This window comes from Ambystoma mexicanum, chromosome 14 (genome assembly GCF_040938575.1).
Source record: "Ambystoma mexicanum isolate Mex_15411 chromosome 14, UKY_AmexF1_1, whole genome shotgun sequence".
Taxonomy (NCBI): domain Eukaryota; kingdom Metazoa; phylum Chordata; class Amphibia; order Caudata; family Ambystomatidae; genus Ambystoma; species Ambystoma mexicanum.
In genome coordinates this window covers 432260532-433413964 of record NC_090940.1, presented here as the reverse complement: position 1 = coordinate 433413964, position 1153433 = coordinate 432260532, and the positions used below count along the sequence as shown (strand labels likewise).

The window sequence follows — 1153433 nt, the reverse complement described above, 5'->3', positions numbered from 1 at the left end:
CCTAGGTATAATACCTAAACAAGCTTCTTTTATTTCCTCATCCATTGCAGTTGCTGAGTGAGTTATGGCTGCTATCGTTTATCTCACTGTGTGCTCTTTGGCATATTTATCTGCTAATGCATTGCCAGTGCTATGAATGTGCCCCCCTTTTTTTATTGTAAAACTTCAGTTTAATACAGAAAAAGAATTAAACTTTTGTTACAAACTTTCTTCCATTGAAGCCGGATCTCATAAAAGCAACAGATCAAGAGAAAAATAATAGAATGAGAAGGAAAAAAAGTTACTTCGACTCAACGATATCACTCAGGCCGTATGACCATGTTAAGTTGTTTTCCCCAGATCTAAATGATTTTCAGTTTGGTCATTTGCACAGGATCATGTCCATATAATCAACTACTGCACAGGACAGTTTTATGTTGTTGCCTGAGATTGCATGCAACCACCATGCCTTCATTAGTGGGAGCAAGTGTATGAGCGCGATAGAAATAAAATATCAATATCAATATCAAGTCTTCCGAGAGTACGCTGGTTTCTAGTTCCTTTGCAGGCGATTAGTAGATGTTTCAGAGATTCTATTGCAGACCTGCAGAAGCGACATTGATTGTCTTTCACATCTTTGTCTCATTTTAGCCACAACATTTCTTTAGTTTTTAAGGCATTCAATCTGAGTCTTAAAGGAACAGTGCGCTCAAAAATATTATTGTACCGAGGGTTCGAGCATATGTTTTTAAGTATACATTGATCGATCGCACAAACATTTCCAATGCACCTTACTGTAGTTGTCCTCTTTTGTACACATGCAAAATCAGGCAGCAGGGCGTGGCCATCTTGTGATAATCTGATCAGTTGCAGCATCACCCAAGGTGGACTGCCCTGGCAGCACTAAATCATATCGCCAGCCCCTCAGGCTGAGGTCACTAGACGCGTACCACCCATTTCACAACACCAATGCACGTCTCGTGTCAACGTTTTCTGCACTTCAGTTAATGACGTGTCTCCATGAAAATGGCAGGACGCCTCTTTCCTCAATAAGTATAAACAGCCCGCTTCTCATCTGACAACATCATATTTTCACTTCAATCGTTTCACTGTCTTTTTTTGAGTATTCTGTGCCTTGTTTCTGTGCTCTGGTCAGCTACCTTTGTTGCCTGTAGCCCGTGCAAACAGATACCAGTACCATTACTATCCATTTTTTTGGCACATAATAATGATAATAATAATTATAACAATAATAATAATAATAATAATGGCAACAATACAGCCCTACCAGTACGAGCTGGAATATTCCGAGGAGGAATTACTCAAAAGAGAAAGATGCGCAAATGATGGGTCTTCGAATGACAGTTGGGAGAAGGATTCTTCAACAGATCAAGAGCCTGAGCCTAGTTGCATGGACGGCGTTTCCACCTGGTGTACCTGCAATCGGTGCGCGCTAATGCCAAACGAGGAGGAGAACTGCTGCTGCCGAGAAAACTCTGGACGCTTGGCCTACATATCGGAAGGTGAGACACGGCCGCAATGCGTTACCGAGCTGCCAGACTTCAGGGCAGCCTGCCTCAAACGGACTGTGTTGAGGATTATGATGGTGCTTATGCAGGAACTTCGAGCAACAGTTTGCCCTCACAATCCAAGTAACGAGTAAGTGTACTCTTTTGATGCTCGATAGTACATTCAAGGGACACGTAACATGTTATGATTTTCGTCACATCAATGAATTGTTTATGACAGTTATCCTATAATAAAGCCAGCTGCGCTACACTGGTTTTGCTTCAGTGACCAAAACATAGCTTGCATAGAAGAAATGCATGGTATAATTCCGTCTTTCTCACGCTTTTATGCAAAGTAATTTTTGAACATTGTTGACTTTATTTTTTTACAGAATTTCCAACAATGCCTGCATGTACGGTTTTCGGTTGCCCTTCTAAGATCCATAAGAAATCTAAAGGCACTGCAATGCATGTATTCCCAAGGAATATAGATCGAATAAGAGAATGGGTCAGATATTGCGGATTTGCGCCGGACACGAGGGGTGATCGATACCGCCTCTGCAGACTGCACTTTGCCACGAATATGTACGACCAATCCAAGTACACAAAGAAGAATCGACTCAGAACGACTCGTACATTGGTCCCAAATGAAATTCTGACTCTATTCATGCACAGGCCGCCTCTTGTGAGTCACGGTTCCGGGTTTAGTTGTAGCCCTTGGGGTAGTGAAATGCTAACTAAATGGACGGATAGGTGTTTTAGGTGTAAATGTCCCTTAAAATACTTATTCACAAGATTGTATTGCTTTATAACTAAACCCCATTTTGCTAAACATCTGTCCTTGGTTTTAGGAGCATCATAGAAAACATTTTATGGGCACAGATAACTATGCTATAGTGCATTTTGAAATAAGCATAATCTTTTCGTAATCTGTCTCTTTACATGCCAATTTTTAAGATTAGCATTTCTAAATCAAATTAAATTTTCCCTTTACAACTCCATGACTATGCACTGACTATGAAGGAGCAAGATTCTGCATCCATGTCTTGCCTGGAGTCAACAACAAATTCAAGCGCGTATCAGGTAGTCTTATTTAGCTATTCAGTTCTGGAAATGTTTTATGCATGTAATTTGAGATAATATGATCATATTTACATATTGTGTCATTCGTTTACACAATATTTAATTCATGGTTTTTTATTGATATGTACCATTGTCTGCGTCACATTGTGTGTGTTCAATTTCAATATTTTCATCCATACTAAAACAAGTATTGTGTTACAGGGAGATGCTGTAGCTTTGACTACAATTACATCATCCCTCATAGTTGATCCAGAGCCAGAGGTATGCGTACGGACAGTTCCCTCAAATGAAAGAAAGTAGGTCCTAGATCTGATATTATTAGAAAGTGACATTATTACAAACTAGCAGTTTTTGCAAATTGCTTGAGTGCAACATTTGAATCAGTGTGTTTCACACAGTCATCTTTGATCGAGTAAACTAGCCATCGATCAGGTCAAATTCGAAATGTATTTTTTGACTAAATGATGTACACGGTGTACGAGTGTATCTGTGTGAGCCAGGTGTGCGATGGAATAATTAGATTTCTAATATGAATTACATATTTTTAATGGATACTCATTTCTAGGGATTTATAATAGATTGGGATATAGAAGAGGAAGCACGTTGATCCGAGTCAGTGGACCAGCTTGCTGGTGCTGTCGTTACAGTAAAGAAGAAGGTTTCACAGAAGAACAAGAAAAATAAGGTAATTTGCAAACAATTTCATTTTTAAACAGTGTTTTGTGCTGATGCCTTCATAACATGCTTTATTTTAAATGAAAATTGTCCAATACTGTATGTTGGATTTACATTGAACATCTTTTTCCAACCTGTCTTCTAGTTGCCCGATGGTGTATGAACCATGCAGACACAGACAGCTACAGAAATCAGCAATGCTGCTTGCCAAACTGATTTCACCATGGAGCAACTATTATTTGAGGCGCAGCGTGTTCAAATCAATAAGCAGACTCGAGATGCTTTTGCCCAATGGCCAGAAAATGAATTTAATGTGACCGGCGAATCCAGAAAAGTGTTGTTGGACCATTGCTACAATGCGACTGCTCCACCAGATGAAGATGAAACTTAATGTAATGAAGATGCTTTTGAATTAGTTGCAGAACACTTGACACAATCGACACCCGCCAAAAAAAGGCCACCCAAAAACCAATCGACATTGATGTTTTCTCCGATTCATGTTCAAGTAACAGACATTGAAATGACAGAGACTGAAGCATCAATACAACTGACCGAGGAACTAGACCAAGATCTCGACTACAGTATGTCCAGTTTGGCTGATATGTCAACCACAGTTCAGTCAGAAACAACATTAAAACAGGATGATAGTCTAATAAAGGAGCCCACATACATTGTATTTGACAGCTGCTTGATGGAGATTATAATGATGCTGAAATGTGTGCATTCAGTGAGAGGGGGGAAGTATGTGGGAAGCCATTGGTGAATGTGACTTGTGTGTCACAAGGCAGTAACCTCAAAATATATGCCACCTGTGAAATGCTCCATGAAAAATGTTCGTGGTCCGCTCCACTAATGCTGGGGAAACTGCGAGCTGGGAATCTACTGTGTGCAGCTGCTTTACTTTTCAGTGGGTCTAGTTTCAGTAAGTTGTCCAGTTTCTGTGAATTTGTGGGACTCCATTTCATTGCTAATACGCAGTACTATACATTTTAACATCAATATCTATTCCCTGCCATTAGTGAAGCTTGGAAAATTGAACACATGTCTATTCGAAGTACATTTTACCAAAAACGGTTCAGGTTAGGTGGCGGTGGACAGTGTGACAGCCCCGGATTTTCAGCAAAGTACTGCAAACCACTTTCATGCCATGGAAAGTAAAATAATTGTGAGTTTGGTGGTCATGCAGGTGTCCGAATGTAAATTCTCAGTGGCCATGGAGAAACTTGGTTTTATAAAATCACTGGACGATCTCCAATCGAGGGGAATGCAAATCGACCTCATAGCCATGGACAGACACGTTTCAAAAGCCAAGACAATGCAAGAGCAGTTCCCAAATATTCTCCATCAATTTGATGTACACGTTGCCAAATCCATCAAGAAAAAGAATTCAGCTGCAGGGGAAAAAAAAGGTTCTGAAAATATTTTACAGTGGTCCCGGTCTTTCAGCAACCATCTTTTGTGGAGCTCCAAAACTTGTGATGGGTCTGTGGAAATTCTACTAGAAAAATGGCGGTCACTGATGCACCACTGTTCAAACGTTCACTCTTGGACAGAAAACCAACATTTCCACCAATGTGCACATGGCCCTTTGTCGCCAGAGCAGGAACGGAAGAAGTGGTTGATTCCATCTTCACCTCCACACAAATCCCTTGACAAGATTGTTTTTGATAAAATTCTATCAAGAGATCTGAAGGGATCACAGAATTCTGTCACAGGGGAGATTTGGAGGTGTTCCACAATATGTTCCTAAAGTACAGGCCAAAGACGGTATGAAATATAGGACATTACTAGCGGTATTAGCGCATAACGAGAATGTAGGCCGTGAACAATCAAGGACTGCGGGAAACTTTGGGATGCTACACTACGCAATGGCTTATTTACGAAAAGAAGCAAAAAATGGGGGGTCAAGCCAGTATATGAGGAAATGGAATTCGATTTTGTGAAAGATCTTATAATGACTGTCTTGGAGGTACATACTCATGAAATCGCGCGCAATTTTGTTCCGAGTACACATACATTGCAACAAAACATTGCAAACGTGCCCTGTCCACCTAAATCAGAGCTTGTGAAACAGTTCACATCCTGGTTTAAATGATTACCATCTCTTTTTTTGATCAACAATGTTTTTATGAAGTGTCCTAATAAAGCATCCAATTTGTCTTTTGAAATCCATCCTCTTTGTCAATTTTTTTTCAACAAGTTCCATTTTTACGAATGCCATACAATGCAACTCTGTGCTTTCACACTTCCCAGTTTCGTCGACCTGCTGTGGGACATTCACTGATCAAAGTAGGTTCTTGGTGAGAAATAGCTGCACTCTGACCAATATATTCATGGGGGCATGTGTTGGGGGTCGTTGCTAATGTTAGAAGGAGTGGGTCGGTTGAGCCCCCCGCACCCATACATTATACGCAAAAGTGACACCCTGCTCTTGCACTCGTGTGGTGTGCATCCTTTGCCCTTCTGCTGCCATGGGGAAGAAGGCCCTGACATAAGCACAGGTGGGGGCTATTGCTAGACACACTTGGACTCCATTTGCTATACCCTCGACTACAACTTTGGACTAGGCCGCATTGTGTCATTGCAAAGTTTCCCCTGCCCCTCAGCAGGGCAAAGAACAGTGTTCACTGACAGCCCCCACATGTTTCCTCCTGTACCTATGCCTCACAAGTCCCTTTCTCATGAATGCGCTGAGACAAGATGTGGCAAATTAAGAATGTATCTTCATTCTGAGAGAAGGCTTTGATTTTTTGCTTGAGCGCTCAGCAAGCCCATGCATCACACACAGTATACGGTTCAATTGTTTTTCGACCTTGAGAGAAAGGCATGATCCCCAAAGGAATGAATTAAGGGAGGGGTGTAATAACGTCAAATATGATAAGGTTCACCATTCCAAAACTGGACAAAGGATCATGCAATTTAATTTTATGAAATGGCGTTGATCTGAACGGTGCCTCTGCGTTACGCTAAGAGAATGGAAATGCCTGTAATGTAAGTTTTATTTTCGATCATTTACATAGTTCAACGACTCAATTTATCATTAGCCCATCGTTATTGCTAGGTTACATTGTACTGGGTTGTTCTTTGTGGCATATTGCAATGACACGCAAGTACAACCTGAGTGTGTCGTGCCTTGAAACACTTGTGTATAGGCGCGTTACAAATGCCATATCATATCATATCATATCATATCATGTACTTGTCTTTGTTCCCGGGCACATGGGCAGTCCAGCATCGAGATGCATGTAGACCACCACTCGGTTCCCCCAGGTTCAACGCTAATATTTAATTAAAATGCTGTCTATGTGTTATTTGAATTGTAGCGTCAGCTTCCGCATTCCCATTTCGAGCTGAACATACTCCATAGCACTAACCTCTGAATATAATTGTGGACTAGTTTTCACGTGGTTTTCACTGTGTTGCCATTGTTTCACGTCTGTGTTCATGATTAGTTTTAACGCAGGGCAGAGTTAATCGGTAAAATGATACATTTGAATAAAGATCGGCTATTGAGACACATTTCTGTTATGTTTTCCAAACAGCTACATCGTGCCTTTCTGCGATTGTCATTGATCCCAGATCCCAACAGACGGTTTTTCAACCACCAGCTGCAGATACTTTTGAGTGACCCTTTTCTGGGATGATCAACACAGGCCCATATGCCCTTACACGGTACCAGCAATAAGGAGCAACCTGACATCGTTTACGGTGGACTAGCACCAAGCTGATGCCCAAGCCTTGCGATTCAAGGTGCGTCTGATGCGCTTCTTATATCTACCCAAAAGGAACACTGCGTGACTCACGACAAACATTTGTGGACCGAGAAAAAAACAAGAAAAAAGAAAGAAATTACCCATTTCATTGAATATGGCAATCGCTGGATGTTGTCGGAGCGTTGATTGTTAAATAAAAGTACTTTCAAAATTGTACTGTTTTGCTATTTCCTTTTAAAGTATAGTTTAGTATTCTGAATTGTGACGCGCTGTGTTGTGGGTTGATGTGTGTTGATTTCGGGGTTCTACGTCACGTCACGTAGGTGATGACTGGGCGCATTTGGCTACGCTGCTCAGTATTGTCATGGAGATCGGTGGGGAATATCTCTAGGTTTGGTGATGTCAGCCTCGGGGGCGGGGGATATGATTTAGTGCTGCCAGGGCAGTCTACCTTGGGCAATGCAGCAACTGATCAGATTATCACAAGATGGCCGCGGCCTGCTGCCTGATTTCTCATGTTTACAAAAGTGGTAGACTACGGTAAGGTGCATTGGAAATGTTTGTGCGATCGATCAACGTATACTTAAAAACACATGCCCGAATCCTCGGTACAATAATATTTTTGAGCGCACTATTCCTTTAAGAATTGTTCACGATGGTGTTGTGATGGACAATGTTGCAGATATCTAGGTGGCACATTTAACTTGTTTCCACCTGGTCCTAAGGACAGCGCTGAATGGAGTTTTGCTCGTTTTTCTAAATTTATTATCCAGCACCAGGTTTCAAATTTCTTTTTTGCAATTTGTGGGCATTTTAGCAGTTCAGATTTCTTTATGTCTGTGGCTGACAAAATTTCATCCAACCGGGATGTCCAAGATTTCAAGAGTCCGGTCTGCGCACCTTCATTTCCAGTTGTAAATATCTGATATGCTGGAATTGGTGGACTCAAGTGCATTGTTCGCATTGTGGCCAGTGATTTCCACATTACTCTGGTATACAGGGAATTAAAGGACAGTTCATATCTTATTGCTGTCATTGAATGTACCCTTTAGTATGTGCTCCTGTGCGCATCAACCATAGCAAGGGGTAAGTCTGTTTGTCTGTTTAAGGTCCAAAACTTTTTTCCAGAGTTGCCTGGAAGCAATAGTTTTATGCCTAATGTCTCTAAAGCCATTTTGAATCCACCAATGCAAATCAGTGTTATAGGCCCTGACAATGTATTGTGAATCTGAGACTACTAGTAGGGGCTTCCCTGAGACTGCTTGGCGTAATGCAAGAAGCAATCCAGGCAGTCGAACAGTCTGGGCAGCCATGTCTCCCAGATGCTTTGTTGCAATATCAGTATGTATAAATACTTCTTCATGTGTAAAATGTCCTACCAATGCTTCACATGCAGCAGCATATTTGGAAAGGGTTCCAACAGCTGGTATGGTAGAGCCATCACAGTAAATTATTTGGAAAAAATCAAACAATGGCATGCCAGGCAGTGAGGTGCCTGGCTCTGTATCTATTGTCCAAGTCAATACACTAATTCTTTGCAATTCTGCTTTATAATTATACTTTACATCTGGAGCATGTTGAGATGCTGACCATTGAACCTATCTAGTATGTAATCAATGCCTTTGCATTGGGAACGCTATGCAAGCAGCAATCTATGCAATTGGTTTAGTCTCCCCTAGATTACAAACTGTGCATGTGAAAGCATCATCTCCCACCAACAGGTTTATTTCTAAGTCTTTTTCTGTATTTCTGTCTTGCAAAGGACCAGTTACAGTCATTAATGAGTACACATGGTGCAGATTTTCAGTGTGCTCTGGCAACCAATGAGCTGCTTTGAAATTTGGATTTATCAAAGCACATAATGGTTTCACAAGCTCAGCAAAATTAGACAATATGCTCACAAGTCTCTGCCCTCGCCTGTAAGAGTGAACCCTGAGAAGGTAACCTCACGATGAGCTATTCTTGTGAGTGACTCACTGAGTGCGTGGACTCTGCATCATGTAAAACACATAGGGCTGCAGTATGTTTTTTTCTCAACTTTCACATCCTTCCCCTAAATTTTAGAACATTCTGGCGTCTTTGCCTGTGAGGAATGAGATTAACTCTCATCAGTGCCATACTTTTGTGGACTTTTCATTTGTCTTCTGTCTCTGAAATCATAGTCAGGTTGTCTAAACTGGGACTGCCCCCTAGGTTCACCCCAAGATCGTCTACCCCTGTGAGTGCCTTGCCACTATGGGGCATCCCTTTCTCCTGTAGTTTTCTCATTCTTTGGTTCATGCTCTGGGCATATGTCTTCCTCTATTGGTGAAAGTGTTCTACCACCCTTTTTACTTCGAAACAATACCCTTCTGTTTGAGGGTTTCCCTTCCTGGTGTGTCTCCTTGTCTGGCTTGCTATCCTTGTTAGCCTTCTTCTGTGTCTCTGCAGGTCTCCTGCCTAGGTAATCTCTGCCTAGTGATTCATAAGTGGATGCCACTATGTCCCCCCCATATTGCTCCCTTTTTTCTTGCTCATTTAACTGGGACAATGTTCTATGAGCTTTTAATCTTGCAGGCTCTCCTTTCAATAAGGGTGGAATTGTGCTCTCAACCATTTGATAATTATTGGATGCTATGGACAAGCCTAAATTCATGGCGGCAGCAGCGCCCTGTGTTCCCATAATGTCTGCCAATATTGATGCTAAAGATGTGATAGACGGATGTGCCTATCAGCTGTAAATAGAGCCAGCTATAAATTGAGATCCAGCTGTCACAGCTATCTAAAGGCAGTGTGCATCCAGAGGGAAGGAATATGGCTAGTGCCCTATGCCTATGCTGTGGTGTAACTTGGGGATATGCGGTGTGCAGCTGTCCTAGCTTTTCTGAATACCATTGGGTATGTCCTCATTTCAGCAAGGGCATGACCTTAATATAATTCTCAACGTCTGTAGCGGCACCCCTGTGTCTATCTGTCCTTGTGACTGCTGGGCAAGCCCTATGCCATGCTGCGCAGCATATTGCAATGCAAGGTTACGCACAGTGTCAAAATGTGTAGCCAGTAGCTGATAGTCGGTTTGTAAAAAGATTCCTCTGCGGTTTGGAAGAAACTGGGCTAAACATTCCACTGACAGGTTGGGTGTGGTTAACGGTCCACGTCTAGCATTTGTTTGTGGATAAACTATATTACCTCCAAACCAGTTCACATGATTTGTATGCGTTAAAGCCAATTCAGGAAACTGGTATGAGCGATATTGGATGGTGTTTAAGTCTCTCCTTATCAGGAGAGTTTCATACATGTTATTTACCTTGTTGGCTGGGATTTTCAAGTAAGTGAAGAGCAATTCAGCGGCAGCCCTCACAGTTGCCCGATCGCCACTGTAAAGTTTATATGAACTCCCCGACAGTGAGATGCCCGAAGGCTCTCAAACACCGCCGTCCTACAATGGATGGGAATATTGATTTCCTGATGGGCCATCTTCTGTACCCACCTAACTTCTTTTGATGAAAAATCTTTTTAGAAAAAATATTTTTTCCCAGTCCGTTTATCGTGACTGGGGCATGAGGTTATCTTACTATTAGCAATGCTACGGTCATCTCTAAGATGTCCCATATGTGCAGGGTGCTACTTGACTTGATTGGCTAAGGGTTAGGCGTGACCATGCGCCTCTTATCTCAACCTCGTTTGAGGCTGTGATTATAGACCCTTGATCATAAGTCATTCATGTCGAAGTTCACCATAGGCTGTGTCTCAGCGCTAAAAGACAGGCCTGCCTAGGCCTATGTGCTTATCAATATGATTAAACATATACAGCCAGGAATTCTAAAGTTCTTGGACTCCAAGAGATACCACTCTGACGCATTACTCTGAATTATACACTTGACACAGGAGTTATGTTAATGCTTTGAATATGACCCCCTATATTCTGAGGGCTCTTATTCTCATTAAACAAGCTAAAGCAAAAGCAGATATAACATAACATCACACCTATGAACAAGAATGCCATGTGGGCAAAGAGCATGTTTGAATAGATAAACAATAGAACAATTGGTGGTTTTAGTTTAACAGCAAGTGTAACCTTTATGTCTCATTAAGCTATGCTACACTATCCTACACATGCAGCAAGCCTCCCCCCGTCACTCACATTTAGAGCAGAGTGCGCTTCAAATGAAACAGCGCCTTCTTGGGTTGCCGAGATCTGCTTAGCTGGGCCTGGCTGTCTCCTTCCTATCTGCTGCTGCTCTGGACTCCTCTGCTTTGCATTCCTCCCCAGCCCCGAAGGCCTCAATGCCCTGGCAAGTCTGCTGATGTTCCCCTTTTCCCTTTTTTCTTAGGTTTTATATGTATGAAGGAACATGGTTTCGCTGCCTGTGTGCATTCGTCATATCCGCTATCTGGAACAGTAAAGCCTAGGGCTGAGTTTGTCACTGTGTTCGCTGAATTAGGTCTCCTATGTAAAACTACATTAAGTGGGTTTTCACACCACTCAGTGAATGCCTTTACTGAACTTTATGGCATTAGTGGAGCTCTGAATCATATATCTGTTGTGAAGAGACATCTCTCTCACTTGTTACTTAGTACTTTGTATGGCATTCCATGGGCCTTAACTGGGTGCATGTCAGCGATGTGTCTGTTCGCAAATCCCTATCAGATATAACACTTCCTCTTGGAAAGTCCACCATCTGCTTCACAGATAACACCAAATGGTGTGAAGTCAATGCTCACAACCTACTGGTGTACAGTTAAAGCAGGCAGCTATCTGTCGTTTTTCGTTTGCTCATCTGCAAGAACAGGAAAGCACCACTTCTTGGACCTCAGTGAGCCCAATAAATGTTTCAGCTATCAATGGCTGCAGGCTGCATGAGATATGAAAAAGCTGTCCATTACATTTTTTACTGCTTCACTGGCTACAGGCAGCATGAGATATGAAAAGATGTCTTAAATTAGGCTTGTTTTCAGGTCTGCCTTACCCACGTTTTGAGCACGGGACTAGGCACGACTCCTAAGTGTAGCACACTCTCAAGCTTTCCCAGCATGAGACTACGGTTCCGTTCTCAGGTATCAGGATCTACGGTGGTTAAGTCTCTTTTCTACAAAATGTCTCTTGCCTCCGAGGTTCTGATGGGTTGAAAATAATATTTTTAAAAATTCCTTTCTGTATGTATGGTGGGTGATGGATTTTCACCCCTGGCTCCCCCTCTTCCGGGCTCAGAGCCATCTCAAATAACAGCCTCCCCTTTCAGGATCATAACGGCTTTTATTTACAAGATTTCATCTATTTCCTTACTTTGGTTGATGTTTTTCACTTCTGTGTCCCCCTCTTCCGAGCTCAGACTCCTCTCGAATGTCAGCCTCCATCTGTTGGGTTCACTATGGCTTTTATTCACAAGATTTCACCTGCCTTATGCACGATTCGTTGGGTGATGGCTTTTCACCCTTGGATCCCTTCTTCCAGGCTCAGACGCTTCTCGAAGGTCATTCAAAAGATTTGGCCTGTGGTAATCACAAGTCATTGGGTAATGGCTTTTCCCGCTTGGATCTCCCTTTTCCGGGCTAAAACCCTTCTCGAATGTTAGCCTCCCTCCTTCGGATTCACTATGGCCTTTACTCTCGAATAGCAGCCTCCCTCTGTTGTGTTCACTACGGCTTTTATTCATAAGTCTTAATGTCTTTTTAAACAATCCAGTGTGGACATCCCTCCGTCGAGTTCACTCTTGGCAAACACACAGTTCCTTCTCCTTTCTCACTATGCAGGATTAGTCTCCCTTTGCTTTCCAATTACATGCTGGTCAAAGACATTCGACTTTACGGGGGGTTTGCTAGACCCTTGTATGACCACTTTGATCTTTTCCTTGCAGCTCGCATAGGGCCCTCTGGTATAAGTGGTTTCAACAATAGGGTCACCTAGAGTCTATCGAGTGAGCACCCACGTGGTGCTGGACCCCATTGCAGCTGGTTTTCCCCTTTTTTGCCATTTACAACTTTCGCTGAAAAGGTGTTCTAAGAAAGGGTATACTGCGTCTCACCCATCTGTGTCCCACCTTCACTCCCCGAGTACCTCTCATGCAGGCGATCCTCGTGCACTGGTCCACCCCCAGGTACTAGATCCAATAGCAATGGCTGTGTCCTGACCACCTGGATGGCAGATCCCCAGGGACTAGTAAGTGAGACATCTTCAGGTTTCTCACACCAGCCGCATTAGGGTTTGCTGATACATAGAAGATGAATCCACTTTTCGAACAAGCCTGCAAGAACATAGAGTGTCATACTCTAAAGATCCAACACTTTATCAACAGGAAGGGGCACCGGTACCAAGTGGATGTAAATCCTAAGGGAGAAGGTGCGAACTATTACCAACTTTTTGAAACAAAGAAATTCATGAAGATGGTACGGGAACTGGCCCATTCCACCGTAACAGCTGCACATCTGAACTTTGAGAAGACCCAAAGAACCCTCCTCAGCTGTCAAACAGTTGTGTGTAACCTGCCCGATTTGCCTGTCGACGTCTCCAGGTGATATACTCTGAGCGAGTCTGCATCCACTGCCCATCACAGAATTCCATGTCTTCAGGTTCGGCATGGATATTGTGTCAATCTTTAATTTTTACAATCTGGAAACAAATACATATTTGTGATACTGGACTATGCTATCAGATATCTGGAGGCCTTTCCCTTGGAAAGCAACACGAGTAAGGCCATTTGCAAGGTGCTCATACCCTTTGTTAACACAATGACCTTCCCTGTGGATGGTCTGACTGACCAGGGGAGTAGTTTCATGTCACAGCTGACAGGAGACATGAAAGACCATATGAACATCAAGATCCTCAGGACCTCAGTCCATTTTCCATCAGTGCCTGGTAAAACATTTTAATCAGATTTTGAAAGGCATTCTCTGAAGGATGGTGCCCGAATATGTAAGAAATTGAAACAACTTAATACGTTGAGCCCTGTTTGTTATAAGGAAAACACCTCAGTCTTCAACATGCTTCTCTCTATTTGAACTAGTTTACAGACAGATCCCCTCGGTGTGCAGGAGGAGTGCAAGGGACCAGGGACTGACCACAGATGAGGACAGAACATGAGAGAATATATTTGAAAGGTGAGGAGTATGGTCAATGCCCATCTTCAAGGCTTCCTGGCAAAGTAATGGTCCTACTCCCCATAATGCAGAACAAACTACTGGCCAAATGGCATGGGCCGTACATAGTCACTAAGGTTGTATCTCGCCTCACCTGCAAAGTACAGAAAGCTGATAGGTAGTAGCCATCACAGCTTTATCATGTGAATAAGCTAAAGGCATAGAGAGAGAGAGCAGTAATCCACAACTCCTAGTTCTCTATGCCAACTATACCGGGAGACTCCTCTACCAATCCAAGTTCATTGGGTTACCGTCCCACAGGGCCTACTCACCTCTAGTTAACAAGAATTATCAGGAATACTACAGGGATACCTGGATGTATTCTATACAAAGCTAGGAAGAATAATGGGTATGGTACACAAAATGAAAATACCCCCAAGGGAAGTCATTAGACAGAACCCTTATTGGCTACCACAGGTCAGAAGTAGATTGTAAGGGAAGAATTGAAGAGAATGTTGGAAATGTTGCTGGAAAAGAGTAATCCTACAATCCCCTAGTGGGTGGTTCTCCACGTTCATAATGTTCCATAAACCGGATAACACATCGAGGTTCTATATTTTCTTTCGGCATCCCAACGAGAAATTGAGGTTCGATGCCTACACAATGCCCAGAATCAACGAGTTATAAGAAGCCCTTGAAAGGGTGAAATTCATTTCAAGGTTGTAACTAATTAAGGGGTTGTGGCAGGTGACCCTAAATGAAGAAGCCAAGACTTAGGACAGCCTTCTCCACTCCAGAAGGCCTTTTCCACTTCACGGTGCTACCGTTTGGCCTACATGGGCACGTGCTACCTTTCAGAGGTAAATGGACCGAGTTTTGTCCCCCTGTTGGGATTTTGCCAGAGCTCATCTCCATGAGATTGTCATGCACAATACTATCTAAGAACACCACTTGGGGCACTTGACAGCAGTGTGTGAACAGCTGTGGAAGGCCTACCTTACGGGCAATCTGCCCAAAAGTAATCTGGCACAACGACCAGTCAAGTACCCTGGTTTCCAGGTAGGGAATGGGAAGCTTTGCCCCAACAGGTTAGGGTAGAAGCAGTTCTGAAGGTTCCAAGACCATTAACAAAGAAGGATGTCCAAGTATTTCTAGGACACATTGCATACTTCTGGAGGTTTCTCACCAACTTTTAGGAAAGGGCCACTCCCCTAACTGACAAACTAACCAAGGGCCAGCCCAACCTCATCCAGCCGTACTAGGGAGCCCAAGAGGCCTTTGAAAGTCTACAGAATGCTCTCTGCGAGAGCTCAGTGTTGGTCATGCCAGACTTCACCAATCAATGTATACTCCAAACAGACACCTCCTCCATGGGTCCTGTATTATCACAAATACAGGGGTAAGAAGAAAGGACTAAGATGTTCATCAGCCGGAAACTCTTTCCAAGGAAAAACAATGAACCTGAGGTAGAAGTGGAGTGCATGGCATTAAAATGGGTAGTTCATAGTCTTAGATACTACCAAAATGTATGCCAGTTTAAATTCATCACAGGCCATACTCCCGTGGTGTGGATGGCCAGGAATAAGGACACCAGTGTCTGTACTCTGAGATTGTTTCTAGCCCTACAGCTCTAAGCCTTCCAAGTCGAACAAGGGCAGGATCCAAACCAACATCGATTTTATGTCCCGGTATCCACACGGAGGTAGCGGTTTTGGGGACGAGGGAACTTAAAAGAAAAGGTGAAGGTGTGTGGCAAGGTCAATGGGCTGCCGTTGATAAATATAGGCTAACAGCGAAAAACCGTTGTAATTACAGAACACTAACACACTCAACAACAACAAACCATTCTGTGTGTCAAATAAAATATTGAATGCTTGACTTTTTATAGCAATTTCTTTAAACTTTTTTTTCATAAATTCATGTAAATGTTATCAAACTAAATTACATATATATCATTTTCAATTTTTCATGCATACATAAACGATTACAATAAACATAATCTGAATAATTAAATCATATTGACATTTTCAATTCCCTATAACAACAATCAAATGTTTAAAACAATATTTCCAGAATGGTGACACTTCTGTACAGCCTTATGGATTGTAACTAGTGTTCCCAAAGTGTTTTGGATTTAGCATCCTTCTTCTGGGGGCAATCCTTAGAGATTTTCTAAAAATTCAAATTAATACCTATCCTTAACTCACACTTAGTCAAAAGAGGAGAGAATTCTATGTAATTTAAATAAAATTATACCTACCTACTAATCTTAATGTGTCACTCTTAGAAAATATTTCAGATACTTAGTTCAAAATTCAAATGCCAAAAATGTCTGCCACTCACCACTGCCTGACACTGATATGAAACTCACTGATTTGCTCAGTGTAATCTTCATAAAAATGTCTTCACAAGATTTGCACAATCTACAATAAACATAATATATGCTCTTAGTCATATATATTTATCATATCCCACGTGGGAAAAAACTACCCAGTTCTCTCAGGACTGTTCTGTTCTTTACAAACCATGAAATTATGTCAGAAACATAAGTGCAGGCCTGCCATCTTGAAATGGCCCATCATGTTCTTAGAGATATGAGAATAGTGTGTAAAAGTCTAAATGAAGGATGTAAGTAATTTGTTTTCATATCCAAGTTGCCCCAACTTGTAACATCAATCTACAAATCCAGATCAATCTATAGATCCAGTCATTAAATGTATTCATATTGATTTATCTTCTGCAGTATTCTAGTACAATCAAGCAACGTTCTGCCATCTTGAAATGGTCCACTGCATTTTTAGTTAGAGATATTTAAATATTATTTAATGTTCTATATGAAAAATGAAGTCATTTTTATTATTCTTAAGTGAATTGGTTTACATAAACCTTATGCTATATAACACTCGTAAAAAATCAATAGATCATGCTATCTACAATATAAACATAAATAAGGGTAAAAGAAATAGAAAAAGGTTCAGTCGGGCAATGTGCCACCATTTTGAAATGGCATATTTTAGTTAGAGATCTACAAATAGTACTTAATGTTCTATATGAAAGCTATAGCCAATTAATTTCCACATCCAAATTGTTGCACCTGGAGACTATGAAAACGGTTGTGGTGCGTGGTATAAATCTACATAACAAATAAAATCATGAAAGTGATCTACCTAGATTTATCTTCTGCAAAATCTTACTATCATCAGAAATGGTCTTTAGTCATCAATCGCATCTATCACTGGACAAAACAAATACTGCATTTAACATTATTCTCCACATTCAAACTCATAAAAAACAGGATGAATCAAAATCATAATTCATTCCTCTCGCCATTAATGAATCTAATCTTTTAATTCCAAATACTTATTTTCTTGCCAGAAGTAAATTAATATCACCTTCCCTCATTGTGATGGGAGCTTTCTCTAGAATTTTAATTCTCATCTGTGAAATGTCATGGTAATTATCTATGAAATGTGGAGGACGTTTTAACTGGGGCGATAACTTGTTCGAAGGAATGTTCCACCCTCCCCAAATCAGATGCTCACAATTTTTATTTATGGGAGAATGTTCTTATTATGAACCTGGGACCTACAATTTAACAATATTGATTCCCTACAGCCTACCTCTCCTTTCAGGACAAGCAACACACAGGGTTGCCCAGAAGGTCTATTTGTTGATAAAATATAAGTGAATCAATTTAAATATGAAAAGATTATACATTTATGAAATTCCAATGTCAATGGTGACTCCCATGAAGAATGAACAATACACCAGTCAATTCAATTTTCAATGCTCCATTGACAGGAATAGAGACTTTTGTAATACATTTGATTTACCCAAATTGTTTAAGCGCACAGGATAAAGTTGTCATTTTATAGAACACAAAATTAAATCAAAACATTCCTGCCTATATAGGCCTCTCTACTTCTTTGGAATTAAAAATAAAACACCTCACCTCTACCCAATAGACATGTGAGCATCTCAAACAGATGTCCATAACCTTTATTTAAAATACAGGCTACATAACATTCCTGTATGTAAATTGCTTGCAAAGAGGAACATGTATGTTTAATGAGCATGTTTGCTAGATTCCCATCCGTTGTGTTTCTATTTCATTAATGTGTAGAAGTGTGCATTTGTCATTTTTAATTGACAACCTAAAGGTGGGAAGAAGGGTAACAATTAATAACCCTTTCCCCTTATTCTTGAGGTGTTCGGTGCTAGTAACAGAACTCTGCTTGGTGATGAACCAGGGAATGACTTCAATTACATTATCCTTGTAGGCATGTTTAAAGTGAAATAGCATTGAGCTTCTACCCTGCACCTGGCCCTTGCACAGAGAAGGAGTCGGGGATCTGCCAATAGACATATTTTGGGTCTATTCTATCAAATCTAAGGTTTCCAGAAGCACTTCCACCTCTGAAATAATTACTAATTTCCCAGCATGTGCATTCAAATTATATACCCCCCTTAGTACCTACATGAATAAAAAGGTGAATAATTTAATCTATCACCCCTTTTATGGTGTATTTCCCTTCTATTATATATCCCCTTGGCTTTACACTTACATCAAAGTTTCTTTTGACTGTGTTGCAGAGAGGTGGACACGTCAGTCAGCAAGCTGGGGTTCCCTCCACAGCCTGGTTTCCCATTTTCTGTATTGGGCCTGCTGCCTTTTCCACTGAAGAAGGCCTGTGATTTTAACTACTTGTAGACTTCTCTTGCAGTGCACTGCTAATAATCCAAAATGGGTCCAAAGGAAAGCAATCTATTCCATTCTCCTTTCTCTTCTTCTGTCAGACACTCCATCCCAGTCAGTGAGTGAACAAGTGAGTCTCACAGAATCAGTGGGTTTGGACCTTTATAGATTACAGGCCACTCCCTTTTGAGGTGTGTATCATTTCTCTAATCTAATTGGTCAGTGTATGCAATTGGCCAATGTTCCAAAAGTGATATCATACTAAACAATCCCCTTTGTACTCATTGTGTATATTAATGAAAAGGGTGGTCTAATGGGAGTGACTTCTAAACCCAGTTTCCCTCTCATCTGATATGTCATCTTGGAGATTTCTACATGAAACAATAATAATTTACAGAAACATGTTGCTCACATGTAATAATGTTACTAATCAGTTCGTAAGATTGCTCTCACTCTGGTGAATCCAATCATGCAATTTTCATCTTGACATGAGATGTAATGTCTGTGTTACAGATTTTTACATTTTACACAATGATACTTTAGCATACATTTGTTTGCATCTCAGATAGAAAAATACTTTATTTCTCTTCTCACTATTTACAAAACAAATAAATTACAATACAAAATCCATTATTCAAATATACAATAAAGCTTTTTATTAAGTCTTTTTTTACATAAATTCATGTAAATGTTATAAAACTAAATTACATATATATAAATTTCAATTTTTCATGCATACATAAACTATTAAAATAAACATAATCTGAATAATTAAATCATATTGACATTTTCAATTCCCTATAACAACAATCAAATGTTTAAAACAATATTTCCAGAATGGTGACACTTCTGTACAGCCTTATGGATTGTAACTAGTGTTAGAGACTTAATAAAAGGAAGACAAATATGGACTTAAAATGTTCTTGCCATGCGCTTAAGAGGCAACAATATACTTGCATAAATCATTAACAAAGCGAGCATCAACACAAGACAGGACAACATTCAAAGCATCAGAGACGAGCCTAATATTGTTGGCAATAAAATGTCTTCTCAGCTGCCGATGTCTCAAATAAAATAAAAAAATCACAGATAAATGAAAAGTTAGTTAAATACTCTACAGCCCCACTATCAATGGTACAGAACTTGGTATTGAACTGCCACAACATCCCGGCCCTTGATGGTAAAACATTCAGTCACACCATAGCCATGCTGTGTCTCTGCACTGGGGAATGGATAAAATTCACAGAGAACTTCTCGTGGTAGGTGCGATGTGCCACCATTAGGTGTCCCAGTGAACGTAAGTTTTTCATACTGTTTAAAGCAAGATCAAAATCTTTTCTTCTTGCTTTCATGTCAACTGTTGTTTAGACATCAAGCCCGCCCTCACTTCGTCAAAATCAAATCCCCAATTTGTGCACAATATGCAACTTTTCTTATACCAGGCCTATGTGGCATAGGTCTCGGCTTTTGTTAACTCTTCCATCACATTCATGATGTTAGAGTTCATCACATGACACAAGTGTAGTTTGTGAAAATACTTGAGGAACCTGTGTTCTGCACAAACACCAATATTTAAAACCCCCGCCTTCCAAAGCCAGAAGATGCCCTGGGCTGCTAGAAATCAAACTGAGAAACTTTCTCAGATAAATATGCGAAACGCGATCCAAGGCAGTACAACTCGCACTTCCCCAGATTTCGCTGCCATGCAAGATGGAAGAATATACCTTTGCTTCCAGAACCTGAATGCATTTATTGAAACGGAAGCTGCCATATTTTTGATAAAAAATATTTAGACTGCTCAGGCTAGTCTGTAAGCAATTTTCTAATAACGCTACTTGAGCAGACCACAGGCAATTACTCGACACCCAAATAGAAATATAATTCCACCACGTTTAGATTCACATTGGGCCTCATTACACGGTAGGCGGTAGCCATGGCGCTATTAGTGCCATGGCTACCCCCTAGCGCGGTCGGAGTCCGGGCTCCCGGAATAGGGACTTACCGGTCTATTCCGACCTTTGCGGGACCGGTAAATCCCCATTCCGGGAACCATTCCTCATTCCCATTTGAGCCCCCATAGGGCTCAATGGGAATGGGGAAGGAGCTAATAACGGTACCGTAATTTGCGGTACCGTTATTAGCTCTGAGATCCCTCAGCGGGAACCGTCCATAACGCCTGGGCAGACCACACATTAAGGACGGGACCCGCTGAGGGACCTCGTAGTAGGGCGGTAGGGGATTACCGGCACCGGTGCCCTTACCAGTGCTGGTAATCCCCTACCGCCTACCATGTAATGAGGCCCATTGTCTATACTTACTTTTATTAGTGCCGAAAACCACTATCTTGACTTTCTCCAAATTCAATTTTAAGCCATTTGCTTTGAAATACCCAGATGCATAGTTCAAGCTGTTGGCAAGTCCCTTGGGCGTCAAATCCGATAGGATGGTGTTGTCTGCATGTAAATGAGTAGGGTAAATGATGCCATTCAGGTACAGAGGAATTATACCTGACTGAAGTGCGCCAGACATGAAGTCTAATAGAAAGATGATTAACAAGAGCAGAGCCAGTGGACAGCCCTGGCACACGCCTTTATTAGTTGGAAACTCAGTAGTGGGCCTGGTTCTAGAGTGGCCACTAACAGAGGCCCTAGTGTTAGAGTATAGGCAAACAACCAGTTGAAGAAGGGGTATTGGGACGCCCATTCTCATAATAACAAGCTCGCCACCACGGAAACTAGGAAATGTGAATCAGTAGTGTGTGCCTTTTCTGTTATAAAATATCCACATGTGCCTGGCAATAAGACTAGTCCCGCTATGGTCCGGCCATATATGTTCCTACTGGGCTTTTCCAGTTTGAACCTATTGATGACATAGCTCTTGCTAGGACTCTGAACCAGCTTAAATCAGCGTTTCCCCTAGATCCAGTTCCTCTTCACATCCTTCAGACTCTCCCTGCAAAGGCTATCTCTGTGTTAAAAGTGGCTCTTCAACACCCGTTCTCCTGAGGGGTGATCCCCACCTCTTTGAAGCATGCGCTGGTTACTTCTCTTCTAAAAAAAGCCTCATATTGATTCCACTGTAGTGGACAACTACCGGCCTATATCTTTATTGCTGGTACCGATAAAGCTTATGGAGGTTGTGATCACCCCGCTTTTATCTAATTTACTAGAAACTAATAACTGTTTGCACCCCTATCAATCAGGTTTAGGCCTTTGATGCACACAGAGTCTGTCATGATGTCACTTCTAACTCTGCTTCAGGACTGTGGAGTGTTGATTCTACTTGACCTCTCTGCAGCATTTGATACAGTGGCAATCAGTTCAAGTCTCTTATATTTCAAAACCAGTTCCATGTCAAGTTTATAATCCTTCAGGCTCCTCAATAGTTCATACAGATTGCTCTTTCTCATTCACTGCAGCAATCTTTTTCCAAAGTGTCAAAAAGGCTTAGAGGTTCCTCTCCTCAAGGATTCAATATCTATAATTAGTTCAAGTCTCTTGGTTTTCAAAACAGTTCCAATTCAACTTTGTACTTCTCTTGGTTTTTCTAATTATGGTTTACTCGGTCTAGGCGTTGTTGTTGGACCACATGGTCCAACCTTCACAGATCATGCAACCGATAACCCTTCAGTCTAGGCGCAGTTGTCGGACCACACGGTCCACCCATCACATGTCGTGCAACCAATAGCTTTTGGCACTCTGTTATTCTTCTGTGGCCTTTGGGTTTTATTGCCAACAGAGGTATCTCTTCTCTATACCTCTGTCTGGGGTTTACACACCCTTCTGATTCTCCTTGGCAGTCTATTGGCTTTGGCACAGAGTGTTTTCCATACTGCAATCTTTGTGTTTCTTACTAACACAGGCTTCCTCTCTCTGCACCTGTGTCATGGGTGTCCATTCACTTCAGACTCTCTTTGCCAGCCTCCATGGTGCTCACTCCTTACACCACCTTTCGCAATATTCATAAATGCTCATCACTTGCTTTTCACTTTTTTCCATAAACCTTCATCACTTGCTTTTAAATGTTCATTACTTATTTTTCACATTTGGTTTCACTTCATTCGTAAACTCATCAGAACTTTCCATTAATTCGGTATTCAAAAATACTTGCTTCACATTCAAGTTCATTTAACTATTATTCGGAGCTTGCTCAATATCAAAAACCCCTCCCTTTGGATCCAACATCAATTGTTCCACGTTTCAGTTCATTCAGCATTTCCCTATGCCCAATTGCAGACCCAGCACAGTCCCGGTATGAGTCTTCCCTTTATTTCACTCAACGGTACTCGGCTGCTCCTCCGGGCGTCCTCTCTTTCTTCCAGTGTTCTTAGGCTCTGCATCAACTTGTCGGGAGCCTGGCGAGCAATGCTCGCCTTCTTCGAACCTCGCTGCATGTTGCTGGTAGCGCCGCTCTTCACTCGCGTACGCTACCAGTGGCCTACAGTACTAGTGAGTCTTCCATGCCCCACAGCTCCAGCTGTGGGCACAAAGCAAAGGAGACGGTAGCGGTCTCGACCCTCTCACGGCTCACTCGGAACCCGGCATCACAGTCTTTCCTTTGCAGCAGCTGGCGTCCTGTCCTCAATGCAGGACCCTCCTCTGTAGCTCCCTACTGGGCAGGTTGCTTTCTCACTCAGGCCAACTTCCCTGCCCTCATCCAGGCCGGTTTCTCCTTCATCATCTCAACTGACTGTCCCACCTTTTAAGCACCTGTGACCTGTTAACTGGTTGCAGGTGCAAGTCCTTGGTGTCAATTGCCTGACCACAATTACTTCTATTTTCTGGACATGCCTGACCCTCGCAATAGTCTTCAAGTCTCTTCCTCGTCTCACTACCATTGAGGTGTAAATGAGTGTTAGTGTGCACAACTCCTAGTCGCCTCTTCCTCGTCCCAGTAATAGAGTGGTGTAACTGAGTGAATGTATGCACCACTCCTGATTGTTTCTTCCCTACTTTGGCCTGATAGTTCTCTGAAATAATACTAGGGTGTGCATATGTGTTTACCCTCCCTGAATAAGAAAATACCTACTATTTAATCTCTTCCAAATCACAGTAAACTGATGAAATTCCCTAGGGTCACCAGGAAAGGAAGATAAGGAGAAAGGATGACAATAGCCTACAAAGTCTGATGGGACTGAAAGTTCATCATGAAAAGGGAATGGGGATTCCATATCTCACCCAAGGACGTCCTCTCCCCAAATCTCCTCCACCCAGGTGATCCTCCTTCACCTGGGTGAATATCCACCCCCAGGGTCGGGATCCAAAGGCAATGGCCTTTCCCAGGCCACCTGAGCAGAGGATGTTGGGGAAAGGAAAGTGAGGACTCCCTCAGGTTACTCACAGGCCCCAGATGGCAACTAGCATCTGGAGCTCCCAGTTTTGGCCAGATTCTCTTGGCCCATGCCCGACACCCAACACATCTGCGAAAATGCTTATGGGTGAGGCTTCTCCCCACCGGTTCTCACAAAGAGCAGATTGCAGCAGGTTGAAATACTGGTTTTGGGAAACTTAAATTACCCAGAAAGATCCTCCCACTTCTTCCGGCCGACTGCCGGATTAAGGTAGTCACCTCAGCGATCATTGCACTACTGTAATGGGGTGTACTCGGTGCTACCGACACATCTGATGCAGCGGCTGCAAGTACTTCAAAATTCAGCGGCTAGGCTAGCCTTGAGTGCTCCCAGATTGAGTCCTTCTGCTGGTCTGCTGCAACAACTCCAGTGACTGCCAGTGAAGGTCTGAGTTCAGTTTAAAACTTTGTGTGTTACACATCAGGCTCTTCACTACACAGGCACAATTTATTTGAAAAATAAATTGGAGTGTTACCACCCTGTTAGATGTCTTCGTTCGTCCTCACTTGCACTTGTAAAAGTGCTGCAGTATCAGCAAGCCCGATTGGGGGGGAACTCCTTTTCGGTTCTGGTGTACACCCTGTGGAATGGGCTCCCTCTAACTCTTTGGGACATTGAGTATCTACCATTTTGCAAGGCATATGCAAACAATTTGTTTTACCAATAATTTTTTCTCTCCATAATATGCGTCATCACTCCTCCAACCCCTGATTGTCTGCCTTCTGCTCAGCAGCTAGACGCCCTCAGGCTTTGGTTTGCACTTTATAAGTCCTGTTACAATACATTTGCCTAATTTTTATAGTTAAACAAATCTCAACAAATATTGTTTTACAACCAGCCCAGAGCTTTTCACCCTGAACAATTACAAAAAAAACTTCATACGACCTACTGATCAAGTTATTTACACAACTGTGATTCCATATGTAATTTTCAAAAGGCAGTTGGTGTTATATTCTATTGGTTCCTTTGAAGCTGAGAGCTGGTCATCTATGACTGCTCAGAAGGCTGGTTGTCATGGCGCACACAGAGCCTTTTATGTATAAGGCATGCGTCTTTCTCTGCAAGGCCTGTCTCTGAGAACAAAAGCAAAATATTTGGTCCTTTTGAGTCTGGCAGTGTCATAGGATGTTATAGCCAGCTTCATAGCCTGTTTCTGTTGGAGCAGGTCAGAAAAATGGCACTTTGCATTCCAAGCCTAGGCTGGTTTCATTCACAAATGCAGCCTTTAAAAATCCTTTTATTGATTCCAGAATGGCCACCGGGATGCGAACAACGTGAGGAGAGAGCTCCCACCGGGTGCCGCCAAATAATTAAAGAGATTAAGCTAAATAGCCCCCTTGGGTGGTGAATGTACATCAGGAAGACTAGGTGACGGGATTGGCACCTACATAGCCATGGGGAACCTCACATGGTCCGGCCTCGGAGCACTGACGCAGTGGAATGGGACCCTGCGCACCTACAGAGATTGAGCGACCGAGCACCATCAACGGTGTAGCTGACAGGAGCAGAGAGGGCAGTTTTCCCCCCTGCACCTCACTTCTGGTCCCGAGGGAGGGGGGAGAAACACTGGTATTGCGCTGTGGCCCTCAGATTGGTCGTCCCACTCCGCACCCCGGACGTCACAGGGCCATGACCGGGATCATTTAGCTTCCTGCAGCAGAGACGCAATGGTCTGGGGGCGGCGTGGCAACAGAAGAAGTGCATTCGGAGAGATGTGGCTGGGTGCCGTTTACATCATCAGAGAACGGAACCGCCGCCGTGAACCATACATCAGGGTGTTGATGTAGAGAGGTGCCAGAGGCAGGCGCACGGGGCATAAGAGCTCCTGGTAGTTTAATAGCACACCTACGAGGGTAAACCCAGACACCTCGGACTGAAGGGTCTGATAACCCCAGACACCCCGGAAAGCGGAGGTGTGGGGAGAAGATAACAGGAGAGATGTGTTAGTGGTTTGTGCCCCCTCTGCCTGCCATATAGAGGAAATACTGCAAGGAACCAGCTACATGACCGAGAGTGAGCATCTACTAGTCACCTAACGCCCAGGGCCTGACGAAAGAGGAGCAAGTGGGGTAGTGTGGTACCCAATGTCACCATCCAAAGCAGAGACAGTGCGAGGACCCTGGCTGGGGTGACATTCGTGGGCCTCGACTGTGAGAAGCGGGGGACGGCCCATGACCTAAGAGTGCCCAAAAGCTTTATGCAGTACTAGGCAGTGGAACTGGGCGTAGCTTCAAAGACCATTGCGCAGAAGGAAAGGATTAAGCACCCCCTATCTACTACATACAGATGTTGAGGCACAAATCCAGAAAACCTAAAGAAGGGGTTCCAACTCCAAAACCAGCAAAGAAACAGCAAGAAGGTGTGCTGCAGAAGCTGTGGCATAAGGAAGGGGAGACAGGGCCAGGACAGGAGCAGACCCCCAGGCGCAACAAAAGGATGGGCCACGCCGCTCCCGATGGTGGGTCAGGCAGTAACTAAAGAACTGTTCCAACAATGCTTCAAGGAATTTGGCAATAAACTCACTGAGACTTTGCAGACACAACTGATGCAGACACAACTGAGCCTAATTAGAACATAGCTGGCCCAGTCTTTGCGAGAGGTGAGGGGGGATATTACGGAACTAGGGGAACGAACTGATGCAGCTGAAAACGCTAGCCAGGAACTGGCAGAAGATACACGCAATATAGACATTCGAGTGGAACAACTTGATAGGGTTGCACAGAACCTGGAGATCCAAAATGAAGATCTTGAAAATCGCTCAAGGCGAGTTAACATTAGGGTAAAAAGGCTACTGGAAGCAGTGGAGGACAGAGAATTGCGTGACACGATGCAACATGTCCTTGCTGACTTGCTGCAACTGGAGCCAGATGGGGAGGTTCCTCTAGATAGGGTCCAGCGCGTGGGTCCCAAAAGTCAGGAACCATGCGCCAGGCCAAGAGATGTTGTGGTGGCTTTCAATGATACAGACAGAAAGAGAAAATCCTGTTTGCATCCAGAAAGTCAAAACCCATCAAAGCCAACAGCACAGAAATGCAGCTCTACCAAGACCTGGCGCAATCCACCCTTATGAAGCGGAGACAGATGGGGCTGGTCGTTAAAGCACTAACCGGGGCGCAAGTAAAATACAGATGGATGTTTCCATTTGGACTACTGTTCTCCAGGGAGGGTCGTCAACACTGCATTAGTACATGCGAGGAGGGACTTCGGATCATCAATTTAGAGGACGACAGGGATGCGCATCAAGAGCAGAGACCACAATGAGAGACAGTCAAAAAGAAGACTTGGGAATGGAGGAAAATTCCAGACTCAATACACAAGAAAAGGGCCCTGAGAGGCCCAGACAAAACTGAGATGGGGACTCCCGTCTGTTGGGACCACTAGGCTTGTTCTGGTACGGGCCTCAAGCAGAGGGAGAAGGTGATTAGGGATAACTTGGTTGGCCCTTGGAATCTGGGGAAGGTATGGGCCGTAGCGGACCCGCACTGTTTATCTCCGGGTGGCAAGCAAGACTCAGCTCCCATGGGTGGTCGCATGAGTGCGGGGGCGGGAGGGCCGAGTCTGAGCAGAGAATCTGGGGGAGGGTGAAGGGGGGGGTGGAGGGTGTTGGAGGTAGAGGTTGGATACAGGAAGGGAAGGGACAGCAGCAATCATGGGAAGTGATACGCCAAAGTGGTCATGGAGATAAACACAGGTTCCAACATCTGACAATGAATATAAGGGGTTCAAATTCTCCGGTTAAAAGACACAAGGTGGATGACTTCTTGGGACGGGGGAAACCGGCCATGGTGACCTTCCAAGAGACTCATATACAAAAGGCAGATAGACGCAAATTAAGAATTAGGTGGTATCCCCATATCTTACAAGCCAATGCCCATGGAAAGACGGGAGGGGTCCTTATAGCCCTGAGGGAATTAGCAGGACTACAAATAGGTTTGCCAGAGGTGGATAGAGAAGGCAGATATGTTTTTGTCCATATCCAGCGGGGAGGAGCGCGCTACACTTTAGCCACATTGCATGAGCCTAACACGGGGCAGGATGGATTCATGCGGGCAGCTCTGGCAAGGTTACAAAACTTTGCGGTGGGCCCTATAATAGTAACAGGGGATTTCAACATTGCATGGGACCCGCAATCAGATAGAAGAGTTAAAATAGGGGCCAGGGGGTTTACGTTTTATTCGCACGTCCGTAGATTCTTTTCAAGGATCGATTATACTTGGGTGTCCAGCACGATTTATTTTAAACTTTGTTTATTGGCATTTTCAAGTTACATTTTATTCATTATAATGACTTCCAGCAATGAAGAAAATTATGTAAACAGGTCTCTGCTATTTCCCGCAGTCAATACAACAAGCCAATATAACTAAATAACAAAACAACAAACAAACATACCATACAGGTAGGACTCTTTGCTTTGCAGGGTTTGCAGGGTTGGCATAGTCCGTTTGTGCAGGGGCTGTAATAAAATTAGCAGTACTGGCTTATGAAAGGCTTATTGCCCAGCAAAGAGCCACTGGGCCATGGATTCATGCCCATTTTGTTATTTATAGAACCTTACTATTTACATTTCTGCAAGTATAATCTGGCAAAGGCAGCAAGTCCTGGGTGCCAGGTAAGTGATCCATTACATCACTGTGCATGCTTGTAGCAAATTATAGGACCTACGCAACAGTTAGTACAAACCACAGACGACATTTGGTATAGAGTCAGGTTCAAGTCTGGCCAGGTGTGGCGTGATCCACAGGTAGAAAGACCTTATCGAGGTTCAGAGGACAGGCAAATTGCAGGTGGGGCTTCCTGACAAGGTGTACTTGGGACAATAATCTTGCTATTTCGTTGTATGTCATATCGACCTTGTTGCTTCATGGTGGTTTGTCGTCTGTGGGTGCCCAGCACGATATTGGGGCAAGTTCAGGGAATGAAGCTGGCACCTATAAATATTTCAGATCATGGCTCTCTAACGATACGTATACAACAAGAGAAGGGCGGATCTGGGCTATGGCGTTGGAAATTCCCAGCTCAACTCCTCAAAGACCCAGTGATTCAGGACAAAATATAGGATGCCTTTAAGGCGCTATGAGAGGGGAGTTTATAGTAAGGAAAGCTCCACGGGAAAAGCAACTAGCGTCATTTCAAGGTGAGTTAGAAACACAATTGAAGGGGGTGATGACTCAAATGGAGACTAACAAGGGGACGGCCATCGCGAGGGAATATAGATATATCAAGGGACAACTAGATCTGCTGCGTGCTGAAAACTCGCTACTATATATCAGGCAGAGGTACTATATAAAGGCTAATAAAGCTGACCGTATGCCTGTGTGGCAAGAAAGAAAGAAAGAAAGAAAGAAAGAAAGAAAGAAAGAAAGAAAGAAAGAAAGAAAGAAAGAAAGAAAGAAAGAAAGAAAGAAAGAAAGAAAGAAAGAGAGATCCTCCAGATACAAACAAGACTGGGCACCGTTAGCTCCTCCTCCTCGGATATAGTGCAGACTTTCACAAATTTGTATTCTGCACTATACTCCATGGTCTCCCCCAGCGAAGAATCCCAGGAGGCCTATCTTAAGCTCTGCCAGCTTGCCACAAATAATCACGGGGAAAGGGAAAGATTGGAAGGGAAAATTACCCCCGAAGAAGTGCGATCGGCTATTCAGTCTCTGCCAATGAACAAAGCTCTGGGCCTGGATGGTTACTCAGAGACGTTCTATAAAACATTCAGAGATACACTGACCCTGGTGTTGGCCTCACTTTTTAACTCCCTTGAAGCCACAGGACGCATTACCCAGACCATGGAGGAAGCAAAAGTAGTGATATTCCCCAAACCCAATAAAGATAGAACGCTATGTGGGTCGTATCGGCCCATCGCCCTTATTAACCTAGTCGCAAAAATATTTACAAAGATATTAGCGACAAGACTAGAAAAGTTAATTCCGAAATTAGTCTAATCCGACCAATCATGTTTTGTCCAGGGGCGGCAGACAGTTGACAACACAAGACGGGTATGGCACTTAATAGAAAAGTTGGACAAAACGGGGACCCTGGCGGCGGTGCTGGGCCTCAATGAAAAAGCTTTTGATAGGGTGGAGTGGTTCTTTTTATTCCACACTATGGAGGACATGTGGTTTGGGCCGAGATTTTTAAAACTGGTAAAAGCTATCATTTGCCTGTGCTACATCTGGCCATTAATGTCCACATTTCTCAGGGCATTGAGGTTCCACGTGGCACCAAGCAGGGATGCCCATTGTCCCAGGTACTATTCGCAATACACTTGGAGCCGCTAGTAGCTTGGATCCATGCCAATAGGGATATTAGCGGCATCTCGTTCGGTGGAGAGGTGCATAAAGTGGTGGCTTTCGCCGATGACATGCTCCTCACAATAACCGACCCAAATAGATCACGGCTGGCGTTAACCTCAGCACTCAGGGAATTCGGCTTGGTAGCAGGCTTGAAAATCAACACCAATAAAACTGAAATTATTTATCCAACCGGGGGGTCTGCCCTAATGGCAGGGACATTGGATACAGGTCCATACACAAGGGCAGACGAAGGCCTCAGATATCTAGGCGTGCGAATAACAAACTCCTTGGAGACCATGTATCAGGCTAATTACCCTCTGCTTCTAGAAGTGATAAAACAGTGGCTGGAAGAATGTGGACCCCTTTCCATATCATGGACAGACAAAATAAATGTTGTCAAAATGATGGTACTCCCAAAGGTGTTGAATTATTTTCAAGCGCTGCCGTTGATGGTCCCTCAGAAATTCTTTAAGGCTCTTCATAAAATTGTGGGGTCCTTTATTTGGAACAGTAAGAGACCATGGGTGGCTTGGAAAACATTAACAGCACCTGTCCGCAAGGAAGGAATGGGGGTCTGTAACTTTAAAATGTACTATCAGGTGGCACATGTGGGGTGCTACGGGAGTGGTTCTGGGGGAATCAAGATAAGGTTTGGCGGCGAATGGACAGGAGAGTTGTGGGGAGGCCCCTCGAAAGAGTTCTGTGGTGCCCGAAGGCTGATAGACCACCCACCATGTATAGTAGCAAAATTACGGCCCTGGTAGGCGATGTATGGGACGGGTTGGCGCCGCAGGCGGGCATTTAGTCATTCTCATCCTCGTTCGCGCCCCTGTTTTACAATCCTCAATTAGGCCGAGGGTAGAACGTGGAGCGTTTAAATGCTGGGAAATGTCAGGCTGTCAGAAGATGGGAGATATGGTAGAGGGCCAACAGATTAGGACGTTCCAACAATGTAAACAACTCTTTGACCTGAGGGAGGAGGAAAAGCTCAGGTATACACAGCTATCGGCTCCAGGGAACAAAAATTTAGCGAGTAAGGAATTTACTCCCTTTGAAAAATACTTGATTACCAACTCAGGAAAACGCCATATGGTGTGGTTACATGAAACAGTGGGAGAACTCTCTGGGCAACCCGATGTTGGTGGAACAATGGCACGTGGTATGGCAGAGCATCCCAAAGCTCAGGAGGGCACTCCAGATCCGGGAGATGTATAGGTTTTATCCCAAAGTTTCCTGGGAATGTTGGCAGAGATGTGGGGAGGATGGGAGTTGGTGACACATATGATGGGCCTGCCCAGTCCTTCGGCCCTTCCGGGTCAGTATAAACGCAGCAATTAAGTCCATCTTTGGTCCCCGAATTCATAGAGACTACAGAGAGTCAACGCTGGGACTAGGGGATGTGCTGGAAACTTTACTAACGAAGGCCCAAAAAAAAGCAAATATGATGGTCAGTGTAGCAGCCTTGTCGCTGGTGGCCCAAAAATATTGAGATTCCCTCTGAGCATGAGTGGTTTTCTAAGTTTGGTACTTTGTCTCACTGAAATGGGTGACATATACGCTAAAGGGTGCAAGTTTGCAGTTTGCAGTGGATTGCGACTTGGTATTCTGCAAAGACTACCGAGTGAACTTGTGTCCGCAGAGAATCTGAGTATTCGATATATTATAGAGAATGACAAGGTGTAGTACTTGCAAAGTGTACTATATAGATAATTGAGGGCTGCTGTGGGGAGGGTGGGGGTAGGGTTAAGTTGGGGGGGGAGTTTGCTCTTGTGCCGTCTTTGTATTGTGGCAAAATTCAATAAAACCTACATTAAAAAAAAATCCTTTTATTCCCCACACTTCCCCAATGTTATTTAACACTTATTAAATATAAATGTCTATTCTTCTGCTGCTGCCAAAAAAGGTTCTCTAGCAAGGACCATTGAGAAACTTGATACATACATGCTAACAGCAGGTGCTGAAAGCACACAGCGAACGCCAGGAAACCTGCAGGCTCCTCTGACATAATGACAGAAGTAAAATCAGCATAAAGGAATTTGTTCAGGACAATAAATTACTACAGATAACACAAGAATGTATTAGCATCTGTATGTAAATAAGAAATCCCTGAAAAAGCTGGTACCTATTCACAGAATGTATGTCACAGGTACAGCGAAACACGTGTATTTCATTTATAATTTTGGTACTGTATATCTGTAAATTTCAAGCTTTATTATGTTAGTATTCTTACGTTCAGCACACCAGATCTCTAATTCATAATCAGCCCGTCTAGTTTCTTTCTTTCTTACAGCAGAATAACTAATGTCATTCCCCAGTGTTCTCAAAGAGAACAAACTATTTCTCTGTGTTACGAAAAATGTAATGCTTTTCAAAATCTTAGTTTCTGTAACAATTTCTTACAAAATTACATGTATACAATTTTCAATGCGTACTTAATCACAATAATGACACTGTGAATCAATTATTCATATTGAATCTTGCAATTCCCAATAAAAACAAGTAAATATTTAAAACAATCTTTACAGAATGGTGATTATTCTGCTCAGCCTTTTGGATTGTAACTTGTGATCCTAATGTGTTTCGTATTTACTTTCCTTCTTCCGGGGGATAATCCTTAGAGCTTTCCTATAAAATAATATGAATATTATGAGTACTGTCCATCGTACTGTTCTTTTCAAACCGCCCTCATCTAGATTGTGGTGTTACAAGTTGGAGTAACTTTAATGTGAAAACGAATTGCTTACATCCTCCATTTTGAGGATTAGGTGTTATTTTAATATGTTTCACTAAGAACGTGGATAATTTCAGGATTGCGAGTCAGATGGAACTAAGATTAAGGTTTCTGCCATCATTTCCGGCTATTGTACCGGTTTGTGGTATTATGAAATGCTATTTAAACATAAAGGAGGTACAATTTTTTTTTTTCATGGCTCTTAAAGAACAATGGGGAGTGGACGTTGTATGGAGCCATTCCTTGAAGAGGAGGGTCTTAAGCTATTTCCTGAACAGCAGAAGCAAGGAGGCGAGACCGATATTAATGAGGACTAGGTTCCAGAGCCCTGGGTCGTAGACAGAGAAGGACTGTCTTCCGTTGTTTTCTTTCCTGCACTGGCAGAGTTCAGGTCTGCACATGTCCTTACTTCTGGTGGACCTCCGGAGAGGAGTTTCCAAGTGAGGTAGCTTGGGGACTTTAGGGAGACAGCCTTGTAGAGTCAGAGCAGTTTGATGAGGGCCGGGGTAATGTGGTCGAATTTGCAGAGTCCTTTTATGAGTCATGCTGCAGCATGCAGGACAAATCTCTGTGGAGCCCGGGTTGTCGCTGGAACGCCTTCCAAAAGGGCATTGCCAGCATCCAGGTGGGAGGGGACCATGGCTTAGACAGCAGATCTGAAGTTGTTTTCTGGAATAAAGGGCTTGATTTTTTGAAGGAGAGAACGTTGCTACCAAGACGTGTGTGTCCTCCTTGCTATGGGGAGAGGTGTCTGTCGATGTCTAACCCAAGGGACTTAGCGCAGTTTTCGAGCTGGGGTGTGAAGCCCTCGAGGTGCATAATAGAGAACCAGGTCTGTATGTCAAAATGTCCGGTGTTGGTCAGCAGTAGGAATTCAGTCTTGTGGGTGGGGAGGGGGGGGGTTGAGCTTCAGGTAAGCACTGGGCATCCACGACTGGATCAATGAAAGGCAGGCCTTGAGCCTGTGGATGTCTTCGACTGAGAATATCTTGAGGTAGAGCTGCGTGGAGCGAGGAGTTTTCCAGCGGTTCCATGTAAAGATTGAAGATCAATGGGGAGAGATCATTGCAGGACACCACATGAGATGGGTCAAGAAAGGATGGTCCGCAAAACTTGCTATGGTGGAAGGACTTGTAATTTTGGTGTGTGACAGAAACTGTAACATGCTATAGTGCCACGAGGATGGGACACAAGGAGTCTACTACAGAAATATAGAGGCATGGCACGCCGTCCGCCAGGCAGTGTTCTGCCCTTCTGATGAAATGCTTCCGTAATTGCATACACCATCACGTTAAAATGTACAAGAGATGTACAGTAACAAACGGCCAGAGATGCCCTCATAGAGCATTCTGAGCACAAGTGTGAGAAGAGTACCCACAGTTTCAGGTTTGATCCCCTCATTACCACTTGTACATAAGAGAATTATGTCTATGTATTTGATTGTCTGCCATTGCATCATACTGCCGTGAAGATGTTGCCCGACTGTTATTGTTGGTTATTCTGGAATTGGTGAAATTATATGTTCCTGGATATATGTTACATGATAATATATATATCAATAAACAGATTTGAAGAAAAAAAATCAGATGGATCGAGTTGGTGATCTGGAGGAATCCATTTGTGCAAATGGGTGGTGATTAGCTGGGTACAATTTAAACCAGCTGAGGGCCATCTTGCTGACCGCCATGAGGTGATGTAGATTGTCATGAGTGTCTGACAGTCTACTGTGTTAAATGCTGCTGAGAGTACAAGGAGATCCAGGAGGGAAGGATGGCCATCATCAAGGATTTTAAGGGCATTGTTGTCCACCTTGATAGGAGCCTTTTCTGTGCTGCATTTGGGTCTGAAGCCAGATTGGTAGAAATGAAGGAGGTTGTTAGCTTCAATGTGTTGGAGGAGTTGCGTGGCTACTGCTATCTGAATGATTTTACCTAGGAAGAGAAGGTGGATGATGGGGCCGTAGTTGTTGAGGTCTTCAGTGTTGGTTTCTTGAGAAGTGGGAGGATGTGTCTGGTTTTAACGGTCGAGGGGAAAGTGCTTTGAGTTAGGGAGCTGTTGATGATTGTCAGGTCAAGAAGAAGTGCTTCAGCCAGAAGTGTCTTCAAGTGCTACAGTGGCAGTGAGACCCTCCATAGTGAGTGTCTTGAAAGTTGACCAGGCAGTGGTGGTTTTAAGAGATGGGATGTCTAGTGTGCTGTCAGTTGTAGATCTATGTTTTGGCGGGTCATGCTGATCTTATTGAAGAGTTGATGGCGGTGCATTTCTTGATGAAGTGTGGTACGGGTGAATTCGGCTTAGGGTTGATGCAGTGCATGATGGCTTTGAAAAGAGCTCTGCTTTCATTGTTGGCCTTGGATATTGTGTTTTGGTAGTATTTGGTCTTGACAGTAGTGATCGGTAGTCTCCGTGAGGCACAGAATTCCTTGAGCCAAGGTGAGGTCAGATGCGCTGCACGATTTTTGCCAAGTCTTCTCTTCTTTTTTGATGGTTCGTTTTTTGAAGTTTAGTTCTTGAGTGTACCAGGATGCTGAAGATTTAGGCTTGAGAGTGCATCGCTTCACTCGGGCATGGCAGTTGATATTGGTTGTGATGGTGGTGTGGAGTTCTTGGAGCAGCGAGTCGCAGTCCTAGTTCGTCAGAGGTAAATCAGCCCAAATAGATAGATAAATCTAGATAGATCCCTGTAATTATTTAATTTGTAAAAAAAAACATCATGGATGTGTAAATAAATTGTCCACCAAAGAGCATGGCAATTTTGTTAATCTACTTTTGGAAAAGGGGGCCGTCAAAGAGTCTGTGATTACATTATACATTATTATTGAAAAAATTTCCTCTCAGCCCCACTATCCTCAACAAATTAAAATCCCATAGCAGGATTACCATGGTCTTCAAAGGTTCTGGAAAAGGTAGTTAAGTCTCAATTAAAGTAGCTTTGCTGAGAGACATGCAATCTTTGACCGCTTCAAATCAGTTTTTTTTTACCTATGCATATAACTAATTCTGCCTTGGCAGAGGTTTGATAATATCTTAATGAACGTCCACAAGTGATGTCTTTCTTTGTCGATAATGTTTGAAATCAGCAGTTGATAATGTGCACCTTAAATCTCGTACCCCACCTGAGACCCACTATACGCATAGCAAGGCAGGCCCTTAAATGATTAGAAGTATTTTTGGAAGAACATAGTCCAGATAAACTGGGACCTTTTCTATCTGGCCATATTGGTATTGACAGTTGAGTCCCCCAGAACTCACTTATTTTGCCACTGGAGCCTAACTTTTAGCTTCAACCCTGTTTTATTTGCTTCTGTGATAGGAGCCCTGACTAAGCCCATGCTGGGCTAAACAAATGGACTGAAGGCAGGTGTATCAGCCTATCACATTCAACAATTGCAGAGTCAGGATGCGGGTGTTCAACTTATTTTGGGTTGACAAAGCGAGGGCCTGAAGCTGAGTGTTACTTTGGCTCCCGGTTCAGATCCTTTGCTACAAACCAACTACATCTAGTTATTCCTAAGTCTAGAAAAAACTGTGATGATCGAAGTTCTTAAGTTCTTCCGCTTAAGATTTGTAGGATAGACCACCTCATTTATTTTAGTACATTCCAAAAGACCCAATTGTTTTGTTGAACCATCCTCTCCTTATTATGTTTTCCTGGTTTTAACAGTTGCTCTGTCTAGATATAGTTCAGTTGCCTAGTTGTATGATAACACATTTAATTATTTCTAATTTGCCCTATAATACCTCTGTTTCAAATAGATGCAGCTATATTGCTGACTTAAAAGAAATAAGCATATTATAGATGCAGAAATAAAAGTAACAATTGTTTTGGAAGCACTAAGAAACGACCGTTGTCCACAGTTTTCAAAAGGCAAAAAGGTACACACTGATTAACACAGATTTACAACTTTTTGAGTTAATTGGTAAAGCACCACCAAAGTTCCCAAAACATAAACACTGAAAACTGGATACCCAATAAATATATGTTCCCATTAACCTGGAAGCTGATGAAACTTTCTAGTGGGCACGTGGGGTGCCCCAATATTGGTTTTACTGGGGTAATAGGCTGTATAATGAACTCACTACAACCATTTCTGGAGAATTCAATTGGAGAAAACACACACATGCTATTAAAAAGCTTTTCTTTAAAACAATGTTTAAATCATACCAAGTTGGAGTACAGTTATTGGGCCAATGTGCTTAGGTAAGGCCCTTCAGTCACAGCTCTTTACTTAAAAATCCTCTGTGCCTTTCCCCCGTAGTTCCGTCTATTTTCCTTTACATCAGCAATGCTACTGCCTCGCTGTAATGCCCCAAACCTCGTTTACACACCCACGGATAACTTTTAGCAGTTATGTTGCTTGTTTATATCTCTCTTCCACTGCCTTAGGCTGTTAAAATAACGTTTACTGAACAGAAGAGGGAAGGAGAAGGACACGAAAGTGAAAGGGGGACCATGGCAAAGGAAAGGAAGGGAGTGTGAAGACGAAAACACCATCTTATGCAAAATCAGTTGCTTCCATAGCTTTTATGTCGGTTTACATCTGTCTGTATTTTCTATAGGGCTAAGTGGGGAGTTGTTATTTGGGGTGGTGGCATCCTCGCCACATCTTGTAAGTAGCCCCAGTCATTTTCAATGTGGACTCCGTCTTATACTTGCAAAGTGAATGACATAGGGAACAATAATTAAGTGCTGTTTAACATAAGAATGTTTTTTTTAAAATAACACCACGCCTGAGATGAGAGACAACTCACCAGGACTACCGGGCACGTGGAGGGATGTATTGGTGGTCTTCCTGAGCAGTACCACATAATGCCAATGTGCCACTCCATTCCCTGAAACACTGCAGTAATATTCTGAAAGGCATGCAGCCACCTACCCAAGGTCTGCCCTGGCAACAAGTCACTATAGGCTTACCCAGTAAAGCCACCAGCCATGCTCTTCCAGGAATGAGGCCCATACCATCGACTGACCCCCTCAACCCCCCCACCCTCCAGGAAGGAATCATCCTTTGGCATGCCCATTCCTTGCCTGCAACTTGTTTTGATCACCTTTTCATGTTGCATGTGTTACAGAGGCAAGTGGGAGATACAAACGACTGGATGGCCAAGAAATGTATTTTATCTTTTACTGGAAAACAACAGAGCAATCAAGCCATACCTTCTCAGTCAAATTAAAAAGAAAAACAGCAAACCCCATATGTTTGGTTAGGTCAAGCACCCGTCATAATTCAAACCAGGCTATTCCTTCAACCTCTTGTCCAGGTGGTCCATGCTTATGGCCATCCCCATGCAAATGCCTCTTCTCCTCCTTCCACTTTGTCTTGCAACCCCCCTCCTTTCCAAGTGTTGCCACCTCTTGCAACTTCTCTGAGGCATTTCCTACTACCACCTCCTTCGGTCCTTTCCCTTCCCCTCCTGATGCCACCTCCTCCAACAACTTCTCACTGTCACCTCATCCAACAACTTCTCACCACCACTTCCTCCAGTTCTCTCCCTTCTCCTCCAGACTAGATGTCCCCCCTCCACCAACTTCTCACCACCATCACCTCCTACTGCCAACTCCTCCAACGCACCTGGCTTCTTCTCCTCCTTCCACCGATTACAAGCTCCTCTCCTCTGTAATCCTCGGACCACTATTGATACTCCTCTCATCGCTAACCACAGTTTCCTCCAACAACCCTCGCCACCAATCTGGCCAATTACTGAGCATTTTCACCTGCAGACCTAGAGAGGGTTGAGACTAGTGAGTGCTCAGGTTACTTCCCTCCTTGCCATCAATAATGAGGCTTAGGGGATTGGCCCGAAGTTATGTGTGCCAGTGGTCATTTTGCATTTTCTCAATATACATCTTCCTCCGATTAACACCTCCATCCTCCACTGGCTCAGGCAGGCACCCATCCATCAAGGCCACTCTTCCACCTGTAAGCAGTGCCAGGCAGGGGACTTCAACACACATGCTACACTTCCAAAACATAAAGCATTAACAATTGTTTAATCAGATCATTTTTGGAGACTATTGAAAACCCACTTTAGAGTAAGGGCAGACCAGGTCAGAAGAGAAAGGCACTTTTTAAGTTTTTAAATTGCACTTAGTTCTTATTGTGGTAACTAGTTTATGCACTCCCAGTATTGCCACATAAGTGTAAGGAGGCACTGAGGGATATGGTGATTTAAATCACACAACCTTGGTTGTGCCGGGTGCAGGGATTGCAACACAGGTTCCCGATTCAAATTCTATATCTCTTCTTACAAGAGTTGGATACCAAAATAAATGTCCAAAACAAGTAAACGCAATACCACCTGTGGCAGGTCAGAAGAAGGATAGAGGCGGGTTTCTTCCATTTCTGGACTTTAATCTCTCTCTTTAATAAGAGGGAAATGTGTGGATATTTGTGTGTCTCTGTTCGAAATGTTCAGCATACTTCCCAACATCTTACAAACATGAAATTTGGCATGTGGGTAGGTTCCATGGAGTAGACAATGTAAACACTATAAAATCTACATTTTTTCGAATTTGTTTTTTAAGCGATTTTTTAAACATGTCAGCAATGCTTGGATATGTGTTCAAACAAGCTTTATTCAGCATTATTAACCATAAAAGTAATAGCGCAGTTAGAACAAATAATTAAAACTGATTAAAAATTCATATACAGCACTCAAGACATAACATATTATTGCACTTAAAAGACCATTCAGGGTTGTAATTATTTAGAGGAGGGTTAATTCCTGGTTACTTATATAGTGTCAATTCTGCAGCACCGATTTCGCTCTTCTTAGCCATGCTCTGTGTACAAATTTTGCAGTAAAATAGATAGCATTCATATCAGTAGTTCTTTTACAAAATAATATGCTTGGATATGTGTGTGTGTGTGTGTGTGTATGTCTGTTCGAAATGTTCACCATACTTCCAAATGCTACAAACTTTGACACATGGGTAGGTTCCATGGTGTAGGCAATGTAAAAAGTATAACATCTACATTGTTCAATTTTTTTTTAAGCGTTTTATTTTTTATTGCTTGGATATGTCTGTGTGTCTTTTCGAAATGTTCAGCATACTTCCCAACATTCTACAAACCTGAAACGGCCTCTTGACTCTCGACTTCTCGCTCTAGTTCTCCGCATCCGCTCTGTGTCGGGAAAAGGTCTGTGATCTCAGCGTCATTCTCAGACTGAACAGTCCACTGACTCTCGATCATGGCATCCCTTACGACTCGGTAGGCGGTCTAAGGTTTCCTTCCCTCAGCTTGTCTGCCTTCACACTTTCCTCATGTTGTCTTCAATCGACAGCTTGTTTCCTTGTTTGCAAGCTGCGTGGCCCAGCCTGGTTGAGACTTCCACACATAGCTGATTCAAATATCCGAGGCTTCCTCCACTTAGAGGATTTTTGCTCCTCCTTTCATAACACTTAGCTGGGCCTTCACCAAAGTGGGTAAGCCAGGATTGTATCAATTAGTGAGGAAAACTGCACAGCGCACACTCAAAGTTACACTGTAATGTAATGTAGAATGGTCTTATATTGCACTCTTCTGCCAATAATGTTGGCCTCGCTGCACATAGTTCTGTAAGTAGGAAGGGCAGGGTGTGTTAGTCGGATAGCAGGAAAGCAAATGCAGAAACCTTTGGTGTTGATGGGTGTAGGTTAAAAGTACTTGCTACCTGTGTGTAGATATGAAAACGTTGTTTGTGATTCCTACAGACTGGGCAGGAGCTATGTTATAGGTTCTTATTCCACACACTGTTGCCACCTGCGTGGTCTCTTGGCACTCTGCTGGATCTGTAAAGCAAGGAGGTAGGCGGGTAAGTTAGTAGGATTGACCGGGGCAAAAAGAGCTGTGATGTACTGTTGGCAGCTTCAGTTCAGTGACACCGTTCTCTGAGTGTACGTGTGTTTTTCGGTTGGTAGCTGCCATGTGTTGTTGGGCGAGGCTATGTGTGGTTTTTTTTCGTTGTTTGTTGTGCTGTACAGGTAGCATTATATTTAGTTCAGAGTTTGAGAAGGTGTATGAAGAAGGGTGAGTTTTTAGTATGCTTAGTTAGTGGCAATAACTTTCCTACTCCTAACTTTCCTACTGCCGCTGTTCTGAATAACTGTGGCCCATATCCCTTCCCTTGTCGTACATTCTGGTGTGTGCAGCAATTACCACCTCCATCGGTTCCTCCACGGGTGATGTGCTCCCTGTGCCCTGCAGTTCGTACTTAGGGGATATGGCTAAAACAGATGGAAGATTTGGCTCGCTGACACAAATGGGCTAAATGCAAGGATTGGCTCACTAACACAGATGGGCTAAATTAAGATATGGCTCACTAATACAAATGGGCTGAGTGCAGGATATTGCTCCCTAATTCAAATGGGCTGAATGCGAGATATTGCTCACTAATACAGATGGGTTGACTACAAGATATGGCTAACTAACACAGATGGGCTAAATATGAGCTATTGCTCACTGACACAGATGGGCTAAATGCAAGATGTGGCCCCCTAATACAAATAGGTTAAATCTGAGATAGTGCTCACAAACACAGATGGGCTAAATGCAAAATTCGGCTCACTAGCACAGATGGGTTGACTACAAGATATGGCTGACTAATAAAAAATGGGCTAAATGTGAGCTATGGTAGACTGACAGAAATTATCTATTTGTTCTAGTAGGTAATAAGAGTGGTGGGGCTTTACTGGAGTACAGTAATGGCTGAACTCCCCGCTCCCGGGCCACACTTACCTTATCAGTCGCTGCTGGTTGACTGTGACAGGCTTCAGAGGCAAACACGGACTAGAACTGCTTCTTCCAGGGCTGCCTTCTGCTTTGGGGCCCTTAGCTGAGGGCTGCCCTGGGAGACTGACCTAAGAAGGCACCAAAGCCCAATCACAGAGCGGTATGCAGGGAGGGTGTGCTGCAGGGACCAGGAAGCAGGTGGGAGGGGGGTGGGAATCGGGATTCCAGGTGCAGGACGTGCTCACAGTTAAAGCAGAGGCAACATTAAGAAAAGTCAAGGCAATGGGGCACACAGGCAATGCTGTTAAACTCACTAACCAGCCACGCTGTTAACTGGTGTTCAGCAAAGTGCACTGCATGGTAGACCCTCGCAGGTGCAAGACTTAACAGCATGAATCCTCTGGGGGACCATCAATGCCCAACTCTAAAGCTTTGAAATATTACTACATTCATTAATCAAAAAGAAATTATCATCAAATATTCATGTCAACAATCTAAAATTGATATTAACGCAAATGCAATACATTTCATGTATAGGTAGATTCCAGTTGAAATACCATTCCATCATAGCATTCTAACTACTATTTAAAGCAACTTGATGAATCATCAATTCATTCAACAAATTCCTCATACAAAAGACATAAGTATTTCCATTTTAGCTGGACATGTTTCAGTCAATCAAATCTTCTTCAAAAGCATTTGAGGCTAATGAGTAATGATAATATGTAATTGAGTACAATAAAAAATTCACAAAGCTGATAGGCTTGAGATACCTTTTAAACATAATCATCCACAATGATACAATTCTCACAATGTGTCCTCCCTGAGAGAGAAGACAAGGCAAATTATCATATTGTGAAGTCCATATTCACGTCAAGAAAAAAACACATATTCTTCCAAATTCATTAGATAACAAATAGACATCATTACCATAGTAAAGCTCTCCACCACAGGTCTTGCAAGAAATTCAAGGACCTACATATAACAAACATTGGCATAGCCAATAGATTTGGGGTTTACTGCTGGTCTTTGCATTTATAAGCACCAGGGTGCAAGGAGGAGAGTGCAAAGTTTCCAAGGAGGATGCAATAAAGGGCAGTGTGTGCAGGAGAATGAGATGGAAGAAGAATGGAGCAAAGATTGAGAGGGTGCCATGAATGATGAGCAACGGGAAATATGAGTGAGGAAGGTTGACAGTGAGAGGGTAATAAATAAAGTGAGTATGAGAAAGTAAGGATGAGAGGGTGTAGAGAGAGGGGTGGGTGGGTTGTAGAGAGAGGTGATCACATATGTAAGGTGCTGCGATAACCATGTCTGGTTATCTCAGTCCTTCATTCTACCAGGGTCGATAAACTGGTTACCATGAGCGGGTAATGATTGTGACAATTATTTCAGTGCGTAGGAGCTGGAGTAATCCTGCATGAAGTGCTATATAGATCAAATTATTATTATGATTATCTTTTTGTTGTAAACCTTTATCCTGCGTGAGCCATCAGGTACAAAATACAAACATCAAAATATACACATAACAACAAGAAGTAAAAAGATAAAATGCTTAAAACTCAGTGATCCAAACATTCTCCCTATGGTCAATCTAAAATATTTAGATCTGGGTCAATGATTGCAATGCAAAATAAAGTAAAGTGCATGTTTTACAGAGCAAGTCGGGATTCAGCACATCTCAATCAACAATTTTCTCCTCTTATACCATGCCCGACGAATGTATATTGAGACAAAAATACTATATTGAGGGTTTCTGTCGATTTGCAAAGTTGCATAGCTTCCCTGGTTGTTGAGATTCTGAGCAATTTGAACAGTGGTTTAAGATATTTCCTGCTACGATCTCCAAGTCTCTTCTCTCACATATAAGCAAGAAATGGATCAGGCATCTTTTGCTTTGCGTCTTGTCCCAGGTAGCAGTGAGGGACCTCAACAGCAGTGTGCCCAATGTGAAGGCATCTGAAAGCAGACACAGACAACTGACTGAAGTTTGGGCTACAAACTTTTATTCAAATCAAAGGAGGGTTTGGGAAAAGGCCTAACTTGCCCTATGCTAAGGTGGGATTTCCCTACCTAACTGAATCAAATTATACTCTGTGTCAGGAAGTCCAAAGTAAATGTCTGTCTGCATCCAACACCTATACTTGCCCTCACATCTACTTGTACATAATGTGTAGGGATGTCGGAGTCAAAATGAAAAGTGTTCAAATAAAAGTTCAGACATTTTTCCAGCTCTTGGTTGTAAAGGGGTTCTCCCTTCCCCAGGATTCAGGATATTTCACTTTACTAAAAAGAGGGATTCCCTTCCCCAAGCTGTCAAGTTTCTCAATGTTCAAAACCAAAACAATTTGTTGGGATACTTCCCAGCTTTTCAGGCTTTGATGCGTTCTACCAATTTCACCAATATCACAAAGTTCAGTTCCTTAAGTTGAAAAATACACAGGTTTTCCTTGAGGTTCAATCACAAACTTATTGAGGAGTTACATGGCTTTTCCCTTAGATGGGTGTGCTCAATCTAGGCGCAGTTGTTGGACTACACGGTCCACCCATTACAGGTCACGCAACCGACACACCTTACTGCTTCTTCACAGTTACACTGCCACTGTTTTAGCTTCACAGTGGTATTGGACTTAGCCTTTTGCAGCTTTCTCAATACTTGTTTTGCCACCATTCACTTGTTAGATTATCAAATCTTCTCAAAGCTTTTGCCACTACTTATTCTTCCTGATTACACAGTTCCTCTTATTCTTATGGCACTTGCCAATTGCTTGCTCTCTTCAGTTTTAATAGTTCACTGATCCTCTTTATCAGGGAACTTCACCGACTGCTTTCAATCCAATTGGTATTCATTCACACTAGCTTTTCTTTCGGTATTCAAAAATAGTTTTAATTTCACTCCAATCAGTCATAGTGTATAATGCAACTTCAAATTCCCAGTTTACTCTCCTGCTGGGAATTTGCACCCTGTTCACAATTTCAAAGTTCATGGTTTCTCTGGCCCTTCCTAGGCCTTATCAGCTTCATTTAATTTCAGTTTGGTATTCACAAAATCCTTTCATTTGTTTTGTTCAGCCTTCCTGTTATCAACCATCTGTAATTTAATTTGGACTGGCATTCCAATTGCATACCCGGTCCCTCACTCACTCGCAAGCGATCCGCCCTGTATAAACCATGCAGTTTGCACCACAAAGTCCCAGAGTCATTCAGGCTGCTTCACTCACTGGGTACGCTGTCTCCGGGTGCTGTTTTCCATGTCGGCAGGCTCTCTGTGGCTGTCGCTGCTCCCGGCTCTGCGCGCCTCTCTTCCAGGGTCTCTTCCTGACTCCATGAGGTATGATATGATATTTTTAACGCGCCTATACACAAGTGTTTCAAGGCACGACGATGCAAGGGAGGGGGAACAGAGGGAAGACAGAGACAACGATCTTACTAGGCCAGGTGACATTGAGATCACGCAAGTGCAGGGGACGGGGAGAAGTGCGGGGGGGAAAGGGGCAGTGCATGGAATAACAGTAAAATAAATAAGACAATAAATAAAAAGGTGCGGCCAGCTGGTGGCAAGTGCATGGGTAAGTGCAGACATCAGGTGTCAAGTACTGTTAGGGGGCTGTAGGGATACAGAAACAGCCCCCGAGTGCAAGGGTTGCCAGGGGGGCAGTACAGGTGTGCAACTGGCAGGGAGGGGCCTGGGTCGAGAACAGAGGGTAGCCAGGTAACCAGTGCGGTTTCAGTTTCAGCCAGGAGATCAGCAGGGGAGAGAAGGAGAGAAAGCAGAAGCAAAGAGGAAGGTCTTGAGGTGCTTCCGGAATCAGAGATGGTTCTCCTCAAGTTTTAGAGAGACAGGGAGGCTGTTCCAGAGGGAGGCCCCAGCAGAAGAAAGAGATCCAACACCAACACACTGCTTGGAGTAGCAACTGACACTGAGGGAGTTGGAAGTGGAAGAGCTCGAGAAGGAAGATATTTAGGAAGAGAGAGTTGAAGGTATTGAGGCCCCAGGCCCCAGAAGGCCTTGTGGACAATGCAGAGGGTTTTGAACTTAATCCTTGTCACCACTGGGAGCCAGTGCAGAGATTTCAATCCTGGAGAGATAAGATCCCTGGACTTGAGGCCAAGGACAGGTCTCACAGTCCTGTTTTGGATGAGTTGCAGAAGGCGGACAGTAGAGGCAGGCAGATTTAGAAAGAGGCTGTTGCAGTAGTCTAGCCTAGAGAGAACCAGAGCTCTGGAGACCGTGAGCTTCTGGGGGAAGAAGAGGAAAGGAAGAATACCTTGGAGGAGGTGCAGCTGGTAGTGTGGCTTCTTAGAGACGTCAGAGATGTGAGGAGAGGAGGAGAGAGGGAAGTCCAAGATGACCCAGAGGTTTTTAGCCTCACAAGTGGGAGCAGGGAGAGGACCAAGAGATACTGGACAGCGAGTGACAAGAAAGGAGGGTGCTGGTGTGCCGATGAGGAAAATCTTGGTCTTACTGGCATTAAGGCAGAGATCATTGGCTGCACACCACTCCTGGATAACAGACAGGCAGTCAGAGATGAGAGAAGGAGAGGAGGTGGCGGAAGGGAGCCTGAAAATGAGTTGTGTCATCCGCATAGCAATGAAAGTTGGGGCAGAGAGCTGCAATGCGGTGGGCAAGGTGTGCCAGGTATTAGTTGAAAAGCCAAGGAGAGAGGTTAGACCCCTGGAGAACACCACAGGTAGAGATAGAGGAGAGGAAGGACCCAAGTTGGACCTGGGAGGGTCGATCGGAGAGGAAAGAAGTCAGCCAAGCCAGGGCCTGATCGGTGATACCCAGGTTATCATCGATATGGTTGAGCAGGATGGCATGGCTGACTGTGTCAAAGGCAGAAGAGAAATCAAGTAAGATGAGGACCCAGGGGGTGTTGGAATCAAGGTTGAAGAGCAGGTCTTCACGGATGTTCAGGAGAGCAGTTTTGTTACGCTCACCTGGTCTCTGCGGGGACATTCGGGCACGGTTGCAGCCCTCCGTGGAAGTGAATTCCCCTTGTCAGGCTTCTTCCCCTGCTCGTGTGCTGTGGACTGCGCTGGTTGTTGACACTGCTCCTGTTGATTGATGATGGCGAGCTCTCTGTCCTGCTTCTCACTGCAGGGGCACTTTTGATGGACCGAGTTCCTTCACTGGCCCATGTGCGTGGCAGCCCAGACCGGCTGTGGCTGAACCATTCCTGAAGGTGTGTTATGGCTTTTAAAATATTGTAATGTTGATTCTTGATTATTGTCTGTATCCTTTTAATGATGTCTTTCCTCTGCTTTCTCCCAATAGATGATATGTGGCCCAGCGGTAGTTGCGGTGCAATGAGCGAGGTCAAATGGGAAGAGAATGGAGTCCACGATGCTCCGACAGCAGGTGAATGTTGGTTTAAGGTAAAGCGTGAGGATTTGTCTAAGCGCGACCCTAAACGTAATGTCTTAGCAAATTCTAACCTTGTCTTTATCTTTTTCTCTTGCAGGCACCGTCTGTCACAACGTCGGGCTGGAGCTGCTTTCTGGAGTTCTGGAGATGGAAGATAAATGCCAGAGTCCACGATGATGTGTGCCGAAGGAAGCAGATTCCTAGGTAAGTGCTGCGGCTGGTAGCTGAAATAAGGTAAGATGTGCTCTGGCGGGTAGCTGAAAACAGGTAAAATGCGCTCAGGCTAGTAGCTGGAAACAGGTAAGGTGCACTCAGGCCGGTATCTGGAAACAGGTAAGGTGCGCTTAGGCGGCGGTGAGCGTTACACTGCAATAGCAGAATAATGCGAAGCGCGTGCATGAGGGCTGAGCAGGTTTATATAGCCTAGCTCTGGCAAAGCCCATTAGTCTTGACTCATCCGCCCCACCCTGCCACTCCTAAAGGACGCTTACACGTGCAATCTGACTCGCTCGACCGAACGCACGTGGGGGCCCGTGCAGGGGAAACAAAGTACTTTCACCAAATAAACATGTGCTAGTGCACATTTATTTACTGAGTCCAGCTGGGCCCTCCATGTTGCATTGTCCCCAAGGGACAATTAAAGGTTGTGTTACCCCTTGCTCTTGTGCCCTGATGGTGCAGGGTCTGGGGCTCCAGGCCCATGGCCATGACAGCACTCCCCTCAAGGCTCCTCTCACGGGTGTTCTTTCTGCTGGTCCTGGCTTGGTGGGTGTCATGATGCCTACCCCCGGAGCACCAGGCCAGGCCCAGCACCCCCGGGAGCAGGCATCACACCCCCGGGTAAAAGCACAGCAGCCCTTTATAGGGGCTCTTTGGACTCTGTCCTGGCGCCGTTGGCGCCAGGCTCATGTTGGACATCAGTCCTGGCGCCATAGGCGCCAGGCTCATAAGGGGAAGTGTTTGGTGCACTTACCTGAAGCAGACCATGCTGCACACTCACCTGATGCAGACCATGCTGCATGAAGAACCAAGCCAAATGAGGCTTAGGTGGGACTATTTTTCTGAAGGAACTATTTTGTTACTTGGGTGGGGCTGTGGAAGAATACTCACCTGGAACTTCTTCCAAAGCTATTTAAGCCACGCCCGGACAGCCACACGTGCTTCGCGTTGTTCTGCATCCCAGCAGCTGAACGCTCACCGTGTCTGCTCCTGCACCTGGACTCCAGCCACGCCCGCCTCGAACCTGGAACACCTGTAAGGGAATAAGAGAAGAGAAAGGTGAAAACCAAGAACTTATTCAACCTTCTTACCTGCATCCGGAATCTTCACGCCAGCATTCCTGAAGGAAGACTTCCATTTTAAAAGCTCAGCGTTGCTCGCTGCAGCGCCGCGCTTCACTCACCTGTTCCCGAGACGCCGCCCGGCTCCATCGCGGCTCTCAGCACCGGTCGCCACATCTCTGCACCTAGGGGAGAGAAGAAGAGACAAAAGGTGAGCAAGGGAACACAAGAGGAAAGCCGAATTTTCAGCCATATTACTTACCGGCTTTTCTTGGTGAACCATTCCACATCTCGGGTCGGCGCCGCATCTTTGGCAGGTACCGCACCCCGGCCCCTATGGGGAAAGGACATTTTCAGCCATATTACTTCCTGGCTTTTCTTGGTGAACCATTCCACATCTCGGGTCGGCACCGCATCTTTGGCAGGTACCGCACCCCGGCCCCTATGGGGAAAGGACAAAAGACATTACTGGGGAATTATAAAGACATTTAGAGGGGTCGCCCTCATCACTAACTCACCTGATTTTACCACCGGCAATTTAACCCCTCAACGCACGCCTTTGTTCTGCACCTGAAATAAAGGACAGCAAGACAACATAAAAGGAGGCTCACACTTGAACTTTTGCATCTTCATACTTACGGCGTATCGCTCAGAAAAGTCAAGTGGATGTGCCAGCGCCATTCTGAAAACCAGTGAAGTAACTGGACGAACGCACACCCCTGCACCAGAAGCAGGATGGAGAGTTCATCCTTCCAAACCATAAGGTGAGCTTAAACCGGGGGTTTTAGAGGAATCAGAGAAGAACGAAGGGGGGAGCAAGCACACTATTCGGCAGACAGTTAATCCCCTTTCTCATCTGCAGAAGGATAATCCTAAGGGCCCGACAAGCAAGATTTGGGGGTCCTGTTCAATCGGTGGTCCGAATTCTGCGCATCACGCTTGAAGAGGCCACAGCAACCCAGATAAGACCAGCGCCTCCGTGGGAGCCAGGTGAGCGTTACAGTGGGATTGTTGCGATGGAATTGTCTGATCAGTCTTGGGGCGTGGACAAATTCACTGGGTTCCCATGTCCGGTCTTGAGGTCCATAACCCTTCCAGTCAATAAGGTAGTACAATTTAGATCGCACAATTTTGGAATCCAGAATAGTTTTGACCTTGTATGCCAGTTCTCCTTCTATGATGTCGGGCTCTGGTGGTGCTTCAATTCGAGTACCTGGTTTCATTGGTTTCAGTAGTGAAACATGGAATACTGGATGGATTTGCATATTAGATGGTAATTCCAATTTCATGGTAGCTGGGTTTATCATGGCATTGATGGAATAGGGCCCCAGGTACCTATGACGGAAGGCTTGTGGTCCTTTCAAGGGAATGTTTTTGGATGCCAACCAAACCTTGTCTCCGACTTGATAATGTGGGGCCTCCCTTCAGTGTCGGTCTGCAAACCTTTTCTGTTTTTCTTTAGCTCTGGTCAGATGTTCAGCTGCTTCTTTAAGAATCCGAGTGATGGTCTTATGCAAGGTTGTTACTGCTGGCATTTCCAATTCGTCAAGGGAATCAAAGGTGGACGTTCGAGGATGACGTCCATGCACCGTGTAGAATGGGGTCTGTCCGGTGCTAGTGTGGATGGAATTGTTGTAGGCAAATTCGTTCAACCAAAGTATGTCTTTTCAGTATTCCTCAGTTTGTTGCAATATACACCTTAGATATTGCTCCAGGGTCTGGTTGGTGCATTCGGTTTGGCCATCGGTTTGAGGATGGTGACTAGTGGATAACCGGAGATCTATTTTGGCTATTTTGCAGCACCTCCTCCAGAGTGCTGAGACGAACTGAGTTCCAAAATCTGATATTAGTACTGATGGGAATCTGTGTAATTTGACAATCTGTTCCAAAAACAAGGTGGTGAGGACGGAAGCAGTGGGGAGTCCTTTTAATGGGATAAAATGGGCCATTTTGGAGAACAAATCTACAATAACTAAGATGGTGTTATATCCATTGCAGGGAGGAAGATCTGTGATAAAGTCCATTGACAACGTATGCCACGGTGCTGGTGGTACCGTCAATGGGTGCAGTAACCCATCTGGATTCAGCTTCTGAGATTTGTGTTGTGCGCAGACACCACACGTTGCAATAAATTGGGCAATGTCTTTTCTCCAAGTTGGCCACCGCCTTTTTGAATTTTAGCCTCAGTTTTGCCAATCCCCGGATGTCCTTCCACTAGTGAATCGTGATAGTTAGCTATTATTTGGTCTTGTAGCTTCTTGTCCTGAATGTACAACCTCCCTTGAATATACGGCAAGCCATTTTCAATGGTGTATTGGTCCCCTCTGGATAGCCACTCCTGTCGTGTTGCTTGGTTCATCTGAGATCGGAGATCGGTTTTCAAGTCATCCAAGCAGGTGGTTGCAGCGATTTTGTTCTGGATTAGTTCTCCAGGAATGATGGCCACAGGCTCAGACATGGTAAAAGCTTCTTGGTCCTCACTCAAGCGTGACATAGCGTCTGCTTTCCCATTGCGTACTCCGGGTCTATAGGTGATGATAAAATCATATTCCGCATAGAAGAGAGCCCAACGAAGTTGACGAGGACTGGGCCTTGGCGGTCTTCAAGTATTGCAGATTGTGGTGATCCGTGATGACATTGACTGTATGTCTCGCTCCCAGAAGATAGTGTCTCCATATTTTGAAGGCTCCCTTAATCGCTAGTAGTTATTTGTCCGTGTGCATATTTCAACTCCGGTGCAGAAAACATACGGGACCAGAACGCTATGTGATGTAATTGTCCAGTGTCGGGTTCTCTTTGTGATAATACCGCCCCCATGGCTACATTGGAGGCATCTGTCTCGACCACGTATGGCAGATCTGGTCGAGGGTGTCGGGGAACTGGTGCTGTGGTGAAAGCAATGTTTCAGCTCCTGGAAGGCTTTATCTGCTTCTGGAGACCAAAGGAATTTCTTATTTTTTCTCAGAAGGGAGGTAATTGGATGAACTATCTGCGAAAACCCAGGAATAAACCGACAATAAAAGTTGGCAATTCCAAGCACACTTTGTACTCCTTTTGTGGATGTCGGCGATGGCCATTGAAGGATAGCATCCACCTTGCGTGTGTCCATGTGTACGCCTCGTGGTGTGAGCATAAAATGAAGAATTCAACTTCTGTTACGTGGAAGAAACACTTTTCTGACTTGGCAAACAGCCAATGCTGTCTAAGTTTTTCCAATACTGCTCTTGCATGGCCGACGTGGTCCTCCTTGGAAGCAGAATAAATGAGAATGTCATCTATGTAGACAAGTGCTCAAACGTCCAATAATTCTCAAAGCACATAGTTCATAAATAATTGGAACGCCGCCGGGGCCTTATATAACCCAAAAGGCATAACCTGCTATTCGAAAAGACCATACTTGGTACGGAATGCCATCTTCCACTCATCCCCTTGTTTAACTCTTACAAGGTGATATGCTCCTTGTAGGTCCAGTTTTGTGTAAATGTGGGCATTCTTTACCTGATCCAGAAGCTCCAGAATAAGTGGCAGTGGTTATATGTTTTTTTACCGTGTTTTGGTTAAGCACTCTATAGTCAATACAAGTTCTTAAATCACCCTATTTTTTTGGTACGAAAAAGAGTCCCAAGGAGGCAGGGGACTTAGACGAGCGGATAAAACCGTTAGCTAGATACTGATCCTGGTAAGTTTTTTAGATGCTGATTTTCTTGCTCAGTTAGGGTGTAAATTCAACTGCAGCGAATTTGGGCTCCGGCCACCAGATCAATTTGGCAATCGTAAAGCCTGTGTGGAGGCAGAGTGTTCGCTTGGTCCTTCTGAAAAACATCCTGGTAATCCAGATATTCAGGTGGTAAGGAACCAGTGAGTCCCAGAATAGTTTTATGCCTTGGGGTTCAGGTTGTTCACATCTTTGTTGTAGCAAGCGTTAGCACACTCTTGAGGAAAGGTCAGAACTCGTTTACTCCAGTCGATCCTAGGGTTGTGGGTTTCCAGCCAAGGCATTCCTAATATCATCTGGAACTGAGGAGCACCAATGATATCGAAGGAGGTGTATTCTTGATGACCATCCTGGCACATAAGCATGACCTTTTCGGTATGCTGCATCACTGGGCCAGTTGATAACTGAGAACCATCCACTGCTATGACGTTTTCTGATTTCAGCTTCTGTTGGAGAGGAAGGCCCATTCGTGCAGCCAGATCTTGATCAATGTAATTTCCCACAGCTCTGCTATCAATATATGTCTCCAAAGCATGTATCTTTGATGGTTGCTTGTGGTTGACCAAAAGTACAGAGATGACTACATTCTGAGGTCTGTATGGATTCCTTCTTTTCGCTCGACAAGTGGACCTCTATGCTTGTCGGGCATTGGAGTTTCCCGAATCTTGTTCCTTTTCCTCGTCACCATTGTCCGTTGCTCTGACTAATTTCCTGGGTGGTTACACCGGGCATTCTCGGAGGCAATGTCCTGCTCTCCTGCAGTAGAAGCAGAGCTGCTGTTGCCTCCTTTTCTCCCTTTTAGCCTTGGTGATAGGACTTTGTAATACACTGATCTGCATTGGTTCAGTTTGTTCGTGGGTTTTGGTTTGATTGTCCCGGGGTCGCATATAGACCGACCTCCCTTCAGCTCTTGTGCGATCCATTTTTCGATTCTGCAATCTGTGATCGAGCTGCACAGTCAAGTTGATGTATTCCGCACATGACTCGGGGGGATTGACCACTTGGGCTAGAACATCCTTAAGTTCCCCACGTAACCCTTGATAAAAGAGCGTAGTCCTTTTTTCTTCTGGCCAGTTTGTCTGTGCTACAAGACGATTGAAAGTGGCGATGTAGGTCAATAGGTCTTGGTTTCCCTGTCTGAGTGACAGTAATTCATTGTCCAAACCTTGTCCTTGAGTATGCCTTGTGAACAATTTCTCCATTTCCCGCAGAAATTCCCCATGGTCTCGAAGTAGCGGATCATCCTGGTTTACTAATTGTATCGACCAGTCCGCTGCGCTACCTCCTAAATATGAGAGTACAAATGCGACTCTGGCTTGATCATTAGGAAAAGCCCCAGGCCGGCACAAAAAACGGAGATGACATTGGTTCATGAATATAGCGTACTTGTTATGGTCGCCAGTAAAGCGTTTGTGCGGGGCCAGTGGCACTGCACCTGGGAGAACCACTTGAACTGGTGATGATGGCTGCAGGTTGGGAGGATGGGCAAGTCCTGGTAGTAGGACCTGAACCACGTGGGACTGAAGCATTTGTCTTGCCAAGTCGTCAGTTTGTTCCCGAGTTACAACAAAATCCCTCCTTAAAGCATTGATTTCCTGTCTGGAGGCATGGACTTCAGCCCGTAATTCCCCCAGTAGTTGGGCCAACTGGTCTGTTTCGGAGGTTTCTATAATGCCCAGGCAGAGATTCGTAGAGGCTTTGCGTTCTGTTACGCTCACCTGGTCTCTGCGGGGACGTTGGGGCACGGTTGCAGCCCTGCCTGGAAGTGAATTCCCCTTGTCAGGATTCTCCCCCTGCTCGTGTGCTGTGGACTGAGCTGGTTGTTGACACTGCTCCTGTTGATGGATGATGGCGAGCTCTCCGTCCTGCTTCTCACTTCAGGGGCAATTTTGATGGACCGAGTTCCTTCACTGGCCCATGTGCGTTGCAGTGCAGACCGGCTGTGGCTGAACCTCTCCTGAAGGTAAGTGTTTTATGGATTTTAAAATATTGTAATGTTGATTCTTGATTATTGTCCATATCCTTTTAAAGATGTCTTTCCTCTGCTTTCTCCCAATAGATGATATGCGGCCCAGCTGTAACTGCGGTGCATGAAGCAAGTCCAAATGGGAAGAGAATGGAGTCCACAATGCTCCGACAGCAGGTGAGTGTTGGTTTAAGGTTAAGTGCGAGGATTTGTCTAAGCGCGACCTTAAACATAATGTCTTAGCGAATTCTAACCTTGTTTCATCTTTTTCTCTTGCAGGCACCGTCTGTCACGACGTCGGGCTGGAGCGCAACTTTCCGGAGGTCTGGAGATGGAAGATGAATGCCAAGAGTCCACGATGATGCGTGCCGAAGGAAGCAGATTCCTGGGTAAGTGCTGCAGCTGGTAGCTGGAAACAAGGTAAGATGCGCTCTGGTGGGTAGCTGAAAACAGGTAAGATGTGCTCAGGCTGGTAGCTGGAAACAGGTAAGGTGCTAGTGCACATTTATTTATGAGCCTGGCGTCAAAGGCGCCAGGACTGAGTCCAGCTGGGCCCTCCATGTTGCATTGTCCCCAAGGGACAATTAAAGGTTGTGTTACCCTTTGCTCTCGTGCCCTGATGGTGCAGGGTCTGGGGTTCCGGGCCCATGGCCATGACAAGTTTCCAAGCTTCTGGCAGCTCTGAAACCAGACTGATGGTCATTGAGACAGCCAACAGATTCAGTGTGAAGATTAAGCTGGGAGATGGCCACCTTTTCCAGGAATTTGCCCAGGAAAGGAGTGATGGAGATTGGGCGATAATTAGCCGGACAGGAAGGGTCGGCTGAGGGTTTCTTAAGGAGAGGGTGCACAAGGGAGTACTTCAGGGGGGAACGGAAGACTCCAGTGGCGAAGGAGTGCTTGCAGAAGTCAGCCAGAGCAGGAGCCAAGGTGTCAATGTGGTCCTTGATGGTTTTGGAGGAACAGGGGTGAACCTGTTTTGACGAGACTTTCATAGATCAGACTTGTCTAGAAACTTTATCTGCTGAGAACAGGGGAAAGGCAGAGAAGGAGGGACGAGAGGTGGCCAAAGAAGGGCCAGAGGAAGAGCAGGGAGTAGAGAGAGAGAGAAAGAGAAAGAGAAAGAGAAAGAGAGAGAAAGAGAAAGAGAAAGAGAAAGAGAAAGAGAAAGAGAAAGAGAAAGAGAAAGAGAAAGAGAAAGAGAAAGAGAAAGAGAAAGAGAGAGAGAGAGAGAGAGAGAGAGAGAGAGAGAGAGAGAGAGAGAGAGAGAGGACAGGATGTCCTGAGTTTTTTTTTAGATTGTTTTTGCCTCAAGCTGTGCCCCAGTTTGTACAACAAGGTTTTTTTTTTGTACCACTTACTTGTCACATTTGTTGCAGTAGAGGTAGCACTCTACTAATTGGGGCCACCTAGAAAGCACATTTAACAAAAACAGGAATTTATTATACGTTTACAACTAATGATTCAACATTGAGTGCGCCTCTACACACTCTGTAGCCATTTCAATTCTAACCCGGGCCACACCTACCTTACTTAGTCGCTGCTGGTTGACGGCTGGCCATAGGCTTCCCCTTCTGATACCTGCAGACACAATATGGAGCCACCTCTGTAGGAGCCACCCTTTGCCTAGGGGCCATTAGCTGCAGGGGCTGCACTGGGGGGTCCATTAAGTGGAGCGACCAGGCCAATAGGGGCAGGTGGGCGGGCTAGGAGGAGGGAGGGGAAGGGAGACCAAGAGGAGGAGGGTCAGGGAAAGAGAGGGTGGATGCCGGGGCTGAGGGGGCACTAGAACTTTAACAAATATGGGCAATCAAGACCCTAGATGGTCAGGAGAAGTGCAGCACTCACCTGGGGGACCAGAGTGAAATGCTGTGCTCATGCAGGTGCTGGCGAGCTGGGCCAGGCACAGTTGGAAACACTGGCCAATAGGGAGAAAAGGGTGGGCTGGGACACAGAAGGAGGGAGACAAAGCGGATGAGGGTTGGGGAGAGAGGGTGGAGGCCAGAGGCTGTTAGAACTTTAACAAATATGGGCAATCAAGACCCTAGAGGGTCAGGGACAGCACAGAACTCACCTGGAGACCAGGGTGAAATGCCATGCTTGTGAAGGTGCCGGCTAGCTGGGCCAGGCACAGTTGGAAACACTGACCAATAGGGGGAGGAGGGCAGGCTGGGAGGCAGGAGGGGAAGGGAGACAAAGCGGAAGAGGGTCGGGGAAAGATAGGATGGATGCTGGGGACAGGGGGCCACTCGAACTTTAACAAATATGGGCAATCAAGAACCCAGAAGATCAGGAACAGGGCAGCACTCACCTGGAGGCCCTGCCACCAGCGACCTTCCAAATGCTCCCCCCACAATACGCTTGTGATGCAACGACTCTGCAGCACACTGGCGCTTCGGGCACGCGTCTCCCTGTCTTCACCTCCGGCTTCTCCTGTAAGCGTTCCACAGGCAATCTCACTAGTGTACGGAACTCATGGTAAAACAGAGACAAATGATCACAGTTCAAGGGTGTTTATTGAACAATGAATGCTGTAAGCAGGTTCGAAAAACGCTAATCTAAACCTAAATCCAAGATGGGATATGTCAAATAAAAGGGGCTATACTAAGAAGCCTATTGCCAAACCTTACAACTAATACAAAAAGGAATGTGGGATAGTTCTCGAGAATAGAAAGAAGTGTTCTCAAATAATACATCAGGTAGCCTGGGTCTCCCTTCCCCATGTTTTGAGCACGGGGTAAGGTGGGATCGTGGAGCACAGCACACTCTCGAGCTTTCCCAGCACGAGATGACAGTTCAGTTTTCAGCTATTAGGGCCGCCGATGGCCAAATCTCATTTCACTTGAAAGTCTCTTGCCTTCGAGGACCTGATGTCTTCAAAATAATAAAACAATTCAACAAATGAAAGTTTGTTTCTTGGTTTCACTCAGGGTGAGGATTCTCCACCCTTGGGTCCCCGTCTTCCGGGCGCTGACCCTTCTCAAATCTTAGCGTCCCTTGGTCGGGTTCACTATGGCTTTTCCTGCTTCACAAATCTTAATGTCTTTTTAAACAGTTCCAGCGGACGTCCCTCGGCCGTGTTCACTCTTGTCAACACAATGTTTCTTAGAACTTTAGAGTTTACCCCTCTTGGGATTCCCTTCCTTTGTTTCCTCTCACTGCAGGATTCACTTCCCTTTCTTTCCCTCAGTTTGTAGATCAGTCTTTCGATTTTTAGCCTCACAAGTGGGAGCAGGGAGAGGACCAAGAGATACCGGACAGCGAGTGACAAGAAAGGAGGGTGCTGGTGTGCCGATGAGGAAAATCTTGGTCTTACTGGCATTAAGGCAGAGATCATTGGCTGCACACCACTCCTGGATAACAGACAGGCAGTCAGAGATGAGAGAAGGAGAGGAGGTGGCGGAAGGGAGCCTGAAAATGAGTTGTGTCATCCGCATAGCAATGAAAGTTGGGGCAGAGAGCTGCAATGCGGTGGGCAAGGTGTGCCAGGTATTAGTTGAAAAGCCAAGGAGAGAGGTTAGACCCCTGGAGAACACCACAGGTAGAGATAGAGGAGAGGAAGGACCCAAGTTGGACCTGGGAGGGTCGATCGGAGAGGAAAGAAGTCAGCCAAGCCAGGGCCTGATCGGTGATACCCAGGTTATCATCGATATGGTTGAGCAGGATGGCATGGCTGACTGTGTCAAAGGCAGAAGAGAAATCAAGTAAGATGAGGACCCAGGGGGTGTTGGAATCAAGGTTGAAGAGCAGGTCTTCACGGATGTTCAGGAGAGCAGTTTTGTTACGCTCACCTGGTCTCTGCGGGGACATTCGGGCACGGTTGCAGCCCTCCGTGGAAGTGAATTCCCCTTGTCAGGCTTCTTCCCCTGCTCGTGTGCTGTGGACTGCGCTGGTTGTTGACACTGCTCCTGTTGATTGATGATGGCGAACTCTCTGTCCTGCTTCTCACTGCAGGGGCACTTTTGATGGACCGAGTTCCTTCACTGGCCCATGTGCGTGGCAGCCCAGACCGGCTGTGGCTGAACCATTCCTGAAGGTGTGTTATGGCTTTTAAAATATTGTAATGTTGATTCTTGATTATTGTCTGTATCCTTTTAATGATGTCTTTCCTCTGCTTTCTCCCAATAGATGATATGCGGCCCAGCGGTAGTTGCGGTGCAATGAGCGAGGTCAAATGGGAAGAGAATGGAGTCCACGATGCTCCGACAGCAGGTGAATGTTGGTTTAAGGTAAAGCGTGAGGATTTGTCTAAGCGCGACCCTAAACGTAATGTCTTAGCAAATTCTAACCTTGTCTTTATCTTTTTCTCTTGCAGGCACCGTCTGTCACAACGTCGGGCTGGAGCTGCTTTCTGGAGTTCTGGAGATGGAAGATAAATGCCAGAGTCCACGATGATGTGTGCCGAAGGATGCAGATTCCTAGGTAAGTGCTGCGGCTGGTAGCTGAAATAAGGTAAGATGTGCTCTGGCGGGTAGCTGAAAACAGGTAAAATGCGCTCAGGCTGGTAGCTGGAAACAGGTAAGGTGCACTCAGGCCGGTATCTGGAAACAGGTAAGGTGCGCTTAGGCGGCGGTGAGCGTTACACTGCAATAGCAGAATAATGCGAAGCGCGTGCATGAGGGCTGAGCAGGTTTATATAGCCTAGCTCTGGCAAAGCCCATTAGTCTTGACTCATCCGCCCCACCCTGCCACTCCTAAAGGACGCTTACACGTGCAATCTGACTCGCTCGACCGAACGCACGTGGGGGCCCGTGCAGGGGAAACAAAGTACTTTCACCAAATAAACATGTGCTAGTGCACATTTATTTACTGAGTCCAGCTGGGCCCTCCATGTTGCATTGTCCCCAAGGGACAATTAAAGGTTGTGTTACCCCTTGCTCTTGTGCCCTGATGGTGCAGGGTCTGGGGCTCCAGGCCCATGGCCATGACAGCACTCCCCTCAAGGCTCCTCTCACGGGTGTTCTTTCTGCTGGTCCTGGCTTGGTGGGTGTCATGATGCCTACCCCCGGAGCACCAGGCCAGGCCCAGCACCCCCGGGAGCAGGCATCACACCCCCGGGTAAAAGCACAGCAGCCCTTTATAGGGGCTCTTTGGACTCTGTCCTGGCGCCGTTGGCGCCAGGCTCATGTTGGACATCAGTCCTGGCGCCATAGGCGCCAGGCTCATAAGGGGAAGTGTTTGGTGCACTTACCTGAAGCAGACCATGCTGCACACTCACCTGATGCAGACCATGCTGCATGAAGAACCAAGCCAAATGAGGCTTAGGTGGGACTATTTTTCTGAAGGAACTATTTTGTTACTTGGGTGGGGCTGTGGAAGAATACTCACCTGGAACTTCTTCCAAAGCTATTTAAGCCACGCCCGGACAGCCACACGTGCTTCGCGTTGTTCTGCATCCCAGCAGCTGAACGCTCACCGTGTCTGCTCCTGCACCTGGACTCCAGCCACGCCCGCCTCGAACCTGGAACACCTGTAAGGGAATAAGAGAAGAGAAAGGTGAAAACCAAGAACTTATTCAACCTTCTTACCTGCATCCGGAATCTTCACGCCAGCATTCCTGAAGGAAGACTTCCATTTTAAAAGCTCAGCGTTGCTCGCTGCAGCGCCGCGCTTCACTCACCTGTTCCCGAGACGCCGCCCGGCTCCATCGCGGCTCTCAGCACCGGTCGCCACATCTCTGCACCTAGGGGAGAGAAGAAGAGACAAAAGGTGAGCAAGGGAACACAAGAGGAAAGCCGAATTTTCAGCCATATTACTTACCGGCTTTTCTTGGTGAACCATTCCACATCTCGGGTCGGCGCCGCATCTTTGGCAGGTACCGCACCCCGGCCCCTATGGGGAAAGGACATTTTCAGCCATATTACTTCCTGGCTTTTCTTGGTGAACCATTCCACATCTCGGGTCGGCACCGCATCTTTGGCAGGTACCGCACCCCGGCCCCTATGGGGAAAGGACAAAAGACATTACTGGGGAATTATAAAGACATTTAGAGGGGTCGCCCTCATCACTAACTCACCTGATTTTACCACCGGCAATTTAACCCCTCAACGCACGCCTTTGTTCTGCACCTGAAATAAAGGACAGAAAAGACAACATAAAAGGAGGCTCACACTTGAACTTTTGCATCTTCATACTTACGGCGTATCGCTCAGAAAAGTCAAGTGGATGTGCCAGCGCCATTCTGAAAACCAGTGAAGTAACTGGACGAACGCACACCCCTGCACCAGAAGCAGGATGGAGAGTTCATCCTTCCAAACCATAAGGTGAGCTTAAACCGGGGGTTTTAGAGGAATCAGAGAAGAACGAAGGGGGGAGCAAGCACACTATTCGGCAGACAGTTAATCCCCTTTCTCATCTGCAGAAGGATAATCCTAAGGGCCCGACAAGCAAGATTTGGGGGTCCTGTTCAATCGGTGGTCCGAATTCTGCGCATCACGCTTGAAGAGGCCACAGCAACCCAGATAAGACCAGCGCCTCCGTGGGAGCCAGGTGAGCGTTACAGTGGGATTGTTGCGATGGAATTGTCTGATCAGTCTTGGGGCGTGGACAAATTCACTGGGTTCCCATGTCCGGTCTTGAGGTCCATAACCCTTCCAGTCAATAAGGTAGTACAATTTAGATCGCACAATTTTGGAATCCAGAATAGTTTTGACCTTGTATGCCAGTTCTCCTTCTATGATGTCGGGCTCTGGTGGTGCTTCAATTCGAGTACCTGGTTTCATTGGTTTCAGTAGTGAAACATGGAATACTGGATGGATTTGCATATTAGATGGTAATTCCAATTTCATGGTAGCTGGGTTTATCATGGCATTGATGGAATAGGGCCCCAGGTACCTATGACGGAAGGCTTGTGGTCCTTTCAAGGGAATGTTTTTGGATGCCAACCAAACCTTGTCTCCGACTTGATAATGTGGGGCCTCCCTTCAGTGTCGGTCTGCAAACCTTTTCTGTTTTTCTTTAGCTCTGGTCAGATGTTCAGCTGCTTCTTTAAGAATCCGAGTGATGGTCTTATGCAAGGTTGTTACTGCTGGCATTTCCAATTCGTCAAGGGAATCAAAGGTGGACGTTCGAGGATGACGTCCATGCACCGTGTAGAATGGGGTCTGTCCGGTGCTAGTGTGGATGGAATTGTTGTAGGCAAATTCGTTCAACCAAAGTATGTCTTTTCAGTATTCCTCAGTTTGTTGCAATATACACCTTAGATATTGCTCCAGGGTCTGGTTGGTGCATTCGGTTTGGCCATCGGTTTGAGGATGGTGACTAGTGGATAACCGGAGATCTATTTTGGCTATTTTGCAGCACCTCCTCCAGAGTGCTGAGACGAACTGAGTTCCAAAATCTGATATTAGTACTGATGGGAATCTGTGTAATTTGACAATCTGTTCCAAAAACAAGGTGGTGAGGACGGAAGCAGTGGGGAGTCCTTTTAATGGGATAAAATGGGCCATTTTGGAGAACAAATCTACAATAACTAAGATGGTGTTATATCCATTGCAGGGAGGAAGATCTGTGATAAAGTCCATTGACAACGTATGCCACGGTGCTGGTGGTACCGTCAATGGGTGCAGTAACCCATCTGGATTCAGCTTCTGAGATTTGTGTTGTGCGCAGACACCACACGTTGCAATAAATTGGGCAATGTCTTTTCTCCAAGTTGGCCACCGCCTTTTTGAATTTTAGCCTCAGTTTTGCCAATCCCCGGATGTCCTTCCACTAGTGAATCGTGATAGTTAGCTATTATTTGGTCTTGTAGCTTCTTGTCCTGAATGTACAACCTCCCTTGAATATACGGCAAGCCATTTTCAATGGTGTATTGGTCCCCTCTGGATAGCCACTCCTGTCGTGTTGCTTGGTTCATCTGAGATCGGAGATCGGTTTTCAAGTCATCCAAGCAGGTGGTTGCAGCGATTTTGTTCTGGATTAGTTCTCCAGGAATGATGGCCACAGGCTCAGACATGGTAAAAGCTTCTTGGTCCTCACTCAAGCGTGACATAGCGTCTGCTTTCCCATTGCGTACTCCGGGTCTATAGGTGATGATAAAATCATATTCCGCATAGAAGAGAGCCCAACGAAGTTGACGAGGACTGGGCCTTGGCGGTCTTCAAGTATTGCAGATTGTGGTGATCCGTGATGACATTGACTGTATGTCTCGCTCCCAGAAGATAGTGTCTCCATATTTTGAAGGCTCCCTTAATCGCTAGTAGTTATTTGTCCGTGTGCATATTTCAACTCCGGTGCAGAAAACATACGGGACCAGAACGCTATGTGATGTAATTGTCCAGTGTCGGGTTCTCTTTGTGATAATACCGCCCCCATGGCTACATTGGAGGCATCTGTCTCGACCACGTATGGCAGATCTGGTCGAGGGTGTCGGGGAACTGGTGCTGTGGTGAAAGCAATGTTTCAGCTCCTGGAAGGCTTTATCTGCTTCTGGAGACCAAAGGAATTTCTTATTTTTTCTCAGAAGGGAGGTAATTGGATGACCTATCTGCGAAAACCCAGGAATAAACCGACAATAAAAGTTGGCAATTCCAAGCACACTTTGTACTCCTTTTGTGGATGTCGGCGATGGCCATTGAAGGATAGCATCCACCTTGCGTGTGTCCATGTGTACGCCTCGTGGTGTGAGCATAAAATGAAGAATTCAACTTCTGTTACGTGGAAGAAACACTTTTCTGACTTGGCAAACAGCCAATGCTGTCTAAGTTTTTCCAATACTGCTCTTGCATGGCCGACGTGGTCCTCCTTGGAAGCAGAATAAATGAGAATGTCATCTATGTAGACAAGTGCTCAAACGTCCAATAATTCTCAAAGCACATAGTCCATAAATAATTGGAACGCCGCCGGGGCCTTATATAACCCAAAAGGCATAACCTGCTATTCGAAAAGACCATACTTGGTACGGAATGCCATCTTCCACTCATCCCCTTGTTTAACTCTTACAAGGTGATATGCTCCTTGTAGGTCCAGTTTTGTGTAAATGTGGGCATTCTTTACCTGATCCAGAAGCTCCAGAATAAGTGGCAGTGGTTATATGTTTTTTTACCGTGTTTTGGTTAAGCACTCTATAGTCAATACAAGTTCTTAAATCACCCTCTTTTTTTGGTACGAAAAAGAGTCCCAAGGAGGCAGGGGACTTAGACGAGCGGATAAAACCGTTAGCTAGATACTGATCCTGGTAAGTTTTTTAGATGCTGATTTTCTTGCTCAGTTAGGGTGTAAATTCAACTGCAGCGAATTTGGGCTCCGGCCACCAGATCAATTTGGCAATCGTAAAGCCTGTGTGGAGGCAGAGTGTTCGCTTGGTCCTTCTGAAAAACATCCTGGTAATCCAGATATTCAGGTGGTAAGGAACCAGTGAGTCCCAGAATAGTTTTATGCCTTGGGGTTCAGGTTGTTCACATCTTTGTTGTAGCAAGCGTTAGCACACTCTTGAGGAAAGGTCAGAACTCGTTTACTCCAGTCGATCCTAGGGTTGTGGGTTTCCAGCCAAGGCATTCCTAATATCATCTGGAACTGAGGAGCACCAATGATATCGAAGGAGGTGTATTCTTGATGACCATCCTGGCACATAAGCATGACCTTTTCGGTATGCTGCATCACTGGGCCAGTTGATAACTGAGAACCATCCACTGCTATGACGTTTTCTGATTTCAGCTTCTGTTGGAGAGGAAGGCCCATTCGTGCAGCCAGATCTTGATCAATGTAATTTCCCACAGCTCTGCTATCAATATATGTCTCCAAAGCATGTATCTTTGATGGTTGCTTGTGGTTGACCAAAAGTACAGAGATGACTACATTCTGAGGTCTGTATGGATTCCTTCTTTTCGCTCGACAAGTGGACCTCTATGCTTGTCGGGCATTGGAGTTTCCCGAATCTTGTTCCTTTTCCTCGTCACCATTGTCCGTTGCTCTGACTAATTTCCTGGGTGGTTACACCGGGCATTCTCGGAGGCAATGTCCTGCTCTCCTGCAGTAGAAGCAGAGCTGCTGTTGCCTCCTTTTCTCCCTTTTAGCCTTGGTGATAGGACTTTGTAATACACTGATCTGCATTGGTTCAGTTTGTTCGTGGGTTTTGGTTTGATTGTCCCGGGGTCGCATATAGACCGACCTCCCTTCAGCTCTTGTGCGATCCATTTTTCGATTCTGCAATCTGTGATCGAGCTGCACAGTCAAGTTGATGTATTCCGCACATGACTCGGGGGGATTGACCACTTGGGCTAGAACATCCTTAAGTTCCCCACGTAACCCTTGATAAAAGAGCGTAGTCCTTTTTTCTTCTGGCCAGTTTGTCTGTGCTACAAGACGATTGAAAGTGGCGATGTAGGTCAATAGGTCTTGGTTTCCCTGTCTGAGTGACAGTAATTCATTGTCCAAACCTTGTCCTTGAGTATGCCTTGTGAACAATTTCTCCATTTCCCGCAGAAATTCCCCATGGTCTCGAAGTAGCGGATCATCCTGGTTTACTAATTGTATCGACCAGTCCGCTGCGCTACCTCCTAAATATGAGAGTACAAATGCGACTCTGGCTTGATCATTAGGAAAAGCCCCAGGCCGGCACAAAAAACGGAGATGACATTGGTTCATGAATATAGCGTACTTGTTATGGTCGCCAGTAAAGCGTTTGTGCGGGGCCAGTGGCACTGCACCTGGGAGAACCACTTGAACTGGTGATGATGGCTGCAGGTTGGGAGGATGGGCAAGTCCTGGTAGTAGGACCTGAACCACGTGGGACTGAAGCATTTGTCTTGCCAAGTCGTCAGTTTGTTCCCGAGTTACAATAAAATCCCTCCTTAAAGCATTGATTTCCTGTCTGGAGGCATGGACTTCAGCCCGTAATTCCCCCAGTAGTTGGGCCAACTGGTCTGTTTCCGAGGTTTCTATAATGCCCAGGCAGAGATTCGTAGAGGCTTTGCGTTCTGTTACGCTCACCTGGTCTCTGCGGGGACGTTGGGGCACGGTTGCAGCCCTGCCTGGAAGTGAATTCCCCTTGTCAGGATTCTCCCCCTGCTCGTGTGCTGTGGACTGAGCTGGTTGTTGACACTGCTCCTGTTGATGGATGATGGCGAGCTCTCCGTCCTGCTTCTCACTTCAGGGGCAATTTTGATGGACCGAGTTCCTTCACTGGCCCATGTGCGTTGCAGTGCAGACCGGCTGTGGCTGAACCTCTCCTGAAGGTAAGTGTTTTATGGATTTTAAAATATTGTAATGTTGATTCTTGATTATTGTCCATATCCTTTTAAAGATGTCTTTCCTCTGCTTTCTCCCAATAGATGATATGCGGCCCAGCTGTAACTGCGGTGCATGAAGCAAGTCCAAATGGGAAGAGAATGGAGTCCACAATGCTCCGACAGCAGGTGAGTGTTGGTTTAAGGTTAAGTGCGAGGATTTGTCTAAGCGCGACCTTAAACATAATGTCTTAGCGAATTCTAACCTTGCTTCATCTTTTTCTCTTGCAGGCACCGTCTGTCACGACGTCGGGCTGGAGCGCAACTTTCCGGAGGTCTGGAGATGGAAGATGAATGCCAAGAGTCCACGATGATGCGTGCCGAAGGAAGCAGATTCCTGGGTAAGTGCTGCAGCTGGTAGCTGGAAACAAGGTAAGATGCGCTCTGGTGGGTAGCTGAAAACAGGTAAGATGTGCTCAGGCTGGTAGCTGGAAACAGGTAAGGTGCTGGTGCACATTTATTTATGAGCCTGGCGTCAAAGGCGCCAGGACTGAGTCCAGCTGGGCCCTCCATGTTGCATTGTCCCCAAGGGACAATTAAAGGTTGTGTTACCCTTTGCTCTCGTGCCCTGATGGTGCAGGGTCTGGGGTTCCGGGCCCATGGCCATGACAAGTTTCCAAGCTTCTGGCAGCTCTGAAACCAGACTGATGGTCATTGAGACAGCCAACAGATTCAGTGTGAAGATTAAGCTGGGAGATGGCCACCTTTTCCAGGAATTTGCCCAGGAAAGGAGTGATGGAGATTGGGCGATAATTAGCCGGACAGGAAGGGTCGGCTGAGGGTTTCTTAAGGAGAGGGTGCACAAGGGAGTACTTCAGGGGGGAACGGAAGACTCCAGTGGCGAAGGAGTGCTTGCAGAAGTCAGCCAGAGCAGGAGCCAAGGTGTCAATGTGGTCCTTGATGGTTTTGGAGGAACAGGGGTGAACCTGTTTTGACGAGACTTTCATAGATCAGACTTGTCTAGAAACTTTATCTGCTGAGAACAGGGGAAAGGCAGAGAAGGAGGGACGAGAGGTGGCCAAAGAAGGGCCAGAGGAAGAGCAGGGAGTAGAGAGAGAGAGAAAGAGAAAGAGAAAGAGAAAGAGAAAGAGAAAGAGAAAGAGAAAGAGAAAGAGAAAGAGAAAGAGAGAGAGAGAGAGAGAGAGAGAGAGAGAGAGAGAGAGAGAGAGAGAGAGAGAGAGAGAGAGAGAGAGAGAGAGGACAGGATGTCCTGAGTTTTTTTTTAGATTGTTTTTGCCTCAAGCTGTGCCCCAGTTTGTACAACAAGGTTTTTTTTTTGTACCACTTACTTGTCACATTTGTTGCAGTAGAGGTAGCACTCTACTAATTGGGGGCACCTAGAAAGCACATTTAACAAAAACAGGAATTTATTATACGTTTACAACTAATGATTCAACATTGAGTGCGCCTCTACACACTCTGTAGCCATTTCAATTCTAACCCGGGCCACACCTACCTTACTTAGTCGCTGCTGGTTGACGGCTGGCCATAGGCTTCCCCTTCTGATACCTGCAGACACAATATGGAGCCACCTCTGTAGGAGCCACCCTTTGCCTAGGGGCCATTAGCTGCAGGGGCTGCACTGGGGGGTCCATTAAGTGGAGCGACCAGGCCAATAGGGGCAGGTGGGCCGGCTAGGAGGAGGGAGGGGAAGGGAGACCAAGAGGAGGAGGGTCAGGGAAAGAGAGGGTGGATGCCGGGGCTGAGGGGGCACTAGAACTTTAACAAATATGGGCAATCAAGACCCTAGATGGTCAGGAGAAGTGCAGCACTCACCTGGGGGACCAGAGTGAAATGCTGTGCTCATGCAGGTGCTGGCGAGCTGGGCCAGGCACAGTTGGAAACACTGGCCAATAGGGAGAAAAGGGTGGGCTGGGACACAGAAGGAGGGAGACAAAGCGGATGAGGGTTGGGGAGAGAGGGTGGAGGCCAGAGGCTGTTAGAACTTTAACAAATATGGGCAATCAAGACCCTAGAGGGTCAGGGACAGCACAGAACTCACCTGGAGACCAGGGTGAAATGCCATGCTTGTGAAGGTGCCGGCTAGCTGGGCCAGGCACAGTTGGAAACACTGACCAATAGGGGGAGGAGGGCAGGCTGGGAGGCAGGAGGGGAAGGGAGACAAAGCGGAAGAGGGTCGGGGAAAGATAGGATGGATGCTGGGGACAGGGGGCCACTCGAACTTTAACAAATATGGGCAATCAAGAACCCAGAAGATCAGGAACAGGGCAGCACTCACCTGGAGGCCCTGCCACCAGCGACCTTCCAAATGCTCCCCCCACAATACGCTTGTGATGCAACGACTCTGCAGCACACTGGCGCTTCGGGCACGCGTCTCCCTGTCTTCACCTCCGGCTTCTCCTGTAAGCGTTCCACAGGCAATCTCACTAGTGTACGGAACTCATGGTAAAACAGAGACAAATGATCACAGTTCAAGGGTGTTTATTGAACAATGAATGCTGTAAGCAGGTTCGAAAAACGCTAATCTAAACCTAAATCCAAGATGGGATATGTCAAATAAAAGGGGCTATACTAAGAAGCCTATTGCCAAACCTTACAACTAATACAAAAAGGAATGTGGGATAGTTCTCGAGAATAGAAAGAAGTGTTCTCAAATAATACATCAGGTAGCCTGGGTCTCCCTTTCCCATGTTTTGAGCACGGGGTAAGGTGGGATCGTGGAGCACAGCACACTCTCGAGCTTTCCCAGCACGAGATGACAGTTCAGTTTTCAGCTATTAGGGCCGCCGATGGCCAAATCTCATTTCACTTGAAAGTCTCTTGCCTTCAAGGACCTGATGTCTTCAAAATAATAAAACAATTCAACAAATGAAAGTTTGTTTCTTGGTTTCACTCAGGGTGAGGATTCTCCACCCTTGGGTCCCCGTCTTCCGGGCGCTGACCCTTCTCAAATCTTAGCGTCCCTTGGTCGGGTTCACTATGGCTTTTCCTGCTTCACAAATCTTAATGTCTTTTTAAACAGTTCCAGCGGACGTCCCTCGGCCGTGTTCACTCTTGTCAACACAATGTTTCTTAGAACTTTAGAGTTTACCCCTCTTGGGATTCCCTTCCTTTGTTTCCTCTCACTGCAGGATTCACTTCCCTTTCTTTCCCTCAGTTTGTAGATCAGTCTTTCGATTGTACAGGAATTTTGCTTGACCCTCAGTATGACCACTTTGACCTATTTTAGTGTCTCTCCTACGGCCTTCGGGTATCTGTAGTTTCGCTCAGATGGGGATCAACCAGAGTTTTTGGAGTTAACGCCCATGTGGTGCCCGTTTCCCTCTGCAGCTGGTCTCCCCTTTAACACTTTTTACAGTTCTTTCACAGTTCAATTAACTTGGTTCAAATTTGCCACTTTGCGATTCTCACTCAACACAGCCCGGTTCTTATTGTTTCCCCTTTGACTCAACGGCTGTGATGAACCGCTTGGCTTTTCTTCATCTCTAGAGTCAAGGCAGGTACCACGGTCGCGGGAGCTTCCCTTGCTCCTGCTTATCAGCGTAGGCTTGCCCTGTGTACCGTTGACATCTGCTGCAAGACACTTGTGCTATTATTCGTGGTTTTAGGCTTTCTTCCTCAAATGTTCTGTGGGTCTGGGACGAAAAGGACAAGGTCACTTCTCTCCTCCCCACCCTCTCGATTCCTACTGCCTTTCTCCTTATCTTGAACTGCCGCGCCTGATTAGCCGTCTCATTGTGCCGTCTGCCATGCTCGTACTGTGCTCTCAGGCTCCACCTTTTATCCCTGTTGGAAAGGAAAAGGGCCATCAGGTGTGTGTGATTCTGATTAATTGCCTGACCCTTGTATCGGGACATGTCAGGTAAACGGCTCTGGTGTTAGTCTGTTGCCCTTTGTGTTGTACAGAAGTGTTTCTGTTGGAAAAGGGGAAGGGGGGTGTCAGTGAAGATTTTGAGTGTCCTACGTGAGAGGATGGGGAAAAGGTTTCAACGGAAGGGGATACTGTGTCTCACCCGTTGATGTTCCACTCCCTGAGGAGCCCCCCATCCAGGTGATCCTCCCTCACTGGACCACCCCCAGGAACTGGATCCAATAGCAATGGCTGTGTCCTGAGCCCCTGGATCACAGATTCCTGGGGACTAGCTAGAGAGAAGCCTTCAGGTTTCTCACACTAGCCTCACCTGAGTGGGCCATTTATACCACCCTCCAGGCCCCAGGTGCAGGCAGTGTTATTTTACTGCATAACAGTCTGGAAACTCAACATCCCTCTTCCTCGTCCCAGTACCAGCGTGGTGTTTGTGTATGTCTGAGTTAATAAAGGAAGGATGAATGACTCTGGGTTGATTCTTCCGCGTCTCAGTACCGGACTGGTATGTTTTGGGAGAGTGTTTTCTGGGATAATACGGAAGAGATTGGTAATACTCTATAAAAGCTTGGGGACATTTGACTCCAAACAAAAGGGAAAGGGGAATACCATGTCTCACCCATGGTTGCCTCATCCCCACTCCCAAGATCCTCACTCGTATATCCACCCCCATGGTCAGGATCTGAAAGTGACTGCATTTCCCTGGCCACCTGGGAGGAGGATATATTTGGGGGTAAGAAGTTATTCCTCACTCACACTTTCAAAACCTAATGGATAATGCACAAGCATAAGAAGGTGCTATCACGTCGAGGCAGTCCTCGTACCCCCACATTGATTTACAGCTTAAATATTCAGGCCCACTTGCCAATGCTAAGCCTGCTACACTAGTTCTTTTTCTCCTATACCTTAGGTAGGCAGTCTTGACAATTAGTTTAGCATCTGAGGGGAGCAATGATGGATTATCCCAGTAGGCACTCAATCCTAGTGCAATGAGCCTTTTCTTTATGTGCAACAGCCATGGAATTGAGAGCCCCCCCCCTTAAGGACATCACATGATAATGTGTGCCCCAGTGTTTGGCCAGGCTGCGGCTAACCCCACACCCTTAGCCAGTAAAATATTGGCCTAATTCCTGCCTCTTCACCAATGAGACCCATATCACCATCCACCTGACCTACTGCACTAGAAGTGCTTGGGGCAGCAGTAGGGCACCCTTGACCGTTGCCACCATGAGTTCCTTACACACCTCACTGGAGCAAACCCTGTGACGTAGAAGGTCACCAGATTGCTCATACTGGAGAGCAGCAGAGAGACGAGAGAGTGAAAGGGGGAGAAGGAAGGATGAGGGAGAAAGAATGATACACTAAGGGTTACGGGAGCCCAAAAAAACGTAATATTGTAATCAGCCAAACGGCTCAGAAAATACAGAGAACCAAGAGAGGCACATGTAAAGAGGGGTCATCAATACCCCTGGGAGATAAGTGAGACAAATTGGGCCTAGAAACCCAAGAGAGGCAGAGGGGCACAGTAAGACGAAGAACAAAATACAATGCGAACACAGAGAAATGCAAGACGTGAATCTAGTGGGGAGAAACCCACCCAAGTGGTGGAGAGGGATTAAAGAGGTATCCCTCCACCTACAACAACTTGCACATTTCATCTTTTCAGGAACTTGAGGCTTTATTTTATAAACTTGAGAGACTTTTGGAACTTTGATAAGATTAACAAGAACTGTTAAAACCAGGGAACATTGGTTTCTACGGACAAACATTGGATCCGAAACCAGGAGGCATCCCTGGAAACACTAAGGGATCGGGGTGAACAACTCTTAAAGCAGGACACTCTGCCTAGTTTTTCTTTTATGTTTTTTCTAAGTAATAGGGCCAGTTTAGAGGATAGATTTGGAGAGAGGAACATTTTTGTTATTTTGACTATTGACAAGCAACTTAGTATAGTTTGTAAGGAAGGGAACTACCCTTTTAGCAATAGGGATAGAAAGGTGTTTTCTTTTACGTTAAATAAAACTGTCTGATAACATGTCCTCTGGTTCGACTCCATCCACTGGCTTGCCACATATGGTGTCAGTACTGGGATTGGTACCACCCGATACAAGGATGGCGCCCACATTAGTTCGACACTTTCATTCCAATGGTAAAATACCTAGTTTGGCTACCCCACAATCTATGGGGTTTTACTTGTTCAGCATTAATGCGGTACACATACCCTCTAAAGAAAGAAGACTAATAACCACTGGCGTATTTCCCCTCCCAAAGAAACATAAATTAATCTGGCCACCAAGTCCAGGCTTGCATGGTGACATTCCCTGGATGTAGTAGCGAGGGTGGTGGACCCGGACTATGGAGGGGAGGTCAAGGTTATCCTGCAGATCCATGGAGCTGACCCCTCTGAGGTCAAAGTTGGAGGTGCAGTGGCACATGGCATTTTACAACAAGCCTTAACTCCTGTTCCCCAATAATAGGGAATTGCACTCAAAGGAAAGTGTGAATTTCTTTGCTCTCAAATAGAATTTTTTGGATGCATCTTTAAGAGCTCCAGCCTATCTGTCAACCAAAGAAACGTTGATAACCACAATGTCACTCCACCCTTATGTCCATCGACGTCAGGAGTTTCCTCTGCATCAACAATGATTGTGGTTTCATTCAAGACCTTGAAACCCATAAACACTAAGAAATCTCACTGCTAAAGACATTGTGTAGGAAATGGTCTGACAAAGAACAGTCTGAGTTCAACTGAAGTGGTCATGGATGCCAGCCCATTGGGCTTGTGCACAATATTTATCAAGGATAAACGAAAAAGGTGACCACCTCCCATAGCTTTCACAACCAGGGCATTAACTCCAATGGAGCGGGGATAGTCATAAATTGTACATGAAGCCCTAGCTGTTGTCTGAGGCTGCAAACATTTCTACTTATAGTTACATGGACACCTGGTTGTGACTGTTACCAGCCACAAGACCCTGCTGTCATTAATGAGTGGGACTGCACCGCATCCTTGTGCAAGAATCGAAAGTTGGTTAATAGAACTCCAGGAGTGTAACATGTCAATGGTGTTCAAAGCCGGTCAGTGCTTCTCAGGAGTTAAGGAGTGTGGGAGACATGGTAAGAACACATACAATTGTGCACCAGAGAATTCCTTCCCAAGGCAAAGTAGGGCATTGCAGAGTTCACACTCACTGACAGATACCGATGAGAAACGCTAAAATGCTTCAAATTAGGAAGACAGGAGACTTCCTGTGAGGAGTCACAAAGTACACTGAAGATGCACATGAAGTCATGTACAGTATATGGAGAGAGCCTTCAGCACTATCAGCAATATGTGATGGCATCATTCTACATGGGCCTTTGTCTGCAATTCCCTCATCGCTTGTAAATACAGCGATCAAGTCAGGCCATTTTAGTCACCAGGGTGCTGTGAAAAGAAGTTTCGATTGAGGGTAAAAGTATGGTTTCTGGGAATTAAACAGAGTATAGACAAAACAATAATAGCCTGTGTGTTGTGCTCAGCGTCAGCAGTGAAAAACAGGCAGCAGCCCAGAGCATCACCGCGCAAGAGTACTGCCCCATGGCAAAAAACATGCTTGGATTTGAGCACCATGACTGGTCATATTTTCCTGGGTTTCATAGATGACTACTCCTGGTTACCCCAAGGTGGAATTTCTACTCTGGTGGGATGGAATGAGGAGTCTGGCGAAACTGAGGCATAGTAATTGCTAGAAACTTTTATATACCAAAACACCTATCTATCCCTGTTAGATAGTTGTCACTTCAGATACCTTTTATTGTGACCGTTATTGTGACCGTATAAACTTAATTGCATTTTTGGCACCAGCTATATTTTGTATCAAATTTTATTGAAATGACACTGCTTCATATTTTCCATTATGAAAATAATCTTTTTCTTTATGTTCTCTCTCTCTTTTTTTTCTCTTAACACGTGTTTCACCATGTGTTGTACATGGATCTGCAGGAGAGTATCTGAAAACAAATCATATTACATATGAAACAGTTCAATCATACTCTCATTTAGATTACTGAGCATTTTTTTATTAATTGAAACATGACTTACCCTTTCCTTTATTATTTTCTATGCTTTATTTCTTATCCAGTTGTGTTTCCTTTGCGGTTAATTTCTGTCCAATATCTTTAGGGAGATGTATTTGCAGACTTTCCTGAAATAGGTAATTGAATTTCTGTCCAAGATCTTTAGGGAGATGTATTTGCAGACTTTCCTGAAATAGGTAATTGATTTAATTACCTAACTTTTAATTTTCTAACTCCTTATTCTATTTTCAGGGTATTAGCTAGTGAGTAACAGCAGGATATTGGAGAGATGCTAAACTGATGGTTCTTATGTGATTTAGTTTGGTGGAATATCTAGCTTAAACCTCCTTTGGTTTATATTGACAATATGTGAAATACAATGATTATTAATGATTTTTGCTCTAAAGAAATTATAGTTTTTAAAGTACATTTTTTTCAAAAGAATGTATTTGCCAAAAGAAAGGGGAAAAGAAACAGAAAAAATGAAAACCTAAAAGCTTTCTTATCTTTTTACTGAGGGATGCGCTGGTCTCCTAAATCACCGTTCCGCGAACTGAGGAGAACAGAAAAATTGTGGTATTTATGCTGTAAGCGCGATGACATCATCACTTTAATGTACGCAATGACATCATAACATCTAAACGGATCGCAGCCATTTTGTTGATATTATGGAGCTGCGTTGTCCTTCCTTATGGTCTATACGCCTGATAACGTCATGACATTATGATGCATCACAGCCATTTTGTTGATAATATGTAGCCGTGGATGCATGCTTATTTTATTCTTCTTTATGGACCCACAGGATGATCTTACTTTTTACATTGCGATACTCATTTTCCTCCAATGCGTGTATTTAATTTATTTGTGATACTCATGTGTGAAATGCATCTTTTCTATAATATTACTTCTATTCGTTGCCTTTATCTCATTCATTTGCAAAATAGCAGACTGGGTAAAGTTTGCTCTAAAATCAATTGCTAACATTCAATGTATCTAAACACTAGTGATAAATGTCTAATCAATTGAAATTATGATTGTTAGACCTTTCTTATCCTCCCTTTCTGTATGATAGCAGACTGGGAAAGATGAAATACTTGCAAAAGAGAATATACTTTGATACCCATCCATGTTTTAAAGTATTCACAATCATAACCAATAGAACATTTCACTGTCCGGGTTGAGACCTGCATTGCACGTAACCATAAGGCAGATCCATTGGGCTTCTCGTTTTCTCAGGAGTGCTTCTCTGTCCCTCCTCCTCTCAATGGTGCCAGAACTTTTTCTAATCCAAAGAACTTAATATTTTCTATGTCTTTCTCTTGATGTTTTTCCCAGAAATGTTTGGCCATAGGATATCTTGCACATCTGTTTCTAATTGCCCTGAGGTGTTCTAATAATCCTATTTTCAAAACTCTTCGTATGTAGCATTCATTGCACACACATCTGATGCAATACACTACGTACGTATTTGCTATTGCAGTTTATAAATTGTCATATTTTCTTGGTGTTGCCATTGGGTAGCTTAAAGTCTTTCTTTCCATTTTCTATTTTAGGACAGATTTTGCAGTTGCCACATCTGTAAACTCCTATTGGTTCCTGTAGATTAAGTAGGCTGCATACATCTTTGGATTTTTCAGGTTTCAGAAAGCTTGGACTAATTTCTTCCGATAATCAGTGTTCACGACAAAGGCACTTTACTATAGCCTTATAAACCGAGCAAGGGGTAATTATCGCAGGGTAAGAACCCATCCACTAGTTATGGCCAGAGGCGAAGCAGAGGGCAATACGTTGCAAAAGGGACATTATCCCGAACTATAAGCTACATTGACCCCTCTCGAGGTCTACATGGCTATTAACACATAATGGTTATAGCAACACATGTTTATGTTGTGAAGTAAGTTTAATAGTAACTAAACAGCAAACTGTTACTAAATTAAATTAGGTTTTATTTTGTAATATTTAAATAACAGCTGTCTAAGTTGAGTGTTTTAATTTCAAACTTGGTTGAAGTGGAACAGGTTTAACATGAACATTCATTAGCATTGGCAAAACGGGGAACCCCGCAGTGCGAGGGTTCCTCCACCACCCCATGTCCTAGTGGGAGCACCCTTACACTTAAAAAATAAATCACTGTGTGCTTGTGTTTAATGCTGGGCTGAGAAGCTTATTTGGAGGTTTGGGAGGGTGTTGTGAGGGAGAGAGGAAACGTGGCGGTGGGGGGCATATGTATGGCATACATTTCTTAATGTAATCTTACTCCTGATGGTTGTATCTGCTTAGATTCACATGCTTTGCATAGGCCAACATCTAGTTGTAGGCACGGAGTATTGCACATATTGTTTCTGAAGTTCGAAAAAGGACATCGACTGGTCACGTTTGTAATATTATCCCTAGTGTGACATCTACTATACCCATGATACCTCACGCGTCGCAGTGCCTCAGATTATTTGTTTCTGACTAGATGGAGTACAAAGTGTATGCGTGTAAGTTGTGATAGGGTGTGAACCTTCAACTCCAAGAGGGAAGGAAGGGCGGGCACATGTGAATCTAAAAAGATACAAGCATCAGAAATTCGATTACGGTAAGTAATGTACGCCTTCTGAGGCTTGTGGATCTGCTTAGCATCACATGCTTTGCAAAGATTAACGAGCAGTACTTGGAGAAGGGGGTGGGTTATTTGAAGGTACAGCTGCAAAAAGATATCACCTTTAGAATGTCTATCTAAACAGTAATGTTGTGTGGAGGTATGAACGGAACTCTAAGTGGCAGCTTTGCAAATGGTGTGTAGTGGCATATTTGCTATGAAAGCTAGTGTTGCCCTGTGCCCAGAGTGGAGTGTGCTCTGGACTTGAATGGTAACGTTCTCTTGGCAAGAGAATAGCAAAGTTGGATGCACCTGACAATCCATTCTGAAATAGCCGATTTAGAAATAGGATCACCTGCTCTCCCAGAAGCCACAGATACAAAAATAATTGTGTTTTTCTGATCGTTTTTGTCTTTTGTAGGTAATACATGACAGCCCTTTTGACATCTAGAGTATGTAGGGTTTTTCTGCTACATTCTTGGGGTCTTGGAAGAAAGCAGAAAGTTCTATGGACTAATTTACTTGGAACTTTGAGATGCTTTTACGAAGAACGAGGATGTGTGCGTTGCACGACCATGTCTTTGTGAATAATGACAAAAGGATCTTGCACTGTAAGTGCTTGTAGTTCACTAACTCTTCTTATAAATGTGATGGCAACAAGGAAAGCAGTTTTAAGTGAGATGTTTAATCAAGGCTGGCTTTGTGCATTGGCTCAAAGGGGCTTCCATGAGCCTTGTAAGTACATATTAAAGTTGGATTAGAAACAGGAGGGTATACTTTTTAACACCCTCCACGAAAGCCTTAACCACAGGCACCTTCCATCAGATGTGGTGTAGACTGAGGAGAGAGCAGCTAGGTGTATTCAGAATGAATTGAAGACTAAGCCGGAGTTAAAAAGATATAGTAGATAGTGTACTATATGTGAAGGTGAACAGTCAATTGGACTGATTGTACTTGCACCATAGCACAAACATTTCCATTTGTTGAAATAACGTCTTGTATTTGGCTTACGTGCTTCCTTTAGTATGCCGGTGTAGCTTGTGGACTATTCCGTAGAGAAGAGGTGTTTGGGTGTTGGGGGTGGGGTATACACACATTTCGCTGACCAGTTTATTACCACAACGTTCCCCTTGGATTTTGTCTAGGGAAACCTGGATGCATTGTCTTAGCATGGTGCATACTTGTGGGTAGCAAAGTGGTCTATGTCTAGGAACCCCCAGTTTGTGAAGACGTGGAGCACATCTGCATTTAATTGCCATTCGTGTTCTGAAGGCAGTACTGCACTTCCGCTTAGTACTTCTGCCAGAGAATTGTGTTCCCCTGGAACATGCTGTGCAAGAAGGAATATGTTGTTTTTTTGCGCCCACAGCCAAATGTTCTGGGCTAGTCTGGACAGCCCCAGAGAGTGTGTCCCTCCATTTGTTTATGTAGAACATGCATGTAGTGCTGCCGGTCAGAACGAGGACTGACTTTTGTACTGGCTGTAGTTTGAAAGCTTGAAGACTGCTAGCAGTTCTAGATGTTATGCTTTTTGGTTAGCTTGTGGCCACACCCTGGTCGAGTGTGATGGTGAAAATGAACTCTATATTCTGTTAAGGATGCGTCTGTAGTGAGAGTGGCTGTCTCAAAAGGTTTGCCTTTAAAAGGTTTTCGTTGGACCGCCACTGTAGTGATAGAACCAGAGGCTGTGAACCCCCCACTAGATCGTCCCACAGACTTCTTGCTTGCGACCATGGCTTAGTCTGCCATTCTTGCATAGGACACATGCGCAACCATGCGCGTGGCACCAGGTAAATACAGGCTCATGGCCTTTCACACAGTTACCTGACGACCGACTATGTATTGAGTGATCTGAAATAGCATGTCTTGTACCCTTTCGATGGAGGGTAAGACTATGTCATCTTGTGTTCAAATTAGTGCCTCTAGAAATTGTTTTACTTGACTGGGCACTAGACTTGACATTTTCTCGTTGATGGAGAAACCTAATTGAAACAGTAGGTTGTTTGTTGAAGATTTTGTTGACACAAATGAGATGTCTCGCCTGTTATTAGCCAATTGGCTAGGTAAGTGTTATGCTCACCTGGTATCCAAGGGGCGCCACACGATACTGGATGGAGGTCTAAGCACTATCCCAGACCCCTCTCTGCTTGGTTATGCGCCAGACATTGGGTAGCCCCTATAACAGGAGAATGGATGGTTAAGATACTGGTTCTGTGATGGGCGGACTCCCACCTCCCTCTGGTCCAAATCCCCTCCCTTGGGATTATTGCTCAACTTGGGTTTTTGTGCGTTGAACTCTCCGTCCTGTGTCTCTGTGCAGGGGCGTGGGTTGGTGCGGGCGTTCTGTGGACCTAGTTGCTTCACTGGTCCGTGTGCCCTTATGTTGGGTCCAGACCGGCTGTGACTCCGACTCTGCTTGCTGTCCTCCAGGTGAGTTATAATGTCTTTATTCTGTCTCTTTCTTTCCCTCCATTTTCTCTGTCTTCTCAGCGTCTTGCTCCACTACGCTGTTCCCTAACAATGTCTCTTTTTGTTTTCACAGGGATGGTTGCGATCTCGGAGTTGCTGCACCGATGGCGAAGACCGCAGTGAGTTATTGATGAGCAGAGCGCTGCGCTGTTTATTATTGTTAATTGCTAACCTGTGTTGTCTTCCCTACTTTGTACAGGTTGCGGTGATGTTCCAGAGTGATGAGCGATCGAAGCGCTGCTTGACCAGGTACGTGCTTTGTTAATGCTGACCTTGTTCCTTCTCCCTTGCAGGTTGCGGTGAAACCCAGAGATGGGCGAGGTAAGAGAAGTGCACTGTGCTGCCAGGACTCGCTGCTTGCCCAGGTAAGAATTGTTATTAATGCTGTCCTTGTTTCTTTAACTTTGCAGGTTGCGGCGAACTCCGGAGATGGGCAAGGTAAGTGAAGCGCAGGATGGATTCAAGACCGGTTACTTCACAGGTAAGTGTTCTTTCTCGCTAATGCTGTTCTTGTTCTTCCAGGTTATAAATGGAATCCAGATCTAGGGGCTTCAGGATCGGGCTGCCGGAGAAACAGATGAGCAGGAGCTTGACACGGTGAGCGTTACGCTGCAGGAGTGCAGAATAACGCGAAGCGTGTTCGGCTGTTTGGGTGTGGTTTAAATAGCCCAGGTAAAGTAGTTCCAGGCCAAGTAGTCCAAAACACTAGACCACATGGCTTGGTTCTAAAGAACTGAGCTGTGTAATAGGCCTCCATGTTGGATTAAGGTCCAAAACTGGTATTGCTTTAGCGCCAGGACTAACTCCATGTATGTTTCTGATGGAGTTTTAAGGCCCTTGGGGCCAGTGTGAAGGACTTTAGCCCCACTGCTGCCAGTGGGCTGTTATACCGGAGGGGGTCAGGGGCATGGATCGTGACAGCAAGGACACACTGGAATGGACTGCCTCTGTAGGTGTGCAGCCACCACGGCAAGGACTTTTGTAAACACTTGAGGTGCTGAGGATATCCTGAATGGTAGCACTTTGAACTGTATTTGTAAACATTGCAATTGGTTATTTATAACATACTTAATACCAAGAGGTTTCCAAGCGCAGACCCGTGGATCAAACCTGTGTTCCTCCGAGTCGTCTTGCTTCCAAGGCAAGCGCGTTGCCCCGAAGCTATCCTCCCAAGATTGCTGGTAGCGTTTGTTTCCCACTTTGAATCTTGAGCATTTGCTGTGCACTAGCAACATTGAAGTATGAAAGAATGCACCTTTCATGTCCAATGTTGCCATGTAATTCCTGTTTTAGCACAGGAAATACCTCCTGCGGCGTAATCATTCTGAATTTTTGTGACTTGACATAGGTGTTTGCAGGGCACAGGTCTAAGACTGGATGCATTGTTAGAGCTTTCTTTGGAACAAGGAAGTGCACTAAATACCTTGACTTTGTTCCAGAGGTGGTACCATCTCTTTCGCTCCCTTTTGCAGTAATTCTAAAATTAGAATTAAATGATGTTCTGACTACATTCTTCTTGTTCGAGGAGGATGGTGGCGAGGTGTTTAAAGAAATTCAATTGAATAACCTTTTGCCACGGTTGTGAGCAGCCACTGATTTGATGTTATCCTCTCCCAGGTGTGGGTGAACGATATGTGACCCTCTACTGGGGAAGCATGGGAGGGAGGGCGTGAACTGGAACGTCATATTTTGGCGGGGGCAACTGAGCCTCTCAGCTGCAACTCTGCCTCACCCTTTGCCTTTTTGGTTTGACTGATGTGTGCCCTCTGGGATTGTACTAGGAAGAGGCAGAAGCTTCGAATACAGACTGATTGGATCTCGTAAAACCTTGGCTCTGAAATGTGCACGTAGTGTTAAAGGTGCCAAGATGTATAAAGGGCGTATTTGAAATCTGTCCTGATGTTTTTAATGTATCATGATCCTTCTTCGTAGTTTCCATAGATCGTCAAATGCCTTCCCAAAGAAGACTGAATCTTCAATAGACATATTGATTAAAGTTGCCTATGTTTTTAGTTTAAATCCTGAATTCAAGAGCCACAAATGGCATTAAAGCAGGGTACCTTCAGCAATGACTCTCCCAGAAGTGTCTGCTGAGTCTAAAATAGTGTTTAAGATGTTTGGCCCACCTGTTTTCCCTGTGTGGAGATCTTTAAAAAGGAGCGACTTCACAGGTTCGGGCACAGAATCGAGATGCTTTAGTATCTTGTTCCACTGCGCTGTTATAGCTGGCAAGCAGAGTGATATTGTTTCCAATGTGTTATATATGCGCCAGAGGTTGTTATTCTTTTCCCTAAGGTAAACCATCTCTTGTATTCCTTATTGGCAGGTGCTTCCGCACTAGAGGGTGGAACACCAGCCCTTTTTCTAGTGGTGGTGACCACCAGTGAATAGGGTTTAGCATGTCCTCTAATATAAAGAGGGTCAGATGGAGAGGATTTAAAAATCTTTTTCACTATGGGGTTAACTGCCTGAGTAAATGAAGGTGTTGTAGGTGATGGGGCAATTCTCTTTTGTTATTGACTGTAAAAGTGAAATGGCCTGGCTGATGGCATTTCTTTCATTTAAAATCCTCCACAATATCAGTGTTTTGTCCACTGTTTCTTCTGTCTGAATATTCAAATGATTGGCAGCCCTTTTTAACAAATCATTGTTTAACAATTGGTCATCAATGGGGAAGATGTGACCACTCTCAGGGGAAACAACATCTAAAGTGTCAATAATGGTAACAACTGGATCATCTTGACCAAATTCATCAGGGTCATTGTTTGGATCATCCTGGTCGACATACCATACATACTGATCTGCCGTCTCATCCCCTTGGAAAGAGTCACGAGAGATGTCTAGGACAGTATGTGTGGGTGATGTTTGGCATCTTGGTGATTTTGCTAAGGGTTGGCCACTTTCCAAGGGTTGCCCCATTTCTAAATCTAACGTCTTTTGCCTAATTGGGTATTTGTGCATGAAGTCTACAAAAGAGGAGACGTCCATAGTGTCTTCAAAACATTCTTTTGATCATGATCCTGTTCTGAGGTTTCGAGTAGAGGGAACACAATAGCCTCGTGGTCTTCTCTAAGCCTCTTTTTCTGGAGACTGTGATTAAGGGGCGTGAGCCTTTGAATATTGTGGCACTTTCTCTGGGTCAGTAGGCGTGTGAGAAATGTGTGTATGGGCTTATGGTGCTTAATGAGTTCTATGTTTTTCGATGTGTGTTTTGGTATCTGTGACACACCTATCAAGGGACTTTTACGCAAGCTTAAAGAAGCCTGTTTTTCTTTCTTGCCTTGCGCTAAATGCGGTTGTGGAAGCGCAGCAGGCTTTTTGGGCGTATGGTCAGTAGGCCATGAGGGGCCTTACGCTGGCGTGCGGCATTCTTTTGATAAATCTGTCAAAGTGCGGCTCAGGGTTGTGTGCTGCTTATGTGTTTGTGCATCTCTGTCGCCAAGAGTCTCCCCCATAGCAGCACGCTGTAACTGCCTATCAGGGCTGGGGACTGACTTGCAGGAGCCAAAAGGCTTGAAACATCTTCGGCTTCTGAAACGGAGCCATCGCTGACTTGGCCTTCCGTGTCCGACTCAAAGGTGATGGTAGGGGTTTCTGGTTCGGCCATCATCAGATGGGCCGCCCACCTTTTTGTGCGTCATTCTTTTAGGGATTTGAACCTAAATAACTTGCAAGACAGACAACGCTCCTCTGGGTGGTCTCAGGGAAGGCAGTGGTTACACACTCCCTGGATATTTTCTGTTCCAGCTTGGACAGAATTTAAAGGGAGTTCTCTCCATGGTGAATGACAATTATAAAGGCAGCTAGACAAATGCAGTAGATGTAGGTAGTGGAGGTATACATTCTCTGATACGGTAACATACTCAGTCCCCCACTCTCCCTACTGCTAGGCTGAAGCCTGGTGTAAGCCAAAGCCTGGTGTAAGGCGAAGCCTGTCACCGGATCAGAGCCGGTTAGATTCAGCAGTTGTAAGTTGATCTGTCTTCAAGTTGATCATCAAGATGTGTGTCCAACGGTGGCCGCTGAAAGAAGTTAAATATAAGTTAATAACTCTGAAAAAGTAGCTTTGCTACAGACTCCACGTAACATGTCTGACCACGATGGCAGAAAGAAATAATCTGAGGGACCTCAACACCTGAGGGATCATGGGTGCAGTAGATATCACACTAGGGATAATATTACAAACACACCCAGTTGACATCTCTTTCAAAATTCGAAAACAATGTGTGCAATACTCCACACTTACCACTAGATGTTGACTATGCAAAGCATGTCCTTCTAAGCAGATCCACAAGCCTCCGAAATCATGTTATGTTTGATGTATGGGTGGCTGGTGTGCATCTGTGAGAGTGTACATGGGTGCACGTGTAAATGAGCGAGTGAATGGTGTGTGTGTGTTTAATTCTGGGTTGAGAAGCTGATTTTGGTGTTTGGGGGAACAGGTTGGGAGGGAAAGGGGACTTGTGGGGGGCCACAGGGGTGCACTAAAATGTCATTTTAATGGGCATCCATGATAAAGCAGGAATGATATGTGTTTTTAGTGGCTAGACTGGCGTTTTGATGCAGCCAATCTAGTAATTTCTTACTGTTCTGTTAAAGGATATTTATAGCGCACACCATCACCACTGTAGTGGTCCCCTGGTGAATCTGAAAAGGAAAGAGGGTGGGATGGGTTAGTATGGTTGAGCTTGAAAAAGAGCAAGAGAGCTGTGATGTGCTGTTGGCAGCCTCAGTTCGGTTAACACTGTTTGTTGAGGTTAGGTGTGCTTTCCGGTTGGTAGTCATGTATTGTTGTGCGAGGCTGTGTGCGCTATGTTTTGTTGTTGCGATGTAGTAAAGTGCTTGCGGTTTGTAGTGCTTTGGAGGTGTGGTTGTGTAGAGTGTGGGAGGTGTATGCAGAGGGGTGATATTGTTTAGTGTGGTGGGTTAGTGGCATGACTATTTTGAAGCGACGCGTGCTAATCTCCGCAATCCTGTCTCGATGTGGCGCAATGCTAATCTTTACAACTCTATCTAGATTTGATGCAAGCTGACATTCACAATTCTGTCTAAATGTGACATGAGCTAATATTTACAATTGTTTCTGGATGTGACGCAATGCTAGTCTTCACAATTCTGTCTAGATGTGACAATGCCAATTTTCACAATTTTGTTTAGATGTGACGGAATGCTAGTCTTCGGAATTCTGTTTTGATGTGACTCAAGCTAGTATTGCAATTCTTTCTAGATGTGACAGAGGCTACTCTTCACAATTCTGTCTGGGTATGTCGCAGGCTAGTATTACGGTTTTGTCTAGATATGACGAATTGCTAATCTTCACAATTCTGTCTAGATGTGGTGCAAGCTAACATTCACAATTCTGTCTAGATGTGACACAAGCTGGCATTCTCAGTTCTGTCTAGATATGACACAAGCTAGTATTACCATTCTCTCCAGATATGCAAGCTAATCTTCATAATGGGGTCGAGATATGACACAAGCTAATTACAGTTCTGTCTAGATATGACATAATGCTGATCTTCACAATTCTGTGACACTTGCTCATATATGTAACTTTGTCTGAACTAGCTAGCACAGGGTCTACCTAGTTGTGAGATATGGCTCACTAATAGTTATCTTGATGAGAGATCTGGCACAATTAGTCTATCCGGCACAATCAGGCTAAATGCGAAATGCTCCTATCTGGCGCACAATTAGGCTATTTGGCGCAATCAGGTTGTCTGGTACAATCAGGCTAAATGTTATGTTATGGATATTTATACCGCGCACTGTGGCATGACATTTTTAATGGCAAAGCTAACGGGAGTATGTCCTTACGTGGGTGTACTGCCATATATTGGCATAGCCGGCCTGGACATGTTTTCTTATAGTATCATTACTGGCATTATGAACAAAGCAAACATGAGTAGGTTTTTAAATGGGAATTCTGGCATATATAGGTGCATCAAACATATACATGCATGGCTACAGCCAGTGTGTAAGTGTTGTTCTACTGGTACATATTGTGGTGAATTGCATCTAGTGGATTATAGTTACCCTACAAAACCAATTGCAAAATGTCTGGCTTTTGTACCCGTTATTTTCACAGAAAGTGGGATGTCTAATGCACCACTTTAACCCATTATGTTATGTTTATAGCTCAAAGAGCTTTATCATAAAATCCATAAAATGACAAATTTCAAACATATTAGATTCACATAGACAAGTAAAAGTAATAAATACAATGATCAGATCAGAAGTACATAGCGAAAACCACCATGACAATACATTCTTTCCGTCTCGTCATATTACATGATTTCATAATTTCATCTGGGTCTTCAAGTATGGATTCCAAACTAAATCAACTGCCCACTTTATCACATTTTTGGCAAAGATGGAGTCAATTATGCAGTCAGATAGTTTGTGCAAAATACAATTAAACAAACAACAAAAGCCGGTTATGCAATCAAAGCCGTATTCTCCACTTTACCCAGCCTTAGGATGGCCTTCCAGAAGTTAAACAGAGCTATGTGCACGGTGTTATGCCCAGAATTCAAACAGTAATGCCAGAAAGGATCAATCTTAATATTATTACAGTCAGCCACAAAAGGACTCAGCAACTTTATATAAGGGTCCATGCTCCCTGCATTCGGTCAGGACGTGCTGTGCGGTCTCCAATTTTCCTAGAACTCCACATGATCGGCAGATTCTCTTTTCTTTCGGCATATCCCGCTCTGGGCCAATGACAGTAAGCAATGGCAGTCTGCCAATTCGCAACAGGAAAACAAACCTGCGCAACTCAGAAGATGGTGATATTTTAATGTAGCCTTGGGCAGACATAAAACTATGAACCAATGAGTTGATAACGGGACAGTAGCTGCTTAGCACAGTTAGATGAGTAATTAGCAAACCAGTCCCATTGTCCTAACTTAACACTATATTTCTTAATCAATACATGCAAATTATCCTCCCAACACGGGCTCCACCCCATATTATCAAAGCTTACAAGGCTCAGAGATACCATAGAATCAGAAGTTTTACCAGGAATTAATTTTCCCAGTAAGCAGAGGAATGGGCAGATAGGCGACTTAGGAGCTTTTAGAAGTAGTACATTTCTTCTTTTCAGTGCATTGAAGCCAAAGACATAAGGCCCAGCCGTACCCCAGGGCCCACTCCAATCATTTTCCTCCAAATTCTGTCCTCTAAAACATTAAGCCAGGAAAAGTCCTTCATACTGATAGTATCCATACCGTATAATACTGCTGTACAAAAACATTCTTTATACAGCGAGAGTATCCCATGAAAGCTAAATCCCTATACTGCCTTCACACATCTATATTTCATGCTCAGCTTAGTCATTGCCTTCCTTTTCCTGGCCTTCACTAATTCGACATAGTCTGTCTTGGTAGTGAATTCAACATCCAAGTATTTAAAACTACAGTTTTGCTCTAAAATGTTCCCATCAATAACCAGGGTAGGGGCCGTAGCGCGGTCATGGGAGAAATACATGACATTGGTTTTCTCATAGTTCAATATTAGGCCATGTTCATTAGAAAAGCTTAGTAGTGCTTTCACAGATCTTTTAAGTCCAGCAAAGGTATGGTCAAACAAGATCAAATCATCAGCATCTGATGGACAACGGACCTTGCATCCGAATATCCTTGGCGGACAGTTCTGCACCTTCCCAACTACACACTGCAATTCAGCTATATATATATTGAACAGTAGGGGGGCCAGTGAGCACCCATGTTACACCAAGATTTGTATTAATTGGTGCCATTACCATACCCCTACTATCCAGCCTCACCTGTACCAAAGTATTCTCATGCAGGCCCATAGTTGCCAACAATAGATCATGCAGGCAGCCCAGTCAATTCATTTTACCCAATAACTTGCTCCTCTTTACTGTATCGAAGGCTGCCCGAAAGTCTATCATGGCAACATATAGTCCAGGTTGCCCCTAAATTTTGGCCCTTCTGGTAAGATAGTCAAACAGCCACAGGACGTTCCTGAGCCTGCTCTGAAACCCATTTGGAAGTTGCTCAATAGACCTACAGACTCCACCCAATTAGTTAATTTGTCAAGTATTAAGAAAGCAAAGATTTTCCAGGTGGATTCCAACATTGTATATAGGAACAAGTATCGAACAACGCCAAGACTCGGGAATCAAACCCACCTCAGATACCCTCCTAAATATAAGATATACAAGGTCTCCCCAGTATTCTTTTTTATTATTACGTTGGGAATCGTTGGGGCAGGGGGCCTTTTAATGCAGAGATTTTTAGCATGATCTCAACATGCGTGAAGTTCAAACAGAACTTATCCCCAGGCCAGAGTGGGTTTCTCATAGGAGAGATGGTCGTAAAAAGCCTCACACACATATCTGATCCACTCCATCAATAGGACAGATCTCAAGATGTAGTAGTTTGTGAAATGAAGGAACTCAACAGTTTCCACAAGTTTCGTGAATCCTTTGTCTTAGCTACACTTACCAGGTATTGCCAATGGTGAGTTCTACCAGAAAAGACCCATTTCTGCACCCACCCGTTGCTCACTATTCTTAGAGATGCACAGCTCCACCATACTGAGGAGGTTCAACCAGACCGAAACACATGTCTGGGGATGCTGTTGGTACTCTTGTTCAGGGGAGAATTGCTTAGCATTTTGGTGCTGGACTGCCCTAGTGCAGGACAAAGACTGATATGTTTTAGATATTTCTCCTCTGTGAAAGATAGTGAGCTAAAGACTCTGGGTAACTCTCTCGTAACCAGGACTAATGTTCGGCAGAGGGACTTCCAGGACCCCCCCTAAATTTTCTAAATATATTTTAAGGTGGCATTTCATGTTAAAGTGGTGTTAAAGACAAAGTCAACATGAGTGCTCTTACATGTTGGGTAGTGGCATACATGCAGCCAAGAGAGAAATGGTCACTTACTGTAGTATTGCACGTTTTACTGCTATGAAGGGCAAAGTCAACACGAGTACTCTTACATGGTGATGCGGGGTCTGAGCAAGCATTTCTGCAGCAGCATGACATTTTCTTCTTGTGGCAGCAGGAGAGTTTTACTGGTGTTAAGGGCAAAGCCAACAAGAGAATCTTCGTACAGGGGGATACCGGCATATGCTGTCGGAGCCAGGATGAACATGCTTTCTTATGGTATCATTACTGTGCATACACACACTCGTCACACACAGAGTTGGCTGGTACATTTGGGTGTCAGAAGCCAGACGCATTTCCCTTGTTTCTATGCTAAGTGAAAGATTTAAAGGGGCAGTTCAAAATGTTATTGTTTTAAAAGGTTTGTCCATAATGAAAAATATATATAAAAAATATTTGTACAAAAAGCTCCTATGTAAAGTTTTGGGAAAATCAGCCTCAAAGTTTGCACTAGGCGGCGCATCCATTTGTACATTTAAGCAGCCTTCTGCACTAATCAAGCAAAAGCCCCCTACTGGGAGCTTTTTTCTTATTGCTGCCGGAGAGCAGAGCATGTCTTTTTTAAGGTCACACCCGTTCTGCACATAAAACGTAAACAAAAGTACTGGCATTTATAAATGCTCCAATGCCCGGCGGCGTCTCCATAATTGCTGGTATAGTTTCCGGGTAAGGCTGGCAAACTTAAAACAAAAGTCACAGCAATTATGAAGACTCCGTCAGGGCGGCAGAGTTTTCTTAATTGTTGTGACTTAAAAGTTTCTGGGGAAGGCCCGGGAAACATAAAACTAAATTCACAGCCATTATGAAGACGCTGCCGCCCGCCGGCAGAATATTTATAATTGCCGGTACTTTTGTTTTAAGTTTCCGGGGAAACCATAGAAACTTAAAACAAGTGTCGCAGGACTCTGCTGCGCTCCTCAATCCTATATTAATGAACTCTGAGAACCCGAGTTTTCATGGGAATGCAACCTGCTAATTAGCGATTAAGGTAATACAGGCTCTGCAGGAGTACAACCTGTGTTTAAGAGTTACATTTGTGCACGAAGGCCCAGGGAGACATACGTAGTGTTGCCACAGCAATTATGAAGACTCTGCTGCCCAGTCGGCAGAATACTTATAATTGCTGGTACTTTGTTTTAAGTGTCCAAGGAAGCCGGAGAAACTTAAAAGAAAAAGTTGCAGCAATTATGGAAGACTCTGTTGCACACAGCAATCCTATATTAATGAACGCAGAGAACCAGTGTTCCCATGCAAATGCAACCTCCTAATTAGACATTCAGGTAATTAAGGCTCTGCAGGAGTACAACCTGCGTTGAAGAGTTAGTGTGTGCACTAAGACCCTGGGAGACATACATAGTAGTTTAGAAACATCCTTTGAAATGTTAAGTTTCGGAAGGGTCATACACCCTAATGGCCAACAGTATACGCGGAAGTGGACACCTTGTGTTTGCCGGTTGAAGAAAGCGGGATATGTTGAGGTTTGAAGGAGGGAATCAGCTTCAGCAGGGGTGGCCGTTGGTTGTATGAATGGTACATCTTGTGATGTGCACAGGAACCAATGGAAGAACAAAACAAAACTTAAAAAATTAAACTTACCTTGCTATCCAGGAAGCTGATTATATGACTCCACCATCATTCTTCCACCTGAATCCAGGTACTTCGCCAGTCACATGGTACCAGTGGATCATCACATTCGAGAACTACACTGAAGCCCTAGGAGGAAGTGAATTTCGTGAGCAGATATAGAAGGCCCTATTCTACAACGTTTTGGAAACGGAAGACCATGTACTCCGTCTTGACTGCTGTGGTGAAGAATTCAGAAACCTTTGCCATTGATAAGGTCTTCTAAGAAGCCTGCACCCAGACGGAAAGAAGGTTGGACAAGAAAGTCAATATTGTACCTGGAAAGCAGAATTTCTACAACATGCTGCAATCCACGCACAAATATACACAAGACCTTGTTAGGGGACTACAAATTGCATGTCTTTTTTTTTTTTTTTTTTTTTTTTTTTTTAGGTGTCATTTGAAACGCACTGAGACTGCACATCTTTGGAGGTGCCATTTGTTGAGACCCAGACCCTGAATTTTTTTCTGAGGCTCCTGTGTGGAGGTCCCCACACTGCAGTTCTTACGCGAGAGCTGGGTTTGGTGTGGACATGTCCCTCTCCAGCCATGCAAAACGTTCCGAGTTTCCCCACGAAATAGTTCTGACCCTGTTGGGGATTTTCTCTAGGCAAAAGTAGAGGTCCCCGTCCCTATGAACAACACCTGAGGGTCTTGTGTTGAGATTTGGGTGTCAGTTTACACACAGGATCAGGTGATTATCATTGTTCTTTTATAGTTATTGTTCTTTTATAACATGCTTAATACCGGAGACTAGTTTCAAAGCGCTAGCCCAGGATCCAAACCTGTGTTGCTATACGTGGTCTTGCTTCCAAGACAGTTACTGGATATGCTCCAAATGGTGACAGAAGCCTTTTCACTATGCTCCCTTCAATACAGATCAGTGTCCCATCTGCTGCTGACAGACCCCCATTATTTTGCTTTCCTGAACAGTCCTTCCAGTGCCGGCCCTCTGGAACTCTACCCTGCTCCAGATTCTGCATGACCCCACCATCCTCCAATTTCTGCCATTCCGCCAAATTACTGTGCTACTGTCCAAAAGCGGCATGCTCCACGTGGATTTCCGCACACTGAAAAAGGCCCTGCTGCTTTTGAGCAAGGTTCGCGCTATAAACGATCAAATAAAATAGAGTCCTTGTTTTCTAAGTTGTAGCAGCTATTCGGTTTAATTCTGTTCCATTTGCTATTAGTGCTTTGGGAACCCATCCCGTCTTTTGTAAGCAACTTTAAACATTTGTTTGCAGACATGCATTTAATTTGCGGTCATGTTTAGGGACCTTTCCAAATCATTTGCGTTTGGTCACAGTGCCAAGAGACTATGTGTAGTGTTAATTGCATTTTCCAAAATCATAATCTTATCCAACACTCAACGACCACAAGCATGTTCTCCCTAGCACTGCTGCTTGGTGGTTTCTTAGGAACCAGAATACCGGACGATGGGGATAGAAAGCAAAACAGATATTTGGAGAAGGAATCAGCGGAGTGAGACGTCCAGCCAAGCTTGTCTTGGGACACGTATACAACCCTTTGTTAAATTGGTTTGGGGCTAAGTGGGTTCCCTGGTATGCAAGGAGACGTGAGGACAAAATGGAGAAAGAAAGCCACCTATATAATACAGGCAGTAGTTTGGTTTTGTATCAGGGGTTTGGCTAATGCATGGAATCCTTTGTTAAATTAACGTGAATGGGTTTGCTGGTATGTAAGGGGACCCAAGGCCAAATGGAGGAAATAAAGCCAATTGTAGCATAGGCAAAGGAAGGATTAACATGCGCCATGTGCGTACCAGAGTTTGCTTTTCATTTATGGGTTGGGCTAGTGTACCGAGTGTCATAACTAGAGAAAATGTAGTGCCTTCACCTGAAGAGATAGTAAGAAGTGTACTCCCAGATTTCCACGCTGGAATGGAACAAACCCAATCCAAATGTACACAGTAAATAGCTACACATGGCAGTCAATGCATGGTCAATAAAAACCTTCAAAAAGTAATTTAAAACCGTGTTCTTAGATAACCTTCAATTATAGAACTACTTACCAACTCTAGGGTGTTGAATGTAATCACTCCTGTAATATTCAAATCAGAATAAATATGCGATAAATACCAGAATATGATACCGTTTACACCTATAAATAAAGCAGTCCATACCCACTTTGCATGTAAATCCCCAAAAGTGTGCGGGTGTAAAACAGTGCAAAAACGTACATTATTCAAAACGTTGATGCAATTGAGAGGATCTTATCATTCACAAATTCACAATTGACCATTTCCTTGCTTTATTCAGTACCTGGACCTTAGAGTTATTTCACAGTTCTCCGGATTTACAGCCCAATAAAAGAAGTTCCTGCTCAATTCTACTTTCAACCCGAACACTGGCTCTGAACTTAAAAACAGTGTTCGTGGATCCTAAATACACTCTGACCCTAAATGTTTAGGAAACAAAAGGTTGGCAGCAGAATATGAACAAAAACAAGTTAATCCCAGGGAACTCCAAAAAGGAAAAATAAGCAAGCTTATGTGTCCAACCAACTTCAGGCGGTGGCAACTGGGACAACTTCCTGTCTTTTTCTTCTTTTGTAGTTTGATGCTGACTGTAGCTGAAGCCGGAGGGCTGGGGCAGCTATCCAGCAATAGACCTTCTTCCTCCTTTGTGCAGCTGGCACTCCTCGCTTGCAGAGGCGAGCAGGCTGGGGTTGCAACTTTCCCTTGGTCCAGGGACTGCTATGTTGAGGCACATCTGTATAGCTTCTCTGATGGGGTGCAGGAGACCCCTCAGTTACTTGCCAAGGCCAGAAGGCTTGGGGCCACTTTTCTTCCTCTATGCTTGCCTTAAGGGCAGCAAGTAGTCCTCTATGCTTGCCTTAAGGGCAGCAAGTAGTGATGGCCTCACCTTTGTTTATCGGTTTCTTTCCCCAAAGCAATGTCAAGATTTTATTGGGGCTCTTTCAGAATCGAATTGGGAGGGGTCCTGCTATCAGTTGGGAATGCCATGCAGGCTAGGTCCATTTATTTTTAATAGCCTAGGGCACAACTCAAGATATTAGAAGTAAAGCAAAACAGGGTTGTTCCGTTTACCTCTATGCTCAGCCACAGCAGGAGAGGCAGCAAGGGTCCTGGTGGGCTTCTTTGGCCCATCTTATAACCGTTGAATGCCAGCTTTAGGGCTGGGGTTTGCTGTGGGCCAGAGGTTTGTTGACTCTTGTATGGGACATGCAGGCTATCGGGCGTGCAACATTATTTCTCTGGGTCCTACCTTGGAGAGGGAATCACACATGTGTTGATACCGCTATTTTTCCAACAGCGCTAGTCACAGTACTGATGGGGCCGGCTGAGGCTGCGCGGCCATTCTCTCACTTGGTTTTCATCTGTTCAGGCGCGGTTATCCGCTCTGTCCACACCACCAACACACAAACATGATCAGAGCAGTGATGATTGGACAGCGCCAACATATCAAACACCGGCATACCAACGATTGTGTCAGCACGCTCTTCAGGGTTGTTCCCGCCAAATGTGGATTACGAAAGACATTTTTGCACACGAATACACAAGAAAAAAGTGGAAACACTGGACAACTTTATAATGAGACTTCGCAACCGAATCAAACACTGACTTCCACAGATACTCAAATTAATAGGCGGAGATCTTAGGTGATGATAGGGCGTGAATCACCCGTTTTTGAAGCAGTTGCTTGTGAAATATCGATCTTTAGGTGAGATATTAGTGATGGCTCGCACAAAACCTGCTATGGACCAACAAATGGAAAACATGAAGTGAAATTGCAGCCCCAGCCAAAAGAACAGGAGAATGTCAACAAACTGACGCCAGCACACAGGGACATCACCAGATGAACCTATCAGATCCGTTTTAAATGTGGATATGAGTATTCCCATGAAGGAAACTACCCAGCGATGAGTCAGATGTGTGCTGCCTGTGCGGGAGAAACCCATTTTCGAGCAGTATGCAAGAACGCACCCAGGGCAGCCCATCTGAATACTTCTCCGCGGGCAGTGTAATGCTGGTAATGCATTGGAGGGACAGGGCCTCCCTCTCCTTGCCCTGTAGTCCTTTTTCATGTGTGTTCTGTATTGTTTTCTGCCCAGCAGTCCATGTGGGACTCCTGGCAGTGCAGCTCTTCCTATTTTAGGTTTGGTGTACCGGCCCATGGGATACCCTTATGGAACCCATGGGTGGGGGTGCAACCCTGTGCCCCTAGTGTATGTTTTTGGGCACCTGTGTGTGGCCCACAGAGCAGGGTATGGGCTGGTGGCAGCTCCATGCTGAATTGGACAGGTGCTCTGAGTATCCTCCATTTTGGGATACCCAGGCCCTGCCATTGGAATCAGTTGATTCCTGATAAGAAACAAGATGGCCCCTGTGGCCTCTTGCTTTCTATTGGCTGTTACCTTGTTTTCCCAAAGTCCTGGGAAGCCCCGACTCTGTCCCTTCCCCCTGACTGGCTGTTGGGTGGACGTTCCATATATGGTGTTGTGAATTCCAAGCCAGACTGGCTGGAGCCTTCCCAGTGACTGGATATTGTGGGTACACCCTGTGGTTGGGACCTGGGTGAAAGGAGTGTGTGACCAATATGCACTTCTTGTTGTGGATGTCTGGTTTCTGGTGTTTGACACAATGACTGAGACAGCCCGGCCCGAAACTGGTATGAACGCAGTGTGCAGTGTTGAATGGCCCACATTCCTTGTTGTGAGTGTCTGAGAGGGAGGAGAATGGCCTGAATGCACTGTATGCCTGATTGGCTGGCTGACTGCTGAATGCCCTTCTGAGTGATTGGTTGCCCGAGTGTGACCCAGCAGAATGAATGGGAGATCAACTAGTATATCTGGGGGCCTCTCACTGCTAGAAATCGTTCAGAAGCTGAAGTTGAAACGGACGCTTAATCTCGCAGCCGAGTCTGGAGAAGAAAGTTGACTGCTGTCTCCCTTCGCCGAAAGCCGTTGAGACTGATCCAAGGGAGGACCTGGTCAGACGCCCTCTTCCCGTGCTCCGAGGGACCATTGAGTACCGCTAACCTTCGCCAAAGCTCCCTGGAAAACAGACCCTAGAAAGGCTGCCGACCAGAGACTGGGACCGCCAAGGAGAACGAAAAACAGCACTGGACATTCCGTCCACCGTCATCGACCAGGGTCCGCAGGTTCGCATAACCACTGGAGGCCCGTCGAAGCCGTGTTGCCCAGAAGAGGGGACCACTTGACGCCATGCTATCGATGACCGGAGCCGCACGCTTCTTTGCCTAAGACTTTGGATTCACGGTCACGCTCGTCCGCACCGCCGCCACCTTATCCCGCCGGAGAAGGCCAGGCCGTCGATGCGCCGAGGAGCATCCGCCAGTGTGTTTCCCACCACCTAGAGACCGTAGAGACGCCGGACGACTCAACGCCCTTGCTCTGCCACAGTTCTTCACCAGCTCTTTGCAGTTCTGAACTATCGACATCGAGGTGCCCTGCACGCCTCATCCTTGCAGGACGTCTCCGACTCATCATCGACAAGCACCATCAGGATTGAAGCTGCTGCCTCAACGCCGCCGAACTTCCATCGAGGATTCTCGACGCCGAGTTGATCTTCTTCGAGGCCCATCGACGATCCGTGACTCCTGCTTTAAAGGGAGTCACTCAAGCAGAATCCCTCGACGCCCCTCGAGGAACTCTGCTAATGCAGGTACTTTGGGTTGGTAGAAACCTTATAGAAGGGAATAAGACTTATAGAACAATATATGGACTGAGCTTGTGATATATCTTTACTTTACAGGTTGCCCAGGTGGGGGGCTCTCCACACAGAACGGTGTCTAGTTGGTAGGGGCTAGTATTCTGCCAATTGTTCTAACCAACTGCTTTCCTCCTATGTCTATTGTTGGTTACCTTTATTAAATTGATTTGTGTGACATTTAACCAGAGTACAGTTGATGCACTTTAATGGAATCTAATAATAATTGTGGTACCACTTAGAACTGTATATATTTGCCATTGTAGATTAACTGAGCACAAGTTGAGTTATTGTGATTGTGTACATTATATAATTAAGTTCAAGGTAAAGACTGTGTTTTAACTAATACAGTGATTGGACATTCCTTTGGGGTGCTTGGGGACTACACTGTACTTAAGAACCAGCCTGCATCACCTCCTGAGAAGCTAGGCCTCGATTGCTCGACTACGTTACCAATAATAGAGAATCTTGGCTGGGGTCCTCTGTGCCTCTCCTCTACCATAGAGAGCAGAAGTACAGACCCCCTCCAGTCTTTACAGGGAGGACGGCTCTCTACATGACAGAGAAGCAGCAGAAGCGGGGAACAAAAGAAATACAGATATTCAAGGGGAGATGGCAAGTAGATATCAACCTAGGAGAGAATATAATTCACTGGAGAGACGGGAACTCCGACGTCAGCAGAAATGTTCGATACATGGAAGCAAGATCGCAGTCCGTGTGCGCGAATCAACTTCTTCAAATGATGATCAAAGAAAAAAGGGATATGTGTGGGCACTGGGAAATGAATGCCACCACAAAAGAAAACAGCCCCACACTGTTGATGCAAGTAAATAACACACCAACAAAATTCCTTACATACACTGGAGCGAAATTGAAAGTGCAACAATCTACCGCAACCACTGAAGTTGAAACCATTAACCGTAGACATATCCATACAGCTCATACGTCCCGCTACCTTGCAGAGATATGTTTTCGGCAGTATGCACCTACAAATCCCACTCAGCCCAGATACAACTACATGTACTAAAGACAGAAACTGAAAGCAAATGCATCCCGAGTTTTAAAATGGCAGTGTACATATGCACATATTATACCATCTTATGGCACATAAATACATGGTGCAAGACAGAAACGTGGAGAAACCTTTTCCAGCACTATTCAAGGGGCTGGGTAAGCTGCAAAACTGTAAAGGGTAGCTACATATTGATCAATCTGTCAGATTGGTGGCCCGACACAATCGGGGCACACCGATTAACATTCAAAAGCAGGCAGAGGAGGAAATTAGAAAATGTTTACACCAAAATGTCATTGATCCAACAACGGGCCTACCCCACGGGTACCCCCATAGTACCAGTCCCAAAGAAGGCAGCAGACGGGTCCATACAACTGTGTGGACATGAGAAGACCAAAAAAGCAATACAGAGAGAGAGAGCGGCATCAAGCACTCAGAATCACAGACAGGATTCATTTACTAAGCAGGGCTAATGTATTCTCCAAACTAGACATTAACAAAGGTTATCACCAGCTCGAACTGGCCCCCGAATCCTGCCACATAACCACATTCATGACACATATGGGGCTATAAGGATACAAGCGTCTGAGTTTTGGAGCATCAGCTGCGGCAGAAATATTCCAAGAAGAGATCCACAAGGTGATCAAGCATGTGCCAAATTGCTTACATTATAGTGAGGACATCTTGGTCTTGAAGAACATGATTTAATTTTTAAATGTTTTTATTGGCATTTAATTAAATACAGTTATGCATTACAGTGTATCACATTCCGTTCAGATCATGTAAGTCTATCTCCCACAGTTTTTTTGCGCTGTGCTCTTGGGGTTGGGTGCGTCTATGAGCAAACTATACAGTCTGGTCACCACCCGTCGCTGAGGTTGTACATCAGCATGAGAATTGGTTCCGCATACGGCTCCTCCGGCCAGCCCACCCAGCTATCCTTGGCCACCCTTCGAACCCGTTGGTACCAGAGGAACTGCCCGCCCGGGACCCCTTCCCGTTCCTGTATTGAAGTAAACTCCCTGAAGGCCCCCTCATCATACATGTCCCCGCATGTGTATATCCCATTCTCCTCCCATCTTCTTAGCACCGCCATGTCTGTGCTGTCTTGGCATGTGTCTGCCGCTATTGGTACTTCTGGGGAGTATGGGTGTGCGAGTTTTAATAGAGCTTGTATCCTCCTCCAAGTTTTCCTTCTGAGTGTTACCACCATTGGAGTGTGATCTGCCTCCCCGAGTGTTACCCAAAGTATTTCTTTCAGCTTGGTGGGTGCCACCAGATGATGTAGCAAGCCAGTTTCTGAGGTGGACTCGCCCGCCAGCCATTTAACCATGTGGCGGATTTGGGCTGCTAGATACTACTTTTCCAAATTTGGCAGTTTCACGCCCCCTTGGTCGTATGGTAAGTATAATGTTGTTAGTGAGAGTCTGTGGCGAACGGCACCCCATAGAAACTCCCAAATCAGTTTTTCCAATACTCGAAAAAAGGAGGCTTTGATGTAGTAGTGCACATTGTTAAAGAAATATAAAAATCTCGGTAGGATGATCATCTTAGTGATGGCCACCCTGCCTAGTAGAGAAAGTGGTAACTTGGACCAAAACTTCATGGAATTCTTCATGCCATGCACCACTCTAGCCGTGTTATGTTGATCTATTTGTTCTCAAGTATTTTTTTATGTTGACCCCTATATTTTTAAACAAGACCGTTTCCCAGCTGAGTCCAACCGCTGGTAGTGTGAAGGGGGTCCCTCCCCTTTCGTCTGGCTATTGGAAAAATGCAGGATTTAGATCTGCTGAAGCGGATTCCGGACACCTTGTTTGTTTGTTTATTTATTTATTTCTAATGCGCACCAGACCCGAGGGTAACAGGGCGCAGCAGTAGAGAGATGCACAGCTTACAAGGTTACACATAGATCATGGTATTACAATCAAGACAAAATATACACTATAATTACAGGTATGAATACAAAGTGAAGTATAGACTGGTGTACATATTATGCACAATTCAGGTCCAAGAAAACAGTATATTTACAAGGAAAGCTAGGGCAATATAAATGGAAGTAGAACAAACTAGTGGTCAGTGGAGTTGAGCAGGTTGATATCGTTTTTTCTAAGGTGTAAGTATGGTTGGTATACTCTGACCTCGTTTGGCAGGGAATTCCAGAGTTTAGCAGCCTTCACAGGGAAGCTATTACTGCCAATTTTGGTGAGTATAAATCTCGGCACCACGAGGCAATTGGCATTGCCAGCTCTTGCCGGCCTTGGCGTAGTTGTCCAGTATGTCTAGGGTAACTGGGACTTTTAGGTGTGGGTCCCTCACATATAATAGCACATTGTCCGCATAGAGTGACAGTAGATGCCCCACTCCCCCAACCCAGATACCAGCATCTAGATGCTGTTTACTGAGGTATATCGCTATTGGCTCAAGGCCCAGGGCGTACAGCATTGGGGACAGCAGGCAGCCCTGTCTGGTCCCCCTCTTTATATCCCAGATTGCCGACACCAACCTCCCGGTTTTTACCCTGGCCTTGGGGTTAGTGTATAGGATCCGGACCCATCGGAGGAAGACCTCCCCAAATCCAAACGCCCTCAGTGCCGCTAGCAGCCACTCCCAATAGATTGAGTCAAACGCTTTAAAAGCATCTAGGGAGAGTATAGCGTATTCCTATTTGGGATCCCACAGTCTGCGCCAGAAAATGTTGCAGTCTGTGCAGATTTAACACAGCACTATGCCCAGATATGAAACCTGTCTGATCGCTGTGTATTAGGCCCTCTATTATTCTATTCAGGTGTTTAGCAAGTATCGTGGTAAGGATTTTGATGTCGTAGTTTAACATCGCCAATGGGCGATAGGAGTCGCAGTCTTCCGTTGGTTTCCCAGGCTTGGGTATTGGGACAATGAAGGTTTCTCTCATGGACCCCAGCAGTTTGCACATTGGTGAATGCTTCTCGGTAGACCTTGAGTAATACCGGTTTCATACGTTTTGTAGAACTCCGGGGGAGTCCATCGCTACAAGGTGTTTTACTAGAGGCGAGGGACCTTATTGCCTCGGCAATGTCTTACCCTGTTATTTCCGCATCTAGGGCCTCTTGGTGTGGCACCTCTATTTTGGGGAGGCCTATTTCCTCCAGTGTGTCCAGAATGTTTGACTGCGCCACTTGATGGTCGTGGCTATATAGGCGGCAGTATAAGTCCCGGAATGTGTTGTTTATTTCTTGTGTGTTTTGTGTATTGTGCCTGTTTCGTCTTTAATTTCCGTGACCTGATGATGTGGGTGTTCCCTTCTGCATAACCATGATAGCAGTCTGCTTGGTCCATCTCCCTCAGCGCGTGATTTGGCAGTTTTTACTGTGTAATCGAATCTGCCCCATGCCTCCTGACAATTTCCTCGCAGCAGTGGTAGTTCTCCCTCCTCCTCCTGTGTCCCCTGTGGATTCGCTTCCTTATGCTTTATCTCCTCCATTTTTTCCAGTTCTGCCCTTAATGTTTTCCTTATGCCTCCCGCTCCCGTGATGGCCTCCCCCCTCACCACTACCTTCATTGCTTCCCAGACTGTGCCCCATCGTTCAAAGCTGCCCACATTCACCTCTATGTACTCCTCCAGTTTGTCCCGTAGCCCTTCTGCAAATCATTTCTGGTTGCTAACGATTTAGATCTGTCCAGCTCCCAGTCCCTGACACAGTTAAAATTGCCCCCACAGATACAGAAACTGTCTTGGTGGTGAGCTAATTTGGCCCCCAGTGTGTCCAGGTGCTTTGGGAGTCCATAATTGGGGAAGTTTATTATGCAGACTTTTGCCTGCTCAATCCAACCCCTCACCACCAGGTATCCCTCCGGGTCTGCCTCCCAGCTCAGTACTTTGAATGGGGCCGTTGGGCTTATCCAAATGAGCACCCCCCCCCCGGGCATACTTGGAGTAGGGAGCTTCATAGCACTGCCCGTCCCAGTGGTCTCTCACCACCCCCATGGTTTGCTGCGTCAGGTGCATCTCCTGGAGCAGCGCGATGAAAACCCTTTTTCTGTTGAGGAAGGACTTCGCTCTATTCCTGCGCATGTAAGTGCCCCAGGCTCCAGACGTTCCATGTTAGAATTTTAATTTTGTTGGCCATTCCAGTGTGCATGTCCCCACATCCGGACTTCAGGGTCCTCTAGACACTGACCCTTTCCCAGCAGTCTTACTAGCCCACTGCTCCAGATAGCCCTCCCCTTCCAGTAACATTCTTCAACACACCCGCACTTCATGTTGCATACCTTATATTGTGTAGGAATCACACTGTTTACGAATCCAAAACAAACCGGAACCAAACAAACTTTTAACCAAACCAGAATTAGGTAACTGCGCTCAGCAGCCACCTTCCCTCCGTGGCGCTCGAGCGTCCCTCCAGGGTCAAGGCAGGCAGGCTGTGATGCATCAGCAACTGGCCGACACCGGACAATTCGTAGGGTGTGTTGATTCACCGTGTTGGAGGCACTCGCCTCGTTCCTGCGATATAACAAACTGTAGCTCTCTTAGTTCTTTACTCGCTCCCGTGGAGACCTTCGTAACTGTGTTCTGCCGCACCCTACCTTTCATCTATTAGGACCGCTGCTCTTCATGTGACCGCCTCCTCCATCGTCCAAGTTGTTGTGCTCCAACCACATGTTGGCCGCAGCCGGCATTTCTAGAAAAACAGCACGCCCTTTATAGAGGACCTTGAGCCGAGACGGGTACATCAGCATGTACTTGAGATTCAGTTTCCTGAGTTTCAGCTTAACCGGTACGAAAGAGTTCCAGGCCCTCTGCACCGCTTGGGTGTAATCCGGGTATAAAGCTATGCTGGCATTATCCCGGCAGATCACACACCTTCTCTGGAAAGTTTCAGGATCGTTTCTCGGTCACCAAAGTTCAGTATTTTTGCTATCATGGGGCGAGGTGCGAGCCCCGAGGCAGCGTTTTTTGGAAGGACCCATGGGCCCTTTCAACTGTGAACCTCTGTGACAGAGCTCCAACTCTGATTTCCTGCAGTATCATGTTCTCGACAAAGTCTGTTGGATTGGACCCTTCCATCCCCTCTGGGACTCCCAGGACGCGTATGTTGTTGCACCGGGTGCGTCCTTCCGCATCCTCTGCTCGAGCTTCCAGCATCGTGGTGTTCTTTTCTAGCTCCGTAAGCCGGCTCCCCAGGTCACCAGTGGTTTCTGCCGTCTCCTTTAGGGCTGTTTCGGCCGTTGTGACTCTCTGTGAGGTTTCTCATTCCTTGTCTCATCAATTGGACATCCGATTTGACCTCCACGATCTTTGTATCTATGAAAGTTTGTAGGGCTGCAATTGCTTCGAGCACCTGGTTCTCCTTGGTAGCAGTGTCCACTTCAGGCTGCGCGGCCCGTATGTCTGGGCCGGTTTGTGGTTGCCCCTTCTGTCTGGCAGCGTTGAAGGAGTCCATGATTGTTGGGTCCTTCTTGTGTTTTGTGGAGGGCATGTCCTCGGCAGTGGTTGGTCGTGCGAGGAGTGTCGACTTTTCCTTTCAGGTGTGCACTTGCTGCTTGTGCGCTATCGTATTGCCCATGAGTGGGGTCCCCGGATTAGTTCCGTCAGGCTACTTTCCTTGTTGCAATTGGTGTCCTGAGTCTTACGTTTCTTCAAGCCGCACGCGGCCGGTGAGGGTGTGGCAATATTGTATGGTGCCCGGTGTTGTATTGGTGGCCCCCCCAGCCCCGGGTTCAGGTTCCGCTGCGTTCTCGGCTGTGCAGCAAGCCGAGTCCCTTAGTTTTGACCAGTGTAGCGTTCTGGGTCTGCCCAGCGTTGTTTGTGCATTGTTGTCACCCCCTCGTGGAGCACCCCCAGGTCAGCCCCGCCGTGTGCCTCTCAGGATCACAGTTCTTGCACCTGGCTGTTTCCTTGTGCCAGGCGTGGCCGGAGGTGTTTTGGCGCTGTTGTGTGGTGACCTAGCACCTCGTTAGTGGTGACCTGGCTCCGGGTCGGAGTTGTGGTGTGCTCTCCAGAGCGCAGCGGTCTGTATGCCTAGTTTCGGGCGGTGTAACGGATTCGAAGTGCTCCGCGCTGTCTGTGCACCGCCGTCCATTTAGCCAGACACCACACCTCGTTGTAGTGTGCACTTCTCCAGTTTGTGGTTCCCTCGGCCTTCCGCGGCCTGTGGGAGTTTTTGCGTTGTGGCCTATTGCCCCAGAGTTTTAACGTTGCTGCCCCCGGCCAGGCTTGAGGTGTGTTCCCCTCTGCCCCATCCAGTGTCATGCTCCCGGTCAGCCCAGCTCTTCTCCAATGTATGCAGGACCCTGGGGGTGGTGACCCAGTCCTGGGTTGCTTACTGTTGTGCGCTTCTACCCGCGCTGGGTCCTAGTCCTGGGCCTCCTTCTATGGTCTGCAAGGGGCCGTGGCAGGGTGATAATGTCCTGGTTTTCGCAGTCCAAGCCCTTGCACCCAGGCTAGCCCGCTATGGATTCGCTAGAGTGGTCTCCCTGCATCCAGCATGTCCCAGCGTACCTTACTGCTGCCCAAGCGGTCCTCGCAGTGCTTCTTATCACTTTCCGGGTGCCAGGGGTGCTCGTGCTCCTTCAGCCTACACCAGCCGGTCCTCAGCCAGGGCGAGACTCTCCCTGTTCCCCTGCTGCCGGTGGGGTTGCGTTGATGTGCCCTCTCGATTGTGGGCACGTCCTGATGTCAGCCCAGGCCGTCTGGTGCTTCTTGCAATCCGCTTTCTCGTGTGGGTCAGTGGCGGCCCAGTGCGTGTTCTCGGGCAGTTTCAGTGCTGCCCTTGCTCCATCGCCTGGTGTTCTGGGCCCGCTTGCAGTCCCGCACTAGTGGGAGTGGGGGGGGGGGGTTCGAGCAGCCTCCTCACGTTCTCCCCAGGCACCGTCTTGGTGTGTCGGGGAATGCAACGCCGGCTTGCGTTGTCTGTTTTCGTGTGCCTCGGCTGCTCCTCCCCCTCACTGCCGGGCCAGAGTTGGGCCAGCCATCTTGGTTCCCGGGGGGTCCCTGCTTTGCTGTCATTTTTCTCCCTGTCCGCTTTCTGTTTATTTATCCGTGTGGCACGGGGGTTGGGGAATCACTTGTTGTGTCCGCTGGTGCGAGTAAATTCGTGCAGATTAGCCTTTTTATAGGTCAGTGCAGGATCTTTTCAGGATCTAGGCAGGAGCCGCGAGTAAACGCGACCTCACGGCATGAGCATAGGCCACACCCCTCAATGGAAGAACATGATGCCACAGTCCATTGTGTTTTTCAGCCCTGAAGGCAGCTAGAGTAACACTCAACAGAGACAAATGTGAGTTTGTTGGTCACATATTCTCAGAACAAAGAATGAGACCAGACTCGACAAAGTGGCAACGTTAAATACAACTCCGAAACCAGAAAACATTTCAGATCTAAGGACATTTCTGTGACTGGCAATCTATTGCTCTTCATACGTGAAAGACTATGCCACAGTGAGTGTCCCAATACGAGAACTCTCCAAGAACAAATAGGAGTTCTGGTTGGCGTCACACTGTCAAGCAGCATTCGTAGAGATTCAACTAAACATCACGTTGGCAGAGGATTTGGCATACTTCAACCCCAGTAGGGAAACACAGACAGTGGACGCCAGCCCAGTGGGACTCAAAGCCACCCTGATCCAACATGACTCGAAGACACTGCACACCCGATTTGTTGTAGCTATGCCACCAGGGGCCTGTGTGTCACGAAACAAACAGTCCCAGGCAGAAAAGGAGAGCATGGCGGTGGTATGGGCCCACAAACATTTCCACGTCTTCCTCTACAGAATGGCGTTCACCATTGCCACAGACCATAAAGCGTTCACCATATATAGCAATCCAAAAGCCAGAATGCTGCCAAGGACCGCAAGATGGGGGTTTGCATCTACAAGTTCACAATTCAACACCGGCTAGGTAAGGAGGAGAATCCAGAGGATTACTTATTCTGCCACCCCACAGGATCAGAGAGGGTAGAACACTTGGTGGCAGATAGCTGCACAAATGATGTCATTCATCAGATGAAACCCTTCCCCATCAGCTGGGCCACCCTGCCAAAGGACTCTGAACAAGATCCAGCTTTAACCGTTATTGCCAGATGCATAGCCAGAGGGAAGATGAGACACACGGAGGAAATGGCAAGACAGGGCTGTACAGGAGAATGTGAACAGCAACACTAGTTCAAGATGATTTAACTGTCACCAAGGATCACATCATCATGAAGGGCTGTAAAATTGTACTAACCATGTCACTGTCAGCGGTCATTAATATAGCCTATGAGGTTCGAGGTGTGGTCTCAACCAAAAGACTGCTGAGACAGTCAATATGGTTCCCAAAGCTAGACACCAGAGTAGAGCAGACATTAAGGAAGTGTGCTTCATGTTGTGTGCTAGTCCTACTACCCCATCCCACCACAAGGGGTACGGGAAGAGGTGGCAATTGAGTTTTTCAGACCCGCAAGTGGTGGGACCTGCATCCTGCTGGTGACAGATGAACATTCAAGATTCCCACAAATACAGATAGTGTCACCCACCACAGCCATGTGCATTATTCCCATTCTGGACGGAATACTTAAGGCATATGGTGTCCAAAAGGTCATGAAGTCAGATAATGGTCCACCATTCACAAGTCAGGATTTTGACCATTTCTGTCCGCATATGGATTTCCAACATAGGAAGGTCACGCCACTATGGCCACAGGGCGATGACATCGTCGAGCGATTCATGGCAAAAAATAAAGAGGGCATTGCAGTTTACATATGTCACCCACAGACCGTTTGAGCAAGTACTGTACCAGCTGTTCCGGGATTGGAGTGTTGCTTATATCGATGGTGTGCTCATTTCTCTGTTCCGCGTACTCCTATATCTGCATATATTTTGCTACACTCCTGCAGTGATCGGCTACTGTTACAACAGAGAAATAAGCACACCTTTGATATAAGCAATCTTCAAATTCGAACGCTTCACAAGGGAAACAAAGAATTATTTTGGCAATTCAGGATGTGTTGGAGACAACAGGGACTTTTACTCACTGTTAATAATATAAAGACTGCATTGGTCGAAACACGTGTCGGCTCAGACTTGTCACAATGTTCAGAACATACTTGTAAAGATGACTGGACATAACCAACATGAGCACTGGGAATATTAGGCAAACCAGGGTACATGCACATATTTGAAGCAACCAATTCTTAGCATCAGTATGGTTTTCGGTGACTTGGGGCATAGTCACATCGGTTGCCTTCCACGCAGCACACCTGGAATAACTGTTTGCCAGGTGTCAATACAGGAAAACAGCCATTGCCAGCGCAGCACTATACATTTTCATATGCCCACCCACTCTGCGGAGCTGTTTGAAGTTCCTGTTAGTCATTGAAGAGGGGAGAGGAGGAGTGGGGGGTGAGGGATCAAGATGTTGCACTGACCAATGGAGTAACAGAGGGAGAGGGGACACTAGAGAGGTCAGAGGAGAGTGAATTAGAAAGACAGTCAAGAGAGTTCCCACCAGTGGGCAAGCTAGTCTTGGAGGGAGTAGAAAGGGTGGTCAGGTAGTGGGAGTGAAGCTCAAGGCAGTTGGCTTCAGAGGGTTTGGGAAGGTTAAAGTCCCCCAACAGGACAATGGGAGTGTCGGTAAGAAGAGACTGAAGGAGAAGGTTCAGATCAAGGAAGGAGTTGGAAGGGCCAGGGGGGTGATAGAGTCAGAGCAGGGACAGGAGTAGGAAGGGTGGGGGGCAGGGGTGCGGCAGTTGAATAGTAGCATTTTCAAAAGAGGAAGAGTATGTCAGATGGAGTAAAGCGGCAGTGGTCAGGGCCTTATTGATTAGGAACTCCACATGACCACCTTCCCAACAGGTCGGGAGAGTGGGAGATGGTAGCAGGGTCAGTGCAGAGATACAAGGTTGCCAATAAACTACCAGCAAACTAATTTTACCGTTTCCTCCACCCAATATCCCAGTGATACTGGGATATTACGGGCAGAGGCGGAACATAGGACTCCATGGGAATGGAAACATTGAACCACCGGCACCGTTGTTTCAGTGATTAATCTACTGGTAGGGGCTTGAACTACTGGTAGGTCAGGCCTGCCGGATGTTCACAGACCCCATTGGCAGGCTCAGAGTGAGCCGCCCTTGAAAAGGTTTGTTACTGGCACCTTCATTCCAGACCGGCTCAATCATAATGAAGACCAAGGTGTATTAAGAAGAAACAGACAAGTGAAGACAATGAAGTGCTCAGCTCAAGAGAGGGTGGGTGGGTGAGCGGAAAGATGAGGGGTAATTGGTTGACTGCATAGAAGCAGGTTAAGTTCAGAGTTGGGCTATAACGGGGCCATATGTAGCCAAAAGATAGTTAACAGACCCCAAAAAAGGAATGGCCCTGTAAATCTCCACGCAGTGAATGGATAGTCAATGGGTGGAAGGATCCTTATGCGTGGAGGAAATTCAGGTAAAAGTGTGCTCGGCAAAGCATTGGCTCGAGCAAGGGTTCTGGCCCCATGCCCTTTCCAGCCCCGTCAGTAGCTGGCAATGCGGGATACGGCTTCAACATCAGCTGTTGTCAGCACAGTGGACGACCCTTACAGTCGGGTAAGGAACCCTTGTTTCACTGTCAGGTGGAATACTCCACTAACACTTCTTTGTAGAGCTGGTGTAGCAAGCAGGGTCATCATGTATACTTTAAGGAGTAACCATTCATATGCAGGGGTGGTAATTCACCCTGCGGAATCTGTGCCTACTTAGGAGGAGACTGTCGAGTGTACGGTTGGGGTGATCTCATCTCTTTAACTATGTCGGAACATGGAAGGGACTTTCTCCTTCTACTATGGATGATGTGGCAGAACCAGCTTCAACTGGAGTGGCTCAACAACATGGGAATATTGATGCATCATCCTTGGAAACAGCCACTATGAATATTTTCTCAGCCCCTACTAATGTTCTACTTCAATAGGACACTGTTGCCCATCACATGCTTGGCGATTCAGTGGTATTGGAGGAGTCGTTCCTCAGAATGTGCCAAGCATACATTGATTCACAGGGCTCGCGATTAAATATTGAGAGGGTTAACAGTAAATAAGTATATCACGATACAAATCAAATAAATAAAACTCCAAGACAACTGTTGGTAACTAGGGGATACCAGGCCGATATGGATGAGAGGAGTAATTTACAAAATCCTACAGTTGATACAATGGGGCCCACATCCATTTCGGCTCTTCATCTGGTCTGACAGTCCCTAGTGTGATTGTATAACATACAAGAAATTACTCAAGACAATGTTAAACAACTCATACTAATGTCTAACAAACTTGACCAGGCGTTAGGTACTGTAAATGAGTGAATATGAATACCTTAGGAGGGGCCAGGTCCATAATTTGGATGTTCCGCTACCCAGAAATCAAGAAATGGTAGGCTCACTTATGACCCCGTTCTTACAGCAACTTCCAAGGTGAAAAGAAAACCAACTGTGATAGTTCCCCAAGTGGAGGAGGGTTTTTGCTCTATGGGCAGGCTGAGCAAGTGCTTCCCCAGACTTGTTTTCATCAGTAGAGTCTATACTAGAGGTGGAAATACAGCTTGCTCTTTAAGTCGAGGAAAACACATTGGTGCCTCAAACAGATGGTCCTAATGTGGCAAGAAATCATCAGAGATAGAGCCCTCGCCAAAATTCAAAGGAAGAAATCAAAGAACTTGCCAGAGTACCCAGTAGGTAGAAATGATAGATCTAAATGAGGACAATAGTGGAGGAGGGATGGTGAGAGTGGAGGACAACGGAAAAGAACCAGACAGAAAATGGAATCCTCGAGATAACTGATGACACAGCAGACCACGAGGAGGGGGACTCCTAATATGGCTTTAATGAGGAGGAAGAACAAAATCAAAGAAGACAAAACAGAAAAAACCCAGTAAATGAGTCTATGGGAACATTTGTTTTTTGCCATGCATAAAAACTGACATACGGTCTTATAGGTCATCAGAAGAAATGGACCATTTGAATTTGGTGGATGCAACCGGGTGGTATGTCCTGACTTTATTTTAGGTTGGGTCGAATCAATCCAACCAAGTATGCCCCAGATGAATGCTCAGAGGCAAAGTTCAGCCCTGGAGGAACAAGATCAGGGCAATGAGCCAAGAGAAATTAGCACTAGTAAACCTGCAATTACTGACGACAGTCATCAAAGCAAGTCCAGCTCATCTATTGAGAGGAAAGCTTTAAGTCTCCAAGCTGTAATGAGAGGATTATTGGTTTTGAAAATAATAAGATAATTGAATGAGAAGGTTCTTTTAAAAATCGCTCAGTATTACTGCAGATTTTCACATCAATCCCGCTGTTAAGATGGATAGAGTCAAGCAACATTGACTGGGTTGATATTGTTTAGTCAGTCATTTTTATTCAAATATTGTGGCCAAATTGGTTTGACATCATCAGGATGATTTGAGATCTATGGGCCTGGATGTTCCGTTTTTCAAAATCCTCAGGCAAGCAACAGTTTTTGGAAGAGTCATGGAATCTGCCGCATCACATTTTAGCAAATTCATCCAAGCATGTCAAATCACCCAGAACATCTGAAAAACTGTAAGATTGGTCATGGTTGATGAAAGCGATGATGAAAAACTGGGCCTTTTGTCTTCATGAATTGTGTTTCCTTTTGTGGAATTGCCATGGGTTCTCGAATATCTTCAATCTAATAGTGGTTTTGAGATCAAAGCAGATATTATTTGTTTCTGGAGACCATGTTAATTGACCCATTCGAATGGGAGGGTTTTAAATACATTTTATACTGTAACATTAAGCTAAACTCCCATCATTTGTCTCCTGTGCTGGCGTTGGGGATAACTATGAAGCATGGGAATGATTGGATGGAATTGCTGATTGTGAGGGTTTACTTTAATCCCTTGAAGACAGATATCACTTTTCAGAAACATATTGCAGAGGTTATGGAGTCATGGTTGTGTGAAGGACACCAGACCAATATCTTAATCATGGGCAATTTTAATAGCAGAAGTGCTCATTTTGTAACGCATGACAAAGGGTGACCGATTACATTGGAAACAAGAATAGATCCTCTGTCAACAAAGCTTTATTATGGAATCCATTTATGGAATCCTGGGGTTTTTTCTTGTTGGTTCTCTCTTTTCATTTTCAGTCCAAGAAAGTGACTTCTTGGCAAAGAGTTGGCTTCTCAGCATGGATTGGCCATGTATTTGTGTCCAGTACTCTGCCATTTAATTGCTCAAATTACAATCTAACCTTTATGGAGTTCAGTGATCATGCAGCCCTGGATTGTCTATACCGGGGATAGATAGGCTGGCAGATTCAAGATCCATTATTAGCCTTTGTGTCTCCTAATTTGAGGGAGACACAGGTAAAGTGGAATCCTAGGGTGATCAATCAGTTAACAGGATTATTAAATCCATGCTGAAAGAAAACATGCATTTTCAGGGATCTTTTGGGTTCTGGGTATTTAGATATGGTAAATCAGTCCCCAGGTACTATTGTGAGAAGGTAAAATAAATGTACACGCTCGTCCTAGACATGCTTACAACCTTTAAATAGTAAGAGCTAAAAGAGAGACAAGATCCCAGGTTAGACATCACTGGCGTAGGTGCACGAGAGGTCGTCTGAAGATTATTGGAAGAAAATACAATTACAATCTTACAAAAACAAGTGCTTAAAAGCAGAATTAGAACACCCTAGTGGTGTTTTCAGTAAAGTGATTGGTCAATCTGCAGGCTATACGAACTGGTATAGCCTGCAGATGGATTACAGGCCGCAATTTTAATTGTAGGTGCCGACTCGTGGCCTTGGCGCTGCTGCAGCTGCCACCCATTGAAGGCTGTGAAGTGGCTGCGTTGGTGTTGGTGTAATTCCAGAACAGAAAGCGTTAACATACTGTTCCGTATTAACTAAACTAACAAGTGCCAAGTAGCCCCGCCCACACATGTAAACCAGGAGGAAATGCTTTCCGTTAGCAAGGAAAGCGTTTCAAGTACTTTCAAATAGCCGAGAAGAGCTTCATTTTTTTGTAAATAGAACGTGCCCTCTATCATTTTTCACCGCAATAAAGTCACATGGAACCTTGCCCTCGCCTTCTCACGTTGTTTGGTGCACCATTGTATGGGAAGGCTAATGGAAAACAAGGGCATAAAAATGTAAGTTGATAGCACGCTAAGTTAATGTGTGTGCAAAGGCACCTTGCAAATGTTTTGCTACTCTATTTAAATGTGCAAGGATTGGAAGCTTATTTTTCTGTAGTGTAAAAAAAAAAAAAAGAGGCAATTACCTTACTTATAACACTGGCCAGGCATACCCACACCCATTTCTCTTTAATGGCATACTCCTCCCACCCAATCACCTTCCACCACCCTATTAAAAAAATCAATGTGACTGCAACATTTATGTGTCGTTTGGCAATTTTTTACACTTCAACTAAACACATATCATTTTTTTCTACTTTAGTTAAAAATCGAGTGCGTTATAGACCTGCAGAGAGGGCTGTACCGGGCGTTATAGTACCTTATCTCGGTCTCCAGGGCCCATAACGGCTCTCGCTGCAGGTCTATAAAGCTATAATATTCCAGTCAGATAGTCAAAAAATGCTGGATATTTTGGGATCCAATAATTCACATAATTTCTGTGGCCTCAGATAGTAGTATTCTGACACTTAAGCTGCCGTTGTCCAAAAACCAAGAGTATATCTCGGGGATATGGTTTGGTATTAATTGGTAGGACTTATTTCCCCCGCCCATCCCCCAATATACAAAAGGTTATTCCAAGTTGGAATCCTTCTAGGGCTGCCAGGCCAGACAAAATGACCTTGGCCACATTAAAGGCTAATCCTGATTTTTTTGTCATAGGTTTGCAAAAGTTGTTTAATATACTCTACCCTCATCTTGGAAGGAAGTCTACATAACACCAATCTACAAAAAAGGGGACCGCTAGGATCTGAAAAAGATCGCCCTATAGCAATACAGGCGGCTCCTAGCAAAGTCTCTGCTGCAAGCTTGTTGGAAGAACAGAATAAATGGGTCTGTAATTGAAGAATATTATCTCAGCACCAGGAGGGTTTTCGTCAGGGACGTGGAACCACCTTACATGGGATGCTGCTATCCCATTTGATTGCTCAAACGAAACACCCTGGTTTTCTTTTGACATTTATAGCAAGTATCGACCTGTCCAAAGAGTGGATCGGGAGAAACTGTGGCATGAAATGCAGTCTAGAACATGCCAGAGGATCGGATAAACCAGCTCATACCTTTGTATTCACAGACCATTATCAGAGTGCACCTGTCCTCGGAGGGGCATGTTACAGGACTAATTAAAACATTAATGGGAGTTAGACAGGGTTGTTTACTAGCCCCTCTCCCATCTACTTATTTGATATTGAACAGCTGTGAAACAAGCCAGAGTATTTGCAGTTAAATGGGGACACATGAAACTAAATTGGTTGGCATACGCTGATGACAGCCTCTTGTTTGATCCTACACCGGGTGACTTACAAAAGAAATTGGTTTTATTTTTTGATTATGCAGAAAGGAATAATCATTTGTTGAAAGGCTCTAAAACCAATGTCATATTTAATAACAAGAGGGTCTCAAGGTTCTAGCAATGGAAAGTTGGAGACAGTTCAATCTTTAAGTATTTGGGTTTTCATATGTACTGTAACCAAATTATACTGCCGGAAAAGCTTTGATTAGAAACAAGGCTAATGCCATGATTTTTCATATGAAGAGGATTTATAAAACACTGTAAATTCTCAATCATCCCTTTGAGGAAATGCTATTGTATGAAAATTGTACCCACGTTGACGTTTGGCCTAGAGATGTATATGTACAAAACTGGATGTCTGCTTAAACTCCATGTAGGGAATAATATGGGAGCAGGTTTTGGGGCTCCCTTTTGGAGTCCCAAATGATATTATCCGAGGTGAACTCGACCCAACATCGCTAGAGGAATTGTTCCATGGAACAAGTGAAACTTTTTGCAAAAATCTTGGAAGGGGTATCTTGGTCTTTCTTTTATGATATTAGGAATAATCAAATGTTGTGTTAGAATATTCCATCTTTGTCTAGTTTCACCGATTCAATGAGGACATTTTTAGTTTCCATTGGCTCAGATGAAAATGAAATAACACTTCCAAATAAAGTAAAGGGAAAACTGTGACAATGGACTGGTGGAGAAGTGGATGCGCTCCAAATTGTATCTGCATTATGCAGAATATGTGAAATTCTTCACGAAAAGTCTTTAAGTATCTAATCAGGTTTCCATGTTATCAGAAGAGATAACAGTTACCTGACATTTAGTTTAATCCCCTCCCCTACATTAGAAATCTTTGGTGCAAAACTGAGTACTTTGAGAGAAACCAGGGTGTGTCGAGGATGTAATCAGGGTTCAAAAGTTGAATCGCTTAAACATCTATTGTCCTACTTTTAATATTATGCAATATCGGCTTTTTAAGGATGTTGTGCACAAGAATTATGAAATGGGTGATGAAAGTTCATGGCACAGACTGCATAAGGGTAATAGTATTTCATTGATTTTAAAATAATGCAGACTTTTAAAAGAGATTTGCACAGGTTTAATTAAATGTTCTGTAGAGTGAGGTTTGAACATTAAATGGTCAAATTGTATATAAACCATTGTACAATAAAATGGAATTGGCTGATTAATTGGTTACTGTATTTTTCTCACACTGGACACTAATGAATACATTTAAAAAATAAAACAAAAAGAATTCCAAAGTTTGAGAGGAAGCAGAAGGAAGATACTCTGGTGCCTTTTCCGATGGAAGGTCACTGGATCAAAGCATTCTCAATGGGTTGTCGTTTGTGGATTCAGAGTCATTTCAGTGCAACATGCCATCAACTATGCATAGCATTTTGAAGCAAATCTTAGTTTCATTGGGTGCAAGTGGAAAGGGTAGGGATTTTGTGCATCTGGATTTTCAGATGCAGTATGGCTGTTGTGTTTTGAACCCTGTGTGGTCTGCTCGGTAGGTAATCAAGGAAACCTCGGCTGGACTGTTGGTGCAGTCTAACCTTGAGCGTATGAGTGTGATCACCACACTGCGTATGTATGTGAAGGTAAGGTATGGTATGATGCATCCGATAGTTGATTTGAAAGAAGCTTACAATGGCTTTAAAGCTTCGATTGCAGTCCGCTGCTTATTTCTTTAGGTAGAAACTGTAGCAGTGGTCCCTGTTTATATCACATGCCAAGGTAATAAAGGGATAGCAGGGTAGCTGGCCTCAAGGAAGGCCCCAAGAAGTGACTGCCTTATTTTGGCATTTTAAAAACTATTCTAGGACATAAAAGTTCCAAAATTGACAGTGTTTTCGGTGGATATAGGGCTAAAGTTTTTTTTTTTTTTTTTTTTTTTTAAAGGGTTTCACTGACACTTGAAAGCCACGATATTCTGCGATTCCTATGAATGGCACAATCCCACTAATTGCTGTTAAATATTTATGCTTTGCTGTTAAATATTTATGCAAATATTCTAGTCACAAAGTTGGAAAATATTTTACAGAAGGAAAAGGTTTGATAGAGGCAGACGGGGAGCATATAATATCCATAAGACCCTGGGCCTCCGGTAACAACAGTGCTGGTAAGCCTACCGGCACTGTTGATACCGGACCGGCAAACTCCGAGTTCTACAGGCGGGTGCCGCCCCACTCGCCAGGCCAGATCTGGCAGGCGGGGTGGCTGCCGGCTGCAGACTTTGACGGAAGCACCGGTACAGTTGCACACAGTGCTGGTGCTTCTGTCCTCCCCATTCCCAGTGAGTCCTAGGAGACTCAAATGGGAATGGGGATTTACGAATGCCGCCGCCTGACTTACTGGACCGGTGGGGCTGTAATGCCGTGGTTATTTCAGCAAGTCAGGAAATCATCACAAGTCCGGCAGCAGCCTGCCGGTTTTACCAGCACGGCTACCGCCAGACTCGTAATGAGGCCCAATGAATCCGATCCACTATGCACAAAGCGTGACCTGACCAGGTATTATTCCTAGATGCTGAAAAAGTGTATGACCAAGTCAGCTCTGACTGCTGGGTAAGATCTGACTGAATATAAAGTTGATCATGGATAAACTCTTGGGCCACAACACCAAATGTGATAGTAAGTAGGTGAGATTTGAGCCTTTCTGTTGGGAGAGGTACCTGATAATGTTGCCAACTGTTCCCATTACTTTTTACCAAGGTGGTTTTCACTGTCATGGGCTTATGGAAACGGGTTGTGAACTCTGTTTGGAAATGATGTGATGGTGCCATGAGGCAACCAGGTCATCATTGATACAAAAGTGTTTAGGCTACATACAGGGCAAGGCTAAGTTAGGCAGCGGACAATAGGGTGTTCTTGATTAGAGGAGGGTAAGCTCTAGGACTAGTTGGGTATCCACAAAAGTTCCATATTTACTTATAGCTCAGACAAGTGCACTACCGACCAACCCAGAGCGATTATACCAAGCAGAGGATAAGGAAGCCCTGCAGCAGACATTAAGGTGTTTCCTGGTAGACGTGATATTCCAGGCTGTCTGGGCTCTGTGAGCCCAGGAGGCACTGCCATACTGGTGTCTTCAGAGATGTCCACCGTCATTCTAAGTGCCCATTACAAGCATAGGGAACGCAGTAAGATGCCAGATCTGGGACAGGACATAGTAGCAGTTAAGTGGCTAAATATGTTATTGTAAAATGAGGAAAATGTTTCCTTCTATTTTGTCTGTGGTCATACTCAGTACCCTTTCATTTGTTAGCTTTTAAAAAGTGTTTGATGCAGTACAAGTTGATATGCCTCAGGTTTGGAGAATGTACCCAATGGTGTAAAGAGGCCATGTGTAGAGATATGTACAATGTGCCTACATAATTACCACAACTATCACTATATGATATTTAACAAAACATTATCGAAAGGCCGCAGCACAAGACTGTCACTTGCCACAAATAGACTATCAATATTACATGGCATGCATGGTTACACAAGTATAGTTGTGTCTGGGGCGCAGCAGCAGGTATTTTATTCAAATCTGGTCCCTGAAGTAGCAGCCCAGCAAGACTAGCTTGAATGGCTGGCGTAGAGGGTAGGCACCACCATGCCGTTTACTACAGTGTCAAGCTGCTCCTTTCATGGAATTTCATTTTAAACTCATTTTGCCAAATGCTGCCATTACAAAGGATTTTGCGCAACACCCGAGGGCCCTGCCTCAAAAATGAACCTCCCTGGGCCTACAACTGCAAGGACTCTGCCTCCTTACAGCCATGAGGCAATCTTTAGCACGGTCATGGGCTCCTAGAGAGTCATGCAACATGCTGTTTTACCTTGTTATCGGGTCTCCCCATGGCAAACAGACCACGCATCTGCAGCAAAGAAGACCTCCCAGTTTGGGCCACCTGGGGGTGGATGTTTGTGTAGGGGTGGGCGATTAGGGTTAACATTCAATAACACTGCAATCTCGAGTTTTCTGTCTGGAGCCTTGCTAGGCAACGATCTCTGCCACAGTTCCTTACAAGTCTGTCTGACCAAAGAAGAATTATTATTAGGCATGAAAGAAACAGTCCTGGTTACCTCGCAGTTCTACTTTTTGAGAAACCTTGTATAAATTATTTGCAGTGTTTTACAGTGATATTTTTATTGTAGTGTAGATACAGTCCCATGGTGGTCAGCGACACATGTTTCGACCTCGAGGGGTCTTTATCAAGGTAAGAAAGAACTGAGTTGTAGGATGGGGGAATAATTTCCCTGGTTGAGCACCTCAAGTCTGCAATTTTCAGAATGTTTCCCGGTTGTAGGTCGAGGGATCTCTCGAAGCAAATCTCAAGCATGGGAACTAATGTATACAAGGTTTCTCAAAAAGTAGAACTGCAAGGTAACCAGTGCTGATTCTCTCAACTTTTCCAGGGGTGTGGGTTCACCCCTACCTACCTGTGACCTTGCACATTATAATCAGGACTACAAAACCACCAAACAGAACTTAGCACAGGAGAGGTCCAAAACTAGAACCAGACTTCTCTTAATTATTAGGCATGTCAAATATATGCCAGCATTACAGTTTTAAAAATAAAAAAAAAACGAACATGTTCAATGTTGATTTTGCCCCAATATGGCAGTATTGCCACTGTTAATAGAAATGTTCATGCAGACTGTGCCAAATATATAACATAATCATGCTGCTTTGGCTAACGCCAACGGCTTTTCCCTGGGCAAGATCACATGGGTGGAGAGGGAAATGGTGAGTTTGCCAGAAGGTTCCTTTCCACCCTCCAACGCAGACGCACACAAAAAAAAGAAAGTATACAAATAAATATGCTGTTTTTTCTTGCAGCAGCTTAACTCTCACGGTCTCTCAGCTCTCTTGGACAGTGGCTCAGTCTCTGGCATTTGCACAGCAACGTTCAGGTTGGTAGAACACCACCAGCCTTTGTATTTACAAAGAATCCATATAGTTTTAGATTCTTTGTACATGTTAAGAATCTGTACTGATGCATTAAGGAACTAATGAAAGACATTCTCAATAATACAAAATCAGCAAACGTTTTGAGGTAACCAGAGGCTGCAGAAAATGGCACAGGGCTTTACGCAAACACAATGGGTGTGCCACTAATGGATTCAACTCTTCAATGAAATTGAATGGCAGAGTTCATTTTGCAGATTTAACTCAATCCTACCTCACTATCAGTGGACGGACAAAAAGAATATTGAATTTACGTCAGTCATTGCTGGGACAGATTGTGGAATCATATGCAGGGGTTGAAATAAAGATTTGTGGCTCAAGAGCTAAAAATAACTCCTGGGTATCAGCATCGCCCAGTAAGTAGGAGTAACTTTGGGGAACTAGGTGCTCGTAAATTGCGAGCTGAAAATCTAGCCTCCACATGTGGTCAAGTATAAACGCATGCCCATTATAGTTAAAGGGGGAGTTCACTTAAAAATGTCATTCTTTTAAAAGCTGGGTCATAGAAAATACTTATACAAAAAAATCCTATGTAAAATTCGGCAAACGAGCTTCCAATTCAGCACTAGGAGGCATCCATTTTGGGAAATTAACGAGCCTCATGTGCTTATGTGAACTCTGCACACGTGGCAATAATCAAGCAAAAGCCCCCTACTGGGAGCTTTTGCTTATTGCTGCCAGAGAGCAGAGAATGCTGGCAGGCTACAGTTATTAAGTTAAGTTATTTGGTTTGCTAATATCAGCACATTCACCTTTAAGATTTTGGTCACTGTTGGTCATCTAGTAGCGTAGGGGTGAGTTGGCGGTTCAGCCTCTACTCGTTCCTTTACTCCTGCTGAGCAGTAGTCATTGCATCACATTAAAGATGAAGCAGATGTAGTAATAAGACTAAGCTCCCTACCTAAATTAATTCATTCAGAGGACTGACAGCAAATGACCAAGTAAAAAGAACAAGTATTGGCAAAGCCAACAGTTTTGGCTTTCAAGTTTGTGACTGAAAACCAATTCAAATTGTATCTACAAACAAAGGCTAACAAACACTGCATCTGGTCTTCATAATGCCATTTTAGTACCATTGCCAGGATCTTTGATTTGTTCATGGGTGCTTGATGCTGCTCAAAGTTCCCAACACACATTAAGGCAACAACTGTGCAAAGGACAGCCGCCCCCCCCAACCTGAGTTTCCATTCTCTGGTGAACAGAGGGGACAGAAAAGGGCACGCGCACCTTCCTGGCTACACTGTACCCCACTGAGCCTAAGGCCCCCTTCTGAGAAAAGAAAATGCACAAATTAGGATTTACAGTCAACAGAAAAAATACATCTGTTGACTGCAATGAACAAAAAACGTTTCACTATGTCTGCCTAAAGTAATAGTGTGCAAATACTAATTTAGTGACCACTCGCCCCCAATGTTCTTCATTTACCTCTACCTGGATGTGCAGGGCTTTAAGCTGCCCAACCTCTCCAGCTGGTAAAACTTCCTCCTCACAAATAGGATCCCTCTGCCCACAGGATTCAACTGAGGTTTTCCACATCCACAACATAACGATCAACTGCTTTGCTGTCGGTGCCTCAAAGGTGTCGCCTTAGAGAATATAGATCAGCATATTAATATGTTGATCTCTGTGGCACCAGGTACAGGTATGCCCATCACCACAGTCCATCCATTCCTCCACACCAACTCAGAATCACATTACAATGTGCAGATAGAAGCATGGAAATCTTACCATTTCACAAAGGGGACCAGAGAAAAATGTGATTTTGAGCTGGTGTGGAGAAACGAATGGACTGTGGTGATGGGCATAACTCTACATGGTGCCACAGAGATCAACATGTTAATATGCTGTACCAAGTTGCTGCATTTACTGAGATATATATATATACATATGCATACACACACAAAACACGTGCAATACCAAACGTTGAACATTTTATTTTACTTTCTAAGAAATTATCTTCCTGTCAATAAAACAAAGGTATACGGGAGTAAAATGCTCCCACATCAAAACCTTATCTGGAGGCATGGGCTTAATGATTCTCATAATGGTTGGAATGAAAGGAAGTAAAAAAAATAATGCATTAGCCAAGAAAATAACAGGTATTAGTTACATACGGTTAAGAGTAGTGAGGCCAAATGGCAAACCAATGTCCTAATAATGACTAGACAAAGATCAGAACTGGAAGTTCCCCGGCACCCCACTCACCCCACGTTGGTGGGGTGAAACCTGGTACATTTTACTAAGATGGCACGATATTGGCACCTATTCAATATGGCTTCTAAAAATAGGAAGCTCTAGCCAGCAAGGACACCCCACCTTCAATACAAACCCAAAAGGTGCGTCTGGGAGCAGACTTCGTTTAAAGCAGACAGGGACTTCAAAAGGTGTAGAATCCATCAATGACCTCAGAAACAAGTAACACACACACACACACACACACACACACACGTTGTGCAGGTTGCCGCTCGGACACCCGGATGATAGTGCGAGTCTGATCAGCTTGTTATTGTTAGCTTGTGTTGTAATGCGTAGATTCTTCTTTTGGTTTAAGTCTGAACTATAAAACATGTTTTTTTAAAAAAAGTTGTAAATAAGGCTAAATGATTTTATTCTGTGCTTCACCCATCGAAGTATTTTTTTACATTACAGTTATTATAACACAAGCCTTGGCGCCAAAAGACATGGACACATTTCCTCACCCAGCAGCATAAGTATCTGGAATTCTTGCACTCCCCCCATCAGAAAGCAATCTATACGCCGATAGAAAAAAAACTCCCTTTCAACAGGTCTCCAAATACAGATCGAAATCCACTGTGCAAGCCTTATTTGAAGAAGTAAGACCATACCCGACTACGATAACAGTCACAGCAAAAAACCTATAAGAGACACGCGTGTACGGTATTGGTGACATGGCAACATTTTTACAAGTTGTCAGTCCACCTGAATGAAGTTGAATAAGAAAAAAAACAAAAAAAAAAAAACACTTGTCCTAGTAATTTCTTCAGTTCTGAACGCATACATTGTTCCAGTACCTATAGGTATAAACATAACGATGGCCACCCTCCACCACCTCCAGTCGATTCCATAGTTTCAACACACACCCACCATATCCAAATGTCAGTTTGTTCTATAAAGAATGCTTCTACCCCCCCCCCCCCTCACCAATGGGCAAGCTATTTCTTGTATCTAGGATTCTAAGGAAAACCCACCAAGGATCCACAATCCTGGGGAGAGGAGACCAAAGTAAGCTATCCCCCCTACCCTCCCTCAATCACATGACCTCATGACTTCACTAGAGCAACCTGGTACCTTTTACTATGTGCTCATATGGGAACTCTGGACCTCGCATCACCCTAAAAGAATGCTTAGTTTTCTCCAACATTGTGTGTCCTTGTGCTTGCAAACGACAAGGCAAGTGGCCGAAGTGTCAAACTCCAGAGTTATCACAATGATCATGTAGTACAAAAATACTTTCTGAAGCCCGGACAGACTTCTGACCCACCCTAAACTCAGGACAAACTGCACTAACCTCCATGCCTCAAAGCACGGGCTTGGCCTGGACCCAAACACTTCCTTCTTCTGCTACGATACGTTACCATGTAGTGATTCATCATATGGGCGAGTATCCACACATTCGTATGCTGCATTAAAAATAATAGAACATATTTATTCTTCTGCTAATTCCAGACAAAATTAGGTTCTGTTCTTGTTTTTCGGAAATGCACATAAACTCAAACTCACTGAGCACCTGGAAACAGGTGCAGAGTGTCTCCTCTGGCCTGCTGGAGAATAAACCAGAAAAAAAAATCCTTCCCTCTCACCCTCAGGGGTGTGCGGTTTGTCGGAAGGGAAAAAAAAAAAAAAAAAAAAAAAAAACACACAACAGGCAATTGAAAAAGTTAACAAACAGTTTTCAATGGCAGGACCAATCTCCCACTATACATTGTTGTGCCGATTGTGGTGTTCAGTTCTTTAGCACCTTCCAGCACAGCCTCTCATGCATCCACAAGTGTCATGCCATCATGCAATGCCCGTTTCCACATGTAGTAGGTGGAACGTGCTGTGAATGGGAAAAGTGTGCGGAACTCCTTATAGGATGGGAAGTTCTTGGAGGCAAAGCGCTGCTGCAGAAAAAGCTTTGCCTGCACTTTGAACTGAGAGGTAGCAATAACATCCATAACAAAGACACGGGCCTCATCCGGTTCGTGCATAGGCAACGAGTAACTAGAGATGGTGTCACTGACTGGGCTGAGAGTCCTCTTCTCCACGTGGCTTCCATCTACAATCAGTGGAGAAACATCTTTGAACCTGTGCTCGTCCTCTTCCTTTTTGGACATTAGGTCACTCGGCAGCAGCTGTAACTCGGGGATCCTCGACCCCAGTAGTTCCCGCCTTCTCTTGGTAGCAGTCTTCCAAAACCAGAAGGGTGTGCAGGAAATGACTGGGTATCGGATACGGAATTTACAGTAGGGTAAGCGCCACTTTCGTACAAGCCTCTTAGCCGCTCGACGTAGCAGCCTTCCATGAAGGCGGAGGGAAGACTTGAGGGGCAGAAGGGCAGCTAAACTTCTCATACGTTTCCTGCTCTCTAGAATATTGCTTCCCTCCAGGTTTCCATTTGTGGTGTTCTGGTATAGTCGGAGCTTAGAGGGAGACTCCTTGCAGAGGGGCCGAGATTCTGGGGACAAGTCTGGGCTGCTTTTCATGGCTTTCCGCCTCCAGTTGTAGTAGGTTGACCGGGAGATACCAGGAAACCTATGCCTGAAGTTGCGGTAGGGGACAAGCGTGTTCATGGCGATGCATTTCTCCAAGTATGTCTTGGCATCTAGCATGAACACACCAGCCTGGTCATGAGCTGCCAGTGAGCCGCTGTCCTGATGGCCCTCACCTGATGTCCTATTCCTGCCCTCTTTTGCAGAAGTCACCTGCGACAGGACAGTCCCGTTGGTATCAAGGGACATAGGGTTGAAGTGGCTCTGCAGCATTTCGTGCTTCCAAGCATAGTAGGTTGAGCGGGAAATCTCTGGGAAGAGCTGTCGGAATCGCTGCAGTGGAACCACGTCACCATCTTGGAAGCAGCACTGTAGGAAGTGCTTTGCCTCGTATCTTCCTGCTGCTCTTTTGCGGTGCTCTCGGGTCTGACGCTTCCAGCGGTAAAATGTACTTTTTGTGATACTGTACTTCTCTCGTAGGTTTGAGTAGGTAAGCAGCGGGTCACTATTTAAGAGCTCCAAGGTTTTTGCTGGTTCAACTGGCACCTCCAGCAGGGGGCTCATTGGCTCCAACTCCTCCAACCCCACCACTGGCACAAAACTCTGAGGTCTGAAAGCCATGTTCGTGAGACGCTGCCCAGACCACATGATGTGGAGGGTGTTGGGCTTCCACTGGCAGCTGCGTGGACGAATGAGACGGTTGAAATATGGCCTGATTTTGAGGTTGCTCATGGGGTAGATGGAGTAAATGTTACACTGCAAGACAGAAGCCAGGGCATACACATGCCACATGTTGGCAAAGGTTCCAGGAAAACAAGTGGCCTTGATGTCAGCATCAAATATCGCCTCTAGGATTGTGAAAGGCAAGTTCATCATGTCGGGCGACTCCTCAGTGCAAAGCGAAAAGCGGGACGCTTGTAGCATCACCTTGGAGTCAATCATACCATTGATGTAGTACTGCTTGTGTAGCAGCATTTCCACAACAGTCCGCACCTGCAGCTCTAGGCACATGGTTGGGTTCCCCCACAGCAGCATGCTTGCTGCCTCAAACAAGTGGTTCCCCCCACCATGGCAGGTCAGGGGCAGCATGTTTCTGGGTGCATCATTTGGATACAGACTCTTCGCTTTAATGTCCACCTCCATCTCGCCATCAAAGTGTCGGGTGCAAGTACTCGGCAGGGTGAAGGATGACAGTGTCCTTACAGCCTCAAAGGCGGCACAGGTGAGTTCCTCCAAGCCAAAGCTTTCTGTGGCATCCTGCAACTCCTGCAGCACAGACTGCACCAGCTGTCGTCTCTGGACCATCCTGGAACACAAAGAAGAAGCAACATGAATATTCTACATTTCTACGGGTGGGGTAAAGTGAGCGGATGTGTAGAGGCCAGGTGATTAGATAGTGGTCTCGGAGAGTCCCAGATGGAACTGTTAAGGTGATGGATACAGTCAGTCAAATCTAACTGAGTTTGGGTGATGAGGGGTAGCAGAGTATAGTTACATAGAAAGGTTTAGGGGAGAGTCAGGTGCTACATTTGAGGAGTTGGGAGGGATGTATATAGGGGCAGATACTTCTATAATGGCATATAAGGTTGTGATGGAAAGGGGTGGATGGCAACAATGTTATCCCCTTCAGGGCTAGGTGGGACAGAAAGGTAGGTTACAGCGAGGCACATTCTGCTAGGAGACTGGTGTACATTGCCAGAATAAAGGATGAGTAAAGTATGTAGAACTGCTGGTCCCTAGGTTATCCCGTCCTAATGCCACCTCTGTAGGTGGCCACCATCTCAGTGGGAACTTTCTCCATGTTGTCCCTCTGCTCTACAGTTACAGAAACAGACCAGTCAGGAGGGTTAGGGCACCTTTCATACCAGGCCAATTTGTGGCCTTTGTTTATGCACCTGCGTGCCGATTTTTCCACATTTCTGGTTATTGTATTCATGTACTGTATTTTATGGTGATGCTTTTTGGAAGGAGGGCAGTCCTGACCAAGCAACTGCTGCAGCCCCTCATATCACAATGATGCCGCTGTTTAGCATATATACAAACTGACAATTCGAAGGACAGGAAAACCACAGAGGGGCACTCTGCCCTGCCCCCCTATTCCCCTGATGCAGACACCTTTATGGGATAAGCGGGAACTAAGATGCACGATAACCGTAAAAACCCCTGTTGTAATGGCCAATTAGGCTTCTGACTCCAACCCACTTGGAAGACTGACCGAAAAAAAAAAGTCAGAAGAGCGGTTGAAGGAATTCTGCGGAGTTCAATTGAGGCCTAAGGCCTGGAGGGAGAAAGATCGAACCCAGAGTGAGGAGAGGACATGATAGTGACCCCAGAGTTGGGTGAAGACCGAGAAGTGACAAAGCAGGGAGAGAGAAAGACTGATCCCGGAGTGGAGAGAGCATCGAGAAGTCCCAAGGTGTGGAGGAGATAGAAGGAATCCGGCCCTGGAGCAGGGTAAGAATAGGGAATGCCCAGAGTGGAAGGGGTGGGGGGGGGGGGGAGACAGAAACAAGCCTCAGAGCGAGGAAAGAAACAAGAAAAACCAGAGTGGGTAATGAGAAAGAAGAGACCAGAGTAGGGAGGAAGGGACTGAGGAAGCAAGAAAGATGATAGACTCTCGCCCTGATGGGAAAAAAGAGCCTAAGAAACGTACAATTTAGAAAGGAAGAGAAAGGAGTAGGTGGAGCCTGGGACAGCCTTTCACCAATACCCGAACTGGGACTGTGTGCACAGGCATATTCATTCATTTTGTAGTTTGTTATAGCGCCTTCCACCACAATTATGGTTGCAGCATGCTTTTGGTTGAACGCCCTTGGGGGGACCAGAGTCCAAAATGGGAGATGCCATTATGCTATTATGCGTGTGTGCATTTCAGCCATTAAAGTTATTTGAGGGTGGCAAAGACCATGGTAGTCACCTATGTCTAAATGGAGTGCATGGGCGCAGCAGAGGTATACTATGGAATAAAGGGAGGGGGGGGGTGAGGGCTGTGTTGAGCGAGAGTTATATTCGTTAAAAGTAGTTTTATGGCATAGGTGATGGGCAATAGTGTTTGTGTTATATACGGGTGTGTAGAGTGAGACCATGGATTCTGCTATGTTGAGAAGGTGCGGTGTGCGAGAGAAGAAATGTTTTTTAATAGTGTTATGGTTTAATAAACCTTTTTACACAACATAAAAGATATACAAATGAGCAAAAATGTTAATACAAATATTTCATATCAATATCAACAAAATATATTTAGTATATACATAAAATCATTGCATATCAATTGCTTACAAAGATTATTCACAAACAAATATCATTTAATTCAAGTTATTCAAACCTTCCATTATTCTCAACCACAGTATAGAAGACTCCAATTCTGATCACTTGTATAATTTTCAATATTGTATCTCAAATTAAGATAACTGTTGCGGGGTGAAACGAACTGATACTCGGGAGTTTAGGAGAGTTGCAATGTTTTCTGATCAACGGAGGCCACGTTAACCACACCAAAAACACTTAACTACAACCAAACCAAAGAGAATGGAGCCAAACATAACCAGGCAGGACCCAACACATATCACAGGCCTCACATCACACACAATAACCAAGTCAGTAGTGTCTGTTATACTGAAAGCTCTCGGTGGTGTGGGGGGGTGAATCAGGATCAAGTTCTTTCAAAACCATGTGCTCTCATGGTCCTAAAGGGTAGAACCACAACATCTGGAATATCCTCAAGTCTCCCTCCAATGAGCAGATGCCTCCTGACGCCGAACAGCATGCAGGGCACAGAACGAAATGCTTGCAACAGTACCTTTTCCTTTGATGACTTGGAGCGCACACTGTCTTCACCACTGACTGTGCCCACCTCCTGAACTCCATACTTGATAAGGCCATGGGCTGTAAGGTGGCCCCTCTGGTGCCTGAACCTCTAACTACTTAATCTCTCCCAGGCTGTATCTGTGCCAATGACCAGGTGGTGGTGTTCCAATGCCCAAAAATAATTTCAAGGTGGCCCCACTGGGAAATGCTGCTACAACAGCTGCTACCAGATGTTAACTCCAGTTGCCAGAAACTGCAAGGTGGCCCTGCTGGAAAATCTGCTCCAGTGGCCAAAATCTGTAAGGTGGCCCTGCTGTGAACCAGTGACCAATTATTCACGGTGGCCCCGCTAGGAACTGCTACAAATCTTTGTAACACCTTTGCCAGTGGCCAAATACTTGGCCCCACTGATGCTCACTATTTCAGTGGCAAAGATGCTTAAAGTGGCCCGCTGGGAAATGCTGCGCCAGTGGACAAATAAATGTAAGGCGGCCCCACTGGGATGTGCTGCTTCAGTGGCCAGAGACTGTAAAATGGCCCCACTGGTACTTCAACTGCTACTAGTTAACTCCCGCCCCAGCTGCCTTCATCCTGCCATGCAACTGCTGTTGGGCTATGGGACAGGGGTCAGCTCGGTAATCGCCCAAAATGTTGCCCTCACAATTACGATGGCCGAAAAAAAAAATGTCTGTCCCCCCTTACACCACATATATATGAGGTGGGTATGATAGAATATTAATATGGGGGAGTGAGGGGGGTCTCCACATATATATGTGGTGTAAAAGGTGTATTAACATTTTTCTTAAAGTCTGCATTTTCGTTCAGCTCACCTTTGGTGACAGGGGGGTGGTGGATGCCCCCTGCCCTGGACTCACCGCTTTTCTTCCTTCAGGCAATGCTCACTCTGGACAGATACAGGTTCCTGGCCCTTCCCACAAGCCAGCTCGTCACCAGTGTTTCGGGGTAAAATGAAGGTCTGATACTCAGGTAAGGGAAGTGTAAGTTCCAGTGACAAAGTATATACATCAGGCAAGTCCAGGGTAAGTAAGTAGGAAGGTACACAGGAGACATCCAACAGCCTCCTCTCTCACAGGATGCTTCACTCCAACTGACCTCCATGGAGCCTACAGTGACACTCACACCACAACATTCCATAGGCATAGCATATTCCATCGGGCATTCTCTCAGGCAAGCATTCATGCAGGACCCAAAGCAAGGAACACAAGACACAACAATAAGCTTTTTTTGGATTGCACCCATTTTTATAAGTGCACGCAAACCCGGAGGAATCTCAGCGATGGAGTTAGTTGGACAACAACAATGTCTATTTGCTGGGTTCCATCTATGTACATGGAGCTGTGGTGAGTTTTACACGCGATCCAAGTGCTCAATGCATGCATAATACACTACCTTTAGAGAAGTTTAGAGAGAGATTACCATCCCTCGATCCTTCATGTGTGAAAACAAGGACCCCATGGGGGGACTGCAGGATGAAACATGTGTACGAGAGACGCGTAGTGGGCGAAGAGCCAGGTTTTGAGGGCTTTTCTGAAGGCCAGGTGATGCTCTAGGAGGCGGAGCAAGAGGGGGAGGGAATTCCAGTGTGTGGGCGCGAGGACAGAAGCAGGCACCTCCTGATCCGGAGAATTTGAAAGGAGGGACTACCACATGTGCGGAGCCTGATCTATCTATTGGGGTGGTAGCGAACGAGCTTGTGTTGGGGGAATTCTGGCTCTTTCTTGTGGATTGTGCAGTGGGTAAAGCACATGGCGTTGAAAGAGGCAGTCAGCTGATGAGAAGCCAGTAGAGTGTCTGCAGAACGGGGGGAGAGGTTATCTGGGAAGAGTGCAAGAAGGAGCCTTGCTGCAGAGTTTTGGATCTGTTGGAGCTTTCTCGGTTGTATGTAGGCGTGCCTAGGTAGAAGCAGTTAAGTGTAGGCTAGCCGTGAGAGGATGTTGGCCATGGTTTCGAAACTCTATGGGGGTAGAAGGGATGTTAATGTAAGAATATCTGTACAGCGCACTACCACCACCAGAGTGGTCCCCTGGTGGCTCTGAAACAGGAAGGGGGTGAGTTAGTGGGAGTAAGAAGGAAAAGGGCAAGAGCAGTGATGTGCTGTTGGTAGCCTCAGTTAACACTGTTCGCTGGGCTTGGGGTGTTTTCTGGTCGGTAGACATTGTGTGCTGTTGTGCAAGTCTATGTGAGGTTTGTTTTGTTGTTGCGGTGTGGTGAAGTTTTGTGTGATTTGTTGTGGTTGTGTCTGGTTAGAGTTTGAGAGGTGTAGATGTAGGGATAGGGGTGAAATTGTTAGTGGATCGATTATTGGCATCGCTGTCTGTAAGCAATGTGCTCAATTTCAAAGTTTTTCTAGGTGTGGCACGCAAACATCACTGCATGTCAATCTAACTCCGGCACCAGCCGGTAATTCACTATCCCTTCCCTAAAATGACGCTCCCCGTTATTCACAACTGTGCCCAAATTCAGCCCTTGCCCACCATTGGAACCTGTCTGTGTGGCTAGCTGGTGCTTGCAATTCCATCCCATTGTGGCCTCTGTCACATTCCGGACGTTGCTCAAACGCTACTCTGTCCAGATGTGGCAATGGTCGGCCTTCAGAATCCTACCCAGTTGCTCACGTAGGCTATTGCTTACAACCCTGTCATCTAAGTGAGGTATATACACCAACATTCGCAGCTACATTTAGGCGCGGCACCTGCCATCAGTCACAACTCTGTACGGGCTCTGCGCATGCTAACGGAAAGTTCCACTTGATGATGCAGAGGGGGAAGGTGCACAATCTGGAGACTGCAATGATGTGACAGGAGAGGGTCAGGTCTGAACTAAAAGCGCATTCTAGGCCTTTGACTGAGGGGTATGCAGTGCTCGCTGGTCCTAATGAATGCGGCCAGGGATAGGTTGGGGAAGGAGAGCTGTTTTGCCACAGACTAGAATTTCATTTTGTATGAGGTCGAGGAGCAGGACATTATTCATCATCCAGAGGACAATGTCCGAGAGGCAGGATGCAATGTTTGCGAGGAGGGGGAATTGGGAATCATCTGGGTGGTGTCAGCATAGTCGTACCAGGTGAGATTGTCAGAACGGATGAGCTTGCGGAGATGCGAAAGGTAGGAGGTTGAAGAGGAGGGGAGAGAGGAGGCTCCCCTGTGGGACTCGGCTGGGGTCAGACAAGAAAGGACAGAGAGAGACGATTTGGGAGCAGTCGGTCGGAAAGGACCGAGGAGATCCATCTGAGTGCAGAGTCCCTTATGCCTAGGCCAAGGAGTCTGTTCATGAGGATGGAGTGCTGTTGAAGGCTGTGGAGAGGTCGAGGAGTATGAAAGCAGACCAGCCCTCAGACTCTGCTGTTTTTTTCAGGTCGTCCCAGGGAGGATTCAGTTCCATGGAGGGGTCTGAAGCCAGACTGGGCAGGGTCAAGAAGGCTGTGGGCCTCTGAAGACGAGTATATGCCGTGCAATCTACTAAGTTGGTTATGAAGTGGTTGTTGGAGATGGGGTGGTGATTCGAGGAGAGATGGGGACCAAGAGAGGGCTTTTTAAAGGGTGCTTTGATGTGGGAGGTTTTGCATTCAGGGGATATTGATATTTTATTTGTAATGCGCTCGTACACAAGTGTTTCAGAGCGTGACGAGGCAAGGGATGGGAACAAGGGAGAAACAAAACAACGATCTGACTGTCATCGTGCAAGTGAATGGGAGAGAGGGAAAGCACAAGCGAGTAGGGGAGAGATGAAAAGTGATGAGCAAACAAAACATGAATAAATAACAAAAAGCAACAGTGTTCATGCAGGCGACAAGTGCTACGAACAAGGCAACCAACAGGGTGTGTCTGAATAAGTGCAGAAAAGGAAAAAGGGGCCAGGGGATGGACTACTGTAGGGTTACAGATACAGACCCCAGTGCAAGGGATCGCCCAGAGGCAGTGCAGGTCGGTAGAAGGGTGAGCGGGTACCTGGGCCTAAAAGGCAGAGGGAGACCAGGTGCACGATGCCACAAACAAAACAGGTCAACAGGGGAGAGAAGGCAAAGAGCAAGGTCTTGAGGTGCTTCCAGAACCAGAGATGGTTCTCCTCAAGTTTCAGAGTGGCATGGAGGTTGTTCGAGAGAGAGCCCCCAGCCGACGGCAGATATCTACTCCCAGCTTGTTTCTTAGAAAAATTACTGACCCTGAGGGAGTTAGCAGTAGAGGAGTGAAGGGCTCGAGCAGGAAGGTATTTACGGAGGGACAGCTGAAAGTATTTTGGACCCAGGCCCCAGAAAGCCTTGTGGACAACACAAAGGGTCTTGAATGTAATCCTTGCAGCAACTGGGAGCCAGTGAAGAGATTTCAGGGCTAGAAAGATACGATCCCAGGGCTTGAGCCCAACGACAAGTCTTGCAGTCCTGTTCTGGATAAGTTGAAAAGGGCAGATTAGAAGCAGGTAGATTTTGAAAGGCTGCTGCAATAGTCCAACCTTGAGAGAACCAGGGCTTGGGAGACAGTGAGCTTCTGGGGAAGGAGCGGAAAGGCAGCATACCTCTGAGGAGGTGCAGTAGGAAGTTTGACTTGAGACATCAGAGATGTGGGCAAAGAAGGAAAGCGTGGAGTAAAAGAGTACCCCAAGGTTCTTGGCCTCGCAGGTGGGGGTAGGAGAAGGGCCAAAGCAGGCCTGCAAGAGAGTGACAGGGAAGGAGGGTTAAGGTGTGCCGATGAGGAGGATCTCTGTTTTTGCTGGCATTCAGGCAGATATCGTTGGCGGCACGCCAATCCTGAATGGCAGATAGGCAGTGATGAGAGAAGGAAGAGGTGGGTGAGTAAAGCCTAAAAATGAGTTACCATAGCACTGGAAATTTGAGCAGAAAATGGCAAGGCGGTGGGCAAGAGTTGCCATGTATTGATTTAAGAGCCATGGTGAGAGGTTGGACCCCTGGGGAACACCACCGGTAGAGAGGGAGATAGAGGAAAGGAAGGACCCAAGTTGGAGGGTTGATCAGAGGGGAAAGAGGTCAGCCAGGTCAGAGCCTTATCAGCGATGCCCAGGTTGTCACAGAGACGGTTGAGCAAGATGGTATGGTTGAGCACATCAAAGGCAGAAGAGAGATTGAGTAGGATGAGGACAGAGGGAATGTTAGAGTCAAGGTTGGAGAGAAAATCTTAACGGATGTTCAGGAGAACAGTGTCCGTGCTTCTGGCAGCTCTAAAGCCTGACTGATGGTCGTGGAGACAGCCAACGGAATCAAGAGTGGAGGTTAAGCTGAGAGATGGCCAGCTTTTCAAGGAGTTTGCCCAGAAAAGGAGTAATGGAAATTGGGCGATAGTTGGGCTAGAAGGCTGTGGGTTTCTTGAGAAGAGGATGCACAAGAGTGCTTCAGAGGGGAGGGCTCCCGAGGCAAAGGAGAGGTTGCAGAAATTGGCCAGGGCAGGAGCGAGGGTGCCAATGTGGTCCTTTATGGTTTTAGAAGAACAGGGATGAAACTGTTTTGACGAGACTTTCGTAGATCGGACTTGTCTAGCGACCTCGTCGGGGGAAGAAAAGAGGAAAGGAGGAGAAAGAGGATGGGGTGGCTGAAGGAGGGTCTGAGTTCACAGAAGGAGAGAGGAGAAGAGGGGGAGGAGAGGGTTGACAGGATGTCCTGTTTTTTTTTTTAATGAAGTGAGAGGCAAGGGCCGTGCAAAGGGCCTGGGAGGCGACAGGAAGGGAAGAGACTGCAGCAGGATTGGCCAGCTTTTTGCAGATTTTAAAGAGTTCAGCCGAGGTGATATATGCCAAAATGACAAGGGCTTGGATGTGGGCTCTCTTCCTGGTGTCGACAGAGTCAGTATTGCCTTTAGAGCAGGAGACAGGCCAGTTTGTCGGTGGATGAACAAGAAGCCCTCCATTTCCCCCCAGCCGCCCTACACGTAAAAGTGTAGCTAGGTCAGAGTCATACCAAGAATTGCACTTAGCTTTGGGCTTCAAACGGATCCTCATGACAGGGGCAAGAGCATCAAGAGTATAGGAAATAGAAGAGTAGAGTATAGACAGGGCTGTGTCGGGATGCGAGTCAGCCAGGGCTGTGTCGGGATGCGAGTCAGCCAGAGATGGAGGGGGGGGGGGGGGGGGTGGCGGCTAAAGCCTCCAACGACACACGCTTCATGGGCCGGATGTCCGAGAAGGTAGGTGGCAGTGTTGGGGTAGACTTGGCTTGGGGGCAGAGGGGGAGAGATGAGAGGAGGGAGTGATCGCTTCAGGAGAGAGGAGTGGTCAGAGGGATGGAGAGGGGGAGATCAAGACATCAAGTGTGTGCCCTGCAGAGCGAGTCAGCCAGAGGGGAGGATAGAGAGGGAGTCACACGGGTCACGGAAGAGTACAGAGGAGGTACAAGGTGTGTCAAGATGGATATTGAGGTCACCAAGAAGGAGTTGAGTGGTTGAGGGCAGGAGGGCGGATGAGAGGTCCGCCCACTCAGAGAGAAAAGAGGTGATTTGACCAGGTGGCCGGTAGATAGTAGCCACGGTAAGAATAGCTAAGAGAGCCTGCAGGCAAGGCATTTAAAAGAGGAGTATGTCTGCATGGGGATGATAGAGGCAGGAATCCACCCAGGAAAGATCAGGGCTACACCTCCCCCCGCCGCCGGAGCGGGTGGAGAGAGGATTTTGTAGCCATCAGGGAGGAGAGTGTCAAAGCTTGTGACAGAGCTGGCCGTGAACCATATCTTGGTTAGGCAGAGGACATCAAGGTCAAGTTCTTCCAGGAAACGGCAGATGTCAGAGGAGTGTTTGACAACGGAGCAAGAGTTTGTAGATGAAGAAGGTTGCCAGCCTTAAAGACCTTCCAGGGAGGGGTACGCCCTGTGGAGGTGAAGGAGCCCGAGGTGAGACAGAGGAGGAGGGAAGAGGGCAAGACAGCCAAGGGGGGAGAGGAGGGGACAGCAGGAGATGAAAGGAAATTGATGAGGCGAGGGAAACGCCTGTCAAAGAGGAGATGGGATGGTGGGAAGATACCTGCTGTTAGAGAGTGGTTGATTATAAATCTGGCGTGGGTGCCAGCACAGGTGGAGGAGAGGATGGTTTTGAGGAGGGCCAGGGCCTTCCGGGGAACCTGAGGGGCAACTATTGGGGAGAAGCATTGAGACCTCACGGTGAGAGATTACAGAGGAGCTAAAGAGTGTCAGAGTTAGGGGCAGCGGAAGGGGGGCTGTCAGAACAGGGGCAGACAGGTTTAGTAGTTTGGCATGGATGGCGAGGTTCCTTTCAATGGCTTTGTTGAAGTAATGGTTGTAAAGGGTGTTGCACAGTGCGGGGTAGACGATGGGCAGAGAAAAGCAGATGGGGGGGGTGAACTCTATCTTAGGGAGTTCTCTGCATGGGTTGGTTGCATTGGCGATGTGGTGGGTGTAGAAGGCATGTTTGGCTTTCCCAATTTCGAATCTGTAGGCCCTTGTCTGTCAGGAGTGGCTTTGTTTTTGGGCGAAAGGGTAAGTCGACCAGTGTCGTTCCCAGCAATGGTTGATGGTTTTGAGGAATTTGAGTTGAGGGTTGAACCACCTGGGCAAAGGACCTGTGCGGTGGGCCAGGAGTTAAGGGGGACCAAGCTTCCGAGAGCCATTTGCCAAAAAGGCCTGTGGAGGGGCTTCCTCCCTAGAAGGGGAAGATTGGGAAGGGAGGTGGGTAGGGCAGATGAGAGATCATGGCAGATGGTTACCTTATTCCAAGGTGGGATCCTCGGTGCGGTGGCAGGAGGCGGGCGAAGGCAAGGGCTGAGAAGAGGAAGGCAGACCTATCAGTCCAGATGAGGGGGAGGGAGCAAATCTGGTTGGCCAAGCTGAACACTACACCCAAGGTGTGACCTGCAATGTGAGTGGTGCCAGATATCAGCCACAAGGGGTTTGACTTCTACCCCAGCTCACTCCATGGAAGAAAAGACACTGCCAAGCATGTGTTGCAACTGCTGGAATCCCTAACGTTGAGACCCTTAGCCAACGGTTGCCTGGACCGAGGGCTGCCCTGGGAGGTTGTCCTAAATGGGTCTGCGGGGCAAATCAGGGGAGATGGGGCAGGCGAATAGTCCGGAATCAGAAGGCTAACGTCAGGGGAAGTGGCATAGAAATCACACAAATTAAATTTAAAATAAAAAAAATAAATAGATCATGGCCAAGGAGGGGCGGGGCAACAGCAAAGGGCACACACTCACCTCGAATCGACCAAAACCAAATGACAAGTGAAAGGGGTGGAGGTCAAAAGCAACCAGCCATCCTTTTCACTAGAGAGTTCCCTAAAACAGATCTAGGTTGGTTTTGCATTGTCCTTTTTAGAAATAGGGAAAGGAACTAGGTCAGAATAATATTTCCAGACAGAGGTCTAGGCCAGGGAAAGCTGAAGATGGAAGGGAGAGCAGGTGAGGGAATTGACCGGTGAGGTAATTGACCAGGTAGAGGAAGGTAACCATGGTAGTATGCGGTTAACTGGAATTACATCCATTCCCAGCCTGTATTAAGAGTGGTCATCATGGAGCACAGTTTCATAAGTGCCCAACAAATGGGATTGCAACCTTACATTTAAATCAGTGGTATTTATAAAAAATAAAAATATAGAGTGTACACGCCCCCCCCCTCCACAAGTAAAAATAATTTCCAGGTCTCCCAACATCTTATATTTTCTGCAGTCACAATAATCGCATTTAAAGAGGCTTGCTCCCCTTTTTTTGCCCGCCTCCACCCCCCAGGAGGGCCAGCCCCACAGTTTTAAGACAAATTGAATAAATACAGTCTCATGGCTCAACTTGCTGCCCCAAAGGTGGGGTTGGAGAGCAGCAATCTACGTAGTGTCAAAGTTCTGCTAGAGCAGTTCTTGCCCTCGCTATCGATTGGGCCTGTGCAGTCTCACACCCATTAACCTTTGTGTGAAGGGCTTCAAACTGCTTGGCCATTCCCTTTGGGCAAGAGCAGGAATGAGTAAAGCAGACACTACTGCGCGCTTGTGGATGCATGGTTACAGAGCTGCAAAAGCTACTGTGCGCAATGTGAACTGTCAGCTTTGTATAATGTATCTGTTAAGAGCAAAGGTTTAAAAGGTAGTGCCCCCGAGGGACACTAGGAGTTGGCGCAACCAGCATTCAGCCGCTCAGAAAGCATTGACAGAAACAGGAAGGCTTCCAATACACAGCCATGGAACCACTGAACGGGCCTGTACTGAAGAGAAGTCCACCTGGACCTAGAGAACTGCTTCTAACACAGCCATGGAGCCACTGAAAGGGCCTGTACTGAAGAGAAGTCCATCTGGACCTAGAGTACTGCTTCTAACACAGCCATGGAGCCACTGAATGGGTCTGTACTGAAGAGAAGACCCCCTGGACCTAGAGTACTGTTCAGTTGCATGGCTCACTGCAGGCACAGCTCAATTGGCACAGGATGAAGACTGTATCCAGCGAAAGCTGCAGACCTACGAGAAGGACTCATGAATCCTTGTGCTATTTTGGGGGTTCTCTGTAGGTGTAGCACAGTTCTTTAAGGAGAGCTGCAACCACAGGCTTCACGCCATTTTGCTTGCTGGTGACGTTGGCCCACAGGAATTCGACAGCAAGGCTTCATGGAAGCAGGGGATCATTCTCTGGACGATCCAGGGGAAGGGAATCGCCAATGATGGATTCACTAGAGGACCAAGAGATACTGATACAAACCTCAGGTCCCCGTCACAACTGTTCTTAAAGAGCATAGGGACAAGCAGAGCGTCCCCTTCTGTGCTTCAAAGCTAGTCCCTAGGCTTGACAAAGCATGGGTGCAGTTTCAAGGAGTCAATTCAGTTAGATTGTGGTGGACACTGGGAGAACGGCATAGTCACGTTTGCAGGCATCTTCCTGGGCAAACTCCGGGCTAATTAGGGTTTGAATCCCAGACACCACACACATGCATTGGGACCAGCAAAGAAGGGGAACCACCGGCACTAGCATGCTAGGATTGCCAGTTGTCCTAAGGCTGACCGTCAGGTGCAGAATGTGTGAATTCTGTTTGTGGAGGCTAGTGTGGGAATCCTGGATGGAAGGACCTTGGCCTGGGCTGCTGGCGGGGGCCTGCCAGGACAGCTTCACTGCACTCAGAGGTCCAAACAATATTCTGGAGGCAGGAGTATTCACATACTACAACAGAAGCAGTACAGGCGGCATAAACATCTCCAGTCACTTAGATTGGCGGCCTGGTCCCTCAGGAGACCTATAGGGTCCTGGTCAACTACCTAATTGCTACCAGCTTCTGCCCCCCCCCTTGCACCAGCCTGTCGGTGGTTGTCACAGGCCTGAACTTACCGGTTGGGTGGTGGACCTCCCCTGTGCTTGGGACGTCTCCGCCCGTGCACTTATCTGTTGCCCCTGCAACAGGCACTACCCCCACCCCTGGGACCCTCCAGCACTTAACCCCTACTCCCACCCCTTTCTGTACACTTGCACATTCCGAATGTCACAAGGCCTAGGAGGACGGCTATATGTTTTATGATTTATTCATTGGTTTCAATGTCTATCTCGTTCCCTCGGTCCCTTCTTTTTGCCTTGTGGCGCTTTTAAACACCATCTTGTTGTATTGAGCAATATAAAATGACCAAATAAATAAACAAGGTAACACCCCAGTACTGTTACTTTCCATTTTATTTTCATGTGTTGCGATTTTCTGGAGAAAAACAGGCAGTTATTTTGTTTATCAAGAGGCGTATGTACCACCTGCTAATAGCATGGTGTGGGAATGATGGCTATGATGGGCCACTGGCTGACAATATCTGACCTGGGAGGGTTAGCTGTGTGGGGTGCTAACCTAGAAGTGAGGTCACCCCCTTTCTAATTCACCCCACTCATCCAGCCCACCACTTGCACTCCCCTACCCACCACCAAGCTGACAGTGGCAAGATGCAACATGGGGCCCTCTGGGCCAAGGCAATATAAAGGATGTGCACAGCGGGTGCACTAGACATGTCCAAACCAGTTTGCTCAACTCCTTCCCCGCTGGGCACACGCCTGTGCTGCTCTGGACAGCAAACATGCAAGTACAGGGGAGAAATTAAGATCCAATGACTAGAGCTAAAACTAGCACCTGGGTATCGGGCATCACCTGGTAAGCAGGCGCTACCCTTATGTCAACTATACAGTTGCTCTCAAATCTAACTTTTATGTGGGCGAATAACCAAACACCTACACGCATTGTGTACCTCCACATATGCCACCTCTTCCTAGATGTGCTCCAGTACATTGGTTTTGGCAGACGCATGAACTGCAGTGATGACACTTTAGAATAACCACAGACCAGTTTTCCTAACGCTTAGATCACAGGGTTGTCCAACATGTGGCCCGAGAGCCGCAATGCGGCCCCTCAGCCCATTTTATGTGGCCCTCGAAGCCCAAGAGTACAGACAAAGCATTAGGGTTACTTTTGTAAATTTTGTATTTATTTTATACGCAGCAAGCGTTGTGGCTGCAAGGTAGGAATTGTAGTCCACACACATTACGATTCCGTTGGCTGAGAAACAGCCCGTGGAAATACTGTTACCATGTAAGGCATGTTGTAGCAGTGGGAATAAATAAAATAAATACTGCCTTGCATGGTAACAGTATTTCCATTGACTGTTTCTGAGCCAATGAAAATAATAATCACAATGTGTGCGCGTGGAGTGATGGGCACACAGCGCCACCTTCACACATCTGTGTTGCCGAGCCCAGGGCAGAGCCTGCGTGAGCCAGCAGCCCAGCCCAGCCGGGCCCAGGTTCACAGTGCTACGTGTGGTTCACACCGAGTCCTAGTTCTCCTTGCCTCCAGCAGTCGGAAGTACTGCCTGCCATATTTTCCGAACGTATGTTTGTGGCATGCAGTGCTTTTGAGCCTCCGAGATACTGCTGGCCATATACACCCTGGCCATATACACCAAAACACAAGTATCTGACCAGTAGTATCTCGGAGGTTCAAAAGCAGCGTGGGCTGTCTTAATGTTTGAACATTCCGCATCACTTTTTGAAAAAAACCTCCCCCTTGGGTGCTGTTCAAATTGGGTCACAAAAGGAATGAATTCCCACATGATTTTACCGCATGTGGGAATTAATTCCTTGCCAATATGGCTAGGCAACACAATCACACCATCCACACCCAGAAAAGCAGCACAGCGGGTAAAATGCCTGGGGCTCTATCCAGTTTTTGTTTTTGCAACTGCCAAGTGCTAACCTGGACGAGGCACAACAGCCCTTGGGAGGTGTCCGTGCCCCTGTCGGAGGAAGGCCAGCTGCAGGAGTGAATTTTCAGAGCACATAACACCGAAGCCCACCAGATCCAATGCATTGTGGGCTTTACCGCCATGATGTCAATTCCCTCCCCGGTTCCTACAACATGGCCCTCAGCTCAGCTGGAGTGATCCGAGTAGCGGCGCACCGGCCACCCCTGGGAGAGTAGGGCACCCAGCCATGTCTAGTTCTTCATACTTTAAATTTGTGCTCACATTGCGTTTCTTCAATTAGGTTCACCTTTGGGTGATCGCCTTTCCCCATTTCATCTGTTGAATTGGAGTATGCGTCTTTCATTAGCACAGAAGTAATGAATGTGTATTGCAGATTCAAGCTGCCATATGTATTAGGCAAACTGCACAGGCAGCATCAATCATTAACACAGAAGTAATGAATGTGTATTACAGAGATAAGATGGCATATGTATTGTGCAAAATGCACAGGCAGCATCAATTATTAAGACAGAAGTCAGGAATGTGTATTACAGAGATAAGCCGCCATATGTATTGGGCACACTGCACATGCTTAGGCAACATCAATCATGCTTTGTAAAGGACAATGTTGGCCTAAATTGGGAACAGCCAAGATAAACATGTTGCTACAGAGGCATAGTTTGGGCACAACCAGCATGACAATGTGTTACATCAGTGACAGTGCTGTTTTACACTGTGGACACATAGGTAATTAAAATGTGTTGTAAAATGTTCTTGGCTGCTGTTGGGGACATGGAATGTTCATGTTCCCCTTTAGAACTGATTATAAACGTATGGCTTTTTGGTCATTTTTTCTGCTGTAAAATGCACCATTTCAACCCCATAGTTGAAAAAAATTCTTGAAGGGGGATTCCCCCGAAACCCTCCCTAGATCCTTATAGCTCCCTCGTACGCTTGGTCGCAACCACTATTTCAGGAAAATATTAACACATACACACTGAAAGAAATCACAAGCAACTGACCTCGGATCAGGGGCGTTGCTAGGGGGGGGCTAAGGGGGCTATAGCCCCTGATCATTTGGTTGTAGCCCCGGATAGAATCCCAGGAGCTACAGCCAAAAGACTAGCTAGCCCCCAGTCCCAACAGTTCCAACATCAGCTTAGCCCCGGGTCTTTGCCAGACCTAGCAACTCCCCTGCCTCGGATCATTTGATGGAGGGTCTCCCTTAGATACTCACTGCCCCTGACACCAAAAGCTATCGTTGGGACTGCATGGCACATCACTGCCTGTGATGCTATTGTGTCAAAGGTCACACAATATTGCTTTTTAATTTACTGATTTGGGTGAGGTTGTTGAGTTTTGCCTCGCCGGCCCACTGGGTGACAAAAAGTTACTGCTTTGGCCCCACATTCAAAAAGGTTGGACAAGCCTGGCTTAGATGGTTTGGGACCTCACTGTACACAAGGTCTCTCCTGCCTCACACACTTTGCACAGCAACTCTGCCATTAGAATGCAGCTATCCCCCACGATAGAATTCAGTCCATATGTACACATCTCAATCGACTAACTTCTCCCACCCACATGCCTGCTCAACATGGGTGACTAGCAGGGTCCTGGTCACCCCCACCTACCTTCGTAGTGGCTACATTCTAAAACTCTCCTGGACTTCCGTCCCCCAAAAGTGTTAAACATGCAGCTGGTTGAGACCATACCAATTGTGAAAGGCGCTATATAAATGCCAACCACATTGCATTATAGCAAAACTAAAAAATTGCCGAGCCTCGTGGTGGAGAGCTACGGTGAAAGCGTTGGTCTCGCGCTGCCCCAGTCTGTCCTGGGCGTCCATGCAGTAAGTTTACATCCATAATGTCTATGGTTAGAATATACGTCACTGTACTCAACTTGCTTGAAATGTGCGCTTGTGGGGACCCTACACATACTGAAGAGAGGGTCATGGGATTTCTTCTAAACCACACAGCTATCCCCAAGAAGAGCTCTGCCCAACTGCTTACAGGAAGATAGACCCAGAGCTCAGGCATCGCCTCCACGAATTTACTACAAACCATGCTATGCGCTGTTCACATACACACACGCAGGTTAATGCTCTTAAACGCCCATGACATCTGCAGGCGGCCCCGCACACCTCAAAGGGGTCGCCGGGGTCTGGGTGGCGTTTTAACTACTGCTGAAAATTAACTTTACTACGTCATTTCTTAACCAAGAGCAGTGGGCCTAATGCTGCGCGTGAATACATCCAGAAACACAAACAGCAATTGCATTTTGAAAAATCCAATTCAGTAATTTCTTTTACCTGCCAACGCCCCCCAACCCTCCGCGAGGGAAGGGGTTGAATAAAGGTCTGTTTTAGATCAGCAGATTATCATGTGCAAAAATTGGCTGCTCTCCATGGAATATTAGTAATTGCCCGTGTCCATTCGGTGTGGCCTCACAGTGGAAATAAAGGCCCAGTTCTCAGCCCATTCAACTCTCCCCATTTCCTGCTTCCAGGCAACTCCAGGGGGGCCTCTTCTCAATCCCCGGGTCTCTGATCCCGAGTACCGTAAAGACGGTAAAAGGAGCTCGGTTCCTGTGTACTAAAAAGATGGAGGTGGCCGCCAGTGTGAGACTCACCTTCCCCGCGGTTCCCCGGCTTCCTGCGGCATGTCCGGGCCTCCCTGGGTGCGCGTATCTGGGTCGTTCTCTGGGGCCACTTTACCACCTAACTCGGAATGCCGCCGCGCCGCGTTTCATTGGCTCCAGGCTCTGAGTTACTACGCGCTGTTCATCCCGTGCTGCTTATCCCCGCCCTGTTCCAGATCCGAAGCGAGACTGATTCCAGTCCCAGATCTGGAGCAGGCCCAGCCAAGTGCAAATCTGGAGAGAACTGGATTGGGTGGGCGGGCTGTTCTGGGGGGGTTGCCCCAGGAAGTTGTGCCTCCGGGTGCCCTTGTCGGAGAGATGAAAGGGGGCAGCTCAGAGGGTCACTTCCAAAGCTAAAGTGATTAGAGGGATTGTGTGAAGAAACGCAGCTGCAGGGGGCATGGGAGGAGTGCTGCCCTGGACTATGTGAAGTAACTCGCCCCCTCCCCCTACTCACTCCGGTTCACACCCAGGACTCACTACTGGAGGGAGGAGTACGCATTCCGTGGAATGTACAGCACAAAGGGTGCAGGCCAAGAACACAGTATACCACAAAAATTCTAATGTGACTCGGCTCCCTCCGGGCAGGGGTCTGGTACTCCGACATGGGAACCGTATGGCGTACGCTTAGGTGCACCGATGGCGTGTACGCCACTCACGTTCAGGGCTTCCCCAACCTCAGGCAGACTACAACATGTAATGGGAGGGTTACTGAACTGGTAAGGGGCAGGCCAGTCTTCTAGGGAACCATAAATGTGCATCGAGCTGGCCGCCTATACAGGGATCTTAACACTGTCTAAAACTTAAAGCAGCAACTGGGCCTGAGATGAGCAACACCTGCTGTAAGGGACGGTACACAAGCTGCGACCTCTGATTTACAGAGAGCCCTGCTGCAAGGCACCATCTACAAACTGCATGATTGCAAACTCGGATGCCTACTCGAAAGTGCGTCATCGGCTTCAATGGAGCCATCTACCTCATTCGCGTGGGCACTACCCCAAACGGGTGTCCAGGGCCGCCCATATGCAAAGTACGCTCGTTGGTGCCCTCTGCCCTATATTCACTTCATTTGGGCACTTGTGGTAATCTCCCCGTGGTATAGACTGCCTCACAGCATGGAGAACCCAAACTTTGAAAGATGAGCTGCACGGGGGGAGGGGTTTGCTGAGAGTGTTGCTTTGTTGGCAAACAATACAAACCTTTAAGTTTATTCTTAACTGAGACGCTGGGCCTGGAGCAGCAGGAGACGGAGCTGAAAGTGAGGAGCGCTGCAAGCCTGCTTCCTCGGAGCGGGATCGCCCCACAATCCGATGCCATTGTGGCGAGTATGGTGGCTGGGAAACGCCTGCTGGGCGCACGTGCAGAGATGGTCCCCGGCAGAAACGGAAACCTACACATTAGAGCACGAAAACAAGCACAAATCTTGTAACCCAATTGCCTGTTCCCAAACGGCTTTAATATTGCAATATGTCACAGGCTAATGCCACAGGTTTGATCTGTTAAAGACACGGAGGCTACTATTATGCATCAACTTCTTTATCTATTCGTCCAGCAGTAAAGAAAAAATGCACTTTAAAGATAACATTAAAAGTTTCATAAGGAACGTGTAACAGAGCTCATAATGTGCAGGGCCATGACCCCCAGAGTGACCAATCCCATCAGGCCCCCAGCACATTTCCTTGCCATGAGTCCTTCTTCCTCTTCTTTAGCGCTTGGAGCAACTTTACCACAGCACATTTGAACTGAGCCCAAATCAGTATTTAGCATGAAGAATATCCCCTGAAACACTTTCCATTCCGTTGGTCATTAGAATCTGATCGAAGATAGAAACAACAAGGTGGGTGGGAGGCACAAATAGATTTAGAGTGCATATTACTTATAGCAATGAAGATTCCCCCTGCTAATAGCGCAGGGAGTCTTGATTCTATGACAATACAGGAGGCTCATTGTAGAGATATCGCGAGACCTTGCCCTAGGCGCAAACGCCGCTTCCCGCGCGGAGAATCCTGGAGCAAGGACACGGAGCAGCATCAGCTCCTGCCTGCTCTTCCACAGGACTGGCCAGCTGGCCTTTTTAAGCAACAGGAGACTTTTATTCACGGCACCTGAGTTAAGGGCATGTTGCCCTTTTGGCATTACCTCAGTTAAGTTGCAGTTCGTAAGTTGCAGTTTGTAACAAATAAATCAACGCTTTCCCAAGCCTCTGAGTCTCCTGAGCATCATTCCAGTGATTATACTACATAATTGACGACGAGGATCACCACCGGATCAGCGCGGTGCCATGCAAGGTGCAACACCACCACCACCTTTCCTCCAGACTCCAGGTAGGCCAGCCATTCCATAGCCACAATGGCAACCTTTATTCACGACGTATGTGGAGGCCTTGGGTGATGCAGGCTACTCGGCGACGAGACGCAGGGCGGTGCTATTAAATGCCCTGGGCGTCGAGGGACAGAGGGTGTTCGAGAGTCTCACCCCGGAGCCGGTAGCAGGTGACAATGACGACATATTTAAGGAAGCTGTGAGAAGAATTGTCAAGCGGTTCGCCAGTAAGGAGAATATAGTCCTACACAGGATAAGATTTTACAGCTGCAAACAAGAGGCGTCAGAACCAGTAGACGACTACGTGACCAAGCTGCGTGAGTTGACAGCGCTATGCAACTTCGGAAACGACGCTGAAAGTTTGATTTGCAACATGCTGGTGGTTCATACCAACAGCAAAAAGGTGCAAGATAAGTTCATACTAGAGAAAGAACTGCAACTAGAGAAAGCGGTTGAAATAGTGAGAGCACTGGCGGAGATAGCAGACAAGAGGAAAGAATAAGCAAGCGGACACAGCCAAGCCGAAGTACAAGCAGTCCCCTTCCGCCCAAAGAAAGAGAGGCCGGTCCCCGAAAAGAACCGTTGAAATGCCACAGGTGCACCAGCACGAAACACTTAGCGTATGACAAAGACTGCCCAGCAACGGACAAGGAATGCTCGGTGTGCAAGAAGATAGGACATTTCTCCATAGTGTGCCGATGGTGCAACAAAAAAAATCACCAGTGTCAATGCCGAACACAATACAGAAAGAGATTCGTCCTCGGATGAAGAAGGGAGACCTACCGTCATAATGATGAACAGCACGCGAGCCAGAAGAGAGAAGCCTCACTGTGCCATCAAAATCAATGGATTGGAAACAGGAGTCATGGCTGACTCCGGCTCTGACCTAACCATAATACCGCTGCGCACGTACAAAGAGATGATGGGCACAGAGACAGTCCAAGTGCTCAGCACACGGCACAGGCCCACAGTGTTCGGTGGTGCGTCAGTAGACCTGCTTGGCTACATCAGAGGCAAAGTAGAGTTCAAAGGGAGCGAGACCACCACCAAAGTCTACTTCAGCCAAGAAGGCCCGGCACTGCTAGGTTGGGATGACCAAGCAAAACTGAAAATCAAGCTGGACCCCAGCACAGAGGATCAAGTACTGTGGTTCAGTTACAGAAGACCGCTGGTAGCAAAGGAAGATTACCCAAAGCTATTTTCGGAAGAGCCGGGACACATCAGCAGATGACCACAAGCAAGACACCTGCAGCGAGAGAGACGACCGGCCGAAAAGGGAACACAGAAGACCGGTGAGATACAATGACTATGTTTTGCAATAACTTGTGTTGCATTATCAGAGGGAGGTGTGTAGAGATATCGTGAGACCTCCCGGTCTCTTACTCTGAAACCACAGCAGCAAAGAAAAAACTTTTACAAACAAAAAAGTTGTAAAAACAGGAGTAGATAGAGTTCAATGTCAATGTAAGGGGGGCTCCCCAATTAATCATGGAGAACAGGTCATGCCGTGCAGGAGACCAGTGAGCAGGGACCCTTCCTTATATAAGTCCAATATTCTAAACCCAACTCCTCTTTCTTTGCTGCTGACACCATAGCTAAGTCACTCCTTTTAGTTGTTTCTTGCATGTTAGTCAGTAGTAGGTCTTAATAGTACATTAAGGCCTTAAAGTGTATAAATATAAATGTAAATATATATATTAGGGTACCTTTATTATATAAGGGAAATGTTACTGCTTTGATAACATTGTATCTGGTAGGCCGTGTGCGGCATTTGCTTTTATTAGTGTGTTGTTTGTTGCTAGAATGTTAGCGCTCGCGCTTGTAAACCTCTTTTTATTAAGCCTGTTATAAGTAACTGTTCATTTCATTAGAAATTATTTAAACCCGTCGTGCGCCGGTCTAACGGAAGCTTCTGCTTCAGACCTGGCATGAGCGTGCCTCTCTGTTTAAAGCATTCCTTTGGCTGACTCACAGGGTGTATTTCGTTCAGTGTGGACAAGGTTTGCCCTGTCATAACGCAGTAATTGGCGTTCTCAGGTTTCATTATGGAAGTGCCCACTGGGCGTCGTGGACAAGGTGTTTCCACAGGTTGTGTGTGACCCAGGCACTTGACCCGCTCGGGATGGCCCCTATGGAGCATGTGATGGCACAGGGAGTCCAATAGCGCAATGATTAAAGCATGGGCCTTATATCAGCAAGGTGCTGAGTTCAAGCCACATACGAAACACACAACACTGCATGAAGGTGCGGTGGCAGAGGGTACAAAATGTCAATGTTGTACATACGTTTTTGGCGCTCACTAACAGTGATTTACAGCGTACCAGTACAGGTTCAATTACATCAGAGTTGTGAGGCTGCATGAGCTCCGGATGACTTCTCATGTAACTAACAGCATTCTGTTTAAAGCTTAGCTTGTACATTGATCACTTCATTCTCTGCAATTCTTAGCACAAATTATTGGCAGCTTGTTTTCAAATTTCATAACATTTGCTTATTAGAATAGCTCGGAAAAGTTTTTAAATAAACATGGTAAAAATGGACATGAGTCCAGGAGAGCGTTAGTTCAAATCTCTACAATGTTTCCCCTAACACACTGGAGTGCCCTACCTCCCACAATTCGAGGTGAGGCCTCCCTCATCGCTTTCCGTAAAGCAATGAAAACCATCCTATTCTCATAAGGTCCCTCGTAACAGCTTGAATTCTAAACATATGACCCACTGCATAAGTTGTAATACAAATTGCATAAGTTTGTAATGATGGAACTATTTCTGTATTGATTTATAAGGTGCCAACGACTGCTACCATGCCTGTACCTCTGTAACTAAGCTCTTACAAGTAACAGCGCCTCAATGCCCCCGGGCTGCTTGCGCGCTGTACAAATTTAAATAAATACAAAAATATGGTTCTTTTCAGTGACTGTGGTATTTATGTATACTTGTGTTGAAATGTAGCAAAAGCTTCTGCTTCAGTCCAGAAGCAGGATAGCTCAATGATAGAGCTGTATTTTCTCCATGCAGGGGAAACTGGGTTTGTTTCCCGCCTGGTGCAGTACATATTTATTTATTTTTAAAATTTATATTTTTAATTTGTTATTTAAATAATTATATTTTACAATATATATTTTGCCGACATGCCCGCTCAAGAGCCTGAGGCGCTGCCACTCTGCAGCTTTGTTAAGCGCTGCATATGGCATAGGTGATTGCCTTCACTGTGGTGTGCCATAACCTGCTCGGTTTCAGGTTCTGCCTGAGTTCCAATGTGAGGTTACCCCCTCGTGTACTGCTAGTTACCACACCCTGCTAGGGTGAGCAGTTTGAGGTGCACTTGCTCAGTGTATTCCTCCCTTAAAGTTGGCAGCTTTGTTTAGGTGCTGCATATGGCAGATGTCTTTATCTTCCTTGTAAGTGTGCCATCACCTGCTCGGTGACAGGCTCTGCCTGTGTTCTAGTGAGGTGGCCCCTCGTGTACTGCTGGTTGCCACGCCCTGGTAGGGTGAGCAGTTTCAGATACACTTGCTCAAGTGTATTCCTCGCTTAAAGTAGGTAACTTTGTTTGTGTGCTGCATATGGCATTGGTGATTACCTTCACTGTTTGTATGCCATAACCTGCTTGGTGGCAGGCTTTGCCTGTGTTTTTCTGCGAGGTCAACCCCTCGTGTACTGCTGGTTCCACACCCTTCTAGGGTGAGCAGTGGAGGTGCACTTGCTCGGTGTACTCTTTTGCTAAACATTATATTTAAGCGGTGCCTGGAACATATTTACGTTTTCAGGATTGTCAGTAGCCCGGATAGCTCAGTAAGCATCAGCTTCTATAAGGGGCTGGGGTTCGGACCCCTGTGGGGGCCTAACCCCACTTCCTTGGGCATTTTATATTATTATTTTACTTATTTATTAATTAAGTACTTTAAAGAAAAGAGTGTGGGGAGGTGGTTGTAAACAGACCCATGTGGGGGGTTGTACCTTCCTCTCTAGACATCACTGAGGTGTTAACCTTCGTCTTTTAGTTAAATTTGTCACCCTTTACATTAGTTAGTTTCTGGACAACTCAGTCCGTTTCCTTAGGCATTTCTTTCCCCAATAACAATTGCTCCACTCAGTACCCGAGTTGATTAAGTTGCAGAATTTTCTCTCGACTTGAGGAAGAGGAAAAAATGACACTTTATGTCCCTATTGAAGGCTGCAGAGCTTGATTCTCTCTTTGGAGGGTAGCGTGTTGCCCTTACTATTTGTTTCATTACGACATTCATTATACAATTTGGACTATTGATGGGGACAAGGTCAACTCGAGGGTAACTGTTCAGTTTTGTTGCAAGGCAGGTTGAGCAACCATGTTCTGATTTGGATGGAGTGTTTGGAAACACTTGCTGGTATCGCAGGGACGGGTTACCAAATAATAACTTTCTGGCGCCCGCCCTATGGTTTTTCCTCCCAAGGATTGGCCTGTTTTCTGCTAATCGTCTAGCGGTGTGTTACAATTTCTCCTCTGCTCGAGGAGTACAAGCAGGGTTCGATACACTCAAGAGAGTTGTTTAGTTTTTTTCATTATATATTTTCCTACAGTGCAGCAAATAGAGTGCTGGCTGTCAAGTCTAATTTTGGAAGGGTCTAAATCAGTCTTTCAGCCTGATGAGATCGATAAGTGAATACCTCACACCACACACTGTGGGTAGTAATGATGAGCAACACTCTTATACCTGAGGGTTCGTAGCACTATATAAGTGCTATTCTGATTTGGGCAGTGTGCTTAATTTTTTCCTTCCCCTGATCCTCAGAGAGGCCAGTCAGCCTTACATGCACACGGAGGCTCAGGCCTCAGTGTTTGAAGGGACAGTGGTCCCAGTTTTCTTTCACAACCTTTCATTTACGGGGCACGATAATTATCCAAAAGTACTTTTCCCCCTCATTCCCCTTCCCGCCACCCCGGAGGGGGGATTGCATCATAATGTTACACCTCTTGGAGTAACACCGGAGGGTTTCCGTTTTTCCTTTAACAGGAGTTCTGGCCCTTGACCAGTGCAAAGCTCGCACTGGGCATTTCCCTCCCGTCAGGTTTACTTTCCTTTGCACCAATTTCCTGGTATTTCACTAAGTTAAGCGGAGCCCCCTTCCACAGTCATGGGGGTTGGCTAAAGTGCAAGAGTGTATTTATTTTAAGGGTGCAAAGCGGGGCTTTAGTGTGGTCCTCAGGATAGCCTTCTTTGGGATGCAAGGTTTTCCTTAGATAAGTGGGGGAGGTTTTATTTCCTCCTTTGGGAAGGCACAATATCCCTTGGTGGGATAGAGGGGTCTGGGAGGGCTACTCATCTTCCATCCAGGTTATTACGGCCCTCTATAACAGGGCGTTCCAACGTCTCTACATTAATCATCTCAGAAGGTGTCTGTCAGTGCGATTACCAGAGGGCTGGGATATATTTAGTTAATGACTTGGTTCTCCTAGTCACCTGCATGGCAGGTAGACCTTTTGGGTTTTCACAGGAGATTGTTTTGCAATGAGGTGCCAGCACTGCATGCTGGGGGCTTCAAGGTCCTTCAGATTGGCTAAGATAGAAGTTAGTACTCTTCTGGTGAGAAAATTCATTTTAACTGTTTAGTGATCAGATCTTTGCAGTTTAGAGTCTTTACTAAGACTATGGAATTTAGTGGTCCTCCTTCGGTTAGTTTATGATCCTCTAGGGGATTCATCAACCATGGAAGAGGGAACAAGGTCCAAGCACCTGGCACATCTACAAGGGGGTTCAGATATCACTATAATGGTAGCGATTGGATGTAAGATATGTTTTTTCTCCTTGCCAAGTTCGGTCTCTTAAGGGTCAGGTGTTAAGACGGATTTCTGAACTCTGTCCTGGCAGCGCAGAAGTTCAGAAGGCCAACCTAATTACTTGGAACAGGGTAACCTCTGGACAAGCCAGACCAATCAGGGTATCGATCGCGGCGGTCAAGACTAGGTCTCAAGAGGGGTGAGGTTGACTGAAAGCCCGCAATGAGCACACAAAGCAAGGACACTTACAAACTACTCCAAACAGGTGTTATATTAAAAATATATACACATTTATTCAAAGGCCTTTGCAACAATGACCGTAGCGAGAAATCACAATAAAACTCTAGTAAACCAACACATACCAAACCAATACAATATATACAGATACAAACGAGTCTAAAGCGTTAGATGCATGAAATGTGTAGTCCACCTAGAAGGGGAGGAAACCAGGCAGAGCGAAATAATGATTAGACCCAGTCCGCCTTCAGAGGCACCTAACAAAAAGGAAGTCCAAGCCCTACGAAGAGTGGAGCCTTGTGCTCAAAAGTACCTGCACACGCTGGTGCCAACGGGCAAAAAGGGGAGTCTCTTCGAGGGAATCAGGCAGTTCAGTTTGGTGCACAAATGAAGAAGAACAGAGTTCAGCGACTCAAGCGCAGCCTCCACTGTGGGCAGAAGCAGAGCGCGAGTACGGAAAGGCGTGCTGTTTTGACACAGCGGGGAAAAGCTATGGGCTCCTGCAGGAGGGCGACCAGTTCCTAGCTATGCTACTCACCGGTCCCTGATGCAAGCAGACCCAGGCTTCTCCGCGTCAGTTTCAGTGCTGGCAGGTTCAGGAGAACAGGGGACGTCTCGTCGTCGTGTAGATTCCGCAGCAGCAGAGTTGAGTTAAAGATGTCCCAAACGAAGTGAACCCGCACAGTTTGTTACCACAGCAGGGCAACGGAGCGGCCGTGTGTATCTCAGCCTAATGTACACTACTCACTTCAGACCTGGGAACGCCAAGTGTACGAATCGTGTGAGAGTGACAAGGACTAGTAATACAACACAACCTGGCGGCGGTTACAGAGCAAGACTCCTGGGTGGGCTGGTCAGTCTGCTGGATGGCCCAGAGACACTTCCGAAGGCTTACGTGCAGGAGATGGTGAAGATGCCGAGAATAGCTGTCCCCGCTATTCCAAGGGTCGAAGTACCAGTACAGGCCTTCTGGTTCGATCAGAGGTAGAAAGGGTTTCACAAAGCGACAGCAGTGCAGAGGAGCAGTCCTTCAGCGGGTCACCAGCGATTCCTCGGTTCAGCCTCGTGGTTGCAGGATGCTTGGCTCCTGTATTCCTTTGTTTGTGAGAACTCAGGAGATCGACATGGTAGTGGCGTTTCCAGCCCCCTCTTATCCACGGTTCCCTTCGTGCCAAAACAGAGGGGACCCAATGGGAGATCCGCTCATCAACACTCACACCATACGTGGACCTATCACGGACCACGGTGGTCCCAGGGATTCACACCACCCTAGACTCTCTGGCACCCAGGATGTGTATTGGGACCAGGCATCCCAGCCCACATCCTGGAGGCACACACAAGGCCTGTAGAAGCCTGCGAAAGCATCTGTGTTTCGCGGGAAAGTACATGCCCAAATAAGGAAGGCCCCTGGTCGGCTCGACTGGGGAAGGTGAAGGGAGCAAGACGGTCAGCGGACAGGACAAAGGAGCCTCATGGTCTGGCCATTTTGGGAGCCAGGCCACCATTTTGGGCTAAGCGCGAGAAACGCGCTTAAAACACCAAAAGGAGCTCAAAACACAAGAAACGATCGCTGCCACCATTCCCGTCCGTGATTCACTTGCACCGATCAGTTACAATCCAAAAAGAGTATCTGGGGCCTGTAGAAGGCTAGAGACCCAAGAGAGCAGTAACTTAGCTTACAGTGCCCTCTTGTGTCATGTTGCACGAAAGCCGCAACATGATAAAGAAACTACGTAAAACAGCGTTTCCCGGTACTGACTGTCTTAAGGGCATGTCAGTTTCCCCGTAAGAATGGAGCGAAAGCCCAGAGGAGTGCGGCAGAAGGCTGCACTTCTCTGGCAAAGTCTAGATCATGGTGAAAACAATAGCAAAAAGTTTAGGGGTTGCCACATGGAAGGAAAATTACCCACAATTAGGAAATCTTTCCTAACATCAGGTTTTTGTAAATATCTTCCTTTTGTCATGGTAGCAGAGTCCTTCTTCAAGAGCTCAGGAGGTCTGAGGGTCTCTGTCTTGGCGGTTTGGCAGGTTTAACTTTTCAGGTGGGCCCTCTCTTCCATTCTGCCTCTGCCTCCAGAGGACATACCTTTCTTAGTATACACATATGTCTGGGGACAATTGTGTGTTAAGTCTATTGCTTTTCAGCTCCGCCCAGGATAGGTGGTCCTATTACAGGTTAATAAAATGACCTTTTACTCCCATTTTACCTTTTATGAAGATTTGTCTTTCCCACTTGGTTCCCCAGTGTAGTTATGTGACATGTCCTGTTTCTAATACGATATCTTCCTTTAACGCATGAGATGGAACCTACAAAGCCTTCACCCCCTAAGGGGTATTTTTCTTTATCTCCAGGAGAGCTAAGTGTTTATCTTCTTTTGTTTACTATCTAGGTTCCCAAAGATGATATGAATTTAAGTGTTGTATATGTTTGATTGGACAACAGAGGAGTTTATTACTCCTAGGGTTTTTTTCCCTAACCTATTAGTATAGGAAAACTTAGTTCAGTGCCCCCCCCCCTCTTAACCAGTTGGTTTTGGTGGCCTGTAAGGAACGCTGGAATTGACACGTCTTCCAGTTGTTTTTCTTGCAGTGGATTTGGCTATGCCTTATAAGACAGTTATTCGGGCAGTCTAGCCTTGGGCAATACTCTTGCGTTCAGCTGATTGATCAAATGAAAACATTTAAAACATTTTCTTCTCCTATTATTTTTATTATATTGTCACTATTGTATTGATCATGTTGTACTAATGGGATGCAAGGGCTTCAAACTTGCATAATATGAGCCTCCTGTCTTGTCATAGAATGGCTAATACCCCACACTAGCGTGGAAAGGGGGTTTAGATTCTATTAAAGACAAGGAGGCGAGTATTATCCCACCCACCCGCCGTTGATATGATATGATATGGCAATTATGGCACGCATATACACAGGTGTTTCAAGAGAGAACATTCTTTGGTCTGTTGTTCTTCCCATCCACCCACCCTTCTTGCTTGTTGTTCTTACAGCTACGAGTTGAGGTTCTGATCAGGAATGTGGCTCACAGTTACAAGATGTGGAGTGCATGATGCGAGAGCTTCGCTGAATTTGTCTTCATCGTTTATCATCTGATCTGTGCAGTGGACGTCTGGTTCAAGACAGCTACAGAAAGAGGATTTGGGTTTAGAGTAATGGACTTATATAAGGAAGAGTCCCTGCTCATTGGTCTCCTGCAGGGCATGACCTTTCCTCCATGATGGATTGGAGAGCCCCCCTTACATTGACATTGAACTCTACTTAGTTCTTTTTTTTACAACTTTTTTGTTTGTAAAAGATTTTTCTTTGCTGCTGTGGTTTCAGAGTAAAGATTGTAATGCATAATACTCGCCTCCTTGTCTTTAATAGAATCCAAACCCCCTTCTCACAAAAGTGTGGGGATTAGCCATTCTATTAAAGACAAGGAGGCGAGCATTATGCTTCGTCTTCACATTTATTCCTGTCTCCATCAGTTTCAACAAAACCAAAACGTTATAACTTAAAACAAAAATGTTTTAAATTTTATTTTTTTACATTTCTTTAAAAAACTACATTTCCCTTAGGTCCAGTCTTTCTGTAGTCCATCATGCCCTGCGCATGTGATCATAGTCCTTCCTGTTCCTCTCATCGCCCTCTTTAATGCTTTTAACTGCATTCCAACATGTAACCAAAAATTCTGAACTCTTCCAAATATGGAGCCTCCTCTCTCATCTGCACTGTTCTGCCTGGTCTCCGTATATGCTTGACGGGCTTCGACGCTCAATCAGCCTGTGCTCTCGCTAGCCTGACTCAGTTGTTCTGGTCATCACCTACCGAAAACATAAAGAGCAAGAGAAAATCCATCATAAACTCAATCATAGACATTGTTATTAACTCTCCCGTGCATCTAGGACGGGAAAGTAATGCTCACCTCCTTGTCTTTAATAGAATCAAGACTACCCATGCTATTAGCACGGGTAATCTTCATTGTATGTCAAGACCAAATGCGAGCATTATGCTTGTTCAAAACTTGTCATTACGGTGTGGCCACCAGGGGGGCGCACGGATGCTCACCTCTTTCCAGTGAGCTCTGTGCCTCAGGTCCCTTAATGCGGTAAAAGCCCCCACCACTTGACCCCTCCGTAGGCTGAAAACCATACTAAACAAGTTTGGAAGTGACCCTCCCCCCAGTAGGAAGAAATCCAGAAGAAAATTGGCACCTAATTCGCTGAGAAAAATGATATTCCCCACTGCGCCTGCAGCCACGACACGCGAGCCCCACCCCCCTTCCAGACTCGGCGACATCAGCCCTTACAGTGGAGCGCAGTGCCCTGAAAACTCACTGCGGGCGCCCACGGCATGGCAAGCGTAACGGGACGAAATTGAGGGGCCCCATCCGACACCGCCGGCTCCAGTGAAGGTGAGGCAGTCTGCAACGCGGGCGAGTACACGGCGGGGATCCGCCCGCAGCGGACCTCGGCACAGTGCGCCGCCCCCGCCCTTCGTACCGCGCCTTGACCAACGCACCTGGCGCCGGTGCTCCGCAGTGGGCCTACTGAAAGGAAGAAGCGGAGTCCCCACTAGACCCCCAGGGAGGATTAAAGTGCATGAGACACAGCTCGCGCCCAACAAATAAAAACTGCCTGCATGTTGACATAGAGACAAAGTATATTTCCTCCAAGCCAGATCAGGAGGCAGCACACACCAATGGCCCCTCAGGACCCCATAGCCCAGTGGAATATCCAGCAGCCAAGAGGGCTACACCCAGCAGTGGGCCCAGGGGAGAGCAGACCAGGGAGGAAACCCAGCTCCACCAAATCGCTGCACTATACAGTGAGACCACCATACCCCAGTGCTCCGGAACGGGCAACCACCACCCACACTCCCCTTAGGGAACTGGGCACGGCTCCCCCACTAATATAAGCACAGTACCAAAGGGGGGGGTGCAATGGCCGGATAGTGTGCCGGAAATAGAGTAACAACACTGCAAACCCATGGAGAAGGGCAGCAACACCTTAGGTTTGAACCAACAAATGCAAACCCTCACTTTTTTAAAGCACATGCGGGTCAGCGATAACTGAGATTACACCTGTGGTTCACTGACCCAGTCCACGCGGTAGTGCAAAACAAGCAAGTGGAAGCAACATAGAACCCAAAAGCATCCAGCCACCAGGCATCAAACAGAAAGTGGGAAATCCATTGCCTAATTCACTGCAGCACCAACCACCAGGCGTCTGGAAGATACACATCAGATATTCCAGAGACTCAATAAAGGCTGTATGTAGGGACTATTGGGAACAGAAGCTACCCCCACCCAACCACTTGGATAACCGATTCTCCCTCCCAGTATCACGTGAACCCTCCCAGGCAACTCCAAAAGGAAGTGTTGGAGTCATATTAACGCACAACAGACATTGGCCTTTTTTGCTTACGCCCCGACACCCCACGGCACCCCTGAATCCACCTTTGCAACCACGATGCCCATGAATGTGGAAACTGCAGCCACAAAGAGCGACATTGCCGCCCTACTGAGCGAAATAAAGACCATGGGGGCCAACACAGGTGGCAAAATCGAAAAGTTAACGCAACGCTTGGACAATATTGAAGACAGATTAGAAGGAGTGGAGAATGACCAGTCCTCGATAGACACTCTGGAAACACAGCTGGAACACCAAATATCCGACCTGGAGCAGAGGGAAGAAGAATTCATGCTCAAAATGGATGATCTTGAAAACCACGAAAGGCAGAACAAACTACGTATTTTTGGAATTCCGGAGCAGGACGTGGAGACGGAAGGGGACCTTAAGGAAACGCTCCACAACATCATTAAATTTACTAGTTGCCGATGACGCCATTGAGGAACCCAGAACCGAGCGCATTCACAGAGCTGGGGGCCCCCCTGGAGGCCCGAGGTCGGTCCTCGCCCGGTTTCACAGTTACCAGGACAAATCCAGGGTGCTGGAAAAGGCAAGGAGTGCAGGCACAATTACTCTTGGAAGAGCACAAATAACGATTTACCAGGATCTTTCCTCCCTGACACTAGCCCTCAGGAGAATGTGTGGACCCCTCACAAAATGATTATAGGAACGTGACACTTGTTACAGATAGGGATACCCCTTCTCCCTCTCCTTTAATCATGGAGGCACAAAGGTTACACTGAGAAACGAGAAGGAGATCAAAGCATGCATATCTGAGCTTGTTGACCCGAATGGACCAAAAAATGATCGAGCAGATCCGCCAAAGGAGAATCGAGAATGGCGTATACAGGGCCAAGCCGGAGATGGGTCAAAGGATCGATAAAATATCGCAGGGGCAATACCTCCCCAGAAGGGGGCAACTAGACTGCAGGAGCCTTGCTGGATATTAAAGAAACACGTTGCAACGTCACAAAGTTCAATCAACGGCCTGTAGATTAACAATGATCTGATGGCGAAACCGGCACAGAGAGACAGCATGGGAAAGGACTGAGACAATATCTAAGGTCAGGTAAATCTGAACAAATGCAACGCACTAGATCTAGATTGGCTATATGAACACCAAAGGCTCACGGATCTACATGGCGATCCACGACTTTCACTGAGATGCGTAGCTAGAACGGGGGGAGCAAGTGGGGGTTTAATGTTATTACGGTGTTAATTTTGCATGGGACCATGAGGTAACGGTTCCTGCTGGTGGTTCGCAGTTGGGTAAGTGCTTTAAACTGGACTCGACCGGACGCCGACAAATGAGGGAGGGAGGTGGAGGGAGGGAGAAATGTGCACAGGGCAAGGCTGGGAATAATACCAAGACAAAACTTACTATGATTAAAGATGGGGGTAATGTATTGAAATGTACTGAAGAGCTAGCGTACAGGCTACAGCGATTTAAAATTTTGTATACTTTGATGTTGCATAAGCATGATCTTCGCTGAGTCAGGCAAATGGGACCTCCTGAGGGTGGGGACACTGAATGTGAAAGGCCTCAACTCTCCAACTCTCCACTTGTACAGATGGAATTTCGTAGAGCTAAAATCGATGTCCTCCTCTTACAGGAGACCAAATACATGAAGGGAGACGAGAGACCAGTCCTGGGGGAACGCTCTGGCATGGAATTCTGGGGCTCCGGGCTACTGCGTAAGGGGGGAGTGGGAATCCTCATTAAGGAAGGCATAGACTTCCAAGCTACCAAAACTTGGTCTGATTCAGAGGGTCGGGCTCTGCTAGTAGCTGGAACCATTGGGGGTGTTAAGGTTACAATAGCCACGATCTACTCTCCTAATGCAGGCCAGGTTAGATTCATCTCCAAAACCATCCCTAAAATAATGCTCGAAGCCACAGGGCATGTTATCCTGGGCGGGGATTCCAACCTATGGGCAGATTACGACCTAGATCGAAAACCTGGCAAACCACCCCTTGATGACATGATAGAAGCGAACGTAATGAACTCGCAAAGATGATGCAATTATATGAGATTGATGATATATGGAGGATGATGCATCCAGATGTAAGAGGCTACACCTTCCACTCAGACCCACACAACATCTTCGCCCGAATTGATTATATTTACTTTTCACATGAACTATATTACGTCATGACACATACACAGATCTCCCCAATCACATGGTCGGATCATGACATGGTCATAGCTGATACACAATGGGCACACCTACCAGTCAGAGGAGGAAAATGGAGATGCCCTCTGGAAGGATTCAGTCTTTAAGACTGAAATGGAAACAGAGATCACTGAATATTTTAAAACCAATAACACTGCTTAGGTCACTAAACAGGGGGTATGGGAAGCAGCCAAAGCTACCTGGAGAGGAGTCCTCATACGGGAAGGGGCCCAAAAGAAAAGAGAGAGATCTTTGATCAAAATAGACTTAGAGGGGAAATAACCCGCCTAGACTCTGAAGCCAGGGGGGTAACACAATAGACCCTGACAAGATTTGGGAAGCGAAAAAGAAAAGAGAGGAACTCCGACTACTGGAACACGACCAGATAGTGCGCAAGCTGCACCTCCTAAAACAAAAATTTTATGAAAAAGGGGATAAAGCCGATGCATTGTTGGCCGCTAGACTCAGGGCACAACGCAGGGAGACAGAGATATCCGACGTAAGGCCAGACCAGATAACAAGCAAACCCACCATCCCTGAAGCTTTCACTGATTTTTATGAAACGCTATACACCCCAGAGGCAGACCCAGACCCGAGCACGATAGAGAATTATCTAGCAAATATCAATATCCCCAAGGTCGAAGACACTGAGTCGCGAAATTTAGAATCTCCCATAACAGAGGAAGAAATACAGGATGCAATTAAAAAGGCTGACATTAGGTAAATCCCCAGGAGAAGACGTATACACAGCCGGCTTCTATAAAACCTTTGCTACTCACCTCACACCATTGCTGGTCGAGCTATTCAATTAGATCCTTGAATCAGGAAAGGCCCCAGACTCTTTTGTCAGAGCGCTCATAACAGTAATTCCCAAAGAAAGCCGAGACCCCAAGCTATGTGGGTCGTACCGCCCTATATATCTACTCAATGTGAATGCGAAACGCTATACAAGGGAACTAGCTTCCAGACTGGAGACACTTATTCCCCGCCTCATCCACTCTGATCAGGTAGGATTCATAATAGGGAGACAGGGAGAAGACACTATGCACAAAACCCTCCACCTGATTTCAGCCTCCCAAGACATGGATAATGAACCAACTCTGCTTTCTATAGACGCGGAAAAGGTCTTCGACAGAGTCGAATGGGACTTCTTAGCAGCTGTTTTGTGCACAGTCGGGATAGGCCCAAAATTTAGAAGAGGGATTCAAGCGGTTTACACAGCACCCAAGGCCTCTGTATTTGTAAACAGGGAATATTCAAGATGGTTTGAGCTAAAACGAGGCACCAGACAAGGATGCCCTCTTTCAGCCATCCTCTTCGCTCTCTCATTGGAATCATTAGCCCAGAAAATGAGAGAGGACATCCAGGTAGAGGGAATGCAAATGGGACAGACGGAGTACAAAGTGGCACTATATGCCGACGATATGCTCCTTCATGTGACAAACCCGAATTCGTCCATCCCCAGAGCATTGACCCTCCTAGAAGAATATCGCCACATGTCAGGGTTCAAGGTCAATGGGCCTCATTACACGTTGTCCGGTAAGGGAATACCGGTACCGCCAAAGAATTACTGGTACCGGTAATTTCCCAAGCCAATCACGACCCTGACCCACCGCTATTAGCGGACCCGGTAAGTACGGTGCCACTAATAGCAAGGGCGTGGGCGCGCGACCCCCATACCGGAAATAGCGCCATGGCGCTAATATCACACCATCACAAGCCATGCAGACAGGGCATTAGCGGCATGGAAAAGACCCCAAAACCCCTTACCGGCATGGCACAAATAACAGCATCTAAAAGCACCCGTTAAGAGACCTGAGCAGTGTTCCCATTTGACACTGATGGACACAATCAGCACACCACACCCCTTCCCACACCCCTTCCCACACCAAGATGGTCCCAATACCACCATCATTACATGGGCTTCAGTACATGATTGCAGTGCAGCACCAATAACAGGCCGCACCAGAGGTGACCCGTAACAGGTACCCATTCCTCACACCATACAGGCGATGCCAGCTATCCACTGAAGAGGTGGCTCCTAGCCCCTGTACGGAACCCACAGAACCAGCAGGAAGAGGACTACAATATTGCACATACCCGTACCCGCGTCGTGATAGAGCCGTCATTCGGCCTTCCAATGACTGGGTGAGGCTCTCCTGTACGGCCGTGACAAAGTGGCAAAGACAACCATGGCATGTGTAGAGCATCACAAAATGTGCATCTGATGGAATGTGCCTATGCCACTTGACATTGACATGCAACCACCAGATGGGGATGATGTGGATGGGGCTGAGTATGGGTGAAATGCTCCGACAGGACATGCAAGAGGCGATGTCAAGGAGGCACACGATGTGCGTCAGCATCTGAATCAGGAATTTCATCAGGTACAAAGGTGAAATTACATGGATGGAGATGGGTATTGTTGCCCTGGTGCATGTTTTGAGGCCCACAAAGGACCCTGTCCACAATAAATGACACATACACAATGATGGAGACAACGCCTGGTTTTCAACTTCAGAACAGTGTATTGTGAACATAATGTGATAAAAATGTGCATGACCCCAACTTTGCAAACACCCCTTCCCCCCTCCCCTCACAACACCCCCAAATACACCCTCTCCCCCCTCCCCCACAACACCCCCAAAACACCCTCTCCCCCCTCAACACCCCCATGTGAGCCTTATAGTGTCTACGTGTCCTGCTCCACATGTGCCACCTACTCCTTGCTGGACCTAAGCCACAGGGCCTCCTCCACCATTGGGTGGTTGTGACGTGGGGCGCCTCAGGTTGCGCAGAGAGCGGCGCAGGGGGCTTGTCTGCTGGGAACCCGAGGAGGAGGAGGTGCCCGGTTGATCCCATGTTGGGGGTTGGTATTGCTGCTCTATGATGTCCCCAATACGGTTAATGGCCTGGCGGAGTTGGCCCATTTCCTGGCAGATCCTGTTAGTGCAGGCCTCAATGGCCTCCCTTGTTTGGCCTGCATATTTTCTGAGGTCATCCCTCAGACGGCCTGTCTCGGCCACATGCTGGGCGACCAGCGCAGTAATGTCTGCCTGCCTCCGGCTGATGTTTGCAAGGTCAGGTTGGGTGGTATGTGATCTTGGGCTGGCTGCTGCGTCCTGGTCCGTGCCTCCGGTGTCAGGTGAGGACACCTGAGAGCTCCATGCCCTTCAACGGTGTGGGTGTCATGTGCTCCATGGCTACCTGATCTGGACGTTGCCCTTGGACTTTCCGCAATGGAATGTGTCGGGCTGGGGGAATGGCTTTGTTCTAGAATGTCAATTGTGTCTTCCTCGTCAGCGAGCAGTGCGGTGGCTGCTGCCTCACCAGTTGAACTGGTGGCAGCGGAGTGCGTGCCCTCCGTGCGCATTTCACCTATGATGGGGCACACTGGCGTGGGTTCAGCAATAACAGCAGCTGTGCCCTCAGGCTGTGTGGAACTGGTGCTCCTGCTGCCTTTGGGCCTCTGCTGATGGACACTCCTCGCAGTTACCCTAGAGGTGGTGGCGGTGTCACCTTTCTCATTCATCCTGGCCTTTTTGGCTGCTGGGGGGGTACGTGTTGCAGTGCATGTGCCTTCAGTGTCTGTCGGTGATCATGTAGAGGACAAAAATAGGGTGTATCAACGTTAATGGTTCTAGGTGCCTTATGCAGAATGTTCACTTCATGCTGCTCTATGCATTGGGGCCTCTTTATCATTGATTCTAGTAATGGGGATGTCGGGTTGGTCATGCATGGATGGGTCTCTGTTGCACGTGCATATGGTGATGCATGCATGTATGTGTGTGACTGGATCAGTGGCCTGGTCATGGACACATATTTGGTGGACCCCTCACCCTTCACTGTGCATTGTTTGATGTATACACTCACCTCCATCGTATGAAATGGCCACACCATGCTCCATATCTCCGACTCCCTCTATGGATTCGACTCCAATTGTGGAGGCACATGTCTCCTCCCACTCCTTCAGCTTCAAAGGGGAATCTGCGCCACCTCCTGTGGCCATTGCCAGGTTACGGTTGGCCATTAGTATGTTCCGCACATGGACCCGGAGGTCGTCCCACCTCTTGCGGCAGTCCTTGATACTGCGGGTGGTAGTGCCCACCGCACTGACTTTGCGGGCAACTTCGGCCCAGATGGCCTTTTTCTTATTGATGGCATCCCGCCGCATATCATTGGCAAAAACAACTTCAGCATTAGCTGAAAGTGTCCCGGTCAACATGATCAGCTCCTCATTTGAGAATTTTTCTTTCCGCTGACGATCTGAAGATTTTATTAGCGCCTTGGGCATGTTCGGGCTTTCCTGGATGATTTCTTGTTGGAGTTCTCCTGAAAGAGGTCCTGGATGCAGAGGATGGCAATGGATTGTGTTTTTAAAGATGGCCACCGTGCTCTTTCCCGTTCCTGTGCGATGACGCTATTTCCGGTTCTGCTTTTTTACGGTGACCGCATATGGCGGTGACCGCTAATAGCTGGGACGGCTATTTGCATGTAGCATGGGGGTGGAGGTGATATCAGCACTTTGGTCGAAGCCGGTAAGGGGCATTTTGGGGACTTTTACGGCATGGCGGCACAGACTTTTACGGCATGGCGTTATGCTCGTGTCCGCGAACTCGTAATGGGACGCTATCAGCGGCCTCTTGCGAGGGCGGTCACGCTAATAGCGCCATGCCGTAAAATTCCGATTTTTACCGGACAACGTGTAATGAGGCCCAATGAAGCTAAGTCGATTCTTTTCCCCCTACGGGGGTCCACAGAAACAAATAATGATAGATACTCCTCATTGGGCCTCATGATTGAACATAATAACCTGAAATATCTAGGAATACAGCTCATGAACAAACTAGAAGACCTGTACAAAGCCAACTTCCTGACTCTCCTTCGAAATTTCCACGCTGACCTCGCTCGGTGGGACAAATTGACCATGTCCTGGCTAGGACGCCTCAATGCGGTAAAAATGACCTGTCTCCCACAGTTCGTGTACCCCTTTCCGAATGCTCCCCATCAAGATGCCCAAACACTTCTTCTTTGAAGTTAAAAAAGCAATCTTGAGGTTTTTAGGGCAAGGGAAGAAAGCTAAAATAGCCTACAATACTCTTACACTACCCAAAGAAAAGGGAGGGATGGGTCTCCCTGACATCTGAAAATATTACAAAGCGACACAACTAAGAGTACTCATCCTCCACCTCCGCAATCAAAAAGAACCCCAATGGAAAGCCATGGATAACTATTACCTATCCCCAGCTACTGTCTTTGAATGGCTGTGAGCACCAAGGAGAAGAGTACTCAGGAGGTCAAAAGTACACCTGATACTAGAGACCATATGGGAAATATGGAAGGCAGGCACGGAGATGTAGAACATTACCACATGGCCCTCACCATTGAGCCACTTGTGGTCCCCAGGCATAAACAATCACATCCCCAATCTGGAAAGATTCCAATCATGGTACGAGTGTAACGCTCACCTGGCTCCCACAGAGGCGCGGGCGTGGCTGGGACTGCTATGACCTCCTCTGCAGAGATGCGTAAGACCCGGAAGATGGACTGGACTGGATTCCCCAACCTGGCTTTTCTGGCTCGGAGGAATATCCCACTGTGTGTGAAAAGGAAGGGTTAATAGTCTGCGGGTGATGTTCCGACCTCCCACTTCCCTTCTCTCCCTCCGTGAAACCCTTTTGGGATTCCCTGCGAAGACTCACCTTAGGGACCAAAATGACAAGCTCTCTATCCTGCTTCTGATGCAGGGGCGAGTTGTGATTCCAGTTACTTCACTGGATTGATGAGTTTAAACTAGTTTGTCCATTCCCGTCGTACCGCAAATGTTTATGGCAAGTTTGGGTTTATATTCACTCATCTGTTCTTTTCTTTCGCAGGTGCTGGAGAAGATTCCGGGTTGCAGGCGATTTGGATGAAGCCAAATTCTGGTAAGAATTCCGATGAGAGATTCCTTTGCAGTTTTAAGTATCTCCTTTAATGTCCAATGTCTTTGTGCTGTGTCTCTCTTGCAAATGGGTAAGTCTTGAGTGAGCGTATTGCTAATGTTCTCACATGCTCTCACTAATACAATGTCTGTTTCTTTTCCCCTTAGGGGCCGGGGTGCTGAGATGCCGAAGGTATGGCACAAACCCGAAGGCGGAGAGGGAATTGAACCACAGGTAAGTTCTACTTAGATTCGTGTTTCCCTTCTCACCTCTCTTTCTCCTTCCTTCCAATAGGTGCTGGATGGCGGTGGAAGCTCCGGATGGACGTTGCAGGACTCGAAAACGCCATGTGCAGGTGAGTGAAATGCAGCGTGCTGCGCGCGATGCGCGTTTAAAATGTTTGCCTTCTTTGCAGGATCGTCGACGTGCAGAATCCGGAGTGCAGATGTATCAGGTAAGGTTCTTGTTTTCACCTGTTCTCTTCCCTTTTCTTCTTTAGGTGTTTCCAGGATGCTGGCAGGCGTGATGGAGGACCAAGGCAGGAGCAGGCATGGTGAGCGTCCAGCTGCTAAGTGCAGAACAACGCGAAGCGTGGTCTGCTGCTTGGGTGTGGCTTAAATAGCCTTTCAAGTAGTTCCAGGTATGTATTCTTCCCCCAGAAATATGTATTCCTCCACCGGTCTCACCCTAGAGATCAAGTAGTCCCTAGAAAAATAGTTCCTTCCAGTCTTGGAAGTTGCAGCATGGTCTGCACAGGTAAGTTTACACCAAGCACTACGCCCAACCTACTTCTGTATGAGCCTGGCGCGATGGTGCCAGGACTGATGTCCCCTATGAGCCTAACGCCAACGGCGCCAGGACTGAGTCCAAAGGGCCCCCATCTGGGGCTGCTGGGACTTCCCTGGAATGCATGGTGTCTGTCTCTGAGGGTGCCGGGCCTGGTTTGGCTCCTTGGAGGCAGGCATCATGACAGTACCTCCCCCCAAGGCCCCTCCCAAGGGTGTCCAACCTGGAGGCCTCGGTTTATTTGGGAACTTCCGGTGAAAATTCCGTATTAGTCGAGGTGCATGTACATTCTCACTTGGTTCCCAAGATCTTTCCTGAGGTCCATATCCTTTCCAATCAATCAGATAAAATAGTTTTGACTTGGACATCTTAGAATCCAATATGTCCTTAACATCAAATTCCAATTCCCCATCTATTGGAATTGGTTCTGGTGGTTTGCATAACCTGGTTCCGGGTGGTACTGGTTTCAACAGTGATATGTGAAAAACGGGATGGATTTGCATATTAGGTGGCAGATCGAGTTTGAAGGCTACCGGGTTAATGATAGCTTTGATTGGATAAGGCCCTATATATCTTGGGTTAAAAGTTTGTGGACCTTTAAGCGGTAAATGTCTAGTTGCAAGCCACACTTGGTCTCCTACTTTGTAAGGAGGTACTTTACTTCGATGTAAATCAGCATTTTCCTTGTACCTTTCTTTGGCTTGTTGTAAATGAGTCTTTGCTTCCTTGAAGGCTTTGGTTATTGTGGCATGTAAATGATCCACGGCGGGCATTTCAAGGCTTTGAGGGGATTCAAGGTCCGAAGTCCTGGGATGATGGCCGAATAGGGTATAGAAAGGAGTCTGACCCGTTCCAGAATGCACAGAATTGTTGTACGCGTACTCGGCAATCCATAGAATGTCCTTCCAATTACCCTCAGATTGAGGTAACATACACCGCAGATACTGTTCCAGGGTCTGGTTTGTTCTTTCGGTTTGACCATCGGTTTGAGGATGGTGGCTGGTGGATAATCGCACATCAACTTGGGCCATTTGGCAACACCTTTTCCAGAAATGAGAAATACATTGACTTCCCCGATCAGAAACCAATATGGATGGGAAGCCATGTAAACGAAAAACATTTTCAAGAAATTCCTTTGCTAAGGTGGGGGCTGAAGGCAACCCCTTCAATGGGATAAAATGAGCCATCTTGGAGAAGAGGTCTACAATCACCAGGATAGTATTATACCCATGACTAGGAGGCAGGTCAGTTATAAAGACCATCGATAAGGTGTGCCACGGTGCCGGGGGGATGTCCAGGGGCCGTAAAGGACCGGCTGGTTTTTGCTTCTGACTTTTATTTTGGGCGCACACTCCGCAGGCCATCACAAAGGATTTAATATCCTTTCGCCAGGATGGCCACCAGAAATGCCGTTTGATCTTTTCCTCTGTTTTAGCGATGCCCGGGTGTCCTTCCATTAGTGTATCATGATAATGTGCTATAACGAGTTCTTGCAATTCCTTGTGAGGCAGAAATAACTGCCCTGGGAAATAGGGTAAATCATTATTAATGGAATAGTTTGAGCCTTTCTGGCTCCATTCTTGTAAAGCTGTAGCGTCGAAAAGCAATTTAACTCTACCTTGAACATCCTCAATAGTTTGAGAAGAGATTACACCCAAAATCCTCTGTTTGGGAATAATCGGAACTGGCTCTAGACTTGAGGCAATGTCTCCCATTCCAATTCGGGATAGAGCGTCTGCCTTGCCATTCTTGCAACCCGGGCGATATGTGATTATAAAGTCAAATTCTGCAAAGAACAGAGCCCAACGGAGTTGACGAGAAGATTGAGCTTTGGCCGTTTTCAAGTATTGCAAGTTCCTGTGATCTGTAATCACTGTAACGGTGTGTCTTGCGCCGAGCAGGTAGTGACGCCAAGCTTTGAAAGCTGACTTAATAGCCAACAGTTCCTTCTCTGTGATTCCGTAGTTCACTTCAGGAGCCGAGAATTTCCTGGACCAAAAGGCTACGGGATGTAGTTGATTTGAAACTGGATCCCTTTGCGAAAGGACAGCCCCCATGGCTAAACTAGAAGCGTCGGTTTCCACAACGTAAGGGAGGTCCGGACGAGGATGTTTTAACACAGGTGCGGAGGTGAATTTGGTTTTTAGTTCCTGAAGGGCTTGTTCTGCCTCCTTAGACCACTCGAAGCGTCTGTTTTTTCATAGGAGCGCCGTGATGGGTTGAACCACTCGAGAAAATTCTGGGATAAACCTTCTGTAAAAATTGGCAAAACCTAGCATACTTTGAACTCCTTTCACAGAACTAGGAGACGGCCATTTGAGGATCGCATCCACTTTCAGTGAGTCCATTCGGACTCCTTTAGGTGTTAGGACGAATCCGAGAAACTCAACTTCCGTAACATGAAAAAGGCATTTTTCAAGTTTTGCAAACAGTTTGTGCTGGCGCAGTTTCTCCAAGACAGTTCTAACATGTTTTCGGTGATCGGATTCCGAGGAGGAGTACACCAGGATGTCGTCAATATATACAATGACACAAACATCGATGAGTTCTCGAAAAACGTCATTCATAAAATATTGAAAGGCAGCAGGTGCGTTGCACAACCCGAAAGGCATTACCTGGTACTCAAAAGTCCATATTTGGTGCGGAAGGCAGTTTTCCATTCGTCGCCTTCTCTGACGCGCACCAGGTGGTAAGCTCCCCTTAAATCTAACTTAGTATAGATACAAGCATCTTTTACCTGGTCAAGGAGCTCAGGGATCAAAGGCAGAGGATAACGATTCTTGACCGTTATCTGATTTAAGGCGCGCTAGTCAATGCAAGTTCTAAGGTCGCCTTCTTTTTTCGGTACAAAGAATAGAGCTGAGGAAGCAGGTGACTTTGACGGGCGAATAAAACCATTGGCAAGGTACTGATCCAAATACTGTCGCAAATGAAGGTTCTCCGGTTTAGTAAGGGCATAGATTCTACTACAAGGTGGTTGAGCATTGGGTACCAGGTCGATCTGACAATCATATGGCCGGTGAGGAGGTAAGGTGTTGGCCTGTTCCTTTTGGAAGACGTCTTGAAAGTCTTGATACTCAAAAGGTAATGGTACTGTTGTGGAGGTTACTGAGGCTAGACCCATCTGTGGATTTCCTGGATAACACTTTTGTGCACAATCAGGGAAGGTTATGCTCTTTGCTCGCCAGTCAATTCGAGGATTATGTGTTTCTAACCAAGGGATCCCTAAGAAATTGTGGAGCCTTGATTACGTCAAACACTATGGTTTCCCGATGGCCATCTTGGCCAACCAATGTCATTTCCGTGGTAGAGTGTGTTACCGGCCCGGAGGCAATTTCGGTTCCATCAACCGTGGTAATGACATCCTTGGTGGTTTTTGGACGGAGAGGGAGACCAATCGTGGAAGCCAATTCAAGGTCAACATAATTTCCAATAGCCCCACTGTCGAGGTAGGCTTTTATTCCGTGCAACCGTTGAGTCTGTTTTGGATCTATGAGGACCATAGGCATGATGAAATGCGAGGTCAAAGAGTTTGTCTTCACGCTCGGCAAGCGGACCTCTATGCTTGTCGGGCTTGGTCGTTTCCCGAATCAGGTTCTGGAAGATTACTGTCTGTGGCTCCAACCACCTTCTTAGGTGGTTTTACCGGGCAATCCCGCAGGAAATGTCCAGAAGCTCCACAGTAAAGATATAATTGTTTTTGTCTTCTTTCTCGTTCTTTCTGAGTTAGTGGTCCTTTAACTCCCCCAATTTGCATTGGCTCTGAAGCGTTGGTACCCTTGGGGCTTGTGTGGGTTTTGATCAGAACTCGGGTTTCAAATCTGGACCGATCCGCTTTTCTATTCTGGAGTCTATGATCAAGTTGGACCACTAAGTCAATGTATTCTGCGCAGAGTTTGTAACAGACATTGTAACTTCAGAAGGGATGCCGAAATAGACTGCATTCCCGTGACACCTGGCCAGTCCCCTGAAACAAGACAACCCCAATGGGTTAAGGAATACAGAATCTACTTTCTGTTTAGTACAAAGACAAAAGCTTGATAAGGCCTTACCATACAACTTCCTATCCCAGGATGACAGGAAAGATCCAAGAGTTCCAAAATGTCCAAGAGTCCAGAAAGCACAACAGAATCCCAAAGGCAAAACCTAACCCAACGGCACGCGGACGCATCAAAGGTAGTACACTGTGGCAGTCTCTAGTCTGTGTACTTAGTTCAGTGTAAGTATAAATCACACGTGATAAAGCGTAGGCAATCCAAACAATGCGGGTCGAAATCCACAATAGCGTGTTCAAAGCAAAATCGGCAGGCAAGACAGTCCAGGAGCGTTCCGTAGTCAATATGAGGAGCGGGCAGCAGGATACAGACACGTAGGCAGAAACAGTTCCAGTAACGTTCCAGGGTCGATTCACGATGCGGGCAGATACAACAATGCAGACAGGAGCAGAAGCAATCCAATAGCGGTCTGTAGTCGAGGCACCAAGGAGTCGAAGGGAAGGAAGGTAGGTAAGGGAGGAGTGGATACAAAAGGGAATATGAGGAATCAGGATACAAGGGCAAGAACTCAGATTCAGATTCAAAAACGCCACCAAAGCAATTTCAGAAGCGCCGGTGAGCGGGTTCGAGCTGTATTTGAATAGAGGTCACCTGACCACATTACGCGTCAATGCGACGCCGGAAGCAGGACAAGGAAGAGCGTACAGGACGCCAGCGTTGTCATACCAACTTCCAGGCACCTCGCTGTACGTATCTTAAAGGGCTATGCGCCTTTTGCTTCCTACATACTGATAGTCCAAACATGACAGTATCCTCCCTCAAAGAAGCCCTCACCTTCCGAGAGGACTAAAAACGTGCCAAGAGAGCCGGGGCATGAATATTCCCTATGGGTTCCCAAGTACGATCCTCGGGACCATAGCCCTTCCAATCAACCAGGTAGAGTCTCCTGCCAATGCAAAATTTAGTATCCAAAATCGCTGCCACCTCATATTCCTCAGACCCATGAACCTTCATAGGACGTGGACGAGGAGGAAGACGAGTCGAGGGATGGCAGGGTTTGACCAGTGAGACATGAAAAACAGGGTGCACCTTCATATTGGCTGGAAGACGCAACCGGATGACAGCTGGATTAATGACCGTCAATACCTCATACGGACCCACAAAATGTGGAAGCAAAGCTTTACGACCTGACAGGCGTAAGTTACGTGTAGAGAGCCAAACTTACATGCCCGTAGTGTAAACAGGGACTGGTTTACGATGAGCATCAGCATAGGGTTTGGTTCGTTCTTGTGCCTCCAACAAGTGTTTAGTCACCTTGTTGTGTACCATCGAGAGATTCCTGACACAAGCAAGAGCAGCGGGGTTATGCAGCGGTAACTCAGGCGTGTGAGGCAGGGAATGTGGATGCCGTCCATAGAGAGCATAGAAAGGAGACAACTGGGCGGAGGAATGGCACGAGTTGTTGTAGGCAAACTCGGCCAACGGTAAGACCGAAACCCAAGTGTCTTGGTGGAGGAAGGTAAGGCAATGTAAGTACTGTTCCATGGTGGCATTTAACTGCTCGGTCTTCCCGTCAGTTTGAGGGTGGTAGGCACTAGAATACCTTCCATCGACACCCAGTGCTGTGGTCAATGCCTTCCAAAAACGTGAAGTGAACTGGGGCCCACGATCTGTGAACACAGTTGATGGGAGACCAAACATTCTAAACACGTTCTTCAAAAGCAGATCCGCCAATACAGGAGCGGTGGGGATACCCCGGCATGGTATAAACAGTGCTACCTTGGTAAAATAGTCAATAACCACCCATATAGTATCAAATCCATCCACCAGTGGTAACTCTACAACAAAATCCATGGAGATCATTTTCCAAGGGTGGTCCGGTATAGGCATGGGTAGTAATAGTCCTACCGGTTTACCCTCGGGATGTTTACACTGAGCACAAACCACACAGGAGGCCAGATAGCTCCTAAAATCTTTGATCATGGAACGCCACCAACACCACCTTCTCAACAGATCTAGAGTCTTTTGTATACCCGGATGAGCTGCCAATGAGGAGTCATGGCACCATTGCATTGCCTGTAACCTAGTAGAAGCATTGGGCAAGTAGATCTTCCCCTGTTTATAGGGGAGTGCATGTATGACCTCCAATTGTTGTTCTGCAATAACTGAGGGAGCCTTTTTTACCCACTCCTGAAGTACGGACTTCAGTGAAGGTCGCAATGTACAACCACAGACAACCTGATTGGGAGCAAAAGAGGCCCTTTATAGTTGGTATTATCAGGAACACCATGAATGCGGGATAGGGGAATCAGCTTTTGAGTTCAGTGACCCAGGACGCTAAGTGATTGTAAAATTAAACATCGAAAAGAACTCATGCCACCTAGCATGACGTGCCTTAGTGCACTTTACTGACTGAATGGCAAGTAAGTTCCTGTGATCGGTGAACACCTGGACAGGTTCTGAGGTACCCAGCAAATGATGTCTCCATACAAGGAAGGCATCTCTGACAGCCAGAAGTTCCTTCTCAGTAATGGTATAGTTTCTCTCATACGAGGTGTGTTTCCTAGAGTGGTAAGCAACAGGATGTATTCCCATGGCATCCGGGCATCGTTGTAACAGGATCGCCCCTAATGCGACCTCGGAGGCATCGACCTTTATGATAAACGGCCAAGTAGGATCCGGGTGCTGAAGTACTGGTGCCATAGTAAAGGTAGATTTCAATTCCTCGAAAGCTCGTTGAGCCTCGTTATTCCATCGGAACACCCTCTTGGAGCTGGTCAAGGTCGTAAGAGGACATACAATGGTAGAGAAACCCTGAATGAAACGTTGATAGAAATTGGCGAAGCCAAGAAAAGATTGCAACGCCTTCAGAGAACTAGGACATGGCCAATCCAATATAGTAGCAACCTTGGATCGACTCATTTGTACTCCCTTGCTCGTGATGTTATAACCAAGGAACTCCACCTCACTTACACGAAAGGTACATTTTTCCAGTTTCGCATACAAATGGTTTTCCCTTAAGCGCTGCAGCACACTCATTACCTGGGTAACATGAGTTTCGTATGAAGCACAACAGAATCCCAAAGGCAAAACCTACCCCAACGGCACGCGGACGCATCAAAGGTAGAACACTGTCGCAGTCTCTAGTACGTGTACTTAGTTCAATGTAAGTATAAATCACACGTAATAAAGCGTAGGCAATCCAAACAACCCGGGTCGAAATCCACAATAGCGTGTTCAAAGCAAATTTGGCAGGCAAGACAGTCCAGGAGCGTTCCGTAGTCAATATAAGGATATAGTGCTTCAATATCTCGTCCTCTTTTGGTGTTAATGAATAAATGCGACCAGAAGGTATCTCTCAAAGTCTGTAGGAACCTCCCCCTGTGTCTCCTCACCTGAAGTTTCTGGGGTGTGTGCCTTGGTGGGTTCTCTTTCTCTTCTCTTTCCCTTCTTGCGAAGCTTAGGATCCTCTCCTGTCTTCTCTACTTTCTTTCCCTTCTTTCGTTCGTAGAAAAAGGGACGCTCTCCACCTGAGGCCACCTTGACTGCAATATAAAACCGTCAGGCGGACCCAAGGGAGCTCGCCCCAAGTCCAGGCAAAAAGCCTATGGAGGCACAAAAAATCCTGAAGAGTCTTATGCGGGATCAGTAGGCAGATGTTATTGCTTGTTTCCAAAGTAAAGGACAGACTCCTTGACTGGACTTCTGATGCCGTTGGATTCACCAGAGTAGCACTATCCCCTTTTGATGGTATATGGTGGAAGGAAGACCGCAGGTCCAGGGCCGTGGAGGAAATCAGCAGGCAGAAGCACAATCCGGCAGTAAAAGGAAATAGAAAACTTCAACACAAAAAGAGGATGGGAAGGGAGGAGAGGCCAAGAGTAAGAAAAAGGAGGAACCCGGAACAAAACGAGGAAAGTACAATCAAGAGGGAAAGCAGGTAAGTAAAGCAGGAATGGATGAAAATAGAAAAGGGCTAGGGAGGAATTAAGTAGGTAAGGTCCTATTAGTGAAGAAGGAAGAGCCAGCAAGCAACACAGGGCAGAGGCCGACAACGGCGGGTAAAGGACTGGTGAAGGAGAGGTACACGCAAACGCGCGGAAATCCAAGCGTCAGCAGAAGGCAGACTGAGAGAAAAGGGAAACAAGGACTAAAGCAGATCAGGAGGGCTAAAGGCAGGAACTCTGGCAGGGAAGTAAACGGGCACAACAACGCTCAAGACCGTCCGACGCAAGCAGACAATAGGAGTCGGAAAGGGGGCATGGCTGCTCTATATGCCGAAGCCTTGGGAAAAGCTAGAGCGTTGCTACTGATCCCGCTGCGGCTCAGTGGAGCCGCCATCTGTGCCATAGATCGAACCGTGACAGTATCCTGGCTCCTGGTACCAGTTCGCTGGGGCAATCATAAGGTCTATGTGGTGGGAGCACCTCTGCCCCGCCGGCATCAGAAACATCCTGGTATTCCTTGTATTCAATAGGAAGGGACGTGTTGAGAACCATTCCGATGGTAGAAGCAGTATCAGCTAGAGCATGGCTTGGACTCTTTCCTTCTAGGCCAACTGTCAAACAGTTGGTTTCACAGTAATCAGAAAAGAAATTCACGTCTCCAGAATGCCAATCCACCACAGGATTGTGTAGTTTCAACAACGGCGGGTCCATACGTACCTGAAAAGATGCAAGGTCGGAATCGCCATGCTGCAGGAAACTCACTTAAATCCCAAGAAACTGGAAGCCCTGGCAAAAACTTGGCGGGGTACCCTAGTAGGTTCGACTTACTCCTCCTACGCCAGGGGGGGTCCTGATTTGGATTGCCCCTACTGTTCCTTTTAAACTCACTAGCACTAAAACAGACTACGAGGGTAGGATGGTGGAGGTGTGCGGCTCCATAGAGGGCAAAGAGGTATGCTCGGTCAGTACGTATGCACCCAACCATGACGCGACTGCCTTCTTCCATTCCCTTCATGCGCGACTCGGCCCGTATGTGGAGTGGACAGAATTATGATAAGGGGGGGGTGACCACAACTGTACCCTTGATCCTCTACTTGACAGATCCGATAACAAACACGATCAACCCTCCCGTCCAGCTAAAATACTTTCAAACTAATCCAACAGTTGCAACTCAGTGGCCTATGGAGGGTCCAGCACCCTGAGCAACGTGAGTACTCCTTCTACTCCCCACCCCACGCTGTACACACCAGGCTGGACTACATCTTTCTCAGCCTAACGCAACAGTCCATATTTGTTGATGCGCGCTACCTGCCTAGGGTGCTGTCGGATCACTCTCCCCTTCTGGTAACCTGGGAGGTTTTCCCGCCCACACCCCGCATACCCACATGGAGGCTGAGGGCTGAGGCCCTACTTGACTCTGCATTCAAGGAACGCATAAAAGATAGCACTGAGGAATATTGGCAAAATAATCTGCATAGAGTTAGACACTTGAGCACAACTTGGGAAACATATAAGGTGGTCATGAGGGGCGAGATGATTGCAGCAGTTGGGGGAGCTCAGAGATCTATTACATCCTCGCTTGAGCGCGCAGAAAGGGACCTAAGTATGCTCGAAGGTAGGGCTGACCCATCCCCTGACCACTTACAAAAAATGGCTCTGTTGATCCATCAAGACCAAACGTGATACGTCCCGGGGCACTCCATCACCAAGAACCTGCGCAGGCTGCATCATGTCATCTATAGCACTGAGGGAAGGCCGCAGAAACTTGCAGTGGCATCACTTGATGTCACCAAAGCTTTTGATTCTGTGAGGTGGGACTGGCTGTATGCCACCATGGCCAAAATGGGGATAGGCCCTGTATTCCTAAAATGGACCCGGCTGGTTTACGCCAGCCCCACTGCGAGGGTACGCACCAACAAAACCTATTCCGCTAAGTGGTCCTTACACAGAGGCACCCGCCAGGGGTGCCCTCTGTCCCCCATGTCATACATCCTTGCCGCTGAACCAGTGGCGACCTACCTGAGACATTAATATGGGGAGGGTGGCATCAAGATAGACGGGGTGACCCACCTCCTCTCTATGTACGCTGACGACACCCTATTGTACCTACGGGACCCTGAGCACCTCCATCCCTACATCTTAGAAACCCTGGACTGCTTCCACAAGCTCACCGGAATCCAGATCAATAGGAGAAAATCTTGCCTTTATCCCCTCACAGCACTCTACACCGATGAATACAGGTCCCTCCCCACTCTAGATCTCGAATGGCAGGCTACTTCTTTCAAATACTTGGGGATAACTATACACCGCAACCCAGCCACAGAACACATCTTTAATACTGTAAGGGCCAAACACTCTCTCACGATATCCATGGAGTTCTGGGGCCGGCTTCCGCTTTCGATGGCCGGGAGGGCTGGTCTCCTTAAAATTGGGGACTTAAGATCCCCAACTTTGAGCTGTACTTCCTCGCCAGCCAGCTGAGACATGTCACGCAATGGATGGCTGATGAAAGCACGACAGACACTCGCCTCCTTCAGACACTCCACCGGTTGTTACTCAGAGACATACTGTGGGCTGGAGAGGGTGCTACAAGTCACTGCCCTTACCTCGCCAAGCTCGGGATTCGGCTTTGGAAAAAGGCCTGCAAACTGGTCGGGTCGGACGACCCGTTCTCCCCACAGATCCCTATCGCTGCACTCATGGTTAATCACTCTTGGGGGCATGTTGAAACACGTACACTATGGGAGGCCCTCGGGGTGGCCACGCTGGGGGACTTGATTCAAGAACAGGAAATACTAACCTTTTCGGAACTCTGTGAGACCACGGGCCTCCCGGCAGGACAGTTCCTGTTGCACAGGCCTTGTGCAGGAGATGGCCGGTCGCTGCTGACTTGACTGAGGAGAACAAATGCATCGAAATGATACTGAACTCCGCTGAGGGGGTCCACAAAACCTCACAAATCTATGAAGCCCTGTTGTGGGGTACGACCAGGGGAGACCTCAAATGTAGAAGTAGGTGGGAAACTGAACTGGGCCTTGTTTTCGAAGACAAAGCTTGGGGTGACATAACCCACTATCACAAGAAGGTTTCCAGGAACGCCCGCTTACAGCTCATTCAACTGTATATCACCAATAGAGCGTACCTCACGCCGGAAGCCATATCAAGATTCACGGGTGCTGGAACCCAATCATGCCCCAAATGCAGTGAATCAGAGCAGGAATGACCCACATGTTCTGGGGCTGCCCATTAATCAGGGAGTTCTGGTCACAAGTGAAGGACAGAGTGGCTGGCGCAGACATCGTAGTTGAGGTGGACGAACCTACGGCCTGCATCCTTGGCAGATTTAGGCAAAACAGGAAGAACAAACTCCTATCCAAGCTTACTGACCTTATATACATTACAGCCAAAAGACGTATTGCCATGGGGTGGAAAAGCCCCAGAGGTCCACATATGCCCCTATGGTGGGGAGACCTCACGATGTGGATCATAGCTGAAACCGCGGCATGGGAAACGGCTAGACTGGATTCCAGCGAGGAACTAACCGCTGGGTGGCCCTGAAGGTGCCCTTGCTCCACCCTGTGGTGGATGATACGGAGCGGAGTGGAGAGAGTTGCCCGGATACGGGCACGGACTAGAGAGGAGCAGTGAACTAACCGTGGTCTTGGGTTGTGTTCTTGATATGCGTTACCAATCGCCAATGATGTTTTTTTTGTACTCCTTGTTTATTTCTTGTTATGAAACCAATAAAAATATTTTTTTTAAAAAAGGATTGTGTAGTTTCAACCAGGGCAGCCCAAGAATGATATAATTTCAGTGTGACCATAGTCAGTCATCAGGATGAGATCAACTGTGCGTTCGGTGACAAGACCTGAGACAAGAGATGACCCATCAACTGTGTTCACGGCTTCAGGACATGATTTGGGGACAGTAGTTAACCCCAACTGTCGGGCATAGGCAGCGTCCACGTAATTCCCCGTGGCCCCTGAATCCAAGACAACCTGTACCTCCTGTTTCTCCATGTCTGCTGAGGTAAGAACAACAGGGAGACAGTAAGGACCACAGACCTTAGGATCCAACAAGCAACGACCCAGTGACGGGATCCCTTCATTCACTGGGTTTTGGCATTTCCCTGCTTCTTAGATGGTTTCTTGGGGCAAGTCTGTAACAGATGGTCTGATGCCCCACAGTAGAAACATAAGCCATTCTTTTTCTAGTGTTCCCTTGTTTTCGCCGACAAAGAGCCCCTGACTGCTCCAATCTACATGGGTTCAGGGCCTCCAGAGGCAGTTCCCGGAGAGGATTGGGCCACTGGGGGAACCGTTCTTTTTTCCCCTTTTCTTTCTGCCTGCCTGGAGTCGATCTGGAGGATCAGATCAAGAAGTTCAGGGAAAGTTGTCGGTATAACGGGTACAGTGGCCAGTGTGTCCTTTAATGGATCAGATAATCCTTTGTAGAACAAGGAGGCTTTTTTCTCCTCTGGCCAGCCGTCTCTGCCACTAGTTGATTAAACTTAGCCAAATAACCTAAGAGAGGCATGTTCCCCTGTTGAAGCACCAGTAACTCTAAGTCGGTAATTTGCGTGGCATAATGGGTGTCAAATACACCACTCATAGCCTCTATAAGAGCATCGCAATCATAAAGCAGATGGCTTCCTCCCTCCAACAAGGGATTTTCCCAAGCAACGGCCGTTCCCCCTAAATGGGACAAAAGGAAGGCTGCCTTAGTAGTGGCGTCTGAAAATAAGGAAGGCTGACACAGAAAATGTATTCTGCATTGATTCAAGAATGTCCTGAAGGACTTGGGGACTCCATTAAACCTTTCTGGTGGAGCCAAGGGAAACTGGGTGGTCATATAGATAGGTCCAGCGTCCTGTCGTGGGGGAGCTAACCCAGACCCAAAGGCAACGACCTGAGGGGAGGCCTCTGCACCACGGGGTTGTAAACCAGCCTGCAACTCATCAATACGTTGTTGTGTAGCCAAATGAGCAACAGTCATATGGTTACGCAACGCGGCCCCTAATTGTAGTATGTTGGCCAACGTTTCATTAGCATCCATTTTAAAGGCTTCTGAATATGTCAGAATTCCTTCCCCACGTAGTGTAGTAGTAGAGTTCTTCTCGCTAATGTATCAGTCTGGTGAATTAAGAAAAACGACCAGATCAATCAATTAGCAGAAAGATAGGATGCTGTACGAGGTACAGGCGTCGAAGAGGAGGTTCAAGTATCGTAAATCAGGACACAGGATTGGCACGTGCTGATTCTGCAGACTGCAAAGGAAGTGAGTTATAAATAAAAGGCTTTCCACAGCAGTACTGAATACAATGGTTGCCACAGTGGTGCGGGGTAAGGATGAGCCCCAATAACCACTAACCTGATATTACAGACATTGTAACTTCAGAAGGGATACCGAAATAGACTGCATTCCTGTGACACCCGGCCAGTCCCCTGAAACAAGACAACCCGAATGGGTTAAGGAATACAGAATCTACTTTCTGTTTAGTACAAAGAACAAAAGCTTGATAAGGGCTTAGCATACAACTTCCTATCCCAGGATGACAGGAAAGATCCAAGAGTTCCAAAATGTCCAAGAGTCCAGAAAGCACAACAGAATCCCAAAGGCAAAACCTATCCCGATGGCACGCGGACGCCTCAAAGGTAGTACACTGTGGCAGTCTCAAGTCCGTTTACTTAGTTCAGTGTAAATATAAATCGCACGTGATAAAGCGTAGGCAATCCAAACAATCCGGGTCGAAATCCACAATAGCGTGTTCAAAGCAAAATCCGCAGGCAAGACAATCCAGGAGTGTTCTGTAGTCAATACGAGGAGCGGGCAGCAGGATACAGACGCGTAGGCAGAAACAGTTCCAGTAACGTTCCAGGGTCGATTCACGATGCGGGCAGATACAACAATGCAGACAGGAGCAGAAGCAATCCAATGGCGGTCCGTAGTCGAGGCACCAAGGAGTCGAAGGGAAGGAAGTTAGGTAAGGGAGGAGTGGATACAAAAGGGAATATGAGGAATCAGGATACAAGGGCAAGAACCAAGATTCAGATTCAAAAATGCCACCGAAGCAATTTCAGAAGCACCGGTGAGCGTGTTCGAGCTGTATTTGAATAGAGGTCACCTGACCACGTTACTCGCCAACGCGACGCCGGAAGCAGGACAAGGAAGAGCATACAGGACGCCCGCATTGCCATGCCAACTTCCAGGCACCTGGCTGTACGTATCTGAAAGGGCTATGCGCCTTTTGCTTCCTACGTGCTGATAGTCCAAACATGACAGAGAGTAGGACAGCTCCTGAAAAATGGTTCCTATATCACGCTCCCGGATCTAGAGGAGGCCTTGGGAATAGGGGGACTGTCCACATTCCACTTCCTGCAGATCAAGGGTACTCTGATGAGAACCGAGTGGAAAGACAAACTGAGATGGGAACTCACCCCCTTTGAAATTCTATTGAACTCCAGGACAGAAATGAAGGGACTAATATCGGCCCTGTACAAAACACTGATAGAGGCCGGAAAGGGAACCATAGAATCTGTTAGAGCGAAATGGGAAAGAGATATAGGAGAAGACATTGATCCTGAAATGTGCGGGAAGATGTGCCAGGCAGCTCCCAGAACTTCCCTCTCATGTCAATATAAACTACACGCCATTAAATTATTACATCAGTGGCAATACGACCCTCACAGGCTCTCCAAAATGTATCAATCATCTAGCCCATTATGTTGGAGGGAATGTGGAAGTGTAGCAGGTTACTGGCACATGTGGTGGGGTTGCCCTTGAATCAAAGTATACTGGGATGAGGTGCTGGGGTGGATTAGGCATCTGGATGGGGTCCAGAGAGCAGCAGAACCCCTTCTCATCTTTTTCGGTTTTGAAAAAATTGAAGGCGAGTGGAGGAGGGTCAAAGGCCTGGTAACACATCTTTTACTAGCTGCACGGGCCCTAGTAGCCACAAAGTGGAAATCTCCTGCAATCCCGACTGAGAAAGAGTGGGTCAATGTAGCATCCAATATATGCATCATGGAAAAGATAACATCTTCCTTCCAGTGTGATATCCTGTGGATGGAGTTTCTCAAATAATACATGCCATGTCTGACACGGTAATCGGGAATGATGTGTCCGAGGATTGTGTCGGTCAACGACCAAATGAGCAGACCACATGGTGGCCTGACACTAATAGATAAGCGATCCTACCCAAGATGAAGACATGGAAGGAGATGTCCCCCTTCAAAGAGGTCCCCAAAGATATAAAACTCAGAACGCAATCAAACAAACATTATACAATGCAACCCTCACGAGAAGTAAAACCAGCCTTGGGGGGAGAAGGGAGGGAAAACGGGAGGGGGGTGAGGGAGTTTGAAATGTACATAGTCACCGCTAACGTATAGAGACCGAGACTCGAAAGCACAAGTGGTACATGTTGAAAATTGATTCCTAAGTAAAACTTTCTTGACAATGTTCTGCGAACAAAAGATTATTTTTCTCACCTTGTTGTACAATGCATTTGTGACTTTCTTGTATTAAAATCCAATAAAAACAAATTAAAAAAAACTTGTCATTACTGTCGCTGCTACTGATTGCAGAGGCCTGAAATAGAATGTTCTAAACGTAGTATCGCTGGCCCAGTCAGACACTTGCAGAATATCTTGCATCTTCGCGCCTTGAATTAGCGCCTTTGAAGCCATTGCAACCCTCACGGAATACGCTCCAAACCTAGACATGTTTACCCCTGCCAATTGCATCACCTTGTGCACCCATTTCGCTATAGTGGCTGTTGCAACTGCTTTGTGTGGCTTCCTGCGCTCTATAAGCAATTGTGTTGTCCTCTTTGGTCTCATCTCTGCTGTCCTATACTCGTATTCCCTTATGCAGGCTGCTACGCACCACTTGGGGTGATCGTGCAGGTAACGGTAAACTATTGACGTGGAACCGGTCTTTGTTCTCCTGACCAGCGTGAAGGTAACTCCTTCTGGACCATATGCCTTTCTGTTCACGTCCAGCGCTCTGACGTCTGCTACTCTCCTACAGGAGACTAGGCATAAAAGCATTGCTAGTTTCCCTGACAGTTTCAACGATAGGTATGTGTTTATCCTGGTTCTGGTGGTCTCCTAAATCGTACTCCACTAAGGAGTCTAAAGACTGCTACCTTCTCTCCTACGGGCTTGCCCTTGACGGAAAGATGTTGTGTTGATATGGCAGACCTGTACACTCCTATCGTCCTGTACGCCTTCCCGCCTTGCACCAGCTCTACCAGGACATTCAAGATTTCCACTAAAGGGGCCAAAACGGGATGAAGATTTCTTGTGCTGAAATGCCCAGGAGGTCCTAGGGTCTCCTGCTATCATGTACGCCATCAGCGGGAGAGTCTCTCTCACTCTCAGAGGATATGACCCAGCTGGGTCCGTGAGTAGGTTGTCTCCTGAAGGAAGTACTCTTTGCTAATCGGTCACCAGTTACATCATCGTCAGGAACCATACTTGTGACTTCCATATTGGAGCCACTACTATCATCTTCGCTTCCTCTCTGCAGACTTTCTCTAGCATTCTGTTTGTCATTATGAATGATGGGAAAGCATAGTGCGTGGCTCCCCTCCAGTCTTGAAGGAAAGCGTCTACTCCCGCCACTGTCGGATATAGCCTCCAGCTGAAATACCTGCTCTTCTGAGCGTTCAACCTGGACACAAGTAGGTCCGTGTGGACTGGTCCCCATAAATTCTCTATCTGTTGGAAAATACTCTTGTCCAGCATCCAGTCACTGGAGTCTGACAAGTGTCTGGAGTTCCAGTCCCTTACTACATACATTGAGCGAGCCCAGAAGATATTCTGCTACAAATGAAGTCCCTGATTCGAGGCAGAAGTGCCAAAATCATTGGCTAGCTCCACCAGCAATCTGGATTTTGTGCCTCCTAAGTGATTGATGTATCTGACCGCTGATATATTGTCCATCTTCAGCAGATTGCACGAGTTCACTTTGCCCTTTGTGAAGGCTTTGATTGCGAATGACCCTGCTAGCAGCTCCAGACTGTTTATGTGCATCTTGATCTCTTCTGCGCTCCATTTCTCCTGTTTCTAGTTCCCCGCAGCAGGCTCCCCAGCCTGCTCTGCTGGTGTCTGACTCTATCACCAGATCGGATCGGTCTCCGAATATGCCCTTGCCGTTCCAGGCGTCCATATTCTGTAGCCACCATTCCAGTTATGTCCTGGACTCTACATCGAGGGGTACTGTTTGGTGGTACTTTAGCCCCTGCTGTAGGTGCTTTATTGCCCGATAATGTAGGAGCCCTGGAAATATTGCTTGAATGGATACTGCTAGTAGACCCACTGCTCTCGCTATAGTCCTCAGAGACACTACGCTCTTTTCTAGGCAGCTTCATATCTCTCTTTTTATATCTCTTACTTTCCTAGCCTGTAGTTCTAAGGTAGCTGCCTTGGTGTCTATGATGAACCTGAGGAAGTCTATTCTCCTCGTCGCAATCACATCTGACTTCTGTCGATTCACTAGGAAGCCTAGTGATGCCAAAAGCTCCTTCACCCAGCTTGTCTGATACTGGAGCATCTCTCTGCTGGTCGCCAGCAGCAGGATATCGTCCAGGTAGATAATCATCCTGATCCCTTTTTCTCTGATCGCTGCCGCCACCAGCTTCATGAGCTTCGTGAAGGCCCATGGCGCTGAGGCTAGCCCAAACTGCAATGTTGTGAATTGCCAAAATCATCCGCCCTAGTCGAATGCTAGGAAGGGTCAGTGTATCTCCTCCTGCACTGGTATCGTGAGGTAAGCGTCCTTTAGGTTGATCCTTGGGAGCCAGTTGCCCTGTCTGAGGATATCCCTGAGCTGGTGAATCCCTTCCATCTTGAAATGGTGGTACGTCACCCAGCTGTTCAGCTCTTTTAAGTTTATTACGGGTCTTACTTTGTCTTTCCTGTGCACCAGGAACATGTTGCTTATGAATCTTGGGTGTGTGCTGCAAGGCTCTATATCCCTCTTCTGCGCTAAACTTTGCAGATTTGTATGTAAAGTCTCTTTCTCTACCTGCGCCGTGTGCATTGCTCGGGGGGTTGGGTCTGCGTGGGTACCTGTATAAATTCTAGTTGCAACCTTTTGACTGTCTGCAAAACCCAGGCGTCGCTGGAAAGTGCACGCCAATTCTCAGAGAAACGTTGTGTTCTCCCCACAACTGGCGGGTACGGGGTATGTCTCACCTGTGGGGAAGCTTTGTCCTCTTGCCTGGCCTCTTCCTCGTCTTCCTCTCGGGAAACACCCACTCGCTGGGAAGAAAGCATCTTGTTGCGTATTGTGCCAATAGTGGGCCCTGTTATTTTGAGGCCAATCTTATAGCCTCAATACCGACTGGTCCCGGAGAAAACTCTGCCCGGGAATATCTTCTTTATAGATGCTTGCACCTTCTCCAGGGATGTGTAGGTGCCTACAAATCTCCCCATTTCCTGCCCGAACATTTCCCCAAATAGGAGACCTTGTGCTGCTTCTCCCGCCTCGTTGGAGGCTAGGTCTCCTAACTTGGGATCGATCTTTAGGAGGAGACCTCTCCTGCGCTCCGAGGATATGGTGCAGTTTGCATTGCCTAAGAGGCAAACGGCTCTTTGTGCCCAGTTAGCCAGTATGTCTGGGTCCACTTCTTCCCCGGTATCCCATGACCGCTCCACCAGGTCTTTAATCTTGGCCAGGGGCCCTGCGATGACGAGGACCTTCTCCTGGCAGCTTTTCCAAGACCTGTCTATCCCTTTCCTGGGGTATCTGGAGATCTTTGATATGAATGCCAGCATTTTCAGGTCGAGTTCTGGCGCTTCCGCCACTTTCCCCGGCAGCTCTGAATTCGGACATTCTCCCCGCATGTACTGCCTCGCTTCTCTCTCGGGCGCTTTGCGCAGCCTCTGAGTCATATACTTCGTGACTCGTGGTGAGGGCAGCCAGACTGACGATTTAGGGTTTCTGATCTTTTCTGGCTCAAACATGTCTGCCATCTCATTGTCGTCCTCTATGTTATTAAGTTTCCTTAGCCTTTTCCTCAGAGGAGGTTGTGGCTCGTCCTCCTTGGCTCTATCGTCCTCTTCCTGCGACGATCGTGGGGTCTCTGTGGGCTCTTCCTCCGGGTCCTGTCCCTCATTTCCCATATTTTCCTCCCCTGAGTAGTGGGTCGTGAGGCTCGGCACTTCCGACTTGCACATAAAAGCGTCCCTTAGTTTCATAAATGCGTCGGTAGCCTCTGGGGCCTCATCATCTGCCCCGTCTGGTTGACCCGGGGGTCAGAAGAGGTCTTTCTCTTCCGGGTCTTGTTACACCCCTGAGGGCCTCTGGCATGGCCCTTGTGGATGTGCTTTCCTTATTGTTGGTGCCTTTGTTCATCTGGCTTAAGAATGTTTAAATGGTCGCCAACCAGTCTCTCTTGCAGGCATCTCAACCCCTGTGCCACTGTTTCTACCAGACCAGTGAGTTTCCCAGCATGTCTCTAAAGCTATAGGCCAGGTCTTCAGCCTGCTCCTCCTCACTCCATTCAGATTCTGCCATTGTATTGTGCTGAAACTGTGCCTTGTGTACCTGATTCAGGTTTTGTGGCATGTCCACTCACTCACTGTGTCTTATAGCGTGGCTGCACCAGTTTTGTCCTGCTGAGCAGGCTTCAGAACATGGTCTTTGAGCTTTGTGGCCTGCAGCTCCTGTCCTGCTGCCAATCAAGGGAGCGGTCTGCCCGCTGGTTTATAATGGGTCTGAAAAGCTCTTGCTTGCTATGCAACCTCTCCCTGCCTCAGGAGAGGTAAACTGGGCGCTCCGTTGTGAGCGGATTCACACTCCCACTATGCTAACATTTAAAGCATGTACTGTTCGTGCTTGCCGTACAACACTTTGTTCTGATTCTCAGGAGGACGCACTTCCCTGCTAAGAGTAGGGGCTGTTACTCCTCGGCTCGCGCTGTTAATGTGCGTCGACCGAATCGGGAGGCGTGGTCCTTTGGAGTTCGGCAGATCCCCAGGCATGCCATGAGTGCGGCACGGGGCCGCCGACTCTGTATTACTGGTGTGTGTACAAAACTACCCTTCTACGAAATCAATATACAATATTAATTTGCACTAGTGGGTAATGCGCGCGCTTCATCGCTTGACAATAGCTTCACGGGCTCTATGCCAAGTAAAATACAATCAATAAGTACTGCGCTATGCAGCTACATAAACAGTTGGCTTATCTGCTTGTAGAGCAGGAAAGAAGAGGGAGATGAGAGGAACAGGAAGGACTATGATCATGTGCGCAGGGCATGATGGACTACGGAAAGACTGGACCTATCGCAGTCTGTTGAAACAGGCAAAATGGTCTGGCAGTGGTCAGGTGCAGCAATATGGAACGTGGTTCGAAGAGGAGTCTGTGTAGCAGGCAATGGGTTGGCATCAACTGGGGCGTTGTACAGATGAGGGCTAAAGCAAAAGGCAGTCTGGAGGCCAAACAAGGGTCATAAGCATAAGTAACATAGGACGTATGCAGCAACTTCATTCAGAAGCGCCGTCCCTTGGCAAGGGGTGTGCTTTATGTCAGTTTATTCACGTGACTTGGATACAGCACGTCTCTTGGTGTGCATCACATGATGGCGTAACCAAGCTCGCTTCCCTAGTTTCCAATGCAACGAATAGCGAGCGAGGTACGTAACCTTCAGAGACCGCGGGGGGGCGACGGAAACAATTGTGTAAGAATGCCTTTTGCTTCACATAACGTTTCTCTACGAGTTTCAATGTACTTGTAGGGATTGAACGCTGTGTCAGCGCAGGTGATTTAGCCATACATGGATGCTGTGTTCTAACATACAGACAGTAATGATAAACCCTTTTCAGGCCTGGAAAACCCCTATTCTGCTATCATTTAAACAAGAATGATAAACCGTTGTGGTCTATAAGACACAAGAAAATGAACCCTAATGTTTTTAGGAGAAATAATGTCAACCCAGCTTATTGACGCAAGATGTGCCATAAATATTTGAAGGAATACCACTACAGCTATAACATACTAAACCGTCTTGGTGTAATACTGGACAAATATTACAGTGCACTTTAATTTGATGTTATCCGTGTACACAGGGTTATCTTTAGAGAATGACAGTCAGTGGAATTAGCAACCCCTTCTTCATGAGGGAAGGATCTATCCTATGATAAAATAAGAGCTATATTCAAGTATGAGACCATCTCATAACAGGAATGGTGTGTAATCTCCTGTGTTTGCAAGCTTGCAGGGATCCTAGAGAAACGATTCCTGGGAAAATGAAACTATCGTCCCTGAAATTCTAAGGGTGTTCATATTATAAAAGGAATGAGAGTGTGATTCCCAAAGGAAACCCTTTATTTATTTATTTGTATATGGTTTGTATAAACCTTCACAAAAGTAGAATCACAAGATATAAACACAGTATACAACATAAAAAGCTTTTTAAAATCAAAAACATTTCATTATCATCACAATTCATCTAAAATCGTATATGCAGATAACTAAGATTTTAAAATCTCGTACTAAACATTTCATGCCAAAAAGCAAAAGTTCTTTAAAAAGGCAATAATTCTTATTTTCAAGCCCGTGGAGCTGTTGTGTCGTATCCTAAACCACAAAGTTTCCGTATTAACAGAGTGTAGATGTACAATAAATTGCTCGAAGTATAAAATACGTTCTTTCAATAAAGCTGGGCAAAGCAAGATAAGGTGGTTTCTTCCACCCTTTCTTCCTTGCAAAACCTACAACAGCCCCAAGCATCTTTTAGCATATTCCATCTTTTAAAGACATGATTTGTTTTAAGGATGTTGAAGCGGAATCTCATAAAAGAGTTTCTAAATTTTCGTGAAGGGTATTTTTCCAAGTAGAATTCCAACAGAGGTTTAAATTTCCAGCACGAGTAGGCTTGACTCACAGTTTTGGATTGTGCAACTGCATTAAGAGTTTGTTGCCAGTCATTACATTTCAATATGTGTTTCACTTTTAAAGGATTGGTTGATAACATCTCTGGCGGAATGCCAGCTTTCCCCAAAATCCCATCAATGTACACTTTCAGTTTCATACAAAAATCATAAGATGGGTCTTTCCCAGCTATTGTGTATAATGATTTAGAATCATTGACCAGACATTTTCTCCACAACAACATTTTTTTCCAGATAATAATAGATCTCAACGATTGTAGACCAAATTCATATCTGATTACTTCTATCGGTGTATTCTTCGGAATGAAATATAAGACACCTTTCCATATTAGACTTTCCAGTTTTTTCATAAAACCAATATTGTCAAGCTCATAAAATTCCAAGCCGTATACCAATTTAGGGATACATGACATTGTGTAAAATTGTTTCAACGGAATCGCGCTAAATCTACCAAGTTTGCTGTCGATTTTGCACATCCATAACATGTCAACTTTAACCCCTAGCTGTCTTTTCATAATCGCAACAGAACCATTACCTGAAAAATGGTATCCTAAATATTTAAAAGTTTCTTGGCAGGTAATTCTTTTCCCTTGACAAACCCAAGTTAGCCGAGATTGATTTCTCATGGTCTTCCCTAAACGTATTATAGTGGTTTTGTCTGGGTTGATTTTTAAATGTATGCTAGATATAAAAACTACAAAAGCATTTATTATTCTCTGCAGCCCCACCTTAGTGCAGTCTAAAAGTAAAATGTCGTCAGCGTATGCTAGCCATTCTATTGGAATTCCCCCCAATTTCGGTGCGACCAAACCTTTACCAAACTTATATGGAGTAGGGATCTCGATCCCCTCCTCCGAACCACAGAAGCCAAATAGATTGACCCCTCCTACCGTGGTTGGCACGGGCGCCTGAACGTATATCACAGGGAGCCACGTGGCAGCCAATGGGGGGAAGATGGAGTTAGGGAAAGGGGATGGAGTCACAAAGGAAAGGAGGGGAACATAACAAACCAATACATACAACAGCAAATCCTCCTGTACCTGAAACCGTAATTCTAAATCACCTAGCCTAATCTCTTATTCCTGAAGTAAACATGCTACATTATAACCATGGTGGCTTTACAAGTCTTCCTAGAACACAGACCTTGAACATAACATGGTTTAGACACAAATGGCACAAACGTGGCCCATTGGGCACAATGAACCACAAACAGAGTCTTGGGACCAAACATAACACATAACAGGCCCTTGTGATAAGTGGACTCCAAAGACTTATTCCAATTACATACACATTAGGATAATCTGCCCAATGGGCACTGTTTTATCAGTCCTGAGTTCTTATAACATGTTTCCTCTCACATGGCGTGTATCAAGTGGGACGTGTATCCTAGAGCGTGTTACCTCACACACTCACTGCATATTGGATAATAAATCACTACATGAACATCAACATATTATAACCCCAGTATGTGAGCACCGAGGTCCAAAAACACTTAACTGATGGCCCGGATGCCTCACGAGGACATCCGGACCCTGAAGAGCGATGCCCAACACCGGGTAGTAAGAACAGCTTCACCGCCGCAGCACGCGACAGACTTTCTGGTGTTCTTCAGCGTTACCGTCGAGGCCCGGGGAGAAGGGAAGCTCAATAAGTCCTTCGGCGTCGGATATGCTCCCACATGCCTGCTCCTACACTGCTGCCGCCTATGCTGATAATCAGTAATTACCTGCACCGAGGCACGGGCGGCGGCGGGTTTTAACAGTTGCTGCTAATGAGCAGCTGGTGCCGCGCGCGATAGAGGAGAACTACACTCTTCCTAAAGCCTAATGGGAAATGTAGTTTATCTCCTCCTGCCAAGCACCAAGCGCCGTCCTCGGCCTTTCCACAGATTCCTGACAGTACCTCCTCTCTCAAGGCCTCTCCCAAGTTTTGTTGTCTTTGCCTGCTGCAAATGAAACTGTCGAACCAATCTAGGTGCATGCACCACACTGGCCGGTTCCCATGAACAATCCTCAGGTCCATATCCTACCCACTGTATGAGATACCATAACTGCTTCTGTCTCCATCTTGAGTCCAGTATCTTCTTGACTTCATATTCTGTCTGCCCATCCTTAATAATTGCTGGTGGTCTCTGTACTCGTGTTCCCGGAGCTGCGGGTTTAAGCAGAGACACATGGAACACTGGATGTATCTTTAACATGTGAGGCAACTTTAGTTTACATGCCACTGTAGAAATACATTTCACAATTTCGTAGGGGCCAATAAACCTGGGGGCAAATTTCCGGGGTCCCTTTAAAGGCAGATTGTGTGTCGAAAGCCATACCTTATCCCCCACTTCATACTGAGGAGCCTCCCGCCTTTTTCTGTCGGCATATTTCTTATACTGTTTCTTAGCCTGATCTAAATTGGCTCGTGCTTTCTGTCTGAGTTGTAATAGTAACTCTTTTCTATCCTGAAGCATAGGGATATTCTCCATGTCAGGTAGATGTTCTGGTAACATATTCTGTGTCTGACCATACAAACATACATTTGGAGACATTCCCAACGAGGCATGTTCAGTGTTATTATAAGTGAACTCAGCCAACCATAAAGATTGTACCCACGATTCACGACCATCACTTAAATAACATCGTAAATATTGTTCAAGCGTCTGATTGACTCTCTCAGTTTGTCCGTCTGTCTGTGGGTGATAACTGGTGGACAAAGCACACTCCATGCCTAACATTTTACAAAAAGCACGCCAAAATTTGGAAGTAAATTGTGGACCTCTATCAGATACAATACTTTGAGGCAGACCATGTAATCTGACCACATGTTGTAAAAACAATTTTGCCAATCTGCCTGCTCCAGGAATACCTTTACAAGGTACGAAATGGGCTTGTTTAGAGAGATAATCCACCACCACCCAGATTGTGTCATACTGATTATCCGGAGGCAAATCAGTGATGAAATCCATGGATATATGTGTCCAAACCTTCTCCGGAGTGGGTAGCGGCTGAAGTAACCCTGATTTCTTTTGGTGATCTGACTTACTGCGTACACAGGTTTCGCATCCTTGAATATATTTAATAGAATCTTGTCTTAACTCTGGCCACCAGAAATATTTCTCCAGCAACCCTTGTGTCTTTTTGCTTCCTGAATGTCCTGCTAAAGGTGAATTATGACACCAATGCATCGCCTTCCTTTGTAAAGCGAGCGTCGGTAAAAACAATTTCCCTGCATAATATGGAAGTCCTTTGTGGAATTTTTCCGCGGGATTCTCTCCCCATTTCAATTTGACCTTTCCTTTCATTTCCTGTTTAACCTGTCTTAGTAACTGAGTCATTATTTCTCCTACTACCTTTTCCGCAGGAATGATAGTTTTAACTTCGGTTATCATGCTTTCCATATGTTGCTGCCGAGATAGAGCGTCAGCTTTTCCATTTTTTCTTCCTGGTCTAAACGTGACTACAAAATTGAACTCATTAAAGTACTGTGACCATCTTAACTGCCTTGGACTTAATGTATGCGCTGTCTTGAAATATTGCAAGTTCTTATGATCAGTGACCACTGTAACCTGATATTTGGCCCCCAGCAAATAATGTCGCCACTCCAAAAAAGCTGCTCTAATTGCCAATAACTCTTTATCGGTGATTGAATAATTTTGTTCATAGCTAGTGAGCTTGCGAGAGTAGAAAGCTACAGGATGCCATACTCCTTCTTCGTCCTTTTGAGACAATATAGCTCCCACAGCCACATTGGAAGCATCCGTTTCTACTTGGAAAGGTTTTTCCGGATTAGGGTGTCTCAATACCGGAGCTGATGTAAATGCTTTCTTTAACTCTTGAAAAGCTACTTCTGCCTCATAATTCCAATCAAATGTAGTGGCCTTCCTTAATAATTTGGTAATAGGTGTAACGATTTGTGAAAAGTTTGAAATAAAGCGCCTATAAAAATTTGCAAAACCCAAAAAGGATTGGATATCTTTGATGCATTGAGGCGCTGGCCATTCCGTAACTGCTTGTACTTTCCTTTTGTCCATCACAATACCAGAGGGAGTCAAAATAAAACCAAGGAATTCCACTTGAGTGGTATGAAAAGCACATTTTTCCAGTTTTACATACAACTGATGTTCTTGTAATCTTTTTAACACTGCTCTTACATGATCTCGATGCTGCTCTTCCGAAGATGAATAAATCAAAATGTCATCAATATAAACTATAACAAACTGATCTAGAAACTCACTCAACACTTCCTGCATAAAGTATTGAAATGCTGCAGGAGCATTACATAAACCAAAAGGCATCACAAGGTATTCAAACAAACCAAACTTAGTCCTGAAAGCTGTCTTCCACTCATCCCCTGCTTTCACACGGATCAAATGGTAAGCCCCTCTTAAATCCAATTTGGTGTAAACCACTGCTGTCTTTACTTGATCTAATAACACTGAAATCAAAGGAAAGGGGTACCTATTTTTCACTGTCACCTTATTCAATGCTCTATAGTCAATGCATGTCCTAAGTGTTCCTTCTTTCTTTGGAACAAAAAATAAGGGTGACGACACCGGTGAGGTGGAATGTCTAATAAATCCCTTATTTAACATGTCATCCAGATAGTCACGTAAATGCTGGTTTTCTTTTTCAGTCAACGCATAGATTCTACTGCAAGGTAACTTAGCCCCTGGTTCCAAATCAATTACACAATCATAAGATCTATGGGGTGGTAACTTGTCTGCTCCCCCTTTGTCGAATACCTTAGCTAAATCTTGGTACTGATTTGGGATACTCACAGCCATTGCTCCCACCCTCTGTGGTTCTGCCACTTGATCTGCTAAATACAATGCGGGTCTCACCTCTTCCTCAAGGTGACTCTCGCATTCCACTCCTGCAAAAACCACCTCCCGCTTAATCCAATCAATACTGGGATTGTGCTTAAGCAACCATGGCATGCCCAAAATGAGCCCAAATTGAGGTGCCGCAATTAAATCAGACAATTTCCTCTGTATGTCCCGACTCACACCTCATTATAAGTGGCTCAGTTTGTTGACAAATGGGTCCTGACACCAGTGGTGAACCATCCACTGATTGTACTCCCTCAACCTGAGATTTTTCCTTCAATGGTAAACCCAATCTTTTCGCCAAACCAATGTCGATAAAATTACCAGTGGCGCCTGAATCCACCATTGCAGACACTAGCTGCTTAGTACAGGCAAACAGTAAAGTCACCAGTATGTACAAATGTGAATTTCTTTTCCCTGTCGTATTTGCACTCCAATTGGGGAACCTAGTTGTGTCTGGGCCTGTCGCCTGAGTTCCCCCTAAGGCCGGCTCAATCCTTTTCCCGACTCAACCTTGTTTCTATCCACCCCTGCTCCTTTCTTGGGAGTATTCGGGCAAGTTCTAATAAAATGTCCTGATTGTCCACAATAGAGGCACAAATTATTAGCCCTTCGTTGCTCCTTCTCAGCAACAGACAAAGGCCCCCTTATTCCACCAATTTGCATGGGTTCTCCTTCTGTATTCCTGTTTCCCTTCCCCCGATCCAATCTAGCAAAAGGCAACACTTCTGGTCTCTTCTTCTCACCCCTGCGCTCTCCAATACGATGATCCAATCTTAGAGCTAAATCAATCATGGCGGTACATGTCATGGGCTGGGGTTCTACTTGAGCGATAGCATCCTTCAATTCCTCTTTGAGCCCTTGATAAAACAACACAGTCTGTTTCTTTTCAGGCCAATCTGTCTCAATAACCAACCTGTTAAATTGTGTAACATACGAAACCAAGTCGCGGGTTCCTTGTCTTAAAGCTAACAATTCTTTGTCTTGAGCCAAAGAAACCTCCCGGCGGTCAAATAACCTTCCAAATTCCCCTAGAAACCCATCCCAATCATATAATAAAGGATCATCCTTTTGCACCAAAGGCATTGCCCATGCTGCCGCATCTCCCGTTAAATAGGAAATAACAAATGCCGTTCTAGCTTGTACTGTCTCAAACGCCTTAGGTTTACACAAAAAATGAAGTCGGCACTGCGTTAAAAAGGTCATATATTTCTTAGGGTCTCCTGTGAATCTTTCAGGTGTGGCTAAGGGCACACTACTAGAGGGCTGCACAATCACAGTAGACGTGGCTCTACCAGTTTGCCCTCCAGTAGAGGTTCCAGCCCCATCAAGCGGGGTACCTTGTGCGACCAAACCCTGTACCTGAGCTTTCAATATACTCGAATCCTGTCTAGTCTGTACCAATTCTACTTGTATGTCCTGTAGTGCCTTGAGCACATCCGCTAAAGAGGGAGGGTTCGTATCCATTTGGCCTGGGTGGTTCAATTACCCCGAAATCGGGGGCAGGTAATTCTGTCAAACTTATATGGAGTAGGGATCTCGATCCCCTCCTCCGAACCACAGAAGCCAAATAGATTGACCCCTCCCACCGTGGTTGGCACGGGCGCCTGAACGTATATCACAGGGAGCCACGTGGCAGCCAATGGGGGGAAGATGGAGTTAGGGAAAGGGGATGGAGTCACAAAGGAAAGGAGGGGAACATAACAAACCAATACATACAACAGCAAATCCTCCTGTACCTGAAACCGTAATTCTAAATCACCTAGCCTAATCTCTTATTCCTGAAGTAAACATGCTACATTATAACCATGGTGGCTTTACAAGTCTTCCTAGAACACAGACCTTGAACATAACATGGTTTATACACAAATGGCACAAACATGGCCCATTGGGCACAATGAACCACAAACAGAGTCTTGGGACCAAACATAACACATAACAGGCCCTTGTGATAAGTGGACTCCAAAGACTTATTCCAATTACATACACATTAGGATAATCTGCCCAATGGGCACTGTTTTATCAGTCCTGAGTTCTTATAACATGTTTCCTCTCACATGGCGTGTATCAAGTGGGACGTGTATCCTAGAGCGTGTTACCTCACACACTCACTGCATATTGGATAATAAATCACTACATGAACATCAACATATTATAACCCCAGTATGTGAGCACCGAGGTCCAAAAACACTTAACTGATGGCCCGGATGCCTCACGAGGACATCCGGACCCTGAAGAGCGATGCCCAACACCGGGTAGTAAGAACAGCTTCACCGCCGCAGCACGCGACAGACTTTCTGGTGTTCTTCAGCGTTACCGTCGAGGCCCGGGGAGAAGGGAAGCTCAATAAGTCCTTCGGCGTCGGATATGCTCCCACATGCCTGCTCCTACACTGCTGCCGCCTATGCTGATAATCAGTAATTACCTGCACCGAGGCACGGGCGGCGGCGGGTTTTAACAGTGCTGCTAATGAGCAGCTGGTGCCACGCGCGATAGAGGAGAACTACACTCTTCCTAAAGCCTAATGGGAAATGTAGTTTATCTCCTCCTGCCAAGCACCAAGCGCCGTCCTCGGCCTTTCCACAGATTCCTGACACCTTTCATCTCCTTGCCCGCATTACAAACATACAAATTAAATAAAGTAGCAGCTAACTTGCATCCTTGTCTCAGACCATTTGGAACTAACTGTTCCGATGTAAGTCGTCCTTCAGAATGAAGTCTGATTTTGATTTTAGTATTAGAATATAAATCGATAATCATTTCAAGAAGATGGCTAGGGATCGATAAGTCTTTTAGAATTCCCCATAAAGTGTGACGATTGACCAGGTCAAAGGCTTTGGAAAGGTCCATCGCTGCCACAAAAATTGCAGAACCTTGTTTCAGGAGGACCTTAGATTTCAAGCTTTTCAGAACAAGACCTCTGCAATCAGTGCCCAACCTTTTCTTAAATCCGATTTGTTTAAGATCGAGGGCCTCACAACTACAGATCCAGTTGTCCAGTTCTTTAAGAATAATAGACGTGAACATGTTATAATCAGGGTCAGATATCACAATAGGTCTGTAGCTTTCTGCTGCAAACCTAGGGCCTTTTTTGTATATCGGAATCACGATGGCTAACCTCCACGAATCTGGTATCAATTTGTTCACAAGTATGTCAGCAAACAGAATGTGTAAAATATTTCCCCACAGAATAGCATCAGTTTTCAGGATTAAGTTTGATAAGTTGCTAGGACCTGGAGCTGCAGACTTTTTAGATTTCACAATCAAACTGGATATATTGCTAGGGTAGATATCCAAGTCCCAGTTACATTTTTGGAAGAGTTTCTTATACACTTCATTAAGAGTTTCATATTTTTGCATATCGTTCCCTTTCAAAGGTTTTCCAGAACAGGGTACTTCATATAATTCAGTAAAGTGTTGTTTCCACATATTCTCACTGATTTGAGTAAGTAGAATCTCTTTTTGCTTAACCAGGGTATCGTTTAATATCAACCAAAAGTTAGAGATGTCTTTGCCCTTAATCGCAGCGAGTATTTTCTCACCATCAGCTTGATCTCTAGCCATTTTTGAGAGATTAACCAATTTTTATATGTTTGTTTTAAGCCTTTTATCTTTTTTTTCCTTTCTGAAAGCGCATCTGTGCCATTTTTTAGCTTACGGATTTCTTGTCTTAGCTCTTTTTTCTTAAGTAAAGTCAGGTTATCGAAGACATGAATGTGGGGTTTATTCTTAACCTTTGTTACCTTATTTTGACCTACATTCCGTGTAATCACATTTATGTAATTATTAAAGCCGGCGGCCGACAGATTTTTAGCGTTCTCCTCAGCAGATAATCTCCTCAGCAGATAAGCTGCCCAAGTCTTTATGTAACACAGATGTACTTTTTTTGTATTAGAATATGACCAGCGTATACGAGTACCAGTAATATTAGAAAGTATCTCTTCATCGTAACTTGCATAACACTCTATGCTTTCAGTATGTCGAATATTTATCGACAGCAAGTTATGATCGCTTGTAGGCATTTTCAGCACAACTAATTTGCGACATGTGTTGTTCCAAACCATTTGTCACAAACATATAATCTAATATCGAGCCATGACCTCTAGCATTCCATGTATGGTTAACGTTGGGTATTTTAATCAGCCCCATAATCTCCATAAAATTCATCCATATCGCCCCTCTCAAACTGCTGTTACCCGTAATTGGTCTGAGTTTGTTATCAGTAGTATCTATGTCACGTAACAACACATCAATCTCAGAGCTGTTAAGATTACAATCAGCATTTAGGTCACCAGCTATTAACACAATATTATTTGACATTGTTTCGCCCCATGCGTCAAGTTTGGTTGCTACCTTTTTTAATTCTTTTCGCAATTGCAGTTCTGTGTGTTTAAGGGGGTTCCAATATACATTAATAATACATACGTTGACTCGGTGTCTCCTAATTTGATGTTGCAAGTTACTGACAAGAAAAATTCCAGCTCTACCCAAACATCTATATTTACTGCATCATTCGTGAACTTGCAAGCAGTAAACAAGCCACCCATCGGTCTCCCTTTTTCACCTTTAATGGCAGGTATTTGCCAAGTATCATAGTTCTCCCAAGTCAGTTGCGATGTAGACCATGTTCCTTGAATCAGAACCAAATCAAATTTGAACAAACAGTCTGTAACATCTGTACTATTCAGCAAGTGAGAGTGACCCCTAGAATTCCAAGATCCTATTGAAGCTTTACCCAGATCGCTAAAGTGGTTTAACCCACGTCTTCAAAGAAGCAATCGCGTCTTTTAGTGCTAAGGTCAAGCCTCTCAAGTCTTGCTTGTCCGTACCTAACTGCACCGTTTCACCCACGTTGGTTATACCAGATTTAAGATTCCGTTCCCCCCCAGAGTTAGAATGTGTGAAGCTTTGTTTTGAATCAGTGCTAGTGTATTGGTAGATGTCAAATCCTTTGCATTGTAAAGCTTTGGCTTCTTTTATCAACAGCGTTCTAACCAACGCAGAAGGAATTACCAAGCGAACATAGTTGATTCTTCTTTTATGAATAAAATCTACCAAAACAATATCTACAGAAGATATCGGCTCAAGCGCAGGGATGGTCGCCAATAAAGACATAATATAAGGACATTTCAAACGTTATTTGTCTACCCTCTGTAAATAAAGTGGTTAGTATCAAACTCGGCAGGTCACCCATAGCAGGTTTCTTCTACTCTAGTAAGTCATTTTCACTCTCAATATTATCATAATATTATAGAGTGCACTTCTCTTCCAAAAAAGGTTTTGTTTGATCGTGTGTCATCATTTTTCTTTGTTTTTCCTTATTATTAGTTTGTTCCTCTAGGATTTTTCTTACTATATTAGCAATGTCATTTTCACTGGATATAATTTCAGAATCTAAACCGTCATCATCTTTACTGTTGTCACCTTCAGTTACATTGGGGGACTTGAGGGTACCCAGACCAGGGTTACTTACAATGCCTTCAAGTCGTAGACTAGAAGATTCGATGTCTTGGGTTTGTTTGTCACTAGTTCCGTGGTTTATACAATTGGTGTGGCTACCAAGCTGATTAGGCCGTAGGGGAGCAGCTGCCTTCAATACTGCTGATTTAATCATAGGGCTAGGATTCAAATGGGAGAGCTGTTTGATATTACTAGCCTCAAAATGTCTCATTGCGCCTACTGTTTCACTCATCAAGTCAACATCAACCCTGCCTGTGGAGTTCTTGGCTTTAGTCATCTCTACTGGAATCATGGAGTTAGCTTTAAAGATTTCAAAAATCTCGGTCATACCAGATTTTAGTGATGTCAGCTGTGATGCAATGTCTAGGGAAACAACTTTCTTTTTCATGGAATCAGAAATAGAGTTTTCAGCCTCATGATAACCTTCTTGTAACTGTTGCTCAATGAGCCCAATATCATTGGATGTCACGCTGTCACCGTGTATTACCTCAGCAGTATCTATGTGTTTCATCGAGTCAGGACCAGTCAGCCGTTGTCGTTCATCTTCAATCATATTTCTGAAGTTAACATCTCTTAAGTATTTTTGCGAGCTCTTGGATACATTTTTTCTTTGTTTTTTATTTTGAAGCTGTGTTTGCATTTTTTTTTCTTTTTTAGATTGCATTTGGTTCGCTTCATGTCTAAATTTGTCAATACCAGGTGGAGAGCAATATTCAATAATCACAACTGGAATCTTATTCACAGCCGATTTAATTTTGTTAGCATTTGTTTGCTTCTGTGAATCCTCAATCACAATTGCTTCTAAAATTGGTGTCTTTACAGAAATCACAGATGTGTCGCCAGACTCTTTGTGAATTGGTGATTTAGAAGTCAAATTAGCAGACATCTCATTAAGCTTGACAGGCACCTGTTGGACGGATGTATTAATTTGTAGTAATAAGTCTGTTTGCCTTCTTAATTCGCTAAAAATTAAGCAGTTAAAAATCCCCATCAATGTACAGATATCTGTATTATCTGACTTGTCGGGTAACAGTTCATTATTGAGGTCTATGCTACCTATGTCAGGTGAGTCAGATATGGTATTGGGTTGGAAGACGTCCATATCAGCAGTTCTAAACACACTAGGTGTGTCATCAAACAGCTGCTGGACCGTCACAGTATCCCCTTGGGTGTTCGCCATTTCATTCCATATGGTTTTCAAAGCCTCTTTTTGTGGCAGATCAATCACATCTTCGGCAAACAGGGATTGTGAGCTGCCATTAAGTTGCGACCCTACATTACCAGTGTCCTCATTTGTTTTCAGGATATTGGAGCAGCTTATCGCGCATGCTAGTAGTTCCTCCTCTTCGTCAACCAATTGGGGAGGAAGAGGAAGAGCAGCGGCCCGCGCCAGACTAGCTCTGCGTGTAGAAACTGCAGCAAAAAAGTCTGCTCGCGGGTCTTTCATTATGTATGGGAGCTTGGTTTTCTTACCCTTCATTATCTCGCCTTCAGCGCCAACCGTCTTTTAAACGGGTCGGCAAACCGCAGACTTTCAATCAGGAGTATCCAGGAATTAACACTTCTGAAGTATTAAACAAAAGCCACGCTCTATGTTTATGTATCCTCTTTCAATCAGCGGACATGCTACTGCGAATTGTGAGCAGTGAACAGTCAACAGTCCTTTGATGTGCTTCGAGGTGCGCGCGCAGGTGCGCTGCACCTTGGGTAGATATCGTGTGTGGGCGGTGTTGGGAGGGGGTGTGTCATGCGGCAGCAGACCAATGAAAGTCTCCCTAGGAGAGCAAAAGGAAAGCTTTTTTAGTGGCGTACATTTAACTTAGTTACAGTATCAAGTAGAAGCCTGTAACCAGGCAGTCCATTAACATTGCCAGCAAATCACCTCCAAGCAGCTTCCAGGCAACTTCCGTGTTACACGGAAAGACGTCCTCCTTTAGGAGCGATCGTCTAACAGCAGCGAGGTCGGGTACAGGAAAAGAACGGCGCTGCAGAGTTCCGACATTCGCCCCTGTCAACAGTCCTTTGATGTGCTTCGAGGTGCGTGCGCAGGTGCACTGCACCTTGGGTAGATATCGTGTGTGGGCGGTGTTGGGAGGGGGTGTGTCATGCGGCAGCAGACCAATGAAAGTCTCCCTCCAAGCAGCTTCCAGGCAACTTCCGTGTTACAGGGAAAGACGTCCTCCTTTAGCAGCGAGGTCGGGTACAGGAAAAGAACGGCGCTGCAGAGTTCCGACATTTGCCCCAGTCAACAGTCCTTTGATGTGCTTCGAGGTGCGCGGAAAGGAAACCCTTAAGGGCATATATGTTAATAGGATATTATGAGCTATTACCTTGTCAACCTTAAAAGTTCATGGGAACCTAGAGGGACAAAATACCCTACCTTTGACTGAACATAGTTATGCAGAGCTAATGTTGCAAAATGAACTACAATGGTGATCCTTCACCTTAGTAGGATGAAAAACTGAAACCAAAAACTATAATTTCCCAGAAACAAAGCATAATGTCAGGAAGGACATTACATACACCTGATTATAAACAATTCTTACCTTGTTCCTCCTCAAAATAAAGGAGAATCCTCTCTTGAACTCTGGATGGGTGTCCCCAGGTACCCCAGCATATGATTTTGTGAGGATGAGTCAAATCTTTCATTGGATCCAACCTTGAATCTTTCTCCATTGACATTGTCTGAGACCTTGTGAATAGTCTTACAACGAGGTGTCAATACTAATTTCCTTTTAAAAACTCCCATCCACAACAACATACTTTCCAAAATTGCCATGAGGCATGTAGGAAGCCTTACACTAATGGCAAATGAATGATACATGTTGGATGGAAGCACTGTATCCCTGATGGTACGAGCACTGCAGCCTTAACAGATACTACAAAACCGAATGGTAATGTACCCCTAGGTGTGAAAATGGTCAAGAAATAGGACCAGATCATTCCTAAATTAATGGCATAAGGAAATTAAATGCCTGGAACAAGAGACACTATGAACACCCAACATATGAGATAAGTTTAATACTTAAGCTGTGATCATAAAAAGGGAAATTACACGTGATCTACGTCACTTGATGGTTTCACTCTACCATTGTTCCACCCCCCAGCAACCGCACTTGAGTGGAAAAACAGGTTACCACACACCCTGGAGAGAGGTAGGGATAATACTTGCCTCTGTGTCTTTAATAGAATCTAAACCCCCACTCCCAATAGTGAGGGGGATTAGCCATTCTATGGCAAGACCAGAGGCTTCCTATTATGTTGAAAGCCACATTGTAGTGTTGTGTACCCTTGTTGGTGTGAACTGGGGATTACCCCCAAGGAACATGACTACAAGCCATGTGCTACAATATCATATCCAATTCCTTAATACGTCCCTCACACCATTGCACCCACTTGCTCACATGAGTCTAGATATTTGGGGAGGAAAAGGACATACAGCTAGAATTGTAAACAATAACATAAAACAATCACAGGGCTCATACTAAAGTATTAAAAGGGGGAGAGAAATTAACTAGGCCTCCTTTGCATAGCAACCCCCACCTACCCTAAGAGGGGAAACCAAGCGATGGGAGACTTATTAAACAATAGCGCCCTTGCTGTGAAAACCCCCCAACTTTATACAGTCATTGACAGTGTAAAGCAGAGCACTTCCCACCTGTGTCATGGCCACTTGCCCAGGATCACAGGAGTTGCGCCATCAGGTTGTGGGAGCAAGGGGTAGCATGGTTCACGCACATCCCTTTCGGACGTTTACACACAGGGGGCCCGGTTGGACTCAGTCCTGGCGCCTTTGGCGTCAGGCTCATAGAGAAACATAAGCAAGACTCTTTATTATGGGCAGGGGTGCTTTTCAGGAACTTTCCACGTGTGTGCAGTCAGTCCGGGTGTGGCAAGCAGAACAGAACTAGTGGGCGTGGCCTTAAGAGCTCAGCTATAAAAGCCAACCCAACCCCAAGGTGCACGCTTCGCGTTAATCTGCATTCACATGTAGCGTAACGCTCACCTCCGCCTGGGATAAAGCCGCACTTGCCTTTGATAATCCAGTCTCCTGCCCATACGCTTCCCTCCTGGAGTCAGCATTCACCTGCATTCTTCACCGCTGAGCCTGGTATCCATTCTTCATCCTCTGGGACGCAGGACTTCTGCTCTGGGTACTGCAGCATGACATCTTCATCCTCCGGCACGCAGGACTTCAGCTTTGGACACTGCAGCACGCCATCTTCTTCATCCACAAAGGCGGACCCTGTAAAAGGACAAAAGGCAAGGTTCGACATTACAAACTTTCAGTTTGAGGTTGTGCTTGCAAAATTCTTCGCACTTATCCTTAAAAGCTCACTTACCTGCTGCCAGACCTCCGCGGGATCCTCCACTCCTCATCTGGAGCCACCTCATGCTCTGTAGCTCCACCGGGTCGCAATCACACCTATTTGGGAGAAAGATAGACATTATTACAGAGCTGACAAAAGGCTGTGAGAAAGACAATACAAATACTTCAAGATAAAGAGAAAACTGAAAGACACTTACCAGAAAGGCGTGGAATAGTCGCACCTGGAGTCGACACCACGTATGAAGGACCAGTGAAGGAACTCGGTCCTCATTCTAAAAGCTCCCCTGCCAGAAGTAGCAGGACGGAGAGCTCACCATTAATAATCTACAGGTGAGCCTTAATGGGTCGATGCATGCTCACGGAAACCACACTATGGAAAGAAGGGTTTGAGACGGAATTCACTCATAGGCTAGCAAACGTACGTCCTCTCATATCTATGCAGGAGCAGTGTTCCAATTCCTTGCAGCAGCCCACAGCCTATTTGCAGTGGGAGAAAGCAGACAGGGGGGTTCTACTTCCTGGGAGGGCTACAACCATGCCCCAACGTCCCCGCAGAGACCAGGTAAGCGTAACAGAACGCGAAGCCCCTATGAATCTCTGCCTGGGTGTTATGGATAACTCAGAGACTGACCAATTGGCCCAACGTTTTGGTGAATTACGGGCTGAAGCTCATGCTTCTAGGCTGGAAACCACTGCCTTAAGAATGGACCTTATTGTGAAGCGAGAGCGTACTGATGGTTTGGAAAGACATTTACTCCAGGCACAAGCTGGCCAGGTCCCATTGCAAGGGCATAATCTCACACTGCATCCGTCACCACCAGTTCAGGTGGTTCTTCCAGGAGAAGTTCCTCTGGCCCCGCCCGAACGTTTCACAGCCGACCCTAACAAGGACGCCATATTTATGAATCAATGACGCTTACATTTTTTGTGGAGACATGGGGATTTTCCCAACGACCAAGCCAGAGTGGCGTTCATACTGTCGTATTTGGGAGGCAGTCCAGCGACCTGGTCAATACCTTTGATAAATCAAGATGATCCTTTTCTTCGGGAACTTGGGGGTTTTCAGCATGAAATGGAGAAATTGTTTGCACGACACACTCAAGGACAGGCCCTGGACAACGAATTACTGTCACTCAGACAGGGAAATCAGGATTTGCTAACCTACATCACAGCCTTCAATCGTCTTATAGCTCAAACAAATTGGCCAGAAGGAAAAAGGACTACGCTCTTTTACCGTGGATTGCGTGAAGAACTCAAGGACGTTTTTAGCTCAAGTGGTAAATCCCTCAGAGGGCTGTGCGGAAAAATGGATTGAACAAGGGCTGAAGGGCTACCGGTCTATGTGCGACCTCGTGATAATCAACCCAAGTCACACGAACAGACCGAACCCATGCAAATTGGGGGACTATGGAGTCCACTCACCAAGGTAGAACGAGAAAAAAGGAGACAACAACAACTCTGCTTGTACTGTGGAAAAGCAGGTCACCTTGTTCGAGAATGCCCGGTGAAGCCACCCAGGAAAATAGTCGGGGCAACAGACAAAGGTGAAGAAGGAGAACAAGACTCGGAAAACTCCAACGCCCGGCAAGCGTAGGGGTCCACTTGTCGAGCGGTAAAAAGGAATCTGTACAGACCTCACATCTAGTCATCCCGGTGCTCTTGGTAGAGCACAAACAACCGTCAAAAATACATGCTTTGGAAGCATACATTGACAGCGGAGCTCTGGGAAACTACATTGACCAGGATTTGGCTATACGAATAGGCCTTGCTCTCCGACAAAAGCAGAAATCGGAAAATGTCACAGCGGTAGATGGATCTCAACTTTCATCCGGCCCAGTAACACATTATACTGAAAAAGTCAAGCTGTTGTGTCAGGATGGCCACCAAGAGGACCTTACCTTAGATCACATTGGTGCTCCTCAGTTCTAGATGATATTAGGAATGCCTTGGTTGGAGACCCGCGGCTCTAAGATTGACCTGCGAAAAAACGAGTTCTGACCTTTCCCCAAGACTGTTTTGACACCTGTTACACTCAAAGGCCCACCAACCCGAAGACTAAGAAAGGAATTGTACTGGGTGTCACTGGCTGTTTGCCAATCGAATGCCTAGATTACCAGGATGTCTTTCAAAAGGAACAAGCAAACGTCCTTCCTCCGCACAGGTCTTACGACTGCCAAATTGATCTCATACCCAGAGCCCAGATACCCTGCAGTCGGATTTATTCTCTAACTGAGCAGGAAATCCAACACCTAAAATCTTACCTAGACCAGTAGCTAGCCAATGGCTTGATCAGTCCATCTAAATCCCCTGCCTCCTTGGCGCTCTTTTTCATGCCTAAAAAGGAGGGCGACTTAAGAACTTGCATTGATTATAGAGCACTAAACCATATCACAGTGAAGAATAGATACCTGTTACCACTTATCCCAGAACTCTTGGATCAGGTCAAAAACGCTCAGATTTACACCAAACTGGACCTTCGAGGAGCCTACCACCTTGTAATGGTCAAAGAAGGAGACGAGTGGAAGATGGCATTCCGTACTAAATATGGCCTCTATGAAAACCAGGTGATGCCTTTTTGGCTATGTAATGTCCCAGTTTTTTTTTAGCACCGTGCTCCGTGAATTACTGGATGTTTGCGCACTTGTCTATATTGATGACATTCTCATTTATTACTTCCAAAGAAGAGCATATTGGTCATGTCCGGGCAGTTCTAGAAAGGCTTCAACAACATCGACTGTTTGCCAAGTTGGAGAAGTGTTTTTTCCATGTAACTGTCATGAAGCAACCATGGTGGTTGTGGCATTGTTGGAGATTGGGTTGTAAAACTTGCAGTAATCGCAAAAGACTTTCATCTACAACCATTCCTAACGTAAGCCAGAGATGTGGTCTAGTACTCAACCAAGATGGACGCCGATGCATTACAGCGTGGCTATAACTACACCCTGTGTCATCAGATCTGTGCGTTGTATCTGTCTTCCTTGGTACCCGCTGCTGCACTCTTCGCAGTTACACTCCCGTTGTAATTGCTCTTGGAAATACTTTCCTACCGTTGTTCTCGGGATTGTTCTTTGCTTCTTTGATCTCTATTCTACTTCTGACTATTGATTTCCTCCAAGGCCTTTCCTCGGCTGGTACCTCCCTTCTACAGGTACGTCTTGTCTGTTTTCATCGGCTATGCCGCTTACCTTGTTTTCTCCTTTTCTCGCCACCGGACGCATCTTGCTTCTAGACCGTACTGTCTTCATCTTTTCTGTGCTTCTGCATGAGCTGAAGCCGTTCTGGCATTCTCGCTGTTAACTTCCTTTCTGTACCTTGTCTACTATTTCCTTACCTGCTATTGGAGACTATTTTCCCTTTTATTGGAGTTCCATTCATCTTCCTCAACTCCCATATCGGAACAAAGCTCTGTCTACGGCAGTCACAGACTTCCTTACTGGGGCAGCATTCCATCTCAGCTTTGCACATCAGCCTCACAGATGATTGTACTACCTCAAGATCAGCGCACTTCAGGCCGGCTCCCTTGGGTCCCCTTTGGTCAGGAATCTACATCCTGCCAAGGTGGCCTCCGGTGGAGCCCGTCCTTACCTACACGAAAATAAGGTTAAAAACAAGAAGGAAAGGACAGACAGGAAGAACCGGAGAAGAGAAACATCTGAGACCCTGACCAACTCTTCGGAGGATAGAGGTGAGGAGCGGTCACCGGAGGGAACCCCTGATTCAGCCAGGGCTGACAGTAACAGAGGTCTAATTGCTTGGCTTTATTCTCACACCACGAGGCGTTAGCATGGATACACGCAAAGTGGTATGCTTCAATGGCCCTCACTGACGTCTACAAAAGGAGTTCAAACTGTGCTCGGATTCGCCAACTTCTATCGTCGGTTCATACCCAGTTTCTCTCAGATCATCCATCCTATTAATCCTATTACCTCTCTGCTGCGAAAAAACAAACAATTCTGCTGGTTCCCAGAGTTTGATGAAGCCTTTCAGACACTAAAACGAGCGTTTACCACAGCACCAGTTCTACGACACCCACAACCAGACTTACCATATATTGTTGAAACTGATGCCTCCAACATAGCAATGGGGGCTGTTTTATCACAACGGAACCCTGAAACCGGACAGTTACACCCTGTGGCATTCTGGTCCTGTAAGTTTTCTGCTCCCGAATTGAACTATGCAATCACTGACAAAGAATTGCTAGCAATCAAGGCAGCGTTTAAAACATGGAGACATTATCGTCTCAGGGCCAGACATACAGTCACTGTCATCACGGATCACCACAACCTACAATACTTAAAGTCTGCTAAGGCCCAATCTTTGCGCCAACTTCTTTGGGCCCTCTTCTTTGCGGAATACAACTTTATCATTACCTATAGGAGTTCATAACGGGAAAGCAGACGCCTTCTCCCGCATGAGCGAGGAAAAGGAAGCTTTCACTACACCGGACCCTGTGGCTATCATTCCCGAAGAGCAGATCCAAAATATGATTGTCACGGCTATCTGTCTGGACGAATCACATTCCGACTTGTGATGCCAGATGAGTCAATCTGCTCAACAGGAATGGCTTCAAAAAGGAGACCGATACACCATTAAAGACAATCTACCCTACTACCAAGGGTGACTGTACATTCCGGATAAGAAATTGCAAAACCAAATCATCGCCAACTATCATGATTCCTTGGTAGAAGGACATCCCGGAATAGCAAAAACTCAGGCTAAAGTAAAGAAACACTGTTGGTGGCCCACTTGGAGAAAGGACATTACCCACTTCATTGCGACCTGTGGTGTCTGCGCTTAACACAAATCCGATGATACTGCCAGTGCCTTGGCACAGTCTGTCCATGGATTTTAGTACAGATCTCCCTTCTTGCAACGGTTACAGCACCATCTTGGTTATTGTGGATTTGTTCTCCGAAATGGGCCACTTCATTCCTTTGAAAGGACTCACCACCGCTTCTGCTCTCGCGACAGTGTTTTTGGAACAGATTGTGCGACTGCATGGGTTCCCATCAGTATTAATATCGGATCGTGGAACTCAATTCGTTTCAGCATTCTGGAGAAGGTGTTGTAAAATTGCCAAAATTGCATTTCGGCTGTCCACAAGTGATCACTCTCAAACCGATGGCTAGACCGAACCAACCAACCAAAACCTAGAGCAGTATTTAAGATGCATGTTACAACAATCCAAAGACTCCTGGAAAGACATCCTTTGGTTGGCAGAGCACGCATATAACAATTCCATTCACACCAGTACAGGGCAAAGTCCGTTTTATACTGTGTACAGACGGCATCCATGAACATCTGTTTTCGATCCACTCGACACATTAGAAATGCCAGTAATAGCAAACCTGCACAAAACCATCACCCAGGTGTGGCTTTCCATCTTGAGCTGCACGTGCAACTTTCCATCTATAAGCTGCATGTGCAACTTCAAGCAGTGGCAGGGTGTGGCAAGCAGAACAGAACTAGTGGGTGTGGCCTTAAGAGCTCAGCTATAAAAGCCAACCCAACCCCAAGGCGCACGCTTTGCGTTAATCTGCATTTGCATGCAGCGTAACGCTCACCGCCGCCTGGGATAAAGCAGCACTTACCTTTAGAAATCCAATCTCCTGCCCATACGCTTACCTCCTGGAGTCAGCATTCACCTGCACTGTTAACCTCTGAGTCTGGCTTCCATTCTTCCCTCCTCCGGAATGCAGGACTTCAGCTCTGGGCACCGCAGCACGACATCTTCATCCTCTGACACGCAGGACTTCAGCTCTGGACACCGCAGCAAGACATATTCTTCATCCTCTGGCAAGCAGGACTTCAGCTCTGGGCACCGTGGCAAGACAACTTCTTCACCCACGAAGGCGGACCCTGTAAAAGGACAAAAGGCAAGTTTAGACATTACAAACTTTCAGATTGAGGTCGCGCTTGCAAAATTCTTCATGCTTATCCTTAAAAGCTCCGTTACCTGCTGCCGGACCACCACGGGATCCTCCGCTCCTCATCTGGAGCCACCTCGTGCTCTGTAGCTCAGCTGGGCCGCAATCACATCTATTTGGGAAAAAGATAGACATTATTACAGAGCTGACAACAGGCTGTGAGAAAGACATACAAATGCTTCAAGATAAAGAGAAAACTGAAAGACACTTACCAGAAAGGCGTGGAATAGCCGCAGCTGGACTGGACACCACGTATGAAGGACCAGTGAAGGAACTCGGTCCTCACTCTAAAAGCGCCTCTGCCAGAAGTAGCAGGACGGAAATCTCACCATTAATAATCTACAGGTGAGCCTTAATGGGTCGATGCATGCTCAAGGAAACCACGCTATGGGAAGAAGGGTTTGAGAGGGAATTCACTCACAAGCCAGCAAACATACGTCCTCTCATATCTACGCAGGAGCAGTGTTTCAATTCATCGCAGCTGCCCACAGCCTATTTTCAGCGGGAGAAAGCAGACAGGTTGGTTCTACTTCCTGGGAGGGCTGCAACCGTGCCCCAAGGGCCATCCAGAGACCAGGCGAGGAGAATAAACATAGAAAGAATACTGTTACAATGTTGTTCTAACCAAATCACAGTGACCTCAACCTGGCAAGACTAATGGGAAAATCTCCCCCCACATTATATGTAAGGGAAACCTGTAGGCACCTGGATGGTAGGGGCAAAAAAGAATATTAATGGATTATTGCATAAGTAGGTCTGCGACCAGGGGCATGGCTTGGCGGCCATGCAGTGAAGCAGCAGCACCTCAGAGCTCCTGATAGATCCTACGAACAAATCCGTCAAACTGGTCCGATTTGTTCAGAAAATTCCAGGAAAGGTGTCTGATAGTGGCAGGGACATCTTAGCAAAGGAGAAACCACACAGCAGCCCGAAACAGAGCCACGCAGGGGGCGAACCAAGATGGCGGATGGGAGCCTGCAGGCTCAGTGAGAAGGTGAAGAGAGGCAAGCACACACGCAGGCGACCATGAGAAGCAGCGGAGCAGTCATGTGAATGAGGGTGAGCCCCACGAGAGAGTGCCACGGCTGCAATGCGAAGTAAGGGACAACATCAGAGGGTGCTGGCACTACAGGAAGGCGGAACATCGCTGTGCAATAAGGTGGAGCAGACCGCTCCATAGAAGACCACAAGAAGCCAGGAAAACAGTTGAGCCCTGGGAAGAGCGTGAAAAGCCACAGAACGGGCTAAAAGGAGGGGGAGACGGCATTTGAGCCACCGAGCAGCAGCCCCCCTCACTGCCTAATCCTCACTACACCATGCAGAGAGACCAGCACGCAAACACGCGCACAGGCGCTGGGCACCATCATAAGGAACCCGTTTGGGGAACCCAGCGACACTCCCCCCACGCAGCAGAACCAGAGGCGGCGTAAGCGGCCTGCCTTATCCCCGGGACAGGCCTCTAATGTGGGACGCCATTGCTTATTAGAATAAGTGCGACAAAGCGACACAGCACAAGGCAGAGGGAAGCAGCCAGCACATGGCACCTAAGAAAAGTCGAAGTGGAGAGAGATAGACTGACCTCCTCCATTCAACCCCCACCGGGGGCACGAAAACTGGAAAACACGGTGGGAATATCTGGGAGGGAATCCCCTCTACACAGCCAATGCTCTGCCCTAGTAACAACAGAGGAAGGCACAAACCGCTCCAAACAAAGTCTCTGCCGCGCCCTAGGAAAGGGGTGGTTGAGGCCCACGCATTGAGGGAGGCAAGAACAGCATAAGAAACCGCACAGACAAGAAGAAGGAGACACATGAAGGAGGAAGCAGAGAGGTACAGTGCTCACAGCCCCTCCCCAAACAAAAAGGGAAAAGGAAGACAGCGAGAGACCGGAGCCTAGCACACAGAGACTTGACCAAGCTGGTGGGGCAGGTGAAGAAGGCCTAAGCTTGTGATACACAGAATCAGGCAGTGAAGTCTTCTAAACAAGGCAAGAGGAGCACAGAAGGCCCCAAAAGTGGCACAACACCCTGCTGCACCCAAGGAACCGGAATCAAACTATGCAAATTTGCCCTGCCAAGGTGGGACAGCAACAAACAGTGCAACACAACAACTGAGAGACCAGAGATATGCCGGACAAACAACATGGGAGCAAGGGCAAGCAGACTAGCATGGAATCCTACGCCTGCAAAAACGACACTAGTCCGCACACCTCTGCAAATGCCAACACGAGCATAGCAGGATCGGAGCAACATGCAGGGCGCCAAGAAGACGGGCCCATCCTCGAGGCAATAGCAGCACTGAAGACATCCTCGAACATAAACTAGATGCAGTAATTGTGGATGTGGGCCTGCTGAGACAAGACATTGGGGCCCTGGCAGATCGAGTGAGCACAGCAGAGCAGCAAGTGCAGAATAACACCAATAGCATCACAAGCGCCCACTCCCAAATCACAGACATACTCAGAGGAATACAAACCCTGGAGCACAGGGTCAAGGATGCAGAAGGGAGGACTCAACGAAACAGCATACGTATTGTCAGTCTGCCAGAGGGAGAAGAGGGCAAGGACCCTAAAGATTACGTAGAAAACCTACTGCTGCAAGATGTGGGAGCGGAGATATTATAGCAGGGCTTCTCAGTAGAAAGAGCCCACAGAGCCCTGACCAAAAAACCCCCTCCCGGAGCCCCGCCGAGACCCATGGTAGCCAAAATCATTACTTTCAAGGACCGAGAGAAGATACTAACATTTTTGAGGGAAGGAGGCGCAATCACCAGAAACTCCTCCAAGATGGCAATCTACCCAGACTACACTGAACTTGTGCAAAAGCAAAGAGCACGATTTGGACCAACAAAATAGCGCCTCAGTAAAGCAAACCTGCGCTATATGCTGCTATGTCCTGCCAAACTAAAAGTGCTACAAAACGTCAGATCCCATTTTTTTGAAACCACTGAAGAAGCCTACGTGAGGATGGACCAGCAAGGCATACCCCAACTGAATGCCAGAAATGCACACAACAATGGAAACGCACCTACGTAATGCACCGGTGGATGTGCCTGGAGGGTCCTGGAGGAACATAGATGGACACCAAATATGTAATTTAAGACCAGATGGATTATGCAGCGGGAGCCAGAGGAAGAGCAACCCCACGGCTGCTCCGATGGTCGCCACGACAAAAGACCCCACGGAATGTCAAAAGTTTACAATGCCAGTTCAAAGGCATCACGCTGCAGCGAGCCAGCCTCAGGCAAATGGGACTTTGCAAGGAATTCAGCGGAGCCTGAGCAAGGGGAGGGTGGCTGGGCGTTTGTTAAAAGTTAAAATTTCTTGGTTGAAAGATAAAACAAGAGCAGGAGAACACACCAGACTTAAAGAACAACATGAAGGTGCACAAGACAAAAGGACAAATGCACACGGGAGAGGAGAGCTATATCGGAAAATTGAGGGGCATAAAGATCGAATACAAAATGGAAGCAAGAACAGAAGCATAGGACACAAAGACAAAAAACTAAATGGAAACAGCCAGAAGCACGAACAGGAAGAACAAACGGGGCCCATGGGAAGAGACAGGCCGCATCAGGGGCTGCCACAATGAGCCCTGAAGAGTTAGGTATAGCCTCATGGAATGTACGAGGACTGAATAATTACGTCAAGAGACTATGAGTGTATGCTTGGCTAAACAGATCGAAAGTGAAAGTGGCACTGCTTTAAGAAACCCACCTGACGAGGGAAAAACAGTCCAAGATAACAAGAAAGTGGGGGGGGAAGTATATGGATCAACCTATTTTAACTATGCCAAAGGAGTGCTAACGTGGCTAGCCTTCAATGCCCCTTTCCAGCTCATAACAATGGAACAAGACCATGAGGGCAGGCTGGTCATAGTGCATGGACTGTTAGAAAATACAGAAGTGTTCTTGGTGCACACATACGCCCGAACCATGACTCAACAGGGTTTTTCAATACGCGTGCACCCCGACTAGCTCTATATAGGGAAGCGGCATACATCTGGGGAGGGGATTTCAACTGCACACTCAATCCGATGCTAGATAGGTCAGATAACAAATATAAGAAGCCAGCATCACCGGCAAAAGCCCTGCAGACACTCTTAACCTGACTGAGACTAGAGGACATCTGGAGGAAAATGCATAATGAAACCTGAGGGTAGACCCACTACAGCCCCCCACATGGGACACACACACGTATAGATGACATCTTTACTGCTATTGAAACCCTGGGGGAATTTACGGACATAGGCTTTAAAGCTAGAACCCTCTCGGATCATGCCCCATTATTGGCGACATGGAGGTACACAAACATGAGGGCCCCTACACCACCGTGGCGACTAACGGCGCAAGCGTTACTTTATAGTGAATTCCACAAACACATGCAGGAAACAATAGAGGACTACTTCCACCACAACACAGGCAGTGTAGACAAGTCTCGGACCCTATGGGACGCCTTTAAGGTAGTAGTCAGAGGAGCGGCAATAGGAAAGACCGGGGAACTCAAGAAAAGCATCCTAAGGGAGCTTTCAGATGTAGAAAGGGACATAGAGGAGACAGAGAAGCAGGCAGGTTTAACCGGGGAGGAACCGGCAGAATTAATATTGTTAAGATTACAGTGCAATACCATCTGAGAGAAGCTGGGAAAACTAGACCACGGGAAATATGTACAAAAATTACACACTGAGGGGGATAAGCCAGGCAGACTCCTTGCCTGGCTGACTAAGCAGGAAGTACAAAGATACCTGATAAACGCAATTAAGAACGAGACCGGGAAAGTGGTGAGATCCCAAAAGGGCATTCAGCAGGTATTCTCGCACTTCTACGAAAACCTGTCCTCCGAGAACCAAGAGGCTGACACCTGGGAAATATGGGAAGCCCTGACCCAGATAGAACTACCAAAATTAACAGAGGAATAGGTAGAGATACTGGAAGCCCCGCTCACAGTAAAAGAACTTGGAACCGTAATTGATAACCTCCCAACAGCCAAATTAACCGGTGCCTGACGGACTGCCCGGGGAGTTCTACAAGAAATACAAGCAGACGATAGCACCTAAACTGCTAGAAGTCTATGAAGAAGGGCACACACAGGGCCAGTTACCAGATAGTATGACAGAGTCATTGATAATACCCATCCTGAAACCAGCGAAATCACCCCTAGACTGTCGATCATACAGACCACTCTCCATGATCAACTAGGACTGCATGATCCTGACGGTGACCCTAGCTAACAGGATTAAATAGGTTATACACACCTTGGTGCATTCTGACCAGAAGGGATATGTCACAGGATGAAACACCAAACACCACGTGGAACTTGCGAAGGCTGCATCATGTTATAGACCAGACCAACCACAGACAGGTAGAGGGTGCAGTGGCTTCCCTGGATGCGGTCAAAGCCTTCGAATCAGTGAATTGGGATTGGCTTCTGCGTGCATTTGAGCACTTTGGGATGGGGGAGGGCTTCCTGAAATGGATCAGTTTGATATGTATGGACCCCAGGGCGAGGGTCAAGAAAGGCAGACACATCTCAGCGGCATGGAGAATACACAGAGGCACGAAACAGGGCTGCCCGTTGTCACCAATGCTCTACATACTAGCCCTGGAACCGTTAGCAGTCTTCCTCAGGGGGGAGTATGGCGGGGCGAGAATAAGAATAGACAATACCATCTATCTAGTCTCGCTATACGCTGACAACATGCTCCTGTACATCAATAACCCACAAGACAATCTACCACACCAGTTAGATGTAGTAGCAGCATTCCCTAGGTTGTTAGGCATATCCATCAACAAAGGAAAATCCTCCTTGTACCCCCTAGCAGTACTTAGATGGATCGACATAGACCACTTGCCCGTCTTTGGTCTGAAATGGGCGCCAACCACCTTCCGCTACCTAGGAATAGATATACATCAAAACCCAGCAGAATCACACAAAGGTAATACGCAAGCAGCACTTGAGAACATTACAAAGGCCATAACATTCTGGAAGACGCTGCTACTGGGGATAGTAGGAAGGGCAGCCCTGCTGAAAATGATAGTACTCCCCCGCCTCTTGTACTACTTTACAAATATACCCTACAATATATCAGGAAAAATTTCAGGCAATTGAACACAATGGTCCTGTGGGGAGTTTGGGGGGGGCAGAAACCGATTGGCACTAAGCATATTGCAAAAAGACTATGAGTCAGCAGCTCCAGTTTGTGGCACACTGGCTTGGAGATGAGACCTCCGTAGGCACCCTGCTACTGCAGCCAGCACTACAGCTCTGCTATCTGAGAGAGATTATATGGATGAAAAAGCCCCTGAGCCAAACACTCCCCTCCCTTGCCACACTGGACCTGACCCTATGGAGGAAAGCATGGAAAATCCAGGGAAACCCAGACCCCTGCTCTGTGCAGGTCCCATTAGCTGGACTGGTGAACACCCGACCATATGCCCTTATGGTGTACCGAAGATGTTGGGAAGCCAAGGGAATTGACAAGTCGAAGTCTTATGGAAAGAGGGGCGATGGGTGGAGTTTCAGACCCTAATGGAAGAATACAACATACATAAAGGTCAACTCTTGCTACACAACAGCATAGTAAAGGAAATAGAAAAGAGGTGGCCAGATCTATCCGAGGGAACCGGAATAGGAGAGACACTAGATGCATGGTATGTCGTGGCTGAGGGAGGACACACGGTGTCCAGAATGTATGAACTGCTTCTGAGGAACCACAATGCCAAAGAATTGCCGGCATGCAGAGATGGGAAGTGGAACTCCAAAAAACATTCTCAGATGAAGAATGGGCAAGGGCCTTAATGTACATAAAGAGGGTCTCCAGAAACGCGAGATTCCGACAAACACAAGTTTATGTCACGCAGGGGGCCTACCTTACCTCGAGCAGAATATCCAGAATGGGATACAAAGCAACATAGACCTGCCCCAGATGCGCAGCAGGAGACGCAGACATGCTGCATATGTTTTGGGCCTGCCCAGTAATAGCGGAATTCTGAGAGCACATCAAAATAAAGGCAGCAGAAGGTGGAATCCAAATGCAGGAATGGTGACCAGAATACTACTTGCTGGGACTATTCCCAAGATGTGGCAGGCCAAGAGCACATCTGGCCAAAATGAAGGACGTGATGAGTATTTTGACGAAACGCCGAATAGAGATAGCATGGAAATCCAACACTGGCCTGACAGTCGAGGCATGGTGGGCAGAATTGAAGGTCGCTGGCTGATTCAACGGTATGGACCATGGCATTGCAAAGAGGGGCACGTGAAAGCAACAACAATACACTAGCATGGAGCTCAATGGTACAAGAACTGTTTGCACCTACTGCCAGAAACAACTCAGAGCTCCAGTGAATAAGAGAATGCAAGCATGATGTCAGAACGTGCCCTGCCCTTCCCCAGCTCCTCACCTGATCCTTCTGGTTCACTGTCCTTGGAAGAGGATGATGACTTCTTCTTGGATCTTGGAGCCTCTCTTGATGGTTTCTCTTTTGATCTCCTATCGTGCAAATAGGGTCTGGCTCCCTCGGAAACCACCTTGACAGGGATTGGGACCTGTCTTTGGGGGAGACAAACCCCAACGTTCAGGGAAAAAGCCGGATGGCGCCAAAAAACCCTGATGTAGTGTCCTTCTCTGGTCAGGTCAGACTTGCCAAGGGGATGCACACAACTGGCAGAAGAAGTTCCGATGGGAATTATAGGCCAGAGGCCTGACAGGCCAAGTTTCGAAACCCAGCCAAAGGCAGGAGAAGGAGCGGAATCGAAACTCAGCAAAGAGCGACTCATGCTTAGGAAATTGAGGTCAACCAGAGAAGGGGAGGAGAGCATCAGTTCACAAGACTCCAACTACAGAGCATACCAGCCCGTCCGTGAAGGTCAAGATAAGAGAGGCCCATGCAGGTGGCTAGGCTGACATAGAATTAAATGCACAAAAGGCTAGAAACTGAAGCAGATTCCCAGTAAACCAACACGTGACCAGCCAGACGCGAAGCGGTACCACCGCCTGATGTCATCCAGAACCCGAGGATGCCATAACTTTTCCTGATAAGAGCTACAGTTCCGAGGCCATACCCAGCCAACTAATTGACACATAGCCCTAAAACACTGATTGATGGAAAGGAGGAAGGGTGAATCTTGGGGCACTAGGCACCTGGGTGTCTATTCTGCATGCTGCTAATTAAAGTGGAGATTTATGTTTAGGGTGTAACTTACCCAATCACAATGGACCATGTAATCTAGGGTCCTGTAGACACTGTAACCAATGAGACTTCGTACTTGTAGTGACGTCAATCACGTGTGATGTAGAGGGATGGGCGTAGACGCCCACCCGATAAGAGTTATCTAATCCACATGCTTTATTTCTATATACAGATATAGCACCTATACTTAAGTTACCTTTCCTAACCAATTATATTGCATGATGATTTTTTATAGCAATTAGACATCAGTGATGACGATATCTGCCTATATGAATTGCTGTTCTACCAAAGTTCGGGGAAGTCGGAGCGAGACCGATGATCGCATTACAGCTGATTCCCATTTGTTTCCCTGTTTGATGTATGTATCATTAAACGGACTTCCCTTTGCCAAACTACTGAGTCCTCGTTATTGAGTCGTGTCGGAGTAAATGAATCCTACACCCCCTGTCCTCACATGGTGCAGCTATCCTGTCTTACAAGTTCTAGAGGGTGAGTGTGGACCTATGGGCCCGTCAGTGATTTCCTCCCCTCTTGGACACTTGGTAGCGTGAGGATGCTCACGGCCATCGATTATGGATTATCGATTGATATAGTGTAAGACACCCTTAGACCGAAGGCGCAAAGTGCCTCTGGGCCTTCGGTAAGATCACAAGTCCTTTTGCCATTCCGGCTGAGTAGACTGAGAAGCTTCCCGTGGACAATGATAGAGTAAAACATTTAAAAAAATCTGCAGTGGGTCTGAAGGAACCCGCCTTTCTAAGCATAACCCTTCTCATTCCCACGGGCAGCAGATCGGACGAAAACCTTAAAAGCAGGAAGAGGAAGGGGCTGTGATCCGAAAGTTCCAGAGAGGAAACGATGCGATCGGTGAGTAAAGCAATAAAACTCGTTACTTTGGCAAATGTCGTGTAGGCATTAGAGCCAATAAGGGAAAGGTAACGGAGGGTGGTGGAGAAACAATAAAATAGTTAGAAGTAGAGAAGACTGTATATATATATATAGAGGGTAATGACTCGAGCATAAGAAATAAAAACGTAAGGAATATCAGGGGGGCACCTGAAGTAAAAACGTAAGGAATACCGGAGGGGCACCCGAGAAGAATAAAATGTAAGGAATACCACGGGGGCACCTGAGCAAAAACATAAAGCTTTGCCTTGTTCCTGCGCTTTAAAGAGTGGTCAGAAGGAACGTGAACCCAGAGCCCACAGGGGGGGGACATTTAGGCTACGATAATGTTTAAAGATATATTTAAGGGGGTTCATTCAAATCCCATGGTGGGGTAGTGATTAGAAGGCTGGTATATGTATAACCTGCTGGCGTCCGTCTAGTCTGTCTAGTCTGTCGTATATGTCCTGTGTATGTCAAATGTGAAATTACTGTACTGTTGCAATATATTTTGCTTTACGTGATTTCGTAATTAAGAGGTAATCGCCTTTGAATTGATGAGTTTTGAGTTAATTGTTGATACAAAATTTGGTGGGAAAAGGTTGGATTGGAGCTTGCGTATGTGTTGCTCGCTGATACTAGTGGAAAGCGTAAAGAACTGTGTGAATATTGTTGGTGACAGAAATTAAGAATGGAGGAAGTTACTCCACTTGCGCATTTATGTAAGCAGCTGCCCAAGCATGCAGTAAAATTGAAAAAATACAGCCAGGAGTGGGTTAAGGGTACCGCCAATAAGATGTTTATACCTTAGCCCAAGAACGGGTCACTGTCTAAGGCCGTTTTACAGCACATGACAACATTTCTACATGCCACATATACTGGCAAGAAGCTTGAGAAACACCTTGCTGTTCTTGAACTTTGGAAAATGTTCGAGCAAGCGAAGGAAGAAGAACCACCCGCAGACTGGATATTAAATGTATTTACGGAGGGGGGTGAGACGCCTACAGCGCCACCAGCCCCGCCGGAACCAGTCATTGAGGGAAACAAGTCAGATGGCCTTTACCCGTTGATAGAGCTCAAAGCAGCCACAGGGTATAGCAACCCCGCATATGAGTCACCTACATGCAGTAGTGACGAGACGAGAGAGAAGGAACAGGAAATTGATTTGGCCTCCACAGTCCCGAGGGACAAGGAGAGGCGCGGTGATGGAAGAAAGGATCAGGCACAGACTAGTGCACCTTTCGATAGAGAGAGAGAGAGGGAAAAAAGCGGAAAGGAAGTGATGAGTTAGCATTCGCTAAAGACGAATGGATGAAAGGACAGATATTATTGAAATTATATGGAAAAGGAAGTGATGACGTAAGACCGAGTGAACGGTCTGATGAGATGCAAAGAAAGGAAAAGGAGAAACAACAGGACATGAGAGACGAGAGGGTAAGAAAGAAGGATAGGTTGAGGCGAGAACAACTATATTGCGAAGAGCAGGGAATACCGCTCAGTCGCACACAATACGCTGCCTATGAAAAGTACAGGCAGAACATGTTAAAGTTGGAGGAAGAAAGGAGAGTGCACGAAAAGAAAGTGAAGAAGCGAGAAGATGAGGAGATTAGAAGGGCAAAGGAACGTAGAAACGAACGAATGAGAGAAGTAGATATGGCTAGAGAAGAAGCAAAGAAGTGAAAAGAATTAAATGAGGAAGCAGAACGCAACCGTAGACAGAGGGCACGAGATCTTAAGTATTTGGAGCGGGAAGTCATTAAACCCAATCCTGTTGTGGACTGGGAAGACATAGAGGAGTTCTTTCCTGCAAATGACTCAGTACCAGGTATGAGTGGGACAAATATTGACAATGACTTCAACACCAGAAGCATCGGGGAAACGATTGATAAAATATATGATGAGATGGGGATGGCACTAATTTCCCAAGGGGGAAGGGAGGATGAGTGATAAGAGAGCGCTCAGCTATATGACACCGAGGATGTCACCCGAAGCAGCAGGAGCAGGGGACTGTCCCTAGATAGGCTAGAAATTGGGCAGAACGTAGATGATGCAAGAAGTTGTATAAACTGGGAGTATTCAGAGTCTGACTCCGGTGGAGAAACAGAGGAAGTGGCACATGACGAAGGGAGACGGTGAGAAAAACGGCTCCCAAGGGACCGAGAGGTACGATGGTCAGATGCTAGTGGGTCGACAAGTAGGACGCCGAAGTCCGCTGGACAGTCCAGCCGACATAAAGAAGCACCTCGCGGTCAGAGGGGGACGTCAGCACCTGCCTATGCGGACAGGTTGAGGGCATTGCCAGGTAGACAGCAAGGCATGGACGCCACCCCGGCGAAAGACCGGAGAGGTACGGGGCACTGCTAGAAAAGGGGGGAGCAAGACCACAATATATCCCATGGCCGAATATGGAGCGAGAAAACCTAAAAAATAAGCTTCCAATGCTGACATCGGGAACTGGGAAGTGGATACACGAGTTAGAGAAAATGACGGGGGGTGTCACCCTAGCCATAGGGGACATTAAGGGGCTCCTAATTGCTATACTTGGTGAAAGAGCAGACGACGTGTGGAAAAGGGCGGGATACCCTAGAGTAACCATAACTGACACCTCCCATGACGGAGCGCCATTCAGTAACTGTAGAGCAGCAGTGTGGAAAGCGCTGCGGACGCTATATCCAGACAAGTCTGATATGGGAGCTATAATGACTCGAAAAATGAAAGAGTCAGAGGATCCGTTGATTTATATCCAGAATTTTCAAGACTCATGGCTGCTCGAAATGCATGAATCTTGAACGAAATCCATCCCTGTGTTCTACCATATAGTGTGCCAAGGGTTACCAGAACCGGTGCAAAAACAGCTCAAGAAATTGGTAGGAATAGAAGCTAAACCATGGGCCGAAATCCAGTTGACAATTGCACATTACTGTAGATTGTTGCAAGAAAAGAATCAAAAGAAGGAGGCAACGCATAAGGGAGAGGAGGCAAAGGTGGTGCAAAGGAAGCTCTCTAAGTATGCTCTCGAGGGAGCCATGCTCACCAGCCCAGCCGAGCTAAGTTCACAAAATGTGACTAACTCATCACAGAATAATTAGGGTAACACAGGAATTTACCCAAGAGGAAGGGGGTTTGGAGGAAGAGGATGGCAGAGTAATCAGGCAGGGTTGCGAAATAACCAAGGAGGGTTTCAGAATGTTCAAGGTGGTGTCCAGAACGCACAGATGGGCAGTCCAGCTACATTAAATGGACAAATGGACCAACCACCTCCAGTTTGTTGGCTGTCTGTGTGGAGTGACAGGACATGTGGCGCGCCTGTGCAGAAGCCAAAGCATATGGCAAAACAGCCAAGGGATGGGGGCTGGCATGGTGAATCAACCTGCTATCCCGCAACAGGGCAATGCACAAAATGATACCATGCAGCAGCAGGCGGCAGGCTTGCAGCAAGGTGCACAGCAAGTAATTCAACCACCGAACATGGGGAATTTGCCACAGGGACAACCCTAGCAGGCACCGCCGCAAATGGCTCAGGGCACTAATTCCGGTGGGGGAATTAACCCTGGAAATGGGGGAAACCCACAAGTGCACAGTGGACCGAACCTATATATAAAATAGGACAGCTCACGGGAGAATCTGATGTGTTCTATCCTATCAGAGACACCAGACCCTAGCAGGGAACCTAGGGTAAATGTCAGCATAGGGGGGAAAGAATATTCCTTAGTTGACACGGGTGCAACGTGCTCGCTCGTGCATACGAGAAGGCAAGTTCTCCTTGTCCGGCGAGGCTATAGACACCCAGAGTTTTACTGGAGCTCATAGTAGAGTTCCTTTTACTGATGCACTCCCAGTCTCTGTACGAGAGCGCAAAATGAATGTACCTCTATTATATTCACGTCAGTCCCCAGTAAATATCATGGGTCAGGACTTGATGACAAAGTTGAATATGACATCTCGTTTACTGAGGATGGTATAGTGTGCTCCACCCCAGGAATGCATTATTCAAACGTGTGCAAAATGATCAGAGCATACTCTGGGCGTGCAGCCATGAGAGCTATACCACTGGAGCCAGAGGTTTTCGCATATGGCGTGCGAGTGCTTATAGCGCGATTGCCAGGCCTCGCAGACAAAACTATGAGAACCCTTGATGAGTTTCTATTCAGACCAAGAATACCCATGTACGAAGAGGAGGGACAAGTATTTCCCTTAACGATACAATCTGCCGCAGTATGAGGAAAAGTGGTATTGGTTGAAGGATATGACGATGAAGGCAGACAATGGGGTGCGATTATTGCCATTGAAGAAGGGTATCGAGTGACTGACGTCACCGATGACGATCTGTTCGAAGAACACCCTGACTTAGAAGAGACAAGAGTGGAAGTGAGTCTCATATTCTGGGTCAAAATGATCAGAAGGGAGGTACCACAGAGAATGATGTTGGCACTAATACGTCCAGAATACTTTGATAATGACATGGCCCAAGTACCTGCCATAGTATGGACTACAGGGCTCTATGATGTAGGTCTCCTGAAAGGGCCGGGTGCAGTGAAAATCAAATTAAAACCAGGTGCAATTTTACCACGAACACATCAATATCCTATGTCTAGATAGCAGATGAAGGAATCGCGAAGACAATCTCTGCCATGATGGAGCAGGGCATCCTAGTGACGTCAGAATCACCTTGCAACACAGTGATTTACCCTGTCAAAAAGACAAAGGGAGGGTCTTGGCGTTTAATCCAAGATTTACGAGCATTAAACAATATTGTTGAAGCCGAGTTCCCTCAAGTCCCGAACCCCTCCACAATTCTGTGCAACATACCCACCGAGGCAAAATATTTCACGGTGATCGAGTTCAAAAATGCGTTCTTCTCAATCCCGTTGCACCGTGTCTCACAAGTCTTGACATCATTTACTTTCAGACAAATGCGCCTGAAAAGTATGAGGTTGCCACAGGGGTATTGTGAGTCCCTGTCCATTTTCAATAGAGTCCTGCAAATGGACATAAGCAATATTGCGGTGGACAGTGTTGTTTTGCAATATGTAGATGACATCCTGATCCACAGCACCACTGAAGAGCAATGCAGGCGCGATTCTGTCCAACTATTGACTATACTGGCCGAGAAGGGATACAAGGTTGACAAGGAAAAGTTGCAGTACTGCCAACAGGAGGTGTTGTACATAGGGCAACTGATCTCACATGAGGGAAAGAAGGTAACCCCAGAAAGGGCTGAAGCCATCATGAACACGGCCAAGCCGCGCACGATAAAACAAATGCAAAGCTTCTTAGGCCTGTGCAATTATATCCGAGCATGGGTCTTTGACTACAGCTCGTATACCAAGCCCTTTCTACAGGTCCTTAAAAAGGCCCAGCCAACAAGAGAAGAAATTGAATGGAATGAAGCAATGGAGAAGGGATTTACAGAACTCAAGGGGGCAATTTGTAAGGCCCCAGTTCTCGGGAGTCCTAATTATGTAGAGGAATTCTATCTGTTCTCTCGTACTGATGGTCATTTTATGACAGCAGTGCTCGCACAACGAGCCTTGCTGGGGTACAAGCCCCTAGCATATTACAGCGATAATCTGGACCCGGTAATGAAGGGCCACTTCCCATGCGAACAAAATCTAGCTGCTGCCGCATTCGCCATCGAGAAGGCGTCATCCATTGTGATGGGGTGCTCCATGACATTGGGCCTCATTACACGTTAGGCGGTAAGGGTTTACCGGTACCGGTAAACCCTTACCGCCTTACTACGAGTTCCCTTTGCGGGACCCGACCTTAACGGCTGGTTTTACCAGCCGTTAAAGTAGGGTGCCGCAAAGGGACCTCAGTGCTAATTACGGTACCGCAATTTGCGGTACCGTAATTAGCTCCTTCCCCATTCCCATTATGCCCTATGGGGGCAAAAATGGGAATGGGGAAGTGCCTTGGTGAATGGGGAATTACTGCCCCGCTCACCTTGGAGTAGGGTGGTAATTCTGCCATCCACCACGGCGGACACAGTAAAATACCGGCGGCAACCATGGCGCTAATAGCGCCATGGTTACCGCCTACCGTGTAATGAGGCCCATTGTATGTTGAGCACTCACTATTCGCCATACTAGAGAAGCCAAAGGGCACATTGACGTCACAGAGAGCATCCGCCTATGAGGTGATTATCTCCAACCCATCGATCAAAATAGTGCGATGTAAAACTGTGAACCCTGCTACGTTCATAGCTGAGACAGTCACTGAGGGAGAACCTGTGCCCGACTGTGCGAACTATGAGGAATTCTATGATGAGATCCCCAGGGTAAAGGAAAATGCCCTGGCAAGTGGAGAGATCGTCTTTATTGACGGGTCTTCGAGAATTGACCAAGAAGACGGACAGAGGTATACAGGCGTGGCCGTGTTAAAACACATAGCGAATGGAGAGTTTCAAGTACTCGTTAGTGCACGAATTGTCATGAACCTTCGAACTCGCCCCTTCTGGGCTTCCTGGTCCCTGTCACGTCGGACCTTACACTCCATAATACTACCAACATGGCGGCAAGCTCAGCACGCTGCTCGCCAGTCTTCACGTTCTATGCAGCGTTCTCTATGAAGAAGCCACACCCCCGCGGCCCTGCGTGTCTCAACGCTGCTACTAGCTGTGATCGGACGTGTGTTCCGAACTTTGTCTAGTGCTACTTGCTATCCCCTGGCCCCTGTATTCCCTTCTTTCGACTTCTTCCCTCTTTTCTACTTCCCGGAATCTCTGTGCCGCTTCCGCGCACCCCCAACACCTTCTTGAATACTCCTGGAGTTTCCCGTGATCCTGGACATCGAAGCTGAATGTAATCTGGAAGCCGAGGACGGCCGAGCGGGCTTATTTAAGTCCCGAACCATACGAAAGAAGACTCCACCAAAGGAGGACATCAGGCAACATAGACAGGTGAGAAGAGGGGAAACCTGTGACACGAATACCATCTCACTATTCAGCACAAGCTGCAGAACTATTGGCATTGAGACTCGCCATTGAGAATCATGCAGACCAGGAAGTAACGGTGTACAGTGACTCTGCCTATGTGACGTCTACAGTTCACGCAGGACTAGCGCGCTGGAAAAGGAGGGGCTACCTCAGAGCAGACGGCACGCCAGTGCAACACGCAGCCTTATTGGACAGGCTGATAAAAGCACTACAGCTCCCAGTGGGCATAGCGGTCGTGAAATGCACCGCTCATACCAAGGGGACAGATTTTGTGTCACGTGGAAACCATGAAGCGGACACGGAAGCCAAACGCATGGCATCCAAGAATGAAACAATCATGGACGTGGAGGTGGCACATACCCAAGAAAGAATGATGGTAGCACGAGCCACTCCAGAGTCCTATAGCAATATGGGGCAGACACAGCTAATGGAGCTCCAAGGGGAGGCACCTCAGGAGGAGAAGAATTTGTGGAAGCGTCGAGGGTGTTCTTTAAACCCCTCTGACGGACTGTGGAGGCAAGACAGCACTGGTAAACCAAATTCGAGGCAACCACTGGGACCTCACCTACTTTAGACATGCATAAATAAATGTGATTTATCAGAACTACTAGCATAACCCTTTTCCTTAGTCTAGCACAGGAAATGTACTGAGGACCCAGAGACTTCCCACGTCACTCACGCGAAGGGGGACATTGGAGAGACACTCGTCCCTCTGATGGTAACGAACTCTCGAAATACGAGACCAGAACAAAAGAAGAAATAAATAACTGACTATGAACAAATTCGAAATGGGGGCCCAGAACAGTAACTTGGTTTTACCCACAACAGAAAGGCGTCCCCGCTTTCCTGGGAGAAAATGCTGCCAGATGTCTTACAAATCTATCATGTGTATATGTTTGGTGATGATTATTGTCTTTCTGTCTTTAACAATCAGAACTGCTTTCTTTATTGGTGCACGAAGTGTCCCACTATCAGCACGCCCACAGGATAATGAACGTCAGAATCCCACAAAAGCACCCAGACCCTATATAGTGATTCCAGTTCCGAGAAAAGCTAATGATGAAGCAAATGATTTTAAATTGAATGTAATTAGCAGTGATATGTATACACTTGAGGTAACGAATGGAGAGAAAAGCTGGAGACAGGGGCAGCACGGAATGAATGAAAACATTGCACTGTCCACTGCACGCACCCACACACAGGATGCACACAGACACGGGCAAGTGTCAATGGCTGCAAGGCCTCCAACGGAGGCAGCAGAGAAGGAGAGACTGCCTGTCGAACATTCAATTCCAGAGAATAGTGGAGATAACCAAGACAAGCCAAGTGAATTGCCAAAGAAGGAGGGAATAGCAAAATCCCTCGAAAGAACAGAAGTTGCCACGAAAGAACTCACAGAGAAGACACACATGCTAATAGAGTATTTGTTCCCCATTATAGTCCAAGCAAAGAATCTACACGAGGAGCTGAAAAACAGAACTATAGAAACTATAACTGCAAGCACACTTGCTCCAACGCAAGGAACAAGCCGCAGGCCTACAACACAGGTTGGTGAACCAATGGTGGTTACGGGAAGTTTATGGCAGACTGCAAAAGGGAAGGACAGGAAGCACAAATCCTCCCCCTACCACAGCGATGCAGTCAAGGCAGCCTGCACCATCGAAATACCCGAAGTGGAAAAGCTGCACAGATGCATTCAGAGACGTAGTCATAGCAAACTACAGAAGAACGCTGAGAATCAAGGGAAGCCCTCATGAAGATAACAGTGAACTTAATGACTACCTGGACAGCACAGCCCATCTCGCAAACAACATATGGTACCAGCACATGAAAGAAGTAGGGAGAAGGCAGTCGAAAGGCGAATGCTTCATCTGTGCTCTACTACAATACAGCATGGGAAAATCCAAGATCTTCGTGGCTGTAGAAATTGATGTCTCTACAGCACACTGTATGTCACACGTAGCAATGTGTAACACCAGAGGACAATTTATGGGAAGAGGCACCTCGTTGATATGGGCCAACAGATGAAGATGGCTACGTCCAGGACTTAAAACAAGAAACCGAGCGCACACCAGAAATCATGTGATCAGGTACGAGAACCCTGGCGTCAAAGGATCAGGGATAAGATGGGAAGTTAACCGGAGACTGAACGTTCGAGGGAAGACTGCAGAAGAGGCTCAAATCTGGAAGAACAGAGGCCAAGTGCAGATCTGCGGGTCCGTGGTCTCCGCAGACGGATGGGAAGGCAGAGTAGTAATCTGCCGAGCATGGATGGTCCTCGGAACCTGCAAGGAAGCAATAGAGAATTCACAGAAGTTATGCAAACCTCTGTGGCCAAAGCTAGTAAAGTTACTAACATGGGTCGAAGATAGAGGGGGACCTCTGCAGATAGTGCTACTAGAGAGCCCGAAACTATGCTTCAGAAACAATGGCACAAGGAAGGTGGGAGAGAATCAAAACTGCGGACGAATCTTTGAAGCTCCGGGAATGACCCAAGGAACCGCAGTTATTATGGACCATTACTGGGCGTGTGGATCCAAGGCATACATAAGGCTGCTGAAAAACTGGGGAGGCATATGCACACTAGTGAACGTCCACGTTCCCGCACTAGTGATCCCTAAGAATGACCTAAAGTTGGACAGTTTCCAGAAAGCAGATGCTCATCTAAGAAGAAGAAGATTTGTGGAACTGGTATCCAGGATGAAGAGGGAAAATTACTTTTCTCCCAAATCAGAAGAAGCATTCCATGCAATCCCGTACGAACATAGGCTGTTCAGCCTCACCTCAACAGTATTCACAACACTACTCCTGCACCACATCCAAGTTGGAGTGAATGCTAAATGGTTGCAGATAACCAGATAGGATTTATTGCAGACCATCAATACCAATATAAGGGGATTCAACACGGTCAAAGAAGAGTTGAGAGCAATCAGACTGATGACACTCCAAAACAGATATGTGCTTGACATGATCACTGCAATGGATGGAGGTGTTTGTGCAAAAATCGGAGAATCATGTTGCACATTTGTACCATCACACAAGGAAGAAAACTGAACCTTAACAAAGGCCATAAACCTGTTGAGAATTCTAAAAAACCAGATGACCGATGAAACGGATGAGGAGGACGATGACAGCTGATTTGGGAACCTATTCTCATGGGTCCCACAATGGATGGCTGATATATTCAAGTTCCTGGGAGCCCTACTAGCCATGGTAGTGCTAGGATTCTGCGTTATCAAGATAATCATCACACAATGCCAGAAAACTGCAAAGAAAGCCATTGGGATGAAAATTATGGTTGATGTCGAGCCAGGCTGGAAGCCAAGAGACCTGATAGATGAAGAAATCATGGACTTTGTGAAGGCCAGCGAATTTGCACCAGACGGAACGAAGTTCACATATCCTAAAAAGCAAAGAAGGTATGAAGGAAAGTGGATTTACTGCAGTCCAAACGTACAGTGCCAGCTTATGACCTGGAAAAAAGATGAACATGTCAAAACAGCAGGAAGTTTGAAAGGCGTGATAAAAATATGGACTCCAAAGACGCACATGTTAACGCCTTCATGTACCAATACTGAAGATGATGAACAAAACACTGAAGAATCAAAAGAAATAGAGGAGAAGAACGAAGCAGAAGTGGTCGATGAACCGACCAGAGGGGGGAGTGTAAAGGAGGTTCCAGACATGACATGCACCCCTGCCCCCCATTTCGAGCTACCAGGAAGGAACTTGCCAAGGCACGTGACGTATGAAGAGAAAATGAACCTACAAAGAGCTGCACTGGGACTCTGCCCAGTATACATCAGAAGATCCATACCGGTTGGAGCACCCATAACCAGACAACCCTGGGCAGCACGGTACGCTATCAGACAGCCATACCTGCCTCTGCTACGAAATGAGGAGTACCTATACAAGGTCCACGAAGAGACCCCAAAAGCCTTAATGGAAGGCCAGTGGAAATGACACAAGGGCCTGAACAGATCCGTGAATGAACAAACGCAGCTATCGAAGATAACACACCAGTGCGAGTAACTACGAAATTGAATGGAATAGGCACAGAGAGGAGACAATGTTACAACGCGAGGAAACAGTGTTACGAGACCAGATGGAAGCAACCGTCCTGTTAAACGTGTGTAAATAGGCTTTAATCGCAAGATGCTAAGAAATTGATACTGCTTGCAATGCTCAGTAGAAGATAGAGCGGCAAGCGCCAATTATATATCTACCTCAATAAGGCACATTATACAAGTACGACTCCATTTTGTAAAAGCAGAAAGGTACCCAGGCGGACAGAGGCCTGACAGGCCAAGTTTCGAAACCCAGCCAAAGGCCGGAGAAGGAGCGGAATCGAAACTCAGCAAAGAGCGACTCATGCTTAGGAAATCGAGGTCAACCAGAGAAGGGGAGGAGAGCATGAGCTCACAAGACTCCAACTACAGAGCATACCAGCCCGTCCGTGAAGGTCAAGATAAGAGAGGCCCTTGCAGGTGGCTAGGCTGACACAGAATTAAATGCACAAAAGGCTAGAAACTGAAGCAGATTCACGGTGAACCAACACGTGACCAGCCAGGCACGAAGAGGTACCACTGCCTGATGTCATCCAGAACCCGAGGATCCCATAACGTTTCCTGATAAGAGGCTACAGTTCCGAGGCCATACCCAGCCAACTAATTGACACATAGCCCTAAAACACTGATTGATGGAAAGGAGGAAGGGTGAATCTTGGGGCACTAGGCACCTGGGTGTCTATTCTGCATGCTGCTAATTAAAGTGGAGATTTATGTTCAGGGGTGTAACTTACCCAATCACAATGGACCATGTAATCTAGGGTCCTATAGACGCTGTAACCAATGAGACTTCCTACTTGTATTGACATCAATCACGTGTGATGTAGAGGGATGGGCGTAGATGCCCTCCCAATAAGAGTTATCCAATCCACATGCTTTATTTCTATATACAGATATAGCACCTATACTTAAGTTACCTTTCCTAACCAATTATATTGCATGATGATTTTTTATAGAAATTAGACATCAGTGATGACGATATCTGCCTATAAGAATTGCTGTTCTACCAAAGTTCGGGAAGTCGGAGCGAGACCGGTGATCGCACTACAGCTGATTCCCATTTGTTTCCTGTTTGATGTATGTATCATTAAACAGACTTCCCTTTGCCAAACTACTGAGTCCTCGTTATTGAGTCGTGTCGGAGTACGTGAATCTTGCACCCCCTGTCCTCACATGGTGCAGCTATCTTGTCTTACACGTTCTAGAGGGTGAGTGCTGACCTATGGGCACATCAGTGATTTCCTGCCCGCTTGGACAAGAGTGAATTCAAGGAAAAGGTCTGGTAACTGGCAAGAAGCAATGAAACGCTGCAACTGGGATACAGAAGGGTTTGGACTCACAGAAAGAAGGAGAGAAGGTTAGGAGCACCGAGGACGGGAAAGCAGACAAAGCACAGAAGGGTAAGAAAGTAATAAAGAAAGTGCCCACTTAGCAGATATAGATTGATCCCACGAAAGAAACCAGGACGGAGCACGGAGGACCGTAGGAGGAGGCGTATCCGAATAGAGCGGAACCGAAAGCTAGAATGGCAGAGACGCCTACAGGGTAAGCAAAGAGAGGAGAAAGTAGCGAGTAGGTGCCGAAAGGGAAAGGAAACAAAAAAGCTTCAAGTGGAAAGCCCGGCTAAAGAGCCGGTCGAGATGGATAGAGAGAGAAATAGCAAAACTCTCTAGAAAGGCAATGGAGGTGTTATGGGTCGTCGTTCACCCCCCTCTGTGCGCAAAACCCAGCCACCTGCACCTCTAGCACTTCGACTTCCTAGTGCAACTACCAGAATGAAGGGGAGATTTGTGGCACTCCCCAAAAGAATTCGGCATTATGCTGCCCCATTTCGTGCACGATGGCAGCTGCCGTGGAAGTTAGCGAATCGAAAACTACATTCCCCAGCAAACCTGGCTCCGTACGGTAGTTTGCCGGTAGAGCCTCGCATTGGCTTGCCCCGCCTCTCTCACTGATGTAGTCCATGGAGACAGCCAGGGCGCCGCTTCTGTTTACAGCTACTCCCGGCATTTAGAAGCTCCATCTTCAATTGCTAAAAACCTCCTTGTTCTTACGGATTCGACTCGGACTGTTTACTGGACCCTCTATTTTGGAATACCCTTATTGAACTGCCTTCCCGTGTACCGAACCTGTTTTTGCTTCACGGACCCCGCTAGAAAAAGTTTGTCTTTGTTATTGTCCGCTAGTGTACCAGACCTTGCCTGCCTTCGACTTCCTATCTCAGGAATAGCCATCCCGACTGGTTGTTCTGCATCGCGCCAAACCTTACCTGCCTTCCACTTACCTTCCCTGGAACTACCATCCCGACTGGTTGCTGTCATCATCCTTCGTTCATCGGTGGTAAGACTTTTTGCTTCACAAACGGAACATTTGGAAAGCACCTGGCTAATCCGTGCACTTAAGGACGCTCTGCAGCTGTGCACCATCCCGAATCCAGTGCGACTCTCGTGCCGCCCGGGTATTAGCATCCTACTACTAACATTTCCTTTTTCTTATTTTATCCCTGTCGTTGTGTTCTAAGCTACTCAAATCCTCCATTCATTCTCCACTGGTAAGATCTTGTCCACCTCTTGAATTGTGTCATAGTTTAAGCCAGTTAGATACTAAGTCTTGTTATATTCCTAGGTGATTCCCGAATTGTGCTGCTCTTCTATCCTACGGGGGGAAAAAGCCCAGGTATTCCATCAGTTAGTAAGGCTTACAGGGGACAACTGTTACCTTCGTGTTACTCACTTGTTATTCTTCCTTTACAGCCTGGTTCGTGGCGGTGCGCTTTCTCCCCGCCCTTCTGGGTGATCAGTCCCCTTGTCTGGTTAAATACAGCAAGTGGTCATATCATTTTGAAGGTCTTATTCCCTCACAGAGAGGAGGCTTGGGTAGAGGCCCTACCCAAAGCTCTTCAAGCAACTTCCTGGGTTTTGGATACTCCCCGGTTCCACGCACTCATCTCACCGGTGAGTAACAAAAACAGAAGCCATGGATGAAGCTGATCCTTTGGCTGCTTTGTTTCGTTTGGTGTCTGAGTTACGATCTGACATGACATTAGCTCATGACGCCATGCATCAAAGGATCGACAGTTTACGGAGTATTCAAAACCCCCCGACATGGCGGGTGCGGCCGCTTCAGGTTCCGCTCTACCTTCAGCTTCCGCCTCTGGGTTCTCTGCGACCCCGGTTTTGATGGCCACTCAATTCCCGTTGGCCCCTCCGGAACGCTTTACGGGAGATCCAAAACAATATCGGACCTTCATGAATCAATGCAAATTGCATTTTTTGTGTCGGCCCACCGCCTTTCCAAACTCCACCACCAAGGCAGCCTTTATTCTTTCCCATCTCGGGGGTACAGCGGCTGCGTGGGCCAACCCTTTACTTGAGTCCAACAGCTACGTCCTCTATGACTGTGACGAACTTATATTGGCCATGAATAAGGTTTTTGATAACTGTTACAAATCTCAAGCATCGGACCTGGAGTTGTTGAGTCTACGACAAGGCTCTTCTTCTCTTTTTTCTTATCTCACCAGATTCAGTCAGCTAGCTGCTGAGACAGACTGGCCTGAAGAGAAGAAATCAGCCGTATTCTACCAGGGGTTGTCCGAAGAATTAAAAGACATCCTAGCCACAGTACCGGTCGTTCCGACCTCCTTCGGTGAATTATTAGATTTGGTGTTGCAAATAGATGCCCGAAGGTCTGAAAGAAGAGGAGAACGTAAAACATCAATCCTTACCCCCGTTCCAGCAGATGTAGTTACTCCTCCTCTTTCGATTCCAGAACCCATGCAGATAGGGGCGGTGAGGGGTCCTTTGACTCAGGCCCAACGTGAATATCGACGTTCACATAATTTGTGCATGTATTGTGGTTCTTCAGAACATCAGTTGAAAGACTGTCCCGAAAGACCGGTCAAAAAGGCGGGAAACGCCAAATCCCGGCGATAGATAGAGTCCCTACGCCGGGAGTGTCTTCATTGGACTCACATGGTTTTTTGTCTGCTCCTGTCAGTCTTCCTGTGTTATTTACCACGGCCGAAGACGCTACGTTCCCCTCCGTGGCTATTATAGACTCCGGAGCTATGGGGAACTATATGGACTTTGACTACGCTGCAAAAAACAAAGTGCCCATTCTACCAAAGGCTCAACCCGAGAGGGTCCATACTGTGGACGGTACAACTTTGGTATCCGGTTTGGTTACACAGAACACTTCCCTTGTCAGCATGAAGACCGAAGACGGACATGTGGAATCGCTTTCATTCAATCTAATCAAAGCTCCTCAATACCAGGTCATATTGGGTATTCCATGGTTGCAACACCACAACCCTGCTATTGATTGGGTAAAGAAAAGTGTTCGATTCCCTTCTTTGGAGTGTAATGAAAACTGCTTTCAGGATACGTATGTATGCCCGGAGTCTTCCTGTCAAGCTCTGGTGGCTTCCTTGTCTGTCATAGGTGCCATCGTTCGTGACGCTAGTAAGGACATCCCTTCTGAATACGAATCCTTTCGGGATGTGTTCGATCAGGGCAGATCGATTACCGCCTCATAGGACCTATGATTGTCCAATAGACCTGTTACCTGGGGCCAAGATACCAGCCGGAAGAGTCTATTCCCTTACCTTACCAGAAGACAAGGTTCTGAAAGAATACATAGATAAAGCCTTGGCCACGGGCTTTATTAGGCCTTCCAAATCCCCAGCGGCATCTCCATTATTCTTTGTCCCTAAGAAGGAGGGGGACCTGCGCCCTTGTATAGATTACAGGGCATTGAATAATGTTACGGTAAAAAATCAGTACCCTCTCCCGCTGATATCAGTGCTTCTAGATCAACTTGGTTCGTCAGTGATGTTTACTAAACTTGACCTCAGGGGGGCCTATAATCTCGTTCGGATTAGAGCAGGGGACGAGTGGAAGACTGCCTTTAAGACACGGTATGGCTTATTCGAATACTTAGTGATGCCGTTTGGACTTTGTAATGCCCCGGCCACCTTCCAGGCCTTCATGAATGACATCTTCCATGACTATCTGGATCAATTTGTCGTAGTTTATCTAGATGATATCCTTATCTACTCATCCTCTATGAAAGATCACTGCGTACATGTGCGTCTTGTGTTACAGAGGTTGAGGGAGAACCACCTGTACGTCAAGGCAGAGAAGTGTGTGTTTAATTCCGCCGAGGTGGAATTTCTTGGTTATGACTTGACCAGTCGTGGCATTCGTATGAGTCACTCTAAGGTTAAAGCGATTCTGGAATGGCCCGTTCCTGCCTCAGTTAAAGCACTGCAGTCCTTCTTGGGGTTCTCCAATTTTTATCGACGTTTCATCCATTGATTCTCGTCGATCTCTTCTCCTTTAACAGCACTGACCAGCTCCAAGAAACCATATGCATGGAATCCGGAGGCACAGCGGGCCTTTGAAATCCTGAAGACCGCCTTTTTGACAGCACCGGTCTTGCAACACCCGGACCCTCTCCTTCCCTTCCTAGTGGAGGCAGACGCCTCCGGTTCAGCTGTTGGGGCAGTACTGTCACAAGAATGTCCCGATTCAGGAGAAATCCATCCAGTGGCATATTTTTCCAGGAAATTGACCCCTTATGAACGCAATTATCCTATCACAGAACGTGAGTTATTAGCCATCAGAGATGCCTTTGCGGAATGGCGCCATCATCTGTTGGGGGCCCGTCATCAGGTTACCGTTTATTCGGATCATCGTAGCCTCCTTGCCTTCAAATCTATGAAGTGCCTTACGGCCCGACAAGCTCGTTGGCATCTATTCTTTTCCCAGTTTAACTTTGTCATCACATATAGACCGGCTCACCTCAATGCCTGTGCTGACGCTCTTTCAAGGTTATCCCACGGTTCCTGTGTTTCTAAGGCTGATCGTCCCCTGCTGTTACCTGAAAGGGTGGTTTGTGCCTGCACTCCTCAGCCTTCGCTCTGTGCCCTTATATCATCTTGGGTGACCTCAAATGATGAGGAATGTGAATCTTTGAATCTCGACATCGTACAAGGCTTGCCTTATATTCAGGGTCGTCTCTTTATATCTCCTGGAGAAGCACGTCTTCGAGCTTTAGCCTGGTCACACGATTCCTTGATGGCGGCCCATCCGGGGCAGCAAAAGACGTTGGAGGCGCTGCGACGTTGGGCTTGGTGGCCGTCGATGTCCCGGGATGTCATCGATTACGTGGCCTCTTGCTCAGTGTGTGCTCAATGCAAGGTCTCAAGATCCAAGTCTGTGAGCCTTTTGCGACCCCTTCCGGTGCCACATAAACCATGGTATATGGTTTCCATGGATTTCATCGTGGATCTGCCTCCTCTAAGCGGTTATGATACCGTCTGGGTTGTCATCGACTACTTCTCCAAGATGGCTCTGTTTGTTCCCTGCTCGGGGTTACCTTCGGCCCCCGTCCTGGCTTCTTTGTTTCTCAAACATGTCTTTCGTTTCTTTGGACTTCCCTCTATCATAGTATCGGACCGTGGCCCTCAGTTTACTTCTCGCTTTTGGAGGGCTTTAACTTCTTCATTGCACATCGACGATCGTTTCAGCTCTGCATACCATCCGCAAACCGATGGACAGACTGAGAGGGCTAACGCCACTTTGGAACAGTTCCTCCGATGCCTGTGTCTCCAATTTCAGTCTACCTGGTTAGAGACGCTCGCCCCTGCCGAATTTGCCTACAATAATTCGGTACACTGTGCCTCGGGTGTATCACCGTTTTTTGCCTTGTATGGATTCCATCCACGTTCTTTGCCCTTGGATCCGGCACTCCCCATTGACAACCCGGCCGCTCAGGCTTGTGTAAGAGAATTGGACTCAGTCCGTGAGGGTGTTCGATCCCATCTTCTTCTTGCACAGGAGAGAGCGAAAAGATACGCTGACCGGCATAGGACTGCAGCTCCTGAATACAAAGTGGGCATGAAAGTTTGGCTGTCTACGCGTAATCTTCGTATTCCTGGCAAACGTATGCTGCTCCCGAAGTTTGTGGGTCCTTTTCCCATTACGGAGGTTTTGAATCCTGTGGCGATGCGTCTTTCTTTGCCAACTTCATGGAAACTGCATCCTGTTTTCCACGTCAGTCTCCTCAAGCCTTGCCTTCCTTCCACGCGCCTACCTACGCGACCTTGCGCTATTCGCGTGGATGGCGAAGATGAATATGAGGTTGCTGATTTATTGGACTTCCAGCTCCGCAGGGGTCGTCCCTTTTATCTGGTCGATTGGAAAGGGTATGGTCCTGAGGATAGGTCTTGGGAACCCTTGTGTAACATCCACTCACCTGTACTCCTGCGGCGTTTCCATGCCCGCAAGGGGTTGCCGCCGTCTTTGGGGGCGGATGCTGTTATGGGTCGTCGTTCACCCCCCTCTGTGCGCAAAACCCAGCCACCTGCACCTCTAGCACTTCGACTTCCTAGTGCAACTACCAGAATGAAGGGGAGATTTGTGGCACTCCCCAAAAGAATTCAGCATTATGCTGCCCCATTTCGTGCACGATGGCAGCTGCCGTGGAAGTTAGCGAATCGAAAACTACATTCCCCAGCAAACCTGGCTCCGTACGGTAGTTTGCCGGTAGAGCCTCGCATTGGCTTGCCCCGCCTCTCTCACTGATGTAGTCCATGGAGACAGCCAGGGCGCCGCTTCTGTTTACAGCTACTCCCGGCATTTAGAAGCTCCATCTTCAATTGCTAAAAACCTCCTTGTTCTTACGGATTCGACTCGGACTGTTTACTGGACCCTCTATTTTGGAATACCCTTATTGAACTGCCTTCCCGTGTACCGAACCGGTTTTTGCTTCACGGACCCCGCTAGAAAATGTTTGGCTTTGTTATTGTCCGCTAGTGTACCAGACCTTGCCTGCCTTCGACTTCCTATCTCAGGAATAGCCATCCCGACTGGTTGTTCTGCATCGCGCCAAACCTTACCTGCCTTCCACTTACCTTCCCTGGAACTACCATCCCGACTGGTTGCTGTCATCATCCTTCGTTCATCGGTGGTAAGACTTTTTGCTTCACAAACGGAACATTTGGAAAGCACCTGGCTAATCCGTGCACTTAAGGACGCTCTGCAGCTGTGCACCATCCCGAATCCAGTGCGACTCTCGTGCCGCCCGGGTATTAGCATCCTACTACTAACATTTCCTTTTTCTTATTTTATCCCTGTCGTTGTGTTCTAAGCTACTCAAATCCTCCATTCATTCTCCACTGGTAAGATCTTGTCCACCTCTTGAATTGTGTCATAGTTTAAGCCAGTTAGATACTAAGTCTTGTTATATTCCTAGGTGATTCCCGAATTGTGCTGCTCTTCTATCCTACGGGGGGAAAAAGCCCAGGTATTCCATCAGTTAGTAAGGCTTACAGGGGACAACTGTTACCTTCGTGTTACTCACTTGTTATTCTTCCTTTACAGCCTGGTTCGTGGCGGTGCGCTTTCTCCCCGCCCTTCTGGGTGATCAGTCCCCTTGTCTGGTTAAATACAGCAAGTGGTCATATCATTTTGAAGGTCTTATTCCCTCACAGAGAGGAGGCTTGGGTAGAGGCCCTACCCAAAGCTCTTCAAGCAACTTCCTGGGTTTTGGATACTCCCCGGTTCCACGCACTCATCTCACCGGTGAGTAACAGGAGGGCTGCTAAGCGAGGGTAGCTGCGGAGCGCTGAGTTTCAAGGAACAGATACAACGCACTGAGCGGTGGGCGGGGCTTGGTAATATACACACGGCGGCCATGATAGGTGAGGACTAGACCGCCTCACTGGAACTCTAAACGGCATTATGTTTCCAGTAATGCCAGAGTTTCCATGGTCGAATCCTGACAGTATATCCCCTTCCCCTCCGGAACCCCCCCGGTTTTCCAGGGTGTGTCAAATGAAAGCGTCTCAACAACTTAGGAGCGTGAATGTGGTGTCTGGGTTCCCATGTTCTTTCTTCCGCTGAATATCCTTTCCAGTGGACCAAGTACTGGACTCTGCCTCTACGATAACGAGAATCCACCAAATACTCGACCTCATACTCCTGTGGCTCCTGTCTACAGGGAGCCTTCACCCTCTGAGTACTCCGTTGATATGGATCCTTCTTACATTCCTTGAGCAAAGAGGTATGAAACACCGGGTGCACCCGTTGACTATTGGGTAAACGTAGTCTAAAGGCTACTGGGTTAACTCGAGCTATGATGGGGAAAGGACCCAAATATCGGGGGGCAAGCTTGCCAGCATGAACCCATCGAGGTAGGAATTTTGTGGATAGCCAGACTAATTACCCTGGGTACCATTCAGGATTGGCTAGCCTACTCCGATCTGCCCACCTCTTGTGGGTCTGTTGCCTGTTCTCTAATGCGCTTTTTGCCATGTTGTGGACCTCTTTGAGTTCAGTCAGCATGTTATCAATGGCAGGAGTTCTGCTGGATTGTACCCCAGTCCATGGTATTTGTTGAGGATGGTACCCATAGGTGCAATAGAATGGACTCATTTGGATGGAAGTGTGATGTGAATTGTTATATGAGAATTCAGCTTGAGAGAGGAAAGAAGCCCACCTTTCCTGTTTGTTGCTGCAAAAGCATCTCAGATATTGTTCGAGACTAGCGTTGAGTCTTTCTGTTTGTCCGTTACTTTGAGGATGGTAACCAGAAGAAAGAGCTCTGTGAATACCCAGTTGTTGACATAATGTGGCCCAAAACTTTGAAGTGAATTGAGTACCTCTGTCGGAGACTATCGTTCGAGGTAGACCATGGAGACGTACCACATCTCAGAGAAAAATGGACACAGTTTCAGGAGCCGAAGGTAGTTGGGATAAAGCAGAAAAATGCGCCATCTTGTTGTAGGAGTCTACTGTGACCATGATGGCCGTCATATTCCCAGAGCTGGGCAGGTCTACAATAAATTCCATGGATATGTGCTCCCATGGGCGACTGGGTAACTGAGGTTGTTGAAGCATTCTGAGGGGTTTGCCTGTTCTGTATTTGTTTGCGGCACAAACTGGGCATGAAGACACATATCTGTCGACATCCTTGCGTAAATCGGGCCACCAGAAGCGACAACTGATCAGATCATAGGTCTTCTTGATACCTGGGTGTCCGGAGAGGGGAGAATCATGACACCATGAAAGGACCTGTTCCTGCAGTTTCTCAGAATGAAGATACAGATCTGTATCATGATAGTAGAGATCGTCGCAACCTTGGGTTACTGTAACTGGGAAGCTGGGTTGTTGCGCATATAATGTTATGAGCTCTTGAAGAAAAGGTGACACATTTGCCATCACCTTTAATTCTGGAAACAAGACGTCGTGGCCTTGGTAAAAACCTGTCTCATCTCCTTGACTGCGAGAGAGGGCATCAGCCATCTTATTTTCCGATCCAGGTATGTATGTTATTTGAAAATCAAATTGGGAGAAAAAATAAGCCCATCTGGCATGTCGGGCATTAGAGCATTCCATTTGTTGTAACACCCGTAGATTTCGGTGATCAGTTTGAATAAGGAAACTGTGTGCTCCCCCCTGAAGATGATGTCACCATTCCTGACAGGCAAGCTTAATGGCTATGAGTTCTCTTTCCAGAAGAGAGTAGTTACGTTCACTCCTTGTCAGTGTCTTACAATAATATGTGACAGGGTTGGTTAGTCCATCATCTGCTTCTTGTAATAGAACTGTGCCAACAGCTCCTCCAGAAGCGTCTGTCTCAACTATGAATGGTTTATCTTGATTAGGTTGCACCAGTATTGGTGCAGAAGTAAACAACTTCTTGAGATGAGAGACTGCTTCTCTTTGTTCTTGGCCAAATTGGAACCCTACCCCTTTCTTGAGTAACCCTGTAATGGGCAGCATTAGACTTGAAAAGTTGGGGATGAATTGACAATATAAATTGGCCAAACCCAGAAACCTTTGCATGTCCTTGACACACCTTGGTTCCTTCCATTCCAGTATAGCTTTAATCTTACTGGGGTCCATCTCTATACCATTCTTTGAGAGAATAAATCCTAAATATGAGACAGAAAAGACCTCAAACTGGCATTTCTATGGCTTCACTAGGAGTTGGTTGGTCTGTAGACGGTGTAGAACCTTCTTGACCTGAGAGCGATGATCCCGGAGTTCTCGAGAAAATATCAGAATATTGGCTAAGTAGACGACTACTGAAATAAGCAACATATCTGAGAATACCTTGTCAATGAATCTTTGAAAAATGGCTGGGGCGTTTACTAGACCAAACGGCATCACCTTGTATTCGTATAACCCAAACGGGGTTCGAAATGCGGTCTTCCATTCATCCCCGTTTCTTATTCTCAGGAGATGGTATGCTCCTCTGAGGTCCAGTTTGGTGAAATACATTGCCCCTTTAACAGTCTCCAAAATGTCTCTTATCAGTGGCATGGGGTAACGGTCTCGGGTGGTGATCTGATTGAGTCCTCTGTAATCTATACAGGTGTGCAATTCTGATGAATCCTTCTTAGGGATGAAAAACAATGAAGCCACACTGGAAGAATTTGATTCTTGGATGAGTCCATTTTGTAGATTAGCATCTAAATAGTTTCTTAGAGCCTGTCTCTCAGAAAGCGATAATGGGTACATTCTTCCAAAAGGGACAACAGACCCTGGCAGTAGTTCGATGGCACAGTCTTCTGTTCTGTGTGGAGGTAAAAGTCTGGGTATGGTGTCCTTAAATACTTCCGCATATTCCTGGTATTGAAGAGGTATGGCGGATATTATCCTGGGGTTGGAAGGTCTGCTCTCAACAATCTCCTCCTTGCTCTGAGGAGTGGTCATGCAATGAGCCTTACAAAAGGAGGAGTCAAAACTTACTCGGTTTGAGGCCCAATCTATGTGGGGGTTATCCTTCCTCAACCAGGGTATTCCGATCACCAGAGGAAAATGTGCTGCTCGGTATAAATCAAATACCATCAGTTCTTGGTGTTCGCTTAATGCCATCCGTAAAGGCATGGACTCCATACTTATGGGTCTAGAGGATAATGGTGTACCATCAACTCCTTCAACTGGTATCGGCCTTTCCTTATGTTGTACAGGCACTCGATTCTCTCTGGCCCAATTGACATCCATGAAGTTGCCTGCCGCTCCACAGTCTAACATGGCCAATACCTCCATTGGTTTAGGACCTGTAGTCCACAGTTTGACATGAAATACCATCAAACTGTTACCCTCCTTTACTTCGATGGGTCTTGTGAGATAGCAAGGATGGTAGGCTGTTCCCCGACACCTACCTTGTATAGGACCGGGGGCTGTAGTTTTCCTTCCGTCGTGGAGGTACCTCTGGACAATTCCTGAGCAGGTGTTTGGAGGAGCCACAATACATACAGAGACCTGAGTCTCTACGCTTCTTTCGTTCGGCAGGTGTTAAGGGTCCACGGGTGGCTCCTATCTGCATAGGTTCCTCCGTAGTTGGAGTTTCTCTGGATGGTGGAGGAGCAGGGTTAGGAGATGAAGAGAAAAGTCGAGGTCTTCATCTTTCCTGGCGGCGTTAAGATAGTCGGAATTCGATCTGTAATGAGAGTGTCATAAGATCTTGAAAGGTGGGAGGTTGTGCTACTCGGGCAATTCATCTTTTATATCCTTGTGGAGCCCTCTTCGAAAAATGGTCTGCTTAGCTGAATCCGGCCAATCCGCCTTAGCGACCAATCTCAGAAAGCGGAAGATGTATGTTTGCACGTCTGAGGTTCCTTGTTTGACATCAAGAATCGCCTCCAACGACGAGTACAGGACTTCTGGACGGTCGAATCTCCCCTTGAACTGTTCCACAAATCTGTCAATCATTCAGAGTTCGATCATTATTGGAGACTAGAGGGGTAGCCCAAACTAGGGCATTTCCTGTTAAGTTTGCAATAACAAATCCCACTTTGGATCTGGCCGTCTGATAGGCATGGGGTCTAAAGGTGAAATGCACCTAGCAGGCATCCAAAAAATCCTTAAGACCTCCTGGATAGCCGTCGTATTTACCAAATGACAATGGCATGGGTAGTAAGTCACCCTGATCATCTCTGTGTAGCACTACCTGTTGACGAAGTGCAGCGTTTTCAGTCTTGAGAGATTGCACCTCTATTGTGAGGCCTTGCAGGGCAGTTACTAGCTCTTGGTATTGTTCTAGGGAAGCCATCTGTTTGGGTTGGTGTTGTATTCTGTCAGAACGTGCCCTGCCCTTCCCCTGCTCCTCACCTGATCCTTCTGGTTCACTGTCCTTAGAAGAGGATGATGACTTCTTCTTGGATCTTGGAGCCTCTCTTGATGGTTTCTCTTTTGATCTCCTATCGTGCAAATAGGGTCTGACTCCCTCGGAGGCCACCTTGACAAGGATTGGGACCTGTCTTTGGGGGACTCCGAGGAGCCAAACCCCAACGTTCAGGGAAAAAGCCAGATGGCACCAAAAAACCCTGATGCAGTGTCCTTCTGTGGTCAGGTCAGACTTGCCAAGGGGATGCACACAACTGGCGGAAGAAGTTCCGATGAGAATTATATTCCGGGTCTTGAATTGGACAAGAAGAATTACTCCGGGATGCTGGTCTTGAAGATGAAGCAGGAGCTGAGGAGTACGGCTGCAGAGTGATTTCAAGGAATAGGTCTGGTAACTGGCAAGAAGCAACGAAACGCTGCAGCTGGGATACAGAAGGGTTTGGACTCACAGAAAGAAGGAGAGAAGGTTAGGAACACCGAGAATGGGAAAGCAGAGAAAGCACAGAAGGGTAAGAAAGTAATAAAGAAAGTGCCCACTTACCAGATATAGATTGATCCCACGAAAGAAACCAGGACGGAGCACGGAGGACAGTAGGAGGAGGCGTTTCCGAATAGAGTGGAACCAAAAGCTAGAATGGAGGAGACGCCAACAGGGTAAGCAAAGAGAGGAGAAAGTAGCGAGCAGGCGCCGAAAGGGAAAGGAAAAAAAAAGCTTCAAGTGGAAAGCCAGGCTAAAGAGCCGGTCGAGACAGATAGAGAGAGAAATAGCAAAACTCAGAGGTCGAAGTGGGCAGGAGCGGTCGGGAGTGGTGCTCCCATGCTTTTTATTTTTAAGGTTCACTGTTCCAATATTTTTATTTTAAAAATAAACCGTTCTGGAATGGTTTCGTTTTAAAATAAAAGTGTAGGAAGAAGTTGAAGCTTGACCTTCAGTGCACTGCACTGCACATTCCCATAAATAGTAGGTGTGTGCCTTTAGGGGGTTTGGATTGTGTGTGGGAGGGGGCACAGGGATGGGGTTTGTGGGTAGCGGGGCAGACCAGCAGAGAACATAGCTCCACTAATTCTTTTCGTACACTTCGACCACTGGTAAAACTCTCTAGAAAGGCAATGGAGGGCTGCTAAGGAACAGATACAACGCACCGGGTGGTGGGCGGGGCTTGGTAATATACACTAATATACACACGGCGGCCATGATAGGTGAGGACTAGACTGCCTCACCGGAACTCTAAACGGCATTACGTTTCCAGTAATGCCAGAGTTTCCATGGTCGAATCCTGACACATGACTACAGGAGAAAGATGAGCGCCTTACTAAGCTATGTGCTGGCAAGGAAGAAACTGACAAACTAGAACTCAGAAACCCCCCTAGGAGGAGATACCTGGATATTCATAAGGGACAAACAGATCCGAGAACAGAAGAATAGGAACGTGCACCAAGACAATGAAGCTGCAGAACACTCCTGACATGGTGTGCAGTATTGAATGTTAAGGTATATGTTGTTTGTTGACAAGAGAAAATGGGCAAAAAAGGCCAAAAGATCCCAGCGCTTGCGTCGTAATTCTAAGAAGGCTGTGCGGCTGCGGTCAATTGTTGGTGTGTGAGTGCCTTGCCCAGCACCCACAGTGTAAGCAAATTAGTACAAGTGTAACAATCGAACTGCGCCACACACAATCTTTGCCAAAAGTACAGGTGTACAGTTATTTAATCCATGCCATGAACAGCCTGACACGTTTTTCGAGCGTAGCTCTTCCTCCCTTCCTCCTTCCTCCTTTATGAAAGTTCATAAAACCAACCATTATATAGTTGTACATGATAATTTTGCAAAACCATTCAAAATGCATGGGCCAGATATTGGTGGGCAACAGGTTGTCAGCATAGTGTATGATCAGCAAATACACAATTATCAAACATCAGAGATCAACATTCATAATACACATTTGAATGAATAAATATGCATTTAGCAAAGAATATTCATTTAACATACAAAAGAGAAACAATACGCAATATTCACATTACCCAATCAGGGATGGCATCAAGGTAGTCCAAAACAAAGAAAGAGAGAAAAATAGAACAAAACCTGCTGGAAGCACCACAGCAGTTTTTAAATATTTCCCACAGGAGTTCTGCAACAGTTTTTAAAAGTATCCTGAACCATACAGGATATCTGCTGCCAAGACAAAGTGAACTCATGTAATAGAGCAGCATAACCATTGCAAAACCTAAAGGCTTCGTTCATGCAACATGATCAATACGCTTATGTTAAAATATCATGAAAGTGCACCCTCTAGACCAATCAGCTGCCATTAAAATGTGTTCCAGATTTCCCCAAGGAAAGCAGCTTTAGAAACCATTGCACCCCTCACTGAATGTGATCCGAAAGAGGAAATGTCAATACCTGCTCTGCTTCCTTCATGACCCACCTAACCACCTGTCTAAAGTGGCCAGGGACACAGGCTTATGTGGTTTTCTGTAAGAAATGAGCAGCTGAGAGGTACCTGGGGCTCGTAGCCCCTTCGTCTTTCATTCAAACATTTTAAGCATTGCACCATGCACAGTTTGTGATCTTCGGGAAAAGCTGGATGTGAAATGGAAGAAATCACGCACTTCGTTCTCCTAGAGACAAAGAAGGACACCCCTTGAGGGGAAAATATTGTATTATCAACAACCCTGATATCTGAAACTCTTTTGATGGAAATGACACACAATAGCATGGCTAATTTGGAGAAAAGTTGCTGAAAAGATAACTCAACCTTATGAGGCCAAGAATGAAACAAATCCAATACCATATTGACATCCCATAAGATGGAATACCTAGCCTTAGATGGGACTTTAATGCAAATAGATTTAAGAGCCTTGTACACCAGGAAATCTTCCAAGCCATAAGGGAGAGATGCCCCTGAAGGACCAGCTCTAAGAGGGCTGGAAACCGCACCTCAGATGGACAAAAGGGAGTCACTATTACCATTGTTGCAGCTTGCCTGCTCACTTGTACCAGGACACTTGATATCATGGCGAACGAAGGGAAGGCATAGGATAGGGGAACCGATCAATTTTGGAGAAAAACGTTGGTTTCTAATGCATTGGGATCGGGTCTCCAACTGTAAAAGCGGGACACCTGACAGTTGAGTCTCAAGGCAAAGAGGTCTACCTGAATCGGTCCCCAGAGAGAGAGGATCTTGCTGAATAAAGCTTTGTCCAACATCCAGTCACTCCTCCCTGAAGATGTCTAGAATTCCAGTCCGCTACTGCATTGCTGGATCTTGGAAGATATTCTGCCTTCAATAAAATGTTCCTGTCCAGGCAAAAATACCATAACTCCCTCGCTAGATCCGCCAGGGATTTGGAGTGGGATCCTCCTAAATGGTTTATGTAATGAACTGCGGATACATTGTCCATCGGAAGAAGGACACAACTATTTCCCTGATCTTTGAGGAGGCTCTTAATTCCAAAGGAGCTTGTTAGCAGCTCCAGACAGTTTATATGTAGAAATGTTTCCTGATCTGACCACTTTCCTCCAGTGGCGGGCCTATCCAGGCCCCATAACCTGCCCTGCAGGCAGCGGACTCAAGCACGACATCCAGAGATGGCCCAGAAATCACCCTGCCAATCCAGGCGGCCATGTGATTGAGCCACCAGAGGAGTCCTAACTTGGCCTCGAGAGATAATAGCACCACCTGTGAGTAAGATAAAACTTTGCGCAGATGTTTGCCTTTGAGGCAGTGCAAGGCCCTGTAATGTAGGGTTGCTGGAAAGATGGCTTGAATGGAGGCCGATAGCATCCCCACTACCCTGGCTAGCTGTCTGAGAGAGACCCCGCCCTTCCTATGGAGGAGGCAAATCTCCTTTCAAATTTTGGAGACCGTGCTGTCTGGAAGCAGAAGGATGCACTGCTTGGAATCTATATTGAAGCCCAGAAACTAGATACATTCCGTAGGATGGAAAATTGACTTTTTCACATTTATGACAAAGCGTAACGCTTGCAAAAGAGAGACTGTCAAATTCAGATGAGTCTGAAGAATTAGACAACTCTGCGCCAGCAGGACCATGTTGTCCAGATAAATGATTATTCGTATCCCCTTTGACCTGAGATGAGCCATCCCCGGCTTCATTAGCTTGGTGAAGCACCACAAGGCTCATGAGAGGCCAAATGGGAGAGAGGCAAACTGCTAAGTGCGACTCCCCCATTGGAACTGGAGAAACTCCTGGTTAATGGGACAGACTGGGACTACCAAGTATGCATCTTTGAGGTCTATTTTTACCATCCAATCTGCAGGGAGAAGTGTGTCCCTGAGTATATGAATGCCCTCCATTTCGAAATGCTGAAACAAATTAGTTGAGGGCTAGTAGATTTATGACTGGATGAAACCCTCACCTGTGTTTTGGTACTAGTAAAATTGTGCTTATGAACTGAACATCCCTGAAGGTGGCTGGGACCACTTCACCTTTGAAAACAAGATCCTCGACCTCTGCATCCACCAACCTTTGTTTGGCCTTGACGAACACGAGGGGAAGAGGGGACGTCAGTTGGCAGGGAGGGGAATAACATTCTATTTGAAAACCTTGCACAGTTTGCAACCCCGTAGGATCTGGAGTGAGTTCCTCCCATTGAGGAAGAAACCTTGCCAACCTGCCCCCCAAACCTTGGCGGGAAGAAACATATAAAATATGTGGCATTACCTGGAGCTGTCCTTGCTCTACCAGCACTACTGCTGGCATGTCCTCTCCATTGGAACCCGGTTTAGGGGTAGAAAGCAGCTCGGGCTCCTCGAGCAGAGGAGGAATGGTGTGCACCTCTGGATGCATATTGCCTCGGACGGGTAGAGCCCTCGGGGAAGCAGCCAGAGGAGCAGGCTCTACCTAGTCCAGCCATGTCAAAAACCTTAGGGGCGAAAACGTTCCTAATGTTATCTTGAGCCTTATCCAAGGCTGTGAAAGTGTACACATAAGCAGACAGGTCCTTGATAAACCTTTCCCCGAACAGGTTGCCTTGGGCTTTCGGGCCTGCGTCCTCTTCTGCTATGTTAGCTAACTTTGAATCAATGTGCATAAGAGAGACTTGCACCTTTATCTAGAAATTGAGACGTTGGTATTGCAGAGAAGGCAGACCCCTCTGCACCCAGCCCCGAAGGGCTTGAACATCGACAGGTGAATTAGACAGCGCAGCCTCCTCTGCTAATTCAAAAATCTGTGTTAAGCGGCCCAAAATATCCAATAGCTTCTTTTGCCAACTATGTAAGGCTTTGTCAACCCCCTTCTTGAGGTCTTTTCCTATCTGTGATAGGAAAGACACCATAGGCTGGTCAATATCAAGAGTAAGGGCAAACCTGTCAAGGATAACTGGCCTAGGACATTCAGACCAGAGTTTGTTCCTATCCTCTTTGGGTAAGGGTCTTCTAACCCAATGATGCAAAGAGTTAGGGACCGCATTAGATGGGTGTCACTCCGCGGACCTGTTGTTGAAAATCTCTCTGAGCGTGCGCGACTGCTGCCGGGGTGAACAAATTAAAGCAGCGGTCGCCTACGCACCACTATAAAGTGGCAGAATTGAGGGATAAACACAGTGCCTGAGGCAGCCGCTGACATATGCTTTCTCCAGAAAGCACCCCGGAAACTTAGTATCAAGATAGAAAGAAAGTTAGCTAACAATGCTATAGACACCAACTAGCAACAAAGTACATAACTGTAAGGGAATGACTTAGCTTGTGGCATCAGCAGCAAAGAAAGTGGATGTGTTGTCAGAGAAAAGGACTTATATGGGGGAAGGTATGTGCCTATTGTTTGTTAGCATGGCATGACCTGTCCTTCATCTTAGTTTGGGATTCTTCTCTTCAGTATGATTGGAATACTGTTTTCAGTTTTAAGTTAAAGAAACTTATTTTGTGTCAACGTTTTTCTTTGCTGCTGTGGTGTCAGTTAGTAAATATTGTTATACATAATATGAAACCTCCTGTCTTGACATAGAATGAAGTTACCACATAGTACCTTTGGTTGTGTTTCCAAGCATGCAAAGTACGTTTGCAAAGCCAATAAGGGCATTTTCGATTGTGGCACTTATTTTCCTTTCAGGATAGGCAACCAAAGCAAAAAACACATATTCTATTTAATATTAGTGTACAGGCCTGTGTACAAGGGCCAAAGTGCAGGTTTTTATTGACACATTAGTGCACTATATATCCTAAGCCAACGGCTCCCTCTAGCGGTAACAACAGTCAAAGCTATGCAAATTGGCATTGTCTCTATATTTCCTAAGGCACCAGCTCTGTCTAGCAGTGACAACAGGCAAAGCTACAGCACTGGACAAACATACAGGGACAAACATATATCTGGCCTTTTATTATATTGTTAGATAAGACATTTCTTTAAGGTATTAGATGTTGTCAAGTTACTTTACGTTACATTACTTTTTACAGCTCCATATTCCCCATTCAGAATGGAAATATACACTTAATAGAATACAGGGTAATGCAAGCCTAATAATTCACATCTTAGTTCTTGGACACACAACCTGGAGCTTTTAATTATTTTTTATAACAATTTTAGGGGATAAAGTACCTCCTACTGTATGTACATTATAAGGATGTTGCAAGTCACTGAGAAGTTTCATGACTAAACAGAGGAACAGAGCTCCTTTATAATGTCACAGAAATCTGAGATTACGGACATTAGGGGGTATGTTATTGATTCTAATACAAGGGCCTCCATTGTAATCCCATTTATTTATTTATTGGACATTTGTATGGCGTCTATACACAGGTACTTCCAGGCACCACAAGACAAGATGGGGGAGCTGGGCCCATGGGAAATCATAAGAATACAACAAAGAAACGGTTATATTGTCCTTGTAACAATCCTACTGTGCAAGTGCATGACAATGTGATAAGTGCAAGGGGGTCAGAGGTAGAGGGAGAAGTGCAAAGTGGCTTACCCACACAGGTGGGGACGGGCAAGTGCCAGAGGAAAGGGGGGGAGGAGTGCAGTGGACAGGGAGGACTTAATTGGGATAGTCTGGGAAAGGGAGCCCAGGGCAAGTGCTGGCAAAAGATGCTGGGAGGGACTGGTGGGGCAGGGGTGGTCTGGTCCCTGTATGACTGTGAAGGGACCAGGCCCCAGTCGCAGCGGCAGGTGGAGAGTTTAGCAAGGGAGGCATAGAGGGAAGGAAGAGGAGAAAAGGAAGGTCTTCAGAAGTTTTCAGAACTTAAGAAGATCCTACTCAAGTCTGAGGGGAGGAGAGAGGCTGTTCCAGAGGGAGGCGCCAGCTGAGGAAAGGGATCTGCCTCCCACTCTCTGCTTGGAGAAACATTTGACCTGCAGAGAGTTGGAGCCAAAAGACCAAAGGATTCTGGCTGTGAGGTATTTCGGGAGAGAGAGCTGGATGTAGAGAGGTCCCAGCACCCAGACAGCCTTGTGGATGATGCAAAGGGTTTTGAATTTGATCCCTGCAGTCACTGGGAGCCAGTGGAGAGATGTTAGGGCTGGAGAGATGCGGTCTCTGGGCTTGAGGCCAAGGATAAGTCTTGCACTCCTATCCTGGATGGAATAATGCTAACATTTTGACCCTATATCTACAACCACCATGTTGCTGCACCCTTAGGCACGCACAAAATACTGACTCCCATATCTGAGCCCAAGCAGAGCAGGGGTCACCCCTGCTCCTCTTGAGCACAGTAACAGAGTTGGAGGTTGTGGGGGTGTCCCCTGCCTACCTTAATGGTAAGCAGGGGATAAGAAGTTGAAAAAAAGTACCCTGCGGCGTCGGTATCGCCCTACAGGAACTGTTGCTGCAGGGTTGGAAGAGAGATAGAGGCACATTTCACTGTGTGCTGTCGATTAGGTACGTTTATGGGGGGGATGCAGGTATGGGGATGCAGGGCACAATGATCTATGTGATCACTGAGCTGCACCATAATAGGAGTTGGCAATTGAAAAGTCGACATTATGGGCGGCGTAGATCACATAGATTCTTCTGGATTTATTGGAGTGGGCGAAGGGAGGAAAGATGAAGGTTGAGGAAGAGGATAGAGAGAGCCAGGACTCTGGAGACATTGATCTTCTGGGGGAAGGTGATGGAAGGTAGAATTCCCCTGAGAAGATGGAGCTGAACATTTTAATTCTTTGCAAGATCCGTAATGTGAGGAGATAGAGGAGTCAAAGATGATCTCAAGGTTTTTTGCCTCACAAGTGGGTGAGGGGAGGGACCCCAAGGAGTCTGGCCAGAGAGTGAGGGGGATACTAGGAGCCCCAATAAGAATGATCAACTTCTTGCTGGCATTGAGGCAGAGATCATTTGCAGAGCACCATGCCTAAATAGCATTCAGGTATAAGGGGGGAAGAGAAGGAGGGGGAGGTAGGAGAAGGCAGCTGGAAAGAGAGCTGTGTGTTGTATGTGTAACACTGGTAATGAGGGGAGTAGGTGGAGATCAGGTGGGCCAGAGGGTTTAGGTCGATTTGACTGAAAAAATGTGACCTTTCCTATTTAACTGAATTTGCTTTGTTTGTTTGTTTTTTCAAAAATGCAGGGGGATACCCCACACACACCCACTTCCCCCCACCTTAACCTATTATTCCCTTACCTCACCCCACATATATATTTTATTTAAATTGGCCGAAATTCCCCCAAAAAACGACCAAAAACATTTGGTCAAATTGAAAAGGTGAATTTGTTTTGTGATCAAGTATGCTAACACCGGGCCAGAGGGGCCAGGTAGATGTTGAAGAGCCATGGCGATAGGATAGATCCCCGAGGGACGCCACAGGTAGAGAGTGAAGTGGAGGAGAGAAAAGGACCCATGTGAACTTGGGAGGGTCTGTTAGAGAGGTATTCTAGTTGCTGATAGATATAATCAATGTAGAATCTATTTGGATTAAACAAAAGTAATGTGCAGCTTCTAATGCATTGCAGAAAAATATGTTAAGCAGTTTAATGAACATACATCTAAAAACATTTCCGTTTTGGCTTTAAAACTAGCAAGCACATGCATATTCTTGCTCTCATGTTGACCTCCAGCAGTGCATAAAATAAACAAACTACAATGAACAGTTCCTTATCAGTTAATAGCTGTAATGTGTCACAGAAAGCGATTTTTAGAAGAAAAGTGCAAATCTTGTCATAGCTTTAATTAACAATGAAGTGGCAGCTGGAAACCTGCTCTCTACTGGCTTAAGCAGTGCGCATTGTGATGTTATATCTGAATTAATTACAGAGCATTCATGATGTCATTTTATTATTGCAGGTCATTAATGATGTTTCAACTAGGCTGTAATAAGACAATTATTGACATACTTTTATATTGGTATTATAGTTTACCATGTATATACATAATTACAAGCTGCAGGTCGTGTGTCTAAGACTTGTAATTATGAGCAATCTAAAGAATATATTAAATTCCCAAAGGGGGCGGGGAGCGTTTTCGTGCATGCATGTCAAACAGATATGAACATGAATTAATGTAAAAATAGGGCAATGGGCTGTTTTGTTTCAGTAGTTAACTGATTGTGCTGTGTGGGGATGTTAGTTGCAAAAGCCCCCACAAGTGATTATCACCCAAACAGTAATGCTAATTTGGAGGACTTTCTGCCATTAACAATTGACGAAGAGCTGCTCTTCCAAATGCACAGCAGAGTTATGGCATTTGTATGGGCTTACTGATAGATTTTGGTGAGTGGTGTTTTGATACTGTATCCTAACAGTCATTCTGGAGGTGAATGGGGGCTGAAAGGACCCTAGAAGAGCAAACCCCTGGGAAGTCCCACTGGGCGTAGATGCCTTTTGCTGGCCCACTTTTTCGAATAATTATTTCTGCAGTGAAAAGTAGTCCGCATCAACCCCAAAATTGTCAACCCATACACAATTGTTTTTCCCACACAACAGCATCTCTAGTTGCCCAACTGAGAGGGAAATAGCCCACTCACTACTGGTTCTCACACAAGCAATCATTTCCAATTTCAGTTCTCTTTATGTATTATACTATAAAAGATACTAAGCATTTTAAATACCCTCCTTCTATGATTGCTTCTATCTAGGCAACACAGTTTACTTCAATGATAACAATGCCACTTTTCGGCCAGCGTATGCATTTATTGATATATAACAATTTCAAACTCTTCAAAACATTTGTTTTTCTCCAATATCAAGACAAGTATGGTGTCAGAGTGTTACACCTCGCCCTCAGCCGCACCACGTTCCCCGGATTCTGCCTCCTTGCCCCCGTGTACGCAAGGACAATTGGGGAGTTCCGGGTAACGCTAGAATAAGGGACAGGAATGTGATCGCCCTTCATAAAGGGTTACGGCACCGGCATGCGCCCTTCTTATCGCGCTGGCAGCTGCCGTGGAAAATTGCTACACGAACTACATTATCCAGAAAACCTGTTAAGGGTTGTAGTTCCCGGCGTTGAGACGGGAGCCTCGTTCTCAAACGGTACGCCTCTTTTGTTGTTACTTATTCCACAGCGGCATACAGAACGCTGCTTCTGTTTAAAGTTACAACAGGCATACTTTCCGAAGTGCTCTCTCTGTATCTTGAATTTTGAAGTCCTTGTTTCCCGTGTACCGACCCTGCCTGCACACGGACTCCTTCTTCTTAATCCTCAATTGATTTGTTTTCTGACCGCCCGTGTACCAGACCCCTTGCCTGCTTCCTGAACTCTTGGATACTGATTCTGCTGTGTTTCTTGACCGCCCGTGTACCAGACCGCTTGCCTGCTTCCTGAACTCTTGGATACTGATTCTGCTGTGTTTCTTGTCCGCCCGTGTACCAGAACCCTTGCCTGCTTCCTGGACTCTTGGATAGTGATTAGTCTGGTAAGAACGACTTTATAATTGGATTCCCTCTTTCATCAGACTGTCATCATCTGTGGATTTTGGCTTCATTCCTAAAGTGTATTTTTTGAACGCTTTGCTGTGGTGCACCATCCCGAAACCAGTGCGACCCTCGTTCTGCTCGGGGATAGCTGCCTTACTAACCTTCCCTTTTTTTTATTTTATACTTTCGTTGTTACCCAGGACTCTTTACACCAATCCTATTTCCATCAGTGGTAAAGTATAGTTTTCTTGGTTTTCAATACTGGAGAGTTACACCTTTAGCTATATACTAAAGCCTCTTTGCTTTATAGGTTGCTCCGGTTCTTTTGGCTTAAGGGGAGTTAAACCAGGTACTTCCGAAGGGGGATAGTCTTGGGAAAACCAGATTCGGTATTGACAGATTGTTTAACTTGTTATCCTTTCCTTTACAGCCTGGGTTCGAGGCGGTGTGTTCTCCCCGCCCTTTTGATCGATCGGTCCTCTTGTCTGTACAGTTCAGCAGGTGGTCATATCGGTTTAAAGAGTTCATTCCCTCACAGAGAGGAGGCTTGGGTGGAGGCTCCAAACCTTGCTCCTTCAAGCAACTCCCCAGCAATAGAGATCCGGCCTGTTTACGTACTCTCCATTCCGGTGAGTAACACAGAGAAAAATTACTTGAACAAATAGCATGTATAAATATATATTTATTCCACTTGGTTCCCCTACATGTGTGTGGGGTTGTGAATGTATTCGCTATCTGTACGTCTTTTAAATGTAGACACTGGCTTGCATGTGACTCCTACAGGTTTGGAGTTGGAAAATAATGCTCTCAGGGATTTTGCAATCTGCTCTGATCACACATGTGTATAGTCTTCTCTGAATCTTTGCGTGCAGCTTTCAATGAACATGTGTGAACGACTTTCAATAAATATGTTTGCGCTCATTTTCATCTATGTATCCGTGAACTTTTCAATCTACCTGTGTTTTTGGGCTAGAGATGTAATATTCTCCAATAGCAGATAACACATTAAAACACAATTTATTTATTTATTTATTTATTTATTTATAGGAGGATATTCCTATATGTAATATGTTGGGATATCCTCAGAGTTCTGTTCTTTTGATTTCTTGTTTACTTTGATTGAGGGATTCTGCCATAATGATGAGTGTTGGGGGTTGGTCTGCGCCCCCTCGCGATGACCGTGAGCCCCCACCTCCCCTTACAGACTCAGGCATCAGACGTCTGTCAGGTTCAGGCTCCCTGGTCGCACTGTTGGGCCGTGCACGCCCCCTTTATTTACAGTGCACGCGGCGGAGTGCAACGTCACTCTGCCGTGTGCCACAGCACAGCCCTTAAAGGGGCAGCACCACACTTCTCCTTTTTCATGAGGACAACAAATTCACTTTATTAACGTCACACAGCAAACCAACATATTAACCAATATAATCATAACACATCACACAACGGTACCCTTTTAATTACAGCCACCCTGGGTCCCCATCTGATTACCACGCCCCGCAGGGCCGTTCAGGATACCTGTTCTAACATGTAGTCACTGAGGCGAACAGGTTTCTCTCGCCCTGTCCTCAGGGGGTACCTCCTGCTCGCCTCCGGCATTGGAGATCCATCAGCATTTGTCCCCTCAGCTGGCGATGGAGGGAAGGGTCGAGCAAACTCGTCCTCGTCGGGTACCTCCACATTGTCCTGGTCCTGGGGTATATCAGTTCTCGTGTCCCCCAGTCTCTTGAAAAAGCTCATATTCCTTGTGACCGATGATCTGCCATCAGAGGCGGCCACCATCGAGTCTTTTACTGCCACAACGTCCAATGGCTCTGGCTCATAGGGCAGGGACAACTTCCCATGGGGGTGCCTGTTTTGGATTAGCACCTCATTCCCGGGCACCAGGTGTTGGGGCCAGAGTCCTCTCCTCAGGTTCTCCTGCTCAGTCCTCAGCCAGTGATCTCGCTCCACTTGCTGGTCATCAATGACTCCTGGTTCCTTCCCCCGGACCTCTTGCAGCAGCTCCCTTGGGCACCGCTTGAACAGCGCTTCCGCCGGGGCCACTCCCGTGGATGTGTGTGGAGTGGACCGGTAGACCCGCAGAAATTGGTAGAGTGCTCTTCTCAGGCATCGGCCTTGCCCTTGTGCTATTCGGAATGTTTTGTTCAGAGCCCACATCAGTCTTTCCGCCTCCCAATTAGCTCTTGGCCAGAGTGGTGTGATCTTCCAGTGTTGAACCCCATAACTGTCCATCAGCTCTGCGAACCGCTCACCTTGGAATGGCCCCCCTATCTGAGCACAGGGTGTTGGGGAATCCGTGAGACGTGAAGACCTTCTCCAGGGCCACCACCACGTGCTCAAATGCCACAGACTCAATGAATACAACTTTCGGATACCGGGAGTATTCATCTATCACCACCAGGAAGTGTGTACCCTTCATGGTGGAACCAAAGTCAGCATGTACCACCTCTCACGGGCACGTGCCTTTTGGCATCACCTCGATGATGGGCTTTCGTTGTGCGGGGGAAGCTGCCTGGCACCAAACACACGCGCCACATGCTCATCCACCCGCCGCTCCAGTTCGGGGAACCACACCTTGAGGCGTAGTCGGGCCTTGGTTTTAGCGGCCCCTTGATGTCCCTGATGGGCCAGATTTATGACTTCCTGGATCCTGGCCTGAGGGACCACAATCCGGTCACCCCTCAGCATAAGACCGGTGGCAGAGAAAGATAGTTCTTCCCGCACCTTCCACAGCTGTTCCAGCACACCTTTTGCCTCCTGCGTGCGCCCCGCCAAGGATTCAAGCACACTCTTCCACGACCCCTGTTGCATGGCAGTCTTTAGGATGCAAAAGCACTCATCTTGAGCAGACGCTGCCTCCAGGTCCTCTAGTGGTAAGGTGTTCGAGGTTGCTGCCTCCACCGCCATCTGCACATGGACGTCCGCTTCTTCAGCACAGGCTTCCATTGCGCCTCCACTACCACTTCCTGGATGGCCGGACAGGTAATCGGCCGCATTATTGGAACCGGGTCTGTAAACCAGCGAGACCCCGTACTCAAGCATGGCGAGCATCCATCTTTCAATTCTCGCCGGTAGTTTCGAGGACGACCCCGCCAGGATCGGGAGCAGAGGCTTATGGTCTGTCACAACAGTCACGGGTCTGCCCAGCACATACAACCGGAAATGCCTGCACCCCCACAGAACAGCAAGGGCCTCCCGCTTGATTTGGGAGTTGCGCTGCTCGGTCTCCGATAACTCCTTGCTAGCATACGCCACTGGGCGGATGCTGTCAGCCGGGCCGATCTGCATCAACACGGCCCCCAGGCCGAACGGGGTGGCATCCACGATTATCTCCGACTGGAGGGCGGGGTCAAAGAAGGCCATTGTGTCCTCCGTCGTGAGGGCACCTTTAATGTCTTCAAACGCTGCCTGCTGAAGCGAACCCCACTGCCACGCCGTCTCATTCTTGGTGAGGGCCATCAGGGGCTATGACCTGGAGGCCAAGTTCTTAATGAAGCGGCCGCAGTAGGTCACCATCCCTAAGAAGCTCCTCACCTCAGACACGTTCTCTGGAGGGTCGGCGTCTTTAATGTCCTTGACTTTCCTGGTATCCGGGGACACCACCTTCTTTGAACATGAACCCAAATGGTTGGCCTCAGAAATTCGCATTTCTCCCGATGGAGGGTCAGGCCCAGTGACTGCATGCAGCTGCTCAAAAGTCTTGGCCAGCTTGAGTAGATGGTCTACCTCCGTTTATGCAAATACGAGGATATCATCGCTGATATTCAACACGCCATCAAGATCTGCCAAGGCGCCTCTGATCATGTTTTGGAATACCTCGGCCGCTGACGACACCCCAAAACTGAGTCTTTTGTACCTGTACAGGCCTCTGTGGGTCGTGAACGTTTTTATATATCGCGACTCCGGGTTTAACACTGTCATGATGCCTACCCCCAGGCATCCGGACCAAGCCCATCAGCCCCGGGAGCAAGCATCTAGACATTTAGTAAAACCTCAGCAGCCCCGGCTATGGGCTATCTGGGTTCAGTCGTGGTGCCTTAGGTGCCAGGCTCATTGTAGGAATCAGTCCTGGTGCCTAAGGCGCCAGGCTCATAGTCATTACTTACCTCAGGCAGACCATGCTGCAAATGACTCCAATCCAACATGAAGCCTGAAAGGGAATATTTTTATACAGGGACTATTTTTTACTCGGGTGTGGTTCTAGGGACTTCTTACCTGGGACTACTTTTGAGGCTATTTACACCACACCCGACCAGCAACACACGATACGCGTTATTCTGCATCCAGCAGCGCAACACTCACCGTGCCTGCAGCCTTCATCCAGTCTTCTGCCACACCCGCCTCGAATCCGGAGCTCCTAAAACAAAGAGGAAAGAAAGGGACAAGGTTAGAAAACGATCTTATTTCAATTCCACACCTGATTCTGGATCCATCTTGTCTCCGAACCTGTAAAGAACATCATTTCTGCACGCGCCGCACCTCCAGCTGCAGCGCCGCGCCATACTCACCAGTCTTCACAGCATCCTCTGGGTCGGCGCTGCCTCCATCATTTCTTCGCCGAACTTCGGCACCTAGGAGACAAAAGAAAACCACAAGGTGAGCCGAGGAAATCAACAAATATAATTTTACCACCATAGACTTACCTGATTTACCACCGGAGGCATCCTTTTGTGACTCCATATTTTCACGTGCCGCATCTGTAAAGAGAGACAAAACAACACGTTTTCCTCATGCAACATTTACCGGACAGCGCCGGGTAATACAGACTCTTACCTGAGTGCCACCAGCTGCCACAAGAGCATCTTTTCATGAGCCAGCTGCAAGACAAGAAAGGAAGGGGGGAACAAGAGTGAACATCGGACATATTGAACTCTATGAACTTAATACTTACTGGTCCTCACCAGGAACCTCAGAGTCAATATTCTCCGGAACTCTCCAGAGCCTTCAAACCAGTGAAATAACTGGAATCGATGCGCCCCTGCAAATCCACGCAGGATGGAGAGCTCATCTTTCAAGAATATAAGATGAGATTGCTGTGAGGGCATTTCGGAGGTGATTAGTTGGGGAGGACTGTGGGGGTGCCATCACTTGAATCCACAAGTGGCTAAATCCATCTCTCCACTTGCAGGAGAATATTTCTACGGGTTGAGCAGACAAGATTAGGAGGGCAGATCCAGTCAGTCATCGCTGCACTACGCATCACGTGGGTGGAGACCGCAGCTGTCCGGGTCCGACCGATGCCCCTGTGGGAACCAGGTGAGCGTAACAGAACGCAAAGCCTATCTACAAATCCCCACCCGGGCGTTATGGAAACCTCAGAAACCGACCAACTAGCCCTATTGTTAGGGGAACTCAGGGCAGAAGTGCACTCTGCGCGCCAAGAGACTAATGCCCTCAGGAGAGAACTGATTGTGTCAAAGGAGCGCACTGATGATCTTGCTAGACAATTACTGCAAAACCAAGCTGGGCAAACACCATTACCTTGACTCGGGGGGAATCCAACTCCTGTTTCATCGAGCAATCCTGTGCAAGTGGTTCTACCAGTTAGCATTCCTTTAGCTCCACCCGAACGTTTTGCTGGGGACCCAAAAAAGTTCGACGTGTTTATGAACCAATGCCGCTTGCACTTTTTATGCAGACCTGGAGCTTTTCCGAACGACCAAACCAAAGTAGCCTTTGTACTATCATATCTTAGTGGCAGCGCAGCGGATTGGTCAATTCCATTAGTTAACCAGGATGACCCTCTTCTTCGGGATTTTCAAGGTTTTCAATTGAGCATGGAAAGACTATTTGCCAGACATTCACAGGGACAGGCCCTGGATAACTAACTTTTATCATTACTACAAGGTAACCAGGATCTACTAACCTATATCGCCACTTTCAATAGGTTAGTGGTGGAAACCGGATGGCCAGAGGTAAAACGAATTACATTATTTTATCGTGGACTTCGGGGTGAACTCAAAGACGTTTTGGCCCAAGTTGTGAACCCACCTCGGGATTGTGCAGAATATATAGACTTAGTGGTCCAGTTAGACCACCGACTTCAGAATAGAAAGGCTGATCGAGCTAAGTTCGAGAATCGGGTATTGGTTAAACCCAATGTTACCCTCAAAGGAACAGATGTATCAGAACCGATGCAGATCGGGGGGGTCAAGGGACCCTTAACTCACAAGGAAAGAGAAAGAAGATGGATGATGCAATTGTGTCTGTACTGTGGGGCCTCAGGACATTTTCTATGGGATTGCCCTATAAAAACATCTCAAAAAGTAGTCGGAGTTGCTGATAAAAATCAAACATAGCCTGATTCGGGAAACGACCACGCCCGATAAGCGTAGAGGTCCGCTTGCCGAGCTTGAAGAAGAATACTCAGACCTCACACTTCATCATACCAATGGTCCTTATAGATCCAAGGCAGCCATCACGTATGCACGCAGTGAGGGCATACATTGATAGCGGGGTCATAGGAAACTATGTGGACCACGAGTTGGCTTCTAGGATGAATCTATCTCTCTGCAAAAAGACCACTTTGGATGTCATCACCACAGTTGATGGAACTGAAATTGCCTCTGGGCCTGTAACTCATTCCACCGCAGAGATGACACTATTGGGTCAGGATGGGCATCGAGAGACTATTGTGTTTGATTTAATCAAAGCCCCGCAGTTCCAAATAATAATGGGGATACCTTGGTTGGAAACACATAATCCTTGTATTGATTGGCGAGAGAATAGAATAACCTTCCCGGATCGTGCACATACTTGTTACCCAAAAAAAACCTTGAACCAAGGCCTGGCCACAGTCGCTACTCCAGTCGTGCAGTTAGCTCAGGAATATCAAGAATTCCAGGATGTTTTCCAAAAGGAACAGGCAAACACCCTACCACCTCACAGATCATACGATTGTCAATCGATCTCATACCCGGTGCACAACCTCCATGTAGTAGGATCTACGCCCTTACGGAACCCGAAAACCTTCACCTATGACAATACTTGGACCAATACCTTGCTAATGGCTTCATTCGTCCATCCAAGTCCCCAGCATCTTTAGCTTTGTTCTTCGTGCCTAAAAAGGAAGGTGACCTCAGAACGTGCCTAGACTACCGCGCATTAAATCAGATCACGGTTAAGAACCGATACCCATTGCCTCTGATCCCCGAATTACCAGACCAAGTAAAGGACGCTTGCCTCTACACTAAATTAGATCTCCGAGGGGCATATCATCTGGTACGTGTAAAGAAAGGCGACGAATGGAAGACTGCTTTTCGCACTAAGTACGGGTTATTCGAATACCAGGTGATGCCCTTCGGGTTGTGCAATGCACCAGCAGCCTTCCAGTATTTTATGAACGATGTCCTTCGTGAACTCATTGACGTCTGTGTTGTTGTATACATAGACAATATTCTAGTGTACTCCTCTTCAGAATCAGACCATGTGAAGCACGTTCGTGCAGTCCTTGAGAAACTACGCCAGCCCAAGTTATGTGCAAAATTGGAAAAATGCGTTTTTCATGCTATGGAAGTTGAATTCCTTGGATTTATCCTGACTCCAAAAGTCCGAATGGACTCTTGAAAGGTGGACGCAATACTCAAGTGGCCATCACCCAGTTCAGTTAAAGGGGTACAAAGCATGCTCGGATTTGCTAATTTCTACCGCAGATTCATTCCGGATTTCTCACATGTTGTACACCCTATCACAGCACTTTTGCGAAAAAACAAAAGCTTCTTGTGGACCGAAGAAGCTGAAAAGGCCTTCCAAGAGCTGAAAGCGAAATTCACGTCTGCACCTGTCTTAAAGCATTCACGCCCTGAACTTCCATACATAGTTGAAACTGATGCATCCAGTTTAGCCATGGGAGCTGTCCTGTCCCAGAAGGATCCTGAAACCGGTCAACTTCACCCAGTAGCATTTTGGTCCAGAAAGTTCTCGGCACCCGAGTTAAACTATGCGGATACCGATAAAGAATTATTAGCCATCAAATCCGCCTTCAAGGCTTGGCGGCATTATCTTCTCGGTGCCAGGCATACCATTACGGTAATCACCGATCACCGGAACTTGCAGTATTTAAAAACAGCCAAGGTCCAATCGTCGCGTCAACTTCGATGGGCATTGTTCTTTGCCGAGTTCGATTTCGGGATCACTTATCGACCAGGTTGTAAAAATGGCAAGGCAGATGCCTTATCCCGAATAGGGATGGGAGAAGCATATGCAAACCCGGAACCGGTGCCTATAATTTCAGAACAAAGAATTCTTGACATAACCACTCTACAGACACTAGAGGATATTCAAGTAAAGATCCAACAACTCTTCGCTCCAACAGCCCTGCAGGACTGGGTGAAGAAAGGCCCGGACTACTCAGTCATCAATGACCTACCTTATTATCAAGGGCGGCTATTTCTACCACACAAGGAACTACAAGAACTAGTCATCTCCAATTATCATGACACCCTGATGGAAGGACACCCAGGTATCGCAAAAACTGAAGCTAAAATTAAGAGACAATTCTGGTGGCCCACCTGGCGAAAAGACGTAAAGTCATTTGTAATGTCTTGTGGCATTTGCACCCAAAACAAAAGTCAGAAGAAAAAAACAGCTGGCCTCTTACAACCTTTGGATATTCCACCTACACCATGGCACACCTTATCGTTAAACTTTATTACAGATCTACCTCCATGTAATGGATTTAACACCATTCTAGTTATTGGGGATCTTTTTTCCAAGATGGCCCACTTTATTCCTCTAAAGGGATTACCTTCTGCTTCAATTCTGGCCAAGGAGTTCCTCGAAAACATTGTTTGAATACACGGATTTCCTTCCGTATTGGTCTCTGACCGAGGTAGTCAATTCATTTCACATTTTTGGAAGAAATGTTGTCAACTGGCGCAAATCGATGTGAGGTTATCAACCAGTCACCATCCCCAGACCGATGGTCAGACGGAGGGGACCAACCAGACCCTTGAACAGTACCTAAGTTGCATGCTACACCAGACCGAAAGTAATTGGAAAGATATTTTATGGATTTCCGAGTATGCATACAATAACTCTGTACCTTCAGGAACCGGACAAAGCCCTTTTATACCATATATGGACATCACCCTCGAACCTCAGAACTAGATTCGCCTCAGCATTTAGAAATGCCTGCAGTTAGTCATTTGCATTCTACTATTACACAAGCCTTTAAAGAGGCAACAGAACATTTGAAACAAGCAAAAGAGAAATATAAGAAAAATGCTGATCAACATAGAAGTGAAACTCCACAATACCAGATTGGGGATCAAGTTTGGCTGGCTACAAAACACATACCTCTGAAGGGAACTCAGACTTTTAACCCTAGATATTTGGGACCTTACACTATTAAGGCCATTATCAACCCGGTAGCCGTCAAATTGGAATTACCCTCTAATATGCGCATTCATCCCGTCTTTCATGTTTCACTTTTAAAACCAGTTCAACCAGGAACAAGATTAACCAAACCACCCGACCCCATCTTGATAGATGGAGAACCTGAATTTGAGGTAAAAAATATCCTGGACTCCAAGATGGTTAAATCAAAACGTTTTTATTTAATCGATTGGAAGGGCTACAGACCACAAGAAAGGTCATGGGAACCTAGTGACCACGTCCATGTACCTCGGTTGGTGAAAAGATTCCATCAGAACTTCCCAGACAAACCAGGGCCCAGGGGAAGAACAACTTTAGGAGGGGCCTTGGGGGGGAGTGCTGTCATGATGCCTACCCCCAGACATCCGGACCAAGCCTATCAACCCCGGGAGCAGGCATCTAGACATTTAGTAAAACCTCAGCAGCCCCGGCTAGGGGCTATCTGGGTTCAGTCCTGGCGCCTTAGGTGCCAGGCTCATAGTAGGAATCAGTCCTGGCGCCTGAGGTGCCAGGCTCATAGTCATTACTTACCTCAGGCAGACCATGCTGCAAATGACTCCAATCCAACATGAAGCCTGAAAGGGACTATTTTTCTACAGGGACTATTTTTTACTCGGGTGTGGTTCTAGGGACTTCTTACCTGGGACTACTTTTGAGGCTATTTAAACCACGCCCGACCAGCAACACACACTTCGCGTTATTCTGCATCCAGCAGCGTAACACTCACCGTGCCTGCAGCCTGCATCCAGTCTTCTGCCACGCCCGCCTCGAATCCGGAGCTCCTAAAACAAAGAGGAAAGAAAGGGACAAGGTTAGAAAACGAACTTATTTCTATTCCACACCTGATTCTAGATCCATCTTGTCTCCGGACCTGTAAAGAACATAATTTCTGCACGTGCCGCACCTCCAGCTGCAGCGCCGCGCCATACTCACCAGTCTTCACAGCATCCTTCGGGTCGGCACTGCCTCCATCATTTCTTCGCCGAACTTCGGCACCTAGGAGACAAAAGAAAACCACAAGGTGAGCCGAGGAAACCAACAAATATAATTCTTACCACCATAGACCTACCTGATTTACCACAAGAGGCATCCTTTTGTGACTCTCCATATTTTCACGTGCCGCATCTGTAAAGAGAGACAAAACAACACGTTTTCCTCGTGCAACATTTACCGGACAGCGCCGGGTAATACAGACTCTTCCTTGAGCGCCACCAGCTGCCACAAGAGCATCTTTTCACGAGCCAGCTGCAAGACAAGAAAGGAAGGGGGGAACAAGAGTGAACATCGGACATATTGAACTCTATGAACTTAATACTTACTGGTCATCACCAGGAACCTCAGAGTCAATACTCTCCGGAACTCTCCCGAGCCTTCAAACCAGTGAAGTGACTGGAATCGACGCGCCCCTGCAAATCCACGCAGGATGGAGAGCTCATCTTTCAAGAATATAAGGTGAGATTGCTCTGAGGGCATTTCGGAGGTGATTAGTTGGGGAGGACTGTGGAGGTGCCATCACTTGAATCCACAAGTGGCTAAATCCATCTCTCCTCTTGCAGGAGAATATTTCTACCGGTTAAGCAGACAAGATTAGGAGGGCGATCCAGTCAGTCATCGCTGCACTACGCATCACGTGGGTGGAGACCGCAGCTGTCCGGGTCCGACCGATGCCCCTGTGGGAGCCAGGTGAGCATAACACACACGACTTGGTGGTATCAGGCCCTGAGATCGAGCTTTGAGAAAAATCGAGCCCCCTGCAGCTCGGTGATAATGTCATTGATGGTCAGTGTCGCTCCCTCCGTATTGCCTTGTTGGGGAGCATCATGTCGATGCAGATTCTCGCTGAGTTGGGTTGTTTGGGTTTTCTTGCAACCACGATAGGGGACACCCATGGTGTGGGGCCTTCTACCTTTTCGATGATATCCAGGTTGACTAAATTGTCCAATTCCTTGTCCCCTAGGTCTCTAAGGTAGAAGGGCACTCTGCAGTGTTTCAGAGCGATGGGCTGCACTGACTAATCGATGTGTAACCTCACCGGATCACCAGCTATCGGTCCAATCCGCTGGAATAAGCAAGAGTATTTGTCAAGCAAGTCATGAATGTCCTCCAGGTACACAGAGTAAGCGAACCTTACGATGCCCAGGGCCTCCGCCGCTGCACTGCTCAGCAAAGTGTTGGTGCTGACCAGTGTCACATAGAACCGTGCTGTTATTCTTGAACCAGCATGCTCCACCTTGGCCACAAACGCCCCATCCAGGGGAATCGGTTGGGACCCTCTGAATGTAAATATGTGAGCTCTGGTGGTAACCATCTTTGGTGGGCTGCCCATGCCATCATAATGTCCTCAGGCCATCATGTTGACAGACGCACCCGTATCCACCAACACAGGGATGGGAGATTTATTCACTGCAACAATGCATCGTGGTTGTCGCCTACTTCTCAACCTGAGAGACTCCACACTCGACACGAAGATGTTCTCCTCCTCTTCTTCCTCTTCCTCGTCCAGCTGTGCACCTTCCTCCCCCTTGTCGACCTGTGCAACATTGGGCGGGTGGAACTGCTGAAGGAAACCCGATCGCACCGGGCCCCTGGGCACCATCATTGGCAGAGATGCTTTGCATACCCGTGCGTAGTGGTCAGCGAGGCGGCACCGCCCACAAGTTTTACCTACTGCTGGACACTCTTCAGGGTGGGGCAAGTTGTAGCCACACTTGTGACATGCCTCTCCAGCCCTACTGCCCCTCTCGCGGAAGTTGCCGCTGGGTCTCCTGGCACCTCTGCTGCCACGCCCCACTGCACATACCTCCTCCGCCTTCACTGGATGTGTGTTCGCATCCATCCTGGATGCACGTGCCTCTGAGAGCTCCTGGCAGCGAGCCGGGGTGGTCCCAGGTTCCCTCAGCACCTGTCTTTGCAGCTTCCCAGATGAGCACACCTGAATCAGCAGGGTCCTGATCATGTAATCGGGGTCACCCCACGCACACACGCCAGCGACAGGCGCCTGAGACGACCGTAAAATGTGTCCAGCGTCTCATCCTCCTTCTGACGAGCAGGCAGCTTCACAAAGCGTTCATAGTCTGCGTTGGATAGGGGAATAAAGTGATCGCGGAGAGCTGTCTTGGCGGCCCCATAGGAGGCGTCAGAAGGCTGGAGGGATTCAAATATTTCTTGCACAGCAGGCCCCGCAGCATATAGCAGTGTCGCCAACTTACTGTCCTCGTTGGTCTCCATAGTTGCCCTGAAATACATGTCGAGACAGTCAACCCACCGCTTCCACATGGGCCTGAGACTGGACTGAGGGCCCGAGACATCAAATTCAGGGATTGGCTGGAGCGCCGCTGGGGCCCGCATTTGTGCCATGGCTTGAGGCGCAGGCTGAACACCTGGTTGAGCCACAGGTGGAGGCTGACCTTGGGGTAGTTGCTGGTCCACTGGTTGTCCACCGCCTTGATCACCAGGTGCACTCATGGGTCAAGCGCACAAGCACCCCAGCTAGAAGGAGCAGGGGCCACAACTCACCCTGCCAGAATAGACCCTCCAAGCCACAAAGTACACCAGTCCAGGATTCTGACCTGAGCTCAACAGCTTGTCATGGTGGCCGGATTCCCAGCTGCATGCATGCACAGATGGGCCAAAGTCCAGCAGGGTTGTTTTCCTTCATTAGTGCCGCAAAAGCCAGCACAGGCGGGCATCCATTTCACAAAATGGATCGCCCATGTGCTTGCTTTTTCAATTTTTGAGCTTGAATTGCTCTAAATTTTACATAAGGAATTCGAAAAAAAAAATGCCAATAGTTTTTTTTTTATATTGCCTATCTATTTTTGAAACAAATTTTTTTGGCCGAACCATTCCTTTAACTGCTAATCGGTTTTTAGCAATACCCTACTCTGGGATGTTGGTTTTATTGCAAGTGGGAGTAACAGGTAGGATTTCCGTTTTTAGCTTCACGTTTTTATCCAAACACCTCCCGAGTAGTTATTAAGCTGGAGCATCATTTTCCTGATGGCTACAGTTGGGCAAGAAAATAAAAAGTATGATGTCATCAGCATAGACTGCCAATTTAATTTCTGCTTCCCTCATTTGATACCTTTGATGTTTTTATGACTTCTAAATAATTGTAATAGAGAGTATGAAGCTAGACTAAACAAAACTGGTGACAACGGACTCCCATGACGTGAGCTTCAAGGGGGGTGATAATAAACAATATGTAAAAAAAGAAGGCTTTAGGTGAACAATGCAGCAGTTTGAGCATGTTGATAAAGGTGTCACTGAAGCAGTGTCACACCAACGCAGCAAAGAAATATGTCCATTTGAGGTGTTTGAATGCCTTTTTGGTGTCAAGAGTCATTGCCATCAGTTTATCAAGGGAATAACTAGCTATCTCAAAAATGTAGGAGAGGTGTTTGGTGTTTGCTGAACCCATGCCAAGGTTGGTCCAGTTCCAGGAAGTCCTGAATTACATTTTCTATTCTAGAGGCAAGGATTTTTGCATAGATTTTGTATTTCGGATGACTCAAATTGATAAGTCTGTTATTTCGGTAAGTTTGGTCTTTATCATTTTTGGGTATGACAATGATTTTGGCCTCACTGAGTGATCCGGAAAGATAGTTTGTTGGAGAGAAAGTGTAATAGAATTCTAAGAGCCTAGGGGAGATGAAGTGTTTAAATAAATTTGTTTGGGAAATGTCAGGGTCAGGTGATTTCCCTTTCTTTAACGTATTAATAGCCTGATCGATCTCCAGAATACTGATTGGTGAATCCATTTGTTCTAAAACACACTCATTGTAATTAGATCTCGGTATTAGTGCCGCCCTGTGGTGGCGGCACTAGTCGTTCCGCGGTTGGACTACTGCAATTCTCTATATCTATCACAGCTGACCGGCCTTACACAACGGCTTCAGCGCATGCAGAACCTGGCGGCCAGGCTAGCCACCGGCTTTCCCTATGGTGCTCACATTTCGCCAGTGCTTCAACGACTTCACTGGCTTTTGGTGGCCCAGCGTGTCCATTTCAAGTCGCTGTGTATTGTTCACCGGGCGATCCACGGCCAAGGAGCAGAGTTTTTGCAGTCCACATTTTTTCAATATATTCCGGAATGTGACTTATGCTCCTCCACCTTTAATCTACTTATGGTTCCTCTATTTAACCGCGAAAGGATCGGTGGCAGGGCCTTTTCAATTGCAGCTGCCAAACTCTGGAACAGCCTTCCAGTGCTACTCAGAGGCACCTCCAACCCTCTTAAATTTAGGAAAGCTCTTAAAACCACCTTATTTTAACTCCTCTTTTCCATTGGTCTTTCTTTTTAGCAGGCAGCTCCCCTCTCTAGCGCCATGATGCCCTTGGGCGACCTTGTGCTCTATACGTTTAAGTAACATGACATAACATAACATTAAGTTTATGCAAGGCACACGACCAAGGGCAGGGACAGCACACCTGCCCATCCTGGAGCTCTGCAGGTTGAGGGCTGTAAACCCCACCGGGGAGCCCCGGGAATGCTACAGGGAAGGGGATGCCTGACTCATGTGTGAGGCAGGCGGACAAGGGCTGGGGCAGCACTCTGTCTGTCCTGGAGCTCTTGTCGGGGAGCAATAGAGCGTTTTCCCCCTGTTAAGTGCAGAGTCCTTGCAGGGGTGCCCTGTGGGCACCGCTGGGCAGGGGACCGGTCGACCCTGGGCAGGGGAACGGTCGACTAATGAGAGAGGCAGACGCCCAAGGGTGTGGCAGCACCCTGACTATCCTGGTGCGCTGGCCGGGGCACAATAGATATTTTCTGTCCAGGGGCACCTTGGGTCCGCCGCTGGGCAGAGAAATGGGCGACCCACGTGGAAGGAAGCTGCCCACAGGTAGGGCAGCATCCCCGGCCATATTGGTGCTCTGGCTGGGGCGCAATAGAGCTTTTTCCTCCAGTGAGTTACAGGGACCACACTGGGGTGCCCTGGAACGCTGTTACCCAGGGGAAGCGTTGCCCCACGAGGGAGGCAGGTGCCCAAGGGCTGGGGCAGTACCCCCTGCCATCCTGGAGCTCTGTCTAGTGTGCGTTAGAGCTTTTCCTTCCAGCGGGGGGGGGGGGCGGTCAACCCACCTGCAAGGGAGGGATCCCCAGCAGGGGGCCCGGGCTCCTGGTGCTCTGGCCAGGCACAATAGAGCTTTTCCCTCCAGGTATGGAAGGGGACCCCACTAGGGCGCACCATGACTACCGCTGGGCATGGGGACGGTCCACCTAGGTGGGAGGCAGGTGTCCATGGCGGGCGTCAGCTGTCCTGGGGCTCTGGCCGGTGCGCGTTAGAGCTTTTCTATCCAAGGCAAGACAGGGACCACGCTGCAGTGCACAGGGGCCTTCTCTGGGCAGGGGACAGCCGACCCACAGGCGAGACAGGGGATGTGCCAGGGAGCCCTGGGACCACTGCTAAGCATGGGGATGCCCGACCCACATTGGAGGCAGGCACCCAAGGACAGGGGCAGCACACCTTGCTGACCTGCAGTTCTGGCTGGTGCACGTTAGAGCTTTTCTCTCCAGGAAGGGACAGGGACCCTGCAGGGTGCATGGGGACCTCCACTGGGCAGGAGAATGGTTGACCCACATGGGAGGCAGACGCCCAAGGAGCTCTGGCCAGTGCGTGTTAGAGCTTTTCCCTCATCTTCCCTCCAGGGAGGGACTGGGACTCTACTGGTGCACCCCGGGAACACTGCTGGGCAGGGGGGGTGAGGTCGACCCACCTGGGAGGCAGACACTTAAGGGCGGGGGCTACCATCCTGGTGCTCTGGCCTGTGTGCGATAGAGCTTTTCCCTGCAGGTAGGTACGGGGACTCCACCAGGGCGCACGCGGACTGCCAATGGGCAGTGGGATGACCGACAAAGGTGGCAGCCAGGTGCCCTAGGCCATTGGCTTTAATCCCGGCCATCCTGGACCTCTGGTTGGTGCATGTTATTGCTTTTCCCTCCAGAGAGGGACAAAGACACTGCTGCAGTGCACAGCGCCTTCGCTACGCAGGGTGCGGCTGACCACATGCGAGGCAGGCACCCAAGGTGCGGGGCAGCACCCCCGGCAGTCCTGGAGCTCTGGCACAATAGAGATTTTCTGTCCAGGGGAAGACTGGGATCCCGCCAGGGCACCCCGGGACCTCCATGGGCAGGTGGATGATCGACCCACATGGGATGTGGGTGCTCAAGGAAGGGGGAAGCACCACCGGGCCAATCTGAAGCTCAGGTCCGGGCACAATATAGTTTCTCTGTCTGGGGAGGCCTGGGGATGCCAACGGGGCACCCAGGACTGCTGCTGGACAGGGCAACACCCAACCAATATGGGAGGCAGGCGCCCATGGGCTGGGCACCACCCCTGGTTGTCCTGGAGCTCTGGCCAGTGTGCATTAGAGCTTTTCCCTCCAGGGAGGGACAGGGACCCTGTCAGACTGCCCCAGGAACTCCCTGCGACTGCCGCTGGGCAGGAGGATGGTCGATCCACGTGGGAGGCAGGTGCCCAAGGATGGGAGAAGCCCTATCTGACCTGGAGCTCTGGACGGTGTGCGTTAGAGCTTTTCCCTCCTTTTCTCACCCGGGAGAGACAGGGACCCCGCCTGGGACCGCCACTGGGTAGGAGGGCGGCCGACCCTCATGAGAGGCAGGCGCCCAAGGGCAAGGGCAGCATCCCCCACCATTCTGGAGCTCTGGCTGGTGAGTGATGGAGATTTTCCCTCGGGTGGATTGGGGACCCCACTAGAGCACCCTTGGACCGCCGCTGGGCAGGGGAGGGGTCGATCCACCTGGGAGGCATACACCCAAGGGTAGGGACAGCACCACCAGCTGTCCTGGAGCTCTGACCAGGGTGCGATAGAGCTTTTCTGTCATGGGCAAGATGGGAGCTGTGCTGGGCTGCTCTGGGCTGCTCTGGGCTGGGTGATGGTCGACCCACATAGGATGCAGGTGCCCAAGGGAGAGAGGAGCACCCCTGGGCTATCCTGAGGCTTTGATCCAGGTGCGAAAGAGCTTCTGCCTCTGGGAGGGCTGGGGACCACACTGGGGCATCCAGGGGCCATTGTTGGGCAAGGTTACGCCCGACCAACATGGGAGACAGGCGTCCAAGGGTGGGATCAGCAGCTGTCCATCCTGGAGCTCTGGCCGGGGAGCGATAGAGATGTTCTTTTGGTAGGGATGGGGACTTCGCTGGGGCATCCCAGGACCGCTGCTGTTCAGGGGGACAGTCGACCCATGTGGGAGACAGGGTCCGAAGGGCAGGGACAGCACCCCTGGCCGTCCTGTAGCTCTGGCTGGGACGTGATAGAGCTTTTCCTTCCAGGGAGGAATGGGGACGGCCAATCCATGTGGGAGAAAGGTGCGCAAGGCGGTGGCAGTCCTTGAGCTCTGGCTGGAGCGTGATAGAGCTTTTCCCTCCAGGGAGGGTCAGGGACCCAACTGGGCACGAGAGCCTCTGCTGGGCACCACCAGGGCACAGCAGCACAGTCCCTGCACAGGGAGACTGTCGATCCACAATGGAGTCAGCCGGCCAAGGTCAGGGGCAGCACTCGCGGCCGCCCTGGAGGTCTGACCGGTGCGTGTTAGAGCTTTTCCCTTCAGGAAGGGACAGGGACCCACTGGGGCGTGCATGGACCTCAGCTGGAGAGGGGGGGCTGCTGACCCACATGCTAGGTGGGTACCCAAGGGCGGGGACAGCACCCTGGCCATCCTAGAGCTGTGGCCGAGGCACAGTAGAGGTTCTCCCACCAGGCAGGGCCCCCCGCCAGGGCACAGAGGGACAGCCGCTGCATTAGGAGGTTCGTGCCCAAGGGCCAGCCGTCTGGGTTTCCATATGATATATTATTTGTATTGCGCTCGTACACAAGTGTTTCAGAGCACGACCAGGCAAGGGAGGGAAACGGGGGAGAACACAAAAATGACCTTACTGGGCCCAGTGACATTGAGAACGCGCAAGTGCATGGGAAAGGGAACGGGGAAAAGTGCATGGAAGGGGGAGAGTAGAAAGTGCAAAGCAGGGGAGAACAGATAAATGATAATACATAGAAATAAATAGATAATGGAGGCAAGTTACAAGTGCTGTGTTTACGGCAGCAGAGCTGGATAAGTCTGATAAGTGAAGAAAAAAGAAAATGGTGGGGTGGGGGACTGTATGAGTACAGATACAGTCCCCAAGTGCAAGGGGTGGCCAGGAGGCAGTGCAGGTAGGTGGCAAGGTGCACAGTGCCAAGAGAGAGCAGATCAGCAAGGGAGAGGGGGATCAAAGACAGAAGCAAAGAGGAAGGTCTTGAGGTGCTTCCGGAACTGGAAATGGTTCTCCTCAAGTTTTAAAGCGGCAGGGAGGCGGTTCCAGAGGGAGGCCCCAGCCGAAGACAAAGATCTACCCCAGCCCGTTTCTTTGAAAATTGACTGAACCTGAGGGAGTTAGAGGTAGAGGAGCAAAGAGCTTGAGAGAGGAGATATTTGCCGAGGGATAGCTGAAGGTATTGTGGACCCAGGACCCAGAAAGCCTTGTGGACAATGCAGAGGGTTTTGAATTTAATCCTTGCATCCACTGGGAACCAATGGAGAGATTTCAGAGCTGGAGAGATATGATCCCAGGGCTTGAGGCCTAGGACAAGTCTAGCAGTCCTGTTCTGGATTAGTTGCAAAGGGCGGAGAGTAGAGGCAGGTAGATTAAGAAAGAGGCTGTTACAATAGTCCAACCTAGAGAGAACCAGATCTTGGGAGACAGTGAGCTTCTGAGGGAAGGAGAGGAAAGGCAGAGTACCTCTGAGGAGGTGCTGTAGGAAGTTTGACTTTTTAGAGACCTCAGAGATGTGGGCGGAGAAGGAAAGTGTGGAGTCAAAGATGACCCCGAGGTTCTTAGCCTTGCAGGTGGAGGTAGGAGGAGGTACAAGAGAGGCCGGCAAGAGAGTGAGGGGAAAGGATGGCGAGGGTGTGCCAATGAGGACGTCAGTCTTGCTGACATTCAGACAAAGATCATTGGCGGCACACCAATCTTGAATGGCAGTTAGGCAATCAGAGATGAGAGAGGGAGAGGAAGTGGCTGAGGGAAGCCTGAAAATGAGTCCGCGTAGCACTGGAAATTTGATCAGAAAATGGCAATGCAGTGGGCGAGAGTTGCCAAGTATTGGTTGAAAAGCCAGGGCGAGAGGTTAGACTCATGTGGGACACCACAGGTAGAGGGGAAGATAGATGATAGGAAGCTCCCCAGTTGGACCTGGGATGCTCAATCAGAGAGGAAAGATGTCAGCCAGGCCAGAGCCTGATCAGTGATACCCAGGTTATCACGGAGACGGTTGAGCAGGATGGTATGGTTGACTGTGTCGAAGGCAGAAAAGAGATCGAGTAGGATGAAGACAGAGGGAATGTTAGCATCTAGATTGGAGAGCAGATCTTCGCGGATGTTCAGGAGAGCAGTTTCCGTGCTTCTGGCCGTTCTGAAGCCAGACTGGTGGTCATGGAGACAGCCAACTGAACCAGAATGAAGGTTAAGCTGAGAGATGGCCAGCTTTTCCAGGAGTTTGCCCAGAAAGGGAGTAATGGAGATTGGGCGATAGTTTGCCGGACAGGAAATGTCAGCTGTGGGTTTCTTAAGAAGAGGTTGCACAAGGGAGTGCTTCAGAGGAGAGGGGAAGGATCCTGAGGCAAAGGAATGGTTGCAAACATTGGCAAGAGGCGGAGCGAGGGTGACAATGTGGTCCTTGATGGTTTTAGAGGAACAGGGATGAACCTGTTTTGACAAGACTTTCATAGATCGGACTTGTCCAGCAACCTCATCAGGGGAGAAAAGAGGAAAGGAAGAGAAGGAGGGTGGGGGTGTGGTTAAAGGGGGGTCAGCAAGCATAGACTGAGAAGGAATAGGAGGGGGAAGGGAGGAGAGGGTGGACAGGATGTCCTTGGTTTTTGAGTGGGAGGCAAGGGAATTGCAGAGGACTTGGGAGGCAAGAGGAAGGGAAGAGACCGCAGCTGGGTTGGCAAGCTCCTTGCAGATTTTAAAGAGTTCGGCCGAGTTGTTAGGTGCCGCAGAGATACAGGCTTGAATGTGGACTCTCTTCTTGGTGCAGACAGGAGTCAGTATTGCCTTTGGAGCATGTGACAGGCCAGTTTGTCAGAGGATCTTCCACTATCTCTGCTTGTTTTTTACTTGGTCAGTATTGTGTGAGCTTTACAAATTGTCTACTCCCACAGCACAACCTGTGTAGTACCAAGCTGGCTCAGTACATGGTGGTGGGTGGAAAACTAGGATTGTGACCAGGAAGATCAGGACCTAAGTTAATGAAGATTACTGCCAATTAAAATGGAAAAAGTGCTTTGACTAAACAGCAGTAGAGTGAAAACAGCTTGAGAGATTTGTACCAAATAATAAACAACTTGTGCACAAATGGTTGCAGATATTTCATTTGCTGGTTTGGGGTGAATTGTTCTAGTAGTATTTAAAATATTTGTAGGATGGAGTGTCCCCTGCTCCCAAAACACCTTTATATATCTACTGTGGTGCTTTGTAGTAGAGAGGCTTTTCAGAAATGAAAACCTGCCATTTTGTTTGCTTTGATGCAAGAGATTCCTTTGGGGATATCAAGGGAGGCCGAAAATTAAAAGTGCTCAAAATGTTATTTGTAGGAGTAAAAGGAATGGAATCACATCGGGATAGAAGCGGGGAGAGGGAAAGAGGACAGCATGTGAAGTGAGGGAGTTGAGGGTGGGCTGTGGAGCAATGTATGGGTAGAATATCCTGGGGGGATCTCACGAGAGTACCGCAACAGCATTACAAGATGGACTCTGGAAACGAAATTGGGTCACACTAACCGAAGAGTGATAGGGGATAATGGGAGAGGGCCAGGGCGGAAAAAGGCAATTAAGGGAGTGGTGAGACCATGAAAAGAGGAGGTGGGCACATGGTGAGTGCCTGTGAGGATGGGTACGTTTTTAATTTTCCAGTGTTTTTTTCTGTTATCGTGGGAATCAGCACACCTCTATGCTACCACAGGAAAAGGAAATGGAGAAGAAAATATTTTAAACCTGCAGAGATCACATGTACTCGGCAGGGGGCAATGGGTCTTTGGGAAAAAATGTTGTATCATGTACAGTGGACATGGCCATGGAAAATGGAACATTGAGCCCAACAGCTATATTTTAACATTTGTGGCAACATGGATAGTGGGCATGGCTGAAGGCCTCTACAAGTAGACCTTGAAGACTCCGGCTAAGGACCGCCATGTCTTTATACAAAAATGTTGGGGAAAATGGACAGTGGCCTCGGCTGAAGGCCATGGCTAGTGGGCAACTGGAAATGGCAGAAGGGCTGTGGACCCTGAGGTCGCTATTGGGTTATAGGCCTCGGCCAGGAGGAATTCCCCCTTTAAATATTATTGATGTAACATGTAACATGAAATATTCCAGACTGTTGAGATCTGAGGACTTTAATGATATGATGAGCAGCGTGATGCTCGTATATAGGTCTTTCTCCTGTTCCTTTGCAGCTAAGGTGGCATAGTTTGGATCTTGGATATGTTGGGCTTGGTTGTTTAACTCCTAATTGTGTAATTTTTAATAGTTCTTTTGCTAAAAGTTAAAGTGATTGTCTTTTTTTTGATTTGATATTTGATATTTAAATATATTATTAATTGCTATGCTATGTTATGTTATTTGATTTTAGTACTATTTTTATATTTTATGTATAATTTTTATGACATGTGTAAAGTTTATTTAACTAAACTGTATCACATTAAATAAAATAATAAAGTGTCCATGGTTAAGATGGTCATCAGTTCCAACACACATTGAATTTTAAGGGTTTTGTTGCGATAATTCAGCTTGCCTTATCTGTCCCAAAGATTTTTCAAGGAATTTCATATATAACATTTTTTGGAGTCACCAGAGGTCCCAGAGATGAGGTAAGCTCCTGCGTTGATCCCTGTCAGTGAGGCTGATAAAAGGGTTGGTGCCTCCCCCCGGAGCCCTTGAAGAGCGAATTCGACCCACCCCCACACACTGCAGCGGAACCCCTGGGTATCCCCCAGGAGAAAAAACAGAGGCTGGATCCCGCGGGGTGACAGAGTACTGCTGTGTCAAGGGAGAGGCGGAGCGCTGGGCAAACAATCGCAGGACTGCAATCCTGCATAACACCGGAGCTGGCCCGGAGAAGTGCAATGCAGCAGTCAATACGGGAGGCTGCAAGGATAGAGGCAGGGCCCCCAGGCAAGGGGTAAACCCTGTTCCGTTAGATTCCCTGCGATGGAGCACCCCGGGAGGGGCGAACGAAGCGGAAGCTGCCCGGTGTAGGAAACCCCCCCGTGCTCCAGAAGGAGCTTGGCTCGCACGCCCAACGGAGATCCAGCGGAAGGGAGCGCAACCGAACGAAGGAGCCCGCAATTACCCCTCTGGTCTGCCCCGCCATCGAAGCTGGAAAGAAGGGGTGAGTGCCCAGCTTGAGCTCGCATAAGGCGCCATGAACACTTGGAGCGCCCCAGGGCTCAAGGGGTTAGGGAGACATCCCTGTGACCTGACTCACTAGCAGGAGACAAGGAGGCAGAGCAACAGCAGGCAAGGCACCAGGAGTAGGGCACACAGACCCAGGTGCAGAGGCCCCTGTTGGGGAAGGAGCTCCTCCCCTACCCTGGGACACTGTCTGCAAGCACTACGCAGTACACCAGGCCTCATCACTCCTCACTAGTCTGGGAGAGTACGACCAAAACCCAGGAGCACCCCCCCCCCTTGGGCACAGGGGACAGGGAGTGGTGGCAAGGGCCACACAAGCCTACGCACTTGTGGTAGGTGGTGACTTTTCACTGGAATAAACTGCCCTCCACTGCTGACTCATCTGGAGCCGTCATCTGTTGGTGATCCATACAATCAGGCTGTATACCTGGGTGCCCAGTGTCATCAAGGCATGAGGTGGTCTGCCCACCACACACCTACCCCCGCCTGTTGAACAGTCCTGAAGAATACCCTCTAGGGGAAGCAAGGGACGCCAGCACGCCATGTGACTGGTATTCCATTCGTGCCGTGGTAGGGTCCCCCAGCAGCACTGACCCATGAGTCGGTCAGATTCTCTTCAGCAATTTCGCCGTAACCAGCCGTAAGCAGACCCTACCCGTGTCACAAGCAACTATGCCCACCACATCAATGGCAGACGCGGACGAGGCGCAATCAGTGAGCAAGTACATGTCTGCCCTGTTGGATGAAATCAGAGGCTTCAGGGTGGACATCGGGAAGAGGCTTGATGGCCTGGACAAAAAAGTAGACAGTATGGATGAACGCATCCAGGGCCTGGGGGCCAACCAAACATCTGTTGACCTCCTGGTGACCCAATTCAATATGAGATTTTCGGAGCTGGAAAGGCGGGAAGAAAAGTGCACCCTCATGATGGATGACTTGGAAAATTGAGATCGACGCAATAACCTGAGGTTCCTGGGCTTCCCGGAACGAGACGGCGAGACCCAGGCAGACATCTTGAGAGCCATCAACGCAGTGGTCAGTAAGCTCTTCGACGAAGGTAACACCAGCGAACCAACGATCGATAGAGCTCATAGAGCGGGAGCAAGCTCCAGAGGGCCGAGATCAGTGCTGGCAAGGTTTCATTACTTTGTTGAAAAGACAAAGATCCTGGAGCTAGCGAGAAAGAGGGACCCGATAGATGGTTATTTGAGCGCCTCCCCACTCTATCAGGATCTCTCAGATTTTACCTTGACCAGGAGAAGGCTGTGTAGCCCCCTACCAAAGTGGCTTCAATTGAAAGGGGACAGCTACAGGTGGGGCGTCCCTTTCTCGCTCACCTTCGAATGTGAGGGATACAAAGATTCCCTAGTTACGGAAGATGACATCCGCCGTGTGACACCTAGGAGAATCCACTCTAAGTTCTGGCGACCTAGAAAATCGAGGGAGGGAGTTGACGGAATCCCATAAGGTGAGCGGTTTTGTTGAGAGGCGCCGCGTCGGCGGCAACAGAAAGTTTAGAACATGGACCCCGACATCCCCAACGTTTCTCAACGGATAAGACCGTCCCCCACGGAATACATAGACTTCCAGTACACTGCAAGCCCTCCTGGTCCTGAGAAGACATCTGTTTTGGGTCGGAGCCGGGAGGGGGGTCGAAGACCGCATTGTGACCCATCGGAACATTGGACCATGGCCCGGTTTGGATCTATGGGTTGTCAGATGATAGAGCAGATGCCCTGGCGATGATGCTCTGGTCTCGGGAGCTGATTCGTACACTGGAAGAGGTGACATTTTGCTGCACGGGGCATTTGTACGAGTTGATATTTAGCTTGGTTGGTTATATAGGGGAGGGCCCAGAGGAGGTACTTGATTTCAGGGCAAGCCTGGTGGGGGTAGGGACTGCTGGCCTGGCCCAGTGGCAATTCCTTCGTCGCAGGTAATCCAAACGCTCGGGAGGGGGGATGGGGATGTGGTTTTTTTTTATCACCTATATTGTTGCTCATTCTTGACAAGCTACCAGGCTCTATTCTGGCCCACAGGGGGACGGGCATGGGTTCAAAGAGTTTGAGCGTCCTGAACCCTAGGGGAGGCGAACACACTGCATTTAAGATAGAGACGTCCATTAGACCGATGCACCTCCCCAATGAATGACACAAAACACGCACTGGCACTGGGCTTGCTAAACGTACAGGGTTTGAAGTCCCCCCACAAACGATCCCTAGTGGTGAGGGAGTTCAATCACCTAAAGTTGCACTTTATGTTTCTCCAGGAGACCCATTGGGTGAGGGGAAGGGAGCCACCCCTAAGAGCCTGATCAATACAAGAGGGCTTTCCACGCTTCAGGCCCATCCAAAAGAAAAGGGTGTTGTCCTTGTGGTGTCCAGTAGGGCACACTTTAAACAGAAAGCGCTGCACAAGGATTCAGAGGACAATGACTTGATGGTCAAGGGGAAGATTAGGGGTGCCATGGTTACAGTGAACTCCATTTACTGCCCAAACAAGGCCCAGGACCAGTATTGGGAAGGGGTTAGATCTAAAATAATGTCCTTTGCCGGGGCGGGGGGGGGGGGCCTGATTGTGGGAGGAGACTCCAATATGGTCTTGCAGCCCGAGAAGGACAGAAAGTGCGAGGGTCCCTATTCACACACTCTGGTCCAGCGACGGTTAGCCGCCCACTTTCGGAAAGTTAACAATTAACTGTGACTCTCGGACATGCATGTGATGGAGCAGGGTCGCAAACCCTTATTCACGTACTTTTCCAAGGTGCATGCTACGTTCTCAAGAATCAATTATATCTTGGTTGACTCCTCATCGTGGGAGCGAGTAGCCAAGTTCACGTGGAGACTATCCCATGGTCGGACCACGACCTAGTGAGGGTCCTAATAGGTGCCCCCACAAAACCCCAAGACAAAACAAGGTGGTCATGCAATGACCTGCTTCTGCAAGATAAAGTGCTATCCCAGACAACCCTTGCCACAATAAAAGAATACTTTGAAGTCAATGACAATGGGGAAGTTGGTCTAGCAGGGGTCTGGGAGGCATTTAAGGCCACGATGAGGGGGATTTTAATTGGGATGGGTGCGAGGCAAAAGAGGGAGAGGGAGAAAAAGAAGCTTCTCAGAGAGAAAATTGACGCCATCCCGCCAGGGGGAAAATTCCCAAATGTTCCTGTGGAGGTGGGCGGAACTTCAACAACATAAAGACAAACTGAAGGCACTCCTTGCCAGTCAAACGGAATGGAAACTGCCTTCTTGAAACAGAAATATATGGAAAAGGTAGAAAAGGCTGATAAGATTCTGGCATGAAGGTTGAGGGAGCTTAGGAACAGCCGTAGAGTAGATGCTCTGTGTCCCACCGACGGCCCAAGACTTCTTGAGGATTCTCAGATAGCAGAGGAATTCCATCAGTTCTATGACATACTTTACACATCAGAATATAACAGAGATGGTTCTGACTCTTGACCATTTCCTCGATTCTCTCCCAATCCCACCCCTCCCACGGTAAGATCCGACCCAATGGAAGAGCCCACCACTCCCCAGGAAATAATTGATACCATAAGCGGAAAGAAAGGGGGCACCACTTCCGGGGACAATGGTTTTACGGTAGGCTTTTATAAGGTATTCCACTCCACCCTCGCACCTTTCATGGTCAAAGTCTTTATTAACGCCCTGGAAACGGGCGCCATTCCCCAGTCAATGCTAGCGGCACTGATCGTAGTCATACCTAAAGAAGGGAAAGACCCTGCACAGTACTAATCTTACAGGACCATCTCCCTCCTGAACACCTACGTGAACATTCTGGCAATGCTCCTAGCCAATAGATTGGCCCAAAATCTGCCTTTGTTGGTGTACAAGGACCAGGTGGGGGTTTATCCCCGGCAGACAGTGATCGGACAATATAAGGAAGACCATAGATTTTTTCCATGAGGCATCACTTAGAGGACCAGGGGCTCACCTCGTATCCATAGACTCAGAAAAGGCATTTGAACGGGTCGAGTGGCTCTATATGAGCAAAGTCTTGCAGAGAATGGGACTGGGAGAAAAACTTTGAGGATGGATCGCAACCCTTTATAACGGCCCAACGGAAATAGTGGTGGTCAATGTCACCGTCTCCCCTTTAGTTCACTAGAAGAGCCAGGCAGGGTTGTGCCATCTCCCTCCTGCTGTATACCCTGGCTATGGAGCCCCTGGCTATCACCATTAGACTGGACCAGGGGATTACAGGATCCAATTTGGGGAGCAAGACTTTAATTTATCATTGTTTGCTGACGATACTCTCTGCTACATGACGAACCTGCTGGAATCTCTCCCCTGCCTCCAAGCCCAGATACAAACCTTTGGCAGATTTTCGGGCCTGAAACTAAATCTCTCCAAGTCAAGTGCAATGCCCATGGGAGGAGATGGCCGGGACTCTGAGGGTAGGAAAATTATTAGTGGAATGAGAGTCGAAGGTAAGTCCACCCCGTACCTGGGTGTTGAGCTCCCTAGGGACCTGGACAACTAGTTTGCCCTCACTACACCCCCATTCTGGAAAATATTAAGGCAGACCTCCAACGCTGGCACCCGCTTACCCTATCCTGGTTCGGCCGAATGGTATCAATAAAAATGAACATTCTCCCCCATCTCTTGTATCTTTTCTCGGCACTCCCCATTCACCTTCCAGACTCCTTCTTTGCAACGCTCCAGGGCATGGTCCAACAGTTTATCTGGAAAGGGAAAAAGTCGAGAGTTAAATATGCAACTCTGACCATCCCTAGGGACTTTGGGGGACTTGGTCTTCCAGACTTTAAATAATATTATAAAGCAGCACAGCTACGGGTGATGATGGAGCACTTGAGCGATGACATGGGCACCTATTGGACATACATAGAGGACACCCTCACTCACCCCACTCACCCCAAGAAAGTGGCAGACCTCCTGTGGTCCCTCCTCAAGGAAATCCCCCTCCATATTAGATCCCACCCTACACTGGCGGTCCTTTGGGAATTATGGAGACGTAACAAGGCCAATACACTCCTCTCAAGCTGGCCTTCTCACCCTGAACTTGCTGTGCGGCGCTCCCCTCGATCTAGCTAAGAAAGGGCTACAGAACACACAGCAATGGTCAGACATGGGGCTTGAGAGAGCTGCACACCTGTTCACAGATAAAATCTTCATTGGTTACGATACCTTAGCTGAGGTTATGGGTTCTAAGTGATTTTACTGAACCCAAAGGTTCGACTTCCCAAAAGTTCAATTTTTTTTAAAAACAAATATATATGTGGGGGGAGACCTCAACAGCCCCCCTACCTTACCCCTATACATTTTTTATATACTTTACCCTCCCACATATATATATGTGGGAAATTGGGGGTCGAACTTTTGGGAGTCGAACTTTTGGGGTTAGGTAAAATTGTACTATACCGAGGCCATGGGTCCGACCCTGCTGTCGGTCTTTGAAAAGCTGCGCGTCAAGGGCATTTTGACGGAACCCAAGTGGCCCAAGGAGCTCTCCCACCCACTGACCCCCTGTGAGAAGATTGTGGTGGAATCCCCCACAAGGAAGGGAGCACTCTCCAGAAGTTAGAGTCTTGGTCACGGCAGACCTTGAGGGGAGACAGAATTTCAAACATGTTTGGGTGGAAAATGTAGGTGCAAAGATAGAAGAGGAAATCTGGGGTATGGTCTGTAAATTGATGCTGGCTGGATCACTTTACACGGCAGCTATGGAAGAGAATTTTAAAATCCTACATGCCTGGCACCTGCCCCCGGCTAGACTATCTAAAATGTTTTTTTGGGGCAGTCTCTCCGCTATGCCCTAGGGAATGTGGCCAACAGGGAACATGGTACCATATGTGGTGGGAGTGCCCGTCCATTCAAATCTACTGGGTTGAACTGCTGAACTGGATTAAGGACATGGTCGGTATCGCCCTGCAATTGCACCCTATTGAACTCTTGCTTGGCGTTCCGTCCCTTGGATCCGAAACAAATCTGTGACTTTCCCTAAGTTGATGCTCCTCCCCAGGCGTGAAGGGTTTGAGGGGGTCTGATGTAATGTGTTAACCACCTACATAGAACCCACCTTGCCAGTTATCTCTTGAAAGCTGGGTTTTAATCCCACCTATGTGTTTGTCCCCACCGGATGGTCATACTTGGTAGCTATAGTGCGGGGGAAGAGTTGGGGAGGTGGTGGGGGTAAAATTGTTGGTGACATTGGTTGTGTTTAATTGAGGTGTAAAGTATTATTTAATGACAAAATGCTCAATAAAAGTTAAAGTGAAAAAAATAAAATATATCTATATATGATGCATACGCAATAACAACAAAGATTATTGACAGAAAAGAATACGAACCAAGTACAAACTATATGCTAACCATATGCACAGCAATCAAGCCAAACGTACGCACAGGAGCCAGAAACACACCCAACACACACAGCATATGCACTCACCCCTACTGAATACACATTTCAACATACACTCAAGCAAGGACATACATAATTCCAGTAACAATATGCAGACAACTTTATCATGACCATACAACATACACGCTCACTCACCCCCACAGCGTATGCACACCCCCCTACTGCGTACACATTCCAGAATATACTCAAGTAAGGAAATACATAATTCAGGCAGTCATAACCACACTTAACATTTGCACACACACATTCCAACATACACTCAAGCAAGGAAAGACATAATTCATGCAGACATACACTCATCCCACTACGTACACATAGACAGATACACTCAAACAAGGAAATGTATAATTCATGTAGCCAGAACAACACACACACAGAATATGCACACATCTCCACTACGTACACATTTTGACATACAGTCAAGCAAGGAAATACAAGCATGCATTCGCACCCACTGCTGCACTCACGTACACATTCCACATACACTCACAACGACTCCATACAAATTCCATCATAGACTTAAGCGAGGAAATGCATAATTCAAGCAGCCAGAGCAACACACAGTACAAACACAACATACGCACATACTCTCACTGAATGCACCTTCCAATATACAACTCAAGCAAGGAAATACAAGCATTCACTCCCACTGTGTACACATTCCAACATACACTCACCCCCACTGCGTATACCTTCCAACATACACTTAAGAAATGAAATCCATAATTCAAGCAGCCAGAACCACACACAACATACGCAGACACTGCTACTGCGTTCATATTCCAACATACACTCAAGCACGAAAATACATAATTCAAGCAGCCAGAACCACACACAACACAACCACACCATCACACCATACACACCTCCACCCTCACTTCATAAACATTCCAACATGCCCTCAAGCAAGGAAATACATATTTCAAGCACACACTCCACCAAAGGTACATATGCACTTACCCCCACTGTGTACTACGATGAATCCTGTAGAGTCATCACCAAACCACAGCCTAAAGTCTCCTCCCATGTGGCCAGAGAAAGGCAGCGGCTACCTGAGCCTAACCCTGGGGCTGGTATCAGAGGGAATGATCACATGGCAGGAGACGGCTGTTCATGGGAAGTGGTGACTCCACTAAGAGAGTTGCAGTATTCATCCTCTGACGATGAGAAGGAAATAATTCCCAGATATTTAATGACATACTATCAATGCTCGAAACCTTCTAACATCAAGGTTCCCGAGACCTGATATAAAGAACCAGTTAAACAGAGTCAAGTTGGTACCATAGAGGCCTAGGAATTCAAGAGAAAACCATTTGAATTTTGTGATTCTATCCTAAAAAGAACCTCTCCCTCTAATGTGAAATCGCTGTCTCTTTATCCCAAACTCCCTTTCTCTGGTACCTCTCGGTCTATAGAACAATCTAATGTAATTTAAAATAAACGCGAACAACTTAATATCACTCATTCTCTTAAGTACTCCAATTCCCAGAATTCCAAATGTACTGGGATGAAGAAGAGGAACTGACGCCATAGGGTGTCAGAATTGTGAGTCTCCAAAGGTGCGGTCTAGTCATTGCCAATTGGAGCACCTGAGCAGGATATTTGAAGCCCAGGATAAAAGCAAGCTCGGGAAGTCGTGTTGTGATGAAGTTGAAGCAGAGGGAGAAGCTGTTCGGTTATGTGCAGGAGGCGTAGCAGAGGAAGCTCAAGCCATCCACAGTGCAGGTGCAGCCCAGGAGAGAAACTCGCCAGCAGAAGTCACCCCAGAGGGTGAAAATCCAAAGAACTGCAGAGTATGCGCAGCGGAAGACGGCATACTAAAGAGAAGGTCCCACTTTTAGAAGGGAGTCCACAATACCCTCACAGTTGTGGGAAGTATTCTTTGGAGACCAATGTAGTCCATAAACTGCTGAAAACCCACCTCTTCACCCAGGGAGTTTGCAACTAACTCTCTCCCTTCACATAGCCAAAACTAGGAAGATTACCAGGCAATCACCTAGAAGGCTAACAAGATATGTAATTAAGGTATGATAACTATATTAACTGTAACTTGCTACCACTGTGCTGGACTGCATATGACTGTAACTATGTTCAAGACTTTTGAAATGTAACCAATCTCTTAAGTTAAAAATGCCTAGATGCCTCTGGGCTAGGTGTGCTATATAAACGACAAAATAAAAAAAATAAAAACTAGTCAGCCCAAGGGTGAAGTGGATTGTAGCACTTGTGTTACAATTAAGAGCAATTTGGGGATGTATTTATGGGATGAGGAGGACATCCTCTGGGCAATAGGCAGAGCAAAGGGTTCAACAGCGCCGGGCCAGATTGAATTCCCCTGGTGATATGCAGAAGTGACCCACAGATTTTCCTTGGGCCACTCAATGTGCTATTTAATAAAGTGTACACCACACTCAGGACTCCACTGACGTGGAGGGAATCAACCATCATCCCAATTTACAAACAAGGCAGCAGTGAGAACCCAAACAACTACAGGCCTATTGCCCTGTTAGACACATCGAGTAAACTCTTTGCGTCGTTGCTCCTCAGGGATCTTAACAAACAGATTTCGTCTTTAAATCTAATTTCTCACATCCAGGTGGGGTTTCGAAAGGGGCTGGGGACATCTTTAAATGCCACCACTATGGCCCATGTTCTAGCGGCAGTAAAGAGAGGTGTTGTGGGGACAACATATATGGCCTCAATTGACATGTCAAATGCCTTTGATACTCTGAGCAGGAACAAGTTATGGAACAAACTTTGGGCCAGTAAAATTCCCTTGAAGACTATACAGCTTTTGACACTCGTCCATGATGATACCTCTTTCAGAGTGAGGGTGAGCAGGCATGCACCTTAGTGGGTTTAAGGCAGGGCTGTGTCCTGGCCCCGACCCTGTTTAACCTTTACATCTCAGATTTTGAGAGTTTGTGGAAGTCAGGGGTTACGAACCCAGTTAAAAAGGCTTGCATTTGTGGACGATCTGATTTTATTTGATTAAGCCCCCATAGGGCTACACAGGAAGCTTAACCTCTTTTTTCAATATGCACTGGATAATAACTTAAAGGTGAATGGGCAGAAGTCAAAGGTCATACTTTTTACTACCAAAAAGCACCCTAAAACATTCAACTGGAAGGTTGGCACTCAACCATTGGAAAGAGTCCAATTGATTAGGTATCTGTGGTATAACCTGACAAATCCATGCTCAAGAGTTATATGGAAACTTGCCCTACAAGGAAAATGTAATGCAATGCTTATCAAAATAAAAAGAATATACGCTCAACTGTGCAGATACTCCCTTTTGCCTTTATTAAAGTTCTATCCGCTTAAAGTGGAACCCCTAATTCTATACAGTCTTGACATTACTCTTGTTGACTTAGGCCTCTATTTGAACTCTTTGCAGGGCTTGTTATGGGAGAAAACCTTATGTTTAGCAAATTCAATTCCAAATGCCTTATCAGGCATGAGTTCAAGTTGTCTCACTGGCAAGGAGGGCTTTATGGAGTAAGTTGTCAGAGTTTGCAAAATTGTTATCGCCACTTTCAAACTTGCTCTACCAAGCCCTTGGGTAGAACTCAACACTCGCCTATGCAGGTACCATACATGACTGTAGACAAAGTATGTGCCACAGTCTTTAGATGTTTAGGTCCTTGAGTGAAGAACTTGCTATTACACCCTGTGTTGTAAAAAATAAACTGTTTCTCTTAGAATGGGCGGAAACAATTGATTTTCTGCCCAAATACTCACTGTATAGAGAGTATGCCAACTTTGCCAGGAAGAAAGCAGCTATAACGAAATATGTGGTTCTTTTTCCTTGTGAAAAAGTGTGTATCGAATACCTATGGTTTCTATTAAACCAGCTTCCAACATTAGAACTAACAAGTACATGGGACAAGGGATCTCAAGATCCATATTGTAGGTTTTGCACAGAGACTGATGTTAAAGACACATTGAAACATCTACTCTTACATTGCACTGATTTCAGGGATTCAAGACTAAAGTTTATGGGCTCAGAAGTGTTGTCTGAAACATTCCTGGTAAGGTTGATGTGGGGAAATGCATTTAATTTTACCATGTAAATCTCAGGAAATTGAGTCAGTGAATTGTAATGAAAACAACTATTTGGAAATAAAACGGTTTTTAAAGTTGTTTTTAAGAAATTGCTATGAACTAGAACAAATATTGTGAAAGGTTTAGATATTTGTTTATAGACTAAAACGCAAAAATGTTTTTAAAAATGAAGCCCAGCTGCAAGGAAGACATGTTACCGAAGTAACGTGAAGCAGACTGGGGAAGCCGCAGAAGATCAATGGAGCTTCTATTGCTCCCAGAGACCTCTGCACCACTTACCTGGGGTTCGCAAAGGTGGGAGAATGGACAAAGGGACATCCAAAGCACCGCTGCGAGACCTGACAACTGACAGGAACCGCCACAAAGAACCGGTTAGTGTTCAGAGAATGAGTACTGGCACCGGGGCGCTCCGTGAAAGGAAGTTGTTTTTGAATACCGAACGCTTAATGAATCCAAGTGGAACATATTTAATGAATATCAATTAATGAAAACAAACGAAGATAAGTGGCAAAGAAGAAAGTCTTTGGGCAAAACCCCAGAGAGCAAAAGTTGGAACCAGTTTTGCCTACAGCCAAAAGACTGTTGTAAAACCGCGTGCAAACACCAAGAAGGGAAAGATGGGAACCATGTAGTAATCTGGCTTACAGAGCAGTTGTTTGTGTGTGATGTCATGAGCTGTGGAAGTTTGGTGTTGGAGTGTTCTACTGGGTGACAGTTAGTGAGAAAGCAAGCTGGAGTTGTGCGCTGTCCTTTGCGCAGATGGGCCCGGGACTACGGCCGGTCTGAGCGCTGTTGATGCCTGCAGTGTGCGCCTCTCTGGCACCGGTCCGGAGTCTTCGCGGCTCGATTGTGCCCTGTTGTTGAAAAAAAAATAAAAGGGGTCGGTGCGCGGCGGCAGCGTATAGTAATTGAGGCAGACGGTGCTGATGCCGCCGGAGATGCAGCTGATGTCCAGCGTGAGGTGCGGACCGCACTACATGGGCGCTGTCAGCGGAGTTACGCTTGGTCATTCTGACCTGAGCAAGGAGGTGCCACGCAGGATGTTTGGCTCCTCAGAGTTGGTTCTTCTTCCTTTTGCGATGGTGCGGAGTGGTGCCAGTGTACTTGAGACAGCGCCGCGGGTCCCTAGGAGCAGTTCCTGTGATGTTGCCGGACTAGTTTCCCTTTGCCCACTGGTCACGTCACGGCAGAGTGAGGCATTCCCAGTGGGTCACGAGACAGCAATAATTTCCTGTGTTTGTTAGCCTCGTTCTCAGCGGTTCGGAAGATTCTTACAGGGGGAGTATTGTCGGAGTATAGACTGGCTGTCATTAGGTGACTGTCGTGATCGCTAGCCAGTGAAGCCATCTGAGGGCAATTACCTGCAGTGTTGCAGACCGGACTATGCACAGGAGTCTCGAATTGATCCGGTCCCAAGTTTGTCAGGTGATTGGTGGCCGTTGATGTGTCTACGGGGTTTTCCACGCTGGTACTGCAATACGAGGATGTAAACAAGAACGCTTGGCTGTGTTTTCAAGCATTGACACAAACGAGGAGTCTTTCAAGAAATGTCAGCGTGGTCATCAACCCGGTTTGGGGACATTTTACCAGGTTAGGTCTTGGGCCGTATGCGTGGGTATGAGAGGGTATATGTTGTGGCCCATGTTAGAGGGATAGGTACTTGGGTCCCCGGGAGCTGTGTTAGAGGTATGTTTTAAAGGCCGTTGTCTTGTACCTGTGAGTTGTTTGTTGTGGATTTCCGTGGAGCTAGTGCCCTTTCTCAGATATGTGAATGTAGGGTTTCCACCCCTCTTCTTTGGTGTGGGGAGGGAGGGTTTCGGGAAGGTGTCCAGCAATGGGAGCCTAGTGTTCAACACTGCACCTGTTCATGGCGTGTGCCTACCGTGGACTTTGTTATGGGACATATGTTCTTGCAGCTTGGAGTGTTTATTTTATGCAATATGCAATTCCAGATCAACCAGTGCTTGAACTTTTTCCAATGCTCTCGTGTCATTTTGATTCATATGCACCTACATTGTTTTTCCATGCACTGTGTAACATAATGAATATCATTGCTTTGCATGCTTGTTGTTGTGCATGGCTGAGGGTACATTAGTGGTGCACATGTGGGTCGCGTAGTGCATGTGTGGGGTGCGTGTTATTGCTCCTTGGAGGTTCTTAGTGCCTGGTTATGCTCCAGGGTAGGTCGCTATTTTCTGCCTGTGAGGGAGCATGTTGCAATAGTTTGGGAGTGTGAGGTAGATGTTGTTCTTCCATGGTGCCCGGTTTTGATACTGGGGTAGGTCGCTATGGTGTGTGTGCAGAGTGCTAGGTGTGCCTGTTCTCACTCTGTCTTCTGTTTGTAGTGCCTGTTCTAGTGCCAGGGTAGGACATTGTGTTTAGTGGTGTATTTCAGGAAAATGTTTATCTGTGGTTTCATAGTGCCTTGTTTGATCCCAGGGTAGGTCGATATGGTGTTTTTGGTCCCAGTTGTGCATTATCCCTGGGTGCGTGGTTGGAGTTGATCTAGTAGTTATGGTGTGGTGTTATGGTCATTAGTGCCTGATGTCTAATCAGGGTAGGTCACTATTGGCATTGGTCTTGTGGTCATTAGTGCCTGATGTGTTATCAGGGTAGGTCACTATTGGCGTGTGTGTTGTGGTCATTAGTGCCTGATGCCTATCAGGGTAGGTCACTTTTGGCGTGGGTGTTGTTCTCAGGGCAGTTGTTTTGCTGCAGTGGGTTTCATAGCGTTTGTTTTAACTTCAGTCTGGTTGCTATGCCTGAGTTGTGTTGAATTCTCATGTTGTCCATAGTGCTTGATCTAAGGGCTGGGGTAGGTCACTATGGGTTGGGGTTTTTAACTTTGCCAGTTTACCTCCCGATTCCGAGTTTGGTAAATCAGGTTGTCTTACTGGTTGTTTAGAAATGGTGTAATGTCAGAAAGAGGAAAGGGCCAACAGCAGTGCGGTAGTGGAGCAGTATTGTGGATGCGGTTCTTATTTTTACTGCCGTCAGGGTTGTGCTGCGTGGGTCCCTCGGTTGCTGTTGGGCATTTGTTGTTGCTCCCTTAGGGGGCGGTTGGTTTGTGCTCAGAGGGGCAGCTCTGATACTCTGGGGTGGCAGACCGGAGTGCAAGGTGTTAAGTGCGTAGGAGGGTAAGTTTGTTAGGTAGTTGTGTTAGTGTTATCTAACAATAGTGTGGCTGGGGTGGCAGCCCTAGGTCCTGAGGGGCAGCTCAGGACAGGAGTAAGTGCTCTGTTTATTGTTTTTAGTCCTCGAGGTGTGAACCAAAGGATTTGGTTAGTTGTGTTGTGGAGTTTGTGTGCCGTTGGCAATTTCTACCTGGTCCGGTTTGGCCTGAGAATGGTTTCCTTTTGTGTGGTTCCCATTAATTGCAGTTGCCATTGGTTCTGGGCATAGGCGGCCGCTGTGTGCGGAATTTCTGGTACATGTTGCTGTGTTTGGATGTTTAGGGTTGCATGCTGGTCACGTTACCTTAGTCATTCTTTTGTGTTTCCCTAGGGAGGGAGAGGTGCAGTAATCTAACTTACAGAGCAGCTGTGTGTGTGTGATGTCATGAGCTGTGGAAGGTTGGTGTTGGAGTGTTCTACTGGGTGACAGTTAGTGAGAGAGCAAGCTGTGAGCTGAGAAGATGGGTGTGCGGGTGAGCCCGGTGTTTCCCTTGTGTCATCTGTGTCCCCTACCATCCCCGTGTCTTGTTGATGGAGTACAGGACAAGGACAATAAAGACCCTAAGAACTTACCTTGAGTACCGGAGGTCTTCGTTACTACAAACCAGTATTTCCTACAAGACAACCCCAGGGAAACTTTCATATCCAGCATTGCCAACAGCAAGCGGTTATGAGAGACTTGTAATAATACAACCAACGCATAAGTTCCCTTGTAACGGATAGTTCTGCAAAAGCATTTATCTCACAGTGCCATCAGTCAAGAAAGTGTGAAACCACATCAAAAGACTGATGTGGAGAATACTGGAACCAAACCTACAAGTTGGAAGTTAGTGGTAGGAATTTTCTTCTTGGCAGGCGACAAGCTAGGAAAGGGCTTATAGTAGTTAGTCCTGGCAGGCATGTGGACAAGGAAAGAAGTTGATGATTTATTAACCTTGTGGCAGAAATAGTTAGAGACAGGACCTATGTTGAATGCAATAGTAGTTAGTCCTGGCAGGCGAGAGGATCAGGAAAGAAGATGGTAATTTGGAAAGAAAGAATTGTGGATGAAACCATTGTTGAATGAAAATAACTTATGTGCTTTATTCAATGTTGACAAATTATAGCATCAATGAAACAAGTTGTTATGTTCTATCCTGACAAAAGACTGTTATTTTCAAGAAGAAGTATTGAGAAAGAATAACGTGTTATTTTGACAAGAAGAGGTTTTATATGAGAATAGGAAAATTGCATTTAGGATTTGAACTTGTATGTTGGAAGAAAGTCAAGCATCCTTAAAAAGGCATATTGTGGAAGACATTGGACCTCATCATGAGACTGGCGGTATCTGTGCCGGTAAAACTGGCACGGCTACCGCAGTATAATTTCTTTTCTCGCGCCCGCGAATGGGCAATTACTGGGTCATTACGGCCCTGCCGGATCCGGTAATTGCCCATTCGCGGGCGTAGGAATGATATAATGATATACTCCCCAATCCCATTTGAGCCCCATAGGACTCAATGGGAATGGGGAGATCGGATGCACCGTGACCATTCAGAATGGTGCCGGTGCATCCGACTTGCTCTGCTCGTGGGTGCTGGTATGCCCGCCAGGTCAGACCTCGTGGGCGAGTAGACACCCGCGAGCAGAACCCGTAGTTTTCCGGTCCGGTAACAACAGTACTGGCAAGCTTACCGGTACCGTTGTTACTGGACCGGCAAGCTTATAATGAGGCCCATTGTGTTGTTTAAACTATCAGCCAGTTGTGCTAAAGAGGACATTGGTTATTTCTTCAAGGAAGACTCTGTGGTTGGAATGGACTTTTCTATTTCCTTGAACAGAACTTTGTTGGAACAGAATCATAATTTGAGTATTCCTGAATTGATCCAGAGGAAGGGAATACAACCCTGGTCACAAGGAGTGCTGCCAAGATATATTTAAGTTTGAATTTATTCTTGAATCAAAAGTCAGCCATATTTAACTTGTATGATTTGATTGTATGTATTAGTGTGAGGGCCAGAATGAATTTGGACCCTAGGTCGGCTTTGTTTAGTTTTAGTTTGCTAGGCAGGGACAACTATGTTAGGTTAGGGAAAGTTAGGCTTTTATCAGAACTCTTTTTACTTTGAATAAATGGCAAACTTTGAGAAAACTCTACCTTTATGTCCATCTCGCATTTCTAACCCCTCACATATGGTATCCTGAATGGGATGCGATTTAGTTGATAGAAACTAAGAACCTAAAATTCCCCTCATGAAACTTGTCAGTCTACTTTCAGTGGGAGAAGAAATTACTCTTGAAGTTAATCCACATGATACTATTTTGAAAATCAAACAAAGAATTGTGACCAAATCTGTGTTTCTCTTACACCAGCAAAACCATTTTTCCACCAAAAAGGATTGTCTGATTTAAAAAGAGTAACAGATTATAAATTAAAACAACATAGTAAAGTAACGTTAATCTTAAAAACTGAAACAGACTCAAACTTCTCCCTTTCTAGCATAAACCCAGGCCCAAGAAAATGTCTGAAGTCCTTCCAAAACTGTTAGCATCACCTGAACCAATAGAGGTAGATTCAACCCCTGAATCAGAGAGTGAAGAAGGAGGTTATCCAGAAATGAACCAAATGACAGCTCTGGAAAATCGTTTTACACAGTTGACTACCCATCAAATCAGAGCAGAAAAAAGATTTCAGAAAGGGTTGAATTAAATTGCTACCGCGTCACAAATACCTATAATCCTGCTAGGGATGTTACAGCCATTTAAAGAAGGGGAAGACTTAGGAATTTTTGTTCTCAACTTGGAATGTTTTGCTCACCATTTACAGTGTGGAGGCTGATGAATCCTATTGAGTCCTCACAAAAACCTTACCTAATGTCTCCTCCCAGGTGGCCAGGGAAAGGCAGATGCTTCCTGATCCTGGCGGTGGTGTTAGCCGAGAGAATCACCTGGGAGGAGAAAAACCCCAGGCGAACAGGAGGACTTTGTGGGGTGAGATGCAGTATTTGTCTTCCTCAAGGAAGGGAACATACTTGATGCCAGAATATGTAATGGGTTGCTGCAAGAGAGAGCTTTTATTTTTCTCAAACTGATTGCCAGAATGGGGGTGAAGACAATTATAAACTATCATGTATTACAAGTGAGAAAAGCCCTTTAAAAGTTTCTGACATTAATATAAATAAAAGCTTCTATGGGTCCCAGAGAAATAAGGAAGAGAAGTCTTTAAGTGTTATCAATTTCATCGTTGAGAAATCCCATTCTTCTATACAAATCCAAATGCTTCATGGAATCCTTATGGTACTCCTTCTGGGATTGTGTATAAGGAGAGTAATGAATTTGGTGACGATACATTCATGGGAAAAGCTGAATTTGATGTTATGGACTTCAAGTCCCATAATTCCCAAAATACCGGGACGAAGAAGAGGACTGTAGAGGCACAAGACTGCAAGTTGCAGTCCATTAGGAATAATGACCCACACCTGAGGGAGACTGGTAGGTATAAAAAGCCCCTTCAGGTGCAGGCCATAGACAAGAAGGTGATGCACAGCAGTATTAGAGGGTGGGGAGTTTTCCTACCTCCAAGTGGCAGCATAAGCAGAACTATAAGGTGAATGCTGGCCCGAGTGGATCTCCTATGCTCGAGTTTTCAGCTGCATAGCTTGCGCAGTGGAAAGCGTACCATTTCACAGTTTTCCCCCTCTGTCAACCAAGCACCGGGGGCAGACGAGCTCCGGATCGCTGTGGGAGCCAGGAGAGCTCTGACGTTGGCAGATGTGGGCCACGAGAAGTGGTTGCCGGGCCATGCAGGGAAACCAAAGTAGAAGACCTGGAGACAGCGAGGCGAAGGGACTGTCACACTGTCTCCCTTCTGGCACTTGTGAAGGGAACGAGCCACCATTAACGTTCCGGCATGCTTTCCAGGAACGTCATGCCCACACTAGTCTTTTTCCATCATTGCCGCCACCTGTTTGAATAATATCACTGTCAGCATGCTGTGGTGATGCACTGCAACCCGTATACTTTTCTTGTCCAGTGTAAGACGCTTAGTTCGTGCTTTCTGTCTCTATCTCTTGCGGAGTGCTCTTTCTTTCTCGCTCTGTCCTTCCAAGGTTTTGCCTCCACCTTACCTCCATGTGCTACTCCAGTCTGCCGGCGAGTTCTTGGACCCCTTTTTTCCTTATCTGCTGTTTCCGCTTTCTGCCTCCCCTGCCATGGCATTGGGCGGTCTCTCTGCTCTCACCCTGCTTTCTGAGTTGGTTAACCTGTTCTTCACTAAGAAAGACCTTGGATATTTTGTGCCTTGTGGCTTTTTCCCCTGACTGGGTGTCCTGGGGAGTGAGTCCCTTGCCAAGGCTGTTAGCAGTCAGGCATAGTGCCTACTTCTCGTGGCAGGCCATGGCCCTCATTACGACCCTGGCGGAAATCAACTGACATGACCGCCATAGCGTAAATAGCGTTTCCGCCACTGCACGATGGAGGAAAGTGCGGCTAATTCTGACCCATCGGGCACGAGCATTACGCCATGGCGGAAGTGCAAAGTCTGCGATGGCGGAAATGACCCCAAAACGCCCCTTACCGCCGTCGTACGTCGCCCTAGGTGCAATTCCGCCACCCATTTTAGCGGTCACCGTAATGAGCGGTCAGCGCAAAATACGGTCACCGTAAATATACGGAAACGGAAGTAAAAACATGGGGCCAGAACGGGAAACAGCACGCCGTACACCTATAAAATCAGAATCCCAACACAACCATTAAAAATCCGACCCTGAGACACATCCCAACCCGGTAGCCACCCCAGTTAAAAAAATAAATATGGGAAAAGTTGCTAAAAAAGCGTGCGACCGCAAGCGGCAGGTCCACTTCTCCCACGAGGAACTCACCGTGCTCACAGAGACCCTCCAGGAGAACGCTGCCGTCGTCTTCTCGACGCAAATGACCAGGACGGCACTTGCGAACAAGAAGACCATATGGGCGCTGTTGGCACAGCGGGTAAGTGCGGTGGGGACCACACCCCGCAACCCACAGCAATGCAGAAAGCGATGGGACGACCTACGGATACGCGTCCGGAGCATACTCTCTGCCAACCGGAACATTGCCACAGCTACCGGGGGAGGATCGGAATCACCCATCAAGTTGACCCCCTGGGAAGAAATCTGTGCCTCCACCATTGGAATGGAGAGCATAGAGGGAGTCAGAGGGATGGAGAAAGGAGTGCAGACATCAGAAGAATCAGGTAGGTGGCCCAAATGAAACTATGCCAAATCCACAATTACCAACCATGTGAAGTACCATGTGTCCCCATAGTGCACTAGAAACACGTGTCCAGGAGAACGACCACATACATTGCCATGACAGCGCCCCTTAAAAGTCAGATTAAATAAATAAATATTTAAAAATCCAAAAAACACACTCTACATGTGCAGCATGCACACCCTAACTGCAGACTGCAAAATAACTGCATCCCCAATGCACACAAAAATGACACCACCTCCAAGGCCCTGACCCAAATCACCCCCAGGTACCACCCCAATGCATGTGATACAATTGCCATTACAATTACCACAGACCCATGAATAACGCTCGCCCTCCTTTACTCCACCACAGGGTCCGATTCCAACGACGAGCTTCAGGACACCCCTACCAGCACACCTGCAAAGAGGGCCAAGACCAACGGCCAAAGACCCTCCACCTCAGCTGCACGGATCAAGACACGGCAGCAGCACAAATCGAGTGGCAGCACACTGGAGGGGACATCAACAGGCACCCCAGTAGCCAGCATGTCCACAACAGCAGCACCACAGGTCCCCCCAATGGATGCCACAGAAGGCACTGCTTCTGGTGGCAGCAGCACCACAGGTGACACTGCATACATGCCAGCATGCTCCGACACAGAAAACGGTGCTGCCGAAGTAGGACACATCCATGACCTGTCTCAATTCCCCTGTTTGTATCATCCCGTACACCATGAGGAAACCACGCAGGGGCACCCACAAGACGACGACTGGCCAACCCCCACAAGGCCTGTTGCAAGGCAACATGAGGCGTCCAGCCCCTCTGTGACACCACCGCAAATGGGCATGGCCCAGCAGAGGCAACAGTCCCTCGAGCAGATGATAGTGCAACAGCAGCAAATGGCCACGCTCCTCAAGGAGCATGCTGATGAATGTGGGGGTTCTAAGGCAGCCATTGAAACATCTACTGAGACACTTAGGGCAGAAATGGAGCGTAGTACAGAGACACTAAGGGCACAAATGGAGAGAAGTACCGAGAGCCTGAGGGGGGAACTGCATGCGACGTCCAAAGACGTATGTGGTGAACTTGCCGCTGTGCGCCGTGTGCTCACTGAGCTCTCACAAACCCTTAGGGACATGCATGGACGTGAGCAGGCAGAGACATCATCCGTTGCAAGTTCCGTCCAGGGCAGCCCCCAACGTAGATCTGGGAGGAACCGGCGCTCCACAGGCAGGGGTGCCCCTGATACCCGGAGAGGGGGCTTGCAATAGCGTCTGCCCACTGACAATGAGCGTCATTGGACACTGGTGTTGGGGGGGGTAGGAGGGTGGAGGGGGTGTGTTGTGCTTCTTTGGGTGGCGGTTCGATTGGTTGTGTAATGTCATTTCACATCTGCAATACAATTCTTCATATTCATCCAATGAGATGTGTGGACATTGATCTCTGTGTACGAGGCCTATCTTGGCGTACAGTCCACATTGTGCATGTTCCAGACACACACAGTGCCACGAGTCCCGTGTCCATGTAACAGCCACCAGGCGTGAGTGCTAGAAGCATGCATCTATGAGATTCTGATGTAATTCACGGGCCTCCTGTGCCTCGCGGACCCCTTGAGGTGCTGCCACATCCCCACCCTCATCATGACCATCTTCAGGTGCTAGCAGTTCTGCGTCGGGGGGCATGGCCACATTACTACGTACGCACATGTTGTGTAGCATGACACATGCCATGACCATCTTTGCCACCTTCTCATGGCGGTACAGGAGTGCCCCGCCAGACCTGCTGAGGCAGCGGAAACGACCCTTCAGTAGGCCGAATGCCTGTTCTATGACCACACGGGTACGTGAGTGGGCATGGTTGTAGTCCTCCTCATGCTGGTCCTGTGGGTTCCGGATTGGTGTAAGGAGCCATCTCTTCAGTGGATACCCGCAATCACCTGTATGTGGACAAGAAAGGATGTTTGTGGAATGTCATTGCTACGTACGCACCCCCCCCCCTTCCTGCCAGGTCATTCACGCATCACCTACCCCACATACTCATGCATTAAATGAGACTCACCGAGTAGCCAGGATCGGCGCCCTGCGTGTCGCTCCATGTAGCGTGGTATTCTAGAGTTCCGCAAGACCATAGAATCATGTGTTGATCCTGGAAATCGGGCAGAACAATGTGTAAAGATCCTGTTGGAGTCACACACCATTTGTACATTGATAGAATGATATTGTTTCCGGTTGCGGTACTGGGCCTCCATGGCATGTGGGACAACCAATTCCACATGGGTGCAGTCGATGGCACCAATGCAACCCGGTATGCCGCCAAGTGCATGGAATCCCACTTTTGTGTTTGTAAGCTCCTGCTCCGAGCGTGGTAAAGTGATGTAGTCGTCTGAGTGCTTCAGGAGGGCATCAAGCACTTGGAATAGTGTCCGTGAGAATAGTGGCTGTGAAATGCCATGCAACTGTCCGACTGTGTGCTGGTAGGTGCCTGTGGCCAGGAAGTGGAGTACAGACACCACCTTCAGTAGGGGTGGGATGGCGGTTGGGCTATCTATCATGCTGACAAGGTCAGCGTGTGTCATGTCGACAATGGCGGTTATGGTGTCCCGGTCCAAACGGTAGAGGGTGTGGATCTGCTCAGCTGTGAGGTTGTACGGATTAGCTCTGAGGCGTGGGATTGGGGGCTGCCTGCGTGGTGGTAGTGGCTGTGCTGGTGGGGCTTGCTGGCCATGCCTTGCCCTCCTCCTCCTCCTCCTCCTGCGTCTCCTCTGTGCGGCCGGTTGTTGTAGTAGTTGGCGTTCGTCTTCTTCTTGAAGTTGGAGTACTTGCAGTGCAATCAGGTCCCCCAGGCCCAACATCGCTAGTCCTGCCGGTAGCATTCTGGAGTGGGTGTGGTTGTGGGAGGGGTTTGGATATGCAATTTATGTGTTTTCAGGCTGTATAGCCTTCACCTGTGGTGATTCATTCCACCTGTGTCAGCTGCAATGCCTTTCGTGCGAGCACGTCCCGCACACGACGCTGCAATTCGACGCATGGCATCTTGCATTTGCATTCATGTTCTTAATCCCGAAGGCTGTGGAATATTGGTTTATATGTTAATTCTGCTATGGTCCCATTGTTGCACATACGATATTTGCATTCGCGAGCAGACTTGTGAAGGGTCAGTGGAATGTAGTGCTCGATCAACGGTGGACCCTCATGCAGCACTGTACCGACGTTCACCGACGGCGGGGAGTCCCATCAGTGATTGAGGCCAGTTACCATTTTCACACACAGCCGCACTGCATAGATGTATTTGTGAATACAAGCGTTCACAGATGCCTTTTCAACGTGATGTTGCAAATTAGGAATTCGAAGGACAGCGCTTTCGGTTTTCAACTAGCGGCGTGGAGACGCCCACAGGTCTGACTGGAAATGTAACGTTCTATTGTTGAATGTCCTTGGGACAGGGCCCATGACGGCAATGCAATGATTGATGTGATTTGAATGGGATGCGCTATAGCGTAGTGGACGATAAGGCAGGACGTTCCCAAATACATGTGACTTCACTACACAAGGAATCCGGGCAGGAGCACAGTGGATTTTGAAGGCTGCATTACGCACAGACTCAATGGAAATGTCGAATGTTATGTGAGTGAATATTCAGGCGTCTTCATTACGGGATGAGGGAATGATGAATGGATGCATGGAAAGATGATTTAATTGGGAGTCTGCCATGTACATGGCTATTTGGAATCTATCCCCTTCCCCTGCGCTATGTGATGCAAGGCTGCCATAGTGGGACCATCGTCTGTCTGCCCTTGTTGAACCCTCCCTGTCTCGACGCACCTTCAATCACTTGTGTCTATGCACGTTGATGATCCCATCTGATGGATCCTGTTCTGACAGGCGCATGCACACAGACACTCGTTTGAAATAGTGTATTCACCTCGATTTGTGTCGTAATGATTCGCAAGTGATTTTTGGGTGCAATTGATCCTTATGAGTGGGCTAGCATGCATATGGTTGTAGGTTTGGTGTGTTGAATGAAGTGAGTAATACATATGAAGTTCGGATGCCCATACTATCTTTTTTTTCATTTGGGTGACAGGTATCTCCTCCCCTTCTGTCGCTGCCATCTGTACGCCACTCCTGCAGATGGCTTCTACAGTCGACACCTGCAGCTTCGAGTTAATCAGTGGAGCACCATTACGATCTTATGGGACGATCGCCAATGGCCCACATGCCCTTACGCAGTACTAGTGGCTAGGTGCAGCATACCTAGCTTCCAGCTGGACTAGTGCCTACTTCATGGGACGGGCCTGCGGTCCTAGGCGCTTCCATGTTGCCTTTTTGGACGTGGATGTAGCCCCTGTGTGCCATGAAGGTACAGGGCGTCACACATGGGGAAGCTGGTCATTTATTGCGGATGCAGCCCACAGTAATGCTGATCATTTGTGAGTTTATGCTCAAATGGCTGTATGGGCTTGGTGATTTTGATGTGCATTAAATTTATATTCAGATATTAACCGTGTAGCGTTATTCTTTGCTAGTAATGTGGCATATTCCGATTTGTGGCGCGATGTATTGTGAGGTGTTCTGCATTGGGTTCCGGCTTCTGGGTACAGTTGTGTGGTACGTGCTTATGCTGATGGTTGGTTTGACTACTGGCATGTGTACAGGGCTGGTGCAGTCTCCCTCAGGTTACTGCTTTGACTGTTGGTTTACACTGGTGGCAAGCGATGGGGGACTGTTGTTGTTTTGTGTCATGGAATTTTCAGTTCATTTTGGTGTACTTGCACCTTCAGATGCCTGTGCTGCATCAGTACGGCAATGGTGTGTTGCCAATTGTGGATGGCCACTCACAGGGCACTTGGGGCCCCTGCATGCATTTGTTTGTTGGCATGCATGGGTGACTTGTACATTTCACTTGTTGCATGGTGTGACTGCATTGCGCCTACGAGGAGTTGTGCAATGTGGCCAGGGAGTGGAGTACAGGCACTCAGTAGGGCCATTACGGTTGGTTCGCGATGCCGTAGTTCTCGCCATGGCGGAATGGTACTTTCCGCCATGCTTGATGGCGTTAGGTGAATGTCCGCTGGGGTCAGCATTCGCGTTCCGTTGCACCATGGCGGATATTGCGGTTTTGCACGGCGCGCGTGCGCGTACTTGGTGCAGTTAGCGTTCACTACGGTGTCGCTAATCGCATCGTACTTTACGGTGACGGGTCATGATCGCAATGGGCGGTATTCGATGGCGGTATTACATTTCCGCCATCGTTTTTCGGATTCCGCAAGGGTCGTAATGAGGGCCCATATCTTTACCAACAAAGAAAGACCTCTAAGAAGAAAAAGAAGGGCAATGCAAAGACCCCTATGGAACAATCTCCCTATACATCGGCTGAAGGCTCAGGTGAGGACCAGGAGGGGGTCACTGACATTTTGTAATGCCCAGAAACAATGGCAACTGCTGAACAAGTACAGGTACTTCTGGCTGCAGTGCAAGGACTAACTCTCGAGGTACAGAGTCTGAAGACTAAGAATACTGTACTGCAACAATTAGTGACCACAAGAAAGCATCACCCAACAGACCTTATTACTATGGGTCTGGCTTCAAGTTTTATGGTTCACCCAAAAGACTCAAAGAATTCGTAGATGCATGTGTAGTGCACTTTACGTTTCGCACTGGAAATTAAGCGTCCAACTGCTCCAGGGTTGGATTTATGATCTCTAACATGGTCGGTAATGCCCTTGCTTGGGCCACTCCGTTGGTTACGTCTGCCAACCCAGTGTTACAGGACTATGGGGCCTTTCTAGCCTCACTAAGAAGTATGTTTGAAAGTCCTGAAGTGGTGTTTTCCACTTGCGAATCTCGAGCCTCGAACCTTGTTCCAGCGCACTGCTTCAGAAGCCGGATGGCCGGAGGAGGCTCAATATACCATATTTAGGTGCGGCTTGAATGAGGAGATCAAAGACAAACTAGCTCACACCAATCACCCTGATACCTTGGCAGCAATGATATCCCTCGCTCTTCAAATAGAATATCGTTTGCCTAAGGGAGGTCTGAAAGAAGAAGGAATAGGGGACTCCAGTTTACTCCCCCAGGAGCTTCACTTCCTACTTCTGCCTCACCTGATTCATCGAGAGAAGAACCCATGCAAGTAGGTCCTACTAGAGGGCCTCTTTCTCCTACTGAAAGGAGGAGGAGAATGGAGAAGGGATTGTGGATGTACTGTGGATCCAGAAGCCATCTAGTCTGCAACTCCCCAGAGGTACCACCACAAGGTTTGGGAAATTACAGACCCCGGTCCTAGGGGGGACTACATACCAGGGTCAGGATGCCAGTCCCTCAACTACAATTACAGCCTATACCACCCAAGCCGACACCAGACTTTGGTAGTAAGCATTCAGATTACCATCAATCAAATGGTCGTTGACACCATGGCCCTCTTTGACAGCGGCACAGCAGGCAATTTTGTTGATACCTTGGGGGCAAAGAAAGAAAGGATTCCACTACAGGAAAGAAGGGAAAACCAAACTGTGGAAGGAGTCGATGGTACACTCCTATGTTTAGGTGCTATCACACATACTAGGGATCTTTTGTAAACAGCAAAATTCAACCACCATGAATCCTTGCGTTTTGATGTCATCCGTGCTTCTCACTTTGCGGTGATCTTGGGAATACCTTGGTTGAGAGAACATAATCCCAGTATCAACTGAACCAAGAACATCCTATTGTTTGAGTCAGACTACTGCTCTAACCGATGCCTGGAGTAGGTCCTGGTGGAAAATACTGATTTGGCTAGACCTGCTCAACCCCCCTCTATCATCAGAATGAATTGTATTCCCCAGGACATCTGTGAATATTCTGACGTCTTCCAGGATAAAATTACAAAAGAACTCCCCCGACATCGCCCGGAAGATTGTTCTATAGACCTGGTTCCAGAGGCACTGGTACTTTTTGGCCGTATGCACTCTTTGTCTCTAACTGAAAAGATGGCTCTCCGGGAGTACCTAGAATCTAATTTGCAAAACGGCCCTATTGGACCCTCACACTCGCCAGCAGAAGCATCTCTGTTCTTCATACCAAAGAAGGACACCCATGAACTAAGACCTTGTATAGACTATCGGGGTCTCAACAAGGTTACTATGAGGGATAGATATCCGATGCCCTTAATAAAAGACATACTGGAAGCCATGCAAGGATCCGAAATTTTCGCCAGACTGGATTTACGAGGGGCTTGCCATCTTTTGCACATTAAGTCTGGAGACGAATGGAAGACAGCATTACGGATGCCTTTTGGGCATTTTGAGTACCAGGTAATGCCATTTGGACTGGTAAATGCCCCATCCATTTTTCAATGTTTCATGGACAGACTATTCTCGGGCATGCTGTTTCCCTTCGTGATTGTCTACCTTGATGACATTCTGGTCTTCTCTGCCTCTCGTCAGCAACATCATAATCAGCTATGTGAGGTCTTACACAGGCTACATAATCACCATCTCTTGGTTAAACCAGATAAATGTTTGGGGTAATGTTCGTACCCTATTTGGGTTTCATACTTACCAATCAAGGCATCGAAATGGACCAAAGGAAGGTGTCAGCTATTCTTAAGTGGCCAACTCCTACTTCGTGAAAGAGTTACAGTGATTTCTTGGTCTTTCAAATTTCGATCGCAAGTTTCTTCAACGATTTTTTGAGCTGGTGATCCCCATCACAGCTCTCCTTAAGAAGAATATACATTTCCCAGTGGAGTTCATCTATGGAAGCGGCCTTTCAACATCCCAAGACGTTGCTCTGTACTGTGCCTATTTTGCTATAAGCCAACAAGAACCTGCCCTTCATTATTGAAGCTGATGCCTAGGATGGGGCAGTGGGTCCCGTGCTCAAACAAAAGGTGGAAGGACAAGCACACCCCATAGCCTACTTATCTAAAACCCTGTCTCCCAGTAAGTGTTATTCCTCAGTGATCGGGAGAGAGCTATTGGCTATCAAACTAGCATGCAAAGAATGGCGACATCTGCTGCAAGGTGCTAGAAATCCGTTTGAAGCCCGGACGGACTATCGGAACCTCAGGATCCTCCAACAGATGGAATGTGTCAAATTGGTTTCTCCATAACCTACATTTCTGGTACCCAAAACAGCATTGCAGATGCCTTATCTCGCTACCAGGAAGTAGATACTACTCTTCCTAGTCCTATGGAATCCATGTTTCACTGGAACAGATCTGTTTTGCGTGGTTTCTTCTTATTTTCAAGAAGTCAAGGAGGCCAGTGTTCGCATGCCTCTCAATCAGTACAGTAATTGGATGCAACCCTTCGAAAGGAATGAAGAAATGTTGTTTCACCGAGGTCGTCTAGTGGTTCCGGAAACATCTCTTCACAGACAAGTCCTAACTTGGTGTCACGAAAATAAGTCGGCTGGTCAAAAAGGGTTCACAGCTACTCTGGATTTCGTACAACGGCACTTTTGGTGGCCTAATGTGCAAGGAGATGTGAAGGCCTTTATCAATTCTGTTCCATGTGTACACAAAGCAAATACAGCACAAGAAGACCCATTGGTTATTTGGAACAAGCACGAGTACCTTCTCGACCTTGGAGTAATCTGTCTACTGATTTTGTGGTGGATCTGCCTCCTTCGCAAGGGTGTACCGTCATTATGGTCACCATAGATTCCTTTACTAAGTTGGCCCATTGTGTGCCCCTACCTGGTATACCAACCACAGCTGACATGGCCAGAGTGTTTCTTCAAGACATATTTAGACTACACGGACTACCCGAACACATCATTTCGGATTGAGGCTTGCAGTATACTTCAGCAATCTGGGGTAATCTATGTAAACTCTTGGGTATAAAGAGGGCCCTATCCTCAGGTTACCACCCTCAAACTAACAGTCAAACCGAGAGACTGAATACCACCATGAAGCAGTACCTCTGTTGTTTCACCAATGCTCAGCAGAATGACTGGGTAGATCTTCTGCCTACAGCTGAGTTCTCTTTTAATAACACAGTTCATTCTTCCACCAAGTTGAGCCCCTTTTATTGTACTTATTGTTTTCATCCTTGCTCCTTGCCCATCAGTGTCTATCCTTCCACAAAAATACCTTTGGTGGGTTTTATGTTATCTAGCATCACCAACGCACACAAGTTAGCCGAGCAAGGACTAGAAGACAGCAAGGGGAGGAACAAACTATAGGCACACAAGTATCGAAGCAGAACTCCAAGATCGGAGGTTGGTTCCAATGTTTGGCTGTCCACAAGGTACTTACTGAGATGGGTTCACCTCTCGGAGCTATCTCCATGATACATTGGCCCTTACAAGATCAAGCCCAAGATAAATCTGGTGGCATTGTGGCTAAAATTACCCAGGCCCTTGAACAGATTACATGCTATGTTTCATGCCTCTCTTCTACGTTCTTGGGTTCCAGATCCCAACTCCAGACAGAAGAAGAGATTTGGTACCAACAGTGCACCAGACACTAATGAATACAAAGCTTCCCACACCTGCAATTCTCGCTATCACAAAGGATCCCTTCAATGCTTGGTGAGTTGGAAGGGGTACCCCAGCCTGAGAACTCCTGGGAGCCCAGATCTTAAATCAAAGCACCCCAACTCGTCCTGCAATTCCACCTTCTACATCCAGGAAAGCCTGGCACCTCCAGGTATAGAAGGGAGCTTATTGTCATGGCGTCTCTCTTCTTGTGGAGGAAGGGAACGAGCCGCTAGTAATGCTCCGTCACGCTTTCCACGAACGTCATGCTCACTCTAGTCTTTTTCCATCATGGGTGCCTGTTTGAATAATATCACTGTCAGTATGATGTGGCGGTGCGTTTCAACTCATATACTTTTTTTATCCAGGTTAAGATGCTTAGTTCATGCTCTCTGTCCCTGTAACAGAGCTCTCTTTCTTCCTCGCTCTGTCCTTCCAGGGTTTTGCCTCCACCTTACCTCTGTGTGCTGCTGCAGTCTGCCGGGAAGAGATCTTGGACCCATTTTTCCTGCTTTTCTGTTTCTGCTTTCTGAAACAGAATCCTTATCAGCAGTTGGTTAATGCTAAAGGGTAATACAAGAGTGGCAAGAAGGCTGCCATTCTGAAAGAAGAGACTCAGAGGGAGTGGAGCATAATTTGAAGCGAGTGCAGCAACCACCCAGGTGTAACAAACAGCATCAGTGTGGTTCTTGTTTCACCTGCCAAAGGGGAAAACTAAGAGTGGCAAGAAAGCTGCCCTTCTGAAGGAAGAGATTCAAAGGGAGCAGAGCATAACTTGCAGAGAATGTGACAACCACCAATGTGGAACAAACAGTGTGGTTCTTGTTTCCCTTGAAGAGTTTCTTATATTTGATGTTGTAGAGCAAAATACATGGTTAACCTGTTTGAGTTTAACCTTTACCACAAAAGTACTTGCAAGTAGTATTGTGGCCTGGCAGAGGAGTACACCAGGTCAGAGAATGGTGTAGCATTTTGATCTGTTCTGATAGGAGAGTACACCAGAACATAGAGCTTTGTTCTAGTAGGCCTGGCAGGGTAGTGGACCAGGCGGAATCCATTGAAGTACTGTGGTGTGGTTAAACATCCGGAAGAAGAATTTGAAGAACCACTAAAGAGTTTGCATCGATTAATACAGAATCATCATGACAAATTAATATTATTGGAGCAAGTGTTGTATGGACTGCTGCAGAAGTATTAAATATAGTCAAACAAGTGGTTTTGTGAACTGGTGAAAAACTATACTGACAAAGACCTTTCTGTTGAAACAGAGAAGTGAAGAAACATTCTTTGCTGATGAAAAGAGGCTGTTTCAAGATCTTTGTTACAAGTCAAAAGAGGAAACCTTGTTGAATTGTTGGTTGAATACAAATTGGAACTTTGTGTTATCAAGTTGAATCAAAGAGAACTGAAGTGGAACTTTGTTTTGCGATACAGGGGTTCCTTAATCTTTTGGAACTGTTGATACAATCCTGCTTGAATCTGGGGAAGGGGAATTCACCCAGATTAGCAGGAGAAACAGTACTTATGTTGTGAATTTAACTGGTGTATTTTTTTCTGTTGAACTGCCATATATTACCTTATTAAGTTGGTGTACGTTTAAGTGTGAGGGACTGAAACCTTTTGATAGAGTGTTTCCTTTAGTTTATTTTAAGCAGGGAAATCCTTGTCTGGACAGGGATAGTGAGGTGCTTATCGAAACATTGGAGTTAATAAAATGGCATTGGGTTGAAAAACCTTCACAAAGTTTTCAGCCTCACTTTTCTGACTCCTCACATACGGTGTCAAATGGGATTGGAGTGATTTGATACAAACTGGGGATCCAATATTCTGATCAAACAGATATTGAGTCAGAAGAAGATTGGTATGGTCATATGCCCCCTCTTCTTAGATCATGTACCTCCCCTCTTATCCCTATTGATAGTACCTCCATCTTCGGTGAGGAAATGAAGCCTGATCTACTTTCCAATCAGAGGTACTGGGAGGGTAAGGGAAAACCCTAATAATCGGTGGCCACTACAGATGTATTTGGGACTACATTTCTTTAGGCACTCTGGAAAGGCTATTGCGCCAGTAAGAAAAGCAGTGGAGGGGAACATGTACCATCTGTTCTTTCCCCGGAACTATATTATTCACGGAAAAGATAAACCTTTGGTTTCCTTGCTACTAGAAGTAGATTTCCTGTATACATATCTGCTTACATTATGCCTGACCAGAGACCCAGATCTAAAGAGTATCCTTTAATTTAATTTCTAGTGGTAAAGAACTGAAAGTCATGATCCTAAATCTGCCAACGAATCCCTATTAAAGTTATGGTGGAGATAAAGTAGGAAGGCTAACATATGATATTGTTTGGGAATCTTGGAACCAGGAGAAAGTCAAAAGCCTAATTGCTCAACATGAGTCCTGTCAAGTCTAATAAGGAGGTAGGGTTTCAACCCCCTCTCCCGAACCACAGAAGCCGAATAGATCGACCCTCCCACCGTGGTTGGCACGGGCCTCTGAATGGAAATACACAGATAACCACATGGCAGCCAATGGGGCGAAGACGGAGTTAGGGAAAGGGGGTGAAATGACAAAGGAAAGGTAGGGAACAGACAACATGCATTTGCAATACTTAATCCTGAACCAAAAATATATCCTAGTACTTTCTGCTTGATACTACCTGTCTTACAAGCCTCCTAAGCGCTTAGGGTTCTTAATTACCCTAACCATGACCATACTTATGACCGTGTAGTGTAACATGTAGCTAACACATAACGGACAAGAGCGATATGAACTACATGGCACATACAAGGGGAACTCCCTTACATGAAGTCAACATACACATGGCCCCAAGAGCTGACATTGAACATGAGCAAACAGAAGCAGTAACATAACCCAAGTTTTCCTTTCAGAATCGGAATGAACAGTTTTGCCCTTTATCTCTCAGGAGAAATGTCCCTGCGGTAAGTATTGCCTCATACTTTTCCTGGAGATAATGTTACATACAGCCCGTGGGCTTGCCAAACTTAATTGAGTCTTTTAACGTATCAAGTAAACATAATTCTTGCCAATATAAACAAACACGTATCAGGATACTTATCTCCGAGTGCGGGTGATTCATAAGTACACCCGGACGATCTGATATGATGCCTGAAAACGCTGCAGCCCCGTGGAGCAGCTGCCGCGTATAGAAGCGAAGGCAGCGGTCTGAGAGGGAGGAATTGTTCACCGCTGCGGCCCGGGAGATATGGGGAGAGCTGCGCGAATGCTCGCATTGCATCCCAAGTTAACCAGCAAGGTTAACCATGCTCGGGCCGGACGCTCTCCTTTACTGCCGAAAACCTTCGTCCGCCTTCATGGACATAAATCACTCGCTCTTCCTCCTGCGTTCCTCCCACACGCCGTCGTGGCCGCCCGTGCTGCACAACATTAATTATCAGCACCTGTGCAAGGGCGGTTAATGGCTAAATACACCAGTAATGAACTCCAACTGTCTCTTAGGGCGAATCCGGGACTACATTGCACCTCTAAGCATGCTGGGAATCGTAGTTTTTTCCCTATTTCCTACAATATTGTCATCTAGGCTTGCCCCAGTCCCTATTCCTGACAAGTCCAGAAAATGTCCTCCTGTTTGTGAAATTAAAGAAACTAACTGTAGGTTGGTTAAGAAGGAGGAAGAAGAAAGAGAAAACAAGTTTTGAAAAGGGTCCACCAGAATCCATGGAACATTCTTGTCCTACCTTGGAGCCTCTACTTAAAGAACAATCAGATGATTCATGGAACTCAGAGGCTAACACTGGTCTTAAACCAAACCTTGGCACTAAAGTGTCGTGTTATATTAAAAACAATGGTAGCAAATATTCTTTATCATTTAATTAAAACAAAAATCCACCTACTGATTATTATAAAGTTTTATGCCCAGGTTTAAATACATCTTAAACATGTGTACTAGAGACTTCCAATAACAATCTGTTATATTTTAGAGATCCAGAATTTTCTGAGAATAATGTTCAACATGAATTGAGTTGTTTGAGATGTGGGATATTTGAACATCCTGTGTATTGATGAGTTTCACAACTTCCATATATCTTGAGGGACGAGTGGGAAGAGGAGAGACATGAATTTTCTGAAGAAAGTATATCCACATATTCTCCCAAAACCAGATCTGAAAGAAAACCTGATATAATGTTTTGTACTGGAGAAAGGAATAGTTATCGTGTCCTGGTCGTACTGCAAGGAGAAACAATCTGGGCCCAGTTACACACAGGGAGCAGGGGTTCAACAGTCCAAATTGGCGTTCTTTCATTAAATTGGGAACACATAGGTCAAAAGAATAAAGGTTGTGTTCACGGACAAGCAGAGGGACATCCAGTGACTAAGCTTGACATTACCATTCTTGGAAAAACTATATCAGTTTTGGTGGCAGTAATACCTAATCTCCCTACACCTATGATCTAGGGTAGTGAGGTACCCCATTTTGATGAATGGGTTTTTCAAGTATCACAGATAAAATTGAAATCTATTAAATCTGCTGTTTATCAAATAGCAAACATCTTCTTTGTATTCCCCTAAAAACTCATGGGTTCATGGCGAAACATTTTCAGAAGATCCAATCTGCAACTGGAAAACAGGTGAACCTGCTAAAAATGCTTGTGAGGCTGATGTCTTAGAAGGGGGAAAATAACCTGGACTGGGAGGTCAGGATTTTAGGGGAAGGGTATGTGATGAATCCTACGGAGTCCTCACAAAAACACTACCTAAAGTCTCCTTTCTTGTGGCCAAGGAAACGCAGACACTTCCTGATCCTGATCCATGTGACAGTGTTCGCCGGGAGAATCACCTCGGTGGAGAAGAGCCCTAGGGGAACAGAAAGACTTATTGGGATGAGATGCAGTATTTGTCTTCCTCAAGGAAGGGAATATCCTTGATGTCAGAATATGAAATGGCTTGCTGACAGAGAGAGCTTTTATTTTCTCAAACTGATTGTCAGAATGGGGTGAAGACAATGGCCCTCATTATGAGCTTGCCGGTCCGGATACAACGGTACTGGTAAGCTTGCCGGTACCATTGTATCCGGACTGGCAAACTCTGAGTTGTGCTCGTGGGTGCCTTTCATTCCACCAGGTCTTACCTGGCGGAATGAAAGGCACCCGCGAGCACAGCATGTTGGATGCACAGGCACCGTTATAAACGGTGCCTGTGCATCTGGCTTCCCCATTCCCATTTGAATCCTGTTATTACCTTTCATGTATTAGAAGTAAGAAAAGCCCTTAAAAATTTCTGACAGTAATAGAAATGAATGCGTAGTCCCAGAGAAATAAGGAAGAGGAGTCTTTAAGTCTTACCAATTTAATCCTTGAGAAACCCCATTATTTTATCAAATCAAATGCTTCATGAAATCCTTATGGTACGCCTTTGTGTATAAGGAGAGTAATTAATTTGGTGATGATAAATTCTTTGGAAAAATCTTATTTGATGTTGTGGACTTCAAGTCCTATAATTTCCCAAATACTGGGATGAAGAAGAGTGCTGCAGAGAGTGACAGGCATGGTATCAAGAGAGACACAGGGCCTCATCACGACTTGGGCGGTATCTGGGTGGTCATACTGCCAGTATACCGCCCAACGCTAATAGCGCTACTGCAACCATCTGTACGGCGCAATTTGCGCTGTGTCACGAGTTGCGGGGGGCAGTAAAACCTCATTCCCCATATTACCGCTGTTGGTAACTCCACCGGCAGTAATAGCGCTGAAAACTGCCTGAAAATGCTCATTTTCCTCCAACTCGTGATTTGGCCTGCCCTTAAATGCAGCAGTAATACCATTACACTGCATTTAAGGGCTCAGGCCAAACTTGTGATGAGGCCCACAGACTCAAAAGCTAATTTTTCAAAACCTTTATTTCTTAAAGTTCCTGTGTTGGTGTAATGCCTAACTGGCCCTAACACTAAAGGGATCATTCCCTTAACTGATGTTTCTAAGGGCCATGGAAGTCTAGAAGTCCAAAATAAAAGTCTGTCTATGTCTAAACCTATGCTTGCCCCCACTCTTTGACAAAAATGTGTTAGGAAGTCTTTCAAAAGTGAAAGGTGGTGGTTCAACAAAAATAGGAAACCAGAATTGGATTCAGGTGGTCTTCTCACCAGAGATAGGTAGGAGAGCTTCAAAAGGAAAGGAGGAGTTCAATCAAAAAGGACTGTTCATAGGACCTTCTTCATAGTCCAAACAATGTCAATGGGCCTCATTACACGTTAGGCGGTAAGGGTTTACCAGTACCGGTAAACCCTTACCGCCTTACTACGAGTTCCCCTTGCAGGACCCGACCTTAACGGCTGGTTTTACCAGCCGTTAAAGTAGGGTGCTGCAAAGGGACCTTGGTGCTAATTACGGTACCGCAAATTGCGGTACCGTAATTAGCGCCTTCCCCATTCCCATTGAGCCCTATGGGGGCAAAAATGGGAATGGGGAAGTGCCTTGGTGAATGGGGAATTACTGCCCCCGCTCACCTTGGAGTAGGGCGGTAATCCCGCCATCCACCAAGGCGGACACGGTAAAATACCGGCGGCAACATGGCGCTAATAGCGCCATGGTTACCGCCTACCGTGTAATGAGGTCTAATGTCTTTAATGCCTCTGGGTTTCCTTCCCTAAGCTTCAGTTCCTTCAGTAACACAAAATAGTCAAGATTCCACTTTGGTAGGCCTCTCAGTGTACCCTTACCCAAGATTAGGCCCCTTTTCAGTTCAATCACAAGTACACTTCTTGGGCCTCTCAGAGCTCCCTTCCCCAAGCTCAGGCCTATTTCAAATTCAAACACAAATACACTTCTTGGGCCTCTTAGGGTCGCCTTCCCCAAGCCTAGTGCCCTCTTGAGCTTAAAAAGAAAACATGAGTTCAGTTTGTCAGGATGTACTTTGTTTTTCATACACAGTTCTCTCAAAGGGTTAGAATCAGAGACTTTCGAAAACGCCAGGTTATTTTCTCCTCCTAAGCGCAACCATTCTGAGCCTTAACCCCTGTTTTGCTCTCTTTTTCCTCAGTGCTCAGATATATATATATATATTTTTCTTCTGAGTTTCCCCAATGCTGTTTGGAACACAAGAACTCACTTACTCTCTCAATTAGATTATAAAACTGGCGCTTATCTGGGCGTGTATTAACTCAAATAAATGTTACAGAATAAAAATACAGAATAAAAAGAAAGGATTACATCAACGCTAGCCTTGGTTTGGACCACTTCATCCTGTGCCAGAACTTCACTGGACGGCACCCCAGGTTGGCAAAGAGAAACTCGCCACGGGAACAGACTGGAGAAAATACGTCTACCTTCTCTCAATCCAGCAGAAGCAAAAGTGACTCATTTTTTTACCAGCCCTGTCTGATATCTTCCACACTAATAATATACACAATTCCAACTCAGTACTTTTCCAGAGAGGCCTGGCTTCCAAACTGCCAATACAATTCTACACATACCCGGCCGGTGTACGTTGTGAAATTCCACTGACTTGTAAACACCCTCTGTTCCGCATGGGAGCCGAAAGGACTTGCTCTCCGCTCCTTGCTGAGTAACTCAAAACAATCCTTGACCAAGGTGACAAAAACAAAACATTTCTCCAGTGTTTCAGAAAATGCACATGCTGTTCAAACATGAACTTTCACTGGGGCTTGGAATCAAATGTTCGCTTGTGCACCCAAAATGCATTTCAATAGACTCCATCTTTGAGTCAAAGATATTACATTTTTTTAATGCATTACATTCCCTCTCTTTTATTTTCCTGCTCTTGACTTTTTCCTTCAGGGTCTTTCTACACCCTTTCTTGTTCCACAGTGTTTTCTTGACTTTCCTTCTTGTGCCCACTGGCACCTTTCTTTCCTTCGTCTGTACACTTGAAATCTCCTCTTCGTGCCCACTGGTACCTTTCTTTCCTTCTGTTGCACACTTGCGCTTTCTTTACCTCTTCATGCCCACTGGCATCTTCTGTTAGTGATCACTGTACTCACCACAACCAGAGCCAAACGATGGTGCAGTGGGTATCGTGGTGAAGTATAACTTGAACCAGTCTTGGTTCAAGTCTCCTAACTGAGGGTCATCTTCCCAGTGATACACCCCTCTATTTGTTGTAAAACCACAGAAAGAGAGGAGTAAATCAGTTGAAAGAGCGGAAGGAACAAGAAAAACACCAGAGGTTTGCCAGGCTGCAAAAGAAAGGAGAAGGTTTTAGGAGCGAACAATTAAAACCAACAATAAATGGAAGGCTTGGCTGTACTACTAACCTTGTCAGTGAATGTTCACTGGATGGGATATTTCTCTTGTTGCTGTATTTGAGTTCCAAGTCTGATACTAACCCTATGGAAGACAAGGTCAAGGACTAAGTCAATCTACTGTACAAGATGGAAGAATCTAGAATTTTTAATGCAGTACAGGGTCTTACCTGATGTAGTAGAGGGTAGCACTTCAAGAAGTAGTGAGGGATAATATCCAGGTTCCCTGTTGGGCTGTGAATCCAATGGTATTTTTTCAGGAGGTAGTGAAAGCGAAAGGAAGGGAAGGTTAGTAAGGAGCTAGAACCCGGGCAGTACGAGGGATGCACTAGAAATGGGATGGTGCACAAGGAATTAACTGCAGAGTGTCTATAGTTATAGTTCTGTGCATGTGAGAGCAGGTTCCAAGCAAAAGGGATAGATGTGTTGGGGCAGGATGGGGAAAGAAAACGGGAGCCTGTGGACACAAGTTATTTTCAGCCAGACAAAACAAACACATAGAACTAAGGCAGTCCATGAAACAGGCAGGTTTGTTACCACGTGGTCAGAAAGCAGAGTGTTTCCAAAATACTAAGGCAGTCCGTGGAACAGAAGGTTAGGTTTGTCGCCGTGCGGTCAGTAGCAAAACAGAATAAGCAGTACACAAGCACGAAGGTCAGGATCCTGACGTTACTCTAGGCAGAAAAAGCAAAATCACTAACTTCAATCAGAAGCGTTCTGCCTACTGAATGAAAGTGCTTTATGGAAATGATTCGGGCGAATCTTACGTTGCGGAGCGATGCAGGGGGTCACATGGCCATTGTAAACCGCAAACCGCGCAGAGCTGGAACACAGCGTGGAAGAGCGGCATAAACGTACTCCACGAGTGGCTAATCGCCATGTCAACCTCGAACACTGAAGGAGCAGGGAGGCCCAGAGCTGGGAAAAATGAAGCGTATGTTTTTTTTTGCTGGAAGGAGGGTGGGACAAGAATATCGTCATGAGGAGGTGAACCATGACACCTTCCTTCTGGCTTTACCATGCATCCTTGCACTTTCTCGACCTTTCCATGCCCACTAGCAACTTTTCCACTCTGCAGGGTTGCTCTCACCCTTCTCTCTCTTTTCGGGTCGCTCGCAACCTCTTTAATATAGTCCTTTTCCTTCATGTTCCTTGCACGCTCTGCTTTCCAACTTTCTCTCACTTTCTCTCAATCTCCTTACTCTTGTCTTAATCTGCTTTCTTTACTAGTTTCCTTTTCTTCCCTCTATTACGCTCTGTGCTGCTTCATGCATTTTCCTCTGCCCGTTCTGCTTCAGCCAGTCACATGCTCCCAAGTTTCTCTCTTCACGAGACTCACCCAGGCATCAGCGCAGTGACAAGCGGTCCCTCCTGGTTCTGCGTGCATGAGGTCAGGGTCTCACCAGCACAGATCCGAAGGTAATGAAGTACAGCAGGAGCAGCCACAACCTAAGTACCTCTCTCTCAGTCCACCTTAATAGCAAGGTAGAAGGATGTAAGGGTGTCTTAAATATTTGATACACCCTAGATTATATATGAGAGACCTGCCACATCATTACACATAGTTAAATCAAAGATTTATTAGGAAAACAATTTTATAAAAGCAAAGATATTGGTCCTGTGTGCTTTCCACAAGGCACAATGTACACCAAAATCAATAAAGTAAAGAACAAGAAAAGAATGAAAGAAATACACTTTCACAAAAGCCAACAAAATCAGTGACTGTGGTTAGTATGTGACATACATTGGTTCATAACTGGTATTCATTGTTTTTTCAATCTAAAGTTTCATAAGGGGAGGGTACAAGGAACATTATTAATAGTCCATATTCAGAGTTACACAAGATTTTTGTGTTTTAAGGATGTCTACATATGTTTAGGCTAAGATATTGCATAGACACCATCCCTGGTGTCTTGTTCTTCCAAATTCAGCCCTTTTCAGGACAATGGATTTCTTTTTAAAGTGATCTGATGTTCACTCAATCCCCAATTGTACAGGTTTTTCAAAAAGCTGTGAAATAGAAGACAAAGTGCAAAAGTGTGTATTACTAAAATGTTTGAAAACATGGTGGCATGTCTCATATATTACAAGATTTTCATCCCGTTTGTGCATCCCATCAACCTTGTCGGTATCTAGTGGTTGGACTGGAAGCTTATTTTGCGTAAGATGGAGAACTTCCTTCTTATGTGGTTTTTGCCTTCCACTTCAGTTGGATTGGACTATATTATATAAAAAACGGGCACATAATCACAACTGATGACTTCAACCCATCTTTACATAGGTTCGCCTTCAAGAGACAGAGAAACTTCAAAGATACGTTAGTCCACACATATCCAAAAGAAATACACATCAGAGACCCACAAAGAACATTATGGGAGCTACCACCAGTAACAGGGCACTTCAAGTGTGGCAAATGCTCTCTGTGCTCACTCACGAAGAACTTGAAACCCATAAATCTGAAGGCAGGAACTGGCAGTTAAAAACATTCACCAACTGCTCTTCACAATGGGTCATATATGCTATAGAGTGCCCCTGCCACCTGTTGTACGTGGGAAAAACAAATGGGAAAATCAAACACAAAATTGGCGAACATAGGTCGAGTATCAGAAATTCAATTCCAAATAAACCATGTGTGGCACACTACGCCCGCCTAAAACAAAAACCCAACGAAATCTTCTGGTTCATCATTCAGACAGTGCACATCCCCAAAAGAGGCGGCGACAGGGACCTGGCACTGCGTAAATGTGAGCAAAAATGGATTTACGATTTGGACACTGTAAAAAATGGCCTAAATACGGCAGTTGAATGTGGAATCTTTTTCTAAATTAATTACCATCAACTCTTAAAAACTTGTTGCAAGGATAATCATTTGGCCTCCATAAGAACAAACATCAAAGCTATTGGTCGCGCATCTGTAAAGCATGACTAATATTGCCAAATTAAAATGAACTACTGTACCCAGAATGCATCACTTTCAATGAGAATCAAATCATTATGTGTATCCATATATATTGTACCATCAGACAGGTACACACAATACTTATTCCCCCTTTTTATTTATGAGGGGACAACATCAAATCCACAAAGTGCGGGAGTTCCGCTAAATAAACAAAAATAACCCGAGAAATACGTGACACAGGTTAAGAATACGATTCAATCCACCCAAGATGGCGGATGAAACAATAAGACCAAAGAAAGAGTAACGCTGTTCAGTCTTTTTTTAGACGCCGGATACCAAAGCCTATTGCCAATTCCTATCACTTTCGCAAAAAGAAGAAACAGGAAGCGAGAGGACCACGACACGCGAGTTACACCGCGACAGGAAGCAGAAAGTTAGTAACACGAGGACGCCGTGGACTGCAAGACTGCTTGCGAAATCGAGAGGACAACAACACGCGAGCGATACGGTAGAAGAAAGCGAACATGAGGACGCCGTGCAATGTACATCTGTTTGAAGAAAAAAAAACGACGCAGAGTGGCCGTTAAATCAAACGCATGATAAGGCACATACTTCGTTTTAAAATACAACAACGCCATAACAGAACACATTTCTACTTATGTCTCTCTCTGGGCAGCCATAACAAAGAAATCCATGGGATCCCAATACAAGCATAAGGCATCTTATTCTCAAGATAATCCGAGACACAGCTCAAAAAGATCCTGAATGACTCAGGTCAGTGTATAAAAATAATAAATGCTGACACTGAAAAAACCAAATACGAATAGATAAGTGACATTTAAACCCGTATGTTTTTTTCCAGATAACATCTTCCGCCAAAAGGAAACATACGATAAAGTATTAAGAAGGGGCCCAAGGGGAAAAAAAATAAGGGGAAACCATGGATGGTGTTGGAGGGAGTGCCCCCCCCCCACTAGACAACCAGGGAATTGTTTTTTATGGAAAGGGGGTGTCCCTTCCCCCCCACAATGGACTGGGGGTCATGTTATGCAGCCCTCCCTGGGGGCAGTTATCTGCTCCTAGGAAGGGGCATCTGGCCCCAGGGAGGGCTGCATGAGATGCCCCCCTCTTATCCACCTGCGGGGGGTTGGGATGCCCCCCTTGCATTTGGTGTGGGGGGGAGAGGGCCACCCCCTTTACATTAAAACATTCCTTGGAGATGCAGGTTGCCCCTCAGACCCCTAAAGTGTAGTGTACCATTTTCAATGTTTTTCTTTGTTTACCAAACTTCCCTTGGTGCAGATGGGCAGATTGGTGTGCCAATCTGCCCCCAGGGTGCCCAAACCTTACTGCCCCACCCACTGGGGGGCCTGTGCCACATTTGTTGGTGGCCCTCTCCCCCAGCCCCAAATGGAGGGGGGTGTACCTCACGCAGCCGTTCGTAGGAGGCCCAGGGAGGCCTGCATGAGGTGCCCCCCCACCCATTTGGGGTGAGGGGGAAGAGGGCCACCACAAAAGCCATAACAAAGAAATCCATGGGATCCCAATGCAAGCATAAGGCATTTTATTCTCAAGATAATCCAAGACACAGCGCGAAAAGATCCTGAATGACTCAGGTCAGTGTATAGAAATAATAAATGCTGACACTGAAAAAAAACAAATACGAATAGATGTGACATTTAAACCCGTATGGTTTTTTCCAGATAACATCTTCCGCCAAAAGGAAACATACGATAAAGTATTAAGAAGGGGCCCAAGGGGAAAAAAAATAAGGGAAAACCATGGATGGTGTTGGAGGGAGTGCCCCCCTCCACCCCCACTAGACAACCAGGGAATTGTTTTTATGGAAAGGGGGTGTCTCTTCCCCCCCACTATGGACTGGGGGTCATGTTATGCAGCCCTCCCTGGGGGCAGTTATCTGCTCCTAGGAAGGGGCATCTGACCCCAGGGAGGGCTGCATGAGATGCCCCCCTCTTATCTACCCGCAGGGGGGGTTGCGATGCCCCCCTTGCATTTGGTGTGGGGGGGAGAGGGCCACCCCCTTTACATTAGAACATTCCCTGGAGATGCAGGGTGCCCCTCAGCCCCCCTAAAGTGTAGTGAACAATTTTCAATTTTTTTCTTTGTTTACCAAACTTCCCTTGGTGCAGATGGGCAAATTGGTGTGCCAATCTGTCCCCAGGGTGCCCAAACCTTACTGCCCCACCCACTGGGGGGCCTGTGCCACATTTTCTGGTGGCCCTCTCCCCCCGCCCCAAATGGAGGGGGGTGTACCTCACGCAGCCGTTCGTAGGAGGCCCAGGGAGGCCTGCATGAGGTGCCCCCCCACCCATTTGGGGTGAGTGGGGAGAGGGCCACCACAAAATGTCAGACAGGCCCCCCAATGGGTGGGACAGTAGGTTTAGGGCACCCTGGGGGCAGAATGGCACACTATTGTGCCGATCTGCACTAAGTGGAGTTGGGTAAACAAAGCAAAAAAGTGAAAATGGTAGACAGCATTTTACGGGGGCTGTGGGGCACCCCAAAGCACCGAGGAACTTTGTGATGGAAAGGAGTGGTAGCCCTCTGCTCCCCCACCCAAAAAGGAGTGGGGGCCATGTCGTGCAGCCCTCCCTGGGGGCAGTTATCTGCTCGTAGGAAGGGACACCTGACCCCAGGGAGGAGTGCATGACAGGCCTCCCCCCTTATCTGGCCCCGGTATCGCTACATGAAATGGCCTGCCCCTCCATTTGGGAGGGGGTGGAGAGGTGCGCCCCCCTTCACATTACAAAATTCCCTGGCGGTTTAGGGTGCCCCTCAGCCCCCACTAAAGTGCAGCCTGCCATTTTCAATTTTTTTCTCTGTTTACCAAACTTGCCTTGGCGCAGATGGGCACATTGGTGTGCCAAACTGGCCCTATGGTCCCCAAACCTTACTGCCCCACCCACAGGGGGGCCTGTCCCACATTTTATGGTGGCCCTCTCCTCTCCCCAAATGGAGGGGGGGTGTACCTCACGCAGCCGTTTGTAGAAGGCCCATGGAGGCCTGCATGTGGTGCCCGTACTACCCATTTGGGGTGAGGGGGGGAGGGCCACCACAAAATGTCGGACAGGTCCCCCAATGGGTAGGGCAGTAGGTTTTGGGCACCCTGGGGGCAGAATGGCACACTATTGTGCCTATCTTCGCCAAGGGGAGTTGAGTAAACAAAGGAAAAAAGTGAAAAAGGTAGACAGCATTTTAGGGGGGCTGTGGGGCACCCCAAACTGACAGGGAATTTTCTAATGGGAAGGGGTGGTGGCACCCTGCCCCCCCACCCACAATGGAGTATGGGCCATGTCATGCAGCCCTCCCTGGGGGCAGATATCGGCTCCTAGGAGGGGACATCTCACCCCAGGGAGGAGTGCATGATAGCCCCCCCTTATCTGCCCCTAGGGAGGGCTACATGAGATGCGCTGCCCCTCCATTTGGGGGGGTGGAGAGGTGTGCCCCCTTCACATTACAAAATTCCCCGGCGGTTTAGGGTGCCCCTCAGCCCCCGCCTAAAGTGCAGCCTGCCATTTTCAATTTTTTTCTTTGTTTACAAAACTTGCCTTTGCGCAGATGGGCACATTAGTGTGCCAATCTGCCCCCAGGGTGCTCAAACCTTACTGCCCCACCGACTGGGGGGCCTGTCCCACATTTTCTGGTGGCCCTCTCCCCCCACCCCAAATGGAGGGGGTTGTACCCCACACAGCCGTTAGTAGGAGGCCCAGGGAGGCCTGCATGAGGTGCCCCCCCACCCATTTGGGGTGAAGGGGAGTGGGCCACCACAAAATGTCAGACAGGCCCCCCAATGGGTGGGGCAGTAGGTTTTGGGCACCCTGTGGGCAGAATGGCACACTATTGTGTCCATCTGCGCCAAGGGGAGTTGGGTAAACAAAGGAAAAAAGTGAAAATGGTAGACAGCATTTCAGGGGGGGCTGTGGTGCACCCCAAACCAACAGGGAATTTTCAAATGGGAAGGTGTGGTGGTGCCCTCCCCCCGACCCACAATGGAGAGGAGGCCTTGTCATGCAGCCCTCCCTGGGGGCAGATATATGCTCCTAGGAAGGGACACCTGACCCCAGGGAGAAGTGCATTACAGCCCCCCCTTATCTGCTCCCAGGGAGGGCTACATGAGATGCGCCGGCCCTCCATTTGGGTGGAGTGGAGAGGTGCACCCTCCTTTACATTACAAAATTCTCCAGCGGTTTAGGGTGTCCCCCAACCCCACCTAAAGTGCAGCCTACCATTTTCAATGTTTGTCTTTGTTTAACAAACCTCCCTTGGGGCAGATGGGCACATTAGTGCGCCAATCTGCCCGCAGGGTGTCCAAACCCTATTGCTCCATCCATTGGGGGGCCTGTATGAAGTTTTGGGGTGGGCCTCTCCCCCACCCCAAATGGAGTTGGGCGGCATCTCATGCATCCCTCCCTGGTGGCAGATTTCTGCCTCTAGGAAGGGGCAAATGTGTTTTCAGTTGGGGGGGGGGGGGTAAAGGTTCTGTAGACCACCAGGGATGGCTTGCAAGAGGGGCCGTGATTGGAAAGTATTAGTGCAGATTTGTTTTTGCTGGGGTGACCGTAGGTAACAAATGTTTTTTGTTTCGTTTACAGCTTTTTTCTACACGAGCAGATGCGACTTTATGTGAGTAATGTTTTTTTATTATTCTATGGTTAGGGCCCACTGTCATTGGGATGGGCGAGACTGGGGACTGGGGCTGGATTGTTGGTGTTGTGAGTGGGAATGGGCCGTGTGGGCAGATATTTTGGTGGGCTGGGACACAATTGCAGGGGCAGGCCACAAATTGCCTCCCATGCCAGCAGAACATTGATGTTTCCCTGGGAGCGGATGTCTCCCATGTAGGTTGTCCATCTGCAAGCCCAGGCTGCACCTCTCGCTGTGCTACGTTACAGATGTCACCTCCAGGGAGGAATGGGGATCCTGCCGGGACTCCCTGGAGCTACCGCTGTGCTTAGGGGACAGTACACCCACATGGTACATGGATGTCTAAGGCCGGGGAAATCACCTCCAACCGTCCTGGAGTTGCTGCTGGGCTGCATTACAACTTTTCCCTTCAGGGAGGTATTGGCACACTGCTGGGACACCCTGGTGGGGAGAAGCTGTAATGCAGGCCAGCCAGAGCTCCAGCAAAGTCGGCCGTAATGTCCCTGGCCTTGGGCACTCTTCTCCCAGGTGGGTATTTGGCGGGGCTTGTGGGTAATACATTCTGGGGAGATTTGCGCAAGTTTGACATCTTTGGATTCCCACGGGTGTCTTCTTTTCAGAAATGCGTGGGGTTCCCTGTTTTCCTTGGTGGCTTGGACACCATAGGCCCATATCTGTATGGTGTGCGCTTCAGAAAAAATCCTGAAATTCAGCTGTCGGAAAAGACTTTGGGTTAGCCGTGTATTTGGCTTTCCCCTTTGCGCCCAGGTAGGTGCATCCACACATGTGAGGTACTGTTTTCATAGGAACACATGTGGGGACACGGGAAGGTAGGCCATGTGTTGTTGGCGGCGTGTTTCGGTGGGTGAGCCGAGTAAAATGTGCGGAAATTGGGGTTTTTTCTCCACATTTCGGACTTTTCCAGGGTGTCTGAGTAATAAGTTCTGGGCCGATTTGCGCAAGTCAGACCTCTGTGGATACCCACGGGTGTCCTCTTTTCAGAAATGCATGGACTTCCCTGTTTTCCTTGGTGGCTTGGACACCCTAGGCCACATATCTGTATGGTGTACGCTTCTAAAAAAATCCTGAAATTCAGCTATTGGAAAAGACTTGGGTTTAGCCGCATTTTCGGCTTTCCCTTTGGCGCCCAGGTAGGTGCACCCACACATGTGAGGTACCGTTTTCGTCGGGACACCTGTGGGAACGCGGGAAGGTAGGCCATGTGTTGTTGGCGGCGTGTTTCGGTGGGTGAGCCGAGTGAAATATGCGGAAATGGGGTTTTCTTTTGCCACATTTTAGACTTTGCCGGGGTTTCTGGGTAATACATTCTGGGACGATTTGCTTAAGTCAGACCTCTGCGGATTCCCACGGGTGTCCTCTTTTTGGAAATGCATGGGGTTCCCTGTTTTACTTGGTGGCTTGGACACCCTATGCCCATATCTGTATGGTGTGCGCTTCTGAAAAAATCCTGAAATTCAGCTGTTGGAAAAGACTTGGGGTTAGCTGCCTTTTCGGCTTTCCCCTTGGCGCCCAGGTAGGTGCACCCACACATGTGAGGTACCATTTTCATTGGGACACCTGTGGGAAGGTATGACATTTGTTGTGCTTACATAGTTTTTATAACGTTTCGACCCATTTGCTGGTGCCCTTTGTCACACAACCCTTTAATTTCCCAAATGTGCCCTACATTTAGTCGCTGCTTTAGGCACCATACACTTTTGTAACCTGCACAAGTCACCTACCCTCGAAAAGGTTTGCCTGTGCACTTTCAAAAAAATGTATGCTTGCCGTTCCTCACCACATTGGTTTTCCTGATTTACACATGCTAAGTACGTCTGTTCAGGCCGTAAGCATAAAACTCCTGTGTACCATGGCTCAGTTTTTGGCTTGTGGTATTGCTTGTTTTGTGAAACACTACAAAAAATGTGTGATTTCCTAACTGCAAGAGTCGGGGCAATGTAGCAGAGCACTGTTTTTCTCAAAATTCATAGAAGCCATTGCCCTACCAAGCCAACCATGTCCACCACATGCCTTTTTTCAGTAATTTTCCAGCTTTTTCCCCAAACTATGGCATTTTCCCCTACCTAGTTGTTGCCTGACCTGCGCAAATCACCCCTTCCTAAACTTGGAATTTTGTCTACTTTCCGGAAATGTATGCCTTTCTGTCCTTCAATTCGGCTTTCCTACCCTTTTCTTCCATTCCGTCCACGCATGTCCAATGGGCAAAAATGGCCAAAATCGCCTACCTCTAACAAAACGGTAGTTTCCACTCGATCTGTTCTTGAAAGCCAGGAAATTGGGGAGTTCAGCACAGCAAACCATTTGTTCCTATCTCTTACAAGGAAAAAATCACAGGCTTCTTTGTACATCATTGTACTGGCATTTTTTGAAAAAACCCAAAACGTTCCCGCTTTTTGGTTATTTTCTCTCATCCCCCTACAGCAGCCTAGGATTCCTGGGTTGTGTTACGACCGCCTACATGTGGGAAAAAAAGGGGCCAAATTTGGCCAAGATATCTCATGTAACAGAAAAGTTACATGGTATTGAATGGCGACATACCGAAATCACCAAAAAAGGCCTTGGCACTGGGGGGAAAACCCATAGCACTTAAAGGATTAAGACAAGGTAGCAATACTTTGAGATGGATGGAGATGCAGAATATACTCAAACATCAATAAACAGACTGACTCAGGAAGTTGACAAAGTACATCTGTTTTAATTTAAATTATCTAAAACGTGAAGTTACAACGAACATCTGCTCGATGTTCTCTCTCAACGCATTTCATAAAAAATACAACATTTATAGTAAAAACTTGTCATCATTGACGTCAATCTACGTGGCAAACTACAAAACCTACTTGGGAAATTGATTGGCTGAACGGGAACATCTAGGTATACGTTCCATTACTTGTTAGGAAGGTGATTGGGTCTCTAACATCAAGTGGGGCAACTAAGCCCTCCTCTAGTGCAAGTCACAACAAACGTCATCAAATACACGATTGGGTACACAAACTATAGGGCTCTCTATTATGTGTCCCTCTACAATTGGTTGCCACCCTTGCACCCCCCTGTACTATTCCACACATGCTAGCAGCACCCAGGCTAGCATCCAGGTGCTAGTGGGCTGGTCATAACCATAGCTTCCCACCTCATTAGCCTGTCATCTACCATCACTCTTGCAGTCTACCAGTCAATTAGCCCTTTCATCCCTTTGATCATTGGCCTTGGAACTGTTCTCTGTGCCTGAGAATAAAACGGAGTAGAGGAATACTCTGTCTCTTGATTTCGATACAGCTTAACTCAGTATCTATTTTCATCCATCCACGTGACTAGAGACCATGTTTCAGAGCTTTTCGGTATTTCAAATACTATTAAATGATGAAACTCTGATGTGTTCAATGTTCTTGCTCCTCACCTCAAACAGGAGTTTGTTCTTTTCACATGTTTTGTAGCTATTGAATGAACATCCAAGCTCACGGTGGCCTTGACTTCGTGCTACTGGACCAGCCAAGCTCTTCTTGAATCTACCTCCAGTATTAAGTCATTTTCCAACTGCGCCACTCTGAAAAAGCCTGTCTATTTACCAGGGCCAAACTATGCTAAAGTGCTTTGTGGACCATCCATAGTCTATTCATTCTCACGCATATACGTTGGTGCATTGCCGCAATCTATTCACTATGTAGCCAGCCTTTAAGTGTACTTTGTCTACTTGCGTTACTGCGTCTGTACAATTGTAAAATTACTTGGCGTTTCCTTCATCGTTTCTGTAGCATGAGCATCTTCATCTCGAGCCCGAAATGTTGCTCATCTTAAAGGGATGGTCTAGTAAAAATTTTTATTTAAAAAATAGATAGGCCACATAAAAAAAAATATACTTGCATCCTCCGTTTTAAAACTTCCTATGTAAAATTTTGAGCTATTCAAGCTCAAAATTCGAAAAAGCAAGCACAGGGGTGCCGCCATTTTGTGAAATGGAGGCCCTCCTGTGCTGGCTTTTGCTTTTGCGGCACTAATGAAGGAAAAGCCAGCCAGCTGTAGTAAACAAAGTCTACCGCTGGGTGGCTTTCCCTTCATTAGTGCCGGGACTCGGAGGACGCGAACCGGAGACCAGAGCAGGAAAGCTGCAGCTGAATCTCGGTAAGTGCTATTTTTTTTACAAAAAATAAGCACTAGCTGCGTTTTTTTTTCTAAGTTTTCCGGGCTGGAGGAGCCCGGAAAACGTAGAAATAAAACCGCAGCTTTAAAAACGTTGTATTTATGTTTGCGGTTGTGTTGGAAAACGCTGCGGTTTTTCGTTCCAAGTTTCTCAGGCTCCTCCGAGAAACTTGGAAAGAAAAACCGCAGCGTTTTCCAACACAACCGCGTGTGTTTCTGCCTGCTGTGGCTATCACCAGGGGAGCACCGGAGACCCAAAGTGAAAGCCACAGCAGGCAGAAACACACGCGGTTATGTTTACATGCCGCGTAGTGTTTCTACCTGCAGCTGATTTCCCATTTGGGGCTCTCGAGCGCCCCGTGGGGAGCCCGAGAGCCCCAAATGGGAAATGCTAAATGCTGCGTTGTCTGCCTAAATCTGCTTTCCCATTTGGGGCTCTCGGGCTCCCCTTGGGGAGCCCGAGAGCCCCAAATGGTAAAGCAGATTCCGGCAGACACAACGCGGTTGTTTTCCGCAATGCCGCGTTGTGTCTGCCTACACACGCCCCACGGGGAGCCCGAGAGCCCCAAATGGAAAAGCAGATTCCGGCAGACACAACGCGGTTGTTTTCCGCAATGCCGCGTTGTGTCTGCCTACACACGCCCCACGGGGAGCCCGAGAGCCCCAAATGGAAAAGCAGATTCAGGCAGACACAACGCGGTTGTGTTGGAAAACGCTGCAGTTTTAAAACCGCAGCGTTTTCCAACACAATAACGTTGTATTTATGTTTGCGGTCGCTTCAAAAGCGACCGCAAACATAAATACAATGTTTTTAAAGCTGCGGTTTTATTTCTAAGTTTTCCGGGCTCCTCCAGCCCGGAAAACTTAGAAAAAAAAACGCAGCTAGTGCTTATTTTTTGTAAAAAAAATAAATAGCACTTACCGAGATTCACCTGCAGCTTTCCTGCTCTGGTCTCCGGTCCGCATCCTCCGAGTCCCGGCACTAATGAAGGGAAAGCCACCCAGCGGTAGACTTTGTTTACTACAGCTGGCTGGCTTTTCCTTCATTAGTGCCGCAAAAGCATAAGCCAGCACAGGAGGGCCTCCATTTCACAAAATGGCGGCGCCCCTGTGCTTGCTTTTTCGAATTTTGAGCTTGAATAGCTCAAAATTTTACATAGGAAGTTTTAAAACGGAGGATGCTAGTATTTTTTTTTTATGTGGCCTATCTATTTTTTAAATAAACATTTTTACTAGACCATCCCTTTAAACACCTCCTCCTTATATCTTCATAGAATGCTTACATTCTTCAGCCTCTTGTCTCTTCTCTGGATACCTCAGCTCTGCTTCGCATGACATCATCAATCTTCTCTTTTGCTCACTTTTCACACTTCTTCTGGGATTTCATTGAAATGGTCATCATATTGTCGGGAGTGCATATATGGCTTTCTCAATGGGTATCTTACTTCCAGGATTCTTTTCGGTATAGGTACTCTCACTGGTACTGCATGTGTCTAACACACTGGCTCCCAACATATAGGCATCACGGGGGCATAGTTTGAGTGGGGATACTTGGCTCCACCTCTACACCTGCAAGATGCTTCCCTCTGGCTCTCTGGAGACATGGCTCCCTAGCCATGCTGCAGCCCCTCAGAAACACGGGCCAGCATCTCGGCATGCCGTTTTTTTTCTGAGCCATCGATCCTGCAACTCTCTGCTCCATGGCTTCTATGTTCCAAACAAGGTCCCCAGCTCACTCATTCAGCTGTGCAGAACCACACCTTTTATATTTGGAAAAGCAGTCAAGTGGAGTCAGGTATGTGTGACAATTAGGTAATGCCTGACTCTATCAATGGGACAACTTAAGTTCTTCTATGGCCGATTTCCTTACATTCCCCATGTTAGTCCTATGGGAAATCATCACTACTCCCGGTTGGCTCTTCCTCGTCCAGTATTTGTTGGAAATGGGGAGGAGGAGATGGTATGGGTTTGAAAATAGATGTTGTGCAAGTACTCCTCTGAGCTACTTTTTCACTTACAATCTTTTATGAAGGGTAACCGGTCTGCACTGGTCCAGATGGTGACCCTAACCCAATATCACTACAAAAGCATCCATAAACATACGTGCTGGACCAATCGCGCAATGCCCAAATATCATTGCTTACAATTTACACAATTTTTCAAACAAAATCTAACACCATCTAGGTATGGAATATATCTTTCGCTGGTTTAGCCGCAAACACATGTTTCGCCCTCCTCAATGAAATATAGTGTAAACCATAAGCAATGGTATTTGGGTATTGCACAACTGGTCCAGCACATATGTTTATGAGTTTGGAAATACCCCATAAAAGGTGAGAGAATGGATTTTGAGTTGGAATGGGAAAGGGGGGATACCATGTCTCACCCTTGGATGGTCTCCTGCCAATTCCCTGTAACCCTCCACTCAGGTGATCCTCCCTCGCTTGGTCACCCCCAGGGTCAGGATCCAAAAGCGATGGGCCTTCCCTGGCCACCTGACTAGATGACCCCAGGGGAGTAGGTGGAGGGTATACCGTCATTTCATCGACGGGCTTTTCATCGCAGGGTTTTTTGCCGCGATTTGTTTTTCAAAAAAAAAACATCGATTTTTTTTTGGGGTTCAAAATTAAATAAATTTTGTGTGTGTCTAGGGGAATATTAAAATAATTAAACGGATGGGGAGTTTGGGGGGTAAAAAAAAATCTGCAGCAAAAAACCCTGCGATGAAAAGTCTGGCGATGAAATCACATAGAACCGGTGGGAGAACACTGTCAGGTTTCTTACAAGAGGCACAAGACTGCAAGTTGCAGTCAATTAGGAATAATAACCCACACCTGAGGGGGACTAGGAGGCATGAAAAGCCCCCTCAGGCACAGGCCATAGAGGAGAATGTGGCAGGGGGGGTCCCACCTCCAAGTGGCAGTAGAAGCAGAACCCGTCTGTGAGCCGAGACGCAGGGACCATGGAGACGTGCAAAGTGAATGCTGGTCCTAAGAGGGTCTCCTATGCTTGAGTTTTCAGCTGCAAAGGTTGAGCAGCGGAAAGCACACCATTTCTCTGTTTTTCCCACTGTCAACCTAGCACTGGGGGCAAGCGAGCTCCAGATTGCTGTGGGAGCCAGGAGAGCTCTAACATTGGCAGATGGGGGCTGCGGGAAGCCACAAGGAAGCGGTTGCCGGGCCATGCAGGGAAACCGAAGCAGAAGACCCAGAGGCAGCGAGGCGAACAGACGTGCATTCAGGACCGGGTGAGTTCACTGTTACATTGTGACCCCGGAGCACTCCATAATCTCCTGCTGGCCAAGTCCCGGAATCTGAACTTTAGCATTGTGAACTGTCACAAAGTAACGGTAAAGAGAAGGAAACCTTTGAATACCGAACTAATGTGAAGGAGATTAATTTGTCTGTTATGAACGAAGTAGATTTAAAGAGGTGGCAGAATAAGAACTTGATCATCATACCAGAGGAGTGTGATTATGTCATTGTGGGGCATAATAAGAGCCAGCAACCAAAAAGGGCAATATTCATAGAAGAGGAGACACACTATCATTGCCAAAGCCAAAAGAGAAATATACCCAAGCAATTAAGAAATAACCTGAATTGCCCAAGCCAAAAGAAGGCAGTTGGGAATCTCAGTGTTGTTAAGAATTATTACTCATATGGAAAAGAGGTTGTAAAAGAAAATGGCTTAAACCCACATTGCCAAAACCAAAGAAGTGTCAAAGTGAAACAGAATCCTTATCAGCAGTTGGATAATGCTAAAGGGGAAAACAAGAGTGGCGAGAAGGCTGCCCTTCTGAAGGAAGAGACTCATAAGGAGTGGAGCATAACTTGCAGAGAGTGTGGCAGCCACCCAGGTGTAACAAACAGCATCAGTGTGGTTCTTGGTTCCCTCGAAGAGTTTCTTATATTTGATGTTGTAGAGCAAAAGACATTGCTAACCTGTTTGAGCTTAACCTTTATTACAAAATTACTTAGAAGTAGTAGTTTATTCTGGCAGGGTAGTACACCAGGCCAGAGAACGTTGCCGTATTTTGATCTGTTCTGGCAGGAGAGTACACCAGAGCAGAGAGCTTTGTTCTAGTAGGCCTGGCAGGTGAGTGGATCAGGTGGAGGCCATTGAAGTACTGTGATGTGGTTAAAAATCCCAAAGAAGAAGTTGAAGAACCACTAAAGTGTTTTTGTGGATTAATACAAAATCATCCTGACAACTTAATATTATTGAAGCAAGTGTGGTATAAACTGCTGCAGAAGTATTTAATCCAGCAGTACCACCTGGCTTTTCATAGGTCTGTGGATGCACATGCTTTAGTCTTGTGTATGTTTTATTGTGTAACATCTTCCTATTTTTGACAAATCGCAAAATTGGAAATCTCTGGAAATCGCCTGTACTGATAACACAGGGCCATACCCCGTTCCACCCCTCTACAGGGCGAATGGGTTGGGTTGGTCAAATTTCACTATCACCAGTACATCCCAAACAGGTATGCCGACTTTGTGTCCTAACTTTCATGTTTTGGAAAAGTCACAAAATCGGCCATCTCCAGAAATCGCATATACTGATAGCACAGGGCCAGACCCCTACCTGTGCAGGGCAAATGGGTGGGGTTGGTCAGATATCACCATCGCCAGTACAACCCAAACTGGTATTTATTTATTTATTGGTAATTTATAAGGCACTTGTACATCAATAAATTGTGTTTCAAAGCTCCCAAAAGGCAAGGGAGGGAACAAAGGATGCAGCAAGACAATGAAATGTGTTAACAGTGGTGAGTAAAATACAAATACAGAAGCAGTCTATAAGGAAGGCATGGTATCAAACAGTAAGGCAGGCACAAGTGATCACAGTTCGAGGGCGGTTATTGAACTTTGATTGGGTTTGAAAAATGCCCATCTAATCCTAAATCTAAAGATGGGAGCAAGCTACGGCCAACAAATAATAATAATGCAGTCCTAGTCGAGTCTGTCAAAATAAAAGGGCAAATACTAATACACTCTGCCAATCCTTACTTCTAAATACAAATAGTGTGGGAAACATTGTTATACAAAAGAAAAGTGTTCAAGAAATATGTCAGGATATCTGAGCCATTGGCTCCTCTTCCCCGCGTTTTCAGCACGGGACAAGGCGGCACACACAAGCTTAGCACACTCTCTGGCTTCTCTAGCACGGGGATCCAGTTCAGAACCTCAGCATCAGCGCCTTCTTTGCCAAAGTCTCATATTTCAGAGGGCCTGATGCGACAAACAAACATTAAAGTGTCTTTCTTCTTAGGATTTCACATGTACGCAATTTCTCAGGTGATTCACTACTCACCTCAGGCCCCTCTCCACCGGGCTCAGACCCACTTTGACACAATGTTCTTACGATTTTCACGTATACAATTTCTCAGGTGGTTCACTGCTCACCCTGGGTCTCCCTCCCCCCCTGGGCTCAGACCCACTTTAACACAAAACCTTCAATCAGTCTCCCTCCGCTGGGCTCAGACCAATGTATCTACTTTAACATAAACTTTCTTTAGTGAATAAACATCAAAGACTTCCGACTGTGCGCAGGATTTTGCATGACCCCTTGTAGGACCACTTTGATTCACAATTCTTTACAACTCTTTAACTTTCACTTCTGCCACTTCTCAGCTGGATACCTTACAGAGACCTTCAATTGAGCACACATGTGGTGCCGGACCACTCTGTGAAAGGTATCGTATCTTGGTTTCAAAGTTTAATCACTCATCAGCAGTTCAACTTTACTTGTGTCTTTTATCACACACGTTTTAGCAATGTTAATTTCAGCGTTCGCCATACAATGTTGCTGCTTGCAACCTTGGCTTCCACACAGACCAGTCTTGTATCGGTCTCCCCAACTCAACGGCTGTGTTGATTTCGCTGACACTGCTTTGTTCTTGGAGCCAAGGTCAGCACCACGGCGGCTGCTTCTCCCCACCTTGATTATTGACATGGGAGGGCCCTAGGTACCTCCGACACACAATGCAGGATTCCTCAGCCTGGTCTCACGCCTTCTATTCTTGAGGTTTCTGGAAAGTAACGGTTCCTTGTCGAAAAGCTCAAGGGAACTTCCCTTCTTGTGATCCCCTTATGTTTTGCTGTCTTTCCTCTCTCATCCAGCTGCTGTCTCGAAACTGCTGTTTCCTCTCGTGTGCTTTGCCTCGTTCAGAGTGCGCTCCCGCCTTTTATCCATGTGGGGAAGCTAGCTCAGCGGGTTGAGCGCTCGCTGCTGCAATCTGAGCGTGATCTGCAGGTCGTAGGTTCGAATCCCGGCATGCCCAACTCAGCCTTTCATCCTTCCAAGGTCAATAAAAGAGTACCAACTTCGGTTGGGTGATATTTTATGTAAATGTCATGATGCCTGCTCTCGGGGAGCCGGTTCAAGCCTTGCGTCCCCGAAAGCGAACATCCAGTCCCCAAGGAAGGACCCAGCAACCCCATACAGGGGCCCTTTGGACAGTGTCCTGGCGCCTATGGCGCCAGGCTCATAAAAGACATCAGTCCTGGCGCCACAGGCGCCAGGCTCATTATGGGAGTGCTTGGGTGCACTTACCTGATGCAGACCATGCTGCAGGATCCCGGCCTCCTTGAGGCCTGAAAGGAACTACTTTACCTGTGGGACTAATTTACCATCCGGGCGTGGTCGGGGAAGGATATATACCTGATTGAAGGAAGGATACATACCTGGAACTTCTTCCAAGGCTATTTAAACCCCACCCGAACAGCCACACGTGCTTCGCGTTGTTCTACATCTAGCAGCTGGACGCTCACCGTGTCTGCTCCTGCATCATGACTTCTGCCATGCCTGCCAGCATCCTGGATCACCTGCAAAGGAAGAGAAGAAGAGAATAGAAGAAGGAAAAGTCCTTACCTGCTAAATCCGCATCCCGGAGACATCTCGCCGACAATCCTGAAAAGGAAGACTTATTTAAAAGCTCATCGCGTCGATCGCTGCAGCGCCGCATTCCACTCACCTTTTCAGGGTGCCTCCATGTTCAGCAGCGATCATCCGGATTCGCAGTCACGCCCCAGCGCCTAGGGAGAAAAAGACCAGAACAAAGGTTAGAGAGAGAAGGGAATAAGGAAAGCTAAATCTCCATGTTAAGACTTACCAGTTGATTCATTCCCTCTTCATTTCGGGTCCGCGCCGCATCCTGGCATTTCCGGACCTCGGCCCCTAAGGGGAAAAAGAGACATCAGCGTTAATGAGCGAATGAAAAGACATTACCAAAAACGCTCATTATAGACTTACCTGATTTCTACAAGGATTTCACCTCTCATCTCGGGTCGGTGCCTGTTCCCCGGCATTCCGTACCCCGGCCCCTATGGTGAAAAAGACACTAGCATTAGTACATTAATGCATGGACACAAGGGGAACCTCTTATCAAAAAAACTTACCTGCAAGCCAAGCAAGTTTGGTTCTCACCAATCCGAAAATCCAGTGAAGTAACTGGATACCAACGCGCCCCTGCATCAGAAGCAGGATGGAGAGCTCGTCCTTCCAGACCCTAAGGTGAGACGCTACGAGGAATCACAGAAGGGTTTCGAGGAGGGTGAGAGGGGAAAGTGGGAGGCTGATTGCATTTCCCCGCAGACAGTTAATCCCCTATTTTCGCCTACAGAAGGATACTTCTGCGAACCAGACAAGCCAGATTTGGGGGCCCGGTCCAGTCCGTCTTCCGAACCCTGCGCATCACCTTACAAGAGGTCACAGCAGCGCGAACCAGGCCAGCGCCTCCATGGGAGTCAGGTGAGCGTTACAGAACGTGAAGCCTTCCTACAAATTCCCACCCAGGCGCTATGGAAAGTTCTGAGACCGATCAGTTGGCCCAATTACTGGGGGAATTACAGGCCGAAGTACATGCCGCTCGTCAAGAGACTAATGCCCTCAGTAGGGAATTAATAATATCGAAGGAAAGAACTGATGACCTGGCCAGACAGCTTTTGCAAGGTCAAGCTGGGCAAACTCCTCTACCCGGTTCCGGAGGGAACCCCGCTCCTGTGGTTTCCAGTAACCCTGTGCAGATTAATCTACCTGGAAACATGCCGCTGGCCCCACCCGAACGCTTTGCTGGGGACCCCAAACGATTCGCCGTATTCATGAATCAGTGTCGTTTGCACTTCCTATGCAGACCTGGGGCCTTCCCTAATGATCAGACCAAGGTAGCCTTTGTATTGTCATATCTCAGCGGCTGCGCTGCCGATTGGTCAGTTCCACTGGTTACTCAAAATGACCCGATTCTCCGTGATTTTCAAAGGTTTCAAGCAAGCATGGAAAGGTTATTTGCTCAACACTCTCAGGGGCAGGCTCTGGATGACGAACTTCTATCCCTGCGACAGGGCAATCAGGACCTCCTATCCTACATTGCAACCTTTAATAGACTAATTGTGGAAACGGGATGGCCAGAGGATAAAAGAGTCACGTTGTTTTATCGAGGCCTACGCGGAGAACTTAAAGATGTCTTGGCCCAAGTTGTAAATCCGCCCCAAGAATGCACAGAGTATATAGACTTAGTGGTCCAATTGGATCACAGACTTCAAAACAGAAAAGCAGATCGGTCCAGGTTTGAGACCCGGGTGTTGGTCAAGACCCATGCTAATCCCAAGGGAGTTGATGTCTCTGAGCCTATGCAAATTGGAGCGGTTAAAGGACCCTTAACTCAAAAGCAACGTGAAAGGAGGCGGCAGTTAAAACTATGTCTTTATTGTGGGAATTCTGGACACTTTCTACGAGATTGCCCGGCAAAACCGCCCCGAAAGGCGGTAGGAGCCGCTGATAAAAACCATGAAGACTCTGTTTCGGGAAACGACTCCACCCGACAAGTGTAGGGGTCCGTTTGCCGAGCTTGAAAACTAACTCTCAGACCTCGCATTTCATTGTGCCAATGGTTCTCGTAGATCCAGAACAGCCTAAGCGGTTGCATGCAATAAAGGCATACATCGATAGTGGGGTTATTGGAAACTATGTGGATCGTGAATTGGTCTCTAGGATTAACCTCCCTCTCCGTCCTAAAACCAGCAAAGATGTCATCACCACAGTCGATGGAACTGAAATTGCCTCTGGACCGGTAACACATTCCACTACTGAGGTGACTCTTATTGGTCCTGACGGCCATCGGGAGGGTGTTGTGTTTGATGTAATCAAGGCTCCACAGTTTCAGGTTATTCTTGGAATCCCTTGGTTAGAGACACATAATCCTCGAATTGATTGGCGAGCTAAGAGAATAACCTTCCCGGATTGTACACAAACCTGCTACCCAGAAAACCTGAAGATTAATCTAGCATCTGTAACCTCTGTCTCCATGCAACTACCTCCGGAATACCAAGACTTTCAGGACGTCTTCTAAAAGGAACAGGCCAACACGTTACCTCCTCACAGATCGTACGATTGCCAAATCGATCTGGTGCCCGGTGCACAACCCCCTTGTAGCAGGATTTATGCCCTTACCGAACCTGAGAATCTGCATTTGAGACAATATTTGGATCAATACCTAGCTAATGGTTTTATTCGCCCGTCAAAGTCCCCGGCATCCTCGGTTTTGTTCTTCGTGCCCAAAAAAGAAGGCGACCTTAGAACTTGTATCGATTACCGCGCATTGAACCAGATAATGGTTAAAAAACGTTATCCTCTGCCTCTGATCCCTGAACTCCTTAACCAGGTGAAGGACGGTTGCATATACACCAAGTTAGATCTCCGGGGGGCTTATCATCTGGTACGAGTTAAAGAAGGCGACGAATGGAAAACTGCCTTCCGTACTAAATACGGATTATTCGAGTACCAGGTGATGCCTTTCGGATTGTGTAACGCGCCGGCTGCCTTCCAATACTTCATGAATGATGTCCTTCGGGAACTCATCGATGTTTGTGTTGTCGTATATATCAATGACATTCTGGTGTACTCCTCTTCGGAATCTGATCACAGAAAACACGTCAGGGCAGTACTTGAAAAACTGCGCCAACACAAACTATTTGCTAAATTGGAGAAATGTGTTTTCCATACCACAGAAGTCGAGTTTCTAGGTTTCATCCTGACACCCAAAGGAGTCCGAATGGACTCAAGAAAAGTGGATGCCATCCTCAAATGGCCATCACCTAGCTCTGTAAAAGGGGTTCAAAGCATGCTCGGCTTTGCCAATTTCTATCGCAGGTTTATCCCGGAATTTTCACGCGTGGTACAACCCATTACTGCACTCTTGAGGAAAAATAAACGTTTTGAATGGTCTGAAGAAGCCGAGCAGGCCTTTCAGGATTTAAAAGCTAAGTTTACCTCTGCACCTATTTTGAAACACCCGCGTCCAGATCTCCCTTATGTCGTCGAGACTGACGCATCCAGCCTAGCCATGGGAGCTGTCCTGTCCCAAAGAGATCCCGAAACCAACCAACTGCATCCCGTAGCATTTTGGTCCAGAAAATTCTCGGCACCCGAGGTTAATTATGCAATCACGGACAAAGAACTGTTAGCCATTAAGTCCGTTTTTAAAGCCTGGCGGCATTATCTGCTTGGAGCTCGACATACCATCACAGTGATCACTGATCACCGGAAATTACAGTATTTGAAAACTGCCAAGGCTCAGTCATCACGGCAGCTCCGATGGGCTTTGTTTTTCGCTGAATTTGATTTCGTGATTACCTATCGACCTGGCTGCAAGAATGGCAAAGCAGACGCCTTATCCCGAATTGGAATGGGAGAATCTGATACAAACTCAGAACCAGTACCGATAATTCCCGAACAGAGGATTCTAGGTATGACTTCGTTACAAACGCTTGAAGACATTCAAGCCAGAGTGAAACAACTCCTGGACCCTACAACCTTACAGGATTGGATACAAAAGGGATCAGACTTTACCATAGATAATGGTTTACCTTATTTCCAAGGACGCTTATTCCTGCCACATAAGGAATTACACGAACTAGTTATTTCCGGTTATCATGATACATTAATAGAGGGACACCCCGGTATTGCCAAGACAGAGGAAAAGGTGAAACGACAATTTTGGTGGCCCTCTTGGCGAAAAGATGTTAAATCTTTTGTGGTGTCCTGTGGTGTTTGCGCCCAAAATAAAAGTCAAAAGAAAAGACCAGCCGGTCTCCTTCAACCTCTAGACATACCGCCGGCACCCTGGCACACCCTATCAATGTATTTTATTACGGACCTGCCTCCTTGTTCGGGGTACAATACTATTCTGGTAATTGTGGATTTGTTTTCCAAAATGGCCCACTTTATTCCTTTGAAAGGTTTACCTCAGCTTCTGTCCTAGCCAAAGAATTCCTCGAAAATATTGTTCGGCTACATGGATTCCCATCTATACTAATCTCTGACCGGGGAAGCCAATTCATTTCCCACTTCTGGCGCAAATGTTGTCAAATGGCGCAGATCGACGTAAGATTATCGACCAGTCACCACCCTCAGACCGATGGTCAGACCGAGAGGACAAATCAGACCCTTGAGCAGTACTTACGGTGTATGTTACAGCAATCTGAAAGCAACTGGAAAGACATTCTTTGGATAGCCGAATACGCATATAATAATTCGGTACACTCTGGAACTGGCCACAGTCCTTTTTATACTTTGTTTGGGCATCACCCTCGAACCTCAAACCTTGACTCACCTCAGAACCTCGGAATGCCTGCAGTAGAACATCTGCATTCTACAATTAGCCAAGCCTTCAAAGAGGCAACTACGCATTTACAACAAGCCAAGAGAAAATACAAGGAGAATGCTGATCTACATCGGAGTGAAGCACCTCCGTATCAGATTGGGGATCAAGTGTGGTTAGCTACCAGACATTTACCACTCAAAGGGCCTCGATCTTTTAACCCAAAATATCTGGGACCTTATTCTATTACGGCAATAATTAACCCAGTGGCTGTTAAACTTGATTTACCAGCTAGTATGCGAATTCACCCTGTTTTTCATGTGTCACTTCTGAAACCAGTGGTACCCGGAACCCGACTACTCAAACCTCCAGAACCTATTCTAATAGATGGGGAGCCCGAATTCGAAGTGAAGAACGTTTTAGACTCAAAAATGTTTAGGTCAAAACTGTTCTACCTAATTGATTGGAAGGGGTACGGTCCTCAGGAGAGGTCGTGGGAACCCAGCGACCATGTGCATGCACCTCGATTAGTCAGGAAATTCCACCGACTCTTCCCAGACAAACCAAAACCCCAGGAGGGAACAACCTTGGGAGGGGCTTTGGTGGGGAGTGCTGTCATGATGCCCGCTCCTGGGGAGCCGGTTCAAGCCCTGCATCCCCGAAAGCGGACATCCAGTCCCCAAGGAAGGACCCAGCAACCCCATATAGCTTTCCATATTCCCTTCACTCTCTCACCTTTGTTCTGGTCTGCCCTTTGAACAGTGTCCTGGTGCCTATGGCGCCAGGCTCAAAAAAGACATCAGTTCTGGCGCCATAGGCGCCAGGCTCATTATGGGAGTGCTTGGGTGCACTTACCTGATGCAGACCATGCTGCAGGATCCTAGCCTCCTTGAGGCCTGAAAGGAACTACTTTACCTGTGGGGCTAATTTACCATCCGGGCGTGGTCGGGGAAGGATACATACCTGATTGGAGGAAGGATACATACCTGGAACTTCTTCCAAGGCTATTTAAACCCCACCCGAACAGCCACACGTGCTTCGCGTTGTTCTGCATCTAGCAGCTGGACACTCACCGTGTCTGCTCCTGCATCCTGACTTCTGCCACGCCTGCCAGCATCCTGGATCACCTGCAAAGGAAGAGAAGAAGAAAACAGAAGAAGGAAAAGTCCTTACCTGCTAAAACCGCATCCCGGAGACATCTCGCCGACAATCCTGAAAAGGAAGACTTTTATTTAAAAGCTCATCGCTTCGATCGCTGCAGCGCCGCATTACACTCACCTTTTCAGGGCGCCTCCATGTTCATCAGCGATCGCAGTCACGCCCCAGCGCCTAGGGAGAAAAAGACCAGAACAAAGGTGAGAGAGTGAAGGGAATATGGAAAGCTAAATCTCCATGTTAAGACTTACCAGTTGATTCATTCCCTCTTCATTTCGGGTCCGCGCCGCATCCTGGCATTTCCGGACCCCGGCCCCTAAGGGGAAAAAGGACATCAGCGTTAATGAGCGAATGAAAAGACATTACCAAAAAACGCTCATTAAAGACTTACCTGATTTCTACAAGGATTTCACCTCTCATCTCGGGTCGGTGCAAGTTCCCCGGCATTCCGTACCCCGGCCCCTATGCGGAAAAAGACACTAGCATTAGTACATTAATGCATGGACACAAGGGGAACCTCTTATCAAAAAAACTTACCTGGAAGCCAAGCAAGTTTGGTTCTCACCAATCCGAAAATCCAGTGAAGTAACTGGATACCAACGCGCCCCTGCATCAGAAGCAGGATGGAGAGCTCGTCCTTCCAGACCCTAAGGTGAGACGCTATGAGGAATCACAGAAGGGTTTCGAGGAGGGTGAGAGGGGAAAGTGGGAGGCCGATTGCATTACCCCGCAGACAGTTAATCCCCTATTTTCGCCTACAGAAGGATACTTCTGCGAGCCAGACAAGCCAGATTTGGGGGCCCGATCCAGTCCGTCTTCCGAACCCTGCGCATCACCTTAGAAGAGGTCACAGCAGCGCGAACCAGGCCAGCGCCTCCGTGGGAGTCAGGTGAGCGTTACAGTAAATATGTGCTCTGTAAAGCGCTTCAGATTAAGGTGCTATATAAATAACACATCATTATCATTAATGGAAGTCAGGTGTGTGTGATGATCAGTAATTGCCTGACCTCGCCTGACCATTGTATTAAGATATGTTAGGTATACTGCTCGGGTATTAGTCTGCTTTCTCTCATAGCGGGCTGTCCGTGTGAAAGTGTTTGTGTTGTAAAAAGGGAGGGAGCTAGAGTTCCTAAATATCTTACCTGGTAGGATTGGACAAACCTGTTATAGGAAAGGGGATATGGAGTCTCACCATCCGGTGTCCCACTCCCACTCTACACACTTGTGTATAAGCATGTTACAAATGCTATATCATATCACTCCCTGAAGACCCCTCACCCAGGTGATCCTCCTGCACTGGTCCATCCCCACGAACTGGATGCAAAAGGGATGGCTGTGTCCTGGCCACCTGGATGACAGATCCCTGGGGAGTAGTGTGCGAGACACCTTTTGGTTTCTCACATGTCCTACTTGGCCTTGTGAAAATGTGGATCATCCAAGTGCAGAGAGAGAGAAGGGACAGGGAAAAGGGGTAAGTGCTAGGGTTCCCACAGATGGGCGAAGTGCCAGGGAGCCAATTGCAAAGGCAACAGGTAAGTGTCAGGCAGTGACCACTAAATGGACGAGGGATCACCAGCCAATACAATAAGTGCAGGCCTATGAGATAGCAGGCCAAGTGGTGCCCAAAGGCAAGTGCAGATGGAGGGCGGATGCTGCGGGCGATCTGACAGAAGACCAGGGCCCAGGTCCCAAATCGAAGCGCAGCGAGGTATGCTGACCTCGGGCCAAAATTGCAGCCCACCAACAGTTGTGGGGCTTGAGCCAACAATCACAAAATCATCAGTCTCACGAAATCGCCTATACTTATAGCACAGGCTGGACCCCGCTCTGTGCACGGCAAATGGGTGGGGTTGGTCAAATTTCACTATTGCCAGTACACCCCAGACTTGTATGCAGACTGTGGGCCAAAATTCCAGCCCACCAACTGTTATGGATTTGGAGCTAACCCCGAACATACAAACAGACCTTCACAAATTATTGTCAAACAAGGGGTTTTGTGAACTGGTGCAGAAATATCCTGACAAACACCTTTTTGTTAAAACCAAGGAAGTGAAGAAACATTCTGTGCTGATGAAAAGAGGTTGTTTCAAGATCTTTGTCACAAGTCAAAAGAGGATACTTTGTTGAACACTTGTGAATTGTTGGTTGAATACAAACTGGAACTTTGTGTTATCAAATTGGAACTTTGTGTTATCTAGTTAGAACCAAAGAGAACTGAAGTGGAACTTTGTTGCAATACAGGATTTCCTTAACCTTTTTGGAACTGTTGAACAAAATCCTGCTTGGATCTGGAGGAGAATTCACCCAGATCAGGAGGAGAAACAGTTATGTTGTGAATTTAACTGGTATATGTGTTGCTGTTGAACTGCCATATATTACCTTGGTGTATTTTTAAGTGTTCGGGACAGAAACCTTTTGTTAGAATGTTTCCTTTACTTTATTTTTGGCAGGGAAATCCTTGTCTCGATAGGAATAGAGAGGCATTTAGCCAGTCTTTTCAGCTAATAAAATGGCATCTTTTGAAAAACTCTCACAACGTTGTCCACCTCAAGTTTCTGACCCCTCACAGGAGCTCAGTTAAAAACGTTCTATTTAGCTACATTATTGAAGGGAGGGATTTGAAACTCATATCATGTATTGAATTCTAAAGGGGTAACCCCATTTGAAGATTAAGCATGCACTCGTGAAAAAAGTCAGTCAAACTGAAAATGTCTATAAGCAAAAATGTAGAAACATCAAATTAAATCTAGATGAAACACCTGCGGAATTATCCGCTCGAATATAGAATACCTTATGTCTGTGGATAGGAAAGAAACCATTGCCCTTAGTGTTGGAAATTTTGACTATAGAACAATTTATAAATTCTGTCCCACCTTGCTTACAAAAAGCTATATTACAAATGAACAAGCCTAACTTGTCTCTGGTCATTGAGACTGCCCAAAACTTAATTGAAGCCAATCGCCATGTGAGAAATCTCCAAAGAGGAGAGGAGTCCAAGAAAGATTTCAAAGGATCCTCTCACCCCTCTATATCAGACAATAAGGTTAGAAGCACAGGAAATCTCCCTAGGGTATTAGTGCGAGAAACCTGGAAAAGCTATTTAACTTTGTGAAAGGAAGGAATGATCCAAAAACTGGAGAGGGACTAGCTCCAAGACATACACCTACTCAATGTTTTTCTTGTGATCATTCAGGGCATTTAGCACCAACATTGTCCCTCCAATAAAAACAAGGAACCAATGGACATAAGTTATCTAGGGGGACAGGATTGGGAAGAAGAAGAGTTAGAAGAAGCTCAAGTGGAGTGTGCTTACAATTTGGTGCTTAACAGCCTTTTCTTTAAAACGCATGATTCGGTCATAGTAAATGGGGTTCCGGCTAAAGCTCTTATGGATTCCAGAAGTTAACAAACAGCTATAAGATCAAATGTAATGCATTCAAAAGCATGGAAAGGGGACAACTCATCAAGGTAACTTGCGTACATGGGGATGAAGAAATGTATGATTGAGCCTGTTATTATTGGGGTCCAAATAAATGTTATTATCCCCCGACCTTCTGAGGAAACTTATTGGCACAGAATTTCCCAATTTTGAGAGATTACAAAGAAATGCCAATAGAACCTCCTTTTCTTATTCCCCAATCCATTCATGGGAAAAGGAGGGAATTCCATCAAGAGATCCTGTTTGTATTGGGAAACCCAAAAATCTTCTTTTGATATGGTGGTAGCTAAAGAGACAGGTCATGTAAAAGAACCTGGAGTGAGATGCCAGATCTTTAAGAGAAGGGTATGTGATGAATCCTGTAGAGTCATCAACAAACCCCAGCCTACAGTCTCCTTCCATGTGGCCAAGGGAAGGCAGCCGCTACCTGATCCTAACCCTGGGGGTGGTATCAGAGGGAAGGATCACATGTAAGGAGACGGCTATTGGGGGGAAGTGGAGATTCCACTAGGAGAGACGAAGTATTCATACTCTGAAGATGAGAAGTAAATTATTACCACATATTTAATGGCATATTCTCAATGATCCAATCCTTCTAACATGAGGTTCCCAAGACCTGTTATAAAGAACCACTTAAACAGAGTCAAGTTGATACCTTAGACTCAGAGGCTCAGCATTTCAAGGGAAAACCATTTGAATTGTGTGATTCTGTCCTAAAGAGAACGTCTCCCTCTAATGTGAATTTGCAGTCTCTTTATCCCGAACCCCCCTACTCTGCTAACTCTTGTGAAGGCATCAAGAAGTAGACACAGACAAGTGAATAGCGTTTACATTTCAAACTTTTATTAACTTAAGAAAGGGGTTGGGACAAGACCTATCTTGCCTTATGCTAAGGTGGGGTTTCCCTAACTAAAACTAACAATAGTCTAACTATACTTTTCCTAACATCTAAATCTATACAATATGTATGGATGTCGCAGTCAAATGAAAAGTGTTCAACATAAAAGTTCAGAGTTTATTCCAGCTCTAGGGTAGAAAGGGGGTTTCCCTTCCCCATGGTTCAAATAGTTCACATTATCAATGAGGGGTTCCCTTCCCGAAGCTTTCAAGAACTCTAAAAGTTCTAAAATAAGTCAACTCTGTGGGACACTTCCCAACTTCTTCTGGTTTGGTTCTCATTCAATAAAGTTCAGCTCCTATATTTCAATTCACATACGTTTCCTTGGTTCAATCAAGTAGTGGCTCTTCAAGGGTGAGTGTACTCAGTCTAGGAGCAGTTGTCGCACCGCACAGTTAACCCATTACAGGTCACGCAACCAGCACACCATACTTGTCCTTGCTTCATGTCAGAGTTTCAGTACGAACCATTCTTAGCATCCCAGTACACTCTCCTGCTAGGAAATATGGTCACTATTATAATTCACTTGGCCAAAGCATCTGGCGCCCTTTTCCAAGGTGTCTTTGTATTTTATTCTTGCATACAGGTTTCTGTTTCTCAACAGTTCATCTCTTTCATTATCATTCAATAGCTGGTAATGCTTGCTTATCTCTTGGCAATGCTTGTTTGCCCCTTAACAATGTTCATCACAAACTTGACTCTTAGCAATGCTCGTTTGCCCCATATCAATGTTCATTCAATATTGTTCAACTTGCTCTCTACACTTGACATGCCCCAGGGTCCCCTTGTCTTCAGGTGGACTCACCAGTTTCCAGTCGCTAACTGTGGCCTTCAGTGTGGTGCGGGAAAACCTAATTCTCCCTGCTCTACACCAACTTTTCACAGCCTTGGGTTTTACTTTCCCAGACACCACTTCACCCTGCTGCCTTCCCTGGAACACCGGCAAGCACTGTCCTCGCAGTCTGGCAGCTGCGAACGACCAGGGAGCTTCTCTCTGCCCCTGGCATCTCTGCAGCATTCCACAATGCCAGTTCTGATTCTCCCGGCTTACCTGCGAGTCTCGACCTGGCTTCTCTCTGGTTACCGCTCCTCTGCTTCTGCAGCCTCTGCAGGTCTCCGCTGCTCGTCTTGTATCGTGCCATGTTTCCAAAAGGAAATCGAAGTTCTCCCCGTCCTGCACCCGTTCCCTCCATTTAAAGCTCCCGGCAACAATTTAAGCTTCAGAGAGCCTAGACCGCTCCTTGTCAAAACAATAGTCTTTCTTCCATGTTCAATGCCTCTTTCTCTTCCCAGTACCAAAGTGATGTTTGTGTGGGTCAGAGTCAATAAGGATAGAAGGTATGACTTGGGTGGGTCTCTTCCTTGCCCCAGTACTTAACTGGTGATTTCAGGAAGATATTTGAGACATGGGGAAGAGACTGTTAGTAACCTACAAAGGTCTGGGTAATATTAAGCTCCTTCAGAAAAGAGAAAGAAGTGAGGATACCCTCAGATTCCTCACACTCTCCGTTTATAAAACAATCTAATGTAATAGAAAATAAACAAGAACAACTTGATATCACTCATTCTCTTAAGAACTCCAATTCCCAGAATGTCAAAACTACTGTGATAAAGAAGAGGAACTCAAGAGTCCATGGTACCTCAGAAGCGTGAGTATCCAAAGGTGCGGTCTAGTCATTGCCAATTGGACCACCTGAGCAGGGTATTTAAAGCCCAGGATAAAAGCGAGCTGGGGAAGTCGTGGTTGTGTTGTGATGAGGTTCAAGCAGAGGAAGAAGCAATTTAGATACGTGCAGGAGGCATAGCAGAGGAAGTTCAAGCCATCCATGGTGCAGGTGCAACCCAAGAGAGAAGCCCGCCAGCAGAAGTCACCCAACGGGTGAAAATCATACTAACTGCAGAGTGCATGCAGAGAAAGACGATGTACTGAAGAGAAGCCCAGCTGCAAGGAAGACATTTTACCAAAGCAACATGAAGCAGAGTGGGGAAGATCCGGAAGATCAACAGAGCTTCTATTTCTCCCGGAGACCGCCGTGCCGCTCACCTGAGGCTCGCCAAGGCAGGAGAAGGGACAGAGAGACACCTGAGGCACTGCTGCAAGACCTGACAACTGGCAGGAACCGCCGCAAAGAACGAGTGAGTGTTCAGAGAGTGAGTACTGACACTGGGGCGCTCCATGAAAGGAAGTTGTCACAACTTAATATTTTTGAATAGCGAACACTTAATGAACATATTTAATGAATATCAATTAATAAAAACAAATGAAGATAAGTGGCAAAGAAGAAAGTCTTTGGGCAAAACCGCAGAGAGGAAAAGTTGGAACCAGTATTGCCTACAGCAAAAAGGCTGTTATAAGACTTTGTGCAAACAAAAAGAAGGGAAAGGTTTTAACCAGTATTACCTATAACCAAGAAGTTGTCAAGAGACTGTAGGCAAATAACTAGTGGGCGGAGTTTCTAACCACTATTGTATATCACCAAGAAACTACAGGTCTAACAAATCAAGACAACAGCCAAGAGGTTATGAGAGACTTGTAATAATACAACCAAGCTATAAGTTCCCTTCTAAGCTACATAGGTCTGGAGGAAAAGCAGTCAAGAAATTGCAAAACCATGTCAGAAGACCGGTGTGCAGAATTCTGGAACCAAACCAACAAGTTGGAAGTTAGAGGTAGGAGTTTTGTTCATGGCCGGTTGAGTATATCAGGAAAGTGGTTTTAGTAGCTAATCCTTACAGGCGAGTGGACCAGGAAAGAAGTTGGTGATTTAATAACCTTGTGGCAGAAAGAGTTACAGACATAAACTTAGTTGAATGAAATAGTAGTTAGTCCTGGCAGGTGAGTGGACCAGGAAAGAAGATGGTAATTTGATGATCTTGTGACAGAAAGAATTGTGGAAGGAACCTTTGTTGAATGAAAAGAACTTGTGTACTTTATTCAATGTTGACAAATCATAGCATCAATGAAACAAGTTGTTGTGTGCTATCCTAACAAAAGACTGTCATTTTCAAGTTGAAGTATTGAGAAAGAATAACGTGTTATTTTGACAAGATGTAGTTTTCTATGATAACAGAACAATTGCAATTAGGATTTGAACTTGTGTGTTGGTAGAAAGTCAAGCATCATTTAAAAGGGATATTGTGGAAGACATTGGGCATCATTACGGGGTTGACGGAAAACCTGCCAGTAGGCAGTGGGTTTCTGGCAACCCCGTAACAGCCGTACTGCCGCCCTATATCCCGGTACCACCAGGACATTACAAGTCCCGGCGGCCCAGGATGTCAGGCGGCAGGAACTCCATGGAAATGGGGACACTGAAACACTGGCACCGTTGCCAACGTGCCAGTGCTTCCATGAGAGACATGCATGCAGGGGCTCCAGGTAAAACCTGCCGGGAGCACTGGCACCTGCAGGCAATCTCGTAGTCTGGCGGTCCGGAAAGGGTGCTGATACGTTGCTACTGGCACCTTTATTTCTGGTCCGCTAGACTTGTAATGAGGCCCATTGTGTTGTTTGAACTATCAGCCAGTTGTGGTAAAGAGGACATTGGTTATTTCTTCAAGAAAATAATTTTCTATTTCTATTTCCTAGAACAGAACTTTGTTGGAACATGAATATAATTGAGTATTCCCGAACTGATCCAGGGGAAGGGAATACAACCCTTGTCACAAGGAGTGCTTCCAAGATATATTTAAGTGTAATTGCAAAACTGTTTTTCTTGTTGAATCAAGGGCCAGATATATTTTCCTTGTATGATTTGATTGTATGTATTAGTTTGAGGGCCAGAAACATTTTGGACACCAGGTCGGCTTTCTTTAGTTTTAGTTTGCTAGGCAGGGACCTCTCTGTTAGGTTAGGGAAATTGAGGTGTTTATCATTACGCTTTTTACGTTGAATGAATGGTAATCTTTGGAAAAACTCTACCTTTGTGTCCATCTCACATTTCTGACCCATCACAGTACACATCCCATCATACACTCAATAAAGGAACTGCATCATTTAAGCACTCACTCCACCCAAGTAACATACATGCTCATCCCCACTGCATACACATTCCAACAATACACTAAATGCAAAGAAAAACATACACTAAAGCAAGGAAATACATTGCATAGTTCTTTTTTGTTAATACATTGTAAACTATACAAAACAAAAGTAAAGCATCCCTTACTGCAGAACATAACATAGGCCTTCAATGATATTGCCTAAAAATAAACTATTCCCCTCATTACTTAAATGAACTCCATCCACCCTAAAATACTGTCAATGTGACATTTAATGTTCCAAAAATATAGGCCATATCCAACAGGAAATGTATAAACATATCTATTTACATTTATGCAGGCAAGATTGATCTTATGATTATTCGCAATGCCACGCAATCCAAATTGTGCAGGCTGCCAAACTTAAAAGAGGATTTCCGGAAATAATCCTGCTAGGTGTACCAAGTTACTTTGAATGTGAAAACACATTTCTGTTCCTTTTTCATAGCCCAAATTATTTCCTGCATTGTGTATTACAATAAAGTTTGCTTTTTACCACTTTCAGAATACACAACACGTTTATCAACTACTTGTTGCCATTTGCCATGTGATAGCCAAGCCATTCTACATTCAGGTTACCAAATGGTGAAACAACTGGCACTCAGCGAACTTAATGCTCAAGCCAGAAAATCCAGGAGTCTCCAATTATTAACATGTTTTTTCCCTACATGTACAGAAAAAGAAAGCACTTTCAATGACCATACACAGGTGAACAAATACATATATAAGCGCATGTGTAATACAAGATACGTGCATACAAATATAGAAACAAGCAAGCGAAATATAAAATACAATAAAAATACACATACAAGCACATGCGTAATGAAAGAGAATTGCATACAAATATACAAACGAGCATGCAAAACACAAACTACAATAATTTGCCTTACAAGCTATGAGAAACCTAGGGGTGTTCTCCCTATGAAACCCCGAGGGTCAAACACCCAGGTGGCCAGAGGCGGACCATCGCTGTTGGATTCCAACCATGGGGGAAGACAAGCGAGGGAGCATCACCTGGCTGGAGGACCTCTATGGACATTAGGGAGAACACTATTAGTCGAGCCATGGTATTCCCCCTCCCCACTTCCAATGCCCTCAGCTTTCGTAGGAGTTTGCCATTCTACCTCAACCTCATCCCGACCATGTCCTTTTCAATGCAGAACCATTCACACACATATTCACACAAAGTCCCCCATCACTATTCCCAATTTCTCACTCCAAGTCAGAACCCTAAGAAACATTATCCAAAAGGTTAATTCTATTTGGAACCCTTTCAAGGTCATTTTCCACCCCATTATACAAACCACTACAACTCCCATAATCCTCACCCTTTCTACACTGCTGACATAACTAAGACGAGGAAGAAAAAACCCGGAGCAAAGAAGATTACCCATTGGAATCCCTGGGCCGATTGACTCCTATGGACGACTGCCATTTTGTCACACTAACAAGGCCAGGAAGAGTCAGGCAGTGTCATGCGATGCTTAGGTTACTGGCGTCTGTGGCCCCGTATGAGTCTCTGCCGTTCTTCCTGATTCCCACCACGCCATCATCTACGTGCCCGCAACAGTCTAGTTCTTTTTCCATAGCAGGCACATAGAACTATTTAGACACACCCCTTTTTGACGTCTGTGCGTTGCAACCTTTCGGTCAGCTGTGTTTTTCTTCGCTGCCGGTGTTGCGCGACGCTGTGTATTACCGGACACTTCCGGTCCTGCTTTTGCCTTTTCCTCCCTTGGTCCTCTTACCTTAACCCCCCTCCTTTGGTTTCTTTCTGTTTCGCTCTGCCTTCCCTTATGCAGCTTCGCTTACTGGTCTACTGTTTCGAGCGGTGCCTCTGCTTCCCTTTCCCCGAAACTCATTTCTCTCATCCTCTATTATTTCCACCAAGACATTGGGTGTTTCAGCTGGAGTACCTTCTACACTCAGCACCACGTTCCTTGGGAATACCGGTCGAGATTAGACCTTTTGGATTCCACTGCTGAACATTACCTGCTGCACTGCCGATCCGAGGGTTTTTTTGCCACATTAGGCTTTTTTTCCCCTTATTTGTCCGGCCCGGGAAGGGGGTCACCAGGGAAGTGCTTCCAATAGCCTTCACTGTTGTGTCCTCCCGTGCGAGACCCAAACTACAAAACAAAAAGGAAAAGGACTACAGATCCCACAGACCTCTGAGCCCTGTGGAGGAGGACACAGATTACTCAGGTGAGGAGGTGGAGGAGGGAAATTGGGATATCCTGCCACATCAGGATAAGGAATCCGACAGGCAGACCCAACCCTAACGACACACCGGCAGCCTGTTAACACAGGCGCTGAAAAGGGGCCTGCAAGGAGAGAGAAATCAGTTGCTCTTGGAAAGCCAGGAGGGAGGCTGGATGGCTTAGACCGGCAGAGGATTCGTACTTTAGACCCAAGGACTCAGGGAGTAGGAGCAGGAGCAAGGCAAAAGCGAGGAAGCAGCAATTCCGAGATGGCAGTTTAAACCGAGGAGAAAGGCAGCAAGATCAGAGAGGACGACAAGGAGGGAATTACCCTTGCCCTTTTCAACACAGAACAGCTACTTTCAAGAGGCCTCAAGGAAAAGAAACATAAGACTGAGTACTGCAGCTGACAAATGGTGTAGCATGTGTCAAAGGTACACAGTGCCTTCCAGCATTGATAGCCAAGTCAGGGAGAAGCGATTGCCACTGTGGTACCGTCCTTGACTCCGACAGCAAAGTAACGCCAACCGCCAACACCGGTGAGTTGGAGAAACTGATAGCAGACAGGACTGTGTTATGCTCAAGGTTACAAGTGGCAACATTGTATACAATTGAACGTTGTTAAACCAAGATAGGTGCAAGATACAGAGTTGTCAGGCACCATGTGGTTGCTCACTCGAAGGTCTCTGTTTGGTGCTCCCCCCTTCTGAGCTGGAAAGAATTGTTGAACTGTAAAATCGAAGTGGTCCTGCAGTGGGTTACGTTGAATCCCGTGCACATTCGAAAGTCTTGGATTGTCTGTAAACTGAAGTTGGTCTGAGCCCAGCTGAGGGGAACTAATTGTAGAAAAGGGGTCTGAGCCTTCGAGAGGGGGATCCTGAGTGACGAGTAAGACACCCGTGAAGAATGTTGTGGCAAATGTGAACCTGACTGAGGGATGCCCAACACACCCGAGAAGATATTGCTGTGACAAATGTGAAAGCGACTGAGGGATGCTTGCGAATTAGGGTTAACAGTAACACACCCAAGAAGATTGTTGAGGCAAATCTGAAAGCGACTGAGGGATGCCTACAAATTGAAGTTGGTCTGAACCCAACTGAGGGAGGCTAACAGTGAAAGAAGGATCAGAGCCCGGCTGAGGCAGATCCAGGGTGAAGAATAAATCGCCCGACTTGAATATTGAGAAAGGAACTTTTCTTAGTGATTTTTGGTACATCAGGTCCTCTGAGGCAAGGGACCTTGCACAAAGGAGGCTTGGGCACAAAAGACCCTGTTGTTGGAGAAAGAAACAGTGACCTTGTACCAAAGAAGCCCAGGAGTGTGCTGCACGTGAGTGACCTGCCTTGTCCCCTGCTAAAAATATGGGGAAGGGTGGCCCACGGCCTAAAATCCTGACTTATCATTTTGTGAACACTTCTTTGTTTTTGTGAACATTATCCCACACTATTTTGTAGTATATTGTATACAATTATTTACTTACAAAACATTCATAACTTACTATACATTACAATATTAAGAACTTCACATAATAAAACACACCACTTTTGATTATACACTTACCTCGTGTTCCATTTTGAAAACACTGCAACAATAATTACCAACTACACATGGGTTATGTACACTAACCAATCACCATACTGAAACACCCTGCAGAACTTATTTTACAACAAATGCACATGCCGTTTGTACTTCACACCACGCCCAAACGCGAAACATTTCCAACCACGCCTATTAACAATATTAAGCACTTCAATTGAGGAGAGTGACCAGTGTGAATGCAAAGTAAGTACCCTTTACAAACATATATACATTTTTGATAAACATAACCACACATTTTATAAAGAATGTTAAACTTGTAGTTTTCACATTTCATACCTGAAAATAAATCATGTATTACAATTTTATTGCAGCAAATTTAAAAATGCCAACCACTCCTTTAGAGGCTTCAAGGGAGCCAGGTAAGGAAAAAATTATTATAAAATTGACATTTACCAGTGAATCAAACAATTCTTTAAATATGAGCCATTTACCATTTTAGTTACTTATTTAATAATGCAATATAACAATAAATATGTCTTTTAAATACAACTTTATACAGTAGCGTACCATTCATTTGTTCAATGAGTTCATACGCTTCATACATTGGATAGCCTTAACAAGTGTGTATGCTAAATTTAGTTATGTTTGTAATGCTTTCTACCACTAAACACGAATGTAGGCAGTAGCGTACTATTCATAGCACTATATATAAAATGCTAATACAAATGTATGCTGTAGCGTGAAATATCCTCAAAATTCTAGCATACATATGTGTATGGTAGACACTACGAAAAGCATAACACACAAAGTAGAGATTAAAAAACTATACACTTCACACCATGAGCATTTTCATGTATACATAATGTTACTTTAAAATGCATCCTTATTGGGCACTTGCGCTTTTCAAAGTGTGCCCCGTTTTCATTATGATATAGCTTTCATTATCACTCATGTACGCTTGATGTAATGTATCTAGCAATGCGTAGATTCAGTAACGCACTATTCATTTTACATTCTTCATACCCCTTGTAGCGTCTCCGGTATGTACGCAAACAAGTTATCACTTGGGTTTATTTAATATTCAACAAGTGTCCTTACAATTATGACATACAAGTGTGTACGCTAACCAGTACGAATAGCATAATCAATGTACAATTAAAAAAAACATGCAACCAACAATACACCATCTCCAGTTTTAAAATATATACGCATCACATAGGAGTATTTATGTAGGCATAATGTTATTTTAAAATGCATCCTTATTGAACACTGAGGTTTTCTAAGTGTCTCCTGTTTTCATGATAATATACCTTTAATAATGACTTATGTATGCTTGATGTAATGTTGGTGGCAGTGTGTAAATGCGATACGTTTTACAACATCAACATCTGTATCGGCCAAACACTATGTAAACCAATTATACAATATTATACAATACGTATAACATCAGCGTGCATAAACAATGGTACACTATAACATCTGCTTTCCTTCATTAACGGACGCAGAAATGCTAGCGGCTGCTAACATGCCCCTTCCCACATCCCCAAATAGCTGGTTAAGGCTAAGGTGGATGAGCAGCAACAACCCTCACAGAGCCTAACAGGCGACGGCATAACCCAATTATGGGTTTTTTCTTCCCCGTAAGGAAAGGGATTCAACCGGGCAAGCAAGATGTAAATGCAAAACCTAAAATAGCCCGGGATCAGAACCCAGATAATTTTATGATCCCTGAAAACCTGGAAATTGACAATCCCATACCTGTGAACACATCGAGGAAGAACTCGCCCACAAACACACAGTCCATTAACCCAAGTTTTAAGGACACGCCAGCAGACTTAGATTTACCTTCTACCCTCCCGGGGTGAAACACTCACTTTAACGCAGGTTAAAACTTTTTTCCTCACCAGCACCCTCGCCGACTCCATTACCCCCACGAGGTCTGTCAGCAATTGTAAGGAAAATGGAGGACTGTCCAAGAGAGGTGCGAGATTGGTATTAGCATAATTGACCTAGAAACATTTCACCTAAAACGTTCGATTGAATTTTCTTTACCTTTTTTCTGTCAAATTTAAATTAAAAATATATATATGGGGTGGGTAAGGGTATAGATATGCTTGAGGGGAAGTGGGTCAAGGGGTTGTGGAGGTCTTCCGCCACATTTTAGACTGAAAAAAGGTCAAATAAATTCGATCAAATGTGATTAGGTCAAATGTTTTAGGTCAAATAGATGATCTAACAGAAACAAATAAAGTCCTATGCATCTTATTGTCACTCTAAGAGTCCATTCAGCGCGAGACAAAAGCAAATTCACTGTTAGAATCTTTATTGTTTAAGCTAGACCATCCAGAGTTTCTGAAGGCAACTAAAGATTTACTCTTTTGCCGCAATCGTGAGGTGGTAGAGCACAGAGGTCACAAGGAGAGCGCTTGAGGAAAATAGGCTAGGACAAAAGACCCACGCCCTGATCGAGAATCAATTAATCCAGACGCAAAACAAGATGCACCTTGGATCAAACAATACAGCACTTGGAAAACGACATGAGGTGCCACATATCTCGCTAGATTCTCATATGGGTGATCTAATGACCAGGCGCACAGGATTAGTGATCCTCAAGGGCCTATAGAAATACGGTCATCCAGATTGGAAATGGAAACAGAAAAAGAGGCTTAAATTGTAGAGATGCCTATAACCCGGAACAAAGGTGTCAGATGTCAAAGAAAGAGACGGATGAAGAATAATCGTCTGGGTTGGGGCCTAAAGAATCTAAGAACTGTATAGAGCCAAAGGCGAAGAAGCAAATTACCCAAATATTTGTGAATCTGTTCTTTTCAAAATCAGAGGTTAAGCAGGTTTTGGCCAAACTAAACGCTATTGGAACGACTGGAAAGGGAAAAAAAGGGAAAATAAAATCACTCCGGCACCACCTCAAACATTGGTGGAATTGAGCACAAATAACTTGGTTACAACAGATGTCTGCTTAACACAAAGACAGGGGGATGCCCTGCCCGAGCCCCCCTAAAAAACAACACCTATGGCCCACATGAATATCATAGGAGCAGTGGGCTGCCCAAAAGTTCTCTCTCTGAGCAACCAAGGAAGGAGGGGCCACTCACTACGACTAGTGGCTCAAAGCACGGGGCACTTTTCGCTTCTCGACAGGCCTATATGGATATCAACCTGGTAAACAAAGCCTGAAGGGTCAACTGGGAGAAGCTATTTTGACTCTCACTGTTAAAAGTGTCTTACAGGAAACATCAAGTACAGTGTTAAATCGTACAATTGTCTTGTTGTTCTTATGGGAAATACCCTCACTCGTAAATGTCTGGTCTAAAGACCTTGACTGAGTTTTTTTTTTTTAAAGAGTGAGGGCAAACTGATACCGTGACATTGTTTGTGAAGTCAAGAATCCTGTCTGACATTTTATTGAGAACGTGAGAATATAAGCAAATTAGGCTTTGATATTACTGCCCATAAGGAGGTGTCAGCTCGTGGTGAGGGTGGGGACGGGCTGAAAGGGCCTCAAAAAGTGGCTGGGCATTCTTACATGTACGAGAAAGGTGATGTAGTGGGGGTGCAGGTGTAAATGTTGAAAAAGAAAATACTGGCATCTTAAGAAAGCAGAGATTGGTCATGGTTATTTAACAAGGCATCATGCTAGATCGCTTCTGCTACCCCTAAGGGTAGGGCCCTGAATAGAGCACTAGATCTAACCATTGCAACATGGAATACTAGGGGCAATAGAGCTCTAGTCAACAATAATCATGTAATCAACTTATTAAAGTCTCACACAATTGGCGCTCTTCAAGAGACCTGGCTGAGACAATCCCCCCCGTCCACCTGCCATCACTGGACGGTTATGTGGTTCTTAATCTTCCTGCTTTGTTGAGGAGACCTTAGGGAGGCCTCATTACAATGATCAAAATTGTTAACGATTACTGGATCCTTAGACTAGGTTCAATGGATCTTTAAGAAACCCCCGATTAAATAAGTTTGGAGGTCTTACCTGAGCAGACTGATATGTTCAACGGGAAGCAAATGCTGAACTCAAGAATCTCCCCGACCAACGCGTCAGCCTCTTACCCGGTAGGAAAACCCAGAGCGAGAGGTACGCGCCAGTCAGGGAAACCCTCTGGGGAAGAAAACCCTGGTCGAGCGCAGGATCCGAAGATTGGAGTGTGCTTCGCAGGCTGATGTCGCCAATTCGATCGTGGCATTGAGTATCGGAAGACTTCTTCTCTTAAACAGCTGGATTGGAAATACCAGGAGAGAAGCCGAGAATACGGGACACAGAGAGGGCGACTCGAACACAAGTCCAGAATACAGTAGCTCGAGAACACAAAGGCGGCGTTTCAGAATGAGACGCAAGATGAATCCGGGGGGTTTGTGTCCGCAAAGAATGCTGAGTAGAGAATGGAGCATCCGCTAGAACAGTAGCAACGCGAAGAGCTGGAAGTCTCCGTGTCCTATGAGGAGTCACGTGAGCGTTACGCCGTACCTCTGGCGAACGCGAGAGGACTGGAACGGTGATAGCAGAACCGTTCGTACTGCGAACCACCATCTTGAAGGTACCATTCCGAATGGAGCCACAGAGCCGGCTTCTAGACCAAAGGGACCAGCGCTTCGTGAGTGTAACAGTATGCCCCCTTCTCCTGGGGGGTGACCCTGGCTTCCCAGGATGTAACCTAAAGAAACGTCGGACCAGACGTGGAGCATGAACTCCTGAGGCTGGCTCCCAAGTTCTTTCTGCAGGGGAGTACCCCTTCCAGTCCACCAAGAACTGTAGTTTCCCCCTCCGATAACGGGAGTCACAGATACTGGCGACTTCATATTCGGGGCCAGCATCGGTAGAGATAGGAGGAGGAGGGGTACAATCTGACTGTTGATATCGGTCCGGTACTGTCAACCGAATCTGGGAGAGGTGAAAAACAGGATGGATCCGGGACCATGACGAGGGCAAATCAAGCTTGACTGCCGCAGAACCGACCATCGACAGGATCTTGAAGGGACCGAAGAACCTAGGGGATAGCTTAGAAGGGACCAAGTGCCGGGGAAGAAAGCAAGAAGCCAACCAAACAGTATCTCCCGGGCTTAATGGTGGGATGTCTTGGCGATGTTTATCAGAAGTCCGTTTGGCCCTATCTTGAGCTGTTCGTAAAGAGACTTTAGCCAATTTATGTCCTCCTTGTATTTCGGAAATGAGGCCATCCACTCCTGGACAGTTAGAAGGGGATAAGGTGACAGAAGGAACAAAGGACGGATGAAATCCATAAGTACAATGGAAAGGGCTAGTATGAAGGGCTGTATGAAGGGCATTGTTGTATGCAAATTCGGCTAAGGGCAACAAGTCCAACCAATTGTCTTGGGCTGCTGATACGAAACACCGTAGATAGGTCTCCAAGGTTTGGTTAAGGCGTTCCGTCTGTCCGTTCGTCTGTGGGTGGTACCCCGAGCTGAGAGCCCGCTTGATTCCCAAGACTTGGCAAACCCTTTACCAAAACTTGGAGGTGCATTGAGGGCCCCTATCGGAGACCACTGTGTCTGGGAGGCCATGTCTGGAGAAGATTTCCGAAAGAAAAATCTTAGACATTTCCCCCGCCCCTGGCAGTTTGTTCAAGGGAGTAAAATGTGCCAATTTCGTAAGATAATCTATGGTGACCATTATAGCGGTCTTGTTGTGTGAGGGAGGAAGATCTACTATAAAGTCGGTAGAGATCACTTGCCAAGGTTTCTCTGGAATCGGCATCCGGGTGAGCAGCCCCAAAGGTGGGGTCCTGGGATTCTTGGATTGGGAACAAACGATGCAGGCTGCTTCATAATCCTGTACATCATTGCAGACTTCTGGCCACCAAAAATATCTTAGCACTAGGTCTAAAGTGCCTTGAACGCCTCGATGCCCAGCGGCCCGAGAGTCGTGACACATTCGTAATACTTCATGCTGCAGCTCTGAAGTAGGGATAAAAACTTGTGATTTGTGAAAGAAAAAAGAATCGTTCTGGCTAAGATGGTAAGTACTGGCTATCTTTTTGCAGGCGTCTAGGTTAGAGACCGATGCAGTCCTCAATTCACTTAAGAAGTCGGTGATGACAGCGATGAATCTTGCTTGGAAACAATTGTTCAGAGCTGAATTGGGAGACTGGAACGTCCTTACGAGAGAGAGCATCCGCCCTCTGGTTTTGTTTTCCTGGAAGTATGGTGAATTCGATCCGGAATGGAAGGAAGAAATATGCCCAACGTGCTTGTCGACTGTTGGTTGTATGTGCATTCTGTAGGACCCTGAGATTTTGATGATCTGTACGTACCACTACAGGAAAGGGTGAACCAAGTAACAAGTGTCTCCACTCTTCAAACGCCCTTTTTATAGCCAGCAATTCTTTTTCGAGCACTGAATAGTTTTGTTCCGAGGCACTGAAGGTTTTAGAAAGATATGCAACTGGTCTTTCATCTCCTTGGTCGGTTTGTTGAAGTAAGACCGCGCCTAGAGCATGATGAGATGCATCAGTTTCCACAAAAAAACTGTTTATTCTGGTCGGGGGTTATCAAACAGGATGCAGAAGTGAACAAGGATTTAAGAGTCTGAAATGCGGATTTGGTGGATTTATCCCATACAAACGGAATTCCCTTCTTTAACAGTCGAGTGAGGGGCAGAATGATATCCGAAAAGTTAGGGATGAATTTCCTGTAAAAATTAGCAAAACCTAAAAAATGTTGGATCTCCTTAACGTTAGAAGGTATAGGCCATTCAACCACCGCGGAGATCTTTTTTGGATCCATGGAAATGCCTTGGGCTGACATCACAAACCCGAGATAGGTTACCAGTCTTTGGTGAAATTCGCATTTAGATGCTTTACAGTAAAGCTGATTTGACTGCAGTCGTTCGAGTACAGTTTTTACATGTATCAGGTGTTCTTCTTGAGAGTAGGAGCATACTAAGATGTCGTCTAAGTAGATGATTACAAAATAGAATAGAATATCTGCGAATAGATGGTCCATGAAACGCTGGAACGCGGCAGGTGCGTTCACCAATCCAAAAGGCATGACGTGATATTCAAAATGCCCAAATGGGGTTCGAAATGCTGTCTTCCATTCGTCTCCAGGGGCAATACGGATGAGATGGTAAGCTCCGCGAAGGTCCAGCTTAGTATAAAAGGAAGCTCCTCAAACTGCCTCCAGGATGTCAGGGATTAATGGCATAGGATATTTGTCTGCCACTGTGATCTTGTTAAGACCCCTGTAGTCGATACAAGGTCGAAGTTCATTAGTCTCCTTCTTTGGGATGAAGAAGAGAGAGGCTCCGGCCGGGGAAACTGACTCAGTAATGAGCCCGTTCCTTAAATTGGTTTGGAGATATTCTTTAAGGACTACCTTTTCTTGTTGGGAAAGGACGTACATTCTCCCAAACGGGATGGGTTTGTCAGGAAGAAGTTCAATGTGACAGTCATCTCTTCTATGAGGTGGTAGAGTAGGGAACTGGGGATTGGAGAAGACAGACTGATACTTAGAATAGCATTCCGGAACAATCTCCAAGTGGTTAATTGAGGATACTGGTGAAGGGATTGAATTTTCAGTCGGGATGTAGATGCCAACTAATTCCTTGGCTAAAAATGGCTGACACAGTATTCCGAGCCGAGGAAGAGAGTACCTGCTGTCCAATTTATAAAGGGGTTATGCCTCCTTAACCAGGGGAGACCCAATATAATGGGGAAATGGGGTGCCTTGATTAGATCGAAAGTTATGGTCTCTTTATGTGAGGCAATTTGACAGACAACAGGTTCTGTCTGTTCTCGGATAGGACCGGAACTTAGTGGATGTCCGTCAACTCCTTGGATAGGAGTGACCATCGCTTTGGGTATACAGTTAATTCCTTGTTTATTGGCCCATTGATCATCAATGAAATTCCCTGCAGCTCCGCAGTCTATCAGAGCAGGTACGTTCTGTACCATCTGAGCGTGTAAAACGAGAGTAACAGAAATAATAACCATATTTTGAGTGGTTGCCACCGAGTCCACATTTACAGGGATTCTCTTTGGGGAATCAGAATCTTGCACCCCTACCGTTGTTCCCCCTGCGGTAGGGCTTTGAAGTTTCCCGACCCCTTAGCTGGAGTGCGTCGGGGAGGAACTAAAGGACAATCTCGTAACTTATGAGATGAGGCTCCGCAATACATGCATAGTCCCAAACTCTTTCTTCTCTCTTTCTCTGCTGCCGATAGGGGTCCTCTCACTGTTCCTATTTGCATAGGCTCGTCAGAAGCTATAGGTTTATTTGTTACGGAGGGATAATCGAGTTGGGCTCTTATGCCTCTAGTCTTCTTCTTTTCATAAGAACGTTCATGTAAGCGGTAATCGATTTGCATGATGAGTGTTATCATATCCGCTAGATTTGCCGGACGCGGAACCTTAGCTACCTCATCCTTTAGTTCGTCCGAAAGTCCTCATCGGAATAAGGTGAGCAACCCATCGTCTGGCCATCCTAACTCAGAGGAAAGCTGTTTGAAGAGTGTGATATAGGTAAGTAGGTCTTTGTTACCTTGTCTAAGATCTAACAGTCTTTCTTGCGTGGACACTGAGATCTCTTGTCTACTGAACATTGATTTCAAACTGTTGGTGAAGGCAGAATAAGAGTCCAAGATCACATTATTAGAGGTCACTAAAGGTGTAGCCCAGGCCAAAGCAGCTCCGGCCAAATGTGAAATCACAAAGCCAACCTTATCTTTGTCCGTGGGGAAGAAGCGGGACTTAAAGGTAAACTGCACAGTGCAGCTATCAAGAAACTCCTTAAGTTTGTGTGGATCTCCGTCAAACTTGCCTGTATTCAAACTTACTGGGGGAGAGTCTGAGAAGGCACGAGTAACCTGTTGTCGTAATTGAGCATTATCCTGTTTGAGAGCCTGCATCTCTAGGGACATTGATTGCATGGCGGCAATAAGTTGTTGCATTTGCTGTTCCATTGAATATCAGTCTGCCGTAGCCTTATTTCGGGCGTCGCTAACTGTTAACGATTACTGGATCCTTAGACTAGGTTCAATGGCTCTTTAAGAAACCCCTGATTAAATAGGTTTGGAGGCCTTACCTGAGTAGACTGATATGTTCAACGGGAAGCAAATGCTGAACTCAAGAATCTCCCCGACCAACGTGTCAGCCTCTTACCCGGTAGGAAAACCCAGAGCGAGAGGTACGCGCCAGTCAGGGAAACCCTCTGGGGAAGAAAACCCTGGTCGAGCGCAGGATCCGAAGATTGGAGTGTGGTTCGCAGGCTGATGTCGCCAATTCGATCGTGGCGTTGAGTATCGGAAGACTTCTTCTCTTAACCAGCCGGATTGGAAATACCAGGAGAGAAGCCGAGAATACGGGACACAGAGAGGGCGACTGGAACACAAGTCCGGAATACAGTAGTTCGAGAACTCAAAGGCGGTGTTTCAGAATGAGACGCAAGATGAATCCGGGGGGTTTGTGTCCGCAAAGAATGCTGAGTAGAGAATGGAGCATCCGCTAGAACAGTAGCGACGCGAAGAGCTGGAAGTCTCCTTGTCCTATGAGGAGTCACGTGAGCGGTACGCCATACCTCTGGCGAACGTGAGAGGACTGGAACGGTGATAGCAGAACCGTTCGTACTGCGATCCACCATCTTGAAGGTACCATTCCGAATGGAGCCACAGAGCCGGCTTCTAGACCAAAGGGACCAGCGCTTCGTGAGTGTAACAAAAATGACGATGGGAATAAGAGTAATATCTAACCAGGATGTGGCATTTGGGGTTATGGCCACCCAAATACAAATGCAGACACTGTCATGCCGCCGGTTCGCAGAGGCCACTGGCGGCTTTGGAACGCTTGGCGCTGGCGGCGCCATTAGGTTGTTCCATTTTGGTTTCCTTGCTTCCTGGGTCGTGGTCTAATCTTTTGTTCGGTCTCTTTCATTTCCGTATTTAGATCCGCCCCCATTTCCGGATCAGTGCGTTGCAACTTTCGCTACCACTCTGTTGCTGTGCTTTTTTCCCCTTGTACTCTTTGCCTTGTTTATTAGAGTATTGTTCTTTCCCTCTTACTGCCTTTTTTCCCTCTGGTTCCTGAGTATTCCGCTACTCGTCCGTACCTGCTCTACTTTTTCCGCCTTTGCCTTGTTATTCCATTTCTTCCTCTCCTTCCTCTTCGTTGTGTTTTTTCCCTGCCTTTCCTCCCCCTTTCCTCCGCTTGCTCTCTGCTACAGCCTCACTGCCTTCCCCTTTCGCTTTCTGTCCTTGTTGTTTTCTTTTATTCCGCTGACCCGTCTCCTTGGTTGCGGCTTCCGGTTCGCCGGTGAATTGCCTTCTGCTACGAAGCACCTTCTACGTCCTACTTACCTGAGAACCTCCTTCTGCTACGGAACATCTATGACGTCCAACTCACCTGGGAACTGCCTTCCGCTACTACGCCACTGTGTTCTCCCCGTTCAGGACTTCCGTGTCATAAAGATCCGGGCCAACTACCAGCCGATCCAGGACCATTCAAGTTAAACCATCTATCCGCTGCAACAATTTACTCAGAGAGGTTTTTTTTAAGCGGCTGCTTTTTCTCCTCTCCACTTGGTCTCTGCGGGAGAGGGGTCTCCTGCTTCCCTGTTTAGCAGGGAATCAGGGTGGTTTCTTACCGCGGAAGACCGTACCTCTTCACTAAAAAAGAAGTCGTCTAAAAAGCAGCTACAAAGGCGCGAGATCCCATCGGAAGAGACAGGTGAGGAGGAAGGGGAGGTGGATACAGATATTGCTGATTTACAACCTTCTACTGCTGAACGTGATAGACGCTGACTAAAGTTGATGTTCTGGTGATAAAGGTGTATTGGAATGTAAGCATTTGAACAATTTCCAAGGAACTAGAACAAATCAATGTACTGATTAGTGATTGGTTGGGAGAGCATTGGGGAGTTCAGATTATAATGTTGGGAGATCTCAACTCAGACGGTGTACAAGGCATGTGTGTGTTGGAACAATGACTGGACACTGGTCAGATTACCCGGAAAGGATGCAATGGCATTCAATGGGGAAAGTGCCTTTGGGGGGCTTGGACTACAGCCTCTAAATGGTGCAGCTTGGGGGATGTGCCGTCGCGTCCCACGTGGATAGATGGACAACATTTCTCCACAATAGATTATATCCTTGTAGGGATAGGATTGCACAAGAAGTGTCTTGGATTAGAAATTACTAGGATTAACTCTAGCGATCACTCCCTTTTGGTAGGTCAAGTTGGTCCCTGGGATAGAGGAGAACTAGTGGAAGGATACAGTCTGGGAAGGCCTAATCTCCACCTTAACATAATAGGAGGGAGGATTACCTGGTCAACCCCCCTGGCACATCGTGTGAATGAATATATGTAGGACTTCTGGAATGTGTCTAGTTGGTGTACTGGAACAAAACCCTTTGTGTCAATAACTTTGAGGGATTCATTATGGATGTCATTGAACAGAACATGGGACACAAGGGCAAACATATAAGGAGTCAAAAATCCCATAGACATACATATAGGAAGGACATAGTATAAAAGAAAAAAAAATCACTTGCACCCAAATCAGGGTGGACCAAAGGCACACTCACCATACCTATGCACAAAAAAGGGAAGCGATTAGACACCTATGGCAAAAATACAAAAACTGGTTCAGGGCATCTCACTCAGAGAGGCTGCCATTAGATGCAGAACAAGTGCTCTCTTCCTTATGTAACAAAATCCTGCAGGAATTTTGGTCACTAATTAACTACCAAGACATTCATCAGGCTCGTGAATGCAGCTGCCGAGAACGAGTGGGTAACACTTTAAAAATATCTTTGCTTCGTTACCTACTGTGAGACCCAGTATAGTACCATCCCTCTAGGATGGTAATTCCGGTGCATGTATAGATTTGGGAATGGAGGTAACACTCAAAACTATCCAATCCATCAGCACCGCTAGGGCTCCGGGACCAAATAGATTATCACATTAAATCTGATACAAGGGATCTGGTCGAGAACCCTCTCAACGTAGTTTACAGAAATTGTGTGGATGGAACAATTTCCTCCAACCTGGCAACATGCCACTGTAGTGGCAATTTATAAGAAAGGTCTCCGCACAGATCCCTGCAACTATCGGCCAATTGCCATTATTATTAAAAAAGAAATTACATTTCTTTTCATTATTTTAAATTGTACAAATTACAAAACAACCAAACATTTCCAAGTAGAACGCTTCATGTGTTACAAATATAGAGATTGTCAATGCTGACACCTTATGTTCATCGCATATTCGTGTGTCCCACACATCAGCCCGGTTCGGCAGAACCACCAAATACTGCTCTCGCTAGAGCTCAGGCCGTTAATTATTAGCTCGGGCGCTAAAGCACATAGTATACCTTTGCACCAAGTTTATTTCTAGGGGGTATATTACCATTCTCCAAAGTGGAGTGCCTGTCCCTGGCTCTTCGCCATTTCTCCCACTCGCATGCCTCACATATCACTCTGTGTTTGATTCAGAGCTACCTGTCATCCAGTGGTGAAGGCATCGCCAGTCATAGGCTCTCCCTTACCACAGTCTGATTACCTTTGTCTACCCCTCTGCTGGTGTCTGCTCCGGGTCTTATCACCTATATAATTCTATATTAGCTCATCTTACAACAATGAAACCATCCCCCTAACATTACCCTCCCCATCTATCTCCCCCACCATATCCCAACCTCCAATCTCTCCCTAATAGCCAATTGTCATTATTGACGTGGATAGTAATATCATTTCTAGCATACTATTGCAGCATTTGAAGTTATGGACGTGTGAAAGTGGGCACATCTCAAAATGGCAGAAATGTTTTCGAAGACACATGTGTAAGTGGCTAAATGGTCTCTTGATAAAGTATATACAACAACAGGCTTGGTCTAAAGGAAACTCCATGGTCTATTTGGCCTCAGTTGACCTGTGGACAGAAATGTGCTGTGGAAGAAACTACGGGCAGGGGTAGATCGGCAGGTTCACTGAGGTTGTTGATGGGTCTGCAGGATCAAACATCAATTCAGGTCATTCTGAATCACCAAGGAGTACTTACTAGGCCCATAAGGACATACAGAGGGGTAAGGCAAGGGTGTGTGGTAGCCCCATTCCTTTTTAACTTATACATCTCAGATATGGGTGACTACTTACAACCTATGGCCATCGTAACACCGAAATTACACTTTAGCAGTCTGTTGTGGATTACTTACGCTGATGACCTCATGGTCTTTGATAAAACTCCTATAGGTTTACAACACTTGCTGGAGAGACTTGCCGGTTTTCTAACTGCTCATTCACTGGCAATTAACAATCTTAAAACTAAGGTCACATGTTTTACGAATAAAAGAAAGAAATTAAAAGTACCATTTAAATGGCACATAGGAAGTGCGTGAGGATGTCCCGGCACGACTGGCTTGGAGAGATGGGACACTAAAACGAGACATTTGGGTGCCCATTCAATGTAATACTAACAAATTTAACAGATGAATGCATGTCCTTAGCTGGAAATACTGCGAGTTGGGTGGGTGGGTAAGGGAGGGGGGGAACAAGTACGGGAACTGTTGGTTACTTGTTGTTTGAAAATCAATAAAGAAAGTTATTTTTTTTAAATGGCACATAGGAAGTGGACAGGTAAAGGCAACAAACTTCCTCCTATATTTGGGCTTCCGTATCCTTTCTAGGAAAGCAAATAATGACATCATTCACTGGCCACAGGACAAAGCTGGAAATTTAGAAAATCAAACAGCCAAAATTGATGCTAAATATGGTACGTTCTCCTCATTGCCGGCAATTTGGTACTATGAAGGCTAATGTGTCCCCAAACTATTGTACGGACGGCTTAGAGGTCTATGACATTACGACTATGGAAGCACGGCCGGCGCTGGAAGCCCTTATTTGGAGGCGAGTACTACGTATAACTAGTTCGATTCCTTATGCGACCATTCAATATGAACTTGAGTTTACCTCCTTGAAGGTGAGGGATTACTGGCAATATCTATCCCTCTACAGAAAATTCTGTCCCCCTGTAAAGACTCATTATACAAAGACCTGAGGCACATTAAGGAACAAAAGGGCCTCCTAACGCTTGCAGACTTGGCTGCCTTATGAAAAGATCGGATTGTAAAGTGTAGGGGGGACGCAGATGACCTTAGTGGCAACCCGGACAGGCGGTGGACAAATTCCATCAATATCCATGTATGTTTCATCTGAGGGGCTACCACAAAAGAAGAGGAACCCCGGCACCCTTCCTAGCTGTTTACCCAGACATAAAAACTCACATCTACTCTTTCTCCGGTACCGCTAGAACATCATTAATACAAAAGAGATCCTTATGCGCTATGAACTGGTAGACGGCGGAGTGGTGTCTTTTAGATTCTGTCAAAGAAGCGAAGCGACCAACAGGAAACACTGAAATACCGGTTGTTGGAATGTCAAGGCTCAAGGGGCCTCCAGGCAAATATTTTAGAAACCATAATTGTAAAATTGCAAACTCAACCATTGAGAATTTTTGGAGGGCATTTCTTTTGGGATCAACTACATCAATAATGGTTGAAGTGGTCAGATTTTTTAAAGAAATTAATTTGGATAATGATCTTGATGTTACAAAGTACAAGAAACAGATTGCTCCCAATATAATGTGTGATTCTGAAACTGTTAATAATTGAATAATTGTTTGCTTCCTTTTTTTCCTTTTAATTTATTTATTTTACATTTTTTCTATTCTAAGTCTTTTATACAATTATTTGTAAAAGGTTAAAGTTTTAACCAAATGACAATAACAAAACAAATAAAGAAAGGAACTGACTGCCACTCAGATCGCAAGGAGCCGAGACATCCTCCATTGAAACATGCGCTCTCTAATGCCCCACAACGGACATTACCTCTACGTCCACTCTTCCTCGTCCCAGTACTTACCTCATGAGGCCCCTGCCTCCGACACAAGATCTTCTTTTATTTAATTTATTCCCTATAACTCCTCCCCTCCAACCACTTCACCCTTCGGCAGGTTGGACGATTCCCAGTGCGGGGCTCTGGGGAACGACTGCTGGCCCCCTGGTGGGGTTGTGTGGCAGGGCCTTCAGCTTCTTCAGGTGCAGCATTGCTCCTGGGCCCCCTGTGGGGCTTTGGATCCCAGTTGAGCGGGAACGCCTCGCTCGGTTTTTTGCTGGGCTCTAGGACGCAGTGATGGCTTCACGGCCTGCGATAAGGAGATGGGTGCTTGTTTATATATTTGCATATGTCTTGTTTTCTCCTGCCGGTGGGGCTGAGCGTGTCTACGTAGGCTACCGGCTCCATTTAAAGTAGTCTCCCGACATTGTTTTCCAAAGGCGGGTGGGCTCCGCCTCCGGCGGTGCTCTGTGGAGGAACGGCCTGTTCCCAAGGAGATTGATTGTTTGGCCGTCCCCATTGGTGAGAGTTCTCCTGACCTACCTTTTTAAATATTTAGGCTGCAAGTTCGTGTTCTGTGTTTTTGTCTGTGCACACCATAGGTAAACATTATGAAAAACTCAGCCACCTTGTCCCGTCTTCTTCCTCATCATCCTCTTCTCCTGAACTGCGCAGGAGGAGAAAGAAGAAGTCAAAGCGTTTTTCCTTAACCAGGAAGGAATTGAAGAGGATGCCAAAGCATCATGCTGTGAGGAAACAAACCCATGTGCATGGCCACAAGCGCCGGAGTCTGTCTTTCTCTTTGTCGTCATTTTCTGGCACTGAGTCCTCTGCTTCTTCCTGTTCCTCATCAGGTGATGCAGAAGGGAAATATCTGGACAGGGAAGGAGTGGAGGAGGTGCTTGCTCAAGCTTTGGATTGCATGGGGTTCTCATAGCCCCTGGTTCCGGTGGAGGGGGCTGACCCTACTATTCACCAGAATAGGTATACTCCAAGGATGGGGTTGTCATTGGTGTCTGATATCCTGGATAAAATCATTCGGGAATTGCGTGATCCAGAGGAGATTGCTATTCCCGCTTTATGGCCAAGCTCTAACCATTGAAAGGGGGCAAGACTTTGCTATCGGATCCAGTTGAGGTGGAGGACATCCTCTCCAGCTCTATGTTGGGCGAGGAGGCGGCTATCCGGGACCCGGTGGATCGTAGGGTTAATGCCAGCCTGAAGAAGGTTCATGCTGGGGCACATTTGGCCCTCAGGGCAAATATCTACTGTTCCTACACAGCAGAAACTGTGCTGAGTGGTTCAGGAAATTGAAAAAGGCTGTGGATGGGGGTTCTGATTGTGCCCCTTTGTTATCCGAGATGCAGAAGCAAGTTGAAATTGTGTCCGATCTGGCGTTTGATGGGGTGCAGAGCTTGGCCATGGCCATGGGGGCTGGTGTTTCGGCCCGGTGGCATGTGCATCTGCGGGATTGGAAAACGGAAGGTTCTCAGAAGGTGTCTGCCCTAAAACTTCCTTTCGATGGGTCCAAACTCTTTGGTGACTCTCTTGAAGATAAAGTGCATAAGGCATTCAGGGTGACAAACACGCCGACAAGTTGCAGTGCAAGCCTGTTACACTTCGGGCTTCCCCGCGGGCCTCCTTGCAGAATACGACTTCTTTACAAGCTCCTCTGTGGACCAGATACAGGTTGCCATGGCGCATGTACAAACTACGATGGACTCCGGGTCAGCAGACACGTCCTGTGCGTGGAAGACGTATGGCAAGACACGCCCCCTTACGGCTATAAAACCACTGTCTTTCAAGGGGCTCATTGCTGCTAATTAGCGTTACAAGCTACAAGCGGTTACGTCCGTTACTACTTCGTGTCTTCTCCACACGATTCCTCATCTGATTTCCTGGTTTTGACCCTTGCCTGACTACTGGATTGGCTTACCTCCTCCTTTATTCCTGTCAAGCTTGTCTAGTTTTCTGACTCAGAACATTATTGGATCCGGCTCCCTTCTGTCTCTTGCGGTACTTCATTCCAGGTTGCCGCTTCTGCACACGGAACCAAAGCAGAGGACTTGCTGTCAACTATCCAGAACTTTTCTACACCTACTCTGGATGCATGTGTGCTCAGGTACATACTTAATTGGCAAATCCCATCTCTGCTACTATTTTCTCTCCACGACTTTGTTTGGATATTTGTCTTCTGTTGGATTCTGGGACATTGAGTGACTATCTTGTGAACTTGTCTTCAAGTGCATATAAACGCTCTGCTGAAACTGCACCAACCCGGCACTAGTGCGACCCTCGTGCCGTTCGGGTCTACTTCCCTATACTAACATTCCTGTTTGTTATTTTCTCTTTTCGTTGTCTTCTGTTTCCTGGATTCCTTTTCTCAAAATATCCCTATTAAGGTTAGTTGTTACCAGTTAGATATATAAGTTGGGGTTGATACTTTAAAAGGCTCTTTAGAATATTCCCACTCATTGTGTTATATTTCTTGTGGATCCACCCCGGAGAAGCTCCACTCCAATACTTACCTAGGTAGTTTCCCATTAAATTCAACTGTTCTGATTACTTGCCTTAACTTCAACACTGTCTAATATCTTTGTATTCCTTTGCAGCATTGGTATTGGTGGTGTGTGTTCTCCCCGCTCTTTTATTCAATTGACACCTCTGTCTGTCCCAACTGAAACAGCAGAGAGGTACATTGTAGAAGAGTCCCTCTTTGAGGGAGCCTGAGTCTTGTACTCAGGGGAGCTGGGATCGAAGGCTGAATATCGATTCTTGTACCATCATCATCTCCAAGGTCACTCCTCCAAATCTTCGGCCTATTTCGGAGTGGTGAGTAACAAAGCCTTCCTCGATGACCAAGAAGTCTTCCTCTGGTGGGGGTGCTGTGACCGGAAGGTCTTTCCCCGGCTCTTCCTCCCAGTCGTTTTGGAGATCACGGGGGTGGGGGGTGTCCTCCATGCTCTTCACGTCCTGGTCCAGTACAGAAATCCTGACGGTTTGGACAGGCCGGTGAGCGGGCATCTCCAGCTGTTTTTTACAGTATGGGATAGGTGCTGCTCGGATTCATGGGTTCTGGACACAATTCAGGGAGGTTATCTAGTGAACTTCTTGTCTCCTGCTGTCCAGGCTGGCATGGTTCGGACTGTGGTTCCCAGGTCATGGACCAAGAGGTTGGCCATGGAAACCGCTCTATCCAAGTTGTTGCTGAAGGCGGCCATCATGACCATCGCCTTCCCGTTTCGAGGACAGGGTTTCTACTCGTGGGTGTTCCTGGTCCCCAAACCTTCAGGGAAGTATCACCTGATTTTGAACCTCAAGGCCCTAAATTGCTTAGTCCGGAAGGAACGCTTCAAGCTGGAGACTTTGCAGAACATTCTCCTGATGTTGTACAGGGGGGACTGGATGGCATCTCTGGATCTCCATGATGCATATTACCACGTGGCTCTCCGCCCCTGTCACATGACATTCTTCTGTTTTGCAGTGGGATCCTGACACTTTCAGTTCTGAGTGCTCCTGTTCGGGCTGCGTTCAGCCACGAGAGTGTTCACCAAGCTAGTGGCTCCACTGGTGGTACATTTGCACCCGAGGGGCATTCCGATTTTTCCCTACCTGGACAATTGGTTGGTCAAGGCGGCCCTCAGGCAGACAGTCCTGACTCAGCTGCAGTTGGTCCGCCAGGCATTGCAGGACTGGGGGTTTCTGGTAAACTGGCAGAGTCTCAGCAGGAGTCCTCTCAGGATCTAGTTTTCATCGAGGCTCAGATTTGCACCAGGATGGGGAGGGCGTTTCTGTCCCAGGAGAGGGTCCATCGCTTGCTGGCTGTTCTGGGCAGGATTCATAGGAGGCAGTATGTCTCGGCTCACCTATTGCTCAAGTTGCAGGGGCACAAGGCATCTTGCGTGTTTCTGGTTTCTTGCGGGTGTCTTCATTTGCGTCCTCTGGTATCTTATCTTCTCTCCCACTGGCTCCCGACATCTCAGGCTTACGAGGCCTTGATCCCGATGTCCCCGGCTCTGAGTGTCTCCCTGCAGTGGTGGTTGGGGGGGTTCTGAATCTCCGGGCAGGGGTATCCTTTGTGATTCCTCCTTTGACCACTCTTACTACAGACGCCAGCAGAAGAGGTTAGGGAGCAATATTGGGGCTCCTCTTGGCCCTGGGGTTGTGGGATCTGGCAGAGAGCCATTGGTCATCCAACTGGAGAGAGTTGTGTGCCATTCTCTGGACTCTGGTGTACTTCAAAGTGTTTCTGGAGGGCTGGGCTGTTTTGGTCCGAACTGACAATACAACAGCCTTGGCATATGTCAACCACCAGGTGGGTTCTGGTCGCTCCTTGAATGCTCTGGCTGCTCAGATAGGTTTGTGGGGGGAATCTCATCTGGTGTCCTTGGTGGCCTCACATGTCAGGGCGGTGGACAATGTTCGAGCGGATCTTCTCAGCCGCCGGTTTCCCTCTGCGGAACTGGTTCTATCAGACCGGGTCTTTGGGGAGATATGTGTCAGATTCGGCACCCCTGTTCTAGATCTGTTTGCCTCTCCGATCTCGGCAAGGGTTCCCCTCTTCTCACGGTTTCAGGCCAAGGGGGTTTGGTTTGTTTTATTTGCTTATATAGCGCACCAAACCCGCGGGTATGTGGGCGCATTTCTTGGGTACATGGTCACAATGTTTATACAACATACAATAATAAATGCAATCGAATTTCCAGCAGGAGGATATAGTATTATACAGATCTATACATAATGGAGGCTATATACAGTATATATAAGTTCATAGCCGAGTTTGAGCCATGGGCAGCGTTGGCCCTTTGGCATTTCAGAGCTAAGCTATGGCAATTCAAGAAGGATAGCTAGGTCAGGTAGTCACGATAGCACATAGCAGCTGTGGGACAGTTAGTTTGCTTCCAAGAACAGCCAGGTTTTTACTTTGTTCCTGAATGCGAGGAACATAGGGGCATTCCTGAAAGCAAGAGGTAGCTTGTTCCAAGTCTTGGCCGCAAGCACTGGGAAGCTGGTTCCTCCCGCATTGTTCAGTTTACATTTTGGAATGTTAAGGCAGTAGGTATGGTTGAATCTAGTCGGTCCGGTGGACTCTTTTCTGGAGAATTTGTTTGGCAGATATTTGGGAGCTGAGTTGTTTAGGCCTTTGTGTGTGATCATGAGCATTCTCAAGGTGATCCTATCTTGGATAGGGAGCCAGTTGGTGTTGCAACGGATTTGTGAGATGTGATTGGATCGGGGGATACCTAAGGCAGTTCTTATTGCGTTGTTTTGTAGAACTTGAAGCTTGTGAAGGTTCTTCTGGCTAGTGCCCAAGTAGAGAGTATTACAATAATCCAGCGTGGATAGTATAAGGGCTGTAGCAAGGGTAATACAGCTGTTAGTGGTCAAAAATGGTCTGCAGGCGTTTATTAGTTTTGAGGTGTAAGCCACGCTGCTTTGTTAGCAATGATTTAGTCATATAAATTAAGTAGAAAGACGCAGCGATGGGAAAAATGTGCCTAGCAATGCAAGTTTTCAATTTTCCATCAAACACCAAACTAAATTAATGGAAAACATTTGAAGCAAACAGAGCCAATTCAGATAGCAAGAGATGAATCCTGGCCCTTATTCTCATAGGATGTGTGACAAGAAGAGGAAGGAATAGCAGAACAGGGTCAGAAGAGGAGAATCAAAATCCATCTTTCGGCTGAAAAGAATCTTGTATTGAACAATACACTCTGTGTATCTCAGGATGATTTCAGAGAAAGCACCTTTCCACATACTATGCCTGAAGAGGCATCGGCGTGTGCCAAATATCCTGAAGGAGCACAAAGCTTTCCACAGCATAGAGAAGTTAAATGTAATGCTGAAAGCACACACATCGCAGCAGTGAGCGCTCAACCCACTGAGCTATCATATTGGCTATAGTAAAATGAGCAATTATTCGGTAGTGGATACCATTAAACTGGTAACTGAGATTTAACAGCAGACCAGTTAAGTTCATCTGCAGGTCTGGTGCAAAGTTGGCCGCATGTCAAGCATGCATACATCTACTTTTCAGGGTTCAGAGGTTGGCAACATATGGAAAGCAGCACACTCACAGGACATCCACACCCATACAAATTAATAAATAAACCAGGCCATGGCACCACAGGCAGTAACAGTGCTCTGCCACGGCCCGGTTTATTTATTTATTTGCTCAATGTTTGTCGGGTCAGTGGACCCGATTAATTTATTTATTCCCGCAATGCTGGTCGGGCCCAGCATTGCAGAAATAAATTAATTAATCAGGTCCACGGACCCGACAAAAATCGAGCAAATAAATAAATAAACCAGGCCATGGGCTGTGACTGCCTCTGGTGCCCCCGGGGCACCAGAGGCAGTAACAGTCCTCCACCACGGCCCAGAATTCGGGTCCACTGACCCGACAACATTGAAAAAATAAATAAACCAGGCCATGGCACCACAGGCAGTAACAGTGCTCTGCCACGGCCCGGTTTATTTATTTATTTGCTCAATGTTTGTCGGGTCCGTGGACCCGATTAATTTATTTATTTCCACAATGCTGGTCGGACCCAGCATTGCAGAAATAAATTAATTAATCGGGTCCACGGACCCGACAAAAATCAAGCAAATAAATAAATAAACCTGGTCATGGCCTGTACTGCCTCTGGTGCCCCCTCACAGGGGGCACCAGAGGCAGTAACAGTGCTCTGCCACGGCCCAGTTTATTTATTTATTTGCTCAATGTTTGTTCGGTCCGTGGACCCGATTAATTCATTTATTTCTGCAATGCTGGTTGGACCCAGCATTGCAGAAATACATTAATTAATCAGGTCCACGGACCCGACAAACATCAAATAAATAAATAAACCAGGCTATGGCCTCGCGGGCCACATGAAATGGCCCGCGGGCCATACGTTGGACAACCTTGTTGTAGAGGGTAGGGGAAACACAAGAGCCTTGTGGGAATCCACGTTATAGGGGAAGTGTCAGCTGAAGCAATTGGGGAGAAGACCCTCATGGATCTATCCGTCAGGAAGGAATTGACCCAGGCTGCTGCTTTGGTAGAGAAGGAAGCGGCTGTGGTGAGATAGTTAGTTAGGATGTTGTGGTTGACTAAGTCGAACGCTGGTAAGATCAAGTAGGAGAAGAGCAGGCTTCCAGTTGTCCCGTGCCTCATCCATTTGGATTTTCAGGTCCAAGAGGGCAGTTTCTGTACGGTGCCTTGGTCTGAAGCCAGATTGTCTGAGGCCCAGGAGATTATTATTCTCGAGATGATGTTGAATCTGGATATATGCAGCCTTGTCTAAGATTTTTAGCAGGAGGGGCACTGCAGTGATAGGTCTTAAATTTGTGGGGATATTAGGAGCAAGATTAGGTTTTTTAATAAGGGGCATGACCCAAGCGTCTTTGAGGTTTTTTGGGAACCATGCAGGAGGCAAAAGAGGAGTTAATAAAGGTGGTGATAAAATGTGCCCATTCTTTGGCTCCTTCTTTTATGATAGGAGCTGGGCATATTTCTCCTTGGCACCTGGAAGGCTTGAGACTTCTTATGATGGCCTCAACCTCTACGTTAGTGACAGGGGTGAATTTAAAGACATTGTTTTGATTGGATGATGCAGTAGGTTGGGGGCTTGGATTAGGATGACTTGTCTATTTTGCTAATTTTAGCAGTGGTCAATAGGCTATTTCCTTTTACTTCTATTTTTGCTTGAATTTGTGAGATTTTATTGGGTAAGGCTTTTTGTATGTTGGTGCACCATTGTGTATCCTTCTTGCAGAAGTCACGGGGGGAGATTTCAATTCTTTGAGAATGGTGAAAAGCTCCTTGGTGCTGGATTTGGCATTAGATATTCTTATTGTAATTTTCCCTTTTGTTTCTAAGATGGCAGTTTTGTAGATGGCTGAGCCAGTTAAGAATGTATCCTTGTTCTGCGTTGAAGGGCTTTTTTACAGGACGCCTCTGCGTCTCTTTTAGCTTTGCGGAGTGTTTTTAGCTCCGAAGTGAACCACTTGTTCAAATGTGCTAAGGGTTTGGCGTTCCATAATTTGAGGGGGGCTAGTCGGTCTAGAGCCTTTAGGAGGTTCTCATTATAGAGATCTACTATAGAGGTGGTATCTTGGTTTCTGGGCGATTGGTGATGGGATGGAGCAGTGGGAGTATGCTTTCTAAGGAGATAAGGCGGTTGTTTCTAGTTAAGGCTGGTGGGGTTTGGAAATCCTTGGCCGTTGGGTGTTTGGCATTGTGGATTTCAAAGGAGATGAGATTATGGTCTGACCATGCGCAAGGCGTGTTGGAGAGAATAGTTGTGTTGCAGTTGGGGTTTGCTATCAAGTCCAGAATTCTGCCTTTGCAGTGGGTAGGGTCAGAAATCCGTAGTGAGAAGCCTAATTCTGCAGAAGTGTTTTGGATGGTTAGGGCATTGGAATCTAGGTTATCGTGTAGGCCGAGATTCAGGTCGCCTAAGAGCAGGATTTGCGAGCCCGGTTTTGTATTTAGTGAGAGGGGGCCATGCATGTCTTCCTCAAAAGGAGGCTAGTTGGCGTGTTGGTCTATAAAGGATGTGGATGAGGAGTGTTCGCTCAGACGAAAGTGGGAGTTTCACTGAGAGGAGTTCTCCCGAGGGGAAGGCAGTGCTGTCACTTTCTCTAATGGCTAGAGAATGTTTAGCAACCCCACCTCCTCTTTTGGAAGTTCTGTCGGCTCTGATGATGTTGTACTCGTTAGGGACAGCTAGAAGAGTAGGGCCTGCAGCTGGGTGAAGCCAAGTTTCTCTGATAGCCAGAAAGTCTAATTTATTGGAAGTAATGAGGTCTTAAGATGTCTAGGGCGTGAGCAACTAGAGATCGGGCATTAACAAGGGATCCTTTAATAGTGATGGCTTCTGGTAGTAATGGAGTGGCTTTGAGCGTCCGAGTTTGTGATAAGACGGGTAGTGAGGTGATGGAGTGTAATACAGTCCTGTCATTGTGTGTAGGGGTTTTGTGCTGTGCAAAGCGTTTAGCAGAGGTACAGGATCCAAGTCGTTTGTTTCTATCAGTGATAGAACAGGGTAGATTAATGGTATGTGTGCTGTCTCAAGCAATACAGGTTTGAGGAGCAAGAGAAAGTGGGGATTAAATTTGTGGTGCAGAGTAACTAGGTCCTGCTGGGCTAAAGTCAGCAAATGCGTGTGTGGGTATGTTGTATCACTAGTGGAGATAAGGTGCAGTATGCATAGCAGCAAGGTGTGGAGGATATTCCGGTGAATGTAGGATTCTTTCCAACCGGTCGCCATGAGGGTGGCAAAGCTATTGTCTATGGTGAAGCTACAAGGTAGCCAGGCCCCATAGATTAATAGGGTGAAGCAGCTAAGGCGCAATTGGTGTGAGTCTTGAGTATGGCATAGGATGTCAGTGAGCATGCTAATGTGAATAGGGTAATCTCACTTACATGCAATAATAGTAGGAAATTGAGTGCCACCTTAGCATCTGTGGTACGGTTAAGAAGGTCTGCTGCGTACAAGTGTGAGTGAGCCTTAAAGGTTCTACAGTGGTCAGGCACAAATGGGTAAAAGAAAAATGCAATTAACTTTGGAAGCACGTGTATCGCGAGAACCTCTCAAGTCAGAGACCTAGCGTGCACGTGCCAGGCGCTTGCAAGGGGGCACAGTAGCTACCAGAGAAGTGTTAGTTGAAATGACAATGGGTGCACAATATGTGGCAGCACTTCAAGTAATAATAGCTTGTTAGTTGATCATACAAAGTAAGGCAGCAAGCATTTCAGTTTATGATGGTTTGGAGGGTGGACGCCTTCTAGGTGCAGTGGCCTCGGGGTCTCCTTTATGCATTCCTGCCTCCTCCCCGGGTGGTTCAGCGCACCAGAGTGTCCGTGTCAACTGTGGTGTTGGTTGCTCCATTCTGGCCGTGCCGGAGTTGGTTCCCCCCCTCTGTTGGAGCTTCAGTCCCAAGAGCCTTGGCTGGTTCCAAAGTGGCCATGTCCCCTGCAGGGGAGTCTGCGGTCTGGAGTCCGACAAATTCAATGGGCAGTATGGCTATTGCACGGTTTAGGTTGTTTCAGACGTTTTCGGGTCCTGTGGTAGAATCGATCATGTAGACCCTCTACTCTGAAGGCATATGGCAGGCATTGGGGCCATTTCCGGGACTGGTGTGTGCGGTCTGGGATCCCTCCCCTAAGTTCTGGCCTGCCCGCTATTCTCCAATTCCTCCAGGAGGGGTTTGACAAAGGCCTGGCGGTTTCCACGCTTCGCTCTCAATGGGCCTCCATAATATTCCTCTTAGGGGACTCTGATGTCACCTGGATGGGAAGGCGATGCTGGGGGAAGTAGCTCCAGGGTCTTTCTTCTTCCCGTCCTTGTACTTATAAAGGGCTTCCCTTTTGGGATCTCCCTCGTTTTACGGTTCCTTCAAGGGTCTCCTTTTGAGCCCGTTTCTGAGATTGACGTCAAACATGTTCCTCTGAAGACTGCTTTTCTTAGCAGCATCACTTCTGCCCGTAGGCTAGGGGAGATTGGGGCTCTATTGTGTCACCCCCCCTTTCCTGAGGGTGCTCCCGGACTTGGTGGTGTTGAGGTCTGATCCGAAGTTCTCCCTAAAGTTGTGTCTCGGTTTCACACCTGTCAGGATCTGGCTCTCCCTGCCTTTTTTTCAGGCTCTGTAAACGCCAGAGGAGATGGCTTGGCATACCATTGATGTGCGGCAGGCAGTGTTGGAGTATTTGGCTAGGACTGTCCCTTTCTGCCAATCTGATAGTCTACTGATTACTTTTGGCCCTGCTGGTGCTGGTCGCAAGGCCTCAGTGGTTTCCATTAGCCGGTGCATCTGGGTTGTGGGCTTCATGGCCTATGTGGCTTCTGGCCTGCCTGTACCTGCGCACATTCAAGGGTGGTCCACCAGGGGTTTGGTGGCTTCCTGGGCCAATGCAAGGGGGGTTTCTCTAGAGGAGATTTGTAGGGCTGCCACCTGGACAGATCAAAGCATTCATCAACCACTATCGGTTTAATGTCTCCCACTCGGGGGGTTGGTTCCTTCAGGGTTGGGGTTTTGTCCAGTGGAGATGTGAATTTAGAGTTATTAAAAGGTGTGCGTTTTTTCTGCACTGTTTTTCGCTCTGTCTCTCATTGGGACCTTTTCCCCATTGATGCTATGGTATACCTCATGAGGTAAGTACTAGGATGAGGAAGAGTGGACGTGGAGGTAATGCTCTGATTACTTACCGGTAATCTCCTTTACTCCTAGTCCTACTCTTCAGTTTCACAATACTGACAATCCTCCTCTCCCTCCCTGCGGGAAAGGTCCCATGTTCCGGCTTGGTTATGTAAACTGGGTGACGTGGTTAGAGGAAAGGAGTTATGGGGGATAAAAGAAGGTCCTGTGTCGGAGGCAGGGGCCTCATGAGGTAAATACTGTGACGAGGACGAGCAGGATTTGGAGTAATGAAGATTAAAGTAATCCTAGCCGTATACCGCAAGACGGCAACACTCATTCTACCCACGTGCACCCCAACATATCAACATACTTGCCAACCCTACAGATTTAAGCGGTAGGATACTGCTTTTTAAGCAGTCCTACCACCTACCGATTTAGTGGCAACAAATACCGATTTTTTTTTTTTTTGGCCTGGGTTATTTAGCAGCCTGTTCAGCCAGGGTTGCAGGGTGCACAAGTACACAGAATCCATGGAACGTTCTTCAGTGGGGATGTGTCCAAGCTGCTGCTTTTATAATGGTGTGTTCTTACTGGCAGCAGTTAGACCAGTGCGCCAGTGCAACCTCCCCAAACTGTCAGAGGCGCCCGTGAGATCCGCTTCAGCACTTCAACAGCCACATGGTTCACTGTACCTCAGCTCCCCGGTGCCACTCATCTACATGCTGGGGCAAACCGCTGAAGCAATGGCAGGCCACTCCTCCTAATGAGTTATGGCAGTTGTGAGCTAAGGGGGGGGGGGGGGGGGGGGGTATCCGCACATTTCAGCCCTGCCCTGCGTGAGTCTCGCCACTTCCACCCACCTGCAAGTGCAATATGCTATTTCTTCAGCGTAGCTGCACAAGCAGCGCTCCTCTCTCCGGCACCTGCTACATACTTGCCAACCCTACCGATTTAGGTGGTAGGATACCGCTTTTTAAGCAGTCCTACCGCCTACCGATTTAGTGGCAACAAATACTGATTTTTTCAATATTTTTTAAACTTTAAGATTCCTACAGATTTTTGGTCACAGAATGTTGGTATGAATGCATCAAGCTCACTAACTTCATTGGAGCACCTCCTCCTTTCTCCCCCCCCCAAGACAAATGACTTGGCCTCCCGCACCTCTGAGCCCTGTCGCCATTTATGAACCACCACAACAAAGCCAACACGGCTTCCGAGTGCCGACACACAGCTTACCTGCTTGATACAACCTCCCCCTGCGGTACGCAAGCCCTCCCCGCCCGCAGCCAGCTAACCAACCCCAAAGTACCCGGGTACTTCTGCCGGGCCCTTTTCCCCCGAATAAACCTATAGTGTCTCTCTGCACAACGCTCTCCGCTCGTATTCTCGTTCCTATCCCGCATGCGTGAGGGGAAGCATGCGGAGCTGATGGTGGCTGCGAAGAAAAACGCTTCTTCTTCTCCCTAATTATCGGATACGTGGGCGGACCCACGCAGGCGCTTCCCCATGGAAAAACGGTTGCCGACCTACTTTGGAATGGTATGGCCGCAAGTCAGGTGATTAGGAAGGACGTGTTGCTAGGGTCCGTTTCTCTAATAGGAACTTGGTGTAAACACTAAAGTCCAAGAGTACTTCTGAAGTGCAAGGGTTGTACACGTGGGGGAGCGAGGTTTGCATTGCTAACAAGAGATCTCATCACCCGCCGCACTTTGAGTGCCTAAGACGTTCTATAAGCGTCCATCATGAATGAGCGAAGGGACAGCGGAGCGAAGGGCAGGAGGTTAGTGCGGGTTGCTGGGTTCAGGGTGGGGTGTACAGCAGGTGTTTACACCGGTGAGTGAAAGAGAGCAATATTGGGAAGAAGTTGGCTGACCTCAACAAAGTACATGTTTTGTTACACCTTGATTCCCCCAACGTTGTGTTTTTGCTCGCTGGTCTGAATTGCATGTTTACTGTTCTCGTTGTGTTTATTCATTGTGATGTATACACGCCCCCCATGCCCCATATGAATAGTCTAGGCGCTCTGGCGGCTGGAAGTGTGAGTTTGGGGCTCTCCGATAGCCCATTGTTATGTCTATGCACTTACTTCTGTCAACCCTACTTTTATGTGTACATTTGCTACTCATCGATATAAGTGTCATGTGTAGTGTTTTCGCTGCCCTGATCTCTCGGTTGCGTTACTTACTGCATCTCCCCTGCCTTACGTTTGTTGTTCTTGTATGTATTAGGCGTGTGTGGCTGGTCTCTAATTTCCCTATAGTTGTCTCTGTGTCTTGTCATAATCTTCTCTGGGTTATTTAACCCCGTATATCTCGCCATCATCGGAGACGTTTTCATGGGAGGCCAAAAGGGGCACTTGCCCAGAGCCCCCACCTTGGAGGGGGCCCCACAGGGCTGCCTGATCTGAAGAAGTAAGATTCCATTGTTCAGCAGTCATAAATAGCACATGTCAGGATATTTTTTATGGGGTGCTGCTGAGGCTCTAAACCCATTGCCTTTCTGTTTTGGCAAGTACATTCTGCCTTGATCAATTCATCTTGTATTGCAATCTGTGTTCACTACTGGTATACATAGTTTGTGTGTTCCTTACGGCACAACTCTGTAGTATTCTCTCTTTCCTGTGGGAATTGTGTTGATCATGTGCAATAGGCAACAGTGAAATGCATGTTGATAAATTGAGTGCCACAATTTATTTGATATTTTATTTCTATCGCGCTCGTACACAAGTGTTTCAGAGCGCGACAAGACAAGGGAGGGGAACAGGGGAGAACAAAACAGCGATCTTACTAGGCCCAGTGACATTGAGAACGCGCAAGTGCATGGGAGAGGGTAAAAAGTGCATGGAAGGAGGGATAAGTGGAAAGTGCGAAGCAGAGGAGAAACAGATAAATATCAGTAAATAAATAATAAAGGCAACAGACAGTGGCAATGCAGCCAGCAATTTGCAAGTGCTAGTTTTAAGGCAGCAGACAGGGTAGGTCTGATAAGTGCAGGAAGAAAAAGGGGGGGGGCTGTATGGGTACAGATACAGACCCCAGTGCAAGGGGTGGCCCGGAGGCAGTGCGGGAGGGTGGCAGGGTGGGCAGGTACCTGGGCCCGAAGGACAGAGGGTGGCCAGGTGCACAGTGCCAAGAGAGAACAGATTAGCAGGGGAGAGGGGGAGCGAAGGCAGAAGAAAAGAGGAAGGTCTTGAGGTGCTTCTGGAACCGGAGATGGTTCTCCTCAAGTTTTAGAGTGGCAGGAAGGCTGTTCCATAGGGAGGCCCCAGCCGAAGACCGAGATCTACCCCCAGCTTGTTTCTTTGAAAAACAACTGACCCTGAGGGAGTTGGAGGTAGAGGAGCGAAGAGCTCGAGAGGGGAGGTGTTTGCGGAGGGATAGCTGAAGGTATTTTGGACATAGGCCCCAGAAAGCCTTGTGGACAATGCAGAGGGTTTTGAATTTAATCCTTGCATCCACTGGGAGCCAGTGGAGAGATTTCAGAGCTGGAGAGATACGATCCCAGGGCTTGAGGCCAAGGACAAGTCTCACAGTCCTGTTCTGTATTAGTTGCAGAGGGCGGAGAGTAGAGGCAGGTAGATTTAGAAAGGCTGTTACAATAGTCCAAGCTAGAGAGAACCAGAGCTTGGGATACTATGAGCTTCTGGGGGAAGGAGAAGAAAGGCAGAGTACCTCTGAGGAGGTGCAGTCGGAAAGTTGACTTTTTAGAGACCTCAGTGATGTGGGCAGAGAAGGAAAGGGTGGAGTCAAATATGACCCTGATGTCTTAGCCTCGCAGGTGGGGGTAGGAGGAGGGCCAAGGGAGGCCGGTCAGAGAGTGAGGGGAAAGGATGGTGAAGGTGTGCCGATGAGGAGGATCTCCGTCTTGCTGGCATTCAGACAAAGATCATTGGTGGAACACCAATCTTGAATGGCAGTCCGGCAATTGGAGATGAGAGAGGGAGAGGAGGTGACAGAGGGCAGCCTGAAAATGAGTTGAGTGTCGTCAGCGTAGCACTGGAAATTTGAGCAGAAAGTGGCAATGCAGTGGGCGAGAGTTGCATTGGTTGAAAAGCCAGGGCGAAAGGTTAGACCCCTGTGGAACACCACAAGTAGAGAGGAAGGTAGATGAAAGGATTAGGTTCAGACGTTAGCTCAGTTTGTGAAGCACCCATTGCAGAGATATGGGTGTTCATATGCAAAATTAGAATATCACATTCCAGCAAAGCTGGCTGAGCCTTTCCTATGTCTGAAGTTTATTAACCCATCTGCATACGCACTTGGTTTTTCAGAACAACATCTGCTATTATCAGCAATGAACCTGCACCAGATTGGGGTTGCTATAAAAACGAACATATCATCCGTATGGTGAAGGTCTAGAAATTGGTTTGTTCAGATGGGTTGTTGCAAAACCTAGGCAATCTCCTTCAATAATGGCATAAACTGTTAGTCCAAGAGGTGAATAAGAATCCAAATTCAAGACTATGGAACAAAAGCGTTCATGCCTGTATCCTAGATTTGCCAGCAGACAATACAGTGATCCAGGTCAAATCATCTAATATATCGTACATTAACATGCTGTCTTCTGTGAGGTTTGCCTTCTGCTTCTTTGCATGCTGCTGGCATCGCTTAGCCCATTACTTGATCTTTCTTCTTATGTAGGCCATTTGGAAGGAAGGGTTGGTAGACGGGAGAGCGGACAGATGTTGCAGGCCTCAAGCGAGCATCTTTTAAGTTCTGCTTGTTTGACACAAAAAACTGTTTGCTTTTGGTAAAAGTCCAAGGTTTTTCTACATGTTTATAAATGAAAATGTCACAAGCCATTGTTTTGGAAGTATTTAAAGCTTTAAAATACAAAAGACAAACCCAGATTAAATTTGTTAAATCACATCGATTGGTATGCTGGTACTTATATATTTCCCTTGATGATGGACAGAATCAAGCTAGAATCATTCCCATTTTGCATAACACCCTTTCATAATATTTTGTTTAAAAAATGGTCATGTTTGATAATGTGTATGTGTACTTTCCAAGTCTGTTTTTATAAAATGAGATTGTTTTAGTTCATGGTAAGAACTGGAAAAGAACGTGTTCAAATGCAGAAATTGCAGAGTTGGCACACATCCCAGCTTCACCCTGTGTGTGATCCTGGGCATCTCCTTTAATCTTGTATTACCAAACCTCTCGATATTGCCAGACCCTAAACCTTTCAAATTGTCAGCCCTTCAGAGTGATTTCCATCTCATGGTATGATCTTTATGAAAGTCTTATTCGTGGTTTCACTGGCTATAGGGTTTCTTCCACTTTAATAGTGAGCATATTTATATTGCACACAACAGGAATGTGTTCCTTTTGATATCTAATGGCAATACTATTTGAAAACCATATCCCACTTCTAATCTCAGTCTGTCTGGATAAAGACACCTTCCTGATAGCTTCTAATCTGTATCCACTATCCATGCTACAGTATGTGTAGCTTTATCCTTCCTTCCAATTGGTCTCCTCTATCCATGCATGAGCACCTTTGCATTCTCTGAGGCAGCTAATGTGAGTTTTCTGTCTATTATGGGTTACATGTACCTTTTGCATACGCACCTGCATTAATACTACAGGCTGTTGAATGTTTTTGATAAAGTCTCCCGTATATATACTAGAGCAGAATTAACCTCTTTGTAGACTGCTAATGTTGGTCTTCAAATGCTACTTGTTTTCTGATTAGAGCAAGAATGAAGAGGAGAAGGGGACTTAAAGGGAGACATGCTTATTATGCTGCGAGACAGCATATCAACCTATAGGTTGTGAGCGCGACAGTGAGGGCGAGGGGCGCAACCAGTATTTTTGATCCCTTAATTCCTTTGGGTTGGTGGAGGGGGGCCCCAAAGATGTCTGTGCCCAGGGCCCCAAAAGTGCTTAAGATGGCCCTGGCTATCATCATATATGGTTGCTATCTTACGCCACCTTGCCGTTTTGATACTTTTCTATATATTGTGAGTAATGCGCAGTTCTGTGATAGGTTTTTCTCCTTTTTTAACGCCTTTTCATCCAACTGGGGTTGTCTGTGTTTGCACTTCTATAATCCTTGCTAGGGTGTGTGTGGTTGAGAAGTAGTTACCCATGTTACCTGAGTTTCTATTGGCTACTTATTTAAACTGTGATGGTACAGTAAAAATAACTCCACAGAAATGAAGGGTACTGAAAATGCAAAACTAAAAGTAACTTTTACCGAAATGTACTAAGTAAAAAACGAAGAAAACAAAAATAACCATTATTTTATAATCTAATTCCTCTCACCACCTCACGCCCTGCAACCACACAGAAAGGACTTTCCCCCAAATGGTTCACGTCCCACCTAAAGATCTTCAAAAGTCAAAATAACTCTCTGAAGAGCAAATTGCGATCATCTATAACCGCTCTAAGCATATCTATTTTCACCCACCACTGTAATTACAAATCCGAGATCCAAAAGGCCTACTACAATAAACAAATTCTGAACTGTGGCAGCAGCATAGAACTCCACAAGATCATCTCTGAATTCGTGAAACCGACTTGCACCTCTGCCCAAACCACCCGCACACAAACGCCCTGTCATTCCCTATCGCTACATTTCTACTACACTGCACTTGACAGGAAGGCAACCCTTAACTCCAAACTCTGCACCCTCACCCCATGTCCCTCATCTACCCTGCCCGATGCCAGCCTTCGACTCCTTCCAGCCCCTCTCGAGAAAGGAGTTCCTAGATCTATTAGCCGCAGCAAACCCTCAGTTTCCCCCATGACCCCTGTCCTGCCTCTCTTCTGAAAGAAATATTCTCCTCTGCTTGCTCAAGAGAACACGCAAGGTCCATACTAAACAACTCCCTCACCTCTGGCACCTTTCCAGAGGATGTTTAAATAGCGCACGTCAAACTGCTTCTAAAAAAAGGCATCCTTTTGAACCCCTCGACTCTAAAAATTACAGGTCGATCTCCAACACCAGATTTCTCGCGAAAACCATTGCCTTCTGACAGAACATTTTTCCAGACATTTATTTGTTTTTTGCAAGCGCCACAAAATTGCCAAAACCACTGTTATTGGACAGAGTGGGAAGGGAGGGTTCTGAACGGAGAATATCTGGTTGGCATAGCAACCGGCAATGCCACAGCATAGAAAAAAAAAGCCAAATCAATGAAGTTTCTTTTTCCAAACTCCTTCGCCATGCTACCCAATGAGGAGTTCCCTAACAATATTTGCTCCAATCGGCAGCTTCGTAAGAAGCTAGTCTGGTGCAGGGCTTTCCATTTTCCAGCCGGCAGTGATTTTTAAGGTTGCAATATTCATCTATTTTGCATACAATTTGGCCCATGTTTGTTCTACTTTTGACAGCAAATCCAGTTTTTAGTCCTCCCGACGCTGCCTCTCCCAAACCAAACCCCCATTGCATGTGGTATTTGGATTTTGTTTGGGCTATTTTTGACGCGTCCTCCTGAGGCTGCTTTGAAACTTTGCACTGTCCTCCTTACACCCTGTTGCCTACAGCAGTAAACGTCCAAACAGTTAACTTTGCCCATGCTTTTTTTTTTATTTTTTTTTTTAGCCCCTGCATCTCAGAACCCAGGATATAAAGCAGCTGAGCAATCCCGCAATCCTCCTAATTCTACTAAAGGACCCATGACTATCTTACCAACGGGGAGGTAGAGGAGGGTGTCAGTACTGTGATGAGCAAGAGTAGGACTAGGAGTTGTGAAGATTACCAGCAAGTAATCCCCCTCCCTCATCCCGTCCCTCTCTCTCTCTGCACTTGCACGTTCTGAATGCTCACAAGGCCTAGAAGGACCGCCTCTATCTTTCATTGTTGTATTTACATTTAATTCCCATGTTCCCTCCATGTTGCCCTGTGGGCGCTTTGAAACTCAATTTACTTGTTGTATAAGTACCTTACAAATTCATCATGGTACTTACTTTATGAAATATACCAAATATCGGATCAGCACCTACTTGGACCGCACAGGAATGTCGGCTGGCCGGGAGCCCTAGTCCTGGACTTTCCAAACCCATGGACCCCTAGAGAATCACGGAAGCCCCAGGCAAAGATCAGGGAATAAAGCAACCCTAGGCCAACTTCAAACTCGCAGAGCCCTGAGGAACAACCTGGCAAGACGGGGGCCTGGCAGTCTGCGCTGCATGAAAGGGCAACAACCGCATCCCTATTGCTAGAGCTACATGATCAGGAAGAGCCTCCCAAAAATGCCCCCATCCAAAAATATGACATTTGGCCAGCTCTAGCCCAAATGTGGGACTGCTCAACCATTGGAAGGGGGAACCAAAGGGATTCAAAAGAGCTGTCGTGGTCTGAGGGTGAAGAGTGAGCACCAGGGTAAGGTCTCCCCAAGCAAGTGGGGAGGGAAGCCGGGGCTCCTAAGACCCTGACCCACACTCTGGTGTATATGACCAATGGACTATGGTAATTGGGGATAGAAAAATCCCCTTAATGAAGGATCTTCATTGAAGATCTCCTACCCAGAGGCTGGTGCCTCAAAATATCCAAAAAGTAATGTAGCCCACCAAACTGTAGTCCCTTGAGCCGCATCTCTGGTGGGCTGAAGAAGCAAACATTTCAATGGGACAAACCAGATGCCAAAGTGCACAGATTCAGACATCCATACACAAATTCCAACTTGTTGGCTAAGCAGACCCTCATTGGTAGTACAGAACCTGAAAGATGTGAGATAGGAGGCTGATTCAGAGGATGGGCACCGCTTAAGCAATGCTGAGCCCATCCTTCCACCATACACAGCACGGGAGCCTCACCCTCAAAACTAATGGAATAGTGTCTGAGACAGACAGAGGAAAACTCTCTCATCCATGTTCCAAAATTCAAAACACTACCATACTGCAAGACCAGGTCATCTGCCTTCAGCAGTCAGAAGGTAGGACATCAGAATTCAAACTGTCGGGCTGGCTTCTCTAGCAGGCCCATAGAATGTCTAGGCAGGGGACAAGGCTCCTTCAAATGAGAAGACGGTAACTACGTTTAACAGAAAAGAAGCAGTTCTGGCTTTTGGTGGCCAAGACAACAACATTTGTGCTTTTGGGGGCAGTGGGGCTCCTCATAAAAGGTCTGGAAACCACTGAGGTTGGCACTCAATAGAGGATCAGCATCCCACCTTTCTCCATACCATGGGTGGTGAAGGGGCTCGGGAGAACTTCAGAGCGTTCTCTTCACCTAATACATTGCTAGATCCCAATATAGATTATACATTACTGGGGGCACAACCATCTGCCAAAAACAAATGCCCACATATTTATCGGGCCTACTATATTCAGCCGGCCTGTACCCACTTAATTCATCCTGTAAGATGAAGCCGGGACTCAGTCAAACCACCCAGGCTACCTCCTCATATGTCCCATATACATAGAACAGTGACCCTTCCCAGTACCACTTCAAGGCAGGATCAACCCACCAGCTGGCAGGGCCAAGCCTAGAATGCCTCCAAATTCACACAACATGTACAACCAAGCGACACCTTAGCCAATACAAACTGGGGACAACTCCTATCCCGGAATCTGTCACCATCAAACCAGAGGGGGAGGATAACGCAAGCCCCCCCACCACCACTTAATACTGTTGTCACCAACTGGAGAAGGATAGGAGGTGGATCCCAGAGACCACTCATGCCTATCCCAAATACCTTGATTCAACTCATTATAGTGCCAGGGGACCCAACCTGCTAGGGTCTCAATGGTCAACAAAGAAACAAGGCAAAGCCAGCACCTGAAAACAATCTAACGGGCACCAAAACTGGCGACATGCAAAAAACCATGGCTGTGGGAATCCAGCACCCACAACAATCTGTGCATTACTCCTGCAGAATGCTACTACAACCCCCCCCCCCCGGCCCCCACCACCGCCTGGACCAAGGGGACAAGGGACAATACAAAGGGCAGTTTTTGCCCTGACCCTTCGTTTAGCATGTTTTAACCACAAAACCTTACAGCATGTGGTTTTGGGAGACGCAGAGCCATACTGCCCCTCCATCTTCTGAATCAGTCCACAAGCCTTCTGACCCCAGAGGAGCAATATACATTTGCCAACACGAGGGGACCATCCTGCCAGGTTTCGCACTATGCCACCAATCAAAAAGTTTGGAGACCAATAATTTGGGTACCCTCCGCCTTCGCCAGGAGATACTACTATTTATCAGCTGAAGCTCAAAGCCCCTCCCCACGTCCAGAGGAACTGCACATCCTTGTAGTGAGGACGTCTCTGCATTCCAGACATAATAGGTGGGTACAAAACACAGTTCAGTATAAAAAAAAATCTTCTCTTTCTTCTTTCTCCTCCTCCTTCTTCTCTTTCTCCTCTTTCTTCTTCTTTGAATGGGTTCCTGCATCTATCATACCCATTCAATCCTACTCCTCCTTTGAATTCCTTGTTTGCAAGCTTTGCTTCATTCCCACCCTCTCGATCACTCTCACTAGCATGTACAGGCCCCCTGGGCCGGTCTCCTTCCTATCCGAGTGGGCTGACCTCACCTCTTCTCTCCTTCTACCTCTAAGCCTCTCCTCCTTGGAGACTTCAATATTCATCCTGATTCTCCTGATGCGGCCACCCTACTCTTCTGCAACCACTGTGACTTCTTTTCCCTCACCATTCCTCCCTTTGGACCAACTCACTCAGCAGGGCAAACCCTTGATGCGCTCATCTCAGCTGATCTCTCTCCCTCTCAGCACATCTCTGTCTTAGTCTGATCATTCTCTCCTCACGTCTCACCTTGCACTTCTGGGCTTCCCGGCTCAGCCTCAGCCCGCTCTGCCTGTTTCCTTCTAAGTCATCCGATTGAGGAAACGAGTGTTAGTAGCCGCCACTTTCACCCCCACACCGTCTATTGATTCTCATTCTGACCCAACCCTTGCTAACCTTCACCTCTTCATCTCCAACACCCTTGACCTCCTTGCCCCTGCCATGAGGATCCGCATGAAGCCTGCCTCGAAGTGTAACAGTTGGTATGATTGGTACCTCGCCTCTGGAACGAATGGAGGGGGGGTATTTGTACTTCTACCCCCTATATGGTAGGGTAAAGGCATAGGACGACCAAAGCAAGGCTCTAAGCCCCCACAAAGGAATGTCCACACCCAATGTTGGGTGATAGCACAGTTTCTTTATATAAAATAAGGTTGCTACCTCTACCAATAGTATATACATATAACTAATAACACTTTTTACATGGAATACTTATTCAGAGAATGGTAAATGTATACACTCTAGGTGGTACCACACACTACTTAAATTCAGTAAGAACTGCACTAACTGCAGACAGTTTGAAATTCTTATGTAAGGTGTAACCAGCAAAGAATAGGAAAGAAAGGCAGGTTAGTTATGAACAGTGGCAGAATACTTTCTTTAGACTAGAAAAGTAATTCTGGGTGAGGATCCCCCCCATCTGGACAACCTATAATAGAAAAGTTAGGAAGTAACTTATGTTGTCTTTTGCAGCCCATTACAATATTGTGCAACAACCATGTGCTTTCTTTTAAAAGGTTCTACCACCCCAAAGTACCTAAGACGCCATAGGAGAACAGGATCCAAGGCAAATCTGGGATCCCTGGACGACCCCTGAGGCTTGAAGATGCTCTTCCTCGTGAAGTACCTTTGGTGCATTGGCAGGCGAAGTGGCAGAGTTTCTCAGCTTTACTCGATGATTCCCTCCAAGGATGGACCCCTTTTGGAAGATCGAGCCACTGGGATGCGGAGTCCAAGAATAAAAAGGAACCAAAGTCTTTCGGAATGGCAGCAGTTTGGCTCTTTGCAGTGCTCTCATTTGGTCGATGATTTCTCTGACTGTAGAAGTCCTGAGAGGAAGAAACTTGCTGTGGTCTCCTCAAAACTTGGTGGATGAAGATAAGACCCCTGGGACCCTTTGATGACTTCTGGCGGCGACGGGTGCATAGGTCACTTTTGGTATTGGGTTTCGAAATATCACGGTTCTCTGACTTTCGGTTCTTGGCTGCTGCAGCTTGAGCACAGGCCTCTGGACGGCTTCTAGCGACCTGTACTCGACCACTGGAGTGGACCTCGGACCCTCACCAAGTCTGGACCTTCGGGACGATTTTGATAGCTTCTGGTGGCAGGAATCCCACCAGCGGACCTTCCACAGCACCCAACGACTCTGGGCTCTCTCCGTCAGGAAAAAGTGGTCAATGGTGACTGCAAGGTGTCCTTTCAAATGTTCTTAGGCAGATTGGAACTTTCGCAGCTCCAGGTGTATCCAGAAGCACTATACCAGTGTACCCCCTCTTCTGGGTGGTAGATGGCAACGGCTTCCAGCAATCACAAAACGTACCTCTGGACCCTGGCGACAGACACCAATGGACTTCTCTGCTCAAGATGTCCGGCACTCCTCTTCTGGACTTCGAAGACCCCTTCTTCTGATGGCAGGCTCACAGGACTGGCTTCCAGGATACTTTGATGAAGAGTAGCAGCTTTGCACGATGCTCCCTCGCAGGGAGAGGCCTTGTTAGCAGGTCCGCTCTGGATCAGTCCTTGGTAGACACAACAGCTTACAGATTGTTGAAGAAATGCAGCAGCAGCCTTCTCTTCAAGCTGGGCCTTAAGGAGCAGCTTCTTCTTGGTAAGCTTCGACTGTAGCTACTGAACAAATTGGTAAGTGAGAGGTCCCCAGATATACACATCTGTCCCTCATTCACTCTGCCTGAGCCAGGCTCAATCAGCCAATCACACAGTAGGGCAATCGTGCAGGCAGGCAGCAAATTAGGCTCACAGGCATTCAGGCCATTCACTCTGCCCAGACCCCCATAATAAAGGAATGTGGATTCGGGCATGTACCCAGCCTTTCAGCACACTACACTACCCTGCATTCAGGTCAGTTTCAGGCAGGGCTGTCTCATTTATTCTCACACACACAGAAACCAGACACCCACAACAGAGAATGTGAGTTGACTCCCAACTCCATTCACACGGGCCCCACCCCTGGGGTGTACCCACAATACACAACATCCGTGAAGTCTCCAGTCAGTCTGACAGGAGGCAGCCCCTGAGACATATATGGTATTTCCGCCCAACAGCCAGTCAGGAGGAAGGGACAGAGTAGAAACAATAGAACCCAAGAGACCACAGGGGCCATCTTGCCTTCTGTCAGGAATACACAGATTCCTACGGCTGGGCCTGGGTATCCCAAATTGGAGGATACTACGAGCCACTGTCATGTCAGCATGTAGCTGCCACCAGCCCATATCCTTCTCTGTAGGCAACACACAGGTGCCCAAAAATACACATAGGGGTACAAGGGTGTACCCCCACCCATGGGTGCCAAAGGGTATTCCATGGGTGGTGTTCACCAAAATATAAAATGAAGAGCTGCACTGCCAGAGGTCCAGGCTGGACCCCAGTGACAGACAACATAGAGAAAACGCACACAGAGAAGTGGTAGGACTAGGACTAGGAGGCCCTGTCCATCCATAAGACATTTCCAGCATCACTGCCTCGCTGAAAAGCAAGTGCATAGTTGCAGAACAGAAGTGGTTGGCCTCCCACACTTCCCCCTGACAAACTGGCCTGTCGCCTGCTCCAAAGACATTACTGACTCTCCATCCGGTCCAAGAAACTGGCCCATATCCAAGCTCGCATCTCTGGGGCCACCACCAACACGGCTGAACTCTTCAAAATCTGCAAGGTACTTGCCAATCCTACTGCAGTGTCTACTTTTCTTCTTCCTTCTCAGGCCCTCTGCATGGCTTTGGCCACCGGCTTCACAACTAAAGCTCATGACATCCTGTCCTCACTCTCCTCCCCTCCCACCTACACCTGCACTCAGACCTCCATTGGCCCCTCTCTCTCTCCTCCCCTCCTTTTCATCTGTAACGCTGGATGAGGCCACCAAGTCTGTTCGCTCTATGAAAGTCTCCTCCAAACAGGTACTTCCCTGCTCCTCTAGAACCATCGAGGACAATGTTGCCACCCTCGCTCCCTCTATGGCTGAGTTTTTCAACCACTCTTTTGCTGCTGGCTCCTTATTACCTCCCAAGCGCTCCCTTTTGCACACCCTCTTAAAAAAAAAAGATTTCTGCTGACCCTTCCTGCCTGGCTAACTACTGCCCTATCTCCGCTATCCCCTTCTTGGGCAAATTATTGGAGAAGTTGGTCATCTCTCAACTAATTCACCATACTGAATCTGTTGGTTGCCTCCACGCCCACCAGAGTGGGCTTCAGAGCAACCAGAGGCAGGGAAACAGCTCTCCTGAACACATGTGAAGACTTGCTCTCTACCCTTGACTCCAACCCTCCTTCTGCCCTTATCTGCCTCGATCTGTCCTCTGCCTTCGACACGTCAATCATGCTACCCTCTTAAATCGCTTCCATGATACGCTTCCATGATACCCCGGGTATCACGGACTGGGCACTGGCTTGGTTAACCTATTTCCTCTCGAACCGGCCTTCCCAGGTTCAATTGGGTCCTTTTCTCTCTTCTAACTCGCTCTCCACTTTGCAGCATCCCTCAGGCCTCTATCCTCTCGCTGTGGCTTTTCAACATCTATCTGCCCCCTCTTGCCCACTTCATCTCCATCTTCTCTCCTCATTTCCAGTGTTATGGGGATGGAACACTGCTATCCTTTAAGCATCCCTCCTCTCCTTCCTCTCTCATTCCCGACTGTCTGACTACTATCCAGGCAGGTTGTGCTACTAATGATCTCTGTCTTAATGCCAGTAAGACTGAGATCCTTCTCATTGGAACTCCTGCCCCTTCCTCTCCCATCCTAATCCATGGCCGTCCTCCTTGGGGGCCCCCCCCTTCGCTCTTTTGTGAGGCAAAAAACCTGGGTGTCATCTACGAATTCTCTCTCTCCTTCGCACCTCATATCACTGATCTTGCCAAGAAGTCCCACTTTCAGCTTCATCTACTCGGAGGCATTCTCCCTTTCCTCTCCTTGCCCCCCAGAAACTCAATGTCTCCAGAGCTCTAGTTCTCTGTAGGATGGACTTCTGCAATCGCCTCTTCCTCAATCTGCCTCTTTCTTCTGTCTGCCCTCAACTAATCCAGATGTATCCTTAGCCTCAAGCCCAGGGGCCGCATCTCTCTAACCCTCAAATTTTCCCACTGACTCCCGGTGGCTTCAAGGATCAAATTCAAGACCCTTTGCATCATCCACAAGGCTTTCTGAAGCCTGGGACCACACTATCTCCAACTTTCTCACCCTAAATACCACCCTGCCAGAGTCCTTCAGTCCTCTAGCTCTAACTGTCTTCAGGTCAGACGTTTCGCCAAGCAGAGAGTGGGGGGTAGATCTGTCTTTGGCAGGTTCTTCACTCTCAAATTGGCTCCCTGCCCCTCTCAGACTTGAGCCAGATCTTCGTAAGTTCCGGAAACTTCTCAAGACCTTCCTTTCTAGTCTTCTTTCTCTCTCCCTCTCCCTTGCTAACCCTCTCCTGCTGCTGCTACGATAGGCTCTCCGGTCCCTTCTGAGTCATACAGGGGCCAGGCTCTTCTCCCGACCAGTCTTCTGCAGTACCCCATAACTAGCACTTGCTCTCTGTCACCCTTCCCTGAATAGCCTATTAAGGCTGGTCCACCCTTGACAATGCAGTTGATTAACATTCCCATTTTTCTTCCTATGCACTTGCCCTCCCGGGACTCCCTACTAGTTATCCAGCCCTAGTAGTTATCCAGCCCCTGTAGTCCCCTCTCCCTTACCCCCCCCCCAAACCCTTGTTCCCCTGACCTGCACCTCACCCCCTTGTACGTATTGTTTTCTGCCCTTGTACAATCCGAATGTCACATGGCCGCAAAAACCTGAAACAACATCCCAAAAGAAAGAAGAAACACTGAAGATCACCACAAATTCAGGAAATTACTTAAAACCTGGCTCTTCAACACCACAGACTCAAACTGAAAACCGAAACAGAGAAAAGGATGACTAAACAGGAAAGGACACTGACAGCCCAGAACCGACAGGGCACCACCCACGGCACCTGGACAGGTGACACGAGATAGACTGAAATGCAGGCGACACACATGAAGACTGAGTCAACTACCCCAGCCATTCCCACCCAACATCCTCACCCGACCCTTAGTTGCTACCAGTTACCACAATGTTGTGGAATTGTCGAGATATCGGCAATCACCACACTAGCTGAGTTGTGGACCTAAGCAGGTGCACTGCCCACAGAAGTATGAAGGGAGGACAGGTGGGGTTGTGAGGGAGGCTGGTGGAGGTGGGGGCCAGATGTGAAAGGGACCTTGAATGCCAGAAGGGCCCAGACCAGGACAGAGGTGCCTCAATTCAGGATAGAGATGCCAACTAACCAATTCCACTAACAATTTCCCCCCTCTGCATTCACCTCTCAAACTCCTAACCAAACACAACCACATACCTACAGCATAACAAACCACACAAACTTCACTACATTGCAACAGCAAAACAACAAACACACATAGACTTGCACAACAGTACACAGCAACTACCGGCCGCAAACACCCCAGGCCCAGCCAACGGACCCACCGGGCTGAGGTCGCCAACAGCACATCACTGCTCTCTTGCACTTTTCCTGCTTCCTCCCACTAACTCATCCTCCCTTCCTCTTTCAGAGCCGCCAGTGCGCCAGGGGACCACTCCAGTGGTGATAGTGCGCGGTACAAATGTCCTTTAACATTAACATGGCCTAGGAGGACCGTTTTACTGTTTTCTTCCTCTGCTGTCCCCCTCCCCCACCCCCACTTTGCCTTGTGGCTCCTGGAAACGCTTTCTGCTGTATAGGTGCTTTTATAAATGCTCAATAAATAAATAAATAAAAGATTCAAACTCCTAGGCTAAAGGAGTCTCCAACTACATTCAGCTGCTGGATTTTGCTGTGTTACCATAGTAACCAGTTAAAAAAATTAATTCACAAGGACCGGCCGTCCCGTTCTCTCCTATTCACTGTAACCTCAAAGCTCCTTGAATTGGCATCTGCCCTCCACACATTCCCATGCAGCGCTTATTCCTTGTCATGGCCAGAAGTGTGATCCAGGGTTGACTTTTGGGGGATATCCATCTGCAGCCACCTACAAGCCTGAGGGCCCATGGCGCTTAGCTCAGCTAAAAGTCCAGATAGGGAAAAAAAAGAGTTGCAGCTTGTGGAGATGAGCCACCACCGGACCAATTACCTTCATATATATCCTGGTGTTTGTTTGTTTGTATGTTTTATTTAGCAGCAGTTACAAGTATATGCAAAGCCTTGTTACACAAAAAGGGTACACGATTTACGTACAAGACATTAATCACAGGAGGGTATATACAAAAGGTACTTATTTGCAGGCGTAGCATAGAAAAAGGAGTATATACAGATAATACAGGCAATTTACAGAAAGCAATATATACAGAATAAAACCAGGTGTGCAGAGATAGGTACAGGAATAAGAGCAGTAAGAGGGGATGTAGTGGATTCCGTAGGGGTAGGTCGGTCAGTCCCAGTTGTCCCACCCACTAAGGTGGCTGTCCTTAGTCCAAAGGGAAGGGCCTTGACCTGTGTGATGACTCCTACGGATCCCTCGCTAAACCCCTGCTTAAAGTCTCCTCCCAGGTGGCCAGGGAAAGGCAGACGCGTCATGATCCTGACCTTGGGGTGGTGATCTGCGGCAGGATCACCCAGGAGGAGAAAAGGCTCAGGGAAGTGAGGGGAATCCCTGGGGTGATGCATAGTATTTGCCTTCCTCTAAGGAAGACGTATCACAAATGCCAAAGTATATAATCGCTTGTTGCCACAATAACCTAGCTGTTCCACATGTTGAACACCCTAATGTGGTTGAAACCAGTCAGAACTCCTGTGGTATAAAAAGGAATAACACCGCTTCTCCAATCCATAGAGCTAGAAATCCCCCTAACTCCAAAGGGGAAAATGAAAGGAGGTTTGTGTATAATAACCACCAAATGCCTAGAAAGCCTTATTCCTCTTTTCAAACAAGACGGATGAATAATTTGTATGATACTCCTTCAATAAATATTATAGAGAGCGTAAGTCAAATCAAAAGCAGAAAAGGTTAGGAAAACTTAACTTTGTTGGCAGGGACTTCAAGTCCCATAATTCCCTCAGTACTGGAACGAGGAAGAGGGCTGCAGAGGAACACTTCTGTAGGAGCGGTCAGATAATTAGTGTAGATGACCTACACCTGAGGGAGACTGAGAGGTTTAAAAAGCCCCCTCAGGCAGGCATTAGAGCAGCAGGAGAGGAGGATGCAGCCCTGGCCGTGGATGCAGTTTAAATTGAATCCAGAGGTGAGAGAAGGTGTTGGGACCAATGCCAAAAGCAGTGGCGGGTCCCGATAGGATCTTTGCCTCGAGTTGTCCCTGTTGCAGAGGTCGCGCAGCGTGAAGCGTGAGAAAAGGATGCTTGCCCATTGAAGGTTTGTTGTGCACATGTCATGCAGCAGGAAGCAGAAGTACAGAGGCAAGAGATTTCAGGTGGCTGGGTTGCACCCGAGCCTCTCGGGAGCGGCGGAAGCTCCATTTTCAAGTGGCGCAAGCAGAGGTGGACAAGAGGAGGCTGCTCGCCAGATCGCAATGAGCCACAATGACAGAAGACCTGCGAACGCCAAGCAGAGCATGAGTGAGCGACTTACCTGCTGAGGTCACAGCTTGCAAGTGACTCTAAAGCGCTTTGACTCTGTCCGCGTGTTCACGGCAGGCAGTTTCACTTGTGTGTGAGTGAAAGAAGCAGTAATTTCAATTTTGAACAGCAAACTATTAGAAAACAACGAAAGTTATACTTATTTAACTAAAGTGACTATAAAAGCAAGAGTGTGAGTTTGTGGAATGCCCAAAAAACCCAGTGGGGTAGCTTTAGTAAAAGCAAAAGCCTACAAGCAATACCCAAGTCAAGAGTATTTAAAAACTCAGCAATATCAATACAACACACATTGCTCAAGGCGAGAGGGGAATATTGGGAAACCCAAGAGTTATAAGACTTGATGCTCATCTGTTGTGCAATACAGATCATCGGGTGAAATAAACACACATTGCCAAAGCCAAGACAGAAGCAGAGTAAGACCATATCCTGGTCACTGTTTGGTTGTTGGTGTAGAGGGGAAAGAAAGGTGGCATACAGGCTGCCATTCTGGAGAAGATTATCCAGAGTGAGAGGGGCATAGTTGCAAAGGAGTCCTAAAGAACACTAGTGTGATTCCATGTTTCCCCGAAATTGGTTTAAAGTTTAATGCCAAGAAACCTTGTGAAGTTGTTGTTCTAAGTTGGAAGTTACCACTGAAGCACACTTTGTTCTTTTGTGTAGTATTGAGCGGGCAGGAGAGTATATCGTTATGACAAGTTGTTGATGTAGAAGGCCTGGCATAGGAGTAAACCATGTAGTAGTTGATAAAAGTGCTGAAATGTGGTTCTAACAAAGACAACTGATGTTTATTGGGACATTGAAAGAAGAACTGTGTAAACCTGCCATGGAGGAGTTTCATTATCAAAGTTTGTGGCAAATCATCCTGGCAAAGACAATTGTTTACTTGAAGAAGACAAATGTGAAACTTGTTCTTACTCCATGAGGAGCTGGAGCATACTATTTCTTTTGGTACATTATTGAAACAGATCTTTTTGTTATCATGCTTAAAACCTCATGAACTGTGTTGGAACTTTATGGCAAACCAGGATCTCCTTATTTCTTTTGAACGATGGAGCAAAACCTTGCTCGGATCTGGGGAAGGGGAATTCACCCAGGTTATGAGAAGAGTATTGTGAATTAAATTGTATGCTATATATGTTTGTTGAATTGAACTGCCATACATTTCCTTGTTGCTTTGTTGAATGTACAAGTGTGAGGGACAGATCTTCTTTTAGTGTTTCCTTTAGTTTATTTTAGGCAGGAAAATCCTAGTCAGGATAGAGACACTGAGGCTTTCATCCAACCTTTTGATTTAATAAAATGGCTAATCTTGAAAACTCTTTACAAAGTTGTCCGCCTCACATTTCAGAACCCTCACAACTGACAGCGAGCAGGTTATGAGGACATGAGTGTTGACTACGTAACCTGGAGATCGATGGATATCAGAAGATCAGAGATTTCTTGGAGGAAATTAAGTTGCTTTGTCTTTTCAAAACCAGGACTATTGGAACTTGCTGGATGGATTAAAATACCTTTCCTCTTTTCTTCCGGGGCACCAAGGACACTACATTCTTTTCTAGCAACTCCTGAATTCTCTGAACCAAGGCTTGACACTTCATCAAGAGTCTGGGATCATGAGTGGCTGCTACCCTGGGCTATCTCAGTAATTCTGCTAACTCAATTTTTTAACAGTATGTCACAATCCCATTGACATGGGCGTTTGACATTTTTATTCTGCTCCTTTGAAAACCACCAGAGCCAAGCCTCTACTGGCTTGGCATCAGGACTTCTTCACATGGCTTAGAAAGGACAGCAGTACTCCTCTGGGAAAGTCTTTCTTATGTGACATCTGAGAAAGACACCGCAGATTAGTACCCCTTTCCTTTATGAAAGCCCACCTGCTTCTTCTGTAAAAGTCTCTCATGGTTTCTGTATTCTGATTTTCTTGATAATTTATCAGCATGTTTATCGGCCTAAAATTCCCAACAGACTTTCTCTTCAAACTCATTTCCAAGCACTAGCAGCCCTTCAAATGGAATCGTGGAAGCAGCTGATTTTTGATGCAAGTCTTTACACCAACCCCTTAAATGTAAATGGCTTCATCCTGCAGTACTGGCTCTCGTAGTGCAGGCTGAGGCCTTAACCCCATCTCATGCCAGGTCTGAGAGGAATTCAACTTGTTTGCATGGCCTCCAATATTGGTGCACTGTCTTCTTCAGCCGCCTTGGCCAATCAAGAAAATCCTCCCACAGCCATCTTCCCCCACTTATGAAGCATATGTACAGGAACTTAAAGTCAAATGGGCTCTTTAGTGTGTTTTTTCACAGCAGAATCAATATTTTTATCACTCCTGCCCTTAATTGTGTCTCCTATAGCCATAGGTACCTGCCTTTCCAGACTTGGAAGAATGCCATCCACCTTCAATGACTGTGGTAGACTTTTACCTTCTCCTTTTTAGGGTACATTTTAGCCAGAAATGTGGTCTAGCTCACTCTTTAATTTCTGGTATCATCAGGAGCATGGGGAGCCGCTTCTTGACCATTCTCTTAAACTGTTTTAAATGGGGGTGTTTACCTCCTGAAGGAACAGGCTCTTCCTCCCTCTGAAAAGTCATAGTCCACAGTCGGGATATGGCTTTAAGCTGTGGCCTCTTTATTCAGATGTTTCCCTCATTCCTCACCTTTCTGTTGGATGAGGGTGATGATGAAGTGAAGGACTCTCAACCTGAGGAAGAAGATGATGAATACTCTTTCCTTCTCCTTTTATGCCCTTCCTTTAATGCCCTCTTTAGGATTTCACTAGCTCCTTTTCTTTTCTCTGTGTTCTAGCCTTGCTTCCATTCTTTTTCCTCTTTCTGAGGAAGAGGATGATGAGCTGGACTAACCTACATCCTCCAAGCTCTGCGTGGCTGTCCCCATTTTTCTGATTTCCATAGGAATCTCACCAGCCCATCACCACAGTAACTTCCGCAGGCATTTTTAATTGCTTCCTCAAACCGCACATCATTGTGCTCCTACGCGCTGTCACAGCCAACATGTCCTCCCTCTAATTAGCGGTCTAGTTGTTCAAGTGCCTGGAGTACCAAGAGCATTTCCCCAGCCCCTTTCTTTTAACTGGATGCGTGGGCCGAGCACTGCCCCATTGAACTTTGTTATAAAGGATGGCATACTGCACTTTAAATGACACTTGTGGATTGACTTAGTCAGACCTTGCCTCTCCTCAACTGGCCCCCTCAGCTATGCAGTGAAATCTGAGAGCCTTAACGTGAGATGCCATTCCGCTGCCTTGTAGCAGTGGGGTGCTCGGGTAGCCACCTACGATGCCCCTAGAACCCACTAACAAAGGGAGGAATTTCAGTGTGAAGCCCAGCAGCATGCCATAATCGCTGTCTAGAGGCAGGAAACAAAAAGAAAGTGGTGCATTCTTGCTGAGGTGGGGCTTTATGCACCTCATAGGATGGGCAGAGCCTGAAGATCAGAAGATGGCAGGGCCCTGTTGGGGAGGCTGAAAACCACACAGAGGAAGTACTGGACATGGAACGGGGCGTGGAGGTAATGCGTGTTGAGTTAAGAGCATGGATGGTGGCGGCGAGAGGTTCGCTGGTACTACTAGACCAATACACTATTTGAAAATAGAATACATATATTGAGACTAGTTTCCTTGCTCCTTTTTTAGAAAAATGAACCAAAACGGACCTTTTCATATGGTTCTGTAGGAGTGAATATCACACGTGACACTGAAATATTCTTTATAAGAAAGTATACATCTTTATTTTAATGACAAACCTCTAAAATGCTCAATATGTTTAAAAATCAACATCACCCAAAGTGACAATATTTTGCATCACCATCGCCACTCAAAGCGTATTTGTAGTACGCACTTAATTAGTACGCCTTTTGACGCTCAGCTAAATGGTCTAAGTTTTTTACAATGAACACTACATAAATAAATTATCAGGTGTATGTCATAACTGCATGACATGTTTCGTCGCATAACTGTGTTGCCACAGCATAGGTACTTCCTCAGGGGTACGGTGGTATATGCAAACGCTTGCACCACCTCGAACGTTTTTATTAACGCAAGATCTCTCATAGCACACACCACTGAAATTGCAGACATATTATCCACTGATGACTTGGATATCATGGCAGTCACTGAATCGTGGCTTCATGATGTAGCAAGCTCTGCCCTCATGCTAGATAACTACCAAATCCTTAGAGTAGACAGACCTAATGCCAAAGGAGGCGGCCTAGCCATTATAGCTAAAACAAATCTGACGGTAAGACTAACCACACCTCCCCAAATTAAATCTTGTGAAATACTCTCAGCCAAATTACCTATATCCAACACCCGTACGCTAACTATTTTCTTGTTATATAGACCTCCAAGTCTCCTAACAATACTAAGGCCTCTACAAAGCTTCTACTCATAGGAGATTTCAATCTGGGCTTCAACGACCCAGAGGACAAACATGCCCAATCAGTTGAAGCTATCTTAACTGAACATGGCCTTACCCAAAAAGTTCTTGCTTCCACTCACACCAAAGGGAGAACACTAGACTGGGTCACCAACTTAAACTGCACTATCAATAGCACTAAAATAACACCACAACCTTGGACTGACCTCCACCTAATTAGCTTCTCCACAATAGAGCCTCAAAAGCTAAAAAACATAGATATGGTACCCCCCTCCCAACCAGAATCAAAAAAGATATAAGAGCTGAAAAATTACTACTCTTCAGACTAAGATAGCTAACAAAAAAGCATCTTTGTTCTCAACTGAGATGCAACCCACCCTACCTACTGTAAAACCCAGCATAGACAAACCTTTCAGATTCACTAAAATCTGTATACTAGAAACCGAAGAAGTCCTACTATCCCTGAAGCCCTCAAACTGTCAGGGCGACAGTTGTCCGTCACAAATAATAAAGGACGCAGCTAGAGATTTAGCACCATTTATCTCTAAACTTATTAATGCCTCCATAACCTCAAAGAATCCTCGGTTCTACCGTTACTGAAGAAACAGACCCTAGATCCGTCCATCCCGATGAACTGCAGACTGATCACCACGGTCCCTTTCCTCCCCAAAATAATTGACAGAATAGCCTATCTCTAAATTCAGAACCATCTCGAAGCCAACCACCTACTAGGGTCCCATCAATCTGGATTTAGACCACGCCACTGTACGGAAACGGCACTATGTGATTTAAAAACTCAAATGGACGAGATGAAGGATAAAGGTAAAACAGCTATGCTGCTCCTCCTTGACCTGTCGGCAGCCTTTGACCTGGTGGATCATGCAGTGTTATGCAAACACCTGGCATCAGCCGCCCACTTCTCGAGTGATGCTATAGCCTGGGTACAATCCTTCCTTGCCAATCGTACGATGAGAGTGTTCTCCCCCTCAGCATCTGCATACCCAATCCACATTACCTGTGGCGTTCCTCTCACCGACAATGTATTACATCTTAATCAAGCCACTCTTCGACAAATTGGATAGACTGGCTGTCACCTACACAAATTATGCAGCTGTACCCTAGGTGCACTTGACTACCCGACTATTCTCCTATCTAAATATACCACTCTATTGAAGTGACCACTGCACTTGTTTTGTATGTTTCTCCCTACTCATTGCATTCCCAATTTTTATTACTGTACCCACTTACATGTTGTACTCACTACCCATGCAACTAAGCTTAAGTATATTTGTATATATTATGTATGTTACTCCCTACCCATTGCAATCCTTTGCTACCTAATGGTTTGGTGCGCATTATCAAATAAACAAACAATGGGGTCAAATTCGGATGTCACTCTGCAATTGCTTCTCTTTCACAGTTTATTACTGGCTCAATATGTTCAATGTTCAAGCCCTATTTACAAACATTTACAAACCTAGTGTTACATGTCTGTCATTTACAATTTATATGGGCCACTTTTGAATCAAAGATGCATGCTTTCGTGATTCTGCGTGCATGGAGTACCTCCTGTTATACGAAGTCTAGTTCATATGTTGTTTAAACGCCCCTAAACGAGCTCAATATTTGAATCCTAATTCAAAAGCACAGTGTTAAATCTCTGCCAATATCTCATAAACCCAGATTAAGGGTGGCGCTAGTGATAACAATCTGTGATTGCTTACTTGAATATTCTCATAAGTGTGAGCTCGTCGGCGGCCACAGAAGTTGACTCGCAGTTAATGCGTGTTTGAACTTCTAGACCTGTGAACAAGCGGAGTGCGCATTCACATAAGGTGCTTACAATGTGGTACGTGATGCGCGGCTCATGCAACTAAGTATCACTCTCACCATGAGTGCCTTCATGCAGGAGGCATGCAGTCCAACGTAATCTGCTCGTTCACCAACTCTGAGTAAACTGCATTTCCTGGATCCGCCATTTAAACCCTTGAAAGCTAGCATGTGACCAATATGTAATGTTGAGCTACGTGCAGGCTATGTAGTTTGCTCCAATGCAAACTCTTTCACTGTTGGGAGCGCCATTTTGGCGTGATGGTTGAATGCCGTTGAGGACCTGAACAATGTGTTTGGTACACAAGTGGTGTGCTCATTCAACACTTCCAACTGTCTACATTTTAAATATGGCAAACTATTTTAGGCAGTAACATATATTAATTTCCTCATTTCATATAATCTTATTATGCGCTTATAAATCTGTGAGGACCACAAATATATCGCGCTCACCTTTTTATTACTCTGTACTTGACCCCTGGCTATTACAATTTGTGCCATTCCACTGAATCATTAAGGCCTGTGATAAAGCATTTGGTCAAAAAGATTAAGCACTGTTCTGCTTCTATAAGCTTGTTCTTATCGTTTTGTCTGTCATTGGTTGGTTTTATCTTGCGAAGTACAGCCCACGTGAATTAATCACATTCATGCCCCATTTTTATAAAATGTGATTCAAGGGGTGCAGTCACAATCTGATTCCTAATACAACTTTTGTGTTTGCTTATTCATATTTTAATCTTTCTTTCTGTTTTGCCTATGTATAGTTTACAACACGGGCACCAAATAGCATAAACCACCATAATTCTGTTGCAATTGCTAAAAACAGTTTGTTGCCATGGTTTTTGAAGGCCATTATTAACTTCTAGACTCCTTTTTGTTTGGGGACAGCAACGGCAGTTACCGCAACCTGCACGAGCCACAGGGCCGTTCATACCCAATTCTTCTGTGATAGTCTGTTGTCTTTCTGCGGTTAGCGGGATGTATTTCTCGTAAGTCTCTCCGATTTATACCTGTCCTGTATGCAAAGCGTGTTTTTTCTGATTATCTTATTTACTTGGCTTGACAGATTTGTGAATGTACTCACAAACACAATGGGCCTCATTATGCCCCTGCCTGTCCGGAAACAACCGTGGCGGTAAATCCGCTGCCACGGTTGTTTCTGCACCGGCTGATTCCGAGTTCTGCAGGTGGGAGGTGTCACTCCCGCCATGTCTAACTTGGCGGGAGTGACGCCACCCACCTGCAGGTGGAAATGGAAACACCGGCTCCGTCATAGACGGAACCAGTGTTTCCCTTGTCCCCATTCCCATGGAGTCCTATGGGACTCGATGGGAATGGGGATTTACGGAATTCCATCTCTGGAATTACCGGGTCACCGGAGTTGTAATGCCCCAGTGATTCCAGCAATCACGGAGGGGGAATGGTATTTCGGGTTCGGCGGCAGCCTGCCGTTTTTCCGGCACGGCTACCGCCGGACTCGTAATGAGGCACATTGTCATCTGTTCGAGGTAGCATATTATCATATTCTAGTAAGGCAGTCCTGTTCTTGTTTATTGCCCGTTTGAATGCCCTACTGATTTCTTTGTGTAACCTTGTAGTGAACTAATTCTTTTAAGGCCTAAGAACTGGCCTACTGATAGGTTTCCTATTGGGTATTTTGGCTGACGGCATGGATATTGGGAGGGAGTTCCTATCCATGGTTGTGTGATCTGGTTTAACTTTTAAACACTGGTTTTGTCGGTCTGCTGTGAGAAACCTGAGTGTATCCTTGCTCCTAACCCCCCTGGATCCTCTTCTCAGGTGGCCAGGGAAAGGCCAACACTTTTGGATCCTGACCCTGGGGGCGGAGAAGCGAAGGAGGATCACCTGGGTAGAGAATCCTTGGAGATTGGGGACAAGATGTCCTCAGGTGGGATGCAGTGTTCTGCTTTTCTCTTTCATGAAGAATCCTCTATCCCAGAGGCAGTTATGGGATATTGATATCCCTATCCCACTGACCAAGAAAACACCTAGGGATTTTACCAATCTGGAAACACCATGAAGAAGGTGCAGAAGAGAGGTGTTAAGGGTGAAGTAGGTGAGAGATGGTGTCGCCCTTTCCCTATTGAAGACCAATCTAACCCTCCCCAAGCCTTTATAGACTAGTGTAAAACCTCTCCCTCCAATTACCCACATTATACCTCCAACAGTACTGGGACGAGGAAGAGGCAACTGAGAGTAATGAACACTAAAATCTCATTTCACTACTCTAGTTCATGGGTGAGGAAGATGCCTGTAGAGTACTTTGAAGGTCAGCTATATCCCTTTTTAATTATGGTCCAGCAAGCCCAATTGAAAGTCCACACCTGCAACCTGTCATGGGGTTGCAGCTGTATTAAGGCGGATCAAAGGAGCAGCAATATAAGCAAAAGGGAGGCATGTGTGGGAGAGACTAGCAGGGGACCAGCCAATGTCCCAGAAGACCTGTGGAGCCCAGGGCGAGTCAGGCCGCCTCGTTCTCCAGAGAAAGCAGCTAGAGCTGCATGCCAGGGAGAAAGAAGAGCATGCTGTCTGTGTCTCTGGAGGAGAGTAGAGCTGCCGGCGTGTGCCAGGAAGAACCCAGAACACGAGTGGGGCTCGCAGAGTATGACCCGCTTGCCTGTGAAGCAGAATAGAAGCCACGTAGCTGCCGGAGGAGGCACGCCGAGGACCGGTGAGTGGAAGGAAATGTCACTCAAAGCCAGGGCCGCTCCTAGGGGCTACCCATTAATACTGAAGTGCTGTATGACACGCATTGAATTCCAAACTGAATAAAAGCTTGAAATAAATTTAAATTACACATATTGAATCTCGAATGGAATGAAAACTCAAAGGAAAGTTAAATCATGCACATTGAATACCGAACCCAATGAAAACTTGAAACAAAGCAAAATTCCATATATTGAATATCGGATTGAATGAAACTTTATGGGCAAAGGTAATAGTTGATGAAAGCTAAAAGGGAAAGTACCCATTTGAAAGCAACCCACAGAAACGAGCGCAAATGTGAAAGAGTACGACAGAAAGGTGGGGCATGAAGATGACTACTACAAAGTGAAGTTTATGACTGGACACAGTGCGGCAAGTCCAAAGACTGGCAAGAGGTGTGTGATACGTTAACCAGGAGAAGCCAGGAGAGTGTGAAATTGCACATAGAGCCAAGAGGCTGACAAGGATAAGCTAAGTGAATGTGAATTTGTACACGGGCAAGTACAGAAGAACCTGTGTGGGCTGAAGAGCCTAAGGTACCTGGTTGGTTGTGCGTCCTGTGATGGGTGGACCATGTGGTCTGACAAATTGCACCTAGACCAGGGAGCCCTGAATTGTGAAATCCAAAGACATTGTGAAACAAACCAAGGAGAAGCACTGTAAGTGAACTGTTGATGCAATCCAGAAAGAGGGCCATGTTGACCTAGAGTTGTGTTGAAATTTGAAAGGCTGAAACATGTACAAGCTGCTATGTTAAAGTCTTGGGGAAGGGAACCCTGAGACTTGGGGAACTGCAAATGCTGTTTTGAGGACGGAGCCTCAAGACCCTTTTCCTTGGAACTGTGCTGCTTGCAACTTGGTGAAGGGAACCCCGAGGATTGGTTGGAACTGTGTTGCTTTAAAATTGGGAAAGGTAATCTTGAGACTTTTGTGGAACTTTCTTGAAATTAGGCAATGAGAGCTAACCAGGGAGCTAAGAGCTGAAAGAAGCGCAGTACTTTATGTTGATCACCATTTCTTTTATTATTGACATCCCTACACATTGTTTAGCTTTAGAGGGCAAGGGTAGGCTTTGGACACAGACAGACTTTTAAGTTGAACTCTTTGACTCAGACTTTCCTTAATTTCGTTCAGGTAGGGTAATCCCACCTTAGTTTAGGGCAAGTTAGTCCTTCTGCCATCCTGACAATTGATTTAATAAACCATTTTATTTTGAACTTTGAATCTGTTGTCTGTGTCTTGCTTCATGATGCCTTTACACCGCCCAGATTGTAAGATCTAGGAAGTTAATGTTCTGAATGCTAGAACACATAGTACATTTCAAGAAAGGGTTTTGATTATTTTACCAGGTCGGAAAACCATTCGACCCATTTCTTGTACCTTGCCAGATCATAAATATATTGTCTATAAAACAACGCTAAGTTATTATTTTATCTCCGAAAGGGTTGCTGTTGTTGTCAATTTTGACCAGTTCGATACTTTCCACATGTAAGTTTTCCAGAGTTGGTGCAACTGCCAAACCCATGGCAGTGCCATGGACTAGGTGATACAAGTTGGCATCACAAAATAAATAGTTTCCAGTAAGTGCAGTGTATAATAGCATGAATCAGATGGGGGTCATACTTTTCTGGCTTTTAGAATACAAAAGTTCTGCCACCATCGTCAGTGTTGCTGCTTGCATTATTTTAATGTACAAAGAAATGATACCTAGCCCTACGAGAAGTTAATCATTGAAGGGATGGTTCTCTACTAAATGTATCACTGATGTTGCATCCTGCAGGTAGGATGTAATTTGCATGACAAACGGTTTCAAGCGGCATTCGGCGTACTTTGCTAATGGTTCTAAAATTGAACCTGTACTCAACACAATCAGTCGGCCTGGGCGGCTTTTAAGAGTTTTATGTATTTGGGATGTATACAATTTTAGAATATAAGGTTTTCCAGTTACCAGAAATGTGGCTTCTTGTTTGCAAATACAGTCCCTCTCTAGAGCTTTTTCAATAATGAGTTGTTTCAAGCGATCTGTGGGATCCTCTTCCAGCAACTTGTAGAAAGACGTATCTTCTAGTTGTTTGTGACACTCATCAATGTAGTCTTGTCTACTCAAAATCACTACTGTGCCACCCTTATTGGGTTTTCTTATATTGATGTCTTTATTTGGAGCTAAACTAGCGATGGCTAGTGAATAATTTCTTGTAACGTTCTTGAATATTTTGAGTGAGACACTTTCTTGTTTGTCCAAAGCCTTAGTCACGCATTGCTCAAACACTATTGCTTCTGCTGTATAACTGCTGCTGGGGGTGCAGAAAGTGGAGGGAGCTCTAAAACCTGTTTCGTTCTCAATTTTGCCAAAACTGTTATTGGCTAAATATTGTTTTAGAATATTCTTTTTCTTAAAAGTTGGTGAAATTCGAGACGAATTTGAAAGTTGTTATGGGCAACTGTGGGTAAAAACCCTAGGCCTCGTTCTAAGACTGATATTTCTACTGGCGTAGGGGTGCAATTAGAGAGATTTACCAATAGGCTTTTTGGCTCCTCGTCGCGAGTGGTTGTTCGTCCCATTCTGTTCTCCTTATGTCTCTTTCTTCCTCTGCCGTGCTGATTTCTTCCTCTTCTATTGTTAAGTTTATCTCTTGGGGTCTCTCTTGACTGAAAACCATTCTTATCATATGTTGTCATCTGAAGAACTTTCATCACCAGAACTAAAAGAGCTTAAGGAGGTGTTGCTAAACCTCACTTTTTGGTGTTTGACCTGTCGGATTTTATTAAGGGGATATATGTTATGTTATGTATATTTATATGATATGATATTGCATTAATAACGCGCCTATACACAAGTGTTTCGAGGCACACATACACCCAAGGGCATCTTGGTGCTAAGCAGTAGAGGTGAGGCAGCGGTGATAAGGGAATTTTGGAACAAAAAGGTTTTCAGTGACCGGCGGAAAACAGAATGGTCAGCCGTTGCTTGGAGTGCGCAGGGTAGGCCATTCCATGCCTTTGCAGCTGCCACAGATAATGCGCGACTGCCGCTACGCGACAGATGGACACGGGGGACAGATACCAGAAGGGCAGCCTGGGAACGCAGCGAGCGAGCAGGTACATAGTGGACACATTCTTTCTGTAGATATTCTGCCCCAAGTTTGTAGAAGGCCCAATGAACAATACACAGTGATTTAAATAATATGTGCTACTCTATCGGAAGCCAATGCAATTGTCTTAGAAGCGGTGAGATGTGATCTCGAGCTGGGGGGCGTCTTCAGTATAGTTAAAAGCTTTTTCTTGAGAAAAATTTGTTAAATCCTTTCTCATTCAGCAGATTCTTTCTCTAGTCGTGAACTCTTTGAACTTGTCTAGTTCTTTTTTTAATTTCTTCTAGCAGTTTTTAAAGATATATAGTGTTACACATTGTTTATTTCATCTTCTAAAGTAGTTAACTGGTTCACTACTTTATCTGTCATTTCCTTGGCAGTATCAATGATGCAGATTATCCAGTCTCTCCCGCGTTTGTTGGTGATGTAACTCCACTGGACCACAAGTTCTTTGTTGTCCAAGAAGAGATGTGGTTCGTTATGCACCACCAACCCACGCGGGAAAGGATTCTAACATGATGGTACTATGTAACTTGGTGCAATCTTTTTAAAAAAAGTTGTAGTAACTCTTCCCAGTTACTCAAATTTGTCAACTGTGGGTTAGCTCCATCAGAGGCATAAATCGAGGTCCGGGCTAGTAATTCATTGACGTATATATTGTCATAACTTTTGATTTTGTCCGCAGCCATTGTCCAATGTATATCCACACCACTCTGTCAATAATGTATACCTCACTAATGGTATAATTACTGTCTCACGACTGATAGCCGTGCTCAAAAACTTATACACCAAAAACAATAGAGGAATAAATGGAAAAGGTCACCCTTAACACTCAGAACTAACAAACACAGACCTTTTCATATGCTTCTGTAAAAGGTGAATAGCACATGTGACACTTTCATATTTTGTATATGAAAGTATAAATCTTTATTTTTAATAATGAACATGGAAAATGCTCACTATGTTTAAAAATCAACATCACCCAAAGTGACAATATTTTGCATCACAATATTTAGAAAACCTATTTGGAACCATGGATTTTGTTTCTTTTGAATGCATTTATTTAAGAATATATTTAGTGTTTACTTCATCTTCCAAGCTAATTTTATCTCGATACTAGAAGTCTGAGTTTTATTGACTCTGTTAGGTCAAACAATGGCATAAATATAGCTTCAAGGCAGTCAATTACAACATAAAGGAACGTTGGGCAAAATTGCGGTTACTGACTATCAGAATGTTTGAAATGTTTGTCATTTTGTGTTATTTAATAGCCACAGCCTTAATGATGTTGTCTGTCTAATTTGCATTCTCCATGTTCATGTGCTCCCTGAGCTGATTGGGTTTGTGATTTTTGTGGGTCTGTTATTTAATGATTCAGTGATTTTGTTGACATTTGTGTTTCTTATGTCCTTTCACTCTGTGTTGTATGCTGATCCAATAGTCCCTTCTGGTTTGTGTTCTTCTGCTCTCTGATTTTCATGACGTGTGTGTTTTTGTGCGTCATCGCTTCACTGTAGTTGGTGCTCTCTGTTTCTATGAGGTTTGTGGTTTCCGACACAAATGATTTTTGTTGTCTGTTTTTATGGCTATTTTTGTTTTTCTGTGTCCTTGGGAGTTTTGTACTGTTCTCTGATTTCCTGTCCCATCGCCTCCTGGCTCTCTCTTCATTCACAGGCCTCGGCTGGACCTGCAGTTTCTACAGCGCTTTCTCCGGATCCTGAGAGTTCTTTTTCCTTCTTGGCTCTCCAAGAACACTTTGATGTTTGGCACCCTGCTGTTCGTGGCCCTGCTGGGTGAGTCTTAGATTGTGATCTTAAGGGTGCACAGGGTCCTTGGCGCCTAGTGAGAAAGTATCAGAATTGGCCTTGTTATGCTATGTTGCTTTAGGTATACATTTTATAAGGGGCAACGTTTGCCATTTTCATGGACTCTTGGCACTGCGGGTGGTCTCTGAGCATACCTGTTTTGCTTTCGGTTGACCTAGATGTTTTTGGTGGAGGAGGCGGGCTGCAGCATGGCCATTTACCCAATACTTACAGTGGTTATTTAGTTTGGGTAGTTGCCACAGGATGTTTTGTTTTTTCTTTGGGGCCTTCCATGCATCCTGGTTGTCAGTGTGAGTATGCGTTTGTTCTTTCATATATTCCATTGTGGTTTCCTCACCCTCCGCTTTTTTTCCGGAATGTACATTACATCAAAATGAATGTTTATAATCTAATACATCATTTAAGAAGAATAAAACATCAAATAACATAATGTATCACATAAATTCATCAAAATTACAGTTAAAAACACTTTAGTGATTAATTCATCAACAATTGAAGTGACAGCAATACTATGCAATAAAATTGATGTCCAAAAAAGCATATAGCCCATTCCCCTAACCTAAAACCGCTAAAAACGGTTACTGTTTAAGAATTTTACAACTAATTACCCAAACCTCTATCAAATATGTGACGTCAATAAAAAACACCTTTGGCATTCGTGTCCAAACACAAGTTGTTTGCCCCAAACACACACCCAACCTCACCACTGAGAAATGGGTGAACAAAAAACTCATAAGGATACGAAGGAGTTGAAGGGGTATGTGGGGGAAGGGTTTCCACTCCGAAAACTATGGAGCAAAGGGCTTCTAGGAGGCAAGTAAGAACATGGAGGTGGGGGGAGTGGTGGTTTAGGGGACTTGTGCAGGTCAAAAACATTTTAAGCAACACTATCCTCTAGACAACAGTCTACAACATTACATGGTACCAAATGACACCAAGGAGATAGACTTTCATTATGGTGTCTAGGAATGAGACGATTAGGTGTGTAAGAAGCTTAGACAAACACATCTTGACACGCCATTAATTCTACCAAGTGGATAGCAAGTTCCAGCCAAATAACATATGCCCAAGTAATGGCAAACCTGGACCTTGTCATAAGCGGACGAGGGAAGAGCGAGCAAAATTGATGTGCACAATGGTAGGGACCACTCTCGCCAAGGTGTCTTGTACCCATGATATGCAGCCCTCAGACAGAGAGGGGGATAGACCGCCTCACTGTAGGATAAGATGAGGCAGCAGTGCTAGAGGATGTACGGAGCAAATGGCAATATAGGACTTTTGTCTTGCCTGTCAACCCCTCTATTTATATTGCCCTTCAAAGAATCAATATAAATACATTGCAGTCCTTGAGAGATGCTTCAAGGTACAACATTTGAATAGAAGAGATTGATGACAAAATATGGTTAAACAAGCAGATTGTGGATGATCCAAAGCCTGTCGCTGCCTTCCAATAATGGAGTCAGTCAAAAAGCGTTTCAAACATGCCTTGCTATCACCAGCAGCAGCAAGATATGTAAATCATTGCATAGAGAAAAAGTACAAACCTTCCCCCATGACCAGTTCTTTACAAGAGCACCATGGTCAACATCTGAGGAACTCGCAGGTAGAGTGAGCAAACCTATACATCCAAGGCAAAGATGGTCCTCACAATGGCTTATAGTTATGTTATGTTACTTGGCATTTATATAGCACCTTATGTATCATTGGTATGACTTCAAAGCGCTGGTAGGTTGAACGCTCTCGGGAACCGTAGTTCAAGTCAGTAGAGAGAAGGAGTGTTGAATGGTGCGTGGGTGTTCGCTCGATTCAGTCCGCTCCGTCTGTTCCATCCATTCCATGCGTTCTATCCACTCCATCCATTCTTCCATCGGCCCCAGGCGTTCCATTGGCCCCAGGCGTTCCATCCGCACTAAGTGTTCCATCTGCACCAGGCGTTCATCCGCACCAACCGTTCCATTCGCATCAACCGCTTCATTCGCTCCAACCGTTCCAGCCGTTCCGTCCGTTCCAGCCGTACCGTCCGTTCCATCCGCTCCGACCGTTCCATCCGCTCCATCTGCCCCAGTTGTTCCATCCGCACCAACCGTTCCATCCGCACCAACCGTTCCATCCGCACCAACCGTTCCATCGACTCCATCCGTTCCATCCACTCATTCCGTTCATCCACTCATTCCGTTCCATCCGTTCCATCCACTCCATCCGTTCCATGCACTCTTCCTTCCATCGAGTCCCTGTGTGCTATCGACTCCCTCGGTTCAGTCCACCTTATAGCATAGGGATTACCAATGCCACAGCATTTCCTGGCCATTATGATAGAGCCAAGTTTGATGAGGCTCATGTATTACCTACCACAGGATGTACAAACTGAAGCCATAGTGCAACATGGCAGCTGTTCTCAAACACAAGAATCCCAAGTAGCCTTGATGCTGCAGTGACATCTGGTAGACAAGCTGTCAATGCACCAGTACCAAAGAGCTATGCCTGGCTCTGGGTGACAGATTTCAATTAGAGGCACAGACCACACTTAGAAACATGTCCTTCGAATGGGAAAGCCTGTTTGTAAAAGAGATGGATGAAGCACTAAAAAATACCAAAAGGGATAATGAGTCAAACGTCCTTTTCTTGCAATGGGTACAGGCCAATCAAGAAGGAGGTATAGAGCCCAGCAGTTGCTCACCTCCCAGCAGACATTTCGGACTTTCCATAGACTGAAGACTATCTGGCAACACGACAAGCAGGATTACAGTTAAGTCCATTACTGCCAAGTCCAATATCGCTCCAGCAGAAGAGGGCAAGTCTGTGGTTGACCCACTTTAGCCGGACCCGCCAGCCAGTAGTGACTTTTATGACCATGTTCCCACCTATTCTTCCCCATTTGAGAGGTGGGTAGTTCATCATGCCCCCAAATGGGAGGAGATCGCCTTAGCTCAGTGGGTGGCAGACATCCTAAGATTCAGGTTCTGCCTCTATTTTGTGATATTATCCCACTGAAAAAGTTAAGCATGTAAAAGGGACACCTCCCATTTTTACCAGCAATGATATGGACCCTTAACCAAATTTGACCATAGTTGTGGTCTCGCAAGAAGAGAAAAACATGGATATTTATCCAACATACTCCCTCATGCCAAAAAAAAGAAGACCCTTCGACCAGTGTTAGACCTGCGACGACTCAACATATTTGTCGAGCCACAATGATTTTACATAACTACATTAAAAAAAGTAATTCCTTTGCTGCGGCATGGAGACGACATGCCAACGGCAGATATGAAAGATGCATACATTCATATTTTCAGACACAACTCTGCTTAAAGGTCGGTGTTCAACACTACTGATATAAAGTATTGTCTTTTGGTATAACGCTAGCACCTTGCATGTTTACAACGGTGTTGTTTGTGGTGGTGGCACACCTGCATAGACAGGCAGTGCATGCATATCTCTACTTAGATGACTTGCTCACAATGGAGAACTGTTTCAACTAGTTCAAGGAACACACACATAGAGCAATTTAGCGATGACACCATCTATGCTTCTCAATCAATGTCTCAAATTATTGCCAGAATCACATCGGTCAAAGAAATTCCTAGCATCCAATTGGATAGCCATCCTATCACAACGTTTTCAAGCCTTACTGGCAACAGTTCCACTTTACTAGTTGTCACACTGCTTAACAGTGGAAACAGTAGTGATTTATTTGCGATGATGGCTTCCTTCTTCCACATATTACCTCCTACTTGCCTACACATAAGACCATTCCAAGGAGGGCTCAGTGCACAATGATAACTGGCAGAGGGGCATTGGGAGGATCTAGTCGTCTTATAAAAGTTTTTCCAATTGCTCAAGTGGGGGGAAAAATAGACCATGCCCAAGCGACACCCTTTACCAAATCCCCACACGCAGGTGACCGGTGCAATTGATTCCTCAATGACGGGTTGAAGCTGAACACCATTCCTCCATCACTCAAGGGGCGTGGACACTGCAGCAGAGGGTTCAGCACATACACCTTTTGGAAATGCTAAAAATATGTTAACATTGGATAGTTTTCAGATACAGGATACATGGCCTATTGATGATCGCCAAAATGTTTTACATAAGCAAGCATTGAGGCACACACTCACATAATCTTTCACAAATATCACAGGTGTATTTGGCATTGGTGCATAAAGAGAAAAATTTCAATAGTTTCCCAACTTGTGTTGGGTAGTGAGAATTATTCAGCGGATAATCTCAGCCACCACTTGCAGCAGTAACATGCGTGGGATCTAGACGCAAACACACTGAAAATGGGATTACCATGAAATTATTGAGAATAAAATAACTAATGAGAAATGACTGAATATATTTTTGGTCAAATTATTTTTTAAGATTGCGGGGGGAGACACCCCCCTCCCACCACTCGCCCCCCCACCTTCACCTATTCCCTTACCCCATCGTCATCTATATATTATAACAAATGTACAAAAATCCCTAACAAATTTCAATTTAAAAAAAAGTGGTAATTTCACATTAGTGTTACGCTCACCTGGTATACACGGGGACGCCACCCAGCTGTGGGGACTCTGGTATCCTTCTCAGTGGCTCCCAGGTATGATCAGCAGAGAAGTTCTGCCTGGAATACAGGTGGGCAATGTTCAAGACTGGGCAACTGGGGTAAGAGCCTCCCAACACCCCGTATGCCCGCAGCACCCCCATCCCCCCGGAGCTTTCCTCACCTTGTTATGGGTTTTGGCATGCTCCCCGTCCTGCCTTCTTGGCAGGGGCACGTTGTCCTTTGTGGGCGAGTGCGATCTAGTTACTTCACTGATGCTGACCCTTTTGAGTCTTTCAGGTAGGTCTTATTACTGTTATGCTTGTATGCCTTTCTTTGGTTTAAATGATGTCTTTTCTCTTACCTTTGGTGCGCGGACGTTCACGGTGGAACGTTGGCTGAGTTGGGACTCGCCGGTAAGTGATGGGGCATCGAGAGCGCCTTGATGCGGTAAGTAGGCGCTATGCGCAGCGCTATGATGTCTTGCCTTTGCTACCCTGTTGCCTTTTCATTCCCGTAGATTGCGGTGCTCACCCGGAGCAAGAAGTCCCAAGGCGATGCTGGTCGATGGGCGACTTGTGAGGTAAGCTTCCGGCACGATGGTAAAATGTCTAATGTCCTGTTTCTCCCTTTTTGCAGATCTGTCGGTACGGGAGGCTCGCTGCTCCTTGGATGCTGTTTGCAGGAGCTGAGGGCAGCTAGCGATGGAATTACAGGTAAGCTGCTGCTATTAACGATGTCCTTTTGTTTTTCAGATGCTGTTCTTCCGAGGATCGCAGGTACAGCTGAACACGATGAGTGTCACGTGGCAGGATTGCAAAGTAACGCGAAGCTTGTCATTCAAGTCGGGTGTGGTTTAAATAGCTTCAGAAAAGTAATCCAGGAAAAGTAGTTCCTAAGCTACAACACCTTAAACACTATACCGCATAGCTTGGTTCCAAGGGAACCAAGCTAGTTGGGTGCCTCAATGTTGGCTGGCACTGGAAACAAAGTAGTCCCAAAAACACAAGTCCTCACGAAGTATGAGCCTGGTGGCAACGGCGCCAGGACTGGTCCCAAGAGGGCTTCAGCAAAGGATGCCTGAGTTTGTTAGAGACCTGATCCAAGGTCCCTCCTGGGCCATGGGCTGGCCAGGGGGGTTTTAGGATACGGGTCGTGACAATTAGGTCATTTTGCATTCGATTTATTTTTGTGGATTTCCTGAAAATGCATGTTAAGCAGATGGCAGACCCAACCCAAAGTTACATGCAATAATTTAAAACGCACAATGTAAAATCTTGGTCACAATTTTGCTAGAAGAGGAGTCATATGGGAATTCCTTATGATTTCTATGGTCGGGGATATTTTCCACAACATCTCTATTTAATAGAGTGGTGCAAGAAATGCAGAAGAAGCCTAACATTCATATTCATGTCACCAACTTGTATGACACAGCTGTAGTACTCAAATCCAGTATGCAATGAAGTTAAATGCCCCTTACAATTTCCAAGTAGCCCAAGTGTGTGTAGTCAACGGCATCAGCTGGTCTTGCACCCCCAAACCCTCCAATGTGAAATTTGGCATCTTGGCACCAGAAGACATAACATTTGGTCATTCACAACTACTGCAGAGATGCACAGACATTTTAAGGGGATGTATAACCGTAACACTGCTATTTTAATAAGTGCACATATGTGTTTTGGTGCAAGGGACAGACAGTCAAACTAATGCACTATGCCGAGCCAGATGTCATCAAATACCTACTGCATCTCATGGCGGATTGGCATACAATGCACTCAGTATACTTCTCTGCCCTAGCTGCGCATACCTCTTCAGAGCACAACGTCATACGATGGAAGGTGCAGCACATAAAAGCTTTCATGGAAGAGGTCAAAAGAATACAACTACCGGTATCTTTCCTGGCATGAACTTAAATCATCAACGGTATGCTACTCAGATTTATGCTGTCACCTTTTGAAAGTGTACACTGTTATTTAAAGCATTTATGTTACAAAGTAGGTTTCTTTGATTGCAGTTAATTTCATTCCGAGGGATATGTGAGCTTCTAGCTCATTTGGTGGAAGAATCCTTTGTAGGGATACATCAGAGACACATCCAAGATTCTCACCAAGTTGTAAACGGATCCATTGAGCTGTCTGCAGTTTCAAACATCTAGTTTCTAGTGTAAAAATGAGTACATGTATATTAAATGCAGTGGAAACAATGTAAAGGTGCAAGCTACTAGCCAGCCTCAAAAAGTCATTTGCCACCTCTATTCTAAACATAGACACAGCACACCATTTCTTGCTTGCCAAGTGTCAAATATCACTATATCCAATGGCTAGTGGAGAGTGCAGATTTTGAACCTTGCTAAATGTTTACTAGATGGGCAGAAAACAGGCCTTTGTCTCTTCGAAGTCTGCCAAAGGAGACTGTGATCCTGACACACAAAACTGTGGTCTGCAATGCAGTGTTTCTTGCTTTCCTGATTCCTTTCAGCTGGATCTTGGCCCACTTGGTGAACTACATGCATTGACCGGAGCAATAAGTCATGATTCCAAAGCCAAAGTGTATGCAAGGAGCACTAAAAGGGAAATGCAATTTGTGATGAGTCTGCTTATTTATCATTAAAATCTGAAATGGCCTCCAAAAAAGATATAAACAAGCCTGGAGGAAGACTAGCTAGTTATTTGTGGCTTTTGGTGTTGGAAAGAATCCCTAATAAGTAAGGTAGATATAGCTAAATGAATAGTAAAGTGCATTAAAAAAATGCTATGCTCTCACTCATAACAACTACCTTCAAAATGAAGACCAGATACAAGGGACTCGGATTTCTAGCTAATTTACCACAATATACTTTTATATAAGGCTGCCATGTGTGGATCAGTGTATACTTTCACAAAAAATTCTTACATAGATAGCCTGCCCAAACTAGGGCTGAGTCACAAGTCTGACAAGGAGTGAACACCATTTACTACTGTACCAAACTCAAACTCCCCAACAGGGGACAAAACTGCTCGATAGTCTATACTTAGCATTTGAATTTCAAATCGATTCACAAACCCCAAAAGACAAACGTTACTTAATAATAATAATAGTGTTTATTGCTTGTATCTGTTTGAGTTGCATGCCCCCACTTATCCTGTCCTGTTTTGGCGTATAGGAACACACTTAAATATCAATTGTGTTGAGAAGGTTTGGGTGGTGGTTTGCAGTGACACTTTCTAGTGTTGTAGTCATTAATAATAAGGACACAACGCTGTACCTCACACTTCATACACATGCAGGAAAACAATTAATATGAAGGTGTCGATTAGGAGTAGAATTTTGATAGCCTGAAGACATAACACAGGGTTAATTTTATGAGAACGCCTTTGTCAATGTCTGTCTTTTAGTTTCAGTAAACATGTTGTAATACTCTTGACAAATCACTAGGTGGCAGAGTATGAATAGAATGTGCTTCTAAAACATTTAAGTACCAGAAAGTCTTAATGGTAAGAAACATTGGTCCTCCTTCTAACATTGTCGGTATCCTGGCAGTAGAGCCACTAGGATACCAGCAAATGTTACTGTATCCAGCACCCTGTCCGGCGGCAAAGCCGCCAGATTATGGGTGCTGTGGTGACAGTATTAATCCCCATTCATGTAGTCCCATTGGACTCCATGAGGGGATTTGCCATCATTACCAGCACCGGCAATACTGGTGCCATTAAGGACAACTTCTTTTGCCGGTGGGTGCCTACCTTACCTCCAGCTCCTAGCTGGAGGTAACTCAATGTCGCACCGCCACTCACCGGGCCTGGGAGGCAGGGCTGTCGGTTCCGGCGGACCCCGGCATGGAGATTGTACCCCCGATGGTGCGTACTGGCCCGTCCGGTCTGGGTCTCCGGCTCCTGGAGCGCATCCATGGTCGTGGGTCTGTGCATGTGTGGGCGTCCGTGCCCGACTCCCCACGCATGTGCAGTCCACCTGGCAATCAGGGCATGCGCTCCAAGCCTCGTTTTGGACCCGGACCTATATCCGGGCTCTGCTTGCAGGAACGCACTGCATCTCAATACAATCAGGCCCCTGATCGCGTTCCTTGCTTCAGAGTAGTTCTGCTCCCTACTTTTGCTCCTGTCTTGATCTCTTTCTTTGAGTTGGTTGTCCTGCTCCTTGCCAGGGTTTCTTCCGGAGTCCTCTGTGGGGATTCCTTCCCTGGGTCTGGGATTGGTCCTTGCCCTTAGTTTCCCAGTCCCTGTTTCTGGGGATTCCCTATCTCTCCCTTGGTCTCTGGGTTCCCTCTCCTACACCCCTTGGCTTCCCCTGGCTGTCTTCTGGCTATTCTGCCTCGTGTCATTGCCCTGCCTTGTGCCATTGCTTGGTACCCTGCCTAGAACCAGTAAACCACTCTGTTTTTGGAACCTCATCATCCTGCCTCCTGGAACCCGTGTATCTCAGCCTCTCCATCAACATTCTACACCAGAACTTTTTCTGAACCATCGCAAGGCCTTCTCTGCCAGTGCTTGCACTGTCCTGACGTCATGCTAATCAGAGAAGTGCTGTTACGTGACGTTAGGAGCCAGTCCAGCCCCGCCCTGCTTAAGTCATCCGGAAGTGCGTTGGGTTGGTACCCTCCGCTGCTAGTTTTCCGCCTCAGAATACATCGTCAGACTGGATGCCTCTCCACATCACTCACCAGGAAGAATACGTACCCAGCGCTTACAAGATGCCTCGTTTAACACTCGGGTGTCCCAACGGCAAACCTGTAGTCGGACGGTCTGGGAAAGTGCCGGTATCCATGAATACAAGCATTTTCTTACAGGACCGGCCGGCCTAGAAAGAGGCACATTGTCTTATATTGAGTAAAGGAGTAGTTGTTTTCCCACACCATTCCCATTCTAGGCACCTGTTCTCTGGTCATCTTTTGTTCAAACCTCCTTGTGGGGGGAAATGCACATATATTTCTCTAGATGTTTGGAAAAGGCTAGATCTCTCCACTACTGCCTACACGTCAACCCTTCATTAAAAGACTACTCACTAAAGTATACCAAAGGGCAGTTACATAAACCTACCAATGGCTAGAGCATATATATTATTTCAGTTTTCTTTGGGCATAGTAGACTTTCTTTGCTTGGGTAAAGTCTTTGTGTAAGAAAGCAGTAACTCTTTGATTCACTTGTAGGAGTTTCTGCCAGTTTTTGATGGTGCTTTGTGATGCGTTGACCAGTTTACCCCAGTGGTTTTATATCCTGTTCTCACTGTGGACATGGCTGTTATAGGTTTATGGCCCTGGGGGTCACTAGACGGGTGTCTCCTATGCTCCATATGTCTGTTTCCTGTTCCAGGGTGTTGTGCTGGTTCAGGCTAGGGGCAGTGTACTTTAACATAGTGGCTGCAAGTGGCTGCAAGAGTTGTAGCCAACTTGGCTCACTGGAAGCCTTTTCTTCTTGGATGCTCCCAAAATTGAGTGTTTAGTGTTGGGAAATACAGTACTGAGGCAACTATACATTGTTGCTCTTGTGTGTTGCTCTTGTGTGTTTCTGGTAGTGAACCTATAGGAGCTCACAATGGAATGTGTATGGGTGTTTGAAGAAGAGTGGCTGTCTGGGATTCCTGTGGAATCCATAACCCCTAGGTGTGCTCGAAGATTCAAGGTGTGTGGTGGCCAGCTCTAATGGTGGAAAGATGTATGATTGGAGATTATGGGCATGTTCTACATTCTCCTTTGGCAAAAAGGTAGCCCATTGTGTGTGATCCATCCAGGTGGCCAGGACACGGCCATTGCCATTGGATCCAGTTCCTGGGGGTGGACCAATGAGGGAGTATCACTTGGATGGAGCGTCCTTGGAGAGTGGGAACGGGACACCGACGGGTGAGACGCGGTATCCCCCCTTCTTTAAACACCTTTTCCCCATCCTACCACATAGGATATTACAAAACACTGCTCCCCCCCTTTCCGACACGAATACTTTCGCACAACACAAAAGACAATGGACTAACACCAGAGCCATTTACCTGACATGTCCCAATACAAGGGTCAGGTAAAGTCGGGCAATTGACCAGAATCACACACACCTGACAGCCCTATCCCTTCCCCAGAGGGATAGAATGTGGAGCATGAGAGCACAGGGTGCGCAAGGCAGACCGCACGACATGAGAGCTAACTCAGCACGGCAGTAAAAGAGGAGGGCGAAAGACGGTGCATACCGAGAGGCTGACGAGGAGAGAAGCGACCTTGCCCTTTCCGATCAAGGCAGACGGAAGCATAAGACTGCATACAATAGCCAGCATGTGTTGCAGCAGGTGTCGGTGGTACACACGACCCTCCTCCGCTGATTACCAAGCCGGGAGAGGTGCTTGTCTCTGTGGTACCAACCTTGACTCCAAAGAGAAGGAAAGCCAAGCGGTTCATCACAGCTGGTCAGTCGAGGGGAGAGTCCATAAGAAACCAAACTGTGTTGAAGAAAGTAGCAAACGTCTGATTTGAACTCTTAAGGAAATATTGTTGAAAAAAGGGGAAAACCAACAAATAAAAGTCTGGCACAATGTGGGTGCTCAAGTAGGAAACTCATCAAAGTGGTCATACGGGGGTCATGACAAATACTCTGTACAAACTTTGACCGACAGATGATTGTGAAGCAAAGCGGAACAAATCCCGCATGGTAAAAGTTTTTTGCGGTGCATTGTAAAGGTTGCCAAGAGTGAACACGGTGGGATGCTAACAAGAAGGGATGAAGTCTGAAGTCCCATGAACATTGTGTTGACGGGAGTGAACCCGGTGGAGGGATGTCCACAGTGAAATGTTTGAAAGGACATTGTGATTAGTGAATGGAAGAAAAGCCCTTGTGAACCCGAAGGAGGGAAGCTGGCGATTTGATAAGGGGTCCGAACCCAAAGGAGGGAGATCTGCGAGAAAAAGCCATTGTGAACCCAAATGAAGGGAGGCTGGCGATTGAAAAGGGGTCTGAACCCAAAGGAGGGAGATCCAGGGGTGGAAAGACATTGCCCATAGTTAGTTGAAAAGGAACTGTTTAATTGATTTGTCGCATACGACTAGTGAGGGCCTGCGCCCGGAAGAGTGGGACTCTGGGGTGAAGCCATCACCCAAAGCCATACAAGAAACAGAACTTTGTGTGTGTTTGTTCAAAATTAGCTCCCAGCTCCCCTCAATTTCGAACACTGCTGGTTCAGTTGAAAGCAACAGTTACAAGGAGCTACTTTCAGCGCCCCAGTCCATGTGGTGCCTTACAAACATATATGTGTGACATTTACTTTGAGAAGGTTACTAAATAACAATTGGGACACTTGTACATATTTAAACACAATTCAGCATACAAAATGGGCAAACATTTAAAATGTGCCTCTCCTTTTGATTTGCGGCACGCTGTGTACGCTTGCCTGGATTCCCATTGGTAGTTCCTGCTTGTAAAACTTAATTTCAAACCCTATCCTTTAAACTGCAATGGAACCATATCCTGTAAACTGAAATGGAAATTTGAATGTAAAATATGAACTGCAATTAAATCGTATTCTTTCCAGAAATACGAAGGGGGTAAGCACAAAGGATTACAGACCGATCTCCAAAACCAGAGTTCTCGCCAAACTCATTGACCAGACAGCATACACCCAGCTCAACTCCTTTGTTGAATCCAACTGTATCCTCGACCCCCGCACAATCTGGCTTCAGACCGCGACATGGAACAGAAACCACTCTAATCTCAATATGGGACGATCTCAAGGTCACTGCAGACTCTGAAGGCTGCGCTGCAGTGATTCTCCTTGATCTCTCTGCAGCCTTTGACACGGTTAACCACTCAATACTCCTTGACCACCTTCACTCCCTAGGAATCTGTGGCTTTGCTCTCAGATGGATTGCCTCCTTCCTCAGCAGCAAGAAACAAAGATTCCTCATCTCCACTTTTGTCTCAACTGCTCGCTCAGTGAACATTGGAGTCCCCCAAGGGGCATGCCTATCTGCTCTCCTGTTCAACCTCTATATGACCACTCTACCAGGAATCATCTGAATGCACAACATCTCCTGTTACATCTACGCTGATGATACCCAAATGATCCTAAGAATTCCCAGGTCTGGAACCAACCCCCATCCCTACCTTTAAGCTTGTCTCAGCGATATTGACCGATGGATGACCATAAACCCCCTCCCTTTGAACCCTGATAAAACTGGAATCCTGGTGTGCGGCAATACTGCCCTTCTGCCACATCTGCTCCCATTCCCCCCCCTCCGAAATAGTAAAAACCCTAGGCTGCACTATGGATTCAGGCCTAACCATCTCCCATCAGATCAAAAACGTGTTAAAATGCTGCCACTACCACCTCAAACTTCTCAGACTTGCCACGGTTTATGGTCATAAGACCGAAAAAAAAAAAAAATCTTGAAAAAAAAGGCCGAAAAAAAAACTCGCATACTTTTTTGTTTTTGTTTTTGACCATTTTTTTAAAAATCTCGGACCCCAAAATAAATATATAATTAAAAAAAGAGAAATTTTGACCAACCACCACTTGCCACAGTTATGTCTGTCTTGATGTCAAGACTAGACTATGCCAACTCCCTATACCTAGGCGCTCCGGCATACCAACTCAACAAACTCCAAAGAGCCCAAAAAACTGTTTCTCGCCCTGGGTCAAAGAGACCACATCTCACCAGCTCTCCGAACCCTCCACTGGATCCCAGTCGGACAAAGGGCCACTTTCAAGACTCTATGCATCACGCACCGACCAGTGCACAAGACCGGCCCAATGTACCTACAAGAAAAGATAAAACCCTACCTCCCATCTCGCACCCTAAGATCTAGCGCTGCCCTCCTTCTAGTGATTCCAACCTCTAACTCTGTCAGGATCGGAGGATCTGCCTTCTCAACCTTGGCCCCAACCCTGTGGAACTCACTCCCCCACATATTCGACACCCAAGACTATATGACCTTCCACAAAGCTCTAAAAACGTGGCTCTTTCTGTAAGGCCAACCGCGACCATCTGAGGCATCCTGAGTCCTTGCAACCCGATGACTTGTGCTCAATGAGATACAGAACAAGTATGCCACTGGCTATGCTTATTAAGTCACTATTAAGCAAACGCACGCTTGAAATCTGGAATAGCGAACTCCGTAGATCTTAACTCCACCCAAACACTCCCCTCCCTTATCACTATGCTTACTCTCTACTCTACACCAACACACAATTAGGGTGCAGCTACACCCCTCGATCAATTTCGGCCTAGGTGCTCACATACGAACATTACCCCATGAACACATCATTATTCTAACAAAATGCAGCTATATCCCATGACAAACTGGCCTAGCTGCACACATAAGCGTCCTACACAGCCCGAGCCCTGTCTTGGTGTCCACCCTCCAGACTGCACACATTCAACTGATATCAATACCTCAACACCTAATGCTAGTATGCAGCTACCATCGGGCAATTGCATCAGCTGCACACAGAACTGGTGCACCCAAGAACCCTAGGAGACCTTACTCTCTCAACTGACCTGGACTACCTTCCCAGAGGGTGTTCAACCTACCAATGCTTTGAGGTCATACTAATGATATATAGAGCGCTATTTAAATGCCAAATAACATAACATAGCAAAATATCAGGCCCTCAAATGCAAGAGACTTTTTAGTCAAAAGAGACTTAACCATCGAAGAACCTGATAGCTGCGACAGAACTGTTGGCTTGTGCTGGGAAAGCTAGAGTGTGTGCTGTGCTCAGGAGACCCACCTTGTCCCATGCTCAAAACTGGGGATGGGAGGCACCTTGCAATCACATCCTGACTTATTATTTGTGAACACTTCTTTCTTTATTGAAACCCTATGCCACACTATTTCTGGAATTAGTTGTATGGATTTGGCAATATAAAATGTTTTAATATAGGCCTTTTACTTTGATAAGACGCCACAAGAACTGCCTTATTTTTCATTTGATGGTCGAAGCTTGCTCCCATTTAGAAAGGTTAGGCGTTTTCCACCCTGCTGCTACAGTTTAATACACACCCTTGAACTGTGATCACTTGTGTCTGTCTTTACTGTTGCCACCATGAGTTCCTTACATACTGCGCCTACACTTTTGACAACTAGTAGAACTTGATCCTGAAGTATTCATAGAGAAAATCAGACTTGGCCAGGAACGAGACTGAAACTCGACTTCAGCATTTGACTTCAGCATTTTTTGCACTCTTGAAAACACAATTGTAAACCTCTGTCGCCTGACTAGGAGGCTAGTGGGGTCTGTTTTATCAGAAGGTATTATTGTGACTCTGCAACTTCTAGTGCTCATCTATGCATCCTTCTGCCATCTGGCTCTGCTGGACCCTATGTGCAACAATACATCTGTGTAACAATTCAACAATACAGATGAATTGTACACTGGTACCTGGACCCTGGTATCTGCAGTAGGGTGTTCTGCGCATACCTGGAGTCTCCTCTTAAAGAGTTTGGCGAGTGACACTATTTAACTGGCCTTCCTTCTAAAGGTTATTTTTTGGATTTTTCTTGTGGCTGCCCTGTGTGCAGTCATCATACTTAATTTTTTAACATTGGCACTTGAGGTAATTGTACTTTCCGGAGCATATGCATCTTAGTAAAAGACCATTTGGAATTTGTTGACTTCTGTAAACATTATATGAGCCTGTCGGATCACCATTCTGTATTTTTACCAGATTCCAAAAAGTTATTGTTGATCAATTTTCCTGTCAATATTTGTAGTTCTTTCCTATGTACAAGATTATTGGAAAGAATATATTTGAACACATACATTTACTGTACCAACAACTCCCATTTTGTGGTGGTTTGTCTTGACTGCTTTGCCCTTTCTAAAACGTAGCAAAACTTTGTGTAATCCAAGTAGGTTGATGTACCTGGGCCCTAGAAATAATCTAATTACCAAACCATACTACAACAAGGTTGCCTAATTTCTTGTTGCAGTTCTTAAGAAGGGCTGTCAATGTGGCAGAGGCCAGTGCTATGTCTGTCTGCTTCTCTGATGATTTTGGCCCATCCGCAGAGAAGCCCAATATGGGTAACCCAGGAAGTCCCACCGTTCCCATGCCAGTAGTGTGCTAGATGAAGGCAACAACCTCAGCCCAGAATTTTGTATTTTTGTAAACACCCATAGCATGTTAGAAAGTGGCTCCTCTACCCTTTTCTCCAACACTGGCCAGAAGGGAGCTTGAACCCCTGCAAGTCTTGGTCCTTGCAGGTATTCAGTATTCCCTGCTTATTACATTGTATGATGGGAGCTTCTAGCTAGTATCCCTGGATTTGTCTTCAAGCCCTCCAGAATGTAGCATTGTTAATCGGGCTCAAACGGGTAGCCAAAACATTTTTCCAATTTGTTTTCAAAGCCTGCTATTCGTCTTGTGGCAGAAGAAAGAAGAAAGCTTAGGTTGTGGAAATACATTAGAAAAGGATGAAGCTTTGAATATTATGAAGGGTTTGCAAAATGCCCTTTTGTATAAGAGTAGGGAGTTTATTGCTCTGCAGTGTCTCAGCTGTAGAAATGTCACAAATTCTTTCTTGTCCTGACCATAGTTTCTTTGAAGCCCTTCAAAAGTGATGCCATGTTCTTTAGTACACTCTTACATGGACTATATCAATTGCCATCAAACTCTGCCAATATATCAACTTCCCATCCATCTTCAGGTGATTATTAAACCATGACATGCCTGTAAGAACAAGAGCGGAATCACTCTTAATTCTCTTATGCAGTCTTTCCTAGAGGTTCCCAGAGTGCCACGTTTAAGTTATGTTATCTTACATTTGCATACCGCCTACTGATCTAGTTAATGGCGTTGAAGTGCTTTTGCCTGTCAGAGAGGCTCATATGCCTCACCCATTCTAACATAGGAAGGCTTCATATAATACAAAGTCTGTTTGCACCTTGCCCATTGTCTGTGATGAAGCCCCCATAATAAACATTTTTTGGAATGTATGGGAAGAAATATAATTCTACTCTTCCTGTGGGAAAATGTTCCCTGTAATCCAGTGACACACCACCTAACGAAAACAGCAGTGGGGACGTGAAGTAGGGTGACCGCTTTCAATAGTAAATATTAGCTGATATGCCATCTGGAGGACCTGTAATAGTATTGCTTTCTCAAGGGGTGGTGGGGTTTCAACAACAATATACTCGAGGGGGGCTCATCATAAAAAAGTTTGAATACAACTGGTCTAGAGGGAGAGAGACAACCTGATCATCTTGAAAAGGTATTTAAAACCAGGCTGGGGGAATAGCTCAGGAGCAACAAGTTTGTCTTAGAAGCAAGACACCTCTGAGCAACACAGGTTCGAATCCTGAGCACGTGCTTGGAGACCGGTCTCTGGTATTGAGCATGTTTATAAAAGATTAATTAAAACCATCACATAAATAGATGGTGTCTCAAAAGCATATCTAGAGAACTATGACAGATCGCTCTCAGTTAAGTTGGCCGTTTTCTGCTGTTCGTTTATTGTAAACATGCAACAGGACTGGATCCACTATTTATAAGATTCAGATTTTTCTGTGTGTCATTATCACTTGTGAGTGTGTACTGTGATGAGTGAGTGGCGCTCAACATCGTTTATATGGGGGGAAACTGAGTCACAGTGAGCTGGGTTGGTCAGTCCCTGCTTGATGTGCTCCATAGAAGGTGGAAGGAGCAGGATTTCCTGGTTTCAGAATCCCACCAGAGGGGCAGTATAGCACAAAACCCTTGGGTGGGAACCTGGCTAGACACATTTAATGGGGTCTACGTATCCCAGGATTCATGATCTTATACTGCCGCAATCACCACCTAATTGGTCTTATGGCGCTAATGCATTATCTTCGGAGAAGGCATGTTATGCCCCCACCAGGGGTAGCCAGACCATAGTCTGAGGAGAGGAAAGAAAAGGGCAAATGTCGGGTGGCTTGAACAGCGGGATTAGGGATAAATGTAACCAACGAATTTCATAGTTATGGGAGTGTTGAGTTAGAGGGAGAATTATAGTGTGAGTAGGGGGTGCTTGTGTTCCCGAATACAGTGGATAAGACGCATAGTGGCTCCCATAGCCTGGAATAACCTGCCACCAGATTTCAGGGATCTTACATCGACTGACATCTTCAAAAAGAAACTGAAAACTCTACAATTTTTTGTTAACTTTCATGGCATCCTCCGTGATTCCTGGCCATCCTTTCCTGGGTGTGAACTCAATCTTCTGCTCATTTATTCGTCTGTTCGTGGTGGTCATTGTATTATGTTTGGCGCCCTTAAGCCCACGGGTACCTGGTGCGCGGTAGAAATACACATACGCATAGTGAGAGACTCCTCGATCCCGGGAGGAGCAGATGACAGTGGCCGAGAGGGATGCTGAGGTGAAAGGAAAGGCGATGCAGGAGTCAGACGCAAGACGCCGGGCAGTGCCCAAGGACTTCATGATTGGGGACGAGGTCCTTGTCCAACAGCCCATGGTCCAGAAGATGGACTCGCGATTTGCCCCGAAACCCACGAGTGTCACGACCGTCAAAGGAATGATGGTAACGGCCCAGAATGAAGACCAAGCAGTCACGAGAAACATCTCCCTGTTCAAACATTACGTTAAGAAAGAGGACTGCGAGTCTCCTCCACCGGAACCAGACCCCCTGAGGGGACTTGAGTCAATGAGAAATACTGTTCGATGTGGTAGGAGGGAGAGAAATAGGGGAACGACAAGCCCGACCCCAGTGAGTAACGAGGAGGCCGTTGCGCTGGTTTGATTAATGTTGATCCGGATGTTTGAACATTCGTCCGGGGGTGGTGTTACCGACCCTGTGCCTTTTTAAGACCCGCTCCTGCCAGGCGAGGAGGCGTGTATTATGACAGGGGAGAAAGGGAGGAGTGTTGGCATATGTACGCCAGTTGCTGTATTCCGTTGAATAAAGAAAGTTGTGTGTTTCCAATCCTCCGGCTCTGCGTCCTTTCTTTAAATATGAGGGCCCAGTCCGGGCAATATCAGGTTTGCCCCATTCTTCCTGACCTAAACACCACCCCCCACCCCCACCCTTGTGATCCTCCTGCAGAACACCAACCCCAGGGTCAGGATCAAGAAGCGTCTGCCTTCCTCAGGCCACATGAGAAGGGTCTCGGGTCTGATTTTTGGGGGATTTAGGGCTGATTAATCACAGGACTTACTGCAGCACTCGGGCTACTGGATTCCCCTACCCCTATTTTTTGGGTACAGTGGTACAGGTTATTAGTGTGCACTTTCATTCCATCCAGGAGCCCCCTGCAGACTTTTGTTCTGTGCCTCTTTCATGCCGTTCGGGGGTAATTTTTCCTTATTATACTTACCTGTACCTGCTATAACCGCTTAGATACTCATGCATATATATCCTCCTACAGGGGTTCTACACTGCCGAACCCCTACGACATCGCTGGAACCCTTCCTCCCGGCCTGTTTTCCATGCTGATATAAGGAAAGATGGGTTGTCGTCTTCCTGGGCTTTCTGTTGATTGTTCCTACTCTGTTTGGGATCTGTGAACGCTCTTGTGATCTGTACACCTGACAGTGTGAGAGAGAATTAAGAATTATAAGTCTATGATTTGTGATTAAACCAAGTATCACTTACATTAGGAAACAAAGTTCAAAGCTAGTTCAAGAAACCTTTTGATAACAAAGGTTAATGTCTGCTTTGAAACCAGTGTAATATGTGTCTTAGGAAACTGTATCAAATAAGTTCAAGTATTACTATAACAGGGTTTGAAATTAAGATTCGATGAGCAGAAGCTAAAACCAGCTCCTGAGCGTCCCGCATCACCCAGTAGGCAGGAGCTACCGCTAAGGATACAGGAGCAAGTACACTGAGCACTACAAATCTAACTACCACATCAGATGAACACTTTAACTTTTTGCCCATTATGTATGATGCATTGTATTTAAATGTGTCCTAGATGTGTCATAATATTTCTTTATTTACATTCTCTCTGCAATGTCTCATATGCATGTTTATAAAACACTGTTGGCCTGGGAGCCAAAAGTAGCTCCTGGGAAATGTTGATTTTAAGGTAACCAGGCTCTCTAGGGGAGAAGCAGGAGATAAATAGCTCCCAGCAGTTTCTTACTCTGATGTAATTACAGTCTGCTGGGAATCAAAGACTGATCAATGCTGGAATGTGATAACTAAGCCTAATACATGTTGGGTAGTGTGAGGAGTCAGAAATGCGAGGCGGACAACTTGAAAGGTTTTTGACAAGAAGCCATTTTATTAACTTAAAAGGGGTGATAAACGCCTTGCTTCCCCCAACCGAACGTGGGTTTTCAAGCCTATGAAACTAAGATGAAAGGAAAACACTCTTAATACACAAGGATATCTGTCCCTCATATTTATACATGGAACAAAAGCATTTCAAGTACTCCTATGGCTGTTCCAATTCAACAAAATAATAATTAGAACAAAGTATTCTTGTAACCAAGGTCGGATTCCCTTCCCTAGGATCAAAGTAGAATTTCTGAATAAAAAATTCCAATGAACAAAGTTCACTCCATTAGTCAGATTGTACTTTAAAAGGTTACACACAAAGGTTTCTCCTAATAGCCAAGTTCTGTTTCCAACACAAAGTTCCTTCACTTCTTGAAGGTTTCACTTAGCGTTGTGATTGTATTTATAATCAAACAAAGTTCTTCATTCTTCCGATGAATATTTCAATAGGATTTCTCTTCTCTTGAGAAAGACAACTACTACACACTTCTTCTTTATACACAACAATGTTTTTGTTAGGATGGTGTTCATCAAACACATTAGTGGCATTGCCACTTTCTTTCCCCCACAAACTTTCACCACAATGCAGTACATTCAATGACTTTTTCTTGGCTCACTAACCTGCCAGGACCACCACTAGCAATCCCTTTTCTAGTTTACTCTCCTGCCAGGATGAATCTCCTAACACTCCTGCAAGTACTCTGCGATGTGGTTCACTTAAAAGCATCAGTATAGTCTTTGACTTTCAATAAAAGTAAAATTCACAACTTCTTTCATAAGGATTCAACACTCATTGATGCAGTTTATTCCAATAATTGATTGGCTACATGCAATTCAGGTTATATTCCTCTGCCACTTGACAATCTCCCAAAAGACGGTAACTTTCCTGCCAATTCTGGGTTTCTACTATCACATCAGGACTGTTGATTCAAGTTTCTCTCTCCAAGAAAGCTGATTCCCCCTTTCCTTCTAATGACCTTTCCTTGTTTTCGGCAATGCTGGTTATTAGTTGATTCACTTATTGCCTCCTCTTTGCTTGGGCAATACTGGTTACAGTTTTGTTCTAATACTATATCCTCTGTTCTTTGCCAATGGTGGTTACTCTGTGGGTTTAACACTGCCCCTTCCTTCATTGGGCAATGATAATTAGTCTTCTTTAAAGATCACTGTTTCTTGTCTTGGATAGTGATAATTATAAAAAAACTTGTCTTTTTGCTCCTTCTAGTGGGTAATATGATCCGTCACTAAGACTATTAGTACTGGGAGACTGTCTGCCTTATTTGTGTTTTTAAAGCTGCACACATCACCCTAAAGTGAAGTCTTGTTGGGATACTTTTTTTTTCTTTTGCGGCTTTTTGGTTACAAATACATTGTGTCCAGGATGGGCAGTGGATATTTTCTACTGTGTTTCTGTAATTTTACTTGTGTGCTTTTGCAATTACCGCAAATGGCTACAAAGAGCGGCTAGCACTCTATCATAGCCATGCAGTGAGATTTTCGCCTGTCCTTTGGCCATATTCTTCTTTGGCATTCTTCCTGCCATCTCTTGTCTGAAATTGCCATAAATGGAATGTCTTTCCGTGGGGAAAGCTTCTGCTTTCCCGGGCAAAGTGGCTGTCTGTGTGTGTGGCTGGATAGGGGGCTGGGGCTGTCTGGTTCCAGTCAACATCCGGGCCCAGAGTGTCTGTTGCTGGGCAGATTGTGTGGCCAGTGGCTATCCATAATTAGATATCCACTGCCAGTCTGAATGGTGCAGATCCTTAACATTGTTATTGTTGGACCTGGGTAAGCTTCCAGTCCACATCTTGGATAAAAGGAGGACTCCTGCAGTCATTTGCGAGATCATCATTGGAGCTAAGACGCCTATGACGTGCAGCTGCTGACGACCCGAGGATGACCTTTGCAGCTGACCAGCATCCACTTCAGTGAAGTCCCACTGATGCCCTGCTACTCTGCCTGATCTCAAGAAGGCCCTCTTCAGTGCTCTGACCCTATGATCGTTGGAAACAACCAGTCTCGACCCCTACTTGGGGTTCCATGCCTTTCGGAAGTGTCTCTGGACCACCCCATTGATTGGACTGACTAGCTCCCTCATGGGCTACTTCACTGTAGCCATCGTCAAATGCATCCTTGGAACTTGGAGGAAATTCAACTTGTGCTACAAGACTCCTGCTTCTTCGGCCTTATAGTCCCAACAGAATCCGTGTGGGGCCGGCTCATTTGTTAGACCTTTGAAGAGTGCTTGTCTCCGCCTGATCGCAGTCACTCCCATTGCACCATGTCTTCTTCGCTTCCGGGTCACCAGCTCCGCAGAAGTCTCCTTTAGTTCCTCACAAGTGTGTCCAGCTGGACAGTGTTTGAAACCATAATACAAGAACTGCGACTGACAAACTAAATCCGGTGTTCGAGTGACCTCCGCACCTGTCAACCATGGGACACTCTCGACCAGACCAAACACAAAAGGAAGTGTCCCCAGTGGAATCGAGAACCTCAGCAGTGGGGTCTGGAGAAATCCAAGTAAGAGGGTGGGGGTTAAGTTAACACACCTGTTGCTCCCCCTCTACAGGTTTACATGGGTGTAAAGTCCTATCCCCATCTCTCTCATTCCTGACTTAGCTCAATGGTGGTCCAGTCAAGGATCCCCCCCCCCCCCCGGGCCTACCCTAGTGTAGTGGAATTGAGAGTATTACTTACCTGAACCTTTCTTAACTTTTTGGAACTCTGAATCTCAACCACTAGCATCGTCCCATTGCATAATAAACCTACCTGAAGAGTATAAATAAACCACTAGTCCCCAAGCCATCTCGGTGCTGGACGTATTCATTAATAGGGAACTGTTTTACTGTTGCTCTGAAGTGTTTCTACTGCGTTTTGTTCATTTGACTACTTACCTGTGTTGCAATGGTTTGAATCATATGCGTTTCTATCCACTCGCAAGACTAGAGTGAATGTAAATATGTATTTTATTGTAGGTGTATGGCAATATTTGCCTAGAGGTTCATTGTTTAGTGTGTATTTTAAAGCCAAAAAAGGGGGGTACCAACAAGCTACCTTTTGATATCCTCACCGGAGGTCACACACCTGGGTCTCGCACCAAATCCATGTATCAATCTTTTAACAAATATATTTGTTAAAAGATTGATGTTTTGTGAATACATGGATTTGGTGTGAGACCCAGGTGTGTGACCTCCGGTGAGGATATCAAAATGTAGCTTGTTGGTACCCCCCCTTTTTTGGCTCTCGCTGTACCTAGTCTTTTTCCAACAAGCCCCTATATAAAAAAAGAGGACTCGTGCTGTAAAAGCGTGCTCATTGTTTTGTATAAGTGTGTATTTTAAAGACCTAAGAAATCATTGTATATTTTTGTACTTGCATTTATAACTGGAATTATTGTGTTGCTCTATGTGGATTCCTTGTACCCCTAGGACGCTGTCTCACCGCCCCTAAGCCTTGCCGCTCTGCTACGTACCTTGATTGTTTTGGCTAGACTTCAGTGTCTTTCCTGTTCACCACAATAGGTTGGCCTCCCAAAATCCACCTGGACTGCTAGTATAGGCAGAGTTAGACAATCATGTGACTTTCAGAATTTCACTTAATTTGAAAATGTAATAATCAAAAAAATTAATTATCACCCTTGGGTTGTTCATGACGGTCTAGTTATATATAAAATAGACAAAATTATAAATATCAATATATTTAAAACACTTATAGTAAAACCAATGTAAAACCAATGTAAAGTGCAATGGCCCAAGTGTCACTGTGCTGAATACTTCCAACTTTTTAAAACACCTAAAATTGTGCAAATCTTGCGATTACTCTACAGATCCTGTTAGAGATCTATATTCCAGTAGTATGCCCAACATGTTTCGTTCCTCTGTCTTCAGACTCAATCTGTGGAACTTCTTCAGGGGCTTGTAAACCTTCTAAAAACTTCTGTACTCCTATGTACTGGGGTGATACCCACATTTCCTGCCTCTTTCTTGAGATGGGTACTTTCTGCTCCATGCTACGGAGAGCCGGCCTAATACAATTTATAGCTTGACTAGATAGGCCCGTTTAATAAGCCCTGCAATGCGTCACGATGTCCAGCTTCTTGCTTATCGCCATCCGTTTGTGAGGATAAATCATGTAAAACAATGACCTACTGCTCTGCATATGGTCTTTTAACTATTGTAGTGTAGACTATGCTTGTACCTGCTTATATACTTAGTCTACTAAAGCTCTTCTTGTGCGTGAAGTGAGGAGTTTCCACCTGCAATCATATACAAGTACAAATCTGAGTTAAAATCTAGTTGTTGTACGGCTGTCTCTTCTGTACAAAATTGCTTTGGTGCATCAAGGAGAAACAGTCACTCAACTGTAGGGAATATTTCCTAACATTACAAAGTGCTTACTTGTTGTACAGGTGCTTTAATCCTTGCAGTAGTAGGGGCTTCTAAGGCATCAGCCCATATGTTTCTGCTTGTATTCTGTAGTGGATAAAGAAACTTTTAGTGGGGCTTATTTCATGTATCTAAATATAGAGCTAAAACATTGCTAAACCACCCTAGCTGTGGAATCCAAAATTCTTAAATAGTCCACTTACTTTGTGATTTCTTAGACCAACATCAATATGAGGTGCCTGGCTATGTCTTATATGGCCGTCTGTGCCTCAGAACCATGCAGATCTTGCTTCTATGGCATTTTGCAATTAATGCGAAATGCCATTTGTGAGCCGTAGCTTTTGTTAAGCAACCCACAATTTATTATGTAATATCCAAGAAAAACTCCCTTTACATCTATACACATACTGGCTATTTGCAGTGCTCTATCTTCTCTTGTCTGTAATGCCGCGTTTTATTCAATTATGTTTCTCTGCCGCAGCCGCGCAAACTCCCAAGATAGTATAAGCAAGTTGCCATGGGCAACATGGTCACGTGGGATAGGCACGTTGCTGGAAGCCAAAATACCGTCGCCATCTTGGAGAGGTGTAAAATACCCTTGCGTGCAAATACAGTAAAATCGGCTGAAATGTTACAACTCGCACCGTTATCCGGTCTCCATATAAATATTAGCCTATTTCCTTTTATGAAGTAATGAATGCTACAGTCTGACATAGTTATAAAAAATTGTTTAAAATAAATAATTGTTCTTTTTTGATGTGCAATCTTGCATGCCATTTCAATGTTATTTTGGCATATGCATGATTCTCACGCGCCGATGGGATAAACTATACTCTTCGGGTGCTGTTCTTACTTGACTGAATGTGTACACCCGCTATGAGTAGCTATAGAGCAGTAGCACATGTGGTCTGCGTTGTTCTGGCGACTGGTGCTTCTTGCCTACAAACCTAAACTGTTTCATATTTTCGTTTAGGCCAACTTGATCACATGTCAGAAAAATAAGCTCTCGTTATTTCTTAACAAGTTGGTCCTTGTCAACATTGCAGTCTTTACTAATTGATATTTAATGTATCACTGTCCATTTTATTTCTTCACAGCTGTGGCCTTGCGTTATAAAATGTTTCACTGTGGGTGCCTCTGTAACTTTGTTGCAAATACAGCTCTTGTGCTCGCTCATCTGTGTTTTGACAACCTTCCTTGTTCTCCTGATGTAGAGCAATGAGCAAGGACACCAGAAAGCATGTACTACCATCTCGGTGTTGCAATTGGCCAGTGTTGCTTGTTGACGTTTAGTCTTCAACCTCAACCCTATGTCGATCTCTTTGGATCTTTCTGTAGTTGTGCAAACATTTCCTGCAAGGTACGTGTCCTCTTGTCATCTCCATTCCCCATAGTGATGGCAAACTTATTTGTTTTTGTAGCTTGGGCGGATATCATTTCGCATCGTTTGGTCTTTCAAGAAGTTTTTCCTCCTTTTTAAAGGCCATCAATGTGGGTCCTGGGGGGCGTCTTTCCTGCCTGAAGGATTTCCCAATTAATTTTGATAGATTTTGTTATTTCATTTGAACGATCTGAATATGTACTTACAAATTCAATTTTCCCAGAATGTTCATCTTTTGTACTGCTGAATTCAAGAATCGGTTCCCTGTTCTTTTTTCAGGCTTCTTTACAGGATTTTTTGACAAGGAATTTCGGATATCCTTTTTTGGTGAGTTTACTGTTATGGGTTTCATAATCAGTCAGCCAAACAAGTTTATTCGGATGTAGAAAATCCATCAAACATAAAACAATATTACATACATCCTAAAAAGTTCACAGTCCATAAGCAATTCCTTTAAATCATGTTACAAAAAACCATGTCAGACATACTTAAAACGGGGCACAGTAGGGTAATATTAATAGATATTACAAAACCACCAATCCTAGGATTAGGTCACTATAAGAACAATTCCTCCAACATTCCATCCTTTCATTGAGGGCCTCCAACTCCCTGGAGCCTCATCAGCCCCTTTCTAAAGTACAGTGCTCTCTTCAAAAAGGAGAGCAGGGCCCATGCCATAAAAACAGTATCTGCACTCAAAAGGATTGCGAGTGCTACTTTGTACTGGCAGATCTCTGTCTTCTTTAGGGCCGGTATCAGAGTCGCTCTATGTATCCCTGCATAACCAATGCAGAATAACAATACATGAGCCAGGTCTTCACGCAGATGTCCACACACTGGGCAACTAGCGGCAGTGCTTTAAGTGGGCCGGGGCCTGCCGGGGCCGGGCCCCGGCAGTCTCCAAAAAGTGAGGCTGAGCCGGGGCCCTGCCGGTGCCCCCCAGCCCCACCACGCCATGGCAGGACGCATTATCCCGCTGTGGCCGCAGCCGCAACGAGAGATGCGCCCGCCAGTTTAACTCAGGCAAGCTGACAGAAGTGCCAGCCAGCCACAGCGTCGCTGTGACTGGCTGGCACTTCCATCAGTCTCTGTAACTTTCTCTGATGACCCCTCATCTGAGGGGCCATCAGAGGAAGCTACAGTCCCTTAGTTCCCCTCGCCAGGTCACTGACCCTCAGCGAACCCGCGGGATCCGTGATCTAATATGTAGATTAGATCACGGAGCCCGCGGGTTCGCATAGTGAAAGACGCCTCGGGGTCAGTGCTCTGAGCAGAGATCACTGAGCCCGAGGCGCCTTTCTCCTTTGGCAAGGCTTTATAAAAGATGCCTTCAACTGTGTACGTTTAAGCCATCTTTTATACACGTAGAAATATTTCTATGTTTATAACAGATGGCTTGAATCGTACACAATTCAAAGCAACTTTTATAAAGCTTTGTCGACGGACAAAGCCACCTTGGGTTTTGTCCGTCCTCAACGCTTTATAAAAGATGCCTACGTTTCAAGCCGCCTTTTATAAACATAGACATATGTTACAAATGTCTATGTTTATAAAAGGCAGCTTGAATAGTACACAAACCATAGTAAGGTAAGCACACAAGTGTGCGTAACTTACTATGGTGTGTGCACTTTCAAGCCACCTTTTATAAACATAGAAATATGTAACATTGCTATGAATATAAAAGAAGGCTTGAAAAATGCACAAACCATAGTAGTACGCAAACAAATATATAAATGCTCAAATACATTTATATATTTGTTTGCTCACCTTACTATGATTTGTGCACTTTTAGGCCACGCCCACAATGGAGGCCACGCCTCCAAACGAGGGCCCCCCCTCAATTTCTTACCCCACTTAAAGCACTGACTAGCGGAGTCTGAAAACCCTTTCCAATTAGCTGTATTCCCTTGCAGAAGAAGGCAGTCAAATCTCGCCCTGGTTCTTAACCATCAATCTTTTTTGTGGGAGCTCCAGGTTAAATATGGTTGAATCACAGAAGGCCTACTGATCATAGTGTGAAATTGGCCAGATTTATTACCATACTCTAAGAGTATTCTTTTCCTCACAACAGACTCACCCAACACAGATTTATAGCTGATCCCCTCAACCTTAGTTAATAATGCAGCTGATGGAAAAAGAGCACTAAGGTTGGCCTCCCCGAGTGCTCTGGCAATGTAGTCGAGCCATGGAATTCTTTGCCACCCCACCCTGCCCATATTAGACAGAAATCAAGCCAGCGGAAAAATATGTTCGCTTCAAAGGGACATAATCCACCCAACAGGGAGGGGACAAGCCCCCTAATACACGACACAGATCACCCTACACAAAACAGTCAATCGTTTAAAATACTAATTTTATTTGGTTTTCCACATTAAAATGAGTATTAAATTGTCTACGCCTCATGGGCAATATACAAATAAACAATTATATATCAATAATCAAGAACATAATATAAAGTGCTAGTGTCAATATACACTGCAAATCAAAAAAAACACACGAGAATGAATCATAATAATCCTAGATATCAATGTACATATAATAATCCTAGATATCAATGTACATATCCCGCAAAGCATACCCCAGGCGAGTGAAGGAGATCACTCGGGTGGGGGGCCCATGGTCACCTAAACAAACCTAAAGGCTAAAAAATATATCAATGAAAGGATCTAAACAGTTGTTAATCATATAACAAATAAAGGGATTAATTAATTACAGCAGTCAAAACATGAGACAAAAGCATAATAATCAAGGAAACACACTAAAATTAACCATGGGATTCCGTGCGTCAACTACTCAAGTGTCGGGACAGAAAATAACAAACGATACAATAGGCCTGGCACTGATGGCAAATAGTAGTTTTGATGGAAATAACACATCTAACTTGAATACAGATGATGTCCATCTTCTTCAGGACATAGCATTCCCGTAAACGTCATGGTTCTTTAATAATTCATCTGTCTTTAAATACACTCCCAATTTTTTATAAAAAGACTGAACATTACAGTTTCTTATTGTATAAAAATCACACATAAAACAGAGAAGTAAAAGAAAAAATTGAAAAAGAGAAGGGGTGAGGGAACACATAATCAATTTACAAGATAAAAACTGGTGATCTGTGGGTGAAACAGAGGGAGTTCCTCCCGTTCCCTACGATTCGGAAAAGTCAAGCTACATCGTGTATGGTAAGGGAGAAAAGGTATTTACCATAGTCTCAAACATTCCTGGGGTCCTGCCTATAAATCCAGGGAGTAACAATCGGGCCATGCCAAAAAGAGATCTCTACAGATTAGATCTAAAATGCAAGGAAACAACAATGTAATTCAATGATTAAACGGCCAAGAAAAAGCATGGTCAATAATTTCTCCAGAGATTCAGTGAAGTAAAAGAGCCCGAAGAGGTCGGACTTCCTTTCCTTAATAAATATGAAATAAATTAAAGTATGTATAATGATACGGCCTTCTCAATGGAAACCCTCTTGTGTACAACAACATGTCGTATAACTGATAAGAGGACCTAAAAAGTAACTCACCAAAGGGCAACTAATAAGTCCCATTGAATAGTCATTTTCAACATGGCGGTCAATTTTTTTCCATTTGGCCGTATGATTCAGTGTGCTGTACCTCTACAGTCAGGTAAGACCAGGATGACCTTTGTGGATAGCTGTAAAACAAAGCACCACAGAGCTCTGTTACTAAGAGACAATCATGCGTAATATCCATATTACATTTCACCGTTGACAGCATCCCGCGCCTAGCAATAAGAATGTTAAACAATAATTGCATCGCCAATGCGCTTGTATAAAACAAGTCCGTAATAATTGACTTTGGGTCGGCCACAGCAAGGTTAAGCACAGAGTGAAAGCCTCTGTCAAAACTATGTAAGATGGAGAGCGGCGTCACAGCCAGTCCTATGGGATAAACAATATCCCAAAGGGGGCGCGGTCTAAAATCGGCAATCATCACTCTTGTGACCCGTAGATAGAACGTGCAATAAAAAATGGACAACATGAGAAGCAACAACCATCCAAGATAATTATTAGCAGAAAAACCAATGTTAGGCTTCCTGCAATGAACAAAAACCCGACCCGACATAGAGCGTCCGTCTATGGTATGCCTCAAGCTTACCTAATCTTGCAGTACTGCTCCGCACGCCAACAGGGAAAGACCGGAAGTGACGAGCTACCGTATTTCCAACATCCCTATACCTAAATACACGTACTATACGTGAAGCGTATGACGTCTCCCGGGGAGCTAGACTGCTCACTACCCTTAGGGCTAGACTATATTGAACGCCTGAATTGAGCAACAAAAAGTGAAAATGAATCCATGCCCTCGTTCCATAGGACATCCTGCAGGTAAAGCTTGCAGCTGTCCTTACAATTAGTCACCCAAAAGGGCCCACCCCGCCAATGCGTGCGCGCACGAGGTCAAAAATAAAACACTGGAGCAAAAATGAAGACAAACAAAAAATCCCAATAATATAAAGCCATGGTGCCTGTGTATCAACATCACATGGCACAAGGCTAACAAAAGGGGAGAAGAGGGAATCCTCAAACGGGAGAGTCCGTGTCAGAGACTTCGGTCTTCTTCTTCTGGCGCAGAGGCAGCACAAACGCCTCCCTTCCCGTTCGGTCTTGGGGCCTGGACATTATACCACTGCAGGCTTCCGCGACCCTTCGGGGAAAGAGGGTTAGGGTTCGTGGAGTAGATAGGTAGGGGGTTGTAGGATCACCGGACAGAGGAGTAGGAAGGAGTTGTGGATAGGGATGGGGAAATTAGGGTAAGATGCTCCTTGGCTCCTGCTTCCTTCTTGTGGAGTTACAATCTGTCACTCCTACACACTTCACAACATTCAGTATGCACGAGATATGGGAGCCTTTGTGCTGGAGCTCCGACCAGTTGGCTAGATGCCTCTACTGTACCAGAGAGTATGCCACCATTGTTCACAGAGTTATATAAAACGTTTCTCACATTACTGCATGTAAGATTCCCACATTACAGCATGTAGGATTAAACTCTCCCCACATTGCTTCATGCAAAGCACAGATACACCTAGAACAGACCCTTGCTTAACCCAGTAGGATCGCCCTTTCATTAGTGGCAACAAGAAACATAAACATTGACTTAGCTTCGTTCTGAGAGGAATTCTGTGGCTTCTGTCGTTCGCTTTTCTGTCCACGCACTGTTCTGCAGAGTCGTCTTCCACTAGAACCACTAGAAACGGCAAAGGGTTGTCAGAACGGGTGCGTGCGTTAGTCCTACCCTTAAAGGGTTAATCGTTCAGAGTTTGTGTGGCCTGTGCCTAGCAACAGCCTCACAGAGGCCAAAGGAGTCTGGACAGTTCAATGCCCCCAGGGTGCATGCGGTAGTTGTGAAAGCACTGCTCATGCAGGATTAGTAATATGTGCCCCAAGAGTTAGTTTTGTTTTGCACGCGACTTGGTTTTTCGTGCTGTTTGTATTAGTTTAGGGAAATCCCTTCCATGCAGTTAGCCGCAGCGCATAGGAAACATGATATGCTACTTATCTTGACTATGACTCGGGGCCTGGGGTATGCTTTCAGGCGGGCGGGTGCCCTGCTGATGCTTGCTGACCGGAGCTCTAGGAATACACGTCCGCTCAGATTGCCGGTCAGGATTGCGAGCGGCGCTTGTGGGGCGCAGCTCGCGCATGCGCGCTAGTGCGGGTGTGGTCCTCTTCCCAGCCACCATGTGTCTCGCAGGGATTGCTGGGAAATGTAGTTTCTTGGCTGATCTCCACCCCTGGTCTCGAGACCTGCAAAAGGGGTGGAGAACACGTCTTGAGAAGCCTGCTGGATGCCTGAGAGGCCCCCATCTCCCTCCAAAACCCAATATAGGGGCCTTTTCCCCAGCTACCACCCCAACACTTGCCAGGGTCCTGACTGTCCGTGTCCAGGGAAAGAAAGTTCCCCCTTGGTACTTGAAAGTACAGCAAGGGCAAGGCACACAAAACAACCCTATCGAACTAATTCTAGGGGGTTTATACAGAACACGGAGTGCCATTCTTCCTGAGTTTTCAATCCAACCATGTGGCTTTGGGTATTATATATCCACCAATGTTCACGTGAGGCAAGTCTGTGGGCCACAGCATATTGATCGGGCACAACTATACGTTCCAAACACCACCATCTTAAGTCCTCACACTGTGTTGGTGCTCTAGAAAATGTCCAACTAGAGGTGAAGAAAGGTTTCGAGTCCTGATTCTAGACTTATGCTCTGAGATCCTTAGTTTAATAGGTCTAGATGTTTTGCCTCTATAGCTCTTGTTACATGGACACATTATAGCATACACCACATTCTTTGAATTACACGTGGTGTGGTCCCTGAGTTTCCAAGACTTATGATTAATGGTAACAGTGTTGGTAGCAATTGTGCACCCACACTGACGGCAGTAGCCACAAGGATAATGACCAATAACCTTCTCCATACCCCACATCTCAGTGATGGTTTTGGGTGCCTTAAAAGCATGAGATCTATCTGCCTGTGATAGCCAGCTCTTTAAATTCTTATCCTTTTTGAAGGCATACATAGGCCAAATCTGGTATGCTCATTTGGAGCAAATGCCAATGTTTAGCAATCGCCTTCTTGATCTCTGCATGGTATGTGCTATAAGTCATTGCACAGACCATGCGTGACTAGTTCGATTTTTGTCACAGGTGTTTTTAGCCAACACCTCATGGTGTTGATATCGTGCCACTAAGGTTGGCCTCCCCGAGTGCTCTGGCAATGTAGTCGAGCCATGGAATTCTTTGCCACCCCACCCTGCCCAACACAGACCGAATAATGAAGTGACAAAGGGAGGCATATTCGTTTGCCCACAACCGGACCCAGAATAAGGTCGGGGACTGCGCCCATTGGTCCTCCCAAAACTCCAATCCCAGTTCTCTATGGATTGAAATGCATGCCGTGGAGTTCGGGAGCCCCAACAATCTCCTGATGATGAATTTATCCTCCTTGGTTTGGATTTCATCAGCCCCCTGAAAACCCCAAAGAGGGGCACCATACATTGTAACTGCCAAAGTTTGGACAACATAGATCTTGGAAATCACTTCCAGGGGCTGACCCCTACACCTTGACATGAAGCGGAAAATACCCCCTATTTGCTGCCTCATTTTGGCCGATTGTTTGGCCAGGTGGGCCTTAACGGTTAATGCTTCCGAGAAGGTTATCCCCAGGTAGCCAAAAACCTTAACCCTGGGTATAACTTCTCCGGCACAGAGCATCGGTCTCATTGCCGCTGGCCGTTTTCTGCCCACACATGCCATAACTGCCAATTTTTTTTTTGTGTTAATTTTTAGCCCCAATTCACACATTAAGGTTGTGTAAGCGTTGATCAGGGACTGTGAAGCTCTCGGGGTACGGGCTAACAATACTGTATCGTCCGCATATGCTAGGACCGGTAAAGCCGGCCCACCAGGACTAAAATGTTAGCCAGGATATTAATGAGGTCCAATGAAAGGCCATTGATGTATAGACAGAAACAAATAGGGGCCAGCACACAACCCTGCCGCACACCACATCCGACCCTGAAGCAAGCCGTGCAGTGTCCCCCCCGGACCACTACGCAAGCACGCCGCATTATCTGTTGTGTATCTACCAGTACCCTTAGGATGTCCCCCGGGCAGCCCAGGGACCCGAGCACGGCCCCGAGCTTTGCCCTGTCCACCTTACCAAAGGGCGTGCTCAGGTCCATGAACGCCAAGTACACTGCCTCACCCCTGCAAAAAACTGAGTTGGCCACTAGCAGACATAGATTGAGACTCTGCTCAATCGTACCAACTCCAGGGCGGAACCCAAACTGAATGTCCGATAGAACCGATTGTTCAGCCAACCACGTTTCTATGCGTGCTAATCGATATCCAACAAAGAGATTGGTTAATAGATACTGGGGCTAGCCTTATCCCTTTTTGAAAATTGGGAAGATGATAGCCCTTTTCTACGAAGGGGGATATTTTCCAGAATGCATGCAGGCATTGAACACCACCGTCAATAGTGGAGCCCACGTGTCCACAGGATCCTGGAACAGGTCTGAAGGGATCATAACCGGGCCCGGTGCCCGATTATGAGCTTGAAGATTGATGACCTTTTTAACCTCCTCCACTTCAAATTTAAAACAAGACCCAGCTAAATCTACACAACCCTCAGCATTCACTTCCCCAAGCAGACTCCCAAAATGTTTCAACCAGGCCCCTTCCTTCACATGGGTCCCACTGCTCACATTAGAACAACACCCATTCGGACCAACCTTCACAAACTCCCAGAATGCCTTCTGGTCTCTTCTGTTGGCAGCGTCCAAGAAGCCCTCCCAAGCCACTCCTTCAACTTCCTGTTTTCTTCTATTTAACTCTAACTTGTAAAGAGTTCTGGCCTGTGTTATAGCGCTTCTAATGGAAGTTGGGTCCTTGAGTCTCAGCAGCAGGGCTCTCTTGGCCCCTTTACAGGCCTCATCAAACCACCCCTTCTGCGGTACTCTCCCCTTAGCCTTAAGTACTATCGTAAATTTATTAGTAAGAGCGGCCACCAATACCACAATTTATCAACAATTACCCTCGAGGGTAAGCTATCCCCCAGTAGATCCACCAAGAGGGATTCATTCTCCATAATTGATTTATAGTGTAATTCCTCCTCCAGAATGGTCCCCATTTGATGCTTCTAGAACCAATGGCCACACCCTTCATTGGACAGGGTGCAATAACCGTGGAAACCCCCACCCCCAACAGGCCCTTAAGCGACAGACAAATGGGATGGTGATCGCTATGTACATCAGGAATCACCTCAAAACTTGCTGTGCGTTCCCACAAGCTCGCAGAGATGCAAAATAATCAATTGTTGAGGAGCCCAAATGGTTGTTAAAGGTCACCTCGCCTGGAATATCAGGGGCTAGGTGACCATTAACAGTGTGTAAACCCCATTCCATCATCCATGAACTCATTTGTAGGCCCTTAGAGCAGACTCTCTCATCCCTCATACATGGAGCCGGGATATTCACAGACAGATCCTCCAAGGGGTCTAGGGCATTATTAACCACTCCCATTCCCATTTTAATGTTAGTCGCCGCCTCAAATATACAGTTAATTTTTATAACTTCCTTTGGACAATAAGTCTTCTATGAACTCCTTAACCTTTACTAATCTGTCAGCCTCCGAAATATGTGGACTATTATAAAAGTTAATAATGCAGATCGATTCCCCCTTAGCTGTCGATAGAAGAACCAGCTGCAGAAAATCCATACTGGTGTCAATCACCTTAATCCTACAATCTAAAGAGGATTTTATCAAAATGCACAAACCCCCAAAACATCTACCCCTCGTTTTTTTCTTAGCCGGAATTCGGAAGGAAATAAACCATTTAATTGCGGGGTGTCCATTGCCCAAGTTCCCTGTAGTAGAACCACTTCGTTGGCTTGAAGTAACTCAACCACTGGCCCCAAATTCAGCTTCCTTGTTGAACCTGCAGTATTCCACGAAAGCAAATGAAACTCTACAATCTTTCTTGCCTGGGGGGTACAGGTTGGAGTGAGGACTGTCGACTGCTCTCCCATGCTGGTCACCAGGGTTTCTTGACACCCTAGGGCATCCGGCTGTCAATCCAGATCCTCACAGGAAGTTAGGATCTCAAATTGGTTGGCCAAATCCAGAGGATCCGAATGGTCCTTTTCCCTATAAGTAGTGAGCCCTCTCTTCGTGGGGATCCTACTCCAGCCACCAGCTGATTCATAATTCAATACCGAACAAACTGGAATATTTCCTTCCCCCACACATCCCCACCCTACCCTTTTACCAAGAGACTTACCCCACGCCACCTGCCTCCCCTACCCTCATATAGAAGTAGTCCAGAGGGAGAAGCTTACTTAAAAATCTATTACCATTTGGCTTAAGGCCTCGTGCTAGGTTGGTACTTGGAAGATAATTTGCCATTGTGGAATCTGAAAAGGTCACCACTACACAGTCCCCTGGCAAATTTTTAGGCATACTACCGACCCAGCCCACTCTTCTAGCCATATGGATGATGGCAGGATCTATCTTGGGCCCCATCAAATTACAATTAAGCCAATGCAACACCTTATTAATTAGGGAAAGGGTTGATTAAAAACTGCCCTTGGGTAACCCAGGCAGACCAGTAATGATCCCCACATACGGAACCACTTCAGGAGGTAAGTTTAAAATTGACTGATCCCCTTGCCCTTGTGGAAAAACTGTCTTCTCAATGTCAATGTCCCATATGGGCCCACTCTCCACTTTTTTGGCAGCTAACCCTTCTTCCACTGTGATGTCAACAGATGGTTGCCTACTTTGCTCTTCTACAGCCAGATCACAACTAGAAGAGTGTCCGCCCTTTAAGGACACACACAAAGCACAAGGCCCGGCAACCCGCAACCCACACAACCCCTCCATTTTTTGCCAAGTCACACAATTTCAAAGAGATTGCTCTACTGGAGTCATCCATGATTGCTAGGGTATTAACCCCCGTAGGGATTTCAAAATCAACTGGAGGGGTTTTAACTTATCATCAAGTAGTGTTTCCAGCCACACTTTATCCCCCTCACAAGCTGACGAGGAATCCAAGACCAAACTGTCATGGTCCTCATAAATTGGGCTGCTCGCCCTCGGAATACCCAGCATAGGTGGCAAGGGGAGATCCTGCACCTGTCCCATGACTACCCCCACTCCCTCTATGGCCCCTGCCCCATTCCCGGTCCTCGACTCAGAGAGCAAAGGTCCAGGGCCATCAACCCCAATAATCCCTTTACTGTGACCCTCTAACAGAGGGACTACCTCTCTGGAGGCGAGCTCTGCTGCATTCATGCAGCTAACAATCTTATTGGCCATTGCATCCAATTCTGAATCAAGTGATCTTTGAGAAGCAACAGTTACAGGTCTTGAGGGGGGTTTACCACCTTTAGAGGTTTTAACGTTTTTAGGTTTTTTCGCCCCCTTCCCTGAACACCCCACTCCCCCTAAGGTCCCCTCGTCCCCGGCTTTTCTTTTCCCCATGGTACAAGTTTAAGTGAGCCTGATTAACTTATAAATCAAAATGAGCCTTTAAAAGCCTGTATAAAAAGCGGAATGAAAGGTTTTACCACTCTATTGAGACAAATGGCAATGGAGGAAGGAACAATATGGCATAAAGTTGAATGAATTGAACTATGAGTAAAACCTATCCACTATGTTCAAAGGCTAGCTCTTCACTAGCAACAACTACAAAACACCTAATGGCCCGCACAAAAACGATTATAAAACAATGCTAATCACAATTCACAATATTTAAAACTGGCCAAAACCAGGAAATAAAAACCAAGTTAAGAAAAAAAAAAGGGGGGAGAGAAAAAGCTTGCAGCCCCCCAACAACAAACTCAGAACAAAGAGGGAGAAGAACCGTCTTTGCGTCCCCCTGAGATGGCAACGTAGCAGTGTCGGTTGTGGGGTCTGGAATGCAATAACTGCAAAACCCCCCTGGTTCCCCCCAGTGTCAATTCCACAGCAAATAAAGGACACAGAGGACACAAAAGACAGAGAGGGCGGGGAACGCCCGGCAGCTTAAGGAGCTGTCTGAGTCCGACTCCCCCGCTCTCTATTAGTTCAATGTAAAAGTATGTGCCTCTCAAGTCTGCTGACGGTACCTGATAAACCTTGAATTGCACGCGGTCCACGCCGCACCGACACGCTGAGGAATGCTGAGCCAGTTCCAGTCCCGACAGAGCCAAGAGTCCACAAAAGAAATGCTCGGTGCCTGCAGTCTGCAACCTCTGCGCACCGGAGCGCAAAGGACGCCAAGGACTCTGCAGGACTCTGCGCGCTCAGCGCTTCAAAGCCCTTTTGTACTTTAAGCACCACCTCCTTATTCCTCACAGCGTTTCCTGTCCCAGTTAACCCCTTCACGACCAGGGAAAAGAGCAGCTTTCAAGGACGCCAAAGACTCTGAAGGACTCCGCGCGCTCTGCGCTTCAAAGCCCTTTTGTACTTTAAGCACCACCTCCTTATTCGTCAAAGCGTTTCCTGTCCCAGTTAACCCCTTCACGACCAGGGAAAAGAGCAGCTTTCAAGGACGCCAAAGACTCTGAAGGACTCCGCGCGCTCTGCGCTTCAAAGCCCTTTTGTACTTTAAGCACCAGCTCCTTATTCCTCACAGCGTTTCCTGTCCCAGTTAACCCCTTCACGACCAGGGGAAAGAGCAGCTCTCAAGGACACCAAGGACTCTACAGGACTCCCTCATAATCTGTTTTCAACGAGCTGTTTCTTCTCAGTCTGAGGAATTGTCCGAAAGGGAGATTATCTCTGGTATGTTTTGGATGGAAACTGTCAAATGTTAACAGTGCATTTTTATCAGTTTCTTTATGATACAGTTTTACTGCCAGTTTTTTGTTTTGCCTATCTGCGAAAATAGTTATGTCTAGGAAGTTGATCTGGGAGTTATTACAGTTCATTGTAAATTGCAGACATCTGTCTTGGTTATTCAACTATTCAACACATTTTGTAATTTCAGCTTCGTTATTACCTTCCCATATTATTAGAACATCATTGTATCTCTTCCATAGTTTGATCTTGTTTTTGGAAGGATTGTGGCCAACATATATCTTGGTTTCTTCTAGCATTTCTACATATAGGTTGACTAGGCTGGGTGCTACTGTAGCCCTGTAAAGAAGCCAGGCAGGACACGACACGTCTTGCCTTAACACAAATGGTCCTTTATTCAGGGTACAAAAATTGCTTCTGTGAAGCGAGATAGCAGTTATTTGCAAAAGAAAGTTTGTGATGAGGGTCAGACGTAAGGATGTCCGATGATTCTCCCATTTAACTGCTCCACAATACGCCCAATGGAATACTTCTTCATTCTCTCCCCAGTCGTTCATGTCTCCGGTTTGTGCAACAAAGAAAAACAAGAACAAACAAGTTTAAGCGTCCCAGTTTTCAGCCGAGCCCCCTCTGACTTCTATCCAATCATCAGGCTTTCTAGAAGCTGCGCTGTTACTGTTGCTTCCCTCCTCCCACCCCAATGGGCAGTACCAATGTTCAGGCCAGTGTATGCCGTCCCAGCACATCTCTTGTCGGTGCTGTTTTCTGATCACTGCAGGCTTGTGCACTGAGACATCCACGACATGTGAGTGTGCAGGGAGACAGCAGTGTCCCTCCTTCTTTGACCGTGAGCATGAGACAGTGTGCCCATGATGATGTTTTGGGGATTGTAATTTTAAGGTACCAATATCAGCACCAGAGGCGGGGGTTGGCTGACCCTGATGTCATCTGGGCACTGTAGTGCGGGGCTCATAGAGGGGCACGATCAGTGTAAAGTGTGAAATGACGTCCTAACAAAAATAATATCTAAGGGATTAAATGACGCATTTGATTGTCAGACACTTCTTTTCAAGCGTGGAATAAGGTATCTCATGGGGGAGTACCTTCCGGCTGATGAATGCTATGGGACGGAGATCGGATTCATCCCCTGGGATAGTACAGCTCTCAGACTGCCTCTTGAAGCATCAGCTTGTTGAAACAACGGTTTAGTGTAATCCCGACAATGTTGCACAGGTCATCAGGATGTTGTAGTGACCAGGATGTGGAAGGCCTGGATAGCCCTGTCTGCTAGGACCTTCGGACAGTTACCTCGAAGAGCATCAGTCAACGGAGCTGCCATGGTCGAGAAATGGGGAATGAAACAGCAGTAATCCCCTAAAAAGCCTAGGGAGACTCGTATCGCCTTCTTTGGGGTGGGAATCCTAAGTTTATGTAGAGCCTGGATTTTCTCTATAAGAGGCGTTCTCATTCCCCGTCCCACTGTATAACCAGATCTTGGTTGTCTCTGCAGCTAATCGGGTCTTACATGGATTTATGCGTAATCCCGCCTCTTTGAGGGCTGTGGTCACCTTCAGGAGATTCTGATGTTCATCCCATGAGGCGCTATAGATGACGATGTCGTCTAGATAGGCAGCAGCGTATGATTCATGGGGTTGTAGTATTCTATCCATTAAGGTCTGAAAAGTGGCAGGGACCCCATGCAGCCAAAGGGAAGTACCGTAAACTGGAAAAGGCCTTGGGGGTGGGGGGGTTGAAAAAGCGGTCTTCTCCTGGTCCACTGTTCTAAGTGGAATTTGCCAATAACCCTTGGTGAGGTCTATCTTGCTTAAGTACATGGCAGCGCCTAGATTCTCTAGCAGTTCATCTATGTGGGGCATAGGATAGGCCCTGTAACGGGGAATGGCATTTAACTGACAGAAGTCCATACATAATCTTGTGGTGCCATCAGGTTCTGGGACCATTCGATGGGTGGACACCACACGCTTTTGGATGACACTTTGATGCCTAATTTCAACATCTCGTTGATTTCTCTGGATACTTCACTTCTTTTGGCCTCTGGTATTCGATAAGGTCGTACCCAGATAATATTTCCCACCTCTGTCTTGATTGTGTGTTCTGCCTGGTCGGTTCTGCCAGGAATAACGGAGAAGATGGAAGCCACTGGGTCTAATACATGGAATACGTCTTTCCTTTGGGTGTCACTTAACTGGTCTCCCAGTAGTACATCATAGACATCACTTAGACTGCTGAGGACTAGTTGTTCTGGCACTGATCGATATGCATTGATGGCGTTCAGAACCCAGACCCGAGGGTTCCTTCTAGTATTTCAGCAGATTAATGTGGTAGTTATGTTGCGTTACCCTTCGGTTGGGTTGTTCTACTACATAATCCACTGGCCCTAATACTCGGGTCACCTTGTATGGACTCTTCCATTGGGCCAATAGTTTGTTTTCGCTAATGGGAAGTAGGACTAACACCTTGTCGCCCGCCTTAAGTGAGCGAACCCGAGCTGTCCTATTATAATAGTTTTCCTGAAGATCCTGTACCCATCCTAGGTTATCTCGGGCGAATTCCCTTAAATGTGCCAGTTGCTCCTGAAGATCGCATACGTAGTCTGGTTTGTTTCGTCTTGGGCTGTCTCCCAAACAGGAGTTCGAACTGAGAAAACCCAGTGGAGGATTGTAGGGTATCCCGAAGAACCATCCATACCCAGGGTAGCGCTCGATCCCAACATAGGTCAGTAGGTCCTGTCACTCGCCTTAACTATTTGCTTGATGGTTTTATCATCCCTCTATACGAGGCCATCGGTCTGGGGTGATCGAAGTTTTAGGTGTACGATCCCCATGGTTCATGACCAAGTACATGAAATTACTGCTTTGGTCGGTGACGATTTCCTGTGGGAGTCTAACCTGTGCACAAAACGGCAATAGCACTACCAACATGTATCGGTAGTCTCTACTGCTAGGTTCCAAGGGACCCACTATGTCCTTCCCTATCCTCTGGAAGGGTTATTTTATAAGAAGAATTCTTTGCAGGGGGGCCTTGGGTGGATTGTGGACCCTGGTTTTCTGGCATATGGGGCATTCCTGACAGTATCTGGCTACTTCAGAATAAATGCCTGGCCAATAGAAACCCTGTAGAAGTCTTTTGTGGCAGGTTCTCGGCCCTCTACCCCCCCTGTATTGTGATTGTGGGCTAACTGGCCAAGGCCCTTCCTATACGATTGAGGAACTAGTAGTTGTCCCTTCTTAGTCTGGTCCATTCCCAATGTGACTCTCTACAATAGTCCTTGTTTTTCCTTGAATTATGGGGTTGCGGGTGGATTAGTCGTCGATTCCTGCGCCTGCTCACAGGCTCTTTTGATGGTCTCATCTGTTCCCGTTTCGGTCCGAAAGGTTGGAAAATGATCCTCGAGGCGCAACTGAAGTCTTGCAGGTCCTCTTTCCATCAGGATTTTATTTATCTCTTGACGGACCGGGACTTGAATATTTTAGGGCGGTTCTGGGGTGTTAGATCAATGTAGAGAAAAGGGGGCCTCTTGTAGCCATCCCGCGGAGGTGAGCAATTTGGAAAAACCCTGGAGATCGGAAGGATGGGAGCAGGCAAGGATGGAATAACAGCATTCTGTACTGGCATCAAAACCCCATGAATACCTAAAGTTAAGTCACTAGATCATGGGTGCACAACATACGGCCCGCGGGCCAGTTGCGGCCCGCCATGCTCTTTTGTCCGGCCCGCGAGGCACAAAGACTTTCCTAATGGAGGGCGGCCCGCGGCCGCCCTCCATTAGGAAAGTCTTTGTTGTCTTCCGGGCCGGACAAAACACTGGCCGTCATTGGCTCAGCACACATGCACCACGTTGCTCCTACGAGCCACGTAGTGTGTGTGTGTGCTGACCCAATGGAGGGCCAGCACTACGGCTAGCGTGGTCCATAAGGCTTGATGCCGGAAGGCATTTCAGCCTTGGACCACGCCAGCCGTAGTACGATTCCAGCGTTCCTGCTTACCTGCCGCTTACCTGCCTTCCAGCACGTCTCCGGTAAGTGGTCTGTTTGTGTTTGTGTGTCGGGTCTGTTTTACTTTATGTTTGTGTGTGTATGTTGCGATGGGGGGGTGTCGGATGTGGGGGGGGTGTCGGATGTGTATGAATGTTGGAATTTGAATGTATTTTGTGTGTGTGTTGAGATGCGGGGATGGGTGTCGGATGTGTATGAATGTTGGAATTTGAATGCATTTTATGTGTATGTTGAGATGCGGGGGTGGGGGGGTGTCGGATGTGTATGAATGTTGGAATTTGAATGCATTTTATGTGTATGTTGAGATGCGGGGGTGGGGGGGTGTCGGATGTGTATGAATGTTTTGATTTGAATGTATTTTGTGTGTATGTTGAGATGCGGGGGTGGGAGGGGTGTCGGATGTGTATGAATGTTTTGATTTGAATGTATTTTGTGTGTATGTTGAGATGCGGGGGTGGGGGGTGTGTCTGATGTGTGTGAATGTTTGTATTTGAATGTATTTTGTGTGTATGTTGAAATGCGGGGGTGGGGGTGGGTGTCGGATGTGTATGAATGTTTTGATTTGAATGTTTTTTGTGTGCTGAGTTGGGGGGGGGGGTGGCGGTTCGGGTCTGTATGGGTGCATGTTTGTGTGTGTGCTGAGTTGGGGTTGGGGGGGTTCGGGTCTGTGTGTGTGCTGATTTGGGGGGTGGGGGTTCAGGTCTGTATGGGTGCATGTGTGTGTGCTGAGTTGGGGGGTGGGGGGTTCGGGTCTGTATGGGTGCATGTGTGTGTGCTGAGTTGGGGGGTGGGGGGTTCGGGTCTGTAAGGGTGCATGTGTGTGTGCTGAGTTGGGGGGTGGGCGGTTCGGGTCTGTATGGGTGCATGTTTGTGTGTGTGCTGAGTTGGGGTTGGGGGGGTTCGGGTCTGTGTGTGTGCTGATTTGGGGGGTGGGGGTTCAGGTCTGTATGGGTGCATGTGTGTGTGCTGAGTTGGGGGGTGGGGGGTTCGGGTCTGTATGGGTGCATGTGTGTGTGCTGAGTTGGGGGGTGGGGGGTTCGGGTCTGTAAGGGTGCATGTGTGTGTGCTGAGTTGGGGGGTGGGCGGTTCGGGTCTGTATGGGTGCATGTTTGTGTGTGTGCTGAGTTGGGGTTGGGGGGGTTCGGGTCTGTGTGTGTGCTGTTTTGGGGGGTGGGGGTTCAGGTCTGTATGGGTGCATGTGTGTGTGCTGAGTTGGGGGGTGGGGGGTTCGGGTCTGTATGGGTGCATGTGTGTGTGCTGAGTTGGGGGGTGGGGGTCCGGGTCTGTAAGGGTGCATGTGTGTGTACTGAGTTGGGGGGTGGGGGGTTCGGGTCTGTAAGGGTGCATGTGTGTGTGCTGAGTTGGGGGGTGGGGGGTTCGGGTCTGTATGGGTGCATGTTTGTGTGCTGAGTTGGGGGGTGGGGGGTTCGGGTCTGTATGGGTGCATGTGTGTGTGCTGAGTTGGGGGGTGGGGGTTCGGGTCTGTAAGGGTGCATGTGTGTGTGCTGAGTTGGGGGGTTCGGGTCTGTATGGGTGCATGCTTGAGAATGTGTGTGCTGCGTTGGGGGCGGGGGGTTCGGGTCTGTATGGGTTCATGCTTGAGAATGTGTGTGCTGCGTTGAGGGCGGGGGTTCGGGTCTGTATGGGTTCATGCTTGAGAATGTGTGTGCTGCGTTGGGGGCGGGGGTTTGGGTCTGTATGGGTGCATGCTTGAGAGTGTGTTTGGGGTATAGTGTTTGGTTGGGGGTGAGGGGGCCATGGGGCATAGTGTTTGGTTTGGGTGAGGGGGTCATGGGGCATAGTGTTTGGTTGGGGGTGAGGGATAGGGGGCATAGTGTTTGGTTGGGGGGTGAGGGACAGGGGGCATAGTGTTTGTTTGGGGGTGAGGGACAGGGGGCATAGTGTTTGCTTGGTGGGTGAAGGACAGGGGGCATAGTGTTTGCTTGGTGGGTGAGGGTCAGGGGGCATAGTGTTTGCTTGGTGGGTGAGGGACAGGGGGCATAGTGTTTGCTTGGTGGGTGAGGGACAGGGGGCATAGTGTTTGCTTGGTGGGTGGGAGCCATGGGGCATAGTGTTTGGTTGGGGGTGAGGGGGCCATGGGGCATAGTGTTTGGTTGGGGGTGAGGGGGCCATGGGGCATAGTGTTTGGTTGGGGGTGAGGGACATGAGGCATAGTGTTTGGTTGGGGTGGGGGCCATGGGGCATAGTGTTTGGTTGGGGGTGAGGGGCCCATGGGGCATAGTGTTTGGTTGGGGGTTAGGGGGGTGAGGGGGCCATGGGGCATAGTGTTTGGTTGGGGGTGAGGGACAGGGGGCATAGTGTTTCCTTGGGGCGGTGAGGGACAGGGGGCATAGTGTTTGGTTGGAGGTGGGAGCCATGGGGCATAGTGTTTGGTTGGGGTGGGGGCCATGGGGCATAGTGTTTGGTTGGGGGTGAGGGGCCCATGGGGCATAGTGTTTGGTTGGGGGTGAGGGGGCCCATGGGGCATAGTGTTTGGTTGGGGGTGAGGGGGCCCATGGGGCATAGTGTTTGGTTGGGGGTGAGGGGGCCATGGGGCATAGTGTTTGGTTGGGGATGGGAGCCATGGGGCATAGTGTTTGGTTGGGGGTAAGGGGACTATGGGGCATAGTGTTTGGTTGGGGATGGGAGCCATGGGGCATAGTGTTGCACTCCAAGAGTGAACTCAATAATAAAGCTAAAACAGGCACAGTTAGGAGATGTACATCCTTTGCTTATTTGAGGAAACCATACTCAACGAAGGCCATACTCCTCTTGGGTAACCCAAACAGCAAACTATAGCAGTCCAAAATAACGGAATGTCCAATCAAGGGTCAATAAAATATATATAATTTAATTAAACAGACGATATACAATAACTAAATCGAAATAAATGATAGCAATGGAAAATGTGTAGTACAAAATGTAAGTTTGAAATGCAATAAAAATCGTTACCCCTCAAAAACATCTTTTTCCATGTGTTTAATACAAATTGGGGGTTGAAAAAGCCTCCTGACATGTCCCGCCTACCGCCCCGCCCACTTTTACTTTTCGGCCCACTATAGCCCTCATGTAAGGTACTTTCGGCCCTCTATCAAAATCAGTTGTGCACCCCTGCTCTAGATGGGTATATGGGTATGATTTTACATCACCATGTAAACATTTCACCTGGCTTACCCCGGTCTGGTTATTGGGTCGGTTTACTTACTTGGGGTTGTATCACGGTTTGTCAACTGCCACTGTTCGCCATCGCTTGTGCTGGACAACCATCCACTGTGGGTTCGAGAGTACTTCTGGGTCTGTAGGGCTCCAATTTCCATAGGCTCTGGTTTGATCTTCTTAGGACAGAGCCTGGCGATATGCCCCCACTCGCCGCATTCAAAACTTCGGGGTTGTTGGGGTCTTGATATCTGTCCTCCTGGGGTGGTGCGCACATTGGGTCTGAACCTTGAATCATTTGGCACCCATCGGGGTGGACCACTGTGGTTAGCTGGTGGTTCATTACCAGGTCTCCCCGAAGTGGTTGAAAATGCTTGAAGCGGCCCTGCCTTCTGATGGGACATGGCTACGTCAATAGCCTCAGATAAAGACAGGTGATGATGTTGTCTGACCCATATTTGTATGGATCCGGGCAAGGCCTCCACAGACTGTACTAGTAGGACCTTATCCCTTATTTGTGCAATGTTGGCCATACTGGTTTGGAGCCACTTCTCGGCCACATCTTGGATCCTGTAGAAGTTTGCGCAGGCTCTCAGCGGGTTTTAGGTAGGTCTCTCTATACTGCAGTCAATATGTCTCCTCATTCATACCCAGCCTCTCTAATATGGTTTTCTAGAGGTCGGCATAAGGAGTTTCTCCTGTAGGATTGTCAGCTTGATAAGCACCCTGCATCACTCCTGTAAGCAAAGGGGCAAGAAAGAAAACCCATCTTTCCACCGGCCATTGGGCGGCCTTGGCAATCCTTTCGAAATTCACAAAGAAGAAAGTGGGATTGTCTCTGGATTGATAATTCTGTAGCACAGTGGGAGGCATGGCTGGTTGGGTCTTGCCAGCAGCCACAGCTTCTCCCAGTAGCCAAAGGGCTTCCTGACTCTGGTCCTGCGCAGCGCTTTGTATCTGAAGGCGCCTGTTGTAACACCTGGTGGTCAGCCTGTGCCTGGTGCCCTTGCACCTAAACCAACTGTTGAAGCTGCTGCTGGCCTTCTGCCAGAGTTTTAATAATAGTCTCCATGGGGCGGGGGGCCTTGTCAAATCCCACTTCTGCCACCAGTGTAAAAAAAACAGACAGAACACGTCTTGCCTTGACACAAATGGTCCTTTATTCAGGGTACGAAACTGGTTCCGTGAAGCAAGATAGCAGTTATTTGCAAAAGAAAGTTCATGATGAGGGTCGGATGTAAGGCTGTCCTCTGATTCTCCAGTTTAACTGCTCCTCAATATGCCCCATGGAATACTTCTTCATTCTCTTCTCAGTCATTCATGTCTCTGGTCTGTGCAACGAAGAAAAACAAGAACAAACACAAGTTTCAGTGTCCCCGTTTTGAGCCGAGCCCCCTCAGACTTCTATCCAATCATCAGGCTTCCTAGAAGCCACGCTGTTATTGTTGCTTCCTTCCTCCTCCTCCCACCCCCATGGGTGGTACCAATGTCCAGGACGCTGTATGCCATTCCAGCACATCTCTTGTCGGTGCTGTTTTCCGATCACTTCGGGCTTGTGCACTGAGCCATCCGCGATATGGGGTGTACGGGGAGACATCGGTGTCCTTCCTTCTTTGACCGTGAGCATGGGCCAGTGTTCCCATGATGATGTTTCAGGAATTGTAATTTTAAGGTACCAATATCCACTGGAGAGGTGGGGCATGGCTGACCCTGATGTCTTCTAGGCACTGTAGTGCATGGCTGCACCCGGGGATTAACGCAGGCCACCTCACAAGCCCCAATATCGGTTCCATGGATTTGTCTGTAGAATCTATTGAGAAACCTAAAGTAGTTCTCTGTTAAAGTAATTTCAACACACCATAGTATAAATGAGTTGGGGATACCATTTGGGGTGTGTTTGATGTATTGCAGTTATTCTAGCATTTGTAGCGCCTTAGCTTGGGAGATCATTGTGTACAGAGATACAATTTCTAGACTTGTATCTTTTGTTGAGTCGAATGTCATTCCTTCACGTAGCTTAATGACGGCTGTGGTGTGACTTCCTTTGTGTAATTAGAGGTCTTAAATACACATCTGATAACTTCGATAGATGTTCTAGGACAGAATAGATGCTGAGACGATAGGTCTACCTGGGGGTTAGTCTACATTTTTATGTATTTTGGGAACTGTATAGAATAGTGGTACTCTAGGTTTTTCATTAATAAAGAATCTGGTCTCTTGTTTATATAGGGATCCTCTTTCTAAAGCTTTCTTTACTTTGGTTTTGATTGTCCGTTGGAGTCTGTTCGTAGGGTCTGTATCTAGTTTCAGATATATCCGGTTTCATCATTTAGTTGTGTTTTGCATTCCTTGATATAATCTTCCCTGTCCAACAGGACTATTACTCCACTGTTATTGGCTCTCTGTATGATTCATTTTTGGCCAGTGGCTTCTCTTTCCTTTTTTGAAATAGCTTGAAATAGTTTTTCATTTGTCTTTTCTGTTTTTTCTAATTCTGCAAGGACTCCCTTTTTAAAAAAAAAACATTATAGCTTCCGCTCTTTGGCTATGCTAGGGGGGCATAATATCTGACATGTTCTTTAAACCTGACTCATTGGGTGTGGTCTTGTATGTTTCATTTTGGAAGAATTGTCAAAGGTATATTTTCCGACATTTTTTTAAAATTCTATTCTGAATTTAAAACTGTCATGTTTATTTGTAGTTACAAAACCTAGTCCTTTGTTCAGTATTATGAATTCTGTAGTAGTCGGGATGTAGGTCGATAGATTAACTATAAGGTTTGGTGGCTTGGTTCCATCTACCAAACTCTGTGGTCCTGATCTAAAAAAAGATCTACCTTCTTCCTCTGTCCCCTTGGTCTTTGGTTATTATAAGTACCTCTGTAGTTCCTTCCTCTATATCTGTTATCTTGCTCTCGATATCTATTCTCATCCCCCGAACTCTCTTCGGTAGAGCTGTAGGACGTATTACCAAATCTTACGTGTTTCTTTGTCTGTACTTGTTGGAATTTTTCCCCTTCCTGGTACTTGTAATCTTCATTGGAGTAGGGGAATGCCTTCTCGTGACTGAAATTACTTTGATCTTTCTTCATTATTCTGATCCTTTCTTTTGTGGTAAAATTCTTGAACTCTGTTATTTTTGTTTTTAAACTCATTCAGGCATTTCTTAAACACTTTTGGGGGATTAGTTTGATGTCTTCTTCTAATTTGGTTAATTCAATCACTATTTTGTCTGACATCCATTTTGCTGCGTCTATAATCAGGATCACTCAGCCGCGTACTCATTTGTTTGCTACGTAACTCCATTGAAGTCTAAATTCTTTGTTATCCAGGAACAAGTAAGCACTTTATAATGTTAACAAAATATTCCCTACAGTTGAGTGACTGTTTTTCCTTGATGTACCCCAACAATTTTGTACACAAGAGATGGACATAGAACAACTAGATTTGTACTGGTATATGATTGCAGGTGTAGGTTGAATTGCCTCACGTCGCACACAAGAAGAACTTTAGTAGACTGTAAGTATGTAAGCAGGTACAAGCTTAGTGTACACTAAAATAGTTAAAAGACCATATGCAGAGCAGTAACAAATAGTTGTTTATCCACAGAGAGTCACGGACGGCGATCAGCGAGAAGGTGGACGTTGTACCGCATTGCAGGGCTTATTAAAAGGGCCTATCTAGTCAAGCTATAAATGGTATTAGGCTGACTTTGACCAAATAAGAAATGGAAAGGGATATGTCGTACCCCTATTCTGTATAGGAAAAGGAGTTGAACCCTCTCCACTCCCCATTTGATGGTGGAGAGATGGAGGGATGTAGACATTATTGCCTCTTTAATCACAAAGAGAGACTAAAGCCTTGATACACAAAGGACTTCACTTGGATTTCAGTAAAACTATTTTTCACTTTCATATATATCTTGAGTTCACTCTTTTATTGCCAGAGAATTGTCACACACTGCTGTTTAAGAGGAAATGTGTATGACTAGTCTTGATGACCATGTTCATCACGGATCCATCATAAGTCACAAATCTTCCTCCTTTTCACTAATTAGATTTTCTGGCCAGGATTTCTTCAAAACCAGCATTTTCAGTGGATCTCTAGTTGATAATAGGGAGGATTGATTCTCCAGGATTAACCACCATTCCACCTTAGCCAACTCAATGACCGTCATTTCAGAGAAACCCAACTCAAAGAAATCCTAACTCATTGCAAGGCCAACTCATGAAATTGTATCTGGTGGGTCAAATGGAAAACTCACTGAAATTAGAAAAAAAGGTGGAGGTGGGGCGAAGACAGATCCAGACATTGAAAAAAAGCAGCAAGGGGGAGGACATAAAAAGAGAGGGAAGCATGAAGGGAAAAAATGAATAGCAAAATAGGAAAGATGGCTAAAAATGAGGGTGAGGGTCGTAAAGACAGAAGGGGGTCCCGGGATATCCCCTCCTTTTTACAATAAAGGTTAGAAAATAACTAGTGGTGGGGGGAATAAACCCCAAAATCGTATGTTGAAATGGCCAAAAAAGTAATTTTCATGAGTTGGCTTGCAATGAGATGGCAGCTTGGAGTTGGGAGTGAGGTGAGTTGGCTTGCAATGAGTTGCATTATATTGGGGCTGTTGTAACTAGGCTGCTTTCATGCAGAGCCCAAGAGGCGCATGGGGATTTTGTTGCACCATCTTCTGTGATTGTGTTGTTTTTGCCGCCTGATGCTGACCTTTTTCCTCTCTCATTCCCATTTTAGCGCAGCTTGTGATTTACCAGGTGGGGGTGATTCCTAGCCAGTATTATGGAGTCCTGGGCAATCGGGACATGGACTCTTTCAGAAGCCTGACCATACTGGCCATCCTCCTCATTCTCATCAACTCTACGGTAAGCAATCACCCTTGAGTCCTACTCCTCCAAGAATTTGGAGAGGGCCTTAACTCACTTCATTACTACACTGTGACGAACTGCACCCCTCATCAATACCCTATGAATAACTCTTCGCTCGTCTCTACCCTTTGGGCAACTGTCCTGGATCTCTTTCCAATAAAGAACTACACCACCACTCTAGTTTGAGACTGCCTTAGCATCCTTTATGTCCACATGCAGGCCAAACGCTGCAATACCCTATGATGAATTGCCCCGATTCATATTTACTAGTCATCATTCTTGCTTCAGTAGGAAATGCAAGGCATCAACTCTGCAATACAATGGACTGTCGTAACTCCAATTTGTTGCTCTGCCATATACTTCCCCGCTAAGACTTAACTATTTACCACTTTTACTCTTCCTAACTGTCATTGTGCTGTGTACCATAGTCAACAAAGATAAACTGGGGAACTAAGGGGAGCCAGGCGCTCTGTGGCGCAACCCCAGGGGGCGATATATGGGGGATCCCTCACAGTTCCCCGTTCCTTCTTTTACTCACATTATGGGCCAGAAATCATCCGTGCCAGAAAAATAACCTCTTTGACCTCAGATGGAAATGTCTCCTGGGCATGATAGAGAGGGTCTTGGAATGGGTGGAGTGGATCCCATAGTGACCCTAAGGGAGAATGCCAATATGCCCATGCCCAGAGAAGATTAGATGTGGCAGAGAGGCAAACCAGGCATAACTCAAATATCTGGTAGTATGGCTTCGAAGCCTTGTTTCACTCTTAGTAGGGGAGAGGAGTGGTACTAGGGTACAGCTGATCACAAATAAGCACCTAACAAAGGCAAGCACATACAATGTATTTACTGAAAAATATACTCTTTATCATGAAGTCATGTTTTACGAGATCTCTACTGAAAGGCAAGTAAAGGTGTAAGTACTGAATCCTTAGATGCCATCACTTCTCCCTGAGGAGAAGCCCCTTCTCATGAGGCCAGGTAGGTGAGCCCGGTCTGCGGGAGGATATCCTGGGGAGAGACTCCCCCCCTCTACGGACAAGGCCGACCATCTATGGAAAATGCGGTTCAACTCCCCTCACCCAACACACTACACACCTCCCTACAGTGTAGGCCCCAGCACCTTACCCACCACTTTCATGTACCTCTGCAAACCTGAAGACTCACCACCTACTAATATTAGACCCAGATATTACTTCAGCATCTAGAAAGCTGAAAAGTACTGAGACGAGGTGGCTCAAGAGAGGCATGTGGAATACCATGGAGCCTCTAGCACAAGGACTGACGTTACGCAAGGGCGGGACAAGCTATATAATAAGGAAACTGAAGGAGTCTGCGTCTTCTACCACGGAAGTCGGGCATCTGTGTCGGGTACCCGCGAGATTCACACCAGGCGAAGGGAGCCAGAAGGCGAGATGTCGTCGACAATGAAGCAGCAGAGGAGCAAGCAGGAGACCGACTGCATCCGGGACCACCGAAGGAGTGGCAGTCCACTGTTATGAGGCAGACCACTGGGTACAAACAGGCACTGTTCCCGAGTCAGGAGTGAGAGGGCGAGACGTCACTGATGCCGAAGCAGTGGGGCTTGAGGAACCACTGGAGAAAGCCGGTCGGAACAGAAGCGGGCCGTAGAGGTTGGCGAGAAGAACTACGAACCTTGGAAGAGCCTGTGACGCGTCCGTTTTTTTGAAGCTGGTAACAGGGAAACATAGACCTGGATGCGTAGAGTGGAAAGCCAAGCATAGCCTGAGGGATAGGATCCCTCGTCCCAGTGGGAACAGAGACGCCACTGTAAGGAACTCATGGTGGCAACAGTAAAGACTGACACAAGTGATCATAGTTCAAAGGTGTTTATTAAACTGTAAATGCAGGGTGGAAAAACGCCTAATCTAAGATGGGAGCAAGCGTCGACCATCCAGTGAAAATAAGGCAGTCCATGGCGTTGTGTCAAAATTAAAAAGGCCTATACAAAAAAAAAAAACTATTGCCAATTTCTTACATCTAATTACAGAAAGAAGTGTGGGCTAATGTTCTCAATAAAGAAAGAAGTGTTTACAAATAATAAGTCATGATGTGCTTTTCAGGGGTCCCTCTTCCTGACGTTTTCAGCACGGGACAAGTACACACTCGGCCCTTCTGAGCATGAGCTATCGGGTTCTTCTACGGTTAAGTCTTCTCGCAATGAACGTCTCTTGCCTTGGAGGGCCTGATGTATTCAATAAACAAAAACAAAGTTCTGTTCCACTTTTACTTTGGGTGACAGCTTCACCCGTGGGTCCCCCTCTTCTGGGCACAGACCCCTCACCAATCTTATTCCACAAAACAACTAAACAATTTCTTTCTCAATGAAGTTTGGGTGATGAACTTTCACCCCAGATCCCTCTCGGCCGGGCCTGGCTTCCAAATGACAAAGATGATATGTCACTTCCCCTTGTCCTACAATATTTTCTGCTTTCAAACATCTTAATGTCTTTTCAAACAATGCAGTGTGACTTTCCCTAGATTTGGTTCACTTCTGGCAACACACTGTTCACAGGGACTTCGGGCCTTGCCCCTTTTTGTTAGCCTCCCTCTACCGGGTTCACTATTGCCAACTTTAAGAAACACAGTTCATTATGGGACTTTTGACTTTGGGCTTCATCACGAGTTAGGTGGTAACGCCGGCACTAATAGCACTAGCGCTATCTGCCCTACCGCCAAATCCAACGGTGCTATTAGCGCCGGATCACGGGTTTGGCGGATTTGAAAATCCCCATTCCCCATTGAGGCCATTCGGGAATGCCCCATTCCCCATTGGGCTCAATGGGTAAATTTCACACTCATACCGCCGGCGGATTTCGCGCCGGCGGTATAAGTGCGAATTTTCGACGGATTTCCCCCAGCTCAGAGCTGGGGAGAAATCCGCCAAGGCCATGATTTGGCAGACCCTTAAATCCGGCGGTAACAGCACTGCCGCCGGATTTAAGGGTTACCGCCAAACTTGTGATGAGGTCCTTTGTCCCTTCTCGTTAGCATCCCTCCGCCGGGTTCACTCTTGTCAACTTTACAATACACAGTTCATTGGGCTTTGTCCTTGGTTGTCTGCTTCCCTCTGCCGGCTTCACTCTCGTCGATTTTTACCAACGATTCCTCACAGGACTTTTAGACTTCAACCCGTTTTATTAGCATCCCTCTGCCGGGTTCACTCTTGCTAATCTTCACCACGTGCGATTCACTTCCCCTTCTTCACAATCATCTGTCGGTAAAAAGACCTGCGATGGTACACAAGATTTTACAAGACCTCTGTATGACCACTTTGACCTCTTTTCGCCTCTTCCCAAGGCCTGCTATTTATTGTAGTCTCTAATTTTGGGTAATCGCCCAGAGCTTTCTGCATGAGCACCCATGTGGTGCTGGACGCCTCTGTTGCAGGCTTTTCCTTCACTTTCTAAATAGTCTCTTTATGAATTTAAAGTTCAAATTAGCGGTTTGCTACTTTTCGTTCAACACAGCCCGGTTTCTTATTGACTCTCCCCTCGACTTACAGGCTGTGATGAACTGCTTGGCTTTCTTCTCCTTCGAGTCATGGTTGGTACCACTGAGGAAAGTGTCTCTCCCCGGCTTGGTTATCAGCGGAGGAGGGTCTCGTACACCGTAGACATCTGCTGCAACGCACGCTGGACTTTTGGTTGCGGCCTTAGGTTTCGGATTGCAGAGGTTTCACAGGCTTGGATCGGAAAGGGCAAGGTTGCGTCTCTCCTTGTCACCCTCTCGGTATTCGTCTTTCCCCCTCCTGTTGAACTGGCGTGCTGAGTTAGCCGTCACGTTGTGCTGTCTGCCTTCCTTCTACTGTGCTCTCGTGGTCTACCTTTTATCCCTGTGGGGAAGGGAAAGGGCCGTCGGGTGTGAGTGATTCTGGTCAATTGCCTGACTTTGCCTGACCCTTGGATTGGGACATGTCAGGCAAACGGCTCTTGTGTTAGTCCGTTGTCTTTCGTGTTGTGCAAAAGTGTTTGTGTTGGAAAGGGGAGGGGCAGTGTTTTGGAATATCCTACATGGTAGGATGGGGAAAAGGTGTTGAAAGAAGGGTGATACCGCGTCTCACCCATCGGTGTCCCACTCCCCAAGGATCCCCAAAGGACCCCCATCCAGGTGACTGCTCTCCTGAGCATCCGTTAAGACCTGCTCTCCAACCTTGATTCCAACACCCCCTGTGTCGTCATCTTACTTGATCTCTCCTCTGCCTTTGACACAATCAACCATGCCATCCTACTTAACCGTCTCCGCGAAAACCTGGGTATCACAGGTCAGGCCCTGGCGTGGCTGACTTCTTTTCTCTCTGATCGACCCTCCCAGGTTCAACTTGGGTACTTCCTCTCCTCCATCTCTATCTGTGGTGTTCCCCAGGGGTCTAACCTCTCTCCCTGGCTGTTCAACCAATACCTGGCACTTCTTGCCTATCGCATTGCCGTGGTCTGCCCCAACTTCCACTGCTATGCGTATGACACTCAGCTCATTTTCAGGCTACCCTCAGCCACCTCTTCTCCCTCGCTCATCTCCGACTGCCTTTCCGCCATCCAGGAGTGGTGTGCCGCCAACGATCTCTGCCTTAATACCAGCAAGACCGAGATTCTCCTCATTGGCACACCTGCTCCCGCCTTTCCTGCCACTCACTGGCCGGCTTCTCTTGGCCCTCTTCCTGCTCCGACCTGCGAGGCTAAGAACCTCAGGGTCATCTTCAACGCCACACTTTCCTTCTCTCCTCACATCTCTGACGTCTCTAAAAAGTCATACTACCAGCTGCACCTCCTCAGAGGTATTCTTCCTTTCCTCTCCTTCCCCCAGAAGCTCAATACCTCCAGAGCTCTGGTTCTCTCCAGGCTGGACTACTGCAACAGCCTCTTTCTAAATCTGCCTGCTTCTACCCTCCACCCTCTGCAACTCATCCAGAACAGGACTGGGAGACTTGTCCTTGTCCTCAAACCCTGGGATCGTATCTCTCCTGGACTGAATCTCTCCACTGGCTCCAAGTGGCTGCGAGGATTAAGTTCAAAACCCTCTTCATTGTCCACAAGGCTCTCTGGGGCCTGGGGCCTCAATACCTCCAACTCTCTAATATTTTCTTTCTCAAGCTCTTCGCTCATCCGCCTCCAACTCCCTCAGGGTCAGTCGCTTCTCCAAGCAACGAGTTGGCAGTAGATCTCTTTCTTCGGCTGTGGCCTCCCTCTGGAACAGCCTCCCTATCATCTCAGCTTCCGGAAGCACCCCAAAACCTTTCTCTTTGCTTCTGCTTGTTCTCCTTCTCTCCCCTGCAAACTTTCTGACCGAAACTGAAACTGCACAGGTTACCTGGCCACCTTCTTATCTCTGGCCCAGGTCCCCTCCGCCGCCAGTCGCACACATGCGCTGCCTTCCCGGCAATCCCTGTACTTGGGGACTGTTTCCGTATCCCTACAGTCCCACTGCCAGCACCTGACACCTTTTTTCTGCACTTAACCCTGCACTTGCCACCTGCTGGCCGTACTTTTAGTTACTGTTATTTCTTCTATTATGTACTGCACTGTCCCTTCCTCCCGCACTTTCCCACTTCCTCCTCCCATGCATTTGCGTGATCTGAATGACACCTGGCCTAGTAGGATCGTTGTCTTGTCTTCCCTCTGTTTCCGCTCCCTTGCCTCGTCGCGCCTTGAAATCCTTGTGTATAGACGCGTTATAAATATATCATATCATATCATATCATATCCTCTCTCACTGGTCCACCCCCAGGAACTGGATCCAATAGCGATAGCCTTGTCCTGGCCACCTGGATGACAGATCCCCGGGGACTAGCAATGGAAACAGTTAGGTTTCTCACACCACCAAAGAAGCACGCAAACCTAGAGAGAGTTAGAGCGCGTCTCCATTGCGCTGGGGGTCTAGTACAGCCACTGGTCACCACAGAAGGGTTGAGCACCCAAGTCATTTTCTTCGTGGCAGTACTTGGAAGGGAAGCAACCCAGTTCTGCCAAATTCACGTAGTAAAGAGATACAGGTGCGGAACACGCACCCACAATTGTGGACCAGTATAAGCTATCTTCCACAGAGCAGTACCTGACAGGGGAGTGAACCAGGTCTGTCAGAAGCAACCAATAAAGGGTTGAGGTGTGAAACCAAGTGTACAAAAGATCCTTGGAAAGGGAGGCATTTCCCCATATGTTGTAAACCATGAAATGGAACCTGTGAAAGGCCAGCGGTAGGAAGACATTCCCCCTGGTGTGTGAATTGTGAAATGGAACCCGAGAAAGACCTGGGGAAGAGAGTAATTCCCACTGGTGTTGTGAATTGTGAGAGCAAAGCAGAAGAAAACCAGGAAAATGGAGTCCGTCTTCTGGTAGTTGACCCCGCAAGAAGGAACACACCAGTGATCCAGGGGAAGGGAGTAATTCCCCCTGGAATAACAAAATAGTGAACTCTCTGATGCAGAGTGTTGGAGTATCGGCAATCCTTTTGGTTGTTATTGTGAAATGCTAAAACCAGGGGACGGGAGTTATTCCCCATGGTAAGGAACTTGAAATCAGAACTGTGCCACCCAGTCCAGGAGGAGGGAGTCATTTACCTGGATTAAGAACCAAAGATGCAATTTACCAGTTTAGTTATAAGTGTAAGGGGCAGAAATTGTGACATATTCACACATGACAATGGACTCTTTAAGTTTCTAAGACATCCCGACGGACCCATTAGCACTTTAGATGAGGTAGGGTAACCCCTCATAGATATTAGGAAATAGTTTTTCTCTTTATTTTCATATAACAACCACTAGAGACCTGTGTGTCAGTCTCCTCCTTCTGCACCTTTACAGTACTTTAAAATATAGCACATGAAGGGTGGTTGAACAATGACGTGTGACGTGAGATCCAAGTGATTTGAACAGGTGGTTTTATTGGGCATCAAACACTTATACAAACTATGGTAATCTATACAAATAATAAGGGGGTTCCTAATACACACAGTGTTGAGAATGGATCAATGCAACGTGGGATATTTCTTAGGTGTCTAACATCTTCAGTGGCATTCCTTCAAAAGATAAAGTCCTTGCCCGTCCAGGGGACACCCGGATCTATAAAAAAATCCAAAGGATGGGTTCCAAACATGCTTGACATGTCGTTCGCCTCCTGCCTCCCCTCAAATAAAACAGAAATGTTCCAAGGTTTGACCCACAAATGTATTTACAAATCCTATACTATAATGTTCAGCCATATCTGTTACACAAAAAGTAATTTCTCCTGTGAAGGCTCTTCCAGGATTTACTCAGTCTGGACCCTCCTTTTGTCTTTCTGCTTTACATCTGTCCCTTTAGACCTCTCCTAAGTCTCTGGTTCCCCAAACTTCTCTGCAGGCACGACATCGACCACTTTTAGGTGTATTGGTCTTGTTTTCAGTGTTCCTCGATGGACTGTCTGGTTGATCTGCAACCTCTGGCATTTCAGTGTACCAGGCAGTTCTCTGCTATGCTTCAGTATTTTAGAATGATCTCTACCAGATCTCAAGATTTAGTATTCACTTGTTCAGGTCCCTCAACGACCTGTGGCTCAAATATTTTTTATATATGGTCCTTACTTGTCGGGTCTCTCAGCGACCTTGGTTTCTCAGCATTCACTTATCGGGTCTCTTCACGGTGTGGTTTTACAGCATTCATTTGGCAGGTCACTCCACAGCCTTGGTTTCTCAGTATCCAGGGGCCAAGTGCTCTCAAGACCTCTGACAGGATTCAGATCCTTGTATCAAGGTCTGGGTAGTATGTAGCAGCTCTAGCAAAGTAGCCACCTTGTACCAAGTGTGGGGGAGGGGCAGTCTCCCTACCTTGTGTGATGAATCATTGGTGATTATCTGAAAAACCCTGGCCTGGGAACCTTCTTGTGGCCAGGGAAAGGCAGACACTTCCTGATCCTGACCCTTGGTGTGGTGTTCTGCTGGAGGATCACATTAGAGGGGACTCTGGTCAGGAGAAATGGGAGAACTCTCTAACTTCCCTAACGATCCCACTGTTTTGATGGCCTATTGTAAAATTGAGGCCTTTGATATAAAAAGGAACCAAAACATTAGGGACTTTCAAGTCCCATAATGCTCTTAGTACTGGGATGCTGAAGAGGCACTCAGAGGTGTACAGAACTAGTGTGTAGTCTAGTGGTTCTAATGACCCACACCTGAGCCGGTCTTTTGAATATGTAAAGTCCCTTCAGGTGCAGGCTATTAAATGAAGTGGCCAGCAGCAGTGGGAGCATCAGAGGCAGAAAAAGTGAAGATGCCGGAACTGCAGCTGTGATTGGAGCGGATTACGGTACTGAGAGGGTCTTTGACGTTGGAAACCTGAAGTACAGAGGTTGTGCAGCGGGAAGCAGTGGTTTGACAGGCTGTCCCATAGGAGAGAGAAGCTTTCCTTATTTTTTGCCCAGCTCCGGAAGCTGGTGAGTACCAGAGTACACAAGGAGCAAGGCAGGCTCCTTTCTTGAACGGCGTGGGCCGCAGGTATACGACCGAAGCTGTCAGAAGTTCAGGAACAGAAGTTGTGGCAGTAGCGGGTCGAGCGGACGCGTTACGAGACACCCATGAGTTGGCCTTTGTTAGGTAACCACAGGACGCTCCGTAGTCGACCGCTGGCTGCTTGCAAGCATTTTGAATCCTGAACGAATGAAGGAAATTAATGTTGTTGTTATATTCATTTTGAAAGAAAGTGAAGGAAGAAAGGTTACAACTATAATCACCAAAGCAAAGAGTGGGCAATATTGAACCAAGATAGTAACCTGCATTGTCAAAGTAAAGAGGGGGCAATATTGCAGAAGGATTGTAACGATCATTGCCAAAGTAAAGAGGAGGCAATATTTGAGCAAGACAACAACCAGCATTGCCTAATTCAAAGAAGGGTAATTATAACAAAGAAACATTACCAGTAGTAAACACGTCTGAAAGTAGGAACTCAAAGGTGGCAGGAAAGAAACCTCCTGGTTTCCCCTTATTTCGTCTGGTTCTTTCCCCTCCAAGAACAGTCGCTTTATCGGGTCATTCTGCCATCATCTTTATGATTCTACTAGCCCATTTTCTCCTTTCTTGTCTTCCTTTTGTTTTTTTGGCTTTTCTCTGTGCCCACGATTCACCTGTAATATTCTGTTACTTTCTCCTCCTGTACCTACTGACATACTCCTTTATTTCCCCCTTTTTTGACCTCCTTTACCTCCCTGATGCAACTTCTTTGCTTTCTTGTCTTCTCTTGCCATTGTGCAAGTCTCTTGTTACTATCCTCGTTAGTTTGCCGCAACTCTTCTTCTTCTTCCCACCCTCTTTTCTTCCTTTTGTGTCCTTTCCACTCAATCCCTCTTTTCACCTAGTCTTTTCCTCTCCCAGTCGGTGGTTTCTCCAACTGGTACTTCTGTATCTTGCTCTCTTCTTGATTACTTTCCTCTGTTTTTGTCTCTTCTTTTCTTCTACCAATTTTACTATTTTGTTCTGGAATGTACTTCTTTTTCTTGCAGTCTCCTTCCTTGTTTTGCATCCTTCTCATCTCCCTCGTGCTCTTCCATACAGCCCTCTAATATTCAGCTCTCTCCCTTTGTTTTCCCACTTTCTCTTCTACAAATGTTACTTGTTTTCGCTCCGGGTTATTTCCCTCTCTGCTGTCCTTGCCTTTGATGCGCCAGGTGGTTTTCTGACTTCTTTCACTCCTATTGTACTTTCTTTACACCTCCTTTTTCTTAATTCTGGTCTGTCTGGCAGTCACCTCTTCCTTTATTCCAATCCCCCTCACTTCAAAGCCCCCTTCTCTTTTCTATCCATTTCACTCGCTCCAGTAGCCTTTTTATTTTTCTTCCCTTCTCCTTTTAACTCCCTGCCCGTCTTACTTTATTTCCTCTGCACCTTGGGTCCATCTAACCTGTCTCAGTCTCCTGCTTTTCTTCCCTCTTCTCTTGTTTCTGTCTTCTTTTTCACTATATCATATTACAATCCTTCTCTTGTGGCTGCTGCTTTCTTTCTCCTTTTCTGTGCTTCTGTTTTGGCATTCTGTTTCCCAGTCAGCTCCGAAGTCCTGAGTTCCCCCAGCCCCCTTTTTATCCTTCCACTAAATGGAGGATTGAGACACACCCACCATTCCAATCGGGTCCTGCTTTGTGCAAGCTCCACCAATGTCTCTATATTGGCAGAGGGGCTTGGCTGTTCCACGACTCCCACAACTCTGCCGACTGAAAGTCCCTCCAACGGGTTTAACCTATAACTGCCTAGAACCCTCTCCAGTAGATCATCCTCTGCGTTACAATGCGGTCCGGCGCAAAACCCCTCATCCTTGCCCTCTCGCCCATCCTCTTTCTTACATTCTCCTGCTGAATGTCAGATGGAACACCAGAATGATCCTGCTTCTGCCGCTGGCCTTAGCCTCCGCCTCCTCTTTGGTACCATGACAGCTCTCGACTGGCACTCCGTCTGCTTACATCCACATCACAAAGTCTCCACTTAACCTCATCTGGGGCTTTGAGGTAATAGTCTATAAGAAATATTTCTGTGACCTCCTCCTGACGGCACCTCCATCCCCCAATCCTAATTGGGGTAAATAAAGGGTGGAATCTGTGGCTCCCTCCGATCTGTAGGACCTGGATTGTGCCATTGTCACAGTGGGCACTTGCACTGCTGTTCTGGGATCATGTAGCTACAACTACAGAACAATGCTACTTTGTGTAGCTGAAAATAAAACCGATTGCTGCCACCAGCTTACTCCCTAACCCACTTTTGTGATGAGAAAACTCACCATGTGACCCCCTTGCCCAGGTAGCCACATTAGCTATTCGGGGCAGCAAACCAAAAATGTGTTGAAGCTGCTAGGGAAACCCCTTTAAAAGTCTTGGTCAGTAAAAAGAAAGTCTAGAAATGAAAAAGACAGCAACAAGATTTGGGGACTCCAACTAAGCTAAAGAAAGCCCAAACATGAAATTCTGAACTAACAGCTGGAAATTGCAAGCTGCCCATGTTTATGCCCCGCACATGAATGTAGATTACTACCAGAGTTGTCAGAGTCAGAACCGCGGGTGCAAGTGGCCCCTTGGGCAGGGCAGGGGGGGGGATACACACCTGGTCACTTGAGACCTCGGAGGATCTTGAGCTGCCATCTCCCCATCCCAGAAGATGACACGGCCAAGTCACTGAGTAGCAGTCAGGGTCCTGAAGGATTGGAGCCCACCCAGGACAACAAAGTGTGAGGGTTAATAGAACTACACGCAACTGCGAGTTTAATCAATTATTAATATGTTTATCTAAATAAAATTATATGAAATTGTTACAAAAGTAAAATACAATTAATTAAAAACGATCAAATTTAAGAACATCTGGTATATAAAAGCAACATCATTAATAATGCACTATAAAGCAGGAAAATAGCCATTATCCATCATAACTGCACAAGTATTGATGCAGACTAGTACAAATTACATCCATAATAAAATGCTGAAGGCTCTTGACATTGTCTGTATATAATGTTTGTATGCACATAAAGTAAGTTAAGTGACATTGATGTTTGAAAACATCATTATTCAAGGGTCATACTTCTTGCATGAGTTGTCGTAAACCTGGCAAACAATAAAATATGCATTATTTCAAGAGATTGGCAGTTACACATGCAAAGTGTTACCTTTATGAGATAATGCATATGATGTAGAAATAGGTAACTGTTTAAACCAAAACTGAGTGATTCATTGCCTAGCTCTATAAATGCAAACAATAGACTGATTGTTTGTGTTGGGCTACTAGGGAATTAAGTTTGATAAATAAGTCCAGAGAGAATTCAGCTTGTCTTAGTTGAGTCCCATACTTAAAGGACCAAGCTGATTTTAGCCAGATTTATTATTGTTACACATATTAGTTATATTTTCATATAATGTATGCAGATCCAAAATATACAAGATGTTCCTGACATAATAAAAGCCATCCATATTATTAGTTCTAGTAAAAATATTCATTAAAATTGGTTAATTAAAACAGTTTTTGCATTACAGTAACTAGGCAGGCCAGGTGCAATCTGCCAATCAAAATCCCAAGGAAGCAGTCTAGTTTTCATATATAATAATTAATTGGCAAGTTGAGTCTATTACATTGAAAAGAATCTTCAAACACTATTTCAAACTCTGTTGTGTATAATAGCTAGAATATTGTCCAGACTCCAGCTGCACATTTGGAAATACCTACTGATTTAGCTGTATATGCATTTATAGGTGGAACAGCAGCGTTCCCTCCATAAGAGCCCGAAAAACCAAGTATACCCAAAGTGGCTTCGCCATGGGCTTACCAACCTTCCTCTGGTTACACCATGTATTCTTAGCATTGAATCAGATCCCTAAATAGTTGAAACAGGTGGAATCTGGAAGAGCAGCCTTCTTGCAATTGTTCTGGAAAAACATAATCTTTGCCTTGTCTATGTTCACTTGTATCTTACCCATGTTCGTATAGGCATTATTATCGGCTAACAAGTTCTTCAAGGCAAGTGGCAAACGTCCCAGCAAGACATCATCATCATCCACATAGGCTAGACATGGGTTGAGTTTCCTTCCAACCTGAGGGACATCTGTTGTTAAGAGTGTTAGATAAACTTTCAGGATTAAGATATTAATTAAATAATGAGGTGCAATAACACATTTGTGTTCTAAACCTGAATGGATTGTGGAACTTAGTGTTGTCACCTAGTATATGATATAAACGCAGTAGTGTTAGAATATGTTTGTATTATAATGCTCAAGAGTTGTTTCTACTCCCTATGTGAGTGAACTTTGTCTGGAGGGGAGCCCTCAAAACCATGTGATTTAGTATCCGGCCTGGACATTCAGACTTGGGATGATGGGTCCTCCTAAAGTACGGAATACACTGTTCTATTTCACCCATCCTGACACAAAGCTCAGTTCGTCTGTTAATGGAGAATCCCTGGGTCACAGAGGAAGTCAAGCAACACTTTTGGGAGTCCCGAAAAGGCAAAGGCCAAGAGGCTACACTCCTTCTAGGAGTCAGGATCCAGGAACAGATACCGTCCCCAGGGATTTGAGATTTAACATCAGGGGGTAGTTGGTTCCTTACGAGCTGGGAATCCAGGCCTGCGTGCCATCTACAGACCCAAAACTGCCAGGATGCCTGTGGGGAGGAGGTTGACTTTATATATTGTGTTTGTAACACTCAGTTTAGCTGGAGATCTTACTAGGTTTCTGTTTCCTTCACTTGCACATATACTTGTGCTAAAATACCTGGTTTCAGGCTATTCTCTTCCTCCCTCTTTGTGACTTGTGTGAGGAGCTAGGAATGAGGCGCGGACACAGAGGAATCATGTCTGTGGATACACACTTTAATTGAAATAATAAAGGGGGTTTGGGAAAGGCTATACTGTCCGTAATCTAGGAGGTATTTCCCTACCTCAACCAAAAACTAAGGGTCTGTCCTGTGTCAAAAAGTCCAAAGCAAATATTTCCTGTTCCGGAATCCTATCGTAGCCCTCTCATACTAAGAAAATAACTATGCGGTGCGAAGGATAATGTCTTTGGCTTGAAAAGTGCACAGATGTTTAAGTTCAACAAAAGGATACAAGTCCAACAGACATCTCCAATGGGTAGTGTTTCACAGTTCCACTGTTTTTTCTTTACATTTTATTTTGTATTAAGCGCATCGCTTGCATTTAAACCTTACACATCATCATTACAAAAAAAGGAAATTTGATACAATAAAAAAGTACAAATCTCATAAGAATATAAATTTTACAAATACAACAGCTCATCAAATGTACATATAAATTACTCAGACTGTTCTTGTGACATTTCATCAATAAACTGTAAGGGGTCAGAAATGTGAGGTAGACAACTTTGATATTTCTTGAAAATATGGCATTTTATTAGAACAAAAATTATCAAAATACCTCTCTTCCCTTACTCTACTGTGGGTTTCCCTACCTAACAAAACTAAGGGAAAACGGGAATGCTGGCCCTCGCTCTAAACATCAAATACAAAAGAAAATATATGGCAATTCAGTTAACATCAGCAATGCCATTCACAATATATTGATAACCTTTTAAAAACCTGGGTGAACTCCCTCCCCAGGATTCAAGGTGTATTCCTTTTCAACTTTCAGCAAAACAAATATAAGGAAAATCCACATAGGTAGTAGAGTCTTTGAACAGTTCTTGAAAAGTCAAGATCAGTTCTTGAAGAGTCAATACCAAAGTAAAGATTTGCTAACCACAGTTCCAACCACAACAAAAGTTCCTCTAGCGCTTCTTCAGAATAGCATCAATGGTTTTCTGTCACAATGCCTTTTTACTACTTCCAGACGTGATACTGTAAAAAAAGAAATACAACTTCCAGAAGATTAATGGAACACAAGTCTTGGTTAACAATGCTTATTCGTCTCTTCAGGTTAGAAATCACAGTAGGTATATTTGTCAGGATAACTTCGGCTTTTACTTCAACTACTTAACTTACACCACAGTTTACAATGAGGACACTCTCCTTAACTCCATAGCATTATACTTCAGTTGAACTACTGAAGTCTTGCATCCATCCACTTACAACCAAAAATATACCACCACAGCTTCAGTACTTTGAATTGTAAAGACAGGTTTGGCTTTAGTACTTTATATTGTAAATACGAGTTTAGACAAGATCCACTTTAAGGCACTACAGCACCCTAAAATAGACAAGGCACTCTTCCTCTAAATATCTCTTCGAAAGGCGCAGCCTCTTTGACGCTCTTGTCTTTCTATACCCACAAACACTTCAGCCTTGTATTTGAGCAGCAAGGTGCACCTTACCCATCTTCGCCTTCACCTCTTTTGCCAATGTCAGCCACACAATTATCTAGAAACCTTGGTGCCACTCTCTTGGCTCTTGGCTTTAGGTAATGCTTGCACACTTGTACCTTAAGCATGTTTTATCTTTGATATGCCCACAATGTTCATTAGTACAGTTTCTGGCTTTCAGAAAAGGCTGCTTCTCAATAGGGGAATGCTCTTGGCTTGGGTAATACTTGCTCTATCTCCAACTTCAAATGTTAAGTTAAACACTTGACTTCTCTTAGCAACAATGTTTGCTTGCTTCAACATAGAGATGAAGTTCCCTTTGAACTTTGAAAATGAAATTAGGCGCACACACAACCATTTATTCATGGAGTTTCAAAGATTTAAGTGTTTAACAATGGGATTTCATAACGGTCGTTCTGCTTGATGAAAGACATGCAACCTATAATGTTCACTCTCCTCTTAGGAAACAAAATTAGGTGCATGCGACCACTCCTTCATATAGTTGAAAGACTTAACAGTTTAACAATGGTGCTCCGGTAAAATGTAGCTTTTGCGCGATTGAAAGAAAACCATTTAATTCACACGCAAGTGTTACTTCCATTGTCCCCTTGTTGCATGCATCAACCAACTTCAGCTCGCTTCTACTTCTAGGCAAGGGAAAGACAGGCTGGATACTGTTGCCGGCAGTATTCGCGCAAGGAATCAGAACACCGGGTTTGACTCACCGACTTCTGGTATCCTTGTTCTGCAGGTTGCTAGAGTTCCACAGCTTTGGCCACAACTTCTACTACTTATGGCTGTTCTGGGACCCACACCCTTCCTCTGCTCAGGTGTCTCCGGTCCAGCCACTCGATTTAAGGAGCCCTGCTCGCTCCTGAGATTTGAAACTTGCTCACAGCTCCTCGCTTCTGTTTCCGACACATTTTCCTTCCAGCAAACGCAGCAATCAGGCTCACATGGTGAAAGGCAGCCTCTCTGCACGTCTTCCGCTACGCAGCCTCTGCACTTCAGAGTTTGGGGGAATATGACCCTCTCAGAGCAAGCAGGTAAAATCTGCTGCATCCACGTATCGCCATCCCTCTGGTTCTCCCACCTCTGCTTGGTTTGCAAGCTCTGTGCCTTCTTCTTTCTCCTTCTACTGCTGCATGCACTCCAATCACAGTTCCAGCTTCTTCCTCTCCTTTTCTCTATTGCCTGCACCCGGAAAGGCCTTTATGCCTCCAAGATTCCTTTAGGCGTGGAGTGTTAGGCTTAATTGCCTGACTATGCTGACAACATGCCTCTTCAGCCCTCTTCCTCGTCACATTACTTATGGGATTATGGGACATGTAGTCCCCAACAACAAACTGTTATTTTAGTGGTTTGCCTAACTGTAAAGGTAGGTTTACTTTCCTTAAGGTTATTTAAAAGTAAACCTTTAGAATTTGTTGATGCAGGGAAAAAAATCCATTTAAGGCACCATTTCAAAATTCTTTTACCCTATACCTTTGAGAGTAAGGAAGGTATGTAACCTAAGGCTTTCTTAGATTTTATAATACTTGTGTCCAGAACCCCAGATTCTATATGTGGGCTAGGAACACCACAATGACAATAAGCCATGTCCTGTTTGGAAACATAGAAAAGTTTTCCTCGTCACAGGACAAATACTGTGGTCCTCATCACGAGTTGGGCGGTATCCCGACTAGGATATCGCCCAACTGTATTTGCGTTACCACCCACACGTCCGGCGCTATTATCGCCAGATCAAGGGTTTGGCGGTAAAGATTACTCCCCATTGGGTCCATTGGACCCAGTAGGGAAATGTCAGCGCAATTACCGCCGGCGGTATTACCGTGCAGTATTTGTGCTGAAAATCAGTATTTCTCCAGCGTATTTACCACCAGATTAGAGCGGGGGGTAAATGCTGCTAATTCATCTTTGGGCGGACACTTAAATCCGGCGGTACTAGCGTTACCGCCACATTTAAGGGCTACCCCCAACTCGTGATGAGGCCCTGTCTCCTCACCACCCTAGGCCCTTTCTCCTCGCAGGTGATCCTCCCACAGTACACCACCCCCAAGGTCAGGATCAGGAAGCGTCTGCCTTCCCTGGCCATCTGGGAGGAGACTTTAGGTAGGGTTTCAGTGAGGGATTAAGGACATTTCTGAACCAGTCATAATTCTATTCCAAAAGACACATTATAAAAATCTGGTTTACATATACATCTATTGAAATACATATGTCGCAATTGCAGAGTTAATGTGCAGCATTTCAAAAAATGTTCCAGTGTTTCTAACCAGTCGCCAACTTTACAAAATCTACAGCCTCAGCAATTTCTCCAGGCCCTTATGGACGCCTTCCACTTATATGGTTTGTACGAGATTAAACCTTATTCGTAGGAATTTGGATCTCAGTTTTGGACACGGGAACCTTCTAATATAGCGCTCTGCTAGATGTAATCTTTTTTCTGCCGATAAAATCCCATTAAAGAGGCTATAGTTGGTGACTACCTCCCTTGTATTTTACCAGTCAACCTCCCATAAAACCTTTTTTTATAAGTTGTGGCGGATCTATCACAGAGTCAGCAGATCGATCACATTCAGCCAGTATGACATTACATCTTTCGCCTAAGTCAACCACAGGGTTCTCCCATCCATCAGCAAGATGTTCAGTTTGCTAAGAACTGAATGTTCAGGCGGGAGCATTATCTTGTGAAGAAAGGCAAGGGACTTCCATCGTATTAATTGCGGAAATGGATAATGGCCCCAACTCAAACCTTATCATGGGGGCCAGGACACAGTTGGGAAGTCCAAAACATTTCTCGAAATATAGGCTACAATCGCCTGCCATTCTTTTTCCTGTCCATCATGCAACAGATCAGTGTCATACAAAAGAGCTGGTAGTACTTTAGATCCATAGTACTTCACCAACGGCATAAGAGAGAATTTACCGAATTTTGAGTTCAGTCTACTCATTTGTGGCAAATGGTGATTTCTTTTTATTTTTATGCTGTTCATGTGTAATTTGGTACTGGCTTGTTGTAAAATGAAAATCCCAAATAAATATATTTGTCTACCACAGCCAGTGTATTGTTCTTGACCTTCCAAATAAAAAGGTATTTTTCTTCCACCATACCTGCATACTATTATTGTTGTCTTCAGTACGTTAATGGATAGGTCGTGTGACTCCATAAATTCTGCAAGAGTATTTGGTGATCGCTGGAGCCCAAGGGGGGTTTGGTAATCAATAACCAGTTTGCTGGCATACACCAAATACTGTAAATGCGTTTGGTCTAACCGTGGAGAAAATGCTTTGGCCTTTTGCATGTAATGATTGAAATCATTTCCTGTATCGAGAGGTTTAGATAGTGTAACTTTGTGGTCAAGTCTTATCGTCATCTGAGATCCTATATGTAAGGATTGTAGAATCTCTAATAAATGGTATGGTATACCCCATGCACTCAGTTTCCCGAGAGAATATTTCTCTTAACATTATCAAAGGCAGCAGGTAAATCTACAAAACACATCTATAGAATTCCCTTTTCAGATTTAGCCGCCTTCTGTAAGAGAGATAAAAGAAAGCCATTACCCAATGTTCACAGCCCTTTACTGAATCCAGCCTGGTTATCATAAAGTCGACCGGACTCCGTTGACCATTTGTTTAACTGCTCCAGGACAAGTGAAGCAGGGATTTTTCTACAGGAGTTCAGTAGTGCAACGGGGCGTGTGAGGCAGGAATGGTATCAAGAGACAAAGACTCCAAAGTAACAGTTTGAAAACCTTTATTATAAAACTTTGTAGGGTTGGTGTAATGCCTAACTGGCCCTAACTCTAATGGACTTGTTTCCTCAGCTGATGCTTCTAAGGGCCTCCGTCCGTAAGTCCAAAACCAAATGTCTGTGTCAAAACCTATGCTTGCCCTCACTCTTAAAACAAATGTGATGCTAGGTCTTCTTAAAGAAAAGTGGTGGTTCAAAAAGAAATGCAAACCAAGACTAGTTTCAGGTAGCCTAACCATCGGGTTTAGCACTGCTAGATTACAAATAGTGGTGCCCTTGGGATCTTGCAGGTAGGGCTCTTGTAGCAGGACAATACAGTTTACAATGTCTCTGGGTCTCTTGGGGTTCTCTTACCCGAGCTCTGTCCCCTCTGGTTCCCAAAACGAAAAGGCACGAAGAGTTTGTTTAGGCCTCTCAGGGATCCCTTCCACAAGTCTAGGCCTCTTTTCAACAATGTCTCTTGTAGTTTCCTTTGGCCTCTCAGGGTTGCCTTCCCGAAGTTTGGGTCTCTCTGGCTCAAAAGGATTCACACTCTATAATTCATTTGTGCTCCATAGGGTTCTCTTCCCCCAAGCCTAGGCTTCTTCTTGTCTTAAATGAAGGTGCACAACTCCTTTCAGGGCTCTCAGGGTTCCTTGCCCAAGCCTCGGCCTTTCTCCCTACACCAATCTCTTTCACAGTTTCCTTTGGGCCTCTCAGGGTTCCGTTCCCCAAGCATAGGCCCCTCTTGTATGAAAAAGTTCACAAACACCAAAAGTTCACCTTGTCAAGATGCTCTTCTCAAAGCACAATTCTTTCCTGTGAGGGTTCAACAGCCTTTTCTTCATTTTGCTCTCCCACTTCACTCTCGGTGTAGCTCCCCCTTTTCCCACCTTCTATCAAGTGGCGCTGTGCACCTCCTTTGGTCAACACTGGGGCAGTATCACAGACTTTTGAGAAAACCAGGCTTTTGCTCCTTCCTATGCGCGACCACTCTGATACCTGGCCCTTATCCTTACACTCTTTGGGCCTCATCACGAGTTGGGCGGTATCCCGGCGGTATTCCCGCCGGGATACTGCCCGCGCTAATAGCGCTACCGCCAACCAGTCCGGCGCTATTAGCGCCGGATCACGGGTTTGGTGGAATGGTCCGTCCCCATTCTCCATTGGACTCAATGGGGAAGTTTTGGCGGTGTTACCATGTGGTAATAGCACCATAAATCGGCAAATTCCTGGCGGATTTGCCCCCCAGCTCAGATCTGGGGTTAAATACTGCAAATCCTGTGATTTGGTGGAACCTTAAATGCGGCAGTAATGGCGTTACCGCTGCATTTAAGGGTTACCGCCCAACTCGTGATGACTCAGTTTGTCTTCCTTGTGGCACCTTTTTGTCTTTGCTGTGCTCTTGCACACTTTTCTGGCACCGTGCCTCTTGCACACTTTCTTTACTGCACACTTTCTTTACCTTGCCGTGCCTCTTGCACACTTTCTTTACCTTGCCTCCTACACTCTTTCGGTACCTTGCTGTGCCTCTTACAAACCTTTTTCTTCTTGCTGCCCACACCTTTCTCATGTTTTCCTTCTTTCTTTCGGGTTGCTCGCACCCGGTCTTTTCTTTCTGTTCTTCCCAATTCACTGTTTCTACTTTTTTGATTTTTGAGCCGCTTGCACACCTTTTTTTTCTCTTGCTTTCTCTCGCTTTTCAATTATCATGCCGCTTGCACCTTCTGCTCCTACTGCTCCCGCTCCTTCCACCTGCATGCTACTGAGTTTCTCTCTCTCATGAAACCCACTGAGTAACACAGCGCTGGCAGGCAGATTCCTCGAGATGTGTGTGTCGAGGTCAGGGTCTCACCACCTGCCCCTCATACAACCCTGGGACCTGCACACGTCCAAGGGGAACAAGCACTAGCCTTGATACGGCCAACAGGTCACAGCTTCCTCCAATCCAGCTCCATAGAGATGCAGCTCGCTCGCCATGTGCAATCCCTCTGACACACCGGGTCAGCATGCTGGCGTCCCGTTCTCTGGATCCTCCAGGGTCCTCCAGCTGCAGCCTCCTGTTCCTGGCTTCCACAATCCATCCAGCAACCCCAACTCGCTCATTCACTCTTACAGAACCTCATCTTTTATACCGTAACTGAGGGTTAATTGCCTGACTCTATATTAAAAGGACCGCCGAGTGGTGTAGTGGTGGCCTTTTCAGTCATCTTCCTCTGCACAGTGCTGTACCTATGGGTAATCTTTCTAACTCCCAATTGCCTCTTTGACGTCCCAGTACATGTTGTAAATGGGGAGGGGGAGACAGTACAAAACGGAAATTGATATTTCTAAGCAGAATAATTATCGGGTGATTGACAGGGGAGACCAGGGATTCCCCACCTCCTGTTTTTATACAACCGGGATGATTCCCCTTTTGTTAGGTTACTCCCTACCCCTGGAACCCTGCCATGAAAGTACTGATCTTGACAGCACCCCTTATGGTTTGAAATGGGGGAAGACAAATGGGTGTTGAGGTCAAAGCCATACATTTGTCTCATCTTACCCTCCTCACTGCCTGCTTCTGTTCTGGTATGATCTTTCCGTCTGCCTTTTGGATCAGGGACAGTGGGACCTGCATATCCCATGAAGGCTTTAAGTATTTCTTCCTCTTCGCCTTTCATCCCGTTGGGATACTACATCTCACCTGGGGTATTCCCATGGATGCAACCCAAGACTCCCCTACTCAGGTGATCCTCCCTCACCCGTCCACCCTGTAAGCAACTCATGGTGTCAACAAGTAAAACAGACACAAGTGATCACAGTTTAAGGGTGTTTATTAAACAATGAATGCTGTATGAAGGTTGGTAAAATGCTTAATCTAAACCTAAGTCTAAGATGGGAGCAAGCGTCGACAATAAAATGAAAATAAAGCAGTCCTAGTGACGTTGTGTCAAATAAAATGGCCCTATACTAAGAAACCTATTGCCAAACATTACAACTGATACAAAAAGGGGTGTGGGATAGTTCTCAAGAAAAGCGTTCTCAAATAATGTCAGGATGCAGGAGCCTAGGTCTCCCTTCCACACGTTTTGAGCACGGGGTAAAGAGGAACCTTAGAGGACAGTACAGTCTCAGGCTTTTCCAGCATGAAACGACAGTTCTAATGGCAGCTCTCAGGACACACTCTTGAGCTTTTCTAGCACGAGATGACAGTTCAGCTTTTAACTCTTGAGCTTTCAGCTATCGGGGCCATCGAGGGCCAAGTCTCGTTTCACTTGAAAGTCTCTTGCCTTTGAGGACCTGACGTGTTCAAATAATAAAACATATGTTTCTTTAACAAATGAAAGGTTTGTTTCCAATGGTCACTGAGTGATGGGTTCACCCCTGAATCCTCCTCTTCTGGGCGCTGACTCTTCTTACATATCTCATTCCACAAATCTTACTGTCTTTTTAAGCAGTTCCAGCGGACGTCTTGGGACTTCAGACTTTGCCCCTCTTGGGATTCGCTTCCCTTGTTTCTTCTCACTGCAGGGTTCACTTCCCTTTCTTTCCCTTAGTTTGTAAATCAAAGTCTTTCAATTGTACAGGGATTTTGCTTGACCCACAGTATGACCACTTTGCCTATTCCGCTGGTTCTCCCACGGCCTGCTGGTATCTGTAGTTTCTCTCATATGGGGCTTGTCTAGAGTCTCTTGACTTAGCACCCACGTGGTGTTGGTTCCCCCCTGCAACTGGTTTCCCCTTTAACACTTGTTACAGTTCTTTCACAGTTCATAGAACTTGGTTCAAACCTGCCACTCTGCGATTCTCACTCAATACAGCCCGGTTCTTATCGTTTTCCCTTTCGACTCACCAGCTGTGCTGAACCGCTTGGCTTTTCCTCTTCGTTGTAGTGGAGGCTGCTACCACGGTCACAGGAGCTTCTCCTGCTCATCGGCATAGGCTTGCCCAGCGTACCGTTGACATCTGCTGCAAGACACTTGTGCTATTGTTCGCGGTCTTGGGCTCTCTTCCTCGAAGGTTCACGGGTCTGGGACGAAAAGGGCAAGGTCACTTCTCTCCTCGCCACCCACTTGAATCCTGCCGCCTTTCTCCTTCTCTTGAACTGCCGCGTCTGCTTAGCCGTCTCGTCGTGCTGTTTACTGTGTTCGTACTGTGCTCTTTGGCTCCACCTTTTAACCCTATGGGGAAGGGAACGGGCCGTCGGGTGTGTGTGTGAGATTCTGATCAATTGCCTGACTTTGCCTGACTTTGCCTGACCCTTGTATTAGGACACGTCAGTTAAACGGCTCTGGTGTCCGTCCGTTGTTCTTTGTTTTGTGGGAAAGTGTTTGTGTTGGAAGGGGGGAGCAGTGGTTTAGAATGTCCTGCGTGAGCGGAGGGGGGAAAAGGTGTCAAAGGAAGGGGGGATACTGCTTCTCATCTGTCGGCGTCCCACTCCCCGAGGACCCCCCATCCAGGTGATCCTCCATCACTGGTCCACCACCAGGAATTGGATCCAATAGCGATGGCCGTGTCCTAGCCACCTGGATGACAGATCCCCGGGGACTAGCCAGGGAGACACCTTCAGGTTTCTCACAATCCCCAGGGTTGGGATCTAAAAGTGATGGCCCTTCCCAGGCCACCTGAATAGAGGATTCTCTGGTTCTACATGAGAGAATACCCCCAGGTTTCTCACAGACGATAGCTGGAAACAATCTATCCTCCTTTTTGAAGATTGGCGCAATTATAGGCATTTTCCATGAATTAGGAATTACCTTATGTTCCATATAGCAATCCAGCCCAAAGATTAGAATTTTCCTTAAGAACCAGTTTTGGTATTCCTTCAGGACCCACAGCTCTAGAAGATTTGGCGGCTAAAATTAAATAATTGATCTCCTCCTCAAAAGAGAAGGTGCAAGGACCCCCTTCAAAATGTATCTCCAATCCTTCACTTTCTTTAGATATGGTAAACCGCTTTTGCAAATGATCCAACCAAGTGCATTCAGAAATGGGATTAAGCTGACTAGTTGCTTGATAACCCAGGTCTTCATTCAATAATTTCCAGAATAGTTTAGCATCCACTTTTCAGGCTAGGAGTTAAAACAAAGCAAAAAGAGAGGATGTCCCATAGAAGTCCAAGGGAGGGAAGCCACAAAAAGAAAATCTTTCCTAACAACAATTAATGGGAAGGGTGTTGTCTTCTCTTACATTGTGGAAAATGTTTTTATAGTGCACTTCCCAACGCTCTGGGGTAACGCTTTATGCTCTGTTATTTTGACGTGGTGACGCCATATACGTAGCAATTATGTCCCCAAAAAGATTTTCCATCATTAATATTAGATGCTAACGTCAAAGCCTTCTGACTTCATCTTGTTTCTTCCTTTGAATTAACAGTCTCTATTCAGAACGCAAAGAGGCCACATACTCTAGATGTCTGCAAGATACTTTTGTAGAGCTTCTTTCAGCCTTTGGTTTCGCTGAACTCTGTTGTACCAAGTATTGATCATCCTGCACTTAATGAAGATCTATGTTTTTTACTCATACTGATGACTCTACAGAGGCTGGGACAATATTTCCCATCGGCCACATAAACATGTCCAATCAAGGTGAACAGGTAGACGCTTCTGAAGCCCAAAGGAACAGAAGCCTTAGGCAACATGTGTGAGTCTATATTCAATGCAATGGTTTTTGTTTGCATAATTGAGTCTACCTGGTGTTAGGCAGGTGCCCCAAATCTTGGGGACACTATTGGGAAAACTGCTCATGCCAAAGGTCACTTAAAAGATCCTTATCATTAGTGTATAAATAGGCTACCTCAATGTAGCGTATAAGATCTGCTCCAAACATACACACCAAACAGTGAGAGCATGTTGACCTTGAAAAACTCCACTTAATGGCATCAAATAAGCTTGCTGCCTCAAGACCATCCCCAGCTCAGTTTAGTCATGTCCTCAAAGTCCTTCCCCAAAAATGTACAATTTGTCAGGCAGTCACCTTTCCGATTAGAAGACTCTGCCCCAAGGCCTTTTAAATGCCTAGATAACCTCTTCTGAGAAGGTGAAGAGGACAAAAGAGAAAAATACATTGTAGGGAGAAAATGTTTAGACAAAATAAAGTCAGAGCTGTTCTATATATCCTGCAGGAGTTGACAGGCATGCAAGATTAGTCTCAGAAGATGGTTCCTGCCCACCACACTCTTCTCATACCTCCATTAGGCTATATTCCCATCTGTTTTTGTCATTCTTCACCTCTTACGCATCTCTTCCTGTCACACTATCCTCATTTTCTTTCCTACTGCTTTCCCTTTCTTGCCCCTTCCTCGCTGCCCGGTTCCATTCTGACCTTCTCACCTCATTTTTTTCTTTCTTTCTTTTTTTCCTAACCCCCACCAGTCCCTCTGGGGATCACTTCTCAGTAGCCTCTCCTTCATGCTCTCAATCTGGCCTGTCTATTTTCCTCAAACGGTCTCTCTTCCTTGTTGTTTCACTCCTCTTATCTTCTTTGTCCCTCCTTCATCACTGTCTCCCATATGTTCTGTGTCTTGTTACTTCTTTCCATCAGTCTGTTCCCATTACTCTTTCCCCAGTTGAAAAGCTTCGATCAGTTCATTTGTAATTTAATCTACATTAACTGGAGGAAGAACCTGACTGAATGTCTTCACCGTTCATACTTTCGGGGCCAGGTGTACTACACCTTGAACGTGCTGCGCAAGGACATCGACAACCCGTAAGCATTCAGTCTTTTTTATATTTCTGCTTGTGACATTTACTCTGCTCCTTACCAGCATGTACAGGTGACCTGCTTGCATCACATACTTTGCTACTCAGTCTGTGCATATGCCTTGCTTATTTATTGTATGTAAACCTTTATACAACTGTGTCTCTACCCAGAGGGCCTTGGAGTACCTTGCAAAGTTCTTAAGGGTGTAGGTGAAAAGTAAGTTTTGATGTTTTCAGGACAGGATTGGAAGATTAGGTTATGTTGACAGCCTATATTCTGTTTCCCACAGTCTATGCTTGGCATGCCTGAAGTAGATACCCTGCTTCTCATCTGCATGTGTTTCCCTTAATTGATGATTGTTGGTCTTAAGTGTTGGTCATTCAGTTTCATCATATTTCAGAGTATTTATTTTTCTGTGCTTTGGTGACTGCAGCTACTTGGTTTGGACTATGATGTTTACAATGCACCTCATATGCCTTGTTTTTGGTGATTATAAAGCACTGTTGCGTGGGTTTTTGCTGTTAAGAACTACTTCTTTGCAAGCAGTGGTACCTATGCTGGTGATGTGGATCATGTTCAGAGCCTCTTTTACTATTGAAAGTTTTTTTGCATCTCTCACGGATATGGATCTCTTTGTGTTGGTTTGTCTTTCTGATTGTTAGGAGAGTTTTTCAAAGTCACTATCTATGGAAGGACTTAGAAAAGCCAACCTAGGATTAGCAAGGTTATTTATAACCTAAGTTGTGCTAAGCCATTCTCTTGAGTAGCGCATGCCTAGCAGCAAGGCACTGATCTGTAGTACAAGATTATGGTAAGTAATGTATGTCATACTACATCAAGGCACACTGTAAATATTCAAAGGTAAGTAAACATTTCTATGTACATGTGTACAGCTCGCAGTTGGGTAACCCACTGTGGGTTATATAACACTTTAAAATCACAAGCAGTTATTCAGATAGTTAATGCAATCACCAAAGTAGAGAGAAAATGTATACACATTAAAATAGACCAAATAAGTCACTCATCATCATATACTATATCTTCAGAATTCCATCCCTAGACTATGCAAATTCTCTGCAGTCTTTAGCTGTTCACAAAAGATCCTGAGAATTGAGGTGATTTGTCCAAGAAGGCCCCCTCGGCTAGTGCAGGTAAAGTAATGAAGATGGTGCAGCGAAATCAGGATTTAAGAGCCATAAGTCACTTTGTATAAATGCTACTTTTTTTTTTAATCACCCCAGGTTCATAGCGCTAAGGTAAGCAAGACTCCATGCCCAATGCAAACCCAACAGATGGGATGGCGAGATTCAAGAGGTGTGTGATCTCAAGCCCCCAATCCATTAGAAATGGTCCTATGCAATAGCAAAACACTGGGGGAGACGAGCCTCTCTGTCGTGGTCGTTGTTCAGGGTCGACAGATTGTGGGTTGAACTGAGATCACCACTGATTGTTTCTAGGTTCCTTTGGAGATCTAGGATGGTTGGGTGGATCCCCAGGTGGGGTTCCACAGCTGGGAGACTCTCACGGATGAATTGACAGGTGCACGTCTTTCACTGCCCCTGTTCAAAGTCAGGAGGCAATCGCCAACTGACCACCAGGAATTCCAGCAGACTTGTCTCCTGGCGACGGGCAGCACAGCAAAGCGTTGAGGGTGCAGCAGTAAGTTCCAGTAGTTAGGCCAGATGGAAGCCCTTTCAGCAACGAGAAGCTGAATTTGGGCCTTGTAGAGGAAATGCAAAGATGCACACCCTGACAGCTGAAAACGGGTGATGGACCTCAAGTAGGACAGATGACTGGTTGGTCTCACCAGTCAAAGGGAGGAAGGCACCTCACATAGGTCTTCGCTTTCAAACAGAAGATGGAGGTTAAGGATGCGGTGGTATTGGCTGTGCCTATGCTGTTTTCTTCAGCAGTCCTACGGCAACCCTCAGTCCTTGTCTTCTCAGCTCCAGTGATCAAGTTGGTTTCTGGGTCCATCTGATCTCCTTCTATCCAGATTATGAGCTGGGAGCAACTCAAGTCCTCCAATATGGACACTTTCAACCTTCAAATTTGGAGGTGTCTGTCCAGTAGTGGATAGCTAGCCTTCCAGACTCTGCCCAGCAACAACCAAGTCCTTGGGGGAATGTGGGTTGTGGACAGATAGCCCCCCCACCCCCATTTACCGGCCAGCTCACACATGGGATAACCTTCATGGACTTTCTGCAAGAAGCCCAGCAAAAAGGCGCATGAAGAAAAATACCCGCCCCACCTGGCAAGGTAGGACTGCCAACAAAGGACACGCCATATTGAACAGGGCTTAAAACCTGCAGAGGGGCCAATTTGAGTCCATGGTCCTCTTAAGTGCTTTATCGCAGCTTCAAAGGCAGCACATGAAAAATATAGCAACTGCCACCAGCCGGTTCAGATGATGCCTTGAAAGTAACACAAATGATACTTGGGGCAAAGAAAGGACTCCATGTAAAATGGCTTGGGCTGTAAAGGTAAAACACATGTGATAAATAGGGCATGACTACTCCTGAACTGGTAGACACATGGGCTACCACCTGCATCAAAAAACAGCACTGTAAAAGGGACGCTCGGAGCACTTGTTAACACAGTACATAAGGTGAGGGTGCTGCCATTGGAAAGCCAAGGAAGCACAAATCAAGGGGCAAGGTCTCCCTGCGCTAGAACCTTAATGAAGGAGTCCAGCATCCCCAAAACATAATAAATGCAGGAGATGATTGAGATCAATAAAAGGTCTCACTCACCTTCAAAGTCAATGGCAAAACATCCCAGCGAGTCTAGCAGTAGTGCTGGGAGGCTTCTGTTAGAGTGTAGGAAATGCAAATAAACATCTCCCTAACACTGGTCAATAGATTTAGGTTGTTGCCAATTTGAGATTGCTGAAGTTCTTGGGGTTAATTCCTTTTTTTATAATTGAGCAACACCATGAAATGTGTGTCAATGGTGGGGATATTTTTCTTAAGCCCTTTGGTGAAGGGTTCAGAAGGAAAATACAGTAGTGTGTGCAGAAGGGGTCTGCCAAGTCAGTCTTAAATACTCTCACTGATCACATATCCAACTACTTTGGCTTCACTCTTAGGGGGGGACTGGTATCCAGGTACAGTTAAGCTAATACAAGCACACAACAAAATATACCAGACATAGTATTCTGAAAATGTATATACTATTTATTATAAGTATTGCATTAGGTAAACTAAAGTCAAGATAAAAGCTGTAGGTTAGCAACTCGATAATACTCAGGTGAGTAAACCCAGCTAACACTTATAACTAGTGGAAAGACTGTTCGCTGTGGTAAAATACTAAACATTGTTAAGGGTTCAATAGGAGAAAGTAGTTTGTTCATAAAAGTCAGGAACACATAAAGAATCACCAACATTTATACAAAGTAAAGGCTGTTAAGAACTCAGTTCAGCAGTAGAAATCAAAGGGTACATTCATATGCAATTTAACTCCTATAGAAGGAACATTGGGCATGAATTGCAGTGATTTATCACACTAACCTGCATTAAAAATCACCAGGACACTTTATAACGAATGAGATTGCTCTTAAAACGCCAGGACTCAAAGGATTACAAATGAAGGGCACTTCACGGGTTGGTGTTACTTTTAAAGAGCTCCATATGTTCCAGAAACATTGTCCATAGGGTTGAACAGGGCAAACCCTATAGCCTTCGTGCAATTATAGGAAAAATGTAAGTTAGTTATACTTGCAGCCCAAAGCATTGAAGAGGGCACATAGTTGAGGATTCTGCGGTCCGGGGCAGAAGAGTTTCAGAATCTGGTCCCTGCACCAGAGCCCCTTTGAAGGATGGCTGTAATGTGTGCCACTTGGGTGCATGTCTCATGGTCAGGTGGGCACAGAAAACCCTATTTGGAGCCAAGAGACCCTGGAGTAGCAGACCAACAAATGGATCTGAGTTGGGGCACTTGTGGAAAACTATCCAATGCGGCGGCTGCCACAGAAACAATTAAAGGAATGGTTCGGTCAAAAAATGTTACTGTCCCTACGGGTCGGCCATGTGTTTTTAAGCCTAAATCGCTCGATTTTTAGAAAAATTTCCTATGGACCTTACCCGAGTTTTCGTCCATTAAACGCATGCGAAAACAGGCATCGGGGCGCTGCCTGCCCCATCGCCCTGGCTGAACTGCTTTTGCGGCACTAAATCCTATCTCCCGCCCCTGAGCCTGTCATCAGCAGACACGTACCGCCCATTTCACAACGCCAAAGCACGTCTCGTGCCAACATTCGCTGCGCTTCAGCTAGTGACGTGTCGCCATGGAAATGGCAGGACGCCTCTTTCCTCAATAAGTATAAACAGACCGTTTCACAACACACAACAGCAGATTTTTGATTCCATTCCTCTCTCTGTGTTACTTTGAGTATTCTGTGACTCGTTTCTGTGCTCTGGTCAGCTACCTTCGTTGCTTGTAGCCCGTGTGAACAGATACCAGTACCACCGCTATAAATTATTTTAGTTTGTTTAACACACAATGGCTACAATAATGCCCTACATGTACGAGCCCGAGTATACCGAGGAGGAACTACTGGAAAGGGAAACGCGCGGAAACGATGGGTCTTCGGATGGCAGTTGGGAGGACGATTCAACAGCTGAAGAGCCTGGACCTAGTCGCATGGACGGTGTTTCCACCTGGTGCACATGCAATCGGTGCAAGCTAATGCCAACCGAGGATGAGAACTGCTGCTGCTGTGAAAACTCGGGATGCGTGGCCTAAAATTTCGGAAGGCGAACAGCGACCGCAATGCATCACCGAGCTGCCAGACTTCAGGGCAGCCTGCCTCACACGGTCCGTGTTGAAGATAATGATGGTGCTTATGCACGAACTTCGCGCAACTGTTCGTCCTCGTAATCCATGTAAAGAGTAAGTATACTCTGCTTGTCATGCCACTCCTATTTCATGGTCTTCTACTATATCCAAAATTACATATACATATCATTGTAACGCATGAAAGTCGTTCACTAGTGTGCAGTGTCTAGATAGCATTTGTCCGAGCAGAATTCCAAAGTTACAAGAATTGTCATTGACAACAAACATTTATTAAACTTATCTTGGTCATTTAAAAACAGTTTGTTTCATTTCTTTTCACAGGTGGTAAAGGCTGGTGTCCTATCGTTCCTATACATGGTGGCTTCACGGGAGGCTTGGACACCGCGTTCGAAGAGTAATACCCGCCTGTGCCGTTCGTGCCATAAGAGAAACTTTCCCAAGTGACAGCGGTCAGTACAGGGGATTTTCTCTCGCTGTGCTGCAACCTGACCTGTACAATGTGTAAAGTCTTGTATTTTTGTGTCATCAAAATAAGATACAAAATAAAACGGCACATATATTTTAACAACGGTTGTTTCGATTTTTTTAAATGAATCAAGTGTGTCCCCATTCAAGGATGGACGTCGGACATCTGTGCTCCGAATGGGTAAAGGTCAGGTCGCTGTGAAGCAGGGTGGTCACTATCTAAGCTAACATAATATATTCTCAATAATGCATGCACTAAATAACACTTGTTCAAAGTCTTTCAGTCGGTTATGTCTCTATAAAAGTCACACATATATCTATACTATCAATTAACATTGGATTATACAGGCCTTAGGTTAAGGGTCTTGACCACTATAATACACTGTTTGAAGTGTGGGTCTGTGCTCACAAGAATCTCCGGTATGTGGCATTTGTTATTGATAGGCAACGATATACTGCAGTAGGGGTCTAATGTTAGTTGGGGATCTGCTAGGTGGGCATCATGGCGTGGTCAGTGGTCTGGCACATGAAGAGAATACCTTGCAGGGACACAGGGTCAGAATGGCAGTAAGTTTCTACTGGCGAGGGTGCGTGGGCAAGGGCACGTTTGTGGAGATGAACAAGCTATGTGCTTAGTTCAGGCTGGTTCACATGCAGTACAGTGATCTCAGAGGAAGAGTGATGTGTTACATGTATTAGCTGTTGCAAATACCTCTGGAGTTTTCCAGTCAGAGTGGGAACGAGGGTGGGGGCCATGTGCTCTGCGCAGTGCGGCCTGGTCACCAAGATGGAGTGGAAAGGGGGTACAAAAATGGATGCCCTGTGTCCTGCTCAGTGGTCCCATCTACGCGAATGCCAACCAAAGTTAACATCACATAAGGGCAAGGGGCGAACCCGCTACTGGAGGCACTTGGTCCGAGTTTCTACTGAGAAGTAAAGGATGAGAGGGGCCTGATGGCCCCTTGCTCCCACACACTTGCCTGCACACCCACCGGCCCATCCATCCCACCCCCCTCTATCAATGGCAGTTCGCACCCGGGGATAAGTGCTGGCATGGGGGGCTGTCACGGGCGCAAAACGGCCAAGGTGCCAAACAGCATGTACACTTCAAAAGGTACCCAATGGCCAGGGGCCATCGCTCACATGGCCTCCTCAGACCCCGTGTCTCCAGGCAGGCCTCCCCTGAGGCAGGCCGCCCCCCTGCAAACCACATAATACCACGACATACACATGTCATTAATTCACAAACACACCCCTGTTTCTAATACTTTATAAACCACTTGATATGTCTCATGAGAACATCTTTGTGCTTTGCAAGTCAACTCCTGAACCTTCTACCTGAGAAGCACTGAGATCTATGCTAATCTGCTTGTCGTCGTGCCATCTGTGACCGCTTCGAGCAAACTCGTCAGTGTGCTACCTGTGGCCATCTACCTGTTCTCCTGCAACATACTGCTCGGCCTGCTGAATCCAACTGTTTGTTGTTCTAGGTAAGGCCATGTATCTTAGTCATATTTCGGTCATTTTTACATTTCTATCTATTTGCGATTACCGTACCCAATAGTGCTATGGTCATTGGTCTCATTGCTATTGACCTGAGTTTCGATTGTTATGCTATCAATAGATCTATTTATTTTCATCTGTGTCAATTGTCATCGAATTGCATCCTTCGGGGGTCCAGTCTATAATGTAAGCATGTTTCCTTCTCGTGCAAGACAGAACATCCAAGGGACGAGTCACATGTTCAGAGTTTAGTCACATCATTTAAAAAAACTTCTGTAACTTATGCAAATACTAAGCCGCACATGATGAACTGGTATAGTTCCGGCGACCAAAACAAACCTTGCATTGAACATGGTATGGTTCATTTACTTTTTTATGACATTTTTATTCATCAAGGTTTTATAATAATCTTGATATTTACTTTTCAAAATTTTCAACAATGCCTGCCTGTTCAATTAGCGGTTGCCCTTCGAAGACCCATGCTAAATCTGAAGGCACTACAAAGCATGTATTCCCTAAAACTGTTGATCGAATAAGAGAATGGGTCAGACATTGCGGATATCCACCGGAAGAGCTTGAAAGTAGAGTCCAGCAAGTCTTTGAGGACAAGAGGGGTGATCGATACCGCATCTGCAGCAGGCACTTTTCCTCGAACATGTACGCCACATCTTGGGTAACAAAGAAGAATAAACGGCGAACGACACGAAAATTGCTCGCAAACGCTATTCCAACTCTATTCGTCCACATTCCGCCACTGGTGAGTCAAGTGTCCGGATTTAGCTTTAGGCCTTGCGGTAGTGTGTAGGTAGCCGAATGGATTAATTGATATTTTAGGTGTTGTGTACCTTGTAATACTTTCGATATTGATATGTGTATAGCTTTTTGAATAATGACATTTATCAATACATTATTTTTCGATTTTATAACCCCCAAAGGAAATCTATTTATGGGCACAGGGAACTGTGCTATATTGCGCATTTTCAACAGCATTATTCTCAAGTATTCTGTCGGTTTACATGGCAATTTTTTAATATTTGCATTTCATAATCAAACAATAATTTACCTTTACAACTGCTTGACTATCCACTGAATCTGAAGCAAGAACATTCTACATCCGTGACGTGCCCGCAGTTATCAACCACTTCTAGCGCGTATCAGGTAATCATACTTGGCTATTCCGCTACAGACTTGTTTTATGCATGTCAAGTAATAGTTTTTATGTATCGTGTGATTATTTTACCAATTGTTTAGTTAGTGCTTTCCAATTGATATACACCTTAGTTGTCGCCCCCTGGTGTTTGTTTTCAGTTATAATTAGTGTTATCCATACTAATGCAAGTACTGTCTTTCAGGGAGATGCTGAAGCGTCCACCACATTGACAACAGCCCTAGATGTTCTTCAGCAGCACGAGGTATGGATACTGACGGCTCCATCGACCGTGATCATCAGGACTGGAACACTTGTCGTTTGATTGTTCTACACCATGTTTCATTTGTGGTTAGCCATTGATATGTACCTGTGCGGTCGACCCCAAGTGTGTGTTGTGTTTTCAATATTGTAATCCTTACTAATGCAAATACTATGTTTCAGGCAGTTGTTGAAGCGTCAACCCACGCACTTGATGCAGAGCCTGACATTCAAGTAATTCCAGGGGAAGTGGAAGCGGGACCATGCGGATACGAATCGGCACAACAGCTTTCGAAAGTGCGCACCACATTTACAACATCCATAGATATTCTTCAGCAGCATGAGGTATGGATACTGACCGCTCCATCGAGCGTGATCATATAACGTAATTCCATTTGCTATACTTTCTTCCCTATTAATGCAAGTACTGTGTTTCAGGGAAACGATGGAGCTTCCACTACAATCACAAGATCCCATTTAGATGATGCAGATGTAAAGAAATCGGAGAAATAAGTCGATTAAATCTGATCATATTTAAATATTACTTGATTCTTTTAGACAATGCATCATTTGTGGTTATCTCTTTATATGTACCTGTGCCGTCGACCCCAAGTGTGTGTTATGTTTACGATATTGAAAACCATACTAACGCAAGTACTGTGTTTCAGGGAGTTGCTGATGCCTCCTCTCCAATACAATCATTCATGGCAGTCCATGCAGAGCCAGAGGTATGGATACTGACAGTTCCATGGAATTAGGTCATCAGAGCTCGAATACTTGTCGTTTGATTGTTCTACACAATGTTTAATTTGTGTTGAGCGATTGAGATGTACCTGTGTGTTCGTCCTCACGTGTGTTTTATGTTATCAATATTGTGATACATAGTACTGAAAGTACTATGTTTCAGGGAGTCGATGGAGCCTCATTCTGTGCTGTCTATGCGGATACAGAAAATATAGTCGTTGCAGCGCAAGAGGATGCGGAAACGAATCGGAGCTACAGCGTGCAGATGTTGAAGGTCGAGTCAAGAAAGTTGCAAAGAAAAGTAACAAAAATAAGGTTAGTTACAAACAGTTCATAACTTTAGAATTTCTTTGTGCTGGGGACTATTTTATGTTTTTTCCAGTCAATTGTACTATACTTTATCTTGTGTTTAAACTGAACATCCCTTTTCCAATCTGTCCTGTAGTTACCCCTGTGTCTACGAACTATACATACACAGACAGTGAAGCGAATGAGAGATGTTGCTTGCCAGACCATTTACCCTATGGAGGAACTATTAATTCAGACGCCGCGTGTTGAGACTAGAGATGCTCAAATCCAATGGCCAGAACATGAAATGAATGTGTCCGGAGAATACTGTAAAGTTGTAATGGACCATTGCTACAGTGCGACTGCACACCACAAGAAGATGATACTGAATGTATTGAGGATAACTCGGAAGTAGTCGCAGATCAATTCACACAATCTACACCCGCCAAAAAATTGCCACCAAAAAAGCTGTCACAATGTTGTGTTCTCCCATCAATGTTGAAGTAACGGATGTTGAAATGACAGAGAATGAACCAGCAGCAGCATTCACCGATGCATCAGAACCTGATATCGGCGATGAAATGTCCTCAACGATGCAGTCCGAAACAAGTGTGACACCGGATGACTGAAAGAGGGCAAATACATAGTATTCGACGGTTGTTTGATGGATATTATAAGTATGCTGAAATGTGGGCATTCCGTCAGAGGGAAAGTATGTCGGAGGCCATTGATTCATGTGACTCGTCAAAAACAAGGCAGTAACGTCAAAATACATGCCGCATGTAGATTAAATCATGCGTTATCACGGTCTGCACAACCGATGCTGGGGAAGCTGCCAGCAGGCAATCTACTGTGTGCAGCTGCATCACTTTTTAGTGGGTCCAGTTTTAGAAAGTTAGTCTTTCTTTCAGTTTGTGGGACTTCATTTCATTTCTAAAACGCAGTACTACAAATACCAACATGATTATCTGTTTCCGGCCATTAGTGATGCTTGGAAAATTGAAGAATTGTCTCTAGCAAATACATTTGAAGGGAAACAATTCAGGCTAGCCGGCGATGGACAGTGCGACAGCCCTGGATTTTCTGCCAAGTACTGCACCTACCACTTTCAGGCCATGGAGAGTAAGAAAATGGTGAGTTCGGTGGTCGTGCAGGTAACACAATGTACATCCTCAGTGGCCATTAGGATTTATAAAATCAGTGGAATATCTACAATCGAGGGGAATGCACATCGACCTCATAGCCACGGACAGACACGTTTCAATTGCCAAGACAATGAGAGAGCAGTTCCCACATATTAACCATCAATTTGATGTATGGCATCTTGCTAAATCAATCAATAAGAAAATCTCGGCTGCAGGGAAAAAAAGGTTTGGAAAGTATTTCACAGTGGTCCCAGTCTATCAGCAACCATCTTTGGTGGAACTCCAAAACTTGTGAAGGGTCAGTGGAAATACTACTTGAAAAATGGCGGTCACTGATGCACCACTGTACCAACGTTCACCGCTGGTCAGAAAACCTACATTTCCACCAATGTGAACATCGCCCTTTGTCCCCAGAGGAGGCAAGGAAGAAGAAGTGGTTGATTCCATCTTCACCGACATACAAAGCCATTGAGAAGATTGTTTTCGATATAACTCTATCAAGAGATTTGAGGGGACTGACAGAATTCTGTCACACAGGAGGTTTGGAGGTGTTCCACAATATGTGCCTAAAGTACAGGCCAAAGCGCTTGCATTTCAGCATACAGGGCATGAAACATAGGACTCTACTTGCGGTCTTGGCCCATAACGAGAATCTCTGCCATGAACAATCTAGGGCTACGGGTAATGTAAGGATGCCTCGCTACACTAAGGTGTTTTCTAAAAGAAGTAAGCAATGGGTCATCAAACCAGTCTATGAGGAAATGGAGTTCGACTTTGTAAAAAGCCTTATTGTTGCTGTACTCGAGAAGCACAGATATGGAATTTTGAACGTTTCTGTGCAGAGCACTGATGCATTGCCACCAAACATAGCCACTGTGCCATGTCCACCCAAAGCAGAGCTGGTTGTGAAGTACAAATCCCGGTTTAAATAATTGTAATATGATTGTCTTTTTGTAAATAAATGTTATTGTACTGTGTACATACAAAGTATGCTAACCCTAACCCCTCCCTTCACCATCCTGGGTAGCGAACAACCTGGGTGTCATGTTTGACTTCTCTCTCTATTCACCTCATATCGCTGACCTTGTCAATATGTGTATGTATATATTTTTGTTGCTGTAACTAAGTTTCGCAAGGCTTGCGTATTGCAAATAATAAAACAAACAATAAATCTCACTTTCAACTCAACTCCTCGGGCACGTTATACTTTCCCTGACCTTCCCCCAAAAAGTCAATGTCTCCATAGTTATGGTTCTCTAGGGCTGCAAAGCTCGCGGACAACTAGGACAAAATTGGGGGCCTCAGAACGCGCCAAGCGAGCCGTTGCAGATGGGAGAGAAGCCAGTTCACATTTGCACATTGAGGGCTAGTACATAGATGGATTCGAATATTCACGTTCTCACAGATGGCTTTACTACGGGATATTGCAAAGTAAGAATGCATGCTCGTTTAGAGTGAAGGTCAGCGGCTTTGATTTTCAGCTGGCAGCCTGAAGAGGCCCGAAACTCACACTGGCAGTATAAGGTTCTATTGTTTTTTTACCTTGAGAGACAGGGACCATGCTGAAAGGACTTCATTTGAAGGAGGGGTGCAATAACGTAAAAAGACAATAAGGCAGAAGATTCTGAAACTAAACCGAGTATCATGTTAGTTCAGTATACGAAAAATCATTGTCAAGACCACAGTGGGATTTACGGACTGCATTACGCAGAGACACAATGGAAATTGCAAATATAATGTAAGTAACTCTTTAGATGCTTTTATACCGGAATGAATGGATGAATGAATGAAGAGCAAGTAAAACGTTTGTGGGATCGTCTTTGTACCGGGCACATGGGCATGCAGGTCCACATTCCACACACATGTAGACAAACAGTTGTTTCTCATTGTGTGTTAACTTCAATTTATTTCGTTAGTTTTCGCATTGATTTTAGAGCCGAACATACTCCATTGCACTATCCTTGAAAGCAAATAGTTTAAATTCGGCCGTAATAAATAAAATGAATAATATTAATAAAGATCGGCTTGCGAGACTAATTATAATTTTTATGTCTTCAAAACAGGTATATCCTACCCTACTGCTACTGCCACCAGTTTCAGACCCCGGCAGATGGTTTCTTCAACCGCCAGCTGCAGCTTATCGTAAACAACTGCACCACTTTGACGATCTTATGGGACGATCGCCAAGGGCCCATATGCCCTTATGCGGTACTAGCGGCTAGAAGCAACATATCAACCTTTACGCTGGCCTAGTGCCTAGTTGATGGAACAGCCTTGCGGTTCACCGTGCAACCAAAGTGCTTCTTTTAACGAAAACCAACACTCTGTGTACCATAAAGTAACAGCGCGTGACTCACGATAAAACGTAACAGGATTTGCGGATAGAGAGAAAAGAAAGAAAATGACATTCCGATTTAATATGCCAATTGCTGAATATTCTATAAACATTTAATGTTAAATAAATGTACTTTACCAAATGTACCGTGTTGCTGTTTGATTTGAAAGTACAGTTTCATATTCCGAATAGTGGCGCGCTGTGTTGTGAGTTGATCTGTGTTGGTTTCTGGGTTCTGTGTGAAGTCGCGTAGAAGACGACAGGGCGCGTTTGCCTACCCAGCACAGTAACGTCACAGAGAGAGGCGGGGAATATGAATGTTTTGATAATGTCAGGTTCAGGGGCGGGGGATATGATTTGGTGCCGCAAAAGCAGGTCAGCCAGGGCGATGGGGCAAGTGATAGGATTATCACAAAATGGCAGCGCCCTGATGCCTGTTTTCGAGTGCGTTTAATGGACGAAAACTCGGGTAAGGTCCATAGGAAATTTTTCTAAAATCGAGCGACTTAGGCTTAAAAACACATGGCCGACCCGTAGGGACAATAACATTTTTTGACCGAACCATTCCTTTAAGTTAGCGCAGACGGATAGGTATGTTTTTGCTCAGGAATAGGTCCCGCTAGAAGACAGAAGGCCTCAATGAACAGGAGGAGCAGATTCTATGTCAAGACCAGAGAATGACGCAAGAGGTCAAATGAACTATCGACATAGACAAGAAGAAAGCTACATAATGTTATGTTATTTTGCATTTATATAGCGCCTTATATACCATTGGTATGGTCTGAAGGCGCTGGTAGGTTGAACGCCCTTGGCAACCGAAGTTCAGGTCAGTAGAGAGAGTAGAGGGAGTCCGAAAGTGCATGTGCGCACCAGGTATGTGTGCAGCTGGTGCGGAAATCGAGTGGTAGCTGCTTCTTAGCTATAGGTGTGGTGGTTGAGAGGTCAGGAGTATGTGTTCGCTCCGGTCGGTTTTACCCAGAACGAGTGTGGCTGCGTTAGGCCTGAGGAGAACGCCTGGCTGGGGGGTGTGAAACCAGCAATGATTACTTGGAGTGATGTGGAGTAAGCGGGAGATGTAGATATGAGAACAGTTATACCGAATGGTGTCATAGTATCTCTGTGTTCTAGATGAGTGGGGGTGTAAGGGGGAAGAGTAAGCGTGGGGTGTGGTATGATGTATGTTTTCAAGTGTTTCCTTCATTCCAAAGCATATTAAGTATCGTCCGTTGCACATATTCGTCGGTTCCTCATACTCGTCCGCTCCACACATTCGTCCAGTCATTATCATCGTCTAGTTCACACCCTCATCTAGTCCGCACACTCGTCCAGTCCGCACACTCGTCCAGTCCGCACACTTTCTTTGCTGCGATTGGTGTGAGAGAGAGGGTAGGGAGGTCAGAGGGGGAGACGGAGGCAGCTTCGGTTCTCGCTAGGGCTAGGTGCGCAGTTTTTAGGGAGGGGAAAGGGTGCAGTCAGGGGGGGAGGTGGCAGGGGTATGATGGCAAGGCGGGGGTGGGTGATTGCAGGGTGGGGTGTGATAGTGGGGGGAGCGGGCATGGGCAGTGCTGGCGGGTCGGCAGTGGGGTTCAGGAGATGAGTGGTCTTGGGGTGGTTGGCACGCCATTGTGCCCCCCTGGCTTGGTGTTTGGTGAGGGTGCTGGCAGGGATTGCGGAGGATGGTGGGTTGTCTTGGGGGGGGGGGAGGAGGGCAGATCGGAGAGTGGAGGGGGTCCATGGGAGTCGTTTCTGACGGGCACTGGTGGAGTTGGTGCGCTCATGATTGGTGTGAGCTTTGGGTTGATTTAGGAGGGTTTTCTGATTGTGGTTCTAGGGTCGGTGACTCACACTTATAGGTACACTTCTGGGCTCAAATAGTCAAGGACTAATTGGTGCTTCTAAGCAATTGGGTATACTTTTAAGTGCAACTTGGTGCAGTTCTAAATGCAATTGGGTACACTTTCTAAATGCAGTTGGGTATACTACCGAGTTGAGCAACCTTTCAGAGAGGCTAATGGGCGCAACTTCAAATGTAGTTGGGTATACTTCTAAATGCAGGTGGGAACAGTCCTAAATTCAACTTTCTCAGAGAGGCTATTGGGTGCAATTTCTAAATGCAATTGGGTACACTTCTAAATGTTGGTGAGAACAATTCTAAATTCAACTTTCTCAGAGAGGGTGCAGGGTACAGTTCTAGATGCAGGTAGGAACAGTTCTTAATTCAACTTTCTCAGAGAGGCTAATTGGGTGCAGCTTCTAAATAAAATTGGGTATAATTCTAATGCAGGTGGGAACAATTCTGAATTCAACTTTCACAGAGAGGGTGCAGGGTACAGTTCTAGATGCAGGTGGGAACAGTTCTTAATTCAACTTTCTCAGAGAGGCAATTGGGCGCAGCTTCTAAATAAAATGGAATATTTCTAATGCAGGTGGGAACAATTCTGAATTCAACTTTCACAGAGAGGCTATTGGGTGCAACTTTCAAGTGCAACTGGGTACACTTCTAAAACGCTGTCGGGAACAATTCTGAATTCAACTTTCACAGAGAGGCTATTGGGTGCAACTTTCAAATGTAACTAGGTAAACTTCTAAAATGATGTTGGGTACACTTCTAAATGCAGGTGGGAACAGTTCTTAATTCAACTTTCAGATAAGCTATTGGGTGCAGCTTCTAAATGCAATTGGGTACACTTCTAAAATGCTGTTGGATACACTTCTAATTGCAAGAGGGAACAATTCTAAATTCAACTTTCTCAGAGAGGGTGTGGGGTACAGTTCTAGTTGCGAGTGGGAACAGTTCTTAATTCAACTTTCTCAGAGAGGCTATTGGGGGTAACTTCTAAATAAGATTGGGTATACTTCTAATGCAGGTGGGAACAATTCTAAAATCAACTTTCACAGAGAGGCTATTGGGTGCAAACTTTCAGGTGCAAACTTTCAGGTGCAACTGGGTACACTTCTAAATGCAAGTGGGAACAATTCTAAATTCAGCTTTCACAGAGAGGCTATTGGGTGCAGTTTCTGAATGTAATTGGGTACACTTCTAAATGCCGTTGGGTACACTTCTACATGCAAGAGGGAACAATTCTAATTCAACTTTCTCAGAGAGGCTATCCGGCGCAACTTCCAACTGCAATTGGGTACACTTCTAGGTGCCGGCGGGAACAGTTCTAATGCGGGTGGTAACAGATCTAAATGCAACTTTTGCATAGAGGCTATTGGGCGCAGCTTCTAAATGCAATTGGGTACACTTCTGAAATGCTGTTGGGTACACTTCTAGATGCAAGTGGGAACAATTCTAAATTCAACTTTCACAGAGAGGCTGTTGGGCGCAGCTTCTAAATGCAATTGGGTACAATTCTAATGCAGGTGGGGACAATTCTAAATTCAACTTCCACAGAGAGGCTAATTGGGCGCAGCTTCTAAATGCAATTGGGTACACTTCTAAATGGAGGTGAGAACAGTTCTAATGCGGGTGGTAACAGATCTAAATTCAACTTTTACAGAGAGGCTATCGGGCGCAGCCTCTAAATGCAACTGAGTACACTTCTAAATGCAGGTGGGAACAATTCTAAAATTCTAATGCAGGTGGGGACAATTCTAAATTCAACTTTCACAGAGAGGCTAATTGTGGGCAGCTTCTAAATGCAAACAATTCTAATGTATCTTTCTCAGAGGGCTATCCGGCGTACTTCTAAATGCGATTGGGAACAGTTCTAGATTCAATTTTCATAGAGAGGTTGTTAGAGATTCCATCTAAGTGTGGTGTATGCTAGCAATCATTAGTTGACGTTATACTGCGGGCCATTGAAATGTAGGTTAGAGTGGGCAGGCTATTGGGAACACTTCTAGATTCAATTTACCAGAGAGGCTATTGGGCACACTTCTAAATGCAACTTTCACAGCGAGGCTATTGGGTACACTTCTAAATGCAACTTTCACAGAGAGGCTATTGGGCACATTTCTAAATTCACAGAGAAGCTGTAGGGCGCACTTTCTAAATGCAACTTTCACATGCTAACATTCACAATTCCATCTAGATGCGACGCAGGCCAATATTCACATTTCCATCTAAGAGTGGACATGCTAACATTCACAATTCCATCTAAGAGTGGACATGCTAACATTCACAATTCCATCTAAGAGTGGACATGCTAACATTCACAATTCCATCTAAGAGTGGACATGCTAACATTCACAATTCCATCTAAGAGTGCACATGCTAACATTCACGGTTCCATCCAAGAGTGGAAATGCTAACATTCACAAGTCCATCCAAGAGTGGAAATGCTAACATTCACAAGTCCATCCAAGAGTGGACATGCTAACATTCACAATTCATCCAAGAGTGGACATGCTAACATTCACAATTCCATCTAGATGCGACGCAGGCCAATATTCACAATTCCATCTAAGAGTGGACATGCTAACATTCACAATTCCATCTAGGAGTGGACATGCTAACATTCACAATTCCATCTAAGAGTGGACATGCTAATATTCACAATTCCATCTAAGAGTGGACATGCTAACATTCACAATTCCATCTAGATGCGACGCAGGCCAATAGTCACAATTCCATCTAAGAGTGGACATGCTAACATTCACAATTCCATCTAGGAGTGGACATGCTAACATTCACAATTCCATCTAAGAGTGGACATGCTAAAATTCACAATTCCATCTAGATGCGACGCAGGCCAATAGTCACAATTCCATCTAAGAGTGGACATGCTAACATTCACAATTCCATCTAAGAGTGGACATGCTAACATTCACAATTCCATCTAGGAGTGGCCATGCTAACGTTCACAATTCCATCTAGGAGTGGCCATGCTAACATTCACAATTCCATCTAAGAGTGGACATGCTAACATTCACAATTCCATCTAGGAGTGGACATGCTAACATTCACAATTCCATCTAGGAGTGGACATGCTAACATTCACAATTCCATCTAGGAGTGGACATGCTAACATTCACAATTCCATCTAAGAGTGGACATGCTAACATTCACAATTCCATCTGAGAGTGGACATGCTAACATTCACAATTCCATCTAGATGCGACGCAGGCCAATAGTCACAATTCCATCTAGGAGTGGACATGCTAACATTCACAATTCCATCTAGGAGTGGACATGCTAACATTCACAATTCCATCTAAGAGTGGACATGCTAACATTCACAATTCCATCTAGATGCGACGCAGGCCAATATTCACAATTCCATCTAAGAGTGGACATGCTAACATTCACAATTCCATCTAGGAGTGGACATGCTAACATTCACAATTCCATCTAGGAGTGGGCATGCTAACATTCACAATTCCATCTAAGAGTGGACATGCTAACATTCACAATTCCATCTAAGAGTGGACATGCTAACATTCACAATTCCATCTAGATGCGACGCAGGCCAATAGTCACAATTCCATCTAGGAGTGGACATGCTAACATTCACAATTCCATCTAAGAGTGGACATGCTAACATTCACAATTCCATCTAAGAGTGGACATGCTAACATTCACAATTCCATCCAAGAGTGGACATGCTAACATTCACAATTCCATCCAAGAGTGGACATGCTAACATTCACAATTCCATCCAAGAGTGGACATGCTAACATTCACAATTCCATCTAAGAGTGGACATGCTAACATTCACAATTCCATCTAAGAGTGGACATGCTAACATTCACAATTCCATCTAAGAGTGGACATGCTAACATTCACAATTCCATCTAAGAGTGGACATGCTAACATTCACAATTCCATCTAGATGCGACACAGGCCAATATTCACAATTCCATCTAGGAGTGGACATGCTAACATTCACAATTCCATCCAAGAGTGGACATGCTAACATTCACAATTCCATCCAAGAGTGGAAATGCTAACATTCACAATTCCATCCAAGAGTGGAAATGCTAACATTCACAATTCCATCCAAGAGTGGACATGCTAACATTCACAATTCCATCTAGATGCGACGCAGGCCAATATTCACAATTCCATCTAAGAGTGGACATGCTAACATTCACAATTCCATCTAGATGCGACGCAGGCCAATATTCACAATTCCATTTAGGAGTGGACATGCTAACATTCACAATTCCATCTAGGAGTGGACATGCTAACATTCACAATTCCATCTAAGAGTGGACATGCTAACATTCACAATTCCATCTAAGAGCGGACATGCTAACATTCACAATTCCATCTAGATGCGACGCAGGCCAATATTCACAATTTCATCTAGGAGTGGACATGCTAACATTCACAATTCCATCCAAGACTGGACATGCTAACATTCACAATTCCATCCAAGACTGGACATGCTAACATTCACAATTCCATCCAAGACTGGACATGCTAACATTCACAATTCCATCCAAGACTGGACATGCTAACATTCACAATTCCATCCAAGAGTGGACATGCTAACATTCACAATTCCATCTAGATGCGACACAGGCCAATATTCACAATTCCATCTAAGAGTGGACATGCTAACATTCACAATTCCATCTAAGAGTGGACATGCTAACATTCACAATTCTATCCAAGAGTGGAAATGCTAACATTCACAATTCCGTCCAAGAGTGGAAATGCTAACATTCACAATTCCGTCCAAGAGTGGAAATGCTAACATTCACAATTCCATCCAAGAGTGGACATGCTAACATTCACAATTCCATCCAAGAGTGGACATGCTAACATTCACAATTCCATCAAGATGCGACGCAGGCCAATATTCACAATTCCATCTAAGAGTGGACATGCTAACATTCACAATTCCATCTAGGAGTGGACATGCTAACATTCACAATTCCATCTAGGAGTGGACATGCTAACATTCACAATTCCATCTAGGAGTGGACATGCTAACATTCACAATTCCATCTAGGAGTGGACATGCTAACATTCACAATTACATCTAAGAGTGGACATGCTAACATTCACAATTCCATCTAAGAGTGGACATGCTAACATTCACAATTCCATCTAGATGCGACGCAGGCCAATAGTCACAATTCCATCTAGGAGTGGACATGCTAACATTCACAATTTCATCTAAGAGTGGACATGCTAACATTCACAATTCATCTAGGAGTGGACATGCTAACATTCACAATTCCATCTAGGAGTGGACATGCTAACATTCACAATTCCATCTAGGAGTGGACATGCTAACATTCACAATTCATCTAAGAGTGGACATGCTAGTATTATGGCACTCTGTTATTGGTAGGTAAGATAGAGTGGCGGGGGTTTTCTGGAGTAGAGTGATTGCTCTACTCCCCACCCATGCCACACTCACGGTTTTTGTTGGCGTTTGTTGGCTTCCTTGGCGTCCCCTGCGGACACCTGCTGACACATCCTGGAGCCGCCTCTGTAGGAGCCGCCCTTTGCCTTGGGGCCCTTCGCCACAGGGGCTGCCGGGCACAGTGTTGAAGAAAACAGAAGTTCAATACATGTACAGATGCTGAAACGCAAGGTAGATTAAGCCATGATAGAGGCTAGCTATAAGTAGTAAATAGAATTCAGGCAAACCCACCATTGTACAGAATTGGACATCAGTATTATGAATTAAGTAAGCCAGAAAACCATGGAAGGAGACGGAAAGTTGTGTTGCAGCAAAATAGCTAGCTCATGGAGCTGCATGGCGATGCTGTCTGGGCCAAAGTCAAGACTGAAGCAACTAAGGTCAGCTATCTATTCTGGAAAGAAGCGAGCATGCAAGGCTGAATCTTCTCTTGTTAATGTGCAAGAACGAACACCAAGGATGCCAAGTTTTAATTCATTTAGAGCATTCAAAACCTACAAAATGGACCAGATGGTGTTCTCCTTTCACGTGATCCAAGGATGGAAATAGAGTTCGAACTTGAGTCCCAGACACGATAAAGAGTGCCCTCACTCCCGTGCATTCCCAAAGATGAGAATACTCTACAAGGCCAAGCACAAAGACGATTTTATGGCAGAAGGCATGGGCGATGAGAGATGCTGCGCTATTTGGGTGGTGGGGTAGTTTCATGCCCCATCTCCTTGCACCTGGGTCTGGGCTTACGTGTTGCTAAATGAACCGAATGTTCCAGACATGGCACAAGCGTGCCAACCAATTGTATTAGTCCATAATAATGAAGGACCTTATAGTTTGAAGACCAATGAGAAACTGTGTATCTAATGTTTGTGAAATTACATGTTTTTAGAGGTAAACATTCATTGTCCACCTGACAACAGACAGCCAGTAACAATCCTAGCTCCTATAGAAAAGTACACTTCGATGTCTCCCCTAAACAATTTTGACACTTGATGGGTTTTTCGCTATTTGCCACATAGCATGGTGTCACTCTGACCTATTTTTCATATAAAAAACATATTTTGTGTTGAGATCGAGAGTCTGAGCGTACATCCGTTGGTGTTGGTTGTAACTCCCTGTTTTAGATAATTGTTAATCAAACAGTACTTTGCCATCTTCCTGAGTTGGTTCCGTTATTTGGACTCAGAATTACTATGGTGAAATCCCATCCATTCCATATGCACGTTCCTAAGGGCCATATGCTCACGTGGTAGAGGTACCAAACCAGTTTGGCTCCAGAATTTCAGACGATCAGGCATCCTCTGCCATTAGCTGGAATATCAGAGTTTCCTGTGGAGAGTGGCCGATAGAAATAAACTTGCAAGAAGAATCGAGATGGTGGGCAGGTCCCTCTTTGAAGAAATCCCTGCTTGGTTTCCACGGGCGCTCTGCGGACGGAAGGAAAAGTGGTCGGATTAAAGGAGGAGTCGATAACAAAGGCCTTGAGTCGATTAACGAATGTAAGTAGACTAAGAGAAATGGCAATATAACAGGGAATCTTGTGTAGATAAAGGAACGCCTGAAAGTATACCTAGTTCAAGGGAATTGGAAGAAAACGTCTCAAACTCCAGTGGGAGTATTAATGAAGAAGGAATATGCGTGGTCAGAACCGTGAAAGGTGACGTCTTAACCCCAGTATAGGGTAAAATAAATAGAGGCGAGAGAAGTATACCCCTTATTATGAATGGTTAATAATGAAGGGAAGGTGATCACAGGGGTTATTAATGTGTAGTCTGGGGTTATTGTAAATATTATTTGTTGTTTTAAAATATCAAGAAGTAATAGAACTGTGAAAAGTTGGAAGTAACAGTGTTTGAAGTTAAGGTGTAGTAAACGATTTGCGCCAATCAAAAGACAAATAGGTAATTGAAATAAAAGAGGTTTCAGCGTTGATTGATGGTGCTTGCTCATATTGGTTGTTTTAAAAAACTAAAGGTGGTGATTTGATTTAAAATCAAAGGTTTATTTAACGATCCGGTAAGTATCGACAGTCAATTGAGACTTGTCACTATAGAGGACACTCCTCTCATGCATCTTTGTAAGACACTGCCAAAATATGCGCCCAAGCTCACACAGTACAGTGCAGACTGGGTAAAGAAAACAGCAGATAAAATGTTCATGCCATGGCCACAAGTGGGATCATTGTCAAAATCGGTATTGCAACCCCTGACCACATATGTGCATGCTGCATACACAGGAAATACATTGGAGAAAAGATTGGCAATTTAGAACTTTGGAAATGTACCAAAAGGAGTTGGAGGACCTGCCACCGGAGGAGTGGATGCTTAATCAGCATAAGGGGGAGGGCGTTGAGCCCTCAGCTCCTCTTACCTTGTCCGAGACTAAGAGTCCATGTACAGAAGAAATAGGAGGTTACTCTTAGAAGCAACTAAAGTCAGCAGCGGGGTATAGTAACCCGACATACGAACCCCCTGCTTAAAGTAGGGACGACAGTCCAGAAGAGAGTAAAATAAAAGAAGATGCTTGTATGTTTATACAAGATAAGGAAAAAAGAGGTGAGAGGTTGAATATATCGACAGACATAGACCAAGAAATTAAGCGATGGAAGGGAGAAAGGGACAGGGCTGATGAGGTAGCGCTCGTACAGAATGAGTGGATGGGAGGACAGATACTGCTCAAGTTAGATGGGGAAAACCATGGAGGAGGTTAGACAAACAGAAGATAAGGACGGGCAAGAAAAGAAGGACAGGGAACGATAAAGAAGATTGAGGCAGGATGAGCAAGGAAGGAAAAGCAGGGATCAACGAGAACAGATATACATGGAAGAACAAGAGAAAGATGAAAAACGGGCAGAGGAATAAAGGAAGTATGACAATAGACAAAGAGCGATAGAAGAAAGGGATAGGAAGGAAAGAAGAAAGGGATAGGAAGGAAAGGGAGAGAAGGAAGAATCACCAAGAATTAAGGACAGACGGTAACAGAGATAAAGATTAACAAAGACAAGTAAGAAGGGAAGAACTAAGGCGGGAGGAAGAAAAGGCTAGAAGGGACGCGAGAAGGAAAGGGAAGTGGATGAAGAAAGAATAGGAGGCAGCAAGGTTTGGATGTCAGTTTCATCATTGAGGAACAAATGTGGCCGAGTGAATAAATGCGATGGGATAGAGTGAAAGAGATTCTCCCAATAAAGGAGGTAACACCAGAAACACCTAGAGCAGTGCTAGAGGAAGAAAGATATGATGTGGAAGGCATTGGAGAAAGGATTGATAAAATATATCAGCATTTAAGATGGGGGTAACGAGTATGCAACTGGAGGGAGCGGTAATCGATCTCTGGTACCTCAGCTACAAATTGAGGAGGAAAGCATGTTTAGAGATTAACGTAGAGCACTGTCCTTGAGTAGATTAAATCTAGATAAAGGCGAAGGGGATGATAGTCACACTAGCTGGGGTCTAGAAATGTCAGACGAGGAAAGAGTCGGGTCGTGAGGCAGAAGGAGAGGATGCGTGTGCCCCCCTGGGAAACCAACAGATGGATAAAGAAGTAAGATGGTCCAATCTGGAACAGCCTAAAGAAAGAACACCAGACCCCATATCATAGCCTGAGCTACCCCAAGGATGATCATATAGTGAGAATGGAGAGTCTCCACTGTATAATAATTGGTTATTTATAACAGGCTTAATACCCATAGGTTTCTAAGCGCGAACCCGGGGATCGTACCTGTGTTGCTCCACCTCATCTTGCTACCAAAGCAAATGTGTTGCGCCTGAGCTATCCTCCCGAGACTAAGCATGTTAAGGTCACTACCAGCAAGAAGGCGGATAGGGATGATTACCCCTGGCATAGATAGACTAATAGCGGGATCCGACTATGGGAAGGGGTTGACACAGTTCCCCTTGTTAGAGAAGGGGGGAGCAAGACTGCAATACATTCCATTGCCACAAATGGATAAGGATGACTTAAAATGCTAGCTCCCTAGTTTGACTTCTGGGCCTGGGAAGTGGATATATACGAATTAGAGAAAATGACAGGAGGAAACACGCTGGCCATAGGAGACATAAAAGGTCTCCTGGCAGCCATTCTTGGGAAGAGGGCTGATGACATATGGAGGAAAGCAGGGTACGCAATTGTGACGATGCAAAACACATCTCATGATGGAGCGCCATTTAATAATTGTAGGGAATATGTTTGGAGAGCTCTCAGGGTACAGTATCCTGATACATCAGATATGGGCGCAATTATGACACGTAAGATGAAGGACGGTGAAGACCCTATTGCTTATATTCAGGAGAAATGGCAGCTTGAAACTTGTGAGCTGTGGGAAAAGACAGTGGCACTGTTTTATCATATTTTATGTCAGGTATTACCAGAACCAGTACAAAGACAGATGAAAAAACAAGTGGGGATGGAAAAAATACAGTTGACTATAGTACATCAATGTCGGTTATTACAAGAGAAAAAACAAAAATGGTATGTTTATTTGTAAAGCGCCTATACACATGCAATTGTTTCAAAGCGATCAAGGAGGGTGGGAACTGGGGGAAAAACAACGGTCGCTCAGAGCCCTTGAAATTCGGAGACAATAATAGTCTGCACAGGCAGAGTAAGTACATATAATACATTTAACAATTGAGACAGCAAATAGGCCTGACTGTGATTGTGCAGTTCTTACCAAGTGCATTTATGATGGTATCGGGCAATATTCACCCATAAATAATGTTGCCAAACATATGATCGTTGGGAAATGGCATAGGTGACATTATTTATGGGGATAATATATGGGGTAAATGGGAGCGGGGCTTGCAGGGCTGTCCCCCGCTCCCTATATAAAAATATGAGGGTTGCGGGGGTGTCCCCCGCAGGTCCATGAGGTAACATTGCTGCAACATTTTTGCAGGGATATTATCACATGGAACCTTTAGGGTGAGGATGGGGGAGAACAGGTAGACTGTCTTCAGGCGCAGTGCATTCGGATTGTGCAAGTGCATAGACTGTCACAGGGAGGGGGAAGTCGAAGTGCACCCAGTCGGTGGAGACTCTCTAGGGTAATTTCCCAAGTGCAGTAAGGGTTGGTGGGGTGTAGGGCCCTGAGCCAAGTGCGAGAGAGGACTGGCAGGGTGCCCAGGACCTGTGAGACTGAGGCACACCAGGCGGCCAGTCTGCAGGCTGTAGGGAAGAGAAGGCAAACTGGGAAAGAACAGAGAGCTAGGTTAACAGGGCAAAGGGAGAGAGAAAGAAGAGAGAAGGAAGAGAAGAGGACGGTCTTGAGGGGTTTCCAGAACTTAAAAAGATCAGGTTCAAGACGGAGGGCGGCAGGGAGGCTGTTCCAGAGGGAGGCTCCTGCTGAGTTTAAGGATCTCCCTCCAAATCTCTGCTTGTAGAACCGGCTCACTCGCAGAAGGTTGCAGGTACATGAGCGTAGGGCTTGAGGGGCAGTATTTAGGGAGGCAGTGTTGCAGGTAGGTGGGTCCCAGACCCCAGAAAGCCTTGTGAACAATGCAGAGAGTCTTGAACTTGATCCTTGCAGCCACAGGAAGCCAGTGAAGGGATTTCGGCATCGGAGAGATGCAGTCCCTAGGCTTGAGGCCAAGGATAAGAAGGATGACGATAAAAAAATTGAGGAAGCCAAATTAGTTCAGAAAAAATTGTCAAAATGTGCCATATAAGGGGCAGTATTGACAAGCGGAGAAGGAATGGGAATGCAGGAAGCAATAGATACATTGCAGGTGAATAATTCACGGCCGATGGATCAAGGTGGGTATGGGTTTGCACCGCGATGCAGAGGTATGGGTTTTAGGGGAAGAGGAGGCGGATTTCAGAACAACGAAGGTGGATTTCAAAACACTCAAAATGAGTCAGAGTGCTCAGGGAGGCTGTAACCAAGGAGGGTTTGCCAGAGGGCCACCCCCAGTGTATTGGAATTATAGAATAACGGGGCATATTGCGCATTCATGTAGGAGCTGAGGGAGTGTACAGAATGACCAATTTTCAAGAGGGGCACAGCTTATCTGCCGCCATACAGCCCACAAATGAGAGAGGGCTTTGCCCAGGATCATACATCCTGTCAGGCATAGGTGCCGCAAGTACAGCAAGTACAACAGCAGGGACAAGTACAAGTGCACCCACCGGAAGGGCAGTCACAACAAGCACCTATGCAGACACAACAATATACAAATACAGGGCAATTATTGACGCCTAGAATAGGAGGTGTCACTGTGGTAGGAGGAAATCCTTTCACAGGGATGAGCTTAGAACCTCAATAAGGCAGCTCACAGGATGACCTGATGTCTTCAGTACTATCTGTGACACCAGACCCCCAAGAGGAACCAAGGGTCGATGTGAACATAGGGGGCAAATCCTTTTCTTTTATTGTAGACACTGGGGCAACTCGCTCGTGTATATGGGAGGGAAAATACCCAATGTCGGGTACTGCCATGAAAGCTCAAGGGTTCTCTGGAGCTACAAATGTAGTTCCTTTTTCTGATAAATTACTGGTTTCGATAAGGGAATGTGACGTGTCCGTTCCTTTGTTATATTCACGACAGACACCAGTTAACATTTTGGGAAGAGATTTAATGTCAAAACTTAACATGACGATTCCATTCACTGATCAAAGAATAGTGTACTCCACTCCAGGAATACACTATTTAAATGTGGGAGAGTTCATATTGCCGTTCACAGGGCAAGTGGCTCTGTGAGGCATCCCCGTAGATCTGGAAGTCTTCCTACATGGAGTTAGCATTTTGTTGACTTGGCTACCTGGGCTGGTAGGGAAGTTTGTGAGGATACCTGCAGAGTTTTTGTTTAGACCACGAATACCTATGGATGAGGAAGATGCACAGACAATTCCTATAGAGCTGGAGGCAGCAATAGTACGAGGTGAGATAGCAATGTTTGAAGAGGTAGATGACGAAGGTAGATCATGGAGCGGTGACTGCGCTTGAAGAGGGGTACAGATTGACATAACAGATAAGACCTGTTCAGGGAAGAACGTATCAATGACGAAGTGGTATTCTTTATGAGCATTACATAATGGATAGGGATCGCGAAGAGAGACATCCCATCGTGAATATGATAATGCAGCAACAACCTGCATTTTTCCAGGAACATCTCGAAAAGGTGCCAAGTGTCCTGTGGACCACAGGCCCATATGACGTAGGATTATTGAAGGGAATCGGGGAGGTTAGGATAAAGCTTAAGCCATGAGCAATTTTACCCCCGAGTGAAACAGTACTGCATGTCCTGACAAGCTGATGAAGGTATATTCCAGACTATTTCAGCACTGATGAATCAGGGGATCCTAGTGCCATCGGAGTCATCGTGCAATACTGCAGTATATCGGATTTAAAAAATCTAAAGCTGAGTCATAGAGATTTATCCAGGACATTAGGCCTTTTAATCAGATTGTAGAGGCAGAGTTTCCTTTAGTTCCTAATCCTGCGACAATATTGTGCAGCATCCCAGTCGAAGCTCAGTATTTCACGGTGATTGATTTGAAAAATGTGTTTTTCTCGATCCCGTTGAATAAGGACTCACAGGACCTGACTTCCTTTATGCTTAGACAAAAAGGACTATATTCCTCTTCCTCAAGGGTACTGTGAGTCCCCAACGATCTTTAACAAGGTCCTACAGATGGATCTAGGTAATATCGATCTAAAGAGTCCGGTGATACAATACGTAGATGACATTGATTTGCAGTACAACAGAGAATGAGTGTAGGCAAGACTCTGTCCAACTAATTACTTTTTTTTTGTAGACAAAGGATATAAGGTAGACGAGGAGAAATTACAGTATTGCCAGGAAGAGGTGTTGTACATAGGGCAGTTAATTTCACATGAGGGGAATGAAGTGACACCAGAAGGGGCTGTGGCTATTCTAAAGACACCGAAACCAAACACAGTGGGACGGATGCAGCAGTTTCTCGGCTTGTGCAATTACTGCAGAGGCTGGGTATTTGATTACAGCACATATAACAAGCCCCTTTTGCAACCATTAAAGAAAGCACAAGTTGGTAAGGAAAAGATGGAACGGACTGAAGAAATGGAGGAAGGATTTGAGGAGTTGAAAAGTGCAATTTCTACCGCTCCAGTTTTAGGGATTCTATAGCGAGGAATTCTATTTATTCTCACACGCAAATGGGGCAGTAATGACAGCAGTATTTGCACAAAGGACTACATTGGGGTACAAACCTTTGGCATACTATAGCAGAAATTTAGATCCAGTTATGAGAGTACATTTCCAGTGCGAACAAACTTTGGCTGCTGTCGCATTTGCAGTTGAGAAGTTCAAAAGTATTGTCATGGGCTGTTCTATGACTCTTTACGTGGAGCACACCTTATTTGCTATTTTAGAAAAACCCAAGGGCACGTTAACGTCCCAAAGAGCTTCAGCTTACGAAGAAATGATTTCCAAACCAGCCATTAAAATTGTAAGATGTAAAAAGTGAACCCAGCCACGTTCGTAGCTGAACCTGTAGAAGAAGTAGATCATGTGCATGACTGTGCAAATTAAGACACCGGTTAAATGGTGAATTTGAGGTAGTGGCGAGTACAAGACTACTGTCTCACTTTTCAGCGCAAGCAGCAGAATTATTAGCGCTTATTGTCATGCTCGAGAAACAGGAGGGACAGGAAGTGACGTGTACAGTGACACTGCCCATGTGACGTCAACCGTACACGCAAGGCTGTCACGTTGGAAAAGGAGCGGCTATCTCCGCACAGACGGCTATCCAGGACACATGCGTCCTTGATGGACAGGCTCATTAAGACACTACAACCCCAGTGGCCATAGCGGTTGCAAAATGTGCAGCCCATGCTAAACTAACAGATTTTATCTCTCGCAGAAACAAAGCCACAGACCTAGATGCCAAAAGAGTTGCATATTCTTCAGATATTTGGAGTTTTGATATTGAAGATATTAAAGAAAATTTAACTAGAAACATGTTAGTACGAGAAGGGTTTAATATGCTGTCAATTACCCAATTAATAGAGATTCAGGGAAGAGCACCACAGGGAAGAGCAAGAGGTATGGAAATGAAGGGGTGTTCTTTATCCCCCACGGAAGCTTTATGGCGACAGGAAAGCAGTGGAAAGCCAGTAATGCCAACACCCTTATTGAAAGTGGCACTTGAACAACTTCATAACCCCTCGCATACAGCCACTTTGCAGAAGACTGGTTTGTTCCTAATTTGCTGGAACATGTTGCACAGTTCATGGTGAATTGCTTTGTGTGTCAAACGTTTACTGGTGGGCATACACTGAGAACAATTAGAGGAGTAGTACCTCGGCCGAATGGTCAATTTTGGCATTTACATATCGACTATGTCGATATGCTACAGACATGTAATCATCGGTAGTTTGTCCCTTCTCTAGGTGGTTCGAAGCTGGTCCGTGTGCACGCCCTGATGCCACTTGTGCAGCAAAGTTTTTAGTGCGCAATGTCTTCCCAAGGTGGGGTGTGTGCAAAATACTAAGATCCAATAATAGCCCACATTTTGTTAATAAACTATTCAAACACATAGGGCTTCCATTGAGTGCAAAGCACAAGTTTTCTTCTGCGTATCGCCCACAGGCGAGCAGGATATGTGAGAGACTCAACAGCCTTCTCAAATAGAGGACTGCCAAGATTACATTGACTTTAAAAAATGGATGGCTATATTGCCTACCCCAAGCATTATATGCCCTTCAAAATCGGCCAGGCTCTGACCACCACCTCACCCCTCACGCGTTAGTGACAGGACGTTGTATGAGAACGCCTCATACACCTCCATCTTAGGTCAGGAGTGATGCCCAGAGTGTAACAAAGACACTAGGTGATGAAATGCACGATTATTTGACATTTATGACTACCAGTATTTTTTAAATTTCAGATCAAGTCAAGTATCGGGGGAGAGGTGTAGGAACATGGAAGAAGACAATTCCATGACCAATCCAAGTGAACTATTGCCATCACCAAAGTTATCTGTTGGGGACCTGATCCTTATAAAGAATTTCACTAGAAGGTGGCACAAACCTAGGTTCAATGGCCCCTTTGTTGTTGAGGAAGTCTCCTCTTCTGCAGTTAAGGTATCGGGAAGACGAGCTTGGCTGCATTTAAGTGACATAAAGGTTTATAAAGGCGAGAACCTCCCTCCAACGGTTGCTGACCCAGAAGCAAGACAAGAAGAAGAATTTCTGCGTGTGCAGACTCGATCGATGACCAAGAAGAAAGATGATAAAGCAGCGAGTGATTAGCACATATTTCTTTTGGACTGGAATTCAGTGGACACTCCTTATATATTTTAGCAGGAAGTGCAAAGACTTGCGGAGGAATTCCAAAGGCTGAAATTAACTTTTAGAAAATGTATTGAAAAAATGATTAGTGCGTCAGTATTATGCCTAAACGTCCGTTCTTGATTAGAAATTGGAAGAGATGTTAATATCCAGATTCATTTTGTGGAGAATATCAATTTTAATTGATAAAATACATGATACCTGTTGGCAGTAACACAAACAGTATTGTGGCTGCTATTTTTGTGTTCATACGTCAATCCTACCCTGCCCTTGTTAGGAGAGATGTTAATATTCACACCTTTACATGATCCCAAGAATGGTCCGGTGATCAGGAGACTCTTGACAACAATAATTGAACAGATTGTGCAATTACAGATGTGAAATGGAATACTTACAGTAAACATTATTTGAGAAGAAGATAATGTGATTATAGAAAGAGCCCGTGTCCAACAAGTATTAGAATGGCACGCTGCATGTTTTTCCAGACTTCTATGCGTGATATATGTATGTCTATGTATCCTTTTTACCTTTCTGTATCTTACATTTCTAAAAATCTATTCTCCTACTGATCGAATTGTAAAAAAGATAGTCTGATTCTTTCAAGTGCAGGAACAAATGATAATTTTGTTAATCTCTATGAGCAGGTTAAATGACATGAGAGGGATGCAGAAGAAGATAATCCGGGGATAAATACCTACTTTGATAATGCAGCTCACCTGGGGAATAATATGTCGTATCAGCACATGAAAAAAGTGGGGGAGAGAGCATCTGATGAGAATTGCTGTGTCTGCTCTCTCATCCCCTATGCCATGAATACTGTCAAAACCTTAATTTCAGAAGAGATGCTGGCGCAAGATGCGAAGTGCCTCAGTCATCTAGCAGCATGTACTACTAGAGGACGTTGTGATGGAGATCAAGACAGTCATTTCCATGCCAGGATGATTATATGAAAAGTACAGAAATGGAGAAGGAACCTGGATGGACAGACTGAATGCTCTTGCATCCTGCTGCAGGCCAGGACGAGGTGATTGTTGAAGAAATTAAGAGAATTAACTGTTCTAACATGACAGAGCAGACTGGAATGGCTGGGTGCTGGGAACGGTCACAGCTGCTGATATTTGGGCGTGTACATACCAGTAAAGGATGGGAGGATGGAATGATGTCATGTGCAGCTCATCTACTGAGAAAGGAAGCAGTACAAGGAGTGCAGAAAGTGAACGATGAGTGCTTGAAGTCATGGTCTAAATACTCTAAACTACTGACATGGGTGGAGGATGAAGCTGAGCCAGTATCTGTAGTCCCATTAATAAATGCTACATGTGCTTTCAAAGCAAGGGAAAGATTTATGTCGGACATAATAAGGGGTGTAAAAACACTGGGCGTTCCAGGAATGGGCGGAGGGACAGCTGTCCTAATGGATCAGTATTGGCCGTGCGGATCTAGAGCATATATGAAATTACCCAGGAATTGGGGTGGAGTGTGCTCCCTGGTATGCATCCATGTTCCAGCATTGGTGATCCCAGAAAGTGACCTGAAGATTGAAGATTTCCCAAAAGTAGAGAATCACCTGAGAAGAAGGTCAATAGAACTCCGGCGAAAAAAAGAGATAAAATTACTTCTCAGCAAAAGCAGCTTTTGATGATATGCCTGATGAGCAGAAATTGTTCTGTAAAACTGCTTTGTTCATGCCTGGGGTTCAGACTGCTGTAAACGCCAGGTGGTTGGTTACAAATCACCAGATGGGAGCTGCTGCAAACAATCAATGCCACCATAAAGGGATTGAACGCGATAAAGGAAGAATTGAGGGCCATAAGGCTGATGACTCTCCAGAAAATGTACGTCCTCGACATGATCACAGCTATGGAAGGAGGTGTTTCCACCAAGATCGGGCAATCATGTTGCACATTCGTACCATCTTGATACGGAGAGAACGGGACGTTGACGGAGGCCATATCAATGTTGACAGATTTTCACATAAAAATAATGGACGAGACATCAGCCATTGAAAAGGAAAGTTGGTTTGCATTCCTGTTCTCTTGGATTCCTTATTGGTTGACCAACTTATTCGGAGAGTACATAAAGGCATGCATTGTAGCACCTGAGAGAACACAGTTTTGGTACCCAAAGGATCATAAGAAGTACATGGGACGGTGGGTCTACTGTACCCCGAATGGGCAGTGTAATTACATGACCTGCAGTGTGTATGAACACATTAAAACAGCTGCCACCCTGAGGGGGGTGAGAAAGATATGGACACTGAAGAGACGTTTTTTCAAGAGAATACAAAGGAGCAGCAAACTTGAGAAAGTGGTCCAGGACTCGACCAGAGGGGGAATGTAGAGGAACAACTGTGTATATCTGCAGGTGATCCCGCCCCCCCCCTACCTCTCGTGTATTGGAGACATGAGATTGTGCCGTGCCTAACACCAGCCATAATAGCAATATCGCAGCATGTGTTTGAAAGAAGATATCCGTTGAGACAACCCTACCAAATGTACCCTTGACGTGATGATAACTTGCAGGAGGAAAAACCTGAAGGAGTATGAAAAGAGGCTAAACAATGAATTGATGTCATAAAGAATTGTGCACGATGTCTCAAGATACAGAAGTATGACATGGTAGGAGTCCTAGAGGACAAACTATGATGCAAGAGGTCAAGTGAACTATCAACGTAGACCAGAAGAAAACTATGCAGTAAACAAGGTGTTGAAGAAAACAGAAATTCAATACATGTACAGATGCTGAAACGCAAGTTAGATTGAGTCATCATGGAGGCTAGCTATAAGTAGTAAATAGAATGCAGGTGAAGCCACCATTGTACCGAAATGGACATTGGTATCATGAATTAAGTAAGCCAGAAAACCGTGGAAGGAGGCGGAAAGTTGTGTCGCCGCAAAATAGTGAGCTCATGGAGCTGCGTGGCAAGGCTGTCTTGCCCAAAGTCAATACTGAAGCAACCAAGGTCAGATGTTTATTCCTGAGAGGAGCAAGCATGCAGAGGATGAATCTTCTCTTGCTAAGATGCAAGAAAGAACACCAAGGAGGTGTGGTAACCAATTGTATTAGTCCATAATAACGAAGGACCTTATAGTTTGAAGACCAATGAGAAACTGTGTATCTAATGTTTCTGAAATGAAATGTTTTTAGAGGTAGGCATAAATTGTCCTCCTGACAATGGACAGCCAATAACATACCTAGTTCCTATAGAAAAGTATACTTAGTTGTCTCCCCTAAACAATCCTGACCCTTGATCGGTTTTTCGCTATTTGCCACATAGTATAACGTCACGCTGATGTATTGTTCGTATAAAAACATATTTTGTGTGGAGATCTTTGAGAGACTGAGCGTATGTCTGTTGATGTTCGTTGTAATCTCCCTGTTTTAGAAAAATGTTACTAAAACAGTACTTTGCCATCTTCCTGAGTTGGTTCCGTTATTTGGACTCAGAATTACTCTGTTGTAATCCCATCTATTCCATATGCACGTTCCTAAGGGCCATATGCTCAAGATTATTCGAAATGCTTTAGAGATGCTTCTCTTTCTTTATTACCCTCTTAATACAGATAACTCAGCAGCAAGATTTTAGCCAGGCAAACTGCTAAAGAAGTCCTTAAAACCTGCTTTGGATCCTGAAATCGTCCATCAAACAGAAACACTTTGTGACAAATTCAATTAACCTTAACAGAAACCATAACTGCACTCCATTTCCCTTGATCCCTTGCCCGTCTGAAACTGCAGCCACTGAAACAAGTGACCTTCACAAACCAATCCTTGTTGAACTAGCCCGTCAAAAGCCTGGAACCCTCTTTATTTGCTGCTTGCAGCAAGATAAGCACCTTTCACTCCCCATCTCTGGGCTTTTGGTGCAAGTGTTCTTTCACGTTTTTGAATTCCAGGGTTATGTGATTTGGAAGAGCCCATAGTCTTGTGCTTGCCATGCACGGCCATGCTGGCGAGGGTGCAAATGGCCTGCTGAGGCTTGTTTGCCTCACGCGAAGGGCACACTAGCTGCGAACTGGGCCACCCACAGTGAGGTCTTTATAAAGCGCTTCGACGCACTGTAGAGTGTGCGAGGCATGCCCCTGCAGCTTACTCAGCCCCTGCTGGGCCGAGTGTTGCGCCCGCTCTGACAGCTAGCCTCGCGGTGCTTTGGGGCAGGCTGTTGACTCCTTCCCTGCAGAGGACACGCCGAGTCCGGGCCACTATTCACGCATGTTTCTTTCTCGGAAGGCCCTTTCCTCAGCATTCCTTCCCCATAAGGCGGTGACGTGCTTCCGCCTCTCTTACATTTCTGAGGGAGAAAAGCTGCGGTCCGAGCGATGGGTGAACAGAGTGTAAAGAAAGGCCAAGGCCACATTCCAAAGCAAAATTATCATTTCTCAGAACTAAGGACTCGTGGGCAGAAGTGCAATATAAAAAACAAAAAAAAAATATATAGCACTTATAACAGAAAAGAAGTATAACAAAGAACCCGCTGCTTGCTTACATCCTGCCTATAAAAGATGGCGCAGAATGACCCTCACACTGATTAGGAGCCATCGGAAGAGGAGGAGGCCTGCCCAAAACAGGATCTGGCTCTGTCAGCCAGCTTTAAAGAAGTCCTAGGTTCTTCAGTGGAGGCCACTATTAAGAAGCAGTGACAGATATGCTGGTGCCTATCCAGATTCGACTGGATAATTGCACCTTAGAAGCATTCCCAGTATCTCTCTAAGGGTGGCACGCATAAAGGGAAGAGCAAACTATTTGGGGGATGTAACATGGCTCGCAAGAGGAAAGACACTTCAGTCCCCCCCTCCCCCTCAAACCAGTCAGAGCCAACTGCAATAGTTCTCTCTGATGCCTTTACAAGGCTCAAAAAGGCCCTTTTGGAGAGGAAGGAAGTCCCTTCCAGATAGGGACCCTCTGGCCCAGAGGTGACTAAAAAGGGCTGCAGACCTTCTTGCTCAGAGGAGGTACAACAGTGCCTCGCCTCACACCAACAATATGGAGGGCTGTTCATGGTGAAGCCCATAGGGCACCCTTGTACAAAGAAATGCCGTCCCAGAAAGAGGTGAAGGAGATCGACTCCAAATGTTCATCCCAGAACTTTGGACTGGTCTCTGTCCCCTCGGGTGGCGGAATACATCAGAGCCAGGCTACAAAAGCCACTGGACAAAGAAATCGGAGCAAAGCTCAAAGTGGAGTGCCCAAGCCTGGAGCTTGAGGGGAAGGTGGCGCTCACCCCAGAATTAGACACCAGGATTATTACCTTTTTAGGTAAAAACATTAAAGACCCCAAGAAAGGTATAGATCGGGCATGGAGCTGATGCCAAGATAAAGTCCGGACCTCACAGGACCCTCAACGTAGATACTTGGCCTGTCTGAAGAGGTGTTCGTAACGGTCAGGGTCATAGGCCCGCTCACTTTATCAGGATGGGCTTAGAGAGCACTATGCCTCTTGGGCAATGCCAATTGTGCAAGCTCCGCAGAGAGATAGAAAGGGATTCTACTGAATATCGACCCAAGTTGGGGGAGCTATCCACATCCGAATCGGGACCGGCCGCCGGAGGCCTGTTTTTTGGCGACTTCTTTGTAACGGAGATGGCAAAGTTGGTTGATACCTTTACAGCTCTGGATAAGGCCCCGGCCTCTATGAAAAGTTTTTTCGACTAAGGTTTTGGCCAGGGCCGTAAGAGGCAGGTGCCACTCCTCTAGCCGCTTTGCATTGGATAGAAGGTCCGAGCAGGGTCGCTAGTCATCTAGCTACTGGCAATACAGATCAGACATGGTCTTCCGCTCGAAAGGCAGAGCTGGGGGGTGCAGCTGGAGGCGACCAGCATGACGGCCATCATCACAGACTACTGGTGCCAATTGGGGGCAGGACAGCACGATTTGCATGAGCGTGGGATGCCTTATCAGGGGATACTTGGATCCGGGATGCAGCAAGAGGCTATCGGATAGACTTCTTTGCAGAACCCACGCAGACATGGCGCCCGTGCCCCATAGTCATACCACCTGCGGGCAGGGCAGCCCTAGATGCAGAGGTGCGGAAGCTGAAATAGAAGGGCGCAATCCGCCGGTTCAGGGATCAGACCTGCTTCTTCAGTTCCATCTTCCTAGTAAGGAGGAAGGAGATGGTTCAACCGTTAAAAAACCTTAAAGGCCTGAACGGGTTTGTCCTCTACCATCACTTCAAGATGGAGGGTATTCACATGCTCAGGAATATACTCCTGCCCAGAGACTGGCTAGTGGATCTTGACCTCAAGGATGCTTATCTGGCAGCGCACACTTGTCTGCAGCACACAAGGTTTCTAAGATTCAGCTGGCTCTTGCTCTATTGGGAGTGCACAAGCTTGCCCTTTGGGCCCCCGTCAGCGCCCTCGGCCTTCACCAAACTGAGTTCAGTGGTAGAATCCCTCCAGGAGCGGGGAATGAAGTTGATAATCTACCTAGATAATATCCTCATTATGTTGCAGAGAGAGGCCCTGGTCCGGCAGCAGGCAGAGACTGCCATAGAGCTTCTGCACAGCCTAGGTTTCCTCGTCAATTGGGAAAATTCGGTGCGGATGCCCTCTCGACGGCTAGAATTCCTCAGGTTCATAGTGAACACTGAGGACTGCCAACTGCAGCTCCCCTTGGCCAAAGTACACACTACACACTGGGAGATACGCATACTTTTACCAAAGGACTCTGGCTCTCTGATGGAGCTAGCCAGAGTGATAGGCCTCCTCTCCTCTTCCATTCAGGCCAAATTTCCAGGGCCTTTCCGCTATCGCGAATTTCAGAGACTCAAGGGACAACACTTGAGACGCATTCTCTCTTATACTCAGCATCTAGCCTTGTCGCACGAGGCGAGAACAAAGCTACACTGGTGGCTGACGCATATGGCGCCATGAACAGCATGGCAATTTTCGGATTGGTGCCGGATCTCATTATAGAATCAGACGCCAGCCAGAGGGGCCACGGAGCGAGGTGCAGCCTGATTGCCACCGGGGGAAAGTGGCCGCCCAAAGAGCTAAAGCTTAATGTCAACTGTTTGGAGCTCCTGACGGGGTCATTCGCAATTCGATCTTTTGCCAGAGACAGAGTCAGCTGCTCTATACTGCTCAAAATGAACAATATATCAGTAATCGGATACATAAATCATCTGGGTGGCACAAGATCGAACCCACTGGCGGAGCTAGCCAAGGATTGTAGGCACTTCTGCCTTCATCACCAGATTACGGTGACGGCAGAGCATTTGCCGGGTCTTGCAAATGAAATGGTGGATTGGCATTCGGAGTACCTGTCGGACTTCCGCGATTGGAAGCTGAACATGCGGGTCTTCCTCCTCCTGCAACGCAGGCGGAGTCCACTCATCAGAGACCTGTTTGCATTACAGCTTAATGCCCAGCTGCCAGTGTTTTTCAGCTGGAGGCCTTGCATGCGGCGGCGCCAGGCAGGTTTATTTCTACAGCAGTGGGGCAAGGGAGTATCTTGCGCCTCTCCCCCGTTCGCTCTGATCGCGAGGACCCTGGCGAAGGCCTGTCAGAAGCAGGTGGAATAAGTCCTTGTTGGCCCCATTTTGGACCTCTCAAACTTGGTATCCAGTTCTCCTGGAACTTTTGTCAGATTCTTCAACCCTACTACCCCATATTCTGGATCTCCTATCGGGTCAGTGTGGGGACCGGCATGCCCTCCTGCAGAGTGGGACGCTGACCCTGGCAGCCTTGAGGATTTCAGGTCGGGATGGAGAGAACCAGACATTTCGAGCAAGGCAGTCAGCCTCTTGAGGACAGCTGGGTTTGTGCCACTTCTATGAGATACGCCAACTCATGGAGTGCCTCGACGCGCTAGTTCGTGGAACGGTGTGTCCATCCGATTTCAGCACCTTTAGCAGAAGTTTTTAACTTCCTAGCCAGCGGATGAGCGTGGTTTGGCATACCAAACGGTGAACGCTTATCGCTCAGTGATCTCGGCAGGACACAACCTAGTGGATGACCTTGCGGCAGGAGAGCATCCATTAGTTTCTAGGATGCTCAAGGGTATCCCTCTTGCGACTCGTCCACTGCCTGTATTGACACATTAATTCTGTTCTGAATCTATTCCTCTCATGGCCTCACAACTGAGTTGTCCGGCACCGCACTTCCTGGCAAGTTTACGACGTTGTGCTATGCCTAGTGTCTTTCTGCAGAGTATCGGACGTGAGGGCACTAGACTTGGCGGGCCGCGTGTACTCCTCGGATGGGTTGTGCTCCACATTTCCAGACGGACTAAGTGTATAAAACCTAGAGTGATCACATACCCGGCTTTCACGGAGCACCCAAAGCTGTGCGTGGTAAAGTGCCTAAAGGCCTACGGGGAGCTGACAACCCACCTCCAGACAGATAGTAGGGTCTGTTGTTGATTACCTTGCGCAAACCCCTTAGGGGGTTTGCGCAAGGTAATCAACAACAGACCCAGCACACCCAGCATGCAAGGGTAGGTGCAAGCATTGCTGCACCTACCCTTGCATGCTGGGTGTGCTGGACTCTTGCGCAGGTCGGGATAGATGAGGCTCAATTTGGAGCCCAGTCAGTTAGCGCAGCCATGGCCTCCAAGGCATTTTATGTGGGAGTTAGATTGGAAGACATCATGAGGATGGCGGACTGTGTAGGGGAGTCGGTCTTTAAGAAATGTTACCTGAAACTGGTGGAGCAACTGGCATGGTTGGTGGTGAGTAAGCTTTAAACAAGCATAATGCTTGCCTCCGGTCTTGACATAGAATGAAGATTTTGCAGAATAACATTTAGAAAAGTCTTGATTCTATTAAAGACACAGAGGCGAGCATTATACCCACCCAGCTGAAAAATACAGGTTAGTTGTCTGCTGTGCTGAGCGGATATATCTGTGAACGTATGATACTTAGTCTTGGTTTCTTCACAGTAAAATGTTTTTTATTATGCTGTCACGTGGGAGTTTTTCTCTCGCTGATGCTGTGTTTTTTTTCTGGCAGGCTCAACGAATAAACCCAGCTGAGGAGCATGAGAGGTCAGCGGTGTACCGGATGGACGCAGATATATTTCCGTGTGATGGGAGTGCAGAGTGGCCTAAATCTCACAGCGTCAAAAGAGGAAGCAGAAAGTGGGCTCCAGGCTTTTGAGGGGCTAGTTGAACAAGGATTGGTTATTGAAGGTCATGTGTTTCGGTGGCTGCAGTTTCAGATTGGCAAGGGCTAATGGGAAGTGGAGTCCAGTTTTTGTCACAAAGTTTTTCTATTTGTTGGAAGATTTCAGCGTCCAGGCAGGTTTTAAGGACTTTTTGAGCAGTTTGCTTGGCTAAAATCTTGGTGCCGAGTTATCTGTGTGTAAAGGGTAATAAAGAAAAAAAAGCATAATCCTCGCCTCTGTGTCTTTAATAGAATCAAGACTTTTCTCAAAGTTATTCTGGAAAATCCTCATTCTTCAGGAGTGTCACGATAATGGAATTCCAAAGAAGAGGCAACCTATGAAGATGGCCCAAAATGAAGAGGTTACAGAGGAAGCGACGACAACCAGGGAGCAGTCAAGAGGACCCAGCAATCGGGTCATATGCAGGAAGTTGTACAAAGAGTTAAATGGAGTTGTTGACGGTAGAGTACCAGCATGCCACTGGGGAGCCCCTTTGCTGCTGTGCCTGGGCCCTAACTTCTGTCCACCGACAAGTACAAGGACAGGAAGACACCTACAAGAGTATCAAAGGCCACAGGCTTGAAGTTCCAGGTCACAGAAGATCCCAGCAGAGATTCTTCTAAGACGGGGACATATAGGTATCTACAGAAGTACAAGTTCCAGTCAGGATAGAAGTTCATGGGATCCTCAGGAGCAACCCATTTAAGTTAAGTTCCAGTACGGATCTGAGAACCAGCCCTGGGTGTTGCTAGATATGAATGGGCATACACACATACAAGGGTAACCCATCCCACCAATCTACAACTGTGCAGCTTTCAAAGTTTTGGCAGCGAGTCTGTCGGGGCCACACAGATGTGTATTGACGTACCTGAGTGAACCTCGTCCAGCCTAAACTGGATAGCAGTCGCACAAAGTGTGCTTGGGTGTACCTTGTCCAGAGCCTATAGAGCCAGAACAGCCATGTTTACTATCCCTCATGGCCCAATCGAACAACTGCCACAAAACAAAACACAGGGAGTGCAGGATATATGGCCACAATATATGGGCACTTGGCTACCAACACAGCCTTAGGAAACATTTTTGTTTTGTAGTTTTTTTTTCTCCATGGACATCTATGGATTCCACCCCCCCCCCACCAAACCCCAAACCACAACTTTTTGCTGTTGTTCTGAGCCTGTCCTTAGTTTTAGAGGCAAGTGACACCTTTTTGCTTCACTTGCTAATGCTAAGCTCCTCGGTTTTGGGGGCACTGACCAATCCCTATGCATTATTCCGTTCTCCATTGTGAAATTCCACTGCTCTCTTTACCTTACAATTAACTGTGGTAGGGATACTTTGTGTCCCTATAACTATGTGTTTAGTAACTTTGTGGTGACTTGAATCATGTGTCCAAGAATGTCTAGTGGCAGTCGATATTTTTGTGGCATGTTTTTTATGTTCTCAAATGAATTATTGCATTTTCAGCTTAATGCTTTGTAGAGTACCATACACTCCAAAATGGTGGTGTTATGAGCTACTCGCCTATACTTTGGCCATCTTTTATTTTGCCCTTCCTGCTCTCTTGGGCCGAATTTCCTATATACGGTAAGCCCTTTCCCACAGCAATCTGGGGCTTTCCCCAGCAAATCAGAGCTATGCATTTGTGGACCGATGTGGTATTTGGGTCTTTCTGCTACCAGTTGACCAAAGTGTGTCTGTTGCTGGGCAGATGTGGTGGCCAGTGGCTGTCCATGATTGAACAGCCCCTGATTGGACAGCCCCTGTCAGTTAGAAGGCTGTAGATCCTTACCATTGATGGGCTTTTAGGCGACTTTGGCCCAAATCTTGGATAATAAAAAGACTTTTACAACCATTCATTAGATCGTCATCAGAGCCAGGACTAGTCATTGCAGTCATTCACCATTGTCTTTTTCAACGATCCCGGTGAAGCCCTGCTCCTTTGCTGATCTTCAGAAGACCTCCATTGCTGCTTCAACTAGTAGACCGGCGAGAACAGCCAGTCTTGACTCCTGCTTAAAGATCCTGCCCTTGGAAGTCTTCATAGTTTTCCCAGAACCATCTTGGGGACCAACCAGCTTCCTTGTGATCTACCTCGCTACATAAGTCGCTGTCCGGATTTGGATTTGGATGCTGCAGGCCCTTGACTTGTGAAATGAGATGCCTCTGAATGCAGGAGCAGCTATCCAGCATGAAATGGGGCCTTGCATTACCAACTTTTTTGTTTCTGCCACTATTTGTTTGCAGTGGCCGTCATTGATCTTCGTCTGCATTGTGCACTAGGAGTTCTCTGAGATCGTCCATAACATGGTCAACTTTCTTTATCATGTCCGGATCGTCCAGCTGTCTAGTGTCATGAATAATCTCGCCTGAGCGCTGATCTAGCGACTAGTCAGGCCTAAATCCTGATGATGAAAGTGACTTCTAAACCCCGACTCCTTGATGCCTTCCAGCAGGACCAAGTCAGAAGAAACAGAGTCCCACGATTTTGGGAACATCATGAGTGGTCCTTGAGTGAATAAGAGTAAAGGGTGAGTAAACATACCTCTTCCTCCCCTCATTCCACTTCCATAGGGTTTAAAGGGTGTAAAATCCTTGCCCTACCTCTTCCTTTTCCTGATAGTAATCAGTGGAGTTCTGGTCAAGGATTCTCCCCTAGGTTTTTACCCTAAGGTGTGTGGATTGGGAGTTGGTCATCTAAGAACGTCACTATTTCAGACTACTTTATTGATGCCTAGCCTCCGACAAAGAGTCCTATTGTGACTTGTAACTCTAAGGGCACTATACCCATTCTCCTTTAGCAAGGGAATTCATTTCAATGTGTAGAACATTATAATTATAAGAATGTTTATTGTGTTCTAACTCCGCCGGCAAATCACTGGAGAATCAAGACTGGGTGCAGAGGGAAAGCGGCAGAAAGCAAGCCTGCTGGAAGGCAGTGGTCCGGGGTGAACTGCGAGGAAGGGGCAGTCACCAGCTGGAGGAGGACTGAAGCCAGGAAGCCAAACCCATTGACAGCACGCTGACGGTGGGAGCAAAGCCACGGAACGCTGCCACATTGCTACAGCAAACGCCCAGAGTGGGAGAGCAAGACTGGCTGCCTGGAACTTCGCAGAAGTGCTGTAAAAGACATTCGGTGAGCCCTCCAGTGAAATGGGGCCAAGATACGGCAAGAGGACAGTTTTGTCCATATGTGCAATATATTCATGAAACTTTTGAACGGGGAACGTAAGAAAGGCAATTCTGAATGTCGAAACAAGTACTTTTGAGTACTAAACGAACTGAAAGACATTAAAATCACTTATGAATGCCACCCAGAACAACAGCAAGTTGTGAGCACTCATGAGTGGAGTAAAAGAAAGGTGGTACATGTGGCTGATACCACAGAACGTATTGTTTGAGAATACCAAGAAGGGTATGAGATGGGGAAACCAATTATTGGACAAAGCTAAAAGAGTTGAAGGAACTGCAGGTTAAGAGGAAACCTGTATTGGCAAGAGCCAGCGGAATACAGAACAAGAGTAGCAAAGTGCATAGCTGTCCAGCAAGCCAGGGAACAGTGTTGGAAGAGTGTGACACTGATGAAAGAACCAAGCTTTGCAGTCAAAGGAAGGCAGTGGCCAATTGTTGATGGAAAACAGTCAAGAAGGGGCATCGGTTGCGTGACCTGTAATGGGTGGACCGTGTGGTCCAACAACTGTGCCTAGACTGAGTGTATCCCTGTATGTAGACGCTAAGGAAACTGTCCAATAAGAAGCTTTTGTTTTGCAACAGCCGCTTATGTGATATGAACGTTAAGAAACAGAACAAAGCCAGTGAAAAGTACTGATGTCAAAAGAGCTATGAAGTATCCCAAGGAAGGAGCCCCCTGTGTTGTTTGAACTCATTTGAACTTGGGGAAGCTGATTACAAGCCAAGCGCTGGAAGAAGCTCAGAACTTTATTTTGAACATTTCATTTTGATGCGGACATCCCTACACATTGAATACATTCAGTTGTGAGGGCAAGTATAGGTTTTGGACATTGACAGACATTTTAGTTGGAATTCCTGATGCAGACTTTCCTTAGCTTGTTTTCTTTCTTTCTTTCTTTCTTTCTTTCTTTCTTTCTTTCTTTCTTTCTTTCTTTCTTTCTTTCTTTCTTTCTTTCTTTCTTTCTTTCTTTCTTTCTTTCTTTCTTTCTTTCTTTCTTTCTTTCTTTCTTTCTTTCTTTCTTTCTTTCTCAGTATAGCCTCCTTAACTCCACTATCTGAAACCTCACGAAAGGAGGAGAAACAATAATCATGTGGAGGGCAACCAGAAAGAATTTCAGTATCACAGGGTTGGAGTAGTTTTAAGTTGGTCCAGTATGTTTTTGTTGATGTATTTTTATTTTCTGAGTGAAACAGTCGTGTATATGTTGACGCCATGTATTATCTGCTTTGGGGAGAGTCTATTGAGATGCCCTTTAATTCCAAGAGCATTTTAAACAATTCCCTTGGCTTGGATTTTGTTTCAATCCTGGCGTTTATAAGTAGAGAGAGAAACCTCAGAGGAATATTTGCGCCACTGACGTTCTGCTCTTCTTTTTGCTGCCCTGGCAGTAAGAATATCAGAAGAAAGCACAATTTAAGAGAGCATGCTTATGAGAAGGCTGTTTCAGAGGGTCCAGTAGTTCAAATGACCGGTTAATGGCCTGCCTGAAAGCTGACGTGAAGTTAGCCAGTAGTGTGTCATCCAAGGAGGGGGAAAAGAGGAAGAGCAGTGGATGCAAATGCCTCATGTGTGATCCCTTTAAAATTCCTGATGGGGCAATTCGTTTAGTAGGTACGTGGAGTTTCGCCATCTCAGGGTAGGTAGAGGCTTCTAAGGCGATAGATAGATGATCTGACTAGGGACAGGTCTGGGTCTTAACATTGGTAATTTCCATAGTATGAGATTCTGTTCAGTCTAGGGTGTTGCCACCAACATTGGTAGGTCCTGTAACATGTTGTGTGAAACCAAGATTTACTAGAGTGTGTAAGAGGGATGCAGCGTCTCGGCATGTAGGATCATTGGCCCATTGGTTAAAGTTGCCAAGAACTAGTAGAGGTGAATGTGATTTAGAGATACTACCTAGCAAGGCCAGGAGGTGTTCGCACATTAGGTAGTAACCTCTGGAGGCCTGTAAAGAAGTAGAATGCTGAGGGTGTTAGTAGAATTAAGTTTTAGTCTAGGTAACATAACCTTGCAGTGTTCAAAAAGAGGTTTGTTAGAAATATACAAATTCAGGCATTTCCGAAAGATCAAGGCAACTCCCCCGGCCCTTGCCCATATCCTGGTCTACATGTAAAATATCATAGCCCTCAGGAATGACAACTAATGTGGAGTGGTAAGCAGCGTTATGAATCCAGGTCTCAGTGAGAGCCATAATGTCAGGTTTTGATTTGAGTATAAAGTCAGCTACCTCTATAGCATGACGGATCAAAGAGCTAAGTACTGGGACCTGAAGGCGTCCTCACTTCTTTTCCCCCTGGATCCTCCTCTCAGGTGGCCAGGGAAAAGGCCATCACTTTTGGATCCTGACCCTGAGGTGGATATGCGTGGGAGGATTACCTAGGTGGAGGGAACTTGGGGGAGTGGGGAGAGGACGTCCTTAGGTGAGACATGGTATCCCCCTTTCCTTTTTCACAATGAACCTTCTATCCATAAAGCCTTTTTTGTCGGCCCGCTCCCTTTTCTTCCCTCCAAACTGTCCCTTAGAAACACCACCTTAGTACTGGGATGAGGAAGAGACCAACTAGGAGGACACATCCTCAATTGGCTGATACACACACATATTGGGAGACAAAACAGAGTTATCTATGCTCCTTTTATTAAATCAGACAGTCGCAAACACCACTCTGGTACTGTGACAAAGAAGAGGCTGTGGAGGCTTACCGGTGGAACAACCAGGCATGTCCGCCTAATGGAGTTCTCCATAGTCGGGCAATTCAACTCAATGACCCACACCTGGGGTCATTTAGACACCTGATTTTATATAGAAATGCCAGCTGCATTGGGAGAGGAGGAACGGGCTGGAGAGAAGGGAGCTGGAGACCAGGGAGCTGGAGACCTAGGTGCAGGGGGCTGTGTTGGGCAGGAGAGACGCTGGGATGTGGTCGACCGTGAGAGGGTTTGGAGGTCCTGCTATCCTCCTGAACGGGTACACGGAGGAGCTGTGGAACTCCCATTGACACCAACCACTGCCACGGGATAGCTGGAGAGCGAGCAGTGTTCTATGTGGATGCTGCGAGCATGAGGCAGAGTTTGGGGAACCCGAAAAGCTGAAAGAGCGAGCGATGAGAAGCCTGTTGCGAAGGACGCCAAGCAGAGGGAAGCTGCTGTGTGCAAACTTTTGAATGTCAAACAAACTGAAAGCTATTTCAAGTACTTTTGAATACCGAAACAAGTACTTTTTGACTACTGAGTGAACTGAAACTCATAGAAAGCACTTTTGAATGCCACACAAAGTAAAAAGCAAGATGAACTCTCATGGATGGAGTGAAAGCAAAGTATTACACGTGGCAGATACCACAGAATATATTGTATGAAACCCGAATTGGCAAAGTCAAGAGAATGCCAAGAAGGTTATGAAAATGAGAAACTAAGTATTGTCCCAAAGCTAAGAGGGGCCCAGGAATTGCAGGCTAAGAGGAAACCTGTGTTGGCACGAGCAAGAGGAATACAGAAAAGTGTAACAAAGTGCATGGTGGCTAAGCAAGTCACAGTACAGTGTCTGAAGAGTGTGACACTGGGGAATCAACTAAACATCACTGTTAGATTGAAGCAGTGGCTAGTTGTTGATGGAAGCAGTAAAACAGGGTATCGGTTGCGTGACCTCTAATGGGTGGACCGTGGGGTCCGATAACTGCACCTAAACTGAGTGCCCTGCATGGAAAAGCCAAAGTATGCATAAAGAAGCTTGTGTTTTGCAACCATCTTATATGTGTATTTGAAGTCAAGAAACAGAACTGCCTAGGTGAACTTGTACGAAGTATTGATATCAAAGGCGCTCTGAAGTGTCCCGAGGAACTGTTATTTTTGAAAGCTGGAAGATTTGAACTCTTGGGGAAGGGAACACTGATATTTTGTGAACTGTTTTGAACTTGGGGAAGCTGAGTATGAGCGGAGAGCTGGAGGAAGCTCGTAACTTTCTTTTGACCACTGTACATTTTGTTGCGGACATCTCTACACATTGTATACAGTTAGTTGTGGGGGCAAGTATAGGTTTGGGACACAGACAGATATTAGATTTGGACTTCCTGACACAGACTATTCTTTGTTTTCTTTAGGTAGGGAAATCCCACTGTAGCATAGGGCATGTTAGGCCTTACTCCATCTGCATTTTAAGTCAAATAAAACCTTTGAGAACAAATTTGAATCTGTTGTAGGTGTCTACTCCATGATGCCTACATACTCACTCCTACTCTTTTTTGCACTCCACGCTCCTACGCTTTTTCGCTCTACCCTCCCTCCCTTTTTCGCACACCCTCGTGCCCTTTTTCGCAGTCCCTCCCACCGTTTTTTACTCTCCCTCCCCCCTTTTTTGCTCTCCCACCCTTCTGCAATTTTTCGATCTCCCTCCTGCCCCTTTCGCTCTCCATCCCTCCCTTTTTTGCTCTCCCTCCCCCCTTTTTTGCTCTCCCTCCCCCCTTTTTCGCTCTCCCACCCTTCTGCACTTTTTCAATCTCCCTCCTGCCCCTTTTCGCTCTCCATCCCTCCCTTTTTCACTCTCCCTTCCTCGCACCCTTTTCGCTCTCCCATTCCAATTTTGCAGGGGTTTGTTTGCCTTTTGGGTTTTGTGATCTTCTCATGTCCATGTTTTTTCTACTGGCTATTGGTGATTTGTGGAGTAGGTGTGCCTCCTTGTCTCACCCCCGCTCTTCTCTTGCGATTGTTGGCTCATTGGTGCTAGACTATACCTTTTTTTGGCCTTGCTGCATTCCAGCTGTCTCTTTGTGTTTGACTATTTTATTCTCCAGAGATTTGTTTTTTCTCATTTCAGTGACCAGCGGATCAGTCAGGATGTGGAACGTTTCTGTAAACAACTGAGCTCGATGGCAAGTAAGCTGCTCACCTCGCCCTTCACGCTCGCCTATTATACCTACCAGTGCTTTAGCAGGTACAGAGTGCAAGGCATGTGCATAGTGCTTCAGCAGGGATGGGATGCATTAATCTCCTGTAAGATTAAACGTTTTGCAAACTGCCCATTCCCGATGAATCGGATGAAGCGCTTTACGTGTCAATAGACTGGTGATCCAAGAAGCACCAGAAGTACTTCTTGCATCTGAGCACTGCAGCTGGAAAGCATTACAGGGCTATGGTGTGGCAACATAGCTAGACTTTGGATTCCAATCTATGATGTTGTGCAGGGTTCGAGTACATCGACAGGGTTCAGCCTTTGGAGCAGTTTTTGAAAGCAGGAAAACTGGTTAGGAGGGTGGGGCGAGGTTGAAGTGGTTGGTTTATCATTTGTAGTAATGGTCCAGGTTTAACCAGATGCAGGACTGTGGGGATGTTTTAGTCTCGTCAACCCCACATTTACATGAATTGATAGAACTATGGAGAAAAAAGGAACTCTCCCAAGATTCCCTAGTCATAGTTATTTTCTGACATGTGGCAGAGTGAACGCATTGAAAAAACCTTTCTATTGAAAGAGCTAGAGCCCAATATTTAACCAGTGTGGTACTGCAGACTTGGGAAACAGAAAAGAAGACCCCTTTTCAAATGTCTCAAGTTTATTAAAGTAAAGAAAATGCCCCTTCTCACGCTACTTCAATGATGAAGGTTCCCTATTCAGGAAAATAACCAAATGGTGCTTGTTAGGACGTCTTAAATAAACCATGTCCTCTGTCCAGACCTATTCTATCTTATTGACAGACTCTACCACTAATAACAGAGAAAACATAACTTAGCCTAGAAAAGTGTTCCTACTCCCCAATTGGGTCCTCCGATGTATTCCATATCTATGACAGTAATCACCACAGCTGTGCTGCTTTGGAAAATCTTTCGGCGTCTGCGTCCTACGTCGATACGCCACCCTCGAGGACCTCCTCCGACGGCCGACGTCACTGGATGTTATAAGCCGGACGCACGACGCCCGTAGCCTCAGTTCCCCGCGAACGTGTTCGCTTCAGAAATCTCGGCTGTCATTATCACAGCCAAAACTCCCAAAGTTAGTTCCAAGAAAACCTGGTCCTGTGCATATCATTCATGGATTAAGTGCAGACTAAATATAGATAAAGCAAGACTTCCAAACATGGCCGCCTCCTTGTTCCTAGAAGTCACAGTATGGGTCTAGTCATTTCCACTCCTTCCCTACTTAAGCCCCGCCCCTTGAGTGCTCCACGCTTCGCGTCTTTTTTTCTGCTTGTGCAGTTAACGCTTATCACGGTCAGCTCTATCAAGGGAATTGCTGTCATATTCTTTCCACAGTCTCCACAGCATCATAGTTTTCGCAATCCCTTGTTGTTATTAGTTTAGTTTCTGGTTCCCTTGTTAGTTTTCAGCCCTGGAGCCCCCTGTGTCTTCGTCAGAAAATTCCTGTCAGTCACCTGTTCCTGTCATCGCTCGTCCACGGCGTTGTCCCGGTTGTCTTTGAAGTGCGTTGCCGTGTACAGAGTGAATTACAGTTACGGCACATTATTCACAGCAAGTATTCTCACACATGTGGCTGCGCTGTAAGGTGTTTGCGCTCTAAAGTTTTTTCTGGTTACTGCATGGTGTTATGTTATTCTGAGTGCGCTCACCTCACAGAGCTAGCCTTTTATGTTCCGCTTATAGAACGCTGCTTTATACATTAACACGTTTGCTAACCGCTCTCCGAGTCTTCACTCACTGGTTTGTTTGATAGCATTCCACCTCCTTCGAAATCTTAGTCAGAAGTGGTGGGTAGAGAGCTAAGGTTCTTGCCTCCTACGTTTCCCCTAGTGTCAAGTGGTGTCAGCATATTACTGGAAGATTAGAATTGGGCTATTCATCAGGGAGTGTTATCAGTGACCTGTGTAGTATTAGGTGGTACCTCATATTTTAAGGGTTCCTTGTTTCCTGTGTCCTCTGGGTTCACTTCCATCTTGCCATACTACCCAAGTTCCTCTCGGCTATTCTCCACACATGATTCCAGAAATTGTTGTGCCAATTCCTATTTAAATTGCTCTCACTCCCACGCATGAACCAGTGAGTTCCTTGATCGGCCATTCTTCAGAACACGCGCTCCTGCGCAGAAGCAGAACGGAGAGCTCACCATAAAAAAGCAGAAGGTAAATAGGAAGAGTGTAATCATAGTGATTTCAACATTGAGTCAGTCCATTGTTTCTCTAAAAACTTGAATTCTTTTTCTGAGAGGGGTTTTCTGTGTTTTGACAGGAATTCCATCGCAATATGGAGGTCTCTAATTAGAAGTAGCATCGCTCACTAAGAAGAGTCCTTGTGGTGTTCCCGCAGAGTTCAGTAAGCGTTACAGAACGCGAAGCCGTACTGAAAACACTCTGCCTGAACACCATGGAAACTCCTGAGGTTGATACCTTGACACAACTATTGGAGGAATTAAGGGCTGAAGTCCATGCAGCCCGTTCAGAGACCAGTGCACTTCGAAGAGAATTAATGGCAAACAGAGATAAAACAGAGGAACTAGCTCGCCAACTCCTACAGACCCAAGCAGGACAGGGTCCACTGCCCATGAGTAACCCACAGGCTTCAGTGTCCATTTCAGCTCCAGTCCCTGTTCAAGTGGTGGTGCCTGGAAATATTCCGTTGGCGCCTCCGGAGCGTTTCACAAGAGATTCGAAGAAGTTTGCTGTGTTTCTTAATCAATGCAGATTACATTTTCTGTGCAGACCAGGAGTATTTCCTACAGATCAATCTAAGGTAGCCTTTGTTTTATCTTACTTGGGTGGCTATGCTGCCGACTGGTCTGTTCCCTTAGTCAACAGAGATGACCCTGTGTTGAGAAATTTCCACGAATTTCAACGGGAATTGGAAAAACTTTTCGCTCATCACTCCCAAGGACAGGCCTTAGATAATGAGTTGCTGTCACTTCGACAAGGCAATCAGGATTTACTTGCATATGTCGCAACCTTTAACAGGTTGGTGGCTGAAGCCAATTCGCCTATGGAGAAAAGAACAACCTTGTTCTTTCGCGGCTTGAGAATTGAGTTAAAAGATGTTTTGGCACAGGTTGTAAACCCGCCCGAGAGCATCACTGAATTCATAGACTTGACTCTTCAATTGGATCATCGCCTACAGGACCGAAGAACCGATCGCTCTCGTTCAGAGAATCAAACATATTTTGTTCTCACGAAGGAACCTGCAGGAAGGTCTGGGACCGACGTTCATCCTGAATCCATGCAATTGGGAGGAATACGAGGCCCTATTTCTCAGGCGGAGAGAGACAAGAGGCGTCAACAACAGTTATGTCTATATTGTGGAAAGGCCGGACATTTTTTGAAGGATTGTCCAGTGAAACCATCAAGAAAACCATTGGGAGGAGTTAATCAAGACAAGAAGGAGCAGGTGTCGGAAAACTCAAGTGCCCGACAAGTGTAGAGGTCAGCTTGTCGAGCGTGGAGAAGGTTTCTGTGACCTCACACTTTGTGTTCCCAATTATCCTATGTGATGCTGAATTTCCCACAAAAAAGTTCGCGTTAAACGCTTACATAGACTGTGGGGCTCTTGGCAACTATATGGATTTTCACCTGGCAAGTAGATTAAGATTCGCTGTAACAGAAAAGTTGAAGGCCGAGAATGTTTCCGGCGTGGATGGCACTCCATTGGTGTCAGGCCCGGTTATACAGTGCCTCAACGATCTTGTTATGATTTGTCCGGAAGAACACAAGGAGAGGATTTCCTTTGACCTAATTCAAGCCCCTCAGTTTCAAATAATTTTAGGAATTCCTTTGCTAGAGAAGCACAACCCGGCCATTGACTGGCGTTCCAGAACTTTACTTTTGCTGCAGATTGTGAGAACTCATGTCAGAGTGTGGAAGGTGCTGTGGGAGCTCTACAGCCAGAACATACTACTGAAATCACTTTAGGCGCAATTGGTTTCTTGCCAACTGAATACAGGAAATTTCAGGATGTTTTTCAGGAGGAGAAGCAAGCGGAAGTGTTGCCCCCTCATAGGTCCTATGATTGCCAAATTGATTTAATTCCTGGAGCTTCACTCCCTTGCAGTAGAATCTATGCACTAACCGAAAAAGATAAGGGTCACCTGAGAAAATACCTTGATCGATACTTGGCCAATGGATTCATCAGACCGTCTAAGTCCCCAGCAGCATCGCCGCTTTTCTTTGTCCCCAAAAAGGAAGGTGACCTAAGAACCTGCATACACTATCGAGCCTTGAATCTAATCACTGTAAAGAATCGATACCCACTTCCACTCATTTCTACGCTGTTAGTCCAAGTAAAGCAGGCGAAAATCTTCATGAAGCTTGATTTAAGAGGGGCCTATCACTTAATCCGCATCAAGCAAGGAGATGAATGGAAAAGGGCCTTTCGAGCACGGTACGGGCTCTTTGATTACCAAGTGATGGCTTTCTGATTATGTAATGCCCCGGCGGCCTTCAGTACTTTTATGAATGACATTTTCAGAGAGTTGTTGGACATCTGTGTGGTGGTCTACGTGGATGATATTCTCATCTTCTCCGCCGATCCTCTGGAACATGTGAGACACGTGACCTCTGTTCTTCAGAAGCTCAAGGAAAATTCCCTATATGTGAAGTTGGAAAAATGCCAGTTCCATGTTCCAGAGGTAGAATTCTTGGGATTCATTTTGTCATCGCAAGGTGTTAAAATGGATAACAGAAAGGTTGATGCGATTCTGACCTGGCCAGCACCCACCTCTGTTAAGGGAGTTCAGAGCTTCCTGGGATTCGCAAACTTCTACCGGCGACTTGTGTCAGACTTTTCGCAGCTAGTTCATCCTATTACTTGTTTACTCCCAAAGAACAAAACCCTTAATTGGACTAAGGAGGCGGACAAGGCTTTTCAAAAGTTAAAGGAGAGATTTACAGCAGCACCGGTTTTACAACACCTAAGACCAGATCTACCATTTGTAGTTGAAACCGATGCATCAAATGTGGCCATGGGGGCGGTCTTGTCCCAGCGCAATCCAAATTCGCAATAATTACATCCGGTGGCATTTTGGTCCAAAAAATTCTCCCCAGCAGAACTGAATTACTGTTACAGGTAAAGAGTTGCTAGCCATCAAAAGTGCGCTAAAGGAGTGGAGGCATTATTTGCTGGGAGCAAGACACACCGTTACCATATTCACGGATCACGGAAATTTACAATACCTTTGTTCCGCCAAGGCACAATCTTCGAGACAGTTGAGGTGGGCTCTTTTCTTTTCAGAATATGATTTCATCATTACATTTCGGCCAGGTATTCGAAACGGAAAGGCTGATGCCCTGTCGCGAATTGGAAAGGGCTAAGAAGCTTATGTTGCCCCTCCCCCTGTGGAAATCATTTCCGGAGAAAAAATGCTGGGGGTCGTGGACATCCCAGATTCTGTATTCGAAGAGTTGAGAGAGGAAGTCAAGCTCAGCATGTCGAAGGCAGATCTACAGAAGTGGGAATCTGAAAAAGAACACTGTAGCGTGCAAGATGGCCTGCCATTTCATCAAGGACATTTATATTTGCCCACAAAAAAGTTACAAGATCAAGTAATTGCTAACTATCAGATGCCACCATGGAAGGTCATCCTGGAATCACTAAAACCATGGAAAAAATCAAAAGATTCTATTGGTGGCCAACTTGCTGTCGAGATGTAGTACAGTTCATCCAAACCTGTGGTAACTGCGCGCAGAATAAATCACAGAAGAAGAAACATGCTGGGTTCCTCCAACCATTGAGTGTACCATCCAATCCATGGCACACACTCTCCATGGACTTTATCACAAATGTACCTAAATGTGAGGGGTTTGATACCATTTTGGTTGTTGTGGATCTTTTTTCCAAAATGGCACATTTTGTGGCCTTAAAGGGACTCCCTCAGCTCTGAGTCTAGCGAGGATATTTTTGGAAAATATAGTTAAACTACATGGATTTCCTTCAGTTGTGGTTTCCGATCGAGGAAGTCGATTTGTTTCCAAATTTTGGAAAAAATGCTGTGAACTAGCCCAGATTGATGTGCGGTTGTCCACTAGCCATCATCCACAAACTGATGGACAAACAGAGTGCACAAATCAAACGCTGGAGCAATACCTCAGATGCATTCTCCATCAAAATGAAGGTACCTGGCTAGATGTTTTGTGGGTGGCTGAATATGCCTACAATAAGTCGGTGCATTCCTCCACTGGATTGACCCCTTTTTTCCTCCTGAATGGTCGTCATCCAAGAACTTCGGTTTTGGATCCACCTGAATCCTTGGAAATGCCAGCAGTAAAGACCCTGCACGCTAACATTGCCACCGCCATGATCAAAGCAAGAGAACAAATATCAGTAGCAAAAGAGTCACAGAAAAAATTTGCTGATCTCAAAAGAAGGAATTCCCTTGAATGCAAGGTTGGAGACTCTGTTTGGTTAGCCACCAAGAATTTAGCACGGCGAGGAACTCGGAAATTCCTTCGACATTTTTTGGGACCCTTCACAGTTTCACAGTGGAAAAAGTCATTACCCCTGTAGCCATGAAGTTGACTCTTCCAAAGAATATGAAAATTCACCCAGTTTTTCATGTATCTCTGTTGAAAGCAGTGAGCCCAGACACTCGAATTCAAGAGCCTCCTGCTCCAGTGGAAGTGGAAGATTACCAGCCCGAGTTCGAAATCGAGGCTATTCTGGACAACAAGATGGTTCGCAAAGTTATTCTATTTAGTCGACTGCAAAGGATATGGTCCACAGGATAGGTCTTAGGAACCCCTTGAAAACATCCACGTTCCAAGACTGTTAAAAACCTTCATTGAAACAACCCGCACAAACCAAGAAGGGGGGGCTTCCAACTTAGGAGGGGTTTTGGGGGGGGGGTAATACTGTCATGATCACAGCCAAAACTCCCAGAAGTAGTTCCAAGAAAACCTGGTCCTGTGTATATCATTCATGGATTAAGTGCAGACTCAATATAGATAAAGCAAGCAAGGAGTTACTTCCTGATTTCCAAACATGGCCGCCTCCTTGTTCCTAGAAGTCACAGTATGGGTCTAGTCATTTCCACTCTTTCCCTACTTAAGCTCCACCCCTCGAGTTTTCCGCACTTCGCGTCTTTTCTGCTTGTGCAGTTAACGCTCATCGCGGTCAGCTCTGTCAAGGGAATTGCTGTCATATTCTTTCCACAGTCTAGACAGCATCATAGTTTTCGCATTCCCTTGTTGTTATTAGTTTAGTTTCTGGTTCCCTCGTTAGTATTCAGCCCTGCAGCCCCCTGTGTCTTCGTCAGAAAATTCCTGTCAGTCAGCTGTTCCTGTCATTGCTCGTCCACAGCGTTGTCCCGGTTTTCTTTGAAGTGCGTTGCCGTATACAGAGTGAATTACATTTACAGCACATTATTCACAGCAAGTATTCTCACACATGTGGCTGCACTGTAAGGTGTTTGCGCTCTAAAGTTTTTTCTTGTTACTGCATGGTGTTATGTTATTCTGAGTGCGCTCACCTCGTGGAGCTAGCATTTTATGTTCCGCTTATAGAACACTGCTTTATACATTAATACGTTTGCTAACCGCTCTCCGAGTCTTCACTCAGTGGTTTGTTTTATAGCATTCCACCTCCTTCGAAATCTTAGTCGGAAGTGGTGGCTAGAGAGATAAGGTTCTTGCCTCATACGTTTCCCCCAGTGTCAAGTGGTGTCAGCATATTACTGGAAGATTAGAATTGGGCTATTCATCAGGGAGTGTTATTAGTGACCTGTGTAGTATTTGGTGGTACCTCATATTTCTAGGGGTTCCTTGTTTCCCTGTGTCCTCTGGGTTCACTTCCATCTTGCCATACTACCCAAGTTCCTCTCAGCTACTCTCCACACATGATTCCAGAAATTGTTGTGCCAATTCCTATTTAAATTGCTCTCACTCCCACGCATGAACCACTGAGTCCCTTCATCGTCCATTCTTCAGAACACGCGCCCCTGCGCAGAAGCAGGATGGGGAGCTCACCATAAAAAAGCAGAGGGTAAATAGGAAAAGTGTAATCATAGTGATTTCAACATTGAGTCAGTGCCCATTTTTTCTCTAAAAACTTGAATTCTTTTTCTGAGAGGGGTTTTCTGTGTTTTGACAGGAATTCCATCGCAATAGGGAGGTCTCTAATTAGAAGTAGCATTGCTCACTAAGAAGAGTCCTTATGGTGTTCCTGCAGAGTTCAGGTAAGCGTTATATCAGCGTGCCTCAACTTCCTCTTCTTCCACCCCGCGTCCGGGGTTCAAGAAATGCGGGGACTGCGGGTCCAAGATGTCGGTGACGGACTTGCACGACGCCTGCCTCTGGTGCTTCGGGGAGACCCACGACACGGATGATTGCGTCGACTGCCAGTCGCTTACGTCCAAAGCCTTGTGTGAGCGCAAGAAGAAACTGTCAGTCGGTAAGGTGTCCAAGCCCCGGGAAGTCGAGGTCCACTGGGCTTTTGACAGACGATTCGAGGGGCGACTCTCTGCATCGTCGTCGTAAGTCTAGGGGGTCTCGGTCCCGGAGTGGGGCCCGCCACTCCTCTGCCTCTTCGTGGCACTCCTGGAAGCGCCGTCATCGGTCGCCTTCCCAGTCCTCATCCGAGGACTCCGCCCGTCGGCGGGTCGCTTATCCCACCAAGCATGCGACTCCGGAGGAATGGGCTTCTTTCGGTAAGAACATGCTGGCGATTCTTGAATCGCAGGGCACCGGTCCGTCTGTGCCTCTGAGTGGAGTCGGGCGTGACCGTACTAGAGACACCGCTTGTACGCCTTCGGGCTCGGGTGGTAGGCACGATTCGTGGGAAAGGTCCCGCTCGGACAAGGGGAATCGTTCTAGTCATGCCCGTTCCAGGTCCCGGTCCTCGACGCGCTCGAGACCGTGTGCACCTGTGATGTCTTCGAAGAAGACGTCGACGCCTGTGGTGCCAAGGTCGTCAAGGGACTCTCTCGAGGCTCTGTCCTCCGAGGAAGTCGTTGACGCCATCGGTGCCAAGACTGTCGAAGGATACGCTCGGGGCTCTGCCCTCGAGGCCTGTGTCGACACCGTCGATGCTGTCGGCGCCGCATTCGGCGTCCGACGCCGATTCACTCGGTATGGTGGAACCCCCTAGAAAGGCTCTGGCCAAGGCCAAGCATGGCTTTGTTCCCCATTCTGTGCCCACTTTCCACCATCTTGATTACATTTCGGAGGTGGATGAGGGCTCTGATGATGGCATGGTTCCTGATACTGTGCCAGATGAGATTCTCTCGGGACATGGTCAGATTGAGGACCTGCGTCAGTCACTGCACAACGCCAGTGGTCTGGACACCTCTCCTGAGGTGGAGTTTTGTAGGCCTGAGCCTGGCACCCATGCTGAATCCTCGTTCCTGCGCCTTATGTCAAGGGTCACCAAGTACTTGGGGTGGTCTGCTTCCCGAGGGGATTTTCTTCAGGATGACCTCACGGATATCCTCGACCAAGGTCCACCAACTGACCCGGTACTGCCGTTCCATATGGCTCTACAGAGGAGGGTGGTGGCAGCTTGGACTGCTCCGGAGAGTCTCCCGGCAGTGGGCAAGTCTTTGCCGTGAAAATACCGCCCAGCCAGTAGCGACCCCTGCTACTTGACCAAGCACCCCACTCCGGAGTGTTTGGTGGTGCAGGCGGCTACGGCCACAGCAAAGCAGGCATCGTATCTTACCATCCCTCCTCATAGTGATGACAAGCGTTTTGATGGTTGGGCGAAGAAAGTGTTTTCTTCAGGGGGTATGGCTCTTCAGGCTGCCAACTCCGAATGTGCCTTGTCACGTTTCACGCATACTCTTTGGAACTGTGTTTCCTTGGCGGCTGAACATATTCCTGAAGCGGACGAACGGGATGGTTTTCTTGCATTGGTCCAGGATGGCAAGGATGCCATGTGTGAGGCCGTTCAATCGGGTTTGGACATGGCAGATTGCATCAGCCGGTCCATGGCGACGAGCACCGTAATACGCAGGTTTGCATGGTTGCGGAAGTCAGGGTTTGCTCCTGATGTGCAAGCCCGGCTCCTCAACATGCCCTTTGATGGTGTCCATCTTTTTGGCAGCAAGGCTGATGAGAGCCTTGAGAGGTTGCAGACCTCAAAAGCTGCAGTGTAGTCGTTGGGCGCTGCAGTTCACCAACCTACGCCTTTTCGTCCTAGGGGACAGCAATGGAGGGGAGGTTCCTTTCATTATTACTCATCCTTTGGTAAAGCAAAAAGAGCTGCTAGTCAAAGGGGCCACCGTAGGAGTGCCAGAGATGGTAAACAAGGTACTCGAGTTGCCAAGGCCGCTCGGGCTGTTGCCTCTTTGCCCTCAGGCAACACTGCAGCTGCTTCAGCTCAGTCATGAGGCCATGTCCCATGGTTCGCCGGTTGGGGGAAGGCTGCCGCAGCATCTTATCGAATGGCGTGCCATTACTTCAGATGTGTGGGTTCTGGAGATCATAGCCCACGGCTACTGTCTTCCTTTCCGGCAGAGGCCTCACGACAATCCACCAGGGAACCTCCCTTTGAAGAGTCCGGGTCCGCTCCTTGCGCAGGAAATTCAATCACGGCTGGAGAAAGGTGCCATAGAACTGGTGCCTGGAGTGGGGAGGAACAATAGATGGTATTCCCCTTATTTTTTTATTTCAAAGAAAGACGGGGGATTGAGACCCATCATGGACTTGCGCGGTTTGAACAAACTCCTCAGGAAGGACAAGTTCAAGATGGTGACTCTTTCTCAAGTCCTCCAGGCCCTTCAACTTCAGGACTGGTTGGTGTCTCTCGACCTCAAGGATGCTTATTTTCATGTGCCGATCCATCCAAAGCACAAGAAGTACCTGAGGTTTGCGGTTGGTGACTGACACTTTCAGTTTTGGGTCCTGCCGTTCGGATTGACCTCCGCCCAAGGGTCTTCACCAAGCTCATGGTAGTGGTGGCAGCGCATCTCAGGAAAGGGGGGATTCACGTCTACCCCTACCTGGACGATTGGTTGATCAGGGCACGCTCTCCCGAGCAAGTCCTGGATCATCTGTCCGTCACCTGCCACTCCCTCCACAAGCTGGGCTTCTCCCTCAACTTGAAGAAGTCCCACTTGACGCCAACTCAGAGGCTCCAGTGCATCGGAGCAGTGCTCGACACGTCCATGGGACAGTGTTTTCCTCCCCAGGTGAGGGCTCATCACATTCAGCAGATGGTGCAAAAGTTCCAACATGCCCAGAGTCTCCCTGCATTTGAGTTCTTGAGATTGCTCAGCCTCATGGCATCCTGCATTCTTCTGGTGCCAGAGGCCAGGTTGCGGATGAGATCTTTGCAATGGACACTCAAGCTCCAGTGGTCTCAGTCCTCCGGCAGGATGTCGGACCCCGTTCAGGTGCCTCCCTCGGTCGCCCAGGACCTTCTGTGGTGGGCCGTCAAAGGCAATCTGATGAAGGGGGCTCCATTTTGGCTACCCTGTTCGGAGGTGACGATCGTGACGGACGCATCCCTCATGGGATGGGGAGCTCATGCCAACGAATTGACAGTCAGCGGTCGTTGGTCTCCGTCAGAGTCCAGACTCCATATCAATCTGTTGGAGCTGAGGGCTGTCAGGCTTGCCCTGAAGGCTTTTCTGCCAACTGTGCGAGGAAAGAATGTCCTGATTCGGACAGACAACACAGTGGCCATGCACTACCTCAACAAAAAGGGGGGGGGGCAGGGTCACTTCCTCTGTGCAGGGAGGCGATGCAGCTCTGGTTCTGGGCAATCCAGAAGCAAATTTCGGTCTCAGCAGTTCATCTGGCTGGAGAAGAAAACGAGACGGCGGACGCTCTGAGCAGGCAGAGCACGATCTCTCACAAGTGGGAGTTGGCTCAGGAGATTCTCCTGGAGATCTTCGCCCTTAGGCGGACCCCTCAAGTGGATCTCTTCGTCTCCAGTGTCAACCGGAAGTGCGAAAGGTTTTGCTTGCGGGAATTTCCTCCAAACGGAGCCTTAGGAGCAAGCGGAGCCTTAGGAGACGCGTTCGTGGTTTGTGGTGGAGTGGTCATTCCCACTGCTTTACGCGTTTCCTCCAGTCCCCGTCATTCCGCAAGTGCTGCGGAGGTTACGGAGGTTCGGTTCCCGGATGATCCTCATTGCTCCGGCATGGGCCAGGAGGACGTGGTACCCGGACCTTCTCGACTTGTCCATCTGCCCTCCACGTCGTCTTTCCTACCGAGACGATCTGCTCTCACGGGAGGGGGGTCAGGTTCTCCATCCAGAGGTCAGATCCCTCAACCTTCACGCTTGGCTTCTGAAAGGTTGAGGTATAAGGATTGGGACCTCCCTGAAGACGTGATGGAGGTGTTGCTTTCGGCCAGACAGCCGGCAACAAAGTCCCTGTACCGTTGCCGTTGGAGAAAGTTCTGCGACTGGTGCAGGGTTAAGAATGTAGATCCGTTTTCTTGTGACATTCCTGTGGTTCTGTCTTTTTTGCTTTCTTTGGCCCACAATGGTCTGCAAGTGGGTACCGTTAAAGGTTACCTGGCGACGCAGTCCATATGTAAGCGCTCATCTGAAGATTGTTTTAAAATTCCTTTAATTTCTCAGTTTCTAAAATGGCTCACTAATGTGTTCCCTCCGTCACCTTTCCAGGTACCCGGTTGGGATTTGAACCTTGTTCTCAAGTTTCTAATGGGTGCTCAGTTTGAGCCTTTGCATTCCTGCCCTCTGAGACTGTTAACTCTTGAAACTGTATTTTTAGTTGCGGTCACTTCCGCTCGCAGAGTGAGTGAGCTACAGGCACTTTCAGTTAAGCCACCCTTCACTGTGTTTCACAAGGACAGAGTTGTCCTTAGAGTTCGTCCTTCCTTTCTTCCGAAGGTGGTGTCGGAATTTCATTTAAGCCAGAAGGTTATTCTTCCAGCGTTTTATCCTCCTCCGCATCCTGGTAAGGAAGTGGAGAGGCTCCATAGGCTGGATCCTAGGAGAGCTTTGAGCTTTTATATTTCACGCATGTTCCGGGCCAGAGTGGACGATCAACTCTTTATTGGTTACGCTGGGAGGCGTTTGGGACAGGCTGTTACTAAGCAGACTTTGTCTCGATGGATTATCCTGGCAATTTCTGAATGTTACCGCTTGGCGGTGCAAGGACTCTCCGATAGGCTTGCGGGCCCATTCTAACAGGGGTATGGCTGCCTCTACTGCCCTGCAGAGAGGTGTTCCTATTCGTAACATCTGTGATGCGGCCACCTGGGCTTCAGTCCATACTTTTGTACATCACTACTCCCTCGATTGTATGCATGGGCAGGATCTGGCCTTTGGCAAGGCGGTCCTTTACTCTGCAATTTGATTGGGCATTCCAAATTTCTATCTTCTAAATTCTTTTTCCCACCTCTTTACGTTGGTACTGCTTTGGGAGTCTGTCATAGATATGGAATACGTCGGAGGACCCAATCCCTTCGAAGAACATGTTACTCTCTTACCTGGTAAAGTTCTTTCGATGGGATGGTCCGACGACGTTTTCCATATCGCTCCTTCCCTGCCTTCCCGGCTACAGAATTTCTCATGCGATTGCAGCTTACGTTTCTGCAAGGCTTTGTGTGGTCAGATTGGCAGAAGACTGGTGTCAAACGTTCTGGGGGAAAAAACTACAACTGAGGCTACGGGCGTCGTGCATCCTACTTATAACATCCAGTGACGTCGGCCGTCGGAGGAGGTCCTCGAGGGCGGCGTATCGACGTCATCGACGCAGACGCCGAAAGATTTTCCGAAGCAGCACAGCTGTGGTGATTACTGTCATAGATATGGAATACATCGGACCATCCCATCGAAAGAACGTTACCAGGTAAGAGAATAACTTGTTCTTCTTGGCTGTACGTTTCTATTCATCTTGTCTCTCTGTTGGCATCTGTGGCGGATTGGTGTATTGATATTGATATTTTATTTGTATCGCACTCGTACACAAGTGTTTCTGAGCTCGACAAGGCGAGGGAGGGGAACCGGGGAAAACAAAACAGCGATCTTACTAGGCCCAGTGACATTGAGAATGCACAAGTGCATGGGAGAGGGGGAGGGGAAAAGTGCATGGAAGTGGGACAGAAGTGGAAAGTGCCGAGCAAAGGAATACAGATAAATAATTAATACATAACAAGCAACAAACAGTGGTAGTGCAGCCAGCAGATGGCAAGTGCTGGGTTTAAGGCAACAGACAGGGCGAGTCTGGTAAGTGCAGAAAAAAAGGGACAGAGGCACTGTATGGTTAAAGATACAGACCCCGGTGAAAGGGATTGCCAGGAGGCAGTGCGGATGGGTTGCAGGGTGAGCAGGTACCTGGGCCTGAAAAATCAGAGGGTAGGCCAGGTTCATGGTGCCGAGAGAGAGCAGATCAGCAGGGGAGAGCAGAGGTGAAGGCAGAAGCAAAGAGGAAGGTCTTGAGGTGCTTCTGGAACAGGAGAGGGTTCTCCCCAAGTTTCAGAGTGGCAAGGAGGCTGTTCCAGAGGGAGGCCCCAGCCGAAGACCAAGATCTACCACCAGCTCGTTTCTTTGAAAACCGACTGACCCTGAGAGAGGTAGAGGAGCGAAGGTATTTACGAGGGACAGCTGAAGGTATTTCGGACCCAGGCCCCAGAAAGCCTTGTGGACAATGCAAAGGGTTTTTGATTTAATCCTTGCAGCCACTGGGAGCCAGTGGAGAGATTTCAGGGCTGGAGAGATATGATCCCAGGGCTTGAGGCCAAGGACAAGTCTTGCAAGTCCTGTGCTGGATAAGTTGCAAAGGGCAAAGCGTAGGAGCAGGTAGATTTAGAAAGAGGCTGTTGCAATAGTCCAACCTAGAGAGAACCAGGGCTCGAGAGACAGTGAGTCTCTGGGGGAAGGAGAGGAAAGGCAGAATAACTCTGAGCAGGTGCAGTAGGAAATATGACTTCTTAGAGAACTCGGAGATGTGGGCAGAGAAGGAAAGTGTGGAGTCAAAGATGACCCCGAGGTTCTTAGCCTTGCAGGTAGGGGCAGGAGGAGGGCCAAGGGAGGTCGGCCAGAGAGTGAGGAAAGGAGGGTGAAGGTGTGCCGATGAGGAAGATCTCCTTCTTGCTGGCGTTCAGGCAGAGATCGTTGGCGGCACACCAATCCTGAATGGCACATAGGCAATCGGAGATGAAGGAGGGGAGGTGGCGGAGGGAAGTCTGAAGTCTTTCACTTCAGGGAAACTGTGTGCGTTGGGCTGTCCACCCTCTTGAACTGTGCAGCGTTCCACGTGCTCCGGAATTCCTCCGTCACCACCTATTCAACATGGTGCTGCCTTCAGGCTGGATTGCTTTGACCCTACAGTGCAGGCTTCCGCTTTGCGCGGCCTTGCTCAAGCTGGCTCTCTCTGCCTCTGTATTTGTCTTGGCCCTTTTACCTTCCTCTCTGTAATGAGAGAAGCAATGTCATTGATCCTGTGTTTTGGTATCAAGATTAGCAGCATAGGGAAGCAACCAAGCCCTGTACAGTTAAAGGCCCTTTTACATTATCAATGTGTTAAACCCCCATGTATATAACTAACAATTGGCACTCTTGTGTTAAGGCAGATTCCTTGGCCCCTAAGTGTGGGGTCACCCCCATTGAGACCTCAATTGCCCAGCCTCTTACGGAGTGATTTCTGTAGCAAGCTCACCTCCCTGGTCCCTAGAACTCGTTAAAATGTGCAAGTAGCTGGCCAATCCTGCTGCAGTCTCTACTTCTCCTGTCCCCTCCCAGGCCCTCTACACGGCCCTGGCTTATCATTTCTTCTCCAAAACCCAAGACATCCTGTCCACCCTCTCATCCTCTCCTCCTTCTCCCTCAACTCTCTTTGCTACCTCTGGCCCCCTGCATCCGCCTCTCCTCCCTCTTTCTCTTCCTTTTTTCTGTTCTCCCCGGACGAGATTTCCAAGCAAGTTCGATCTATGAAAGGCTCGTCAAAACAGGTTCTTCCCTGTTCGTCCAAAACCATCAAGAACCATATTGACACCCTCGCTCCTGCCCTGGCCGACTTCTGCAACCACTCATTCGCCAATGGAGCCTTCCCCTCCGAAGCACTCTTGTGCACCCTGTTCTCAAGAAACCCACAACCGACCCCTCCGGCCCGGCTAACTATTGTCCGATCTCTCTCACTCCTTTCCTGGGCAAACTCCTGGAAAAGCTGGCCATCTCCCAGCTTAATCTTCACACTGATTCTGTGGGTTGTCTTGATGACCATGAGTCTGGCTTCAGAGCAGCCAGAAGCACAGAAACTTTTCTCATGAACATCTGTCAAGACCTGCTCTCCAACCTTGGTTCTAATCTCCCTTCTGTCCCCATCCTACTCGATCTCTCTTCTGCCTTTGACACGGTCAACCATGCCATGATAACCTGGGTATCACTGATCAGGCCCTGGCCTGGCTGACCTCCTTCCTCTCCAACAGACCCTCCCAGGTCCAACTTGGGTCCTTCCTTTCCTCTATCTCACTCTGCACTTGTTGTGTTCCCCAGGGTTTAACCTCTCTCCCTGTCTTTTCAACCAATACATGGCACCCCTCGCCCACCGCATTGCTGTGCTCTGCTCCAATTTTCAGTGCTATGCGGATGACACTCAGCTTGTTTTCAGGCTCCACTCGGCCACCTCTTCTCCCTCTTCTCCCTCTCTCATCTGTGACTGTCTGCAATCCAGGAGTGGTGTGCCACCAACGACCTCTGCCTTAATGCCAGTAAGACTGAGATTCTCCTCATCAGTACCTTAAAGAAAGGGTGACTATCACCCTAACAGGGACCTCCGTTCCGCCATGGCCTACTGCCTTAAAGTAGACCGTATAAGAAGAGCCCAGGGAAATGGTTGTGCATTCCCAGTCCTGGCGGCACGGGCCAGGAATGAGCTGCCGGAAGCTTTCCAGAAATTGTTAAAGACCAGACTATTCAAGTAAATCATTGTATGACTTAGGCTGGCCCGCTAGTGCTTCCCATTGTATGTGTCTGGATGCCCTAGTGCTTTAGTGCTATAGAAATATATTAACATAACATAACCTAACATCACACTCCTGCACCTTCCTTTCCTGTCACTCTCTGGCTGGCCTCCCTTGGCCGTCTCCCTTCTCCCACCTGTGAGGCTAAGAACCTCGGGGTCAACTTCGACTTCACTCTTTCCTTTTCTCCACACATCTGACGTCTCTAAGAAGTCAAACTACCAACTGCACCTCCTCTGAGGTATTCTTTCTTCCCTCTCCTTCCTCCAGAAGCTCACTGTCTCCAGAGCTCTGGTTCTCTCTAGGCTGGACTACTGCAACAGCTTCTTTCTAAATCTGCCTGCTACTACTCTCCGCCCTCTGCAACGCATCCAGAACAGGACTGCGAGACTGGTCTTTGGCCTCAGGCACAGGGATCGTATCTCTCCAGCCCTGAAATATTTTCATTGGCTCCCAGTGGCTGAAAGGATTAAGTTCAAGACCCTTTGCATTGTCCACAAGGCCTTCTGGGGCCTGGGTCTGCAATACCTTCAACTCTCTTTTTTGGAAATACCTTCCTACTCGAGTTCTTCACTCCTCCACCTCCAGTTCCCTCAGGGTCAGTCGCTTCTCCAAGCAACAAGTTGGGAATAGATATTTTTCTTCGTCTGGGGCCTCCCACTGGAAGAGCCTCCCTGCCTCTCTGAAACTTGAGGAGAGCCATATTCGGTTCCGGAAGCACCTCAAGACCTTCCTCTTTGCTTCTGCCTTCTCTCTTCTCTCTTCCTCTCCCCTGCTGGTCTGTCGGTTTCTGCACTGGGCCCACCCAGCCGCAGTCCTGCACTGCCTCCTATCAACCCTTGCACATGAGTCTGGATCTGCAAGCCTACAGGCCCCTTCCTGCACCTATTAGACACCCGTTGTCTGCCCCTTATTCTTGCAGCTGGCTGCACTACCCGTGTTGTTTTGACCACGTGTTCAGCACTTTTCCCTCCTCCCGCTGCACCTTGCACTTTCCCCCTTCCCTCTCCCTTGCACTTGCGCGCCAATGTCACTGGGCCTAGTAAGATCGTTGTTTTGTCCTCCCTTGTACCACTCCATTGCGTCACGCCTTGAAACACTTGTGAATGGGCGCGATATAAATAAAATATATCATATCATATCATTTATCAAAGGGAATGGCTCCCCTTTGGGGAGAAGGAACAAAATGTTCTGGATTTGTTACACCAGCCTCAACAAACACAATCTTTCTGGTTCTAGGAATTGTATTGTGTGTGTGTGATGGAACCTTTGCGTGGTGCAGATATTTAGTTTTATTAGTGGATGGAGCCGTAACATCTCTGGATAAGCTGTTTTTTATGCTGGTCCACCGCTGGCCACAGTGAGCATTGAAACAGTGTGTATGTGTATTTCCTGGCTAGGTAATGGCAGTAAGGGCCTTTCTCTGTCGAACGGTGCAGTCCTAGTTGCTGTGGGGAATACTAGATGGCAATTGCTATGGTATCGCCCCCCCCCCCGCCACACCATGCTGTGTCCTGGTGGTAGAGTGAGAGACTGTCTGGTGTGATGGTGCCGTGCCACACCAGCGGGGATTCTCAAGGGAGACATACGCTTTTCCCCGGTTTCCAGTGCAGATGCTGCTGTGGCGCCAGTGTAACGTCAAATTCTGCTCATCGTCGAAAAATGCTTAGGGTGCTACTGCGCATGCGTGAATTTCAATGGCAAAGCAAAATCTGACGGTACTGTAACGTCGGATTTTGCTTACCTGTCAGAAAATGCTTTCTGGTCTACGGGGCAGGGGCAGCGGGGCCAGGGCACGGGCAGGGGCGGGGACAGTGCTAGATTAACCCTGTGTTTCCACAGGGCATATTATTTATTTACAGGGCATATTATTTATTTTAACCCTATGTTGTGCAGGGCAATGCATTAACCCGTCAGAAAATGCTTTCTGGTCTATGGGGCAGGGGCAGTGGGGGTAGGGGCATGGGCAGTGCTACATTAACCCTATGTTTCCACAGGGCATATTATCTATTTTAACCCTATGTTGTGCAGGGCACTGCAGCATAGCCCACCAACGCATGCGCAGTAGCACCCTAAGCATTTTTCGACGATGAGCAGAATTCGACGTTACACCGGACACCTCTGAGGCAATCGAAAACAGATGGGAAGGCACTCTCAGGGATTGCACTGATCAGTATCTTCTAGATGGCTGCTCGCCTTTGGGGGACAGTGTCATCAGTGGGCGACCGAGCGAGGAGTTCTTCAAAGCACATCCCTGCTTGGTTATATGCAATTGTATCGCTGGGATAACAGCAAAATATATTTATAACGAAACTGCGAAATAATAGCGGAAGCCCTTTTTTCACCGCGCCCAATATCACTTATATTCAGTATATATGGTCTCACACTGCCATCTAGTGGATTTTTCGTTTAATACAATCTTATCTTTTCCAGATTGTACACTCGTTTATTTTTCATTTCCCTAAAATAACTTATATTATACCTACCCTACTTTTTAATATTTTTTTTAACTGAAGTCTATTTGGGTTTTCTTCCCACTTTAAACCCAAACCTGCAATAATTTATTAGTAGCGATATTTCGATATTTTTCCATCCTGGCACTGTTTTTGTACCCTCTTCATTTTTGTATTCAGTTATTTTTTACCCCTTTATTTATTGTGTTTCCGGTTTTTCTTTTAATGAAAACACTGAATACCCCCTGCTTCCTTGGACCCAAACCACATGATGAAGCAACTCCAACCCCAGAGAAGGGCATGATTCAAATTCTCATGGAGAACTTGTCCGTTATTGTATCACTCTAGAAGAAGGTGGACAAGATTGAATAATCTGTTTTGTAGTGGAAACATTGGCAGGTATTGGTGGGTCTCTTTAGTATTATCAAGAAGGGACTCATTCTACAGGTGCCTAGGTGAGCGCTTTGCATGGGAAAATGAACAATGCTGCTGCAGCGATCCAGTACCAGAATCTGGAGGTAAAGTGATAAACGCCATGATGTTACTGGAAGCAAAACTGGGCAAAGGTAACCTATTTGGATGGCTTCTAATCTTAGAATCCTGGGTTTCCCTGTCTGTTTTGATGGCTCTCTTCTTCATGGTCAGCTGCAGGCTATTTTAGACTCTCAAGTTCTGGCACCGCATTGTGTATCTTGTTTAGAAAGTGTTTTGACAACTGTTAAGGTGGTTTTTGGGGTTTAGGTGTATTTGACTGAAAATAAATGGACCTTTTCCAATTTTATCAAATTCTTTTTGTTCGAAAATGTGTGGGGGGTGTCCCCCACACCACCCCCCAACCTTAACCTCTTCCCTTACCCCACATATGTATATAATTTAAATTGACAGAAATTCCCCCAAAACACGGACAAAAACATTCGGTCAAATTGAAAAGGTCAATTTGGTTTCCGATCATGTATGCTAATGCCGTTTTTTTCACACGCCTCTGCTAAGGGCTGAACAACTACTAACCTTAAGTTGCGGCAGAGCACCCAACCCAAAAGGGAAGCTCATTTTCTCTTAAAATGGTAGAGCAGCCAGTCTTCACTCTAGGAAGGGGATGTAAACTGACGCAAAGCTACAACAGTCTACACAATCTTCCACAGTATCCGCACCTCACTTGCATCCTGAAAAATATCCACCTTTCTTATGTTACATATATATAGATCTCTTTCAGTTGAATAATTACTTTAGTAATCAAACATAGTGTAAACATACTTACTTTACCTGGCTAACAGTAGTAATAATAATAATAATTAGTAGCTGTAGTCTGTTATTATTAGGAAAGAACCAGTGTTCGTGACCTTTTTGAACTTGAGTACTGTGTTCGATTCACTTAATAGGCCAACACTGTGGACAATCCTAACAAATGTGGCCATTCCTAATGATTTATTAACCGTCTCTGTGGATCTTTAATCCGCAAACAGTGTGGCACGAGTGACAAAGAAGAAAGTCTGGCATTTGCAGAAGCTCCTTTTATTCCAGTCTTAATCACTGACTCTTTGAAGACGCATATAATGATAATAATAATAATAATTTAGCATTTATATAGCGCTACGAACCCTCAGGTATCTGAGCGCTGCTTATTTATTGTAATTTTTTTTAAATTGGTTTAGATAAACCTTTAAAAGGAAAATAACATCTCACCTGTACATTATGTGTACTTTGTCATAAATCCAAAACATCAGAAGTCCAAAACATCAGAATAAATAACAAGAAATGTAACCTCTCCAATCAAGTGGTTAAAATAAAGGATGTTAGCATTTTACCTACTGGACGATCATTCAAAACCACTAGATGTGTTGGACAAAAGTTCTTTCAAGTCCTGTAAGAAGAACACTAGGGCATAAGTTAATTTTCTGTTTTGTCCGTAGAACATCATTTGCCACCAATCTGCACTACCCAATGTTTGTTGACTTCAAATGAATGTCGACAAATGTTTTGATCTAAGTGCTTGGATAGCAACATAAAACAGGACCAGATGTTTCAAAGTTTCCACGTTTTTCGAGCAAAATCTGCACTTTAAATCTTGTTTTTGATTTTTGAGCCAGGCATTTAATCTTTCCTTGGTTTTAAATGCATTTAGACGAAGACACAGAAATGTGTGTCTATGATGGGAATTCGGAAAGCGTTCAATAAAATGTGAGCGTTCGTTGAACCTCCTTGCTTCGAAAGGAACGTCTTTCATCATAGTTTGGGTCGATCTCAGTTCTTGTGTTGTAATCCAGTCAAGCCTCCATAGTTTTTTTTTTTTTTTTACTGTATCTGGGTTGCACTGTAACGTTGAAACATCTGTGTTAAGATCATTTAATATGCTGTTGCATCGTTTCGATCATTGACATAGAAGAGATTCTTGATTATTACTTTTTGGTTGATGTAAAATTGAAAACTGGGGGCGGCATCCTCCATTGTTATTTTACGATGTAGTGCAAGGGTGTTCCAACAAATGTGTGCATTAAGGGAAAGAAGGCCTAGCTCATATCGTATTCAGACTGTGGCTGTTCCTTTCGGTTTTTCAGAACTTTAGTCCAAAATATATTTTCCAGGGTAGACCAAAGATCATACAGACACCCCAGTGCACATTCAGCCCCGAATATTAGCGCCGGCGTTACTTTTTGATTATAGAAATTTATCACTGGTTTTAGTGAAAATTTCCCGTATTTATTGTTGATAATGGTGGCTTGACATGCAAGCCGTTTGCATTTGTTTCTCGCTTTCTCCACCCAGGGGCTGCCGTCGATGTGAGCACTGATTTGCATCCCCAGATATCTGGTATTTGTTATGATATTCAGGGCTTCCAGGCCCAAGCACCATTTGAATTTTCTCACTTTCGATTGTGTTCTCAAATTCTGCAATATCAAGATCTCACATTTTCTCTTATTAAAGCACAGGTTATTAGTCTTGGCATATTTTCTACGGCACTTAATTTTCGTTGGAGACCAATGAGAGTGACATCTAGAAGCAGCAAATCGTCAGCATATAGCATCCAACTCACATGGCTGCCAAGTATTTTAGGAGGAAATACGCAGATTTCTTCAATGGTGGCACCAATATCTGATATAAACATGTTAAAGATAATTGATGCCAACGGACACCCCTGTTTGACACCGCAAAACGTTGGGATCGCAGTAGACAATGTGCCAACTTGATCTAGACGAATCCTCACATTTTTCCCGGTGTGTAGATCTTTAATGTCCGCCAGTAGATCAATTGGACAATTCCAGCTTTTCATTTTCGTCCATAGGATTTCTCTATCTATGCTATCAAGGCATGAGAGAAGTCAATCAATGCCACGTAAACTTTGTCTTGTGTTCTTATGGCCTCCATTTTCATGAGGTTTAGGGTAAGTAAATTCAACCCGCATTCTACTCCCTTCACAAAACCTGTTTGTCTTAGATCAATGTGTTTAGACTCGGAGATCCAGTTGAGTAGTTTTTCTTTAAGCATAGTTGCGTACACCTTCCCTAAGACGTCCAGAAGTGCTATTGGTCTATAGTCATAAGGATTTGCCCTGTTACCTTTTTTAAATATGGGCACTATGACAGCACTTTTCCATGACGCCAGTGTCTCACATTTCAAAATAATCCTGTCAAAGAGAATGGAACATATTTCGGCCCACTCTTCAGGATTCTGTTTAATAATGTAATTTGTGAGGCCATCTGGTCCTGGAGCCCGCGAGGCACTCACCTTTTTTAGAATATCCATAATATAAGATTTCCTAAATTCAAGATTCCATTGTGTTAGGGTGGGCAAGACAGGTTCGGGAAAGTCACCTTTTTTGCTGTACAGCACACTATAATGTTTGACCCAAACACCCTCTGGAACTGTGTTAGACTGTAGCTAGGCTTGTGTTCCACTTTCATTGTTTATTAGATTCCAAAGGTCACAAGAGTTTTTTTTCTTTAATTTTGCCATCATGAGTTCTGAATCATTTTGGAGCATGATATGACGATGCAAAATTATCCAATTTGTATGCCTTTGTTTCACCAGATTTTTTTTGTTTTAAAGTTGACAGGATCTTCTATCTGAAGTTTGCTCAAATCTTGATGCATTATTCTTTTGCGCGTACTTATTTCGAGATCAAAAGCATGTTTCAAAGTGAATTTGTGGTGTTTCAAGTCTTGCTTTTTCTCAGTGTACTGTTAATAAAGGTCCGTATTCAATATCAGTGTATTGTACACGAAAATGGCTGACAATAGGTTTTGTTTCAATGTCAGAGAGGTACAGTCTCTCTATTCGATTCAACATTGACATTCCATCGCCATGAGGTATTCTTTGTTGTTGTTCCAACTTGCATCGCCATTTTAAGCATCTTGTGATCATTCTGAGAGCCTTGCTGACGACTCGACTGTGTAACTTGTTCGACACATGTATGTAGTCTAAGACTGAAAGTTGGTCTAGTCGGCTCCAGGTGTATTGAGCAGGTATGTCGCCTTTAATGTTGCCATTTAACATGTGAAGATTTCTCGAGTCCATCTCAAGACACCAACTGTCCGCAGTTTTGTCATGAGATGTATTGTTTGAATCGATGCAATTGATGTTCAAGTCGCCACAAACAATGAGGCCAACGAGTGAGGATTCCTCGTAAGCCTCATCGATCAAAGTAGTAACTTGATCGATAAAGGACATTGTTCCTGTGGCAGAGTGATGCCAATATAGGTTAAGGATATAGATCGAACCCTGAGTTTGGTGGAAGATCTCGGTTATTTGTATGTAGGAAGATACATTTCTTGAATTAATAATTCGGAATCCAGACGCCTTTCGTACCAGCGTCAGCAATCCAGCTTTGGGTCTTCCCTTGGAGTTGCCTACTGCTGGATTGAAGGCAATCTCATATGCATCTGACAAAAGCTTCTCCAGAAGCCAGGTTTCCTGTAAGCAGATTATATCTATGTCATTCATCCAGTTATTTTGAAACCAGAGTTTCAAACCTCTTGTATTCCACGTTCCAAACTTGAGATAGAACTCTTACCTAGAAGCTTTACATTATGAGCCAACATTTTTTGAGTTCTTTGTTGTTAATGCTTTGGCAAGCCAATACCAATCATCATGGTCAGAGTTTGCAGTTGTAACCACATCAGAAGTTTTGAGTCTTGTATCGCATCCAATCCTTATTTTGATTTGTTGTTTATATAAGCCATCAGTGGTTATTTGTTCACGCTCAGGTGTCGGGTCTCTTTTTTTTCCTGTTAATGCATACTTAGTTGTAAATGTGTTAGTTGAGTTCCTCAAATTTGTTTGTGGAAGTGATCTAAAACTTGGTATCTGCGCTCTCAGAGATTTCAAAGATATCGAAGCCTAGAGATAGTAAAGTCCCAGTAGCCTCAAGCAATATGTTATAGATCATTTTCGAGTTTAAATGTAGAATCAACTTGTCATTTTCGATCTCACCTGTGAATTTTACTATTTTCAAGTCATCAGATGTAATCATTCGGAGGCTAGGGATGTAATGGAACAGGTGAAGCACGTTCTGTCGGTTTAGTATTAGACTGTCGGTGCTCACAAGGTGTTCCTGGCCTAGTTTGAAAGTGAGCGGACGTCTCAATTCAGGTTTCCTTGCATCTTTTGTGTAAGGCATACAATCAAGATTTTTGCCGTTAGTTCTTCTTCAATGAAATTCGACTTCACACTTCTTGGACGATTTTTGTGGATAGTGAAAATTAATTTTAGATTTATTTGTACAAGGTGACACTGGTCTCACTGCCATATTGTGCAAAGCCACATTGGAGCGAGCTCTTGAGTCGTCCTGTTGTTTACAACCGTGTTGCTGATCAAGTTTAGTCCATCTCTCACTCAGCGTTATCGGTTCAAAGTTTGTTTTTTCAGTGCTGTTAGAGGAAAAGGACACCGGTTGGGACATAGTACAAATTCTGCCTTCTCTAACAGCTTTATGGGTCTCCAGTAGATCCATTGTCAAGTGTTCTGATAGTGTTCAAACATAGTCTTTCTGTAGAGGTTATGTTTACTTTTGAAGCACAGTCCTCGTGCATTGAACCAAGCTGTTGATCTAGCCTGCTCCTTCTTGCATTTAATGTTGTTAGACAAGACTTGCTTTTGGATTCTATGGGCGGTGCATCCGACGCGACTTGAACCAAAGTGCAGGTTCTGTCAGCAGTGCCAGCTTCTCTTGAAGGACTCTGGTTGTAAGTTGTTATTTTTTCTGTTGTTAAGTTATACATGACTTCTGGCGCACTTGGAGACTTTTCTGCTATTGGTTCGATCATTTTGACCAAATCCGTGTTTGATAAACAGAGTTTTAGTTGTCTAATCAGATTTTGTTGTTGCACATAATGGCGGTGTGTCTTGAATAACCACACAGTCATCATCGTATGTGGACATGTTCATTAGGTCGTTGATAGGGTCCTCACTATTAGCAATCTCCACATTTCGAGAAACATCTATTAATTTTATGGAGTTGATTCTTTGTTCGCGCTTGTGTGGTACTCCACCATTTGTGTTTACATCAAGTTGACAGTTTTTAAGTTGCGCAGAAATTTCCTTGACGTGTTGCAATTTCGACGATTTTTTGTATATTGCTTCTTAGTTTTCTTTTGTTCTGGCTTTTTTGTCAGGGCTTGCTTTACCGGTAAAGCGTTTTTTTAAACATGGGATAGTTTTCAGACAAACTTTTGTCTTTAGATGTACCAGCCAAACCGTTGATGTAAAGGTTAGTTTCAGTAATGCCCATTACATTGCCTGAAGTGTTTGGTGGTTGAAAGTCGCGTAGGGTGGGTTTCGTAGACTCTGTGCAACTTTGTACCGCACTGGCAAATGAGGATTTCATGGTTAATGCTTCAATGGTAGTTGGTGCTGCCGAAAAGTTGTGCGGTGTATTGACGACTAATTCCAACCGAGTTGGATCTTTATGACACGTATGAGGTACTTGCTGGGCCCCAGCCTCGTTTTTATTGTTATTTTTAGCTGGATCTTCAGTTCCACTTTCCTTTACATGATTTTGATCTTCATTCGGGCCAATTGCAAACTCGCTATGAGTTTGCAGTATAGGCGCATGGGGCTGCTTATTGCCCGTGTGATCTGAGTTTCGTTTATTGATATTTGTGAACTAAAATATGTTCGCTTTCTACTGTTGTTATTGGCAAAAGCTCATCTGACATGGTGTCTTTATTTTTGGTCTGGGATGATGTTCTTCGATGTATTTGTTGACTTTTATTTACCACAGAGTGTTCTTTCAATCCAAGCAATCTTTGGGCTTCTTTAGCCACTTCAGCGAGCAGTATTTTTTTCCGCAGTGCAATTTTTTTTGGATCCGTTAACCTGATAATCGAGTTTTCAATCCTGGTATTAATTTCGTGATAAGTATATTTAAAAAGAGTGTCACCACTTTCAAGATTTACCACTTTGGAGTTCATCAGCGCAATCAGTGTTGATAAATCTTTGATATTGTCATTTATCTGCTCATATAGTTTAGTAAATGGCGATATAGATATTGCCAAGGTGGACAACAGGTTGCACATCTTGTAAGAGCTTTTTGATTATGTCGTCAGTTCGTACATTTGTCCGTGAGCGGGCCCTGTACATAGTTTTCCGTATTTTTGGATAATTATGCCCCATGATTGATGAGTCAGTTAAGGTAGATGTTGAGCTAGAGGAGTTGTCACTAAGCCTGATCGACTGGGCTTTTGTAGTGACAAATCCTTTGTGGTGTATTGTGGATTTCTCTGAACGTCGTTGTGAACTTATGACATGGGGGAGGAGCTTGAGTCAACTCTTCTACCCTTGTTGGGACCCCCTGTCCAAGTGATTTTTAGGTGGACTTTCGTAGTTTACATCTTTGGATGTTTGTAGTTGTTTTGATTTGGGAGTCTTTCCAGTGTTACTGTGCTCTCCGTTGCATTTATTCCTTTTGTTTGTTGTATTTAGGTGCGAGAGGTCCTGTAAGATCTTATTCACTATGCTGAGTGAATTTCTTCTGTCACAATTTAATTCTTGGGGTGCATTGATGGGAAGCTCAAACGGACCTGCAGGGGTCTGCGTGGTGTTTTCATAGGGCGTGGCGCTTTGTGTCATCAGGCAAGGACGCGCGAAATACGTCTTCAGATTCTTCAGCTCCGTGTTGTACCTGACAAGCCCTCGATGAACCACCCGAGAAAACCCGGGCTTCCTCACGTGCAGAACACTGCATTGCCAGGGAAGACAAGCCACCAGACTCACACTCGTGGGTAGGACCGCCGATTTCAGAAGCCCTGCCCCGAAGCCGCAAGACCCACACCAGCCGCCATTCCACCAGCACGCCAGGCAAGGACGCGCAGCATGGGGACGCGAGAGGTGTTTTTCATTGAGTCTGTGAATTCACAAGCCTTGTCACCGTTCTACTGACTCAAAAGTGCGTGTGACGAAGATGCTCGAACACACGCAACATTAGAAATGTTTGTGCACATTGCAGGTAAGCAAACAGGCAGCAGATCAACATCAATGACAGAAGGGGAAGGGGACATAGAACAAGATGCCACTTCAGCAACAGTGTTTGTTTTTAAGTCAGTGCACTCGTTAGCATTAACGTTAACATTAGTGGACATAGTCGCAGTAGTGCATTTAAGTGGCCTCAATCCGCTGCAAGGAGGAGCACTCAATGACCGGAAAGCACTTACTTGCGAAGTCTGCACAGACAGTGCTATGGGCATCAAACACTGACGACACTGACAAGGTGGCTTTGCTACGAGCGCTTCAGGAACACTCCTGATTTTATTGTCAGTCTCCGTCTCCGTCATGTTTAAGGTCTGTGCTTCTTCTACCAATGCTAGGTCTCGACGTACTTGGGCACAAGTCTTTAGTTGAGCAGGAGCCAATGGCAGTTAAGGAAAGCTGTGCATTTTGTTACGCACACGGGCGGAGGCCATAGTTAAAGCACAAGTGCCACGCTCCGAGCTCTGAGTCTCCAGAGACTCTGCGGCCGCTCCGCGGCGCGAGTCAGGTTTTAAGCAGAGCACGCCCACAAAATTAACAGCGAAGAGTTACTGCTCCAGACATAGGCACCAGGCAGCTCCGAAGACTCTGCTTGACTCCGCCGTTCCAAGATGGCAGAAAGCGTTTTGAAGACCTCCTTCCTTGCTGCTTATTATTTATTACCCACAGTGTGTGGTGCTCATTTATCAACCTCGAAAGGATGAAAGGCTGAGTTTGGCCCTGCCGGGATTCGAGCCTGCATCAGCAGGCTCGCCACAGATGTCAAAGCGAGCGCTCTACTGGCTGTGCTACCGGACGGGCTATGAAGATGCTAGACCTCATGCAGAGTCTGGCATTTCTGGACTGTTTACCTCCGTGTGGCATCCAGCCCGGGTTGAAAGTGTTACACCAAGGGAAGAGGTTTGCTTTCGCCGCTCTGTTTGTGGCGGCACTCATCTTCGGGAAGGTGCATCAGGACTTTTGTGGTCATCAAGTAGATTAGGACCCAACAGTTCTTCAGCATGGGGTCTGGCATGGATTCACATGCTCATGAATATTCCCCGTCGTCAGGCTGGGAATCCTCGGTAAAGAAAAAATCAGTATTGGTTTTGTTTCTGATCTGTCTTTCTTAGTAGTAACCAATCACTGATCTCTGGGTCATACTGCCCCCAGCCAATGACTGCCCTCTCCCTAAGCCCCGCCTCTGGCAGCCATCCTCAGTTTTTTACCGCACGCTCAAGTGTTAAGAGTCCTCGTGCTTTAGCTCTCGAGTTTTTGCTACATTTTCGCGCTTTTTCAGGAGATTTTCTCATTTTTTCGGTTTAATCGAGCCTCAAGCTCCACCGTTTCTACTTCCGATAACGGGGACCCGTTTTGGAATTCTTCTACGCCCCTCAAGGGTGAAGTTTTCATCGAGTTTACGCTTCTTGGAGGATTCCGGAAGATCTGCGGCCTACCTCAACGGACATGGCCCAGGACAAGGGAAGCTCGACGCCCGTATCCAAGCTGTTCAGGTGCTGCCCTGGATGCGGATTACAAAAGTTTTCAAGGAGGACGAGCATTCGCAATGTCTCTACTGCCTTCATGAGGACAAGACGCACGTGGAGAAGGACTGTGCCTTCTGCAAGAACCTTTCGGAACGGACCAAACAAGATCGTCGTTCCTGCCTCGCCGCCTGGCTGGAGAAGGGCACAGCAGGTGAGAAGGCGAAGAAAAAGTCTGAGCAGGCTTCTAAGTCCTGTGAGGGCGCCCCGGCGACGGGGGTCCATCAGAAGGCCAAGCACAGCGCGTCCGCAGGCCCCGGGAGCGCCGAAAGGTCAGGCTCTTCGGCTGCCAGGCACGGCGCGACTTACCCGGCACGTTCAACCACGAGCCAGCGCTCTGGTTCGGGGAAGAGGAAGTCCAAGAACCCGGGTAAGCTGCTGGAGCGGCCCCGGTCGATCGCGAAGGGGGAGCGAGGCGCTGACCCTCCCCCCAAGGCGAGGGCCCAGGACGCACCTAAGGTGGTGAGGGCTTTGATCCAGCCGGCAAAGGAAGTGGTCGCTGCGACCCTGGCGAAGCCGGCTGAGACTACGCCAGTGGAAACGGCCTCTGGGCCCAGAGTATCCCTGCCACCGCGGAGGGAATTCTCTTTCCAGCCCATCGTTAAGACCCCCGTGAAGTCCCCGGCGGAAAAAGAGGGGGGGGCCGGTGGCCATTACAGACTCGGAATCAGCCTCTGAGGAGGAGCTGGTGGAAACCGAGAAGGGCCTCAACGAGAGGTTCGAGAAGGTTCAATCCCAGGGGACGGTCCCCGCTGACGTGATCGAAGATAGCGACGATGGCGACGAAGAGGGCCCAGTGAAGTGGCCATCCCGTCCGTCGCAGCCATTACCCGAGCCCTAGGATAGCTCGGCGGCCATTTTGTTGGCGACCCAATCCTTATGTACCGAGATAAGGACGAGATTACCCCGATGGAGGATCCAGAACCAGGCCCGTCGGGAAACCCTCTGACCAAGCGGAGGAGAGTCCACCCCTCTCTGCCCTTCGTGCCCGCGAGGCCTGTGGACCCCTCATCCCCCTCGCCAGACCCTAGAGAGGATACGGCGACGGACGACGGCGGTGATGACACAGCGGACATCCCGTCATCCCCCCCCCCTCGGGCTTCTCCAGCTGACGAAATTGGCTCCTTTCACGCCATGATAACCAGGGCATCCGAGCTCTTCCAGCTCTGACCTGAAGAACAAAAAAAGGAAGGGTTTCTTTACCAACGACGAGAGGCCAAGAGGAAGACGGTCCTCCCGGTGCCTTTGCTCGACGACATCTGCCACGAGGGGCTTGCTGTCCTCAAGAACCCTTCCATGACACCCGCCAAGAGGGACAGGTACGAGAATAAGTACTGAGTCCCCGATGCCTCAGGGCCCAGCCCACGCCAGACTCTGTCGTCTCGGCAGCGGCTAAGAATAAAGCAGTGGGTGCAGCGGCTTCAACTTCCACTTCCCCGCCGGACAGCGAGGGGAAGAAGTTGGACTCCATGGGACGACGAGTCATCTCGTCGGCGGCGACGACGATTAAGGCAGCCAATGCCTTAGCGATCGTGGCCCGCTACGACAGGGAGCTCTGGTTCAAGATAGCTCCCCTGCTAGACTTCCTACCTGACGACAAGAGGGCGGAGGCCCTACAAATTCTGCAGGAAGGCGAGGTGGCGTCGGATCACGCCATAACGGTGGCAACGGACATTGCTGATACCGGATTTCACCAACTGGGCAACAGAGTTTGCCTCCGATGACAATGATGGCTCAAGGCAACAGACTTTCGCCAGGACGTCCAGACCAGAGTGTTGGATATGCTGTTCGACGGCAACAACCTTTTTGGTAAGGCGGTGGCCATCAAGACCGACTCGGAGACGGCCCGGGCCCTAGGGGTACTTCAACGACGACGGCCCTTTCGGAGCTCCGGAGGCAGACAGGGTGCCTACAAAGGATCCAGCGGTGGCTCCTCCACATACCGCCAGGTGGCCCGCTCCTCTTCCCAGGAGGCCTACAGAGGTCACGGCAAGCAAGGGGGATCCCGCCGTCGTCGCCAAGGAGGCCAAGGCGGCAAGGCCGCCTCCAAGCAAGACTGACCCGGCCGTGTCATCGGGCCCCCACCGAAGCACCCCGGTGGGATGCCGGCTGACTAAGTTCGTCAGCACGTGGGAGTCCATCTCCACCGACCATTGGGTGCTGGACACCCTGGCCAATGGGCACTCGCTGGAATTCCAAAAGAAGTGCCCTTGCATTCCTCCCGTGGCCAGGAAGGAGAATCGCGTCCCTCAACTGCTGTTGGAGGTAAGGGCGATGCTCAAGAAAGGTGCCATCGATCTCGTCCCCAGGAGGCTCCAGGGCTCCGGAGTGTTCTCAAGGTACTTCCTCGTCAGAAAGAAGACAGGCGGTTGGCGCCCCATCCTGGACCTGCGTCAGTTAAACAAATACATCAAGGCGCAGAAATTCAGGATGGTCACCCTCCAGCACGTGCTGGGACAGCTGGAGGAGGGCGACTTCCTATCGTCGTTGGACCTGGAGGATGCCTACTTCCACATCCCCATTCTAAAAGGGCACAGGAAGTTTCTCAGGTTCGTGGTTCAGGGACGCCACTACCAATTCAGAGCCCTACCGTTCGGATTAAAGTCGGCACCCAGGGTATTCACCAAGTGCCTGGCACCAGTGGGGGCGTGGCTGCGCCTGCAGGGGATCCACGTCTACCCCTACCTGGACGACTGGCTAATCCGGGCAAGGACAAGGGAACTCGCCGTTGAACACACTGCGAGGACCGTCCGGCTGCTCACGGAACTGGGGTTCGCCATCAACTACCCCAAATCCCACCTGGTTCTGTCACAAGTAGCACTGTTTCTGTGAGCGAAGCTCGATAAAGTGGGGCAATTGGCCTCCCCGTCAAAGGAGAGGACCAAGACCATCCTGGGCAAGGTGCAGCGCCTGCTAGCCACGGAAGTGACCAGGGTGAGGTCCATCAAGTCCCTCCTCGGGATGATGTCCTCATGCATCTATCTTGTACCCCTTTGCAGACTTCGGATGCATCCGCTACAGGAGTTCCTCGACGCCCGCTGGTTTCAGGCGACGGGCTGCTTCGAGGACAGGATCCCTCTCGACGAGGAGTTCCGTTGGGCGATCCTATGGTGGGGTACCCGTGCTCACCTCACTACAGGCACGGACTTTCAAACCCCGGCGTTTCAGGAGACGGTGATGACGGACGCCTCTCTGGAGGGTTGGGGGGCCCACACCAGAGATCTCCACGCAAGAGGCCTTTGGCTCCCGGAGGAGCGGTCTCTCCACATCAACATTCTGGAGCTCCGAGCAGTGTTCTAGGCGCTCAAGTCGTTCCTTCCGTCCCTCAAGGACAAAGTGGTGAGGATCTTCACCGACAACACCACCATGATGTTCTACATAGGGAAGCAGGGGGGCCCCAGATCCCCAGCCCTATCCAAGGAGGCCCAGGATCTGTGGCCCTGGGCCGTCGCCCAGGGGATGTTTCTGGTTCCCTTCCACTTGGCAGGAATAAAAAACCCCATCGCCGACTAACTCAGCAGGGAGCTGCGCTCGTGCCACGAGTGGGAACTACGTCAGGACCAGGTGGATCGGCTCTTTCGACGATGGGGCAAACCCCGGATCGACCTTTTCACGACGGCGACGAACTCCAAGTGCCAGAGGTTCGCCAGCAGGTTCCCGCAGCCGAGGAGCATGGCTGATGCTTTTTCGTTCCCCTGGGACGGCCTGTTTCTATACGCGTTCCCGCCGTTGCCATTGCTGCTCCACCTCATCAACCAGCTCAAGAAGTCCAGGTGCAGAATGATCCTCGTCGCACCGGCGTGGCCAAGGCAGATCTGGTTCCCGGACCTTCTGGACTTGTCAACGTCCCCACCAGTCAAGCTGCCGGCGGACGCGGATCTTCTCTCCAGAGACAGGGGCGCCATTCTCTCTCACGACCCACAGTCGCTGAACTTGCAGGCCTGGCTCCTGCAAGCACTAGAGTTTGGAGGGTACGATATTCCGGCTGACTGCAGAGAGGTTCTTGCAAAAGCCAGGGCGTCCTGTTACGGTCATAAGTGGAAGAGGTTCTCTGTCTGGTGCCGTGCACAGATTAACCCTCTGCGGATTACGGCCCCTCAAGTACTGCCGTACCTACTGTCGCTGGCCAAAGCTGGACTGGCTCACGCCGCCATCAAAATACATCTGGCTGCCATCTCCCGATATACCAGGACTATGGGACGGGCGTCCTTGTGGTCTCATCGCCTGGTGAAGGAATTTATGAAGGGACTATTCCGATCGTTCCCGCCGGTGAAGGCTCCTGCCCCGGCGTGGGATCTTAATGTGGTGCTGACCAGGCTCATGGGGGCCCCATTCGAACCTATGCATTCGGCACCTTTGAAGTTCCTGTCATGGAAGACAGCGTTCCTCGTGGCCATCACCTCCGCACGATGAGTGGGAGAGATCCAGGCCCTATCTTGCAAGCCTCCATACTTGACTTTTCATGACACGAGGTTGGTGCTGAGGACGCACCCCTCCTTCATGCCCAAGGTGCCATCGGACTTCCACCTCAACGAGCCCTGGGTGTTACCAGTTTTCTTCCCGTCGCCTTCGACGCCCGCTGAGAGGACTTTGCACTCGCTGGATGCAGCTAGAGCGCTGAAGTTCTACGTGGACCGCACAAAGAGTTTTCGGAAGACGTCACAACTGTTTGTGAACTTTTGGTCTGTGAATCAAGGGAAGGCTCTCTCGAAGACTTCCATTTCCAGATGGCTCTCCGGCTGCATCATGCACTGTCACCAGTTGGCAAACCGACCGCTGCCCGGCCGTCCGAGAGCCCATTTGACCAGAGCGATCGCTGCTACTACGGCGTTCCTGTCTGGTGTGCCCCTGCTGGACATCTGCAGGGCTGCTACGTGGAGGTCTACGCACACCTTCACAAGATTCTACTGCGTCGATGAGGAGTCCAGGGTCGGCCAAGCAGTTCTGCGCAACCTGTTCGCCTAAGGTGAGCCCGGTGAGGAGGTAAGAATTGCTTAATGTTGAGTTTTGGATGTAATGCTTAATGTTGAGCCTTTGCCACCTCTCGTGGTTGTGCATGTGTATACTGCTATGTATTCTTTTATTCATGAGCATGTGAATCCATGCCAGACCCCATGCTGGAGAAGGAACAAGTTACTTACCTGTAACTGTTGTTCTCCAGCATGGGTCTGGCATGGATTCACATGCGAACCCTCCCACCTACCACTCTGCGGCTCTTCACTTGGTCATACTGCCACTTTGCGTTCTACCAAATCTGAGGATGGCTGCCAGAGGCGGGGCTTAGGGAGAGGGCAGTCATTGGCTGGGGGCAGTATGACCCAGAGATCAGTGATTGGTTACTACTAAGAAAGACAGATCAGAAACAAAACTGATACTGATTTTTTCTTTACCGAGGATTCCCAGCCTGACGACAGGGAATATTCATGAGCATGTGAATCCATGCCAGACCCATGCTGGAGAACAACAGTTACAGGTAAGTAACGTGTTCCATTTGTGACTCCCTGTGCCATATGGTTCAGACTTGGTTGGCATTATTATTCCTTCTCCCCCGCTGCATTCCTAGATTGTAATGTGGGATTGGAGGCTGGGGAGGACTGTTCCAGTGTGCAGATGTAATGGACTGTTCATCATTACATTTAGGGTTTCAGTAAACCTGGGTTTGTCCCTCTGATCCCCCCTTTACCGTAGTTCAGGCACACACTGTTGCCTTTATTATTTATTTATTGTTATTTATCTGTTTCTCCTCTGCTTCGCACTTTCCACCTCTCCCCCTTCCATGCACTTTTCCCCTCCCCCTCTCCCATGCACTTGCACATTCTCAATGTCACTGGGCCTAGTAAGATTGCTGTTTTGTTCTCCCATGCTCCCCTCCCTTGCCTTGTCGCACTCTGAAACACTTGTGTACGAGCGCGATAGAAATAAAATATCAATCAATCAATCACCTATGATGGATTAGCTCCTTTGATAGTACTGATTGCGCTGCTGTTATGTCTTAAATAGTTTTAAAAATTGGTCTTCATCTTCGGTTTGGTTACTTTGCTGTAAAATGTTTTCATTATTTGCACTGATTTCCTATTTCTGTGTTTAAGAAACACAAGAAGTAAGCTGGCTTTTTTGCAGATGAGTGCAGTCACTTATTTTTAGCATATACCTATTAAGGTAACTCATAAAGCAAACAGAACGTTGTTACGAGCAGAAATATAAAGTAATTGTCACCAGACACATTACAGACAGTTATTCAGGAGTTACGTGTAAAATACATGTGGATTTATAGATCAAGTTACACCTTTAAAAGAGAAGAAAATGAGTCTGAAAGATTACAACCAGTAATGGTCTACTCTGTAACTGACCTCTCTAAAACAAGAGAAAAGAAAGGGAGAACGAGTGTGGATGAACAGCTAGTTATAAGTAGACAAAGAGAAATGGAAAGTTTTAGAAAAAAAACTATAGATCACAATCTCTCAAAGCAAAAAGAGGGTTCTATGACACCCACATTTCAAACTCAACTAATGATATCAAAAAGTTGTTCGAGATCGTTAAATCATAAGAGAAACTCAAAGCACAAATTCAACAATTCACCACGATTGTGAAGCGGTACAAAAGGCCTTCTCGGCCAAAGTGCATAAAGGACAATCCTTAATCGCGAATGCAAGAACAACTGATAAGGACGGTGAGATTCAGAAGTCCACCTGTCAATTAAACATTCCTATCAATATACCATTTTCATTGGAACCCATTACGTCAGAATTTTTGATCAAAACATTGAAGAAAATGCGCCCAACTACCTGTCATATGGATATTTTACCGTCAAAATTGTTTTACAAAATGTGGAGATTTTTGCGCCGTTTTTATCTCATTTTATAAATGTTTCTTTTTTACACAATGAAGTGCCAGACTCACTAAAAAGTGTTAGTCATACCTTTACTAAAGAAGCCTAATTTAGACCCCACTACATTTTCTAACTACAGACCGATCAGTAATGCATAATTTGTGTTGAAGATGGTGCATAAAATCGCATCCACTCAATTCCAGACATTTTTTGAGAAAACTAATGTCCTACATCAGCGATAGTCAGGATTTGGGTCTGCTCATGGGACCGAAACTGCCATGGTAGGTTTACAGACCCAAATGTTAGATATTGTAGATGAAGGCAAAGCTGGTCTGTTGATGCTTTTAGATCTTTCAGCGGCGTTTGATCTTATTGATCACGCTAAACTGCTAGAATGTATTCAGGAAAGTGGAATCTGTTCACCTAACTCAGTTAAATGGTTTAGCTCATTTCTAAGCAATAGGAAATCGAAAATAACCTGGCAAAATGCCTCCTCAAATGTGGAACAGATCATATGCCGAGTTCTGCAAGGAGCCTGCCTGTCTCCTATTCTTTTTAACGTGTTCTGTAGATTGCTGTGTGACTTATTAGAGTCCATGGCACTATACTTCACTAACTACGCTGATGATAGTCAGCTTTTATTTAGACTTAGTGGAGACCATGAAAAAGACACAGAAATGATTTCATCCACTTACCAAAAGATTTATACCTGGGTGATGGATAATGTTTAAATGGCCAGAAAGCAAGAGACAAACTAGGAGCTGCCTACGAAAAAGTGAATATTGACAAACACGTAATGTACACATTCAGTAAAGTTAAAATATTGGGGGTGACTTTTGAGGCATCGCTCAAATCAGACGCTTAAATTGCAAATGTGACTAAGAATATACATTACTGTAACGCTCACCTGACTCCCACGGAGGCGCTGGCCTGGTTCGCGCTGCTGTGACCTCTTCTAAGGTGATGCGCAGGGTTCAGAAGACGGACTGGACCGGGCCCCCAAATCTGGCTTGTCTGGCTTGCAGAAGTATCCTTCTATAGGTGCAAATAGGGGATTAACTGTCTGCGGGGTAATGCAATCGGCCTCCCACTTTCCCCTCTCACCCTCCTCGAAACCCTTCTGTGATTCCCTGTAGCGTCTCACCTTAAGGTCTGGAAGGACGAGCTCTCCATCCTGCTTCTGATGCAGGGGCGCGTTGGTATCCAGTTACTTCACTGGATTTTCGGATTGGTGAGAACCAAACTTGCTTGGCTTCCAGGTAAGTTTTTTGATAAGAGGTTCCCCTTGTGTCCATGCATTAATGTACTAATGCTAGTGTCTTTTTCCCCCATAGGGGCCGGGGTACGGAATGCCGGGGAACAGGCACTGACCCGAGATGAGAGGTGAAATCCTTGTAGAAATCGGGTAAGTCTTTAATGAGCGTTTTTTGGTAATGTCTTTTCATTCGCTCATTAATACTGATGTCTCTTTTTCCCCTTAGGTGCTGGGGTCCGGAAATGCCAGGATGCGGCGCGGACCCGAAATGAAGAGGGAATGAATCAACTGGTAAGTCTTAACATGTAGATTTAGCTTTCCTTATTCCCTTCTCTCTCTCACCTTTTGTTCTTGTCTTTTTCTCCCTAGGCGCTGGGGCGTGACTGCGAATCCGGATGATCGCTGCTGAACATGGAGGCACCCTGTAAAGGTGAGTGGAATGCGGCGCTGCAGCGATCGACGCGATGAGCTTTTAAATAAAAGTCTTCCTTTTCAGGATTGTCGGCGAGATGTCTCCGGGAAGCGGATTTAGCAGGTAAGGACTTTTCCTTCTTCTGTTCTCTTCTTCTCTTCCTTTGCAGGTGATCCAGGAGGCTGGCAGGCGTGGCAGAAGTCAGGATGCAGGAGCAGACACAGTGAGCGTCCAGCTGCTAGATGCAGAACAACGCGAAGCACGTGTGGCTGTTCGGGTGGGGTTTAAATAGCCTTGGAAGAAGTTCTAGGTATGTATCCTTCCTCCAATCAGGTATGTATCCTTCCCCGACCACGCCCGGATGGTAAATTAGTCCCACAGGTAAAGTAGTTCCTTTCAGGCCTCAAGGCCAGGACACTGTCCAAAGGGCCCCTATATGGGGTTGCTGGGTCCTTCCCTGGGGACTGGATATCCCCTTTCGGGGACGCAGGGCTTGAACCGGCTCCCCGGGAGCGGGCATCATGACAATTATTACCTCAGACTTATACGCTTGATAAAACCCTTTGTTTCTACAGCCAATTATGCCATGCTAATTAGGGCTTTAGTTTTATCGAGATTGGATTACTGTAATGCGCTCCTTGTAGGAGCGAGTAAAGGGTGTATTAAAAGATTACTGGTCTTTCAAAATGATGCTGTGGGAGTACTAAAAACTAAAAAATGTGTCGAGGTCGGAATATACTTCACAGCATAGGAGAGACCTTCACTGGCTCCCTGTGGAAGCGAGAATTGAGTGTAAGATTAATGTTCTAACCCACAAATGCTTGTTTGGAGATGCACCAAACTATCTCAAAGCACATATTAATGTTCAAACTTCAGTTAGAAACACCAGATCTGAAGACACCATGGGACTGCAACTGCCTAGAGCTCGCTTTCTGAAGGGGAAAGAAAGCTCTTACCCCGTCAAAGCCACTTTAGCTTGGAGCAAGCTTCTGATGGATTTACGATGTGAAAGAAATCTACTTGCATTAAAAAAAGCCATGAAAACTATTATTTTTTTGTAAGCTCTTATCGCCTGGGCTTCCCTGCATATTTGTCTTGTTGTTTGCTTTGAAAATGGTTCCCCGCGCCCTGATGTCCACGGGTTTTGGCGCATTAGAAATAGATAAATAATAATATATTGCTACTGGCATCAGCTTCCAGAAAATGAGTTGTGACAAACCCCTGTGCCTGGCTTTGCCGCCGGCCAGGAGAGCAACCCTTGTGGCAGGGTACCTCCATGCGCCGGTGGATGATGGGCCCTGTTTAGATACATTTCCTGAATCAGCTTGGGTGAGGGTTGTTGGCCACCCCATTATTATAGTGAACCGGGAATAGTGAACCGGGAAAAGACATGTAAGACTAGTGTGATGAATCTGATGAAGTCAGCACTCCTTTCCATGAGGTAGCCCTTATGGGGACCACCAGGGGACGGCGGCCGCTACCTGATCTTGACCCCGTGGGTAGCTATTTGAGGATCACATGAGGGGAGCTGACCCTCAAGAGGAAGGACAGGCATCATCAGATGAGATTTGGAATCCCCCTTTCTCTTTTAGGGATACCCCCTCCATTCATCATGCCTTGATGGCATACTGTAAAAATCCTTCTAAACAACCTATAAAGTCTGCTGACAATATCCTCCCATGTTCTGTGGCAAACAGAATAAGAACGACTGAGATGAGAAGGAGGACTGCCGAAATGACTAGCCTGGATCAAAGGGAGCAGTCTAGTGTTTGGGAAAAAACAATTGGCTCTGAGCATCTCCCTTCATGGAAGCAGGAGTTTACAAATGGAACTGCTTAGAGCAAAAGGAGTTCTCCTCCAGGAACTGACTCGATACTATGCGTGACAGGCAGTGCTGCAACAGCGAATCGGACGAAGACAGCGTCCCAACCCAGGATGGTATCCCCGGAGCTCTTTGGTGGTGGAGAGAGAGGAAGCTGACAGAGACTCTCCGGCCTAGCGCAGTGAGCCAGGGAGCAGAAGGGACTCAAGGCTGTGACCGGAGAAGTCCGCCAGCTAGGAGAAGCGAAGAGGACAAGCAAGCTCCATACCGGCTTCTCAGTAGAGTTTTGCTGGTAGCTGGCAGAGCTGTTTGAGAGGGAGAGACACACACCGTGGAAACGGAAAGCTGAGTCTGGCTTTGTAATGGCGTGGAGAGTGAGGACGATTGGTGCCGCTGACATGGAAAAGTCCCCCAAGCACAACACAATCAACAAAGAGCACCCGAATGCCAGCAGCTGTGAAAAGAAGAAACCAATACCAGTGAGCCCATGGTGGAGGGATGGGAAGCCCGGCTGAAATACAGAGACTGAAAGAATGAATTAAATGACCAGAGTGGGGGAGCAAAGGGCTCCTGGTCGAATTATTTGTCATCTTTACAGTCGCAGTGAAAACAAGTAAAATTGTAAAGTTTGAGATCTAAAGGAACTTGGCGAAGACACATGCGCCCTTGTCCTTAACACTGACGAACAGTGTAACTAGGAAACAGGCAGGAGAGTATACCCGATATCCTGCAACTCTGGAACCCGCACCTAAGTTGTATGAAAGAATGGTAACAGAAGAACCTGGCAGGAGAGTATACCAGGTGTTTCTGCGAGTCTGGCACCCGCCCTCAAGTTGAGTTGTTTTGAAAGATAAATCCCAAGGAGGAATCATGCCCTTGGGGTTGTTCATTCTCTTGAATGTGGAAAAGATCTGAGAAAAGGAGTCATTTTCCTTGGAGTGGATTGCAATACCAAGAGAAAGGGGTTATCCTCTTGAACTATAAAGAACTTGGATATACTTTTGAACTTGTGTTGTGGTTGAGAGAAACCTGGGGAAGGGAGTCATTCCCTGGAACTGTGAACAATCTCTACTTGGAACATTTTTGTTAGATGTTAACCTTTTTGTTGAACCTGAAACTGTGTGCATTTTGAGAGCCACTACTTTAAGAATGTGAGGACAAGGATAGGATTTTGAACACAGAACACTTTGCTTTGGACATCTTGACAAAGGACAGACCCCTTAGTTTGTGTTGAGTTAGGGAAATACCTCCTAGATTAGGGACAGTGAGACATTTTCCAACCCCTTTTTCCTTTAATAAAAGTATTTAACCAAAAACCATGAGTCCTCTGTGTCAGTGTCTCATTCCTGGCTCCTCTCACTAGCCACATGTAATCAAGGTGGAGTAGCTGAGCAGTAAGGCTTTGTCTTTAGGAGATGGGGGTGTTGTAGTGGTACAATGTCACACACAGACACAAACCTCGAGCACATTTAGTTATACAGGAATTATCGAAATATTCTTTTTATTTGGCCTTAACACACTATTCAATGAAAGAAACGGTAGGTTCTACTGCTCAATCAAAGCCTATTCACATGTATACATTTACCAAGGGGGTGGCGTCCTTGATGTCCACAGCACTGTGCTTTAAAAACAGGTGTAAGATACTTAGTTAAAAAACAAGTCATCTGTATGTAGTAAAGCAAGTGAAGATAAAGTAATATTAGAAGCAGTAACAGTTAGTGAAATTCAGGTTAATACACTGTAACCCACTGTAAATAGTTATACTACTTAAATAAGGCCGCTGATACTTAAATACTTGGGCCTAGTGCTAAAAAATGAACACTTCCAAAGCAGATACATTTCTCAGTGAGTGAGGAGTTTTTTTAGGTGAAGAAAACAAGGAATGGGCAAATCCATCAGATAGGTTAACTGTTCCAGCGGTGAAAAAACAAAGGTAAGTTCAGAGTTTTAGGGGTCCTCTGCCAATCCCACCACACTAGGGTAAGCTCTGGGGAATCCTTAGCCAGAACTCTACTGATGACGACCAGACAAGCAAAAGGTAGGTTCATTACTTTGCGCTCATACAACCCTTTGGCAGGAGGCGGGTGGAAACAGGTGTGCAAGCTCTCCCTTCCTTACTCTGATTCTCTGGAAACCACTGCTAGGGTCCCCAGATTTTCTGGACCACTTGCATCGATTCTTGGTCCGGTTGTTTGGGGTTCAGGGGTCATTAGTGAAGAGGTTGTTTATGGGATCGGGATGTGGTCTACAATGATATCGAACTCCATTGAGACAGTTCCTGTAACTTGGAAGCTGGATGATTCAGACACCCTCCGATGCAGACCACCACAAGTTGTCGACGAAAGGAGATCCGGGGAACACAATGGAAGCGGGCAATCCGCAAAGCTCATTGCACTCGAGATGGCAGGCGATGCAAGTGGCAGACACCAAGAAACTGCTCTAGGAAAGCCCTTCTTCATTGTGTCGAGCAGCAGTAGCAGGAGGATTGATCTTAGGACACCCGCTGGAAAGTTGCAGTATTCCAAGACCAAACTTGAAACAGTGGCTGGTGTACGGCAGAGGCCATGGACTGAGCTGGTCACTCACAGGGTCGTCCCAGGACACTCCGAAAGGCTCCAGAGGGCAGGATGGGTGTACATAGGTCGAGACGGGTTGGTGCCACTAGTTCAAGGGTCTAAGCACCGTAGAGAGTCTTCAGGCTATCAGTCCAGAAAGGCAGCTCTTAATCAGCACTTGGCTGGAAAAAATGATGGCCAAGGTGTCTTGGCTCCATCAACAATCTAATGAATGGCTTCAGTAGTCCTCCTTTTATGCTGGATATGAGCCAGGGCCGCCTACAACCCATCAGACTAAAGCATCTGCACAATTCAAACTGGCAAAGGCTGTCCAATCCCGGACAGCCTCCCACCCCACATATGCCCAGCAACAGTCATACCCATGTCCAGAGTGTGGATTGGGACCTGACAGTCCAAGCCCCCACATCCGGCTAGATGCAAACAATGCCTCTCTGCCTAGGAAAGGAATCATCTTTTCTTAGATATTATTTTCTGACCTGAGAGGTCAGGAAGAAGGCCAAAAGACAAGATGTCCAAAGGACATTGTACAACGCATGTAGTACGGCCATTTTGAGAATATGGTACTCTTAAAGGACATTCTGAGGTAAAATGCAAAAGTGCATGTGTGAAAAACAAAAAGACGCTGTAGAATAATATCTGCTGCCAACAGCAGGTCTTGGACAGAAATGTTACTAAAGGAAAGTACCCCTGCTACACTTCACTGTAAGGTTTTATGTGCAGCTTAAAAATAACATGGCATGGAGGGCGTGGCTTGCAGCACCGTCAATGCGGACACTCTGCTAATGGCCTCCGTATGAAGCCCATCGTTTAAACAGATTATGTGGCGCTTCCTGCTGTGTGGTGCAGAGCGGATACCTAGCAATAAAGATGCAAACTGGTGAGGAATAATTAAGCGGCTTTGGTGGATGGGGGCCCGTCTGGAGTACTCACTGCAAACCGCGGCCGCCTCTGCGAAATTCCAAAATGGCACTGCAGCATTTCTAGCCGATCTTCCTGGAGGCGACCAAGCAAAGGCTGCAGGCGCAGAATCGGATTCTGCCCTCAGGGTTTGAAGCGGATCCGAGGTGGCAGGCGGGGAGCCTATGCCTCATTTTCTCCACGTCACACTCTTTGCCCCGGTGTAAACCGCAGCACCACTCTCCCTGTGGTTTGGGGAGACGAGGAGGCACAGTGGCACCATTGTCCCGTGACGGAATATCGCCCTGTGGCGAGGAGCGTGAAGTGGCAGGAGAGCAGAAGCTTGCAGTAGTAACAACTCGCAGATTCGTGGAGCAACAAGCACCCCTCTGCCCCTAACAGCTTAACTAATACCCCTCTGCCGTGGGTTGCTTCACAGGGGTTCTATGGGGGTGTTTACCTACAATCTGCTGCCTCCAACTGGGAACTCTCACTGAGGATCTCTGTAATCAATCCCCACTGGAACTTGAGGTGATAAAATAGCCTCCTACCTCCTGGACACCTGGAGGTCTTTAGTGGTCTTCGCAATTGAATAATCACCACAGCTTGGTCAGGTCTAGCGTCGCTGGAGTGGGAATACCAGGGCGACACGAATCATCATGTCAAACCACTCTAAAGCCCAGAAAAACGCAGACATCTCCACCATGCTGTTGCCAGCAGATAAAGGGAGGAAGCTAGACCTGGCAAAATCTCTGCTTCAGGCCCAGGAATAATGCCCGACGGGTCAACTAGCTACAAAGGACGATATCCGATCTTTCATACTGGACATTAAAGCGGAATTTCGGAACTGCATGAGATTTCCACCAAGTTAGAGCGTCTAGATCAAAGAGTAGTGTAAGTGGAACAAAGATTGCGAGACACAAAGAAACGTGTCCGGGACAATGCTACCACTCTGCTGGATGTACAAACAAAATCCAATCTCTGGCCAGCAGGAACGAGATCCTGGAATATAAGCAGGAGGACATTGAGAACAGGGCCTGTATAAGTAACCTGCGTATTAGAGGGGTGCCTTCATCGGTCCCAGACCAAGTCCTAACTGAGTATATAGGGGATTTCTTTTAAACTCTCTTGCCACATATTGACAAAACAATGCTCCCACTGGACCGCATTCACAGATTGCGTACTTGGAGGGGCTTGGTACCTGAGTCTCCTCCAGATGTGAATACTCAGATCCACTTCTTCACTACTAAGCAGGAGAGCCTAGTGGTGGGTCCTACCCGGGATGAGCTGATGTTCCAAGGCTCCCCCCTGCAGATTTTCCAGGAACTAGCAACCATTACAATTCAAAAACACAGAACTCTCTGGCCAATAACAGAGACCAGAACATCAAGTACTGCTGGCTATTTCCCACTTCTTTACAGTTCACGTTCAAGGGGATCTCCTGAACAATCGCTTGCTTGGAGGATGCAGAGGGGATCATGAGCTCCTCTTCACCAAATAAGGGAGATGGGCCCCCGCCTGGCACTCCCGTGGGAGCTGATAGCGTCAAACCAAAGATGCAGCACACCGCCTGGACGAGAGTCCATAAAGGTCACAATACAGGGCAACCACCTCTACATACCTGACTCATGGCTGCGCTAGCACCAAGGGGAGTTCCTATTGGTGTCTAAAGTTCTGGCAGCTGGCACCGGGAAAGCGCCAAGCAACGCCAAGTTAAAAATGGGCTTCTTGCACCCCTTTCCTGGCCTCAAGTGAGATGACACAGGATGTCCTTTGGGGCGACTAGCCCTACATTTATGACTGCATTATGTTTTGGAGTTCTTTTTAGTGGTTCTATTTTTGCTTTTGTTGGTTCATTCGAACTTCAGTTGCTGCATGGCTCCGGATACATTCTAACTCAGGATGGCAACTGAGAGTCACCTAATCCCCTCACCCGCCATGGAAGAGGACTTCACAGGAGATTCTACATTGCCTCACCAGAATTTGGGCTTTGTATCACTGAACATAAAAGGTTTGAACTCCCCAGTGAAACGAAAGTCTGTCCTGAGACGTCTGAGAGATTTGTAGGGGTCAGTGATTTTCTTGCAAGAGACCCACCTCCTTCCTGTGGACTGATTTGCCTAACCAATTTGTGATCTGTGGCGGCACTAAATCAGGGGGAACGCCGATCCTATTGGTGCAGGGCATTGGGGCTTGATGAACTGGACACCATACGGGGCCTGGGACAAGACTCTCCTTCCCCTCTTGGAGGACCAGGTCATTATTGGGGCCGACTTTAATGCGATCCTAGACCCCAACAAGGCCAAAATGCATGACCCCTCTACTAAAGACTTCAAGATCGCCTTGAGCATTCTCCATTTTTTTAAATCCTTGGTGGTGGTGAACTCTTGAAGAGTGTTACATCCAGAAGAGCGAGATTTTACATTTTTTTCTCTCCGGTCCGTCGCTCCTCCTCCTGTATAGATCTGATCGTAGTATCCCCCCAACTTATGCCATTTAGTGACAGGGTGGCTATTGCCCCAGGGTTCTCTCCGACCATCCCCCGGACCCCCTCTCAGACCTCAATGGCGACTGTATGACTCAATTTTAAATGACATGGCTCTGAGAGATGGGGTAGCGAAAGCAATACAGGACTATTTCCAGGAGAATCCTACTGAACTCACGTCCCCAGCTATGACATGGGATGCCATGAAGGCATTTATTAGGAGAGTCTTAATAGCCCACACAGCGGCTTATCATATGCGGAAAAAACAGACCCAAGCCCAACTAGAACAAGAAGTCTCAGAGATTGAGGGTAAATATAAGAAAGGTTGGTCCCCTAAACTCCACTTAGCCCTTCGTGTTGCCCGAAAAACAAACTAGAGGCACTGTATGCCAAAGAGACAGCCCTTTCCCTGTTAATGACAAAACAAGCATATTATGCCGAAAGCAATAAGGCCCACCAATTCCTGGCGAAGAAGTTAGCCCAATCCAAAAAACGCAATGCTAAGGGGTAACACAATATGGGGAACAGAATAAACTGCAGTTAGCAAATACCCACCTGTTGGAAACAATTGCAGTACCGGCACAGTCACCTCAGGACCAAAAACGGTACATTGAAGGAGCCACTTTACCACACCTTCTCCGGGAGGACATAGAAGCTTTAGAAGCCCCAATTCAGCAGGAAGAGGTGGATGCAGTAATTCGATCCGTGAAGTCTAGAGCTCCAGGCCCTGATGGGTTCTCAATTAAATTTTATAAACTCTTTAGTAGCACGTTGCACTACCCTCTGACAGCCCTCTTCAACTCTTTCAGAGAATTGGGTAATATAACTTCCTCTATGCAAACCTCCACCACTATCTTACTGCTGAAACCCAGGAAAGACCCAAAGGATTGTGCCTCTTATATGCCAATCTCCCTGTTAAACATTAATGCAAATATTTACTCGAAAGTACTGGCAAATCGCTTGGCTCCACTTCTTCCAGCGTTGATCGATGCAGATCAAACCGTATTAGTTCTAGGAAGGAAGACTGTGGATACATTAGGCGAGCCCTGAATTTGATAGAGTCAACAACTATGAACAAGGAAAATTAGCCTTTCTGGCACTAGATGCCACTAAGGCTTTTGACAAGGTGGATCAGTCCTTTATGCATTCAACCTTGGAGGCTTTTCATTTTGGGCCCTGTTTTAGAAGGATGATTTTGGCCAACTGTATTACCCCGAATACTTTACTCCTTGTAAATCGGGAACAATCGTCCCTGGTTCCCCTCATGCGTGGCATGCAACAGTGATCTCCTCTCTCCCCCCTCCTGTTTGCCCTAATCATGGAGCCTCTTGCTCAACGAATACATAGTAACCTGGCAATCCAAGGGACTATGATCCGGGGATCTCCCAACAAGGTGTTTCTCTATGCGTATAAATGTGTTACTCTCAATAACTAATATTCGGCCCTCCCTCCATGCAGCCCTTCAGGAGCTCCAGTCTTTTAGTCAAGTAGCGGGTTTCTAAATAAATTATGGGAAATCAGTGGTATTCGGGTGGTACTGTCACCATAGGATGTCCCCTCTGTTCAGTCACTCTGTCCAATCCGATGGGATACCAAATCCGTTGAATACTTGGGGGTTCGGATCATGGCTTCCCCTGAAGACCTGTTTGCGGCTAATCCTCCACACCCCCTTTAAGACGCTAGAAAAAGATCTGGAAAAAAGGGTGAATTAGGAGATTTCTTTGATGGGTCGCATTATGGCATTTGAAATTAACTTACTGCCTTGTCTCCTTTATTTCTGTTCGTCCCTCCCAGTGGAAATCCCGAAAAACCTATTAGACCATCTTCAGCGTAAGACCCTGGGATTTATCTGGCAGGGCAAGAAGTCTAAGATCTCTATGAAGGTGATAATGGGGGGCGCTTGATTGTTAGGGCTAGGGGTGCCTAATTTAAACAAATATGCGGAGGCTGCACAAATATCACACCTCCTTTATGTGGATGTCCCTTTCTCCTCTACCGAAATGGGCTGAGATTCAACAGTCCAAACTCTCTTTGCCCTTTGTCCCTCATCCATTACAAAAACAACGTCAGAATATGCTCTCATCAACAAAAATTACCTTGAAGTCATGGGATGGGGCCCTGAAATGGAAAAATGATTCCTAGAGGCATGGGCCCGCTTTCCCCAATTTTTCACAACCCTGCCTTCTCCCCTGGCAGGCGGGGAGGTCTTCAAACATTGTCCCAGCTATTCGAGGGGGATCAACCACGCTTGTTTGAGGAATGTAAAATGACATTCCAAATCTGAGTCAGACAGATTCTCATATGCTCAGCTATGGCACTGGATCACACACCCAGAGACAAGACAAAATGTTACACGAGCCTTGAGTACGATTGAATTAACTGCCCTAGAGGGTCCGGGGCGTGGAGGGATCTCCAAACTGTATAAACTCTTAAGGGATGACGTGCTAGGCGGTCACCCATCTTACATGAGCCGCTGGGAAACAGACTTAGGCCACCCGCTGGAGGATCAATCTTGGCTAAATATTTGGGCTAGAGATCACTCTTCCTCAAGATGCGTGACCAACAACGAATGTGTCTTAAACATTAATTGCTCCTACCTGCTGACGAAATTGTTGTGCACAAGGTTAATATTTCCACATGTGGTGGGATTGCCCACTTAGTCACTCCTTCTGGGAAGGCATTGTCGCTATCACAGAATCCGTCACTTGCATCAAACGTCCAATGTGCCCCGAAACTCTCCGCTTGCGGGGCCCAAAGGAAGAGCTATATCCTGAATCTGGGGAGAGGGCGAAACTACTAACACAACTATTGCTGATCCCGCGCATTACACCACCGCTGGAAATCTGCAGAGGGGCCATATCTCTCCCTATGGTTGATTAAAGTATGGGACTTGCTGGTTGCAGAAAAGGCTACGGCTGCAAAGGAGGGAAAACCTCACCAGTTCCTGAACATATGGGCTCCCTTATTGGACTATGATCATAGTTATTCAGCGTTAAAGCGTAACATTTAAACCCAGCTTGGCAAGACTCTACCTGCGGTCTGGGAGACGAAGTAATGTTTGACTTTGTTGGGAAGGATATATATGCGGGGTATAGGGGGTCTTTCTCTTTTGTTGTCCATCAGGAAATGTGCAAACAGTGCCACTTATGTTGATTAATTGTACCTGTATTCACCTGATTCACTGTAATTTTTTCCATGTCTCCAACCGATTAATAAAATATAGTTAAAAGAAATAAAATAACATGGCATCTTGCTGTTTTTGAGAATCCACTCTATTCTTGTGGACAGGAAAAGATACTGTCTATCCAAATGCTATCAAGGTAGTGTGACTGAGCAGTAAGGCTTAGACTTAGAAGAGTGTGAGGTGGTCAAGGGTTCTGTTAAGCGCACACAAATGACTCTTGATTATTCAAGTTAGGAAGAATTTATAAAAATACAATAACAAATGGGATTCCAGAGGTGAGTTAAAGTGTTGACCTCTAAATAATATTGCACACATGAATTACCATCATGTTCAGGATCCTAGGGTACCACACAGAACTAAGTACATGTTTCCTATTGCGTGTTAAATAAAGTATGACACATAATACGTGTGCACATAACACAGTTGTAGCATTTAGATGTAGTGCACAGGGGAACACAATATCAATACAACCAGGATGTCAGATGTCTTCATAAATCCAGGGTATATTGTAGTTACAGTCCTTCGGCCCAGTAGGTCATATTACAAACCAAGGAGTGAAACAGTAGCAATATACAGTGATACAATGTATATCCTATGCAGGAGTGCAATGTAAAGATTTTAAAGTCCCTAAGAAATAAGTGAAAATCTCTAACAATTCAGAGCTTGGCCAAGGACTAGCAAAAGGCCACAGTCCTGGTAAGTACCTTGTAGTGTCACTTGTATGAGTTCCAGTGTTGAGGAAAGTGACTCTTAGGAAATGGGGAAAGCCAGTAAGACCTAGCTTCTTTCCACAGCTATCCAAAAGAAAGCAATTGACCCCAGAGGTCACCAGTGGAGACCCATAATAAGAGATCCACTGGAGACCTTAAGACCCAGCAGCCTCAGGAGCAGAAAGGCAGAACAGGATTCAGCCCCCAATGTTAATCAATGGGGAAAGACGCTAGAAGGGAACTTGCAGAGCCCAATGACCATGGACCACCAGAGCCCCTGAGGATGTTTATCAAGAATAACCTGCCAACCCAAGGCCCAGTGGTGAGTTCTTCGCGTTTGTTCCTGAAAACACTGTTTCCAGAAAGAAAACAAACTGGCAGGTAAAGGCTTCTTTTTGAAGAACAAAATGAAGGATCTGGTCACCCAAAATCTTGCACATGAGCCAATGAAGATCCTTGCGACTCAAAAGGAGAGCAACTGTACTTTGCAAGAGTGGGACCCACCATCCAAAAGTAAAATCACTGACGGAGATGGCTCCAAGACGACAGAGGAACCTGCACAAGGCAGACCCCGGTGGCTCAGCAGGCAAAAGTGGGTGGCTGTGGCAACAAGGAATGAAGAGACAGACCAAGTGGTGATATAGTGGTTGCTGTAGACTTTTTTGTTGAATGAAAACTAAACCTGTCTATCCCTAACGGTTAAGCGGATTTCCCCACCTAAACTAAAGAAACTCTGTTGCTCGTCAGGATGTCTGTGCAAGTCAAATCAAAAAGGCACTGTCCCGGTCACAAAGGCCCCTACTCTATCCCTGTCACTACAACAGGACACCATAAAGTCCAGCAACTGCTCATGATCCAGGAGAATGACTCCCTTCTCCTGGATTTAAAGCATCCAAACGCTTCTCTGGTTCTTTAAAGCAAAAGTTCCACAGAAGTTCTGGGTTCTCCGTAACCCAACAGAAAATTAACAGTTGCATAAAGTTCTTGTGGGGCTAGGAGAATGACTCCCTAGCAGGTTCCCCAATGCCTTTCAAAACTCCTAACAAAGTATGTAGCTACCTTAGGGAGGTTTCCACAATCCTTAGCTTTTGTATCCTTCTTGATCTGCCCCCACTGGGATGATGAAGCTGTTCCTGGAGTCTTTCTCCACACTCCAGCACCACACTTTTGTGAATTGGCTTGGAAACTCTATCACAAAACGATTTACAGCCTCGTTACTGCCCAGCTCCCTCCCGGACTTGTGCGTGTTCCCTTTACCTTCTCCCGGGGAACTCTTCACCGGTTTCACCTGGGGCCGTGAGTTTGCTCTTCCTTCTTCAACTTCCTCCTTTTGTAGACCTCCGTGTCTCACCTCTCTCCACATCGGGTTAGTGTGGACCATCTCTGCGAAGCTGTCTGACCTCTTGGTCCCGTCGTGACAGGTTACGCCTCCACCCCGGTCTCTTGTTCTCTTCATATAATCTCCTACATGGTTTTGCTGTAGGCTACCGTAGGCAGTCTTGGCACCATTGTCAGACCGAATGGACCACCCACTACAGGTCGTGTCACCACCTCTCAGTCTCTGCAAGTCTATCACGCCGGATCCCAACCGACTCGCAACACTTCTCAGTCGTGCCACTATTTCTCGTCTTGGAGCTGAGCCGCCGTCTCCCAAAGCCCTGCACCAGCTCTCCAGGCTTCAGTACGGCATCCTCGGTTGCCTGGTTCTCCCCCTGGTCGTATCACAGCTTCCAGCTTGCCAGAGCTGCATAGGCCATTGCTGGACGGGTCAGAGGATGACGAAGAACACAGTCTGTCCTTGCTGTTAAGTTTAAATAGCGAGGACGGCCCTAACGTAACGTCCTTTCGAATGGCAGCAGATGCTCTCACTTTCGACCCGCTCACATTTTGTGTTTTTAGCACTTCGTCTCAGTACTTTTGTCATCAGATGGGTTAGATATTTTGCAATATAACACATAGTTTCTGAGGTGATCTTATGTGGATAAGATTTTGCTATTATAGTCAGTCTACAATGTGTGATTTCACAAGGGTTATGCCTCCCAATTGCATCCTTACTGTGGGATATTTTGACCCACTCAGCTGTGCTATGCTACATTACTTTACTGCATTGGTGCAAGAAACAGCACACAATGGCCACGCTGACTCCTGTGAGCGCCAAGATCTCTAAACTGCGTTTTTGTAACAACCAGAGAATGGCTGCACCGCCCTGCCACACACATTTCAAGTGGGGTGGAACAGAGTATTCACTGCAGGAAGGAGCCAGTGTGCTCTGCAACATTTAACATGGAGTGAAGTGAAAGAGGCAGCATTAGTTTGCTGAAAACCCCAAAATGCCTCTTTAAAATTACACTTTCTCAACCTTAAAAGTGCTCCTTGGCGCTAAATTCATCAATATTTCATGAACCACTGTGAATAAAAAGGCCCTACAATGCCCAGGATCATTCATTGTGTCTCAGAGGAACTAGCATGGAGGCTTTGAATACCCAGGACAAAGGGACTTCCCAAGCCGTCATCAGACATTCGTCTTGGCTCCATGCTGGAACAATAGCAGGCTGAAACTCTCACCGTTCAAGTGCGAGGGGCAGTAAACTTCAATCAAAAGAGAGGCCTTTCATCCTGCTTCAAAGGAATTGGCATTTGCTTTCAGTTGGGGAAAAGAAAAAAAAATGGATTAAGTGACAATAGACTTCCTGATGGTTTTCAAAAGCCTATTTTGTAACTGAACTTTAATGACATTTAACTTTGCAGCAAGAAATGAGGAAAAAATATGAAAGGATTGTAGTTTTAAATCTAATTTTATGCTCCTTGAAAATATGGTAGTACGCATTTTTTTTATTTTTTTATTTTTATTGAAATTAGCCGAATTTAATCAACTTTTCCAATTTCATTTTGATCATATGAAAAACATTTGTAATGAATTAGTTCATAAAATGACATAACAACGATTATAAAGAAATGAATTAAAATTTACATTCAAAGCCCAGTGAATCACAGAATCGAGAAAACATGATTAATATCATTCTTACTAAACTGAAAGCGAATAATAAATGAAATCTCACAACCTTCCTTATATGGATTTCATTCAAATAGTAAGTGAAAATTAAGATGTGATTTATTTTACTTCTATCCAACGTTTCAGTGCATTTAAAAATTGTATCATTGCAATCTGTATCGGCACATATGCTGTAACTGTCAAATAGTCCCAACACAATTTATTATCCAAAAAACTCAAATAATGACAGTATTTCGAGAAATGAGTAGCTCTTAGCTCCCTCAAAGCCAGGCAGTTAGCAACTAAATGTTCTACAGTTTCCGGAATATCTCGATTTTCACAGAATCTACAGAAATTGGCTGACAGAGGTAGATATTGATGTGTATAGGCCATATTTATGATGGGCCATAAATTACAAAGGAAACAAAGTATACTCTGTCTATACTATTTCGATTGACACTTTAAAAGATATCTTTCCAGCACTCCTAATGTTTTTGGCCAAAATCTTCAACTTGATGCAATCTTATACTGTAAACACGTTGCTATATTGTTTATGCAATCCATGGTAGATATCTTTTTCTTGGCCTTATCCGGGTCATTAATCAGCATTTCTATAGAGATCTGCATTAACAAGGATATTATAAGTGGCCTTTAACCAGATCTGGACAAATGCATGCTGAGAGGAAAAGAGGTAGGCCGATAGTGTTTTTAGCATCACATGCATTTTAGTGGACACCATACATTTCCTTAAAAATGCACACATTTTCCACTGATAAACCGCATTCAACAATACTATACCCAGTTCGTATCGCAACCATGAAATGGGAATGCACTGTGGTAGCTCTAGAATTTGGCTCCAGAATTTGGCTTCTTACTTATTCAAGGTTTGTGCTGATATTGTCGCTGCTGTTTCAAGTCCATATAATAAACATGGTATTGTCTTCTGTTTCCAGTATATTAGGGCTGGTTTTATGGAAAATTTGCCAAAGCGATATAGTATAAATTTGGCTTGTGATATACCTGTGGCCAGTTTATGTTCCATTTGGACGGAATGGACTTTCCCACTGATGTTAGCTTCAAATATCATTCCCAAATATGTATACATGGGAACGACCAACAGATTAATTTTGTTAATCGGCCATTGGTATGATCTGCGATTGCATTTCTTTGGTGTATATTGAATGATTTGAGTCTTCTTGGTATTGATTTTCAATTCATTTTGCTCAATGTAGACTTCAAAACCATCCAATAATCTTTGCAGACCAATCAGTGTTTACGATATAAGAACCTTATCATCGGCATACATCAACGCTTTGACTGGCATGTTGTTCATTTTAGGAGAGTCAGAAACAATAGATTCAAAAGTGGTCTTGATGTCATAGCTAAAATAATTGACCACCGCTGGGGCTACCAGACAGCCTTGTTTTAAGCCTTGTGGAGTCATAATAGGTGTTGTAAGTCGGCCATTTAGATCTAATCATACACATATAGCCGTCTGAGAGTGAAAGCTGTGAAGTACATCAGATAGTGTGGGAGGACAGTGATCTCTGTGCAGTTTTGACATAAGTAAGACGCGTGAAACTGAGTCGAAGGCAGCATCTAGATCAACAAAAGCCAAATATAGAGGTTGTTGTTTTATGTGACATTGTGATTTTAAGGCATTTAAGGAAAACAGATTAATGGTCGTGCCCATGCCTGCCACAAATCCAGATTGAAAAGGATCACGATAATTGTTCTGCAGAGTCCAAGCATTGAAATCTCTGAGAATTAATTTTGCGAAAAGTTTTCACGGGATATCCAAGAGAGCTATAGGACGATAGTTCCCCGGTATCGATCTAGCTCCTTGTTCAAATATGGGGACTATAATTGAAGTTTGCCATGACAAGGGAAGAGCTCTGGTGAATAATATTTGTTGGAATAAATGATTCAGAATAGTTGCCCATACTGGAATATTTGCTTTTAACATTATATTGTTTAGACCGTCGGGCCTATAGCTCTCGACCCACTAGCTTGTTTTATGAAGTCCTATATAATCTCTACTGAACATTCTACTAGCCACCTCGACTCAGTTTTCAGAGTATATTTGTGTCAAAACACTTGTCCGCATACAACTGGGTGAAATGATCAATCCATTACTCTTCTCTTACTCCATTTGCTTGCATTTCAACTTGAGAAAGGGACGAACGATTATTAAGTAATGTCCATATGTCCGCTATGTTCTTCATTGCTATTGCTTTAAGCATAGTTTCACTGTCATGTTGATATAGGAGAGATCTGCAGGCTCGAATCTAGTTTTGATACCTGCACTACGCCGATCTAAGTGCAGCTTGTGGCATTACCATATCAGATTTTAAAATTAGTTTTCTTTCTTTGCGATATGCTATACGTCTTGCCCGGACCTCAGGATCAAACGTATGAGTGCTTTACTGCATGTTGTTTAGTAATCATGATATTATCCGTAAACTGATTTAATAATATCGTATATTGTTTCCTAGAAGCATCAATTGTATTCCACTCGATGGCCTTAGTCAATGCTTGTAATTTAGGAATTGACCACGAGAAACGTGACCTTGCATTATTCACTGACAAAGAAAAACCATACCAATTTGTCTTGGGTTCACTCATAGATCTTTTCCAGCACAGTTCTAATGCAAGTAAATTATGGTCACTAAATTGCTGAGATATAATTTTAAATGACAAAACGTGCACAAATAACTGAGCGTCAACATATATGTAATCGATGATACTATGCAAACCTTCCCTATGCCATGTGGGTTGAGCTGGAATATCATCAAATACGGCACCATTAACTAGGTGACATGACAAGACTAGACCATCTATCACCCTCTTGGTGCGAGCATCCTTGTTCTAGGAATCGATAGTTTATATTCAAATCACCAGCTATGATTGTGGCTGTAATATCTACCGTTATGGCGATGACATCAAGTAGTTTAGTTAATTCTTCATAAAAGGTGTCATCAGATATGCCTTCCGGGTTGCGGTATATGTTTATTATTGCAATATTACCTGAAGGACTTACTAGCTTCGTAAATTGCAAAAAGATATCATACGACAGCCAAGATTCAACGTGAAAACCAGAATTTCGTCTAACCGCCACCAATAGGTCCGAAGATGGTCTACCTTTGGAGCCCCTGGCAGCAGGGAGCAAGGAGGTCTCATAATTGTCCCATACCGGAGGGGTTGAAAACCACGTCTCATGTAGTATTAAAATATCAAAAGGATGATCAAATCTATTTATGGATGTTTGTAAATGTGTGTGACCCCTCGTATTCCAACATCCCAGGGTCAAAGATGTTTGTTTTTCGCTATTTATTAGTTATGCTTTCCCCTGGTATTGCCTTGGGGCATGCTGACTTGGTTCCTGATATGAGTATTTTGTAGAGCCATTATGCTGCAAATTCCGTGGCTGATATTCCTCGTTCTGTATTCGCTCTGGATCTTGGGCTATTAAAAAGCCCATCTCAAACGAGGTCATTTTTGATTGCCATATAGCATTCATGACCATACCTGAGTGAATCCAAAGTCTCACTATGGTCATGTTTTTACCTGCTATGAATTCAACCAGATCTATATCACCCTTTGTGATATCCTCCAGTTCAATCACATCATTGAAGATGTTCAGGATACTTTGTCTGTTTAAATCATATGCAGAGAATGGATCATCTCTACATTTCATAATCAATGTATGACATGAAGGCCTAAGTTGTTGTGGTCTAAACATCATTTTTTCGCTCCAAGCGCTGATTTTCTTTCAGCGAGCGATTTAATTCAGAGGAATGATTTCTTATTTGGACATAGCCTTCTTTCATATATAATGGTAAGGACTGAACTTCCTGATCGTCCGTTTTTGGAATGGTGTGTTGTATATGTACATCAACATAAGGCATCTGTCTTTGATCTTGGGATTCAGTTGGTAAAGTAGACTGTGTATTGTGATGGATTTCACCAGTTGTAAATCTCTTGGCAATATATTCATCAACTGTTTTCCTGATTTGTTCTGCCGAAACATTGGCGTCAGAATTTTTGGGGACTGGTTTGTCTGATATTTCATCATTATGATCTTTTTATCGAAGTATACTTTTATTGCATTTTGCATTTCTTCCAAGGTGCTATCGACGTTTGGTCTGGATTTCAGAATAGGTTTGTTTATGTTCTGAATACTGTCAGCTACTTGAGGATCTTGTCTACAAGCCATAGTCATCTTTTGAGAATTAGGCTGGTCTAAGAGATCCAATCATTTGTTCAAAGGTGAGTGATTTTAGGCGTGCTTAAATATGACTGGAACAGTATCAGTCGGCAATGCTAGTTGGTCTTGAGTTTCACATTCTTGCATCGACTTATCATGTGGATTAGCATTTGTCTTATTCAAATGATCACTAGTTTTTGGAGCTTTGTGAAGGACTGGCAGTGTGTTCTCTTGTTTTTTGATGTGTGGAGCCACTATTTACGGTTCTGCTGGGATCTGCCATTTTTTTTTTTTTATAAAGTATTTTATTGTTATTAACATAATACAATGGTCATAATAACAAAGCAACAAGCAAACAAAAACAACTTCAGACTGTCATAGTCGTTCACAATCAGAAAAGGTACCCAGAACATCAACAGTTGAGTGATCATCTCATCACATGCAATAATGTATAGTATGGTACAAGCACAAAACAAAACAAAACCCTCAGTGCACATTCCCCCGCCTGTACATGGGACACTCAGGCCACACCTTCCTCCCACCTGTCCCATATTTTCGACGCTTTGTTGGGACAGCCTCGCGCCGAGTAAATCCTACGCTCCATCATAGCGCATATGTCCATATCCAATTTCCATTGTTCCAGCGTTGGGGAGTCAGGGGCACCCCATTTCTGCGCTATATTGCGCTTAATCAGCCCTATCGCCGTGTGTAGGAGCAATCTTTCCCACTTATTAGCTTCTATCTCATCGGGCACGCCCAGAAGCAAAGCCCTTGGGTCCAGTGGTATGGTGCGAGTCAGAACTCGGGAGAGTTCCCTACAGCATGCGTTCCAAAAAGTTTGTATCTGGGGACACAACCACAAAATGTGAATAAAGGTCCCCTCTCCATCCCCACACCGCAAACAGTTTGGGTTAGAAGCCCGTTTCCAGCCATATAGACGTGTCCTAGGGTAATAAACCCGGTGTAGTATTTTCAACTGCACTAGTCGAAGCCTAGAGGAAATGGCGATTTCCCAGGGATGCATAAGGACTTGTATCCAATCCTCAGGATCTATCACCCCCACATCTACTTCCCATTTTGCCTTTAGTTCATTCAATTCGGGGGTAGCAAAGGAGGATATAGCATTGTAAAGGATGGAAGTGCATTTGGTAGGGATATGCGCCGGAAGGATGTTACGCTCTATGGGGGTATAGTCCGGTAACTGTGTATCTGCTGTCAGGTAGGGTCTCAAAGCATGGGCGAGGCGAATGTAGTGGTAGTGTTCCGTATTCGGAATCTGGAATCGCAATTGTAGGTCATCAAATGAGGCCAAACACCCCTGTGTAAGCATGTCCCCAATCCTGGCAATCCCCGCGTTCACCCACTTAGGCCACGGCTCCAACTTCTGGGTCTCAGCTAGGTTGTTGTTCCGCCAGAGGGGTTGTGCTCTAGTAGCTTTATTTTCCCACCCAATGAATCGGTGTGCCTGTCTCCACACTGTGATCATATGCGTAGTGGTTGTGGGCGGAGAGGTTCTCGAAAGGGGCTGATAGAGGAGAAGCAGCGGATCAGTGTTGCGCATAGTGGCTATCTCAGCCCGTATATGGGGCAGGTCTCGGTCCCCGTGGAGAAGGTCATTCACCACCACCAGTTGTGATGCCCAGTAATACGTTTGAAGGCGGGGAACTCCTATTCCTCCCTCCCAAATAGATCTTTGGAGTGTAGTTAACGCAATTCGTGACTGGCCTCCCCCCCATATGAGGTCTCTGAGAAGTGTCTCCACCTGGTGGAACTCCGAGTCGGGGACTTTAAGTGGGGAATTTTGAAGGACATAGAGGAATCTAGGAAGGGTCATCATTTTAAAAAGTGCCGCTCTTCCCATAAGTGTCAGGGGGAGGAGTTTCCAGTGCCGGACATCAATAATAAAGCGGTCTGTGATTGGTCGGAGATTGTTCCTTATATAGCTTGTTAAGTCCCCGGATATCCATATTCCCAGGTAACGAAACCCCTGTCATTCCACCCGGTACGGGCAGTCCTGGGGGATTGCCTGTTCCCCACCCTTCACCGGAAAGAGGACTGATTTCCCCCAGTTGATTCTGAGTCCGCTGAGTTCCCCAAAGCGGACTAACATTTGCGTTACAATGGCAGAGGATGTTAGTGGGTCTCCCAGGTACACCAGGAGGTCGTCCGCATACAGGGATGTACGATCCTCGTGTCCCTCCGGCCATCTGAATCCTCTCCAGGCGGTGTTTTGGCGAAGCCAAAGAGCTAATGGCTCGATAGCAAGGGCGAACATAAGAGGGGACAATGGGCATCCCTGTCGCGTACCACGGCCCAGGGGGAAGGACCCAGAGGACCAGCCATTCACTCTCACTTCCGCCTTGATGTTAGCATAAAGTAGCTGCACCCAGCCTAAATAGGCCTCACCGAACCCCATGCGGCGCATTACTTCCCAAAGGTAGTCCCATCGAATGGAGTCGAACGCCTTTTCAAAATCGATTGCCAACAAGGCCAAGGGTTCGTTTATAATCGGGGATCTCTCCAAAGCTAAATGGAGGCGGCGCAGATTCATCCGAGTCGATTTGGCAGGCATAAAACCACATTGATCCGGATGGATCAAGGAGGATGTGACTAACTGCAACCGATTCGCTAATAGCTTAGCAAGGACCTTAGCTTCCCCGTTAATCAGCGATATAGGTCTATAAGAAGCACAATCATGTGGAGGTTTGCCAGGCTTGGGAATGACCACAATAGTGGCCTTGCAAAGATCTGGTGGGAGGGTACCCTGTTCCCGGGCAGCCAGAAACATCCTATGTAGAGGAGCGGCCATTTTGTCTACTCCTAGCTTCTGCCAAGTTTCAACTGGGAATCCGTTCGGGCCCGGTGCCTTTCCCGACTGGAGCTGAGACAGTGCCTCTGCAATCTCAGCCTCTGATAAAGCAGAGTCCAGCTGGTCCCTCTGTTGCCCCGAAAGGATCGGCAGCGTCACCTCATCTAGGAGGCAGGGGTTTAGCGGTGAGGTCGGGGCCCGATACAAATCTGCGTAAAACTCTGTGAAGGCCTCGGCAATCCCAGAGTCCGAATGTTGGGCGTCGCCCTGTGCCGTGACAATTTCCCGGACATGGCGCTGCCCCTCGTCTCTCCTCTGCAACCAAGCGAGCAGTTTACCCGACTTATCCCCAAGTTCATACACCCTCGCCCTAGCCTGCCAATGGGCCTGCTTGGCGTCATCCATCGTTCTGTTACGGAGGCACTCCTGGGCGCGCTGGAGGGATCGGTGGGTCTCGGGCGTAGGATCGGATATATGCTCAATCTCCCTGTTTTTCACTTCCTCTTCGGCCTTTAATATTTCCCGGAACCGGGTGTTTCTTTTATGTGTCGTCCAAGAAAGGATTTCACCCCTTAGCACTGTTTTATAGGCCTCCCATAATATCACGGGGCTGTCCACCGACTTCTCGTTAATTTCGAAATATTCACCAGAAACTTCCTCCAGGCGATCTATCAGTTCCGGGGACCCCAGATAATAATTGTTAAGTCTCCACGTTCTAGGGGGAAGGGGGCCCTGCATACGCAATTCAACTAAGAGGGGGGAGTGGTCCGAAATGCCCCGGGAGAGTAAATCTGCGGACATTGCCCTATGGATGTCGGTATGTGGCAAGAAGAAGTAGTCCAGTCTGGACATGGAGCCGTGAGCGCCGGAATGGAAGGAGTACTCCTATCAGTCGGGTGTAACTCTCTCCATACATCTCGGAGCCCAAGGGCCGATGCAAAACTGGCCAATCTAGTCGAGGTGTCAGGGTTGCGATTTCGGAGATGGGAACGGTCAAAGTTATCATTCATGGTATCATTAAAATCACCCCCCAGAATGAACGTATCAGGATGGTGTTTCCCTATAAGGGTAGTAAGATCGTCCAGTAATTCCTGTCCCAACCCGGGTGGGGAATAAATTGCGGCAATGGCCATCGTCTGGCCCCAGATGGTCCCCATGACGAACCCGTATCGACCCCTTGGGTCACGCTCAACCAATTGCTGAGTGAATGGAATGCGCTTGTGTATCAGGATGAGGGTGCCCCTGGAGCCCATTGTGTACCCCGCCTGAAGGGCAAGGTGGTAATTAGTCCTCTGAAAAAAGGCACAGTGTGATCCGGCCAGGTGGGTTTCTGTCAAAAGGGCCACATCAGGGGAGTGTCTGTTTAGAAATTGCCTAAGCAGGCGCCGTTTAATCCCGGACCCCATCCCATTCACGTTCCAGGTGAGGAACTTCAGGGATTTGGTGTGGCGCATGGGTGTCTCGTGAGTCTGTGCACAGGATATCTATCACACATGATGGGGGTCTGTACGATTGTAGCAATCAGTGAGAGATGGTGGAGTGGTAACTTCGACCAAAGACAGTGGTTCGTGTCCGTTATAAACACATGACAGTCTTGAAGTAACAAACTTTCAAACATTCCCAACTTACCCCCACCCTATACTCCACCCCAACACGAAGTACCTGTCGCCCAAACATAGCTGGACCTTCAACTTAAGGTAGCAGCTCAAAAACCCAGACCCTAGAGCCGGGTCTAGATAAACAAGAAAGAGGGGGGGGGGAGAGGGAGAAGGAGAAGGAAAGGAGGAAGTTCGGCTAGGGGGGGGGGTTTCAGAGGCTCCTCCAGAGTCCCCTCCCATGCGCCAGTGTCAACATCTTCCATGGTGGACTACTCATGCGTCCGGCTTAAGAGTACAAAGAAAGAATACTTCAGAGCGCTATTACTAGGCCAGAGGGGCGACAGTCCGGTCAATGTTCTCGCTGATCTGCATCGGGGTCCAGGACCCCCTGTTCATTCCTCTCCGGGTTTCCTCTCGGGGAGGCGTGCCTGGGCCTCGGTCTTCCTCTCGGCCTCCTCGGTCTCGCAGTCCAATCACCTTCTATATGGGCCTCCGCCCATTTCCATGCCTCTTGCGGGTCGCTGAAATGAACCGTGGTTCCACCATGATATATCTTCAGTTGGGCCGGGAAGAGCAGGCCATATTTCACATTTAGTTGGGCCAGCTGTCTCTTGAGTGGCTCAAACGATTGTCGTGCCCGCTGCACTTCTCGGGTGTAGTCCGGGAAAAAGGCGATTCGGGAGCCGTTATGGGTAATCGAGCCTTGTGCCCGCGACAGTTGCAGGAGGGCATCCCTATCTCGGTAGTTGAGTAAGCGGGCGATGATAGTACGTGGCGGGGCACCCGGGGGTGGTCTACCCGCCGGCATTCTGTGAGCCCTCTCCACTGAGAAGAACTTTGAAAAGGATGTGGCCTCGAAGATGTCTACAAGCCACTGCTCCAAGAACAGCTCCATACACTGTCCCTCCTCCCCTTCTGGCAGACCCAGGATACGGACATTATTGCGACGGGATCGCCCCTCTCCATCCTCCACTCTTGATTCAAGGGTCTTAAGGCGGTTTAAGGCCTGGGACAGTTGGCGGTTAATCCCGCCTATATTGTCTTCCACTTCAGAAATACGGTGTTCCGCCTCTCCCGTTCTGGAGGTTAGCTTCTGTAGATCGTGGCGTAGGAAGGAGACGTCTGCCGCCATGCTATCTATTTTGGTCTCCATGGAGGATCGGGAATTAGCAATGGCCGCCATTACATCATGGAGAGAAAGAGGGCCCTCCCCATTGGGGGAGTTCGGTCGCGTTGCTGGGGCCGCCGGGGCCGGGGTGGTGGCGACTGCAAATTGGTCCATGCTGCTCTGTGTGGAGGGTTTCTTCTGCCTTTCTTTCCCCATAGTTCCGGGGAGGCGTGGGGCGTCCGGCACGGTAGGTCGAACAGTGCTAATTACGCCCTTCCGGCTCTACTCCGGTGTACCGTGTCGCAGCCCCGCAACAGGCCAGGTGGAAGGCCTCGGGGTCCTCCAAGCACCCTCCAACCCGCAGGTTCCACGAATCCACCGTCTGGAGCAGGGGGGGGGAGTTAATCCCACCTACCTCTAGCTCTGTCGGGCCAGGCCGCTGCCGTCCTCCACCACTCGGGGCTGGGTCGAGACAGCCCAAGAGCAGGAGCCGTTTGTCCGGGCGACCTCCGGTTGTAAGGAAGGTCAGTGTCCACTGCGTGTGCCGCACCACACCAGGCCGCTTCAAGCCCCAATCAGACAGGAGGTGGTCTGCCCTCAAGCTCCGGCGGCCATCTTGGTTTCGCAGTTCGGGGGCCCCCGGCCTTCAGTAAATTGCAGATTATGGCCCTCCAAACGGGCAGACGACAGCCCGGATGCCGCCGGTCGTAGCCCACAGCTTCACGGGCACAATCGTGGCGTTGATGTCGCTCGATGTCCCCAGGAATCAGGATAAAAGTACAGGATTGTGTCGGCGCTTACGGGAGCTCACTCGGCTCACGTCCGCATCGCTCGCGCGCTAGCCACGCCCCCGGGATCTGCCATTTTTGAAACCGCTGTAATGGCTTTGAAAAAAGAAGACGACGTGTTTCTAGAGGATTTGGGCTGTAACATATTTTTAGTTTTTTTAATCGGCTTCTGCCGAACAGAGTACTTTGATTTTAGTTTCTTAACCTCATTTAAATTTTGACTTTTAGTAGTGGTACTAATCTTCACCTCTTCGACTGAAGTCGAATTCACTGAGGTGTGGGAATCATTTGAGGGAATGCTAGTCAACGATTCATCACATTTTTTTTCTGTTGTTTTAAATACCTCATCCTCAACCAGTCGTATAATATGGGTAAATGTGGGTAGTATCGAACTTTGTGTGATTCACCTGGCGGTCTCATAGAAATCATACGCATCCACTCAACAATTGAATCCAACTGGTCCGATTGTTTGGATACTTTTTCGTTCATCGATTCAAGCAATTTAAACAGACTCATAATTGTTGTATTGATTGCAGACAGAGCTAGTTCTACCAATGGGGTTTGCAATGGTGGCGACCCTTATATCCTGGGACTGTCCTGTTTCTTGCATTGTCTTGGTGTACTGGCAGTACATAACGAGACACGTCAGCTTGTGAGTTAACAAAGGACGACTCACTTGATGATTCGCTAGCATGCTCGTCACAAATAGATATGGGAGATTCGCATTGGCTCGCATAAAGCAAAATATTATCTTTTGAACTATCACTGTGAATGGATTCATCATAATGGGTGGTAGACTTTGCATTTGTGGGTACATTAGCAGATCTTCCATCTGCTGAGAGGAGAGTGGCATCCGATAACAACTGAGGCATGGGATGAATAAACACAGAACAGATGCGCGGGCGTGAGAAAGGTTGCTTATGTACCGCTATCCGCGGTCTGTGTCTAATATCAGGTGGAGGTTGTATTTGCCCACAGATTGGATGCTTTTCACACGTAATTGCAGTTTTAGCATGCGCACGTGGAGTCAGTACAATGGATTTATGTGAGGAGCATGTTTTTGTACCGTTATTGTACCGTTATTAATCACAGACATGTTTATATTATCAGGCATGCTAGATTTCAGTGAGTAACAATAATTCAACATACACTCACCCTGCAGTATGTATCACAACCAAGGCTGCTAACGCTTAACACCGCTATGTGAAAAAGAGGAATATTCCCTTATTTTGCCAGAACGCCGGGCTAAGCGAGCCCAGCGGTACTTTGCAAGCAGTACTTTGCAAGCGGTACTTTGCAAGCGGTACTTTGCAAGCAGTACTTAGCTTGCGAGTGCATGCGCGGTGGTGCGCAGGCTTGAACAGGAAATGGTAAACTCACAAAGTCCAGCCCCTCCATACTACATAAGGAACAGAACTTGTAAAGAATGACAGATTGTGCGGAAAGTATTGATATTGCGCACATAAGATTTTGTTCACACATCCGAGGGCTAAATGTGCATCTCTGTACACAGTTGGGAAATTTTAGGCCAAATCTTTCATGGTTAAAATTCATGTAGTAGAAAGGCAAAACCAGGTCCCACAGAATTGGTGTATCTGATTTTCTCAGAGGTTATAACTGTATAAATATGTATTTTTGGGAAAGTTGCATTTTGGTTCCAGTGGCATGGGGAGGTTTCTAGTCATTGTAAAAATCATCCCATAAACATGACATCCTGTTCTGTGATCCATTCAGCGAAGAGCTACGAGGAGACTTCTACCTTGCCCAATCCTAGCGTTATGGGTGTGGGTAGTAAGCCTGCCCCTACCATATACTGTAGTGATGTCATCTGGCATGATAAATAAGAGAACCTGACAGCACACAGACACACACTGATTCCTGACTTCTTCCTGAATTCTTGCGTGGCGTCCTGTTCCTGATTTCTTCATCCTGCTTCATCCTGATTCCAGATTTCATTGCAAAGCCAAGGCCTACGCATTGCTGAACCCCTGTTCAGCTAGGCCTCATATTCTAAAAATCCCAAAAACCTTCCTTCTCCAAGCTCACCATCCCACTGATCTCCAGTTTCCAGTAACCTGAAAGGCCAGTGCAGTCCGGTGACCAGAACGGCCTAGATGATCCGGTCCCACCAGATTTGCCCAGCTGGCCTTGGTTAGACCCGATCCGTGTGATGACCAGAACCCTTGACGGTCCAAAATCCTAACTTAAAGTGGACTGTAAGTATTAATAGGAATCCTAGAAAACCATAGCATACCTTACCTTGCCTTGTCCTATACCAATCTCTAAACCATCCTATCCTTACCTTAATAACTTGCAACATTGTCAGAATCCTTATTGCAATCCTGTCTTTGATTTATCTTGCTAAGCGCCATTTCTTTAGTCATTTTTATCTTGCGTAAATCCTAAACCTATCAATCCTATTTCGAGTGGTCGGTCTGGTTCCGCCGAAGCGGGTGCTGGGGATCTGGGCTTGAAGTCATGAATTGACGCCAGAGCTTACTGTGTCCCTCTTTGGTATTCTAGCCTGCCTGCTCTAGTCTAGAATAAAACTATAGTAAATATTTTCTTGTCCAAACTGAGTTTCTTTCCTGTTTTCACAACCTGATTTTTCTAAAAACGCCTCTCATTCAACATTGCATATCTCCCTCAGTTTAATCGCTAGAGACTTCATTTCAACTCTGGATTATACCTAAGACCTATAGCTACATCCCAACCCAAATCGTGTATTTCACCCGTTTTTTTTTAAAAACCGTTTGGTTAATTTTAGGCGGGAATCCACAATTTTGCAAAGTTTTATGTCTGATTTTTATTCTAAATTATTTTCAACCTTCCATTCGGATTCAAAGTTTTTCCTTTTGCTCAAACTATAGCTCACGATTGTTAGTATCTTTCCAATGTTGCTCCCATAGACATTTGTATTGATTTAAGAATTCTTGCACACATTCATTGTTTTACCCAGCCATTTCCGAATTTCCTTTTAAACAGTGTAAGATTTCAAATCCGTTTTTCTCTCTTGTTTGGGGAGGGAAGGTTGGATTTGAATTCTGTCTTCCATTGCTTATGCCTAATTACCTGCTGCTTCCTGTTACGCTCACCTGATTCCCACGGGGGCGTCGATCTGGACTGGCCCGCTGTTGCTTCCACCAGAGTAACACGTAGAGCCGAGATGACAGACTGGACAGACCCACTTAGCTTCGTTTGTTGGATTCGTACGAATATCTTTCTGCAATGGAGAAAGGGAATTAACCTCCCGTAATCTGAGCGTTAACCCGCCTTCCCACTCCCCTTGTCTGCCCACAGAACACTCCTGAAGTTCCCTCTAAATCTCACCTGAAGATTTGGAAAGATGAGCTCTCCATCCTGCGTCGAACGCAGGGGCACGTAGACGACCAGTTACTTCACTGGCGTGGAGGAATTGGTGAGTTCCAGTATTGACTCTAAGTCCAATTGTTCGTAAGAGTTCAAAAGTCTGATCTTCACTCTGCCAGATTCCTTGCAGGTTGCGGATTTAAACCACCAGAAGAGTTCCAGTGGCAATTGGTAAGATCCTGGTAAGTCTATTGTGGTTCTCCCCTTTGGGGCCGGGGTACAGCGATGATGCAGAATTAACTGCGCCGACCCGAAATGAGGTGAGTACCCCCCTGTGGTAAATCAGGTAAGTCTTTGGGGGTGATTTGTATTGTCCTTGTTTTCCCGTTAGGGGCCAGGGTGCGGCAGTGATGCAGAATTGACTATGCCGACCCGAGATGAGGTGAGTACCCCCCTGTGGTAAATCAGGTAAGTCTTTGGGGGTGGTTTGTATTGCCCTTGCTCACCTATCTGTTCTTGTCTCCCCCAGGTGTTGAAGAATGGCCTGAAGATGCTGGATTTGCGATGGAGTAAAGGAATGCAGCCCCGGTTGGTGAGTTCAGCGCGGCTCTGCGAGGTGCGTGGCAATACACCTGAGAAGGCTTCTCTCTTCCAGATCGACGATGTGCTGGATCAAGGATTCAGGTAAGGGTTTTGTTCTGACCTCTTCTCCTTTTCCTTTTCTTGTTCCAGGTGTTCCAGGGCTGAAGCGGGCGTGGCTGAAGACTGGAGCTGCTGAAGACACGATGAGCGTTACGCTGCAGCAAGCAGAATAACGCGAGGCACGTGTGGCTGTCCGGGTGTGGCTTAAATAGCCTTGGAAGAAGTCCCAGGTAAGTATTCTTCCACAGCCCCACCCGAGAGGAAAGGAGTCCCTGAGGTAAAGTAGTCCCTTTAAGCCTCATTTGGCTTGTGGCTTCGTGCAGCATGGTCTGCATCAGATAGGTATGCAGCATGGTCTGCAACAGGTAAGATTTCTGTAATGAGCCTGGCGCCCATGGCGCCAGGACGGACTTTATTCTTATGAGCCTGGCGCCATAGGCGCCAGGACTGTAGCCAAAGAGCCCCTAACTGGGGTTTTTGGGCATGCTTCAAGTGGCATGATACTTGCTTCCGGGGTTGCTGGGCCTGGTCTGGCTTTCCGGGGGCAGGCATCGTGACACTTCCATATTTCTAGAATTGATTATTTGTGGGTGAGGAATATTGCAGGGGAAATCCTAACTTAAGTGTTATCTTTCCAAACAAGCCAAAAGTGTTCTTTTCTCTGGTGTTTTCCATCTGTGTTGCTAAAGTGAATTTAAGTGCATTACATACCTTCCTATCTGTTATTGTCACCATATTAGTGATTGCTGCTCCATATTCAAACGTATGTTTGATTTGAATTTTAAATAAATATTACCTTTACCCACCAGCCTGATTCCTGGTCCATCATGACCTCGGGTATTTGAGAAGGGGTGTGATGTGAGTGGTATATCACTCAGAATATTGAACCTATATAGATAATAAAATAAGCATTTCAGCTGTGCGCTGCATTCTAGGCTGAGACCAGGGTGTATCGCCTGATTGAAATACTTAACAGATTTGCGGGCTCGTGCCGTGATTTTGAGTTTGAGTTACCACCCGTGACAGTCTAGCACAGCGGACTAACCTGCAGGGTAGAGACAGTTTGCTTGGTTGGTGTACTGTGCTACACTGTACAAGCGCCTCCCAAAACAAATACTCCAAGACCAGGCCGGTCTGTAAAAGTAAAAGTAAATCAACTCCGAAATAATTAATAGAGAAATTGATATTTCTAAAATGGCGATCCCAGTGGAAATCAAAATGGCTAGGGAGCACCCCCTGCACAAGCTTTTTATCAGGAGTGAATGGCCAGAACAGAATGAACATGTCTGGCTGCAGGAAATCACAGAACAGGTCACTGCCATGAACCTGGATACATGGCAGGACAAGGGCCCATTACACCAAGCGCTCAGTGAATTGTACATGGCCCCAAAAGTTAAAAAGGAACAAAGCAAAATTACCAGAATTGCATCCTACATATACCTCCACATAGGAGTGATGTGGGAAAAGCACGCTGAAAACATAGTTCTGGCACAGAATCAAATTGAATTACTAGAGAAAATATAGAATGATCTAGACTCTGCAGAATAAAGGCTACTGAAGAGCCAAGAATTAGAGGCAGAATCTAGAGATTGTCACAAAACTAAAAGAGGATCTGGCTCTCCTACAGAGAGAGAATGCAGAGAAAGACAACCAATTACAGATACTAAAAGAGGAGTGTCAGGAAAGGGGTGACTCTCTGCAACAGAGTCAACAGAAACTGGCGCAACAATTAAATTATAATAGAGTCTGCGCAGAACAGATAGTTACCCTACAAAACCAGATGGAAACCTTGAAAGAGGAAAATAATAAATTAGGAGAGACCTACACTCCCAAAAAGAATTTGATGAGGAGTGCCAGAAATCCAATGCCATCAAAAAACAAAGGGATGACCTGGCTGAACAGAGGGGCACCCTAAATCAGGAGAGAGATGCCTTAGGCCAGGAAGTAAGCCAATTAAAAACCGAGTTGGAGGGAAGAAAGCTGGCCCTCCAGGAGCTCAATGAATTAAAGACAGAGTATGGGAAGCTACTAGAGCACACCAGACGGGTAGAAGGTGCTCTGGAAGAGAACACCCAGACCAAAGATGCTAAAACTCAGGAGGTGAGTCTCCTGCAGCAGAAATTGGCCCAGTATTCCCAGACCATGCTCGAAGCGCAGAGAGACAATGAGGCCCTCGGTGAAAGGAATGATGGGCTCCACCAGCAGGTGGCAATGGAAGAGCGAATCATTGAGACCAGTAAGGCCTAGATAGAGGACCAAAAGGCTCAGATATTTGCTTGTCACCAGGAAATAAGGGCTGAAAAAGAAAAGGTAGAGCGGGACAGAGCAACCCCTGATCATAACATAAGGACCCCTGTACTAGGAACTCGAACCCCTTCAATACCATGAACCCTGCCAGCTTCATGTCTACTGGCTCATATGAACCAGGGGCCATGGGGATGGTAGAATTCAATAGTCGGTAAGATGGGACTGACAGATCAGCACCCCCCAGAAATTGAGGGACGGGCGTCCCTGTACAGATCCCTAAATGTTAGGGCTAATATCTCTGACCAGAAAGACTCCTATGAGGGGAGAGTCAGGGAACTGGACCCACATAAAAACCGCCTTCCAAAAGATCAGTTTGTGAAATTTTGTGGGGAACTCCAGGAAATCAAGCCCAAAAAGAGTATCCTGAAGACCTCTACCCAGTTAGGGCAGTGGTGGGGGGGATGTGGGTGGGGCGTGGGGGTGTACTCCGCCAATCATGGGAGTAGGGGAGAGTCAGAAGACTCTTCTGAGCACCACAGGAATAGGGAAACTAGGCCCCTACATTCTGCAAGCCCTTCTCAAGCTCGCAGAATCAGGGAGTGTCTAGAGGATCAAGAAGCCACCCCCAGTAGCAGTGCCTCTGAGTCTGAGGACGAGTGGACTCGGGTGACTAAAACCAAAAAGGCAAACAAAATTAAGAGAGCTATGCAAAAAGATCCCCTTAAGCAGATCAAGGCCATTAGGAGTGTTATAACTCCATATCATAAAAATGCAAAGTATTCTGTCTGGGAACACCTAGAATTATATGAACAGATGATGGACACTTTTCATCTGAAGGACAGCCAGAATTGCATACAGTATGTGAAGTGGACATTCTCGCCTGAATACTCCAGTTTCTTTGCGGGACTGGAGGATCCGAACCACTCAAGATGGTCCACCTACAGGGTGTCCATCTTAAAACATTTCTCTGCACATAGAAATCCCCAAGAGGCCCGCAAAGCGGCCTACAATCTGCAGTGCGGGGAAGATCAGGCCCCCCAAGAATTTGTGCAGGAGCTCAAACGTGCATTTGCGCAGACTACCAGGATGGTGCGCACAGATAGTCGGGAGTTCATCACCAACTTCTTCCATGCACTCCCCAAATATATAAAGTCCCTGCTGGTGAGGGACTTTCACGAGAAGGGATCTCTGGACTGGGTCATAGAATAGGCGATCCACATTTAGGAGGTACAAAAACCTGTAGATAGCAAAAAACACAAACAAAAACCCCAAACCAGCCGACATCCCTGCTGCTGCTAAGGTGGCGGAGGTGAAGGTTGCCCCCATGTTAGATCTGGAGATGGGGGACCTAAACATATACCTATACAAAATCCATCCAACTAAAGAACCAGAAGCCCTCGGGCCAATCCCAGACAGACGGCAGTCAGGGAGGTCATCCCACAAATGGGACCCCTAACTCCCCTGATTACATCAGCCCCCGATACAAGTGTAACAAATCCATCCTGGGGTATGTGTGGACTCCCCCAGACCAAGGGGGGGGGGGAATCCAACGAGGTAGGTACCACCCCAGGTAACTTCCCTCCTAATTTTCCCTAGGAGGGCAGTAATCCCCCAAATGCCGGGTTGAGTTTCTTTCCCCGGTACCCTCAAAACATCAACCTGGAGAACAACCCTCCTTTCTTTCCCCACTTTCCAGAGCCCAGACAGCCCATTCCGGGAGAGGGGAGGCCAAGGGTGGAGGGTTACCCAAATTTTCCAAACCCAGGGTACTATGGGAGAAGGGATAGTTACCCTTCCCGTGATTCACCTAGGATGGAACAGAGACCCCCGTACCAGCCGGAAGGGGTGTCTCAACTGGAGCGCCAGGTCCAGAACCTGTCCCAGGATCTGGGACGCATGTTGAGGGCTCAGCAGAACCCTCAGATGAACATGGTGGCTCAGAACCCCACAAACCCAGGGTCTGGTACTCCAGAACAATGACGGGGAGAGAACTCTGACAACTCACTGGTTCCAGAGGAGGAGGCACAGGGGGGAAGGGAGGTGTTGAGCCTTAGAGAAAGCTTCCTTCCCCACTTGGGAAAAGACCCTGGACCCCGAGGAACCGGATCCAAAATCTCCTGCCCCCGAAAGTCTGCAACCCAAGGAACAAAGGGCGGGTAGGAGAAATAAAAGACCCAAAAAGGCCCATTTTGTGGAAGACGTTAGTGTCCTCCAATTTGAAGAAGAGGGGTCCTCAAAGGATTCTGGAAAAAAGATCTTCTCCTTCAGGGACAGGGAAATCCTCTCAAAGAAAAATGGGTCCCAAGAGATCCTAATGAAGACTGGGTGAATATGGGGACTGAGTTAGAATCCCCCATCATTGAATCCCAGAATGATAATCTAGGAAACCACACTGCCCAAACCTATTATGGTGACTGCCTCCAAAAAGGGGGAGGGGGGCAGCCCAGTACCAGAAAAAGGGGAGTTCAAAACTCCCCAAATATCCAACTGTCACATTTTTCTTGCAGATCCCCAAGCTCCCACAGAGAATCATGCCCAAACTATCCCTGTGTTGGAATCAAGAACCAAGAAATTGACCAACCAACTGGCCCAAAATGCACATTATCTGTGCCCCCTTGAGGAGAAGGAGGGAAGAATTTATGCCCCGGTCCAAATATAAGGGCAGTGTACAGTGTCGGCACAGGTGGACACTGGATCCCAAGCAACTCTTCTGTCAAAGAGGGCCTTTGATCAGCTGAATTCAGAAAGGGGGAGAGATACCAGATCCCTCACCCCTCTTCCTGGACAACTTCAGAACTTCGATGGGAATGAAATTCCTGTCGAGGGAACTGCGGATCTAGAAATTAAAATTGGACGACACAAGGTGAAACATCCGGTCATAGTTGTGACGCCGGAGGGCACACCCTGTCTACTGGGGAATGACATCCTGCAAAGGTTCCCCCCCCTAATAGATTGCGTGAACAAGGTCCTCTGGACCCAGACCAAACGGCCAATAAAATTAAAACATAGTGTCTTCCATGTTAGTTTATATGGCACATTCCACATGGTTGAACAAAAACAAGATCATATTGAGTTCCATTTTCAAAACCACCAAATCCCTGACGTGACCGTAATTGCTGTAGGACAACAAACTGGTGATGGGAACGCCTCTCCATTTCTGAAAATCAACCTTCCTTCCAGTTTCAAGTGGCATTCCGCACTGGAAGGAGATACTCTGACATTCTCTACTGATTCACAATCTGAAAATCCCCATTCCATAGTCAAGAGTGATAAAAAAACTAGCTCAAAGTTTAGCTGACATTCAGAAAATTAGGGAACAGTTATTCATTCCTATTCAGTTAAATGAGTGGAAGGAATCTGTTCTCGCCCGAGTATGTGTGAACAACAGTAAGAGCTTCATCAGCGAAGCCATGTTCCGAAAACTCCCAAAAGATCCAGCCATTCCCACATTTAAATTGATTGATAAATGGGAAATGGGCCTGGAAACTCACAATTCCAAACATCTCCTGCCTAGCAGGTGTATGCTAAAAATTTCTATAGGCAACAAAAGCATAGTGCATAATTGTTTGGTCGTGCGAGATGTCCCTGCTGCATTCTATTTAGGCGTGACATTCTCAATTGTTTTGCCATTAATTTGGACCTGATAAATTACAAAGCCTGGTCCCGATAAGGGGGTAATCCCATGACCTTTGATGATTCAGGAAAAGCATTTCGGTCAGCCCAATTGCTGCTGTATGCAGTTGAAGTTCAAATTGGAGATGAAATCACCATCCCAGGACGGACCTGACTATTCCCACTTGAATTAAAAATTAAGAGGACAGAAAATGCAAAATCCTGACGCATATGTTCACCTCAACGCTCATCTCCAACAACAAGGGTTGAGGTTAAACCCAACACCACTAGTCAATATAGAACACAACACCATTTCAATATTGATGGATAACAGCGACATTAGGAGTGTCACCCTGGGCGCAGGCACCATTATTGGAATGGTGGTTGATGACCAACATTTTTCCATAGATTTAGGTAATGAACTGATAGGACCAATCCCCAATGACTGTTTTGACAGTGATGGCGACAATGACATAACACCAGACAGGATATTTACCCGGCAAGGGGGGATTTTCCTGGTCTACTCTTCCTGCCCTTATGGTAAGGAAGAGGTGACCTGTGACTTCAGGAGGGATGAGGTGATCTTCCAAGTCCACAAGGACTGCCTCCCCTTACTGGAACTGTCTGTCCAGGTCAATACTTTAACCAGGGACCTCTCCACCCAGCTGGAGGAAGCTGCTGAAATGGCCAAACCAGAGGTCTTTCCGGGCTTCAGGCAAATGGTTGAAGAGAGTCAACCTAGCTGATGCCTGTGAGACTCTGGAGCAAAAATTGAAACAAGTTTTCTTAGATTTTCAAGATCTTTTTGCGGTGGACTCATATGTGGACTGTGGTCCCACCAAAATCCATATAACAATTCCCACTGACCCTGGCATGACTCCACTGTTTGTGAAGCAATATCGGTTGCCTCTCGCATCCATGGAGTCCCTCGCAGAAATAATCAAAAACCTTGAGCCCCGTGGGATAATTGGTCCAGTCCACAGCACCTTTAATAATCCGATGCTGGGGATTTTAAAATCCAACGGCCAGTGGAGACTCTGTGCTACCTAAGGGAGCTGAACAAACGGGTCCACATGTCCCGATGGCCCCTCCCCTACATTGACCAAGGGCTGGCCCAGATCCAGGGGTCAAAGGTATACACTGCCATTGACCTGACCAATGGGTACTGGTCCGTACCTGTCAGTAGGGAGGACCAATACAAGATGGCCTTTACCTTCGGGGGCAGCAGTACACATGGACCCGGACTCCCTTCGGATACATCAACTCCGGCAATGAATTTAACATATTCTTACACAAGGCCATGCCGGACTTTGGTGAAAGGGGTAACCTGGCATATGTAGATGATGTCCTGATCAAAAGCTCATCTGTGGAGGAACACATAGCGGAAATCCGTTATGTTCTTACCCAGTTGAGGGTTGCCGGAGCAAAACTATCCTTCCAAAAGGCACAGTAATGCAGGACCAGTTTCAATTTCCTGGGACATGAGATAACTCCTGAGGGTCTCTGTCCCCAGGAAAAGTAAGTGGAAGCACTCCTGAAACTAAAAGACCCCACAACTCTGCGTGACCTAAGGAGCGTCCTTGGACTAACTAATTACAGTAGGAAGACCCCTGATCCATCTGTTGAAGCGGGGGTCAAGTGGGAGTGCGGTCCAGAACAAGCTGAGGCAGTAAAGCAACTCAAAAGAAGCCTCTCACAAGCGCTTTACCCTGTCAAAAACAAGGAGTTCTTCTTGGAGACAGGGTTCTCAAATACATGCTTGACCGCAGTATTATATCAAAAGCATGTGAAGGTCAATAAAGTCATCTCCTATGCAAGAAAGACTTTATCTTATGTGGAAGAAAAATTCAACGATTGTGAGAAGGCACTCCTGGCAACGGTGTGGGCATTGAGGAATTACCGCCCGTTCATCCAGGGAGGAACAATTCATAGTGGAAAATCCACACCAGCCGTTGCAATATCTCCAAATTGACAGAATCCGGGCTGGAAATGTGAGTAATTCCAGAATTACTTCCTGGATTCTGTCAATGCAAGGCTTTCCTGTGGAGGTCAGATATGGCCAAAACAAGTAGCGTCCCCTCGCGCAAGGTCTGGCTGACCTGCATGATTGTGCCAGAGAAAACTTTCTCGATGACTTAAAATCCAGGACAACATAGAGGCGTACCTGAATTCCCCGCACAAAGTCTATGAAGAAGACAAGTGCGAGGGAATGCCCACGGTTTATGTGGATGGGTGCCCTACCATGTTGACGACAACAGGGAAAAGGAACTAATGGCCGGTGTTGGGAATGCCTGGGTGGATGATGTCTCGGAACCCTTTGCTGGGTACAAAATCAGTCCCCGTAGTAATCAGGTGGCAGAGCTGATGGCAGTTCATCAAGTCATCCTCACTGCTGTCCAACACCAACTCCACGAACTGGTCATAATCACTGATTCAGATTATGTCTGGAACGGGTTCGTGGAGCAGCTGCTGGTTAATTGAAAAACCAGAGGCATGCTATGTGCTAACAACAAAGCACTCAAACATGGCAAGCTAATACAAAATATTGATGATCTGGTCACCTCTAGTGGGATGACCATCTACTGGAAAAAGATCAAGGGTCGTTCCAGAATAGAGGGACCAGACAAAACTGAAAATGACCTAGCTGATCAGCTGGCCAAAACGGGAGCCATCCAAGGGGATCACCTTGAGATCGAGACCCTGTTGGGGGGAATCCAGGTTACTGCTATCACTAGGTCCCTGACAAATGCTCACAATGAACTCTCAACTGCCCAGTGTTGTAAGGAGACCCCAGATGCTGATTTAATCATGCCTCAAAAAGGGCATCCAATCATTGGTAAGTTTTATCAACACATTGGGGACCCTGAGAACTTTCTCCTGATGGATACCGATTGCATTGGGAAAGAGGACCTCGGAGTGTTGTTCCAAATCCAAGATGGTTTGTTGGTGAGGAGATCCATATCTGGCTGTGACCAGTGGGTGGTCCCTACCTCATTCCGAAGCCTGATTCTATGTCACGCCCATGATGCGGCCACAGTCGGTCATCGGGGGTTTCATACTACATTAGAAATCTTGAGAGATGTTGCATACTGGCCACACATGGGGCAGGACCTCGACCAATACTTGATGGGGTGTCTTGTGTGTGCACAATTTCAGCCAAACTCACTCACACACCGAGCTCCCCTCCAAAAGAGGGGGATGACACTGCCTTGGTCAGATTTACAAGTAGATTTAATCGGGCCCATGATTCGCTCCACTAGAGGGAACAAGTACATGTTAACCGTAACATGCTTGTTTACTAAGTGGGTGGAATGTCTCCCGGACCCAAATTGCAAGGCAGAAACAGCAGCTGCCCTGATGACCAATCACATCTTCTCACATTTTGGACTACCCAAAAGGATTGAGTCAGACCGAGGTAGTCACTTTACCAGCAAAGTGATGACAAAGATGTGGGAGATACTTGGGGTAAAAAGGAAACTACACATTGCATACCACAGTCCTCTAGTGGTGGAGTTGAGAGGTACAGTAAAACCATTGTGAGCATACTAAAAAAGTTTGTGGCAGACTCTGGGGCAAGGTGGGACATCCAATTACCGCTTGTCCTGATGGCCATCAGATCTACCCTTTCTTCTGCAACTAAAATGTCTCCATTTGAGCTGATGACTGGACGAAGGATGGTGCTACCCCAGCATCTGCTCTACAGAACACAAGAGCAGACACTACTAAATGCCTCCACAACTCATGAGTATGTTGAGAATCTGAGAAAACACCTTCAACATGCTTTTGCGTATGCTCAGCGGAATCTAGAAATATCTGCAGACTGCATGAAGACCCACTATGATCTAAAGACAACTAAAAAGGAATACCAAGTAAGAGACAGGGTCTACTTGTACAATTTCCAAAGGAACCAAGCCAAAGAGTGAAAATGTTTGCCTAGCTGGCAGGGACCTTTTGAAATTGTGGACAAAATCTCACCAGTCGCCTACAGAAGCCACATCCCCAACGGCGACTTGACAGAAGAAAAGTGGGTCCACATCAATCAGCTAAAGAGTTGCTACCCTAGGCACACTTTGCAGCAAATAGGCGAGTCTACAGAAAACCCAGTGGGGGATACAACTTAAGCATAGGAATATTTCAATGTCACTGAATGCTTGTGTATCCCACTGCTGTCATCCCGATTGGAGGACAGTTAGTGGGAAAATTGTCATAACTGGTTTGTGTTCTATTTTATAGATTTGCATTGATTATACCGTCATAAACAAGGAGGACCTCCTTGCGGACCCGGAAATCCAGTGTGTCGCTCCACACCAGAAAAGAAAACCTGAGAGAAGGCTGGGGGTATCGCTCTACATTCCAACCAGAGTATTAGGACACCGCCACCTACCTGCAGGCAGTCCTTGAGGGGTCCCCCTGGTCTTCGACGACCCTGGAGATTATACCCCCATTACCGCTGGGGGGTTCACGGCTGCATGGGGCACCGCCTCGCGCGGGCGCATCTTGCCGACTCCGGAACTCTGCGCAAGCGCAGTCAGGCGCCGTGCAGAGCTTGCGTTGCAAGCCTCGCATTCGTGCCGTGGGCGCGCGCGAGGAGGCGTTGCATGTCTGGCCTCGTTCTGGCGGAGACTTCCTTATTATGCAATCGGGTCGGGAACTAGTCGCGTCTCAATGCGGTTTGGTTCCCGACCCGCCGCATCGCCTAGTACCACCGTTGGAACAGCCTTCCCTGTCAGTGCTTGCACTGTTCTGGCGCCACATTAAGATCCAGGGAAGTGCCTCATTTGTGGCGTCAGGAGTTGGTTCCCCTTCAGCCCTGTGCCATTAGGGCGGGAGTGGGGCTGACTTTTGGCGTCATCTTTCTTTGGACTACCAACCAACTGACAGCCTGGCATCTCCTCAACGAACATCTCCTGGAAATTCAGGTACGCCACGTCCCAGGGATGTACATTTTGACAGATTGAGATGCCTTACCACTTGTTCCAAATCCGAGATGGACGACGCTCAGGAACTCCGAGAAGAAATTAGGGCCTTGAGTTTGGAGATGACTGCTCTACGCCAAGAGAATGTGAACCTGCGACAGATGGTCGTTCATGGAGCCGGTACTACTCCTCAGGCAGAGGTTGCCATGGCCCATACTGTACCACTGAAGTTTGATGGTGATCCCAGACGCGTGGCTGAATTCTGCAATCACTGTAAGATCCATTTCATGTACCAATCCTTACAATTTAGTCAAGACAAGGCTAAGATTGGTTGGTTTCCGGTCAGGATCCTGGGGAACCTGACCGGAAACGCCCTGGCATGGGTAACACCTTTGGTTGCGGCTAACAGTCCCATTCTTAGTGATTTTGGTGCATTCGAGAAGGCCTTCTTGGAGGTTTCCAGTCTCCTAACCTGGCGGCCACAGCACAGAACCAGTTGGTGGATTAAAGACAAGGCTCCAGCAACATCATTTCCTATATTAGCCGTTTTCGCCAGATAGCCACTGATTCATTATGTCCAGAAATAACCCAGAAGACTCTGTTCCGGCGAGGACTGAGAGGAGAGTATAAGGATGAGCTACTACATATACCGGAACCTGACACCTTAAAGGCCCTCCAAGACCAGGTGCTTCGGATAGACCATCGATTGGCGGAACGTAAGGGTGAAAAACAACGGTATGAAAGAACCTTCCCACGACCTCCGCCAATACCCGTAGGAGTACCAGGTACCACTGAAACCGGTCCAGAACCTATGCAGTTGGGTGCAGTAAGAGGGCCATTGACTGAAGCTGAGAAGAAGCGCCGGAGGGATCTACGATTGTGTTTGTATTGTGGAGCTGCAGGTCACTTTTTAGGGACCTGTCCCCTGCGACCCTTGAGAAAGTCGGAAAACTGAAGGGCCTGTCGTGTATTGGGAAGGTTACGACGGGCCTTTCATCTGCAACTGTCCTTCCTGGTTCTGAGGCAATCCTACAACCCATGCAGCCCTTGGTCTTGATGGTATTGAAACTTGAAGTATCTTGTCAGAACAAGTCGGTGTATACGTTCGGTCTCTTGGATTGTGGAGCCTCTGGAAATTATTTGGATCTTGATTTTGCTGTCAGGAACAGCATACCTCTTCTTACCAAGGAACACGTCTCATTGGTGGAAGTAATCGACGGAACTCTGTTGGCTTCCGGACCCATTCGACACCACTCTGGGCCTTTACAGCTCCAAATCGACGGACATCAAGAAATCGTATCTCTGGATGTGATCAAGTCCCCTGCGTATTCCATCGTCCTTGGGCTACCCTGGTTATTGCAGCATAATCCCAAGATTGATTGGGGAACACGAACCCTGACTTTCAATTCTCCTCATTGTGTTCGAAATTGCTATATAGCCAGGGCTGTTCCAAAGCCCTTGACAGCTACAATGAGCATTGAAAGAGATAAAACACCCAGGGTCTGCTTGCTGGAATCAGTTCCGTCGGAATATGCTGCGTTTCAAGATGTGTTTTCAGAACCCGGGGACATACCATTACCTCCCCATAGTTCTTGTGATTGTTCCATCGAGTTGTTACCTGACATGGTCATCCCGCACGGAAAGGTGTATTCTTTGACTCCCAACGAGAGAGTGACACTTCATGAATACCTGGAGGAATGTCTGCGCAAGGGATATATAACTCCTTCCAAGTCCCCAGCTGGATTCCCGCTGTTTTTTGTTAAAAAGAAAGCAGGTTTTTTGCGTCCCTGTGTGGACTGCAGACAGGTGAACGACATCACACGGAAGGATAGGTACCCCCTTCCCTTGATGCGAGACATCATAGAATCTCTGCGTACAGCACGTATCTTCTCCAAGTTGGATCTCCGTGGGGCCTATCATTTGTTACGGATTAAACCTGGAGACGAATGGAAAACGGTTTTTAAAACACCATCAGGGCATTACAAATATCAGGTAATGCCATTTGGCCTGTGTAATGCCCCAGCCGTCTTCCAGCGGTTCATGGATGGGATATTCTCGGACTTGATCGGAATCTCCGTCTGGGTTTACCTCGATGACATTTTGGTGTTTTCTTCCTGTCTGAAGGACCATGTCTCCCATGTGAAAGAAGTTCTCAGTCGACTGTCCTCAAACCATCTTTATGCCAAGGCTGAGAAATGTCTTTTTCATCAGGACAGTATTGAGTTTGTCGGTTACGTAATCAGCTGTTCCGGCATTCAGATGGATCCCGCTAAAGTACGAGCTATTCTTGAGTGGAGTCTGCCTCACGACGTGAAGTCCTTGCAACGTTTCTTGGGATTCGTTAATTTTTATCGACGATTCATTCCTCGCTTTTCCCAGTTGTCCGCCCCTTGACACGTTTAACAAGCAGCAAGGTGCCATTCGTATGGGAGTCTGAGGCCACGGCGGCATTCAGGAGACTTAAGGAAGCTTTCAGCACTTCTCCTATCTTGCATCACCCAGATGAACAAAAACCATTCATTGTGGAGGCTGACGCATCCAACTTTGCCGTAGGATCTGTGCTACTACAAAGGGACCAAGAGTCAGGGATGGAATTCCCCGTGGCGTACTACTCCCGCGAGTTGAATTCCAGCGAGCGCAACTATGCATTCATCAAGAAGGAGCTCCGGGCCATAAAGACAGCATTTGAAGAATGGCGACACCATTTATTGGGTGGAAAGTATCCAGTAGAGGTTCGTACTGATCACCGCATCCTGCAGTATCTCCGTTCCTTGCAGTGTCAGACCTCCCGCCAGGCAAGATGGGCCTTCTTCTTTTCACATTGCGATTTCGCCATTACTTGCATTCCCAGCTCTCAGAATCTGAAAGCAGATGCCCTTTCCCGCTCTCTCGAAGACTACATTGAACAAGACCATCTAGAACAGTCTCTTCTCGCCTCAAAGCATTTTCTGTTCTACGTCTCACCTTTTCTGCGTTCTGTTGCTTGAGACACCTTGGCCAGCCCAGAACGGATAACATTGATGGAACTACCTCTTATCAGAGAAAAGGATGGTATGCTTTACTACGATAACAGATTGTATATTCCCTCTGCTCCACTACGGTCTGCTATCTTACAGGGATTCCATGATTCCAAGATCGGAGGACATTGAGGCATTCAATCCACCCAAGAACTGATAGCAAGACAATTCTGGTGGCCATTGTGGGCTAGCCAGACCAAGCATTATGTGGAGAGCTGTCCTATTTGTGCTCAGGCGAAGACACCACGAAGGAGACCTTTGGGACTTCTGAAACCCTTAGAAACGCCACCCTATCCTTGGCATACTATTGCTACTGACTTAATTGTAGATCTCCCTCTGTCTGAAACCAACACTTGTATCATGCTTGTCATTGACTGTTTCACCAAGATGGCCCATTTCATCCCCTTTTCCAGGATCCCTACTGCGGTTCAGATGGCACAAGCATTTTTTCACGAAATCTACCGTTTGCATGGGCTTCCTGAGAAAATCCTTACCGATCGTGGATCACAGTACATTTCATCTTTCTGGAGTCAACTATGCCGCCACCTTGATGTACAGCGGGCCCCTTGTTCTGGATACCACCCACAGACTAATGGCCAGACTGAGCAAACAAACCAAACGTTGGAGCAGTACCTGCGCTGTTACGCCAACGCCACCCAAACCAATTGGTCAGCTCATCTAGATCTAGCCGAGGTGGCTTACAACAAGCGGTACATTCAGCTACCGGAATGAGTCCCTATCAATGTACTTTCGGATTACATCCAAGCTTTTGCCACTTTGTCCGGTCCAGCCCAGTGCCGTGCCTTCGGCTGATTTGCTTCTGACCAAGATCCAGGAATTCCATGCCTTGGCTACGGATGTCCTTGCTGAGGCTCGCGAACGCATGAAAGATCAGGCAGACAGGCGGCAGAGCCTTGAACCCGCTTTCCAGGTGGGTGATCAGGTATGGCTTTCCTCCAAAAACTTACCTGTCCGTAACTTGCCCACTAAACTTGCTCACCGCTACTTTGGGCCTTTCAGGATTTTGAAGCGGATCTCGTCTGTGGCATTTGTTACAGTTGCCATCCTCCTGGCGGATCCATCCCGTTTTCCATGTTTCTTTGCTGAAGCTTTAACTACCTGATCCCTATGGTCGTTCTGACTCTCGTCCCTCCGCTATTGATGTGGAGGGCACACCGGAGTTTGAGGTTCAGGAGATTTGTGATTCGCGTGTCCGACGGGGAGTGCTCCAGTTTTTGGTGGATTGGAAGGGCTATCCTGCCTCTGATCGGACCTGGGAACTCCGGAGTAATGTGCATGCCCCCCGTCTGGTTCGTGAATTCTTTCTTCGCCATCCCTGGAAGCCTGGGCCTACTGGTCTTTCTGGAAGGGGGCATAGTGTTAGGACACTGCCACCTACCTGCAGGCAGTCCTTGAGGGGGCCCCCTGGTCTTGGATGACCCTGGAGATTATACCCCCGTTACCGCTGGGGGGTTCACGGCTGCATGGGGCACCGCCTCGCGCGGGGGCATCTCGCCGACTCCGGAACTCTGCGCAGTCAGGCGGCAGCGCAGAGCTTGCGTTACAAGCCTCGCTTTCGCGCCGTAGGCGTTGCGTGCCTGGCCTCGTTCTGGCGGGGACTTCCTTATTATGCGGTTTTGTCGGGAACTAGTCACGTTTGTTTGTTTATTTATTTGTATAGCGCTCTTGACCCAGGGGTATATGTGCGCTTTGAACATCAGGTTACAGGTAACAGAAGGGGACAATAGTACAGTAGTAATAAGGCATAGGAAGGTTGACAGGAAGGCAGTTAGTGCATAGATAATAATAGGCAAGCAACATAGGAAACATTTGAGCATTAGGTATACATACATACATGGTTGGTCGGTTATTTGTTGAGTAACCAGGAGATGACCTTAGTTCTGAAGGGTTGGAAAGTGGGTGTGGATTTGATATCCAGTGGGATAGTGTTCCAAAGTTGTGATGCCAGAGCTGGGAAGCTGGATACACCGGCTCTTTTGAGGGAGTATTTGGGCACTGTTAGTTGTAGTGTGTTAGACGATCTGGTGGTTCTAGTATTCTGTCTTAATGTAAATTTGTTAGAGAGATAGGGCGGGGCAAGATGGTTAAGAGCTTTGTATGTAAGGCATATAGTTTTCAGGTCTATTTTTTGTTGGATGGACAGCCATTTGCAAGCAATTCTGGTGGCGGAGATGTGTTCTCTTCTGGGAAGATTTAGGGCGGCACGGAGTGCATTGTTTTGTAGGACTTGCAGTTTATTGATTACTGTTTTGTTGCCACCTACATAGAGGCTATTACAGTAGTCCAGTTTGGATTGAATGAGTGCTCTGGCTAGAATGAGGCAGTTGTTAGGGGAGATCAATGGTCTGCAGGCCCTAATTAATTTACCAGTGTAGGCAGTGGCTGAGGCAGTCATATTGATTTGTTTAGCTAGATTGGTATTCGTGTCTAGGTAGAAACCGAGGGTTTTTACGCTCTTGGCGATGGGTATGGTGTTACCGTCAATAGTAAAGCTAGTGTAGCCGGGACAGAGTTTTCGGATGGTGTTAGGTGAGCCGACAAGGAGCAGTTCGGTCTTATCATCATTCAGGCACAGGCCATGTGTGGCCATCCATGCCTGAATGATGGAAAAGACTCAACGCGGGTTGGTTCCCGACCCGCCGCATCGCTCCGTGTGAGTCCTGACCAGCTCAGTACTCTGATTTTCCCCTGCCCTGTTGGGTAGGGCCCCTGTCCTGCCTGCCCCTCCTGTCTTGTTAGGGGTTGTTCCCTGCTCCTGTTGCTCCTGCCCTGGTTCAGCCCCGCTCCTGATTCCTTCCTTCCCAGGTCCGGTTCTGCTCCTTGTGCCCCCTCCTTGCCTTGGGTCCTGCTCCCTGTCTGCTCCTACCTCCTAGTGGCCCTGCCTTGGGCTACCCCTCCAGTTCCTCTGCCTGATCCTGTCTGCTGTTTGCCCTTGGCTTGGGGCCCTGTCTAGCAAGTTGCCTGCATCCTCGCCCTTCTTCCTGGTTCCTACTGCTGGACCTGACATCTACCAGCCCAGTACCACCGTTGGAACGGCCTTCCCTGTCAGTGCTTGCACTGTTCTGGCGCCACATTAAGATCCAGGGAAGTGCCTCATTTATGGCGTCAGGAGTTGGTTTCCCCTTCAGGCCTGTGCCATTAGGGTGGGGGTGGGGCTGACTTTTGGCATCATCTTTCTTCGTACTACCAACCAACCGACAGCCTGGCATCTCCTCAACGAACATCTCCTGGAAATTCAGGTACGCCACATCCCAGGGACGTACATTTTGACACAGAGGCAGCGAGGAGAGCCTGTCGCATCATTCGCTGATGGTCACGTGCCGGACTGAACCTGCTTTTTCTAGAAAAGAAAAAAATCCCATTTGCCTGACTCCGCCACGACTGGAAGTCCAGACGAAGTCGGGGGAGCAAGGGTGAATCTGTGGGATATTTTGACCCACTCAGCTTTGCTATGCTACATCACTTTACTGCATTGGTGCAAGAAACAGCCCAAAATGGCTGTGCTGACTCCTGTGTGCGCCAAGATCTCTAAACTGCATTTTGGTATCAAACAGAGAATGGCTGCACCATTCTGCCACACACATTTCAGGTGGGGTGGAACAGAGTACTCACTGCAGGAATGTGCCAGTGTGCTCTGCAACATTTAACATGGAGTGAAGTGAAAGAGGCAGCATTAGTTTGCTGAAAACCCCAAAATGCCCTTTTAAAATGACACTTTCTCAACCTTAAAGGTGCTGCTTGGCGCTAAATTAATCAATTTCTCATGAACCACTGTGATTAAAAAGGCCCTGCAGTGCCCAGGATCATTCATTGTGTCTCAGAGGAACCGTGCCTCATTTGAATGACAGCTCCTGTCAAATGTATCCTTGAAAAATCAACCCGGGGCTTTGTTTTCATTTTACACGGAAACGCGTCTATTTTCTTTGCAACAGTATCAAGAATCAGCTGTCCAGAGAAAGACTCTAAATAGATGCCTGTAACGGTATCCATGCTGCAAAACAACTCCAGCACTCAAGAAAAGAACTATAGCTGCAGAAAGTGTATATTTGCTGGAGATGAAAACCGAATTTAAAGAAATAGTAAAATGTGCTTTTTCCTGACTGAAAAGGGGGAAATCGCCTATTTAAAAGTACATTTATTGTGTAAAGGCTTGATTACTTAGAAATGTAAAAGGATTTGTTAATGTTAAAAATACACCTATAAACTGTTATAGGTTTAAAGTCAATATTTAAAAGGAGAAAATCAAAGCTAAAACCCAGGCTGAGTTGGCTAACTATATAAAAATTAAAAATAAACTGTCCTGATTAGGACGTTCTCGCCCTCCTTCCTCCCCAATCTCCTCACCTGATGATGGGTTATCCAAATCTTCTGGTTTGAAGTTCCTTCAATGAAGGTAATCCTTTTCCTTTTTATGTGGAGGGGGCCGGCCGCGAGAGGAAGCCACAGTGACCGCTAGCTATAACAGCAGTCCTGTGGCCTCGTTCCCGCGAGCAGCCAGGAAGTAAAGGGAAAAAGCCGAACGGCAGATAAAAAACCCTTTTGTCCGTAGAGTAGTTCCGCTCGAAGTTGATCCAGGAGCGGAAAGCGGTCCGGAGATGGTAGTAGTAACAGGTAGGTGGAAGATGGTGGAGAGGCTGGCAATCCTTGAGGAAGATGTAGGCTAACCGCAAAGAAAGAGTGGGAAGGTAAGCCAGTGAAGAGAGCGCCGGCCAAGTGGAAAGCGAGGTAAAAGTTAGAAGGCAGCGAGGCAAAGATATAGAGGAGGAAAGGAGGCCAGAAAGGCGTACGAAAGGAGTCGGCTAAAGAAAAAGCCGAAAGAGGAAAGCAGCGTCTGACCCAAAGGAGAGCGAAGCGCTAATTTAAGGGGTTACAACGCAACGGTAACCCGGAAGTAAACAGAATGTATACTTCCGGGCGGCCGTCAGGACGCAACGACTAGACCTGCACAGAGAAGACACTAACCCTGCACTCTACCGTGACGGAGCCACCAACACGGAAGAAAACCCCATCCGGCACGGCGGATGACATGGCATGGCGGATGACATAAACTTGCTCTGCCAGTTTCTAGCCATGAGAAAGGGTGACACCTCATAAACTTCTGGAACAGGAAAGTGGCTAATTGCTAGCTTGGAGGCTTTGAATACCCAAGACAAAGGGACTTCCCAAGTTGTCATCAGACATTCGTCTTTGCTCCAGGCTGGAACAATAGCAGGCTGAGACTCTCACCTTTCAAGTGTGAGGGGCAGTAAACTTCAATCAAAAGAGAGGTCCCTCATCCTGCTTCAAAGGAATTGACATTTGTTTGCAGTTGGGAAAAAGAAATAAAAACCGATTGTGACAATAGACTTCCTGTTGTTTTTAAAAAGCCTATTTTGTAACTGAACTTAAATGACATTTAACTTTGCAGCAAGAATGAGAAAAAATATGAAAATATTGTAGTTTTAAATCTAATTTTATGCTCTTTCTTTAAAAACTTGGTAGAACTCATTACTACATAAGGAACAGAAGTTGTAAAGAATCACAGATTGTGTGGAAAGTATTGATCTTGCACACATAGCATTTTGTACACACATCCCAGGGGTAAATGCGCATCTGTGTACAAAGTTGGGAAATTTTAGGCCACATCTTTAATGGTTAAAATTGCCAAAATGTAGCCGAAAGGCAAAACCAGGTCCCACAGACTTGGGGTTTGGATTGAAATGTGACCCACACAATATGTAACCTAGGTATCTGATTTTCTCAGAGGTTATAACTGTATAAATATGTATTTGTGGGAAAGTTAGATTTTGGTTCCAGTGGCTAGGGGAGGTTTCTAGTCATTGTACAAATCATCCCATAAACATGACCTCCTTTTCTGTGAGCCAATCGGTGAAGAGCTAGGAGGAGACTTCTACCTTGCCCAGTAATAGTATTATGGGTGTGGGTAGTAAGCCTGCCCCTACTATGTACTGTAGTGATGTCATCTGGCATGATAAATAAGGGAACCTGACGGCACACAGACACACACTGATTCCTGACTTCTTCCTGAATTCCTGAGTGGCGCCCTGTTCCTGATTTCTTCATCCTGCTTGATCCTGATTCCAGATTTCATTGCAAAGCCAAGGCCTTTGCATTGCTGAACCCCTTTTCAGCTAGGCCTCATATTCTAAAAATCCCAAAAACCCAAGGGAAGCATCCTGATCCAACCTTGCTTGCTACTACTAGATGCATTCCTGCTCCAAATGTGCCATCCCACTGATCTCCAGTCTCTAGTAACCAGAAAGGTCAGTCCAGTGCAGTCCAGTGACCAGAACGGCCTAGATGATCCTGTCCCGCCAGATTTGCCCAGCTGTCCTTGGTTAGACCCGATCCGTGTGATGACCAGAACCTTTGACGGTCCAAAATCCTAAATTAAAGTAGACTGTAAGTATTAATAGGAATCATAGAAAACCATAGCATACCTTGCCTTGTCCTATCCCAATCTCTAAACCATCCTATCCTTACCTTAATAACTTGTAGCATTGTCAGAATCCTTATTGCAATCCTGTCTTTGATTTATCTTGCTTAGCCCCATTTCTTTAGTCATTTTTATCTTGTGTAAATCCTAAACCTATCAATCCTATTTCGAGTGTTCGGTCTGGTTCTGCCGGAGCGGGCGGTGGAGACCTTGGGTTGAAATCATGAATCGATACCAGAGCTTACTGTGTCCCTCTTTGGTATTCTAGCCTGCCTGCTGTAGTCTAGAGTAAAACTATAGTAAATATTTTCTTGTCCAAACTGAGTTTCTTTTCTGTTTTCACTACCCAATTTTTCTAAAAACGCCTGTCATTCAACATTGCATATCTTTCTCAGTTTAATAGCTAGAGACTTCATTTCAACTCTGGATTATACCTAAGACCTATAACTACATCCCAATCCAAATCGTGTATTTCACCCGTTTTTCTTAAAAACCATTTGGTTGATTTTAGGCGGGAATCCCCAATTTTATATGTGTGATATTTATTCTAAATTATTTCCAACCTTCCATTTGGATTCAAAGTGTTTCCCTTTGCTCAAACTATAGCTCATAATTGTTGGTATCTTTCCAATGTTGCTCCCATAGAGATTTGTATTGATTTTAAGAATTTTTGCACACATTCATTGTTTTACCCAGCCATTTACGTATGTCTTTTTAAACAGTGTAAGATTTCAAATCCGTGTTTCTCTCTTGTTTGGGGAGGGAAGGTTGGATTCAAATTCTGTCTTCCATTCCTTATTCCTGATTACCTGCTGCTTCCTTATATCTAGAATTGGTTATTTGTGGGTTGAGGAATATTGCAGGGGGAAATCCTAACTTAAGTGCTATCTTTCCAAACAAGCCAAAAGTGTTCTTTTCTCTGGTGTTTTCCAACTGTGTTGCTAAAGAGTGAATTTAAGTGCATTACGTACCTTCCTATCTGTTATTGTCACCACATTGGTCACCACATTGGTGATTGCTGCTCCATATTCTAAAGTGTATGTTTGATCTGAAGTTTAAATAAATAAATAAATATTACATTTACCAACCAGCCTGATTCCTGGTCCATCGTGACCTGGGGTATTTGAGAAGGGGTGTGATATGAGTGGTATATCACTCAGAATATTGAACCTATATAGATAATAAAATAAGCATTTCAGCTGTGCGCTGCATGCTAGGCTGAGACCAGGGTGTATCGCCTGTTTGAAATACTTAACATTACCCCCCAGGAGGGAGCCACTCCCCATGAGATCCTCCTGTATGTTACCACCTCTAGGTGGCAACTATTGATTAGTGTCCTCACCTCCCTAGCCTCATGGGAAGGGATTCACATCTGGAGAGAAGTGACCCCATCTGAAGGATCGTCAAATGGCGCACCAGCAGAAATGGCCCCTACAGCCAGACAACGGTGTTGTAGCACCTGGAGACCAACAGTTTGCGGCGGAATGGATCGTAATCTATTCCTTTAGTCAAACAACCCCAATCCTGTGCCCCCGAAGGAGTCCCATATTAATCTCCCCTACTTACCTTCTACCCGGTCGCCGGTACTCCTTCCACTGCCCTGCAGCGTCTGTTTCGTCCCTCAAAAGTGGGGCGGCGCTGACTCTGCAGGGTCCCTTTTTTTCTGGAGTCCCCCCTTCCCATGTCAAGGAAGCTTGGAAAACCCTGCAACCTCCCAAAGCCTAACATACAGAACATAGAGAGCGGACGACACCCCTGATGCCCCCCGTTCCTCATGTTCGGTATTTTAGGCTGCAAATAAAAATCGTATTACCCAAGTTTGAACAAAACGTCCATATGGACAGTTTTATTTGAAAAAATGGGGTAATACCTTAACATAACTAGAGACAGCCCAGAAAATTCGATTTGGTGAGGTGTTGAGTCCCAATATCTTTTCAGGGGGGCAGAAGTTTCCAAAACAAAGGTGACACACAGATTGGTGGGAAAAAGGCAGTAAAATGCTGCAAAACAGTCCGTAGAATGGTCCCACAATGGGAAGCCTGCCCTAGCAGATTAGGAGGACCAGTTGCATGATGAGGACTTCTCAGGAAGGAAACCCTGCAGCCGAAAAACCCAAACTGAGATATGTGCATTCAGCCAGTATGGTCAGAAGAGGGCCTAAAAAAGCAGGAGCAGTGGGAAACAGCAGGAATTCCTTGAGCAGACAAGCAGTCCTGCTCATCTTCAAATATCAGGCAGCACTGAGCTCAAGAACAGGTTTTCCCACATGCACATCTCTTCAGTATGCCAGCCCATCAATCCCATTAAAGGATTTTAAACAAAGGTTTTGGCAGCCAGCCAATCAGGTTGGCCTTAAAAAACACCAAACACCCAGTCTAAACCCTACAGGAATTGCAGTGACTTGCCCATGGAACAAGAACGGTCTAAACCAGTCCAAAGGCTTCCATCTTCAGCTCACAAAGAAAGCAGCTGTGTTAAGGCCTGCCTCCTGGTTTATCTGAACAAGGGAAGCCCCTAAAACAATATGACATTAATGGTCTTGAACCCATTAGTACCTTGACGGCTGCCCAAAAAGTACATTGGGCTACTAATACAGTAAATCTGATTGCACCCCTGGCCTAGCCTAAACTAAATATTAGCTGGAACCCGCCTATGCTCTAAAACAAATAAAGGATGATAAAATCACCCTAGGGGGAAAATGGGGTGTCTGAAAGGCACACTTGGCATCTTATTGGTGAACAAATTCTAAGTACCTTAAGTAATGTAAAAAGAGATGTACTAGGAGTGGAACATCAGTCCCTCTGATCTTCAAAATTAATTCGAAACCCAGAAAATAAAGAGCAAAAAGCACAAAGACTAGGAGCTCCCTGAAATAAGACTGCAGAACCCCCAAAAGTGGAATTCTGGTCCAACGCATACGCTATTAAAATATGTGCATCCACCTTGGGCTGCTCTGTTAAAAAATAAAGAAAGCACCAGCACTTTACTTCTCCAATTGTTAAATGAGATCATTGAAAACTGTAAACAAAGTAAAACAAGTGAAGAAAACTGGTTTGGCCAAAAAGACCATATAAAAAATCCTGTATGGTAAATATGTTCGAATTTCGGCTGTACAAAAATCACATATAGCCGAAAAATAGGAACATATTTACCATACGGTGCCATTGTAATGAATAAGGGCAGCAGGGGTGTCCACTGCACCTTTGTTTGCTAAAATGGCATCAGGGTCCGCTTCCACATGAATAAAGTAAAAAATAAAAAAAGGGACCCTTCGGCGCCGGTTCACGTCGAAGAACCAGCATTGCAGGAGAGGAGACAGAGGGCGGCTTGCATGAGTGTTGTGCTTTAAACAATGTAAGCGGGGTGAGCGATAGGTGGACGATGGGGGTTGGGTGGTGTTGTGATGGATATGTTTGTGGCAGAAATGACTGTAAACATTTTTTTGTTTTTGGTCAAAACGCTTACGGTCATTTCGGCCGCAAACATTTCCATCACGGTTAAACCACCCAAATTCAAGGAAGATAAGCTAAGTAATAAATCGGTTAGAAATAAGGTAATTAATGTAAAGTGCAGAAAAACAGAATTCCACTGCCTTATAATAATAATAATAATAATAATAATAAGGCTCTATACTGAGAAAGTCCTTCCATGCCAAAGGAGATGAGGTCTGATGCCCAAAATGCCACAAGTCCCAAAGTTAGCCCTTTGTAGGGAGCTATGAGTCTTTTATGAAGGCAGAACAGGTGCTTGCAAAGTCAACATTCAGGTGTAAATGTTCCAAGTAGTGTAGAACAAAGCAAGCAAAGTTCCTTAGGGGTTCTCTCTCAATCCTACCACCTTAGGAAAAACTGTGGGGGGATCCTTGGCCAAACCTCTACGATCACGACCTTCCAAGGGAGAGGTAGGCTTAGGACTTTGCGCCCATTAAACCATATGGAAGGGGCAGGGGGCGATAGAAACCAGTATGTCAACTCAACCCCCTGTACTTCGATTTTGTCAGAAACCACTTCCGTGTCTTCTTAATCCGCTGCCCCACTTGCTTTGTGTTTTGGTTCGATTGGAGGAGATCTAGGAGCTGCTGCTTCTGAAGTCCTTTTTCATGTCGGGAATTAGGGGACTCAGCCTGGCTGGACCACTTCTGATCTCGAACCCCTCCCTTGGACTCTTGTTCGGCTGAGGATCGGGCCTGAAACACAGGAACTTCGGGTTTAATCTTACTGCCTCTTCTTGCTTGGATCCCACCTCCCTTGTGTATCAAACCTCCCCCTTAGTTCTCATTTGACTTACATTTATTTGTTTGTTTCAATTTGGTATCAGACGCTTTACTGTGTTCACTTTTTTTGGTGGATTACATCGCTGTCTCCTACATAGTTAGGCTCTTCAAACATTGATTTTTTTTAATAGTTATTATATTACATCCAGATGTTACATCAGGCGAGGAGAGTACAATCTGATTAGCAGTCTGGGCTTTTCTTGGATCAACTATACAACCATTTGATTTCTTGACTAGTATCCTCACTTTTACCGATTTAGATTTCTTTTTTTCCAGCAAATTCTTGTCTTAATTGTTGCTTACCTTTAGTAATTATTTGTTTCTCTTTTTTTGACTTACCCATGCTAGCCATGTTTTCAGAGATGGTATAGTCACCATCTATTATCTCTGACCCTTGATCTAATATTTTTCCTTCAGCCGAATAACTATCTAAATTAATCTGTAATGCTGCTTCTGCTATAGTATTAGTAGTAGAATCTTTATACTTTTTTCTATTTTTCGTACTTATTTCATACAATAATAATGAATGTATTGCCAACTTGTGTTCAATAGCTTCGCTCTTTTCCACTAATGTTACTAACACATTTTCTAATGCTTGAAATAGCTCTTCATTATTCATACTGGTAAAGTTAGCGTTATTAGATCCCTCAAGGTTACTACTAGAGATACCTTTGTCAGCATTACATGTCATGTTTACAAGATTAGGGATATTGTCAATAGCTAATCTCATTTGCTCCACTATAATCTGCCCTGTTAACGGGTCTTTTTCAAACTGTTCACCAAATTTCAATGGTCTGCCCCTTCTTTAACTTGTTTCTTTTTGCCATCTGAGGCGACATCTACAACAGAATTTACAGCAATACTAAATATCTCATCATCATATTTCTCAAGAGTATTAGACACTGTATCTGGCATATCGTGTCTACACGTAGAAAATCTTCCATCTTCAACAATAAATTGTCTCTCACCATCTCTCGTTTTATTCCGAGAGTCATCTACCAGATTTAATAGGCATTCATTAGTTTGATCTAAATTCATTATATTGTCAAAGATAGCTTTATCTACCACCTTATCTTTGTCAGTTTCTCTTTTAGGATGAGAACAACAGAACGCTTAAGTAAGGAGCTTGCTACCAATACAAGGAAAGGTTTTGTTAATTATTCCATAATTTCAATGGCAAGGACCTCAACCTCACGAGGGGTCATCTTATTCATTTATGCTTCTCCAGTGTTATCAGATATTGGTTCCAATTTATTAAAAACGTGGTCATCTTTGCAAGTTTACATTCTGAGAATAATCCTGAGCCACTTATGATCTTTCGTTTACATGCATGATTCTTTCTTACTAATAGATTGCTACTTTTTTGGTTTGGTTCTAAGTTCCTATTATCAAATTTGGACTGAGGCATCATAAATACAGCGTTTCGCTTACTCGAACGCAATTCCATAAATTAGTAAATGTAGCAACCCACAAGCTATTCTTTCACATAAAGCTGAAACGCTTTATTCTGTCTATAAACATTCAGCATGTGTGCACTAATTAACAGTCAGGTAACAAACTCCACATATAGCCTGTGTCAAGCCTACCTATACAACGGTTAGCACCACTACGTTTCCTCTGTAAATACTAAGACCAAGTCCAGACACAGTAATATCTCTCTATTACCAGAGTTCTTACCTTTCTGATATTTGTATATATACATAGACATAGAATAACAACAATCACAAATGGCTAACGGACACTTTAAGCACTTACGGGTGCGCGCGTGGTTGCGCGTGCACCTGAGACTGTAGGAATTCTGAGTCAAGGGGTGGCGGGATGAGAGGACGTCACACGCTTTCGTGGACAACTAAAAATAAATACAAAGAAATTGACAAAAGCAACGTTCGCCAAGGAACGAGGAAGACATTTGCACACAAATATATACACCACCAGTATGTTCATTCACTGTACATCATGAAATAACTTTCCATGTAAACAGGTTAGCAATGCAGTTCAAATGATGAGAACTAGTCACAACTTCAGTGTGCTATACTTTAGAAGTCCAACTTTAAGATATATGGGGCATAGTGTCCAAAGGTCACAGGCTCCAACACAAGGTTTCTCACACGTATGGGTTCTCTAATAGGATGCAATGGACTTGTGGGTGCTTCAGAATAGTTTCAAAGTATTTAAAAGTTAACCAACAATTTACCAAAAGACAGGTAAGCTCTCCTCTTTCTTCCAGACCCAAAGCTAGCACAGTGGCAGGATAGCTGACCCAGGTTTGATGACCAAAGGTGAATAAGAGGAAGATAGGAGATGAAGGGACTTGTTCCCAATGGTATCCAATGCAGGACGGGGGGCATAGGCACAGGTATGCTTACTTACTCCCCTCACTCTGATTTTCCCAGAGATCACTGGGGATTGCTGGGAGCACAGTCTTCTGTCCTTTGTTCAAGGTACCCAGGGTTTGCAGGTTTTATGATTCTTCTGGTCGGGTGCAACTGCAATCCCTGTCGGCGAGGAAACGGGACACTTCACAGAATGGAGGAAGGAGATTTCCAGTGACGATCACAGTTTACTGGTGACGACGGGGCGTCCTTTCAGTCGTGGTCACAGAAGCTGCTCCAGGACAGGTTGCCTTGAAGATAGGAAGCTGGAATTCAGGGAGAAGGCAAGATGTGGCACAAGCTGGCAAACACCAAAGTTCCGGGCTTGAATACGGAACAGCGACAGTTCTCATGAGGTAGCCCATGAGGTAGCTGGTGAATCCACAGGGCAGCCCACGGACACCTCCAAGACTCTGAGGGGCTAGATCCTCAAGAAGGCATTGGGGCTAGTTGGTCCTACTAGCCCAAGGGCTGAAGTACAGACGAGGGTCTTCGGAGATCAGGCAGGGGAGCAGGGCTTCACTAGGCTGTCATTGGAGAGATTGCTGGGCCTTTGCAGAAGTCGTCCTCTAGGTCATAAACGGGCTGCTTTCCTTCAAAAGATTCTTGGCTTCAACATAGATCTGGAGAATGGCTGCAGGAGTTCTCCTCTTTTCCAAAATACGAGCTGGAAACAAGTCTAAGCCCACCATTGGTAAGGATCTGCACCATTCAAACCGCCAGTAGTTGTCCTATCAGGGACATCTACTGGTTTCACACCCATCCCAGTAACAGACTTTCTGGCACCTGTGATGTGGACTGGCACTAAACTGTCCCAGGCCCCTCCCTGGTCCCCACACACAAAGGTTCACTAGGAAATGCTTCAATGCTCGCAATACCACCCACTAGGTCTTTCTTAGGGCCAGGTTTTATATGGAGGAAGAGATTAGGCTGGCACTTTACAGCCTCCCCCTTCTTCCTAGGTTCATATAAAGGGTATGAATTCCTTCTCATAGCGGTAATCGATTTACGTTTTGTTGCATGTAGGCAAATCTTGATTGTAAGTCTTTCACCAGTTCCATGTCCAAAGGTGAACATCTACAAGAGAGTTGCTTTTAAGTGATACTGGTTAAGGTAAACTTTCTGTTCTACATTCAAATTAGTTTGAAAGTCGACGTCCAAATGTCAACTCTTTTCAAGGTCTGCCCCCTTCCTTTTAAAAAAAAAAAAAGATTAATTTTTTAAATGACGGTAGCCCTTTGCTGCTCCTTTTCTTGTTTACATCTCATCATAAACAATGTTTTTTTTTATTTAGGAAATAGCACTTTTCCTTTCTGTTTCCCTAACCATAATCACTTATACCTGCCTTGTTACTTTTTGTGTCAGATTTTGGCCTTTAATAATATTGGCAGGCTGTACTTTATCCTCTCTCTTTGATCTCACTTGATGTCGGCCCTTGATTGTGCTACCCTTTAAAAAATGTTTGGCTCAGAAGAAAACAGAACTCGGGAATTTCTTCCTCCAGCCTTTGTTCCAGAAGGGTACAGGCAACCTGTTAATTTAATAGGTCTGTATAACAACCTATGTTTAAGGTACATTTTGCCCTTCTTTGACGCTTGCTCAAAATGTACCAAATACCTTTTTTTTGTTATTTAAGTCCAATAATTCTGAACAATTTCTCTTAGTGTTTGAGATATGTGTTAACATAAGGATTCATTTAAGTCAACATGATTAGGAGAAAAGTACATACTGTGATGAATCCTGCAGAATTGAACCTGTAGGTCCTTTAAGGCGAGGTAACACACTACAGGGTGGATGGGGATGGAGAAATTACTCAAACATCAATAATAAAACCGACTCAGGAAGTTGGCAAAGATGTTAGCTGTTTTAATAACAATTATCTAAAACGGGGGGTACAACGAACATCATTTGATGCCATGTAGTAAGATCTCCGAGTATTTCACAAAAACACACTTATATACTAAAAACTCGTCATGATTGACGTCATGCTATGTGGTAAACTAAGAAACTTATGTGGGACTGTGATTGGGTAACGGGAAACATCTAGGTTTATTTTTTATTGATTTGGCTGAGGAATAAACTCAACCTTTTAACGTTATTTAATATGGATTCGAATTACATGTTATAACAGAAAATACTAAATTCATTTCCATTCATTATAAAAGATACATTCATTCAAGTAAAAAGAGATATATAAAAATAAACAATTACTAAAAAATAAAATGATTCCATTTCTCAATATTCAAGCTTGAGTTAATAACATCTTGTTGCTGTTAGACCCGTTACTGTTCTATAGCGTTATGCTGATAGAAATTCAAAGCGTGCAAAAAGTTTACAATTGCATATCTCACTGCTTTGGACTCCGTGTGAAAAAGTGCTTCCCATAAGCCTTGTGCATTCAAATTATTGCAGGCTCTAAAATTACTTTTGAAGCATAGAATTGGATGCTAATTCAGTACATTCAACCATCAGATGTTATAATGTTTCACCCAATCGACACATTATATTCGTTTGAGATAATAGCTGCCATCTTGCTGCAATTTCCTTAGTCTGCCACAAATTAAATCTAAAGCACATGAGTTTCATACGTTATTGCGGATTAGGAAATATGGTCAGATATGTTGGTGGGACTCCGTATTGTTTCAGTAGAAAGGGATTTTGATTGAAGTCTTTATATTGCATGCACTGTTCCCTCGTCTTGATACAATCATGTCGCCATAGCTTCTTTTTTGCTCTATCAGGATTAGTTAAGAAAAGATTATGCGTAATATCCGCATTGTGTAGAATCTCTGCATTGTGTAGAATCTCATGCACCTTTGATCTCCAAAACTTGATAAAGGCGTCATTTGATGTTCTAACATATCCAGATAATATTGGTAAAGGTAGTTTCAATGCTGTTTTCCAATGCCTCCCTTCCATTGTTGCCCAGTAAGTGTGGGATTGCCATTGTTTCGAATCAGCTCTGTATAATAAGATGGGGAATTACTTTTTGTTTGTAATATGCCAGAAGCGGCTAATTGAAAATGTACTGTATCTGCTACTGATGATGCGTGCTTACGATACAGCCGTAGCCAATTTGTTTTTAAATTTGCATGATAGGATAGGTCTGATGGATGGTTATTCACATTAACTCCTAGATAGATAAAACCAGAGACCACCTGCAATTTTACATTATCAAGTCGCCAGTAGCCAATTTTATTGCATTGTTTTAGATTCCCAAATTGGAATATTTGTGTTTTTTAGGTATTTATTGAGATGTAATTGCGATGGGCATATTTGTCTAATGCCTCTAACATGCATCTCAAACCTTTTGGTGTTTTAGAGATCAGGACGAGGTCATCCGCATAGAGCAACCATTTAATTGTATGTCCATTTAACATAGGTGAATCAGTCACCAGACCTGCAAAGCATTTGCCCATGTCGGCAATAAAGAAGTTAAAGAGGGCTGAAGCAAGGATACAGCCTTGCTTCAGCCCTCGTCCAGGTCGTATTGGCGCCACCAATGAGCCGTCCATACTCAACCGTATCTGTATCCTTGTTTCCTCGTGGAATTCGTACAGCCATTTTAGGATGTGCCAAGAACATTTACAATCCATTAGCTTTTTGAAGAGGAGTTCTCTTGGCACTGAATCAAAGGCTGTTCGAAAGTCCACGAAAGCCATATACAGTGGCTTCTTTCTCTGGTGTTCATGAGCTATGATCGCATTAAGTGCAAATACCACAATACTTGAACCAAGCGCGGGAATAAATCCCGTCTGGTATGGATCTCGTAACTTTCCTTTCTCATGAGCCACAAATTAAATTCTTTCAATACCAGACAGGCAAAAAAATGTCCTGGGCAGTCGAGCAATGCTATAGGTCTGTATGACACTGGATCATTTATATCCCCCTTTTTGAAGATCAGAATTATGACCGACTTCCTCCATGAGGGTGGAACTGACCCTGTATACATAACTTGACTGAATATTATGCAGAGGATTGATGCTCACGCCTGGGGATTTGTCTTCATCATACTATTATCAAGTCCATCGGTCCCAGGGGCTCTAGAGGAACTCAGCTTTGAGATATGTGATAGTGTATTGGCTCGATTGAAAAATAATGTGTGATCCTGATAAATCGCATTAATGTTTATCTGACATTCTGGCAAGGGTGTCTGATAGACCTGATGATAATATTCGCTCCAAGAGCGTTCAGTGATGGCATTTAGTTGAACTGAGGCTTGAGATTTGTATGTTGCCTCATTTAGTAATGACCATATTCATTCAAATGTTTTTGCTCTCATTTGCTTTAACATTTCTTCTCCATCCCTTTGATACTGTAAGGCCTTCCTTCCTCGAATCCAGTTTTTGTAGCGTGTTTTAAGATGTTTCACCTGGGCTAGTCTTTCTGAGTGAGGGAGATGTTTCAGATCACATATTAGCCATCTTAAAAGGGCTTTTCTTTCTTTCGAGGTATGTTCAAATATATGAGAATGTTTGTAACCACACTGTCGATTAGTTGTTTTTACTTGCATATATTTTTGCATGGAGATCACATAACATCCTTCTTTATAATGATTTGGGCTATAGATCTGGCATGCTAAGGATCTTTCAAAGTCTGCCAATGAACTATCCGTCCATTTTAGATGATTGCTCCCATTATTGACGGAGATGAGGACTTTGTAACTTAGTTGTTTTTTCGCCTTGATGTAAAACCCAGGACCATGTGAGACAGAGCTGACTATGGTCACTCAGCTCGCTTGGAGTTATAACCAAGGTCTTAACTATGTCCATGAATTTCCGATCAGTGTATATGTAATCGATTGTCGCATGTTTGGGCCCTCTGTGCCATGTATATTGTGATGGTATGTCGCCCTGAATGGTGCCATTAAGCATCACATATTGCCTCTGTGGCATTAGGTTACTCCATCTAATTTCATTGGCATTTCGCTGGTTATCATTGTCAGCCAACATGTGGAGATTTAAATCTCCTACTATTAAAGTGTAGTTTAGGTTGCACTCAAGAATGAGATTATCAAGAATTGTTTCAATGTATGCAAAAAAAATGCATCAGGCCCAAGGTGTGCTTCGCCCCAATAAATATTCATCATGGCCACTGTGTAGATATCTCTTTTGATTTTAACTACTTGTATGTACGGGGTAGGCGAATTACACAGTTGAGTATTAATATTCTTGGAGTTTTTGGTAGCTATCAAGAGTTGGCCATTGGCCGGCCTCTTGGAGGTGTAATTGCTGGGACTATTAACACATTATAGGCATCCCACATGGGCATAGATGATAGCCAGGTCTCCTGAAATACAATGATATCATATCCATATCATATTCATCCAGAGCATTAGAATTTGAATTGATAAAGTGCATAAAGCCTTGCGTATTCCATGAGACTAGATGCACTATTGCTTCGATCGGGAGTTGTTATGCTCGCATTTCAGAATCTTGGGCCCTCTGCTGCCTGTTGTCTATTAAATTGGAATTTGTATGTCTGGAATTTTGCCCGTCACCACCATAAGGTCTCAATGTTTTAGTAGCTAAACAATGATCTTCCACCATGTTGGTGTTACTAATGTCTTGGATCAAAAGAAATCCCAGCTCATATAGAGAAGTTCTAGCTCCCCATAAGGTGTTTAGTACAACCCGTGAGCGGATGAACAGCTTAGCCTTAGTAAGAATGAGATCATCCATAAATTCTACGGCATCAATATCTGAGGAAACTATATCCTCCAAACTTGGAATTTCCATACAGATATTTAGGATGCTTGATTGATTTAAATCATATTTCAAATATGGATGTTCTCGGCATTTTATAAATAGGCAGTGATCATTCTTGTATTTTTTTTGTTTATTAGCTGATGCCAGCGGGATGTTTCTATTCACTACATTTAGTGAAGGAATGTGAGGTTTCTGGGGCATCATCCTATTGCTAGTAATTGATGTTGACTGATTTTGTTCTTTTTGTCATACAGATGGTACTACCGGTAAACCTTTCAGTATGGGAGCATAGGATGGCACTGGCAAGTGTGTTTAACTCGTTACCAACTTACCACTCGCCGTTCCTTGATTATTGGATATATAGTGAGCTAGGGATATCTTTATCTCCTCCCGCATTTGTTCGATTGTCGGATAAGCAGGTTGTACTGTCGTCATGGCCATTATTTCGTCAGTTGGAGTATTTTTTGATTGTGATGGAATGACTGGAGGTTGTAAAGTGCTTTTTGACACTTCTAACTGAGAGCATAATACAACAAGATCATTGTGGAAATCTGGGTTCTGGTAGAATGACTCTGACATCATGGTGTAGATGAGTAACTTCTTTATTATGTTTCCAAGTACAACATCCAGTTTCTAGAGTCATATTATTCAGGTGGTAGATTCCAGTTCACATAGGCAAGCACTGGCATCCTCTCTCTCAGGCTTACATCTTCAACTGCCCTCCAGAGGACACCAGTCATACACAAACATTCTATCCAGTAACATTCCAATATCAATCATAACACTCACTCCAGACTCCACTAGGACGCAGGATAAGACCAGATCCTTACATATCTCCCCTCCTTAGAGATATCAAAAACACGACCAGCTTACTCAAGTACGACAGCTATATAAAACACACACACAGAGACACCTACAAGTTTAATGCACATTCATCATCTCACCAAACAAAAGACACTCTGCTAACAACTTCCCAAAACCAGTGAACGTCCTCACCACAGTGGGACACACGTTAAAACAATGCCCCTTCCCCTTTCTGCTAAGTGAAAAAGAGGCACCTCCTACTATTGAAACACCATAACCAAACTTTGCTAACATAGAGGCACCCAGACCTCTCGTACTAATCCTGACTCTAACTTCCCACAATTGAACACACACTTAACTCCCTCACACCCGACAACCACAAGACCCAGATGTGCCTAAACACACCACTTCCAACCAGGCTGAGTATATCTAATACTCTGGTAACTACTTCATAAACTCAGTGACCCCACTACCCCTCATTTGCCCGTGTTGAAAGTACTCTTCACACAAAACTTAACTACGAGAGCACTACACTACATACATACAACTAGTGTATCACAACAACAGCATAAACTCTGCATACAATCTTCACCTTTTCTTCACAATGCTGTATGGCTTTTAAGCAAAATAACCACACAAAAAATGTGCTTATCAGTACTACCAAAATTTTAACATAACGAAAGTCTCAATATTTCAGCATTAACAAATGTCCCACCTGTGGAGAAAAACATTAGTGCAGAGAAACTGTACCTTAGTTTTCATATACTAAACTCTAGCACTTCTGACTACACAACCTATACTCTAATACCAAGTCCATCTGTGGGGAAAAAAGTGTATTAGTTAAACATGCAGTAACACTTTATTTATCACTCTACTGCATCACTACCAAGTATTTGTTAACAGAGGCCACGACTTTTACACTCCGTCCGTGCACATCAAATCAATTTCATACACTACCAGTTGCAACAGGCCCCACATCACAAATGTTCCTAAAACACAAATACTGAGTACCATTTTAGAATATCGCTTTAAATAGCATTTTTCAATCCCTTTCTTTTAGAATGTCACTTTAAACCTCCTTTAAAACCCCTTCACATCAGGATTTCCCTCCTGCACGCCCATAGCTGACTGAGCATAAACACCTTTGAAACCTGAACACATTCCCAAAAAAAATAAACCTTTTTCTCTGCTCCTCAGCATGCAACCATTTCTGTGGAGCACCCACTTCTCTGGCGCCCCTCCTCTCGCAGCGTCCTACTTGCTGTGATGCTGCTGCTGCTTGAGAAAAAACCCTGAAAGAAAACGGCTCCTTCGACTGTCCCTCAGCCTCGCTTCCTTAATCCTACGCAGCACCATATCCTTCCCACGTTGTTTCCAATTAGTTCCTACAGCTGGCCTTCTGGGAAACAAAACATCAGCGACATGACGCCGCCCCACACTGCAAGGTTCGCTCTTCTAACGGTACAGTTCTTCACTATCCGGATCAATGGACACTACTCGAGTAACGTCTTGCCATACCCCCAGGCATTCCAAAAGACGTCATCATTTGATCCAAGCCACCGCAGGGAGCGGAGCTCCACAGGGCAATGGTCACTGCACACAGCGCGGCACTACGCTGCGACCCTGTCCAACAGAGCAAGTCTTTTCATCACGCCGCTTGAACACTCATATTCAACTGTTCTCTCAGCAGCTCCTCGTGTCAGTCGCAATCCGCCTCTAAGACTTCACTGCGCCCATTCCAGCATCGCAGCATGCTCCAGCGGCCACACTGTAATCTTCCTTATAACACCACAGATTTTGAATCCAACACCACGCACAGTCCACAGCAACACAGTAGATGTTGCCACTCATGCTACTGAGGTAAATCCAATTCCTTTTTGTTCTCAACACTTGGAAATTCAGTCACTGTGCATTAATGGGCTCCAACCCCTTTATGGTATTGCTGCAAATGGGCTACTAGCCCCATTTATAAGCGTATTTATGGGCTCTAAACCCCTCCAACAGTGCCATGGGTTCCAAGCCCCCAAGTGCATTCACAGGCTCCAAGTCCCCAAGGTACAGGCACGGGCTCCAAGCCCCCTTAAACGCTGGAATGGCCCCCAGGACCCTCCTCTGCTCCAGGCGCTTTGCACATAAGCCACCAACTCCTCCATCCAACTTCTTTGTCACTTCTAGGCGCAGCTTAGGTTCTCAACCTCTTCTGATGCTGCTGCCCTGGATACCAAGCCCCCAGCTGCACAGCATGGCTTCCCAATTTCCAGGCATTTCCAGGCATAACTTAGACCCCATGTCTCTTCAGTTGCTACTGCCCTGGGCTCCAAGCCCTCCATGCCGCAGCTTTTGTTCCCAAACCCCTTAAAACAGTCTCTGGGCCCTCAGCCCACCAAAGTCTCTTGACTTTCTGTGTACTTGACCTGTCTAACAGCTGACAGGCCAGCTGGCCCCTGGCTCTGGCGCAGCTTCTTACTTCCTGCACCTGTGCCCTTTGCACTGGGCCCTTCTGCGCCTACTGCATTTAGCGCTCGCCCTACCTTTGAGAGAGGATCTTCCTTGGTTTGGAGGGAGGTTCTAGTCTCTTCTCCTGCGCTGTCCCCCCAGCACAGCCAACATCCTCGTCGCCAATTCGGAAATCTGGGTTCTGGTAGAATGACTCTGACATCATGGTGTGGATGAGTAACTTCTTTATTATGTTTCCAAGTACAACATCCAGTTTCTAGAGTCCTATTATTCAGATGGTAGATTCCAGTTCACATAGGCAAGCACCGGCATCCTCGCTCTGAGGCTTACATCTTCAACTGCCCTCCAGAGAACACCAGTCATAAACAAACATTCCATCCAGTAACATTCCAATGTCAATCAGAACACTCACTCCAGATTCCACTAGTATGCAGGAGAAGAACAGATCCTTACAATAATCTAAGGGTTTGTAATTTAAAATGGATGGAGCTGGGATAGTTTGGGCTTCAACTGCATGCACTTGCTTTTTATTCAGTTTGTAAGCAATCGTGGGCACCGTGGCATGTATTGTTTGCCAGGAGTGCTTAAGGCATTAATAAAACGCCTTGTTTTTGTTTTCGTCATTTTCTGATTCTTACCTGTCCTTTTTAATTTCAGTATTTTCACCACCTTCTTCCTTTTCATCTCGGTCACTGCTTTTGTTTTGTTAAACATATAAAACGAAGGTTGCAGGGAGATAGGTTGTTGCCCATCCATTCCAGATAATTGTGAAACGGTGCGTGAATGTCATCATGTAAATTCTGGATTGTGGTGGACTTTACGCCTTCTATAGAAAGAGTTAGCGGCTTGCTAACGGTTGTAAAGTGTATTTTAGTTTTGTTTTGGTATATATTACTCTCTGCAATTGTGAAGGTCTCCCTGCAACCCGTGTCCTTTCTGTATACTGAATTCTCTTGCACAAGTCGTTCTGTCTGCGTGCCTACAGTAATTTGAGTACAGTGCATGGAGGTTTCATAAAGCTTGTATGGAAGTTTCACATTGTTATTAGCTACAGGCGTGTCCTTCTAATTAGCCAACTGCGTTAAAATTTCTGTTTGACGGTTTACCTTTTGATCTAATGCCATGGCCAATAAAGCCGTTTTCATTGCGGCAAGTGTATTATTAACTGCAGGCACCTCAGATAGTGAAAATAGAGGATTTAGTTGTTCATCGACTAGTTGTTGTGCATCAGTAGACCTTGTTATAAAACTGGAACGCCGTGGGGTAGGTGCGATAAAAGATAACGAATGAGCATATGACTGATGTGCAGACTGGTTAAATATTGCAGATGATTGCGATAAGTTATGTTCATTAGGTGTGTTGTTCTCAAGCACATGCATTGAGCAGTTTACAGGTGATACAAGAACAGATTGTGGTATTCCCTGAATCACAGACAGATCTTCAACTAAATCTTCGTGTAGCTGTATTAAGTCGCCTGTATTTGAATGAATGAATGAATAATACCTCTTTGGACTGAGAGCATGTGCTATTATTTAAGTTCATAAATTCCAAGGCATCAGCATCTATCTGGCCTGTCACAGTTGGTACCTTGTAAGCTTCTGGTAGTTTATGCTGCGCAGCCTCTGTGCAGTGTACCGGATTATTGATGAAAAATACGGTATCCGGAACAGATGAGCCCACGTTGTTAGGATGCGAGTCACAATGCAGATATGCAGCCTCGATTGTTAAATCCGAGATTTCCGAAGCGACATCCACAGAGGTCATAGCTTCGGCTGCAGGTTTTGAGGTGGTATAATCATGGTAGTGCAATCTCACAGTAGATTAGCATGTTTGTCTAGATTATAACCCCCACCTGTATGCAAAGTTCGAATTCCGCCACTATTGTAAAATGCGCCTATGTCAGTTCCCATTGACTGAGATCGTCGTTGGGATTGCAAACAACGTAGTTTGTCTGCAACTGTTTCAACTACCTCATTGTTGCAGTGGTTTCAGTTGCTTGTTTGGGTGGCGGCATGCCAGATTTCAGGGAATAATGATTTGAAGACATGTACAGGTACAGCTTCTGATTTGAATCTGTTCGAGTTAATGAATACCAAATAATACTAATTAGTTAATTACTGAGTTCACAGGGGATGCATTAGATAAGCATTCAGGTAAAAAAAAGGATAAAAGCAGTGTCGAACACCAATCTCCCTTTTTCCTTTTCCCCCCTTGTTTATCAACTAGCGTGACACAGTTAAGCAAGGGAATAGTAATGAATATCAGCCAAGCAGAGCCCCAGTATCCGGCTATACAGCGAGACAACGGCACACTTGGCAAACACACTTGCGCAAATGCGCGTGCCCCCGATGTTTTGATGTCTGCTGGGAAAGTGGCTGTGGCTAACAGTAGTAGTGACTAAAAACAAGCAAAAGGGTATGTTAATATTACTCGTTTAGTAATAGTAGAGTATACACTTATGCAAAAAGTCCTTAGGAGTTGTGGTGATACCCCAATAAGAGTCCAATTAGTGTCCAGCACGCAACATTCAAAGTCTGTAGTTAGAAGAGCAGCAGGATCCAGCAAGACAGTGGCACACTTGGCAAACACACTTGCCCAAACGCACGCATCTAGGTATACTTTCGATGGGGGTTGGTGTTGTGATTGGGTCTCTACTGTCAGGTGGACAACTCTGCCCACCCCTAGGGCAAGTCATTGTGACTGTCATCAAATACACAACGTCTTATTGGATCTCTAAACTATAGGGCTCTTTAATACGTGGCCCTTTATAATTGGTTATAGCGAATAAGAGAAACGGGGTCACACAGATAAATACAATTCAAAACATTCAAAGACTCAATAGGGTGAATGGGCAATGAGGGACATGGACAGGCCAGGAGTCAAATTTACATATTTTATTCAATTAATACAAATAACACAATAAAGATCATATCATCCACACTATAACATTTTCTAAAATGCATACAAATACATAATATATATCAAAAATATACTAGAGAAGATAATGTATCTATCTTAAAAGACTATCTAATCAGGCACTGCTAGCCACAGTGTATATAGCCAGTCAGTGCAACAAGGTTATCAAAAAAAGTGCTAAGTGCCTGAGCACTTTTTTTTTTTAAATCAATTTTTATTGTTTCGTACATGTATTACGACATTACATAGCATGTGTAAGCATGGATTAACAAAAAACCAATCGTAACACCCCACGACCCACTCCCCCCACCCCCTACAGTTCAAGTTCTCATTAGTTGCTTGTTGCTTGTTTGACGGGCTTTTCGAAAACAGAAGTGTTGTTACACAGTGCATTTGGCGCGCCGAAGTCATGGGTCCAACTGGGAGAAGTTCACGATCAGGTCGGTGGGCAATGGTCCAGTGCCCCTGGGGGAAGGCCCCCGGCCCAGGCACAAAGCATTAAACTGATCGGCCATATTTGTCAAAAAAGGGGAGCCAGATTTCCTCGATATTGGACTTGGACTCATCGAGTAGGTGTGTGAGAAACTCCATGTCATAAATGGCCCGCACCTTGGTCACCCACGCTTTTTTCCCCCGGCATTTCAGGGTGTTTCCATTTTCGTGCCAGGCAGCATCTGGCTGCCACCAACATGACCTGGAGCATATGGTCCTGAGTGCCCTCCTGACCATCCCCAGTGTCGATTCCGAAGAGGAGGAGCCAAGGACAGGAGGTCCGCTCAACCCCGTCCACCCCTTTGATCCAGGCCAGTACCCTTTCCCAATAATTTTGGAACACTGGGCATCCCCACCACATGTGGATGTAATCCCCTCTCTCAGTCCTACATTTCCAGCAGTGTGGGTCGTATCCTGGCTTCATCCTAGCAATCCTCTGCGTGGGGTAGTGCCATCGGTGTAGTATCTTGAGGGCTTGATGCCGATATTGGAGGGAGGCCGTGGATCGATTGACCCGCCTGCACATCTCCGTCCATCTTTCATCATCAATCTCCTCTCCTAGGTCCCTACCCCATTGTGTGCGTGCCGGTGGAGGATCCCTGGGGGCAGAGAACAGGAAGAGCTTGTAAAGGCGAGATATTATCCCCTTAGAGCCCCTCGCAGATAGGAGAAGCTTTTCGAAATCCGTGAGATCCCTCCTGAGGGTGTCGCCCCAAGATGGCTCAGTGAGGACACCCTTAAACTGGAGGTAGCGAAAGGGGGACAGGGTACCTATTCCCAGGGCCTCCTCAAGGTCACTTAAGGGCAGGAAAGAACCCCCCACCCAAAGATGGCCAGTCCTGCTAAGGCCTGCCTCAAACCATGTCTGGCACGCCGCTGGCTCTGCTATTTTGGCCAAGAAAGGAGGGGCCCAAATGTAACTTAGCGGGGAGGGCCACGTTGTGAGCCACCGATAGTAACCTCCCTCCCTCCACAGGGACCACAGCACCTTCAAGATTGGATGATTCAGGACACTTCTGGGGATCTTTTTCCTTGGGATCCAAAGCCGTTCCTCTATTGTGACAGGGGCAAGGGGCCTATTGTCCATGGCAACCCATAGTTTTTTCGTATCTGGGTAGAAGTGATCGACCAAAACCCTCAACTGGGATGCTCTGTGATATGTCTCCAAGTCGGGATAACCCACCCCCCCATCCTCCTTAGCCCTAGTCAACACCTCGTAGGAGATCCTATGCTTTTTACCCGACCAGAGGAAGTTGAGAAGGACTCGCTTCGTTTCCGTAAAGAAGGTCTTAGGGATCAGCACCGGGAGCATTTGGAAGAGAAATAAAAACTTTGGGAGGAGAACCATTTTTATGAGGTTGAGGCGTGCCATCCAGGAGAGACCCGATCCCGCCCACCTCTCTACATCTCTTCTGATTGCGGACCAGAGGGGCGGGGGGAGTTGGCCGTGTACAGCTCCTCAAGGTCACGCGTGATCTGTACTCCCAAATACCGGAATCCCTCTTCACTCCGTCTAAAGGGGAGCCCTTTCACAAAGGCCATCTCCGGATCCGACAGATTCCCACCTATAAACGCCACTGATTTATCCAGGTTGACTTTATACCCCGATAGCTCTCCATAGCGCGAGAGGCCCTGTAGTAACCGGGGGACTGTTTGGGACGGTCTGGTGACATAGAGTAGCGCGTCATCCGCGAAGAGGCAGATTTTGCATTGCATGTCTCCCATCTGTACTCCCCTAATGGCCACATCATTGCGGACCGAGATTGCCCATGGTTCCATTACTAATGCATAAATTAGCGGGGACAGGGGGCATCCCTGCCTTGTGCCACGTTCGAGCAGGAACTCTCTCGATTCTGTCCCGTTTGCCACCACTCTAGCCGAGGGGGGAAGAGTAAAGCGCGGCCATCCACTTCCGCCACCTTGGGCCCATCCCCAGAGATGTGAAAACCTCCCCCATAAAAGCCCAGCTGACCCTGTCGAAGGCTTTCTCCGCATCGAGAATCAGTAGGAGTGCGCCCTCGTCTCGGACCCCCACTGTGGCAAGTATATGGAGTGTCTTCCGTAAGTTGTCGGAGCCCTGCCTGTTGAGGACGAATCCCGCTTGGTCAGGGTGTATCAGGCGTGGAAGGCAGTTCTCAAGTCTGGAGGCCAAGATTCTGGTAAAAATCTTGGCATCTAAGTTAAGGAGCGAGATGGGTCTATAGGACCCACATTCTGTCTGGTCTTTACCGGGCTTGGGTATGACGGTGATGAGGGCTTGCAGAAACGTCGGTGGAATTGAGTCTCGGCTCCTAATCTGATTGAACAATTTGGCCAAGGGTTTCAACAGGATCGATTGGGTCTGTTTATAGAAATCAGCCGTGTAGCCGTCCCCGCCAGGTGCCTTTCCTGCCTTCAGTCTCTTAATGGTGCCCTCCACCTCCTCCTCTGAAATCTCCCCTTCGAGGGCCCCTAGATCCTCGTCAGATAGCTTGGGGAGGGGATGTTCCACCAGGTAGGAGGAGATATCTTCCAATGATTCGCCCGCTTGCCCGGAATAAAGTTTGCTGTAATAGTCAGCAAAGCATTCCGCTATTTTCTCCCGGCCCCCGTGAATCCTACCTTCCCCATCGCTAAGCTGGGCAACCCCCCTTTCCACCCTACAACCCTGGGACCTTTGTGCCGAAAGAGTCCCCACCCTGTCTCCCCGTTCATAGTATCTTTGCTTGGTGTACCGCATTTTCTTAATAACCTCCCCTATGAGAACCGTGTGGAGCTCTTGTCTTTTGCCCTGCATCTCCTCCAGGAGTGCATCTCGTTCTACCCCAGGAACGCCCAGTCTGGCCCGCAGGACCCCCAACTCCGCACTGAGCTTGCCCTCAATCAGGCCCCTTTCCCGTTTACGCCTGGACCCCTCTGCTATGAGGAGACCCCTAAAAGTGGCTTTTCCGGCTTCCCATACCATGGACATGTCGGTCTCACCATTGTCGTTTGTCTCAAAATAAGCCAACATTTCTTGCTTCATAAAATCCCGAAATGCGGGGTCCCTAAGAAGTGTGTCGTTGCACCGCCAACGGGAAGATCTTGGGGCGACGGGCAGTGACCAGTTAGCTACGAGTAATTCATGGTCCGACCACGTTATGGCCTCCACCTTCGGCTGTTGAACCACCCCGTTCCCCCCTTCGGAAATTAGCAGGAGGTCAATTCTATTGTAGGTACAGTGTGGGGGAGAGAAGAAGGTGTAACCGCCCTGGCCCGGATATGCTTTGCGCCAGACGTCCACCCAATAATGGTCCCTCAAGAGGGTCTGCAGGGCCAGATTATCCTTGGAAATCCCCTTGGGCACCCCTCCCTTGGCAGACCACCAGTCCAGACTACCAGGTTGAAGTCCCCGCCAAGTATCATGGCCCCTTCTGCCCATTCGTCCATGACATTAAAGATCCGAGTGAGGAACTGCACTTGACCTGAATTGGGTGCGTATAAGGTGGCCAGGGTGATGCGTTGTCCCTCACAGAACCCCTTGACACCTAAGAATCGACCCCCAAAACCTCTCTTGGTTTCTACCCCCGTGAGATGGAGCGCCCTCCCCGGAGAATACCCACCCCCTCCTTCTTGGAGCTCGCATGTGAGGCCCAGTAGTTGCAACCAATATCCTTCCCCTTAATTCTGGATTCTCTTCCCCGTTTGTAATGCATTTCTTGTAGGAAGAGGACTGTTAGATGTTGTTTGCGGAACATATTGCTCGTAAGGGACCTCTTATTTTGGGAGTTAAGGCCCTTGACGTTCAGCGTGCCTATCCTCCCCTCAATCATTATCGTCTTTTAGGTTGTGCACCTTGAACCCCTCATAACATCTGCATTTCAGAGCCCGCTGCCAAGCAAGTTTCTGTGATTTGAACTGGTTTCCCCCCCCTTCCTCCCTGTCTCTCTCGCTGGTCATTCCACCCCCACCCTCCAAGGCCCTAGCCTCCCCCCCTCCCCGCTCCCACCTTTCCCTTGCAATGTAAGGCGTTCGTCCACGCCCCCCAACAAGTGTCAGGGTTGGTCAACGAACCACCAAGGACTCTAACCCCAGCCCCGGGATTTTCTTGTGTTAGGGAATACCAATTCTTAAAGTCAATATAAATCGACCCCACCAAATCCTCGGTGCAAATGTCCGAGGTGGAATTCTGGAACTGTGAGCCCCCGCTTCAGCCTGTAAACTTCAAACTCAGACTTCGTGCGTGGGTCAACACAACAAAATAGTTAACATTTAACAAACTTCCGCCCGCCCTCCAACCTGGCGGGCCACTTGCCGCGCCAACGTGGCGCCCAGCCGTGGCACCTCCGGGCCCCAGGTCCCCTTACTGCCAGAGCCTGGAATTGATGATCATCGTAGGATTTCCTCAACCTCCGGAAGGGTGATGCTGTTATGGCTTTGGATGGTCCTCTGAGGTCGCTGATGGGTGTCTGGTTTTTCGAAACTTCGAGGCCCCCTTGACCTTAGATTTGCCGCTGAGCTTTTCCGATCTGTCGGGGCCCCTCGGGGGGTCCCAGGCTCTTCCATCTTGGCCACCCGAGTGGCCCGCCTGGTCGCCAACCAGGTCGTCCGTGGCCCTTTGAATGTCTTCCTCAGACACCAAGTGGTGTTTCTCCCCCAGCCATTCAAATTCCAGATAGAAGGGGTGGCCCCAGCGGTATCTGACCCATTTTCCCTGAAGCCATCTTGTGAGGTTCCCACACTTCCTTCTCATTGACAGGGTGAGGGCTGATAGGTCCTGAAAGGTCCTGAAAGATGGACACCCTGGAGTCGCCGTATTGAATATTGCCAAGGTTCCTCGCTTTTTCCAGAATTTTAGCTTTGTCCTTGTAATAGTGTAGCCGGGCCAGGACCGAACGCGGGCCTCTGCTCCCTCCGCCTGCCCGATGGAACCTGTCAAACTTGATCGCACCTTCGGCATCCGCCCCCAAGACAATCCTTACGATGTCATGTACTTTGCCCTCGAGGCCTTGTGTGGTTTCACCCTCGGCCTCCACTAAACCAAAAATACGCAGGTTATTCCTTCTCTCCCTGTTTTCCATATCGTCCACCTTGAGCCGGAGTTCTTCTTTGCATCTTTCCATGACTTGGAATCTGATTTCCATTTGGGTCTCAAGGAGAGTTGTGGAGAGCTGATTGTTTTCGACTCCCTCCATTCGGTCCTCCAGGGTGGTGACTTTAGTCGTGAGGTCAGCCAATTTGGCACCCATGTCAGTCCTTATCCCGCGGATCTCCTCCAGAATCATCTGGATATTGTTCTGGATGGCACCCAAGTCTGGGGGTGGGGTGGAGGGGCCCCCGGTCGCCATGACGCCCTCGCTGGCCACGAATTGGTATTTCGACAGGTTTTCTTTCCAGCTCGTGGGAGGTTTGTTTTGGTCACCTGTTGTTGGCGGTCACCGCTTGGTCATCGGCCGTGTCTGGGTCCGTTGGGGCACGGGGTGGAGGGGGGAGCGCGTTTTCCGTGGTCGTCGGTGACTCAGTACGTGCCAGACTTATCTGGATCTGTTAGTTCCCCCTGTGGTGGTGGTCTCTGGGTTTCTCGGCTAGGGGGCTCTGGAATTGCAGTGGTTGGGGCTATCTGAAGGCCAAGCGTGGATAGTGTCCCCTCTGGTGCCCCATTCAATAAAAGTACCCTTCAAGTGGGCCTCCCTTAAGGGGTCGAGTCCCCCGAGGAGGATATGGGGGCACTGGGCGGGGGTCCTCACCTTCAGCGCGTGGCTTCCTGTGATCCCCAGGCCTCGCTGTAGGTGGGGGGTCCACTCAAAGAAGTCACAAGTGCCCCTGGATGCCCTCCTCCAGTGACACAGTGACAGCGGAGCAGGGGTGTGTATTGGGGGGGCGCGCTACCGCGTCGGCCCCCCAGCTCCCGGACCCCACGGGTCGCGGGGGTCTCGCTGTGTGGCGATGGCCTCGTGGTGGCCTGCAGGTCTGTTCAATGTGGGGAGGGGAGGGCACCCAATTTCCAGGGCCCGTCACTGCTCTTTTCAAGCGGCTCCGAGGTGTCCGCGTCCGGGGTCCTGGGATCTCTCCAGGTTGCTGCCTGCTGCGATCGGGGGAGGGGAGGGGGTCGGGGGCGCGCTCCCGCATCGGCCACCCGGCGATGTTGCTGCCCTGTGGGCAGGTGGCCCTCTCTGTCTCAGGCCTCGGCGGCTCTGCCACCGGAGTCGCGGGATGGGCGGAGGGGTCGGGCCCCCCCCTGCGCCGGGCCGCGTCGGCAGCGCCCCGCCAGACCCACGCCAAGTATCGAGGGCTGGGGCGGGAGGCCCCGACGCACCGCGGGTGCACAGCCTCGGGTTCTCCCCCGTGCGGCGCCGCCTCCTCCTCGCCCGCGGCTTTCTCACTCCGACAGTGGCCGCGTGTGCGCGGCTGCTGCGGCCTCCCTCAGTGTGTCGTGCCGGGCCGTGGGGGAGGGGCCGCGGGAACTTTCCAATCTGTAGAACTCGGCTCGGGGGTGTCAGATCGGCACCGGAGTTGAGTGTAGCGGGGGTGGAGGCCGCGTAGCTCGTGGGACCCTCGTTCCGTGCTAAAGCCATTGTTCACCCGGGGCTGGGTACGGAGCTCGAAGCTCAGGCGACCATCCTGCCTGCGCCCCCTGGTGGCCTCCCCCTGAGCACTTTTTTTGACAAGGCACTTAGCACTTTTTTTGATAACCTTGTTGCATTGACTGGCTATATACACTGTGGCTAGAAGTGCCTGATTAGAATAATCTTTTAGATAGATACATTATCTTCTCTAGTATATTTTTGATATATATTATGTATTTGTATGAATTTTAGAAAATGTTATAGTGTGGATGATATGATCTTTATTGTGTTATTTGTATTAATTGAATAAAATATGTAAATTTGACTCCTGACCTGTCCATGTCCCCCATTGCCCATTCACCCTATTGAGTCTTTGAATGTTTTGAATTGTTGTATTTATCCATGTGACCCGTTTCTCTTATTCACTATTTATATAGTTCCCCAGGTCCACGGTTCAGGGGATACCCATCTCTATTGTTCTCCTTTATAATTAGTTGGCATGCTTGTACCCTTCTGTAATCTTCCACTCATTAGCAGCATGCAAGCTTGTACCCCAGGTGCTGGCGGGTTGGACTTGACCATGCCTCACCACCCAATTAGCCCATCATCTATCATCACTCAAGCTGTCTGCCATGAGAATAGTCTTTTGAACTTGGCATTGCAAGTATTACTGCTCCTGGGAATAAAAGGGAGTGTGAGCATGGCTTTATCTTCTGGTCTCGGTGTAGCTTTCCCAAAGTCTATTTTCATCTGACCATGTGACTGGAGACCATGTTTTGAGCTCCTTCATCGTATCTAATACCATTTAATGAATAAAACTTGGCACTCACTGTCCTTTTTCCACCGTACCTTAATAGGAGCTCAGTTCTCGCCTTCTCGTTCATTGTATCTTTCCAGGATAGATAACCAGTTTCTTGGCTGCCTCAATCATTGACACTAGGCCAGGCAGACCTTCTCGATTCACCTTCCATCTCCAGCCAGGCTTATTCTGCTGCGCCATACTTCAAGTCCTTCTATCACAGGATTTTCAGGTTGCTAAAATACGATGTGGAACTTCCAGATTCATATGCATATATATAGATACCTTGGCGGCACCACATGCACTATTCGCTACATAAAGCCAGCCTTCAAAAATACTTCATCTACTTGCGTTACTGCGTCTGTACAGTTATAAAATGGCTTTCATTTTCTTCTGTGCTTTACACGTGCAATCTTTATTTTGTGTGGTGGTTACATACGTGAGGAAACGTGAGTAGTTTACAAGCTATTTTATTATCATAAGTCACTCAGTGAGAGTGTACAGGCCCCACCGACCTCGGGCAGCAACTGACGAAATGCAGGTTTGAACCTTGCATTCCATGCGTCAGTCTCCACATTCTATCCATCCCTCCATCACGCGCAGGGGCGCGTGATGGAGAGATGATGAGATACTACATTTTGCATATAAAACTTTACTTGATTCTTAACTTTCATCAGATTCTTTATGGTCTATCCACCTTCTTTCTTTTCATTTCTTCTTAGGCGTGTCACTTTGCTTCATGTGACATCACCAGTCTCTTCTTTCATCCGTCTTCACGTGCTCCTCTGGGATCCTTCCCATGAGGCTGTCAGCTTTTCTTGGATAAATAAAGAATGGTTTTCTTAATGGATACTTTGCTTCAAAGGCTGCTCGTGTTCTAGGCATCATTACAGGTGTCGCCTTTGTCACTATTTCTGGTTCCCAACAGATATGCAAGTTAGGGGGTGGGACTACCGGTAGAGGCTTTTGTCTCCTCCCTTACAGAGTCATGACTGATTACTAGGTGATGGTCTCCTCCCACGTGGCATGGGGAGGAAGGCAGCCGTTACCTGATCCTGACCCTGGGGTTGGTATTATGAGGGAGGATCATGTGGAAGGGGACAAATACTGGGAGGAAGTGATGACTCCATTGAAAGAGACATAGTATCCCCCCCCCCCACCCCACCCCTGAAACTATAACCTCTAAAATATACTGGTGGCATATTGTAAATCTGAGCAACATGCCATTACACATAATGCTTACTTAACATCTCCTATTTCTGACAGTTTTGATCCAAACAAGTATTCAAAGCAATGCAATGTTAGAACGTCTGAAACGCCTTTGCACTCTAACTCCCATAAAACCTTCAGTACTGGGATGAGGAAGAGGAGAAAGGAGTTAATGTGCCAAAGTAAATGTGCAGACTAGTTGTTGAAATGGAAATCAACTGTGCGGGACATTTAAAAATGGTGTGCCTTTTCAAAGAGAGTGTGGTGAAGCAGGAGGAGAAGAGGTGATTCAGAGCGTGCGAAGCTGGAAGCAAAACCGGAGGCAGACACACAAGAGCGGACTGTGTGGAAGGAGGCAGCGCATCCTACCGGCAAGGCGAGAGACCGGGAGAAAGCGAGTTCTACAGGTGAACTGCTGAGGAGCTGGCAGCAGTAGGAAGGTTGTCGGGGACGTGGTCGCAAACCAAGAGCAGCAGTTTCACCAGTTGATAAAGAGGAAGCTGACGGGAGAACTGCTGTAGGGTCTGCAGAGCGGTAAATGCTTTTCCAAAGCCCGGACTTCACCGCTGCCATACGCCATGGGTCGGAAACGCCAGTAAACACTGATGAGTCTGCCCAGTTGCATTGGGAGCTATGAGAAACCTGAAGTTGTCTCCCTAGCTAGTCCCCGGGGATCTGTCATCCAGGTGGCCAGTACACGGCCTTCGCTATTGGATCCAGTTCCGGGGGTCGACCGTGAGGTAGGATCACCTGGATGGGGGGGGTCCTTGAGGAGTGGGACACCGACGGGTGAGATGTTGTATCCCCTTTCTTTCAACACCTTTTACCCATCCTACCACGTAGGATATTCTAAAACACTGCCGCCCCTTTCCCGACTCAAACACTTTTGCACAACACGTGAGACAACCGACTAACACCAGAGCCGTTTACCTGACATGTCCAAATACAAGGGTCAGGCAAACTCAGGCAATTGACCAGAACCACACACACATGACAACCCTTTCCCTTCCCACAAGGATAAAAGGTGGAGCACAATAGGAGCAAGGTAGACCGCACAACGTAAGAGCTAACTCAGCACGGCAGTTGATGAGGAGAAAGACGGTGCACACCGAGAGGGTGACAAGGAAAGAAGCGACCTTGCCCTTTCCAACCAAAGCCCATGAAACCTCTGCAGAAGGAATCATAAATCCGCAAACAATAGCCATTGTGTGTTGCAACGATGCCAACGGTACACGAGACGCTCCACATCTGATTACCAAGCCGGAGAGGGATGCTTGTCTCTGTGTTACCAACCTTGACTCCAAGGAGAAAGAAAACCAAGTGGTTCATCAGAGCCTGTGAGTCGAGGGTAGAGTCCATAAGAAACCAAACTGTGTTGAACGATAAATAGCCACCGGCTAAATTGAACTTTGAAAAGCTAAAAGATACTATTGATGAAAGAGGGGGGAAACCAGCAACAGAGGAGTATGGCACACGTGGGTGTTCAGGCAGGAAACTCTGGGTGACTACCCAATGGTAGAAACTACTGTAACCAGAAGCCCTTGGGAAGAGGCAAGAAGAGGACAAAGTGGTCATACAAGGGTCTTATAAAATCCTCTGTACCGTCGAAAGTCTTTGACCGACAGATTTATTTATTTGTATTTGCTTTATTTGTATAGGGCGCCGAGCCTGTTACAGTTGCATTTCTTAGGTTACATTTGCATAAATTACACATTGTTACATATGAGAAAGAATAGGCAATTTGAGCTATGTACACAAATAATAGTAGTCAAAAAAAGTACGAGAGAAGGTATATACATGGCAAGAGGTATAGTATCCAGAGTACAGTGTATTATTTACAAGTGTGTTAGACATGATTATGATGTCTAATGATCCTGTGTTGCGAGCCAAGTTTTGGCTTTGTTTTTGAATGAGTGGAAGGATGGTTCAGTTCTGAGTGGCAAAGGTAGAGGGTTCCAAAGCTTTGCTGCAAGCACCGGGAAGCTGCTGCCTCCAGCCCTCTGTAATTTGAACCCCGGTATCACGAGGCAGTGAGCTTGGGCCATTCTACGTGGACTGTCAGTCATGTTGCACATTAATAGGTTAGATAGGTTGCTAGTTGCACAGTTTGCAAGGCACTTATGTGTAAGTGATAAGGATTTGAGAGCAATTCTTTGCTTAACTGGAAGCCAGTGTAGGCTATGTCTGGTATTGGATATATGCTGATTTCTGGCGACATTCAACGCTGCTCTAATGGCGTTATTTTGGATTACTTGTAATTTGTTTGTATTCCGTTGGCAGGTTCCTAAATAGAGTGCGTTGCAAAAGTCAAGTTTCGACAAGACCAGTGTTCTGGCTACGGTGGTAAACTGGACTCAGTACAAGATGCATAACAGTAGGCTCATGTTTCGATGGCACTTAACCCCCTCAAGCCTCTCAAAAATGTACCCTAGTGTTAGTCCTTTGTGTTGGAGACTCTGTGGTTTGAATTGTACATATTGGCACATGTGGTGGGAATGTCTCCTAGAGACAATCTTTTGGAAAGAGGTGTTGGGTGGATAAAAGGCATAGATGGGATAGATGGAGAATTAACTCGGTCATTGGTCCTGTCTGGTGTTGAAAGGCGAGCAGACACATTTTTTGTACTGCCTCACATGCAGTGGAATTTGCCTGTGATGGCAAGTGTATTTGTAACCCTCCACTGGAAGAGGAGTCACCTCCCCACACAAAGAGAGTGGATGAGGAAAGCATATCAAATCTAGGACACAGAAAGCCTCCCAGCAATATTACTGGATAGTAATGCGCATGTCGACATGGTATGGCTACCCTTCCTGGAATATTATAATTCATGTAAATCAGTGGCTAGTTCATAGAACAGCCCTCACTGCGTGAATGTTTAAACCCAAAGTGACCACTGAGAACTACGGCTTGTCAGCACCCTCACAGGGCATTTGTGAACAGCCCCAGAAATTGTCCCTGTCTCTGCATTTGAGAAGACCCTTGGTTTGTTTTGTCCCGTTCTCCACCCTTTTGCTTGTGTCAGGAGTAAGGGGCAAGGTAGGTTTCTCTCTGAAAGGGTGCAACATTGACATAATGACAGGATAGTGACTAACTTTGTAAAGCTCATAATGCTTTTTTTTATTCCTTTGCCAAATGTGCCTTCGGAAATTGTTGTGTGCTGGAGCTGTACTGTCAATGTAACAGTTGTGTTGTACTCCGTTTTTTTTGTAAACTCAATATGGAATACTGTCCCTTTGTGAAACCTTTAATAAAAACATATTTTCAACTTAAAAGAGCTGATTGTAATTTGAATGAAATATTTTTATATATGTATATAGTTTTCATGATAATCATGCATTCATGTATTCACTCTTTCTATGGGAACTTCCTCTCTGATACCTCTTTGTTTGATAGTCTTGTTTTTCTGAGATGCCATTTGTCTTCCAATCTTTCTCTCTCTCTCTTTCTCTCCCCACTTTTCAGCACCGGCTGGCTGGGACCTGTCAGTATCTTTGGATATTTTATCATTGGAACGGTGGTTAATAAGGTCCTGATGGGACCCATTGTGTCAACATTGGTGCAGCAGGAGAAGCTGGAGGGAGATTTCAGGTCAGTTCTTTACCTGTAATATTGTCTCTGTAGATTTCCTATTGTTGCCCTTGACCTTTGGGTGGTGGTTGGTAAGGTGGTGGTTTGGTTTAAGGGTTGGTGGTGATGTGGAGGCATTGGGGATGTTTTTGCATGTCTGACTTTCCCCTGTGAATGTCTCTTTATAATATCTGTATGTGGGAATTGCAGATTTTGTTAGTATTGGTGTGCATGATGGAAGCTCAAGTGATGCCAACCGTAGGTTTACTTCCAGTTAATGGATAGTGATAGAAAGATGTCTCCACGCTCGTTTTGATGGTAGTGGTGCTGATAAGTGACATGTGAAAGTTCAGGCAAGTTGTCTGGTGAGGGGCCGTGATGAGTGCTTTGCTGCATTTACACTTATTGTGCTGGTAACTATCAGTGGGATCATCTTATGTGTTTCTACTCAGGTTCAAGCACCTTCAGATCCGGGTGAATGCAGAGTCGGCTGCCTTCTACAGGTGAGGGGCCTCATCAAAGATAAACTGTTTGTCCCCCCCAAACACCTGCCACACCTAGCTGTGTGCATCCTCCTTCTCTTCACCTCTTGGACATGCCTGCCTGCCCAAGGCATCCTCTATTCTTTCTATGGAGCAGCACTGTTCTCTTCTCTTCTTTTCTTGTGCCATGGTCCTAGCTGTCCCCTGCATCCCCATTTTCCTTTACCACTAATGTCTTTGATTGTGACCTCTTACTCTGCCTTGTGGGGTATTACCTGTCCCCCTTTTCTCCACTAGGTGGCCGAATGTGTTGCTCTATTATGCTCCATCACCGCATATTTCTATCACCTCATGGTTCTGTAGGACATATCTCTATGTGTGCATGCAGGTTGATTGTACAGTTCATTATGATCACACATGGTCCTGCAACATTTGGAATGAGGAAGTCACAGGCCGCACCCTTTTGTGACACATTAGTTTTTTTAATTCAGAAGCAAAACGAAATGCAAGCTAGCAGTCTTGTCATTTGTTCACAAGTGTGATAGCTAAGGTTTTATCTCATTAACAATTCCCAGTTAATTCACAATATAAAAGGTACGCTGGTTTTGAAATTACAGTGGAGTGGAAGATCCCACCTGGTAAGAAATGAAACTCATTATAACAATGCACACATACCCTTGCTCAGAAAAAGAGAAGTCAATAGAGAAGGTGTCTGCAACCTTTGGCTCTCTCTTCTTTTTTTACTTCAACTAGCATCTTATAGACTGTCTTGTCAATGGAAGGATCATGGGATTTCTAGTTCAAAATATAGTGCATGCTATAAACTCCTTCAGGATCATTGATTCCTCAGTAACTGAATGGTAGTCTTGATTTTATAGGTGTTTCCTTTTAGGAAGATTAATGCAGAGTTTGCACTTAGTTACAAAATTGATATCAATTAGTACACTGAATACACCCCACTAGATTACTGACTGAGTATAAGCTCTTTAACTCATATGTAAAGTATTCTGTTTCTTTTGCATACTTATTTGCTTGTGTGGTCTTGTGAGGTTAGTTTGAGTGTGCTCCAAATGTGTGAAAGGATCACTGTGAATTTCTACCTTTCCAAAGAAACCGAGAAATCAACTTGTAGAATGAATCAATCTGCTTGGAGAAGAAACGTCCCAAGTGGAAGATGCCCCTGCTAACTTGTGCACTTTGTTGCATGGCCTGCTCCTACAGGAAAGCCCTCCTCCATATTTAAAGTAAGATTCACCAGGCCTATGAGGGACCCAGACCCCCCTTTGTACACCATAGGTCTAATGTTTATTTAAACCTTTGAAGCCTTGCCGTGTATATGAATTGCGAAAACAAACTGATGGTGCACATCATCAGATCTTGTGACTCTTCATATAGAACAAACTACTGCAGTTTAAATAAACATAGTAATAAATCAAAAAATGTTCATATTTTCTTGGTGAAATTCTTTAATTACGAACGCTGTGCCTTCATTACAACTTGAGTGGCAGAATCAGAAGAAAGTGTGTTTGGGACGTCCCGTCCATCATCGGGGCCAATTCTACAAACAATACACAAATATATATTTTTTTATTTATAGTCCACCTGTGTCCAAACTATCGTACAGTGCCAATGCACATGACGCGATATGTCCGTACCTGTCTGCTGAGGCACAAGTGTCTCTGGTGGAGTAATACTTGTTAGAAAAGTGAAAACAATATATGTTTATGTTTCTAAAGTATCACTGTGAATGATGTGATGATTCACGGGATCTTGTCACTTCTCCCCAGAGGGCAGCCCTTCCATGTAAGGCTAGGGAGACAAGGCCACTACTCCATAGTTCCCCTAGGGTAGTGTAACGCGGCACCTCACAGTGAGAGACCGCACTCATGGAGAGATAACTCCCCCCTTTTGCCATGCGAATAAATGTTTGTCAGAACTCCCTGATAACACTACTGTCTGTTATGGTAACGTCTCTTCTGTCTTTGATCTACAAATAATGTAATATAGACAAAGAAGAGCCAAAGAAACCTGCAAATTAATAACAGGTTGCCTTACTATAATACTCAGAATAGTTGTTCCCAAGGAGGCATAAAGATTATATCGCAAACAGTAAAGAGGAATTTTGACTTTATGCTGGGGAGGATCAAGCTACAGGAAACATAGAGCGAGAAAGGACTGCGATATAGAGAAAGCAGCTGGTGTGAAGCCAGCCGAGTCCAGGGAGTTTGAACCTAGGAACACAAAGCTGCAAGAACGCTGATCCCCCAGTAGTGGGGACATCCAGGAACAGTTGGCAGAGCATTGCGATGGGAGCTAAGCTCCTGACCAGCAGAAGAGAGGAAGAGAAGCCAGCGGTGGCGTGACCTCGGGGAAGTGGACTGTGTGGTCCTGCAACTATGCCGCAGCCGTGCAGCCCAAGTCTCTACAGAGCTACAAGGACAAAGCAGGGCGTGGAGTGGAGTGAAGAAAGCAGGAAGTGCTGAAGCAATGCGAGTCAGCCCAGCACCCCAGGGAGAACCAACGGTGCAGTCCTGACTCACCACAGGTAACGGGAGTTGCAGGAGACGGGTAGGTGTTTGGGGCAACTCCAGAGTCGAGAGATACTCTGGAGCAGTCTCCCTCGTCACACAGTAGTGATATCCAAAGGTCTAAGAATCAAGAGTTCATCTGGAGAAATCTCCCTCGTCACAGTGATAATCCAAATAACATTAAACAGGATATTCTTCATAACCTCATAAAACAGGGCAGAAGTGCTGGAATTGTAAAGCTAGCTTTCAGAAGCCCTTGGGAAGAAGTAAAGAGACCTTTGCAGAATATTGCCAAAGAATATCCCAAGACAGCCCTCAAGGCCGTGCGAGGTGGGCCAGGAGAAGGGAGTCATTCCCCTGACCATGCTGTCTTTGTTGAATCAGAAGCTAGATTAAAGGGTTGTTGGAAAAGAGATGAAGACTGAGCCAGGTCACACCAGGCTGAGGGAGTCATTCTCCTGGTACTATTTTCATTTGGATGTTGAACCTTTTGTCGATTAGTGGTAGGGTTTGAGTAGATTTTTTGGCAGAGGACAGACACTTCATTTGGACAAACATCCTGATGATGAGCACCACAGTTGATATTGGTTTAGGTAAGGGTAACCCTTTAGAGATGGGGAGATGTAGGACCTTTTCTTTATTTCTAAAATAAAACGTGTTGAAAGATGCCCTCCCTTTGTCCGACTCCTTACACCACTTCACCTGATAGAACAAAAACCTAATAATGTGTGCACTCATGCTAGGTTAGAAACAAGAAGGAAATAATTGTAGGAATACCTTCTGTAATGTTATGGAGTATTCAGCACAAAAGAAATTGTAAGAAACAGGACCTATTAACAATGGCAATGCTTGTCGGAAAGTGCTCTTGTGAAAAATGACTCTATAGGAACTACTACAAAAATGATTCTGCACGTTCACCTTCTCATTGTGAGAAGTGGTCCTCCATAAAGTAATCTAACATCGGTGTTGCAAAGAGGTACTGACCGTAATGTTGTGGAACTATCTAAATATTCACAGGCAAAATTTGCTGTGCGCTGTGAGATGGTATCAAGAGAGATGACACAGACAACAGAGATATATGTAAACAAAGCTTTATCAATAATCAGGGTAGTGTAATGCCAAACTAAACCTATGCTATGGCAGGATTTCCCTGCCTAAAGAAATCTAAGGAAAGTCTGTGTCTATAAGTCAAATAACAAATGTCTGTCTGTGTCAAAAACCTATGCTTGTTCTCACAACTACAACAAAACTAGTAGGGCAATGTTCTCAACCAAATATAAGTGCTCCAGAGTAAATGTTCAATGCTTGACAATTTAAGTTCTTCTAGTTCTTCTCTGTCAGTTCCAATTGTAATTGTGTATTTATAGAGTGCTTATCACAGGTGAAGTGCTTCAAGGCGGGCAGGGAACAGGGAAATACAGAGTCATTCTCAGGCCTTGAAGTTTCAGAATGATCTTGCAAAAATGACTAGCAACTTGGCCTGACGGCCTTACTACAAGTGCAGATGTAAGACAAAAGGGAAGGAGCGAGGGGGGAGGAGAGGGAGAAACATACAAACTTTAGCTGCCGTAGCTGGCCAACAACGATCACAAAATACTGCAAGTGCGTGACCGATGGTGTGGCGATAAAAGTTGGGGAGAGAGAGGAGGACATACAGAAACAAACAATTGCTGAACTAAGCCTGGCAGACAATGCCAAGTCAATTCTAGGTAACAAAATTGCCAGACATGGAGTGAGAGGTAGTGGGGGAAGGGAACAAGTGAGCCCACTCCAAGGCCCTGGGTTAAGTGCCGAGCAGTTACCATTCTCAAGGAATGAGTAAGAGAAGTGGTGAGTGGAGTGCAGAGGCCTGGGGGCAAGTGCGAGGACTGGTGGGGAAGCCCGAGACTTGTGTGGCTCTGAAGATGCTGCAGGTGACCAGTCATCAAATGGAGCGGAGCTAGGGATAGAGGGAGGAGGGAGTAGGCAAGAATAGAGAGGGAGTTAACAAGGGAGAGGGAGAGAGGAAGGGGAAGAGAAGAGGAGGGTCTTGAGGAGTTTCCAGAACATAAAGTGATCAGGCTCAAGATGGAGAGAGGCAGGGAGGCTGTTCCAGAGGGAAAAACCTGCCTAGGAAAGAGATGTACCCCCAAATCTCTGTTTTGAGAATTGCCTCACCCGAAGAGAGTTGTAGGAGGACGAGCGGAGCGCTCTAGAAGGAGAGTATTTGGGGAGAGTGAGTTGTAGATAGTGCAGGCCCTGGCCCCAGAAAGCCGTGTGGACTATGCAGAGGGTCTTGAACTTGATCCTTGCAGCCACAGGGAGCCAGTGGACGGATATCGGCGCCAGAGAGATGCGGTCCCTGGGCTTGACATCAAGGATAAGTCTTGCAGTTCTGTTCTGGATGAGTTGTAGAGGTCGGAGAGTGGAAGTTGGAAGATTGAGAAAGAGGCTGTTGCAATAGTCCAGTCTAGAAAGAACCAGGGCTCTGGAGACAGTAAGCCTATAGGGGAAGGTGAGAAAAGGTTGAATGCCTCTGAGGAGGTGCAGCTGGTAGTGTTTGTTTTTTTTTTAGAGATGTGAGAGGAGAAGGAGAGAATGGAATCGACGATGACACCAATATTTTTTGCCTCACTAGTGGGTGAGGGTGTAGGGCCAAGGGAGGCCAGTCATAGTGACAGTGGGAAAGTGGGAACAGGGGTCCCAACGAGGATGATCTCTGTCTTGCTGGCATTGAGGCAGAGATCATTCGCAGCACACCAGGACTGAATTGCAGACACAGTCAGGGATGAGCAAGGAGGAGGCCGAGGGTATCCTTAAAGAGAGCCGTGTGTTATCCACATAACTCTGAAGGTTGGAGGTGAAGGCAGAGGTCATGAAGGGCCATGTAGACATTGAAAAACCATGGGGATAGGTTAGATCCCTGGGGGACGCCACAAGTAGAGTGTGGTTGCAGAGAGAAAAGACCCCAGTTCCACCTGGGAAGGACGATCAGAGAGAAAGGAGGCGAGCCATGCCAGAGCCTGATCTGTGATCCCCAGGGTGTCACAGAGATAAAATATCAGGATGTCGTGCTTTACTGTGTCGAAAGCAGAGGAGAGCTCAAGAAGAATGAGGACAGAGGGAGAGTTACAATCAAGATTTGAGAGCATGTTTTCATGGGTGTTCAGAACAGCAGTTTTACAGTTTCAATGTCTCTGGATTCTCTGAAGCCAGACTGATGGTCATTGAGACAACCAACAGATTCTGTGTGGAGAGTAAGCTGAGAGATAGCCAACTTCTCAAGGACATCTCCCTGGAAGGGAATGATAGAGATCAGTCAGTATTTTGCCAAAATGGAGGGGTCGGCAGAAGGTTTTTTTGAGCAGAGGATATACAAGAGTGCTCGAGAGAAGTGGGGAAAACACTGGTGGCGAAGGAAAGGTTACTGAGGTCTGCCAGGGTTGGAGCGAGAGTGCCAGTATTCTTGAGGCAATAAAGACTGATCAAGTTCTGGGGTTACCTTCTGTAGATTCACAAATGCCCCAATTCACATCACTTGTCGGTCTCGGGTCTCCCTTCCACAAGTTCCAAAGGTAACAAAGTTCTCACAACACTAGGATCCTGGGATTCCCTTCCTCAAGATAAATATTCTCCACGTTTTTGTTCTCGGGGTTCCCTTCCACAAGATTTACTTTCAACAGTTTACTTATTTCTTTGGCTTACCAGTTCGCAAAAGATCATGAGATTTACTTGACTCTTACTTTGATTAACTTCACCAATGATTCACCTCTTTGCTGCTTCCAACCTTTAGTGGCTTTTGGTCTAGGCACAGTTGTCAGATCACAGGGTCCACCCATCACAGCTCACGCAACCAGCAACCACACGTGTTTTGAGTCTTGATGTTGTAAAGGTTTGTATTAGGAAACTTTCTGGTCTAGGCGCAGTTGTCAGACTTTACAGTCCACCCATCACAGGTAACGCAACCATATGTTTCCCAAAGCCGATGTTCAATCGTTATTCAATATTCACAAGATTCACTTATACAGGCTCAGCTGCGCCTTTCTGTTCAGTATTCAATCTTCACAGGATTCAATTACATGGGCCCAACAGCCCTTCTGAGCGCCCCAGAGTTCCCACTCTCATTGAGAGCCTTACCGGGTTGCTGCTGCTCCGCTCAGTGGCTTCCCTCCCACACAGGAAAAGCAATTTGCCAGTTCACCGGCTGCTTCCTATCAGGTATGCCGGCCTTCGTGCTGGGTTTCCGTCTCTGCTTTTCAGAGGCTTCTGCTCACTGCCTTCCTCCACACGGGTTCCTGGTCCTGCTCAGTCCGCTCAGCAGGACTCCTGGGATATTCAGAAGTCGTCTTAGCGTCTGCCCCTCAGCACGTCAAAAACTGTGTTCTGTCCTTGTTCTACTCCTGCGTCTCTCGCACCTTTCTCTTGGCATCCCTGACTGCCACATTTTATATTCCCCTTCATTAATAATGGGCTACAGATGAAACAAACTAATCCAAATTGCCTGACCTTGTTTAAGCCCATTATTGTGACATGCCTGACCTCTCTTCTTTGTCACAGTACCAAAGTGGTGTTGGCAATAGGACATCTATACTACTCCTAGTTGCCTCTTCTTCGTCTCAGTATTTAAAGGAGAATTATAGGGGATGATGGAATGAGATTGGCAATGGTCCATAAAGGCTAAAGCAGGGGAGGGGAGTTTAGTATTAGGAAAGGGGGATACCATTTCTTGCCTTCAGGTACCCTTCCTCCAATTCCTACAGACCCTCCACTCAGGTGACACTCCTTCGCTTGTCCACCCCCAGGGTCGGGATCCAAAAGCGATGGCCTTTCCCAGGCAACCTGAATAGAAGATGCCTGGGGAGAATATGTGAGAGTACCTTCAGGTTTCTCACAGCGCGTGATGTCACCACACTGTGATAACGTCATTGCGTGGAAACTGTGTACTGTTTCCTTTGCCAGATTGGCATTCATGTAGACTACTAATTCATACTGAGTTTGTTCTGGTCTTAAGTAAAGTAAATAATGAATGAAAAATTAGATCTCGTGTTTATGAACAGATCCAAAAAGGAGAAATAATATGATGGTGAATGTAAATATTGAAAACTGTAAGTGTATACATGATATGTCTCTAACATGTGGTAGACAACATGAGGTTAACTGAAATTATCGCAATTCGTATCATAGATCAACAATTTAACAAATGATTGAAAAGTAGGGAATCAGTAGGTCTGTGCATGTTTTCAAAGATAAAAGGCTTGGAACAGTCAAATCTAAGGTGACCGTGTGTAGATGAACTACTACACACATTGTCGGTTCTAATTAACGCAATTAGTTGGAGAGGTACAGTACTTTAATTGTAAAGGTGACCTGATGATGTGTGTACACTTCCCAAAGACAGTCTGTTAAAGTGACAAAGTAAATGAATATTGTAACGCTGATGGTATACATAGGACATCTTTGGTCACACCTACTTCATTTTAGCAGATTGCAATAAAGGTCCCGAGTTAAAGAATGTACATTTTTAAGAAATGAAGTGAGCATGCAATGGTCATGCATCATGTATCTCATTGACAGAGTACTGTAACTTCAAATCATACAGGAGTGAAGTAGACTTTCTTCTATGAACAGTTCTTCATCATGTGGCATGGAATGTTACATAAAGTAATGCAACATCAAATAACATGCATCTCAAAGGTGAATAAATTAAGTCCACCTCCATCGGTTCTGCATCATGCGTCTTGTTAGTGAGGTACAGCACTACAACAATAATGTGACGTGTCAAGTGCAGTCTAATGTATAAAACACTGGTCTAGACATGGCCACTTCTTAATAATATGACATGCATAATGTACAGAAAGCATTTTAGGTCACATTTAGTGTGATCGCTACTGGATGCAATTGTCTGAAGAATCAAGTAGGGTCTAAAGATAGTGTTACAATGTTTTACAGGACATCATTCAAACACATGTTCAGCCCACTGGGAAGACAGAGTCAAGTCTGTCTATCCAAAATGCTTCTCTCTGCTCAAGTTTCTCACTTATGTCGAAACTGAGATTCTTTATCTTTATCACTACCAGTATCTGAAAAGGCATTTGTGCAATCTGGTGCCTTAGTTGTTCAAACTATCTGGCTACTGCTGAGTTGGGGTTATGTGATCTGATATTTTTGACTGATTTTCATTCCATCTTACTTTTACTTTAGGGAATGTCTGTCCTACATAATAAAGTCTGCATGGACATTTTGGCATAATGTTGTAGTGTGATCTTTTCACATGTTTTAGGATGTAGTACAATGTTGCCTTTAATTAGGTTATTACAATTACAACAGATCAAACGTAGGAAGGTTTGGATAGGAGTATAGAATTCGTCGTTGTTTTAAAATTGTAGAATTGTAATTGTAATTACATTTAGAAAACTGTTTAATAATTTTTAAATTTTTTTTAATTTAGACTCTATTCTATTCTTAACTAAGCCTCTCCAGATCCGCTTGTGTGAAAGCAAAGCAGTGGAGTTGTTTTTGCTGAATTTATCTTCACCACTGCGTTTAAGCTGCGACCTTGCCGCGGCACGCACATGGCTTTTGCCGATAGAAACTACAACTCCCTTGCGAGTCAGTAGTTCTTGACGCCCCTTTTCCCTACAAACCCTGCGCGGACGGGCAGTCTGTGGCAGTCCGTGGCGGATGGGCGGATGGGCGTGCAGTAAGTTATCCTTACCTTCGCCTTTCTCTTCGCACATCTTATAACTGTCTTTACTGGATACCAGGAAAGGATCAGTATTTACTTAGTGCCCGGAGTCTGGAAATAATTTGGTGATATTGACTTCATTCACACAGTTATTCACCTATTGGCTGGGACTGTATTTGGGAATGCCTCTAGATGGCCGTTGCTCCCCTAATACAGAGCATATTAAACAGGGACCTTCTAAACATATATTGAGTAACAAAAATAAACTGACATTAGTTTTGCTGAATACCAGGTCCCTAGTAAAACACATGGTTGATATCCATGATTTCATTCTAGAACACAAAGTGGACATCATGTGCATAACCGAGATTTGGCTTAGCGATGCACATGGGCCTACTATTGAACAGGTGACACCCCCTCGTTATGCTTTCTTCGGTAAACACCGAGAGGTCGGCACCGGAGGAGGTGTGGCTATTACATGTAAAAAAGATCTGGGTATTTATCAAAGTAAAATAGAATGTGTGGGCTGCGATCTCTTACACATCAAGCTACTTGCCGACTTTAATCACAGCATTAATCTCATCCTTATTTACCGCCCCCCAGGCGAATCCTTTAATTTTAATGATGATATTGTGGATACTACTGCACCGTTGCTGACCACCAACTCTGCAGTGGTGATTCTGGGTGATTTTAATCTATGGAAGGGTCATGCTAAGGACAGGAAAGCTATTGACCTTGAAAAATCACTGCATAATCATCATATATTCATTCATAATAACGAACCTACGCATATAAAAGGTCATATCCTGGATTGGGTGGGAAGTGGAAACATTCTGATTGATAATATAGTTACCACGCCATGTCCTTGGTCGGACCACTCCTTCATACACTTTCAATTGACACTTCCTATCACTCATCCCAGGAAACATGAACCCATGCACGAATCGCTTGGAAGGAACATGAAGCTGGTTACGCCTTCTATTCTTTCAGCATGCTTAGAGACGATAAGGGAATCTACTAAGGATGTAGATAGTCCAGAAGCACTTATTAGTACCTATAACGATCAAATTTTAAAAATGCTGGATCATGTTGCACCGTTGAAGGTTAGAAAGGTTAGAGACACCCCTAACCATCACCGATGGTTTACTCCAGCATTGGCAGAACTGAAAACAGCTAAAAGACAGGCGGAACATACCTGGCAAAAAGATAATACACCAGAAAACTTAGAGATTGTAGGGGAGGAATGGCCACGAGGCCCTCCTCACCTACAGCTCCCTCCCCAGGTGAGGACCATGGCTCGGTGGGAGCACCCTCATGCCACCCGGGCCCAGGTGGAGGGGGGTTCACCCGCCGACGACATTGCCCACACGCACCCTGTCTTTGCATTTACCGAAACTTAAGTTAGGCCTAGACGCCATCGTGCACAGCAAACATGGTGTGAGTTCAGCACACTGTAACGAGGCCCCCACCTTTGGAGGGCCTTTCATGCATCTCTGCCGCCTCAGCAGCCCTGGCAGATCCGCTGCGAGCGCGTTCCCATGAGAAAGTCGGAGATGAGCTAAACCCGAGATGCCAACACGGCAACATTATATTAGTAACAATGTGATATTGCACCCCGTATGACCCGGACCGCAAGGCCGGGGCAACGGGGAAAAAAGCTGAAGCATCACTATCTGAAGAAGGTAGAAAATAGTTCAAGTATTGGTATTAATGAACTACCTCTGTTTAAAATGTGAACGAACCATAAAAATGTAACGTTATATGATATCCCTCCAGGTCTGGACTAATGCTGCTATAACCACGGAGAAAGATGTTGACCAAACGTGTAACCTCTATTTGTAAAAGTGTTTTTCAATAGTATGTAGAAACTTGAACTCATATATGTTTTGAATCACCCAAAGCGGCGAGCATCAATCTCTGTAGGCCATAACCTAGATATCCCTCGTATAACGTCTAATGTACATACAATACGCACACAATGTAGTGAACATAATGTTAGGTAATGAAAAGGTACTGGAACCGACTGTATTAAAGAAATGTGTAACGAAAATGAAATATATATATATATATATATGTGTGTCTGAATAACGTTAAAATAAGGCAGAACAGTATAAAACTTCTGCATTCACTGATCAGCAACGCACGAGGAAAATACCTTTGTGAGTATATGCAAGGTCATTCCCTCTCCCACCCCACCAAGCCTGCCAGATAAAAAAGCTAAGACTTGTGCTGCGCTCCCTCACCTCCCCCAACCAAGCTGGCGTTACTTCAGAGAGTCAGAGGCCCCGGCGCCGCAACCAAGGCCACAGCCCGCCACCTGTGTTATTTACAGCACGGTAATAAACCCACGGATGAACCCACTGATCTACCAGCACCCTCTCATAAATCCCCACGAACCCCCCCAAGAATCCTGACCCCGTGTAAGGACGACCCCCATCATTGGGACAAGACACAGAGACCCATCTATATAATAACTTCTAACGCAGCAGACAGACATGTATCACTCGGCCCAGGTCCCAGAGCCCCGTCCCGTGACCTAAAATACCGGTCAATAAGACACAGGTAAATCTCACCCCAACCAACAACCACCAGACCTCTCACGAGGTGCATTCCTCATGTGTTGTGTTTATTTTATAAGATAAGCTGGTGAAGCGATTTATTAATGAACGTAAATGTCATTTTCTGAATAACTGTAGTGTGCATGGCCTAGGGCAAATGAGACAGGAAAGGTATTCGTTATTGTCACAGGCTGCCCCAGCACATCAACACCGCATGGATGACCTCAAGCCGGCCTGCCAGGCCCAACCCAACCCACGAGGCTGACCAGTGACGTCGTCCCGCCAAGACCAACCCCGCGCCAGCAACACCTATAGTTAGTCGACACCACCCAATCCCAATTGACTTGTGCCCCCTATAGTGTTTAGGTGTTGATGACGTTTTTTGTATTAGAAATACGCCTGTCTTTGCTATTGTCAGGCAGAGCGCTCTCGTAGGTTGCAGAGTTCTTTGCATGCCTTATCCTTGGATAAACTCCCACTTACGCTCACCCGCACTCTGTCTTGGTCTTATTCCCACTACGGGAGAGTCCCTTATTGTCTCTCATTGCGGGGAGGATCGTGCTGAATTGGGGGCGCTTCCCTTCAGTGGTGACCCCGACGTGATATCTCCAAACTATTTTTCCTAACTCCTTCTTAAACGACCCCCTTGTGGCACGAGAATCTCCGGTCGAGAAGGGATACGCACGGTGAGCCGTCTCCGGGAGGCCGCCCGCCAACGGCGACCGGCACAATAAGAAGTGCGCACTCAATGAGAAAGGGTACGGGATCCCGATTGGAAAAAAATCCCCTTTGAGTGCCGCTCGCCGGAGCCAGGGGCTGACCGTTGAGTTACCGGTGACGCCGCCTGGACGGACCCAGTTTCGGAGAGTATCGGTTCAAGACGGGCACGTGAGTACCGAGTGCGAGTGATCGTCAAGGGGAAAAGAAAGGGAATTGGGAATAACAGAACGGGGACAGGTAGAGGAGAAGAATATCGGGGGTCTACTACAGACGGGTCTTGAAATTTTCTTTATTCTTTCTTTTGCATATGGCCATTAGGAGTAAGAAATAAGTGACGTGGTAGAAGTGACGGAAACCTAGCTCCGAGAGGGGGTGGAAGGCGGCGCCGCATAGTGCTATCTAGACTAGTACTGGGAATATATGAAGAAGTGAGAAATAAGTTATTGGTGTCTAGCAAAAGGAGACACCGGGAATATTTTTTAGTGATTGTGCTCTCTCTCTCTATTTCTTCTTTTTCCATTTCCACGGGGTAGGGGGCGAAAATGAGAAGGGTATAAAGAAGTTAGAACATCTTAAAAAGCGGGGACTCAGTAGTGGCACGTACAGACGTGAACACAGTAACCTTAGCAGGAAAACAGGGACAGCTGGTTAGGGAGGAAAGGGAGGAGAAAGACAAAGAGTGTGAGTGGAAAGCATTGTGAAGGGTGCGCGCACCGTACGAGTGTGAGAGACGAACGGGTGGCCGCGAGGTGGTGTCAGAGAGTGTGGCCATAACCAGTACTTGATCAATTACAAGTGAGATCACATAAGAGTGCCTGGGAATGGGAAGGAGATGAGATATGGTGAGTGAGAAGAGATTTGTGCAGTGAATAACGGTGGGTGATAATTTTAAGAGGTCCGCTCTTGTCTGTGCCATAAAGGAATACATACGCATATTTACAGCTAATAAAAGGTAACGAAAGCGAACGAGGTAGCGCTAGCGATTTAAAGGATGGGGGCTGAAACTCCCTTGTCACACATTTGCAAGAGCTTGCCGGGATATGCTGAACGCATAAATAAATATCATGATCAATGGTTAACAGAATTGAAAGGGGAGGGGTTGCCCCAGATTTGGCCAGAAGGAGGGTCTTTTGACAAAAGCGTTCTTGATATGGTATGTACATGTATTCGCCTTAAGTATAAGGGAAAAAAATGGCAGAACAGGAAGGAGATATTAGATCTTTGGAGATTGTTTGAGGAAGTACCCCCACCCAAAGCTCCAGCTCCAAATATTGATTTACCCTCCACCACAGACAATCCACTAATGATCCCGCGAGAGGAAAAGGAACAGTTAAGTACAGAACAGCCTGCGGAAGTGGTTATGTTGTACCCAATATTACCTAAACCAGCCCCTGCAGCAGGATATAGCGACCCGATTTATGTGCCTCCCCCTTCAACCAGCACGCCACAAAGACCAACTGCACCCCCACCATACGAAAACACCAGAGAGCGCACCCAGGGAGGCACACAGAGAGTGGACATAGAGAAGTTAACGAGTGACTTAGAGTCGAGGCTTACAGTGGCACGAGATGAGCTCTCAAGAATAAAAGACATATGTGAACGCACAGCGTGCGCCCCCACACAATCTGGACGCACGTCTAGAGCGTCGAGCGAAAGTAGACAAATTGAGGAAGGATGGAAAAAGGGGGAAATACTGTTCAGAATTGAGGAAGAACCGACCAGGATAATAGAAGTAGGGACAGCAGAAGGAAGCATTGGTGATGTCTCGCGAGAGAGAGGGATCAGAGAGGATTTGTTATGTGATGTCAGAGGAGGGGGGGATGAGAGTGATAGATTGAGCATGGCAGTAGGAGGAGAAGGCGAGGAGCTAGATGGGGCATGTTCACTGGGGACTATAGAGGATGAATGGATAGGACGACTAAGAAATAGGGTGGGGAAGATGGCGTCATTAGAGTCAGCAGTGACTAAGGAAAAGGAAGCTGCAACGGCAAAAGGGAAATTACAACTACCATTACTCCACAGGGGAGGTGGGAGGCCGAACTATATACCGTGGGCTCAGATGGACAAGGCTAACTTAATGAAATTACTACCACAGCTGTCAGGAGGGGCAAGCAAGTGGATATATGCATTTGAAAAACATACCGCGGGTATACCGCTGGCAGTAGGCGATGTGAAAAGCCTACTAGTGTCCGCAGTAGGGGATCAGGCAGACAGAGTGTGGGCTAAAGCGGGTTTTCCAGCTGTAACTTTGGAGTGTGATCGCCATGATGGGGCTTCTTTTAACACCGTGCGAGCAAGGGTGTGGGACGCACTGCGGGAAACCTTCCCAGATACCCCTGATCTGCAGTCAGTAATGCAATGTACCATGAATGATGGGGAGGACGCTATGGATTACATTCTCCGGGTGCAGGAGATGTGGAGAGCGGAAACGGGTACGCCCTGGCACCAATCCACGTCTCTATTTTACTTCATCATTAAAAGAGGGCTCCCAAAGGAAGTGCAAAAGGCACTAGATAAAATAGCAGGTGTTGAGGCAAAAGGCTGGCCGGAGATCCAAAGCATAATAGTACACCATTGTAAACGGATCAAAGAAAGAGAGAGGGAAGTAGCACAGAAAAGGTTGGCGGACGAGGCGAAGTTGGTGCAATCAAAATTGGTGAAGGTCGCAGCAGCGGTAGCGGGACTCCCACTCATACGGGAGGGAGAGGAAGGAGAGGAGGGGCAAATAGCAATACAAGGAAGAATAGCAGCGAATTGGGCAGGACAAGGGCAACGACAGTGGACAGAGCAGGAGCAGAACGGAGGTCCAACGTGGCAAGAGTGGGCCCCAAGAGGAGGAAGAGGTGGGTACAGGGGGCGAAGAGGAGGACAAGGGTATGGAGGAATGGGAGGAAATGGGTGGCAGGGTCCCAGAGGTCCACAGGGGAGCTGTTGGAATTGTGGGAGATGGGGGCATTACTCAAGGGAATGTAGGAGCAGACAAAACAACGGTTTCCAAGAGATAGAACAGTACGGACACCCCCATCCAGGAAGCCCCTACGGCCTCCCCATGGGACAATACCAGCAACCAGACAATGTAGTACAAAGGAGTAACGCACAACTACACGGACATCAATACCGAACACAAACCAGCCCACAGAATAATGACAATGTGCACTACACGCCTGGTAATACTTTCGCCACAGGAGCTAATGGGGCACCAGCCCCCGCACCTTACAGTGGAGTGTCAGTAGTTTCGGGGAATATTTTCGATCAAGGGGGGGCAATGAGACACCCCGCATAGGACAGCCCACAGAGAGCACTTGCGTGTCCAGTACTGTCTACGACCCACAATGCATCAGAGGAACCATTGATAGGAGCGCAGATAGGAGACAAGCAATTCATATTCATGGTGGATTCGGGAGCGGAGAAATCATGCATTAGAGAGGGCCGGTTCCCGTTATCTAATAGAACGTTAGAGACGCAGGGGTTCTCTGGGGCTGTAATTGAAGTTCCTTACACAGAGGTATTGGATGTGACAGTGGGGGGTAAAACAGTGAAAGCACCCTTACTGTACTATGAAAACTCTCCCATCAACTTACTGGGGAGAGATCTCTTGAGCAAACTAAACATGACCATATCATTCACAGGGAGCGGCATCGTATGTTCAACGCCAGGCATATGCCCCCTCCGTATATTAGCAGTAATACACGGCCACACAATAATAAAAGAGATCAGAGGGGTACCAAGAAATGAGGAGATGTTTGTTGAAGGCATGAGAACATTGGCTCTCATAGTACCAGAACTAAAAAGGGTGGAGTGGAGAATACCAGCAGAATTCCTTTTTCGTCCCATAGCAAGCCCTGACACTGCTCTTGGGGAAGTACTATCATTGGATTTGCATGCAATACATGTATCAGCAAACAGAATATGCGTGATTGGTATTGACATGGAAGGGTGTGAGTGGCGGACAGTATTGTGTACAAATGCAAATATCCCCCTGAGAGAGCTCTCGGACGAGGAGCTATTTTCTGACACTGAGGGAGATGGTGAAGTAGTGATGGAACTGGCAATGCCCTGCGACATCGTAGTTACAGCCAGACAAACTAAAGTTGAACTAATGGCGGTAGTAGGAGCACCGCATACATTTTTTGATGAAGACATGAGTTCAGTACCCGCTAACTTATGGACTAATGGCCCCCACGATGTAGGGTTGCTACATGAAGTTCAGCCTGTGGTGATAAAAGTAAAACAAGGAGCAATACTACCCCGGGTGAAACAATATCCACTGTCGCGAGAAGCAGAAGAAGGGATCAGAGAGACAATAGAAGCACTGCTAGCACAGGGTATAATAGTGCCCTCAAACTCCCCATGCAACACATGCATTTACCCAATCAAAAAAGCGAAGGGGGGTTCATGGAGGATGATACAAGATTTACGCCCATTGAACGATGTGGTAATGAAGGAGTTCCCTTTAGTCCCGAACCCGGCGACAATACTGTGCAACATTCCAAAAATAGCATCACACTTCACAGTAATTGACTTAAAAAATGCATTCTTTTCGATTCCCTTGGCAGAAGAGAGCAGGTACTTGACAGCATTTACATTGGGAGGAAGGAGGTTCGAACACTGCAGACTACCACAAGGATATTGCGAGAGCCCAAGCATATTTAACAGGGTACTACATGAAGATCTGGGGAATTTGTCTGTAGAAAGCACAGTGATTCAGTACGTTGATGATTTATTGGTTTGTGCACAGGCTGAGGAAGAATGCAGACAGGACTCGATAACACTCTTGACATTATTGGCAAATAAGGGGTACAAGGTGGACAAGGGGAAGTTACAATACTGTCTGACGGAGGTCCTATACTTGGGTCAGTTGATATCAAAGGATGGCAAGCGAATTATACCAGACAGGGCACAGGCGATTAGAACAATTGGGGAGCCCAAAACAGTAAAAGAGATGCAGAAATTTCTGGGTATGTGTAACTATTGCCGAGCATGGATATTGGACTATGCGGCGTACACAAGGCCCCTGCTACAGGCACTGAAAGAAGCACAACAAGAACACAAACACATAGAATGGACAGAGGTGATGAACACAGCATTTAACTCACTAAAAGAGCTGATATCAAGCGCTCCAGTACTAGCAAACCCAGATTATGGGCGCGAATTCTTCTTATTTTCACACTGCAAAGGAACATTGATGACAGCAGTACTGACACAGAAAACATCCTTAGGGCACAAACCACTAGCTTACTACAGCGGCACCCTAGACGCAGTAATGCAAGGTCATTTCGCCTGCGAGCAATCCCTAGCTGCAGCCGCGTTCGCAATTGAAAAAAGTGCCACGATAGTAATGGGCTGCCCGGTGACACTGTTTGTGGAACACTCACTTTTTGCAATATTAGAGCGAACAAAGAGCACATTGACAACACAACGCGCCACAGCATATGAGATAATACTGTCCAGCGCTAACATCCATATAGTAAGATGTAAAACAGTGAACCCAGCCACATTCATCACAGAGGCATGCACCATAGAGGACATGCAAAACCACAACTGCGCCACGTACACAGGTGACGAAAGTAAGGATACAGTGATTTTTGAAAATGCCCTGACCGAGGGTGAGGTGTATTTTGTGGACGGGTCAGCATCAATCGACATGGAGACAGGAGAAAAGCATGTGGGTATGGCAGTGGTACGATTAGAGGAAGATGAATATGAGATACTAGTACAACACCGCCTCCCATCGCACTATTCAGCGCAAGCAGCAGAACTAATAGCGCTAATAGAAGCATTGCATGCCGCCAAGGGGTGCGCAGTGACCATATATACAGACTCAGCATACATGACAACAACAGTTCACGGCGGGTTGGCCCGGTGGGGGCGGAGAGGGTTTCGGCGAGCAGACGGAACGCCAGTCCAGCATGCAGAATTATTGAAAGAACTGATTGAGGCCCTGCAAGACCCCACGGCAGTGGCCATCGTAAAATGTCAAGCTCATACCGCAAATACAGATTTTATATCTTTGGGGAACGCGGCAGCAGACGCCGCTGCCAAAGCAGCTTCATATCTACAAAAAGGTGAAATAGGAGAGTACATGTTGCACCACACAGCAAGCCAAGAAGTCCCCACAGGATACAACATGATGTCCACACAGGAGATAATAGAGCTGCAAGAGGGAGCTAGTGCAGAGGAAAAATTGCTGTGGACTAAGAGAGGATGCAGCAAATCACCGACTGATTTATTGTGGCGACAAGAGAGTTCAGGAAAAGTGGTAATGCCAATCACGCTGTTAGAAATAGCATTTCAACAACTACACTTTCCTGCACACAACACAAAGAAACACATAATGGCAGAGATACAAGAAGATTGGTTTACACCTTGCCTCCAGGAACACGTCACAAGGTTAGCTCTAGAATGCACGACATGTCAAATTTACAACTCAGGTATGACATTGCGTACACTAAGGGGTACGATACCAAAACCAAGTGGCCCATTCAGAGAGCTCCACATTGATTATGTAGACATGGGAGAAAGGTGTAACGGGGCTCGATACATGATTGTGGTTGTATGTCCATTTTCGAGGTGGGTGGAGGCAGGCCCTTGTGCCCGCCCTGACGCGAAGGGCGCCGCGAAGTTCCTAGTGCGGGAAGTGTTTCCGCGCTGGGGAATTTGCGACGTTATTCGCTCAGATAACGGGACGCATTTTGTTAATGAACTCTTTAAAGAAGTGACTACATTATTGGGAATAAAGCACAAATTATGTTCGATTTATCATCCTCAAAGTAATGGCGTCGTAGAAAAGATAAACGGCCTGTTAAAAAGCAGATTATCAAAACTTTGTTTTTCCCTTAAAAAGACTTGGATGTACTGCCTGCCTTTGGCCTTGTTTGAGCTACGAAACCAGCCAAGTAAGGATCACCATTTGTCCCCGCACGAGATCGTCACGGGAAGAAGAATGCACACAGCGCATTCGCCTCTCCGTGAGCGTTCTGATGCACACAGAAGCGCAGCTATATTGGGGGAGGAGTTCACAGAATACCTGCGAAAATTGACACGGGCAGCGCGCGTAATTTCAAAGCAACTAGCCCCCCCCTCGACAAGAGAGGAGGGGAACGCGACTGAACCAAACGGTTTGCCTGAAAAACCACTACAGCTAATGCCTGGTGACCTTATATATGTTAGAAGTTTTGTGCGGAGGTGGAACGCACCACGCTTCCATGGCCCCTATGAGGTAGTGTTTTGCACGCCTACAGCAGTAAAGGTTAAGGGCCTGCGATATTGGGTGCATTTGACAGATGTACGTAAAGCTTACAGCGCTGCGGAGAGTGAGGTGCAGGATGAGGCACAGGCAACAGCGGACGATGAAGTTGTGCGGAATGAATGATTGGAATTTTGTGTGCTTCATGAGATGAACAGTGAACACAATTAGCGCGCAACAAATGTCCTGGACTAAAACATGTACACATGTATATGTAAATTTTCTTTTTACAATTTTTGAAAGTTTTGCGTGGGGTTCTTTTTTCCCTTCCTGTACTCTTTAAGATGTTTTTTATTATTGTTGTTTTTAAAAATGTCATGTTTTTTATTATTTATATATATATATAGTAAGGTACGAATAATATTGACTGAAAGCTACCTTGTCTGTCAACAAACCCCCTTCCTCACCCAACCCTATATTTTATCACCGAAACGTTACAATGTGGAAATGCTTACATGTTTGTATTTAATGAACTTTTGTGTCTCAAACAGGATTTATCATGGCATCGAATGGGCAGCCTGCAACTAATAGATATGTTAGATTTAGAGAAATGTTAGTGGCTAGATTAACATATTCATTTGAATGTGGTTTATCAATGTGTGCTATCGTGTTCTTCATCTCAATGTTTTGTCTGGTGTTACACTGGATTATAGCGTTCATCTCTACCGAGATGAACGAGGGGGGAGGGGGGAACAACACCACCCTTGCTCCTGGAACGAAAACAATTCCGACTGTAGGTATCAAAGAAGGTGATTTCTTGATCTGGGATGGATCACACTTTGTGTGGGGATACTATACTACACCACCCACTGCTGTCCTCTCACAATGGAGAACCAAAAATGTAGATAATGACACAATGTCCCAACCTGGAACATACAACAACCACACGATCCCTCCCGCCCCAATTTCAAACAACGATCTCTTGTTTATTAATGAGGATGGAAAAGTGATTATGATGACAGAACACAAGTCCCTATATGAAGAATTAGAAAAGGGGGGTGGGAGGGAGGAAGGGGGGCCTGGTTCTTCACCTCCTATAACGAGAAGGTACAGAAGAAGGGAGAAAAGTAGGCGGAGAAGAGAGACTGGTGGAAAAGGGTATGATGAGTATTATGGGCTAGGGTTAGACAAAATGGAAGACCCACGACACCCTCACCAAGCAAATAAATGGTATGCAGATATGAGCACAACAGCTAAACAAACAACCAATGAGAGCTGTTATGTCTGCTCACTTATCCCCCATGCATCAGGCACACCTAAAGTATTGTTGCCACGAGAATTGCCCATTGTGGATGCCCAATGTCTCCTTCATCTCACGCTGTGTAGAATAAAGAACACTTTCCAAGCACACGATGTCTCTTTCAGAATGGTACAGAACAACAAAACGTGCTATTCGCAAGCGTCTGGAGTGATCTGCCTTAAAGAACCTTTCTTTGCAATACAAGGGACACTGTTTTCCGAAAGCAAATGGAAAGACGAAGAAGTGCTGTGCAAGGCAGAAGCACTGAAGGGTGTTCAACCGGAAAAGTTGCGGTGGATGGAAAGAACGTGCTTGCCAATATGGAAAGAACACATCCCTAAATTAACATGGGTAACAGCGATGGAAAAACCCTTTAAGCTACAAAGTGAAATACAAAACAAACTATGTTTCAAGGGAGAAGGAAAAATGGCAATAGGAACGAACAAGAACTGTAACAAAACTCTCACCATCCCAGATATGAAAAAAGGAACAGCAGCACTAATGGACACCTACTGGGTATGCGGGAACAAGGCGTACCTGCACCTTCCCCAATCATGGAGTGGTAGCTGCTCAATGGCCACTTTGCATTCAACACTAATGGTGATTCCCGAAAGCCATATTGACAGAAGTAACACGATGAACGAAGGCTTGAACCAGAATGCAGCGTCTCCAACTACACAAGCGCACCTTTATGTCCTGTCCTCCGGAGGGAAAGGAGAAGAGCTCTCAAGGAACAAGCGAGCCTCGAACTACATATCACAAGCATCATCTGATTTATTGGCACAGATCCCAGACAAGTATCGCCTGTTCAGCTCCGTGGAAACATTCTTTGCTTCACTAGTATCAAGTGTCCAAGCAAGAGCAAATGCAAAATGGCTCCAGATCACACGGTGGGAACTGATCCAGTTGGCCAATGACACTGAAGAAGGGTTTAACATAATAAAGGTGGAACTACGAGCTCTGCGATTAATGACCATGCAAAACAGGTATGTCCTAGACCTGTTAACAGCAATCGATGGAGGTGTTTGCCGAAAAATAGGAAGTGCATGCTGCACGTTCGTACCTTCCGAAGACGCAGAAAATGGGTCCCTGTCCCACGTTATTGAAGCAGTACATAACCTGGGCGAGAAGATGAAAATGGAAGGTGGAGCTGAGGATAGCTCGTGGTTCGACAATATCTTCTCTTGGGTTCCCTCATGGCTTGGAGTGACAATGAAGTTCCTGATACCAATAGTGGTGATCATCCTTGTGATGTTCTGCCTGTGCCAGGTGGGCCTCCGATGTTGTGCTAATGCAGTCCCTAACGGTGCAATGATGATGGTGACAATGGGCAACTCCGGTGGTACAATTAAAGCAACACAAGAAGTACATGTGCAGACAGGAACAGACAACACCCCCAGGTACCAGTTAGTGCCTATGTGCCGTGACAAGTACATAGTAGATAAGCTATGGCACACCACGATTAAAGAACCACGAGACGTAGAACTGGAATGGTATGAGGAGGTCTGGGTAGATCTGGAAGAGACCGGCGACTGTATATATTTGACATGTACACCAGACGAGTATGCTAGGAGAGGTGAGAGCTTAAGGGGGGTGTGCAGAGCATGGATGCCTATAAAAGGAACCCCTGCATGGGATGGTGCAGTGTTAGAAGAACAAGAATGTAGAAGATTAGAAGAGCTAAAGAAATTCGTTACTTTAAGTAACGAAAGGGGGGAAATGTAGGGGAGGAATGGCCACGAGGCCCTCCTCACCTACAGCTCCCTCCCCAGGTGAGGACCATGGCTCGGTGGGAGCACCCTCATGCCACCCGGGCCCAGGTGGAGGGGGGTTCACCCGCCGACGACATTGCCCACACGCACCCTGTCTTTGCATTTACCGAAACTTAAGTTAGGCCTAGACGCCATCGTGCACAGCAAACATGGTGTGAGTTCAGCACACTGTAACGAGGCCCCCACCTTTGGAGGGCCTTTCATGCATCTCTGCCGCCTCAGCAGCCCTGGCAGATCCGCTGCGAGCGCGTTCCCATGAGAAAGTCGGAGATGAGCTAAACCCGAGATGCCAACACGGCAACATTATATTAGTAACAATGTGATATTGCACCCCGTATGACCCGGACCGCAAGGCCGGGGCAACGGGGAAAAAAGCTGAAGCATCACTATCTGAAGAAGGTAGAAAATAGTTCAAGTATTGGTATTAATGAACTACCTCTGTTTAAAATGTGAACGAACCATAAAAATGTAACGTTATATGATATCCCTCCAGGTCTGGACTAATGCTGCTATAACCACGGAGAAAGATGTTGACCAAACGTGTAACCTCTATTTGTAAAAGTGTTTTTCAATAGTATGTAGAAACTTGAACTCATATATGTTTTGAATCACCCAAAGCGGCGAGCATCAATCTCTGTAGGCCATAACCTAGATATCCCTCGTATAACGTCTAATGTACATACAATACGCACACAATGTAGTGAACATAATGTTAGGTAATGAAAAGGTACTGGAACCGACTGTATTAAAGAAATGTGTAACGAAAATGAAATATATATATATATATATGTGTGTCTGAATAACGTTAAAATAAGGCAGAACAGTATAAAACTTCTGCATTCACTGATCAGCAACGCACGAGGAAAATACCTTTGTGAGTATATGCAAGGTCATTCCCTCTCCCACCCCACCAAGCCTGCCAGATAAAAAAGCTAAGACTTGTGCTGCGCTCCCTCACCTCCCCCAACCAAGCTGGCGTTACTTCAGAGAGTCAGAGGCCCCGGCGCCGCAACCAAGGCCACAGCCCGCCACCTGTGTTATTTACAGCACGGTAATAAACCCACGGATGAACCCACTGATCTACCAGCACCCTCTCATAAATCCCCACGAACCCCCCCAAGAATCCTGACCCCGTGTAAGGACGACCCCCATCATTGGGACAAGACACAGAGACCCATCTATATAATAACTTCTAACGCAGCAGACAGACATGTATCACTCGGCCCAGGTCCCAGAGCCCCGTCCCGTGACCTAAAATACCGGTCAATAAGACACAGGTAAATCTCACCCCAACCAACAACCACCAGACCTCTCACGAGGTGCATTCCTCATGTGTTGTGTTTATTTTATAAGATAAGCTGGTGAAGCGATTTATTAATGAACGTAAATGTCATTTTCTGAATAACTGTAGTGTGCATGGCCTAGGGCAAATGAGACAGGAAAGGTATTCGTTATTGTCACAGGCTGCCCCAGCACATCAACACCGCATGGATGACCTCAAGCCGGCCTGCCAGGCCCAACCCAACCCACGAGGCTGACCAGTGACGTCGTCCCGCCAAGACCAACCCCGCGCCAGCAACACCTATAGTTAGTCGACACCACCCAATCCCAATTGACTTGTGCCCCCTATAGTGTTTAGGTGTTGATGACGTTTTTTGTATTAGAAATACGCCTGTCTTTGCTATTGTCAGGCAGAGCGCTCTCGTAGGTTGCAGAGTTCTTTGCATGCCTTATCCTTGGATAAACTCCCACTTACGCTCACCCGCACTCTGTCTTGGTCTTATTCCCACTACGGGAGAGTCCCTTATTGTCTCTCATTGCGGGGAGGATCGTGCTGAATTGGGGGCGCTTCCCTTCAAGATCTGGAAAACTAAGGCTAAGGAATATGAGTTGAAAATTGTACAAGCTAAGCATAACTTCTACAATAATCAAATTACTAATGCTGGAAATCAAACCAAAGAGCTTTTTTCTCTTCTAAGATCTTGGGAAAAACCTGCAAGTATAAACCCAGTCATTAAACCCACTAGGGATGATTGTACAAAGGTACAAAAGGCTTTTTCCGATAAGTTGAAAACGGCCCAAAGCAAAATTCTCCAAGAACTAGCCAAAATAACTCTCAGTACTACCCTCAGCGAACCTAATCATGACAGTGATCAAGAGACACAGTCTAAACCCAAAGTTACATCTAAATCCTTTTCCAAAGGAGAACAATCTCCGCAACAACCCCAAGCTAAGTTTAATTTCAAAGAACACACTATAACAGACATCTGTAACATTATGCGCGCCATGCACCCGACTAGTTGTCCTGGTGAACTTCTACCATCGAAAATCATATTAGAACACAAGGACATATTTGCCCCTTTTCTTTGTCGTTTTGTAAACTCCTCCTTTCGTACTAATCACATTCCCTCATCTATAAAGCATGTAGTAGTTACTCCTCTGTTGAAAAAGGTTGGCTTAGACCCTAATGATGCCGCAAACCTCAGACCAATCACTAACACCCTTTTCTTCCTAAAACTTGTGGATAAAGTGGCCACGTTACAACTGCAGGCACATGTGGCAGAAAGAAATATCTTTCATACCAAACAGTCAGGGTTCCGTAGTTTCCATGGCACTGAGAGTGCCTTGTTAGATCTGCAGACACACATGCTATCTGGACTGGAATCGGCAGCCTTTGACTTGCTTGATCATAAGATTCTGTTAGACCGCATGTCTACGGTTGGAGGCCTCTCAGTGGAGGCAATAACCTGGCTCAAGTCATTCCTTGAGGGACGTAGTTCTCGAGTGCATTGGGGTGAGAGTGATTCCGATGCTGAGATCACCATCTGTGGAGTCCCTCACGGGGCCTGCCTCTCCCCCTTGCTCTTTAACATTTATATCATTCCTTTATGTAGGGATCTTGAGAATTCAGACCTCTTTTTCTGCAATTATGCAGACGACTTCCAGTTGGCACTGGAGGTCAATGGAGACCATAGTAAGGACCAACAAAACTTAAATTGGCTCTGCCTTAACGCCACCAAGACAGAGCTAATGCTATATGGTCCCAGACAAGCCAGAGAGAAGTTGGGATCTCAGTATAACAGCTTTTTGGTCGATGGCTGTCAGATACCAGTGGTATCCAAGGTTAAGACTTTGGGCACCTATTTGGAGGCCAGTTTAGACAACAAGGCCCACGTTGACGCCATTGTGAAAAGCACTAACTATCATCTGAAAGTGCTTCGTCAAGTGGCCCCGCTGGTCTCAGAGGAAAACCGAAAAAAATTAGTCCGCGCCGTAATACTGCCTAGAGTGGACTATTGTAATGCTCTTTTGGGAGGGGCGAAGAAAGCTGACTTACAAAGACTCCAAAAGATTCAAAACTCTGGAGTACGCATTGTCTTTCTGATGAAGCGCTTAGAGCCCACATCCGCAGCTAGGAGGAGTCTCCATGGCTGCCAATTTCAGCTAGAATACAATTCAAGCTCTTGACAACCTGCCATAAATGTATTTATGGTGATGCGCCCATATATCTCAAGAATAGGTTGAAGATATACGTACCTAGCAGATCTCTTCGCTCAGCTAAAACCTGCTCTCTATACGTAGATTGAGTGAAAAGAGCTTGTGGCAATGGCCGTGCCTTTCATGTACAGGCCGCACAGGCCTGGAATGCCCTTCCGGTGTCTCTGCGTAATACAAACAATCTTATGATGTTTCGGAAACAGTTAAAGACTTTCCTCTTCTCATAATATTCTGATCCAGCTACCTATGTGTATTAGATAGGGCCTACTTTCTTTCTTCCGGCGCCTGGATGCCTTCGGGCTTTGGCGCCTTACAAATGAAATAACATAACATAACAAGGTACCTTTTTCTTTTGGTATTGATTCTACGGATTTAATCTTGTTGAGATTTTGCTAACAGATCTTAGGTCACTGCTCCTTTGGTAAGCAAACACAGGTGTTTGCTAAACAGATCATGCAATCTTATCACTTGTAAACATTTTTCAGTGATTAAGTGTGCTTTTTTAAAACTTTTGATGATTGGGTACAGTATTTTATTACAAATACCAATGGTAGAGATTGTGTAGTCTTTTTTATGTCCAATAATTCTTCTTTAGTTTTGGAGTTAACTTGAATATGTGCCTCTTCAAGTTCTTTTGTAGAGTAATCCCACTCTAAGAATCTTTTGGTCATTCTTGCAAATTCCTTTTTACATTGATCTTCCTCGTTGACTATGCGCTTCACCCTAAGCAATTGACCTTACGGAAGACTTCTCAACGTGTTAGGTGAATGGAAGCTCAGAAGATGTAACAAATTGTTACTGTATGTGGGTATGTGATAAGTGCTGGTAAGAATGTTTGGTACAATGGGTTCAATGTATTTATCTCATAAATTTACTTCAGAGTTGCCTATTTTGTGTGTAAATTGGATTCTCTCATCAATGGCATTGAGATATTCAAGAAAGATGTTCAAAGTTTTAGTGGTGCCTTTCCAAATCAGGAGCACGTCATGTGTATACCTTCCCCAGTACTTAATGTATTTGTGCCAAACAGGGTGATGTGTTATGTACTCGAATTTGAGCATGAAGCTGTTTGCATAGGATGGTGCCATAGTGGCTCCCATTGATGTACTGGTTATTTGGAGATAGTACTTCACTTTGTGCTTGCAATATGAGTTTTGTAAAATGAATTCTAGTAAACAGATAACAAATTCCTACACTGCGCCCACCCAATCTTCTTTGAGTAGAATCCATTCAATAGCCTCTAAGCCCATATGATGGGGTATGAACATGTAGAGGCCTTTGACATCCATTGTTACCAAAATGTCATCCGTTTCAACTGCTAGAGAATTAAGGATAGTTAAAACATGGGTGGTATCCTTGATATAAGTGGCATGCTTTTTTATAAGTGGTTGTAAAATGATGTCAATGTAGATACCTAATGGCTGAAAGATCCCATTGGTTGCTGATACAATTGGCTTGCCTGGTGGTTTCTCTAACGATTTAGGGAGGAGATAAAAACATGGTACCCTGGGATATAAATTGTAAAGGAATTTCTTTCTTTTTATCATTTATCCATTTGAGATCTTCAGCTTGTTGCAATAGTAGTTTAAGGTTCTCTGAGATCTCAAGTGTAGGATCATGTTCAAGTAAGGAATATGTAGTTATCGCTCAATTGTCTTGTGCATTCAGGTTCAAAGTCCTCAATGTCCATGGTGACTAGTGCCCCTCCTTTATCCGATGGACGGATCACTATGCTAACGTATTCATACAAGTTTCTGAAGATTGACATATCCTTTTTATTAAGATTACGATAATTGGGTACCTTGCACGTGATTTTCTAAGGTCATGAAGGATGGTTTCATGGACAACATCTATAGTGGATGTGGCAATGGAGGCATAAAGTTGCTTTTACACCTGTTCCCTTTCTTCATTCTCTTGGTTTTTTGTCATTCTCTTGGTTTTGCTGTTCTGGTGTTTCCAGAGTAGAAAAACACAATTACAAATGAATCTGAAAAGTTTGATTTTGGTATTGTCATGATTCCTGCCCCTCATGTCCCCAGCCCTCTAAGATGTCAGGCTGGAGTCAGGCCACGATCAACTACATGGCCCTCAAGGGCCTCTCCATCCCTCCAAAGACCCACTTGGAGTCAGACTTGGCGCTTGTGGCACCAGACTCACTCACTCCCATAGGATAACATTGGGGATTGGACTTGTAGTGCATTGATGGGGACAAGATGGATGCCCCCACACATTTCGGTTCCCAGAACTGCATGTGCGGTCTAGTCTTTTGGGTGTGGTTCAGCCCAGATACCCCTGGGATACCCAGAGACTATTTAAGCCACACCCAGGCTGAGAAACATGCTTTGCGTTTTCTGCACCTGCAGCGTGACACTCACCATGTTCGGATCGGTCTCCAGTAGGCCTGTATCTTTCTTCTGCGCTCAGCTCCTGCAAGAACAAGAACACCATTAGGAACAGCCTTACCTTGTGGCGCTTCTGCCCATCATTCATCGCTCCTTCTGTCCTGCTGGCATCTTCGGCGGTGTCATTCCCATCCCGGTACGCCGCTTCCTAAGGAAAAGGGAAAAGAACAGAAAAAAGGCATTAGTAAGCATTCTGCAAATCTTCGCTTATTTTTAAATATTGTACGAGCTTCAAACGCTTACCTGAATCCCAGCCGCTCTGGGGGAACTCTGTCTCCGGAACTTCTCATCCATCTGAAAGAGGGAAAAGACAATCCAGGTTAGCGTGGAGACATCTTGAGGCGCCGCATACTGCGCTTACCCACCACATTTGTTCTTCATAACCAGCAATCACGCTGAAAACGTCGCGGCACCTAAAAGACACAGAAAAAGAACTCAGTTCAATGCAAATACGAAAGGGGTGCATCGCGCTCTCACTCACCTTCAGCGCTACTCATCTCAATCTCAGCAGCACGCCGCCATCCCCGGACGCCGGCCATCATCTAAGGAAAGAAAGGAACGAAGTTAGACAACTGTTCAAAAGACTCATTATGCTTACCTGTCGGACTCTTGCCAGTGAAGGAACTAGGCAGCAAGGAGCCCGCATCAATCAACGTGCCCCTGCGCTGAAAGCAGGGCGGAGAGCACACTATCCAAGAGGTGAGCTGTGGATCAAAGGGAAGGGTTGGACCCCGGGGAAGAAGGGGTTCAAGCACACAGAGACAATAGGGAGTAAAACTCTACCAATCCTGTGTTTCAGGCCCAGTCTCCAGTCGAATAGCCTCCAGGCAAGGGGTCGAGGTTGTAAGAGGTCAGAACAGGCTGAGTGACATCCCCATGGAAACCAGTTGAGCGTTACAGGTATTGGATAGATTGAACCTACTGTTCTTTTGGATAGGTTGATCGCTAGATTCTCCTTGACAGATACTTGTTCTGAATTCTGTCTGTGCAGGTGTTTCCTCCTAGCCCCCACAGTTCTTTTTTTCTTTTGTCCCTTTGTAAAAAAAGTATCAGTGGGTTTGTGTTGCCTTTCCATTTGCTTATCAGTTGTACGTTGCTGGTTTGTTTGTGGCCTATCCTGGTCTGAGTTATTGTTTTGTCTTGTGCTAGGACCTATGATGGATGTTGAATTTGGTATAGCTCGATTTACAGAAAAAAATAAATTTTTGTAAAGAAAAAAATATCATAGTGTCTCTCTGTTCACTGTATCTATTCATCCAAGTGCATACTTGTTTATGTAAATAATCATATGTATCCCATTTCAATTGGCATATTTTCTTTTTTTCTGTTGTTGAAACTTAGTTTATTGTTGTTGGCAAACAGTTACAATATTATGAGGTATTACACATCTAAGTATATCACAGTACTATAAGCAGCGTGAGTACATCTAAAGATGGCACACTTATTCACAATATTTCACCCGATGTTCTTCCATACGTACTCCCACCTCTAGCTTTCACCACCAGTCCTGGGTCATACCGCTGGCGTTATGGGCAGGAAACTGCAGAATTCCACCCAAATACCCATAAGCCTATATGTTACATGCAACATTGTCACAAATAGCTCCTCACAATCGTTAGCCCACACCAAGTCCCTTAGTGTGAAGAATCCGACGAGATTCCCCCCAGGAAACTGGTCTGGGACACTTCTCATGTGGTCAGGGAAAGGCAGGAGCTCTTGGATCCTGACCCTGGTGGTGGCATACTGCGGGAGGATCACAATGGGATTTGGGGGGCAATCAGACCAGTAAGACTGTGAGGAACCGCGTTTTAACTTTCCGCTTAACTCTACCCTTTTCATGGCCTTTTGCCATTCCAAAGAAGTAGGAAAAATCAATTCCTCTGAAATGGACTACATGTACCAGAATCTCCCAGGGACTGTGAAGAAGAAGACTGAAGTGGCATGCAGGAGTCTAAACCAGGCCAGCCATCCTAGCTTTTGGCAAGGTCAGGTAATTAGTTTTAAGGGAGTGTACCTGAAACCAACTAACCCACCTGAGGGACATAAAATGCTGCAGCGGGGACGAGCAGTAGAATGCGATCGATACAAGACTGGTCTGTGTTGAAGCCAAGGTTACAAGCAGCAACATTGTATGTCGAGCGCTGGAACGAACGTTGTTAAAACATGTGTGATAAGAGACACGAGTGAAATAAAACTGCTGATGATTGAACTTTAAAGCAAGCTACAATGCCTTTGATTGTGTGGTCCGGCACCGAGTAGGTGCTCAATTGAAGGTCTCTATAAGCTATCCAGCTGAGAAGTGATAACCGTAGATACATTTGGTCCGAGCCCGGCGGAGGGAGACCAATTTCAAGAGAACTAATAAATGTGAATCAAAGTGGTCCTGCGACAAGTCAAGTAAAATCATGCGTACAGTCGAAAGTCTTCGATTTTGATGAAATAGGGAAAGTTTGTAAAAGTATGTGAATTTGGTCTGAGCCAGGCAGAGGGAGACCAATTGAAGGTTTTGTGTTAAAGTGGGTCTGAGTCTGGTGTAGGGGGACCTGGGGTGACCAGTAAATCACCCAAGAAGTTGTATAAAGTGAAAATCCTGAGAAGAAAGGAACTTTACTCTTTTGTTGTGTTTCATCAGGCCCTCTGAGATAATAAGAGACTTTGAATGACAAAGAGACTTTGGCACAGAAGACCCTGATGTTGAAGTCTTGAACTGCATCCTCGGGCTAGAGAAGCCAGAGAGTGTGCTAATCTCGTGTGTCTCCTTGTCCCGTGCTTAAAACGAGGGGAAGGAAAGCCAATGGCTTGAATATCCTGACATATAATTTCTTGAACACTTTTCTTTTGCATAAGATTGTTTCCCACACTATTTGTATTTAGAATTAAGGATTGGCAATAGGTTTATTAGTATAGGCACTTTTATTTTGATACAACACCACTAGGACTACGTTATTATTATTTGATGGTCGTAGCTTGCTCCCATGTTTGAATTTAGGATTAGATAGAAGTTTTTCAATCCCAGTGGAAATTCAATAAACACTCTTGAACTGTGATCACTTGTGTCTGTCTTACTGTTTGATACCATGCCTTTCTTACACTGCTCTAGTTTGCTTTCTTTCACATAAACACCCAAGCATTTGTACTTGGCAAACTGTGACTTGAATACCAAAATGTGTGTTTTGTCAGTATTCAATTGCAATTCCAAGGTCCCACAAACATCCAAGAATACATCCAAAGTTGTTCTTAAGCCCTGTGGTATGGTTGACGGTATCACTGTGTTTTCAGCATAGAATAAAGCTTGGTAGCTGACCTTACCCGTCTTGCGGCTATCCATACACCTCTTACCTAGAGCCTTGATGAATGTAAAAGTTGTGGAAGTGGTTGAAGCTGAACAAAGAGCAATTATAGCCAAAGCCAGTAGACCAAACCCTGTTAAAGTAAATACAGCTAATTTAATAGGTGACCACCATTACCTTTGAGTCGCTGAACCTGTTGTTACCCCAGCATCCTCTAATATAAGGGTGACAAGGTTATCCTAGGCTGAAAGAGTGGCACTACAGCTTTGGAGTAACCAGTGGAGAAAAATGTGTAGATGAAGATGGGGAAGGGAGCTGGGTACTTGTTAAAAGGAACTGATTTACGATCTGCATAACTGAGACTGTTTTAAGCTAAAAAGAAATAGTCTGGAAGCTAAAGTCAGATTTTGTGGTAGCTGCCAGACGGAAAGGAAAGGCAAAGAGGCTGCCCTTTCTGGCCATACAAGACAGAAGAGTGCCTTGCCAACCTGTAGGGGTTGAAGAATTCTTGTTGGAGTTAGGTAAAATTAGAAGTTGCAGTTGCAGAGTTAGAACTGTGGGCGCCAATACTTTTGTCAGAACTGTAGCAGTTGAAAGTGATAGATGCAGAAGTCAACTGTGGGGCAAGGGAGCCTGCTCGCACAGTATCATTAGTAGAAGGGAGTTGCTTGAGAGAGCGCAAACCCTAAGTAGAAGCATCCTGACAAACTGTATGTAAAAGATGCTGTAGAAGTTGCAATCAGAAGAGTTGTTGTTAAAAAGAAGTGGTACTTTTTGTCTTCAACTTTACCCATTCTTTTCTGGAAAGAGGTTATGCAGGAATCCAATTGGTGCTGTTATGTTATTTGTGGAACTTGGAAAAGGAATCTTTTCATCAAGCGACAAAGGAACTGTTACCAGTGGATTTTTTTTTTGTGTGAAGTTTTGTTTCTTTGGAACTTTTCAAGACTTTGTTTAAGACTTTCTTTTTCTTTCTTGGAAGAAATTGAATTTGGGACGTTTCTTTGGGAGCAAGATCTGCCCAGGACAAGTAGAAGTCATCCAAGACATTGCTTGTTTGGTAACCTTTTATTTATGTTGTTTCCATGTTGTTTTGAATATTTTTGTTTAGTGCGAAGGTTTGTTTTTTGTATGCTAGGAGGTTTTCCCTTACATCCTAGATTATGTAGGGAATACCCTGGCAGAGTCGATTTAGTTGGGGCTTATTTTCTATGTTTGTTTAAAGTAAAATTCCGAACCTTGAGAAAACTAAACACAGTTGTGAGTCTCATATTACACATCCCTCACATGAAACCCTTCAAATCTACTCTACGAGTTAACGACTGTGGAGTACCACAAGGACCCTCACTATCACCACTGTACGTCAACATCTACCAGACTCTGTTAATCAGGATTTTCAAAAAATACAACATCACATGCTACAACTACGCAGATGACACTCAAATCATCTACAAAATTAAAGACACACAAGCCAATCACTCAACCCTAGTAGAATGTGTTAAAGAAATCTATGACTGGATGAACACCAACAACTTAAAAATCAACCCAGGAAAGACACAAATCATGATTATACCCAAAAATCAAGAAAACAGCACCTACCCCTGGCCGGCAGAACTGGGAACTACGCCCATCTAAGGTAGTAAAAAACCTGGGAGTCCTAATGGACAATGAATGCTCTAACCTTAGAACCACAAGTTAATGTGATAATTAAGGTATACTTCTTCCTCCTTCATTCAACAAGAAGAATCCTACCTTTCCCCTCCTTCACCCACAAAACACTGACTATCGTCACCCTCATTATCTCAAGAATCGACTACGCAAACAGCCTCTACCTCGGGATGCCTGAACACCACCTGAGGAAATTGCAATGCATCCAAAATGCAGCAGCTAGACTCCTCAAACTATCCAGAAGAGACCACATCACTCCAGCGCAAAAACATGCTACACTGGCTTCCAATCAAATATCGTATCATGTTCAAAACCATGTGCATAACACACAGAGCAATCAGCGGACAGGAAGCAGAATTTCTACAAAAGAAAATAACAATCTACAAGCCAACAAGACTCCTTAGATCAAGCAATGAAATCCGCCTGGAACCAAATCCGTACGCCAGGAAAAAACTAGGTGGCTAATCTTTCTCCCACCTAGCAGCAAAAACCTGGAACAACCTCCCAAAAGAAATAAACACCAAAGACCATCTAAAATTCCGAAAACTATAAAAACCTGGCTCTTCAACACCTCGAAAGCAAACTGAAACGACTGAAACAATCAAACAGGAAACACAAAACTGGACTGACAGAATATATGATTCCACAGACAACACCCAGAATCGACTAAGTCAAACCCCTCAAAGAACAAGAAAAACGATGCTAGGTGGAACAGAAAGTGAGCGACAACCACATAAGGACAGTACAATGACAAACAAGCCTAACACTACCATTAACCTTACCAACTAAGAAAAGGCGAAGGGTACTGATGTAGGTCGCAAGTAAACAGATCTGAAAGGACTAGGTTGCAGCAACGAAAAACTGAGATAAAAGGGGCGGCCGAACACAAAATGGAAACACAAAGAGTAGCTGACCTAACATAATGACAGAAAGATGACACAGTCTTATGCTGAAACCTAATCACCGAAAAAAAGACAACCATCGCTAAATCACAGAGGAGACCGAATAGGGTCGTGCATTTCTCTTAACAAGGCTACTAACCATCCCCCAAAAAACCTACTAAAAAACCTCACCACTCCTCATTCACCTCTCGCCAAACAAAACCACACCTCTTAAAACTCCAGCATCTCGCACGCACTTCACCACACCGCAGCAACAAACACACCACACAGACCTACACACAACAGCACACGACGGACTCAGAACCTAATACCACACCAATATGCTCGGCGAACGGTGTTAGCCGAAATGAAGCTGAAAATTCAGCATTTGCAATTGCACAGTGGGATGATTGACCATCAGTCTCAGGATATCGTTTATTTAAGTTTACCCAGTGTGTAGTGTAGTCTAGTCATAATTTTAAATTGGACAAATCCTTGATGAGCGTACACATTTTCCCCCACGTTTCATCAGTTATTTCCAGTTCTAGCTCTATAGCCCATGGTCTCTAGTTTTGACAGCCTTTACCAGGGTTTCATCTGAGATCATCTAATATAGGGAGCCTAATATTTTACGGCAACCGTATGAGTTGGCTATAAAAGCTACACAGTAATGTTCGGGTGGTTCGATTGGGCATCCCTCTCACTATTTTGAGAGTGCTGCCCTCAATCTATAAAACTGTAAAACCTCGATTGGGGTACCTTCGTGTCCGTCACTCCACGTCTGCATTGCTAAGAGTTGGCCTTCAGGAAACAAGTCCACTGGTGCGCCATACCCCAAGCCTTCACAATGTTTCTGCAGGGCACTAGCCCAAGTAGGGGTAAGGCAGAAAACCTTCAGATTGACAGCCATTTATAACCGGGACGAGTCGCGCCAGTTTTTAGAAATAAACGCTGCCATGCAGTGAGTGTTCTTTGTACCGGGTCGTATGTACATTTATCCTTGCAGTCCCCATTAAGGGATAACATTCCAAGTTCTGCCTGATCTATTGCTGAACGCTGCAGCGTGGCATGTTCTCATGCCCAAACCAAAAGGATGCAAATTACGCTTGGGCAGCCACCCAATAAGATTCAAAGTGTGGAGTTGCAAACCCTCCTTTGCAATATGGCTGCGCAATGTCCTTACCGCATCGGCATGCCACAAGAATTCAGACATTTTACCATGTATGTTAGCAAAGTAATTGTTTCCCAGATAGCTTGGTACATTAAAAAATAGGTTCAGTCCTTTGGGAAGAATAATCATCTTCATTAGAGCTTGTCTACCAGCAGCTGAGAGCAGCATGTGTGTCCATTATTTTAGCTTTGCTATAAGGTATTATTAGAGTGTGTGATAGTTCTTGGTGAGTAGGGCATCTTTACCTCTAGTGATTGTCACCCCCAAGCATTTAATTGGTCTGGTGACCATTGTAAGGGATATGTACCATGTGGTCGTATCGTAACTTCTGTGAGGGGGGGAAGATGTTCGGTTTAGTGTTATTTATGGTGAAGCCTGAAAACTCCCGGAAGTGAGTGATGCCCTTTGATTATAGGGTATAGGTTCATCTGGATGTCTCCAATATATAAGACATCATCAGCATACAAAGAGATGAGCTCCAGGCATCCAGTAATTTGTATACCATGGTGCCTGTGATCGTCTCTGATTAAATCTGTTATGGGTTCAATCGCTGGGGCAAATAGGATTGGTGATAGGAGGATCTTTATTGGGTCCCCCTTTCGATTTCGAATGGTTCCAAAAGTATGTCGTTTACCAGGACTCTGCTGTTGGCCGGGAATACAGCAGTCTAATGTGTTCAATCATCTGATTGCACTGTCTGCACTTGGACAATGTGCTAAATATGTACTCTCATGAGACCACATTAAAGGCCTTCTGCGCAACTAATGTGACCGCAACTGCAGAGGCCTTAGCAGATAAGCGAGCCAGTACATTGAACACCCTACGTATGTTCAGAGCCGTGGATCTGCCAGGGATCAATCTTGCCTGATCCTGATGGATCATGTGGGGCATCAAGGATAACAGCAGTTTGCAATAATTTTGACGTATATTTTAGCGTCAACTTTCATGAGGGACAGTGGTCTATATGACCCGCAATCGTGTCCAGGTGTCCCTGGTTTCAAGAGGTACTGTTCTCATGGCCTCGCGCACAGTCTCTAGCAATACAGAATTGATGAGAGATTGCTCCCAGACCTTCAGTAGGCACAGGCCCAGAAGCGTCCTGAACGCCATATAGAACTCTGCAGTTAGCCCGTCCAGATCAGGGGCTTTATTTCTCGGGAGTTCGCTTATGACCTTCATAATGTCTTTGGGAGTGAACGGGGTATTAATTTGGCCTCTGGCACCCTCAGAGAGTGTGGACATTGAGACTTCATGTTTAGGCGTACCAGCGAGGTGTAGTGTTTCATAACACTTTTGAAGGATCGCAGTAATCTCAGGATCTGCGTAATGCACCAATCCCTAGTCGCCCCTGATATTTGTCACCTGTGGTGGGCCTTTTCCCCAATGCAGGTGTTGTGACGGGCCCCTACCTGGTCATTTGCACTCACCATACTTCCTGGCGGATGCAGGTTTTTTGCAAAGTATTTGGTCTCTCTTCTCTCTGCATGTTCCCTAAAGAGCTCAAAGTGTAGACGTATCTCAGCCAGTGTTGTGGGGCTCGGTGTGGAAGTGTAATTATTTTCTAACTGCTTGATATCTCCTAATGGTTTTATTATTTGGACATCGCTATCGCCTTTATAAATGCTTTAAAGGGATGCAATGACGTTCCATTAGAGACTGTGCCGTTATCATTATGGTTGTGGAGAAAGTAGTGTCTTTGATTTGAATCTCCAGACCAAAGGGTTAGGTCGATGAGGTTGAATGTCTGTCTGCAGCAGTATGGATGAATTGTCAGAGTAAGTACGTGGGTAGATGCCTGCGCTATTGACTTTTCCCAGTAAGCGTTACAGCAGTAAGAAGGGGTCTAATCCAGAGCCATATCAGGTACTGTGGAGAAGTATGCAAATTCACAGACTTGTGGGTTTAGTGTCCGCTACACATCAAAGTTCTAATCCATCAATTTCATGTAGCAGGGTACGTGCTGCTTTTTAGGGATCAAATATAGTTTTCATATCACCCCCCATATAATGTGAAGTAGTGGGTATGCTTCCAGCAAGTTAACTACCTTCATGAAGAATTCTGGATCACCAGGACGGGGCCGTATGTGTTCACAAGCATTAGTTCAGTATCCTTTGGCCTACAGTATATAATAACTTCTCTTCCATCATAGTCTACTTGAATCCCCAGCAACTGAAATTTGAGCAATGTATGTACTAGTATAAGCACTCCAGTAGTCAATTGGGACGAGTAGTTCGTAAAGAATTGTTAGGGCCCCAAGAATTGGTGAAATTATTGTTAACCTCAGATGTGGCGTGAGTTTCCTGGAGGAAGAAGATATTTATCTTGTGCCTATTGAAATAGGCCATTATTTTCCTAGATTTGGATTGACAGCCTAGCCGTCAAACATTCGAGCTTAGTACATGAATAGTCATTTAAACTGGTTCCCACAGTGGTCACAGTGCAATTCGGTCTTTTTACCAACCATGCCATTCCTGGCGCAACCCATTACAAAGCCTGCCATGTTCGCCAGCACATTATTTTTAAGAATAACCCAGGCCCCCTCAACACCCACTCAACCCACCCTCATCCCCCTCCCAAACAGAGTGATGTCATCCCTCCCACAAGTAACACAGCAAATTCCCCATGTAGCTCAGCAACCCAGCATAGGGGGGGAACGCTTTTGGTTGCCACTTTAAGCCCACATTACTAGAACCATCCCACTCAAGTTCAAGATTTAGAGCAAAAGATAGACACTGTATGTCCCAAGTGAGGTATAGGACTAACCCCATACATATGTAAACATAGATCTCCCAAACATGCCTTTTAAACCAAAGCAAAGACTTGTATTAGTATTATGTTATGCACATTCAGCCACAGGGTGAGCTCTGCTCCGCCACGCCCCCCCGCCACGGTCAGTGGTCTACTCTGAGCCCTGTCGGGCGAGCCCCGAGGGAGAGAGATGTTGGCTTCAATAAAAGCAATGGCTTCCTCTTAGAGTGTAAAGAAGGTTTTGCTCCCATGCTGGATCCTAAATCGGGTTGGAAAGAGCACTATGGCATTGCAAAGTCTCTCAGCAGTTTTTTGACACTAAGAAAAGACTTCCGCTCCAACTGAACTGCCGTTGAGAAGTCCTGGTAAATATGAATAGTGGAAGACTCAAAGAATAGAGATCCTCTTTGCCTAGCTAAGCGTAGGATTTTATCATGGTCCCTGTTAAGTAGTCGAGCAATCATTGGTCTCAGGGGGCTCCCGGTCTAGGCCTCATCGTGGGTGTTCTATGGGTCCTCTCCACTGCAAATATACAAGTAATGTCTTTTGGTGTCAAGATATCTATGAGCAGCCCCTGAACAGTCTCCTGTATGGGACCCTGGCCAATCCTTTTAGGCAGGTCCACAATCTGGATGTTACTGCACTTAGAGCATAATTCTAGATCATCACATTTTTGTAGGGCGCGTTCAAGCTCTTTAGTTGTTGCAGCCATCTGCGACTTAAGTACAAGGATTTCATCTTCTGCCATTCCCATTTGCGATTCCGCTTTGGTTACTCTTGCGCTTTCATGCTCCATTTTGGCATTCAGGGTACTGATGTTGGATGGTAAATCATAGAGTTTACCATTTATTTTTTTATTTTATTTATTTTGATTGGCTGAGAAATATCAACCTTACAAATTTTATCAAACTTACAAAATTATTCACAATAATGATTATGCACAAAAGTGTCAACTCTACACACATCATATAAAAGATAAAAAGAAAAAAAAAAAGTTCATCGATACATTTCATATTACACCAACAAAGACAATTACACAATGAATTAATAAATAGCTCACAGTATACAAGGAGGAATAACTGCATTAACAAATTGAACAAGCGCATTTACCATTTATTGAGGCAAATCTAGGTTCCTTATTGTCATGGATTTGGCAGAGATCTGATGATTCCAACTCCCGAGTGCCCGACCCACCAGCGACTTCCGCTATTGATTCCGCTCAGGGCTTGTTGGTTTGGCACTTGAACACCTTAAGGCTGCTCTATTTTTTGAGCCCCCTCTGTCTTTCGTCATGAGGGCCCGGCATATGGGAAAGTATCACCCAAAGCCCCACGTGGCATGTAAATAAAGAGTAGGTAGGATCCGATTAAACAGAGTGTCACTGAATGTAAGGAGGGTTTGACTGCTAGGGTGAGAAGATGGGAACGTGAGAATGGAGTGGGGTCCATGCAATCATAACACTGATGGTGGTAACTTTCAGGCATCTCACTCCACTGGGGTGAATGCAGAGGCTCTCCGGTGCCCCCTTTAGCCAGGTCAGAACCTCGTAGAGAAGTGCTAGTTAAAATGTGAAGTAGAGTGCTGCAAGGTTAATAGTGTTCCAGGGCCCCCTTCCCAGTAGTTGATGGTACATATAAACACACAAGCAGCCAGGGCCGAAGTCCTTCTTCTAGTAGTGTCAAATACTGTGCCATGGCTGTTCTTACAAGTGGGGAGGCGAGCTCCTTCCTACGAGCACACCACCCGCTTCAGCATCCTTACCAGAGTGTAGGCGGCTGTCAGGATTAGTCAGGCGAGTACAAAGGCAGCGAATATGGCAAGGGAAATGTGCACCCAGGAACTACGACTCAGGTATGCTAGAACCCAGGAGTGCAAATAGAGTGTGACATCAAAACCAATACATGAAAAGGGATGTGGGGTAAGCACCTGACCGCGAGGAAAGTCGGCAAGCGCCTTACCCCCAATTGCTGTTACAGGTACTGACAGCGCTAAACCCACGTGGAGGGCAAGCAATGACAGGATCTGTGTACTAACACTCTTGATGGTATTACATAAGGGAACTTAAGAACTGTACTCACGAGGACGAGATAAACCTCTTGAATGTCAGCTAGCCCACGAATCCTGTTGAAGAAACTGGGACCCCGAAAGGCTAGAACAGCAATGGAAGGAAAACTAAATACCTAAATGGGAATAGTGTTTGCAAAATAGTGAGGAAAACATAAGCATTCACACAGGAGCTAGCTACTACCGCACACCACACCTAATAATCAAAGGGAAAATAAATGCAGAAGTGCAGTGGAAAACATGGAATGGATCCTCTAGGAAGTAAGGATCAGGAGTAGGGAAAAACGAAATAACCTATGCAAACTTCTTCCTACCCCTCCAAGGAAAAGACAGGAAACTAAACTAAGAGGAAGGCTAAGGCAAATGGGTAACAGCAGCAAAGGACAGAGTCAAAGAAATATAGAACACAGACAAACTGGGCTGCATCTAAAAGGGGAAAGCACTGAAAATTGCTGCCTGCAAACAGAGGAAGACAAAAAGGGAAATCAAGGGAGCAGAAATCAATTAGCGCATGAATCCGAAATTCAGGGCGGAGGAAACAAGAAAACGGGAACAAGGAAGTAGGTACAAAGGCAAGGAACCAGGAACCAGGGACTAGTCAAAAACAGGAACACTGCAAACGATGACCAGCGCTGGACTGAAGTGAGACTGAGGCTTTTAAAGCTGTTTAACGAGCACACGCCTCAGGTGTGCTGACTGCTGCACCTGCAGCCACAGGTGTTGCCTATCCTCCACCCAACCTTGTCCTGCAAGGGTGGAGGTGGAGCAGTGGGCCAGGCATTCTGGGAAGCACAGTCATTTGGTTAAAGAAGCATGTTGGCTGCCAAAAACCTGGAATGGATCCGGAAGGGAAGTAGTTTGGAAAATAGGGATTTAGCGCTCCCAATTCATTACAGCACTGTGGCATTAGGTTCGGAGGAAATGTCCAGCAAGGAATAAGCCCCAAAACATGCCCCCAAGTGGCGGGAACGGGAGCGAAGGGAGCGAGTCGTGACAGCGGCCCCCTGCGTGGCCTCAGCACTCCCGTGCCCATCATGCAGCGGTGGCTGGCTGCGTATTCAACATTTCTGGGCAGATCGTTGGTATTCTGAAGGAGGCAGCACTAATGGATTGATGCAGGTGGGGACCGCAGTTCAGTGCGACACCCGACAATGCAGGGCATCCGAGCAGTGTCGGCCCAGCAGACTCTCTGCAACCTCAGTGTTGCGTGTCTCGCCACACCGGCACACCTCAGATGTGTCTGCACTGTCACGGCAGCGGCCTCCGAGCCCCTCCAGTGCCACACTGGCCAGTTCATCACAGATAGCAGGCGAGTGCATCCTCTCTGTCGAGCCAGCCAGGGCCGAGCTCCCCAGCGTACAGCGCTCTGGTGTCATCTCCCAGGCACAGGGACAGGCCCCAGTCCCAGTCTCCACTCAACACTGCATAACTCTGCCAGAAGGGCATCCCAGAGCACCAGCCCACTTTAGTATGTTGGCTGCAGTTTCCTGCAGGTAGTGCTGAGGTACAGTGTTCTCTCCGCAGCAGTATATTCGGACAAAAGCATTTAGGAGTGGATGGCAGCATGCAGCTTCAGCAAGAGGCAGCCATTTTGCAGCCTGCTCAGCAGCGCTCCCACATATTTTTTATTTTCAAATTAAGATCTTTAACTTTCTTTGTTGTTAATGTCCTCTAGGTGATTTCCTCTTGCCCTAATGTAGCTGTAAGTTCTATTTTAGTATTTTTACTTTCCCTAGCTATGTGATTTAACTGTGTTGAAAACTGCTGTATGGTAAGCAAAATAAAATTGAGTGAGCACTTGATAAGGGTAAGTTCCCACTTTCTCACAGATTCTTTACTATATGCATAAAGTAAGACGTAGTGGCATGCGCAAGCCTCTTGGTATCCTCTGTACCCTGTACTATTTTGTAAGAGTTGAGGCATGTAATTTTCTATAAATCTCCTTCAGGACTAAATATTCCAATTGTTAGATTCTTTTTGATGGGCCCCACTTTCATTGCTGTGTCCAGTCTTCTGAATTAAATTTAATATGGCCTCTGCCTCCTGAGTTGAGAAACCTAAAGTTTCTGCTTTTTTGTTTGTGATGTTGGCTATCTTGCCATATGACATCTTTTCATGTGCCCTCACCTAAAATGATTGCAGAAAGAGATACAACATAGATTGTGCAAACAGCACCACTAAAAATGTATTTCATAATGTTTTGCCTTCTGGTGGTATGACACTTTTAAACTTTGCATATCATGTTGATCCCATTTCACGTAGTCTTGCCCTTGCACATATTGCTTGGAGTGGCTCGGCACACAGCATCCCTTGCACTCTTTTATGTGCAAATCCTTTTCTGTGAGAGTAACTAAAAATATGTTTCTTCTGTAAATGGACTTCTTTGAGGTTTATCAAACTCAAGAGTTACTGGAATTCCATGCCCTCAAGAAGCAAGTAAAAACAGTTCTTTCCACATAGCACTGAGACAAAGTCCCTTGCCTAACTCTTAGGACATCTAGTGCGATGCCTACGGGAGCTGGGTGCTTCCCAGACTTTGTGGATTATGGGCCTTGCAGTTTTACTGGGTGCATCCCCTGCTCACCCTCACTTAGTCCCTAGCCTAAGTCGGAGGACTGTCACTAGCTACAGACTCTCTGTAAGGGAAACAGGTCTTACACATTGGAATTATGGTATCATTCTTTCCCCTGTCCAGGAGCATTTTCTCAGAGCAGATGAAGTTTCAGGGGCTATAACAGAAGGAATAGCTTTAGCGAAAGAACTAACCTCCTTCTACACTGTTACCAGTGACCTGCTCGGATATCCGTGGTACCCCACAATTTTCTATGGCACTTGCACAGCGAGCCAGTGTACGCATCTGGAGAACGCCACATTTTCCTTCGGCACTCGCACAGTGAGTCAGCTTAACAAACTAACTCCACATTTGTTTCCCTGCAGCATGGAACCCAATAACTCCCTTGGGGGAAATGGTGAAAAGTTTAAAAGCGTCTTTACTTTGCTCACCATCCTTTACTACTTCTGTAGAGTGCAAGCACCTGCTTCATGGCATTTAAAAGCAAGAAAAATGCTGCGTACAGGCCATGCCCCAGCATTCCCACAGTTGATCGGGGTAAAACCCAAGACGGCAAATACTTGGTCTGGCTCTAAAACCCACAAATCAAACATGGCTGAATCATTAGGAATTGGCTATTAACACATCCACGGGTGGAGACTCTTGTAGAAAACACTGCCCATGTAGAGGGGTTACAGGGTTATAAGCCCAGTCTCCAAGTCAGGTAGTGTGGTTATTTGCAGAAAGAGCTGGTGGCAGAGTCAAGGGTGAGTTGGAGTACAATGATGGAGTTTGGAGAGAGTGTAGAAAGGAGGCAGCTGGGCATGAGGAGCAGAGGAGGCAGGAGGCGGTTGTTGGGAGAAAGCAGGAAGTTCATGAGGTAGAGTATCTGGGTTGGTGTGGACTACCTGGAAGCTTGAATTTAGCAAGTTAGTTGCTAGCAAGATCAAGAGGTAATGAACAGGCACGCGTGGCACTAGGCAGAGTGGGAGGATAAGACCCTGAAATGAAGGGAACAAATACATGGTGGGAGGAGGAATGGCTGTGGCATTGAGGAACAGGATCAGAGCAAAAGTAGATGGGTTGTGAGGAGGGAAGAACCCTGGACCATAAGAGGCAGAGTTGACAAGGGTGTCTCAATTTCGCCTGGGGAAGACAAACCCAGTTGGCTTGTTCTAAAAGTTGAAGAGAAGCTCCACTGGCATCTACATCTGATGGCGGAGACTCAGTATAATCTATAGGACCTGCACTAACGACCAGAAGTGATCATATCCTGCCATCAACCAGAGATAACTAGGAGGAAAGAGAGTTCCTTTGAGAACTGCTAGTGAGGGGGAAGAACCAAAACGTTTGTGAGTTAAGGAAACCCTTGCAATGTTGGAACTGTTTAAAAGAGACTGTGCTGATACTTTAGTTTGAGTTGAAGACCCCGGAGAGAGGACGTTTTGTGTTAAATAAATCCTCTTTTAACATGTGCTTGTGTTCGGCCTCTTTGTGTACTCCACTTGGCATTATGACAGCACTCATTTCTAGTATTCAATGTTGCTCAGTCTACTGAGTTGGGAGAAGGACTCTGAATCAGCTACCAGCTTGCTCATGCAACCCCTGTCCCAGGAACGAGCCCAACAGAATAAGTCCTGAGTTGTCTGTGCAGCCTGGCATCAGCATCAACATGTGGTGCTCAAGTGACTTTACACTAGGACAGTGGTCTGCAACATTTGGCCCGCAGAAGTTTTGGACTACACCGCCCACTGGCACTAGTCTGCATAATCAATGGTGAGGGATCAGGGGAGTTGAAGTGTAAAACATCTGGGGCGCCAAAGGTTGCAGACCCCCCATGCGCTAGGGCTTACCTTGCAATACTGAAAAGCCTTTTAACCCTGGTTCGCGCCCTGGTGCCATTCAGGCCCAAGACTTAAAATTCCTCACCAGGGGTCAGGGAACCCTTACATTGGAATTGGCCACAAGGTGTTCCACAAGCCCTATGCTGCTCTTCTTCACAAGCACAGGAAACACTGGACAGAGTTTACAGGCTCTTTAATGCACAGTGCCATTTGATTATGCTCCCCACTATCAAGTCACCCAATACCAAAGCAATCCACTACTATGCAAGAAGTATAGTGACTTGCATGCTTAGACCTTGCTCTGCTTCTACTAATACTTACTGCACAAGATATTTTTTTTATGTCCATAGTGTGTCACCAAACTATGAGCATATGAAGTACTCTTGTATGTCTATAATAATGGCCATTAGCGAAATGGCATACGCTGTCGAAGGCAGTAAGGACGCAAGACAGATCTCAGATATTGGGAAATATTCTCTTTTTGCACCTTTCCCTCCATAGATTTTTATGGGACCCATTATTTTTGCTGGTTTTTTAATCATTTCTTCACTTTTGTAGGACAGTAAAGCCTTCTTCTTTACTTCGCATGCCTGTTTCGCTCATTCTTATGGCTCTGTTTATGAATTCTTGTATTTTTGCAATTTATCACATCAGCTTACAGTGAAGTGCAGTTAGGATACTTTGTGTCCTTATAACTTTTTCTATAATGGCATTTTGGTTACTTTGACAATGCGCCTAAAACAATTTGATGCTGCAGTGTGATTTTTTACTGTTTGCCTAATTTTCTTGTGCATTTTTGCATTGACCTCAAATGGCTACTAAAGGTGGCTAGCATTCTAAGATGGCCGTGCCACGAGAATTGCTCACTTGTTCTTTGGCCATTTTTTGCCTTGGCCTTAGATCTTTAAATAGAACTTCCTTTCGAGGGGATTGGGTCCTCCGACGTATTCCATATCTACGACAGTAATCACCACAGCTGTGCTGCTTCAGAAAATCTTCGGGGTCTGCGTCCATGACGTCGATACGCTGCCCTCAAGGACCTCCTCCGACGGCTGACGTCACTGGAGGTTATAAGTAGGACGCACGACGCCCGTGGCCTCAGTTCCGTTTTTTCTGCGAACGTGTTTGCTTTATGAATCTCGGTACGCCTCGACTCTTTGGAGTTCCTGTTGTTCATCTCGGTTCTTAGAACCTATTTGTTTGTGAAGTTATTCTTTGTGAAGATGTCTACCTCGTCTTCCACACCACGTCCGGGCTTTAAGAAGTGCGGGGACTGTGGGTCCAAGATGTCGGTCACGGACTCGCACGACGCCTGCCTCTGGTGCCTCGGGGAGGCCCATGACACAGATGACTGTGTCGACTGCCAGTTGCTCACGTCCAAAGCCTTGCGGGAGCGCAAGAAGAAGTTATCGGTAGGTAAGGTGTCCAAGCCCCGGAAGTCGAAGTCTGCGGGGCTTTTGACGGACGACTCGAGGGGCGACTCTCCGCGTCGTCGTCGGAAGTCCAGTGGGTCTCGGTCCCGCAGTCAGTCTCGCCACTCCTTGCCTCTTTGAGGCACTCCCGGAAGCGCCATCATTGGTCGCCTTCCCTGTCCTCATCCGAGGACTCTGCCTGTCGGCGGGTCGCTTACCCCACCAAGCATGCGATACCGGAGGAATGGGCTTCCTTCGGGAAGAAAATGTTGGAGATTCTCGAATCTCAGGGCACTGGTCCGTCCACGCCGAGTGGGGTCAGTCGTGATCAACCGAGAGACGCTGCTCGCATGCCTTCGGGCTCGGGTGGTTGTCACGATTCGCGGGAAATCGTTCTCGGCATGCCCGGTCCAGGTCCCGGTCCTCGACGCGCTCGAGACCGAGTGAGTCTGTGAAGTCTTCGTGGAAGACATGGACGCCTGTGGCGCCAAGGTCGTCGACGGACCCTCTCGAGGCTCCGCCTCCGAGGAAGTCGTCGGCGCCGTCGGCGCCCAGGATGTCGAGGGACACGCTCGGGGCTCCTCCCTCGAAGCCTGTGTCGACGCCGTCGATGCTGTCGGCGCTGTGTCTGTCGTCGACGCCGATTCTCTTGACGTCAGCGCTGATTCACTCAACGCCCTCAGCGCCTTTCGGGACTGTGTTGAAGGGGGTACCCCGTGGGTCAGGGGAACCACCTAGGAAGGCTCTGGCCAAGGTCAAGCATGGCTTTGGTTCCAGTTCTGTGCCTTCTTACCACCATCTGGAATTCATTTCAGAGGTGGATGAGGGCTCTGATGATGGCACCGTGCCTGGCGAGATTCTCTCGGGCCACAGCCAGTTTGAGGACCTGAGGCAGTCCCTGCATGATGCTAGTGGGCTGGACACACCTCCGGAGGTGGAGTTTTATAGGCCTGAGACTGGCACTCATGCCGATTCTTCGTACCGGCGACTTATGTCACAGGTCACCGAGTACTTAGGATGGTCTGCTCCCCCAGGGGAGTTTGTTCAGGATGACCTTACGGATATCCTCGACATTGGTCCACCAACTGACCCGGTACTGCCATTCCATATGGCTCTGCAAAGAAGGGTTGCAGTGGCTTGTTCCGGAGAGTCTCCTGGCAGTGAGCAAGTCTTTGCCGCGAAAATACTGCCCAGCCAGTAATGACCCCTGCTACTTGTCCAAGCACCCTACTCCGAAGAGTTTGGTGGTGCAGGCAGCTACGGCCCCGGCAAAGCAGGCGTCGTACCCTACCATTCCTCCTGATAGGGAGGACAAGCGTTTTGACGGTTGGGCGAAAAAAGTGTTTTCTGCAGGGGGTATGGCGCTTCAGGCGGCCAACTCCATTTGTGACTTGTCTCTTTTCACGCACACTCTGTGGAACTGTGTTTCCTTGGCGGCTGAACATATTCCCGGAGGGGATGAACGGGATGGTTTCCTTGCCATGGTTCAGGATGGCAAGGATGCTATGTGTGAGGCCGTTCAGTCGGGTTTGGACATGGCAGATTGCGTCAGCCGGTCCATGGCGGCTAGCACCATGATACGCAGGTTTGCATGGTTGCGGAAGTCGGGGTTTGCTCCTGATGTGCAGGCCCGGCTCCTCAACATGCCCTTTGACGGGGAACATCTTTTTGGCAGCAAGGCTGACGAGAGCCTTGAGAGGTTGCAGACCTCCAAAGCTGCAGCGAAGTCGTTGGGCGCTGCAGTTTGACAACCTCCGCCTTTTCGTCCTAGGGGACAGCAATGGAGGGGAGGTTCTTTTTGTTATTACTCATCCTTTGGTAAAGCGAGAGGAGCTGCCAGTCAAAGGGGCCACCGTAGGAGGGCCAAAGGTGGAAAACAAGGTACTTGCGGTGCCAAGGCCGCTCGGGCTGTTGCCTTTTTGCCCTCAGGCAACGCCGCAGCCGCTTCAGCTCAGTCATGAGGCCATGTCCCATGGTTCGCCGGTTGGGGTAAGGCTGGCGCAGCATCTTGCAGAGTGGCACACCATTACTTCAGATGTGTGGGTTCTGGAGATCATAACCCACGGTTACTGTCTTCCTTTCCGGCAGAGGCCTCAAGACAATCCACCGGGGAATCTCACTTTGAAGAGTCCAGATCCGCTCCTTGTGCAGGAAATTCAATCCCTGCTGGAGAAAGGCGCCATAGAACTGGTGCCTGTAGCGAAGAGGAACAAGGGATGGTATTCCCCTTATTTTTTGATTTCCCAGAAAGACCGGGGATTGAGATCCATCATGGACTTGCGCGGTTTGAACAGACTCCTCAGGAGGGACAAGTTCAAGATGGTTACTCTTTCTCAAGTCCTCCAGGCCCTTCAACTTCAGGACTGGTTGGTGTCTCTCGACCTCAAGAACGCTTATTTTCATGTGCCGATCCATCTGAAGCACAAGAAGTACCTGAGGTTTGCGGTTGGCTACTCGCACTTTTAGTTTCGGGTCCTGCCGTTCGGATTGACCTCCGCCCCGAGGGTCTTCACTAAGCTCATGGTAGTGGTGGCAGCGCACCTGGATGATTGGTTGATCAGGGCGCGCTCTCCCAAGCAAGTCCTGGATCATCTGTCAGTCACCTGCCACTCCTTCCACAAGCTGGGCTTCTCCCTCAACTTAAAGAAGTCCCATTTGACACCAACTCCGAGGCTCCAGTACATCGGAGCAGTGCTTGACACATCCCTGGGGCAGTGTTTTCCTCCCCAGGTGAGGGCTCATCACATTCAGCAAATGGTGCACAAGTTTCAACTTGCCAGACTCTCCCAGCGTTCGAGTTCTTGAGACTGCTCGGCCTCATGGCATCCTGCATTTTTCTGGTGCCAGAGGCCAGGTTGCAGATGAGATCTTTGCAGTGGGCACTCAAGCTCCAGTGGTCTCAGTCCTCCGGCAGGATGTCGGACCGTGTTCAGGTGCCGTCTTCGGTCGCCCGGGACCTTCTGTGGTGGGCCGACGAAGGCAATCTGATGAGGGGGGCTCCATTTTAGCTGCCCTGGCCGGAGGTAACGATCGTGTCGGACGCATCCCTCACGGGATGGGGAGCTCATGCCAAGGAGTTGACAGTCAGCGGTCGTTGGTCTCCGTCGGAGTCCAGACTCCATATCAATCTGTTGGAGCTGAGGGGCGACAGGCTAGCCCTGAAGGCTTTTCTGCCGACTGTGCGAGGAAAGAATGTCCTGATCCTGACAGACAACACGGTGGCCATGCACTACCTCAGCAAAAAGGGGGGGGCAGGGCCACTTCCTCTGTGCAGGGAGGCGATGCAGCTGTGGTTCTGGGCAATTTTCGATCTCGGCAGTTCATCTGGCAGGAGATGAAAACGAGACGGCGGACGCTCTGAGCAGGCAGGGCGCGATCTCTCACGAGTGGGAGTTGGCTCAGGAGATTCTCCTGGAGATCTTTGCCTTTTGGGGGACCCCTCAAGTGGATCTCTTCGCCTCCAGTGTCAACCGGAAGTGCGAGAGGTTCTTCTCGCGGGAATTTCCTCCAAACGGAGCCTTAGGAGACGCGTTCATGGTGGAGTGGTCATTCCCACTGCTGTACGCGTTTCCTCCAGTCCCCGTCATCCCGCAAGTACTGCGGAGGTTACGGAGGTTCGGTTCCCGGATGATCCTCATTGCTCCGGCGTGGGCACGGAGGACGTTGTACCCGGACCTTCTCGACTTGTCCATCTACCCTCCACGTCGTCTTCCCTACCGAGACTATCTGCTCTCACGGGAGGGGGGTTAGGTTCTCCGTCCAGAGGTCAGGTCCCTCAACCTTCACGCTTGGTTTCTGAAAGGTTGAGGTATAAGGATTGGGACCTCCCTGAAGACGTGATGGAGGTGTTGCTTTCGGCCAGAAGGCCCGCAACAAAGTCCCTGTACTGTTGCCGTTGGAGAAAGTTCTGTGACTGGTGCAGGGTTAAGAATGTGGATCCTTTTGCATGTGACATTCCCATGGTTCTGTCTTTATTGCTTTCTTTGGTCCACAGGGGCCTTCAAGTGGGTACCATTAAAGGTTACCTGGCGGCGCTGTCCATAGTTAAGCGCTCATCTGAAGAGTGTTCCTATTTTAAAATTCCTTTAATTTCTCAATTTCTGAACGGGCTCACTAATGTGTTCCCTCCGTCACCTTTCCAGGTGCCCGGTTGGGATTTGAACCTTGATCTCAAGTTTCTGATGGGTGCTCCGTTTGAGCCTTTGCATGCATGCCCTTTCAGACTGTTAACTCTGAAAACGGTATTTTTAGTTGCGGTCACTTCCGCTTGCAGAGTGAGTGAGTTACAGGCACTTTCAGTTAAGCCACCTTTCACTTTGTTTCATAAGGACAGGGTTGTCCTTAGAGTTCGCCCTTCTTTTCTTCCAAAGGTGGTGTCGGAATTTCATTTAGGCCAGAAGGTTGTTCTTCCGGCATTTTATCCTCCTCCACATCCAGGTAAGGAAGAGGAGAGGCTCCATAGGCTTGATCCTAGGAGAGCGTTAAGCTTTTAAATTTCACGCATGTTCCGGGTCAGAGTGGACGATCAGCTCTTTATTGGTTACACTGGAAAGCGTTTGGGACAGGCTGTGACGAAACAGACTTTGTCTCGCTGGATTATTTTGGCTATCTCTGAGTGTTACCACTTGGCGGGTAAGGACCCACTGGTTGGCTTACGGGCCCATTCTACCAGGGGTATGGATGCCTCTACTGCCCTGCAGAGGGGTGTTCTTATTCGCAACATCTGTGATGCAGCCACCTGGGCTTTGGTACATACTTTTGTACGTCACTATTCCCTCGATTCTATCCGGGGGCAGGATCTGGCCTTTGGCAAGGCAGTCCTTACTCCTCAATTTGATTGGGCATGCTAAATTTCTGTTTTCTAAATTCTTTTCCCACCTCCTTGCATTGGTACTGCTTTGGGAGTCTGTCATAGATATGGAATACGTCGGAGGACCCAATCCCCTCGAAGAACAAGTTACTCTCTTACCTGGTAACGTTCTTTCGATGGGATGGTCCAACGACGTATTCCATATCGCTCCCTCCCTACCTTCCCCACTACAGAATTTCTTATGTGATTGCAGCTTAAGTTTCTGCAAGGCTTTGTGTGTCAGACTGGCAGAAGACTGGTGGCACACGTTCTGGGAAGAAACTACAACTGAGGCTACGGGCGTCCTACTTATAACATCCAGTGGCGTCGGCAGTCGGAGGAGGTCCTCGAGGGCGGCGTATCGACGTCGTTGACGCAGGACCCAGATACCGAAGATTTTCCGAAACAGCACAGGTGTGTGTGTGTGTGTGTGTGTGTGTGTGTGTGTGTGGGGGGGGGGGGGGTGTGTGTGTGTGTGTGTGTGTGTGTGTGTGTGTGTGTGGTCGTGTGTGTGTGTGTGGTCGTGTGTGTGTGTGTGGTCGTGTGTGTGTGTGGTCGTGTGTGTGTGTGGTCGTGTGTGTGTGTGGTCGTGTGTGGTCGTGTGTGTGTGTGGTCGGTCCAATCCACCTTCTATGCTGCCTGAAAGTCTGTCATTGGGCAGATGTGATGACCAGTGGTTGTCCCTGATTGGACAACCCCTGGCTGTTTGAATGGTACAGATCCCTACTATTGGTGAGCTTGCACCCTGCCTGAATCTTGGATTAAAGGAGGGCCCCTGTAACTGTTAATCAGATCACCAATGGAGCCAAGACTTCTACTAAGACGACCAGCTCTCTGACGACCTGAAGACGACCCCTGCAGCTGACCAGCATCGACTCCAGTGGTGTCCCAGTGAGGTCCTGATCACAAGAAGGCCTTGATTGGTGCTCTGATCCCTGGGCCCGTGGGAACAGCCAGTCTCGACCCCCTGCTCAGGATCTGTGCCTGCTGAGCTGTCAGTAGTGTCCCTGGACTGACCAGCTCTCTCCTGGGCTACCTCGCTGCAGCCATCTTAGTTTAAGGAGAGCCATGGAACTTTGCAGATCTTCAGCTTGTGCCACAAGTCGTCTGCTCCTACCTTTTCAGCCATCTCTGAAGGAATAATAATAATAATAATAATAATAATAATAATAATTAATAATAATAATAAAATCATGAAATTGACACAGCCAACAGGTTCAAGTTTGGTTCACAAAAGGCTTTATTAACTTAATAATCAGGATGGAGTAAGGCCTAACTTTTCCTATGGTAAGGTGGGATTTCACTACCTAAAGAAAATTAAGGATTGTCTGTGTCAGGAAGTCCAAATTAAATGTCTGTCTGTGTTGTCTGTGTTCAAAATCTATACTTGCCCTCACAACTAACTGCATGCAATGTTTAGGGATGTCAGCATCAAAATGAGTGGTGCTCAAAATTAAATTCAGGGCTTCTTCCAGCTCTTGGCTTGTAATCAGCTTCCCCTTTCCTAAGTTCAAAATAGTTCACACAATAGTGGCGTCTTCCCCAAGAGTTCAATCTTCCAGCTTTCTCAAAACAATAAAGTTCCATGGGACTCTTCCCAGCTCTTTTGATATTGGTTCCTTTCACTAGTTCACATAGGCAGTTCAATATCTTGATTTCAAAGTCTCATAAAAGGTTATTACAAAACATAAACTTCTTTATGAATACTTTAAATGGCTTCTCTATAGAGGTTCTTCGGTCTAGGCGCAGTGGTCAGACCACACGGTCCACCCATTACAGGTCACGCAACCAAGTCCCCTTTCTTGGTTTCTCCTGGCTCTTGCCAGTGCTTCCTCATAACATGCAGCTCCTTCAACTCGATTGGCTTTGGCCAATGCTTGCTTTCTCATATCATACCCTTCTGGGTATTATCTTGGGTTTGCCAATACTTGTGTTTCAGCAAATACAGTGCGTGGTATCCGTTAATTTCAACACCTTTCTTTCACTCCACTCAACAGTGTTTAAAACTTGCTTTGGCTGTGTTCGGCATTCAAAAGCACTTGCTAAGGCTTTCCTTTTGTTTGCTTTTCAAAATAATGATCGTCGCATATCCGCCTGCCACTCTGGTGTTTCCCACACTCACCGGTCAGAGCTTACGGCTTTGCGAGGTCTCTGCTGCGACGGGTCTCCGCGTTCTCGTGCGTTACCTTGTCTTCCTCTCCCAGCTGCTCTTCATGGCGTGGCTTCCCAGCGATGCTCCACCTGCATGTCAGGATTCTTGTGCATCCTTCTCTCGGTCATGTTGGTCTCCCCCTCGCGGACTGTTAGCGGCTTCCAGCAAACTTTGGCTATGCTTCCTGCTGCAAAAACCCTGCATCTGCGTACGGGTCTCGAGCATTCCGCTTGCCACACCGCTGACCTGGAGTTGCTTTCCCAGCTGCTGCCTCTGCCTCTACAGCTGACTCCATTTCCATCTTGATTCCGGCTTTTACTGTTCCTGCTTCCATTATTCTTCCAAAAAGGACTAGACAGCTCACCACTAAAGCAACTCCTGCTCAACTCTCGTCATCCTCCTCCTCGTCTCAGTACCTGGCTGTGGTCAATATGTGTCTGCATTAACAAACCGAGGATGTTATTCTAGCCATCCTCTTCGTCCCAGTAGCAAACTGGTGTGTTTTGGGGAAGGTTTTAGGGGAAGAACCATGGGCTGACTAAAGCCTATAAGGACTTGAGGGATAGAGGGTTAGTTGTGAAAGGGAAATGGGGGATACCATGTCTCACCTAAGGAGGTCCTCTTCCCACTCCCCAAGTCTCCTCCCCCCAAGTGATCCTCCCTCGCATATCCAACCTCAGGGTTAGGATGCAAAAGCGATGGCCTTTCCCTGTCCACCCTAGAGGAGGCTTCAGGGGAAAAAGAAATGAGGACACCCGCAGGCTCCTCACACATCTTACAGCAAAGCACTGGGGACTGCTCCTGTGTTTTCAGCTGTACGATCACCTGTAGCCGCCTGGCCATGGTAACCTTTGTTGGATCTGGTGGTTTTCATGTCCCTGAGGTGTTCTGAGGCAGTCTCACCTGCAAACATTTTCCTTCTTTTTTTTTCGTTTAAGTCTTCAATTGGAAGCCGACTGGAACAGATTCCTGTGCACCTTGACAAACCAAAACATAAAACAATGTATCTTTGCTGTCTAGACATCTAAATGACACTTGCGGTGGGAACAAGAGCATAAGAACAAGCCTAGAACAAAGTCTGAAACCTACGTAAGTGGAATCCAGAACATCCTGAGCCAGGGGGTTAGTGTACATGCCTGTTGCATTTTGCCCTGTCTCCCATAGGGAATGTTGGCATTAAGTCCTGATCCAAACTCACTCTGACCAGACCTTTGGTGGTGGATCCTGGGTTAAGGATCCTTTCGTATGCCTATCCTAGTGTGTTGGTTTGAGTTGAGTACTCACCTGACCTTTACTGAACTTTTATCTAACTTTGTGAACTTGCAATAATCACCAGCATAACCCACAGCATTATTTTCTATATAAACTTACCCAAAGAAGTTATTCTTTGGAATGGTGACTTTTGGGCATAAAGCCCTAAACATTCTTAGGGTTGGACTTATTAAGATTGGGGGAAGCTGTGTTGTGAGTTCTGCCTATTGTTCCTTGCATCCGACTACTCACCTGTATTGCACTAGTAATTAATATGCAATTCTATTCTCTTAATGATGAATGTGTATGTATGTTTTTTAAGGTGTTGAGTGACAATACCTACCTGTGATTTTTTATATGCTTATTGTATAACTAAATGCCTACAGAATAACCATTTTGTGCACACTTACTATGTAATTTGAATGACTGTTGTGGCTCTGTGTGGACTCATTGTAGCGCTAGACCTCTCATACTTTTCCTGAGACTAAACCTCGACTGCTCAGCTAACCTCTCAGTGTCTTCCCTGTTTTGTTTGCCATAAATAGGGTGGCCTCTCAAAATCCTCCCACCAGCGCTGATTCTTGAAATCCATTTTAACAGTTTTTAAGTTCCATGGTGAAGTTATAGGTCAGCCTTGCTTGACCGATCATACCCCAGAGGCACCTTGGGATTATATTGGCTCAACAGACAATCAGTCTCTCATAGCAAATAGTGTAAGAGAGACAGGCTGCTGATTGGTTCGAGGGCGATACAAGTCCTGATGCTGCATGGTCCCCATTTGGTGAGTAGACTGCCCAATATGAACAGTGAGGACTTTAAAAGATGGACTTCCCTTTTGGAGCACTCTGATGCTTTTCCAGTGGCAGTTTGAGCACATGGTATCTTCTGGTTGAGGATCTTTAGTCATTTCTGACTGCTAGCATTCAGTGCTGGATTTTTTGCACAGTGAGAGATCAACATTAGCGGTCCCTTTGTTTTGAGGGTCTAGCATTGTGCCGGTTGTGTAGAAGAAGATCTTTAAGCAAGATGGTTTGCTAAGATGTTGCTGGTAATGCAGCTGTGCCATTAAAAAAAGAGGAACTGCTGGATCTGGGGTACTATGCAGTTGTCTGGTTAACCAAAAGTGCCCCTCGAGTGCCATTAATCAGACGTCTGTCCAGCGCAAGCAGTTACGGTAGGAATTGGACTGGTGTAGCGATTGAGTTCCTTAGGTTGTAGCTTATTTGTCTTGGTTATCAACCAGAGTCTTCAGGCTCTATTTAGTGTCAGCACCCTCAATGTCTGGTGCTTCTGTCTCATTATGGTGGATCTGTGCAAAGACTGGGCAGTGTGAGAAACCTGAGCGTATTCTCACTCCTACTCCCCTGGGATCCTCTACGCAGGTGGCCAGGGAAAGGCCATTGCTTTTGGATCCTGACCCTGGGGATGGACAAGCGAGGGAGGATCACCTGGGTGGAGGGTCCTTGGGGATTGAGAGTGGTATGCCTTCAGGCCAGACATGGTATCCCCTTATCCTAATGTCAACTAATCTAGCCCTCCCGTGACTTTTATGGGTTATTGTAGGTCAACACCCCTTCTTTCTTCTCTTGAGACGCACTCTCTCCACTCTGATGCTGAGACGTAGAAGAGACCGCTAAAAGTAGTGAACACCACTGTTACTGAGACAAGGAAGAGATAGCTAAGAGTAATGAATACCACACCCTCTCCCCACTCTGATACTGAGACGAGGAGGAAGCAACTAAGGGTAATGGGCACCATTCACTTCCACCACTTTAGTACTGGGAGGAAGAAGATGCTTGAAGGTATGAAAGTCAGGCCTGGCTTCTTAATCAGAGTCAGGCAAGATTGACAGATGAAATACACCTGCTCACTGTTCTTTTCGCAGAGAAGAAATTTCCCTGCATATCAGTCTTTGTCCTGCCCAGGGGCAGTCCAACACCGAAATGCTAACTCTGGTAAACTCATTTCCCTTTTATTTTTTTCTACTTTTTAGCTTCTTTGTTAACATGTTAACGTTGTACACAGCATCTTACAATGCATTACAATTGGCACACTTATGTGTCATCCTAGACTTACCTATGAGATTTTTGGTTACTTTTTAATGTGCTTAAAGACAAGCTGGTGGCAGCAGATGCCTTTGTACAATTGTTGCTATATTTTTAGTATGCACATTCACGTTTACTACATTTGCTGCTAAAGGTGGTTAGTGTCCTAAGATTGCTGTGCCACAAGAGATTTTTCATTTGATCTTCGGCCATTTTGTTGTTTGACTTTCTTCCTGCCTTCTCAGGAAATCCCATATATGGTCATGCATTTGCCTGGAAAAGCTGCTATTTTTGCAGGCTAGTGCATGCCATTTGTTTGTGGACCCAGGAAGTGGGTTGGGGGCTGTCTGGTCTCAATCCACAAACTGGTGCCAGTGAGTCTGGAATGTGAATGCACAAAAGAAATGCATAGTGGTCCCTGATTGGACAACTGCTGGTTGAGCAAGTGGTGAAGATCTTATCTATTGGAGGGCCGAGTTTGATAACTCACCTGAATTTAGGATAAGAAGAGGAGTCCTGCAGCCATTCCGGAGGATCCGAAACTGAGCCAAGTATCTCTGTAGCTCGGCAGTCGACTGAAGACCTGAAGATGTCTTCTGAAGAGGCCTCATGACCTTTCCTGCAACTGTCTCAGTGAAGCCCTGCTGGACTACCTGATCTCAGAAGACCCTTGTCTGTGCTTCCTGCCTTGGGCTTGTGGGACCATCCAGCCTCAACGTCTTCTCTTGTTCCTGCAGCTTTGAGCCTCTGGAAGTGTCCCTGGACCACCCAGTGAAGTGAGCCGCTTTGAATTGGGCTACCGCAACCGAAGTGTGCCGTTCTGCTTTTGTTTTTCTGGAACTTCGGTGGTCGCCAGCTAGTCCTACGAATCATCTTTCTGCCAAGTTTCAGCTCCCCAGCATTAAGGGATCCTGCCCTGGAGGTCGATCTTTGTTAGTTACTGGAGAGATGCCTGCTGTCGCCCGTGTGCAGTGACTGTTGCTGGAACCATCCATTCACTGTCTGGTAGAGTTTCCTGAAGAGCCATGCATCAGTGCCTGCTTCATTTCTTCTTCGGAAAGTGTTGCACTGAGCTCCTGGACCCACCCGGAATCTTCCTTGCACCCACAGCTCCTGGGCATCTTGTACTGGATCCAACGGCGGGAAAACCTACCTCCAGCGACTACCATCCGACCTGCCAAGTCACTTGGGAAAATCAGAGTAAGGGCAATGAGTAATCACAATACTCACAGCTGCCCCCTTCTCCTCCATCCTAAAGTTTGAGAAGAACTTTGATTTATTCCATTCATCGTTTTTTAAATGTTTAAAAGCTGTTCTAAAAGATAGAAAAAGTACCTTACTTACTGTAAAAGCCTTGAGAAGTCTTCAGGAAAATATTCACCACCACAGGAACGTTCCCTAACTTTGTCCAACTTTGTCTAACTTTGTCCATGGAACCCGATGGCTGCTTCCCCCACCCTGCAGCCCCATCTTGTTCCCACCCACCCTGTTCCCTTCTTTTTTTTTTAGAAGGCCCAACCTCCCCTCCCCACTTACCTGATTCCAGCAGTGGTGCTGCTTGCGGCCACAGTCGCTGCTTCACTCTTTCTCTCTTTGCTGGCAGCCATGGTAATAGAAGAGGGGCTCCTTATGGAGCCCCACCTTCCAGATTCATGGCGGCCATCATTTGCCAGCATTTTCATTCAAGCAATGGGGCATGTGTATCGTTTTGTTCCTTGAATGAAAATACATTTTTCCTAGCTCCCAGGCTTTTCATCTGAAACCTGGTGTGCTTATAGCATTAACAGCCTCTCTGGCATGCCGGATCAGGTGTTATCGGCCTGGGACCCTCTTTAAAGGCCTTTGCTCTGCTTGGGCCTTTAACTCGAGCCCCGGGCTGATAACACCTGATCCGGCCCACCAGATCGGGTGTTAATACCATTTAGTATTTGTGTACTTACCGGTCTAAGTATAAATAGTTTATTTTGATGTGTGGAATCCTTGTGGGCCCCTGACCCCACTCATTGATCCTGAGACTAAGCCTTGACTACTCCCCACGCTTACCTTGATTGGGTTTGGCTAACCTCTTAGAGCTCCTCTGTTCACTATAACTAGGGTGGCCTACTGAAATCTGTCCCATCACTCGTCATCGTCCATGTCTAGACGATGACGAGTGATGGGAGCCACTATGCGATCAGGATCGTTTATTTTCTTACGGCAAGGAGAAACAGTTCTTGACTCGTCCGAAGTTTTTTGTTTTTTCGACTGAGTCGAAGGGGATTTATGGATCCTACCTGCCGCAAGCTTCCCTCTGCGTTCTCTCAGGGCTTTCGACGTCATGGACAGGCAGTCCTCACACTCCGATGACAGATGAGTGGATCCCAGACACCATAGGCATGTCCTATGGGGGTCCGTAACGGCCATCTTCGTACTGCAGTCACTACATTTCTTGAAACCCGACTTGGGAGTGGAAGACACCGATGACGAAGCCATTCTCTCTAATTTACTTAAAGATTATACTCTAGATTTCTCACAGGTATGAAGCGTACCGTATCCGAAGCATAAGCGCGGAATAACGGAACTGAAGCCAACGGGCGGTGCGCGTGCTACATATACCTTTGGTGATGTCGACATTGAGACAGAGGCCTCCAAGGGACATTGAGTCGACAGACATCGATGCACAGCACCCCCTGCTGAACACTTTTTTCCAAAGCAGCAAAGCTGGATATTGGAAATATGAAAAGAAAAAAAAAAGATGAGGAATACGTGGGAGTGAACATCCAATCGAAAGAACATTACCAGGGGTAAGTAAATTGTTCTTTTCATGTGAAAGGGCACTCTGCGTTGATAAGCAGGGATGTTCAGGCAAAAGGATTTCAACAGTAATGTCACGCTTCAAGCATGTCTTTGAACAAAAGCAAGGGAAGGAGAACTTAAAAGTCCTTTAAGGTTGGCCAGGGGAACGATGCTTCTTAAAATACCTTTTTTTTATCTTCTCTTTGGGGCTCACCAGTCTCTAGCAATTCTTTGAGGTGCCTTGCAATCAAAACTGTCCAGATGATAGGGTCCTGCACTCCCAATGGCGAATCTGCATCAAGTCGGCTTGAAGCACAGGCTCCCGTTGGATCGAGTCAGCCTTTGAGACTGCTGAGGTGATGGCTTTGCGCTGGCAGTCACATTTTGATATGCAAATCCAAACTTTACATCCTCAATGTTCCACCCAGTGCTTTAAGCAAGGGAACCTTCGCTCTCACCTTCTTATCCTCCTGACCTGGCCGCTGGCTTCACCTACGCCTCTTCAACGCTTCCCCACATGTTTTTTTTCTCCACAAACTCTAGGAACCCCCCCGTTGTGGGCTTAGGTTTCGCATCCAACCCCTCTACCACCCAGGTCTTCTTTGAGGCTTTTTGTCCCCGCCTGAAATCTCCTTTTCCAAACTCTCCTCCTCACCTTCTTTAATCTCTGTTAAGTCCGTTTTTGTACAGCCCGATGAAGAATCGACAACCACTGACCTTAATGAGTGGTTAACACACCTGACAAGAGGCAGAAGCCAAGCCTCTTTTAAATTAACTAATGTGGACAGAGCGACAAGGCTTACATCTGGGGAGCAGGACGACATAAAGGTACAATTAGTCCACACTCATTTCTAGAAAAATACACCACAATGATATGCTGAAAATGGTATGTACTTTAATTATGTTACACTTCTAGAACTCTGTCAGGTCAACTAAATACTTAACAGATGAATAAACAGGATTAAAAAAAACACTTAGGGCCTCATTACACGTTGTGCGGTAAAAAACGGCATTTTCCGGCATGGCGCTATTAGCGTTTCCGCCCTCGCAAGAGGCTGCTAATTGCGTACCATTACGAGTACGCGGACACGAGCATAGCGCCATTCCGGTAATGACCCTACCGCCATGCCGTCAAAGTCCCCAAAAAGTCCCTTACCGGCTTCGACTAAAGTGCTGATAGCACCTCCGCCCTTACGCTACAAGCAAATTGCGGTCACTGCCATTAGCGGTCACCGATATTAGCGGTCAACGTTAAAATGCGGAACCGGAAATAGCATCATCGCACAGGAACAGGAAAGAGCACGGCGACCATCTTTAAAAACACAATCCATTGCCATACTCTGCATCCAGGACCTCTTTCCAGGAAACTCGAACACAAATTCATCCCGGATAGCCCGAAGATGCCCAAGGCCGTCAAAAAAGCTGCTGATCGCCAGCGAAAAGAAAAATTCAGCAATGAGGAGCTGAACATGCTCACTGAGACACTTGCGGCAAATGCCAATGTAGTCTTCAGCAATGACATGCGGCAGGAGACCCTCCTCAAGAAAAAGGCCATCTGGGTAGAGGTTGCCCACAAAGTCAGTGCGTTGGGCACCACCACCCGCACAGTCAAGGACTGCCGTAAGAGGTGGGACGACCTCCGGGTCCGTGTCAGAAACATACTGTCAGTGAATCGCAAGCTGGCAATGGGCACAGGAGGTGACGCTGATTCCCCTCTGAAACTCCGGGAGTGGGAGGAGACCTGCGCCTCCACAATTGGTGTGGAATCGGTAGAGGGTGTTGGAGACATGGAGCATGGTGTGGCCTCTTCATCCGATGGAGGTGAGTGTATACATCAAACAATGCACAGTGAAGGGTGAGGGGCCCCCCAAATATGTTTCCATATTCAGGCCATGGATCCAGCCACAAACATACATGCATGCATCACCACATACACGTGCAACACAGACCCATTCATGCATGACCCACCCGACATCCCCATTACCGGAATCCAAAATAAAGAGGCCCCAATGCATAGAGCGGCATGACGTAAACATTCTGCATAAGGCACGTTGAACCATAAACGATGATATTCCCTATTTTTGACCCCTACAGGATCACAGACAGACACTGAAGACCCACGCACTACGACACCTGCTTCCCCAGCAACGAAAAAGCCCAGGAGAGATGAGACAGGGGACACCGCCACCACCTCAAGGGGAACCGGGAGGAGTGTTCAGCAGCAGAGGGCCAAAGGCAGCAAGAGCACCAGTTCTACGCAGCCTGAGGCCACGGCTGCTGCTATTGTTGCACCCATGGCAGTGTGTCCTATTACATGTGAAACCAGCACGGAGGGCACGCACTCTGCTGCCACCAGTTCAACTGGTGAGGCAGCAGCCACCGCTTTCGGGCGAGGAGGAGGCAGTTGACGTTCTGGATCGAAGCCAGACCCCCAGCCCAACACGGTCCATTGAGCCAAGCCCAAGGCCATCATCAGGATCAGGTAGCCATGGAGGATCAGCCACCCACACCATGGAAGGGGCATGGAGCCCTCAGGTGTCCTCACCTGATGCCAGAGGCATGGACCAGGGCGCAGCAGCCACCCCAACAGCTTGTAGCACGCAACATGACCTTGCAACCATCAGCCAGAGGCAGGTAGAAATCACTGCGCTGGTTGGGCAGCATGTGGCCGAGGCAGCCCGTCTGAGGAATGACCTCAGTATGTATGCAAGTCAGACAAGGGAGGGCATGGAGGCCTGCACGAGCAGGATTTGCGAGGAAATGGCCCAACTCAGGCAGGCCATGAAATGTATTGCGGACGCCATTGAGCGCCAATACCCACCCCAACACAGGATCAACCGGGCACCTCCTCCTCTGCGAGTTCCCGGCAAACAAGCCCCCTGCGCCGCTCTCTGCGCAACATGAGGCGCACGACATTCCAACCACCCAATGGCGGAGGAGGCACTGAGGATTAGGGCCAGCAAGGACTAGGTGGCACATGTGGAGCAGGACACGTACACACTATAAGGCTCACATGGGGTGTTGTGGGGGCAGGGGGGAAAGGTTGTTTTTGGGAGTGTTGTGGGGGGAGGGGGGAAAGGGTGTTTTTGGGAGTGTTGTGGGGGGAGGGGGAAAAGGGTGTTTTTGGGAGTGTTGTGGGGGGAGGGGGGAAAGGTCGTTTGCACAGTTGGGGCCATGCACTTTTTGTTCACATTCTGATCACAATACACTGTTGAGAAGTTGAAACACAGGCTTGGTCTTCATCATTGTGTATGTGTACTTTATTGGGGAGAGGGTCCTTTGTGGGCCTCACCACATGCATCAGGGCAACAATACCCATCTCCATCCATAATAGTTCTCCCTTGTATCTCATAAAATTTGATACATCAGATGCTGACGCACATAGTGTCCCTCCTGGCCATCGCATCTTGCATGTCGTGGCAGACCATTTCACCCATCCTCATCCCCATCAACATCATCCTCATCTGGAGGTTGCATGTCAATGTCAGGTGGCATAGGCCCATTCCGTCTGATGCACATTTTGTGCTGCATTACACATGCCATGGTTATCTTCGGCACTTTGTCATGGCCGTACAGGAGAGCCTCACCCGGCCCGCTTAGGCACCAGAGCTGTGTCTTCGAAAGGCCAAATGCCTGCTCTATCACGACGCGGGTACGGGTATGTGCAATATTGTAGTCCTCTTCCTGCTGGTTCTGTGGGTTCCGTACAGGGGTTAGGAGCCACCTCTTCAGGGGATAGCCGGGGTCGCCTGTATGGGGTGAAGAATGGGGACCTGTTACCGGTCACCTCTGGTGCGGCCTGTACATGTCACACAAATCGTCTTTGCATTGTGATTGAAAATCATAACTACCAGCATGCATGCAGACGATCTGCGTGACTGCAATGTGCAAAGCTGAGCTCGACCATGCAAGTGGACATGGCCGAATCATGCCTCCGACATTAATAGAAATGTCCTGGGTGAGGCCAGGTCTCAGGTGTCCCTGGGCCCAGGCAAATATAGTACCACACTGCCAGTGTACTGCCATTCCGACATCCATGTTGCCATCCTGTGAAGCATCACTTCAGTGGTGCTATAGGTGTGTGGTTCGATGCTATGGCTAGGGGTGATCCCTTTGCATGCATTCAAGGGCACATTGCTGTATTGATGTTGTGCTGCCCTAATTCTGTATGACTGTCTTGACGGCATGTTGCTGATTTGTGTATTATGTGGTGTGGCATGATTTGCAATGTGGGTGTGGATGGATGTGTAATCTTTTGAAACATGGATTGTTTTCAATGTTGTGCAGCTTCAAATTGCATGCAGGGTCTTCTCAAGTACATTGTGGCCTTCCCTGATGGACATTGGCGTACATCTGTATGTCCATTTGTCCTACGCACGACAGTCAACACCCAGGTGGAGTATGTATCCCCCCCCCCCCAATCACACCGCCATGTGCATGCCCTGCTACTCACCAAGTTGCGACAATCGTTGTCCGGCTTGTCGCTCCATTTTGCGTGGTATGGTTGAGTTCTGCAGGACCGTTGAATCATGTCATGGGTTGATCCGGGATATCTGGCACAACAATGTGTGATTATCTTGTTTGTCACATGCCATTTTGACAATGATGGAGTGGAATTGTTCTCTGTTTCGGTAGACTACTTCATTGTGATGTGGGACCACCAATTCCACATGGGTACAGTCGATGGCCCTGATGCTACTTGGGATGACTGCCAGTGAATAGAAGGCAACTTTGGTGTTTGCGATCTCCTGGGCAGTCCGTGGCAGGAATATGTGTTCATGTGCAAGCTTCAGGAGGGCATCGAGTACCTGGTTCAGCGTGCGTGAGAATACTGGTTGTGAGATGCCATGCATCTGCCCCACAGTATGCTGCTAGGAGCCTGTGGCCAGGAAGTGGAGCACAGTCACAACCTTCAGTAGAGGGGGGGGATTGCAGTTCTGATGTCTATGAGGCTCACAATGTCGTCATGTATCTTATCCACGATGCTGGTGATGGTATCCCGGTCCAGACGGTACAAGGTATGTATCTGCTCAGGTGTTAGGTTAAATGGACTGGCTTGGATCCTGGGGATTGTTGGCTGCCTCTGTGGTATTTCTGGGTGCCCTGGTGGTGCTTGCTGCGCCTGTCTTGCCCTCCTCCTGCGTCTCCTCTGTGCTGCCTGTTGTTGTTGGTGCTGCACTGCAATCATGTCCTCCAGCCCATGTAATGCTGCTAGTATTGGAACCATCTTAGTGTGGGAAGGGGTGTGGGAAGAGGTGTGGTGTGCTCTTTTGTGCTGCCAGTCTCCATTGCCTCCACCTGTGCTGATTGTGTCCACCTGTGGCAGGTGGGAACACTGCTCAGGTCTCTTAACGGGTGGTTCGTGATGCCGGTATTAGCGCCATGCCGGTAAGGGGTTTTTGGGTCTTTACCATGCCGCTATTGCCATGTCCGCATGGCTCGTAATGGCGTGCTATTAGCGCCATGCCGCTATTTCCGACCTGGGGGTCGCGCGCCCACGGACTTGCCGCTATTAGTGGCAGCGTACTTACCCGTTCCGCTAATGGCGGCAAGTCCGGGTCATAATTGGCTAGGGAATTTAGCGGTACCGGTAATCCCTTACCGGTACCGTTATTCCCTTACCGCACAACGTGTAATGAGGCCCTTAGTATACAATAAAAACAGTAAATGTCTAAAAGGACTCTCCTCCGACTGCATATATGTGGGACCATCTCCCTACTGCCTATTCATGGGCCCATTATCTCTGATGGGAACCCAACATAAATGAACAGAGTGGGGAGAGAAAAAAGGAACAAAACCACTTAGCAAAGCAGGATAAATTCCCTGTGGGACTGCACATCTAGGCACAGTGTCCTAAAGACACAGCCCTCCCATCTATGCTAAACCCCAGACCACAGGTCGGGACCTAACACATGGGGAAATGGGTAGGCATAAAAAGGAACCAGACATTTTAAAGTGCTAGTAAAATAGTTCTAAAGGCCTCTACAGCCAACTCTGACACACCACATTAATTTTTTTCTTTTTTTTATTGGCTATTTTATGGATATACAAAGAAAACCTTTATGCCATTTTGTCCAACATCTACAAATCACAGTAAAATATTATCAAATGAAGTGAAATCAAATGCAAAATAGCAATAACAAGGTTAACAAATGCCAAAGTAATTGAAACTCGTTCTCCTGCTAATAAGATTTTCCACCATGCTTCTTTAGTTCTGTACCCATGCTTCTGAACTACTTCCGACATGAGTTTCACCCTTGGATCTTTTGTTGCAGAACATGACATTACTAGATGGTCGAGGGATTCTATTGATGAGTCTACTTGACTCAAACAATAGGTCAATCAGCCCCCACTCTGATTTCGTGGTCTCAGAATTTCCCTTGTCGGGAACAAGTTCAGGTGAATTCTCAAAAATCGGGACCTAAAGAACCAATTAGGAAAGAGCTTTAAGTATTCTGGCAAACAGTTCAGCTTTTTTTCTTGTTCTAATGGTCTTCCATAAAGCTTGAAAAGCTGTCTTTCATCGTGGGTCTGGATCCAATCCCGTCTCTATAGTTTTTTTAAAACTTTGTCAGGGTTTTGGACAAGTGATAGTTCAGTTTCTCCCAGGTCGAGTAGGACAGTTTTAGATGCGCTTTCCCATATTCTTAGGGAGCACTCGGTTTTTTCCTTTATGGCTCTGTGCAGAACCCTGAAGCCTCCTCTCGGCTTGTCTTCGATGCATTTCTTAAAATGCTGGAGAGATTTCCACATCACACTTGCCTTGAGTGACGTTAGGCCAAGTTCCATCCATATAGCCTGCATGGGAACACTCTTCAGAAGACTTATAACCTTCTTCCAGAACATACCTTCGATGATTTGCCAATTTTTAGGATCAAAGTTCAAGGAAGTCTCAGGACCATATTTTAATATAGGTGTACCTTTCATCCTATAAAAGTTGACTACTGGAATCATTGAGAAGCCACAGAACTTTACAACCTTGTGATGCTAGATTCTTTGCTTTATTTCTAAGGGTAACAATTCTGGGCGCATCGCAGGCTCTGGTGTTTAAGGAAACTCCCAGATCAATGAGAGACCTTTCCTCTGGTATTTTTCCCCCTGCAAATGCCATACTTTTGGTCTATCCTTTTTCCTAATTTTTTGGTTCTCCAAAGGCCATAATCCTTGACTTTGCAGGGTTAATCAGCAAACCGTTTGATGAAATATATGCTTGCCGAGCCTCTAATTGCCTCTGGAGTCCAACAAGCGTTAGGTCGGCCAGGACAATGTCATCTGCAAATAACAATCTGCCGACTTCTTCTGTTCCCAGCGTCGGTTGAAAGCATCTTATGCAGAGGAAGGACCGATCAATATCTGATATAATTAGATTGAATAATTCAGGAGCCAATGGGCACCCTTGTTTCAATCCCTTGGTCGTAAATATCAGGCTTGACAATGCACCCAGGGTATCTATCCTTTCTTAGCGTCATGTCTGAATAAAAGTCTTTGATTGACTCCATTATGTTTCCTGGGCAGCCCCATTGTTCCATCTTTTTCCACAGGGCTGGACGCTTCATGGTATCAAAAGCTTGAGTTAAATCAACAAAAGCCAGGTACGTCCTGTTAGCTCTCATTTTCTCAGATTGTGACTTTAGAATGTTGATTATAAATATATTAAGGGACGTCCCAACCCCCTTCACAAAGCCTGATTGCCGCTCATCCTTGTGGCAAGATGTTTATGTCCACTGTGATAAGGTCTTCAAAAGTAGTGTGGCAAATATCTTCCCGGCCACATCCAGCAATGCCATCATCCGATAGTTTGCTGGATCCAATCCCTGGCCTTTTTTATAAATGGGGACAATTATCGATGTCTTCCATGACATGGGAATCATCCTTGCTTTGGGGATGTATGAAAACAAAACAGACACAAATTTAGCCCAGTGCACAAGATTTTGCCTTAACATCGCATTCGTCAATTTATCGGGCCCAGGGGCTTGTGAATTACTAAGTTTGTTGATGACCACAAGGTTCGATTCTGAAGTAAGGTCGGCACCATCCCACTTTGATTCTTTTGAGTAATCAACTACAACACATGAAAGAGCATTATCGGAGAATTTCTTGGAAGTGTTCCATCCAGGCTACTACTGTGATGGGGTTCGTCAATAGTGCTTCCTGGGGTGAGTAGAGCTGATTTATTAGTGCCCAAATTTCACCACTATTGCGAGATCTTATTTTGTCCAGCATCAGTTCTGCATCAATACAGAGCACATTTTTGTTGTACATTTTTGCCCAGTTTCTGTACTGCTGATTCAATTTACAAATTTGCTCACCTGTATCAGTAGGTAGGTCTTTTCTTAATTTATTGATTTTCTGTTTAATGTTTTTTTCTTTGCTACCACCGATAGATCATACATATGAGTGTGATGGAACGCCTGCCGGATTACCTTTCCTTTCTTGATTTCAAAGTTGGTAAATAGATGAGAATAGTCCAATCTCATGTTTCCACCTGTGGAGTTAAGTTGGATGGTTGCCTCTTCCAAGTTAGATGTAACTTGGTTAATTTTGTTTAGAGGGATTCTAAGTCTGTTTCGGCCTGTTGTTATTTCTAACCCCCTTTCATGGAGTGCAGACAACCAAGCAAGCTTAGTAGGTTGTAGTCGCGTTATTGTTTCTTGATGACTGACATTGTTTGTATAACCTTTAACATGTTCTTAAATGCACAAACATAGTCCAAACTGTGGCCCTTTCTTGAATCATTTCTTGTTACATTGCCCAGGATAAGAATTACTAGATCTCTTGAAGCTATCATTTGCTGCCAGCATAAACCCTGCTTTTCAGCTGCTGTTGTTTGAACCAGGTCGACGTCACATACTTCTCCATTGACATCAAAGCCTATGCAGTTCAGATCTCCACATAGGATAAACCATGAATCCTTCCACTTTAGACGCTGGTCATCTATCAAATCGGCCACTTGGTCAGGGTATGCCACACATTCCGGACGAGCCGGATTCCAATAAAGGTTCATAAGGACTAAAATCTTCTTTTCCTTCTCAGGGCCAGAAGTCAGATTGCCCACCAATACTTGAATATAGGGATTCGGCGCAAGCGACTCAATATGCTGATAGTGAAGATGGTCTTTAATCGCGATCAGCAGGCCTGACGATGGCCTTCCCTTGAGGCCTTTAATAGCTAGATTTAAATAGACTTCATACCCAACTAATATCGGCCCATCCCTTAACCATGTCTCTTGGAGACGTATGATGTCATGGTCTCCAATTGTTGCATCCCCCCCAGCGAATAGATGGACAAAACCCCTCTCGTTCCAGCTGGCGAGGCACACCGAGGCCTCTTCTATTGACTGTTGGCATTATGTCATCTTGATTTTATCTGCCAAAAGGCCCACCAGCCATTTCCAGTTATCACTGGTCCCCTTATGGTCCATTACATTTTCTCCAGTCTTTCTAATGTCCCTAGGTGACACGACCTTTGGCCTCTCCGTTCTCCTACTCCTTCCATAACTGGAGTCTTTCCCTTTGTAATCCAGGGTTCCGTAGCTCTGTCCATTAGAATATGGGGGGGGATTTATTGACCTTGGAGATCTCGATCTGAAGCTCTTCATTTGGGCCCTGAATAACCTGCCGCTCCGGTCCCTTTCATGATCTCATCTCTCATTCTGAGTATCCTTAGGGGGGTGTTCTTTGTCTCAAAGGGGCCAATCGGGGATGTCTTCTTGGTGGGCTGAATTCAATCAAATCAAACCCAAATGGTCTTAGGCGATTTGCTTCATCCATCAAAAGCTGTCTAATCAGGGGCGTAGATGGTTACAGGGCCACTCGGTCTGTTTGGGATTCACCAAAGAATTCTACTGTCACCAAGTCATCTGAGGTCAGGAGACGGAGGCTTGGGACATGATGAAGCAGTCGGACCACGTTGACCCTGTTTAGTATTAGGCCATCGTTTGATGATTCCATCCTTTCTAACAACAACCCATCCTGGCATGTTGGCTTCAATCGATGAAGTCGCCCTTTTTGTTTGCTCGTTTCACTAAAGGGTTTCCTAGATGGCGAGTCTTTGTTCTGTCGACCTTCGACAGTTGCTTCCTTTATTTGTGGGAACTTTAGAGGGGAGGTTGGATAAACTTCTTGACTGGGCCGGCAAAGTTTGTCATTGGTTTCAGGCACCTCCCTCCGCTTGTCCCTTACCTCCACGTCTTCACTTGTCATTGATGGTTTGTCTGATAGCTTATTTGTCAGTTGTTTTCTCTCTTGTGTCAACCTAGGCTGATGGTTTCGGACTGGTTAAGCACATCTGCCTACTTGCAGTATTGCCCTCAGCACCATCAATTAGCTCATCTTTATGCCAACTGATACAGGGGTTCCTCATTACTAGTATAGATGTCCATATACGTCCAGTGCTTTGGGTCTTTGCCTCATTGTCGATGTCAGGCCGTATAGGTCCATTTAGCCTTTTCCCCTATTCGATTTCTCAGATGTATCCTCAGCCGACTCTAGGTTGCCCATAGCTTCCCCCTCTATAGCCAGTTTCTCCTCAAAATTCTCAATGCCATCTTGTTCACAATCCTCAATGCCATCTTGCTCTTGGTCCGATATGGAAAGATCAATTGAATTGGTTTCATCAAGATCTTCAATATTCGTCTGAGTTTCTTTCATCATCAGTGGTTGTTTCGTTGTTGTTTTCAAAGTTGCCTTAATGTTCTGTTGTGAGACCTTGGAGGTCTTTAGTTGAGTCTCTATTTGTTGCTTTGGCACATTGATTCTTTTTACAAAGGCACGACTTCCTGATGAACTGGGTTTTTTGGGGGTGCTTTCATATTTTTGGTTTTTGTTGTAGAGTTTTTCTCACAAGTCATCGTCTTGGTCCTTGTTGGTTTTTGTTTTGGGTCATTAGTACCCTCTGTGGACTGTAATGAGAACAGCCCCCTTTCCCTAGATGTTTTTTTGCAGAAATGGGGCATATTTTCTGTTGCAGTGACAAAGTATAATTTTCTTGGTGGATCCCTTGATCATTATCGGTCATCGTTTCTTCGATTTCCTGGGTATTACATTCCTGGATCAGGGCAGAATCTTGGTCTTGATTTGTTTCTGCTCTGGGAGTGGCCTTTTTGTTCTCTTTTGTTGAGGGCTCTTTTTGTGGGATGCCCACTGTGCCCAGGGATTGAGATCTCTGTCGAGTTCGAGGATGTGAACCATCTTCTAACCCCACTCCAATTCTAGACAATTAGATGGAATGACCAATTGGTTAGGCAGTCCAGGATGCCTCACTGATGATGAATTCATACCAGGGGGCGCACTATTCTGGGGCTGGATGTCGAACCCATCAAAATTTCTTGATGCTCTCCTGCTGTGTTTCTCTTTAATGATGGGATCCTGTATGGTGTGTAAAAGTTTGCCTACTTTCGCCGTGCTGTTCTCCATACTATTCTGGATCCCTGTTACAAATCCTTCCACAAATATTGCCTTTAAATGTAGCATGGCCAGCATAGTTGTCTGGTCCCTTAATTGTTCTCCAATCTGCTCATAGAGCTTCATAAAAGGGTTCATTATAGCTGTCAGGGTCGCAACTGTTTGAAAGTCTGACTTTCACAGGATCTGTTACACCTTTCACCTTGGCCCGGGGTTGTTCCAGGAATATCTGTTTGGGTAGAGGTTTAAGTTGTGATCCCTCTTCCACCTTCCCCCAAAGATTCCACCGAATCTAACCTTGATCTTTTATGGGGGCCAGTTAATTTCCCCCAAGTTAACCTTGAGGGTAAAATACTAGATGTGGCTAAGGTTTCCATGAAGTGTTGTGGAGATAATTGCCTTTTGGTAACAACCCCCTTCAGTTCACCATTACTCAAATTCTGGATGCCTGGCATAGCCTGATGATCACCTTGAACACCTGGAGTTCCTCTTTGATGTTGTTCAATAATGCCATCTGGTGTAACTAGTTGATTTACCTGATCAACGCCCAAGGCGCTTTGTAGTAGCAAATAATCATACTTTTCTTCCATTATTCGCGGTTTGTTTAAGGCGCCATCTAGAGGAAGGTTTGTGTTCTTTCTATATGAGAAGACCCTTTGGTCACAGTCACAATTATGTGCAAGCCCTCTGGGTTTCCAAATATTTTTTTCTGTGTGACTTGGGAAAGCTGTCCTCTTCCATTGCTGGTTAGAGTTTATGTTCTTAAAGAGGTCACCCTCCCTTCCCATTTTGAGAGGTCGCTCGCTCAGTTTGACACTGTTCAATCCCAAACCCCAAGAGCCTCTATGCACTTGTTTGCTCACTGTTTGCACCTGCAAAGGCATTTCGCACCCAGCCGAGTTGGTGGCAGGATGAATAGTTTCAAACAAAACATTGTTGGGTACAGTCACACGGGCCTCACTAGCAGCGTTCAACTGTTGGTTTGTATGGTGCTTTATCAGGGTAGACGTCTCCTTTGTTAATACATATGTCGTGGCCAAACCTCGAACAACCTCCTTTTCCATTACACCAGTTGCGCCACTTGGGTCCATCACAATAGTCCTCCCCCCGACTTCACGATTCGCGGTGTCCTCAGGGCATTCAGTTGAGGCCTTGCCAGTCAATTTAGGCCCCTCTGCACCCATCTCACAGAAACGCGGGCAGATTCTGAGGTCCCCATATCATGCTCCCCTAAAGACAGGGTCGCTTGTTGTTGCACTCCCTCCTCCGCCACAGCAGCCATGCTCTCCATATATGCAGCTGTGCTGGCGGCAATTTTAACATCCACACTGAAGGGGGGGGGGGGTGGTGAGAAAGCAACAAGCCCCCTGGGGCGTATAGCATAAAATCCCACTGTCTGTGCTCACCTCGGGTCTTTGCGGGGCACTGTTCAGCCTGCTCAGAGCATACACTGGCTGTTCCACCAAGCCACCAGCATCTTGCACGTACAGTCTGGCTCCTGCAGGCGACGACGACTCCTCTGTGGGTAGGTTCAAAATGTATTCAGCTTCCACCTCTGCCACCTCTGGCTGCTCCGCCGACAGTCCATCCTCCGACACTTCCCTCATTCCATTTGTGGGCTGCCTCAGCTGGGAGCTCCTGCTACTGTACCGTTTCGGCAAAGGCAAAGGGGAAGGGGAGAGGTCTGATGGGTGTAGATGGAAATGGAGTGCCTGGACCCGATCACACAGTCACACTCAGCGGGGTTTGACCACGTCACCCACTGGAAAGAGCTCACTGCACGCACGGCACACCACTGGAGCCGAATAACCTGCAGCCAGAAAAGGCATGAGGGGTAGACCGAAACGCCGCAAACCACAAATTCTGGCTGCCGATGCTTCTTGCTCTCGCTGCAACTCGCTCTCTCTCTCGCTGCTGCTCGCTCACTCCCACCACATTATTTCAGGCCTACAAGGACATAGTATTACAAATAAAAATATAAGATGTCACAGATGGCCTTACAAGCTCCCAGACATCAAAGTGGGGTTCAACAATGTTTATTACAAATACAATAAGGTTTTCAGACTAATATTTGTTGAGCCATATTGGAGCACTCTAATGGGTGTCCTGCTGTCATCTTCCCGGAGTATCAAACCTTCCTAGGCAGGTGTCCCTAAACCCCAGAGAGGTAACTAGCAATGGGTATTCCCTACTATTTTAGGAGCAACTAAGGGCCATAGCCTTATATATCACCCATGTGGGGTTTTCTAAGGACTTCCCTACCCTAGCACTGCCCAAGGCCATATTGCCCAATACTGAGTTTTCCAATATTGTGCCTGAACAAATGCTCGGCTCCTCTCAATTTTGCTACTCGCGCTCTCCTGTTCCTTTCCCTGATGTTCCTGCGCCTATTCCAGACTCTGCTTATGCTCCTGGCCTTCTCTCTCCTCTCTAATCCTTCTTTTCGTACCTTCACCCCCCACTCCTCGTTTGTCCCTCCGATGTTCACACACTGTCCTTCTTTCTTATCCCCTCTACTCTAACTTCTCCTGCTCCTCTCCCCTCTCATTCCCCTCACGCACCCTTCTCAGTCTACACATAGTCAATTTCGCTCAACACACCAAACTCTTTCCCACTCACAGCCTCACTCTCTCACCATCAACACCTCACCTATTATAGCCTCTGCCACAATTTCCTCAAAGCTCTGCTCCACCTTCCTTCCTCTCTCGGTCCACCTCCTCTCCTCCTGACATCACCTGAACATCCCTTACTCTGCTCTTCGGTGGATAGTCTTTTATACCCCTCCTTTCCTGGATCAATCCTTCCTCCTCCCATCTGGGGCAAGCCTCCACATTGAAACTCTTGATAAGGCTCTTTTAGGTCACTGAAAGGAAGTTTTTCCAGTCTCACTGCGCCAGCACAGAAAGGAGTAGACACTGCTTAAATTGCAGATTTGTTTAATGATGTGATGTACAGCCGGATACGTGTTTCGAGCAATCCTTGCTCTTCATCTAAGGCTAGTACGTATTAAGTAACAAGTATGATTCAACACAAAAAAGATTATTGCACAAAATAAAAAATAAATGATAATTGATAAGAAATAAAAATTAAACGTATCAAAATGCATTATAAATTGTACGAACCGATGATTTAGGATCGGTTATGTTGGCAAATATATCCAATCGGGGCAGACGGTATAACAAAACCGAATTAGAGGTAATTTTCCCATGGGTTAACACACATTAAAAAGATGTCATTTAACAGAACAAGATTTCAGTTTAGGTAAAGAACAAACAAAATTGGTATGTGGGTACACACAATTAAACAGTAATATTCAATATGAGTATAAGCGTGAGAATTTTAAATATCGTAATTTTGATGAATGGTAGTTTTTAAGGGGACCAAGGTACAAAAGGGTTGATTCATCATTTGAAGAGAGAAAATAAATAAGAAAGAAAAGGCAGGGGAGGGAAACAGAGTGGCGACAATTGCATTAGTCCAACTATTGTAATGTGATTGCTCAGTATGGTGTTGTGTCCGTTATAACATCGGTCGTTTATGGACCAAAAATAAGATCAACTAAAATACCTTGGATTGAGGAAATTCTGATACCCACGTTCATACATAATTGTGGTTAAACTGTAAAAAGTACGATGTGTCATTAGGCTATATGCTCATGGGCACTCAACAGCTTTGACAACATTAAATGGCTTGACAATCATCATTGTGTAGAGCTATAAAACAGATTATGCATTTATCAAAGCATACCTTTTAAATTTCCTCGCAATTCCGGAGAACTGCAAATTAGGAGTCGGACTGTATACGTTGAAGTGGTTTGTAGGCGTAAGATAATGTCCCGATAATACATGGAAAAGTAAAAGTAAACAACCGTCGTTAAAATCTTGTAAAACGGCTGCCGTGTTCCTGCTGCTAGGGTCACAGGGGTCTAAGGGACCATGAAAAGTTACTTACCTTGGTGTTCTTCTTTGAAAGCGGCTAATCCCCACTCGGGCACCGGGCTCACTGATTAGTTTTATGAGCGTGCGTTTGTTCTTGCTTGCGCGGATTCGGAAAAAAGGCTACGTGTGGGGCCGCCATCTTTGAATGATGTTAGGAATCATTCAGTTTGGCGGAAATGGCACAGAGTCACATTAAAAGTTAGGGTAAATCAAGTTGAATAACCGATTCCTGCAATGTAAATCGATCAGTTATGTTTGAACCACAAGGATTGTCGGTAATTAAAGTGGACATGTTTAGATTTAAATTAAGTGCAAATTGCATTCGAGCTGTTGACGGGTCAAGAATTAATTATAACTTGTGGATATAAGTGAAGATCTAATACAACTAAAGGTTAGGCTTGGATAAGTAACCTTATAAGGGGATGTCTAATCAAATGAAAAATTAATCATGCCAGTAAGGCCAAAGTAGAAAGGCAGAAGAGGTCAGGAAAAGGGCTAGCCGTTTTGTTTGTGTTTGGGCAATGTTGCTCTTGTGTCTATGGATACTAGAACAATGTCGCTGAGTTCCCATTGCCTTCTCGAACAAGGGGTACCCATAAATAGTCCAACGAATTAAAAGGTTGAGTATGCACTAGTGCATGTTAACGCACTTGGTCAATGGCACAGAAACAATTATGGATGTGGATGCATTAGAGAGAAAGAAGGAAGAAAGACATTATTATTGCATGTCCGAAACAGAGCTAATATATTATAAGAAAATAGCTAGTTTGTGGTCTGAGTTAAGGCCACAATATACAGTCCTGTATTGGCATATAAGTCTTGCTTCAAGCCTCCCGAGTATCAATGTTAAAGTACCCCCACGTGGGGTAGTGTAGCTTTTGCAAGGCCTATAAATATGATGTTTTGTTTAAGGTCTAATTGATGATATTTCTGCCAGTGGCTGGCCAGTGGAAATTTTGCGTCCTGACTGGCTATGGTGGACAAATGTTCTCTGATTCGAGTCTTGAGAGGTCTAATGGTGCTACCAATATATTTCTTATCGCACACACAGATAATACAATATACAGTGAATTTGATGCTGCAGTTAATAAATGAGTCAATCCTGTGTACCTGTCCTTGGTTAAACAGGACGTTTTTGGTTTCGAGAGCATATTGGCACATTGAGCAGCTGCTACATTTGTGAAAACCGTTGAATCTATCTTGGCTGAGCCAAGTGGATAGGTGTTCTTGATTATGCATGAAGCAGGGGCTAAGTATATTCTTAAGGGTAATTCCTTTGCTAGAGGTGAAATTAGGAAAAGGACAAATCCAGTTGGTTATGTCAACATCCAAATGTAATGGGTGCCAGTGCCTTTTCATGATGGTATACAGAGCATCAATCCAAGGTATATTAGTTGATCTTATTTTTGGTCCATAAATGACCGATGTTATAACGAACGCAACACCATACTGAGCAATCGCATTACAATAGTTGGACTAATGCAATTGTTGCTGCTCTGTTTCCCTCCCCTGCCTTTTCTTTCTCATTTATTTTCTCTCCTCAAATGATGAATCAACCCTTTTGTACCTTGGTCCCCTTCAAAACTACCATTCATCAAAATAACGATATTTAAAATTCTCACGCTTATACTCATATTGAATATTAATGTTTAATTGTGTGTACCCACATACCAATTTTGTTTGTTCTTTACCTAAACTGAAATCTTGTTCTGTTAAATGACAACTTTTTAATGTGTGTTAACCCATGGGGAAATTACCTCTAATTTGGTTTTGTTATACCGTCTGCCCCGATTGGATATATTTGCCAACATCACCGATCCTAAATCATCGTTTCTTACAATTTATAATGCATTTTGATACGTTTTTTTATTTTTATTTCTTATCAATTATCATTTATTTTTTATTTTGTGCAATCATCTTTTTTGTGTTGAATCATACTTGTTACTTAATACGTACTAGCCTCAGAGGAAGAGCAAGGATTGCTCAAAACACGTGTCAGGCTGTACGCCACCTCATTAAACAAATCTGCAACTTAAGCAGTGTCTATTACTTTGTGTTGACGCAGTGAGACTGGAAAAACTTCCTTTCAGTTCACTATTACTGTGGAGTACTTGGGCAACGTACCCACAACCTCCAGCCACCTGCTGCCTTCCGTGTGCTTATCTTATTCTGCAAGCGTAGTGTCCCGCTAGGCCTTTTTGCCCAGTCCCTCTTTCTCAGTTGTTACTTTAAGCCCCTAGGATGTGCAGCTGCAGTAAATATGGCTGAACCAGCTGAATATATACTAACAAGAAAAGATGATATTAAGGTACTTTTTGCCCCACACGGCTCAACGCTTAATCCCTTTAAAAGAATCTCCAAAGAAACAACAGATCTGCGTTTTCGATTTTTGTCTAGCTTGAAAGACTTAGCATCAAAGAAATCAACACATTTTTGGGGAAAAAAACCACACTGAGTCATTATTTGCGAGAGAACAAAATCCCACGGGGACTTGGAATCGTGATTCTACCCAATTTTGAAGATCCCCAAGACATTGATTTAATTTCAGAATGGGAAACCAACTTAGAAACTAGTTCAAACAACATGATGAAACTTTTAATTGAACATGCTACACGAGAACACATGCGTATTGTCATTGAGATAGACAAGCTGAAAGGCGAAATCAATCTTTTTGACGCTCCAAGCGCCACTGTTGATAAGAACTATCAGACCCTATACAACATCTTGAGGAAACATCAAGACGAAGTCAAGCTAAGCAAATCATGAAAATTTTCAAGAGATGATCGAGACCACCGAGACAACAGGGTGTATACATATCAACTCAAATATGATCAAGTAACGGATCCAGTAGTATAGCATCATCTGCAGCAAGTTCTGATCCAGATAGTGAAACAGAGACACAAGCATCTGTCACCCCAGAAAGTGGACAGGAGGAAACCACTCATTTACATGCTGTGGCAATTGAAAATGCAACTGAAGATGAGAACATCCCACGACCTTTACCTGCACCAAACACTTTTTTAGAACAAATCAAGCGCTACAAAAAAGGGAACCGGCAAGCCTTACTTGCCAATGTCAAAAAAACTGTTCGCTTCCAAACACCAGCTGTCATCAATATGTCAACCCCAAACACACCACAAGCGGCACCAGGGGTGGTAACCAACACCGGCGGAAACACCCCTGCAGCACCACGCAGGTTTACCAGAGCCTATCAACAACAATTGATGAATCGGAACCATTGAATCTTGTTTGTAATTTAAGTAAGCATCATCTCTCACCTGCTGAGCATGCTGTACTTAATAAAGGTTTATCTTTTGCACCTTCTGGACTTAATAATTTTGTGGATATTCAAATAGACATTTTCAAGTTTGTACGGAAACTTAAACTTAAAAAATTATTTTCCTTAGGTTTGAATGTCTTAATCTGAGTGGCAGTTACATCAGCACCATCAGAGATCACGTTACAAACCATGCTTAACACCCATATTCTGATGTCAATAGAAGACCATAATATACAGTCAGAATCCAGCATTTTGAACATCTTAAGTGACCTAGACATTGAACAACAAAACTTGGCCATTAAAGAATTAAGTTCCAAATCCAAATTCACACCTGTATTTGCCCAAGATAACATTATTGATACTTTCTACCAAGCAGTCATCAAGGATATACATCAAACAATAGACAAGCTGAAACCCTTTTCTCCCTCAGCTAGCAACAAGTTGAACCTAAGCTCAATAGAACGGACAGCTCTTAAGGGTTTGGCACAAAACCACGATTTAATCATCAAGGAAGCTGATAAAGGCGGCAATGTGGTCGTGATGAATAAGGCAGACTAAATTTCCATGGGCCTCTCACAGCAATCAGGTGGGTTGCTATCAGAAGTTATCTTCAAACCCTATTAATCAGATCAAAGGAGAGATTAACAAAATGATCTTTTGAGTGGCACAAGAAAGGAGTCTTATCGGATACAGAAAGACAATTCTTAACAGCAGATGGCCCCACTATGCCAACAATCTATTTCCTGCCAAAGTTGCACAAAGGGTATACTAATATACCTGAAGGCAGGCCAATTGTCAGCGGAAGAGGAGGTGTGTTGGAGCCTGTCTCCTTATATGTCACCACTCTGGAATACATAAGAGACACGATGCATGTTCTTCAAATTTTGAATTATTTACCCTTCCAACCTAACCTATCAATAGTTACTTTGGATGTTAAATCATTCTATACATTGATCAAACATGATATGGCTTTCCAAAGTGTAGACTACATTTTCTGTCAAACTTCTGCCTCATTCTATGTACACATTTAAATGCTAAAACAATTTCTGCTGTTTACACTACAAAACGTTTTTCTTTTTAATGAAACGTACTATAAGGAACTCATTGGCATTGCCATGGTGCAAGCTTTGCACCAGCACTGCCCAACATCTGTATGCACTAATTTGAGCAGGAATTTGTCTTCTCCAATCACACATTTAAACCATTTTTCTATCTTTGGAAACAATATATAGACAATGTTTTTATGCTTTGGACAGGTAACATGGAGCAACTTCTTCTATTTGTCAACTTACTCAACTCCAACACATGTGGCATCCAATTCACTTGCTCCTCCAGCTACAGTAGTATTGATTTTTTAGATTCTACCATTTCAAACACGGACTGTGGCTCCACAACTAAAACCTTTTAGAAAAAGCACCTTGGTGAATTCAATTCTACATGCAGACAGTTGTCACAAGAAACAAGTTATCTTAAATATTCCCAAGGGAGAACTCATCAGAGCTTGACAGAATTGTTCATCATCACAGGACCTTGACTCAGAAACCAAGCTCATTCAGACCTGATTCACACAAAGAGGTTACAATGGTAAACATATTGCAACCACAGCCCAAAAGGCCAACAAATACAAGAGAGATGCATTACTTCATCCGAAGAATTGAGCCTCTGGACAAAGTCCCAACAAGATTCAACTTATAACCAGATAAAATATGGATAGTCATGCTCTGTATACCATCATGAAAAGGCACTGGCACCTATTACATTTGGATGTGGACATAACCAACTGGATTGATCCTTTTCCTAATTTCACCTTTAGCAAAGGAATTACCCTTAATAATATACTTAGCCCCTCCTTCATCCATAATCAAGAACACCAATCCACTTGGCTCAGCCAAGATAGATTGAAAGGTTTTCACAAATGTAGCAGCTGCTCAATGTGCCAATATGCTCTCCAAACCAAAAACGTCCTGTTTAACCAAGGACAGGTACACAGGATTGACTCATTTATGAACTGCAACACCAAATTCACTGTATATTTTCTGATTTGTGTGTGATGAGAAATATATTGGTAGCACCATTAGACCTCTCAAGACTCGAATTAGAGAACATTTGTCCACCATAGCCAGTCAGGACGCTAAATTTCCACTGGCCAGCCACTGGCAGAAATATCATCAATTAGACCTTAAACAAAACATCAGATTTGTAGGCCTTGCAAAAGCTACACCACACCCACGTGGGGGTAATTTAAAATTGATAGTCCGGAGGCTTGAAGCGAGACTTATATGCCAATACAGGACTGTATATTGTGGCCTTAACTCAGACCACGAACTAGCTGTTTTCTTATAATATATTAGCTCTGTTTTGGACTGGCAATAATAATGTCTTTCTAACGTCTCTCTTCCTTCTTTCTCTCTAATGCATCCACATCCATAATTGTTTCTGTGCCATTGACCAAGTGTGTTACCATGCACTAGTGCATACTCAACCTTTTTAATTTGTTGGACTATTTATGGGTACACCTTGTTCGCGAAGGCAATGGGAACTCGGCGACATTGTTCTAGTATCCTTAGACACAAGAGCAACATTGCCCAAACACAAACCAAACGGCTAGCCCTTTTCCTGACCTCTTCTGCCTTTCCACTTTGGCCTTACTGCATGATTAATTTTTCAATTGATTGGACATCCCCTTATAAAGTTACTTATCCAAGCCTAACCTTTAGTTGTATTAGATCTTCACTTATATCCATGAGTTATAATTAATTCTTGACCCGCCAACAGCTCGATTGCAATTTGCAATAATTTAAATCTTGCACTTAATTTAAATCTAAACATGTCCAATTTAATTACCTACACTATTCCCTTGTGGTCCAAACATAACCGTTCGATTTAAATTGCAGGAATCGTTAATTCAACTTGATTTAACCTAACTTTTAATGTGGCTCCGTGCCATTTCCTCCAAACTCAATGATTCCTAACATCATTCAAAGATGGCGGCCCCACAGGTAGCCTTTTTTCAGACCACCAAGGTAAGGAACTTTTCACGGTCCCTTAGACCCCTGTGAATCTACAGCGGGTCCTATGAATATTAACCTCTAGAGGCAGGAATATGGCAGCCGTTTTACAAGATTTTAACAACGGTTGTTTACTTTTACTTTTCCATGTATTATTGGGACATTATCTTACGCCTACAAACCACTTCAACGTATACAGTCCAACTCCTAATTTGCAGTTCTCCGCAATTGCAAGAAAATTTAAAAGGTATGCTTTGATAAATGCATAATGTGCTTTATAGCTCTACACAATGACGATTGTCAAGCCATTTAATGTTGTCAAAGCCATTGAGTGCCCATGAGCATATATCCTAATGACACATTGTACTTTTTACAGTTTAACCACAATTATGTATGAACGTGCGCATCAGAATTTCTTCAATCCAAGGTATATTAGTTGATCTTATTTCTGGTCCATAAATGACCGATCTTATAATGAACGCAACACCATACTGAGCAATTGCATTACAATAGTTGGACTAATGCAATTGTTGCCGCTCTGTTTCCCTCCCCTGCCTTTTCTTTCTTATTTATTTTCTCTCCTCAAATGATGAATCAACCCTTTTGTACCTTGGGCCCCTTCGAAACTACCATTCATCAAAATTACGGTATTTAAAAATCTCCCGCTTATACTCATACTGAATATTACTTTTTAATTGTGTGTACCCACATGCCAATTTTGTTTGTTCTTTACCTAAACTGAAATCTTGTTCTGTTAAATGACATCTTTTTAATGTGTAAATTACCATGGGGAAATTACCTCTAATTTGGTTTTGTTATACCGTCTGCCCCGATTGGATATATTTGCCAACATCACCGATCCTAAATCATTGTTTCTTACAATTTATAATGCATTTTGATACGTTTTTCAATTTTTGTTTCTTATCAATTATTATTTATTTTGTGCAATAATATTTTTTGTGTTGAATCATACTTGTTACTTAATACGTACTAGCCTTAGAGGAAGAGCAAGGATTGCTCGAAACACGTGTCAGGCTGTACACCACCTCATTAAACAAATCTGCAACTTAAGCAGTGTCTATTACTTTCTGTGTTGGCACAGTGAGACTGGAAAAACTTTCTTTCAGTTCACTATTACTGTGGAGTACTTGGGCAACATACCCACAACCTCCAACCACCTGCTGTCTTCCGTGTGCTTATCTTATTCTGCAAGGGCAGTGTCCCGCTAGGCTTTTTTGCCCAGTCCCTCTTTCTCAGTTGCCCTTTTAGGTCATCCACCCCTCATCCCCAATGCAGCTGTGTTCTGCTCGACCCGCTTCACACTCTGCAGTAAGTGTATTTGATGCAGTAGGTGAGGGGCGGGGGCAGTCTAAGATTGGACAGCCACTGCCAGATTGAATGATGCATATCATTATTGTCGGTGGGCTTGGGGGAAATTCCTCAGTAAAAGGGGGCTCATGAAACCATTCAACAGATCGCCGTTGGACCCAAGACCCCTACGAAGTGAAGCATCTTGCTGAAAACCCGTAACCTGTCATTGGAAGCCAGTCAGCAGCACTTCATTCAACTGTCCCGGCGAAGCCTGCTCTTTTTCAGATTTCCTGAAAGCCTTCATCAGTGCTTCGACCTCTGGTCCAGTGGGAACAACATGTCTCCCTTGCCTGACTGTGAATGGTGGTGTTCTGGTCAAGTATTTATGTATATATTAGTAGTGAATACATTAGTGCTACTTACCTGTGTTTTTTCATTGCTAAGCGTTTGTCTAAGGTCTGAATTTAAAACAGTATTTGTATACATTCTGTATAACTTGTATTATTAAGAGTGATCTGTGTGTGCTTAACTGACCCCTTCGCCTCTCTCACACTTCCTTAAGTCTAAGCCTTGCTGTGGAGCTATTTTAGCTAGACATTACTTTTGTGACGAATCCCAGGATGTCATCACTGCTTCCATGGGGGAAGCGCCTTCCCATGAGGCCTGGGAGGTGAGGCCGCTACCCGATATTCCCCCTGCGGGTGGTACTCAGCGGGTGAATCTCATGGGGAGTGAAACCCCCTATGGGATGTGATTAATCCGATGGAGTCATCACTGATTTCCCGGCAGTGACCTCCTCCCATGTGGCCAGGGGAAGGCTGTTGCTACCTGATCCTGACCCTGGGGGCGGCTATATGAGGGAGGATCACATGGCAGGAGACATCCTCCGGGGAGATGTCATGGTTCCATCCAGTGAGGCATGGTATTTCCTTTCCCCTTGGAAATAACCTTCCAATGTCTGAAACCCTCATGGTATATTGTCCTGCATCTACTCCCATTCCTATGAAGATCAGGGAAAACCTTTTTACCAAACCTATGGACTAACCTTCCAACAATGGTTTGCCTTGTCAATCTGATGAAATCACGTTTTTCATTTTCAGTTGTAAATCAACCTGAACTGACTTGACATTAAAACCCTTTAAAAATGCTTATCTAAATTCCTGGTCAACAATGGACTTCTTTTTCTAGAGTTCACGAAATACTGGGAGAGGAAGAGAGATCAAGCAATGTGGAGCAAAACAGACTGCAAGGTCAGCGAGCACTGTAGTGTTTTCGGGCACACATCTGTGCCCAGTGAATGTTAGCAGTCTGAACAGAGAATCTGAGACAGCTGCTGTGGTGACTTGCAAGTGAGAGCTGTACCTCTCCATGAGAAATGGAGAACAGAAAGGCTGGGACCAGCGTGGGGAGCCACGCAGCACACGGACAGAGAAGCCAGAAGCTGCTGCATCAGGACACGTTGTGTGAACGCAAGAAGCTGGTGTGGGACTCCTGGATGTTCACATGTGAAAGAAACCCACGCCTCACTTACTGGAGCCAAGAGGAAAGCAGGCGTGTCGAGTGGAAGCCTCGGGAGACCGGCGAACAAAGTAAAGGTGCTGCGAAAAGGAAGCAGACGGGAATCCTTCCTCTGCTGACAGCAAGAGAAGCCAACAACACCAACAAACACTGGTGAGTCCATCCAGAAGCAGCAGGAACACTGGGGCGTATCAGCAAGCACGTAGAGTGCAAATATTTGTCGTATGGACATATTGTAATAGGGGAATTAAGCAACTCCTAATTTAATATGTGAATGCATACAGTGCAAGTGTATACGAAACAGAGATGGGATAATATATCAAGAGAATACATTATCCAACGCAATAGATAAGCAACTTTGGCAGCGGGCAAAGACACAGAGTAAAACAGAAGCCCTGGCAGGATAGTATACCAGGCACTCACAAACCTATGAATCAGAAATCTTGGGTGGAGAGCATACCAGGCAATTTGAGTTAAACAAAAAAGGAGCAACATAACGTGACAGAAAGATATACTAGGTGTCCCAAAATGCAAAACCAGACCATTTTTGTACAAGTATTGTAGCAATCCTTTATCCTTGAGAGGCCCAAATAACGTGTGTATATCATCTCATGGAGTAAAGAATCCAGGGAAAGGGAACCACCCTCTAGAACAAGGACCTTTATCTTTGAGAGACCCAAAGAACTGTTGTGTCGAAAACCCCAAGGAGTAAAGACGAATTCAGTGGAAAGGTGCTACCCCCTGGAGCAAGAACCTTTATCCTTGAACTTTTTGTTGAAGCCATTTATTTTTTTATGAACACTTCTCTAAACCACCTAAGTTTAAAGACATTTCCCATTTTCAACTGAGAGTTAGGTTTGTAGTGTGAAGGTCGGAATAGAAATGTGGACATGGGACAATCTTCATTGGACAGTCTGACATAGACGGTTCATTAGTTTTTGCTTAAGGTAGGGAAATTCCTCTTAGGACGGAGTTAGAGAGACATTTCCCAACCCCTTTTATTTTCAATAAAAGTCTTTAAACTCAATCATGGCACTTGTGTCTGAGTTTCAATCCTGACTCCTCACAGTTCATATGAGATCCCTCTGGTAGGGAAGCACACCAGGCAAGGACAAGCTGAATAGTGTATAAGAAATACATCATCTAAAGAGGTCCTGAGAAAGATATATCGGGTCTAGCAAAAGGCTGTGCTGATCAAGAAAGTAAAGAAGAAAAGTGAAAACCTGGCAGGAGAATACCCCAGGTATCCTAACAAGATAAAGACAAAGAGCCAAGCTGTGTTGTGTATCAGTTTTGTTGTTGATCAAGAGAAACTCAAGGAACTGAGATCTTTGAATATACAACAGAGTAAAGAGAAATCCAGGAGAAAGGAACCACCCTCCGGAACAAGTTATTCTATCCTTCTGGAACCTTTGTGTTGGAGTTACACATTTTCCTTTTTGAACATTTATCAACCACTCAAAGCCAAAGACATTACCCTTTTCACGTTAGAGTTAATATTGTTCGAATGTGAGGGCCAAAATAGTGCTTTGGATACGGAACGGTTTTACTTTGGACATTCTGACATTCACAGACCCTTAGTTTTGCTTTTAGGTAGGGAAGCCTCTCTTATTTAATAAGTCTTTGACCAAAACCATGACTCCATTGTGTCTGAGTTTCATTCCTTTCGTCTCACATGTGGCGTCATGAGTGGGATCGGGCTCAGGTGATGCAAACGGAGGGACCTCAAATTAGAGGAAAAAGAGCGTAAGCATATGTAGAGAGGCACTCCTATAGGTCATAAATGGTGCTTTGTATGTCTAAATGTTTTCAAAATTAACAGAGAAATGTTATTGTGTTAATGGTGCAAGGGGGTATCATCTCCTGACCCATGGAGACTCAAACATATAACCACGTACACTGTTGTCTCCAACAGGTAACCCCTATGCACTCTATTGGAGTCAACTGACCTATTTTTGTGGCTCCTGCCAATATTTTGTGTAATATTTGTAAATCACATAAGTCAAACATTTTAACAGAACTATCAGTTCGACATACATTCATAACAACTTTTTCATAAAACAATATATGTTTAATACAATTCTCAATTCAGTACTAAATAGTATGGTTCAACTTCACAATCAAAGTTACATTGCAGAAAATGTTTTGATTCAAAAGACATTTCACAATGAGTGTGTACATATACAGATTTGTTTCTATACAACTTCACCTTAAAAAATCACTTCAACTCAAAAAATGACTTTCACTAAGTCTTGGTTAAAGTCAGTTTACAAACATGATTCGACCATAAATCAAGTAGCCGTCACGTTTCGGATATTCCATCCATCATCAGGGCTTTTATAACATAATGTTCTATCTAAAGGCATTTTTCCACATTCATCTGTGTACCTAAAATGTATAATGATATTTGATTTAGTGTAACGTCATAAATATAACTCAACTTCTTCTAACTGGGTATATGTATTCGGACTAACCTCCAATTGTTTTCTCTCACTCCCACACTTGTTTAGCGATGCTCTGTTAGTTTCACAAAAGGTTCTCATCTCGAAATTAGTGGTGACCTAAATAAAACTATAGAAAACATCACTATAGTGACGCTGCAGATGACACTCTTCAGCCTGTCTATATAAAATGAATAAAATGAATTTCAAATAACATCAACCTACTAGATGTCACAAAACACTAACCTCCAAAGGTTTTCTGTCATTCCCACACTTTTGTTTTCATATAGTTTGTCTGATGATCGTTTGTTCTTTGCGCACACGGTGTTGTACCCTGAATGGGATAGTACAGAACATCATATCGGTGTCACAACAAGTGGCACTGTTCCATTTAGCCACTATACTGATTTGTCCTAATCCTTATTAAATGTCACTTTCTATGTGTACGGGATAAAACTATAGCAGATCGTGTGGAGCATTCCATATACATACTGGGTTTTAATTTAAAGCATATCCATGCGCAATTTCTGTTATATGTTGAAAGTGTGCTCTTATTCTCCGTCCTAAATGTCAATTTCTATGTGCACGGGATAAAAGTATTGCAGTTCGTATGGAGCGTTCCATATACATCATAAATTATAGTTTCCAACGTATCAATCTGCCCCTACAGTATAAATTAAAAGCATACTGTTAGTCCCCGTCCGGTTTCCACGTGTTTTACCAAGGCAACCTAATGTGTAGTGAATGCCACTCATAATGGAATTATTCTTAACTTTAAGTATCTATGTGAATGTAGAGTCATAAGCAGTGCATATTTCTCAGTTAAAATAGCCCTGTTTCAAACAAGTACTTAGTCTGGGGCCGCTACCCCATTTTCGCCCATAACGGGATCGGACCGCGAAGAAGCCAACGCAGTCCTCGCTCGGATCTATCAACATTCGGTTTCCGTGGAAACCATACGCATGCGTACACGCGCTTGGTTGCGATTCTCCGCCATCTTACTGGTGGAAGTTTCTCTCGTGTACAGTATGAATTTCGATGTGGACATTTCAACATCCTTTCATTAGATGTGGATGGTAATTGCTGTGATTTCAGATGCTTATTATTGTTATAGTGCACTCAAACATAAGGGTTTCGAGAGAGCAACACTATTACTAGTGGGCTAATATATAGTCCACACTTATGTCTCCTTCGTGTGAGGGCATGGGAGAGGGGGACCCACAGATGGTCGTTATAAATAATGGCAACCTTGTGTCCCCTCCCCATGCATAGTCATTAACTGACCAAAAATAAAACTTAATCTAGACTAGTGAGGGAGAATGTACCTCCATGGGATGCATTCTCAGTAGACAAACTTTCTGCACTACATCTAATACCTCCGTACTAAGAGCACTTAACCCAAATCATTCAGTGGCCAATTTCTGTACATTCCAAACCCATAAAAGGCCTGTTGGTGTCTCATACTTCTATGTAATTAACATTAAACCTATAGTTTCCAAAAACATGACAAATCCATAAATTAGTCTGTCCGACTCATCAATAAAAGCCGGCTTCCATTCACATTGTTGTCTTATTCCCAATTCTACAATCCAGTTGGGATTAGTTTTCCCTTCATCTCATCATAAATGACAAAGTGAAGATACAGTCACTTCATTGTGCTTAAGCCAGCATGGGAATTATAGAAAACACCTTAGGTCACACTCACAATTCATCTACTTTGGAGAGATTGAATCCAATCTTTCAATCCAAGCAATCTCCTTCTCCTTCTGTAAGAGTTGTTTGTTTATATCACCTCCTCTATTGCCTATAGTTACTTGTTCTAGGATGACACGTTTCATTTGTGCTATATTGTGCTAGCTTCAAGAAAGTGGGTAGAAAAAGGGGATTTCAAGCTCTTTGTCCTTATATTTGATGTGTGCTCTGTTCACCTTGTTTTTACCTTCTTTGTGGTTATTCCGACATAGAACAGCCCACATGGGCATTTCAGAACATAAACCACATTAGTGGAATCGCATGTACATGAGTGGTTCAACTGTATCGCTTTGCCCGAATATGGGTTTCTGATTACATTTCCTTTGATAATATCATCACATTGTTGACAATTAAAGCACAGTAAAGTGCCCCTGTGGATGGTTTTTGATGTAATCTTCTGGGGCAAACGGAGGGACCCACCGGTTTGAAAAACGTAGCAACAGAGCTTCTGATCCATCAGTAGCTACTGAACAGTCCATTGGATTTGATTTATGTAGTAGCAGAGGGGAGTTAATACAAGCTCAGGGATCGTATCTCTCCAGCACTGTCATCTCTCCATCGGCTTGCAGTGGCTGCAAGGATAGAATTCAAGACCCTTTGCATTGTCCACAAGGTCACCCCAAGCCTGGCCACGGAAAACCAATAGCTCTTTGTACTGTTTTGAACATTGGTTGTAATATGTTTACTTAAGTTAAACTTTACTATCACTTGTCACTTATAGGTGGTGGTCACTATTTAAATTCCAAAGCACCAAAATGGAACTACATTCGTCAAAAAAAACTTTTTTGAATTTTCAAATTTCAAAGCAAAGATAAAAAACTAAATATTTTTGAATACTAATCCCTTTATGTTGAAATGCATAATTAATAAATGCAACTCTACTTTATGTGAAGATGTGAATCTCCAAGTCTATTTGTGTTTAGGTCTCACTTTGACTACACATGATTGAATACGTGTGACATGACTAAATAACTTAATGTGTACTATATACAAAAAGAGTACCCCCCCTTAAACTTAGTTGTCAGAGCGAACCCCCCTGTGTATTTCGTTTTCTGTAGCCCTCTGCTCTGACACTCCAAGGGCATCTCCCTCTAGTTACAAAAACCTAGATATAGCACCATGCTACAATAGGGACTTTAGAACTACAGTACCCCATAGGGGCCAACAGCCTAACCCATAGGCCTTTTACGCATCCTTTTACGCATCAACACACACTAAGGCTTAGCACAACTACTGACCCTGGGGAGGCCTTCCCCCTCCCACTATAAGAATGGATCAAATGCTTTCCTTCACAGAAGATCAAATTAATGATATCATAGAAGGACCGTCACTTTTCAACCTGGCAGGAGCCCAGCAACACCTAGCCTCGTCAGCCTCCGGAGATGAACTACTTAATTTAAAGAAAAAATGTTTTCGTACAGAGGTACATGGACATTTCCTAAGGGAATACCTTAGAGTAAATCTCGTCCCGATGGGACTGATAGTTAGGAACGAACCAGCACTATTCCTAGATGATAAGGACTATATGCTAGGCTTTAGTAAAATAGCAACAAAATGCAGTAGAGATCTTATGGCCCTCACTATCACCACAGCCAAACGGATCCATGTGAAGATTCAACAAGACCTTCAAGAAGAAGAGCAAAAGTTCTTGGCAGACGACAATATTACTAATGCGAGAGAGAAACTCAAAGAAATCAACAAAACCATGGAACAATTCTCCTCCAGTACCTTAGAGAAAAAACACAAAAAACTAGCAAAAGACATTGCCAACTTCAAAATCGAGAATGTATACCCATACCTCTCGGCTGAATACAAAGATAAGAAAGAGAAAGAAAGGCTAGCCAATCAGTCCTCCGCGAACAGATACAGACGCAAAGGGGTATCCTTCTCAGGGGCCTCCAGCTCAGATTCATCATCAGGAGACTCCATTCCCTCGAGAAATAGAAACCCACAACAAGGCCAATATCCACTACCACACCAGTTGCCTTTTTTAGGGCAAATGGTCCCCAGAGGAGCATTCTGGGGGCCACCACAATATCCTCAAGCAATGCCGTTCCCCAATTACCCACAATGGGGACAACGGAACAGGAGGAAACGAACCAACCAACGATTCTAAAGAAAATCCCAATTTTTAACCTTTCCGGGATACTTCTATCTGAAGATGAAACCTCCATACTTACAAAAGGGCTATCCTTTGTCCCCACAAAACCAACTGATTGGTTTAATTTGGACACAGAACTCTTTACCCTGTTCAGGAGCATAAGAAGAAAAGTGTATTTTAAAGATCTAGACTCCCCCCAACAATGGGAAGATACAGGCCTGAAAGTAAAATCTACTTTCAACCCCATGGACAATGAGATCCCAGGGTCCCTGCTAACCTTTGAAAAATGCATCACCAAAGAAATCAAAAAACTCCAAATTCGACCACGACGCACAAGGCGAAACCTTACTACAGGAGAAAGCAAGGCCCTGAAAAATCTATCAGAAAACAAACAACTTATCATTAAACCAGCGGATAAAGGGGGAGGAATTGTAATCCAAAACATAACACAATATAAGGAGATGGTAATGACATTACTTAATGAAGAACAAAATTACAAAAAACTAAGAAAAGACCCCACAGCAAGTATTAAGAATAAAATCCAGGAAACAACAAGATATGCCTTAGAGCAAGACTGGATCACGGCCCGTGAAGAGACCTTTCTGAATACCTCAGACAATCGCACACCGGCTTTCTATGCATTACCCAAAGTTCATAAAAACAGCCAAAAGCCACCAGGAAGACCCATAGTGTCAGGCTGTGGTTCAATACTAGAACCTGTGTGCAAGTTTATTGACCACTTTCTTAAACCTCTGAGCCAACAAACACCAACCTACCTCAAAGATACTATGATGACCATTAATAAATTTGAAGGACTCAAGTTCAACAAAGAAGAAGAACTCCTAGTGACCATGGACATAGTCAGTCTATACACAAGCATTCCCCAAGAAGCAGCGGTCGAGTGCATTAGACACCACTTGACACATCACATGAATCAAAGAAGAGTACCTACCAACTTTATAGTTGAACTCCTAGAACTGGCACTGACAAACAACTTCTTCCAATTTGACGACAACTTCTACCTTCAGACAAAAGGCACAGCGATGGGAGCAGCATTTGCCCCCAGTCTAGCAGTCATCTTCATGGCAGAATTTGAACATGCACATGTCATCAGCATATCCAACCCATTCCATGACAAAATTGTCTCATGGTACCGATATATTGACGACGTGATCCTAATATGGAAGGACAACGAAGCGAATCTGAATCTATTCTTCAACTGGCTCAACACCAAATCCCAAAACATCCAATTCACCATGCAAAGCAATAATACATCGATCAACTTCTTAGACCTCTGCATTATGGATAAGAATGGAACATTGATATGTGACCTTTTCACTAAAAAAACAGACCGTAACACTTTGTTACACTACAACAGTCACCATCCTAAAAATTTACGGGATAACCTCCCATATGGGCAGTTTTTACGACTACGCCGTAACTGTACAGAACTAGAACATTACAAGAAACATGCTAAAAACTTAGAAGAAAAACTGATGGACAGAGGATACCCTAAAAAACTCATTAGAAAGACCACGAAAAGAGCGAAGTATACGCCCAGAGAAAACCTGCTAACACCAAAAGCAGCAAATACACAACAAGATGACATCTTAACCTTTGTCTCGACCTTCAACGCTGATACTACCAAAATCAAAGGCATCTTAAAGAAATTCTGGCCGCTGGTACAACTAAGCTTACCAGAAGAAAAAATACCAAGAATGGCACTAAAGAGATCAAAGAACTTTAGAGACATCTTGACACATGCCAGACTAGAGAACAAGAACCAAAGATCCACTATCTGGAGCATGCGGGAAATAAAAGGTCATCATCCATGTGGCACATGCACGGCCTGCCGGTTCACAAAGAAAATGAACCACTTCAAAATAGAAGATAAGGAATGGCAACTAAGAAAATTCACAAACTGCAAAACTGCCAATGTAATCTATATAATAGAGTGCCCCTGCGGTCTGCGGTACGTGGGCCAAACCACTCGGCAAGTCCACAAAAGAATTGGCGAACACCGCTCACGCATCAGATGTAAATCCATAACATCCCCCCTGGTCCAACACTACATTGAAAATCACCATGGACCAGACGACATCCTTTGGTGGGTTATTGATTTAGTATCCAACACGAGTAATGTTACCAACTCCCTGAATCACAAAGAAGCCTGGTGGATTTTTAAGCTTAAAAGCATCTCCACGGGACTCAACGAGGCGGAACCAACCAGATACCGTCATTAATTAGCTCCTGCCCCTGTTGGGTCCAGAACCAACATGTCTACCACTAACTAATATACCTTACAGGTACACGTTTGTATCCACCCAATATGCCAATTCGCATAACTACTTCCATTTCCTCTTTTGAACACAGGTTATGGCCACGGGGGTCATTGACTCCTCACATCCCTTCAAGCACATCCATACGATGGTATGCCCCAGTTTCTCCGTGTGCTACCCTCCTCTTTTTAGGATCTCCACATTGTCCACATGCACATATTGCCTCGGACATACCCTTTAGTACACATCTGCTAGGGTCCGGCAGCCTATATACGGCCCATATTTAACATCGCTACTTCGTTACAAAACGAAACCCAGCAGTTGCGCAGATGCGCCTCCAGTATAACACTATACGCTGTGCGCATGCGCTCTGCCACTCGATCGTGAGAGCCTTGTTCCTTTCACACGGCAGCGCAGTTGTCTGCGAACAGCTCCGGCAGACACTCCAGGCTACCCCTTGACCAGACAAGAGGAGCCCAGCGGACGACTGCTCCTGCGCTGTAACACTGCAACGCTGAACCTAACGCTGCAACGCTGAACCCAACTTCAGGTAAAGCAGCCCCCTCCCCTCCTCCGTTACATAGTGAGGTAGCCCGCGACCTGCTACATTATTTACCAGGTACCCCCGCCTTCTCTCCTCTCTTGCTTCTGTAGAAATACCACTCATAGCCAGCCCGCAAGATTCGGACACTGCATCAGCAGTTCTACTCCCTCTATATCTTTCCGAGGGAACGTACCAAGACCCTATAAAGTTGAGGTGAGCTTTTGTAACCTTCAACCTTACATGCCTACAGGTCTGATGCACTCATAACTTTACTCCAGCTCCCCTGTGCCCTGGACTCTACACTATTTGTGCATGTATATGTCTTGGCCACATATAAGATCCAGACCTTCAAGGTCAATATTATGCTTTACCCATGTGTGTGTGTTTTGGCTCATTTAGCCCATGATGCCCCACAACCAAGGTTGTTTTAAATGTCATGTTTTGAAAATTTCTTATCAATTTTAATTCTAAGCACTAATAGAGTCCCCTGGATTTCTTTCCAGGGAGACCTATATCAGGCCCAAGAAGAAGGCTTTTTTGCCGAAACGTCCAAGGACCAGCCTCTTGTCCATCTCCTGCTAAGTCCTTACAAACTGTCTTCCAACAACTTACGATTCATCTCAGGACGTCGACCACGTGTTAGGTCACCCCAAGCCTGGCCACGGAAAACCAATAGCTCTTTGTACTGTTTTGAACATTGGTTGTAATATGTTTACTTAAGTTAAACTTTACTATCACTTGTCACTTATAGGTGGTGGTCACTATTTAAATTCCAAAGCACCAAAATGGAACTACATTCGTCAAAAAAAACTTTTTGGAATTTTCAAATTTCAAAGCAAAGATAAAAAACTAAATATTTTTTAATACTAATCCCTTTATGTTGAAATGCATAATTAATAAATGCAACTCTACTTTATGTGAAGATGTGAATCTCCAAGTCTATTTGTGTTTAGGTCTCACTTTGACTACACATGATTGAATACGTGTGACATGACTAAATAACTTAATGTGTACTATATACAAAAAGAGTACCCCCCCTTAAACTTAGTTGTCAGAGCGAACCCCCCTGTGTATTTCACAAGGCCTTCTGGGGCTTTGGACCAAAATATCTCCAGCTTTCTCTTCTGAAGTATCTTCCTACTCGAGCCCTTTGCTCCTCCACCTCCAATTCCCTGAGGGTCAGGCTTTTTTCCAAGAAAAAAGCTGGTGGCAGATCTTTCTTCTGTGGGTGCCTCCCCCTGGAACAGCCTCCCTGCCTCTCTGAAACTTGAGCAGAACCAACTCTGTTACGGAAGCAGCTCAAGACTTTCCTCTTTGCTTCTGCCTTCTCTCTTCCTCTCCCCTGCTGATCGCCTGCCTGTCACTGCACTGGTTACCTGGCTACCCTCTGAACCATGGGCCCAGCTCCCTGCCCTCCCACCTGCACACATGCACTGCCTCCTGACAACCCTGCACTTGGGGCTCTATCTGTAACCCTACTGTCCCTCTACTGGCCCTTTCAATCACCTATCGCTCTGCACTTACCCTTGCACTTCCACCAGTGGCTACACTTCTGTGATGTTATGCTATGTCCTGCACCCCCTTCCCTCAGCACTTCCCACTTCCCTCAGTACCTTTCCCCCTTCCTCTCCCCTGCACTTGTGCGAACTCAATGTCACTGGGCCTCGTCACAACCCTGCACTTGGGTCTGTAACCGTACTGTCCCCCTACTGGCCCTTTCAATCAGCTATCGCTCTGCACTTACCCTTGCACTTCCACCAGTGGCTACACTTCTGTGATGTTATCCTATGTCCTGCACCCCCCTTCCCTTAGCACTTCCCACTTCCCTCAATACCTTTCCCCCTTCCTCTCCCCTGCACTTGTGCGATCTCAATGTCACTGGGCCTCGTCACACTTTGAAATACTTGTGTATGGGCGTGCTATAAATAAAATATCATATAACCTGGAGACGAAGTCTTAATACCAACTGATCTGGCCTTAATCCCCACGTCAGACACTTATACCAGGCGTGCCTCGAAGTGAGGCCTGGCTTGGCGATATGGCCAGGATGTTTTAGCAGGTGTCATAGACCCTGACTATAGAGGTGACAATAAAATCTTGATTTAGAACAGTGGGAAGGAAGCGCATCAAATAAAGGCAGGTGAGAAAATAGCCTAGGGTATCCTGGAGAGGGCTTTGTTTCCCAAAGCAGAGGAAGTTAAGACTACCGATAAAACTGAGAGGGGGAGCAAAGGCTTTGGAGAGGCAGACACAGATTCCCCAACTACATCCGAGGCAGTACCACCTAAAGCCCTTGGGGAGGAAGCCGAGGTTATCCAGACTTGGCGTTTGCCCACAGGAATGATCCCTTGGTTGCCAAAAGCTTTCCTTCATATGTTACCTGAAGAGGAGTGCAGAGAAAAAGGGGGGCATTTTTTTTCTTCTTAAAACTGTACTACTCTATAGGGGTGATCTTAGTCCCAAAGGTAGACACAGATCTCAGAAAATGGTACCCAAAAGCCACAAAAGAATGGTATTAGAACTGGCTCACTCCCATTTAACAGTTGGTGACTTAGGAACAGCCAAGACACAGGCACAGATATTAAGCTGTTTCTATTGGCCAGGAATCTATGCCGATGTGAAAAACTCCCGTTTTCAGATGCCCCCTCCAGCTCCATTACAACCTTTAACAATCATTGATGTGCTCTTTTCCCATATAGGTATGGACATAGTGGGGCCCCCTGAACCATCAAAATTAGGGAATCAATATGTATTGGTAGTTGTGGATTATAAAACTCGATATCTTGAAGCATTTCAATTATGCAATAATACGACCCAACAAATCCTCAAATGCTTGATCCCATTTTTCTCGCGAATTGGGTTCCCGAAGGAGATCCTAATGGACCAGGGAACTACCTTCATGAATTGACTCATGGCAGAGATGAAGGAAATCCTGCATATAAAAACTTCTAGGGGTTCCATTTGTCACCCACAAACTGACAGGTTAGTGGAATGATTCAATAAAACCCTGAAGTGTGCCCTAAAGAAGTAAGTTGAGGCAGACTGCAAAAACTGGGACATGTGATGAATCCAAGATGATTCACCCAGAAAACCTGGCCTGGGACCCCTCTCATGTGGACGGGGAAAAGCAAACGCTTCCTGATCCCAACCCTGTGGTGTTCTGCGGGAGGATCACATGGGGGGGGGGCTAGGTCAGGACGCATGGGAAAGCCCCCTTAATGACTTTCCCGAGACCTGATGAATCTAATGGCTTATTGTAAGATTGAAAATGATTGGAAAAGGTGACTTGAACATTGGGGACTTCAAGCCCCATAATGCTAAAAGTACTGGGACCAAGAAGAGGGATGCAGAGGCCCTATATTGCAAGTTGCAGGTTAATGACCCACACCTGAGGGAAAGTGGGAGGCATAAAAGGCCCCCTCGGGTGCAGGCGATAGAGAAGAGTAGCAGTGGAAGGTGGAGGGGCTGCAGTAGCTCCACATCGTAGTTGCAGCAGAAGGATAGTAGGGACGCCGGAACCGCCATTGTTTGCAGCACGGATGTTGGTTCTGACAGAGTCTCTTCCTTCAGAAACCTGAGGTGCAATGGTTGCGCAGCGGGAAGCGTTATTTGTAAAAACCTTCCCCCTGAAGATCGTGGTTGGAGAGGTAGCGTGGTGGAAAGCGTGAAGCCTTCCCCCCAACAAGGCAGACTCTGGTGGCAGGCGAGCACCAGAGAGCCTTCGGAGCACGGAACGCTCCTGTTTTGATTAGCGCGGGCAGAGGAAAACCAAGCAAGGTTGTTTTCTCCATGCTGAAGAAGACAGGAACCTGAAGGCAGCGAGGCGAACGGACGCGCACAGCAAATCTGGTATGCTCACTTGCGTGTTGTGACACCGGAGCGCTCTGTTACCACCCGCTGGCCCGAAATGGGTCTTTTGAATATCGAACTAATGGAAAAAGAACAAAGTTACGGAAACATAAGTATGAAGTATGTTAAACTGAAAGCAGAAAGATAAATAATTTGCATACTAAGCGGACACAAGAGGAGAAAGTGGCAGTATAAGAACTTGGCAAGCAGACAAGCCGAATATCATTGTGAATTTAAAGGTCAGAACATTTACCAACAGTACAAGGGGGCAATATTGCAAGAAACAAACATAAACAACCATTGCCAAAGCCAAGAAGGCACAATTAAGAAACAAGTTGTTTGTAAACCCTTTTGTCAAAGGAAGAAAGGACCAATAGAAGGAATTGACCTAAATTAGTATTGCCTAACCCAAAGAGGATCAGACGTGAGAAAGAAAAACATTGTCAGCACTTGGTTAATACAAGAGGGGGAAAACAAGAGTCGCAGGAAGGCTGTCTTTCTGATAAAAGATGGTCAGAAGGAGCTGAACATAACCTGCATTGCATGTGGCAATCAAAAGGGTGGAACAAACAGCACAAATGTTTCTCATGTTTTCCCTGAAGAAGTGGTTCAAATAGTTGTTGATCAAATCATAAGACTTTTGAGTTGTATGAAGACAAAACTAAACCACAAAAGTGCTTGTAGAGGTAGTAGCAATTTTGTGAGTCCTGACAGGGCAGTACACCAGGACCAGGGACCTTGTAGTATAGACCAGGCAGGTGAGTAGGCCAGGGAGAAGTCATTGACGTACTGTGGTGTGGTTAAGTGTTGAAGTGGCAATACCTCAAAAGCGCATTGTGATTAGTTGTGGAATCATCCTGACAAATCAATATTCCTGATGCAAGTATTTTGTGAACTGTTGCAGAGTTATTCTGATGGTAGTAATTGTGTTGATACTAATGAACTGTGGAAGTACATTTATTTTTGGAGGAGCGGTAATGTAGAACTCTCTACCACTAGTGGAGAGATGAAAGACTTGCTGAGAATGTTGAAATGTTGGTCAAGTCCAATTGAGAGACTTATTCGAACTATATTGGAACTTTGTTGCAAGACAGATTTCCTTATTCTTTTGAACTGTCGGTTGAAATCCTGATTGAATCCTACGGATCCCCCACCAAAACCCCGCCTAAAGTCTCCTCCCAGGGGGCCAGGAGAGGGCAGACGCTTCCTGATCCCAATCCTGGGGGGTGGTGTATTGAGGGAGGATCACCCGGGTGATCACAAGGCCCTGGGTAATGGGGAGATTCCATAGGATGAGACCTGGTATTTTGCCTCTGAAAGGGATACTTTTTCTGCCATTCCAGAAAAGGTTATGGCTTGCCATTCTAATGGTTTTCAGCGTACAGATAAAACTAAATATCTAAATCTGTTTAATCAAAAGACCATAGGCCTCATTACGAGGCGGACGTTCACGGAATGAAGGGGGCCGGTACCAAACCGGCCCCCTTCATTCCGTCAGGGCCGATTACAAGGTTCCCATTGCGGGACCCGGATCGGACGCTTGGTAAAACCAGGCGTCCTTTCCGGGTCCCGCGAGGGGAAGAAGGAGGTAACAACGGGACACTCATAATGTGCCCGTTGTTACCTCCATCCCCATTCCCATTGAGCACTATGGGGGCTCAAATGGGAATGGGGAATGGTTCCTGCAAGGAGGACTTACCGGGTCCTCCTATGTCGGAATGACCCAGTAAGTCCCCATTGCAGGAACCCGGAAAAAGAGCCCGGTTTGGAGGCAGCCATGGAGCTAATAGCTCCATGGCTGCCTCCAAACTCGTAATGAGGCCCTATATCTTTTTTTATCCCTAAGCTTAAATGTCCCACTCAATATCTAGGGTACACTACGGGGACTGGTAAGAGGGTTGCTTTCTCTGCATCTTCTATCTCAAAAAGGGTTAAACACCACAATCCCGCTTCTAAAAATATTAATGCAATTAAAACTTCCCTCAAAAAGTGTAAAAGAAGTGGAAAAACTGAATTTCTTTCAAATGAACTACATATCCCAGAATCTCTCAGGGACTGTGACAATGAAGAGGGCTGAGGATGCATACAGAATAAAGGATAGGCAAGTAGGCGGGACAGACTTTGCCAGGGTCAGACAGTGTAAATTAACATTAAGGGCCTGTACAACAAATCAATTGCCCCACCTGAGAGGCATAAAATGCTGCAGCAGGAAGGAGCAGGAGCCGGAAGTTTGACAGTAGTAGTGGAAGGAGAAGAGCATCAGCCTGGCAGTTCACGAGGGACAAGAGAAGAGCAGAATTCACCTGCAAGGTCTGAGTTGGTCCTATGTTCACAAATCCTGTCTGGATGTCGCTGCACTGTGAGACACTTGAAGAAGCCAACGGTTTCATCAGGTGTGCCTAATTACTGTGATCGCAGAGGTGAAGTCCTGCAGCTACCAGAAGCCTGTGCGCAGAAGCAAGCCGAGGGAAGTAGGAGTGAAGGAGACTCCATGTTTGAGGTGGGATCAGAGACACCCGTGCTGCAGAGGTGTGTGGGTCCCAAGAGTGCCTGAAGCAGTGGTAGCAGGAAGACAAGTCGGGAAGTTGAGGCCGCCCGCAAGTGCATTGTTTTTTTTTTAGCCAGTGAGTGAAGCTCCGTACTCCAGTACACTGACAACTCCTTGCCGGTAACTGTAACCAGCGCAAGTAGAACTTGCATAGAAGTAGAAGCAAGTAAAAGTTGTTAATTGCTGTGGGTAATCTTGACAACAAAGGAAATGTATAATATGCACGTTGAACACAACTCAAAGTGCTCTTCTCTTTTCCATTGTTGTATTCATTAACTTTATCGGAGTGGTTGTGTGTCTCCAATTAAGAGGGAGAACGCTGGTTTGTAATCACTTGAAAGGTAGCAGCTGACTTTCCCAAATTGTTACAGGAACTCTTACATCACATCAGAGAAAGGTTGTGTTTGAATGATGATGATTCCTGATCCATGTTAAAGGAGCGGTCTGTGTGAATGAAAGGGACCGCAAGTCTTTACAGTCTTTAAAGTCTGAATTCTCCAACAAACAGTGGTTGTGTGCATCTAATTCTGTTGCCTTTGTGAAACCTGAACCTTGTAACATTCAGAACAAGAACGTTATTGCAGAAGTTTCTAAAGTCACGAGAAGAGCAAGCATTACCCAAGCCAGTAGGTACATTCTTTCTAATGTGAAACCACCTTTATTTTGAAGTTGTCAAAGTTGTTACAAATCCAGAGTCTTCTCTGATAAAAGGGTGGCAAGGTTATTCAAGGCTGGAAGAGTGGCAATATAGCTATGGGGTTACTGCTGGAAACAAGGTGTACATAAAGCTGGGGAAGGGAGCTGGATGCTTTTTAAAAGAACTGATCAACAATCTATAAAGCTGAGACTGTTGCAGCTGAGAGAGAAAAGCAGTCTAGATGCCAAGGCAGATTCCAATGGTAGCTTTAAGACAGACAGGAGAGGCAAAGAGGCTGCCCCTTTCTTATGGCATAAGAAGGAATAGTGCCTTGTCTGCCTGTGGAGGTTGAAGAGTCTTGTCTGTAAGTTTCCTGATAAATCCTTAAAGTACCAAGTTGCAGCAGAGCTAGCAAAACTGTGGTTGTCTATAATATTGTTAGAGAGCATTATATTGAAGGTGGTTGAAGCAGTAGTACAATGTGAAGCAAAGGAGCCTGCCTCCACAGTGCCATTAGCATAAGGGAGTTGTCAAGAAGTAAGCAACCCCCTTAGAAGAAGCAGTCTGACAAATTATACCAAAGAAGCTGCAGAGGTTACACAAAGATGGACAGTTGAAGCAGAAATGGTACTAACGTTTTCACATTTGGTTGTCTATCCTGGAAGGAGGTTATCCAGGATTACCATTGGTGCTGTTTTCTTTGTGGAAATTGGAAAGGAACTTTTCAACAAACTGAGAAAGAACTGTTACCAGTGGATTTTTGTTTGGAGGAACTTTTGTTTTTGGAATATATTGCTCCAGAGTCTGATGTGTTCTTTCTGTGAGACCATTAGACAGGGGATGATAATCCTAGGTGCGAACATAGGGCATTCCAAAATTTCCAATGATCTTGGCGGGTAGTCCAGTGGAGAAGAATATAGACACCATTTCTGAAGCTGTTGGCAAAGAACGACAAGGAGCAAAAGTGTGCCATTTTAGTAAAAGCGTTTATGGTGACCATGATGACTGTACAGTCTTCAGAAGGCGTTAAATCTACACTAAAGTCTGTGGCGATAGTGTGCCATGGTCTGGGATGTAGAGAGGGTTGTATTAGTTTGCCAACGGATTTGGTTCACAGGTTTCGCAAAAGTGTTTGACGTCCGGATGAATCCTTGGCCACCAAAAATGTTGTTGCAGCAGGTGTAAGGTTCGTGCAATTTTTGAATCATGAATTTGGGCTAAGGCCTCTATGCGGAGATTGTCCATAGGTTAGGTCGGGACGGTCAAACAATCTCTTCAATGCTGCAGGAAAGCCTGCATATGAGTCAAGAATGGGGCCATTGAAAGAGACCAAAATGGTGGCCCATGCCAAAGCATACTAATTGTCATTTGTGTCACCATGAATCCGACCTTAACCCTGTCGGTATCTTATGAAACATCTCTAAAGGAGAATTGTACAGCACAGGTGTCCAGGAATTACTTAATTCCTGACTTCCTGATGCCGTAGTTCCCGTAAAACCTGCAGGTAAGGCATCTCTTGCTTGAAGGGCCTGTCTCAGATAGGCATTTTCAGCCTTCAAATTCTGCACTTGTAATGTAAGGTTTTGGACTGCAGCCACCAATTCCTGTAACTGGGCCATCTTTTTCCTGGCATGGCAATCTTTTAGGCTTACTGCACACCTGTGGTTTGCCGTGGGTCTTGCTCCTTGTGTCGTGAAAGTAAGAACGGTCCTCTCTGGCGACCAGGACTCCCTAAGGTGAAACAAGGTGGACGGGCTGCCAGAGAGGCCAGTCCCCCAAGGAGAAAAAAACCCAGAAGGGGGAAAAAACGTCTTCCGGAGGTTGTTTTGATGCATTACTGGATCAATGAGACTTGAGGCCAATGTGGTAGGAGTTTAGCAGCAGAATTCAAAGGTATGCTCTGCAGTGTGAAGGTAACCAATTTCCCACCATCAATCCGGAAGGAACGATCACAGGCAGAGGTTCCCAAATATGTAGCAACGTGAAAGAACCAATATGCAGCAGCAGGAGGAGTGAAAGAGGTCAGAGCAGAGAGTAAACCGCAGCAGAGAGCGCACCGCGAAGATCGAAACAGAACAGAGAAACAGTAGCAAGGAACAGAGTAAGAGAGCGTTATGTAGCAAGAAAGTTACAAAGCGCAGAACTAGCGTGGTGAACTGTTCTTGTTTGGAAACATTATTGCTCCTCCCCCGATCGTGTGTAACATTTGTTGTAGGTGGCGGCCAACTTTGGATTGGCCGGTGTTCATCCTAGAGGATCCTAGGTGGCTATTGAATGCTCGGCCATGGCAACACGTCAGCAAGTGTTAGGGTAATGAATATTTGTCTTCCCACGGCGACAAAATGAGCAGACTGGACGGTGAGATGTAACACTTGCCTCACTAATAAACTTAAGAATCTAGAACCCAAAAGGATAAAGTGGAGAGATGAAGACCAGCTATGTTTTGACAAACTCAAAAACATTCCGCGCAATGAACCAGTTTTGAAGGTATCAGACTTTAACAAAGAGTTCCTTTTACAAATAGACGCTTCACATTTCGGGTTGAAGTCTGTCATTTCACAAGATCACGATGGCATAGAACACCCTGTTCACCCTGTTATTTAGATCAGTAGGAAACTATACCACCGAGAAAAGAACTATGCCACTATTGAATTGGATGTCTTAGCTATAAAGTTGGCAGTGCCATACATTAAATACTACCTCACTGGCAGGAAATTTAGATTGGCCACATATCACTCTCCATTAACATGGATGAGCCTCCACAAGGACTCCACTGTACGGGTCATGTTCTGGTTCTTAGTCATCCAGGCCTATTGTTTCACCGTAGAACACGGAAAAGGAAAAGAACAGAGAAATGTAGACTTCCTTTCCTGTTTCCCAATAGGTGCTGAGCGAACCAGCAGCATTAGGGTAAAGGTATGTGATGAATCCAATGGTGTCATCACTCTTTTCCTGGGTGTGACCTGTCTCCATGTGGCCAGGGGACGGCAGCCAATACCTGATCCTGACCCTGGGGGCGGCTATATGAGGGAGGATTACATGGGGTGGGGGGGAACGGCCTCCGGGAGAATATCATGACACCATCGGGCGCGACATGGTAACCCCTTTCTTCTCTTGAGGATAACCCATCCATGCCCAATGCCATAAAGTTATACCTCCCCTCATCCACCTAGGAAGGGTACTGAAGACCTTTTCACAAGATCTGTATGTGAGCCGTTAAAACCTGACTTACCTTTTTAAAACTCATGAAAACGCCTTCTCAGACTCTACCTACAAGTCATCTAGAGCTGACTTGCCCTCAAAGATCACTGGGAACACCAGACTTTACATACAAATTGTCAAGAATGGACTTCCATTCCCATACGTACAAGAATACTGGGACGAGGAAGATGAGCCGAGTAATGCAGAGCAAAGAGGGCCAGGAGCACAAGTTGTGCTCTAGTTGTTGCATGGGCATATCAGCAATTTGATATCACTGGCTGTCTAATTAAAACGTACTCCAAAGTAAAAACTCTGGGAGTTACCCTGGATCAGAATCTGGCAATGAGGGCACAGGTGAATAGTTTGGTGGCAGGCACTTCGTATCATCTGAAGCTGCTCGCACAACTACGTTTTTGAATGCCAACAACTGTGCTATGGTGGCGCTTGCCATCATTGGGATAAAACTGGATTATTGCGTCAGTCTTTTGCTAGGCATCAACACTGGGGATTTATCTAGGCTCCAGATTATCCAGAATGCATTTATTTTTGCGTTGTTAGGCGCTTATACAATAAGAATATATAGTTTCAAAGCGCCCACAGGGCAGAGAGGGAGAGAGGGTGAGTGGGAAATACGTTACAACATTAACACAATATTTAAGAGCAGAGGGGGAAAAGGGGGGCGAACTACTATGCCTGTGAGTATTCAGAATGTACAATTGCAGAAAGGAAGTGGGAGGAGGGGGTAAGTGCTGGGGAGTCCGAGCCCATGGGTGAGCCATGAATGAAGTGCTAGGAATTTAGAGTGCTACATGGCCTGGGTGCATAGTAGGACTGCTCAGAACAAACCATGAGACAGCTGCACGCAGAGCCCTACATTGGCTCCATGTGAGCAATCGCATTCTGTTTCAGGTTGATTGCATTTCCCATGGTTGCATCTATGGGCACGGGCCAGAGTATTTGGCTAAATATCTCACTTGGCTTCTGGCCCATAGAGCACTCTGGTCAAATACCTGCTTGCTGGCAACACCACACGTCAACTTTTCTGTGTTGCTCAAGGGTCTTTTCCACATGCAGCGTCTGTATTGTGGAATGCCCTTCCGCCTGGTCTGCTAGCATGTGCGTCGCTACCAGATTTTAAACGGAAACTGAAAACCAGGCTTCTTTGCTGACCTTCATTGTATGCATTTGATTTCCGTGGCCCCTGTCTTGCCCCATTTCTTTGTTGATTGTGCTTTTGTCATGTTTTAAGTGCCCCTATGCCTACGGGCTTCTTGTGTCACGCTATACAAATAAATTAACTAAAAATAAAAAATACCTGTGGCCAGGAAATGTAAACAGCAGAAGCAGCTGACTGAGGCACGCTGCTGGCGGGAGAAAGCTGCTCCTCTCTGTATGGTCTGAGAGACCATGGGGCTGCATGAGTTCCGTGGAGCCAACCAATTTAAGGACCAGGAGAACGAAATTGGGCTTTGAGAGAGAACATGTGGGAACACCAGAAGCCGACGCGGGGCACCTTGGCGTTTGCAGGTGTTGAGAGGCAGCGGTTGCCATGCCCGAATCCGAAAATGAAGCAGAAGAGACCAGCAGGAATCGCGAGAGGCAGAGAAACCGAGGAACGGAGGCAGCGAAATGGAAGGAAACGCCAAACGACCACCACTACCGGCTTGCCACATGAAAAACCGAGGGCCCTGGCAAGAGCCGGTGAATCCACCTAAAGGAAGCAGAGACACCGGGATGTATTGGCAGCCATGCCAACCCCAAATAGCTGTTAATGAAGGACATGAAGTACATGAAAGAGAAAGAAGTGAGCATTCTTTAAAAGGGAAAACAGAACAAAAGTAAGAGACTGTCAAGTTTGTGAGTGTATGCAATGCACTTATAAGAAAAGCCCGGTTAGGATAGTAGACCAGGCAGATACAATATCAGATAAAGCAAACATAAGAGAATATCAAGTTTGGAAGTGTGTGCAGAGCCCACATGTGAAAAGCCCTGGCAGGAGAGTATACCAGGCAAATTAAAGCTGCAAGGAAAATGCACATCTAAAAAAGTCCTGGGAGGAGAGCATACCAGGCATTTGCAAGTATGTTCATTTTAGAAAGCCCTGGCAAGAGAGTTTACCAGGCAAAGAGAAGCTGAACAGTGTATAAGAAATACATCACCTAAATAGGTTCTGAGAAAGATATATCAGGACTAGCAAAAGGCTGTGCTGATCAAGAGAAGATGAGTGAATACATGACAGGAGAGTACCCCAGGTATCCTAACAAGATAAAGACAAAGAGCCAAGTTGTGTTGTGTACTAGTTGTGTTGTTGCTCAAGAGAAACTCAAAGAACTGATATCTTTGAATATACAACAGAGTGAAGAGAAATCCAGGACCCACCCTCTGGAACAAGGAACTCTATCCTTCTGGAACTTTTGTGTTGGAGTTACGCATTTTCCTTTTTGAACATTTATAAACCACTCAAGGCCAAAAACATTACCCTTTTTTTACGCTAGAGTTAATATTGTTAGAATGTGAGGGCCAGAATAGTACTTTGGACATGAGATGGTTTTGCTCTGGACATTCTGACATTCACAGACTCTTAGTTTTGGTTTTAGGTAGGGAAACACCTCTTAGGGCAGGGACAGAGAGGCATTTTCCCACCCCCTTTTATTTAAATAAAAGTCTTTGACCGAAACCATGACTCCCTTGTGTCAGAGTCTCATTTCTGGTTCCTAATATGGTTTTGTGGTGTGCTGTGTAGAAAACTGTTGATATGTTTAGTAGTTTTAGCGCTGAGTTGATGTTGGAGCCGGAATTCGTTTTTAGGTAATCCCAGAAGGATAGTAGTGCTGTTTCGGTTCCTCTCATGAGTCTGAACCCGATTTGTGGCTGGTCTAGAATCCGATTGTTTTTTACATGTTCCATGATTAGTTTTGCCCGGTATCGGTCAGTAGTTGGTTAGGTCGTCTGTTTGCCGAGGGGTCTTTAAGGAGTTGTTTGATTTATGCCGATTTGAAGCGTTGTGGTACATTTCATGTTGCCAGTAAATGGTTAAATATGTAGCAGAAGTATTCTATAGGTTTTTTTCTTTGTGTGAGGGTGGTCTGGTACATTTTCGGTGGGCAAGGATCTGCTGGTGAGCCTACTCTGTTGCTTTGGTTACTAGTCTGGCACATTTTTCTTTCTAAATTGCTGAGAAGAGGTTTAGTCTTGAGGTTGTTCTGGAGTGGGATGGTTAATGGTGTTGTTGGGTTTCTTGGGCATACTCTTGATGACTTGCTGGATGCTTGAGATTTTGTTTTTGAAATAGTTTGCAAGGTTATCGCATATGTCAGTGTGTTAGGAACCTAGGACGCTGGAATTCTGGGAGAAGGTGACTGGTGGCACAAGCTGGTGATCACCAAAGCTCCAGACTTGAACACAGAACAGCGATGCTTCTGGACAGGTAGCTCACGAGAGAGCTAGTTAGTCTACCAGGCAGTCCAGGGAGACGTTCAAAGGCTCTTATGGGCTGTATCCTTGAGAAAGCGTCAAAACTAGTTGGTCCCACTAGTCCCATGGCTGAAGCACTGCTCAGGGTCTTCAGAGATTAGCCTGAGGAGCAGGGCTTCACTGGGCCAGACACTAGAGGGGCTGCTGGGCCCCTTCAGGAGTCATCTTCCGGTCATCGCCGGTCTGCTCTTCTTTTATGGATTCTTGGCTCCAACGTAGACCGGAGGAATAGCTGCAGAAATCCTCCTCTTATCCAGAATCTAAGCTGTAAGCAAGTCTGAGTGCACTAATGGTAATGATCAGCACCATTCAAACAGCCTGTAGTTATCCAATGACATCCGCCTCATAAACAGAGGTTCTCGGACCAACCAAGGATGTGGACTGGTCCCAGCCACATTCCTGGGTCACACACACACTGGAAGGCTAAGTAGCCTGTGAAAATAGCAGCTTTTCCAGGCAAGTGCATGACATTGAGGACTGTCCTGACCTGAAAAGGCAGGAAGAAGGCCAAACTATAATATTGCCAAAGAACAAGCGAACATCTCATGGCCTAGTTTTATTGAGCACTAACCACGTTTAGTAGTCATATGCTAATGTGGACATGAAAAATAATGCAAAAACCTAACTGCTGCTACTAGCTTGTTTTTAGGCACATATAAAAGTAACCAAAGTCCCCTGTGTAAAAAGCGTGGGTGATACAAAATATCTCCATAGCACTGCATTGCAAGATGCTGTGTGCGATATAAAAATACAAGAATTCAAAACTGAAACTTTGTTTCCCAGTACTGATAGTCTGAACGGACTGATCAATTTCCCCATAAAAAGTGAGAAAAAGGCAAGGGAAGTTAAAAGGTCAGGACAGGATCAAAAATGGCAAAATGAATGTGGTTCCATAAGGAAATATAGAGGGAAAGTTGCAAAAAAGAATATCTTTCCTAAAAGCATGGAACAGAATCTGCTCTTCTTAGAGTTTGGGATACCATCGTGGCCACTGCAGATACTGGTGCTCTATCTTTGTTGATCGTGTTTAACCTCTCCGCAACCTTTAACACCATTGACCAAGAAATTCTTCTGACCCGCTTCGGATCCATGATTTGCGTGGCTGATAGAACTGCAGAATACTTTTAGTCTTTTATACCCAATAGATGCCAGTAAGTAAGGGTTGGCCCTTTCATCTGTATTTCCCAATCTGTAACATGCAGGGTTTCACAGAGGTCTCCGATTGCCCTCCAGAAACTTCTTTGGATGATACACAAGTGTATTTCTGAGTCAGCAACTTCGGCAAGACTTTGGATGACCTCACAAATTGTATGGATTTAGTGTGGACTGGGATGATTAGAAATGCACTTAAACCTAATCCCACCAAAACCATAATGGTAGACCTGAGATACTTTTTAAAATGATTCTCTAAACATACATAGCTCCCCACTTCTCTTAGATTTACCTTTGTCCTATTGTGACAAAGTGAACAATTTACGAGTTTTCTGACAGTAGGATCTGAGATTAGATTGTCAAGTAAGTGCAGTTACTAAGGCATCTTCAAGCTACGCTTGTTAAAGTGGATTTTACCTTTGCTTCCTGTGATGGACAATGCAGCGGTTAGACTATGCCAATGGTCTGTTGATTGGTGTCCCAGATGAATTAATTCACTGCTTACAGTTCAGAATTCTGCTGTTAAATTGATATTTAACTTCTTTAAATCTGCTAGTCTCGGACCATCACCATTTTCGTCACTGGCTGCCAGTCCATAAACAGATTGTTTAAGGATCTTGTGCCAAGTCTTCAAATGTCTTCATGGTTTGGCTCGATATTATTGTTCTGGGGAAATGCAAAGATATGTTCCAACTAGACCTCTGCGTTACGCTGAACACAATCTTCTGATCATCCCTCCCTCTGCATTTAGATATAGAGGTGATAGCAGATTCTCAGAACTAGGTCCTTCTTTCTGGAATGCATTACCTTCACTGCTGCGTATTCTATGGATTTACTGTTCCTTTCACAGGCATTACGTCTTTTCCTCTTTCTTTCTTTGTTGGATTTCATTGTTTGTCGTCTGTGTTTGGACGCAGTTTTACTGCCCTTTGCGCTATACACATACCACTAGAATTACTATTATGCCAGATTGCATCTGATCAGTAGACCTCTCCATCAATCAAAGCCCTAGTCTGAACTATTGGAAGGCTAAAATAAGAACCAATCTACTCCAACTTTTCCTCTGCCTATTTGTGCCTCCTCATTCTATTTCCATATGGAGACCAATATGTTCTCTGACTAACTTCAATAAGGGTGGTCTGCCATTGCCCCACCTCTTCTCCACCTGTATATTCCCTCACCCTCTTTTATGGTGTGCTCTCTAATATGACCCTATTGGTCTCTGGCCCTCTTTTCAGCTTTATGCACAGATTGATACCCTTTCCTCTATTGCGAGAAAATAGTGTTTCTCCTTCCTGATAAACTGCAAATGTGGACACCTAACTTCCATTGTTCTTTTCCTTTTCAGAGCTGGTCAGGTGGAACACATGCGCACAAACCTTCGGCTACAGAACCTCCTTCAGACCCAAAGAGACCTAATGTCCAAGGAGCTGTGGCTATACAGTAAGGAAAAATGTGCTCGGAAAAGAAACATGATCCCTGATTGTAGCACAATATGCTACTTGTATCAAGCGGCAAGTCCTTGATGCTAATAGCGTTCAGCCCCTCATTTGATAAGACTTGAAATGTTACCAGCTTATGCATTTATGATCTATCCCCCAAAATGCAACCTGCAACCGCCTACCCTGCTCTTACGGTTTCTCTAAGAATAGGGATTCCCATTCAAGGATATGGGGCATTGTTGAGAAATGAGCAGTGCCATGTGTTAGATTAGTGTAAATATGTTCCAGGAATAACTAGTCTCCTGCAAACACCAAACCCTCCTGCTTTATTATGTGTTCTTCTCTAGCGTTCAGGTCATTCAAGATCCAAGTGCTTGGCCTTTCAACTGGAAGTCATGTTGATTCTTCAATATTGAATCAAAATACCTAGGCTAACAAAGTTTTAAAAAGTAAGTCCTAGGCCGGCATCCAAAATGTACATTTTGTGCACTTCAGGGAATCTTTACCCCCTTTGCCAAGAACCTAAACCACATTGCCATTGGTACAGTCACTATATCAGAATTGCAATCACATTTGCTATCAATACGACTACTGATTAGAGTTCCTCATATGTGAAGCACATTGCAAAGTATTGCTGTAGGTAAGTGAACCAGATCCGTACAAGTTATGTGGAAATGGTTGAGTTGATTATTTGTTACTGACTGAGGAACTTGATGGATTTCAGCAAAGGTTTGAGGTGTCACACACAAGTGACTCAAGGAAAGGTTTCACATGTTTGTGACTCCAGGAAGTGCCCATACAGGAAAGTTTAATGTGGTACAGAAGAGTGAGTTAGTAAAGGGTACTTACGGGACATGAGAACTCCCTTAAATGTGTGATTTGAGCACTGTTTACTTCATGAACGGTTTCATGTTAAACGCAGGGAGGACTCCAGGAAAGATTTAAGCTGGTACATGATAAGCTCAAGGAAACGTTTGGCAATGTAAATGAAAGCAACCTAGTAAATATTGAACAGAGTATGCATAACTGCCTCCAAGGATCTCTAATCAATTTGATTGTGTCTGTCTAGTTGGGATCAACACGTTTGACTACCTGGGCAGTATCCTGAGCTATGTGGTCATCGCGATCCCAATCTTCAGTGGAGTTTATGGCAATTTGGGCCCAGCCGAGCTGAGTGCGTTGGTCAGCAAGGTAAGTTCTTTAGACCCTCCCACATGCACAGATTTAATTGGTTACACTTGTTCTGTTTGCTTAAAAACTGATATCTTGGTCATCTGCTTAATCGCTTGCCCTCATCGGCTTACTCTTTGTTTTGATTCACTTTGTATGTCCATTTGAATCAGCTTCACACAGCATCCAGTCTTTTCACCAAAAAATGTTTCATCGAATATTTTCAAACGAAAAAAGGGGAAATTGTTCAATTAGAAACAATTCAATGAAAAATGTTTAAGTGAAACATTTTTCGGTGAAAAGACATGTAACCGTTACAAGTGCCATCGGGGCTAATAGCTTGAGAGGTGGGTAAGATTCTGATTATTTTAATGAGGTCATCCATCGTGTAGCAGTCTTTCCATACTACTATGCTATCGACGACAGCTTGATTAATTTTATTTTCAGCACCCAGAATCTTGGTCACATGGATAGTCCAATCTTTTTCAGATATGCTGTTTATCGGTAAAGATTTCTTTTTAGTACTATTTACCACTGCCCAGACACCTTGATGATTATTATTATTCCTAGCAAACGAGGCGATAGAGCACCACAGGTCGTTTGCTTGATGTGCTTTGTCAAGGGACACCCACTTTTTATGGTTTATCTTTGCCTTTTTAATTTTGCGAGTGACATCAGGGCAATCTGCACACTTCAAAGCACCAATAGTTTTTCTAAACTTCTTTTTGACATCATGTATCGTTCTATCAAAGAACTTATCCTGATGATGACAAGCGTTCCACCTCTTGCTGGTACTTAGATAACTACGTTTTTGCAGGGTAGTGCTCTTGATGGCGGTCAGCACCTGTTCAAACGCATATGTCGTCGTTTCATCACCATTGTTTAGGTGTCGTAGCATATTTTCAGAGTTCTCGCTCTAATTTGGTGGGATTCCAAGTTATTCTATTACCACCATTGTTCAGCATTATATTGCCATTTAGTCTGTAATTTGGTTTCTCTTTAGTATTGGCAATCAAGAGGAACAAAGGTAGATTATCACTTTCCTCACGACTGCCAACTGCCATATCAAGAACCAGAGCGTTGGCTCACTCATTGATAACTACATAATCAGTGGTAGATAGATATTTCCCACTCACGCGTGTAGCGCTTCTATTACCATCGCTTTCAGAGTTTGCATTCATCATAATTAATTGAGATTTAAGGAACAATTTATCCCATGGTTGTGGGTTGGAAGAACTCTTATCCAATGGTCCTGGTAGCTTACTATCTTTCCCATTATACTGTGGGCTAGCAACCTTAGCATTTAGTTCACCTAATATGATAATGGTGTAACAACATCACATTCTTCAGGGATCCTAGTAACCATCTTGATAGTTACTTTATTATTTACTCCATTCAGTGGATTGTAAATATTTATCACTGGAATGGAAGGACCCTGGCACTCAAGACTGCTCACTTTCACTGCTAGTACCATATCAGTAGACCAACTAGTAGTTCTTCCTACCCATGGATGTCTAATTGAGGTTAACAAACCTCCTTTAGGGCGGCCTCTGGGCCCTTTCGTTGCTAGACTTTGTATGGTGCACCGACCTTCAATTTTGCAAAGTTTCAGAGCCAGGTCTCCTGGAGGGCTACCACCAGAACATTTTGAATGTTAGCTAGTAGGCCATCTTCATTTAGGAAGTGAGAGTTTCCTCTCATATTCCAAGACATAAACACATCAATGTCAAACAATATATACCAGTTCCAGCTGAGGGTGCCATGATTGGCTCATAGAGAGCGCATGTGTGCACAACAGTCATGTTATGTGTACTTTGGGGGTTCCTTTAGCACCCTACATTGGCTACAAGTCAAAATAATTATTTCCCTCAAAACACTGCATAATCCACAGTGCAATCCACGGCCAAGGAGTGGAATTCATACAGGTAAAAATCTCCACCTACAAACCAAACCGAACACTAAGGTCCAGCAACAACATTCGCCTCGAACCATAACAATACTCAAAGCAGACATTTGGTGGTTAACATTCTTCTGCATCTCGGCAAAACTTTGTAACTCACTCCCGAAGGAAATACAAACAACAGAAGACAACCTAAATTGAGAGCATTGTTAAAAACGTGTCTCTTTAACTCGCAGAGCTAAGCAGAATATACAGTCGGAAGTAAAACAGCTAACATAACACAAGAGAAACAACCAAAACCTAATGAATCGAAACCTGGATGCCCCAACAAAATAAAGTATTTTAACACAAACTACCATAGAAGAATATGAAGCCTGCCAGACCAACATAACCACTGCACAGAAGGGCACAGACTGCTAACATCACTAACCCTACTAAAACAAATTCCAATATCCTGCATACTCTCAGTCAAACACCAAACAAAATACACACATACCTCTACGCAGCAAAAACCTACAACCACCACAAAATGCACACACTCAGAAACTCCTAAGTAACCACAACACACTACAGAAAACTAAACCAATTACACACAAATCATCACAAACACTCATACAACAAACACCACCTAACCCTTACCAACTAAAAACAAACTCAGCACAAAGTGACCGGTTTTTCCGAATTGAAGCTACCAAAAGCACATCAAAGCTATCTAGTGCTTTCCCTCTCTATCCCACTAACTAAGCCCTCAGAAACCTCCTTCTTTTTCAGATCCACCAGAGCACCTGGAGACCATGGAAATGGAAGTGGTGCGTGGTATAAATCACAATAACATAACATAAGGAGAACCCCCTCTAACAAAAAGGCTGACAGTAGGATTGAAAAAAAACAGTACCCCAATGGCTACCATAAAGGTACATTAGTTTACAAATGCAGTAAATGGGCTTGCACCCCTGGTGAAACACTTGTGTATAGGCGTGTTATAAATGCCATATCATATCAATAGCTGCCAACAGCCTACCCCCTAAAACCAATATAAGTTGATCAAATCACCCTAAGGCAAGAACTGGGCACTTGTATAGTACCCCTGTCCTAGGAGCCATATGGGCTACCACAGGATCATATACTAAAAAGGAAGATAGTGGCAGGGGGACTTCGGCAGAAGTCTCTCTGACCACCGAAATAAATCAGAAAACCCAAAAGCCAAAGGGGGGGAGAGCAGAACAAAGTAGAGGTCCCATAAAATAACAGCAGACCCGCCAAAAATGGAATTCTGCACTAACAATAATCCATGGAAGGTTTGCAAATACTACTGTGATTATTCCTGTACCTCTGATGGAATTTAAACATAACATGTTGGGTTATAGAACATTAGGTTATTTATGGTTTCTGCAACACTCCATAATCCATTGTGTCCTTGTACATTAGCATTTAGGTGGTTTTAGTACTGTAAAAAGGGTTTGGACATGATAATGCATGGGGTTCTTATACTCTGGAAGGGGTCGGACATGGCAACACTTGGGGCCCTTGTGTATTATCTGATTGACGGTTTCGACACCAAAGGAGGGTGACATGATTATCTATGAGGTCCCTGTACATTAGCATCTGAATGCTACCTGCAGCACTGGCGTCAGGCTGGGGTCCGGTGGGGGGCTGTCGGACTGGCATGATAATCCATGGGATCCTTGCACATTAGCCTATTGATCGTTTTTGCGCCACAGAAGAGTTTTCAGCAGAATCCATGAGATCCTTATTTATTAGTACATTGGCTGTTTCTTCCGTGCAGGAAGGTCGTGGACGTGATAATCCAAGAAATCCTAATATATTTTCAGCTGCAAGAGACACTTCTTAATGTTTCAAAATAAATACGTGTCTATGGCTGTGGACCCAGCAACACATCAGGTGGCTGGGCATGACAAACCAGGTATTTTTAGTACGTTGTTATAGCAATTGCTCCTGCACAGTAAGTAGCTGAAAACGAGGACCCCGGGGATCTGATAAATGACGATGGTTGATGCCCCACCACTGAATTTATTGTGGTCCCAGTACATCCCTGTTTCAGTAGTTCTGGTAACACATCGAACCATCGTGATTTGTAGGCTCTTAGTCCATAAGTGCAATGATGGCTCCTTCTCCACAATAGGCTGATGTATACATTGTCTTGTGGGTTATTTGTACTTTGGTAAGTCACTGATATTTTCAATGCATTAGGTATTTGAGCCTAGTGATCTAAGATCACTGTACACTTATATAGCAATGGTGCCTGCAACTCAGAAGAGGCCACAGAGACCTAGTGGAAAGGTACAGTGTTGGCGCCAGCCCTACAACGAATGGTTTGGACACAGTGATCTAGTGGTTTTAGCACCTTATTTGGTTCTGCACCTCCCTAGGTGTTTGCAAACAAGGAGCATAGCGGTCCCAGTACATTAGTATAGAGAGTTCCTTACAGGATACAGCACCTCGCTCTATGCCTCCATGGATGGTGGTAGCAATGCAGTTTCCCTGTGTCCACTATGATGGGCATTGTCTTCCAGTGCTTGCCTGCTCCTCTGGCCAATCGAGAGCTGCCGTGTTTCTCATATTGACCAGATAGTGTGTGCCTCCTTCTGCTCCTGTGATCTCGTACATCTGGAAGAACTCCTTTAAATTTCAGGATTAGATGAACCCTTAATCACTCTGCGTGCCTCTTAGCCTCATTTGTGTCCTGGAGCTTTGTTGAAGCGGCCTCCAACTTCTAATTCAGTCTTTTCGGGCGACTTTCTCTTTCCTTATCCTGAATGGTGTCCGGGGGACTCTATTTGCACAGAGCCACCTTATGTCCCTAAAAATATTGCCCAGGCTGAATACTTTCTTTGCATTTGAATATTTCCCATCCTGAATTCTCAGTCTGTTGATTAAGCTTTTGCATCATCTCAAGTTGTTTTCTGGTCTCCCATTTGCCACGAAACCCCTCTCCTTCAGGACATGCTCTGTCCATCAATACTTGGTTTCCCTGCTGCCTGTCTCGACCTCTCTGTACTTTCTGTCCCCCTTCCTCGACTCACTGGGCATTCTGCCGCAGACCCTCTTTCTGTTGCTTCAAACATTCCACCCTGGGACCTTTTCCTGTCCCTCATGCCATTGTCTGTCTTGGAGCCTGCATCTGTTTTGACAGATTCTGATTTTCTTTCCCAATTTTGTTTCCTCTGAACGTTTTCCCAGAATGCCTTTGTGTCAATCTACCTGATAAGCTGCTTCAGCCAACTTATCGACCTGTCCACCACAGTGTCTGATGTGGCCGGATATACCCACAGGTGAGTAGCAAGTCCTTTGCTTGTTCATCGTTTTGTTGTGTTGCTGGGTGCACCCTGATGTGAATCCTAATGCACCAAACTGGCATCCAGTGTGTTTTTGTTGAAGGATGCACTCAAAGGTGAGCCCCAAGTAATCCCCCTTTCCACTTTGTGTATCATCTCATTGACATACTGCGCCAAGTGCAAACTCCCAATGTGTCTACCACTGTGCCTAATGTGGCTGAATACACTCTGTTGTTCCACCACCAGTATGTGTGTCAACCACCACGCGTGGTGTGGCCTCATCAGGCATAGGTTAGTCCCGACTTATTGGTCTGCCCATAGAGCCTGATGTGGCAGGCTACCGCCCGCAGTGAATATCAGCTTGTTACCAAGGATGCTCCAATGCAGGCACTTCTGATAGTGTCTGGAGTCCATCAGGTAACCCCTTTCAAAAGAAAGAGGTGATCTGGGGTTTGAACAAGAGGTAAGGGTGTTATCAGGTTGGAGGCACAGTCGCAGCGTTGTGGCCTTGGAACAAGGTTCATTTACAGATGCAGGTGTATCAAATGGAAAGTGTGTAATGCAGAGGCCTGCCAGAATGTACTGTAACAGGTGAGGGATGTGGTAAATGTCTAGGTTGCGGTGGGGGTATGAATTGCCGAAACTAGTTGTGATGTAACAGAATGCACTATGATAAGTAATGAGGTACAGTGATTGTCTGACTTGTAAGGAAGTATTAAACTAAGGTGTGCCAGAACACTGAGCTATGTTGGTAACGGGCTGTTGTTGGGTCATAATGGACAGTAATAGAACTAACTAAGGTGTCCGAAGGAATGATTGTAATCGTTATAGATGCGTTAACTATGCTGCACTAAGTGGCTGAGACATTTCTGAATGAGGTACACTAACAGATGTATGTTGCAGGATTGGGGAGCTCCAGGAGACAATGTCAGAACTTGTCCAGAAGCAGAAGGACTGTGAAGCCGAAGCTGAACCCAGCTGGGACTTTGACAGGTAAGCAGCCCCTAACTCTGTCCCAGTGCTGACCAGCGTCTCACTATAGAGCTCTACGTCACACCATAGAGCTTATGGCGTAGAGTTCAACAGAGAGGGGCATGACAACACCTTGCAGCAACTATATATGCAAGCGCCAATGTATTGAATGTATTAGGGAAATGGAATTCCAGCTACCAAGACCCAAGGGGACCGTTCAGTACCCAAGAAAATGTGAACACCCCACGTTTATACTAATGAGACCATGAACTGCACCGCAGATGAGGCCAAACACACGTCATCATGTCAGAAGTTTTAGTTACATAAGAGTGCAGACTTTAACAAAACTCGTAGGCCATTTGCACAATCATATTTGCATGTGGAGGACGTGTGTTGTGAAAACACGAATTCATTAATTACATTTCATATCTGAACTCAAACAGCACTCTGCTCCAGCCTGGCTATCTAACTCAGCGGGGTAAAGTGGGGGGCATAGGCACCACTGCCAAACGGAAGGCCTCCTCGTCAATAAGGCGCTTTGATGTACCGACTGCAGGTGTCGCCTCTGCACCCATCTATATTACTGTACTGGAAAATTATATTTTGCACATATTGTATTTTTTTGTCACCCAGAAACGTCCCTATCTTCTTCACATCTCTGATGCGTTGCCAATATAGAAATGTCTGTCATTTCACCACTAGGTGTCGCTGTTGTCATTCAGAGAGGGCGCGATGCGCTTGTACCTGAATTCCCTGTGTGCAACCACAGGGGTGTGCCGTTCCAAGGTACAACATTCATGTCCCATTAATGGACCAGAGATTAAAACATTCTCCTGGAAAGCCATCAGTCGTCTGGGACTAGGGCTGTACCGAATAGCATATTTAGTATTCGCCCGAATACCGAATAGTTTATCAACTATTCGGCCGAAGCTGAATATGAAGCCGAATAGTTGCTTTATTTAATAAATCATGTTCCAAACTTCAAAAAACACACTGCATTCTATATATTTTTTTCTCTTCATTGTAATTAATGTAGCATCTTTATTTAAAGTATAAAAGCCATAAATAATGCAGATTTAACCAAAATGAAGGGACCGAATGTGCATAAGGACTGCATTTGTGAATAAGATGCATTGCATTCTTTATCCAGTTGCAAAGTCGATGTGGTTGAGTTTCGAAACTTCTTTGCAGCTCACATAGAAATGTATAAAATGGTTCATATCGGCTCATGCAGGACACAAGTCAAGAGGAAATCTGTAATGTGTGAACTCCATCTCACAACTATTCACCCCACCCAAACAAATGCTGGTCACTTTTCACTTATCCTAGCCACTCTTTCTCACCAATACACAAACATATGCAATTTATAATTTCCTGATAAAATATCAGATAATGTTAAACTCAGGACTCAACTCCTTAAAAAAAAGAAAAGGGGGGACTATGACGCACGCAATGGGAAGTGATATGATAGGAACTGAAAGTGTCTATGCACATTTCTTTCAGTTTGTTTTTTCCAACTGAAAAAAGTGCACATTGCATATAAACACTTGCCAAAAGAAAAGATGTTCCTGTATTTTTGCAGGCTAAGTATAAAAAATGAACACCTTTTTTGTCTTAGAATCTGTAACAAATCATGCCCTAAAGAGCATATTAAAATAGAAGATATTTTTCAGCAGTGTGATAGCGATTTGTCTGGTCTAATTCTATTCAGTTTTGCAAACTGAAGTCTTTATTTGCCTTTCTGACTTCATGTTGCATTGTATTCAAATGAGAATGTCAAAGTATTCTACAAGAGCCGAATAGCAAGAAACTATACTCGAAGCCAAAGTTCGGTACACCCAGGAGTTTTTGGTTCAGTCATCTTTAGCAATGTTTTTTTTCTGTTTGCAGACCAGTATTTTCATGTAGCTGGTTTTGTCGGTAAATTTATTAGCACTGTCGGCAAAAAGTAATGTCTTATAGTACTTCACAGAGGCAGCTGTTTAAAAAAATGTATTTGACCTATACTGACCGTGAAGCCACCTACGTGCAGGACCAGCAGCGTAATATCTCCAGCTATCAAAATGGCCATTTCCTTGCTTTTGTGCCCACAACACACAATGTTTTGAGGCACATACTCGTCGGACATGTATCATTCGTATAATGTTGGCGGACCACAGATTAGAATGTTTACCTGGGAATCCCTCCAGTCAACTTGGACCCAGGCAGAGGCAACTGGTGAATTTTTTTAACTGGAGGGGCATAAGTATATTTCCCAGATATGCCCCAACGACTGAGCATAGTGAGGTAGCCCGAACCAATAAAGGGTGTTCAAGTGGGGTTCATTCCCCGAGAATTTTTTTTAAATAATGGGTTCAAATGGTGCATTTTGGAGCGCACGTTTAAAATAAATTGGGTAAAAAGCCAAACAGTTTGCAATTGGTTTTGTAGGGTAACTCATGAAAATATCCAATAGATGCAGGTCACCAACAGCGCTCAGGAGCATTTCTTCAACACATTTTCATGATGCCTTTTCCCACAATATGTGCCAGTATAACACCTTTTCACAATGGTTTTGCCCATACATTTCCATGCTGACTGCACCATTATACCCTAGTATTCCCATATAAGAACATACTCATGTTTTCTTTGTGCATAATGCCAGCAATGATACTATAAGAAAACATGTCCATGTTTGTTCTACCAATATATGGCAGTGCCCCCACATAAGAACGTACTCCAGTTGGCTTTACCATGAACAATGCATGCCAAAGTATGAAAACATGTCCAAATTGCCTGTACTAAAATGCCAGTCGGACTACATAATAACACTTATTATGCTTGCTTTATCAAAGATGCCGAAAACAAAATGTTATACCACAATAAGAAATGATTATACTACATGTATTGTAAGGGTTGTAATATTTGTTTCTCTTTAACAAACACTTACCTTCGCTCATGCATTCTGAATTGTTGGGAGGGGCTGGCAGATAAAGGTATTGAGGTTTACGAGGATGTAATTGCGCTAGTCTGACCTTCACATTTCCTGGTACACCAGCAACAGTCGTGTTAATGGTCCTGTAAACACTATCTCTGTATAAGCTGGCATTTTACCTCTTCCTGTTTCCTCGCATGGTCTTATTTGTGACCTCACTAGGGATTATTTTTATTTTATTTAATTGGTGTTTTATAACTCGCCTAATACCATACCTGAGTTTGGCTTCTAAGCACAGATCCGGGATTCAAACCTCTGTTGCTCTGTGTGGTCTTGCTTCCAAGACCAACGTGTTGCCCCTGTGCTATCCTCCGTTCAGACTTGCTCGGCCACCGCTCTTAAAGATCAACATCGCAAACCAGGCAAAGGATATAGTTTATAGTTTTGTACAACAGCCCAGGCAGACAGGGTCACTTAAACTGGGCTTAAATTGGCTCCTACCCAGATTACTCGGGCCGGACATAACTATAATGGGCCGGGAGTTAATAATATAGGTATGAGCCAATTGAATGGATGTAGCAAGGAGATTGATTTGGCAAGCTCTCCCTTGCTTGTACGATTCTCGAGCTGGAACGTGGCCGGGATGGCCAATAAATTGGATGATCGTGATTGGCTGAATTGGTTAAGACATTTTGATGTATTATGCCTCCAGGATACATGGTTACTTGATGACTGTGCCGATGAAGCATTTTCCTGACTGCTGGATAATAACCTATACGGGAGGGGGCAGGCAGACCATGTAAAGTACTTGCCACTTTGGTTTGTAAGTTTGGGGACTGGGACCCTCTACTATTTATACACAATCAGATCAAATTCTTATGTTATCTATCACACAGGGAAACAAGGGGGACGATAGAATCCTTATTGGGAATATTTACCTCCACCCAAAGGAGGACTTAAAGAATATCTTATCCCCAAATTGATGTCTGGCAGACCTCTTGTGAAAATGGATCTGGTATAGTCATTATGGGTGATTTTAATGGCAACCTCTCAGACATGTGGGGCGCCTGCTCTTAGGCTTGTCTTAGAAGCGTAATAACTGGATTGCAGGAGACCCCCGTGATGCCCTACCAGATTATTTCTTAAATGCCACTGCCCTGGTTGAATTAAATGGGTCCCATGACTATGTCTGCCCGAAATATACTTCTGGTCGAGCGGGCAGTTACTCTTTAATAGATTACTGCCTGGTAGACGGTTACTCTTTTTCCTGGGTGAACAGCTTTGAGGTTGGCCCCTGCCCGGAGAGTGATCATGATCCGCTAATTATCAGATGGAATATGGCGCCCATATCTATTGGCTCAGAGCCTTTTTTGAGTAGTGATTATATGATTTTGGCTCACAAACCAAGTCCAAAGGGCAGCTGGCTGAAATATTGGACAGTGTGAAATCGGTGAGAGAAAGCTTTTTGTTAGTCTTCTCTGGAGGACCCGGCTGCTACTTTAATAGTCAGCCAGAAATGATTAATTCTTATCACTAATTTATGCAGGAATACTGGTATTCCTCTGTTAACCGATTGGTAAGGGGTCCATGTGGGGGCTCGCTATAATGCCCTGTGGTTTGATGCAGAGTGCCGGAGGGCCATGTTCGTGCTATGGCATGTTGCTAGAGCTAATAATAGCACTGCGGGTGCTAGGTTCATGGCCAAGAGCGAATATAAAAAAAAAACTTTTGAGGCTTAAGAAAAAACAGTTTTATGAATCCCAGTGGTAAAGATTAGAAAGCTCCAGACGTGAGAATGATATAAAAGGTTTTTGGAACCTTGTGGCATGTGGCTTCAGAGACGATGCTCAAGACTAGGTTTGTCCTATATTGGACCGTGTGTGGGTCCAACACTTTAGGGCTATTATGTTTAAAGATTCTTTAACTCCTCTGTTCCTTTTTAAGGCTGATTTAGGCATTACCTTTTCACTTGCCGAGGTGGAAAAAGCTATTTTAGGCACTGTGATGCTGGAAATGCATCGGAGGGACAGGGCCTCCGTATCCTTGTCCTTTACTGCCTTTTATCGTGTGTTCTGTTGTATTTTCCGTGCAGGAGTTCATGTGGGACTCCTGGCGGTGCAGCTCTCTCTTTTGGTTTGGTGTACAGACCCATGGGATACCCTTATGGCATCCATGGGTGGGGGTACAGCCCTGCGCCCCTAGTGTATGTTTTTGGGCACCTGTGTGTGGCCCACAGCGCAGGGTATGGGCTGGTGGCAGCTCCATGCTGAATTTGACAGGTGCTCTGAGTATCCTCCATTTTGGGATACCCAGGCCCTGCCATTGGAATCAGTTGATTCCTGATAGGAAACAAGATAGCCCCTGGGCCTCTTGCTTTCTATTGCCTGTTACCTTGTTTTCCCAAAGTCCTGGGAAGCCCTGACTCTGTCCCTTTCCCCTGACTAGCTGTTGGGTGGAAGTTCCGTATATGGTGGTGTTGCGAAGTCCAGGCCAGACTGGCTGGAGCCTTCCCAGTGACTGTATGTTGTGGGTACACCATGTGGGTGGGACCTGGGTGAATGGAGTGTGTGACAAATACGCATTCTGTGTTGTGGATGACTAGTATCTGGTGTTTGACACAATGACTGAGACAGCCCTGCCCGAAACTGGTATGAATGCAGTGTGGAGTGTTGAATGGCTGGGTACTTGTCCCAATAAACATAAATTGTTGTGAGCGTCTGGAGAGAAGTGAATGGCCTGAATGCACTATGCACCTGATTGGATGCCTGCCTGCATGAATGCCCTTCTGACCAATTGTTTGCCTGAGTGTGACCCAGCAGAATGAATGGGAGATCAACTAGTATATCTGAGGGCCTCTCACTGCTAGAATATGTGTTCAGAAGCTGAAGAGAAACTGGAGTTGAAACTGAAGCTTAACCTTGAAGCCCTGCTGGAACAGAAGTCTTGATGCTGCTCTACTTCATCAATCTTAAAGCTGCTGTATCTCCAAAGACTGACCTAGAGAGGGACCTGGTAAGGCGCCCTCTCCCCAAGCTACGAGGGACCATTGTGCACCAGCTGATCTTTGGCAAAGCTCCCTGGTAGACGGACCTACGACAGGCTGCCGACCGGAGACGGGGAACGCTGCGGAATCACAAGGAGAAGCGCCCGGACACTGTTGTCCATCATCGTCGCCGAACGAAGCCGCCGTGCTCCCTTTGCCTAAGTAACATTTGATCCAAGGACGCTCTCGCCTGCACCGTCGACCGCTTTGTCCCGCAGTAGAAAGTGGAGGCCGCCGACGCGCCTAGGAGCATCCGCCGGTGGGTTTCCCGCCACCTGACGACCGTAGAGATGCCGGACGATTCGACGCCCTTGCTGGGCCACAGTTCTTCACAATCTCTTTGCGGTCCTGAACTATCGTCATCGAGGTGCCGTGCACGCCTCTTCCTTGCAGGACGCCAACGCTCTGCCGTCGCCGAGCACCGCTAGGAACGAAGCTGCTGCCTCGCCGTCGTCATTCACCCCTTTTTCCTCGTGGGATCTCGACGATCCGTGGCTCCTGTCTTAAAGGGAGCCTCTCAAGAAGGATCCGTCGATGACCCGATAACGAACTCTGCTATTTCAGGTACATTGGGGTTGTAGAACTATTTTAGAAGGAAATAAGACTCTTTTGAACAATATATGGGCTGGGCTTGTACGATTTATCTGTATTTACAGGCTGCTCAAGTGCGGGGATCGCCACACAGAATTGTGCCTTGTTGGTAGGGGTCAGTATTCTGCCAATTGTTCTAACCAACTGCTTTCCTCCTATATCTATTGTTGGTTACTTTTATTCTTTGATCTGGGTGACATTTGACCAGAGTATAGTTGATGCACTTTAAAGAGATCTGATAATAATTGTGGTACCACTTTAGAACTGTATATATTTGCCATTGTAGATTTTCTGAGCACAAAGTGAGTTATTGTGATATTAAATATTAATTATATAAAGACTGTGTTTTAACTAATATAGTGTGTGGACATTCCTTTGTGTGGGCTTGGGGACTACACTGTACTTAAGAACCAGCCTGCATCACCTCCTGAAAAGCTAGGCCTTGATTGCTCGTCCATTGCTACCTTATAGAGAATCTTGGCTGGGGTCCTCTGTGTCTCTCCTCTGCCATATAGAGAGCAGGAGTACAGACACCCCCTCTAGTCTTTACACTGGTGGCAGCGGTGGTATGCTTATGGTTTTAAGAATCGGTGTATAACCGTGCCACTTACAAAATATCTGCACTTTTGTTAAATCGAGGTTAAATTGTGTACAAGATAACTGCATTACAAGCAATGGAGTCTATTGCAAATGGTAAATTGGCTAGGATGAGCTTAGAGGCTCTCCATAGTGCTTGTGAAGCCAGGGAGTTAGATTTTGTGGATAAGTCTAGGGCTGAGCTGATAGCTGCCCTGGTGGACTACCAGACTGATGGTGAAACTCTTGATGAGGAGTGGAATGCAACCAATGAGGTCTCCACCCCTGGGGTTGTCACTAAATCTGATTCTGGGAATGCCACCATTCCTGCTGCCTCTGTTCCAAACCCCAGCACTGGGGGGGAAGCCCTGAAGATTGAACTTTTAAAATTGGAGCTACAACGGGAACAGTTAGCCTTTCAATACAAAAAGTTGGAAACAGAAGCTGAGTTGAAGAGGAGTTGGCACGGCAAGTGATACTCAAAGATAGGGACACTGAGCACCAAATATTCCAGCTAGAGAAAGCTGGAGTGGAGACTTCAGCTAAACCAGTTGATAGTGGCAGGTCCCCAGCCACCAAGTTTATGAAAGATTTGTTTGGTGTGTTTGTGGAGGGATCAGATATCCTCCAATGGATTGAAGCGTTTGAAATGGCTTGTACAATTCATGATGTTGATAAGAGAGCTTGGGCTAAGTGTTTGTTGAGCAGAGTGCCTCAGACTGCATATGACTGTATTCTGAAACTGAGTGTGGAAGAAAGGGGTCAGTATGAGTGCATGAAGTCTGCTCTGATTGCCAAGTTTGGCAAGACACCTACCCAATACCTTAAAAGATTCAGGGATTTTAAGAAAAGAGAGAATGTGTCTTGGGTTGACTGGGTGAGTGCTGCGCACATGAACATGATGGGGTGGATTGATGGTTACAAAGTGAAAACGTTTGTTGAATTGTCCCACCTTTTGTATTTTGAAGATTTTTCTGAAGCCTGTTCACCAGAGCTGCGTCAGTATGTTTCTGACCAGAACATTTTGGATCCCTTTAAGCTGGCTAGGTTGGCTGACAAATGGATCTCCCACCGGGTGTCCCCTAAGGAGTCCAGTGGGAAGGACAAGGACAAAGAAAAGGGGACCTCTCAGAAAGCTGAGGAGTCCCAGAAGCAATCACAGTCGAATAAACCAAAACCTTCCTCTCCTAAGACCCAAACATCTAGTGGGGATAAGTCATCTGTGGGTGGGAATAAGAGTAGTGGTCCACCTGCTGCAAAGCAGGCTCCCAGTGGTTCCTGTACTGTACCCTGCATTCCTGGCACTTGTTGGGAATGTAGGGCTCTGGATCACAAGAGGGGTGACCCCAAGTGGAAAGGTAAGGCACTAGGAGTACAGGCTGTCAGCCTGAGCTACCCTTACCCCATGTCTGAGGTGGAGGCCACCGTCCTCCCCTCCTCTACAGGCATCACCTTTGGTGCTCCTGTAGAGATTTCCTTAGTGTCCTTTGGGGCCTGGGACCAGTACGCGGAAGTAATGGCGACTATCCCACAGAACGACCGTAGGTTTTTGAGTAGTGTCCGCTTGAATGGCTAGCCTTCTACTAGCTTGAGAGATACTGGGGCAAGCATGGCAGTGGTGGACAGGACCCTGCTCAAGCCAGAGGACTATGTAGGTGCTCCTCTGAGACTCCTAATTTACCGTCTGTAGCCTTAGTCACACTCATGATTGGAGACAAGACAGCAAAGCTTCCTGGCCTGGTTCAGGACAATGTCCCTGCTAACATTTTGTTAGGTAATGATCTAGTAGAGTTGGGGTTGATCTCTGATGGTCTCCCATGACTGCTGCTGCAGTCACTAGGTCACAGGTGACACAGGGTCTGGCTGTGAGTCAGGTACCTGAGCCAAAGGCGAGGCCTAAGGCAAGAAGACGGAAGAACAAGAAGGCCACCTCTGTGAAGGGGGAGCCTTCTCTTCCTGCTGCTCCTACAGCACCCATTGGGATCCATGCTCCGGGCGGGCTGGTTCCAGTGGAAAACCCAAACTCAACTCCTGAGGTTGAAGAGGCAGAAGACTCTACTGTGGAAGAGGTTCTCAACCCGGAGGACCACCCTGACCTTCAATGCCTATTGGCTGAAGGGGGTCCCTCCCGTGCGGACTTCTGTAAGGGACAGAGAGAGTGCCACTCTATCTAGGGCATGAGGAAACAGACCCCGTCCCAGCACAGGGAGAAGTGCCTAGGATATTCCGGATCTATTGGGAGGGTGAGCTCCTTGTAGTGAGCCCACTAAGCCTGAACCTGGTGCCCTCAAGAGGTTGGTGGTACCCCAGGTTTACAGGCCCTTCCTGCTGCAGTTCGCACATGAGGTGCCCTTAGCTGGTCATCTTGGTATCAAGAAGACTAAGCAGGGGCTCTCTGCCCATTTCTACTGGCCTCAGATGGGAGTAGAAGTGGAGTCCCACTGCAGGACCTGCCCAACTTGTCAGTTGTCGGGCAAGACTGGAGGCAGTGTCATTGCCCCAATGCAGCCATTGCCAGTGGGTGGCACCCCATTTGAGAGGGTGTGCATCGACATTGTCGGTCCCATTGACCCTCCCACTTCAGGTGGACATCGGTTCATCCTGGTCTTGGTTGATCATGCCACCAGTTACACTGAGGCTATACCCCTTCGGACTGTTACTGCCAGGGCTCTCCTGGGCATTTTCACCCGTGTTGGATTGCCTAAGGAGGTTGTCTCTGACAGAGGATCCAACTTGATGTCTAGTTACATGAAAACCATGTGGAAAGAGTGCAGGGTAACCTACAAGTTCTCCACCTCTTACCATCCGCAGACTAATGGACTGGTTGAGAGATTTAATAAAACTCTCAAGGGCATGCTAAGTGCTTTGGAAGAGCCCCTAAGGAGGAAATGGGATGTCCTCCTGCCATGCCTGTTGTTCGCTTACAGAGAGGTACCTCAAGAGGGTGTTGGTTTCAGCCCTTTTGAGTTACTCTCTGGACATCCCGTGAGGGGGCCCCTTGCCTTGATCAGAGAAGGTTGGGAGGCCACCCCTCGAGGTCCCACCAAGCAAGTGGGGGGCTATGTGTTAGGCCTCAAACAGAGGATGACACAGACGATGGGTCAGGCGACAGCGAATCTCAAGGCCAGCCAGGAATTGAATAAGTACTGGCATGACCTTAAAGCCTTGCAAGTGGATTGGACTCCGGGATAGGAAATCCTTGTGATGGAGCCTACCAAGCCTAGTGCTTTGGCAGACAAGTGGACTGGACCCTTCAGGATCATCTCCAAGATGGGCGAAGTCAATTATCTGGTTGACATGGGAGTCCCTGGGGTAGCCCCTCAGGTATTCCATGTGAACAAGCTCAAGCCTTTCCACAGGCGAGCAGAAGTTTCATTTCTCTTGCTAGCTTCAGAGCAAGAAGAGGATGAGAGTGAGCCTCTTCCTGAATTGCTGCATAGCAACCCCCAGGATAGCTCCGTGGAGGGAGTGCATCTCTCTCCCAATCTGACGACAGAGCAGCAGAGGGCCTGCAGGGCTTTGCTCCGGCAGTATGCCTCTGTATGTCAGATACAGTTAAGAACCACAGTTAAGAACCACATCAAGGCTGAGGTCGCCAAGATGTTGGATCTGGGAGATATTGAACCCTCAACGAGTCCCTGGTCCAGTCCAGTGGTCCTTGTCCCCAAGGCAAGTTCCCAGGCAGGTACCAAGGATTGGAGGTTCTGTGTGGACTACCTAGGAGTCAATGCCGTCACCAAAACTGATGTGCACCCATTGCCCAGGGCTCATGAGCTCGTGGACACCATAGGTGCTGCCAAATTTGTGAGCACCTTTGACCTTACCTCAGGCTATTGGCAAATAGCTCTGACGGACCATGCCAAGGAAAAGACAGCATTCTCAACACCAGAGGATTCTACCAGTTTAGGGTTATGCCCTTTGGGTTGAAGAATGCTCCTGCCACCTTCCAGAGATTGGTCAATCATGCGCCCAGTGGGCTGGAGGTCTTCTGTGTGGCCTACTTAGACGAGATACATTGCCATCTACAGTTCCACCTGGGAAGAGCATTTGACACATCTGGACAAGGTGTTGCAGGCCTTGAAAAGGGCTAACCTCACTATCAAGGCCACCAAGTGCCAAATAGCTCAGGGGAAAGTCACATATCTTGCTCATGAGGTAGGAGGGGGTCAAATCCAACCTTTCCCTAGTAAAGTACAGGATGTATAGGACTGGGAGACTCCCAGTACTCAAACCCAGGTGAGAGCCTTTTTGGGTCTCACTGGGTATTATCGCAATTTCATGGCAGACTATGGTACCATAGCTGCACCACTGACAACTCTGACTTCACCCAAACAGCCTAGGAAGGTTAATTGGACTGAAGACTGTCAGAGGGCCTTTGATGACTTGAAAGAAAGTCTGTGTAGGGCACCTGTGTTGTGTGCGCCTGATTACAGCAAGCCCTTTATCGTTCAAATTGACATCTGCGACACCAGAATTGGAGCTGTCTTGTCCCAGTTAGATGACAAAGGGAGGGAACATCCGATCATATTCATCAGTAGACAACTCAAGGGTAGAGAATTTAGGTGGGCTACTTTTGAAAAGGAATGTTTCAGCATAGTTTGGAGCCTTAGGCATTTTAGGCCCTACCTTACGGGGTCTACCTTCAAGGTCCAAACAGATCATAAACCCCTGAAGTGACTTATGCAGATGAAGGGTGAAAACCCGAAACTGCTCAGGTGGTCCATTAGCCTGCAAGGGCTAGACTTCACCATAGAGCATAGACCAGGGAAGAGTCACGATAATGCAAATGGCCTTTCCAGAAGGTATGTTGACTGTCTGGATGAGGGTGTCTATCTCGTGGGAGATTAGGCACCCTAACCTCAGTCTGGGGGGAGCGACTGTGATGCTGGAAATGCATCGGAGGGACAGGGCCTCTGTATCCTTGTCCTTTACTGCCTTTTATCGTGTGTTCTGTCATGTTTTCCATGCAGGAGTTCATGTGGGACTCCTGGCAGTGCAGCTCTCTTTTGGTTTGGTGTACAGACCCATGGGATACCCTCATGGCATCCATGGGTGGGGTACACCCCTGTGCCCCTAGTGTATGTTTTTGGGCACCTGGGTGTGGCCCACAGAGCAGGGTATGGGCTGGTGGCAGCTCCATGCTGAATTTGACAGGTGCTCAGAGTATCCTCCATTTTGGGATACCAAGGCCCTGCCATTGGAATCAGTTGATTCCTGATAGGAAACACGATGGCCCCTGTGGCCTCTTGCTTTCTATTGCCTGTTACCTTGTTTTCCCAAAGTCCCTTCCCCCTGACTGGCTGTTGGGTGGAAGTTCCATATATGGTGTTGTTGTGCAGTCCAGGCCAGACTGGTTGGAGCCTTTCCAGTGACTATATGTTGTGGGTACACCCTGTAGGTGGAACCTGGGTGAATGGAGTGTGTGACGAATATGCATTCTGTGTTGTGGATGTCTAGTATCTGGTGTTTGACACAATGACTGAGACAGCCTTGCCCGAAACTGGGTTGAATGCAGTGTGGAGTGTTGAATGGCTGTGTACTTGTCCCAATACACATACATTGTTGTGAGCGTCTGGAGAGAATTGAATGGCCTGAATGCACTATGCACCTGATTGGATGCCTGCCTGCATGAATGCCCTTCTGACCGATTGGTTGCCTGAGTGTGACCCAGCAGAATGAATGGGAGATCAACTAGTATATCTGGGGGCCTCTCACTGCTAGAATTCGTGTTCAGAAGCTGAAGAGAAACTGGAGTTGACACTGAAGCCCTGCTGGAAAAGAAGTCTTGATGCTGCTCTACTTCATCAATCTGAAAGCTGCTGTGTCTCCAAGGACAGACCCAGAGAGGACATGGTAAAGCGCCCTCTTCCCGAGCTACGAGTGACCATCGTGCACGAGCTGATTTTTGGCAAAGCTCCCTGGTAGACGGACCTACGACAGGCTGCCGACCGGAGACGTGGACCGCCACGGAATCACAAGGAGAAGTGCCCGGACACTGTTGTCCATCATCGTCGACGACCGCCGTTGGCGACCGGAGCCGCCGTGGTCCCTTTGCCTAAGTAACATTTGATCCAAGGATGTTCTCACCTGCACCGTCAACCGCTTTGTCCCACCGGAGAAAGTCGAGGTCGCTGACGTGCCGAGGAGTATCCGCCGGTGGGTTTCCCGCCACCTGACAACCATAGAGACGACGGACGACTTGACGCCCTTTTTGGGCCACAGTTCTTCACAATCTCTTTGCGTTCCTGAACTATTGTCATCGAGGTGCTACGCACGCCTCTTCCTTGCAGGACTCCAACGCTCCGTCATTGCCGAGCACCGCTAGGAACGAAGCTGCTGCCTCACCTTGGTCGTTCACCCCTTTTTCCTCGTGGGATCTCGACGATCCGTGGCTCCTCCCTTAAAGGGAGCTGCTCAAGAAGGATCCGTCGACGACCCGACGACGAACTCTGCTATTCCAGGTACATTGGGGTTGTAGAACTATTTTAGAAGGAAATAATACTCTTTTGAACAATATATAGACTGGGCTTGTACGATATATCTTTATTTACAGGTTGCCCAGGTGGGGGGGATCTCCACACAGAATTGTGCCTAGTTGGTAGGGGTCAATATTCTGCCAATTGTTCTAACCAACTGCTTTCCTCCTATATCTATTGTTGGTTACTTTTATTCCTTGCTTGATCTTTGTGACATTTGACCAGAGTATAGTTGATGCACTTTAATGAGATCTGATAATAATTGTGGTACCACTTTAGAACTGTATATATTTGCCATTGTAGATTTTCTGAGCACAAAGTGAGTTATTGTTTATTTGTTTGTTTGTTTGTGATAGTGTACATAACCGTGAATATTACTTATATAAAGACTGTGTTTTAACTAATACAGTGTGTGGATATTCCTTTGTGGGTGCTTGGGTACTACACTGTACTTAAGAACCAGCCTGCATCACCTCCTGTGAAGCTAGGCCTTGATTGCTTGTCCATTGCTACCTTATAGAGAATCTTGGCTGGGATCCTCTGTGCCTCTCCTCTGCCATATAGAGAGCAGGAGTACAGACACCCCCCTCCAGTCTTTACTTGCACCAGGTCCTGATGGCATCAGACCATAAATCTATAGATGGCTCCCCGAATGGTGGACACTACCTCTTTTAAAACATTTTAATACGATTGCTGCCTCAGGGAACATCCCACATTGTTGGTCTCTGAGCGCAATCAAACCAATTTTTAAAAAGGCTCTGTGATGGACCCCCGTTATTATCGTCCTATTTCGTTTTTAGTCAGCATCTCAAAAATGTTTGCTAATTGCTTGCTGGGCAGGCTGGAGACATGGGCTGAGGAAAATAAGATACTCCCCTTCTATCAGGCTGGAGACATGGACTAAGGAAAATAATACAATGCTCTTCTATAAGACTGGATTTAGAAATGGTTTTTCAACATCGGACCATGTTTTTGTGCTTTCAACTCTTTTGGATAAATATGTGAGGATAAGAAGGGGAGTAGTCTATGCAGCCTTTTTGGACTCAGCAAAGGCCTTTGATTCTATTAATCGTGCTCTTCTGTGGGCTAAACCTCAGAAACTGGGTGTTCCAGCTCCTCTGCTGCACCTGATTGTATGCCTAAATTCGAACACAAGGGCCTTTGTAGGAGGACATTCCAGAGCAGGCCCTTCAACTGAGTTTATTACAAATAAAGGAGTTTGACAGGGCTGTCCCCTGGCTCCACGTTTGTTCATTCTTTTCTTATCTGATTTTATGCTTGTTTTACATCTGCCAGGTTCACTGCCTCCATCTTTGAATGGGGTGATGTACCCCACTCTACTTTATGCAGATGATGCAGTACTACTATTAGATCTGACCCCAAAGGGCTTACTATTAGCCTTAACTATGTATCTAATTATTTTAAAATCAATGGTTTAAAATTAAACCTAAAGAAAACCAAGATAGTTGTTTTCTTTCCAAAAAGGAACATAATTATAATTGGTGCATAGATAATGTGAATCTAAGTGTGGATGAGCCATACTGCTATCTGAGTGTTATGGCATTGGAAGTGGTTTTCACACTTTTCAATGGTAGAGAACCGCTTAGGGACTAGTTTGGGTGGGCTCAGGACATTTCATTATACATTTGGTGATTTTCGCTTTGATAGGTGTATCCAAGCCCTTGAGGCTAAGATCTATTCTGTCATTATGTATGACAGCGAGCTGTGTGGAAGTGCAAGTTGTTCCTCATTGGGTCGTAATTTATACATTTGTCTGAGAACGCTGTCGGACTGATGCCCAGCACCACAGGGGCTTCCCATGCGCTAGAGACTGGTGACCTAAATATTGGTGTATAGGCCAAACGTAGGTTTTTAGAATTTTTCCGCAAGCTGCATTCAATCCATCCGGCGAACCCCAACATTGTGAACGTGAGGGAGGAAATGGCAAAGGCGGAGTCGTGTGCCACTTGCACTTGGAAGAACTGCTCCAGTATGTGTAATAAATGAGGAATTGCCTTTTATGAAATGAGGGATGTCTTGATGACAAAGCATCAACTCTGTACCAAAGCTAGAAAGAGTCACTTTTAATTTGCAATTAATAGTATGGAAAAATTACGTACGTTAGGGTACCGGAGGAAGGCACGTCACACCTATGATGAGAATTTCTTTTTGAGCGTTTTTCGCTCACCTGTGCTAAGGCGCATCATTGCAAGAGTGCGATTGAACATTTTGCCTCTAAGGGCACGTATGACATGGCTCTATAACACCAAACTTTGCGTAAGGCAGCTGTTGAATTGAGGGGGATTAAAATCACTATTTATTTGCCCAAAGTTATTGGATTTGAGGCGTCTTTGTTTGAAAAGTCATTTTATTGGCAATCATATTGGGCATGTCTCCGATGCTGTGAACTTGTTTTGTCATGTGTGGAGCCGAGTTTAGTTAATGATCTGTGTGAGTTTATTGCTGCAACTTTTAAACGTATGGCAAGAAAATGTTAAACCTTTTAATTTAGCTGTTTTTAATATGACTGTTTTTAATATTTTTCAAATGCGTTTTTCTATTTGTCTGTTAATGGCCAAAACCAAAATAAAGTATATTTATCTCTAGACTGGCTGCATTGAAATGCCAGTCTAGCTACATAAAAACACGTATGCTTGTATTACCAAAGATGCCCAATACAAAATGTCATGCCTGGGTAAGAATAATACCACTGATACTGCTTGCTTTATCAAAGATGCTCAATACAAAATGTCATGCCTCAGCAAGAAATGGCTAGATTGGCTGCATTAAATTGCAGTCTAGCTACATATTAACACTTATTAGGCGTGCTTTATCAAAGCTGCCCAATATAAAATGTCATACAACAATAAGAAATGGCTAGATAGGCTGCATAAAAATGCCAGTCTAGCTACATAATAACACTTATCATGCTTGCTTTATCAACCTTGCGCAGTAAAAAAGGCCATGCCTGCTCCATGGTGCACCAACGCCTTGTACTCGGACATAATCACATTAATGATGAATTTGATTATGCGTGATTGCGAGGTGCTGGGGGGGTAGGAGGGGGCAGAAGCATGTCAGGAACTGGGGTCACAGGGTACAGCCATGGCATTTTCTACTGGGCATAGGTGCCAAGTAAAAACTGTCATGCCTGTCCCATGAGGACCTGAGCGCCTCACAGGCACACATTAATTGTGTGTGTGCAAGGTGCTGTGGGGCCCAGTCATGGTATTTTTTACTGGGCATATATCAGTTGCCCATTAATAAGTAGCATTCCTTCCCCCATTGCCCTCCTGTGCCTCACCTGCACAGATCATCAATTATGTGTACATACAAGGTGCTGGAGGGGCTTAGGGTCAGGGTTGACATTGCATGTGAGGTGCTAAGAATCTCAGTGGACTGGGCTGGCATTCTTTACTGGGCATACCCGTAAAAAATGCCATGCCTGCCCCCTTGGTTCCAGTGCCTCACACACACACACACACACACAAAGAATGTGATTTGTGTGTATGCTTGGCTCTGGGGGGCACAGGGGTCAGGCATGGTATTTTTTTTACTGGACATCTATCATAAATGTCCAGTAATTGTTTATTTGTAAAGCGCATATATACAAGTGAAGTGCTTCAAAGCACTTCAAGGTGGAACGGGAACAAGGGATTACGGTCGTCATTCTTGGGCCTTGAAGATTCTGAATGATCAAACAACAATAACTAGCATACTAGGCCAGAGCCATATGTACCTATGAAGTGTGTGACAAAGAGTGAGGAGGGAGGGGAGAGGTAAAGGAGCATACAGTAAAATAAACTACAGTACTAGGCCTGGCTAGGGAGGGGAGACCGAGGGAGGACAGGACAGACAGACTTGCTTGGCCTGGTACATTCAGAGTTGTGTAAGTACGCAGAGACGAAGTGTGAGGGAGGGGGACATGTGCGCCCAGTCCAGCAGGGGCCAGGGTTAAGTGCAGAGTGGTTGCCCCTCATGGAGCATAATGCAGTAATGCCAAGCACAGTACAGAGGCACAAAGGCACAGAGGCAATTGCAGGACTGGTGGGGGAGTCTGGGACCTGCAGGGGTCTGGGGGTGCACAAGGTGACCACTCAGCGAGCTGAGCAGGTTGGGGAAGAGAAAGGAGGGAAAGAAGCGAGGAGAGAGGTGGTTAGCAGGGAAGAGGGAGAGAGCAAGAGGATGAGAAAAGGAAGGCCTTGAGGAGTTTCTGGAACTTAAGGAGGTCCGGTACAAGACAGAGAGAGGCAGAGAGGCTGTCCCAGAGTGAGGCACCTGCAGAGGATGAGGATCTACCCCCAAATCTCTGTTTGGAAAAACGGCTCACCCGCATAGAGTTATTGGCGGTCGAGCCGAGGGCTCTAGAAGGAGAGTATTTGAGAAGCGAGCATTTTAGATAGTAGGGGCCCTGGCCCAGAAAGCCTTGTGGACTATGCAGAGGGACTTGAACTTGAGTCTTGCTGCCACGGGGAGTCAGTAGAGTGATTTCAGCATCAGAGAGATGCAGTCCCTGGGCTTGAGGCCAATTTGTATTTGTATTTGTATTTATTTTATTTGTATAGCGCAGACCAGGCCCGGAGGCTACCGGGCGCATTTCTTAAGGCAATGGTTACATACGTTGCATACAATGATGATATATCAACAATAAGTAAGGCATAGAAATAGACATGTGTAGGTGGTACATGGAAAGTCAAGTAATGCATCCTTACTGATGTTATTGCAGCACGTTTTAGTAAGAATCTTAGGCATTGGAGGAGGCGAGCCAACATTTGGCTTTGTGTTTGAAAAGGTTGAAGGAGGGGAGGTTTCTGATAGTCAAGGGGACAGTATTCCACAGTTTGGCTGCCAGGACTGGGAAGCTAGACCCACCGGCTGTTTGGAGCTTGTATCTGGGTATCGTTAGGCTCTGATTCAGGGTAGATCTAAGTGATCGGACTGGAGTGTACATCGTGAATCGTGAGGAGAGATACGTGGGGGCCAGATTGTTCAGGCATTTGTAGGTAAGGGCAAGCGATTTTAGTGAGATCCTTTGGGTGACTGACAACCAGTGAAGGTTCTTCCTGGTATCCGAGATGTGTGCAGATCTGGGGATATTGAGGGCTGCCCTGATGGCGTTATTTTGTATAATTTGGAGCTTGTCTAGGTTACACTGGTTAGTGCCCTGGTACAATGCATTGCAATAGTCAAGTTTAGACATGACCAGGGTCCTAGCCAGGGTAGTGCAGTTATGCGAGGAGAGGAGAGGACGACAGGCTGTGATCAACTTGCAGGTATAGGCGGCGGCGGCCGCAACTGCATTGGTTTGTCTGTGAAGGGAGAGGGTGGAGTCAAGGTAGATTCCAAGTGTTTTTGTGTCTTTAGAAACTTTAGTTATGTTTCCATCAATGTTAAAGGAACTAAACATAGGGTTCAGTTTGTTTAGTCTTTGCTGAGTACCTAGGATGAGGAGCTCTGTCTTGTCATCATTGAGACAGAGCTCATGTTGGGCCATCCAAGTTTGAATGACATGGTAGACATCGTTCAAGGCTTTTGAGTCTAAAGTGTAATCACCCGTGATGGGGATGAGTATCTGGGTGTCATCCGCATAATTTGTGTAGGTAACACCGAGGTAATCAAGCACATCGAATAAGGGTTTAGTGAATACATTATAAAGGGTGGGGGAAACGCACGATCCTTGGGGGACTCCGCACGGGACTGGTGCAGGGTCAGCCGCAGAGGTGGGCGAGAATACCCTCATCTGTCTGTTTGCCAGGAAGGATTGAATCCAGTTTGTGGCCATGTCAGAGAAGTGAGCTGCAGTTTTCAGGTGGTGACAGAGGATTTGGTGATTAACCAGATCAAAGGCAGCAGATAAGTCTAGTAGTAGTAGCATGGCTAGTTTACCTTTGTCTTTGATATCCTCGATTTGGGTCTTGAGATCAAGGAGGGCTGTCTCCGTACCATGCTTCGGTCTGAAGCCGGATTGTTTCATGCCTAGTAGGTTGTTTGATTCCAGATAGTTCTGTATCTGAAGATAGGCTGCTCTATCTAAGATCTTTAGCAGAAAAGGGACCGTTGTGATGGGTCTATAATTGGTTGGAACCTCCGGGTCTAAGGTGGGTTTTTTTAGGAGAGGGATAACCCAAGCATCCTTTAGGTTATTGGGGACCACTCCCGATTGAAAGGAGGCATTGATGAAAGAGGTTATAAAAGGAGCGAGGTCATGAGCCGACTCCTTAATGATTGGGGCTGGACAGGTGTCCCCTTGGCAATTTGAGGGTTTTAGATTGCGGATGATTTTTTCAACCTCCAGAACGGTGAGTGGTGTGAAGCTAAACGGCACCGGGGAGTCGAGGGTTGTTATTTTGGGTGGCCTGGTATTGCTAAATGAAGGGGTGTGGAGGGTGTTTTGTTTGGCGTTGATTTTGGCTTGTAAGGTGGATATTTTGTTAAGAAGGGCATTTTGTATGTTGTTGCACCAGGTGCTGTCCTTAGTGCACGTGTCCGGTGCAGGGGAGGGAGATTCTAGCTCTTTAAGGATTTTGAATAATTCCCTGGTGTTCGATTCTGCCTGGCATATTCGTGTGTTGTATGTCTCCTTTTTGGCTTGTAATATGGCCTCCTTGTAATTAAGAGAGGTGATTAGAAGGGAGGCTTTGTTAGCAGCACTGGGATGGCTTTTCCAAAGGGCTTCAGCTTTGCGCTTTTCTTTACGCATCGCGTTGAGCTGCGGGGTGAACCAAGTGTTCAGGTGGGACTGTTGTTTAGCTTTACGGATTTTTAAAGGAGCTAAGTTCTCAATGGCATTGGTCATTAGGCTGTTATAAATGTCTACTAGGACAGTGGGGTCCTTATCCTTCTGCTGTGCAGCAAAGGTGTTCAAGCAAGGGAGGATAAGAGGAAGCAGTTTCTCCCTGGTGATATCTTTTTTGTTTCTGGTAGGTATAGCGGGGGCTATGGTAGGTATGGGTTGGGGGTTGGTGGCTGGAAGGAGGAAGGTAATGACATGATGGTCCGACCAGGCGCATGCATCATTAGAAGTGACATTGGTGTTACAGTTAAGGTCGGCTAGCCAGTCGAGCGTTCTTCCTTTGATGTGTGTGGGATCACGAATACGCTGCTGGAAGCCTAGGTTGGAGAGGGTGGTGTCTACTTCAGTAGCCATGTGGTCCTTGGGATCTGAGAGACCTAGGTTAAGGTCTCCTAGTAGCAGTATCTGAGAGTTGGGCTTGGTGTTAGTCGACAGGGTGGATGCAACCTCATCTGTGAATGAACCTAATGGGCCTGGAGGTCTGTATATAAGGTGGAGTGTTGCTGTATTGGTAGGAGAGAGTGATAGTTTCACTGAGAGAGATTCTGCAGAACTAAATTGTATGAGGGGAGCAGCTCTCATAACGATTTTGTTGCTGTGAATAAAGGCGACTCCACCACCTTTCGACAAGTTGGAGTGGCGGTCGTTTCTGATGATGGTATAACCCTTGGGTAGGGATAGAGCGAGGAGAGGACCAGAGGCTTCATGTAACCAGGTTTCGGTAATAGCTAGGAAGTCCAGGTTCTGGACCGTGATGAGGTCAGCGATGTCAAGGGCGTGTGCTGTGAGGGATCTAGCATTGATAAGGGCTCCCTTGAGTGCTGCGATAGGTAGGGTGGATGGTGGAGGGCTAGGCGTTGCTGTAGGGATGGGTAGTGGAAGGGCAGTGCGATTGTGCACAATACTAGGTGGTCTAGGCAGTCTAGTTCTAAGTCTGCTATTCCTTTGTTGTACAGTACATGGGATGTTTGGAGTGGGTTTGGTAGCAAAGTGCTTGAGCCAGAGGGCTGGGTCATTGAGGTAAGGGTTCGATATAGGCACAGGATGGTAGAGCATGATTGATGGGCGAATAAGTAAGATCTTAGTTATACTTGTAAGTCTTGTGGTTCTGTTCTGTTCTGTTCTGTTCGAAGATTGAGAAAGAGACCGTTGCAGTAGTCCAGTCTGTAGAGGACCAGGGCTCTGGAGACAGTGAGCCTCTGGGGGAACGTGCAAAAAGGTAGAATACCTCTGAGGAGGTGCAGCTGGTAGTGAGATTTTTTGGATATGTCCGAGATGTGAGAAGAGAAGGTGAGAGTAGAGTCGAAGATGACCCCCAGAGTTTTTTGACTCAGCGGTGGGCGGGGCCGCAGGACCAAGGGAGACTGGCCAGAGTGAGAGTGGGAAAGTGGGAGTGCGTGTCCCAATGAGGACGATCTCTGTCTTGCTGGCATTAAGGCAGAGATCATTAGCACACACCAGGGCTGAATTAGGGACTGACAGTCTGGAATGAGCGAGGAGGAAGAAGAGGCAGAGGGTAGCCTGAAAGAGCTGTGTTTCACCTGCATAACACTGAAAGTTGGAGATGAAGGCAGAGATCATGTGGGCCAAAGGGGCCATGTAGATGTTGAAAAACCAGGGGGATAGATTAGATCCCTGGGGGACACCATAAGTAGAGAGAGGGATAGCGGAGAGAAAGGACCCAGGTTTCACCTGAAATGGACGGTCAGGGAGAAGGGACGCAAGCCACGCCAGGGCCTGATCTTTGATGTTCAGGGTATGACAGAGACGGGAGATCAGGATGTTGAGGTTTACTTTGTCAAAAACAGAGGAGCGGTCAAGGAGAATGAGGACATAGGGAGAGTTAGAGTCAAGGTTTACGAGCAGGTCTTCACGGTTGTGAACAAAGACCAGTAAACGGGTACTATGCCTGTCTCCTTGGCCCCACAGCGCCAAACACATGCACCCAATCAAAGTGATTATGTGTGTATGCAAGGTGCTAGGGTGACCAGGGGGCAGGAATGGTATTTTTGACTAGACATCTGATAGATGTCCAGTAAAAAAAAAAACAATCCATCCCTGTCCCTTGGGCCCCACAGCACCAAACACACACACAATCAAAGTGATTGTGTGTATGCATGGCGCTGGGGGTTTAAGGGGGGCATGTATGGTATTTTTACTAGACAGCCAGTAAAAAAAAGAACCATCCCTGTCCCCTGTGCCCCACCTACAGCACCTCAGAAGGAGAGCTGATTTTGGCCGGTGCGGCGGGGGATTGTGCAACAAAGGCATTTTTTAAATGCCTTCATTGTTCAAACCTCCTCCCTCCACTTGCCAAAATCAGCTTGGACCAACACACACACGCACACACCGGGCTCTCTCTCATTCACACACACGGACACACCAAGCACTCTCTCATTCACACACACACACCAAGCACTCTCTCATTCACACACACACACACCAAGCACTCTCTCATTCACACACACACCCCAAGCACTCTCTCATTCACACGAGTACCCACCATGCACTCACTCATAACACAAGCATACACGCATCCATACACATATTTAAATAATAAATAAATTAACATACAAACACATACATTTGCACAACATACGCACAGCAAGCACTCGCTCATTCACACGAGCACCCATCATGCACTCGCTCTTAACACAAGCATACAGGCATCCATACACATCATTTAAATAAAAAAATACATGAACATAAACAAACATATCTTCTGCCACAGGTCTTTCCTCTCCAGCGCTCCAGCCTCTGCTAGCATAAACAGGAATCGGGAAGCTTCCTGGTTCCTGCACATGCGCGCAGGGGCCTGAGTGTGGGTGAAAAGACACCCCACTTCAGCCTGCTCTGCCTGTATGTGCGAGGAGGCGCAGGAGCACCCCCTTGCACATACAGACATGCAGTTCCCCAGCCAGCATTTCCAATGAGCTATGCAAGGCTGGGGAAGCAAAACACCCACAGCCTTGCATGGCTCATTGAGCCTGCGTGGCTGGGGAAATAAAATGTCAAAGGGAATCAATGTTTCCCTTTGACATTTCAGAGCGATTTCACTGGTCTGGCTCCTCCATAATGGGCACAAAGGGGCCAAGACCTGGTAGGGTTGACGCCCCCTCTCCCATTATGGACGAGCTGCCCCTGGACCCAGGAGCTGTTGTTTCAGTCTTCCCCACCAGAGTTTTCTTCCAAGTATAGACCCTAGTGAACACATTTTGTTTTTACTTCTGCCCTCATTTCTTTTTTGTCTGGCCACTTTGCATCATGAACTCATGTCAAACGGTATTTCACCATGGTTCGTTAAGTTTTCATTTAAATGTTTTTCCACGCACACTTTTTAATTCTGATTTTCCATAGCCCTGTTACTTTGCAGGATAGAAACACAAAATTCCATTTGATATCAGACCAGCCCCTATCTAGGTGACCAATGCCTGTTTCCTTGGCTTTTTTGCAGCTCTGTCTTCTATGTGACGCTGTCCTCCTGAAAGGCATCCTCCCCAAAAGTGTCACTGGATGGGTGACAACACACCTGCTGTAAAATTGCTGCTCACCTTAGGCTCCTCTACCCCCCACCTCCACACAAGACGGACTGAGGATAATTTTAATGGGACATTTTAATTTAGTTTTGAACCCTGATCTATATACATCTCGCTATTGACCCCCTCATCTCCAACTACAAGTAAATGTGTTTGTCTTTTGATCTCTTTCTTATTTCGAAGAGGAGAGGCAAGTAGTCATTCTCTGACAATCTTTTGAGAGACCCTGTTTTGAGAGTGGAAATAGTTATGAAAATTGTCAATTTTTTCTTCACCAGTGGCCTAGAAGTTGCAAGCCTACGTAACACATAGGTGGCCTTCATAACCATCATGAATGGGGAACTAATATCGATGGTGGCAGAGAGGAGGCATGTTTATTTATTTTTTAAAATATGTATTTTTAGATTTTTCTCAAATAACCAATCAGACATTAGTTCTGTCTGTTCAATTATAACACTACAATTAACGTTTTGCATTAAGTAGATCTACCCGTTCCCTCTTCCTCTGCTCTCCCCCCACCCCGCCCCCTTGCCCTTCTGTGCAGGATCATTGAAAACCTTATTTCAATAAACCAGCCAACATTTGGGATTAGCAAATTTAGAACACAAGAGTATATGTAGTTTAGGGCATGCCAATAAGATTCAGCACTCTGTCTAATTGGGAAAGTTAATGCATTGAAATTCTTCTTCATATACTTCCAAAAGGGGGACCAGACTGCTAAACAAGACAGTGTAGAGTTTTATATCGACAGTTAGCTTTTCCATCGCTAGAATTGTCCAACTCTTGCCTATCCATTGCTCCACTGTCAGACTCCAGCCGCTTCCACATCCTCAATATAGTTAGTTTGGCCGTAAGCAGTAACAGCGACAACAGTTTAAAGTCTCTACTTATACATTTCACCACCATGTAGCTTTGCAAACCCAGAATACATATTTTAGGATTGTCTTGTATGTACCCTGAGGACCAGCTTAAGTCTAGATCTGACCTCCAACCAAAAGCCCTGAAACTTTGGGCATCCCCACAAAATGTGCAGCAGAGTGCCCTCTCCCGCGCACTCTCTCCAACAAGCCTTTGAAAATGTGGGTTTACTTGCATGTATTCTAACTGGTGTCTTGTACCACCTCATCAATATCTTAGCCTTGGGTTTCCGCTAATTGGGGATTTAGTGAAGTTGTTGTTAGTGCATAAATCTCCTCCCACTCCCTGGTGATAGTGCGTCACCCGAGTCCCTATCTCAGCCTTCACAATATGATCTGCGCTGGGGTGTGGTGAGATCATTGATTACTTTATACAATGTGGAGATAAGACCCTTTGAATCTGTGGTCAGCACGTATGTATTTTCTCAAGCCGTCACCGGCAGGTTGCTGCTTTTGCATTCAGGGAAAGAGAACCCAATGCCTAGTCTGCAAGTAGTGGAATCTGTCGTTCTCCTGTAGCCCCCACATTTGCTTACACTCCTCAAACAAGCAGATTTTACCACCCGAGAGCATGTCCCCATCTTCCTTACCCCTTTCATCACCCAGTGAAGAAAACCTTTGTCCTTAGTCCCCAGCATAAAATCTCTGTTGTGTACTATTGGTGTTAAGGTAGAGGGGAAAGTTGTAAATTTTGCAGATTGGGCTGTCCTGTTCAATATCTACCCATTTCTTCTCAGAATATTTTTCGGCCCAGTCCATAAGCGGGCAAGCTGGGCAGCCCTTTAATAATTCCAAAGGTGAGGAAATGCGAGCCCTCCTTGCATCATTGATGCATAGAGGGTGTGCTTGTTGACCGTAGGCATGCCCCCCAACCATAGAAATTGTAGTAGCATCTTTTCCCATGTTTCTATGACACCTTTGGGGTTGGGAATAAAGACTGTTTGAAAAGCATAAAGAAGTCTGGGTAGTATATTCATTTTGATTAGATATTCCACCAAACCATGAAATGTGTAATTGATAATACCTGCTCAAGTCTTTCTTAATTCCCTGAATCAAAGTGGTGTAGTTGACCCCAAATAAATCAGTTAATTTAGGAGGGATTTGTATTCCCAGGTACTTTATTGGCTTCGTAGCCCAGCTGTATGGATGATTGCGCTCTAGCTATTCTCTGAGCCGCTGTGATATATTAAGGCCCTGGGTCTCAGATATAGATTCATTGATCTTAAAACCAGATATTCGCCCGAAGGAGGTAGATAGGGACGTCCCAGGGTCCGAAATTGAGAGAATTATGTTGTCTGCGAACAGACTTATTTTGTGCTTTGCACCCCCGAAGGTAATGCCTAATATGTCTGCATTTTCATGAATACGTGTGGCTAATGGTTCCATGGTCAGAGCGAAGAGTAATGGCGACAGAGGGCAGCCCTGTCCCCTCCCCAATTGGATTGGGTCTGTAGGAGACCCATTAAACATTATACACGCTGTTGGTGCTGCATAGTTTGCCAGTCCTGTATGCCCCATTCTAGGCCCACAATTATATTTACCCAGTATAGCTTCCAGGAAATTCCAGCTAAACCTGTTGAAGGCCTTTTCTGCATCCAATGCCAGTGAGAGAGACAGGGCTGGATTCCTCCCCGATTTGTCTACTAGGTGTAGTACTTGCTGAATATTGTCTGGCATTCTCCGCACAGCTCCCAGATAAATCCTGACTGATCCTTGTCCACCAAAAGAGCCATACATCTCTCCATTCTATTTGTTAGTATGTTTGTAAATATTTTAACATCAAGATTTAAAAGTGCAATGGGACTATAGGATGAACATAGCCTGAGATCTTTCCCAGGTTTTGGAATAAGAACATCTTGGGCCTCGCTCCTAGAGGGTGGGAGAGTGCCCCCCTCTCTAATTGCATTAAAAACATTTGCCACCGGTTTTGCCAGAGTCTGGGCAAGAGCTTTATAGAAGGGCACTGTCAGGCCATCTGGACCTGGAGCTTTGTACACTTTCAGTGTTTTAATAACTTGAATCACTTCCTCTGTCAGTCTCAGATTCCTCTGTCAGTCTCAGATTCCAGGTATTCCCAGTTTGCTGCAGACAGTCCGTGCAGCGCTGCTGAGTCGAAATAGGATTTTATTTTGCCCTGGTCTGGGGCCATAGCCGAATAAAGGGTATTGTAAAAGTCCCTGAACAGCTTGCGTTTTTTGCTTTCATCCCCCCATTCCCTCCCTTGGTCATCAAATAGGGAATGTACGTAAGCTTTGCTTTCCTGTTCCCTCAGGAGCTTGGCCAGCAATTTCCCTGGCACATTGCCCTGTTCATAGTAGTTTCTCTACAGCCTAAGTAGTGATCGTTCCATCGTCTGGTTTCTAAGCATTCTCAGTTGGCATTGAGCTGAAGTCAGTTGCCCGAATATCTGTCTAGTGGGTGTCTCATTGCATTATATGCCTTTTCTTTTCTTTTGACCACCCCCAATAATTGAGTTTCCTCTAAACATCGGATATGCTCAAGCACCGCAGTCCCTGGTATCAGACTCCCTCTAGCGACTGCCTTCAGGGCATCCCAGTGAATCCCAGTGGAAGTATAATTCGGAGAGTTGTTGCCCAGATGATCCCGAATGGTTAGCTTAAGGTCATTGAAAGTGACCATATCTGTAAGGGCCTCTGGGGGGCGTGCACCAGAATCCTGTTCTTCTGTGCCCCGCCCAGCTCTCAGTTCTATGACAGCTGTTATGGCATAATGCATGCAGCGAGATGGGGCAAAGACGTTGATTTGAGAAGAAGAACCATGGACATGTTAATTGTACGTGGAGCCCATATCAGTCGGGTGTAACGTGTGCCATGAGTCTACCAAAGTGAGTTTGGCCAGTTTTTCCTTAAGCTTCCTTGAGGCTGTTCCCACCCCAGAATTTGTATTCCTCGCCGACCTGTCGATCTCCCCCGCCATCACCAGATTCATGTCTCCCAGCATCATATCTCCTTCAGCCCACGTTTACAGTATACGGAGCAAGCACATAATAAATGGCTCTTACGCTGTGTTGTCCAGAACATATCTCCCCTATGGGTCTTTTTCACTAGTTGCCTTAGACAAATGTACATCCTGTCTGAGCAGAGGTCCAACCCTGAAGGTTCAGTGTCCCTATTGTCAATGGCATGTTAAGGTTTGACCTGTAGCTACTCAGAGGTGTGGTCTTTGTATATCGTTCCCTTCTCTGGCATCTGATGTTTTCCATCCATAAAGAAGGATATAATAAGGATTTCCATGTTTGGCCAGTTTTCTTCATGTGTATGCCATGCATGTTTCCCATCCCCTCATCCCATTAATCCTGCATTCCTTTTGTTGTTCCTTCCGCCTGGTTAATTCCTTGGTTTGGAAGTGTTCCCTGCTCCTTCCACTTTGCTTTGGACCCTGTGTTATCTACCTTTCAGTGTGGTTGCCCCAACTAACATTAACACCCTTTAATTTTCGTCAGACAACCATCAGAAACATTGAACACAAATAGAGACAGAGTAATACAAAACTGCAGTGCCAGCAGGGATTTCCCATCTTAGTCCCGTAGCCTACCGCACCAGAGACCAAGTCTCAGTGATACTCCTACCCCACTTCCTGCCTGTATCAGCGGTTCGTTCTCTTCTTGCCCGAGGGGACCGTATGCTATGACTCCTTCCCTGCCCTCTCTCCGCTGGTGGTTACTCTTCCCACCGAATATTCGTCAGTTAATGGAATGTTCAGCAGCTCCCACATGCAGAGTGTATGTAGCTTGTCCCCTATTGAAAACTGTAGTCTGAAAGGGCATGTCCATCTATAGTTAATGTTGCGCCTTCTCAGTTCATCGACTACAGGTATCATCATTCGCCTCTTCACTACGGTGGCCAAAGATACGTCCTGGTATATCTTAACAGTTGAGTTCTGAAATGTAATGCGGTTCACCTTTCTTGCCTCCCCCAGAATAAGTTTGTTCATCTTCCTTGCATTGAGAAAGGCCCTCAAAACATAGATATTGCTTTCCTCTTCCTGAATCCCCCCTGTGCATAATCCTTGACTGTTCCTTGCACACAAGCACTGGCCCAAGCCCACCCAACCACCAACAGTTTACGTTACAGCAGACGCCGGCTGCTTTCGTGGCGGCCTACCGTGCTAAACACAGCCCATTCCACTCCCATAGATGATCACTCATCAGTCCCCCCCACCACCCCGCACCTCATGTACTCTAACTGGTACACTCTAGTTACCGGACAACACCTGAAAATCTGATAGTAGGTTGTATGTTGCCGCTGAAAAGTGTCTGGACAGCAGATGAGGCCTGCAAAAAATGCACTGGGGCCGCATCTAAATTCCTGCCTTGGCCGAATACCTAGTGGCCCTGCACCCGCAGACCCTCCCTTATATAATATCAAAGAGGGCTTGCCCTAAACACACAGAATGCTCTATTAGATGTATCACTAGAGGTAGCAATTGAAGCGCGACCTAGGTTGATTATGGGGCTAGGACATGTTACGCACTTAGATGGATTGCCCTATCTAATTGCCAAAGGGGCTTAACCAAACACTCAGAACGCTTGATTCATAGGTTCACTGAAGGTAGAGATGACGTGTGCCAGTTGAACTTGGGGTATAAGACATGGTATGCACTTAGATGGATTTGGGGGTAGGAATGGTAATGCACTAAGATGCTCCTGGGGTGCATGAAACACAATGCACTTAGTTGCTTCTTTTGGGGACGGGATATATATCATAGGTGTGACCCTTAAAATACCGGCAAAGGCCATCCCATAGGGTTGGATCTAGATATGTGGGTGGCCTGGCACTGCATCTAAGTTACACATGTGGTTCCACTAAAAGCATTACGTCTACATGTGGTTCCACTAAAAGCATTACGCCTACAAAGTGTCAGCCCACCCAGGATGCCCCAATTTACCTGCTAGCAACCCCTTTGCACCAATAACTGCTCAGGTTTGCCGCTGAAACGCACAGTGGCTACATGCAGTATCCCCTGACATTGCGCTTATTAGAGTACGTGGTTAATCTTCTTAGTATGTGAAAGACAAGTAGTAGCTATGTTAAATTAATTTATTTGCCTATTGCATTCAAAGAATCCCATTAGCCTGGTCCTTCTCCATGGTAGCATTCTACCCCCATTAGAAGATGCACTCGGACAACCAGCCTATCGCCTTGGGAGACTTGTGGGTAACCGGACCATAGTGCCAGAAGAATTTTGACAAAGGGACTTTGAAGATAAACTCTGTCCTAGTTTAAGGTATGGATAGCCACACCACTTCGGTGGCCATCTGCCGCAGGCACGGCTCTCCATCAATGCACCCTAGAATGCAGTTACGGCTATGTCAAATTTGTCTAGCTGCTCACATAACATATTGCACTGAACCCCCAGACGTGCCTCTACACCTCTGCCATTATTATACAGCGACAACCTACGACAAATTCGGTCTAGCTGGGCACACATAGCGTTTCCTGCACTAGAGCTCTGTCTTGACCACCGACAGCACCCACCCACGTACATGACCTCTTGGGTTGCCTACTGGAGCCAAGCCAGCCCTATATCTCAGCAGAATGCACGCATGCATCTTAATGTCTACTCTTAGAATGTTTTCCCATACCTGGACTTCGGTCCCCCTGGGGCGTTCCAACGAGAGAGTGCATTGAGGCCATACAAATGGGGAAATGGCACTATATAAAATACAATACAATACAATTATAATCGTACATCTTCACCACAATATCTCTGGGAGGTCGGTCTTTATCTCCTCTGACTACTCCCACCCTGTGAGCTTGATCAATCTTTATAGTGTCTTGAGAATGTTAATTCATCAAAAAGCTGCTGGACACAGGCTTCAATGTTCCTTTCCTCGGCTCCCACTCTCAAAAAACGGACTCTTAGATTATCTCTTCTTGCCCCGTTTTCTAGGTCATTGCATTTGGACCGCAGAGTTTCGTTTGCTCCCCTCAGCTCCATCACTGTGTCCTGCGTTTCCTCCCATTTGGATTCCAGCACAGGCAATGCTCTCTCATCTCTATTTGCGGCATGGCTACCCCCATTCCGGGTACCGGGTTTGGGTTCCTGGAATGGGGAAATAGAGGGCCGTTCCGACCTTCGAGGGCCCGGTATTTCCCCATTCCAGGAACCCAGACCCTGTACATCCCCATTCCCATTCGAGCCCCCATAGGGCTCAATGGGAATGGGGAGGATGCAAACAACGGGCCCGTTAATGACGGGTCTGTTTGCATCCTGGTCGGCTCGCAGGACCCGCTAAGGACGCCTGGTGAAACCAGGCCTCCTTAGCGGGTCCCGCGAGGAGACCTCGTAATGAGGCGGTAGGGGGTTAACGGGGCCGGCAGCTCTTCCGGCCGCGTTAACTCCCTACCGCCAGGGTCATAATGACCCCAAATGTCTTTTTTGTTTTCTCCAATGGACACAAGCAGCTCTTGCCGCAGGTTTGTCATCTCCGATTGGAGCAAGCTTTTTCAAGTCCTGTTGAAGCACCTCAAGGGAGCGAATTAAGAAGTCCGGAGGGGTTTCGGATGTCTCATTGAGTCCAGCCTCTTCTCTCATGCCCTCTTCCCCAGGCATCATGGGTCTTCTAGCTGGAGTCAATGAGGAACACCTGGATACCTGTATCTTGCGTTTGCTTGAGGGTTTTGGCATATCCCCCTGAATACACGTCTACCCCTGGTTGCTGCCTGGTATTCGTGATCCACGGCCCATGAATACCCATGCTGTCCGTGCGCTGGTGCTTCCTTCCCCAGTGATATCTAACTTCTGCTACGCCCAATCCGCCACCCAATGGGTGTACACTGCCTCCCTTCCCTGATGTGCTCCAAGGGCGCCCCTTCCACTGGGCTGCTTGGGCTGTCTCACCTTCCTCCCTGCCTGGCCCTAATCCGTCTTGCCGGGGTGTCCCCCTTGCCTGGATGCCTACTTGCTGTGTCAGGATATTCTGTTGAGCCTCCTCACCGACCTGCAGGATCTCCATGTTGCGTTGCTAGTACAATTAGGCCCCTTGGCTAGCCCTTCTGCTTCTCCCCCTTTGCCTCACCGTTGCCCCACCGCCATCTGGGGTTTCATGCATGCCTCCCCTGTCACTGCTCCTCCATTCCCTGAACTCCAGGTCGCCCCGTTGCTGGGGCCACTGACCAGCTGCTGTTGTGCTCGTGCTTTTGAGGGGTCCAGCGGCCCCTTTAGTACACATCCCGCAGTGGGTGCCATGTGGGATCCATCATGAGGGCGGCCCACACAGAGCCTCCCCGCCCCCTCCTCCAATGAGCGGGGCTTCTTGTCTGTTAGGTGAGTCAGGCTTCAGCAGCCACTAGATCTCTCGCCAGCGCCCGCGATCAGTATGGCGAGACCGGCTCAGCTCTTCTCGGTGGGCTGCCGATGATTATTGTGCTGTCCGTGCTAGGATCCCCTCCGGGCTTCTCACTTCTGTTCAGGCTTCCACCGGTGTATTTTACAGAGCGTGTGTTGCTTACAGCTCGGTTCTTAGGTGCCTTATCATATTTTTGAGCGCTGGTGTCCGGAGCTGGTTACAGGAGCGCATCCGTTTAGGTCACCATCTTGCCCACACCCCCGAGAGGAGGCATGTTTATCGCCTCATGGAACAATGTATCATGATCTAGATAGAGATGCAAGAGTTGGCTTACAAAACTAACCCAAGTTGTAAAATACTGAGACAATGAAGGGCAAAGAGTTTCATCTTTTATACCCTAAAAAAGCTCAAAGGATGTGTTCATATCTCGTTGAAAAATATTACCTGAAATCTAAAAGACCCATAAAATATTGGCCTCAGAGCTCATATGGGTTCAGGCATCCCAATATATTAAGGATGTTAGGGACATAAAGGTCACTATACATATTAAGGAAATTCAAATGTGTACAGTACTGGCAGATTTTTATTTTTCTGTACACAAAGTATCCACTAAAATGTTGACCGCTAGATTAGAAAACCCTAACCTACTTTTAATAGATGCAGACCAGAAATCGGAAATGTGTCTAACTATTATAAATGACAAGATGAGTCAAGTAATGCAATTGGCCCCTTTCCGCTGGGCCCAAGAGAGTATACAATATGTGGGGGTTATTATCACTCTATCCATGGACTCATTTATGTGGTAATAATGTACCTCACTTTACTGTGTCTAATAAAAAAAGGTTCTCCTGAGTTGGAACCCCTTTGATATTTAATGGATACATGTTTTACGTCCTTGCCTTTGTTTCTTTCAGGCTCTTCTGATTTTGAATCCCAAGACATTTTTTCAAAGCCTCAAAATAGTGCTTGTAAAAACAATTTGGTGGGACAAACCCCTAAATCTTTTGAAAACATGATCAAAAACCAAGTTTGTATACTTTTCTTTGGACTAACAGCAAATATTATGGTAATTTCATTATCTTTCAGTGACATCTTCATCATGATAAATGAGCAACAGAGAAAATCACACAGAATTGGACATTGCCCTTTAAATTGAAAGTAAACATTTAGAAAAGGGATTCGCCCACTTTAAACTTCAGACTGCAAGAAGAAGTATGCAAGGAGTTCAGTCCTGCATGGCCAAAGTTCCCCAATTCGAGAGGTGGCTTGTCCCTTCCAGATTTCAGAGCATACTAAGATGCTGCGTAGTTACCAATAATATTTGAATGATCCTGCAAGGAATGTGAGAAGATCTGGGTTGGGTGGTCCATGCAGTGGTGGGGAACAGTTTGGTCAGAATTCTATTTTTGGGGTTCCTTTTACTAACTTCGGTAGATCTCTAAATTTCCTGAATTTTTGGTTTCCAGACCTTAATTCCGCTTTCAGAGGCTCTTCTGCAGAAGTCTCACTGTAACTGAAACTTATTTGTGCTGCAATCGGTAGCCTACAATGCCACCTGGCATGGGTGCAACAAGAGAGCCCAGTTGTGTACCATGGTGAGTTTTCTCAGCCAAGAAACGCTTTGCGGAATACGCTGTTGGCACCTGTTTAATTTACCTTTGGCTACACCAATCTTTACTCTTCACCACACCAGTAGTCACTTTCTCACTGAATAAGAGCAAAGTCACTAATAAAAGATCTTAATCCTGGCCAATTAGTTTGGGGGGGTCCTTCTTTGTGTGTTTCGGGCAGGAGGAATAAAATGCTTTTAGCCCACTAAGGTACTTCTGCTTCAATTAAATCTAGTTTGGGCTGGATTAGTGTCTATCAGACATTTAATTACTCATCTGTGTTTGTTTCCCACAAAGGTCGAGCTTGGATGGCAATCCTGAATTAATGGCTGCCAAAACGTTCAAAGGTCTCAATCTGTGTCTTGGTGACAGGGATAACCCCCTGTCCTTGTGTAATTGCTTAAGGAAATCATGCATGCTGATGAGACGCGAAAGAAAGCTAACCAGTGATGAACTTTTAAGTGGCTGATAACTGTGAAGCCAGTGATACAGAGTAGCGGAGTGGTACGGCGAAAGGAAGTAGCCCACTCGAAAGTCGAAGTGAAAAGGTGAATGCTTGAAGAGAAAGATTTCTTTGAACTTTTGTGCTCACGGTACTGAACTACCAAGACCAAGAGACACTGGGGTAAATAACCTAAGAGTGTGAACTGAAGAGAAAGTCGAAGTGGTCCTGCAGAGGTCTATGTTACCAAGGTCTATGTGCCAAGCCTCGCACATTAGTAAGTCTTCGACATCAGTGAAAGGTCTGAGCCCGACTGTCAGAGACCGGAAGTGGGATAAGTTAGGGGAAGGGAACCCCTAACAAATGTGAATTAAGCTTGGGGAAGGGAACCCCTGCAAGTGTTGATTGTGAGGTCCGAGCCCGGCTGTCAGGTCCTCGTGTGGATGAGGAATGTATAAGCCAGTAACCACATGCAAGGCTACTGGCCTCCTACTAGAGGGAGACTTTTCTCCTTAGAGCACTTTCCACTAATGTATATTAGATAGTGGAAAGAGGGCTCGGGTGAAAAGGCAGGAGATGCACGACCAGCAACTGTAAAAAGAAAGACAGTGTATCAGTACACAAACTAGAACTATGATATGTTATCCTTAGTCTCGTACATTTTGACCCACCTGTGCTGACGTGTATCAATGTATTGGACGTAAAGAAGAACATCAGATAATCAGTGGAAATCCCAGGATGCAGGGTTCTAGTCCGAGTCCAGAGTTCGAAGAGGAGAAATCCAGTAATCCAAAAGGTAGTAGTCTTGCAAACGGTACCCGACGGCACGAGGACGTCCCGCAAAGGACATACCCGGCGGAACGAGGGTGCAACTACAGAGTTCCAGTACAATACAGTATTGTAATTCAGCCATGAAGGAGATAGGGTTCAGTTTGTAGGATGATGGGATCTGTAGGCAAAACGGGATGTAGTGCTGTAATCTAAGCGTACAGGCGAGAAGGTTCAGTTTGCAGGTTGTGCAGGATTTGTAGGCAGACTGGGAACTCGTGATCAGAATGGCCGGAGGTAAGTCAGAGCACTTAGACCTTTCCCAACGAACAGATGGGAGGCCCTGGAACAGGATACCAACAGTCAAAGCGCAAAGAATGTAGGCAAGCAAGGGTTAAGATGCGAGCTCCAAGGAGAAGAGCCTGAAGTCAGGATTACGACAAACAAATATCAGGGGGACAAGAAAAAGAGCCGAGTTCAGGGTTGCCAAAACAGAGTGATTACTCAAGGAGCAAGAAGTGGCAGTCCAGTAATAAATCCAAGGTCGCAGTTAAGCCATAAGAGTACAAGGAGCAAAGAACAGGAAAACCACCAATCTAACCAGTTGTTGTGGTTTAGGAGCGCCAAACGAAAAGTACAGCCCGTAATATGCTGGGGCTGAATAGACGCCATTCATCGCGTCGTCAGACGATGTGCGTTGCCTGGTTGGGAACTCTGGGAAACATAGTCTGTGATTGCCGACAGACAGGTCTCTGTTGGAACAATCTCCAGGATAGACGCCAGTCTCTTCGTTTCCTCGGTAAACAGGGAGATGAAGCCAGGATCCTGACACCGGCTGAGGGAGATCTGCTTTGAATCAGGTACTTGTTGATTGAGAGGTCCGAGCCCAGCTGAGGGAGATCTATGTCAACTTTTTGTTGAACTGTGAAAGAACCTTTTGAACGCAGGAATAAGTGACTTTAACGTCGAAGGTCAGGCCTCGATCCACATTTTGAACTACCTTTATTTTGAGAACCTGAGCCAGAGTGTGTCATCATGTCTACAGGGACCACCTTTCTCTGTGCTGTCCAACATGGGGAGGAGAGCTGACTCAGCCACTTTGATCCTTTGTTATAACCCTGATTTTCCTTTGCATACATATTCCTCATTACACATTTTATGTATGAGAGATAGGACAGGCATTAGGCTTTGTTAGTATATGCCATTTTATTTTGACATAGACTGACTAGGACTGTGTTTTCTTTATTATTTGATGGAAGAGACTACTCCTATCATAGCTATAGGGCAACGTAGGAGTTTCTCCAAAACCCAAGAGTCCAATAAAGGTTTTGAAACTTGTAACTCTTGTGTCAGTGTCACACTTGAGATAACATGCCTCCCTTACATTACTGAAAAACTTTAAAATCTTGGGCCTCAAAAGCTTAAATGGAATCGAGAAGACCAAGCTTGTTTTAACACCCTCAAGCAGATTCTTTGTAGTGAACCAGTCCTAAAGGTAGCGAACTTCAATAAGGAGTTACAAAATAGATGCATCCGAGATTGGGTTAGGGGCATTTCTCTCCCAGGAATATGACAGCATTGAACACCCTATGTCAGCCAAAACCTCTTTTCGAGGGAGAGAAACTATGTGACAATGGAATTTATGGTCCTAGCAATAAAATGGGTTGTGTCTAACTTATGATACTACCTCAAAGGAGGAAATTCTGGTTGATTACTAGTCATTCCTCTTTAACATGGATCAGTCTCCGGAAAGAGACTAATACCATTCCTGCGCTGGTTTTTGGACCTATAGCCCTATTATTTCAGTATAGAACACAGGAAAGGAAAAGACCAAGGGAATGTGGATTACCTTTCCCATTTCCCAAGAGGTGTAGAAGAAACCATGAGAGGAGGGGCATGTGATGAATCTTGCAATGTCATCACTACCTCTCCTGGGGAAACTCTTCTCATATGGCCAGAGAAAGGCAGCCGTTACCTGATCCTGACCCTGGCGGTGGCTTTCTGATGGAGAACCATATGGGGAGAGACGGCCCTCATGGCAGGGAGGTGGATTCACTCACCTTTCCACTCGGGGTATGACACCAACCCCTTGATTCCTCAATCCTGCATGGCCTATTGTAAAGTGGAATTAGGGCACCTCCTCCATACTGACAACAAGGCTCTTTCAAATCCTTACGGGAAAAAGACTGAGAAGAGGAAGAGCATTGGAGCAATGCAGAGCACTGCAACTGCCAGTCCCAAGATGCCCTCTAGTTGGACAGATCCGATAGGTGCCAGGACACTTAAAACCATTAACCGGAAGGGAAGATGGGGATCCACTATTCCTGACTATGGTCGGGAAAGTGAAAGGAAGCAAGCTCCTGCGGGGAGCAGGAGAACTCCAGCAGGCGTTGTCACAAGGAGCTCGAACGAAGATGGTTTGCCATAGGAAGGCCAAGTGCAGGAAAGGCTGCAGAGCAAAAGGCCCAGGCTTTGCTGGTACCGGAGAGCCAATAAGACACCAGCAAAAGGAGGAGTGAGCCACCGGGAGAATCACACACCGCAGAGAACGGTGAAGCAGCCAGGAGAGACCGGCGAGCCCAGATAGGGGAATTGGGACACCGGGGAGCTTTGTAGCGTATACCAGGACACTTACTTGCACTGGGCAAACCTTAACAGGGGAGCCGGGAAAGAAAGTGAAAGGGGGTCAAGGACTCAATGTGTGAATCCAGAAATGTGTCCATTGAAAAATCCTGGCAGGAGAGTATGCCTGGCAACTGGACTGCGAGTCAGGGACCGCACCCAAATATAAAGCAAAGGCATTGAGAAAGTCCTGGCAGGAGAGTACACCAGGTGAAGTGATTGGGAGTCTGGGACCTGCACCGAAATGTTGGAGTTAACAACGAAAGTGTGCCAGACCGACAGAGGAGGGTCTGGGACACACTGTAATGCTTGACAAAAATCTGCATATAATCTGAGAAGGAATCAAGAGTAGTGAGATAACCTCTTGAGTGTGTGAAATCCACGGGAAGGGAATCATTCCCCCTGGACTTGGAACTTACATGTTGTGACTAGGGCAAGGAAAGCAATACCCTAGTGATAAATGAATTGTCTAGTGTAAACATTACCACCAGGGGAAGGAAGACATTCCATCTGGTAGCACTGGAAAAATGCCAAGGAGCCAAGAAAGAGAGAGGCATTCTGAACTGTAGGAGTGAGAAAGAGATCAAAGGAAGGGCCATACCCTTTGAAGCTGTGAACTCTAAAAAGCCTGAGAAACTCAGGGGAAGGGAAGCGCCTCCTGAGGCTTGTAGAACGTTGATTGTTTCTTTCTTCCTTTTTTTTCCAAGCTTTAACGTTTTCTCAATTAATAGCTCAATTCAGAGCAAGCTTCTGGATTTCAATCAACCAGCCAACAATTTCATCAATAATAACAGTAGCAATAATAGTTAAGCCCTCGCGTGTGAAGGGCGAGCAATATTGACTTTTACTGTTTGGCTGTTTGTGTTGGAGCAGCTGATCGCAGCGTTCAACGGAGTGCTTCGCTCAAGCGCCGCCCATTGTGGAGGTGTGGAGATAAAAGCCGATACCAGAAGCCCTTGCGGCGTTAAGCCGTCGCGTGTGAAGGGCGAGCGACATTGACTTTTACTGTTTGGCTGTTTGCTCGGTTGCTCGGCAAAGCCCTTTAGTGGCCCAGTCGTAAAAAGAAGCTTTAAAGCAACCAGTGAATTAAGTGGCATTTCCAGCGGAAGCGGAAACAGAACATCCTATGACTATGACTCGTCTCGCGGAAGGCCCCCAAACTAGAAGGAAAACCTTCTATCATCGCAGAATGGCAAATCCATGCACTGCGCTGAAAGCCTCCTCGGACGGGGGGAGAGGGAGGTAAGCAAGGGCGCGCTGTGGCCTGCCTCTTTAACTGCTGTACCAAACCCCCCAAAAGCTTCTGCTACTCCTGAGACAGACTTACATCTGCAATCCTTATTGCCCGTTCTAATGATGTCGACTACAATCGAATATGCAAACACTCAGAGTCACACTCATCCGGTTTATACCGGCACCTACGAACAACCTCAAGAAAAAGGCACCGACGCAATTCAGCAACTGCCCAATATGCTTAATCAAGCCATGGAAGACTTGAGGTCCATTGTGCAAAAGATTTTGGGACCACCTTTTTACTGGTGCTTCAACAGACTTCTACAGTTAATAAGAAAACGCAGATGGCAAATGTGGATTTGCCGCAATTGCATACAGGGATCCCAATGGTCAGTTCTTCTTGTGACTCTCCTGGTTCTTTGCCCGCGTCCATGCTTACTTCTGAAGTCACGGACGATGAAATAATTAGCATGCTGAACGTGCCAAAAGGCAACCAGCACTTTGTCTTCACAAATCCACATCCCCTGAAAGATGGTGTGCCCTCACAGAGCACATCTAATGAAACTGAGTCACGGATATTACTGTCACCTACGAGTAACGCTGCGGTTCTACAAATTAATCCATGCATGCCGATTAGCCAAAATACATCTTCTGAGATGAGAGCAATAAAGTCCATTTTTTTGTGACATGGTAAAAAAAAAAAAAAGTACGACTAACTCAAAATCGAATAATGTGACACCTGTCCAGATCACACGACTTGATGATATGAGTAAACCTGATCAAGCACTAAACAAAAGGAGTGAAGTATCCGCACCTTTAAAGAATTGTGCAATAAATCCAATCAGCAACAATAGAGAGATGCAAAATGTGCAAATCATAGCGCATATGCATGCCAAGTCCCTGATGAAACAGGGAAAAAAGGGGAGACTAGGCCAGAAGCGGATCCAAAGATAGCTGATGTCTCTGTCTCTCAAATGCGATCATCATATTCACCCACTAAAATGGCCTGTTTAGATGCAAGCTCCTTGGCTAGAGCCGTCGCCTGCAGCAAATAATTGACTTGAAATCAAAACTGAACCAGTCTGTATTCGACAAGCCGGTACTTTCACCATCAAATGTAAGCACTCTGTGTGCAAAAAGCAATAGTACCTCCAAGCAAGATAAAGCAAAAAAAGTGCCAACTCCCGTGTCCTCAGACGTTCAGTATGATAATGAACAGCTGCATGATTTATTGAATGGATCTGATGCTTCGGTACTCATTGCTCAACAACAAGGTCTTTCAGCTGATTCCCTCACTCAGATCCACAATAATGTAGTATCAGCCTCCTCGATCGCCCTATTACCGTTCACAAAACTGTATGAAGCTCTGAATTGCGCATTAGGTGATCAGGGGGCAATGTTATCAAATCTAATGACCAACATGGAAAAACTTGAACACTTTACCAGTTTCCTTCAGAAACAAATAGAACAACAAGCGGACTTGTCCGCGAGATGGCAGGACCGCTTAAGCGACATGGCTGCAAGACATCATTGTCAAAATGGCAATGTCATCGAAAGTCTGATGGAGGCTATTAGATGGATGCGCCTCCAGTCCAAGGAAGTTGAAATGAAAGTTTGGAATGGCGATTTTGCTCTGAAGCAAAATATTGTGACAAAATCGACATCCTTGAAAAAGAAAGTTAAGACTCCAAAAGATCAGGAGAACTGTCCGGGCACGGACTTAGTTTCTGTACAAAGCAAAACATCGGTTATTCAGTCAAATCATGATAATGATACACCAATGATTGTTGATGTTGCGGTGGTCCAAGACATACCGAAATCTGCTGAGCCCGATAATAATAATGCAAGACCACCTCATTTAACTATTCAACATTCATCTGTAGATGTCACAAATGCACTAAACAGCTTACAAAGTGATAGCGGAGTGACTCGTTCTGTCTTTAAAGGCATCTATGCCCTCAATTTCAAATAAAAACAAAGAGAACGTAGCACCATCAGTGCCGCTGAATAACCAAAAAAGCTCTTTCAACATATTTAATAGAGCAGCAAAATCTATCTCGCTGACCGAAAAGAGTTTTAAACCGGCCATTCAAGATAAGAGAGTCTCAAGTCAAGAAAATAAAATGAAACCATCAAAATCCAAACATTCAAATGTGAAAAAATTTGTAAGGAATTTGACTACACCGTGGAAATCTGACCTGTTCGAACGGCCAACTGAGGTAGCAAAGCGGATAGCTAAGGCTGTGTTTGAGCCGGAGTCTGACAAAGTCATCGCTCCATTCAAACATGCTGCAAAACGTCCTCGCCTTGAATCTGACAAACTGAGTTCTGGCAGTCAAGATGATTCCACAGCAATCGACCTTTGCGATCTTTCGACATATTCAGCGGATGCTGACGATCAGGATGAACAACAAAATAATGGTAGTTCGCCTGAGAGAACAGGGGCTTTGTGGACTATATTTACTGGCAAGGGGAAAAAATCTGAGACAAAGCTGAAAACAAAATCCTTGGGGAACACCGAACAAGAAGAAAAGGCAAAACATTCTTCGAGAGCCCCATCAATATTAGCCTCCAAGTTAAATCCAAAATTAACATCTCATCAGAGGCTCATGAAAACTCAACATTCACCTAGAGCCCATTATCCTAAAAATCAAACTGCAAATACTCGGCTCTGGAAAATACGCCTACAAAATGTTCAATCAGATGACAACAAAGTTAATTTAAACAGAGCCAATGTCCTGAAACTATTTGCTTGTGTTCCAGTTCTGCATACAATTTCTTCAGATGATATAAAGATTGTTGAATACCCAACAGAAATAACTTCAGATCAAGTTCTATTGCACGTTGGCGCCTCAGTGGTGAAAATAATGCTACTACGAGCAGCTGAAGACCTACTAGTATTTGGCTTTGATTTAACACTAGAACTTGAGTAAGAGCCTTACAAAGTTTCAGCAAGAAGTGAAGTACGGAGAAACGTAGAAGGATTAGATATCCGACGAGCCACCTTACGAAAATCAATGGCCCATTCCTCAGTCCCCTACGTTTGTTTTCCCCAAATGAGAAACAACAATAACTATGACAGAAGAAGAGTGACTCAAGCTTAGTAGTGCTATCATGGAACACACAAGGTTTTGTTCATCTATTTAACAATTTCGAAGTGCCTATGGCCAACATTTTTGCTGTATGCCTACAAGAAACTTGGTTGCGGGATCCACCTATTCGCAATGGTTAGAGCACTTTCTCAAATCCTGCGAAAAAAAATTCAACTGGACGGCCATTCTCTGGCCTAGTCACCCTAGTGAAGAACTATAAATGGATGACGCTACTAGAATCATTAAATCCAAATCCTTTTGTACAAGGTACTTTGATTCAAATAACCGTCAAAGCAAAGTCGGTAAATCAATATCTGCTCTTAATCAACAGCTATTGGAATCCCGCAATGATCTCCCCGACTGGCTTTATTAGTGCCGTAACCACTGTAATAGATGCCACATCGTGAAATACAACAATTTATCCATCATGATATGCGGTGATCTAAACTGTAGTTGGTTCAATTATGACAATGCTACACAAAAGAATATCTTGAAACAATCAGACGCTGTGGTGAATAGAGGACAACTTTGGTCTGATGCGATGTCATCAAGAAACTGTATAATGGTCAACGGTAACGTTGAAGGTGATCAGCCTTGCAATCCAACATGGCGAGGTCCGTACAGTCGAAATACATTGGACTACATTCGGGTATCCCGGCAGCTCTTCGAAAGAGTTGTCTCCCTAACCGTGACCTTAATGAATCACAGTGATCATGACTTGCTTTGGCTAGTCTGGGGAACGGAGTGGGGAGAACCCCCAGAAAAATATCTGACACATGTCACCTCAAATGCGGCAGGCAATCGTTTAAGAATTAATAGGTCACAAATTGAATCCCTCTGCTCTGATCTAATTAGGGAGAATCATGTGAATTATGTTCCTTTGTTGTTCAATTTCAGTTCGAAAATGGTGGACTCACGAACAATTGGCCATACTAATAAACATCAGTTTAGTAATGTTATCGCACAAGCGAAAAAGGAATTGAGGAAAGATCTGCGATGGATAAAGAAAATGAAGATTCCAAGAGCCAGCATTGTTGCCAAAGTAAGATCTAGACGTCAAGCATATCGACATTGGCTGAAAACACATGCAATGCTGATAGCCCAAAATCGGGCAGAATTAATGATGCAGCTCCTGATTACCAAGAATACGTGTGATATTTGGGCAATCTTAAATATGGGTCACTCAAAGGCTGCGCCTACGATTGTTAACCCAATAGATGGTTCAAAATGGGTAGACCACTTTGAGCAAATTTATAAAAAGCCAAAGGATTGGAGACATCTGCAAGTCAGTGGGCATGCAGCAGCCTGGTATATAACACCGTCAAGAGAAGACATTAGTATAGCAATACAGAATTTAAAAAACTCAAGAGACGCAGGTCCAGACCAAGTTTCAAATATTACGTTGAAGCAAAATAAAGCCCATTGGGCTATGTTCATTGAGCTCCTGTTTGAAAGAGTCTTGGATAGTAAGAGCATTCCGGAATCATGGTTTAAAGCCATTGTGGTACCGATTTATAAAAAAGGGCGACCGGAGGGAGCCGATAAATTATCGTCCTATGGCTCTTTTGGATACAATCGGGAAAATGTTCAGCTCTTTTCTTCGAAAGAGACTTGTTACCTGGGCTGCTAAATCAGGAAAAAACGATATTCGACAAACAGGTTTTACAGAAGGTGCTGGAGTTGATGTGAATCTGTTGTTGCTGAATGTCTTAAAATTGGAGGCGCTGCGAGCAAAAAAGAAAATTTTCTTTGCTTTTATAGACTTGCGACAAGCATTTGACACCATAAACCGTGAAAAACTACATAAATGGGGTTGTCCCTCTACAATCTTAGATCCATTAAAAGCTCTGCATTTTGATACAACGATCCAGATAAGACTTAACCAACAAGGTGATTTGAGCCTGCCGGTAACAACTTACAAAGGGGTTTAGCAAAGCTGCCCTTTGGCGGCTGATTTATTCAAACTCTTTATTGCTGACCTCCCTGAATGGCTGGCTTCAGTTCCCTGCTTTTCGCCAAAGATTAACAACACTTTGGTTAATTGTCTGGTCTATGCAGATGATGTGGTGATAATTGACCATACTCAGATTGGATTCCAACGCCTCCTGTCCCCGATGAATGAATATATGGTCACAAATGAGCTGATGATAAACACTGAAAAAACGAAAATCATGAGCATTGGACTTTCGCACAGTAAACTCGATAAAAAATTCAACTGGCAAATTGCAAGTGATAGACTTAGCACAGTAAATTCGATAAGATACCTGGGTGTGATGTTCAATAACTCCATTTGTGAATCAGCTTGGATCAAAGACCTGACCAACAGAACAATTAAATTCGGACTGCAAGGGGCAAAGATTAACCATGAATATGGGAAATTCACCATTACACCAATTTTGATATTCTATCTTCAAAAGGTCATCCCAACTATCTTATTTGGTGCAGAATCGGGCTGGAACCTTGATCATCGACTTTGGAATAGTTTAGAAGGCACCTTTTGGCGAGGTGCGCTAAGACTCCCTCAATATATTTCAGTACAAGCTTTGAGATATGAATTAGCAATTAATTCACTCTATATGACAGTTGTATGGAAATCACTGATGAGTTTGAGGAAAATGTATCTTGGACACAAGATTCCAGCTTATAAAATATTTAATATCAGACAAGTGGAAATGCAGTCCATATTAATCCAAACATGGAAGCAAAAATTGGATGTCATAATGGCAGCTGCAAGTATAAGCAGAACTGAGTTAATTAACTGCCCACAACTTGCAAAAAAAAAGCTGGAACACTGGGATTGGATTCAGAACATCGAAAAACAGAAACAACTAAAAACTGCCTTGCCATCTAGTATCGGCGAAATTAAACTTCATAATCCGCCAAAATACCTTCTGAACTGTCCATCACGTCATCACAGAAATAGGTTCTTAAGATTCAGGTTAAATGCCTTAAATAATCGAGAAAGGCTTTGGATTAGACGCATTAAAGATGTTGCAGACAACAAATGTAGATTCTGTGAAGTAGGAGCAACAGTCTTTAAAACACTTGATAATTGCTTGTACGGGCATAACCAGCCAGCGGTCTTTGCATTTGAGTAATTTCAGACCACACAATAACAACTTGGAAGAATGGTGGGAATACGCAAGTGCTGGCCATAATGTCATGCTATAATGTAGACTTATTGACTTCTTAGATATGATTTTTAACTAAAAATAACCTTACTTATGTTAAATGGCATGTATTGTCCACTAATAGATTATTTAGAATGGATTTGCAGGATTAATATTACTCCTGTTTTTTTCCTTTCTCGATATACCCAGTGAGCATGAATATGGTCTTAGATGCTGATTTCAACTTGTTCGTAGTAATTTTTAATGAGGACGAATAATGTAACAAAAGTTTGATAATGAATTATTGAACTGAAGTTTTAATTAAATAAAAAAATAATAATAAACTGCCACCAGTTCCAGTAAGAGCAACATGTCTCAGTATTATCATAATAGCTTGAAATGCCAAAGAATCTGCTGCTTGTGGGTACAATGTTCCTAGGCTCCAAAGAGTTGAATTATAGGAAGCCAGGCTGTATAAAAAGGTTGATATGAGTCAGTGAGAATAGCTGTTCTCCAGCATGGGGTCTGGCATGGATTCACATGCTCATGAATATTCCCGTCGTCAGGCCGGGAATCCTCGGTAAAGAAAAAAACCAGTATCAGTTTCGTTCTGATCTGTCTTTCGTAGTAATAGCCAATCACTGGTCTCTGCGTCATACTGACCACAGCCAATGACTGCCCTCTACCTAAGCACCGCCTCTGGCAGCCATCTTCAGATTTTTACTGCACGTTCATGTGTTGGGATCCTCGTGCTATTGCTCTCGAGCGTTAGTGCTATTTTTTCACGTTTTTTCTCAAAAACTTCGTTTTTTTCGGTCAAAAGAGCCTCAAGCTCCACCGACTCTCCATCCGATCAACGGGGACCCGTGTCGGATTCGTCTGCGCCCCTCAAGGGTGAAGATTTCGTCGAGCTACGCTTTTGGAGGACTCCAGAAGCTTCTCAGGCCCGGACATGGCCCAGGAGAAGGGAAGCTCGACGCCCGGAAAGCTGTTCAGGGTCTGCCCTGGATGCCAGCTGCAGAACGTCTTTAAGGAGGACGAACACTCCTTTTGTCTCTACTGCTTACATGAGGACAAGACGCACGTGGAGAAGGACTGTGCGTTTTGCGGCAATATGTCGGAGCGGACCATGAAGGACCGCCATCAACGTCTCGCCAACTGGCTGGAAGGGAAGAGCCCGTCAGGCGAGAAGAAGAGGAAGAAATCCGAGCGGTCTTCTAAGACCTTTGAGGACGCCCCGGCGACGGGGGTCCAACACAAGGCCAAGCACCGCGAGTCCGCTGGCATCGGGAGCGCCGAACGGTCGGGCTCTACGGGCGCCAGGCAGGGCGCACCCTCCCCGGCACCTTCAGCCACGAGCCAACGCTCTGGGTCGGGTAAGAGGAAGGGCGAGCACCCGGCGAAGCTCCTGGAGAGGCCCCGGTCGAGCTCGAAGGCCCCATCGGAGGGGGAGCGAGGCAGTGTCCCCCCCCTCAAGGATAAGGCGGTGAGCGCACCTAAGGTGGTGAAGGCCTTAATCCATCCGGCCAAGCCCTCTATCGAAACTGTCACGGCGGCCCTGGCTCAGCCTGTGGAGGCTACACCAGTGGTGGCGACCTCGGGGCTCAGAGTCTCCCTGCCACCTCGGAGGGAGTCCTCTTTTGTGCCCATCGATAGGACCCCCGTGAAATCCCCGGCGGGGAAGAAAAAGGGGGGCAGGGTGTCGTCGTAGATTCGGCTTCAACCTCGGAGGAAGAGCTGATCGAGGTCTTAAGCCAGGGCCTTGATCGCCCGTCGGATTCCCCTCTGCCAGCGCCGCAAGACAACTCGGCGGCCATTTTGTTGGCTATACAGTCCTTATGCTCAGAGATAAGGACGAGACTACCGTTGCCGACGGAGGAACCTCTCCCGTCGGGGGATCCTGAACCGGGACCTCCTGGTGTTCCCCCGCCCAAGAAAAGAAGGATTCACCCTCCACCTCCTTTTCAGCCGTCGCGCCCCGTCCAGCCCTCCTCCCCGTCCACCCGAGGGGATGATACGGGGACTGACACGGCAGCGACGGGCACGGACGACGAGGTATACGACGAGGATCTACCGTCGTCACCTCCCACCAGGGCTTCTCCGCCCGACGAGATTGGATCGTTCCACTCCATGATCGCCAGGGCATCCGAGCTTTTCCAACTCTGCTCTGAGGAGAAGAAAAAGGAAGGATTCCTTTATCAACGGCGCGAGGCCAAGAGGAAGACGGTCCTCGCGGTGCCTCTACTGGACGACATTTGGGATGAGGGCCTCTCCCTCCTCAAGAACCCTTCCACGACGCCAGCTAGAAGAGACCGGTACGAGAAGAAGTACCGGGTCCCGGACGTGGCCCCCCTGTGCCTCCGGGCGCAGCCTACCCCGGACTCCGTCGTCTCCGCGGCGGCCAGGAAGAAAGCGGGGGGGGTGCGGCCTCCACATCGACTTCCCCACCGGACGGCGAGGGAAAGAAATTGGACGCTATGGGACGCAGGGTCATCTCGTCTGCAGCGACGACGATTAAAGCGGCCAACGCCTTGGCTATCGTGGCCCGCTACGACAGGGAGCTATGGTACAAACTGGCTCCCCTGCTGGACTTCCTACCGGACGACAAGAGGGCGGATGCCCTGGAGATCCTACAGGAAGGTGAGGTGGCGTCGGACCACGCCATCACTATTGCGACGGACATCGCCGACACTGGGTTTCGCCAGTTGGGCAACGGCGTGTGCCTTAGGCGGCGTGGATGGCTCAAGGCTACGGACTTCCGTCAAGACGTACAGACCAGAGTCCTGGACATGCCGTTCGATGGGAACAACCTGTTTGGGAAAACAGTGGACGATTCCCTTCAGGCCATTAAAGCGGACACTGAGACGGCCCGGGCCCTTGGGGTTCTGCAGCAACGACGGACGCCCTTTCGGAACAGCGGAGGCAAGGGCGCCTCCAAAGGTTCCGGCGGCGGTTTCTCCACCTACCGTCAAGCGGCCCGCTCGTCGTCTCAGGAGGCCTACAGAGGACGAGGCAAGTCTGGCGGACCCCGCCGTCGTCGCCAAGGAGGTCAAGGCGGCAAAGCCTCGTCGAAACAGGATTGAACCGGCCGTGGGGTCGGGCCCCCACCGAAGCACCCCGGTGGGAGGCCGGCTGGCGAGCTTCGTCAGCGTGTGGGAGTCCATCTCCACCGACCGTTGGGTGCTGGACGCCTTAGCCCGGGGCCACGCGCTCGAGTTTCAAAGAAGGTGCCCGCGCGTCCCCCCCGTGGCCAGGAAAGAGCTTCAAGTCCCTCAGCTTCTCCTGGAGGTAAGGGCGATGCTCAGGAAGGGCGCCATCGAACTCGTCCCAAAGAGGCTTCGGGGCTCCGGAGTTTACTTGAGATACTTCCTCGTGAAGAAGAAGACGGGAGGATGGCGCCCCATCCTAGACCTGTGACGTCTGAACAAGTTCATCAAGAAGCAGAAGTTCCGGATGGTCACCCTCCAGCACGTCCTGGGTCAGCTGGAGGAAGGAGACTTCCTGTCGTCGTTGGATTTGGAGGATGCCTACTTCCATATTCCCATCCTAAAGGGGCACCGAAAATTCCTCAGGTTTGTGGTCCAAGGGCGTCACTACCAGTTCAAAGCCCTCCCCTTCGGACTACGGTCGGCACCCAGGGTATTCACCAAGTGCCTTGCACCGGTGGCGGCGCAGCTGCGCCGCGAGGGGATCCACGTCTACCCCTACCTGGACGACTGGCTCATCCGAGCCAAGACGAGGGAGCTCGGCGTGGAGCACACGGCAAGGACCGTCCAACTTCTCACGGACCTGGGATTCTCCGTGAACTACGCCAAGTCCCACCTGGTACCCGCGCAAAACGCACTGTTTCTGGGAGCGAAGCTCAACACAGTGTCCCTTCTGGCCTCCCCGTCGGAGGAAAGGACCAGGTCCATCCTGGGCAAGGTACAGCGGATGTTGGTTTCCGACGCGGCCAAGGTGAGGTCCATCAAGTCCCTCCTCGGAATGATGTCTTCTTGCATCTACCTCATTCCCATGTGCAGGCTCCGGATGCGCCCGTTGCAGGAGTTCCTGGACGCGCGCTGGATCCAAACGACGGGCGGCTTCGAGGAGAGGATCACACTCGACGAGAGTTTCCGCCGAGCGGTCCGGTGGTGGGGCACCCGCGCGCATCTGACGGCGGGCATGGACTTCCAGACCCCAGACCACCAGGAGACAGTGACCACGGATGCCTCCCTGGAAGGGTGGGGAGCGCACACCGAAAATCTGCACGCGAGAGGCCTTTGGCTCCCGACGGAGAAGTCCCTCCATATCAACGTCCTGGAGCTCCGTGCAGTGTTCTGGGCCCTCAGGTCCTTCCTTCCGTCCCTCAAGGGCAAGGTGGTGAGGATCTTCACCGACAACACCACCACCATGTTTTACATCAGGAAACAGGGCGGAACCAGGTCCCCAGCACTGTCCAAGGAGGCGCAGGACCTGTGGCATTGGGCCATCGCCCAAAGGATGTTTCTGGTGCCGTTTCATCTGGCAGGGATAAAAAACACCATCGCCGACTCACTCAGCAGGGAGCTGCGCTCGTGCCACGAGTGGGAACTACGGCAGGATCTAGTGGATCGCCTCTTCCGACGGTGGGGCACACCCCAGATCGACCTGTTCGCGACGGCGACGAACTCCAAGTGCCAGAGGTTCGCCAGCAGGTTTCCCCAGGCGAGGAGCATGGGCGATGCTTTCTCGTTCCCCTGGGAGGGCCTGTTCCTCTACGCGTTCCCTCCTTTGCCACTGCTAATCTGGCTCGTCAACCAGCTCAAGAGGTCACGGTGCAGGATGATCCTCGTCGCACCTGCGTGGCCGAGGCAGATATGGTTCCCGGACCTTCTGGACTTGTCAGCGTCCCCGCCAATCAAGCTGCCGGTGGACGCGGATCTACTCTCCAGGGAAGGAGGCGCCATCCTCCACCACGACCCGAAATCACTGAACTTGCAGGCCTGGCTCCTGCAGCGCTAGAGTTTGGAGGATACGACATACCGGCCGACTGCAGAGAGGTTCTTGCAAAGGCCAGGGTGTCCTCGACTCTTAAATGCTACGGACACAAATGGAAGAGGTTCTCTGTCTGGTGCCACGCACAGTAGATTAACCCTCTACGGATTACGGCTCCCCAGGTACTGCCGTACCTGCTGACGCTGGCCAAAGCTGGTCTGGCACACGCGTCCATCAAGATTCATCTTGCTGCGATCTCCCGATACACCAGAACCACGGGGCGGACGTCCTTGTGGTCTCATCGTCTGGTGAAAGAGTTCATGAAGGGACTGTTCAGATCGTTCCCGCCGGTGAAGGCTCCGGCCCCGGCGTGGGAGCTCAACGTGGTGCTGACCAAGCTCATGGGACCTCCGTTCGAGCCTCTGCACTCGGCCCCGTTGAAGTTTCTGTCGTGGAAAACAGCGTTTCTTGTGGCCATCACCTCCGCACGACGGGTGGGAGAGATCCAGGCCCTTTCCTGCAAGGCCCCGTACTTGACTTTTCACGACACGAGGGTAGTGCTCAGGACGCACCCCTCCTTCATGCCCAAGGTACCGTCGGACTTCCATCTCAACGAACCCTTGGTGTTGCCTGTGTTCTTCCCGTCGCCTTCGTCGCCGGCTGAGAGGACTTTGCACTCGCTGGATGTGGCTAGAGCGCTGAAGTTCTACGTGGACCGCACAAAGTGTTTTCGGAAGACGTCACAACTCTTTGTGAACTTTGGACCTGTCAATCAGGGGAAGGCTCTCTCGAAGGCTTCCATTTCCAGATGGCTCTCCGGCTGTATCATGTACTGTCATCGGTTGGCAAACCGACCGCTGCCTGGCCGTCCGAGAGCCCATTCCACCAGAGCGACCGCAGCTACCACGGCGTTCCTTTCTGGTGTGCCCCTGCTGGACATATGTAGGGCTGCTACGTGGAGGTCGACGCACACCTTCACGAAATTCTACTGTGTCGATCGGGATTCCAGGGAGGAGTCCAGGGTCGGCCAAGCAGTGCTGCGCAACCTGTTCGCCTGAGGTGAGCCTGGTGAGGAGGTAAGATGCTTAATGTTGAGTTTGATGTAATGCTTAATGTTGAGCCTTTGCCACCTCCCGTGGTTGTGCATGTGTGTACTGCTATGTATTCTTTATTCATGAGCATGTGAATCCATGCCAGACCCCATGCTGGAGAAGGAACAAGTGACTTACCTGTAACTGTTGTTCTCCAGCATGGGTCTGGCATGGATTCACATGCGAACCCTCCCGCCTACCCCTCTGCGGCTCTTCACTTGGTCATACTGCCACTTCACGTGCTTCCAAATCTGAAGATGGCTGCCAGAGGCGGTGCTTAGGTAGAGGGCAGTCATTGGCTGTGGTCAGTATGACGCAGAGACCAGTGATTGGCTATTACTACGAAAGACAGATCAGAAACGAAACTGATACTGGTTTTTTTCTTTACCGAGGATTCCCGGCCTGACGACGGGGAATATTCATGAGCATGTGAATCCATGCCAGACCCATGCTGGAGAACAACAGTTACAGGTAAGTAACTTGTTCCTTATTTTCTCCAGCGCCACTAGCGTCCACACTCTGACCCACCACTGTGCAACTATCGGGCCTTACGGAAGCTTACATGAAGTAGCTAGTGTTAGTCTTGCAGCCACCACAAGCTGTGTTATCGCCTGTGCTGTCTGGCCTCCCAGTGGGTACCCAGCTTCGTCATCAGACTCCCCAAGAACAATTACTCTTGGGTCCAATGGGAGAGCAGCCCCTGTAAGATCTTTTATATGTGAGAGGATCGCCTTCCGATATATTTGAGATCGAGGAAAAGACCACCATAAATGTCCCAACGTTCCTCTCTCCACACACCCCATCTAGCACCTGTCTGAGAACTCAGGGTTGATTTCATGCAACCTGCTCAACATATACCACCTGCACAAGATTTTATAACCACATTCCTTCATCCCTGTATATCGAGATACCTTGCAGGTTTTCTCCCAGATATGTGACCAGGAATCAGGCTGGATGTCGCTGCCCATTTCATCCTCCCGTTTCAGCATATAAGGTAGTCTGTCGGAATTGTCAGATAGGTCAAGCAATCAGTAGCAAGTGGCTGTGCGCTTTGAGGTAAGACCCTCTGTCAATGTAAGTTCAATCCCTTTAGGTTCCCACGTCCCCCTGCACCTGACATCCCTATTTGTGGTCCAGTGGCAAATCTGACAGTATTGGAACCTTTCTCCTTCATCGACAGCAAATGTAACCTTACACGCTTTAAAAGATTGTTTATTACTTTTTGCAACTTTATGTTAGAACTCTGGAAAAGAGCCACAGCCGACCAGTTGAAAGACTACATCCTATTCACTTTATATTGAGTTTAGCATGTAAGGGTCAGGTTAGGATTTTGGACACAGGACAGAGAACTTTACTTTGGACATTCTGACACCAACATCCTTTGGTTTCGTTGTGGCAGGGAACCCCCTCTTAGAGATACGGCACAGTAGGATTTCCTCCAACCACTTTTTATTGAATAAGTCTTAAGCAATCACTACAATGTCCTTGTGTACGAATCTTACTCCTGATGATTCCTTACACTTGTTAGAATCTAGCCCTTTTGAATCAGCTAGCTGCTGCTTATGCTCGGGAACTGGAGGCAAAAATGTGCTCAAACATTACTAAAATCATCATGTCTTTAAAAGTGGTCACCTTATGTTCTTCAACTCACCCACTAAAATTATGAAGGGGGTTATTCACATAAGTAACCGAAGTGATATTCACATTTTTCCTTTGGTCTCTGAATCTCCAAGTGTTCGATGGGAGTCTTCACAAACTTTAAAAATAGAGTGTTTTTCAGTTTAAGTCTTTTCTCTCAGTGACAGGAAACTCCAGGATGGAACTGCAGTCACTCTTGGAAAGTGTGCGGAACCTGAGGGCGTCCTCACTTCCTCTCCGCTGGTAACCTCTTCTCAGGTGGCAAGGGAAAGGCCATCGCTTTTGGATTCTGACCCTAGGGGTGGATATGCGAGGGAGGATCACCTGGGTGGAGGATACTTGGGGATTGGGGAGAGGATGTCCCTAGGTGAGCCATGTTATCCACCATGTCCCTTTCTCAATGAATCCTCCATGCTTAAAGCCTGTATAGGCTTTTGTCAGCCATTTGCCTATTCTTCCCCTAAAACATTCCCCGAAACACACCAGTACACTACTGGGACGGAGAGGAGGAAAACTAGAACAATGCATCCTCATTGTGTTAATGCAGACACATATCAACCCCAGCCAGGTACTGAGACAAGGAGGAGGACAACAAGAGTAAAGCAGGACTACCGCTTTAGTGGCGAGTGGTCTAGTCCTTTTTGGAATAAGCATGGAGGCGGGAGCTTTAAAATCCGAAATCAAGATGGAAAGGGGGTCTGCTGTGGGAGAAAACCAACAAACTGCTGGGTGCATGCAGACCTCTCCAGTATAGCGGTGTGGCAAGAGGAGCGCTCCAGATCCATGGAAAAGTGCAGAGTTTATGCAGCAGGAAGCAAAGCTACAGGACGCTGGAGGCTGGTGGCAAGTCGTAGCAGGAAGCAAAGCTACAGGACGCTGGAGGCCGGTGGCAAGCTGTAGGAAGGAGGCCGGCGTGACCGAGGGAAACAGTTGTGCAAGTCCTGAGTCGCAGAAGAGGCACTGCTGGGTGAACGCGAGCTGCAGAAGACTGCTGGAAGAAGACGCAAGGTACTACTCGAAGAGAAAGGAACCCGTAGAAGAAGCTCTGAACTTTATTTTGAACACTATTCACTTTTGATGATGACATCCCCACACATTGTATGCAGTTAGTTGTGAGGGCAAGTATATGTTTTGGACAGACAGATGATTATTTTGGACTTCCTGACACAGACTATCCTTAGCTTTCTTTAGGTAGGGAAATGCAATCTTAGAATAGGGCAAGTTGGGCATTACTCCATCCTTCCTTTTGAGTTAATAAAACTTTGTTAGACAAGCTTGAACCTGTTGTCTGTGTCTGACTCATGATGCATTCACAGAGGCCTGCTGGGCATGCAATCTTATCAGACTCTTTACTTCTTGTACCTCATAGGCAAACTCAAATGCAGTCAACATTCAATTAGGTCTTACTTTTATTTGTTTAAATGCATTTTTAATGACCCTTATCAAAAGCAAACATGTTATTACAATATCAAGTCATTTAACCATGCCTTGTAACAGGAAATACCAACAACAGAGAATTTCCATTGTAACAACGTACCCAACTCCGTGCCCCTCTGCCTGCCAAATAGACCTTTTAAATGTGTTTATAATTATCACCAGATGAACCTCATGAGCCAGCGGTCAAACCACTCTGACAAGCCGCCTATGTTGTTCCATTCAATCACACACCAATACAAGTGACAGGTTATGGTTTCAAGAGTTTCTTTTCATCAGAGGGGGACAGCAAACCATCCAGCAATATTGCTCATTCTGTTCTGTTGGACATCTTAACATTATTTAATGTCCTTCCTCTGGGAGGAAGGATATCTCAGGTGCAACACATTTGCCTTGGAAGCAAGACAACGCAGCGCAACACAGGTTTGAATCCTGATCCCACGCTTAGAAACCACTCGTTGGTATTAAGCATGTTATGAAAGAACAATTATAATGATAGTGTATGTCAATTCGATCCTAATCAATGTCGTCAAATATATCTTTCTTTGATTTCAATGGAGGGAAGGCTGCAAAATGAAAATCTTTCCTAACAGTATGTAACTCTTTAAAGATGAAAAAATTGCAACATTCGTCGGTATTGGTCATCTAGGTGCTTTGAATGTGGGCACTTCAATCCTTGAGCAGTCTAACTTGCACTGTCTAGCGTGCAGATGTGGCTGATCCTCTCGGCTACCAGAGCCCTGAGGCTAATTGCTATCGCCAAATCGAACATAAAATGATGCGCAACGATCAGGTTATTATTAGCATTTGGTTTTAAAAATAGGCAATTTTTGGATATTGAAAAAAGGCATTGAAGGAGAGGAGCCTCCCTTTTTCAAGTCACGTGTTCATACCTCTATAATGCCAATGTTGTGATCATGAATCACATACAAGCATATGTGGGTTTAAGCACAGCACATCACTATGCTCTAGCTGCATTCTTGGCAATGGCTTTCAGTGCTTGCTCTTCAGGACAGTGGCTAATGTGACATGCTGGGTATGGCCGCACCTTTCACATGGGCTGTACAGTTTCATTAAGTGCCACACCGTAGGGAGGAGCAGTTACTTTGGTGAAACACGTGTGTACAGGCGCATTATAAATGCCACATCACATCATATCAGAGGCTGCTCTCCAAGACAAATGACCTCATTACGGGTCCCGCGCAAAATTGCTGTTGCTACCATGTCCATGAAGCACTGCTGCCGGAATCAACGGTTGATTCCGTGTTGTCAAGCACGTGCATTCCGGTATGCCGGAAACGGTGGCACCGACAGGCTGATAATTCCACCAAACCCCTCACCCCCCCCAAATCCCAACACTGCCACCCTTGGTGCCGGTGAGTCAGATTCCTGCTCCCAATCCCACCAGCACCGGTAACAACGGTGTCGTTATTAACGTGATCGGAAATACACTGTTCGTCGGAACAGAACATCTACCAGGCAGACATTAATAAAACACAATCCATTGCAATCCTCTGAGCACAGGAGTGATGCCCACATCCAGAGCACTGAATCAGAGTAAGAGACATGACATCAAGGGTACCTGCAACCCGGATAGTGGAGCATGCTGACCAACTCTTCAGCACTGACCTCAGGAGGGAGGCCCAGCTATGAAAAAAGGCAATCTGGGGGGAGGTGGCACAGAAGGTCACCGCAGTTGGAACAACACCTCACACTGTGCGTGACTGCCATAAAAGGTGGGAGGACCTGCGTCTGAGGGTGCAAAACCTCTGGTCAGCCCAGCGCACCCAGGGCATGACCACAGGAGGCGGCACAGCATCCCCCATCTACCTGCAGCCCTGTAGTGTGCTGCACCTCGAATCAATTTAGGGAGTTGATGCAGCAGAGACCGGAGGCGTGACATCCGAGGGGGCTGGTCCCATCACATCACAATGTCACATCAACCTCCTTGTCCACCCTGCTTGCACTAGAGTTGCCAAACACCTCAAGTACGTTGTGCACTACGCCAGTACAGCCGGGGCCTCCCCTGCAACGTGATTGCACATATTCACATACACCTTGCCCCAAATCTCATTCATACCGCACTCACACAGGGAACATATCACAGGCCCCCTGTATTGCCCTCACAAGATGCTCCTGCAGGCACTCAGACACACATCCCCCTGCCACAGCCTAACTTGTGTTCTTACTGCCGTGCTAGCACAGGCACAAAGTCACCTCTGTGCCAAGCACCTACACCATCAACAAATGACCAGCTGCACACACCAAGGAAACATGTGACCCCCTCGTCCCATCCACCATGACCCTGTCGCCAAATCATCACCAATGGAGTAGGTGCCACAGGCAGTAGGCACATGTGTAACACATCCATGGCACAACCAGCCACAAAATCACATTATACAGCTTGTGTGCCACACCCCTAACACCCTACTCAGAAAAAACAAGTACACCACGGAAGCGCCACTGCACACACCATGTAAGGACATATCACATCCAGCCGCACAGTATCCCTGACACAAGCATGTGTGCACCATGCCATTCCACCACCATGTCCCTGGCACAGCAATGTCATCAGAAAGTACTAGCATTCATGTCTGTCTCATCAATCCACACCCATCACTGATGCCCTGCCTTTCTGATTCCCTCAGGCACATCATCTGGCAATGAGGTTGGCCAGCCGCAGAAGGACCACCACCACCTCGACACAGGACTCCATAGCCTCAACAGGCAGATGTGAAAGTGCCACCCCATCTGTCCGCCCACCCCAGCCCAGCCGCCTCCCATCCCAGTGGCACCTGTACCCCAGCCGCTCCCGATCCCAGTGGCACCTGCAGCCCAGCCGCCTCTGATCCCAGTGGCACCTGCACCCCAGTTGCCTCCGATCCCAGTGGCACCCCAGCCGCAAGGATGTGCACAAGGGTGTCCTGGGGAAAACACTGGTGACGAGGCTGGAGCTAATACTGGTGACACAGACCACCGCTACGAAGAGGTCGTGCCCTTCAGTCCCCTGGGCCAAATGAGCCCCCAACCTCTACCCTTCCTCAGTGTGAGGGACATAGAAGGGCGCCTGACACGGATGGAGCAACGCCAGGATGCTCTGACATCACTTGTGCAACAGCACCTTAAAGAGGCACAACTGATGCGGGAGAGTGTGCAAGCCAGTTCTAGGCCGAATGAACGGACATTGGGGCGATGCACATGTGCCATCGTACAAATGTTATGCAGGGTAAGGAAAGGCAACACTGTCATGTCCTCAATAGCAGAAACTATGGGCATGTTGCTCCAGGCCTTCCTGGACCGAAGGCCCCCGTCAACACCACCGGCTCCCTCCACTAGCACCACACCAGGAAGTTCAGTACAGAGCAGCCCAAGGTGTCGTTCGGTGTGGCTGTCTTGGCCTGCACAAAGCTGCACCCCAGAGCATAAAAGGGCCCACAAATAGGACACGGATCCATGGGTGCCATGTCTGAGAATTTTCCTAATGTACATAGTTATACAGGACAGGATTTGGCCAAAGACAGTTGGAGGGATAGTTGGGGAGGGGGTGTGGGGAGAGATAGTTGGGGATGGGGTCTGGGGGGAATAGTTTGGGTGCACAGTATTACTAGTATAGCAACTTAACATTTGTACATAGATTCTAATCACAAAATATAGTTGGTGTTGCAAACTGAAATTATGACTGGACATTCATTATTCCGCGTGATTGTATTTATTTACGTCCAGTGCCCAGTGCGCAAGGTGGCCTGTGCCACGTGTGTGACAGGTGATTAGAAGTAGTGCTGTATAAATTAATCCCGTGCAACACGTCCATCCATTCCGTCACGGCGCTGGCCAATTTCCTGATCATCATCACTGTCATCCTCAGCCTCAGGTGGGTGCATGTCCATGTCGGGGGCAGGGAGACGTTGCGTCTGATGCACATGTTGTGCAACATGGCACAGGCAAACACTATCTTTCCCACCTTTTCTGGACTGTGCATCAGTGCTCCCCCCGATCTGCTCAGGCAGCGTAACCTTGCCTTCAACAAACCAAATGTGTGTTCAGTTTTGCCCTGAGTATGTACATGGGCACGGTTATATGCCTGCTTGTGGATGTTGTGTGGTTGCCTCACAGGTATCATCAACAATGGCGACAGGGGGTAACCAGCATCACCTGCACTGGGGCAGCAGAAAGTGTACAATGTCATTCCTCTGTCAATGTCATGTTGGCACAGTCTACATAGTGGTCATTTTAGTGATATGATATGGTATTGGATAGTGGACAGGCATGCACATGCAACATATAGTTCAGCTAACATATGTCCTGTATCGGGTGCCTGAAATTCACTATGTCAAAATGCGTGTGGGGGTGTGGTCTGCAGTGGCATTCACTTGGGCCATTCACAGGCAACCGGACCTCCGACCTTTGTAATACCAAAGACATGAATTGAAAAGCTGCATCTATCATTCTTGCGTTATGAAGGAAAAGTTAACAAGAAGTCCATGTACTAGTGTACTTTTACATTAGAAACTAGAAGCATGTGTGATTGTGTGGTTATAACAGGCAGGGGACATGAACAATTGGTGTGCTGACAAACACTGTTGTGTGGGTGGGTGCAGTATTGTTCTCTGTCTGTCCATCAGGTGTTGTGTATTTGCTTGACTGTTATTCCTTCATTTGTTCAATTTGTTGTGGTATATGTTGTTTTCTTGTTTATAGTTCAGAATAGCTGCTCTCATGCTTGCACTGTATCAATTTAAAAAATTGTGGCACACCTGTCAAGGACTTGGACTCAAGGCATGCTATAACTGTGTAACAGTTTCAGTCACACCTGTACACTTTCATGTTTAATGCACACACAACACAAAGTAGATACTAGTCCCCTTTCATTTAGTGACTGTACATGTAGTACTATTGGCTTGAATTATGAGAATTAGTCTTATTCATGGCAACCATTCCCCTTTACACTCCCTATCCTGAACATATTCCATTTCATGGAATTTTCGTTATTTAAGGAGCACAGGTAAGTGGGATGTGAGATGGAATGAAGCATTCAATGTGCACAGCCACTGGTGATGTGTGTTTGACATGGCCCCAATTAAAATGTGCTCATGGCCTTGTAGTTGGACTCACCCAGCAGCCAGGTACACTATGCTGTTTCATGCCCCCTCAATCAAATGTGCGCATGGCCTTGTAGTTGGACGCACCCAGCAGCCAGGTACATTTTGCTGTTTTATGCACCCCTCACCCCCCCCATTTCAAATGTGCTCATAGCCTTGTAGTTGGACTCACCCAGGTATGCTGTCCACCGTGACGTGCCATGTACCAAGGCAGCATGGAGTTGTGCAGCACCATGGAGTCATGGGTGGAACCGGTAAATCTGGCACAGCAATGGGTAATGATGAGGTGGGCATCACGCACCATCTGCACGTTCAGTGAATGATATAGTTTTCTGTTGCGGTACAGAGCCTCCACACCATGCTTGGCCACCAGCTCCACATGTGTGCAGTCCAAGGCACCAATGACGTTTGGCATGGCTGCAAGGGCATGGAAGGCTATTTTCGTGAGCTTGACCTGGTCCGCTGTTCTGGGTAAACTGATGTGGTCTCGAATGTGCCACAGCAGTGCATCAATGACCTGGAGCAGGACACGTGAAAAACAGGGTTGCGATATCCCATGCAGCTCTCCGACTTTGTGCTGGTATGTGCCTGTGGCAAGGAAGTGTTGCACGGACACTACCCTGAGCAAGGGGGGTATGGCTGTGTTTATATTTACGAGGCTGACCAGGTCGTCATGGATCAGGTCCACTATATTGATGATGATGTCTGTGTCTAGCCGGTACAGGGTGTGGATCTGTATTTCACTCAGGTTTAATGGTGTGGCCCTTAAACAAGGGATTGGTGGATGTCGGCTTGGTGTAACAGGCTGGGCTATGGCGGTTTGCTGGGAAATGATGGCCCTCCTTCTCCTCATGTGCCTCTGCTGCATCCTCTGCCTCCCTGCCTCTTCAAGTAATAGTCCTGCAGGCATGGCCTCCAGCTCCAGTACTGCTATTGCTACTGTTAGCATTGTGGTGTTGTAAGGGTTGTGTGGTGTGGGAGTGGTCCTTTTGTGCTGTAGCACTGCTGATTGGTGGCATCTGTGCTGATTATTTGCACCTGTGGCATGTTTTTACACACATGATTCTACTTAACGCTTGGTCCGCGATGCTGGTTTTTCCGGCATCGATTTCACCTTGATACTGGCATGTCCATGCCGGTAATTGCGTGTCTGTGCTGCTCGTAATGTGCACTTAATAACGCCATGACGGGATGGCAGGCACGGCTGAAGTGGCACTCCCCAGATACCGGCAACGATGGGTCACTTGCGGTGCTGGTGTTACTGGCATCCGACTCAGACTGTGCCGGTCTGGAAAACTATGGTGGTACGGAACTACCGGCACTGTTGTTTCTGGATCGGCTTCCTTGTAATGAGGCCCATGGTCTTGTATCATTCCAAATCGTACATTGTATGTTAGACAATATTACTAATATTGATGGCAAGTTCTGTATATAATAAAGTTAGAGTCACGGATTTTAAATATACTCAGACTATTCCCACTATTGTTAAACATATGGCACAAATCATCACCTGTCACAACTACCACTTGATTACATGTATATTTAAAATGACATCCTTGAAAAGGACCCTAGAGGTCGAAACGTGTGTCGGCTGACCACATGTGTACTGTATAACAATAAAAACCAAGTGGTTTTCACCCCGTCAATTGTGTGGATATTCATCCTTCCTAAAGAAGCGCAAGGTATCCAGGACTCTACCTTTATTCCTTACAAAAGGCGATGACCTTGCTGCTAATCAACATATTCACTATATCTCAGAGCGAAGCGCTGGGAGTGTTCCACGCTAGGCCCCACCCGTCTTCAAGTTCTGTACATACCTTGCACTGCATGGGAAAAACCTCAGAGATGGACTATGTTACATACAAGTTAAATGGTGCCTGAGGATCGCCATTGTGCAAAAACAGCAACAAGTAGGGGGTTGCTTGTCAATAAATGAAAAAAAGCATAGTGTGGCTCCTGATAATACAGTAATACTGTACTTGACTGGGGCACCCGTTGGAAACTGTTCTGTCCAATCTTAGATGAATCAAAGGGTAAATCTACAGTCAACTAAAATAAGTACATACCTAGAGTTTAAGGAGCTGCTAAACTCAACCCTTATTAACAGAAGACATGAGGGGATGCTGAGGGGGTCTGTGAAACTCTTGCCCTCTGCCAACCTAAGTTAAGTGCTGTGCACTCCCTCTGAGAATAACAGAGCTTCTTTGCCCCCTCCCACTAATCTATATGTTCATAATCCTTTCCTGTGTAGTCTTTTCTCAAGTCTGTCCAGCCCTCACTGGTGCCAGAACCACACCAGATACTATGCCTGGGCTAACTCCCAAGTATTCTCCCTCTTGGATGGTATTCCTGAGAGTATGAACGCTATACAATTAAATGTCAGTCTGAATGTTCTTTTGGGGCCTCCATTCAATGCTTGCCTTATCATAAACCAACTGCTCGTCATTGGCTTCAAACCCCTTTTCTATCAATACTGTCAGACGCAACTGTCCAACCTGTTTTTTCACTTTGTCATTGACTGTTGCTGCTTACACAATGGATCCTCCCTGGTTATATATGATATGATATGGCATTTATAACGCGCCTATACTCAAGTGTTTCAAGGGGCGACGAGGCAAGGGAGGGGAAACAGACGAAAGACACAGACAGTGATCCTACTAGGCTAGGTTACATTGAGATCGCGCAAGGGGGGTGGGAAGGGGAAAAGTGTGGGGGGAAGAAGGGAGGCAGTGAGGTACATAGGATAAAAGTACAATAAATAAGACAACAAATAATAAATAAAAGTGCGGCCAGCAGGTGGCAAGTGCAAGGGTCAGTGCAGACATCAGGTGTCAAGTGCTAGTAGGAGCTATAGGGACACAAACAGTCCTCGGGTGCAAGGGATGCCACGGGGGCAGTGCAGGTGTGCAGCTGGTGTGGAGGGGACCTGGGCCGAGATCAGAGGTTAGCCAGGTAAACCAGTGCAGTTTCAGATTCAGCCGGGAGATCAGCAGGGGAGAGGTGGAGAGAAAGCAGAAGCAAAGAGGAAGGTTTTGAGGTTCTTGCGGAACCAGAGATGGTTCTCCTCAGGTTTCAGAGAGGCAGGGAGACTGTTCCAGATGGAGGCCTCAGCAGAAGAAAGAGATCTACCATCAACTCGCTGCTTGGAGAAGCGACTAGCCCAGAGGGAGTTGGAAGCAGATGAGCGAAGAGCCCGAGAACGAAGATATTTAGGAAGAGAGAGTTGAAGGTATTGAGGCCCCAGGTCCCAGAAGGCCTTGTGGACAATGCAAAGGGGTTTGAACCTAATCCGCGTCACCACTCTGAGCCAGTGCAGAGATTTCAGTCCTCGAGAGATAGGATCGCAGGGCTTAAGGCCAAGGACAAGTCTTGCAGTCCTGTTTTGGATGAGTTGCAGAGGGCGGAGAGTAGAGGCAGGTAGATTTAGAAAAAGGCTGTTGAAGTGGTCCAGCCTTCAGCGAACCAGAGCTCTGGAGACAGTGAGCTTCTGGGGGAAGGAGAGGAAAGGAAGGATACCTCTGAGGAGGTGCAGCTGGTAGTGTGACTTCTTAGGGACGTCAGAGATGTGAGGAGAGAAGGAGAGTGTGGGGTCGAAGATGATCCAGAGGTTTTTAGCCTCACAGGTGGGAGCAGGAAGAGGGCCAAGAGAGGCCGGCTAGAGAGTGGCAGGAAAGGAGGGAGCAGGTGTGCCGATGAGGAGAATCTCGTTCTTACTGGCATTAAGGCAGAGATCATTGGCGGCACACCACTCCTGGATGGCAGTCGGAGATGAACGAGGAAGAAGATGCGGCAGAAGGGAGCTTGAAAATGATTTGAGCGTCATCCGCATAGCACTGAAAGTTGGGGCAGACAGCAGCAATGTGTTGGGCAAGAAGTGCCAGTTACTGGTTGAACAGCCAGGGACAGAGGGTATACCCCTGGGGAACACCACAGGTAGAGATAGAGGAGAGGAAGAACCCAAATTGGACCTGGGAATGTCAGTCAGAGAGGAAGGAGGTCAGCCAAGCCAGGGCCTGATTGGTGATACCCAGGTTATCACGGAGATGGTTGAGCAGGATGGCATGGTTGACCGTGTCAAAGGCAGAAGAGAGATCAAGTAGGATGAGGACACAGGGGGTGTTGGAATCAAGGTTGGAGAGCAGGTCTTCACGGATGTTCAGGAGAGATGTTTCTGTGCTTCTGGCAGCTCTGAAGCCAGACTGATGGTCATGGAGACAACCAACAGATTCAGAGTGAAGATTAAGCTGGGAGATGGCCAGCTTTTCCAGGAGTCTGCCTCGGAAAGGAGTGATGGAGATAGGGCGATAGTTAGCCAGGCAGTAAGGGTCGGCAAAGGGTTTATTAAGAAAGGGTGCACAAGGGAATGCGTCAAGGGGTAGAGGAAGACTCCAGTGGCGAAGGAGTGGTTGTAGAAATCAGCCAGAACTGGAGCCAGGGTGTCAGTGTGGTCCTTGATGGTTTTGGAGGAACAGGGGTGAACCTGTTTTGACAAGACTTTCATAGATCGGACTTGTCTAGAAACCTCGTCTGAGGTGAACAGGGGAAAGGCCGAGAAGGAGGGAGGAAAGGTGACTGAAGAAGGGCCAGAGGAAGAGCAGGGAGTAGAGGGAGGAGGGGGAGAGCAAGAGAGAGAGAGTAAGGATGTCCTGAGTTTTGGAGATGAAATGAGAAGTCAGGGCCGTGCAGAGGGCCTGGGAGTGGACAGACGAGAATTCCCAGAACACTGTACTGTCCTCTGAGGTGAGGAATGCATGGCCACAGTCCAGTCAGGCTGTCAAACGAAACCCCAGTGATGTCGGAAACCAGGTCTGGTAAGTGAAGGAAAGTATCCCCAGTCGCCCAGCCCACAGCCCTCAGCCCTCTAAATGACAAGGAAAGAACACAATACAAAGAAACTTGACTGGCCCCCAAATGACCAGGAGGTTTAGACATATACAACTGCCCTGCCCAAATCTCCTGCTTTTAAGTTATGAATTCTACTATGGAAGTACTCTAGTAGATGTAGAACTGTAGGTCTGACAATGGGGTCCTGCAAAGCTGTACATCCCAAAATTGAATATAGCATCACACCGTAGGGCTTTCTGACCCACTGTGGTGTTGATCATTCAGCCTTATGGTTGATCATCCTGTGTTACAACCAGTCATCACCCTGTTGACTTCCCTGTCATGCCATCAAGATGTATGTTCTTCCTTACATGTTTTGACTCTTAATTTAATCACATCCTACAATAATGTATGTTTAAATCCTTAAGCTTTCCGAACCACACAGTGTGTCTTGAATTGCAAAAGATTTGTGCTGTATTTGTGCTTGGAGTCTCTTCGTGCAGATGGATCATAATCTTTGCCTTGATCTGTCTCTTTTTGCCCCTGGTATCCTTCCCCATTGTACTCCACTTTCTCTTTTGCTCCTGGCTCCCATCTTCCCTGCCACTGTCTATTGTGCCCCCATTGCTTTCTGATGCTATGTTACTTTCTTTTGATATGTTTCTCTTATAGTTTTGACCTTTTGCTCTCTTGTACCTATAATCTTTTCTAATATGTTTTGATGTCTTGTTTTTTAATAATGTGCCCTTTTGTGTTTTGGTATGTTTTACTTTTGTTTTCTTGCCTGTCTTGTTCAGTTGTGTTTTGGTCTACTTTTGTCTTTGTTGCTTTTTGCTTAATGTTTCTCTCATGTCTTGATCTTTCTTGTATTTTTGTTTCCAGTCTTCCAGGGGAACAAATGGTGACCGTGGATACAGCCTTTGTCCTGGACAGAGTGTCTCTCTATGCGCCATCCTCTGATCAGCCATTGGTGAAGGACTTAAGTATCAAAATCACTCAAGGGAACAGTGTTCTCATTGTAGGAAATACAGGCATGGGCAAGACCTCTCTGCTAAGAGTACTGGCAGGTCTTTGGGAGAGTACACGAGGTAGGTATACACTTTGTTATTTAGGTTTTTACCCAGTCCTAGCTTCTGGTAGATTTATCGGAGAGTACCCATAGTAGGATCTCCACCTTTTGATTGGGTTATATGCTTCCTAAGGAATGGTTGGGCCCAGTGTTCGTATCTTGGGCTTTTTAATACTGAGATTGTCTCGCCCTCACTGTTGAGGTGCTGGCAGAGTGCAAACGTGTTAAACTGATAGAAATCCCATCTCGTAATAGCTTTTCTGGCAATCTCTTGTGAAGTTGGGCTGGTCAGATGTTAGTCGGTTGGTTTTTTCAGAAAGGAGAATTGGGTCTTAAGGGGCTTGACTCTGAGGGAAAGTCTAACCGAAAACGGAATCATCCATATTTGACAAATGAGTGTTTGACTGGGCATTTCTGAGATTTGGTGGTGAGATTTCCATTCCAAGGCACTTTTCTATGTCTGTGGTGCTGCACCATCCCCTTTAGATAAAATGTGTGCTCCTAAAGGCCTCCATGTTATGTAGTCAGGAAGAAGAGTTTTCAGTATCTAATGCTCGCTCCTTTTAGTGCTTATAGACCATTAGGATGCCTTGTATCAGCTTTTCTCTTTTCACTTGTACTGTAACGATCTATAGACAATGACTCTGGTTTTGTTGATAATGTGTGCCCTTCCCGATCATAGTAACTTGATGCAATTGGAGGAGAGCCAAATGGTTTAGGACATAGGGTGTGAACTCCATGTTGTCAGTCATTGAAGCGGTCCACATCGGAAGGTTTGCCTTAATGCTTGTAATTATTTTCGTAGTTGAAACTTTGGCTCTTCTCAGTTTCCTAACTATTTACCAAACTCAAAGATACTTTTAAAACACTATGTGGTGGCTTCATGGAAATAGATGGATGGAAGATAACTCAAGGGTTTATAGTGATTGCATCAAATGCCAAAGCATCCAATGCCTTAGCATCTAAAAAAAAGCAACAAAATAAAAGCATCGAATGCATTTTGTTTCCATTTTTATTTTTAAATGGGCGGGTCCCCCCCAAACCCTGTTTTTTTACCCCTAAAACTCATTATAATTCAAATAAAACCTTTACCTTTGAAAAAAATGCATTAGATGCATTTTTTTCTCGATGCATTTGTTTCGATGCTTTGGCATTCAATGCTTTGTATTCGATACAGTGACTGGATACCAACTCAAGTGTAGCAACCTTCTGTTAAAGTCTTCTTTAGGTAAGTTGCCTCTTCATTGAGGAGAGATGACTGGGATATCTGGGAGCATTTAGTGTCCTATAAATACCAAAGCATAACTATCACAACAGAAACTTATAATGGATTCCTTACGGTTCTTAGCACTGTAATAACAGGTGTTATTAAATACCCTAATTAATGGTGCTCAATCAAGCTGCATATGTGTTACGATGCATTTTCAGAATCAGCCATGTGGACAGATTGAGACGCTACCCTATTCTGATGAACAGAGAAAGTCACTAATGTCCAGCCAAACTCTTATCAGGGCAGTGTGACTCGACAGAAAGGCGTGAACTTAGGAAGGAGTGAGAGTGGTGAAGGGTTCAGTTGTTAAGCATACACAGAGCACTCTTAATAATTCAAATTAGGTAGAGAGTACACAAATAGATTGAATTAGACAATCTTTAACAATTAAAAACCACAGGTGAATGACGCTCGAAAACATTCACTATTAAAATATAAATACATTCATTGTTGGGTGCTCTGCTAAGAGCACTAACACTTTTTCATTTAAAAACAGTTAGAAATACTTTTCAAGGTACTGTTGTGCAGTACAGCAAGTGAGTAAAGAAAACAGAACCAGATAAGCAATCTGTCATAATCTGAGCATGTCTGATTATGGGGCACTGTGCTACTGTGTGGGTTGTGACATCACAGTGGAACCTGGGAGGTTGCTTTGGGATTCCGGGGATGGCAGTTGGTCCTGCTGCTCTGGATGGGGAAGGATGTCCCGGTATTTTCTCTACATTCTATTTTGTCTATCAATAAACTCACGATTACAGCATACCTTATGGTAGTTATTTCACAATCAAGACGTTGAGAACCACTAGGTTGTGAAGTTGTGAAGAAAAGTTAGTAAACATCATACAAAACCTTAGAACCAAGGTTCTAACCTTGAAATTCTTTCTCTGGCTAGAAAAGATGGGGCTTAGTGCCCTTAGAGTCACAAGTCACAATAAAAGTATTTTCAGGAGGCTAATAGTCTTTTTAGGAAGCTGAGCAAGTGTTGGCTTGAGCCAACAAGTATGATATGATTTGATATTATATGATATGGCATTTATAACGCGCCTGTACAGAAGTGTTTCAAGGCACGATGAGGCAAGGGAGGGGGGACAGAGGGAAGACCGAGACAACGATCTTACTAGGCCCAGTGTCATTCAGATCGTGCAAGTACATGGGAAGGGGGGGAAGGGAAAGTGCAGAGGGGAAGGGAGAGGGACAGTGCGGTATATGGGATAAATAGAATAAAAACCAATAAGTAATAGTACGGCCAGCTGGTGGCAAGTGCAAGGGTAAGTGCAGACATCAAGTGTCTAGTGCTGGTAGGGGACTGTAGGGATACAGAAAACAGTCCCCAAGTGCGGGGGTTGCCCGGCCGGCAGTGCAGGTGAGCAACTGGTGGGGGAGGGGACCTAGGCCCGAGATCAAAGGGTGGCCAGGTAACCAGTGCAGTTTCAGTTTTTCAGCAATTAATTCAGCAGGGAGAGAAGGAGAGAAAGTAGAAGCAAAGAGGAAGGTTTTGAGGTGCTTCTGGAACCGGAGATGGTTCTCCTTAAGTTTCAGGAAAGCTGTTCCAGAGGGAGGCCCCAGCAGAGGAAAAGATCTACCACCAACTCGTTGCTTGGAAAAGCGACTGACCCTGAGGGATTTGGAGGCAGATGAGCGAAGAGCTTGAGAGGCAAGATATATAGGAAGAGAGAGTTGAAGGTATTGAGGCCCCAAGCCTCAGAAGGCCCCGTGGACAATGCAGAGGGTTTTGAACTTAATCCTCGCAGCCACTGGGATCCAGTGGAGAGATTTCAGTCCTGGAGAGATACGATCCCTGGGCTTGAGGCCAAGGACAACAGTCCTGTTTTGGATGGAATGCAGAGGACAGAGAGTAGAAGCAGGCAGATTTAGAAAGAGGCTGTTGAAATAGTCCAGCCTAGAGAGAATGGTATACACCAAATAGTTCATTTACAATTGTTTGAATGAACAATTGACCGATTTTAAAGGGTCTCATTTGACCTTTTCACAATTTACTGCATATATATATATATATATATATATATATATATATATATATATATATATATATATATTTAGACAGATCTGGCTTTCACACAACTCTGCATAAATAACGCTCCAATACCGGTCTACCTCTGCATGCCACCAGCTGCCATCCTGTATCATGTAAAAAAAGCATCCCTTACGGTGAATTTATCCGTTATCGCAGGAACTGCACCGACTTGGCATCATTTGACCACTATTGTGCCCTAGCGGCAATTGACTTTTTGCAACAAGGCTATACTAAAAGAACCATCGAAATGGCCTAAACCAAAGCCTGTGGACTCTGTAGGGACAAACTATTGTATGGCGCCAAATCTGATAAGACTACAACTGATGATGAACCCAGACTCATTGTCTCTTTTGATAATGCGTCCAATAATGTTCGTTGGATCATCGAACAGCATTGGCGTGTCCTGATTTTAGACAAAGATCTATGCCCCCTATTGTCTAAACGTCCCACTATTACGTACAAAAGAGTCCCTTCACTCAGAGATAAGCTTGTTTCCAGCTTTCTGTCACCCACTGATAAAAGTCCCTCCCTCTCCAATTGGTTGGCGGTCTCCCCCATTGGTTTTACGAAATGTACCAAATGCAAAGCATGTGCCCATGCCACTCCTTGCAAATCTTTTTTACATCCAGTCACCAAATGTAATCAAATCATTAATTACTCAATTAATTGTGACACTTCCTTCGTTGTTTATGTTCTCTCGTGTCCCTGCGTGAAGTGGTACGTCGGGAGCACTACATGCAAGCGCAAATTAAGGATTCTCCAGCATCTCAGGGCGATTAAAAATTCGGATTCTGCTTACCCCATGGCCAAACACTTCCGACAGGAACATTAATTTGCTTACGTTTTTTGCAGTGGCACACATTCCTATTCATCCCAGGGGTGGAGACCGTGTTTTAAAGTTAAGACAATTGGAAACTCGATTTATCTTGGACTTTGATACTAAGTTTCCTAATGGACATAATCTGGATGAGGAGCTCTGCACGTTTCTGGGCACCTAAGACTGGCTTATCTGCCCCATTCCTGCTATGCTCTTTCTTGCTTTGCCCCATCTTGATCTCCTTTTGTTTTAGGTGTTCTCCGTTGGCATTCTTCTCTATTTGTTGTATCCTTGGCCTGTATTGGATTATTTTACACCTTATTTAATGGGTGTTTTTGTCTTTTGCTTTAGACTTATTCCTGTCTAATTTCTTAGCTGTTGCAGCACGTCTTTATGGGACCATCTTTTGTGCAGTCCTTTTTGCGTTTCTAAATTCTTTCTATTCCACCTTCTTTTCTATGCTGTTACACAGTTGCTCCCCTTTGGTTTGTACACTTGTACTCACAATCGCTGCCATTTCCCCCTGTATATTTGTTATCTTTTACTTCTCCCGTCTGTTAGAATTACGGCCTGTTATTCTCTATATTCCGCCCCTCCCCTTTTCTTGTTGGCTAGCCATGGACCATGCGATTCTATATATGTTAATGCTACCATTCTGGCTTTGCAAGTTTGCTCATTCTGAGGTTGCTGTATACTGTTTTTATAATGGTGATACTCTGCAATTTTGCTCCCATAGACTTTAATATTCTGGCCTGGTACATTTGCACATTATTATGCTGCTATCCACTTGCACTTTATTCAATTTTTTATTGCGTCCAGAATGTTGTATCATGCTATTTTTCATATCTATATATTGCAACCTTGTTCTCGCACATTTGTGCTCCATTATGCTGCTACTACTGCCCGCACTTGCACTTTACTCAATTCATCAGAATGTTGTATTTTGCATTTTTGCATATGTGGATATTGTCACTTTGGTCGTGCATGTTTGCACATTACTTTGCTGCTACATTCGCTTGCACTTGCACTTTACTTTGTTCTGTTGGTATTAGAAAGCCTTTACCATGTCCAGCCATGACTTACATATCTTTGATATGTTTTCCTTGTAATATGGGGCTACGATATGGCCTGGTCCATCCTCATAGATGGGTTTCGTTTGTTTTTTCAATTGTGGGGGTTAACTTCATTCATTCAACTGTGTACATTTTATGATCTGCAAATTGTGTTTTAATATTGCAAATCACATCGGTGGAATTATGAAACCATGGGTCTGGGTGCCATGGAATGGGTGCTTTGGTCAATATTTTATGGACACTTTGTCTTAACTGGTTTCCAGTGCCTTTTCCACCATCGCGCTCATTTATTTACATTGCCGACCATTCTTGCCTTTTCATTCCATCATGGCCGCCGCCCATTCCATCTTCCCAAGCACCCATTTAGTTCCATTGAAATAGCAAAAGGACTGCATCTATCCAACTACTAATGTGCCCAGGTCCTTTGTTTCTTCACGTGATCAAGCACTCAGTTGAGTATGAAACGCGTTGTGTGTGGGTCACGCTTACGGGCGGCCTGACGCTGTTTTTTCTACTTCCTTCCAGCCGTATCTTTTACCGATGTCTTTTTTTTGTATGACACATTAAATAACTTTCAGACCTACATTTTGCTATGAGCTGAGCTTCTTTTTTCCATGACCATGGCCTTTTAATCGGCCGCGGAGAGTGCGGTTAATTTTTCCTCTTTCTCCTTTCTAAATATATATATATATGGAGTTTGGGGGGGCTTTGCATTGGGTGGGGGGTTGCGGGGGGTTTCCCCCTGCATATACGGTACAATTGACCTTCACAATTCGGTCAATTGTGAAAAGGTCAATTGTAATTCGAACAATTGTGAAACGTTCAATTCGTATACAACCGAGAGAACCAGAGCTCTCAAGACAGTGAGCTGCTGAGGGAAGGAGAGGAAAGGAAGAATACCTCTGAAGAGATGCAGCCAGTAGTGTGACATCTTGGAGACATCAGAAATGTGAGGCGAGAAGGAGAGTGTGGAGTCGAAGATGACCCTGAGGTTTTTTGCCTCGCAGGTGGGAGCAGGAAGAGGGCCAAGAGAGGCCGGCCAGAGAGTGATAGGAAAGGAGGGAGCGGGTGTGCCGATGAGGAGAATCTCAGTCTTACTGGCATTAAGGCAGAGATCATTGGCGGCACACCACTCCTGGATAGCAGACAGTCGGAGATGAGAGAAGGAGAAGAGGTGGCTGAAGGTAAAGAGGTTACACCTCTGGGGAACACCGCAGGTAGAGATAGAGGAGAGGAAGGACCCAAGTTGGACCTGGGAGGGTCCATCAGAGAGGAAAGAAGTCAGCTATGCCAGGGCCTGACCGGTGATACCCAGGTTATCATGGAGATGGTTGAGCAGAATGGCATGGTTGACCATGTCAAAGACAGAAGAGAGATCAAGTAAGATGAGGACACAGGGGGTGCTGGAATCAAGATTGGGGAGCAGGTCTTCACGGATGTTCAAGAGAGCAGTTTCCGTGCTTCCGGCAGCTCTGAAGCCAGACTGATGATCATGAAGACAACCAACAGATTCAGGGTGAAGATTAAGCTGGGAGATGGCCAGCTTTTCTAGGAGTTTGCCCAGGAAAGGAGTGATGGAGATTGGGCGATAGTTAGCCGGGCATGACTGGTCAGCAGAGGGTTTCTTAAGAAGAGGGTGCACAAGGGAGTGCTTCAAGGGGGATGGGAAGACTACAGTGGCGAAGGAATGGTAACAGAAGTTGGCCAGGGCAGGAGCCAGGGAGTCAATGTGGTCCTTGATGGTTTTGGGGGAACAGGGGTGTACCTGTTTTGATGAGACGTTCATAAATCGGGCTTGTCTAGAAACCTCATCTGGGGAGAACAGGAGAAAGGCAGAGAAGGAGGGAAGAAAGGTGGCCGAAGAAGGGCCAGGGGAAGAGCAGGCAGTAGAGGGAGGAGGGGGGAAGAGAGAGAGGACAGGATGTCCTGAGTTTTAGAGATGAAATGAGAGGCCAGAGCCGTGCAGAGGGCTTGGGAAGGGAAGGAGAGGTGGAGACTGCAGCAGGGTTGGCCATTTCCTTGCAGCTAGTTACTACAAGTATTTCAAAGTTCAGTAACAATTAGAGGAACATCTTTTACAGACCCTCTCCCAATCCATCCACCTTACGGGAGACCCAGCGGAGGATACCAGGCCAGAACACCACAGTTCATGGAGAGATAGCTCTAGGACTTCATGCTCATACAACCCTAAGGAGATGGGCAGTGGGAGGAAAACATGTGTTTACTTACCCCTTGTTCTCAGATTCACTCAGGGACCACTGTAGGGGTTTCCGTAATCGCTGGGCATTCTGTATTCATTACTTTGTTCTATTGGAGGAAGCCCGGGGGTCATGGGGGTGGAAGTCACTTCAGGCATCAGGTTCTTGGGTCTTACTAGATCCCGGTTCCGTGCTCCGATGGACTGGACTCTGGAAAGCTGGACACTCGGGACACACAGACTTCGGGACAAACACTTCTGTGACGACCTCTGGGGACTCCCAGGGTGCGACACAGGCAGGAGGCAGCGATGCCCACTTATTCAAAATGGCGCAGATGATGGATGTGAGGGGTCAGTAATGCGAGGCATACAACTGCTTGTAGTTTTCTCAAAGTAAGACATTTTATTAAAGTAAATGTTTTCAAATAAGGCCTTGCTTGCCCTACACTACAGAGGGATTCCCTACCTATTCCAAAGACTAAGGGAACAATCCCTAGCATGGGTAAACTGCCTCTCGCTCTGAACAACAAACATTCAAAGAAAGTGATAAAGCAACACAAGATAATAAACAATAATTGAACAATATTTGGATGACCTTCACCTGTCTTGGATAAAATCCTTTCCGAAGTTTTAAAGTCAGCTTCGAAATGTTCAAATGAAAAGAAAAGTCTCCAACCAGTTCTTATCAGTTCCAAGTCACTGGTAACAATTCTCTGGTTTGGTTGAAAAGATCCCCTTCCAATTCCAGCAAAGAAAATAGCACCAATGGTAATCCTGTCTATCTTCTTTCTTTCCCCTCTTTTGGAATAACTACAATACGGGTCGACAACATGGAGTGGGGGAGGGATCTCGACTCAAGGGCTGAGTTAAAAAACTTAGACAAGAAAGGAGGAAGGGTGGAGCGATAGGACTTATAAAAGAAAACCATGAAGCCGTTGTCGTCCCGGGGGGTAGTTCCTCCTTTTATAGGGCCAATAGTATCCACTAAGGGCGTGATGGGGCACTCCAGGAGGTTCGCCTCCTCGGGAGGGAGGCGAGGGATAGGAAGAGACTCCAGAAAACTGTCAGCCTTGCATCCGTCGCCCGAGTATTCCGATTTATAGAGGCGTTTGTAGTATAATCGGAATTGTTCCGCTATCCCTACATCAACAATTACCCCCCCCTGGCAGAAGTAGCAAATCAACCATTCTCTTGTTCTCGAGTTCCCGCAGTCTCCAGGCCAGAATCTTATCTGCCTTCTCCCCTTTCTCCATATAGCTCTGCTTTAGAAAGGAGAGCTTTCTCTCGGTCTTCCCCACCAAGAGGGCGGGCAGTTTCACCTTAAGTTGTTGGAGCTCCCCCCATTTACCCGGGAACATCTGGGACCGAAGTTTGCCCCCTGGTTGGATAGCCTCTATTTTATCTCTAAGGAGCCTCTCCTCCCTACCCCTCTCCCGCTTTCTTTCTGCCCCCATTCCAATAAGAACACCCCTAATCGTAGCCTTGAAGTCCTCCCAGACTCCCGCCTCCCTTACCCCACCGTTGTCATTAATTGCAAAGTAATCTTTTATAGCTATCAGCAGGGATTGGGACAATTCTTTGTCTTTTAACAAGAGGTTGTTGCATGTCCACCGTGAGGTCTCAGAGGGCCTCGGGGGGTGGGGGAATCCCTAATTGAACTCTAACTAGGCTGTTGTCCGACCACGGGATTAGCTCGACACTAACATCTGCTATAGTCTCACGAAGCGAGTTATGGACTAGTACATAATCGATTCTAGAGAAAGAGGAATGCGGACTAGAAAAGAATGTAAATAAAGGGTCACATCCCTGCCTTGTCGAATGAGTCTGAAAGCCCCAATTCATCGTTAGTATTCTGGAAAGAAACAACCAGCCTCCTCTGAGTTTTTGTGTCCGTATAAGGGCGCTCGGACTTCCTATCATGCTCAGGATGGAGAACCATATTAAAATTCCTCTCCTCAGTAGGACCCTCTCCGTGAATGCCAAAGGTTTTGTCTTCACCCCCGCCCAGAACTGGTCTTGAGTCTCGTTCGGGGCATAGATCGATTCCAGTGTTACCTTGCTACCCCTGAGCTCCCCCTTGACCATTACAAAGCAACCTTCTGGGTCTTTCCGCAGGGTTCTAGGCACAAAGTGCACCTTCGGAGACACCGCTATTGCTACACCCCTTTTCTTGGCCGGACACGATACATGAAAGACCTCCTGTATAGACCTGGCTCTGAGAGACCTTTCCCTACCCTTTGCCCAATGTGTTTCTTGAAGGAATAAAAAGTGAAGCTTTGACCTATTAAATTCCCTCACCACCAAGGATCTCTTGTGCAGGGAATTAAGTCCCCGAGCATTTAGCAAACCTGACGTCAGCGTGTGAAGTGTATCATCCACCAGGGGTCTACCATTTTCCCAAAGACCCTCTGGGGGCGCACATATAACCTAAATCCCCTTCCTGGATCGGAACCCTCCGATTCTCCACAGAAAGAAGGGTCCCCAATAGGTGCAAGTCCCCACTCGGTAGGCACAACAAGCAGTAACCCCGAAGAAACCCCAACAGATCCCCCAACACACCCACCACCCCCTCCCTGAGCGCCTGCGACATAACATCTGTCGCCTGACCAGGCCACCAGCGACCTCCTCCATCGGGTCGTTAAGCAATGATGAACCACAAAAACTCTGAGCCCCCCCAAAACCTAAATCAAAGCGTCATATGTCAACACCTCCCCCCCCAGGGATAGACACCAGCGCGTATGGACTTCTTTACCTCCAGATCCCCCCGGGACAAGGGACCAGGGACCACAACGGACTTCCAGCAGATATTGACGGGAACCAAACCCCCACTCATTGTTCAGATTTTGTCATGATTCCTGCCCCTCATGTCCCCAGCCCTCCAAGATGTCAGGCTGGAGCCAGGCCACGATCACCTACATGGCCCTCAAGGGCCTATCCATCCCTCCAAAGACCCACTTGGAGTCAGACTTGGCGCTTGTGGCACCAGACTCACTCACTCCCATAGGATAACATTGGGGATTGGACTTGTAGTGCATTGATAGGGACAAGATGGATGCCCCCACATATTTCGGTTCCAGGAACTGCATGTGCAGTGTAGTCTTTTGGGTGTGGTTCAGCCCACAGACAACTGGGATACCCAGAGACTATTTAAGCCACGCCCAGGCTGAGAAACATGCTTTGTGTTTTCTGCACCTGCAGCGTGACACTCACCGTGTTTGGATGGGTCTCTGGTAGAGCTGCATCTTTCTTCTGCGCTCAGCTCCTGCAAGAACAAGAACACTGTTAGGAACATTTATACAAAACAATGAGCACGCTTTTACAGCATGAGTCCTCTTTTTTTAAAAATAGGGGCTTGTTGGTAAAGGACTAGATACAGAAAGAAACAAAGAGAGGGTACCAATTAGCTACCTTTCGATATCCTCACCGGAGGTAACACAACTGGGTCTCACACCAAAACCATGTATTCACAGACCATCAATCTTTTAGCCAATATAAAGAGATGGCAGGCTCAATTTTAACAAAAATATCTCATATATTTATTATATTTTGTAATAAAACAGACCATTTGGTCACATTTGCAAAACTCATTATACATAAAAAACACAAATAAAAAAGACAATTGATCTTCAATTTGGATCTTGTGTTCATTCACATAATGCTTTATAACAAAAAATTGTGATGTTAGTAACGCATGGGTGAATTAGCCTGTTCATATTTTGCTAAACAATCCCCATTATCCTTGTGTCGACGTGCATAAATCCGTTTCCAGCCTTAATTTTTACTCCCATACCGACTTGTCCCTATTTTTGTATTGGTTGTTCGTGTATGTAAGGCTTTCTTCAGGACACAGTATTCAAGAGCACAGAATGTCACACAATCAAATGTGCAATGTCTCGAAGTATCTATAAAAAACAGAGGAAAACTATATCAGTGTATAGCTAATCTCAAACAACACAAAGAGAGCCTGCCATTAATTTTTATTCATGCATTAGTGGTAGAGAACCTATGTTTCACCTCTCTATCTCTTTAGGTGGGCACACATACTGCACTAGTGTTAGCTACTTAGTGCAAACAAAAACAAGTCATTTTACTCTTCATTTCACATTAGAGTTATTCTATTTATTCCAGCTAGCATTGTTCAGCCTGTCTTTAAATGACATAGAAAGAGCCATTAGGTTCGGCATACCTATTTACACTCCTTTTTCGCGAACTATTGAGTTGCGACTTCAAAAACGCCAGACCTTCACTGGGCCGTTGTGCTTTGTCAGTAATTAATTTGACTAAAAAGAGAGAGAGAAAAGACACGAAACGGTCTTTACAAAAAGGGCTGTATGGAGTCTGTACTTTAAATCTACCACCTAGCAGCAAAACGAGTTTCAACATATTCAAACCTACCATAACTGGTTAAGTTTGTTGGTCTCTGCGCTGCCGCAGAAACATATCACATACGATCTGGGATCCAGGTTGAATGGTCGCCCGACCCTAGTATACTGAAATAGAGAAAGAGAAAAACACGTACGCGGCCGTGATTACTAATCCAAGTCTGTTTTTAGAAAAGCGGATCCTCAATTAATCCTGCAAGTGTTTCCGAATTACCTTGTGATCTTAGTTGCAGTATGCAGCTTCTTTAAGCCTCTGCGTCGCTTTCGTTCAGACTAGGACTTTCCGATCACAAACCAGCAACGAAGCAGGAAGCAATAGGGACAAGTCGGTATGGGAGTAAAAATTAAGGCTGGAAACGGATTTATGCACGTCGACACAAGGATAATGGGGATTGTTTAGCAAAATACGAACAGGCTAATTCAAAGTCACCCATGTGTTACTAACATCACAATTTTTTGTTATAAAGCATTATGTGAATGAACACAATATCCAAATTGCAGATCAATTGTCTCTTTTATTTGTGTTTTTTATGTCTAATGAGTTTTGCAAATGTGACCAAATGGTCTGTTTTATTACAAAATATAATAAATATATGAGATATTTTTGTTAAAATTGAGCCTGCCATCTCTTTATATTTGCTAAAAGATTGATGGTCTGTGAATACATGGTTTTGGTGTGAGACCCAGTTGTGTTACCTCCGGTGAGGATATCGAAAGGTAGCTTGTTGGTACCCTCTCTTTGTTTCTCACCGTTAGGAACAGCCTTACCTTGCGGCGCTTCTGCCCATCATTTATTGCTGCTTCTGTTCTGCGGGCATGTCATTCCCATCCCGGCACGCCACTTCCTAAGGAAAAGGGAAAAGAACAGAAAAAAGGCATTAGTAAGCATTCAGCAAATCTTTGCTTATTTTTAAAGACTGTATGAGCTTCAAACCCTTACCTGAATCCCAGCCGCTCCGGGGGAACTCTGTCTCCGGAACTTCTCATCCATCTGCAAGAGGGAAAAGACACTCCAGGTTAGTGTGGAAACATCTAGAGGCACCGCATACCGCGCTTACTCATTGCATTTCTTCTTCATAACCGGCATCCATGCTGAAAACGTCGTGGCACCTAAAAGACACAGAAAAATAACTCAGTTCAATACAAATACGAAAGGGTCGCATCGCGCATCGCGCTCTCACTCACCTTCAGCGCTACTCATCTCAGCAGCACCTCGCCATCCCCGGACACCGGCCATCATCTAAGGAAGGAAAGGAATGAAGTTAGAGAACTGTTCAAAATACTCATTATACTTACCTGTCGGACTCTTGCCAGTGAAGTAACTAGGCAGCAACGAGCCCGCATCAATCAACACGCCCCTGTGCTGAAAGCAGGACGGAGAGCACACTTTCCAAGAAAACAAGGTTAGCTGTGGATCAAAGGGAAGGGTTGGACCCCGGGGACGAAGGGGTTCAAGCACACAGAGACAATAGGGAGTTAAAGTCTCCCAATCCTGTGTTTCAGGCCCATTCTCCGGTCGAGTAGACTCCAGGGAAGGGTTTGAGGTCGTAAGAAGTCAGAACAGGCTGAATGACGTCCCCGTGGATACCAGGTGAGCGTTACAGATTTACCATGAAAAAGAAACAGTCACTCGTTGGCAGGCCTGGGGGAGGCTGAGGCCACTCTCCTAAATTTTCTATTGTCACGGACGCGGCGCCTTTCAATGAATCCGTTGGTTTTTCAGGGTTTCTGCTGAATCCTTCTCTCTGCTTTCCTGGCCACCCCCCAGGGTGGGTTCCCCCAGCAGTTCATGAGTCATCCTCTGGATGTCATCTTCCGTGACCAAGGAGTATTTATAGCCGTCGTCTTCGAAGGAAAAGGAAACGGATGACCCCATCTATATCTCACGCCTTTGGGCTGCAGCCACTTCGCCAGGGGACCACATAGTCGACACCATGCCAGTGTGAGGGCCAAGAGGTCCTGGTAGATTTTGACCTTTCCATCTTCCCAGTCGATTGGACCCCTCTTCCACGCTAGCTCTAGGATTTTGTTCTTTTCGGAGTAGTTATGAAATATCACCTGTATTGATCTGGGGCCCCTAGAGGAGGCCCCCGCCCTGTGCACCCTGTCCATGGTTGGCTCACTGGTGTTGCTCTCATTGAATAACTTGCTGATCAGTGCGTTCACAGTCTTTACAATATCTGCCTGCGTCTCACCATCCTGCTCCGGGACACCCAAGAACCTGAGGTTGCAGCAGCGCTCCCTATTTTCAAAGTCATAGAATTTTAGGTCGCATTTCTCCTTTCCAGCTCTGATAAACGCATATCTATTTGGGTCTCCAGGAGGTCGACTGAGGTCTGGTTTGCTTCCAAGGCCTGGACACGGTCATCCACTGAGTCCACCTTTTTATCTACAGAGTCCAGTCTTTTGCTAATGTCCGCCCAGAAGCCACTGATCTCCTCCAGTAGAGCTGCCATTCCCTTGCTCACTGATTGGGCGTCCATTGCTTCTGGTTGCACGGTGGCAGGCATGCCAACAACTTCCCGAGTAGGGGACGAGGAATGGCAAAACTTTTGTAGTGACTTTGCCCAGCCCATCAGCCGTCCTTTGCGGAGGCTCGTTCGAACAAGCATAAGCTCCCACTTGGAGACCGCCCAAAAGGGCTGGGGGCAGAGCGGGGAGCTCCAAGAAAGCGCTCCCCCCGCAGACCGGTACCTGGGTCGTTCTCAAAAGCCTGTAAACCTGTTCAATTATCGATGACGTGGCAACAGGTGGTAGTTCGAGAGATGAGGGGGCAGAAAGGCTGCCAAATCAACCCCTCCCCAATTTGTACCCGACAAAGGCCCTATCAGTACAGCTCCGAGGATAAACTGGTCCCAAGATGGCCCAGTGCACATGTCCGGCACCAGGCCTCACCCAGGATATAGAAGACCCAGCCGCTGGGAAGGAAGAAGCACGGTTGCTGGTAAAGTCGTGAGAGTCGGTGCAGATGTTGCCATTGCCGGGCCGACTGTTAGGCGGAAACCTGTGCAGTTCCCTCTGGGACCACTGCAAAAGATTTAGGACTACAGGTGTTTGGCGGTGAACCCACTTGGTAGCACTCTGTACCACACAGATTCACTTGGTAGCTGTGGCTGAGCAGTCAGACTTCCCTCAAGAAGAGTTGAGCAGTATGTGGAGTATACAAAATAGGGCAATTCTTCACAGCAAGAGAAGCAAACACGCAACGAGGCTTAGTGTAAAGATATTAAGGTATTTATTTATAACGAAACATCTATCAAAAGCACTATGGCACTTTCACGGCAAACAAATCAAACACAATTACTCTACGAAGAAGAAACGATCAATCCCCCTAGCAATATTTCGACAAGTCTAGGCTCTACCGGCACCACTTATTTACAGACAGAGGTGTATACCTCAACCTAGATGGCACTCTAATATTAGTTAGGACGGGAGAGAAAAAAGATAGGCAGGTTACGAAATCAACTCAGTTCAATACTTCACGGGTAAAATGCAAGGCAGGAATCACCATAGAGCGTAAAGTTCAGAGGCCAGGCCCACTGGGAGAGAGGCAAGGCGATATGTCCCAAAAAGTCTCTAGTGGAGAGGCATTCAAGTCCTTGTAGCAAATTGTTATCGACAGATTGAACCAGTTCAGAACAATAAATGAGAAAAGCTTGGAGGCGACCCAACGGAAAGGAGAGGATTAAGACACCTCACTCGAACCGATCGAAAGGGAAGCCAGGCGGACACGGTACCTTGTTGTGGAGGGCAGCTCCGGCGGGGGCAGTTGTTCCTGGTGGTGGATGCACGTCGGGTCTTTGCCAAGAGTAGAGATGATCTCGTCGTCGAAGAAAAGGGAAGTCCGGTGCACCACCAGGGAAGAGACCAGCCGCGGAGTGCTCCGTCACAAGGCACCACCTTTTGGTCGCGGTACAGGGGTAGTGGCTATCCGGTTGCCGAGGTGCTCTGCACGGGCAATTTGACCACTGCGTCCTGAGGCGAATAAAAAGCAAAGGGGACTGGTTGTTCCCACCAGTCAGGGGAAGTGACTCTCCAGCCGGGAGATCTCCTCTGTCGACGGGAAGTGGTGAGTCGGTTCCGCAGGGCTCCACCGGAGGTGTCGTCGTGCAGGTCGGCTCAGCGTTACCCTCGTCGGATTCTTAGGTCCTGTGGCGACTTCTGAAGATCCAGTCCCAAAAGCCCTGCTTTTATGAAGAAAACCCCCATTCATTCAGCCTAGCTGTCAATCAACACATGCTAAGTGGTGAGCGGGAAGGCTCACCACTTGGGCCAATCACTCCAGAGTGCGACCGGAGTTGGCAAGGCAACTCGGTCCAGGGTGCCTAAACCCCCTCCCACGCCCCTGTGGTAACCCAGACAGAATGCCACCACTTTGGAGGGTCTCTGTACAGAGCCCGCCAAAAGTGGAACAAAGGGCTCGACCTTTGGTTTAGGAGTCACAGAGACGAACACAGACGCCATTTTACAAACCGAGTTCTGGCAGAAAATACCCTCCGATAAACTTATTTAAGATAAGTAGATCGGTGGTACGTTAGAGATAAACGAGAAAAAGTATCAATCTCCAACAATGGGACGAATCCCATAGGGTTATGTTCGGGGTCGGACATAACAAGTAGTTTCCACTGCCACCAGCCAAAACTCGACGAGGGGGGACGGGACAGTGCCCCCTCGAGTAACAGATCCAGGAGTAATCGAATTACCCCTACTAGTACGTCCACAATAAGATGGTTTGTACTAGTTCTGTTAGTAAATTTAGGTCTAGTAAAGCCAATGGTGACTTTACATGCCCGGGGAGACAGTAGTCAGTCCCCGGGTATGGAGTCTATGGTGGGGGTCCGCTAGGACGCCCCAGTGTTACGGCACGTAGGGTGCGGTGTAACACACATAGAAAAACATATGAGACCCTATGGAGTAAAAGACCCCATAGCCCATAGAACACATTGACATTCAAAGGAATTACACACATACATGTCCAAGAGTGGGAGGAAAAGAGTCTCACTCTTGGCAGGATGGAGAAAAACAAACTCCAGAAATCCAGCAAAGCTGCTGGGAGACTCACTAGGTTAGGAAATTCAGCCTAAACAGAGAATTCTCCCTAACACTCGCCCCCCCCCCCAGACTAAGGGACAGGAGGATTTAATCCACTCTTGGATGAATCTCATACCTCTAGTCGATGACATACATCCTAGAGAGACCGTCAGCATTTTGGTGGTGACACCCTGACCTGTGCTCAATGGTGAAATCAAACCCATGCAGGCAGATCGACCATCTCAATAGTTTTGGGTTTTCCCCTTTCATTTGCATTAACCATCTCAAGGGTTGGTGGTCAGTCTGAATTACAAAAGTAGAACCATACAAGTACGGCCTAAACTTCTTCAGAGCCCACACGATAGCAAAGCACTCTCTTTCGATTGTTGCCCACCTTGTTTCAGGATCCTTCAGCTTGCGGCTGATGAAGCAAACGGGGTGCTCCCTACCTTTCCCAACCAGTTGACTGAGTACGGCACCTATCCCTACATTTGAAGCATCTGTCTGCACAATGAAGTGTTGGCGGTAATCAGGAGCTCTGAGTACTGGGGCTTGGCAAAGAGCCTTTTTCAGGTTTTCAAAAGCCTGATTGCACTCCTCGTTCCATTTAACCTTTTTAGGAAATTTGGGCGAGGAGATGACATTCAGTGGAGAAGCTATGGTCCCATAGTTCTCTATGAAATTCCTGTAGTACCCAGTGAGGCCTAGGAAGGCTCTCACCTGGGTTTGAGTAGTCGGTGTTGTCCAATTTTGCACAGCTTCAATTTTACTGAGCAAAGGCCTTATTTCTCCACCTCCTACCTCATGTCCAAGATAGACTACCTTACTCTGTCCAATTTGGCATTTACTTGCCTTTATGGTCAGATTGGCTCGTCCAAGAGCCTGCAAAACATCTCTCAGGTGGGTTACATGTTCTTCCCAGGAATTGCTGAACACTGCAATGTCATCCAAGTATGCCATGCAGAAGTACTCCATCCCATTCAGAACCTGGTTTACCATCCATTGAAACGTAGCAGGTGCATTCTTCAATCCGAAAGGCATTACCTTAAACTGGTATAAGCCAACGGGGGTAGAAAATGCAGTTTTCTCCTTAGCATGGTCTGTCAGGCCTATCTGCCAATAGCCTGACGTCAAGTCAAATGTGCTGAGGAACTTGGCGGCGCCAAGTTTATCCACGAACTCATCTGTTCTTGGCAAAGGGTGGGCATCAGTCTTGGTGACTGCATTAAGAGCTCTATAATCCACGCAGAATCTAAGTTCTTTAGATCCGGCCTTTGGTACTAACACAACTGGGCTAGACCATGGACTAGTAGAGGGCTCTATTACCCCGAGATCAAGCATCTTGCTGACCTCACCATTGATGTGGGTTTGTACGTTTTCTGACATGCGGTATCCTCTGCTTTTGACTGGCAGACAGTCACCAGTGAGTATGTCGTGCTGGCCCCAAGGGGTCAAGCCTGGTGAAAGCGAGAACAGAGAGGCAAACTGATTCAACATAGATTTGCACTCTTCTTGTTGCTCGGGTGTCAGATTGGAGGAGAGATTTACTCCTTCAACTTTTTCATCTAAAGGTAAGCCTCTGAGGAGATCCGGAAGAGCTTCACTCTCTTCTTCTTCCTCGGATGACGCTAGAAGCATTGCTCCTACATCAGGTCGTGAGACATATGCTTTAAGTCGGTTGGTGTGAAAGACTGTCGGAGCCTCCTTGGGATTGCCCAAGTCCACCAGATAGTTAACCTCTCCGAGTTTACCCACGACTCGGAAGGGTCCCATCCACTTATCTTGCAAGGCCCTCTGCCTTGTTGGGATCATAACGAGAACGAGCTGGTCTTGAGTGAACTCAACCATGTTAGCCTTTTGATCGTGCCAGTGCTTGACCAATGCTTGTCCAGCTTTCAGGTTATCGCTTGCTTCCGTCATCATGTGCAACATTCTCCTCCGGAGACCTATCACGTAGTCAGTCACTCTGACTGGCTAGGGGGAAGGAGCACTCTCCAACCCCTCCTTAATCAGGGCCAATGGACCACTGAAGGGATGACCATAGAGTAGTTCGAAGGGCGAGTAACCTACTCTCTCCTGAGGGACTTCTCTATAAGCAAAGAGAAGGCATGGCAGTAGAAGGTCCCACTTACGCTTAAGGGGTTCCTCTAAAGCACCTATCATGCTCTTCATGGTTCGGTTGAACCGTTCTACCAACCCATTGGTTTGTGGGTGGTACGCTGTTGAGAACTTGTAAGTAACTCCACAGGTTTTCCACATGGCTTTCATGTAGTTGGACATAAAGTTTGACCCCCTGTCAGAGATTACTTCCTTAGGAAACCCAACCCTAGTAAAAATACCAAGGAGGGCCTTAGCCACAGCCGGGGCTGTAACAGTCTCATAGGAATTGCCTCAGGATACCTAGTAGCATGGTCTACTACAACAAGTATAAACCTGTTGCCTGAGGAGGTGGGAGGATCAAGGGGACCAACGATGTCAATCCCTACTCTCTCAAATGGGACTCCCACAACTGGGAGAGGCACTAAAGGTGCCACATTCTTGGAGCCAACCTTACCAGAGGTCTGGCAGGTGTGGCAGCTCCTGCAGTGTTTTTCTACTTCGGCCCCCATCTTTGGCCAATAGAAGTAGAGGGAGAGCCTTTCCTTAGTCTTCTTGAAACTCAAGTGACCAGCCAAAGGAATCTTGTGGGCTAACTGCAAAAACTGTGGTCTGTTCTCTTGGGGCACTACAAGTCGTTTGTAGTCTCCAGGTGCAGACTCGGTTGGTTCACTGTAGAAGAGGCCATCTTCCCAGTGCAACCTGTATTTCCCAGGCTCTTGCCCTTCAGCCTGAGCTTCTGCCTGGTGGCGAAGACCTTCCAGAGTTGGACATTCTCTCTGTCCCTTACTGAAGTTTGCCCTGCTTGGTCCACCTTCTGCCAGTAAAGACTGCAGTCAGGATGGTCAACAGGATCCAGATCTCCAACGAGTTCCTGGCCTTCCATTAGCTCTTCCTCAGAGTCTAATTCTACCACACAGGGTTGTACCTCCCTCTCAGCCTCGGCTGGAGGTGGAGTTACGGGTGTACCTTTGAACAACCGCGGGGAAGTCAGTGTTGGCTGCACTGAAATGCTGGCTGCTGGTTTCAGGATAGAAGTCTTAGGTTTCCCTTTCGCTTCTGATTTCTTGGAGACAGCGGCCGACAATTCCAGTGGAGCAGGAGTGATTTCTTTCTTCATCATCTCCTGGAGAGTACCGCGCATGGTCCTCTCTCTTGCAGGTCTGGTTAGCTCCTGTAACCGTTTACTAGGAGGTCTGGGAGTATGCGATACAACTCCGAGAGTTTTTAAATCGTTACCCAACAGTACGCGTCCTGGTACCTCACTCTGTATGCTGACAGGTATCTTCACAGTCATGTCGTTACACTGGATGAGAACTGGTAATTGGGGAAGCATCTGCACAGGCCCTCCAGCTAACTTGGTGAGGCGTTTGGGTGCCTTAGCAACATCCGCAGCCTGAAAAAACGATTTATCCACCACAGTTATGCTGGCCCCAGTGTCCCTAATGGCAGGAGTCTCCTGACCATTCACCTGGACACTGTCCTTATAATATCTTTACACTAAGCCTCGTTGCGTGTTTGCTTGTCTTGCTGTGAAGAATTGCCCTATTTTGTATACTCCACATACTGCTCAACTCTTCTTGATGGAAGTCTGACTGCTCAGCCACAGCTACCAAGTGAATCTGTCCTTAGTATTATCGGGGATAGAATTATAGACATCTAAATTCTGTTGTTCCCACAACCCCAGAGATACTAAAGAAACGCTGGCTGAGACTCCAATGGGTTCGTCAGCTAGCAGTAGAAAGTTTCCACTTGCCATTTGGACTTCCTCCTCTGGAGCGAAGGCTAAGGAGACAAGCTGGACCCCTGAAGGTTTACCCTTACCTCTGGGATCTCCTTTCACGTGATCAGTCGAGCCACAAACAAAGCATTTTCCGAATGCTTTCTGGAATGGTGGCTTGTTCTGACCTTCTTCCGGTTTGGCACCAGAAGACACACTATTCTGCTGTGGTTTTCCTTGTGGCTTACCCTTCTGGTTTTGTTTGGGGCCCTCTTTGGAATGTGAGTTATTAGAATTCTCTTTTGAGTCTTTTTTAGGCTGTTTTCCCTCATCCTTTTTCTGAGTTGCCCCAGAATCCTTGTGAGTAGCCCTGTTGGCAACCCACAAGTCAGCAGCCTTAGCTAATGCCCGGGAATCCAATTTCTTCGAATCAGCCAAGTGCTGTCTGAGCTCAGGAGAACAGGCATCATAAATAGACTCCAACATAAAAAGATTCCTCATACCCTCATAAGTGTTCACTTTGTAACCCTTAATCCATCCCTCTAAGTTTTTCAACCCTTCACTCACCCAGGTAGCCCAAGGGGTACCATCATGCTTTTTGAGGGTTCTAAACCTCTTAAGATACTGGGAAGGGGTCTTCCCGAATCTAGCTATTAAAGCTAATTTCGCACTTTCGTAATCCGTCTTATCCTCCTCCCCCAACTCCATTACCACATCAGTCGCAACAGGAGGGAGCCGAGAGAACAACCAGGGGAGCAAAGCATTCCCGGTGATGTCCTGGAGCCCATGATTGTATTCAAACAGTTTCAACCAATCCAACACATCCAATCTCGGTTCATACATACCCACTAATTCCTTCGGCATCCGGGGTCTTTTGGGACTGGAGCTCCTAGAGGAACCAGAAGAGAGAGACGCATTTTCAATAGACAACTTTTTCATCTCTAACTCGTGATTAAGTTCTATTTCTCCGAGTCTTAACTCAGCTTGCTTTTGCTCAGCCTGGGCATTCATCCGTCTGAACTCGAGCTCTTGGTTTCGTTCGGATTGAGCCAAGAACCGTTTGTATTCTAATTCGAGCTTCATTTTTTCAAGTTCAAAATAAGCAGGGTTACATAAGCAGGGTTACATGTGGGACCTGGTATGGGCCCCGTAAGCACAGCTGGTAAGGCAGTTAGAGGAGCAGGGGAGACAGTTTCATTAGCCTCTCCGCCCTCGTCAGCCTCTTCATCGCTATCATCAGAATTACGATTCAGATCAACACCATCACTGTTATCTACATTTGCTGGAGAGATTGGTTCCTCTGAACCAGTACCCAGACTTTGGTTCGCCAGCAATCTCTCTATTAGTTCTAACTTCTTGCCTCTTACAGGAAGATTCTCTTGCCTACAGAGAGCTCGCAAACTCTCAGTATTTTCATCCGACAAGGACTCTTAACTGTAAGTTTCCATCGTAGACATGTTTCTGAAAGTTGCTTTTTAGTGCTAAGTTTTGTGGTTAGTTATCCTAAAGTGTCGAAAAGCACTCTAAACTGTATACTCGATACAAATCCCACCGCTGTACACCAGTGTTAGGCGGAAACCTGTGCAGTTCCCTCTGGGACCACTGCAAAAGATTTAGGACTGCAGGTGTTTGGCGGTGAACCCACTTGGTAGCAGTCTGTACCACACAGATTCACTTGGTAGCTGTGGCTGAGCAGTCAGACTTCCATCAAGAAGAGTTGAGCAGTATGTGGAGTATACAAAATAGGGCAATTCTTCACAGCAAGACAAGCAAACACGCAACAAGGCTTAGTGTAAAGATATTAAGGTATTTATTTATAACGAAACATCTATCAAAAACACTATGGCACTTTCACGGCAAACAAATCAAACACAATTACTCTACGAAGAAGAAACGATCAATCCCCCTAGCAATATTTCGACAAGTCTAGGCTCTACCGGCACCACTTATTTACAGACAGAGGTGTATACCTCAACCTAGATGGCACTCTAATATTAGTTAGGACGGGAGAGAAAAAAGATAGGCAGGTTACGAAATCAACTCAGTTCAATACTTCACGGGTAAAATGCAAGGCAGGAAGGCAGGAATCACCATAGAGCGTAAAGTTCAGAGGCCAGGCCCACTGGGAGAGAGGCAAGGCGATATGTCCCAAAAAGTCTCTAGTGGAGAGGCATTCAAGTCCTTGTAGCAAATTGTTATCGGCAGATTGAACCAGTTCAGAACAATAAATGAGAAAAGCTTGGAGGCGACCCAACGGAAAGGAGAGGATTAAGACACCTCACTCGAACTGATCGAAAGGGAAGCCAGGCGGACACGGTACCTTGTTGTGGAGGGCAGCTCCGGCGGGGGCAGTTGTTCCTGGTGGTGGATGCACGTCGGGTCTTTGCCAAGAGTAGAGATGATCTCGTCGTCGAAGAAAAGGGAAGTCTGGTGCACCACCAGGGAAGAGACCAGCCGCAGAGTGCTCCGTCACAAGGCACCACCTTTTGGTCGCGGTACAGGGGTAGTGGCTATCCGGTTGCCGAGGTGCTCTGCACGGGCAATTCGACCACTGCGTCCTGAGGTGAATAAAAAGCAAAGGGGACTGGTTGTTCCCACCAGTCAGGGGAAGAGACTCTCCGGCTGGGAGATCTCCTCTGTCGTCGGGAAGTGGTGAGTTGGTTCCGCAGGGCTCCACCGGAGGTGTCGTCGTGCAGGTCGGCTCAGCGTTACCCTCGTCGGATTCTTAGGTCCTGTGGCGACTTCTGAAGATCCAGTCCCAAAAGCCCTGCTTTTATGAAGAAAACCCCCATTCATTCAGCCTAGCTGTCAATCAACACATGCTAAGTGGTGAGCGGGAAGGCTCACCACTTGGGCCAATCACTCCAGAGTGCGACCGGAGTTGGCAAGGCAACTCGGTCCAGGGTGCCTAAACCCCCTCCCACACCCCTGTGGTAACCCAGACAGAATGGCACCACTTTGGAGGGTCTCTGTACAGAGCCCGCCAAAAGTGGAACAAAGGTTCGACCTTTGGTTTAGGAGTCACAGAGACGAACACAGACGCCATTTTACAAACCGAGTTCTGGCAGAAAATACTCTCCGATAAACTTATTTAGGATAAGTAGATCGGTGGTACGTTAGAGATAAACGAGAAAAAGTATCAATCTCCAACAATGGGACGAATCCCATAGGGTTATGTTCGGGGTCGGACATAACAAGTAGTTTCCACTGCCATCAGCCAAAACTCGACGAGGGGGGACGGGACAGTGCCCCCTCGAGTAACAGATCCAGGAGTAATCGAATTACCCCTACTAGTACGTCCACAATAAGATGGTTTGTACTAGTTCTGTTAGTAAATTTAGGTCTAGTAAAGCCAATGGTGACTTTACATGCCCGGGGAGACAGTAGTCAGTCCCCGGGTATGGAGTCTATGGTGGGGGTCCGCTAGGACGCCCCAGTGTTACGGCACGTAGGGTGCGGTGTAACACATATAGAAAAACATATGAGACCCTATGGAGTAAAAGACCCCATAGCCCATAGAACACATTGACATTCAAAGGAATTACACACATACATGTCCAAGAGTGGGAGGAAAAGAGTCTCACTCTTGGCAGGATGGAAAAAAACAAACTCCAGAAATCCAGCAAAGCTGCTGGGAGACTCACTAGGTTAGGAAATTCAGCCTAAACAGAGAATTCTCCCTAACACCGACTCAACCCGCAGGCTAGGGACCGGACCCTTCTCCAGGTGGCAGTACTCTAGGAGCGGGCCACACTCCATGGGAAAGCTCTAATTAGACATCTGGTGGAGAGGTAGCTGTAGTATTAAGCATTGTTTTTAGGCCTGGGAGCCGGCCTCCCGAACCGAAAGGAGAGGGAGGCTTCACGCCCACACTCGTCCCGAGATAAAGGGCCAGCTGCCCTCAGTCCTCTGGGAAACAGCACCAGGCACGCAGGGATCTCCGCCAACACCTCACCAGCCGGTCGGACACTGGGCCCCAGCAGGTCTCCCCCCTCCACCCCCATCCTGTTCACTCTTAGAGCACTCTTACCGGGTCCTGCGTGTAGTCTCTGAGCGGGAAAAGTCCCCCCTGAGTGTCAAGGTCGTCTGGATCCGGGCTCCGAAGGGGAGTGGCAGTGTTCATGGTGCAGCCTCTCCATGGAGTCACCTGGGAGGGCTAAGAATTGCAATCCATATGACTGTTAGCCACTAGCTCCGCACCGGCATGCAGCTCCGGGACAGGTAAGAGGCAGATCCAGACTCTGTTGCGTGGGATGGCTTGCACTCCTCCCAAAGGGCCGTGTCAGGCACAGCAGAGCCTACCCACGGCCGCCTGATTGTTCCTGCTAGAGGTTTCACTGAGTTCATCAAAACCTCCTCCCCCACCCGGGAGGGTGAATGCAACGGGGTCTCAGACAGCTGGCGCTGGCCGAGTATTCGCTGGCCTCAGGCGCTCCCCCAAGAGCGTTGGCATTACAGTTATACAGTGGGCACAAATCCTAGACACTGGGTGAGGAGGGGGGAGCTAAGAACTTAAATACTGCACCCCAGGGAAAGGGCGTTGTATCACATGCCAGGTCTCTGCCGTTCCAAGTCCATGTGGGGGGCCCCTTCGGGGGCAGATGCACGTGTGTAGCAGCCGCTAGAGGCTACCGAGGTCCCGACCGGCTCCCGTCCAAAGCTGCTCCACCGGGTTTTTCAGAGGGACTTCTGGGACTGTTTGTGCGCACACTCCGGATGCTCTCCCCAGATCCCCCTGACCGAGGACTCTGGCATATCACAGCTACAGGGCAGAGGAGCTGGCCCGCGAGCGCTGGGGATCACCTCTCCTTACTCCCTTCTTATCTCTTTGCACCGGCGGGGATCGGTGCATCGGCTCCAGCGGACAATGGTAGCAGCCGGTGAGTTGCGGGTTGGGGGGGGAGGGAGTCCTCCACCCTCCTCGGAATGTGGGGCCTCCCCCACTGCAGTGTCCAGCGGGGAACCAGAGGAGCGGGGCAAAGGCGGGATGGACGTTTCCGGGCCAAAGTCTTGATGGTCCTTGTGTTGGGAGTCGCCGCCCCCCGGTATATGCACACCAGCTAGAAAATATTATCCTCCTGGGGCTTAGAAGGCAGCTAAGCAGGGCATCTCCCAGACCAAAACGCTGTCACACTCTACCCCCGGTCTTGCATGTTTGTCCTTTGTCTTCTTCTTTGAAGGTTTCTCTGTCTTCTGGGATGTCCGGGACTTATACAGGTAAGGCCAGTGGTCCTCCGTATCCAGTGTGGATCGAGAGCAGACTCGGAGGAATACAAGAGTTCAGGATTCCAGGAAGGTAAGGAATGAGCAGTCAATATCCGGGATTGGGCGCGGAACCAGGGAAGGGAGACACTAATCGCAGAGTACTGGGATGAGGCTGCGAGCACGGAAACATGGAAGTGGGTCCAGGAAGGAATGAATTGGACGGCCTCAGGCGAAGGCAACAGGCTGCTTCTAATTCCCCAGGAAGGAAAAGGAATATGGAAAAGTATCGGAAAATGGCACTAGGGAAAGGAAGGAAACCATGAACACACTAGCTGCGAACTCGAAAAGGAGCATTGAGACACGCAGCGTCGCAGGGGCGTGCCCGTTTTCTAGGAAGCCAGGGCTCCTGCGTAAACGCTAGACTGCAGCGTGACTGAAGCGTGGCCCATGTTGGGAGGAAAACGGCTCCAACGGTGCGGTGCACCATGGACCAGGAAGTCCAGAAGGGGCGTAAACGGCGTATCATGACAAATGCAGGGCGGCTCATGCAGGCCCACGCTCCCTGCTGCTGCTCGTCCCGGAAGCAGCGCGCGGGGCAAGAGACGAGAGGACTCTGCTTTCACTTCAGAAGACCAGAACTCTGTTAGTAGAGCACTCGGTGAGGGATTTCTCCCCTCCGGTACTCCGACCCCTTAGATAACTCCTGGGTGGGGGGGGGGGTCAGGTTCACGCACGTGGCGGCCTAGGTGGGGCTCAATCCCATAATTCAGCCCTCATGAAGGAAATCGGTCAAGGAGCAATGGAACATCTAGGCGCCCCCTGGTGGCTCCTCCTCCAGCTACAACTTTACAGTGGGTTAAGAACCTGTGCAGTGCATTTGGTATACTTGTCAGGATGGTTCTTTTTGGGTGGCTGCTTCCTTTTAACAACCACTCTTCTACCTTTGTTGCTATGAGATCAGCCACCTTGGTCCCTACTACTTCAGAAAAACACTCCAGTGTGAAATCCGCTGATAACTTTATATACCACCACAGTTGAAGTACTTCTACCACTGCTTATTAATTATCAGGCAAAGTCTAATCTCTTCGGGTAGGCAAGGCCCCCTTCCCTTTTATGACTTTCTAAAAGGGGCAGCCTCTTTGCATCTTCCATCTGTCTGACTGCCACAAGAATATCCTGCCTCGGCTCACAAGACTTTCCTTTCAGCTTCAGCAGTCTTTTAGCATTACAGGTTGTGAGAAACCAAAGGGTGTCTCACCTGCTAGCCCCCAGGGATCTCTCTCTCAGGGGGCCAGGGCACGGCCATCGCCTTTGGATCCAGACCATGGGGGTGGACCATTGTCGGAGGATCACCTGGGTCAGGGGTCTTCAGGGATTTGGGGTGAGGCAGCCAATGGCAAGACAAGCTATTTCTCCCTTTCCTGTACCCGTGATCCCTCCTATTTAATAGGATTCTCTGATGTTCCAACTCCCCCCCCTCGCCCCCAACATTTTCACACAAACACTGGGCCGAGGAAGAGGGCGACTGAGAGTAACAATGCTAACTCTTACATATCGCATTGGACATGTCCCGCTAATTGATTCAGTCAAAGTCAGGCACTTGACTCTAAGTGCATACATCTGCTACGAATTAGCTCTCTTCACACGGATAAAAGGTGGAACATAGAGACACACTCTGAGCAAGGTGGAACACGAGTAAGAGCAGAACTTCCGTGGCAAAGGCGAATTTACTGGAGCAGAGCAACGGACCGAGGGACGAGAGCCACGGTGGTGGACCCCAGGAGGTTGTTTCGCCCTAAAGGCTGCGAAAGATAAGTGCAGAAGGCCAAATCCCAAACAAGAAGGCTGCATTGTGTTTCAAGGACACCAGCGACCCTCCCGGGTGAACGGCAGAGTTTGGGAGGCGAGGCCAAGCCTGTGGTACTAACCTTGACTCGTAAACTGGAAGACAGTAAAGACAAGAAAGAAAAGCCCACAGCCGGTGAGTTAGCAAGCGACGTGAGAGACCGGTGTGTGCTAAAGAAAGATTGAAGTGGCAACATTTTATTGTGCAATACAAGGCTGCACGCGTCACCTGAATAAGGCAGACCTGCAAATGAACATTGAAGTAATGATAGCTGTAAAGTCAGCGATAATGAGTAACGGGGTGGTCCGGCGAAAGGAAGTAGCCCACACGAAAGTCTCTGTGAAAGGTGAAAAGTTTGTAGAAAAAATGTGAATGAACTGTAAAAGCGAGGTGATCATAATAAACCCAGAGAAAAGGGGAGAGTAAAGAACATTGGTGTATAATACAGTGAACTACCCAGACCAGGCAGCACAGGGGCAAATAACATAGCGGTGTGAGTTGAACGCTGGAATGTCTGTGGTCCTGCGGAGGTCTGTAGAAGAAAACCATGCACATTTGCATGTCTTCGACATCAGGAAACGATCCGAGCCCGACTGAGGGAGACTGGAAGTGTAATAAGTTAGGGGAAGGGAACCCCTGCACGTGTTTTGTTTTGCTGTGAAATGTCTGAGCCCGACTGAGGGAGACCGACATGAACTTGTGCTGTAAGAGGTCTGAGCCTGACAGAAGGGGAAAAAACTTTTTGGTGAACTGTGTTTTGGAAATTCGAAAGTAATGGCAAGGATCTGCAACATTCGAACTGGCAGGACCTGTCCAATCCTGGGAAGCCTGAGGCCACTTCCTCTGCCCAGCAAAGGACACACATGGCAGTGATGTGGACTGGATCCAGAAATACCCAGCCCCCAACAGCAGGCCACACCGAGACCACCACTTTGCCCGGAAAAGCAGCAGCTTTCCCCAGGTAAGGACTTAACATATATGGAAAATCCAGCCACTGCAGGGCAAGAAGGTCAAAAGGCAAGATGGCCAAACGACAGGTGAAAATATGGCACAGCCATTTTGGAGTATATGGTACTCTATATAGCATTAAGTGGTAAAATGCAAAAGAAAGCACTGTAAAAGTATCTAAAGCTCAACTCGGGAAGGTGACAGTTGCAGTGAAGGTGGCTGGATTGGTAGAGGGTCTGTAAAAGACGTTCCTCTAATTGTTATTGAACTCTGAAATACCCAACACTTGTTTAACTTACACAAAAAAAAAAAAGACTCCTATCCTCCTAAAAATACTTCTATTGGGACTTGTGACAAAGGGCACTAGGCCCCATCATTTCTAGCCAGAGAAGGAATTTATAATGTTAGAACCTTGGTTCTAAGGTTTTGTACAATAGTAAAAGAGTATTTTTGGGAGAAGTTGGGTATTTGTGTTTTTAGAGGTTTTCTAGAGTGTTATATCACTATTACTCCCGCCCAGAGCATCTAAAAGCGTGTAGCATATGAATGTGTTTTGCACTGGTTTTAAGAACAAGTAGGGACTTGTTTAAGCCCTTTGTTGTGTATGGAGTGCTATATTTCTATATTGTACTTACCTAATAGCACTTAGTATATGCTTACTTAATTCAATTCTTTCAGAACATTAACATGGTATATATTTTCAGGATACATACTGTGGTGCTTTTTATCATGTGCATGTGTGGGCCTAAATGTACCTTGATGCCAGCCCACTCCCCTCCTGAGAGTGAAGCCAGGTTGCTCTAGGACGGTATTAATGAGTGTGTTTTGGAAGAACTTGGGGGACACTTTGTGCACACCCTACTGTTTTTGTAATTTGAAATCCTCCCCAGAGGGATTCTGGAAAAAGAATCCCACACAGTGGCATTGCAAAAGCATAAGTATTAGGAAAGATTTTATGTTTTGCTGCTTTTCCTACTTAAGGTATCGGGGACTCTATTTGGTTTGCAATTGTTTTGACCCTTTCCTGATTTTTGGAGGTAAGCAAAGCCTTTTTGCTCCACTTACCTTGCTAGGCTCATCTGTTGTGGGGTTTCCGATCAGTCTGTATGGCCATCAGTGCAGGAAAGTTATGTTCTCCATTGTCAAGTTCTTTGTTTATTTTCCTGCACACATCACCTTCAGTGAAGTGCAATAGGGACACTTGATGTCCTGTAACTTTATTTTAGCTACTTTCTGTTTACTTGAATGATGTGTCCAGGATGAGCTGGTGGCAGCGGATAGGACAGTGACCCTCAGGTTATGGAACAAGAAGCATTTCCCTGAATTTGCAGCTCTCCACCATGAGGAGGGGCCTTGCAGGACTAGCTTCTTTGTTCTTGCCACGAGGGCCGTCATCCGCCATTTCAAACAAGTGGGCATTGCTGCTTGATGCCTGTTTTAAGCCTGGGGGTCCCCTGAGGTTGTCGCAGAAGTGTTGGTCCCGAAGTCTGTTTGACCTGAGTGTCCAGCTGTCCAGCTGTCCAGAATGCAGTTCATCGGAGCACAGAACCAGGCTTCCCCCAGTGGAACTAAGTCATGAATACAAAATGCCCAGCGATTTCAGGAACTCCTACAGTGGTCCCTGAGTGAATCGGAGAACACAGGGTAAATACAGTCATGTTTTGCCTTTGCCTAGACATGAACTGTGGTGTTCTGGCCCAGTATCCTTTACTGGGTCTCCCGTAAGGTGGCTGGATTGGGAGGGGGTCTGTAAAAGACATTCTTCTAATTGTTATTGAACTTTTAAATACTTGTAACTACTTGTTGGCTAAAGCCAACAGTGGTTCAACTTCCTAGAAAAGACTCCTAGCCCCCTAGAAAGACTTAATTGGGAATTGTGACTCTAAGGACACAAGGCCCCATCTTTTCTAGCCAGAGAATGAATTTATAAGGTTAGAACCTTGGCTCTAAGTTTTTGCATAATTATAAAGGAGTATTTTTGGTAGTGGTTGGGTATGCCACAACCAGCAGGACGCCAAAGTGATTTGAATTACATCTGAATTCCAACGCTACGCACTTCGGTCCCAGTTGGGAGATGCAATATGTATAATTGCTCTTTGCAACTTTCATTTGGGAGAGTTTTTGCCATCATGTCACGTGTGCATTTGAAGAGAAATGGTTGTAGCAATTGAGATGTGTTAGGACCAACTAAGGGCTTAGCAAAACCATATAATTGATACAGTACAAAACTCCACTCTTAGTATAAGGCTGTGACACCTGACTATATTGTAGAGTAGACAAAGGAGCCTGGCTTTTCTTAGGAGGGAAAGAGGGCTGTAGGAAGGTACAAAGAACTCACAGTATACCAAGGGTTCAATGGAAACTCTGACAACCAGAAGTATTATAAAAAATAAAGGTTTATTATAAATACAAGTTAGGCCAAGATAAATCTTGGGGGGTAAGTACTTGGTTATAGAATTATAAACACAATAAAAAAACACAACACAATGCTTGAAATTACACCGACCAAAGCATACACCTTGTTTAGAAAACTAAAAGTATGTCTGGGCAAGTAAGACCGTATCAAACACATTTAGTATAGAACTCACTTAGTCATGGGGAGTAAAACCAGAAGTTACTTAATGATTATTTTCAGTAACACAAGGGTAGTAGACCCTAGCAGTTGTGCAGTGACACTCGGTTAAGGAATCACTTAGTAAACCAATTTGCAAGTATACATTTATGAATAGTATAACACTCTTTCAAGGAACAGTAGACACCTGTAACCATTTTCAGGATAACGCACAGTTATGCTAGGTGAGTAAGACCTTTTGGTGTAATTGTTACACTCACCTCGTATCCACGGGGACGCCACCCAGCCAGTTGGTTGCTTGTGCCCTTCTCGGTGATTCCTTGGTGTGGTTCTCGGTGGAAATTCCGCCTGGAAATGAAGACTGTGTTTAGGTCTGGACCACCAAGGTAAGTTTCCCCCCACCTCCCGTGAGATTTCAGCCCCTCCGGGTTCTCTTCTCACCTTGTTGTCGAATTTGGTGGGCTCTCCGTACTGCTTTCTGGGCAGGGGCACGTTGTCTTTCGTGGGCGTGTGCTGTCCAGTTACTTCACTGACAGCGGCACAAGTAATGTCTTTCAGGTAGGTCTTATTGCGGTTTATGGTGTTATTCTTGCATGCCTTTTCTCTGTTCCATAATGTCTCTTTTTATCTCCCTTCGGTGCGCGGAACGTCCGCTTGGCGAACTGGGTAGGCTGGTCCTCGCCGGTAAATGATGGCGCACAATAAGCGCTATGATGCGGTAAGTAGGCACTTTGCGCAGCTCTGCCATGTCTTGTCTTCGCTGACCTGTGTTTTCTCTTTTTCGTAGGTTGCGGTGTGCTCCCAGCGCTGGTGGAGTTCTGAAGCTATGCCGGTCGAAAAGCAACCAGCCAGGTAAACTTTAAGCAATTTGTGGTTGTAATGTCTCTACTACCTCCTTTAATGATGTCTTTCTTCCTTTCTCAGGTCCTTCGATCCGGGCGGCGAACCGTTTCCAACGGAGCTGCCCAGCAGCTGCGAGCAGTGAAGGATGGGGATTGCAGGTAGGATTCTGCTGCTAACGGGTGGTCAGTCAAAAGGCAGAAAAAAATCGAATAACAAAAATCTCTAAAAAAAAAAAAATCGAATTTTTTATTTATTTATTAATATGTATTTTTGGGGTCAGGTAAGTAAAAAAAAGGGGTAAAATAAAAAAAATGAAAAAAGGGGGATGGGGAACCCCCCTTTTCGAAAAAAAACGTATTGAAAATTTTTTTTTTTTTTTTTTTTTTTTTTTTTCCCCCCCGAGATTTTTTGGTTCGACCTTTTTTTCGATTTTTTTTTTTCGGTCTTTTCACTATAAACCCTGCTAACGATGTTCTTTGTCTTTCTGTAGGTCCGGATTTTGTCAGGCCCGTGAGAAAGCTGGACACGGTGAGCGTCACATTGCTAGTAGCAAAGTAACGCGAAGCGTGTTGTCTTGTTTGGGTGTGGTTTAAATAGCCTCTGCAAAGTAGTCCAGGTAAAGTAGTCCCTAGGCTACCACACCCAAAATACTATACCGCATACCTTGGTTCTTAGGCATCAAGCTATGTGGATGCCTCCATGTTGGCTGAAAACCTAAATAAAGTAGTTCCTTGAGCAGATGTCTTTCAGTGGGTATGAGCCTGGCGCCAAGAGGGCCTGAAAGGTGGATGCCAGGCCTTATTTGCGATCTGAGTCCTGACTCCACCTGGCCAATGGGCCTGCCAGTGGGGGTCACGGCTGAGGGTCGTGACAGTAATATACAATTACAGTTGCTTTTCAGCTCTGAGAAACACAGACTAAGGTAAGCAAGAACTATTTACACTACTTTAGGATTGCACCGGGCAGACCAAGGCCAGTAACACCTACAGAACACTTTTTGAGAATGGCACACAGCTATCCTAGGCAGGTAAAACCTAATGTTGTAATATACTATTACAGATGCTTTTCAGATCAGTGGAACACAGACTAAGGTAAGCAATAACGCTCACTTATTTTTGGATGGCACAAGGCAGACCAAGTTAAGTAAAACACACAGTAATTTATGAAGAATCTAACACAACTATTCAAGGTAAGTAAAACCCATATACTTTTTAAAGGAGCTACCAGCAACTTAAAGGTAGCTATACACCTAAGACTGTTCTAGAATATGTATAACACAGACCAGGGAAAGCAGAACCCAAGGCAGACTTAGTTTAGCAGGTCAGGGGAAGTAAGACCCAGTTGGTGAATTTACACACTAATATTCTGAAATAAATAGTTAAATGAAGCCAACAGCATTACTTTTGGGAAGAAGCACAACCAATTCACAGGTTAGTAATGTTTATGTAAGGTTGTTACCTTACATATACTTTTCAGAATGGCACAACACACATTCAAAGTAAGAACTTTTGTAACTGTTCACTCTGTGTTACAGTTACCAACTAACTTGTTCACAAGTAAGTAACTTTCAAACACTTGTTATACTTTTCAATGCAGAATCCCTTTCTTATCCAGTCCTTCCCTAGTCTATTGCATGAGTTCACTCAGAGGCAGAAAATCGACTCTAATGGTCTAGGTGCCTGCTGTAGGCAGGGTGAGATGGGGTTCAGTTGCAGGCAAAGTCACAGTTCCTGTGGAAGACTGTTCAAACAAGTAAGTAGTTCACTTTAGAGTTAGTTAGGGTCCAAGGTCTTCTCAGAAGACACCCTAAGAGGATTCCAGCAGTGGGCCTGGGTGAACTGGATGAGAGGACTCCCAATCACAAGAAACACCCCAAAAGCTTTATAGAAATCACACAGGCTTAATGTTAGTAAATACCCCAGCCAACACAGTACCTCAGCAGAGAAGAAGAGTTGCAGCAGGAAGACTTAAGGATCTGCAGCCACAAACCCAGTTGATGGATTCCTTTGTCATGAAGACAGAAGACAGGACTTTGGAAGGGATTTTGCAGCAGGGATCAACGGAGAAGGCCCCAGGAAAGAGTCTCTTTGCGGCTGGATGCGGCTCTGTGGATTTGGTACCCTTTTCAGGAGCCAGAAGAAGACTAAATATCGCTAGTCGGATCCTTGTCACTTGCAAGATCCAGCACTCTGATGAGGGGACTTATCAGACTTGATTCAAGTCTCTGGAGGTCCAGCAGGATCCCACCAAAGTTTCAGCAAGATTTGGAATTCGGAAGATAGCGCACCGCACACTGGCTTGAGGTCCCAGGGTATTGGGGTGTTGCAGCCCGCAAGGTTGCAGCACGACGTGGGATGGCTCAATATGCAGGTCATTGCAAGTCTAGTGGTTCTCACCAGGCTCCAGTTTGGGGTCGTCATTTTCGGATTTCCCAGGCCACTTGGATGGAAGGGTAACAGCATGCCCTCCAGTTGCTGGAAATCGTCTCTGCTGTGCTTTCTTCATCTTCCTCTTTGGTTTCAGGTACTGTGGTCGACTACCTCTTCAGCTTCCAGGATCTGGAACCCAGCCAATCAAACAGAGTGCAACATTCAAACTTAGGGGGTTGGTAGTCCTTTCAGGACAGCCAGCCTCTCAGTTTCAACTGGATTCTCGCAGGCAGGCTGGAAGACAAAGGGGTGCTGAGTTTTGGACTCCTCCCTTGCCTTCCTGCCTTAACAGACACTCTGGAGCCTGGGCGGGCTTGGCCGAGGTCTGCAGCCGACGATAAAAATCACACAAAGGAATTTCAGGGGAAAGACCAAGAAGGGACAAGAAGCATGAAAATGGCAAAAGAAGACGGGTGCCATTTTTGTAAAATGGGCTCCTATGGGTGCATTTACCGCAGCTGTGAAAACTGGTTACTGGACCGGCAAACTTATAATGAGGCCCATTGTATCTCCCCAGCACTCCACATAAGGTGGGGTGTGCTGGTTTCACCTAACAAAAATAGAAGGGATAGAAATATCCTTTCGAGGGGATTGGGTCCTCCGTCGTATTCCATATCTATGACATGTAATCACCACAGCTGTGCTGCTTCGGAAACTTTTTTCGGCGTCTGCGTCCTGCGTCGATGACGTCGATGCGCCGTCGTCGAGGACCTCCTCCGACGTCATCCGATGTGATAAGTAGGACGCACGACGCCTGTAGCCTCAGTTCAGTTTTTTCCGCGAACGTGTTGCTTCGTGAATCTCGGTTAACGCCTCGACTCTTTGGAGTTCCGTTCTTCTCGGTTCTTCAAACCTGTTCGTTTTTGTGAAAATCCTTTGTGTGAAGATGTCTTCTACTTCGTCTTCGACCCCGCGTCCGGGCTTCAAGAAGTGCGGGGAATGTGGGTCCAAGATGTCGGTGACGGACTCGCACGATGCCTGCCTCTGGTGCCTCGGGGAGGCCCACGACACGGATAACTGTATCGACTGCCAGTCGCTCAAGTCCAAAGCCTTACGTGAACGTAAGAAGAAGTTGTCGGTAGGTCGGGTGTCCAAGCCCCGGAAGTCGAAGTCTGCGGGGCTTTCGACGGATGATTCGAGAAGAGACTCTCCGCGTCATCGTCGGAAGTCTCGTGGGGCTCCTTCTAGGAGTCGGTCTCGCCACTCCTCAGCCTCTTCGAGGCATTCTCGGAAGCGCCGACACTGGTCGTCTTCCAGGTCCTCTTCGGAGGACTTTGCCCGGCACGTCGCTTACCCCACCAGCCATGCGACGCTGGAGGAATGGGCTTCCTTCGGGAAGAAAATGCTGGCGATTCTCGAGTCGCAGGGTACTAAGCCGTCCGCGCCCCCGAGTGGGGTCGATCGTGAGAGGTCGAGAGACACCGCTCGCAAGAGTGGTCGGCCCGAGTCACGGGAGAGGTCCCGTTCGGACAAGGGGACTCGTTCTCGACGTACCCGTTCCAGGTCCCGGTCCTCGATGCATTCGAGACCGTGTGCACCGGTGATGTCTTCGAGGAAGACATCGACGTCTGAGGCGTCGAGGGCGTCGACAGGCTTTCTCGAGGCTCCGGCTCTGAGTAAGTCGTCGAAGCCGTTGACGCTCAGGTCGTCGAAGGACACGCTCGGAGCTCCGGCTTCGAGGACCGTATCGACGCCGCCGATGCTGGCGGCGCTGCATCTGACGTCGACGCCGATTTACTCGACGTCGATGCCTGTTCTCTCGACGCCGGCGCCGATTCCTCAACGCCTTTCGTGTCGGAGGTACCCCGTGGCACGGAGGAACCCCCTAGGAAGGCTCTGGTTAAGAGCAAGAACTCTCGGGTGCCTTCTTTTCGCCGCCTGGAATATATTTCAGAGGCGGATGAGGATTCTGATGGCCTGGTTCCTAGTCAGGTTCCAGATGAAATTGTCTCGGGCCATAGTCAGTTTGACAATTTGAGGCAGTCACTGCATGATGCCAGTGGACTGGACACCTCTCCGGAGGTGGAGTTTTGTAGGCCTGAGCCTGGCTCTCATGCCGATTCCTCGTACTGACGCCTTATGGCTAGGGTTTCTGAGTACTTGGCATGGTCTGCTCCCCCAGGGGAGTTTGTGCAGGATGATCTCACGGACATCCTTGATGTTGGTCCCCCAACTGACCCGGTACTGCCGTTCCATATGGCTTTACAGAGAAGGGTGGCGGCGGCTTGGAATGCTCCGGAGAGTCTCCCGGCGGTGGGCAGGTCCTTGTCGCGAAAATACCGTCCAGCCAGTAGCGACCCCTGCTACTTGACCAGGCACCCCACTCCGGAGAGTTTGGTGGTGCAGGCGGCCACGGCCCCGGCAAAGCAGGCGTCGTACCCTACCATCCCTCCTGATAGGGACGACAAACGTTTTGATGGCTGGGCGAAGAAAGTGTTTTCTTCTGGTGGTATGGCGCTTCAGGCGGCCAACTCCGTTTCTGCCTTGTCTCGTTTCACACACACTCTGTGGAACTGTGTTGCGTTAGCGGCTGAACATATTCCCGAAGGGGACGAACGGGATGGTTTCCTTGCTATGGTCCAGGATGGTAAGGATGTCATGTGTGAGTCCGTTCAGTCGGGTTTGGACTTGGCTGAATGCGTCAGCAGGTCCATGGCGGCGAGCACCGTGATACGCAGGTTTGTGTGGTTGCGGAAGTCGGGGTTTGCTCCTGATGTGCAGTCCCGGCTCCTCAACATGCCCTTTGACGGTGAACACCTTTTTGGCAGCAAGGGTGACGAGAGCCTTGAGAGGTTGCAGACCTCAAAAGCTGCAGCGAAGTCGTTGGGCGCTGCAGTTCGCCAACCTCCGCCTTTTCGTCCTAGGGGACAGCAACGGAGGGGTGGTTCCTTTCGCTATTACTCGTCCTTCAGTAAAGCGAGAGGAGCTGGCAGTCAAAGAGGCCAACGCAGGGGTACCAGAGGTGGACGACAGGGTACCCGTGGTGCCAAGGCCGCTCGGGCAGTTGCCTCTTTGCCCTCGGGTAACGCCGCAGCTGCTACCACTCAGTCATGAGGCCATGCCCCATGGTTCGCCGGTTGGGGGAAGGCTGGCGCAGCATCTTGTAGACTGGCGTGCCATTACTTCAGATGTGTGGGTTCTGGAGATCATAACCCACGGCTACTGTCTTCCCTTTCGGCACAGGCCTCGCGACAATCCACTGGGGAACCTCTCTTTGCAGAGTCCGGATCCGCTCCTTGCGCAGGAAATTCAAGCCCTGCTGGAGAAAGGCGCCATAGAACTGGTGCCTGTAGCGGAGAGGAACACGGGATGGTATTCCCCTTATTTTTTGATTTTGAAGAAAGACGGGGGATTGAGACCCATCATTGACTTGCGCGGTTTGAACAAACTCCTAAGGAAGGACAAGTTCAAGATGGTTACTCTCTCTCAAGTCCTCCAGGCCCTTCAGCTTCAGGACTGGTTGGTGTCGCTCGACCTCAAGGATGCTTGCTTCCATGTGCCGATCCATCCCAAGCACAGAAGTACCTGAGGTTCGCGGTTGGCGACTCGCACTTTCAGTTTCGGGTTCTGCCGTTCGGATTGACCTCCGCCCCAAGGGTTTTCACCAAGCTCATGGTGGTGGTGGCAGCGCATCTCAGGCAAGGGGGGATTCACGTCTACCCCTACCTGGACAATTGGTTGATCAGGGGGAGCTCTCCCGAGCAGGTCCTGGATCATCTGTCCGTCACCTGCCACTCCCTTCACAGGCTGGGCTTCTCCCTCAATTTAAAGAAGTCCCATTTGACACCAACACAGCGGCTCCAGTACATCGGAGCAGTGCTCGACACTTCCCTGGGGCAGTGTTTTCCTCCCCAGGTGAGGGCTCTTCACATTCAGCAGATGGTGCACAAGTTTCAGCATGCCCAGACGCTCCCAGCGTTCGAGTTCTTGAGGTTGCTCGGCCTCATGGCATCCTGCATTCTTCTGGTGCCAGAGGCTCGCCTGCGGATGAGATCTTTGCAGTGGGCACTCAAGATGTAATGGTCGCAGTCCTCCGGCAGGATGTCGGACCCGGTTCAGGTGCCGCCCTCGGTCGTCCGGGACCTTCTGTGGTGGGCCGTCGAAGGCAACTTGATGAAGGGGGCTCCATTTTGGCTTCCCTGGCCAGAGGTGACGATCGTGACGGATGCATCCCTCACGGGATGGGGAGCTTATGTCAACGGGCTGACAGTCAGCGGTCGTTGGTCTCTGTCGGAGTCCAGACTCCATATCAATCTGTTGGAGCTGAGGGCCGTCAGGCTAGCCCTGAAGGCTTTTCTGCCGACTGTGCGAGGAAAGAGTGCCCTGATCCTGACGGAGAACACAGTGGCCATGCACTACCTCAACAAAAAGGGGGGGGCAGGGTCACTTCCTCTGTGCAGGGAGGCGATGCAGCTCGAGTTCTGAGCAATCCAGCAGGAAGTTTCGATCTCGGCAGTTCATCTGGCCGGAGACGAAAACGTGACGGCGGATGCTCTGAGCAGGCAGAGCACGATCTCTCACGAGTGGGAGTTGGCTCCGGAGATTCTCCTGGAGATCTTCGCCCTTTGGGGGACCCCTCACGTGGATCTCTTCGCCTCCAGTGTCAACCGGAAGTGCGAAAGGTTTTGCTTGCGGGAATTTCCTCCAAAAGGAGCCTTAGGAGACGCGTTTGTGGTGGAGTGGTCATTCCCGCTGCTGTACGTGTTTCCTCCAGTCCCCGTCATCCCGCAAGTGCTGCGGAGGTTACGGAAGTTCGGTTCCCGGATGATCCTCATTGTTCCGGCGTGGGCTCGGAGGACGTGGTACCCGGACCTTCTCGACTTGTCCATCTGCCCTCCACGTCATCTTCCCTACCGAGACGATCTGCTCTCACGGGAGGGGGGTCAGGTTCTCCATCCAGAGGTCAGATCCCTCAACCTTCACACTTGGCTTCTGAAAGGTTGCGGTATAAGGATTGGGACCTCCCTGAAGACGTGATGGAGGTGTTGCTTTCGGCCCGAAGGCCAGCAACAAAGTCTCTGTACCGTTGCCGTTGGCGTAAGTTCTGCGACTGGTGCAGAGTTCAGAATGTGGATCCTTTTGCATGTGACATCCCCATGGTTCTGTCCTTTTTACTTTCTTTGGCCCACAGGGGCTTGCAAGTGGGTACCATTAAAGGTTACCTGGCAGCGCTGTCCATCTTTAAGCGCTCGTCTGAAGAGTGTTCTTACTTTAAAATCCCTTTAATTTCACAGTTTCTGAAAGGGCTCACTAATGTGTTCCCTCCGTCACCTTTCCTGGTGCCCGGTTGGGATTTAAACCTTGTTCTTAAGTTTCTTATGGGTGCTCCGTTTGAGCCTTTACATTCTTGCCCTTTGAGGCTGTTAACTCTGAAAACTGTGTTTTTAGTTGCGGTTACATCCGCTCGCAGAGTGATTGAGTTACAGGCACTTTTAGTTAAGCCACCCTTCACTGTATTTCACAAGGACAGGGTTGTCCTTAGAGTTCGTCCTTCTTTTCTTCCGAAGGTAGTGACGGAATTTCTTTTGGCCCAGAAGGTTGTTCTTCCGGCATTCTATCTTCCTCCGCATCCTGGTAAGGAAGAGGAGAGGCTCCATAGGCTTGATCCTAGGAGAGCTTTAAGCTTTTATGTTTCACGCATGTCCCGGGTCAGAGTAGAGTGAACGATCAACTCTTTATTGGTTACGCTGGAAAGCGTTTGGGGCAAGCTGTGACAAAACAGATTTTCTCTCGCTGGATTATTTTGGCCATCTCGGAGTGTTACCGCTTGGCGGGTAAGGACCCACCGGCTGGCTTGCGGGCCCATTCTACCAGGGGTATGGCTGCATCTACTGCCCTGCAGAGGAGTGTTACTATTCGCAACATCTGTGATGCAGCCACCTGGGCTTCAGTACATACATTTGTACGTCACTATTCCCTCGATTCCATCCGAGGACAGGATCTGGCCTTTGGCAAGGCGGTCCTTTGCTCTGCTATTTGATTGGCAATTCTAAATTTTGATTCTAAATTCTTTCCCTCCTCCTTGCTCTGTTACTGCTTTGGGAGTCTGTCATAGATATGGAATACGTCGGAGGACCCAATCCCCTCGAAGAACAAGTTACTTTCTTACATGGTAACGTTCTTTCGATGGGATGGTCCGACAACGTATTCCATATCGCTCCCTCCCTGCCTTCGCCCGCTGCAGAATTTCTTTTGCGATTGCAGTTTACGTTCCGCAAGGCTTTGTGTCTGACTGGCAGTTGACTAATGTCACACGTTCTGGGGGAAAAAACTACAACTGAGGCTACGGGCGTCGTGCGTCCTACTTATCACATCAGATGACGTCGGACGTCAGAGGAGGTCCTCGACGACGGCGCATCGACGCAGGACGCAGAAAAAAGTTTCCGAAGCAGCACAGCTGTGGTGATTACATGTCATAGATATGGAATAAGTCGTCGGACCATCTCATCGAAAGAACGTTACCAGGTAAGAAAGTAACTTGTTATTCTACCCTTGAGAACTGTAGTTCTCGCAAAGTTAGTCAGAGAAAGTAAAACGGGAGCCCAAAGGCAACCCTGAAACAATAAATGGGTATTTACCAAAAGTTGTCAAAGAGGATGAAATTAAAAGTGCATTATGGGGGCGGCATTTGCCAGAAAAAAAAAAAAAAAAAAAAGTGCATCATGGAGAGTCTTAACAATGCCACCCTATTGTTGACATTAAGAACAGAAGCATGACATGTTATGTTGGGCATATATGCATACAATGGGGAATGCAGGTAGGAACTAAAGTTCATTCAGTAAATATGGTTGTCAACTTTTTGAACTTACAGGGAAGAGTTTTTGATCTGTTTATTAATTGCATGGGTGTGAGGAGGGTATTATTTGGTTTTGCGTTTTTGGCTTAGGTACACACTGGGTGCTAATGTGTGGTGTAGCACAAGGTGATTACTTTTTGATGATCTGATGATTAACTATCAATAGGAAATATTGTTTCTTTTTTATAATGTTTTTTTTTAATTGATTTATTCAAACAAAAACAATACAAACCACACACGCAGTGTATGCATCAACAATACAAATGTTAATCGATTTATTCTGGTCACTGCTTCCCCATCCCACTCCCCCCTATTTGTTCCACACACTCTGTATCTGCCTCGCGTTGTGGGGTCTCACACGCCGTGGATCCTGTCAGGTCTTGTACCGTTCCAAACAATTCCGCTATTAATGATCTCCATGCCATCAAGCCATACCATGGTTTCTGCCTCCGCCCATTTCTGCAACTCTTTCCACCACACCTCCACTCGTGGCTTAGGACATGTCTTCCATCCCATGGCAATTCTTCTTTTTGCGAGCACATATGCCAGATCTTTCAATTTACTAACATGCTTAAGTTTCTGCGATCTGGGGAACCCCCCCAGCAGGCAAGCCCACGCTGAATTCAGAACCATCGTGACCCCCTTTTCCTCTAGTTTCTGTGCTACTTCACCCCAATAGCGCTCAATTACTGGGCATGCCCAGAACATGTGCACCATGCCAGCCTTTTCTTCATCGCATTTGGGACATGCTTGTCTCCCAGCATCCTTGAACTTTGATATACTTTCTGGTGTCATGTATGCTCTATGCGTAATATATAGCTGTAACTGTTTCAGTCTCGCATTCCTTGACACCTTCTTGTGGTATCCTAAAGCGCGTTCCCACATCCCGTCCTCTAGCGGGGCACCCACTTCCACTTCCCAGTCTAATCTCAATTGTGTTAACTCCTTCCCGACCTTGGACATCATCATCTCATACAGTCTAGAGATCTCATGCCCCCCCTCTGTCATATCATATATCATGTCTGTAGTAGCATCTGGTTCTCCTTCCAGTACCGTTTCAGGCCATGTTTTCCTGATTCTCTGGACCGTCCTGTGATATGTAATATACTGGCCCGAGTGTAATCCCACCTCCTCCCCAGCACTTCAAACTCTATGATGGTCCCCTCCTGCCAAATATCCCCCATTGTCGCCACCCGACCGCCTCCCAGTGGTTCCTAAGTATCATCCCCAGCTGCTTATCTTCCCCTGCCAGTGCGACTAATGGCACCTGCGGGGAGCATGGGTATGGGTATGGGTTTTCCATCATCTGGCACCCTCGGCGCTACATCTCCCACCGAGCTTCATCATTTTGGGGCGCCCTTCCATTTCTGTCTTGGGCAGCCAGATCAATTCTTTCAGATAAAATGGGGCACAATCATGTCCAAACAACCTTGATTTAGGGGTCAGTTCATCCGAGAGCCATTTAGCTATATATTGCAGTTGGCTCGCTACATAATAGACCTCATAATTAGGCAGTTTTATTCCCCCTTTTTCATAAAAGTTCTGCAGCTTCCCTAATGACACTCTGTTCCGGGTACCATGCCCAAGGAAATCCCTACACATGCGATTCTGTTTGGTGAAAAATGTCTTGGGTATCAGATATGGAATATTTCCGAAATAGTGCAGGAGCCTGGGTAGGACCACCATGTTAAGCATTGCCCCTCGTCCCATCATTGCTAGGGGCAACTTCTCTCAGAATTTCATACACTTCTGGATCCTCTCAATGGCCCTCTCAGTATTTTGTCTGTGCTCCTCTTCCACTGTGTGGTACACGTCTATCCCAAGATACCTAAATGTGCTAACCGCCCATGGTGTTTGTAGCACCGGTAACCTTCCCACAGGGATTCCCTTATAACTACCCAGCAGGAAGATACTAGATTTTTGAGGATTCACTGCTATGCCGGACAGCCTCGCATATTTATCCATCACTTCTAGTATGTACAGGAGATTGTCCTCCGGATACCTCAAGTACAGCAGCAAGTCATCGGCATACAAAGAGATCAGGTGTCTTTCTCCACCTACCTCAATACCTATAGTGTCACATTGTTGCCTAAATTATATTGCTAAGGGCTCCAAGGCTAGTATATAGAGCATTGGGGACCATGGGCACCCTTGTCTGGTGCCTCTACTTAGTTGCCATCTTTCAGATATCACCGATCCTGTTCTGATTCTAGCCAACGGTTCACTATCTTCGCCCACTTTATGTATCCAGACCCCATTCCGTAGCTCCCTAAGGCGGTAAGCAGCCATGGTCATTTGACTGAGTCAAAGGCCTTAACCGCGTCTAAGGACACAATTGCCATTTCGCCCTCGTTCTTGCTCCCCCACTCAACCACCCGATGGAGTCGTCTATGATTATGAGTTAAATTTCTATTCGGGACATAGCCCGTCTAGTCGGGGTGTATTAATTTGCCAATAACTCTGCGCAGTCTGTTCGCCAGGACAGCCGTCAATATCTTGCTGTCCTGGTTCAACATTGACAAAGGTCTATAAGAGCCACAACTATGCCCAGGCTTGTTGGGTTTGGGAAGCAGTATTATGATTGCCTCTCTGAGTGATTCAGGCAGCCGTGCTACCTCGAACGCTTCATTTAACATTTCTAACATTGGGGGGAGGACTTCCTCCTTATATACTTTGTAAAATTCACTCGGGAACCCGTCTGACCCTGGGGTCTTACTGGTAGGCAGCTGCCTCACCACTTCCTCCAATTCCTCCAAGGTAATTGGTGCATCCAGCTCCTCTCTTTAGTCTGCACTTATCTTAGGCAGTCCTATATCCTCCAGTGTTTCTGTGATCTCCCCAAGACTACTACCCCCCTCATCCTCGTATAGTAACTTATAATATTCTGCAAACTCCTGATTAACTCCTTCTTGAGTGTCAGCTACACTACCATCTTCTCTCGCAATCGTTCTAATCATGGGTCTGTGAGTTTTGCTCTTGTATAGCCATGCTAGAAGTCTTCCTGTTTTATCCCCCCCCCCGCATGCTGTCTCTATGTATTTTTATAGTTGAGGTTACTTAATCCTTCCCATTGTTCCGCACATTTCTGCTGTAGTTTCAGTATCAGTTCCATGTCTGCACCTCCCTCCTTCAATGCCTCTTCCAGTTCCCTTTCGGTTTCTTGTATATCAGCCAATATCCCACCTTAAAGGCCTTTCGATTTTGCTATGGCTACCCCTCTCATCACCACCTTGAAGGCTTCCCATAATGTACTAGCCGAGTCAACACTACCTGTATTTGTCTCAAAATAATTTATAATCTCCTCTCTTATGTCTTCCCTGAAGACGGGATCCTTAAGTGCCTCTGCCCGAAGGCGCCATGTCGGTATCCTTGCCCTCAGGGGGCAATATTGCCACCCAATAGTAAGGGGGGAGTGGTCCGAAAGGACCCTCGCTTTATATTCTGCTTTAGTACACTCCATCACCACGTCCGACGTAGCAAAGACATAGTCCAGCCTCGTATGCAATTGCTGCGGGGCAGAGTAGTGCGAGTATTGCCTGTCATGGGGGTGTCTTGTTCTCCACACATCCGCTAGACCAAAGTCGTCCAGCAGAGTCTGCAATGCTTTAGACGCCGGGGTAGGTCTATCAATCTTCTCATCCGATCTGTCTATCTTGGGGTCTAATACACAGTTAAAATCCCCGCCCCTCCAAATCACCGCCCCACCCATGCATATACTGGGGTTATGGCACAGAGTTCTGAAATATGCTGCCGTGTTTTGGTTGGGGACGTATGTATTCACAATGCTTACCTCTTTATTCTCTACTAACCCCTCAATATGATCATCCTCCCATCCTTTCCCGCCACTTCCTGCAACTGCTGAAACGGGACCTGCAGAGCTACCCAGATGAGTACTCCTCTAGCATAGGCGGAGTACGTCGAGCCCACCACATCCCCTTTCCATTTCTTCACCACTATCTCCATCTTTTTCCGTGTCGGGTGTGTCTCCTGTAACAATGCAATATCTATTTTTTGTCTGCGCAAGTAAAACATGACCTTATTCCTTTTTAGATAACTATTAAGTCCCCTGACATTCCACGTGATTATTTTAAGGTCCCCCATTACCCATTAGAATCCCCCTCCCCCCTCACACCGGTGCAGTCCAGATCCCACTTCCATCTTAATCTATATAGGCTTGTTCCCCAATTCAAACTCCCTTTAACTACAAACACCCTCTCCTTCCTCCCACCCTCCTCCCTTCCCTTACCCAACTTCACCCTCCCCAACTGTTGCCCAGCTCCATCCTTGGATCTCAGGCACCCCCGCATCTAGCCCTTTCTGGTATAACCCGTACTCGTGGCTCAGCAGGGTGAGGCTGCCCTATTGGCCGCCTTTCTACTAGCTCTCAGGGGTAGGTAAGTGCGGTCCTGCCGCTCCTATTTGCTTAGAGTTGCTACGCCCAATACTTCCATTCTCTTTTGCATTTTAACAAACTATATTCCAGTCTCATAAAGTTCAAGTGCTTCACCATGTCTATCAAGTAATTCAAGGCGCTACACCCGGATTCCCCACTCTCCCACCCTCGCAGGGTACATGACATAGTGTCTTCACTTATCGTGCTCCTGGGGATCTTGTTCCTCATTCTGCGCCAGGCAGCCCTGTAGATCCAACCATGACGCCGCATCCTCTGGGGTGTCAAAGAACAGCGCTTTGCCTTTGTGCAGAACTTTCAACTTTGCTGGGTACAGCAACATGTACCTGATGTCCGCCGCACGCAGTCTTCTCTTAACCGCAACATAACTATATCGTTGCCTTTGCACTAACATAGTATAATCGGGGTATGCTGTAACTCTGGAGGAGGCTCTTTCTATGGTGGCGCCCTTACGAAAATACTCCAGGATCTTTTCCCTGTCTTTGTAATTCAAGATTTTCGCAATGATCGGCCGCGGCGGAGCTCCAGGCCGTGGTTTCCTCATTAGGGCCCAATGTGCACGCTCTACCGTGAACCCCTGCGAGAGTTTGTCCGCTCCCACTTCTTGCAGGATCATATTCTCCACATAATCTGTGGGGTCATGGCCTTCCTCTCCTTCTGGCAGGCCGACCACTCGGATGTTGTTTCGTCTCACCCGTCCTTCTGCTTCCTCCACCCTGTTTTCGAGGTTGGCAACCTGCTGTTTGAGCACATGGACCTCCTTCGCATTATTCGTGCTTACATCAGTGTTGGTCTTCACTGCGCTTTCCAAGCCGCTAGTTCTTTCTGCTAGCGCTCTAACGTCCTGCCGCAGCAGAGTAACTTCAATTCCGACGGCATCTATCTTGTTTTCTAGGGCCGTCCGCAGCTCCGCCATCGCCGTGCCCCATTTAGTACTTAAGTCCGTTATGGCCGCTAGGACTTGCTGGTTTTCTCCTCCAGGGGAGTCATTCCCCGAGGCCTCCCCCGTCTTTTGTAATGGGGACGAAGGGGTTCGCTGCGCTTTTGCAAAGTCGTCCATAGTAGGTTGCTTGGCGTGTAGTGTGTTCTTTTGTGAATAAATAATCACATTATAACCCACCTTACACTGGTATTGGACTAACTGGTTGTAAAAACAAACTTCAGACCTACACCTCCATTGGGGAGCGCAGACTGGCATGCCTTTACCATTTATCTACCTTGCTTACATAGAAGGGGTACCGAGAATTTACCCTTCTACGCTCTGCTACTGTTGCAACCCCTCTACACCATAATATTAGCATTTAACCACTAGTGTGAGCGCAACTACCCATTTGGGGACCAATTTCTCGGTGCCTTTACTCTTTCAATCTCAGAGTGGGCTGTGTCCTCCCACGTTCCTCCTTTAAGCAATGTTTTTAATAGCTCCCTCCGTGCCTGCAATCTTAGTCTGACGTCCCAGATAGCTCTGCCATTAGTGTGGCAGTACTGACTCTATATCCCTCCTTTTCTTCAGTGAGACCCCCAGTCTCAGATTGGTACCCTTGGAATGCCCGTGTGGTACATGTGTGATGTGCTTTGTCTTGAGTGCGTTATGTCCTCCCACGTGTCGAGTTGACTTTTATTGACTATTCTAAAATTGCGCTATGCCAGTCTCATCGATGCCTATCACAGCGCAGCTTGCCAGGCACTGATTCGCTTCACAGCGTTCCATACGTTTTTGTCGCTTACTTTAAATTGCTCTCTGCCAGGCTCACCGATTCTTCCTTTAGCACAGCTCTCCAGTCATCCATTATTCACCAGGACCGTAGGCTGCTTCACGGTGTTCCTGAGTCTTGTCGTTTGTTTTGAGACTACACTGTGCTAGTCTCATATATTCAGCTCCTAGCGCAGCTTGCCAGGCATTGATTCTGCACCAAGACAGTGATCTACATTACAGAGTTCTCCAGGCAGCTGCAGCCATGTACCCAATGAATTCACAGTATTAGTTCCAGGCTGCACCGCTTCCCAGCCGCTCCTGCACCTAACCAGTGCTTGGCTCAAGAGCTCATTAGCCCCAGCTGATTCACACCCACATCAGCCTTGTATGGTTGAGGGCACCCTGTGGGAATGCCCATGCTTTATACATTTGCTGGCGTTGTGATGGTGCTTTTGGGCGCGCTGATCCACCGCTATAATGTTCAGCTGTTTGATGCTTACTGCGGGGCCGTGAGCCTGCCGTCAACAGTTCTTTCCGCCCGGGTGCCTACTCATACGTTGAGGCGCCGGACACACACACGCGGGACCTACGTTCCGGCCCCATGCCCGGCGGCTGCCTGCAGGCGGGTCCTCTGCCCCTCCCTAGCTTCTTGTGTGCAGCCCTGGGCTGCAACAGTATCTTTTTCCACAGGTAGCGGGAGCCGCGCGCTCGCTTGCCTAGCGCGGCCCTGCTTTCATGCAGCCCCGCACTGCAACAGTATCTTTTCCCGCGGGCAGCGGGAGCCGCTCTCTCGATCGTCTGATGTGGCCTCCAAACTCCGTTTCCCCCAGCCTTGCCCGCGGCTATTATTCACACTTTGTGTCTGCTTGTCTCCCTGCCCCACACACACACCGCGTCTTCCGCACTTGCCGATCACCGATTAGGGGGCAGGGGTTATCACGTCTGCTCAGGGACAAAGTCTTATTATTCGCATCTCGCTCCAGTCCGTGTGGCCGCTCCCGCTGCCATGGCGATTCCTCCTTTGTTCACCGCCATCTTGGATACATTATATCAGGGCAGCCGGGTGCTTCAAAGTCATTTACCCTTCAAATGCTTGCACAAAGGGCTTCAGTTTCCATAGTCATGGTGGGGCATAAATTCCCACATACGCGTTTCTATTTTTAGAGCAGTTTGATAGTTTTTAATGCGTTTCCATCAGGATCAGAGTCGGATTATCGGAGCAGCTCTCGCAGGCACGTCCTAGTCCTTAGCTGGCTAGCCACATCCCCCCCACTTTTTTATAATTATTGTTCATATGGGTTTTTACATTTTGATAAAGAATACAATTTTGTTTATTTTTTTTACTTATTGTCCGTGGGTTCCCATTTCTCCGCACTACAACTTTGATCTAGGCTTTATTTTTATTTCGGTAACGGAATAACGACAACTTGCGCCACAGCCTTGGTTTTTGGGACGTGTTAAATACAAATACATGAATTCCTAAATAATAGGTCAATTTTCAATACAAATAATGTTTTTCCCTATATGGTTGGTTAGAGTTAACTAACACCCAAGAAATGGTTCTGTTTCTCTTCTCTCGACCAAGAAGGTGGATGGGCGTAACAAACCCATTATCGTGGATCTCTGAGCTGAGATTGAACACGGGAAAGTTGAAGTTGTATAATAACTGTCAAATTAGACACAATTGTTGAATGTTCATTGGTTTCAGGTTTAAGGGGTCAAAGCTAGTAAAGAACCCAAATTACCAATTCAGTATTCTAATGAAGCAAGAGAAACTGAACCATTTATTGTGTGTTAGTTAACTCTAGCCAACTATATAGAGCAATCGCCATGAAGAAGACCTTTGCAATAAGGTTGAAACACTTGTTGGCTATCCAGTAAAGATAATTTGTATTGAAAATTGACCAGCGCTATTATTTGAGAGGTCATTTATTTGAAGTTAACACTTCCAAAAAACCAAGGGTGTGGTGCAAGTGGTCATTATTCCGTTACCTGTTTAATTTAGTGACTTTGGGCTTGTCACTTCTTATGAACAATGCTAGCCAACCCACTATAATACAAACAGATCAGGTCTAATAGTGAGACATTCACTTCTTAAATGTATGGTAGATAGCTCAATGGAGTGTTAGCCCCTACACTACATTTCTTTATTTTTGTTTTGTCTGTCTAGTGAGACCGGCTAAGACTGAATCATCAGCACTTCACCTGATAGTGTTGAATTCCCAGCAGTGTCTCTTGTGATAAATAGTTTACACGCATATACATTTCAAATGGATTCCTTCCTCCCACAGATTCCTCATCTATGATCTCTATCTCCCAGTGCAGATGGTATTAAGAAAAATGTTCTTCCACCAGGGGGTGCGACGTGGTTCTGCGTTAGCTACGCTCGACACCTCTTGCTACCCACGCTGCATATTAAATCAGTGTCAGTATACATTCAGGCATAGCATCCCCTGACCTCAGTTCCTTTTTTCCATGCACTGTACTCACTTTAAAAACACTGCTTTGTTAAACGTTTGACGTTTTGCAACATGCCGAATCCGACGAAGACCTCAGGACACAAACATTAGATCGACTGTGTTCTCAAATATCTGTTTCCGACCCCCACATGATTTGTTTACATGGTTTAGGCGAAGGTCACGACATGCAGGACTGGGGGTTGTGCCAGTCATTGCACCTTAAGGTAGTTTTACAGCGGCTGGCAAAACTCTTTACCTTTTTTCCACAAGGAAAAAGATGTTGGAGGGACTAGTTTGAAAATGCCGGGTGGGGATCGCCGAACCGAAGAACGTTTCTCGGTCTGTATGGACAAAAAGAAGTCCCGCAAGAGGTCACCCTTAACTAGTGCCTCTGTGCATCATCCTTGAAGAAAAGTCTCTGCTCCAGGGACTCCTTGGAGGAGAAGGTGCCACAGTTAACTTGTCCAAATCGGTCCTCCACGACAGAAGAATGGGAGGTCTTTCGGCTAAAGATGCTAGACACCTTTGCCACGCTGACGCCAGAGTCCATAGTTCTCTGACGAGCCGACAGAGACCCAGAGAAAGTCAGTGACCCTACACCTTTATTCTCGGCCATGGTGTCTTCGGAGAGGACCCATCCCTATGCACACCATTCCGTCTTCCAACGTTGGTCATCTGGCTCTGGCCATCCCCCTCCCCCACAGTACCATCAATGCTGAGAGTCCTCATTAGTAACCCCATTGCCTAGGGGTGCATTCATGTCAAAAATGGAGGCCTTCCCAAATGGGCTCAAACCTTTGTGCCCTAGGGAGCCCAGGGATTTCCCTGAGTAGGTATACAGTGACGATGGTGAATTAATAGATCTTGCCAGTAACATACACAAAGCAAGTGAGCTGGGCACATCTCCAGAACTGGGCATGGTCTCTACATCGACTCCATGGAAGCTTCAAGCTACTTTTCAGTGCCTGATGGCCCAGATGCTTGAGATCTTAGTGTTTTCGATCCTTCAAAGCTGAAGAATGGACATTCTCGACAAAGGTCCACAAAGGGAGACCAACTGCCCTTTAACCTGGCAGTAGAAGCCATGGTCCTCCAGTAATGGAAAAAGCCAGCTTTGGTCTCAACTTTGGACAGGGACATAGTGAAAATGCATAGGCTGACACCTCATGACCTGGCTTTTCTTTCCTCTAAGGCTTTCCCTGAGAGCCGTAAGGCTGCCACGGCGATCATGAAGACATCTTCCCATCCTTACCGCCTGAGGGAGAGAGTAAGAAGCTGATTGCCTTGGGGAGGAAGGTTTTTGGCTCTGGCAGTCTGGATCTGGGGGCCCTTTAATAACACACGTGCCCTGGCCCACTTCCTTTTTGGTCTCTGGCCTGCAGTTTCAGGGGCTACAGAACATCTGCCTGCAGGAGAGGTCAGAGGGAGCATTGATGGCAAGGAGACATCCTGCCAAATACTACAGTCGCAACTGGACACAGCTGATTATATGGCATGTACCATGGCTACAGGAACAGTGTTGAGTTGGTATTCATGGATGAGGAACTCAGGTTTTTCCCTGCATGTTTATAATAAACTCCTGGACATGCAGCTTGACGGCAACAACCTTTTTGGGTCTAAAGCCAATCATTCCCTTCAAAAGGTCCAGTGCTTGGAGGTGACTGCCAAATCCCTTGGCCTCATGGTTCAGTAGCAACAGGCCACAACCCCCATGGGCAGAGGTAGGTGTTTTCAACCGTTTACCTTATACGCCCACAGGGACAGGGGAACAGACTCCATCAAGAAATCACCAAATGCAACACTGCCCAGCCAGGTGCTGGGGACAAGGTGCTCCAAGCAGTGGTTTGACAGCCTCTGCCGTGCCCTCAGTGACACCAGGTGCAAAGCCTCTGGAAAACAGGCTTCTACCATGCAAAGTTCTGTAGGTGGGGGGAGACTTTCCCAGGCTCACCATATCCAATGTCTTGGCTTTATAGGTGATTCACTGAGGCGCCTCTCTTTGGAACAGCCTCCCTGCGCCTCTCAGACTTGAGCAGGGCCTCCTTAAGTTCCTGAAACTCCTCAAAGCTCTGCTTTTCTCTACCGCTTTCCCTTCCCTGCTAATCACCCCACTGCCGCTGAGACTGTTCGCCTGGACCTTCATGAATCTCACAGGTTTCAGCCCCATGCCCAGTCAACACCTGCACCCTCCCACCCACCCCCCTGCACTGCCGCTGTGGGCCCCCTACCTGTCGGCTGTGCATTGCACCCTTGGGATTCCTCCACCCTAGCACTTAGCCAGTGGTTTTCTCCCCTGGAATCCCTCGGCACTTCCCTCTCTGGCTGTCACCAGCACTTGCCCATTCCCCCCACCCCCATCTCCTGCACTTCTCTTCACTGCACTTGCACATCTGAATGTCAGAAGGCCTAGCAGGACCACGATTGTTTATTTACTGCTTTTTTTTGTGCCTTTATTATTTACTCCCCTTGTTTCCTCCCCACTTTGCCTTGTGGCGCCTGGAAACACCATTTGTGTTGTATAGGCGCCTAATAAATGCTCAATAAATAACATATTTCCTCCTGTGAGGGTGCAGAAGTAAGGCTCGGACACAATGGTGGCATGTGTTGGGGCAGAAACTTTTATTATTCGAGAATGGGTTGGAAAAATGCCTCTATCTCTAAAAAATAGGAGGGGTTGCCATACCTCAAAGAAAATGAAGGGACTTGTCAGAATGCCCAAAACTATAAAGTCCATCACGGTCATGTCTCAAAAAGCCCAACTCTGTCCCTAACAACACTAATAACTTAAACCAACTGTGCAGGGATGATCTTTTCCCAAAGTAAAATGTTCTTTGTAAATCCAAGCAACAGAAAAGTTTCCAGTCTCTTGGGTAATCAAAACTAATGAAAAATAAAGAAATGTTCACAGATATAGGACTCCAAGGCTAGGGTCGTAATCTTTTCCACTAGATTCCTTCTTGCACTGCTTTCTCTCTTTCTGGCCCTCTCAGGACTGTATTTACTTAAGTAAATGTCAATGAGCAGTTCACAAGAATATGCTTCTTAGGCTTCTACTGTTTTATCCCAACAACTTGGCACCCTCCTACTAAGCATAGTATTCCTTTTTGCTATTTATTCTTCTCTTGTTTTGGGTGCGATTCCCAGACTCGCAGTACTCAGAACAGTTTCCTGCCAAACGTCTGTGCTCCCATAGACTCTCCCTTTTTGGGTGTAAGTCTCGGACTCGCAATATTAGAACTGCTTGGTTTATTCTCCTGCCAAGCAATTATCCTTTCATGAAGATCTTATTTGGGTGCAGGTCCCATACGCGCAACATTCAAAATGGCTAGGTTTAGGCTCCTGCCAAGTAATTGTCCTCTCATGGACGGTCTCTCTTTGGCTGCAGGTCCCAGACTTGCAATATTCTGAATGGCTTTGTTTTGGTTTCTCATATGGGTGCGGGTCGGCCTTCACCCCCTTGCTTCCCCGAATCTCCAGCACCTCTCAGGGAGTCAGCATACCTATTTTCTTCTTCCTTGCAGGTACCAGCGTTTCCCGAGCAGCTGCTTCGTCTCTCGATGCTCCCGTCGCTTTCCCGGCTCCGGTGCAGTCTGCAGCAGCTCTGCGGATGTCTGCTTCTCCCCAGCGGTGCGTCCTCTCCCTTGGGTTGCCCGCAGGTTCTACTCAGCAGCAGCCTTAGCAGTCCTTCCTTCCTGGACCACTTTAGGGTTCTACTCCTCCGCTCACGTCTTCCCCTCTGCTGGCTCTCGTGTGCCCGGCCAGTACAAGGTTTCCCGGATTCCTCCTTGGAGGACAGCTCTCTCTCTCTGTATCAGCTGAGCCCTGTTTAAACTCCTGTGCTGTATAGTGGAATTGCTTTGGGTGATTCACATACCGTGAGAAGCTAGAGCGTTCATTCTACTTCTCCAGAGTTATACTTGGACTTTTGGCCATCTTCTTCTCAGTACTCCGAATACAGCCATATTTAGCGTACTTGGTATTCTCTGAGTTTTTACTCTGGTCAAGTATATTAGGTTGGCTAAGTTGACGATAGCACATATTGGCCCTATCAAAAGAAGGAGAAGGAGGATTTAGTGTAGGAGAACAGTGTAGGTATATTGACGCTGGGGAATACCGGGTTCTCTAGGCATCATCGTCCCCAATCCCATAAGGGCCTTCCTCCCCCATGTAATCCTCGCTCGGTGCACCACCTCCAGAAGGACATTTTTGTACTGTGGACGCACCGCCCTGGCACCCTGGGAAAAGTCTCTCTTAGGAGAGAAGGGATGACATCCTCCGATTTGTCACACTCCATTTGCTCAACGCCCTACAGACCACCCCCGAACTAGCCACTGCTTGTCTCCGGACCCTCCTCTGTTGGAGGAGGTTTCTCAACTCTAACTTTACCCTTATCACCTGATACTCATTTTTAGTGTTTAGTTTAGTTTAGTTTATTATTTGGGGCATCCAGGCACTTGGAATGGTTACAACGTAGCAATATATTACAAACATGGTCAATAAGTAAACAATACAGGTAGAATAGACATTGTAAAACAGTTTCTGGTAATGTACATAGTATGACATAATTTACAAGGATTGAAGTTGTGAAGAAGATTGTGCAGGCAGTAAGTACATTTGTAAGGTAATAGTTGGCGTTCTAGGATTCTTTGGCCAGTAGCCAAGTTTTGGCACTATGTCTGAATCGGTGAAAGGGTGGTTCGGATCTAAGATCGACTGAAAGGGCAAACATAGGATTTCAGACACGGGACATTTTTGCTTTTATTCTTTTGCTATCTTAACAACAGACATACTCTTAGTTTTTGGTTAAGGTAGGGAAATACCTCCTAGATTAGGGACAGTGTGGCCTTTCCGAAACCCCATTATTATTTCAATAGTCTTCTCTGTCCACGTCTCATTCCTGGTTCCTCACACTAAGGGTCTCATCACGAGTTGGGTGCAATCGGGCCCAATGGGGAATTTTCGGCGCTACTACAGTCGGCAGTATTACCGTGCGGTAAAAGCACTGAAAATTGGCAAATTCGCAGCAGATTTACCCCCAGCTTAGAGCTGGAGTTAAATCCTGCCAAACCTGTGATTTGGCGGACCCTTAAATGTGGCAGTAATAGCGTTACTGCTGCATTTAAGAGTTACCGCCAAACTCGTGATGAGGCAGTAAGTATAGGAGGGAGGGTGGTGAACAGACATGCAGAGGTTTATGTGAAGCAAGGACAATAACGAGGATGTGATGCCGAGATTGTGGTGGAATGTTGGCTTTGAAAGGTTAAGGAAAGTGGGAACTGCTCACAAAGGGGGGTGGGGGGGTTTAATGGGGTACATGTTGGAGTGGAAAGTGGAGGAGTGTTTATGGAGCACGGGGGTGTCCACAGGGGATCAGGGGGCTTGGGAAGAGGGTAAGGGGTAGGGGATCCTCATTCATTGTTGTTCTTGTCATATAGGAGTTCAATAGTATAACAAGGTGAGAAACACTTTGTAACTTGTATGTTTTTATTGCCCCAGTTGATAGCACTTTGTAATTAAGGTTTAAAAAATGAATAAGAACTTGATTTGGAAACTTGTTTTGCTGTCTCAGGGCCTCTGATTTATCGATGCAGTCTTGGACACTTGCTTGGACAGGGTCTGCCGGGCGTAGGACTGAGTGGACGAACATCTCCAAGATAGTTAATGTCCTCCAAACACAGGAGAGAGTTCCGGCCTCAGCCATCATGTACTTGCTGGTTTTCATTGCCTCCTGCATTCTTGTGGCATCAAAGACTTGGCTGTGGATGAGGTTGCTTCAGTGCCTCCTCATTTGACAGTGGTCCATTTCAGGGACACACTTCAGACCTTCTGCAGGTCAAGGCAAGAGTATCCCGGAATACGGTTTAGAGGATTCACAAAGTTAGCAAAAGGAATCCCAAACATGGAACTCAGACTTAACAGATCCCAATTTGGAAGCATTGGAAGCAAAAAATTAGGAAATTATTGCCAGTTTTTCATAGATTTCGTGTAGGTTTCTAGTCCTGCCTCTCATGCACAATTTCAAAACTTGACGTTCGGAATATCTAATATAGCTGATGGTGTCTGACTGCTCATGGACAATCTGCAAGAGATCTGCCAGTCTGAATAGATCTCTGATAGTTTGAAGCTGCTATTTGTTTTTACTGTTCAGTTTTCACACTGGTATTTTCTTACTGCCAATATTGTACTGAATTTATTTACTACAAAATTCAGGGTGAGGTCCCCTGCACACTGAGGGGTCAGTAATGTGAGGCAGACAACTGCTTGTATATTACTCAAAATATGGCATTTTATTAAACAAAGTATGAGAAAATACCTGGCTTGCCCTACTCTATAGAGGAATACCCTACCTAGTCTAAGGGCTAAGGGAATATTCTCTAGAATGGGAAACCTGGCCCTCATGCTAAACAACAAATATACAAAGGAAACTATATAGAGACACAATATAATAAAGAATATTAACACAATAGGGGTCATTCCGAGTTGGGCGGCAGCCATGGTGCTATTAGCACCATGGCTGCCTCCCAAACCGGGTCCGGTCTGGCAGATTTGGGACTTACCAGGTCATTCCAACCCTGGAGGACACGGTAAATCCCCATGCCAAATACCATTCCCGTTTGAGCCCCCATAGGGCTCAATGGGAATGGGGAAGGCGCTAATAACGGTACTGCAAATTGTGGTACCGTTATTAGCTCCAAGGTCCCTTAACGGGAACCGCAGAGAACGTGTGGTCAGACCACCCCTCCTTGCCGGTTCCCGCTAACGGACCTCGGAATTGGGCGGTAAGGGTTTTCCGGCACCGGCATCATTACTGGTGACCGTTAACCCTTACTGCCCAAGTCGGAATGACCCCCAATGTCTGAATGGCCTTCCTCAGGATTCAAAGTTGATTCCAGAATGTTCAGCAAAAGAAAATAATGGTTTTGAACTAGCTCTTGAAAATTCAAAGTCAAAGAAAAAGTTAATCAAACAACAAATTCCACTGGTAACATCTCTTTGCTCCTGGATGAAAAGATCTCCTTCCAACTTCTAGAAAAAGAAATGGCACCAATGGTAATCCTGGTTATGATGGTAAATCGTCTCTTCTTTAAAATAATTTGTCACAGTTCAAAAGAAGGTGTAATATTCCCCAATGTCAATAGTACAGAATTATTGAAGACTTCCTCAATTACAACTGTGCATTTGTTGTATTTGTCAGGATGCTTTCTCTGTGCTGCTGCTTCTGTTTTCAACAACCACACTTCTACTGTTGGTACTACGAGAACAGTCCCCTTTGTCCGACAGTATGTTACTACTTCAAACCACTTTAAAGTGACATCTGCTGACAACCTAATATACCACCACAGTTCAAATATTACTACTAATGCTCAGTATTCAATTATTAGGTAGGTTTTGAGAAGACACTTTAACCTCTTCAGGTAGGCAAGGCACTCTTCCTTTTAATGACTTTTTCAAAAGGGGCAGCCTCTTTGCAGCTTCCATCTTTCTGACTACCACAAGAACAACCTGCTTTTGCCCACAAGACTCTGTCTAGTATCTTCAGCAGTCTTTCACACCACCGGTTCTATTTCACTGCAGTGTATTCTTCATAGGCATTGGGTTCCCCTTCCTCAGCTTTGCTCCCTCCTTTCTGCCAATTATCAACCCACGTAATTACCCAGAAGCTTATGTACCACTCTCTCAGCTTCAGGTAACAATGGTGTACTTGTTTCTTATGCCACTCGACTGTTAACAACTTCACAGTGTAGTTAGATGGCTCTTTTATCTTGGCAAGACTGGTTGCACTATGAAAATGGGGTTCCTCTTGACTTGGGCAATGTGTGTTCTTCTCTTCAATACTTTGGACTCTTTACTGCTTGAAAATAAAACAAATGTCACTTCTGGATACAGTATAGAGTTCAGTCTTTCAAGTGAAAACACAATTGGGCACACGCAACCTGTCTTTAAGTAGACTTTAAGGTTTAAAGTTGAATAAAGAATTGTATTAAGGTTCTTACTTCCTTTGGAAATTCCAATTAGGCACACGTGACCTCCTTTTGATGTAGTTTTCACTCTCTGTAATTTGTACCTTGTATATAGTCAATGTTAAGTATTCAGTAATGGTTTAGGGAGCGTTCCCTTTTTTAGGGACATGCCACCACTCTGTTGTACAGCAACAGTCTTGAGATACTTTAACAATGGTTTTCAAGCACTTTAGCATCTCACGAGAGTATGGATTTCTTACAATATACACCAGTGCTACAATTCCATTGTTAACCAGACTTCGGGAATAACAAGCAGCTTTCACTCGCATTAATCATTTTTGCGAGTCACTTAGGAGCTGGCTACAGTTACTGGCAAGGCTCGGGCAGTGTATTTGAACGCTGTGCTCGACTCACCGGCTTCATAGACACTGGTTTTGTGGGATTCCTGACTTCCTCTACCACTTCTACTGCTTCTGGCTCGCTGGGGACCCACACCCTTCTCCAGCATGGGTGTCTCCGATCCGGCCACTTAATTTGAGAGTTCCCTTTCCTCCTGAGACCCTTAGCTTGCCTTCTGCTTCTGGCCTTAGTCTCCTGTACGCTCACGGCTTTGCAATTGCAGCAACAAGGCTCACATGGAAAAAAACTCTGCCTCCTGCACGTCTTCCGTTGTGCAGCCTCTGTACTTAAGAGTTTGGGAGAACAGGACTCTCTCAGAACTTTCAGGTGAAATCTGCTGTCTCCACGTTCCGACGTCCCTTCTGCTCTTCCACTTTCTTCTGATTTGCTAGCCCTTTTTCTCCTCTACTTCTGCTGCTACAGCCTGCCTTCCAGCACTTGTTCCAGCTCCTTCTACTCCTCCTTTCCTGATGGGGCCTTTTATGCCTCACAGGTTTAATGATTGTCTTCAGGTGTGGGCTATTAGCCTTAATTGTCTGACTACTGCAATGGTGACTAGGCTTAATTGCCTGAATACTACATCTGCATGCCTCTTCAGCGCTCTTCCTCGTCTCAGTACCTCTAGGATTCTGGGACTTATAGTTACTTCCACTAAAGTTAGGTTTCTCAACTTCTAAATTATTTATATAGGTAGATTTCATTCCCTTAAAGCTTTTTACAGAGGGATTATGTTAATTAGCTATTACAGAGGAAGATGGTTTAGTGAAGACATTTCAATAATCCTTCACATTCTATCTATCTATATTACTTTTTATATAGCGCCACTAACCCGAGGGCCTCAGGGCGCTCACAAAGAAAAAACATGAAAGACAAGATATGGAGATGGTCCATAAGACAGAAAGGAACTCCAGTAGTTTAACCAAGATCTTCATCAGAAAGGAAAGTCTTCAATTATTTTCTGAAGAGAGCAGTTGAGTAACTGTCAGCAAGGAACCTGCACAGTGTGTTCCACAGTGCCGGTGGCCCCTAAGTTAAAATTGGTTGCACCAATTTTTGAGAGTGATTTGTGGTTGGCTAAGTCTGATGATGTTATTAGATCATAGGACACGTCTGGTTGGGTCTTGTTTATTCTGGCTGTCAAATATGATGGTGACTCGTCACAGAGGCACTTTAAAACCATAACTAGGTTCTTAAACTGAATCCTCTGTCGAACTTGAAGGCAATGTAGTGTCCTCTGGGCTTCAGTAACATGCACTTGATTCTTCAAACCACTCACAGAGAGTACAGCACCATTTGGAGTAACCTGGAGTTTTTTAATGTTGGTCTGCGAGGTCCCTAGCAATCATTGCTCGGTTTGTCTCAGACAAATAAGGGCGAATCTTCCATAATAGTTGGACATAATAACAGCAGGAAGATTTGAGATGGCTAACCTGCCTGTTAAAAGATAACTGGGGGTAAAAAAAAAAAACTCCCAGAGTCTTAACCGATTTAGAGACTGGGATAACATGGTCTGCTATAGAATCATGTTTTTTTTGTTTTTTTGATTGGCTAGAATGAGGCTCAGTTTTAGAATTATTCAGCGCTGATGAGTTCAAAGCCGCCCATGCTTGTATAGCTAAGAACATTTTATTTATTTGCTCCGAGTCATCAGCATATTAGCCAGATAGCTTCAGTACGATCTGGGTATCGTCTGTGTAGTTTTCAAACTGTACCCCCAGAACAGACAAAAGATCACATAAGTGTCTTCAATACATGTTAAAAAGCAGAGGGGATAGACAAGATTCCTGAGGGACTCCGCCTATAAGAGAGGACCTGCTAGATGGAGCACTGCCTTTAACTACATTCATGGTTCTCGGGCCAAGAAATGATTTGAACCAGGAGGTGGCTAGCGGTGTACATTTGCCAGCCGTGGATAATCTATCTGCCAGGAGACAATGGTCCACCAGATAAAAAGTGGCTGAAAGATCCAAAAGTAGAAGTAGTACCGTATTTCCATCCTCGATAATACTGGCAATATTGGACTTCAAGTCCAGCAGGGCAGTCTCCGTCCCATGATTGGGGCAGAAGCCAGATTGCTGTACTGCGAGAATGTCCCGATGGTCAATGAAAAATTTTATATTGATTATATGCAATTTTGTCGATGATTTTCAAAATAAATGGGACATTTGTGATGGCCCGGTAGTTACCAACCTCTGTAGGGTCTACGTTTTCTTTCCCATCTGATTGAGGAAGGTATTTAGTTTGGCATACCAAAAAGGATCTTTCTCTCAGTATAATTTACTCTGATTTTATAACCTTAGGGTTCACAACCTTAAATCTCATATGAGGTTGAGAGACATTAAAATGACAAGCCATAGCCTCTTTAGGTACAGTGGTAAGAATCTTACTGTCTGAGGAAAAATACTGCATCTCATCCCACAGAATCTTCTCACCGCCCTAGGCTCTGCCTCCTCCCAGGTGATCCTCCCACAGTACACCACCCCCAGGGTTGGGATCAGGAAGCGTCTGCCTTCCCCTGGCCTCCTAGGAGGAGACATTAGGCAGGATTTCAGTGAGGGATCTGTACAATTCTTCACAACACCCTCACCCCCCACTTAACCGCAGCCTTCTCCCCCACCTCCTCCCCACCCAGTATTGCCTCATCCAAACACCCCCCACCCCCTACATTATGTAGCAACCTGTTGATGAAAAAAATACAACAGTAAACATTATTCCACAAAAACACTGAGTACCTGTTTGAATGATCATTGCCAGTTTCAGTGGGTCATTGCCAAACTATATGGGTCACTGCTAATCTGAATAGGTTGCTGCCTGTCTGAATGGATCATTGTGAGTTATATGTTCCAAGTCCATCTGAAAGGGCTACTGGTAAAGTGCAAGGTTTCTTGTGGGCACACGGAAAGGCCACAGCCTGGATGGGTGCTGTCAGTATAAATGGACCTTTTGTCATTGTGGAAGATTTAGCACTGGGCAGTCTGACAAGGTCTCTGTTCGGCAGGGTAATGCCAGGGGAAGTGGTGCTTTACTGAGAGTCATTCCTTCTTTCATGTTTCAGATGGCAAGTTACTGGAATGTCTTTGCTCAGTAGACAACCATCAGAAGCAGCATGAGTTTGTTTCTGTCCTTTCTGTTCATTGGTCTGCTGTGCTGTACTTCTTTAACGCATCCTTTCTCATTCTTGTAAGCAATATTCATAAATCTTAGTTTGGTTCACACATAATTTCTCTTATTTTCAGTCTGTATTCACAAACGTATACTTAAAGCACACATCTTTTCTCGTTGCTGCAGTTAATATTCACAGACTTTTCCTCCAATCATGCATCCTTTCGCTTTCTAGCTTCAATCAGACCTCTCTGATTCACCCAGGCATGCTTTCGCCTTCCAGCTGCAACTATCACCACGTCACTAACACATTCTTTCTTTTTATTTCAGTCTGCACTGACAAATCTCGGTTTCAATTGCCCACCCTTTCTCTTGTGCAGGCTCCATCCACAAACCACTGATTCACTCACATATCCTGTCTCTTACTTGCAGGCTCTACTCATACACGCCTCTGCTTCGATCCTTTCTTGTTCCCTCAGGCTGTAACCACAGACCTCTTTTCCCTTTCTCTCTCTTGTCACAGACCACTTTTTCACCTACTCATCCTCCTATTTGCAGGATCTATTCACAGACCTCTGCTTCACTTACACACCCTTCTCTATCTCTCTCTCTCTCTCTCTCTCTCTCTCAGGCTATAGTCTGAGACTTCTTCAACCATACATCCTTTCTCCCTCTCACTGGCTCTATTCACAGACCTCTGCTTCCGGGCTTAGAAACCTCTTGGTATTAAGCGCGTTATAAATAACCCATTACAATTACAATCTCTTCTGCAAAATCGAATGTAGCTATTTCCCATTGCTGCACTGTGTTTCACCTTGGTCTGTAAAATTGTATTTAGCCATTTCCCATTGTTGCACTGTGTTTCACCTTGGTCAGTAAAATCGAATTTACCGATTTCCTTTGCTATTTCCAATTGCTGCACTGTGTTCTGGACCTTGTCGATTTTGCTTTGCCTAGTACCTTTGCAGTGTCTTAATTTCTGTGTGCATTACCCTCTGTCTCCCACCTCTTTGTACCCCCCTCGCCACCCCCTTCTCCCGGTGCATCAGTGCCCCCCATCTGCACCCAACCATGTCATTATCTATCTCTCCTACCTTCTCTAACTGCTTCACTATCTCCTATCCTTCTCATATTACTAAAACTGTCCGGAAGAAACTTATAAAAGGACATTCTGGGCTCCAACCCAGGCCTTCCTATTGCAGACACCCATGTCACGGCTTCCGCCAGACCGACTCTCACTGACATCCTCTTCTTCGTCAATGCATCTGACCTATGGACTCGTTGCATGGTCGGCTTTCTCTCTCCTATCGCCTCTTCTCCCCTTAATGCTGTCACTCGCTGGGAGGTTCTCCTTGACCGCTTCGCCATTACCAAAGTCGTCATTAATATCTATTTCAATGGAGCCATCATGGTCCCCATCCCAACCTTCTTCTCTTTGACAGGCTCCTCCCTCGCCTCTCTAACTTCACCTCTCCCTCAGACCATGCTCCCTTCCCCTCTACGCCTTCCTCCTCCTCTTTACAGGTACCATCACCCTGTCGTACTGTCCCTGCCCCCCTATCGTCCTTGCCTCCTCCACGATCTTCCACTTTCCCTCTGGCCCTCTCGCCACTCTCGGGTGGGACCACAGTCCCTGGAGCCCCTCCTCCCCCAGGAAGATACTCAACGATGGCAAGATTCTCCATATTGCCATCCTCAACACTCGCTCTGCCATCAAACACCCAACTGACATTTGCAACCTCCTCGAACTCATGGATCTCGATGTGCTCGCCATCACAGAGACATGGTTCAAGGAGAGCTCTGTCACAAGCTTTGACACACTCCTCCCTGAAGGCTACACAATCCTCTCTGTGCCCAGGCCTAAGAAGAAAGGTGGGGGGAGTGGCGCTTATCTTACCAGAATGGATACCTGTGTCTGTCATCCAGACTCAGGCCTACACCTCCTTCGAGTGCCTAGTTTGTAGACTCTCACACTCTAATAAATCTTCTCTCACTACCACCACCTTCTATCGGCCACCAGGACAGTCCACTCTCTTCCTTTCGGAATGGGCTGACCTGGCCTCCTCCCTACTCTCCTCCTCCTCTCAACTCCTCCTGATGGGTGAACATCCAGCGACTCTCCTGACTCCTGAGGACCTTTCCGCAACCTATGCAATTCTCTCTTCCTATCTATCCTACCCTCTGGCTCTACACACGCCGCAGGCCACACCCTGTATGCTCTCATCTTCACTAACATCCTTCTCTCTATCCCTCTCACTACCACTCTCTCTTGGACTGACCACTCTCAACACACCTGATGGTCTCCTCTCCTCCTGCAGCATCACACCCAGAATTGCCACTTGTCTTCAAAGTCACCAAATCCATGACAAAAGTGACAGTGGCTGCCTTTGCCTCCACCTACTCCTCCTCCCATTTCTGTGGTTGACTCCCACCCAGACACTGCCCTCGCCAACCTCTACCTCTCTATCTCCAATACTCTTGACACTCTTGCCCCTGCCATGAGGGTCCGACTGAAGCCTTCCAAAAAGTGCAACTCTTGGTACGACTCCGACCTGGCTGCCCTTAAACGTAAATGTAGGGCAGTTGAGCGGAAATGGAACTCATCAGGCAGACCATCTGACAAACTGGCATGCAGCCTCCTTCAAAGGCAATAGCGACTCTGCATCCACTCCAAGAAAAGAGTCTTTATTCAAGCCTGCATCTTTGCGGCGTCAAACAACACGGCCAAACTTTTCAAAGTCTGCAAGGAACTGGTCAATCCTGCAGCAGCCTCTTCATCTGTCACACTCACCCAGGACCTTTGCTCGACCCTGGCTGCACACTTTATCACAAAAACCCAAGACATCCTCTCCTCCTTCTCTTCCACTCCACAGCATACACCAACACCGGAGCCTCCCTTGGCCCCCCCTTCTCTTACCCTCTCCTCTCTCTCACCCGTCACACCTGAGGAGGTCACCAGACAAGTCCGGTCTATGAAGGCTTCATCCAAACAGGTGGACCCCTGCCCCTCAAAAACCATTAAGGACAATATTGACTCCTTCGCCCCAGCCCTGGCTGACCTCAGCAAACCTCTCGTTCTCCACTAGAATTTTCCCCACGACACTCAAGCTCTCCCTTTTGCACCCTCTGCTCAAGAAACCCACTGCCGACGATTCAATTCTGGCAAACTACCGCCCTATCTCCATCACTCCTTTCTTAGGCAAACTGTTGGAGAAATTGTCTATCACTCAGCTGTCCCTCCACACTGGATCTATGGTTGCTTCCACGACCATCAGTCTGGCTTCACAGCATCCAGAGGCACGGAAACTGCTCTTCTGAACACCCGAGAAGACCTGCTCTCAAATCTTGACACTAACACTCCCTCTGTCCTCATTCTCCTTGACCTCTCCTCTGCCTTTGACAAGGTTAACCACACCATCTTCATCGCACCTCTCCCTGACACCCTGGGTATCACAAGTCAAGCTCTGGCATGGTTAATCTCCTTACTCTCCGACCGCCCAACTCGGACCCTTTCTCTCGACTATTGCTGTCTCAACATGTGGTGTTTCGCATGGATCTAACCTCTCCCTCTTCAAGGTCTATATGGCTACCTTGGCACATGTGATTTCCACTTTCACCTCTAACTTCCAGTGCTACGCGGATGACACACAACTATCCTTCAGGCTACCTTCAGCCGCCTCCTCTTCCTCGCTCATATCTGACTGCCTGTCCGCTATTCAGTCATGGTGTGCCTCAAACGACCTCTGCCTCAACGCCAGTAAGACTGAGGTCATTTGCATTGGGACCCCTGCTCCCGTTTTTCCACTTACACTCTGGCCAGCCTCCCTTGGCCCTGCACCCGCACACACCTGGAATAGCCTCCCTGCTGCCCTCCGTCTTGAGCCTGACCTTCTTAAGTTCCGGAAACTCCTCAAGACCTTCCTCTTATCCTCGTCCTTTGCTCTCCCTCTATCCTGCTAACCTTGCTCTCTCCATCTCTCCCTCCCACTGACTGGCTGCCTGGTGTACCTCAGAGTCTCACCCGGGCACTCCCGCCAGTCCTCTCTGGCACTTGCCTTAGGCCCTACATCGACCCACCTTCACGGCACTTAAAATAACCCAAGAGAGTTGCTCTCTCTGCACTGACCCCAGTCTCCACCGAATAGCTGCACTTGGACCCCCCACACCCCTGCTACCGTCTATGCACTTGCACGTTCCAAACGCAATGCGTCCGAAGATTGTCTGTCCTCCCCTGTTTTCTTCTCCTTTGCCCTTGTAAAACTGCAGAATTGCCGTCAGGCCTATTTGCTGTGTCTCAAATTTTAAATGTACTTTACGCACTTACTCTGCCTATGCAGACAATTATCGTCTCAGAATTTCAAGGGCTCTGAACGACTGTTGTTTTTCCCCCTGTTCCCGCCTTCCTTGAGTGCTTTGAAACACTTTCCTGTGTATAGGCGCTATATAAACAACAATCGAATGCAATATAGTTTCTCTATTTTGCATGCTATATTCAAAGATTTATGCTTCGCTCATGCATCCAATCTCTTTAATAGTAGGTTCTGTTCACACAATTGTTTTCCTCAACCATCCTTTCTCTTTTTCAGCTCAGTTTCACTCACACTTCCTTTCTATTTCCTGCAGGCAGTATTCAGAGACCTTCTTGCTTCGGGCCTCATGGGATACTCTTCCTGCCACAGAGGCCTTTCTTCACTGACGGCACGTTGCGTGAGCAGGTAACTCCAGATGACCGCTCCCCCTAAGAAGAGATCAGACCCACTGATTGCAGATCACTGCCGTGGAACCAGAATACCGATCACTGCCCTGACTACAGGTGGCCCCTCCATCTGACTACAGATCATTGACCCTCACCACTAACTACAGATTACTGCCGTCACCTGACTACAGATATATGCTTCCGTCTATAAATGACTGCCCCCCAACTACACAGAACTGCCCCTCCGCTGACCCCAGATCATTGTCCCACCTGCTTTTTCTTGACGTCTCTTGGCTTCTATCCCCACCTCCAGCTGGAGATGCCCCTTCCTTGACTTGTAAATCTGTCTCATTTGTATGGACATATATCTGCCCTGATTCCCTTCCCTTCCCCACACTGCAGATCTGTATATAGCCACTATGTCTATTTTTCCCTGCTACTTCTTCCCTGTCCTCAGGATTCTGCTCTTCCCCCAGATGTCCTGGACACCACCTTCTACTCCTTGACCTGTCCTCGTCCCAATCATGCAGGTCTACCCTTCTTTTTGGAAAAGCCCTCTATAAATACCATGGGGTAGTCCTCCTGCTGTGCAGAGATATCCTCCACTCCTGCCACCCTTTGCCCTTTTGGGTTTCTGAGATCTTGGTGATGGAACTAGATCTGAGCACCGATTCCAGTGAGGTGTAGGGATTAACATTGGTATCCACTAGATGTCCTTTTTTCTTCACAGGTGATCTATCCCTTAAAGAATATCTATCCGGATTCAGGTGAGTAAAGATATTTGGCACTCTCCCACACCCATCCTTATCTCTTGCATGCATAGCCCGCCTTTCAGTCTGGGGGGCTTCCCTCTATTCTTCTCTGGCAGCAGCACTCATTGGCTTGTTAGCGGGTTCCCCTAGTTTTATTCTCTAGGGTACTTTCCTCCTTATTTGGTTTCCTGTCTTTTTAGTCTTGGACAGAACCCCTCAACTGCTGGGCCGGCGGGAAGCTTGGGTGCCGTCGAGCACGCTATTTCACTGCATGACGCTGCGCTGCCCAGTGCTCCCCCAATGCTTGTTTTTGGTCTGTGTGTTCCTGAGGTCTTCCCACACACGCCGGTGCCCCAATGCTAAGTCATCGGTTGTTTGTGCCGCAACCTGACGCCATTATTTCCCAGACGGCAAGCGAGGGATATATCAGGCAGCCATCTTGCCTGCACCACCTAGCGTTTTTCTCAACCTATATTTTAAAATCTGTTCATCTGGGGGGGGAAAAAACTATTTGCAGAATTGAGGAGGATAATGCAACAAAGAAAGGTTGAGGTGATCCAATCCTTTATGTCTGTCAGAAATCCACGGCAATTACTTGACCACGTAGTGTAGCCGAAGATTTCTTCCCAACAATGCCACTGACTGGCCGCCTAATAACAGACAGTCTGAGGCATTCTTTGAAAGATGGAAATCCACAAACCGCCAGAAGATGCCCAGAGGATAGTCACAAGATGATGCCAGCAACTCCAGGACCCTATGAAAAACACCCTGATTAAGTAACAGCACAAAGCAATATGTTCGTAGAATACTATAAGTAGCAGAACCAACCTCTAATGGGAGGAAGACAGGAGCTGGTAAGAAGTGCAGGGAAAACTATCCTCCTAAATTCTGTGACAGAGCAAACAAAAGACAACAGAATTAGTGGTGGAAGTTCTGAAGGTTCGAGAAATATGTGCAATGTGAATTATGTACCTTACCGTGAACCCAAGGAATGTCAGCAAAGAAGAACAAGAAGTAAAGTGCTGTATCCAAGTAGCAACAGCCCAACTGTGCCCGACGACAGGAGGACGCCTTCGTAGAGTCTCTAGTTTCAAATGGGGAACCCGACGAAACAGGGACGAACAGAAGCACACCAAGCAGGCAGTCTCTAGTCCAAGGTGTACGACTGGAGGGAAACGGAATACGGGCTGATATTGCACTGGGATACAAGCACTTCAACTGGAAGGTCGTAGTGAAGGTTGAGTCAGACAGGTCCGGTACGCTATGGTTCGTGGAAAGAGCAAGGGACACTGTATTGAAACGAACAGCACAAGTAGCAGACAAGGGAGCAGCAAGACAAATCCAAAGGAAACGTTCCAGGGTCGAAATACCAAAGTTCAAATAATGTCCAGGCAAACAAAGCAGGCAAGGAGTACGCAGGAGACTGGTCCAAAACACGAAGTCCGAGGTCGAGGCAGCAGAAAATCCAGAAAGTTCAAGAAACAGGAAACAAGGCACACTTCCGCGTAATCAGAAGTGCTGGACCCATGGCAATCGAGCATTAAGTACGGCAAAATCACATGACCTGGATGCGAACGTGATGACGAAACAATCACAGGCGCCATAGTTTCCAGGCCAACCGCCAGGAACGACCGTAACGTCCCGTAGGCTGAACCCTATGGGAAATGTGGTGCAAATCATGACTTGGTGAAAAACGGCGAAGGTTCTTATGCAGAACGAGCCGCTTAGCCGTTGCCTGAGGTCTGGGTGTGGTCTGTGTGTGTTTACTCATAGTTTGTGAAGTATCATGTGAACTAGCAAAGTCTGTGAGACCTTGTGTGCGTGACTGGAGTCTAGTGGTAGGTGGATACCTAACAATGTCCACTTGCGAGCGCTGCCTTTGAGTCCTGCATGTAGAGCCGAGTTTCTTTTGTGCAAATCATAACCTGATAAATAAACAATGGGATGTGATAGAAAATTGGTTGAACTATTGAGTGAATATGTAAAATAACCACCCTTGATGACTCCACCCATGGTTTATTTAAAAATAAATGTTCTATCGTCCTTGAAAGGGGTACTTAAGATTTCAGCTTAACACATTACACACTTTGGAAATAGTGGGCCCTTGAAGAAATCGGCCTAAAAGTCACAAGTTCTGGGCTCGATGTATGCACAGCAAATAGTTATCTCCGAGTCTTGTCCTTATAGCTTTCCTCAAAGAAATCTATTGTTTACTAGTGTCCGGGAGGATAGCTAAGAGGCGATGCATTTGTCTTGGAAGTAGACAACGCAGAGCAACACTTTTTCGAATCCCGGTCCTGTGCTTAGAGACTGGACTATGGTGTTAAGTGAGTAATAAAAGATTAATTAATTAGGGGAAGGTTTGCCCTTCTTTAATAGGGTGCATTCATTCTGTGTATCATTCATTTACTTCCTTGTATTCACATAACATTTGATGGTTTTAGGACTTGAATGCTGTAACCTGAAAGCCCATTATGCTAATGGGTCTAAGCAGGTATTTTGGTCTAATGTTATGAATTTTATACATAGGTCCTACTTTAATTGAGATTCTTATTTGTACCCATACTTTTATATGTATTGGGTTGTTTTTGATGCTTTTTAAAAGCGTGTCGTGCAAAAAGCGATATTGCTATTTGTACGTAACAAAAAATGCCTTGGTAGTGTATTACAAAATACCTATTTGACGGTGTTTCTAACCTTAATGCAATACTACTTAAATATATAAATATTTTAAAGTATACTATGGGCCACATTGAGTTTATCAGTACGGTAATAGCTTGGTGGTATTACTGCAGACCGGCACGTTACCGCACCAGCATACTCATAGTTTTCCGGTAGGGTGGTTGATTTACCTTCAGGTATGAGCTGGAGGTATATCCGCCACCCTATAGGCAAAAAACTGCCGGTATTACAAGCCTGGTAATACCAGCAAATCCTTCATGGGGATTTACCACTGTTTCTGCTGCTTGAACCAAGTGGCGGAAACAGTATTACAGTTTGCCAGTATTCCGTCAGTAATACCGGCGGGATACCAGCAAACATGTAATGATGTGATATGATATGATATGATGTGTCATTTACAACGCACCTGTACACAAATGTTTCTAGGTGCGACAAGACGAGGCGGGTAGACAGAGGGAGGGCAAGATAAACGATCTTACTAGGCCTTGTGTCATTCAGAATGTGCAAGTACGATAGCGCAAAGGTGCATGGGGAAGGTAGAGGGGGGGAGTGCCAGGGAGAGGGAAGAGGAAATGCAATCAGGGCAGCAATGCTCTGAGCGAGTGTAGCCACGGCAGTGCGGCTCTGGGTAAGTCCAAGGAGGCAGGGAGGTGTAGAGGTTACAGTTGCAACCCATAAGTGCGAAGTAGGCCCGGAGGCAGTGCAGGTGAGACTAATCATGGAGGAGCCTGGTATACAGTGAGACTCTGGGGTAGCCAAGCAACCAGTTGACACAGCAGGCAGGTAGGCCAGCAGAGGAGAGAGAGAAAGCAGAGGACAGGAAGTACTTGAGCTGCTTTCGGAACTTGAGGTGGTCCGGCTCAGGTTTGAGAGGGGCATGGAGGCCATTCCAGAGGGAGGCACCTGCAGAGGAGAGAGATCTACCACCCACTCTCTGCACGGAGAAGTGTCTAAACCTCAGAGAGTTTCAGGTAGCTGAGCTAAGGGTCGAATGCATTTTGGAAGAGAGTTGGATGTAATGTGGGCCCCAGTCCCAGAAAGCTGTGTGGATGATGCAGAACGTCTTGAACTTGATCCTTGCAGCCACCGTAAGCTGCTGGAGAGATTTCAGGGCTGGAGAGATATGGTTCCTGGGCTTGAGCCAAGGATAAGTCTTGCAGTCCTGTTCTGGATTAGTTGCAGAGCGCGGAGAGTAGAGGATAGCCGATTGACACAGAGGCTGTTGCATTAGTCCAGTCTAGAGAGAACTAGGGCGCTAGAGACAGTAAGTTTCTGGGGAAAGGTGAGAATACCTCTGAGGAGGTGCAGCTGGAAGTGGCCCTTTTTGACAAGGTTCGTGATGTGAGGAGAGAAGGAGAGTGTGGAGTCGAAGATGGCCCCAAGGTTTTTTGCCTCGCAGGAAGGCGAGGGTAGAGGGTCCAAGGAAGGCGGCCAGAGTGAGAGAGGGAAAGCGGGAGCCGGGGTGTGTCCCAATGAGGAGGATCTCCGTCTTACTGGCATTAAGACCGAGGTCGATGGAGGTGCACCAATCCTGAATCGCGGATAGACGGTCAGGAATGAGAGAGCGGGAGAGGAGAGGAGAGGAGAGGAGGCTGAGGGGAGTCTTAAAAGAGAGCGGAGTGTCATCTGCATAAAAATGAAGGTTAGAGGAGAAGGTAGAGATCACATGGGCCAATGGGGCCAATGTGTTGTATTCAATGGTGGATGTGTATTGAACTACTTTACTTTGGTACCACCCCTTAGTCCAAACTCATTGATAAATGTGGCAGAGCAATCTCACTTCACATTTATCATGGCAGGGAACAGGTACAAATATTTTTAAACTACTGGACTGGTTTACACTAAACCAAAACAAGGTACATCTATGGCTCTTTGTGCCCAACTTGTTTCTTATTTTGTGCAAATTCATCGAGCATTTATTGTGCTCTTGTTTCTCAATGAAGCACTTTTTCTCTATGGGTACATTAATGGGAGTATACTGAAAAGAGCTTTTGTTAAAAACATTTTTATTTTTGGGCCCTTTAGCACATTTTCTGCAAAGTTTCCAGTTTGGTGAGGCCTGTGTCAGACATTTGTTGGGAAAATGTCATCCAGATCTGTCTAGCGAGTTGTTAAAAATGGATTTTCAGGATCAGCCCTGTGGGCAGATTCTTAGAAGCCACCCTAGTCGAATGACCAGGGATGAACGCTGTCTAACCAAACTCTGTCTGGGTAGTATGACTGAACAGCAAGGCTTAGACGTAGGAGGACATCAGAATGGTGAAGGGTTCAGTTAAGCACACACAGAGCACTTTTAATAATACAAGTTAAGCAGAATATACAAAAATGCAGTCATTTATTTAGGCCTTAGACAAACTCTTAGAACTGAAAAATCACCACTAATAACACTTTAAAACGTTCACTACTAATATATATACATTCATCCTTGGGGCTCTGCTAAGAGCACTAATCCTTCACTTTTTAAAAACTTCTAGAATCATTTTTTAATATACTGTAAGAGTAGCAAAGCAAGTGAATGAATACATAGAACCAGTTAAGTAATCAATACTTTGAGAACTAGTAGGTTAAGAATAAAGAAGTTACCAAACACTGTACAGAACTTTAGGCTTAAGGTTCTAAGTTTAATCTTTTTATTAAATTTCAAAACCATAACGACAGACAGTTCATCCCAGTCCATTTGTGGAACCATTCACCCAGAATGAAAGACAGTCATATAAAGAACAGTTCTGGGGAGAGACCATATACGATAAAGCCATACCTCCCAAGCCTCCCCAACTCCCCGACCCCACCCACACCTCCCCCAACTGCATATGTATAATAACCAAAAAAGTGAAATCGACACTGAGTATAGTCACTGAGGGTAATAGGGGTATTCGGTACCCCCCATCTGCTGAGCGATCTGCCAAGGCAAAGGGTCTAAATTCTCACTCAGTCCACCAAGAGTCCCTGCTGGCTGCGAACAACTGCATTTTCATTATTGGTTATTAGTCAGGCCTTGAGGGTCCAATTCCACATAAAGAAATACAGGGCATACCGACAGGGCATACCAACAGGGTGGGGAATGTAAGAAGGTAGGCAGGGGTTAAGGGGGTGGAAAAATGAAGCAGTAACAATGATGGTAGCCCCCGCACCTCCAAACAGACCCATAGCCTAGACACACCCAACCCTATCCAATCACGTCAGGACCCCCCTGGGTCATGGTAGTGGAAGCAAATAATATTTTGGGGACAGCAAATTCCCAAAACCGATCAGCCTGCACAGATCCAGTCGGTTGTTTGTATTCAAGCAAGCATAGTTTGGCCAGTAGGGTCTGCCAGGTAGATTTGGTAGGTACAGGATCTGATTTCCAGTAAAGGATCAAGAGCTTGCAGGCCGAGAAGAGCATGATGTGAAGACGCGTACATGTCATGGGGTCTTCATGCCATTCCTCCCTCTGGGCCCCAAACAGCTTAGGGCCGGAGGACAGCTCCTGTGAACCATGCACCAATATGCCTCCATCCCCGGGTAGGACCATAAGATATGCCTCATGGGACCCAACCCCCCTCGGCATCGCCAGCATGTGGGCGTGTGTGAGACCCATCTTATAAAGCTTACTGGGCGTGTAATACAGTCTCTGAATCATTGTGTATTGGATCTCCCTGTTCCTAATGTTAAATGAGACAGCCGAGATGGCTTCGAAAAAGGCAAACAAATCTCCTGAATCAAGTGTGATCTCAAGGTCACTGCACCACTGAGTCGCTAGTACGTGGTTGCGTCCAACATTATTCGGAGTGCAGATGGTGTATAATGTACGGAGGTGCGGGACGGTCGTCGTATTGTGCTCCATTTCGAGCTTGCCCGCTTTCGGTACAGCTTGCCTGGATTGTACCATCGGATGCGTGAAGATAACCGCTAATAAGGTCCTGTACCAGAGCCAGTCGGTTTCTCTCATACGCAGCAACTGCCTTGCTTCAGGAAAGTCAAGCAGGGTATCCCCATTGTACAAATCCATCACTCTAACGTGCGGCCAAATGGTATCTTAGTTGGGATGCAATTTGTGGCCCAGTCTGAATGACAAGAGTGCCTGTATGCTGATCCACGCCAGCGCTATCCGGGTGGACTAACCCAATGCCGCCCTCTGTCTGTGCCATTGTACGAGTGTCGGCCCGACTATCGGGTGCGTCCTGATCCTGCTGGGAAATTTGACTGGCAGAATAGCAAGGACCTTGGATGGGGGAGTATGGCCCCAGCAAGGACAGCTCCATGGTACTCCAGCTGGTCGGGTCCTCAGAGTTGAGCCATTGCTTGGCCCAGCACACTTGGGTGACCTGATGATAAATCCGCCATGCACAGCCACCGGCACAACCAGTCCCCTATCTACTTTAGAGGCTTGAAGAACCTCCAACCTAAGCCGTGCCTTTTTGCCCCTCCAGATGAACTTAGACAAATATAGGTCCAACTCCTTGAACATATGGCGTGTGGGGGTAAAAGGCAGCATCAGAGCCAAATAGATCATCTTCGGTAGGGAATTCATTTTAAAGGCATTAATCCTGCCTCTAAGAGATAGTGTAAGTGAGTTCAAACCTGACCAGGAGCGGGGGATAATTCAGATCTAAGATGTCGCTCAATACAGCACTAACATTCACTCCCAGATCTTTAATATGGTGCAATTGGAGCCGGAAGGGGGCGACCCCTCCGGGATCCCATGAAATGTCTGTTCTTAATGGGTGGACGTCTGATTTCGCCCAGTTAATCTTGTACCTTGCCATGGGCCTAAAGTCACGCAGCATTTGGGCCTTGTCAAATGCCTTCTCTGCGTTGAGTGTTAAAATTACATCTCCCGGGTCTGTCTTGCTGGCGATAAGTGGAGCAGACGACGTACATTATCGGTAAAGTGTCTGCCATGAATAAACCCAGTTTGGTCTCTGTGGATCAGCATTGGGAGGATCCTCTGTGGCAGGCATTTGGCATGAATTTTAGTGTTTGCATTAAACAGGGAGATGGGGCGGTAAGCCCCACAATGCCCAGGATCGCGTCCCCTCTTGTGGAAAATACCACAATGTTAGCTGCCAACATCGTCCCTGGCAGATGGCCCTTGATGCAGGCACCCGAGAACACTGATTCGAGCATTGGCGCCAAGTGATCGATCAGCGCCTTGTATAAGTCAATGGGTAATCCATCAGGGCCGGACGCCTTGCCCCCCGAAAGGGACCCAATAGCACAGGTCTCCTCAGCTGTGGTGATTGGGGTATTAGGACCATCCGCTTTGGATGCACTGAGTGTAGGTTATTTGATGGTCGTGAGGAACTCGCGGATACGGTGTGCCTCGAGCGGTTTGGGCTTTGCGTATAACATGCTATAGTACTCTGCAAACCGTCTATTTTCTCTTTTCGTTCCCCGTAAGTGAGTTCCCAACCTGATCCCTAATGGAGGCAACGATTTGTGCCACCTGCCTGGTAAGCAGAGTGAGCACCATCAGGTCCAGAGGGCCATACGCCTCCCAAAAAAAGGTTTATAAAGAGCCAGCAAATTACTTCTGAGCGTGAGACGAAGACACCCGAATCAGCTCTGCCCGGAGTCGGGTGAGCTGTGCAAATGTCTGTGGATCGTGAGTGCGTTTGTGTTGTTTCTCATTGGTCAGGATGTCGGCCCTTAGTTGTGGCTCCCATTCTACCCAGGCTTTCAGTTTATAGGACCACCCCCAGATGAATGCCCTAAAGGCGTCCCAGCAATCAAATGCAGAGTAACCAGGGGTCAGTTTAGTCTGCTGGATCAAATCGATGTTGCTTTTTAGGTGCTCGAGAAAGTCAGGGTACCCAAGGGCTCTTAAATTGAGGCACCATGTTGGTCTCCTGCGTGCAACCTCAGGTAGATTGATGGCCAAGAGCACAGGCGCGTGGTCCAACAGGGTCATAGCCAGTATATCACACCTGTGAATCATACTAGTGGTGTCGAAGGGGACAAGCCAGTAGTCTAGTCTAGAATAGCAGCCATAGAATAGCAGCCATGGCAATGCAAGTATAAATTGTAGTCCTGCTGATGTTCATGTGTAAGCTACCAGGCGTCAATAAGCTTGAGATCTCCCAAAAAGGATCAGAGAGTGGCCAGTTTACGCAGGGCAACATAATGGGTCCTAGATGTCCCCCGCCAGTCCCACGAAGGATCCAGCACTATGTTCATGTCAACCCCGACCAGTGTAAGGGCCCCCATGAAGCACACGCACTCTGCAAAGATGCGTGTAAAGAAGGACGGTGTGTCAGTCATGGGCGCCTATATATTGAGGAGGGTAAGGAGTTGTTGCTGTATGCGGCCCTGCTCCAAGATATACCTCCCATCCCTGTAAGCCAGCTTGTCAATAACCTGAAAGTGAATGCTCCTGTGAATCAGTATCAATGCCCCTCTTTAACGCTGACAAGGGGAGTGCACAGCCAGCCCCATCCACCCACGGCACATTTCTCTGATTCAGCAGCATTGAGGTGGGCCTGTTGCAGAAAAATAACATCTTCCTGCATATCGCGCATGTAGTTAAGCACCCTCCTCCTCTTAATGGGGTGCCTCAGACCTTGAACATTTAGAGTTATCGACACAAGAGAGGTCATTGCATCGCTATGAGGGAAGGCTAGCAGGTGTAAGCTTGTATTTTGGACCCCGTATAGCACACATCACCCTCAGTAACAAAAGAAGCATAAGTGATGAGTGATTCCAAACGATATAAACACCCAAACCTAAACATTCCATAGAACATTGGGATAAAGGAAACAGCATCCCAATGCAGAAAAGGGTAAGCACATGCATGGGAATGGCGGGGGAGGACCCGCAGAGTCTCTCTGCACCCCACAGATACCAGTGCCCCGTCCATGGAGCGCTGGCAGTCTCACCATACCAAAACATTGGTAGAACACTATAGAACTAAACCAGGCCAAACCATACCGGAGGAAGTTCAGATAAGCCAAGGGTGGCGAGCGGTGCTCCGTGGGCAGTCCCACCCACAGTCTGCCAAAGAGTCTGATGGAGGCAATAAGGAGACCTGCACCGTAAAGAAGGAAAGGCCCACCTACCGTGCTGCCAGGAGGTGCCCGAGGAGTGATGGTACCCCCTTCACGGGGGGAGCAAGTATGAGTGTTCCTTTGGATCCATGAATCAAGAACAAGATAGAAAACCCCATTGAGCACCGGCTTGGAAAGGTCCACACTAATCATGCTGTTGGCCTCTCTTGGGTATGCTCGGGGCCCATTGGTGTCTGCCTGCTCTTTTCCATCGACCTTTCAGCCTCAACTGGCACTGCTGTTGAGGTGGTGCACGAACAGTCTGCGCCTCCCCTCCGTTGGCGGCAGGGAAATCGGTGGTTACAACATCACATTGCCGCAGGAAGCACCACACCTCCTCAAGGACCTCGAATGAGTGCCACTGTTTGTCTAGCAGTACACACCAGATGGCTGAACATTTTACGTAGTATCTATGGTCTGTGCTCTTAAGTGTTTCGAATAAGGGGGTGAACCCCTTCCTGCGTAGGAGTCCTCAGTGAAATAGTCATTAAACAGCCGGACTCCTGCGCCCCCCACATGCACTTTCCCAACGGCCCAGTAGGCCTTCAGAATGACCAGTTTATGTTGGAAATTGACTAGGTGCATGGTAATGACGCATGGGGGATCGGCCACCTCATGCCTGGCGATGGGAGCCCTGTACACCCTTTCAATTATATAGTTCCTCGGATCCTGAATATGGAGTTTCTCTTGGGGGAAGGAGTAGATGAAGGATTCCAGGTCCGGCCCCTCTGCATGTTCCGGGAGGCCGACCAGGCGAAGGTTGTTACGACCGGACCTGTTCTCTTGGTCCTCCAATTTGACACCCAGGCGTTGCCCCCACTTTGATTAGGCCGTCGAGGTCAGTGGCAGCCATATCCTGGTTATCTTCTAGCAAGCTGATGCGCTACTCATTGTCTCTGGTGCGATCCACCTGTGTATTGCAGATCCTGCTTGATGTCTTGGACAGTACTGATTACCTTAATCTCTGCCAATATGATATGATATGGCATTTATAACGCACCTGTACACAAGTGTTTCTAGGCGCGAGCTGCATAGCTTGTATATAGCTTGTAGCTGCGCTTGGATCTCCATCTTAGGTTGCTTTCAGGAGGAGCAGCAGAGTGGTGTACCAGCCATACCTGTATCTGCTGTGTTGTCAGCGGTTAGGTCATAAGCAGACTGTGACATGCCAGATGAACCTGGGGTGGAGTAGGGACGGAAGGGGGCAGCAAGGAGCAGTGGCAGCGACTATCGGAGACCCTCCGTAGAGCTAACGGCACCTATGTCCCATAAGGCAATCCAACCCAGAGGGGCCTCTCCATAGGACAGCCTAATGGCTTTTATGCTGCTTCTAAGCGTTGTGCGGGTAGATGCAGTAGGTGACCCCCCCCATGCGCCTGTTTCCATCTGTGGTGCCAGTGGATGGTTGTGTGGCTGTTCTTCAGCTGGGCCATGTTGCAACTGCGCCCCGCCATCTACATGGCGTGCTATGGACAGGGGACTGCAATAAAGTGTTGGGGGGCTCCTGTATAATATCTTCCCCTGATGAGCACCCCAGGTCCATGTGTCTGCAGCGAGACAAGGTATGCTTCTTCAGGCTCTATCCAGGCCCCGCAGACCCCACGCTGACTCCAGCCCCCTATGGGTGCTCATTTGCGGGCCAGAAGTCCTCTAATACACACCAAAGTGTGCCGTGCTGTGTTTCCTCACTGCAGCTCTGTGCGCACATCAAGGACAAAGTCCTTGAACTCAGGGAGGGAGACGACAAATGGTGCGAGGCGGGTCGTCTCTAGTGCCAAGTGGAGCGGGCAGTAATGAGATGCAATGCGCGCCTCCTCCGTGGGAATGGGCACCGCCAAAGTTGGCCCGTGAGTGAGGGGAGCCCTCTCCTCCTACCCACTCTGCAGGTCACCTCAGCGGGAGTGGCGCATGTGCACTTCAGCTGTCCCAGAGCTCGGTCTGTGCTGCCCGGGCCACGAATCCTCAGGCAGCGTGGCATATAGCAGGCATTCTCGTAGTCTGGCGGTCCGGAAAGGGTGCTGGTACGTTGCTACCGGCACCCTTATCTCCAGACCGTCACACTTGTACTGAGGCCCATGGTCTCCTCGGAATAGCTGGAGTAGAAATGGTGTTGCTTGAGCATCAGCTGCAGCACTGGTTGGGTCTTCAGTTCTTTGTGACACTATCTGTTGAGATATACATTTTATGGCTTTTGTTAGAGCAAACAGATAGCTTTTAAATTCATCACCCAACACGGACGCAGCCCTGTGAGCATCAGATGCTCTCCTGATGGGAGATATGGGCATGTGCATCCACCGCCCTGTTACCACCTCGTGGGGCGATAAATGGTAATCCTTACAGGTCTGCGTGTGCATGTTAAATAGCACAAGGGACAAGCAGTGCACCCAATTACTTTTCAACTTGCTATTTAATACCCTGTTATCCTCTCCACAACACCCTTGGCCTGGGGTGGTAAATTGTGCACATGCAATGCTTGATGCCCATTAATGCTGTCATCTCCTTGAAGAGTTAATTGAAAGGGTGCTTGCTGTTATCAGATCTTATTACATTTCATACGCCCCAGCGAGGGAATCCCTCTCTGACCAAAAACCAGGACATGCATTTAGTATATGGATATGCACAAGGTCCCGCTACCACCCACCGTGAAAAAGGAGACACAACCACTGTTAGATAAATGGGATCCATTACACCTTTCCCCATGTCCGCGTAGTCAATGTGTATTCGCAGAATGGTCTTGTAGGGCGGGGCAGGGTACCTCTGATTGTCCGTGGGAAAAGACCAGTGCTGTATGTTTGACACGTGGTACAATTAATAATCATTTTAGTTACTGCCTCCTGCAGATTGGGGGCAAACCAGTCCTCCTGTATATCTGCAGCAATATGCTGTTTTGACACATTGGATGGTCCACAGCAATTTGTGTGGCATGACCGCTTTGCCTGATTTGTCCTGTCACCACATTAAATCTGTAGGGGACTGCTTGCATCCCCTTTTCAACCTTAGATCCTTTTCTTCCTGTGGGGCCCGGCCCTGCAGCTCAATTCGTTGTGCGATTGGTAAGGAATTATAAAAGTCTGGCAGCTGTTCCCTACTCTGCGTCCACCACTGGATACTCAGACACATTTGGTACAGGGACATACGCTGTTTGATTTACTGCCTCGTCCGCAGCAGCGTTACCAAGTAAGACCTCGTCTTTGTCGTTAGTATGAGCGGTGCATTTGACCACCATCATCAAGGAGGGCCGGGACAGTGTGTTGATCAGTTACCGAGGATCCATCAGCACTCCTAAATCCCCTCCTCTTCCAACGTGCAAGTTCTGCGTGCACCGTGGTAGTGACATAGGCTGAATTAGAATAGATGGTTACGCGGCACCCTTGAGATGCTAAAAGCAACCTTGATATGTGCTATAAGTTCTGCTTGAGCTGAATAGTGCATGGGTAACCTCTTTTGCACCATAACCTCATAGACCCTATCTACTAGTTGGACCACTGTCGCCCCAGTGTGCCTCAAACCAGCTCCCTGGTCGATAGTTGCTGACCAATGAATGAAAAGTACCTCCCCCTTTCTGGTGGGCTGTCCCTCACCTTTGGGATGTCTTCCTCACCTTTAAATGTCACACAATCATGTCTCGCAAGCTCCTCGTCCGTGCACAGTTTTGTCAAAAAGGTGGTGGGATTTACTCTTTTACACCTCAATATCTGAATGTTTGGACTGGACTGAATGATCTCATACGAGGATGCCCGCAGTGGTCAAAGTTGACTTGGATCGTTCAAGAATGGCAAATATTGTATGCTCCACATACAGTGTTACGGAACACCCCATTATGATTGTGGAGCTTTTCTCAATCACAAATGCAGCTGCAGCAAGCGCCTGTTCACATGGGAACTGGTCCTGCATTACCAAATCCAACAGGCCACTGTAGTAGGCCAATGGCTTGTGGCCCATTGTGCTTTTCTGCGTGAGCAGTGCAGTCATCAGCTGGCCATTGGAATGGGAAACAAATAAAACTATGCCCTACCTTATGATCTTCGGAAAATGTATTCCTTTTTTGAATTTAGGAAAAAACTGAAAACCTATCCTTTTGATTAAATGTGTAGATAATGCTAGCCTTCTGGCCTCTCCTGTTATTCCACCTGCTCCCAGATGCAATTACTTGCTTGGTTCCAAGTCCGATATGCACATTGCAAATACAAAAATTCATTCATTTGTTAATTCAAAACTCTTGTGTATATTCAGGGGGTGCAAGCACTGGGGCAGTGGAAACAACCTCTTTCAGGTCATTGAAGCTAGTGAGCATGCCCTCTGTCCATGCAAGCTTGCGGTCATTCTTTTGAGCCTCTTTGAGGCCCTGCAACAGGGGCCTTGTGTAAGCTGCGTAATCTAAAATCTATGCTCTGCAATAATTGCTGAACCCTAGAAATGTTTGCATTTCCTTGACAGTCTTAGGCCGGGGAGTGCTGCGCACTGAAGCGGCACAATCTGGTATTATTTTCTTCCTGTGGACAGATATCAGTTGACCCAATTAGAGCACTTCCTGGAGGCAGTATTGCAGCTTCACCTTGTCTACCTTGTAACCCTGGTATGCAAGCAGCTGCAAAACCGTGACAGTCCTTTCTGCATTGTTGCTCACTCTCACTGGACAGCAGCAGGTCATCAACATATTGAATGATGGTACTGGGCACCTGAATGTTAACTATATCAGCATGTATTCTGTTGAAAATACTGGGTTACTCCCAGTACCCCTGAGGCATTCTCGTATGCTCAAAGAGCATACCTCTTGCACAAATGCGGTGAGGTACTGCGAGTCCGGGAAAAGAGGTATGGAAAAGAAGGCATTCTTTGTATCCACCTCTGTAAAGTGTGTTGCCTCTTTAGGGATAATACACAGAATTATGGCAGGGTTCGGAACTACAGGAAATTCTGCCTGTACAATATCATTCAGAGGGCAGAGATCCTGTATCATTCTCCAACTTCCCCCTTTTGCCTCTTTGATCGGATAGATAGCCGTATTGCATGGGGAGGTGGAAGGTCAAATTATCCCCTGATTCAGGAGCGCAACAGTGGTATCCCATATTCCCTCTTCTTCCTCCATGGACAGTGGGTACTGTTTAACTCAGGGCAGCACTGCACCTGGCTTGAGTGTTATTCAAACTGGCGCCACCCCCTGCAAGAGCCCTACATCGTGGGCATTTGTTGTTCATAGCCTTTCCGGGACCTTTTCTAAGTCTGTGTCCGGGGCGACAAGGGCCATCACAGAACATTGCACTTTGCGATGCTGCACCATAATGTCAGAAAGAATACTGATTGCCAACACATCTCTCCATCATCAACCCGATCCTCAAACAATTTTGCATCTGGTACTTCCCTAAGTGGCACTGTTGGATCAATACATAACACGGTATGCAATTCGCGCCCTGTAATAGTCCGGAAGAAAACCCAGAGACCCATGAGACCCATTTACCTGTGTTCTTACCCGAGGTAACCAGTAAGGGAAACCCAGTAGCTAATACCACCCCAGGGCCAGAACCCCGGGAACAAACCGATGTGCACAACATTGGAACATGGTGGGGTCGCGACGCAGTCCCGGAATCATGTTTACATAATACACCGAGGTGCGAGGGCACAGCCGTCGCGACTACGGAAGGAATCAGGACCGGCAAAGTAGCATGTGCAGTGAGCCGAGGAACAGATTCCTACGACAAACAGACTACACCGGAGCAGGGTGACGGGATGGCAGAAATGCCACGCTCCAATGAGTCGGCAGCCCCGCTGCGGCCGCTGCAGGAGGAATGCGAACCGCCACGCTCCCATGAGATTGCAGCCTTGCTGGAGTCAGACAGCGAAACGCCGCGCTCACTTGAGTCGGCAGCCCCACTACAAGGCGAAACGCCACACTCACACGAGTCGGCAGCCCCACTAGAAAAGGACAGCAAACCCATACCTGCGGACGGGACCCAGTTGGAACAACCCCTAGTAAAAGCAGGCGAGGCCGACAGCCTCCTAGACTCTCACACACAAGAACACCCTTACCTGGGTCGCTGGGTCTCAGCAAGGACAGGACCAGGCCCAGAGAATGGGAGTCAGTTCCAGGCAGCGTTCCCCTCCACAACGTCTCCAGAGGAAGGGGGCAGGGCTTGGAGGGGTATTTGTAACCTGGGGAGTAAGACAAGTCCTGATTGGCTATTGTCCACCTATGTATATAAACCAGAGTCAGTAGAAGGGTTGGGTGCTCATTCTTGGTTTCGTTGCAGAGCCAACCAGACGTGGAGACCGGAGCTGCGGAGGAGGCTTATGGGCATACAAGGACTAAAAGGAGAAGACTATCCAGAGGTCCTTACTGCATTCCCTGCAAAAGGAGACAGAAGAATTAGAGAGAATCCTTCTGTGCAATTTTCTTTTCTCTTCAAGATATTTTCCACATTTTTTTGTTTGACTTTAATTTGTGAGTCAAATAAAGACAACCTTTTCTTTCAATTGAACCTCCTGTCTGGCTTCTTGTCACAAAGTTTGGTGGCAGCGGTGGGATACAAAACACGCCATGGAAGCAATCATTAAGGCGCTGGCAGACGGACAACAACAATTACAGCAGTTGGTGCAGGTACATAATAGTCATCAAGCCCAAGCGGGCCGTCAAGCACTTCAGCAAGCTCTGCAATTGCAAGCCGCAACACAGGACACCCTAAAGCAAGTTACGGAAGCGGTGGTGTCACACAGAGGTTCAACGCCTGCCCCCTCTAATGTGCTACAGAAATTTCAATAGGGAGATTATCAGGGGTATTTCTTTACAAACTTTGAACTGGTTTGCCAGGAACTCCCAATGGCCAGTAGAAAAGTGGGGTCACTTTATAGCACCCTTACTGACAGGCTCCATGCAAGGGGCCTACCAGGCGGCAAATCCAAATGGAGACACAACCTATGCTGATATCAAAAGAACCATCCTTGAGAGGATGGGAGTAGACGAAGAGGCGTACCGCCAAAAACTCAGAGAGACCAAACTACGCAATGGTGAGACCCCAAGACAGCTGTATTATCGGGTTCATGATTTAACGGACACATGGTTAAAACCCGCCAACTGCACTATACAAGCAATAATGGTGAAGGTGAAACTAGAACAATTTGTAGATGCCCTCCCAACCGCCATGCAAAGGTGGGTACGGCAACATCATCGGCCTACCCTCAACGAAGCAATTGACATTGCAACAGCCTTCCAAAAGGCAGGTGGAACATGAGTAATTCCGCTGGAAGGAAATAGGAACGTCCCTTCTAAGCCAGCAGGAACGGTAGAGATCAAGCCTCCCCGAATGGAACCCAAAACGGGGGGATGGCCCAACACCAACAGACAGCCTCAATGCTTTGATTGCAGGGAATGGGGCCATATTGCCCGGTTCTGCCCAAGGAAACTCAAGGTCGAACCATTGGAAATCGGTTGTACCCAGAGTTGAGAGTTCCGAAGAAGACGGGAGCCGTACATGGTGGAGGTCCGAGTCAATGGGGTTCCCAGGCAAGGTCTTCTCGACAGCGGGAGCGAACAGACCGCCATCCGGCCAGAAGTAAGTGTATCGGTCATTAAGGGGGATCAGGTCATTCCAGTAAAATGTGTGCGTGGAGATACCAAAATGTACCCTTCCAAACAGGTCACTATAGAAGTTAACGGGGTTAGTACACCTATGGAGGTAGCCATCATGCCACATATACCAGCCCCAGTGTTACTCAGAACAGACCTTCCCACCTTTAATGACTGTGTCACGGAATGCCAGAGTGGTTAAATTCGGCCCCATTTTCCCACTCGGTCATTGAGGAAGAAAGAGAGAGGGAACACAAGAAGACGAGGAGAGAAATACGGGATGAGAAAAAGAGGTGGCTGGAAAGATCAAGTGGGATAGTGGACTGGGTACCCGAGGACAAAAGTGTCATTCAGGAGTGAAAGCCTAACGGACCCGACTTTAAGAAATGTCTGGGAACAAGCTGTGAACGAGCCCAACAACCCACGTGACTACCCCAGATTCAAGTGGGTAAGAGGTCTTCTGCATAGAGTTACCAAGAAACCGAATGAATCAGAATTGGAACAATTGCTGGTACCAGCCAGTTTTAGACCCTCAATAATTGAACTGGCTCATGATAACCGGACAGGAGGACATATGGCCCAAGAGAAAACCCAGGATAAAATTCTAAACAGGTTCTATTGGCCAGGTGTCCTGAACCGCCGCCTGCGCCCATTCTGGACTTCGTGGTCCTTGACCCATAGAGGACTGAATTCCGTGTTCCTTCCAACATGGCCGTTTGGTGCGGAACGCAGCTTGCCAGTCTTTATGCACTACGTTCAACATTCTACAAAGCAGACACACCCCCGCAGCTCTGCACGTCTCAACGCTACTGCTTGGAGCAGTCTGACGTGTGTTGCCGAAGTTCACCCGGAACATCCTTCCGAGTGCTGTTTCCCGATTGCTTGAATCTACTTCCTCCCTTTCCTTTCCTCGAATTTACCTTATGTTTCTTCAGGGATCCTCGCCTGCACTCGAGTCACAGCGTTCCGTGCCTCCGAGCTCGAACTTTGTCTCCTTCCTGGTTCCTGGTCCTGGACATCCGACCGCCTCCTGGAGTAGGACCCCTATCCCCACGCTGGAACCCGACAACCAGCACACGGGTATCTACAAATCCCGGACTGTGCGAAAGAAATCATCAAAGAAGGTTGCAAGCAAGGAAAGACAGGTGAGAAGGGGAGAGACTTGTGACAGATTGAGATGCCTAAAAAACGATACGAATACAGAGATGGAAGCCGCGGTTCAAGACCTCATGCAAGGTATGCAGGATTTAACCACTGAAGTCCAGAACCTTAAGGCAGAGAACGCTGCTTTAAAGCAGCTAGTCTTGTCTCGTGACTCTGCTACTAAAGAAAGTGTCTTATTGGGAGGAGTGGTGGACAAATATGATGGCTCTTCAAAGAACCTTGGTGCCTTCCTTGATTCATGTTTGGTGCATTTCACCTTCAAGCCCTACTACTTTTCCACCCCAAGAGCCAAGGTGGGGTTTATGATCTCACACCTCACTGGTAACGCCTTAACCTGGGCAACCCCCCTAGTCAATTCAGGCGACGCCCTCCTGGATGATTATGATGGATTTCATTATTCCGTCCTGGAGAAGGAATTGTTAGCCATTCGTCAAGCCTTCACTGAATGACGTCATCTCCTTCTGGGAGCCAAACACCCGGTACAAGTCCGCATGGACCATCGGAATCTTCAAGTCCTTCAATCCCTGGAATGTAGAAATAGTCGCCAAGCCCGTTGGGCCTTCTTTTTTGCCCAATACCAATTTCAAATCCATCATTTTCCTGGAATACATAACGTTATTGCCGATACCTTATCCAGACGTCCTGATTACGAAACCCTTGAGGACCGGACCTTTCCTAAGCTGTTTCCCAACTCAATATTTGTTGCTCAAGCAATTCCTCTCCTGGAGGATATTCGAGCTCAAACTCAGTCCTCTGAACCCTGGAAGGAGTTTAAGAAAAACAATCGGTGGAATCTCAAAACAAAAGACGGATATCTCCTCAAGGACAATCGACTGGTCATCCCTACTCCTGGATTTAGACAAAAGATCACAAGCCTATGCCATGATACTCTCCATTCTGGACACCGTGGCATAACCAACACCCTCCATTTCATCCAAAGACAGTTTGGTGGCCAAGGATGAAGGATGACATCAAGATCCATGTCCAGACTTGTGCAGTCTGTAATCAGAACAAACATGACAATAAAAGACCAGCAGGTCTCCTACACCAACCAGCACTACCAACAAGACCCTGGCAAATCATTGCCACAGACTTTATTGTAGAACTACCTTCTTCCAGGGGCTACACGACTATCATGGTTACCATTGATTTGTTCACACTTATGGCTCATTTTACGCTTCCATACAAACTACCATGCTCATCTGAACTCGCTGGGATTTTTCTGGAACACATATTCCGGCTTCATGGATTACCTTCCAAAATCATTTCCGACAGAGGACCCCAGTACATATCCCAGTTCTGGAAACAGCTATGTCGTATATTGGGAATTCAACATGCATTGTCTTCGGGTTATCACCCACAGACCAATGGTGCTACAGAACGAGTAAACCAGACCCTGGAACAGTATCTTCGTTGTTTCGCCACCAAAGTCCAGGATGATTGGTCACTCTTAATACCTGTGGCCGAGTTCGCATACAACAATTCGGATCATTCTGCTATCAAGACCAGTCCTTTCTTCTGTAGTCAAGGATTTCATCCTTCATTCCTACCATCCGTTCTCCCACATCCTACCCCAGTTCCGGTGGTTGATTCCTGGATTGAAACACTAATCAATGTGCACAAAAAAGCAAAGGAACACCTAGAAAAGGCCTGAAGAGACGTGAAACAATATGCAGACTCCATAAGAAGGCCTGGGCCTTCCTATTCAATTGGCGATAAGGTCTGGTTATCCTCAAAACTCCTTCCTCGGCACCTACAACCAAATAAATTGGCTCCCAGGTATTACGGACCCTTTTCTATAAAGGAAATTGTTAATCCAGTGGCCTTTCGACTCTGACTACCAGAGTCATGGAAAAGGATTCATCCAGTCTTCCACACTTCTTTGTTAAAACCATATGTTCAGCCCTCTCGAACTGCTCCAAGATCCACCCAGTGATTATCAATGACCAACTCGAATATGAGGTCTCCAGAATTTGTGACTCTAGGTACCGACGTGGTCAACTACAGTATTTGGTCAAGTAAAAAGCGTATCCTCCCAGTGAGCGCTCCTGGGAACCCGTGTCAAACATGAATGCCCCCGGCTGATACGAAGATACCATCTCATCCATCCAGGCAAACCCGGAGGAGCTGGGTTTCGGAGGAGGCATACTGTCATGAACCGCCGCCTGCACCCATTCTGGACTTCGTCGTCCCTGACCCATAGAGGACTGTATTCCGTGATCCTTCCAACATGGCCGTTTGGTGTGGAACGCAGCTTGCCAGTTTTTACGCGCTACGTTCAACATTCTACAAAGCAGACACACCCTAGCGGCTCTGCTCATCTCAACGCTACCGCTCGGAGCAGTCTGACGTGTGTTTCCGAAGTTCGCCCGGAACTTCCTTCCGAGTTCTGTTTCCCTATTCCTTGAATCTACTTCCTCCCTTTCCTTTCCTCAAACTTACCTTATGTTTCTTCTGGGATCCACGCCTGCGCTCAAATCATGGCGTTTCCCCATGAGAGGCATAAGTGCGGTACAAGTATGCAACCAACTGGTACCCTTCTTTGCCAGAGTGGGGATTCCGTCGGAGATGGTGACGGATCAAGGCCGGAATTTTACATCAGGAGTAATGTGGAGAGTGTGTCAACTGCTGCAAATTAAACAAATACGCACTTCTACATATCATCCCTAAACAGATGGCTTGGTAGAGCGCTACAGCAAGACAATCAAGCAAATGCTTAAAAAGGTAACCGCCCCTATGGGAAAGGACTGGGACAGAGCCGTTCCATGGGTTTTCATGGTGCTAAGAGACACCCCACAGTCATCAACAGGGTTTTCCCCTTTTGAATTATTGTTTGGGCACCGCCCGAGAACTGTATTAGACATCGCCAGAAATGAATGGGAAGAAGAAGAGGAAGCCACTACCCTCACAGACTACGTAATAGAACTGAGGTCTAATTTGTCTAAACTGAGGGAGCTGGGCCAAGAAAACCTGGGTAGGTCTCAGGTGGCCCAGGAATAATTTTACAACAGGAAGACCAGAGTCCGCAGCTTTAAAATAGGGGACAAAGTACTAGTGCTCCTACCCACAAGCCATAACAAGATGTTGGCCCAGTGGAGAGGACCCTATAAAATAACAGCAATTTTGGGCCCGGTGAATTACTTGGTAGAGCAACCAGATCGCAGAGAGAAAACTCAGAACTACCATATAAATCTGCTCAAAGAATGGAAAGAACCTGAAGAATATACAGCCAACATACAGGTAGTTACTCGGGAAGAACAGGTACCGGCCTTTAGTGCAGTCCAGCGGGGTTCCCAACTAACCTCAGAGAAGAAAAAGGAAGTGGAGGATCAGCTTAGTACTCTAAGGAATGTATTTCCTTATCTTCCATGAAGAACATCCTTGGTAGAGCACAAAATAGAAACAGAACCGGGACAAACAGTGAGGATACTTCCATACCGCCTTCCGAGTCCAAAAGGAAGTCCGTGCAAGCAGAAGTGGAGGAAATGTTGAGATTAGGAGTAATAGAACCTTCATGTAGTCATTGGTCCTCCACCATTGTACTGGTTCCAAAACCCGATGGAAGCATCCGGTTTTGCATGAATTATAGGAAACTGAATTCGATCTCAACATTCCAAGCTTATTCAATGCCCCGCATAGATGAACTCATTGAACAGTTGGGTTCTGCCCGTTTCATTAGTACCATCGACCTGACGAAAGGGTACTGGCAGATTCCCTTGAGATCAGAGGATAAAATAAAAACAGCTTTTTCAATCCCTTCAGGACTATACCAATTTACGGTACTACCGTTCGGCTTACACGGGGCATCAGCGAGGTTTCAAGCATTGATGAATCGAATATTAACACCTCATTGTCAATATAGTTCAGCTTACTTAGATGGTATAGTAGTGTACAGCCGATCCTGGAAGGAGCATCTGGAACACCTCACTGCAGTGATCAAATCCCTACAAATAGCCGGATTGAAAATAGATCCCAAGAAAACCATACTTGCAGCCAACCAGACCAGGTACCTGGGGTGTCTAGTAGGAAACAGGGTTATAAGACCGCAATTGGACAAAGTAGAGGCTATCATGAAGCTGCCAATGCCTAGCAACAAGAAACAAGTAAGAGCCTTCTTGGGGTTCATTCCTCTATTTTAGGCAATCGCCAGTCCACTAACAGAAACCCTCAAAACATCTTACACCGGAGACATTCTAAAGGATGGAAATGCCATAAAAGCCTTTCATAAACTCAAAAACATCATATCGGGGCATCCGGTTCTATGATGCCCAAACTTTCAAGAACCATTCTTTCTACAAACCGATGCATCTGGCTTAGGGTTGGGGGCAATGATCTTGCAAGGCGGTGAGACAGAATTACGATCGGTGGCCTTTATAAGTCGTAAATTGTTGCCCCATGAGTAGGGATACTCCACCATCGAAAAAGAATGTTTGGCAATCAAGTGGGCAATTGAAACCCTTAAATACTACCTGGCTGGACGAAGGTTTACAGTGTACACTGATCTTGCACCACTTCAATGGCTGGCCAAACATAAGGATTCAAACCAAAGGGTGTTACGATGGTTCCTCACGTTACAGGAATATTGTTTCCAAACCATACACAAACCCTCTGCATTTCAATTGATTCCGGACTATCTGTCAAGATGTCTTGATCGACCCGAACGGTTCGATTCTTCGGGGGGTATGTGTAATAGTCCGGAAGAAAATCCAGAGACCCATGAGACCCATTTACCTGTGTTCTTACCTGAGGTAACCAGTAAGGTAAACCCAGTAGCTAATACCATCCCAGGGCCAGAACCCTGGGAACAAGCCGATCTACACAACATTGGAACATGGTGGGGTTGCGATGCAGTCCCGGAATCATGTTTACATAATACACGGAGGTGCGAGGGCAAAGCCGTCGGGACTAAGGAAGGAATCAGGACCGGCAAAGGAGCATGTGCGGTGAGCCGAGGAACAGATTCCTACGACAAACAGAATACACCGGAGCAGGGTGACGAGATGGCAGAAACGCCACGCTCCAATGAGTCGGCAGCCCCGCTGTGGGAGGAATGCGAACCGCCGCGCTCCCATGAGATTGCAGCCTTGCTGGTGTCAGACAGCGAAACGCTGCGCTCACATGAGTCTGCAGCCCCACTACAAGGCGAAACGCTGCGCTCACACAAGTCGGTAGCCCCACTACAAAAGGGCAGCATACCCGAACCTGCTAACAGGACCCAGTCGGAACAACCCCTAGTAAAAACATGCGAGGCCGACAGCCTCCTACACTCCCACACACACGAACACCCTTACCTGGGTCGCTGGGTCTCAGCAAGGACAGGACCGGGCCCAGAGAATGGGAGTCCGATCCAGGCAGCATTCCCCTCCACAACGTCTCCAGAGGAAGGGGGCGGGGCTTGGAGGGGTATTTGTAACCTGGGGAGTAAGACAAGTCCTGATTGGCTATTGTCCACCTCTGTATATAAACCAGAGTCAGTAGAAGGGTTGGGTGCTCATTCTAGGTTTTGTTGCAGAGCCAACCAGACGTGGAGACCGGAGCTGCGGGAGGCTTATGGGCATACGAGGACTAAAAGGAGAAGACTATCCAGAGGTCGTTACTGCATTCCCTGCAAAAGGAGACAGAAGAATTAGAGAGAATCCTTCTATGCAATTTTCTTTTCTCTTCAAGATATTTTCCACATTCTTTTTGTTTGACTTTAATTTGTGAGTCAAATAAAGACAATCTTTTCTTTCAATTGAACCGCCTGTCTGCCTTCTTGTCACACACCCATTAGGGTGTGTCCTGACCACAACCAGGCCCTGTAAATCTAGGGAGAGTATCGTTCCTGCCACAAGCTCTGCAGTCACCATGGGTCGGAGGATGAAATCATACGACACCTGCCAACACGCTTTACCAATCTGGGGCACTACATCAAGTAAAACTGTGATCCCATACACAGACATATCTGGATCCACAGTGATGCTGCGAACCACCACCTCTCCACCTCTGGCCTGTATGATGACTATCGCCCTCAAGGCACACATGCCTGAGGTGGCCAAACTACCCCATGATCCGTGAAGGAGATGGTCATGTTCAATTTAGTAAACAAATACCGCCCCAACAAATTTATGGGAGACGATTCTGAGTACAATAAGGGTGCAGGGAACCGTGGTGACAGCGACAGCCATAGAGAATACTTGCGTGTCGAGAGTTTCACCTGATAATGGAAAGTTCTCCAGCATGGGGCCTGGCATGGATTCACATGCTCATGAATATTCCCTGTCGTCAGGCTGGGAATCCTCGGTAAAAGAAAAAAACTGTATTTCTCCTCTAAACCAATCACTGTCCTCTGGATCATACTGCCCCCATCCAATGATATCCCTCTCCCTAAGCTCCACCCCTGGTGGCCATCTTCAAATTTTTACCACCCGCTTCAGTGTTGGGAGTACTCAAGTTGCTCTCAGAGCTATCTTTGTTCTATTTAGAATTATTTTCCATTTAAAAGTTTTTGCATTTTGACCGATCGTCATTTGGCTTGATCATCTTCAACAAAGGACAGAGAACGACAGCAGGGATCTGCTGTTGGCGAAGATCTTCATCCACCGTCAGATCGTCATCGAAGTTTCGAGAAGGCCACAGCCTTGGGCCTACTTCGCACCTTTCAGCCAAGGCTGAGAAGAAGGAAAGCAAAAGCCTCTTGAAACTCTATGCCAAGTGTGGAAAATATTTGTGGAAGATCAGCATCATAAATGCCTATATTGCCTACATCTGGACCAAACTGAGGAGGGATGCAAGGTGCACTGTGGTTTCTCTGAGAAAACCAAAAAAGACTGCTACAGCAGACTGTCAGCGTGGCTCAAGTTGAGCAAGGCCACTGACTCAGCCGCCGTGCAGGGTCAATCCTCACCTAGGACCGGCTGGTCTGGGAGAGAACTCCCTCTGGGAGGAGGTCGAGATCCTTTGAGGGCGCCCCGCTCGTCCAAGAGAAGGCCAAGCTCTGCGATGCCCGCTCCGCTGGGTTCGCCGCTAATGCGGGCCCCGAGTCAGGCAGGAAGCAATCGCCATCACCATCTACGGTGAGCCTGCCGACAAACTGGGCCCCTTCTAAGAGAAAGTCCTTAATCCCGTCCAAACTCTGTGTGTCAGCAGATAAACTGACGAGGCAAAAGTCCAGAGAGGACTCGTCAAAGCTAACTAAGACCTCATAGCCTGCCAACTCAACTGAGTCAACGACAGCGACAACGTGCACCACGACCACGTTGAAGGAGAGTGGCTCCGCTGAGGAAGTGTCTGCCACGGCCACCCCATGGGTGTCTTTGCCCCCGAGGCGAGATACAGCTGGGGAGGCAGCGATGAAGGCAGCGGCTACTCCGTGGTCGGGGAAAGACCCGGCGACCAAATTGACCCAGCTGCCTCCTGCGGGGGAGAGGGAGAAGCTCCTCTGGTGGGACCTCTTCGGTACGTGGACCCAGAGGCTGCTCCAGATAGATGCAAGCAGAATTTACTCAAGTTCCGATGAGGCAGACGATAATCTGCCCGAAGATTACTACACAGATCACAAAGGGGGAGGATCTGGGGGCGATGGACCTAGGTCCCAAGCTCGCAAGAAGAGACGCTTCAACCCAGACCCTACACCACTGGCTTCTTTCACCCCTTTCACCCCTAGACTGAGGGACGTGTCGCTGGATATTCTAACGACTCTGCACACACTGGGCGTTGAAATCCAGCCGAGAATGCCCCTGGCATCGGGCATACGCCTCCACTGGACCCTCAAGGGCTTCCAAGGTTGAGCCAGCCCCGTGGAAGACAAAGTCTAAAGGCACTGCTCCTCAGCATCATCCAACCCCTCCACCACCACCTCGTCACGACCCGACCCCACCCAGAGACCGGCTCGGCACACGGACACAGGCACCCACATGGCTATCACAACTATGGGCACCGACGAGGACGACGACTTTGTCCCAGCACATGGAGAAACACCATACGCGGATGAGCCCCATAGGGCCTTCCCACCGGACAAAGTCGGATCTTCCATTCCATTCCATGATGTCAAGGACGTCTCAGCTGTTTCAGTTGGTTCCCAAGGAGACTAAGAAAGAGGGGTTCCTGTACCAGCGACATGAGTCAAGAAGAAAGACCATCATGTCCGTTCCCTTCCTGGACGACATCTGGGAGGAGGGCCTGGCGCTAATTAAGAGCCTGAGTACGGCCCCTCCCAAGTGTGACAGATTGGAGAAAAAGTACAGGGTACCAGATTCAGTGCCCAAGTGCTTATGGTCTCAGCCCTCGTCCGACTCAGTGGTCTCGGCCGCAGCCAGGAAGCGCTCTGCAAACCCATTGTTAGCAGCCATGGTACCTCCCGACGAGGAGGGGAAGAAGCTGGATGCAATGGGCAAGAGGATAATTTATATGGTAGCCTCTACCATCAAGAGAGCGAACGCCCTAGCCATTTTGTCCCGATAGGACCTGGAAATATGGTGCAAGCTGAGTCCTATTCTAGACTACCTGCCTGAGGACAAGAAGGTACTGGAACTTTATCAAGAAGGGGAAGTGGCCTTGGACCACGCCATCACACCGCGGACACAGGGTTTCCGCCAGATGGGGAACTTAGTATCACTGCGTCGGCAACGTTGGTAGAAGGCAACAAACTTCTGCCAGGACATGCTGGATATGCCGTTTGACGGGGAAATCCTCTTTGGCAATGCAGTCGACCATCTTTGCAAGCAATAAAAGCCGACACAGCGACAGCGCGCTCCCTGGGATCTTTACAGCAACAACGCTGTCGTCCTTTAGCTCATCCAGAGGAAAACCCGGCAGATCTTCCAAGGGTTATACTACTCCGTACTGACAGCCTTCATGCTCCTCCACGCAAAAAGCGTACAGGGGACGCTCTCAAGGCAGCGGAGAACAGCGCTGCCCGCACGGCAGATCTCGGACCCCCAAGTAGGCCTGAACTGCCTGTGGTCTCTTGCCCTCACTTATGCACTCCAGTGGGAGGCCCGCGCGCGAAGTTCGCTGGACGCTCACCTTGGAGTTCTAACGCAGGTATCCTCGTATTCCGCTGATACCATGAAAAGACCAACACGGGCCACAGCTTCCACAGGAGGTGCTGGCCATGTTACAGAAATGGTAAATCAAACACGTCTCCGGGGCTCCGGAGTATATTCCAGCTATTTCCTGGTTTGAAAGTAGACAGGGTGGGGGACATTGGAGACCGATCCTGGATCTGTGTCATCTCAGCAAGTGCTTAAAGACCCAAAAGTTCTGGATGGTCACGTTGCAGCATGTGCTCGACCAACTGGAGGAAAGGGATTTTCTGATGTTGTTGGATCTGGAGGACGCCTACTTCCACATCCCCATTCACAAGAAATACTGCAAGTTCCTACGATTTGTAGTTCATGGTCAGCACTACCAGTTCAAGGCTCAGCCCTTTGGCCTGAAGTCAGCCCGAGGGTCTTTACAAAGTGCCTAGACCCACTGGCGGTGCATCTTCGTCTACTGGGCATACACGTATACCCTTACCTGGATGACTGGCTATTGCATTCCTGCTCAGACACTCTGGCAAGCGAGCACACACCGAGGACTGTACGTCTGTTGACAAAGTTGGTGTACTCCATAAACTGTCTAAAGTCCTGCTTGACCCCATCTCAGGACATGCTGTTCCTGGGTGCCCGACTCAACACAGTGACGTGTGTCGCGTCCCCCTCGGAGGAGAGGATAAGAGCCACACAAGGCAAAGTGCAGCGCTTGTCATCGGCATGGACTACGACGGTGCGTGCCATCAAATCGCTGCTTTGCATGATGTCCTCCTGCATCGGCCTCAACTCCACATGAGACACCTCCAGACGTTCCTGGATTTGAGGTGGATGCAAGCATTGGGGACCTTTTCGGATAAGATATTCCTCAACGAGGAGTTCCGTCGGGCAGTACAGTTGTGGGGTATAAGACCGCATGTCATCTAGGGGACTCAGTTTCAAGTTCCGCCTTACCAGGAGACAGTCAACATGGACACCTCTCTGGAAGGATGGGGAGCCCACACCTGACAGTTGCATGCCTGAGGCCTCTGGCAACCGGGGGAAAAGGGCCTCCACATGAACGTCCTATAGCTTCGGACCATATTCTGGGCCCTCAAGCCTTTTCTGCCATCGCTGAATGGCAAGGTGGTGAGGATCTTCACAGAAACCGCCACCACCATGTTTTACATCTGGAAGCAACTGATGACCCGCTCACCAGTGCTCTCCAAGGAAGACCAGGATCTGTGGCTCTGGGCCATTCGGCAGGGCATGTTCCTCGTCCCCTTTCACCTGGCGGGCGTCAAGAACACCATCGCAAACTCGCTCAGCAGGGAGTTGCGTTCCTGCCATGAATTGGAGCTTCACCAGGACCAGTTGGACCTTTTGTTCGTCAAATGGGGCGACCCCCAGATCGTTCTCTTCGCGATCGAGGCGAACGTCAAGTGCCAGAAGTTTGCCAGCAGGTTCCCTCAGCCAAGGAGCATGGGGGACACGTTCTCGTGGGGGGGGCGGTTCCTGTATGCTTTTCCCCCGTTTACACTCATGCTACATGCGATCAAAACACACTCCGACAGTATAATTGCAAGATAATATTTGTCGCTCCAATGTGGCTGACGCAGATCTGGTACCCGGACCTGCTGCATCTGTCAGTGGCCCCGTCCGTCAGGCTACTGCTGTTCCCAGACTTTCTCAGCGAGGAAGGAGGGGCGAATCTGCAGCACGACCTGCGGTCGCTGATCCTGAGTGCAAGGCTCCTGCAGCCCTAGAGTTTGAGGGTAATGCTTTGCCAGCATAATATAAGGAGATCCTGGCCAGAGTCTCGTTAATGTTAAAATGCTACAGCCATAAAATGGTGGAACCCTACAACAAAGGGGGTATAGCTGCCCCAGACTTTGAATTGTACTATCTAGTGGCACAGGCTCAGTTTGTTAAACACTGGTATGATGAACAGGATACCTCACCCCACATCTGTTTAGAAAAACATGCTGCTCGCCCAACCGACTTAAGGTCAGTCATCTTTAACGGAAAACATAGAGATGACTGCCTGTTTGACCCAGTCAGCACAACTGTGCATGCATGGTCCAAAATTTACTGTAAGCTCAGGCTGGAAACACTTTACTATGCTGAGGCCCCGTTCTGGAACTTCCCCGGTATAGCACCCACATATGATCCAGATGTACAGAAAACATGGGACACAGAGGGTGAATTTAAAATCAAAGACATATTTCCCAATGGCAGATTTATAACGCTGGAGGAGTTCAAAACAGGGATGGGAAGGGGTCAATTGATGATATTACAATACCATAGAATGAAAATGGCTTTTAAGGCTAGGTGGCCAATGTTTCCAGACGAACCCCCGCCACACCCGTGCCTGGTGGCCTTGTCAACCCGTTCGGGAACCAGTGTCTCAGGACTATACATGGCTGTACAGGCCAACACTCCATCGGTGAACAAAATAAAGACCTCCTGGGAAACAGACCTGGGTACCGCCATAATTGAAAGATCCTGGGAAAGGTACTGTGAACTGACCAAGAGGGTATCCATGAACGCGGGCCTACGGCTGATCCAATTTAAGGTGTTAAACAAGTTGCACTACAACCCCCAAAAGATTGCGAAATTCGCAAACAGCAGGACAGGTAGATGTCAGAAGTGTGGCGCAGACGAGGCGGACTCAATGCACATGTACTGGAGCTGCCCACACATATGTGTGTTCTGGGGGGAGGTGGCAAAAATCCTAGAGGAAGTAACTCAGATACCAGCGGACCTCACAGCGCAAAAATACTTGTTTGGGGATATAGGAAAACAGTCAGAGGTAATCGGAAGGCTCTTTAATGTTGCATGTGCGGTGGCAAAAAAATGCATTCTGCAAAAATGGAAGAGTGCACAGGCGAGCCACTTGCTTAAAGAACTGTTGTACGTTAACGAATGTGAGGAACACTATGTAATGTCACTCCCGAACTCATGCAAACTAGATATCTGGGCCCCGTTAAGAGTGTATCTATGTGGAGCGGACTCGACCAGTAGCAGCCTGGCAGGGCCCAGTAATATGGCTTTCCTGTAATACCACACTTTATGTTATATATCTGAACTGAATGTATCTGATAGGTATATGTATGGAATTTCGTGTTGTTGCAATGTTGTGTGCCACAATTAATAAACAAAGTTTTTTTAAAAAAATGCTACAGCCATAAATGGAAGCGTTTCTCTAGAAGATTACCCCTCTGTGGGTCACGGCCCCACTACCCTACTTGCTTTCCCGGGACAAGGTGGGATTGGCACACTTCTCTATCAAGATGCACCTCGCTGCCATAACCCAGTACAGCAGGTCTCCAGGTAGACCCTCCCTGTGGTCGCACAGACTTGTCAACAAGTTCCTCAATGGGCTCTTAAGGACTCTTCCGCCGGTGAATGCTCCAGCCCCGGCTTGGGAACTCGATGTAGTACTGACTAAACTCATGGGAGCTCCTTTTGAACCTATACATCAAGTTCCTCTCGCGGAAGATGACTTTTCTCATGGCTATCACCTCGGCCAGGAGGGTCTGGGGGAGCCAGGTCCTGTCGTGCAAGCAGCCTTACTTGTCTTTCCATGCTTCAAAGGTGGTACTGCGTACACCCCCCACTTGATGCCATAGGTTCCGTCAGAATTCCACCTCAACTAACCTTTGGTGTTACCTGTCTTCTTCCTGGATCAGTCATCGCTAGCAGCAAGGGCCTTGTATTTGCTGGACGTTGCTCATGCCTTGAAGTTCTACGCAGCACGTACAAAAACATTTCAGAAGACTTCTCAGTTGTTCGTCAACTTTGGGCCTGTAAATCATGAGAAAGCCTTATCGAAGGGTTCCATCTCCAGGTGGCTCTCCGGCTGCATCATGCACTGTCATCGATTGGTGAGCAGGCCGCTGCCAGGCTGGCCGAGAGCACACTCCACTAGAGCCATTGCAGCAAGACATCCTGCTCTGCTGAATTTGTCTGTGTTTGCTGTTACTGCTGCTTCAACTGCTATTTTAGCTAATGTTTTCTGCACGGGTTTCACTTCCTCAGCCTGCACTCTCTGAGCTGTTTCTTTCTCTCGCTATTTGATCCTTTTACAATGACGTATAATTATAGTCTGCATTTCTGCCCACCAATTCCCCTCTATGCCCACTATCTTCTCGAGTGCTTTCTGAACTTCCTTGGGCAATCCCCTTTTAATGATTAAATAAAAAGAGGAACTGATCGGTCCCACTGGTCTTCCGTCTCCGCTCGCCACATCTCCTGCACTTTTAAAATGTACTGCATGGGGTCTTCATCGTCCCCCATGGTGTACTGCATTATGGACTGCAGGTCCGGTGTGTCAGAGTACGCCCGCCGCAGTCCGTCCCACACTTGTGCTCTGATATTGTTAAAGGACGCCCCATCGTGCGCATCATCATCTAACTTCACACCCGGATAACCTGCCTTAACCCAGACGTCCCCAGCATTATCTCCCACAATTGCAACAAGCAAACTTTTCATGTCTCCCACTGTTAAAGGAATCCCTGCTGTCTGCTTCTCAAATGCATAGATCCACTTCCCAGCCCCAGCAGTGAGGGGTGAGATCATTTTAATAAAATTATTCTTGTCCATCTGAACCCAGGGCACATAATGTGCACTCCCTGGGCATTTATGCAATAATGGCAGCTGCGTGCTGAAGCCTTGTCTTGTTCTCTGTTTGTCACTTCCCTTTTTCCTTGCCACTGCTACCCGTCCAAACCTGCTCCTCAATCACGGTCCTCACAAACACTCTACTCTCGGTGAAGTCCTGCAGTACGCTATGTTTCCCTGTGAGCAGGCACAGTGCGGCATGACAGACAGTATTCTAGGGCCTTTCCTCAAGCCTTCTAGTGTGGACGCCGAGAGTTCTGATAACCCCGAAAACACTTGAGAGCCCAGAGAAGTCCTCAGCCTGCTACTTGCCTGTTCACTCACGCACCCTGACTGTTACATACTGCCTGCTTGCCCCGGACTGTAGAGAGGCAGGAGAGAGGCGGGAAAGAAGTGGCAGCAAGAAAACAAGAAGCGAGGTACACCTCTCCCCAATCCGGCCTGGCTTAGCACAGCTCTGTTTTGTAGCCTGCTGCCCCGCGGTGAGTACAGTTTGTATCCCGCAGGTGGGCAGTAGGCTGTGACAGGCTGGTACGTGCTGTGAACGGGTGGGGCGCGAAGACTGCACCTTATGCTGAGCTGCTCGGAGCTGTGGTTGTTGTGGTGCAGGGTGCTGCTGGGGTATTGGGGGTATTGGGATACTGGGGCACTGTGAGTCACTGTAGGACTCGGTAAGACTCCTCCCCACCCCCCCACTACTGCTACTATCGTTGCTGCTCAAGTGCAAGCACAAGCAGCCCAGTTGTGCGAGTATCCAGTAGTTACCTAGTCCATTATAGTCAGTTACCAATCGCCAATCCCCACCTCACCTCAGCTCAGCCTAGAGCTCAGCACAAGCTGCCTGGAGGATGTCTCCAATCTTCGCCCCCCATGTTCAAAAGCGCACAGGGCGAAAAAGAGAACAAGGTTGATGTCGGCATCTGCATTTACTATACAAGGGACTACTGCATCCCATTTGACCCAGTCTACCATCAGGTGGGCTCTCAGAAGCCAGGGACAGCTGGAAGCAAACCAACATGCCATGGCACCTTCTGATGATGCTCCACCCACCTACGGACCCGAGCCGTCTGTACCCGGTGGACAAACGACGGCGGAGATTCCCCCAGCTAAGGAGATGCAGCCCTGTCAGCCAGGCCAGATGGGGGGAAACGCCAAACCACCCACGTGCCTCAAGTGCTTTAAACGTATAAGGGCGCCACGTAGCCTATGTAACCTAAGTGGCCAGGTAGGCTCCTTGATAGTTCCTTTGCCAGAAGAGCTGGGGGCGAGGGGTTGCTGTGTGGGTGTTGATCCTATTCTACCTGCCCAGAACGCTATGTGTGCCTGCTCACTGCTTCCATGCAAATTATCTTTCTCTGAAAAGTCAATAATACAAGCCTTCGAACGCTCCATAGACCGCCTCTATACCGAGAAGTGCCTTGTATCTTGGACGATAAGCAAGTAGGTGATACTGGAGCAGCGAGAGAGGGGGTTGAGGATGACCTATCCGGGAGTGATGTAGGCTACAGCGCTCCTAAATTTGCCACTATGGGAAGCGTGGCGAGAGACCTATCACTCATAAATCCTACGAGTGCCTATTTACCTCTGGAAACCCTCACTAGCACTTCTTTTAAAACATTCCCTGAAATAGACAATGCCATTAAGGATCCATCTAACAATCTATTAGCTCCCATGTCTCTTCTGTCTTCAAGATCAAGTCACCCATATGCCCCAAAACATAGTGGAGTCTCTGGTGGCTCATTGAGGCAGATCGTGGACTCATCGACAAACCGGCCAAGGGAGACTCAGGGAGAAGCAACAGGAGATCGGAACCATTCCCAGGGGGGAGAATAGCTCCCTCCCCGAGGGGAGAGTGGCAAGACACTCAAATTTGCAATGAGATTAGGCAAGATGATGAAAAGTCGATATGGAGCAACCAGACTATATGTACTGATGTGGAAGCTCAGTACCAGCATTTAAACTGTCCTCATTCCCTCTCTCCACACTCATCTGAGATCTCTATTGTAGAGCTACCTATAAGAATCCCTAACACCGCCTCCCAGGAGGGAAGGCAACAATGGGAAGTGTGGTGCAGTCAAATAATGTCCACTTCAACATCGATTAAAAGAAGAACTAGCAATACCAAGATGACCACCGACATGTGAGCATGTACCATCCTGTCCTCCGCCTGGGCCTACCATAGCGAACCTACGGTTACTCCAAAAAGGGAAGAGAGGCTCCCGTCAGTTGTCACTGGGGAACAGAACAGTCAGAAGAGTGTATCAGCTAATGCACCGGAGGTGGGAGGGAGAGATTGCCTGAGCGTATGCAGAGCAGATCAACGGAGCGTCTCCTGGCTGAGGGAACACTGTCCCGATGACTCGAGTGTAGAAGTGGAGACCGTACCTCCTGAGGCTACAGGTAGTGCATAACTGGGGTCTGGACGTCCCCTCCCTGGGGAAGAAAATCAGTCCCAGATGACTGCAATTTATATCAGGGGACCGTCCCCCCAAGGTCCCGTGGAAGGCAGAGAAACTGCTGACGAGGAACTGCACTGACAGCAACTGAGCGTGCCACTCCGGCGGTGCAGACCGTTGGCTCAGAGGAGCGTTACACAGCCGCGGGGAAGGAGGGACGAACCTCTCAGGCCGAGGTCGACCTCGGAGTGAGCCCCATGTGAGGAGGGGACAGCGGAGGAAGGGATACAGCGAAGTCCGCGCCGCCCTTGACTCTGACCACGCAGCAGGAATAGTAGGGCTGCAGTCTCCAGAGCTTCAAGGAGAAAACCACCCGACAGCTGCACCCTCATTCTGGGTGCACGATAGAGGAGCTCTTCATCACCACTGCATGCGGACGCAGGGAGGAACGGCCCGGCCTGGCCCCTCAATGAAGGCACAGGCAAGTGTAGGAGGTGGGGCACCCGGTTGACGTTCGTGGCACCTCCCGGTGCCGTGTCGGAGCAGCCCACTTCCCTGTATAACGAATTAGTTTAGTCAACAGGCTGTGGAAGAGCGGGGGGTGTGGCAAAGGAGCAAGCTTTGGCTTTCCCTCCCCTATGGGACAGCAGAGGTGCCAAAGCAGACAGCCAAGACTTTGAGTCCCCCCAGGCAATAGTAGCACAAAGGGAGGAACCAGGGGTGCGCATGAGACAGTACTGGGGCCAGGTGAGCAATAACTCGTGCATGACAGACAGGTAAGCACTTCTCATCAAAGGGTGTAACAGCACCAGAAATGGAACAGTGTGCGCTTGCAGTGTGCACTCTAGGAAGTCATTGAGAACAGTAAACTAAATCTGGAGAGGAAGGCACTAAAAGGGATAAAACTCTAACACAAGAACCCAACACAGACTATCACTGGCGAGCCCTGTGGTTAAAGCGAGGACAGACCCCCGAAGAATGACACAAGACACCTGGAGCGACTGGGAGACCGGATCCCGCACCGATCATATAATATCCTGTTGATCCGCCCCTTGTGTGGAGGAAACCCAGAAAGGGACGAAGAGTCGGAACCCTCAGGGTGTGCCACGGAGCTGATGCACTAGTGGAACACGACTGTGGCAGCCCCTCCCTTTTCCCCTCCCCCAACAACCCCACAGATACCAGGAGCTAGGGGGAAGACGGCCTCAACCAAACCTAAGGGGACGCCGGACCCGGGAGAGGGACAGCTGGAAAGGTGTTGGCGCCAACCACTGGAAGATGCAAGCAACTCTATAATAAGAGGTAAGTTCTCTCAGACTTTACAGTACCTTTGTATTGAAGAAAAAGTGCAGCAGATGACTTCTGTTTCTGTGCAGCTCTGCAGATCTCTCTGTTCCTGGGCCTCAGTCATGGGGACAAGAGGGAGGACTTCTAGGGACTCCTGCACTGCAATGGGACGGTCACTGCACGCAACCGGCAATCATTCCAGCAAGTGGCACTTCGGTGTTTCAGCTCCTTGTGACTACCGCAAATAGCAACACTGCGGTTCCTTGCTGTCGAGGTGGAATTTCCTTGCTTCTGGGGTCCCGCACTCTGTTGAGGGGGCTCAGGCTCGGTCAGTCCTGCTTCCTGGGAGTCCGGAGGATCATCCTGGAGCTCTTGGCCAACTTAAAAGCAGCGCACACGATCTGGTGATCCTCTCCCTGGCTATACGGTTTCCAGCAGCATCTCTGTGGAAATTCAACCAGCTCCGAGAAGGATGTCCAGGTGGCTTACTTTGGTGTTGATTGGTCCCACCAACTCAAGGGGAGCAGTCGTCCTTGCATGGGTTCTCTGTCGATACGAATTTGGAGTTTCAGCACAGCAGCAGGGCTTCAACGAGCAAACCATAGGTCCAGGAGTTGCAGCAGGCGTCCTCTTCAAGTTCTTCTTCGGTTCCTTCGTCCAGTGGTCGACTCTGCCTTCCAAGCCAAAAGCCTCGCCTTTTATTCAGTTCTCTCCCATTCATTCCAGCCACTACAGAGTGCATTTGGGTATCCTAGGAGACTAATCACAGGGAATTACAGGTACCTCCCTCACTTCCTGCCCACCACAGACACCCTGGAGCCAGAGGCAGGCTTCACTCGTGAATCCCACCAAAGGCAAAGCAAACAATGGGATTAAACCTGGTTTGGCGCGCAGAGTAAATCTCAAGAAGGACCTTTCCACAAAGAAATGGCGAAAAAAGAAGACCAGGGGCATTTTGAAAAAAACCCCACCCTTGGGTGCTTCACTGCAGCTGCGAACACAGCCCGCGATAAATGCACACCACGGTAGCTAAAACAAAACCACTGCCACCAGCCATTCAGCGAGAAAAGGTGTCTTTTGTCTGTTTGCCTGATTGATCAAAAACTTATTCAATTTTTTTTCATCATTTTGCACTGCATACAAATCATTTTTTGTCTGTTTCTATAACTCATTCTTTAAAACCAAGTACTTGTACACTTCAAAATTGTGTGATTCATTGAAAGATAGCATATTTTGATGCCGAATTACTTGTGATTTTTTTCATTGTAAACTATTCCAAATGGGAACACCCCTTCTTTGTTTATATAACATTGGAGATAAACACTTGCTCATGGCTACAAGAACAGATTGGGCAGTGATAACACCAAGCCTCACACTTAGAAATTCTGCCACTGTTGCTGTAATGTTGCTCCGGCAAGGCATTATAGACTCTCAGTACCTTGCAACTGAACTCTATCCTCAAGACTATTTTTATACATGTACCCATTCTGCTACCTGGGAAGACATACTCCCTGCACTACGGGCCTGTCATTTTGTCATACTTCAAATCAGGCACAACCCACAAAATACAAGCGAGGGTTGAAAGGGCCTTACAAACTTACAAAAACATTATCAGAATGCTATGACTTATTGTAGGGAGCCAGGCCGGTTTCTGTTCTATAATACTGACCAATGTGATTCTTTGTCCATACTTGAGGTGATAGATTGACTTTCCTTCTAGTTTGACCCTGGGAATGGTCCATAACAACCCACATCTTTCGAAGGTCCAGAACTGATGCACTACCATAAACATAGATGAGTATACTCTGACTATAATAGTTTTGATGGGCACCTTTCAAATATTAAGAAATGAGCGTCTACCCATGTTACAACTCTTAACACTTGAAGTACCAAATCTGTGATGAAACATGTAAGCCCACGCCCGACACTAAGATTTATGAAAAATCTCTTTCATGGAATGTGGCTGCAATCTCAAATTGGGTAGCTCTGAATGAATGGCTTTCATAAATATGTGTAATATTTTACGAATTTATAGAATTTGTCCCCTCTGCCCATGGGGAGCCATCCCCTTTTGGGATTAGGGAGGTGAGCCCTTAAGCTTAACATCCCCTAGGGGACAGGGCAAATGGGATCCCACTGGATTACCCCCCACCCTTCCAGGACAGGAAATCCCCAGAAAGAGATATGTTATCCTCCCTTATCTCAATATCTTTGTTGGCTATATGGGAGTTAAACTGTATGATAACTTGAAAATTCCTTTGCAAATGGCTGGCATGGTTTCTGACCCTCTGTACTCACTGTCCTTACCTAGAACAAGAGGACCATGGATTATCCCACCCCATAGCAGAGGGAGAGAAGAAAAGCCAATCAGAACTGGAAAGTGGGAAAAGAGAAAACCATGGAGCTGGAGATACTGGCCACCTACTCCTGGGAAGTGTGGCAGGGAAAAGGAAGCACATACTAGGCGTGACGTATCGAGCTGTGGCTGAGCCGACGGAATGCTCACCGCTCATGCCAGATCAGGAACCGGAAGCAGCACACCAAGAAACGTATCAAGAAGTGTACACTGCTGAGAAGCGGAGAACTGATGTACTGAGAAGCCGGTGCCAAATTCCTGCCGGAACAGAGGGTAAACTTTGCCCGACCAGGAATACCGTGGGGAAGCCATAGAAGTGGTGCCACATCAGCCGAACTCACTGACTCTCCCGAGGAGCACCGCCTGCAAACCAGCAGTCCGAGGTTGCTCTGGGGAACCAGGAAGAGGATGGTGAGGCCCCACTAGAACCCAAAGCGTGATGAGAGCAGCCAGAACCCAAGGCGTGGTGAGAGAAAACGGGCCCCAAAGTGGGGTGAGAGAAGCAAGATCCCAAGGCGGGGTGTGAGAAACAAGATGCCAAGGCAGGGGTGAGAGAATGAGATGCCAAGGCAGGGGTGAGAGAAACAACACCCCAAGGTGGGATGAGAGCAACAAAACCCCAAAGTACGGCATGCTCGGACTGACCTATAGGGCAAACCAAAAACATAAAATGCTAGTGTGGGTCCATTTTTTGGTTCAAAGTGGGCCACTTTTCTGGCCCTTTTGGGCCATTTTGATAAGTTACTTCACCATGCGGCTAGTAGTTTTGACTAGTGTTACCGAATAAATATTCTTTAAAATGCACAATTTGCATCACATTTTATCAAATAGCTCCCCCTTAGGTACTACTCAGTTTGTCACAAAAGGAGTGAATTGCCATTTGCAACTATGGGCCACTTTTTCATTGGCGCCCAAGGCAATTTTATGCCCCAGTCCGACCCTGAAGCAGGGTAAAGACCAGGAACTGCCCAGGTGGAGAGAACACCAAGAGTTTTCTTGGTTGAAAACACAAGAGGAACAGTCAGAGTGGGGGCAGGGGCCATGGGTTCCCAGGTGAAAAAGAAGACCGGAGAAATGTTTATTTACTTGAACTATGCCGCGCAGGGAAAGATTGAAGAGACATTTCTACAGCATGGGGTCTGGCATGGATTCACATGTTCATGAATATTCCCTGTTGTCATGCTGGCAACCCTCGGTAACAGGAAGAATAGTTTCACTTTCACTTTGAAACTGTATTTCTCCTCTAAACCAATCACTGTCCTTTGGGTCATACTGCCCCCATCCAATGACAGTCCTCTCCCTAAGCTTCACCCCTGGTGGCCATCTTCAGATTTTTGTGCTATTTGGAATTATTTTCCATAAAAAGTTAAACATTTAGACAGATTTTTGCTTGTTCGTCTTCGACGAAGGACAGAGACTGGCAGCGGGATCTGCTACCGGTGAAGATCTTCATCCACCGTCGGATTGTCATCAAAGTATCGAGTAGGCCCATCTTTGGGCCTACTTCCCGCCTTTCAGCCATGTCAGAGGAAAAGAAGGAAAGCATAAGCCTCTTCAAACTCTGCGTGAAGTGTGGATTAAGGAACATATTAGTGGAAGATCGGCATCATACATGCTATATTTCCGGTTTCGGATCATGATGATGAGGGATGTGAGGTGTGCCGTGGTTTCTCAGAAAACCAAGAAAGACTGCTACAGCAGACTGTCAGTGTGGTTGAAGTCGAGCAAGGCCACTGACTCAGCCTCCGGGCAGGGCCAGGCCTCATCTGACCTGCCGGTCCGAGGAGCGGACTCCCTCTGGGAGGAGGCCGAGATCCTTTGAGGATGCCCCTTTGGGTCCAATAGAAGGCCAAGCTCTGCAATGCTGGCTCTGTTGGGTTTGCGGGTCCTGAGTCAGGCAGAGCGCGTTCGCCATCACCGTCAGCCTCCACGTTGAGCCTTCCGACGAAAGAGGCCTCTTCTTAGAGAAAGTCCCCAACCTCGTGCAAAATCTGTGTCAGTGGATAAACCGATGAGGGAAAAGTCAGAAGAGGACTCGTCATAGCTAATTAAGACCTTGCAGCCTGCCAGGTCAACTGAGTCAACGGCGGCGCCATCAAACAGGGCCATGACAGGCACACCTTCAACAACGTCTACCACAACAGCGTTGGAGGTGAGTGGGTCAGGTAAGGAAGTTTTTGCCACGACCACCCCACGGGTGTCCTTACTCCTGAGGTGAGATACGGCTGCAGAGGCTGTGATGAAGGCAGCAACCACTCAGGGGTCGGGAAAAGACGCAGCGACTGCATTGGCCCAGCAGCCTCTTGAAAGGGAGAAGGCCCCCCCGGTGGAACCTCTTTGGTATGTGGACCCTTGGGGTACTCCTGATAGATCGGAGCAGATTTATTCAAGTTCCGACGATGGAGACAATAATCTGCCCAACGATTACTACACAGATCACAAAGGCAGAGGATCTGGGGTTGGTGGACCTAAATCCCCTGCTTGGAAGAGGAGACACTTCAGTCCAGACCCTATGCCACTGGCTCCTTTCATCCCTAGATCGAGGGATGTGCTGCTGGATATTCTAAAGACTCTGCACACACTGGTCACAGAAATCCAGCAGAGGATGCCCCTGGCACCGGGGAATACGCCTCCACTGTACCCTCAGGAACCTCAGAGGTTGAGCCCGCCCCTGAAGAAGACAAAATCTAAGGGGGCTGCTGGTCCTCTGCGTCATCTGACCCCTCCACGATCACCACCTCCCCATGACACAACCCCACCCAGAGTCCCTGCTTCGCACACAGATACAGGCACGGACACGGTTACCACGGCTACCAGCACCGCAGACGACAACTTTGTCCTGGCTGACAGGAAAACACCGGATGAAGTTGGATCCTTTCATTCCATGATGTCAAGGGCCTCTGACTTGTTTCAGTTGGTTCCCGAGGAGACTAAGAAGGAGGGATTTCTTACTATCGGCACGAGTCAAGAAGAAAGACCATTGTGTCCGTTCCCTTCCTGGACAACATCTGGGATCAAGGCCTTGCGTTAATGAAGAACCTGAGTGCGACACCACCCAAGCGTAACAGATTGGAGAAAAAGTACAGTGTACCAGATTCAGCACCCAGGTGCTTAAGGTCTCAGCCCTCACCCGACTCCGTGGTCTTGGCCGTGGCCAGGAAGCCATGGTACCTCCGGACCAGGAGAGGAAGAAGCTGGATACAATGGGTAAGCAGATAATTTATAAGGCAGGCTCTACCATCAAGGGAGCTAATGCCCTAGCCATTTTGTCCCGATATGACCGGGAACTATGGTACAAGCTGGGTCCGATCCTAGGTTTTCTGCCCGAAGACAAGAAAGTTGAGGCCCTCGAACGTTTTCAAGAAGGGGACGTGGCCTCGGACCATGCCATCACAGTGGCAGTGGACATCGCGGACCCATGTTTCCGCCAGATGGGGAACGGGGTGTGCCTGCGTCGGCAGGTTGGTTGAAGTCAACAAACTCCCGCCAGAACGTTCAGGCTAAAGGGCTGGAAATTCCGTTTGGCAGGGAAAACCTCTTCGGCAAGGCAGTCGACGAGTCTTTGCAAGCAATAAAGGACGACACAGAGACAGCACGCTCCCTTGGAACCTTACAGCAATGACAGCTGTCGTCCTTCATTCATCCAGAGGAAAACCCAGCAGATCTTCTAAGGGTTATACTACCACGTACAGGCAGCCTTCATCCAAGAAGCATACAGGGGTCACTCTCAAGTCAGCGGAGGACAGTGCCGGCGCCGCCCGCACGGCAGAGCTCTGACCCCGTAGCAGGCCTGAACCAGCTGTGGCCTCAGGCCCCCACTTGTGCACCCCAGTGGGGGGATGCCGGCATCCGAAGTTCATCAGTACATGGAAAAAGATCACCACGGACAGATGGGTGCTGGACGCTCTCGGTGAAGGGCACACCTTGGAGTTCCAACGCAGGTGTCCTTGTATTCCGCCAATACCATGACAAGAACAATACAGACCACAGCTTCTGCAAGAGTTGTGGGCCATGTTACAGAAAGGGGCAATAGAACCCGTCCCCCAGCGTCTCTGGGGTTCCGGAGTATATTTCAGATACTTGGTGGCCGATACTGGATCTGCCTCGTCAACAAGTACTTAAAGTCCCAAAAGTTGTGGATGGTCACATTGCAGCATGTGCTCGGCCAACTGGATGAAGGGAATTTTCAGACGTGGTTGGATCTGTAGGGCGCCTACCTCCACATCCCCATTCACAAGGAACACTGCAAGTTCCTACGATACGTGGTACAGGGTGAGCACTACCAATTCAAGTCTCTGCCCTTCAGCCTGAAGTCGGCCCCAAGGGTCTTTACGAAGTGCCTGGCCCCAGTGGCGGTGCATCTTCATCTACAAGGCATCCACAAAGACCCTTACATGGATGAGTGGCTGGTGCTTTCACTCTCATGCACTCTGGCAAGCGAGCACACATAGAGAACCATACATCTGCTGACAGAGTTGGGGTTCTCCATAAACTCTCCAAGTTCTGCTTGACGCCATCTCAGGAAGCGCTGTTCCTAGGTGCCCGACTCAACACAGTAATGTGTTTGGCGTCTCACTCGGAGGAGAGGGTGAGAGCCATACTAGGCAAAGTGCAGCACTTGTCGTCGGCATGGACGGCGACGATGCGGTCCATCAAGCTGCCGCTGGGCACAATGTCCTCCTGCATTGGCCTTGTCTGCCTCTGCAGACTTCACATGAGACCTCTCCAGGAGTTCCTGGATGCAGGGGTAGATGCAGGTCTCGGGGACCTTTGCAGACAGATAACCCTCAACGAGGAGTTCCGTTGGGCATTACAGTGGTGGGGTGTAAGACCATATCTTATCCAGGGGACTCTGTTTCAAGTACTGCCTTACCGGGAGACAGTCACCACGGACGCCTCTCTAGAAGGATGGGGAGCCCACAGCGGGCAGTTGCACGCCAGAGGCCGGAGGAAAAGGGCCTCCACATCAACATCCTGGAACTTCGGCCTGTATTCTGGGCCCTCAAGTCTTTCCTGCTGACGCTGAAGGGCAAGGTGGTTAGGACAACACCACCACCATGTTCTACATCTGGAAGCAAGGGGGGACTCGCTCTTCGGCACTCTCCAGGGAAGTCCAGGATCTGTGGCTCTGGACCATTCATCAGGGCATGTTCCACATCCCTTTGCACTTGGCGGCATCAAGAACACCATTGCGGACTCGCTCAGCATGGAGTTGCGTTCCTGCCATGAATGGGTGCTTCGCCAGGACAAGGTGGACCTTCTGTTCGACAAATGGGGCAAACCCCAGATCATTCTCTTCCCGACAAACGCTAAGTGCCAGGAGTTAGCCAGCAGGTTCCCTCAGCCGAGGAGTATGTGGGATGCGTTCTCGTTCCCTTGGGAGGGATGGTTCCTGTATGCTTTCCCTCCGTTTCCACTCATGCTACGTGTGATCAACACACTCAACACTGCAAGATAATACTTGTCGCCTCAATGTGGCCGAGGCAGATCTGGTATCCGGACCGGCTGTGCCCGTCAGTGACCCCGTACATCAGGCTACTGCTGTTCCGGGACCTTCTCACCAGAGAGGGAGGTGTGATTCTGCATGACGACCTGGGGTCGCTGAACCTGAGGGCATGGCTCCTGCAGCCCTAGAGTTTGGAGGTTATGCTTTACCAACAGAATCTAAGGAGATCCTGGCCAGAGCCAGAGCCTCGTTGACTTTGAAATGCTATGGCCATAAATGGAAGCATTTCTCTGTGTGGTGCCAGAATCAGAAGATCACCCCCCCCCCTCCCCCTTGCGGGTCACAGTCCCTCAACTCCTACCCTATTTGCTCTCCTTAGCCAAGGCGGGATTGGCTCACGCTTCTAGCAAGGTGCACCTCGCTGCCGTATCGTGGTACACCAGGTCTCCGGGTAGAACCTCTGAGTGGTTGCATAGGCTTGTCAAAGAGTTCCGCAAGGGGCTCTTCAGGACTTTCCCGCCGACAAAGGCTGTAAGGAACACATGGTGGCAACAGTAAAGACAGACAGACACAAGTGATCACAGTTAAAGGGTGTTTATTAAACTGTATATGCAGGCCTAATCTAATCCAAACCTAATCTAAGATGGGAGCAAGCTACGACCATCAAATAATAATAAGGCAGTCCTAGTGGTATCTTATAATAAAAGGGTCTCTACTAAAAAAACTATTGCCAATCCTTACAACTAAATACAAAAAGAGTGTGGGATAGGATTCACAATAAGGAAGTGTTCACAAATGATAAATCAGGATGTGGTAGATGAGGCAGGACTCCAGAGCATAGCACACACTCGAGCTTTCCCAGCACAAGACTACAGTTCCATTCTCAGGTATCGGGTCCTTGGGTGGTAAAGTCTCTTTTATACAAAATGTCTCTTTCCTCCAAGGACCTGATGTGTTCAAAATAACAAACAAAAAGTTCCTTTCTGTATGTACGGTGTGTGATGGCTTCTCACCCCTGGATTCCCTCTCTTCCGGGCTCAGATCCCTCTCGAATGTTAGCCTCGCTCCGTCAGGTTCACTACAGCTTTCCTCAAAACACTTTCACCTGTTGCATTCACAAGTCTTAATGTCCTTTTAGACAATACACTGTGGACATCCATCTGTCAGGTTTACTCTGGTCAGCACCATGATCATCCGGTCATCATCCCTCGCCCCGTTCTGCAGGCATCCCTCCGTCCGGTTCACGTTTGCCAGTCTCGCAGTTCGTTTACTTTCTTACTATGAGGGATTCAGTTCCCTTACTTTTCCAATGGTTTGTCGGTCAAAGACTTTCGACTGTACAGAAGATTTTGCTAGACCCCTGTATGACGACCACTTTGACCTTTTCCTTACAGCTTTTCCAATGCCTTCTGGTATCGGTAGTTTCAACAATGGGGAAATTAACCAGAATCTCTTGAGTGAGCACCCACCTGGTGCTGGACCCCTCTGCAGCGTTTCTTCCCTTTAGGAGTTAACAGTTCTTTGATTTTTCCCTTAATTTGTTATTCGCTACTTTCGTTCAGCAGTTTGGTTTCTTGTCGGTTCTCCCCTCGACTCACCGGCTGTGATGAACCCCTTGGCTTTTCTTGTCTCTGGTGTCAAGGACGGTACCACGGTAGCAAGCGTCTCTCTCTGTCCTGATTATCAGTGTAGGAGGGATTTGTGTACTGTTGACATCTGCTGCAACACACACTGGCTATTGTTCGCGGTCTTACATTTCCTTTCACAGAGGCTTTGCAGGTCTGGGTCGGAAAGGACATGGTCGCTTCTCTCCTAGTCTCCCCTTTGGTTCTCACCACCTTTCTCCTTCTCTTCAATTGCCATAGTGGGATAGCTGTCTCGTCATGCGGTCTGCCTTGCTTGTAGTGTGCTCTTGTGCTCCACCTTTTATCCCTGTTGGCAAGGGAAAGGTCCGTCAGGTGTGTGTGATTCTAGTCAATAGCCTGACTTTGCCTGACCCTTGTGTTAGGATATGGCAGGTAAACGGCTCTGGTGTTAGTGCGTTGTCTTTCGTGTTGTGCGAAAGTGTTCATGTCGGAAAGGGGGGGTAGAGTTTCTGAGTATCCTAAGTGGTAGTTTGGGGAAAAGGTGTTGGAAGAAGGGGTATACTGTGTCTCACCCGTCAGTGTCCCATTTGCACTCCCCAGGCACCCCCCTCCAGGTGATCCTCCCTCACTGGTCCACCCTTAGGAACTGGATCCAATAGCGATGGCGGTGTCTGGGCCACCTGGATGACAGATCCCCAGGGAGTAGTCGGGGAGACACCTTCAGGTTTCTCACATACCCTTCCTCCATGCGATTTAGCCACATTTGTTTCACAGGGGAACCGGGAAAGAAAATCTACATTTCGCTGGTCTTTTCCTTTTCGGTGTTCCACACTGAAACAATAGGGTTGTAGCTCTAGAAACCATTGCATTACCCGAGGGTTGGAGTCTTTGTGTAGGCTAATCCAAACTAGGGGTGAGTGATCTGTAACGAGTGTGGATTTTCATCCTAATCGGAAGTATCTAAGATGGATAACGGCCAACTTGATGGCCAGTGCCTCTAGTTCCAACATAGTCATTTTTTTCACATGGCACCAGTTTGCGACTAGTGAATAATATGGGGTGTTCCAATTCATCGCAAACCTGGGATAGGATGGCTCCTAACCCTGTAAGGGAAGCATTCATCTGTAATATAGAAGTCAAATACATTCAAGATTGGGTAACAGATCTCATCCTCGTCATTCCAATTAAGTTTCTGGGGTTCGGCATTCTTAAGTTTATCTGTCAGCTGGGCTGTTTTGTCTGAAAAGTTGGGGATAAACCTACAGTAATATCCTATTAACCCGAGGAAAGCTCGTAAGATCTCTTTTGGTCTTGGGGGTTGGCGTATCGAAGATGGCTTTTACCTTCTCGTGTTGGGGCTGTAGATTCCCATTCCCTACTAAGAAGCCAAGGTATTTCACGGCTGACTGGGCCAATCTGCACTTAGCTGGATGAGCAGTTATGCCAGCGTTTCTGAGGACTTTCATGATGGTATAAAGATGGAAGGGATGGTCCTCCCAAGTCTTACTATAAATTACGATATTGTCACGATAAGATCCGCAGAAATCGTAATAGGGTTGTCGGATTTGATCCATGAGGAGTTGGAAAGTGGCTGGCGCGCTGTGTAAGCCAAAAGGAAAGACTTTAAATTGAGATAGTCCTATAGGCGTTGAAAACGTGGTCTTTTCCTTATCTGGCCCATATACGGTAACTTGCCAGTACCCTTTGGTTAAATCTAGGGTAGATAGAAAGGTGGCTGATCAGAGTTTATCAATTAGGTCATCAATGCGTGGCATGGGATAGGCATCGAAGTACGAAATGGCATTAACTTGACGGAAGTCTATGCAAAATCTCCAGGAACGGTCAGGTTTAGTGACCAACATGATAGGAGAGGACCATGGGCTTGAAGAGGGCTCAATAATATTTTCCTTCAACATTTTGTTGACTTCCTCGATCAATATCTGTTTGCAGGCTTCTGGGAGTCTATACCGTTTTAAATGAACCACCTTACCTTTAGGTGGTCTAATATAGTGGTATATGTGCCTTTTACTCTTCCTGGTTTTTCAGAGAATACATCAGGAAATGAGACCCCTACATCTTTTAGATGATCTTGTTGGATAGCTGGCTCGGGAGGAATTAAGTCAAAGTTACCTGTCTCTTCGGGAACCAAAGAGGCTAGTACTTTGGGATGGGTGGCTGACGGGGTCCTCTTTCCACTCTTTCAAGAGATTTCATATGTTCTTGCATTCTGGTGACGGTTTGCGAGATGGGAAGATGGGCCTCCTCTCGTTCTTCCCATGTTTCCTGCAGCATGTCCAGGACATCTCTGGGCTCTCTACCATAGGGCAGTTCAAAGGGAGAGAAACCTGTGGAAGCCTGGGGGGTTTTCCTCACTGCAAATAGTTCCCATGGGATCATTCGGTCCCAGTCTTTCTCGTCCTTGTCTACCAATTTTCATAAAATTAGTTTCAGGGTTTTATTGAATCTTTCTACCAAGCCCTCGGTTTGGGGATGGTACACAGAAGTTCGCAAGGTGGTAATGTGGAGTAATTCTCTGACTTTGGCCATAAGCTTACTCGTAAAATTTCTAACCCTGGTCTGTTAGTATTTCCTTGGGAAAGCCGACCCTGGAGAAATATGGTAGAAGATGTTTAAGGATCTGCTGTGTGATATTATTTCGCATTGGGAATGCCTCGGGATATCTGGTCGCATAATCCACTATCACAAGGATATATATATTGCCTAATCTGGATGTCTCTAGAGGTCCAATTATGTCCATACCGATTCTTGAAAAGGGGACTTCTATGATCGGCAATGGGTTCAGAGGGGCAGGTAATGGTATGTGTGCTGTTCTTTTTACATATTTTGCACGTCTGAATGAAGGTTTTTATATCAGCGTGGATACCTCGGCAGTAAAACTTCCCACTAATATGCGCATGGGTTTTAGATTGTCCTAAATGCCCCACAGTAAGATGGGAATGCGCAATCTCCAGTACAACCTTTCAGTAGCTTGTGGGCATTACCAACTGTGTTTTTACTAAACCTTCCATAGATTTCTCTCTTCTATAAAGTGTAAGGAGCTCGTGGTGGCAACAGTAAAGACAGAAACAAGTGATCACAGTTCATGGGTGTTTATTAAACTGTAAATGCACAATGGAAAAACACCTAAGCTAAGCTAAATCTAAGATGGGAGCAAGCTTCGACCATTAAATGTCCTTGTGGCGTCTTGTCAAAATAAAAGGCCTATACTTAAAAAAAGAAATATTGCCAAAATCCTTGCATCTAATTACAGAAACAGTGTGGGATAGGGGTTTCAAAAGAAAGAAGTGTTCACAAATAATAAGTCAGGATGTGATTGCCAAGGGGTCTTCCTTCCCCACGTTTTGAGCACGGGACAAGGTGGATCTCCTGAGCACAGCACACGCTCAAGCTTTTCCCAGCACGAGCTGACAGTTCCGTACCAGCTATCAGGTTTTTCGATGGTTACATTTCTTGCCTTCAAGGGCTTGACATTCAACAAAGCGAACAAAAAGTTCCTTTCCTATGGGCTTTGGGTGATGACTTTTCACCCCTGGATCTAACTCTTTCGGGCTCTGACCCCTCTCTTACGTCAGCCTCCCTCTTTCCGGTTCATTATGGCTTTTCTTGCATTGACAAATCTTAATGTCTTTTTAAACAGCTCTTCAGGCTTTGCCCCCTTTTGTCGGCATCCCTCTGCTGGGCTCACCCTTGCCAAACTTTGCCAAACAGTTCACTTTGGACATCACTCGGTCAGGTTCACTCCTGTCAACACACTGTATTTCAGGTCTTTAGATTTCAGCCCCTTTTATCAGCCCCTTTTATCAGCATCCCTCCTTTCGGGTTCACTCTTGCCAATCTTGTCAATTTTATCTTTCTCATTCAACTAGCTTCATAATTCAAACAGTTCACTGTGGACATCCCTCGGTCGGGTTCACTTCTGTCAACACACTGTTCATAGGGACTTCAGGTTTCGCCCCTTCTTGTCAGCATCCCTCTGCCAGGTTCACTCTTGCCAACTTTATTAATTGTGTCTTTCTCATTCAATTCTCACTTCCCTTAACTTCACAATCATCTGCCGGTCAAATACTTTCGAGTGTAGAGAGGATTTTACAAGACCCCTGTATGACCACTTTGATCCCCTTTTTTTTCTCGTCTTTTCCTTAGGTCTTCTGGTTATCGCAGTTTCAACAATTTGGTAATTGCCAGAGTTTCTTGAATGTGCACCCACGTGGTGCCGGACTCCTCTGTTGCTGTTTTTCCCCCTTCTAGCATCAATAACTCTTTATACTTTTATAGTTAAAAATAGCCGCTTGCTACTTTTCGTTCAACACAGTTCGGTTTCTTATTGATTCTCCCCTCGACTCACCGGCTTTGATGAACCGCTTGGCTTTCCTTTTCTTTGGAGTCAAGGTTGGTACCACAGAGACAAACGTCTCTCCCCGGCTTGGTTATCAGTGGAGGAGGGGCTCGTTACAGTCGATATCTACTGCAACACACGCTGGCTATTGTTCACGGTCTTACGATTCCGGGCCTTGGTCGGAAAGGCCAAGTTTGCTTCTGTCGCCACCCTCTCGGTATGCGCCGTCTTTCTGCTCCTCTTGAACTACTGTGCTGAGTTAGCTCCCACGTTGTGCAGTCTGCCTTGCTCGTTGTGTGCTCTCATGCTCCACCTTTTATTCTTGTAGGGGAAGGAAAGGGCTGTCCTGTGCGTGTGATTCAGGTCAATTACCTGACTTCGTCTGACCCTTGTGTTGGGACATGTCAGGTAAACTACTCTGGTGTTAGTCCGTTGTCTTTCGTGTTGTGCAAAGGTGTTTGTGTCCGAAAAGGGGCGGCAGCAGTGTTTTCGAATGTCCTACGTGGTAGGATGGGGAAAAGGTATTGAAAGAAAGGGGATACCGCATCTCACACATCAGTGTTCCACTCCGCAAGGTCGCCCCATCCAGGTGATTCTCCCTCACTGGTCCTCCCCAGGAACAGGATCCAGCGAGAGCTGGATAATTTTGCTGGGTGAAGGCTAGGTCGGGATACATCTCTCTTCCTTTCTTCGATGTTAAGAGATTCATCAGCTTCCCCAAAGCCTAAGTTACCTCTTCCTGTTTTATCTGGTTTGCTTTCTTTAAACTGAGGAAATAGAGCTCTTTCCAAAATTCCCTGGGCAAGTTGATCACCCCGACGTACCTCAAAATGGATCTCACCATGATTCTCTTAAGAGAACCTTCACATCTCCCCAGAAGTCTGGAACAATAACACCTGCCAAGACGTCTATCCCAAACTTCCACGCTAGGCCAGATTTTTTTGGCCAATCGTATGTAGCACCCCGGAGGGGGTATCAAAACCAAGTCCATAGGAATCATTCCTCTTTTCCTATAGTGGATGATAGCTTCCCTACTGCTACAGATATCAAACCCTATTGATTCCTTGCTGGCGATGGAAGGGCTAGAGGCTCTCTGACTATGTTTTTGAAATTGTAGGGTTCCCCAATTTGTTTCAATTGGATCACATCCCACTCTGACACCATATGTAAGGAACTCATGGTGACACAAGAGATCACAGTTCAAGGGTGTTTATTAAACTGTATATGCAGGTTGGACAACGCTAACCTAAATCTAAGATGGAAGCAAGCTACGACCATCAAATAATAGGGCAGTCCTATTGGCGTCTTGTCAGATAAAAGGGTCTATACTAAAAAAAAAAACGATTGCCAATCCTTACAACTAAATACAAAAAGAGTGTGGGATAGGATTCACAAGAAAGAAAGAAGTGTTCACAAATGATATTTCAGGGTGTGGTAGCCGGGGGTCTCCCTTACCCACGTTTTGAGCACGGGACAAGGTGGAACTCCGGAGCACAGCACACGCTGGTGGTAAAGTCTCTTTTATACAAAAAGTCTCTTGCCTCCGAGGACCTGATGTGTTCAAAATAACAAACAAAAAGTTCCTTTCTGTATGTACTGTGGGTAATGGCTTCTTGTTGTGTTTGTAATTCCTGCCCTTGTGTTATGTCTGTATGAGCTGTGCTGGTTAGAATGTTCACATGGAATGTTTGGCTGTGAGATGGGCGATACGTTCCACGAGAGTCAGTTGGGACCTGAATAGATGTAGACTAAGGGCCGGTGGATGTCTCCCTCCACATTAATGTACTTACCTGTTAACCTTATGTATTTGCTTCTATGGACAGACTTTATAATTAAGTAAAGGCTTGAACTTAAACTAATTACTCGGCGCACTTCTTTGACCCTGGAAAGCTCAATGTAACACTGGCGACGAGGATTTGAAACGATGCCGAGGAACAGAGGTGAAGGAATTATCACTGCACAGTCTGACGTTTGTCATGAGGAGACTTTTATGAATAAGGTGAAAGGTTCTGCACTACTAAGGTGGGGGCATTATCTATCGGAGGGAACTTTAACCCCAATAGAAGGAGCTGTATGCTCTGCGCCGGCAGGAGACATCCACTGGACCCCACAGGTCCCTGGGGAAGGTTCACGTTCAGAGTTTTCCCGATTTGTCACCCTAACCTTAAAAGAACTGGTGATTAGACTAAGGGACTGTTTTGAAGTGCCACGTGCGACCACGCAAGTGACAAATATGTCGTCTGATTGTGGCTACAAAATGAGGGGTAGTGAAAGTGAAACAGTGGTGTTCCGTCGTGAGAAGACCAGACGGCAACGGGGCTCCCAATGGGGCTGCGTGAAATTGTTATGGGTGGCACTTACTATGCGTCGCTTCTGGACGCCGTCAGTTCATTGGGTGGTCCCAAGTGGGCGTGCCAACAGACTTCCCTCTGCCGAGTCCAACGAGGGAATGGTGACGTCGAGGCCTGGTGACGAGGAGCCTACAGATCTCGAGCATGAATGTCGGCTCAACAAAGATTCTTTGGGTCTCCCTGAGCATGCGCACTGTGCTCATACACGGTCTACCTTTGCCGGTCGGCACTTGTGTGAAAACGGCATACACAGCGGAAACATGGAGAAAACATTTTGTGTGGAAAACATGGTCAATGGCGAGCGCAGCAGTGGCGCTGCAGTCCTGCGGTCGCTAGTGCATTACAAAAGTAAGGTTGTGAATGGAGCTTGTGGTTTGGAAATTTTATCCAATAGATGCTCCATTTGTACTGCAGTCAAGCATCTCAAGTTTTGTAACTGTCATCACGAGTCTGCATGGAGTTAATGACAGTAATTCGGATGCTCATGAATCATCAGAGTATAGGCTGTGCAATAGCCTGTCAAAGTGGAGCTGGTTAGACGATGCTTTTGGAAATTTCAAGGAACATCCTCGAAGGAGCTGGGACAGTGCTGTTTGCAACCTGGCCTGGCTTGGTGAAATGTTTGGTAATTTTAAGGAGCCGGCCAGGAGGGGAATGTATTACTTTGCACCATATCTGGTGCAAGGTTATAATGTTTTTTTAGGAGTTAAGCCACAGCTATAATGCGGTGTTATGTTGTGGCCGTTGTTGGGGGGAAGGTTTTTCTCGGTAATGTTACATAAGAGGTACTAGTTTATTACTAAGCTATTATAGTGGAGAATTAATGTTTCATTTTTCCACAGGATTTTTCCATGAGATCTCTGCAGGCTTTAATCTATGGGATTTGACTCTGGTGTTTTGGTTGTATTCTTATACCATGTTTGGGGTCCAATTTGTTCTTGTGGTGTGTTGCTGGGAAATTTGAATATTACTCTTATAGGGGTGTTTGAATTGTGTGATGCCTCACTGGATCTGGTGTTCGGGATTGGTGTCCTGCGTTATATTGTGGGTGAGACATAGTTTATGGTACTGGAGGAATTTTGGTTCTGTTAAAGTGGCCTAGGTTGTCACACATGTGTGGTTGATGTGTGTCACTACTTTTGTGGAGTGATGTGTTGATTTACACTGCATAATACTAAGATCATTTATATTCATGATGTATGTCATGTTTTGCTCAAATATTTTTTTTTCCACAGGTACACTTTTAGTTCAGCTCTGCGAATTTAAACCATGGACATTTATTTCGGGCATGGTTGCTATTAAATCATCCAAGTATAAATTCAACTCGCTGGTCTATATGTGGTGGATGAATACATGTGGGTGAATATGGTGATTTAGTGTGCGGGTGTGGTGAGCTTTGGGGGGGGGAATATGTGACTTCATTTTGGTAGGTCTAGACATTTGAAGGGATATTGTCTTGTGGTGTAGTACTAATGGTGACTTGTTGGACAAATTTGGTGTCAAGTGATGTTTTACCAGCGGCGCCAACGTGACACTTTACGTAAAAGTTAACCAGTGGCGCCAACGTAATTTCTGAGATGGGTTCTCAGTGGGTGTCGGTTTTATTGGACACATTTTGGTGTCAAGTGGTGTATTACCAGTGGTGCCAACGTGACACTTTAGGTGGAAGTTTTTGGTGTGCCCCGATTTTGGGTTAGATTAGGTATTTGGAGTTGTGTGCAATTTTGCAATGAGATTGGGGTAATTCCATAGATGATGCACCATCACTATAACAGGATGGTAGTTCTGGTGGTTTCATTCTCCCTGTATTAAGGTGCGGTCAGTTTGGGGGTTGGTGTACTGCTAACACTAGCTTTCAATTAATTAGCTCAGTGTTTATTTCCTGTATGTTGTTGGTTAGCAGTTGTTAACCTCAGTACAGTGTTCCTGCTATATTGCTAGAGGGTGGATGATGATGGTGGCATAGAGGTTGTGATGGTGGTTTAGTTGAGTGAAGAATGTTGTAAGGGCTAGTCCCTTTCGGTTGCAATGGTGGTTGTGGTAAGGGCCTGCCACATCTTAGTTGAGTGTTTTATTGGTGTTAGCTTATCAAGCTACAGGTGGTTCTGTGGGTTGAGCGTATAGCTCAGAGCTTAGAGCTTGGTTGGAATGGGTATTGGTGGTGACTTAGTTCTGTCACTTTCTTTCCCATTGTGTTTGTCTTTGGGTCGCTTTATGATTTTGTATGAGGGGGAGGATGTGTTTTGTTTGTAATTCTTGCCCTTGTGTTATGTCTGTATGAGCTGTGCTGGTTAGAATGTTCACATGGAATGTTTGGCTGTGAGATGGGTGATACGTTCCACAAGAGTCAGTTGGGACCTGAATAGATGTAGACTAAGGGCCGGTGGATGTCTCCCTCCACAATAATGTACTTACCTGTCACACCTTATGTATTTGCTTCTATGGTCAGACTTTATAATTAAGTAAAGGCTTGAACTTAAACTAATTACTCAGCGCACTTCTTTGACTCTTGAAAGCTCAATATAACACTTCCCATCCCTGTATTCCCCCTCTTCCAGGCTCAGATCCCTCTCGAATGTTAGCCTCCCTCCGTCGGGTACATTACGGCTTTCCTCAAAACACTTTCACCTGTTGCATTCACAAGTTTTATTGTCCTGTTCGACAATCCACTGTGGACATCCCTCTGTTGTGTTCACTCTTGTCAACACAATGATCATCGGGGCATCATCCCTCGCCCAGTTCTGTAGGCATCCCTCCCCCGGGTTCATGTTGGCCAGTCTCGCAGTTCCTTTACTTTCTCACTATGCAGGATTCAGTTCCCTTAGTTTTCCAGTGGTTTGTCGGTAAAAGACTTTCAACTGTACAGAGGATTTGCTAGACCCCTGTATGACCACTTTGACCTTTTCCTTGCAGCTTTCCCAATGCCTTCTGGTATCGTTAGTTTCAACAAAGGGGAAATTAACCAGAGTCTCTCGAGTGAGCACCCACGTTGTGCTGGACCCCTCTGAAGCTTGTCTTCCCTTTAGAAGTTAACAGTTCTTTAATTTTCCCTCAATTTGTTATTCTCTACTTTTGTTCAACACAGTTCGGTTTCTTGTCGGTTCTCCCCTTGACTCACCGGCTGTGATGAACCACTTGGCTTTTCTTGTCTCTGTAGTCAAGGACGATACCACGGTAGTAAGCGTCTCTCCTTGTCCTGATTATCAGTGTAGGAGGGGTTTGTGTACCGTTGACATCTGCTGCGACACATGCTGGCTATTTTTCGCGGTCTTACGATTCCTTTCACGGAGGCTTTGCGGATCTGGGTCGAAAAGGACAAGGTCGCTTCTCTCGTTGTCACCCCTTTGGTTCTCACCGCTTTTCTCCTCCTCTTAAATTGCTGTACTGGTATAGCTGTCTCGTCGTGCAGTCTGCCTTGCTCATAGTGTGCTCTTGTGCTCCACCTTTTATCCCTGTGGGCAAGGGAAAGGGCCGTCAGGTGTGTGTGATTCTGGTCAATTGCCTGACCCTTTTGTTGGGACATGTCTGGTAAACGGCTCTGGTGTTAGTCCGTTGTCTTTCGTGTTGTTCGGAAAGTGTCTGTGTCGGAAAAGGGGGGGAGGGGAGAGTTTCTGAGTATCCTATGTGGTAGGATGGGGAAAAGATGTTGGAAGAAGGGGGATACTGCGTCTCACCTGTCGGTGTCCCATTTCTCCTCCCCGAGGACCCCCCCTTCCAGGTGATCATCCCTCACTGGTCCACCCCCAGGAACTGGATCGAATAGCGATGGCCGTGTCCTGGCCACCTGGATGACGGATCCCTGGGCACTAGTCAGGGAGACACCTTCAGGTTTCTCAGAAAGCTCCAGCCCCAGCTTGGGAACTCAATGTAGTACTGACTAAGCTCATGGGAGCGCCTTTTGAACCTATACATAAAGTCCCGCTCAAGTTCCTCTTGTGGAAGATGGCTTTCCTCATGGCTATCACCTCGGCCAGGAGGGTCGTGGAGATCCAGGTCCTGTGGTGCAAGCAGCCTTACTTGTCGTTCCACGCTTCACAGCTGGTACTGCGCACACACCCCACCTTTATGCCAAAGGCACTGTCAGAATTCCACCTCAACGAACCTCTGGTGTAACCTGTCTTCTTCCCGAATCCATTGTCGCCAGCGGAGAGAGCGTTGCATTCGCTGGACGTGGCTCATGCCTTGAAGTTCTACGTGGCACGTACAAAGAATTTTCATAAGACGTTCCAGTTATCAACTTTGGACCTGTAAATCACGGAAAAGCCTTATTGAAGGCTTCCATCTCCAGGTTACTTTCCAGCTGCATCATGCACTGTCTTTGACTGGCGAGCAGGCCGCTGCCAGGCTGACCGAGAGCCTACTCCACCAGATCCATCACAGCAACGGACAGCATTTCTCTCTGGTGAGACCCTGCTTGACATTTGCAGGGCTGCTACGTGGAGGTTAACGCACACCTTCACAAGGTTTGACTGCGTCAACAGGGATTCCACGGAGGAGTACAGAGTTAGCCAAGCGGTGCTACGCAACCTGTTCACTTGAGGTGAGTCTGCTCCAGAGGTGAATGTTATTGCTTCTGTTAACCCTTTCCACCTCCTGTGGTTGTGTATATGTACTGCTGTGTAATCGTTATTCATGAGAATGTGAATCCATGCCAGACCCCATGCTGGAGAAGGTTTAAGATACTTAGCTGTAACTATTACTCTCCAGCATGGGTCTGGCATGGATTCACTTGCAAACCCTCTCTCCTTCCGCTCTATGGGTCTTCTTGGTTCATTCTGTCACTTTACGTGCTTACCAAATCTAAAGATGGCACCAAGGGTGGAGCTTAGGGAGATGACTGTCATTGGATGGCGGCAGTATGACCCAAGTGAAAGTGAAACTATTTTTTCTTTTACCGAGGATTCCCAGCCTGACAACAGGAAATATTCATGAGCACGTGAATCCATGCCAGACCCATGCTGGAGAACAACAGTTACAGGTAAGTAACTTAAACCTTCTTTGTACTTGCTTGAACTGTGCAGAAGAGGGAAAAATTGCAGACATTCAGTGTACTTGCTTGTACTGTGCCTCTGGCAAGAAGCCCCTATGGAAGCAGATACACCAGGGTGGGGATCAGAAACCAACCGCCATTCTTTTGCTTGGGCCAGGGTCCTAAGTGTACCTTTTTATAATTTGATTTTTTTTGCAGTGGTAGCAACAGAACTTAGATTAGCATAGAATCCTGGACAGAGGACTTTTCTGGTTTTAGAAGACATCCGAATGGCACCCTTTTATGTTTTCCTTTATGGAGTAGAGCAGAGAACCTTAGGCTTTAAGACAGTTTATGCCCTGTGAATTATAATAAGGAGACATTCGGGCAAAATGCAACCCTGTCTGTCTCCAGATTCTCATCTACCACCAATATTATATTCCTGCATGAAACCTGGATGGTAGAGCAGACTATATAACATGGCTACACACTCTATAGTGAATCCATAACCCAATTAGAAGAGGCTGTTTTAGTGGGGGCGTGATACAGTCCTCTGCCTTGTTTCAGTGATTTACATTATGCTGTCTCAGGGGGTGAAGTTCCTCCTGAGCCGGTGGACGATGGGATGGAGGTGGTATCGGGATGATCCCATGGCCATCCTGAGTACAACTCCTCCAGCAAGCAGGGTTTTGTCACTTGAAACAGGAAAGGGTTGGTCCTCTTTTAATTTCAAAGAAGCTACTAAACCTATTCACATTGCTTTTTCTAAAAGACACATTTCAAGTCCTTGGCAGCACCTGCCACACACACAGAAATCGCCAAAATGGCTTCATTTCTCTGACATAGCCAGTGTGGCTGAAAAACCTTCCCATGAGATTGAAGCCATTTTGGCACCGTTGTGGAAGCAGACAATCGTGTGTATCCATGATTACTGGCAAGCTCCAAAATCAAGATCGCGGGTGCAACTCTCTGAGCTTCGGTCCACTTGTTGAATGAGAGGACCTACCCTATTTGACTGTACTGAAGGTTTCACTGCATTTTACTGTAGCCGTTCTGTGGTGAGCCAACACCGCCAGACCACAAGTTTTTACTATAATTTACCCTGCACCCCTCATACTCCCTGTTTTTGTCACCCTCAGACCCCCATGCTAGCACTACACCTGGCGCTTTAAAATGTGGTTTAACGTTCCAAGGTTAAACAAGAGGGGTGGGATGGGGTATTCCAAATTAGGAAATTGTTAAGACATGCCCAATGAGCAAGCTATCAAGCACCAGCCAAATCTGCTATCAAAAGTCAAACCAACACTTAGATGCTCGCAATTTTGAAAAGAACCTCTGCCCCCACTCTCTCCCCAGAGGATATGACAGCAGGGTTTAAAAACTTGTAAAGGGGAAGGCATAGTGAAAGTGCTAGTGACGGGTAGGAGGTGGTGCCGAGAGCGAAGAGGAATGCGATTGGAGGTAGAACGCAGTAAGTGGGGAAGATTGAAGGCGGAGGGAAGGAAGTGGTGGAGACTTGAAACAAGAGGCGGGAAGCTGATGAGAGGAGAAAAGACGGTGGATACGAGAAAGACACTTTATAAGAAGGTAGGAGAAGAGGGTGGATGGAGGAAAGAAACAAGGTGTAGGAGGAGAAAATTAGGTGGAAAGAAGGAACATTGGTAGGGGGACAAAGAGCTGGTAGAAGAAGGAGAGAAGCACATGAAAGAAGGGATACATCAGGTGGTGGCAGGAGGAAAGAGGCAAGTTGTTGGTGGAGGTCAACTTTAGTAAGTGGAGGAAGGAATAACTTGAATGGGGGTCCACTCAAAGCAGAGAGACACTACAGGGCAATCAATTATTTATTTATTTCATTTGTTGATGGTGCCCAGACCCGGAAGTATCATGGCGCTGGCACAAGGTAGCTGCAGAGCCTCAATCTAAAAGGGCCTGGCCCAAGTTGCGAGGAGGAACTAGCACATGGCATCACATCAAGGGTGGTTGGGCCCAAGAGGTAGTGAGTCAAGGCAGAGAAGAGGGCGAGATTTGGACCAAGGGAAGGGGAAGGGGATGCCTACCTTGTGGAAACCGGAAACAAGAGGGCCAGCCTGGCTCTCCCAGCCTCTGGAAGCCAAACTCAAGATATTGTTGCAGCTGATAATCATCAGGGTACAGCAACATCTATGGGCCTGGCCAGAAGGACTGGAGCTGTTTGCATCTTAATCCAAGAGAAATTTAACTAAGCATGCCTACATTCTCAATGTGTAACAAAAATGAGTGCCAGAGCCCAAATGTTTTCTAGAAGGCTTGTGCCATGTTGGGACAGCAGCTCATCGCACGCTGCAGTCACCACTTACTGCTGCTTCACACAGTGTGAACATATTTAGGGTTTTGACTGCAACTCACTAATTCATGGGGTGGTGGGGATACCACCCACAACAATTTGTCAATTTACAAATACTAATTAACATAATATTGTAAGATATGTTTTGTCTACTACATCAAGTGGACACCATGTCCACTAGTTATATAGTCCTGTCCCACATCATGGGGTGGGACTGTGTAACTAGGGGGCATTAGATCAAGATGTTCACTTGATGTAGAAATCAAAATATATAGTACAGAAATGAAGGTTTGTGCCGGGATGTTAGGTTGATGGCATTGCTGATGTCGACTTCCTTAATGCATTGAATAACACCGGATGTGCCCAAGATCGCAGATGTGAGTGAAGTTGCATTGGTGTGTGGAATTAGATACCTCTTGTGGTATAACCTCATAAAAGTATACAGGTTGTGATTGCTATTGGCATTTACAGAATTGTAGGTTGCAAAATAGTGTATTTCAAAATAGAGCAACAGAATTGAGGTAGATTGTGTATTTGATTTGGGGTTATTTATTGATACACATATTTAGATTTTTGATCAGATGAAGCATGCAGCCATGATGTCACTGGATGCCAGCCAAGGCTGTTCTGGAAGTGGCTTTTGATCATGTACTGACCAGATTGCCCATGCAGGTTCTCCAGTAAGGGAAAGATGAAATGGAAAATACTGTCTAAAATGTTGGAACAGATATTTGATCATAAGTAAGGGGGGCTCTGGGAGTTTCTATCTACCGGCCTATATCCCGGGTTTGAGTCTCAACCAGAGTGCAATGTGACCTAGTAGTTCGGCCTGGACTGCCCCTTTTGGGGTAGGACCAAGCCTGATTTGCATATGGTTTTTCCCCTTCTGTAATGGCGTGGCAGGCTGAAAAACAATGGTCTGGAGGGATGCCCAGAGCTATGCCCATGTTTATGATTTACTCAAAACCTTCCAGCCATCACCTTCTTGTTTTTCAGATATTTGAGCGACAGAAAGCCCACTAGATGAAGCCTTAGAAAGGTTATACCTAGCTTCGACAGCTAGAGAGAAAAACCAAATAATTTTGAAATGTTCTACCTATCTTTTCTTTCACCTTATCATGGTTGAAAGCCGGTTGGAAAATAACGTACATGATTTGCACCGATTTACAGAAAATGCCCAAAGAGCCTCAGCTCAGCAGAGTTAATACTACAGTAACAAGCTAATGATCAGTGTGAATGCAAGATAAAACAACTACATGAGCCTCTGGGTGACAAGCAATTGTCACCACAGAAACAACACAATGTAACAGAGGCAATGCAAAATGAACTGAGTGTGTGCAGAGAAGCCAAACAATGCTTAACAGGTGACATTCTAAATACTAATGCCATTCATAGCCAGTATCTACAGGAACATGATAAGTTAAAGGCAAAAATAACTATTCCAGCGATTTATTTTGATGGCTTATTAGATAACATTTGGAATATAGTAAGACAATTGAAGGAGAGGAAAGAGACACATGCAAAATGTGTTGTAGAGGAGGTTGATTCACAGACTGAATTTGATCAGCTATATAATGATATAAAAACCATTAAGAAATAAAGGACTCGGCACAAGAAAAAGATGCGGCAATGCAAGAGATGGAAGAGCTCACCTTACAATTGACTCAGACACAAGCCCAGGGTAATCAAGGTAAGGTGAATGCACAAGAATTAATGCAAAGAATAGAGAGAAGTCCAAAATCTAATTCAAAATTGCACCACACCTACACTCGAGACGTCCACCCAAAAGACATGTAACCTGACCCTTGCTCTCACCTTTCACTTAATGCAACCTACAAGTCATCTCAAATGAACTCCGGAATTCCAATATATCATTGCACACTTCATGCACAGTAACAGTGTCCTTGGGGGAATTTTGGGCTATGTGAGGACCAGAGAAATTCCCATTCTTGGAATTTCTGGACTCTGGAACTTGGCAGTGTGACAATGCCCCCTGTCTGACTTTGGGGTTAGTGGTAGAGATGCCATGGTGGCCCAGGACCTCTGCTCTGTTAAATAATGCAGGGCCTGGTGGTGTGTGGGGAGTCACATTGCAACTATATGTGAGGAGGGCCATTTAACATAGCCCGGCAGAAGTATAGCTTGATAATCAAACCTGTAATACAGGAATCATCTATGATCATGAATACAACACCAGATCTTGTCAATCAAACAAAGGCATCTAAAGAAATCTGTGTCTATCTGAAACGACTAGGGTAATATAAATACAAACGGAAAATACATAATGGACGTCTTGCGAAAGCTCCAGTTGGAGTTTAACACATGAAAACATTTGATTTCCTGAATTCAGACAATCCAAATTGAAGACATTTGATCCCTCTAGTATGGACAGATCAAAACGCTAATTCAAATGGATAAAAACATGGATTGGATAAAATAAAGAAACAAGGTACTTGATTCCCTGATTTCTGAATGCTCAGATCAATACTTAAACGGATAAACACTTGGATTTGATAAAACATAAGAGTAAATTGTATGCAAATGGAAGATGCTGTATAAATATACACAGAAGATAATACTATAAAAATGATTCTACCTGTTGGAATTAAATGGTTTCTTGGGCAGGACTCCAATTCTGAACATTATATGCTCCACCCTGAGGAGGGATGCTAATGAGTATTTGTTCAAGCATTAAAGAAACTAAATTGTTGTAAGACACCACCAGAATTTAAAATATTTCACAAAGGAATACTCATAGAGACGTATACACAAGAAAACATTTTCTATATGTTAAACATTTACTGAGCAATTGAACCCGGCCCATAAGCAATAGTTAATCTAGTGCATTTAGATGAAACAGGTGCAGCTTTTCCATAGAAAACTGACGTTTCAAAAATAGTAGAGGAACCTCCTGTACTGCACATCACTATTTATCAATACACATTTCACAACATAACACTGCTGTAACTTGTACTTTTCCGTTCTGTCAGGAGCCCAGTTGTTTCCTATCTGATGGGAGTCTGTTATTTTCCCTCTGGCAGAGGTCCCCTGTGTCACCATTGGTACATGCTCCTTTTTTGCTAACTGCTGTATCTTACCTGTCTGATGGCTGCCCTTTTTGTCTCTGGCTACCCATATTGGTTTTGACTCATGGCCGGAGAGCTAGCCACTGGCATGAGAAAAAAGAACTGTTGGTATAGAGCTTGTATGTGGGTTTGGCACTTTTTCTGGCATTTTATTAAGAGTGCGTATACGTGGCAGTTGTATGACCACTGGCAAATTGTGTTATCTAAAGTAATTCTTGTCACCTTAAGGTGGTTAAAAAACAGGCATGTCTGCCTCTTAAAGCATCTCTCTGAAAGGTAATGCATTTAATTGCATCTATCAAGAGCTCCTGGTGTAATAGCATTTTAGCCAAGTGTGCCTTCAGTCACTTGATTTCTAAGTAATTCAGCATCACAGTACACTATCCTGAATTAGGGTACTTAACCTTGCTAATATGTTTTCTTTTGTATAGAAATGGTAATGAATAGTAGTAACATTTTCTCAATGTTATTGAAGTATTTAGTTGAAACTTTAGAAGAATAAGTTATGTTACATTTATATGACAAGGAACATGTCTGCCTTTAGAAAAGCCAAACCTGTTGGCTTTGCCAATATTTGTATCCCATCTGGTGGTTGCCTCATCTTTTCCTTAGGACAGGGGAATCCTGTTTTGCATGTGTGTTTGCTTTCAGCCACTCTTTTTGTTGTTTGCTGCCAAATGCCCCCTATGGTTTGTTCTCTCCCGATTTTCCCTTCATATTCTCTCACTCTCTCATGTACCTATTGCTCCGCAGCCCCTCACCTGGGTAGGTCTATTGCCTCTTGCTCTCACAGATGTCTTTGTCATTCCTCTTGTCCATCTGTCACTGTCGTCCTCTTTGCGATAAGTGTCCCTGTTGCCCTCCTGTTTTCTCACTTGCATCCTTTTTCTCAGATGTCCCTTTGGCTCCTCTCTCCCCCAGATGTCTCTTTTGTGTTCAATCCCAAGTGCCCCTTGGTAGGTCTTTGTTTCCAAGTGTCCCCTGTGAGCCTGTACTCCCCCGGGAGTCTTGTGAGGCCTTCTCTCTCCCATGTGTTTTTTTGCATTATTTGTCTCACAACTATGCTCTTGGTCCTCTTGTGGACATTGTTCATGTGTCTTATATATTTTAGGGTCAGCAGACGATGAGAGGATCCTGAGGTTCCTTGAGATAACTGGACTGGTGAGTTTGAGAACTGTATACTTCCATCTTAAAGTCTGTCTTGTTTACAGTTGTAAATAACAATGTGTATTTATTTATTTTGACATGATCTTGACCAAAAATTATTTTCATTAGAATCGTGCACTGTGGTAGAGAGTTATACAGTGTTTATATCAAAAATTGTATATATCGAATCCCACATATATCTAAATTTATATCTTGTAAACCTTTATATTGAATATATTTTGGGTGGGGTAAAGGATTAATTTATTTTGGGAAACGGTTGGATGGGTTTTAGGGGTCAGAAACAGGGGTTTGAAGGGGGTAAACCCCCCCACCAAAAAAGAAATGCATTCAATATTAAGATTTTCACGATATATGTTTTGATATATGGGCATTGGGTATTCAATATCTCGGTATAAAGACATGAAACCTGGTAGAGATTGATGCTACAAAGGATTACATCAGACCATTGAATGCCATGATGTTTAGATGTGGAGATGTTACAGTACAAGGCGGCATGGACATTAAGTTCAAGATTCCATGTTTTAGAGAATGTGAGGTTTGGGGAGCTAAGTAACTGTGTAGTTTAGGGGACTGCCGCAGCAAACCGTTATTTGTTAAGCAGGAGGTACAGCTTTAGCTTCCCTGTCTTGAAGTCATTGGGCCTCATTATGAGGTCATCGGTAACCCGCCGCTGCCGCCTATCTTGTAACACCGTTTCCGGCACCTAGCTTCCCAGTACCACCGGTACATTACAAGTCCCGGCAGACCGGGAAGCTAGGTGCCGGAAAATGTTAGTCCCCATTCCCGTGTAGGCCAATAGGACTCCATGGGAATGGGTTCAGGGAAGCACGGCACGTCACTAACAGTGCCGGTGCTTCTGTGATGAGTCTGCCTACTGGGGCCGCTGCACCCTCCAGCGTCAGACCGGTCGGGCGCATTAGCCCGGCAGGCAGACTCAGAGTGTGGCGGTAAGCTTACCGGCACCCTTGTTTCCAGACTGCCACACTTATAATGAGGCCCATTGTGTGTGGTGCAAGTTGTGATCTCTTAGGTGAGTGCTCTCCAATGCTAAGGCACATGAGGGTGATGGACCCGAATCAAGAGGTGGCGCAGGGGGTTTGAGGACAGAGAGCCAGTGGAGGTTTTGAGATCAGGATGGGCATGCATGGGCTAAACAAGAAAAGGGGAGGGTGCTCAAAGCCATGGGCCAAACACAGACATCACAAACTTGTAGGTGATTCTATGGTAGGCCATGAACCGTCCAACTTGGTTTTAGTAGGAGATGTTGCTGTAGATTGCAGAAGCACTTAGAAACCTGGTCGAGGAGTTGGAAAGAATATTTTAGGTTTAGGTGTAGGCTCAAATTCACTGTGTACAAGAGCATTCATAAGGGCTTTTCACTGCCTGGAGGATGGAGCAGAAGTAGATCTTAAAAATCTTGAGTAGTTGTATTGGGTGACAATAATTGTGATTTCGTTGAAGATAGTTTTTGATTGCTTTTGAAGTGAATTATGAGGTTGCAGCTGCAGGTTATAACAAGATGAGATCTGATAAAAAGGAGACCCATAAATTGATATTTCTGGCGGCTTGTGGTTGAGGGAAAATAAATAAAGTCATTCGCTTTATTGAGCAAGCAACGGCAAGTTAGAGGGGGAAAATGGAAGGAGAAAAATGTGCGTCTACAAAGAGAATACTGATAACCAAAGTTTGATATTCGGTAGTCCATGTAGATAGAATAAGGGCTCCAAGACGAGTGGGACAAACGCCTAGCAATATGGGACTTCCTCAGGAAGGAAAGGGGAGTGATAGGGACGTTATTGGTATAGCTGAAGATTTGTGATGCAATCCATGTTCTTGAGATGCCTTGGGGCTTGCAATGTGCTGAACGGTCAAGTAAAATCAGAATGGATTGGCGGAGATAGTGGCAGATAGTGGGAAGAAGAGCTCAAGTTGGAGATGTGGAAGAGAGGGGTGTCCGTGGATTGGTTAGACAGGTTTTATAGGCGGTTGTCCTTGAGAAACTATTGAAAGCTAGTCTTTTGTGAGGTTTTGGGAACAAGGGGGAGGACAACATTGTGGCTGCAGTAAGGCACTGATAAGTTATGGGTGTTTCCCCAGAAGTAACCTCACTCTCCAAGTGGTTTAATGGCAAGCATTCAAAGCAAGATCTTTGGAAGTAGAAAGAGGGTTATAAGGAACATTAAACACTTTCAGAACTCAGAAAATAAGGGAAGGTCCACACAGAATATCTATACACATGCATTTATATGGTCCGTTTCTCAAATGGAAACTAGAAAACTACCCTTTACGAAACGCGCATGTCCAGTTTCCAGGCAGCATCAGTGCGTTGTGCTGGAGAGAGTACCCGTATTGAAGTGAAGGCTGTGAAGGCTGTGTTTGCTTACCCGGCATTGCGAGCATCTATTGGGCTCCTGCCGGCATCATTGTTCTGCCGCCCTTCCTGGAGGAGGCGGGGCCTTACCTGTCACGTGTCCTGATCACGTGATTTCGAGGGGCCTTCATTACACAGAGGCTGCCGCCCGCTCTGTGCGTTGTGCTGGAGAGAGTACCCGTATTGAAGTGAAGGCTGTGAAGGCTGTGTTTGCTTACCCGTCATTGCGAGTATTTATTGGGCTCCTGCTCATTACACAGAGGATACCACCCTTGCGGCGTTAAGCCCGGCCGCGGAGTAAAGGGCGACGCATTCTTCGGCGGCAAGAACTGTTTTGCTGCTGTTTGGCGCTGGGTCCTGGTCCTGTCTTGGCACTTACTGGATCTGCTGTCAAGCTTAGATCTCGGCCTCTGATCACTACCAACTGCAGTTTGTGCGCAGAGTGGTGCGGCACCACAAATAGCTTGACCGCACAATCGGGATCAGGGGGCCAGGTAGGGCCACAAACAAGACGAAAGACCATACAACAACGGCGGATGCAGAATCCATGGACAGCTTTAAAAGCAGACTCTGGCCTAGAGACATCCAAGGTAAGCTCAAAATCAAGAAAAAGTGTATCTAAGCAATTAGTGGATCCTTGTCTACAATTCGAACCCATTGAGCACATTGTTCTATCAGTAGACTGTACAACCCCCTTGACAATCACTAAAGATTTGGAATATTTACCTAAAGCGTCTGTACATTTATCTACTGTAGAAGCTGGGGCAGAAGTTGGGGGCAGAGATGAAACTATGTCAACTAGCTTTTTTGCCCCGTCTGATGAAATGGAAACTTTAAATAGTCTTCCGACACAAGTATTGGCTGATTTACACATCGCCGATAACTCTTTTGTTGCTCCTGTAGTTTCTGATGTTGCACAAAAATATTTAAATAATTTTGGAGATCCTAGTAGATCCAATAGTGCACCAGATAATGTCGGTGAAGTTGAAGTGACAACTACCTCTGAAGCTACGGAGGTTGTGGCCGTTCCCTTTGTCACTCCACTACAAAAACCACTATTAACTCTGCTCAACCTACCTTTACTCGACCGGAGTGCTCTAGGAATAGTTTCACCACTTCCAATTCAATCCGAAATAGTAGATGTTTTTTTTACTGCCCACGAATTAACGGATGCAGAATTAATGGAAGCTTCCCAAGATGAGGATATAAACGAAATAACAAAATGCACAGTAGCACCAGAAACGATTACTCATTCGGTTGATAATGATGACACAATCTTGGCTGGCTCCTCGTCAGTGATTAGCATTACTAAAAAAAACCTTCTACATTTAAACACGAAAGATCGGTTTCAAATACCTACACGAGTGGTCAATGCAAAAACAACTACACAAATATCACCACAAAGCACTTCTAGGCACTCACGGTTTCGATTTGATGAAGCTGATGTAACGCAACGATCAAGCCGTTTCTCATTAGGACGAGAAAATCAAAGTTCTCAAGCGGATTCATCTTGCAAAGTCCATAACCTTGAAGTAGAAACATCAAAAATATCTCGAGAGAAACACAATGTCGCTCAGATGGGGAAATGCTATATTACTGGCCCACTCTTACAAGAAAATTGCTATTTACATGATGAAGTTGAGCGAGATACGAGTACATGCACAACCAAATTAAGAACTCACGTGAACTTCAAAGAGCTCACCAAGAAAGAGTGGATCACGTTCCTGTGACGACCGATTTTGGGAACTTGTCAACAACAAATAATTCCAATTCAGAATCAACAAACAATCTACATACATGTTCAGCAGATAAGGCTGGTACTGAGTCGAAACCAAGTCTTTCCTCGGCAGCAGCTATGCAGATATATAACAATGTATTAGCGGCCTCGTCTGCAGCTCTTCTACCATTTTTGAAGATGTATGAGTCTCTTCATGAAGCCCACAAAGATCAGACCTTACTCATAATATCATTAAAGGAAAAGATGGATAGTTTTGACTCGGCCACAAATTTTCTGCAAGCTAAGTTGACTCAGGAAGCTGAACGTACACTGCGTTGGCAAGAGCGGCTAAGCGATCTTGCCGCACGCCATCATTGTCAGAATGACTCTTTATCTGATGGCTTGCTTGACGCCGTGAAATGGATGCGCCACTCTTCCACATTGATGAACTCTCAAATCGAGTCACATAAAAAAGGATTAACCATTGCAGGAAAACGTGATGCAGTATCGAAAATAACATCAAAAATCTCAACTGAAGGTGTGAATAAATTATATGAGCAGTCTCTAAATGGAACAGACGTGGAAATGACGTCTATGACGATTCCTCAAACTATATTGTGCCCTGATGCGAACTTGCCAGCAAATAATATAAATCTTGATATTTGCTGTACTGTTCCCGCTCCAGCACAAAAAATGAGCCAACAAATGGAAGATAAAATTAAAAGTGCAGTCTCCCTGATGCCCTCGATGTCTTTTGGAATTTTCCAAGGATCAGCCAAGTCAATCGAGACTACAACAAAAAGGTCGACTGCACACTAAATCGGCAAAACCAGCGCAAATCAGCGCAAGGAAAAAGGAGGTCCGTCACTAACAAGGAGGCACAGTCTCGGAAATCACAAAATTTTATTCGAAATGTACCCGCAGATGCTAGGTTGGGCTTGTTCAATCGCTCCGAGCCATCTAAATCAAGTGTTCCTAATACAATACATGCTCAAGTGAATCCTAATAAGGACCTTGTGCGAGTTGTAGCTCCCTCTAGCAAGCGTCAAAGAGTGGACTCAGGACCGGAAAGTATTAGAAGTCACTCTTCAGGATCCTCGATCAACATTTGTGATCTGTCTACATACTCGGATGACACATTAAGTGATCGACCAACTTTAAATCCATGTATGGCTCCTGAAACTCCACGTGTTCCACCACCACAAATTCTGACATCTGAGTTGCAAAAAGATAGGAGTTCTGAATACAGATCAACGGTGACTGAGAAAAGTTTGAAAAACATACCATCACAAACAAGAACTCAAAACAATAAACAAGTTCATTACCTCTCTCGTGCTTCCACATCCTTGAAATCAGACAACAAAACCTCAAACTATAAATTGAGACTGCAAAATCTCCATCAAGAGGATGATGATTTGAATTTAAACCGCAATAATGTGATGAAATTATTTTCTTGCATTCCATCACTTCGAACAATCACATCTGACGATATAAAAATTGTGGAGTACGTAACTGAGCGGTGTTGTGACCAAGTGCTCTTGCACATTTCCTCAGCTTCTGTTCGTAATACTATCCTGAATGCCTCTGACGAACTGTTGATGTTTGGATTTTATATATCGGTTGAACCAATTAGTTCTGGTTCAGAGACTTCTATGACCAGTTTGAAGAGTACCTCTCATAAAAATTCAGAACAAAGATGTGCTAATCTACGTCGAGCAATGCAAATTCCAAGGTCCCAAAGATCATGCACAAAGAAGACCATCGAATACAAAACACAAAACAACAAAAATGCTTGGCATTAGCCACCAGCAATTGAAAATGAAAGTATTCGGGAATTTCTGTCCTGGAATACGAGAGGATTTACTCACTTGTTCAACCGATTTGATGTCGAGATAAAAAAGGTTTTTGCCATCTGCCTGCAAGAGACATGGTTAAGCGATCCACCAGCTAGAGACGGTTTTGTGATTCTCTTAAACCCCGCTATTAAAAACACAAAGGGGCGTCCTTCCTCTGGACTGTTGATGATGATTAGGATAAACACATGGTGGCGGCTTATCAACTCATTTAATCCTAATCCATTTGTGCAAGGAGCCTTACTTCAAACAAATAACAAAAATATGAACATAAGGAAGCACCTGCTTATCCTAAATGGATATTGGAACCCGAAAAAAATCAGCACAAAATCGTTTCTGGATTCAATAAAACATCTTATTGACAAAGCAATATTGAATTATAAGAACGTTTCAATAATCTGCGCTGGAGACTTAAATTGTACGTGGTTCAAATACGACCAAGTTAATCAGGTGTTTAAACTATCACCAAAAAATGAAGTAAGTAGTCGAGCGCACTGTTGGAGCCACGTATTAGGAAATCGCAACTGTAAAATGGTAAACGGTCATGTGCCAGGTGATCAACCGCCAAAGCAAACGTGGTCGGATCTTAATGCACAATCGATCATTGACTTTTTTTGGGTTTCCCAAAATCTATTTGAAAAGGATTTGTCACTGTTAATATCTCCTATGTCAAATAGTGACCATAACTTGTTGCGGTTGGCCTGTCCAGTGGAATGGACAAATGAAACAAGAATTCATGATATACCACTTTCTGTGAATGCTGGCGGAAATCGCCTTAGGATAAATGGTTCCAAAATACAAAAACTAAATCAGAAGCTTCTCTATGACAAATCAATGTCGGTTGATTATGTTCCCTTACTTTCGGATTTCGTCATTGAAAGAGCCTCTAATTTGGTTATGGGACAAACACATAAACATCTGTCATCAACATTATTGACGCTAGCAAAATAAATCCATGCGACGTGATGTGAGGAAATTGAAAAAATCACGTATTGCAATAGAATCCATCAAAATTGCAATTAAAAAAAGCGTTGACAATTGTATCGGAATTATTGTTCCTACGATTATCAGAAACAATGACGATTCCGGTCTCGTGGCGCGAAGCAATAATAGTTCCCATTTATAAAAAGGGAAATCGGGCAGATCCAACTAACTATCGCCCGATTGCCCGGTCAGATACTATTGGAAAAATATTTGCTTCATTTTTACGCCAGAAGCTGGTACAATGGTCTGTAATGGAACAAATTCCGGACATACGGCAAACAGGTTTTACCAAAGGAGTTGGTGTCGAGGTTAATCTCCTATTAATGACTATTCTGAAAGTTTAAGAACTAAATCACGATTGTATGTAGCTTTCATTGATCTATGGGGTGCTTTTGATAGCATCAATCGATCAGAATTGTGGCAAAAATTGGAAAATTGGAAATGTCCCAGTAACTTAATTGAACCTATAAGAGCGTTATATTCAAATACCGTCATCAGCATAAGGTTGAATAACCAAGGCATTTTATCTAATCAGATATCTACAAATATGGGCGTGAAACAAGGCTGCCCATTGGCTGCCGAGTTATTCAAACTGTTTATTGCTGATATTCCAGCACATCGTAAAAATGTAAGATGTTTTCCGCCTATCTTAAATAATACAGAAATCGGATGCATCATTTACGCTGATGACGTGGTTCTCTTAGATAAGACCCCGATAGGTTTACAAAGGCAAATAACAAATCTACATGACTATCTAAATAAAAATGATTTGGTATTAAACACTGAAAAAACCAAGATAATCATCATTGGTAGGACAAATACCAAAAAAAAAAAATCAATTTAGATGGAAAATTGATGATAAACATCTGGATGTGGTAGACTCAATAAGATATCTGGGAATCTCATTTAACAATTCATTGTGTGAACAGCATTGGAAAAGTGACATGACAAATCGAATGATTCAGTTCAGTATTCAAGCTCAGTTGCTGTATAAAACATACGGAAAATTTACCTTAACTCCCGTACTGACATTTTATACCCAAAAAGTAGTTCCAACTATAACTTTTGGGTCTGAAGCGGGATGGAACATTGACATCACCTTTTGGAATAAATTAGAAGCCATTTTTTGGCTGCGAGTTCTGAAGCTACCGGCGTACATCTCAACGAAGCAGCTAAGATATTAACTTTCTTTGAATTCTCTTCATGCATGTGTCATGTGGAAATCTTTGATGGCTCTGCGGAAAATGATTTCGACGCCAATTCCACCAGCTTATCAAGTTTTCTCCTCCAGACCAGGCACAGGAAAATCAATTCTCCTGGAAGAGTGGAAACTATGTATGGAACAGATCCAAATACAAGCCGATCTAACAGTAGAAGCATTGGTAACGAGACCACAAGCCGTGAAAAAAAAATTTGAACTCTCATGTTGGATTCAAAATAATGACGAACGTCTAAGGATGCCAACGACTTTAGACTCCGGGTTGGGAACACATAAGTTAGGAGTACCATGTCGCTACCTAACAAATTGTCCTTCCCGACATCATCGTGAGCAATTTCTACGTATTCGTCTAAATTCAATAAAAACCAAGGCGATGATGTGGCTTCGTCATTCAAAAGAAGTAAATGACAATAAGTGTCGCTTCTGCCTGAAAGAAATTGAATCTTTGGAACACTTACTTACAAAATGTACTCAGATCATACAAAAACGAACTCTGCACTTGGGAAGCTTCGGTCCAGTGAACTTTGAATCTCGGGACTGGTGGTCATATGCAATGGCTGGCAGTTCAGTGAAATTAAGCTGCGCTGTGGTAGACTTTATGGACTCTTTAGAGCTGGAGGCTTTTATATGATCATTGATCGAAAACTTGTTGTCTTCCTTGTTTTCTTCCTTGTTTTCTCTTAGACAAGATGCTGAAGTGTCATTGAAAATACTAAATTGTATGTTTAGTGCGGAAACTAACAAAACTTTTTATGTTGTAACAAAAGCCTGATGCCACAGTGTGAGCACTGAGGCAATCAAGTCTGAAGTTTCAAATAAAAAAAAAAAAAAAAATGTTATATAGATAGCTGTGCAATGAAAACTACAAAATTAGATAGGTAGAAGTCTTTCCATAAAACGTTAACAAACAGGGTCATATATGCACCTGGAGGGTAAAATTGTCTTACCTCCACTAAAGCGGATGGCCCCTTCACTCTCCTCCCATTATTTCCTATGGGACCCTGAACCTGCACTGGAACTCTCTAAATGGACTCTGGAGTACTTGTATGTCCCTGGACATTGTTCCTGCATCCACAAGAGGTTCTGTGAGCGCTCAATCAAGTTTTAGCATTTTAGTACTTACTTTTGATTTTTAATTCAGGGAAGCCCCCAGCCATCTGTTCCCCTGTCCTGGCAGCGACTGGAGCTGCAGGAGTTTAGCTCCAGAATAACTAATTATTTAACCAATGCCGCATCAGAGTTTCCTCAGCATGAATACGGAGAAAGAAAGCTGATCACGGAAAGCAGCTTGAATTCAAGAGCTGGAATCACAGAGGGGCTGACATTAAACCAGCCCTTCAGGCTTCTGCTCGGCGCAGCACTTCTTACCATAGGCATACCAGGAAGAAGGGAATTGACATTTCGAAGCAGCCGAACATGCTAAGCAAAAGGGGACTACAAGCAGACTATATCGTATGGCAGGGGCAGATCTACGGACCAGTATCCGGTAGAGCTTGGGAGCCGTGGAGCAAAGTAGAAGGGACAGCCAAGGACAGCTGGGCCCACAGCGAGCTTGCACTGCGGCGGACGGCAACACAAAATATCTATCAGACCGAGCCCAGTACACCCCACGAACCAGCAAAGCTGAGGAAGGCTGGTCCCGGCCGCGGCACGGACAGTAGTAGCCAGGATCAACAAGGAGTGACGTTTCCCAGCCCCTCCGGCCTCATTACTACAGCATCCGGAGCAAAGAATTGAAAGAAGGTGAATGCAGACAGTGGTCCCAACGCTCTCCCTTGCAAATTGCCAGAGACGTGAACAGCGGTAAGGGCCAACAACAGCGCTTACCCTCCAGCCCAAGTGCGGGCTGGCTACATCCTAAACTGATTGAACAGATTGGGAGGACAAAGGGACACGGCGGGCATAACGCAAATGTCCCCCGGCACAAGGGCCAACACAAAGTGTGACCTAAAAATACTAGTCTTTCTGGACACATCAAAAGGAGCAACAAACAGCGTTAAGCTACTGCAGAGGGGAATAAACGTGTTTTGAAATAAACACGTGCATGCGGACAAACGCAATTTTCATTCAGCCCAAGCACGTTTGGAAGCAGGACGACGGGGAGCTGAAAACAGCATTGGGCACAGGTCGTGGCACAGCTCAGACGGGGATCCGAATAGGAAGAACATTGTGAGCAGCGCATTTTTTAGAACAAAACACAGAGGAGGAAAGCAGCCCTGACCCAAAGCACAAGTGGCAAGAAAAAGATCACCAAGGGCTGGCGCTGCCCCAGCCCCTCCGGTCTCAGCACAGCGTCTGGAGCAACAAACCACAGACGTGTGAAGGGAGACAGCGGCCGGCAACGCTTTCACTTCACTAGCATCACAGAAGCAGCAGTCTGCACAAACACAGAAGGTAAACTTGGCTCAAAAAGACACACGCCTTATTGAACAGAGTCTTAGCGCCGACACCCTCAGTGGGGTGGCACGGTGGCAGCCCATGCTGCTCCCAATAACCCCCCCGCCCCCCAGCTCTCATTCCACATTCCGACTCTCACTCCTGCCCAGCTACCCTCCTCCCAAAGCAACCCAACCCCCATCCACCCAAAGGATAGGCAGAGACCAGTAGGATGAGTGGGAGAAAAATTGCCACAGCAAACTTTATTACACATAAAGTCAGGAGTTAGCTTACAGGTGTTCCGTTCACGCTCAGGATTTTCTGCTCTGAGAGCAAGCAACTTTCCCCCCCTCGGGTCCTTGGGGGACCCGACGCGGGCGCCCAGTCCCTTCCTCAGCAGTCCCTCTCTACCCTTTGGCCATTTCTTTATTTTGCAATTTTTCTTTTCATTTTCTTTCCCCAACGCTATTTAAGTGCAATTTTTTATTTTGTGCTTTACTTTCTTTCCATTCTCCATTTCCGCTTAGGCTCCTTCTAAAGGATGCGTCCCGGTCTCCTTTTCCCCTTCTTGCTCCCTTTCCCTGGATTCCCTCTTCCCGTTTCCCCGGGTTGGCTTATTAATCATAGTTCTTTCTCTCCCCAAACAGGTCTTCCTCCAGCCCATCCTGCCAGGGAGCCCCTCTCCCCCTTTCAGCCAAGACCCCGATCAGCCCTAGCTCTCCCCGCCGCCTTCGTTGTCCCATCCCCTCCGGCCCCCATCGCGCCCTCCTGTTCTAGAGAGCCCCATCCATCAAGCGCATACCTATCCCCCAGAGCCCCAGCGTCCTTCTTATCCCCCTCCTCTTCCCCTGCCTTTCGCTAAGGGGGGGTCCACCCCAACTAACCCCTCTGCTCCTCCTGGGCCCTAACCCGCGCACTCCAAGGCCCCCCCCCAGGTTTCTTTTTTGATCTCCTTAAGCTGCCAATCCCAAAGGGCCCCCTTCTCTTGAGCCCCCTATCATCCCCCAATCTCCCAGGGGCCCCCCTTCCCCTCAGTTACCAACGTACTTGCCGGAGCCCCGTTTACAGTGCAAACTTTTCACTTCACCCCCCCTTGCTGACTTCATTGTTGCTTTGCAATTTTCAGTTTCCAACGATGCACTTCCCATTTCCCCCACCCACTTTTGGAGTTGGAAAGGTCTTCCAGGCCCCCTAACCCTCCCCATTAACGTGGGCCTCCCCTGAGTCTAATACTCCTGGGCGCTGTTCTTAATAAACTGATGGCTGTGCAGTTCCCCTTGTGGTATCCGCCAGTACTTTCTAACGGGAACACCAGGTAACATCCGCTGGGCTTGTCTGCAAGAGACCGGTCGCTGCGACCGGTGTCACCGCCACGACTCATCGCGGGCCACCGGCCGCAGTGAGTTCCCCCTCATGCACCTGGTCGCCTTAGTACCCTAGTCCCCAGTTATCCTACCAACCTGCTCCTTATACCCCCCATTCATTCCATCCGTAACAGACGTGCAGGCCCTCCGGCTATAACCGGTGGCGTGATGATGCCGAATGAGGTCTTCCCTTGACCGTTCCGTATCCTTACCGGAGGCGCCCCCCCAGCCATGGTTAGGGAGGGAGCGTTTCGGACCCTTTAAAGGCCTTCCATCGTCGACAAAGCCCCAATCAGATCCGACTCTTACCCCCTCCCCGAATGGCCTCCGCCAGCAGCTCATCTGCAGCCCATCCCTTCCAGGGCATCTTTTAAGTTGTACACCATCACCCTTACCCCCACTTCTGATAAGTGGACCTTGTCTTCCCCAAACAACCCAGAGTTTTCAAGCTGATCAAGGCGTGCTTGACCCATCCAAAGCCCCTGCTGATCAGGAATTTTCCTAGTTTTGTATTCAATTTTCGCCTGGATTCCTCGATGCCTCCCTGGGAATGTGCCCCCCCCAAGTCTGCCTAGGTATGATCTCTGACCATGCCAATGTCGTGCCCCGGAAACTGTTTCCAATTTGGGTGAGTCCGGCCCTCATCCCCGCCAGCAGCCCCCTTCTCCCCCTGTCCACCAGGTCATTTCCCCCCAAGTGTATCACTATTATGTCCGGGCGTCCGTGGCGCCATCTGCAATCATCCAGCACCCCCCACAAATCATCCCATCTCATCCCTCCTTTGTATACCCAGCATATTTGGGTCCGCACGAAACCCATATGCATATCTCGGTATTCCTTCTCCACGCCCCTTGCTGCCCGGGCCACGAATGAGTGGCCGATGACCCACACCGACTTGCGATCTGTGGAGAGATAATGTTGCGGGTTGGTGAATTGTCGCGTCCCCATGCCGCCCCTGGCTTCCTTGGCCTCCCAACCCTTCCCCTTTCCCCCCACGGTGCGTCCCCACCTATAAACCTTCCGGCCTTATGTAGAGTTTGTACTTGTCGGATTGCCACCTCCCAATCCTCTTTATGCTCCCTTCCCCCAGTCCCTCCTGGAATGCTGTTGTCGCCGCCCCTATTCGAAAAGAGTGAGGCGTGTAGTGCCCGCTGATACCTCTGATGCCGGCGAGAGCCAAAGCCATTACCTTCCTAAATTGAAATTGCGTGAGGGGAGAGCCCTCCTCATGTATGAACAAGTACCCCTGGCCCCCATTCCTGGCCCCCAAGAATGCCCCCATGGTCATGACCGGGCAGTAATCCTCAACCCCCAAACACCCCAGCACCAGGTTCCTTCCAGCGCCCCGCTGGTCAGTTTTGGAACTCCTTATCTTCATCCTCAGTACTCCCTCTGAAATGCTTATGTCACTCCTTCGTAGCGCCTTGAATTCCCGATCGTGCTTGGAGCGGGCGATCAATTCACTGGGGCGTAGGGCTCCAAAGAAGGCCAAGGTGAAGCAAGCTTTGAAAAGAGCGCCCTCATATGGGGAGTAACATATAAAGTTGACTCGAGTGAGCATTTGTTTCAAAAGTTCGAAATGGATAGGTCGTCTATTGTCCCTGCTAGGGGGTTCCCCCCTGTCCCAGCCTCTCAAAGCTGCCCTTACTAAGAAGCCCTTGGTTGGGTCGCTGCCGCCTGCTAGCTGGCTGTGGAAGGCGATGGCGCATAAATACCCTGCGAGCCAAGATTTGGACTTGCGGTTCTCCCTGGCCCATAGTATGAACTGTTGAACCTTGGCTTCCCCGAGATCGTTGTTCCAGTCCCCCGTGACTTCCAGAAAGGTCTTAAAACCCCTGCTATATCTCTCCCTTGATCCTCCCGAAAGTGCCCTGTCAGCTAGTGCCCTCATACCCCTTTCCAGGTCACTAGGCTCCACCACTCGCTGTTGAACGGTACCATGTCCTTGTTCGCCCCTGGATGTGCTTTCCGGAATCGACCCATCTGCGAACGAGAAAGTGCATCCGCAGCAATGTTAAGGACACCTGGAATGTGGCGCGCCCCCAACTCTGTGTTAGTTCTAAGCCCTATTCTCACCATGTGGCGCAGCAGGCTCAGGGTGGCTGGACAATGGGCCACCTGTGTATTTATACCCACCACTACAGCCATGTTGTCCGACTATACCGTTAAGCGCTTGTTTGCTAATTTGCTAGGCCAGAGATGCAAGGCCACTAAAATTGGAAACAATTCAAGTACGTTGATGTTCCTGCACCATCCCTTCCTGCCCCAAGCGCTCGGCCAGTCCGCCCTACACCATTGTGCGCCCAGAATCACCCCAAAACCGTGCCTGCCACTTGCATCGGTGAATATCTGGAGCTCGTTGCATGTTACCCAGGGGGCCCTCCACAAGCGCACCCCATTGAAGTCTGCCAGGAAATTCTTCCACATGCGCAAATCGTCCTTTATACCCACGCCCAAGCGAATCCTATGCCAACCTTTGAAGGCCCGCCCTGCCGCCGCTGTTAAACGCCTTGCAAACACTCGCCCCGCCGGAATCACCCTTCCTGCAAAATTCAACCTTCTGATCAGAGACTGGATATCTTTCAAAGAGACCCTGTGGCAGCTCAGCACTGTGTCTGTGTGCAATGCATTCCGCTACCTTCCCCTGGGGCAGCCTGCATAGGCCCTCCGTTGTGTCAATCTCTATACCCAGGTAGGTCAAGCGGGTGCAGGGGCCTTCTGTTTTTCTGCAGCCAATGGAACCCCTAACTCGGCGGCTAAACCGATGAATTTATTTAATAAGGAGCTGCAAATGTCCGTGCCCCTCTCACCAATGAACAAGAAATCGTCCAAATAATGGGTTTTGACCCCCCTGCTCTCCAACACATGTACTGCCCATTCCAAGACTGTGCTAAATGTTTCGAAGTAGGCACAGGATATGCTGCATCCCATGGCGGGTGCACAAACATTTACAAGGGGCACCAAATGTCATGACGGGCAGTCACTCTGGCAAATTCATCCCCTGTTTGCAAAGCATCACATCTGCTGACCGCTGCCTCCACACTCGGTGTGGCTCCGAAGCCTGCTGAAAGCAGTTTAATACAGAACGTGCAGTATTGGATGCAGAACGACACAGGGCACAATACGAGAGCCAGGCGCAGGTTAGCGTACAAATCACAAAGAGGGGGACACTACCATTTAACGAGTGCAGTCACCCGTTGGGACACAAGCGGTCGCAGGTAATAGCTGCAGGGGACACATGCCGCAAAAGTAATGGTGCGTCAACAGAGCAGCAGAGAGAAAGCAGGCATGATCCCCGACAACACGCCAGGGCGTAAAAAACACGGCAAACATTCTTTAAATGCGTACCGCTTGGGAAAAGTCTAAGGGGGTACACCGCGCAGCCATAGCCGGAACCGCGCTAAACATGGGCACACGTCTAAAAAGAACCAGGTGGCTGCAACAGAGTCTCCTTAGCTGAGAGCAGGGGCACACCTTGGTTGCTCCTACCCACTCATAGGGCAGCAGGAGCCTATTGCCAAAGCAACGTTAAAGGCAAAGCAGGAGTGCATAAGGCATAGCACTCTACGGAAACAATGCCACAACCAAAGCTGCAATCAAGCATCAAAGACAGGAAAAAGGAGGACCGGTGCGATCGCCCTAAAAAAGAAAAGTTGCTGTTTGCCTGGGCCATGGAAGCAGAAGATGGGCATGGCATGGATTTGGTCAAGGAAAAGATGGCGGAATTAGCAGAGGCCATTGTGGCCTCAGGAACCGACGAGGCAACTGATGGAGAGGACGGCGGGGAAAAAGAACCAGCAGAACAAGAAATACAGACCAAGAAGGAAAAGCGCTTTGAGGTCTGCAGCATGCCACCCACAGCAAATGCCCCCCGGCAGCAAAAGAAAAGCAAAATCAGGTACTGTGCAAAATAACTTTGGGCCAATGTGAGAACAACTTTTTCAAAATGGCACAAAGAAGGGGGCGCTGTGAAAATAAGAAAAGGCAAAGGGAGGGCTCTAGCAGCTCCATCGGTGAGAGTGATAGCTCTGACAGGGGGTCTGAAACTGAGAGCGAGGTGGACCAAGGCCACCTCAAGGCATGGGTCCTATAACATGGGGATAAGTTTGCAGGAAACAAGGGGAAAAGTTATCATATGCCCACAGGAATTAACTAAATTATCATACAAGTGCAGGTGGCTGAACTGGAAGTGAGTTTGATGTAAGCTGAAGTCCAGTAAATGCCTCAATGGAGTCAACTAAATAACCAAACCACATGGGCAGGTTACCAAAGTTTAGGTAAGTGGGTTGAAGGCTGAAACCCAATAATTGGCTCACTTGAGTTAATTAAAGAAGCAAACTACACGGACAGGTTACCATCTTGAGGTAAAGTTTGATGGATGCTTAAGCACAGTAATTGCCTCACGGAAAAATATAACCGAGGTGGGTCACACCAACATAAAACAAAGCACCCCTTCCAGAGGTCTGCCCAGTGGGGCGGAGAACCGGGCAACAAACCCAGGGGCAAACAAGCACCCTCAACTCGGGCGCGCCAAGAGGGAACACCAACCTTTATGGTTGGGATTATGAAATAGGTCTCTTGCAGTGGTGATAAAAGGTAGGTTCAGACACCAATGTAACACATGTGGTGGTTAACACAGCAGTGGTAAATGCTACAGGACCCCGCTGCTGGACCAAGCCCCAACGTCAATGAGGAGAAAACACTCACTAAAGTTAAAATGAAGGCTCCGCCATTGTATGTAGATAAACTGAGGATAATGTGAAATATTACTGTGACATAGCAGCATGGAACTTCTTAGGGTAAGGCTTTAAACAGGGATTTTGAATCCCCTTGCATGGACAGGGTACCAGAACAGCCCCTATAATTTCAACTCTGGCACTTCCTTACCGACAATAAGCAAAGAAAAACAGGAAAAGAATTAGGCTTGGGCATGACAGAGGGACCTTTTGACAGCCCCCCTACCCCACCAGAATTTTCATCCAGTCAGCATGTAGGCTGTTGCTAGTCCATGATAGTTCATACTAGTGGCTCTGCTTTCAAGTTGGAAGAAATTCTAAGCTGGACAAATGCCTCCGCACGGGTTTCGGCATTGCTCGTGCATACCTTGAGCAATAAGCTCAGTTCTGTATTGGCCCCTACAAAAGGCCATGCCAGGGGTGAGAGTAGTTCACTAGTTGGATACTTTTTTCTTTACAGGATCAGAAGGGTCTCCACTGTGTAGCTTTGCTACTATAAAATGATAGTGTACTCTGGGCAGTACTAGGGTTCCCACTCGCAGTACAGAAATCAGCGGGGCTCACCCAGACCATGTAATTTTTAAGGTTTTGAAGTTGATCTCACCAAGGTGGAATGCTGCATACCTAAATTGAGAGTATATGACCCACTAGGGGCTATAAAAAATAGTCACTAGTGGGGAATTTCAAGTTTGCATCTAGAATTGGGCCACAAGACTGGGTTTGCCATGCGAGTCTTGTAATAAGAATGAGAGGGGCTACCAAGCAGCATCACCACATAAGGCTGGGCAAAGAGGTACAGTAGGACTCAGCTGTATAGGAAACTTTCCTTAACAACAGGAATGGAAAAGTAAGGTGGCGCAAACCTGTCAATGACACTGCCATAAGGAATTGTTCACTGATAAATGGTCCTTAGGCCAATCAGGTGAGGGGACAGGCTGATTAATACAGAGCTGGTCACAGGGGCAGATAACAGGCAGTGGTGCAGGTGCTTAACAAAGGTGCATCACTGGTGTTATTTAAATAACATGGCCACATAGGCAGGTTGCCAAACCTGAGGTAAAGTTTGATGAGAGCTGAAGCCCAGTAAATGCCTCAACAGAGTTAATTAAATAACCAAACAGGGTCAGGTTGCCAAACTTGAGTTTAATGAGTTTGCTGTATGCTGAAGCCCAGCTATCCACCACTAAGGAAGAAATGCAGAAATAACCAAAAAGGTAAAACTCTGCAGAAAGTAGAAAAATATTTAGAGAAGCCAAACTGGTCAGGGCGAGGAAACCAGTTGAGAAATATCAACTACTAGAATTATTAGCAGAATTGCATCCTAAAAAATACAGGTTCTAAGGGGGGGCTGGGCGTAGCTGGTATCACCAGGGTATAGAGACAATGGCTAAATTAAGCAAACCAGTGGGCAATTTCTGCATATTCTAAGGACCCAATTTCATAAAACACGGGATCACAGTGCATAATAAAGCCCTATGTTCTAGTGACAGGGTCCACCTCCCCGTAGAAGGTATGGACATCTTTACAAGGGCCACATTTCGGACATTACCAGAGAGGGGACATTCTTAGTATCCCTATTTTGGGGGGACCTAAGGGGCCGCCAGGCAGCACCCCCTCAGGGTGGCGGCAGAGATCTGCCTCGAGTTGGCCCTATGTGGGAGTAGGGTCACCGCTCATCTGATCCCCAGTTCCCCAAAATATTTGTGTTATGTTGTTTTCATTATGTTTTATTATGGTTGGTTGGTTTTCTTTCGCACCATAGCTCATGTACAATAAAGCTTGTGGCCAATGTTTTTCCACCTTACCTTTTGGTTGGCCTCTTCTTATGACGCTGTCATTACTGTCAGTACTGTCACCCGTCACACCCTGCATGGCTCCCCCCACAATAAACCACTTCCAGGCTTATAGACATGGTCCCTCCGGAATGGGAAGGCCCAGCGGCATAAACTGGGAGGTGGGCTCTGTCGTGGGCCCGGACGGGGGCAGCACCTTTCAGGGGCTGGCCCACTTACCATGCGGGTGTTGGGGGTGGGCCACTGGGTCCCAGCACAAAAGGGACCCAGACATCTGGGCACCCAAAACGGCGAGGAGGTGACAGGGGCAGGTGACAACAGGAAGTCCCTACCCCGACACCCCACATCAAAGGCCCCCCTCCCCTCCGGACGGATGCAGAGACAAGGGGCTTTTAATGCATCAAAGGGGGCTACCTAGCCCCCAGCCATCTGTTCCCCTGTCCTGGCAGCGACTGGAGCTGCAGGACAGCGATTAAAAAAAACCTCCCTCCTTCCCAGTAAATAGTGGTAATATTGACCTATAATCGGGAATCAAATAGGACAGGTACTAATGGTAAAATAGAAAAACCCTCAAGCACCAAATTAAAAGACATGGGTTCACAGGAACAGGCAAACTAAAGAAGTTATCATAGAACTCAATAAATCTAAATAAGTATCTAAATCACAAGGGCAGGTTGCCAAAACGTGGGGAATTTTGCTGAATAACGAAGCCTAGGAATGACCCACCAAGGAAGAAAAGGCATCAGATAACCTAAAAGGCAAACGCCTCATAAAGCAAATCAAGCAAATAACCAAAAAACAAAGGACAGGCTGCCAAGCTTGAAGTAAGTTGATGAAAGGCGGAGCTCAAGAATCCACCACTGAGGATAAGATCTAATAGCGCCTCACATGGGGTCAAATCCCAAGCAGATCATGGAGCATAAGGAATGCCGACACTTGCCTCAGAACGAGGAATAAAGGCGCATGACAGGTGAGAAAGGCAAAATGCCTCTAAAGGGCTCATGGGAAGGGCAATCCCAAAAAATCGAATCAATTTTGATGCAAGCCGAAGCTCGAGAACCCACCTCTGAGGATAAAAATGAATAGCGCCTCACAAGGGGCCATAGCCAAAGTGGATCAGAGAGCAAAAGAAATGCCTACATATAGTGTGAAAATGCAAAACGCCTACCACAAGGGGTGCGAGGAAAGAACAATCCCCAAAACTGAAAGCCTGTGGAAGGCAAGCCAAAGCTCCAGATCCTACCTCTGAGGATAAAATGAATAGCGCCTTCCAAGGGGCCATGTCACAAGTGGGCCAGAAGAGCTAAAGGAAGATATACATATGCCTCAAAAACACCACAAAACTGAAAGCCGGTGGAAGGCAAGCCAAAGCTCTAGAACCCTCCTCTGAGGATATAAGTAATAGCGCCTTTCAAGGGGCCATATCACAAGTGGGTCAGACGAGCTAAAGGAAGGTCTACAATTGCCTCAAAACACCCCAAAACTCCACCTCTGAGAATAAAGAATTAATAGCGCCTCTCAAGGGGCTATATCACAAGTGGGTCATAAGTGCTAAAGGAATGCCGACATATGCCTCAAAGCGAGGAAAAAGGCCCACAACAGTGGGGAAGGGCAAATGCCTCCCCGTAGGACATGGGAAAGGCAATGCCCAAAACCGGATTATGTTGGATGCAAGTGGAAACTCAAGACCTCACCTCTGAGGATGAAGATTAATAGCGCCTCACTAGGGGCCATATCACATGTGGATCAGCGAGCAAAAAGGCTGCCTATACACAGTGGGAAAAGGCAAAATGCCTCCCCACAAAGCGTACAAGGAAAAGACAACCCCCCAAAAATTGAAAACAAGTGGAAGGCAAGCCAAAGCTTCAGAATCCACCTCTAGGATAAAAAATGAATAACGCCCCTCAGGGGGCAACATCACAAGTGGGTCATAAGAGCTAAAGGAAGGTCTACACATGCCTCAAAGCGTCAAAAGGCGCACAACAGTGGATGAATGGCATATACCTCTCCAGTTTGCATGGAAAAAACAGGAAGAATGCAGAGGAAGGTCAACTGTAAAGTCGAAGAAGATACACTAGACACAGCTCACACGCTGGGTCCACCCAACGTCACATGCTTTTTGTATGAAGGGCTGCAGGGATCAGCCTCGAGTTGGCCCTACGTGGGAGTAGGGTCCCCGCTCATCTGATCCCCCCCCCTCTTCCCCAAAATATTTGTGTTATGTTTTTTTCATTATGTTTTATTATGGTTGGTTGGTTTTCTTTCGCACCATAGCTAATGTACAATAAAGCTTGTGGCCAAAGTTTTTCCACCTTACCTTTTGGTTGGCCTCTTCCTATGACACTGTCATTACTGTCACCTGTCACACCCTGCATGGCTTCCCCCACAATAAAACACTTCCAGTCTCATCAAAGCAGTCCTTTGAGAGTGTATGGTTTAATTGGAGCTTTTAACGTGCTACTGGTGTAATAAAGATGCCTTAACCAGACCTGCTTTCAGCCCCTTGATTTATGAGTGTCCTTCATTGGAGTCCTGTTAAAAATAAGGTTTTGCAAAGCCAACAATTTCTGCTTGTGTAACACCACAACCCATGTGCGACAAATGATCAGCTACAGGTTAGCCCGCTGCAGATCTGTGATTCTTTCTAAACTGTTGTTCCAGGGTATGGGGGCTCTAACACTTATCGGTGCAACTTGTGACTGGCGGCTCTACTGCCCTTCCAGTGTCCACACAAACAGGCTTTGAGATTGCATGTGCGAATGAACCGCATTCCACCCATGGAGCCAACACTGTAATTTGCAGTCACTTTCTGGATGCATGTGATGCTGATTTAAATATAACTGTCTTGTTTGTTTTTGCTTTCCCAAAGATGCACATGTTGCACATGTTGGTTCTACCGTCTGCGCCCACATGTCTGCATAATGCATTTGGTTGATCTCTTTGTGTTGACAATGCAAATGGGATGCATTCTCCCACCGTACAGCCAATATGCAGGAAACGTGTCACACATTCTTTACTACAACTTTTACATTAAAACCAGATGTTTAGAGGTCTTAGTGTTTCATATTTGTTTTACGTGTCTAAAAGTGCATATCATACAAAGTCCACAAAAATACATGCCAGGGTTATTTGTACGTGGTTGATAGAAGGTGTCACTTTAGTGCTTCATTTGTAGGGATGTTTGCCAGGGCTCAGCTCTTATTTTTTAGCCTGGGCACTTATTTTCTTAGACTCCGTCTAATTATGATGTGGAGCTTTTGCACCTTTATTATTTTAGATCTAATTCTGTAGTTGTCACACAACAAGCAATAATGTGAACTGAGCACAGTCTCTTCATCCTGGGCCGACTCATTGTTATTCATGAATTTGATGACCCAAGTGGGCAGGACTGTGCTAGTTATATATTTCCATGGATAACAATTAGTAGGAAAGTGACAATGCTGGGTATTTGTGCTGGCAATGCCCACATACTGATGTCACTGATGGCACTCTGTTAAGAGTGGCACAGGACACCCAGGAAGGGTTTGGGTGGTTGTGCCGAAGTAAGGTGGACAGATAAGTACACACACAGCTGAAAGTAAAGAGAACAAAGAGTAGGCAAGTGTAGCAAGGAAATAAGGTACAACAGAATGGATTCCTTCTTGGGGTGTATGCAGATATAGGAAAAGAGTATTCTACGGACCTTAGGAAAAACTCTAGCCCTCTGCACAGTTTGCTATAACAGAGGCCCACGCTGTTTGCTCATGGCTTGGAACAACAGCTATGGGTGTCTGTAATGCAGAAACGAGACAAGGGAAGGGGCAGAGGTTGCCTGACGGAAACCAACAGACAAGCTCTGTACAAAGGGGTCTACAAACAGTACAAGAGAAGACACTAACAGACAAATCCAGGAAAAAGGAAGTTGATGAGCAAACTAGCAGAAGGAAATGAAGGGAGAGCCGTACACCAGGATTGGATAGGGATAAAGAACAGAGGGTTGAAAACAAGTAAGAAAGCAAGGGAGCAGCAGTCAGGAAACAGGGTAACTGCAATAACTGAAAGTTAATAATGTAGGTAACTGTTGTGGATAGCAGGACGGTAGGGTACATGGTTGAGAGCTCAGAGGAGCAGGAAAGCAATGAGCAAGCCCAAAGGAGCAGGGCTGTAAGGAAGGGATCCCAGAGGGAAAGGGCTTTGGGCAGAGGAGTGAAGTAGGCTGCACGGCAAGGAGCCCAGAAGGACCGGGCAGTAAGGAGTGAGCCCAGAGGGGCAGGGCTGCTGACTGTAGAAGGCTGCAGAGGACTGTAGAGGGTTGCTAGGCTGAGAACCCAGCGGACAAAGACTGTAGGTAGCAAGCAGCGGAGCGTGATCGGCTGCAAGGTAGGAAGCCCCGAGGACAAGGGCTGTTGGCAGCGGAGAGAAGCAGGCTGCGCGGCAAGGAGCCAGAAGGACCGGGCAGCAAGGAGTAAGCCCAGAGGAGCAGGGCCGCTGGCTGTAGAAGGCTGCAAAGGACTGTAGAGGACTGCTAGCTGGAAGCCCAGCGGACGAAGGCTGTAGGTTGAAGGCAGCGGAGCGTGATCGGATGCAAGGCAGGAGCCTGGAAGACAAGGGCAGAAGGTAGCAGCGGAGCGTGATCAGCTGCAAGGCAGAAGCCCGGAATGGCAAAGGCGGAGGCTGGAAAGCAGCAGAGCGTGAACGGCTGCAAGCAGAGAGCCCGGCAGGGCACTGGATCCAAAGCAGGAGTAAGGAAGAACCGCAAACAAAGATCCGTAGCTCGAAGCAAAAAGGTGCTGGAAGGACTCTTAATGCAAGAGACTGAGCCCCTGCAGGCAGCAGCTTTTATACCGCCCTGCCCAGCACAGAGGCAGGCTAATTGGTCGCACCTGGATCAGCACACCTGCATACAATCTGCCTCCTCCCTCTCTGTACCTGAGCTGGTGGAAGCAGAGCTGATCCCTAGGGCTTCTGGGGATTGTAGTTCCGATGATGACAAATAGGAATAGCCAGGAATAGATAGTTATAGCCAGGTGCATTGTGGTAAGTGTAGTTTGTTGGGAAAAATATAAAAGCACCAAAGTCTTGCAAATGGGAAGTAAGGTCCAAGAAGTCAATAGCGGTTGATCCAAGAGTTTTCCGCAGATAAATGAATAACAATTAGTCCATATTGATCGCCAATGTATGCGCCCATGGCGCAGGCATGACAACTGATCCTGTAATCCTAGCTCAGCTACTGTAATAACCAGTAACACTATCGCAGTAGTGTAAGTTAACAAGAGGACGGTGTGAGAAACCAGAGAGTGTCTCGCTAGCTGGTCCCCGGGGACTTGTAATCCAGGTGGCCAGGACATGGCCATCACTTTTGGATCCAGTTCCTGGGGGTGGACCAGTGCAGGAGGATCACCTGGTTGAGGGTTGGGACAACCGCTGCTGAGATGCGGTATCCCCCCACTCCTTTAACACCTTTACCCCATCCTAACAGGTAGGATATCTTGAGACTCCAAACCCTCCCCCCCTTTTTTCTACACAAACACTTTCACACGGATAGTGCGCTCCGGGGAAAGACAGACTCATACCCGAGCATTACATTGGACATGCCCCATTAATCGGGTCAGGCAAAGTCAGGCCCTTGACTTTAATCACAAACATCTGATACCCATGTGCTCTCCCCTCGTGGATAAAAGGCAGAACATAGAAACACACTCTGAGCTAGGTAGAACACAAGAAGGAGAAGATCTTCTGGGGCGAAGGCAAACCTACTGGAGCAGGACGACTGATCGAGGGACTAGAGCAAAGGTAGGGAAACCCTGGAGATCCCTGCAGTTGCTTCCGGGAAACTGTGAAGGAGACGCAGAGAAAGCCAAATCAAAGACAAGAAGAAACCTGCATTGTGTTTCAAGAATGCCAGCGACCCTCCCGGGTGAACGACAGAGTTGGGGAGGCGAGGCCAAGCCTGTAGTATTCATCTTGACTTGTGAATCAAAGCCGCAGAGACAAGAAAGGAACGTGCACAACTGGTGAGTTAGTGAAAGACATGAAAGGCTGGTTTGTGTCAAGGAAAGATTGAAGCCGCAACAGTATATCTCACAAGTGAAGGTTGCGCACATGCTGATGAGACCCAAAATAAAGCTAACCAGTGATGAACTTTTAATTGGCTGATAACTGTGAAGCCAGTGATACAGAGTAGGGGAGTGGTCTGGCGAAAGGAAGTAGCCCACTCGAAAGTCTCTGCGAATTGTGAAATGTTTTGTTATAAAGCAGCAAAGTGACAAACTCGGAAATGTGTAATGGTCAAGATTAACCCCGGCAAAATATTTAATTGAACTTTTGTGCTTATGGTACTGAGCTACCAAGATCAAGAGACACTGGGGCAAATAACATAAAATTGTGAGCGGAAGTGAAAGTCGAAGTGGTCCTGCAGAAGTCTATAGTAAAGTCCTCGCACATTTGAAAGTCTTCGACATCAGTAAAAGGTCCGAGCCTGACTGAGGGAGAACGGAAGTGTGCTAAGTTAGGGGAAGGGAACCCCTAACAAATGTGAATTAAGCTTGAGGAAGGGGAACCCCTGCAAGTGCTGTGATTGCGAGGTACGATCCCAGCTGAGGGAGACTCATGTGAACTGTTAAAGCTTTGAGAGGTCCAAGCCCGATGGAGGGAGACCTACGTGAACATTTTATTGAACTGTGAAAGAACTTTTAGAATGCTAGAACAAAATTTAATGTGGAAGGCCAGGCGGGCCTCAATCCACATTTTGAACTGCCTTTGTTTTGAGAACCTGAGCCAGAGTGTGTCATCTGTCTACGGGGGCCATTTTATTCCGTGCTGTACAACATGGGGAGGAGAGCTGACTCAGCCATCTTGATCCCTTATGTTATTACACTGATTTTCCTTTCTATACATATTCCCTTTACACACCTTTTGTATAAGAGATAGGGCAGGCATTAGGTTTTGTTAGTATAGGCCATTTTGATTTGACAAAGACTGATTTATACTGTGTTTTCTTTATTATTTGATGGAAGATACTACTCGCATCACATGTCTAGGGCAAAGCAGGAGTTTTTCCAAACCCTCAACATTGAATCAAGGTTTTGAAGCTTGTAACTCTTGTGTCAGTGTCATACTTGTGATACCATGACTCCCTTATATATGGTGTCAGGGGTGGGATATGACTCAATTGCTAAATGTTGAGAACCCATGCTAATAATTGTCATCCCACCTGAAGGGGAGAACAAGATTATTGAAGTCCTTGATGCCGATCGAATATTCACCATTAAGGAGACCTTGTTTTCCCAACTCCAAGTCCCAGTTAGTCAACAGGATTTGTTTTACAAAACCCTGGTGCTATTAGTTACCCTTCAGGTCTCCCACTATCAAACACAACAATGGGATGGAATAGTCTTAAAAATAAGACCCTCCCACATTTTCATTAGACCTAGCGCCCTAAACCCACCTTTTCCCAAACTTTTTAATTTCGGTGCCAAGCCCACTCTGGTTCCTGGTCGATCCAGCTTAGAGATCAATACACCAGGATCTTCCCCTTCATCAGAATCAAGCCCAGAAGGGGCAGACGACTTCGAAACCTTTTGTGAAGAAGTTAAGACCCTTTTCTTCTCCGAGTCAGAAAACACAATGAAGTGAACCCTTACCTCTTCCACAAATATGGCCAATATTGAGGCAGTCGTAGCTCAACTAGCCACCCATCAGATTCATGCCGAAGCTCGTTTACAAGTAAATTTGGCAAAGTTGGTTGAATTACAAGCAAGACCCCTACTACCTCAAGGGACTAAACCAGGAGGGGGGAAGACCTAGGGAATTTTGTTCTGAATTTTGAGCAATTAGCCGAGCAGCTGGGATTGGGAGAACATTTTAAAAAAATGCTACTTGGGAACTCTATTGAAAGGTGAGCTACAAACCGCCTATCGGGGTATTTCACATATAGGAGTATATCACTGGTATACATTCAAAGGAGATTCTTCACGCTTCCAGCCAACACTGCATTATTGATATTTTATTTCTATCGCGCTCGTACACAAATGTTTTAGAGCGTGGCAAGGCAAGGGAGGGGAACAGGGGAGAACAAAACAACGATCTTACTAGGCCCAGTGACATTAAGAACACGCAAGTGCATGGGAGAGGGGGAGTGGAAAAGTGCATGGAAGGGGCGGAAAGTGCTAAGCAAAGGAGAAACAGATAATAATATATAAATACATTATAAAGGCAACAAACAGTGGCAGTGCAGCCAGCAATTGGCAAGCGCTAGCTTTAAGGCAGCAGACAGCGTAGGTCTGATAAGTCCAGGAAGAAAAAGGGGGGGGGGCATCTGTATGGGTACAGATACAGACCCCAGTGCAAGGGGTAGCCCAGAGGCAGTGCGGGAGGGTGGCAGGGTGAGCAGGTACCTAGGCCCGGGAGACAGAGGGTGGCCAGGTGCATGATGCCAAGAGAGAACAGATCAGCAGGGGAGAGGGTGAGCGAAGGCAGAAGAAAAGAAGGAGGTCTTATTCAAATTCTTCCTAAACAGAACAGCCAGCAGCTCAAGCACCACGGCGAACAGTATCTGGGAGAGTGGACATCCCTGTATGGTGCCATATCGTGTTGCCCAGGGCTCTGACACACTACAGCCAATCCTAACCCAAGCCATAGGTGCAGCATGAAGGCAGAATCCACCTCAGAAAACGCTCTCCAAACCTGTCCAAGGTATCAAACAGCCACTCCCATCTGAGTCAAATGTTTTGATAGCGTCCAGAGAAGCAACTGCATGCTTATCGGAATCATGCAGGATTTGGGCCATAACATGCTGCAATGGAAGCAGGTTATGCTTTGTATTTCTGCCAAGGATAATGCCTGTCTGGTCAGGGAGCTGTGGTGAACCAGAAGGAGTCGCTAGACTAGGAATTAGCATGTTCAGCAGGTTTTATCTAAATAAAAAGAAACGCCTATCCAACCCTGTTGCTGTGAGGGTATTTCCCTACCTAACAAACTAAACTAAGGGTGCTCGTCCTCTGTCCAAAACCTACTTGCTATCTGGCCCAACCACTGAGAACAAAACATAACAAAGATAGACCACAGCAACAGCCTCTCCACTCAGGATTTGCTTGGCCAAACTACTTTGCTTTTCTCCCAAAGAAGGGTTTTTCAAATGATCAAACCTCACAATACAGTTCTCCAGCCTCTTTTCAGGCTTTGCATGGTGGCAAGTCATAGGTCTTCACACACATCCAATACTTCCAGTTCTTTAAAAGGGAAAAAGGAAGACACCATTTTGAATCTTCTATTAAGGTTTGGGCAATGGAACCATCCAGGTTGGTCCCAGTCTTTTCCCCCTTTGTATGCATTTCTAGGGCTCCCCAAAACCCTTCTGCCATTTGAAGTGTTTGCTTCAGCAAGTTCTGGATTTGGCATCTGCCCTTGTCCAGCATTCAGGCTTCTCTTGCTCCCGTAAGCATTTTGGTTTCTCCCATTTCTTATAGGAATATTGCTCTCCAAGGCCCTCTGATGTTCTAATGTCCTTACTTCAGTGGGGTTTCTCTTGGGCACAGGCCTGTGTCCAGTATTCAGGTTTCTCTGGCTCCCATAACCCTTTTGGCTTCCCCAGCCTCGCATATTTCTATAGGGCTTCCCAAAGCCCTCTGGGCCTCTGATGTGTTTATTGCAGCAGGGCATCGGTTGGGCATCTGCCTGCATTCAGCCTTCGGGTTCTAGGGCTCAGGTAACCCTTTTGCCTTCTCCAACACTTGGGCACACCGCCGCTCGCCCTTCACCACGGTGTTAACTTCTCAGGAGCGCCTGCTTCCCTTTTCCTGCAATCTGCACACTTGTCATGTAGAGGACAGTGATCTGATCCTGGTGACAGTTAACGGTACCCAGGCCCACCAGAGCTCCGGTGTGGTGAAGCCACCAGTTGAGACAGTCTCACTACCACCTCTGTCTCATTCTCGGCTTTGTTGCTGCTCAGGACGCCAGCTTTCTGGAACCTTGCCAGTGATTCACTCGCTCTCCATGCTACCGCTGGCTCTGCGGTCTAGCTTGACTCCGTCCCTTCAGGACCTCTTCCTGTCAGAGGCACGCCTTTGCGTAGGATTCTTTCTCCTCCATTCAAGGTTCCTCATCTTTTTATGCTTGTTGCCAGTAGTGAAAGGGGTGTGTCGTTCCTCTTTTACTATTGAGTTCATGGGGGAATCCAGCATTACCTGAAGCCAAAGAGATTGAAGTAATGTCCCGGCTATTTGAATCCAAAACAGAAGCAACATCAGTCCTATTGATTCCCAAATATGCAGACAATGTATTCTTGATAGGGTGTTCCCCATAGGAATGGGAGTCCTTGTCCCGTAGAGGGGAGTCATTCCCAGTGAGGTCCCACCTTCTCTGATTCCCTAGGGAGAGTCTTGCTTAGCAGGCTCACCTTCCTAGCCTCAAAAGGGGTGGCTCCCCTCTGTCCTATAATTAACCAGTGACTTAATATTTGATGTATTTACATTGTATATGCTGAATCTTTTTTGTACTTATTCTTTTCGTGCATTGTACTAGACGCAATGATGCATGTCTGCATTTATTATAATTCTGTTGCACATTTGAAGTGAAAGTTTATTAAAATGTGCTTTCTAATTAAAAAGCTAATGAATGACCAACTATATCAAAAGATTATTTACTTTTGAGAGCTTTAGTGTTCTCATTTATTAAACAAGAATATATTCTATGCCCCTTAATATAGCCATTGTGACCGCTAATGTTCCAGGTTAAAACATAAATGATCCAGTTTGTTTTGCTGCATACGTAGGGGTGGTCCTCAGTTCAGCTATGATCTTCCATCCTCCTATCAGGCTCTTAAACATTACATGTAAAAGAAAGAGGTAAAGTCTTCCCAGAGATGAAGGGGCTGGGGATCTAATCAACAAAGAAACAAACACTAAGAACAATAACCAATAGTCGCAGACTGTCTGAGATATGCACGCAAAGTTTCCACAAACCCACAACCGCAAACGTGGGTCCTTGAGTTGATCTCCTATCCGTCATGCGGGATAGTTAGTGACACCAAACTATGTGTGTGCACTCCAAAGGGGTGTGCCAACTACTCACACAGCAGTGGCTGTGTCTTGTAGCAAAGTAACGCTATGGTGGTTCCTCTAGTCAAGCACGCATGCAGCATCGCAGAAAAGCAACATCTTAATGAACCATCACTGCAGTTTTGAGAGTCATATGACATCATGTGTGCTCCACCTCAGCACCAGTCTTAGAAATGTCCAAATGTCCAGGTCTCATATCATCATTAAAGACCTTCCCAAATTAGTCGTGCAGCAAGAGGTCCAGCTGTTTCCTAAGTGCAGTTCTCTGCAGACGAGCAAGGTTGCGAAGTTCCTCCTCCTATCTTCACTCCATTGCAATCACCTTGCTGTTCCCATGCCTGATGCGCCTGTGGCTTTCGAACCCACCACCATTCTCCCTTTGATCACCTTTCACCACTCCTATCATTGTTCTGTGCAGCTGGCTTATTGTTCTTATCCAGCCATTGAGAGCCTCATAAGGGGTAGCATAGAAAACAGACTTGCCCTGAATATTACTCTTAGCTCGGCCGAATATATTAGCACATCCTTGAGTTGGATCTGTGCAACCATGCCTTTTATGTATGCAAATGTCCTGCACCATTTCTGCACTTGCGCTGTATAGTCTGTAAAAATTGCCAGGTCAGCGTTATCTCACCTTATCCTGCTTCCTTTCCTTGCAAATGTAAGTATCACTTCTCAATGATTTTGTTTAGTGCCTTCACTCTGATAGGCCTCTGCAATGCTTGAGGAGGTGGTCTTTTGGTAAGAGCACTATGAGCTCTTCCTATTGTAAAGCCTTGTGAGAATTTCCAGGGGCCGATTTCTTGCAGCAATAGTATAGTTGCTAGGGTCGGATCCCTCTTCATTCTTAGTAGGCCAAGCACCTTAATATTTTCCCTTTTGCACCCTCTTCTCTATTTTAAAGGACACTAGTTCTCTTGGTAAGATCCTCAACTTGTTTCTACAAGGTGGTCTATGCCATGTCTCTGCAATCTGCACCTCCAAGGCTCTCACTCTGATAGTGCTCACAGATCTGGGCGCAGTAATGTGCCCTTAACATTAATTTCCCCAGTCATAGTTTCCAGAAGGTCCTGAACGTCGTGACGGCAGAGAACCTGTCACTCTCCCCTTCTGAAACTGTACAATGTGTGGGGCGTCTTCCATGATGGAGTTGTCCTGCTTCTATCGTACTGTTTCTATTGTAGCTTGTGAGACGAACGATCTATTTTGGCCTGTTTTGATCTGGTGGCTTAGCCATACTCTGATAGAGTGGCGCTCTACCAAATATTCATCCGTATAATTCCTATCTTCTTCTGGTATTCAGCTTTACCAGTGGTTGCTATGATGTAGCGTACAACTCCCCCTGCACCCCCCCATTCAAGCGCTTAAGAGATTTATCCTAGCCTAGAACATTCCCTCTATTCAAGCAGATAGGAGCCTCTGGGCCCAAAAGACTGGTCATAATGAGTTTTGGCTGATTATTATTTTGTCTGCAAATGGGGGGGATAATTGGAGGCTTAAGTGCTCTGTTGTCACTTTTCTTCATCCTCGTGATCCCCCACCCCGAATCAGTTTCCTTTGCTTGTCGCAGCCCACTATAGGGTTTAGTTGTATTTGTCCCCCCTGCCCCTTGGCCGATCCTCCATTGTTCACTGTATGCCTATATAATATGTCGAACAGTTGTCTGACCCCCGAATTTAGTGTCGGATATACATTATGAGGTAAACTCTGCAGAAATTGTTATTTTTCTATATCCCAATGGCAGCGCCATGAGCTAACCTAATGTCATGGTTGGTGCTTTTTACTGTGTCGTGGTGAGGCATGCTCTAGCAAGCTAACATTATCACTAAATTGTACAGATTGTGTGAGACGGGCAACATTATCCAAACATTCCCCACCTGGGACATAGGTATGTGCAGGGTTTCATCAATGGCCTCCTGAGGTACATTTCATATAGTGGAAGGCAAGCCATCCCTTTGACAGGAGCCGGTATGGTCCTTCATTGCCAAGTCCACCGTTACAAGTGCAACACTTGGCTTCACAACTTGAGACCCTGTCTCCGCATTCTTATTACTAATTTCCTCACCCCCTAAAGTAGCTTCACCCATAAGTATCATCCCCGTCTGAGTGGTAGAATCTCGATTCAACTTAATTCGACCCTCCTTAGCAGGGGTGTGAGAGGGAAGCAGCCTACTCGGCGGGACTGGGGGATCTCGTCATTGCACTCGTCAATTTTAAGGGTTTGCCCTCCCCTACTGGTTCCTCGGCTACGAGTGGCATCCTCATTGGAGCCCCTGTTTTGTTACTCTGCTGCTTGTTCATTTGTTGTACCACAGTGGAAGCCCCCCGTGCTAGTCTACAAAGCGATAACTGGTGTTTCCTAGGTTTATTGGTAGGCCTATTTACCAATAAGCTATTGAGCTATTTACCTCCTGTTGCTATTTTATTGATTTCCTCTTACGCTGGCGAATTTGATTATTCCCAAAGGGAGCCACCTCGATTGGGTTACAGAATAGTTGTTCACCAGCCCCTTTTTCCAAGATGGTATTAGGGCTATTCCGGTTCAGTGTTTCTACCCCTTCGTATTTATCCGGAACAGCAATAACATCTTTATAGGAATTGCACGAGGCGTCACTCATTACTATGTGGTCCATATTAATATCCCTGTATGTTTGCAAAAGCCCAGCGTCCCCACCCTCACCTGTTTTGTCGCTGGAATTAAGTGGATGAGGGAGTTTCCCATACCCACTTCTGCAAGTTTGTCATTTAGTCACATGAATATTAAAATGTGTTCTTTGAGTTCTTTGAGTTCTTGCCAGATGTTATCATACAAGTTAACAAATGAGCTGAGAACCATAATTAGTGTTGACACAGTGGGATGGGTTAGGCGGATTCGCTCATCAACCTCTCTTAGGGTATGATGCAAACCGGCCTCTCCTGAAGCCGCTGAGCCCTCTACCTGTGGAGATTGAGTGCTCTTTTCCCCAATTACCTCCTCATTTGCCATGAGATTCGTCAATGCGGTTGGGAAATTAGGAATTGATGCATCACAGATTTGCTGGATTACGTTCATAGGTTGATCATCTAAGTCCATTCCCCCCCGAGGCCACCTAGGGCTGTTTCTGCAAATTCGACTATACTAAGATCATGTATTTCTGCAAAATCACCTTTACAGTTCTTATTCAACATAACAGAGTGATCAATAAAGGCTGTGCTTTTGATAGGAGCAATGGACTTTATCTCTGTGCTAGTGCCGATTGATTTAGCGAAGTAAGAGTCAATAATTCTTTGGCCAGCAATCTGAGATTGTACTCAAATTTTCTTTGCAGCCCTTGGTTTTTCACTAATTGGTCTTTTTGGCGTTTGCAAGCCAATTAAATAACTATAACATAAGTTACCCATCACAAGTGAGTGATCGGGTATCCATGCCAGACCGTTTCCTTGGGGGATCTGGTTATCTACCCGTTGACCCATCAAGTTACAAAAAAATACGAAGGGGTGATTTGCCTGAACCCTGGGGCCTTTTAGATGGAATTGTTTTCGCCCTCTCCCTTAGGGCAGATGCTATTAGAGAATTAATTGCCAACTCTGGTGCGGGTAATACTGTGCCGTCAGGATCCAACCCATTTGGCTCCTCAGGCCTTTCCACATCGGTGAGACTGGGCGATAGTCACTGGGATTCTCGCTAGAAGGCAAAAACGAATACGCAGAGTCCAAAAAGCCTAAAAGCCTACAAACCTCAAATCCAAAGGTACGTTTGTTGATAAAATAACATTCAAATTGTCCTCACTTTAAAAAACTGAAGTCTAATTGCAGAGACAAAAATACAAAAAGTATCTATGAAAGCGCAAAAAGCGCAGATTTAAGATTCAGGAAAGAGAGATGTAGGTCAATAAATTAACAGCGTTAGGCAATTTGTAGCTCAAAGGTACCAGCCCTGCAGTTACCACGTGAATTGTCAGTAAGACGTTATAATAGGCTCAATGAACATTCCCAAGCTGCAGGATGTGCAGATTAAAAAATAAGAAAGGGAAAGATGTAAGCCCACCAATTAGCAGGCACAGTATTGAGTAATCCGTGGCTCAAAGGGACCAGCCCCGCGCTGCACCGCGTAAAAGTGTCAGGTGAACGTTATAGACTGCTCTATAGACCTGCTAGATAGAAGGCAGCAACTTTACTCCTCCACAAATAGTTAGAACTCAGCTGAACGTGGCCTAAAGGAACCAGCCCTGCAGGCACCACGTAAAAATGTCGAGTAGATTTTATAGGCAGCTTGGAGAGCGCTACTAAGCAAAAGCGGCTACTCCTCACACAATATCACTACTTGTGTAGGCCTTGATAAATAAGCAGCAACAACGTGGAGCTACATCGTAGAGTCTGAGTGTCAATAATGTTATAAAATGGTGTTCGGCCGACCAGAAAGCCCAAGTCCTTGTATCTGAATAGATGACGTTGTGAAATGTTTAACGAGTAAATGCAGTTCAGCAAGAATGAAAGTCCAAATACTTCCCTTTTCATGTGTGTATGTGACTGAAGCAATAACGTATCTAGTTTAAATTTAGAGACTAATTGATATAATCCATCATCCCTGAACTTCATCGAAAGCTGAAGCCTAAGATTCACAATTTTTTTTGTTTTTTCTCTGATTGTTCTTTATTACTGGTTTTAGATATCATAAAGTTTTTTATATGTATTTTGTATTTGCATTTGAAAGATTGATTTATTTCAACTAAATCAAATAAAAAAATAACATATCTATTGCTCCCCTCAGCCCCTTGTCGGAGCACCCTGGGACCACTTTCCACGCCACTTATCCATGCCATGATCTGCAGGGAAATGGGTCTTTGTAGAGATCGCAGCAAGCTCCCAGGGCACAGCCAGGCCTCCAACAGAAAACACTGTAAAAATACTGCCACCATAGGACCACTTTCCACACCACTTATCCATGCCATGATCTGCAGGGAAATGGGTCTTTGTAGAGATCGCAGCAAGCTCCCAGGGCACAGCCAGGCCTCCAACAGAAAACACTGTAAAAATACTGGCACCATAGGACCACTTTCCACACCACTTATCCGCGCCGGGGTAGATAAGCACCTACAGATTGGAAGGGATATGATGTGGCATTTATAACACGCCTATGCACAAGTGTTTCTAGGCGCGATCATGTTGGCAACTATGCAGTTTCGTGCAGTTAGTTATCCAAACTTAATATACCAAACCACAGCACTGTTCTCCCTCTCAAGCACAGATAAACAGCTGGGGCCTAGTCCGCCAGGAGGGAAAGTCTCTCCATACCGCTACAAAAGACTTTCAACCATATTTGTCTCTGTGCCTCCATGGTTTACTCTTCAGAGTCCTATGCCTTCTTATGCCAGAGCCCCTACCCTCACCAGGTGAACGCTGAAACGCCTGCACTCCTACTCGTTTTTAGAATATTTGGTATCAACTCTGCCATTTTAATATAGCTTGTTTTTGTGAAATCCCCAAATGCCTTTTTGTATTTGAAGTTTTTTTTAAATGTTAATTGTATTTTAAAATAATCGGCAACAAAAATGTTAATTGTATTTTAAAATAATCGGCAACGAAATATTTTGTATATGTCACGGTACTTTTTCTTTTCAGCTATGTTTTTTTGTACTTGAAGGTTTTTATGCGAATAAAGGTTTGTTTGGCTGACTTGTTGAAAAGGTGAGCACCTTTTATACTTGGCCAGCGTATTTAATGAAAAAGGTCCTCTCTCAGGTTTTTTTTCTGTTAACTTTTTTTGAAAAGCCAATGCTCTTTTGTCTGGTGCACATTCTTCTAAGGGGAAAGGTCAAGTGAACTAAATGTGTATCTTTCACTTTAAGATATGTTCACGTACTGTGTGTATATTCTTGGGTGCCAGCCTTTCATTTTCACTATGGGGGCAAAAGTTCCCGCACTGAGTGAAGCGCAAGAGCCGTTCTCATCCCCATGTCAAAACATCACAATTTACAGCATATGTTGCTGCATGAATAGGAAAGAAAACATAATTTACAGGAAGGTCTAAACGTATAACATCTCAGCAACAGTCTCCCAACCTACTCAGTTCCCTTTAAAACTGCCTGCTATAGAATCCCCTGCTAGTCTACACCCGGCGGACAGTTTTGGCCTGCTCACCCCCTCCAATCAACGCTCAGGGGATACATTAATGAGGCCACCTTCTCACTTTGTAGTGAGCAGCACTTGATAAACGTATATGCTATTATTATTTTTCCACAGATAAAATAATCCTTATCTGTCGCTTCTGAAATAAAAGCATATTGCTAATGGAAACAATATGCCCAAATATACACAATAAAAATGAAAACAATCGTGAAACTTCTGCAAAAACAGCAGTTAGTTTCAGTTTTCAAAACACAATCGACATATTTTTGCAATGCCCCCCACAGATAGTGTTTTTAAACCAACGCTTCAAACCACTTTTTCCAAACAGTATGTCTATCTCAAGTTCCTGAGTTGCAGACAGCTCTAAAATCCGGCCTTCGTTCACTTTAACCATAGTGAGTTTTCCTGCAACGTTTATCACACCATGCCTTATCTGTCAAAATGAGTAGCCTGTACAAGGTATTCAGCTGTCTGTTGTTTCAAAAAAATGCCTCACTCCTGCTATTGCCACATAGGTAAATGTTAATATTGACAATATTGACAATCCATATACTGAAATTACAATTGAATAGGTACAAAGAAGAGTGCTCTAATGAAAACACACTGTTTCACCTCTTATTACCCTCTGCATTAAAGGAGAAAAAGAAAGAAACTCACTTTCTTTGTTGTTTGGAGAAAATAATAGTTTGTTTATCTATGCAGTTGAAAAAATCAACATAGAGTGAACAGTTCTCCAAACAGCATAACATCACACGGTTTAATGAAACCAACCGTACAGGCTTATAGGATATATTTACAAACACATGGGGTCACATAGTTTGACACAACAGTCGTGTAGGTAATGCAAACTCAATCAAAATACATAGTTTGTTATGGTGATTCATATACTTCAGTATAAAACAACACAATTAGACAAAGTAAGCAACAACAGAAAAAAAGGGGTTCGTGAATTGACAATTGGTAGTGGACAGTGACAATGCACTGTTGTTCGGGGTGCGTCTACACCAAGGTGTTTCGGCCGTTTAGGTGGACCAATTATGTCCCAGCATATGTACGGCCTTCATCAGGACGAAGTGCTGCACGGGGTGGAATAGGTGCTGTGGATAATTATTTCCACTGGCACGAATTTCTAGTATTACGCCAGGCGTGGGAAGGATCTTAGTGTAATCCTCACTTGTGAGGATCTTGGAGTGGGATGGACTCTGGTTTTAAATATGCGGTCCTCGCGCGGAAACCTTTGTGCATAAATCACGAATAGCGGGCCAGTGGAGAGCGCTGTGGAAATGTGCTGACTCACTCCGGGGCTCGAAAGGGGCCTGGCGGCATAGCGTAAGTAACTACTTTCGAGCCCCGGAGTGAGTCAGCACATTTCCACAGCGCTCTCCACTGGCCCGCTATTCGTGATTTATGCACAAAGGTTTCCGCGCGAGGACCGCATATTTAAAACCAGAGTCCATCCCACTCCAAGATCCTCACAAGTGAGGATTACACTAAGATCCTTCCCACGCCTGGCGTAATACTAGAAATTCGTGCCAGTGGAAATAATTATCCACAGCACCTATTCCACCCCGTGCAGCACTTCGTCCTGATGAAGGCCGTACATATGCTGGGACATAATTGGTCCACCTAAACGGCCGAAACACCTTGGTGTAGACGCACCCCGAACAACAGTGCATTGTCACTGTCCACTACCAATTGTCAATTCACGAACTCCTTTTTTTCTGTTGTTGCTTACTTTGTCTAATTGTGTTGTTTTATACTGAAGTATATGAATCACCATAACAAACTATGTATTTTGATTGAGTTTGCATTACCTACACGACTGTTGTGTCAAACTATGTGACCCCATGTGTTTGTAAATATATCCTATAAGCCTGTACGGTTGGTTTCATTAAACCGTGTGATGTTATGCTGTTTGGAGAACTGTTCACTCTATGTTGATTTTTTCAACTGCATGGATAAACAAACTATTATTTTCTCCAAACAACAAAGAAAGTGAGTTTCTTTCTTTTTCTCCTTTAATGCAGAGGGTAATAAGAGGTGAAACAGTGTGTTTTCATTAGAGCACTCTTCTTTGTACCTATTCAATTGTAATTTTTGTCTTAAAGTAACCCTCCTGGGTAGAATAGGTCCATAACCAGGAGCCCATTTTTTGAATCAATCCATATACTGGACATCACAGTGTATTGGTCTACGTCCTGATGTGCCGGGGTCTGGAAGTCCATACCTGCCGCTAGATGCATGCGGGTCCCCCACCACCGGATCGCTTGGCGGAAAGTCTTGTTGCGTGAGATCCTGTCTTCGAAATTGCCCGCCGCTTGCATCCAACGGGCGTCGAGGAACTCCTGCATTGGTCGCATCCGCAACCTGCATAGGCGCATGAGGTAGATGCATGAGGACATCATGCCGAGTAGGGACTTGATGGACCTCACCCTGGCCACCTCCATGGTCAACAGCCGTTGCACCTTGCCCAGGATGGCCTTGGTCCTTTCCTCCAATGGCGAAGCCAATCGCGCCACCGTGTCGAGTCTGGCTCCCAGGAACAGGGCGTCTTGCGACGGTACCAAGTGGGATTTCGCGAAGTTGATCGAGAATCCCAGATCCGTGAGCAGTTGGGCGGTCTTTGAAGTGTGATCGACGGGGAGTTCCCTTAACTTTGCTCGGATGAGCCAATTGGCCAGGTAGGGGTAGATGTGGATCCCCTGCAGGCGCAGCTCCGCCGCCACTGGTGCCAGGCCCTTGTTGAAGACCCTGGGCGCCGACTTCAATCTGAAGGGAAGGGTCTTGAACTGATAGTGTTGCCCTTGGACCACGAATCGTAGGAATTTTCGATGCCCTTTGAGAATGGGGATGTGGAAGTAGGCATCCTCCAAGTCCAGCGACGATAGGAAGTCGCCTTCCTCCAGCTGCCCCAGCACGTGCTGGAGGGTGACCATCCAGAATTTCTGGAACTTGATGTATTTGTTTAGAGGACAAAGGTCCAGTATGGGTCGCCAACCGCCGGTCTTCTTTCGGACGAGGAAGTACCGTGAGTACACTCCGGAGCCCCGGAGCCTCTTCGGGACGAGTTCTATCGCGCCCTTTTTCAGCATTGCTCGTACCTCCAGAAGTAGCTGTGGGACATAGTTCTCCTTCCTGGCCACAGGTGGTAGACAGGGACACCTTTCTTTGGAATTCCAGAGTGTTCCCGTGGGCCAGCGCGTCCAGCACCCAACGGTCGGTGGAGATGGACTCCCACACGCTGACGAATTTTGCCAGCCGGCCTCCCACTGGAGTGCTTCGGTGGGGGCCCGATGCCAGAGCCAGTTCAATCCTGCTTCGCCGAGGCCTTGGCGCCTTGGCCTCCTTGGCGACGACGATGTCCTCCGGCCTTGCTGCGGCCCCTGTAGGCCTCCTGCGACGATGAGCAGGCCGCTTGGCGGTACGATGAGGAACTGCCACCAAATTCTTTGGAGGCACCTTGGGACTTGCCTCCGGAGGTCCGAAAGGGCGGCCGTCGTTGATGTAGAGAACCTAAGGCCCGGGCCGTCTCGGTGTCATCCTTGATGGCCTGCAGTGACTCGTCCACTGCCTTGCCGAACAGGTTGTTCCTGTCGAAGTGCATGTCCAGCACCCTGGTCTGCATGTCCTGATGGAAATCAGTGGCCTTAAGCCAACCGCGCCGGCAAAGGCAAACGCTGTTGCCCATCTGGCAAAAGCCGGTGTCGGCGATGTCCGTGGCCACCTGATGGCGTGGTTTGAAGCCACCTCGCCTTACTGCAGGATTTCAAGCGCTTCCGCCCTCTTGTCGTTTGGAAGGAAGTCCAGGAGGCATGCGATCTTGAAACACAGCTCCGTGTCGTACCGTGCCACGATCGCGAGGGCATTGGCCGCTTTGATGGTCGTCGCCGCAGACGAGATGACTCATCGTCCCATGGCGTCCAGCTTCTTCCCCTCGCCGTCCGGTGGGGAAGTGGAGGTTGATCCCGTCGCCCCTGCCGATTTATTCTTTGCTTCTGCGAAGACCACTGAATCCGGAGACGGCTGAGCTCTGAGGCACATCAGGATGGAATCTGGGACCCGGTACTTCTTCGCATACCAGTCCCTCTTCGCAGGAGCCATGGACGAGTAGCGACAGTCCTTCGTCCCAGATGTCGTCTAATAGCAGTACTGAGAGGACGGTCTTCCTCTTGGCCTCCCGTCGCTGGTAGAGGAAGCCCTCCTCCTTCTGTTCTTGGGGACAAAATTGGAAGAGCTCCGAAGCCCTGGCGATCATGGTGTGGAAAGAGACAATTTCGTCAGGAGGGGAGGCCCGGGCAGGAGGTGATGGGAGATCTGTCCCGTCATCACCACTGTCGGTGTCCGTCCCCGTCGTTGCCGTCTCCATTCCCGTCTCATCCCTCGGTGGAGGGGAAGGAGGTGAGGGCTGGAAAGGAGGGGGGAGGATGGATTTGCCTCCACTTGTTCGGTGGGCTTCCTGACGGTCCAGGCGCCACTGGATCGTCCACTGGGGTTAAGGGCAACCTTGTCCTTATCTCCCTACACAGGGCCTGGATAGCTATCAAGATTGGTCCTGAGTTGTCCTGTGGCATAGGCACCAGTTGCGATGGGAGCGATGGCTGGGGAGTAGGGTCCTCTGTCTCCTCCACGGTCCGCGGCTCGTCGGCTCCACTGTCGCTTTCTACGTCCGCCTCGTTGGGATCCCTCCCGTAGGACCGGACTTCCTTGAACTTCTTGTCCATGATCTTTTTGACGCCAGCCAGCTCATCTTCGGAGGTGGTATATGTGTCCGTTATGGCTACCGGCCCCCACTCTTTCTCCACCCGGAGTTTCACGAGGGTCTTATTGATAGGCCGAAAAGAGGATTCCCTCCGGGTTGGCAGGGAAACTCTAGACCCGGAAGTCACCTCCACTGGGGTAGCCTGCACAGGCTTCGCCAGGCTGCCACGACTCCTTCGATCTAGGCCTTAGCTGGGTGAATCAGGGCCTTTGCGACTTTGGGCGCCCCTGAGGCCTTCACCTTGGGGGGAGGGTCGCTGCCTCCCTCCCCCTCGGCTGCCGCCGTCTGGATCGACCGGGGCTTCTCCCGAAGCTTACCCGGGTTCTACGACTTACTCGTCACCGAACCAGAGCGTTAGCTCATAGTTGATGGCGTCGGTGACATTGCGCCCTGCCTGGCAGCCAAGGAGCCCGAACCATCGGCGCTCCCGTTGCCCGCAGACTCACAGTGCTTTGCCTTTTGTTGGGCCCCCGTCACCGGAGCGCCCTCAAAGGTCTTAGAAGACCACTCAGACGACTTCTTCTTCACACCTGCTGCTGGGCTTTTCCCTTCTAGCCAGTTGGTGAGTCGGGTACGACAATCCCTCATTGTCCGCTCGGACATGTTCTTACAAAATGCACAGTCCTTCTCCACGTGCGATTTGTCATCGTGAAGGCAGTAGAGGCACCGAGAGTGCTCGTCTTCCTTAAAGACATTCTGTAATCTGCATACAGGGCAGCTCCTGAACAGCTTGCATCCAGGCATCGTGTTTCCTTTGTCCTGGGCCATGTCCACACGGGGTAGGCCTCAAAGATCTTCCGTAATCCTCCAAGAAGCGAAACCCGACGAAAAGCCACCCTTGAGGGGCGTAGAATAATTCCGAAACGGGTCCCCATTGATCGGAAGTAGAATTGGTGGAGCATGAGGCTCGATTGACCGAAAAAATAAGAGTAAACTTTTTGAAAAATCACAAAACGCAGTAAAAGCTCGAGAGCTATAGCACGAGGACTCCCAACACTTGAACGTGTGGTAAAAATCTGAAGATGGTTGCCAGAGGAGGGGCTTAGGTAGAGGGCAGTCTGACCCAGAGACCAGTGATTGGTTACTAGTAGAAAGACCGTTCAGAAACGAAACTGATTTTTTCCCGAGGATTCCCAGCCTGACAACGGGGAATATTCATGAGCATATGAATCCATGCCAGACCCATGCTGGAGAACAACAGTTACAGGTAAGTAACTTGTTCCTTTCCTGGTGCACACGCATTGCACCTTTCAAAGTCATTCTTGCGGGTGTATTATGAACCCCTGCAGGAACAAACTATGCAGGGTAGTGGGGAAGACTGCTTTCTTGGGGGCACTGTCCATCCACTTAAAGAAATAGTGAGCTCAAAAATGTTATTGTCCCGAGCGTTCGGGCATTTGGTTTTAAGCAAACTGTGATTGATCGTAAAAATATTTCCTATGCACCTTACCTTAGTTTTCCGCACTTTTACACATGGAAAAATCCACTGTCCATCCACTTAAAGGAATAGTGAGCTCAAAAATGTTATTGTCCTGAGCGTTCGGGCATGTGGTTTTACGCAAACTGTGATTGATCGTAAAAACGTTTCCTATGTACCTAACCTTAGTTTTCTGCACTTTTACACATGCAAAATCAACGAGCGGGGTGCAGCCATCTTGTGCTAATCTTATCCGTGAATCGATCGCCCTAAGCTCAAGTGCCCCTGCAGCACTAAATCATATCACCCGCCCCTGAAGCTGACATCACTATTCCTAGGGATATTCTCCACCTACTTTCATGATGTTAGTGGGCAGCATAGCCAAACGTGCCCAGTCATCACCTGCGTCTTTAACGTCAGTTGACGCAGAACCCGGAAATTCAACAATCACATCCTCTCACAGCACAGCACGTCCCAAATCGGATAGAAAACACAATTTTTTTCAAATAAAATGAATCCTCTGCAATTTATAATGTTCTTTTATTTCACAAAAAACGCTCCGAGAACATCCGCAGATTTCCATTAAACACCAATTGTTGAATGTCCTTGGGTTACAGCATCAAAACTTTATCATGAGGCACACAGTGTTCCTTTCCGGGAGAAGATGTGCATTCGACACACCTTGATTCGCAAGGCTTCGACATCAGCTTCTTGCTAGACCACCGTAAACAATGACAGGTTGCTCCTTGTAGCTGGTGCCGCCAAAGGGCATATCGGTCCTGGGCGATCGTCCCCCATCAGCGTAATTGACATCCATCCATTTAGGCATATCTGCCATTGCTGGTTGAAGAAACCGTCACTCGGCATCTGGAAACGATGACATTCACAGAAAGGAAGAATGTAGCTGTGTAGAAAACAGAATACAAATATATTTCAGTAGCCGTTCACAACACATAGACGGCATTATAACAGATTATTAGCAACAAACTTGCGGTTGGTGGAACCTGGGGGAACCTAGACGTGGACTGCATGCTCACTATGCTCGGAGAGGCACAGCTCCACCTCACTGATGAGCCACAACAAAGCTGAAACACGTTTATGGGGTTGCTGTAGGTACTCTAGTTGAGATGAGACGTTCATTTGCGTTGTGAAATGGGCCATACTGTTCTGAACTTGATTGTCGTGTAGATTAATGTTACCTCCGTCCCCAAGTACCACACGGGTAGAAAGTAAAACCACTACCCATGCAATCTTTGAGGCCACAGGTGTTGAGTGCCGTCTGTCTGGAACCAGGAACACCGGAAGGACCCCTTGACCACTGTAATGCAAGGAATGGTTATACATACACAGTAACAACTGACAATAGCAGTGGACAATGATACAGTGTAACAGGAACATCACAAAAGGGCTTACTGATGTGTGATGACAACAAGGACTTGGCGGGTAAGGAGAATCAGAGGGGCCAATGGCAATGGAAGACTGGCAGGGTCTTTAGCAGCACTCTGGATGAAGTAAACACCTGGGCCAAAGGTACAGTACACGAGGTGATCCTTAAGCAGTCCTGTAGAAAAATTCAATGTCGAGAACCAGTAATAGCAAATCCAAAGGAAAAGCAAGGCAGTCCGTGATACGTTCCGAGGTCGTAGTAAATTTGAGGAATCCAAAAATTACCAGGCGCTGACAGTACTCGAGAGAAGTAGCTGTGAAGCGCTGCTTCTGTGTTTCCCTATTCCTTTTGACTGCATCAGGTGGTCATGTGACGTGGATCACGATGAAACGCGAACACTGCGTCACGTGACCTGGGAAACGCAAACACTGTGTCACGTGACCTGCGATGTTGACGGACACAGTTGTGGACGCTTGGTCACGTGACATGTGGATCTCTGTGTGCTCGTATGGCAGCGCCGCCCATATGGAAAGCGCCATGACAGATGCCAGTGCAAAAAGGGGCGCAAGGATCTTTGATTGCGAGCCGGAAGCCTCCCCTGCACAGTGAGTTGCTGTCGTGGCTTACATGGTTGAGTGCAGGAATTGCAGGGAGTTCGGCGGGTGATGAGTGTGGAACTAGATGAGTGGGGACTGGATGGAGATTTGGTTGGGCATGATCGGGGATGTACCCTGGGAGACGTGACACGTACGCATATAGTGATGTCAGCTTCAGGGGCGGGTGATATGATTTAGTGCCGCAGGGATACTTGAGCATAGGGCGATCGATCCACGGATAATATTACCACAAGATGGCCGCTCCCCGCTCGTTGATTTCGCATGTTTAAAAGGGCGGAAAACTAAGTACGGTGCATAGAAAATGTTTTTACGATCGATCACAGTTTGCTTAAAACCACATGCCGAACGCTCAGTACAATAACATTTTTGAGTGCACTATTCCTTTAAGTGTAAACAGGAGGACACATGTTGAATGTTATATCCACTATGTAATGAGCTTTGTCATGTCATTTGTTGATTTTTCTTTGTTCCAACCGATTAATAAAAATAAAAAATAAAATTAGTTAGAGGTTGGCAAAGCATCTGGTGACAGGCAGGCGTGCAATGTCATTGAGCTGGCTGGGCTGAACTCCCCCCCACCTCCCCAATCGTTAGTGGAGGTGGAGGGCTTCCCTGAGCCTTTAACAGTTCAAAGGATCAGGAACATGGTCCTGTTGGTGCATTTTGTTTCTTCCGAGGCAAATCTACTATCTGCTGGGCTCGGTCACAGCCCCCCTGAGATACACAGGCTGCATCCCTGGCTCTGCAGCCAGTGCCATAATGAACTCGACAACACGTTTCTGTTGCCATCAGCAGCATACCCTTTCTTATGCATGATGGTGAATTTCCAACTGAAAGACCACCAATCACCTTGCAAACCTGTGACAGTTAAAGTGAGCAACACAATAAAGCACCCTTTGAAAATGTGCTATCCCCATAACGTCTAATGGCTTCATATGCTAAAAAGTAAAGTTTGTTTTGATGTCCTTAGTTGAATGTTCTAAAAACCATACATAACACGCTGGAGGTTTGTGACAAATCTCCAAACCTAAGTGAGTTTACACAACTTCTTTTATTGTGTGTCTTAAAGCGCTGAAAATAAAGTGGGTAAATAGATATTTTGCCTTTTGCATCTTATAGTTTTCCATTCAGGATGTGGAAACTAAAGGTACACTGATATTATTTAGGCTCAACATGTTTCTATAAGGATTTACATGTTGTCATGATGCTTTACTATGCACTTTGTGTATTTTGCAAGTAAACTCTATAGGACAGTATTATGGTAGTCCTTGACACCCAAAATATTTGTTCCAAATAAAGCGTGGAAGAAGGTGGCCGTGCCCCAATTGCAGAGTCGGTTAAAATCCCTGCTTTGCTGTTTAGTGTAAGTGTGTTATAATGTAATCTCACCTGGACTTGAACTGCAAAAATTGGAGTGCCTATGCGTGATTACATTTGCACCCTTACAATAAGACGGTTGTAATAAATGTAGGGCCAAATTGGTGTACCCTGGTGCTCCTCTGCTAGTAGCTCCAGTACTGTTATATGTAATTGCATTATTGGTGCACTGGCCCTCTCCCAACCTTGTATCACTTGATTTGACAGGCAGTGCGCCAGAGATTCTAGTTAGCGTTTTCTCCCCTGTTGCTCCCAGCCACTGAAGTTGCCTGGGCTGTCCAGAGTACTGCCCCACGCTCTGCTATGTCCTGTTATGCTATGATATTGAGTCTTTCATTGCACACCATCTGCCATTTTCACACTTTCTAGGACTCAGATCTGCAAGAAGTGGGTGTTTTCAGACTTAAAGGAGAGAGTTAACTGATTGTAACATTGAAGCTGCACTAGAATAGTCTCATTACAATGAGTAATGAAGTTAGATACCCCTACACAAGTAAGTTTGCCACTCCTCCACCAAGTTAGCGCCTCTCCCAATATTTGAAAGGTTAGCCATGCCTACATTTTAGCCTACGTGCACACCTGGATGTGTGCACTTGCATTTTGATAAGCGAAGAGGTGGGGGACTGGCAAAGTTGTACTGTGTTTGTTCCGAAAAATGTACTTGAACAAGTGGAAAGACTTCCATCGTCGGCAAATTGCTCTTTAAAATATACTGTTTGATAGTTGGTCCCCACACCAGAGGGGGGGAGGGGGTAGGGGCTGAGCCTCCAAGTTTGCCCCGCCTATTTTCTGAAGTGGCCCCTCCATCACCACTTAGCCCCCCCCACCCACCTCCCGAAATGTAGGTTTCGTTGTGCCCCTGGTGACAGGCAGCGGGTGCTGCTGCTGAGCTCTGTCCAGGGCTCGTGTTTATCATTCATTGAGGCCGTCTCCAGCCTCTCACCCTTGTCTGTGCCTAGGCCGCCCACTCTGTCTCAGCTTATTAAAATACCATGGCACTCATACTCTTTGTCTGGTAGTGTAGGTGTTAGTAAATTGCTGGCAGCTACAGACTCAGCGGCCACCGGTTTTCCTTCTCTGACTCGCATTGTACTGGGTGAGGGGGGTGTAGTGTGAAAAGGGCGGAGTGCCGCCTACCCCCATCTCCCAAGACCATGGCAGGGGCAAACACTGAGGCAGTCAGGTGAGCACTTGGATAAGAGCCTGACGTAGGACTGACTCTTCCCCAGACCCGCTGGACTACCTGCCAGCTCATCCCTCCTGGCTTTCCAGAGGACCTGCATGTCAGGGATGCTGTAGGTTTACTAATAGGCCAGTCCTCGTCTGCTTATACATCTCAGTCACTGTTTAAACCCCATACAAACTGAACATGCAGAACATGTGGGCCAGTTTGCAATAAAATACACTCCTTCTGGTTTCAAGAATACACTGAAGAAAAGCGACACACAGCACAAAGAAGTGTCCGCGACGTATTGTGAGCTCTGTAAATGTCCACACGTACTCTCTTTCACCTACTCTCAATTACCGACTCGCACTGAGTCAGGGTCATAAAAAAAGGCCCAGATCACCAACTTCCTGAGCGAAAATCACCCAGTCTCCCTTGCGATCAGAGCAATATGCTATTTGGGCCTTACATTGCTTTTGTTTTTCCTGGAATTTTGAGGGGTGTGGGCTATTATTTTTCTGTCTGGCTCAGTGTTTTGAATTTGGCTGCATGACTATCACCTCAGACTCCATTTCAGGATGTGTCGGGTGTATTTTGGAAGGATTTTTTTTTTTTTTTTACAAATGTGAAGGTTCCTCTACTGTTGCTGGAGACACTTGCAAGTTGTGGAGCCTTTGCGTATCTGCACTGGGGGGTGTTGCTGCCTGCTTGAACACGGGTCAGAGAATATACACCGATCTTCTTAAGGGGGCGCTTTAAGCATTGTAACTCTGACACCACCCGGCAGAGACCACCTTTGCCCAATGGAGAGTGTTTGTGTGCCCCTGGGTCTGTGTTTATTTATTCATTTTTGCATATGTAGAAGCTTGCCCATAGGCATCGAGGCGCTAGTTACAGGACATAGAATTCGGAAGTAGAGGACAGTATAACGTTCACGGAAGAGGGCTGCTAGTCTAGGCGCCAAGTTCTGAGGTGTTTTCTGAAGGACCAGTATGACGGCTCAGATCGCAAGGAGAGCGGCGTGGAATTCCATAGCTCGGTGATCCCGTTTCCCTGGTTACCCCCGCTCTTTCCTACGGTGCCTTCTCTTCTCGTAGTAACATCTTACCCTAAACACACTCCTCGCAGCCAAGCTTTCGCCAGTCCTTCTCTTTAAGCATCTTAACCGTTCGGGGAATTCTTCGTCACGCCCATTGGTCACGCTGGTCAATTATTCAATTCGTCACATCTGTCAGTGTTATTGGTTCACAATAAAAAAAAGTCACCATACGCATGGAGCGCGCTCTGGACTACTGATTTAGGTGCTGCTCAAACACGTGACTACCTACACATTGTGTGCCTATAGCCGCAGCACTTTCATACCCCTTGTTAATGTCCTCCTTACTCCGCCCACTGGTTTACACCTGTCCTCTCCTTCGGTCCATGCACCTGCCTATATCTCGTCTTGTGCCTGTATTCCTTTCTCTGAGTTGGCGCCTCCTTCAGACGTTTTATAAACATTGGAAATCTGGGGCCCTGCGGGATTGGCGACTCTCATAGTCCATAGGGGACCCGAGTCATGTGAGGTCTGGGCACAGGTGTGTCGCCCATCCCCTTACGACAGCCCCCTCAGGCACTGCCTGACAGAGCCCGCCTCGCCAGAGGCACATCTCGAGATTTACAGCTGCCCCCTCCCCCCATGTCCCTCTCAAGCGCACGACGGGGGCGGCCTCTGTGTTATTATGCAGGGGCTCCCCCATCGAGACTGAAATAACCGACACCTCCAGGGTCGGACTGGGGCATAACATTAGCTCGGCCACCAATGAAAACGAGGCCCACAGTTGCAAATGGCTAGTCATGCCTTTTGTGACAGACTGCTTGAATAGTTTTTGATAAAATGTGATGCAAAGTGTGCAATTTAAAGAATATTTGCAGCACCAATGGTCAAAACTATTAGCCGTATAGAGGAGTAACTCACGTTACTGGCCCACGTTGGCCAACAAAGTGGTCCACTTTCACCCAAAAAACTGGCCCACATTAGCACTTTCCGTTTTTGCAAAGTTCTAGAATAATGATGTAATAAAACCTGTTTCATTTCTATAGCAGTGATTTATTGACGTTGGGTAGGAGTTACTTAACCCGGGAATGTAGTTTGGGAGTGACGCGCATGCCGAGCACAGGGATGTTGTGTGTGTGTGTGTGTGTGTGTGGGGGGGAGGGGGGGGAGGGGCGTAGGGAGGGCGCATTCTAGTGTTTCGCCCTGGTCTCCAAATGGACTATTGAAACCCAGCAGATACAAAGTTGTACGTGAACAATCTACAGCTGTCTTGCATTGTACAAGAGAGAGAAATACAAATTCCAGTCTCCTGGTATTAACATCACAGGGGCTACATTGTTGCAAACTCCCACTACAAAGGATTTACGATTAAAACAAACTGTTTTATGTGCTTACCCGAGGGATCCCTGACTTTCCATTTGCAGGCAGGGAAAGAGTGAAGCCGGAAGAGTTGAGGGCTGGCGGGGGGAGTATTGAGGTGATTGGAGGAGGAGGTCAAACCATCTAGAGGACAAAGTTCGAGAGTGTAAAGGGTATGATACCATCTGGGGAGGGAAATTAATGCTTTTGAGGATATTGAAGGCACAGTTGGCATGATGTGTAGATGGAGAGACAGAGGGGGTTTGAGGAGAGCAAGCACTGGGTGTAAAGGAGGCTAGGAAGTTGGAAGATGGTAGAACCATTGCCATCTGGCAAGAAGGATGGAGGAAAGCGAGAGGAGGACATTAACCTACTGAACCTGAGAAGGCAAGGCACAGCAGTACAGGTGGTCACTGTAGATATGTAGAGCAGGAACGTAGCGGTGGACAAGTTCGGTCCAGGGCATACTTCAGAGGTGAGTGCAGAAACAAGATGATGCCATCTCACTAGGAGACAGGAAGGATTCTTCAAGAGTAGCCAGGACCTAGCAGAAGGAAGTGGTCCACTGGACCAAGGCCACCCTGCCCTTTCACCAAAACCCTAAGGAAAACGGACGTCTCTAGTGTCTATATTGGCTATTGTCATTTGAGAGGATTTTAAGACTTGTCTAAACCTGCAACTTCCCTGTCATGGGCTAGCCTTCCCGGCGAGTCTACAGAAGAGGATGCAAGAACCTCATAAACCCACAGCCCGAAGACACAGGTGAAATACTGGACTGTGGATTGGGACCAGTGAGAGTTTTACTCTTTTTGTTTACATCCTCATTTTCGACAGTTCACCTTTTAATTTTTAAACCGTTAAGACTGTATCCCCTTTTCTGTTGGTGGGAATCTTTCGTTCATTAACCTTTTTCTTCTATCCAGGAGAAGAGTGGGGAAAAACATAGGGTCATTGAACCCCCCTCACTAAAAAGAAGCCTATTTAAGTGCTTTTTCTCCCATTGTAGCCCTTTTGATCACCCCCCTCCATCAATTGTACGAGTCTAACAATCTTTTTGTGGCCAATAAGACAATAGTTGTACCATGTACAACTTGTGTTGTGTACCAGCTCAGCGTGCTCCATGACACCATGCACTAAAGTCTGCAGGAGGAGTGTGTGCGTCAGAAGTGGCCGTCATCTAGGAGGCTTTGTTGTGTATTGACATGGCACACCATAGACATGACGAAGTAAGATGTGGGAGAGGCAAGTTTATATATGAGGTTGTGTGTGTGTCTCAGCCACAATGAGGCGTAATAGAATGATTGTCTTAAGAAAGCACCAAAGGGGGTTTGTGTGGTGGTCTGTGGTGGACAAAGGGTTGGTCAGAGATGGGAATGTGACAGATTGTTGACGTTTGGGTAGTAATCATAGAGGAGGTGAAGGTAGTAAAGGAGAGACGAAGCATGATTGTTTTTGGAGTTCATTACAGAGAAGGGGGGGTGCAGAGTCAGGTGACAGCATGGAGGTGGAATGGGTGGAGATAGCGGTTTCTAGTGATGGGATCATGCTTGAGGAGACGCACAGAGGGAGGTCAGTGATTTGTTGTTCAGAGGAAAGGTGTGTATGCGTGAAGGAAATGGGGACTAGTGGATATGAGATGCTGCTTTTCACGTTCACCTTTTCAATAAGTTGAAATGAGTGACGTGGAGGTTTGGAGTCTCGTCCTGCTGCTTTTCTACTGAACTGACAGCAATTAACTTAATGCTCTGTGTATGTTCTGCCATGGTCATGCCACTCTCAGGTGATTGACCAGGAGACCAAAGAAAAGGTACCATTCAGAGAGGAGGCAGGATTTCATCCAAGTCGGAGGCAGGAAGGTTTGATGGAGAACAAATGGGGTAAGATTAATATTCCTGCTTTGTGTCATATGGATGAGTTCCTCTCCCAGTACGCAAGTGCTGTTGTGGGTTCTGTATTTCATACCCTATGTATGCCCCATATCCAGTCTTCTGCGCATTGTGTTAAGGTGCTGGTCTTCAAATCGTGGACATGCTCTGTAGGCTGCTCCCCTAGATATTGTGATTTTGGAAGGTGTACTATGTGAGGAACCTGAGGGCGTCCTCACTTCCTTCTCCCCAATATCCTCTGTTCAGGTGGCCAGGGAAGGGCCATTGCTTTTGGATTCCGACCCTGGGGGTGGATATGCGAGGGAGGATCACCTGGGAGGAGGAGACTTGGGGGAATTGAAGAGGGATGTCCTTTGGTGGGACGCGGTATCCCCCATTTCCACTTCATGATGAACCTTCAGTACCAGCAGACTTTGTGGGCTATTGTCATCCTTTCCCTTTTCTTCCTTTCAAGATGACCCTGGGAAATGCCATCAATGTATTGACACTAGGAAGAGGTTAAATAGGAGGATATTTCCTTATTCAGGGAGAGTACACACATATCAACCCCCTAATATTATTTCAGAGAAACATCAGGCCAAAATAGTAAATACACGTAGTTCCCCTCAGTCACACCACTCTAGTACTGGGACGAGGAAGAGGTGACTAGGAGTTGTACACACTAACATTCAGTTACACCCCTCTGGTACTTAGACAAGGAAGCTGCCTGAAAACCTTTGCGATGGACAGGCATGTCCAGAGAATAGAAGTAAGTGTGATCAGGCAATTGAACTGAAGGGCTTGCACCTGCAACCTGTTAACAGGTCACAGGTGCATAAAGGGTGGAGCCACCAGCAAGATTGGGAAAACTGGGCTGGGAGAGAAGGGCTTGAGAGGGGAGAATTCCTGCCCAAGAGGGGTCTGCTGGGGAGAGTCCTGCCTGGAAGCCAGGATGCCGGCTACTGCAGAGTAGAGACCGAGACGTCCGGGCCCGAGCAGGCTGTCAGAGGGTCAGAGCCTCTAGAGTCTCCTCTTCCTTGTGCTCACAGCTGGAGCTGTGAGGCACGGAAGACCCCTGAGTGCTGCAGGCCAACATCCGCGGGTGAAGAGCGGAACTACCGGCAACCCACAACGAAGTTTGCAGAAGGCAATCGCTATTCACGTAGCTCCCAAGAAATGTGCACAGAGCTGAAGAACACCAGGAGAAAGAAGAGTGAAGACGCCCAGAGGAGCAGCCCAGGACCGGTGAGTGAATTGAAGGGAACACTCATACCGGGGTGCTCCAGGGGCTACAACTGGGCATATTGTGATGCCAGATGAACTGAAATATGTGTGCAATTGATACTGAGCCCACAGTGAGGGGTTTTTGAACATCGAGCAAACTTAGAACTATAAGTAAAGGAACTTGAATTATTGAATACCAAACTAAAGGAAAACTTTGATGAGGCTATGAATGAAATGAAAGCAAGTGTGAAACACAAGCAATGAACATTTAAAAACAAAGGATTTAAAAGGCAAGTGATGAGCACTTATGAAGATAATGAAAGCAAGGTGGTGGTGGAAGAGAGTGAGTTCTGTGGAAGAACCCACTGTGGCAAAGCCAAAAGACTGTCAAGGAAAATCCAGAGTGAATGTAAACCAAAGCACAAGTGCAGTGAGGGAGAAACCTGTGTGGGCAAGAAACCTAGGGTTATCAGTTGAGTGACCTGTAATGGGTGGACGGTGTGGCCCTATGACTGTGCCTAGACCGAGGATACCCTGTCTGGAAAATCTTAGGAAAGTTAAGATAAAGAATCTCCACTTGTGAATTATATTGCTGAGGTGAATGCGAAAGATAGCAATCTGTATAAATCATTGAAGAGCCTGAAGGATTATAAAGTTGACCTGGAACAGGTTTTGAGAATTAAGAGACTTGAACTGATTGTGAGTTTACAAGCTGGAAAAGCTGACTTCTTGGGGAAGGTAAACCCAAGACTTTGTGAACTTTGTTGTCTACTTTGGGAAGGTAACCATGAGGCCTTTTTGGAACTGTGTTGTCTTCTTGGGGAAGGGAACTATGAGACTTTTTGGAACTACTTTGCACTTAGGGAAGGTAACCCTGAGACCTTTTTGGGACTGTTTTGTCTTCTTGGGGAAGGGCACCTCAGGGGGCCTTTTTGGAACTGTGTTGTGTTATTGGGGAAGGGAACCCCAAGGCTTTTTGGAACTACTTTGTGCTTGGCGAAGAGGAGCTGGAAAGTAGGCCAGGAGCTAGAAGAAGCCCAGAACCTTATTTGGAACACAATTTCTTTTGTTGCTGACATCCCTACATATTGTTTATCATTAGTTGTGAGGGCAAGTATCGGTTTTGGACACAGACAGGCTTTTAAGTTGAACTTACTGACTCTGGCTATCCTTCGTTTCTTTAGAGAGGGGAATCCCACTTTAGCATAGGGCAAGTTAGGCCTTACACCATCCTGACATTTAAGTAAATAAAAGTGTCTTGTTTGAACCTTGAATCTGTTGTCTCTGTCTTGCTTCATGATGCCTTCACAAATGCTGGAACGTCTGTCTTTAATGCTCTACACAGGTGCCATCTTCTGCATCCTGGAATTGCCTTACCTTTGGCAATGTTCCATTTCACACCGCTGAGTTAATTTCTACTTAGGGTGTAGTCCTTAATATGTTCCTAGACATGCTCCCATCGCCTGGAACCTTGGGTGATGCTGGGGTTCTTTTTTTTATTTATACATGGCTTGGCTCTCTTCTCCCTAGCATGGTGTTAGGAATGTTGTGCTACTTCTTAGGGATGCTGAGCTGCTTTTTGTACACTGGCATGGTGTTAGGAATGTTGTGCTGCTTGTACCCAAGCACGGTGTTAGGAATTCTGCGCTGCTTCTTGTACCCTAGCACAGTGTTAGGAATGCAGAGCTACTTCTTGTACCGTAGCACAGTGTTAGGAATGTTGTGCTGCTTCTTGTACCCTAGCACGGTGTTAGGAATGCTGAGCTGCTTCTTGTACCCTAGCATGGTGTTAGGAATGCTGAGCTGCTTCTTGTACCGTAGCACAGTGTTAGGAATGTTGTGCTGCTTCTTGTACCCTAGCGCAGTGTTAGGAATGCTGAGCTGCTTCTTGTACCCTTGCATGGTGTTAGGAATGCTGAGCTGCTTCTTGTACCGTAGCACAGTGTTAGGAATGTTGTGCTGCTTCTTGTACCCTAGCGCAGTGTTAGGAATGCTGAGCTGCTTCTTGTACCCTTGCATGGTGTTAGGAATGCTGAGCTGCTTCTTGTACCCTAGCATGGTGTTAGGAATGCTGAGCTGCTTCTTGTACACTAGCATGGTGTTAGGAATGCTGAGCTGCTTCTTGTACCCCAGCACAGTGTTAGGAATGCTGAGCTGCTTCCTGTACCCCAGCACAGTGTTTGGAATGCTGAGCTGCTTCTTGTACCCTAGAATGTTGTTAGGAATACTGTGCTGCTTCTTGTAATCTAGAAGGGTGTTAGGAATGCTGAGCTGCTTCTTGTTCTCTAGCACAGTGTTAGGGATGCAGCGCTGCTTCTTGTACCCTAGCACGGTGTTAGGAATTCTGCGCTGCTTCTTGTACCCTAGCATGGTGTTAGGAATGCTGAGCTGCTTCTTGTACCGTAGCACAGTGTTAGGAATGTTGTGCTGCTTCTTGTACCCTAGCACAGTGTTAGGAATGCTGAGCTGCTTCTTGTACCCTAGCATGGTGTTAGGAATGCTGAGCTGCTTCTTGTACCGTAGCACAGTGTTAGGAATGTTGTGCTGCTTCTTGTACCCTAGCGCAGTGTTAGGAATGCTGAGCTGCTTCTTGTACCCTAGCATGGTGTTAGGAATGCCGAGCTGCTTCTTGTACACTAGCATGGTGTTAGGAATGCTGAGCTGCTTCTTGTACCCCAGCACAGTGTTAGGAATGCTGAGCTGCTTCTTGTACCCTAGAATGTTGTTAGGAATACTGATCTGCTTCTTGTACCCTAGCAGGGTGTTAGGAATGCTGAGCTGCTTCTTGTTCCCTAGCACAGTGTTAGGGATGCAGCGCTGCTCTTTGTACCCTAGCACAGTGTTAGGAATGCTGAGCTGCTTCTTAGGGATGCTGAGCTGCTTTTTGTACCCTAGCACAATGTTAGGAACACTGAGCTGCTTCTTGTACCCTAGCATGATGTTAGGAACACTGAACTGCTTCTTGTACCCTAGCACGGTGTTAGGAATGCTGAGCTGCTTCTTAGGGATGCTGAGCTGCTTTTTGTATCCTAGCACAATGTTAGGAACACTGAGCTGCTTCTTGTACCCTAGCACGATTTTAGGAACACTGAGCTGCTTCTTGTACCCTAGCATGGTGTTTGTCATGGGCGCTACTCCCGAGGGGCCAGGACTGGCCCAGCACCCTCGGAAGCAGACCCGTCTTCCACTACTCCGGACCCAGCAGACCCGTACAGTGGCCCTTTGGACCGTGTCCTGGCGCCTTTGGCGCCAGGCTCATGAAGGGTTTCAGTCCCGGCGCCATAGGCGCCGGGCTCATATTGATAAACAGTGTAATAATGCTTGGGTGGACTTACCTGAGGCAGACCATGCTGCATATTTACCCAGAACAATCCAGTCTGGTTGAAGTCCCCAGCCATCAGGGCTGGGAGGAACTATTCCCTCCATTCAGGAACTCTTTTCTTAGCTGGGTGGAACCAGTGGAAGAACACACACTGGAAGCACTTCTCTGCTATTTAAACCACGCCCGATGGAAAACACGTGCTTTGCGTTATTCTGCAGCAGCAGCAGGACGCTCACCGAGTCGGCTCCTGCATTCCAGGTCCAGAGTCATCTTCAGCTTCCGCGCAGCAACGTCTGGATGAAGAAAGACACAGAACAATCCCGGAATCCAGTCAATGGCAAAACCTGCAAAGAATAAACATAAGGTTAGAAAAGTGCAACTCGCTCGCAGCCGCGTCCGCTTACCTGATCCATCCGTGATTGCAACGGAGCTAACCGCGGCCTTCTCTTCGGCTGCTTCTCTGCACCTGAAAGGCAAAGGTCATAATTAAAAAGGGGTTCGGGTGAAGGCAGTCGCATTCATCTTAACTTACCAGTTTTTGCACACGCAGAAGCGGCCGCATCAACCGCAGCATCCCGGCACCTGAAAACTAGAAAAAGGACATTATTAGAGGTGCCATTAAAAGTGGCCAACGATCATTATACTTACGTGCATCGGCACGTGCAGTGGCAACGGATATAAAGCCCGCAGCATCCCGGCACCTGAAAACTAGAAAAAGGACATTATTAGAGGTGCCATTAAAAGCGGCCAACGAACATTATACTTACGTGCATCGGCACGTGCATCGGCAACGGAAAACTACACCCACAGCATCCCGAGGCCTGAAACAAAGGAAAAGGGACATTATTGAGGTGCCCATCTTGTAAAGCCTAAAGACTACAGTATACTTACAGGCATCCGCTCGTGCAGTAACGGCGGCATTGCTCTTCGGCATCCCAGCACCAGTGCCACAACTAAGGCCGCAAAAGACTTGAGCCTCAACACTGAACTCATCCAGTGACGTAACTGGAATCCACGCACCCCTGCACCAGACGCAGGATGGAGAGCTCAGCATTTATACGCCTAAGGTGGGAGCTCGCCGAGACAAGTAGAAAGCTAGGCTGTGGGAGAAACTGGCGATTGGTGGGAGAAGGAATCCCATCAAACGGTGATTAACCCTTTTTCTTCCACCTGCAGAAAACTTACCCTGCAAGTCAGACATTCGATAAGAGGGAGCCCAGTCCTGAGAGTCGTCCGAGCTCTACGCTTCTCAATTGAAGAAACGATAGCAGCCCAGCCGGGATCAGCGCCTCCGTGGGAATCAGGTGAGCGTTACAGAACGCAAAGCCCACCAATAACCTCCTACCCAGGCGCTATGGAAACTTCCGACACAGACCAACTGGCCCAGTTATTAGGGGAATTAAGAGCTGAAGTTCATGCTGCCCGCCATGAAACAAATGCCCTTAGGAGGGAATTGATAATATCAAAAGAACGAACTGATGATCTCGCCAGACAGTTATTACAGACACAAGCGGGGCAAACCCCGCTACCTAATTCAGGAGGGAGCTATATCCCAGCGGCTTCAGCCAATCCTGTTCAAATCAACCTACCCGGAAATGTGCCATTGGCACCGCCTGAACGCTTCTCTGGTGACCCTAAAAGGTTTGCGGTGTTTATAAATCAATGCCGATTGCACTTTCTTTGTAGACCTGCAGCCTTTCCGACTGACCAGACTAAGGTAGCCTTTGTGCTTTCGTATCTTAGCGGCAGTGCCGCTGATTGGTCGATCCCTCTGTGGTAACACAGGATGACCCGATCCTTCGTGATTTCCCGACCTTCCAGGCAAATATGGAAAGACTTTTTGCAAGGCATTCCCAGGGGCAGGCCCTGGACAACGAACTCCTTTCCCTACGACAGGGCAATCAAGATCTTTTGGCCTACATTGCATCATTCAATAGGCTAATCGTGGAAACCAGATGGCCTGAGGACAAAAGAATCACGCTTTTTCACAGGGGTTTGCGTGGCGAACTCAAAGACGTCCTTGCCCAGGTAGTGAATCCTCCTCAGGATTGTTCAGAGTACATTGATTTGGTGGTCCAATTGGATCACAGACTACAAAACAGAAAGGCGGATCGATCCAGGTTTGAAACACGAGTGTTCCCTAAGCCTCAAAGTCACACCAAAGGAGTTGAAGCTGTCGAACCTATGCAAATTGGGGTTGTAAAGGGTCCCCTAACCCAGAAAGAATGCGACAGGAGACGACAAATGCAACTATGTCTCTATTGTGGAAATTCAGGACATTTTCTTCGAGATTGCCCGGTGAAACCACCTAAGAAGACAGTGGGAGCTTCTGATAAGAGTTCTGAAAAGCCTGAGCCGGCAAACGACCTTGCCCGACAAGTGTAGAGGTCCGCTTGCCGAGCGTAAAAACCAGTTCTTTGACCTCGCACTTCGTAATGCCAATGGTCCTCGTAAACCCAGAGCAACCGGATTGTTTGCATGCAATTAAGGCATACATTGATAGCGGAGCAGTTGGAAATCATGTGGACCGCGAATTGGCTTCCAGGATGAACTTACCTCTTTGTCCAAAGGTGGTTAAAGACGTCATTACCACGGTGGATGGGACGGAAATCGCCTCCGGACCAGTGACCCATACCACTACTGAAGTGACGATACTAGGCCAAGACGGGCATCAGGAGGTAATTGTGTTCGACGTGATCAAGGCTCTTCAATTCCAAGTAATTCTAGGGATTCCTTGGTTGGAGAAACACAATCCTCAGATTGATTGGCGAGCAAAGACGATAAAGTTCCCAGAGTGCACACCAACTTGTTATCCACGACCCAACATTGGCCTAGCGTCAGTAACGGCTGACGGTCCACAATTACCTCTAGAGTATCGAGAGTTCCAAGATGTTTTTCAAAAGGAACAGGCTAACACCTTGCCACCCCACAGATCATACGATTGTCAGATAGATTTGCTACCCGGTGCAACTCCCCCTTGCAGTAGGATTTACGCCCTTACCGAGCCTGAGAACCTTCATCTGCGACAGTATTTAGACCAGTACCTGGCCAATGGCTTTATCCGTCCGTCGAAGTCCCCTGCATCCTCGGCTCTGTTCTTCGTACCAAAAAAAGAAGGTGACCTCAGAACCTGTATAGATTATCGTGCTCTGAACCAGATAACAGTAAAAAAACGGTACCCCTTACCTCTGATCCCAGAACTCCTTGACCAGGTAAAAAACGCCTGTATTTATACTAAGCTTGATCTCCGGGGAGCTTATCACTTGGTACGGGTCAAGGAAAGAGATGAATGGAAGACGGCCTTTCGCACTAAGTATGGGCTATTTGAATACCAAGTGATGCCCTTTGGACTATGCAATGCACCGGCCGCCTTCCAATATTTTATGAATGATGTCCTCAGAGAGCTCATTGATGTCTGCGTTGTCGTCTACATAGATGACATTCTTGTGTACTCATCTTCAGAAGCTGACCATCGAAATCATGTTAGGGCGGTCCTTGAAAAACTTCGCCAACATAAACTTTTTGCCAAGCTCGAAAAATGTGTTTTTCATGTCACTGAGGTCGAATTTTTGGGATTTATTCTGACACCCAAAGGAGTCCACATGGACTCAAGAAAAGTAGACGCTATCCTCAAATGGCCGTCTCCTACTTCCGTGAAAGGCGTTCAAAGCATGCTAGGCTTTGCCAATTTTTACCGTAGATTTATTCCAGAGTTTTAACGAGTGGTACAACCCATCACCGCCCTCTTAAGAAAAAATAAACGCTTTGAATGGTCCGCAGAAGCAGAACAAGCCTTCCAAGAGCTAAAGGCTAAATTCACCTCAGCGCCAATACTGAAACACCCACGCCCGGACCTCCCTTACATCGTTGAAACCGACGCCTCCAGCTTAGCAATGGGAGCAGTCCTATCACAAAGAGATCCAGAGACTAACCAACTGCATCCTGTGGCATTCTGGTCTCGGAAGTTCTCGGCGCCTGAGATCAACTACATCATCACAGACAAAGAGCTTCTAGCGATTAAATCAGCCTTTAAGGCATGGCGGCATTATCTCCTCGGGGCCAGACACACCGTCACAGTGATCACCGATCATCGAAATCTGCAGTATCTGAAAACCGCCAAGGCTCAATCCTCCAGACAGCTTCGCTGGGCTCTATTCTTTGCTGAATTTGACTTTGTGATCACTTATCGCCCCGGCAACAAGAACGGCAAAGCGGATGCTCTTTCCCGAATTGGAATGGGAGATAACGTTGCCAATCCAGAACCTGTACCAATAATTCCTGAACAAAGGATCGTGGGTCTGATTTCTTCACAATCCATTGAGGATATTGAAGAAAAAACTAAACAACTTGTAACCTCACCAGACTTACTGAACTGGTTACAAAAAGGAAAAGATTTCACCGTAAGCAATGACTTGCCTTATTTCCAAAGACGATTGTTCCTACCACACGCCGATTTCCAAAGACAGGTAATCTCCTGCTATCATGATTCATTAATTGAGGGTCACCCTGGCATTGCCAAAACCACAGAAAAGGTGAAGAGACACTTCTGGTGGCCTTCGTGGATAAAAGACATAAAGGAATTTGTGATGTCCTGCGGTGTGTGCGCTCAAAACAAGGGTCAGAAGAAGAGGCCGGCTGGTTTTATGCAACCATTAGACATCCCACCGTGTCCCTGGCATACCCTTTCCATGGACTTCATCACAGACTTACCCTCCTGTTCCGGGTACAACACCATTCTTGTTATTGTGGACCTGTTTTCTAAAATGGCCCACTTCATTCCGCTAAAAGGCTTACCTTCAGCATAGGTCCTAGCCAAAGTATTTCTTGAAAACATCGTCCGGCTACACGGCTTCCCGTCAGTACTAATCTCAGATAGGGGGAGCCAGTTTATTTCCCACTTTTGGCGTAGCTGTTGTCGATTAGCTCAAATCGATGTAAGACTTTCGACCAGCCATCATCCCCAGACCGACGGGCAAACCGAGAGAACAAACCAGACTCTCGAGCAATATTTACGATGCATGCTACAACAGTCGGAGAGTAACTGGAAGGACATCCTTTGGATAGCTGAATATGCTTACAACAATTCAGTTCATTCGGGTACCGGGAAGAGTCCCTTCTACATCTTGTATGGGATTCATCCTCGAACCTCCAACCTTGATCCACCTCAAGATCTTGGAACACCCGCCGTGGATCAATTGCACACCGTTATTACCCAAGCGTTTAAGGAAGCGACTGCACATCTACAACAAGCTAAAGAGAGGTACAAAAAAGGAGCAGATCAACACCGAAGCAATGCCCCTCAATACCAGGTTGGGGATCAAGTCTGGCTGTCCACCAAACATTTATCGCTTAAAGGGCCTCGCACCTTCAACCCCAAATACCTGGGACCATATCCAATTACGGCCATAATTAATCCAGTGGCCGTTAAATTAGAATTGCCAACCCATATGAGAATACATCCTGTATTTCACGTATCTCTTTTGAAACCCATGCAACCTGGAACCAGATTGACCAATCCTCCAGAGCCCATTCAAGTGAATGGGGAGCCGAATTTGAAGTAAAAGACATTTTGGACTCTAAAATCATCAGATCGAAGCTATTCTACCTAATCGACTGGAAAGGCTACGGACCTCAGGAAAGGTCATGGGAACCCTATGACCACGTCCATGCTCCTCGTCTAGTCCAGAAATTTCACCGAACCTTTCCCGATAAACCAAAACCCCCGGGGAGGACAAGTTTGGGAGGGGCCTTCAGGAGGGGTGCTGTCATGGGCGCTACTCCCGAGGGGCCAGGACTGGCCCAGCGCCCTCGGAAGCAGACCCGTCTTCCACTACTCCGGACCCAGCAGACCCCTACAAGGGCCCTTTGGACCGTGTTCTGGCACCTTTGGCGCCAGGCTCATGAAGGGTTTCAGTCCCGGTGCCGGGCTCATATTGATAAACAGTGTAATAATGCTTGGGTGGACCTACCTGAGGCAGACCATGCTGCATATTTACCCAGAACAATCCAGTCTGGTTGAAGTCCCCAGCCATCAGGGCTGGGAGGAACTATTCCCTCCATTCAGGAACTCTTTTCTTACCTGGGTGGAACCGGTGGAAGAACACACACTGGAAGCACTTCTCTGATATTTAAACCACGCCCGATGGAAAACACGTGCTTCGCGTTATTCTGCAGCAGCAGCAGGACGCTCACCGAGTCGGCTCCTGCATTCCAGGTCCAGAGTCATCTTCAGCTTCCGCACAGCAACCTGTGGATGAAGAAAGACACAGAACAATACTTACCAGATCCCGGAATCCAGTCACCGGCAAAACCTGCAAAGAATAAACATAAGGTTAGAAAAGTGCAACTCGCTCGCAGCCGCGCCCGCTTACCTGATCCATCTGTGATTGCAACGGAGCTAACCGCGGCCTTCTCTTCGGCAGCTTCTCTGCACCTGAAAGGCAAAGGACATAATTAAAAAGGGGTTCGGGTGAAGGCAGTCGCATTCATCTTAACTTACCAGTTTTTGCACACGCAGAAGCGGCCGCATCAACCGCAGCATCCCGGCACCTGAAAACTAGAAAAAGGACATTATTAGAGGTGCCATTAAAAGCGGCCAACGATCATTATACTTACGTGCATCGGCACGTGCAGTGGCAACGGATATAAAGCCCGCAGCATCCCGGCACCTGAAAACTAGAAAAAGGACATTATTAGAGGTGCCATTAAAAGCGGCCAACGAACATTATACTTACTTGCATCGGCACGTGCAGCGGCAACGGAAAACTACGCCCACAGCATCCCGAGGCCTGAAACAAAGGAAAAGGGACATTATTGAGGTGCCCATCTTGTAAAGCCTAAAGACTACAGTATACTTACAGGCATCCGCTCGTGCAGTAACGGCGGCATCGCTCTTCGGCATCCCAGCACCAGTGCCACAACTAAGGCCGCAAAAGACTTGAGCCTCAACACTGAACTCATCCAGTGACGTAACTGGAATCCACGCACCCCTGCACCAGACGCAGGATGGAGAGCTCAGCATTTATACGCCTAAGGTGAGAGCTCGCCGAGACAAGTAGAAAGCTAGGCTGTGGGAGAAACTGACGATTGGTGGGAGAAGGAATGCCATCAAACGGTGATTAACCCTTTTTCTTCCACCTGCAGAAAGCGTACCCTGCAAGTCAGACATTCGATAAGAGGAAGCCCAGTCCTGAGAGTCGTCCGAGCTCTACGCTTCTCAATTGAAGAAACGATAGCAGCCCAGCCAGGATCAGCGCCTCCGTGGGAATCAGGTGAGCGTTACAGTGTTAGGAACGCTGAGCTGCATCTTGTATCCTAGCACGGTGTTAGGAACGCTGAGCTGCATCTTGTATCCTAGCACGGTGTTAGGAACGCTGAACTACTTCTTGTACCCTAGCACAGTGGTAGGAACGCTGAGCTGCATCTTGTACCCTAGCACGGTGTTAGGAACGCTGAGCTGCATCTTGTACCCTAGCACAGTGTTAGGAACGCTGAGCTGCTTCTTGTACCCTAGCATAGTGTTAGGAATGCTGAGCTGCTTCTTGTATCCTAGCACGGTGTTAGGAACGCTGAGCTGCTTTTTGTACCCTAGCAGTGTTAGGGATGTTGTGCTGCTCATCATACCCTAGACAGGCTTCATCTCTGCGCTCCTCAGTCTTGTGCTCAAGCATTCCGTATTGCTGAATGTGTCGTACTTTTTTTACCTATATGCCTCCCTGCACCTTGCCATGGTTTTATGGGTGTTGTGCTTCTGGATGTTCTGTCTTGCATGCCCTGGATATGCCACGTCTCCTAGTACCCTGCCATAGTACTATGGGTGCCGTGCAGTAAGAGGTGCTGCCCTGCATTTATTTATTTATGTATTGGACATTTGTATGGCGCCTATAAACAGTATTTTATTGATAAGAAATGTCTGTGAGGATGTTTTAAAAAAAAAGTATTTTATACCTCTCTGTTGACTGGTGTATAACTTTGTTTTTATGCTTTTTTGTGTTCTGCTCAGTCAAATTTATTGACCAGAACTGGAGGCCTGGATCGCAAAATGGACTGGAACTGGTAAGAAATCTCCCATTCCTCCTTCTAACATCCCTCATCTACCAGCATATCTGACTTTCTGGCCAGGAGGTCTTTGCATTGTATTATGCTAGACTAGGGTTCAGCTATAGCACAGAAGAGGTCGCCATTTTGCAATGGGCCACTGAGGGCCTGAATTTTGAGACTGCGCTGAGAGTAGGGTTCAATGGAGTACTAAGGCTATGAGTGCAGAGGGTGTACTAATGCTTTGTTTCAGAGACTGCATTGGAGGTGAGGTAATGGAGATAGATTCTGTAGGGGAAGGGTGGAATATTGGGGGCACAAGTGTTCCGTGATAGTGCTCAAGGTCAGAGTTCACAGACAGCGCTGGGTGTTCATGGTTAAGAGACAGCTGGCGGTAGAAATGTTCATAGGCGTTGAATTTGGAGTAGTTTGCCTGGGTGGGTGCACGGGGGTAAAGCACAGAAATGGGACTGGGTCTGCAATGACTGTGCTGTAAGAGTAAAGGGACTCGTCAGAGGATTGAAGTGCGCAGATTGCAACATGTGTGTCGAGTGCATGTATGTGGCCGAATATCCAAATGTCCATCTTTGTCTCTGCCAATCTCTCCTCCTTTCCGCCTGTCCCTTTGGCTGTGTTTTGCTTGGAGGGTGAGCACTGTGCTCCTGTCTTCCAGGTATGACGTCCTGTCTCCAGGGGAAATGCAGAGGCTTACCTTTGCGCGGCTTTTCTATCTGCAGCCAAAGTATGCAGGTCAGTGACTCCATTTTGGAAGCAGAGCATGCATAGCATTGCACCAATAAGACACCAACCAAAAGAGTGCCTTTAAAAAGGATACTTCAGAGATGATAGTATCACACTGCGCTGATTTCAGTCCATTATCCACCAGGGTTTCAGGTGTACCCGTTTAACTCCCAGTAGACGCAGTGATTTTAAGTATCGCCAAAATCCTTCTGATGCGTTTCTTCTATTCTGATCAACATTAGGTAACCTCAGGATGAATTGGAAAAAAGATCGGCTGAGCATTAATGGAGAAATGGTAATCGCACACCATTCACCCCTTGCGTGCCTAAGGAGACCAATAAGAGTGTTAAGGTGGTTTCTCACCCTATATAACCTTAGACTTTGTGCTAGCCCAGTTCACAACCAATGTCAATTTCCCCATTTGATTCCCTGTTGATAACTCTTTGGGTGTGCTCTGAGGAAAGGGTAGGAATATGTGACGAAGTGCCCGGCCTTCGCATGGGGGTAGTGAATGTGGTGGTTGCAGGTGCTGGGTGCCTGCACCCACAGTGTGATGCAACGGTCCTGTACCTAAGTGGACCATTCCTGCACCTTCGTTCCTCTCCTCTACACGCTCCTCAATGACTTGGCCACATTCTCAAGCATCCACCCTTTTGACGTTCACCCTGGTTGGGCTCTGGGCTTCCCTGTCCCTTCTCTTCTACTGCCGTCTGAGTCACTTCTACCTTGACTTTATCTCCAACCTCTTTCTCTGCTCCTCAGCAAAAGTAGAAGACTTTATCACAGCCATTGTTACAGGAACATTGCATCAGTGCAAACGCAGGTTTTCATGATATTAGCACTACGGCAAAAATTGCCCAAGTGTAAAAAACCTAGCGCCTCAATACGAGCTTGGCAGTCAATTCTACAGTAAATCCTCGGCAATACTGACACAATCATGTATCGCTACCACCGCTTGCTCCTGTGGGTTTACCGTAGCATGACAAGGGGTGGTTTTCTCCATGTGTGGTGTCCATAGGACTCAGTAGGGGTTTTTGACAAATTCATCACCAGCAGATTTACCGTACAGTAAATCTGACAATTTTTGGAGGTGAAGTGGCAAATTTAAATCCAGCGTGTTGCTGGAGGTAAAACCCTCCACTTTCGCTCAAAATGTATAATTCAGCGGTGCAGGGAAAATAGTCAGAATTCTGTACTGCTAAAAAAGTGGCAGTATTGGAATAACCGCCATCTTTTTCCTGCACTGCTGAACTTGTGATGCGTCCAATATTCTTTCCATGCATTTTTTACCAGGCAAAACCTGTCCTAGTTATGTTATGTAATGTTAAGACGTTTTTATACTGCACCAAATCAGAAAAAGGGTGACCAATAGGGATGAAACAGGAGAAGACATAAGCTACTAGGCAAAATAGAGAGTGGTGATGTTTGTGAAAGCTTGGGTGAGTGATACTCCAGTACCATTAAACGTGCAAAAGAATTTTGCAGAAAAAGTGAGCATAAGTTCAAAACGTGTCTGTAGATGAGGGAGAATTTACTTGAGGGCAGGTTCAAAATAGATCTTGAGTCAATTGTAGTTTATGTCTGTGTGATGGATAAAAAGTCACTTTTTCCTGCTCATAAACGGGCTGGTGGATGGACTGGCAAGCATGTGCTGCAAAGGAGGTCCTTGGTGGGAGGTGTTTCTCCAGGCGCTGGAGGTGTTCCTATAGGCACTTGCTTCACTTTTTGTAATTATGCTGCTGGGTAACATGATCCGGTCCTGTCACCTTCCTGGGGCTATCATCCTAATAATATGGCGGAAAGGTTGCTATGGACTATTGAGTTCAATAGTGAGCTGCTTTCACTGTCGGCTGCAGAGTGATGTTAGTGCTGTAAGGGACAGGTTTTAGGAAAGGGTGACAGATGTCTCCGGTCTCTTGTAAGTATGCTTATGTAATGCTTCATGGGACGATCTGGAAAATAACCAATTGCAACCTGTTCTCTGTAGGTGTTTGCTCTCTATTGGGGGGATAGACAGAGAGACTGGCTCCAGTCTGTTCTTAGTAGGGGCGTTTCAATGCCATTTGCGACTAGGGTGGAAGACATGGGGTGGCAGATTTTGGTCTGTTCTTCTTAGGCAGGAGCTAGTTCCATGTGGTGTGAAAGTGAAGGAGGGATATTGTATGATAGGTTATTTATAACACGCTTAATACACAGAGGTTTCTATGCGTGGAACCGGGGATCGAACCTGTGTTGCTTGTGTTGTCTTGCTTCCAAGGCGAGAACATTGCACCTGAGCTATCCTCCCGAGTAGCAAATTACGTCCTGCACTCAGAATTAAGAGTACTTTAGCATCCTGCTCTCCCTCCTTCGCAACTGGAGGGATGGGACTGAAGCTTCGCCCAAAGAAGATGCAGTCACTTTCTGTTTTAGAATGGGGCCAGTATGCACAAGCATTCCCCTGCGTGCAAGGCCCTGCCAGCCACCAGTGCATTACCAACCTTCGCCTCCCAGTTCCTGTTTTTCCGTCCTATCGGTTGAATGTGTGAGAAAGCATCTCCACAATAATCGCTTTTTTGGACAGTGATTCTTTTCTGTCTCTCCTCCTAGAGGGGCATATTTTCTATTTTGATTGGCTATTTTCTAATATTCACCTTCTTCCTGGTGCATGCCAATGACAACAGGTTTCAAACAGTGCATAGGGTATGGCTGGCATCTCCCTCCACATGCCATTGACAACAAATTTCAAGCGGTGCATAGGGTACACCAAGCTCTGCTCAACAGCTGATCCTCACAGAGCCTGCATAAGCGTTCTTTTCAACTTTCATCTGGTGAGTCCTGGTCAATTCTGTGTTGGTATGAACCCAGGCCCCTTAGAACATGCTTAGTCTTCATGCTCTAGAATGGTCCAGTGCCAAGAGCCACTGTGGTGTTTGTGGAGGGATGGAAGACTTTGCATGCTTATGGTTAGAGGGATAAACACAAATTCTAACACTCTCCTTCCAAATCAAGGGCCCAAGTTTGCCTTTATAGCTTTTTCAGGTTTCTGATACAGAGGATGACTTTTTCAACCCTTCTGGTTATTGTACGGTACCGCCTCAACAAACCTACTCCTGTAAGAGAGTAGGCTGCTCCTATCCCGCAGTTCTCTTCAGACAAAGACCTGCTCTAGTCTCACAGCCTTCTGTACGGATTTTCTTGATGAACCTTCAGGTATAAATGTCTATGATATCACAGCTGAACACTTCAGTAACTCCTTCCTTGCCTATGACAGAAATCCCAGCCTTGGTTTACTCTACCATGTCCCCTGTGGCCTCATTGAATGAAGCATCACCTCCAAGCCCCTACGTCCCCTCTTTAGACGTAGTTGACTCTATTATCAATGCTGCTATGCAGTCCGTAATGTCAGACCAATATCTGGAGGTTTTGCTTTCAAGCTTGCAGACCAAAGTTTAAATCTAGTGTCCTCTCCAGCCCCCGCTCCGTCTTCAGAACTTATTGATGTTCCTTTATGCGGGGTATAACATCCAAAATTGGGAGGCCCTGGAAAAGGTTGTACATTTTCTTCCTCATGACACACAAGAAGAATTCTTCTTATGGTTGGCTAGGGAGCAGCCTTATAGAGGCTTTAGGTTATTAATAAGCACCTTACTGACACAACGTCTAGAGCCATGATTTCCTCTATCTGCATGTGCTGGCATTCTAATCTAAGACTACTCCTCTATATACTTACATCCACAGTCATGTATCTCTTGTTTGATGCAAAGACCTTGTTTTCTACTTCCGCATAATGGGGTCCTTCAAACATGCAAAACTGGCCCTGTGAATGTTAAATCTTTGAGCGCTATTTTTTAGCTTACTAAGTTGGGCTTTTAGCATTGTTCTACTTTCAAGACTTTTAAGGCTGGACAATTGGCAAAAAGCAAGTCCACCTACTCTTCTGGTCAGTTGCCAAGATGAAGAATAGGTTTTGTTCTAAATCTAACCCAGCAGTGTCATCTTCGACCAACCAGGATACTGCTGCAAAGTTGACAGGACTTTGAAGTGGGGATGCCTGCTTAACCTTTTCTGGCCAGGCACCATGCATCCCATATGGGAGGAAGGCTTTCCTCATTTTACAGAGGCTGCTCAAGCATCACACAAGATACTTGGGTGCCCAATATCACCAGAGAAGGTTTTCGCCTGGTCATTCCTCCTTCACCTCCATCGTCTTTACCAAGGTTCCTAAGGTCTTCCCCAGAGTTACTGCCGGAGATTCCAAATATTCTCTGCCTGAACGTTATAGAGATTGTTCCAGAGAATGAAAGGGTTATCATCTTACATTATTGCTACGTTACAGTACTAAAGGAAACACAAGGGGTCAGGCTTATTATAAATCTCTCACTACTCAAGTTTCTGCCTTTAGAAGCCTTCCCCATGACTCAGATCATAGAGGCCCATCAGGTGGGCGATTGGCAAACATCAGTGGATCTTCAAGATGCTTACATCCATGTTCTAATCAAAAGGAAGCATCTCCATTTTCTCGGGGTTTACCCAGAACAGCGAGCACCATCAGTAGAAATGCCTTCCAGTCCGCCTGACTAGAGCTCCCGGTCCGGCCTTCACAAAGATGCTGTCTGTCGTGGTTGCTCACCTCGCTGTTCAAAAGATTCACATTTACCCTTATTTGGACTTAATTTTCAACATCGGGTTTTAGATTCAGTTACTCAGTGGTTCCACGCTCTGGCAAGGTGGTTCCTGGGACTGGACAGCTGGCGATCCTGGCACAGTGAAGGACCACAACGTCGTCAATTACTTGATGTTAAGCCCCAGGACACAATGCAGACAGAGATTAGCAGTGGCCACTGCAAACAAATAGTGGAAGTAGACCTTCATGGCGTAAACAAAGAAGCTGGTTCTGGAAAGCCCTTGTTTGTGCTTAAGAGCTGCATCTGCAGGGGGAGGCACCTTGTTTCACAAGTCTAGGGTCTAAGCTGTCCCTAGTCGGAACCCGGGATGGGACCGATGCAACAAGGTTGCCGACAAGGCAGCTGGTCAGCCCAAAGGATGGTTCTGGGATACCTCGAAAGCTTTCATGGGCAGGATCTTCAAGCAAGGGTCTAGACTGAAGCACAGATGAAGGTCTTCTGGAGATCTGCAAAGGAGCAGGGCTTTGCCAGGACGCTGAAGACAATTCTGCTAGCTGCAACGCCGAGTTCCGGGTCTTCAGCAAGATGCTTCTCTTCGTAGGTGTCTTAGCTCCCACTACGATCTGATGAATGGCTGCAAGAATCCTCATATCATCCAGGGTTCAAGCTGGGGTCGAACCCAAACCTACCAATGGTAAGTATCTGCACCATTGAAACCGGCATATCTGCCCGGCAAAAGACACACTGTGGCATGACAGTGAACTGGGACCAGATAGTTCCAGCCTCCACATCCTGCCAAATACACACCTTGGCTTTGCCCAGCTGAGGTTTTGCCCGGGAAAGAGTTTACCATAAATGGCAAATCTGGTCCTGTGAGGGTAGGATGAAGGACAAAATACAAGATGGCCAAAGGACAGTCGAAAATCTTGTGGCACAGCCATTTTAGTGTATATGGTTCTCTAAAACGCATTAATCAGTAAAATGCTAAAATGCATGCAGAAAAAAAGAAACAGTAGAAAAATATCTGCTGCCACCAACCAGTCTTGGAGCGGAGGGAGGAGCAAAATCTATGACTCTGCTTCCGAGCCTTTGAGAAGGGTGTTTCCTGAACCACTTTCACACTGTTGCATGCCACGTAGAGGACGAGAGAAACACAAAAGTGGATGCACCCAGCAGACTCATTCATGCCCAACTCGAATGGGAGACGAACACGACTGTTCTCTCGTTCTTTCAGAAATGTGGTTTCCTGATGAAATATTTGTTTGCAAAGGAGAGCAACCATCTGTGTAAGGCATATGCTTTATGGCAGGGTGTGGAGCTCCATTCTCTAGGGAACACTTTCAGACTGTATGGGTCAGGGAAATTCCTCTGTTTCCCTCCTTCCATCTTCTTTTCGAACTTTGTGAACCTTCCTGGGAGCATATCAGCAGTCTGATGGCCCCTTATTGGAAGCAGTCAGACATGCTTCTCAGACCTTCTGCTTTTGTCAAAGGGTGTGTTTCAGTTCCTCCCCATGTCTTGCGACCTTCTAGCCCACCCAGGAGAGCTGTGCTTCACCCTAGCATTCCATTACTGGACTTGAGCATCTGGTTCCTGAAGAACTAGATTACGTTAACCTGGTGATTTCTGAAGCTAACGCTTCCATCATTTGCGCAGCAACGAAAGATTCATCATGGCGGCAATATTAGAGAAAATGGCTCAGCCATTGGGCCCTGTCTGAGAACATCAATCCTCCTTAGGGCTTCCTTTGACAATCTTCTGTCTTTTATGTCCTAGTTACCTGATACTGACTTTCAGATCCAGCCCTGCAAGCACTACCTTCCAGCATAGCCGCTTACCTGAGCTCCCAAGGGGTTGCTTTCTCCTCAATGAATTATGTGAGAAGATACTTCGACGGATTCCATCTTTATCTGCCTTTCAGAGAACCGGTTAGTTTTTGGGGTTTTGGCAGCTAACACAATAAGCCTTTGGACCCTTTAGTGTCTTGTGACTTGAATCATTTTATGTGAAAGACCACCTTTTTGTTTGCTATTTCCTCTGCTAGAAGGATAAGCGAGCTTCAAACTCTAGAATTTCCTTATCACCTTCCATTAGGATAAAGTTGTCCTACAAACAGCAACACCCTTCATTCCCAAAGTTCTTTCTGATTTTCATTTAAACCAAGCAATTGTACTGGCAGCCTTCCACCTCAGACTTCACACTTCCCCAGCAGAGGCGACTTTGCACAATCTCGAGGTGGCAAGAACCTTAAACTTGTATATAAACAGGACTAAATCGTTCAGGAAATCTGCCCATCGTTTTGTAACCTATTGTGGCCTTTCACCTGGGAGCAAAGTGGCCAAGGCTGCCATCGGAAGTTGGATCGTTTCTTGCATTTCTAAAGCTCGAGTAATCTATCCTCCAGATCCCTGAAAGGCTTCATGCTCATTCGGAGCTACGTGAAAATACCGACTTTCTTTAGTGCAAGGTCGAAAACCATGTAAAACAACAAATATTAGGTCATTTAAAAGCGGCATGATACCCCCTGCAGCACACCACACCCCAATGAAACTAATTGCTATTTGTCAGTGCAGGCGTTGTAGAATGCTGAGCTTATTATTGAGTTTTTAGGCGTTAAAATAGATTTACGTGATTTTAACGAAGCTTAGCAACCTAAGATTGATGTGTTTGACATTTTATTTGGCATCACTTTTTACTTAAAAGTGCGCTATATAATTACTAATGCTGTACATTATCGTAACTGAATGAGGAGGAAGTCTGGTGAGCACTTGTGACTCGAGTGCAGTTGATAACATTTTAAGTACTCCTTTTTTGCGGTGCGGTAGCAGAGAGGTAGTCCATTCAGGAGGAGCCAGAGTCCTCACCTGTCAGCACTTAATCATTTAACCGGGCCCGAGCTCTGAAGCAGAGTGGAGGGACTGCAGAGAGGCAGTCCGGGCTGCAGGGCTAACCTGGGCTGCAGGGCTAACCTGGGCTGCAGGGCTAACCTGGCTGTCACATTGATCCAAGTACACGTTGATGGTTTGTGCTGTCTGGCTGTCCTGTGGGCTCTTGTGAGTCCATGCTCCATGAAGATACAAGCCTCTGTATTCACTGTGCTGCTGTTGATTCTGCATTGTCCCTGCAGAGTATCCCAAACCTCTAGTTGGATTAGAGTGGCTGAGCACTCCGTGACCCAGTCATAGTTGGAATAGAGTGGCTGAGAACTCCATGGCCTGTGGCTTTGATTGCCCAGCTGTGTTAATCCGGTTGACTGATTGAACCCTGGAAGAAGGTTTATTTCAGTGGCCGTTCTGGTGGAGGATTAGTTTGTGAGCCCCCAATGGGAGGAGATTATGAGAATATGCTCTTTTTGGGCCCTGGCATTCTGCCTTAAAAGTGTATTTCTAAATTGTGTTTGTGTGGCTTTAATGTGGATCCAACATAAGTCTTCTGCAGTAGATGGAATGGGATGGAATATCACTTATAAAGAAAGTGTGACAGCTGGTTAATTAGCTGCTTTGCTACTGAGTTACACTTTTCACCTTTTAGTCTTCGTTTAATTCATTTCACTGAAGATTTATGGGGCTTCCCAACTAATTCAAGAGTTTTACAGTGTTTCAAAGCGCCACATCTTTATTTTGCCAGCTGTTGAGGTGATGAGTTGGACTATGCAGGGTCACAAGCTTTTGGGTGTTTCCAGACAGTGGCAGTGTTTGGTTGGCGCTGGGAGATAGTTAATCTTTTTCATCTCCTTTGATTATGAATTTGTATCTGAGAAAGTTAATTAATTGTTGGAGGCCTGGCCCGGGTCTGCATTATTGTGATTTATGCCTTTTTTGCTTTGCATATGCTTCATATATTGATGCAGATTTTGATTGATCTGCAAGTTTGCTTCACTATTTAGATATTTAAATATTTATTTATTTCCCTTATTTATGACCCTTCTCTTGGAATGGCGAGACGTAAAGCTACCAATTGGCTCTCCCCGGAGAGTAAAGAGAGCAAATTTGTTAAGTTAACATTCCAAATTAAGGCTGCCAGAAACTTAATTAAGGTGATATTGTACAAGTTCAACCTGAATGGTCCTTTCGTGTCTTCAAGAATTCTTCCAACTGTGCGATCAAGGATTTTGTGGGAGGAAATCGATCATCGCAGGAGTTTGACAAGGGCAACCTTGATTTAACTGCCTTGGACAGCCATACAGACAGAAGGCCACACATATTTAGTTCAGCTCCAACTATACCCTTGTACGTTAGCTGAAAATGTAGTTGCTCCACTTCATAGTGACCAGATTGAGCGGCATTTGTCTGAACAGACTTTGGAGGGGATGGAGGATTTTATGGTGTAAACGCTCAGACGAGTGATGTTTTGGGGTTGTCATGGGATCATGAAAGTGATGTAAAAATCCATGAATATGTATCAATCACTAACAGATATTCCCCTATATATTTACATGCTATAGATAACATTGATATTAGCAAGATGCCTAGGTGCTGTGTAACCGATCGTAAATCTGTGGATTAAAAGGTATTAGCTTACCGAATTAGGATAACCGTACATTCCAACTCTGAGGTTAAGTTAGTACAGGGGTTTGCAACCTTTTGCTCTCCAGATGTTTTGGACTACTATTCCCATCAGCCCTAGCCAGCAAAGTCCATGTTGACGGATCAAGCAAATTGTAGTTCAAAACATCTGGAGAGCCGCAAGTTGCATTGATCGATGTGCAAGTCATATTGGTTCCCCAAAATAGCACAACAAGAGTGATCTCAGTCTCCTATGTTAATTAAGTAGTATGTCTCAAATTAAAGATAGATCTCCAAGCACGCAGAAATGACCTTGTTGAACTCAACGGGTCAGTTCGTGGCTGGACTAGTTATCTCCTGGAAATGATATTGAGTGTTGTAATTCACGTTATGAAACACATGTATGAATGCGATACAAATAAAATATCAATATCAAATTCCTCCAGTAAACGAGGAGGGTGGTTCGGGCCTTTAAACTGTTCTATCATCAAATGCTTGAGTCATTAATGCCCAGAATAGGGATGACATGAGTTTTATTTACTACCCAGTTGAAGAAAGAGGGCATATGGATTGTTTCTGTTCACGGTCTGTAGACCGCAGACACAGAAACCTAAGGTACAAAAGGTTGCATACAGAAGCACAATGTTGTGTTCATTGGGCTTCCGTCAACACTGCCAGCAGACTGCAAACAAAGGCTTTGGGAGCCCCGCAGCAGGTAACTAGAGAGGGCGTGAGGGACAAAGGGGGCCATGTAGTCGAGAGCGGACCCCCCAAAGGGACTGGGAGAGAGCTGGGAACAAAAGACTAACCTTGCGGGTGCAGACCTCTTGGCCAGGAATCAGCAAGGTTGGTATTTTGTTCCCAGCGTTCAGACATTGATCTGGTTATTACCAATATTCACCATAAACCACATTCATAGATTCATGAGGTCATCGAGAATCCTGTAAAAAGTAATTGTCAGCTGTCTGGTTCAGTTTAAGCACAGTGGGTGAGCACATCTCAAAGCAACTGGAGGGAGGTATGTCCTCCTTAATATATGCAGTCACTGCCACTAGTAACTAAGGACGAGGAAACACATACTATTTCGAACCTCTGAGACCCTAATGAACAAATGTATCCACTGAATTTGTCATAAGAGCTGTGTGTCTCAGATCAGATATTGTGAAAGTCGGGCTTTTGACTTTTGGGGCTACTGCAGGGGCTCATTTCTTTGATTTTGGGTTTTTATCACCCCCAGATCTTTCGAAATGTTTGCATCTAATTGAATTACATCAAGGAGGTGAATATGTCTACTGTAGAGACCCTCCTGTCTAAACCAAGCTCCCTTAAAAACACAATTTCGGTGTGCACCTGCAATCTTGTATTTTTAAACCAAACTCCCTTGCCCTAAAATATCACAAGAGCCTACAGCTAATTTAAGTAATTTCTGCATTGACAGAGCTTTGTTCGTAGGTTCCATCTTGTATGTTTCCAGGAAGCATGGTCTGTGCTCACCATATACGTTAAAGTTCATTCAACGTATTGTATACCATTACTTAAGGATGATTGAGGCAGACCGAGTGGGGTGTTACTGATATGGATCTTTCTTGCTCTCAATGTAAAGTCTGTTTACTTACTGTTGAAATTTGTGACATATTGACTTTGAAAATAGGCTTAGCTAACAACTGTGCTGTCTTAATTATTAAAGTTTATCTAAAACGGAAATGAAATTAGTTTGTACATTTTTGGGAGTCATTGACACAATTGATAAGCCAATGGCTGGGATTGACGACAATTATATGTTAATATTGATGGTAGGTGATTTTAATGCACAAATGGAATCTTTAATGTATCAAGATAATGGGCCTCATCTCAAGTTTGGTGATAATCCAGTAGTAAATCAGCAGATTTATTGCCAAACTCAGTTACCGTGACCGCCACTCGGTCCCTTGGCATTACCCCGGGACCGAGAGAGGTGGGCAAGCAGTGTAAAACCTCATTGTGGAATCCATTAAAAAAAAATATATATATTTTATTGCTTTTAACTCACAACATATAAACATTAGAAACAAGCGAATAATCCAATCAAATATAATGTCACTGCAAAGAACATAATCCTAACTAAACCTATTACTACAGCAAACTCCCCTGCACTCCCTGATTCCCTGCCCCTCGATTCGCCTCTGGCTCTAGCCCGTAACTTGTGTTAATATTCCTGACTTAAGCACTGGTCACTATCCATATTCATAATACCTAAAGTATCTGCGTCATCTGTGACGTCTGTGGGGTAATGTCCTCCTGGACGGCTTCTATGTCTTCCAGAGCATATATACCTTGCACCAGCGTGATTCAGGCCGCCACCACGTCATCCGCAGCCGGAAGGCCAAAGTGCCTCGCCCCCCTCCAAACCTCTGTTTCAGCTTGCCCCCATTTCCTCAGGTCTCGCCACCAATCCTCTACTTTAGGGCCCCCTGGTGCTTTCCATGCCATCGCAATTCTACTTTTGGCCAGTATATATGCCAAATCTGTCATCTTAAGTATGTGCCTCGTGCCCTTTGGGCGCAGGAAACGACCCAGCAAACATGCCCCGGGGGAAGAACATCCAACTTCAGCCATCCCCTGCACATTCTAGCTGCTATCTCATCCCAATATTTTGCACCGTAGGGCATGCCCCAGGGAAACAGGCAATTTTTAAGGGGGTCGGATAAGCTCTATGTGTTACAAACAGCTGAATCAGTTGCAATCTGGTGTTCCGGGACACCCTCTTATGGCATCCTAGAATTTCCTTCCACTGTGCATCTGAGAAAGGGGGCTCCAAGGTATATCTCCCATTTGCCTCTCGCTACCAGTGGTGCTGAGGGACCTCCCGTAAGCAGCAGTTCATAAATCCTGGAAATGGAGTGTCATACAGGGTGTCCACAATTGCGTATTTTTCCATTGATTCTCCCCATGTAGGCCTACAAGCTGTGATCTCCTTCCTAATTGTGCCATGTAGTAAGCATTGGCCTCGGTGCATCCCGGAGATGTCAGCTAGTTCGCCAAATGGTATGAAAGTTGTGTCCCTTAACAGATCCCTGATCGTGACCACCCCACTGGTTTGCCAAATCACCCATATTGCCTGTTGCACTTGTGTGGAGGTCGATACCACAGATGCTACGGGAATCTGTACTGAGACCGGGTTTGTAAGTCCTATGTGTTTGAGCGCCCTGTCCCATACTTACACCCCCAAAGACAATAGGTGTGACCCAATGCGTGTCTGTGGTCTCCTGGCCCATAGTAGTTCCTTTAGATAGAAATGTGGCTCCATATGCAGAAGCATCCGCGTGTCAGGGTTGGGGTCCTCCGCCAGCCAATCTACTACAAATTGCAGCTGTCCTGCTAGGTAATACAGCTCAAAGTGTGAAACCCTGATTCCACCTCCTTCGTGGGGTCTATGTAGGGAGGACAGTGCTATTCTGGGCCTGCCATACTGCCACAAGAAGCCTCCGCATACTGGGTCTTAATGTCCTGAAGATGGACTTAAGTATATAGTATGGAACATTAACAAGAAAGTGTAAATAGTTGAGGTAAGACTCGAGGCATTCAGACCGCAAGTACTGAGCTATCGGTTCCATGGCCAGGATGTAAAGCAATTGGGACAACAGGCACCCCTCCCTGTCTGGTCCCTTTTTCTAGTTCCCACAATTCTGAAATGTGTTTACCAGTCTTTACTTTAGCAACTGGTTGAGTGTAAATCGGCCGCACCCATCTTAAGTATGTCTGTCTAAAACCCACCCTGCACATCGTCACATAGAGCCAATACCACCTCAAACGCCTTGACCGTGTCTAGCGTTGCTTTGACGCAAGGGGTCTCCCAGTACGTTGTGTAATCTATGACATGATGTAGCCTATGCAAATTCCAGGACATATTTCTGCCTGACACATATTTCATCTTATCTGGATGGAAAATCGTGTGGATCACCTTTTTCAGCCGATTCGCCAGTGTAGCCGTCAAGATCTTACTATCCTGATTGAGCATGGATAGGGGCCTGTACGAGTCACACATTCCGGAGGTGGCTTTCGTGGTTTAAGGAGAGGGATGATAATCGATTTTCTCTGACTGAGACAAAGAATTCCCTTCTCGTAGGAGTTCATGAATCCACTCAGGAGCCGGGGGGCGAGCTCGTCTATTTATTCTTTGTAGAACCCTCTGGGCAAGCCATGCGAACCTGGGGTTTTGCCTATAGGCAATGCCCTCATCGTGCTTTGAATTTCTTCCAGTGTGATGTGCTCTTCCAAACTGAAAATCGCCTCTTGTTTTAGGCATGGCAGATCTATCCCGTCCAACACCTCTCTTACGTGTGCCTGTGGTATCTGTGGCCCCTCCTGTTTGAGGGTGATGTAAAAGTCTTTAAAGGCTGCAGTAATTCCCACATGTGTATGGCACAGTACTCCATTCTTCATTTGTATTGTATGAATTGTACTCCAATTCTCCTCCCTTTTGTACAACCAGGCCAGTAACTTGCCTGGTTTATCCCCCTCCTTGTGTTGTCTCTCGATCTTCTTAGCATAGTTATGTTTCCCCAGTCTTTCCCAACACTCTACACACTTATTTCTGATCGCCACTGCCTCTGCATCTTCTCCATTCTGACCGTCTCGGGACTGCTCCTGCTTCTGTAGCTGATCCTCCGCTAAGATTAACTCTCTACTCACCCTGGCTTGAATGCTGCTGAATTCTGCAATGGCAGCACCCCTAATAACAACCTTAAGGGCCTCCCATAGGGTGCCAGTGCTTGGGACACTGCCCAGATTGTGTTTGATGTACTCCTCAATGCTTTTCTTGATGGGGGTCAAAAAATGGGATGTCATATAACAATTCACTTCTAAGCCTCCATGTGGGTACCGGGGGTCTAGGGGTCCCATATTGCCACTGCAGTCAGAGGGGTGCATGATCTGACAGAACGCTGTCGCTATAATCATCAATAGTGAATCCGTCTGCAATCTCCTGACCAAAAAAGAAAATAGTCTATCCTGGTGTGGACCGCGTGTGGAGCAGAGAAGTGGGAAAAGTGCTTAGTGTCCGGGTGCAGTGTCTTCCATATGTCTAGTAGGCCAAATGCTGTCAAGAGTGTCTGCAGAGATCGGCCTGGGGGCGGGTTTGCAGTGCCTACTGTCAGATCTATCAAAAGCTGGGTTTAAGGTGCAATCAAAGTCGCCTCCCCATACGTTGCTGATCATATAAGGGCTAAACCTTGGATATAAAGACTAGAAGAAGCCTACAGCATTATGGTTGGGGGCATATGTGTTAATCAGGCATATCTCTAAATGTTCCAGGAGCCCATGTACTAACACCATTCTGCCTTCATCATCAGGTTTAACATGTGTGACCTTTAAAGGTACTGAGGGCGAAATCTAGATTAGGACCCCTCTTGCGTATACCGAATAGGGGGAACCATACATCTGCCCACACCATTTACCGGACAGCATTTGCAACAGTGCAATGTCAATTTTTCCCCTCCTTAAATAGGAAAAAACTCTGTTCCGTTTCACAAAATTGTTCAAGCCCCTTATATTCCAGGTAACTACATTCACAGCGCTAGCCATTCATATTTACATACTTTGGAGCAGCCCCCCGCCCCACAGACTCAATAGGCACTGTGTATCCTCACAGAACAGTGACCAAAAGTCTACCCCTTTACCCGGGTACACTTTGGGCATTCGAGCAGGCGAGCCATTCCCTGTGTTAAACCCCCTCCAACTTCCCTCCCAATAAACAAATGCCCCACACAATCACTCATGCTTGGACTTCTCTGTGTCTCACGGCCACCAATGGCTTATAAACCAGAGGCTTATGCGCAGCGGGCTGGCTCAAAAAACAAATGCCCCAGAAGATAATAAAGAAAAACAAACACCAAACAGTAGGGGGGGGAGGAGAGACTCTAGGAGGTCTTGAGGACCCAACACCTACTCCTTAGGGCCTACTTTCCCTCACTGACGGTATGTAACCCCCTGCCCCCAGGTGCATATCAACAGACATAGACCAGAGGAGGCATAAGGAGGAGGAGAGGGTCACTCCGAACACCAAAGCCACTCAGGTGACAGCCCGCTCATCCTGGGGCTCCCACCTGGGCACACAGTCCTTGTGGACCCGCGCAAATGCGACAGTATCTTGCCCTACTCATCCCTCTGTCTCTCCCAATCTTGTTGCTCCTTGCTCCTCATCCCGGCCACCTCTATCACCTGTGGCAGGGTTATTTTCTCTCTGTCCATCCAGTCTTGTACCTCCGTTGAGGTTTCGAAAAATAGGGCACGATTTGTATACAGGACCTTCCGGCGTGCCGGATAAATCAACATTTATCTCAGACCGGCCGCTTTCAGTCTGGATTCACCTGCCGAAAACTGAGCATGGCTCTTCCGTACCTGAAAGGTGTAGTCAGGGTATACTGCCAGATCAACCGAGGCTCTTCGTAGACTAGCTCCTTGTCTGGAGAAAGAAAGGATCTTTTCCCGGTCCTTATAGTTCAGGACCTTTTCAATTATGGGCCTGGGGGAACCCGGGGAGAGGTCTTCTTGTGAGAGCTCTATGAACTTGTTCAATAGTAAAGCCTTGGGTGAGGTTCACCGGACCAATTTCTTGTAAGAATAGGTTCTCCACGTACGTAGTGGGGTCGCTGCCTTCTTCTCCCTTAGGCAGGCCCACTATACATACGTTGTTTCTGCGGGCTCTCCCCTCCACATCCTCCACTCTGTTTTGAAGTAGGCTAACTTTCTGTCTCAGGATATGTACCTCGTTGCTTGTTTCTTAGAGCCCCTCCGTATTTTCTTTAACTCGAGTTTCCAAATTCGAGGTCCTCTCTGACAGGTTTCTGACGTCCCGACTTAACAGACCAACTTCTGTCTTGACCACCTCTGTTTGGGTGCCCAATGTGGTTTATAGGTCAGCAGTCGCCGCCAGCACTTGATTTTACCTCGCTAATGAATCCCCTTCCTTCTCTTGCAATGATGCCATGTCTGCAGCCAGCGCTTGCCGCTGGTACCTAGCGAATGCATCAAGGGTTGTTTGGGTGGCTCTCAACTTGGCAGCTTTTGAAGGCATCCAAGCTTACGTATGTGCCCCAACAGTAAGCTAGTGGTATGTCCACCTTTCTCTTAACAAGGTGTTCTCCAATGCACTGAGGTTGTGTTTTTCCAATAGGTCGGTCCTCGAAGAAACCCGTTATTTGTGTGATTAATCTGGCTTGCAGCAAGTCCTACAGATTAAACAGCTTCCTGCACCACTGTTTTCATCACAGGTGTCTTGGCGTAGTGGTAGTGCGTGCTAACGGTAATGGGAGTATTTGTCTCCCCTCAAGTGGCTAATCCAAATGCTCACAAGCAAGCAGCAGCGGCGCCCTCTCCCCTTTGCAGTATTGTGTCCCCTAGCTCCTGTACCTGACACTCATTTGGCTGCAGGGGTCCCAGTCTACAGCCGGCTGCTTTTATCTAGGAATGCCATCCAAAGCAGAACCTATCAAAGGGTCCACAGGTCTCTTCCGGTACTTCCCACACGTACCTCCTTGTCACCGTACTTGTTCGCCCCATGTGTCTCCCACAAGCAGCTGCCTAATCTCCCAATGCAGATGGGCACAGTCATCCGTCAAGTCTCACTCATCAGGCACACTCCCCAGACTGCAAAGGTAGTCCAACCCGCCTACCTTCTCCTTCTTCCTGCTCACTATTAGTCAGCCCAGACAATCTATCTCGTAGTTAGGCCACTGTACATGTGACTTCTCATGTTATCTTCACTCCCGAGGCCAGGCAACCAAGTTGTTATTTACCCAGCAGAGGCCAACTCCTGACACTGCTTCGCGCTTGTGGGCATGAGAAGCACTGGTGTCCAGAAGTTGTAGCAATCCACGGGGGAAGCTCGGGCCGTGCCGCCTCCCGCTCTGCAGTCTCCTGCGGGCCAAAGGCGTTCTGGTGCTCACCAATTGTGCTGGTCCCCGTGAGAATTTGTGGGTTGTGCTTTCTGTTTCCAGCTTTCTTCTACAAGACAATATGAACACCGCAGGCATCCAGGATTTCGACACACTGGCCTCTGTCCTCTGCATCCTTCACTGATTGCATAGTCCCACTTCAGGTTTGCCCAGCGATTTACAGTCCTGCTATGCAGGCAATCAGCTGTCCGTGTCCTTGCCGTGGTGTGCACGGGATGTTGTACTTCAAGGTACGTAGGGCTTATTGTCTGCTAGTTCTGCTGCACACAGCCCTTGCTCTGGACGTGGCTGTCCCCCAAAGCAAGGACCGCAGTGTCGGTTTCGCTTCGTGCCTTCTGGAACTCCTTCCTATGCTTTCCAGTCGATTGGCGCCGTTGCCCTGCTTTTAAAACATCTAGGCAGTCGCAACACAGTCACTGCTGCCTCACCAGGTCCCACTCAGTTGGCGTACCACTCCTCCTCCTCTTCACGGATTTCACTGTGTCCTGCCTGCTCGCTAGCTCAGAGCTGGTCGCCATCTTGCCTTCACTGTGTCAGGAGTCTTCGTCCTGCGGCAGCCAGCAGGGGCCAGCAAAGCATGTGAAACTCCTCACAAATGCTCCTCCGACTCTCACACGTGGTAATGCAGCTGATTCTGCTATGCCCGTCCTGCAAAGGATCATTTTAGGATCAGCCCTGGGAGCTCTCTTCATGCCCCCCTCATTGTGGAATCCATATAACTCCATGAGAATATTTTTGTAAATTTACGACAAGCAGTAATAACGCATGATAAGTCTGCCAAGTTTTGCTGGTAAAGTGGAAGATTTACCTCTAGCTTTTTGCATGGGGGTTCCCACCTGTAGTTTACAGTGACCAAGCGCACAATTTTAAAAATGCAGCGAGACCATTACCAACCATTTGTCTGAAGCCGTTTTACATGCTTGTAATGAGAGATTACCTTGAAATAGACCTGCTCGCCCAATCTTTTGCCAACATTTGAAATCTTCCCATACAGACTATTTTAGTACATGTTCGAGGCTGGCACAGGATTAAGGATTTGATGGTCATATTACTCTTGGAGAGTGCTCATGGTACCCTCCACTTGTCGGGTTGAGCTTTGTGCAGTCCTTTCGTGCCCTCATCTGGTGCATTGGTTGCTGTTAAATCTATTGTCAATAGTAATCGTCACCTGCACTGGTCTAAAAATCGATCTGGAGTTTACTATTCCTCAGCTATATTGAGATCTGTTCCCACACTTCTAAAATGATTTGGACGATAACTGATTTCAGCCTGGTAGCCCTATATGAGATAATAGTTAACCAAAAGTGCCCTTTTATAACTATATTGAGGGCAGCCATCACGAGACACATGGCCTCAAAGAAATCTTGGTTTAATAATGAATGCAAAGATGGCAAATTTAAATGGACTGACACCTTGAAAACGGGAGGAGCGCTCATCCAGAAGCCTATTTGTGAGTTAAGGAAGGAAAGATCAGATAAATATTGTGAATCATTAAAACTTGCTGTAATGTTAATGGGTTTTGTACCGCACTGTTGCTGTAAAATAAAATAACTCCTGGGCCTTTTAGCAGATAGTGATAGGGGGCAACTAGGTTGGTCATATTTCTCCAGATACTCCTATCGTGAGGAAAACCTGGTTTGCTCTTTTCCAATCATTGTATTAAAAACTTGAGATTTCCAGTGACGTGGGGAAGTAAAAAATGTGTATTAGAAATGGGGCATGCCAAAGTGAGATAGATAATATTGTGTTCTCCAGAACAACAGAAATACCAAGGGCATTGAAGAACAAAAAAGGGTAAACCCTCTGACTCCAATATGGTTCCATTCGCAGAAGAGGCTATTTCAATTTCTAAGACTATTACAGGTTCATAAAAACGCATTTATTTTATGATTTGTGTGTTACTAACGGCTTAACGGTTATCATAAGTAAGAGCAAGTCCATGATGTGCACATAAGGAAGTTGAAATTGAAACCTCCTTCATATCTTTTGAGAGGTAACCTTCAGAAAGTTGATCAGTTTGATTATCTTGGGGTTCACTTGTGTGTAGAGCCCAAAGCTGGGCACCACAGATTCAAAAGAGTTGAACTTGCATATTCTTTCCCGACATGGGGGGGGCACATGGATCATTTTATTAACCATTTGGGAGAAAGGTCAATAGTACCAGCACTTGAGTAATGCAGACCAGCTCCATAATGGGAGACACTTCAAGCCTTTTAACTGAACTGTAGGGGCATAGAGATCTTACTGTTTTGCCTAAAGCAGAAAGTTCTATCCACCAGTCAATCCTGCACCTCTCAATGAATAGCCTAGTTCAGTCTCTGAAACTCACACTGGGACTTTGGGGTTTGAATTATGAGGCCTTATTGAGGTTGTTGCTCTATTGGTTAAAGGTCTGAACTCGTCATACTTGGTCGACTATAAGAATGCTGTTATTGATTATATTCCTACTCAGGAAATAGGGATAAAGCATGGTTGGGGTGTATATCCACGGCAGCTGACATTTTTGATGCACAACACTTCGGATCACGTGGCGGGTCACACTCTCTGAAAGTAATACTGAAGGAAGTGCATAAAGTTTGGACATTAAAACGAATTGTCAATTTCAGTGGTTCAAGTAGTATGTTGTTCCAGTACCTAACAATTAATAGGGGATAAGTGATTGAAAGGTAGGATGGAATCATTCCATATGCAGGCAATGTATGCTAAGGTAAGATTGTGAATCCCCCTTTTCGGTTCAAAGTGTTGTACGAGAATGCAGTCTGTAATATACTGGCCATTTTGCAAGGACGTTGCTGAAAGCCTTTTGCAGTTTGTCATATTGTGTGTGGTATATCTACGGCTGAGGAAAACATGGCTGAAACCTCTCTGGCTTAAGCATGGATTAAGGTCATGCCCTGGTGCTCTATCCTTGTGTTTGGTTGAGGATACCGATACTTTTCTCTCTGGTGTCTCCAATAACATTACAAACGCTTGGAGACTAGAAGATGGGTTTGTGAGATTCTAAGCCCTGAAGATGGTTGCTAGGTTATCAATGGCAGTATCTAAGGTTTTAATGCTTAGACATTGTTTTTGCTGTGTCTTTTCTGTACATTGTTCCTAGCAATTAATAGTTCGTTTAAAGTAATATGTTGAATATGCATGTATGGGTGCTATGTTTTTTTGTTTGCTTTTATGATATATTATGTGATGTACGTTTTATGGATTACTTTATTCAAGTAAACTATATGATGATGAACTTGTTAACGTTTTATGGGATGGGATGAGCAAATAAGAAAGTGACACATTTCTGTTTTTCATCAGTCTTGGATGAGGCAACAAGTGCACTGACAGAGGAGGTTGAGAGTGAGCTTCACAGGGCCTGCAAACAGCTGGGAATGACTCTGATCAGCGTGGGACATCGCACTACCCTTGAAAAGGTAGGAGCACGATCAATTTGTTCCCCCTCAGAGCAATGCTCCTCTATGCTGCACTTTGAGAAAGCAGTTCAGAAATACTTGGTTGTTGCTTGAACGCATTGCAGCCATAAGACTTCATACCCACCCTTGTGCTGTCCCTTCTTATTTGATTAGTCTGCTCACGCATTCTTTCTTTTTTAAAATGTTTTATTAGCATATATATATATATATATATATGTATATATATATTTCTAAGGCTTGTGCAATCTGCTTAGATCACATGCTGTGCATAGTCCGACATCTAGTGGAAGCTGCGAAGTATTACAGTTGATGTTTTCGAATCTCGAAAAGGGACGTCGACAGGGCGTGCCAGTAATACTGACCCTAGTGTGACGCCCACTGTACCCATGATTCCTCACGCGTCAAAGTCCCTCAGATAGATTTTTTCCGCCATTCTAGACGGACGCGTGTAGCAGAGTTCCTCTTTTAGCGTAAAGCCATTGACTTATTTCAATTACTGATAGTTCATTATTTCTATCCTTTATTTCACTGACCATCGAAATATCGCGCCGGTGAAGACAAAGAGACTGCCTGTCGAAAGACTTCCACGACGGACCGTTCGGCCTTGGAAGGCCGCCCCAGGCCTCGGCCCATACAGTAGGGAGAGAGGAGGGAGGTAATTTTACGATGTATATGGCCCTTTTCTTACACTACTTTCATCCAGCTGCCATATTTTGTAGTTATGGACAAGACCCCCTTTAAATTCTGCACCAAGTGCAATAGAACATTTCTGTGGGTCGATAAGCATTTAGTCTGTAACTTGTGTCTCCCAAGAAACCATGTTGAGGGTTCTTGTCGAGCGTGTAGGCTCTTCAAGCCCAAGACTTTAAAGGGCCGATCGACAAAACGCTGGGCCCACTACGCCAGGCAACTCAAGGCCATAGAGGTAGAAGGTGTTTTCAGTGATGGCAGCAACGCCGCCGTTTCGGATGGCGAGGGTGATGGGGTAGCTTCGGCTACCCAAGCGCAGGCCCCCGACCCCAGAGGACAGGCCGGTGGCCCTGTTTGGGGACAATACCCGGCAGCGGAAGCGCTACAATTCCATCCACCACTAAACACATAACCCCAAATCGAGACTCGACACATGGGTCGAACGGTCGACAACGCACGACACCCAGGGAAAGGTTTGTTGAGTCCCGGTCCTCTGGGCACTCACGCTCGAGATCGCCGCATGACAGGGCTCGACCGTCGAAGGACGGCGCGGGTGTCGCGCATAAAACTCCCACCGACGGACGATCGTCCACAGACGAGGCCTCGGCCCTACCCACAGCTGAAAATCGACGGTCTGCATCAGGTCAAGTATTAGGCAGCATATAATCGGTTAAAAACCGCCCTGGGTGCCGGGGGGGCAAGGGGAAGAGCACAAGAAGAAGCACAAGAAGAAGTCCTCAAAGACCCCAGATAGGGATAAGGATAAAAATCCTTATGAAGAAAAAACTCAAGAATCTAGGTCCATTCCTAATAAGGATAAACCTCTAGAGGCTAGGCCTAAAAATCTGGGGTCCTTCCTCCCACAGGTGAAGATTTAGGTCTTCTTTCCCAACCGTTGGTCTTCCCAAGTTCGGCACAATGGCCATCGGAAGACATAAACAGGGTCATGAGGAGAATGTCCTTTATGGCCAACTTCTACGAAAAGGACCCTGCCTATTTCGAGAGTTTCCACTCCACTCCCCCCTCAACTGCTCCCTCTGGGTCACTAATCTCTGCTCAACCTTCTCAACCCCCTGCTAAAATGTCTCATACCGAAATTCCAGTGCGTAGCACTGTCATAGAACTCTATGACCCAGACTCCGAACACAAAGACCTCTCCATTGTAGAGGCAGCAGACCCTCAGTACAAGAATGATGCAGCAGACCCTTATTATGGGGACGATGAAGACCAAGAGGCTGACCCAGAGGCCGATATGTATCCTATGGACTCTCCTATTTATCAGGACTCCCTGATCACTGATTCCCCAATTGACAACTAGCCCCTTCTAAATGAGATGCTAGCCAAGGTGGCAGAGAACTTTCAAATAGAGACCCAGGAGGTACAAGAGGATAAGGATTTTGTAGAACAAATCCTTGGGGACAAAAAGACTGGCACAATTTATTCCTCTCCTCAAGTCAATACAGCGCAAGATACAGCCGTCATTAGAGACCCCTAACCTCACACGGCTGTAAACCTCCGTATAGAGAAGCTATTTAAACTTGCACCTTTGGACCCTCTGTACATTAGAGGTCAGCTGAAGCCTGAGTCGTTAGTCATAACTACAAGTAGGAAAAGAGCGGGCACCCCCCTTTCTTCCTCTGAGGCTCCACCCAACAAAGAAAGTAAGAAGCTTTACACCATGGGCAGAAAAGTCGCCTCATCTGTGGCTTATGAAACTAGAATTGCAAACAACGCAACCCTCTTGACCAGTTACAACTGCCACAAATGGGAGAAAGTGTCGGCCCTACTGCTGTCTGCCCAGGAATCATTGAAGTCCCAGCTAGCACAGGTGACCGCAGAAGGCAGAGCAGTGTCAAGCTGCTTACTTAAGACCAACCTAGACTCTGCGGACAATGCCGGAAGGATTATTGCACAGGGTACCGTTCTTAAACGTCCCGCGTGGCTGAGGTAATGATGTTTTAAACCAGAGACGCAGGCCACCCTGATTAACATGCCTATCGAACCAAATGTGCTCTTTGGCACGGCCGTTGAGGACACCCTTAAAACAGCCAAAGAGGTGTATGACACACTTAAATCTTTGGGGCAACTCACCAACAAGCCATCCGGCCAGAGGGGTTACGGCAATTTTGCTGTTTTTTTGCGACCAAAGTTCACAACGGGGGTCCAATTACAATCAAAGCCAAGAGGCTCCCTGGGGAAATAATCAAGGTCAGTCCTCCCAGAACTATCCTAGAGGACAGCGTAGATCCCAAACCCGTGGCGGGGGCAACTCCTCCTGAGGGGGTAGCTCTCCACAAAAACAGTGACTATCCAGTTCAGGTGCCCTCCCATGTCTCTCCAGTAGGAGGGTGCATTTCCAGCTTCATCCACGCATGGGAGGGAATCACCTCAGACAGATGGGTGCTGTCCACAGTAGCAGGTGGATACTGTATAGAGCTCCTCCAACTACCCCAGAACCACCCCCCACGGCAGAAGATGCATTCAAAAGAACACTAGCGTATCCTCCTCGAGGAAGTCGCCACACTTCTACTAAAGGACGCTATCGAAATCGTCCCGGCCAACCAGGTAAACAAGGGTATTTAGTCAACTTACTTCCTTGTGCCAAAGAAAGATCTGACCATGCACCCAGTATTAGTTTTGCACCCTGCAAACAAATATGTAAAGCCACAAAAGTTCTGCAAGACTACGCTACAAGAGGTAATCCCTGTACTAAAAACGGGGGATTACATGGCAACACTGGATATGAAAGATGCCTATTTTCATATTTCAATGTTCCCAGCGCACAGAAGATTCTTGCGTTTCAAGATAGCGAACCAGCACTACCAATTCAAAGTGCTACCCTTTGGGATAACATCTGCTCCAAGGGTATTCACAAAGGTACTGGCGGTGGTGGCAGCACACCTGCGCAAGGAGGCATTCCTAGTTTACCCTTGACTGGACTACTGGCTCATTACAGGGGAGTCCCCCCTAATTTGCACGCAAAACATTCAAAAGACTATCAACCTTCTCTTTCAATTGGGCTTCTCAATCAATGAGAAAAAGTCAAGCCTAGTACCAAGCACAACCAAACAGTTCCTAGGAGCTGTCTTAAACACACAAGAGGGGTTGGTCTTTCCGTATGTTGTTCTAAATACCACATTATCAGGCCGGCCACCAAATAAGGGTGCGCAAAGCGATGGGCTTGCTAGGCATGATGGCATCTTGCATTTACCCGTTTCCACACACGCGCCTGCGCATGCGACCTATGCAGGAGTGGTTGGCGAAACAATGGTCTCAGGCAAGCTGTCAGTGGGACGATCTAGTGGTCGTTTCGCCAACACTGGTACAAAATATTTGCTGTTGGACGAGAGAAATCTACTGAAAGGGAAACCTTTCTACGATCCAGAGATGCAGGCAATTATCACAACAGACACCTCTCTTGCTGGGTGGGGGACACACTACCGTCACCACACAGCTCAGGGTCTGTGGCCTCGCGCGGCAGCTCAGAACCACATCAGTCTGCTAGAACTTCTGGCATTATTCAAAGCCCTTCAGGCGTTCGAATCCCACTTAATGAACCAATCTGTGCAGGTTCTGACAGACAGCACTACAGCAATGTTTTACATAAACAAACAGGGGGGCACACATTCTCCAAATCTTTCCAGCACAGCACATTTGGAAATGGGCACTCAAACTGAAAATATTCCTATTGTCACAGTACGTTCCAGGGGAATTCAACGCTCTTGCAGACTCATTGAACAGAGATCCCTTACCAGAAGTACACGAGTGGCAACTTCACACAGATGTTGTAGAACACCTCTTCTCTCTATGGGGTTTTCCCACAATAGACTTGTTCGCTACAAGCGAAAACGAGCAATGCCCAGAATTCGTGTCCAGATTCCCCCAGCCAAGCTCCAAGGGCAACACTTATGGATAAACTGGTCAGGGAAATTTACTAAGCTTCCCCCCCCCAACACTTCTCATGAGGAAAGTGGTGAACAAGATCCACAAAGAACAGATGACGCTCATTGTAGTTGCTCCCCTATGTAGGCAAGACAACCCTGGTATCCACATCTGCGCAAACTGGCGATGTGCAATCCCATCAAACTCCTGTGCCCAGACAATCTGCTCAACCAGCACGGGGGACTAACCGTGCACCCTCTACCTCACTCAATGAGCTTGGCAGCATGGATCCTGAAGTCAAAGACATTGGACATCTTAATCTGCCTCAAAGACGTATGGATATCTTGAGGGAATCAAGAAAGCCTAGCACTAAGCACTGTTATTTTGACAAGTGGAGGAGATTCGTAATTTGGTGCCAGTCGAAACAAATTAACCCAATAGAATGTACTCCTTCCCACATTCTTACTTCTATGCTCCAATAAAGATTGCCCACGCTAATAGCTCAGGAAAGTCTTCATTCTATTAAAGACAAGGAGGCGAGCATTATGCTTTTACTTTCTTTAATATTGCCAACTCAGCATTTTAAAAGTTCACTTTTTCGATTTAGTTTTTCTTACATATCCTTAGGAAAACAAATGTAAAAGTTTCAAGTTTCTTAATAGAACAACATTTTAACAAGTCTCTTAGGACCACTACTCCCATGATCCCGAGGTCCTTTGTGGTCCTGACCTCCTCCTTCCCACCAAGCCGGGCATAGGTCATGGTATAAACACTCTCCCCCCTCAGGTCCATTCCTCTTTCTTTGCAATCTGAGACTAACTCCATAACACTTGAACTGTCCAACTCGTATCACCGGAACTGTCTCGGTCCGAAGCTGGCGTCTTCAAACAGTCCAACGGGGACAACTTGCTCAAATGAAAACAGCTCATTGATGCACAAGCTCACGAAGTCTTCTGGTCGTCTCCTACGAGAGTAGAGAATATTGACATGAGGGTGGGAATGCATTCAAATGTTACACATATTCTCATTTTGAAACATTCGGATGTCATTTTTTCATTATTCATTTTAAACATTCCTTTCGTCAAACTGGGTGGGATATAATGCTCGCCTCCTTGTCTTTAATAGAATGAAGACTTTCCTGAGCTATTAGCGTGGGCAATCTTTATTCTATGACAAGACAGGAGGCTCACATTATGCTTGTTCAAAGCTTGCTAACACTCTTCGAAATATCAGATACTGGTTTAAAATAGAACGTCTTAAAGGTAGACTCGGAGGACCAATCGGCTGATTTCATAATATCTTGTAATGGCACTCCTGATGCAAATGCCCTAGAAGCCATCGCCCCTCTCGCCGAATGCGCACCAAATAAGGATAAATCTATTCCTGCCCAGTGCATCACTTCTCTTACCCACCTCGCAATGGTTGCTGAGGCTACCTCATGATGGGGCTTCCTACGCGCTATAAGCAATTGTGTTACGCCGCGCGGTCTAATCTGTGCGGATGCTGCTTCGTAATCCTTAATGCATTGCGCTACACATAGTTGTTTATTTTCTGTAAAATACGGATAGGAAATCACTCTTGAGTCGGTCTTTGTCCTTTTAACGATATTAAAAGCTACTCCTTCTGGATAAAATATCTTCCTATCAATCTCCAATGCCTTAACATCCGATACCCTCCGGCAGGCTACGAGGTACAGAAGCATGGCTAGTTTGCCTGACCACTGTGACCGTGATAATGCGTCATTCTCAGGCCACCTCTGAAATAACTGAAACATGTCTCTGACGTCCCAAAGAACCGCATATTTGGGCTCTGGCGGTCTCCGTAATTTCATGCCTTTGAGGAGACGCAGAACTGCCGGATGTTTTCCTGCTGGCCTATTCTCCACCTTGTCATGGCCCGCTGAAATTGCTGATCTGTACACCCCTATAGTTCTATAGGCGCAGTTATCCTGAAACTTTGAAGCAAAGAAATTTAGAATGTGTACTAAAGGGGCTGAAATGGGATCCAGACCGTGCTGTGAACACCATCATACCCAGCCGTTCCAAGCTGTGTTATAGCTCCTAACGGTGGATGGCGCCCTGGAATCTCGGATACAGTCTGCAGCGAGTTCCGAAATTCCTGTCAAGTTCCATCTTTCCCTGAAACCCGGCATGCCATGAGCTGTAGAAACCCCGCCTCTATCAGCGGGTGGGTCCGACCGGTCGGATCAAGCAGAAGGCGCTGCATGCTCGGAACTATCCTCGGAAAATCCGGAGAAAGTTCCATCGCTACTGGAAACCAGGCTTGAGTCCTCCAGTAAGGTAACACCATCACCAGCTCTGCTTTGTCTCTGCGGCGGACTTTCGCTAGCGCTCTCGTGATCATCACTAACGGGGGAAAGGCGTAATGCACTGCTCCGTTCCATGACTGCAGGAAGGCGTCTGTACCCGCTGCACCCGGGTCTATTCTCCAGCTGTAATACTGTGGGGTTTGCGAATTCAGCCTGGAGGCAAACAGGTCTATCTCTAGGGGTCCCCATATCTCTTTCAGGCGTCTGAAAATAAGGGGGTGTAGCCTCCAATCGCTGGAGTCTACAAGATATCGAGAATTCCAGTCTGCTATACTGTTCTGGCTCCCTGGAAGATATTCTGCTGTTACTGCAATGTTGTTCTGCAGGCAATAATGCCAAAAATACTTCGCTAATTCTGCTAGCATCTTGGATCTTGTGCCTCCTAGTTTGTTGATGTAACGGACTGCTGAGATGTTGTCCATCTTGAGCAGTACGCAACATCTCACTCAGTCTTTCGTAAAGGCCTGAACTGCGAATGAGCCTGCTAGGAGCTCGAGACAATTTATGTGGAGATTCAACTCTTCCTCCGACCACTTCCCCCCTGTCCGAACTTGTGCGCACCTGGCTCCCCAGCCGGCCCTGCTTGCATCGGACTCTATGGTCAACTCTGGCACGTCTCCGAAAATCGCTCTCCCGTTCCAGGCTTCCATGTTCTCCAGCCACCATTGTAGTTCTGCTATGGCTTCCTGATCTAGATCCACTACCTGATGGTATCTCAAGCCTAGGTGGAGGTGTTTTATCTTCAATCTCTGCAACGCTCGGTAATGCAATGGACCCGGGAAAATGGCTTGAATGGATGCTGCAAGCAGCCCCACTACTCTGGACAGATTTCGGAGAGAAATGGATTGCTTCGCTATAACAGCTCTGAGCTCCTTCTTTATCACCCTCACTTTGCGGCTTGGGAGCAGCAAGATTGCTTTCACGGTGTCTATGGTGAAGCCTAAAAATTCCAGTCTCTGGACTGGCGCTAATTGTGATTTCTCTAAATTCACTAAGAACCCTAGAGGGGATAGGAAATTGAAAATCCACCGTACGTCTTTCGTGATCGTCTCCTTGTTGCATCCCGTTACTAGGATATCGTCCAAGGAGATGATCATCCGTATTCCTCTCTCTCTGATAGCAGCGACTACCGGCTTCATCACTTTCGTGAAGGCCCATGGGGCTGACGCTAGTCCGAATGGAAGACATGTAACGCGCCATATCTCTTTCCCCAACGGAATATCAGATATTTTCGAAAGGCCGGTGCTATCGGAATCGTCAGGTACGCGTCCTTGAGGTCTAGACGTGCTAACCAATCTCCTGAACGCAATAGATATCGAAGGAGGTGAATGCCCTCCATCTTGAAGTGATTGTATTCTAACCAGCTGTTCAGATCTTTCAGGTTTATGACGGGACGGATCTTGTCCCCCCTGCGCACTAAAAACATGTTGCTGAGAAACCCTTGATCTACTACGCGCTCTATCGCTTTCTTGTCTGCCAATTTTGCCAATTTGCTGTGTAACAACGCTAGCTCTTCTTGAGCCATATGAATGGGAAAGGGTTCCCTGTCTTGCACGGGGGTGTCTGTGAAATCTAGATGCATCCCTGCTACCGCCTGTAAGAACCAAGCATCGCTTGATAAAGCTTGCCACTGCTTTAGAAAGAGGAGAGTCCTCCCTCCGATAGGAGTATATGGTGTACTCACTGCCTGCGGCACCGGGTTGGCGGAAGGAGCCCCTTCCTCTGCGACCTCTCGGATGTCTTTCTCTTGCCGGGAAGAAGGTGTCTTGTTGGCGCCCCTCCCAATATTGGGCGCGCGGACCTTGATGCCTTCTCTGATAGTTGAAGCGACCGGACGAGCAACCTCTGGAACGCCCGGTCCCGGCAAAAACACGTCCTGGGAACATTTTTCTTATCGAGCTCTGGGCTCTTTCGAGGGCCGTGTATGTACCCACAAACTGGGACATTTCCTTTGCGAAGGCTTCTCCAAAAAGAAGACCTTTTGGCGCCTTCGCCGGCTTCGTATGTGGCTAGGTCGCTAAGTTTTTTATCAATCTTTAAGAGAACTCCTCTCCTCCTTTCCGATGATAACGCACAGTTGGCATTGCCTAGTGGGCACACAGCCCTCTGGGCCCAGTTACCTAACGCTTGGACATCTACCGGGGTGCCTGTGTCCTTTGCTTTCTCTACCAGATCCATAATTTTTGCAAGCGGTCCTGTCAGATCCAGGAGCTTGTCTTGGCAACCCTTCCAAGCACGATCCACACCTTTTCGAATGTCCTGCGCGGATTTAGTAACAAAGGTGACCATCTTAGGATCTAAGTCTGGTGTATCCGTTAATCTTCCCAGCAACTCCGGTCTCGGGCATTCCGATCGCATGCGGGATCGGACCTCTCTGTCCAGCGGTTTCCTGATGTGCTGAGAAATGTACAACACCATTCTGGGCGAGGGCACCCATTCAGACAACTTAGGGTATCTAATAGCTTCCGCGTCGAACATATCAATGATACTGTCTTCCTCTTCATGGCCACTTTGTGCTATAGGTTCAACCGTCTCCTCCTCCTCGCCACCCTCATCATCAGGGCGTAGCCTTCTTCGTAATCCCTTGAATTGTACACCCCTAGGGCAGGGGGTCTATCATGGCTCTCGGCCATTTTAGCTAGAAAAGCTTCTTTTAATCTGGCGACAGGGTCGCTCTGACTGAGGGGAACAGTGTTGTCCCTTTCCTCCGTGCCCGAAGGGGTCAAAGAGTCTAAGCTCTCTCGGGCTTTTTTACACCCCTTCTTGTCAACCCTTTTACAAGGGTGTCCAGCTGACGTTCCCTCCCCAGGGCTATCCGCCCGTCTTTTCCTGGCTGCTAATTGCTCTCGTTGTTCAGCCAAGTTTGCTTCAAGCATCTCTAACCTCTGCGTCAAAGGTTGCACTCCTTGAGAAACTGCTTGAATGAGGGAATCACCCAGTACCTTTTTAAAACTGAGGGACAAATCGTCTTCTTGCCATGCGTGGTCTTCTTCCCATTCTTGCTCGCTCCATTCAGGTGTGGTGGAATGGGAGTCTCCTGGGTGAAAAGAATGAGCCATAATCAAATGTTTGCAGGGATAACTGCTTGGGAGTCAGCTTCTAATAAGGCTCTTAATCAGAGTTCGTTTTAGCACACTCTGAGCTTTTCCAGCTACGTGCCCGTGTGGATTCACTACCAATTATAAAATCTTTCTTCCTCCTTTTTTTAAATTTTTTTTTTTTATATGAAGCCAAAAATCTTGAACACACGCTCCACTACTCTCCCAATCCTTCCGCGGTATTCCTCTGTGAAAACGAACGTTCGGGAGCCCCGAGGAATGCTGGGAAGATTGTTAGGTAATGTTGCCGCTGGGTCCTAAAACCCTTGTACGCAGGGTCGCAAGCCGGCTGCAAACCTACGCGCGTAGGCTGACCCTCGCGCCTCCGGGTCCTACTGCCCTGTTTGTTCGGCGGCACAGCCGTCTCTATATCCCTCACGGAGAGTAGGGTGGCTGCCAGAGACGAGTGGCTTTGCTCGCGGCTCCACCCCGCCTCTCCTCCCGAGACGTCGAGCGAGTACCCGGCGTTCGGAAAAGTACGCGCTCTGACTGAAATACTGCGCGCGCCTAAATATATAAACAAATACGTCCAGTCTACACGACTTAAACTATGAATCAAAAGACTATAATACACAACGGAACTCTAGGATAATGTCTTAATCATTATTAAAACTACACTGCAAATACCATAATAGCATGAAGGAAACACTTATCTCTCTGAGTCAGCAAAAGAAAGAGGAATGGACCTGAGTGGGGAGAGTGTTTATACCATGACCTATGCCCGAATTGGTGGGAAGGAGGAGGTCAGGACTACAAAGGACCTCGGGATCATGGGAGTAGTGGTCCTAAGAGACTTGGTGAAATTTTGTTCTATTAAGAAACTTGAAAGTTTTACATTTGTTTTCCTAAGCATATGTAAGAAAAACTAAATCGAAAAAGTTAGTTTAACTTTTAAAATGCTGAGTTGGCAATATTAAAGAAAGTAAAAGCATAATGCGAGCCTCCTGTCTTGTCATAGAATTGTTAGATGCAGGGTTAGTATTCAACTCCTTAAAGGTCCACCTGGCGGCTTTTTCAGCATATACCACTTCCCACAATAAAGCCTCATGGTGGAAGGTACCTGTCATGGAGGGAGTAAAGGGACTCCACCCTCCAATTTCGAACCCGCCGCCAGGATGGGATCTCAATGTTGTACTCGCTAAGCTCATGGGACCCCCCTTTCGAGCCGATGAAGAAGTCTAGCCTCAAACACCTGACTTACAAGACTGCCTTCTTAGTGGCTATCACTTCCATAAGAAGAGTTAGTGAAATACAAGCATTGTCAGTGCAGTACCCGTTCTTTGTTGTACACAAGGACAAGCTGGTTTTACGTACTCGCCCTAGTTTCTCTCCTAAGTTCATCTCCAAATTTCATGTAAACCAGTCTATTGAGCTACCAGCTTTCTTCCAGGAACCCACCAGCTCAGCTGAGGTAAAACTCAACACACTAGATGTGAGGAGAGCGATCCTCTACTATGTAGACAAGAGCAGACCGTTTAGAAAGACTGATCAACTTTTTGTCTACGTAGCACCAGGCAGAGAAGGTGACTGCATTTCAAAGAATGCCATCTCTAGGTGGATAGTCAGATGTATACAACTGTGCTATTCCCTATCAAATAAGACACTGCCTTTTACGCCCAGGGCTCACTCCACAAGAGGCACAGTAGCCACCCTGGCTTTCATTGCAAATGTCCCTCTAGACAGCATTTTCAAAGCAGCTACATGGAGCTCAATACATACTTTCACTCGGCACTACTGCATTGACACTCATTCCAAGACAGATACACAAGTGGGACAAGCGGTTCTAAGACATCTGTTCGCTCATGAACCTTCTCACATCCCGCCTCCTTCTTCTAACACTGCTTGCTAATCTATGCACAGCATGTGATCTAGGCAGATTCCACAAGCCTCAGAAGGGATACATTACTCACCGTAATCGTATATCTGATGCTTGTATCTGCTCAGATTCACATGCGCCCACCCTTCCTCCCCTCAGAGAGAAGGCGCATGGATGCTTATGAGCTTGTCTGATACGTATCTGCTTGGATACAACTGTACTCACGCTACACCTCACGCTACCTCATGTCAGAAAAACAACAATCTGAGGGACCTCGACGCGTGAGGGGTCATGGCTAGAGTGGACGTCACACTAGGGATAGTATTACTGACACGCCCTGTCGACTTCTCTTTTCGAGTTTCGAAAATAACAACTGTAATACTCTGCAGAATCCAGTAGATATCAGCCTATGCACAGCATGTGAATCTAAGCAGATACAAGCATCAGAAATATGATTACAGTGAGTAATGTATCCCATATAAAACTAGTTTATTACAAACCTTTATCTCTAAAAGAAATCAACAAGAAAAAAAACATTCTTCCATATTTACCTTCCAATAAAACCCCAAACCATCAATAAAATCAGAATACATTTAAAATATAGAAAAAAGGAAAGGACAGCACATTATCCCTTAATTTCCACTCTTAGAGTTCACCCCTTTCTTTTTTTACTATCCCGATTTATCTTCCTCCTCACTGACTCACTCACTCACTGTACCTCTTCTTTTTCTGCCTCTTGTCACTATGGCTTTTCTTTCCTACTCCACCTCTTCCTTCTCCTTTCGCCCTGAAAGTTAATATAATCACTTCTGAAAACAACTTTCTTGTATGTATTTTCAGTTTCATGATTGGATGCTGAAACTTTGTGGCGCAGGGTCATGGGAACTGACAAGGCTGAAAAAGCAATGATATGTCTCTGCAGTCAAAAAGTGAGCTGAAACCAGACAACAAACCGCTGGATTGACCAATCCAACAACTGCTAACCATGTTCTGGAGAAATTATGATGCTGATGAGACTGCAGCAATTTGCACATCACTGTACACTTAAAATCCTAACCAGAAGGAGTTACAATGTGAAAGGCAGAACACATGTATCAGATCAATCTACACTAAAAGAGACAGAGCTACATTTCTGTTCAAGCAATATAGAATGTATGGGACAGAGAGCGGTGGTCTGGACTGTTTTGACCATATAGGAGTGAGCTGCACCCACACAAAATGTATGGCTGACACCACTAATGATGCAAAATACAATTTGAAAAGGTGACAAATCTCCATAGAAGTGATGTATGAATTATGACTGATATAAATGCTCAAAGGGGTGTTGTATAGGACTGTGGGGACTGGGGATTTGCATAAGAAAGCAGGAGCTGGAAGGAGTAACACTGGAAGAGCCTGGTACCATTGCAGAAAGGCTTGCACTAAGAATCTGCTCCCAGATTGCTTTTTTATGCTGAAAAACCGAGAACCATTCCGGGAATGTTTGGATGGATATGTTGGAGGAATTTGTGAGTCTTGCTACGGACAAGGGAACGCCGCAGAATGGAGAGGACTGCAAATGCAGGCCAATGACATAAATGTAAAGTCCGGATTTTCCACCTGTTGCGCAGCAAATGATGTGCCTGTTCCTGGGGGAAGGTTATCTTGCGTAGAGGGCAGGGCAAATTCTTTCTCTTTTTTACACCGACCATGGTCCTGGAGATGCACTGGTCTTGATAAGTGATGCAATCATCCCATCAGTATACCAGGTTAGATACTGACAAACCTCTCCAGATAGGGTAGTTAGTCTATGTGAGGCTTACATTAACCACCAAAGTATGTCTCAGAAGATCGGCATATAGTGTAGGTATGCACAAACAAGAAAAAAGAGTCAGAAGAGTGTTGTACTGTGTATTATTTAGTGTAGGCATTGTCATGATGCTCAGAAAAATCAATGTAAGGCAGACACTGAAGTTGACTATTAAAAGGTGCTGTTATTTTAGGGATCATTATACAAGGAAGCTGATTTAGGTAAATGTAACTCATCAACAGGATATCTTATTGTATTCCAAGCAATAAAATCGCTATATTCAATACAAGTTTCTGGGTCCACTAATTGTCTCTGGGCTTCTTCACAATCCAATAATTCCTTCCCTGGATATATTATCCCTTCTCAGTCCCTCACAGTATGGTGGGGGGTATGTATCTTGATCGCTGATAGTCATCTGTCAAAGTTTCAAGCGAAACATGGAACTAAGACTAGCATTCGGACTATTTGGGATGGGCTTCTCTTAATGGCTGGCAATGGATACTTCACTTTACTGATGACGCCTCAGCTTTTGAAACTGTGCACCATTAGATTCTCCTGTCCCACCTTTCTAACATAGTTGGCATCTCTGAAAATACCACTGGCCGGTCGCTGGTTTCCAAACTACTCCCAGCAATTGCCTCCTCCCTGCTGTTTGGCCTTTCTTCAAAATAAAGGCAAAATATTTTTTTTAAAGATTTTTTAGTAAGCTGACTTGTATTTGAACTATGAAATTGGCAAAGTAACTACGTGTTTCTTTTATAAACTTCGACTCCTTAGCAATATCCTTCCTTATCTTGAGAAAGATTGTCATGCCACTATAGTGGCCCCATTTATAAACAATGCCATAGTTTGTGATGGATGTTTGTCGCTTGTCTAAATGTGAGTCGATTTCACTGTTTTGACAATCTCTGAATTTGATGTTTGTCTGATGTTTAACTGCTTGCACTCCACATGTTTGAAGACAAGGATTCTCTCTTATGAACTCGGCACTCCCTACGATCTGAGAATCAGTTCTTGTTAGACATCCCGAAATCAAGATTTTAACTTGGGGGTGATTGCAGAGTCTCAGTGGCTGTCCCCCCCACATGTCGATTGGTTTGCCTTTAGCTTTCCCTAATATTGAAGATTTCCTCCCTTTCCGAAACACACCATAAATGAATCTGTTTCACAGCGGATCATCTTCAAAACGCTGGCTATCACGCATAAATGCCTAGCAAACACTGTGCCCAGGTACCTTTTTGCAAAATCTGCGAAAGGCTAAATCTGCCAGGCCAACACTATTGATACAGTCAGACTGGTTACCCTGAGATTTAGACTGAAAAAATCAGGGGCCCTGAGCTTCTCAGTCATTGCTACTGAGAACTGGAACGCGCTCCACCACAACCTTGGAGCCAAACAATCGTACTGGGTCTTTCGGAAACATGTGAAGACCTTGCTGTTCGCCTAGGATGTTCCATCTTCCGGACCCCATACCTAAACCTCTGCTATCTCACACATTTCAGAAACAAGCTATCCCTGTCTAATTCTGTGTTGTTTTGCATTCTTTGTGCAGCTGCAACCAGCACCTTGATGCCTTTTGGTTTGGTGTGCTTTATAAATGTTAAAATAAATAAATAAAATAAATCTGTTTCACTAATTCATTTTGTATTTTCTTTTGTCCTTTTCTGCTTTGTTCATTCCATTTTTACAGATTTACTATGCCTGGTGGTACTTAAGTCGGCAGTGTGGCGCATTGCAAATTTAAATAAGAAATCTGTTTCCCACACTTCTTTATTGGCTCTTCAGTCTATATACTCGAGTCTCTTCTTCCAGTCTCCTGGTAGCCCCCTTCATCTAGGTCTCATTGCCCATGGCCCTGTGTGTCCTGCACATTATGCCAGGGGAGTGGTAGAAGTTAGGCATCCACAAGCCAGAAATGTGCCACAGAGCTTCACCAAGATGTTGGACATCTAAGTGTGTATGGGCTCCATCTCCCACGCTGTAGTGTAGGGCCTGGAAGTGGGATGGGGAGGAGCTTCTGGTCCCCCCACAAAACCATTGGCCTGGGGTACAGGATCACCCCTTGGGTACTGCTACATCTGGCAGCCCTTTAAATCTGCTCATGCATGATTTCAAGAAAACTGCTGCAGCCTTCGGTTAGGCAGACCTATGTGGATCAGAAACAACCCAGTAAAGAGTTAGCATTGCCTTTTTGAAATTGCCACAGGTTTCTGCTCATGCGAGTAGCGCATCCCACATCAGAGTTGCCCACCCCTCACGAGCTCGATTGCATCCAATGACAAGCTCCAGGATGGAGGACCATCTTATTCAAGGCTTAGCCTATAGGGCAGAACGTGTGGTCAGGGGAGCAGAGTAATCACCTATATCATTACTGCATGGCCAGTAGCCACGTACAATCCATTACCAAGCACTCGTGCAAGGTCTAGAGCTTAGTTTGACCCAGACAGAGGGAGTGAGACCCTATAAAAGTTCAGTGAAGATGTAAGGGAGTGTGGATGTTTGGACTAGCAGAGCAAGGTGGAGTAGAGAGACGAGGTGCAGTGAGTACTAAAGTGCAGGAAGAGTATGAAGAAGAGAGCAGAGGGAGCAAGAGAAGTAGGAGGTGCAACGAAAGCTGAGGAGGCGGGAGCAGGAAGGGTGCATGAACAGGAAGTGGAGAGAGCTGAAAACCCAGGTGAAGGTGTGGCAGAAGGCAAAATACAAGGGGAAAAGACAGAGAAGGTTGGAGGAAGAGAGCATCAGGGAGGGGGGGAGTACATTGTTTGGAGGAGAACAGTGAGAGGAAGGGGAGTGCACAGGAGTTGACAGAGGAGATAATCACAAAAGAGGGGAGAGAACAGAGTCTGGAGGAGGAGACCATCAAGAAGGAGAGAGTACTAAGGTTGGGGGCGGGAAACAGTAAAGAGCAGGGGAAACACTACAGGAGTTTGGAAAACAAAGGAGGGAGGTAACAGAAGAAGTATAGGTAGTGTGAGAAACCTGTCTGCACTCTCACAGCCACTCCCCGAGGATCTTCTGCTCAGGTGGCCAGGGAAGGGCCATCGCTTTTGGATCCCAACCGTGTGGAAACTGGGGTGCTTCCTTCCACAGATGAAGATTTAGGTCTTCTTTCCCAACCGCTGGTCTTCCCAAGTTCGGCACAATGGTCATCAGAAGACATAGACATGGTCATGAGGAGAATGTCCTTTATGGGCAACTTCTACAGAAAGGACCCTGCCTATTTCGAGAGTTTCCACTCCACTCCCCCCACTACTGCTAACTCTGGGTCACTAATCTCTGCTCAACCTTCCCAACCCCCTGCTAAGAGGTCTCGTACCGAAATTCCAGTGCGTAGCACAGTCATAGAACTCTATGCCCCGTCTCCAAACACGAAGACCTCTTCATTGTAGAGGCAGCAGACAATCAGTATGAGGATGATGCAGCAGACCCTTATTATGGGGACGATGAAGACCAAGAGGCTGACCCAGAGGCCAATATGTATCCTATGGACTCACCTATTGATCAGGACCCCCGATCACCGATTCCCCAATTGACAACCAGCCCCTTCTAAATGAGGTGCTAGCCAAGGCGGCAGAGCACGTTCAAATAGCGACCCAGAAGTTACAAGAGGATAAGGATTTTGTAGAACAAATCCTTGCGGACAAAGACTGTGGCACAATTTATTCATCTCCTCAAGTCAATACAGCACAAGATACAGCTGTCATTAGAGACCCCTAACCTCGCGGGCTGTAACCCCCATATAGAGAAGCTATTTAAACCTGCACCTTCGGACCGTCTGTATATTAGAGGTAAGCTGAAGCCGACTCGTTAGTCGTAACTACAACTAAGAAAAGAGCGTGCACCCCCCCTTGTTTCCTCTGAGGCCCCACCCGACAAAGAAAGCAAGAAGCTTTACACTATGGGCAGAAAGGTTGTCTCCTCCGCGGCTTACCAAACTAGAATTGCAAACAATGCAACCTTCTTGGCCAGTTACAACTGCCACGAATGGGAGAAAGTGTTGGCCTAACTGTCGTCTGCCCAGGAACCATTGAAGTCCTAGCTAGCACAGGTTGCCGCAGAAGGCAGTGCAGTGTCAAGCTGCTGACTTAAGACCAACCTAGACGCTGCGGACAACGCCGGAAGGATTACTGCACAGAGCACTGTTATTAAACGTCACGCATGGCTGAGGCAATCAGGTTTTAAACCAGAGACGCATGCCACCCTGATTAACATGCCTATCGAACCAAATGTGCTCTTTGGCATGGCCGTCGAGGACGCCCTTAAAACAGCCAAAGAGGAGTATGACACACTTAAATCTTTGGGCCAACAAGTCATCCGGCCAGAGGGGTAATGGCAATTTTTGCTGTTTTTGCGGCCATAGTTCACAATGGGGGTACAATTACAATGAAAGCCAAGGGGCTCCCTGGGCTTCTTCTGCTCAGGTGGCCAGAGAAGGGCCATCGCTTTTGGATCCAGACCGTGGGGGTGGACAAGCGAGGCAGGATCACCTCGGTGAAGGGGAATTGTGTAAAGGGGTCCGGAAGGCGAGACATGGTATCCCCCTTTTCCAAACACTGACTTACCTACTCACCCTTCATGGGCTATTTCCATTCATTTCCATTCATTTTTCCATTCATTCCATATTTCCATTAATGCCCTGTTAACCCCTGTAAGTACTCACCAACTACCGAGAAGAGGAAGAAGCAACTAGGAGTAATACACACTTCCTATTACAAACACCCCTATAGTACTGAGACGAAGAAGAGGGATATGAAGGCATGCAAGACTAAAAGTCAGGCATGTCCCATTAATTGGACTAAGTATGGTTAGGCAGGACAAGCCAACGATTTACACCAGAGGACCCTTAATAGGGCTCAGGTGTATAAAACAGGAGAAGGAGAAACCAACCTACCATGTTGAGGAGAAGGTCCTGACTTGTTGGAAGAAGGCCCACTGTGTTGTGGAGGAGAATCACTGTGCTTGAGAAACCCGCCTTGTTGGAAAGAGACCCAGGAGTCGGGACGCCAGTGAGAGAGAAGGACCCCATCTGTGCCAGTACCCAGATGTAGCTAGGGTTGCAAAGGCAACTAAGGAGCACGAGAGATGCAGTCTGCTTCTATGGCAAAGTAAACAGGCGGGAAGAGCAGTCAGGACTTACCCGACAAATGTGGCGGTCTGATTTCACAGCTCTGGAAAAAGGGAGTGAGAGCAACAGGAGCAGCCGCAGTGAAAACATGAAGCACCTGTGAGTGTCATAGGGCACAGGGATACTGGAGGGCTCTTGGGACCGTAGGCAAGTAACGGTCCAAATAAAAGTGAACTATATTGAATACTGATCTAAATTGAAACTACTAATTAAGCATCTTGAATACATAACTGAATTGAAACTACTAATTCAATATCCAGAACACCAAATTGAACGGAAAAAGTGTTATTTGAACACTATATTGAATACCAACCTGAATTGAAACTGCTAATTGAGCATTTAGAACATCAAACTGAATAAAAAGTGTTATTTGAACAAGATCACAGCACATTGAATGCTAACTGAACATTTGGAGTTAAACAGACATACTGAATGTCTGATTGTGCGCTTGCATCACTGTGGGCAAGACGAAAGCATAATGAATATTGAGCCATCCTTTAAGTATTCTAACCATCAGTGTGAGAAAGGCCCACAAGTCTATGGTAAAGCAAAAGACAGATGCAAAAGAGTGTTACATTAACAGAAGAGTGTCACAATAACCAAAGTGAATACAACTGTGTGTAATCAGAAGCCTGGGGCAGAAGAGCCTAAAAAGGAGCCAAACAAGGTTAACGCAATTTATGTTTGCGCAACCTGTGATGGGTGAACTGTGTGGTCTAACTTGTGTGCCTGGACCAGGGAGTTTCCCACAGAGAAGATTATAGACATTACAAATCAAATCAAGGAGAAGCATAGGGGTCCTGGCTGCGTGACCTGTAATGGGTGGACTGTGGGGGTCTGACAACTGCGTCTAGACCACCGAGCCCTAAATGATATCAAGCAAGCTACCCCTTTGTCAAAGCAAGTCAGAAGGTGCGTCAAGTAGACCTATCGTTTGCTTGTATTGAACATTAAACAGACAAACACAGTATAAGTGCTTCAGTGAAATCTTGGGGAAGGGACCTCAAGATATCCTTTTGTGTGAACTATACAATATTGAACTTGGGGAAGGGAACCGTGAGAATTAAAAGAAGAAATTAACGCTATCTCAGGGCAGGGAACCTCAAGACCTCCTTTTCGTGTGATGTGTGAATTATACTGTATTGAACTTGGGGAAATGAACCCCAAGAACCCAAGAAGAACTTTGAGCTAAGAACAGCTCAAACTGTACTTTTATACATTATTCTGTTGGCTAAAATCCCACACAATGTTTTCTTTAAATGTGAAGATAAGCATAGGTTTTTGACATGACAGACTTTTGATTTGGACTTACAGACACAGACCTCCTTGGTTTTCTTTAGTAAGGAGAAATCCCTATCTTAGTTATAGGGCACCATCTTGATATTTAAATAAAATACTCTTTAAAACTTGCAATCTGTTGTTTGTGTCATCTCTTGATACCATGCCTGTCTCCCAGTAGACAGTGGGAAATTCACTTTCGGCAGAGGGCAAGCCAGAGGTGGGAAATTCACTTTCGGCAGAGGGCAAGCCACAGCCAGACAGTAAAACACCAGTCACGCTATTGTCTGAGGGAAATTTATGGCAGGACTAGCTTTTGATGGAACGAGGGACAGACAACTCGGGGTCAGAGTTGAGGGCTAGATACTTTTTTTTTTCTTTTCAAACTTTGTTTATTGGCAGAAAGTTAAGAGAGGCACGGTACAGGTTACATGGCAGTAATCATTCAAAATCGCAACACAAACAGCAGCACAACACGGCTGGGCCCACCTTCATCGAAAAAGAGCGATTAGTGTCTTGGAGTGGCTCAGACAGGGTGAGAGTGAGAAGAAGTACAGTTTCATGGCGTAGAGAGCCGTCTTAGGGGAGGGGTAGACCTCCACTCCACTCCATCTTTATTGTTCAGGTAGCTGCAGAATTCTGACCACACGTTTTTGGGGCGTGATGTGGGTGGCAAGGATCCAATGTATTCCTCTTCGCACATTTGTATCCAGGTAAGGGCTTTGAGCCACATCATGAGGGTGGGGGGGCTGCGGCGCTTCCAGCTTTGCAATATACATCTTTTAGCAACAATGGCGCTCACATTAAAAAATGTAGACATTTTCTTTGCATTTTCCCCCTCCCAGATACCAAACAACAGGGCAAGTGTGTCCATATCCACCGGGGAATCTATTATTTCGGAGAGCGCCTCCGCCACAGCCACCCAGAATGTTTTGATTGCTAGGCAGGCCCAGAACATGTGCATATGATCTGCCTCAGAAGATTTGCATTTAGGGCATGTATGAGACAGGGTACCTGTGAATTTCGCTACTCTATACGGTGTGTAGTAGAGCCTGTTGAACTTGAATTGTATGCAACGGAATCTGGCGCTAAGGGAGACCATGCGCGTATGTGCGCACATTTTACCCCACAGTCCATCGGTTATTTCCATTCCAAGCTCCCTAGTCCACGCCTCACGTGGTTTGAGGGACCCAATCACTGTTTTTCCCAGCTGCATTTTATACAAATTGGATAACACACCCTTGGAGCCCACAAAGTTTGCTATGTATCGGAGTTCGGGTGATTCTGAGGGCTCGTCTGGGTATGAGGGCCACATAGCCCGAACCAAAGCTCGGAGCCTGTAATACTGTAGCATCTCAAGCAAGGAGTTAGTGTGTTCTTGTCGCCATGTTTGAGGGGTAATAAACCTACCATCTGGGAAGAGGTCAGTCGGGGCTCGGTAGCCGAGATTTTCCCAGTGTCGTGAGAGGTGCTGGTCGTGTGTGGGGGAGAGTCCGGGAAATTGCCACATGGGAAGCCACTTATAGTACGGGTGTCGCTCCTGTTCAGAATACAGAATAGCATTCCAAGCCCTGATCGTGGTGGTCACCGGGTCTGCCGGGGCCTCTGTTCGGAGCGTGCAGTGTAATAATAGGGTCATGATATTGGTCCCACCCCCGCCATTTTCTCGAGTTTTACATGCGGAGGCGGATTCTGAAATGTGTACAAATGAGAGGCGTGTTGGGCCTGCGCCGCGTTCCAGTACAGCCGTAGGTCTGGGGCCGCGAACCCCCCTTTATCATATGGTACTGTCATGTGTTGCCACTTCTTGCGGACCGACCCCGAGTGCCAGGGAAATTGGGCGCACTCCGAGTGGAGCCTCTTAAAGTATTGCTTCCCGGGCCAGACTGGTACATTAGTGAATACGTAGAGGAGCTTGGGAACAACTATCATCTTTATCAGGGAGAGTCTGCCCACCAGGGATAGCGGTAAATTGCGCCACTTGGAGAACTTGGAAATAATGAGCTGAGCCGCAGCCTCATAATTGTCCTTTAGTAGGGACGGTTCGGTTAGTGACACCTGAACCCCGAGATACCGGACTCCCTGCGGGGACCAGTGCAGGGGATAGTCACAGGTTGGTTGTTGAGTTGCTAAATAAGAGGGAACATTTCAGATTTGGAGTAGTTTATTGTAAAACTGGAGTACGTGCCTATTTTAGTAATGTCGCGGATGATCGGGTCCAGATATGTGGAGGGGTTTCTGATATATAGGAGCACGTCATCTGCGTAAAGTGAGATGATTTCCGGTGCGTCAATTAACCGAATGCCTTTATTGATGTGACGCCCTCTAACATGGTCCGCCATGGGTTCGATGGCGAGTGCAAAGAGGAGGGGGGAGAATGGGCAGCTCTGGCGCGTCCCACGGTGTAGCTTGAAGAGGGAGGAGGGAACAGAGTTTACAAGGACCCTAGCTAATGGATCCATATATAAGAGCTTTATGTAAGAGACCATGTTTGGGCCTACACCCATTTTCTCCAGCTCAGCCCACAGGTATTGCCACAAGACCATATCAAAGGCCTTTTGGGCATCTATAGTTACCGCTAAAGCATCAGCGCTCGGGTCAATCCTGGCCATCACATTAAATAGGCGACGGATGTTGAGTGCCGTGGACTGACCGGGAATGAACCCACTCTGGTCCGGATGAACCATGTGGGTCATGAAGGGGAGAAACCTGTTTGCGATTACCTTGGCAAAGATTTTCATGTCAGTATTAATGAGGGATAGGGGTCTATAAGACCAGCACTTCTCCAGGGGTTTTCCAGGTTTGGGGAGGACTGTTATTAAGGCTTCTCGTAAGGAGGGGGGGGGGGATGTGTAATCGAAGCACCTCGGTCCACACCCCGTGTAGCGCTGGTGCCAGAGCGGCCACTTGTTCCTGGTAAAACTCAGAGGTGAGCCCATCCGGGCCAGGAGCCTTGTTTTTGGGAAGATCAGATATCACCTGGACTATCTCCTCCAGAGTGAACGGGGCTTCAAGACATTCTCTGGTGTCCTGAGAAATAAGAGTTAAAGGGTGCTCTCCAGTAGGTCCTCCAAGTCCCGGTCTGAGTGTCCAGGCTGGGGACCATATAAATTGGCATAAAAGCTAGCAAATATGTCAAGGATGGATTGGTCCGACCAGTGCCTCAGTCCCTGCTCGTCCATAATGCAATCAATCTGAGTCTTGCCACTCTCCGCTCGCACCAGCCTAGCCAGGGTTCTACCCGGTCTGACCCCCTCTCCATATCTACGGGCGGCGACAGGACGAGCATGGTATTGCACCTCTCTCATGGCATGTGACTCGAACTGTTCCAGCTCAGCTCTGATCCCTGCTAGGATCCCTGGGGACGGAGTAGCAAGATATTCCCGTTCTAGGGCTTTGAGCTTGGTTTCAGAGTTATTCAGGGCTGGCCTTATAGCTTTCAGGACACCTGCTTCCTTAGAGATGCACATCCCCCTGATGTAGACCTTGAACGCCTCCCACCTGACCCCCTCTGATGTGTCAGATGCACTGTTTTTTTCAAAGAATGTGGTAATGTACGCTAATATCTCAGCTTTGAATACAATGTCAGCCAAGGCGGCAGACTTAAAGCGCCAAGCGGGACGTGTTGGCCTTGTGTTACCAAGCTGGATCTGTAGTAGCACAGGGGAATGATCAGATAGCGTGCGTGCAAGGATCCTGATATCCGAGACTCTGCCCACTAAACCACCAGAGAGCAGGAACAGAGCAATTCATGAGGAACTATCATGTACCGTGGAATAGAAAGTATAGTCCCTTTCGTGGGGGTGGTGAGTTCTCCATATATCGTGTAAATTTAGAGAGTCCATATGTATGCGGAGTCACCCAGCCGCACACGTTGTCGTCCAGCTTTTCGTGGAAGGCCGCACATTTTTTTTCCATGGATTCCATCATCGTGGAGAGGTCTGGTTGAGGGGGGTCTGGACTGCATTCATCCTCCTCCTCCTGCGGCGCAGAGGACGATGCCTGGTCTGCTCTAGGCGCTATCTTGGCGAACCTGTCCATGGCGCCTACTTTACCGTTGGGCTGCGTCTTGCTGGGCATTGCAATGGAGGGAGGTAGCGCCTGCTTAGCTAGGACTGGTGGTGGCCCCAGGATAGATCCTCGATGGTAGGGCAGTAGTAGGAATGTGGTTGCGGCATGTGAGTCGTTCAAGAGCAGTAGGCGTAGTATTGTACAGCCGGGGTGTAGAAGCCAGCTGGTAGCGAGGCAATGTTGGCGGAGCTGCAGTTGGGAGTGAGCCAGGGAGGGCCGGCTAGCCTTGTGTTATGTGTATCACTCTGAGTGTGGTTTGGGTGCGCTGAGCAAAGAACCGCTAGTGAGGCAGGTAGGGGTCTCCTTCAGGCGTCCCCGTGTTCAGCAGTGCAGGTTGATTGGGTGGGGAGACCCAGCCTTTATCCGCACCCCAGGAGTTGCAGCCCAGTACCTGAAGCCCTATGAGGCGGCAGCCACACGAAGATGTCGCCACTCCAAGGGGTTGTCGAAGAGTCAATGTCCAGGGGATGTCCCGTGGAGGGCTGAGGCGCCTTAAGCAGCAGGAGTTGAGGTGGAAGCAGGGCAAGCATCCGTGAACACACGCTGGATGAAGTGCAGGGGAGTGCAGAGGGCCCCGCTAGCATGGAGCAAAGGGGCACAGTCCAGTCGCAGTCACCCACCTTTCAGCCTTCGGGGTGGCTGGACCCATGCGTTTCACAGCGCGTGGTTCTCCCCCAAGGGGTCGGGCCGTGCCTCTCGAGGTCAGGTCCAGATCCAGGTCCGATGTATCGTAGAAGCACGGCCAGCCAGCGGAGAGCGGTCCCCGGCCAATGCCTCCGGTCCAGGCGTGTCTATGGGGCCGCGCTGGTAGGCCCCCCGATGGAGCCGCCGGTCCACAGCCACAGAGGGCCGCTGGGTGGGCAGCGCCCACGCCTCGCGGTCGGTATCGGGAAGCCTTCACCGCCCGCCAGGAGATCGAGGCCAGGACAGCGAGGCCGGAACCTCACACGGGCGCAGGGGGTCCCAGCCCGGCCCGCGGTAGCCGGAGCCGATCAGCCGTCCCGAGTTCCCGGCCGCCGCCAGACCAGCAGCAGGGTGGGGGGTGCACCAAACGAAGGCCCGCTCTTCAGGGCACTTGCGGGGGAATGTTGCCGCCAGGCGATGAGGCGGCGAAGGGAGCCTGCGGGCGGCAGCCCTCCAGGGACAGCGAGAACAGTGTGTCTGGTGGCCGCAAGCCGCCTCTGCAAGGGTTCGCAAGAAGGCCGCACCGCGCCGCAGGCCCCGATGTTTGCCACACCGGCCCCAAGCACTGTTTTCTGTCCAGATTTCGGCCACATAACCAGGAGAGTGAGAGGGTAAGAATCGTGGCAATTTCGTTGGGCGGGTGTGCGGATTAGCGCCGTTGTCCAACGGATTCAGGTGGGCAGAGACGGAGCTCACTGGCTAGGCAGCCATTTTCCTCGGCTGCTCAACAGCGCCCCCTCTAGATACTTTTTTAAATGTTATTCTTTGGTTGAGAAAACTCAACCTTTAATACAAAAGGAAATTCTTTTTTTCCAATTTGTCAATTAAAACACAACAATACAATCACAACAGTTTAAAAGTGACAGGATAGCTACATATTTCATTTCCTACCCCTCTCACTATCATCTAAGACATACATGAAAATTGTACACATAATTACAAAGTACATTTCAATTAATTACTCAGGGCTAGATACAGGCAGTACCATCTTAAGGCATGGACCCATGGGGCCCAGTCCCAAGGCCTCACCTTTGGGTGCTGGTGGCGGGTTCACCTTTGGGGAAGCATATGACTGCTGGAGTGGCTGTTTTGTTACTGTTTTGCTTTATCATTAACCATTGCAAGCCAGCAGCAAGAGGTGATAATGGTGACCACCAACAAACACACACAACAAAAACTCTCCCACACCCGCTGTTGTAGCCACTGCCTGGGTGAAGTTGAACCTTTCACCCTGACAAGTAGCAGAGGCAGCTGCTGGTTCAGGTCTGAGCAAGGAAGTAGACAACTCCGGCAGTCCAGCCTCCGCATCACCGGCGCAACAGTATAGCAAAGGACCTCCAGCCCCACCTGTTTTCGGATGTTTTTGAGTTTGACTACAATCCTCGCCCTCGCTTTACAGACCAAAATGACCGTTCAGTCACATGCTGGGCCCCACAGCTTTGTGAGCAACAACATCACTGATGACGTCAGGTTGAGCAAGATTCACGATGTTGTTTTCCACATTTGTATTGACTGCAGTGTTGCTGTGCATTAAACTGGCTCCTGAGTGCTGTGTGACCAGAGTTGAAATGCATATTAATAGGTTTCAGTGCCATGACAGCACAGTGGATGGGTCAGTGTTTTAAGACATTGTTGCAGAGATCTGTGTTCATGTGCCAGCTCTTAGCACCACGATCCGGCAGCGCCAGCTCAGCCTTTCCTGTCTCTGAGATATTCTTGAGTGTGTGGGTATACTTTGGAGATAGTAACACCTGCTTTGCTACAAAATAAATCATGAGCACACCATGGCGATAGTTATAAAATATAACATAGCATCGGTGAAACACGGGTTGAAAAACTTTAGCCACCCCTAAAGAAAAGAATACAGTGTTACGTGGTGGTACAAGTGATTAGGTAGCCAAACTCTAGACTGTGAACAAAGAGTTGAGGCTCATGCCCTGGCTTTGTCACCTGCCAATGCAGTGAACTTGGGCAAAGCATCTGATCTGACGGTATAGTGCTGTGCTCTCGTCTGTGAAAAGGTTTGCCTTCTCGCATGCTGATGACATTGTTAAGCCCATGAGCTGCTCTTTATTTCCATGTAGGCCATTTGAGTGGAAGGAGTCGTAGACCGAAGAGACACGGCCAAAATACACATGCCTCTAGCAAGCTTTTTTTCAGGTCTGCTTATTTAACACAAAAACGCTTGCTTTTTAAACAGTTTTTCGAATGTTGTTCTGCATATCATGAATAACAATCTGCAGTTCTGTGTCTTGGGTGTATTCCATGCTTTATAACACAGTAGTAAAATCCAAATGAGATTATTTTATGCTCACATCAGTTATTATTCTGCAACTTGTGCCATTCACTTGGTGGTGGAGTAAAATGAAGATAAAACCATTCTCCTTTTGCATAACATGTGCCTATAGGTTTTTCAAAATATATGGTCATGGGGGGTATTATATGATTTCTCACATTTCCAGGTCAGGTCCACAAAACAGGGTATTATTTTAGTTCATGAAAGCCAAACTTTCACCTATTGCGCCTTGTTGTACAAGTTCTGGGAATCACTTTGGTACAGTGCAATAAATTACAGACGGTGCTGAAATCCCAGCTTCACCTCTTAAGTGTGATCCTAGGCAACTAATTTAATCACACAGTGCATAACCTGTCAAAATTGCCATTTCCTATGCATTTGCGAATGGTCAGCCTTTAAGAGAAATTTAGTTGATTGGATGCCCTGTTAAGAAAATCCTCATTCATCGTTTAACCGGCTGCAGTGTTGCCTCATATGTCATTTTATTGATCATTGATATATAGCACAACACAATGTAATGTATTACTTAGCTAACTAACAGCAACAAGGACCCCTTTTAAATTCAGTATGTGCCTGCATATGTGCACCATTCCGGTAGCTCCTAATCGGCGGCCACTACTTATGCATGGTATTTGTACCTCTCTCATTGCTTACAGTCTGTCTTCTTTATTGAAGATTGAGCATTTTCCTCTTCTGCGAGGCTGGTAATCTTCTATGTCTTTTCTGGGGAATGTGTACATTTTGTATATGCTACTTATATGATCCCCACCTCTAAACTGCAGCACATCATTCTCATGTTTGCTGTTGTTAAAAAGTGTTTTGTACCCAAGCTAGAACACAAGTACTCTCACTGTGGACCGCTAATGCTACTTGTTTATTATTCCGATTCCAGAAACAATGGGGTAAGGTGACAAGCAAGGTGTACCCTTGCTTATTCCGATTACCGATGTGGGCAGCATAACAAGTTGTGATTTATGATCCCAAAGGGGTCACCATAGATTTTTCATCCCTTCTTTTTTTGTGTGGTTCTGGTGGGCCCAAAGTTATCTGTGTCCCAGGCCGCAAAATATCTTAAGATGGCCCTGGATGCAGGTCCCCAAGAACAAGTGAGCTCTGGTTCAGTGAGGAGGAGATTAAGAGGCATGTGGGCGATAGGAGTAGGTCCTGGAGAGAGGACAGCATCATAGTATCTGGCCTAGCACCCAGATACCAGCTTGTACTGTGATCTTACTATAGCAAAGTTTGGTGATTCAACAGAAGTGTCATTTCTCCCTGAGGGATGCTACTCTTCCTCTGGCACCATGAAGGCACCCCTCACAAACCAGCGCACCAGCCATGCAGCCCTGTTTGCCCCCAGAGACCGTGAGTGAGACTGGGGCACCTGGAACCATAGATTGCAGCAAGTAGGACGTTGCATTGATTCTTTCCTGCTGAAGCAGGAGGAGAGACTTTTGGGGTTTCTTTTTCCTCTTTGGGATTGAGAAGAAGAGATGTGTGACAAAATCCTTAAGACTTCCAACACATTAGACCAAGATAGAGAGGAGTGGAGCACACTGCGGGAAAGAGAAGAATAAATGCTTCTGGGAAGCCATTGAGCCCTGACCTACCTGCCTTGTCAAAACCCCAGGAAAGGGATCCTGGGAGAGACCTTTTCTTTTCCTCTTTCTAGTTGTAATGCAAACCTAAGGAGTGGTTTGATTGAACCTTTTTGTTACAGAAATGGGCAATTAAGTAATTAAGTCTCATCACTTGAAGGGTTTGTTATCTTCATTCAGAATTCTTGTTCTGAACCCTTTACCCTAAGGAAAGTGCTGTTTCATTGTGATAATCTAAATAAAAGCCAAATTCACAACCCTATCGTGTATGTCTGGTCGAGCTTCCCTTGCCTTCATCAAACTACTCAGAGTGTCTGTGGTCTTGTACCGAAGGTGACCGTTTTTACACCTCGTAGCCTACTTTCTCCTTCTAGACACCTTGCTATGTGCGTAGGTCTCCCCATGGTATTCCTGCTCCCACATCTGTAAGTGCACTTCCATAGTCAAGTCAGGGTTTTCCAGCTGTAGGAGAATGGGCTTATAGGAAATTCAGTTTTTCTGAGTGTGGTTTGTTAGCCGGTTACAGCTAACTGGGGCTTGGATCATGTTCCTTTGTGTCCTTCTTGGCCTTAAGTGCCTGATAAGGGTTTCTTCATAGTCCCCCACACCCACCACATCCGTAGTTAACTCTCTTGGATCAGTTTCAGGTTTTTCATCTGACACTGAAAGGGGGTATTCCCTGAAGGGTGAGTTTCCCAAACAAGATAGGGTGACATAGCATGGATATTTAGCTCTCTGGGTTATAGTTTATTTGTTTATTTGCTTATATGAATTCTAGAACCTGTTTTGGATTATGTGATGATAATCCCAAGGTCAATTCGTTTCAGTATGCAAGACCAAAATAAATCTCAGAATAGTGATATGTAGTGTAGGTTTGAAAGACCAAGATAAGACTAAAATGTTAGCTGTTATGAGTGAACGCAGGATAGCACAGGGGCAAAGCGCAGAGCATCAGAGGTTCAAATCCCGGATTCATGATTAGAAACCAAACTCAGGTATGGTATTAGGTGCGTTATAAAAAACAATTAAAATAAAATAGATTTACAAAAAAAATAGATATTTGGAGATCCATATACATAATAAGTACATAAGACACACATACATCATCTTAGAAGATTAATAAGCAGTGTAGTTATAAAAGATTTAGGCAGCTAGAGCAGCGACACATAGTAGATAAGTCTCAGGGGCAATATACAGTGTAGGCATTTCATTGAAATCTCAGAGGATCAGTGTAGGTGAATAAGAGTGAGAACAATGGTCTGAAAAGCAGTGTCCATCTAAGGGGTTGACCTTCAACGTAAGTATGGCAGACACATTTCAGAAGAGTAGCTTTACAAGACCAAGCTGCGTTTCAGAGCAGCGATAAACAGTGTCTGTACATAAAGCTTGTTTCAGAGGAGGTGTATGCAGTATAAGTAATGAAGATAATTTAGGAGGACTGGTATAAAATTTGTGAGAAAGACATACCTGTCCACAGGAGAATTGTGTGGTTCATGAGACTAAAATAAATTGTATGTGTGATTTACATTATGTGAATGTGTGATAAATCTCAATGCACAAAAAAAACACAGTGAATAACATTGAGAAATCTCCCAGTTATTAACTACAATATATTTGAGTAATCCTGTGTTAAATATGGTGTTGGGTCAAACATTTATTTTGGCTACTTTTGAGGCACATTGTTGGAGAGATGTGTATGAGAAGCCTATGGTGAGGTATCACAGAAGACCAACCCAGTAGTGTCAACATTGTGTTTCCATCAAGGTAGGCCAAACTCTCTAAATTCGTAGTTTATCAGAGCAGTAACAATTCACTCTTAGGAGGTGCTCGGCTATTTTCAAAGTACAATTTGGCCCAGAAACATACACACGTATATCAGACACATGTATATTGTTTATTTAGTATCGCATTAAGGTTAAAAGCACTATGGGGGCGTGGCTTGGCAGCCATGGACTAGGCTGCTCACTCTGTGAGCTCCTTGATTCGAAAACCGATCCGGACATGTGCACACATTTTGATAATTATTTCCAGCACAAAAAGATGACCAGAACAATTGGAACATATAGAGACTCTAACGTACGTTCCTGCAGGCAGATCGACTCAGTACAACTGAAGTTATGAAACTTAGTTGCTTCCGACGAACGCTGCAAAGTTGTCAACAAAATGGCGGTGGTATTACAAGAAAGGTGCCCTTTGAAGTGAGGACTCTGTATTCTGCGAGCGCCGATGAGGATAGAGGAGCTGGCGTCTCCGCGTGAGTTCAGACTGTTGCTGGGCAGCAGGAAAGCATACCCGGCAGGGAAGCTGGAGGACGCAGTGAAGCAGAGCCGGTTACACCGGAGCGCTAACGGTACCGCTGGTGCAGGGAGCTGCTCTAAGGCCGCCGGAGAAGGAGGCAGGGACTCCCCCTGAAGAAGAACAGGACAACAGCGTCGCGGGAGGCCGTCGATCCGGCAGCAAGCGCATGAAGCGCCCATAAACTGGGACAACCTCTGCAACCCCAAGCAGAGCCGAAGGACGTGGAAAAACGGGTGAACATCACGGGCACGAACACGCCGGATGCGTGGCCGCAACCAACTAATAAAAAGACGCACATTGTGGAAGCCAGATGGAACTTTGGCTGACCGCATTACAAAGCGAAAACACTGAAACGGAGCCACTGCCAATGACAACTGACACTCAATAAAGGCAAGATACGGAAGAGGCAGATATAGCCCTGGCATAGGAGAAGGAATAAATACTGCTGCAACATCTCCCCTGGGACCCAATGTGCATCACATAGAGAGTGCGGTTAAGCTAAAAGGTGGACCATGGTGAAATGTTGTTACGGTGAGGCGCGCCGGGCGTGTTTGTCATCACGCAGGTAGCGGATAGCGATGCCAAGCTCCTAACAGGGGCGGCGAGGTGGTAAATCTTGAAGCATTAAGAGGCTGCCACCGGAAGACGTGCCTCATGTGCTTGTAAGGTGGAGAAAAACAAGGGCTGTAAAAACACATAACGAACATCCGGAGCGAAGTGGGTGGAAAGCACTGGAAAGCCTAGAATGAGCGCAGGTGGCCCCACGAAATGGCATAGATGCAACTGAACTCACATCTGGCCCGCCCAACAATGGCAGACTAGTGCCCTAGCCTGGATGGATTGAAAGGGCACATGACAAACCGCCAGCACGTACCACAGCCTGGGGTGCGGTTACACACACGGCACACTCAGGAAAGGTGCCTTGAGGACGTAAAGCCAGAGTTTTGAGCACTGGACTGTGGAAGGTCCGAGGCCCCCAATGGTGAATCAGGAGCACACAGATTGAATAGCTGGTGGATAAGAAACGCAGACCCTACACGTGACGAATCCACACACCAAGCAGTGGGAGTAAAAAGTAGGCAGCTCCAACAGGAGCCCCGCAGGAGCTGCGGACCAACACGGGAACCAACACACTGTCAGCCAGACACAACCCTGAGCAGTGGATGAGTGCGCCAGTGATGTCCAGTGCAATGGCTCTCAAGGGAAGCAAAGGCAAACAGCCAACAATGGACATATTTACTAAACAGCAGCAGTCTCCTACCACGCCAGCACAGGCCATGACCACTGCACAGGGAGAGCAGAACCCGCCAAGTGACGTCCACCTGATCCTTGCAGCCATAACGGAATTGAAATCCTCGTGGGGGACCGCGATGGTAGAGCTGAAGGCGGAGAATATTATAAACCAGGAAATAGGGCCTAGCGAACTCTCCCAGGGGTTTGCGGTTGAACAAGCGCATAGGGCCCCGACGAGGAGGCCTCAACCCGGGGCTCCTCCCCATGCAATTATAGCAAAGATATTGAACTACAGAGACCGGGAAAAGATCCTGGAATTCTTTCGGAAAGGCGGAACAATAACTTGGGTGTCAGCAACTGTCACCGCTTACCCGGATTACACCATGCTGGTACAGAGACAGCGCTATAGCTATGTGGCAGTGAAAAAGACTGCGAACAGCCAGATTTAAATATATGCTTTTGTACCCGGCGAAACTTAAAGGTCCTGCACAAAGGCAAGGCACACTTTTTTGAAATGCCAGAGGAGGCGACATGTTGGCTGGACGCACAGCGCGGCCCAGAGTCGGGAGAAGGGCAGAGGCGAGATGGACAGAATAAGTGACCCGACGCCATGTTTTTTGTTGGTGGCGGCTGGTAATACTAAAGTGGTGACATTTGAAGGGAGTGTAAGGGACACGTTAGAAAAGTGTGGATACTAAGTAATATATGCACTAGCTAAGTGGACTTGTTTGACTGGAATATAGTAGCGAGTAAATCAGATATGAGCTGTAAGTGCGTGGCAATCTTTAGTTCAACATAGGAGACACAGGATGTATGTGACCTATCCCCATTAGTTGAAGTAGTAGGTGCGCCGATAGGGCGGTATCTCCCGCCTGGGTCCCAGTTATTGGCAACAGCAAAGGAAAGGGCTAGATGTGGGGCTGCCTGAGATCCAGGGATGGAGCTGGGCAACAGGTGGAAGGGGGGTGGGAATGCAAGAAGTTGGGGACTGAGTTTGGGCTGGCAATGGAGGGGGAGGGAGAAAAGTTGGGGGAGTTGCAGTGTTGGGGGTAGTTTGGGTAGTTTAAGTTGGGGAACAAGCTTACATACACGAGCGTCAGCGCTCCAGATAGAGGTTGAAGATATACAAAGGGGGGGAGGGACGCGGCCAGAATATGGGGGACCTTAAGGTAATTTCTTGGAATGTCAGGGGGCTCAATAGCTACCTAAAAAGGAACAAGGTCATGATGTATCTAAGAAGGCAGAAAATAGATATAGTTTTGATACAGGAGACTCAACTCACAAAAGAAAAATTAGAGGTGATCCAGAAGAAGTGGAAGGCGATGGTCATTGGTGCAGCATATTCGGCGTATGCCAGCGGGGTGATTACTTGGGTAGCACCACATGTCCCTTTGTTAATACAGTCCATGATTGAAGAAGATGGGAGGATGGTGGTAATACGGGGGCTGGTGGAAAATAAAGAAATATGCATGATAAATACATATGCCCCGAATCAGGACAGTGTCATAGTTCAAGACCCTATACAATAAAGTGAGCTTACATCTGGGAGGGGCGGTGATTTTAAATGCACATTAAACCCGAAGGTAGATAGGTCAGATGATAAGCAAGACAGCCTGCCCCTGCTGCCAGAGCCCTGCAGACTCTGTTGACAGACTTTAGGCTAGAGGATACATGGAGGGTGCACAACCCGCAAGAAAGACAATATTCGCATTACTCTGCCCCACAGAATGTGCACTCAAGACTAGACTACATGTTTGCCACGCAGGAGGTCATGGCGGAAATTGTACAGATAGAATACAAGGCAAGGGTCCTATCGGACCACTCTCCTTTGGTCCTAACATGGCAATACCAACCTGCAAGGGCCAGGATTCCAACGTGGCAACTTAGAGCTGAAGCACTGAAAGATACAATGTTCAGGGAGGACCTGAGAGACGAAATTATAAGTTACTTTGAGACCAATACTGGAAGCGTTGAGTCAGCCGGCACATTATGGGAAGCTTTCAAAGTGGTGGTAAGAGGGATAGCTATAGCCAAGTCTAAAGGGCTGCAGGGAGGCATATTAAGGGAACTGCGGAAGGCAGAAACCAAGCTGGAAACAGTCCTGGGTAGGGGAGGCAGCACTAAGGAGGATGCTGAAATTATAAGACAACTGCAACAGGAGTGTGCAGGAGATTGGGAAAGATTATGTAATCTGAACTATAAAAATTATGTAGAGAGGCAACATGCGGTGGAGACAAGCCAGGGAGGATGCTGGCATGGTTGTACAAAAGCGAGACCCCCAGACCCACGATTAGAGCAATAACGGGGGAGGATGGGCAAATAGTGGGCACCCGAGAGGGTGTAAACCGAGAGTTCCTTGAATACTACCAAAGATTGTATGGGGATGAAGGGGGAAGCGACAGCAGGGAGATAATGGACACACTGGAGGACATAGGCATGCCACGAATAAGCGCGGAGGAGCGAGAGGACCTAGACGCCCCAATCACTCTAGAAGACCTAGTAGAGGTGGTGATACAACTACCCACTAGTAAGACCCCAGGGGCTGACAGACTTCCCAGTGAGTTTTACAAAATGTATAGAAAAGAGGCGCTTCCCCCGCTGCTAGCAGCGCTAAATGAGGCATTCAAAATAGGGCGGCTGCCAGAATCCCTGAACAAAGCGATCATTATCCCACTCCCCAAAACCGATAAGCCAGGCAAGGATTGCGGATCGTTTAGACCACTATCAATGCTGAACCAAGATGGCAAAATGCTTACGGCAGTGTTGGCAAACAGAAAGAAACGGATCATTCACAAATTGATGCACCCTGATCAAACAGGATATGTCCCGAGCAGACACATATCTGACAACCTCAGACGACTTCACCGGGTTATAGAGCATACAAAAGGGGATTTGGGTGAGATGGCAATAGTATCGCTGGATGCAATAAAAGCCTTTGACTCAGTCAAATGGCCATGGCTAACTGCTGCCCTGACTAACTATGGGATAGGGCCGGGGTATCTCAGATGGGTCAAACTACTATAAAGTGCACCGCTAGCCAGGGTCAAAACGGGGGCGATCATTTCGGAAAGGTGGCAACTGAGTAGGGGTACTAGGCAAGGATGCCCGTGGTCTCCGATGCTGTACATTTTAGCACTGGACCCCCTGGCGATATTCCTGAGGCAACAGTACGAGGTAATAGGGATTAGCATCAAAGGGGAGCCGCATTTGGTCTCGCTATATGCAGACGACATGCTGCTATACTTCCGATACTCTGAAGAAAACCTCCAATATATCCTGGAAGTGATGGAGCATAGCAGTGAACCCCAGAAAATCATGCATATTCCCATTGGGGAGGTATGTAGGAGTCCCATTAGATAAACTACCAATTTTTCAAATATCATGGCAATCAAACATGTTCAGATACCTGGGGATAGACATTTACCTCACGGTTGAGGCAGAACACCAGAAAAACACTGAGAAAGCGGTAAAGAACATCCAAAATAGTACGAGGTTCTGGACTAAGCTGGACTAAGCTCCCCTTGGCAATGATGGGAAGAGGAGCACTGCTGAAGATGGTAGTATTGCCGAGATTATTACATTTTTTTCAGGAACATACTATACCTGATACCGAGGAGATTTTTTATCAAGCTACAGAGCATATGTAGGGAATTTCTATAGCACGGGACTAGGAATAGAATCGCCCTTTGGAAGCTGCAGAACACGCACGATAAAGGGGGTATAAAACTGCCAAACTATGAGAGCTAATACTTAGCTAGTAAACTACAATATGTGGCCAAATGGTTATCAGAAGACCCAACCTCAGAATCGAGATTGTTCAGACTAGAATGTGCCCCGTACTTCCTGAAAGAAATGATATGGCTGCCCAAATCCGATGTGAAAGAGCGCTCAAAGATGTTGGTACTGGGAAGAAAGGTATGGCGCAGAGCTTGTCAGGTCATGGAGAACCCAGCCCGTGCTCTCCACAAGTGCCGTTGGTCGCATTGACGGGAGGGGATGGGCAACTATTGAAGTCGATTAAGAGGCACTGGGAACCGGTGTGAATTGTAACAATGGAAGACATATGGCAAGAAGGAGTGATTAAGGTATTCGGGACGCTGGTGGAGGAAACAGGGTTACATGAGGGGTAATATATAACATATAACAATGGTACGGCGGGTCAGAGATACATGGTTGGAAATAACACTAGAAGGGCAACCTGACGCTGCCATAGAAACAATATATGATATAGCAGACGGAGGGCATGAGATATCCAGACTATATGAGCTATTGATATCCAAAGTGGGGAAGGAAGTGGCACAACTGAGATTTGACTGGGAAGAAGAGGCTGGGATACCCATGAGTGACAGGATGTGGGAACGGGCCCAAGGGTACCATAAGAAAGTATCTAGGAATGCTAGGCTACAGCAAATACAGCTATACATAACCCACAGGGCATATATGACACCCCAGAGGATAGCTAAATTTAAAAACACAGAACGACAAACATACCCCAAATGCCGGGAGAAAAATGTGGGGATGACACATATGTTTTGGGCATGTCCCGAAATTGGGAAATTCTGGGAAGAAGTAGCCCACCGGCTAGAGGAGAAAGGGATCAAGATAGATGTCGAATCAATGTGGGCATGCTTGGTAGATGGATTCCCTAGGCCACGCCAATTAAAACATGTAAGTAAATTGAAGGACTTGGCATACATACTTGCCAAGCATAGAATTGCCATGGGATGGAAGGCATGCAATAGACCTAGGATAGAAGTTTGGTGGAAAGACCTCCGGAAATGGACTGAAGCTGAAACAGCAGTGTGGCAAGAAGCAGGTAATAGAGGAGGGGATGAGGAAGAGGCAGAAACCCTGACAGCCTGGAGACATTTAGTGGCCACACTGAACAGGCCCACCCAGGACTGGTTGAGCAACCAGGACTCTGTTGAGGACATAGAAAAAGGAACCCCTTTGGAAGAAGAAGATGCGGACGCCGAAGTGAAGTAGGCTCGTATAGGGGGCGGGGGGAGGGGTAAGCAGTAGACACTGAGGGATATATGGACATTTTGAAATGTCAAGACACGTACTGCAAGGTTTGGTTGCATGTTGTTTGATTATAATAAAATCAATAAAATTGTTTTGAAAAAAAATGGTGTTTTTGGATGTAGGTCTTACGAGTTTCATTTTTCCTGGTTTGATATACAGGACTTGATCCTAATCCTGGAGACGGGACAACATATTGAAGGTCGGTGTACCTTTTATCTTGATTTAATCATCAATTCACATACATAGGTACTCTATAACGAGTAATTGTAATTATTGTTGTTATGATTCCTTTAGAATAACACATTCAGCGGAACAAAATAGCCTTCTTCGCCCTGAAGATGGATTTCCTATAATCCGAAACGCGTTGGCATTCTACCAACTTACATGAAGCTATTTGGACTTCTATGTAAAACACTTTGTGGCTCACAGGAAGCAGGAGTTGCAAAACATCACGATTTGTAATGAACTTCCTTCGCAAAACAGTGACAATCTGTACTTGTTTGAGACTGAATCAACCTGTACTAATGCTTATATGTCACGTTATCTCTGTTATCAGTTGTACATTTATATTTTTGTATCCATGTATCCATGTTATTTCACATGTTTGACTTTTGAATATTATGTTATTGATGCTTACATGAAGAGGATATGATATAAATCAAAGTACTAAAAAAAAAAAAAAGAAAAAAGGTTAAAAGCACAGGCAAATAACTACCTGGACAAAATATACCAACATACACAGAAGAATATATTAAAACAAACAGTAATCGGTTTATATGGTTTCCCCACTCACTCCACAAACCTAACATAGTGGGAACACCTAACAGGCTAGTACTAACCCGTGCGGCTTTAGAAAGGAGGGGGGATTAAGAGGTTTCATTGGTCCAATAGGTTCAACAACCAGCAATAAAAGAAGTGCGTCCTAGTGCGATCCCAGTTCAGCCAACAAAACCAGTGAGAAACCTGGAACCACAACCTGCTACACTAAACCATGATTTGTCATTTAAAAAGTGAACTGCCCTGATGCATTATACTAGGATGTACATAAAATCACTGACCCCTTCTAAAATTATATCAATTATTCAGGAAGTTCAAGAGTGACTATGGAAAAAAGTTTAATTCCAGGAAAGTACATTCTAAAGTCACTTACTCCAAGTTTCCAAAAGGTTCTCCCTTAATCAATGGGACAATAACCATAAATACCTGTTACAACTATGGGGAGAAGTTAGTTAAGTTCTGACTCTCACTTTTTACATTTATTTTTATTTGTGCATTTGGTTTATAAAAACATTTCACATTTCTAACATAATATGAGGCGTAAAAACACTTAGAAACATGAGGCCGCCATTAAAAAGATTGAATAAAAAAAGCATTACTAACGTTCAAGACCTTAGGCCTCAAATCGAGTCCGGCGGTAACCTGCCGGTTTTTCAACCCCGGCGACCCGGGAATTCCGGAGGCGGAATTCGGTAAATCCCCATTCCCATTGAGTCCCAATGGGGACCATGGAAACACTGGCACCATCTCGTGATGGTGCCGGTGTTTCCACGTCCGCCTGCAGGCATGTCAGGCCTGGCGGGAATGACACCTCCGCCTGCAGGACTCGAGATCACCCGGTATGGAAACAACGGTGGCGGTGGGTTTACCGCCACCGTTATTTCCATACCGGGTGCCTCGTAATGAGGCCCCATAACTCATTAATATACACTCTATCTTAATTCTCATTAAGTAATGTAATTATACGCAGATCATTGTATAGGGCTTTGCATAATGAAGATGATACAGCCTCCATTAATTGTCTCCAGAGGAAATCCCAAGGCTCATATCTGAGATCCTTAACATACCATTCGAAACAATTGAAACGATGGGTTGTAAGAGCATCACAATTAATAACCAGATGTGTGGCAATGAAGGGCATCCAGCCAACTGGTGATACTCGGGAACCTCGGAAGAAAGGGTTCTAGTCGGAGGTTTGAGCAGGTCCCAGCAGGGGTCACAGGTCAGCCCAAAGGAGTAGGAGGGTCCATCCAACCAGACAGGAATAAAATGGTCACAGGAAGAAGGGAACGGCTCGAGCCGACTCAGTGTCTCACAACTGAGCGGAGGAGGAGCAGCTAGTAGCCACTCGGATTTCCAGGCCAGAACTGCACAGACACCCCTCCAGTAGGCACTGGGCCACAAAGATGTTTCCAGGGGTACAGCAAATGCAGGCAAGAACAACTCCAGCAAGGGCAACCAGTTCAATCAGGAAGGCAGACTGGAAGAAGTAGAGAAAGAGCCCTGTAACGATTCCACCAGTGTCCGGAGGACTTTCCAACCTTTCGCGCTCTGAAACACTTGTGTACGAGTGCGATACAAATATCAGGTTGCACTGGTCTAAAGCTAATCCAGGGTGCCTTTGTAGGCTTGGGGTGTGCTTACCATATCAAAAGGGCCTTTTTAGCCATGTTCTCTAGTCTTCAAAGATGTAGGAAATCCACAAAATGAAATAAATGTTTGCAGGACTTAGGGGCCGATTCATGGAACAAATGTGCACCGAAAATCTTGGCGCAAGCGTGAAAAGGCAGGGACACGTGCACGCATGCGATTCATGGAAGGCCCTGTGCTTGTTACCCTCGGGATGTGCACCAAATCCGTGCGTGGTGCACACATCATCGCAACATCCTGAACGCCGTACGCGACGCGCACAGCGAAAGCGCACAACTTCAGCGCACACACGAAAAAGTGGGCGGAACACGGGGCGTAACGTGCAGAATGGGGAACAACGCGTGAAAAAGAAGGCCTAACTGGGGAAGTACTGCAGGGAAATACATGGAACGCCCACACGCACGCGAAAAACACGTATTCATGGAATCGAATACGGGAAACCCGCGCACGCTAAAAGATGCGCACAGGCGTCAACACGTCCGCCACACGAAGGCAGGCGGAAGCGTCCCCGGGCACATTATAAAAGTGTGTGCAAGCAACAAACATCATCACAAACAGCTATGATGAATGTCCCATTTGTCGCAGCACTGATCGTGGGACACCGCAGGAGGAAAATAGCCAGGGCCCGCATTTTTCCCCCCCGGATTAGCCTTTTTGGGATGCCTGATGACCAGGTCTATGGCAGGTATAGGTTTCCACCTCGTATCATCCTAGACCTGGTCAAGGAGTGGGAAGATGACCTTACATCCCCCACCATGTGCTCCCAAGCTTTGAGCCCCTTGGAGAAGGTGCTCAATGTCCTGCATTTTTTGGCCACTGGGTCATTTCAGCAGACAACTGCCATAGTGGGGGGGTCTCACAGGCCACGCAGTCACGCTGCCTAGACCAGGTGTTGGCAATCTTGACTGCACGCCCCTCAGTCCGCAGGCACATATACATGCCCAGAACAACCGCAGAAAGGCAGGCCGTGGTCCAGGACTTTTACAGGGTGGCACACTTCCCCAAAGTGCTCGGTGACATAGATTGCACCCATGTGGCCCTACGTCCACCTAGGGCCACTGAGCACATCTATCAAAACCTCAAGCACTGCCATTCCATCAACGTGCAGGTCGTATGCGATGCAAAGGGAATCATCACCTCTGTCTATGCAAACTACCCTGGCTCCACCCATGACAGTTTCATATACAGAATGTCCTCCCTGCGCCGGGCCATGGAAGCTGGGCAGCATGGCGACACATGGCTCCTAGGTGAGTAGAAATGCCTATGCACATGGATGCATGTCACACCCAAATACATAAACCCTAATATTCACAACCATTATTACCTCCCCAGGGACCAGTGCCTACCCTCTGAGCAACCACATGACGACGCCAATCCGGAACCCCACCACCCCAGGTAAGATACAATGCTGCCCATATGGCAACCAGGGGCATAGTGGAGCGCACATTCAGAGTGCTCAAGTCACGCTTCCGCACCCTTAACCGCTCTGACGGGCAGCTACTATATGCACCCCCAGTAGTGTGCAGGATCATTGTGGCAGCATGTGTCATGCACAATGTTGCAACACGGCAGGGTGTACCTGTGGACATGGTGGGTCCCCCACATCCCCAACCACAGGCACAGCCCATGGGAGGGGATAGGGCACGAGACAATCAACTGTCACAACCTTAAAGTAATGGTTAGGTCAACATTTTTTATTGCCGCTACGGGTCTGCCATGTGTTTTTAAGCCTAAGTCGCTCGATTTTAGAAAAACTTCCTATGGACCTTACCCGAGTTTTCGTCCATTAAACGCACGCGAAAACAGGCACCAGGGAGCTGCCATTTTGTGATAATCCTATCATTTCCCCCATCGCCCTGGCTGACCTGCTTTTGCGGCACTAAATCATATCCCCCGCCCCTGAGCCTGTCATCAGCAGACGCGTACCGCCCATTTCACAACGCCAAAGCACATCTCGTGTCAACATTCGCTGCGCTTCAGCTAATGACGGGAAATGGCAGGACGCCTCTTTCCTCAATAAGTATAAACAGACCGTTTCACAACACACAGCAGCAGATTTTCGATTCCATTCCTCTCTCTGTGTTACTTTGAGTATTCTGTGACTCGTTTCTGTGCTCTGGTCAGCTACCTTCGTTGCTTGTAGCCCGTGTGGACAGATACCAGTACCACCGCTATCAATTATTTTAGTTTGTGCAACACACAATGGATACAATAATGCCCTACATGTACGAGCCCGAGTATACCGAGGAGGAACTACTGGAAAGGGAAGCACGCGAAAACGATGGGGCTTCGGACAGCAGTTGGCAGGACGAATCAACGGATGAAGACACTGGACCTAGTCGCATGGACAGTGTTTCCACCTGGTGCACATGCAATTGGGGCGAGCTAATGCCGACCGAGGAGGAGAACTGCTGCTGCTGTGAAAACTCGGGATGCGTGGCCTACATTTCGGAAGGTGAGCCACGACCGCAATGCATCACCGAGCTTCCAGACTTCAGGGCAGCCTGCCTCACACGGTCCGTGTTGAGGATAATGATGGTGCTTATGCACGAACTTCGCACAACTGTTCGTCCTCGTAATCCGAGTAACGAGTAAGTAAACTCTGTTTGTCATGCCACTACTATTTCATGGTCTTCTACTATATCCAAAATTACATATACACATCATTGTAACGCATGAAAGTCGTTCAATAGTGTGCAGTGTCTAGATAGCATTTGTCCGAACAGAATGCCATTAGTTACAAGAATTGTCATTGACAACACACGTTTATTAAACTTATCTTGGTCATTTAAAAACAGTTTGTTTCATTCCTTTTCACAGGTGGTACAGGCTGGTGGCCTATCGTTCCTTTACATGGTGGCTTCACGGGAGGCTTGGACACCGCGTTCGAAGAGCGATACCCGCCTGTGCCGTTCGTGCCATAAGAGAAACATTCCCGAGTGACAGCGGTCAGTACAGGGGATTTTCTCTTGCTGTGCTGCAAACTGAACTGTACAATGTGTAAACTTTTGTATTTTTGTGTCATCAAAATAAGATACAAAATCAAACACCACATATATTTTAACAACGGTTGTTTCGATTTTTTAAATCAATCAAGTGTGTCTCCATTCAAAGATGGACGTCAGACACCTGTGCTCGGAATGGGTGAAGTGCAGGTCGCTGTGAAGCGGGGTGGTCACTATCTAAGCTAACCAAATATATTATCAATAATGCATGCACTAAATAACACTTGTTCAAAGTCTGTCAATCGGTTATGTCTCTATAAAAGTCGCCCATATATCAATACTATCAATGAACATTGGATTATACAGGCCTTAGGTCAAGGGTCTTGACCACTATAATACAGTGTTTGAAGTATGGGTCTGTGCTCACAAGAATCTCCGATATGTGGCATTTGTTATTGATAGGCAACGATATACTGCAGTAGGGGTCTAATGTTAGTTGGGGATCTGCTAGGTGGCCATCATGGCGTGGTCAGTGGTCTGGCACATGAAGAGAATACAATGCAGGGACACAGGGTCAGAATGGCAGTTACTTTCCACTGGCGAGGGTGCGTGGGCAAGGACACGTTTGTGGAGATGAACGAGCCATGTGCATGGTTCAAGCCGGTTCACATGTAGGACCGTGATCTCAGAGAGTGATGTGTTACATTTATTAGCTGTTGCAAATACCTCTGGAGTTTTCCAGTCAGAGTGGGAACGAGGCTGTGGGCCATGTGCTCTGCGCGCTGTACTATCGCAGTGAGGCCTGGTCACCAAAATGGAGTGGAAAGGGGGTACAAAAATTGATGCCCTGTGTCCTTTAACATCACATAAGGGCAAGGGACGGGCGCAAACGGCCAAGGTGCCAAACAGCATGTATACTTCAAAAGGTATCCCACGCCCAGGGGCCATCGCTCACATGGCCTCCTCAGACCCCGTGTCTCCAGGCAGGCCTCCCCTGAGGCAGGCCGCCCCCCTGCAATAAACATAATACCATGACATACACACGTCATTAATTCACAAACACACCCGTTTCTAATACTTTATAAACCACTTGATATGTCTCATGAGAACATCTTTGTGCTTTGCAAGTCAACTCCTGAACCTTCTACCTGAGAAGCACTGAGATCTATGCTAATCTGCTTGTCACCGTGCTATCTGTGACCGCTTCGAGCAAACTCGTCAGTGTGCTACCTGTGGCCATCTACCTGTTCTCCTGCAACATACTGCTCGGCCTGCTGAATCCAACTGTTTGTTGGTCAAAGCAAGGCCATGTATCCTAGTCATATTTCGGTCATTTTTACATTTCAATCTATTTGCTATTACAGTACCCTATAGAGCTATGGTCATTGGTCTCATTGCTATTGACTTGAGTTTCAATTGTTATGCTATCAATAGATCTATTTATTTTCATCTGTGTCAATTGTCATCGAATTGCATCCTTCGGGGGTCCAGTCTATAATGTATGCATGGTTCCTTTTCGTGCAAGAAAAAACAGAAATTTCTGTAACTTATGCAAATACTAAGCCGCACATGATGAACTGGTATAGTTCCGGCGACCAAAACAAACTTGCATTGAGCATGGTATGGTTCATTTACTTTTTTATGACATTTTTATTCATCAAGGTTTTATAATAATTTTGATATTTACTTTTCAGAATTTTCAACAATGCCTGCCTGTTCGATTAGCGGTTGCCCTTCGAAGACCCATGCTAAATCTGAAGGCACTACAATGCATGTATTCCCGAAAACTGTTGATCGAATAAGAGAATGGGTCAGACATTGCGGATATCCACTGGATGAGCTGGAAAGTAGAGTCCAACAAGTCTTTGAGGACAAGAGGGGTGATCGATACCGCATCTGCAGCCGGCACTTTCCCTCGAACATGTACACCACATCTTGGGTAACAAAGAAGAACAAACGGCGATCAACACGAAAATTGCTCACAAACGCTATTCCCACTCTATTCATCCACAATCCGCCACTGGTGAGTCAAGTGTCCGTTTTTAGCTTTAGGCCTTGCGGTAGTGTGTAGGTAGCCGAATGGATTCATTGATATTTTAGGTGTTGTTTCCAATTTGTAATACTTTCGACATTGATATGAGTGTATAGCTTTTTGAATAATGACATTTATCAATATGTTAATTTTAGATTTCATAACCCACAAACGAAATCTATATATGGGCACAGGGAACTGTGCTACATTGCGCATTACTCAAGAATTCTGTCTCCTTACATGACAATTTTAAATATTGGGATTTCATTATCAAACAATAATTTACCTTTACAACTTCTTGACTATACCTTGAATCTGAAGCAAGAATATTCTACTTCCGTCACGTGCTCGCAGTTATCAACCACTTCTAGCGCGTATCAGGTAATCATACTTGGCTATTCCGCTACAGACTTGTTTTATGCATGTCAAGTAATAGTTTGTATGTATCGTGTGATTATTTTACCAATTGTTTGGTTAGTGCTTTCCAATTGATATACACCTTAGTTGTCGTCCCCTGGTGCTTGTTTTCAGTTATAATTAGTGTTATCCATACTAATGCAAGTACTGTCTTTCAGGGAGATGCTGAAGCGTCCACCACATTGACAACAGCCCTAGATGTTCTTCAGCAGCCCGAGGTATGGATACTGACAGCTCAACTGACTGTGATCATCAGGACTGGAACACTTGTTGTTTGATTGTTCTACACCATGTTTCATTTGTGGTTAGCTGTTGATATGTACCTGTGCGGTCGACCCCTAGCGTGTGTTGTGTTTTCAATATTGTAATCCTTACTAATGCAAATACTATGTTTCAGGCTGTTGTTGAATCGTCAACCCACGCACTTGATGCAGAGCCTGACATTCAAGTAATTCCGGTGGAAGCGGGACCATGCAGATATGAATCGGCGCAACAGCTTTCGGAAGTGCGCACCACATTGACAACAGCCCTAGATATTCTTCAGCAGCACGAGGTATGGATACTGACAGCTCCATCGAGCGTGATCATAGAACGTGATTCCATTTGCTATACTTTCTTCCCTATTAACGCAAGTACTGTGTTTCAGGGAGATGATGGAGCTTCCACTACAATCACAAGATCCCATTTAGATGATGCAGATGTAAAGAAATCTGAGAAATAAGTCGATTAAATCTGATAATTTTTAAATATTCCTTGATTATTTTAGATAATGCAACATTTGTGGTTATCTCTTTATATGTACCTGTGCCGTCGACCCCAAGTGTGTGTTATGTTTACGATATTGAAAACCATACTAACGCAAGTACTGTGTTTCAGGGAGTTGCTGATGCCTCCTCTTCAATACAATCATTCGTGGCAGTCCATGTAGAGCCAGAGGTATGGATACTGACATCTCCATCGAACTAGGTCATCAGAGCTTGAATACTTGTCGTTTGATTGTTCCACACAATGTTTAAATCGTGTTTGGCTATTGAGATGTACATGTGTGTTCGTCCTCACGTGCGTTTTAGGCTAACAATATTTTGATACACAGTAATGAAAATACTATGTTTCAGGGAATCGATGGAGCCTCATTCCGTGCTGTCTATGCGGATACAGAAAATATAGTCGTTGCAGCGCAAGAGGAAGGGGAGACATGCAGATACGTATCAGAGCAACAGCGTGCAGATGTTGAAGGTCGAGTCAAAAAAGTTGTAAAGAAAAGAAACCAAAATAAGGTTAGTTACAAACAGTTCATAACTTTAGAAATGTTTTTGTGCTGGGGACTATTTTATGTTTTTTTCCAGTCAATTGTACTATACTTTATCTTGTGTTTAAACTGAACATCCCTTTTCCAATCTGTCCTCTAGTTACCCGTGGGTCTACGAACTATACATACACAGACAGTGAAGCGAATGAGAGATGTTGCTTGCCAGACCATTTACACTATGGAGGAACTATTAATTCAGACGCGGCATGTTGAGACTCGGGATGCTCATGTCCAATGGCCAGAACATGAATGAATGTGTCCGGAGAATCCAGCAAAGTTTTATTGGACCATTGCTACAGTACGACCGCACCGCTGCAACAACATGATACTGGAAGTATTGAAGATAGCTCTGAAGTAGTCGCAGATCAATTCACACAATCTACACCCGCCAAAAAATTGCCACCAAAAAAGCTGTTGGCATTGTTGTGTTCTCCCATCAATGTTGAGGTATCAGATGTTGAAATGACAGAGAATGAACCAGCAGCAGCATTCACCGACGCATCAACACTTGATAGCAGTGATATTTCTTTCAAATGTGGTGATATGTCCTCAACGTCACAGGCCGAATCAACTTTGACGCAGGATGACAGTCTAATGAAAGAGGGCAAATACATAGTATTCGACAGTTGTTTGATGGATATTATAAGTATGCTGAAATGTGGCCATTCCGTCAGAGGGAAAGTATGTGGGAAGCCATTGATTCATGTGACTCATCAAAAACAAGGCAGTAACGTCACAATACATGCCGCCTGTAGATTACATCATACGTTCTAATGGTCTGCACAACCGATGCTGGGGAAACTGCCAGCAGGCAATCTACTGTGTGCAAATAACAAGGGGGGTCCTGGGAGACTCTCTGCCAGACATGAGTCCTGGTTACAAGAGCCTTACCCAGAGTCTTTAGCTCACTATCTTTCACAGAGGAGAAATATCCTACACATATCAGTCTTTGTCCTGCCTGGGGCAGTCCAGCACCGAAATGCTAGGCAATTCTCCTCTGAACAAGAGTACCAACAGCAACCCCAGACACGTGTTTCGGTCTGGTTGAACCTCATCAGTAGGGTGTAGCTGTGCCTCTCTAAGAATAGTGAGCAAGGGGTCCACGTCTGGATTGCCCTAGTAACTTAGGGTGATACCCAAAGTTACTTGAAATATGTAAATAACAAGGGGGGTCCTGGGAGACTCTCTGCCAGACATGAGTCCTGGTTACAAGAGCCTTACCCAGAGTCTTTAGCTAACTATCTTTCACAGAGGAGAAATATCCTACACATATCAGTCTTTGTCCTGCCTGGGGCAGTCCAGCACCGAAATGCTAGGCAATTCTCCTCTGAACAAGAGTACCAACAGCAACCCCAGACACGTGTTTCGGTCTGGTTGAACCTCATCAGTAGGGTGTAGCTGTGCCTCTCTAAGAATAGTGAGCAAGGGGTCCACGTCTGGATTGCCCTAGTAACTTAGGGTGATACCCAAAGTTACTTGAAATATGTAAATAACAAGGGGGTCCTGGGAGACTCTCTGCCAGACATGAGTCCTGGTTACAAGAGCCTTACCCAGAGTCTTTAGCTCACTATCTTTCACAGAGGAGAAATATCCTACACATATCAGTCTTTGTCCTGCCTGGGGCAGTCCAGCACCGAAATGCTAGGCAATTCTCCTCTGAACAAGAGTACCAACAGCAACTGTGTGCAGCTGCATCACTTTTTAGTGGCTCCAGTTTTAGAAAGTTAGAGTCTTTTTTTCAGTTTGTGGGACTCCATTTCATTTAAAAAACGCAGTACTACAAATACCAACATGATTATCTGTTTCCGGCCATTAGTGATGCTTGGAGAATTGAACAATTGTCTCTAGCAAGTACATTCGAAGGCAAACGATTCAGGCTAGCTGGCGATGGACAGTGCGACAGCCCTGGATATTCTGCCAAGTACTGCACCTACCACTTTCAGGACATGGATAGTAAGAATATTGTGAGTTCGGTGGTCGTGCAGGTAACACAATGTACATCCTCAGTGGCCATGGAGAAACTAGGATTTATAAAATCAGTGGAATATCTACAATCGAGGGGAATGCAAATCGACCTCATACCCATGGACAGACACGTTTCAATTGCCAAGACAATGAGAGAGCAGTTCCCACATATTAAACATCAATTTGACGTATGTCTTCTTGCTAAATCAATCAATAAGAAAATCTCGGCTGGAGGGGAAAAAAAAAGGTTTGGAAAGTATTTCAGAGTGGTCCCAGTCTATCAGCAACCATCTTTGGTGGAGCTCCAAAACTTGTGGAGGGTCAGTGGAAATACTACTTGAAAAATGGCGGTCACTGATCCACCACTGTACCAACGTGCAGCGCTGTTCAGAAAACCTACATTTCCACCAATGTGAACATGGCCCTTTATCCCCAGTGGAGGCACGGAAGAAGAAGTGGTTGAATCCATCTTCACCGACACACAAAGCCATTGAGAAGATTGTTTTCGATAAAACTCTATCAAGAGATTTGAGGAGTCTGACAGAATTCTGTCACACAGGAGGTTTGGAGGTGTTCCACAATATGTGCCTAAAGTACAGGCCAAAGCGCTTGCATTTCAGCATACAGGGCATGAGACATAGGACTCTACTTGCCGTCTTGGCCCATAACGAGAATCTCAGCCGTGAACAATCTAGCAATAAGGGTAATGTAAGGATGCCTCGCTACACTAAGGCCTTTTCAAAAAGAAGTAAGAAATGGGTGATCAAACCAGTCTATGAGGAAATGGAGTTCGACTTTGTGAAAAGCCTTATTGTTGCTGTATTAGAGAAGCACAGATATGGAATTTTGAACGTTTCTGTGCAGAGCACTGATCCATTGCCACCCAACATTGCCACTGTGCCATGTCCACCCAAAGGAGAGCTGGTTGTGAAGTACAAATCCCGGTTTAAATAATTGTAATACGATTGTCTTTTGTAAATAAATGTTATCGTACAGTGTGCATACAAAGTACGCTAACCCTAACCCCTACCTTCACCATCCTGGGTGCCGAACTACCTGGGTGTCATCTTTGAATTCTCTCTCTATTCACCTCATATTGCTGACCTTGTCTATATGTGTATGTATATATTTTTGTTGATGTAACTAATTTTCAAATCTCTTATAAATGCTGGGCACTGTTAACCGAGGGGAGGCTTGCGTATTGCAAATAATAAAACAAACAAACAATAAATCTCACTTTCAAATCAACTGCTCAGGTACTTTATACTTTTACCTGACCTTCCCCAAAAAATTAAAAGTCTCAATAGTTATGGTTCTTTGGGGCTTCAAAGCTCGCAGACAACAAGGACAAAATTGGGGCCTTGGAACGCGCCAAGCGAGCCGTTGCAGATGGGAGAGAAGCCAGTTCGCATGTGCACATTGAGGCGCACTACATAGATGGATTCGAAACTTCAAGTTCTCACAGATGGCTTTACTACGGGATGTTGCAAAGAAAGAATGTATGCTAATTTCTAGTGAAGGTCAGCGGCTTTGATTTCAGCTCGCACCCTGAAGAGGCCCACAACTCGCACTGGCAGTATAAGGTTCTATTTTTTTTTACCTTGAGACACAGGGACCATGCAGAAAGAACTTCATTTGAAGGGGGGTTTGGGGGGTGCAATAACGTTTGAGACGATAAGGCAGAAAATTCTTAAACTAGAGTTTCATGTTAGTTCAGTATACGAAAAATCGTTGTCAAGAGCACAGTGGGATTTACGGACTGCATTACGCAGAGACACAATGGAAATTGCAAATATAATGTAAGTAACTCTTTAGACGCTTTTATACCGGAATGAAGAATTAATGAATGGATGCATGAATAAATGAATGAATGAAGAGCTTTGAAAAGGTTTGTGGGATCGTCCTTGTAGCGGGCACATGGGCATGCAGGTCCACATTCCACACGCATGTAGACAAAAAGTCGTTTGTCATTGTGTACCAACTTCGATTTATTTAGTTAGTTTTCGCATTGATTTTAGAGCCCAACATACTCCATTGCACTATACTTGAAAGCAAATAGTTTCAGCACGGCCGTAATAAATAAAATGAATAATATTAATAAAGATCGGCTGGCGAGACTAATTATACATTTTATGTTTTCAAAATAGGTATATACTCCCATTTTGCCACTGTCACCAGTTTCAGACACCGGCAGACGGTTTCTTCAGCCGCCAGCTGCAGCTTAATGTAAACAACTGCACCATTCTGATGATCTTATGGGACGATCGCCTAGGGCCCATATGCCCTTACGCGGTACTAGCGGCTAGAAGCAACATATCAACCTTTACGCTGGCCTAGTGCCTACTTGATGGAACAGCCTTGCGGTTCAACGTGCGACAAAAGTGCCTCTTTGAACGAAAACCAACACCCTGTGTACCATAAAGGAACAGCGCGTGACTCACGATAAAATTTTAAGGATTTGCGGATAGAGATAAAAGAAAATAAATGACTTTCGGAGTTCATATGGCAATTGCAGAATATTCTATAAACATTTAATGTCAAATAAATGTACTTTACCAAATTTACCGTGTTGCTGTTTGATTTTAAAGTACAGTTTCATATTCCGAATTGTGGCGCGCTGTGTTGTGAGCTGATCTGTGTTGGTTTTCGGGTTCTGTGTGAAGTCGCGTAGAAGACGACTGGGTGCGTTTGCCTACGCAGCACAGAAACGTCACGGAGAGAGGCGGGGAATATGAATGTTTTGATAATGTCAGGCTCAGGGGCGGGGGATATGATTTATTGCTGCAAAAGCAGGTCAGCCAGGGCGATGGGGGAAATGATAGGATTATCACAAAATGGCAGCTCCCTGGTGCCTGTTTTCACGTGCGTTTAATGGACAAAAACTCGGGTAAGGTCCATAGGAAATTTTTCTAAAATCGAGCGACTTAGGCTTAAAAACACATGGCCGACCCGTTGGGGCAATAACAAATTTTGACCGAACCATTCCTTTAACACCATGAGAATGTTGCCATGGAAGTGCTACATTGTGTGCATCCCTAGTCACTTAAACCTAACCAATCCTGTGTGACCAAAAGGAACACATGTAAGGTGTGTATCACAGCCCCCGCAAAACAGGCCATGACAATCCCTGGTATGTCACCCAAACCCTCCCAATCAACATCATCCTTGTCTGCCACACCATAACATGACAAGCAAAAGCCCAACACATGACCAATAAGATACAGAGTGACATGTGATAAATGGAAAGTGGCTTGAGACAATGACGCCTGACATGGAATCAGGTGAAATGACTGACCAACAACCTCCCACACATGCCAAGTCATACACAAATGCTTTCCACCAGTTGTAGCATGAACACACCACTGAATGCCTGTTCACATGCACATTGGGCAAGGAAAAATCCCTACTCCCGAACCCGTGTGCTGTGTGTGTCTCCTGCAACACACTGCTCAGGACACAGCACAGTAAGCAGCCATTGTGTTGCAGATACACCTTGAGCATCACATGAAAAGGACTAATTAAATAAATAACCAATTGACGCATGTACAGGATCCCCAAATGGTCAGAGATCATGCGCTGCAGGGAAACAGCGGGCCCCAGAAGGCAATCCGTGTGCACCTGTGGCCATGGAAGGGTGGTAGTACATGTGGTGGATCATTGTGCAACTATGTGTGTCAGTAGGGACATGCACTCAATACATGCATGTGAAATCAAGTGACCCTCAGTTTCTTGTACACATCACATGTGACCATTGCCCATGTGTACACCCCAGTATGTCAAACCACACCAATCCCCTGACAACTGAAAAGTAAAGACAACACAGGAACAGCCATTGACGAGCAGAACACATCATGTACATGGTACCCCACAATTACAATGTCAGAGTGCCCAAAACACTGTAGCCCAAGCCAACTGTCCAACAACAAAAGGCCCTCCCTCATTCACACATCACCATGACCTACTGAACAACTGTGTCTGGGGTATGTAGCCTTCTTCCTTCAAGTCTACCTGGCTACAGGATCACCCTACGCCTTGACTCCATGTTCCACCCTGCGTGTAGATAGGGTGCAGCCCCCTCAGAGGCCACCTTGACTGGTAAAAATACCAAATCGCAGAGAACTCCACGGAGCCAAACCCACAAACCAGGAAAAAAGCCTATAGGCACCAAAAAACCCTGGAAGAGTCTCCAGTAGCAGAAAATGTCCAAGCACATGTCCAAGCACAATGATAGAACAACCAAGGTAGCACAGTTCAACAATGCTCAAACAGGATGGGTACCATGTTCGGTACATAATATACAATGATGATGCAACAACTGATGGGTAGTGTCACAGCTCCGGTGTACAGGCACAGGAGTGGCATGAACCAACCACCCCCTCCGTGGTCTGGGCGCCTGCAAGGTCAAACTTACACAGGCCTCTGAGACCCCGGCGGGGAAGGAGGGTCAGGGATATGTTGTTCAGACAGGCATTGGTATTCAGGATAACCAGAAAGAGGGGCAGGAGAGGGTAGTAGGATTGTCAAGGGAAAGTAGGCATAATACAAAAAACAACTATTGACAATAATACATGCTCAATAAGACAAAACATGTTCATCATGCACATTGTACCAAATGAGTCAAATGCAAGTCAAATAGAGATTTATCTCTGGGGTGAGTGCTGCCCTCCTACCTGTGCACTCTAAGGTCCGGTAACAGGAGCAGTTCAATGCTGCAAAGAGAGTGTGAGTTACTAATCTGTGTGTGTTTACAACACACACACACAACACCATTCATGCCCCAAAGTAAGTGACTCCTCCACAAACAAACACTCTTGTCTGCTGCTTTGTACCCATACGTTAGCTTGCCCCCGTGATGGTTCATACACTGTCACTGCAGTAAGGCAGGCGCACGGGAAATGGAAGACCAATGCGTCAAGAATCACACATCATACAATGGTCCCTGGGTGAGCAGCTAGACGCGTATAGCGAGGTGCGACTTCAGAACAAGTTGTGTTCTGGCATCTGCAGATTTCAATAGGTAGTGCACGTGTAAATTTGCACATGCCAATGATATGCACTGCACACAGGTCTGTGCCTCGCTGGGTGTCGCTGTACGCTGTATAAGTATCTGGCTAGGAACACTACTGCGCTAATAACTTTTCTTCTATGGAGCAGGGGGGACCGGAGGATATGTGCGACAGCCCCTTGTCACGACCCTCGCCCAAAACCCCTCTGGCCAAACCATTGGCCAGGTGGAGTCAGGACTCGGGCCTCTAGAGCCCGGCATCCTCTTCAAAAGCCCTCATGGGGCCAGTCCTGGCGCCTATGGCGCCAGGCTCATACACAATGAAAAACAATGTGCTTGGGAACTACTTTATTGTATTGTCAGCCAACATGGAGGCATCCACATAGCTTGGTTCCTAAGAACCAAGCTATGCGGTCTAGTGTTTTGGGTGTGGTAGCCTAGGGACTACTTTACCTGGACTATTTTGTTGGGGCTATTTAAACCACACCCGAGCAAGACAACACGCTTCGCGTTACTTTGCAGCTTGCAACATGACGCTCACCGTGTCCAGCTATTCCCTCGAACCTCGGAGAAGCAGAACCTACAAGGAGACAAAAGGAACATCATTAGCAGCAGCATCTAACCTGCAGTCTTCATCTGTAAACACACACCTCCCGGACAGAACGACCTGAAAGAGGAAGCTAGAGGCAACATTAAAGAAAGCAGTAGAGACATTTACAAATTACAAACTGCTCAAAAGGCTTACCTGGCTGGTCGCCTCTCGGCTGGCACCACTCCGGACATTCTACATGCGCTGAAGAACACAGCGACCTACAAGGAAGGAAAACACAGGTTAGCAAAGGAAAGACTTTGCAGCGCTGCGCATAGCGCTTACTTACCGCATCATAGCGCTCTTTATTGCGCCATCATTTACCAGCGGAGCTCAACCAAGCCAGTTCGCCGTGCTGAAGCTCTGCATACCTAAGGGAGAAAAAAAGAGACATTTTAAACAAAGAAAGGCATGCAGGATAGCAACAAAACTAAAGAACAGCAATAAGACCTACCTGAACATTATCAAACGGGCCAGCGTCAGTGAAGTAACTGGACCGCACTCGCCCATGAAAGACAACGCGCCCCTGCAAAGAAGGCAGGATGGAGAGCACGCCTAATTCTACCACAAGGTGAGGAGAGGGCGCCAGAGGGACTGAAATCATACAGGGGTGGAGGGAGGATATTTACCCCAGTTGGTCAGTCTTGAACACAGTCCTCCTGTATTTTCAGGCAGAACCTTCCCCGCAGACCACATCAGGGCAAAGCTGAGAAGCATACCAGCGAGTAACCCGGCTGGGTGGCGTCCCTGTGGATACCAGGTGAGCGTAACACCCCTCCGTGTGCCCCTGACAACTTGGAAAGCAACTTGCCATTTGTCCCCCAACGCATCTTAGCTCTACTGTGCGCTTCAACAACAATATCTGTCCAAGCTCCCCATCAGTAGCGCTACTTAGAATGCATGTGCAAGTGGCTTGGTGGAAGGTTGGCTTCGGTGTGGGTCCCTTGCGCTGCTCACCTTGCTTGGAGCTTCTGGGAACATGTCTGCTTCTGTTGGACGTCTGAGCATAAGCCCTGTGCCACTGCTTGCGCACACATGCGCATGTCTGCCCCACCAAATGTGGCCAGCTGTCTGTAGTACTATGCCCCATGTCTGCTGGCAAAGGTGGTCTGGAGGCTCATTCTCCTGCAGAAAGGGCACAACAAATATAATTAATGCTGGAACGTTCCCTGTGTGTGTCTCTTCATGCTGGTTGTGACTGTGCCATGTCAGAGACCTACATCAAAATTCCTCCCACCATCAGTGTGACTTTGACATGCAAAGGGTGCCGGCCACTGTCTACAGCATGAAGTGCATCAAGTTCATGTACAGCAAAGAAAAGAAACATACATCAAAATGTATATCAATTAATGGACACATCAATCATGCACCCACCCAAATCTAATACAGACATGCCGTGGATAAAACCCCACAATCCCCACTAGGGGTGTTAACACAAGTAGTACAGCAGCAGACAGGCCACAGATATGACAGTCCAAAGCCCTTGTGTAAATGACTAACACCGAACCATCCTTGCGAGCCCATGGATAAAGGAAGCAGGAGTGGCCTATGTGAGTCAGGACCCCAAGCTGCAAACGCATACACGAGACAAGCTTGAAGGGCCCAGCAAGAACATACAGTGGATGCTTTCAAAAGCCACAAAGCACCACACCGTCACATGAATGCACACTAGACAAGCAATTTTAAACTAGATTAACTAATTAAACTAACTATAAAAAACCTACAGTACCTAATTAAACTAACTATCAAAAACAATTTTAACTAAAATGAAAAGTCAAAACTGGCCACATACGACCCCGGGGGGAGGCACCCAGGAGGGCGGAGGTACAGGGTGCACCTCAACACCCACATGCGATGATGTTGAGAAAAAAAAAAACCTCCATGGGCTCAACGCCTGCACAGCCCGACCTGTGTGGGAGATATCTCGTCGTCTGAGTCAGCCTCTTCCTGAAAAGGTAGACGTGGCACAGGAGCCTGACCACGCCTAGGCGCAGGTTGCCCCTTGTCGGAGCAAGTCTGCCGGACGGGTGAGCCTGGTTCTGTGCGGCGATGACACGTAGGTCAGCATGCAGAACCTCCCGTGATACGCGTGCTTCCTCTTGCAAGGTAACACGTGTAACACAGAGTTCTTCCTACGTGGCCTGGCTGGACAACTGATGCACCTCCCGGCAAGCACGTAGCTCAGCCGAGATGGTACGCTCAAGCTGCGTAAACTACTCCTCTGACCGCTCCCTCTGGGACATCAAGAGCACACCCAGAGTGGATCTGAGTGTTACACATTATGGGAGGTGGTCACTATGGGCTCGCAATCGGTTGTGTGGTACCCTGCTCTACGCGACTCCCGAGAATCCTTTTCATGATGACTCCCGTTCTGAAAGTAGCTGTCTAGACTCTTCACGTTTCTCCGAGACGTTACGGCATGCTCACGTGATCCTTTATCAAACACGGAAGCCGGCAACTCCTCGCGTCGCTTCTGTTTCAACAGACGCTCCGTGAGTTCGCCTCTAGGGATTTCTTATCTCTGCTCCTTCCATTTTGACTTTCGATTTACCCTGAATCTTTTTGTCTCTCAAGCTTTCATCCCCAGATTCTTGCTTCCATTCTGGTCTCACCATCTCTCGGGAGTTCTCCTCACGCTCAGATATCCATCGGCGTCACGATTACGCCAACTCTGCTTTCATCCGTGCTGGAACACCCAATAGCTGTAAGTGACACAAACTCAGAATTACTTTCCACCTCTTTCGATTCAGATTCTGACCCAAGGATTGTTTCTTTTAGAGCTCACAGCTCCCGATCTCTTCTCCTTCGAAGCCCTAAAACATTCATCCTCTCCTTCACTTTGCTGGTGAGAACCCTTAACAGTGCCATTTCATTTCAATTTCCCATTCCTTACTTTACGCTACTACTCTGATCATATTCCTTTCGTTCATCCAGACGAAGCCTTCCTGCCCACAGCCACTCGTAGAAGACATTCATCAACCACCCGGATCCACAACACTTCCAGATTCGACCAGGGTTTTCTTCCCCATCGAGGGTTTCCCTGGCTACCCTGTTCTCTCCCCTGGTTATTTCCACTCCGGGTCGGAGAGGACAGGGCTGTCCTAGGGTAGCTTTCACAGCTGCACTTGGTTGTTTCCTGATGGTCTACTCGATCGGTCAAGGTGAGATTATTCACATTTTAATAATCATTGCGGAAAGCAGTTTCGACATCTTGTCTTACGTCCAGTAATAACAGTAAGCGACGCCTGAAAATATTGACAGACGAAGACCATTATGGAACAACAAATGCAGCAACTCATGGCCGCTATGCAGGCCATGTCTTTAGAGGTACAATCACTTAAGCAAGACAATATACAGTTAAGACAACAGGTTGCTAGAGCATTTTCCGATACTCCTCCGTCCACATTACATCTGATAATGTATGATGGCAACCCTTACAAGCTCAAAGAATTCCTTGATAGCTGTACTATCCAGTTTACACTCAAACCTCGTTTCTTCCCAACGGACAAAGATAAGGTGGGGTTTGTGATTTCTCACTTATCTGGACCCGCATTGGCTTGGGCCACGCCCTTGGTTACCTCAAACAATGTAATCCTTGATTCATATACGGCTTTCTCTAACAGCCTAAGATTCATGTTTGGGAGAAAAGAAATCACTGTATCCTCTCAGGAAAGACTCCTTGACCTAAAACAGAGTGGAAAGGACCTATTAGGGTATATAACCCAATTTAAGCAGTTATCGTCTGAATTAGGATGGCCGGATGAGGGTCTTCTAACTCTTTTTCGTAGAGGATTAACAGACGAGCTGAAAGACGAGATTTCTAAAGTTCCTCGCCCAGCCAATTTAGCAGACATGATTACACTAACCATGCAAATTGAGTACCGGTTGCAGGAACGATCCTATGAACGGAAAAAGAGCAAAAGTACCCGATCCTTTAGTGAATATTATCCGACAGGAAATAAATCACACGTCCAAAATGAAGAGCCCATGCAGATTGGAGCTGTGAGGGGACCATTGTCCGCCTCTGAAAGAGAAAGAAGAAGAACCGGAGGACTGTGTATGTATTGTGGTTCTTCACTACATGTTTTGAAGGATTGTCATTTGGTTCCTCCACGACGTACCCCAAATCCTAAATCGGGAAACTTCAAAACCCTACCCCAAGGGGAAGGACGGTAGTGGCTCCGAATCCTATTTCCCCATATCGAATGGGAATGTCGCTTGACACTGCGACTTGCCAAACCATGGTGGTGGTATCTCTATCTATGATTCTTTCTGAACGAGTGTTGGCTGGCATACCAGCCTTGATTGACTGTGGAGCCGCTGGCAATTTTCTGGACAATGATTGGGCCACTAAGCACAAGATACAACTTGTTTCCAAATCCATCATTACTCCCATCCAAGGAGTGGATGGAAGTCCATTGAGCTCCGGCCCGATCAAAGAACAGACTGAACCGATCACTTGTCTGGTCGCTAATCATAAAGAAACTTTGGTTTTTGACCTCATTAAAGCAGCTAATTTCCCGGTTATTTTGGGTCTCCCATGGTTACGACTCCATAACCCTTATATAAACTGGTCAGCGGGTACTTTATTCCTAGGGTCTGAGTACTGTGTAAACCATTGTTTGTCCCAGGAGTCTGTGGGTGTTCACATTCCAACTGAAGTGTCTAACCTTCCATCCGGGCCCACCATAAACCAACTAGAGATCATCCCACCGTGTCATCGAAAGTTTCAATCGGTTTTCGAGAATCCCTTATTTCCCACTCTATCTCCTCATAGGAGGGATGATTGTCATATTACCCTTCTTCCAGATCAACCCATTCCCTTCGGCAGAATGTATGTTTTGTCCCAAAAGGAAAAGGCAGTCCTAAAAGACTATCTCCAGGCCAATTTACGCAATGGTCTAATCTCTGAATCCGTCTCCCCAGCGGGCGCTTCTCTTTTTTTTATTCCCAAAAAAGACTCTGAGGAACTCCGCCCCTGCATTGACTACAGAGGTCTCAACAAGATTACGATTCCTGATAAGTACCCCATGCCTTTAATATCTGACATTATAGAGGCAGTCCAGGGAGCTTCTGTGTACACGAAACTCGACCTCAGAGGAGCCTACCACCTCATCAGAATAGCTCCTGGGGATGAATGGAAAACCGCTTTTCGCACCCCTTTCGGACACTTTGAATATCATGTGATGCCGTTTGGTCTAGTGAATGCACCAGCAGTGTTCCAGCGATTTATGGATCACTTGTTCGCCGACATCTTGTTTCATTTTGTAATCATATACCTGGACGATATTCTTGTTTATTCCTCCAACCCGAAAGACCATGTCAATCATGTGAACACAGTTCTCAGTCGACTCCAATCAAATCATCTCTATTGCAAAGCCTCAAAGTGTGTATTCCATCAAGAGCAAGTTACTTACCTAGGTTTCGTATTATCTAGCCTGGGCGTATCTATGGATCCAAAGAAAGTGTCCGCAGTCTTAGATTGGCCCATTCCCTCCTGTGTCAAAGACATCCAGCGATTTCTAGGATTTGCTAATTTCTACAGGAAATTTATCCCCTGTTTCTCTGAAATTATTCTGCCCATCACACAATTACTAAAGAAGAACGTCACATTCTGCTGGAATGAAGCAGCCCAATGTGCCTTTCAAACTCTGAAAGAAATTTTCACTTCTGCCTCTATTTTGATCACCCCTGATCAGACCAAGCCGTTTATAGTGGAGACTGATGCCTCTCAATACGCTATGGGAGCTGTGCTGTTACAACTCTCTGATCTGGGGGAAGAGAGACCTGTCGCATATCTGTCTAGGACATTTAACGCAGCTGAACTAAATTATTCCGTTCTGGAGAAGGAACTTTTGGCTATTAAACGGGCTTTCGAAGAGTGGAGACATCTGCTGTTGGGTTCTTCTTATCCTGTCAAAGTTCGAACCGATTACCAAAATCTCAGAGTTCTCCAGAATGCCCAGACCACCAACAGTAGACAAGCCCGCTGGGCCTATTTCTTTCTTCCTTTTCGGATAGAATTCACTTTTCTTCCTGGAAAACATAACTTAAGGGCCGACGCTCTTTCTCGGAAAGATTCTCCCACTTCTAATTTCTGTTCTGAAAGGATGTTTCCCACAGCACGATTCATAGCAGTCCTAACTGACTTTCTGCAAGAAGTACTAATTGCTACAAATCAAAACAAACTCCTCTGTGAAGATATCGCCGCTAAGCATCAACTCACTGAAGAGAGGGGCTATTATTTTCGAGGAGCTCAGGTTCTGCTTCCCACTTCGTTCCTACAACAAGAAGTTCTACAGATGTGTCACGACTCCCGAGCAGCTGGTCACCGAGGATACGCCTCAACCTTGGAGCTTGTTCAACGACATTTCTGGTGGCCGGAAGTAAAGGCAGACATCCGTGATTATGTTGCAGCCTGCACAATCTGCTCTCAATCTAAATCTCCTCGGATGTCTCCTCTGGGTTTACTTTCTAGAATGCCTATTCCAGACCGACCTTGGCAGTTTATCTCCACCGATTTTGTTTCGGACCTGCCTCCTTCTGAGAATAAAACCACTATTATGGTCACCATCGATTATTTTACCAAACTGGCACATTTTACCCCGTTAATGAAACTTCCTGGAGCAACGGATATGGCAAAAATATTCCTTTCCGAAATCTTTTCTCGACACGGACTCCCAGACACTATTGTATCAGATCGAGGCCCCCAATATACCTCTCTTTTCTGGCAGAAGGTATGTCACATTCTGGGAATCAAAAGAGCCTTAAGTTCCGGATACCACCCTCAGACTAACGGACAGACGGAAAGATTAAATCAGACTTTGGAGGGATATCTGAGATGTTTTATCTCAGCAGCCCAGGATGATTGGGTAGAACTGCTCCCTTTTGCGGAGTTCGCCTACAACAACGCCAAGCATTCAGCTCTTCACACCAGTCCTTTTCATTGTTCTTATGGGTATCACCCTTCCTTTGTACCTACCGTTTCTGTTCCTGCTTCCTGTTGCCCTGGTGTTGACAGCCTTCTCTCAGATATTCGAGAGGGACAGAAATTAGCCAGACTGTCTCTTCAAGAGGCTCAAGATCGGGCTAAGAGGTACGCAGATAAACATCGTCGGGCAGCCCCTACTATCATCCCGGGTGATTCTGTTTGGCTGGCATCCCGATTCCTTCCTCGGCATCTTGTACCTTCTAAATTGTCTCCTAGATATTTTGGACCTTTTAAAGTCCTATCCTGGGTTGGGCCTGCAGCAATCAAACTCGCCCTACCGACTTTCTGGTCTCGAATTCATCCAGTGTTCCATTTATCTCAAATCAAATTGGTCGTTCCTGACCGTTTTCGGAGATCGGGGAATCCTCCTCCGCCTCCGGTTCTTACTGCTACTGGATCTGAATATGAAGTGGCCAGTATTTGTGACTCTCGTTACAGAAGGGGAAAATTGCAGTTTTTGGTAGATTGGAAGGGCTACTCACCTGCTGAACGATCCTGGGAACCTGCTTCTGGTGTTCATGCTCCTAAGTTGATTTGTCGATTCTTTCTTTTTCACCCGGGTAAACCGGGTTCTCCCCCCAGGAGGAGGGGGTATACTGTTACACATTATGGGAGGTGGTCACTATGGGCTCGCAATCGGTTGTGTGGTACCCTGCTCTACACGACTCCCGAGAATCCTTTTCATGATGACTCCCGTTCTGAAAGTAGCGGTCTAGACTCTTCACGTTTCTCCGAGATGTTCCGGCATGCTCACGTGATCCTTTATCAAACACGGAAGCCGGCAACTCCTCGCGTCGCTTCTGTTTCAACAGACGCTCCGTGAGTTCGCCTCTAGGGATTTCTTATCTCTGCTCCTTCCATTTTGACTTTCGATTTACCCTGAATCTTTTTGTCTCTCAAGCTTTCATCCCCAGATTCTTGCTTCCATTCTGGTCTCACCATCTCTCGGGAGTTCTCCTCACGCTCAGATATCCATCGGCGTCACGATTACGCCAACTCTGCTTTCATCCGTGCTGGAACACCCAATAGCTGTAAGTGACACAAACTCAGAATTACTTTCCACCTCTTTCGATTCAGATTCTGACCCAAGGATTGTTTCTTTTAGAGCTCACAGCTCCCGATCTCTTCTCCTTCGAAGCCCTAAAACATTCATCCTCTCCTTCACTTTGCTGGTGAGAACCCTTAACAGTGCCATTTCATTTCCATTTCCCATTCATTACTTTACGCTACTACTCTGATCATATTCCTTTCGTTCATCCAGACGAAGCCTTCCTGCCCACAGCCACTCGTAGAAGACATTCATCAACCACCCGGATCCACAACACTTCCAGATTCGACCAGGGTTTTCTTCCCCATCGAGGGTTTCCCTGGCTACCCTGTTCTCTCCCCTGGTTATTTCCACTCCGGGTCGGAGAGGACAGGGCTGTCCTAGGGTAGCTTTCACAGCTGCACTTGGTTGTTTCCTGATGGTCTACTCGATCGGTCAAGGTGAGATTATTCACATTTTAATAATCATTGCGGAAAGCAGTTTCGACATCTTGTCTTACGTCCAGTAATAACACTGAGGGATTCATACTCAGCCCTCAGGGCCTCCATGTGTGCCTCTGTGTGAGCAGCAATTGCTTGACGCAAAGACACCATTTCAGCCCGGCATGCCCTGTCTGAGGCTGCCATACCCAGCCTGAGCGAGCGGGCCGTGGACTGTGCCGCCCGCTGCTGGAGTTCCACCTGCCTAGCAGGTGGTAGCACGGATTGGGCCACACGCTCCATGCTCTCAGCGATGTTATCAATTGCTGCCCCCTGGTGTTCTGAATTGGCAACCATGGCTTGCTACCACTCAGTATACCCCAGTGGCGCGCGGCCACCGCGTTGCTGGGCTTGACACGTGCGGGACCCAAGCGCTGACGTCCTTTTTCGGTTGGCACCGCCCGCGGCTGCAGGACTACATTCCCCCGTCGACGTGATGCCCCAGGCACATCAGCAACTGGTGTGAAGGGTGACCCTGCGTCCCGATCCACCACAGGCAGAGGTCCCACCACTGTCTGGCCCCTCAGTGCAGGTGTCACGGACAGAGGAACGTCCATATCAGAATCACCCACCCCTGACGAATGGACCCAATGCACATCCAACTCGACATTGTCGTTGGAGTGATCATCCGGGCTTGACTCATTGGCAGCCACAGACAAGATGGTCTGTAACGCATGTGGGTTCTCGTGGTCTACCACCCCACGACCCCCACTTGTGCCGGGTTGCTAGTGTGATAGCAAACCTGTGTCTGGCATGACAACACCATCCCCTGGCTCCATTGCGTCCTCATCTGGAAAGTGTAGATACATTTACATTAGTACACATGTCAGAAGCACATAACACACACACACACACACACACACACACACACACACACACATAGACATCACACAGACAGCCAACACATGAAGCAGAAATGTCACACACAAATGTGAACCTGGCAGGCATACCAGGTCACTTTGACATAGCATCAGGGAGTAGGCATGTAGAACGGTGTAACACGGCTCTGAAGTGGGTTGATGCAGTGCAGAACATGTGTACGTTATCCACTATCTACATGAACAAGTACATCATGATGTGTATCAATTAACTTGAAGGCAGTGCAAGGGCAAGTTCAGGCTTCACGTGCAATGTGCATGCAATGTGTTGCATGGCTACAACCAAACCCCCCCCCTAAGTGAAAATGCAGGGATGCATTGCATGGCAGCGAAAGTGCGACCAGAGACCTGTGTATTGGCAGACAGTGGTGGCTAGCATAAATTGCATCATCTGAGTCAACTGACAACACAGCAGATGATGATGGGACAGAAAGCAGGACACATGATACACCCTCAGTAGTACAGCCATGTGTGCAGAAGCCGCTACACCAGTTTAACAGAGTCAGTGGGCCTGAAACGGGGGGGAGGCCTGTGCCCCGCACAGACTGTGACACCCTAAACATGTGTGTGATGCAGGACTGAGCCAGAGTGGGCATGGAATGGATTATCAAATGCAAAGAAATGTAGGTCATCCTGGACACGTACTACAATGATCATCCAGTCAAGGACACATAGGGGCATGCATGTAATACACATGGAACATGAATGGGAACTCATGTCCCTGCGGTACATATGCCATCTGCACAGTCCAAGTGAGACACCCTGCATGAAGTGCAGAGGATGTACCCCACTGCATGTGTCTGGCAGGTTGGCTGGTGGAAGTTTGCATGTACACAGGAGTCTTGAACAGGCCATTGCAGTACGCTAACATGATGCACACCTTGCAATGTTGAAATTGGGGTGCAGGGGTGGTGGAGGGGCAAGGGAGCATGCCTACGTGGAGTACCCGCATGCATGCAGAGGACACATGCACGTCAGTCATGCAATGACATAGTTCCAGTGCTGAGAGGGGAAACACCCCAGGCTACATGCAGAAGGGCAATTGAGCTGGAACATGGACTGTAGGGGCAGCTGGGCCACTAGCATGCGAGTAGGGTGCAAGTGTAATGGTGAGGACAGTCCCCGTATGCTCAACATGTCCACTATCCTGCACAGCTGGCATGCATCAGTGAAGCATTGCATGACTTGCACATGAGAACCATGTTCACATGACATGCAGTGGCAGTCAAGCACAACACATCACACAAGCAGGACACACATGTCTTTGACGAACAGGCGACAACACTCACTGGACGGGGCATCAAAGTCTGGCATCTCTCCCACTCCTTCGACCATTCCTGTTGGTATGAACTCTGCAAAGAGTGACTCGTGCCGAGTGAGGTCTTCCTCCTCAGGTGGTGGCCCACCGCCAGTCACCAGAGTCATGTTGTAATTAGAGGCACGCTTCGCCTTAGTGCTGCGTTTGAGGTCATCCCAACACTTTTTGCACTCTTGCGCTGTTCGCACCTCATGGCCGAATGCACTCACATGATCCGCAACTTGCTTCCAGTGGGTATTACGATGGGCAGCTGTAGTTTGACAATTCGGCCCCACTAGCATGTCACGATTGTGTTCCCGCATGTAGTCCACGAGGATGTCCAGTTCCTGCTTGCAGAAAGGCTTCTTCCTCGATGTGCCGGAGGCCATAGCTGTGTCTGGGGTTCCCAGCCTGTACTGCAGGTGCAACCTTCCTCCTCTTGGACGCTGGTCCGGACCCTGGCTGGCAAATGCCGCCCTGATCAGCATGGGCAGTGGCGCTGGTGGAATGAGCCGAGGGAGTGGCAGGTGGAACATGGAGTGAAGCCCTGACTTGCGTCAGTGGCTGCTGGGTGCCCTGGAATGGACCCTGTGCAGCAACATCCGCTGTGCCAGGGTCATTGACCGGCACTGTCCTGGTTGGTAGACTCAAAACCGGGGTGGTGTCAGCTGCATCTGCCCCTGCACTTGCCAACACCCGGCTGGTCGGGGCAGCAGATGACATTACTGCCCCAGGGACACGTGCCTCGGTCGAGGGCAGCCCTGCATGGACCTATGGTGTGCCTCCTGACCTCCTGGAAATCTTGCATGGACTCTTCAAGTGCCAACGCAGCCTGCGCTGGCAGACCCTGAGCCTGGGTGGTGGTGTCCACAGCTGCACCTGCAGCTACCTCTACCCTTGGACCTGTGGCAGTCGATGAAAAGGACTCCCGGGTCACATGGGCGCCACTGCCAGATGCAAGAACTGCATATCCCAGAGCCGCAGGGGGTGGTGGCATAACTGCACCAACACGTGGCACAACATTGTGCCGAGCTGGCACACCCCTGTCTCTTCCCCCTCTGCAGCCTCCCTGGACACCCTGGAGTCCCCCTACTCCCTGGTCACCCTGCCCACGTCCCTGACCACGCCTGCCACGGGGAGTATGGCCAGCTGAGACACCCCTCACCTTTCATGGCCTCCCAGCCATGGCACAGATGGAGTAGTGCCAATGGGAGGTGTACATGCCAATTGTCCTGGGCAATTGGGCTGAAGGGGGTGGGATACAAGATGTTAACAGCACCCCTGCACCTGCAAGGCTGTATGTGACCCTGGTGATTAAGTGACAGGTCACGCAACGCTCAGGCACCCCCAAAACTGCTGTAAAACCGCGCACGCAATGCCTCTGGCCCACGTGCATGGAATTAACCTCCTGCAGTACGCTGTGGCACCCAGGAACATGAAAAACGCGTACGCGTGGGACACGCAGGCTACTATGACCTCGAAAACAGTATGCGATACACAGGGGGGCCAACAGTGGGAAAAATAGCGTGCGCGAGTCACCGTTTGACTAGCATGATAATTAAAAACACGCGTAGTCAATACCCCCACAAAAAGAAGAGATACGTCCTTGATCCGTTGTGAAGTAGTGATAGCGTGCAAAACACGAAGTAACAACACACACGTCGGTCTCCACAAAAGGCATGTACAGCGAACTTCTGGCCCCGCTCACCTTTAACCCGTGCTGAGGGAAACGCCTGCATGCGTCACGTCACTTATGCGCATAGGCCCTTTCCTCGGATTACACGCATTAACACGGGGACGTGCAGTTTTTTCACGTGCTGATTCACTATGCACCCGTCATGAGGGAAACACCCGTGCACGTATCGTCACAGACGCGCTTACGTGCTAAGGGCCTTTCCTCGAATTACACGCTGACGTGTAGTTTTCTCTTGTGCCAAATCACTCCGTATCAAGCTGGCCACGCAACAACACACGGAAGACCACGCTCCTGCCCAGAAGGCCATTTTCCTGCCCCCCAGAGGCCCGAGCAGCCTCCCACAAGCCATCTGCTGCTGCCTGCCTGCTGCCACCGTGTCCTGCCATTTGGTGCCAGCACATCTGCCATCTGCAGGGGTCCAGTTGCAGTGACCACCCCTGCTGGAACAGAAGACTCCCGACTGGTGTTCCATCACTCCACAGCCCAGCCCCAGGACCCAGTTGCCCACCCACACCTGCTTCGGGGGTTGCCATGTCCGACAAAACACCTTCCGGCACCAGTGGCAACCCGCAGCCAGAGATGCAGAGGGCTGCCAGCTTCACTTCCGATTAAGTTAGCATCCTGGTGGAGCAAGTCCTGGGGCAGTATGATGCCCTCTTCACACCATCGCGCGCTGACAAGGAAGGACGGAGGAGGATCTGGACGGACATAGTGGGTGCCATCAACGCGGAGGGGGTGGCACCCCGCGACATGAAACATGTCCAGAAGCGCTGGGAGGACTGCAAGTCCAGGACCCTCATGAGGGCCCGGCGCCTCTTAGACGCAGAGGATGCAGTGGGGCGCCGGGGCCAGCTTACCAACCAGCAGATGAGGGTCCTGGAGCGCATTTGCCCGGTGCTTCGCCACCAGATCCTCAGGATGCAGGTCCGTCTGGAGTCGAGCGGTAAGTGGCCATGCATTGCTGTGTGAAACAGGGCATGTTGCACTGAGCTGGTAGTCAGCTACATGCTTGTATGTGTGACATAGGCCATGTATGGATGTGTGTGTGCAGGGATATCATGGTGCTGCATGTGAGACCAGTCATGCGTGAGCCACATGGATGGTGCATGTGTTACAATGCAACATGCGATGCAACATGCAGAATGCACACATGAATGCATGCCTGTCTCTGTTGTTGGACATAGATGGGGTGTGAGAGATGGGTGCTGCTGTCAAGGACATGTATGGTGTACATGTCTGTGTGTCTGAGTAGCGTGTGTGTGACTTGTAAACGCCATGGATGCATGACACATGTCTGTGACAATGTTCTGATTCACTGATGCAGCCTAGTCATACTTGTCTCCACTGTGTCTGGGGTGTATGAGGCCAGATGGATAAAACTACAGTGATGTGATGCATGTGAGTTTCAAACCACCATCGTATGTTTCAACAGTTCCTTGGGCATGTATGCAAATGTTCTTTGCATGCGCCATGCCTGTTTCTGCATGTGTGTGTTGTCTGCACTGACCCATGTGTTGTGGAGGGACATGATGGAAGTGACGTTTGACAGTGCCACTCATGTGCTATTGCTTCCTGTCTAGGGGACTATTGTACAGTAACCTGATGCTTGTGTTCTATGTCTCCCTCTACACAGCGGCGACTGAAGAAGAGGGCAGAGACGGCGCTGTGGAGCAAAGCGGCAGAGATGCCTCCACCGGCCAGCGACGCAAGGCCCAGTCACCCTCCCAGGAATTACCATCATCTGGGAGCGAGGTGACTGGTGCCGCGTCTGCCACTACGGCTGCAGGGGAAGGGGCGGGTGAGCCCCCAAAGGGGCTTGCGACGGTGGAAGACGGTGTGGAGCCATCCAGGTTGGTGGTTTGCACAGAGGAGGAGGAGGGCGCTACTGAGCTGCACATGGGGCCTGGTGGGGGAGGTACCACTGGCGCAAGTGGTGCAGACCAGGGGCAGGAGGCAGCACAGGTCGCCGTGGAGGGGCCTGTGCATGTCACTGTCCCTGACACTGTGACTTCACCACCATGCACCAGCAGGGATGCCCCATCCCAGGCCCGTCTGCAGGTAGCGGGGAGGTCCACGTCATCTGACACTCCTCTACCTGCGGACGAGGGGACCCGTGACTGTATGAAGACCATCCTGACTGGTGCCGCGTTGCGCACGCGTGACATTCATGATGACGTGCGTGCTTCCTGGGGGGGGGAGCACGCACGTCATCACGAAGAGCTGCGTGCCAACGTTGCCCAGTTGAGAGGGGCCATGGTTGGGAGTTTCGTACATGTGTGGGGCACTCTGGCGGCCCTCTCCTCCTGTGTGGAGACTATGCGCCAGTCGTTCTCCATGCCGTCTTCCGGCCCAGATGCCACCAGGGCCCCCTGTGCACCTGCCCCGACCAACGCAGCCAGCTCGGTGGAGATCCCATCCTTGCCACAGTCGGGAGCCAGAGGTCCAGCAGAGGTGGACACCCCAGCAACTGGAACCCAGCAGATGGAGGATGTGCCAGCATCATCGGGCAGGGCACGTGCACAACGGCGCCGGTCGATTCCATCAGCCTGGATGCCGTCATGCTGGCAGAGGTAGTTGCGTCGGAGGCAGCGGCAGGCTCAACGTGGGAGGCATCATGGCTTGGGGCCATCATCATCAGAGGGGCAGGCATCGGCCGGAGGGCAGGAGGACCCTGGAATGGGAGTGTCTTCCATGTGGCAGCGGTTGGGCCAGCAGATAGATGCTGCGCGGCGGCGGGCGGAGGAGGCACGGCTCACTATGGTCAGGGGGGAGAACTCCATGCGCAGAGTGCTGAGGCAGGCTGAGTGCCTCGAGGGAATTCGCAGGGAGTTGGAGGTGGACATGGCGTTATCCCTGCGAGACCTCGGGCCAGGGAACAGGTCTGCCTCCAGGACGTTGAACAGGAGTTCGATGATGCCCTGGGCCGGGAAATCAACTAGTGAGCCGTAGGACTTGCTCACCGCCATTGTATATAGTTCATTAGTGTTAGGTTTCCTTTGTTTATTTTTTATTTTGGAGTTTATGGACTTTGCTCCATTTTATGTACATAGTTATTTTTATAGGATTTTTTGGTAGGTTTCCTTTTGTTTGGCCATCATGGACCCTTCAAACTTTCAGTGTATATAATTCAAGACTTGTACATACTTTGGTTATTCTGTCATCACCATGGATCAATGTTTTTTTTTATTTATTCAAGTACTTTATTTTGACTTTTGAAATGGACCACTTCCCTTTTTTCCTCTTGTGTTTTTTTGGTTTACATTGATTCATCATCATTTTTTGATTTTGTCTTTTCTTCATTTACTAGTTTGATTTTTCTTTCTGTTTTTTAATTATGTATTTTAATACACCTCATATTTCTTCATTATTGCTGTTGTGTACTCTCATTGGTTTTGAGCATTGCTCAATGAGCATTGCCTCTGTCATGTGTTGCCACTTTGTGGCTCTGTTGTACATTTATGCATGCCCATGGTGGTTCTTTTGAGGCTTGCATGTGTAATTTGTGAGTGGGGGCATTGGATGCTTGCGTGCTTCGACTGGGGGGCAGGGGGGATTTGTGTAGGCATTAGGCCCATGGGTCTGTTTTGAGGGAACATGGCGTTTGGTGAGCCACGTATCGGGGCCTGCTGGCAGGTACACGTCACTGGGGGTGGGGTTGGGGTGACATGAGTCAGGGCCTGCTAGCAGGTACCCGTTACTGGTGGTGGGGGGAAATGAGCCGGGCCTGCTGGCAGGTACCCGTCAATGGTGGGTGGGGGACATGTTTCAAGGCTCCCACGTGCATGGTGACACGCGGGCTGCCTGCGGGCATGCCCGGGGGTAATGGGCTGCCTGTGGGGCATGGCCAGGGGTGAAGGGCTGCCTGCTGGGCATGCCTGCGGGTGTAGGGTGCTTTCCTGTAGTGTTGCCTGCAGGGCATGGGTAGGGCGTTAGGGACACACCAGGGAGGGCCCTCACTGCCAAAACGCATGTGGAACTTTCTGCGCACCCCTCTGAATACACGAACCCCTCTCGCGCTAGCAAAAATGCATGTAAAACTCCCCGCGCACCCCAGTAATACACGTACCCCGCTCGCACAGGGACTATCGCGTGTGAAACTTCCTGCGCACCCCAAATACACGTACCCCGCTCGTACAATGCCTATCGCGTGTGAAACTTCCTGCGCACCCCCCAAATACACGTACCCTGCTCGTACAGGGCCTATCGCGTGTGAAACTTCCTGCGCACTCGCCAAATACATGCAGGCACCCCATCCACACCACAGGGGGTGCTTTTCTACACAATTTACCTGGCGCAAGCGGGGTACGTGTATTCAGAGGGGTGCGCAGGGAGTTTTACTCGCGTTTGCGCTGGCGGGAGCGGGGTACGTGTGTTCTGGGGCATGTGCAGGGAGTTTTACACACGTTTTCGTGGTTGGGGGGGCTGTATGCTGGTCCACTGGCCTTTGCACCATGTACTGGATTTATGCGCTGTTCATGGCGCACAGAGCGGGGTTGGGGGCGTAACTGGCACTGCTGCAGGGTTGCTGCGCCACGGCCGGTTATGGATGTTGAAATCCATGAATACGCTGTGCGCTCAAATGGGTTTTGGCGCACGCGGCTGGCGCAGACTGCCACACGCGCACACTGTGCGCCAGCCGCATGTGCCACTTGTGCGCTGATTTCTATGTATTACCCCCTTAGTCGTACCCCGATGGCTACAATATAGTTGCATTGGGCTACTAATATAGTACAACTAACTATAGCCTTGCAGTAGGCAAAACACAGTTCCATCTGCCCCTAGCCTACTCCACAAGACCATTTTAGGGGGTTGACATCATCATGAGACCGAAATGGGGTCCTTAACAAACACTGCTGACCCTGTGGCCAAATGGCCTGCTTAGAGCAGCACATCAGAAAAATGTTTCAGGAGGGACCCCTCTCACAAAAAGAAAGCTGAAAAACCATGGAAGCCAGCAACATGTTTAGGGGACCCACAAAGTCGGACAAAAGGACCCCAACATGGAATTCTGTCCTTATGTTAGTCCTCTTGTATTTTTTCTAGCATCGTTGTGCCTTTATCTATTTTTCTGTTCAGTGAGGCCTAATCCTCGCTGAAGGCTGTAACCCCTTATTAAAACATGATGAGCTGCCTTGGTGGATTGGGATCACTATTTTTCTGGACACTTTTCTGTGGCTACCATTACGTGCCTGTTCCCCCAAAACCTCCTTTACTGTTTAGGGGTGTTGCCTCTCCATCCCATTGCATAGGGGACACTGCTGTGATACTCGCTATTTATTTCTGTTTAACTATGCAAAATGCCTAACCTTTTCTCTGCTGAAGTGGCCAGCACCCACCTTTATAGCGGTCAGGATGGTCACTGAGTAATAAATCACTAAACATACACATTAACTAAAAGCAAAGTGATTTATTGGGGAAAGTGAATAGAGTGTGGGGAAAATAAAGGGGAACAGAATAAGCTGTGCCCTCTTCTTGGATTTCCATGGTCGCAATTAATGTCCAAGGTTCGCTCCAGGGGTCTCTTCTGTATTGTACACTATTGGGTTTTTGTGGAACCAGCACAGATCTTCTCGCCGGAACCTCCTGGCACAACGGGCATTATCCATGCTTAGAAGACCTTTACCCCATTTCTCGCAAGTGAAAAATGACCGAATGCGTGAATTGGCTGAATTTTGGCTGTTCGAAACGGCCAAAAAGTTCGACCAGATCAGGCATTTGGTGCTGGGGGCTGCAGGGGTATCCCCCAGACCCTTGCTCACTATAATGTGAGCGGGGTTTGCGGGGGTGTCCCCTGCAGCCATCCAGAAAAAAAAGGAAATGACCCTGCAGTGCGAGTCAGCGGCCCCAAGGTGAGTATTGGGGTTGTGGGGGTGGGGGCGTGGGTGATGGCCAAGTTGGAAATGTTCAGGGGCGAAAAGACTGAAGGTTATTTCGGAAAAATAATCTTCGATCTTTTCTCCCTCTGACATTTGGATCTCGGGCTTTCCACCCCGATCCCTCGCAAGGACCGCCTGACATGACAAACGGTCACCGAGCATAGGGAAACAACACGACATCTGGTTGGGATCATTGGTCTTGTCGATCCATTGACAGTGGCTCTGCCTGCAGATTCTGTACCTGGAGCCGTAAGTGCAACCAAAACGAAATCCTTACGTTGGAACTCAACTCTGCACCCATGTTTAATGGACTTCACTGATGTCTTTCACAACCCATAGCCATATCTTGGGGTCTTGGCACTCCTATTGTGTGAAGCAGCCAAGTGATTGACAGACGACTCAAAGCCAAGAGCTACCTTTCCAGGGTCTTTATTACAAACAACCGAAAATAAGGGATAAGGGTTGAATATGCATGTAGAGTTTTATAACAAAGCCTTTCTCCTATAGCCTCTACCTTCCTCTCAGGCAAAACATCACTCAGTCTTTGTAGTATTAAGTGCCCTAATTTTTTCTTGGCTCAATGTGGTGGCTTGCTTGGGTCTACGTGATTTTTACGTCGCGGAAAATTCAGCGACGGAAAAGTTTGCATGAGAAATGTACGCACCACAAAAGGTTCGTACATTTCTATGCAAACAATTAAAAAACCCTACAAAACCCACACCACACCCCCACCCACACCCCCATGCACACCCTACTTACCTTTTAAAACGCTCTGTGTCCCAGCTGCGCCAGTTCCCCTTCACTTCCGTGATCGGAACCCGGCGCCGCAGGGTCCTTTTTTTTTTGGACAGCTGCAGGGGTTTCCCCCTGCAGCCCCTGTTTTTTTTTCTCGGGGGAGCTGCGGGGGTATCCCCCGCAACACCCTGCTCACTATACTGTACAGTGTAGTGAGCGGGGTGTTGCGGGGGACACCCCCAAGCCCCCATTTTTGTTTTATTTCCCGGGTGTGCTGCAGGGGTGTCCCCTGCAACTCCCCGCTCATCATACTGTATAGTATGGTGAGCGGGGTGTTGCGGGGGACACGCCCGCAGCCCCCGCAGTGTTTTATTTTTTTAAAATGCATGCCACCAAAGGTTCAAACTTTTGCTGTTCAAACCTTTGGTGGCATGCATTTACGACCTTTTTGTATAGGTCGAACCTTTTTTTCGGTAATTTCTACCAATTCCGCTTGCTTGGCTTTCCTAGAAGTTGCTAGAATGCCACACTCATTGCTAGCTCTGCCAAAACCTCTCACAGCCACCGCTGGTGCCTTGGGACGTCTGAACGTGGGCCACGTGTCATACTCTTGAAGGTCCTTTCCAAGATTTTGTCAGAGAAGGTGAATAAAATTGGTCAGTACGCTCTTCCCATACCTTATTTAGTTATGGATTAACATTTGATCAACTGGGTGGGAGCCCTAGCTGCACGGCTTCATAGAGACTGGTATCCACCAACCAGTCTGAGAGTGTGTAGGCCAACAGTCTGTGTTCTATGTGAGCCCATGCGCTTGGCTTCGTGTTTCTGTCATTAGCATCTGCTCAATTAGTTGGTATACGTAATTGTGTTATTCACAGTATCCTTAGTTTACTAACACATCTAGAAAAGTATTCATACAAAAAAATTCCAATCGTTATTGTCGATACAGTAGTGCCAACAAACTATACTAGAAGGCACGTGCATGCATTTCGCCCTTGCTCAGGCTTTTTCAAGGCACAATTAATATAATTCATTCAACAATTAGAGGTCTTTTGTCTAACATTTATTGTCAGATGTTCAACTGTCTTAACTAAACAGCATACATATTAGATACACAATCTTTTCATGTTTTTAAGTCTATGATGCTGAGTGGACGAGTATCTTGTGGTGCTGTGGGGAAAAGTTGGAGAAAGGGGAGGAGTTGGAGTTAGTAATTGTTGTCACGTTAATAAGTGTCTTGGTTTAAATATAGTCATGTATGGCTTTGCTTACTTTTGGGTACAAGGTAAGAACCTAATAGTCGAGTACTATAGTTCTGGCATTGTCCTATTGGTTTCTGAGTTTCTTGATATGTTGAAACCTCTGCGGTCGTTAACATTATTGGTCCCTTTTGTTTCTTTGCTTGTTAGTGGGATTCCTGGTCCTAGTGGTTGCGAGAGGGTGGATCCTGGTTAGGGACATTTGCATATGTTCACCCAAAGGTCATTGCAAACCATATTGAGATTATTCTAGGAGTTCAGGTAGTATGTGACTTGAGTTTGTGGCTAAATATTGTACTTGGAGTGATTTCAGTGTGTCCCCGAATGCTAAGGCTATACGTTTCTGCCTTAACGCTAGTCTCATCCATTTTTAGTGACTAGAGTGCATTTCGTCGCCGTGCGGACAGGTTTAGTGCTCATCATAATTTTAATGGTAGCTACCTTCAGAGACAAATGTTAATCTTTGTTTTGTGATTCAATTACACTCATCATTATTGAGAAGGTAACCGGTTCCTGGTGGCGCTTCTCATTTATGTTTTATAGTGTCAAGGAGTAGTTACAACATTGCATTGGTTAGCGGCATCAATCATATATGCTATGGTGCAACTTCATGTCCCCCGGTCGTGATGATTAAAACCTATGCATACGCGAACCAGCGCATGGGTAAACATTCAATTGTTTAGAGTTAACTTAAGTCCCCCGATCCCGTAGCTGAAGGGTGTATTCAATCTTTGCATAGGTGCTCGTGGGGATTTCGAGTGAGATCGTGACATGACATTTAATGCCCATAGCGGTTCTGTGTTACATAGCGGGTCTGGCATTCATTACTGCCAAATAGTTCTGAGTTACTTATTTATTTCATGAAGTCTGTGGTTACGGATTGGGTTCCTTCTAAGCGTCCGGTTCCTCCTGCGCGACAGCGTCTCTGCCTTACTTGCAGTTGAGCCGCGCTTATAACTTATTGAGTGGTTATGTCATCAGAGTGAGCCACGTGGCGTGCATCCGAATCCTGATGCTGTGATGACATGATCCGTTTGCAGTGCCAATCTCAATCTTATTAGTATTATGGATCTATTTTGGGATGAACCAAGTTCACTTCGTTGTGTTGTGCAGTACAATTTAGTCTTAAGGCTTATTGTGCCAAGTGTCTTATTGTCCGTGTTTTAGGGGATTACGAATAGTCTATGGATTCTTAATAATTGATTATTAGGTTTATCCGCTTGCCCAAGTATTCTGAATATATGTTGGTCAGGGGATCAACCATTCTCTTGCCGGTAACCTTTGTTGGCTATCGCGAAACTCGCAGTATTTAGTGTTCCTCCAGACAGGGTTCTTTTTATAGGTTTTTAAGGTCACTTGATAGATAGGTCATTGCTAATGGTTGTAAATGGTTTGCTATTCAGTTATTTATTCTTCCAGAGTTACACAATGGTAGAGGTACCAAGCATCATCAATATTTGAATCAGAGGGGTTTCACTTAGTAGTGGTCTGGGGCACTTGCTGTTGGATGCTGTGTTAGATTGGATCAGATGCCCACGGTATCTGCATCCATCATCTCTAGATCTTATTCATTCATAGAAAATGATGCATTTCTGTGTCTGTTTTCAGACCCTCAGTGATCGATCTCAAGTTACAAATGAATTTACATTCTTGTTGATGCAGGTTTTTTTCCCGGTCTCCCAGTCTTTCGTCTAGGTCTAGGTGTTTAGCTCCACAGAACCCGATGTCTTCTTCTTATCATTTGGATGTTCCTTGGTCCAATTTTCTGATAGTACAGAGATGTTTCCTGTGGTGGAAATGTTGCCTAGATGCTCTCTCATTCCTACTCTTAGTTTGCGCATAGTACTTACCACATAGATTTTGTTGCATGCACATAGTATTACATATATTACCAATGTAGTTCTGCAGTTAATGAATTTCTTGTTTTTAACCCCTTAAGTGCCAAGGACGAGCTATCACGTCCTTAGCGCATTACCTTTGTGTTGCCAAGGACGAGATAGCTTGTCCTTTTTGGCCCGTCACTTTGTGCGATCCAACCACCTGGCTATGTGAGGAGGAGGTTCCTCCTCACGGTCTGGGGGTTGGATTTCCTTCAGTTTCACGTCAGCATGTGTAATGCGTGTTGATGTGAAACAAAGTAATATTCACGGCGGCAGCCATTTCGGCTGCCGCAGTGAAAACAGAAGGTACGTTTCCTTCTTTTTCTCCCTTGATCTGCCACATTATTGTGCCGTTCAGATCGAGGAAGGTGTTGTTGGAAAGGGGACACTCTGCTTTCCAACAACACCTTTTTTGAAGCATTGCTGGGCGCAGATCACTCGATTCCTGCCTAGCAATGCCACTATACCACCAGGGATCTGTTTGTGAAGTGGGGTGGGGGGAGAGGGGGCTGCTCAATATGTAAGCGGCCATCTCCTCCTTTCCCCCAAAGCATGGGGCAGCATGTTTTGCCCCCCCCCAGGGCAGAGGGGCACAGTAATGTGCCCCTCTGCCCCTGGCAGGGGGCCAAAGAAACGAAATTCTGTTTGGGGTAGTGGAGGACTAGACTACCAAGTGGATGGGGGGGGCCCTCATGTAGCCCTCCCTGGGGGCAGATTTCTGCCCCTAGGAAGGGGTACATGAGATGCCCCCAAACCATTTGGGGTCGGAATAGAGGCCACCAGGAATATTGGCACATGCCCCCCTCCAAGCCTGGGGATGTATGTTTTGCCCCCCCACTCCCCTCGGGGCAGATGGGCACACTCATGTGCCCATCTTCCCCTAGGGAAGGGGCAAAACAAACAAAAAATAATTGAAAAAAAAGATAATTCGGGGGAAGGAGACACTAAATCACCAGTGATCATATATAATGAAAAGGGGGTGGCCCTCTCCTCCCACCCCAAGTTGGTGGGGCGGGGGGCACCTCATGTAGCCCTCCCTCGGGGCAGATTTCTGCCCATAGGAAAGGGTACATGAGATGCCCCCCATCCATTTGGGGTGGGGGGAAGAGGCCATCAGAAATATTGGCAAAGGCCCATCAAAACATGGGCCAGTACGTTTGGCCCCCTACCAGGGGGCAGATGGGCACACTCCTGTGCCCATTTGCCCCTTGGGAATCGGCAAAACAAAAAAACAAAAAATTGAAAGAAAAGTGGATTCGGGGGTGGGGGGAGAGGGGACACACTAAACCACCAGTGGTCATATATAATGAAAAGGGGGTGGCCCTCCCCCTCACCCCAAGTGAATGGGGGGCACCTCTTGTAGCCCTCCCTGGGGGCATATTTCTGCCCCTAGGACGTGATACATAAGATGCCCCCCATCCATTTGGGGTGAGGGCAGAGGCCACCAGAAATCTTGGCACATCTTGGCACATCCCTCTCCCCCAGTATGTTTTGCCTACCCTGGGGACAGATGGTAAAAAAAAAGGTAGCAGGTGCTCCTTTTCAGAAAGAACATGGCATGATAACCTGTTCTGAGATGAGTTTGCAGCACACGCTTGTTGCTCAATGTACCTTTCACAGATGGGAAATATCCATTTGCATATCAGTCTTTGTCTAGCACCGAAATGCTATAGCAATTCCTCTCTGAACAAGAGTACCAACAGCAACCCCATACACGTGTTTCAGCCTTGTTGGGCCGCATCAGTGAGGTGAAGCTGTGCCTCTGAGCACAGTGAGCAGGGAGTCCAAGTCTGGTTGCCCCCAGATTACTCAGGGTGACCAACCCCAAGTTCCTTGCAAATATTTCAAAAAAAGGTAGCAGGTGCTCCTCTGACAGAAAGAACATGGCATGATAACCTCTGCCTCTAGGGAAGGGCAAAACATTAAAAAAATAATAACAAAAAGTATATTTGGTGGGGTGTGGCGGCACCCTAAACCACCAGAGATATAGGGAATGAAAAGGGGTGTGGCCCTCCCCCTCCCACCCCAAGTGGACAGAGGGGCACCTCATGTAGCCCTTCCTGTGGGCAGATTTCTGCCCCTATCTGCCCCCAGGGAGGACTACATTAGATGCCCCCCATCCATTTGGGCTGGGAGGGAGAGGGTCGCCAGAAATCTTGGCACAGGCCCCCCCACCCCCCCCACCCCAAGCATGGGGCAGAATATTTTGCTGACCCTGGGGGAGATGGGCAGAGTAATATGGCCATCTGCCCATATTGGTAGGGGCAAAGAAACAAAAAAATCTACATTGTTGTTGGAGGTGTGGGGGCACCCTAAACCACCAGAGATATAGGGAATGAAAAGGGAGCTGTCCTTCTCCCTCCCCACCCCAAATGCATGGGTGGGCTCCCTTGTAGACCTCCCTGGGGGCAGATTGCTAGTGCAATCTTGCAATCTGTCCCTTTGAAGGGGCAAATGTGTTTTTACTGGGGGGCGAGGGTCAGTAGACCACCAGGGATGGCTTGAAAGGGCAGCCGTGATCGGAGTGTAGTAGTTATGATTTGTTTTTGCTGGGGTGACCATAGGTAAAAAATGTTTATTTTGTTTACAGCTTTTTCTACGCGAGCAGCTGCAACGTTATGTGAGTACTGTTTTTTATTATTCTATGGTTAGGGCCCATTGTCAGTGGGGTGGGTTAGGTTTTAAATCAGTCATGGTGAGGTGTAGGGATGAACACTTCAGTGGACTCAAACCCTGAGTTAAAACCAAAATACGTTTGCCTTTCTTGGGGGATTGCACAATAAGTTAAATGTTCCTCAAACTCCACATTATGAAAGTACTTATCTTGAGCTTCACAAAATATTGAATCTTGTAGTACTCTTTAGAAAATGTTGACGAAAAGTGAGAGCTAAAGCAACAAGGCATAATGGGTGGGCGGCAAATGGCCCAAAATACATTTCATAGTTCACTAAAGTGAGTGCAGTTTCTTGTCTTTCCATTGAAACTTTTTTTATGAGATTATGGATGATTCCAAGCCTGTTAACGGGCAATATTTAACAACATGTGAATCTATGAAAGATCCAAAGCCGGAGAATCCTCATATATAATCGCTCTCACTGCTCTCCAACATGCGAGTCCTGCGGGAGGACAGTTTCAGATAGCAGGTCTTCATTGGGGCCATGAGTGAGGACCCACAATCCAATGCCCCTCGAAGTGCCTGCATGCCCACAATCAATTGTGTCTGCCCTCTGTAACCCTCATACATAAGCTGTCTCACTACTTTCAGAAATGTTGCGGAGGGGCTACAGCAGGATACAAGTGGGGCCATGAGTGATAACCCAAAACCCAGTGCCCCTCCAAGTGCCTGCATGCCCACGATCAGTTGTGTCTTTTCAATGTGCTCTCTGCCCCAACTTAACCCTCATATGTCTCACTGCTTTCAAAATTCGGCTGCAAGTAGAGCCATGAGTGATGACCCAAAATCCAGTGCCCCTCTCAGTGCCTGCATCCACACAATTAGGTGTGGCTTTGCTTTGTGTACCCTGTCCTCCGCAAGCTCCATATATAAGGTGTCTCAAGGATCTCAAATATCCTAGAAAAATGTAGAAAACAAATGGAGCTTTGTGGTTAGTGCTGATAACTTACATGTGATAGGAATCAAAACAGGGTCCTTTCTCTGGGTGATATTAGGGGATTACAGGTCAGAGAATAGCAACCGCACATGCCTTAGTACCTCACCAGGAACCTGATGTGTTGCCTGCAGGTTATACATGGCTGAAGAGTGTCCCTTAACCCATTGCGTTGTGATCTTATCCCCTTCATCTGAGACTAGGAGGCTAAACATCTATTATGCTTTCTTTTGGACAATTCAAACCATCAATCACCCCAATTCAGAGGATAATTTGCTTCACAAAGACGCTAATCATTAGATGTGAGTGCCATGTGAAAGCTTAGCAGAGTGTTTGGCTTCTTCCTGGGTGGTGTATTGAAATGGCAGAGCATGACTATATCTTGTGATGCTATGTTTTTTGCTGTTGGCTGTTTATGATTGCTTAAACATGTGCTCTCACCGGTGAGCACTTAGATGTTTGTGCTGTAGAGTCTCTTTTGTCATTGATGTGCCATGCTGTGGTTCATTCCATAGTGCTGCATTCTGCCTTCAATATCCACAATGTGGGACAGGAAAAGCACACCAAAGCCAGTGTCTGTCACAGCACTGTTATGTGTGCATACACCGATTTGAAATGCTATTGCGTAAATCATGTATTTCATGCAGGATTATTTAACTTGGCCAAAACATACAAAATATAGTTGGTAGTAATAATAAGCATACATTTTAAGGGGAAAAGGCAATTACCTCTCAATACATCATCATCAGTCATTTGCATGGAGCCTTTCACCATTGGTATGGCCCCAAAGCACTGTCGGTTGAATGCCCTCGCAAGACTGAAGTCCAGGTATGGCAAATTCATCAGAAGATTTTAGAATGCATGTGTACATTTTAGCCAAAGCGAAGTTGGGTGGAGTGGCCAAGTCCCTACTAGTTACCCATACCGAACTGGCAAGTGGATGGGTGCTTTGAAGTTGACAAGAGTGTGTGAAAGAAGTAGATTCATTGTGTGTCCAGCTAGACCGAATATTTGTTGTGGGGGATAGTTGTATTTTAATGGCAGAGGTGTTGTGCAAATCTTGTTGGGAATAGAGTATGGTTGCAGATGCATGCGGATGAGTGGCCTTGCCTTCGTCTAGCTTCCATAAGCATTGAGGGTGATACGTACCAGTCTGCTGTTGCTCATAGATGCGGCATGGTCTCTCTTGTGTTCTTAATCTTGTTGACATGTAACCTTATTATTTTTGTATCTGAATAGCTTAAAACAAATTAAAAATACAAACGTACATTTTGGTCTAAAAATAAAATCACTGTTGACCTTTTTGTTTGGAATAAATACGGTGCATTGCAACAAATAAAGGAGCTCTTTATTGGTATAGCTGGTATCCAGAAAATGTCAAAGGAGCAACTGAGATAAATAGAAATAAATAGAAAAGCTGTGACGGCAATCAAGGAGGATTCGATAATCAACAAGACATCTAACAAATAGTGTGATTAAACTAACAATACCCTTTTCCGACACAAGGATATGATAAAGTGAAAAATGTTGATTGAAATTCATCACAAAAAATTCTTGAGAGCATGCAGGTGCTACAGAAAAACTGAAGAAAATGTATTGTTTCGATGTTTTGCAAATAGAAGATTTCATATCCTTTGAGAATGTACAGGCTTGCCTGATGGATTTAAAAAGAAATAAGCTTAGATATTAATTTATGTTATAGAAAACTACATAGCTAGCTACCAAGTAGCCCTTTAAAATATGTTACACCACAAGCCAGTCATGGGCTGTACTGATATGCCGGTACTTGTAGCTTGGTTTTTTATATTTAAAGGAATTGTCGTACCACGCTGAGCATGCAGTGATCAACAAAAGGGTCTGTCGTTGTTGGCATAGGAACGGTTAGCAGCAAGTATATAGTGACAAGGCATGTGTGTAATTTGTTAAGGGGAATGACTCAGAGAAAGAGATTACATGGGCTAAATTCTGTTATGTGATTGCCTTCTCTAGGTACTTGCTGCAAACTTGCGTTTGCAACAGTGTTCTGTTTCTGCAGGAACCATTAGATGATATCCCCTCCTAATGGTCAAAAATTGCCAGTGATTACAAGGGATGCCTGTTTGCCCTCACATAGTTATTTGCAGCAAAGCAAGGCTACACCCACTGTGAAATGCAAATGGAGCTTTTTACATATTAAGAAAAAAAAGATGAAAGAAATATTACACCCTGCCATTAGAGTGGCCATTACAAAGTCTGTAAACATATTCCTTTCACTCGATTTTGTGGATACCCGATTCCGGTTGCTTCAAAATGCCACCAAGGATACCCTGTGAATAACATGTGGAAAATTGAAGATACAGAGATATTGATGTAAACACGCTAAGAAGATTATTTCAGTTTGTTTATGCTTTTCGGTGCAATGTGCTTTTGGAATAGAAAGCATGCAAAACAAATGATTTCATGTTTCTTTGTGTGCTTTGTGATCACTGACTGAACTGCTTTTTAGTAATGGTGGTGTATTTCAAAGATGACCTCTTAATGAAAATCCATAAATGACATTAGGCAGAGTTCTGCAGTCATTGCAGTGTACTGGTGTGCTGATAGACTCTGAGGACGTGAGTCTTTCTAGCAGTGCTGCTTTCACTAGTGGGTGGAGACTACATAACCCCCAGGAGGTCGCGGAGTTGCTGCAAAGTTCTGCCGTCATTGCAGTCTCTGCAGCGATGTCAGCAAGGCCGGTGGTCCCAGCCCTAGTTTTGGACCCACTGCTGGAGGAAGAGTCCCTGAGTCGTCTATGGAGTGGTCGCTTGAGGAAGGAGATGACGGACCCCCCCCACCCCAAGCTTCAATGGAGTCAGACCTTGACCGTTTCCAACCTGGAATCCCACTTACCGTTGTAAGTATGGAGACTCGCCCCCCTGCAAACACTGTCCGGAAACCTCCAGGTCAGGACTCCTCCAACCGGCGTGCAACCTGCGAGCCTGACACGCTGCTGCCTGCGACGGGCCCGCAGGCATCGACGAAGGAGATTCCTGCCTCGGCCCCTCCCATCTTTGGAACTCGAGCGGGATACTGGCAGAACACGGCAGCAACCCATAGGGCCTCTCCTAACCAGCTTGAGGAATCAAAAACACAGGAGGATAATGACAGGGGGCCCTGGGGGAGGGTGGTGGGGCAAAGAACGCCTGCCACCTCCGGCAACGGAGATGGGCCCAATCACTCCCTGCTTCATAAGCCCAGGCAGGCGTCTGTCCATAGTGTCCATCAAGCAGAAACATTAATTTTCCCAGAAGTAGAGCCACACAGACTGCTGCTGTCTGGGCATTGCTCTTCAAAAAACGCCAACCTGGGAAACGCCACCCTGCCCACAGAGGCAGATGATCTAAGTCTTCCCCCGACACAGCAGCCTGACAGGGAAAACAATCGTAATGATGATTGGAAACTCCCCCGAACATCAGAGCTCGAAGGACCCAAAAAATCTTCAACTGCACTGCTTAAGACAACAAAAACTTCGAGCGAAATACATCCAGTCTTGGCGATGGCAGAGCTGACTTTGTCTACCCAAGACCCCAACATCTCGATAATATCGACCGGGGAAAAGGCCACGTCCTATTCAACTGAAGATTCAGATACTTCAACAGCAAACACTACTCAACAGGTTGAAGCCTTGGTGCTTGTAGTAAAAACCTACCTCCGTAGCGACCATGGCCAAAACAACTTGCACCTTGCCAAAAAAACATCACAGAGGCCCAAAGACAGGGAGGGCCTTAAAAAGGAAGAGAAGAACAACCTCCTTACCGCCCAAGACCCTTTCGCCAACTAATGAAACTGAGTAAGGCTACAGACAATCACAGGCACATCCGGGCCTACTCGGCGATGGCGTGTAAATAAACAACCCAGGGGCCTAATACCCCCTGCACAGAGACGAAATTTATCAAACCTCCAGGAAGAATACCAGGCCCTCTCGACAACTTCTTCTATAAACACACAAAGCAGTCGCCAAGGTCTTCACACAAGCTGTCAGATGCAGAGATTCTTGAAGGGATGATGGGCTCACCAAGGAAATCATCCGCTCATTATATCCATGAGTGGGAGCAAAATCAGAAAACCTCTGCTCAACCAAACAGCACAAAACGAACAAACACCTGAACCCCAGTTAGATGGCATTTTGGGAAACTCCAGCTGTTTGTCACCACCACCAACGCTGCTCCGCTGGGCAATAGCCATCTTCCCGACTCTGGGGACCAGCCCAGTGATTTAGGGGGAGACGCCAATATATCAACTCAAAAAAAGGAGGAAACGAAGAAAACACAAGGAATCATCTATAAGGAACCCATAACCAACAGAGCTCCTGACCAACTCCAAGTCACGGTTTCACCAAAGCCAAGTACGAATACTCCTGCCAACAATACTCTACCAAAACTAAGAGACATTGCCAAAGACAATTCAAATCAGCAAGATGGAACCTCTTTAGACCTCCAGGAAAGGCACGAGGATAGGCTAAAAGATAGCATCACAACACCTTTACATCCTATCACTACGCCTTTGAAAAACAAAAGATTGAGTGAAATTCAGCTCTCAGCCTTTAAAGAATCTCCCAATAAAAAGCCAGATCTAATGAGGGTAATGTCTACAGTGACGATAGCACTGGCACCTTTTTGTAAGCTATATGAATCGATTAATGACACTCTCAAGGACCACACTACAATGGTAGCCTACATGCAAACCAAACTATCCTATTTGGAAGGCTACCTAATGTCACTCAAATCTTACAAACAAAACACAAGAGACTGTGGGATGCAAACACTTGAGGAAAACATTAAAACGGCTGTGACGGTTGCCCTACAAACCGACATACCCCTCAGTATCAATGTAATGAATGGAAAGGCCAAGGTAGAGTGTATAAACCGCAGGGACTGGCACAGACAACTAAGTCCCGGTTGACTACCCAGGTGCAGGACAATGCCAAAGGGTCACATGTTATAGCACCTTTCAAAGATAACAGCCGGAAAGGAGTGCAAAGGGACCTGGGCATCAAGCACCCACTACCATCGCCATCAAATCCAACACCGGTCCTGGAACTAGCCAAAGATGTAATTCAAAACAGGACAAAAGAGGGGCAAAAGGCTCCTCTACTGGCTAAACAGACAATTCAATGGCAGAAAAAAAAACAGCAGCAATGAGGGAGACAACAACAAACAATCACAAGGAGGAACAAGATCTTTCCCAAAATCTAACCACAATCTTGGAGAACCCGAAGAAAGCTCCGCTGTCCCCACCAATTGGGTGAAAGCGTCTCTCCTCTAAACGACAACAAAGGGTCGGTCACCGACCTATTGGACATCAGTCAATATTCCATTGAACCATCTGGAAATGACCAACTAAGGAAAATAATGAGACGGCTGCCACGGTTTATAGTGAAAAAACCGAATTCCAAAATATCGAAAACAAAAATATCGAATCCAAAATGTCGAAAAAAAAAATCTCGAATTTTTTTTTTAATACGTTTTTATTTCGAAATGGGGGGGGTTCCCCCCCAACCCCCCTTTTTTCTTTTATTTTTTTTTTTACCCTTTTTTTATACTTACCTGAACCCACAAATACATATAAATAAATAAATAAATAATTCGAGATTTTTTTTTTTCGAGATTTTGGATTCGGGATTTTTGTGATTCGATATTTTGTTTTCGGTTTTTTGACCGACCACCGGCTGCCACATCACAAAATACACTGAGGACTTTACAAGAAAAGACATTGAAAAACCAAGAACATGAATCTCCCCTTTTTCTAACTCTAGGGGATAAGCTTAAAAGAACCATGTGGTACAAGAAACCTGACGAACATGAGGCCATAAGTGACTGAGAGAAAAATACATGGCACCCACAAGGTCCAAAAGAAGACCCCGCAACTCCACATTGGAAATCAAAAATGACTAAAAGCCAAAACAATCCGCAAACTAGACCCCCACAAAAAGAGCAACGAGTTATTTAACCCTGGAAAAATGTCACTTGCCCCCTGCCGTTACAGAGAGGCACTCAAACAAAGATTGGAGCAGAGACAAAGGACAAGCAAAACTAGAGAGACCAAAAGAGCACAAATGTCCAGAAATCTGAAGACAACGAGCACATGCTCCTTCAAACAAAAAAAAATCTCCTACCGGATGGGGATAACGTCATTTCAACAGGAAAACAACAATGAAGCTCTTAACTCACATCCACAGCTTGAGATCCCTTAAATCGGACGACCTTGACATCATTGAATTTGCGGACAACAACCATACGGATAGTGTCTACCTCTACATCTTTTCATTGAGGGGGAGAGTAATGTTGTCCGAGGCAACAGACAGACTGAGAACGTTGCACTACAACCTGAGGCCCTTGCCCAAACCAAAAAAGAACAAGGAAGCAGAGACAGAAAGTAAGTCTGTGAGATATTCAAAATTACATAGTCCTAGAAGTGGAAGAGGGCGGCACTATTTTTACAACAAAAGAGCAAACTTGCACAACCAACACAACCAAGCACGCCCAAAACATCAACACCCATCCAGTAACGAGTATAACACCCGAGAAAATGACGACAAGCCACGCTCGGAGAAGCGCCATGAGAGACAATTTCGAAAACCTAAAACACCAGAACCTCAAAAGATAACTTACCTTGCAGAAGAAAGGAGTACAAAACTAACAATACCAGAAATTCAAAGGACAACCTAACTCCCAGAAGAAAGGAGTATAATTACCTTTCAAAAATGGAACAGACTCGCCAACACCGGCCACTTAACGAAAACACAGTAACTAAACATCACATACTGCTAAGGACGAAGACCGGCTCCCTCGGAGGCCTCTCCCAAACTGGAATATTACCATCTCCCAGGACCAACAGAAATTAAGAACTACAGAAACTAGCCAGAACAACTCAACTAGTTCGAAAGACTCAGATCTTAAGGCATAGGCATGGATGCCGGAAGTCTTATCAAACATAGAACGATCCTAGCCACGAAAAATAAAATCAGGAAACATTCAAAGTGGATTAACAAAGGTTACAAATTCATCAAAATCCAGCCTGTGAACCTGGCATCTTGGAATACTCAAGGTTTCTTACACCTAACTCAACAAGGCGACGTAAACCTAGGAGCCTTCGACCTGCTATGCCTGCAAGAGAAATGGCTACTAGACCAACCGACGTTGGACGGTTTTGAAGTCTTCATCTCGCCAGCCATAAAAGGTCTCAAAGGTAGACCGTCAGCAGGGTTACTCGTAGCCATACGTTCAGGTAGTGGTTTCCAGCTGGACACAATCCTGAAGAATGATACCTTTATCCTAGCTTCGACAATCTCAGGAAACCAAACCGCAAGCGCAGGAGGAATGGAGGAGGAAGCCCTCCTGCTGCTAATCAACACCTATTGGAACCCGAAAGCCCATACCGGCAAGACCTTCTTGAAAGAAATTGAACACACCATAGACAAAGCCACTGCTCAGCACAATAACTCTCCAACCCTGATCTGTGGTGACCTGAACTCACGTTGCCCAATTCTACGAAGTGGAACTGGACAAGACGCTTTGGGCAAAGATACAAACGACCATTACAGTGCCAAAACGCCACCCAAGGCAGACAGGAGAGGCATACTATGGAATCACCTCATGAGTTCGAGAAACCTACACAATTTACACAGTACAAGTGCTAAAGAGAACCAAAACATCCCAACATGGGAACAGGAAGGCACGAAAGCGACCATTGATCATATATATGTCTCCAGGAATCTACTAGCAGTCACCTCTAACCTCGAGGTCAGGCGCACTACAAACAGCGACCATAACATACTTATCACAACCTGGGCAGTACCAACCAAAAAAACAAGCCAACAAATGGATCACCAGATTGAATTAGAGACCCAGGGCTCGAGGCAAAAACCCACCAGCACGGGCAATAACGAAAATCACAGCGCAATACCATAAGATGAAATGTGACACAATAGACCTACGAACCTTAGCAAAAATAGATTATTATCCGCTGCTCCAACTATTCCAGCAAACCTGGCGGAAGAAAAATCACAAAACTAACCTGTACTTACATAACAGGAACCAGATGCTGGTGGAAAGATGCAAAAAAAAAGAATCGCAAAAACTCGACCGACAGACAAAAACAAGGCCATTGCAAAAGAGGCGACTAAATCCTAGAATTCCTGGGTGAGACAATACAGACATGTCTTATACCAAGAAGACTCTGAGGCCATGCTCAGAACCCTATGTGGAAAAAGCACAAGAGACTTTTGGTCCCTAATTGACCTAGCAGGAAACACCACTCAAGATGCACTCCTGAACAACATCGGAGAGCTTAGGTGGATAGAACACTTTTCAGAGCTATTTAAGAAACCTGCAGGTGAAACAATATCGAACATCACTCTAACAAACACAAAACGGAATCTTGAACATGACCAAGTTACAATAGAAGAAAAAAATCAAGAAACTAAAACCATTGCGAGCTTCTGGTCCCCATGGGATAACCAATCTAGACCTAAAAACGAATCCTGAATTATGGGCACCACTGATATCTGACATTTGACACCTGTGTCAGAACGCAGTCCATACCACCATCGTGGAAAACCACACACGTAGCACCCATCTACAAGAACTAAAGGACAACCTGGAAAACTACTGCCCTATAGCACTGTTAGACATGCTAGGCAAACTGTTTGGATCCCTCCTCTTGACAGAATTCCAATCATGGGTGAGATCTTCGGGGCGTATGGACCCATACCAGTCGGGGTTTGTGAAAAATTCAGGAACTTAGGTAAACATTTTCGTGCTGAGCATCATGAAGGCAAAGATCTTGGAGGGCGGACCCAGAATATTCTTGGCATTTGTGGATCTAAGCCAAGCCTTTGATCGAGTGAACAGGGAAAGATTTTGGGACAAGTTATCTACGTGGCGATGCCCCGACTCAATTCTTGAACCGATCAAGAGTCTCTATTCTGATACATCAATGCGAGTGCGCCTTAACGGCACAGGCCAACTTTCTAAAGAAATACAAACCTTGCGTGGCATCAAACAGGGCTGCCCACTGGCACCAGCCCTATATAACGCCTATACGGGAGACGATCGGAGAACATGAAACCACGGTAAGAGCATTCCCTCCTAAGCTTGGCAACGACAAAATCAGCTGCTTACTCTATGCAGACGACATCATTCTGCTCAACCAAACGGCTATTGGCCTCTAACGCAGACTTGACGCCCTAGAAGCCTATACAAGAGAAAACAACCTCGAAATCAACATCACAAAAACTAAAATCATGACTATGGAGAAATCTCGGAAACACAAGGAGACTGGATGTTGGTTCATTAAGGGAAACAGGGTGGAAAAAGTAACATCCTTCACCTACTTGGGAACAACTGTGAACTGTAACCCGAAACAAACAGCTATGCAAGAAACACTTTGAGCAAAAACAAAATGTTTAACTTCGCAATGAATGAAAATCGATACAAAAAACTTCCGCTTCTCCCTCCTACTCGCCATCAACTTTTCCAAAGCAAAATCCACTCCGGAAATTACCTATGGTACAGAAGCGATGCCGGCTATCCCAGACAGTATATGGCTACGATTGGAGGGATTTCTTTGGAGGAAAATCTTGAATTTACCTCCATCCACACCAATGTCCTCAGTGAGGAGAGAACTGAGTTTGGTATCCTTAAAAGCAACTGTGCTTTTAAATGGGCTGATGCTCTCTCGTAAAACTCTTACTTCAAAACTCAGACTGTTTGAGATAATCCGAGATGAAATAAACAAAGAAACCAACGAGTTTTTGAAAGGGTAGACGTGGAAAAACTGAGACCTGCTCAAAGAGATTGGAAACTCTGAAAGCGAGCTTGAAGAAAACTCGAATAAAGTGAAATCCCAACTAAAAAATACAAACGCTGCAGGACGCGGAGAAAAACAAACTCACCACCTCCCAGCGAACCTACAAAAGGTCAACATGACAGTAGAATATCTCGCTAAATTCCAAAATAAAGTTACTAGATCAACCTTCTTAAGAGTCAGATTAAAACAAATGAGATTTTAGCGATAAGAGGGATCTCACCCACAAACCTATGCCTCTTTTGCAAGAGAACAGACTCTGTGACAACAGTAAGACACCTATTCTTGTCATGTAAAGGTACAACTTCAAACAGACAGGCCCACATCGGCCATTTATTTAAATGCACCCACACCCTCGACGAAACACACTGGTGGAACTTCCTGTTGAGTGGTAAATCAACGAAAACAGTAATTGCAGTCGTGGGCTTTTTTAAAAGTCTAGGACTAGAGACCATGACCACTGACACTACAGCTAATGGAACGAGAAAATAAACTGGAAGGGGGATCACGTCACAGCAAACTGGATTTAACATGACATTTTGTCCTTTTAAAATGAAGAACACAACAAATAAATAAAATCTTGCAAAAATTGTACTAAACAATTAAGACAAGAATTAAAAAAATGAATGTGCCAACTGCTTCAGTTATTTTAGAAATAATATTATTGAAGAAAATGTTTCGGGGATGAATGGAGAAAGGCAATGTTGATATGCTTTACCAGCCAGAGCTTCTTCCCACATTTTTGTGGAGGCCAGAATATGATTATTAGAACCTTTTGTGTGCTGCTCTGCTATAGTGTAATAGAAAGTGTCCAAGATGTCCGAAGCTTGAAAGAACAGTGTTTCTTTTGCGTGTTCTTTGTTTGAAGTGCATGCCTATTTTAGTATGTTAACTTTATTAATAGTTATCACTTGTAGCTGTGTAAATGTACCCCTTCCATGTGGTTTCAGCGAGGCAGTAGTGGATCCTGAATTTTGGTTTGGTGATCTTTCTGACTCTCCCCCAGAGAGAGTCTATGAGAAGGTAGATTTTATAAAGCACTGTTAAGTGTTTTATTTGTATCTCTCCCCTCACTCTTTCTCATACTATGCCTTGTCATGCGCCGCCCTTGGAAGTATTGGCAGCTACGGAAATAGTCCGATTCCCCGTTTTACCAAATCTGACAGTCTAGACTCCTACCAATTTGGCCGCCACCTCTATATTGGTGGGCGGAGCCTTCTGTTCCCTGCGTTGTACCCGTTACTCTCTGGGAAAGACGCTTGCAGGAGCTCTGTTTATCTAGGAGTTCCAGCGTAACTTTTTGCCTTTTGTCTCAGCCATCCCCGCTCTGGTTCCCTGCTGGAGTCCTTTCGCTTCTTCTGCTGTTTCCGCTCTACAGTGATTCTCTCTCTTTCCTCTGGTGTCCTCTCCTTGAGGTGTTCAGCTACGTGCCCTGCAGTATAGCGGCTTTCTGCTTACTTTTTCTCCTACGCTATTTTCTTTCACTAGACCTGTTTCTTCATCCGTATCCATTCTGGTACGGCTTCTGACTATCCTGAACGCTTCTGTTATTCTTTGGTAGGGTTCTTCTTCTATCAGCTTTTCACTGCGTCCTATGCGGTTTTCACCCTTTCGTTTAACCTCGCTCTAGCTAAATTTCTAGCCCTCTGTTTCCACTGTTCTGTTTTCTTGTTTCTTACAGTGTTTAGCCTTCGCTCAGCACGTTGTTCCTTCTACTGGCCCACAACGGGTGTATTCTGTCCATCACCCACATTAGGCTTTGTATCTCTTGGAAGTGCTCTAGCTAATATAAATAAGCGCTTTGATTTCACCTGAATTGATGTTGCGGAACCTCTGGCTAGGAGGTTATTTTCTAAGTAGGATTCAGCTGCCTGTTTATCTTCAGTGTAGTACACTGTTTTCACAAGGAAAGGAGCCTTCACTCCACATGTGACTTTGTGTAACACTTCAGACTAACGACCACAGCTGAACAAGCCTCTCCTAACAAGACCTGAACAGGAGGACTTTGCATTTCTTGACATCAAGGGTTTTTTTACACCAAGGAGGCTTTTTCCCTGTATTTTGGGGGCTTGCTCCTCAGTGTTCCCCTGGACTTGGGTAACTCTTCAGGCCAAGGTGGCCTTCGAGGGAGCTCACCCTTACCGTCATCAGAAGAAGGAAAAGAAGGTTAAAGAACCTCGGAAACCATGTCGTAAGAAAGAATCTGAAGTCCAAGACAGCTCCGTGGAAGAAACAGGTGAGTAGGAAGCACCGGAGAGGGATCCCCAGGGCTTGACAAGCCTCTTTATCTCTTTTCCACAGTCTCCATCGGTTTGTCAGGCTGTTTTGCCATTCTCTCTTTTCGTCTTCCTCTTCTCTCCTGTGTCGTCATCCCTCGCTTGCTTCTTCACCATCCCTTCACTGGGTCTCAATCTTTTTCCCTCCCTCTGCTATTTCTCGTCCCTTCTGATTCTCTACCTCTTCCCCTTACTTTTTAATTTCTTTGATCCCCTCACTTTTTGTCTGCTTCGCTCTTATTTACTTCTCCCTTTTCTCTCCATTCCACCATCTCACTAGTTCTCTGTCCATCTAGTGATTCTCCTCCCCCTTTAGTCCTGCTGACAATCATGGTCTTCTGTTTCTCCTACCATTTCTATCACCTTTACCCATCTTTTTTTGATTTCCTCTTTTGCTTTCCCTCCATCTCCCCCATCTTTTCTATAGCTCACTTGTATCTTCCACTGTGTTTTTTATTCCCCCTTCCCTTTCTCTTATCACCATTTCCTATTCTTCATAACCCCTCCCTCTGTCTCCTCAACACCAACCCCTTTTTATTTTCATTGCCTTTGTATCCCTGCACTTTTCTTTAGCTAAATGCTTTGCATTTTACAACTGAAACTAATAATCTTAACTTTGCACTGACAGTAAAATTAACAAATGAACAAGCTGACAATTTACCATTTGTCACTTTATCCATACGCGTTTTTAACTGTCACAGGAAACATTAGATCATGTGCTCTGAACTCCAAAATGCGATGTGTTTGGCTCAGAAAAGTAAATGTGGAAAAGGTAGGAATTCTGAAAACAATGCAGCAGGATGTCAAGGCCTCACCTTGCAGGCTCACATGGAGCAGGGAGGGCAGTGATGAGCTGGATTGTTATAAGCAGCCCAGAGTTCAATGTATGTTTCTTTTTGCAGGCCTTTTCATGTTTCTAGCAGCAATCGCGGCAAACTGACGATTTTGCATTTTTATTTTGCAAATCGCAAAATTGCTTGAGCTGGATGGTCTGTTTAGGGTATGTTCTTCGCTGGTGGCCGAAGACGTCTCCTATGGGGGTGTTTGCTCTGGTTTGTGTCACCAGAGCAAACACTTAGCGTGGCCCTTATTGGCTGTCCGTTACCACTAGATGGCAGTAGCGAACATAGATGGGTCGCGGTGATAAGCGCATCGAGATATAAGTGATGTTCCATAGAAAACACGGAACTAGCCGAGTTTGTTCGAGTCCCATTTGTTCGTACGTTTTTTTTTTCTACCACTTTTCACTGCAAAGGTATATGGGGGTAGTAGGTTTAGGTATTTAGAACGGTGGGGGGATTTCAGAGGATTGTCAGGGGTCTCGCCTCACTTTTTCTGTAGTGAAATGTGGTCAAAGAAATGGGATGGGCCTTGAGCAAATTGCTGAGAGGAAACATCACAGATCCAGAAAATACACCTACAATACATCATTGTGAGGTGTGGCGTGGGTGTACTGAAAATTCATGGACAAAATGTACGGGAGGTGACCGTTCCTTTAATAACTGTTCAGTTATTTTAGGAGGTGGTTAAGGGACTAACGGCAGGAGAAAAGAGTTCTAGAAATACTGCGAAGCATTTAAGCTCAGGTGTCAACTTTATACTGTAAGCATTTAAGCCCAGGTGTCAACCTTATGCTGTTTACTAAGTTTATTTTTCTCTTTGAACCCGAAATACTGACAAAATTGAAATAAAATATATTCTAATAAAAAGAGCCTTTACAAGATCTGGGTGAAATGGAGAGGAATGGGAGACTAGTACATTTAATGAAATGGGGAAAAGGACTTAATATATATTTATTGTTGCATGGTTTGGCCAATGCCTATGTCAACAGGCTGCAGGGAAAGGGACGCAGAGGAGGATATATGATATGGCATTTAGAACTCACCTATACATAAGTGTTTCAGGGCGTGACAAGGCAAGGGAGGGGAAACGGAGCACAAGTGCAGACGGTGCCAAGAGTCAGTGTGGGTATGCAGCTGGACAGGCAGGGACCTGGGCCTGAATTCAGAGGGTTGCCAGGTGACCAGTGCAAGTATCAGACATGAGATCAGCAGGGGAGAGGGAGAAAGAAGGCAGAAGCAAAGAGGAAGGTCTTGAGGTGCTTCTAGAACCGGAGATGATTGGATCAAGTTTCAAAGAGGCAGGGAGGCTGTTCCAGAGGGAGGCACCAGCTGAAGAAAGATCTGCCCCCAACTTGTTGCTTGGAGAAGCGACTCACCCTCAAGGAGTTGGTGGTGGAGGAGCGAATAGCTTGAGTAAGGAGATATTTCAGTAGAGAGAGTTGGAGGTATTGAGGTCCCAGGCCCCAGAATGCCTTGTGGACAATGCAGAGGGTCTTGAACTTGATCCTTGCCGCCACTGGGAGCCAATGAGAAATTTCTAAACTGGAGAGATACGATCCATGGACTTGAGGCCAATGACAAGCCTCACAGTCCTGTTCTGGATGAGTTGTAGAGGACAGAGAGTAGAGGCAGGTAGATTTAGAAAGAGGCTGTTGCAGTAGTCCAGCCTAGAGAGAACCAGAGCTCTGGAGACAGTGAGCTTCTGGGGGAAAGTGAGGAAAGGAAGAATACCTCTGAGGAGGTGCAGCTGGTAGTTTGACTTCTTAGAGACGTCAGAGATGTGAGGAAAGATGGAGAGTGAGGAGTCGAAGATGAACAGGAGGTTCTTAGCCTCACAGGAAGAGGGCCCAGAGTGGGTGGCCAGAGAGTGACAGGAAAGGAAGGTGCTCGTGAGCCAATGAGGAGGATCTCTGTCTTACTGGCATTAAGGCAGAGATCCTTGGTGGCATACCACTCCTGGATTGCGGACAGACAATCCGGAATGAGAGAGGGAGAAGAGGCAGCTGAGGAGAGCCTGGATGCGAGCTGAGTGTCATCTGCATAGCCCTGAACGTTGGAGCAGAGAGCAGCTATGTGGTGGGCAAGAGGTGCCAGGTATTGGTTGAACAGCCAAGGAGAAAGATTAGACCCCCGAGGAACACCAGCTGTAGAGAGAGAAGAGAGAGGAAGGACCCAAGTTGGACCTGGGAGGGTCGGTCAGAGAGAAAGGTCAGCCAAGCCAGGTTATCACAGAGCTGGTTGAGCAGGATGGCATGGTTGACAGTATCAAAAGCAGAAGAGAGATCAAGGAGGATGAGGACAGAAGGGTGGTTGGTATCAAGGTTTGAGAGCAGGTCTTCACAGATGTTCAGGAGAGCAGTTTCCATGCTTCTGGCCACTCTGAAGCCAGTCTGATGGTCATGGAGACAACTAAAAGATTTACAGGGTAATTCATAGAAATTCGCACAAAAGTGGCGCACGCGACTGGCGCACAGCATGCCGTGCGAATGTCTGCACCAGCCGCGTGCGCTAAAATCGATTTCCGCGCACAGCTTATTCATGGATTTTCACATCCAAAACCAGCCGTGGCGCAGCGACCCTGCAACAGCGCCAGTTACGCCCCCAAGAACGCCCTTGTGCAAGGAAAAGCCTTCAAAATCCCCAAATAATCGCAAAGGGCTGCGCTAACCCTGGACCAGTTCACAGGGCTGGCAAACAGCAAACACCAAGCGGGGAACGTGTATTTCAGTGGTTCGTGCGAAGTTCCACACGCGATTGTCCTGTGTATGTGTGCATCAGGGGTGCGCGGGAAGTTCCACACCAAAATCAGCAGGGTACGTGTATTTCAGGGGTGCGCGGGAAGTTCCACACGCGATTTCAGCAGGGTACGTGTATTTCAGGGGTGTGCGGGAAGTTCCACACGCGATTGGCCCCGTGCGAGCAGGGTACGTGTATTTCAGGGGTGCGTGGGAAGTTCCACACGCGATTTCAGCAAGGTACGTGTATTTCAGGGGTGCGCGGGAAGTTCCACACGCGATTCCATCAGGGTAGTGTATTTCAGGGGTGCGCGGGAAGTTCCACACGTGATTGGCCCCGTGCAAGCAGGGTACGTGTATTCCAGGGGTGTGCGGGAAGTTCCACACGCGATTTCAGCAGGGTACGTGTATTTCAGGGGTGCGCGGGAAGTTCCACACGCGATTCCATCAGGGTACGTGTATTTCAGGGGTGCGCGGGAAGTTCCACACGCAATTTCAGCAGGGTACGTGTATTTCAGGGGTGCGCGGGAAGTTCCACACGCGATTGGCCCAGTGCAAGCAGGGTACGTGTATTCCATGGGTGCGCGGGAAGTTCCACACGCGATTTCAGCAGGGTACGTGTATTTCAGGGGTGCGCGGGAAGTTCCACACGCGATTTCAGCAGGGTACGTGTATTCCAGGGGTTCTGGGGAGTACTACACGTGAATTGGCCGTGTGGGTCCTCCAGGTGTTCGCTCTACAACCTCCACGGCCCCTGCAGGCAGCCCACACCACGGGGGACTACCCTGCACCCCTGCTCATGTCCCGCAGGCAGCCCATCCACCATGGGCATGCCCCCCAGCCAACCCACATGTCACCTTGCACTACTGATCAACAATGCATGTCTCCCACCACCCCCACCCCCCAGCAGTGCAGGGGCGGCCTCCACCAGGCCCCCACTCATGTCTACCACCACCCCCACCCCCCAGCCACCAGGGGCAGCCTCCGCCAGGCCCCCACTCATGTCCCCCTGCACCCCCACCCCCCAGCAGCGCAGGGGCAGCCTCCACCAGGCCCCCACCCATGTCTCCCACCACCCCCTACCCCCCAGCAGTCAGGGGCACCCTCCACCAGGCCCCCACTCATGTCCCCCTGCACCCCCACCCCCCAGCAGTGCAGGGGCAGCCTCCACCAGGCCCCCACCCATGTCTCCCACCACCCCCTACCCCCCAGCAGTCAGGTGCACCCTCCACCAGGCCCCCACTCATGTCTATCACCACCCCCATCCCCCAGCCACCAGGGGCAGATTCCACCAGGCCCCCACTCATGTCTCCCACCACCCCCACCCCCCAGCAGTGCAGGGGCAGCCTCCACCAGGCCCCCACTCATGTCTACCACCACCCCCACCCCCCAGCCACCAGGGGCAGCCTCCACCAGGCCCCCAATCATGTCTCCCACCACCCCCACCCCCCAGCAGTGCAGCGGCAGCCTCCACCAGGCCCCCACTCATGTCTACCACCACCCCACCCCCCAGCCACCAGGGGCAGCCTCCACCAGGCCCCCACTCATGTCCCCCTGCACCCCACCCCCCAGCAGTGCAGGGGCAGCCTCCACCAGGCCCCCACCCATGTCTCCCACCACCCCCTACCCCCCAGCTGTCAGGGGCACCCTCCACCAGGCCCCCATTCATGTCCTCCTGCACCCCCACCCCCCAGCAGTGCAGGGGCAGCCTCCACCAGGCACCCACCCATGTCTCCCACCACCCCTACCCCCCAGCAGTCAGGGGCACCCTCCACCAGTCCCCCACTCATGTCTACCACCACCCCCACCCCCCAGCAGTGCTGGGGCAGCCTCCACCAGGCCCCCACTCATGTCTACCACCACCCCCATCCCCCAGCCACCAGGGGCAGATTCCACCAGGCCCCCACTCATGTCTCCCACCACCCCACCCCCCAGCAGTGCAGGGGCAGCCTCCGCCAGGCCCCCACTCATGTCTACCACCACCCCCACCCCCCAGCCACCAGGGGCAGCCTCCACCAGGCCCCCACTCATGTCCCCCTGCACCCCCACCCCCCAGCACTGTGGGGCACCTGCCAGCAGGCCCCCACCCATGTCCAACTCATGTTCCCCAGCCAACATGTCATCACAATCCAGATCCCTGGTCCCTATGGTCAGCCTCCAAATGCAAAACACCCACCCGAGTATTGCATCCACCCACTCATAATTGGCGATTACATGACAGAACACCAATTGCAAGTTCCGTAACAAACACATTTCCCTCACATACACCCAATGGGTGTCAGTGAATCTCAAAAGCCATATCATGATATGCATTAAACCAATGAGATGATACTACACATTGAAGTTTGATAACAAAATATGTATTGAAGGAAACATAAACAGAATAAAAAATAAAGAAACAGAAATGGGAAAGTACAAAAATGAAAAGAAGCATGTCCGTGAAAAAAAGCAAAACCAAAAATCAAAATCCAAAGTAATGGTGTCCAAAGTCACTGTCCAGAAAACAAAATCCAATGGGAAATAAAATAGAAAGCCATTGCTCCATGGTTAAAATGTGAAAGAAAAATACAATCCAACAGTGAACTATTTACATACGAACAAGCCAGGGTCCATTATCCCAACAAAAGAAAGGAAACCTATCTAACTACACTAACTAATAAAATAAACTATATACAAAAATGTGGCCAATGTCCGAAAGGTCCAAAATAAATCCTAAAAAAATGAAACCTAACACTACCTACATAACTATGTACAAGGGCAGCGGGCTAGTTTGACGGCTCACTTGTGGATGTCCCGGGCCCGGGCATCATCGAACTCCTGCTCAATGTCACGGAGGCGGTCCTCCTCCATGGCCCCGAGGGTCCGCAGGGCCGTCGACGTGTCCACCTCCAAACCCCTGCGGATTGCCTCGAGGCACTCGGCCCGCCTCAGGGCCCTCCGCATGGAGTTCTCCGCCCTGACCATTGTGAGCCGTGCCTCTTCCGCCCGCTGCCGCTCCGCATCTATGGCGTGGCCCAACCGCTGCCACACGGAAGACACTCTCTGTCCTGGGTCCTCCTGCCCTCCGGCCGATGCCTGCCCCTCCGATGTTGAAGGCCCCGAGCCTTCATGGCTCCCACCACGTTGCTGCTGCTGCTGTGCCTCTGCCCGTGCACTGCCTCCTGCTTCCTGCACATCCTCCGCCGGCTGGGGTGCAGTCGTTGATGTGGCCACCCCTGCTGGACGTCCGACTCCCGACTGTGGCAGGGATGCCTCCTCCACCAGCCTGGCTGCACCGTCAGAGGCAGCTCCAGAGGGCACCCAGGTGACTGATGGGTGGGAAGATGGCACGGAGGACGACTGGCGCGTAGGGGGTTCAGTTGAGGAGGGGGTCGTAGCAAGCCCCATCATACGGAGGAATCTGGCCTGGGTGACCTGTCCCAGGAGGCTGACGTGGTCAACGAGCCATTCGAGATGACGTGCAGTCTCCTCATGAAAAGACTGCAGGTCACCTCGCATGGCCCGTTGACGCAACGCCACACCAGTCAGAACAGGCTCAACCCGGACCCGGATAGCCACGTCCGCAGGCAGAGAAAGGCCAGTTGTCGTGAGTTCATCCCCTTCCTGAAAACGGGTCTGGACGTAGGCATCCCTGCTGGTGCAAGATGATGCAGGGACAGGATCAGGGACAGGATTGCACAAAGGCACCTCCGCGGCGGCCTGTGCTGCCTCCTGTCCCTGGTCCTGCACTGCACCACTAGCACCAGTGGGATCACCACCTCCAGACCCCGTCTCTGTTGCTTGCACGGCCTCCTCCTCCACCAAACCCCCTACCAACCTGGATGACTCTGTGCCATCTTCCCCCGTTGGGCCCTGTGGGGTCCCAGCTGCCCCTTCTGCTGCCGAGGAGTCCAACTCCAACCTCCGCCTCTTGGACCTCCCCCCGGCAGCTGCGGCCTGGGACGCGGCACCGGACTCCTCACTCCCCGACGAGATGACAACATGGGAGGGGAGCCGGGCCTTGCGTCTCTGGCTGGCGGTGGGATCCCCGCCGCTGTGCTCCACAGCACCTTCTCCGCCCTCTTCATCAGTTGACGCTGCAGACAGGGAGAAATAAAACACAGGCATCAGGGCACTGTACAATGGACACATACACACATGACAGTTGTACATGAGTGGCATTGGCAAACCTCAGACATGTCATCACAATCCCCAACACACGTCATTTCAACTCGCACACAGGAGCCATGCCACAGCCATATCGCAACTGCCAGCACCATCCATACACATACAACAGCATGAGCAGGCAAAGGTGAGCCAGACATCACATGCAACACAGGAAGTGCACTACACATGTACACACACCACCACACTTGCATGCATGTGTACACCTCTGCCAAGTGTCGCAGTGTTCAGATGGGCATCCATGTCACATCTGCCCATCAGGCTTCCACATACTGCTGTCACATGCATCCATGTTGCATCACCGTTGCACCCTTGTCAAATACACACACACGCACATGTACACAGTGCTGATACATGCAGCTGAAAACAACATACATGCGTCACATCACGGACATGTCTACTTACATACACATTCATCCAAACATGTGTGCCCACACAACTGTATTTGGCATGCAAGCCTACACACACAAGCACCATCCATGTCTCACACATGAGAGCCCTCGCATGTGTTAGCCCCACGGCCCTGTACACCCCCACCCATACTCGACCCCATACAAACAGATGTGCAACCTGCACACTACTGAAAAATCACCACACGCACAGCTCACAATCAGGATGCATGTACACTTACCGCTCGACTCCAGACGGGTCTGCCTCTCAAGGACCTGGACGTGGAGCGCTGGGGATATGCGTTCCAGGACCCTCATCTGTTCTTCCGACAAGTGGCCCCGGCGCCCCTTGGCATCCGCTGCCTTCAAGAGGCGCCGGGCCTTGTTCAGGGTCCTGGACCTGAAGTCCTCCCAGCGCTTCTTGACATGTTGTAAGTCGCAGACTGCCACCCCCTCCCCGTTGATGGCAGTCACGATGTCAGTCCAGATCCGAGTCCGTCATTCCTTGTCGGCGCTGGAACTTCCGAAGAGGGCATAATACTGCCCCAGGACTTGCTCCACCAGGACACCAACTTCGGTGGCACTGAAGCTGGTGCCCCTCTGCCCGGGGGTTGTCAGTGGTCTCAGATGGTGTTTGCCCCGACATGACAACCCCAGAGGCAGGAGTGGGTGGGCAACTGGGTCCTGGGGCTGGGCTGTGGAGCGATGGAATCCCATTCGGGAGTCTTCGGTTCCAGCAGGGGTGGTCACAGCAACAGCACCCCTGGCTGATGTGCAGGCAGCAAATGGCAGGGCACGTGGGCAGCAGGCAGTCAGGCAGCAGCAGATGGCAGGTGGGAGCGTGCTCGGGGCTCTGGGGGACAGTAGTTCGGCCTTCTGGGCAGGAGCGTGGTCTTCCATGTTCTTACGCGTGGCCAGCTTGATACGGAGTGATTTGGCACGTGAAAATCCTGCACGTCTGCATGTAAATCGAGGAAAGGCCCTTAGCGCGTATGCACGTCAGCACGCATATGCGATTTCATTGGACCAAAGGCCCTTAGCGTGTGAGAGCGTCTGTGACGTGAGGCACGTGGGTGTTTCCCTCATTACACGTGATGACAGAGCACACGTGGATTTCCACCAATCGCGTGTGGAACTTCCTGCACACCCCAGAAATACACGTACCCAGGCCAATCTCGTGTACGCTCACTTCCCGCCGATAACACACGATGACACTCGGACGTGCAGTTTTACCACGTGTGCTCGCATGTGCGATTTCATTGGCCCAAAGGCCACCATGCGCAGCTGTGACGTCACGCGCATGGCCGTAGAGAATGGCGCGTGTAAAAATGAAGAGATACACGTCCGAGTGTCAAAGCGCGTAATTGGTGGAAATGGCCTCATTGCGTATGCGCGTCTGTGACGTGTGTATAAAAGGTACGTGTAGAACGCCATTTCCTTGTACGTGCTTTTCGTGGAGAGCGAGTCGGTGAAATCTGTACTTCTTGTCGGTTTACACGCGATTTACTTCACGGCGTTTCCAGTTCGTACTCCCTGTTACCTCTGACAGCTTTTTCTCTTGTCCTCTTTTTCCTGGGCCTGTTTCCTCAAACAGCTTCCCTACTACTGTTGTCCTGTCTCCTCAGACAGCGTACAATTCTTCTTTTGGCGGGGGTGTTGCCAACGCGTACATGCGCATATTTTTCACGCTTTTGTTCCTGGCAGACGGTGAGTCGCGCACGTATCTAACATCTGTGCTTGCCCCGTGTGTTGCGTACCCCTTCAGAGGTCATTCTAGGCTGGGTGTGACACGCATACGTTCATTCTTGTGTTCCTGGGTGCCACAGCGTAGTGCAGGTTTATTTTTCCACGCACGTAGTCTAGGAGGGGTTGCGTGCACCTTACTTCGCTTTTTTGGGGTGCCTGTGCGTTGTGTGACCCGTCAACTTTCCCCAGGGGTGACATACAGCCTTGCTAGAGCACTAGGGTACGATTACCATCTGGTACCCAACCCCTTTGACCCCCAATTGCCCAAGACAATAGTTCACATCGACTCCCATATGCACAATAACATCAGTGCCATGGCTGGGAGGCGAACAAGCCGTAAGGATGGCAAAGGTGGCCGACCCCCAAGTGGTGGCCGTGGTGGATCCGGTAGGGGACGTGGCCGTGACTTGCAGGGTGCCCCTAGCCCCCCATGTGTGGAGGAGCAGTCAGGGACACCCATGCCCCCCCCCCTGGTTGAGGTTACCGTGGCTGACACCATCCATGCTCAGCCCTTGTTGGACCAGCCCATTGTGGAACCAGACCTGGCACAGGGTGACTCCATGGCTGACTTCCAGGTCAGCAGGTCTAGGCCACGTGCCCCGGTGAACGTTGGTGTCATCAGGACACGTGGATCAGGGGCAGCTAGGTCATCTGCTGCCCCGCATAGGCAGGCTGGGGAGGCTGCAGGGGCAGCTGCGGCTCCATCCACCCCACCCCTCACACACCCATCCAGGACAGTGTTGGTCCAAGTCCATCATGCTGACATTCCCCCTGACACCATCACACTTGAGATAATGCCTGCACCAACTCCCATGCTGAGTGTGCAATCCCACGCTCCTGCGCCTAGTGTCCAGAGCGGCGCAGGACACTCCGGATCCCCACCACCTTCCAAGCGGAAGAGGAAGAGTGCTCGTCCAGTAGAGGCTGATGCCCCAGACACGGCTACACAGTCCGGCCCGTCAAGGAAGCCCAGCTTCAATGAGGCCGAACTGAATGCACTTGTAGAGTATGTGTCCGCACATGACCGCGAAATGGTGATTGTTGCAGGATCCAAGACCATACCTGCACAACGTCAGGCACACTGGCAGACCATTGCGGACATCATAAGTGCCCTTGGAATCGTGAGGCGTACAGCTAATGAATGCTACAAGCGCTGGAATGACCTGAAGCGCAGGGCAAAGAATAAGCTGGCCTCAAGTCATGCCGCAACTCTAGTGACTGGAGGTGGGTCTCCAGCAGACGACATAGAACTCACTCCACATGAGCAGGTTGCTGGGACCTACGTCACAGAGGAACAGATCCAAGGCGTGGGAGAAGTGGCAGATTACGAGGCATTGTCTGGTGAGTGCACATGCATGTGTGTGTCATCCATGTGCATGGTGTGTGTGGGAGGGCTTCTGTTTGGGTGCCAGGGGAGGGTGTGTGTGCCTGAGTTGTTCGGCTCACCCATGTGCCTCTTCCTAAACATTCTTGGTAACAGCATTTGGGTATAGCAGCATCCCTTCTACCAACATTAGACATCCAGCCCAACACCACGCCAGTTGCCCTTGGAGTGTCATCTTGCCACTACACTGTTGCCTATTTACCTCTGTTTATTCAGGCAGATTGTTTGCAAACCACCACTTTTACTCGGGATTTCTCAGTCCTATTGTCACATGTCTGACATGGCTATGGTACAGTGGACTGGCTCAGTTTCGTGGACATGATTAGTTTGGACATGTCCCTGTGCTATAGGACCATTTTTGACTGGCAGCTGCATGTTAAACATTTGAACCATTACAATGAAAATAATCTAACATATGAACAAACTGGACTGAATGAACAATTGGTGACCTCCTCTCCCTCTTCACTTCATGGCTAGGGTACATGCCATCTGTGTGATGGCATGTGTATTTGACCTGCCAATCACTGGCCAATGTGTGATGCCACTGCTAGGCAGCATGCAGCAAATGTGTTCATCTTCCATCTTGGTGTCATCAATGTGTGCCATCTGCCTCCCCATCACACGCAGTGACGGTGCATGCATGGGAGTGTTTTAGTCCTGTGGGACATGTGTCAATCAAGTACTGTTTCTGTAGCCTCTCAGCGCTCATTGTGTGCCTTAGTGCTAATGCCTGTTTCCATTTGTTTTCTTTTATGTCTTTGCAGGGGAAGACGCACCTGATACTGCTGGGGTTGTGGAGATGGTGCAGACCCAGGAGGGGTCTGAGGGCCGACCGACCACCAGTGAGGGACGTGGTGTGGTGGTGGGTGAGAACCCACAACTGCTGCAGGTTGTGCTCTCAAGGGGTGTCTCTGGCTGCACCTCCCCCAAGCTGTACTCAGGTGTTGATTCGGATGATGAGACCTACATGCTGTCGCAGGTGAGTGTTCCTGGGAGGGATTCTGTTCTGTCCGACCCACCTGCACCAGGGTTAGAACCCTCAATGGGGATGTCAGTGTTGGCAGGTACGCCTTTGGTGGTTACGGATGCAGGGTCACACTCCGCGACATCTGATCCTGTTCCTGGGCCAGCAGATCAGAGGGGGAATGCAGTCCTGCAGCCTCAGGCAGTGCCGGCACAGCAAGGCGCAGTTCGCCTTGCCCCAGACAGGTTTGGTGCCCGCCGACATGGTGGCCGTACGCCACCTGGCAATACCGCATGGGAGCAATCCATTTACGGTATGGCAACCCAACAGGCTGCATCATCAGAGATGATGGCTCAGGCCATGGATAGGGTGGCCACTTCCATTGTCCGGCCCGAAAGGCTGATGGAACTACAGCAGGCAACCAACTCCATCTGCCAGTCACACAGGGAGGACATGTTGGCGTCCGACAGGGACAGGCGGGCGGCACTGGCGACTCTGCAGGAAGCCATCTCCATAGAGTCCCAGGGCCACAGGGAAGCCCTGAGGCTGGAACTCCTTCACCTCAGGGCGACTCTTGTTGAGCTTGAGGCTTCAACAAACCGAAGGACAGAACAGCAGCTGGAGCGTCTCACCCGTACACTCTCAGCTGAGATGCAGGCAACGAGGGCGGAGGTCCGGGCATCCCGTGAGTTGTTGCATGGGGACCTCCGCACATTCATCCTCCAGAACGAAACCTACCATACCCGCATGCTTGCAGCCATGGAGGAACAGACTAGGGCTTTGCGTGGGCTGCCTCCCATAGTGCCACCACCTCCGGATGCAGCTGCAGAGGGTGAGGATAGCGACAGCAGTGATACTCCCACAATAGGGTAGCCGTGTAGGCCATGAGCCCATGGAGGTGTTTTTTTTTCGCAAGATCCACACAGGTGGGTTTTGGTGTGCACCCTGTCCACAGACCTCCTGGGTGGATTCCCCAACCCCCCCGGGCCCATTAACGGCCATTTTTGATTTTTTTTTATTTTTATTTTTGGGACAGTGTGTTGCCTTGTGTGGCTCCCGTGGGCATACGCTGCATTGTGGCTGGGCACATGCAGGCTTGTCATGGATTTGGTTCAGATGCTTGGGTTTTTGTCACACACACCCCTCCTGCTTCCCGTTTCCATGGGCTTGCAAAGGGTGTGCCCAAGTGACATTGACGTACATGGTGACATTGGACTCCCATGAGCTGTGTGGGCAGTCTGTAGTCAATACTGTGTATACATTCATAGTGCATATTGTTGTATTGTACACTGCGTGGTGTATTGATATGTGCCTCTGCATCCATCTCATCCTCCATATTTGCAGGTCCATTCCTCATGTCTTCACAATGCGGTCCACCTTGGAACTGGAGTCCATGTTGTAAGCAGTGCACCTACACTCTTGCGTGGCGCTAACACTGTATACTTGCAAGTGTTCGGAGGGCTGTCATCATCAGGTGGTGAGGCTAGCTAATTTGTAAGTCTGTAATGTCATGTTTAAGGTAGGTTGGAGGTTGTGTAGGTGATTGGTATTCTTGGTAAGTATTTGGTAATGTGGGTTGTAGGTCCTGCATTACTGTGAGCATTTCATGTGTGGACATGTTTCCATTAGGGACACTGTAGCTGCTGTCACTTGGGGCATGTTGTGGGGATTCATTTCTTTCCTCTCACATTGCATGACATGCCATGGTGTGTTATGTGGCCGTGCCGGGGAGGGGGTGGGGTGGGTGACATGGCACTGTTTTCATGTAGTATTTTGCAAGTGGGTATTCATTTCTGCAGCATGGAAGTGTCTTTTCATGACACTGCATTGGTGGTGTTTGTGTAGGTAGGGATGCACACATTGTGACACTTCCACATGAACAATCTCAGGCTGCTATGGTTCTGACAGTTGACAGTCCCTTTGTTCATCTTAATTGTCAGGTCGAGTCATCATTGCTTATCAGATGGTATGTGCCAGGCCTGTGTGCACTCCACTGGGGTGTGATTTCTATGTGAAGTAATTAGCCACCAGCTGCGTACGGGCTGCCTCACCCCGTGCCCTCTCCCCTCCCATGCGCAGCGGGCGTGCATGTGGTTGGGGATGTGGGGGCACCACCATGTCCACGGCCAGGCCCCGGCGTGTTGCAACATTGTGCAGGACACATGCTGCCACTATGATCCTGCACACTACTGGGGGCGCATATAACAGCCGCCCTCCAGAACGGTCAAGGGAGCGAAAGCGTGACTTCAGCACTCCGAATGTGCGCTCCACTATGCCCAGGGTTGCAATATGGGCTGTGTTGTATCTTACCTCTGGAGGCGTGATGGGGTTCCGAATTGGCGTCATCATGTGGGTGCTCAGAGGGTAGGCACTGTTCCCTGGTGAGGAGGTGATGGGTATCATTAGTGGGGTAGTGACATAACTCTGCATCTGACATGCATGCTTGTGCAGTGGCATTCATACTCACCAAGCAGCCATGTATCGCCATGCCGCCCAGCTTCTAGGTCCCGGCTTAGGGTAGACATTCGGTAAATGAAGCGGTCGTGGGTGGACCCTGGATAGTTGGCATATACTGAGGTGATGATTCCCTTAGCATTACATACTACCTGCACGTTGATTGAATGCCAGTGCTTGCGGTTCCTATAGATGTGCCCTGGGGGGACGTAGTGCCACATGGGTGCAGTCAATGGCACCTAGCACTTTTGGAAATTGTGCCACACCGTAGAAATCGAGGGTGGCAGCCTGCCTTTCTGCAGGTGTCCTGGGCAGGTATATGTGCCTACGGACTGATGGGCGTGCAGTGATGATGTTCAAGACCTGGTGTAGGCAGCGTGACTGCGTGGCCTGTGACACCCCACCCACTATGGCACTTGTCCGCAGAAATGATCCTGTGGCCAAGAAGTGCAGTACATTGAGGACCTTCTCCAGGGGGCTTAGTGCTTGGGAGCACAGGGTGGGTGATGTGAGGTCATCCTCCCACTCACTGACCAGGTCCAGTATTATGTGTGGGGGAAACCTGTACCTCCCATACACCTGGTCATCAGGCATCCCAAAAAGGCTGGTTCTGGGAGTGAAAATTTGGGCCCTCACTATCCTCCTCCTCCTTTGGTAACCCACGGCCACTGCTGCTAGGAATGGTATATTCATCCTGGCGTATGAGCTTGTTTGTTGTTTGCGCGCACTTTTATGCTGCGCGGGTCGACGTACGCCTGCTTCATGCTGCCGTACGTGTCTCAGAATTGGACCATTTTTCGGCACGTCGTAGGCGAACGTGTGAATCTTCCTGCCCACCCCAGGAATACACGTAGCACGCTCTCACAGGCACAGTCGCGGGTAAATATTCCCGCCCACCCCTGGAATACATGTAACCCACTCTCACAGGCCCAATCGCGTGTGGAAGTTCACGCGCACCCCGAAGTACACGTACCCAGGCTAATCGCGTGTGGAAGTTCACACACACCCCGAAGTACACGAACCCAGGCTAATCGCGTGTGGAAGTTCCCGCGCACCCTGAAGTACACGTACCCAGGCCAATCGCGTGTGGGACTTCCCACGCCCCCCGAAGTACACGTACAATCGCGTGTGGAACTTCCCGCGCACCCCGAAGTAAACATACCCAGGCAAATCGCACGGCTGGGGGGATGGGGGTGGTGGGAGACATGAGTGGGGGCCTGGTGGAGGCTGCCCCTGGTGGCTGTGGGATGGGGGTGGTGGGAGACATGAGTGGGGGCCTGGTGGAGGCTGCCCCTGCACTGCTGGGGGGTGGGGGTGGTGGGAGACATGAGTGGGGGCCTGGTGGAGGCTGCCCCTGGTGGCTGTGGGATGGGGGTGGTGGGAGACATGAGTGGGGGCCTGGTGGAGGCTGCCCCTGCATGCTGGGGGGTGGGTGTAATAGGGGACATGAGTGGGGGCCTGGTGGAGGCTGCCCCTGGTGGCTGGGGGGTGGGGGTGGTGGGAGACATGAGTGGGGGCCTGGTGGAGGCTGCCCCTGCACTGCTGAGGGGTGGGGGTGGTGGGAGACATCAGTGGGGGCCTGGTGGAGGCTGCCCCTGCACTGCTGGGGGGTGGGGGTAATAGGGGACATGAGTGGGGGCCTGGTGGAGGCTGCCCCTGGTGGCTGTGGGGTGGGGGCGGTGGTAGACATGAGTGGGGGCCTGGTGGAGGCTGCCCCTGGTGGCTGTGGGATGGGGGTGGTGGGAGACATGAGTGGGGGCCTGGTGGAGGCTGCCCCTGCACTGCTGGGGGGTGGGGGCGGTGGGAGACAGGAGTGGGGGGCTGGTGGAGGCTGCCCCTGGTGGCTGTGGGATGGGGGTGGTGGGAGACATGAGTGGGGGCCTGGTGGAGGCTGCCCCTGGGGGATGGGGGTGGTGGGAGACATGAGTGGGGGCCTGGTGGAGGCTGCCCCTGCACTGCTGGGGGGTGGGGGTGGTGGGAGACATGAGTGGGGGCTGCCCCTGGTGGCTGTGGGATGGGGGTGGTGGGAGACATGAGTGGGGGCCTGGTGGAGGCTGCCCCTGGGGGATGGGGGTGGTGGGAGACATGAGTGGAGGCCTGCTGGAGGCTGCCCCTGCACTGCTGGGGGGTGGGGGTGGTGGGAGACATGAGTGGGGGCCTGGTGGAGGCTGCCCCTGGTGGCTGTGGGATGGGGGTGGTGGGAGACATGAGTGGGGGCCTGGTGGAGGCTGCCCCTGCACTGCTGGGGGGTGCGGGTGGTGGGAGACATGAGGGGGGGCCTGGTGGAGGCTGCCCCTGGTGGCTGTGGGATGGGGGTGGTGGGAGACATGAGTGGGGGCCTGGTGGAGGCTGCCCCTGCACTGCTGGGGGTGGGGGTAATAGGGGACATGAGTGGGGGCGTGGTGGAGGCTGCCCCTGGTGGCTGGGGGGGTGGGGGTGGTGGGAGACATGAGTGGGGGCCTGGTGGAGGCTGCCCCTGGTGGCTGGGGGGTGGCGGTGGTGGGAGACATGAGTGGGGGCCTGGTGGAGGCTGCCCCTGCACTGCTGGGGGGTGGGGGTGGTGGGAGACATGAGTGGGGGCCTGGTGGAGGCTGCCCCTGGTGGCTGTGGGATGGGGGTGGTGGGAGACATGAGTAGGGGCCTGGTGGAGGCTGCCCCTGGTGGCTGTGGGATGGGGTGGTGGGAGACATGAGTGGGGGCCTGGTGGAGGCTGCCCCTGCACTGCTGGGGGGTGGGGGTGGTGGGAGACATGAGTGGGGGCCTGGTGGAGGCTGCCCCTGCACTGCTGGGGGTGGGGGTAATAGGGGACATGAGTGGGGGCCTGGTGGAGGCTGCCCCTGCACTGCTGGGGGGTGGGGGTGGTGGGAGACATGAGTGGGGGCCTGGTGGAGGCTGCCCCTGGTGGCTGTGGGATGGGGGTGGTGGGAGACATGAGTAGGGGCCTGGTGGAGGCTGCCCCTGGTGGCTGTGGGATGGGGTGGTGGGAGACATGAGTGGGGGCCTGGTGGAGGCTGCCCCTGCACTGCTGGGGGGTGGGGGTGGTGGGAGACATGAGTGGGGGCCTGGTGGAGGCTGCCCCTGCACTGCTGGGGGTGGGGGTAATAGGGGACATGAGTGGGGGCCTGGTGGAGGCTGCCCCTGCACTGCTGGGGGGTGGGGGTGGTGGGAGACATGAGTGGGGGCCTGGTGGAGGCTGCCCCTGGTGGCTGTGGGATGGGGGTGGTGGGAGACATGAGTGGGGGCCTGGTGGAGGCAGCCCCTGCACTGCTGGGGGTGGAGGTGGTGGGAGACATGAGTGGGGGCCTGGTGGAGGCTGCCCCTGGTGGCTGGGGGGTGGTGGGAGACATGAGTGGGGGCCTGGTGGAGGCAGCCCCTGCACTGCTGGGGGGTGGGGGTGGTGGGAGACATGAGTGGGGGCCTGGTGGAGGCTGCCCCTGGTGGCTGTGGGATGGGGGCGGTGGGAGACATGAGTGGGGGCCTGGTGGAGGCTGCCCCTGCACTGCTGGGGGGTGGGGGTAATAGGGGACATGAGTGGGGGCCTGGTGGAGGCTGCCCCTGCACTGCTGGGGGGTGGGGGTGGTGGGAGACATGAGTGGGGGCCTGGTGGAGGCTGCCCCTGGTGGCTGTGGGATGGGGGTGGTGGGAGACATGAGTGGGGGCCTGGTGGAGGCAGCCCCTGCACTGCTGGGGGTGGAGGTGGTGGGAGACATGAGTGGGGGCCTGGTGGAGGCTGCCCCTGGTGGCTGGGGGGTGGGGGTGGTGGGAGACATGAGTGGGGGCCTGGTGGAGGCAGCCCCTGCACTGCTGGGGGGTGGGGGTGGTGGGAGACATGAGTGGGGGCCTGGTGGAGGCTGCCCCTGGTGGCTGTGGGATGGGGGTGGTGGGAGACATGAGTGGGGGCCTGGTGGAGGCTGCCCCTGCACTGCTGGGGGGTGGGGGTAATAGGGGACATGAGTGGGGGCCTGGTGGAGGCTGCCCCTGCACTGCTGGGGGGTGGGGGTGGTGGGAGACATGAGTGGGGGCCTGGTGGAGGCTGCCCCTGCACTGCTGGGGGGTGGGGGTAATAGGGGACATGAGTGGGGGCCTGGTGGAGGCTGCCCCTGGTGGCTGGGGGTGGTGGGAGACATGAGTGGGGGCCTGGTGGAGGCTGTCCCTGCACTGCTGGGGGGTGGGGGTAATAGGGGACATGAGTGGGGGCCTGGTGGAGGCTGCCCCTGGTGGCTGTGGGATGGGGGTGGTGGGAGACATGAGTGGGGGCCTGGTGGAGGCTGCCCCTGGTGGCTGTGGGATGGGGTGGTGGGAGACATGAGTGGGGGCCTGGTGGAGGCTGCCCCTGAACTGCTGGGGGGTGGGGGTGGTGGGAGACATGAGTGGGGGCCTGGTGGAGGCTGCCCCTGGTGGCTGTGGGATGGGGTGGTGGGAGACATGAGTGGGGGCCTGGTGGAGGCTGCCCCTGCACTGCTGGGGGGTGGGGGTAATAGGGGACATGAGTGGGGGCCTGGTGGAGGCTGCAACTGGTGGCTGGAGGGTGGGGGTGGTGGGAGACATGAGTGGAGACCTGGTGGAGGCTGCCCCTGGTGGCTGGGGGTGGTGGGAGACATGAGTGGGGGCCTGGTGGAGGCTGCCCCTGCACTGCTGGGGGGTGGGGGTGGTGGGAGACATGAGTGGGGGCCTGGTGGAGGCTGCCCCAGTTGGCTGTGGGATGGGGGTGATGGGAGACATGAGTGGGGGCCTGGTGGAGGCTGCCCCTGCACTGCTGGGGGATGGGGGTGGTGGGAGACATGAGTGGGGGCCTGGTGGAGGCTGCCCCTGGCGGCTGTGGGATGGGGGAGGTGGGAGACATGAGTGGGGGCCTGGTGGAAGCTGCCCCTGGTGGCTGTGGGATGGGGGTGGTGGGAGACATGAGTGGGGGCCTGGTGGAGGCTGCCCCTGCACTGCTGGGGCGTGGGGGTGGTGGGAGACATGAGTGGGGGCCTGGTGGAGGCTGCCCCTGGTGGCTGTGGGATCGGGGTGGTGGGAGACATGAGTGGGGGCCTGGTGGAGGCTGCCCCTGCACTGCTGGGGGGTGGGGGTAATAGGGGACATGAGTGGGGGCCTGGTGGAGGCTGCCCCTGGTGGCTGGGGGCTGGGGGTGGTGGGAGACATGAGTGGGGGCCTGGTGGAGGCTGCCCCTGCACTGCTGGGGGGTGGGGGTGGTGAGAGACATGAGTGGGGGCCTGGTGGAGGCTGCCCCTGCACTGCTGGGGGGTGGGGGTGGTGGGAGACATGTGTTGGTGATCACTAATGCAAGGTGACATGTGGGTTGGCTGGTGGGCGTGGGCATGGCCATGGTGGATGGGTTGCCTGTGGGACATGAGAAGGGGTGCTGGGTAGTACCCTGTGGTGTGGGCTGCCTGCAGGGGCCGTGGAGGGTGTAGAGGGAACACCTGGGGGGACCCACATGGCCAAATCACGTGTAGCATTCCCCGGCACCACCGAAATACACGTACCCTGCAGAAATCGCGTGTGAATCTTCCGCGCACATCGGAATACACGTACCCAGGCCAATCGCGTGTGGAACTTCCCGCGCACCCCCACCTAGCTAGGCCAATCGCGTGTGGAACCTCCCGCGCACCCCAGTACACGTACCCAGGCCAATCGCGTGTGGAACTTCCCACGCACCCCCACCTACCCAGGCCAATCGCGTGTGGAACTTCCTGCGCACCCAGGAACACGCGCACACGCTATTTTTCACACAGCGGGTGTCCGTGTTTGTCGGGGCCCCTTTGCACCTCATTTGTCCTAGAGGGCCACTGTATGGGCCATTCATCATGGCTGTATATGGGTGCTTTTTGTTAGCGCACATTTTGGCGCACTTTTTTTCAGTCGCAGGGGCGCTACCGCCTGCTTTCTTGTGGCGTACTTGTTTGGCCCTGTGCGCGTCTTTGACCGTGCGCTGGTTTGCCCTATTCGATTCCATGAATACGGGTCGTAGGCGAGCGTGTGGGCGTTCCGCGCACTTGCCTCCTGTACTTCCCCCGTGACGCCCATATTTTCACGCGTTGTTCCCCATTCCGAGTGTTACGCCCCGTGTTACGCCTACTTTTGTGATGTGCGCCGCGCTATGTGCGATTTCACAGTGGCCGTGGCGCACGCTGTTGGATGACCTGTGCGCCGGCGTGCGCGGCGCACATTTTTAGCGCACATCCAATGTTTTTCTCGCGCACGGACTTCCATGATTCGCTGTGCGCTAGTTTTCCTGCGATTTTCGCACTTGCACTGTGATTTTCACACTTTTCCTGCGATTCGCACGTTTTGGCACCTCTGCGCGGGAATTTTCGGCGCACATTAATTCCATGAATCAACCCCTTAGTATGAAGGTTAAGCTGGAAGATGGCCAGCTTTTCCAAGAGTTTGCCTAGAAAAGGAGCAATGGAGATCGGGCAATAATTAGCCAGACAGGAGTGGTTGGCTGAGGTTTTTTTTTTAAAAGAGGGTGCACACGGGAGTGCCTCAGGGGGGAAGGTTCCAGTGGCAAAAGAGTGGTTGTAGAAGTCGGCCAAGGCCTGAGCGAGGGGGTCAATATGGTCCTTGATGGTTTTCGATTAACAGGAGGGAAGAACCTGGTTTGACAAGACTTTCAACGCTCGGTCTTGTCTAGAAACCTTGTCAGGGATGAACAAACAAAAGGAAGAGAAGGGATTAGGGGAGGGGGCCACAGGAAGGCCAGAAGTAGAGGAAAAAGCAGAGGAAGAAGGAGGAGAGGAAGAGACTGCAGCAGGTTTGGCCAGCTCCTTGCAGATTTTAAAGAGTGTGGCCAAGTTGTTAGATGCCACAGAGACGTGGGCTTGGATGTGAGCTCTCTTCTTAGTGTGGACAGAGAGTCGGTGCTGCCTTTCGAGCAGGCAGCAGGCCATTTTGTCAGAGGGTGCACATGATGCCCGCCATTTCCTCTCAGTCACCCTACAC

General features: G+C 46.7%; 2 protein-coding genes across 11 annotated transcripts; one reads left to right on the top strand and one right to left on the bottom strand.

The window, feature by feature from the left end:
- Window positions 1–119848: 119848 nt before the first annotated feature.
- VRTN (vertebrae development associated) lies at window positions 119849–139468 on the bottom strand. The gene is made up of 2 exons (XM_069637628.1): window positions 139263–139468; window positions 119849–121972 (listed from the first exon to the last, which is right to left on the bottom strand). The coding sequence occupies exons 1-2, from the start codon at window positions 139292–139294 to the stop codon at window positions 119950–119952; spliced, it is 2055 nt and encodes a 684-aa protein (XP_069493729.1). The 5' UTR covers window positions 139295–139468; the 3' UTR covers window positions 119849–119949.
- A 231919-nt stretch (window positions 139469–371387) lies between these two features.
- ABCD4 (ATP binding cassette subfamily D member 4) lies at window positions 371388–1055298 on the top strand. Of its 10 annotated transcripts, none has more exons than XM_069637622.1 (19): window positions 371388–371746; window positions 402503–402621; window positions 452342–452469; window positions 477524–477663; window positions 525037–525153; window positions 643345–643470; window positions 643902–643952; window positions 753044–753138; window positions 754207–754328; window positions 759409–759500; window positions 760407–760496; window positions 825435–825640; window positions 891534–891625; window positions 892337–892373; window positions 955675–955724; window positions 1018821–1018873; window positions 1019529–1019605; window positions 1039943–1040058; window positions 1052714–1055298. In XM_069637622.1, the coding sequence occupies exons 2-19, from the start codon at window positions 402588–402590 to the stop codon at window positions 1052780–1052782; spliced, it is 1695 nt and encodes a 564-aa protein (XP_069493723.1). In that variant the 5' UTR covers window positions 371388–371746; window positions 402503–402587; the 3' UTR covers window positions 1052783–1055298. The 10 variants fall into 10 exon arrangements, with proteins under 10 accessions (XP_069493723.1, XP_069493725.1, XP_069493721.1 ...); XM_069637619.1 differs by lacking the exon at window positions 371388–371746 and adding an exon at window positions 371784–371987; XM_069637618.1 differs by lacking the exons at window positions 371388–371746; window positions 402503–402621 and adding exons at window positions 371784–371987; window positions 381703–382793.
- The last annotated feature ends 98135 nt before the right edge of the window (window positions 1055299–1153433 follow it).

Excerpts from the sequence above, each read along its gene's own strand:
- VRTN (XM_069637628.1), bottom strand. The coding sequence starts at position 139,294 with ATGCCGCAGGAAGCCGGGGAACCGCGGGGAAG. Across the intron at positions 121,973-139,262 it reads GCCGGGGAACCGCGGGGAAG|GATGGTCCAGAGACGACAGC; the intron begins GTGAGTCTCACA and ends TTTGTGTTCCAG.
- ABCD4 (XM_069637617.1), top strand. The coding sequence starts at position 643,928 with ATGCAGAGTCGGCTGCCTTCTACAG. Across the intron at positions 643,953-664,138 it reads GAGTCGGCTGCCTTCTACAG|GATTTATCATGGCATCGAAT; the intron begins GTGAGGGGCCTC and ends TGTCTCAAACAG.